Consider the following 1,021,954-nt stretch of genomic DNA (forward strand, 5'->3'; position numbering starts at 1 on the left):
CCTCATTTGCTTAGTGTTAGTGCCTGCATGCACATATCATTGTTTTGTGATCCCTGAAGATGGCAATGTAACATTACCAAAATATAGGAAGGTATTGATTAAAGTTTTTAATTAATATTTTAGTATATATTGTCATTTCTTGAAAAATTAAAAGCTAAGCTAGATATAGCTTCAAGCTGAGTCCTAAGTCATCGTATTCACCTGCTTTGTCTTCTTTTTTTGGGAATGCAAAGTTATTATAATAATTTTTTTAACCATTGTAAATGTTTGTAATAAAACTTCTGCTGTACTATCAAATGAAACCAAAACTGTTTAGCATAAATAACATAAAAATCTGCTGAAACATAACCCAAACAGAAGCATATACTTGAGTTTTGCTTACTGTATTTTTGTGATATCATGAAATGCTCATACAGTGAATAGAAAAACAAAACTTGAAACTAATTGCTAATGCAATCATTATGTAGCATTTGTCTTTTTAGAGTGCTGTAAATCAAGACATTAAGAAATACAAATATATGTTGTTTCCAGTTATAAACCAATTATAAACTAAACGACAGCAATAAACTTGTAAACAAATTATGTACTGAAATGTAATTTTAAATAACATATGTATAAAAATTATGCTAAACATCTATTTCATACAAACCAAACTGGATAATATGTTCTGCAAAGTCTAAATTCATTAATTTGGTATTTCATGTTAATTACTAATTTTAGAATTACATTAAAATGAAGATTTTGAAAGTGGTGTATCATATAACTATAAAAACAACAATGTAAAAATCAAAAACTATTGCATTCAATACAAAATACTGAATTTCTTTGTGCAGGCATATTTTAACAATCAAAACAAGTTTCTGCATATTTATTATCAGATAATATCATTTAAAATCTTCAGTGCTTTTTAAAAATAAAAACAGTTTAAAACATACTTGAAATTGATAAGAAAATCAGTACTATTAAAATACTATTCATATTCTTATAAATTAATTTTTGTAATGATATTACACTGCATCTTAATAATAGCATCATAATGAAAATGCTAGCTTCTGGTATCTAAGAAAATGGGATTTGAAATGAGAATAAGACGAATGTAAAGGACATAAATATTAATAATAATGAAATAAAACTTTTTGATGGATTTCACCATCCCATAACAGAAAAAATAAAATTTTCCAGGCTGATATGAAAAATGTTTTCCAAGTAGCATTCAGTGTGGGAGGGGGGGAGGGGTTGATGAAAAAATTAAAATAAAAAACAAAGAATATTTTTTAAGTAGTTACAGAGAAAAAATATAGACAGTGGAAATAGTTTAAGCATATTATGCATACCACAATAACTATGGTATATCTTAATGAAACACAAATATGAAAGAGTATAAAGGCAATAATAATATATTTTCTAACCATTAATAATAATGGTTAGATAAAAGGCAAAATTAATTAATCAGATGAGGGACCTCATTATGTGCATGGGTAAATAGAGATGAGAAGAAAATAATTTCTGTGATCCAGAATTGTATTTAAAAATTCAAGATAAGAATTAGGATGAGGTAAAGTGTGTGTAAACATTTTACTATAAATGCTGAAGAAATGAGTCACTCTCTCTCTCATATTTTTTTTACTCAGGAGAGAATGGAAAATCAAAATAAATCATCTTACTAAGAAGATTTATAGAAAGATGATCAATAGAAACATACATAGCTAGGATGTTAATTTTTATAAAATTTAAACCAGCGTTTCTCGGTTATAACAGTAATGTCAATAATTTCAGGCACATTAAAATTTGGTGACCTAAAGAGTGAGTTAAAAATCTCTCATATGAATCACGGTGATGATTATATACCATCAGATCACAGAATACTAACAAGCAGTTGCAAATTAACAATATAAAACAGTACAATGAACAGTACTCCTCTGCATAACATGACAATTCTCTTGGATGTAGGTGGGGAATGTGTATGATATAGTTTTCAGTATATATGCAAGAATTTATTTCCAATTTTAAATATGATGGGAAAAAAAATTGCCATCAGAATTGTTCTGTCTGGTTGGGAGAAGTCACATTATCAGCTTATGCCAAGGGATTTATGAATGATGCTAGTGGAGTGGACATGATCTTGAAATGTATATTTTCTTTAGAAAACATCATCAAACAATATAAGCTCATGCCTTATATATAATGTCAAGGTGCACACAATATCTACATCATATGCTTACATCTGCATCCTACAGGAGGCACATTTTATCTTTTCTTTCTTTCCTGTTTTTTTTTTTTTTTACTTTGAGGCATAGTTGTATGCAGTTCCTCAGTTATGAACAAACTAGACACACCTTTCTGTTAGATTTTTTTCCCACCACATCCAGCAGAAAACAATCAACACTCACATGGCTCTGATATTATAAGAAATGTACAAACCGAACGTTTGACTGTTTGTGCTGGAAATTCTCCGAAGTGCTAGTTTTTTAATTTATAACATTGCTTATTCAGTCTCATTGATTATAACAACTGTTTACTGCTATCTTCCTTTGATGTCTTTTTTAACCCTAGTTGCTTCTAGTTCATCTTTTTTCTGCACAAAAAAACACTCGCTAAGAAAATTGTCAATGGTTTCATATAAATGGATTTTTACACTAGATAATGAGTGGTCCTCATCAGGATATATCTGAAACAACAAATCTTTCATAAGTATTAAATATAAATTATAGTCTATGACCATATAATTATTCTAAATGTTCAGTTCAAATTAATAGTTGAATACACTATCAAAATAAGTGAAAATATGAAAATCATGTTTAATCATTTTGTAACACCAAAAAACATAATAATAGAAAACAACTTCATGGAAAAGAGTCTCTTCATACTTAGGTCAACTCATGGATCTAAACTGTGGACTCCAAAAGGAAATAAATAGGAGAGTTCAACTTGCCTGGAGTGCATTCAGAAAATTGAATGGCATTTTTCAAAACAATGATGTCCCACTCGGTTTAAAAAGGGTACTTCCAGTCATCACATATGGTTGTGAAACTTGGTCTCTAACAAAAGCACTGGCAAATAAACTAGCAACAACTTGAAGAAAAATGGAGAGGTTGATGCTAGGCATCACATTAAATGATAAGAAGCCAGACGTCACTGACATCACTCTTCAGCGACTAAAATGGAAATGGGACAGATATATATCCAGAAAAGAAGATGAGGATGGACCACCATACTAGTGAATTGGATTCCAAAAAGAAGGAAAATGAGGGTGAGGACATCTTAAAAGAAGGTGGAGTGATGAATTGTCAAATTTTATTGGGGAAAATTGGTCAACCATTGCCAATAACAGAGAAAGGTGGAAAGAACTGGAGGAGGCCTTCGTCCAGCAGTGGACAGAAAATGGCTGAAAAGAAGTAGAAGGAGAGACCATATATTTATTCTAAATGTTCAGTTCAATTAATAGTTGAATATACTATCAAAATAAGTGAAAATAAATATAATGCAGGATCTATGTGACTGCATGCAACCATGTTATGAGCACAGTTTGATTCACTTATTCTGTTTATGAAATATGAACTCAGCAAAAGTCTATGAACAAATATGTTAATAAATGGATTTACTTGAAGAAAACACATGAATTGAAAGTTGCAACTATCTTGGAAAATGAAATTTAACTTAAATTTGTGTCCCTACTTCTAATTAAAACCTCATCTGTTCTATAACTGTTAGAGACAACTTTCTTCCAATATGCCATTGTATCATATCATATATAGATAATAAAACTGAGCTCTTCACTAATGTTTTGTTTGCTATTTTTCATTTATAAATTTGATAATGACAATGGAGATAAACAGGAATGACTTAAATGTTTGTTTATAAAAAAGAGAGATCCTCAGAGTAGGATGGAGGAAATTGAAATTTTAGTCTTGTCGATGGAGCAAGCCAACGACAGAGACCACATGCATGGCCAAGGTGGTTATGAGCCTATATCTACTGGTGATCAGTGTTGGACAACACGAGAGAAGGCCAGGTGTGCAATGGGGTGTTGTTATGGGCATATCGGTGTTTAATTGATCATTTCCTCCGTGATTATCAGTAATGTGGCCGAGCAGCCTAAGACACTGGTTTAAGGCACCAGTCTCTTCGGAGGTGTGGGTTCAAATCCCACCATTGCTAGTCATTTTTTTAGCCTGCTTGGTTTGCCAAGTGGTTAGCATATCTGCTCTCCAGCCAAAAGGCTGCGGGTTCGAATCCCTCCAAGGGTATGGATGTTTGTGATTGTCTGTGAAAATGTGGTGGTGGGTAATAGATGGTGTAGATGATGATGATGGTAGTTGTGGTTTGCTGTACTAGGTACCCTCCCTTGATGAATGTTTGGACTCCTTGGAGGTGTCACATAATAATAATAATAAACTAATGCATGATATCACCTGCAAAATGGTTTCATGAGGCTTTCTTCATATGAATTAATTTATTAACAGTGGAAGACGTGACATTTTTAGTTGTACTCTTTCATTTTCCGCATTGCCTTCTGGTCTATTAAAATTATCTCCTTTATAGCAACTTAGGTTATGATTAAGTAGTCTTCTTTTGTATTCTCCTTCTTCATGTATCTTCCTCAGTGAGAGGGTGCAGCCCATTTTGTTTCTGCATAGCCATGTGATCTTATCCATGATCTTATATCTTTAAGCCACGGCCTTCATTTTTTGCCGCTTGATCCTTTTCCCATAATTTTTCCCTCTAAAACTGTTAGTATCCTCTGTCCTACTGAATCTCTCAGTACATGTCCCACCAATCTCATCTTTCTTCTGATCATTTCCTGTAATAAAGATCTCTGTTCTCATTCTCTAAAGGACATCTGTATTTGTCACATGTTCTGCCCATGAGATTTTCAGTGCTCTCCTATAGCACCACATTTCAAAGGCCATTATCTGTTGTCTTACTCTCTTCTTGAATATCCAAGTCTCACACTTCCATATGTGAAAATTGGCCACACTAATGCTCTTATCATTCTTTTCTTTGTCTCAATACCCACAGAACTTCTGTGCAGATCTTTATTTTTCCAGAAGGTGTCTTTAGCCATGGCTGTTCTTATTTTTATTTCTTTATTTTGTTTTCCATCTTCAGTAAATTAGGTGCCTAAATATTTGTATTCTGTTGTATGTTCAATTTTCCTCTGTCCTATATTCTCCAATTTTCCTGTTTCATATTGTTTATGAATATTTCTGGCTCAGATCTGTTTTCTTTTGAGAATTTCATAAATTTGGTCTTTTTTGCATTTATATCTAATCCAAACTATTTACCTTCTTCAATTAGTAGCTGCAATAATTTGATTAATTTGTTTCTGTTTTCTGCTATTAGAATGGTATCATCAGCATATCCCAGATTATTGTATTTTATACCATTGATACTAATTCCTATTTTTTTCATCACTGTCTCACTATACATATTAAGTAGATTTGGTGAAAGGATAATACAACCTTGTCTAACTCCTCTTTTTATTTTCACTACAGAAGCCTCAGAGTTATTAAACAGCTACATTTTCTGTTTGGTGTAAATCATTTTTATAATCTTAGGGAGTTCTTTCGATATGTAGCCATCAAAAGAAAGAATGATTATGGAAGGATGACATTGATTGGAGGAAATGGTATAAAGATAGCTGTTGCAGAATGTGTGGTGGAGATACTTAATGAGCAGTTCATAAAGATCTTTCAATCTTGTGAATGTGACTTCATGGAGAGATTGAGAGCAGTTGATGATGGGGAGGAGAGACTGACTGTAAGTGAGCAAGAAGTGTTTGGAGAGTTGAGTAAACTAGATGTAAATAAGGCTGTGGGACTTCATAATATATCACCGCGTATTCTGAAGGAATGTGCCAGAGAGTTGACACCTGCCTTGACATATTTTTTTAATACGAGTCTTGCACTTGGTCAAGTTCCTAAGGAGTAGAAGGAGGGCAAGATTGTGCCACTTCATAAAGGAGGTAATCAAACTCAAGCATCAAACTATAGGCCTATCTCTGTATCAGGTGTTGTGGTTAAGTTGTTGAAGAAGCTTGTGAGAACTAGGATCCAGAGTTGGGCTGACAACAATGATAAAATCTTTGATGGACAGCATGGATTTGCTAAAGGGAAGTCATGTATTAGTAATCTACTTACTTATTACAATAAAGTGACTGCTTCCTTGGACAGAGGAGAAGGATACACAGTAATATACTTGGATTTTGCAAAGGCTTTTGATATAGTACCTCATGATAAGTTGACTTGGATATTAGATTAGTGCATTGGATTGGAGGCTGGCTATCTGATAGGTATCAACAAGTTGTGTATGGGGATGCGATATCCAGGAAAAGGAAAGTCGCTAGTGGAGTGCCTCAGGAGTCTGTTTTGGGGCCATTACTGTTTAACTTGTATATTAACGATATAGGTGAAGATGATGCAAAGTTGGGACGAACCATAAAGAGTAGCGAAGATGTTGTGGCCTTGCAAGAAGACTTGAATAAATTGAGTGATTGGGCAAGCAAATGGGGATGCGAGTTCAATGTTGCAAAATGTAAGGTTTTAAAATTTGGAAAACAAAGATGGGATGCAGAATTTATGTTTGGTGAGAATATATTGTTGGAGGTAGAGGAAATAAGAGATCTGGGGTGATAGTGGATAAGGATCTAAAATTTAGGGGACACATTGCCAAAATTGTAAAGACAACACAGAGGCTTCCGGGAATGATGCAGAGGACACTGATGTGTAGAAGTAGGGAGATTCTTGTTCCATTGTATAAGGCTTTGATTAGGCTACACATAGACTATTGTACCCAGATTTGGTCACCGGGTTTTCAGAAGGATGAAGAGATGTTGGAAAGGGTCCAAAGGCGACTGACTAAGGTAGTTTCTGACCTCTGGAATGTTGAGGATGAGGAAAGATTGAGAAGATGTAATTTGCAGAGTCTGGTGGAGAGAAGGAAGAGGGGAGATATGATAGAGACCTACAAGTTGGTAAGGGATTGTTATAAGATCAATGGTGGAGAAGTTCTACAGAGAATACTGAGAGATCAGGAGAGAACCAGAGGTCATCCCTGGAAACTGTATAAAGAGGGTGTGAGTAGGGGAGTGAGAGGCAGGATTTTTTTGTGCAGGGTTGTGAATGATTGGAATGCCTTGCCTGAGCGTGTGGTGTCTGCAAGGAGTTTGAGTGTCTTTAGGACATGGTATGATGAGATGTGTGTGTGATAAAAGGACCTCCCAGATGAGTCTTTGACTCCATGAGGTCTTGGGAAATAATAATAATAATAATCTTAAGTACACGATCTTCTATGTCTAATTTATCCAAGTAGACATAGAACATTTTAATATGTTTTATCTGGTCAAAGATCTTCTGAAAGTCTATGAAGTATATGTAAATGTTCCTATTTCTTTCATTTGATCTTTCTGTTAGTATTTTTATTCCAGGATAGCATTAATGGTTTCCATTCCTCTTCTGAAGCCTTTCTGTTGTTCACTCAATTCACCGATTAAGGCTCTTTCAATTTCTTTGTTAACAATTTTTAAAATAATTTTAGATGCATGGGATATTAGGCTCACAGTTCTGTAATCATCAAAATTTTGTGCATTATTTTTATTTGGAATTGGGATGCAGATAGATGTAAAAATTTCACTTAATTCTATTGTTTTATAGATGTCCTGACTGGATTTCACTAAATAGTTATTATTGCCAGTCAAAGCTTTCAGCAGCTCCGCTGAGATATTATCACACCCAGGGGATTCATTATTAAGAAGATTCTTAATTATGTGTTCTATCTCCTTTCTGTCAGTAGAGTGGTATCTGTTATTACGTTTTAACTTAAGGTGTCGTGAATCATCTATCATGTTACCATTATCATCATCATCTGATAAGTACTCCACCAATCTTCCATTTACCTATTTCCTTATCAATGATTATGTTTCCATCATTGTCCTTGATGTTATTAGACTGTACGTTTTGCTTTTCGATTAAGTTCTTTCACTTTCAGGAATGCTTCTCTGGTTTTGTTCCTATTTTGTAATTCTTCTATCTCGGGCACTGCCTATTTATCCAGTTTTCTTTCAATCTCCTGCATAACTGTTTGATTCTTTTATCCAATGTTTTATATCTTAATCTTTCTTCATTTGCTCCACTTTTCCATGTTCTTCTTTCATCGATAAGGTCGATTACTTCTTGTGTTATCCATGTTTTTCCTTTCTTTCTTTCTTTCTTCTTGTTTATTGATGTGGTTTTTAGCAGATGTTATGATAGCTGCTTGTAGTTTATTCCACTAAGAGGGTTCGTTTTCATTTTGCAACTGTGCAAACAGCAGTTCTGAAACATTTTCATTAAATTTTGATTTTGCTATTAAATTTTCTACCATTTGTAGATCCCATTTTAGGGATTGACTTCTTTGAATTTTTATTGTTTTCAGGTGAATGAATATTCACCTGAAAACAATAAAACTGATCGTAGACTGGTCTTCATCTTCATTAAGACCAGTCTATGATCGGATCCATAGTCAGCACTTGGCATCACCTTTGAGTTCAATATTCTTTTGTATTATGCAAATATATTTATTTGCTTACAGACTGGAAGAGAAGATGTGTTTAAATGTTAATGGGACACTTTTGGTGGATTGAATTCAAGAAGTAATGGATTAGTGTTATTTATTATTTAGAAAATATGGGCTTGTAACTAATGACGTCTGAAAGAAGCATGCAAAGCACACAACTAATAAGTATGAGAATTATCATTGCTTTTAGAAACCAATGTAAATCATGGACTGCATGTCGATTCAGCTGACACCAACATGAGTTTATAGCTAATGCAGCAGTTAAGACTACGATAGGATTAGGGAGATGAGAACAAACCTCTCAAGGGAGACTATCCTGGGTTTGTTATGGAAAGAGTTTATTTTTTTAAGTAGTTTTTTTTTTTTTTAATAAGGTGATAACAAGCTTGAATGCCAAGCTTGGTGTTATGACCAAAAAGAATTTCTACATTTTAAAATTATTTTATTTATTTTTGTGTATAAATGAAAGCCTTTGTGAAGTTATTTTAAATCAGTATGTCAACAGCTGAGGGGAGGAAGCTGGAGCATTCGACCAGAGAAGAATACTCCAGATGTTTGTCCCTGTTCTCTCCTTATTATACAGCATTTGATAGAGGGTTAGATTAATGTTATGATCTCTCTAGATTCTGCTATTACGTCATCACAGCAATTGCTGCAGCAAATTAGTATTTGCATAATTGTTTTACAGGCCTTCATGAAATCAGAAGACGTTGCAAGAAACCAAGCACTACCAGACCATTACTTTTTATACCTTGCACTGAAAACACTCAGTAAAATTCTCAGCACTGGAGTACTTATGAAATGTGTGCCATCTACTCTGTCACACATTTCATTCATTCACCACACAACATGCAGAAAATATCCTTTTTTTACTTCCTTACATAACCCTTTATACAGTTTCTTAACATGGATAGCCTCTCATTTCCCATCTCCTTTTATCAGGACATATATTTCAGGTATGTTAGGCATGTACTGCATATCCTTGGAAAATTCATGAAGAAATGATTTTTTTTTTAGAGAGACTGTTCCAAATATCAAGGCATTCACAGCATGACTGTAAATCAGATAAAACATTCCTGTCAAAAAAAGTGTTGACTACTCATATATGGAGAGAGAAAATTTCTATGCAGTCTGTGAAAGGAATCTGTGTGCATTTTTAACAGCTCAAGGCAAATCAAGATAACTCAGCATACATGCTGGTGCATTCACGACTGAAATTAAAGGCATGTGGGTTATTATTACATCACACCTCCAGGGAGTCCAAAGACTCGTCGAGGGAGGCATCTACTCTACAACTCTTCGTCTCACTCTCCACCAACCTACGCCACTTACCACCAACTACCTCCACTAGCTTTCACAGACAATCACAAACATTCATGCCCACGGCAGGATTCGAACTCGAACTGGCTGGAGAGCAGATATGCTAACCACTCAGCCAATCACAGAAGAAGTAGCTTAGTTCTACTCAGTAGATTATCTGCAGCCGAGAAGTTAAATATAGCTGGTTATTCCTTGTTTCCTGTTAGATAACTGTGCTTTTTTTTAAACTGACATTTATTTTTATCCTTCTCAACAACAGGAAACAGTGTTGAAGATATTTATGTGTAACTTTTTTTTTCAAACCAAGAATACGAGATTAAGTGAAAAATTGTTATTACAGTAAACCAATGTTTACATCCCAGAAATGAAGGATTAAAGTGATGTATAAATAGAAAAATTTTTTCTTAATAAAGAAAATTTTTAATACAGTTTCAATGATTTCTTAATAATGTTGCTCTACCACAATCACCCGCCATAATACCCATCATTTGCCACTGCCTGTTATCCTGTGCGAATATAATTTCCTTATATTTGACTTCCTCCTCTCACAAACTTATTTCTCATTCATATAACCTCTTCTTCTCCTATCTAGATCAGTAGAGCTCCTAAGCTGTATTGACCTGAATTCAGAGTCCTGAAACAATGAATTGCTTCTGCACTTCCTGATCTTTCATTATCACTAGATCTCTGCACAGAAATTGTTTGGGTGTGCAAGAAGTATAACATGTTTATGGAGTGATAGTGGGCCAAAATCAGAGCAGAAGATCATGAACATAGTTACAGAAGTGAGCAGGGTTGTCGGAATGACTGAGTGCATGAAGAACAATGAGTTTGAGAATCATGGTAAGACAGCAACTCCAACTGGCTTTCTATATCATATACAGGGTAACATCCTCTGTATGGGTAACAAGGAGAACGTAAGGATGGTGTCAAGAGGCTTTTGAGGAGAGTGAAAGATAACAGTGTGGTTGGTAATGTAGTTATGTTAATTAGGTGGGATAATGATGAGTCGAGAAGATGAGTAAGGATTTTGAATCATAAGTAAGTAGAGTTGTATGAGGAGAAAGGAGTTCATTTTCTAAATGTGTGGGATGAATCTGAGGGATGGATGGAGCTGTATAAAAGAGAACAGCTACATTCAAATGGATCTGATATGAGTCAGCTGTAGAAACTGTTGCTGTGAGAGAGAAAGTAATGACTGAACCGAATGGAAGATGTGAGAAAGCAGGAGGTACTGTGGAAGAGCAGGAGAGGAAAGCTTGTGAATGAAGAGGTGAGTGGCTTGAGTAAAGAGAATGAAAGAGAAGGAACACAAGATGAATGGGGAGACAATGTGTGAGAAGTGTAGATGATCACATATCCACTCCTTAAACAGGAGTGGATGTAAGAGTGTGCAAGAATGGCCAGAGAGGGAGCATGGTTCTATGACAAGTCCCACTGACCCCAAGAAATGGGGTGGTCAGTTGAGCTTGTTATAGAACCACAAATGAGCTAGTGTGTATGTTTTCAAATGCCAAAAATATTCGAAATAAGGGGAATGAAATAGTAGCACTGATAGAGATGATTCGTCCCAAAAATTTTCAGAATAAGTGAGACATGATTGCATGAGGATGACATTCTGGGAGGAACAGAGATGGAGGGATATGTAGTTTTTTGTGAAGACAGATAAAACAGGAAGGGAAAAGAAGTGTTATTGATGATAGCACAGGAGTTGTGCCCATCTAAAGTGAAGATGCAAGGAGCATCGCTACTTTAGATAGGCATAAACAGTGAATTTGAAGCAGTAGTGAGGTGGAGGACAGTGAGAAGGAAATGTATATGCAAATTGATCTGGCTAAAAAGAAAAGGTTGATCATTATGGTAATATATATATATATATATATATAGGGAATGAAGAAAAGCATCTGAAACCAAAGAAAATTAATTTCTTGAGTTTTTGAGGGACAACTATTTTAGGCCATGCATAACAGGGTATACAAGGATCAATGACCTTGAATTTGATTATGCAGAATGTTATTGTAAATGAACTGTGAAATTTTTCTCTGAATGGTGAAAGGGACCATGAAATGATTACTTGGGTGGTGGCCAGCCATATCAGATTTCCTGTGAGAAAGAGTTATATGTAGAACTCTAAGCTGAGTGAGTATTAATCCCATAATAAATTTAGTTTAATCCTTTATCCAAGTGTGCACCTGAAAGTATCTTCAGGACTGGGGTAAAGTTGTACAACACCCGGCGACTCCTTGCAAAGGTGGAGCAAGCTACCAACACTCCTATCTCGGTATCTCCCATAATGCAAAACACATCTCTTTGTGGATATGTATAACGTTATGCATTAAGGGAAGGGCCACTACCCAGACTAGTTTCGACCTTTATTGAGGTCTCTTCAGTGGGAGCCAGGCCCAAGTGGAGATACCAAGGCCATCTCAAGGTCATCTCAAAAAAAAAAAAAAAAAAAAAAAAAAAATATATATATATATATATATTAATCCCATAGGTAGCTTGCAGCTATATCATGTATTGAGAAATTGGACAGGAAGTCAATGCTGCTTGATCCCTACTCAGAAACTGTCTGGCAGAGAGTTGCATAAATAAATGGTAGATTGCTGTAATTCACCTAAGATGTAATCTCTGATGACAGTTACACACACACACAGGTACTTCCTGCCTTTACTTGGTTCCTGGTGACTGCTCATAAATCGGGAATTTGTAAAGTGGGAGTTATTTGCTTTAGAAATAATGCTATAAGCAAGAGTTACGTTCATAAGAAGGAATACATAAAATGAATATTAAATGATAAGAAAAGAGTTCACTGGTTAAAGATTTACATATTTAAAAATTAGCATAAGAAAAATTTAAATTAGAAAAGATTCTTTGAAAAAAAAAATAGCTCATTTCTATATCGCCGGGTGAATCGGCAGCTGTCAAGGTAGTAGGAGACATCTTTTTTTTTTCAAAGAAGGCCTCGAGTGTCATCTGCTTCATTGATTTTCGCTTCTTTTCATTTAAAACAGGTTGATAGCAAGCAGAAGCATTATTCATTTCATGGGAAAATATACTAAATCGTTCAGAGTCTGAATCTTCTGATTCAAAGATTGCTTATGCTTTTGCGAGAAGCCTTTTAAAATGAAAAACTGAGTTGGAGCTTCATATTTGTTATCTTCTTTGTCTTTCTCTTCTCTGTTTCTTTCTTTCTTGTTCCTCCAATTCAAGGAGATTATTGGGTTCCATAGTGAGAAATTAAAGCAGCTCATTAACATCACCTTCTGAAACTTCCATTTACAACTGGTTAGCCACACCTAAGATCGCTTGAGATTCAAAATTCACAATCTTTGTTGGGTCTTCAAAGCCTTCAGAATTATCATTGAGGATTCCTCTTTTGCAATGTAAGTTCTTGCAGGCATCCATTTTCAAAAAAGGACTGTCTGATCGACATTAAAAATCTGGGATAGCACAATTTAAAACAAAAATTTGCAAAGTGAGAACTACCTGTATATAAAACCTTCATGTATCTGATTTTCATAGTGATCTAATAAAAGTTCGGTCATTATCTAAAAGTTATCCAAGTTGTACATAAATTTTTAAGTTACTGGATATTAATTTACCAAACAGAGTAAATCTTTATACACCAGAATCACACAAAATATACATATTAAGAATGAATTTGATAAACTTACCTGTGATTGAAATAATATTCCATTTTCAGTTAGGGATTTCATTAACATTGCAGAATGTTGAAAATGAACATTATCTATGAATAAATAAAGTGAAGTTCAAAAACATAATACATATTACAATTTGAAGCTAACAGTTTAAAAGTGGAAACCACAAACTTTGATATAATTTAATTTTAGGTACAAAAAAAGATGCGCTTGCCGAGTGGATAGCATATCCATTCTCCAGCCAAAAGGCTGCAGATTCGAATCCTGCCATGGGCATGGATGTTTGTGATTGTCTGTGAAAATAGTGGTTGTAAGGATTTTTGTCACAAAGACTTGCGAATTCTCTTTAAACTGTGTACTGGTGGCGAGGAGGCGCTGCAGTCATGACAGAAGCAGACAACGCTTAGGACTTCATTAGCAAAGTTTCCGCTGTGTGTGGTATCCATTTTTTTTTTAAATGTGCCTGAAGTGAAAGAATAAGTACAACATTAGTGTTTGAAAGCAAATTATAATGTTTTTGTAGTTTCAAGAATCTTGTAAAGCAAATTTGTGTCAAGTTTTTCAGAAATAAATAACATCACTAGAGTTACATCAGTGAAATGCGTATGAATGTGTTCTAAAAGTATACTTATAAGCAAGCATTCATTCTGTGTAATGATCAAGACTTTCACCAGCTTTACCGCTCATCACAAGTCTGAGTTTTACTGGCGCAGTTGATAGGACTTACAAGGTGAGAGCAATTTGTTATGTAAATGCATGCTCCCATGTTTTAGAGTTCTATTTTGATTATTTGGGCAAAAGTCTGTTTTAATACAAAACAAAAAAAATAGTGTTCGGAGTTTGTTCCATCCTGGAACAGTAGTAGTTTTGATTTATCACCAGAGAAAGAATTTTGTTCCATCCTGGAACAGTAGTACAACAGTTTGGATAAATGAAAAACACGGCAGTGTTCAAGCTATATTTTCGTCCCAGATAATTCAGAATAGTTTTTTTTTTTTTTTTTTTCATTTTAAATTTATTTTGTTCTGCAGTTACCGATTTGTCCTGTTTTGCATGTTAGTTCCATCTTGGAACAGTCAGTACTTGTGATTTCTCACCAGAGAAAGAACACGACAGTGTTATCATAGTTAATTTTTGCATACTGTTTTGATAGTTCTGTTTCGAGATTTCAGTTATTATATAGTAGCGGTGTAAAATCGGAACTATTTTTTTGTTTTGGTTTTGTTTTTATATATCCACACATATATATATTTTATATATCCATATATATATGTATATATATATATATTTGTGTATTTGAAAGTGTAGTAAATTGTATAGTTGAAGTTTTTATCTGATAATATTGTAAGATTTATCTATGTTTACAAATGATATGTTGAATTTAATTATGAGTCCCATAATCGCCAAATATATACATCTCTTTTTGGGCATTTAAAAAAAAAAAATTGCAATTGATTTTTTTTTAAGGGCGATTTTTTTTTTTTTTAAATCAGGCTTTCTGAAATCAAAAGATTTAAGTGATAAACGGTCAGAAGATGATGAAGACATGCCTTCGAAAATAACCAGTACAGCAGTGGCAGTAAGTATGATAGAGTCCCCACCAGGTCAGAAAATGAGTGTATACCAGAAAAAACAAAATTCTAATTCGTCAAACTTCAAAAGGACAATGAGACGCTTTGAAGGTGTTTTGAATGGGCAAAAAGGCAGAAAAATTCCAATGCATTTGACTATGGGGTTCTGCTTCATAACGAACATATTTGTGGCGAGAATATTAGACAAGTAGTGCTACCGCGTGTGAAATGAGAGAATGTCTTAAAAATGGCACATGAAATCCCTCTTGCTGGCCATCTCGGCGAAAAGAAAACCCATCAGCGAATCAAGTACTCATTCTTTTGGCCTACCATTAAACAAGATGTGAAAAAATATTGCGAAAGCTGCAAGGAATGTCAAATGAGAAGGACTGCTACATATGGAGATAGAATCCCCATACGACCTATCGTCAGACCAGAAACTCTGTTTGAGGTATGGAGCGTGGATTGTATCGGACCGTTAGAACCTCCATCGGGAAGAGGACATTGATTCATAATATGTGCTGTTGATTTATGCACTAGATGGGCCGAAGCCATACCTGTCAAGGAAATAAGTGCTAAAACCACATGTAACGTTCTAATGAGGATTTTTACTCAGACTGGATTTCCTAAAATGGTCTGTACCGACCAAGGTACGAATTTCACATCTAAACTCACTCAAGCTTTTGAAGATCTGCTAGGCATAGCTCCACGTTTTTCCACTCCAGGACATCCTGAGAGTATGGGCGCTGTTGAACATTAGAACAGAACTTTAAAAGAGATGATGAATAAGAATATACAGGAACATAGAAGAAACTGGGATTTACATCTTCCCTATCTTCTATTCGCATACCGAGAAGTACCACATAGCACTACTGGGTTATCACCTTTCCAGTTGGTATATGGAAGATTACCTCCAGGCCCCTTATCTTTGTTAAAGGAAATTTGGACTGGTGGATGAGGCATCCCAACCACTGCCTCTCACTCGATTGAAGATTATTTACAAGAGCTTCTTGAAAATCTAAGAAAAGCTCATGAAATTGCATCCGAGAATGCCAAAGGGTCTCAAGAACAATACTCCTCCAGATATAATCTTCGTTCCAAAGAAAAATCCTTCATTGTTGGTGAAAAGGTTTTAGTATTGTTACCTTCATCCTCTCATAAGCTTCTAAATACTTGGACAGGACCTACTACAGTCGTCCAACTTACTAGACCACATTCTGCGAAGGTTGAGATGAAGGATGGAAGTATCAGGGAGCTCCACATAAATAAGCTTTGACCATATATTCAAAGAATTAATCATGTCGGTCTAGTTTTCGAACTAGATGAAGATTTCGGAACACTTCACTATGCACCCGCTGACAAGATGAATAAATCAGTTGAAGATATTAGGAAACACCTTGAGGATATGAAAGCTCTCTTGATGGGAGAACAAAAACAAGAACTTTTTGACATCCCCTGGAAATATGCAGATGTTTTTAGTTCCAAACCTGGTCATGCCAAAGTTGATGGACACTCCATCAAAGTTACAGAGAACTGTTCCCCTAAGAGACTCAAACCCTATAAGGTGCCAATCACTCTACAAAAGGAAGTAGATCGACAAATCAAAGAACTGTCAGATATGGGTCTCATTGAGCCAAGTGTCAGTGAATGGGCTCATCCCGTGGTTTGTGTGGCTAAGAAAAATGGAAGTGTCAGACTATGCATTGACTTTAGATTGCTAAATAGTTTTACTATTCCAGATGCTTATTCAATGAAAATAACTAGAGATTTATTATTTGAGGTAGGACAAGCAAGATTTATCACTCTAGTTTACCTCACCAAGGGATATTGGCAAATCCCTATGGAAAAGAAAGCAAAGCCCTTCACCGCATTCGTGACGCATTCTGGTCACTATCAATCGAACGTCTTGCTGTTTGGAATGAAGAACGCCGGAAGCACATTCTAGAAATCATTAGATAAAGCACTAGCTCCTCATAAGGCATACTGCCGATCTTATATTGGCGATTTGGCTATATTTTCTAAAACATGGTCTGAACATCTCACCCATATAGATGAAGTCTTCAAAACATTAAGAGAGGTAGGTTTAACAGTAAACCTAGAAAAATGTGAATTCGGGAAAAATCAAGTGAAGTTCCTAGGTAATTTGATTGGATCCGGTCAACATTCCCCGTACCCAGAGAAGGTCGAGGTTATAAAAGGTTTAGCGACACCAGCGACAAAGAAGGAAGTAAGAAGTCTACTTGGACTGGCTAGCTACTACCGTGACTACATACCACAATTCTCCCAAATTGTATTACCACTGACAAATCTGACTAAGAAAAGTGTCCCAAATAACATTCCTTGGACTACTGATGCTGATGAAGCTTTTACGAAACTCAAAGAAGAGCTTATAAAAATGCCTTCTTTGCATACTCCAGATCTCGACAAGCCGTTCCAGTTGTATACGGATGCATCAGCAACAGCAATTGGCGCATGCTTAGTTCAAAACAACGAACAAGGAAAAGAATTGCCCATTGCTTTCTTCAGTAAGAAACTAAATTCCTGTCAAATGAAATGGTCAACCATTGAAAGGGAAGCTTTTTGCATCTTGGAGGCGTTGAAAAAGTTTGACACATGGGTATTTGGTGCTGAATACAGGTAATTTCAGATCATAACCCTCTGATCTATCTAACTAAACGTGCCCCTCATGGTGCCAAGTTGTCCCGATGGGCTTTAGCCCTACAACGTTATAATCTGACCGTTACATATAGAAAGGGTAGTCGTCATGGTAATGCTGATGCCCTTTCCAGATTAAAAACTGATATAATTAATTAATGTTATTGGCTTGTTTCTTAATAATGATTATATATTTTCTCGATGTTTAGTTAATGATAATTATATAGTTTTTTTTGTGTGTGGGAGCTGCATCGCACCATAAAGCTCTCACCTCATTTCTTGTATTTTAGAGTCAATTACTCACTTGAGTTTTTTTTTTTTTTTAGATGCAACATCGACACTCCTGTGATGGATGTGCTTTCCCCAAAGGGAGTTGTAAGGATTTTTGTCACAAAGACTTGCGAATTCTCTTTAAACTGTGTACTGGTGGCGAGGAGGCGCTGCAGTCGTGACAGAAGCAGACGACGCTTAGGACTTAATTTGCAAATTTCTGCTGTGTGTGGTATCCATTTTTTTTTTAAATGTGCCCGAAGTGAAAGAATAAGTACAACATTAGTGTTTGAAAGCAAATTATAATGTTTTTGTAGTTTCAAGAATCTTGTAAAGCAAGTTTGTGTCAAGTTTTTCAGAAATAAATAACATCACTAGAGTTACATCAGTGAAATGCGTATGAATGTGTTCTAAAAGTATACTTATAAGCGAGCATTCATTCTGCGTAATGATTAAGACTTGCACCAGCTTTACCGCTCATCAGAAGTCCGAGTTTTACTGTGGTGATGGTCGATGGTGCTGGTGTTGATGATGAAAGAAAGTAGTTTCGGTTAGTGGAGTGGTGGAGATGGAAGGTTGTGGAGAAGGTGCTCTCCCTCGATGAATCTTTGGACTCCCTGGAGGTGTTATGTAATAATAATAATAATGAAATTTATCTGAAAATTAGGATGCGGCCTATAAGTTGAATCAGTCTTCTAAACTAGTGCGCCTTATACCCTGATATGTTTTTTATGTATATGCAGTTACAGTGTGTCATCACTTGTTGGTAATGGGTGATCATCTTGAATAGTTGCATGGTCACTAACAGTCACACATTTAAACTAGTAATCAATACATTATTATATTTAATTTTTTTTATACCCATGGATTGTACTAAGCACAGACATAGCTATATGAATCTGTTTAAGTGTGCAAAAAAGAATGGCAATAGGGCAGCAAAGTGGCACTTTAGGCCTATGTCTACAGAAAAAATGGTATGAATACGAATTTGGCAGAAACAAAAGCAACATAGAGATTCTAAAAAAAAAACAATTTCTGCAAAAAACTGGCAAAAAGGACAGAAAATGAAAATGAATTAAAAACTTGGATAATGGCTCAAAGAAGATTGGGTTGCTGCGCATTTACAAAAATGATTATTCAATGAGCAAATTATTGTCAACAGAAAGAAATATCAATTTCATATGGGTTTGATATGGCGATGGCAGGTTTCTCTTCCCTGAAACTAAGCCCTCTCTCTCACACACAAGCACTATTCACGTATCATGGTCTTTAGATTTATGAAAAGAAATTATTTACAGATAGCTAATATAGATGAAGTGCCTCTGACTTTTGATGTGCCCCCCCCCAAACAAGACTGTTGACTCCAAAGGTAAAAAAAATATTGTTAAAACTTTTGATCATGAAAAAAAAAACCAGCATATTGTTTTGTCATACTGTGCAGATGGAACAAAATTGCCACCTTTTTAATTTTTAAAAGGAAAATATGCCCAAAGAAAAATTTCCCAAAGGAGTATATATTCATCCAAAAGGATGGATGAGGAAGGGATAAAGTTATGAATAAAGGTATGATCCAGATGTCCTGGAAATTTGTCAGTAAGCTTTGTTAGTATGGGATCAGTTTGGATGCCATAAAACTGAAGCTGTTAAGAATGAACTTTGCAAAATGAACACAAAAATAGCTGTACTCACTTCCATACTTCAACCTTTAGATGTATCAATAAACAAACCATTTAAAGGATTTGTGAAGGGAAAAAATGGGTAAATTGGATGCAATCTCTAAATTTTGAGGAAACGTTGTCATAGAATGAAGTGAAACCCAAAATTATTAGAAAATCTTTTCAAAAGTGTGGCATTAGTAATTCTCTTGATGGTACAAAGGATGACTTATTATTTCAAGACAGTGATGAGTCAGTTTCAAGAATCAAGTTCTGAAAATTTTGAGAGTGAAGATGAATAAAAATTTGAAAAGAGGATTAATGAAATTTATAAAAATGATTTTATATTATATATATATATATATATATATATTATATGTTTAGATATTTTTAATGATTTTTAAGACTAATAAATGGATAATACATGTATTAAAATTAAAAAAAATATATATAATATTGACATGAAAAATGTGATGGATCCAATACAATGGTTCATCTTATAAGGTGAAAAATACAGTAATTATGACAGTTAGGAGCATCTTGGAGAAGTGCTATGGCTTGAGGAATGAAAAGGAAAGAATATTTAGTGCATAGGAAGTGGTTAGATGATAAACCAAATTGGGGATTAAGTGAAAGAGTAGAGATATAAAGTAAGAGCTGCAAAAAAAAATATATTGTGGAAAGTATCTTTTCTTTATGATAATAAAGAAAAGATAATCAACATGCTCATGAGAAGTACCAGGTGCTAGCAAGAAGGGTAACTGAAGAGTGCAAAGGAAATCCAAAAGAGTTAAGGTTACCTGGCTTTAAATTGTCATTTTTTTTTTGTGTCTAGCGAATACCACATGCAACTTTTTTTCAGGAAATTATGACTATTAGTTTTGTACAACATTTCATACAACTGTTATTATTCAAATTAAACTTGTACTAAATGTTGAAAAATCACAGCGAGATTAAAGATGAGTGGTTCATTGTTGCAGCATGCTGTATAATTTCTTTCATAGCATAATTCATTAATATGCAGGTTTTTTTATATATTATTATGGCACTGGGAACTCCATGGAGTCCTAAGACTCATCATGGGAGACCCAACCTATCAACATAATATCTACGATAACTATGCTTGAAACTATTACCAGACAAAGCATTCACAACTAACTCAGGTAACCCATTCCATTTATTCACCATTCTCTAAGGGAAAAAATCTAATTCGCACACCCTTGCTAATCTTACTCTTGTTCTTCCCCATCTAAAAAAGTGCTGAAACATCACTTCACCCTGCATCAAGCATATAAAATCCTTCAAGTAACTTAAATGTTTCTATAATATAACAGCTCCTCTTTTTTTGCCTATCAACCAACTTTTGTAATCCACAAACCCTCAGTCTGTGCTCATACACAGCATTCCCCAGGCCACTCACCATTCTGGTCACTCATGTCTAGATCATTTCCCATTTCCTCATCCTCAAGAAATCCAGGTGACCACACCTGAGCAAAGTAATCCAGATGTGGTTGTATTAAGGCTTTATAAAAAGGAATGTAAACTCCCTTATCTCTGCTTGTTAGTGTTCTGCAATAACCAAGTAATACTGTGAGCTACCCTGGCAATGCGTTCCTTTAAAATTCAACTCTATCTACTACTAAACCTCAAATCCCTGGCTTCATCAATTTCACGGAGTCCAGTTCTCTCAGAACTGATGATGAAATTGATGTGGTACACAGTTTTTGTAATCTTTGTATCCCAAAATGCATAACTTTAAACGTTTCCACATTAATTGCCATCTATTATGTTTTGTCAGCCTATTTAAATCATCCTGCAAGCTCTTTACACTACCTTGATTAATTATTACCCAACTTTGCATCATCAGCAAACTGAATATCTCTCTTTAAATTATTTCATATATCATTTATGTACCAATTAAACAGCAGTAGTCCAAGCACAGAGCCCTGTGACACACCATTAGTCACCTGCCTTCTCTTGGATTCTGCTCCTCCGTATACTACTTTTTGGTATTTATCAATCAGCTACGCTTTTATCCACATCACTAGTTTCATATCCATCCCCATTTGTTGAAGTTTACGTAACAGAGTGTCTGTGGTATCCTGTCAAATGCCTTTGCAAAATACAGCAGTACCTTCATGTTGCCATTCCTTTTATCCAAATCAGCTGTCACTCTATTATAAAATGTGCGTAGATTACTAAGGCATGACTGACCTTCATAAAGCCACAATATCCCTCATAGAGTATCATGTTCTTATCTATCCATTTTCTGAATTCTCTTTTTGATGTTAATTTTACAATACTTTAACTACCTACTCCTATGATACTGGTTGGTCTGTAATTTGCTACTACAGAAGTAGATTTTCCTTTATGCAAAGGAATTATTTTGCCCTCCTTCCACTCTCTTGGAACTTTGCCAGAGCTAAGAAATAAATTAAACATTCTAGTGAAAGGAATCACCAGTACCCTTGCACATTCTCTTAAAATGCAAGCCAACATCCGATCCAATCCCACATCTGTATTTGCATTCGGATACTGCAGTACTTTACTCTCCAATTCATCAACCTTTGTTCTTACATTGGTCCCTTTCACCTCTGCCAATATCTTCAATATATCATAACAATATCTTCACTTCGATGTTATAACATTGTGAAGCAGTCCATCAGTAGCTCAACAATTTCATCTGTCTCTGTCACCTTTCTACCATCTGCACTCATTAAAGTTATCCTTCCACAATCATTCTTCCTTCTATTTTCCACATAAAAAAAAAACAAAAAAAAAAAAAAACTGATATTTTCTTTTGCCTGCTTAGCTAATTTCCTCTCATAATCTTATGAAAGGAAATCACTTCTCTTGCCTGATCCTTGTATTGTTCATGAATTAGCTGGTCACCTTTTCCCTTATATAACCTCCTCAACGTTTTCTTTTTTTTTCTCATGCATAATGTTACTACACACCCATCCAACTCCTACCCGATTTACCATCCTGACCTAAAGTATACATTGTGATATTGCTTCTTCCCTTGCCTATTCCCACTCACTGTGAACATCCTTCTCTTGCAGATTTTTATGCCATGGTGCTACTTCAAGCTGCCTTGTAGTTCCACATGTGTCCACTAGGAACAACCTTCCGACTCAAGACCATCTGATTGCTTTCCCCAATTGGAGGTAACATACTAACTTTAGTTGTGGACAGGTCTTCTGATTCTATAACCAGATACAACACTCTTGTACTACAAGCCCCCTATGTTACCTTTTGCTTGATATAAATATCTATCAATAAGCATATAAATACTACTTCCTTTATGTCATATGATCTTTCCTTCTTCCAGCCTATGTCTCCGAAGTTGAACTCTCATAATAATTATTTGACTTGAACTAATTGTACTAACATACTAATGCTTGTTTTCCACATCATCCCTAGCTCCCCCTGGTCTATAGCAGCAACCAATTTTATATTTTGTTCTATTTTGCCACAATCTCGCACTAGATTGACTCAAAAGAACTGTCTTCTGCCAAGTGACTCCTACTTTTGTTGGCTGCAATTCATCAGATAGTATCAGCAATACTCCAACTCATGTACTGTCTACTCTGTCCTCCCTGAAAATACTAAATCCATCACATTCTATGCCTGTAACTGTGTCATCTGCTGTTAGCCATTCTTACTAATGTCTATAATGCTGAAGACAACCCAGAAGAATTCTATTGATATACTGCAAGTGAAAGAATGAATAAATATGAAAGAATAACTCTTCTAAATGCAGATGGCCTGAGGTTTACAGATGCAAAAGAGGCTGTTCAACTAACAAGTGCCCATTTTGTTAAAAGCTATCAACCTAGTGTACACAACATTGAACTCACTGCTACCTCTTCACTGGATGAAGAAATTCAGGTGTATGAGGACGAGGTATTAGAGCTGTTGCACAAACTGAATAAGAATACAGCAATAGGGACTGATGGGATATCAGCACATGTGCTAAAAGTGCGTTTCTGCTATTCCTTTGACCAGGCTGTTTAATACGAGTCTCGGAACAGGGAAGATTCCGCAGGAATGTATGGTAATTCCATTGCACACAAGGGTGGTGCAAAGACTGATGTATTCAACTACCAACCAATTAGTATCTCAGGAGTGGTGGTGAAGATTTTGGAAAAATTGGTTAGGGCTTGCATTCAGAAATGGGTTGACACTGAATCTCTTTGCAATTAGCAAGGCAGTTTCATTTGTTGCTTAAATTGGAGAATGTGGATTTGGATTATAGAATATTAATGTGGATAAGAGGATGGCAGACTGACAGATATCAAAAGGTGGTATATGGGGGATGTGAGTCTGCAAGATTTAAGGTAACCAGTGGTGTAGCACAAAGATCAGTGCTTGGTCCACTGTTATTTAATCTATACATTAATGATATTAGGAAGAATTTGACAAGCGACATATAGCTATTTGCTGATGATGCAAAGATAGGTAGGCAATCAGGAATGCTGCTGATATGCAGCATTCCTTGCAGAATGATTTGAATAGGCTGAAATTGTGGGCATGGGAAAATGGATGTCAGTAAATGTAAAGTCATGAATGTTGTATTATATTGATGGATTATGCTTGAAGAAACTGATGAGGCTAGCGATCTTGGAGTGTTAATAGACAGGAAGTTAAAGTTCAGAGGCCATGTAGCAAACATTGCAAATACAACTCAAAAGATGATCGCATACAGACAAATAGGCCCTTCAGAACACAAACAATTTACACACAAAAAATACTAGTTGTGGTGGTGGGCAGTAGATGACGTTGATTGGTAGTAGAGGTTCGGTGTATTGGTGAAGACAGACAGTTGTACAGTAGATATCCTCCCACGATGAGTCTATGGACTCCTTGAAGGTGTTACGAATAATAATAATAATAATAATAAAATGCTGAAAGCAACATTCACATGTAAAGATAAGGATGTCATTTTGCCTCTTTATAAGGCCTTGATAAGACCTCACTTGGACTATTGTGCACAGGTCTGGTCTCCTGGTTTCCTTTGTGATTCTGATATACTGAAGAGAGAGTGCAAAGGAGAGTGTTAAAAATGATATCAGGATTATGGAATACTGATTATGAAGACAGATTGAGAATTTGTAGACTGCAGAAATTAGCAAACAGGAGAAAGAGAGGTGATATGATTGAGACTTACAAACTTCTGAAAGGGTCATACAGGATTTCAATGGATAGAATTTTTCAATTTATGGAGGGTGGGGAAAGGACAAGAGGGCATACTTGGAAGTTGAGAATGAATGCTGCTAAGAAGGGGGTGAGGGCTAGATTTTTCTCTAATAGGGTAGTGCGTGATTGTAATGGATTGCCATTAGATGTTGTGAGTGCAAGCAGTGTAAATGAATTCAAGAATAAGTATGATAGCTGTTGTGTGTAGTATGTAGCCTCCTGATGAGTCCTGACTCCCTGGAGGTATCTCTTAATATTAATGATGATAATTTTTGGCACAGTTGCAATAACCAATGCCACAAATTCCTCCGTTATTCCTGATGCTTCTAGCAAAAGTATATAGAAAGTGTACTTAGGCCTCCATCCACACTTACATCTAAAATATCATTACACCATTCGATATCATTGCCTGAGAAACTAGATTAAGAATTTTTTTGTTAACTCACTTCATGGGTGCCTTCACACACACTTGCCTGCATCTGCCCTAATTTTTTCAGTTTTCCTGACTTTGCACTTCCACACTCTCAGTGAACAAAGCTCTCTCAAGACACCTAACTTCTCTGTTTAAGTGCAGTTCATCAGCATTAAACAAATCTTTCTGTCAATCAAACTCAAGCCACAGATCCAAAAACTCTATATCATTTCTTCTGCACAACTTGCATATTGATTTTCTAATATAGCGAAACCTGTGGGATATCCATAATTATAGAGTAACGTGTGCAACAGTAAATAAGTTTTTTTTATTATGTAAATATTTCATCTTATGTATCATAAGACATCATCAGTACAATTTTTGAGCAACAATAGGAAATGAATTAAAAAACAGTAGTGCACATGCTTAGATTGGAATCCCTCTACATATATAGTCATGTGTTCATGACTATATATGTAGAGGACCGAAAAACTAATGGACTGAAATTGAAACTAAACTAAAATTAAAATATAACATCTAAATTTATGTAATCCAAATGAGGATAACAATTTCCCAAAATTTTGGAATAGTGAGACAGTAATTTCGATTAAGATTAGGTCTATGAAGTAAGGCTTCAGCACTTTCTTTATACAAACGTTCATGTTTATATATATATCTATGTAGTAGCTTGGTGTTATTCCTCTGGATCCTGTGGTTAGTATTTTCACTTTTGCATTGTGCTAGGCTAGATTTATGGGGTTTGATGAGATGGATGTGGTCTTGATGTTCAGAGATATGTTTATAAATTTTCCTGTTTGCCCATAGTAAGACAATTTACACAAACATGGTATATGCCAGGTAGCATCATTGGTGAGAGTTTATCTTTTGGAGAAGGTAGCAAGTTGTGAATTTGGTTGATGGGTTTATAGGTAGCAATGAGTTATTTTTTCATAAATTTTGTCATTCAGAGTTGTCATAGGCGTCCTGTGGACTTCTTTGTGGGTCAGTTTATAGGAGAGTGGTTGATTATTTTTTTACGTAATTTTGGATTATATCCATTTATTAAGTATGTTTCTTTGACAATTTCCGATTCCTGTTTCAGAGATTCTTCTGAAGAGCAAATCTGTGCACTGAATACTCAAGATTTTATGATGCCATATTTTTAAGATGGATGGTAAGTTGATGCATTGTGGATATAATGACCTGAAAAAGTTGGTTTTGAGTAGACAGAAGTGGAAATGGATCCATCTTACTTATGATGGATGTGTACATCGAGAAAGGAAATACTATTTGATGATTCTTTTTCTAGTGTGAATTTAATACAAAGATGTAGAGTGTTGATCTCCTCTATTCCTTTAAAATTTCCCCACCAAGTGAATACTTTGCATCCCATCGCTGCTTACCAAATCTCAAAACTCACACTTTACAACATTCAACTAATAGTTCTACTTACCTGCCCATTCACGCAATCTATTCAAATCCTCCTGTAAGGCCATAACATCTGCTTGACTCTGCATTGCTCTCCATAATTTTGCATCATCTGCAAACAGCTGCAACCCATCGCAATATCCTTAATATATAAATTGAGCAACAATGGTCCCAAAATTGACCCATGCTGTACACCACTAGTGACCTTCCTCTTTTCGGATACTGCACCCTCATACAGAACTTTCTGATACCTATCTGAAAATTATAGGCCAATCTGTTTATCTGGAGTTGTGGTGAAGGTACTGGACAATTGGTGAGAAGTAGGATACAGAAGTGGGTTGATAACAGCAGTATTCTCTGTGGTTATCAGCATGGGTTTGTTAAAGGGATATCATATTTTACTAACTTACTTATGTACTATAACAAGGTGACAAATACCTTGGACAGAGGAGATGCATATACAGTGGTGTACTTGGATTTTGCAAAAGCTTTTGATAGATTGCCACATGACAAGCTGTTAAATAAATTGAAACTGGGGATTGGATAACAGACTTCTGATCCAACTCAGAAGTCTGTTATCCAATCCTACCAGGTGCCAATTTACTTGGTTTTTTCCCCTTTGGTTGTGTGAAATGTCAGTCCTGATCTATGTATCATTTTTTTCTCAACATCCTTGATATTTTCTTTTTTGATGGATTTCGCCAGATCAGCTACTCTATCCAATGTAGAAAATGCTGCAAGTACAAAAGATTTTGTACACTCTTGGTCATCAGAGGCAGCTGAAGTTGTTTTCGTGATCTTAACATTATGGATATTTTTCGTAGTGGTCAAAAGACAACTTGTAACTTTTAAAACTTTTGCCATTTTATATGTAACTTTTTAATGTAAGGTAAAGAAATGGCATCTCTGTAATTATCTTGTTGTATATGCTATGGAATATGTGATGATCTGTTTAAGATGCTATTGATAGTCTTCAGATTGCATCCATTTTTAGGAGAACATCTTTAAGATCTCATTTTAAATCAACTATAGACATATAAAAGACCTGCATATTAATGAATTTGGCTGCAAGAGAACTTATACAGCACACATCAACAATGGACCATGCATCCTGACATCTCACTATGATTTTTCAACATCTAGTTTAAGTTTAATTTGAATAATAAGCTATTAATTCAGAAATCTCTCTCAGAAATCTAATTACATAACACAAGTAGAAAATTACAGACCAATTGATATCTCAGGATTCAAGGTTAAAGTAGCAAAAAAAAATTGGTTAAACATAAAATCCAGCTGTGGGTGGACAGGAATACATTATTCTATTGTGGGAAGCATGGTTTTGTAAAAGGCAGGTTTTACCTTAGTAATTTACTGATGTTTTATATTTTTATATTAGAGTGTTAGCAGAAGTAGATAAGGTTATTGGCTACATCATGGTACTGCTGAACCTTGCAAAGGCATTTGACAGACTACTACATGAAAAACTATTACAAATAGTGGGAGTAAATGGGCATGGATACGAAGCTGATAGCATACACCAGAGAATAATATATGGTAGTAGAGCGGAATCTAGGCGATGGAGGATGACGATTGGAGTTCCTCAGGTTTCTGTATCAGGGTCACTACTCTTTAATTTCTATATTAAGTTTAATTTGTATATAATATTAAGTGAAAGATTTAAATGGGGATATTCAGTTGTTTGCTGCAAAACTGGGGAATGCAATACTCAATCAAGGTGATTTAGATATCCTGCAGAATGATTTAAATAAACTGGAATTGTGAATTAAGGATAATGGTTGTTAATTTAATGTTGCTAAATGTAAGGCTATGCATTTTAGGTTGAAAATGTTATAGACTATGTATCACAGCGATAGTACTGGATTACAGGAAACTGATGAGGCTAGGGACTTGGGGGGTAATGTTGGACAGATAGTAGTTAAGAGAACATATTGCAAAAGTTTGTAACATAGCTCAAAGGATTACCAGGATGTTGAAAAACATTCTAACAATTATAGATAAGGAGATTATTATCCATCTTTATAAGGTTATGATTTGATTCCTCTTGACTACTGTGCACAAATTTGGTCACCTGATTTTCTTGGGGATCAGGAGGTGGTAGACAGGATTCAGAGAGATGAGTGACCAAGCTGGCGAAAAGTCTGCAAAATGTTCCCTATGATGAAAGTTTGAAGGTGTGTGGGTTGCAAGGTTTAATTAAAAGGCAGAAAAAGAGGGAATGTGATATAAATTTATAAGTTAATACAACACGAATAGAAAGAGTTTAAGTAAGGGTGTGCAGACTAGATCTTTTTCTTGGAGAGTAGTGAGTGAATGGAATTGATTGCCAAAATGAGTTGCAAGTGCTCTGACAGTGAATGAGTTTAAGGAGAGGTATGATGTTCGATGATGTGTGTAAATGGTTAGTGTGGGTCGTCTATGATGACTCTTCTGACTCCATAGAGATATTATTATTATTATTATTATATAAGATATATTTAAAATGCAAATTGCTGATATTCTGATGTGAAGGATAAAAAGATAAAAAATGTCTTGATGATGTTTTTCACAAAAAATTATTTCCCATAATAGTTTCTTATGTTTAAATTTTGTGCCTTATATGTGCATATTGTCACTTTTATGGTTTATAGTATTTTTGTTTTCATTTTTGAATAATGGACTGCTCTCTCATCCTTTCTTTATTTTTTCACCATTATAATTTATTTGTTGGAATTGAAGTGACAAAATGAATCAGCATATAGAATAACAGGTCTAAATCTACATACCTATTCCATGAAATTATTCTACAAATCATTAGGTTAATACATGCCATTACTGACATGAAGATGTTAATGTCAGCTCTTTGCTTTATGCGGATGATGTTATACTTCTAAATAAATCCGCTACAAGTCTGCAAGATTCTCTGACTAAATTGAATAACGGTTGTAATAGATATGGTATGAAGGTCAGCAATAAAAAGACAAAGACAATGAAAATAGGCAGAATCATTGAAAATGTCAACTGTGTTGTGAATGGAGAACCTGTGGAACAAGTAAAACATTTCAGCTACTTAGGCACAATTTTTACTGAAGATGGTAAATTAAATATAGAAATAGACAACAGAATCAGCAAAGCTGGTATGGTGGGAAGTCAATTGAATAAATTCATATGGAATAAAAGAGAAATTAGTCGGAACACTAAATTAGCTGTATACAAGACAGTGTTCAAACCAGTTTTAACTTATGGATATGAGAGCTGGGTCAGAAGTAAAACACTTGACCAAAGACTAGAGACCGCAGATATCAGAGTCCTGAGAAAGATTATAGGCATGAATAGATGGCATCAATGGCAATATCATATTAAAAATGAGGATATTAGGAAAGAACTTGACATTGTCAGCATCCAGGAATGCATTAGCAGAGCTAATCTCAGGTGGTAAGGTCACTTAAATAGAATGGGAGAGGAAAGATTAGCAAAACAAGTGTTCTCTGCCAGGTTGGCAGGAAAACGACCCAGAGGAAGACCAAAATATAGGTGGATTGATACGGTACAAAGTGCCTTAGACGATAGAAATATAAGATCTGATAATGTTGGCGTCTTGACAAGTAACAGACTAATTTGGAGGAAAATTGTAGATAGGAAGTTAGTAATGATGTAATTTTTTTCATGTAGTACTATTATATCCTGTACACCCCTTGAGGGTACATGGCAGGAATTTGATGATGATGATGCCATTACTGAAAAACAAATCAAAAAGTTCATAGGATATATTTCGTGATTACACCACATTTTTTATTATTCAGTTATACAAAATACTGAAATAATAGTATAACCGAATAATAAAAAATGTGGTGTAATCACCAAAATATATCTTTTGTACCAATTAGCCACAGAAGTCTACGCCTGCAAATCAAAAAGTATTATTCTACAAATTCCCAGGTTCATTGGTACTTTGATTAAAAAACAATCTCTCTTTTTTTTTTTTTTGATCTCTCTCAAAAAAAATTTTTTTAACAGCATCATAGTTATTTCAATAAAAAATGAATTATAAGGTTTGTGGACTGATAAACAGACTTCACTCCATGAACCTTATAATTCATTTTTCAATGAACTGTTCACTAGATGATTTGTAGTTTTGATGAACTATGATTTTTTAATAAATTTTGGTTTTTGATTAATTGAAAAAATCATGTTTTTAAACTGCTGACTGATGAATTTTTTCAAAATTTTGAACTGCCTTCTGATGATTGTTTTTTGATTAACCGATGTTTGATGAATTTTTTTTTTTTTTTCAATAAATTGACTTTTCATAAATTGTTGTTCAATGATTTGTTTTCAGCGAATATTCTGTATACCATAATTTCCTGCTGTATTTGCATTATCTTTAACAGCTGTTCTTTCATCTTTGTTATTCTATAACTGGAAATCTGTTTTCCTATTTGGAATGTACACTCAACAAAATGGTTACTCAATTGTACTATACTGTATCTGTCGATGTTCTATTGTCTGTATTCCTTGTGGTTATAGCAAATACTATATATACATTTATTTTTTTAAATTTTTTTTTCATTACTTGTACTTACTGCATGGTGCACTAAATGTTTGGACTTACCATCTGCTGTACCATGAATAAGCAGAAATTTCTTTCCTTTCATTTTAGAAACTTTCTTAAGAAGATCAGACTTTTCATATTTCATTGCATTATTCTGAGTAGGTAATCCCATATATCTTTCTGTATATGCTGAATCTACAAAAAAAGAAGCCAAAATTTATATGAGGTTTACATTAAAAAAATATATTTCTGTTATAAAATGTTATTAAAAAAAGGAAAAAAAATCCAGGATGCAGATGATCCATTTTGTCCATGGGGAAGTGGTAATCTGAAAAAATTTGGAAACTTGTATGAATTGTACATGACCTAAATATATCAAACAATTCAGGATAATGACTAAATTTTTAACCCCCCTCCCCATGGAAATGTATAAATACATATGCAATGATCTATTAATGTTTACTTAAATTACATATGTTTCTTCCTAGGAGTTGATTATATAGCATTGAATGTCAAATAAATACTGTTTTTTTTCTGCTAATTGATATAACCATAGCTGCACATTAAATTTAAATTTATATTGTTTTATTGGTCTGAAATTAATAAAAAAACAAAGTAATGGACACCAGTATAAATAATCTTGGTGACAGGCAAACATAAGATTGCAGATATATGACAGCACAGAGATAATTAATATTTTACTGTAATATCATATTATACAGAATTAAGCATTCCTGCATGACATCGCAAGTCTAATTTTTACCTTCACGAGCTCCGAAGATGATGCACTGTCGAAACGGCTCGCACCCCATTCTCCCATCCTTGATCTTATCCCATAATATCCTTCTCCTTCCCCAAAAATTTCTATGTTCACCCTCATCCCAAAGTATTCTCTGCTGACCCTTAATAATTTAAAAAATAAAAAAAAAAAACCCAGGTTTTTCAAAAAAGTTCACATACCTCTTGCCTCACCAATAATCTTGGCAACAAATATCTTGGCTTGCTCAGTTGTCGGAGCTTCCAGGTCCTCTCTACAGCACTGTGATTTCATGCACGCCATTCCGCTCCCTTCACATAGTCTTAAGCACAGGCCATATGCAGTCAAAGTAGCTCTAGCCAGTGAGCTTTAGCCAGCCTTTACAAGTGTGCATGTTGCTTGGGAAAATTAAGTTACAACCAACTTTTTATGACTATGTTATTGACCAGTTCATAAAGAAGAACTATAGGGTAGAATTTGTATTCAAGTAGTAAAGTGAAAAAGATAGAGTATCATTTGTAAAATAAGTGTTGTAGTTGTATGATTAAATGTACATAAATTTCTAAACACAGGTAACCCTTGTATGACGTGGCACTTATACAACACGGTTTCGATATAATGCAGTCTAAAATTGTAGTAACCCTTGTCGAACATGGTACTTATACAACATGATTCTGATAAAAACACGGTCTACAAATTGTAGTAATCCTTTATCTTTTCATATGTTTTTCACCGAACGACTTAAACATCAAATTTTATCTTCATTAAATTTGTGTCTGCCTGTATCCTGCATGTAATTATAAGTAGCAAATTTATATTAGGGGAAATACCCTTTAGCACGCATTTACCTCAATTGTTTACCGTATAAATTGTCCTCAGTTCTGCCAGGAAAGCGCATTAAAAATCATAAGTAAATCATCTCAAGCTGAGCACTTTATTTTCTGGTGAGTTACATACAATATATAATGCTTGCTTTTTTGTGTAAAAAATTATATTTATAATAATGGCCACAAACTGCAACGAAAGGGGAAAACCAACATTGAAAAAAAAAAAAATTTCTCTCTCTAAGAAAAATATTCAAAATCTTGGATCGGTTGAAAAATGAAGAAAAACCAGGAGTTTTTGCAGGGACTTTGAATTTAAATGAATCAACAATTCGAACAATCAAACAAAATGAACATAAAATCCGAGAAAGTGTTTATTGCTGGGTCAATGATAAGTGCAAAGCACGTTGCTCGTATATGTGATATTCTAATAGAAAAATGGAGAAATCTCTAATGATTTCGATATAAGATTGCACCTCAAAAGAAAATTCCTATGGATGGAAATCTTATTAAACTAAAAACTCTCAAAGTTTATAAACATTTATAATGCAGACCAAGTGTTCAATGCAGATGAATCTGGGTTATATTGGAAATAAGTGCAAAAACGCACCTATATTTCGAAAAATGAAAGATCAGCTCCAGGATTCAAAATTTCCAAAGATAGAATTACTCTAATGTCAAATGTCAAATCAAATGTAAAGTTTTTTAATACAAGTCTTGCACTCAGTCAAGTCCCTAAGGAGGGCAAGATTGTGCCGCTTCATAAAAGAGGTGATCGAACTCAAGCATCAAACTATAGGCAAGTTGTTGGAAGAGCTTGTGAGAACTAGGATCCAGAGTTGGGTTGACAACAATGGTATTATCTTTGATGGACAGCATGGATTTACTAAAGGGAGGTCATGTTTTAGTAATCTACTTACTTATTACAATAAAGTGACTGCCTCCTTGGACAGAGGAGAGGAATACACAGTAATATACTTAGATTTCATGAAGGCTTTTGATAGAGTACCTCATGATAAATTGATAGTCAAACTAGAGCAGATGGAGTTGGATATTAGATTAGTGCATTGGATTGGAGACTGGCTATCTGATAAGTATCAACATGTTGTGTATGGGGGAGCGATATCCAGGGAAAGAAAAGTCACTAGTCGAGTGCCTCGGGGGTCTGTTTTGGGGCCATTACTGTTTAACTTGTATATTAATGATATAGGTGAAGATTTGGATGGAGATATTCATTTGTTCGCAGATGATGCAAAGTTGGGACGAACCATGAAGAGTAGTGAAGATGTGGCTTTACAAGAAGACTTGAATAAATTGAGTGATTGGGCACGGAAATGGAGATATTATTATTCAGGCCTCCATGGAGTCAAAAGACTCATCGTGGGAGGTCCTTCCTAAGAACATAAAGTCTGTCAAGACTCATCGAGGGGAGGTCCCCCCCCCCTAAGAAATACAAAGTCTATCATACCACTCCTTAAACTCATTGACCGTTCTCGCTCTCACCACTCCATCAGGCAATGCATTCCACGGTTCAACCACCCTCCATGCAAAGAAACCACTTCTCACCCTCTTGCTCACAGTTTCCTTACGTAACTTCCAGGGATGGCCTCTTGTCATCACTCCTTCCCACTGTTCAACCAAGCGAAAGAACTCCACAGTGTCAACCCTGTAACCACCTCTCAACAGTTTAAAAGTCTCAATCATATCACCTCTCCTTCTTCTATCCACCAAACTCTGCAGTCCATCCTCATAACCAAAACTGTACAGTCCTGAAACCATCTTTGTCATCCGTCTCTGTACCCTTTCCACAGTTAATTTATCCCCTACAAATCCTGGGGACCAAATCTGAGAATAATAGTGTAAGTGTAGTCTGATCAGAGACTTATACAATGGAATGATAACTCTTTTATCTCTGCAGGTCAGTGTCCTTCTCATAATTGCAGCAATCCTCTGTGTTACCTTCACCACCTTTGCAATATGTCCCCTAAATTTCAGGTTTCTATCAATCATCAACCCCCAGATCTCTTCTCTCCCCTACTTCCTCCAGTATAACTCCTCCCATAGAGTATGCAGCATCCATGGATGTTTCCCAAACCTCAAGACCTTACATTTTGCTGCATTAAACTGATACCCCCATTAATTTGCCCATCTATCTAGCTTATTCAAATCCTCTTGCAGGGCTACCACATCTGCACTATTACTAATAATCCTTCCCAGTTTCGCATCATCCACAAACAATTGAATATCCCCTTGCAATCTACCATATAATTTTATAATGTCATTGATATAAAGGTTAAACAATATAGGTCCTAGTACTGAGCCCTGTGGAACCCCACTTGTAACCCTCCACCTCCTTGAAACTGCTCCACCATACACAACTCTCTGATACCTATCAGACAGCCAATCCTGAATCCAGACCCATGTGCTGCAACTTAAATATCAGCTTATCATGTGGCATCCTGTTAAATGCCTTCGCTAAGTCTAAGAAAATTGCAGTATATGCCTTTCCCTCATTTAATGTTCTTGTAACTTTATTATAAAAGACTAGCATATTGATAAAACAAGAGCGCCCCTTCACAAATCCATGTTGCCTCTCACAGATAACATTACCCTCATCTGCCCAATGCTGTATACAGCCCTCACTACTTTCTCCAAGATCTTAACAACTACTGATGACACACAAACTGGCCTATAATTAGACACTTTTCATTGAAAATGCTCATTGAAAAGCCAGGTTAAAGGCACTGTCAGTTCCCTAGCACATTCTCCCAAAACGCATGGTGAAATACCATCCAGTCCCAAAGCTTTACTGACATCCAGAGTATTTAATATCTGAAACACACTCTCCTCCTGTACCTCTAAACCTCGAACCTGCTCTATCCCTCTAGCATTAAAACTGACTCATCTAGGATGAAATACTCCAATAAAATGTTCATTGAACAATTCCACTATGTCCTCTGCATCAGTCACTCTATTCCCATTTTTATCCCACAATATCATTCTTCCACAGTCATTTCTCCTCCTACTGGCCACATAGCTAAAAAATTCCCTAGGATTTTCTTTGGATCATAGGGCCAATCTCCTCTCATATTCCAGTTTCGCTTTCCTTACCACACTAGTCACTCTCCTGGTCTGTGTCTTATATTCTTCATGCATCTTCTCTTCACCTGTCTCCTTATATCTCTTCCATGGCCTCTTTTTCGCATGCAATTCCTGTTTAATATTGTTTGTCATCCACTTCACTCCAAATTGCATCCTCTTCTTCACTCGTGGTATACAACTTACCATTGCTGCTAACAAATATTCTTTCACAATTTCCCATGCGCTAATGATATCCCGGCCTTCCAATTCCTCCCTCCATGAAACTTCCCGAAGTTGACGTCTAAGACTATTATAATCGCCTGCATTATAATTCCACATAAGTTCCCATCTCTTTGATACTCCTGCATGTCGATTCATTTTCCGAGTCAAAACCATATGGTCACTCTCTCCAACTGGTGGGAGAAACTCTTCTGATGCTATAACCAAATCCAAAACTCTTGAACCTCTTGTTCCCTCTGTTACATGTTGCCTAAGACATTTGTCCCTCAAGAATTCTAGAAATTCCATTCCCATATTGCTACATGCATTTTCCTCTCTCCAATTTATACTACTGTAGTTAAAATCTCCCATAACAATCATTCTTCTTGCACTTGCCAAACTTAACTGTCTAAACATCTCCTGGTCCCCATCCTCTGTACTCCTGGGTCTGTAGCAACACCCCACTAAATATTCTTGCCCACCTCTACCTCACACCGTATGCTCTCAAAATCATTTGTCTCACTGCCTTCCAAAGCCTCTCCACTCTTAGAGGACATAGGTCATCACTTATCATAAGCAATACCCAACCACCACGCTTTCCCCTCCTATCCTGCTGAAAAATGCTGTACCCAGCAACTTCTATTCCTGTTATTATATCCTCTTCTGTCAACCAAGTCTCAGTGATCCCAATAATTTTTGGCCAGGCTGATGCTATCTGCACCACCAATTCTTCTCCCTTATTCCGGATACTCCTGGCATATTATAAAGCATATAAATGCCATTGTTTTTATACCCAGCATTATCCCCTCTAGACTCCACTGGGCTCAGTGTTACCTGATGTCGTCTCCCTTCTCCCAAGTATCCATTCCCACAAGAAGCCATCCCTGCTATCATCCTCCCTGGGACGCACTGACTTGTTCAGAACAGCAATCTCCCCAGATGCCTACGTCCTTCCTCATTCAAATGTAAGTGGTCTCTCGCATACAATTCCTCTCTTTCCTCAAATGCACTCCAAGCATCCACATATACCAGTCCTCTCTTGTCACACATTCTAGCTATTATGTCATTCAATACTACTGCTCTTCTGCTCATTATCATACCTAGGCAACGCACACACTATTTTTCCTCTCTCTGTCTTCTTCTGTACAGCCTCAAGCAAAAATCTCATATCTCTCGCTGCCCGACTTACATTACCACTCAAGTCATTTGTTCCTACCATCACAATCATCTCATCCACCCTTTCACCTCTCTTAATTGCCATAGTCACCCTTTCTATTGTTCCTCCTGGCAAACACTCCTCACGCATCCTATCTTGAACACCACAGATCATTGAGTCCCCATACATTATACCTCTTACCATTCCCTCTCTCCTACTGTTTATCTCCTCTACTGCTATTCTCTCTTCTAGCATTCCCATACCTCTCTCTCATTCCATCTCTCCTACCGTTTCCATTCTCTCCTCTTCTAGCACTTCCATAGCTCTCTCTCTCATTCCATCTCTCCTAGTTTCCATCCTCTCGTCTGCTAGCATTCCCATACCTCTCACTCATTCCCTCTCTTCTACTGTTTCCTTTCTCTCCTCTTCTAACACTCCCAAAATTCTCTCTCTCCCCTACTCTGATTCGGCTTGCATTTATCTCTTCCATTCTCCTAATCTTATCTTTCATACTTTTGCTCTCATTCACAAGACATTCCACCTCCTCTTTCAGCTCATCTATCTCCCTCTGCAGGTCAGTCACTCTTAATCTAAATTCACTCTCCCAAACAAATTTTCTCATTCATACATATATTTTTTTCATTCTCTCCTATCACACTACTTGTCTTCCTACATTCATTCCCCGTTCCTGGAGCAACAAGGTTGGATATTGATATTTCTAATGCACTTATTTCCTCCCACTGCTTGCATTTCGCGCACATATGCTCTCCGCTCTCTTTCACAAGCCACATATCCAATTTCCGAGACGCATGCATGCCGCAAGTACTGCATGCCACAAAGTCCCTTATGATGTTGCTCATAATAGAGTTCTTAAATGGCAGAGGACTTGGCGATATGCCACTTGCAACTGCAACTGAATCCACCATCATTCCTTACTGACGAGTAGCGTAATCATTAATCATTCAATTAATAAATTCCGTTAAATAAATAAGAAAAAAAGTACAAACAATTACAAGCAAAACAAAACATTTAAGTACACTAAATATAATTAAATAAAATGAAAACTTAGCTTCGTTTTGTCTTCCACCGTTATGCATTCGATTCCGATGGGAAACAAAATATATTATATCCCGACAGCAACTATCTTCCAAAGAACAACCACTGAAGTACACTCGTATTCAGAGAAACAATTTAGCACTCAAAAACATAGAAAAGCAGGGGAGAAAAACGGACAAGTCACCGATTAAAAATCACTTTCTTCTGCACAGCTCAAATTCACCGTTGCAAAATGTAAGGTTTTAAAATTTGGAAAACAACGATGGGATGCAGAATTTATGCTTGGTGAGGATATATTGTTGGAGGTAGAAGAAATAAGAGATCTGGGGGTGATAGTGGATAAGGATCTGAAATTTAGGGGACACATAGCCAAAATTGTGAAGACAACACAAAGGCTTCTGGGAATGATGTGGAGGACATTGATGTGTAGAAGTAGGGAGATTCTTGTTCTATTGTATAAGGCTTTTGATTAGGCCACACACATGGACTACTGTACCCAGATTTGGTCACCTGGTTTTCAGAAGGATGAAGAGATGTTGGAAAGGGTCCAAAGGCGAATGACTAGGGTAGTTTCTGACCTCTGGAATGTCGAGTATGAGGAAAGATTGAGAAGATGTAATTTGCAGAGTGTGATGGAGAGGAGGAAGAGAGAAGATATGATAGAGACCTACAAGTTGGTAAGGGGTTGTTATAGGATCGATGCTGGAGAAGTTCTCAGAAAATAGTGGGAGATCGGGAGAGAACCAGAGGTCATCCCTGGAAACTGTATAAAGAGGGTATGAGTAGGGGAGTGAGAGACAGTTTTTTTTTGTGCAGAGTTGTGAATGATTGGAATTCCTTGCATGAGAATGTGGTGTCTGCAAGGAGTTTGAATGTGTTCAAGGCACAGTATGATGGGCTGTGTGTGTGTGATAAAAGGACCTTCCAGATGAGTCTTAGACTCCATGAGGTCTTGGGGTAATAATTATATTAATAATAATAATAATACTGTTTTGTAGTAATGCATGAGGTGATTACATGACAAAACCAGTGTTTATTAACCAATCCTCAAATCCTTGCGCTATGAAAGATTAAAATATGCACTATTTTATTTTGTTTAAATCATTTATGCATTATGTGCAATGAAGTTTAAGTACAATTTGTAATTTTTATACTATGTATTTGTTACATGATATCAAAATTGGAGATGTTAATGTCAGCTCCTTGCTTTATGTGGATGATGTTATACTTCTAAATAAATCCGCTACAAGTCTGCAAGATTCACTGACCAAATTGAATAACTGTTGTAATAGATATGGTATGAAGGTCAGCATTAAAAAGACAAAGACAATGAAAATGTCAACTGTGTTGTGAATGGAGAACCTGTGGAACAAGTGAAACATTTCAGCTACTTAGGCACGATTTTTACTGAAGATGGTAAATTAAATATAGAAATAGACAACAGAATCAGCAAAGCTGGTATGGTAGGAAGTCAATTGAATAAATTCATATGGAATAAGAGAGAAATTAGTCGGTACACTAAATTAGCTATATACAAGACAGTGTTCAAACCAGTTTTAACTTATGGATCTGAGAGCTGGGTCAGAAGTAAAACACTTGACCAAACACTAGAGACTGCAGATATGAGAGTCCTGAGAAAGATTATAGGCATGAACAGATGGCATCAATGGCAATATCATATTAAAAACGAGGATATTAGGAAAGAACTTGACATTGTCAACATCCAGGAATGCGTTAGCAGAGCTAATCTCAGGTGGTATGGTCACTTAAACAGAATGGGCGAAGAAAGATTAGCAAAACAAGTGTTCTCTGCCAGGTTAGCAGGAAAACGACCCAGTGGAAGACCAAGATATAGGGGGATTGTTACAGTACAAAGTGCCTTAGACGATAGAAATATAAGATCTGATAATGTTGGAGTCTTGACAAGTAACAGACTGATTTGGAAGAAAATTGTAGATAGGAAGTTAGTAATGATGTAATTTTTTTCATGTAGTACTATCATATCCTGTACACCCCTTGAGGGTACATGGCAGGAATTTGATGATGATGTATTTGTTGCATAGTTTATATGTTTTCTTAACTTATATGAATTACCTGAATTAAATAAAAATATATTTTTTGTTGGATATGTCATTGTTGTTTATATAATTAAAAAAAAAAATTTCAGAATATAACCCTACTTTTTTTCTATGTGATCTGAGACTCGCAAACCCGATTTATATAATGCGGAATTTCTGTGGAACCTAACATCTGCATTATATGAGGGTTAGCTGTACATAGTTTTAAATGGTCAGTAATTCATTATTCCGCTAATCAGACTTCAATCACACCTCTCATTCCCTGAATGATAACAAGAGCAAGTATGAATTTCAAGACCAGCATTTGCCCCTGGACTATATATTAATGACTGCCTCCATTCTTTTTACTTTGCATTAAATAAGAAAGACCTGAAGTATGTAAATATGCACTACATATTTTATGTGTGAAATGCTGTTTTTTCATTCTCACTGTGGGAATATTAGCATACATTATATCTCTACACTAGTTACATCCTTTCTTTATTGCACTTCCCTAGCAAAAGATCAGCCATTCCATCCCATGAAGTATCTTCTCTATACTGATCTGAAGCCTTCTCCCTCCCCACCTCTAAAAATTTTCTAATTTGGAAAAAAAAAAAAAAAAAAAAAAAAATGATAAAAAAAAAAAAACTACCGAGAAAGTAGGAAATTGATTGAAATTTAGAAGCAGCTATTTGACATTTTTTTTTTTGTGTGTATGTGTGTGTTAATGGAGATTGAATCATTTAGTATAGAAACATTTTAAGATACATAAACATGACACGTGAATGCTGTTCACATGTACATACACACTGACACACACCTGCAAAAGAATGGACATTTTACATAAAAATTACAAAGAAGTTGCAGAAACTTGAATGCTGCTTCTGGATTTCTAACTGCTGCTCTTGCTCTCAAGAGCAGCAGTCCTCTTAATGAGAAGGTGAAAAACCTTCCAGATAGAGGAGATTTAATTTTTGTTGAAGGCATTATTAACAAGCTAATAGTTTCTTATAGGAAATGTTTAAGAAGTAAAAAAAAAATGACAGTTCAAACTAGATTGTTATGTTTTTAAATGCAGAATAACCTGAGGGATGAATGGTACTTCTAAAACTATCTATTCAGAATACCAACAGGATGATATTAATTCCAACACTGTTTACCCACAGTAAATTTCGTTTGACTGGGAATAACATGTTTTACAAGTTTATTATTCAAAGCACTGGTTCATAAATGTTATCTGTCTGTCTTCATGAAAAAAAAAATTAATTAATACAATAACATGCACACACACATGTGTGTGTGTATACTAAATTCTTACCATAATACAGCCAGCTTGTTACTGGTGCAACAGAAATTCCACATCTGAATAACGTGTCTTCCACAGTTAAAGCTGTTGCTGCAACATATCCTCCGTATGACCATCCCCAAATGGCAATATGCATGCGACTGATGAAAGGAATATTGTCACGCATATATCTATATTCAATTAGAAAGATATTTCATGGTAAATATTTCTTACTTTCAAGTATTTATATGAAAACTTAAATTTTTCTTTCAAATCATAATACATTACATTTTCAAATTAAGAATGCTATAAAATACAGGGTTTGCATAAAATAATGCTGCTATTTTAAATATAAATATTTTCTGAATTAATTGCTGATAGCTACTTGTAATTTTGCTTGTATGTATGCTCATCCCATTCTAACTGGTTGGCAACAATCCAACAAAATGCTTATTTACTTATCAATCTCGTATATGAGAAATGCCAAAATCTATAGCTGATTAGTGCTATGTGTAGGATACTATTATTAATACCAGATCCCATGAAGTCAAACCCCTCATCGAGGAAGGCAAACACTGTTACATACAAAGCTCATTAAACCTTTGCCTTAAACTCATTCAGTATATCTGCATTCACCAGATATATTGAATGAGTATATCTGGTGAATGCAGAATGTTAAGCAATGCATTCCACTCACCAGCCACTCTCCATGCAAAGAACCAGCTCCTTATTCCTCTGCTCACACCTCCTTATGCAGCTTCCAGGGATATCCCCTTATCCCATTCTGTGAAAAATTTCTTCAATATTAACGACTTCAATGGTAACGACTCTTTATCAACTTAAAGCTCTCTCACACATGCACACGAGAGAGTGCATGTGTGAGAGAGAGCTATATATATTCCCCCCCCCCTCTCTCTCTCTTTCTCATTCACAAAACCTTTGCAATGCTTTGCAAGCTGTTTTGACCTCAATCTGTCCTTATATCCCACATTCCAAAGAACAATTACAATCATAGCCAGTCTTCTCTGGACCATTTGCAATATATTCTCATCACCATGAAAACCAGGAGACCAAATCTGTGCGCAATTGTAAAAATAATCATAATTAAAATTCTGAATATTTTCACGAATGGTTTATGTTAGTATATTTATTAGTTTTGTTTTCATAACACGCATTGTCGGCACTTGTGATGTGCTCATTATGGAAATTGTTTTGCTAAAAGTGATATGTAAAGCAGATATGTAAAAATTTGTAAAGTGATATGTAAAAATTTGATGTACTTACCGGATTTGAATAGTTATGTTACTTTAAACAAATTTATTATGGTTTGAAATATTAAGTTTTGTGTTTTATGAGGACATTCCCTTGTCGCTAACGGAGACAACATGTCAGCCATTATACAGTACTTAGTTTCTCGCTTGCCACGGAGTGCGCATGCTCGCCGAGAAGTTTGATGAGTGATTGACAGCTGACAAGAAAGCGTTCGGTATCTGAGTAACGGCAGAAAATAAGATAGCGTTCGGAAGGATTTTAGAACACAGGCCGGCAGATATTTAGGTTCGGAGGAACTTGAGCTTTTTTATGTGACAGTCGGAGGAAAATTAATGGCATATTCTGAAAAAGGAATCGTGGAACTATTAAGTTTTAATGTGGAATAAGTATGTGGGTAAATAAAAGGGAAATATTGCTATAAAGCGTTTTAAAAGGAATATTGGAGGAAACACTGATTGAAAGATTTATAGTAGATTCCGAAAAGGAAATCGTAGAACTGTAAGTTTTTTAATTGGAAGAGTAAGACTGTCAATAAGCATTTAGTGATTAAAAGAAGAATTTGCTATTTACATTCTAAAGGAATTTTCGAGAAAACTCTGATTAGGAAGTTTCATCTGTATTAAGGACGCCAGATCTGACTATTATTTCTACTGAAGAAAAGAAAAAGAATTAAGTCAGTAAGAATTAATGTGTGTTACATAAGTGATGAGAAAGGATCCTGTAAAAATGAAGAATAGAATCATATATCTATTGAAAAGGGCCTTGAACAGAGAAAGAAACTGGCTATGAACATTTTGTGATTGTGCAAACAAAGTGTTTAGTCTAGTCTTAAGTGTAAGTTTATTTTTAAAAGGCCTTGGATCCAATTAATTTGTAGTTAGTTATGTAATATTTGTTTGAAGTGTGTGTATATATATATATATATATATATTGTTTTTGTTATATTAAATGTGTTTATTTTGTATTTTGGTCTTGAGTCAGTGATTATTTGGATTCTGAAAGAAAGAGTTAAGATCATTGCACCTATTGGAGTGAACCCTTGTGCATATAATAACATATAGGTGCACTCAGAATTAAAAAAAGAATTGTTAGAAACAGAGATCATTCTCTATGGTAGGAATTATATTAAGATATAATATCTATGAATACTTTATCTATATAAAAATCCACCAATTATTAACACAATAATCCACATGAGGCCTGATCAATGCCTTAAACAGTGGAATCAAAACTTTTTTATTTCTACAAGTTAAGGTACTCTGCATCACTGCCATAATCTGTTGTATTGTCTTGACAACTTGTGCAATGTGACCTCTAAACTTCAGATCCTTCAAACACCACTCCAAGGTCTCTCATCTATCTCCTCAACCTCCTCCAAAATTTCCATACCAAGCAGATACTTTGTACCCCATTACTGCCTACTAAATTTCAGAACCTTACACTTTGCAACACTGAATTGACAGTTCCATACTTTAGCCCATCCATACAATCTATTCAATCCTCCTGTAAGGCCACAACATCTGCTTGATTCCTCATCACTCTCCCCAGCTTCACATCATCTGCAAACAATTGTATGTCACAGATTAAACCTATCCCAATATCATTTATATATAAATTGAATAATGGTCCCAAAAAAGATCACTGTGGCACACCACTAGTGATTTTCTTCTTTCAAGATAGTCCCTCCCCAGAAGTGACCAACTTGTGGTGTGGCAATCTTTGAGAAGTCGTTGCTAAATATAAGTATACTATTTTATATGCATCTCCCTTGTCCAATACATTTGTCACCTTGTTATAGTGCATATACAAGTTGGTAAAACATGACCTCCCTTTAACAAACCCATGCTGACAAACACAAAGAATACTATTGTTATCAACCCACTTTTGCATCCTATCTTCCACCAAGCTTTTCATTACATTAACTACAACTCCAGATCTAGGTAACATATATATAGGCAATAGTTTGGAAACAAGGAACCACCTGACATTTTTCTGGAACAGCTTACAGATGTAGATGGAACAAAAGAGGAGAGTTTGCAGTTAAGCTGCAAAAGAATGTCAGGCAGCTGCTTCTTGTGTTTTAAGAGGTCCAGTGCAAAGTAGAGTAGTTGCGAGCTAAGTGCCACTGAACATAAACAAAACATCACATCAACTAATGTGATGTCTATGCCAGGAAAGGCTATATTTAGATATCAGTCCAAGGAGAGAGAGAGAGAGATCTGGTTGATTGTTTATTACTGAAAGAAAGGGAAAGTGAATTGAGATCTATTTTGTGAGAAAGAAGGAAGGACTACTCTGTTTTGGTAGCACTGAAGGTGACTAGGTTAGCCTACTCCCACTAAAGAATGTTATAGAAATTGGTGTTTAAAGCACTGGTATAAAATTGAAACTTAGGGTGTTTTGTTAACTACACATTTGTCAAATGACCACAATTTGCTGATGTGGAATCATCAGCAAACTGTCATCAGTAAGAGAAGATCATTTATTATTAACACCAGCCCTCCGTGGAGTCAAAAGTCTCACTGCAGGAGGGACATACTGCTGAAAGATTTCAAAGCCAATCAAAGCATGCTTTAAATCATTTCAATGTCTGCTTTCACCAAACTGAAGCAATGTGCTCCTGCTCCTTATTCCCTTGTGTGCATCTTCCATATACAGTTTCTAGGGGTGGTCTTTCTCTCTCTCTCTTGTTGTATACTTGTAAACTCTTTGGTAGTACAGGTTCTGTGTAGTAGTGGAGACGGAGAATTGTACAGTAGGTGTCCTCCTGCGATGAGTCTTCGGACTCCTTGGAGGTGTCACGAATAATAATAATGACATTAACCTAGTAACAACCTTCTACCAACTTATATGTCAATCATATCCCCTTTTCTCCTATTCACAAGGCTCTTCAAATTGCATTCCATCAATCTGTCTTCATAACCCAAAGACCATAAATTAAAGCCATTGGTCATTCTTTGGATTCTTTCTAATTTATTCTCATCCCCACAAAAAACAAGTGACTAAATCTGTGCATAATGATCCATATGAGGCCTGATCAAAGCCTTATACAATGGAACCATAATCTCTTTGTTTCTTCATGTCGAGGTCATCTGTATCGTTGCTATAACTGATGTGATGATTTCACAACGACTAAAATCAGCTCCTGCGGAACACCACCAGTGACTTTCCTCTTTTGAGTTACCACATTCCCATACAAAACTTGCTGATACTTATCAGACAGCCAATCACCTATCCAACTCACTAATCCAGTATATAATCCCTCCATCCCAATTTAGTTAACTTGTCATGCAGCAATCTATCAAAAGCCGTTGAAAAAATCTAAGTATACCATATATGCATCTTCTTGTCCATTGGTAAAACGACCTCCTTTTAACAAAAACCTGTGCTGATCATCACAGAGAATACTGCTTTTGTCAACCCACTTCTGTATCCTAGTTCTCACCAGTTTCTCCAACACCTTAACCACAAATCCATATACACAGATTGTTCTATACTTTTTTGGTCTCAGTCTTATCACCACCTTTGTGAAGTGCAAAATTTTATCTTCTTTTCACTCTTTTGGAACTTGAATTATTGCAAGACACTTATTAATCAGTATATTAAGGTTGTCATTAATGCCCTGAAACATTTCCTTAAGACACAAAGTTCAGATAATTCAAATCTTGATGAATTGCTCACTGAATATCTCCAATTATGTCATCAATAGTAGTTACCAATTTATTATTTTACCATAAACATTCTTTTTCTTTCTTATGCTTGCCACATATTGTAGGAACTGTTTAGGATTTTTCTTGATCAGATTTTCAAATTTCTACTCATATTGTACTTTTACTGCTGGCTGGCTATCTAGAGGGAGGAGGTTGTAGATCTTGATGCTAGACATGATTATTATTATTATTATTATGGGTATCTGCATGGAGTCAGTAGACTCATCGCGGGAGAGAGACCCAAAGTAGCAAAACAATATCTGTCATATCTCATCTTGAATTCATTTACAGACGAAGAGCTCACAACTAAGTCAGGCAATGAATTCCACTCATTCACCACCTTCCAGGCAAAAAACCTTGTTCTGACACCCTTGTTAACCACACTCTTCTTTAATTTCCAGGGATGACCTCTTGTTCTTCCATCACACAGCTGAAACATTTCCCCAGCATCAATCTTATAAAAACCTTTCAGTAATTTAAATGTTTCTATCATAACCCCTCTTCTCTGCCTATCAACCAACCTCTGCAATCCACAAGCTCTCAATCTGTCAATGTAGGGAGTATTTTTTACATCACTCACCAACTTGGTCACTCTTCTCTGAACCCTCTCCACAGCCTCCTCATCTCCAAGGAATCCAGGTGACCAGACTTGAGCACAGTAATCCAAATGTGGAAGTATCAATGCTTTATAAAGGGGAATAATAATCTCTTTATCTCTGGATGTCAGTGTGTTCCTCAACAACCAAGTAATCCTATGTGCAATCTTGAACACCTTAGCAATGTGTTCTCTGAACTTCATCTGCCTATCTACCAACATCCCTAAGTCCCTAGCCTCATCAATCTCTTGGAGTACTGTTCCATCACTGTAGTACACAGCTGGTAATCTTTTAATCCCAAAATGCATGACTTTACACTTTTCCACATTGAACTGACATCCATTATCTTTTTGCCCATTCTACCAGCTTATTTAAATCATCCTGCAAACTTTCAACATCAGCTTGATTTTTTATTGCGCCACCCAACTTTGCATCATCAGCAAATAACTGAATATCTCCCTGTAAGCCATTTCCTATATCATTTATATACAAATTAAACAACAATGGCCCAAGTACAGAGCCCCGAGGCACACCACTGGTCACCTGCCTCATCCTGGACTCGGCTCCTCCATACACTACCTTATGGTATCTCTCCCTGAGCCATTCTCCTATCCATATCACCAATTTAGTATCCATTCCCATCTGCTCCAATTTGCACAACAGTGTTCCATGGGATATCCTGTCAAAAGCCTTAGCAAAATCCAGAAGTACCACGGTGTAGCCAGTTCCTTTGTCCAACTCAGATGTCATTCTATTATGAAAAGTTAATAGATTGCTAAGGCAGGATCTACCTTTAACAAAACCATGTTGGCCTCTATAGAGTATCATATCCTGATCCACCCATTCTTGAATTTTGTCTTTAATCAACTTTTCCAATACTTACTCCTGAGATGGTGATTGGTCTGTAATTAACTAGCGCAGTTTTAGAGCCACCGTTACGCAAAGGAACAACTTTGCCTAACTTCCACTCCCTAGGGACCATACCAGATTTCAAGCTTAAATTAAATATCCAAGTAAGAGGGGTTGACAATTCATTTGCACATTCACGCAACACCCGAGCTGATATTCCATCTAAGCCTACAGCAGTGTTTGCATTTAAATTTTGCAATATATTAAACGCCTCTGATTTCTTAGCTTCAATTCTCATATTAGTTATTGCTACAGGTACAGAGATATCCTCACTTGGGTGATAGACTTTTGAAAGTGATCACTCAGTAACTCGACTATTACATCTGATTTTGTCACCTCAATACCATCAGCACCCACTAAAGTTATCCTTCCAAAGTCATTCTTCCTTTTACTTGCCACATAGTGGAAGAACTCTTTGGGATTACCCTTGATCTCTTTGGCTAAGGTCTTCTCATAATCTGATTTAGCTTTTCTCACTGTGCTGGTAACCTTCCTAGCTTGAGCCTTGTACTGCTCATGGGTGTACTGATTGCCTTTCTCCTTGTAAATTCTCCATAACATTTTCTTTTTTTGCAGATCAAGCTTGATACTACTGCTCATCCATCTAACGCCTGCTTTGTTTGACTTCCTGACCATGGGGGCACAATCTGATATTGCTTTCCTCAGATACCTGCTGATTTTATCCCATGCACTACTAACATCTTTCCCCTGCAATATGTTCCCATGGGATGGCTGCAAGCTCACCCCGAAGCTTGTTATAATTGCCTAACCTGTAGTTCCGTATATACCCCTTCTTAACAGAAAAATCCACAGATGCTCTTAAAGCATCAAGAGTAACAACATAGGTTTAGTAGTCGCTTGAGGACCGTAGAGGCTCCTCAATAAGTAATGAAGAAGGTTATTACTTAAGAGATGACTGAGGGTAATGATTTGGTAGTCTGCCAATAGACTTTTATATTCTTAGTGTATTTTGAAGTATAAAAAACTTGAATCATTGATTTCTGTGTAATAAACTGCCCATCTTAGTTTGTCAGTATGTTCTTCAATAGCCAATTAATTCTTTGAGCTATTCTGCAACTTTTTTTTTAATTTTTTTTTTTTTTTTTTATCACAATAGGTCCTCTGAACTTCAACTCTCTGTCCACCATCACCCTGAAATCCCTAGCTTTGTCAATTTCTTGTCATTACCATCAGTATAAATCAAACTGCACAATATTTATATCACCTTTATCAACTATTGCCCTCCCCAGTTTTGCACTGTCAGCAAGCGGCTGAATATCTCCCCCTAAATCATCCCCTATATCATTACGGTATTGCATAGTGCAGTTATAATAGGTGCCAAAATAAGGTCCATGCTATGCAAACCTGCACTATTTAAAACATTATTATAATGTTTTATAATGTAATGCATTCCAAACAGATAATTATAGTCTTGGTGAAAAATAATAATAATGGTAATAATTATGCACCATTTGTTTACCGTAAATTCACCAGAAAACTAATTAATGCACACAGAAAAATTATAGACATCCATAAGAAAATCAGAAGCATCATCTATTTTTCCAATAAAAGTCAAACGTTTATTTAATGAGATTTCTTTTGTAGGTGCTTCAGTAACAGTTTCATCAAATTTACCTTTCTCTTTTTCATATAAATGTTGTTGACCTCTCCATGAGAGATTCGTCATCTAGGTCATTGAGTGTGAATCAATGCATTCATGCCCATTCGGAATCCAAAGTTTCGAATTCGCGATCTTTCCCAACCTGCACTACATCTTCAGGAACAGTTTTAATTTGTGATTCAAAACTAGGGAAATCATTTCAACAATGTAGCAAAACACATTACCACACAACTTTAATATTACTAGCAGTTACTTCAAGCTATGATTCACCAATTTTTTCAACATCATTTTTGATATTAAAACGTTTCCAAAAATCTGTCCAAGTTATGATTTCCACTGTTGCTTTTATGGCTTGAGAAAAAGCTTGTCTCTAATAATAGACCTTAATGTAACAATGACATGCTCATCCATTGGCTACAATAATGATATTGTGCCGAGTGGCAGAAAAAGGATTTAACATTTCATGCAAGTCAGAAATAGCAGTAAGATGACCTGTACATGACCTGGTCTGTTAATTAACAACAAAATTTTAAAATCCATATTATTGTTTGCAATAACACTTGATTGCAGGAAAAAAATAGGTTGTAGCTCATTCTTTAAACATTTCTTGTGTCACCCATGCTTTTTTATTTGATCATTATGTTATAGGAAGAGCACTTTTAGCATAGCCCTTCAAAGCCTGTGGTTTCCAGCTCAGCAAACAAGTGAGGGCTTTAATTTAATATCATCACTACATTCATTTCCACCTAATGAATGTGTCAAATGGTATTTTGAAATTTTAAATCCTGGTTAAGACTTTTCTCCTAAATAAGTGCATGAAGGCATGCATCTTCTTCCCAAACAAACCTGTTTTGTTAACATTAAACATTTTTTCATCCTCGTAGCCTCCTTTTTCAATTACTTCTGTTAACTCGATGGGAAATGTTACAGCACTAGCACTTTCAGCTACAGTTTGAATATTATGGAGCTCCATATGTTTTTTCAAGTTATTATCCATTGCAGAACTTCAGTGCTTAATGCTCCATTTTGTCATATAAGATGCTTTGACTATTCTGCATTTTCTAATTTGATCTTTCTTCTTAATTAGAATTTGTATTCAATTGGTATCCCCCCCCCCAATAGAACGGAAAAAAGCAATTGTGATTCCTATCTTTAAAAAAGGTATTAGAGAGGAACCTAAAAACTATAGAGGTATCAGTATATTCAATTCCTGTTACAAAATATATAGCAGAATCTTAAATAGCAAACTAATGAAATATTCTGAAAACTTTATTTTAGAAGTACAGAATGGATTTAGAAAAGGACGATCATGTATAGACCCAGCCTTTTGCCTAAAATTAATAATAGAGAAAAAAAGAGAATACAATTTAGAAACACATATTGCATTTATTGACTTTGAAAAAGCAAGTTAAAAGAAATATTTTTTACTAACTAATTTAAGGAAATTACAACGTCAACTAAGATATACATTAAAATAAATTTTAATATACTTCAATATTTTGGCAACGTCACATTGCCATTTTCAAGAAACTGAAGAACAAGACACTACCCCCTCCCCCTCACAACAAGCATTACTCTAAATCCATCACCATACCATATATCCGAGACACCTTGGAAAAAATTACAAAAATCCTAAAAATACATGACTTAACTTCTTGTTACAGACCATATAAAAAATTGGCATTCCTTATCTGCTCTACTAAAGACCAACCTCCTAGACCTACCTGGTGTATACCAGGTCCCTTGCTGTCCTACTTTGGCTAAACAGGCAGGACAGCAAATATCAGAATTTCAGAACCCAAGGACTACATCCGGTGTCACCAACACAGCCGCTCAGGTCTTGCTGACCATGCACTAGATACCTGCCATAAAATATGGTGGAAGAAAGCCACGATAAATACACCATAGTAAATACAAATATGACAGGCTTTTCATGGAATCAGCTTCAGCCCTAAGAAACAACTCAAAACCTCAACAAATTTGGCTGCATGAGACTGCCTCAAATATGGGAAACCTACATCAGAAGACCTTCAGCCCAATCGCCCAAGAATACCAACATTGCCCTCTAGGGGGCACCATCAGGACTTTAGGAGAAATAATAGCTTCCTGCTTCTTCCTCATTTACTGTTTGTTGTGCCTGCGTGCACGTGTCTTGTTCTTAAGTTTCATGAAAATGACAATGTGATGTTGCCGAAATACTGAAGTATATTAAAATTTATTTTAATCTATATCCTAGTTGACGTTGTAATTTCCTTAAATTAGTTAGTAAAAAATGCATAACCAACGTCTAAGCCTTTCCACAAGAATAAAAGAAACATTATTTAACACATTAAAAGAAAGACAAATACCAAATAATATCCTAAAAGCTATCACAAGTATATATGAAAATAATCAAATACAAATAACATTAAATCATGAACTATCATATACGAGAGAGATAAACCAAGGGATCCGACAGGGATATCCCCTCTCAGCAACTGTTTTTAATATTTACTTAAATGAAATAATAATAAAATGGAATAAAAATTTACATCAAGGTATTAAACTTTCTCCTACAGTGAACTTAAACACTCTCCTTTTTGCCGACGACCAAATAATAATTACAAATTTTGAAGATAACTTACAGAAAGCTATTTTAGATCTTAATGAGATATCCAAAGATTATGGTATGATAATATCAACAGAAAAATCAAAAACTAAAGGACAAGATCCAGCAAGATCTAAAATAGTAATAAATAACAAGATCTTAGAACAGGTGAATTCATTTAACTACCTAGGATGTATGATCACATATGACAATGAAAAAGATATAAATGTAAAAATTGCAAAATATTTAAAAATAACAGGTGTAATTTAACTCTATATTTAAACCAAACCAGACTAAAGTATACAATACATTAGCCCTACAAGTCTTAATGTATGGAAGCGAAATCTGGACAATAAAAAAAGACAAACAAAGATTAATAACAGCAGAAATGAAGTTTATGAGAAAAACTGCAAAGTATTTCCTATTTCATCACAAAAGAAACAAAGAAATTATGAAAGAATTAAACCAAGAACCAGTAATAGAGAAAATTAAAAAATATAAACATAAATGGATGGAACACGTTCAAAGAATGAAAACAGAAAGATTACCAAAACAAGCCTTAAAGTACAAGTCGTTAGGAAAAAGAAAACCAGGACGTCTTCTTAAACGATTCAACGATGACTTCTAAGGCCAGAACAGGCCATGCTAGGCCTAAATCCTTGATATGCATGATAATGATGACTGATGATCTGTTCATTCCTTCATGATGGCTATTTTTTGTGTACAAAAGGATGTTTGTATGAAAGGGAAAAAAAAATTGTAGAGCAATGACTTTGCTGTACCAAAGCAGAAATAATACTAAAGTGTGCTGTATTATTTTAGTACTAAAAGAATTCTCAAATACAGCTGTTACTGCAGCATGCTAAATCACTATGTTACTGTTTTAGTAGAACTGGATGTCATTAATTCAGTACAATACAGTACCACACTATTGTTAAAAAAATATTATTTTTAAAAATTATAAACAGTGCTATAGCAAAACCTGTATTAATCGAGTTATTGCTATAATGTATAAATTAAAGAGTAGTGGCCTTAGTACACTTCCTTTATCCCAACTCTGCTGTCACTTTATTATAAAATGTAAATAAATTACTAAGGCAGAATCAACACAAAGCCATGCTACTCACTGTAGAGTATGATATTCATCGACATTGATATTACTGTAGAGTATGTAATGCTCTTACCATAATCTCTACAGTGTATGCAATACATAATACAATGTAGAGTGTGATATTACTCCACCCATTCCTGAATTTTACCTTTAACCAACTTTTCCAATACTTGAACCACTATCCTGAGATAATAACCGGTCTGCAATTTGCAACTTCTGTCTTTGTGTCAACTATGTAATGGAATTATCTTACCTGCTTTCCATTTCCTTGGAGCCTTGCCAGAGCAGAGACAAATTAAACAACTTTACCAGAGGTGCTATCAGTTCTCTTGCACATTCTCATAGCAAAAATGTAAACATGCCATCTCCAGTGGCATGTTTACATTAAATATCAATTTGAATCTTTAAATATCAATGTGAATACAGCTGTGGCATGTGAATACATGCCACAGCTGTATTCACATTGATATTTTTCAACATGCTGAGCACTTCCAGTTCATCTACCTCAATTTTCACATCAGTCGGCTGCATCAATAACTAGAAAGTCTCTACATGGATGATATATCTTTGCAAAGTAATCACTTAGTAGCTCAACTATTTCTTCTGCTTCTGTCACTTTCCTACCAGTGGTACTGAGTAAAGTTAACCTTCATTATCATTCTTTCTTTTAGATTTACTTTGGCTTTTTAGCTAATTTTCTCTCATAATCTGTATCCTTTCTTACCATATTAGTCACCCTTGCCTCTGCTTTGTATTGTTCATGAACATGCTGCTCACTTTTTTCTTTATATTCTCTCCATGATGTTTTTTATGTATCATTATAATCACCAGTTTTACAGTTCCACATAAACCCTTTCTCAACTGAGAATTCCACATGAGTCCCCCCCCCCCCCAGAACAAGACTGCAGCATGGTTGCCCCCAATCAAAGGTAAAGTTGCTACTGTGGTTATAGATACACTCTCAAATCCCTGGTCACTTCCATCATATAGCTTCAGGTAATTATACCTAAGTAAGAGTATAAATTCCATTTCCATCCTGCCATGTTCCCTTTTCTCTTTCCAATCTTCATAAATGAAGTCCTCACAATAATTGCTCGGCCTGCACTTATTGTGCTAATCTATCAATGCATGGCATCCACATCTTTCTCTGGACTCGCTAGTTTACAGCAGCAACCAACGATATATTTTGTCCTATTAGCTTGTATCTCACACCAAGGAAACTTGGAGCAATGAACAATCAACATCTCAATGTTTACTTGCCTACAACTGAAAATGCCAGCAAGCTCCACAACCACATGGCTTGTCAGTTCGATACACTATCAAGGCAGAAAATGAAAAGCCATTATACTGAACTTTCATTCAGAAATAGATGGAATGCTAAAAAATGTCATCTACAAGCTTGCCAAACAATGTAAATTTGACCTCAGGAAAATTGTCAGGTGTCACTGCTTCAGGACTACATATACATAGGAAGATGGAATGAACCTTTTGTGATTAGTCAAAGTGACTTGTGATACACTGATGAGATGTGCATTCATAACTGTTGTGCCTTCATGTCAAAAGGCACCTCTGAGATGTCATGTCTATGAATCCAACCAGAATTTACCTATGCATGGTAGGAACAAAGTAGAAGACTATAACAATGACCTGGAAGAAAAATGACAAAGTGCAGATGAAGCATGAACAATTAACTATAAAAAAGAAAATGAATGTGAAGATTCAATTCTGCTAACAGCCAACATGGAAACTTGAACTCCATTACTGAATAGGGAGCATGATCCATTGTGATCAAGAGCAAACTTCACACTTAACCAGCAAAATTCACTTTGAAAATGTATGTGGTCTCAGTTTCATCCTGAATTATGTTCATTTCCATCTCCAGTCTGCAAATTTCATTTATTTCTCCTGACAGAAACTCAAATTTCTACTCCTCTAAGCACTGCTCATCTCAACTTTCCCATGTACACACTCTTTCCTCAAATGTAGCTTTTAGGGTTTGTTCATGTTTGCTCCAATATACTATGTCAGAGTGCCCAAACAGGAATCTCCTAACTTTGACCTCCTCTGGCTGAAAATCTTTGTACACCATTCTGTTAAATTCATTTGCTGTCTCTACCGCTCTCCTAATGCTGCCAACCATTCTGAACTTTTTGCTTTCTTTTCCTTAAAAGTCAATATTCTTCAATTCAAGTTTCCTAATGGTGAGGTCATCTTCCTTGCCAGCTAATGTTCACAACAGTAGCTAGCTTTCCTGCCAACTACATAGATTAAGTAAGTAGAGAGCTGGGACCTCTGCTATCACCAACAACCTTATGCAAATAGTACACACCCTCCCACCCCAGGACTAGATATTTTGCTTGGAGAGTGGCGTTGCAACTGTAGCAGCACAAAGTTCTAATACACACCCTTTCAAACCAAAATGAATAACTTTTCACCTGCAATAGTGAACTGCCAATGACATCCTTTCTTCACAGTGCCAGTCAATTCAAATCCTCCATCTTTACATAAATTTCATTTACTATTACTCTTTCTAGCCTATCACCACCAGTATACAAGATACACCAGATATTCTCCTTCAAATAATTCTAAATATGACTAATGTCAAAATCACAAAACAGTGGTCCAAGCAAGATTTCTCTGGCACACCACACAGACTCTGCTCCCTATATACTACTGTAATGTGCGACTATCAGCTGCCTTTATATTATTATTATTGGCATGTCTCCATGGGAATCAAACTCATTGTGTGGGTAAAAACTGACACAACTGCTCATCAAACTGTGCCTTCTATGCATTCAGTGTTTCTGCACTTACCACTCTCTCTAACAGAATGCATTCCACTTGTCACTACTCTCCAAGCAAGCAAAAAAAAAAAAAAATGTGATCTACAATTCTATGCTCAAACTCACCTTAAAAAACTTTCAGGAATAGTTTTATTTTCTACTCCTAACTATTTCTAAATTAAGAAAAATTTAATGTATATTAATCTGGCAAAAACTAGATTAATATACAATGGTCAAAAATATTTGTAGTTTATATACAAGGGTGGTATGAAAAGTTCTTGGCCTAACAATGAAAACACAAATTTATAATTTCAAAATTATTTTTAATTTTCAACATAATCTCCCTTAAGACCAATACATTTATTCCATCGATGCTCCAGCGCCATTATCCCGTCCCTGTAGTGGTTCTCAGTAAGATCTGCAAAATACCCCTCTACAGCTGCAATCATCTCTTGATTCGAAGAAAAACGCTGACCAGCGAGGAAGAGTTTTAGTTTTGGGAAGAGACAGAAGTCAGAGGGAGCCAAATCTGGGGAAAAGGATGGATGTTCCAACACTTCATTGTGCAGATCCCTTAATTTTCCCATTTCCAAAACACCTCTGTGGGCAGCTGCATTGTCTCGATGAAAGATGATTTTTTTCTTCTGCAAACTGGATCTTTTCTCACGAATTTTTTCGGCTAGTCTGGTTAAAAGATCGGAATAATATTCCCTGGTTATTGTTTTGCCCTTTTCAAGATAATAAACAAAATGCCTTTAGCATCCCAAAACACCAATGCCATGCCCTTTCCTGCTGATGGAACTGACTTTGTCTTCTTTATCGCTGAACAACCAGCTTCTGTCCACCAGCAGTTTTGACTGCTATTTGGATTCTGGTGTGTAATGGTGAATCAAAATCTCATCCATAGTAATAAATCGATGCGCACAATTAGTTTTATTCTTGTTAAAACGTTCCAAGCACTGTTCAGAGATTTTCATGTGAGTACGTTTTTGATCTGCTGTGAGCAAGTGCGGCACCCATCTTACACTAAGCTTGGACATGTTTAAACAATTTTTCATGCAAAATATATTCTGCATATTCTTTTGAAATGCCTATAGTCTCAGCAATTTCATGCACTTTGACTCACAGGTCATCCAATTACCATAGCATGTACTTGATCCATGATTTCTGGTGTTGTTACACTTTTTGGACAACCTTCACATGGATCATCTTCAAAGCTGGTATGACCATGTTTAAACTCGGCGGCCCATTTCTTGATTGTCGAAAACGAAGAAGAATGAATGATGCTAGGGAAGCCTGTTGTCATGATAATAACAACAGCAACTTCATTCCAATATGAGTACATTACTGAATGGTTATGAAGCTACAGATGTTAACCTTAAAAAAAATTAAACTTAAAATAGCCATACTCCAGTAATCATGGTAAAATTTAGAATCAGACATGTTTATATGTATTTCTTTTTTTTTTTTTTGTTATTCAAAACCATGTTCTTGAAGTTATTACCTCTGTTTCTGAATGATTGTTACAGAGTTATAGGTGTTTGAATTAAAAAAATAAAAAATAAAATTCAAACAGCAAAAGTACCTTCAGTGTTCAAGTGTTGGGTATTTATATAAGACTGTTTTAATGTACTCTCTGTTCTGAGTTCCCAGGGTTATGTATGATTTCTGACCATGAACAATCAAGATGTGGATGGCATTTGAAAAAAAAAAAAAAAAAATTAATGTAAATAACTATACAGTATTAGACATATTTTATTTTACATATAATTTAGAAACTATATACATATGTAGTGTGTGTGTGCATGTTGTGGATATATCTACAAGTTTCAATTATTTCAATATATACCTTCCGAAATGTACTAAGACAGACTAGTAAAAAGTCTGTCTTAGTCTATAAGAATGGTATTACATTTACTGTGTCTAAAACAAAAAATATTATGATCTAAATACATCAAATGAATTCAATATTATAATGTGTTAAAATTCTGACCTTACAGCTTCTATTTGATCTTCTGCTTCTATACTTCCAAGCTGATTATATACTTCATGAAGCAGCTTATCTCCTTGGAAACCACTACCTCTTCCATCAATTATGGCATAAACATAATTCTTCCTGCTAGCCAAATAGTTACCAAAGTGAATCTCAAATTTTTCAGATACTAATTGGGTTCCTGGACCACCATAACTAAAACATAAGTTATAAATATCTTTTTAAAGTGATATTTATAAATAATCTCTCAAACAAAGTGATTCGTTCAGCTGTCAATTTAAAATATGCATAAATTTAGAAGAAATAACAAAAATATACAAATATAACTTATAAAAATCCCAGAACACAAATAATAAATTTTGAATCACAGCAAGTAACATTAATTATGAGACCGAGGCCAACAAGACAAAAATATAGTCAATTATCTAATTGGTGTATGTGTGTACTGGCAGATAACTGAATGAGTGCTAGGCTGGTAATTATTACAGGAAACTTCAACTATGGATGATGCAGATAGGAAAGCCCCTATGGCAGGAAGCAAATAGAATTTATGCAGCTACTATGATCAGAGTGATGGAACTTCTGATAGCATCACAAGATTTTTCCATACCCAATACAGTCCACTTTCCCCTTATTCGGGAAAGATAATCTGGTCTTCAGCTAGGAGATTTCCAAACATCCTCTACATAGCATAATATCCTGAATATGAAGAAAAATAGTCTTTGAGCTGGTCACAGTAGTAATCTGTTAAGGCAGGACAGGGGGACTTCCCATAGCATTGTTTTCGATATGCTCTGGACATAGTCAAATGCTTGATTTTTATCATGCATTCAAGCTATTTCTAATAGCAAACTTTATGAGCAGATCAAAGACACTGTCATGAAGAATCCTCCCTTTCCCGTGTCAGCAAAATCACTACTTCAAATATCTAAAATAGTCAGTTTTCCTCCATACGACCTCAACCTTCATTCTGTGTACACTCTGTAGATGATATCTTTGCCATTTTGCCACATTCTGAAGCTGCTCTACTTCATTCCTAATCAAAATCAACAGCATACATTGTATCCACTTCACCACAGAGGGAAAAAAAAATGAAAATTTGGCTTTCCTGACATTCTCTTTTCCATCTGGAATACTAACAACTTCAATATATCATAATTGGATCTTCACGGGCCATATTATTATTTACAAGTCTATGAACTAAATTCAAAGATTGTTAAAGTATAATTTTTTATCTTCTTTTTTCTCTATCAATAAAATCTCCTCTATGTTATCTTCCACCAAGGATGAGAACAGGATGGAAACACCTGAGAAGGAAGTCTCCCTTACTGTACCACTATTCCCCTCTAGATGTGGCTTGTATTTTTTACTGCTGGTTAGAATTATTATCTTGCTGTGTGCCCACTTGTGAATTATGATAGGTTTCACATCTTTCCCAGATGGTATGACTCTCCCATTCAGAGAGAGTCATACCAGATGATAATGTGCTGCCATGTGACCTGTAAGGAACTAGCATGAGGAATATAAGAGAAACTTAACTATTTCAAATTGCCAGCAAATTCATTGAATTTCAACCAAACCAAACAACCATCTGTAAGATGGTCTGGAATGTGCTGCGAGACATAACCTGCACACTCCTCCATTCATTGACTGTGGAATGTCTTTCCACAGTCCATGAATCTGGGCTATAAGACTAAATCATTAATTAAAGATAACATATATTTTCATTAAGATTTAGTGGTAAATAATATCTGTCTATTTCTCTGACATTTCATTTAAACTGTGGAAATCTAAAATGCTAATGGAACTTTTCATGCCATCATAATTGGAGTGACTATTGAACTTCAGTGATGTCCAAAGTAACCAAATTCTCAGATCATCCTCTCCTTCCCCTCAAAACTAGGCTTTGAACTATCAGATGGAAGAAAACTATTTAAATGAACTAACATGGAAATTGATGTTCAGCATCCAAACCTCTGTGACACAAGGCATCACTAGGTGGTAAATTGGATTCATCATTACATAATAAGTGGCAATGAAACCATTTGCTTAATGGAGGCCTGAAGTAGTCTAAACCGAAGTTTGGACTTCTGGGTAAAGTCCCAGTTCACTTTTACTCCCCTCCTTTTTTTTTTTTTTTTTTTCAGAATGCTATGAGTGACATTTTAGGAGGAATTGCTTCAGACATCACTGAGAAACATAACATTTTTTCTTTTCTGGGTAAAGATTTAAAATGGTTATTCTTAAGACTAGCTGATACATATTCCACTGAACCAGATGGTCATGCTTCAGAAGGTTTATTATTATTATTATTATTTGACACCTCCAGGGAATCAAGGACTCTTCGAGGGAGGGCACCTGCTCTACAACTCTGTCTCCACTGCTCAATCCACCAACTGACTGCAACTACACCAATGCCATCTACTGCCGACCACTACCAGTATTTTCACAGACACTAACAAACATCCATGCAAATGGCAGGATTCGAGCCTGTAGCCTTTTGGCTGGAGAGCGGATGCGCTAACCACTCAGCCAGCCAGGCTGGCAGGATCAGATAGTGAATAATCTTGCTGTTGCTATTCTGCTAGGTATGTCTGTTGAGAGTCTGGCATAGTGGAATGTGAGAGACACTGTACAGGCCACAATTTTTTGAGGACAAAAGATCACCTCACGATTTGATGTGGGAAATTCTCTATATGTATGGCTTGGCCAGAATCAATTACTGCATATTCTATCTCCCTTCAAGTTTCAGCTTACGCTTAACAACAACCATTAAAACAAGCAGATCATATGTAGACAAAGAAATATCTAAAATCCTTTGTATCCATTTCACAAATGTGTTCTTAGTTCCACTCTTTCAGTAATTGATTATCTCCAATCTGCCAAACCAAACAAGTTTTTATAAAAAAACTCAAATTTTCAGTTTCTTCAGTCTAGACTCATCACACATTTTACAATACATTTACCAATATTCTGACTTTTATTCTTGATGCGTCAGTCATTAGAATAATAAGGAAATCAAAGAATTCTAGGGAGTTCTTTCGATATGCAGCCAGCAAAAAAAAATGATTATGGAAGGATTATGGTTGATTGAAGAAAATTGTATAAGGATAGCTGTTGCAGAAGATTATAGTGGATACTTAATGATTCATAAAGGGAGGAGAAACTGACTGTAAGTAAGCAAAAGGTGTATGGGGAGTTCAGCAATGTGGATGTTAATAAGACTGTGGGACTAGATAATATATCACCGTATATTCTGAAGGAATGTGTCAGGGAGTTGATATCTGCCTTGACATATTTTTTAATATGAGTCTTGCACCTGGTCAAGTTCCTAAGGAGGGCAAGATTGTGCTGCTTCATAAGGGAGGTGACAGAACTCAAGCATCAAATTATATGCCTATCTATGTGTCAGGTGTTGTGGTTAAGTTGTTGAAGCTTGCGAAAAGGTATTATTTTTGATGAACAGCATGGATTTGCTAAAGGGAGGTCATGTTTTAGTAATCTGCATACTTATTAAATAAGTAAGGCTTCCTTCGACAAAGGAGAGGGATACACAGTAATAGTATTATTATTATTATTATTGTTCCGGGCAATTCCAAGGAGTCGACCGACTCATTGAGGGAGGCCCTAACATCATGTCAAGAACAACTATTCGACATTGACACAGTATCTATCATACTGTGCCTTGAACTCATTCATGGTTGTAGCACCCACAACAGACTCTGGAAGCTTATTCCACTCATTCACCACTCTCCAAGTAAAAACCTAGCTCTAACACCTTTGTCAACCACGTTCTTGCCCAGCTTCCATGCATGGCCCCTAGTCCTCCCACCATCAGTCATATTTTCAAAAATATCTTCTGGATCAATCTTATAGAAACCCTTCAGTAATTTGAATGTCTCAATCATATCACCCCTCTTTCGCCTATCGTCCAATCTCTGCAACCCACAAATCTTCAACCTATTCTCATAAGGTTCATTCCACACACCTGTTATCATCTTGGTCACTCGTCTCTGGATCCTCTCCACTTCCTCCCCATCACGAAGAAACCCTGGTGCCCATAACTGGGCACAGTAGTCCAGATGGGGTCTTATCAAGGCTCAATACAGAGGAACAACAACTTGTTTGTCTCTGCATGTTAAAGTATTTTTCAGAAGCCAAGTGATTTGATGAGCTGATTTAGTCACTTTTGCAATGTGCCCCCTAAACTTCAATTCCCTATCCACCAACACTCCCAAATCCCTGGCCTCATCAATCTCCAGGAGTACGGTTCCACCAATGCGATATACTGCTGCTATTCTTTTCACCCCAAAGTGCATAACCTTACACTTTGCCACATTAAATTGACATCCATTTTTCCTAGCCCAGTCCTCCAAACTATCCAAATCATCCTGTAAAATTTTGACATCCTGTGTACTCAGAATTGCTCTACCCAACTTTGCATCATCAGCAAACAAGTGAACACTTCCTCTCAAATCCTTTCCTATATCATTGATGAACAAATTGAAAAGCAGTGGTCCAAGAACAGAGCCTTGCGGCACACCACTAGTCACAAGCCGTCTTTTAGACTCCACTCCTGAATAAACCACTCTCTGGTATCTCTCCTTCAACCACCCTCCTATCCATCTCACCAACCCTATATCTATCCCCATCTGCTCCAGTTTACTGATTAGGGTTCCATGTGGTATCCTGTCAAAGGCCTTGGCAAGGTCTAGTAGTATCACTGTAAACCCATTACCCCTATCGAGTTCAGCCATCACTGTGTTATAAAACGTGAGCAAGTTACTGAGGCATGATCTACCCTTCACAAAACCATGTTCTCCCCCATACAATATCCCATTTTCATCTATCCAATCCTGTATTCTTTTCTTGACTAATTTCTCTAAGACCTTGACAATGACTCCTGATATGCTAATCGGTCGGTAATTTACAACAGCAGTCTTGGAACCTCCTTTATGCAGTGAAACTGTTTTCCCCCCTCTTTCCACCCCCTCAGGACTAACCCAGACCCGAGACTCAAATTAAACAAAATGGTCAAGCATACTGACAATTATTTAGCTGCTTCTCGTACGACATGAGCTGGTATACCATCCAATCCCACGGATGTATTGACATTGAGGTTATGCAATAGACTACTCACCTCCACTTCATTAACCACAATTCCCGTATAATCTACTGGTTTATTCGTTTCTGCAATGTCACCACCTGGTTCATATATACTTGCAAAGTGCTCACTCAGTAACTCAACTATATCAACTGATTCAGTTACCTCCCTACCATCGGCATTCTTTAAAATCATTCTGCCATGTACATTTTTCCTTTTACTTGCTACATATCTAAAAAACTGTTTAGGATTCTCTTTAGCTTGCATGGCCAATGTTCTTTCATAATCCTTTTTTGCTTTTCTTACCACACTCGTTACCCTTCTGGCCTGCGCTTCATACCATTCATGTGCCTGCCGGTCACCTTTCTCCTTAAATTCCCTCCATAGTTGTTTCTTTTTTTGCAGCTCAATCTTAATGGTGTTATTCATCCATTTAACCCCTACTTGATTTATTATTCGGACTCTAGGTATACAGTCAGCCATTGCTTCATGCAAACACTTCGTAACTGCCTCCCATGCACTATCAACTTCTAGTCCTTGCAGTTGTACATGCCATGGCACTGAACCAATCAAACTCCTAAGCTCGTCATACTTTCCAGCCCGATAATTCCACATGTACCCTGTCTTAATTGAAAATTCCACACCTTTAGCCACCTCCCAAGTCAAGACCCTATGATCACTCTCACCAATTGGTGGCAATGTGGTCATATTTGTTACAGCCAAATCCTCAGATGTAATTACTAGGTCAAGCACTCTCTGACCCCTAGTATTTTCCATTATATGCTGTCGCAGATAGTTATCCCTTAATAACCGCATAAAATCCAATTCCTTCCTCCCGTATGTCCTCTCCTCACTCCAATCAATGCGACCATAGTTGAAATCTCCCATAATAATTACCCTCCTTCCACTCATTTCTTCTATTTGCTTGTGCATACTGTCACCACCATCTTTTCCATCACCTGGTCTATAGCAGCACCCAATTGTATATTTAGTTCTGCTAGCCACAATCTCATACCAAATGGCCTCAAATGTGCTCTTTTCTCTATCCTGCAATTCAACTTCTATTCTCCTTGGCTGTAGCTCATCAGCTATCATCAACAATACTCCTCCCCCCATTTTATTCTCCCTGTCATTCCTGAACACACTATACCCATCACATTCAATCCCACTAGCTATATCATCTACAGTTAGCCATGATTCACTAATACCAATAACCTGTGGTCTGGAAGTGCCAACCATGGCCAAAAATTCTTCCTTCTTGTTCCTAATACTCCTAGCATTAGTGTACATGAATTTAAGACCCTCATTAGCCCCAACTCTACCGTGATGCCTTATATTAACTATCCCACTCTGATTTGTTGTCCTTATTCGCTCGGGCATATTATATTCGTTCATACATTCAACTGCCTCCCTAAGGACTGTATAATATATTAGATTTCACAAAGGCTTTTGATAGATTACTGCATGATAAGTTGATAGTCAAACAAGAGCAGATGGGATTGGATATTAGTTTAGTGCATTGGATTGGAGACTGGTTATCTGATAGATATGAAGAAGTTGTCTATGGGGGAGCAATATCCCAGGGGCTTGTTTTTGGGCCATTGCTGTTTAACTTGTATATTAATGATATTGGTGAAGATTTGGATGGAGATATTCAGTTGTTTGCAGATGATGCAAAGCCGGCACAAACCATGAAGAGTAGAGAAGATGCTGTGGCCAAAATGAGGACGTGAGTTCAATGTTGCAAAATGTAAGGTTAAAATTTGGGAAACAAAAATGGGATGCAGAATTTATGCTTGGTGGGGATATATTGTTGGAGGTAGAAGAAATAAGAGATCTTGGGTTGATAGTGGATAAGGATCTGAAATTTAGGTGACACATTGCCAAAATTGTGAAGACAACACAAAGACCTCTGGGAATGATGCAGAGGAAAGGAAGATTCTTGTTCCATTGTATAAGGCTTTGATTAGGCCACACATGGACTACTGTGACCAGATTTGGTCACCTGGTTTTCAAAAGGACGAAGAGATGTTGGAAAGGGTCCAGAGGCGACTGATTAAGGTAATTTCTGACCTCTGGAATGTTGAATATGAGGAAAGATTGAGAAGGTGCAATTTACAGAGTCTAGTGGATAGGAGGAAGAGGGGAGATATGATAGAGACCTACAAGTTAATAAGGGGGTTGTTATAGGATCAATGCGGGAGAGATCCTACAGAAAATAGTATGGAATCAGGGGAGAACCAGAGCTCATCCCTGGGAACTGTATAAAGAGAGTGTGAGTAGGGTTTTTTGAATGTAGAAGGTTTTTTGCATGTAGATTGTGAATGATTGGAATGCCTTGCCTGAAAATATGGTATCTACAGAGAATTTGAGTGTGTTTAAGGTGCGGTATGATAAAATGTGTATGATAAAATGACCTCCTAGAAGAATCTTTGACTCCATGGGGTCTCGGGGTAATAATAATAATAATAATAATAATTAGTTAATATGCATATCTGACAAGGCAGATGAATATTCAAGTACTTGCTGGCTAGTAGGACAAGTGGTTAGAATGGATGTTTATGATTAAATTCAGACGGGAGATGAATTTCTTTGCATGTTGTGAGATCACCATCCCACTTACTGGAGGTGGCTTAAAAGGTCCACATCTTGCAAATTTTTCATGCTGCTGAATGATAAACTGTTTCCTCCGATGACATAACCATGAATCACAATTACCTACACAACAATCATATTTTCTGTAAACAAAATCATGTTAAGATATTTAAATATCTTAACAACATCCTGACGGGAATAGAGATGGAAGGATACGATATTTTTTATTAAGACAGAAAGGATAAAATGAGAGGTGGAGTGCTACTGATGATAGAAAATGAGTTATGTCCATAAGGTAGAGATGCAAGGGGATAATAATGGCAGTAGTAGTGAGGTAGCATGGCATGATATATAGGTGAACAGAATGAAATACTTAGATTTTGCAATAGATCTGGTAATGTGGAGGGTAGGTATTGACCATGAAAGGTATAAGAAAATTAGCCAAGCAAATAGGAAATGGTGATTTTAATTATGGCAATATAGATTGGAATGACAAGATAGCAACTGGAAGTAAAGAAAATTAATTTCCCAAGTTTTTGAGGGATAACAACCTCAGACAGTATGTAACAGAGAGCACGTGAGAACTGAGGATCTTGGATTTGATCAACTCATCAGAAGATGTCATTATAAACAAGGTGCCAAATCTCCCTTCAGTTGGTCAGAGTGACCATGAAGTGATTACCTGAGCAGTTGCCAGCCATGTGACAACTTCAGTGAAAAAAAAAAAAAAAAAGAAAGAGTATATGTGGAATTACAAGGCTAGTGATTATGAGAAGCTCAGGAGACAGCTTGCAGCTGTAGCATGAAATGATGAGTTGGGGGGAATGGAAAGGAGATCAGTGCTTCTTGGTTACTATTTAAAAACTATCTAGTAGAAGCTATTCTAAATGTATTCCCAGAATCAGAAGGTTAAATAAAGTAGGTGTGAAATGGATGAAAGAAGATATTAAAGCATGCAACACATTACCACTTATCTTATGGAGGCAACATAAGATAAGTGGTAATAATCAATTTCATGTACAAAGAACAGAAGGGGAGGGTGACTTGATTCATAAGAGGCAAAAGTGCAGTATGAATAGCAGTTAGGTAATGAAGCTTAAAAAAACTACAGAGTTCTTTCAATATATAGCTAGCATAAAAAATAAAAAAAAAACAGCATCTGACCCACAGATTTGGCCTATGATTTGATGCTTAACTGGAACATTTCAACTCGCCATTCCTTCAAAATGTGTGGTGATATACAGTATCATCAAGTCCCACAGCCTTATTAACATCAAGTTTGTTCAATTCCCCATATACCTCTTGCTCATTCACAGTCATCTTTCTTCCTCATCATCCACTGTTCTCAAACCCTCCATGATGTTACATTCACAAGGATAAAAAAACCTATATGAACTGCTCATTAAATATCTCAACTATATACTTTGCAGCAGTTGTCCTTATACCATTTTCTCTAATGTCATATTATAATCTGTTAATAATATGATGACATATTATAAACATTTTGAAGGAATGTGCCAGTTAAGCATCAAATCATAAACCAAATCTGTGTATCAGATGCTGTCGTTTGGTTGAAGTGTTGGAGAGGCTAATGAGAACCAAGTTCCAGAATTGGGTTGATAACAGTGGTATTATCTTTGATGAACAGCATGAATTTGCTAAAGGGAAGTCACATTTTACAATGTGGTGATGGCTGCATCGTAAGAGTGAGATGAATACATAGTGGTATACTTAACATTAAGCTGTCTCATAGATATCAGCAAGTTGTGCATGGAGGAGCAATATACCAGAAGAAGAAGAAAGCCACTATTGCCATGCTTAAGGGTCTGTTTTAGTGCCATTGCCATTTAACCTGTATGTTAATGATATTGCGGAGGATTTGAATGTGGATATTCAGTTGTTTTCAGACAATGCAAAGTTGGGAAGCAGATGAATGACTGGAAAGTGGGGATTCCAGTTTGATGTTGCAAAATATAACGCTTTAAAATTTCAAAAACAAGAGGATGTAGAAACAAAAAAAGAGGATGTAGAATTACTCTTGTGGAGATAACTTGTTGGAGGTGGAGGACATCAGATCTTCACTTGATGGTGGGTAAGGATCTAAAATTTCAAGAAAATGTTGCCAAAATTGTAAGGAGAACACAACGAATTCTGATAATTATGCAGAAGACACTGACTTGTGGAAGTAAAGAGATTCTGGTTCCATTGTTTTGTACGGTATCTCCATGGAGTCTGGAAACTCGTCTTGTGAGACCCAAACTAACTATTATACATACAAAACTTATCACATCTCTCCTTAAACTCATTCACTATCAGGGAACTCACAACTAATTCTGGTAATTCATTCCACTCATTTAATCTGGTCTACACACTCCCTACTAACTACAATCTTGCATATCTTCCACATGTGATCCCTAGTTCTCTGACTATTTGTCATATATTGAAAAATCCTCTTTAATATCTTAAAAGTTTCTACCATTTCCCCCTCTTTTCTGCTATCAGACTTTACTAAACTTTATAACTTATATAGGAACATTTATAAATTAAACTTTATAACTTACATATGGTTCACAGATTTGGTCACTGGTTTTCAAAAGGATGAAGAAATACTGGAAAGGGTCTAGAGGCAAATGAGTATGAAAAGGTTGAGAAGATGCAAACTTCAGAGTCTAATGGATAGGAGGAAGAAGATAATATTGATAGAGATGTACGTTGGTAAGGGGTTGCTATAGGATTGATGTGGTAGAGGTGTTTCATAAAATGGTGGGAGATGGAGAGAGAATAAGAGGTCATCCCTGGAAACTGTATAGGGAGGATTTGAACAGGGGAATGACAAGCAGGTTTTTTTGCATGGAGAGATATGAATGATTGGAATGTAGTGTCTGTAGAGAATGCTAATATATTTAAGGTACTTGAGCTTTGCATATGACAGTGGACCTCCCATGATGAGTCTTTGACTCCATGAGGATCTTGGGATAATAATAGTAATGTTTGATCTCTAGAACAGAGTTTCTAGACCAGATAAAAATAAATAAAAAATACAAAAAATTACAAAAATTAATAAACAATAGAAAAAAAATCCACAGTTCACCCATGGTACTAATGTACGGTTTATAACCTTTTGTGGGTGGGGGAGTTACATAAAAAAAATTAAACTGGCTTCCTTTCCAACTGCACTGAGCAATTGGATACTGAAGTATTGTTGTAACAATTATCTAATGTATAACATCCATTCAGTCACTGGAATACCAGATAATTCTCAATTTTGCCAACATTTGATCTTTTATTAACTAGTTCTCATTTTAATTATATTATGATGTCACTTTTCCTTGAGCTCAGTAACTCAGACAACAACTTTGTACAACTTTCTTCTTCTATAAAAATGCCCTTGCACTACTTTCAGCAGGACATCCTCTAAGACCCCTAACTCTTCTTTCCATGGTCACTGTTTCGATCAGATGAGTGGAAACACTAATTTCCACCATCTTGATTTCCTGATGAGCCATCGGGTGTTCCTACTCTCAGCTAAGTAAAAATAAAATAAAATAAAGAAACACATGCATCGGACTTACCGCTTCTTTTTTTTTTTATTATTGGTGGAAATAACTCTGAATTCCATTTAGGATGCACAGTACTTTTATGAAGGTGACAAGATTCTCCTTCTGGAAACCGGTTTTTCAGATTTTATTGCTAAATTGGTAACAGAACAAGATGGTAGACATACTGACATAATATAATGTTAGGGATAGTATTATTATTATCTTCATCATCCTCCTAGATGAGTCTTTGACTCCAATGGGGTCTTGGGTAATAATAATAATAATCAGCCCCCTGGAGTCGAGCAGCTTCTAAAAAAAAAGGTTCCAATGTCTTACACACATGGCTCATCAAACTGTGTGCCTTAAATTCATTCAGTATTCCTATTTACTTACCACACTCTCAGGCAATGTACCAACCCTTCTCCTCCTATATATATCAATGACCTTCAGTTGACCTCCAACCCAGTACACAGTTTTGCAGATGACAGCACATTGCACTCCTCCCTTTCATTTGTGATAAACCTTACTCTGCAAAACTCACCTCAACCTAACATCAACCACCATTGCCCTCAATTTTGATCTCCAAGCCATCCTCCAATGGGTTTCGGATAACCTTGTCAATTTCAATGCTAACAAAACACAGTTCTGTCTTATTTCTCACAAAAACCATTTTCTCCCAGTATCATGCTTGACAACACCCAAATTTCCAGAAAAGATGAGATTTCTCTTCTTGGAATTACCCTGACATCAAGTATCTCCTGGCATTAACACATCAAAACCACTGCATCCTCAACTTTAAAAAAACTAGAATTTCTCCTTCACTCAAGATGTTACTTTACCTCTGAATAGCTGCTAACTTTATGCAAATCACAAATTCTCCCTGCTATTGAATATTGCTCACACATTTGGAGTGGGGCCCCCTAAAAGCTCCCTTAAAATGCCTGACTCAATACAGAAGAGAGCAATTAGACTTATTAATGACCCATCTCCAACCCAACTCACTCCTCCTACTTTTGCACAGACGTTTTCTCTAATTGTGTATTCTATAAATATTTCCATGGAAAATGTTCATCTGAAATAGCATTAATAATTTTCCTACTTAGTACCAAGCTCATTGGAACATGTGCAGCTGCTGCTCAATATCCCTTCACAGTGCACCTTGAAACCCACAGAATAAGTTTCTTTTCCTCCTCCTTCCTCCCTGCTACTACCTGTATTGTGGAACAGTCTTCCCTCTGATGTGTTTCCCAAGAAATACAATATATACAGTCTTTTAAATCAAATGTAAACAAGTTCCTCCTTTCCCAACCCACTATCCCCCATATACGGTATAATGTACTATAGGTTGATCAAGCAACCTCTCGTGTCTGGGCTCGACATAAAAATTCACTTACCAAACAGTCTCCAGGCAAAAACCATTTCCTCGCTCAGCTGTTCACTCTTTCCTAATGCAGCTTCCAGAGGATGACCATTTATTCCACTTCCATTCTCTCAAAAATCTCTTCCATTAACTAGTAACAGTCCCCTATCAACTTATGTGTTTCAATTATATTCTTTCTTCCTTCTCCTATCCACAAGGATTTGCACTTCCTCAATCTTTCTTCATATTTAACATTCCTAATCAATTATCTTTAACCTTTCCAGTATATCCTCATCTTCTTTAAACCCAGGAGAACAAATCTGTGCTTTAGTAACCTATATCAGTTATCACTGCATTATCCTATAATATTGTACTGACCTCAAAATTTTAGCAAAATGTCCTTTAAATTTTAGGTCATTGTCCACAACCATTCTCCTATATCCCTTATCTCCACTAATGGAGATATTCCCATTATATGTATTTTCCAAATTTTAAAACCTTAGGCTTTGCAACACTGAACTAGTAATTCCACTCGCACATCCACAATTCCAATCTACCTGTAAAGCCACAAACTATTCTAGTCTTCACAGTTCTCCCCAACTTTGAATCATCTGCAAACAGCATATGCCAATTTAGACCTTGAGCAATATCAATAAAATGAAAACAGCAATGGCCTTAAATCAGACTTCCCTAGGGTAGAACACTAGCATCTTTCCTCCTCTTTTTTCTTTATTTTTTTATTTTATTATACCACACATGAAAGGTCGCAAGACCAATTGCCATGTGCATGCAAGAGGATAAGAAGAAAGGAAGAATCTGTTCATATTTTGTTTAAACAGCTAACGATTGTATTCTCTGGGAGAGGCAGAGTGGGTGAGGCTGTTCCAAAGAACAGAAATAGATGGAATGAAAGAAGAAGCCCTGTGTGGGGGACACCTGTAACCCCCTATCAAGCATGTCCCCCCAGGTGATGGGATTGGGGAATGCTCATTATAGTTTACTATGAAGGGTGGAAGGGAAATAAAATACCTTCCACAGACCAACAGGATAGTACTGTTTCTCATAGGCCAGTCTGGGAGCCTCGAAGGTGGCAGCCCTGCCACCAGACTCGGGTGCTGAAGGATAATCCCTACACACCTTAAAATTACAAAGAGATAGCTGAACTGGTTAAATGATTAACGACAAAGCAAGAAAAAAAGTACATGGATATGGAACATGGAATGTTAAAAGTTTACATGGTAAACAAAATGAATTAATAGAGGAATTTAAAAAATTGAGATTGGATATCCTAGCAGTCACAGAAACAAAAAAGAAAGGCCAAGGTTTCCAGAAATTGGAAGGTGGATATATCCTTTTCTATTCAGGGGTAAACCCAAGAGAATGGGGAAAACAAGGGGTAGAATGTATAATTAAACCAGATCTTGAAGAATATATTACTAAATGACAACTAATAAATGAAAGGTTGTTGACAATCACTATAGATTTTAAATCAGCTAACCAAGTATTCACTATAATTGTTGCATATGGCCTAAATGCTAATAAAGAAATTACAGATAAATTTTCAAACCCTTAAAAAAAAACAATTCAAGAAGTTCAAGGGCATATTATACTACTAAGAGACCTTAACGGCCAGGTAGGGAATCAAGTAGATGAAGAAACAAAATAAGTGTTGGGATAATAAGGATAAATAACTCAGAATAATAATAATAAAAGAATAATTAATATTTGCCTTATAAATAATTTAGTAATAGCAAATACTATGTTCAAGCATAAAGAAAGCCATAAGTTTACCAGAGAAGAGTCCAGCAGAAAAATGAAAAATCTATAATTGACTACACCATCATAAGCATATCCTACTAGAAGTATACAAAAAATGCAAGTCTATAGAGGTCCTGAAATAGGCAGTGACTTCTACCTATTAGTATTGGAAACGATCCATAAAATAAAAATTGAAAAATATAGAAAAAGTAGCAAGGGAATAAATGTTAAGATAAAGAACTACAACTTAAAGAAAGAAGAAACAGCCATTGAGTATAAAAGTAAAATAAAAGAGAAGATGAAAGAAGTAGAAAAAGAGATTTACAAAAGATCAAGATGCAGAAAGCCTAAGGCACAGGTTCAAAACACTTCTAAAAACAAGTAAAGAAATTTGTGGTGTATCAATAAATAATAAGCAGAAGAAACATAAAACACCCTGGTGGACTGAAGAACTAAAAGAAGAAATTAAAAAGAAAAAGCAATTGTGGAAGAGATATATAGCATCGAAGTTTAAGGTCAGCAGAAAGCTATACGACAATCAAAGCCTTAGTGAAAGAAAAGAAAAGAAAATGCTGGGAAGATTTTGGACATACTTTAGAACAAAATTTTAAAAGAAACCAAAAACACTTCTATAATGTTTTAAGAAGAATGCCCCATAAAGTTTATTAAAAATAAGGATGGAAAGTTATTCACAAATCCCAAAGACATCATGGAAAGGTGGAAATAGTACTATCAGAAATTATTGGAAGATGCAGGACATGGAAAAAATAGAACCCTAAGAGCAAGACATGCAAGCAAAACAGAAGATCAAGGTGAGAAAATTCGGGAAAATGAACTGCTAGTAGCAATAAGTAAAACGAAACTGGGCAAATCAGCAGGCCATAACCAAATAACACCAGAAATGGTAAAGAATTTAGGAAAGAAAGCCATAAAATTTCTATTACATCTACTCAATGTTGTGAGAAAAAAAAAAAAATCCCAAAGACTGGGAAGTAGCAATAATAATCCCTATATTTAAGAAAGAGGATAACTGTAAATGTGAAAACCATAGAGGGATTTCGCTTTTAAGCATTCTAGGAAATTTTTATGCCAGTATTTTAGAACAGAAATTTAGGAACCAAATAGAGGATATGCTGGCTGAAATGCAATATGGCTTTTGAGAAAATAGAAGTACACAGGATCTTATCTTCAGTTTTAGACAAATATCAAAGAAAACATTGGAATATGGAAAAGCTACGTGCATGTTTTATAGATTTCGAAAAGGCCTTTGATCGAGTTCCCAGACATTTAATATGACAAGCATTAAAGAAAAACAAGTTACAAGATAACTTAATAGTGACCATACAAAGCCTCTATAAAACTAATAAAAAGTATGTGAGAACCTGTAATAATAGATCAAAGGAATTTGAAACAAATATAGGAGTGAGGCAAGGCTGTATCCTCAGCCCCCTTCTTTTCATTATGCTAATGGATGAAATTTTAAAGGCATGCCAAACAAAAACAAAAAGTTCCATCTAGGATATAGGAGACCAAAAGAAAAAACCAGGACATCACAGATGGCTTTTTCAGATAATGTAGTGATTCTAGCTAATACAGCTGAATTTGCAGTATAACGTTAACATTTGGTATGAAGAAACAAAGAAAAGAATATTACAATAAATATAAATAAAAAACTAAAACAAGGATTATATCAAGAAACCAATCACAACACATAATAAAAATCGAGAATCATGAACTGGAACAAGTTCATTCCTTTAAATACCTGGGATCATATGTACAAGAAGATGGTAGATTAGACACAGAAATTAATTACAGGATAATTGTGGGAACAAAGCTATTGAAAGTTTAGTTTTCACTTGGTTAGACTATAATAAATTTAGTTTAATCCTTTATCCAAGTGTGAGCAAACAAAGTTTGTGCCTGAAAATATCTTCAGGACTGAGGAAAGGTAGTGCAACACCAGGCAAATGGGAGCAAAGGTGAACCAAGCTATCATCACTCCTATCTCAGTATCTCCCATAATGCAAAACCCATCTCCTTGCAGATATGTATAATGTTATGCATTAAGGGAAGCCACTATCCAGACTGGTTTCGACATTTATTGAGGTCTCATCAGTGAGAGCCAGGCCCAGAGGTGGAGATACCAAGGCAGAAGCAATGGAGAGGTCATCTTTACCTACAGGAGTTGCCAAAAGGCGTGCCACCTTATTATTAAATTACTCTGGATTTAGAGAAAGATGTTGAAAGTTTATTTTTCACTTGGTTAGACTATAATAAATTTAGTTTAATCCTTTATCCATGTGTGAACAAAGAAAGTTTGTGCCTGAAAATATCTTCAGGACTGAGGAAAGGTAGTGCAACACCAGGCAACTCGGAGCAAAGGTGGAATGGGCCTGGCTCCCACTGACAAGACCTAAATAAAGGTCAAAACCGGTCTGAGTAGTGGACCTTCCCTTAATGCATAACATTATACATATCCGCAAGGAGATGTGTTTTGCATTATGGGAGATACTGAGATAGGAGTGATGATAGCTTGGTCCACCTTTGCTCCAAATTGCCTGGTGTTGCACTACCTTTCCTCAGTCCTGAAGATATTTTCAGGCGCAAACTTTGTTTGCTCACACTTGGATAAAGGATTAAACTAAATTTATTAGGAACAAAGCTATTCTATGTAATGAAAGGCACTTTCCACGATAAGAAGTTACCCAGAATACCAAAATGGCAGTGTACCGTTCAGTGTTTGTACCAACATTAACATACAGATGCTAGTCTTGTGTTTAATAACAGAAAACGCACATAAACTACAAACAATCAAAATGAAATATCTTAGGAAAGTGTTGCAAAAAAACAAGATTAGATCAGATAAGAAATCAAATTATCAGAGACATTCTTCAAGTTGCACCTCTGGACCAATTTATAACACTAGCCCAAATGAGGTGGTTTTGGACATCTTACTTCTATGGAAGAATAGCAAAAACTATATATGAAAGCCAGAAAATAGGAAAAAGAAACATAGGCAGGCCCAGGAAAGGTTGGCAAAAGGAAATTAAAGAAAAATTAGAAAAGAAAAGAATTAACTGGAAAGAAACAAAAGAGCAAGCCTTGGACAGAACATGGAAATCTCTTTGGCAAAATCTCAATGCCTAAAAGCATAAGAAATCACAGACAAAGAAGGAGAAAAAAGAGGAGGCAGGGAAGTTCAGTGAGTTTCCAGATATGCCGTAAAAAGGTGTTGGTTAGCAGTGGCTCTTGTTCTAATGATTTTGGAGGAGAGTGGAGGAATAATAGCAGCCAATTCAGCAGTACACTGTCTATGAAAGTATCTGAAGAAGAGGCACAAGGCAGAAACTGAACATCTGAGAAGGGATTGAGGTGGGTATGACAGAATCTTTTCTGGATAGAATCAAGTAATCTTAGAGAGTATTTTGGTGCACTAACCCAAACAGGGGAGCAATATTCCATAGTTTGGTAGATTTGGGATTTGTATAGGGTTAGCAGCTATGAAGTAGTGTCTTGTGAGAAAATGTACACCAAGGTTTTATGGGCTGCAGAAGCTATAGTTGAAATGTATTTGTGCCAGGAAAGATCACAGGTGTAAGTCAGTCCAAGAAGGAACTCAGATCATGTTTGGATATCTAGGTATTGTTGATGGTAAGGGGAAGGGATGTGAGCTTTTTCTTTCAAGAGATCTGACAGGAGCGAGTTTTGGTGGCATTGAATTCTAAGGTTGTCCCTATTCCATTGGGATATAGCTAGGAGTTCAGGACATTGGTCACGGTGGATCTTGACAATTCTAATACATGAGCACTACAAGTACAATATATGGTACACTGCTCCCCATACACAGTTTGCTGATACCTATGAGACAGTCAATCTCCTATCTGTTGCAGTAATCTGTTATCAAACCCGTATGTTTCAATTTAATTACAGGCTTGTTATGTGATAATTTATCAAAGTCCTTTACAAAATCTAAATGTGGCATTGTATATGCATCTCCCTTGTCCAATGCATTTATCACCTTAATATACTGTATACTAAGGCACAATCTTTCTTTAATAATACACCCATGCTATCCATCATAGAGACAGATATCATCCTGATACTTAATTCTTGCTCTCACTAACCACTCCAGTACCTTAACCATAACACCATACACACACTAGCCTATAATTTGAAGCGTCAGACTTATCAACTCCTTTATAAAGTGAAACAATGGTGCCTGCCTTTCTTTCACTCCTTCAGGAGCCCCACATTACAAGACTGTTGTTAACTCTCTGGAACATTCTCTTAAAGTATATGGTGATATGTCATGAAGTCCTATAAACTTCAAGTTTACTTAATTTCTTATATACCTCCTGCTTGCTCACCATCAGCTCCTTTTCTTCCATTCCTGATGTACTCAAGCTTTGAATGATGCCATAATAATGAGGATGAAGTACTTTACAGAATAATTATTTAAATATAAACTGAAAATAATATAGTACATTTTTATATACGAGTCAATCAATTCATATCTCAAATGTAAATTTTATTACTGAAGCAAGGAACTTACGCAAAAACTACTAAAGGATACATTATGACATCACGATCATCTAATCCTGGGGGCAAGAAGAGACGGACAGGTGCTACTGAAATATTAATAAAATATTATATAACTTTAATATCCAGCACTTGACAGTATCAATAAGCAATTATTAATAACTTTTGAAACATACACTCCCTGGATAATAAATCATTGCATCAGAGCTTAAAAGAATATTATGTAAATTTAAATGGCTACCTGGGATATTCAGATGTTACCTGGAAGAGTTTTAAACATATCCTACATAAACTTATATTCTGAGAAAGACAAAGCTTGTGAATTATGAGATTTTTATAATGATGTGAAATGTTGTTGCCTGAAAAAGGTTAAGGAAAATGGGAAAAGTCAGAGTTACAGTGAGTAATACAGAAATCCTGTGCTACTAAAGGTTATCATCACAATGAGTAAAAGACAGGCATCCATAAGTAGAAATAACTATGACAGGCTAGATAAATAATGTGTTTGTGTGTGTGTGTGTGTGGGGGGGTAATTAAAGTTATTTAAAAGGACTTTGGGATAAGTATCCCATTCAGCTGAATATGAATAGCAACTGAATGATACCTTCAACTTAACCCATGATCAACTATTCTTGACTCAAACTGAGTAATGGGGAAAAATCCTCCATGGAGTCAAGAGATTCATTGCAGAAAGTCCCACTCTGAAAAGCACCGTCCATCATATCTTAAGTGCATTCACTGTTTCTGCACTCACCACACTTTCAGGCAATGCATTCCAATCACCTGCCACTCTTTATGCAAAAAAGTCTACTCCTAATAACCTCGTTCATGCTTTCCTTATACAGCTTCCTGGGATGGTCTCTTGTTCTTCCTCTGCCCTCTCCAGCCATCTTATGAAAAATCTGATCCACATTAATATAATAATTATTATTATTACTACCAAGACCCCATGGAGTCAAAGACTCATATAGGAGGTCCTTTTATCATACACACAGCTCATCATACCGTGCTTTAAATACACTCAAATTCCCTGCAGACACCACACACTCAGGCAAGGCATTCCAATCGTTTCTGCATGAAAAAATCTGCTTCTCGCTCCCCTACTCACACCCTCTTTATACAGTTTCCAGAGATGACCTCTGGTTCTCCCCTGATCTCCCACTATTCTATGTAGAACTTCTCCACCATTGATCCTATAACAACCCCTCACCAACTTGTAGGTCTCTATCATATCTCCCCTCTTCCTTCTCTCCACTAGACTCTGCAAATTACATCTTTTCAATCTTTCCTCATACTCAGCATTCCAGAGGTCAGAAACTACCTTAGTCAGTCGCCTTTGGACCCCTTTTCACCATCTCTTCATCCTTCTGAAAACCCGGTGACCAAATCTGGGCACAGTAGTCCATGTGTGGCCTAATCAAAGCCTTATACAATGGAACAAGAATCTCCCTACTTCTACACGTCAATGTCCTCTACATCATTCCCAGAAGCCTTTGTGTTGTCTTCACAATTTTGGCAATGTGTCCCCTAAATTTCAGATCCTTATCCGCTATCACCCCCAGATCTCTTATTTCCTCCACCTCTGACAATATATCCTCACCAAACATAAATTCTGCATCCCATTTTTTTTCCAAATTTTAAAACCTTACATTTTGCAACATTGAACTCACACCAACATTCCCATGCCCAATCACTCAATTTATTCAAATCTTCTTGTAAGGCCACAACATCTTCTCTACTCTTCATGGTTCATCCCAACTTTGCATCATCTGCAAACAAATGAATATCTCCATCCAAATCTTCACCAATATCATTAATATACAAGTTAAACAGCAATGGCTCTAAAACAGACCCCTGAGGCACACCACTAGTAACTTTCCTTTTCCTGGATATCGCTCCCCCATACACAACTTGTTGATACCTATCAGATAGCCAGTCTCCAATCCAATGCACCAATCTAATATCCAGCCCCATTCACTCCAGTTTGACTATCAACTTATCATGCGGTAATCTATCAAAAGCCTTTGCAAAATCTAAGTATATTACTCTGTATCCTTCTCCTCTGTCCATGGAAACAGTCACCTTATTGTAATAAGTAGATTACTAAAACATGACCTCCCTTTAGCAAATCCATGCTGTCCATCAAGATAATACCATTGTTGTCAACCAAAAAATATGTCAAGGCTGGCATCAACTCCCTGGCATGTGCCTTCAGAATATGTGGTCATATATTATCAAGTCTCACAGCCTTATTTACATCTAGTCTGCTCAACTCCCCCACACATCTCTTGCTCACTTACAGTCAGTCTCTCTTCCCCATCATCAACTGCTCTCAATCTATCCATGAAGTCGCATTCACAAGATTGAACAACCTTTACGAACTTCTCATTAAGTATCTCCACCACACTTTCTGTAACAGCTGTCTTAATATCATTTTCTCCAATCAACGTCATCCTGCCATAATCATTCTTTCTTTCCTTTGCCGGCTACATATCGAAAGAACTCCTTAGGATTCTTTTTGGCTTCATTAGCTAACTGCTGTTCATACCTCTCTTTAGCTACCCTCACCAACCAAGCCTGCCTTGCCTGGTCTTTGTAATCCTCATGGAATTGGTTATTTACACTTCTCTTATGCTGCCTCCATAATGCCATTTTTCTCTGTAACGTATGCTTAATCTCTTTATTCATCCATTTCACACTTACCTTATTTAACCTTATTACCTTTGGAATACATTTAGACATTACATCTACTAGATAGTTTTTGAAAATCCCCCAAGTTGCATTGATCTCTTTTCCAGCTAACTCCTCATTCTATGCTACACCTGCAAGCTGTCTCCTGAGCTCTTCATAATCACCCCTCCCTAATAGTTCCACATATATAATTTTCTCACACTGCTGGCAACCAACCACCCAGGTAATCACCTAATGGTCACTCTCACACCAATTGTGAGTGATTTGACACTTCATTTATAATTACATCCTCTGATGAGATGACGAAATCCAAGACCCTCAATCCTCGTGTCCCTCTGTTACATACTGTCTGAGGTAGTTATCCCTCAAAAACTCGTTTTCTTTACTTCCAGTTGCTATCTCATTATTCCAGTCTATATTGCCATAATTAAAATTGCTCATAATGATCACTCGTATCTTATTTGCTTGTCTAATTTGATTATATATTTCATAGTCACTACCATCCACATTACCTGGTCTATAACAACATCCAGCCAACTATTTCATTCCATTCACCTCTATTTCACACCATACTGCCTCAAAACCAGTGGCACTATTTCCCTCTTGCATCTCTACTTTGTATGGACATAACTCTTTCTCTAGCATCAATAACACTTCCTCTCCCTTTTTACCCCTTCTATTCTCACGAAACACATCATACACTTCCATCTCTATTCCTGTCAGGATGTCGTCCTCATCTAACCATGTCCCACTTATTCCAACAGTTTTGGGTGAACAGATTCAATTAGTGCAACCATTTCATCTGCCTTGTTTCTTACACTGCTAACATTTGTATACAAACACAACAGCTCATTCCAGGATCTACAGATAGTTCAACTGATACCACTCATTTGATGTGATCTCTCCATGCTTGACTGGAGCCATTTCCCTTTCTGCCTTATTCATTTTAGAACCCTTTCAAATTCCAACTGTTTCCTCTTGATCCCAGGTCATCCCATTCCTTTCCTGTCTTCACATGCTCTCACATCCTCTTGGAGAATCCACCTTTCTCTTGCTATGTACACCTGCCCACCCTGAGCCTCCTCGTTTCCCCTGTTCATCTTGCCCACCCATTCTCTCGTTTTTCCATACTCATGCCACTCACTTTCTCATTCATAACCACCTCTTCAATCTCTCCTGTCAAGCTCTCCTGCTCTTCCACATCACTTCCCACTTGATCTGATTCATTCTCGTACTCACTTCTCTACCTTCCATCAGTAGTCTCTCCAAGCGACTTACACCATAACCACTCAAATGCAGTCCATTGCTTCCATACAGGTCACTTCAGTCTTCAAACTCATTCCACACATTAACAAATTGTACTCCCCTCTCCTCACATAACATAACATTCATAATCCTTGCTCTCTGCCTCATCTCACCACAGTCATACCCAGGCAACAAGCTTAATACCCTTCCTGTCACACTATTCTCTTTTATCCATCTAAGCAGCCTCCTGATATCCCTTCTGACATGCTCTTTGTCCTCTGTCAAGTCATTCCTACCTATTAAAAACATCAATCATTGCTCGCTCCCTCCTCATATCCAATGCCTCAATCACTCTACTCATTTTACCACCTGAAAAACATACCTTGTGCATCCTCTCATCCAGCAAACCTTTAATAATCGAGTCGCCATACAATGCCATTCTCTCATCTTTTGTTAACTCTTTCGTACCTGCTAGATTTGTTTTAATCGTTTTCACCCAAATTTTCTTAATTTCGCTCTAGGTTAATTATCCCTTACCAATTTATATGTTTCAATTATATCCATCCCACTTCCTTTTATCCACTAGGTTCTGCAATTTGCATTCCAGACATCCAAAACAATATACAACAATATCCCCAGAACAGACACTGGGACACATCACTAGTGACTTTTCCTCATTAGGGATATTGCTCTACAATACACAACTTGCCTGATACCAATCAGACAGTCAATCTCCAATCCAACACACTAATCTACCACCCAAGTCCATCTGTTCAAATTTAATTACCAACTTGTCATGTGGCAATCTATTGAAGGTCTTTACAAAATCTAAATATACTACTGTGTATGCATTATCCTTGATCAATGCATTTTTCACCTTGTTATAATAAGTAAGCAGACTACTAAAATAAAATCATCCCATGGCAAACCAATGCTGTCCATCAAAGAGAATTCTGCTCCTGTCACCCCACTTATGCATTGTGGTCTTCACTAGCCTCTCTACTACCCTGACCACAACTCCACAGAAGCAGATTGGCTTTAATTCAAAACCTTAGTCTTATCATTCCCTTAATGAAGCAGAACAGTTTTGCCATCTTTCCACTCCTTTGTAACTTGGGCCAATCTAGACTCATGTTAAAAAATTTAAGTTAAATATGAAATGTGACATTTGGTCATTACCTATCTATAAACTGCAAGTTCAAATAGAAATCAATAATTTACTTACTACTGGCTCTGAAAGCAGCAAACCTATAACATATTACCGAATCTCATTAAATCACACGCCATGTCATGCCATGGAAGACCATACCAGACCAGAAATCACATACCACTTCTGGCTTATTAAATGGTTCTGTGATCAGATGAAATTAGATCCAGATTTTACACTCTGCAGTGTAAAATCTGAATAGTCAGATGTTACTATAGGCCAGGGAATAGAGAAGATAGTTGACTAGTAGAGACAAAAGAATTTTGATTCTTTAAAAGTCCTAATCAGCCCACACTTGAATTAACGTGCTCAAATCTGATCACCAGGATTTGAAGAGAATGAAGTAACCTTATACTGTAAAGTGTACAGAGGCATATAACAAAAATGGTGAAGGTGCAGACAGTGAAGAGAAATGAATGAAATGATAAACTTTATGTTCTCTAAGATGGACCTTTCATGATGAGTCTTGTGATACCACTGAAGCCCTGAATAATGATAATAATAAAAACAATAAACAAATCATTCATCAACGATATTTCCAAGGACTGATCAAGGTTCCATACAGTTCCACTGTATGGAACCTTGATCAGAACAGACCATATATCACATACCACATCTGACCAATTCAATGGTTCTGTGATCAGATGAAATTAGATCCAGATTTTACACTCTTTGCAGTGCTGGCATCTGAATAGTGAGATGATCCTTCTCATCATCTCTTCTTCCTTGCTAGGCACTTACTAAATAAGCATATAAAGCCTACTATTAACTTTCTGGAATATTCCCTTAAAATTTGCTGTCCTGGTTGGCCAAGTGCCCACTGCCCACCACCACTAGTATTTTCAAACATGGATGTTTGAAAATACTAGTGGTGGTGGGCAGTAAATGCCATTGATGTAGATGAGGATGGTAGTTGTGGTTCGTTGTAGTTGGTGGACTGAGTGGAGGAGATGGAGAGTTGTAGAGTAGGTGCCATCCCTCAATGAGTCTTTAGACTCCTTGGAGATGTCACATAATAATAATAATATCACAAACATGTCAAGTCCTAGATGGATGTCAAGAAAGAAAGGATGAAAAGATGGAAAGGGTGAATGAAAAGAATGAAAAGGATGAAAGAAAGGATGTCAAGTCCTACTGCCTTAATGACATCAAGTTTATTAATTTCTCATATTTAATAAATATAGCTATTTCCTCTATAGTGAATAGCTCTGTCAGTGGTTACCAGTCTGCTATTTCCATCATTAGACTTATTATCAATTCTTCTACTGGTTACATCAGTAAAAGGATTAATGTCCAACTACACCACCTTTCTAGTTGGCTCATTACACTCCTAATCTAACTTACTACTAATGCTACATCATACTGCATCGATAATATCTTATTCATCTCACCATTCATCCGTTTTACATTTATTCTGTTTCAGTTCTTTATCTTCAGAATATATTCAAACATTGCTACTGTTAAATACTTCCTTGCTAGTGTCCAAGTAACACTGATCTTTTTTCTACCTAAATCATTTTTCCATGTTATTGCTTCAATGTATTCTAAGCCATCTGTAATCACTGGTCTTCTTCTCTCTCACACATGCAAGTGTATGTTTTCCCTAACTGCTTACCATGCAGGCCATTTTACAACTTGAGGTAGATTCAATATCATATCCTCAATATGTCCTCTGATACAATGGAAATCCAACACTCAGTCCTTATGTTCCCTCTACAGGAACCTAAAGGAACCTCTACTGCAGCCTAAAGGTAGTTGCACTTCTGAAACGTGTTTACTTTGCTTTTAGATGCTGCCTCTTCATTGCAGTCACCATTATTATTATTATTATTATTATGTGACACCTCCAGGGAGTCCAAAGACTCATCAAGGGAGAGTGTGCCAACAGCATCGAATGACATGATCCCTTCCAACTACTAACCACGCTCAAACTTGCTTAACTTTTTGCTTGGGCCATTAGCAGAGTTCTACCAATCGACCAACCTTTAACAGTTACTCTTTCCTTGTTTTGCTAAACCAGTTTGCCTATAAATTTCCGTGTGATTATTTTGCGCATCGTTATGCCTACAGCAACCCCTACTAAATATTTCATGCTATTTTCTTCCACCTCACCCCATACTGTCTCAAAACCAGTGCCACTATTTTTGCCTTGCATTTCCACCTTGATAAGACACAACTTCTCTGTTATCACAGAGTGCATTCACTCTCTTGCCCTTTCTACTTATTTCCATCAGTAGATCATAAAATGCGCTTGACTTATGACAACAACAACCGCAGGAAAATCAACTTGCAAAAATCACACTCCTTATTTTTATACTCCTTTATTTATTCATATGTGGTTCCACCCCCCCTCCCTTTGGAGGGGACGAGTTGAGCCCACCTAATGTAAGATTAGGTATATATATCTTATGACTGTAAATCTATGTGTGTTCATGGGACTGGTTTGCCTGTTCTGAGGGACAAAAAAAAACAACAAAAAAAACATGATGTTTCCAGGTGAAAAAACTCTGTACCTCCATATAAGACTGGCTAACTTACCTTTAGTCAAAAGAGACCAGATAGACTCTCAGGTAATGCATTACAATTACCCACTACTCAAGAGGTTCCCAAACTTTCTTGGTTCATGGTGCCCTTGTATTTTTACCTTGATAAGACACAACTCTTCTGTTATCACAAAGTGTATTCACTACTCCTGACACTCATAAACAACTGAGTGAACAGCAAAGCTACACATGCATGAATATTCATGTAACATAAATCAAGCTCAATGATAAACTCATAAAAAAATGTTAACATTATGAAACACATTTCTTTGATTCATTAAAAGCATAATGACAGAAAAACACAAGTAGAGAAATTATATCTCTTTGTAAATGGAGAGGAAGAAAACCTCCATGGAGCCAAAAGGTTTATCATGGAACGCCCCACTATCTCACTCACACACACACACATAGATCAACAAAGTGCATTAAAAGCATTCATTGTCTCTGCACTCAGGACACTCTCAGGTAATGCATTACAATTACCCACTACTCCAGAGGTTCCCAAACTTTCTTGGTTCATGGTGACCTTATTGTCTCAGTAACTTTTTTCACAACACCCTTTGGCTTTTTATACTTCATGACTATATGCCACAATGTAGGATGCTAACAAAGCATTGCAAGGTATTGATACTTGTTTACAAATGAAAAACTTTCAGCAGACATAATACACACTGTGGATACTCTTCATAACTGACATCTACCAAAGTAAAACCAAAATCTAGATAAGTATTGTTATATTTCTGATATTTCCACTTCTCCATAACTTCGCCTCTGGTCTGTGGTTCATCTTTTTTTTCGCTTCCACACCTTTTATTAATGTTCAAAAATCTTTGCATTTTTGTGCACATGAACTAAAAATCAACAAAATAATTCAATGAACTTCACTAGACCTCACAGACACTTGATAAAAACACCCTTCAGTTATTTCGGTATTTCAGTTACTGACAGACCCAGAGAGTAGACAGGTATTTAGATACAAAATCTCAGAAATGAGAAAGTTTGAGAAGTTATTAGCATAGTCGAAAGTATTAGTAAACAAAACCATGTCTCAAACATTTGAGAACATCATTGAAAAGAATGTAGCATGTGATCTAGTGTTGAAATAATGAACTACTTCTGAGCTAGTGGTTCATGCAATGTCTGACAGATGTTGATATCTTTCGAGTATTGCTGTGTTTCCCTTGAAAGTTTAAAATCTCTCATGGTGCCCCTCTGAGTTCACTGCAGTGCCTACACACACAGTTTGGGGACTACTGCACTATGCAAAAAATATACACCTCCCTTGTTCATATCCTCTTTATACAGTTTCTAGAGATGGCCTTTTTTTCTTCACTGTCTCTTTCCAATCTGTTAAAAATGACATCCACATTAATCTCATAATAATCTTTTACCAACTCGTTTCAATCTTATTACCCCTCCTCCTCTTCCTTTCTGCTACACTCTGCAAATAGTGTTTCCTCAATCTTTCTTCATATTCAATATTCGAGAGACCATAAGCCATCTAGGTAAATTATCTCTGGATCCTTTCCAGTATCCCTTCATCCTAATGAAAACCATGTGATCAATTCTATGTAAAGCAATCCATATATGGCCTGAGCAAGGCCTTGTACAATAGAACCATAATCTCTTTATGGTTCTATCATATACTTCTACAACATCAACCATAATCTGTGGTCTTAAAAAATTTAGGTCCTTATTCCCTATCATTCCCAGATCCCTCATCTCCTCCACTTCCTCTAAAATATCTCCACCAATTGCATATACTCTGCACTTCATCAATGCTTTCTGAATTTTAAAATTTTATTATACTTTCCACAGATGTTACTTTATTATAAAAAAATGCATATAAGCATACAGATCAGTCCATCACAAAGCATATTTTCCCAAACAGAGTATCATATTTCATTTACCACTTACCGAATTCTTCCTCTGATCTTCTCCAACTTCTTCCATACCTTAACTACCACTCCCGGATACTGACTGTTTTGTAATTTGCTATCTCTCTCTCTCTCTCTTTTAGGTACCTTTATACAACAGAACTATTTTACTCTGTTTCCACTCCTCGTAGTCTATCGAGACTTAAAATTACCAGCCTAGTTGGACACATTGCCAATTCCCTTTGGCATTCTTGTAATACATAAGCTAATATTCCATCTAAGCTGATGGCTTGCTTTTACATTATGATTCTACAATATCCTAAGCACCTGTAATTCATCTACCTCTATTCTCACATTAGTCCATGTGACATTAGGCCTTGCACTATCTCCAACTCGATAGTACACCCCCTTCCAAAGAGATCACATAGGAATTCAACTATTTCATCTGCTTCTGTATTTTTCCTAACATCAGACTAAATAAAATTGTCTTTCCATTTTATCTGCTGCACATGCATAACCTGATTTCACCTTCCATACTACTGGTGGTCAACTTTCTTGCTTGTGTTTGGTAGTGATCATAAGTCTGATGATCACTTTTCTCCTTATACTGCTGACATCTAAAAAAATCAAATACATGGTGTAGGAGTTTTTACAGACTTAGTGGATCAGTTGCTGGGGACAATGGAATGCATGATCAAATCAACCATTTGTGCTAAAAAAGTAATCATCATAGGCAATGATGATTTTAATTGGAGGGCAACAGCATAGCACATATCACAAATGGCATTGCACATGTCCTACAAATAAGTAATCGTTTAGTGAATATTAGCAATTTTAGCACATATTTTGGTTATATCTGACTTATTTTAGACTGCAAAGTTGAATGCATGCATTTGTTTGTGAAATTTAATACAGAATATCGTTTAGAAATCATTGTTTAATAGCACCAATGAGGAAAATGGCAGCCAAGGCTTCCTGTTCAACGAGTTTAGCATAAGGAATTTTGTACGTTGCAGTATACGTTCTATGTATTCATTAAAAAGAGTTGATGGGTTATATGGTATGAAAGGTAGAGTAGAGAGAGAGAGAGAGAGAGAGAGAGAGAGAGAGAGAGAGAGAGAGAGAGAGAGAGAGAGTGTGTCATAAATATTTATTGTGAAAATCAAGAAATTTGAGTCATGTGGAAAGAAGAAAAATGAAGTGGTAATTATTAACGATGTAAAGAAAGATAGCGATAGTAGTGAATGATAGTGCACAAAACATGAATGGAAGCATGAAAGAAGTTAATGGCACCAAGTGGTAATTATTAATGACATAAAGAAAGATGGCGAAAGTGTTCCGGAGAATGTGAAAGTAGCGAATGATAGTGCACAAATATGAATGGAAGCATGAAAGAAGTGGCTGAAAGTAATGTGAATGATGGGGTGACAGTAAGGAGTGAAATAGCACACTTAAGTGTCATCCTTCACAGGACAAAATAAGAGCCAGAGCCACTGAAGGAATGATTATCATGTGGTTCAGCAAGTAGAATGATAGGAAAAGTGAATGGGGGAAAGTATGAAATAATGAGAAAGTGGGAATAATAATTATTATTATTATCCTAAGGACCCCATGAAGTCAAAGACCCATCTAGGATGCCCTTTTGTCATACATACAGCTCATCATACTGTGCCTTAAGCACACTCAATTTCTCTGCAGACACTACCCTCTCAGGCAAGGCATTCTAATCATTTCCAACTCTGCATGCAAAAAACCTGCTTCTCACCACCTTGCTCACACCCTCCTTATACAGCTTCCAGGGATGACCTCTGATTCTCTCCTGATCTCCTACCATTTTCTGTAAAATCTTTTCAACATGATCCTATAACAACCCCTTACTAACTTGTAGGTTTCTATCACATCACCCCTCTTCATCCTATCCACTAGACTCAGCAAAAAAATTCAGCAATAGGGTCTAATGAGATACCAGGTATGGATGCTAAAAGATTGTTTTTGACTGAACTGGGTGCGACTTTGACCCGGTTGTATATAATTTGAGTTGCGACACAGAAGATTCCACAGTAGAGCAAAGAATGTATAATAATTTACTAAGGGAAAGTCATGTTTAAGTAACTTGCTCACCTTTTATAATCACATTATAGTTGAGTTATACAAAGGGGATGGATACACCATGATACTTTTGGACTCTAAGGCTTTTGATAGGATACAGCATGGAAGACTACTGTATAAGCTGGAGGGTGTGGGATTGAATTATAAACTATTATGTTAGATAAGAGGATGGCTGACTGACAAATATCAAAAAGGTGTATAAAGGTGTATTAGCCTGCAGGATTTAAAGTGATTAGTGGTGTACCCCATGAATCAGTCTTTGGTTTATTGTTATTCAATATTTTTATTAATGACATTGGGAAGATTCAACATGAAAGATACAGCTGTTTGCGAGTGGTGATATAGAGATAGGCAAAATAATCAGGAATGCAAGTGGCATGCAGCACTTTTTGGATAATTTGAATAGGCTGGAATTGTGGGCATGTGAAATGGCAATCAGTTCAACATGTCAAATGGTAAAGTATGCACTATTGTGATGATATATGCAATGGTGCATTATGTAGACAGGATTATGGCAGAAGAAACTGATCAGGCTGGAATCTTAGAGTTTTAGCAAATAGGAAGTTGAAGCTCTGGAGCCATGAAGCAAAGATTACATATGCAAATCAGATGATAACTGCAATGCTGAAATGAACATTGATATGTAAGGATAAGTAAGTCATTTTGCCTCTTTACAAAACCATGATATGACCACAACTAGACTATTGTGCAGAGATCTAGTCCTGTGGTTTTCAAAGTGATGTGGATACAGTGGAGAGGCTGGGTGTTAAAGATGATATTGGAACTGTGGAATGTAGATTATGGCAGAAAGACTGAGAATTTGTGAACTGTAGACATTAGCCAACAGGAGAAAGTGGGTTAATATGATTGTGATCTTCAAATGTTTGAGTTAGTCATACATGCAATTTTTGATTTCATGGATGGTGGGAGAGAAGACAAGAGGGCACCTATGGAAGTTGAGAATGAATGCAGTCAAGAAAAGTGCGAGAGCTAGATTTTTCTTTCATAGAATGGTGTATGATTGGAATGCTTGCTTTTGGAAATGGTTAGTGCAGGTTGTTCAAGAAATTAGAATGAAAGCTGGTGTAGGTGATATGCAGCCTCCAGCAATGCATCCTTGACTCCCTTGAGGTCTCTAGTAAGAATAATAAATTAATATATCCTCCATATTTTATTTTTTATTATTTTTTTTCCAAGTCATGCTTAATGATGCTATTCATGCAATTCCTACCTGATTTATCTTTCTGACCATGGGTATATAAATCTGATGCTACTTCCTTCAACATCCTTGACTATATCCCATATACCATTGACATCTTTCCCTTTCAAATACTTATGCCATAATACTGCAGCAATGCATCCTTGACTCCCTTGAGGTCTCTAGTAAGAATAATAAATTAATATATCCTCCATATTTTATTTTTTATTATTTTTTTTCCAAGTCATGCTTAATGATGCTATCCATGCAATTCCCACCTGATTTATCTTTCTGACCATGGGTATATAAATCTGATGCTACTTCCTTCAACATCCTTGACTATATCCCATATACCATTGACATCTTTCCCTTTCAAATACTTATGCCATAACACTGCAGCAAGCTACCTCCTAAGCTCATCATATTTGCCTGTTCTGTCCACATATATCCCTTCTTTATTGAAAATTCCACAATTGGCAACCACTCTGAATGATCACTTTCTCCAACTAGAAGCAATATATGGCAATGCTGGTTACTGACTGCACCAAAACCAGCACTCTTTCAAATCCTGAGCTTTCTCCATTGCATGCTGTTATTTTAGAAAAAATTCAAATACTTGAAAATCTGAATAATACTTGAATTTCTGAGTATTTCTAACATAGAAACTTAAAACTCAGCTTTTCAATTCCATTAGTAAAGTTGTTTAACTATTTTTTTACAGACATGAGAGGTGGCAATACCAATAAAAGAATAGTGCCACAGGTGGACAAGTATTTAAAGAGAAAGAATGAACTGATTAACAAGTTTCTTAACAAGCTCGGAGTTGTATTCACTGAGAAAACTTAATGATTGCACTTATTAGTTTTATAGAAAAAAGAAAACTAATATATATATATATATATATATATTTCAAGAAAATTGATTGCTGCAGGAATGATAATCTTAAAGAAAATATAAATACCACAGACAAAGAAAATGCGCTTAAATTTTGGCAAAACCTACGGGACAACCCTAAGAGGAAAAGTGGATTGAACGAACCTCAAGAATGAAAAATGGACCGACTGAAAATAACAACTGAAATGATTCAAAAGCAAGCTAAAAAGGATAAAAAATTGGTCAACACCCGGGAAGGATGAATTACATGGCTACCGGTTGAAATATCTGGCAGGCTTATACGAAAGACTTGCTAACCAATTTAACGATGTTTTAGAAGGACAAAGCAAAGAAGAGTGACTCACAGCAGGGAAAATGTTTTTGATAATAAAGGATAAAGAAAAACGCCCAAAGGCAGGAAACTTACATCCAAAAAAAAAAATAAAATGTTATGGAGAATTTTCAAGAAGAAAGGTAATCAGTACACCCATGAGCAGTACAAGGCTCAAGCTAGAAAGGTTACCAGCATAGTAAGAAAAGCTAAATCAGATTATGAGAAGACCTTAGCCAAGATTAATCCCAAAGAGTTCTTCCGCTATGTGGCAAGTAAAAGGAAGAATGACTTCGGAAGGATAACTTTAGTGGGTGCTGATCGTAATAGTAGAGTTACTGAGTGATCAATTTTCAAAAGTCAATCACCCAAGTGAGGATATCTCTGTACCTGTAGCAATAACTAATGTGAGTATTGAAGTTAATAAATCAAAGGTACTTAGTATATTGCAAAATTTAAATGCAAATATTGCTGTAGGTTTAGATGGAATATCAGCTCGGGTTTTGCGTGAATGTGCAAAGGAAATGTCAATGCCTCTTACTTGGATATTTAATTTAAGCTTGAACTCTGGTATGGTCCCTAGGGAATGGAAGTTAGGCAAAGTGGTTCTTTTGCATAACAGTGGCTCTAAAACTGCGATAGTTAATTACAGACCAATCATCATCTCGGGAGTGGTGGTAAAAGTATTGGAAAAGTTGGTTAAAGACAAAATTCAAGAATGGGTGGATCAGGATATACTCTTTCAATTACTTCATTGCAAAAAAAATTAGTTACCTCTTAGCTTTATAATGTGATAAATAAAATTTAACTTGTGTATGTTGTTTATGATATACAAGTTTTAAAGTATGTATACATGATTTTGTAACACTCTGTATTATAATTGTTGTGCATCTTTGTGTATATACACACACATGCCATTTTTTCTTAAATATATTTTATTTTAACAATAAATTCATTCATTAAGAACTGCTATTAATTTCTACTAAATCATGATAATTAATTATTCTCATACTACTTACTATATCCTTTAAGAGGAACCATGAATGTCCTTATCCGAGGAAATGTTCTACGTTCTAACCTCTCTAGTAAATCAGAATTCATATCTAACATTACTGAAAAAAAATGTGATGTGGTTATAGTTATTAATTATTTAATATAAATCAAAAATTTAAATTGATGAATAACTAAGTAGATGAAAACTACTTGTGATCAATCCTAACTGTTCTTCAGAAACACATCCATGTATACTAATTCAGAAGGGTATTTTTTCTTTTTTTTTTTTTTTTTCAGATATATTTTAACATAAATTTTGATATTTTAAATTAAGGGGATATAAAATCCACATTGTTTCAAAACCGAATAAGAAACTCAAAGATTGGAATCGGAGAGTTTCATGCCGAATATAGTAAACTATAAAGTATCGGCGACCCTAACGTGAGCTAATGCAAGTGACCCTAGTACGTAGTACTATACTGGACAACTCGTTGCAAAGGTGGGGAAAGTTCAGATCGCTATTCTTAGGTATTTTCCATAATGTAAAAACACATTTCCTAGGAAATGTATGCTATTATTACATTATGGAGGGAGGTCACTACCCAGACCAGTTTCAGCCTTTTTTGAGGCTTCATCAGTGAGTAGCTAGACCATAATACCCAAGTGTACAGCGAAAAGAACTTATATACTCTGGTATATGAGTTTCCAAAGAGGTGCAATCATTAAGTTACTTAAATATAAAGAGCTACTAAGCTTCATTTCGGCGATATAAACAATATTTTAAATTAAGGGGATATAAAATCCACATTGTTTCAAAACCGAATAAGAAACTCAAAGATTGGAATCAGAGAGTTTCATGCCGAATATAGTAAACTATAAAGTATCGGCAACACTAGCGTGAGCTAATGCAAGTGACCCTAGTACGTAATACTATACCGGACAACTCGTTGCAAAGGTGGAGAAAGTTCAGATCGCTATTCTTAGGTATTTTCCATAATGTAAAAACACATTTCCTAGGAAATGTATGCTATTATTACATTATGGAGGGAGGTCACTACCCAGACCGGTTTCAGCCTATTTTTGAGGCTTCATCAGTGAGTAGCTGAACTTTCCCCACCTTTGCAACGAGTTGTCCGGTATAGTACTACGTACTAGGGTCACTTGCATTAGCTCACGCTAGTGTCGCCGATACTTTATAGTTTACTATATTCGGCATGAAACTCTCTGATTCCAATCTTTGAGTTTCTTATTCGGTTTTGAAACAATGTGGATTTTATATGCCCTTAATTTAAAATATTGTTTATATCGCTGAAATGAAGCTTATTAGCTCTTTATATTTAAATAAATTTTGATATTTATATACAATGAAGCTTTGGGATTTACCATTTCTTAAATATCAGTTTCCTCATATAAACAATAACATAAAATTCATATTCATCATTATTCCCTTTCGATGGGGGTGGGAGGTGAAGATAAGAAATCCATAGAAATAAAAGATAACACATAACAACAGTGAAGATATTTTCTAAGATAATATTTAATTATTTAATAAGATTAAATTATTATTATCATTAAACCTCCAGGAAGCAAGGACTCATTGAGACAAACACCAACCAACATACCTTCTCTTAAACTCATTCATGATGCTAGCACTCACCACTTCAACAGGCAAATTGTTCCACTCATTCATGGTGCTGTGAGAGAAAAATCTAACTCTTGCCCATTTCTTAACTGCAAAGAAACTTAACCTCCAGAGATGCCCCTTGTCTTTTGACCATCTTCCATATAATGAAAAATTTCATCAACCAATATCCTATAACACCTCAGAAGTTTACAGATTTCTATTATATCACTCCTCTTTCTTCTGTCTACCAGTGTTGCCAGTCCACATACTTTCAATTTATCCTCATAATCTACATTGCATAATCCCAATATCATCTTGGTAACTCTACTTTGCAGCCTTTCCACAGCTTCTTTACCCTCTTTATCTGAGGAGACCAAATCTATGCTCAGTAGCCGAGATGTGGTCAAGGCCTAGTAAAGAGGTAAATGACTTCTATATCCTTATGTGTTAATGTTTGTTTCAACATTACATTATCATGAGTTGAATAACAATGATCCAAGAACTGATCCCTGGAGCATGCAAATTGCCAGGTAAAATCTGGCAGATTCCTCAGGCCCCATATACCACTTTCTCATATCTGTCCACCAGCTACCCACTTATGCAAACCAATATCTTATATTCCAATCCTAAATTTTATAGTTTAGATAACAGTCTTTCATGCAGTATGTTATCAAAAGTTTTAGCAAAGTTGACCAGCATCATAGTGTATCAATTCCCTTTATCCAAGTGTTAAACCCATGCTGTTCCTTGTAAAACTTTAGTACTGACTTCTCTAAAACTTTCACAATTACTGCAGAGATACTAATAGGTTAATACTTAGGCAACTCCATCTTTGTACTATCCTTGCCATTGCCCAAGAGCCTCCATAGCTCAGTCAGTTTCCGATGCCCTTTGGTTGGAAGGAACTGGGTTCGAATCCCATTTAGGGTATAGCAAACTTAGTTGCTTTACCAGCAACTAAGTTTGCTGGTCTTATATGAAGGTAGAGGTTTTTTTTTCTCAAAGAAACTCGGGAGGAAAAAAAACCTCTACCTTCTCTTTTCCCATTACACTAAAGGGCCAAGAAAAGAAAAAGACCAAGGCCAAGAAAGAAACTTTTTCTTGGCCTTGTGTAATGGGATTATCATGTTAATGTTAATCCAATTACACAAGGCTAGATTTAAATTATTCAACCGTACCAAGGATCTTGCCAGTTTGGCTAAACATTCCTTTAGCAGATGTGTTGATATTCCATCTGTCAAATTTTTGACCAGGTTATGCAATAGGTCTAGAACCTCCTTTTCATGTGCATCTATCTCTTCATCCAATTAATGCCAATGATGCAAAGACAGACAGGATAATCAAGAATGCAGCTGTTATGCAGTACTTGCAGAATAATTTGAACAGGATAGAATTGGGGGCATGCGAAATGGCTGTCAGTTCAATATTAGTAAATGTAAAGTCATGGACTTTGGTGAGATTACGCTAGAAGAAACTGATCTGGCTAGGGATCTTGGAATTATTATTATTCTAAGACTCTTTCATGCCGGCTGGGGCGTCGTCCGGTTAAACAAGGCCCCCGTTGTTTTCGCCAGGGAACCAGGGCGAACAGCGAAAAGTCAGCTACTGGAACAAATCTGAAAACAAACCCCAACTCAGCATCACCAGAGTTAAAGATCGGTACTCTCAACGTAAGAAGCCTGAATGGCAAAGAAATGGAGCTTGCTGAGGAATTAGATAAGTACCAGATCGACATAATAGGGATGACTGAAACAAAAAAGACCAAAACTGGTGAGATCTTTCTGACCAATAAATACAAAATGTTATATTCAGGCAATGACAATCAAGGAAAAGAAGGAGTAGCCATAGTATTCAACATAAAATACGAGGCTAATCTTCTTGAATGGCAGTCAGTCTCAAGTAGAGTAATGTGGGCAAATATGAGAATGGGGAACTGGACAATGAGACTTATTTGTGCCTATGGTCCCACAGAAGGTTCTACTAAGGTAGAAGTGGAGGAATTTTTTGACGCTTTAGAAAAAGCAACTGACACAATGAAAAAGGAAAAGTTGGTCCTTGTTGAGGATCTAAATAGCAGAGTAGGAAATGGTTGTGAGACATACAAAAATATTTTGGGAAAATTTGGAGAAAAGAGCAAAGCTAATAATAATGGCAAATATCTGTTGGATTTCTGCTCAGGACATGGACTGGTTATTACTAACACCATGTTCCAACATAAAAATGTGCACAAATTCACATTGAGAGAAGAGGCTAAGAATAAGAAAAGTCTCATTGACTATGTTATTGTTGATAGTGATGTTTTCTCCCTGGTGCAGGACATCAGAGTGTACAGAGGATTTGAAATTGGAAGTGATCACTATTTAGTCTTGAGCAGGTTAAAATTGAATTTCATATTGAAAAGAATAACATGTAAGAAAGTTTTAAAGCGAATAAAAGTTGAGCAGCTCTCAGATGTGAACTGTAGACTAAAATACAGAAAGATTATTGAAAAGAAAATGAAAGAGTTCGAGAACAGGAATCAAACCTTGGATATTCAGTGGCAAATTCTGAAGAAACATTGATTGATTCTGCCAGAGAGGCATAATCAATCAAGGCAGAGAGGCATAAATAATCATAATCAATCAATCATAAAGAGGCAGTGAAGGAAAAGAAGAAAGCATATCAAAAGTTCCTAGCAAATAAGTCAGCTTTCACTCTTACAGAATACAGAGACAAATGTAAGAAAGCTAAACAGTGTGTAAAACTAGCTAAACAAAAGTCATAGGAGGACTTTGGCAAGAATATAGAAAATAAATATCAAGAAGGTGGCAAAATATTCTGGAGGTTGTTGAAGAAGCTTAGGAATGGAGGAAAGAGTGCTGTAAAAGGAGTTAGAGATGATAAAGGTGACATGAAAACAGGAGAAAAAGATATCCTTGAAGTATGGAGTAATTACTTTGAAAAACTGCTAACTGAAACAAGCAGTGATGACAGCACAGTGGTAAAAAATACTGACCAGACATGCAGTCAGGAATACATATCCATACTTGAAGTAGAAAAAGCCATCAAAGGCTTGAAATGTGGAAAGGCAGCAGGAGTAAATGATATTCGACCAGAAATGCTGAAGTATGGTGGTATAAAAGTCTTACAGTGGCTGCACTGCATAGTTCAGAAAGCCTGGACAGAGGGACGAATTCCCGATGACTGGAGTAGAGCTCTCATAGTACCCATATATAAAAAGGGAAATAAAACTGAATGTGAGAATTACAGAGGTATTTCCCTACTTAGTGTTCCTGGCAAGATCTATGCAAGTATACTTGAGAAACGGTTGAGAAGAATTATGGAAGAAAAGCTTGGTGAAGAACAAGCTGGATTCAGGCCAAATAGAGTCTGTCAGGATCAGATCTTCACTTTACAACAAATAGTCGAGGAAGCATGGGAATATAACAGAGATCTGTATTTAAGTTTTGTCGATTTGGAAAAGGCATATGACAAGGTGCCAAGAGAGAAGCTATTCAATACGCTGCAGTTATATGGTGTCAATGGGGCATTATATGAAGCAATACTTAGTCTTTATTTGAGTTGTAAGTCAGCAGTTAGAATTGAAGGAAGTACAGGAAGATGGTTTAATGTTAAATCTGGTGTGAGACAAGTTGTGAGACATTATCCCCTCTGTTATTCATTATCTATTTGGATCACATTATGAAGGAAAGTGGTATTAAACCTGATATCAATATTGGAGATGTTAATGTCAGCTCTTTGCTTTATGCAGATGATGTTATACTTCTAAATAAATCTGCTACAAGTCTGCAAGATTCTCTGACTAAATCGAATAGCCATTGTAATAGATATGGTATGAAGGTCAGCAATAAAAAGACAAAGACAATGAAAATAGGCAGAATCATTGAAAATGTCAACTGTGTTGTGAATGGAGAACCTGTGGAACAAGTAAAACATTTCAGCTACTTAGGCACAATTTTTACTGAAGATGGCAAATTAAATATAGAAATAGACAACAGAATCAGCAAAGCTGGTATGGTGGAAAGTCAATTGAATAAATTCATATGGAATAAGGGAGAAATTAGTTGGAACACTAAATTAGCTGTGTTCAAACCAGTTTTAACTTATGGATCTGAGAGCTGGATCAGAAGTAAAACACTTGACCAAAGACTAGAGACCACAGATATGAGAGTCCTGAGAAAGATTAGAGACATGAACAGATGGCATCAATGGCAATATCATATTAAAAATGAGGATATTAGGAAAGAACTTGACATTGTCAGCATCCAGGAATGCGTTAGCAGAGCTAATCTCAGGTGGTATGGTCACTTAAATAGAATGGGAGAGGAAAGATTAGCAAAACAAGTGTTCTCTGCCAGGTTGGCAGGAAAATGACCCAGAAGAAGACCAAGATATAGGTGGATTGATATGGTACAAAGTGCCTTAGATGATAGAAATATAAGATCTGATAATGTTGGAGTCTTGACAAGTAACAGACTGATTTGGAAGAAAATTGTAGATAGGAAGTTAGTAATGATGTAATTTTTTCATGTAGTACTGTCATATCTTGTACACCCCTTGAGGGTACATGGCAGGAATTTGATGATGATGACTCCATGGAGTCACAGACTTATTTAGTAGGTCCCTTTTGTCATACACACAGCTCATAATACTGCACCTTAAACATACTCAAATGCTCTGCAGACACCATGCTCTCAGGCAATGCATCCCAATCATTCATAACTTTTAGTAGATAAGAAGTTGAAGTTCAAGGGATCATATAGTAAAAGTTGCAAATATAATTCAGAGGATAATTGCAATGCTGATAAGATCTTACTTGGACTATTATTGTGTGCAGGTCTGGTCTCCTAGTTTCCATGGTGAATATGATAAGTGGAGAGTGTTAAAAATTATATCAGGATTCTGAATACTGATTATCAAGACAGATTGAAATTATGGAGGGTGGAGAAAGGATGAGAGAATAATTGCGAAGAAGGGGATGAGAGATAGACCTTTCTCTCATAGAGTGGTGCATGATTGGAATGGATGGCTAATGTATGTGCAAGCACTGTGAATGAATTCAATAACAAATATGACAGATGGTGCAGGTAGTATATATGGCCTCCCTATAAGAGTCCCTAACTCCCTAGAGGTCGCTCTTCATAATAATAATAATAAATTACGGATATGTTGGTTTGTAAAACACAAAGAACCTTGAGTGTAGAAGAATTAACAATGGAAAATCTATTATAAAATATCATTACCGTGATTATGTTTTCTTTTATTTCTCTCATTCCTCACTGTATGGTTTTTTTAAAGACATTCTGAATTTCTGATTCTTTCTTTCTATTCACTTCACCTAATCATATTTAAATATATTCACACAAAAAAAATTTAGCCCCCTGTTCTTTTTACCTAATGAATCAATGTGCTAACACATTTATTTATACACTGATATGCAGTGACATTTGTAAATATGTATACTTTATATTAGCAGATTTATATACTTTGCTTATAATTATTGACAGACCTCCATGGAGCCAAGAGACTCATCGTGGGAGGTCCCGCTCTCACATGTGCAGCTCATTGTACCTTGACTTAAAGGTATTCACTGTCCCTGAACTCACCACACTCTCAGGTAATGCATTCCAATCACTCACCACTCTCCATACAAAAAATCTACTCACACACTCTTGCTCATACCCACCTTATACAACCTCCAGGAATGGCTTCTCGTTCTCCCCCTGTCCCCAGATATTCTATGAAAAATCTCATCCACACTAACCTGGTAATTATCCTTACCAATTTATACATCTAGATCATGTTTCCCCACTTCCTTCTATCCGCTAGGCTCTGCAATTTGCATTATCTCAATCTGACCTCATATTCCACATTTCAAAGATCAGATACCAACTTAGTCAATCATCTCTGAACTCTCTCCAACTTCTCATGATCCTTTTGAAAACCTGGTGACTAAATCCGTGCACAGTAAACCACATGCAGCCTGATCAGTCTTGTACAGGTAGTCCTTGACTTATGACAGATTCCAACGTCTCCATCGTAAGTCGATTCTGACGTAAGTCGAGGACTTTTTTTAATTTTTGAATTGTTTGATTTCTCTTATAATATTTTCATAAATTAGGTTTCTATTTAACTTAAAATGCACAGTAAAAATGTATGTTATATCTTCTTCTTCTTTCTTTCTTTCTTTGACTTCTGCGTGGCATCACTTTCTTGTTAATTTTCTATCTTAAATCCCTGTCTTACCAACTAAGCCTGAAATCTCTAACCTATCTCTCTGGGGCCGCTTCTCCATTCGGAACTCTGACGAAATTTGTTTATTTTAGCTGCGCCAGCCAGAGTCCTAGTACAGAAGAATTCTTGTACAAAGAAACCTTCCCAGAGTTTAAGTATTACCTAATCTTAATAAAGTATTAAGTGCCTATAGAAACTTCAACATTGCAGTCATGGCCTAACCTTTCTTTAATTTCCTCTTATTCATGGTTCGAACTTTAGCGAGTGGTAATTTCCATCTATGCTCAGACAGACTCAGACTACATAGGAAAAACATGTTTATTAATTATCAAGATTACATACATTAAGCCTCCACACATCAAAGATATGTCATATCAAAATTCTAATTTACTAGCTAAACAATAAGGAACATTCTAATTATCAAAATACTCTAATCTTACATCTCTAGGTTAAATAAGTACACATTCATCATAAAACACTAGTTCAAATTCTAAATAAAACTTGCTAACAAGGATCAATTTACATTCAACTAAGTGTTGCATGCTCTCATGCTTTCAGACTACTAGATCGATATGACTAACACGTATATTCAAAGCTAATCGAGATCAATACTAAAAAACAGGTAAAGCAAGGCAGTGGTTCTTGGCAGTGGTTCACAAACATGGTTCTTGATATCAAATTAAATTAGTGCTACTAACGACCCATACACATTAACTAGGGTTTAGACAATCTAAGAACGTAGACTACCAGTCCAATTCAATCAACTTAACACATGAAACTGTCTCTAAATTCTCACTATCTTCTTTTCTAATTTCTGTCCATTTTTTCACACTCATCACTAATAGATAATACAAAAATGAAGATTTTGTATGTTACCACCTTGTTAGACGATTTCTCGATCCTTCCGTCTGTTCTTTGTTATGGCTTGTCCCCTTTTACGGTGATCTGCTGCCACGTGGAGTCACATGCTCGTCCCGATTTTTTTTCCTTCGTTTGATCTGGGCTTACGAACTTTTCGTGACGCTGCTTTTAACACAAATTATCTTCAAAGGGAATCCTTTGCTGCCTTCTCATTGGTTACAACCAGACCAATGGCCGAAACTCAAAACAATGTCGTCATCTCGTGCTCAAATTCTTTGATTTGCGCCACTCAGCAACTAGAAACACGTTGCCGCCATGCCATCTTATCACAATATCAGCCATGCTGACCTGCCTTGGAACTACGAGCCTGTAACGCATGTGGGGGGGGGCACAAACGACCGGAGAATACCACAGGAACCAAAACGTAGAAGGAACTAAGAGAGAGCCTCCAGCTCCATGAGTTTGTTTTTAAACTTTTCTATAGCGCTCTCTTCTGTACTCCAAGCTTATGTATGACGCTTTCCAATTGGCTGTCACCTCCTCGCTGAACGAAAATCGCTCTCTTTGGGGAATGCGAAATTCGAGCGCCTTCCACGAATACCTACTCGCCGTTCGTTACATCATCTTTAGTGGTCACACAGCAACCTTTGTACTTTCGTTCACAAGACAATATGCAATTTTATACATGGCATAGTTTAATATTGGTGCTTTTAAAAGTTTAAGATTTCCATCTATTTTAGACAATACTTTAAACATAGTACAATCTAATACTTATTTCCTTCTTCAATTTCATTTTAATTTAGGATTCAATTTCTTCCTTTATATTTTAATTCCCTTCTTAAGCAAAGTTAACATCTGCATTTTTACATATTATGTCTGTTTTGCCAAGAATACAAGTGTGCTTTTGCTTGATATGGTTGCTCTTGTTAAATCTTGAATAGAGCAGTTCTATTCTTGATAGAACCATCATTCAAGATCTAACATGTATAAACTTACATAAACATTTATAAATTATTATTAGCACATATACATACAATATTAAGAAAGAAAAAAATACATAACCACATATCAAAAATGTTACACTTAGTTTAATTTGAAATTCCTTTAAATATTAGTTAACATAAACATAAACAAAAAAACTTATTAACGGTGTGTTTAATTAAACAGGTGAGTAACTGTCACTCATTTGGACGATATGGTTATTTCTCAAGATCGGGAATAGCTTTTTTAATCAGAAAATTGGTTAATGTTGTTTATTGGGTTTTTCTTCTTCATATATTTTGCAATAACATCTGACTGTTTCTTGAATTTGCTTTTCGACTTTGGCGAAGCACTCAGTGTCTTGATCCATATTTTTGAGTAGCTGAAGTCCTTGATTTAGTTTAGAAAATAGTTCAGCTAATCCTTTTACAGTAAATATTTTTAACGATTTCTCTTCTTCATCTTCCTCATTATTTCTTTCTTCTTTTACAATTCTTTCATTTTGGAAAATCAAGTCTTGATCAGTCAGTTCATCTTCTTTGTGATCTGCTAAATTCTTCTATATCAGTAATATTGATTTCTAGATCCAGCTTTCTTGCAATTTCATCGATTTCTTCACCAATTTGTTCTAACATACTATGCTCACTGTACTCTTTGAGTGTATCCTGCAGTAGTAACTTCTTCCAAATTCCTCATGTACAGTGTTCCGATATTTTCTTCCATGAAGTTCCAATGTTCTGGATACGTTGGCTAATATCGTAATTTTTTCAAAAAAATCCCATAATGTTATAGCATTGTTGTCCATTGCTGTTATTACTTGAGAAAATGTAGTTTTCAGATAATATGTCTTGAATGTAGCAATCGAACCTTGATCCATAGGTTGAATCACAGCTGTTGTATTAGGAGGTAGATACATCACATTCATCATCATTTTCATTCAAATTGCTGATGTGAAGAGGATGTCCTGGAGAATGTCAAGCAGCAATAGAATTTTAAAAGGAATGTTTTTTTTTTAAGACAGTAGGCGCGTACTTCTGGAATAAACGAATTTAAGAACTAGTTTTCGAATAAAACAACCGTCATCCAAGCCTTAGGATTACTCCTGTAGTAAACTGGAAACTTATTCTTGTCAATGTTTTTCAAAGCTCTGGGGTTTTGTGAACGGTCAACAAAAAAATGGTTTTAATTTAAAACCAGCAGCATTTCCTCCAAGAAGAAGAATAATCCTATTTTTAAATGCCATAAAACCAGGCGACGATGTAGCTTCTCAGTGAATGTCAGTTCGTTCTGGCATTTTTTTCCAGAACAGTCTAGTTTCATCATCATACATATCAAAGATTTAGACCTAGCATGGCCTGTTCCGGTCTTAAAAATCATCGTTGAATCGTTTAAGAAGACGTCCTGGTTTTCTTTTTCCTAATGGCTTGTACTTTAAGGCTTGTTTTGGTAATCTTTCTGTTTTCATTCTTTGAACGTGTTCCATCCATTTATGTTTATATTTTTTAATTTTTTTCTATTACTGGTTCTTGGTTTAATTCTTTCATAATTTCTTCGTTTCTTTTGTGATCAAATAGGGTATACTTTGCACTCCAGTTTCATCTACGTTAAAAATCTGCTCTCGCAAATATGTATGTATATGCTGGCAGCAAAGTTAAATTAGAGAATTTTTAATAATAATTTTTGGCTGTCGTAAGTCGAGGACTACCTGTAATGGAATAAAAACATCCTTACTTCTGCATGTCAATGTGCTCTGCATCATTCCCATAATCTGGCATGTTAGCCTCACAATTTTAGCAAAATGTCCATGAAATTTCAAGTTTCTATCCACCACAACCTCCAAATCCTTCATCTCCTCCAAAATATCCCCACCAATCCTATACTCTGCATCTCATCTTCGCTTCCCAAATTTTAAAACCTTACACTTTGTAACATTAAAGATGACATCCCCATACCCTTACCCATTCAGACAGCCTATTTAGGTCCTCTTGCAATGCTACAACATCTGCTCTACTTCTCATAACTCCTCCCAACTTTGCATCATCTGCATGGCATGACCTTTCATGCTGGTGGAACTGACTTTGTCTTCTTTGGCTCTGAACAACTGGCTTCTGTCCACTGGCTTGACTGCTGTTTGGATTCTGGTTTGTAATGGTGAATCCAAGTCTCATCCATAGTAAAAAATTAAAGCAAAAAATCAGTTTTATTCTTGTTAAAATGCTCCACGCACTGTTCAGAGATTTTCATGCGAGTGCATTTTTGAACTGGTGGCAAGCATGGCACCCATCTTGCGCAAAGCTTTTCATATGCAATTCTTCATGCAAAATATATTCTACAGTTTCATTTGAAATGCCTATTTTGTCTCATTAATTTCACACACTTTGATTCGCTGGTCATCCAATACTATATCGTGCACTTGATCAATGATTTCTGGTGTTGTTACCCTTTTTGGACATCCTTCACATGGATCATCTTCAAGGCTGGTACAGCCATGTTTAAACTCTGCAGCCCATTTCTTAATTGTCGAAAATGAAGGAGAAGAGTGTCCATAAACTTTTATGAACTATGAATCAATTTCTTTTGGAGTTAAACTTTCTTTTACAAAGAATTTTATAACCACACAATACTCAATTTTATCCATTTCAAGGGATACAGACAACAGTTTTGATTCAGACAGCTGTATAAAACAAACTACTTGATAGAATGACTTGCAATTTCACATGAATGGTTATGACAGATGTACCAACGTAGAAAAAAAAATCTCACCGATAGTTTTGCCATCTATGGTTGAGGCCGAGAACTTCTCACACACCCTAGTATGTTAGTCACACTAAAGCTGTTTTTCCAGTAAATAAGAGTATATACGAATGCGTTTTCATTCCTTACTGCTCATGATGATGTCATCACGAGCAATGCTTAGCTCTATACCTGATTTTTTTTTTATTTGATCCTAGCAAGGATTTTTTCCAATTCTACTAATTTATCCCTGTCTCAAACGGATAAAAATCACGTAATTCATCACATATGTATTTTTGTAAAAAAAAATAATAATTCTTTTAAAATACATAGTACTTACTATGAGTGTCATTATAAACAGAACGAATTTCTACTTTTGGAATGCCTGGACCTAAACATTCAAAAACATAATACTCAGAAGTTGGATTAAATATGGCATTGTTATAGAGGCACGTGTCACCTTCATTGCAAGTTAAACACTTTTTTATACTTCCAAATCTAATTTTTCGATCTGATATAGAATACAGGTGTCTTTCTCCAGGTCTGTTCTCTCTAGTGGATAAATAATACCTAAAGGAAGAAAAAGAGCACTTCCAATAAATATCACATATATGCATATATTTTCAGAGTGTCATGAAATAAGGCAATGATTGCTTATTAAGCGTTACAATCAGAATTTAACAATAAGAAAAAAAGTACTATAATTGCGAAGCTTTTTTATTTTTGTTAAATAAGAGAAATTTTTCTGCATAAAAGTGCATTACACTTTAATTCTAAATTTCATAGGTGAGCAATATTAAAGATTAATAACATTCAGAGGTAATAAATTCTGGTTCTAGACAACTATTTAAGAATGCTGTTAGTCAGTAATCATCAATAGTGTTGATCACAATGGGAAAAACAAAGGTTCTTTCAGAATTCCATGAAGGTCTTATTGCATGTGTGTGTGTGTGTGTGTGTGTGCGCCCTTCTGGCTGGAACTTTGATTTTGAAAACAGCAGAACTGACTGGTTTCTCAAAAGGTGAAATATCCTGGGTGTTTAATCAGTGGAAAAACAACCAACATTGCTTGTCTAAGAAGTATAACTGTGGCCTAAGACAGTCTATTATATGGAATGAGATCGCCTTTGTCTAAGAAAGCTTGTACTCACAATAATAAATTTAGTTTAATCCTTTATCCAAGTGTAAGCAAACAAAGTTTGCACCTGAAAATATCTTCAGGACTGAGGTAAGGTGGACCAAGCTCTTATCACTCATTGTCTCAGTATCTTCCATATCTCCCATAATGCAAAGCACATCTCCTTGCGGACATGTATACTGCTATGCATTAAGGGAAGGGCCACTACCAAGACTGGTTTCGACCTTTATTGATGTCTCATCAGTGGGAGGCAGACCCAGGGAAGTATAGGGAAATATGACCTCTCCATTGCTTCTGCCTTAGTATCACCACTCTGGATCTGCCTCCCACTGACAAGACCTCAATAAAGGTCGAAATCGGTCTGGGTAGTGGCCCTTCCTTTAATGCATAGCAGTATGTCTGCAAGGAGATGTGCTTTGCATTATGGGAGATATGGGAGATACTGAGACAATGAGTGCTGAGAGCTGGGTCCACCTTTGCTCTGAGTTGCCAAGTGATGTACCACCTTACCTCAGTCCTGAAGATATTTTCAGGCACAAACTTTGTTTGCTTACACTTGTATAAAGGATTAAACTAAATTGATTATAGTCTAACCAAGTGCAAAATAAACTTCCAACAACTTGTACTCACAAACAGAACTTCCTGTGTGCAGAAGTTAACTGAATCATTTAATGAGAGCTGTTCACGACATGTTTGGGTCTAGGCATTCCAAAGAGCAGCAGTACAGAGAATGAAGGAGGAGAATGAAAAGTTGGTTTGATAAATTTGTAACTGAAAACTGTATATGGATCATATGACTAAATCTGCTCATGTTAATAAAAGAAAAGTGGAGGAATGGTAGTGACCAGCTCAATGAAGCTGGAAATACTTATAGAAAAGAATATGGTCCCTAATGTGGTACACAGCTTCCCAAAATCAATAAATTTACATTTTTCTGCAGTAACAGAGTGCATATGGGAAAGTAACTGGGGAGAGTCATTAAGGAAGAGGGGACACTGCTCTCTCTCTCTCTCTTCTAAATACAATTAAATCACAAAATCAGAAGCAGGTCCTAGGTTCACCACCCAAAATATCAATAATATCTAAGATTGGGACAGATTTGAGATTATGAAGGGTCAGGAGTTGAGCAGAAGTGTTTAGAACAAACAAGAATACCAAGTTTTTTTTGCATACTGAAAAAACCTATAGATCTGTTTGTGCCAAGATAGGCTGCTTGGCAAGCAGAACATTGGGAAAAGTGAGGGAGAGTTAAGCATGGCCATTCTTCTGAGAAGTCAGATAGGACTGCATTTTCATTAAAATTCACCAAATTATCCATACCCCACTTGAGAATGGCAAGGATATTAGTGTTTAAGGTAGTGATTATAAAGGTTACGGCCTGAATCACCAGAGAACTACAAGATTTTGAGAAGGAAAAAGAGGAATGCAGTGTACTGCCATTAGCAAAGAGCTATGAATAGAATTTGATGTCAGAGAGATAAGTTCATTGATATATGAGGGTGGTCTGAAAAGTTCTCGGCCAAACAAAAAAAATGAATTTATAATTTCAAAATTATTTTTATTTTTTCAATATAATCTCCCTTAAGACTATTACATTTATTCCAGCAATGCTCCAGCATCATTATCCCATCCCTGTAGTGGGTTCTCAGTAAGATCTGCAAAATATCCCTTTACAGCCTGCAATCACCTCTTGATTCAAGGAAAAAAAAAAGCTGACCAGCGAGGAAGAGTTTTTCGTTTTGGGAAGAGATAGAAGTCAGAGGGAGCCAAATCTGGGGAATAGGGAGGAGGTTCCAACAATTCAGTGCAGATCCCTTAATTTCTCCATTGGCAAAACACTTTTGTGGGCAGGCGCATTGTCCTGATAAAAGGCAATTTTTTTTCTTTTGCAAACCACGTCTTTTCTCACAAATGTTTTTGTCTAGTGGTTAAAAAATTGAAATATTATTCCCTGGTTATTGTTTTAGACTTTTCAAGATAATTAATAAACAAAATGCCTTTAGCATCCCAAAACACCGATGCCATGACCTTTCTTGCTGATGGAACTGACTTCGTCTTCTTTGGCGCTGTACAACCGGCTTCTGTCCACTGTTTTGACTGCTGTTTGGATTCTGATATGTAATGGTGAATCCAAGTCTCATCCATAGTAATAAATTGATGCACAAAATCAGTTTTATTCTTGTTAAAACATTGTGTTGCAGAGTTTTGTGCTTGGACCACCACTGTTTATTTGTACATAAATGATATAGTAAATGATTTGAAGGGAGATATTCAGTTATTTGCAGATGATGCAAAGTTGGGTAGGGTATCAAGTTGATATATATATATAGAGAGAGAGAGATTGCAGGATGATTTAAATTGGCTGACACCTATGGCAAAACATAAAGGATGTCAATTTAATGCAGAAAAATGTAAATTTATTGATTTTGAGATACATGTTTACAAGCTGTGTACCACATCGGGGAACCATATTCCAGTAAATTGATGAAGCCATGGATTTGGGGACAGCAGTAGAAAGAGAGTTGAATTCTAGAGGGCATATTGCTAAAGTTGCCAGTGTAGCTCATACAATTACTTAGTTATTGAAGAACACACTAACAAGCAGAGATAAGGGAGCATCATGCCTCTTTATAAAGTCTTGATATGGCTATATCTGGATTACTGCGCTCAGGTCTGGTCACTGGATTTCTTGTGGATGAGGAAGTGGTGGAGACGATCCAGATGTGAGTGACCAAGATGATGAGGTGTCTGTGAAATGTTTATGAATATAGACTGAGGATTTGTGGGTTGCAAATTTGGTAGATAGGCAAAAAAGAGGAAGTATTATAGAAACATTTCAGTTATTTAAATGATTTTATAGGTTTTATGCAGGAAAAATGGAAATGGCACTGTGAGAAATGAAGAATGGAAAGGCCCCAGGAGAAGATGGAATTATGGTAGACTTCTTAAAACTGGGAGGAAGCCCTGTCATCAAACAGCTGACTAAATGCTTTAATAAATGTCTAAAACAGAGAAAAATTCCAAAAAATTGGAACAATTCACTTCTAATATTAATTTTTAAAAAGGGCAATAAAGAAGAAATTAAAAACTACAGACCTATACTTCCCACCATATATAAAGTCTTCACAAAAATTATAAATAATAGAATAAAATCCTGTGAACAAGCTGTATTTAGAAATAATTACAATAATTTGGACCATATTCACACATTAAGACAGCTCATTGAAAAATCAATTGAATACAATAAACCCTTATGTCTGGCCTATATAGACTACAAAAAAGCATTTGATTCAGTTAAAACATCTACAACACTAAAAGCTCTTGAAACCCAGGGAACTGAGAAACTATATATTGAAACACTAAAACATATTTACAATAATTGAACTTCTATAATTAAATTATATAAAAACAGTGAAACGTTCCCAATACAAAAAGGCATCCGGTAAGGCAACACCATATCTCCCAAATTATTTACAGCTGCACTAAAGGAAGTCTTTAGAAGCCTTGATTGGGAAACAAAAGGAATAAACATAAATTGAGAAAGGCTGCATCATCTGAAATTTGCAGATGATACTGTCCTAATAGCAGATAATCTTGAAGATCTGGAAGAAAGGCTAAATCAGATAAATGAAGCTTCCAATGTAATTGGATTGAAAATAAATAGAGAAAAAACAAAAATAATGATGAACAAATACATAAACCATAGAACTGTCAAAGTTGAAAACCATGAAATAGAACAAGTTACTTCATATGTATATTTGGGCCAATTGTTATCCTTTGAGGAGTGCCAAAGAAAAGAGATTGAACGAAGAATTCACCTTAGATGGATGGATGGCTTATGGGAAAATGAGAGACATATGCAGAAGTGACATCCCTATGAGCCTAAAAAGGAAAGCTTTTGACTAGTGCATACTTTCTGTCCTAACATACGGAGGAGAAACATGGACTTTAACAGAAGCACTAAACAAAATGCTGAAAACAACACAACATCGTATGGAGAGAAGTATGCTAAAAATAACATTAAGAGATAAGAAGACAAATATCTGGATAAGATCTCAAACAGGTGTCATGGATATTGTAAAATACATTAAACAGGCTAAGTGGAGATGGGATGGTCATATTGCCAGATGCAGTGACAGGAGATGGACTAGAAAAACAACAGAGTGGAGACCAATGGATAGAGCAAGACAGAGAAAGACCAAGAAGAAGGTGGAGGGATGAACTGGAACAAATTGCAGGAGTGAGATGGATGGGAGAGGTAGAAAACCGAGTGGTCTGGAAAATCATGGGGAAGACCTTTGTCCATCAGTGGACAGAACTAAAAGGTTGAAGAAGAAGATGCAGGGAAAATGTTTCAGCACTTTTCTAGAGGCAAAGAACAAGATGTCATCCTTGGTAGTTGGGTAAGTGCATAGTTAGCAATGGTGTGAGGACTAGAATTTTTTGCTTGGAGAGTGGTGAATGAATGGAATTGGTTGCCTGAATCAGTTATGAGTGTTTTGTCAATTAATGGTTTCAAGGCGAGGTATGACAGATACTGTGTTGATAGTTTGAGTCTCCCACAGAGAGTCTTAGGGCTCAATGGAGGTGCCTGTGAAATAATTTTTTTTTTTAACACAGTTTATTATCTTTCAAAGAAATTACGAGTGTAGGGTACATTTTGTTACATTTTCTTGTAGATAAAATTATACGTTGGTGATACATAACTGCCAATTTTTAGGGAAAGACAATGTATACTATAATATTAATTTAAAAAGTTTAATTAATACTTCCTATATTTTGGTAATGTTACATTACCATCTTCAGGGAACATAAAAATAATGATATGTGCACACACGCACTAACACTAAACAAATATGGCTGAAGATAACAACTGAAGTAGGTCCTAGAGTCCTAAAAGGTGCCACCTAGAGGGTTAAATTGGGTAGTAGTCTTGGCTGTTGGGCTGATGTTCTAAGAATGCAAGCTTCCCATATTTGTGGCAGTCTCATGCATCCAAATTTGTTGAGGTTTGGTGAGTTTTTTTAGAGCTGAGGTTGATTCGGAATAATCTCTCATATTTATACTTGCTGAGGTGCAGTAAAGTGGCTTTCTTCCAGCGTATTTTGTAACGAGTGTCCAAAGCATGGCAAGCAAGTCCTGAGTGGCTGTGTTGGTGGAAACAGATTTGATCCTTATGTTCAGATATCCTGATATTAGCTATCCTGCCTGTTTGGCCGTAGTACGACAGTTTGCAACTACCAGGGACCTGGTATACTCCAGGTAGGTCTAGGCGAAGTGGCTGGTCCTTGGGGGAGTGGATAAGAGATGCCAATTTTCTATATGGTTTGTAACAAGTTGTCGTCATTTTTTTAGGATTTTTGTTAGTTTTTCATAAGTATCCCTAATATAAGGAATGATAATAGATTTAGAGTAGTCTCTGTTATGGAAGAGGTGGGGGGGGGGGGGTGTTGAGGTTAATTGGTTTTAATATTTTCTGGATTTTATGAGGGTTGTAGCCATTAGCTACAAAGGTGTTAAGAATATGGTTAAGTTCTGTAGTAAGGGCACTGTTATCTGAACTGATAATAGTGTAATGGCGTGTAATCAGAGTGTCTAGGAAAGGGAGATTGTTATTTTCTTTTTCCAAGGTAAACTGGATCCTGGGATTTGGATTGTTTAAGTATGATAAGAAGTTGTGGAGTGTGTGTCCAAGCCATGCAGTGCAGTCCAAGCCAAGCAATGCAAATATAGGCAGTATTAATTAAAGGTTTTAATTAATATTATAGTATACGTTGTCTTTCCCAAAAAACTGACAGTTTTGTTACATGTTATTAAAATTATTATGATTAGGACAATGTAATATTATAATTAATGTTAAAATTAATAGTAATCCTAACAAAAACAATTTACTGAAAAGCTTGAGGAACATCAGCAGTATTAATAATAACTTTCCCATGCTTCACATCATCTGCAAACAACACATATCTCTGTAGTCCTGTGACAATATCACTGACATAAAGATTGAAAAGTAATGGCCCCAGGACCAAAACCTGTGGAACTCCAATTGTAACCTTCCTACTCTCTGATATCTATCAGAGAGCAAATCACCAATCTAATCCCCTAACCTTATATCCAAACCCATATGATACAACCTTAAAATTTAAGTTGTCATGTAGCACCCTGTCAAATGCCTTGGAAAAATCCCAAAAAAAATGACAGTGCATGACTCACCCTCATCCATTGCTCTTGTTTCTCTATTGTAAAAGGCAATCAGATTACTAAAACAAGAGTGCCCTTTAACAAATCCATGCTGGCCTGCATAAATAATATTACCTTCATATGCCTAATTCTGTTTACAAGTTTCTACCAATTTCTCCAAAATTTTAATAACTAGAGAAGAAATACAAACAGGCCTATAGTCTTCACCCTTATGCAATGGTACTAACTTACCCTTCTCTAGGAAGCAGCCTGATTTCAAGACTTTCATTAAACAGCCAAGTTAATGGCACAGTCAGTTTCATAGCACATTCCCTTAAAAGACAGGGTGAAATTGCATGTAATCCCTATGCCGTGTTGACAATTAGCATACTCATGTACAACACTTTACCAGTCATTATCCCTCCAGGAATAAAGCCTGAAGTACCAGGATGGAACACTTTAATAAAGTGATCATTAAATAGCTCAACTATGTCATCTGCTTTGGTCACCCGATTCTCATCTCCACCTAGCAAAGTAATTTGCTCACTACTATTTTTCCTCCTACTTGCCACATAGCAAAAAACTCCTTCAGATTCTTCTTGGATTGCAGTGCCAGTTTCTTCTCGTATCCTAATTTCTCTCTCCTTACAATACTAGTCACTTTCCTGAACCACATATTCCTCATTGCAACTGGTCTCTACCCCTCTTTTTACATGCCTTCCATAATCTCATTTTTCCACTGCAATTGCCCTTTTATTCCATTTGTCATATATTTGACTCCAAATTGCTTTATCTTTTTCTCTTGAAGTATCTTTTTCACTTGTCATTGCTATCAAAATTTTTTTCTTAAGTATCTCCCATGCATTAATGACCCTTCTTTCTTAAAATTCTTTCATCCACTGTACTGCTTCAAGCTGGTTTCTAAATCTATGATAGTCACCTTCCTTATAACTCAACATGCCTATTTATCCTCCACGTCAGGACTACATGGTTACTCTCATCAACAGGGAGCAAGTATGTCATCTCAGTCACAATCAGATCATCTGATGCTATGATCAAATAAAAAAACTCTTGATTCTCGTGTTCCCTCCATTAGATGCTGCTTAAGACAGTTTTCCCTCAAGACATCCAAAAATTCAGTTCCTTTATTACTGCATGCTATATCCTCTGCTCAGCTTATATCAATATAGTTGAAATCCCCCATAATGATTGCTTGCTTGCTTTGCAACTGTCAAACTAATTTGCCTAACATTTCCTGCTCATCACCACCTATAGCAACATCCTACTAAATATCTTGTCTTGTAAACATCTATCTCACACCATATACTCCCAAAGCCATTGGTGTTATTTCCCCTAAGATTCTCCACTCTGAGAGTGCACAATTCATCTCTTATCATACCAAAATATGCTATATCCTTTGATTTTTATCGAAGATATATATTTCTTTGATTCTTGTTAGACCATCCTCTACAGTTAACCAAGTTTCATTTATGCCAACAACCTTTGAAGATACTGAGTCAATCAATGCCACAAACTCATTCCCTTTATTGTTAATAATAAATTTAGTTTAATCCTTTATCCAAGTGTAAGTAAACAAAGTTTGTGCCTGAAGTGTCTTCAGGACTGAGGCAACTCGTGGTAAAGGTGGACCAAGATCTCATCACTACTTGTCTTAGTGATTATTAATTAACTTAAGGAATTCACAACATACACAAGAATATAAATTAAATTCAACTTTAATATATATTTCCAATATTTTGGCAACATCACGTTGCCATCTTCAAAGGAACTTAAAATAAAGACACGTGCATGCAGGCACTACACACAGTAAATGAGGACGAAGCGAGGAAGCTATTGTTTCTCCTAAAAGTCCTGATGGTGTCCCCTAGTGGACTATGTAGGTATTCTTGGCCGTTGGGCTGAAGGTCTCCTGACGTACGTCTTCCAAAGTTGGGGCAGTCTCATGCAACCAAATTTGTTGAGGTTTGGCATGTTCCTTAGGGCTGAAGCTGATTCCATGAAAAGTCTTTCAAATTTGAACTTGCTACAGTGTATTATTGTGGCTTTCTTCCACCCTATTCTGTGGCGTGTATCCAGAGCATAGTCTGCAAGACTAGAGTGGCTATACTGGTGAAAACGGATGTAGTCCTTGTATTCTGAAATTCTGATATTCGCTGTCCTCCCTGTTTGTCCAAAATAGGACAGCTTACAGCTGCAAGGGACCTGGTATACACTAGGTAGGTCTAGGGGAAGTGGTTGGTCTTTAATGGAGCAGATAAGGGATGCCAATTTTCTATATGGTCTGTAACAAGAGGTCAAGTCATGTTTTTTTAAGATTTTGGTAATTTTTTACGAGGTGCCTCAGATGTAGGGAATGGTGACGGATTTTGAGTAATCCTTGTTGTGAAGGGGGGGGGGAGGACTGTGGTTTACTGGTTTCAATATTTCAAAAAAATTACCAAAATCTTAAAAAAACATGACTTGACCTCTTGTTACAGACCATATAGAAAATTGGCATCCCTTATCCACTCCACTAAAGACCAACCACTTCCCCTAGACCTACCTGGTGTATAGCAGGTCCCTTGCAGCTGTAAGCTGTCCTACTTTGGCAAAACAGGCAGGATAGCGAATATCAGAACACAAGGACTACATCCGTTTTCACCAGTATAGCCACTCTAGTCTTGCAGACTATGCTCTGGATACACGCCACAGAATAGGGTGGAAGAAAGCCACAATAATACACTGTAGCAAGTTCAAATTTGAAAGACTTTTCATAGAATCAGCCTCAGCCCTAAGAAACATGCCAAACCTCAACAAATTTGGTTGCATGAGACTGCACCAACTTTGGAAGACGTACGTCAGGAGACCTTCAGCCCAACGGCCAAGAATACCTACATAGTCCACTAGGGGACACCATCAGGACTTTTAGGAGAAACAATAGCTTCCTCGCTTCGTCCTCATTTACTGTGTGTAGTGCCTGTGTGGACGTGTCTTTATTTTAAGTTCCTTTGAAGATGGTAACATGACGTTGCCGAAATATTGGAAATATATATTAAAGTTTAATTTAATTTATATTCTAGTGTACGTTGTGAATTCCTTAAGTTAATTAATAATCATGTATGACCAACGTATAAGCCTTTCTACGAGAATTACTTGTCTTAGTATCTCCCATTATGCAAAGCACATCTCCTTGCAGAAATGTATTATGCTATGCATTAAGGGAAGAGCCACTACCCAGACCGGTTTTGACCTTTATTGAGGTCTCATCAGTGGGAGCCAGACCTGGAAGCAATGGAGAGGCCATATTTACCTACACGAGTTGCCATAAGGTGTCTCGCCTAATTATTAAATTATTCTGGATTTAGAGAAAGATGTTGGAAGTTTTTTCTCACTTGGTTAGACTATAATAAATTTAGTTTAATCCTTTATCCAAGTGTAAGCAAACAAAGTTTGTGTCTGAAGAGTCTTCAGGACTGAGGCAACTCGTGGTAAAGGCGGACCAAGCAATCATCACTACGTGTCTCCATTGCGTCCACCTTATTATCACCACCGCTGGGTCTGGCTCCCACTGATGAGACCTCAATAAAGGTCAAAACCAGTCTGGGTAGTGGCCCTTACCTTAATGCATAGCGTTATACATGTCTGCAAGGAGATGTGCTTTGCATTATGGGAGATACTAAGACAAGTAGTGATTGGGGCTTGGGCCACCTTTACCATGAGTTGCCTCAGTCCTGAAGACACTTCAGGCACAAACTTTGTTTGCTTACACTTAGATAAAGGATTAAACTAAATTTATTATAGTCTAACCAAGTGAAAAAATCTTCCAACATCTTTATTCCTAATGTTCTTAGCATTTATATACAGAAAAACCAGTGTATTGCCAGTATTCTTATAGGCATTATTACTCACCTCATACTCTACCTGGCTCTGTAATATAGTGTATACAACCCTCATTTCTCAAGCCACTATCCCCATATGAAGCCATTCTTGCAATATTCCACCTGGGCAATTCTAGTTTCCCAGTCCCAACACACTCGACTAGAAAACAATAGTCTCTCTCTCTCTCTCAATACCAGCGTCTTTCTGCATTCAATATAATTCATCTCTTGCACACAGCTCTCTTCTATCCTCAAAAGCACTCCATGCATCCACATATTCCAGACCTCTTTCCCTATACATACTTGCTATCATCTCATTCGTCACCACTACTCTTCTCCTCCACTCCGCATTATCACACCAGGGTAATGTGCTCACTATCTCTATCAACTTCAAATCATGCGCTACATGATTCACACTACCTCTCAGGTCATCCATCCCAACAATGACTATCATCTCCTCTACACTTTTTCCCCTCTTCACTGCCATTGCCACATTCTCTATTGTTCCACCAGGTAAGCACTCCTCTGGCACTCTACTCTGCACACCCCGAATCATTGAATCTCCATTCATAGCACTCCAAACAGATTTGTTCACCCCTTCTCTCACTGGCCCTGACTGTTACAGCTTCCAATCTCTCTCTCTCATTTCTCTCCCACTTTCACCGCTCCTCCTCATCTCTCTCTCTATCCCTTGTTTTCACACACTCTCTCAGCTTTCTGAAATTTGCTCTTGTCACCTGTCTTTCCCATTCTCTCGCCTTCCTTCCTGATGCCATTCTCTTACACTATCTATCCTCCCAAGATCTTCATTCACCATCCTCAACTCAGACTTAATTCCTTTCATCTCCTTTCTCAGCAGTTCTATTTCTCTCTCCACACATTTTTCTTTCAATTTACATTTGCACACACAATCATGGCCATCAGACAAACCATCTCTGTCTGCTCTGCTAAACTGCCAGAGGCTAAATCCATGTGTGTGTGGGTGGGTGTCTTTAACATTCTTTCCACCCTCCAACATACTACTAGAATCCACAAAATGAAACTCACCCATTTCCAAAGCATCATATTCACTGCTACTAAATCCTGAAATCGAGACACTTATGTCTCCTAGTGCCTTCCACTGTCTACATTTCATGCACATACACATTCCCATTTTGTACCTGCCACATTTTTAAACAATGAGATGTATACATACTGCAGGCACAACAAGCTACAAAATCATCAACTATGCTATGAATAACATAGTCTTTAAATGGTGGTGGGGGAGACTAGGTATAGCACTAAAGCTGATGGCCACTATGTTGAATACAATCAATGCATGAAGACAATACTGAGGCAGTAAAATCCTAACACAATACCAGACAATCATACAAAAAAATCATCAATTTGAATAGAGCAAACTAAAAAACCAGTATTGTCATGAAATAAACAACAGTATCTTACCTTACTACTAATACTTATCTTTTTTTAACAGTTCTTTACATCCATCTTTGTGCACTATCAGTGCCACCTATTCTAAGAAAAGATGCAAGGATATGGGAGAACAGATAATTTGTTGATCTGTTTGGCACTGTGAACATTTGATAGGAAGGTCCAATAAAGAGGATAAAGGAGAGTCCAGCTGTAACCTGGGTAGAACAGAGGATGGGAGGCTCTCTTGACAATAGTTTTAATGACACCATATTGTTGGAAGGGAAGATGATAGAAAACTTTATGTGTGGGTTTCCTGTAAACTGAGAAAGAAAGGGCTCCACTGGGCAGATGTGTGAGTATCTAAGGCAGACTATTGTTATTTTTTTTTTATAGTGAACTGGATTCTGGGGTACTGGCTGTTGAGGTAGAGGGGGGAAAGAGTCTAATGTGTCTGAGCCATGTGGCCAAATAGAAGGTTTGAGAATGGTAGTACCAAGAGCAAGTTTTTCAAAATGCTCCATACAGAAATTGGCCAGAGAAGGGGTAGGGAGAGAGAGAGAGAGGAGAACCCATTGATGTATGTATCTTCTACTGCTTATAAAAACTATCCTTCCAAGAGAAGTAACCACTTTGGATGGCAAAATTAAAGAGATCAATAATGTTGGGGAAGGGGGGCATTTTTGAGTAAATTTAAAGTGCCTTGTTTAATTATTTCTCTGCATGTGTTATTAGAATTAATGTTTATGTCTGTCCTCTCTACTCAATATTATTTCCATTAATAGTCCCATTTCATAAAGTTCCTCACTCTTTTAGACTGTTTTTTTGATCTAGAACATTTTTACCACTGGTCTCTAATCTTTTCAAAACACTAACATTTCACCTGACGATCCAGTTTTTCAGTCAAAGTAGGAGTAATCATTAGGCCACTCTGAAAGCCCTCAGATGCATTACAACTCATTCTTCTGGATTTCATGAGAGTATTTTGTAGACTATTGTATCTCTGGTCCCAATACAAATTCCGGTTTTGTATTTAACCAATGTCATAACTTTAACAATGCTGTGTGTGTGTGTGTGTGTGTGTGAGAGAGAGAGAGAGAGAGAACCCTTCTTGAAGCATAGTATGTTTACCAAATTTTTAAAATAAAGAGCTGTGCTTACACATTACTGGTTCCTTTGTGGTAAGTCAAAATTTTAGTAACATCATATTTTCCATCGGTAAGGAATCCTACCACTTTTGTCTGTAATATAAAAAAAATAGCATAATTATAATTTTTTTTAAAAATATAAACAGAAAACTGTCAAATACTTTTACATATATTAGCATGCTTGAGATGGGAATATTTCAAGGAATTTATTATTCCTTTCCTTCATTCCACTAGATTCAGTTATTAAAAGACTAAAGTTATTAGATAATGAGAGACCACTTATGTAAACTTCTTTTTTATGCAATTTCAAAACAGAAGAATTTTGCAAATGAGAAAAATGAAATAAAATTTTTCTAGTTTTAAACACTACATTACTATACATTAAGAAAATTAATTATTGCACAAAATTCCTTCTTACAATAATATGAATCAATTCATAGTAATGGCTCGAGTTAAGCATGGAGAAGTCACATCAAATAAGAGGTGTCAGTGAAACTAGATATATAGATTGAGGAATAAGCTGCTGTGTTTGTATACACATGCTATTAGTGTAAGAAACAAGGCAAATGAAAAGGTTGCAATAATTGCATCTGTTCATCCAAAAATTGTTGGAATAAGTGAGACATGGTTGGATGAGGATGACATCCTGACAGGAATAGAGACAGAAGAGGTATGATGTGTTTTGTGAGGATAAAAAGAGTAAAAAGGAAGGGTGAGTGCTATTAATGATAGAGAAAGAGTTATGTCCATACAAAGTAGAGCTGCAAGAGTGAGAGAGAGAGAGAAATAGTGCCAGTGATTCTGAGGTGAATAGAATGAAATACTTAGTTGGATGTTGTTATAGACCTGGTAATGTGGATGGCAGTGACTATGAAATGTATAATCAAATTAGCAAAGCAAATAAGAAAAGGATGATTATTATGGATGATTTTAACTATGGCAATATAGACTGGGATGATGAGATAGCAACTGGAAGTTAAGAAGATTAGTTTCATGAGTTTTTGAGGGACAACTACTATTAACCCACTCTCAGTACTAATGTACTGAGAGTGGGTTAATGTACTCAACCTTTTATGAGTAGTAATCACATAAAAAAATTGAATTATTTTGGTTGTTTAGTCAGAGCAGGTGTTCAGGATCATGGAAAAAGGAGAAGAAATCACAGAAGTCATCATGTCTGGAACCACTGTAGTGCCAAAGAATATGAGATCGAGAATGGCTAGGTAAAGGATGGTAAAAGGGGAATCTGGATGAGAATCCTTTCCTTTAATGTTTCAGGGTGATCAGCATTCATTTTGGTAAATTATGGAGACCACAACCATGTTAGCAAAAATTACTTTCATTTCCTGATGTTTTGACCTTCACATTAAGGTCATTCATCATCTGGAGTATATACACATATATATACATGAATACCTTGATTATCGCAGTTATTGTTGCCACGAAAAATACCGCAATAATTGAATCTGCAATAATCGGGATAAATAATGCGTGTAAAATGGGTGATCATTGCCAAGGATTTTTCAAATCTATTAATTAAATTTTATATATGAAGTAAAAAAGAAATGTGTTAAACTTGTTAAGTAAAAAATGAAGGTTCATTTAGAAAAATAACATTATTCTTTAATCTTTATTTATATATAAGGAGTACATACAGTACATAGAATTATTCTTTCTTGGATAAAAATTGGTGTAGAGTTGTCTGGTGGATTTTTTTTTTCTTTTTTCTTCATATAAAACTCGGTAGCAACGGATGGAATTTTAAATTTCCTGACGAACTTTCATTGATCGTTTGAGATTAGGATCGCCATTCAAGATTTTTTCTTTAAAATTTTCAGCAATTCTAAACATTTTGTCCATTTCTTTGAGGGCAAATTCCTTCGGTGGCACATCAATTTGTTCGTCATTATCATCGATTTGAACATAGTAAGCAAGTTCTCTCTCTCTCTCGAGGTTAATTAGGTCTTCATCATCCAGCTCATTATCATGTGACTGAAGCAGGTTCTGAACATCACCTTTTTCAATTTCTTTTAGTCCTGGATCGAAGCCAAGCTTAGTTATGTCATTGATAACATGGGTTATTTCATTTTCAAATCCTTTAAAATCATTTGCACAATGGGGAATAATCTTTTGCCATGATGCTCTCAGGTTGCTAGACGTTACTTCACTCCATGCTCTTCCTTGACATTTTCAATGCAATTTTTGATATCGAATGCCTTCCAGAATTCTGTCAAAGTCATAGCTTCATCTCCTGTAATCTTTTCTATTGCTTGTGAAAAAGTTCTTCGTAGGTAATATGCCTTAAAGGATGCAATTACACCTTGATCCATTGGCTGGATGATGGAAGTGGTATTAGGTGGTAAATAAATAACTTTTACATTTTCGCACAAATCATTCAGTGCTGTTGGATGACTAGGTGCATTATCTAATATCAACAAGATTTTAAAATCAAGAGTTAATGACTTGCAGTACCTTTCAGCTTCAGGATAAAAACAGTTTTTAAACCAATCCTCAAAAATAGTTTTTGTCATCCAAGCTTTTCTATTGAATCTCCAATTAACAGGGAGAAAATTTTTATCTAAACTTCTAAGCGGGCAAGGATTTTGTGAACGATAAATAAAGAGAGGCTTCATCTTGTAATCTACAGAAGCATTTTCACATAGTAAGAGTGTTACACGCTCCTTCGAAACCTTGTAGCAAGGCTGTGATTTTTCATTTTTTGCTAAAAATGTTTTAGTGGGCATTTTTTTCCATAATAAGCCTATTTTGTCAGCAATAAATATCTGATCATCGGTATAATTTCCTTCTTCAATGATCTGTTGCAATTCAAAAGGAAAACTAGCTGCTGCTTTTTCATCAGCACTTGCAATTTCACCTTGTACACGAACACGGTGGGAAGAGCGGTGGGAGTCTGGTTAGAAAGTGATAGTGGAGTTAATATGTGTAAAAATTGTAAAGAGAATGAGGACTTCAAGCGTGTTTCGAGAGCGATATCGTGAACGATAGTTAGAATGTAGAAAATGGCGGTGTGCTAGAGAATTGCGTGGTAGTGCCAGATAGGTGTGAGAGCGTCGCCGAAAATGTAATTGAAGGCAGAAACACAGAAAGAATGGATGATTTGATCGATAATGAAAATGGTGAGATAAATGCGAGTAGCAAAATTGCCCGTTTGAATGGTGCCATACACAGAGCTAAAAGACAACTGAAGCGTATGGAAAAATGTGTGTTGAACGTACCGACAAATAACCGGCGGAAATCTGTGACGGCAAATAATAGAATGTTTGCAAACGTCAATAAAATGAAGGAGCGAGTGCTGTATGGGGATTCGCTATTAAGAGGCGTAATAATTGAGAGTTTAACGAAGTCGTACCAGCCGGGTGCGATCATAAAGGACGTCAGCGAATCTATTCGACTGCAAAAACAGAGGGTGAAAGAGTTGATAATCGTGGCAGGAACGAATGATTTGAAACAGGACAAAATGGAAATGATAGAGGATGTGAGGGAGTTGTTTGAGGTAGCAAAAGAGAAGAGTGAGAGAGTTAGGATGGTGAGTATCTTACCGCGGTATGACAGCGAAGTGTTTAGAAGGAGGGCCATAATTGCCAATGACTTTATGCGTGGGTTATGCATGGAGAGTGGTGTGGAATTTGTGGATGTGTGGAATGAGTTCGATGGGCGAAAGGACTTATATAAGATGGATGGGTTATATTTGAATGGAGTGGATGTATGGAGACTTGAAAAAGTGTTGATGAATGATGTGGAAGTGGATGTACAGACTCAGGGAAACTAGATTTATTAAGAGGGGGGGAGTAGATATGCTGACTTTAGGGGGGCAGTTAAGTGTATGAATGAGTATATTATGCCCGAGCGAGTACGACGGACAACAAATCAGAATGGGATAGTTAGTATAAGGCATCAAAGTAAGGATAGGACAAATGGGCTTCTGCGATTCATGTACACTAATGCCAGGAGTATTAGGAAAGAGAAGGAAGAGTTTTTGGCCATGGTTGGCACTTCCAGGCCAGAGGTTGTCGGTATTAGTGAAACATGGCTGACAGAAGATGATAAAGCTAGTGGGATTGAATGCGACGGGTATAGCGTGTGCAGAAGTGACAGGGTGAATAAAAAGGGGGGAGGAGTGTTATTGATGATAGCTGATGATCTTCAGCCAAGGAGTATAGAAGTTGAACTGCATGATGGGGAAAAAAGCACATTTGAGGCTGTTTGGTGTGAGATACAATCCAGCAGAACAAAATATACAATTGGGTGCTGCTATAGACCGGGTGATGGAGTGGATGGTGGGGATAGTATGCATAAGCAAATAGAAGAAATGAGTGGAAGGAGGGTAATTATTATGGGTGATTTCAATTATAGTAACATTGAGTGGAAAGAGGAGAGGGCACATGGGAGGAAGGAATTGGATTTTATGCGGTTATTAAGGGACAACTATCTACGGCAACATGTATTGGAAAATACCAGGGGGCAGAGAGTGCTTGACCTAGTAATTGCAACCGAGAATGTGGCTGTAATGAACATGACCATGTTGCCACCAATTGGTGAGAGTGACCATAAAGTCATGACTTGGGAGGTGGCTAAAGGAGTCGAATTTACAATTAAGACAGGGTACATGTGGAATTACCGGGCTGGTAAGTATGACAAGCTTAGGTGTGTGTGCTTGGCTCAATGCCATGGCATGTAAAACTGCAAGGGCTGGATGTTGATAGTGCATGGTAGGTGGTTAAGAACTGTTTGCAGGAGGCAATGGTTGACTGTATACCAAGAGTCCGAATAATAAATCAATTAGGGGTTAAATGGATGAATAACACTATTAAGCTTGCGCTGCAAAAAAAGAAACAATTGTGGAGGAAATTTAAGGAGAAGGACGACCATCAGGCGCAGGAACAGTATAAAGCTCAGGCCAGGATAGTAACAAGGGTGGTAAGAAAAGCAAAAGCAGATTACGAAAGGAAATTGGCCATGCAGGCTAAAGAGAATCCCAAACAGTTTTTTCAATATGTTACAAGTAAAAGGAAAAATGCTCATGGTAGAATGATCTTAAAAAATGCTGAGGGTAGGGAGGTAACCGAATCAGTCGATATTGTGGAATTACTGAGCGAGCACTTTGCAAGAGTATATCATCCAGGTGGTGACTTTGCAGGAATGGAAGAACCAACAGCTTATACTGGAATTGTGATGAATGAAGTAGAGGTAACTGGTCTATTACAGAACCTCAATGTCAATACATCTGTGGGATTGGATGGTATACCAGCTCGTGTTGTACGTGAAGCGGCCAAAGAATTGTCAGTGCCCTTGACCATTTTGTTTAATTTGAGCCTCAGGACTGGGTCAGTCCCAAAGGGGTGGAAAGAGGGGAAAATAGTTCCACTGCACAAAGGTGGTTCCAAGGCTGCTGTTGAAAATTACTGGCCAATCAGCATAACAGGAATCATTATCAAGGTCTTAGAGAAAATAGTCTAGAGGAAAATACAAGATTGGATAGAAGAAAATGGGATACTGTATTGGGGACAGCATGGTTTTGTGAAGGGTAGGTCATGCCTCAGTAACTTGCTCACGTATTATAACACAGTGACGGCTGAACTGGATAAGGGTAATGGGTTTACGGTGATTCTACTGGACCTTGCCAAGGCCTTTGACAGGATACCACATGGAATTCTAATCAGTAAATTGGGGCATATGGGGATGGACATAGGGTTGGTGAGATGGATAGGAGGGTGGTTGACGGAGAGATATCAGAGAGTGGTTTACTCAGAAGTAGAGTCCAAAAGACAGCCTTTGACTAGTGGTGTACCACAAGGATCTGTTCTTGGACCACTGCTGTTTAATTTGTTCATAAATGATGTAGGAAAGGATCTGAGAGGAACAGTTCATTTGTTTGCGGATGATGCGAAGTTGGGTAGGGCAATAGTGAATGCAGATGACGTCAAAATTTTGCAGGATGATTTGGATAGATTGGAGGTCTGGGCTAAGGAGAATGGATGTCAGTTTAATGTGGCAAAATGTAAGGTTATGCATTTTGGGGTGAAAAGATTGGCGGCAGTTTACTGCATCGGTGGAACCGTGCTCCAGGAAATTGATGAGGCCCAAGATTTAGGAGTGTTGGTGGATAAGGAATTGAAATTTAGGGGACACATTGCAAAAGTGGCCAAATCAGCTCATCAAATCACTTGGTTGCTGAAGAATACATTGACAAGCAGAGACAAGCAGGTTATTGTTCCTCTGTATCTAGCCTTGATAAGACCTCATCTCGACTACTGTGCTCAGATTTGGTCACCTAGGTTTCTTCTTGATGGGGAGGAGGTGGAGAGGATCCAGAGGCGAGTGACTAAGATGATAGCAGGTCTGTGGAATGAACCGTATGAGAACAGGTTGAGGATTTGTGGGTTGCAAAAATTGGTTGATAGGCGGAGGAGGGGAGATATGATTGAGACATTCAAATTACTGAAGGGTTTCTATAAAATTAATTCAGAAGATATTTTTGAGAACAGGGCTGGTTGTGGGAGGACTAGGGGACATCCATGGAAACTGGGCAAAAGTGTGGTTAGTAAAGGTGTTAGAACTGGGTTCTTTACTTTTAGAGTAGTGAATGAGTGGAATGCGCTCCCTGAGTCTGTGGTGGATGCTGTGACAGTGAATGAGTTTAAGGCGAGGTATGATAGATACTGTATGAATGTCAAATAGTTGTGATGAATATGATTTGGGGCCTCCCTCGATGAGTCTATTGACTCCCTGGAGTTGCCCGTAATAATAGTAATAATAGTAATAGTAACACTATGAATGCTCACTCACTTTTTGAACCGATCAAACCACCCTGAACTTGCAGAGAAAGTTTCTTCCGCTACTGATGCTGAAACATTTTCGCTTTCTAATTGTTTTCTTTTTAAAGTTTCAAACAAATTCAATGCTTTTGTTTTTATAGTCATTTGACTAAGAGGAATTCTCTTTTGGTTACAATCTTCTAGCCACACTGACAATAGCGTTTCCATTTTAATCATAAGATGGCTTCCATTTCTCGTAGTTTGGGACCCAGATGAGGTCGATGCACTTTGTCCTAGTTGCTTATAGTTTGCAACATGGTCTAAAATATGGTGAACAGTTGAGTAACCGTACTCTCTTGCAATTTTTCTTTGGTTATGCCTGCTTCATACTTATTTATCATATGCAACTTATCTTCTAAGATGATCACTCTACGTTTCTTCTTGATAGCTGTAGACTTGATATCATCCTTGTTTCTTTTAGCATTCATTGTAGGGGTAAAATAAGAAGAGAAATAAATATCCACATGTACTTCAGGCAAAGGCAGGCAGTTACTGGTGAGTGATGAGCAGGCGCCGTCAGATAAAAACGAAGCACTACAAGAGAGCGATATCTGGAGAGTGGTGACTCGAACTTGTTGCATATGTAGTGGGCTACATCTAATAATGATAATACAAATTTGGAGCGCAGTAATTGGAATTTTGGTATCAAATTACAAACCACAATAAATCGAGAATCACGATAATTGAAACCACGATAATCGAGGTATTCCTATATATATATATATATATATATATATACACACACATAGACAAGCTGTACTTGTAATACATTTCAAACAGTATGCCAAAGTGGCAGTGGCAGCGATTTGATGCACCATTATTTCATTTCTCTATTGAATACAATGTAGCCTACTGTAGCCTAAGATTGTAGTGAAACCTGGCTATCAGAATCAGATATGGTAATGGGGATCCAGTGTAATGGGTATACTATTTTTAGGAATGACAGGAGAAGTGGGGGGGGGGAGTACTACTAATGATATCAGATAACTTAAGTCCAGTTAGAAACACAAGAAAACAATGATGATAACAATGTCTCCCCCCCCCTCCCCCTGTAGCAGTGAGTTTGAGACTATCTGGTGTGAAGTGGAGACTAATAAAATGAAATATATAGTGGAGTGTTGCTATGGACTGGTGGCTCATTTGCAGGGCACGAAGAAATGCATCGCCAATTTAGCCTTATAGGTTAGTACTAAACAATCAATATTATGGGTGATTTTAATTATCCAAACACTGATTGGGGAGAAGAGAAATCTCATGATAAGAATGAAGAGGAATTTCTTAAATTTTTGTGAGATAACTTTCTCAAGCAGCAAGTGAAAGAAGGAACTTGAGGTCAAAGAGTATTACATTTGTTCTTAGCATCAGAAGGGTTCTCTGTTAAGAATATGACCTATTTTACCAACAGTTGGTGACAGTGATCACGCTGTGCTTTCTTGGGAAGTATCTAATTATATTGATGTTCCTATTAGAACAAGTTACATGCTAAACTACAAAACTGGAAATTATGATCAACTTAGGAGAATACTAACTTTGGTCCTATGGTATCAGTTATTGAATGGGATAAATGTCAACAATGCATGGGAATCTTTGAAAAAGTGCTTAAATGAGGCTGTCTATGAATGTATCCATAGTGTTCAAAGAATAAATAGATTGGAAGCTTAATAAGATATGCAATCTTATTACGCAAGAGATTCACAAGAAGAAGATGATGTGGAAAGAATATTGTTAGAATATGGGTGAGTGGAGTTATGAAATATATAAAGTGCAGGATAGAAAATTAACAAGTAACTGATAGGTCCGTAGTTGGATACATCAGTCTTTGCACAAGGATGGTGCAAAGACTGATGTCTCCAACTACCGACTGATCAGTATTTCTGGAGCGGTGGTGAAAGTTTTGGAAAGTTGATCAGGGCTTACTTACAGAAATGGATTCTGCACAACATATTGTGCAGAAATCTAAATCATAGTATGAAAAGAAACTGGCTATACAGGCTAAAGGCAATCCAGAAGAATTTTATCATTATGCTGCAAGCAAAAAAAAGAATGAATATGAAAGAATAAAATTATTGAATGCAAATGGTACTCTAGTGTCAGAAGCTAATGAGATTGTTCAATTAATGATGTTCTGTTTGCTAAGATATATCAACCAGGTGTATGTAACATGGTGCACACAGTGCTACCGATGCTACATTGGATGAAGAGTTAGAGGTGCATGAAAATGTGGTTGATGAGCTGCTATATAACCTGGACAAGAATTTGTCAATAGGCACAGATGGAATATCATCACATTTCTAAAGGAATATTCAACCAAATTGGCTAGGCTCACATGTTTGTATAACTTGACTCAGCTCAGGAATGGTATCATTGTACCATTATATAAGGGTGGTGCAAAACCGATGTGTCTAACTACCAACCTATCAGTACCTTTGGTTTCTGTAGTGAAGATTTTAGAGAAGTGTAAGAACTTGCATACAGAAATGGCTGAACAAGCTATACTCTGCGAGGATCAGCATGGGTTTACTAAAGGCAGGTCATGTTTTATGGTTTGCACATATTTTATAACAATGCTACAGCCAAGTTGGATAAAGGGAATGGATACGGCATGATAATGTTGCATTTTGTTAAGGCATTTGATAGGATACAACACAAAAGGCTGCTGCATAAACTAGAGAATATGGGATTGGAATATAAACTCTTGATTTGGATCAGTGGCTAGTTGACAGACAGATATCAGAAAGTGGTATACAGTGGGAGTGAATCTGCTAGATCTAAGGTCACCTGTGGTGTACCTCAGGTTTCAATCTATGCATCAATAACAATCGGAAGAGTCTAACAGGAGATGTGTAATTGTTTGTCGATGATGTGAAGATAGGCAGGGAAATAAAGGGATGCTATTGATATCCAGCAATTACAAAATGATTTGAGTAGGCGAGAAATATGGCCAAATGAAAATAGCTGTCAGTTTAATGTTAGTAAGTGTAAAGTTATGCACTTTGGTGTGATGAGATTTCTGCAGCATATTATATTAGCAGGGTTATGCTACAAGAAACTGATGAGGCTAGGGATCTTGGTAATGGTGGATAGGAATTTGAAGTTCAAAGGTCATATAGCAAAAGTTGCAAATACAACTCAGAGGATAATTGCAATGTTTAAGCGAACCTTGACATGTAAGGATAAGGAAGTCATTTTGCCTCTTTCTAAGGCTTTGATAGGACCACACCTGGATTATTGTGTGCAGATTTAGTCTCCTGGGTCCCAAGGGAATAAAGAAGCTGTGGAAAGGATGAAAAGAAGAGTTACAAAGATTATATCCAGATTATGGGATTTAGATTATGAGGACAGATTGCAAGTATGTGGATTGCAGCTCTGGTTAACAGGAGAAAGAGGGGGTGATACAATAGAGGTCTAAAAACTTTTAAATGGATGTTATAGGATATCATCTGTTGAAATTTTTCATTATATGGAAGATGGGGAGAGAACATGGAGGAAATTAAGTTTGTTTGCAGTCAAGAAAGGGGTAAGAGCTGCTAAGTTTTTCTCTCACAGAGCAGTAAGTGAGTGGAATAATTGGCCCTTAGGGGTAGTGAGTGCATCTAGTGTGAATGAATTTAAGAGAAGGTATGATAGCTGGTTTGAGTGATTCATAGCTTCCTAGATGAGTCCTTGCTCCCTGGAGGTCTCAGATGATAATAATAATTATTATTATCCTACTGGCCCTGACTTCTAGTGTCGTTCCTTGCATGCCCTCCTTCTTGTGCTGAGATAGTTATCTCTCAATAACTGAAGAAATTAATTTTTCCTCATTCCCAAATGCTATGTCTTCATTCCAATCTATACTATCATAATTAAAATCATCCATAATAATTACTGTTCCTTTGTTCACTAATCCAAGTTGTTTATACATTTCTTCATTACCACCTTCCACATTTCCAGGTCTATAGCAACGATCTAAATTTGTCTTGCTATCAACCTCTGCATTACACTACACTGCCTCACAACCATTGCCACTATTTCCGTTTCATGTCTACCTTTTGTGGACATAATTGCTCTGCTATCATCAGCAGCACTTCTGCTCTCTTTATGTCCTTTCTGTCCTCACAATAAATACTGTATCCTTCCATTTCTATTCCTGTTATATCATCTTCATTCAACCATGTTTCACTTATTCCAAGGAATTTAGGGTGAATAAACTCTATCAGTAAAACCATTCATCTCCCTTATTTCTGATACTTCTGGTATTTGTAAACAAATTCCAGAAGTATTTCATATTTAGGTCTATAACCAATCCTATCCAAGCCACTTGTTGGTTGTGATTTCTCTACCATACCTGCCCAATCACCTTTATCACCACTTACCATATATATCTGCTCAGTCTTCACTTCACCACTCATATTGCAATATACTCCATCTTCATACACAAATTCACCGATACTTTCAACATCAACTCTCCCTATGCCAAGTCTCCCTGTCCACCTGGGCTCTACCCCTTTTCCCTGTTCCTCTTGCATTCCCATTCTCCCTTCATCTTTCACACTACTACTGTTTTCACTGTCAAGCACGTCTGTCTCCTCAGTGCCACTCTTCTAATTTTTCACTTCATCTCTTGCACACATTGCACACTGTACTTCCACACACTGTGCTTCCATTCAGCAACACTTTTCCCTGTTTACTCACTCCAAAGCCATTCAAATGCATGCAACCCATCACATCTGTATATTCTCTCAAACACATGCCATACATCGACAAAGTATACCTCTGCTCATAAGATTCACAATGCAATCTATCTTTAACCCATTAAGCACTGGCTGGCACAATCTCATGGAGTGTACGATTCTTTTCAGCTGACTGTGTGTGTGTTGATATGCAGCACTTCTGTTGTGGATGCTTGAGGAATGTCATATGTCTGAGTGCATTATTCCAAATGCAAAATTTGGATGTAGTGAAATAATCATCTAGGGTAGTTTCTTCTGATATGAAGAAACAACTCTGGACTGTCATAGCTGCTTTGCTTGGAAGGATAATCAACATTAGATACGCAGCACGTCTCTGTAAAGCAGTACTTCCTGTACAATAACAGTTTTACAGGACTGATTCATGTGTCCCTCAACAGTGCTTTATGTTGTACAGCAAGTATTGCAGCTGCTTTTGTAACATGCTTTGAGAAAAATGATTTGATAAAAATTAACTGGCTAGCAGTGAAGACCATCAAAACACCTATGGGATGAACTAGAACATAGGGTAGAAGCCCAAGTCAGTGTATTCTGTAGAATATCATAGTATACTGAATGTGATGATGTTGAATGAAAATACCAGACTTGTTATCACAAATACTGCATGTTATTGGGCTCAAGTCTGGTCTCCTGAGTTTCTTGGGAATGAGGAAGCACTGGAGAGGATTCCCAGGCAAGTGACCAAGATGGTGTGTGGCTTGTGGAATGCTCCCTATGAGGATAGATTGAAAGTGTGTGGATTGCAGAAGTTGGTTGATAGGAGAAAAAGAGGGACTATGATAGAAACATTTAAGTTGCTAAAAGATTTTATAGATAGATGCAGGATGGGAAATGTTTTGGCACTTAGCTGGAGGGACTAGAACTTGGGAGGGGGGTCATCCCTGGAAGTTGAATAAAGGTGTGGTTAGTAGGAGTGTGAGGACTAGATTTTTGGCTTGGAGAATGGTGAATGAGTGGAATGGGTTGCCAGAGGCATTTGGGAGTACTTTGTCTATTAATGAGTTCAAGGAGAGGTATGATACATTGGGTCTCCAGCGATGAGTCTTTGGACACCATTGGAGGTGCCAGTATAATAATAATAATAAAATGAGTGGAGCATATAACTAGACAGTAAAAACCATAATAATCATAGCCAAGAAGATGTGTTTCTGCTACTGAGGTTTTATGGTTTCTCTGATATAGAGCACTGTCTCAATTTATTGGAGTACTAAAGCAATTGTTGCCATGTATGGTCTCTGGAGTAACATTCCAATTCTCTGTCCTTCACCCCATCCTCTCCTCTTATGTTTGGTAGGGTAACACCTTCAAAAATTCCAAACTTACTAGAGGACCCTAAACTCCACCTTGCTGGAGTTCATCAGTGTAAACTGATTCTTCAGAGCAGCTACTAGATAATAGGATGAAACCTGTGGATAATGCATCAGGATTCCAAACTACCTAGTAAGTAATACTGCTCCCCTCATTCTGCTAAAATAAGCCTGGAGAAAATTAAAGTATAGAAATATGTTGAGAACACAATAAAAGTTGCATAAACTGGAGATCAGGTGCTCCATGTGTGGGAGATGTGGACTAGTTTTTGCCTTCACATTGTATATCCCATCCCTATAATTAACTAATTAACTAATCATGAAAAATTCCATAAATAAATAACTACAGTAACACTTGTAGATCAGGAAAAATTTCTCACAAAAATCAATATTAAAAATAATAAAAGGAAAACAAAAATAAATAAACAAGAAAAATACATACAAAAATAAAGAAAGAAAACACTTTACCATACACTTCACTAACATGCACAGCTTTAACAAAAACTAAATTATGCGTTGCGCACCTGATATGTGGGCATCTAAACCAGACCTGTAATTTCTCAGAGAACCTCAGACTGTCATCATCACCAACTGCTATCTACCTTAGCTACCTAAACTGCTATGCATGATCCTTTCTCTTAACAGAATGATATATGTCATTCATCAGAGAATGTCAAATCTAGAATCCTTTCTTTTTTGATTTCACTCAAAATTCTCTAATACATTTTGTCGCATTAATTTGCAATCTTTATTACTCTCTCCAAATTTTGAAATCATTCTGACATCTGACTGTTTATCTCGGAAATCTAATTTTCTGTTGTTCAAATACCCAAATAGTAAGGTCATTTTTTCACGGACTTTAACATCTGCAACTCAAATATGCATCCATATCATAATTGTAGTTATTACTATTTGGTGTCGCACGGATTAGATCGTCGGCTTGTCGAGAGCTCCTGAAAAGATCAGTATTATTTTGTGTTAACATTAGATATTTTACTAGAATTTTAAGTAGTATTGTTTGCTTTTTGTTTCTTGGTGTGTCTGTGCAATTTTTGCGTGTTTTCTGTTAGTTTAATTATTATTTTTAAGAAAAGATAGCGCACACATGGCACCGATAAAGAAAAAAATGGCAGCCAGATCGCCATGTTTGTTTAAGAGTTTTGATGTAAACGAATTTATGCAATGTGCTGTCTGTGAGATGTATGCCTTGCGAAGAGTGGTAGGAGTCTGATTAGAAAGTGATAGTGGAGTTAATATGTGTAGAAAGTGTAAAGAGAATGAGGACTTCAAGCGCGTTTCGTGTATTGAGACTGATATCGTTAACGGTAGTCAGAATGTAGAAAATGGCGGTGTACTAGAGAATTGCGTGGTAGTGCCAGATAGGTGTGAGAGCGTCGCTGAAAGTGTAAATGAAGGTAGAAACACAGAAAGAATGGATGATTTGATCGATAATGAAAATGGTGAGATAAATGCGAGTAGCGAAATTGCCCGTTTGAATGGCGCGATACACAGAGCCAAAAGACAACTGGAGCGTATGGAAAAATGTGTGTTGAACGTACCGACAAATAACCGGCAGAAGTCTGTGACGGCAAATAATAGAATGTTCGTAAACGTCAATAAAATGAAGGAGCGAGTGATGTATGGGCATTCGCTATTAAGAGGCGTAATAATTGAGAGTTTAACGAAGTCGTACCAACCGGGTGCGAACATAAAGGACGTCAGCGAATCTATTCGACTGCAAAAACAGAGGGTGAAAGAGATGATAACCATGGCAGGAACGAATGATTTGAAACAGGACAAAATGGAAATGATAGAGGATGTGAGGGAGTTGTTTGAGGTAGCAAAAGAGAAGAGTGAGAGAGTTAGGATGGTGAGTATCTTACCGCGGTATGACAGCGAAGTGTTTAGAAGGAGGGCCATAATTGCCAATGACTTTATGCTTGGGTTATGCATGGAGAGTGGTGTGGAATTTGTGGATGTGTGGAATGAGTTCGATGGGCGAAAGGACTTATATAAGATGGATGGGTTACATTTGAATGGAGTTGGTGTACGGAGACTTGAAAGAGTGTTGATGAATGATGTGGAAGTGGATGTACAGACTCAGGGAAACTAGATTTATTAAGAGGGGGGGGGGTAGATATGCACACTTTAGAGGGGGGCAGTTAAGTGTATGAATGAGTATATTATGCCCGGGCTAGTACGACGGACAACAAATCAGAATGGGATAGTTAGTATAAGGCATCAAAGTAGGGATGGGACAAATGGGCTTCTGCGATTCATGTACACTAATGCCAGGAGTATTAGGAACAAGAAGGAAGAGTTTTTGGCCATGGTTGGAACTTCCAGGCCACAGGTTGTCGGTATTAGTGAAACATGGCTGACAGAAGATGATACAGCTAGTGGGATTGAATGCGATGGGTATAGCGTGTTCAGGAGTGACAGGGTGAATAAAAAGGGGGGAGGAGTGTTATTGATGATAGCTGATGAGCTTCAGCCAAGGAGTATAAAAGTTTAACTGCAGGATGGGGAAAAAAGCACATTTGAGGCTGTTTGGTGTGAGATAGAATCTAGCAGAACAAAATATACAATTGGGTGCTGCTATAGACCAAGTGATGGAGTGGATGGTGGGGATAGTATGCATAAGCAAATAGAAGAAATGAGTGGAAGGAGGGTAATTATTATGGGTGATTTCAATTATGGTAACATTGACTGGAAAGAGGAGAGGGCACATGGGAGGAAGGAATTGGATTTTATGCAGTTATTAAGGGACAACTATCTACGGCAACATGTATTGGAAAATACCAGGGGGCAGAGAGTGCTGGACCTAGTAATAGCAACTGAGAATGTAGCTGTAACGAACATGACCATGTTGCCACCAATTGGTGAGAGTGACCATAAGGTCATGACTTGGGAGGTGGCTAAAGGAGTCGAATTTACAATTAAGACAGGGTACATGTGGAATTACCGAGCTGGTAAGTATGACAAGCTTAGGTATGTGCTTGGCTCAATGTCATGGCATGTAAAACTGCAAGGGCTGGATGTTGATAGTGCATGGGAGATGGTTAAGAACTGTTTGCAGGAGGCAATGGTTGACTGCATACCAAGAGTCCGAATAATAAATCAGGTAGGGGTTAAATGGATGAATAACACTATTAAGCTTGAGCTGCAAAAAAAGAAACAATTGTGGAGGGAATTTAAGGAGAAGGTTGACCATCAGGTGCATGAACAGTATAAAACTCAAGCCAGGATGGTAACAAGGGTGGTAATAAAAGCAAAAGCAGATTACGAAAGGAAATTGGCCATGCAGGCTAAACAGAATCCCAAACAGTTTTTTCAATATGTTGCAAGTAAAAGGAAAAATGCTCATGGTAGAATGATCTTAAAAAATGCTGAGGGTAGGGAGGTAACCGAATCAGTCGATGTTGTGGAATTACTGAGCGAGCACTTTGCAAGAGTATATCATCCAGGTGGTGACTTTGAGGAAATGGAAGAACCAACAGCTTATACTGGATTTGTGATGAATGAAGTAGAGGTAACTAGTCTATTACAGAACCTCAATGTCAATACATCTGTGGGATTGGATGGTATACCAGCTCGTGTTGTACGTGAAGCGGCCAAAGAATTGTCAGTGCCCTTGACCATTTTGTTTAATTTGAGCCTCAGGACTGGGTCAGTCCCAAGGGGGTGGAAAGAGGGGAAAATAGTTCCGCTGCACAAAGGTGGTTCCAAGGCTGCTGTTGAAAATTACCGGCCAATCAGCATAACAGGAATCATTATCAAGGTCTTAGAGAAAATAGTCAAGAGGAAAATACAAGATTGGATAGAAGAAAATGGGATACTGTATCGGGGACAGCATGGTTTTGTGAAGGGTAGGTCATGCCTCAGTAACTTGCTCACGTATTATAACACAGTGACGGCTGAACTGGATAAGGGTAATGGGTTTACAGTGATTCTACTGGACCTTGCTAAGACCTTTGACAGGATACCACATGGAATTCTAATCAGTAAATTGCAGCGTATGGGAATGGACATAGGGTTGGTGAGATGGATAGGACGGTGGTTGACGGAGAGATATCAGAGAGTGGTTTACTCAGAAGTAGAGTCCAAAAGACAGCCTTTGACTAGTGGTGTACCACAAGGATCTGTTCTTGGACCACTGCTGTTTAATTTGCTCATAAATGATATAGGAAAGGATCTGAGAGGAACAGTTCATTTGTTTGCGGATGATGCGAAGTTGGGTAGGGCAATAGTGAATGCAGATGACGTCAAAATTTTGCAGGATGATTTGGATAGATTGGAGGTCTGGGCTAGGGAGAATGGATGTCAATTTAATGTGGCAAAATGTAAGGTTATGCATTTTGGTGTGAAAAGATTGGAAGCAGTTTACTGCATTGGTGGAACCGTGCTCCAGGAAATTGATGAGGCACGAGATTTAGGAGTGTTGGTGGATAAGGAATTGAAATTTAGGGGACACACTGCAAAAGTGGCCAAATCAGCTCATCAAATCACTTGGTTGCTGAAGAATACGTTGACAAGCAGGTTATTGTTCCTCTGTATCGAGCCTTGATAAGACCTCATTTTGACTACTGTGCTCAGATTTGGTCACCTAGGTTATTTTATTTCTTGATGGGGAGGAGGTGGAGAGGATCCAGAGGCGAGTGACCAAGATGATAGCAGGTCTGTGGAATGAACCGTATGAGAACAGGTTGAGGATTTGTGGGTTGCAAAAATTGGTTGATAGGCGGAGGAGGGGAGATATGATTGAGACATTCATATTACTGAACGGTTTCTATAAAATTAATTCAGAAGATATTTTTGAGAACAGGGCTGGTTGTGGGAGGACTAGGGGACATCCATGGAAACTGGGCAAAAGTGTAGTGAATGAGTGGAATGCGCTCCCTGAGTCTGTGGTGGATGCTGTGACAGTGAATGAGTTTAAGGGAGGTACGATAGATACTGTATGAATGTCGAATAGTTGTGATGAATATGATTTGGGGCCTCCCTCTATGAGTCTAATGACTCCCTGGAGTTGCCCGTAATAATAATAATATTATTATTATTATTATTATTACGGGCAACTCCAGGGAGTCATTAGACTCATCGAGGGAGGCCCCAAATCATTTTCATCACAACTATTCGACATTCATACAGTATCTATCGTACCTCCCTTAAACTCATTCACTGTCACAGCATCCACCACAGACTCAGGGAGCGCATTCCACTCATTCACCACTCTAAAAGTAAAGAACCCAGCTCTAACACCTTTACTAACCACAATTTTGCCCAGTTTCCATGGATGTCCCCTAGTCCTCCCACAACCAGCCTTGTTCTCAAAAATATCTTCTGAATTAATTTTATAGAAACCCTTCAGTAATTTGAATGTCTCAATCATACTCCCCTCCTCCACCTATCAACCAATTTTTGCAACCCACAAATCCTCAACCTGTTCTCATAAGGTTCATTCCACAGACCTGCTATCATCTTGGTCACTCGCCTCTGGATCCTCTCCACCTCCTCCCCATCAAGAAGAAACCTAGGTGACCAAATCTGGGCACAGTAGTCGAGATGGGGTCTTATCAAGGCTCGATACAAGGAACAATAACCTGCTTGTCTCTTATCCACCAACACTCCTAAATCTCGTGCCTCATCAATTTCCTGGAGCACAGTTCCACCAATGCAGTAAACTGCCGCCAATCTTTTCACCCCAAAATGCATAACCTAACATTTTGCCACATTAAATTGACATCTATTCTCCTTAGCCCAGACCTCCAATCTATCCAAATCATCCTGCAAAATTTTGACGTCATCTGCATTCACTATAGCCCTACCGAACTTTGCATCATCTGCAAACAAATGAACTGTTCCCTTCAGATCCTTTCCTATATCATTAATGAACAAATTACACAGCAGTGGTCCAAGAACAGATCCTTGTGGCACACCACTAGTCACAGGCCGTCTTGTGGACTCTACTCCTGAGTAAACCACTCTCTGATATCTCTCTGTCAACCACCCTCCTATCCATCTCACCAACCCTGTGTCCATCCCCATATGCTGCAATTTACTGATTAGAATTCCATGTGGTATCCTGTCAAAGGCCTTAGCAAGGTCCAGTAGAATCACTGTAAACCCATTACCCTTATCCAGTTCAGCCGTCACTGTTATAATATGTGAGCAAGTTACTGAGGCATGACCTACCCTTCACAAAACCATGCTGTCCCCGATACAGTATCCCATTTTCTTCTATCCAATCTTCTATTTTCCTCTTGACTATTTTCTCTAAGACCTTGATAATGATTCTGTTATGCTGATTGGCCGGTAATTTTCAACAGCAGCCTTGGAACCACCTTTGTGCAGTGGAACTATTTTCCCTCTTTCCACCCCCTTGGGACTGACCCAGACCCGAGGTTCAAATTAAACAAAATGGTCAACGGCACTGACAATTCTTTAGTCGCTTCACGTACGACACAAGCTGGTATACCATCCAATCCCACAGATGTATTGTCATTCAGGTTCTGTAATAGACTAGTTACCTCTACTTCATTCTTCACAATTCCAGTATAAGGTGTTGGTTCTTCCATTCCTGCAAAGTCACCACCTGGATGATATACTCTTGCAAAGTGCTCACTCAGTAATTCCACAATATCGACTGATTCGGTTACCTCCCTACCCTCAGCATTTTTTAAGATCATTCTACCATGAGCATTTTTCCTTTTACTTGCAACATATTGAAAAAACTGTTTGGGATTCTCTTTAGCCTGCATTGCCAATTTTCTTTCGTAATCTGCTTTTGCTTTTCTTACCACCCTTGTTACCATCCTGGCCTGAGCTTTATACTGTTCCTGCGCCTGATGGTCACCTTTCTCCTTAAATTCCCTCCACAATAGTTTTTTTTTTTTTGCAGCTCAAGCTTAATAGTGTTATTCATCCATTTAACCCCTACTTGATTTATTATTCTGACTCTTGGTATACAGTCAACCATTGCCTCCTACAAAGTTCTTAACCACCTCCCATGCACTATCAACATCCAGCCCTAGCAGTTTTACATGCCATGGCACTGAGCCAAGCACACACCTAAGCTTGTCATACTTACCAGCCCGGTAATTCCACATGTACCCTGTCTTAATTGTAAATTCCACTCCTTTAGCCACATACCAAGTCATGACCTTATGGTCACTCTCACCAATTGGTGGTAACATGGTCATGTTCATTACAGCCACATTCTCAGTTGCAATTACAAGGTCCAGCACTCTCTGCCCCCTGGTATTTTTCACTACATGTTGCCGTAGATAGCTGTCCCTTAATAACCGCATAAAATCCAATTCCTTCCTCCCATGTGCCCTCTCCTCTTTCCAGTCAATGTTACCATAATTGAAATCACCCATAATAATTATCCTCCTTCCACTCATTTCTTCTATTTGCCTATGCATACTATCCTCACCATCTATTCTATCATCTGGTCTATAGCAGCACCCAATTGTCTATTTTGTTCTGCTAGATTCTATCTCACACCAAACAGTCTCAAATGTGCTCTTTTCTCTATCCTGCAGTTCAACTTCAATACTCCTTGGCTGCAGCTCATCAGCTATCATCAATAACACTCCCCCCCCTTTTTATTCACCCTGTCACTCCTGAACACGCTATACCCGTCACATTCAATCCCACTAGCTTTATCATCTTCTGTGCCATGTTTCACTAATACCAACAACTTGAGGCCTGGAAGTGCCAACCATGGCCAAAAATTCTTCCTTCTTGTTCCTAATACTCCTGGCATTAGTGTACATGAATTGCAGTAGCTCATTTGTCCCATCCCTACTTTGATGCCTTACACTAACTATCCCATTCTGATTTGCTGTCCTTCGTACTCGCTCAGGCATAATATACTCATTCATACACTCAACTGCTTCCCTAAAGTCTGCATATCTACTCCCCCCCCTTCTTAATAAATCTAGTTTCCCTGAGTCTGTACATCCACTTCCACATCATCCATCAACACTTTTTCAAGTCTCCGTACACCAACTCCATTCAAATGTAACCCATCCATCTTATATAAGTCCTTTCGCCCATCAAACTCATTCCACACATCTACAAATTCCACACCACTCTCCATGCATGACCCACGCATAAAGTCGTTGGCAATTATGGCCCTCCTTCTAAACACTTCGCTGTCATACCGTGCTAAGATACTCACCATCCTAACTCTCTCACTCTTCTCTTTTGCTACCGCAAATAATTCCCTCACATCCTCTATCATTTCCATTTTGTCCTCTTTCAAATCATTTGTTCCTGAAACGATTATCATCTCTTTCACCCTCTGTTTTTGCAGTCGAATAGATTCGCTGATGTCCTTTATGTTCGCAACTGGCTGGTATGACTTTGTTAAACTCTCAACTATTACACCTCTTAATAGTGAATCCCCATACAGCACTTGCTCCTTCATTTTATTGACGTTTACGAACATTCTATTATTTGCCGCCACAGACTTTCGCCGGTTATTTGTCGGTACGTTCAGCACACATTTTTCCATACGCTCCAGTTGCCTTTTAGCTCTGTGTATCGCACCGTTCAATCGGGCAATTTCACTACTCGCGTTTATCTCACCATTTTCATTATCAATCAAATCATCCATTCGTTCTGTATTTCTACCTTCATTTACACTTTCAATGATGCTCTCACACTTATCTGGCACTACCACGCAATTCTCTAGCACACCACCATTTTCTACATTCTGACTATCGTTAACGATATCACTCTCGCCACACGAGACACGCTTGAAATACTCATTCTCTTTACACTTTCTGCACATATTAACTCCACTATCACTTTCTAACCAGACTCCCACAGCTCATCGCAAGGCATACATCTCGCACACAGCACATTGCATAAATTCGTTTACATCAAAACTCTTAAACAAACATGGCGACCTGGCCGCCCTTTTTTTCTTTATCAGTGCCATATGTACGCTATCTTATCTTTTTATACAGCATTTCTTCCAGCATGATAACTCATGCTGGAAGAAATGCTGTAAAATAATGACCTATAGCAAACTGCTCTGATCTCTTTGACTGTTTTATTTTATTTATTTATTATTATTTTTATATCAGACCAGCACACCAAAAATGTTGCAAGACCCATAGCATATCAGCGCTGCATTGGGTAAGAGGAGTTTGCTATTTCTTGACTACCTGAAAGCTCAACGTTCAACTCTTTGCAGACTAGAGAGTTGGGGAAGCTATTCTAAAGAACAAATTGATGAAATGAAAAGATTGATGGTTTCATCAACCTTTTGATGAAACCATCGACTCAAAAGAGGAGAAAGAGAAATTAGTTCCATGAGTTTTGAGCTCGATCATAACTGCTCTTGTGTCTTGGAAGAAAAAAGAGGAACATTGATAGCCAGTTCTGCCAGATATTGGCCATGAAAGCTTCAGTAGAAGATGCATACAGAAGAGAACCAAATATCTATGACAGTGAATGAAGTGAATTTGTGAGAGATATCATCAGTTAATCACACTGCCCTCTTCTGCATATCATCAAGCAATCTTAGAAGGCTAATCTTTAAAGGTACCTCAGGCATGATTATGAATAATAAATTACACAATAACCACAATAATTAACTTTAATGAAATGAAAGTACAGATATTTCATACTGAAAATAACAGCACATCATCAGTATGTAGAAACAAGGGATCAAAGGAATCGGATTACAAAGTACACACAGCAGTCGGTGATTTACCAATTAAAACTGTTGCCACGTGCTAGAAATTAGTTTTAATAAATAATATTATTAAAAATATTATTAAACAACTATTTTTGATGGTTACATAAGATAAGAATCTCCCAAACTTTCTTTTGGGGGGGGGGGGGGGGAGAGAGAGAGAGAGAGAGAGAGAGAGAGAGAGAGAGAGAGAGAGAGAATCGTTCCGATTCAGATTTGGCCGATTATTCATAATCTTAGAAGGCTATTGATTCACCACTCCAAATGCGTGAACAGAATTCCATGGATGGGTGGATTTGGGATTTATACAGTGACAGAAAGGATACAGATGTGAAGTATTGTCTTTAGTGAAAAGTACACTAAGTTTCTTGCAGGCCAAGGGAGCTATGGTGGCTAAGATTTTTGAGCCAAGAAAGTTGGAGGTTTGGATCAAGCCAAGAAGAGAAATCTAATCGTGTTTGGAGATCTGAATATTATCAAAAGAGGAAGTGATATAAAATCTTTCTTGCAAGAAATTCGAAAGTACTATGTTTTGGTAGGAATGAAATCAGCATGGTTATCCTCATCCCACTAAAGAATAGCAAAGAGGTCTGGAAGCTTTTAATGATTGACACTGCATAGATTGTCAAATAAAGAAGAGGAATAGAGAGTACTGTCATCATAAAAGCTATGGATAGGATTTAAAGTCAGTGAAAGAACAAAGTTGAGGATTTTGGATGCAGTTGTTTTTCCAACAGCGACTTATGGATGCGAGACTTGGAACCTAAAGAAGTCAGATAAGAAACGGATATCTGCTTTTGAGATGTGATGTTACAGAAGGCTGTTGAGGATATCATACACTGAAAGGCATACAAATGAATGGGTGTTAGAAAAGATTAGTAGAACTTTAAGGCTCCTTAAGGATATTGACAGAAGAAAGTTAAAATATTTTGGACACATAGAAAGGATGGAAGGAGGACTTCTCAGAACAGTAATAGAAGGTAAAGTTCCTGGAAAAAGAGGCAAGGGTAGACCATCAATGAGATGGATGGATGGATGGCATGTGTGGAGTGACTGATTTTCAGAGAGTTGAGGCTGCCAGAAGGGCAAACAACAGGACTACATGGCGAGGCCTAGTGTGGAACATCATCGAGCATTGGAATGACCATATGGCATCTGTAGATGCCCAGTGAACACAGACAGAGAGATCATTTATGTACAAGAAGAAGAGAGTGGATGAGTACAGAGCTCTACTGCATTGGTGGGAATATTTAAGGAAAGTAAACTATCTATCCTGACATGCAGGTGACCAGTGAGAGGAATTTGGTGACTCAGCTGCATAGGGTAGACGGCAGGCCATAGAATTGTGATTGGCTGAGCAGTCCTCTGTGTCAGAACTGATTAGATGCACTAGAAATGTTAAGAGCAACCATGTTTTCTCCAAACTTTTCCATGGCTTGCATCCAGAGATCAGTAGTGAAAGCTAGATCTGTGTATACTGAACACAGTCAAGTCGATATTGCTAGTCAGTAATTAGCCTATGAGTCTCCAGGTAGAGAAAAAATTGGCTGTTAGTGAACTTCTCCAGGTTTGTGAGAGAACTGATGTATGAGTAATGAGGTGCTAGTTTGTTGGTTGACTTTTATCATCTTTTTTGGATGTAAAACCGATCCTATTCTGCCTCTATCTTTTCGATTTGATTGGCATCTGTTCTACAATATGGAAAGAAGTAGAACAGATGCCAATCAAATCGAAAAGATAGAGGCAGAATAGGATCGGTGTGCTATTTCTCAAGCATAAGTTTTCAGCATGATAGAGAAATGCAATCATGACCAAATGAATGTGCAAGTCATTTAGGATTCTTCTGATTTATTTTTGATGAAAGACTAGTTTATTTATTTATTTATTTGTGTGGGGATCCCCCCCCCCCATTCCTTGACCATCCCTTAGGACTGATTGAGCCCTCCTAGTGAGGGATTAAGTATGTATTTTATGACTGTAGACCTGTGTGTGTGTTCATGGGCAGTTTGCTTGTTCTGAGGGACAAAAAAATCCGAGTTTCTGGGTGAAAAAATGCTTTACCTCTGTATGAGACTAGCTAACTCATCTTTAGTCGAAAGAAACCCCGATAAAGGTTCCTCACATCATGGATGGAAATCGAACTGAGGTCTTTCCAACCAAAGGGCTTCGTCTATACCAACTGAACTATGGAGGCTCATGAAAGACTAATGGTGGCATGAGATAGGGAGTTCTTGATAAAGTGGGGGAAGGTTCTTTTGCTTGGTCAACTGTGAAAGAGATGGTAGAGAAGAAATAATCACAGTAAGTCAGTGTTGTCTTTGGGTGATGTTACAATGGCACTTTCTCGAAGTGAGAACAGAGGAATCATGGATTGGTAAAAGTTGCTTATACATGTGTCCCAGATGGTTTAACTGCCATTTGGACACAATGCAAGATTCCAGATTTGGTCCTTTTAGAATGATACTTATATTTATTTATTTATTTATTGATGGTCTTTTTGCAGTTGTTTTGAACTGCTTTGTAGACTCAGTGAGATGCTGGAGTTTTGGTCTGTAGCTGACTTGCTGAATTTTTTCCTCAGACTGCACTTGTTAGAGAACCATGGCTGGATAACATCAGAATAGAGAATGAAAGCCATCATTCAGGTAAAAATTATTTCTATTATTCATTCTGAGCTGGTATTTGGATCTGAAGAACGAATATACTCGTATATCATGGAAAGGAGGAGCAGAAGTCACTAATGTCATCTTCTTATTTGGCACCTTCGTCATGGCACAGGACATGAGACTAGGAATGCTTGGTGAAGAATTTCCCATAAAATCTGGATGAGGTCATGGTCTGAGTTACCAAGTGGAGAAATGTCATCTGCATTTGAAAGTAGAGCTATCTAATAAAAGGATCTGATAATTTCATCAGAGGATGTAATTGTGAGAGGGGTTTAATCCTTTCTTCCAGTTAGTGAAATGATCACCTGTGCATCTAAACCTGCATGTGGCTAGCTATATGTAGACTTTTGTGAGGAAAGGATATATGTGGAATTATAAGGATGGTGATTATGACAAGCTTAGGAGACAGCTTAAGCTATAACATGGAACGTGGGGTTGAGTGGTAAGGAAATAAATGCTGCACAGGAACTGACAAAGAAATACATAACAGCATCAATTTGTGAATGTATTCCGAAGGCCAAAAGTATGAATAAGGTAGGTATAAAATTGATGAATGTGGAGCTTAAGCATGAAATCAGGAAAAAGAAAGTACTTTGGAGAAAGTACAAGATCAATAATGGTAATAGTCAGTTTGTGTCGTTGTTATGTTCCATCGAGTCATTTTTGACTCCTGGTAATTCTATGAACATACATTCTCCATTCAGATCTGTCCCTGGCCATATCTTTCAGAATTTCCAAGCGCATTCCAGTTGTTTCTTTAACTCCATCCACCCATCTAATTCTTGGTCTTCCTCTTCTCCTGCTTCCATCAACTCTAGCAAGCATCATCATCTTCTCCAGACTGTCATTTACTCGCATAATATGTCCGAAGTATGACAATTTTTGCTTGATGATCATAGCTTCGAGGGAGCAATCTGGCTTTATTCTCCACTGATTTATTGGTTTGCTTTGCAGTTACATAAAGAGTATAAAGAACAAGCCAGGAGAGTGACTCAGTTAGTAAGGAAAACAAAAGTGCAGTATGAGAAAAAATTGGAAAGTCAGGTGAAGAAAAACCATAGAGATTTTTTAGATATGTGGCAAGTAGAAGGAAGAATGATCATGATAAGATGATGTTAATGGATAAAAGTGGTAGAATGGTAACTGCTGTAGAAGACATTGTTGAGGCATTCAGTGATCAAATTATCAGGGTAGAATCATGAGGAATTTAAGTGTAGAAAACATAGCAGAGAATGGCTTAACTGAGCAGGAAGTATTTGAGGAAATAAATAAACTTTATGTCACTAACGTGATGATTTGATAACATATCACCACACATCTTACAGGAATGTTCCAGGGAAATGACAGTAGCATTGGCATCCCTGTTTAATAAGAGTCTTGCAACAGCACAGGTTCCAAGGGAGTGGAAGGAGGGTAAAATTGTTCCACTGCATAAAGGTTGTGATAAGGCAGTAGCTTCAAATTATAGACCAATCTGTATATCAGTAGTTGTGGTGAAGGTACTGGAGTGATTGATGAAAAGTAGGATACAGAAATAGGTTAATAACAGGAGTATTCTCTGTGGTTATCAGCATGGGTTTGTTAAAGGGAGATCATGGTTTACTAACTTACTTATGTACTATTAAAAGGTGACAAATACCTTGGACAGGGGAGATACATGTACAGTGATGTACTTGGATTTTGCAAAAGCTTTTGATACACTGCTACATGACAAGCTGTTAAATAAATTGAAAAAAACAGATGGGATTGGATAACAGACTTCTGAGTTCGAACAGTGACTGGCTGTCAGATAGGTATCAAAAAGTTGTATATGGGGGTGCAGATATCCTGAAAGAGGAAGATCACTAGTGGTGTACTGCAGGGGTCAGTTTTGGGAACATTGTTGTTCAATTTGTATGTTAATGATATTGGAATGGGTTTAACTAATGATTATTATTATTATTATTATGTGACTCCTCCAGGGAGTCCAAAGACTCATCGAGGGAGAGTGTGCCAACAGCATCGAACGATTGATACCCTTCCAACTACTAACCACACTCAAACTTGCTTAACTTTTTGGGTGAGCCATTAGTAGCAGAGGTGCTACCAATCGACCAACTTTTGCTGGCTCACGGGTATCATGTATTGGCGAGCACTGCTGATGCGCAGTCATAGGTTGTATTAGATGCGTAGTGTGCATTCTCAAATTGTTTATTCAACTTAGCCCCCCCCAAGATTAAATCCTGAGTGCTCCACTGGTTAGTTATAAAAATTAAATTTTTATTATTGAATTCAAGTAAAATTATGTAATTTTGATAATCACCATCTATGCCAGAATTATAGTAAAAACATATTCTTAAATGAAATAATTTTAACAATTATTTCATAATTGTTAAAATGAATAGGTAGGTAAGTGGAATTGTAAATTCAATGTTGCAAAGTGTAAGGTTTGAGATTTGTAAGTAATGATGGGATGCAAAGTATACACTTGGATGGGAAACTTTCAAGGAAGTAGAGGAGAAGAGAGATCTAGGAGTAATGATGGACAAGGACCTGAAATTCAGTGTCACATTGCATAAGTTTTGAAAACATCACATCAGATAATAGCAATGATGTGAAGGACCTGGACATGCAGAAGTAGAGGGGTTATGATGCCATTTTATAAGACCTTGATCACACCTTATATGGATTATTGTGAGCAGATATGTTCACTGGGTTTTCATGGTGATGAGGATATGTTGGAAAGAGCCCAGAGAAGATTCATAAAGGTGGTCAATGGTCCTTGAAATGTGGAGTATCAGGACAGATTGAGAGAATGTAAGTTACAAAGCTCTGTGAATAAGAGGAAGATGGTGGGGAGGATATGATTTAGATATATAAGCTAGTCAAGGGTTATTATCAGGTTGACATGAAAGAGATTTTTCATAGAATGGGAGATAGGGGGGTTGAGTAAAAGGCCATCACCAAAAACTGTATAAGGAGATTGTGAGCAAGAAGTGAGGAGATGGTTCTTTGCATAGAGAGTTGCTGGTGTTCTTATGTTCTGAATATAGACACATTGAATCAGTTTAAAGCATGGTTGGATGAGCAGTGCATGCAGTATTGTGTACCTCCCATGATGAGTCTCTGACTCCATGGAGATCAAATGTTAATAATAATAATTAATAATATTATGAAGTTGAAATATAAGTCATATTTCAAAAAATAATTATTGATATTGGGTTAATTTCTAGTTGTTCATTGTGTTTATGAAAGTTTTCTTGTTTTTAAGAATTGACATGTATAGTGATGTATGGTGTTTATTAACACCCCAACCGGCCATAAGTCTATAGACATCCAGCAAAATCTGGATACGATTCTGCAATACCTATTGAATAACAGATAAGGAGTGCAATTAGGTCTCACTATTTCATCCACCATGGCTGGTAGAGAGGTTAAAAAGCTTTTCTTATATTGTATAATATTACTTGCGATAGCATTGATGTGTTGCAGAGCAATTGCTAGCAAGTTTAAAAATGATGGATTTTGTGCGAAATGTATTCATTATGAAGGGATGATCTGTACTATGGCAGAGGACTCATTTGCTTCTCTGCCATTGTATGAAAGAGAAAAAGATGGCATGTGGTGAGGATATATATATATATATATATATATATATATATATATATATATATATACACGGTGATTTCATGATAAGAGGAGCTTTTGTCCTTCACGAAAATGTATGAAATCATATTTTCTGGGTGCAGAGATTAAATATGCTAATGAAGCTGTTAAGATGCACATCTGCAGGTACCATACCAGAAGGAATCAGAAAGTTTTCTATACAAGCAAAAGACAGAGAGTAAAGATTGTGAATCTGTATCCACAGTATGACAGAGGTGAGTTGAGCAGACTGTCCATGATCACAAACAAGTCAGTGTGTAGATTGTTCAGGAGGAATGGTGTGCCATTTGTGAAAGTGTGGAATAATTTGGATTTGTGATATATTTGCAAGTCAGTGGATTTGGAATTAGGCATCTGTGATGGGTGCATGCTAGAATAATGAAAGGTGAATGTAGCTTCTCAGGTCCTTAAATAGAGTAGGAGAATCAACATGAGATGGAAAAAGGTTGCAGACACAATAGGGATACAGAAATCTGAAGCCATGTAATACAAATGAGTATTTTTGCCATTGGTTAGTTCAAGTTGAACTAAAGTTATAGGCATTAGAGATTTGGTTAACAGAGATTATGATATAGAGATAGAATGTAAGCAGTATAGTAGTTTAGCTCTTTTGCTATAATTAATAAAATAACTGAAGCTACTATAAAAAGAGTAGTTTCAGTTCCTCATGAAAATACTAGGAGTTTAACAGGATGATAGAGATATAGAAAGCAGTGCAGTTACAGCTATCTGGTATGAAAATAAGCTAACAGAACAAAATATATAGGTGGTTGCTAACCAAAATATAAGATCTGACAATACTGGAGTCCTTACAAATTATAGACTAATTCGTTAGAATGAAAACTGCTAATAGGAAATAATAATAATAATGTAAACTTTTTAATATTTAGACTTATGTGCTGGTTTAAACTCATTATTAGCCAATAACATCAAGCTTGACATAGCTAACATCCTTACATAAGCATTGCCACCAAAGAAATCTCTCTAACAGCCAGTTGCACATTCTCCATAAATTATGCAAAGAAGACAACAGTATAATATCACTAGAACCAAGAAAGGTAATACTCTGTGGTCATCAATACTAGTGATTATAAATGGAAAATGAATGTGTTACTTAGAGACCACTAATTATAAACCTCTGGATTATGATACCACTAATTCACAGAAAAAATAAATAAAAAAATAAAAAGACATCTAAAAATATCATTTCTCGGCCTTCAAACTGTTCAAACTCAAACCATTTAGTTCTCCCTCCCCTCCAGCTGCAAGATGTTGGGTTGTCTAAAATTCATAAACCCAATAACTTCCTTTGTCTCATGGCTGCTATTGATTCCCCCTCATTTAAGCAAGCCAAACAATTAGTTAAATCTTTAACCCCACTTACTGGTCATACTTCCTACTATATTAAAAATTCCTCTTAGTTCAAATCTTTAGTTTTAAATAACGGATATCATGGTGAGCTTTGATGTCAGTTCTTTAATTACCAATATCCCCCTTTCTGACACTATCTTTTACTTAGAGATGCTCCCCATCCCCAAAATTCGCTGATCTTTTCAATTTTGCCATCCATGCTGTCTACTTTTCTTGGAAGGATACCATATATAAACAGACAGAGGGTACAGCCATAGACTCTCTTCTCATTCCCCATCCAGAAAATTTCTACATGGAACATATTGAAAAAAATGCCCTTGATATTGCCATTCTCAAACATTCTATCTGGCTAAGATATATTGATTATGTGTTTTCTATATGGCTGCATGGCTCTGACTTATCAGATTTCCTCCGCCTCAATATCCAAACACCTCAGAATCCAGTTCACCATAAAATACGAAAATAATAATAGCCTGCTTTTTCTAGATACTCTAATCAAGCATCTTCCCAAAGGCACACTTCCTTTCTCAGTTTACAGAAAACCCACTCACACAGGTAGATACATACATAAACTTTCCCATCATTCTCACCAGTATGGTGTTATCAAAACGCTTGTCAGAGCCTCCAACCTCTGTTCCACCCAGGCTTCCCTTTCAAGATTAGAATGCTAAAAGATTAAAAATTGTGTTTTCACCTTTCTCCTCACATCCCTCTCAAAAAACAGACTATAGTAATGCTATTACAATTCCCCATATCTTGGGCACCTCAGAAGAAATAGCCAGAAATCTAAAAAATATAATCTCTCTCTCTACTGCTATCAAACCTCATCTGAATTTGACTCCATTATCTGCCCTTCTAAGAATCTACTTCCTCTCATCTCTGTTCCAGATGTTTACGATTTTCTTTGTTCTTACAAATTATCTTATTATGGTCGGACTGAGCGATCCACCAACATTTGCTAAGAAGAACACAAATAATACGTTTCCCGGCATAAACACAGTCAGTCTGGTTAGCTATGTTTTGGATACCGCGCATAGAATCCAATGGGGAAAAACTACTATGTGTCACTGCAACAAATATAAACTAGAAAGACTTTTCTTAGAATCTAAAATAGATTTGTTAAACCAACCTAACCTTAATAAATATGGTTGTGTTACTTCCTTAGATTTGGGTAACTTTAATTCTTAGGCCTCTTGCCCAACAACTAAGACTAGCAACAGCATCCACAAAGGATGCCCCTCACTATAGTTTTTTTGTCCAGATTGTTTTGAGTGTTTTTTGTGTACTTTTGCAATGTTGATTTGTATCCCAGGTGATGTCTCTGTGATAGAGACAAAATGTAGGATCTAATAAATTTGTATTTTATTGTTCCTCTGTGCTGTATTCATTCCATTAAACCTAATAATGAATGTAAACTTTCCTTGCAGTACTATCACAGTATCCTGTATATCCCTTAAGGATATACAGCAAGAATTTCATAATAATTAATAAGCGCCTCCAGAGCCCAATTGGAAGAACGATGGTACGTTGCGCCCTTCGATTAGAAAAGGCCTAAGTTCGATTCTCGTCATGATGGGAGGAATCTTTATATGGACTTTTTCAATCGAAGGTGAGTTAGCCGATCTCATATGGAGGTAGCAGGGTTTTTTCTCCCGGAAATTTGGGTTTTTCATCCCACATACAGACAAATCGGCCCTTCAGAATGCACACAATTTACAGACAAAAATACTAGCTGTGGTGGCAGTGGGCAGTAGATGGCGTTGATGGTTGATGTAGGTGATTGGTAGTAGAGGTTCTGTGTAGTAGTGGAGACGGAGAGTGTACAGTAGATGTCCTCCCATGATGAGTCTTTGGACTCCTTGGAGGTGTCACGAATAATAATAATAATGACTGGTTTATTAATTTCTTTACTCCTCTACTTGTTCATTAGAATAAATAGCACAGTAAAGATCATTTACTAAATTAATCAGCATACAAATATTTTGACTTGTGAAAGTTTTGAAAACTGTCATCAGTGTAGAGAAGAACCATGGAAAACTCAAAAATAACAAAAAATTAAAACTGTGCGCTATAATAACAATTATCTTTAGTGCAAAAAAATTTGAACAATAAAGGCATAATGATAAGATTAATTATGGAATAATAACAATTACATAAGGAACACACTGCATACTAATTATAGGTTGTTAGTAGGTTTGTAATGAATTTTGCATATAACATTCATCAAAAGCAAAAATGGTGGTAAGAACTAGGAACAACCAGATGAATGGTGCAAAAATCGAGTATGTTGAGTTGCGTAGATTTTATTAAGACAGTTTGTTGTCAGAAGTATAATATATATGCATCAGCGAATGCAGCAGATGTGATTTTTGAGAGATTAAACAAGAAAAGTGAGAGAGTGAAAGTGTGATATATTAATGGATAATGCTGATTTGAATGCAAGTCAAGAACTGGATGTTAAGAATATCAGATGAAAGGGGAAAGGCAGTGATGATGTATGTAAGACTCAGAACAATAGCCACAAGAGCATGCTTTTGCATGTGAGTGAAGAGAATGTAATTGTGAATACAGAAATAATTAAAAAAGGAGAACTGAGCATAACTGCAAAAGTGGAAATCTGACCGACTTGTGTGACTTCAGGAATGGAAGTAAGTCTGACTGATGGAGCAATAGTGGGAATGATACTGCTGGAATGTAAAAATTGAAGAATGAAATGATTGAATCATATCCCCCCCTTTCCTCTTGTGTAGAGGGGGAAAGTTGGTGGAATACTAATGGAAGAGTGGGAAAGAATAAAATGAAAGATAGTGAAAAAAAATAAAATGAAAGATAGTGAAAAAAAATAAGTAGCAAATGCCTCAAGATTCACTACATGAGATTCTATCATAAAAGGTGTGGTAGATGAGAGGGTACAAGGTATATTTTCAGGAGGGGGGGGGGAGGATTAAGGTGCTGAATATGAGAAGTAAGTGTGTGTGTGTGAGGGAGTTAGTGGTTGTGGTAGGAATGAATGATTTGGTTGGGTATAGGGAGAATGCGAGGATGGATATCAGCAGATTATTGAGTAGAGTGAAAGACAAGTGTGGTAATATGAATAGTTTGTGTGTTGCCCAGGTATGGCAATGATGAGTTGCAGTGAAGAGCAAAGATCTTGAATGGAATGTTAGCTGAAATGTGTGAAGAAAAAGGAGTGAAATTTGTGAATGTGTGGGATGAGTTTGTGGTATGAATGAACTGTATAAAAGCAATGGACTGCATCTGAATGGTTTTGGAGTGACTTATTTGGAAAAGCTCCTGCTGCTGGAACGAATGTAATGAGTGATGCAAACAAGATATCAGTCGGAAGCCAGAGATGTTGTGAATGAGCAAGAGAGTGGACCAGATGAGACCGATATGGTTGTGAATGTGGATGAGAATGTGAGAAAAGGAATGCAAATTTGTCAGGAAAATGTGGTGGGCCAGTGAGGTTAGGAAGAAAGTACAGGGAGAGTGGATTCTGAAAGCAGTAATGAATACTTGTATGTCAATAGTCAGAATAGGAATGGAATCCCTGGAATGCATGGAAGGGTTAAGTGTGTGTGTGGGGGGGGGATCAATAAGGTACAGAAGCAAGCATGGAGAGGTCACAGATGGGAGACTTTATGAATTTATGAATGCTAGAAGTATCAGTAATAAGGGGGATGAAATTGTTGCATTCATTGAGTTTATTTTCCCCAAAATAGTTGAAATAAGTGAAACATGGTTAGATAAGAATGATATCTTGACGGGAATAGAAATGGAGGGATATGATCATTTTCACGAAGATAGGAAAGGGAAGAAGGAAAGGAATTGCTACTGATGATAACAGGAGAATTATTTTTGCACAAGGTTGAGATACAAGGAGAAAACAATTGACAGTGGTTTTGAAGCAGTATGGTGTGAAGTGGAGGTTGATAGAATAAAATATTTGGTGGGATGTTGCTACAAGCCAAGGAATGTGGCTGGTGAAGAAAAAGAAATGTATAGGCAATCTGGCTTAGTGAGCAAGCAATGATTTCAGTTAATGCAATGTTGAGTGGAATGAAAAGCTAGCATTGGGTAATAAGAAGAATGAATTTCTCTTAAGGGACAACAATCTTAGGCAATATGTAATGGAAGACAAATGAGAGTTAATAGTCTTAGATCTAGTAATATCATTAGAGGATGTGATTGTGAATGGAGTGTTTGATTTTCCCTCACTTGGTGAGAATGAACATGAAGTAATCACCTTGGTTGCAGCCTGTCATATATGATCATCTGTAAAGAAGGGATATATGTAGAAGTATAAGGCTGGTGATTAGGAAAAGCTTAAGAGACAACAAGGGGAGGCAGCTAGTGTGGAAAGAGAATTGAGTGGGGAAAGAGATGAATGCTGTGCAGGCATTGATCAAGAGCTATTTAAAAGCAGAAATATCTGAGGATATTCCAAATATCAAAAGGCTAAACAAGGTAGGAAGGAAAGTGGATGAATGAAGAGATTAATCATGAAATATGGAATAAGGTGTACTGTGGAGACAACACAAGATGAATGTTCATAATGATCAGTTCATGAAAGATGCAGAGCAGTGCAGGAAAGTGACTCGGTTTGTCAAGACAGCAAAAATGCAGTATAAGAAGGAATTAAGCAATCAAGCTAACAAAAATCTTATCTTAGTGAGTTTGTTCGATATGTGGCAAGTAGAACAAAAAATGACTATGGAAGGATAATACCAGTTGATTACATTAGCAGATATAGTTTAAATATTCAATGATCAGTTAATCAGGTGTATTTCATCCTCCTGAAAGCAACATCATGAGAAGGTGGAGTGTAGAGGGTATAGTGGAGGAGGGAATGATGATGAATGAGCAGGAATTATTATTATTATTACGGGCAACTCCAAGGAGTCCTTAGATTCATCGAGGGAGGCCCTAAACATGTCAAGAACAACTATTCAGCTTCCATACAATCTATCATACTTTGCCTTGAACTCATTTACAGTCATGGCACTCACAGTAGACTCTGGCAACTTATTCCACTCATTCACCACTCTCCAAGTAAAAAACCTAGTTCTAACACCTTTGCTAACCACACTCTTGCCCAGTTTCCATGGATGGCCCCTAGTCCTCCCACCACCAGACCTGTTCTGAAAAATATCCTCTGAATTAATCTTATAGAAACCCTTCAGTAATTTGAATGTCTCAATCATATCACCCCTTTTCCGTCTGTCAATCAATTTCTGCAACCCACAAATCTTCAACCTGTTCTCATAAGGTTCATTCCATAGACCTGCTATCATCTTGGTCACTCGCCTCTGGATCCTCTCTACCTCCTCCCCATCAAGAAGAAAGCCTGGCACCCAAATCTGGGCACAATAGTCAAGATGGGGTCTTATCAAGGCTCGATACAGAGGAACAATAACTTGCTTGTCTCTGCTCGTCAAAGTATTCTCCAGTAACCAAGTGATTTGATGAGCTGATTTAGCCACTTTTGCAATGTGCCTCCTAAACTTCAACTCCCTATCCACCAACACTCCCAAATCCCTGGCCTCATCAATCTCCTGGAGTAGAGTTCCACCAATGTGGTATTACTGCTGCTAATCTTTACACCCCAAAATGCATAACCTTATACTTTGTCACATTAAATTGACATCCATTCTCGTTAGCCCACTCCTCCAATCTATCCAAATCATCCTGCAAAATTTTGACATCATGTGCATTCACTATTGCTCAACCGATCATCAGAAAACAAATGAATAGTTCCTCTCAGATCTTTTCCAATATTGTTAATGAACAAATTAAATAGTAGGGGTCTAAGAACAGAACTCTGCAGCACACCACTAGTCACAGGCTATCTTTTGGACTCTACTCCTGAATAAACTACTCTCTGATATCTCTCCATCAACCACCCTCCTATCCATCTCACCAACCTTATATCCATCCCCATATGCTGTAGTTTACTGATTAGAATTCCATGTGGTATCCTGTCAAAGGCCTTAGCAAGGTTCAGCAGTATCACTGTAAACCCATTACCCTTATCCAGTTCAGCCGTCACTGTGTTATAAAACATGAGCAAGTTACTGAGGCATGATCTACCCTTCACAAAACCATTCTGTCCCCTATACAGTATCCTGTTATCATCTATCCATTGTTGTATTTTTTTCTTGACTACTTTCTCCAAAACCTTGACAACGACTCCTGATATGCTGATCAGTCGGTAAATTGAACAGCAGTGTTGGAACCTCCTTTATGCAGTGGTACTATTTTCCCCTCTTTCCACCCCCTCAGGACTAACCCAGACCCAAGACTCAAATTGAAAAAAATGGCCAAGGGCACTGACAATTCTTTTGCCGCTTCATGTAAGACCCGAGTTGGTATACCATCCAACCCCACAGATGTATGCACATTAAAGTTTTGTAATATACTATTCACCTCCATTTCATTCGCCTCAATTCCCATATAAGCTATTTGTTCCTTCATTCCTGCAATATCACCACCTGGATGTATACTCTTGCAAAGTGCTCGCTCAGTAATTCCACTATATTCCACTAATTCAGTTACCTCCCTACCATCGGCATTCCTTAAAATCATTCTGCCAACATTTTTTCTTTTACTTGTAACATATCGAATAAACTGTTTGGAATTCTCTTTAGCTTGCATGGCTAATTTCCTTTCATAATCTCTTTTGTTTTTCTTACCACGCATTACCCTTCTGGCCCGTGCTTTATACTGTTTGTGCCTGCAGGTCACCTTTCTCCTTATATTACCTCCACAGTTGTTCCTTTTTTTTGCAGCTCAAGCTTAATGGTGTTATTCATCCATTTAACCCCTACTTGATTTACTATCCAGACTCTAGGTCAGCCATTATCTCCTTCAAACGTCCCTTTACCACTTTCCATGCATTATCAACCTCCAGACCTTGCAGTTTTACATGCCATGGCACTGAACTAAGCAATTTCCTAAGCTTGTCATATTTACCAGCCCAGTAATTCCACATGTACCCTTTCTTAATTGAAAATTCCACACATTTAGCCACCTCCCAGGACCTTATGATTACTCTCACCAATTGGTGGCAAAACTGCATAAAATCCAATTCCTTCCTCCCATGTGTCCTCTCCTCCTTCCAATCAATTTTACCATAGTTGAAATCCGCCATAATAATTACCCTCCTTCCACTCATTGTGTCTATTTGTCTATGCATACTATCTCCACCATCTATTCCATCATCTGGTCTATAGCAGCACCCAACTGTATATTTTGTTCCACTCATCTCAAACTCACAACAAATAGCCTCAAATGTGCTCTATTCACTATCCTGCAGTTCAGCATTATATAAAGAATTAAGTAAACTTGATATTAATAAGGCAGTAAGACTTGACATATTGCCACATCTTGAATGAATGCTCTACGGAATTAATTGCAACTTTAGCACATCTGTTTAACAAGAGTCTTGCAACACAGTGAGTCTCAAAGAAATGGAGGGTAGGAAAAATTGTTCTACTTCACAAAGGGAGAGATAAAGTCAAGTCTGCAAATTACAAGCCAATCTGTGTGTCTGGAGTTGTTAAGGTGTTAGAGAAGTTAGTGAGAGCTAGGATTCAGAATGGGTTGATTTTATTTATTTATTTATTTATTTATTCATATGGGGTTCCCTGCCCCGGTCCTCATTCATCTCGTAGAAGTTGAGCCCTCGTAATGAGGGATTAAGTATGTATTTATGACTGTAAATCAATTCTCTTTTGGATGTAAGTCAATTTTTCTAAACATTTTATAATCACCACCAGGTTTATCCCAAATCATCATCCTGTTAAATATTTTGTTCTTTTATCTCAGCCTCAAATTAACCGCTCCCATAATAACATCCTTAAACAACCTCTTATATAAGAGGTTTAGTTATATATATATATATATATATATATATATATATATGTATGCATGAACTAAAGATATATGTGTATAAAATTACAATTGGAGATGCTTTTAAAAATATCGTTACCACATTATTGACTACAGCAATGTGACGAAAGTTTCCAGAATCGCCTTCCTGTAAAGGTAGTTTTAAGAACCAATTCCTTCCTCCCATTCCAAAAATAAGAGGATCATAGGATTCCACCCATCCTTTTTCAAGATGGTTCAGTTTATGTTCATAGATCTGAAAAAATAAAAACCAAATATTATATAACAAATGCCAGAAAAAAGAATACTATGCATTATTAATAAAAATGACAACAATTATGATATATGAAAAACAGATGATAAAAGACAAGACAAAAAATAGCAAACCACATAAAATGTGTTAGCCACTGGGTGGTAATTTTTGCTTGCAGGTTTATACAAGAATGCTCCAAGTTCAGATAAGTTTCTTGGCTAATTATTATTATTATTATTATTATTATATGACCTCCAGAGAGTTAAGTGCTCATTGAGGGAGGCATATAGCACTCCCACTAGCTGTCAAAAAATCTTCTCTTAAACTTATTCACACTAGATGCACTCACTAATTCAACAGGCAAACTGTTCCACTCACGCGTGACCTTACCCCTTTCTTAACTGTACACAAACTTAACTTCTACTGGCCTGTTGTCATCTCCCCAACTTCATTTTAATGGAAAATTTCATCTACCAATATCCAATAATGTCCTCTCAAAAGTCTCTAGAACTTTATCATATCACCCTTTTATCTTCTCCCTACCAGTATCTGCAGTCCATGTACTTTCAATCTATTCTCATAATGTATATTCCAAAATCTGATATCACTTTGTAATTCTTCAATGCAGCCTTTCCATGGCTTTTTTATTCATTTGGAACCCAAATTTAAGCACAATAGTCCCGGGTGCAATCATCTTAAGGCCTTGTAGAGAGGCAAAATGACTTGGATGTCCTTATGTATCAACATTGTGATGATGCTCTAAGTTGAATTTGCAATTTTTGGTATATGACCTTTGAATTTCAACTTCTAACCACCATAATTCTATGATATCTAGTCCCATCATCATCATCTACTCCAAGCATAATCCCACCAATACAATATGAATTAATTAAATGTGGATTTTATGTGTTTATGTTTAAAAGTTGCTGTAGATGTTGACTGTTTACAGAGTTTGTAGTATATGCATTTATTTAATTGAGTTTACATATAAAATCTTTAAACTCAGAGTGAGGTATACTGACTGGCATAGAAAGCAAGAATAGCAGCAGCTTTGTCTATGTATAAGTTGAGTTTTGATTTTAATCATTTCATGAAATATGAGGTGTACTATTTATTCATTAGATCATGTTGATAAGGTATGGATTTTTAAGGACAGAAGGAGAGGAGTGTAAAATTCGATGCAGCGTAAATTTCCTTTTTTATTGCATCAACTTTTACAAGGAATCACATCCAAAAGAATTCACAAAAAGTAAACTTGTAAAATTTTTATATAAATAATACTAACAGCCCATATATTGAAACTCAGAGGAATTAATATGCAAAATTGTATAAATAGAAGATGTATGAATATGTTAAGTTCAAGGTATTGTAATTTTCTATGTAAGTAATACCAAAAGCCCATGTATAAAAACCCAGAGGAAGTAACATGCTAAATAGAGTAAACAGAAGATGCCTTAACACGTTCATTGCCAAGCTGAAAATTGGAATTTCGTGTGGTGGCCAAATTTTTTTTATTTTTTTTATTTAGTTTTTATTGTGCTCAAAATAAGTTAAATATATTATTTATATGCTTTTATTATTATGTACATAGGATTTATGTACTCTAAATATCTATTACGCGATATCGTGTGATATGTAATTCGGTCAAATAAGTTATATATTTTACAAATAAAAAACATTTAAATATAATAATTATAACTTTAATTATCAGTCTTTTATAATCGCATAGAATTTTTAAAAATAACGTACAAATAGAAAAAAATAATTATCAAAAATCAACATTTATAGGGAACTTACTAAAAAAAAAAAACAATACTCAAAATAAATAAAAACCAAACTTCAAGCACGCTAAATCAACGAATAACTAAACAAAATCGTCGCATTGTTTGAACGCCGCCACTGTGCGCACTGGCTAACATAAACAATAGACAATGGCTGGCGGCCATCCCCAATCCACGAAATCGATCCCTTCCCTAGTGGCCAATATAAATATTACGCGCCGTTTCGCTGTGGCCACTATACTATTCCGCTTAGAAACTTGATAGCGACGTCCACGCGATAATGCGGGATCGGCCGTTCAGTGAGAACTCGCATCGCGCGATATAGCATGATTGGCAATGAACGTGTTAAAATAGAAGTTCAAGGGCAATACTTTAGAATTCGAAAATGTATTTGATGTTAGTATTTTGTATAGAGGAAACCTATTGTATTCAAAGCCAGTCTGATACCGCCTTCAAGGCCAATAGCAACAGAATCAGGGAGAGCTAGAAGTCTGCGCTTTCAAGAAGGTTAAGAGTTTGTGCGTGAAAGTACGGGGGTTGCAGACCTTAGTTCAAGGTTTGCGGGGGAATATTTGGGGGTCCCAAACCTTTGCCCAGGGTCGGGTGGATAACTAAATATAAGGATCATAGAAAAGAGATCGAGATTGACATTTGAGCATCGGCAGAGTTGGTGCCAGGAGAAAAAGAGGAGGGAGTTGATCCATGGACTACGTCAAATCCGGATGAGGTCGTGGAGAGAAAACCGGAGGCAAAAACCTACAGAGCGAATAGCAGCCCAAAATCAGGATGACCAAACCTTGATCGTCAGACCTTACGTCAGAGTATCTATAACGCCAAAAAATCGTGCTTCAGCCCCTGCATGCTGCTCCAGAGGAGAACACGGTATCCATGAAAACTCTAAAGTGAAAGCCCAAGACCTGACATTGATAGGAATCCAGGGAATCTGTGAAGGAAGTACGAACAAGTGCACTATACTGATGAATGAGTCATGTGAGTTCATTTTCGTTGTAAATTTTCTTATGATGTGAAGGACTGTTTAGAGGGCCTGATAATTTTATAGAATTACTATATATAGTAGAATGAAAATTTGTTTGCATAGAGAGAAGTTATTTTAAAGTAACTTTGTCTATTGTAAGAGACTGTTTTAGAAGAAATGATAAGATTATAGAATTACTATATATAGTGTTATGAGAAGTAGTTTGCATAAAGAGAATTATATATATATTGAGTGAAGACTGGAATTTATAGTTAATCAATTCCTAAATTGTGAATGGGGCTGATAGTTATTTAATTTAATTGCTTAATTATTTGTGTCACTGGTATTTTGTTGCATGCTTAAGAAAATGTCCTAAAGAAAGTTTCCTCTAAAGTGTTTAACTTAGAGAGAAGTAACAAATAGCATTTCATTGGTATACAATTTGTATGATGTTTCAGCATAAATAAACATGTTTGTTTTATTTACAAAGTATGCTGCTTGATCTTTAACGCAATGCACTGTTCTAAATAAACATGATCCTGTGAGCACGGAGTTTAAAATTAGGTACAAATTAAAGTTGAGTTAGCCACGACTGTGACTAAATATTGAGAACGGCCTTTGTATAGAAAGCAAACTTTACTGGAAGTATTGATATTTCTTATGTCGCAAGGAGACATGTAGTGGCTCAGTCTTTAATGTATACAAATTTCTAGAGATCTGCAGTATAAGGAAGGAATGCTGAAGGTAGAGAAAAGATAATAAAGTTAAATAGAGTATATGAAAGGATTAGATAAAGATAAAGTAAGGATAAAGTAAGGATAGTGAAGAACAGAGATATAGAAGAAAGGTATAATAATATTAATATATAGAGAACAAGAACCTAATATTACAACTAGTGCCAAAAATAACCACAATAAACCAAACATTTACAAGGAGTGTGTATATGCAAGATGTGATTTGAATGCAGAGGTGATGTATTGATGGTGACTCATGTGACAGTAGCAAGAATGCAATAGGAAGAATGAGCGCTCACCTGATAGCAAAGAGAGATGCAGTGAAAGAGCAGCAAATGTGTAAGAAAGTTATGAAAAAGTGAATGAGTGATGTGGTGAATGAAGAAATCAATGGTGGTATGAATGGCCTTAGTGATACAAGTGTTGCAAAACCTGAGAATAGCAAATGTAGCACAAATGTGGTAAATGACATGGTAAGATGTAGGAATACAGAGAAAGATGCAAAAGATGGTGGAATGGTAGAAGAATGAATGAAAACTGGTAAAAAAACAAGCATGAAAGATATGAACACAAGTGAAGATTACTACTGAGAATTACTATAAAAGAATTGGTAAAGTTCAGGAAGGAATTGAGGTGGAGTGAAATAGGATATTTAGAGAAGAGATTGAAAGAGGTATAAGAAGGAAAGCACCAATGACAGACAAATCAAAGATGAATGAGTGCAGTGAAAAGTTGGAAAGTAGTGTAGTCCTGCATGGGAACTCTATTGTAAAAGATGTGAAAATGGAGCAAGTATCAAAAGTACATGTGAGAAGAGCAGCAACAGGAAGAGTGACTGGGGCTGTGCAGATGAATAGAAATGAAGAAGAGTTGACTATGTGGTTTGGAATGAATGATTTGCAAGGAAGTTTGAATGAAGTAGTGCAAGATTTGCTAAAGACAGTGAATTGGAAGAGTGTCATTAGGAGAACTGTGAGTGTGTTGTCAAGGTATGACAGTAAAGAGCTGAAGAGTGATTATCATGAATGGCATGATAGACAGAATGTGCAGGAAGAGAGGACTTGAGTTTGCAGATGTATGGGATAAATTTGAAGGTAGGAGAGATCAGTTTGCTGCAGATAGTTTGCATTTGAGTGAGAGTGGTAATGTGAAGCTGGGTGTTGATGAAAGGAGTGTGTATAGCCAGTCAGGGAAATGAAAACTAGGCAGTGGAACTGTGAGCATAAGATACCTGAATTGGTGTGAGATAATGGACAAAGAAGACAAGATAGGAATGCATGGCCTCAATGGGAGCAGAAGAGTCAAAAGACTTGATTGACAGGAACTGTGAAAATGAAAGCAGAATAAGAAGAGAAGGCTACTGTACTTGCACACTAATGCAAAGAGTATTAGGAATAAAGGTGCAGAATTTTGATCTAACTGATCAGTCCCCAAATCATTGGAATTAGTGAGATGTGATTAAAAGAAGACAGCATATTTACAGGAATAGAATGTAAAGGCTATAGTATTTTTACAAGGAAAAAAAGATAAAAGAGAAAGTGGAGTGTTACTGATGATTTTAGAGAGTTGTGTCCTCTCAACATGGAACTTGAAGAAAACAGTAATTATAATGGCTTTGAGGAAATTTGGCATGAGGGTGAAGCAAGCACAAATTTTAGATATTTAGTGGGATGTTGCTACAGTCCAGGAAATGCAAAGGGAGATGATTCAGAAATGTTCTGAGAGATGAGACTGGTGAGCACAGGGGCAATAATAATAGGTGCTTAACTAGGGCAGCATCAACTGGAGGCAGGAAATATTAGTTTAAGGAGATCAAATAAAGGAGATCACCTTTTACTTCTTGTGCTGCTACTGAGTGAGTACCCTATTCTTTATATCCCCTCCATAACATCCTCTTTTTTTTTTTTAGACGCTCTTGCATAATTTCATGATTCATCCATTTTACTTCTATTTTATTTATCCTCTGAACCTTAGGAATCTTAGAAGTAACATGTTGGACTGAATTCCCATGTGTTGCATCAACTGCATGATGTATAACATAGTTATCTCTAAGTAACTGAAGAAATGTTCTGAGAGATGAGACTGGTGAGCACAGGGGCAATAATAATAGGTGCTTAACTAGGGCAGCATCAACTGGAGGCAGGAAATATCAGTTTAAGGAGATCAAATAAAGTAAGGAGATTAAATTCCTTCAGTTACTTAGAAATAACTATGTTATACATCATGCAGTTGATGCAACACATGGGAATTCAGTCCAACATGTTACTTCTAAGATTCCTAAGGTTCAGAGGATAAATAAAATAGAAGTAAAATGGATGAATCATGAAATTATGCAAGAGCGTCTAAAAAAAAAAAAGAGGATGTTATGGAGGGGATATAAAGAATAGGGTACTCACTCAGTAGCAGCACAAGAAGTAAAAGGTGCAAGCTAGGAAGGTGATGAGTATAGTAGGGAAAGAGAAATTGACATATGAACAGAGATTGGCTGAATCAGTAAAGTAAAACCTTAGAGAACTCTATAGTTATGTTGCTAATAGAAGGGTGAATATGGAAGACTGACTTTAGTTGTTGGAGATGGAACACAAGACAATGAGTTAAGTTTTGTTGAAAAACAATAGGAAGGAAGACAGAAGACTAACAGTTCAATAATATGAAGTGATTATAATATGAAGTAACAATGATGTTAATAAGGCTGTTTGGGATATCATATCACCATGTATACCATGGGAATGTGCAAAAAGAGCTGGCAGTACTCTTGGTGTTTTACACTATTATACTTTGGTTCAACAGACGTCTGGCAACAAGAATAATCCCGGAAGAGTGAAAAGAAGGAAAAATAGTACTACTACATGAGGGAGATTCCAAGCTAGTAGTGTCAAACTATTAGTCAGTGTGCATATCAAGTATAGTGGTGAAGGAGTTAGAGAGGATGGTTATGGAGAGAATGCAAACCTGGACTGATGAGAATGGACATCTCTTGAAAGTGCAGCATGGTTTTATTAAGGTGGAGGTCATGCTTTAGTAACCTGGTTAAATTTTATAATAGGGTGACCAGTGTATTGAACAGAGGAGATACTATATGTGATTTATCCAAATTTTGCTAAAACATTTGCTTGAGCACCATGATAAACTACTTTTGAAATTGAGTAGGATGTGGAAAGATAGTAATTTGGTAGCTTGGTTATGGGGAAGGCTGATGATAGGAGCCAGTGAGTTGTGTATGGGGGTTCGGTGTTCAGAAAAATGAAGGTGATGAGTGAAATACCATGGGATTTTGTTCTGGGACTGCTGTTGTTTAACTTATATATCAATGATATAGTTCGGGTGTGAAAAGAGATATTCAATAGTTTGCTAATGATGCTTGAACAATGTCAGGAAGTTCTGACATGGTTACAAGAGGATTTTAATAGGTCGGTGATTTCAGCTGAAGAATGGGGATGTCATTTCAATGTTGCTAAGTGTAAAGTTATGCACTTTGGCCAGAGAAGATGGAATGAGGTTTACCATATTAAAGGAACTGTGCTTCAGGAGATGGAAGAGAGAAGGGATCTGGAGATCCGGGTAACTTGGCTATGGCTGAGGAAGATCCTTCATCTCCTCATGTCTCCAACGGGAACCGAACCTAGGACACTCCTTCCCCAGGCATATGGTTGTGAAGTGCAAAGCCATTAGGCTAACTGCACAGACGATAAAAATATGATACTGTATGAGGGTCAATATGGCTATGTGAAGGGTCGGTCATGCTTTAGTAATTTACTAACTTTTTATAATAGAGTAACAGCTAATCGATGCTAATATTTTATAATCCAAACCCATTTCTCCAATTTATTCAATTGTCTTCTATGCTGACTGACTGATTTTCCCTTTCAGTTGTTGCCAACCGTAGGTGACTTTGTAGGCATTACCCACAAAGTATTCCTGGTGAAATTTTTACAGGGTAGTTCACTATTGCTTTCCCCAACCCACAATTTTATCCGGGCTCAGGACTGACATATGGCTGGGACGTATTCATGACTGTAATCCATGTGTGTTCATGGGGCCAGTTTGCCTGTTCTGGGGGATGAAAAACCTGAGTTTCAGGGTGAAAAAACCCCCTCCTCTGTATGAGACCGGCTAACTCACCTTTGGTCGAAAGAGATCAAAAAGGTGAATAAAAGTTCCTCACATCGTCTTCTATGCTGCATTCTGTCAAAAACCTTAGCAAAATCCAAAAGTATCATGGTGTATCCATTCCTCTTGTCTAATTCAATAGTAACATTATTATAGAATGTAACCCATTTCTATATGTGATTCCTAACCAACTTTTCCAAAATCTTCACCACCACCACTCCAGAGAATACTGATAGATCAATAGTTGGATACATCAGTCTTTGCACCACCCTTGTGCAATAGTATTACCATACATTCTTTCCACTCCTGTGAAATCTTTCCTGTTTTGAGACTTATATTGAGAATTATATAGCCAGTTCAGGTGCACGCTCTTTTAACATCCGTGCTGAATATCCCATCCATTCGTACTGCAGAATTCTATTCAGTTTGTGCAACTGCTCTAGTATCTCGTCCTCATATACCGGAATCACTGCTACCTCTTCACTGAATGAATATCTTCATTCAGTGAACAGGTAGCAGTGAGTTCAATGTTACTAACACCAGGCTGATAGCTTTTAGAAAATGGTCACTCATTACTTGAGCAATCTCTTCTTCTTTATCAATTACTCGCATGCCATCTGCATTCAGTAGAGTTATTCTTTTATATTCATTTTTTCTTTTACTTGTAGCAAAGGCATAGAATTCTTCTGGGTTTTCTTCAGCCTGCAGAACCAGTTTCTTTTCATTCTCAGACTTAGCTTTCCATATAGCAGATGTGACTCTTCTGGCCTGCTGCTTATAATTTTCATAACAGACATCATCCTTACTAACGCGATATTCCTTCCACATAATCTTTTTCTTACAAATCGCTTGCTTAATTAGATTTCACCTAATTTCTCTTGTACTCTATTTATTCTTTTAACTCTATCTAGAGATGCATTCTGATATTGATATACACACATTCTGATATCATTTAAGTATTTTTTAAATACTTCTCATGCAATGTTAATATCCTTCCCATCCAACAACTGATGTTATGGTACCTGGCATCAGTTGCTGTAACTACCTATCTGAATTCTAGATAATTCCCTCCACTTTCTCAATACCTTGATCTTTTTTTTTTTTTTAACTAGTTCTCCTTCCAGACATGCTGTAGAAGTTACCTCTCCTCTTGGCGACTCAGACTACAATCTGGCACAAGGTTCCAGTCTCACAGAGCATCCCTCCTCTGATCACACCCCAACCTCATGTCCTCTGCCAATATAAAGTGGGATGATCTCTGGAAATACTACTCTACTTTCCTGTGGCATGACTATTGCTTCCACTTCTGACCCAGACACCTGCACTCAGCAAGTCACAGGATTCATCCTCAGTAGCATGAAGGCACTTATCTCTCATTCCATCCAAAATTCTTTTCCACTTTCCAAGCTCTGGTTCAACAGAATATATATGAAAGCAGTTGAATAAAAAAAACTCAGCTTACTGCAGGTGGCTTGCACAAGAAGTACGAACTCAAGTTTCGTACTCAGTCTATGCAGAAGCACGTAATAAATTTTAATCAACTATCAGAAAATCCAAATCTCCAACTTCATGAAAGCCACTAGCAGAAAATTTCTCTTGTCCAAACAGTAGTCATGCCTTCTGGTCTCTTGCAAAAGCCATCAGACGCTACTTCTGCTCACCTGCACTCCCACCTCTATTCAATCCAGATTTCATTACCAAAGAAAAAGCCGACCTCATAGCATCACTCTTTTCCTCTAACTCCTACACAGATGATGAAAGTAAATCATCTCCTCCCATACCAGTAACTGAGAACCATATGCCTTCTCTGGCCTTTTGGCAGAAAGACAAGAATATTAAACAACCATTACACTATAAAGTCATCTGGTCCTGATGGCATCTCTTTGTACTCAAACATTGTTTTCCAGAACTAACATCTGTCCTCTATCATCTCTTCAATCTTCTATACACAGATGCCACCTGTCTCATTTCATGGAAACTAACATATATCCAACCCATTCCAAAAAAAAAAAAAAAGAGAGAAACAAAAGCCTGCTGTTCTACTACTGCCCAAATGCCATCACCTCAGTCCTATTCATAATAATGGAGAAAACTATTAATGGTCAACTTCTTCACTACTAAGATGCACACTCAACAACCACCAGTATGGATTCTACCAATCCAGATCCACGTTGCTATCTTAGCCTACATCACTCACCACTGGATGTGCCATGAAAAGATTCAGAGAAATGTTTGCTGTTGCTCTTGACATTTCCAAGGCTTTTGATCATGTTTGGCATTGAGGCCTGGTTTGCAAGCTGCTTTCCTTTGGCCTACCTGCCACCTGCTGTAACTAGATAGCCATCTTTCTCTCTGGTCATTCACTGCGTGCCATGGTGAACAGCACCCTCTCTTCGAGCTTTGCCACCAATGCAGGAGTAGATCAGGGCTCCATTCTCTCACCTACCTCTTTCTCTTATATATAAATGACCTACTTTCAGTCACTACAAATTCCAATCATAGCTTTGTCAACAATAGTGCTCTCCACCCATCCTACTCCTTTGGCAAACCATATAGTTTCCAGACATTCCTGACATCAAGATCATCTGCAACCACTGCCTTAAACACTGATCTCTATACCATCTTTCAGTGGGGCAACAATAACCTGGTCACCTTCCATGCTGTCAAAATGCAGTCCTGTTTTTTCTCTCGAAAAAGGGATCTCAAGCTCACCTTCCCTTATCCTCAGTAATATACATATCACTAGACAAGGTAAACTCTCTCCTCAGACTGATATTTACCTTCAACCTCTCTTGGCATAAATACATCACTCAATAGTGTCCTCAGCTTCTAAAAAACTAGGCATTCTTTTCTGCTCAAGAAGCTATTTTACACCCACTGAGCTACTAACCCTATATAAATCCTAAATCCACCAATCCTTAAAATACTGTTCACACATTTGGGGTGGTGCACCTAAAACCTCCTTAAAAACTCTCAAATTTATCTCCTCTGTTCCAGAGGAGATCACTTCGACTCACAGATGATCCTTCCCTCACAGGCTCACTTCAGTCTCTATCTCACAGATGCAATGTATCAACTCTTGTCTCTTCTACAGGTACTTCCATGGTCACTGATCCAGTGAATTGGTAAACATCTTGCTGTTAGGCCTGTTAAAACAAGAGCAGTGGCTGTCCAACATCCCTTTACAGTACAACTGAAAACTCATTGAACCTGCTTCTTCCCTTATTTATTCCATCTACCTCTGTCCTCTGAACCAGCCCTCCTCATGATGTTTCCCCAACAATTTCAACCTACTTAAGGAGAATGTCAATAGGTTTCTTCTTTTTCAACCTCATCTGTACCTCACACATTGCACTGATGTCTATAGGTTCTTGTACCTCTCATGTGTGGGATAAATATAAAAAAAACAAAAAAGTATTAAGAGAAAGTGCTAGTACTTTCTCATAATACATGGACTAATATTTTGTATAATACCATGACTGTGCTAAATAATATGCTAAACAACTCTAATTCATATACTCTATTCTAACATCAGTCACTCTCATATGTGTACTGCAGTATCACCGTCTGGATGTCATACTTTATTATTATTGTTGTTGTTCCGGGCAACTCCAAGGAGTCAACAGACTCATTGAGGGAGGCCCTAACATCATGTCAAGAACAACTATTCGACATTGACACAGTATCTATCATACCTTGCTTTGAACTCATTCATGGTCGCAGCACCCACAACAGACTCTGGAAGCTTATTCCACTCATTCACCAGTCTCCAAGTAAAAAACCTAGCTGTAACACCCTTGTCAACCATGCTCTTGCCCAGCTTCCATGCATGGCCCCTAGTCCTCCCACCATCAGTCATATTTTCAAAAATATCTTCTGGATCAATCTTATAGAAACCCTTCAGTAATTTGAATGTCTCAATCATATCACCCCTCCTTCGCCTATCGTCCAATCTCTGCAACCCACAAATCTTCAACCCATTCTCATAAGGTTCATTCCACAGACCTGCTATCATCTTGGTCACTCGTCTCTGGATCTTCTCCACTTCCTCCCCATCACGAAGAAACCCTGGTGCCCATAACTGGTCACTGTAGTCCAGATGGGGTCTTATCAAGGCTCGATACAGAGGAACAACAACTTGTTTGTCTCTGCATGTTAAAGTATTTTTCAGAAGCCAAGTGATTTGATGAGCTGATTTAGTCACTTTTGCAATGTGCCCCCTAAACTTCAATTCCCTATCCACCAACACTCCCAAATCCCTGGCCTCATCAATCTCCTGGAGTACGGTTCCACCAATGCGATATACTGCTGCTATTCCTTTCACCCCAAAGTGCACAACCTTACACTTTTCTTCTGCAAAGTGATTGCATGGTAATTTAACTGTCACCCTCTGTAATTGGATAGCCATCTTTAAAATATTAACTATTTTGCTTCTGTCACTTCTCTAACATCAGCATTCATTAAAGTTATCCTTTCATATTGTTCTTCCTTTTGCTCACCACATAATGGAAAACTTTGGGATTTCCTTTGGTGTAGTTGGATAATTTTCACTTATAACCTGATTTTACCTTCCTTATTATACTGGTTACCTCTCTAGTCTCACATGGTTGTACTGTTTATACGCTTACTGATTGCTTCTCTTTATTTTATTACTGGTATGGTTGGCTGAGTGGATAGTACCCATTCTCCAACAACCTGTGGGTTTGAATCCCATAGTGGGATGTTTGTGAAAAAAGTCTATGGCAGTAGCCATAGACTTTTTTTACAAAGAGAAGCCTGATGTAGTTTGAAAAAATTTCATATTTGGTCTAGTTCTAGAGCAGAGCTCTAAGATTATGTAACCCTTAGCTTACTAATTGTTAGATGTTACAGCATTTTGCAGATAAGGTTCATACAAAAATAATAAAGAAATAAAATATTAACTTCACAACATTTTTCTTTCAGTTCTTGTTTAATGATGCCACAAACAAATTTAACTCCTGTCTGATTTATCTTCTGACCCTGGGTATGCACTCTGATATTGTATCCTTTAAATCCCTCTTTATCATTTCCTGTGTACTGCTCCAGGCTGCCTCCTAAGTTTGTCATAATTACCAGTTCTATAACTCTGCATATACTCCATTCATAAATGAAAATTCTATTTGCTTATCCACTTTGGTTATGGAGAAGTCCTCTGATATAACACCAAATTTAGTGAGTTTTTTTTTTAGAACGATAGGTTATAAGACCATTAGTAGATCAGTGCTTTATGTGGACTAGGTTGGGGAAGACAGAGCGAGGGAGGTGAGCTGTTCCAAATAATACTGAAATTTTGAAGCTCTACAGTAAATAGATGTTGATTAGCAACACTCATGTTCTTGCAGTTTCAAGAAGTTGGAGGACTGATGATAGTATGTCCATTGAGTATGGCCATTTATGTAGAGGCAAAAGAGAGTGCATGAAAGTTCAGAGCCCTCGGTTTTTTCAGCATTGCTTGGAAAATCTGAGGAGAGTGAAACTATGAAATTTAGTGAGTGACCAGAAAGCTGATGATCCAATTACAAAGGGTAGAAGACTATAAGATGGTAATTTGCAAAGTAAGCCTCTATGCACTAGAAATGTCAAGTGACTATGTGAGTTTCTTCAAATATTTCCATGGATCGAGTCCAAATGTGAATGGTGATGGATAAAATATTGGCATATTCTACATTGCTAGTTACTGATTAGCTGGTGGGATTCCCAGTGGTAAAGTTGCTTGTTAACTTTTTTTCATGATTTTTGAGAGAACTATGTTAAGAACAATTGGACAATTCACTGACAAATGTTTTCTTTTTTTGTAAAAATGGGCTAAATATAGGCTTATTTTCATGCTGTAGTCAAGTAGGAAAGGATGAAAGAACGGTAATGCATTAAGTAATTATTTTAGAGCACATGTTTTAACTATAGGAGACATACTATCAGGACTTGATGACTTGTCTCAGCAATTCTTGATAAAGTGCGTGTGTGTGTGTGTGGGGGGGGTACTTTGCCTTTATCATCAGCAAAGAAGTCGGAAGGAGAATTATTGTACTATCTAGATGTGATAGAGAATACAACTAGCTTTTGTATTCTCAAACCTCAGGTTCCTTCCATCACACGCTGTTTTGGTGTTTTAGATACATATTAGTAGCTGTATTCCCACCCATCCCTCTCCCAAAGTCCAATTACCATAATAATTCATTGGCCTGGTTGACTGAGTGGTTAATGTACCCATTATCCAACAAAAATGCAGTTTGAATCCTGTCATGGATGTTTATGACTATCTTTAAGTGATATATGAAAATACAAAAAAAATTTATATAAAAATTAATAAAAATAGAAAATATCCTTGGCTCACCTACAGAACTAATACATTATAGGTTTACAACCTTTAGTGGATGAGAGTCTCCATAAAGAAAAAAAAATAATAGTTATATATATATATATATATATATATATATATATATATATATATATTACTCGCTCTGCACTAATTCAGCTAATTTATTATGCATGCTGTCTACATCTTGATTGTATCCCATGACTTATCTCAAACAGCAAATTTCATTCATATGATAATTGAATGCAACTATATAAATTCCAAATTTAGTGTGTACAAAAAAAATCAGGCAGATTTTTCTCCTTCTATCCAGGAGAGAGAATGAGTAGGATAATTAAGGCATCAGACATGAGGAAGAAATGAGCAAGAGAGTCAGTGCTGATCGTAGGAGGGAAATGATCTAAGTGAACATAAGGAGCATGTGAGGGCAATATCAGGAAGCTATTGAGAAGAATGAAAGATAACAGTGTGGTGCTGAGGTATGAAAATGATGAGTTGTGACAGAGAGCCAATGTTATGAATAGTATGCTAGCAAAGCTGTGAGGAGGAGTACAGTTTGTGAATGCATGACGTGTTTGAGGAAAGAATGAAATTATACAGGCATGATGGGTTGCATTTCAATGGCTTTGGAGTAAGTGCACTGGAGAAAGTGTTGTTGGATGGAAGCACAGTTTGCGACGCGTGCAAGAGATCAGAACCAAGAGATGAAGTGAAAAATCAGGAGAGTGGCACTGAAGAGGCAGAAGTGAAAACAGTAGTAGTGTGAGAAATGTAGAGAGAATGGGAATGCAAGAGACTGCCACTTTCAACATCCAGTGAATGTGTGTGTATGAAGATGGAGTATATTGCGATATTGGTGAGGAAGTGGAGACTGATCATGTATGTGGTAAGTTGTGATAAAGGTGGTTGGGCAGGTTTGGTGGAGAAATCAACTAACAAGTAGCCTGGATAGGACTGGTTATAGAACTAAAAATGAATTATTGTGTTTGTTTACAAATGCCAGATATAAGGCATTTGTAAACAAACTTGATCATGGCATTATTTTGTGAGGATAGAAAGGACAAGAAGGGAGTGGGAGAACTGCTAATGATAGCAAGGGAACTACAGGGTGTTCGGGATAAATTTGACAGTTTCGTAAGGAAAAAGAAAATCTTCTTTGTATCTATTAAATTTAATGAATTGACAAAAAAACATTACAGGCAGAGTTAATTACAATACTATCAACAAGATTTACTCAAAATAACCACCATTAGCATCGATCACAGCTTCAATTCTGCTTCGGAACCTCGAACAAGCTGATGCTACAGTCTCCCTGGGAAGGGCCGCAAAAACTGTTTTAATTTTATCCATTAACTGGGCTTTTGTATTACTGGAAGTGCGATTGGTGTCTTTTTCAACTGCGCCCCATACAAAATAATCCATGGGGTTAAGGTCTGGGGAGTTTGGAGGCCAAACATTTGGACTGGTGAAGTCGTAGAAATTTTCAGACAACCATTTTTGACTTTTCCCAGAGGTGTGGCAAGGGGCCGAATCCTGCTGCCATACATACGGCCTACCATTGGCTACCCTTGTTATCCAGGGCTTGACTACAGTTAGCAACTCCACGAACAAAGCCCGAATTCCAATGCCAGGGTTCTTCAACACCTGTTCCTGCAGATTTGCGAGGAATTCTGCTGTACGAACGCAATCAGATCGTCTGCTAGGGATCTTTCTTCTTGCTACATCCTCGTAGTCACCATTGCAAGTCTCTAGTTCATGCCTGATTGTTTTTACTGTATTCAGGGAGCATTGGGCAGCAGTCGTAATATCCTTATTTTGATGGGGGGCACGAATCATCATGATACAAGTTATTCTCTTCCATGATTCAGGTGGGTTCCAGCTATCCATCCTTTCTGACATCTTGTATATGAATGAAGAAGGGTCCAAACTTTTAAATGAAGAGAAGTGTGTGTTAATACATGTAACTTACGGAAAAATATAATTAATTATAAATATGTCAAATTTATCCCGAACACCCTGTATGTCCACATAAGGTAGACATGAAACAGGGAAATAGTGGCAATGGTTATGAGGCAGTGTGGGATAATGCAGAAGTTGATAGGAAGACATAATTAGTTCGATGTTGCTATATGCCTGGGAATGTGGAGGATGGCAATGAAGAAATGTATAAACAATTTGAATTAATGAACAAAGGAAGGGTAATTATTATGGGTGATTTGAATTATGGTGGTATAGTTTGGAATGAAGAAATAGCATTTGGGAATGAGTAAAATGAATTTCTCAAGTTCTTGAGAGATAACTATTTCAGGCAGGAGGGAATGTGAGGATCGAGAGTTTTAGATCTTATCGTTTCATCAGAGGAAGTAACTGAGTGGGGTTTCACACTTTCCTCCCGTTGGCTGGTGAGAGTGATCAATCATCTGGGTTATGCCTAGAAATATGCAGACTTTTGTGAGGAAAGGATATATGTGGAATTATAAGGCTAGTGATTATGACAAGCAAGCTTAGGAGACAACTTGGAGCTATAGCATGGAAGGAGGAGTTGAACGGTTAGGAAATAAATGCTGCTTGGGAAATGACAAAGAAATGCATAAGAGTATCAATGTGCGAATATATTTCGAAGGCCAAAAGGTTGTATAAGGTAGGTGTAAAATGGATGAAAGAGGAGATTAAGCATGAAAACTGGAAGAAGAAGAAGGTAATTTGGAGACAGTACAAGATGAATAATGGTAACAATCAGGCACATAAAGAGTATAAAGAACAAGCCAGGAGAGTGACTAAGTTAGCAAGGATAACAAAAGTGCAGTATGAACAGAAATTGTCAAATCAGAAAAAGAAAAATGCCAGAGCATTTTTTAGATATGTGGCAAGTAGAAGGAAGAATGATCATGGTAAGATGATGTTAATGGATAAAAATGGATAGAATGGTAACTGCTGTAGAAGACATTGTTGAGGTATTCAGTGATCACTTTATAAGGGTGTTTCATCCTGATCAGGGTGGAATCATGAAGAACTTAAGTGTAGAGGACATAGGAGAGGATGGCTTAACTGTAAGTGAACAGTAGGTATTTGAATATGTCAATAAGGTGATAGGATTTGATGACATATCGCCATGTATCTTAAGGGATTGTTCCACGGAATTGGCATGAATGTTTAATAAGCCTCTTATAACAGTACAGGGTTCCAAGAAAGTGGAAAAAGGGTAAAATTATTCCCTGCATAAAGGTGGTGATAAGGCTGTAGCTTCAAATTATAGGCCAATCTGCATATTGGGAGTTGTGGTGAAAGTACTGGAGTGATTGATGAAAGGTAGCATAGAGAAATGGGTTGATAACAACAGTATTCTTTGTGGTTATCAGCATGGGTTTGTTAAAGGGATATTTTAATAATTACTTATGTACTATAACAAGAGAGATGAATACACGGTGGTGTACTTGGATTTTGCAAAAGCTTTTGATACACTGCCACATAACAAGCTGTTAAATAAATTGAAAGAGATGGGATCGAATAACAGACTACTGATTGGGACAGTGACTGGCTGTCAGATAGGTATCAGAAAGTTGTATATGGGAGTGCAGTATCTCGAAGGAGGAAGATCACTTGTGTACTGCAGGGGTCAGTTTTGGGATCATTGTTGTTTAATTTGTATATTCATGATATTGGGATGGGTTTAACTAGTGATATGCAGCTGTTTGCAGATGATGCAAAATTGGGGAGAGCAGTGCAGAGTCAAGTGGATGCTATGGTCTTACAGGAGGACTTGAAGAGATTGCATGAATGGGCAAGTAAGTTTAACTATTAGTTCAATGTTGCAAAGTGTAAGGGTTTGAGATTTGGTAAGTGATGATGGGATGCAAAGTACACACTTGGTAGGGAAACTTTAAAGAAAGTAGAAGAAATGAGAGATGGTGGATGAGGATCTGAAATTCAGGGGCTACATTGCACAAGTTGTGAAGACCTACCTCACATTGGATAATGTGCAGAAGACCCTGACATGCAGAAATAGAGAGGTTATGATACTATTATATAAGGCCTTGATCAGGCCTCATATTGATTATTGTGCACAGATTTGATCACTTGGTTTTCATGGTGATGAGGGTATGTTGGAAAGGTTCAGAGAAGATTCACAAAGATGGTCAGTGGTCTTTAGAATGTGGAGTATGAGGGCAGATTGAGAGAATACAAATTGCAAAGCCTAATGAATAGAAGGAAGAATGGGAGATATGATTGAGATATATAAGCTAGTCAGGGGTTGTTATCAGGTTGACATGGAAGAGATTTTTCATAGACTGAGAAGGGGGGGGGGGTAGAATAAGAGGATATTGCTGAAAACTGTATAAGGATGATGTTAACAGAGGAGTGAGTAGAAAGTTCTTTGCATGGAGAGTGGAATTCATTGTCTGAGTGTGTGTGCGTGTATTGTGAATGTACTCGCAGACAATGAATCTGTAAAAGGTTAGGTTGGATAAGTATTGTGTGCAATTGTGCAATAGTGTGTATCACCCACAATAAGTCTTTGACTCTATGGAGATGACAATAATAATAAGTAAGATGACAATAATAATAATAATAAAAGAAACAGAAGAATTTATGCTAGTAGCTCAAGAGCAGCCATTACAAACTAATACAATGAAAGCAAAAATTCTGAACTTCAATAATAACAGAAATGAAGATTAAGCGATCAGAAAGATGAGGCTGTAGAACATCTAATCAGTGCCTGCAGCAAGATAGCTCAAACTGACTATAAATAATGCCATGATCAAGTGGCCAAAATAATTTATTGCAAGTATGCAAAAAATATGGCTTTCCTACTTCTGATAACTGGTGGAAGCATAAAATAGAGACAATATTGGAAAACAAAACAGCAAAAATTCTCTGGGACTTTAAAATACAAACTGATCGTCATTTGGAACACAATAGACCTGACATCACAATTATCGAACGTCAACAGGTTTGGATTATTGATATTGCAGCACCCAGTGATAACAACATTAACAACAAAGAACAGGAAAAAATGACTAAATATCGAGATCTGGCAATCAAAGTTGGCCTGCTGTAGCTTAAACACACCAAAGTCATCCCAATAGTTATCGGGAAAACAAAATGGATAATAAATAGCTGGATAGCTTCTTTGAAATTGCACTTGGTGCAATTTCAAAGAAGCTATCCAGCTATTTATACCAATTAAACATCAATGAAGTGACCCCATATAATCTACAAAAAAAACAGTATTACTTGGAACAGTCCATATTTTATGATGCTATCTGACAGACCATTCTTAGATTCTTGGGTGGAATCTGAATTGTTCTGTATCACCAGTCAAGTTGTTGTTTAAACAATATCTTGTTTTGACTGTGTATCAATTATGTGAATAAAGTAATAATAATATGCTTTATACCTTTTACTTAGCACAAAACCAGTAAAAGATTCAGATATAAGAGTGTGGATGGAAGTGCATATATTGTGATTTTTCTGAATTTAGGAAGGACATCTGTCGATTTGCTACCTGTTGAGTCAATATTTAATTGACTATTTTGCAGATATCAAGGAATTGTATGAAGCAGAGTAGTGGCAGGAAAAAGCCTTAGTCAGGAACCAGGATCATAAGGCTAAACTTCAGGTTCCTTCAATCTCATGATGTTTTACATAAGTATTAGTAGATGTATTATCCTCCTCTCCAATTTATGTCCCATAGTAGTACTGTTGTGAGCAGCATTCCACAGGACCTAGTAATGAGACCATTATTATTCAAATAATGGTGGAAAAGATGGAAATATAAGTGCGGCACCAGTTTAATATGGCTAAGTATCAGATGCAAGGTGAAATATTCTGTTGAAAGGAAGTGTGGAGGAAGCAGAAGCAATGGGAAATAAGAATGTGGTAGGTTCCACTGTAAAAGATCCTGACCAGACTGCTGTGTTCAAATGAAAACAGTACTAACCACATTATGAAAGGATATAATGATAGATAATAAATTGATATTAGAACTGTGAGATATGGGCTATGAGGATAGATTTAGGGCATATTGCTGCAGAACTTGGGTAGATAGATCAGTGATGTGAATGAAACATAAGTTGGTAAGAGGTCCTTACTAGACGGATAAAGATTTTTCGAAAGGATACAACAAGGGAAAGGAACTAACCCTGGAATTTGTGAAAGGAAGTGAGATGTAAGTATTCTACATGGGCTATGATATTCTATTGCAACAGGTGGAAATGTATGAATGTACGACTTGGAAGGGTAGTGAAGAGTGCAGACAGAAAATGAGTTTGAGTGGCACAATATACTTTAGAGAACCTGAAGTTAACTTCCTGTAATAAGTCCCATGATTTTGTAGAGGACATGTGGTGATAATAACAATATTGAAAAGGGAAATGTATGAAATAAGTCTGTATGGTGGTAGTCTATATATAACACTGGAGATTGTCTAATCTAGTTGATACATGAATTTGAGGAATATATTTTAATAAAAAAATACCAAATTTCAGAAAAATTAATATATCAGTTTAAGAAATTAAAGGTGAAGTACAACGCCATGTGTTTATGAGGCACAATAAGTTCCTTTATATTCTACTCAAGAAACTAGGAGTTACATATAAGAAATTTTAAAATTTCTCATTACTCACCACTTTACAGTACCATAGTGGTCCAGTACATTCTGTAACTACAGAATGATTTTGTGCCCTAGTCATCCATACCACTGCCAGAATCTGACTGCTCACCCAGCTCACAGATGTGAAGTAGTGATCCCTGTGAGAATAAATGATTACTCTGAGAGCAATTAGGCATAATTACATTAAATGCTATATAAAGTACTCCATTTTGAATTTTAAAAATGACTTCTTTGGCATGCATTAAAAATAATCTACAGATCAAAAAATACTATGGGACATAACAATGAGCTATTTGAAGCAATTTCAAGGAATAAAATTTGCAACATCAAGGCAGTGAAACCATTAAATGAAGATAACATGCTAAAAATGCAATAAACTTTTAAAGTAAATGATCAATAAATTATCTTTGATTTATAAAGCACTGGTGAGATAAATGAATATTGAAATAATGCTGTTCATGCATGTTATTCCTTCTCAAAAAAAGTATAACTTAACATTTAATGAGAAGGGAGGGAAAAAAGCCAAATCATGATTTCATAAGTGCCAATCATGATACTTATTTCCTAAGTTACATATATATGTATTAATGTGTCTGATTAGCACTCAGTGTACAAAACTGTCATTTTAAACCAAGACCTTGTTGAACCTAGTTGTAGAAAAGTAGTAAATTTGTAATTGGATTATATATTTATATTAAAAATGAACAAATTTTTGATATATGTGGAACATTACCTAGTACAGTATGTGAAACAATAGGGAACAGTGATATATTTATGAGGAAAAAAAAAAAACAGCAAATTCAACATACTATGGAATGAATAATAGAAAGATTATTAAAGTTTCCAGTAGTGCTGATGGCAAAATTGACAACTTCAGAATGACTCTCTCTCTCAAGTATTTTCCTCAACTTAAAATTAGACTGCATAGAAAATTCAAACAATGCACATGTTTAGTTATTACCCTTTATGAAATGGATTACTGCAATTGTTCATCAGCTTCTTTCCATCTAAGTAGTTAAAAAAAAAAAAAAGCATATCTTCCTTCCCCTCCACCCCAAAAAAATATTCAAAATCAAAAAAACATACATTCATCTTTCTTGAATAAGGTTACTTGATGAGACTATGTTCTGTGTTTTTCCTCTTTTTTTTTTTAACCAGCACAGAGCATAAGACTATATTCCAGATACATCAGCAATTTTGTGATTATGTTAAATTCCTAATTAGTTTAGCTTTAGAGAAACAGATAATGTCACTTTGACATCTCTGGGGGCATTTGATTGTGTCAGTTATCAATGTATGCTAAGTCAATTGCCATCCTTTGGTCTATCTATCATAGACCTTTTCAGCTTTTCCACCAATACGGGAATGCCACAGAGTTTTATTCTATCATGTACACTTTTTCTCCTATACATAAATGATCATCACTAATCCATTCCACAGCTTTGATGTCCTACTCTGCACCAGTACCTTAAACAGTGATCTCCAAACATCCTTTAAACTGGACATGGATAACCTGGTCACCTTTCAATACTACCAGAATGCAGTATTATCTTTCTATCTCATAAACGAGATCTTAGCTCATCTATCTTTATCTTTAGCATTCTAAAGATAGATTCTAAAAAACTAGGCATTCTTTTTCACTCAAGCACTGCTTTTCACCCGTCCAATTACTAAGTCTGTACAAATCCTAAATCCAACCATCCTTAGAATACTGTTTACAAGTTTCGTGCACCCAAATTCTCCCTAAAACTTCTTGATGTAACAGAGAAGAGAGCATTCTGGCTGATAGAAGCTCCCTAACTCAATAACTCACTTCAACCACTATCTCACAGATGAACAGTTTCTGCTCTTTTCTACAGGAACTTCCATGATTAGGATTTCACTGAATTGACAACTATCATTCCTCCACTTTCTTTTTGATATATTTAAATAAGAACAGAAGCTGCCTACCATTCCCTTTCAGTCCAACTGCAAACATATCATATGTGCTTCTCCTCTTCCTCATTTATGCCATCTATGCTGTTCTCTGGAAGAGCTTTCCTCATGGAATGTTCCTCAACAACTACAACCTCCAACTTTTCAAGAAAAATATCAACTGATTTCTTCTTTCCCAACCCTCACCTGCACATGGCACTTATTTGCTATAGATTCTTCTACCTTTAGTGCATGGGATCTAAGAAAAAGATCTCAAATATCACAAAGTCTATCATGCCACTCCTCAAACTCATTCACTTTATACTCACTTCATCCTCTCAAGAATGCTCAGTTCACTCAGTGTTCTTCAGTTAAAATAATTCTGATTTTCTCACTAACCCAACCCTTTACAATATTTTGAAGTATGGTCTCTTGTCCTTGGCATGTTTTAGGCAATCCTATTTATCACATTTTAACTTTATGATGATTTCTTGGGAGATTCATGAAAATCATATCCAATGAAATAAAAAGTGCTTCCAATTTCAGAAACCAAATTAAAATAATCACCACTGGATCTTTAGGAATCAAAAAGTTAATCACTGGAAACATCACAACTGCTGTGTTCTGTCATCATCACCAACAGCTTTCTTCAGTCTCCACTGATGGATGAATGCCTATTTATACTACTTCAATTTTGGCCAACCCTAAGTATCTCTACAGCAAAAGTCAGTAACACCTTTTTATCTCATCATTCCATCTTACCACTTGTTTACCTATTTCCAATAACCAGTTCTTGGCATTCACTCTGTTCTTTTGTCCATTTGTTGTTGTTGTCAGACATTCTCATCACATCCTACCAATGCCATTTGTCGCCTTTTGTTACTAATGCAATATCTATCACCATTGTTTGCTTCCTTATCAGATTATTATTCTTTTTATCTAATGTGTTATTCCCAAAATGGCTCTTTCCATGTTTATATTGTTTTCAGTTAGGCTCCAGGTTTAGCTACCATAGATCATTGTTGGGAGTATACACTGGGTTGTAGATCTTTCTTTTTAAGAAGTTTGGTAAATTGCTTTTAAATATATCTCTACAATAGTTAAAAACTTACTTTTGATCCTAATGTTATTCTAGCTGAAATTTCAATATTAAGTTTATGGTCATTCGTAATGATCTGTCCTAGACGTATGAACTATTTCAATCTATCTTTTATTTATTTTGGTTTGTTTTTGTTCTATTTTCACTATACATTATTTTTGATTTGTCCATATTCATTTGCAGGTTCTATCTCCAAACTTACTTCATTTAATTCAATAACCATGTGTTCTAATTCTTTTGATGATGTTATCATGAGTATGATATCAGCAAATCACAGATTACTTAAGCATTATTGTTATGATGATTCAGGACTTCCAGGTGTAGGAGGCCCACCCTAGAAAACACAGTCTGTCTTTATTTCTTTCGTATTCTCCATCAGTATTCAGTCCTATTTTCACCCAGTTCAGTTTTCTCATAGCATATTCAAGGGTTCTAGCAAATAATTTTGGTGAGATAGAGTCTCCCTGTCTGAATCCTCTTTTTTTATTTCTATTTCTCTTTCTTTTCCATTTAAATTTATTACTGATGAACCTCACTGATATGAGTTAATATGTTAAAATAAATATAATCTATTTCTATATGTTTTAAACCTTCAAGCATTTTATTTAGGTCTATTGAGTTGAAGGATTTTTCCATAATCCATGAAAGCCAAAGAAATTCGTATATTATTACTATTGCTACCCCAAGACCTCATGGAGTCAAAGACTCATCTGGAAGGTCCTTTTATCACACACACACAGCTCATCATACCATATCTTAAACACACTTGAACTCCTTGCAGACTCTCAGGCAAGGCATTCCACTCATTTACAACACTACACGGAAAAAACCTGCCTCTCACTCCCCTACTCACACCCTCTTTATAGTCTCTAGGGATGACCTCTGGTTCTCGCCTGATCTCCTGCTATTTTCTGTAGAACTTCTCCAGCATTGATCCTATAAAACCCCTTACCAACTTATAGGTCTCTATCATATCTCCCCTCTTCCTCCTGTCCACCAGACTCTACAAATTACATCTTCTCAATCTTTCCTCATACTCGACATTCCAGAGGTCAGAAACTACCTTAGTCAGTTGCCTTTGGACCCTTTCCAACATCTCTTCATCATTCTGAAAACCAGGTGACCAAATCTGGGCACAATAGTCCATGTGTGGCCTAATGAAAGCCTTGTACAATGGAACAAGAATCTCCCTACTTCTACACGTCAATGTCCTCTGCATCATTCCCAAAAGCCTTTGTATTGTCTTCACAATTTTGGCAATATGTCCGCTAAATTTTAGATCCTTATCCATTATCACTCCCAGATTATATTATTTAGTTCTTTCCATTGCTTGATTAAGGATTGTAAATGATCTAAAGTTGAGAAGTATGTTCTGAAACTTGTCTATGCTTTTGGTTGATGGATATTGAATGCATTATTTATTCTGCAATCTATAATTTTTTGTAAAAATCTATAAATGACTGGGAGAATGGTTATAGGTCTGTTATTTCTTGTCAGTTTTATCATCTTATATAGAGAGATGATTTTTCTAACTTTTAGAAGGTTCTTCCTATTCTTAAACACTTAGTATAACATTCTGCTGGTTTTACATGCAAGAGATCCCTCCATTTCTCAACATTTCTATTAGTATTCCATCAAGTCCAAGTGGCTTTCCATTTTTGAAAGTGCATGTTTTACTTCATCATCTTTGACTGTATATTCATTATAGTTTTCAGTATTCATGTTCTCTAGTACTTCTCCCTTATTTGTAAATAATTCTTGATAAAATTTAGTTATAATCTCCAACAGGTTTGTTCTGTTTGTAATTAGTATTCCAATTTCATCTTTTACATTTGTCATATAAAGATTACCTGCATTAACAAGAAGTTTTTGTGTTTTATGCTACTGTTCTTATCATTTTTGTATTGAAATGTCTTATATCCTCTGATATCTATTTCCTTATTCAGTACAGTTTATGTTTTTCACACCACATGTATCCTGATTTATGTTTCTTCTTTTTTCTATTAGGTCTTTAGTTTCCTTTTTTTGTCTATTTCAGCTCTTTTTGAATTCCCAGATAAATTTTCAGCATTCCTTATAATTTTTGTTAGGATAATGTTGAAATTTTCAATATTTGAAATTGAGTCCATTTTTTAATGGATTTTTCACTTGATGATTCTACTTTTTTTTCATTTCCAATATTTCTAAAATGTTTCTGTTTTTTGTTTTTTTTTTAATCAGTTTTTGTGTTTCCATTCCTAGGTTTATTGTTATTTTATTTCAGACTAATCTATGATCTTTACTTGATCTTATTTTGTTTATAATTTTGCCACTAAACTGGGTGAAAAGAGGACTGAATATTGATGGAGAATACAAAAGAAATAAAGACAGACTGTGTTGTCTCCAGGTCCATTCTTTTTGAGGTTTCTTTTTCAAAAAGGTATTGATTATTTTTAGATTTCTTTCTTTTGCAAATTCCACTAACATTTCTAGTGCCAATTCCATTAATTTCCCACATATGATTCATTTGATTTTCTTTTTTCTACCTTTGCATTGAAACCTCCCATCAAAATATTAAAATAATGTTTACCATTTTTCTAGAAAATGATGTATTTGGTTGTAAACAAGCTCTACTTCTTCATCTGCATAGCTACTTGTAGGCAGATAAACTTTTATTACCCTTAGGGTATAACTTTTATTTAGTGTTAATGCGATTTGCAAGATCCTTTCTGATGGGAATCTTACCTCTTCTAACATATTTTTCATTTTATTGTTAATAAAAAAAAATTTAAAAAACCATCTTATTTGCTTTCATCTTGCTTTCCACTTGCTATTAGTAGATGCTTATTTCTTAGATCTTGGAATGTATTTCTTTTCATCTAAGTTCACTTATTCCAATTATATCCATTTAATGCCTTCAAGATTTATTAATCTGTTATCCCAGTTTGAGTATTCATGTTATAAGTAGATATGTACAGAATTCTTGCTAATTGCTTCTTCTTATTTAATGACTCCATTTTTAAATCCATTTTTAAAACTTGGTCAGATTTATTTCCATACTCCATTGTAGGTTTGGAACAGTGTGTTTCTGGCCAAAAACTGTCTTATTCATGATTACATAATGGACAAGACTTTTTTCCATTATGGCCTTGGACATTTACTGGCCCTTCTTTCTTCTCTTCATATTCATGGAAATCTTTGATCTAATCTACTATGTTGATCATATGGATTATAAGATGCATTTTATAGCTTTCTGTCAACTGTATAGTAGAATAATAGGAAATGGAAGAAGAGGGAGGTGGTCTGTCATATAGTTTACTATATTCACCACACTCACTTGCAAAAAAATGCAATCTATTCATACATGATTAGATTTCATTTTCTTTCTTTCTTTCTCTTCTCTTTTTTTTGATAATGAGAAGTAGGTCTCATCATGAGAACTAATGCACGCAACTCATCCTCCACACAAAGAAACCACTCCTTATCCTCTTGCTCACAACTTCCAGGGAAGGCCCCTTGTCCTTGCTCTTTCCTTGTTCTACCAAAATAAAAGAACTCCCCATTGTCAACCTTGTAACTATCTCTCAACAGTTTAAAAGTCTTAATCATCTCACCTCTCCTTCTTTTATCTACCAAACTCTGCAGTCCACATTCCCTCAATCTTCATAATTAATATTGTACAGTCCTGATACCATCTGTTATCTGCCTCTGCACTCTTTCCACGGTTCATTTATCCCCTTCGAATCCTGAAGACCAAATTTGGGTACAATAGTCCAAGTGTGGTCTGATCAGGACTTTATACAATGGAATGATAACTCTTTTATCTCTGCAGGTCAGCATTCTTCTCAGTATTGGTAAAGGTAACTCAGCAATCCTCTGAGTTACCTTTACCACCTTTGCAATATGTTCCCTGAATTTTAGGTTTCCATCAATCATCATCCCCAGATCTCTTGCCTTCCCTACATCCTCCAGTATAGCTCCTCCAATAGAGGATGCAGTCCCCCATCGATGTATTCCAACCTTCAAGACTTTATATTTTGCTGCATTAAACTGACATCCCCATTCCATTTACTCATCTGTCCAGTTTATTCAAATCCTGTTGCAGGGTTACCACATCTGCACTATTACAAATAACTCTTCCCAGCTTCACATCATTTGCAAACAACTGAATATCCACCTGCAGTCCATTAACAATGTCATTGATATAAAGATTAAACAATACAGGTCCCAGTACTGAGTCCCGCAGGACTCAGTACTGAGTCCTGCGGGACCCCATTTGTAACCTTTCACCTCCTTGACACTGCTCCCCTCCCATACACAACTCTCTGATACCTATCGGAGAGCTAATTATGAATCCAGTTCACTAATTTGACATCTAAACCCATGTGCTGCAACTTAAGTATCAGTTTATAATGTGGTACCCAGACAAATGCCTTTGTAAAATCCAAAATATGGCAGAACATGCCTTTCTCTCATCAATCATTCTTGCCACTTTATTTTAAAAGGCAATTATTGCTAATACAAGTGCCTCTTAACAAATCCATGCTGCTCTCACAGATATCATTATTAATAAAAATAAAGTAAAAACACCAACAAGTTTTGCCAACTTGGCTTCCTGACGAAGCCAAACAGCCAAGTTGGTGAAACTTGTCGGTATTTTTACTTTATTTTTATTATTAAAAATACTTCGGCCAATATACAACCCAGTTTATGTTCATTTCTTAGATAACATTATTATTATTATTATTATGTGATGCCTCCAAGGAGTACACAGCCTCATCAAGGGAGGGCACCTCTCTGTCTCCACCACTCAATTTACCAACTACAGTGAACCACATCATCTTCATCAACTCCACCACTAGTATTTTCACAGACATTCACACACATCCATGCCCACAGCCGGATTTGAACACACAGCCTTTGGCTGGAGAGCGGATATGGTAACCACTCAGCCAACCAGGCTCACTACCCTCATCTGCCTAATGATGGAAATGATCCCTCACTAGTTTCTTCAAGATCTTAGCTACTGATGAACTACAAACTGATCTTTAGTTTGACAATTCCAGTCTGCTACCACCCTTATGTAATGGCACTATCTTACCCCTCTTAGATTCTTTGGGTACCTTTACCATGTAAAGGTAACTTCATATAAAAGCCAGGTGAACAGGGCTGTCAGTTCTTTAGCACATTTTCTCAAAATCTGTGGTGAAATCTCATCTAGTCCCATTGCTTTATTGACATCCAGAGTACGCAGTATTTGAAACACACTCTTGCATTTCTAAACCTGAAACCTGCCCTTTCCCCTATAGTATTAAAACCTGATTATCTAGGATGAAATATCCCAATAAAATGTTCAATGAACAACTCCACTATGTCCTTTGTATCAGCCACTCTATTCCCATTTTTATCCAATAATGTAATTCTTCCACAATCATTTCTTCTTCTAGCCACAGAGCAAAAAAAAATTCCTTATGATAATCTTTGGGTCAATCCCTTTTCATATTGCCTTCCTTACCATAGAAATCACTCTCCTGGCCTGAGTCTTATATTCTTCATGCATCTGCTCGCCATCTCCTCTCCTTATATCTCTTCCATAACTTGTTTTTTATCTGCAGTTCCTGTTTGATATTTTTTTCATCCAATTTACACCAAACTGTGTTCTCTTCTTCACTTGTGGTATACAGCTTGCTACTGATTCTAATAAATATTCTTCACAAGTTCCGAAACACTGATGATATCTAGCCCTTCCAATTCTTCCTCTATGGAACTGCCCCCAGTGAATGTCTAAGACTATTATAATCACCTGCCTTATAGTTCCACATACATTCCATTCTCTTTGATACTCCTGCATGTCTATTCATCTTCCATGTCAAAACCACATGGTCACTCTATCCAACTGGGGAAGAGATGCCTTTTCAGTTATAATCAGCTCCTCTGATGCTATGACCAAATCTAAAACTCTTGAACCTCGTGTTCCTTCTACTATACGTTGTGCAAGACATTTGTCCCTCAATTCCATTCTCTTATTACTACATGCAGTTTCCTTTTCCCAATTTATACTGCCATAGTTAAAAGCTCCCAAAACAATCATTTATGTTGCACTTGCACTCAATTCCCTAAACATCTCCTGTTCTTCATCCTCTATGATCCTTTGCCTGTAGCAACACCCAACCAAATATCCTGTCCTGCCCACCTTTAACTCACCATATGCTTTCAAAACCATTAGTGTTGCTGCCCTCCAAAGTCTCCACTCTGAGAGGACATAATAAGTCATCACTTATCATAAACAGTACTCCACCACTGCATTCTCCCTTTCTATCCTGTCAAAAATGATAACTAGTATATCATCTATCGTCAACCATCAGCCATGTCTCAGAGATCTCAATAATCTTTGGACAGGCTGATGCTATCAGCACCAGCAATTCATCTCCTTTATTCCAGATCCTCCTGGCATTAGTGAGGGGAGTTGACTGGACTTGACAATTCAATCAAGGCATTGTCACTGTTTCTATAACTGTCATTATCACCCTCCAGACTCCACTGGAGGGGGATAACGATATTGTTGTAATTTTAGATAACTTTTCACATAGGATTCTGTTAAATGCCTTTGCATCTTCATCAATTCCTAGTACATAAACTTGGGGGGTAGGGATGAGCAGAATATTATTATTATTATTACCTGACACTTCCAAGAAGTCCAAAGTCTCATTGAGGCAGGGCACCTACTCTACAACTCTCTGTCTCCACCACTCAATACACCAACTACAGTGAATCACATCATCTACACCAGTGCCATCTACTGCTCACCACCATCACCAGTATTTAACAGACAATCACAAACATCCATGCCCTTGGTGGGATTTGAACCCGCAGCCTTTTGGTAGAGCGGATATGCCAACCACCACACCAACATTATAACTGTATACAACACAATCACATTTCATCATCATTATTATTATTAGTTTTATATTAACAATTTTCCTCACACTCCTGTCATTTTTAATTGAAATCTCTTTAGCCAAGCATTCTTAAACAGAATGAGAGAAGCTCTGCTCTGCTTTATAGTATATATATATATATAATATTTTTGAATACTAATAAGGGCCTTTTTAATCTTCATTTTTAATAAGTTCTACCACTAATGCCATTTGCCACATCTCTTCATTTTTTCCTAGAATAACTTTCTATGAATGACCTCCAGTTTTCAATCAACTGTTTTATTTCTATCCCAACTCTCAAATGCACTGTTTAAAAGTCCAAACACTGCACATCCCCAGTTTGGCATTTTGGCTAATTTCTCTCTTATTCCATATTCAACTGGCTCTCCTCCATACCACACCCATACTTATTTTATTCTATGGGTCCATATTTAATTTGCAATTTTCACTGAAAACTGTGGCTAAATAGATGATGCATTTTACTTCTTCTACACATCTACATTGACAATGCAGTTGATATTTTCCAAATGGAAAACATTAAGTGGAAATGAAAATACCTTCTTAGGCAGTAAAAGTCACCAAGCACATATTACCATTATAATGCACCTACATGAAGTCAAAAAACATACCATAGGAAATAGAATCTAAATACCACAATACTTATCACAGAAATCATAAATTTCTTCACAAGGACTGTGAAGAAATTTGTGACACCTGATTGTTTCAGAGGTGACACTTGTGACACCTCTGAAATAATCATCCAATCCCCTTTATGCAAAAAATACTAGTCATATTCACCATATTTTACAAAACTTCCAAGGATGGTCTCTTGTTTTTATTCCTTCCATCCTTTTAAAAATCTGTCCATACCTATTTGGGAAACAACTCTTAGTAATTCTCCTTTGCTATGGAACAACCTTCACACAAAAGTTCTTTTTATGTCCTCTGACACTGCTTGGATGACAAATTGGATGACTTCCATGACTTTTACTCCTCCTTTTCAAACTGCTGCTTTAGCACTCCTGAAGCAACAGAAATCATCCTCACAGGAATCAAGACCTTCATTCCACCTCAAATCCCTGTCAACCATCAAAACCTTAGCTCTCAAAAAAGTTGGAAACCAAGTATAAGAAAAAAACTCAGCATAGTTTTTTTTCTTATGAGAAACTACAGAACTCCAGCTACTCACATCACAGCAACTGTAAAAGAACCAGTGACAAGTCCAAATCCTATTTTAATAAATAGGATTTGGACTTGTGCCAAATGCTGTAGGAAAAAAAAAAAGGAGGAAAAAGAAAAATGAAAGGGGTGCTCCTTAGAGGGAGCCTTTTTTCCCCCCTAATCTTTAAGGATCTCTAACAATTTAATTTTTCACCCCTGAGATAAAACACCATTAAAAATTTCTGACACCTGGCAAACTTCAAAATTTAAACCCTCCTGAAGATTAGGATAAGTTTACTCTCCTTCAAGAAATGTTCTTTTAATCTTTTTACTTCTTTTATTTTTTTCTTCCTTTTTTAGTTTTTCAAATTCACAATCATCATGATAGTTTCTAAATTTTTTTTCCCCCAACAAGTAATCATTCCTGTCAACATTTTGCTTTTTTTTTAAGGTTCCCACTAAATATATTTTAATTCATCATTATGTTATTTTTATTTATATTTCAGTCTGTCATTCTCTTTTCATGTATTCATATTGAGCATTTTTTGTTTACTTATTTATTTTGCATATGGTTTTCACTCAATTGCTCTGCAGTGAACAGTGATTTTTGTGTTCATTTGATCAATTTTTACAGTAAAGCAAATTCACCATTTTAATAGGAGGCCACATGTTACTATTGAGGTGAATTTCAGTTGACTTTTCAACATTTAGCTACACAACTTGTATAATTGAGTTATGACACTGATATATAAATGCTGCTTAACTAATCCACAAGCATGATGATATCTTTTTCTTTCAGCTATTCATCCCATGATACTACTCCTAGCTAGAGAAAGTTTGTTATAATATTGTTTACTGTAGTGAGAGTCAACTGCATATCCTTTCTTCAGTGAAATCTGTTTTAGGTGTTGGAGAGATGGTGAGGACTTAGATCAGAATTGGGTTGATAACTTAAATTACTTCTTAGCCAATTTTAGAATTATCTGTTCTGTAGTTATACATACAGTTTACACTCTCTGTAGCAAATGAAACAGGAACCATGGGAATAGTTTTGAGCTTCTTTCATTCCTGTTTTATGCTTAGGCATAGACCATGCAGGCTTTTGAAACCAGATCTGAAAGAATAGAGTGGGTAACCCATATTCCTGTAGTATCCCATGTCTGTAAATTACATATGTTCTTCTGGCTGATGTGCCTGTTTTGTGGGATGAAAACTCCATATTTCTGGGAGGAAAAACCCTGCCACCTCTTTATGAGATCAGTTAACTCACCTTCGAATGAAATACCCTGATAGAGGTTCTTTGCATCTTAGATGGGATTCAAATCCAGGTATGAATCTACAATGCCCTTTTGTTGGAAACAAAAGGGCATTGTAGAAACCAACTGAGTGATGGAGCACTTTTTTGCAAAGTCTGCTATAGTGAATTTTTTTTTTTAGAACAATATTGTGCCTATGTTTAGGACTTTTGAGTAATATGTTATAGTGAAAGTCAACTGCATATCCTTTCTTCAATGAAATCTGTTTTAGGTGTTGGAGAGATGGTGAGGACTCAGATCAGAATTGGGTTGATAACTTAAATTAGGTTGATTTATTAAAGAGAAATCATGTTTTAGCAATCTATTTACATATTATCATATGGTGACAAATTTATTGGACAAGACACAGTAATACATTTAGATTCTGCAAAAGTCTGAGAGATTACTGCATGATGTTGGTAATTAAACTGGAAGAGATGGTGTTTAGAAAACACTGGTGAGTTGGAGAGGAGACTGGTTGTCAGAAACAAATCAGCAAAATTGTGTGTGGGGAAGGGGGGGGGAGAAGCAATGTCTCAGAAGAGGATAATCACTAGTGGTGTGCCTTAGGAGTCTGTTTTGGGAACCACCACTGTTGTATGTTTAAGATATTGGGGAGGTTTAAATGGGGATATGAAGTTGTTTGCAAATGATGCAAAGTTGGAAGGAGAAGTATAAGGAGTAGAACAGATGTTTTCAGAAGGGTTTGAATAGACTGAGTGCAAAAGTAAGTGGGTTACCAATTTAAAATTTGGAAAACAAAGATAGAATGAAAGGTACATCACTAGTGGGAATGATGAGAGATGGAGAAGGGTAAGGGATCTCAAAGTGATGGTCAAAAAGGACCAAAAATTTGAAATTATGAGATTATCATAAAGAATTATGACAGTGATATGGAAGAAACTGACATGTAGAAGTAGGAGGGTTATGGTCAGGCCACAAACGGATTGCTGTGTGCAGATTTGATCACCTCATTTTCAAGGAAATTAGGGTATATTGGAAAGAGTTCAGAGTTGACTGACTAAGGCAGTTTCCAAACTAGAATTTTGGATAAGAAGAAAGTCTGAAGAAATGCAATTTGCAAAGTCAAGTGGAGACAAGGGAAAATATATTATATAGACATACAGTTTAGTAAGTTGTAGCAGATTAATGTAAGGATTTTTCATATAATGAGGGGAAGTAGGGACAGAATAAGAGGCCTTCCTGGAAGCTGTATAAGGAGAGTGTAAGTTTTTTTTTTTTTTTTCATTAGGAGTGTTTAGTGTATTCAATGTACTACATGAGGGTGTGTGGAAAGCAAAGAGTGAAGCAAGCACAGTTTGTTGAGCTTTTTGTGTTTGTGTATATGCCAGTGGGATTTCCCAGAGTGTCTTTTAACCAGAGGTGTTCTTAGGATGGAAAGACCTAGATTTGAATCAAGTTTAGGATGTGAAAAATCTTTATAAGGGTTCTTCTATCTGAATGTGGGTTAGTTGATCACATAACTGGTCACTTTGATTTCTTAGGGATGAGGAAGAGGTGAAGAAATCCAAAGGTGAGTGACCAAGATGGTATCAGGTCTATGGAATGAATCTTATGAGGACAGGTTGAAGATTTGTGAGTTACAGAAACTGGTTGACAGGCAGAAAAGGAGTGATATGATTGGGACATTACTGAAGAGCTTTTACAAGATTAATACAGAGGAAATTTTTCAGAACAGGACTGGTGGTGGGAGAACTAAGGGCCATCCTTGGAAACTGAGCCAACGTGTAGTTAGCAGGAGTATCAGGACCAGATTTTTCGCTTGGAGAGTGGTGAATGAGTGGAACAGGTTGCCTGAGTCTGTTGTGGGTGAAATGACTGTGAATGAGTTCAAAGCAAAGTAGGACAGATACTGCAGAAATGTTGGATAGTGCTTAGTATGATATATAAGGCCCCTCTTCATGAGGCTAAGGACTCCATGAAGTAGCCCATAACAATAATATCTTCAGAGTTAGAAGGGTTTTTTCACTTGGACACTCAAGTTTTTCATCTTTCAAAATAGGCAAATGAGCTGGAACACACAATTTATAGACATAATCAATTGCCTCAGAGCCTTAGTTGCTTCTGCTGTAATTCAAAACAACAACAAACTTCTTTTAACAACCCATCTGATGACAATAATAAAACTGGACATCAGCCATTCTACAACAAACCTCTCCTCTAGTAACTTCCCCCCTTCCTAATCTCACCTGCCCATAAAGTCTCATTACTGAAAAGTGTGCTGTTAAATTTGATTTCTGTTGATGTGTATCACAAGTCAATCTTTTTTTTTTTTTCCTGTCATCCTAAAAATTGAAAAATTCATGTTACAAATCATTTTTTGATGTACTTGACCTTTGCACTACATGAGAATTGTCTGATGTTTCCTGTTTCTGTATCATGTGGATACACCACAAATCATGGCATGTGCTTTAAATGAGCCAAAACTGCATGGAGGGGGGGGGGGGGGAAGGATGCTTTTTAGAATATGCTGGAAATCAATTATTAAGAGGAATCCTACAGTCAGTTGGTATATTTAAACTACTAAACGTGTAAATATGTGAAACAATGTTAATGAAGCACATACCATATGAGAATGACTGGCACATGGCACATATAAAGCAAGGAAAACATAGGTGTGAACAGAAATACTTTCATTTGAAGCAAATGAATTACTAATAATTTACTGTTTTGATATGGTGGATGTGTCCAATAAGTTATTTCGCCAGGAATCTGGAAAAATATTCCCACAGAACAGGTAGGTACGAGAATTAATTCTTTGCAGTTGGTAATAGATGCTTAAGCATCTCACAGTGGATGTTATCTAGTTTAACAGCAGTTACGTGACATTTAAGCAATGCAGTTTTCATCTATTTTTTCTTTTGTGAAACAATCTGTTGTAATTTCATTACTGCTCAAAGAAAAGTTTTGTTTTGTTTTTTTATTTAAATTTTTGAGCAAGGAGCTCATGGATACTGCTGATGTCTTAGCAAAAATTTCCCTGAGAGTGTGAGAGTATTGACAGCAATTGCTATTGGTCAGCAACTGTGCATTCATTATATTCAAGATGGAGAGCTGGTGGATGGTGTATCTGTTCCTTTTCTGGATTTTGTCCCAGATTTCTTTACTGTTGGTTGCTCCTGTAATGGAAGATGTGTACTGGATTTAGGATACTTTTTGGCACTGATAATGAATGCGGTTTGCTTGGGCTCATTTCAAAGCAATGAGGTTTATTGTTTTGGGGTATCCATGAAAGATAATTCAAGCTTTCTTCTGTGCTTCCTTAGTGGCTATGTAAACAGCATTCCTCTATGGTTTAGAGGAAACACAGAAACTGACAAGATGTTTTGGAAATTGCATTTGTAGTACAGGTTGTGTAATAAACTCTGTCACATGATTCACTGCACTGTTGAAAGGAGAGAAGCTGACTGTCACAGAATCGAATTCTGCTAGGGAGGAGAAGGTGAGCCAGTCAACTTACTCGATTTTCCATCATGAAATGCATGAGGTAGTACATGGTTGCCCATGAATAAAAGTGGATATCATGGGAACAAAGATCACTCCCAAATAAGTTCTTATCCCACTTAAAGAGTAAAAAAAAGGGGAGTGTGAGCAGACAGCTAAATCAATGACAGCAAATGTCCAGGTAGACATATGGAAGTAGGCATTGCTCCCTGTGTTCAAGAGGGAGAGATTATTGTTATCAAGAATATGCTTAACAACTCTTCCCCTGATAGTAGTTCAACTACTACCCCAAAAAGTATTGTGTCCATTTAAATTCCCCATTAAAAGTAAAGGAGATGATAACTGCAATATAATGTCATCATTCTGAGAGATATCTGCAGCAGGAGGTAAGTAGATGCAGCATACTGTTATAGCAGATCTCACTGAGAGTCAGATAGCAACTGCCTCTACATTTGTATTAAGTAGAACTTGCTGGAAAGTATATGGTTACCCACATGATTGGGTGATCTCCCTCACAATTAGAGCATTTCAGTGTTTTATTCTTTAGTCTTTGTTTGCCATTTAGAGAAAGATAGCAACTCAAAATTACCATACTTTTGATATATAAAGCTACCCAAAGGATTCAGCATGTAGACCCTAACTGGGTAGTTTAGATACACTGCTTTCACAGATGATGGTGATATAGGTGTCTTGAAAGTAAGGATGATATTCCTGGTAAGAACCAGGTGACCATCCCTATGTAGGAATATTTTCCTCATGGTGCTCATTGTTCTTTCATTTAAGAGCATATCTCCTCATCAGGAACACCGAGGAGATCCTACTCTGATATTATGCCTTGAGAGTTTTGCGAGGGGAAAATGTAAGTGATATTCCTCTGACAGATGCTGCACAAAGGAGTATCTCTTGTCTGGCACAATGTCCCCTGAATTCTTGACTGATTTTGAATATCCTGGCAACCCTTCTAAATCCTCTGGATGAAGAAAGGTAAATATTCCTGAGTGGATATTCATCAGTTGAGTGTAATATTTATTTATTTATTCATGTGGGATTCCCCCCCCCCAATTCCTCGACTGTTCCTTAAGACTGGTTGAGCCCTCCTAGTGGGGAATTAAGTATGTATTTTATGACTGTAGATCAGTGTGTGTTCACGGGCCAGTTTGCCTGTTGTGAGGGACAAAAGACCCAAGTTTCTAGGTGAAAAAACCCTCTACTTCCGTACGAGACCAGTTAATTCACTGTTAGCTGAAAGAGACCAGATAATCATTTTATTACAATACGGTGACAGGTGCATTGGACAACGGAGATGCATACACAGTGGTATACGTAGATTTTGCTAAGGCTTTTCACTGATTGTCACATGATAACTTGATAATTAATGAATGAGATTAGATAACAGATTAGTGCTAGGATTGGAGGCTGGCTATCTGATACGTATCAGTAAATTGTGTGTAATGGAGCAATATCCTAGAAGAGAAAAGCACTAGTGGTCTGCAATAGGAGTTTGTATTACAGCCAATTGTATTTAAATTGTATGTTAATGATATTAGAGAAGATATGAATGGGAATATTCAGTCATTTACAGATGATGCAAAGAGTAGAGTGGAATGTTGTAGCTTTACCAAAGGACTTGAACAGACTAAGTGAATGGGCACAGGTGTGGGGATTGCCAGTTCAGTGTTGCAAAGTGTAAGGTTTTAAAATTCAGAAAACAAAGATGGGATGTAGAGTACACAACAGGCGAGGATATATTATTATTATTATTATGTAACACCTCCAAGGAGTCCAAGGACTCATCGAGGGAGGACACCTACTCTACAACTCTCCATCTCCTCCACTCAATCCACCAACTACAATGAACTGCCTCATCTACACAAACACCATCTATGGCCCACTACCACCACTAGTATTTTCACAGACAATCACAAACATCTATGCCCACGGCAGGATTCGAACCCTCTGCCTTTTGGCTGGAGAGTGGATACACTAACCACTCGGCCAACCAGACCAGCATTATTAGAAAATGGACAATATATTGGAGAATGTGGAGAAAATAAGAGATCTGCAGGTGATGGTGGATAGGAACCTAAATATAGAGGATACTTCACTAAAACTGTGAGGACAGCACAACGGATTCTGATAAGAATGCAGAAGACAATGACTAGTAGAAGTAAGGAGATTATGATTCCATTGTAGAAGGCCTTGATCAGGCTATATATGGATTACTGTAAACATATACGTTGGTAGGAGGTTTTTATCAGATTAATGTTAAGGGAATTTTTCTAGCATGGTGGGAGAATCAGGAGAACAGTGGCCATCCCTGGAAGCTGTATAAGGAGGATGTCAGCAAATTAGTGACATGAACATCTTTGCATGGAAAGTGGCGAATGATTGGAATACGTTGCCAGAGAGTGGGTAACTGTAGAGAATGTGAATGTATTTAAGGCATGATATGATGAGCTGTGTGTGTGTGAGACAAAGGGACCTCCCATGATGAGTCTTTTACTCTGTGGTGGTCTGAAGATGATAATAATAAATAATTTTTGTGTTCTCTCAGCTTAATTGGTCATAACAATTTATTAAACTTTATATATATATATATATATATATATATATATATATATATATATATATATACACACACACACACATATATATATATATATATAAGTAACTTGAATTCAAAGATGGAATTACATTTGAGTTAATTAATTATATTTAAATGTAGTACTATCATATTCTGTACACCCCTTGAGAGTACATGTCAAGAATTTGATTATAATGAAATATGTTTGAATTACATTATTACATTTTATGTCAACAAGACAGTTCACAAAGACTAATCTTACAAATAAAATTCTACTGAAAAAATTGATAATAATATGGCATGCCATATTATTATCAACAGACCTCCATGGAGTCAAGAGACTCATCATATGCGGTTCTACTCTTACATGTACAGGTCATCATACCTCGACTTAAATGCACTCACCACACTCTCAGGCAATGCATTCCAATCACCTACCACTCTGCATGCAAAAAATCTACTCCTCACCCCACTTGCTCACACTCATCTTATACAGCTTCCAGGAATGGCCTCTCATTCTCCCCTGTCTCTAGATATTCTAAGAAAAATCTCATCCACACTAATCTGATAATTACCCCTTATCATTATAAGTCTCAATCATGTCTCCACTCTTCCACTAGGCTCTGTAATTTGCATTCTCTCCTCATATTCTACATTTCAGAGACCAGAAACCAACTTAGTCAATCATCTCTGAACCCTCTCCAGTACCTCATCATCCTTTTGAAAACCTGGTGACTAAATCTATGCAAAGTAATCCATATGTGGCCTGAGAAAAATCTTGTACGATGAAATCACAACATCCTTCTACATGTCAGTGTTCTCCGCATCATTGCCATAATCTGCTGCATTGTCCTCATAATTTTAGCAAAATGTCCACGAAATTTCAAGTTCCTATCCACCATAATCCCCAAATATTTCCTACACCTGTTCTAAAATATCCCCACTAATCCTATATACTCTGCATCCCATCTTTGCTCCCCAAATTTGAAAACCTTACAACATTAATATATATATATATATATATATATATATATATATATATATATATACACACACACACACACACACAGAGCAATGCACAAATATGTCCGTCCATAGAAGGCACTTGATATACAGTCCAGTGAGTTTCTGCCTGATGCATAACACATGCAAGACAAATGTACACATTTATTTACTCAAATTGTGTTCCCCTTCTTTCTGATTAGGAATTAGGGGAAGATAAGGGTTTTTGTTCCACGATTAATTTATATACATGTATACCTATAACATATTAAAACTGATCTGTGGTTTGATTGTAATTATCAGTTATTGTTTCCTGGGATATACTCACTCCAGTGATGTACAGGATATGGTAGTACAATTAATTACTTAATTAGAAGATAGTAAGCTCCTGAGGTTAGTGCACAGGAAACTAGTAGAATAAAAAAAAAACAATTACATGGTACTGCATTATTTTAATAGTACTTATGAGAAATTAAGATAATCAGTACTGTTACATTAAATATCTGTATTAAGCAAAAAATCTGTATCTCAATGGCGTAAGATTGCTTTTGAAAAGGGCAAAATGCAGAAAAACCTGCCTACTTCTCAAATAAGCTGCTGTTTTCTAGCCCAACACGAAGGTCAATAACTGCAAATTCTGCATTTCCATGTTTCCACCTCTTTCACAAAAGCCTCCATAGCTCGGTCAGCATAGATGAAGTCCTTTGGTCGGAAAGATCTGGGTTCAATTCCCATCCATGATGTGAGGAACCTTTATTTGGTCTCTTTCGACTAAAGGTGAGTTAGTCTCATATGAAGGTAGCGGGTTTTCACCCGGAAATTCGGGTTTTTCATCCCTCAGAACAGGCATACTGGCCCATGAACACAAATGGATCTGCAGTCAAAAAAATACATACTAAAATCCCTCAACCAGTCCTAAGGGATGGATGAGGAAATTGGAGGAACTCCACACAACAACAATAACAACCCCTTTCACAACAAGATGTGTTTTTTCTCAACTCCTGCAACAGATAACTTAAGCAAATACCAAGGCCAGAAAACTGAAGCTCTCGCCCTGCTTTTTTCATCTGAAAAATATCAGATCTTGAATAACTTAAATACCAAGATGTTTTCTGGTTCTGATGGTATCCACCCACTAAATGATCAAAACTTGTGCTCTAGAATAGCATCCATCGTTTATGTCTCTGCTGTCTCTCATATACATCTGGCAGGCACTAAAAGTATATAAAGTTGTTATCCCCAAGTCCTTACCTGGTTCACTCAATAACAAATAAGTTTATCAACAGCTAACCATCTGAAGAACAATTCTCCACTGATATGAATTCTGCTACTCTTGATCTACAGTAGAACTTGTCCTGAAGTATGTATTAACCACTTCTAAAGAAGTCACGAAACTTGCATAGTTTCTACATTCAGCTTTGAAACTATGCTGGATCTAATATCCACTTGATTTTTATTATAAATTTTGCATCACTGAAGTGAAGCCTTTTTGGCTCTTTATTTTAGTAAATGATATGATAAGATATGGAGAGCCAGTGTAGTTGCCTTTCACATTTCTAAAGTATTGGATCAGGCCTGTCAATTCAATAGCAGTCAATTCGCTATCTTTTGCAAGGATGGTACTTTCCTTTCTTCAGTTTTCCTGAACAAGTAGTTCCTCCCCTTCCCAAAGCAATGACCCTATCCTCACTTACTTCAAATCATATCCACAGTTTTGTTAATGACAGTATGCTTTATTCCCCTATTCATTTTATAAACTATCCAGTGTCCTAATACATTTTCAGATTTAATATCTTCCATACCAATAAACACTAATATCAATGCTAATAGTATTGAAACTATCCAGTGTCCTAATACATTTTCAGATTTAATATCTTCCATACCAATAAACACTAATATCAATGCTAATAGTATTGTCATTCTTCCTCATCAATTCAATTTCAATGTTACCAAAGTAGAGTCCAGCTCACAAGAAAAATCTCGCTTTACTTCCCCTTACCTTAGATAACATCTAGATCACCACATAAGCTCTGATTTTGCCTCTTCAGTTGACCCATCTCTACACTTTTTTAGCATAAATGCATCACATTTATGGCTTCCTCTGTATCCAAAATATGTAGAGGAACTTTTCTGTTATTTAAGACAGTACTTTTTACTTGTACTACTGATAATGTCATACAAATGACATATCTACTTAATCTTAGCATACTGTTCTCATATGTAGGGATGTGCACCAAAAATTTCTGATGTTATCCAAAGAGAGCAAAAGAGATCTAACTTCTCTTCTTTCACTCCATCATTAACTTCTGTCTTCTCTAACTGCTTTACAGATAGTGACCTCCAGGGACAACAGCCTTCAGCTGTTCAAATAAAGCATAGTGTCCTTCTCTCTTTTCTTGACACTAGTGTACTATAAGTGGTGCTGTAACTGTTAGAATTAATATTTTAAAACTGCATTTTAAAATTAAAATTCTTAAAGAAAAATGCAATGTATGCATATAATTAATATTATTAGAGCCTCTGTAGCTCAGATGGTATAGACGAAGCCCTTTGGTCAGAAAGACCTGGGTTCGATTCAAGTCGGTGCTGTGAGGAACCTTTATCGGGTTTCTTTCGACTAAAGATGAGTTAGCCGGTCTCATACGGAGGTAGAGTTTTTTTTCACCTGGACATTCGGGTTTCTCATCCCTCAAAATGGGCAAACTGGCCCGTGAACACACATGGATCTCCAGTCATAAATACATATTTAATCCCTCACTAGGAGGGCTCAACCAGTCCTAAGGGATGGTAGAGGTACAGGGGAACCCCACATGAATAAATAAATAAAATAAATTAATATTATTAGTAACATATTCATGAAGATGTCATACATCATTGATCCTAATGCATTAAGTTGATGTGTGATATTTCCATTATGGCCTTGATCAAAATCATTCATGGTTGTCTTGTCTAATTATTGCATATACTTTGATGGCTTAGTATTGAAATTTTCTCAAAGAGGTATATATGGAGTGGTTGCACCAAAAACCTCCCTCAAGAATGCTAGCTTATCCAGAAAATAACTATTCACTTAATAGATGACCCCTTCTCTCAATGACTCCCCCCTAAGTGCCTTTCCACATACACTGTTTCTGCATATGTCATTACTATAGGTTATAGGTATTTCCATGGATGTTCTTTCGCTGAACTGGCTGCCACTATTTCTCCACTTCCCTCTAATCATGTTTGAACAGGTAGATTATGATCAACATCCATATACATTTGGCTGCATGCTCACAAAATCTACTTTTCATTCTGTATACCAGTGTCCTCTGGAAATCTTCTGCATACCATTTTCTCCTAGTCATATTTCATATAGCCTCCAGCTCTTCGACAACCTCAACAAATTCCTTTCTCTTCTCCAATTACTTCCTTGTGCACAGAAATGTCATGTTATAAGTCACGAGACTTCTCATGTGTGGGTTAATATATACAATATATAATTTAGTTTAGTACCAAGAATGAAGCTTAGTCCTAAACTCAAGTTCAATAAATCATCAGCAGCAGTTTCTGAAGAGGTGGTTGAAATAAAAAGAATGAATTTTCTTCTCAAATTATATATGTGAACTAAACTATTTTTAAGTACTTCTGTTTTCAGGTGCAACTGTTAGGATTATGCAATTTGCTGATGAGATCAGCAAATGAAATGAAATTACTCAGAGGTTCCTAATGAACAAAATATAGGGGACTCTCTATATTGGCTACAATGGGGAGAAGTTCAATACTGTGGAAAATGGGGGAAGGGGAATCTGTCATACTTGTCATATCCCTACATGCCCTCGAGGGTGCAGAGGTCTGACAAACGTCAGTTTATAGGCTGAGGTTAACCCTGTGAGAATAGCCAGTCCTCTGCAGAGTGCCAACAGCATCAAATAATTTGTTCCCTTCCAACTACTAACCACACTCAGACTTGCTTAACTTTTTGCGTGAGCCATTAGTAGTGGAGACTCTACCAATCGACCAACCTTTGCTGGTGGCGGGGGGGTATTTAATATTTGCACTATAAGGATGAGATAAAAAAGTTCCACAGTTAAGCTTTTTTTTTTTGGATCTCTTACACACAAGAACAGAAAATGTATTTTTAATATGATACAGGAAAATGTTTAAATTCTCATGTAACCATTAATGTTTTCATTTATCTTTTGAAATGCACACTATAAATCTCTAATGAATAATATAAACAGATAAATAAGTGAAAAAATTTTGTTATATAAAATATGAAGAAATTTAACATAGCATGCAAAATAGTACATGATGCCCACATGCTGTTAGTTAAAGTTTAATGAAATATTCAGTTGCATGAAAGCAGCAAGTATTTAAATAACAATCTTGTTAAGTCTCAAATAAGAAAGCACAACCAAAATTCTTTAAATATAGCAGCACATACAACAACCAGCACTAAACATGGGTGAGCATGTGAGTAAGCAAAACAAGAATACTCTTCCACTAACAACTAAACACATTAAATAATCATGCATATTTCTAAAGCTAGTATTTAGAAAGAGATGTAAAATAAAAGGAGAAGAAAGAGTGTAGGTGAGCACATGGCTTGTGACCACAAACCACACATGCATTAACTGGTCTTGGACTTCTCGGGGGGGCTTTACATCCCGTGGCATAATTGTGTTTGGTTTTTCTATATCAACCACCCATAGGGCAATGGAAGGATTGTCTTTCCCTGCCTAAAAATGAAAAACATAAATCAGTACTTCAATACAGAAAATGGAAAAAAAAAGCTATACTATCCAACAAAGTTAATTATTTAAATTTATAAATCATCTTTTACAATCAATGACTGACTTCATATCACATAATATAATTAAAAATTGAGACCAATTTTATATAATATAATTATTAGAATAATGTTATTAATTAATGTGATTTAAGAGTAACTTTATTTGAGAAAATAACAATCAAGTGCTTTTTTCCTGTATACGAAGAAATGTAAAGACTAGGTAAAAAAATATAAACACCTGAATTAACCAACTCAGGTGTCAAAAAACTGAATTAGTTTCTAATTCAGATTTTTTTACATTTTTATCAGCTAAAATTACTTTTGTCCTAAATTTCTTGTGGCATTGTTTCCATGAATTAGGAAAAACAGCAATGTTATTTATTATGAAAAAAAAAAAAAAAAAGCTTATGCAGACTGCTACCATGTCCCACATGTTTTGAACATCATATCAAGATCGTTGTCTAGACTATGTGTACACACACACACACCACAGATTTTCCAGAAAAAGATGATCCGGCACCTCCTTTAGTCTGGACAAAATTATGACAGCATACCTGAAATTCCTGCAATAACATGACAGGTTCACTATGATGTCATAGATGGCATTTTGCATGTGTGCACCTTGCTTAATTATTACATCTGTACTTGATGGTAACCTCTTGATTTTGAGTGATTATTATCTTATTTTGCTTAAATTAACCTTAGCTGGGTTCTAAGCAATGGACAGTTTAATTGCAATGTCAAGTGTAGGCACAAGTCCATATCCATTTATACACTACTATTTATACTAATACGTTTCATTTAATAGATTAATTCACATTTAATTTGCATTTAATATTTAAGTTTCTAGCAGCGCATTGTGTTTTAGATATATATGGAAGAAGTATAATCATGGTCTAGCGGTTAGGATACCTGGCTCTCACCCAGGAGGCCTGGGTTTGATTCCCGATGCCGGAATATCTTTGAGGAGGGGGTCGAGAGTTAGAAAGATTTAACAATAGAGAGAATGTGTCGCAAGATTCGAAAGTTGAACCGGATTGGATGTGGCAAGAAATGAAATGGATGCGGAATGAAATTAAGAAAATTCAGGTCAAAACTATTCAAATAAATCATGATGGCATGAAAGAGTTAACGAAAGATGAGCGAGTGGCGTTGTACAGCGACACCATTATTAAAGGTATGCTAGAGGATAGAATGCACAAGGTATATTTTCTAGGCGGTAAAATGAGTAGAGTGATTGAGGCATTGGATATGAGGTGGGAGCGAGTAAAAGAGTTAATAGCATTAATTGGCACAAATCATTTGAGAGAGGACAAAGAGCATGTCAAAATGGATATCAGGAAGCTGTTTGGAAGGATAAAAGAGAATGACAGGAAGGGTAGTCAGTGTGTTGCCCAAGTATGACTGTGGTGAAAAGAGGCGGAGAGCAAGGATTATGAATGATATGCTGGCTGAAATGTGTGAGGAGATGGGAGTACAGTTTGTTAATGTGTGGAATGAGTTTGAGGGACGAAGTGAGCTGTATGGGAGTGATGAACTGCATTTGAGTGGTTATGGTGTGAGTCGCTTGGAGAGAGTGCTGCTGGAAGGTAGAGAAGTGAATATTTAATTGCTCTTCCACATCACTCCCCTCTCGATCTGATTCAGATCGAGAGGGGAGTGATGTGGAACAGCAGGAGAGACTGAAGAAGTGGATATGAATGGGGAAGTGAGTGGTATGAGCATAGAAAATGAGAGAATGGGTGTGCAAGAGGAGCAGGGAAATGGGGAAGCTCAGGGTGGACAGGGGTACATAGCGTGAGAAAGGTGGATGCTCCAAGAGGAGGTGAGAGCATGTGTAGGCAGGAAAGGAATGGGATGACCAGGGATCAAGAGGAAACAGTTGGAATTGAAAAGGGTTCTAAAATGAAGAAGCAGAAAGAGAAATGGCCCCAGTCGAGCATGGAGAGATCACATCGAGTGAGTGGTATCAGTGGAACTAGCTGTAGATCCAGAAATGAGCTGTTGTGTTTGTATACAAATGCTAGAAGTTTAAGAAACAAGGCAGATGAAATGGTTGCACTAATTGCATCTGTTCACCCAAAGATTGTCGGAATAAATGAGACATGGTTGGAAGAGGATGACATCCTGACAGGAATAGAGATGGAAGGGTATGATATGTTTCGTGAGGATAGAAGGGGTAAAAAGGGAGGGGGAGTGCTATTGATGATAGAAAAGGAGTTATGTCCATACAAAGTAGAGATGCAAGATGGAAATAGTGCCAGTGGTTTTGAGGCAGTATGGTGTGAGATAGAGGTGAATGGAATCAAATACTTGGTGGGATGTTGTTATAGACCAGATAATGTGGATGGTGGTGATAGTGAAATGTATAGTCAAATTAGCCAAGCAAATAAGAAAAGGGTGATCATTATGGGTGATTTTTAATTATGGCAATATAGACTGGAATGATGAGATAGCAACTGGAAATAAAGAAAATGAGTTTCTTGAGTTTTTGGGGGATAACTATCTAAGACAGTATGTAACAGAGGGCACACGAGGATTAAGGGTCTTGGATTTGGTCATCTCATCAGAGGATGTAATTATAAATGAGGTGTCAAATCATCCATCAATTGGTGAGAGTGACCAGTGGTGCGAGAAACCCTGTGAGAAAAGGATATATGTGGAACTACAAGGGGGAGGGGGTGATTATGAAGAGCTCAGGAGACAGCTTGCAGGTGTGGCATGGAATGAGGAGTTGGCTGGAAAAGAGATCAATGCAGCTTGGGGAATTTTCAAAAACTATCCAGCAGATGCAATGTCTGAATGTATTCCAAGGGTGAGAAGGTTAAATAAGGTAGGTGTGAGATGGATGAATAAAGAGATTAAGCATGCGATACAGAGAAAAAGGGAATTGTGGAGGCAGCATAAGAGAAGTGGAAATAATCAATTTCATGAGGTCTACAAAGACCAGACAAGGAGAGTGACTTGGTTAGCTAATGAAGCCAGTTGAACAACAGTTAGCTAATGAAGCTAAAAAGAATTCTAGGGAATTCTTTCAATATGTAGCCAGCAAAAGAAAGAATGATTATGGAAGGATGACATTGATTGGAGAAAATGGTATAAAGACAGCTGTAGCAGAATGTGTGGTGGAGATACTTAATGCGCAGTTCATAAAGATCTTTCAATCTTGTGAATGTGACTTCATGGAGAGATTGAGAGCAGTTGTTGATGGGGAAGAGAGAGAGAATGACTGTAAGTGAGCAAGAGATGTTTGGGGAGTTGAGTAAACTAGATGTAAATAAGGCCGTGAGACTTGATAATATATCACTGCGTACGCTGAAGGAAAGTGCCAGAGAGATGACACCTGTCTTGACATATTTTTTTAATACGAGTCTTGCACTTGGTCAAGTTCCTAAGGAGTGGAAGGAGGGCAAGATTGTGCCACTTCATAAAGGAGGTGATCGCACTCAAGCATCAAACTATAGGCCTATCTGTGTGTCAGGTGTTGTGGTTAAGTTGTTGGAGAAGCTTGTGAGAACTAGGATCCAGAGTTGGGCAGACAACAATGGTATAATCTTTGATGGGCAGCATGGATTTGCTAAAGGGAGGTCATGTTTTAGTAATCTACTTACTAGCCAAGGAAGCAGTCACTTTATTACAATAAAGTGACTGCTTCCTTGGACAGAGGAGAAGGATACACAGTAATATACTTGGATTTCGCAAAAGCTTTTGATAGAGTACCTCGTGATAGGATGACAGTCAAACTAGAGCAGATGGGGTTGGATATTAGATTAGTGCATTGGATTGGAGACTGGCTATCTGATAGGTATCAACAAGTTGTGTACGGGGGTGCGATATCCAGGAAAAGGAAAGTCACTAGTGGAGTGCCTCAGGGGTCTGTTTTAGGGCCATTACTATTAACTTGTATATTAACACGTTCGCTGCCAACTACGAGTATACTCGTAGTTGGTAAACCAGCCACACAAGCCAGCTACGAGTATACTCGTATGATGCTTACTGCCGGCAATGAGATTGCTGTACTAACCTTGAAGAAGTGAAATTCCTTGGCTTGTGGAGCTAGCATCAAAACTGTGTTTTCTCATAGATGGTATATGCTCTGCACAAGCCAACTACGAGTATACTCGTACGACGCTTACCGCCGCCAACAAGATTACCGTACTGACCTTGAAGATGTGAAATTGCTCAGCATATGGGAACAGACTATGCCAAAGTAGCGTGGCAGCGAACGTGTTAATGATATTGGTAAAGATTTGGATGGAGATATTCAGTTGTTTGCAGATGATGCAAAGTTGGGACGAACCATAAAGAGTAGTGAAGATGTTGTTGCCTTGCAAGAAGACTTTAATAAATTGAGTGATTGGGCACGAAATGGGGATGTGAGTTCAATGTTGCAAAATGTAAAGTTTTAAAATTTGGAAAACAAAGATGGGATGCAGAATTTATGCTTGGTGAGAATATATTGTTGGAGGTAGAGGAAATAAGAGATCTGGGGTGATAGTGGATAAGGATCTAAAATTTAGGGGACACATTGCCAAAATTGTAAAGACAACACAGAGGCTTCTGGGAATGATGCAGAGGACACTGATGTGTAGAAGTAGGGAGATTCTTGTTCCGTTGTATAAGGCTTTGATTAGGCCACACATGGACTATTGTACCCAGATTTGGTCATCGGGTTTTCAGAAGGATGAAGAGATGGTGGAAAGGGTCCAAAGGCAACTGACTAAGGTAGTTTCTGACCTCTGGAATGCTGAGTATGAGGAAAGATTGAGAAGATGTAATTTGCATAGTGTGATGGAGAGGAGGAAGAGGGGAGATATGATAGAGACCTACAAGTTGATAAGATGTTGTTATAAGATCAATGGTGGAGAAGTTCTACAGAGAATAATGGGAGATCAGGGGAGAACCAGAGGACATACCTGGAAACTGTATAAAGAGGGTGTGAGTAGGGGAGTGAGAAGCAGGTTTTTTTCGTGCAGAGTTGTGAATGATTGGAATGCCTTGCCTGAGCATGTGGTGTCTGCAAAGAGTTTGAGTGTGTTTAAGGCTCGGTATGATGAGATGCGTGTGTGATAAAAGGACCTCCCTGATGAGTCTTTGACTCCATGAGGTCTTGGGATAATAATAATAATAATTAGTGGGTCAGAGGTGTAGTGATGAATTATTATTACATGAACACTGTTGATCTGGCAAAAGGGCTAATCCAGCAAGGCTCTGAAATCAAGGATGCTGGAAAATTAGTGGCGTACTTATATACACACACACACACACACACACACACACACACACACAAAAAAAAAAACAATACTACATCTTCTTATGCTGATTTAGTCAACTGTTGCCTCAACCTGACTTCTGCAGAGAGAGGGATGAACTATTTATATCACAAGCTAATTAGTTGGAATTCACTGGATTAATTATCCACAATCCTGCAACTGTTACATTATAACTAAAGATTAAAGCCATTTTATTATATACAGTTATCAACCAGTTCATGTTTTGGAAGATATTCACTTAATTTCCTTATAGTGGAAAATCATGATGAAATAGCAATTCCTTAATTGTGCTAGCGTAGAGTAAGTTCTCCTATTACTTAAATGGACTGAGAACTCTTAAGAGTTTGCAGTCTTTGGATACCCGGTTATAGATTTTAGAGGTTGAATGCGGGATATTGAAATTCTGAAGATCCTTAAACCTTCATATCCTTCACTTGCTGTGTGGAAAGCCAGACCTGGCATATATTTTTAAATATACATCCCTTAAACTTTTTCATGAATATCTATGCCAAGTAGCCCATCTATATTTCTATATTATGTAACAAATACAGTCATCCCTCAACTTAAGTCCTTTCGAAGATGCATTCATGATCCATAAGGGAATAAATAACATTTTTGACTATACTTTCGAACAAGATGCAAGCGAGCATAAAGTAAAAAGATTTCTATTTGGCAACAATGCATTCAGCGGCAACCTCCCTCGGCAGTCTACACGTGTCTTTAACAGTTCCTTTGTTGATTTTGTATTTGAGAAATATATTATTTGTGTATTTATCGTTAAATATTTTGCGATATTTTGTGCAATATGGCCCCTATACACCAATCAAAAATCCTAGCAAAGAATCACAGAAAAAGAGGTGAGCAATTGATCATGAAACGAAGTTGCAAGTTATAAAGCAACATAAAGCTGGTAAGCCCATCAATGTGATCGCACATGACTTTGGATGTTCTCATTCTACATTGACAACCATTCTGAAAAATAAGGATAAAATCGTAAAGGCTGTGAAAGGATCTGCTTCCATTAAATCAACGATAGTGACGAAGCAACAAAAAGGTCCTATCAGTGATAGGGAAAAGCTACTTGCATCATGGATAGAGAACCTGAACCAGAAGTGCATACCCCTTAGCACTATGACCATAACTGCAAAGGCACTAAGTCTCTTCAACATGTTGAAGGAGGAAGCAGGGTCCGATTACAACTTCAAATTCAACACTTCTTCCGGCTGGTTCATGAGATTCAAGCAGCGTTTGCGCTGCACAATGTGAAAATATGTGGAGAAGGCTGCCTGGAGAAACTGGATAAAATTATTACGGAGGAAAATTATTTGCCACAGCAAATATTTAATATGTATGAGACCTCCTTGTGTTGGAAAACAAGTGCCCCATCGGATATTCATCCACAAAAAGCTAAAATCTATGCCTGGTTTCAAAGCTCTTAAAGACCGTATTACGATTCTGTTAGGTGGTAATGGTTGGATATAAACTGAAATCATTTGTGATATGGCACAGTGAGAATCCACGAGCCTTCAAAAACATTAGAAAGCATATCCTTCAAGCTCATTATCGAAGCAATAAAAAGTGGAGGATGACTGAAAAATTGTTTGCAGATGCCTTAATCAACTGTTATGCGAGTGAAATGGAAAGATATTGAGCGAAATAAAATGTAGAATTTAAAATTTTATTAATTCTAGATAATGCTCCAGGTCATCCATCTTACATTGGTGATCGTTACCCCAAGTTCAAGGTCGTGTTTCTCCCTCCAAACACTGCTTCATTGATCCAACAAATGGATCAGGAAGTTCTTGCAATGTTTATGCTTTATCTACAGAGAAATTTTTCACTCATTGAATGATTGATTCCCTTCCAACTACTAACTGAGCTCAAACTTGTTTAACTTTTTCCGTGAGCCATTAGTAGCAGAGGCTCTACCAATCGACCAACCTTTGGTCGAACTAGAGGAACAACATGTTGCAGAAGAGAAAGAACAAGAAAAGGAAGAGGAAGTTCTCTATTGTTAGCGATGTTCTCAAATTGGCTGAAGACAAAGACTCCAATGTTGTTGAACGCTAGTTATTAGCAGAAAGGAAAGTAAATGATGCATTTGCTTGCTATAAAGAAATTTATGATGAAAAGAAGAAGAGGAATAAGCAAAGCATATTGGACATTTTCATCAAATAAAAAAAAAAGGTTACACTAGTAGAGCGGCAGTCACCTGGTCTTTCATATAGGGAAGGTAATGAAGATGTGATTGTGGAGGAGGATTTGAGTGATTATTCTCCTGTTTTATAGTGGTAGTAACGTACAGTACAGTTTTATAAGATTCAAAAATTAAAATGACAGTATACTTATTACGGTTAAGTCCCTAACCCCTATAACTCTGTTGACTTAACGTATAGACCTACATCCTACTGGATGGAACAGAATCTGGACATAAGTCGAGGGATGACAGTAGTTGATTGGCTTGCTGATTGATTAGGGTTTGCATTTATGCTATGGATTGGTACTCTTTCTAATCAATTCTATAAAAATTTTAAGCACACGATTAGATGGAAAGGCCAGATTTCCTGCAGTTATTAAATGTGATATATATTGTTTATGATCCTTCTATTTCAAGTGGAAATGTACACTTGGAATACCAAATCAAGATCCCTTGAGAAGGATAAAAAAGAAAAGTTTATTCATCTTCTCCAAGGATCAAGATCAAGATCCTTGTGGAGAACATGGATAAACAATTTTATTTTTATGACTGGGGAGAATTTGAAGGAAGTATTAAAATTATATTTGTGAAATATTCAGCTTACGCTTTTAGATGATCATTTTAGGTAAGGAATAGATATGCTGTTATTGCATTATTTATTTTTTTCTTTTCAGGTATTCTTGTTAAGAATTTTGTTTAGTATTTTTTTTATATCTATTATTTCTAAATGTTTCACTGATTATTTTTTGTTCTTTAATGCTTTCATGAGGGTAGGCCATTGCCACTCTTATTTATTTATGTAAATGATTCAGCAGTAAAAAGTGCGACAAATGAAGTATATTCTGGTTCTCAATTATGATAGTAAATTGTATCTATGCTGTCTATTTATATGGCTGAGGAAAATATTTGTAAAGGGTTTTGTCAGCTGCTGTGCATATGACATGACATAAAAAGAATGCAAAATGTGGGCAAAAGGACCACAATACTGGCCAGCAATTTGTTCTGAATGGATTACTTGAGATTGAAGAAAATAGAGCATGTCATTTTGGGACTAGACTTCTTAAAGTCAAACCAGTTCGCCTGCGACTTTGGGAGTCAATCAATATCTCCGTGCGGAAAGACCCACCATCCCAAAACCGACCCATGCAAAGCACTGCACGAAGATAAGTCACTTGAGACCAATTTGATATCTGCTAAGGAGGATGAAGAGGAACAGATCACTTACAGGGAGAAATGGTGAGCAAATCCACAAGTGGCCACAGCTCTAAGAAAAATATAAAGATAAGAAAATTTTTTGACACAGCATACAAATTGTACCCCAGAGTCTTTACTGAGGGAATAAGTACCCTCACCTGTACTAATGCCGTAGAGCACACTGTTCAAATAACCTCGACCTCACCTGTGCACATAAAACAATATCCAACCCCCCCCCCTCAAACACGCAAACAAATTAGAAAAAGCTCATGGAAGAATATGAGAAGGCAAGTATAATTGAGAAGTCTGTTTCCCATTGGAACAGCCCATTCATACTAGTCGAGAAAGCAAACGGTGATTTAAGATTTGTTCTTGATCTAAGGGAAGTGAACAAAGTCACGAAACCTATTGATTTCCCAGTGTGTACTATAGAAGAGCTACTGTTTGGCCTGGAAGGGGCAAAGGTCTTCTAGAAACTTGACCTGAATTCTCGGTACTACCAGATCCCCCTCAGGAAGGAAGACAGACAATATTTTGCCTTCACCATGAAGTGGCAAAAGTACCAACTCTGTCGGCTTCCCCAAGGGGCCCGAAACTCGGCTATGAGCTTCCAATGCCTCATGAATGGTGTGCTGACGGGACTTTTTGGGCAAAGGCGTTCTATGCTTCCAAGACGACCTACTGATATATTCCACCATCACAGAAGAGCACACTAAGATCCTACTAAAGGTACTAAACAGATTGGACAAAGCCAAGCTGTCTCTAAAATGCTCAAAGTGCGACATTTTTCTTGACAAGGTAGAATACCTTGGACACGTGATCTCAGAGGGCGGGATAGCACCCTCATATAACAACGTGAATGCCATTTTAGATGTAAAACCCCCCACCACAATCAGGCAGGTTAGGCGGTATCTGGGGATGGTAAATTTTTACCGAAAATTCATTCCCCAATGCTCTGAGATAATGATGCCAATAGTGAGCCTAACCAGGAAGGGAACCGAGTTTGCCTGGAAGATAGAGCAGCAGGAAGCATTCCATGCACTAAACAAGGCACTGACCACTGCCCCAGTCCTCATTCATCCAAAGCTAGGGGGGAACCTTCTATCTTGCCGCCGATGCATCCAAAGATACTATTGGGGCCGTACTTGAGCAAAAGGAACAGGATTCTTTCAAACCTGTTGCATTTGTTAGCAGGAAACTATCCCCCTCAGAAAAGAATTACTCCGTCATTGAGAGGGAGGCTTTGGCCATCGTGTACAGCCTCAGGAAATTCTGCCACCTATTGTTAGGGCAAAACATCGTCCTCAGATCCGATCACAAACCTCTGTCCTTCATGTCATCCATGAAGGATAAAAATCAGAGAATAGTGCGCTGGGCTTTGCAAATGCAGGAGTACAGAATGGAGGTGAGCTACATATCAGGAAAGGCCAACGTAGTGGCCGACTACCTATCCCGATCACTAACACCCCAGCCTGGTGAGAATTATAGCCGCATCGATGAAAACACCCAACAGATTGGGGCCATCCAGGAATATCAGAGAAGGGAAGCACCCGAGAAGCAATGTCAGACCTGGGAGAAAATTGACATCATTCAGGCACAGAAGGCTGACTCGGTATGGGGACCTGTTTACAAGAAATTGCTAAGTGAAAGAGGCAACCACCAGGAAAGGGGAGCCGGCGACAACATATTCATTGATAATGACGGTCTCCTGATATCTAGACGAGGTGTCACCGGGAGATGGAAGGAGAAGATAGTTGTGCCTGAAGCGATGATCCCTTGGGTGATACACACACTCCATGATAATAAATTAGCAGGGCACCAGGGAGTACACAGAACTTTAAAGAGGGTGACGGATAGGTATCTCTGGAAGGGAATGAGAAGCGACGTGGAGGCATATGTCCTCTCTTGTAACATCTGTCAAAGGAAATACCCAATCACTGGTAAGGCCCCAATTCAGCCGTTCCCTCTTCCTTCACGCCCTTTCCAGGCCTTGGCAATGGATATTGTAGGGCCACTCCCCACCACGTCAAGAGGGAATAGATACATCCTGGTTGTCATAGACATGTTCTCCAGGTTCCCTGAGGCCGTAGCCATGAAGGATCAAACGGCCAAGACTGTAGCAGACATGCTATTTGAAATTATCTTCTCAAGATATGGGACACCTGAGACCCTACTGTCAGATCAGGGCACCAACTTCACAGCCGAGGTGATCCTACAGCTGTTCAGCTCACTGGGGATAAAGATCTTCACCACACCCTATCACCCCCAAGCGAATGGTATGTGTGAGAGAATGAACCACACTCTGAAGCTATTGAAACAGGATGGTTTTATTTCTATTATGGAAAAATGCAGCTAAGGGCATTCATACCAGAGTTGGCAACAATACTTCATATACTAGGCAGGATTCAAAGGACACTCTCCTTTAGTTAGAAGGTTTGAATCATGGCTAGGATATGAAGAATCTTTATCACAGCTTTACAACCATGATACTTTTATGACATAACTCACCAGGTGGCTTTTCACTGGAAGGTTTGTGTAAAGAAGGCTCCAGTTTCAGATAAGTTTTTTGGAATAATTAATTGTAGTTAAGTGTGTGTGTTTATGAGTAAGAGTTGCAGCAAAAGTTGTGCGCTTGCAGTATTTCTAGTGTGTGGGCTTGTTTGTTGAAGTTTGTTTACAAAATCGTTAAACTTAGAGCAAAGTATAGTGACTGGCAAAGGAAAGATGGCAGCAGCTTTGTCTTTACAAGTTTAATTTTGATTTTATTCATTTTGTGAAATGTGAGGTTTGCTATATATATTCATTCGATTGTGTAAATTATGGATATTTAAGGTAGATGGAAGGAGGGTGTGTGTGTGTGTGTGTGTGTGTGTGTGTGTGTGTGTGTGTGTGTGTGTGTGTGTGAAGTGTGATCTGAATGCAGACTTGATGAATGGTAATGTATTGGTAACTGACAGTGTTAGTAGCGAGAATGCCATGAGAAGGATGAGTGTTCATTTGATAGCAAAGAGGGACAGTGTAAAGAAGCAGCAAAAAATTGGTAAAAAAAAGTTTAAAAATCAAATGAGTAATCAGATGAACTTAGCAATCGATGGCAAGAATGACAGAAGTGATATGAATGTAGCAGAACTTGAAAAACAGAGTGCAATTAACATTAAGGTGGTGAGCAGCATTGATGGTGACCAAGTGTGCATTGCTGGCAATAAAATTGAAAGAGTCAATGAGAGTGAAAAAAATGACAAGATTTGAAAGCTGAGTTGGTTAAGATGAAGCAAGAGATGAAATGGATGAGGAGTGAAATGAGAGTATTCAAGATATGTACAGAAGAATGAAGAAGATAAAAATGATTATGTCAGTATGAAAGAGGTAACAAAAGACCTGTGATGGGCATTGTATAGGGATTCGATTATTAGAGGTGCAGTAAACAAGTAAACATTTTACCTCCAGGAACATAAACCTTGTGTTTATGTTCCTGGAGGTAAAATGATTAGAGTGATTGAGGCACTGGATATGAGGAGTAAGTGAGCAAAACAGTTGGTAATGGAAACAAATGACTTGACTGGGAACAAGGAACATGTAAGATTGGATAATATCAGGAGGTTGAGAGAGAGAGAGAGAGAGAGAGAGAGAGAGAGAGAGAGAGAGAGAGAGAGAAGATTGTGAATGATATGTTAGAGGAAATATGTGATGAGAAAGGAGTGCAGTTTGTTAATATGTGGAACGAGTTTGAATGGTTTTGATGCGAGTCATTTGGAGATAGTGCTGCTGGAAGGTACAGAAATGAGTGCTTAGAATAAATCTGATCAGGTAAGAAGCGAGTGAAAGAGTAGGATAGTGAGGAAGGAGAGATTGAAGTGGTGGTTATGAATGAAGAAGTGGGTAGCATGACTATAGAGAATGAGAAAACAAGTGTGCAAGACAAACAGGGAAATAGGGAAGCTCAGGGTGGACAGGGAAACATAGTGTGAGAAAGGTTGATGCTCCAAGAGGATGTGAATGCTTGCATAGACAAAAAGGGAAGGGAATGATCTTGGGAACAAGGGAATTTCAAGACGATTCTAAGATGAATAAGGAGAAAAAGAAATGGCTCGAGTTATGGAGAAGAAGTCACATCTAATAAGTGGTATCAGGGAAACTTGTTAGAGATCCAGAAATGAGCTGTTATGTTTGTATACAAATGCTAGCAGTGCAAGAAACAAGACAAATGAAATGGTTGCATTAATTGACTATGAAATGAATAATCAAATTAGACACATAAATAAGAAAAGGGTGATCATTAGGGAGAATTTTAATTATTATAATATAAACTGGGATGACGAGATAGCAACTAGAAATAAAAAAAATTAGTTTATCGAGTTTTTAAGAGGCAACTACCTCAGGCAGTATGTAACAGAGGATACACAAGGATTGAGGGTCTTGGATTTCATCATCATCATCATCTCATCAGAGGATATTATTATAAAGGAGGTGTCAAATCACCCTGCAGTTGGTGAGAGAGTGACCATGAAGTGAATACCTGGGTGGCTGCCAGCATTGTGAGAACTTCTGTGAAGAAAGAGTAGATGTGAAACTACATAAGGCTGGTGATTATGAGAAGCTCAGGAGACCGTTTGCAAGTGTGGCATGGAATGAGGAGTTGGCTGGAAGGGAGATATTCAAGAACTATATAACAGAAGCAATGTCTAAATGTATTCCAAGAATCAAAAGGTTAAATAAGATAGGTGTGAAATGGAACGAATGAAGAGATTAAGCATGCAATACAGAGGAAAAAGGCATTATGGAGACAACATAAGAGAAGGGGTAATAATCAATTCCATGAGGATTACAAAGAACAGGCAAGGAGGGTGACTTGATTGGTATGGGTAACAAAAGTCAAGTATGAGCAGCAGTTAGCTAATGAAGTCAAAAAGAATCCTAGGGAGTTCTTTAAATATGTAATCAGCAGGAAAAAAAAAAAAGATTATGGAAGGATGACACTAATTGGAAAAAATGGCATGAGAACAACTGCTGCAGAGGATATAGTTGAGATATTTAATGAGCAATTCATAAAGGTATTTCACTCTTGTGAATGTGACATCAATGAGAATTTGAGAGAAGTTGATGATGAGGAGAGACTGACTATAATTGAGCAAGAGGCGTATGGGAAATTGAGCAAACTTGATGTTAATAAGGCTGTGGGACTTGATAATACATTACCATGTATTATGAAGAAATGTTCTAGGAAGTTGCCATCTGCTTTGACATATTTGTTTAATATGAATCTAGCACTGGGTCAAGTTCCAAAGGAGTGGAAGGAAGGCAAGACTGTACCACTTCAGGAAGGTGTGAACAAGAAAGTGAGAAGCAGGTTTTGTGCATGCAGAGTTGTGAATTTAGGGGTGCTTAAGGGTCAAAGCTGTATAACTGAGAGGAGACCTCCACATAGCCTTTAAAGGAATGCGGAGAACCGACCAGGGCTTCTGACCTAATGTCCAATCCTCACCTTCTCGTGGTGCACCCTGTTGGGTATCTACTTTGATACTGAACGAACGAGGATGGGCTGGCAATTTGGGATTTAGCCGACCAAATTGTATTCTTATTGGTTAAACCAAAATAAAAAAATGATGGTACAACATGACAAAATTTCATGCCGGCTGGGGCGTCGCCCGGTTAAACAAGGCCCCCGTTGTTTTCGCCAGGGAACCAGGGCGAACAGCGAAAAGTCAGCTACTGGCACAAATCTGAAAACAAACCCCAACTCAACATCACCAGAGTTAAAGATCGGTACTATCAATGTAAGAAGCCTGAATGGCAAAGAAATGGAGTTAGCTGAGGAATTAGATAAGTACCAGATCGACATAATAGGGGTGACTGAAACAAAAAAGACAAAAACTGGTGAGATCTTTCTGAGCAATAAATACAAAATGTTATATTCAGGCAATGACAATCAAGGAAAAGAAGGAGTAGCCATAGTATTCAACACAAAATATGAGGCTAATCTTCTTGAATGGCAGTCAGTCTCAAGTAGAGTAATGTGGGCAAATATGAGAATGGGGAACTGGACAATGAGACTTATTTGTGCCTATGGTCCCACAGAAGGTTCTACTAAGGTAGAAGTGAAGGAATTTTTTGAGGCTTTAGAAAAAGCAACTGACACAATGAAAAAGGAAAAGTTGGTCCTTGTTGGGGATCTAAATAGTAGAGTAGGAAATGATTGTGAGACATACAAAAATATTTTGGGAAAATTTGGAGAAAAGAGCAAAGCTAATAATAATGGCAAATATCTGTTGGATTTCTGCTCAGCACATGGACTGGTTATTACTAACACCATGTTCCAACATAAAAATGTGCACAAATTCACATGGAGAGAAGAGGCTAGGAATAAGAAAAGTCTCATTGACTATGTTATTGTTGATAGTGATGTTTTCTCCCTGGTGCAGGACACCAGAGCGTACAGAGGATTTGAAATTGGAAGTGATCACTATTTAGTCTTGAGCAGGATAAAATTGAATTTCATATTGAAAAGAATAACATGTAAGAAAGTTTTAAAGCGAATAAAAGTTGAGCAGTTCTCAGATGTGAACTGTAGACTAAAATACAGAAATATTATTGAAAAGAAAATGAAAGAGTTTGAGAACAGGAATCAAACCTTGGAGATTCAGTGGCAAACTCTGAAGGAAACATTGATTGATTCTGCCAGAGAGGCATGTGGTGAGGTTGTGTGCAAGGATAAAAAAATCAGAACTCCCTGGTGGACACAGGAAGTTAAAGAGGCAGTGAAGGAAAAGAAGAAAGCATATCAAAAGTTCCTGGCAAATAAGTCAGCTTTTACTCTTACAGAATACAGAGACAAATGTAAGAAAGCTAAACAGTGTGTAAAACTAGCTAAACAAAAGTCATGGGAGGACTTTGGCAAGAATATAGAAAATAAATATCAAGAAGGTGGCAAAATATTCTGGAGGTTGTTGAAGAAGCTTAGGAATGGAGGAAAGAGTGCTGTAAAAGGAATTAGAGATGATAAAGGTGAAATGAAAACAGGAGAAAAAGATATCCTTGAAGTATGGAGTAATTACTTTGAAAAACTGCTAAATGAAACAAGCAGTGATGACAGCACAGTGATAAAAAACACTGACCAGGCATGCAGTCAGGAATACATATCCATACTTGAAGTAGAAAAAGCCATCAAAGGCTTGAAATGTGGAAAGGCAGCAGGAGTAGATGATATTCGACCAGAAATGCTGAAGTATGGTGGTATAAGAGTCTTACAGTGGCTGCACTGCATAGTTCAGAAAGTCTGGACAGAGGGACGAATTCCCGATGATTGGAGTAGAGCTCTCATAGTACCCATATATAAAAAGGGAAATAAAACTGAATGTGAGAATTACAGAGGTATTTACCTACTGAGTGTTCCTGGCAAGATCTATGCAAGTATACTTGAGAAACAGTTGAGAAGAATTGTGGAAGAAAAGCTTGGTGAAGAACAAGCTGGATTCAGGCCAAATAGAGGCTGTCAGGATCAGATCTTCACTTTACGACAAATAGTCGAGAAAGCATGGGAATATAACAAAAATCTGTATTTAAGTTTTGTCGATTTGGAAAAGGCATATGACAAGGTGCCAAGAGAGAAGCTATTCAATACGCTGCAGTTATATGGTGTCAGTGGGGCATTATATCAAGCAATATTCAGTCTTTATTTGAGTTGTGAGTCAGCAGTTAGAATTGAAGGAAGTACAGGAAGATGGTTTAATGTTAAATCTGGTGTGAGACAAGGATGTACATTATCCCCTCTATTATTCATTATCTATATGGATCACATTATGAAGGAATGTGGTTAAACCTGATATCAAAATTGGAGATGTTAATGTCAGCTCTTTGCTTTATGCGGATGATGTTATACTTCTAAATAAATCCGCTACAAGTCTGCAAGATTCTCTGACTAAATTGAATAGCTGTTGTAATAGATATGGTATGAAGGTCAGCAATAAAAAGACAAAGACAATGAAAATAGGCAGAATCATTGAAAATGTCAACTGTGTTGTGAATGGAGAACCTGTGGAACAAGTAAAACATTTCAGCTACTTAGGCACAATTTTTACTGAAGATGGTAAACTAAATATAGAAATAGACAACAGAATCAGCAAAGCTGGTATCGTGGGAAGTCAATTGAATAAATTCATATGGAATAAGAAAGAAATTAGTCGGAACACTAAATTAGCTGTATACAAGACTGTGTTCAAACCAATTTTAACTTATGGATCTGAGAGCTGGGTCAGAAGTAAAACACTTGACCAAAGACTAGAGACCGCAGATATGAGAGTCCTGAGAAAGATTAGAGGCGTGAACAGATGGCATCAATGGCAATATCATATTAAAAATGAGGATATTAGGAAAGAACTTGACATTGTCAGCATCCAGGAATGCGTTAGCAGAGCTAATCTCAGATGGTATGGTCACTTAAATAGAATGGGAGAGGAAAGATTAGCAAAACAAGTGTTCTCTGCCAGGTTGGCAGGAAAACGACCCAGAGGAAGGCCAAGATATAGGTGGATTGATACGGTACAAAGTGCCTTAGACGATAGAAATATAAGATCTGATAATGTTGGAGTCTTGACAAGTAACAGACTGATTTGGAGGAAAATTGTAGATAGGAAGTTAGTAATGATGTAATTTTTTCATTTGTACTGTCATATCCTGTACACCCCTTGAGGGTACATGGCAGGAATTTGATGATGATGATGATGATGATGAGTTGTGAATGATTGGAATGACTTGTTCTAGGTGATGTCTGCAGAAAATTTGAAAGTGTTTAAGGTAAGGTATGATGAGCTGTGTGTATGACAAAGGAACTTCCTAGATAAATCTTTAACTCAATGGATAATAATAAGGATAATGATAATAATAATAACCTTCTATGACAATGATTGACTTGGCTACAAGCCACTAAACCTATCATGTTAAAGGTAGTTGAAATGTGAACAATACAGCTTTCAAACTGATTTTTTTCACTTGGTTACAAAGTAAAAAAAAAAAAACCCTTCAATATAGTTATTCTGGTTTTGTGACCACATGCTTATTAATGAAAACTGTTTTTAAAACTAAACAAGTACTAAAAAACAACCCCCGACAAGTTTCGTCAGGGATAAAGAGAACTTAAAATTTTAAAGCACAAACTACTAGAAATTATGAAAATTAGTTCATTTATTGGTATTATGAATATCTAAACAGTTTGTTAAAAAAACGAATAACAGATTTATACAACTGTTAATGTGTGTTAGCTGGAGACAATGCTATTTGTTGTCACATTCTGTAGTTCACGCTCACTCTGTCCGAGGTCTGAAATTGGTAAATTTTTAATAAACGATGACCAAACTTGATTGAAAATCAAACCTTAGTTTTTGTTATCATGTAGGAATTTTAATCATATTTGCTGCCTCTTTGAATATTCTTGTGAAACAATTCTTATCTATAGAGGGCATGTTTGTTCTATCCCAGAGTACATCATGAATGGTAGAGGTTGTGTGAAATGCCAATCCTGATTTATGTTCTCTCTTATTTTGTATGTCCTTTTGATGTTTGCTCATGTGGATTTCCACAGCAACAGTGAATATTATAAACCGCTGGTTTTTTATTGGGTGATGTGGAGCTTTCGGAGGAATAAAGAGATCTTGATATTTTTTCCAGTGGCAGGAAAGTCACTTTTATGTTGTATTTGTAGAGAAGTTTGGCAAATTTATCCGCATGAGCGAACATCAAAAGGATATACAAAATAAGAGAGAACATAAATCGGGATTGGCATTTCACACAACCTCTACTGGTCATGATGTACTCTGGGATAGAACAAACATGTCCTATATAGATAAGAATTATTTCACAAGAAAATTCAAAGAGGCAGCAAATATGATTAAAATTCCTATGCAATGCAACAAAAACCAAGGTTTGATTTTTAAATCAAGTTTGGTCATCATTTATTAAAAATTTACCAATTTTAGACCTCGGACAGAGTGAGCGTGAACCACAGAACGTGACAACAAATAGCATTGTCTCCAGCTAACACGCATTAACGGTTGTATAGATCTGTTATTTGGTTTTTTAACAAACTATTTAGATGTTCACAATACCAACAAATAAACTAATTTTTGTAATTTCTGGTAGTTTGTGCTTTAAACTTTTAGTTCTCTTTACCCCTGAAGATGTTAGTCTGACAACTAACAAAACTTGTTGGGTGTTGTTTTATAGTACTTGTTTAGTTTTAAAAACAGTTTTCTTTAATAAACATGTGGTCATAAAACTGGAATAACTATATTGAACTGCTTAATTGCAGAAACCTCCACAAGAAAAAAAAACTTATTTATGCTTAATTCTTTACCAAAGTGTGAGCAGATGTGACCTGAGTAGTGACTGTTCTCATAATGTGTAGCAATATGTTTATCCGAAAATTTCAACTTTTGCAATCTGAAAAAGGTTCAGAATTCAGATCACAGACAGAATTAAGTCTGATAAATATATTAAATAAAGCTATGTATATAAGCAAGGTGTTTCCAAAAGTAGATTGATATCATTAACCACCTTGCTGGTCTTGATGTATTGATATGTCAGCAATTAAATGGAAGTGAAGTGTCATTTAAACCGAAATACTGTAACATTTGGATATTATATTGTAATAAACATGGATATATGAATGCAAAGCATAAATAAATTGATACATTTCATCCAATGGCCACCTGAGTAGTTATACCATGCTGAATTTAATAGTTGCACTTTAAATCACTCTGATTTTCTCACCTAAGCTATGTTTCAAGAAATTGGTATTGGCAAATCTTTAATATGTAAGACAGGCTTTATATCTGATAGTAAATTTGGATACTGTATTGCTTGTTATGAATGCTTTTGCTTTTCAGTAGCCTAATATATTTGCTTGGCAAAAATAAAAATACATTAAATCATTTATAGGCTTTCTCTATGTCATTCAAAGTGTAAAGGAAGTGCACTTATTTTTTTATTTTTATCAGCCTCTTAGAAGTCTTCTAAGAGAATAATTAAAAAGGTCTTGATGGCATAGACTTATATGGCATTCTGGCATGACACAAAGTACAACAAACACATATAAGAAAGATGAAATAAATAATAAAGGATGAAAGAGTTATAATTATTAGCAATTAATAAAAATCAAGAACAACATCCCTTCATACAAGATTCATAGCAAAGTTCAATTACCCAAAAACAATAAGGTTTGATATGTTTGTTGAATGGCAAATTTTTTTAAAAAAATGTGGAAACAACCACAAATATAAATAAGCACTGATGTGCTGAACCTTACAAAATAAAGCAAAGCAAGTGAAAAGTAGCTGACCTCTTCCATCATTACTAGTTTTGTAAAAATCTAAATTCATGCATCATTTGAATATGGCAGGTATTAGAAATATGCTTCCATTTTCATCATTTGCATAACATATATATATAGGTACATAAGATCTGCAAACAAAAATCTTGTTTATCAGAGTAAAAAAAAAAAAATTAATGCAGTGAAATAATTTAAATCATTATACATTTTAACAGTATGAGAAAGAAAGAAAGAAAGAGAGGAAAGATGGGAAATAGGAACTGGTTGGAGCATATATTTCCACCAGTGGCAGCTTGTACATAAGCACTGCAACACTGCGGCACCCCAAAAGAAAAAATGAAAAAGTTAATTTTTTTTGTGTTTATGCTTACAACATGTTAAAGACTACAGCTTATGTTTTGACATTGATTGAATAGTTAATAATTGGAATTGTTCTATCAATGCTTCAGATTATGAAACAAATGCACTGTGATCTTATGCAGTGTTGGAATTATCACGTTTGGCGCCAATTGTAGCTCGACTCGCCGATACTCATTTGTGCTTGTCATTGCACATAACAAGTGAATCTGATACTGCTCGTTTGAGTGGTGTCACTACAGCTAAATTGAATGCTGGTGTTATTTCTGTGAGATACGAAACTTTTATTATTGGTGCGTATTCATGGTGAAGGTGAACTATGTTTTGTAAATCTTATTTTATTCTGTTAAAATAACATATAATTATTTATTTATTATAGATGCAAGGCTGAATTATGATGAGTGTCACTGCTGAAAATATGAAAAGAATTATATTTTTTCGATTATCATTACATGACACTGCGATCTAACACAGTGTCGGAATTATTGCGTTTGGCCAATTGCAGCTATACTCGCTGATATCCGTTTGCACTTGTCACTGTACATAACAAGTGAATCCGACACTGCTTGTTTGAGCAGTGTTGCTACAGATAAATTGTATGCACGTGCGCTTATTTCTGTGAGATACGAAACTTTTATTATTGGTGTCTGATCGTGGTGAGGGTGAAATATTTTTAATAAAGCAATTTTTTAATATGTAAACTTATTTATTAATAAATTGGTTACTGATTAGGAAAAAAAAAGTTTTTTTTTATATTTTGTATGTGCAGCAGCCCCATTTCAAATTTTCACCAGCCGCCACCAATTTCCACACTGGAAGTATTACTAGATATCTGTCATCCAGACATCCACTGAATTTTTTTTTTTAAAAATATAAAATAAATAAATAAAAATTATTTGGTTTTACAAAAGAATTAACTTGCTTTTGAAACTATTATATGAATATATGAATTATTCATTAAGAAAACGTTATCACTAATTTTAATATCATATAATTTATTAAATTTGTATGTTTACTTTATATTCATCTAATGAAAAATAAGTTTCAAAACATATTCTAACCTTTGGGTACTTTAATCGTCTTAGTTTGGGATACACACTGTCTTTAGCATTAGGGCCATCATAAGAGCCATAAAAGCTAAAGTAATATGTTCCTACTTTTGTGTCATTGAAGGATGCATAACAGAGATGAGTACCATCATCTGACCACCAAATGGCATTGTTGTTGGACAGAATCTCCTCTGTAAGTTAAAAACAATTAGAATTTTTTTTCCCCCAACAAAACTGGATTTTATCAATATTTTTCCATTCATATGTAAATGGAAAGCTATTCTGTTACTAATCTGAAATTAGCCCAATTACAAACAAAATATTAATCAGTCAAATTTACAATTCACTCTAAAACACTTTTTTTTAATTTTATTTTTTTATTTTTTTTGTATTTTAAATAATTTATCTACAATTCAGTATTCAGATTTTATAAAATAATGTGCACATGCAAATAAACTTCTACAAATGTTAAAAATCATGAAACGTTTTGTTAATAAAAATTTTTCTAAAATAAATATTCTTCAAATATGACAAGCAAACAACCTGGTTAAACTACAGGTATACTCTTTTATTCATTGGTGTGAAGGTAATGTTATTTCCCGTTTTGCTAACAACCTACATTACCCTATTTTTCCCCTCTTTTAAGGCACATTTATTTAACTATTTTTTTTTTTGGAATAGAGATGTACTCTGCTCTGTTGCAATTACTATTCTTAGTATAGGAACACAGCAAGGGAATCACGATGTATTGGAAAGAGTCCAGAGAAGGTTTACTAAATCAATGTCAGATCTATGGAATATCGGATATGAGGAAAGAATGAGGGAATGCAACTTACAGAGCTTTTTGAATAGAAGAAGAAAGTTGGTGAGAGTTGGTGAGCAGACATATAAGTTGCTGTTACCAGGTTAATGTGGAGGAGATTTTTCATACAGAGAGGAAAGAAAGGGTAGAACTAGAAGCAATCCTTGGAAGCTGTATAAAAGGAAGGTGTGAGCAGGAGAGTGAGAAGTAAGTTCTTTGCATGGAGAGTCGAATGCATTGCCTGAAAGTGTGGTGAGCGCAGAAACTGTGCATAGATTTAAGGCATAGTTCGATCATCTTTTTGGATGAGAAAGTGTAGACCACCTGCAATGAGTCCTTTGACTCCATGGAGATCAGATAATATCAATAATAATAAATGGAGGTTTAACAACATGATCATGTGTATGCTTCCTGGGAACATGCACACAAAGAATGCAGATAATCTTAGAAGCATGGGGAATTCATGACTAGTGAGTATGGGGAGGGAAGTTATCCACTCGTGTAATTTAACAATTGTACTTCATAGTATGCAAGCACTGTGATTGCGCAATAAGGAACTTATTCACATTTGAATTGAAAAACTGTCGGTTTTATTCCTTGGGTAACATATGTGGTGGAAGACTGTTCCAGAGGGCAGCAGTAGAAGGGATAAATGAAGAAAAGGAGAAATTTGTTCTGTGGGTTTGGAGTTGAACTGTTGGAGATGTTGGTTAGGGGCTGCATGCATTTGGTCTTCTCAGGTCCAGGAAAAGGAAAGTTACTAGGGGTGTGCCTCAGGGGTCTGTTTTAGGGCTATTGCTGTTTAACTTGTATATTAATGATATTGGTGAAGATTTGGATGGAGATATTCAGTTGTTTGTAGATGATGCAAAGTTGGGACGAACCATGAAGAGTAGAGAGGATGTTGTGGAATTACAAGAAGACTTGAATAAATTGAGTCATTGGGCACAGGAATGGGGATGCGAGTTCAATGTTGCAAAATGTAAGGTTTTAAAATTTGAAAAACAAAAATGGGATGCAGAATTTATGCTTGGTGAGGATATATTGTCGGAAGTGGAGGAAATAAGAGATCTGGGGGTGATAGCGGATAAGGATCTGAGATTTAGGGGACACACAGCCAAATTTGTGAAGACAACACAAAGGCTTCTGGGAATGATGCAGAGGACACTGGCTTATAGAAGTAGGGAGATTCTTGTTACATTGTATAAGGCTTTGATTAGGCCACACGGACTATTGTGCCCAGATTTGGTCATCTGGTTTTCAGAAGGATGAAGAGATGTTGGAGAGGGTCCAGAGGCGACTGATTAAGGTAGTTTCTGATCTCTGGAATGTCAAGTATGAGGAAAGATTGAGAAGATGCAACTTGCAGAGTCTGGTGGACAGGAGAAGAAGGGAAGATATGATAGAGATCTACAAGTTATTAAGGGGTTGTTATAGGATCAATGCTGGAGAGCTTCTACAGAAAATAGTGGGAGATCAGGGGAGAACTAGAGGTTATCCCTGGAAGCTGTATAAGTAGGTGTGAGAAGCAGGTTTTTTTCATGCAGAGTTGTGAATGATTGGAATGCCTTGCCTGAGAGTGTGGTGTCTGCAGAGAATTTGAGTGTGTTTAAAGCACAGTATGATGAGCTGCGTGTTTCATAAAAGGACCACCTAGATGAGTCTTTGACTCCACGGGGTCTAGGGTAATAATAATAATAATAATATTCACTTAGCTGTATCATGGATTTGAATGGATGAAGTTCTTGTTGTTAAGGAGAATCAGAGAAGCAAATGATGTGGGCTCTGATAAGTAATTATTATTATTATGACATGGAATGTTGCAAAATATAGGGTTTTAAAATTTGGAAAACAAAAATGGGATGCAGAATTTATGCTTGGTGAGGATATATTGTCAGAGAAGGAAATAAGAGATCTGGGAGTGATAGTGGGTCCACACAGTTAGCCTAGTGGTTATGCACTTCATAACCATATGCCTAGGGAAGGAGTGTTCTAGGTTCAATTCTCGTCTGTGACATGAGGAGCTTAAGGATCTTCCTCAGCCATAGCCAAGTTAGCCAGTCTTGGGCGTGGACAGAGGTTTTTTTCCCCAGTTTATCCTGGGGTTTTTCCTCCCACAAAGTAGGCAAACCAGCCCCGTGAACAGATGCTTCGAACATGAGGTACCACCGGGAATAAGGAGCAACCAACCTATTCCGCAGGATTATCAGTTACGAAAGCTTACATGGTAAAATGTGTAGGCCTGTGCGAAAGCGTAACATACGATGACCTCCATGGAGTCCAAAGACTCATTGTGGGAGACCCAATTTATCCACATAATCTATCATACCTGTCCTGGAACCCATTAACAGACAAAGCGCTAACAACTGACTCTAGCAACCCATTCCATTCATTCACAACTCTCCAAGTAAAAAATCTGGAGCTCATGCCCCTACTAACCACACTTTGACTAAACTTCCAGGGATGATAAGTGCCAAAACATTTCCTCTACATAAATCCTATAAAACCCTTTAAGTAACTTGATTTTTTTTTTATATCTGATCCACACATATAAGGCCACAAGACCCATAGCACATCAGTGATTTTAATGCTTGTTTTAATGATTTTGGAGGAGGTGGAGGAATAAAAGTGGCCAATTCAGCACAGCACTGTCCATGAAAGTATCTGTATCAGAGGCAAAAGGCATCAACTGAACTCTGTGTGTGTGAGAGAGAGAGTGACTGAAGTGGATATGTGAGAGAGGGATAATTATTTAGCCAGACTGCCCTCTTCTAGATAGACTCAAGCAATCTTAGAGAGGATTTTGGTGCACCACCACAAATATGGGAGAGTAGTACTAGATGGTTGGGTGAATTTGAGATTTGTATAGAGTTAGCAGCTGTGGAGGTGTGAAGTAGTGTCCTATGCAAAAAAGTACACCAAGTTTTATGGTGGCTGCTGCAGAAGTTATAGTTGAAATGTGGTTGTCCCAGGAAAGATCAGAGGTGCAGGTCAGTCCAAGAAGTGAAATCTGATCAAGCATTTGCAGTCTCTGGCATGGTATGTCAGTTCTGATGACTGCACAAGTGCCTCCCTTGTAGAAAAAATAACTGTCTAATGAGTAATTTGGGCAGTTGAGGTGGACAGTTCTACTTACCACCATTCATGGTAAGCAGAGTTTTTTTTTTTATTGTTTACAGCACTGGCACACGTTTTTGATGTTTCTATCATATCCCCTCTTTTTCACCTATCAACCAACTTCTGCAGTCCACACACCCTCAATCATAAGAAATTCCACAGACCACTCAATCTTGGTTCCTGACCTTGGAATCGTCTCCACCACTTTCTCCTTCCCTAAAAACCACGAAGACAGACCTGAGCACAGTAATCCAAATAAGACATATCAAAGCTTTATAAAGAGGAATGACAACTTCCTTATCTCTGCTTGTTAGTGTGTTCTTCAATAGCCATGTAATCTTATGAGCTACTCTAGCGACCTTAACAATATGTTCTCTAAACTTCTACTCTCTTTACCACCACCACCCTAAATCCCTAGATTTATCTATATCCTAGAGTACAGTTCCATCAGTGTGGTACACAGCTTGTAATCTACTTATCCCAAAATGCATAACTTCACATTTCTCCACATTGAACTGATACTCATTATCTTATGCCCATACTGACAGCCTATTGAAATCATCCTGCAAGCTCTGTACATTACCTACATTCACTATTACTTTACCTAACTTTGCATCATCAGCAAACAACTGAATATTTCCTTTCAGGTTATTTCCTACATAATTGATGTACAAATTAAACAGTGGTTGTTCTAACATGGAACCTTGCAGCACACCACTAGACACTTGCTTTCTTCTGAATTCTGCTCTCCTGTATACCACTTTTTGATATCTGCAGCCACCCACTTATTCACAAAACCAGTGTAATATCCATCCCAATGAGAGAGTAGTACACTCTTTGTTCTTTGCATATCAGAGTTGTATGTGGTATTTGGTCAAATGTCTTTGCAAAATGCAGTAGAATCATCATCATCATCATGTAGCCATTGCCCTTATCCAACTCTGTAATACTTGAATTGTGCCATTCTTTCAGGACCGATAATATGCAGGATCTTCTTGCATAATACACTATCTACCAATAATTGCCCAGATACTTTAACATACAATTAATACCAGCAGGTGAACCCTAATATCGGGTATGTCCACCTTTGGCTTTGATTCTGATTATGTGGAAATTAGAATAAATGTTATTTGATTCAGAATCCAACATGATTTTCCGTCACAAGAACTACATTTGTAAATATTATTTAATGTAAATAATATAAATTATAATTTGATATCATATAACCACCTTAATTATAACAAATATTTAATTATTTAATCAAAGGAATATGTTAATGATAATAAGATTCTATATTAAATATTATGAAGCTGTTTTATTTATTGTTATGTCAATATTATAAGAACTTGTATTTGTAATTTAACTACGCATTTATTGAAATGTAAATATTCTATTTATTCTTTTTTGTGAAAGTTTAACGTTATGTAATAACTGAATGTAGTTGTATAGCCTAATGTAACATTCGCGAGAATGTTTACGTTTATCGGTTGTCATAGAGATGCGTGAAATAAACGAACGCGAGTGAAGGGAGCGTGGGCAAAATAAGAAGAGAAAATATATACATAGTAGGGGAGTCGGAACGGAATTTTGGAACTAAAAGTTAGCAAGGAGATAAACTAGAGAAGTAGAAGTAAATAAAAGTTTCTTAAGGGTAGGAGTTGAGTGGATATTTTTTTATAAGTGAGCAAGGACGAAACAAGCTTTATAGTTAGCTGAAAGTATAATCAGCAGTAATAATGAAAAGGAAATTAATACTACAATCGGATAAAATAAAAAGCTGGATGTTTAAGGAAGAATTCTGAATGAACCCGGCTATTCTAGAATTGTGGCTTATTTCCGATTTGCCCTAAAAAGAACCTCACAGTGTTTAATTAGTTTATGAGTGGTAACAACGATAGTTGAAGTACCCTGTAACTGAAGTCTAGAATTCTGAAGTGCGTTTGATAGTGCTTTAAGTATAACTGTGGATAAGTCTTGTAGATGTGTTTTTATTAAGTAAGATAAATAAGTTCCAAAGGTTTGCTCACAACATAATTGATGTACTAGGAACTATTTATGGTAAGGTCTATCATAGTGTATTATTTCATTGCTTGAAGAATTGTGTGTTAATTACGCTATGCTTAACCTAACTTTAACTGTGGAAACTCTTCGTGATTGAGAGTTGGAGATAAGAATTGTCTGAAAGATATTTTTCAGCTATTAGTGCCTGTGATACCTTCAACTTATAGCATGACTGAGAAATGTGTGAAAACTGATTAGATTGGATGTTCTATTATATTTATTTAAGTGTAGAAACTTTGTAATCTAGAAGCTGAGAAAGTGCATGTGAAGACTTGGAAGATTGTGCTAATGTGATTAACTTGACTTAATGTTTGACTTGTTACTACTATTAAAAATTAGAAGTAAAATTTATGCATGTATTATATAGCTTATATTAAATGTTTTATTTTGTTAATCTAATTATTGTGTTTGCCTGAATTTCCTTTTACTGCACCGTTCACAAAAATCGAATCTAGCAGGAATCCCAGAAAGAAAATAAATACTTCGGCCTGAATGAATGAAAAGACTGCTAACTAACTTTAAATTGATCCTCCTATTTCATATAGACTTATCTAAGGATAGAGTGGCGCAGTATAATAGAAATTTCTCTACCCTTGGATTAGTAATTAATTTACAATTAGTTGTGTTTTATTTTATGAAGGCGACTTGTAACAAGATGGCGGATTCGAACACAACATGAAAATAGAACGTCACGACAATCGGGTATGTCCACCTTTGGCTTTGATCACCTCCTGCACCCTTTGAGGAAGGCTTTCCACCAATGTGTGGCAGACATGAGGCAGAATTTGCCTCCTTTCCTCCATCAAAGCAGCACTGAGTTCAGCAACAGATCAAGGACGTGCTGCTCTAGACCTCAATCATTGCTCCAATTTGTCCCACAGGTGTCCAATGGGATTGAGGTCAAGACTCTGTGCAGACCAAGGCAGTCGTTTAATACCCATTTCTTCATGCCATTCCATAACGGTTACAGCTTTGTAGCATGTGTCCGTTCCATAAAAATTCCACAGTTTAGGCAGCACCTGATTATCCATAATATCAAGGTACTGAGCCGTCTTCATGGAACCATGGACAATGACCAGTGGTCTTATTCCAAACCAGCTGAATGCACCCTATACCATTACTTCTCCAACACCAAACTTTACTCTGGGTACAACACACTGTGGTATTCACCAGGCAGCCTCGACAACCACACCCTGCCATCAGACTGGAAACAGGTAAACCTTGATTCATTGCTCCAGAGTACTGTTTTCCACTGGTTAATTGTCCAGTTCACATACTCTTTGCATCAGATAGATACGCTGCCTTCTTTGTTTGTTGTTGTGATGTTCAGCTTTTGTGCCACTGCTCTTCCATGGAAACCCAGTAAATGGAGTTCTTTTTTCCAGTATTAGTTCTCTTCATGATGTTACTGGCACTCTGGAACTCATCACGGATGGTTTGTGCCATTTGTAGCCAGTTTTTGCATACCACTTATTTTAACACCCTCCTGTGCTAGTCAGTCATTTTCGGTGGCTGGCCTGGGTGCTTTCCTGCACTAGTGATGCCAGAATATCTCCATTTGTTGATCACATCACCAACTATTGATTTTGATGCTCCAGTTGAGCGGCTATGGCACATATAGACATTCCACCAATGTGACAGCCCACGATGACACCTCTCTCGAAGTTACTGAGTGCATGTCATGTTTCAATACCACCTGAATTCAACTATTATGATGAAATACTGCTTCCTACTATCTGTACACCAGTTTTTATGTTGTTAACAACCTGGAATGCTCAATAACTTCAAATAATAGGGGTGTCTGGATAATTATTGATAGATAGTGTATAATCTGCCAGAGGGGTGATTTCTGAGTGCTAGACAAGATTTGTATAAGCATAATGGCAAGTCGCTATCAGAGTCCTTTTTCCATTTTTTTAAGAAGGAGATCAAGTTATTTGCAGAATGTAGCCAGCTGGAGAAAATGTTATCAACACAGAGGTCCCATAAAGATGACTAGTTAAATGGTAGAAAATAATGTTTTCAAGTCAATCTAAATAATACTCGGAAAAGGGAGGTTGCAAATATTCTCCACAAAAATGTAATAATAAAAAATAAAGTGAAGAATTTTGACTTTCTTCTAACTAAAATCATTTAAGTGTATAAAAAACTAAAAATTCTGTCCTTTATCAAATGTCATAAGATAAAAACCATAGAAACACTGGCCGAGAGAACATTTGTGAACATTTCCTTAGCCACTATGGTTATCTCATTTTAATGGCTGTTAAAATATCTAAGCCAATACTTTTTGGCAAAATTAACTGCCAGATATACAGCATGTAAAGAAATGTCCTTAGTCTTCATAAGGAAGGATGGAGCCATGCTGACCACACTCTCAAATGCAGAACACAACAATCACTGACAATGAATCATGCCCTACATTCACACAGCAATATCAATCAACTGTATTTATCCAGGAAAAGGGGAGGGCAGGAATTTTTACAATTCATGCAAACAGTAGAAGAAGAATTTAAAAAAAAAAAGAGTATGATTACATGAAGGTAAGCATAAAAAGATGATAACTGAAGCTCACAAAGAAAAAGTAGATTAAAAAAAGAAAGCAGTATAAGGAGAAACAAATAGCAAAAAAAAAAAAAGATGAGAAAGATGGAAAAATAAAAAACTCCATGGTCAGTATTTGAAGAATACAGAAGAAAAAGTTGACAGTCACTCTTGACTTGGCAATGGCTTCATCTTTCTTCATGGTGCCCAACAGGAAAGATGCAGAAGGTCTAATACTTGCTGCTTAAGAACAAGCCTAAAAAACTAATGTAATAAAGTTGAAGATTGAAAAGATCAGCAAATAATGACTAACCAGATGGGGTGTGCTGGTTAGTTCTTAGCATAAGATTACTCAAACAGACTATAAAGAAAGACATGATCTGGTTGCAGAAATTATACACTGGAACTTGTATAGGAAATATGATTTTCTCAACTTGCAAAAACTATTTGGGAACCTACAACTGAAAATGTTATTGCAAATGAAATGTGTGTGGGACTTTAAAATTAACAGACAGGCATCTGGAACACAGTATGTTGTTCAATACAGTGATGCTTGGCATACTGTATTTAACCACACATCTTGTTGTTCAATACAGTATGCTTGGCATACTGCATTGAACAACAAGATGTGTGGTTATGGACGTAGCCATATCAGGAAGGCAGTTGAAAAGTGCATGAAAAATTGACAAAGTACACAGATCTGGAGATCGAAATTCAATGCATTTGAAACAAAGAAGCAACAACAGATTCAACTGTCATAGAAGAGCAATCTTCTATGAGCAATACAAGACAATTTATGAAACAATTGGAAAAGCATGGATCCTCAGACATAACACAATATCAACTCCAGAGGACAGTACTATTAGAGACATCTCACATTTTACAATGATATCTAGTCAATTCCTAGGCCTTTGGATAAGGCTCAATCAGACACAATTGCCAGTCAGAGATGTGATCATATTTCATGCTTCTTGTACTCTTTGCTTATGAACTCTATTAATGGATTATAAAAATAATAATAATAGTAAATTATATGTTATAGAAGAGCACAAAAATATCATTCATGGGGAATTTTCTTTTTTCCTTAATAAATTAAGGTAAACAGATATGAATAGGTCATGATTAATGAAGAAAAGAGCCTTTTAAAAGCCTTAACAAAGAACTGCTAATAATCAAGATAAGCTATCTTGATTATTAGCAGTGTGAGGTGGCTTGAATAGCACACTATTTGGTCTCTAAAGTAAGTTTTCATATTATCTTATCTTAGAATGCCACGTTGCTAATGTACTATAGTTTTACAACCTTCCGTTGGTAGGATTCACATAAAAATATAAAAGGCAAAAATGTTTGCTTTGAAATTTTATAAGCCTAAAAGTTCACATCTCTTAAACTGTTTAATCATCGAGTCGTAACTGCTCTGACTACATAAGTTTCACCTGCTGGACAGCTGTTGAAATTGTTGGTTCCCATCAGAGACCAGGAAAGACTCAAAATATCTCATTGCATGGAATATACATTTTTCATAAGCAAACTCTTGAGCAATTATGATTTGCATACCAGAGAAGAAAACAGCCTAAACTTGCTTCAACTTAATAATGAAAATTATTAAAGAACAGATAATAAACATTTATCATTAGTTATACTATAATTTTACCTACTTGGTATAAATTAAGTTTATTATTATTATTATTATAACATGACACCTTCAAGGAGTCCAAAGACTCATCGAGGGAGGGCACTTACTCTACAACTCTCCGTCTCCACCACTCACAATTCACCTTTATATATATATATATATATATATATATATATATATATATATATACTCTTTTCTTCAATGATTATGAACTGCACCAAACTATCATGAATTTGCTTTCAAAAATGTTGCAGACATGAACTGATGAGATATTCTGGGATTCATCTTGATCTTTAATGTGAACTATAGTCAAATGGCTGTCAGTTTACTGAAACTCTTAATCACAAGCAAATATATGTCTGGCCCAAGTTTGTGTCTTAAGTAGTTTAATATCAAGAAAATTCATGACAAATGTTAGAATTTTCATCGGATCTTGACTGCTTTCAAGTTATTATTATTATCGAGGCCTCCATGGAATCAAGAGACTCATCATGGGAGATCCTTCCTAGGAAACACAGTCTATCGTACCACTCCTTGAACTCGCTGACCGTTCTTGCTCTCACCACTCTATCGGGCAATGCATTCCATGGTTCAACCCCCTCCATGCAAAGAAACCACTCCTCACTCTCTTGCTCACAGCTTCCTTTCGTAGCTCCCAGGGTTGGCCCCTTGTCATTGTTCCTTCCCACTATTTCACCACGCAAAATAACTTCACAGCTTCAACCCTGTAACTACCTCTCGACAATTTAAAAGCCTCAATCATATTGCCACTCTTTCTTCTATCTACCAAACTCTGCAGTCCACATTCTCTCAGCTGATCCTCATAACTAACATTATACAGTCCTGAAACCACCTTTGTTATCCACCTCTGTACCCTTTCCATAGTTAATTTATTCCATTGAAATCCTGGGGACCAAATTTGAGAATAATAGTTTAAGTGTGGTCTGATCAGGATGTTATACAATGGAAAGATAACTCTTTTATCTCTGCAGGTCAACATCCTCCTCAGTATTGCAGAAATCTTCTGGGTTACCTTAACCACCTTTACAATATATTCCTGGAATTTTGGATTTCTACCAGTCATCACCCCCAGGTCTCTTGTCTCCCCTACTTCGTCAAGTACAGCTCCTTAAATTGCGTATGCAGCTTCCCATTGATGTATATCCCAAACGTCAAGACTTTACATTTTGCTGCATTAAACCGACATCCCCATTCATTACTCCATCAGTCTAGTTTATTCAAATCCTCTTGCAGAGTTGCTGCATCTACACTATTACTAATGACCTTTCCAAGCTTCACATCATCTGAATATCAAACAACTGAATATCTCCCAGCAATCCATTGACAATTTCATTGATATATAAGATAAACAATACAGGTCCCAGTACTGAGCCCTGTTTGACCCTGCTTGTAACCTTGTTCCTCCTTTATACTGTCCCACCATACACAACTTTGGTACCCATCAGACAGCCAATCCTGAATCCACTTGACTAACCTGACATCTAAACCCAAGTGCTGCAACTTAAATATCAGCTTATCATGTGGCACCCTGTCAAATGCCTTGCAAAATCCAAAAAAATGGCAGTATACACCTTTCCCTCATCAACTGATCTTGTCACTTTATTATAAAAGGCAGTCATATTACTTAAGCAAGAGCACCTCTTAACAAATCCATGTTGACTCTCACAGATAACATTACACTCATTTGCTCAACGCTGTATATGTTCCCTTACTAATTTCTACAAGATCTTAACAACTACTGATGAAACACAAACTGGCCTATAATTAGACACTTCCAGACTGCTACTTCCCTTATGCAATGGCACTATGTTACTTTCCTTCCATTCCTTGAGTACTTTCCCGTAGTCAGCCTTTCATTGAAAAGCCAGGTCAACGGAGCTGTCAGTTCTTTACCACATTCTCTCAAAACCTGTGGTGAAATACCATCCACAGCTTTACTGACATCCAGAGTACTCAGTATTTGGAACACACTCTCCTCTTGCACCTCTAAACCTCGAACTTGCCTTATCTCTCTAGTATTAAAATTTACTTATCCAGGATGAAATACCCTAATAAAGTGCTTATTCAACAACTCCACTATGTCCTCTGCATCAGTCACTCTATTCCCATTTTTATCCCACAATGTCATTCTTCCACAATCATTACTCCTTATACTGGCCACATAGCTAAAAAATATCCCTCGGATTATCTTTGGATCTTAGTGCCAATCTCTCTCTCTCTCATATTCAAGTTTCGCCTTTCTTACCATACTAGTGACTCTCCTGGCCTGTGTCTTATATTTTCACTGCATCTGCTCTCCACCACTCTAATTATATCTCTTCCACAACCTCCTTTTCACTTGCAGTTCCTGTTTGATATAGTTTATCATCCACTTTACAACAAATTGTGTCCTCTTCCTCACTCGTGGAATGCAGCTTACTATTGCTGCTAACAAATATTTCTTCACAATTTCCCAAGAACTAATCATATCCTGGCATTCCAAGCCCTCTATTGAACTGCCCCAAGTGGATATCTAAGATTATTATAATCACCTGCCTTATAATCCCACATATATTCCCTTTTCTTTGATACTCCTATATGTCTATTAATCTGCCAAGTCAAAACCACATGGCCACTCTCTCCAAAAGGGGTGGGGGGAGGAGAGATGTCATCTTAATTATAATCAGCTCTTCTGATGCTATGACCAAATCCAAAACCCTTGAACCTCTTGTTCTCTCTATTAGATGTTGCATAAGACATTTGTCCCTTAAGAATTCTAGAAATTCCATTCCTTATTTCTACATGCATTTTCCTCTTCCCAACTTATACTGCTGTAGTTAAAATCTCCCATAATAATCATTCTTCTTGCACTTGCCAAGCTCTATTGATAAACATCCCTGCTCCCCACCCTCTGTGCTTCTTGGCATGTAGCAAATCCCACTAAATATCCTGTCTTGCCGACTCTACCTCACACCATATGCTTTCAAAACCATTAGTGTTACTGCCTTCTAAAACCTCCACTCTTAAAGGACAAAAGTCATCACTTATCATAAGCAGTAATCCACCACTGCGTTTTCCCTTCCTATCCTGCCAAAAAATGCTGTACCCTGCTACTTCTATTCCTGTTATTATATCATTTTCAGTCAACCACCTCTCAGAGATCCCTATAATATTTGGCCAGGTTGATGCTATCAGCACCCCCAATTCATCTCCTCCAGACTCACTTGACTCAGCGTTACTGATGAAGTAGTTTCAAGTAATCTTTCAAGCTGAAAACACAAACATTTTTGTCTACTTGAAAAAAGCAATGATGGATATCTATTACTCTTCCATTTCAATAACAGAGAGCAAGTCAGAAAGAAATCTACCTACCTTCATACAGCCAATCAGGAATTCCATTATATATTGTATCTTTAGCCCCATTTGTTGTAATGGCACGATGTGTATCATTAACATGAGAAAGGTAGAAAATGTTATAGTTGTACACATAAACCTATCAAAAGATATGAAAATTAATATAGAGAATTTCCTTAAATATATAAGAGGCTGGCACAAACACTCTCCCCCTCCCACACACACACCACATACATGAATAATAAAAAGTCTAATACAAAATTTATCTTAGACTACAAACATTATCTTTAAGATAGCAATGTACAACCAATGATCCATATTTTACATGTTAAAATAAGCAAATATTGAAACAACAGACAGTTTACTAATACTATTTTAAGTGGAGGGGGAAAAAAGTTCATCCCTTATTGAAGGTCTTAAAAGATATATCATATCTTTTAAGACCTTCTTTTAAGCCATACCAAAAAAGCTACCCTTATCTGCTCACCAAAAGATCCTCTCCATCATTCTAAATCATCCTGGTATATACAGGATTCCTTCTTCCCTCAAACTAGCAAACTTTGTATAAACTAGAAGAATTGCTAATATCCATCTAAATTAGTGGTTTTCAAGAGTTTTTTTTCTAGTGGGTAGCTACAAAAAAAATGGCCATGAAGTTATTAGTTTTGATATATGAGTTGCTCCAGTCCTGAAAATACTTCAGGCGCAAACTTTATTTGCTTACCCTTGGATAAAGGATTACACCAAGTATATAATTTCTTGGTATCTTTAATTTATAGTATAACGTGGAAAACCTTCCAATGACAATGAGATTTGGTTGGTAGCTGTATGATTTTTTTATTTTATTAAGTTATCATCTAACAATATACATGGAATTTATATGCATATCATTCAGGAATAATAATAAAATTACTAAAGTTTTTGTAAAAAGTGTAACTAATAATAAGGAGTTATATAAGATTCTGTCTTTTGTAGTTAACATCTCCCATAACAATCATTCTTCTTGCACTTACCAAGCTCTACTGCCTAAACATCTCCTGCTCTCTACCCTCTGTACTCCTTGGCTTGTAGCAACACGCCACTAAATATCCTCTACCTCACGCCATATGCATTCAAAAAGCATAAAGTGTGAGGCAGAGGTCAACTGAGAAATGCATATTTTTGAGTTTTATAGAACAACATCATGTAAAATTGTAGCTATTATAGCAATTAAACTTGTAGCAATTAAACTTAAAATTGTAGCAATTAAACTTAAAATTGTAGCAATTAAACTTGCAGTTTAATTGCTATTAAACTGCAAGTACAAAAACAAATAAAAAAAAATATCGAATGGATGGTGAAACATGATTATGCAATACTTAAGATTCTAAATTTTATTTTCATATGTAAACAAATTACACAAACAATTATAGAATCTTTATTATTAATTTAATATTTATTATTACTAACAATAACAAAACATACTATTCTAAAACATATTTTTAATAAAAAATATGTTCATTTTATGAAAATAAAATAGTATTATGTTCAGTTGTGATTTTTGTTGGATTTATTTTATTTTAATAAAATGAATTATTAATTTCATCTAAATACTTTTAATAATTTAAATACTCCAAAACATATTTCTAAAAAAAAGCAAAATTCTTTTAGTTTAATATAATAAACTATATTTATCTGCTTTAATAATTTTTCAAAAAGAAATTCTTTTTTTCAATGCTTAACAATGCTAGTCTCATTCCTGCAATCAAATTCCCATCTGTCAATTGGTTGTGACATTTACATTAAATAAACTTCATTGTATTCAAAGCTCACTCACAATAAACTATTGTTGGAAATATTGATAAAAGAAGTAGAGACACTACTTCTTTACATTCACTTAAATTGTTACATGATACTGCTGACGAGTGATGATAGATTGAAAATGTGTTTCAATTTTCAATCCTTCATCACTACAAATTTCCATGAAGAAAATTTCATATTTGTCCAGCTTAAGTATTTATATAGCAAAAAAATAAGGACAGTTTGCTATTTAATGATTCAAAAATTTTTCATATCCATTTCTTGAAAATGAGATGTTAAAAAGAAACAGATTTTCAATAATCAAGTTCTTGAAATCTTGCATCCAGTCTAATGTTTAAAGATTTGAAACAACTGGTAATTTTATTTTTTAATATTTGTTCAAACTGTTCTGTTAGATATTGTGTTCCACAGTCAATCCATATATTTCAAGTGGATTGACTGTGGAAGCAGTCATCTTGCATTGAATACACTGGTTCTTGCCAGATCACTTAAGTTAAGCAGCGATGAAACTGGTTGGTTCCCAGGGTGACCACCTGGGAACACCAGGTGCTGCTGGGCTTTCTTTGGCCTGATTGGCCGAGTGGTTAGCGTATTCCTTCTCCAGCCAAGATGCTGCGAGTTCAAATCTGCCATGGATGTTTGATTGTCCTCAGGATGACCACACAGCAAAAATATTTAGAAGAGAGGGAATGAGAGAGTTATGGAAATGATAGAAGAGGAGAGAATGGAGAGAGAGAGAGAGAGAGAGAGAGAGAGAGAGAGAGAGAGAGAGAGGGAATGAGAAGGCTGCATGGGAGTGCTGGAACCAGCAGGGATAGAGTGATGCCGGGACAACAGGTAAGTAGGAGAACAGAGAGAGAAAGGGTTTAGAGGAGAGAGAGAGAGTGAGGGATGCAGGTGAGCAATCAAGGAACAGAGTGGCGAGGTATGATGTATGGAGACTCGATGATCGTGGTGTGCAAGATAGGATGCCAGAAGGAATAACAGAAAGTGTGGCTATGGCAATTAAGTGGGATGAGATGATTGTGATGGCAGGCACGAATGACTTGAGAGGCAGTGTAAATCGGGTGGCGAGACATCTGAGATTCATGTTTGAGCTTCTACAAAAGAAAACGCAGAGAGGAAAAATAGTGTTTGTGTTACCCAGGTAAGATAATGATGAGCTGAACAGAATAGCAGTAATAATGAATAGCATAATAGCCAGAATGTGTCAGGAGAGAGAGAGAGAGAGAGAGAGAGAGAGAAGATTGGAATATGTGGATGCTTAGAGGGAATTTGAGGACAGAAAGGAGCTGTATACGAGAGACCACTTGCATTTGAATGAGGAAGGATGAAGGCATCTGGAGAGATTGCTGTTTTCTGAACGAACTGGTGTGTCAATACAGGGAAACTAGAATTTCAAGGATGAATGGTAGCAGGGATGGCCTTTTGTGGGAATGGGCGCATGGGGAAAGAGGATGACATCAGATAACACTGAGTCCAGTGGAGTCTGGAGGGGATAATGATAGATATAGAAGCAGTGACATTTTTATGCTAATATTATTAGCATAAAATTAATTTTATACTAATGCCAGGAGTATCTAGAGTAAAGGAGATGAATTGGTGGCGCTGATAGCATCAGCCTGGCCAAAGATTATTGGGGTCTCTGAGAAGCGGCTGACGAAAGATGATATAATAACAGCAATAGAAGTAGCAGGGTATAGCATTTTTCGGCAGGATAGGAAGCGAAAACGCGGAGGTGAAGTACGGCTTATGATAAATGATGACTTATGTCCTCTAAGAGTGGAAGCAGAAGCTTTGGAAGGCAGTGACACTAATGGTTTTGAAAGCATTAGTGTCAGTTTGAGGTAGAGGTGGGCAAGACAGGATATTTAGTGGGATGTTGCTACAAGCCAAGAAGCACAGAGGATGGGGAGCAGGGATCTTTAGGCAGTAGAGATTGGTAAGTGCAAGAAGAGTGATTGTTATGGGAGATTTTAACTATAGCAGTATAAGTTGGGAGAGGAAAACGTATGTAGTAATAAGGGAATGGAATTTCTGGAATTCTTGAAGGCAGCTGTCGTAGGCAACATGTAATAGATGGAACAAGAGGTTCAAGAGTTTTGGATTTGGTCATAGCATCAGAAGAACTGATAATAACTGAGATGACATGAGAGGAGCTTTGTAGGGTTCAGAGATAACTTACTAAGGGAATATCAGGATTTTGGAATGGAGGAGAGGTTGAGGAAATGACATTAGATTATATAATATTGATATTTAAGTTACGCTAACCACTTGACCAGCCGGCCGAGTGATTAGCGTATCCGCTCTCCAGTCAAAAGGCTGAGGGTTCAAATTCCAATGTGGGCATGGATGTTTGTCTGTAAAAATACTAGTGGTGGTCGGCAGTAGATGGCATTGGTGGAGATGGAGAGTTGTATAGTAGGTACCCTCCCTCGATGAGCCTTTGGACTCCCTGGAGGTGTTATATAATAATAATAATAAAGTTGTTGAAGGGATTTTATGTAAATGATTAATATGGAAGTAATCACACAGAGAGTGGAGCAGGAAAAGAGAGAGAACATTGGTCAACATTCAGAGGTAAGTAGAACATGTTGTGAGACAGGGTGAACACTTGGAGTGTGAACTGAAATTTGATATCATTGTTATTTTAATTATTATTATTATTATTTTGTTTTTATTGAGTAAAATCTCTAATAACAATCCTGTTGATACTATGTTAAAGATACCAAGCAATTTTATAAGCTAGGTTTTAATCTTTTTTCCCAAGTGAAGCAAACAGACAAATAAGTCAAGTTTGCACCTGAACATAGTTCAAGTCTGAGGCAACTCGTAGTAAAGGTGGAGTAAGCTCCGATTACTTTCCTTAGTATTTCCCCCTAATGCAAAGTACATCCCCTTGCAGAGATGTATGATGCTATGCATTAAAGGCAAGGGCCACTACCCAGACTAGTTTCAACCTTTATTGAGTTCTCGTCAGTGGGAGACAGACCCATAAATGCCAAGGTTGAAGTGATGCAGAGCTTATAGATTTTACCTAAGCAAGTTGCCACAAGGTACTTTGACCTTATTAAATAAAAATCTCTGGATGAGAGTAAGATGTACACCTGTTGATACTCTGAAGATTTATTCTCAACTATAATTAAAATTATTATTATATTAAAATATGCTTTCATAAATCCAGAAATATCATATTAACAACAGAGTTAATCCCATGAAAATAACATTTAGCTCATTCCTTTTCATCCAAAGTTATTCTAAACAGTTAGCATGCAGTAAATTTATTAAATAATAAAGTGCAATCTTAAATAAGTATAACAGATGACATACAAGCTGATTTCCTTTAGGGCCCCATCTAGCATACTGAAGAAATGCATCAGGATTGTCTGGAGGAGCCAACTGAATTGGCTGGCTGCAAAGGAGAAATAAGTTTATTTTTTTAAATTAGTAACTATTAATTAATATGCAATACATTTCTACTCATTCTGATACAGCTTACATCATAAGTCAAGTTTTCATAGCCAAAATGATCATTGCTTAAAGAAGCATTTCAAATAAGACATACATAAATAATATAGTTAATTCTTCAAAAGTATTTCAAAGGGGGGGGGGGTCCCCATGAAATTCATACTATCCAAAATTTTATACATTCTTTCATTCGATTCTTCCTTACTCTTCCAGCACACTACAACTTTCCTCATTTCACTCTATATATACCCTTAATTTTTAGCCTCATCTTCTGCTTTTATGTCTTGAATCACTTTCTCACTATCATACCATCAGTTGCATTTTCTTTCTCACTGAGTTTCACATGCTACCTTATCGCCAGTTGTATTCTCTTGCCCTCAGTCTTATGTGGGATCTTACTGTAAGACCACAACTAAAGTTACAGTCACAATTATGGCTGTAACTGCATTTGTACTGTTCAGACAACAGACATTAAAAATGTCATAGTCAAGGATAAGATAAGTGTGTACTATAACATTTTAAATGTTCGTTTTATGAACAGTACAAATGCAAACATAAAACTGTGGAATAGTTTTATAGTAAGAGATAGGTGAACTCTTTCATCGTAGAAGACTGAAGGACAAGGGTTCCTCCTAGGAAATTAAGAGTGTGAACACCAGATTTTTCTCTTTATAAGTGAGTAAAATACATTTATAGTATGAAAGAGTGAATCATCTATGAAGGAATTGATAGAGGTCACTGGACTTCCTGGAGGTACTTTGTAACAGTAATTTATCATACTACAGTCTTGAGGGATCTCAATCACACAAAACTTATAGTACTTTTCTTTGGTGAATCAGCATCGAAATTATTACATTTTATGAAAGGGAAAAAAAAAAAAATTCTTATCATTTTTTTTTAATGACTCTCACCCACATAAATCTACTGGCCTATAGCATATTAGTATTACTATACTGCAGGCAGGATAACAGTCAGATAATCCAGAAACCCTGCTCTAATGACAACCATGGAACTTTTTTCATGCTGCTTTTGTCCTCCAATAAATTGGGCCTCACAGTGGGTGATAAAAATTAATCTAAACACTAAAGTGAATTTTGTATACCTACCTACCCTCCAACCGGCTTGTTGATTTGTTGGGGGGAGAGGTAAATAAACTATTAGACCAACCCAAGCTAATTAAAGCCATTAACTAATACAAAGTAATAAATGCTAAAAAATTAAAACATTTGAAATTTTTTATTTTGCTATAAGCAGTAAAAGTATATGATGAAGTAATATAATATCCTGCAGCTTATATTAAAATTCACAAAAAAAAATTTTCTTTACTTACCTACTTGAAATGTTATATATTTTGTATCGAGCCAGAAAAGAATGCCGATAAATCTGCAAAAATGAAAGTACTATTATTTTAACTATATGGAGGACTTAAAACCTAAATAAGTTAAAAACAAGATTTAATTGTTCATTCTGGACTATATTTGTGAGCAGAATCAAGAAGACAGGTAGGTGACTACCAAAGATGCCACTATATCCAGAATGCTTGCTGTTTAATTTATGCATTAATGATATTAGGGATGAGCTGAGGGAGAATGTTCAGCTGTTTGCTGATAATACTAAATTAGAGAAGTCAACTATTAATAAAGATGATGTAGCAATTCTAAAGAATAATTTAATAGACCTGCACAAAAGATAACAGTTATCAATTCAGTGGGAAAAGTGTATGGTTATACATATAGGGCTGAGATAAAAATTACAAGCTATGTAATTATATTCACTGTGAATAATTATGGAGACACACTACTTGTGTTTACGAACGTACTTTAATTAAAAATTAAAATAAAATTCGACACTTCAACCTTTATATCAAGGTCATCTGTTCAGAAATACATATGTATGCAATGGATCACAAGCTACACTGGTACATATTACAGTGGGCTGAGAATAGCTGCTTGGCTCAACTGTTTGCCATAGCCTGCCTTGGTGACAATAAGCAAAATAAAATAAAATAGAATTTTAAAAAAATTATAGATAACAATAAAAAAAAAACATAATTATCATAGTAAAAACTATATCAGCAGTTATTTGTTTCTTAAACTCCTGCTACTTTTACTTTCAGTTAGCTGTATGAGAATTACTGAGTTGTGATCCAATTAAATTTCTTTTGGTACTCATACTCAATAAGTAATTCTTCTTTTTCTAGCTGCTATGTAGATTGTAAGTGAGCCATCCAAATCCTACAGACATTTAGGTAAACATTTTTATTGAGATTTTGTTGGTTGATAAGCACAGGGTGCTTCTCCAGCCAGTTTTGTGGCATGTTTCAAGTGCATGGTTCGAAAGACCTGCTTTTGTGTAACAAAAGTACTTGATATGTCACTTAATGTTTTGGGATTCTATGACTTGTTTGACCAGGTGCAGTGGATTTGGTATACACTTAGGTAGACAAGGGAAGGAAGGAAGGAAGGGGATCTTTAGAAGAGCTTAGTATACTTTTATTTTAATTGGTGTTTTAAATGTGCCATTAATGTTTTTTTGTGGTGTACTATCTATTCTTTCAGACAATACACTACAAAAATACAATACTTAAACCAAAACAAAAATACAATATTTAAAAGCCATTTACCACTATGCTTAAAAAGGAAAGTTTTTAACTGATGCATGCTCCCTATGTTAACATATTGTAGTGCCCAGTGGCACACTCAAAATTTAACCTTGGGGGGGGGGGGGGGAGTTGAGTAGATGATTTGAGAATACACACTATGCATCTCATACGATCTATGACTAAGCATCTGCAATGATCGCTAATTCATAAGTAGTATAGAAATAGAAGAAACGATACATTTTTGAAAATTTTTCTAGTGTTTTTTTTTTTCCTTTTTCTTTGGGGGGGGGGTTTGCCGGGGCCCCTTCCCCCCTGGGCGCACCACTGGTAGTGACACTCAAAGGAAACTCAAAAAACTAAAAACACAATTTAATATGAAAAGATGCACATTTGGTATCACAAGACTAGATCAGAAAAGAAATACTTAGATAAGAATCCAAAATAACTGACATTACAGAAAGAAAGAAAAAAAAACCTACAGTGGTAATGGGCTGGGGATATTGCTAAAAGACAAGACTGTGGATAGAAAAATAAGTGATGAAGTGGATGCTATGAGAGTTAAAATAACCCCACTTCTGACCAAAATTTACAGTAAGTGATGAAATCATTATATTTGAGGAGTGTGACATGAGGAAGAAAGGCTTGGAATCATTTTAGAAAGGTTTTCGTTCAGTAGTGGAACAATAATGGCTGATAATGACATCTCTTACTAAACAATATCATTTATTTAAACATAGGAAAATGAAATTACTTACTTTGTTTATATCATAAATAAGCAAAACATATTTTAAGTCAGCAGATATAGTGTACCTCTGAACACTGTATTCTCCCTGAAAGAGAGAGGAATTAAATTATGCTTAGTGAAAATAAAATAAATATCCACTGTTTATAAACATTCATAACTGAGTAACTTCAGTAGTTACTCAATTATTATTTAAATTAAGAAAATTATGCTCAGTGAAATCTGAGAATAAATGAAAAATTAATTGTTCTTGGTGTAATAATTACAAATTCCTTGGTGTAATGTTATTTTAATCAAACTCAAAACAGTCAGCATAATTGATGTCACATTCAAATAAGAGTTAAATGTGAAATCAATTATACGACAATGCTTTCACACCATACACATTTATATGCGTGGATAGGCTTATGTGTTCGTCAGACATTTTTGTAATAGATTTCACGGTTTGATATGAACACAGATGATTAAGAAATTAACTATTTATTAACTTAAAAGCTAATATTTCGCTGGTATTATATCCAGCATCTTCAGAGCACACAACACAAAGTTTGTTACAAATGCAAAACCACCACAATCTGGTGTAACAGTGGGGCTAGTAAAAGTAATTGCAGCGTGCAACACAAGACTAAAGTCCTAATATAGCACAATCTAGAGATTTTAAAAAAAAAAAAAAAAATCGAAGTTTTGAAATAGTAATCCAAATGATAGTCTTAGAAAGTTTGAAAAAATGAAAAAAAAATAAAAGTAATAAATATTAATTTGGTCTTAAGATGACTGTCTCCCAAATCTTTGGTAGATTTATACAGCCATACTTGTTAAGGTTTGGAGTATGTTTTAAGGCTTCTGTTGATTCCAGGAACAACCTCTCTGACTTGTAGAAGCTTCTGTGCATTGCTTTTGTTTCTTTCCAATTGATCCTGTGTGCAGGGGTATCCAAAGCATGGTCTGCCAGACCCGACTTGCCATAGCGAAAGTGTCGGATATATTTTTTGTGTTCAGTGAGGCGGATGTCCACAGTTCTTCCTGTCTGTCCGTAGTAGGCTTGATGGCAAGAACAGGGCACTTCATAGACTCCTGGATGTGATAAATGAGTGCATTTGTCCTTAGGTGAACGGATGAGAGTTGCTAATTTTACATAAGGTTTAAATACTGTGCGTAGTTAGTGTTTGTTAAGCACCCTAGATATCTTTTCAGATGTGCCTTTAATGTATGGGATGGTGATAGCTTTGTTGTAGTCTTCTGTGGTAGATAGAGGGGATTTCTGGGTAACATTTAGTATGTTATCTATTTTATGGGGATTATAACCGTTGGTTAAGAAGGTGTGTCGTAGGTGAGAAAGTTCAGCAGTGAGAGCAATGTCGTTGGAACAGATTGCTCTAGCTCTATGGGTTAGTGTTTTTAAGATACCATATTGTTGAGAAGGGTGAGGGTGTGATTGTTTGTGTAAGTATTTCCCTGTATGTGTGGGTTTTCTATAAACCGAAAATGATAAGGAACCTTCTGGATTAGCTTTAAAGTTAATAAATAGTTATTTTCTTAATCATCTGTGTTCATATGAAACCGTGAAATCTATTACGAAAAAAAAAAAAAAAAAAAAAAACATACACATTTGTCAAGTAAGATCCAAGGAGAAAAACAGATCTCATTTTCTGTAAAAATATTGTCACATATCCCAGGATAATTCCTGGTTTAACAGTAAAATTTTTGATTTATATATTTTTTATGAAATTAACTGCACAGCTTCATTATGTATTACGACTGAAATCTAATTTAGATAAAAAAATATATAAGCATATTGCAAAATCACTTTTGACATCATGGAAGGCTGAAAATAATAATACTACTATATCTGGTATAGACATGAAACTATTTCGAGGACTTTCCTTTAAAATGCCCACCTTTAAAAAGTATTGCATCTTTGTGATTGGTAGTGAGGTACAGAATAATACTGAAAATAAGTTACGATCACGTCATGGGTAACCGATTATTTTACACTTGCAAATTGATTTTAAATAGGGATGTCGATGGGACAAAGCATACTTCCTTTCAGTTTGGATTACACTGACATAATATTGAATTTTCACTTGTTTACTATTGTGGTAGATTGCCTTTCAAGATATATTACTATGTTTTTCCATGCAATGTCAACCATGTTGACATTGCATGGAAAAACAGTTCAACACATTCATCCACTTTCTGTGCTACTCTAGAGTTTTGTTGACACAAGATTATGTTGCCTGTTTAGCACATTCCCAAAACCATTGTGGATTGCAAACAACAAGGTATGCTGTACTATTCTTGAGAGACACTTAATGACATTAAATTAATTATTATAAACACGTTAACACAAGAATATTTTAATGTTTGTCAAATATTTCAGTCTGAAACTCAGTAGCTTGATAGGAACAGTTTTTAGAAGGTGGAATACAAACAGTTGATCATTCAAAAGTAGAATGAGCCACATGATGTTACATTGCTAAGCATTAAAGAAAGGTAAATTTCATCAGAGTGACGAATAAATTATACATTAAACATAAAAAATAAAAATTATTGTTTATATATTTTTTTTATGTTCAATGTTTAGTCTGCATAAATATGAATGCAGCTAATACTAATGTACTGCAGCACTCTGGTACAAAGTATTGCAGCAGACTAAATAAAGTAGCAGAACAGGGGTCATGAGTAGCTGAAAACCTGATGAGCATGAACAGTGGATTTTTTTTTAAGAATTTTCGTTCAGAACAGTATATAATTCTTTTTTTTTTTTTTTAAATAAGTTTTTATATATTTTAACAGCACAAAAAAAACAGATATTATAACCTTTCTAAATGTTCCATTAATTACATGTCTAGTGCTATACAGAGAAAATTTGTTTTTTTTAAATATTTTTCATAGCTTTAAATACAGAAATAAAGCAAGTGTTTGACAGCCCCAGTAAACGAATTTGTATTAAAACATTTCAAAGATGGGAATGTCTTAAAGCAGGGGTTTCAACCTTTCAGACAGTGCAGGCCACATTAAAAATTTCAATTAAGCTCTCGGGCCACTAAGCTATACTACTGGGGTATTTAGAATTGTAAGATGCTTTCCAGATTCACAAGGAACGCTGTGCATTTGAAACTTTACATAAAATCCTGTATGTAGGAGTCTGGTTCATGATAAGTAAATACAATGCTTGAAAAAAGATAATTTAATGAAAACATTCATTTTTCACAACATCAATGGTAAACTTGGCAATGCTTTTCCTAGACCAGCTTGTCGATGTTAGCATCAATGTTGGAAGTCGCTATGCAAAGAGTATTCTCAAGATGTTAGTCTGTAATCTGAGTTCTTGTCTTGGACTTCACATGCTTCATTCTGGAGAACTGCTCACATAAGTATGTGCTTCCTAACAAAGCGCACGTCTTCAAAGCATGCCGGCAAAGAATAGGGAATGTGTCCTCAGAAATGTAGTCTTTGTAAAATGTAAGCAAGGGCACATGAATAATTTTTCTCTCAAAGAAGAGTTGTTTTGGTGTTCAAGCAGCTCCATTTGTACTGAGCCTGGCATTTTGGTAGCATTGACCATAAATGGCACTGAAAATAAATCTAAAGAACACTGTTGGTTACGAAAATCACTAAATCTCTCTTAGAATTCACTTCACAACATGGCTAATTTTGTAACATTGATCAAGAGATGAACAATTGAACTCAGCGAGAAGCTGAAAATGAGTTAAGTCTCTTTTTTTTTTTTACGAGTTGTGCCTCCCAAAGTTTGAGCTTGGCCACAAAAGCTTTGATGTGATCAAACAGAGTGTGCACTAGTTGATCTTTGGATTGTAGTTGATCCATGTATTTAGGTCATTCATATGCAACGAGATATCAATCACAAAGGCAAAGTCTGTCATCTACTTTGGATTGTTGAATTCCGCAATTGGCTGCCCCTTGGTTTGCATGAACTGCTGTATTTCACTCCTTAAGTCAAAGGCTCTTTTAAGAACCTTCCCTCTGCTCAACCAACACACATCACTATAACAAACCACATCTCCCTGATCTGCTTCTCACTCTTGGGTCAAAAACTCTTGGAATTGACTATGATTCAATCCTCTTGCCCTAATAATGTTGACGACAGTCACAGTAACTTGCATGACATTCTCAAATCCAATAGTTTTTGCGCACAAATTCTCCTGGTGGATTAAACAGTGTAATGGATGAAATCTTTTCCTTCTAGTTCCAGTTATTTCCGTAGCAGTGCAACAAACCCTTCATTCTTTTCTACCATAGCAGGGGCACCATCAGTTACCACACCCTTAAGGTTGGTTAAGCTGAGGTCAAAACACTGGAGCATTTTCTTGGCGGCTTCAAGAATATCAGTGCTTTTCATTGTTCCCTTCATAGACACGAGCACTTGCAGTTCTATCACAGTGAATTGTGGATCAATGCCACGGACAAAAAGTGCTGTTGTGCTGTATCCTTCACATCTGTGCTCTCATCTAAAGCAAGTGAATATGACCTGCCAATGACTTCAATGTCATTGGCAGGTTCTTCTCGACATAGCATACTACAATTAACTCAGACAAACTCGATTTTTTAAACACTTCCTTATTATTTGGGCACAGAATATCCCCAGCAGCGATGAGACACCCTTTCACAAACTTGCCATCCAAGAAGGCTTTTGATTTTTTAGCAATTTTTTCAGCTATTACATAACTAACTTTGATGCATGCTTCACTCTCTTACCTCTGCCTTTTAAATGTACCCTGCTGGCATTTTAAATCAATTTGGAGACGGTTCACTTTGTCCACATGAAGCCGCCCTTGAAGGTGATCGAAACTGGACACATGCTTTGTCTCATAGTGTCGTTTTATATTTGTATTCTTTTGTTACTGACACCGCCTCACGACAAATTAAACGCACTGGTTTATCGTCGATCGGCACAAAAAAAGTATAAATTGGTCCACTTTTCATTAAAAACTCGACAAGAATCACTTGATTTACGCTTTTTACTCGTAGACGCCATAGTGATGAAAGCTGAACCCCCAAAAAAAAATGATCCAAAATGGCCGTGTAACGGTTATTATCCACTGAATATATCTCACTCTAATGAAAAAAGTCTAGCAATATAAAACCACAACAGGCTATGGCTGACACGACAAACCTGTGTGCGATTTTACACGAATATCGCACTGTTCACGACTGACTGACTGTGGATGAGATCCTCTTGTATTTATATGAAAATAACGAAGTATCGAGAATCTTCGAGATGTATCTGGAAGGCACTAGACAGCACACTCGAAAGAACTACTGCTTCAGCCATCTATCTACCTGCGACGTTAGTACTAAGACGTTTACTGCTTGGCGCTAGTAGATGGCTGAAGAAGCATCTCTATTTAATATTTATTTTTATAGGATTTTATGTAAAGTATCAAATGCACAGCATTCCTGGAAAGTGAATCTGGAAAGCATCTCACAATTCCAAATACCGCAGTATAGCTTCATAGCCCACAGGCTTCACTGAAATTATTGTTTTATTTAATCGCGTTTGAATGTTAAGTAGTTATTTTTTCAAAATGGCCAGCAGGTCACGGCAAAGAGCTCCGCGGGCCATGCATTGAAGACCCCTGTCTTAAAACCTTGATAACTACAATGAATAATTTTATATAAAATAAAAGTAAAGAGAACATGAATACAACTTTGCGTTACGTTTTAGCCGCTCAATGGAAAATCCGATCACTAGTACTGGTGCAGCAAAGATTAAATTAGAGCAGAAATAAGATTTAATAATAATAATAAAAAAAAAAAACTTATCAGAACTGTCAAGCAGTGGAGGTTATCAGGGATTTTCCGACTTCTTTTAGTTATGACCTACATTAAAAGTAAAAGCACTTCGATCTCATCACAGAACTAACCTTCTTTCCAGTGCAAGAAGTTACGATATGAAACCAGAAGAAATGAAGTTGTGCTCGTTACGCATTGCTAATCCATAAGAAAAGCAGCAGTATACACTCAAAAAATATATCATTCACTGGCAAAACGTCAAAAGTTTATTATTATTATTATACTCTTGATAAATTTTTAAACTTTTTTTAAACAAATCAAAAGGAATAACCCAAGTAAATAAATAAATAAGCATTAGAACATTATTTTCTGCTAATCTACAAGGTATTTATTATTAAATAAAAATACCGATACCATTCAAAACTATTTTATATAAAGAATATTTAAGTATAAAGAGCTAATAAGCTTCATTTCGGCAATGAAAACATTACTTAATTAAGGGGATATTAAATCCCACATAGTTTTAAAACCGAAGATTGGAATCAGAGAGTTTCTTGCCGAATATAATATAGTAAACTATAAAGTATCGGCGACACTAGCGTTAGCCAAAGCAAGTGATCCTAGTACGTAGCACAATACCGGACGACTCGTTGCAAAGGTGGGAGAAGTTCAGATCGCTATTCTTAGGTATTTTCCATAATGTAAAAACACATTTCCTAGGAAATGTATGCTGTTATTACATTATGGAGGGAGGTCACTACCCAGACCGGTTTCAGCCTTATGAGTAAGTAAAGCCGTCTCTAAAAATTCGGACGATCCCTAGGCCACTCAATCGTGGGCGAAAGACCGTCCATCTCAGCGTTGGCTCCACTCAGTGATGGCCTTCCACCCACACGCCACCACCGAGCAGAACCGCTCAAATTCCGAAGAAAATCATTCACCGACAAAGCCCCTCAGCGGGCCGTGCCGGAGAACACTTTCCCCGGAGACTCAAATTGCTCCCTTAAGGCAAAAACCCCAAGGGAGCGAACTCATAATAGCCCCCACCGGTTTCAGCCTTTTTTGAGGCTTCATCAGTGAGTAGCTAGACCTAATACCAAAGTGTATAGCGAAAAGAACTTATGTACTCTGCGAACGAGTTTTCCAAACAGGTGCAACCATTAAGTTACTTAAGTATAAAGAGCTAATAAGCTTCATTTCGGCAATGAAAACATTACTTAATTAAGGGGATATTAAATCCCACATAGTTTTAAATTCGGTTTTAAAACTATGTGGGATTTAATATCCCCTTAATTAAGTAATAAAGAATATTATTATCTGTGTATGTACGTTTTTCTTGTTTTGTGAGATGCAAATCCAAATTTTCTGGGGCAAAACCCTTTCCCTTCCACCTCAGTATGAGACTAGCTATTTCACATTCTGTTGAAAAAGGTTTGTTCATCGTATCCTGTTCGAAACCAGGTCTTTCCAGCCAAAGTGCATCGCCGATAACAACTGAATTATGAAGGTTTTTTTGCACATTTTATTTGACCCCATGGACTCCTAGGATCAGGGTGACCACCACTAGTACATTCGTACTAGATCTAGTACTTTTTATAAATTTTTAGTGTTCTAGTACATTCACCAACAGATGTAGTACCTTCTTCCTTCCTTCCGAATAATAATAATAACAACAACATGAGAGTTAGACATATGAGTTTAATATTTTATCTTCTCCCACCTCCCCATATGTCATATTCAGTGACACAAGCATGATTTCTCTTTTTCTTTACTCCCCCTCTCACTGTTCGCTGACATTCTCCCCCTTCCCCCCCTCGATCCCATATTCACGCAACCCGACTGACATCAACCAATAAAAATATATTCATCGCTATTCAAACACTTCTCGCGCATTATAAGATCATTACAACATTGAAAACCAGTGGCAAAATTAAATATTTTAATTATACAAATTAAGTGGATATTCAATTCAACATTATTTCAAAACCGAATGTTGGATTCAATATCCACTTAATTTGTATAATTTTGAATCGCCGAAATGAAGTCTCTTGGCTCTTTATTTCAGTTAAATATTTTCATATGAGTAACCACCTTTTATTGATGCAAAGTATAATTTGGATCCCATTAAAAAGATAAATCCAGCCGACAATGTTCAGTTTTAAGTCATAGAAAATGTATATCTAAGGGCATTATGAAGAGTTTGATAGAGAATGGCAAGTATTGAAAAAGAAGCATTGAAAAAAGGTGAAGAATTCATGGTTTTTTGGAATAAAGTTTTTGAAATGAAAAATGCTGTAGGAGAGCAAATGATTGCTAATTTAGCAACATTAGTTAAAGCTGTACTGTGCCTCCCCTCATTCATCAGCAGTAACTGAAAGAATATTTTCAGCAGTTACAATAAATAGGAATCAAATAAGAAATCAACTACAAACTCCCTTAAAGAATGGACTCCTTTTCACAAAAGAAAAATTGAAACATTCATCAGCTACAAATTTTACTATTTCTGAAGAATTAATTTAGCAAAATTTCCTAAAAATAATGAATAAATACTTCCAGTGTTTTTCTTGTGAATGGGAACCTCTGTATATATGTAAATAGCATATTAAATAACTGAAAATTTAATGTTACATTATTTTAAACACTAAAATGAAACTAAAAATTATATGGTAAATTAACACATATGTTAAGTGCGAGAGTTACAGTTTGGACTTCTGTTATGATGATTGACAACTGCAGCTCTTGGACTCATAGATGACTATAGTGAGGTGAGTTTGGACTTATTTTTATTTTCACATTTGTTGTACATGTGTTAATTTAGCGGTTTTACATTGAGTTCATCTATGATAATAAGGTAGTAATTTCGTAAAATGCTCTAAATAGAGTGAAACGAAAGCAAATAAAAATTTAGTACTTTTTTTTTTCAGATTTAGTACTTTTTTTTTTTCAGATTTAGTACTTTTTTTTTTCAGATTTAGTACCTTTTTCCTGCATAAGTTGGTACGAAATATTTTTGCTGGGTGGTCACCCTGCCTAGGATTCAATGAGAGAGGCTACTCTACACTGCACAGTTCATTCTACTCCCAAACGTATTTTTATTTATTTATTTCCGGAAAAGTGGTATAAAGATTCCTCACATCACAAGAATATAAATCAGTTTGTTTTTATTTATGTATTCATTTTTTAACCAAAGAGTGCATGCCGTGTTGTTACGCTAATATATTTAAATACATTAAATACAAATTAAATTGTTTTTAGATCGTGATACAACTCCTCCTAAACAAATATAGATATGCAGTTCTAAAACAGCTCTGTAAGTACACTCACAACGCGCATATATCAGCCTAACCAAACAATTTAACTAATTTAACTAGTACTACGAATGGGTGGTGGGAGGTAGAATTCAGTTCTGTGAAGCAAGCACTTTTTTTTTTTTTTTGATGATGATGAAAAGAAGAAATGTTTGCACAAACGGCTTGTGTAAAATAAATGGAACCTGAGCATACTGTAATAAATGCGAAGAATAGTCAAGATGGAGAACTGGCAAGAAGAAAGAATGATAAATAGCAAGAGTTATCGAGAAAAAAAAAAAAACTGCAGTTATGGCAAAAGAAAGCCGATGATGTATCATAAAAATGATTATGACCGTTATATGCAAAGCGATGCTGCCCGAAATTTAATTATTAATGAAAAATAATTGAGCTATTTAGAAACTGAATTAAAGAATTTTAAAGCTATATAAGGCATGAACAATGCAAAATGGATTAGCAACATTTCTACCTCATTCTATTCTTAGGATGATGATTGCCAATCCTCTAGGATTGTCTTTTGAAGCAGTCCGTCCGCTTACTGCGGTAAATTCAAAATAAAAATCTGTTTCATTAATTGCGACACACACGGTTTACTTTAATTTTTCACTAATCAGATTTTATTCCGATTTCTCTAGAAGTACAATTCCTTACTTCCTCGGCGAGAGGAAGAACCTAATGAAATAATATCAGTAGGCTTGTTCTTCTTCTTTGAAAGAAGAAACTTACTGATATTTACTAAAATAAAGAGCCAAAAGGCTTCATTTCGGCGATGCAAATTATATAAATCAAGTGGATATTAAATCCAGCATTATTTCAAAGCCGAATGCAGAAACTATGAAAGTTTCGTACGAAATTTGACCATAGAGTTTACGGGAATATACTCGCTAGCATTTACGAGTCGCTCTAGAGCGGACCTTATAGAAGGCGAATGTACGGACATTTAAGTAAGCGGTCATGTTTAGGTCCGCTCTAGGGCAACTCATAAATACCGGCGAGTGTGTTCCCGTAAGCTCTCTGGTCAAACTTCGTACGAAACTTTCATAGTTTCTGCATTCGACTTTGAAATAATGCAGGATTTAATATCCATTTGATTTATATAATCTTACTGATATTCTTTCTGAAGAGTTGGTGGTTATACTGTACTTGTTAGAAAACAATTTAAGAGAATTTCTCAGAGAAGAGACTCTGAGAGGTAGTGGGATAAAAGAGAAAGAGAAGAAGCAAGTTTGGTATGAATGCAGTTGAATCGAAAAGGGAATTGGACATTTGCTACTCGTGTTGTTTAGTTAGCGGTTCACTAGAAGAGTGTCAATGGAATACCTGTAGAAAAGACGCAGAGCTAAAATCTGAAAGGGGTCGGGTGAACGGAGGATCATCTATCAGCCGAATAGCTGATAGTAAAATAGCTCTTCTCTGTACTGCATCAGGATATTTTAGAGAGTTTTAGGTGGATCATCTCGAACATGAGAAATAATTTCCAAGGAATGATGGATTTTGAGATATGTACTAGGTCGGTAGCTGAATGAGTGAAAAGTAGTGTCTTGAGCAGAGATGATAAAGCGCTTATGCCAAGCGAGGCTTGACAGCTGTCAATCCAAAAGAGAGAGAGAGAGAGGGATTTTATCTTGGCTGGTGTTTTGTTTATTACGGATCCGATATCCCAAGTGTCAGCAGGGTCGCATTTATACTTTTGGAGACCCGAGGCGCAACATCATTATGAGGCCCTCAAAAATAAGCATTTTTTTTAAAATTTATTGAAAATAAAAGTCAACATTTCCATAATAACTGATTTCAATAACACAATACAACATTGGTATACATATATTTGCATTTTAAAAAAGTATAAAAATAAATCAGTTCAAATTTAAATAAAAAAAATTAATAACTGAAAGTTTTTTTTTCTGGCTTTGGTTTTAGCAAACATATCTATAATGTCATCATAATTGATCGAGTCCATTACATTTGATTCAATGCATAATAACGACAGGTCACTTGTTTTATTTTGATGCAAGTTGCTTCTTAAATAATTTTTTATTCGTTTCAACACTGAAAATGAGCGTTCAGCACTTGCATTTGAAATAGGCATCGTCAAAAATATTTTTAAAATTGTTTCTACGTTCGGGAAAGTAGACCTTAACCCATCGTTTATAAATTTGTACATATTTTTAATTGAAGAATTTTCTTCCTTTATCATTATTAAAAATTGCTTAACTTCATCAGTAAATTTTTCTGGATCAATATCAGTCCCATAAGTTTGTAAAATTTTATCAACTAGTCTTGAGCTATATCTTCCTTCAAAAAAATATCAAACATATCTAATATATCGAAATAGCTTTTTGTTCTTTCATTAATTTCCAAAATTAGTTTATCGCAAATGACATTAAAAGTGTTCACAGCGAAATCTTCTTTCCCATGTAATATAATCTCATTGTTAGATTGTGAAACTTCGTCACTCATTTTTTTTTCGTTTTTTAACTCTTTCCCTTTTTCGTCTTTAAATTTTGTCTCATCTGTTAATAAATTCGCTTCTTCATTTACATCAGCAAAATACTATTTCTTATATCTAAAATAAAACCAACTAAAGAGTGTAACAAATTATTAGCTAAAAACAAATCCATATCGGGATCTTGTAGAGATTTACTAGTAGCATTTATTCGTTGTAAAATTTGTCCCATATAACTGTTAAAATTGCTGTTTCTGGTTTGTCAAAATGTTCAGCCAATGATGAGCTCTCTAATTTAGAAATAGGTTTTTCATGAGGAGAAATGGATAGTTCAAGTAATGCGTCTTTAATTTGTTTATATCCACGTTTCAAAGCCAATATAGCGTCAGCTCTTGCGGACCACCTCGTTTCACTTAGTCTTTTAACTGTTAAAGATTTTTTTTTTTCTAAATGTTTAAGGAGTATACTCCATCTTCTTGTTGTAGATGAAAAGTAATTATATATATTTTGAATAAAACAAAAATATTGCACTACTTCCGGACAAGATTCCGCGGCATAGTTGCCAATTATATTTAAGGAATGACTAGAGCACGGTATATAATGTGCAGAGGGAATATGTTTTTTCAGCCTAGCTTGTAAACCTGTATAGATACCTTTCATATCGGCAGCGTTATCATAGCTTTGCCCTCTGCACATTTTTATATCCAAAGATAATTCTTCTAATTTTTTTTAATACTACCTCTTCTAAATATAAAGAATTATGTTGTGTAATTCTGATGAACCCGAAAAATGTTTCTCTAATGTAAGAATTTGCGGCAACATACCTAAATATCATAGCTAGTTGGTCATTATAGGCAATGCCTGGCGTTGAATCGAGTATTATTGCAAAATAAGCAGCTTCCTTTAATTTCTGATATTAACATTTCTCTTGTTTTTTTAGCTATTAACGCTATGAATTCATCACAAGTATGGTAAGAAAGATAATTTGATCTGCCAGAACCACCGTTGGTGTACATTTTCATGTGATGTTTTAAAAAATCATCAAATTCACTTAAATAATTTAAACACGATAAATAATTTCCGCAAGAATCAGAAAAAAAATATCATTTTTATTTCCTCTAAATGCTAGCCCTAGTTTACTCAGTAACTTAATGGTAGCTATTATTCTTTTTAAAACCTCTCTCCAATAATTTTCTTCAGATTGTATTCGTTTGATCAATTCGACTATTTACAGAACTTGATTTTCTTTTGCGATATGTGCACATCGCTTGTATATGCTCAGTAGAATGCTCGTGATCACATAAGGTTCGTGTTACATTTCCCCAGTCATTAAAACCCTTAATTAAGCTATTATTTTACTTAGAAAACAATTTACAAACAAAGCAGTAAATTGCTTTGCTGGTTTCTGAAAAAATTAGCCGCTCTCGTTTCTCCTTTGTTCCATTCGCCTTTTTACAGTAAAAATGTGATATATTTACATTTCTGACATATATTCTATTGCGTTCTGTGTATTCTTTTTTTAAATTTTCGATTTTACCAACATTCTAGGGCATACTTATTAAAATATGATCGATAAACTGTTCATTAATAGTAAGTGGCCACACTGCTATATCGGTAGGATAAGAGATAGCTTGCTTGCTGGTAAGTACAGACTCCGATTGAAAATTTTCTTCAGAATTCTCTTGATTTGTTTCATTTACTTCTTTCTCTCCTGTTTCCCATATCATTTTGATGTTCTTCATTTTCACTTTCATCTCCTCCTGATAATGGTACCAATGTTTCGTTTTCATTCCGAGAACTGTGAAGTACAACTTCAGTTCTACGAAATTCTTCATTTTCAGAACGCAAGAAAGACAAAATTGCTCTCTTTTGACTATTTAGCTGTTTTTCATTTTCTCTAAGTCGTTTTCTTTTACTAGCTCTGGATTCAAATTTTCTGGGCATCATTATGTATATTAATCTATCAAAAGCGAAATAAATATTTATTAAATCCAAAATAAACATATAAACAAAATAAACAATTACGTTAAAAGCTTAAAAAATACAAAAATAGAAACAGTGGTATCTTGGTTTTGTTAAAATAAACGAGTAATAGTAAAATAAGAATAATCTTCTTCTTCTTCTACAGCTTCTCCCACTTAAGTGGGGTCACTGTTTGTTATGAGTCTCCTCCACACCTTCCTGTCTTGGGCTGTCACCACATCCAAGTTCTTCATCTTCAAGTCCTCTTCTACCAGCTCCCTCCATCTCTTCTTTGGCCGCCCACGCTTCCGCCTTCCTTGCACATCCATCTGCATGACCCTTCTTCCTACATATTCGTCCTCCCTCCTCATCACATGACCAAACCATCTCAACCTGGCCTCCTGTATTTTCGCTCCTAAGTTCGTAACTTTCACTGTACCCCTGACATAGTCATTTCTCAGATGATCCTTTCTGGTCACACCGCACATCCACCTAAGCATTCTCATCTCTGCTACTTCCATCCTGCTGATGTTATATTTCCTCAGGGCTACAGTTTCTATAGCATATGTCATAGCTGGCCTCACTACTGTCCTATAAATTTTGCCTTTCAGATTGATCGGCACCCTCTTATCGCATAACACTCCAGCCATCTCCCTCCAGTTCCTCCAACTTGCTTGTATCCTGCATCCCACTTCCTTCTCAGCTCCTCCATCTTCTTCCACTGTTGAACCTAAGTATCTAAAGTCTCTCACCTTCCTGATGACATTTCCTTCCAGCTCTAGATCTGTCTCCTGGCCACCGCCCACTGCACAACACATGTACTCTGTCTTACTTCTGCTCAGTCTCATACCTCTCTCTTCCAGTACTTTTCTCCATCTTTCCATTTTAGTTTCCGCTTCTTCTCTTGAATCTACACACAGCAAGATGTCATCTGCATACAACATTGTCCAAGGTGCATCTTCTCTCACCTCCTCTGTTACCACCTCCATCACAATATTAAACAGAAACGGACTTAATGCTGACCCTTGATGCAAGCCAACTGTTACTTGAAAACTTTCTGTCTGTCCCAAACAGGTCCGAACAGTTGTCTTCACATTTCTGTACATTTCCCGCACCAACCTGACATATTTTTCCGGCACCTTCTTCTCTCTCAGACACCTCCAGACTTCTTGCCTTGGCACTCTATCGTATGCTTTCTCCAGATCAATAAATACCAGATGTAGCTCCCTTTGTTTCTCTCGATATTTTTCCATCATCTGTCGTAACTCAAAGATAGCATCTGTTGTTGATCTACCAGGCATGAAGCCAAATTGTTCCTTTGCAATCTCCACCTCCTCCCTCAATCTACCATAAGAACCCTTTCTAGGATCTTCATTGTGTGGGACATCAACTTTATTCCTCTGTAATTTTTACAGTCTTGTGCATCCCCTTTACCCTTGTAGATGGGAACAAGAGTACTCTCCCACCATTCCTCAGGTATATTTTCCTGTTAGCAAACTTTCATGAACAGGTCCCACAGCAGGTCAATTCTCTCTTCGCCCAGTGCCTTCCAAGCCTCCACTGGAATTCTGTCGGGGCCCACCGCTTTTCCATTCCTTATCCTCTTCATGGCCTCCGTCACTTCCATTCTACTGATGTTCTGCACCATCCCCTCAGAAGGCTGCCCATCTCCTCTGTGAGTCCTTGCATTTTCCTCATTCAAAAGTCCCTCAAAGTATATTTTCCATCTGTTTCTTATGTCCACATCCCTCCATAATACTCTTCCTTCAGCATCTTTGATCTGCCTCACATGTAAGATGTCCTTTGCTGCTTTATTTCTACATTTCGCTAGTTGGTAAATTTTTCTCTGTCCTTCCTTTGTTTCTAATTGATCATACAGATCTTGATATGCCATGGCCTTCGCCTGTGCCACAACTCTCTTGGCTTCTTGCTTTCTCTCTTTGTACACCTCTCTGTCCTCTTCTGCTCTTGACTCATTCCACTTCTGCTTTGCCTTCCTCTTAGCTGTCACTGCCACTTGTACATCGTTATTCCACCACCAACCCTCCTTCTGCTCTCTAATCTTTCCAGATGTCTCACCAAGCACCTCGATGGCACAGCTCAGGATTACTTTTGAATTATGTTTCCACCAATCTTGTACACTTTCCAGTCCATCCGAAATCCTCTCTAACACTCTCTCCCTAAAACGATTCCTCACACTCTCCTCTTTTAAGCGAAACCACTTAATTGTCTTCATCCCATGGCAACCAGAAGTTCTTATCTTCGATCTTATTTTAAAGTATGTGCACAGCAGTCGGTGTTGTTGTGCTACTTGATCTGTTGGAATTACTTTACAATTTGTCACAACCTTAAGATGTTTTCTTCTAGTCAAAATGTAGTCAATTTGTGAGCTGTTGTTACCACTTCTAAATGTTATCAAATGTTCTTCCCTCTTGAAGAAAAACGAGTTCACAATTGCCAGATCAAACGCTACTGCAAAGTCCACAACCCTCTCTCATTCCTGGTGCATCATTCCCACTCCGTGGCCACCATGCACCCTTTCACAGTCTCTATTCTGTCTTCCTATGTGCCCATTCAAGTCTCCTCCGACAATCACCATCTCATTTTCTTCCAATTCCCTCATTTCTTCATCTAACACGTTCCAGAACACATCTTTTTCCTCTGCTGTACAACCAATTCCCTCATTTCTTCATCTAACACGTTCCAGAACACATCTTTTTCCTCTGCTGTACAACCAACTTGCAGGGCATATACACATAATACGACCACCCGCTCTTCTCCAAGACCCAATTTCATTCGCATGATCCTGTTGTTCCTTCTACCCATGTTCAGTACTTCACCCTTCATTCTGCCACACACCACAATTCCTACACCATTTCTTCACTCGTTATTCGCTCCAGAATAGAACAATTTATATCCATCTCCCAGTTCCTTTGCCTTTCCCCCTTTCCACCTTGTCTCCTGCACACATAAAATGTCCAACTTCCTCTTCCTCATCATGTCTGCCACCTCTCTTCCCCTTCCAGTCATGCTTCCAACATTCAGTGTTTCCACTCGCAACATCCTCTCCACCTGCTGGGCTCGCTTCTTTAACCACACCCACCCTTGATGCGGTAACCCTCGTCCACTTCTCACAGCTGTAGGGCAATGTGGCTGCGCGTCGCTTAAGGGGTATGCCCTAGCCCTTATATCATTTTCTCTTCTACTCATAATCATAGTTTGAGTTGGCACTGAAGTTTTCCGACCGGATGCCCTTCCTGACATCAACCCTCGCATTTATCCGGGCTTGGGACCGGCACCTATTGAGGCTAGCTTGCCTCCTAAAATAAGAATAATAATTAATTGAATAATATATTCTTACCGACTGCGACAACTACTTGTATACAGTATACTGCTTTACAAGTACTAGCCAAATAACGGTAACTAAACTATCAGTTTAATTACCGTTTTTTGGAATTTCCTTTACTGTTCTACATATTTGATCCTTTTTGGAGCACAATTTATTTATTGTGTCTCTTCCCAAAAATATAAACGAATTTCACATGAATACATTAAATATTAATATTAAAAAAATCTTGGTAATATTAAACTAGCAACTTTGTAAGTAATTTTATATAAATAAATCACTAACTTATATCGATGGATTATAAATAATTATGCAACTTCTACGATACTTTATATTTAATATTAAATTTTCTAAATAGTTTAAAATCTTTTAATGTAATTCTAAATATATGTATTATTTGCACTTTTAAATATTCCATGTAGATTGGTAGAGCCTCTTCTTACTAATGGTTCAGTTAAGTAAGTTTGAGCGCAGTTAGTAGTTGGAAGGGGTGCAATCGTTCGATGCTGTTGGCACACGCTCCCTCGATGAGTCTTTGAACTCCCTGGAGGTGTCAAATAATAATAATTAATTTAAAGAAAGATGTAATTAAAATCTTTCTGTGAAAGATTTCAATTGCAGTGTTGATTACTGATTTTGAGAACGTTGATTTTGTTTGACAAGCTTCATTGACAAGCATCATAGTTGATACAAAAATTCTGAATACGGAAAAAATATTAAAAGGTATGGTAATAATTTAATATATGGATAAAAGTTTTTTTTTTTTTAAAAAAAAAGATTTTAAATGCAAAATTAAGCTTGCTAATCAAGATAAAAATTGGAACTTCATGAACTGTCAAGTTCAGATATTCTCACTAAAAATAAAAATTTTGAATTTATGGTAATAAACATTATAGCAAAAATCATCATATTTATGGAATAACAACATTTATTTATTACAAGATTTATTCAACTCCAGCTTTGATTTTTTTTAAGTTGCAGTAATAAGCCTAATAATTCCAGCTTTAGTTAAAATGTAGAGGCAATAAATAGTAACGATAACTTGCTATGCTCGCTAACATCTAATTTTTTACTCGACATTTTACCCTAAAATGACTAGAATCTTGCACAAAAAAATGAACTAAAAATGTCCAAATCAATTTAATTTATAAATAATAATAAACTTGAAATTCAAATGCTCTATTTATGTGATATAGAAACTGCTCTTACCCAAGTAATTAATACAAATAGCAGCAGCACACACACAAAAAACCCTCTGTTGTATCCGGAACGTGTTTTAAAATGATCGAAAACACTTTCTTTAACTCAAAAACTTATTTACTCTGTTTACAATTTCTACTTATTAAACTTCTAGTATACTTGAAAAGAGGTTAGCTAACTCTCTATTAAGTTACTTTTGCAAACTGTATATCAACTTCAAATATGCCAATAGAGTCTCTTAATGACACTTGTTACTGTTAATCTAAATCTTAATTTTCAACTAAACACATAAGAGAAATTGTACAAAGGTATATAACTTACAAAAGCTCTATCGCACATTCAGTCAAAGGTGTTGCACAAAAAATTCTAAGGCAATTCTCTCATCTCAGATCTTGAGCTTCCTTCAGGAAATCTGGTTTCAGAAATATCTCATCGGGAAAATAGCGAACTGTGAACTGTGGTACTCATATACAGCTCTGGCAAAAAGTTATTCTCCCAGGGCGAAAAGAAAAACTTCCGAGCGAAGGTACTTCGGGTAATTTGTCTCACCTTTTCTCTTCTGCTTGGGCTCGCCAAAAATGCCTGGACGACTGCCTCCTTTTTCTGTCGCCTCCACTAACTCGAATTGCTGCCAACTGTCAACTCGGATTCCTCTCTGGCCTGGAAGCTTTTCTCCGGTGATGGGAATATCTCCTTTCGGCAACTCGAAGCCTTCTCTTAAGACTGGAACTGGGAAGCTCCTCTCTGGCAACGTCTGGAAACGGGAAGCCTATATGCTTGTCTCTGTCCCCTTTCATTATGCCTTCTCTGAGACCTCACAGGAAGTTTGTAATCCCCGAAGAATTCGGCATGATTCTTATCTTAAGTTTCAAGTTCGTCCCACTCTTTGTTCTCTTCTGTGCCTTCTTTTGATTGTAAGTTGCCGACCATCGACCATCAGAAAGTTGTTTGAACCTTTCTGACTGACTTCAGAGGTGTTTACGTGCAGAGCTTGTAAGCCTTTCTCATACACACAAAATTTAATAAACAACCTTTCTAATGCTGCCATGTAGATCTATTACATACAGCTCTGGCAAAAAATATTGCCTTTGTTTTTAACACTCTAACATATTCTAATTAAAGAAGTATATACAGTTAATTTCCGAAGGGCTATTTACAAAAACATCTAATACAAAATATACAGAGACAAACAAGGTTATTTTTTACAACATTCTTATGGGATTTGACCTAAGTTAAAAATCGATGTAATGTGCTTTGGAATATTTAAGCTACAATAGAGTGTTTACAATATTGATAAGAACAATAGTCTAAAAGTCCAGGAAGTTCAGAAAAAATTATCTGTGACAAAATGAAACTAGTTTATTTATTTAAAAACACAAAAATACAAATTTATTAAGTATATCTTTATAGAGTTCATAATTAAAAGCACTCTAATAATAATATATTGCTACAGATGTGTCCCATCTTGTTTTGGTATTATCAAGTTATTCTGAAGCATTATGAATTTTGCTATTTTATTATTATGCTGTTAATATTTCTTCAAATGACACTTTTTACAACAAAACTGGCTAAGTTATGTTGAATATATCTGTTCACAAATATACTTAAAATCCCTTTGGCCTAATAAAAAAGCAGAATGCTGATGAAACTTCATCAGCATTCTATCTGTTAAAATGCAATTCTCCCCCCCCTCGCCATTAACGGATTATTGTAGTTATGTGCACTGTATTTCTTGGATTAACCCTTTTTTGCTGCACAATTTAATTATTGTATCTCTGCCCAAATAAAAACGAATTTCACATGTGCGAAAATAAATAATCAAAATGTTTGTTTGCATTGGAAATATTATGTCAAATATTTATATTTTTTAAATAACATTTATTGAAATAAATATGACAAGTTGCTTCCTTTCCTTGCAAAATAAGATTATATGGTGCGCACATTTCAATTTTAGGAACGATTTTTTTATTTTTTTTTTATGAACAATAAATGGTGTTAAACTGCATTACTCGGGGTTTCCGATTGTGAGTGTATTTAATTTATATCCAATGGTATTTTATCAGAGATTCTAAGCCTTTGTCTTTTGCTTAAAACTACAACAGTACAATTACTTTGGAAAAATAACGAATTCAAACAAAAAGAAAGTGCGCACATGTTATCTAACAGTATTTGTGTGTGCGTGTGTGTGTGGTGATAATTTTGGGAGGTGGGAGTTAGTCATTAAAGGCGAATTAATTTTGTTATGAAAATTATGGAAATAAAATTTCATTTTGACACATGCACCTACACATGTTTCGAAAGATAAACTGTAGGGAAAATATCGCTACTTCAAAATTACCGCATAATATATCGAAATTAGCTGAAAATATGCACATAACAGTTGACTTCATAACTGCCGTTTATTTTGATTTGTAGTGAGTGATTAGGGGAGAAACCAAGAAAGTTGCAATGCAAAAACCTATAGATTACGTTATAAAAATTATGCTAAATTTTTAATTCAAGATTTAAGATTCACGTATGCTATGCATGATTCAAGATTTACGTATGATAACTAACCTTCGAACTAAGATTATGAATAAAATAGGAAACTTAATTTGGAACAGATGGAGGCGGAGGCTGTATTCATTTTTAGATTCAGATTTTCATGAATTTATAAATTAATTGTTTGACAAAAATAATTATCTTCAATCAAGTTCTTGGAGAATTTTAAAATGTATTGGCGATTAAAATAATTAGTAACAAAATTGATAGTGACATTGATCTTCCAAAGTGATACAATATGAAGTGAAGAAAGTATGAAAGATTTCTTATTTTACGCTGATATTAAAACTATAATTATACGATAAAAACAAGCAGCAAAATGAATATAACTCATAGGTATTTAGTCTGATATAATTTAGATTCCGGTTACCGAGCAAACGGCAAGCAACTGCGTTTCTTGCTGTAGGCCACAGAACATAGCTACTACGTACGCCAGGTAATGTAGTTAAGTGTTCTTTTCAGCGTGAAGGATTATCGCACCTTCTAATGGACATGACAGTCAAACTACACTTCTTATCCATGTTCTTTCAGCAGGTGGACAGAATATTATCCAGGTTTGCTGGACGTGTATATACGTCCAGCAAAGAAATGGTATGCTTACATACATGAATTTTATGGAATACATAGTTCCGGTTAGTTTTATATTCTAAGGAAAGAACAAGGTATTTCAAATGGAAGTGGGAAGCCTCACAAATTTTTCAGAGGCATCTATTTATTATATTATGAATTTAATATTTACAAATAAGTATTTTATTTTGCAACTATAACTACGCTGTTTTTTTTTATTGTTCTTTGTGAGGAGTAAGGTTTTAAAATGAGGTCCCCCCTAGAGAGTGAGGTCCCCATCTTGCGCCTAATGGTAAATGCGGCCCTGAGTGTCAGGATCTGTTACGATCCTGACACTTGGTATGTTTGTTCACTGCATGGTCTGTGGAATGAGTAGCAAGAACGATGCATATTTTCGTCAACAGTGCTGTGGAGAGAATTAGTGGTGACTGAGAGTAGTATTTACGCAGGAGATATCGAACAGACCTTGAGGTGCCTCTGCATTGATGGAGAAACTAGGACAGGAAGCCATTAGTGACATTCAGTGAGAAAGCTAGCTAATTATTGAAGGTGGAAAGGAGACAAAAGGATGGCACTCTACTTTGAAACTTTAATGCCAAACACAACCAAATGTCATGGAAATGTCAAGACCGACGACACCGTTTCTTTCTCCAGAGCTTTCGACTTGTCTGGTGGCACGTGATGTACGTTAAGAGATCAACAGATCAAGAGTGATGGAATCCACACTGGTCTCATTGATTAACTGGTGGATTTCTGGGTAGTGGCTGATTTGAGTGTTGATTACTTTCTCCATTATTTGGAGGGGATTAAGGTGAGACCAATTTGCTGATAGTCTGACAACAGACGTTTATCTCCCTTTTCTGAAATAGGTTGGATATGCATTCCAAGGATGTGGAGATGAAATAGAAACAGGTGGTAGTTTTCTGGGACACAGTTTTTGAGTATAGTTTGGAAACTATCAGGACCGGAAGACATTTTAGTGCTAATTTCATATTCTTCTGATGCTTTCTTGTTCTGTCATCCCCTCCCTGCTCACACGCGCATGAACACACACACACACACACACAAAACACAAGGGTGCCCTATTCCGGATATGGCAAGAGATAATATGCAGGGAGTATAGAATATTTCCGACCAGTTTTAATCAAAGTTTAGAACAATTAACCAGAGTTTAGAACTGATTGTGAGATGAAACAAATAAAACTTAACTGTGGAAACGCCGAGCCTTCCTTCCAGTAATACTAATTTAATTTTGCTATTTGCTAATGCGTTAACTTTTAATTCCACTGTTACTACATAAGAATAAGTGGATGAAAAAACCGCAATGGATGGCACATTACAATGAACCTAGGTTAAAAAAAAAGCACTGACAAGCTAGCTGTGAGATGAGATTAACGTGACATGAATAATATATATTCATATTATAGAAAAATTTGTCTTATTTCTTGAGTATGTTTATGAATGTAAATAAAAAAAAATAAAAATACAAACTACATCGGATGACGCGAGAGAAACCAAGGTCATATTTATGAAAATTTTAAGCAGTCCTGCTTATTATATTTATTATTATTACGTGATTCTCCACGAAGTCCGAGGATAATAATAATTCATCGTAGGAAGGCATTCTACACCAATTAATCCGCATCTACATAATCTACCGTCCATACTGCCATATCGCCCACTAATAAATTACATAATTCACCATTCCCACACAATCATCTATCATCCACTAATGGTACATAAATCTCTTCTTCTTCTTGGCTTCCCGTATTAGACAATTGTTTGCCTGTAACGTTTTCAAGGGTTTAAAGAGCCTTCAGCCCATCTCCTCCTGGGTCTTCCTCTTGATCGGTGTCCCTTTGGTTTATATTTTCAAGCAATGTTTGGCCGTCTGTCCTCATTCATTCTTTCTATATGGTTTTTTCAGTTCTTTCTGTAGTTTGTGCTTCCGTTATATTAATTATGGATAACTGTTTTCTTATTTCTTATGTTGTCTATTCTTTTATAGCCTGCGAGCGGTCTTATGAACTTCATTTCTGCAGCTTCCACTTGTCTTTTATCTCGTTCTCCCCAAGTCCATGTTTCACTGCTATATTTCAGAATTGGTTTGGCTATTATTTTATATAGTTTTATTTGGATTGTTGTGGACATCTGTTTACTGAAGTGTCTATTCAAAGTTCCAATGACTGTTAGAATTTTTGCTTTTTATATGCGATGTCGATTTCTCCATTAGGGCTTATGCAATTTCCTAGATATTTAAATTTTTTCACTTGTTCTATTACTTTGTTGTGGATGACTACTTTGCATCTTTCAATTTCTTTAACTTGAAATGCTATTGATTTCGTTTTATTTATTGAGATCTTTATGTCATACTGTTCTATTGTTTTGTTCAATACGTGTAGATTTTTCTGTAATTGGTCTTCATTTTCAGCAAAAATAACTTGATCGTCAACATACAATAGACTGGTTAATTCTTTATTTCCTATTTTAATTCCTATGATAATGTTTTTGCTCCATTCCTCTTGAATTTTTTTTTTTTCATATATATATATTGAGGAGTATTGGTGATAATCGACTTCCTTGAATGAGACCTCTATTGGTTTTAATTTTTTCGGTTGTTTCATTATTCATTTTAATATAGCTTTCTTCCATTATATTTGCTATTGCTTTTGTGGTTTGAGGTGGAGCTTTCAATTCATACAGTATATTGATTAATTTTGTTCTGTTGATTTGATCAGGAAGGCCATATATGTTGGCAGGTTAAAATCTACTCTTTTTTTTATAATTTGTTTGAGTGTAAATGTGGAATCTGTGCGAGATCTTCCTTTCATAAAGCCGCATTGTTCTTCACCAATAATTTCCTCGGCCCATGATGTTAATTTACTTTTAATTATATCTAGATATATTTTATAGCATGTATTTAATAAGGATATTCCTCTGTAGTTTCCGCAATCGTTTCTGTTTCCTTTTTTGAATATGTTTATGACTATTGCTGTCTTCCATTCTTGTGGGATGTTTCCTTCTTCCCATATTCTGTTCAGAAAATTAATTAATCGTAAGTGAAATGGTTTAGAGCTGTATTTGAATTCCATCTTCTCCTGTAGCTTTTCTATTTTTTAGTTTTTCCAATATTTTCTTTAGATCATTTAACTGTATTGGATCTTCATTTGTTTCTTGACTTATTACTTGTTTTATTTCAATTTATTATTGTTTAAAAGCTGGGTGTAGTGATTAGTCCATCTTTTGTAGAGGGGGCCTTCTAATTGTAGATTATCCTTGGTTTCTTGAGTCATTTTTTTATGATTTTATAGCTCTTTAGTTGAAGTCCATTTATGTCATGCTCTAATCTTGATACAAATTTTTCCCAGTCTTGTCTTCTGATTTTCCTGGTTTCTCTTCTTGTTATTGCTCTGATTTTTAATATTTTATTTCATTTCCTATGGTTCTGTCGTGTAACCATTTACGTTAGATTTCTTTTTTCTTTCTTATTAAAGATTCTATTTCTGGGTTCCAGGTTCTTAGTCTTTTCCTCTTTTTTTTTTTTTTTTTTTTTGCACAGTTGGTTCCTATGGCTTCATATGCTGCTTGTTTTACTATTTGTTTATTGTTTTGCCATTCATTTTCTATATCTGTATCTTCATTTATTTTCTTTGTATGATTTGTAAGTCTTCTTTTATACAGTTCTCTGACACTATCTTGTTGTAACAGTTCTATCTTAAATTGCTCCTGCTTTTGTTTTTGTGCTCTTGTATTGTTTCTATTTCTCTGGGTTTGGGATCTTAATAGTACTGATAAATAAATGGTGGTCTGAGTCGATATTGCATCCTCTGTACACTCTGCAATTTCTTACCAACTTCTTTAGTTTTTTACTCACTATTATATAGTCAATGATGCTTTTTATATTCCCTGGCTTCCCATGTATGTTTATGTATATCTTTATGTTTAAAGAAACTGTTGGTGATTTTCAAGGTCACCAACCTTGAAAATCAAGGTTTTGGTGACCTTGATTTTCAAGGTCACCAAAGTATACCAAGGTATTATAGGTCACAAATTTCCTGGGTTCTCTTCCATTGTTATTTATGATGTTTTCTCCTTGATTACCTATTAAATCTTTAAATGTATCTGATCCAATTCTAGCATTGAAATCGCCTGCAATGATTAAGTAATCTTCTTTATTTGTGTTCTGAATTACGTTTTGAAGGTTTTTATAGAATTCTTCTGTTTCAGATTTTTTTCCTTCTTCAGGTGCATATATTCCTATGATTGTAATAAATTTCTTATTTAAGTCTGGCCGTTATTATTCTTTCAGAGATCCAGTTATATGATTCAATTTTGTCTTTCCATTTATTGTTGATTATGATGGCTATACCTGCAGCTGCTCGTTTTTCGTTGGGTACTCCACTGTCTATTAAACTGTAGTCCTGAAGTGCTGTACAGCCTTTTGATTTTTATGTGTTTCTAAAATTACTGCTATTACTATTGTCATTTCTGTTAGAGCTTTTTGTATTTTTTTCGATCTTGTGATTGATGCCTCTTATGTTTACTATTCCGATCCGTATCCAGTTCATAGTCCTTTTTTCCATGTCCATTTCGTTATCGGTTTGGGCTGTCCGGTTTTTATTCCCTTGAAATTTCCGAGTAAAAGAATTTGTCAGCTGGGCTGGTTGCCAACCATCTGCAGCCTATGCGGATGGTTGGCAACCTATAATAATCTACATTATTTTGTATCTTCAGTATCAAGTATCATTACTTTAAAAGGATATTAAAGACATTTTTCAACATTTTTTTTTAACTAGGCTGACCGTACGTATACCGTTTTGAACGGGACAGTACCATTTTTTTTTCATATTTCCCGGCCGTCCCGTCGTTTTAATAAAAATGTCAGTTTTGTCTCGTTTTTAATAAAAACTATAAATATACTTTAATATTGGTCAATCATAAATTATTATTCATAACCTATAATCGTTTGCGGATCAGTGGACCCTCATAAAATCTATAATTGTGAGGCAGTTGGATACATGGAATAAAGAAAACATTCCTGTATGAGACAGATGGGTACAGTTTTTTTCTGAAATGAGCGAAAAACGCCTATACTTTCAAAAGTTTTGTAATATTGTAGTTTATTCTTTGTCTTCCAGGAAGTACAGCACCTGTTGAGAGAATATTTTCTGTTATGAACAGTATGTGGTCAAAGGAGAAATCTAAGGATTTCTAAGGTCAAAGGAATAAGTGTTGAGACAATGAGGGCTATGTTAGTTGTCAGACAAAATTGTGTGATGGAGTGTAGGAAGTTTTATGATAAAGTGTTGAAGGACCGAAATTTGCTGCGTAAGATCAATTCATCGGAGAAATGTTCATGGTACGATCGTGGTGAAATATAGTCCCCTTTTACGTCTACCTAAGTTTTTGTATGGGTTCTGTCACCAAGAATAATATGTTTGTGTAATTAAAATTTTTTTTTACCGTCTTATTTTTTCATGAATACAGAATATTACATAACCCCGTCCCGTTTTTGTCTAAAGAAAATACAGAAATAAGGAAAACCGTCTTCAGCCTACCTTTAACTGACTTCAGATGAGAATTAGCCTTGGAAACAAAATGTAGTCTTAATCGGTTAAAATGGATGCATTTTGTGCATATGTTATTGTTCAGTCGGCAGAGACGACAAAATGAAAAGAAGAAAGTCTAAATGTCCAAAAACAATAATAATAATAAAAAAAAAGAGTTTAGAGGGAAAATGTAAAAATACTAAATAAAGATGTTATAACCGCGTAAAATTGAGTTCAATTACAGAAAAATTACCTCTGATGAAACTGCACTTCGGCAACTAACACCGAAAAAATATTCCTGTCAGCAATTGCAGTGCCACACGTTGCTAGAATTTAATTTCATTATTAAGTTTAACAGTTTTAGTTTCCACATGAAAACCGTCATAGTAGTAAAACTGACCGCCAACGTAAGACGAGTTTTTTAGTGTTCGCTCGCGACAATCCAGTAGTGAATGATTTTTTTTTCATTCTCCGAATCGCTTTCTTTTATGTATAAAAAGAAATTTATAAAATAAAATAAAAAAACAGCGCTGTTAACATAGTGAACGGAGAATGTAAATGCGCTGAATGGAATGCGTTTTTTCATGGCTATAACAAAAGAAACTTTGGTTTCGAGAATAATTTCTCTGATGGCGTTTTCAAGGCAGACAAGCTAACATACGTTGAGTGACTATCAGACAAAGAACGTTCAGACATTCCCTGGGGATCTGGCTTCATTTTAATCCGATGTAGTTCTTTCTTCATATCAGCTAAAGAGCGTCACACACACTCAATGCAAATGTGACTAATTCCATTTATCGCGATAAAAGCAAAGAAAGGAAAGAAATTACTAGTCGTCTGAGAAAAAGAAAAACCGTCTTCTTGGAATCTGTCTTACTGAATTAATCCAATGTTACTAATATGGTAAAGTGGCTAGGAACCACATTATTGTACATTCTCTGAGAAAGCAATGCGCATGAATTCTTCTGTTTATGTAAACTAAGTCAAGAGGTTTGAAGAAACTGCAATTAAATACAATTATTAAAAAAAAAAGTTAGGCGAAATGAAAAGCTTGTGATTCACCATCATTCAAACGAAATCAGCCCGAGTGAATTTACGGTACTTTTTTGGAAGCAGCAAGGTTGTCTTAAGATATTCGTAGGTTTATGGACTCTGGCATCTTTGTTTCTGATCAGGTCTTGTTATTTATGAAATTTTTGCACTAATTATAAAATGTTACAATACTGTTACTATATTCAGGACGGTGTGTGTGTGTGATTCGCATAACTACAGACTGGAAAAAACACAAATTTCTTAATTTATAAAAAATAACTTTCTAAACAAATTTTTTAACTTTAAGACAACGCAGAAGAATATACGTAATATAAAGGGCCATCCTACTGACAACAATTCATCTAATAATATTTTCATTAAAAAAAATCAATGTTTTGTTTTTACTTTTCTTACTATTTGTATTATTTATTGACTTCATCTTCTTCGAACGGGTCTCAGACAAAGAAAATGCTCTCCAAACAACAATGGATACCGCTAATCACTTTATGGAACTTCTATTGATTTAATGGATCATATCATCAGCAGCAGCCATTGTCGATCCACTGCTGGATGAAGGCCTTTCCAAGATTACTCCAAAACTGTCTGTCCATGGCTCTCCTTTTCCATGTCATTCCTGCAAATCTGATGATATCATCAATCCACCGTGATTTAGGTCGGCATCGTGGTCGTTTTTCCTCTCGTGGATTCCAATCCAGTAATTCTTTTGTCCATCGTTGATATTGTCTTCGAGCAATATGCCCAGCCCATTGTCACTTCAGATGTTTCACTCTTCCTATGATGACAGACTTTGGTTTGATTTCTTATCCATGTTCCTTTTGTGATCCAATCTTGTGATACAAAGCATACTTCTTTCCATACTAACTTGTGTTGTTCTTAATTTTTGAATTTCCTTTGCATTCAATGTCCATGTTTCACAGCCTTATGTCAGTATAGGAAGAATACACTGGTTAAAAACTTTTCTCTTCAGACATAATGGTAGTTGGCTTTTGAATATTAAATGTAATTTTCCAAATGCTTTCCATACAAGCATCGTGCGCCTTTTAATTTCATCTATGATATTTTGTTCTATTGATATCTGTTGTCCTAAGTATATGTAATGATCTACTTGTTTAATTTCCTCGTTATTAATTTTTATTATTTCTGGTTGAACATAACTTGGGTCTTCTTTAGGTTTATCTTTAGGCCTGCTGTTTTGCTAACAGTTTGGAGATCATGGATACAAGTCTGTAATTCATGCGCAGTTGAAGTAAAGATAACCATGTCATCTGCAAAGCGTAAATGGCTTAAATATCTTCAATTTATCTTCAGACCTTTCCCTTCCAAATCAAGAAGTTTGAATATTTTTTCTAGGCACGCTGTGAATAATTTTGGAGATATTGTGTCACCCTGTCTTATACCTCTCTGTAATTTCACAGTAAAGATGTTTCCATTGAAATGAATTGCTGCTGTGGCATTGGTGTATGCTGATTTGATGATCCTGATGTATGGCTCCTCACTTGTTGGTTTCGTAATGCTTTAAGTATTGCACAAGTTTTAAGTGAATCAAAGGCTTTCTCATAGTCAATAAGACCAAGACATAGTGGCAATCGATATTCATTACCGTTCAAAAATCTACTGTACATCTTGAATAAGGTCCGTTGTACTAAAGCCCCTTCGAAAGCCTGCCTGTTCTTTTGGATGTGCAAGGTCTTAGAGTCGCACAAAGCTTATGATCTAAGACTTTTGTAAACACTTTGTAAACCACTGATAGTAGACGGACAGGTCGATAGTTCGTCAAGTCTTCTATCTCACTTTTTTTATGTATCAGAATTAAGGTAGCCTTCTTCCATGTTGTTGGTACATAATTTTTCTTCAGGCATAAAGTAAATAGTTTTGCTAAGAGTTTGTAGATTATTTATCCACTTGTTTTTAGAAGTTCAGCTATAATAACTCCATCCCCACCTGCAGCATTCCCATTTTGGAAGCTTTGGATGCTCCACATAACTTCTTCTGGTGGAATCTGTGTCGTAGTTGCTTTCTTCTTCTTCATTCAATTCATCATAATGGTAGAATTGTTAAACTCTTTTTGCTATAGCATATCGACCATCACCAGATATAGACATGTCAGTCTTGTAGTTTGACTGCAACCATCTGTTTGTTGCTGTTCATCAATTGCTGTTTGGTTTTTTTTTATGAGACTACAGTTGTTTTCAATCGTTTGTTGTATGAATTTACAATTGAATTTTCTTGTTTCTTCTGTGATACGTTTTCTGATCGTTTTGCACAATTCAGTGTATTCAATTTTATTCTGTAGGTTAAATGATTGTTTCATTTTTCTTCGTTTCTTCATAAGCTGTTTTGTTTCTTCAGAGATTTTGTTTTGTTTCTGTTCTGTGGTACCAGCTATTTCAAGTGAGCATTGTAAAAGGTTTTGGATAATAATGTCATTACTTTCTGATAGATCAGCATTGTCATCTATAATACGATGTTTACATCTATTGTTTAGTTCGTGTTGGAATATATATTTTTTAATGTTGAGTTTGTGTATATCTATGTTTTGCTTCGATCTGCGTACCATACGATGGTCACTTCCAATGTTGAAGGTGTTTATAACAGTTGAAACGTTTCCCACGGAGTGGTTCTTTTAAGGTTGTGTGTATGGGGTGGGGGGAGAATAATTTGTTATCTAACGTTTTCTATAAGAATAGATTCTTTCGGAAAACATGTCGTCGCATGTCCGACACAAGTCAAATTCTAACTCCATCTTGAAGTCTCATTTCTCAGAACAAGACCACAAGAAACATAAAATGCGCACTAAGAGACTGGTTCACAAATAAAATGAAGATGGAAATATTACGCTGCGTCCAGAGCTTTTGAAATGACTGTTATGTAGTATCAGGAGTGTATTACTGTTAATGGAAGTGAAACAATAATAGCAGCAAAATCCAATATTTGATTTTATATATATAATTTCTCTTTCCCAAATTTTGCAATCCTCCCTGTAAACTGACGTTTTTGGCATAGCTCATGTGTTCGTTCTCTTAACAGCACTGCTTATCAGACAAAGCAGATGCAATATTCCTTATTGCAGCATCCTCAATTGCATGCATCATCGTATAGCAGATGCTAAATGCAATTAAGCTTGTTGTTGTTGGTGGTGTGTATTACACAGAGCAGTATTCAGATCTATACATATCAGGGTATGTACTGTTGTACTTACTTTTTAAGCGGATTCAGTTCTTCATTGCTTTGCCTATTTTAACGAGATTACTGACATGAGAGAATCGTAAGATCACAAGCAAGGACTCCTTATCTTTCTATGAGAATCATTTGAACAGTGTCATTTCCGTCTCAGAAATAATCACTTCACAAACGCTTCTATCTCCAGATTAACTGCTACTGCCGCAAGCAGCCTATTGTACACTCGTACTCACTATGCTCTTGTGATTACATTGAGGAACTCCACTTGGATCCAATTATTCTCGCATTAAAAAAAAAAAAAAACTGACAGAAGAAAAATTGATGCATTATTTGAAATGTGGTGCTGGCGGAAACTGTTACAAATATCATGGACAGGCAGGGTAACAAACAGAAAAGTGCTCGAGCTCATAAACCAGCGAAATCGCTGGAAGCTAAAATCACTAGACAACGACTAACTTACTTTGTCCACGTAATGCGTACCAATTCACCAGAGAAGTCAGTAATGTTGGGGAATGGTCAGTGGAACCAGAAGAAGGAGCCGACAAAGAACACGCTGGCTCAACACCATTCAAGCGGATATCAACATGTATATCAAACAACTGAAAGAAGCAGTGCTTGACAGGACAGCATGGAGAGCACTTGCTTATAAAGTCACCAACAGACGGACACGACTGAGTGGTTAAATCATCATCATGATTCTCTCATTGCTCAGACTTATCATCATCATGGCAACAATTCCCTTCTGATCTTGCAGCTGAGAGTAACTCAGAGAAATGAATCTTCGCATTCATACTCTTCGGTTGACAAGAAATAGTAGCAAATAATTCTTACTTCATTAGCCATACGAGACGCTAGTCCTCGCCAAACCCTGCCCTATAAGTCAGAGAAGGTGCAACTTTATTCTCGAGAAAGCCATAATCTGTACAAAAACAACAAACTATAAATGCTGTGCTACATCAAAGCTGAAGATACCAACCGAAAAATGACTTCCACTGAATTCCACTATGCGCTGTGTGTAGGGCAGCTCTTCCTCATTGCAGGCTAATCTGCACATCAATCGAATTTTTGAAGACCGACATTTTATTCTTGTTTTATTCTAGTTAGTCGTATAGGCATTTCAAAATTTTCTACAATATTTTAACCTACACGGCGATATAAATATGATTAATTTGAAAAAGACAAAATTCTTTTAATGAAGCCACCCGAACTTTTAAAACATAATTGGCATAAATGAAGCGAAAGGATAATGAGAAACAAAAATAATAATTGATTAATTATTAAAGGTATTCAATGTGACTGTAAAAAAACATTGTTTCGGCGTCCATTACTTATTTTATATCATCATGGAATAAACATCATGCATTGGAGCTAAATGAACTTCATGCTAAGTTACGAAACTATTCGAGTTATTTACCAATTTATCTTAATTTAATTCACCATACACGAAGCTACAAAAACTCACATGCTGAGAACGTAACTGGCAATACATACATGCACATAATAGGATTTTTCCACTGGCCATTTAAAACTTCACGTGAAACTATGACCGGTATTAGATATGACAAGCATCAAATGCATTGCAGATTAATATAAATGTTTTTTTAGAATGCCTGATAACATTAAAAGACTTTCATCACTATTACAAAAATGCAGGATGACAATCTTCACACATTCCATAAATATGCTGCAAGTGATGGCACTGTATATGAATTCAAGATTCCTTCTTTAACACAAGCTAAAGAAAAAATTTCCATAGTATTCATTTAAATATTCAGTGTTTTACTTATAGGAATTATAAGTAACTAGAATTGACGCTTGGCCTGAATGCATTATAAAACATCAAGGTGGAATCTGTGGAAGATGTTTTAAGGAATAAAGGAAAGGGGGAAAATGATTTGAATAAGTTGGACGGAAAAACGCCTTAAGCAGATGCCATTGTCTATGAAGAATAATTCAATATTTCGGTTGTCAACTAAGAAAACTACGTTATCTTAGAATGAAATCTCTTGCTAGCTTCCGCCATGAATTAACTCAGTTCATGTTGTAAAAAAATAATATGTTACTTATAAAATAATTCATCAAAAATAAAAGATACAGTCTGGTATTTGAGATCGCGCGCCTAATATTAACGTGGAATAGACAGTTGCGGAAGAAAGAATAGTTTAGAAAAGAACGGAGATAAAACCTTTGTGTATGATGCAAACAGGTTTTGTCATGTTTTATTATTATTATCTTTCTTAATCCTTCCTCTTCTACCTTTACGGTGTCGAAGCAACCGTAACCCGAGGATAAGGTGGTTAGCCCTATGTCTCCTATGTCTGTAGATGCGCGTGTTCACGGCGCCATTAAAGCGGGGGGGGGGGTTAGGACAGGATGACTGTCTGCTTATCGTATATTGAGCATATACAGTATTTGGAAACATTTAATCCTGCTGGAATTCAGACGTACGCAAGCGATTTGGGAAATGCTTCACCAGAATGAAGCATATTTTACAGAAGTGGATTATTTCTATTTATTTGAATGATGATTTTAATTCGAATTATCGTTTATCCTTTTAAGTTTATCACGTAAATATACAACTGAGAAGAACTGACATCGTGGATGAAATTGCATTTTTCAAATGAGTCTACCAGTACATTGCTCTGGTTACAAAACTAATATTCGTTTATTACTTAGCCAGAGATAAGCACATATTCTAACTCCTAATTAGGAGTATTAATCGAGAATATGAGTATCACTTAATTACTCTTAGTGCTGTTAATCTATTCCTTTGTCAAGTGTTGACAGAGTATAAGAGGCTCAGGCTCCATTGTCGCTAGTGTAATTAACTATGTTTGGGAAGGCACATAATAAACTCCCCCCCCCCCGAAAAGAGGGTTTTCAACTAAGCTCTATGAGCCTTTACATTTGGAATTGCACGACATAGTTATCAAGCCAGGAATTTTATATTTTTCGGACTCGGACTAACAGTGAAATAAAAGCAAAACTATGTGAAGATTTGAACTACTGCTGGACGAATCCTCTCCATGCTTCTTCCATTTGGGTAGGTCTTGTGCATCTCTCTACCATAAATGTCCATAACATCTTGTTATCTCATCTTACCATTGGTCAACTTGGTTTCCGATAACCAATTCTTAGTGTCCATTCTGTTTTCTCTTTATCCAACTGTCAAACATTCTCATCATATGTCCTGCCCATCGCCATTTGTTGCCTTTTATTACTAATGTAATATCTATTACCTTTGTTTGCGTCCTTATCCAAGTATTACTTTAAAAAAAAAAAAAAATCAAACCGGGTTATTCACAAAATGGCCTTTGCCATGTTTCTTTGTGTTATTTTCAGTCCCCCCCCCATCTCCCTCTCTCTCTCTCTCTATATATATATATATATATATATATTTACGAAAACTCTAAGTTTCACTATCATAGGTCATTATTGGGAGTACTTACTGGTTGTAGATCTATCTTTTTAACCATTATATCTCTCTATAATGGTTAAAAACTTCCCCAACTCTGTTATTCTAGCCTGAAATTTCATTATCAAGTTTATGGGTGTTTGTAATGATTTGTCTTCGATATTTGTATGAATTCACTATTTCAATCTGTCTTTGATTTATTTCGAACTGTTTTTGTTCTGAAGTATTTCTACTATGCATTATTTTTGATTTATCCACATTTATTTGTAGCCCTATCTCCAAACTTACTGAATTTAATTCAATAATCATATGTTCTAGTTCTTTTGGTGCTGTTGCTATTAGAATGTTATCATCAGCAAATCATAGATTGTCCATCAATATTCAGTCCTCTTTTCTTCCGGTTCAGTTTTCTCATAGCATATTCAAAAACTGTAGCAAATAATTTTAGTGACATAGAGTCTCCCTCCCTCCCTCTCTGACTCCTCTTTTTGTTTCTATTTAAAATTATTACTTATGAACCTCTATCCTATATATGAGTTAATACGTTAATACTAATATTGTCTATTACCATATGTTTTAAAGCTTCACGCATTTAACATAGGTCTATTGAGTAGAAGGTTCTGCATAATCTATGAAAGCTAAAGAAATGAGTATACTATATTCTTTTTTTTTCTCTCATTACTTATGAAAGATTGGTAGAAGGGTTATATGTCTATAATTTCTTATGACAATTTTATCACCTTTCTTATATAGAATGATGATTTTTCCATTATTCCAGCTATTAGTTCTTCCTGTTCTTAAACACTCGCTACACGATTCTGCTAATTTTAAATGCAAAAGATCTCCTCCATTTTTAACATTTCTGTTAATATTCCATCAAGTCCAGGTGCCTTTCCATTTTTCATTTTTGTAAGTGCATGTTTTACTTTATCATCTTTGATTATATATTCATTATAGTTTTCAGTATTTTCTCTATTGTCATTTTTTCTTCTGTTGTTGTTCTCTATTACTTTCCCTTTATTTGTTTATAATTCTTGATAAAATTTAGATATAATCTCCAATATGTTTGTTCTTTTTGTAATCAATATTCCATTTTCACGTAATATATATATATATACATATATTTCTTCATTTTTCTACTTGGTCTTTAGTTTCCTTTTTTAATTTATCTATTTTTGCTCTTTTTTGAATTCCTAGATAAATTTTCGGCATTTCTTATTATACAGGATGGCCATAAAATAACTTTCCCTCTTTGGAGGCATCTGTAGCTAAAACCAATAAACGGAATGAGACCAAATTTTATATTGAGACTTTTGAAGGCATGGGGAGATGATTCCTCGAAAAAAGGCTTTAGTACCAAAAGTCGCCAATAGGGGAAATTTTGGCGCTGGCGGAGCTGAAAACAAGCGGATAATTACATTAAAGGCAGATAAAATGGAATAATAACATTTCGACGGTGTAAGCGACATCCGCGTCACTCATTCCAGTTGGATATGTGGCGCGTATAAGAATAATAATAATTAAACTAAAACAACTTGTGAGAGACACAGAAATTAATGTAGTGATTCAACTCACAGGAAATAATGTTTTATTCATCAGAATCAGGGTCCCCTGGACCACATACACGATTTTCAATGTGCTGACCTTTCTCATGTAGAACAAATTGCATCCGGTGTGCGACATGGTCTACAGCTGAGCGTAAGGAGTCTGATTGGATGTTCACAGCAGCCCATTTTATGTTCTCTTTCAAGACATGCAAGTTGGGAACGCCACCAACATACACAACGGAATTCAAATACCACCACAGCCAAACGTCACATGGAGTGATATCCGGGGGATCGAGGCGGCCATGCCGTCGGAAAGAACTGACTGATAATCCTCTTATTACTGAAATGCTGGCGTAAAAGGCGCAGTACTGAACGTTCAATGTATGGACGTGCTCCATCCTGCATAAAAATTATGGAGTCCAAACATTGTCTTTGCTGCAACGCAGGAATGACAAAATATTCCAGCATTTGTCGATAAATCTCTCCAGTAATGGAGCAGGTTACAGGACCTGTAGGGATAATACGCTCAAAAAGTATGGTCCTATTATGAAATCGGCTGTGAAGCCACACGCACGGTTACTTTTGGAGAATGCAGTGGTACTTGCTGGATCGCTTGGGGATGTTCAGATGCCCAAATTCTGCACTTGTGAGTGCTGACCAACCCGTTCAGATAAAAATGAACCTCATCCCCACAATATTCTCCAAGGCCAGTCATTGTCGACCTCCATTCGGGAAAGAAACGTTAGCGCGAAGGTCATGCGCTTATCATAATCTGCGGTAGTTAATGCTTGCACACGACTGAACTTATACAGAGAGAAATGAAGCATTTTCCAGACTGTACCATAAGCCGTATCAAGTTTGTGAGCTATGGCATGAGCGCTTGGACTAGTACTAACAGACCTTGCTACACCGCAGTAGCAACGTCTGTTAGTGTCTCTTCTTGCACTGCTTTCTGTCCTCTACCAGGTCTAAATCCTAGTGATCCAGTTTCTCCAAACTTCTTAATCATAGCTCTCAGTGCTACAGCTGACATAGGATCTGTACGCAGGTTATGAAGCCTTCTAAATTCCCGAAGGGCCGCTACGGTATTGCACTGTTTAAGGTAAAACAACTTACAAGTAATGCATGCTGAGGAAAGGTAGGACGCATATTGAGCACAATTCGTCAGTCATTCGAATAACTACCTGAACGTTCCCAATCCCTTTTTAAGTGGAATTGGTGGCGCTGCTGTCACGTACGCACAGTAAAATTCGCATAATCCTTTTTACCTGCGTTTATTGCAAATATTTGACTACTTTCAGCTCCGCCAGCGCCAAAAATTCCCCTATCGGCGACTTTTGGTACTAAATCTTTTTTTTTTTTCGCGGAATTCATCTCCCCTTCGAAAGTCTCAATATAAAATGTCGTCTCATTCCGTGTATTAGTTTTAGCTATAGATACCTCCAAAGAGGGAAAGTTAATTTATGGCCACTCTGTACTTTTTGTAAGGATACTAAATTTTCAATATCTGAAATTGGGTCCATATTTTAATGAATTTTCTAAATACATCTGAAATTCTTTTTTTCATTTGCAATATTTCTTTTCTAAGATATTTCAGATTTTTTTTTTATATCAGTTCTTGCCTTTCCATTCTTAGGTTTATCGCTATTTTGCATCGGACTAATATGAGTTTTGCTTAATCTTCCTTTGTTAATGAAGGAAGATTAGTCTTATTGTGATTTGGCAGGTTCTTTCTGATATAAATTTTACTGCTAATAATAATAATAATAATAAAAACTTTCGAATCAAAAATCAAACCAACACCATGTTTGCTTTCATCGTGTTTTCCACATGTTGTTGTTTAGATCTTGGATTGTATTTCCTTTACATCTATCTCACTTATTCCAATTATATTTTCCAGCTATTTATCTAGGTTTGTTAACGTGTCATCATCGATAACGATATATTCATTTTTCTTGCCCAAAACAGTCTTATTCATGATCTTATCTATTCAGTTATACACACACACACACACACACACACACACACACACACACACACACACACACACACACACACACACACACACACACTAGGGGGGGGCTCTGCCCCCCTGGCGTATGTATTTATATATGGCGTATGTTCCGGGGGGTGGGTCCCCCGAGTTGCGGGCTGGTAGGCCGGTTCTTTATGAACCTTACTTTAATTATTCAAAATCACGAAATGCAAAAATATTTACTATATAATCAGTCATGAAATACGCGTTGTGCTAATTTCAGTAATTAATACTAACAGATTATGGTATGATAATATCAACAGAAAAATCAAAGACTATGGCCTTTAAAGGACAAGATCCAGCAAGAACTAAAATATTAATAGATAACAAGATCTTAGAACAGATGAATTCGTTTAACTACCTAGGATGCATGATCACATATGAAAAAGAAAAAGATATAAACGTAAAATTGCAAAATATTTAAAAATAACAGGTGTAATTAACTCTATAAAACCTAGTTCAAAAACAAACCAGACTAAAATACAAGCCCTACCAGTCTTAATGTATGGAAGCGAAATCTGGACAATAAAACAAAAAGACAAACAAAGATTAATAACAGCAGAAATGAAGTTTATGAGAAAAACTGCAAAGTATACCCTATTTGATCACAAAAGAAACGAAGAAATTATGAAAGAATTAAACCAAGAACCAGTAATAGAAAAATTAAAAAATATAAACATAAATGGACAAACACGTTCAAAAAATGAAAACAGAAAGATTACCAAAACAAGCCATTAGGAAAAAGAAAACCAGGACGTCCTATTAAACGATGACCTCTAAGGCCGGAACAGGCCATGCTAGGCCTAAATCCTTGATATGCATGATGATGATGAATACTAACAGATACTGTTCTAATAGTCGACAATGAGTTTGATTGATGAATGTAATCCTGACACGATAAAATTGTTGTCTCATGAATGCAAACACATTGTTGGACGTTTCAAAATGTGACATAAAAACTTTTCAAATTTCGGCTTATCTTTATATATATATATATATATATATATATATCGGTTTCGACCATAGATACAACACTATCGGCAAGATTCTTTTTTTCTTCTTCTTTTTCTACATTGGTACATCTGTCATAAACATCGATGTGAAATTGCAAGTCATTCTATCAAGTAGTTTGTTTTATACAGCTGTCTGCAGCAAAAGTGTTGTCTGTATCCCTTGAAATGGATAAAATTGAGTATCGTGCGGTTATAAAATTCTTTGTAAAAGAAGGTTTAACGCCAAAAGAAATTCATTCGAAGTTCATAAAAGTTTATGGGCGCTCTTGTCCTTCGTTTTCGATAATTAAATAATGGGCTGCCGAGTTTAAACATGGCCGTACTTGAAGATGATCCACGTGAAGAACGTCCAAAAAGTGCACCAGAAATCATTGATGAAGTGCACGATATGGTATTGGATGACCGGCGCGTCAAAGTGTGTGAAATTGCTGAGACTATGGGTATTTCCAAAGAACGTGTAGGATGTATTTTGCATGAAGAATTGCAAATGAAAAAGTTTTGCGCAAGATGGGTGCCGCGATTGTTCACAGTAGTGCTTGGAGCGTTTTAACAAGAATAAAACTGATTTCGTGCGTCGATTTATTACTATGGATGAGACTTGAATTCACCATTACACACCAGAATCCAAGCAGCAGTCAAAACAGTGGACAGAAGCCAGTTGTTCAGTGGAAAAAAAAAAAAAAAAAGTCGGTTCCATCGGAAGGAAAGGTCATGGCATCGGGATGTTTTTGGATGCTAAAGGCATTTTGTTTATTAATTATCATGAAAATGGTAAAACAATAACCGGGGAATATTATTCCGGTCTTTTAACCAGACTAGAAGAAAAAATTCGTGTGAAAAGACCCGGTTTGCAAAAGAAAAAAAAATCATCTTTCATCAGAGCAATGCACCTGCCACACAAAGGTGTTTTGTGTGGCAGGTGCATTGCTTGAATTGTTGGCAGGTGCATCTGACTATGAATTGTTGGAATATCCACCCAATTCCCCAGATTTGGCTCTCTCTGACTTCTATCTCTTCTCTTCCCAAAACTAAAACTACTCTTCCTAGCTGGTCAGCGTTTTTCTTCGAATCAAGAGGTGATTGCAGTTGTAGAGGGGTATTTCGCAGATCTTACTGAGAACCACTACAGGGACGGGATAATGGCGCTGGAGCATCGCTGAAATAAATGTATTAGTCTTAAGGAAGATTATACTGAAAAATAAAAATAATTTTGACTTTTCAGACCCCCTCGTGTGTGTGTGTGTGTGTATATATATATACACACACACGTTAAAGATATCAAGAAATTTTATACTTGGTTTTAATCCCTTTCCCAAGTAAGCCAAACAATGTTTGCGCGTGAAATATATTCACGTCTGAACTACTTGTATATAGAGGCTAATAACTTCATATCACTTGCCTTGGTATGTATCTCATAATGCAAAGCAAACCCTTTCAGGCGTATACGATGCAATACATAATGGGAAGGGCCACTATCCAGACCGGATTCGACCTTTATTGAAGTCTCTTCAGTGGGAGCCAGACCAGGGAGAGATACCAAGGTTGAAGTAATGCAGAAGTCATGTTTGTATATGAGATATAAACTTTCTGTGCACGCACGCACACACACATATTCAGTAATGATTAAAATATTAAAGATTACTTACAAAAGTCGTGTTCCGAACTAAGATCTGTTTTTTTTGATAAGGGACAGATAAAAGGACCAGGTTTCCGTCTGCGTCTCTGAAGGCAAGTGTGTCGTCTGGAAAGAAACGAGAATATATCAATCACGCACTCAACTCCTCTGTACAAAGTTGAAAAATATATTAAGTAGGGAGCTTTTTTTTTTAACGATAGAACCACAACTGACTCTCCCCTTTCATAAACAGCTTTAGACGTCGACTCCACTTATCAATTATTTCAGTTTTAATGCTGGTGAAACTATTTAATAAGTACACAACAGAATAAACATATGAAATGCTACCCAAAAAGTCGTGGATAGGCTGCAATAAGCATATACGGTGGTAGCATGATTTGTCAGTGGTCATATCGTATTGCTTCATTACGGATTGATCTGTTAAGTGTCGAATCCTAACTTTCATTGTTCGCAGGTGAATGCGGTTATTTTGTGAATGTATGTGTTCGGCAAATTTTTGAATGTGAAAGAATGAACATTCTGCATCAACTTCGGAAAACTGCTTCAGAGACCTTTGAAATGTTGTCGACAGTCATAATCTGTTAGATTACCACTTCCAAAGTAAGTTAAGCATGTGTATCTGACCGAGCATTATAGGATTTGAAATTGAGCATGTAGCTCATGGATATATTCTTAATTCCTAAACTTATTTGCTTTTATATGAACTGATTATAAACGTAAAGAAAAATAAAATATTTAATATAAATTTTTAATATTATTTGCTTTTAATCACCTCGCATTATTTTTGGGTTAACTTTCCGGCCTTTCTAAAGGAAATGGGAAAAATTAATCAGACTTTCATAATCAGATGGCAAATGACTGTTTGTCTGGAACTCCGTAACAATTATTTGAGCAAAAAAGAGAAATCGTGAATTTTGATTGTAATTTCTAAGTTAAATGCAAGATATTTTCTATTTTCCCATTTCTGGTTATATGGAAATTAGATACTGACATGTGCTCTGATCAAACTATTATTTATGGAGTGAAACGCAAGGATTAAACACATACGTCGGTGCAAATTCAGGTTTGAAATCATGAAATCCTACCTTCTAGCTTCCTGAATAATTAAAATAAGAAGTAAGGGTAAAGCAAAAGCCAGAAACAAATTTAATTATTTAATTTTAACAGAAATATAATGCAGTATACAAAGGACCGATTCAGAAGTTGCAACCGGTTGGAATTACGATAGAGATAGCTAAGATTATGAGGTCAGGATTCAGGAGTGGATTAGTCGAACTAAGATACATGCTAAGGACCTGCACCGAAACTTGAGAGATTTAAGTGTGATGAAAGTTAGGACTGAATTGTATTTAAAAAAAAAAAAAAAAAAACACAACGAAATATTTTAGCATACTAAAATATTTCATCATTCATAATTGAATGTCAAGACTGCCATGCCATATTGACTGTAGTCGCCATAGCAACGTCACAGGGACAGACGAATAAACAGGCAAGCATTTTCATAAGGTCTTTGATGATATTACCATGATATTAGAGAGACATTACAATTTAATCATCTAATCTATATAATCCTATAAAATCCAGAGCACTTTTTTAGTTCACCTTAATCCACAAAAAAAGAAAAAGAAAAAAAAAATTAACCATTTAACCATTTGTCTGAGCATGTGAAGTTTGCTGAAAAAATGAATACATTTATTAGTCGCTTTTAGTATTATCTGCAAGAAACTTCACAGTAGTGTGAACGCGAGAGGCTTACATAACAGGGAAAAATAATAATAATAACCGACGATACCGCAAGGTGTCCTGGATTTTATTCTGACTTGAGCGCAATTATATTTCGTGTTATGAAAAATAGGCGATAGTGGGAAAAAAGTAGATAAAAAAACCACAATACAGCCCAACAATATGAATAAGATTCCACATTCAGTGGGAGTGATTTAAATTAGCAAGGGAGTTCGAAAGATAAACCCACGTTCTTCAGAAAAGAGAATCCAGTTTTTAAATGAATTGCAAGATAATGAGAGAAAATAATTAGAATTATGATCTATCATTCTTATAACAAAAAGCTAACGGTTTCTGCCAATAGATAAGTTATCGTTCATGTGTCTTGGTGCAAAGATCATTTAAATATTGGAAAACATCAAAATATTTAATAATTGCTTACCTGAAACCCATGTGCCATTAAACCTCCGAGGAACAAAGTCGTTTCCCACAATATCCGCTATACTAAACCTTTCGCCTTTCAGTCCAGCACCATGGTTTCCTAGAATGACGTTTATGAATTTTAAGTACACATAATTCCATGATAATAACTATATATATATACATGAAAAAAAAAAAACTGAAGAAATTTCAATTATTTTTTTATCAGAAACAAATTAATCGGAAGATTGTAACGCATGGCACACTTGACTCAATGAGAAAACAATTCAAATATGAATCAGGCGTGGAATTTATGAAGAGAATTATATTTGAATAGTGTAACTGCATATACTACATCTTGAAGACTAAATCGCAAATTACTTAGCCAAAAGTAGTAAAATCGGCTTTTCTATCTGAAGGGACATAAATAAGGTCAACTAAATTAGATTTCCTGTTTAAGGTACTAAAATTGGAACAACACGATCTTCCGATAACAACATGCAGAGAATATCATTATTTATAAATATAGTAAATCACTACTATTTAATCACTATGCCTGGAAATTAATCTCATCATATATTCAAGTGGCACATTTGTAATGTTTCCATATCGCCCAGTAGCAGATAATGAGTATCACATGACTAACACCCGTTTTAGTAAGCACTTAGTTATTAGCGCTTCAAAGCAAATCTGAATATCAGATAAACGGTGGTCTTGTATTAGACAATAAATTTTCCTACACTACCTAAAGAACATTCGCAAATGCGCTTGACAGCAGTAGGATTCGAACCCACACACGCACCGTTGGTTGGAAAGCGTGAACGCCCTTCAACTAACATATGTTGGAATTTTTTACCTGGAATGAGTAGACGCGCTACTCTCTTCATATATTAACAGTATAACGGTTATGTGAATCTTTTGACGTGTTGAAGTTAGTCTCTACTTTCGAAAAATAAATAACGTCTTTAAGAGCATGCGCGATTAGGCAGTTAAATGAAGCAAACGAAACACACAAAGCAAACGAAGGATGTTTTTGTTCGTCGCATTTCTTATTTTGAGAGACGTTATTGCAGCCGAACTTATTTACGCAAAGAATTCGCATTTTTATCGTTTTAATTATGGCCTCACTTTCACATTTCAAATATGTAAATTGGAATACAAATGGAAAGTTTTATAAATGCGTAAACAAAATGGGGGGAAAAACAATCAGTTGGAGTTTAGAAAAGCTAAAGAGAATAGATATTACATACAGTTCCTATGAGACTTTTCCGGCATTCGCTAGTCGAAAACTGCACGCTTCACGACCACTAGTTACATAACAAAAGACAAATGAGCGAAGCCGTCTATTAGCTAAACTAAAGAGATTCCTACTGCGGAATTGCATCGCAAACTTTTCCCAATATACAGAGGCAGTAAATCACAAGGACTTTTATTAGGTCATAATTCAAGCCGATTACTTTTTTTTTTTTGCATGTACAAAACAAAGGATCTGCTATGTAAATACGTATCATCCGCAATTCTCATTTATTACACTGAAAAAAGGTAAAAATCTCCTTTCGAAGCGAAGGGCTGAACACTGCAAGTCGTCTGCTTTTGAAAAATCTTCACCAGTGAATGAATGAATGAAGCAAACGAGCTGAAGTGTAGTCAACAAATGAAAGACATTTTTTAATTTTTAAACAAGTCAGCGTTCGCTTAAACTTCATAAATCGTAATAAAAGGTACGAATATTTGAGTTCCTCAAATTAAAAATTATAACAATTTATATATTACATACTTTTCAGGTTACATATTCCCAATGCATGTGTAGTGTTCGGCTAGAATCCCCCCACCCCCATCGTTTCTCTCTCTCTCTCTCTCTCTCACACACACAACCGCAGCGTGTCGGTAGCAAAGCAAAGACTTATCCACTTGGCAACCCATGTCTCCAATTCTGATTTTTTCAGATACCAGAGGAGCTTTTCTAAATAATATTGAGCTCAGTCCTCTAAGAACATTTTAAGAATTTCTGGAAGACAAGCCCGAACACTGAAACTTCATCATAAGGGGATCATAATAGACATTTATGAAACATGAAGCACTTCTTTTTTTGTAAATATGAAAAGAAATCCAAAGAGTGGTAATTTTGAATGTTCAGAGCTGTCAGAATTATTATTAACCCTATTAACTATTAATTGTGCTAACCATTCGGCCAGCCTAGCTGGCCGAATGGTTAGCTTATCCGATCCCAGCCAAAAGGCTGCGGGTTCGAATATCGCCGTGGGCGTGGATGTTTGTGATTGTCTGTGGAAATGTTAGTGGAGGTGGTGTAGTTGCTGTCAGTTGGTGGATTGTGAGTGGTGGAGACAGAGTCGTAGAGTAGATACTACTCTACTCTACTATTCGATGAGTCTTTGGACTCCCTAGAGGTGACAAATAATAATTGCCAGCCGGCCTGGTTAAGTGGATAGCGCACCTTCTCTCCAAGTAACGGGCTGTAGGTTCGAGTCACGTGGTGGGTATGAATGTTTCTGAATGTTTTTAGGTGGGGTGTATTTCGTCGCCCAGTATGAGATTGCTTCTTTGTTTACTGGATGCCTGAAGTGGATGTCTGTATGAAAAAGTTCCATATTTGTGGTGCATGATACACACACACACACAAACATATAACTTAGTCCATCCATGGTACTAATATACAATAGGTTTATAACTTTCTGTGGGTGCAGTCCTATCCATCCAATTCTTGTCCGTCGAAGACGGGATTCCCCCAAAGAACAGGCAGCATTAATTTCCCCAAACCCTTTATTAGGGTATTAGGCAATTAATGCCTCTGGTTTGCTGTTCTCTGGTACATCCCCTTACGGACAAATCTTTATGCCTGTAGATTTGTGTGCGCGTTCATGGGGCAGGTTTGCCTGTTTTGAGGGACGAAAAAACCCTCCACCAACGTATGAGAGTGGCTAACTCAGTATTTGATCGAAAACCTCTGATAAAAGTTCCTCACGTCTCAGATTGAATTCAAATCTGGGTCTTTCCAACCAAAGGGCTCGTCTATAGTCTATATCGTCCAACTGAACTACGGAGGCACCCGGTAGCAATCACTTAAGAAACCAAAAATAAAATAATTCCTATTAACCCAATACAAATCAGAAATACGTCCACACATAAGAGATACTTAAAAATACTTGACTCAGTACCGAAGAGCGCAATTACGTTGATGAATGACCCATCTCTTAGTAATTCACTCTCTCTTTCAGTTCATGCTGTTTGCATTTTATACAAATATTTCTATGGATGCTGTTGATACCAAAGAACACAATTTTCTTCATTTATTGCTTCTACTGCTGTATTTTGGAGCAGACTTCTCTCTTATGCATTTCCAAAGTAGTACAAAGCGATCCTCATATCCAATGCTAACAAGTTTTTTCTGTTCTCACTTTCTGTCCATAAACAGTGATAATATAATGTAGGGTGAAACAGCCTTTCATAGATGGGATTACATTATCATAAAAAATAAAGAATAAACGGAAGTTAGTTTATGTATTCTTTTCCAAAATCCGGAATTTTCAAAAACAAAACCCCTGCCCCTAATTTGATCTAAAATTTCCAGATACCAATATTAACAGAAGAACAATTTACGTATCTCCAATTCTATTGTATTTATCAAACTTCTGTTCCATAAGCACAGCAGATTTAATCTATTTATCAAACACAGTGGATCGTATTTAACAAACATAGCTTAATAAACATAATCCTACACTCCCGTTAGTTCTATTTTTACCGTTTCTGAAGCTCAGGAAGTTTGAGTTTTGTTATATTATTCTTAAGCGCAGCTGAGTCGTGAACTACAGATTTTCTTCAAGTAATTTTATACTCTCATTTCAGTCTTCTACAGAATAAAGTTTCGATCCTAATCCAGTGAGGCGAGTGAGCACTGAAATGTTAGCTGTTTCATTACCATGCAATCTTTCGCATCCTTTGCAGATGTAGCAAAGTAATCAAGCAAAGAAGCTTGGGATGCTAACACTTCGAAAAGATTTATTATTTTTGCTTTACTCTCCTGCGTGTGCGTGCTTCGAGGTAGTGTTATTCTAGCTACTTGTTCCTATCTTCTTACTTGATTCGATGTTAACTTTTGAAGGAATGAAGCATCACAGACCATCTTAGTGTAGGATTGCTAATCTCAAGTTACTTCCTACAGCCACGTTTTTCAGAAATTCTGAAATGAAGTAGCATTAGACTGACAAATATGACTTAGTGGTACTTTTTCCGTTTTTTCTTATCTTTTTTTTTCTAGAATCAACTATTGTAATATTTTCAGAAGTTACTTAGAGCGAGAGTTTTCAAGCCCGAGTGTTTGTGCCTTTTCTGTAAGGGCTAGCAGATTACTTTTCGCAAAACCTTGAACACCGTTGAAACTCTATGTACTGAAACGATCGCTTTTGACGGAGAAGAATTTTAAGATTAAGCATACTTTACAGCTGGTAAAGAAACCCAGTTAAGTTTCGCATTTTGTTATGAATTGGTTTTATATATCGAGTAATTTGATGTAGGTTCTCACTTGTATTAAAGAGATTTTTAACACTATAACGCTAATAGTATCCTCTTACTAGAAATATTGATAAAAAATGAATATTCGACCTCGTTTGTCAATCTATTAAAAAAAGCTAGTGGAACCTAATCACCAGCAATTTTGCGCGACATTCCTATTTCATGATACCGAGATCAGAGGTTATGCTTATGCACAAAATTTGATGCCTTCTGGGAGAATCTACCCATTTTATAGCTTAGCTTATATTTATTTATAGCTCATCCGTTTATTACGGATAAGTTTTTTTTTCTTTTCTTTGTAGATTATTTTTCAATTGAGAAAGAACAGCGAGCTGGAAAAGAAAATGACAACGTACGCAAATACAATTTATTTCCATACATTTTTTTTTTAATTGGAAAATTCTCATACAGATATTTCTAGGTTAGTTTGAAAATTCTTTTTAAATCTGGAAAAAAAAAAAAAAGAATTGCTCGATCAGAGTTGAAAAATTGTGCTCATTAAAAATATATATAATTGAGTTAAACACGTTCTAGAATGGCGGGCAGTTTTGTTAGTCAATAATAATTCCAAACCTTCACCAAGGGGATAAAGCCTCTTCGCAGAAGGATTGAGTAAAGCCTTTTTCATTCGGAAATTCAGATTACAAAGATGGATTGTATCAAAACAACAAGAAAAAATGCAATAAAAAAGTAAATAACATTAATAGGAGGATTAGAGGGAAAGGGGAAAAAAAGATGTGTGAAAAGCATGCTGGAAATGAGAAGGTAAGGGAAAAGAAGATATCAATCTGAGGGCCCTTCTGTGCAAAGGCTGTAAACATCTTCAAGGCAAAATGGAAGGCAATGAATTAATATATAGATTCGCCTCTCTGGATGCCTAATAACAGCTGCCCGATTCTAATAGGTCTGCCATCCTTTATCCTCAGGCGATGTGGAAACGATGTGATGGTCATTATTGCAATCCCGCACAGGAAAGATGAAGCTCGTAAGATCGATATAGTCCCTTTATCTCTCCATATCTCTAAGCGGCCCTTTCGGTCGGCTGACGTTCTCTAAGTAAGCTCGTAATAAATGCGTGAGATTTACAAGCTCAGCTTCGCCTTGTTGGGGTATCAATCTGGGACAAGCGGAGATGAACCTTTGTGGAAATGCAAGTACTTCTTCTTGCCTTCTGTGTTGACGACTGCACCAAGATGACGCCTTTTTCACAGTAATGTCCATGCATTATCGATCCTTCTTATCGGTAATGCACTAGATGTCAATAGTCCGGCAGGTAGCCTCTGCCTTGGGTAGACTTTCTTAACGATCTCATGAAGTTAATGAATGAAAGAAAAGACAGGAAGAGAAGATGGGGATTGGAAAAGTAATATGAGTGGTACCACTGAAGCATTGTAGAACTGCAAAAGAACTGGACAAAACATCTGGCAATAAGCATACCATATTTGCTGGTCAAATGAATGATTACTGTTTCATCCTTCGAAAAAAAGAGGATTGACAGAAGAAACCGCAACATTTGGTTCCCCTGAATCAATTAGAATAAATACAGCAGTCGTGAACTTTATAATAATTATGCTATGAAAACATTTGTTAGTCATGAAAGTTCATATCTTTATAACGGTATGAAGAATTGCAAACATGCGAAATAAATGGTACGCCAAAAATCTACACTTCAGAAAGCAAATGAAAAGTAGAGAGAGCCTCTGTATGAGCATAATCTCGATCTATTATAAATATGTCTCAAATAATATTTCCATAACTTGGGTGTACCTGTTCGCTGGCCTGATGATATTTCGACATGCGTCAAATTATTTAAATATTCAGGTTTATGCTGTTAATAATAATACGGTTGATATAATATTTATTACATATGGATAAGTAAAATAGCTTCTATAATATTTAGCATGGAAGCAAGCTCAAATAATGTCGATTAAAAAAAAACTATTACTTTCACAATAGTGCTGTCTACAGTAATGGAAACTGTCATCAATTTCTTCAATATTTCAAAAAAAAAAAAAAAAAAAAAAACCTCTCAGCTAATCAGTGACCAAGAATTTTGCCAGTCAGTCCAAGATATACAGCAGATCTCCTCGATTATATCACTTCCAGACATGCGACATTTCCAAAGCATCTGAGAGGATTTGGTATGGAAGGCTTCTCAGAAAATTGCCATGCTATTGTATACTTTCCACTCTTTGTAACTGTACAAAGATTGGATTGTTCACTGAGTGTCATGATGAAGGGTGTTCGCTCTTCAGATTTTATTAATGCAAATGTTCTTTCAGGATCTTATTTCATCCAACACTTCCACATATATTAAGGTACTTCACAAACCCTGTTCACAGTTTTTGCTGATGAAAGTTCTCTCTATTCCTCCTATTCATATGATAAACCTTTCAATGCTAAAATTCTCAAGCTTCCGGATCATAAACCATCCCTAAACGCCGATGTGCGTACCACTTTCGATGGGGTGATAATAACTTAGTCATCACCTTTAATATGCTTCTAAACACAAATTTTATTTTATTTTATTTTATTTTTTTTGCGAGAAAAAAAAAGTTCTTCCGCGCTTACTTTTGATATGTTCAATCCAACATTCACCAAGATAAGATTTAGTTTCTCAAACTGACACTACTCTTATCCATTCTTGGCATAACGACATCGCTCCTATAGTAGCATTCTCAGTGGGGAAAAAAAATTGCATCCTTTTTCACTCAAGACGTTTTCTTTATCTGTCCATCTACTAGTTCTGTACAAATCCGCAGAACGTAGGAATACTGCTTTCACATTTGCGGTAGTGCACCAAATGTGAGAGCAGTATCCCTGTCCAGAAGACGGTTCATATAGCTGACGACCCTTTCTTACAGATTCTTTTCAGTCACTGGCAAAGCACAAGTAAAGCTGAGTTTTTCGGTTTCAAATGGAAGCGGATTTTTTTCCTGTTAGAAAATGGATTTTTTTTTTACTTCGTGTGAAATCCCACCCCACGAAATGCTGCAAACCTATAAATCATTAGTATCCGAGTTAGGTTAAGACTGAATAATTATTCAAAACAACTTATCATTGGAGAATAGGTATAAGTCTAGAATAGCTTACTCCAATTCTTGTTGGAAGTTAGCAGTTCATATATTCAGCATCTCATGAGAGACGAAATAATTATTTTGGCGAAGGAACTTGAAAACTGTTTGACTTGAAATTTAGATGTCTGGGTGTGTGGTCCCATTCAGAGTTAATAAAAAATTCAGTTCTAAGCACGAAATCCTTAACATCACATAAGTCTGCAATGTCATTCGTTACTGCTTAGAAGTGGTCAGATAAAAAAAAAATCCCAAAGAAGATATTTGGAACCAAAAATAGAACCGTACGAGGAGTTTGCATAAAGCTTCAACTTAGGATGTGATTATTTTGAGGATTAAATTTAATACAGTATACGAAGATTCGCGTAAAAATATTCCATTTTGATATTAATAGAGATATCTATCTGGTGGATCGCTCGAAGGATTTAAGGAATTCCGATGAAAGTGAGACTGTTTTTACAACTCGACTCCTTTCCAGATGGTTGCTCCCTAGATTTTTATAACACGTTTTTATCCACAAATATAGGAGTGGCTTCAGGGTTATTACTCGTAGATGAAAAAAAAAAAACATTTCTGTGCAGTCTTTTATTTTTTGTTGGCCCGCAATTACATCAGAAAATATTGAAATATTTATTTTCAATTCGAAATGTTCAAAAATTTCCCTAACTTTAAATTCATGCATTCTTACACAGCTCAACGGTATCTCTTTTCCATATTCACCAGTTCGTGCTGAGAAACGATACTGAAAATAATAATAAAAAAAAAGGAGACAAAGTAAAAAAAGAAAAAGAAAACAAAATGATTTCTTTAAAGATGATACGACCGGAACTTAAACGTGAAACAAAATTCCAAATGATTTTATGATAAGATATAAATAAAATTTTCTAGGCTACCAAGACGATCGGACAAGCCAAAAGGGAAATAACAGTTGCAACTGGAAAATGGAATTTTAAACATCCACGAGTTATTTCTTCGAAATAAATACGTCTGATTTGATTCTTTTTTTTATTTTATCTTTTAATAATAGATTCTTGTTACAAGGGGTTGCTATGTGAGATGTCTGTGAAGGATAGGAATTACTAAGCGATGCTTTTCTGACGTTTTTTTTTTTTTTTTTTTTTTTCCCGAAGCAAAATATTTACTTTAAAACAAACTTTTCGAAAGAATTTGGCTGAAGTGCGTGCTCTACTATATATACTGATGTACAATATTTTTGCTTTATAACACATTACAATAACTAACATTTTAATAATTCGGATTTCTCTGCTACCACCTAAACTACAAAGTTCTGTATATGGATAAAAAAAAAAATAAATCCAATTTCAAATATTAATTTATATACACCAACTATTTTCAGATTTGCCAACACGGAATTAGGTTGTCTTTCGATCCAAAATCTTCGCCAAAATGAATTTTTAGGGTCGCGAAACAATGAATTACCATTCATCAAGAAGAAATGCTGATATTGAAATAAAACTAAAAATCTACAAGCGCATTTAATATAGTTTTCTTAGCCTCATCTTCTCGAAAATAAATTTTATCAGTACTTATTAAGTAGACCATGTCTTCTTGAGAAATACATATTAGAAGTGAACAAATCAAAACAACAACTCTGAATGATCATAAATATTTTCTTAACTTTAACCAGTTATTAACAAATCATTTATTTTCCCAATATATCGTATTATTTAATACAAAAACTTATATCTCCTTATGTGGCAATTTCACCTCTACTTCCAGTCCAAATGTTTAGTGGCATTACTACCATACGCGAAACCATGAGGAGTGAAAGTTGAGTAGAAATAGTACGACCGAACATCTCAGCGGTCAGTAATTATTATTATGATTGACTGATTTATGAATGGTGCAGAGTTTTTATTTTCTTAATAAAAGTACTACTTTTTGTAGTACTTTTATTAGTGTCAATACAGTCATTATCATTTGATAGAAATGTATTGTTATCTAGTATTTTAACATCCACTGCTTTATGATGAACACTATTGAGAATCAGCGTTTACCATGTTTTTTTTTTTCACATTTTTGTATATACACAGGTAGGAATATCTCTTGGATTCTTTTGCAATGAGCACATCTCAAGAAAAACGAATTTTCTGTCGTAAGATATCTTAGTTTTAGGCATTATGATGTTACAATAATACTTGTGTAGTTTCTTTAGTCTGTGGATATAAATGGAAAAAAATTCTATTCATAAATCCAAGTTAAATTTCTGACTTAAATATAATATCACTACTTCAAGTTGGAGTTACGCAATGTCTGAAGAGCGATAGGATGTATCCGATAGCGATGTGAAGAAATTTTTTTTTTTTTTTATATCATCCAGAGAATTTTCAGCGGAAATGCAGCGATGTAGTTCAAAGCTAACGTATCTTGATTTCCTGTAGCGATATATGTACGAGATGTATGAGGATAGGGACAGTGCTATTTTCTTCCTCTTACATCTCCAACCGTTTCGTGGAAGAACTGGAAAACGAGCCCTAAACTTAGTCCTACTTATGCCAAAAATATTTATGAAGTCTTCGGTATGATATTTTCCCATTCAGTGTATAATTAGTTGGACATCATGCATTCTTTCAAAACAGCTTAAATCTCATGACATCTTTATTCACTTAACGTTATATTATTTCCTATTACTACATATTAAAAAACCGACTTTAGCCAAAATTCCAATCTATGTGAAAATTCTTTTCACATAGATTGGAAAACAAAATGAAATTTTACCATTTATAGTCCCAAAATCTTTGACAATTCTGAAACAGAATAATGACCATCATTTTGTCATAAACCTCTTATCTTTTCAGGTAGGTAACTCATTTTCTTTTCAAATGTTGCCGACACCATACTATAGCCAAATTTTAAGGAGCATAAAAGATATTAATAGTGAGAATCTAAAAATTAGGTGGCCTATCAAATGATGCCTCCGAAGACCACCTTATTCGATTATGTAAAAGTGAAGAATAAAGAGAACACAAGACTCTTGCTTGAAGCAGTGAAATACGTAATTTCTTCATTTTATGGATTAAATTTCATAAAATGAAGAAAAGAATGGATACTTTTTGAATAGAGTTCGGAGTATAACACTTGACACCATTAAACCTAATTATCAATAGTAATAGATTCTGTCCTTGGAGAATCGTGTATATATATATATATATATATATATATATATAATGAATCAATGTGCAATAAATTATTTTAATCTCTCTCTCTCTCTCTCCCAAGTGATCTTTTGTGGAAATTACCTTCAGATGAAAAGGCTGTCATCCCTAAATGACAATAGGTTTCATCTGCAGTTAAATCTGACAAATTATAAAGATATTTTATCCAAACACCAGGTGTGATATGTGTCCGTTCTGAGCTTTCTTTTATCATCCCAAATTGGAAAAAAAATTCAAGGAAATTCCATTAGTAACTGCCTTTAGTATAAACTTTAAGTTGTCAGCTTTTTGATGCATGTCACAGCGTGTCGTGATGAAAGCATACTGTTTCCAAGATGAAATATGCATGACATTTGAACGATTCTACATTAAATTAAATACACATCCGATTCTCGTGGGATTGGTTCTCCATTACTGGTAAAGGGAGGATTGGATTTTAGCGCAACTGTACACAGTAGGAAGAAAGCAAGAAAAGAAATAAACGGAATATAAAAGTGAAGCATAAAAAATGCAAATTAATGGCAAAAGACTTTACTCTTAAAATTACATCCATCTATTATCAAAAAACGAAAATTTAAAAGAAAGACTAAAAAGTAATAATCACTTTAATATGAATAATTCTTTTATGATCAAGTTTTTTATTTCATGTAAACAGAATATTAATTAAATTATGGTATTAGAGAGTCAAAAGATCTTATAGCGGTGTGTTAGAAGCTACAATAAAACGAATAACGTATTGAGTAAAATCGATTTGGAATGTCTAAATTTTATAGAAGAAACAGAAAATGTTTTTCTTAACAGCATTCACTTAAATGATATTTCTTCCAGACCCATCGGAGAAAGAGTTTTCTATGGCTCAGTTGGTATCGACGATGCCCTTTATCGTGGCTTTTCAAGAAAAGTGGAGGTAGTGAGTCTCATACACAGGTGACAGTTTTTTCCTCCCAGAAACTCGGATATTTCATCCTGCAATGCATTCAAATTGGCTCGTGAAACCCCCACAATTTGCACACAAGGCAGGGAGAATTAAACGTCCTATGATAAGTAGTCGAATCTCTAAGACATCAAGTTAGTTGGCAGTTAGTCCAATGGGATGGGAGATTGAACATGACAGAGACCCATACAATTCGTTAAACCAAGGGAAGCATTTGTAAGTATTTTGTATCGATAACGGCTGACTCTTTGTTCTGATTGCATACAACTTAATATGCACGTTCAAAATATTGTTATAAATAATTATCTCTCGGGAAAAGGAGAAATCTCGCATACAAAACTGAGATATTTTTCATTTTAATGCAATTTTTTTTTTTTTAATCTCTGAAATCGGCTGATTTCAAATGTTATTCTGATTCAAGTTCATATTCCTTAATAACACTGTTCACATAGTTCATGTCATTAAGGATATAAGCATTTTGATTATAGCCATAATTTTAAATGTTATTTAATATATTTAATATTTTAATACTGCCATTTTACTAGTCTGTTTATTATTTTATTACAGAGAATAATAATACATGCTCGGTGCGATTAATTGATCCACCAACAGCATTTGAAAATTTCAATGGATGTTCTCTCGCAATACAAAATATGTTTAAATTAACGAACTTTCAAGCGTTTAGAGTTGTAAACGAATTCCATCAAATGAAACCAATGAAATGAAATTACATTAGCTAGACCTTTTGTTTCTTTTATTATAAATTTAATTTCAAAATATAAAATAGCCGAAAAATCATTTACAAATTAATTATGTAATTTAACAAAAAAATAATAAATCTTTTGCATTACATTGAAGGTTGAATATTCTATTATCAAAATATTTCCTCTTAGTTTTCCATTTTTAACAGAATACTAATATTTCCGATTTTTTTTTTCCGGAAGGGATATAATGAACAAGCTATTGTGTATTAATGCTTTTTTTATATTTAATGGGAGTTTCGCTGTAAGCTGTTTAAAATGTTATATCCAGCATTGGCGTCTCCTGATCAGGACATCGATATAGCGCAGACGACTAAAAATCCAGGACTGAAAGTGTGCCTAAATTTATTAACATGATGAAATTGGAAAATTAATAATTTATTGTTTGGAACAATTTTACTTTCGTGATTTTCACTCATCAAAACCTGTTTCATGTATAGGATTTTCTTCAAAAGACGCACGAATTCTAACTGGATTGATTTACTAAAATATATGACCTACAGCATTGCGAATGGTGTCTGGAAACCCAGCAGATTAAACCCAGGCTTAGATTAATAAAAAAATCAGTAATTTGTTTTGGCAATTTGAAAAATTGGAGTTGTGCAAATCTAGTTCTTGTAAGCAGTATCTATCGCTTCAAAAATCCCCCAAGTAAAATCACACATATTTAAGAGCTATAGTATTCCAAAGCCAGAAAAAGTGCCGAAAATCGATTCGATAGAACTCACTGTGTAAATAACTATCGATGGCCTCAAGAACTGCCTTTTGTTGCGTGTGGTTTAAACCAATTCTTTTGGAAAAATGTCTCCGAGAAATTGACATCTATGCCTTGGAGAAGCTCTTCTTTGAGGACAGCCTTCACAGTAGTGCGGAAAAAAAATCAATCCAACCATACGACACCAAAAAAGGCAGTCACCGTCAGAGGAAGGAGTTCTCTAATTCATGCAGATCTTTCATAGATGATGCACGCATATTCTGATTGCCAATGCAATTATTCAAATAAAAATGAATCTTATCAGTAAATCCATATACTAATTACTATGGAAAATGACGTATGCAAAAAATTAAAGTGAAAATATCTGAAGAAGTGTTTCTATAGTTTTGTGTTGGATATGTTGAATGATATAATAAATGTAAATTTATTATATCATTGAATGATATAATAAATGGTAAAATTCTGGGACCGGACAAATGTTTCATTTTTTTTTTCTAATCTAATAATTCTTTATGATTTTAGATTTATTTGATTAGACAAAATTAATACCATCGAGGTTGTTAAGACCATAAAAAAGTACTATAACAATGAAATTTTCGTTAATTTTAGGATTCTAATTCAGACATTTCTAATCGAAGAATATGTGTCGTTCTTCGAATGAAAGCGTTGAAAATTATACAAACACCTCTTGTAGTGCAATCAGAAAAACCATATACGTCTTGTAGATGGAAATACTTCGGTTTGAGTTCATCTAGGTTAGGTGAAACATTTATAGTGACTGTTCAACTTAAGGTAAAGTTAGCAAGAGTCATGCAAAAGTGGTAGGCTTTTTTTTTCTTTTCTAAAAAAATGAATGTTATTTTTCCTACAAAGAGACGAATCAGTCGGTGAACACGTGTTACTGAAAAGACACGATATTCACCTTATGAATTTAGTTATCTTGACGTATTACTAACGAAAAATAAAACAATTTCAATCCAGATAGAATATTGGGAACATTTCAGTAAAACATTTAAATCCTAAAAGTATGCTACATTCAGAAAATATATCATCCACCACTTTCTTTTTTCTTATTTTATTAATGTAATAATGTAAAACATTATTAATGTAAGTAACAGACTTAGTTACATTCCATGTTGTTTTTGACAAGGAACAATATTTGTTCAAAATGTGTAAACAAAGATTTGGTTTATTTAGGTTTGAATGGAATTACGAGAAAATCAATTAAAACTACGTGACCAGTGTATTATATCTGTTAATTTCCTGTGTTCTACATCTTAATCATAATGAGCGAAGTTTTCTCTTATAAATGACGTGGATATCTTACTTTCATCTTTAGGTTATGTTACTTTCTTCTATCCTGAAATAGAAAATTTCTTCTTTTTTTTTCATATGTATTTATTTGGATAAACGTGTTTTCCTAAACAAAAGGAAAATATTCCAGTGTTTCCTTTCGTTGTAGAAATATGAAGCCCATCGAAATAAATGCAACGCCTACCACAGTATGGCTACCAAGTTTTTAAAATTTCCACTTTTTTTTTTAATTAGGATTTTTGAAAGTATTGCAAGAGAGAGAGTGCTTTAAATTATCTATTGTCGCTCTGACTAGCTGTATTATAATAATACATTAGATCTCATGTCCATAACAGTAGGAAGAATATTTTTATTCAAAATATTTTGCTCAACACAGGACCTCAGATATAAACGTTGGATGGATGATGCAAAATGAGTCCTTCAGTTGGTAAACATCTGGGGTTCGATTTTCGTAAATAAAAGTTTTATCTTTTAAATGACGGTGAGTTATTCGGTCGCACAGAAGGGACAGATTCTCATTTTGCAAATAAACAAGTAGGTATGAAAAATAATTACAGTCGAAAACATCGAAGCGTATGCTGGACTCACTATAGGAGGATCTGAAAGCAGAGTGCTGGTTAGGAGCAGTCAATAGGATAGAGACTTAACTGGGGAAATGCCTAGATAGGTATGTTTGACACTTGATGCACCCATCTATCGAATTCTCGTCCGTTTGAGTCCCAGTCAAGGGTTTTACACAATTAACGAAGCCTACTTTTCACTCCATCGCTGCATCCTCTAAGGACGAATATTTGACATCTGTAGATAGGTGTGTTCACGGGACCGGCTTGCCTGTTTTGTGCGATGAAAAAAGCCATAGTTTTGGGGTTGTAGAATCCTCCACTTCCATACGAGACCACCTAACTCACCTTTAATTGAAAATCATTGATAAGGTTCTTCGTATCATAAACGGGATTCGAACCCCGGTCTTTCTAAACAAAGACTCCACGAAACCAAGTGAGCTGCGAAGGGGTCGACACTGGATTTGGGGAGAAATAAAAATAGGGAACTTGGATTAGCAACAATAAATAAGAATTCAAGATGAGAAGGAACCGAGGTAACCAATTATGGACTTTACATAAGGACTACTTCAGAAATATCCGCCCTGTACAATAACCAACCAACCCAACCAAGATTGCCTAACGCTAAATACTTCCATAATTATTCAAAACACATAAAATTCAAGCTATTCAGTTTTAGATCGTTAAAATTAGAACCATAAGATGAGTTTCCTGTTTAAATCAACTATCAATCCAAATAGTTTTTCGACACTCTTTGCAAATTATGACTACATATTCTGGATCTGAAGTTCTCTAAAATGGATGGCAAAAAAACCTTATTTCTATATTTTAGAAAAAATAATCTGTCGATCTTCACATGAATGTATCTAAAATTGACTGCGCTTCTTTGATCTCAAAACTGAGATAAGATTCTCGATGTTCGAATATTGAAAAAAAAAAAAAATTCGTGTGGAGTATATCTGCTACTTACGTTTTATTTTTTATGTTTTTGTTTGCAATCGTTCCTTTGAAGCGATTCTTCTTGCATGTTATAGATTTCCATTACTTCATATTTCAGTTTCCAAGTTTCCCCGGCAACTTTTAATAAATGTGCACTCTCCGTTTGAACGTGTTAAGTAATTGCAAGTCTTTAAACATTAAGCGAGCGCTTCTTGATGAAACGCAAAGGATGAAGCGCGAAGAATAGACCGAACGAGAGAAATTTCCATGGAGTATAAAACGTTGCGTAACATTGAAATTCTTATTTCCATCGTAGATCTGATAGCAGTAAGCCATTTATTTAGCGTCAAAGCAAACGCTAGATTATCGATCAAAACACGTCATCCTATAGCAAAAGGAAGCAAAAGATAAAAACTCGAGATAATCAAAAGAAAGAAAATCTCTACTGGATTCGGGAAAAGTTTACAAAGCAACAGCCAGTCGATCTCTATGGAAAAGTAAATACTCATGTAGCACCCCGGGCCATCACACTCCTTAAAAAAAAAGGGTAAAAAACTGTAGATTTCTTCTTTCTGGCACGTGCATCGTCAAGGTAACGATGGACCCTTTTCATGGCTCAGCAGTATTCACCTTCACGCGGTGTGAATGTAATCAATGGATGGATAGAAGCAGATTTTAGAGCATCTGTTCCGAATCGAATAGAAAAGGAGTTGGGAAGAACGAGGGATGACTAAAGCAAAAGGGAAGGGGGCAGGGGGAAAAAGAGACGAAAGTATTGATCGCACAAGGAAGCATGTAAGGATGACGCCAAGGATGGAAACTTAGTGTTGATATGCGCAGAGACGTGCATTGTGCTTGCGTGATGAATGACCGAGCTGTTAAAAGAGTTATGTTGAGCTATACGTCGCCTCACAGGTGTGTGACAGATACGAAGCGGAAATTTTTTTTCTCTCTTCTGAGCGCTTCTTCTTCTTCTTCTCTCTCTCTCTCTCTCTCTCTCTCTCTCTCTCTAGTATGTGTGCCCGCACGTGCTCTTCTACTATGCTTTCTACTCTTTTCTATTCAACAGAGTGACTTAATTCACTTAAATATTCATTAGATTTACCGTCGAGTGACTTCGTACGTAGTAGCCCTGTTGGATTCAGCAAGTCGCCCTTCTGGAGGAGGCGGGGAGGGTGCTACAGTCACGAAGTTCCTCTCATAGAATATTTGTTCGGTAGTTTTTGTTCCGTCTAGGTTTTGGCTAAAGCGAAAGGAATTACTCCCAAAGAATTCTTCTTTAAAATGCAGTGCTTTAACTTTAACTGCAGATCACCGATCAATAGTAAGTAGAACTGCAAAAATAAGAACGAACAGATCTCAAAGATAAATCCGAATTAATGTTAAAATTGTATATCTCTATACGTAAAGATAAGGAAGTCATTTTGCCTCTTTACAAGGCTTTGATAGTTTATGATATCCAGCCTGCGAAATGTAAATTATGAAAACAGACTGAGAAAGCTGTGGCCTGTAGACACTATAAAACAGGAAACGAAGGATAGATAGACAAACTTCTGAAGGAGTCATAACAGTTTACCAGTAGATGCAATTTTTCCTTTTATGGATGGTGGGTAGAGACGGCATCCATGTTGACAATTAAATGCAGTCAAGAAAAGGGTGAGAACCTAGATTTTTCTCTCATGGAGCGGTGCGTGATTTGAATGGATTGCCGTTGGGAGTGGCGAGTGCAGATACTGTGAATGAATTCAACAGAATGTATGACAGGTGGTGTTAGTGGCATGCGGCCTTCCTCCATGAGTCCCTAACTCCCCGGAAGTCTTTTGTAGTAATAATAATAATAATATAGCGTTCCTCCACCTTTTCGTTGTCATCCCTTTAAGTAAGTTTTTTCCCCCTGAGTGAAGGTGACCTCTGATGTTTTGTTTGATGATAAGGTTCAACTAACTCGATTTAACCTGGCATTTCCTAAATTTTCTAAAAGATGTTCAACTTTATCAGCATTAACTTTTCTTTATAGTTCTATATAGAATAAACAAATCTTTAAACAAATATAGAATAAACTATATTTGTTTAAAGATTTAAAAATCCACAGGCGATTAAACTTTAATATTCCGAGATTCTACAACATCAACCTTTCTGAGAATTTCATTCACTGATTACCATTGTGTGTGCTTGCAGCTTCTCTTTGAGAGAAACCACAAGGATACTGAAAGTAACTTTTTTTTTCCAGAAGCGAAATTAAGTGTTCCATCCCATATATTAGCAGGTGCCTACTCGTAGACCCCTTTTTCCTGATGTTACGGCTTCGGAGAAATTAAGAACTACAACCTATGATCCGCAGACCAGAGAAACTGAAGGTATAAAGAACCATGAATCAGCTAATTAGTAAATACTTGGGATTAAATTGTTCAGAATGAACGTAGAAGTTGTCAATTATGATCTCGTCTATGCAGTTTATAACATAATATATTCTACTAAGAAGAATATATTATGTTATAAACTGCATAGGCTGTCCGTTTTTTTTTTTTTTTTTTAGGAGGAAAACCATTTGAGTAAGTGGAAGCAATAACCCTGACATCACTGCACAAGATCAATTGGCTGACTTTCACTTGAAAATCTTTTATAAGTGTTTTCTACATTCTAGAAGGGATGCGAAGCCAGATCTTTCTAATCATTGGACATGTTTTAGTCTTCAGGGGCTCTGGAATTTATGATCGAGGGCAACTAAGGATATGGGTTGTCAATGTGTTAGATTTCTCCACTGCGTGTATTCTTGGACTAATTTGTCTGCTTTTCGAGAAAGGAAAAAAATGGGAGTTTTCAGAAGGAGTGAGTAATGTAAATTAACAATAATTGAATCGTGTAAAACTTTATACGAAACCAAAGCATCTGAAGGAACGAGTTACGGAGCTAGTCGTGATCGATAGTGATAATGGCTTTCGTTGCCAGAATGTTAAGGTTTGGTTTCTGAGGGAGATTACTGAAGAATTACAGGGATCAATAGCTTGGGAACAAGGAAAAAAAACACGTTATTTCTTTTGTACTACATGCTGCAGAGTTGTGCGTATAAGCTGGAACTCTCTGCTAAACGAAACTATATATATATATATTAGGATAACCAAGTTTATAAAAGTTTTCTTTGTGTCCTTCTCTTTTGGTGTACTTTACTATCAATTACAAGACATCATTTAGAATGCTGATCGTGTCTTCTAAGAGTAGAGTAGGTTTCGTCTTTTATTATAGTACGCATTATGGTTCACACTAAACAGACGGAAATTTCGAATGTATTTAGACTCTCAGTCATAATTAGGAAGACATTTATTGTTAATAAAGTCAATAGAAACTAACGTCCGCTTTCGCAGAAAGTTCAGCCAGTGCTTTGAGTTTGCTACCAATTGAAGTACGAAACTCAACAATTTATATAAGAAATACTCTAATTGCTGATAAGCCATCATGAACTAAATAATGAAAACGCAATGACTCCATAAAACTACACAAAGTCATCGAAGCTCCAGCATATCACAAAATGCATAATTTTGTGAAAAAAAGTCATGAAAATTTTGGTAAAACGATTGGAGAAGCTACAGAAATATTATGTTCCAAATAACAACTGTTTACATAACGTGAGCCCAAACATAGCTTTAGATTTAACTGTAGTGATAACCAATGACATTGTGTACATTAATACTGTTGTGAGAAACATTTTTAGTGGTTACCTCAGATACTTTCCATATATGCTTATTTTTATTCTCAATATATTTACAATTTACATTTCTTCGTTACGATGATGAACCCACTGGATATTCTTTATTCATGTGTTTTAGATGGAAAATTTCATTGAAGAGCAATGCATATCTGCAAGGAAATGATCTAAGGATCATAATATGAATCCTATTTATGTACCGTCAAAGCCTAATTTGAAGAACTCCATTATAGTAATCTCAAAGTTAGAGACAGAAACTACTACAATTTGTTAATAATTGGATCAAACCCATTTTATTCAGAAACATTTCATTGTCGGCTGTTGTGTAACAGAATGAATAGAATATTTAAGAAATGTCTCCATTTATAATGACTAGAAATGTTGCAAAGGAATGTGCGGTGGCACCTTCACGCCGGCTTTCGCTGAATTTTTTTTTTCGAAAAAGTCGAGCCCATATCTGATCTGATGAAATGATGTAATAAGGAAACTTCGCATTGTTTGTGGTCTCGGTTCAAATAATCTTTTTGGTGTTGTACTTTTGCTTTGTGAAGGTGATGAATGTATCCATCAAACTGCAATCTCGAGAACGCATGGGCAAAACATTCATTACAGGTGCCATTTTTTTAAATCTATCTCTACTTCCAAACCCAGTGAATTGTGGGGGCAGTTAATTTCTATGCTCCAGTAGTGGAGGCCACCATGCCATTACGGGTACATCAACTCAATTGTTAAGCCAGGAGTAAGACACTGACCAGCAGGGTACTGTTTTGTTAACATGCTATGTATCAGTGTTTCCCAAACTTTCAGTATCTGCGTACCCCTTTTAACATTTCTGTTACACCAGTGTACCCCCCCCTCTCAGGAAAAGGCAATTTGTGAGAAGTTATATTATTATTATTACACAGGTATCTCCATGGAGTCAAAAGACTCTTCGCAGAAGACTCACACTAACCATTATTCACACAATACCTATCATACCTTTCATTGAACTCAATGATACACTCACGAGTACCAATGGCAAGCCATTCCACGCATTCACCACTCTCCAAGCAAAGAACCTAGTCCGCATACTCTTACTGACCATACAACTTCCAGGGGTGACCACTTGTTCTTCCCCTATTCCTCATTGAATAGGGGAAGAACAAGTGGTATTGAAAAATTTCTTGTGTCGACTTATACAACCGTTCCCTCTGTTCTGCCAATCAACTAAACTGTGCCACCAATACATACTTTCAATCTATCCTAATAAGCTTCCACAGACCTGTCACCATCTTGGTTACTCATCTCTGAATCCCCTACATCACTCATCTGATCGCAAAGAAACCCAGGTGACCAAATCTGTGCACTGTAGTCAAGATGTAGTCGAATCATAGCCTTATAAAGATTGATAATAACCTCCTTATCTTTACTTGTCACGTGTTCTTCAACAAAGTAATAATCCTTGGAGCTATTTTACCAACTTTTGCAATATGTTCCTTGAAGTTCAAATCTCTATCCACCATCATCCTCGGATACCTAGCCACGTCAATTTACTGTAATACAGTACTACCAATTCAATATGATACAAAGTATGTAATCTTTACATCCCGAAGTGCATTTATTATCTTACATTTTGCAACATCAAATTGACTACCATTGCCCACAATGCCAATTATTTAAATCATCCTGCAGGATATATACATCACCTTTATCAACTATAGAAATTTGATTCAAACACAAATATTTATGATGGCATTTATTTATTTTTAACATTTGCGTTATAATAAATTACCGTCATGTGAAACAATTTTTCACTATTCATATATTACCAAAACAAAAATTAATTTAATTTTCAGTAATTAAAAAGAAAAAGTTCAATAAAACGCATGTAAATGTTTCTGTGGGGAAGAAGTCAATTTCGTGAAATCCGGTTCTAAAAAAAAATAAAAAATAAAAATAAAAAAACCCGGATATATTTATCTTTGAAAACACCATCTGAAGCCAGTTCTAATAAAAAAAAGAAAGGCGTAGCACACTTTGAAAAAGGAAAGCTCTTCTAGACGACTGGATAGTTTCTATTTCAAATATTCTTCCTTCCCAATCAGAAATATCCTTGTGCAATGTGATTCATACAAAATATTTATACGGCTGCTGTTATAAACATGTCGGACGAATATATCGATTATCATTTGATGATTATCACAATATTGCTGCCGCTAGTTCTTCAATTGTTGTAATAAATGGCGTCTATAGTCCCACGCTAAATCCAGCATTTTAATTATGGAAGCGAATACACAAGAAACTCAACTCATCAAACTCAAGTACTAGATATGTTACTAGCATTTTAGAAAAACCTCGACTTCGTTGTGCACACTTTTGTTTGCCTTGGTAATTATTATTTTCAAGTTATAAAGTTAGAGTTACACTTGTGTCACCTGCGCAAACATCAAACAATTTTTCTGTCATGAACGTCGTTTCAAAGAGTGACCAATGGAGCACGTAAGATGATTAGTCCTTCCTATTTGTGAAAAATGCTTCACATCCAAGCAATTCACTAGCGTATCCTTAGATACCGGTCAGATTAATTACATTTTTTTTACTCCATCACAGTCAGAAACTTTGATCTTTTAAAATGTCTCAAGAACCTTAGAACCTTAATTAATCTTTGAGAAACATTTTTCTTCCTTTTTTTATTATCTTATCCTACTCTCTTAATAAGCTATGTCGTTCTTGACTCTTAAAATGCACGATATTCAATGTTCATCTATTTCCCTCCAAACACTTTTTTTCCTGTTGTAAAGACGTAAAAGGGATTCTTCTTAGTCCATAATTAATAGCTGGCTCGGGAGAATAAAATAATGAACATAAGATTATCAAAATAATTAGTCGTAAAGTAAAGTAGAAGCTTATTGGAGTTGCCTAAACTGTAACAGACACACAGGATTATACAGAACTCAGATTAATACGAAAATTGTGATATAGGATTATCTCCGGATTACGTGAATATTATATAAGAACAATAAACTAACGAAGAGCTTTTCTACTTTGAGAGTTTTGCCTAAGGAATTGCAGTTCTTGTTTGTTTCTGGTTGGTGCTTGTGATATCTTTTTGTTTACTTTTAACGATTTAACATCCTGGTTTTAAAGTGGAAGTGAAAAGAGTAACTTAAGTATTCAAAGTATATTCATTTCATTTTACATCAGTAAGCTAATAGTAATTTTCCTCTATTGCTCTTATAACGTGATCACTGGTCGACTTGATGAATACGAAATGTAGAATGATATAACAATAGAATACAAACATCATCATCATCATGAATATCAAGGATTTAGGCCTAGTATGGCCTGTTCCGGCCTTAGAAGTCATCGTTGAATCGTTTAAGAGGACGTCCTGGTTTTCTTTTTCCTAATGGCTTGTATTGGTAATCTTTCTATTTTCATTCTTTGAACGTGTTCCATCCATTTATGTTTATATTTTTTAATTTTTTCTATTACTGATTCTTGGTTTAATTCTTTCATAATTTCTTCGTTTCTTTTGTGATCAATACAAACATTAGGATGATAAAAAGTAAAGAATTTAAGACTGCAGTTGTAGATATAATAGATGATTTCAACGCCTTGCTTACTTGAAAGCAGGAAGTGGAATAAAAAAAAACATGGAACTTTTTAGTCTATAGAACGAGACTCCAGGAATTCACTTACCCCTTAATCTACCAACAACACTAATTTCCCAATCGCATTATCATTAACAAATTCTAAATAGCTAATCAGCTTAAGGCAACTTAACAGTCTTTGCTTGAATTTGTCCCTCTTCAGCCAGGAAGGAAAGTGTATTTGCTCTATCAGGTCAGCACTGAAAGAGTTGGAGAGCAATTTCTCTCTATTCAGTGAGATACCAGTGTGTACTAAAATATTCAGAGAGAGAGAGAGAGAGAGAGATCAGAAAAGAAAAAAAAAACCTCTTATTTTGGAACCGTAAGTGAGAGAGAACTACTGAGAGCCACTCAGACGTGGATACTTCTTACATTTATTTCAGAAACCTAAAGTAAGCTCTATCCAGGTTGTTAAAGATATTATTGGAAATTTGCAATTCACATGTATTTTTCCTGTTTTTTTTTTTTTTTTTCTTGCTGGCAAAAGAGCTGAGTTTTCTTAAAAGGAACGTATTTCTAATCGATTGACAGGAACAACAAAGTAGGCATACAACTTGCTTTGCCAGCGAAAAATAAGAAGGACGGATGACTGCTGTTATGGAAGAACAGTTTAAAGGTATTCTCAAACTTCAGAATAGCGTTCTGTCCAACTTGTGATTAAGAAAAGGGCAACTGTTGCCCCTTTTCTTAACCCTTGACAATGTACAGTTGCTCTTTTCTTAGTAAAAAAAAATTCATCCACCATTGTGCATTTTTATTCAAGAAGATTTTGAGAATATCTTTTATATTCTACATGAAAGTTTATGGTACACACTTTGTAAAAAAAAAAAAAAACAGTATGCATAGAATGTATAAAACTTGTGCTAAACATTACAGCTGCTGATTCCTGACACCATGCTGCGCTGATGGTATCAATAAATAGCCTGAAAACAGTAAATAACAATTCTATTCATGAGCGCAGCTGAACAATACATTCTCGAAGCGACCTATACTGTATTAACCCGGTTCGCCCATGTTAATTTATCTAAAGCATACCGATTACAAGCAGCAACTTCAAGGAAAATATCAACAGCATTCACACAATGAGAATATTTCAAGTGAGAACTGTTAGCTCTACGCTTGTGTGACCATTTCTAACTTAGTATGTTGACGCTTATAACATTGTAGAGAATTCCTTTGAAACTTGACTGTAATCCCAACCATGTAAGTTTGTTTCGAATTGTAGTGATAGTGTTACATGTCAGGAGGAGTTATTTAGCAATTAATGGAAGAAGAGATAGGTAAAGAGATACGCAAATCAGACTTAACGCGCAATCAATGATGCAATTAGACACACAGCGATGATTTTAATAGTCAATGTTGATTTGACTGCAAATTATCTATTGTAATTCCCAGCGGGATTTTCTATTCGTCTGTGAAAATCTCATTTACATCGAGTTCATTTTGTTACACATGGCTAACTATTCACGAAGTTGAGTACTAGTTGTATACTCGACACGAAGCGTACAATTAGAATGTTCCTCTTATCAAGTTCTTCACAGAAGAACAACGAAAAAGTTTCTTTAACTTCTGAATGGATGAAGTACATTATGTCACACTTACACTGATTATAATCATAACCTGATACTTTAGTGAAGATTATGATTATAACATATCAGTTAACAGTTGTCATTTAATTAATTATTTATCAACTAACTCTTTTAAATCTGAAGTGTGTTTTTAACTCCTCCAAAATAACCTTTTATCATACACTTAGCTTAGCACTGGAAGGTTCTGTAGATACTTCGAATTAGAAAACTACGCCGTTTTTTTTTATTTTGTTTATGAAGTTTCTTAATCTTTACGATACACTACTGTGCGCTAACGATCCCACTCCATCACAGATGTAGTCGATTATCTATTTAAATTATAGATAATTTACATCTCCCATTGTGCGAACACTACCACCCTACTTATTAAGGGTTGAAGCAACGTGAAAGAGTATCATGTTTGGCCTCTAGAGTAATATTTCCACCCAGAACTAATATATTATAGATTTCCAATCTTCCATAAATGAGATTACCATAAAATTAAATAAAATAGAATAATTTTCTTTTTGGTATTTTTTGATAAGTTAGTATCTTAATCTCTCTGCGATCATCGATGTGGCATCTTGAACATTTTCTGGTCCTGTTAATCCTTGGCCTATCCACAACAGTAAATCCCCTATAATTACCAACCTTACGTGGATGAGACGACATGAAAAAGAAAAAAAGTAATGTCACCAAAAAAGGTGCTTTTCTGTATTTTAAGACCACTGTCATCTAGTTTTGCATTAAAAAAAAAATAACAAACCATACAAAGGTTGAAGAGGGCGATGTTTATGTTCTTCTTGTTCTTATTATTTATGTTCTTCTTGAATGATTGTAGATTGTAGTTGTTTGTAAACACGCAGGCAGCCCGTTCCGCATAATGGTGACAGCAGGGATGAATGAAGAGAAAAGAGTTAATGCAGCTAGTGCGGAGAAGCTGAAAATCGATGATAACTGGGTGCTCCTGTGCCAACAACTTTTTAGAGTGGCCGTACAAGGACAATTTCCACGGAAGAGAAAAGGTACAGTCTAGGATAGGTGTATGCCAAGAAGTGGTGCGAATCAAAGGCTGTTAATCAGATAATGTTTCTGTTGAACAGCATACAGAATTTTTAAGGAACTTTTGGATGGACAACTCACGAAATAATGGAGTTATAATACTTAACCTGGAGCAGTAGAGGAAGTCTAGATGTTTAGATGCCATTTAGATACCATTTCAGAATCCTTGAAAGTGCTAATTACAAATTTAGGAAATGGTATATATGACAACACAATTAATTCTCAGCTCTACTTTACTAATCTTAGTTTTTTGATCGTAGACAAAGAATCTTACTTGAATAATCTACAAATCAAGGTCCACTTTTTTCCCGTAATAAAATGATGATCATGAATATTTTTTAGAATATTTTCAACAAAAGACTGTAGAAATCCTTAGAAAACTGTAGAAACTGCAAGCAGAGGCTACGTCTCACGTTTACTTAAAGCACTAGTTTCATTTAGTAAACAATCCAAATTACCAGCATGTACTATAACGCACAGTGACTAGTAATTGGTGAAGACAGAATGTCTGAGAATTAAAAGCGCAATTAGGGATAAAACAGTTTCCATGGGTCCCAACGTAACCACTAATTTCATTAACAAAATACGCCTAAGCAAATAAGCTAATTACAAGATTACTTGGGACGTGAACAGAAAGCAATACACACTCAAATTTATCCTAATCCCAACAGTTTACTCTGTAGGCCATCCTGTCACTATGTATAAATGAATATCATCTAATGAAATTAAGGAGATTAGACACCATCAGATTGTATAGCCAATTGAATCACTCACTATGCACGGACATATAAAGACGTAATCAGGCGTATACAAAATTTCCGTCATTTGTTACGGAACATTAGTGGAGAGTCAGCAGAGCGTCGCTGATACGTCTTGCTGATGTAGGAATGAAGGGCAGTATTTATTTCCAAACCATGCGTTACATTTCTCTCTCTCTCTCTCTCTTCATATTTACCGAATGAAAACTTTTATGTATAATGGGCTCGGTCTGATTTTTATAAAGTTGTTAGCATCGATGGTTTTAATCTTTGGATTATTCTCAGGGAAACAGTTCGGAAATTGAATCCCTGTTCAATGAGAAGTTAAAGAGCCTTGATATTTGGTAGAATAGCTGACGTGTATTCCCTATTTTGAAATTAAATACTCGAAGAATGAGCGAAGACTATTGCCATACTTGAAGCAAACAGTTTTTATGCTATCTTATTGTAACGCTGTGTGTATATATGGATGCCCCTTGGGATTAATGAATTGGCGCGAGATCTAATTTTAACAATGTTCTCTTGTCAGGGTAGCCTTACACACTTGCAGGTGATGTTCTGTTACCAACACCGGCACCCACAACTCAGGAGGAATCATTTTCTTGTGTCCTCTATGGTAGATACAGTTTCATGATCTACATAAGATATATAAAATTAATCTTAATAAAAGTATTATGAAATGACAGTAATCTCGTCTACAAGGTGTCGTAAAGATGTTATTTATAACATTTTTTACGCTTTTTTTTTAAATGTTAACTCTGAATTTCAAATTATAATACACTGTGTAAACAGTGATCCAAAAAAAAAAAAAAAAAAAAAGATCGAAATCTCATTATGAAACCCATCGCCGCTTGCAAATAACGGCGAATATTTCAAAACTTGTCATGTCAGCAAAACAGAAAGCGCTTCGTAAGTTTAGCGAACGAACAAGAGTACGCACTTTGGTTTTCATTATAGAAGATTTACTCTAAAAGAAGAAATGTTTCCGATCAGAAGAATGTATATATTAAAGGAGAAATCATTATCATAAAAGTAAAAACGTGCCAACCAAAAGAATACAAAAAGTTTAAAAGCAGAATTAAGCCTTAGACAGTATGCACACAGGAAGTTCAACATTGAAACAGAAATGAAATAAAGAGGAAGTCCTCCTATAGAATACTCAGAATTAATTAAAACACACACACACACACACACACACACACGAAAGATAATCGATTCCATTGCATTTTCGTAGATAACAAAATATCCACAAAGATATGGTCAAATGATTATGAAGCAATGATCTAAGTTTTGATATCTCGTAGAAGTAATTCTGAGACAAACAGAAGAGTCAGGAATAGTTCTGCGATCGTCTGCCTACGATCTCTTTCCGTGTGATGAGATAATAATAATAAAGATGGTTCACATACTACTCGACTTCCAGCAACAAACTAAATACCAGAAGATAAATGAAGTTAGATGAAGTGAAGTCATAGTAACAATCCCTATAGCAACATTGTGAAATGTACAGAATCCCTCATGGATTATACAGTACCTTTGGTCTCTTTAGTGCAGCTGTCACACTTACTTTATAAATGAAGCATTAAAAATATTAAATTTAAATAAGAACTATCCTCTCCCTAACAAAAATGACCCAAATGATATAATAATTAAGGGCAGAATCTCAAAATCACACATCTAGGTGAGAAATGAAGTGAAAAAATAGTGCATTCACTATAAACAGGCATATAAGATTAGTATGACATTAAAAAATTATAAATGCTTCAGGTTTTGATAAACAATATTTCCAAAAGGTATTACACAAACTGTTGTTTGAATAATTACATTTATTATGGGATGTAAGATTGGGAGTGAACATTAAGTAACTGAATATATATAGATTCTTCAGGTGTAAACGTCGAGAAATTTTATTATCATTACGCGATACCTCAAAGGAGTCCAAAGGCTCATTGAGGGAGGGCATCCACTCTACAACTCTTCGCCTCCACCACCCAATCCACAAACTCCGAGCCATCACTACCATCATCATCCGCATCAACGCCATCTACTGCTGATCACTATCACTACTATTTTCACAGACAATCACAAACATCCATGCCCTCAGCGGGATTCGAACCAGCAGCCTTCTCGATGGAGAGCAGATACGCTAACCACTCAGCCAACCAGACCAGCTTATTTTTAGCATTTATATATAGCTTCTGTAATTATAGTTACATGACTTTCCGACTTGTTTTGCCAACGATTATGATTGTATTCAGCCAGTATTTTACCAAATGCTGGATTAAAGCCTCTCTCATTGCGAGAGGATTGGGTCTACTCCCATGGTGCCCCACTCCATATATATATATATATATATATATATATATATACAGGGTGTTCGGGATAAATTTGACATATTTATAATTAATTATATTTTTCCGTAAGTTACATGTATTAACACACACTTCTCTTCATTTAAAAGTTTGGACCCTTCTTCATTCATATACAAGATGTCAGAAAGGATGGATAGCTGGAACCCACCTGAATCATGGAAGAGAATAACTTGTATCATGATGATTCGTGCCCGCCATCAAAATAAGGATATTACGACTGCTGCCCAATGCTCCCTGAATACAGTAAAAACAATCAGGCATGAACTAGAGACTTGCAATGGTGACTACGAGGATGTAGCAAGAAGAAAGATCCCTAGCAGACGATCTGATTGCGTTCGTACAGCAGAATTCCTCGCAAATCTGCAGGAACAGGTGTTGAAGAACCCTGGCATTGGAATTCGGGCTTTGTTCGTGGAGTTGCTAACTGTAGCCCTGGATAACAAGGGTAGCCAATGGTAGGCCGTATGTATGGCAGCAGGATTCGGCCCCTTGCCACACCTCTGGGAAAAGTCAAAAATGGTTGTCTGAAAATTTCTACGACTTCACCAGTCCAAATGTTTGGCCTCCAAACTCCCCAGACCTTAACCCCATGGATTATTTTGTATGGGGCGCAGTTGAAAAAGACACCAATCGCACTTCCAGTAATACAAAAGCCCAGTTAATGGATAAAATTAAAACAGTTTTTGCGGCCCTTCCCAGGGAGACTGTAGCATCAGCTTGTTCGAGGTTCCGAAGCAGAATTGAAGCTGTGATCGATGCTAATGGTGGTTATTTTGAGTAAATCTTGTTGATAGTATTGTAATTAACTCTGCCTGTAATGTTTTTTTGTCAATTCATTAAATTTAATAGATACAAAGAAGATTTTCTTTTTCCTTACGAAACTGTCAAATTTATCCCGAACACCCTGTGTATATATATATATATATATATATATTTGTATGAATGAATGCATGAAGGTGAAAGACAGTCATAACTATCCATGCCCTATGCTGGATTCAAACCCACAGCTTTTTGGCTGGAAAGCAAACCACTCGGCCAACCAGGCCGGGCTTGCAGATGATACAGTATTATTACAGCCGGATACACTAGATAAGCGTCCATATGTGATTGTTTGTGAAAATAGTAGTGGTGGTAATGGGCGGTAGATGGCGTTGGTGTAGATGATGATGATAGTTGCAGTTAGTGGTAGTTGGTGGATTGAGTGGTGGAGTGCGTGCCCTCCCACGATGAGTCTTTGGACTCTCTGGAGGTGTCACGTAATAATGATATTATTACTGAATCTGGCCTACTTATAAACTAGATCATGGTTTATTAGAAAGAAACTATATTTAAACAGAGGAAATATATAAGTTTATATATTTTGAATTAACTAAAACAAATATTGTAATCGGCATTAAATAACATCATCAGGATAGAGCGAGTTTTTACCAGCACCTAGACCTGTTTTTGGAAAGTAACTTGAAATGGAAGACTCGTACAAATACGCATTAACATAAAATAATGAGATACATCTTGAATAGATTTTAATGTGTTCCTAACTACGAAAGGTTAATTTGTAAACCTATAGTACATATGTATTGTATTGAGTTAAGGACTGTTCTTCTTACTTTTTATAAATTTTTAGAAACTCGACATGGAACATTTTCCAGCGACATTAGGCTTCCAATAAGGGGTTGGGGTTTCACACAGGTAATGAAATTCATCTTTTGGGTTTACTCAGTATTGCGATATGGAATATACACTTAGGAAGGCGACAACAAACTAAATCTACACTACTTGATCACTATTCACGCACACATATCTACAAATAAACATTCGAAGTTGAAAGGTTTCAAGTATTCAGTTATGAGTACTTCAAACTAATCATTATTACAATCTTAGAAAGATTTACATATTGAAAATACATAAATAAGAATCATATCCCAACAGAAATTCTCTTTCCTATTTGGATATATTTCTTCGGCATAATTTAAGATTATACTGTGGTAACCTATCATAACGATTTACAAGAAATATTTAGATCATAATTCGTATTCACTTGGTTCAAATCTTGAAGGTAATTTAAACTGCTAAATATGAAATTAATATACTATCATGAAACCTGCACGGATGCAATACAGAAATGAAACAAAATAACACTCTAGATGAGTAATATTTTAAGGCATTATTATACTGTATTTTGTCGTGCAGTGCACTACGTCTTGAATAATCATCATCATAACACTTAAATTAAAACACTGAGTGTGGAAAAACGATTTGCCATTATCGCATCATGAAGAAGACAATGTGGAACGACGTATCACTGAAAAACCCAAAATTTCCAACTCAGCATTCATTACACGCTATAGGAAAAAATACCAGTGGCAGTAATTTGAACAGATCGCGAAGAGAGAGAGAGAGAACTAGAGTGACACTAAAAGCAGATGATCGAAGAATTGTGTTGACAAGTCAGAGGAATTTATGCCTTACTGCGCACAAAGCACAAAGGGATTGGTCTGAATCAGGTATCACTATCTACAATAATGTGACAGCTTAGAAGAGCTAATTTAATCGGACGTGTCGTAATAAGTCCACAGAAAACAATATACTGTGGGCAGGGTATACTCCAAGTTTGCAGATTTTGGTTCAAAACATGGAATATCTATTCGGCGGTACTTTTCAAGAAAAAAGAATACTTAGCTTTGTCGTACCAAAAGCGAAACAAGTGATGATTCTATAAAGGCAATGCACAGCCTTCTGAAACTTGGTTATTTTAACTTTTCTTTCGTAATTATCTGAATTGCAACTCAAATCAATGAAATAAGAACGCCACAGTTTAGTAAAAAATATCACTTGGCATTGTAATTTAGAATTCAAATTTTAATCCGACTGAAAATTCTTTGGAATGAGCTGGACAGACAAGAGCCTGACGTCCACTAATACTTTTTTTGGATGTTATACAAGCTGGATCAACATCCCTGAAAAGAAGTATAAATTATACAAAGCAGACAATTACCCATAAAGTCAGGATTTTCCGATTAACACTTTCATTGCCAAGCTGAAAATTGGAATTTCGTGTGGTGACCAAATTTTTTTTATTTTTTTATTTAGTTAGCGACGTCAACGCGATAACGCGTGATCGGCCGTCTGGTGAAACTCGCATCGCGTGATTGGCAATGAACATGTTAAAAGTATTATTATTTTTTTATATGGCTTCCATGTATGCGAGGTATAAGTTCTAAATTTACAGTATATTAGCGCCATGGAAAAGCTAAGGATTTTTCAAAATTATTATTTAATTTTTATTCTTAATTTTTTAAGAATAAAATTATGACGTAATTAATCAGCGTCCAACGAGAGATTCAAACCCACACCCTGTTGGTTGAAGGCCGTACCAACTACTGGGTTAACAAGGGCTGCTTATTAATTACGACATAATTCAAAATTTGTCAATATTGCTGAAAGTTTCTTGTACATAAATGATTTTTACAAAATGAACAGATTTTTATTTAAAAATTACCAACGGGATGTTGTATGTGGTATATGTATATCCAGTAACGTGTTGGGACCAATGACCTGTCACGGCCAAACCAACCTAGACTTAATTTATGTGGTTATCCTATTGAAAAAAAAAAACTGCTAGTACATCAGCGTTCTAGAAGACAGACAGACGGGGAGAGAATTTATGGTGTGGAAAAACTTCCATCTCTCTATCATTGAGTTCCGCCTTCAATGAAAAGCCCTTATAAATTGCAGCGTACACTATTTTTATATCAACTTGCACTTTCTTTTATTCCTCCCTGTTATACACTTGCACGTAGACCAACACAATACCATACAGGTTCACGAAACCAGATCCGATGGAATAGGTTGGTTACTCCTTATTCCGGTAATGTCCTATGTCTGTATATTGCGTGTGTTCTTCTGCCCGGTTGCCTGTTTAGAAGAATGAGTTTCTAGAAGGAGAAATTCTACTGCCTTGCAATATCAGATAATTCAAATGAAAAGCCTGGTGAAGTATACCGCGAAGACATTCCAGTGTGGGGGGGGGGAGAAGGTAAGCGTTACAAATAAAATCTTTCGACAATAGTTGCAACTTTCGCAACAGAATCAAAATTAACCACTTGACCAAATGAAACTAAAAAAAAAAAAAGATGATTAGATCGGTTAAGTGAACACCTCTACTTGTAACATCATTGTGAGAAGTAGAAGAGTAATAATACCCTAATATTCAGCGGAACACGAACCATTAAAAATGCCACTAATGTATTTTTATTCTGAACTGCAAGCATTCTTCTCTTTCAACAGACTACGTTTTCACTACTAGGATGAATTAAACGTCATTAATTCACTATTGTTACTGAGCTGTAATTAGCAGTCGAAATTACTCTTTTCCTTGTTGTTTGCTCTCGGTTAATAGCATGGCTGATATCTCGAATATCTTTCTTATTTCCAATTTAACTAGACTTTTAGTTTACAGTACTTCAAGTTAGTGATAAGAGAGAAGGGTATTGGGAAACTCGAACCGTAACTCTCTTCATAATTTAACACTCCAATGAACACTCGGACGTTGTCTTAGTTTTCTTTGTTTTACAGTCATTAGTATTAGTCTGTGATGAACTAATAGCTGTTTAGTTCTCTGCCTATTTGGAGAAATGATACAGTTTGTAAGCCATTCTTTATCTTTCTTTGAAACTGTAATTGTGTCATGTAATTAATACTTAACTTCAACTAATATCAACCACATATAATCAATTAAACAAATGGAAGTTGGCGAAGTGATTATACTTGGGAAGAGAGGAAACAAAAAACGAAATATGAATATCACAAACGAAGACAACCGTTTGGTTGTTATGCAAGTTAATTCAGCCAATGATGCTTCTGAAAATCGTCATGTGCATTAAGATGGTTGAGTTCTTTGTTTATTTGAACGAAAACCTAGAATTTCGTAAGCAGAAACCATTTCAGTGCACTAAGATCAACGAACTCTCGGTACCCTGGGGTCAAACCATTTCCATCCATACACAAAAGTCGAACTTAGACCTTTACGGTTCAACGCGATGTTATTAAAGTAGAATATCAGATACGTTACTTACTGATAGAGATCCATAAAGGTTTTTCTTTTCATACGTAATGAGACATAAAACTTACATATATCGAAGGCAATACTTTGTATTTATATATATATATATATATATATACACCGAGCGCTCGCGTTTAGGTTTTACCATTCGACGATAATATTTTTGATATCCTGCTTGACGGATCGCAGATACTTTGACTATTCGCGGTGTTTGAAAACGGAAAGTAGTTTGAACTGAACATGAGTAAGAATACAGCTGATATTTTCTTTCATATATATATATACTCTGAATATATATATACTCGAATCACAAAACAAGTTAAGTTGTGTTTTGTGATTCGCTGCGATCATCCTTGAAAAAAAAAAATGAAGAAAAAAATCATTCTTTGGCCATCAATCATTCTCACAGGAAGCTGCCCACTAGACGGGTCCCTCTTGTAGTGGCCAACGATATTTATAATTGGTAATTGATGAAAATAGTTTGGTATTTTCAACAATTTCTGATATGAGACCACCTGTTCTACTTATTGGAGGCTTGAAAAAGTTTAATGTTTCCCCTCCAGAGCGGGACTATGTAAATATAAATTAAAACATATATACATGGATAAAAGAAAAATATCCTATGCACAATTTTTCACACATCGTCTTTTATTTGTACATTGCAGTATTTTATAATTTTTTTTGAACTAATCAATTAATTATTATTATTGGAACATAACTCACGTCAGGAACAGGTAGTTCCTATTATAAATACGAAGAAGTAATATAACCTGTACAGAAGAGCTCAGTCATTATAGACGAAGCCCTTTGATCGGAAAGACCTGGGTTCGATTTCCGTGAGAGACTTTTATCTGGTCTCTTTCGAAGAAAGGCGAATTAGCCGGTCTCATACGGAGGTAAGGATTTTTCTTCACTCGGAAACTCGGGTTCGTCCCCCAACAGGCAAACCAATCCCGTGAACAAACGTATCTACAGACATAGGACAAACCATCTTTTCTTCGAGACGGTTACAAGAATAAGAAACCTCGCCACCGTAAAAGGTAGAAAAGGAGGATTAAGAAAGAAAGAAAAAAAAACTATATATAAACAAGTAAGTTTAGACTGTCTGAGAGTGATCTTCACACCTTTTCTAATTTTATGCCATTCAATCAGGATTATAAAATTTATTCAATATAATTTTGTAGAATTTTACATTCCGAAAAGCAAACCAGCTTTATCAAGTAAAAGCCATCAAGATCAATGCCTTTATTTTCGTCAAGTGCATAATCCAAAACACATCACACAAATCAAACATTTATAATCCCATAAATTATTCCACCATTAGTTTGCAAAGGGAAGCACAACAGTCTCCGAGTATTTGACAAATCTAGATGGACTGATTAATACAATAATGCACAAGTTGGGAAAAATCTCTGAATATAGTACCATTTCTGATAACAGAAAGAAATTAAATTTTCGTCATTGGTACATCCTGCTGTGCTTAGAAATCTTTTAACGCAAGCACTTAACGAAGAGTTTTTAGTTCTAAGTTTTGACTTGCAACACACTTTGGTGAAACATGACAGAGTGGGTTCTTAATCCTCTTAATTCCTTCAATTTTTTCTAGAGTTTTCGGCCAAGCAAAACAAAACAGAATAAAATGGATAAAATGATATGTAAAGCTATCATTTTATGATAGCTTTACATATCATTATTGATTTAATTGCCTCTCCATGTTGATTTAATTCCATAAGGGACTCTAGAAGACAATCTCTCTCCGTTTGGACTGAGATTAGTGCATTCCTACAGCGTGCTAGTTATGAAATAATGTTCCTAATCCTAATATATATTTATAGATATTCGTATGAGCTCTATAGTAGATTTTGATGAGCTATATGATTTTCTATATTATTATTTAATTCAATGACAGAAGAAAGCTTATAAAGGGGAACTTATAAGAAGCTTTCTGTGCCAGACAGAATTATTTGGAAACAAGAAAGTGATTTCCAGACATTTACGGATTTTATCCTCTAATTAAAATATTCTTGCGGAAGTTGGTAAATTAAGCGCCGGAGAGGTAAGAAATCGAGGGTTTAATTCAAATTGAAACAGCTAAACCAAAGATACATTGAAAAAAATTGATGAATTAATGCTAGTTATAATATAACAGGTATATAACATTTCGCTTAATTGGAGGATGTTAGAAAAATAAAGAGAGAAACTAAAGATAGAAAGGTCTGAAAGAAGGAACTAGCCATAGCAACAGCAACTCTCCCTTAGAATGATAATGACGTTGTGATATTGTTGACCAAGCAACAATGAAAAAAAAAAAAAAAACCTGCTAATACGAATAAAGGCAAAGCATTAGATATCCTATACTTCCAAAACATTGCCGTGGAAAGTTCTGTATGCTGCATTGTTTTTTTTTTTTTTTTTTTTTTACAAGTAAACAATTGCAGTGGAAATGGAAAGATAATGAAAAATTATATAGTGCTGTAGAAACAAAAACGATGCTATATGACCACGGAGACATCCTTGAATAAGAATATACAAAAATATTCTAACCAAAGCATATTCCAATAGATTAACAGCAGGCTTCCATCATTAATAATTAACATAAACTGGTTTGCTTTTTTTTACTGGGAATAAATTTATATCCAATTAAGACGAAACGGTAACTAGAACAAACAAGTATGCCATTTAATTTTCTCCAATACGCAAAAACGACGAAGCTAATGGAAACTCCCCGCTTGAACGCCCCTAAAGGGGGGAAGACATACATCAAGTCAAAGCCATGACTGAGAACAACATCAGGTGACTATCTACTGTGCTGTACAATCGAAAATATTATTTTATACCCATCAAACATATTGAATAAAATTTAGCGATGGGCAAGAAAGGGGTTAAAAAGGGGGATTCGTAACAAAGCAGGTATGAAAGGCCCCAAAGGTGAGGGAAATTCTTTGAAAGGTTTCCATGCATTATTTGGATAACAGATCACGGTAACCATGTGATCAGTGGCAGCTGTGCTTGACAAAACTTACTTCTATGTATGACCATAACGGCTTTTGGTGGCAGACATTCATAACCAAACGGTTGCAGACATTCATAAAGAAAGCACCAGGAGACGCAACATCAGAAAATGATTACTTCTTGTCGTGCTAGAACAACTGACAGCTTGACATCCTCCAATCAGATATTAAAGTTATCTTATTTTTCTCCACCTTTCATTAGGTGGGAGAAGTCACTCATTCAGGTATCTCCCCTACACTGCACAGTTTACTTTAAACACAATCTTCGGGTATTAAATTGATGCTTACGTTTAAGATTTTTTTCATTTTATTGCGTTCACATGACAGCGTGCACTGATTCATCTGAAGCAATATTTTTTTTTCTCTTCTAAGTAGAATTCATATTTTATGCGTCTCGTTCTTCGTAATTTTTATTTCAAAGCAGTCAATAAATTTCGTATATTTTGTGCCCCAACACCTGACTTTTTCTCACGATACCAAAGAGAAAATGGATAAAAAAAAAAGAGACAGGCAGATGATGGCAACAAAATTATATCCTTCGCCGTCTGTTGATCATAGGGGTTCATTTCAGCCACTCTTTAAAAGGTACATAAACCTTTATTATTTCCGCCACAGATCTGACAGTTTTTCATTTGTTATTACTTTAGTTCTTTCATATATTCAATACGGTGACGTTTGTAAAGTAAGAAAAAAAAAAGAAAAGAAAAAAGAAAAAAAAACTTCTTACATTCGACTGCACAAGATGATTTAGTAACAATAACATTTAGAATATCGTTGTCATCGAATGTTACTAGTGACAGGCTTCAAAAATATTTGTAGGTGTTAAAATACTTTGTCAAGACCATAGGTTCCCAAAGCGGGCGGTACCGCCCCCCAGTGGGCGCTGAAGCCTTCTAGGGGGGACTATAGTGGGATGAGAAGCATTTGGGGACGTTCAGGAACTCATAGAACTCACAACAAATGAAGAACTAAAAATAAAATTCAAAACTGGATACCAATAGTTCTGGCTTCAAAAATCGATACCGACACTATACCCTGGATTATGGGAAATAGTACAGAAATTTTTAATTGCATTTCCATCTTCTTATTTGACTGAGCGTGGGTTTAGTGCTGTAGTGAATTTACTATCTAAGAAAAGGAACCGATTGCATATAACTGAGCGTGGCGATTTACGACTGTTTTTAACGAAAGTTGAACCCGATATTAACAAACTTTTAAAAATGCACCAGGCTCATCCTTCACATTAATTTGTTATTTTGTCTTTGTATTTTTACTTTGTAAGTTCGAAATAAACCATCTAATACATTTGATGGTGTTTTAATTATTACAATAAGATTCTTACTAATGTAAAGCAATCTCTTAATATGTATTCCGAATTTTCATATTTAAACCATTGTATGAAACTATGCATAATGTTATTCGAGCATACATTTTACAATCTTTACATATGGGCTACGTTACACCAAAATCGGTATTGCAATAACTGTGTTCAAGATGAAGCACATTTTGGCCACTTCATTTTAAAAATTTAACGGCATAAGCAGTAATGTATCATTAGTTGCTATTTACGTCAAAAATATCAAACGGCTTGAACGCGGAAAACTATTATAATGGGGGGGGGGGCGTTACAAAATTTATGTCTTGCAAAGTGGGCGGTAGCCCGAAAAAGTTTGGCAACCTATGGTCAAGACCAAGAAATGTACTCATGACGCTTCTGTATGAAAAATAAAATACGAAGGCAATTAATGTATATTATACTTTGAAAAGGAAATATGTTCTTGTTTTAGAGAAAGGAATACAAGTTTTTAATTTATGAAGTTCTGGAAATGAAACGATATCTAGAGTTCCATAAATTTAAAAATTAATTTATCCAAACTGTCCCTGCTTGAATTACGTCTTACCAAATGATCTCAATACTAACAAAATTTGTCCTAAAATGTAATAATGCAATTAACACAATTTTATATTGTTTTGATGGCTGTTTGACTATTTCAGCATGAATGAACAAAAAATCAGATACATTTCTTAAAGTATGCACATTTATAAAATGAAGTAACCGAGGAAGACGAGATTGGGCGTTAATGTTTATTTTTATAATTTTATTCAAATTAAAATTTTGTGTTTTAAAATTTTTTTTAAACATTTTAATTGGATAGCATACTCTACCATGTGCAGATTCGAGTTCTAGCCTGCACGTTATAAGTCGTTATGCTTTATAAGGAGCGGCTAGTATGTAGTGTATGCTACTTATTGGCAAGTGCAAATTAGAAGGCAAAAATCTGATTCCTTGAGGTTAACGATTACGCTATTAAGATTATGTTTTAAAAAACTGTATTAATAATGAAGAAAAGTAAATCCTCACTACTCTGAACAAAAGATCTGAATTCGTACACACACACAAAAAAAAAATCTTCCTCAATTCTAGTTAAGCGGCTTATTTCTAGGCAATTTTTTTTTTTTTTTTTTTGCAGTGACTTCGACATTCGACCTCATTAGCACACTGTTTATCATCAGAAATGATAATGGAATACCATTAATTAACTCAGTTCTATACAGCTATTCCAGACAGATCTATAAATATTGCCAAAACAAAAACAAAGTGTATTTTTTATCCTCTCAAGCTAGATATATTTAATGTTTTGCTGTATTTTGGGCACCAAAAAGTATATTTTCATTAGTTGTTAGAATTGTTTTTTACATCATCAGAATATGAACTTCAAAATTATTTTCCTAATCCTAATCTAGTGCAGTTTGATGACTTTGTTGTATAATTCTTTTTTTTTCTTCTCTTTTATTCCTGGAGAGAATTTGTACGAAAGTGGTCTCAAAGGTTCTCGGCCTAACATTGAAAAAACAAATTTATAATTTCAAAATTATTTTTATTTTTCAACATAATCTCCCTTAAGACTAATAGATTTATTCCAGCGATGCTACAGCGCCATTATCCCGTCCCTGTAGTGGTTTTCAGTAAGATCTGCAAAATACCCCTCCACAGCTGCAATCACCTCTTGATTCGAAGAAAAACGCTGACCAGCGAGGAAGAGTTTTAGTTTTGGGAAGAGACAGAAGTCAGAGGGAGCCAAATCTGGGGAACAGGGTGGAAGTTCCAACAATTCATAGTGCAGATCCCTTAATTTTCCCATTGCTAAAACACCTTTGTGGCAGTTGCATTCTCCTGATGAAAGATGATTTTTTTTTCTGCAAACCGGGTTTTTTCTCACGAATTTTTTCGTCTAGTCTGGTTAAAAGATCGGAATAATATTCGCCTGTTATTGTTTTTCCCTTTTCAAGATAATTAATAAATAAAATGCTTTATAATTAATTTAATGCCTTATAATTAATTTAATAATTAATAAATAAAATTAGCATCCCAAAACACCGATGACATAACCTTTCTTCGTTTCAGACAACTGTACATAAAACAAACTACATACAATTTCTCATGGATGCTTATGACAGATGTATCAACTTAGAAAAAAAAATCTTGCCGATAGTGTTGCCATGTATGGTCGAGAACGTTTCAGACCACCCTCGTATACTTTGCTTCTACGGATAGATGACTGCTTTTTAAAACCGCCTTTTTCATACTTTTTTTTTGTAAACAAATGTTTGCATATATACACAATATGTACATTAAAAGGGCTTTAGGTACAGCACTATTATTGATCCTATAAAGATAAGTGCCGTTAATCTAAGGAGATGTTTAGTTTGAGGCGTTTCCTAGTCGTAATAATTTAATTATGAAGTCCATAACTCTAGCAGTTTCCTACCAGCCGATGTTAATTTGTACTTTGTAATACTGAAAGTGTTCTCAGAAATTGTAGGATATTCTTTATCAACTGTCGACGAGGATGGATTAAATCCTTCTGTTCATAAAGGAAATGAGAGGCTTAATAACACATTCCTGAAATTTAACTTATGCACCACCCAGAAAGCTTCACGATATGACTCGCTTCATTCGGTATGCATCTTTTTAAATACTATGCAAATAGCTGAGGGAAATGCTTAAGGATGATATGTCTTGGATAATTGATAGTCCTTTTATCCCCAACAAGTGACTTTTATTATCATCATTATTCTTTGCTAAAGAAAGTAAATGTTCGTACTGTTTTCAGTAAAGTGCGTTTGAAAAGTTATTAAAATCTTTATGAGACTCTATGTATTTGATAGATAATGGGGATGACATATTCATGGTGGATATTTGAATTGCAAATTTTGTGCGCCCTTTAGGTGATGTGTTGGAAATTGTCACCCTTTGTTTTATTTTTTATTAGCTATTTGCATTCTTATTTAAATTGCCTCCGAAATCTCATAATTCAGTTATCTACTTATACTTATTATAAGTAGATAACTGAAAATAACAATAAGGCATTTATTTTTTTCCGTATTGATATACAAATCAATTTCAAGTATAATAACTATACTGGTTAATGCCATTATACAAATTTAACATTTTTCCTGTATTTTCAAAACAAAACAAAAACTATTTCGGACCAGAAGAGTCCAAGATTTCTTGTTAAGGACTATTTTTTGTCTGAAAATTCTTGTACAGACTAGTGAGAATTTTCAAACGTATACATGGGATATTAAATACGCTTTAAATACACATACGGCCACTAAATTAGAAACTTGCGCAGAAATCAGTGGTTTCCGTATAGGCATGCGACTGCCAATACCGACCCTCATGGATCCATATGAGTCGGAAACAGCCATCATTAAATGCTTCGGTCAATTGCTGAATACAGGAAGTTCTGTTTGTCCGTACAAGCCTTCTCAGACGACCACGATTGCGTTCCTGAAAGATTGTCTTAGGATCACACAAAGTGGGTTATTTTTCTACTGATTAAACACCTGGGATATCTCACCTTTTGAGAAACCAGTCAGCTCTGCTGGTTTTTCAAAATCGTGGCTCCAGCCAGACGGGCACCCAAATTAAGTCCTTTATCGAACTCCGAAAAATCTTTTGTTACCCATTGTGATGAACAGTATTAACGATTACTAACCAGTAGCGTTCTTAAATAGTTGCCTATTAATACCAATATACAAAATTAAGACGATTAAATTAAAAAAAAATCCCATGTAGCTTTAACTAAATTCTATTAATGGAGACAAGATTCTAGCGACGATGAAACTGGCACCCTTCGTCTCAAAGATGTTTGATCTTTTGTCCTTTGCTCTAAAAACAGAGCAAAGACCAACAGACTTTTCTTGTAGGTTAATACCAACAGGAAAAAGTTTCATGTATTGCGAATGAATGGAAGGTTGAAAACACCCACTCACATCTCTTAAGAATAATGTGCTGCCATCATTATAAATGTCTACGTATACAAAATCCAATATGCATACTTTTAAGAATCGGTTAACATTTCCAACGAGACTCACTTTCCAGTACAAAATACATAAAATCAAGAAAAAACTGAATATCAGTTTGTGAATAAAGTTTACTTGGTAACATCCTACAGAATTTTTCTTCAAGTTTCGGGATATACGAATTTCATCACTGATTCTTCAGTATACCGAATTCAATACAACAAAAAGAAGAGAATTTCAATAGTCGGTAGTACAGATGTGTGAAACTACGCATATTCAGAATTATTGGTGATTCTAGTAGGTATAAATTCCATATGCCTACTCTTAACCCCTCCCCCCCCCCCCCAAAAAAAAGAAAGAAAACAATGACTCAGTATTGTGTTTACATTTTATTATTTTATTTATAATTATTATTACTTCTACTTAACCATTACTGGCTGGTTGAGTGACAAAGAAGTGTTTCTGCCTATTGGCTAGCAGAATCTAAATTGTGACGTGGATGTTTGCGAATGTCTTTAGGTGTCAGATGATTTTCAATGGCTGTGTGAGAGCTCTGCTCTGTATTATAGGTCAAAAGTGCCTTGTAAAAGTACTGTTTAGTCTTTAGAATTGAGATTATCTAATCATGAATTCATCCACAGTACTAATGTACCATAGGTTTATAACTTTTCGGATGGAAATATTATGAGGAAAAAAAATATTCCCCATAAACAATACCGGCCTGTTAGGTCGAGTTGTTAGAGGATCCTTCTTCAATCAACAGGCTACGGTTTCAAATCCCGCTCGGTGTGAAACCACGACAGCGCATGCCGAAGTTTTGAAGCGGCTTGAAAAAGTTTCATGTTTGGTCGCTAGAGTAAGATTTGTGGATAATGTAAAAATAAATAAAAAAGCACTAAAATTAATAAAAAGTCGAAACAATCTTTAGCTTAATCACACTATAACTTTAAGTAGACGTCAAAAAACATGCAAATAGGCGGACGTTTATTGATTGCAAAATACATTCATTTCACTAAAATATCAAGTTTACCTACTCACATAATTTTCCTCCTTAATCTTAGCCAGTCCTTCAAAAGTATGAAGAAATATTTTTCGATGTCTTCATTCGAGAAGAAATCAGGATTTCAGATACAAAGAACTTTTTTGATGAAAAATCTGTAGTTTTGTTTTTAATGTATACCTTCAGAATTAACTCTTATTCTCTATTCCTCATATTTTGCTAACTTTTTTTTAAGAATGGGAGCCTACATCCCATAATTATATTATCATGTTGATCTAACATTAAGTAATTCTTTGCTAATAAAAATAATCAACAGTTAAAATTATGCTGATATACGCTGCTCAATTATCAATTCTATTACTGATCTCCAATATTGGTGAAGTACTGAAAGACGTGGATAGATCAGAATGGCTTTGGGTGTGAGTGTTCAAAACTTATTGAAAGTTTGGAAATACAACAGAATATCAGTAAAATCAAAACTCAAAGTCTACAATAATCTGGTTATCTCCATTTTGCGTTATGAAACTGAGACGTAGAATTTTTAAGAGATGATTGGAGACAATTCTTTTGATCAATGCAGTTTAAAGAGGATTTTGAGAGTAAGATGGTTCAGTGAATAATGAGGAGATATGTCACGAGTGGTCAACCAGCTCTTATCGCTATCCTGTGTAAGAAATAACACTAAGATTGGTTTGGTCATGTTGTCAGAATGCAGGACATTCGCTTGGTCAGCAAGATTATGTTAAGTGATCAGGAAGGTATTAGGAAAAGAGGTAGGCTCAGCGAGATGGGTCGGCAATATCAAACAAGACTTTAATAGAATTGGTATTCGGTGGTATGATACAGCAGGTACATTCAGGATAGACACATTTGACATAAGAGGCTATTTAATCTGTAAAATTCCTTCATCGCCAACATAAATGAACCGTTAGGCTATTCAATGTTGTTTTCCTGATCTGATATCTATTGTGGTTAATGTCGCAATTACTCAAAAATAGAGAGTATTTATAAATACTTTTAGAAACAAACAAACAAACATGCACGCACACACACACAAAACACTGAGTTTATGAAAGTGTTTCAAAGTACACTACTAAAAACATTTCAATTCAATAAGCTCTCATTTAGTTTCATCCCATAATTTCTACATTCTAAAATAAAACTTCCTTGATACAGATTCAAAATATAGGAAGAGTCAAGCACCGTGATAGGAGCAAACTTGTACGAAACTGCTAAACCTTATCATGTTATGAAAGGTACGAACTATTTGCCTTATTTTAAATAATGTGTCATTTTAAATTTTAATATTGTATGATTTATTGATTAAAATATTTAAATGAACATTACAGTAAGAAATTTTATTTAGTATTATGAAAAAATAACACAATTATTATCAAAGAGCCCAGATGGGTACATTTCGGCGATGTAATATAAACGAAATAGAGGTTATTAAAGATCCATCCTTACTTCGTAGCCAAATATGTATATAAAAACTGCAAAAGTTTCGAAAATTGACCAAAGAGCTTACAAAAATACACTCCTTAGCATCGGAGTTGTTTTAGCATGCACTTCTTATAGGACTTCAGCGTGGATCAGGTGTCCGTATGTTCCCCTTTATGGAAGTCCCAGTAAGGAGTCAAATCTCGTGTGGGATGTTAAAGTAGACTGCTTGGAAAGAAGTCAACGGACACCATAGTGTGAGAAACAAATAGACATGGTGCCCACCTTAATAAGATGTTGGACCTCCTTTCGCTGCGATGACTGCAGCAATTCTACGGAACATACCTTCAACAAGCGTATCAATGGGAACTTTGGGCCATTCTTCCTGTAGACATGTAAAGCGGTCCTGAACTGTTTTGGGGCGGACGACTCTTGACCCCACCCGACGCTCCAGCTCATCCCACAGATGCTCAATAGGATTGAGATCTGTGGAGGCCAATCAAGTGTGGCGACGTTCGAGTCCAAAAACCAAACAGTTGCAGCAGCAGCCTTATGACACTGTCACGCTGAAAGAGACAATGGTCAGTTCCGTAGAAAAGCCACAAAGTAGGAAGCATTGAATTGTCAACAATGTTCACATACCTCTCGGAGTTCAATGTTCGTGGCACCATGAACAGAGGTCCGAGGCAAAACCAGGAAGAAGAGGACCATACCATCACATCGTCACTTCAGAATTTCATAGTTGGGGTTACGCACTTGGGTAAGAAACGTTCACCAAGCATCCACCACACCCACACCCATCCATCCATCTGCTCGGTAGAGGAGATGGATGTAGCGCGATTCGTCGCGCCATAAGAGCTTTCCAAGCTTCCACATCCCACTGCACACGTTGTTTGCACAGTGAAGACGACGCTGAATGTGGTTTTCGGGTAATGTGCAGTTTGCATATTACGGCCTTGCCATGGAAATCCCTGTTGTGAGCCTCGATCCAATTTGCCGAACAGATGGGCGTGCAATATGGCATTCTCTTTCAAAGTCCGCCAGTTTCCTTCTCGCTGCCATTGCACCTGGACAGAGTTGCACTAACTTGGGAGCATCGTATTATTCCAATTTATACCGGCTACAAACACCTGACATGACACGATGCACCTTTCCCACGGGGATGTCCTTGAACTTCTTTCCAAGCAGTATATATATATACAGTATATTGCTGCACCGTATAAATTTTTATGTAATCTTGTAATGACATATAAACAGAGCTGTACATTAATTGGTACTAATAATGCCATCGGGTTAGAAAAACCTGGGTTCAAATCACGTCAACGAGGAGAAGCCTTTATAGAATTTTTAATTTCGATATCGAGATTCATACAAAAGTATCAAATATTCCTCCAGTAACTTCTTATCCCTCTCAAAACAGAGAGTCGGTTAAGGGCGACAGGAAAATATTACTAAACACGATTAGTATGACTTATAACCAAAACTGTATTGTTGTTTAAAAACTATATATATATATATATATATATATATATATATATATATATATAGAGAGAGAGAGAGAGAGAGAGAGAGAGAGAAAGTTTTTTACCTTGGGTGTACTACACGTTAAAGATACCAAGAAATTTTATATACTTGGTTTTAATCTTTTTTTTCCCCCAAGGAATCAAACAAGCAAGCAAGCCAAGTTTACGCCTGAAGTATCTTCAGGTCTGAGGCGACTCGTAGTAAAGGTGGCATAAGCTCTGATCAATTGCCTAAGTATCCCATAATACAAAGCACATATCCTTAAGGACATGCTATGTATTATGGGAAGGGTCACTATCCAGACTGGTTTCGACCTCTATTGAGGTGATATTTAAGTAAAGACCTCTCTAAAAATTAGGTGGTCCCCCAGATCACTCCCTACGAGTGACCGAAAGACCGTCCAACTCAGCGGTGGCTCCACTCAGTGACAGGCTCACCCCACCACTAAGCAGAGCCATAATCATAATCTCTAGCGGTGGTCCCACTCAGAGACAGGCAAAAACCTTCCCCAAGCAGAGCTTTTCATATCTCAAGGAAAGGGACCACTTCTGCTTAAAAGCACATCAGTGGGAGCCATACCCAGAGGTGATGATACCAAGGTTGAAGTAATGCAGAACTTATATTTACCCATATGAGTTGCCATAAGGTGCTTTGACCTTGTGACCTTACATCTTTCTCTCATCCGGAGATTTTTATTTAATAAGGTCAAAGCACCTTGTGGCAACTCGTATAGGTAAATATAAGTTCTGCATTACTTCAACCTTGGTATCACCACCTCTGGGTCTGGCTCCCACTGACGAGACCTCAATAAAGGTCGAAACCGGTCTGGGTAGTGACCCTTCGCATAATACACAGCATTAGACATGTCCGTAAGAATATGTGCTTTGTATTATGGGATACTTAGGCAAGTGACCAGCGCTTATGCCACACACACACACACACACACACACACAATGCTTTGTATTATGGGATACTTAGGCAAGTGACCAGCGCTTATGCCATACACACACACACACATATACACACATACATACACACACATACACACATGTATGTGTGTGTGTGTGTGTGCGTGTGTGTGTATGTATGTGTGTGTATATACATATACACACACATACATACACACACATACATATATATATATCTTATTCACATAAATACTTGTCAAAATTCATGACAATTATCGACATTTTCTTATTTGTTTTCTGTATACAATAATCAATAGGCACTAAATATATTATTACTAGCTTGTGATATCGCAAATGACAGGTTTCAAGATACCTGTTTTATACGTTTAAGGAAGAAACAGGCTTGTTCAGACGAATAGGGAGGAGAGAAGAAATAATTCTAATGAACTGGAAACATTGTAGTGAATAAATATCGACCAAGAGAAAAATCGAAGAAATAAGTCATACTCTTACAGTTTGATTCCAAGAGCTCTATAAGCCTAATATATAATGACGATAACATGTCTGAGAAACTCTACGATACATATTCTCTGAAATAATTATACAGATAATGAGGGGCGTATTCACATCCAAATAGGAAATGTTCAACAACTGGGGACACTTTATAGCGGGATCAATATCACAAGGGGCGGATCACGATGACAGTACCAGATACGAAGGTATGTAGAGGCGGATATGGCACAAGGATGCTTAGAATGAGTTAAATTAGTAACACAAGTTTGGAATACAGATAAAGCAACTGTCTTCACTAGAAGAATCGATTTCATGTTTCCAGTGTTTTTCTGTATCCTTAGGCTAATGTTATAGGAAATAACAAATTCCAAGAAAATAAAAAGATTCTTTGGTTGGAATATAATGGAAATAAAAAATAAATCAGATAAAATTCAAAAATTATTCATCCCAAATGAAGCAATTTTACCAATACAAGGAAGAGTTTTATATGATATTGTATAAGAAAAACAAGTGATTTTGAAAACTATACATACAGTCCTTGCAATTGCAAAACGATTTACATATAATCAAAAACATTAATTTTGATGCTATCTTACACAGATGTTTAAATTTCAGTCGATTTCCACTTTTACTGACATTCATCCATCATCTATCCTAAAGCAGCCATGGATAATTTTAATTATGGTCATCATTAGGTGTAAGCTGTGTGCTTTCAGTGGATGCCTTTCCATTTCATCTCTCGTTTTGTCTCTATTGAACAGTATACCTTCATCGCCAAGTGTTCAACATAACTAAAGTATGTTTTCTATCACCAAGTGATAGAGGATGATAGCATGCTTTTTCATCCCCGATGGATGTAATGTTACGATGTCTGGTAACTGCACATCATAACCATATATGTGTGTTGGTATTTCACCACTTAAATTTTGAGTGATGTTAATAAAAATTTCGCGAGTGAGAGAAGTTGAATATGTTTCTAAACACTCTTCAATGTCAAGTTTGTATTTTAGACAAAGAATTTATTATTATTGATATCCAATATTCAGAAACTGTCTTTTAAACGACATCGAGAGAGCAATCAATGACAGATTACGGTGATAATATTAATCGCCCTATAAATTTGTAAAAATCCAAGTTAATTAGCCGTAACAGGTTAATTGAGCCTAACACGTTAAATGAATGATAGAATAGGAGAAAATAATCTGAGTTCATCTGCGTTGGCATAAAGTGGAACCGTTCAAGTATAAGGATAGTTTATAATGTTTTTACTTTCGCATATTCTGATGAATCAAGATCTTTAAAAATAAAATGATTTTCTCTGAAATAAAAAAACAAAAGTTTTTTTTAAAGGAGCTGTACTTTTTCTGGTTTTAAAAATACAGACATATAAAGAAGGATAGAGCCTCCGTAGCTCTATACTTCTTTATATGTATATGTACAGTCGGTATAGACGAAGCCCTTTGGTCGGAAAGACCTGGGTTCGATTCTCGTCCATGAATTGAGGAACCTTTATCTGGTCTTTTTTGACTGAAGGTAAGTTAGCTGGTCTCATACGGAGGTAGAGAGTTTTTCACCCGAAAACTCGGGTTTTTCGCCTCTCAGAACAGGTAAACCAGCCTCGTGAACACACACAAATCTACAGACAAAAATATACAGGAACTTTTCTTCTGCTCTTGGTTCTTGGGGGAACCAAGAGCCCTGTGCAGTATTAGCCCCTGTGTTGTATTATGCATAGATCCATAATTGCGAGCCTTCAATATGAAGATACCACCTAAGATGATGATAAGGAAGGATACGAAATATAAGAGTCATTTCAAAATTTTGCACACCACGCGTGCGTGGTAAGTGTGATGACGTAACAATTTCCTACTTCGCGTCAGTTGGAAGGCCACAGTCTGAATTAAAATGTTGCTGTCGTGATCAGCACGGAGAACTCCAGAAGAGGCATCTGTGCAAGTTTCAGTGCATTTTTTTTTTCTTTTTTCGACATGATATTTGAATGGTTATACGATTCACCGAGGTTCTCGTATTCTATTCTTGTTCACATTCCCTGTGTGGTTGTACAAACATCAAACTGGTGGTGCCATAAAACTTATCTTTTAAAAGAGGTTTGTAAATATTTCGAGAAGTAACGCACACGATGTCTCCAAACAAACAGCAGTGTGCTTTTAAAACATTTACACTGAACGGAACCACTTAAATATCTAGCGCAGAAAGAACTATTCTCTTCCTTTTTTTTTTTTTTTTTTTTGGTAAAAATATTTTTAATAGAAACTAACTAAATTCTTTTCGTTACATTCTATGCGACAATTATAATCAACTATCTATTGTATTTGGCTATGTCTTGTGTAACATAAATTGTGTATAATACAAACAACTGCGTAGATTTAGCTCTTTAAAGAGATATTAAATGCCATTTTCATTCATCCATATTTATTATTATTGGCTAAATACAAAATCTCTATTTATGACGTCACATCCGTTTCTTAAATCTTGGCGAACAAGATTTCATTTTGACCTCGATATTTACCTAAGATATAAAAAAAAAAGTTAAAGAATCGATTAGACAAACAGAACATAAATTGTAGTTCCCAAAATGGTATTATAAGTTAGAGCAGTGCTTCCCAAACTTCTGGATGTCAGAGCCCAATTTGGAAAAATTAAAATATTTCACGGCCCACCTCGAAAAAAAATCGTAATATAGACATATATTATTATAATATTTATTGTATTTATATTCAATACAAGACATACACAGCGAATATTGCAAAAATCAAATGCAAATATTACATTTTTAGCATCTTGCATTCACATTATCTCATATTTTTATATAGATAGATATATTGTTATTGTACATTTTCAGTACAAGCACACGAAACGTAAAACGATTAGTAATAAAGAAAGAATTAAAAACATAACAGTTGAATAACAATTTAATGTGATGGATGTGTTTCAGTACTGCTACACCAATATCAGGTGAAATATTTGAAACTGCAATTCTTAGATTTCTGCTTTGAAATGAAACTTATATGAATACTCATATATTTACTAATATTCATTAAGCGCCGAAATACGCAGGAAGCAAAATTTGTGAACCAGCACCAATGTGTGATTTTTTTTCCATTAAAATATAAAAAATACCAAAAAAGAAATAATAAAAATTAAATACGTTTCTTTTAAGATTAAAAAAACTACTTAGTCTTAAAACATTTTCAATTTGTTTTCATTATTTCACGCCCCCCCCCCCCCTCAACAAATCCTACGGCCCACAGTTTGGGAAGCGCTGAGTTAGAGTATAGCAAAGCAATAACACATAACTCACATCTCTGTTGATCATACATCACCGTTCGCACGCTGCCAAAACATTACCTTAATAATCTCATCACCAGAAGATCTCACACTAGCTTATCTCCACCTTTGTTTATTCAATACCACGAATCGATAAAAGAAGTGAAGGATGAAGCCCGGGGAAAAAGCTACGCAGAAAATCAGAAAAGAGAATATCAGATCATTTAACATCTGGCTACCCGACATTCAGCGAATTTTTACCATCTTTATCATTATATACGGTCATTTCAAAAGCAAAGCCATAAAAAGCACATTAGCTTCATTAATATAAATTAGACGCAACATCCAGTGGGGAACACATTATGTACGTGCTATTTACAAGCACGGCACAACTGATTTATTTAGTTGCAAAGGATGAGGCCATGAGTAACTGGATCCTGCTCGCTAGGATGAATTGTAACCATGTTTGCATGCGCTGGCTTTAGTTTAATGAGAGCATCGAACGACTGGAAAAGGGAGGGATGGAGATATGAATTCTGTGTACTTCCCCCCCCCTCCCCGCTTCTCAAGAAAGTCATTAAAAGAAAACAGATAATACGAAAGAGATAATTTCAGGAGACATATTAGTGCTTCTGAGTATGGTAACGCCCAACTCATCTCCAAAACAAGTGTCACATCACTTACGATTAAAATGAAGGGCATGTTGGGGTAACACACAAGGGATTTATTCTAAAATCGCGTCAAACAGCTTTTTCGGGTCACTGCTAAAAGCTATTTTATATAAGCATGTGTGTAAACGAGCAAATGGCTTTTTTGTTTTTTCATAAACTATAGAAAAACTTGGGAAAAACAGAAAGGTTAAGTAAAAAAAGTGATTATATCAACTCAAGTATGAGTAGTGCAATATGAAAAAAATATTATGAGTGCAAATTTTTATTAAGAATGTATGCATAAAACTATCCCCATACTAATGATTTCAGAGTATTTGTAAAAGGGATGAACTAAGATTATCTAATCCCATTCCATCTACCATTAAATAGGCCCAAAAGGTTCTTAGATAAGGAACTCGATTTTCGAAAGCACTATGCTATGATAGGGTAGTTAATCTTATCTTCATAGTCTTCAATATCTAATACATGGATGTTCTTTAGTCGGTTTGTCTGTTTTCCAAAGGGGGAAAAAACGAGTCTCCAAAAGGCAAAAAAACCCACCATCCCCACGAGATTAGTTGCTTACTTTTGTTATTAAATAATTATAAAAGGTTCTTCGTGTTCTGGATGAATTAAATCCAGGTCATCCCAACCGACCTTCATTGCCAATTGCACCATGAACACGAAATTATATCCCAAGTACTGAAATTTGCGTTTTGTCGTCCTTGACAAGTAAGGCAAACTGCCATTTAGTACCCGTTGAAACTATCGGTCACGTTTTTATAGTCAACTGGTTAAAAGCACATTTTCTATTGTCGATAATGAAATTTTATTTATAAAACTTAAAACCACAAATCTTGAAAGACAGTTTTATGACGAGAGTTTTCAAGAAGACATTTTGAAATTCAGATGTTTAAATGTTAAAAGACTGACAATTTTATGTACTAGTGTTTGCGGTAGTTGATTTTCACATTTCGATTTGAGCAGAAATGGATAAGCTAGACAATCTGCAACTTAGAGTCTCACATTACATTACAAGAGAGGCTCTGCCTCAGTATAAATAATCTAAAATTCACTCAGTAGAGAGGGACGCTTAAACGTTATAGCTTAATATGAGATGGTCTCGTATCTTGGGTATGAAACCATCACTTCGATTATTACGGATCCCACAATAACTTGGGGGAAAAAGTGACATATTTGGACTCCAAAGCCAATCATTAATCAGGCAATGCCAATAAAATTACTGCATGTTGGCAGTAATTTTTGGAAAATTCACAATAATACGATATGAAGGAAATTGAATAAATGTTTTAAACCCTTACACGAGGCTTTTGGACTACGATACCCCCCCCCTCTCCGGTGTGCATCTTACATTTTTGATTATTGCTATTCTTTCCTGATGCCAGACTGTACTGAAGTTTAATCATGCGTTAGTTTTTAAAAGTATTTGACAGTTAGACATTGACAGTGGTACGATTTCTTCATCTCTGTAAACTTATGTTGTTCTTGAAGGAAGAAACATGTTTATCATCATTATTTTTGCAGGCTGGCAAAATATTTTTTTTCTTGCAACATTTCAAAGATTAAAGTCGCTTCAAAGCTACATTGGCACGAACTCTACATTTACCCATGCTCTCTCAAATTATCATCTCATTCTCATCATTGGGATGGCCGGATGCAATTATAGCCGGAGCAACTAAGTTCAGCTATTAGGACTCCGTAACTTCGGGTTTTTAATCACGAAGTTACGAAGAAAAATCCTGTAGCCGCTGTATGAGATAGGTTAACTCATTTTCAGTTGCAAAGCCCGACTAAATGTTGCTTAAGTCTCAGATGCGACTTTAACTCAGATCCTTTTCATTCACAAGTGTAATGCCATTATTACACTTCAGAATAACTTTCTGGAAGAAACAGATCACTGGGAAATGAGCAGGGTATTGATTCATCACTGCTACAGGCTTCCCAATACAAAGGAACGTGAACTCTTCCTTCTCCCAATTCTGCTAAGGCTGGTTTGAACTTATTCACTCGTTTTAATTTCTCTATCTATCCATTTACTTATGTGTTTACACTCAAAGAATATTGATACATTCTACAATATTAAGTGAAAATCATCGCCATGAAAAATAATAAACTACCTCAAACCCATAGATGCTTTGTAGAAGCAGATGATTATCTGCTTAAAATTACCTGATATTTGTTTGAAACGAATAATATTTTCATTAAATGCTAATTATGCTGGTGATAAGGTCATAATAACATTACAATGAAATTTTAATAGGATTTTGTTTGGTCCATGGCAGAAGAGAAACATACGTGGTATATTCTGCACTAATTTATAAACAGCTAAGTCTCCGTAGTTAAAACTTAATGGCATTTATTGGTTAATGTGTTTTAATACACAGTCTTTTCGAAAGTATCGGGCCACTTAAAGAGAAACACTACTTCTGCTCAGATTGTAGATATGACTGTTCGGTGGCTTTTGGCCCAAAGACCCTTCGAGGATTACACGCTATGAACATAACTGACAGTTATATTCCCTTGTGCAGCACTTACGTACCTTGATATTAATTATAACGATCTAAGTAAACAAACAGTTGCACAGGGTAGTCACATAGGATGAAACTGCAATGTTTCTTTCAATTGCGCTGTGTTGTTTAGAGTGTTAATATCAAATAAGCTACAGTCTAAAGAATGAGGCGAGTGATGTATGTCTTCAACTGCGTGTATTGACAGTTAGCGGTATTCAGTTTCCGACTTTGTTGCAGTACAGTGAGTAGTAAAAAGCAACACTACTAATCGTGACACAATCTTATGCGAAATGAAATGTTTCCAAGGGAATACACAATGGATAAACAAAGAGAATAAACAAGAGAATGTTTAAAAGAGAATATTACAGATGCAAGGACTCGGTCTAGGCCAACATTGTGGCACTCAACGGTTCCTTGCCCAATTTTGATAATAATCAATATTTGTAAGCACGCAACATTAAAGTGATGTTCTTGTGAAGAACAGAAGAATATTATTTCCTTGTAAGACGTCACAAATCGGTGGAAAGTGTGCCATGCTCTGCTCTGTATTGTAGGTCAAAGGCCGACCGTCTCAATTAAAAATAACTAACGTGGACATTTGTGTCCATTTCTCTTTGTCTTCCAATACTCCTGAAAAACTTAGTTTATGTTGGACGTACGTGTGTATTTTTACATTTGAAAATAATGAGACATTCATTTGATATGATGCATCTCAGGCGATAAATGAATAAGGAATTAATCAGAGATTCCAAGTTTAGTGTATTAAAACACAACCAGGCTCGGTAATTAGATTCCAAGTGAATTATAATTTATCAGATATCTTAATACAATAATTAATTAATTAAAGAGAATACACTGCTGAAAACACGAGCACACATTTAACACACGTAACACGATGGCCTCATAGCCTCAGATATTTCGACAGTCATTTCTTATTTATTCAGATTAAATAATATATATTAATAAATAATAATAATTCAGATTATTATTATTTATGAAGTTAGAAAAAAAAACGATGTTCTCTTCAGTAACGTATAAGTTTATTGTTGTTTTTCTCTTGCATGCGAAATTTTCCTTTAGACTTCAAACTTTATCTCATTTTCTAGACAGAATGACTTACTGCTTCTTGCTTAGAAGTCACTTAGAAGTTATTAGCATTGTTCGAAGTAGTAACGTTTTTCTTTCTCACAAATCCTCATTGCTGATTAACTAAAATTCTTCACAGCATCAGTACTTATCTCTCTTTACACACATAGCGAACCCGAAAGTGATAGCTTTACTCTCCAATACAGTTCGCAGCAATCTAATCGTGTCAACTACTTCACCAACGTGCAGCTGCTCACATTCACAGCTTGTCTCACACTTTTCTTTCTTTCCTTTTTTTTTTTTTTTTGGTCGTATTTCCAGAGCTCATTCTTAGTTTCCCGTGTGTAGCAACTCCTATCTCTCTTCCTTGCAGTCGTTTCCGTTTATCGATATTTCTCTTACTTCTGTCTTCAACAATATATAGTATTTTCTTTTCTCTCTTTTTCCTATCGCATAAATTCATTTGCAATGACCATTCTGTGTACATTACCAACACGAAAAGACGTTCCTTAATAACATGTAATAAGATAAATAGAAATCTATCCCATCGTACGTCAATTGTCTCACACTTTTTTTATCGCTGAAATCTTCTACCATTGTCATTGCTCTTTGCAGAAATATTTTATACTTTAATAAATCTAGAAAATTAGTTCTAGGTTTTGAAAATTGGTTATGACCATTTCTAGAGGATGAAAATCTTGCATTTCGGCAATATATACATAGAGATATACGAAGGGATACTGCAGTATTAATCCTATCTCTGTTATTCCTCTTTCTACTATTAAATGAAAGAAATTACAGATATTTTCTGTTATTACTGGTGGGAATTCAATGTTATATCCTATTATTTTTGTGTCATCGCGGCACAGTTTTCTTATTAAGATCTGACCATTAATCTATCTTTGTTAGTGTATTATCGTGTGTCATGGCAATGAATGTTAAGTCAAGTCCGGTTTTTGTTAAATATCATTTCGCCACACTTTTATCTGAAAAATATTCAGAAGATACAACCCTCCAGAGTTACAGCACAGTATGAAATCTAATTAATAAAAATCAAAAATTAATCTAAAGAGGTGCTGCAACCATTCCTACGATCAGCAAGGATATCGATCTAAGTTTCCGTGGATCGAGTGTTTGTCGCATTTTAAATCGTGCAAAATTCAAAAGTTACATTTCAGTATTAGTGCAGACAACCAAAGTGTGTACACACATTATTAGGACACCCTGTATTATTAATTTAATTAACTTATTAATTAAACAGTGATATAATAGACCACGGTAAGCAGTGAACACAAACTTCAATAAAACAGATTATTTCCAGAAGTGATGGGAGAGAGAGAGAGAGAGAGAGAGAGAGAGAACAATTATTGGTAATTACCGCTTTTAATTACTGAATACGTTTTTAGCACAATCATATTCGAAAAAATATTTCTAGAAACAAACATTCCGAAACGAAATTTTAAATAAGTAAATTCTAATGTTAAAAATTGCGATTTGCGATTCAGAATGAGTAGGCTGAATTCTTACACTCGATGTAAGATATGAAATCTCCTTCCCATTTTTGAGAAAATAATTATGTGGCAGCAAAAAAACAATTAAGAAGCTCTGCGAAATTTGAGATATGTGAAATGAAAGAATGTGTAACAGAAGGAGACTAACATCTGATTTCTTTAACATGGTATATACGATCATTACTATTCATTACTTAAACAAATCAATCCTTAGGGCGTCGTTCAGCGAGCTTCACTCGAAGATACAACACACCTACTGGTGACAAATCTGAAAGCTGATGGAAATTACCTTTAGTGATAATATTCTTTAATTATTTTCAATAAAACTCTCCTGTTATTTCTTTACAAATCACCGATGGAACGTAGATAGCGATAGGCACGCTTAGTCTAGCAACACGCATTGTATTTCACCTCTCTACGCACTTGTCAGAATTCAGAGAGAAGTTGCTTTTTTTTTCTGTTCCCTTTTTTTCTTTCGCTTGAGATGCGAGGATAGTACAAAAGATCCATACACCGACCTAGTTGCTTTATGCGCGAAGTCATGGAAAAGAATTACATTCCCTTAGTGGTTTTAACTTAGGGAGACCGCTAGCTGTAAGCAGGTTGCAATGGTCATTAAGGAACGGTGGGAGTGACTTAAGTCTGGCCGGTTAGTTTTTTTTTTTTTTTTGTTTTTTTTTGTACCCAGCTATCTCTGATAAGGTGGTTTCTTAATTGCTTCCGCACTGTGCGAGACGGTTAACAACACCAAACTTGGATAAAAGTTCTCGGTGATCATTAGCAGCCGAAAGGACCAAAGAGGAATGGATGGGGAGGAGAAAGCTACTAGCTCAGTTATTTACCGGTTCTCTCACGCCTGTAGATGTACCTGTTTCATAGCCATCTGTTAGCGATGGTAATTAACATTGTGATGTACACAGTTCTTGATGCGTTTCTGGCTTTCCTTGTAGCCATGATTTTTAAGAGGTGATTATTATCAACTTTGGTGAAGTACTTAACAGTCAATAACATTTGTGATACTTGACAAGACAACTGAATTTATCTCTTTCTAAGAAGTTTTTATTTCTAGTTCAGTATTCAAATTAAAGTGTAAATCGGAATGTGAAAATGGTTGTTGCCTCTATTCGAAGATTAGTTTACATTCTATCCTTTTATGTTCAGAATAGATTTGTAGAGTTTCTATATGGTTTATGTTTTTTTTACTAAATGCGCATATCAAATTTTATTTAGAAAAATAAAATCCAGTTTATCAAATTCCTTTTGGCCCTCCATCTATACGGCGCACGTTATTTCTCCTACCGGCTAGAGAGATTTTCTAGCATTATAACAGGGCCATTTTTAGTGGACCAATCTGGCAAAAGTGCTTCGAAATAATACAGATAATAGCTCAGAATTGGGTGCAATTGATTGAAATTTATTTAATATTTAGAATCACTGCTAAAATTTGTAGAAACATTTTCACTTTGTTTTAACGGGATCATTTGTTAGAAATGCTTAACAGACTAATGACAATAACTCTCCCAAGTCAGTTTTAAAATAGCTCTGGGTTCAATTGCTGTGATAGGTACATCAGTACACTATAACAAAACATTATAACAGTAAGTACACTATCACAAAACATTCGTTTTAATGCCTGTTTCGTGTCATTTGATTTTTTTATTACATTCATATGATTTCTTCTGTTAGAATGCGGGTTTGCTTTTTGAGTTAGGCGATTTTTAACTTCTGAAAGACTTGATTTATCAAATGATGGAGCTGAGATAGCTAATGTTATTATTTCAATATTTATCGAAGGATATATTAGCAAGTCTCACCTCTATAAATCAGTAATAGACAGAATAAAGCCAGATTGCTCCCTTGAAGCTATGATCATCAAGCAAACATTGTCATACTTCGGACATATTATGCGAGCAAATGACAGTCTGGAGAAGATGATGATGCTTGCTAAAGTTGATGGAAGCAGGAGAAGAGGAAGACCAAGAATTAGATGGGTGAATGGAGTTAAAGAAGTAACTGGAATGCGCTTGGAGGTTCTGAAAGACATGGTCAGGGACAGATCGGAATGGAGAGTGTATGTTCGTGGAGTCGCCAGGAGTCGGAAACGACTCGATGGACCATAACACACACTCACCCCTATATCATATCTATCGTCACATGGTGATATGCGGATGAAATTATAACATTAAACGCTTACTAAACTGTGATGTAGGTCTATTGTAAAAATAATAATACCCTGTTATTAAATTGCACTTTTTTCAGTGCACCTTCCTAATTTAGAAATATGAACTATATAAACTAGAAATATAAAATATACCAAATAAGTATAATATACAAAACGTTTATTATTCTACTGCTATTAGAGATTATAGAAATTATTATAAATTAAAAACTATATTTTTAATGGGTTTTGCCTTAAGATGTACCTTTTGGCATATATAAAGCCTTTTAAATGAGTAAATACCTGCTAGATTCATTTTGCCTGTCTTATTGTCTCTCTCGGTATGCATTAGGATCTCTGTTAAAATTTCTTTAGATGTTTACAAATAACAATCCTATCACGCATGCGTATAGGTGGATAGATGTTATGTAATCCAAGAGCCATAGTATAGACACTAAATATGGAACTTTTTATGAAGTCGCTGACGACTTGATAAAACACATCATTAGTTCTTTAAAATTACGTGTAATTCTGGCATGATAATCTCAATTAAGCGTATAGAAGTGAAATTAAAGACTCTGCAATTGCCATATGATAAATCATAATATCCTCATCTCATCTTTTTATCAATAATTTGGAAAATTCCACGTCTATGCTTAAACTTCTTACATTTCCGATTGAATTATCTCCAGAAATCGACGTGTAATTGTGATTTCCTTTACAGCAATATCAGATACCAAAGTGAGCATGCGCACTTTCGAGTAGACCGAATTTGCCTAACAATGGGTTTTGAATTGATCAGACTTCAAGAAATCGTAGAACTAGTCAGTCATCAACCTTTAATGAAGCATTTACACTTGGCTCCTTATCAACCGCAACGCTACGTTGATGTTCACAGGACTGAGTTGAATGAGCAACGCATTACTTCAATTCAATTTTTATTCTTATTTTTTTCTTTTCTTTTCCCCATGGGAAGAAGTTTATGAGAAATCTTGAAAATAAGGATATGCTGATGCGTCGCGATCTTTTTTTTTTCTCATTTTTATTGTTCTTTGAAGGACTGAAATATCTTACCGCTGAGATCTGTTTTATACATTTTTCGCAAATATCATGACAAAGATAGGCACGAAGCATAAAAACACGATAACAGATCGTGTAGGAGAGTTATTGTCTCCAGATATCTTCACATATCGCTGGTGGAATGTGAGTAATAGGAGAGATCACATTCGCATTTGGGAAAAATTGGAATCCCATGCTTTCTGTTGCATTTTTTAGTGTTCCAAGAACTCTGGAAAGGAGATTTCTCTCTCTCAACTCAAATTCACGTTAGAAATACATTTTCCAACATTAGAAACCAAATTTTAAGAAGCAGTTTTCCATTTTATGCACAAACGGTCAACAAATGCATATCGCAATGAACAAAGTAACACAATCAATGTTGAAAGGAAGTGTAAAAAAATGCATGTGTATTATAAAAAAGTTGCAATATTATTTTATTACTTTTAACATTTTTTGTGAAAAAAAAACTTATTTAAGAGATGTAATATGTATTCAGTTTTAACAATAAAATAACAATGAATAAAATAACAAATACAGTTTGAATTTGACGTAGTTCAATTTGAATCTTGTATTAATTATTGCTATTTGCGAGATAAGTGATTAGTATGTTGACAATTTGATTTTTCAGTACGTTTAATATATGTAAATGCGTTATTTTTTATTATAAATTACAATCATGTTTTCCATAATCCAGAGATTCCACTTTATATTAAATGCATATTTTGAGGTTTAAATAATAAAAAATACTGTATAATATACATTAAAAACTATCTGAGAGCTCCGTGTATTCTATCATAAGGATCGCACACTTCTGTTTATTAGAAAATATGCAGCTCTCTTAGACTATTTATTTTCCTTGAGTTGTTTTGCTTTAATATTGCACACATAAATCCATTCTTCTGAGTCATATATCATTAGAATAACGATGAATCGAGTGTATATGCAATCAGTTTAAAGCACACTGGTTATGCGATTAAAAATCTGCATATACATATTTTATACGGCCATTTCTAAATCGAAACAGTTCTTGGGCATACTACATATTTCCGCTTGCATTTACAGTAACATTTTATCTGCACTCCCAAAGGAAATGCATTTGGCAGAGAACTCTTAACATGTGATAAAGAAAGAGGTTAAAGAAAATAGAACTTTGGACTCATTATTTTAAGATATTGAAAAGAATGAATATGTACATAGTGAAATTGCAGATATTATGAAAAGACATTTTTCCATATTGCAAATGAGCACGAGTATTTTTTTAAAGCAGGATAAGGAGATTTGTTATTCGTTCGTTAACGAAACTATAGTGGTAAGAACTCAACCTTCCCATCACTGCAGTTTAAGGAAAAGTCAGTAAACTGTTTTAATAGGGCTTGCTTCTCCGATGTTCAGATGCATTAAGACTATCAGCCAGAGGACGAATATAGGGTAATGGCTCGTAAACCACCTGCTAATGGCAACCATACAGAATTTCCCTCATTACTGTTCTTTCACGTATTTCTTTTCTCTTTTCAAAATCATTTTAGCGATCAGCAGCAGCAGCAGATTGGCCCCTCATAGCAACGTTTAACGAACAAGAGCAGGTACTATTGATTTCAACATCCAAATATCGTTAAGATGTTTCCAATGTTCACACTTGTCTGTTTTTCACTAACTTGTCGGACTAAAACTGCACATCATTAGCCCCACACACTAACTGCTATGCCATGTTGAAATTCAGTTATGTACATGCTTGCTTATTACACAAAGAAAGTATACTAGGTTTCGATTTTAACGATTTCTCATTTATAAAAAGGAGTTGTCGAAGTTAGGTCCGGCGTTGGTTTTATAAAAGTAAAAGAAATTCACTGAGGTGGAGAGGATTTTTTAAATAATGACGTATCTTCTTTTAAAAGTAGTCTCTTAATTTAGTTGGGAGGGGGAGGGGGATGTTGACTTCCAATAATGTGGCCAGCTAGCATTTACTGCTGTTTATTTATAGTTTGTATCTTATAACTTTGTTCTAATTTAAATCGTTTTACCAACTTTTGTCACTAAAGCGGTTCGATTTATACAAAAATTGAGGTGATCTGATAGAGTTAAGTCAAGATTCAAAATATCCGTTAAATTTGTCGAATCTCAGGGGAAGTGTAATATACGTTCGTATTTAAGGTCATACGGATGGATCAAACGAACAGTTATTTACGCATTTGGTTAAATGCATGTAAAAGTTTAATTACAAGGCAAGATTCGTAAATCAGGAAGAATATTTTAATTATCTAAATCCGAAAATAATCTAAGATAATCAAGAGAATTTCTCTAAGATCGCGTTTTTTTGCAGGGGTGATCCAGGAAAAGCCTAATAAAAGCATAAAAACTGAGAAGTGGAAAACTGGATTCGAATCCTCTAGGAACTCTGGAATTAGTGTCAGGAATTTTCAAAGGGATTTTGAAGATAAATTAGCAGATTTCACAAAGAAAGGGGTGAAGAAGTAGCAGGTTGTTTCTCTTGGAAAGCGGGGTTTTTCATCCGGCAAAACAAGAAACCGGATATAAGGATATAAGCCTTAGTTGCTTCTGCCGTACCAACATCAGTGAGAAGCAGCACTTTTTTGTACACACACACACATCAAGTCACCCATTATATTAGATGAATGAATTAGCTGACAACACGAAAAGAGCAAGTCCTGAAACCAGTCACAAGATATTTTTTTCCTCCTTCACCAATGGCTGTTGATGGCAAACTAGAAGTGCGTGACGTTGCACGATTAGCGTTCGTTCCAAGGATCAATCAAGATATAACTATGACAGAAGAGTCTGTGAGGTTGGTGCCAATGACATGTTCAACATCGCTGCTACAACGCTGGACAAATTAGGTGTCAACTTAGAGGGCGGTGAGTGTTACAGAGCACAGCACTCGTACCACGAGATGGAGGAAAGTCCTTAAGGAATGCATCAAAATTATATAAAAGAATTCATTTAGTTTAAACTGCATTAAATTTACTGACTTTTTGTGGTAGCGAGGTGTCTTACGTGTCAAGCTGGATAAACTTAATACGTTGTGTAGCGAATGCTTTGCTTTAATCAAACCAAAGTGCCTGTCAAGATAGGAATTCTACAGCTCTATTTTCTAAGGAGACCAAACATAATTCTTGATAGTAATTATGTTGTACAAATGAGATGAGATCCAATGACTTATGACTCAGAAAGACTGTTGCCATCACGACTAGCGAAAGAGAACAGAATGTTTCAAAAACGAAGGCAGGCAGACGGAATGAAAGAGGAGAAAGAAAGCAGGTGGTTCAGTAGGATTCAAGCTGGACAGTAAATAGAAGAAAGTGAAGAAACTGTCTTAGAAGAAGTGAAGGATAACCTGAAGAAGAAGAGACATAAGGCAGAAACTGCACGTCTGTGACAGTGTGGCCGAAATGAATATAAGGGAAGGGAGCGTCATCAGTTAATCGGATTACCTTCTTCTGGATAGCATCCAACATTCTTACGGAGATTTTAGGCGCGCCATCCCAAATATGTGAGCGGTATTAGAAGGTTGGGCGAGTTTCGGTCTCTTCCGTGTCAGCGGGTGAGAAGCAGTGTTTGGATCAGAAAGTACATTGTTTTCCCGTGGGTGAGATAATGTTTGTCCAAGAAGAGAAATCTCATTCTATTTGGATATTATCGAAAGTAAAGGAAGATGACGCGAGATTTTTCTTGCGAAAACTAACACAAGACTGTGTTTTGGTATCACTGAGGTCATTGGCGCACCCAGGGAGGGAGCCAAGGGGCATTGGCACTCCCCAAAAGAAAAAGTGGAAAAAAAAAAAAAACACCAGAAAAATTTCCAAAAATCTTTACCTAATTAAATTTATTATTATTATTTTTTTAATGTTGGGTCGTGTCTTCTATTTCTATGTTCGTTATATGCTCCTTATGAATTAGCGGTCACATAAGATGGGAATACCCTATAGCGCTCGAGAATCCTGGGCGCTGTGAACACAAGACGAACGAAGTAGTGCTCGGGAGCTGCTTCGTTTGCCCGAGTCGGGCCACGGGAAACCACGGGTATCATATATTGGCGATCGCTGCAGATGCTCGGTCATAGCTCGTACAATGCGTAGTGTGTATTCTCAAATCGTATACTCAACTCGATCCTCCCCCCCCCCCCCAAGATTAAATCTTGAGTGCTCGGCCCCCCTCCAAGATCAAATCCTGAGTGCGCCACTGACTGAGGTTCACAAAGATTATCCTCAAGCCATTGAAATGCAGCAAGGAGATAAGAAATTAGGATGTTGGTGCATTGCAAGGTTTGTCAAGTGAAGAAAAGGGATGGAGTGTATCGTCATCTGCAGAGTTATGGAAAAGATCTGGGGGTCAGTGATAAAACGTCACGTGTGCATAAAAGGAAGAGTAGGTGAGAGCACAAGCCCTAGCTAGAGTACTCCTCCTTAGAGTACTTAGGCTTCTCTGCTTTCTGTCTTCTCCAACCATAGAGGAAGTCGGCGGCCCAATTCAAAGGATCGCCAGACAGTTGCAACACACTTTAAGTGCTGTCATCTAAAACTATTTATGCAAACTTGCTAAGTAAAATTTAAAAAAATACAACTGAACAACTAATATAAAAAACAAACAAACGATGAAAGTGCTCAGAACAGCGCCTTACTTGCTCTGTGAATGTAACAAAATATCTAAGAAAAAATAAAATTAAAACCACTGTTATTTATTTTTTCTTTGGGGAGCGAGAATATCAGTGTTTTAAGTGTTTTATCACTTGTGGGTTAAAACCTCTGTGACGATTTAATAATCGTCATTTAGTGAGCAAACAAAAACTACATAGTCAGTGTTGTATCGACTTTTTTTTTAACATTTTTGGTTGGACGTTTACATCTCTATTCTGCTGAACAGCACAAGATTGGGGCTTCAGTTAGTACGTGATAAGAAACTATTACTTATTCATATTCCTCTCTTAGCGTCATTATAAATACTTCAAGGTGATTACGTAAGAAACATTCCTTGGAGAAATTTGCACACCACAGTCAATGAAACAAACGCTACCACAAAAAATATCAATGTTGGAAAAATTAACCTGGGATTTTTTTTTAGAATATGAAAGCACTTTTAATAAAATAAAAATTAATCCGAACTTATATTAAACGTGGTGTGTAAACAAATGTTTTAATGAAGCCTCGAAAGAGTTTGTTTCGAACAAACGAAGTGTTCGGTGCTTGATTTTTTTTTTATTTTATTTTACTCACATGTGGTAGGAGAATGACCCGAGCACAGTTGATTCGTGATAGAAGTACGTGCCTCCGAACAGATAAACAACCCTCAGGGACAAATAGAAAATTAGTTCAATTAGCGTCGGTGAACGGCACCATTAACGTTGCATTATTCTGTAAGAGCGTGTTGCTATCCTCCTTGATCAATACTTTATGATGAATGAGAGCAAATTAGTCGCTCCTCTCTTAGTCCGGAACTGGAGGTTAATAATAATAATAAAAAACGAATTTCCTTGTTCAACATGTAGGATGCCTAATTATGCGCTGACCCAAAGATAATGAATCAAACAAGCTTTGGAGCGTTTAATTGTTGTGTATTTGCCGCTGTGTTGCAACATATTTTCTTTTTCAAACAAAGTTCCATCTTTGGACATCTTTATGATGGCGAAGTGTTTAGTCAGTTCGAATGATAAGCACGCACAGCTAATCTTTAACACAGTATATCTACAGGGAACTACAATAAATAGAAACATCTTGAAGGTAATCCATAAATTAATAAGAACCTCCAGAATGTTCTAAAGGCATTCTTTAGAATATGCTGTTTATTTGGAGATGAAAATTTATCTTAAAATAAAGGTAATGCTCTTTTTTTGACAGATATTTAGCAACGTTCTGAATTGTTTTCTTTCTTCTAAAAGAAATAATGCAGGCAGTTATTTACTGCAAAAGAAATTAAGCAACGTAGAAGAACCAAAGCTAATTATGGCCAAACAATACAGGTTACTTTTCGTTTATGATTTCGAAGAAACAGCAATGGTAATAATAATAACTTTCCATGTTACATATTCTCTTTTTCTTGAATCTTTCCTAAAATAAATGTTCAGGAAGCAAACAACCAGCATATTAAACACTGCGTCTTGAAATTTAAAACATTTAAAATTCTTTGCTGAATTTTTATAGTAAGTTGTGAGAAGAATATTAGCCAAGATACAAATGAAAAACACAGAGGATTTCAAATCATTAGAAAGATCGGCCCACTCATGTATTGTTTAAAGTTTACAGCAAGTTTCTGCAACCGTTTTCCCAGTGTAAACTATCTGCAGTACTTAAAGAGCGCCTTGGAAATGATCATGTGCAAAATAACATTTTATAGAAATCATGTACCACGTAATGACCTTTACTAAACATTTGTGCTATAGTGGGACCACCTGATATGGAAGAGAAGAGAAGGGCTAAACTACTTTTTCCTAACTGCAAAATATCGCAACTGACCACTAAAATAGAGAATGTGGCAGACACACAACTGACGCCCTCTGTATGCAAGACTGTTAACAGAAAAAAATCCTAGTTCTGTAGTTTTGCAATGCAAACGAAAAACATTTTTTGTATATTTTCTATAATAACGAAAAAAAATCCTTCCCCCCACCCCCTCAAACTGCGGATAGTTTATGTAAATAGGATCAAAATCTATTTAGAAATGATGAATTTGTAAATTAGCGCAGATAAAACAATTTAAATCAATTGAATTATTTAACTAAATAAACTAACTTGTTTTAAGAGATCATACGGTAATAAAAAAAGTGTTAGGGAGCACTGCATAACCTAAATTCTTTTAAAGATTGATAAGAACTAATCCTATGTTTTGTACGTGATCTGTATTCATACTTGCGAATAACAAATTTTAAAATTGAAAACGTTGACCTCTTGATTTGAGTAAACTGAACTTCTACAAGTTGCTTCAACCAAATGAAAGTTATTTGGCGAAGCTTAGATTACAGTCAACAGAAACATCATTAATTCCAGTTCTTTTCCAACATTGAGATCTACGAATGCGCGCACCTTAATGCATCGTTTTAATATTTTCCATCAAATCTGTATTTTGACTAGAGGGAAACCCAGTAATGATATTATTCTGAGAGTGAATTAAATCCAAGAAGATGGAGTTACTAAAAGTTGCATGATGGTGTTCATATAAAGGATATCATAATTCAAATATCTCGCTTGCAAGCGGCAATCATTTATTCATCTTTTGTCATAACTACGAGGACAATGATCTTGATAGAGTGACTATTGATTTTGGTTGCCACTGGTTGTTTTGGCAGTCTCCAGAGAAAGTTGATTGAGTTAATAGGGCGCAAGAAGAATGGATTACGTCAACTCATGAGCAGATACGCAGACAGATGAAGTCATTATTCTTGTTTGTTTCTTATTTTTGACGCCCATGTCATGAAAGAACATCGGTGATCACAATTTAATGGAAATCCAGGCACCCACCATATTGATAAAAAAAGCGTATTAACTACATAAGTTTTGACATGTTTCTGATAAGTAATTTTTGGACTTTTTGCTTCCTTAATATAGTATTACGATCAGCGCACCGAGAAGAGGCAAGAAAGAAAGAATTAAACGACGTACCCAGTTGCCGTGGAATTTTAAACATTCATTTTATTTTTTAATTTTTTTTTTTCAAGCGATTTAGGAAACCGAAGAAAGAAAAGAGTAATTATGGTACGTTTGATACAATTTAAGATGTGAGAGCATAATTAAGGAATTGTACGTAAAATCGATTAGTTTTTTTAATGCAACAAACGAAGATCGCCATGATAGAGGATTGGTATCAAGTTTTGCTTTCCTTAAAACAAGAAAATTCGAACAGTCCATTTAGTGATAACAGTCACCGCAACAAACAGAAATGTAGATTTTGATTGACGTGTTACTGAAAAGTTTCTCTTCCTGGCCACAAGAGGCGCATATTGCTATGACGGAAGATGAATATTATCACCCAGTGTAAGTCCATTACATCTCTTATTAAAGGCCTGCGACTTGCAAATGTTCCATGTTCGATCTCTAACATTTCCAGATTACGTAAGACCAACCTACAGTACTAACAATTATGTATCATATGCTAGAAGCTGTTTATAAGTGGGATCACTAAAGTAGCTTCCTTTTAACAAGTGCATCGAAAGCTTTCAGTTGTAATTCACCAGAGGATAAGAAACGTTTAGATGAGCTTTTTTAGTTGAAGGTGAGTAGTCATAAATCTCACCTGGAGGTGTGCATTTTTGCTCTAAGAAATTCATGTTATTACACCCTAAATAAAAATGATCAGAGAAGAGAGACGATTAATAGATAATGTACTCGCTTCTTAACCTTAATTGCTTTGACGTAATTTATTATTATTATTATATTAACCCCACACTCGAGAGCTTACAAAATCTATAAACGTTAGCACTACTTGCGGGCAAGTGGTTAAGAATAATGAGATAAACCTTACCGATCTGTTTCTTCAAAAGCTGGAATCACTTGTGAAAAACAGTGTGTTCGTGAACGTGGTTAGGTTGATAATTGGCAGCGATATACTTTTTACAAGTTTAAAGGGGAACAGGAGAATGATGGAAGTCATTTTCAACAGAAAAGCGCCTGTGAAAATAGAAAATGACGAAAAACAGAATTTCTATGAGAAACTGACAGAGTGGAGCTCTCTAACAGAGAAATAAGTTAGTCAATAAGACTTTCTTCTTCTGGATGGCAACAAACGTTTTAAGGAGGGAGATTTCTGATTCGGAATCACCCGCGAGGTAAGAACAACATTCTGAAGTTGAGCAATATGAGATCTGTATAAGCCAGTATCTGTATGACAAATTTAAGTGTTATTGATGCTGAGTAAGATATGGATGCTGCTACTAGGCCTGAAAGACTGTCGACACATGCAGAGATATCTCATTTCGTCTAAATGTGCAGCTATTATCAAAGGTGGAGATGAGAAATAGGAAAGGGTTGCCTTTTTGGTAGTACTGAATTTGATATAAGATTGTTCTGAAACCGCTAGAGAATAAAATAAATCAGTATTTAATACATTGGTTATGAAGACTCTGAACGTGAAAAGTTTGAGTCCTACAAAGTTTATGAAATGAAGAACCGGAATCGAGTGCACTGTCTTCAGAAAAACTATGTATAAAATTAGCGATTGGTGAGAGGTACGGGAGGAACAGTTTGAATGAAAGTAAGAAATCTTACTTTGATACAGGGTACATGCATAGTATGATATGATACATGTGAACGATGGTGAACGACCAGGAAAAAAACAACAACTATGCAGTTGGATAAAATTGTTATTCACCATAAAATGGTGCTTTCGTAAGCAGGCCTCAATGCAAAAACCGATCAAATGCTCTGGATGTGTCAAAGGCGAGTTTCCGCAAACCTTTCCATGGTTCGTTTATGTCTAAAAGTAGATAATGAAGGCTAGAAGATCTGCTAATTCGAGAGTGGTTACTGATAAATTGATAGATCTCGAGAAAATGGACAATTGATGACCTTAATTATTTATTTTCGAGACAACTGAGATGAGACGATAGCTGATGGCAGAGTTTTATCCCCCCCCCCTTTTTTTTTTTTGGAAGATCGAATATAGGCGTGCTTCTATGCTCTAGGGCAGGGGTCGGGAACCTGTGGCTCTTGGCTGAACAAAGTGCGGCTCTTTTATACTGAATTAAAAGATACATAATTAATACAAACAACTAAATATTGATTTTTCATACGGCCTGTTCGTGGCGCTAGGTGCTATGCATGTGACGTGTGTTAAGCATGAAATTTTATGATGACATCAACAACTGACAACTACGTTAGATTTGGAATACCGCTACATGTTAACCCTTGCCTAAGTAACTACGCCACGGCGAAAATTTGACCTAATTGATCAGCTGTCCTGTCAAACACCATGGTTTTTAGATACATACGGGTTTTAACCGTCAAAACAAATATTGTGTTAGTTAACTTATTTATTGTGGTACTAAACTGGTGTTTATTTTAGTGTCAGGTAATGTTATGCAAAAATTAATTTTTATTATGTTATTATGTTGAATTTGTGTTTTTACTTGCAGGTAAATTTTTGATAATGACCCTCCTAATATGAGTTCAAGAAAAAGAAAAATAATCGAAGAAAACAGAGGATTCAATAAAATGTGGATAGAGAAATTTGCAATTATAGAAGTAAATGGAAATCCGCAATGTTTAATTTGCCATCTACGACTTCAAAATAACAAATCAAGTAATTTCGAACGACATTTTCGAGGAAAACATTTAAACTTCAGTAAAAAATATCCTGAGGGTGATAATAGAAAAAAAGCTATTGAAGAATTACAAAAGAAAACATTGCTTCGGCAAAGAAATTTGTCAACTTGGAAGAAATCTTCGTCGAATACTATTGAAGCAAGTTTTTTGTTATCCCTTGAAATAGCAAAAGTGGGAAAACCTTTTACCGATGGTGAATTTCTAACAAATTACACGTATAATGTCTCTGAAATTCTATTTAAGGATATGAAAAGTAAAGACGATATACGTAAAAAAATTAAAGATTTACCTCTTTCGGCTAGAACTGTCAAGGAACGGATTGTAACAATTTCTGCAGAAGTTTCAAATATGCAAATTATGGAAATTAATTCTGCCGATTTTATAGCTATTGCTGTTGATGAATCAAATGATATTTCCGATATGGCACGATGCTGCTTGATGGTTAAATATATCACATCTTCCGGTATTCGAGAAGAACTTCTTGATCTGCTAACACTTAAAGAACACACAACAGATCAAGATATTTCAGAAAACCTTCTAACAAATTTACAGAATAAAAATATAAATATTAATAATATAGTATGCATTGCGACCGATGGCGCGCCTTCTATGATTCCGAAAAATGAAGGGCTTGTTAAATTATTCTCCACTCGTATTCCAGATGGAGTTATTTCATTTCATTGCATTTTGCATCAAGAAGCTTTAGTTGCAAATTCTTTGGGATTATTACCACAACTAAAAAGAGAGATGGATGTTGTTGTGCCAATGATCAATTTCATCCGATTTCAGACGTTGAATCACAGACTTTTTGACACATTTTTAGAGGAACGAGGTAGTCAACATAAAGATTTAGTGACATTTACATCTGTACGATGGTTATCAAGAGGAAAAGCATTAAAACATTTGTTTTCAGTGCTTAAAAGAAGTAATAGTTTTCTTAACCACTAAAAATTCTAACGTAAATCACATAGAACTTCTCAGTAATCCAGAATGAATACAAAATATTTGTTTTTTGCTTGATATGACAGAACATTTTAATACGCTAAATTTGAAGTTGCAAGGGAAGGGAAATACAGCTTTATAATTACTAGAGGAAGTCCTTACCTTTGAACAGAAACTAAGAGTGTTTTTCGAAGATGTTACTGAAGAAAACTTTATATATTTTGAAAATCTAAAAAATTGATTGAATTTAAATAAAAAAAAGTTGATTGAAATATTCGCTGAAATGATTACTTTAATTTTAGATTCGTTTACAAGCAGATTTCAGGATTTTAATAAACATCAGGAGATGATGAAATTTATATTACATCCATTAAATTGCAATTTAAAATTAATAGATATTGAAGCTTTTCCCGGAATATCAATTGCAGAACCACAAATGGAGCTTCTGGAAATTCAGAATAAAATCATCTGGGTACAAAAACTTCAGGAAATGGTAATACAAATTGAAGAAAATGAGGAAACTATGGAAGAAACACCACAGGAAATTATTTAAATGTTGGAATTCTTTCCCAACTAATTATTCAAATGCTAGGCGACTTACTTTTGGGGTTTTGACTCTTTTCGGTTCAACGTACAATTGCGAACAATTTTTCTCTTCAATGAATTACATTAAAAATAAGTATAGGAACAAATTGACTGATGAAAGTTTGAAAGCAGAATTACTATTAAAGTGCACGATATACAATCCAGATTTAAGTAAATTGGCTGAGAAGATGCAAAATCAAAAGTCTCATTAGTGAATTTTAAATAAAAACAATCAAATATCTATTAAAATACATAATATTGTATTTTTGTTCAGATTAATTCTTTTTGCAATACAAATTCTCACTTTTTTTGCAATATTATACTTACTCAAACATGTTTTGTGATTAAAAACTTAATCAAACTTAATGTTATTTTATTTGCTGAACATATAAAAATGTATATGCAAACATAAAAGTGGTATTTGACATTTGGAAGTACTGAATTAAAAACAAATTTACCTAAGTTTGAACTAACTGCAACTTTGAGTCAACAGGAAAAATCGAATTGAAGTTGCGGCTCCCAAAATTTTGTTTTAATTAATTTTTTTGGTGGAATGGCTCTTTGGTTCAAAAAGGTTCCCGACCCCTGCTCTAGGGAATGTTCGTATAAGTTATTAAAACAGATAAGATCACGGGAGGAAGTGAGCTGTTTTAGTATAATAAGAGAATTTATTTTGGTCACCTATGCAGGACCATGGAAAAGCAAGTTGCCTTTCCGTGTTTCTACCATGAAAGTTCCTTTCCATGGTCTTAGAGTAACTAGAGGGCAAAAGTGCTACTTGAAAAGGAGGCAAATTTCCGTACTTTGTCCTTTCAAACTCATATTTGGAGTTATTTTCTTTTATTTATTTCATGTATTATGGTAATTGTCGAGAAGAATGAAGAATTTTGTTTGAGCCAGAATTATTTCAGTTATTTGGTAAGAGTAGGTGTTCAGGACAGAAAAGCGGAAGCAGTGATTCAACTAAGGAAAGGAAGACTAGAAATCATAAACAAAAAAATGAGAAAATTCGATGCGGTTCATGTCTGATTTGCCAAATCAGACATGAACCGCATCGAATCATGAAGTGACATACGCTGCAGGATAACTGGTTAGAAAAACGTCAAGTATATCGGGACGATGATGAGGATTAGCTGGTAGAACCGGTGATTTATCTACTTTAGATCATACCTATCAGTAAATACCTCGGGGTTTCTACCAACTAGTTCAGAGGAATTGGAAAGGGAAGCCAATACTGAGTTGTGGACACTGAATTGTGTCTCCGTCACCCGTTTGGAAGACGACTTCGTTATTTGTGCTGCAAAACATCGATATTCAAAAGACCTCGAAGTGGTTATTAGAATATGGAGAACAATAAAGACAACATATCGATGCAAAAGAATGAAGTAAAGGAATTTTGAGTTAGAGAATATTAAGAAAGAAAAGTCCAGGTTACATATTCAGTGGCGGAGTGACAAAGCATTTGCTGTTCTTCAATTCAACAGATGTTTTCTTATATCATATAATTCAAATTATGCCATATTATTATTCCCGTATACCATATATCGTCATATAAATCTAATCAGTCTCGATATATTCCTTAAATATAACATTCTAGTTTTACTGCAAATTTTCCTTTACCTCTAGATAAACAGTGTTTTTCTCTTCTATCCATTCGACCTCGGTGGTTTTTCATTATCCTCATACAATACGATCATCTCCGTTTGTATTCTTATCCCCATTAGGTAACTGTTAGTAATATGTTTGATTCGAATATTGCATGCGGTCTATGCATAACTCCGCTGGTGCCTGATTGGAATTCAGAACAGCGTACACAACTTTCTAGGGGAATCTACACTCTACTTTTCGAACGAACGTTAATGTTTTTATTCTATTTCCTTTTCAGATAAAACATAACCATCAATTCCTACTTAAGATATCCTTAAGTGAGGATGATTTACGTATCAACAGCCAATACAGACAAGCTAGGCAAACAACTATTTACGTTTAGTTCATATATATACATACATACATATATACATATATATATATACTAACTTGCACTATTATTATAAGCATATAAAGCGATTCTAATTCCCAAGTTGTTTTGTCGTCCTTTCCACCTGAAAATACTGAAATACATAGCAGATTTCGGTATTTGCGAAATCTGCTATGAGTTTGGTTTCTAGAGGTTCTGTTTCCTTCCATATAAACAGAAATTAAGCAATCCAACTGAGACCACAGATGGTAAGTGCTGGAGATAATGCAGCTCTAACATAACCGAGACATCGTTGATCAGTTGTTTATTCTCCAGTGTCATATAACAACGATAATAATAACACTGCCAATAAGTTCTTCTCGCATCGTAATGCTAGAGGCCAAAGTTCTCTGCGAGTAGCTTTGCTAGTGCATAATAAGTAAAGCGATCTCACATGAGTAGAAAGAGGTTTCCTTGTTACGGTGATATCAATATATCACTCAACCCATCTTCCTATGTCTCGAGTCTAATAACTAGAACTACTTTGTCCTTAAGGGGTGATTGTAGCAAATGTTGATATAATGAAAACGAAAGCAGATAACAATACCATCTCGTCTCTCATCTTGTAAACAAGGACGTTGTTATTAGACCTCGGCAGAAATACTGCTGTGTCGGTAAACGATACTATACACAGAATAGCGTCGCCTACCTATATTTTAACTACGCTTCTCTTGATAGAGCTTGAAAGGTCTAAGCAAAGCCTTCCAACTGATTGAAAGGCTTAAATTCTTCCTTAATTGCTGTTACTACGCAACTATTCAATAGGTACACGATGCATAAACATCAGCTTATTTATATTTATTCTGTGATGTACCTCGTACAAAGATCACATTTGAATGACGGCTGACTAATTAATGAAGTTCCTTTCAACCACTCTTCGTTATAACTATCTCAAGTTTCAGGACAGCCTCGCAAACTATACGGCACATAGAAGGGACCATCTGGTATAATCTAGATTGAAAGAACGCATTTTGATTGATAGATGGATTATACATCTTCATACAAACTGAGGGAAATTGAAATTTCATAATTGACAGTGTGTGTGCCCTTAAACCGAATTCTTAAAATTGGGTAGGGGTGTTTGTAATTACGGAAGAAGGCAACTAAAGCTATAAAGCAGGTGTATTAATCTGTCTGTTTTGAGGGAGCCAAAAGAGTAATAAAGTGAACTATATCAATATAACTCCGCTGGTGCCCGATTGGAATTCAGAACAGCGTAGACAACATTCTAGGGGAAACTGCACGCTATTTTTCGAACCAACGTTAATGTTTTTTTTATTCTATTTCCTTTTCTAATGTACGTCAAATTATTCTATATTCGATGCAGGAGGCGTTATAACGGGAGCCGAAATATTCAATTATGATCAATGCCGCTATAGTTCTTACGTGTGGCCATTAGAGAATTTTATTGATTGAGCATTATTAGATCCCTGTGTGGCTTCGTAGTAACTTTCATGACATTAGATTGTCAAAAGAAAAATCTTATAGGTTCGGTTCTTGTCAACAACCTGAAAAACATTTTTCTGCTTCTTCTGGAGTTCGTATATCTTGGGCGTACGTGTTTTCTTTTCTGTTTTATACAGAGACTCGATTTTTAAATCCGCATCTCAGAAAAACCGATCGTAGAACTCGCATTATTTCATAAAATAATACCAGTAAGAATGAGGAACACAAATCAGCGGAAGCTGTTTGTAATATCCTTGCGCGCTATTATCCATACACGCCAACTAGAGATTATACTGAACTTCTGGCGACGTAGAAGACAGAAAATGGCTGCTAATCGACTTCCAAGATGTTAAAGCTACAGAGTGCCACTCAACTCCCTTTGCAGAATAAAAATGCGTAGAGGATTTATTTGGTTTAGGTATTGATGTCGACTGCATCTGAAACAGTGCTTTTCTTAGTAAAAGAAAGATAACTGAATTCTCGTACAAGCGAGTCTCTTTTAGCTTCGGCATGGACGATGCCCTACGGTTGGAAAGACCTGGATTATAATCCTGTCTGAGATGTGAAGAAATTTTATAAGCGCTTCTCAAGTTACAGGTTAGTTAGTAAGTCTCGTACGAAGGTGAAAGTTTTTCTACCAGAAAAAACTCGGTTTATCCCACAAAACAGGTAAAGCGGTCAGAAGAATACACGCAATTAACACACAATAAAATGGCCTCCATAGCCTTAGTTGGCTTTGGAGAAAAATTTCAAACAATCACAATCTAGTACGAGAATGTTGCCAAATCTGGTGAAGAAACAACAAAAGAGAATAGGTGACTGATGCTGAGGTGGGAGCACGTCTATTCCTTGCAAATAATACATTTGATTAGCCTTGTCGATCAGCAACATGATCATAAATATTTCCTGATGTCATCAATCCCTTCCCCCAAAAAAGTACTCACTAGCAGTCAAAAAATTCCTCAACCAATAAGATTGGAATTTCTTCTCTCCACAGTTGAATTACTTTATAATGGTTATATAAGGAATTTTTGGCAAAACGATCAAAAGCCATTTTTCTCTTTACTCTAGCGCAGCTTTGAAAAAAAAATTATTTATTACGTCTTTTTCTTTCCTCCACCTAGCTTATTAGCTTTTTAACTCGCCCTGATAAATTAAATGCTAATTTAGTTATACTAAATGTTAACCGGTAAACAGGTAACTACTTATTCTAGAAAAATAAACCAATGTTTTCACAGTATGGTCAGTTTATTTTCAAACAAAGGCAATATAAGTGATTCTCAATATTTTTCAAGAATTATTACTCTACTGTAAGGAAGGATTTTATCTGATTTGACGTTTTATCAATATTTTACCATTAAGTTTCAGGAGCTCACCAATTTACTTTTTCCCTAATACGGACCGTGAAGAAAACACTAACCGGTGACCTTATCTAGATTTATAAGTTTCGGAAAATACCAACAAAACCTCGAGAGAGAGAGAGAAAAAGAGAAAGAGAGATGATGCTTCTGAAAATCGGCTTTACCGCAAGTTGACTTTTGAGTGTGATCAAAGCAGTCGCGAACCTTAGTAATTCGGCCAGGCTGGATGACACGACAAAAACCATTTCGAATTTGTGAACTCGATCGGAAGAACCTGACCTTGGTCATTCAAAAAAAAAAAAAAAAAAGTAGTAACGTATTTAAGATAAGTCATTCCGCTCAGAAGGAGAGCAAGAAAAAGCGCTATTTCTCCCTTCATCGCTTTTTTTTTTTTTTTTTTTCAAGAGGAAAGTGGAATGTAGAAATACTTATTAAAACAAGTCAAATGCAGAAAGAAAGCGACAAGAAATCATGAGAAAAAAGAAAAAAATCGGATCGGAAGTGAATGAAAACTGGGAAAAATCTGTAACAGATGGACAAGCCCTCCTTGAAGGTATAAATAGGATGAGAGAATGAAAGCAGATGAACGTGTCGGAAGTGAATGAAAACTGGGAAAAATCTGTAACAGATGGACAAGCCCTCCTTGAAGGTATAAATAGGATGAGAGAATGAAAGCAGATGAACGTGTCGGACGCTGAGATCCCAGAACATCAGAGCAAACATGATCTTCAGACAAACTCGAAGCGATGATCAAGAGATAGAAGCAAATAAAGACTTAGATAAAGAAGTAGATAAAGACTTACCAACACCCCCAAGAAATGAGTTCGTTACGAATTAAGAGAGCAATATGTAAGGTGGAATTGTATCATTATAGGTGAAAAGGGGAAGTATTCAGGCTTTATTATTGCTTATTGCAGTTTATCCAGTTAATAGCATATTCTTGTAGGTAATATAATGATTAATTAAACAGTAATCTTATTTATTTAAAACTGAGCATGCTATATAGAGCAATAGACAGTATAAGCCTTACACGTGTGTATTAACTGCAAGAAATAGTTACGCAAAACAGAAATAGATGGTGTCCTCAGTGTTGCACTTTTAAAGAAATGAAAATAGAGAATATCTACTTTTTTTTCCCCTTCTCAATAGCAAAATACAAATACAAAAATAAAGCGTAAATCGTATTCATTTTAAGAACATTAAAATTTGGTGTCCCAAAACAGTTTATTTAATCAATGGATTTTATTCTTTAGTGAACCGTAGATATCACCTAAAAACATCATTCTAAGGCTGAAAAGATTTTGTAGTGGATGTTTCTCAAGTGCTTTTGAAAAAAAGCAAACGGGACTAAAATAAACAAGAGGGGGAAAACGCCATAAACAAGGTCTTAAGAGAATTCTTGTGATACATATTTCTTTTTGATTGCAACAAAGGAAAACAAGCATTAAATGCTTTTATTATGCGATCAGAAGTACTACCTGACACGTCTAAATGGTGCGGATAAAAAACCTATTCTACGAATTTATTGACCATTCCTTTGACAGTTCAGTGAATATAAGCACTTCGTACACCAATCATCCGAGCACTGAAATATCTTTAACTATTAAAGAGATGGAAACAGAATTGAATATTAAAGACTACTTTGAACTATAAACTTTTATTTATTTTGTTTTGGTGCATATGTTTGGAATGGCGCAGGCAAACCTCTTAAAGAGAGAAGCAAGTTTCACGGATGTTCGAAGATCATATTGAGAACCACAAAACAAACATTGCGAGGAATAAAAGAATATATTTTATATCTTTACAAGATCATTCTATAAATCTCATTCATTGAATATGTAGGATGAAATGGAATTTTACTTTGGATAGCAAAAAAAGGAATTTATAACCTTTCTATTCTGCAACAAGTAAACATACTTATTTGTATACTTTCCTGTGATATGAATCGTTAAAAAGACTTAACATTAACGAGATTACCTTAATGTTAACGTTCCTTGATATGAGAGCACATTTCGTGCTCAACATTATCACATCTTCAAGCATAAAAATAATAACGGCAGTAATTAATGAAATGAAACAATAAACAACAAAAAATAAACGATATTATTAGCATGTCCACTTGTTATCGTTGTTATCATAAGCTATTTTCTGAGTTTCTTTTTTTCCAGTGGCGGCCCGTACATAAGCACTGCGACACTGCAGCACCCCCAAGGGAAAAAAATGAAAAATTTAAATTTTGTTTGCGTTTATAAATCATAACAATGCTTACAACATTATATAAATGCAATACAACATGTTAAAGGTTACAGCTTATGTTTTGACATTGATTGAATAGTTAATCGTTGGAATTGTTCGATTAACGCTTTAGATTACGAAAAAAAATACACTGCGATCTAACGCAGTGTCAATATTATCACGTTCGACCAATCGCAGTCAGACTCGCCAATATTCGTTTGCGCTTGTGATTGCACATTACAAGTCATTCCGACACTGCTCGTTTGGGCAGTGTATCATATGCTTGCGCGCGTTATTTCTGTGAGATAGGAAACTTTTATTATTGGTGCGTGTTTGTAGTAAGGATGAACTATTTTTTTGCAAGTCTTCTTTTATTCTGTTAAAATAACATAATTATTTATTTATTATAGATACAAGGCTGAATTATGAGGAGTGTCCATTGTTTAAAATATGAAAAGAATTATATTTTTTCAATTATCGTTACACGAAACAAATACACTGCGACCTAACGCAGTGTCAGAATTATCGCGTTTGGCCAAATGAAGCCAGACTCGCCGACATTCACGTGTGATTGCACGTTACAAGTCATTTCGACACTGCTCGTTTGGGCAGTGTAGCGTACGCTTGCGCGCGTTATTTTTGTGAGATATGAAACTTTTATTATTGGTGTTTGTTCATGGTGAGGATGAAATATTTTTAATAAAGCAATTTTTTAATATGTAAATTTATTTATGAATAAATTTGTTACAGATTAGGAAAGAAATATTTTTTTTTATTTTGTATATGCAGCACCCCTACTTAAAATTTTCACCGGCCGCCACTGCTTTTTTCTGAATTCAATGTGCATTAGTTGCCTTGGTAACTTCCTTCTTCACTCACAGCCGATTAGATTGCCGAGGCACTATAAAAGCGATGGTCCTAATTAATAATAATGCTTTCTAATAATTTAGAAATTCGAGAACTTTGGTGAGATATAAAAATTAGGGAAAAAATATAAACTAACATTTCCAAAAATTAAAAATTAAATTAATTAAATTTAAAAAAAAATTAAATTAAAAAATTATTAAATAAATTAAAAAAATTATAAAAAATTATTAAATATAAAAATAAATGGATGGAACACATTCAAAGAATGAAAACAGAAAGATTACCAAAACAAGCCTTAAAGTATAAGCCATTAGGAAAAAGAAAACCAGGACGTTCTCTTAAACGATTCAACGATGACTTCTAAGATCGGAATAGGCCATGCTAGGCCTAAATCCTTGATATGCATGATGATGATGATTTCCAAAAATAAATAAATAAAATAAAAGCTCAGTAGAAGTGGCGTTTGCACTCTACAGCGCTTAACTGCACGAAGAAAGGATTTGGTGATTCAAATCTTATCGCTGACTAGAGGAAATTATTCTAATCCTTTTTTCGGCCGGTTCCCGAGTTAGTCGATCTTTGGCACGGGCTAGCGGGTTTATTCGTCCCGTAAACTCAAGAAAATCGGCCGTCGAACCCACACTAATTTCAGACATTAAAAATATTGTGTTAGGATTAGGGACCACGAGATGGCGGCACTAGCTTGCCGCCTTCTTCACTGCGTACCGATGAATCAGTGATAGCCTTGGGCCAGCTATCTCTCTGATTGGCTACCAGTGGAGATTGAACTGCCCACTCAGTCTCCAAAAGTTAGATAGGGTAAACGGCCCCGCCTACTCCCTATACGGGAACAAATAGACGTTAGCTGATTTTTTTTTTCTTTCTAAAAAACTGTCATTTTGGTGAATGTCGTTTTGCCAGAACAGATTTGCAAAAGCTGAAAGTTATATATAGAATTTAATTAAAAAAAAAAAAAAAGAAAATCAAAACGGATTACAAAATTACGCATTTTAAATGAGCCTACAAAACTAGTTTTGTAATTTACAAAAATAACATATTCAAAACAAAAGATATCTTTTAACTATTCTATTAGTTTTAGAAATAATTCAGGAAATAAATTGAAAAAGTCTTAGAAATAAGAAAGAATCTATGTTTCAGCAAAAGTTCTTAATAAAAATGACAATATCTCGGTATAAAACAAATGTATGGGCAAGAAATTAGTTTTACCAAAACGAATTAAGTGCTTTTTTATCTAATTTTATAGATATCTCGACTGCCTAAAGATTAAAAATAAAAAAAAAAAATGCCATAACAAGCACACTCGAAGTCCATTGACTTTTGCACAAAGAACTAATTTCATATACACGCGCTGAAATTGCCAACAATTACTAGAACAAACGTTATGTGGGAAGGAGTGTGCGTCAAAGGCTGGAGAAAATAAGCAATTACAAGAAGTCTATTAAGAGAATTTGCGGAGATGGGTGAAGCTAGAAATCGTATAAACCTTTGCAATTTGTAAACGGCGCCTTAGGCAGAAGTCGAGAAATCACGGCGACGTCCCAGCAAAATTTGCTGTTACTACAGTGTCGCTGTCGGCAAACGAAAACATAGTAAGAAGACAAAGAAATAAATCAGACGCGTGTAGAAACCAGCCTTGCAGCAACATCAAAGTCGTAATGTAGAAGAGAAAGACAGATAGTGAAGGCTTAGAAAGTGACGAAGAAGACACTGGTCGATTTGCAAACAAATGGGAACTACGTTCGTGTTTTGATCTGCTGCTACAGTAAGAGTCTCGTCTCTCCCCCCCCCCCCTTTTACTGTGTAAAAATGAGCACATCAAAGTATGTGAAAGGATCCGATTTGGTGCTATCAGCAGGCTTACCGCTTTTCGTTTGCATAAACACAACAGATGCATTCAAGCACACTGTTTGAATGAAAGACAAGAGGCATTAGGCCTTGTTAAAGATAACTTTTCGTATGCCTACTGTTTTGGAAGCAGAAAAAGAAACTTGAGAGTGCTACAGAATAGAAAGAAGGAAAAAGACAACAGAACTGATGAATTATTTACTACACAACCCACATTTTCCTACAAACAGTTTTCCATTTATTTATTTTTTTTTAAAGCAAAGCGATGCTCCTCCATGCAAATATGTTATTACGCAAAGTGCAGGTTGATTTATTGGGCTGCAGGTAATTATCTAGATCAAAGTAGCCAATATTATTGATATTACTCCATACAGCGATTATTTAAATGAAAAACAATTAAAATAAATGGAAGTAGTAGCAATAAATGCACGATAGTCAATTATTTTGAAAGAACTATGTGCAGTTTTTGTCTTTCAAATATTTTATCCATGACATGTTACCATGGCAATAAGAATCTAATATATGCATTGCAATAATTATTCAGAAAATTATGGATTTTTTTATTTTTATTTATTTATTTCATTTTTTAATATTTAAACATTTTGTTCTCAGAAATCGGCTGCTGACTATTTGTTTTTAGATGCTTGCTTGCATGAAACAAACGATCGTCTGCAACAATAATATCGAGTTAGCAATAATAATAAATCAGTCCTTTATTTTATCCTATAATTTAAATTAGTATATTAATTAAGCTTCTATTCATTTGTAATAAATATGTTGATATCTTTATAATAATCTGTCAACCAGAATATTCTGGTTGACCGGAATATTCAATTCCATAAGGAATTAAAAAGATGGCGCCACGGTCATTGTGGTGACGTCACAGCATTTCTTTATTCGACTTGATGTATAGACTAAATTTCTGAAGTTGTTGTAAGGTTAATTTTAGAAAAATTGTCAGTGTCTTTTAACAAGCACATATGAAAATATCAACTTACTAATATCTAATAGTAATAGTTATTTACAATTAATTAACAATTAAAAGAATTAACCTTTGTTACTTAAATCTAAATCAACCGAAGCCAACCTTAACCTCGAAGATAGCGAGTTCATTGAGATTGTGGCCAATCTACTCTGCATTTATTTTTATGCTATAGAACTTAAACTCATAAAAATAATTCAGATGTTGGGGATGTAATTTGTTGATTCAATTCTTTCACTGTAAAATGAAGGAAAAGTCCAAAATATTACCAGTAAGTGGCTGTTATAAGACTCAAATTAACAATTTCAATGATACACAACTCCCATGATATTGATGTACTAATTGAATGTGAAATTGAAATAATTGTAAAGAATAATAACATTCGAATTAAATTGTGAAGCACAAATGCCAAAAGACGATTTAAAAGAAAAATAAAAAAAGAAAAAATCTTTTGGTCATAAAATGAACGTAAACAACACACGTCAACAATACAAAACAATCTAGCTACGTAAGTAAATTCATGTTTTGTATTTTGATGCGTACAGTGCGAGAAAGAAAAATCAGTATTATGTGAAATAAAAAAGGTAAAAAAAAAAGCATTGAATGAAATAAAACGTTGATGCATAAAAACAACCAAGAACACGAATTTATATGGCATCGTAATGTTAGCATTCTGTTGCTTATTTTCTAACCTATTTTGTTATTCAACAGATAAGACGTCTGACAAAAATAAATAAAATGGTGCACTAGAATAAAAAAAAAAAAATAATATTTTTATACACTAACAACTAGATCTGCGAGAAGCATTTTGAAAGGCTACTTCAACAGAAGTCCCCAAGAAATAATCGACATCCACACTGCTATAATAAAAATAGTCATATATTTTCGTAAAATAATTTTATAGAGAAAATAATTTTTTTTTTGAATTCAGTGTTTTTATTTAATTTATTTCAATAGATATATTGTGTTTTTCGGACCAACAGCTATGTAATCGATAAATGTTCATTGTTTACATTTCTCACCACTGGTTCCTTCACCAGTCAAGAGATGGCACGCGTGCAAGCACAACAGCTAAGAAAACCTGCAATTGATCGCAACGGCGATTTCAATATATCTCTGTTCGTTTGAATTTTCCCCCCCTTTTTTTTTTTTCTGTTGCTTCTTTTCAGATTACGAAATGTTATCCTAAAGAATTTGGATGGTATTAAGTTTTCAAAGCAGAAAATATTATTTATATCCGATAGATAGGCGGCTCTGCTTAAGAAATGAAAATATCTTTCTTCCAAGTAAGATATATTTTTTCGAAGATTTTACGGAACAGATTTAATTCCAATTCTGTGCATCTAGAACCATCATATCCTGTTTCCTCTCTGGAAATGGGTATAAAAAAGAGTTTTATGGAGGATAAATATTTGATTTCTCCGCAACTGTGGGGTTGCTTAACTTTCCATTCCAACACAGGAACTTTTTTTTTCTTCTATTTTTTTCCCAGCATTCTTTAGCCGTTGTTGTAACAAAATGGGGGGGGGGGATCTAAAGGAATGATAGTGGAGGAATAGAGAAGGAGAGAGCGATCGCCTTCTCAAAAGCATAAAAAACACAGTTGAAACGTTGTGCTGTGGTGAAAACCTCGCTGTGTAAATTCAATTTCATATATTCGAAGTTACTGGCATGGAAATCTCGTGACCTATTCCGGTGGGTCCTACAGAATCGCAAGCCGAGGTTTCAGCGGTCCATCAAGATATATTAGGATAGAATGGATATCAGTGGTTCACTTTGAGACACTTGGTAAAGGGATCATCTAGCTTGAACAGAGATTACAGGCATCGCACTCCAAATAAAAGGAGCGCATTTGAGATGTGTATATAAGATAAGAGAACATTACTGAATGGACTGTTGGCGAGAAATTTCATCTATAGAGGAAAAGGATGTCTGACTCGATGTTGCTGTATTTCGAATATAAAAGGTAAGGTGACGCTTTGGTCGGTTGAACAGTATTGGTTTATTTATAATGTGAGCGATGCAGGAGATGGAGGTTTATAGAACATAGTTCTCGCGCAAGCAAAAGATGCATAAAAAGTTGCTAGTTAATCATAATAAATAACGGAAATGTTTGGATACAATGGAATTGTTTAAGGAAATTATGGTAGCAACTGGGAGTCAGCATAAAGAAAGATATTCTAGAAGTTATAACTGATGTTCACCAAATATGAAGTTTCAATTTACCTTAAAAAAACAAATGACTGTCTTATGTGTACTGCAGTCCTTAAACATCAGACACCATGTGAATATTCTACAATAATTGAACCATCATTTGCACAAGGTAGACGTTTCCTTTTACGCACGAGTGCTACTTATGAACATTCATCCACAGACATCGGCAAAACAAAAACTTCTATTAAATGTTGGGATCCTAGCGATTAAGTTTTCCATAGAGAGTGTATTTGCGATGTAGCTAAGCAACAATCGATTTTTAATGATGAAAAGAAGTACCTAATGTTATAGACTATGTTTTTTTTTTAATTTACTAAATGCTATTTTATTACACCAATTTATCACTATAATGTAGTTGGGTTATCCCAAGTTTCGTAAATTGCATCCCAAAGTGGGAATTGGTTCTTAATGTAAGTCGTCCGCGAGAGGATAAAGTAATAACAAAGAAAAGTGATGAGAATTTCCAAGAAAGAAGACAAATAACTTTCTTTATAAGATGCTTTTCATTTTTTCATAAAAATATTACAGATGGGATATAATCAAGCAGAAATAAAACTGAATAAACATCACAAATTTGATGCTGGAAGAGTGAAAACAGTTAAAATTGAAAATAAAAGCAAATAAGTTATGAGCTCTTCTCGGGTGAGTAGAATCTCATAGAGCAGAAAATAGAGCGATATTTGCCCTTCAGATGGAAAGAATATGAATGAGAAAAATCTTTAATAAGTCATGAAGAACTCTGACGGGTTTGGACTCTCTTAAGCTCACGGATAGGAGAATATGAGTAATTGATCGACATAATATATTGGTATCATAGCCTTAGTTAATTCGGTCTTAATTCCAACTAGTCCAATGCATGGACTAGTTGGAATTAATTGTCGTAGTTGCAAATTCATTTCAAAATTTCAAAGTTAATACACGAGGCTGAAAATGCTGTTGATTATTTTTTGGCTAGGCTAAGGATTAACAATACTTGGAGTCAAAAAACCAAACAATTACTAAAATACATTCACAAGTATTCATCCTCTGTTGGAACTATAGACTGTAAGCTGGGATATCAATTGGTTTCATCTTCCATAACCAGTTGGCATTCACTTGCACATCCACGCCTGAGGGCATTTATAGCCGAATTATAACGGCCTTTCACAACTGCAGATCAGTTAGGCGATATAATAAAATTTTGGAACTGTTTTTATTTTCCTTCCCTTCCCGCGAATTCAGTTTTTCTCATGAAAAATACAAATTAACCAGAGAAGCCACGCTCTGAAATTACCAAGATTAGGTTTTCAAGAAACCAAATTAGCATTAAAAGGTAATAAAGTCTAATGCATAAGGAGAAGATGAAAAAGAACCAGAATTACAAACCTTTCATGTGCTAGTTTATTTCCACAAAATTACAGCGAAAGTCTTCTCGGTGAAGAAAAAACAAATCACCAAACATCTTGTGCACTGATTTACACTAGAGTCTTGTACACTGATTTCAATCTATTGGTTTACTATTTCGATTGTACTAGAACTAATGCTAAGACGGGAGTGTATTATAGCTGAAAAACGTGTGTGTGTGTGTGTGTGTGTTTCTGGTCAGTATGCATTGATATGCAAGTAAAAATTTAATTTCCCAGGAAGAAAATCCCTTCCACCACCGTATGAGACCGGTTCTTCTTTCGAAACAAATGTCGTAATTGGAATTTAGCGGGTTTAAATGGAAATTAAATTTTATGTTTTATCATTAATATACGAGGGTTAAGGGGAAAAAATGAAGAAGTCTGTCAGTAAATTACCCATTCCAACAACCTGAGACAGAGTGCAACGTGTAGATGGCAGCAGTGTAGTAATTTTAATCACCTATATTTTACAGCCAGACATTTGGAATAAGCATAGCTTTCATATTAGAGCTGCATGATCATTGCACTAACCAGAGCAATTTTCAACCTGTTCACATACTGCGCATGTATATATTGCTCCAATATTTTCAAGAATATTGCATAATAAGGATAATGATTTATGGTTTTAATGAAGTAAATACTGCGCCATATCAAAGGTTATAGCAGTACACATCGTAAGACAATTACAAACATCCATGTCCGCAGCGGGATTCGAACCTGTGACCCATTGCATAGCGGGTATGCTAACCACTCTCCTACATACAAAGGACACATTTACCGAAAATTCAATTAGCAATTAAGTATCATATGCGATATTTATGATCGACATTTGTGTCCTCGTAATTTGTAATTGATTTAAATGTAATCAAGTTAATATCTTAATGGAAAAGAGAAATATCGAAATTGACGATACTTCCTGGAAGGATTAGGAATCCTACAATTTAATGACGTTCGGAAAGTGAAATTTCGCGATAATAAGAAATACTAAAATGGAAAACTTGTTTTCAGTTTTGAAATTATTCTAATTAAATTTACAATTATACTTTAATATAAAATATCAACATAAACATTAGTGAGTTTCACTGACAAACAACCAAATACTGCTTTGATTTAGTTTGCAAGTTTTTTTTTTAAACTCCTATTGACACAGCAATGAATCATTTTTTTAATTCCCATCATGCAAGTGCTCCATGCAGTAGAACTGGGAGTAACCACTGATCACCAGAAGAGAAGTGACCAAGTGCAGGTGTTATGTCGTCAATTTGTATTAGCCGTAAAGCCGCTGCCAAGCTCGGAACGACACTAAACGAAGGTGAAACAACAGAACATCCCAGTGTCGAAATGCTGGGGCTAAAGCTGACAGGAAACATACGAAGGGCGGTTCGGTGTTGACAGTCGCAATCGTCAGCGCCATCTACATCACAGCAATTCTACTCAGACCCATTGATTTTCAATCATTTTCTAATAAATGTCTTCTAGTGAAGACAACCAGCTTCGAGATTGATAAATGGAAAGATATCAAGAAATCTGATACAGTACTTTGCCACCAGGACACATATGTAACTACGAAAGATGATGCCGTAATTTGTCTATGATTCATCTAATGGTACTATCGCAAAATCCTTCTTAATACACACATATTTCAAACGGTTGAAAAATATTAGTAGATCTGCGCTTGTAACTGCGAATATTTTTCTTTTATTTCTTTAAACTATTTTGTAGCAAAACTATATTCTGAGTTCGTTGTCTAACTCATGTCATCAACTTACGACAACATTCATGAACCTGTTACAAGACAGAAAGATTAATCTTATTATCGTAGTCTGAAATGCCTGTCTCTCTCTCTCTGTGTTTGTTTTGACGGTTTGTCTGTGCAGTGGAAGGAGATGAAATCCGATTTCTTCAAGGAGAAATCCAACCAGTTCCATATGAGACTAGCTAACTCATTTGACTCGATACCATTTAGGATACGAAGGACTTTTCAAGTGATCTTGACGATCTCCCACGTCGATAGGGATTCTTTTTTTCAGGAAACAAACTCGGAGATGTCTCCTGAAAACCTAGCAGACCGACAAATAAAAATACCCCCCCCCCCAACACACACATATCATCATTGTTTTGGCCATGATTCCGAATCTTCGAAACCCTCAAGCATTTCAGATTCTACATTACCAGATTTCCACTTTTCTAAAACACTTCTTCGCCTTTTAATAACATTTTTCTATTTGTTTTATTTGGTTTCCTCCCTACTATGTCAGAGACAACCCGGTTGATTATACTAATCAGGAAATACTTAACTTCCATTGCATTACAATTACATTAAACCAAGTGAGCTCGACAAGCTAACTCCGATCTATAACTTCAAAATAACCAAACCATATTCTAGTGCACTGGTCCAATCTAAATTTTTATCCCAAATGAATATTTAAGGATAAAATTTAAGGATATTATAAAATATACTATTAAATCCTATTATTTAAACATCTTTTTAATCGCTATTACTGATGAAGACAAGATCAAATCAGTTCAAGTTATAAGGCGAATATCCTGTCTGATAAATCGCGCGTGTTTTTCGAGAGGAATATCCCTACCTCTTCCCATGAAAACGACCACCGTCGGCTGTGAAGTCTTTCTAAATGTTATTTGCATTTTAAACAAGGTTTGATCTCCTGTCTTTCTCAACCCAAACTATGTCGTTCATTCAGGTACGCTAGAGGCGATGCGAATCTTTGTAAAACTGCGTCTTGAACACTTTAAGAATCGATTTTAAAGACTCGCTCTCTCCCCAATATAACAAAGATTTCTGTATAAAATTCGATAGTTTAAGTCAAGGTTATTGATCATACTGCTACCAAAGAATAATCGTTATTTGAATAACAAACGTTACTGTTAGAACAGCATCAGACCACTGTCAAGGAATTAACTTGGATGCGCAGAACTCGGCCTTTTCCCTTGATTAAAAATTAAAAAAAATTATCGTGGACATTTAATTAAAAACCATGCTTACGCACAACTACATTATATTCAAAATTAAATGCAGTCTAATGCACAGAATGACTTAACCTATGAATAATTCATTTTCCAATGATCTTTCCCACCTGGACAGAAATCTATGTTGCCCGCAACTGCCTTTGCTCCCGAGGTCACAAACCCCCTTATTACATTTCTAGCATATAAGTGCATAATCATGTCACCAAGTACTCTTGTGTGTTAACCTAACAGAAAAACTTTAAAAGCATTTCCTTCGTATGGCTAGAAAGACAGACTCAAATTCATTTAAACACCTGTCAAATAGAGTAAGCTTTTAAGATTCATCATCTATCAATGACAAAAGTTTAAAATTAATGTGTAGATTTATGTAGGTATCACAATGAAAATGTATTAGGAAAGAGAAGCGATCCTCCTGTAATTCAATAGTGGGTTGTTGGGGAAAAAAAAAAAAAAAAAAAAAAAAAAAAAAAAAATCAATGAGTAAGCAGAGGGTGTTTGCGATGGCAGACATTAAATAATTCTAATATTAGCAGTGTTCGACCAAGTAAGGATTTATTTAGACTTGATGATAAGGCTAAGGACATCAATTCTTTCTTTTCTATTTGTGACGATATTTGCGATTCTATACACCAGGGATCTAGTGGCATCTAATTTATTCGTTCTAATGTAATCAAAGATAGTACATCAGTGAACAGGAAGACTTCTCTTGTCACACAGACTATGGGTTAGAAAGAATCGTAAACTGTAAATGAAAAAGAAAGATAAATACATCTGTCAGATTGACAAAGCTCTCAAAGAGAAAACTGAAGCGAGGCATGTATGTTTTTGAAAAATCCACACACAGTACTCAGCAAAATATAATTTTAAAACTGAAGAATTATGGAAGGAAGTCTGATTCTTCTTAATGCTTGTATTTTCTTCGTAAGGAGTATGATAAGTTCGCATTTAGTGCTTTAACGTTTTTAGTTTTCCTTCAAATCATGCAATAGAAAAAAGATTATATTTCTGATAAAGCTATTTTAATTTAAGTGTTGATAGCCTGTTATAAGCAAGAAGTAACTTGATTTCTAATAAATTCCATTTTTGTGAAGAATTAAAAAAAAAAAAAAAAACTCTTTTGTTGAATTCCTTCAATAAAATCTGTTGGTGTGAAACATTTCCTTACTGTAAATAATCTGTTAAATTTCCCTAACCTATTAGATGCGTTCGGAGTATAGCTTACCCATATTTTAAGGAAGGGAAAAATAGGGAACCTCGAACTGTCACAGCAAATGCATTATCTATTTGAAAACCACAAGCCAAATACACCCAAACGAGTTGGGTAGAAACAATCTCTGAAGGTGTTATCGGAAATATCATCACCATTTCTGTTGCAATTTTATTTTAAAGTATAACAGACAAAGCGCTAAACTAAAAATAAATACAAAATGTTCAACCTTTAGTTGGACAATTACCATTAAATAATAAGGTATAAAAGTGAAGATAAATACGCCGTAAAGATTAAAAATGTCAATTAGAGAATCACCGAGCAAGTTATACTTGCTATCTGAATGTTTATTATTAATTTACCCTTCGTTTTTTTTTTTCTATTCTATCTTTTGAAAATAATTATAATCTTTTCGTTTAGTAGATTAATTACCTAACAGAAGACGGATATCTTTTAATGCAGATGGCATGAATTTTCTTTATAACGAAAACAATACAAAGAGATGTTCAACATCGTTTCGTGTAGGCCAACTTCAGAGTTTTGATGAACTTGAATCTGTGTTGTTTGTGACAAAAGGTTTAATGAAAATAAGTCAATTAACTGAAGAGTAAAATACTGAATTTAGTAAGAGAGACTTTATAAGGGCTCCTGTACACACAACTTTTAAGGTAAGTCAACTTTTAGTGTTAGAAATAACTTTAGAAAGCGAGTATTTTGGAATGTATACAGGAAAAATAATTTACTACCATAGCGTACTATACAAAATATTTTATTTCAGTTAACTTACTGAATAATTAGAAATGGTATAAGGATACCTGAAAAAAAAATAATAAACTCATTAGATACATCGATTCCGTTAAAAGAGCAGCTTAAATATCAAAGATAGAGCAAAGCCTCAGTATCGTATATACTGATTATTTCGCAACGATTCGAGCTCCACCTGGTGGGATAGAACTGCTGATTGTGAAAGAAGGGGAAGATGGGTCACAATATTTTGAGTAAACTCTATAAGTAAACCTGGTTTTCGCATATAATAATATGACATGAAAACACATGCGAAGTGTGACATACCTCAAATTGGGGAGACATCATAATTTTCAATAAAAGAAAAGAAAGTGATACTTTATAATGTAACAATTTACGAGTAAATATGTATTTATACCAAACGAACAGGCTTTTATAATTTTTCTCTACAGTCCTAAAACGAGAAAACCATAATTAAATGAACATTTTTTATCCAATACCTTAAGGAAAACAAAAGCGGCCATTTTTGCTACTTTTTGATATTTTTATAACATAACGGGGGAAAATAAGACTAAGCTCAGTGAGGTCCACATATCGTAAATCAAAGACGTCAATTTATCACGAAGGGGCCAATATACAGTTACGCAGTTTTTTTCCCGTACCGTTAAACTACATTATATTCTTTATTAATCCTATAATCAACGTGATCTTCATACTTTGTCTGAGTTACTTTACTCTAACTAGACATATAAACAATCACCCGAAACAACCGATAGATCACCTTTTAAAACCCTGAATCAGAAATAAATTAAATTTAGTGCAGATACGACTTTCTATTTTGATAAAAGAGATCTTTATAACTTAAGGGTTCTAACATCTATATGAAACCGCGACAGTTTTCAAAACAGACTTGGCCAGAAATGAAAGAAAGGTTCACAGCTTGCACGTTTGGAATGACTTCGCTTTTTATTAGCTCCGGAGGTATTTGAAGAACTATAAAGAAAGGTAACGTTTTGTTAAAAATACAACCCTTAGGTTACATACTTCATTGTGCGTCTCTAAAAGAAATCCCTGGTTGCTACAACTGAAAGAAATGGAAGCACGTTGTCACATTTGAGATATGTGGCTAATGCAATTTTCGAAAACCTGTCCAAATTCGCAATACAGGAAAAGATCATAAACGAGAACAAGTGTACAGTGGTAGTACACCGTTCTTTACTTTTTGTGTATAGATATCAGCGCGCGCGCGCGCACACACATAAATATAAATGAATCTACGTGCCAACTATTCGGTAAAAAATAAAAGAGCTTTTTTTTTATAACTTCGGCGAAGATGAAAGCAAACACAGAATACGTTCTTAGATAGATTTAGGAGTGTAGAAATGGCACGTCTGCCCATTAGTAAGACACGTCACATTTTAAAAGAACATTATTTAACTGCCAGTTCTTTCTCTTTTTCGTGGTTTATATCCATGAGTGTGCGATAATTATGTACCACTCAACACAAGTTCCACCACGATGAGGTAATTACAACCAGTTGACAGACTAATATAAAGAGAAAAAATACAACGAAGAGCAAGATTTTCGTTTTACGAGGCCATAAACAGATGAATTGCTACACGAAGTCAGCAACTTGGTGATTTTAATTCCACTTATGACAGCAAAAGCCTGAATTCTGATTACAGAGCATTAAAAGTAGATTTAACAATTTTGGAACACCCATCTTAAAATGCTGAGTTATCATATCATTGTTTACTTCCAATAGCACACATTTTTTCTTGGTAGTATGAACAGGGAAGAAAAAAAGGTGATGAACTTTTGAGACTATTATTATTATTATTATTATTACGTGATCTCTCCAGGGAGTCCAAAGATTCATCGAGGAAGGGCACCTACTCTACAACTGTCTCCACCACTCAAACCCATCAACTACCATCATCGTCTACACCAGCGCCATCTGCCGCCCACCACCACCATTACTACTATTTTCACAAACAATCACAAACATTCATGCCCACAGCGGGATTCGAACCCGCAGCGATTTGGCTGGAGAGCGGATATGCTAACCACTCGACAAACCAGACCGGCAACAACCAGATGACTTGAAGATTGGAACCCAATTAGATTGAATAACTTCAAGCATTGATCCGAAGTATGTTATTCACTGATTATTGGACAATTATGTTATGTTTTTATAATGTCATCTGCAATCAAGTTTTAGTGATCTCAAACACAAATTCACGTTGGGTTTTACGCTTAATTAAGCCATGGAACTGTAATCATCTAGTGAAAGGAATCTTAAAGAAATCTGAAATTTACCAATCTCATCTTCAATGAAGATGGAGGTTAGGACAGGACAAGACAGTCAGTTGCATGCTAACATGATTAACCAATCCTGCAATCACAGTCGTGTATTTTTCTCTAAGTATATTACTTTATATTATAATAGTACGGAATTCGATCTGTTATTAGGTCTGCTAAGGGGCATGCATATAAGCCAAAGAAGCGTCGTTATATATTTTTTTCACTGCGAATGGTTACTATTACCTGCAGTCAAAAATTTTACTTTTTCTGAGAGTACTATAATATTTTAATTTTAAAGCAGCTGTTATTAAATGGCTGCTTTCAGGCAATTCCCAAAAGAGACGAAGTACCTCATAACTACTCCATCTATTTCGCATTCAGATAACCGAACAGTCACAACATTTATTTAAATAGCATGCCATTTGTAGTTGATGGATTCATACCTATGAGCATCGGTTTCCATATGTGACAATATTAGGACGTAATGGTTTCAATCCATATTAGTCCATTTGTATTGTATTTTCAGCTAGTCTTTCTTCTTCTTTGTCTTACAGCTTTATTCAAGAAAAGAGAATGGAATCCCCATGCTTTGGATAAAACACGTAAAATATAAAAATGTTAGGAAATATCATAGAAAAAATAGTGAAAGTTGAACCTAAAGTAAAACCAAGAGCACTTAGAACATGCTATATGTGTGTGTATACACATCATCCCCAATGACAGGTTCGTATCTGAGTCCTTCTTTTGCTTGGTCGTCCCCTGCTTTGATGTCCTGCAGCTAGAACATCATAGTCTTGAACTGTTCTTGCAATATGTTCAATCTATTTCTTTTGGTATTCGTATACTTTGTTCAATAACGAATCATTTTTAGTTCTTTATGTATTTCTGTGTTTATTTTTTCTTCCATTAAGAATAGCATGCTTTTCTTCGTAGAAATTTCATTCCTCCATAACACAACTTTCCAAGCTTCCATGTCCCTCTGCACGCTGTTTGCACCACTGAAGACGACGCTGCACGTTGGTTCAGGTAATTTTGTGGTAATGTTGGTTCAGATTGTGGTTTCATATTGCGGTCCTACCGCAATGTGTTGTGCGCCTCGGTTCTGAATGTTTTTGTGCAGATTCGCGTTTCAGACGATGCCCGGAACTCCGCATACAAGGTGTCGGCCGACAAATGGCGGTTTTTATATATTATTCTTGTAACACCCCTACGATAAGGTTCGGTGTGTGTATGTGTGTGTGTGTGTGTGTGTGTGTGTGTGTGTGTGTGTGTGGTGAGTCGTCCAATGCGAGTAGCACTTGGAGTTCATTCCTTGCGCTTCCATCTCGGTTTGGTCTCACAGACTGTTGACCTGGGATGGCCCAATTTGTTAACAATTTGCCGAACTGATAGGCCTGCAACATGGCATTCTATCACAAAGCCTCTTTCAAACACCGTCAGGTCCCTTCTCGCAGTCATTTTACCCAGACCAGACACAACTGAACTGACTTCGTGTGTGTGTGTGGGGGGGGGGGAGGCATGTTATTTCTTCAATTGATACGGCCACAAACATGTGACTCGTTACACAGAACGATGCACCTTGATCTTGAGGGGGGGTGTCCGTTGTTTCTTTCCAAGCAGTATGTGTGTGTGTGTGTGTGTGTATATATATATATATATATATATATATATATATATATATATATATATATATAATATATATACTGTATATATATATATTAAGATATATTTATTATATCTTCCAGGAAGAAAACCCCAAAAGGGTTTTCCTTCTGGAAACTCGGGTTTTCATCCCCCCCCCCCAAAAAAGCACACCGGCTAGGATAACATACGCAGTTTACATACAAAAATATAGACTAAGGCACCAGGCTAACTACCGTTCCTAAAATAATACCGCGGAATATTATCATTATTATACAATCATTCCACATTACACACATGTACGTGTGTGCGTGATAGCAACGTCTTTTTCTCAATAAGTGCGAGGAGAACAATGAGAAAAAATAAATCTACTGCCTTCTCTTTATTATAAAGAGTGTTCGTCTTCTTTAAGCTAATAATTATAGTTAAAACTAAGCCAAGAAACCCAAGGCATTGGTTGTTAAGCTTCTGAAGTCTGCCAACCGTATGTGTTTGCTTGCACTTCTGAAAGTCAAGAGAAAACAAATTTTCCCTTCGGTTTTGAATTAGATCTCCTGGTCCTTGAAGCGATTAAAGGTTATAAGATCAGTGTTTTGTATCTATTAATTGTGTGTGCTTTTCTGTTTTGTGTGATGAAAAACCTTATTTGAAGGAGCAAAAATCCTACTATCTTCATACGAAACTAACTCACTTTCAGCTGAAAAGCTATTAGAAAAGTTATACGTATTTCAGGGGGGATTGGAACTGAGGTCTTTCTAAACTAAACGGCATCGTCTTTATCGACTCACGTGTGAAAATATATTGCAAAGTGAGTAATTTGTACTCGGAAGAACAGAGACATGAATACTGAGCATGCGAGAAAAGACGCAGGTGGAAATGAGAAAGTTGGATACGAATTATAAACAATATTATTGCGGATGGGGACAATAACTTATTAGGAAAACCACTAAAAACAAGGATAAAAAGCACATAACTTTATATGTCCAAAGAGATTATACACAGTCATACTGACTTTCAAAATCACGTCAATTATTGTAATACATGTTGTAACAAACGGGAAATTCGAACCAAAATATTTAGTGGGTTTCCTAGAAGAAAATGGCCCTTTGATTACATACTACAATACATATAGGTATATGCATACACACATATATATACACATTCCATATGGGAAACACCAAAAAATGTCAAGTTCGGCTTCAGAAATTACTTAAAAGATAAATTATTCTGCCAATCGTAGCACTTAATCGCCCGTGTTTTGTTGATTCATTTTTTAACCATCTTGTTTCCATATATTCCCAAAAGGTAGGAATAAAACTGAAACGCATAGTGATTTAACAAACACTTCCAGCAAAACAGCATCTTGCATCTTAATTTCACATTAAGCATAGTGCGAATCGCGCATTATTACCATTTCCATATGAAAGCTCCGATAATTTCCACCACGTTTAACCTTAAAAGAACACCGAGAAGGATTTACGGAGGTCATTCTCTCTACTTCAGAAGAGAAGTGAGCTAAAAGCATTTTGAGAAGTCAAGCGGCCAAACGAAGCAGCAATTACATACTGGTCCTTTAATAGCACGCTAATTTCCATGAATTTTATTTTTCGTACTCATTTATGACAATCATAATTAAAGGCGAAATGTGGAGCACTGAAGACTGCTCCATTCAAAAAGGCACGTGAGCTATCAACACACAGCGGTACACTAATATGCAATTGGTTCATCCACCTGGACAACAAACTCATAAATTAGTTAAGTAACCTTCCGTAAAATTGAAGAAATGGGTGTTTTTTTTTTTATTTTATTCTTTAACTTTTTTTTTTAAAGAAAACTGAATAAGAACCAAAACACTTAATCAATCACAGAATTAAGAAACTAACGGACCTGCAAAGACATTACAGTACATTAGAGGGTAGTGAAGATTTTGCAGCTTGAAGAGTGCTTGCTCGCCTGTAAAGGAATCTTCGAGACTTGATGGATTTGGAAGTCGGGCAGGCGAGGACAGCGCGCTCATCCGCTAAGAATTTCGAAAGGAATTGGAAGAAAATAGCAGCTCTGGCATGCATTATGGGGGAATGCCATTCCAAACATGGCTTCGCTCACTTCCTTATCAACCAAACTTGTGTCTTGGCGGGAAGAATGTTTCGAAAATTGACACCGAAAGACAAATGATACAAGAAGAGCAGTGCGTGTCCGATTTTCCACCCTCCCATCCCAATCATTTTCTAATTAAGAGCTAAAAGGTGTTCAGAAAAGTACAGTTGCCTTTCTAGGCGTAACTAACAAGATTTCACGAGATAAAATGTTACTCTTTGATACATTTATTATGCAGTATTACCGGATGGAGACAAATCTATTAATGGGTTGAATGGATCCTTTGTTATTACAAGAAGGAAACTAACATTTCTGAGGTCTGTAACAAGATTAAAAGTTAGCATTCCTAGTTTTGTTTCCTCAACAGAGGAATTTACATTATACACAGTACTTTAAATGAGTTTGTTTTGAAACTTTTAAACAAGCTTTCTTGGGTTTTCTTTATGACGTTATGCGTCGAGGAATTGTACTATTTTCTTCATTATGAAATGGAGGAACTGTTCTTCAACATATTCTTCAAAAAATATTAGATTCAATTGCCATGATATTATTTTTGCTATCCGGTATTTCTTTAAATGTATGCATCTGATAAAAACAGAGGCGCTTGTCTCGCGCCTGTTCCTACAAACTTCCCTTTACTTTCATGCATTTATTCCTGAATCTGTGCTAGTGAAATTATTGATTTCGTTGGGCTATTTTTCGCTTCATAATTTCTGCTTACAAAACTGGACGTGTGGTAAGTAAAACTGACAGCATTATTGACTGAATCGAATAGGCGGAGCTGGTTTATAAGAGCGCATTGCATTTTTTCCCCTTTTCTTTCCTTCTTCTGTCTCTAATAAAAATGCAGTATGGGAAAAGTAATAAGTACATAGTTTGCATTTCACTCGATTCGTGCGTTGACGAGTGTAATATATAGAACAAGTTCGGTGTACCAGGTTTTTTTTTTCTTTTTTTTTTTTAATAATCGTTTTAGGTACTGCATAGCCGTTTTTATGTTGGTTTCGAGAGGCCGCCACACATATTAAGACTAATATAATCGATTGTAACTATTAAAACTTCATCGTCTGTTTATTATACAAATTAAAATAGATACGATTGAGCTGACTTTTAGCTAAATAAATAAACATTAACAATTGTTCAATGTGCTTACAGCTATTTAATTTTTGCTAGCAAAGACACAGCCATTGTAACAACCTTGTATACAGAAAATCTCAGGTCACTGTACACGCTGTTTCTATTGAATATTATTAATCTCAGAAATCATATTTACTAAACGCAAATATGATTTCTGAAGTCTTTGCAACAAGCTTTTCTGATCTTTTCAAAAGCTTTACATGGGCCCTTGACAACTTTCATAGGGGCTCCCTAGAGCTATCATTGGACCTGAATAAACAGGTTTAGTGACATTCTTGGGTTCACTAACATAACTATTCATCTCGAAACTCTTCACTGTGAGAGATTAAGGTAATCTTCTCTCGAACTCCTGCGCTGAAAGGTTTCGTTAATGAGACAGTTACACCAATTGAATCTAAGTGTGCTCCTAAGCCTATTTATAATCGGTCACTATTATGAAGTTGCTGACCTGATTAATCTGGTTATGCCAAAGTATTTTTACATAGTTATTATGTACAACGTATCCCACAGCCGTTTTTGTCCTATATACTATATGATATATTTATTTGTTGAGCTTTGTAAGTTAATTTGGTCTCTTAGTTTAAATCATTTTACTATTATTTTGCGCTAAAAATGGTCCGATTCAAAATTGACGATTCTATAAATTTTAGTAAATCTCTCAAATATAAAAAAATGTTTTTTTTTTTGTTTTTTTTTTAAGTAGAAAAAGAATCATAAAACCACCATCTACTCCCAGGGTGTGGTATTTTTCGATTTCATGCTATCTCTAGCCACATAACTACCGCGATCATATTTTGCTCAACCAAAACTCTGGCTCAACTTCAAACTACAAGCAAAGTAATTACACGTGATATCGGTGGAAAATATTCACTGTTGTTATCGTCTCGTATATCGCAGTCAATTAACTTTGTCTTGCTGCCACAAGTCCGTGGATTTTTATATTAGGCTATTAGTGCACGCATCATGGTGTTCACGAGCTTGGCGACAAAGAAGTGTCGCAACCAATCATCGTCAAAGCCACGTGTACATACAAACGTAGCTATTGGAACATATAACTAAATAATATACTAGGATTTTCGTGAATAAATGAGATGTTTATTCAACTTGTAATTATTCTTCATTTTTATGACTTTTAATGTTTTGGTTTAAGGATTTTTTTCCCCCTGATGATTACACGTTATTCACGTTCGAATAATATTTTCAAAATACCTCAAGTTTCCGCGACATTTTGGAAATCTATGGAGAAAGCTGGAGAGAATTTTTAAAATCGGAACTGGCACAGGAAATCTAACAAACTGCAGTTAGTTCAAAATAAGAACCGAAAGTCTTATTAGTCTTTGGACTCCCTGGAGGTGTCACGTAATAATAATAATAATAATAATAATAATAATATATGCAGTACAGAAGGGAAAAAATCGATTTGCAAATACAGTGCAAAAATCTTTTATGACTCATTAAGACAAGACTAAATGCAAAAAGAAATGAATACAAGACATGCAATAGCAGATAATTAGTTACGTGTTACTATTATCAAACTAACAAACATTCTAATGCTGATGACAATAGGAAGGTCAGTACCACACCATTAGGATGCGAAGATATAACTGAAGGCGAGAGATTACTGCCTGAATCAACATGCAACATCCAGTCTTATGGGTGTGTTGCCAAACCTTTTCTTTCATCATTAAACAGACTACGTTTTAAGATAATGAACTAATCTTTGCGCCCTCGGCAATTTACAGACGTAAAAACACAATCGACTCATTACTTTTTTCTGATGATATAAAACTCGGTGAGGCTTAACGGAAACAGTTCAAGTTTTCTGCATGAAATGCATCGCCGAAAAAACAAAAGAAATGAAGAGAGCTATTTACAGGTAATTATTAGCATCTAAGAGCAGTTGCAAAAGTATTCGCTTTCTGTTGAAATTAAAAATTAAAGGAATGAAATTTTTGGCGAATTTTTGCTGCCCGTGTTTGCTTTTAATGCTAATTGTAATTCTGAAGCTAGAAGAGGTTACTGTTCCTCTTTGTTTGAATGTTTTTTTGTTATATAAAAATATCATTACTTATTGCTTTGATGGGTTGTAAAAATCAAATGTTTTTTATGCTTAGGATATAAAGATATTTATAGATGTTCTGGAGTTGAGATTTTTTTATGTTAACTAATTTCATGAACAGCGAGTTATTTACTGTTTTCCTACTATCTGAACAATTTTTGCAAAACTTATCTTCTTAAAAATGTTGTCAATATGATGATCATTTATTAATATGTAATGAGTATCATCGTGTGCGCTAATTGGCCTTGGATAATTTTAAATATGTAATTCATAGAAAATTTTCAAGGGCATCTATTCGAGTTAAGGTCTCCAATTTAAATATAATTTTCTCCTCCTGTTTTTTTGTCTCCTAATAAATTTCCCATTCGCATCTTTAGAAAGAAAATAAATTTTTACGCAAATAATTATTTACCATTTGGGGTTGTCAGAAATCCTCTTAAATTATACCACCACGGACCTGTAGGCAGATTTATAACTAAAATGGTATTTTCTTTAAAGCTATTTTATTTTAAAAAAAAAATCAATAAAATACGCAAAAGCAGATCCTTCACGCATGAAGAACTATTACTGCCTACCTTTTCCTCTTCATACTTATGGCAAAATAAGTCAACTAATTCTGCTTCTCTGTAACTCTCCCAATCAACCATCTTTCTTTCTTTTTTTTTTTTTTCAGTCTTTGTAAGATTAGCTTAGGCCTTCTTCCTTTCGGGATCCATGTCAAACGTTACCCTTGGAATTTCTCCTTTGACTTTTCTCAACACAAGAAAAATCAGCTTCCATGTGAGCCTTTTTATTACACTGAAATTTGCCACTTGCTGTTCTGTTTAATAATTTTTGTTTTATTCACACGTGATTCCAACTTTTTCGGTTGGCATATAATGCGTTTGATTTGTTATATATAATCAGCGTGTTGCGATTGTATTAAAACACTACCCTTTGCATAATTTATATCTGAAAGTCATGTGAGATTTCACCTTATGTAACTTTTTTTTTCCTAATCCAGTAACTGACTATTCCAGAAATCTGCCTCCCAACTCTGCCTTACACCAGTTATCTCAGACCATTCTGATATCTGCAGTGCAATAACCACTTTTACAATTTATGCGTCTGTTTTATCATTATCACATCTGGAATTACATAGGTTATAATAATTATCTCTATTAATAGTCAAAAGCTTTGATAACATCTATAAAATTAATCCAGTAAGGATCTAAATTCCATACCTTGTTCAATTATATTCCTTCAAGTAAATGTGATGTACGCTCTTCCATTAATTCTAGCACCAACTTTATTATGCCTTAATATCTTTTCTATTTCGTTTAAATCATATTTATTAAAAGTTTGCAAGAAATTTCTGCAGGTTCTGAAAGCAGACTACTCCTCTAATTTTCAGATTTTAGTGAAATTTTCTTTCTTTGGAATTACGGTTATCGTTGCTTTCCACTGTCTATGAATCTTTTCATTCTCTAGGGCCATTATTAAAGATTAATTAAAGAAACTGAGTCAGGAGCAATTTATTTTGTTGCCTAGAATCTTACCATATTACCATTGTTACACGCCTTTCCACTCTTCATCTTCCCTATTACATTCATTATTTACTTCCCCCCCCTCCCCGATATTCCTTCTAGTGTAATATTTAAATCCATATTTATAGGCGGTTCCTTCGTTATTGTAATTCTTATAATGTCAGCTATATTATTTTTTACATTTCAAATCCCATCAAATTGCTTTCAACAATTTTATCGTTTATTGCATTTTCTTGCTTCCTACTTGGAGCTGCTGAGCTTATTTTTTGTCACTTCATAGAATTTTTCAATGCGGCCTAAATCTGCAGTATGAGGGAATGGAGAAATATAAAGTAAAATTTGAATTATTAAGATCTCGGAGAGTAAGCAAGCAAACAAGCGCTTTTTGTTTTACTGCCAATCCCAAACCCACCATGAAAAATCATAAGCCAATAACAACAGAAAACTCTATTAGAAAATTTTTCTTTTCAAGACAAAAGGCAGCCAAGAGCATCCGAAAGTAATGCAGTGAAAAAGCCGTGATATTTACCCTTCATCAGGAAATGCTTGGAATCGAATTTCCTTTAGAGTAATTCTGTTGAATTTAAAACTTTATATTTTTTGTACTCTGCTAATTTTCGAATTTAACTGTGCTAAATACTTAATATATCTTTGTTATTTTATAGTTCTGTAGTTGCTTAATGCGAAATGTGGCGAAAAGTAAGGAGTAATGTGTTGATATAAATATATCAGCATGGTAGTAAACTCGCTGTTGATTTATAATGGTAAAGAGCAGAAAAGAAAAAAAAAAGACTCCGTGTGTGTGTGTGTCAGAGAGAGAGAGAGAGAGAGATACCAAATTCCCTCGAGAGAATAACAGCTACTTCGAATGCCTTAACCGTTATCCCAATCTGCAGTTCAAGATTTCACCTAAGTAAGTTAAATGTTTTGATTATTTGCTTGTTGAATCTGAGGTCTGTTCTCCAGACAGTCGTTTGCACCATATCACCGTTGACTTTAAGTGTTGCTTTTGCCTTGGTGACAGACAATGATAGATGTCTCGAGCTGTCGGGATTCTGTAGCCAGCTGCCAAAAATGCTGTCCCTTTCTCCATTTATTTTCCTGAAACTGCAATCACGTCATAATCAGTACATAAAAGCAATTCGCAACCAAGTTTGAACAGTCATTCGTATAAATGGCAGGGGTTCTTGCCGTCTTCGGAAGACATTGATTTCTATATCAGTTCAAGGGTCTCCTGTGGGTCGATAATCGTGAACTTTGTTTACGGGAACCGACAGACGCTTCATCTGAAACAGGAACGGATACTGTCAAGATGGATTAAAATGTACATCAATGTTCATATATATGCATTACTATCTTAGAGATGAGCAAACGAGATTGGATTTAGACATCAGTTGTAAGTCATAGTAGTAAAGCCAACATAATGGTGAATTACATTTATAATCAGTGTTCAAATATGACGAACAGCAACTCCAATATACTCAACACGCAAGCTCTTAACAACCATCCGATTTCCCTTCATCGTTTCCTAAACACAAGAATGATTACATATTTATAATATTGCATATTTAAATTAAAATAAAATAATTTTTATTTTACTTTATTTTAGTATTTAATTTTTTACATAACCAGGGAACCCTGCTCTAGAGATAAAAAGTGGACTAAGAGATTTCTCAGCGTGCGATGAAACTTATCTCCCACTTAAGAGACAATCATAAATATCCGTGGCCACTTCGGCATTGACTTCCCCAGCCTCTTGGTTAGAAAAAGGGAGTATACTATCTACTGGGAACCAAACCGGGTTTGTATTTAGAGGGAGAAACCGTTTTGTACACTATATATTTCAAGTGTCATTATGTGCTTCTTACTACACACTATACTATAGTCTGCATTATATTAAAAATGATTAGAAAACTTGGCAGACCCTGAACATTTAGAAATAGAATGAACTAGTTCCACGAGGAGCATAATTATATGGAAGAGAAATAATTAAACTGATTCAGAGGGAGAGATATGCTATTCATGACAGCATCAATAGGATGTTCAAATTTGTTTAAAAAATGTTAGAAAAACCTTCTTCTTATTGGTAATTGAAAAAAGAACTTGTAATCCCAAACTTTATTAAAAACCTGAAAGCGTATAAATAAAATATAAACCTACCACACACACACACACACACACACACAATGTGTGTGTGCGCGCGCGCGCGCTGCTGATAAGATTAAATAATTTAATGTCACAATAAATGTATCTCTGGTGGGGGGTGGCGAGTCAGAATATCTTAGCGAGATATTACATCGCGAATATATTATTTTTGTAAAAATTGTCCTGCAGTTGGGATTGATAATATAAACCGCTGAATTGATTGAATTCGTTAGCGAAAGTTAAGTTGCATTCGTTTCATATTACGTCTAAATGCATCCATAAAATTATGCACCAACAGTGAATGAAATATATACTAGAATTTCTATCGTATGATATAACCCAGTTTAATAGAGAGGACTGCCAATTCCTTTCATGAGTGCATAAATAAAAAAAAAAGTTCCTCACTTAGTTTAACATCCAATCGTAACCATATAAATAAAATATAAACCTACCACACACACACATATTGTGTGTGCCTGGGTGGGTGGGTGTGGGTGCGAGAGAGAGAGAGCTGATGATAATATTAGATAATTTAATGTCACAATAAACGTATCTCGGGAGGGGAGGCGGAGAGTCAGATATCCCCAGCGAAATGTTTACATCGCGAATATATTATTTTTGTAAAAAAATAATGTCCTGCAGTTGGGATGGCTGACATAACTGAATTGATACAGCAAGGTCTGTACCAAAAGTGAGTGAAATATATACAGTCATCCCTCGACTTACGTCCGTGTTATATAAGGGAATAAATAACATTTTCGACTATACTTTCGAACAAGACGCAAGCAAGCGTAAAGTAAAAAGGTTTTTATTTAGCAACAATGCACTGGCAACAGCGCATTCAGCGGCAACCTCCCTCGACAGTCGGCACTAGGCTTCAACAGTTCCTCTGTGGATTTTGTGTTTGAAAAATATGTTATTTGGCCCCTACACGCCCAATTAAAAAACCTAGTGAAAAATCATAGAAAAAGAGGCGAGCAATTGATCTTGAACGAAGTTGCAAGTTCAACGATAGCGACGAAGAAACGACAAGGTCCTATCGTCGATTGGTAAAGCTACTTCCATCATGCATAGAGGACCTGAACCAAACGCGCATATCTCTTAGCACTATGACCATAACCGCTAAGGCACTAAGTCCCTTCAATATGTCGAAGGAGAAAGCAGGGCCCGATTACGACTACGAATTCAACGCTTCTTCCGGTTGGTTCATGAGATTCAAGCAGCGTTTTGCGCTTCATAATGTGAAAATATATGGTGAATCTGCAAGTTCCGATGAGAACACTGCCAAGGAGTTTGTGTGGAGAAATTGGATAAAATTATTACGGAAGAAAATTATTTTCCACAGCAAATATTTAATATGGATGAGACCTCCTTGTGTGGGAAAAAATGCCCGAATGGACAATTCATCTACAAAAAGCTAAAATCTAAGCCTGGTTTCAAAGCACTTAAAGGCCGTGTTACGATTCTGTTAGGGGAGGGGGTCATGTGGCTGGATATAAACTGAAACCATTTGTGATATGGCACAGTGAGAATCCACGAGCCTTCAAAAACATTAGGAAGCATACTCTTCCAGTTCATTAGCGGAGATACAAGAAGTCGTGGATGACTCAAAAATTGTTTGCGGATGTTTTAATCAAATGTTTCCATTTCAGTGAAATGGAAACAGTTGATTCCATTTCACACTATTGTGTGAAAGAAAATGTAGAATTTAAAATTTTATTAATTCTAGATAATGCTCCAGGTCATCCGTCTTATATCAGTGATCTTCACAAAGTTCAAGGTCATATTTCTCCCTCCAAACACTACTTCATTGATCCAACCGATGGATCAGGGACTTCTAGTAGTGTTTAAGGTTTATTATCTACGGAGAACTTTTTCACAAGCCATTTCTGCTGATGAAGGAAACAGCCAGACTCTCATGCGATTCTGGAAAGCATTCAATCTTTATCATGCTGTTTAAAATATTGCTGTAGTTTGGGAGTAGGTGATCTCTCAATGTATGAGTGGCACATGGAATATGACATTAAAAAGTTTGTGCACGATTTTGGAAGTTTTGAAAAAAATGAAGACCTTTGTAAACTGAGTGAAGAAATAGTGGGCCTAGCAAACAACCTGAATCTCGCAGTTCCTAATGATGATGACGACATAGTTCAACTCATAGGAAGTGCCCCTGAAGAGTTGACCAATGAATAATTGGTCGATCTGGAGGAACAACGTGTTACAGAAGGGGAAGAATGAGAAAAGGAAGAGGGAAAAGAGAAACAAGGAGAGGTACTTAAAACTTCACAGTGAAGCGTCATGCAGAAATGTTCTCTGCAGTTAGCGATGTTCTCAAAATGGTTGAAGACATGGACCCCCCCCAATGTTGAACGCTACTTAGTAGTAGAAAGGAAAGCACATGATTTTCTATAAAGAACTTTATGATGAAAAGAAGAAGAGGAATAAGCAAAGCATATCGGTCATTTTCATCAAAAAACAAAAGGTTACCCCAGAAGAGCCGCAACCTGGTCCTTCACATAGGGAAGGTAATGAAGATGTGATTGTGGAAGAATATTTGGGTGGTTATTCTCATGTTTTATAGTGGCAGTAACGCACAGTACAGTTTTATAAGGTTTAAAAATTATAATGATAGTATACTTATTACTGCTAAGTCCCTAACCCCTATAACTCTGTTGACTTAATGTATCGACTTAAGTCCTGCCTGATGGAACGGAACCCCTATGTAAGTCGATGGATGACTGTACTAGAATTTCTATCATATGATATAGCTCATAGTTTAATAGAGAGGACTGCGATTACTTTCATGAGTGCATAAATAATAAAAAAAAGTTCCTCGCTTAGTGTAACATCCAATAGTAACCTGAATTTTTTTTATATTTTTAAATAAAGATGATAATTATTTAATGTACAAGTGACATGTAAAATTATTGTTGAAATCATCTGAGAGAGCTTCGTAAATTTTGTCAACATGTGAATGCAAGAGAAAGCCTAAGTCTATTAGACCTGCTCTCCGAAGATCTTCAATATTTAATAAATTTGTTTAAAGCATTATTATTAATATTTTATTAATTGTATTTATGTCAATGATCAAAGAAGTACAAAGAAATACAGTTTAGATGTATTTTATTAATAATAACTATTAATGAAAATTACGAGCTCTTATAGTACTAGGGACTAACTATAAGTCAAGTGTTTTGCTAGGGCGTTTAAACCTATTACAACCATTCTGTTATATCAAATCCCATCGAAATCAAACACGTCTTACATATCTGGAAGCTTACGTTTGCATCTACATTTGCACATTTGCTCAAACGAGTATGTAAACGGGTCGCAATGATGTCACAAAAGGCCAGCGTTTCAAACCCCTAGGCCAAAGTTTAATCAAAATATACTGTTATGTATGTGGAATCAAACAGCCTCGAGCATCTCATAGCTTTGTGTGGATGTGCAAGTGAGCGCTCTACCACCAGCTGCCTGTCAATACTTCCAAGAAATGTAAAAGATGAGAGGCAGTCGATGTGGAGCCCTAAGCTTCAGTGGTCCAGACAGCGTCACCACTGTTATTCCTTTACTCCTGCACGGATCATTAGGTGGTCAATAGACATCAGCGATGCCAGATAACCATAAAAATCATTTTCCGATACAACCAACGCTAGAAAAGAAAGCGGAATAATTGCAAGACGAAGGGATGTCTTTTCTTATTACCCTTCTTATCAGCGTTATCTGATGGGCGGAACATCGATCCAAGAAATGAACCCAATGATGAAGAAAAAGAAGTATTAGAAAAGCAAAATGGATTTCACGAATTCTGAAAAGTATTTTACATGACATCACCTATTTGTACATCGCTGTCTTTGCTTATTCTCTCTCTTTCTTCGCCTGACACTTTAATAGATTTGGTACGAAAGGATTAAAGGACTCATCAACTTTTATTACGATTAACTTAAACTATTCTTGTTCAGGCATTGAAATATAAAGTATGAAAAGTTCCTTTTCAAATTGTCAGTTTTGTTTTTCGTCGACAGATGTTGTAACCAGCTTAAAACAATGTTTCATTACAAGATTCATTCATGTTTGTGTAGTTTAAAGAGACAATGTGATTTACAATCACATCGAACTGAAGTCTATGGAGAAATTAGATCCCTCTCTGGTAAATACTGTGCTCTAATCGTCTGTGTATTTTGTGAGAGGCACGTGAAGCAATATAATAAATGTTTACCAGTTCTTCAGTGTTGATTATATTCAACTGAAGAACAATAATATCATTAAACATTTCAGATAGTGTTTCTACGTTCTGAGGTCGGGATAAGGATATATGAATAAAAAATTATAGTTACTTTGAATTAATGGTTGGAGGAAAGAATTTTCTCATAGCTTCGATATCATGGACCACTTTTCATGAGAAGACCAACTAAGAATACAGGTAGTTAACCTATATGTTCATTACTTTCCCAATAAAAAAAAATAACCGATGAAACCACACATTTTCTGATAATAGAGTTTTGGTTGATCGTTTTATTACTGTTATTATACGAACTATTATATATATATTATACGAGTATCTCTATGGAATCAGAAGACACATCGCGGGAGAATCAATATCTATCACAGACGAAGCACTTACCTCTGGCAACACATTCCCCATTCATCAGTCTCAAAGCAAAAAATCTAGTCCTTGTTAACCACACTGTTACACAATTTTACACGAGGGGAGGAACCCCTCGTTCTCTCCTTGCATGCACTGTACCGAAAAAAGTCACCAGTGTCACCCCTATAAAATCCCTTTAATAACTAGCATGCTTCTTTCATATCTCCTCTCGTGTTACGCCTGTCAGCTAGTTTTTGAAGCCCACAGACCTGCAATCTAATTTAATAGGATGCATTCTACAGATCCACCACAATCTTAGTCACTCGCCTCTGAATCTTCTCCACCACTTTTTCGTCACCAAGGAATCCAGACAACCACATTTGTGAGCAGTAGTCCAAATGTGGTCTTATAAAGGGTAACAATAGCTTCCCTATCTCTGGTTGTTAGTGTGTTCTTCAACAAGAAAGTAACGGGATGTGTTGTTTTGACCATCTTTGCAATATACTCTCTAAATTTTCCCAAGGAAGGAAAAAATTTAGTTGTTCAAAGCGAAAATTTGAACAATACCATAGTCCGTCTATTTATAATGGTGACTCCTATAAGAGAGGGAGAAATTTCTATTTTGTAAAGATATGATTCGTGTTGGAATAATTTTCCACACAGATTATAACAATTACCATTGTCATACTTATTGGCTGCATATAATGGTTATCACAGCAATTCATCTGATTTACCAAAATTTTATTGAAAAATGTTAGAAATAAGCTAGAACAGAAAATCGTACAGAAATTTAAAGATATTTAATCAAACGAGCACATTACAAAAACAAATTCTTGAATGACAAAAACCACCAAAGTATTATGGCAGTTCTAAAACTGCGATGTTTGACAAAACAACTATTTCATAATTAAAACAAATAAATAAAATATGTGATGCACTGAAAACATGAGAATGAAATGTTATTATACGACTCTATCTATTATGATCTGAATCCTAGAAAAATGTTATGATGCTCTCATTACTCTTTTATAACTTGTGTCTGCAAGTAGTTCTCCTAGATTAAAACACGCTGACAGCAGAGGTGTACACTGAGAACAAGTGGAGAGACAAATATCTAGAGGCAGTCTATTACGTGGACAGATGCCAATTGTTCTTTCGGTATTAAATAAAAAGCAATCTTCTAGTCATTCTTACATCCATCTAGAAGTTAACTATCTCAGTCATTGTCAATAAGGTAGGGGTTGAAAAAGTACTAATTGTACAGTGGAGAGGCGAAATGATGTTCGGTATTGAATTAGTTCGTCCTTCCAAGAGTCGTCTACAAAGATAGACGACTCCATAATCTTGTTCTGTTAGCAATAAACTCTCTTCACTTCCGAACCAAAAATAGAAATGTGAGAGAAGTGCAGGCACCGTTGTCGTTCCGACAAAGAATGGAGAAAGAAGTAATTAACACGCATGCGTCAACACTTTCATCGAATTTACGCCACAAATCACTGAAAGAAGGATTAATGTCCTATTTAAGGTTGGACGATACTTTATCACTAGTTATTCGGAGCTGTTTGCCGAGAGAGAGAGAGAGAGAGAGAGAGAGAGAGAGAGAGAGAGAGAGAGAGAGAGAGAATTCGTCTCTGTGATGGCATAAAGCTGCGTGAGAAAAAAAATCCGAATTAAACTTTCGAAATAAAATTTAAAATTTTATTTCAAAAAAATCCGAGTAAAATTTAATCTCACATGAAGATGGTTGAAAATATACGCAATTAATCAGAAAGAAAATTTAAATATGAATCTTTATTTTAAGCGCTGTGTAGCTCAGTGGATGTGGCGTTTGCACACCATCGCGCTAGGCCGCACGAAGGAAGTCTTGGTTTCGAATCTAGTCGGCGACTAGAGGAAATTTTTCTAAGCCTTTTTACGACCGGTTCCCGAGTTAGTCGATCTCTGGCACGGGCAAGCAGGTTTTTCCTCCCGGAAACTCTCGGGTTTTTCGTCCTGTAAACTCAAGAAAATCGACCGCAGAACCCACATTATTTCAGACATTAAAATATATTGTGTTAGGGTTAGAGACCACGAGATGGCGGCACATTTGAGCCGTCTCTCTTCACTGCGTACCGCTTAATTAGTGATAGCCTTGGGCCATCTGTCTCTGATTGGGTACCAGTGGAGACTGAACTGCCCACTCAGTCTCCAAAAAGTTAGATAGGGCTAAATGGCCTCGCCTACTCCCGTATATACGGGAATAAAAAGGCGTTAGCTGATTTTTTTTTTTTTTTTGATCTTTATTTTACCGTTTATATAAAGTATGTATTTTGCAAAGAGATCGGCAGATCCATTTAAAGCATGTGCTATTTCTGCATTTTCAATTAGGAAATGACAGAATATTAAAGCAGTAGAGTTTGACCTAACCCTACTGTATTATAGATTTTTTTTATTATTATTTGAAATTAGTTTGGTTTCAAATTTCGTTTAGTCTGAATTGAGACAGAAGAAACTAAGGATATGGCATAATATATTATGTCTGTTAATTGCGTGTGTTCTTCTGGGAGGTTTGCCTATTGCGGAATTAAAATCCCGAATTCAGGGAAGAAAATATCCACCACTTCCGGATGAGATCAACTAACTCATCTACAGCTGAACAGCCCTGATTAAAGGTCCTTCGAATCCTGGGATGGATTTAAACAAAGGTCTTTCCAATCAAAAGATACTGTCGATATAGACTGAGGTATGGAAGCTCCTTTTCATCTCAAGGAAATCACATAATTTATTACAAATACAAAAATTGATCTCTGTTTTTGTTCACGTGTTTTTCTGCACGAAGTGAAGATGCGCTTAGTAAAGTGACACCAAAAATGATTGAGTGTTTGAACTCCATAAAGATCTCCGTACAATAATAAGACGTTATATCTAGAATGAAGTTCACTATAACATACACACACACTCATGTTTATACTGCGGCCTTCAAAAATACTTTTAATGCATTGGAAACTATTTTTCTTCTATTTGAGCAAACTAAACGCATGTAGAAGAGTATGATAACGTGTTGAAATAGTTCTTGCTTCTCTCATGCGAAACAGATTAAGAATTCGTCGTGTTCCTACTTCTTTGAACCAGGTTAGTACATTAGAAACAATACAAAGTACACTTAAAAGAAAATAAAAAAAAATAAAGTGGAAGCCGTGAAGCTTACCATTGGAAATACATTTAAAACTAGCAATCAATTACTAATTAAAGAATTAGTAATTCTTTAATGAACAGTAAAACTGTAATAAAAGAGATTTATATTGAATTAAATTAAGGAACGTATTATTCAGCTTCAGCTGCTTTCGAAGAAGACCTTTTGTTCAAAAGACCAGTAGTAGAATCTTGTCTATCAGGGCATTTCAACTGAAGCTGAGTTAGCCGGCAATACAGTGAATGGAAGTTGTAATGTTCAAGCCTGCGAACCTTCCAAGTAGTTCTCTGTCCACAGAATCGATAAAAATTGGACCACTATTTGTCCTTTTATTTGCCTCTTCATTTAAATGAAAGAAATGAAAACACTAAATAAATGAATAAATAAAATTGCTGTGGCTGTTTACTCCACTCTTTGTATAACAAATAAAATTCCCAAGAACAAAGTGAAATCGAGTAAATTTTTTTTTGGATTTCTTCTATAAAATATAAGAAATTCAAGACTTATTAAATATTTCTAAAGTTTTTTCACATAAGCGACTTTCGTTATACCCACTTTCATCTTTCATACTTCCGAAACTTTCTCTTTATTCCGTCAACTTTACTAACCTAAATTTTGAAACTATTAATTAACAGTCGCCGAAGGAACAGCATAACCTATTCTGAGTACACGTGATTTACACCTAGCTTGCAATTAATTAGGGCAAAACATAATCCAACAGCAAGTTCCTTCTTGGAATTAATTATGTTTATTTAGAAGGCAATATTTTGTGTTGGTATCGCAGTTGGAAATGCAATTAGTGAAACTGCACCGTGGGATTAACGTAACTACTGTTGCACGCGAAAATTAAAATAGCCCAACTCTGAGGTAACAAACCCTCGCAGAGAGAATTAAGGTTTAGGATAATGCAAGAGACAATAGCAATGTCTACATGGAAAGGCACTTAGTGTAGATCAAAAAGATTTTCTAGACATTTTTCAAAACAAACAATGGGGTTTGCTAGTTCGACGACACTTATTTTTTTTTTAGGTCGTTAACGTGTAAACCGTTCTGAATAAGAATAGGAAATATCACAAAACATGCAAGCACAGTTAAATTATTAGCTGCAAAATAAAATGTGATTTGACATTTCTAGGTCGCACTAATACTTGCTGTTTGAAGATACAAAAATGAAATCCACTAAGATTATAAACCATACAGCAATCGTAGGTTACTATTTATGCTGTATGTGTATATGAGACTGGATAAACCAAACTTTACAAATAGCCACTAAAATATATTCTTAAAGAATTATAAAAAAAAATTCACTATGTAAAAGCAAAAAAAAAATAGTTATTTAGAAAAATAAAATGGTAAAAAGAAACTATTTCAAAGGAAAAAAAATACAGTTCCTGTATGGCCCTATATACCATTGTTACAAGATTCATTCGCAAGTCATCTAAGAAATCAGTTAACACAGAGATGGCCAACCTATGGCGCATTGGATGATTAGAAGTGACGCATTGGATCCCAATGATAATAATAAAAAAGTAAGGCTATTTATGCAAAAATAATTAACCAAAAACAGATTTGTAGGGAAAAAAGAGTAAAATGTTAATTATTTTAGCGATTTTACTGTTTCGTGCACATCTTTTGCACATTCACTTGTTTAATCCTGAGGAGCCAAGCGTTAGCACCAGTGGTGCATCGCAGGTTTTTGTCGGTCACTTTACAAATGATACTCGTGTGCTACAGAATTGTGCTTTGCTTGTCCTTTGTGAATATTTGCATTGTACTTGAGTTGTACTATGGGCGCATGGAACGTAAAAGGTTGGCCACCCTTGAACTAATAGGTTCTGCTTGTTGAAAACATACGAATACAGGAAACAAATATATCACTGAAGTAAGTTATTCAGAAAGCGATGTTGAGACATATGATTAAATAAAATGCAGTCATATGTTTCAACACATTTTTATATTCAAATTTATTACTATTTTTGTATGAGTCGGTTATTCTAGTATGAGATTTTTCGTAACAGATTTTCTTTCCCTATTAATGAAATAACATTTGAAGAAATATGAGACGATCAATATTAGACAAACTATTTTATATTCCTATCAAAAAAATTGAAATTAACTGTAGTGAAATAGCTGGTTATTTTGAGTGGTATCTAGATAATTAATACCATGCAAAGAAGCTTTTTGTTTTTAAAAAATCAATTCCGTGAAAAGGAATAAGAAATGTGCCACTATTTTATAAACGAGAAGCTAGCTTGCATCACAGAAATTATAGAAATATCATAATTTCTAAAAATTATGCATAGAAGTCCAGTGTTATTGCTGTGCACATTTCACAGAGAGGCCTGCAAAACCAGATGTTGATTTTGATTGCTGCAATAACCCCTGTTAAGTCTTTTTTCCTGCGTTTTTAATGGCCTCTGTTTGCATCAATAATTTCAGTTTATTGCCAACAACCAAAATAAAACATTTTTATTAATCTGCAACTAGCAATAATATTACTCAAATTATTATAAATCTCAATATAAGGAACACTTTTCGACAAGGTGAACACAGCACACGTCCATTAATTTTATGCTAATTTGCATGCCGGCTTAACTCATATGTAAATTTTTACTCTTTGCATGCATTACTTCCTTCCCTATGGACTCTCGGCTGCCATCAACCATCGAATTCCGTACTTATTACAAACCAGCACATCCGTAGTTTATCTGAAACAGTCGGCCTTCTCGGAAACTCCGGTTTTAATAAGTGGTGTTAAAATGAATGTTTCAGTTATTACATTCTGCATCCGAGGTGGACGAAACTAATGGATTCAAGTGTGCGGAAAAAGAAACACACACATACACAGAATGTTATCGAGTCAGATCTTTCTTTGGCGTTCTCACTGCAGGACGCTACAATTCACACCCGACAGCTACAGTCTGTAACAATTCTAATTACTTCTGAGAAAGCACCACCTTTGTTAAATTGCTAGCCTTCCTAATTAATTGAAAACCACAACAACAGTGGCTCCCATTAAAACAGTTTCTTAAACTACGCACTAAGCAATTACCGCAAACAACAAGTAATAATCAGTGTTAACAGTCTTTACAGAAGTTATTTCTGCGATACACAGTTTCAATAAAATAAAAGGTTATTGGTATTTCCGTTAATCTTCTTAAGCCTGGAGTTGTTTAGTTTGGCTTCTTAAAAGCAACAACGTGTTTTAATTAAGCAAATGGATTTAACATATTCTGCCTTAAATACTTCCATTCCTATTTATCATGAATGGGATTTCGGGAATATTAAATGTCTGAATAATATTCCCTTTTTTTTTTTTTTACTGTTGTTTCGTAAATGGATATTGTACTATCGTTGATTGCATTTCATTTGTGGGTAAATTGTTCGGTAACGTAGCGACAACGATTCGAAAAATGAACAATTAAAAATATTCGATTGATGTTAAAGTGCAATTGAGGATGTCACAAGTGTTAAGGGGGGAGGAAGGTTTTTTTATAAGTAAATAATCAAGCGCATGTTGGACGAGTGACGTAATCAAGATGTTATATACCAGGGGTGGCCACAACGTGGCTCGCGAGTCACATGCGGCTTGCGTCTCTTCATTACTAGGAAAAAATAAACAACAAGAGGAGACAACAAAAAAGAGGAACAAAATATTAAAAAAAAAACAGAGAAGAGAGAGAGAGGGTTAATAAAAATTGGTGCAATAAAAAAGTTTATTTCGAAACACAATAATTTTAGTTACTTATTTACTAGTAGCGGCCTTCCTTGTATGTATTTTCTTAGTAAGCTCCTTAAATTAGGTGTGTAATTAGTCAAAGCAGTTCTTACAAGCTCGTTACAACCTCGCCATGCCCATACTCACTTACTCCTGTACCATCGCATCGGTCAAAGGTTGCGGCTCTTCTAAGTCTTAACGAAATTATTTTGGTTCCAAAAGCACGCTTAGTTGGCCACCCCTGTTATATGCTCTGTGGCAAAAACAACATTTACGTTCCTCAATCATTAGTTGAAATATATATGTAAAATACGAAATAATCATGAAATGTCGATGACCCACTCCCCCAACGAAAATAAATGTCTCCTTCATAGGCCGGGCAAGATATTTTCTTCTTAAATTAATCCATTTGTTTCTTATGGACGAGTAAAGTCCAATTAATCAGGAGTTAATGCGAATTAATGCAGTCGACGTCGACATGCCGATTCTGTGCTGCATTCTCTTAGGGTAAGTCTTTATGCCTGTAGATTCTGTACGTTTACGGGTCGATTTGACTGTTTTGAAGGGAAAAAATCCGACATTCCGGAAGAAAAATTTCCGTATAAGATTGTATAATTCACCATTTAATTGAAAAGAACTGGGTTCGAATCCTCACTTCTAGATGGGATTCGAACCCGGTTCTCTCCAGCCAAAGGACTTGAATTACGGAGGCGGGATAGCCAAAGGGATCGAGTTGTTAGTAGATGGAAGAACAAACAATACAGAAACATGGCGGCCTATTTTCCGTTGAACATGTTTCTGAGCTGTAATTTCATACAACAATTAAATTAAAATGTCAGATTACGAAAAACTATTGTGTCACCGTTGTAAAATGGCAACTAATTATAATTTGTTTTGGATAAAATAAAATCCTGAGCCTTTTTCTCACTTATTGGTATGATCTTAATAACTGACTTGTAACTATTCTCGTTAATGTTTAGATTTATCGATTTTAATTTTTTGAAACCACTCAAACTACAGCTTTGCATTATTATAAAATTTCACTGGGACATAACTTAAAGTTTAACCCGAATAGGTTCAGCTACTGGAAAGAACTCGATGTTTTGAAAGGTAGACGATAGCCTTACAGAATAATAACAGAAGTTGTTTACTCTGCTACAATTCTATTTCGGAAGTTACTTTTTTTTTTCCCTTTTAGAAAACACACAAAGTTCTGTTAGGCGATATCGGATAAAAGTACTGGTGATATAACGAGAAACAACTTCCATTTGACCTCTCCGGAAATGCTCATGGCACTTTCATTTCAACGTACAGTTACACAGCGCTACAATGAACGAATTACCTCTATATACAGGGAATTTTTTTTTTCTCCAATACTACATTCTTTCTAAGGAATAGGGAGTGGGTATTAGGTCAATGTACTCCAATCGGCAGAAATCTTTGTTTCTACTATCCCAATAATTGCTTCTAATGCTCTCGCATACCTTATGATAACACGTGGCTTGATATACAGAGCCGTATATAAAAGTACTGAGATATATCCAAGTAACTTAGATCTGTAATGGCTATCAGGCAGAGCGTGGAATTTATTTGCTCTGGACACCATAGGCTGCAAAATTAAAAGGAAAAAAATAGAATAACCCACTATTGCAATTGATTAGGTCTACGTAAGCATTATCCCTTTATGTATGCAACACACACACACAATCTGAGAATGCAGCTGTAGGACTGAAGGATCACTAGGACAGGAAATCACTGGTGGTGTGATAGTACGGAAATTGCTTTAGAATTATTGTGATGGAAAAGATGGTAGCGTGTTTGTAAGCGGGCACTTTTTATATCAACTCTGATATGCAGGGCAGACTATAAGTGACAAAATTAATTTTAGGTAATAGTATATGTTAAGATACTATTAAAAGAAACATCATCTCATCTTCCTTTTAAGATTGTGGAGAAGTTGCAACAAATAACGTGGATTCCATATAAACCTAATTAATGTTATGATAAGGGAGTTAATACTATCTACATATGCCTGTAAATGGTGTGTTAATTCGTCATCTATCACCACATAAGATGGGATAACTCACCTTAAGCTGCAAACTTATTAAAAATATATGAAATTTGAACTTGGTTTTTATTTCAACTCAAGTGAAACGCTGATGATACCAACTGAGCTGCGAAGGACAGTAGCAGTACTTCATGTTTTTTTTTTCTGCTTTTATATATATACATACACGCACACACACTGCTTCGAAAGAAGTGCACGGACGCCCCCATGGGCAAAGTGCATCGTGCCATGTTACAAATCGCGTGTTTGTAGCCTGTATAAATTGAAGGAACATGATGCTCCCAAGTCAGTGCAACTCTGTCGGGGTGAAATGGTTGCGAGAAGGGAAGGAACTGACGGAGTTTCAAAGAAGCGTTGTGAGAGAATGACATGCTGTTCGGAAAATTGTTCAGAAATTGGACCATCTCATTCAATAATCAGTGACACCATACTGAGATGGAAGCATAGGCGCCAACTGCAAGTGATACTCGTAATGGAAGACCCACCAAACGTGATTGTAGGGTGCTACGAAGGATAATATGTAAACACCGCCATTTGTCGGCCGGTACTTTGTATGCGGAGTTCCGGGCATCGACCGGAACACGAATGCGCAGAAAAACATTCAGAACCGAGATCCACAACATGGGTTTCCATGATAGGACCGCAATATGCAAGCTCCACATTACCCGAACCAACATGCAGCATCGTCTTCAGTGGTGCAAACAGCGTGTGCAATGGAACCTGGAAGCTTGGAAAGCTGCTATGGGGCGACGAATCAAGCTACACCCTCTAATGAGCAGATGGACGGATGTAGGTGTGGTGGATGCCTGGTGAATGTCTCTTACTTGAGTGGGTAAACCCAACTATGAAATTCGGAGATGGCGGCATGATGATATGGTCCCGTTCTTACTGGTTTGGGATCGGAAATCTGTTTGTGGTGCCACGGACACTGAACTCCAAGAGGTATCCGAAAATTCTGGAAAATGCAATGCTTCCTACTTTGTGGTGTTCCTACGAAACTGACCATTGTTTCTTTGAGCAAGAGAATGCGCTTATTACAATACTGTGTAATAAGGCTACTGCTGCTATTACTGCTTGGGTTTTGAACATGAGCGTCACCACACTTGACTGACCTTCACAGAGCCCTAATCTCAACCCTAATAAACATCTGTGGGATGAACTGGAGCGTCTGGTGAGTTCAGGGGACATCTTCCCCACAACAGTCCAGGACCTTATTACCACCTTATTAACACCTACAAGAATAATAATAAAACATCCCATTGATCGCTATCGCACGCTTGTGGAAAATTCTACCAGCAGGATTACTGCAGTCATCGCAGCGAAAGGAGGTCCCACATCTTATTAAGGTGGGCGCCATGGCTCCATACTCCTCACACTGTGTATGTGTGTGTGTGTAAACATTCTATTCATAATTGACTTATTTAGTTTTATTGTCACAAGGCAGGATCGAATAGAAGCAATCCCTTTGGATGCTGAATTAAAATGGGACTTTATGTATTCGGTAATTTGATTAATCCATCATGAAGCACTAATCTGAGAAACTATGAACATGATCTTTGTTTGATATATGACATGTGAATTGCAGGAAATAATTCCAAAAAAGTGTTAAACAATTTAGAGAAAAATTAAGAGTTAAGGGGAAAAATTGCGATTAATTTTTGGGAATACTGGACAGCAATAACCACCACCACTTTAAACGAAGACCAAAACGTGTTTTTCTCACTGCATGAGTGACACAAGCAATGGAATTATCCTTCGCGCTCAAAAAAGATTTTAATCACCACTCAATGGAATATTATCGTCTCCAATGCACGTAATCTAGTATAACTGATATATCTATATTCTAAATTTTCTCTATTGAGATATTCAACGTAACACATGTATACATGTCAATAAGTCAAATGACTGGTAAATCAGTCGGCTATTTTTACAGCTGCCTATACACTGAAGTGGTATTTGTCAACTCAAATCGTATTGTTTTGTCCAGCAGTGTATATGCTTCTGCATCGCTTCAATTTTTTATTTACTTTTACTTTATCATTGCCAAATGATACGATTACAAGAGACTACTGAGTGATCTAAACAACACGTGACTAATGGCCTATCATTATGATCCAATATTAATATCACTCGTTTGATTGGTATGGTCACACACACAGAAAATTTCTGTTCTCTCTCTGGGTACAATGCATAGCAGTACGCTTCTGGTTGGCTTGTTACTTTATTCTCGAACGGCACACACTTGTCAGTGTACTATCAAAAAGAATAAATCCTTAGACAATCGAGTCTCCGTATCTCAGTCAGTATAGATGAAGCCCTTTGGTCGGAAAGACCTGGATTCGATTCCAGTCAATGACGTGAGGAACATTTATCTGGGCTCTTTTAAAACCCTGCCTCATACGGAGGTAGGATTTTTCGTCCCCCGAAACAGGCAAACCGACCCCATGAACACATGGATTACAGCCATGAATACGTCCCAGCCATATGCCAGTCCCAAGCCCGGATAAAATTGGGGGGGAGAGAAAGCAATGGTGAAAATCTGTAAAAATCTCACCAGGAACACTTTGTGGGCAATGCCTGCAAAGTCACCTCTGACTCGGGAACGACTGAAGAGAAAACCACCATCGCCACCTTAGACAATCATAGATGCAACAGATTTATGACTTTTCAACTAACATTTTTATCCCGCATTTCAGAAAGGTGTTTTTACGTTTTCTGAAGCTGATCAACGGGATACATATTGAGTATTACCATAGTCATGGCCTCATACGGCTGTGAACTTTCTACTATGGAATACTTTACAATCCTAGAGGAAAATGTGATAATTCCCTTATTATCAGACTACAAGAAAGTGTGTATGATAATAAGGAGATTATCACACACGACATATTCCTATATTCAATACTACGCTTACTAATCCAATATTATTTTTTAGAAATCCATTTCCACCTCATATTAATTTTGCAGATATCCACTTCCATACACAACTTGGAAATCTGACAAGCAATCCATTAGACCTACTTTACTTAAAGCAGTTAACCAAGTACTTTGTCTTTAAAATTTCAAAGCGTGATTAATTGAATGAACTTCCCTTCTCTTTTTAATACATCATGCCATCATGCATCATAGGACAGACTGATTCCTTTCGCTCCCATTAAAGTCAATACCGCTAATAAGATAATATGCATGCATGTCCTGAGCTCACTATTATCGTATCGGAAATTTCACCATTGAGCGGCGCCAGTTATTTATTCCGAAGTTTGAAATATCGAACTGAAATATTTACCCGGAGACTCTTGTATTTACATATATATTGTTCGTTAACTGTAATATTCTAAATTTGGCCACTCAATATTCGTTTGGAGAAAGTTTTAATCCTTCTCCAAACGAATAGATCTCTATTACTACATTCTAATGAAATTCTAGTCATTGTCAACTCCCAGTAAGTTCGGTCATCATCCATTCAATTTAATGTTTAGGAGAATTTCTGCTTGAGAAGCATGCATTGCATACAGCAGACAGGACTTTCTATCGGAATCATTACCACGCTAGGGAATATTTATCCATAAAAATGTTTACACGTTAAGGTAACTAAACATGCCTTGATGCATCAATCATTATGCATCGTGAATAAATTCCAACTACAGATGTATTAAAAGGACAGGGTAGAGCAATTGCAAGATGATTCACGCAGTTTCTTTCGATCATTTCATTTTGTCAAATGCAAAATTAATCATATTCGACGTATTTAGCATATGTGTAAGTGCTATTAAGGTTGCTTCGTTCGATCTGGACGTATTATAATATACAAAGATATGTGCCTTCAGATATACGATACACAGATTCTGACGAAATGCAGTACGTCTGAGATTTGAATTCTTTAAAGACAAGTTAAGCATAAAGTGAATTGGGTTATTTAAAATATTCCAATATGTTATTCGTGGCTAAAGTTATGGTGTGTGCAGCTTATGTTTTTTTTTTTTAACGTATACATGATTACATTAATGAAATAATAGTATAACCTTTCTTAAATGAATCTTACCCACGACAGGTCGTAAACTTTGGTATATGAGCGTACACAAATTAGATAAAAAAGTTAAAAAATCGCATGTAAATTCGTATAGTGGAGCTATACAATTGTATGCGATATTTTCTTCAAATAAGTAGCACATAACACATCACAGTTCTTCTCATTTGATTTGGGAGTCAATTTACAACGTTGGGAAGAACAAACCAATTTTTAAACTTAGAAATTTGTTTAAGTGCTCGGAAAAAAATAAACTTCGAAAATGTATTTCGCCAGCTTTTTCAAAAAAACTTGAGACTGAGACAATGGATTTCGTAGATTTTTTTTTTATTTTCGTTCACTAATAGAAAATTATTATAAACTGTATTTAAAATTATGACAGCAGTCATAATTTTACGTAATCACTGCCTCCTCAGGAATAGGCAAAGATTACGTATAGCTATCGCACAAACTATAAATCCATCGCCATAACTACTAGTAACATGAGATAGCATGTAGATCTTTGTCGCATGACATGCGATGAGTCTTTCGATTCGTTGCATGCAATTTTGCTCTACATAGCGAGATGCACGTAGAAAAAACCGCATCATCTGAAGGTAGCTTTACAAAGGTTTCACGCGACGTAGACAAGAGTCCCAACTAATGGACACGTGTCGTTCTTTAAAATGCGCTAAAAGCTCTCTCTGTATGTCATTATACTCTTTTGCGTATTCTGATACAAGTTCAATGTTTGCATTAAGAATACAAGCATTACGAAAAAATCTATGCCTTGCAATGAACTGAACATGTCCAGAATTTTGAAAATCTCTGAGTATCAGTTAACCATATTCTAATTTATTGTAAACCCCTTCGTTTCAATATAGTATTATTTACCTAAATTGAATTTTATATTTTCCATTATATCTTTCTTTGCACTGACTGAAGACCATTCTTAGAGTATAATTAAAACAAACATTACGTGGAACTGAAAGAAAAACGAAACAAGAACACTGTTGACTTGTAAAAAGAAAGGATAAACAAAATGCAAAATACTGACAAACAACTGTATTGGAAGTTGTTTTTTCCTCCACTTGGTTAGCCTATAAATTATATATTTAGTTTAATCCTTTATCCACGTGTAAGCAAACAAAGTTTGCGCCTGAAGTATCTTCAGGACTGGGACAATTCGTGGCAAAGATGGACTAAGTTCTCATCACTTTCCTTAGTATCCCATAATGCAAAGCACATCTCCTTGGGGACATGTATACTGCTATGCATTATGGGAAGGTTCACTAGCCAGACCGGTTTCACTGTTTAAGTGCGGGGTTACCTCACCCCCCCCCCAGATCACCGAACAACGAGCGAACCGCAGGATCAAAAACTCAGCGTTGTTCCCCTCAGTAACAGGCTCATCCTGCTACTGAGAAGAACTATCAGCGTTGGCGGGCTCACCCCGCCACCGAGCAGAGCCGCTCATATTTCATCTGGGGGGGGCGGGTAACAGCAATAGCCGTGCCTCAGTTAACTTCATGGGCTACAGCATTGCCATTCATCACCGAAGCTTCCAACCGGTTTCGACCTTTATTGAGGTCCCTTCAGTGGGAGCCAGACCCAGAGGTGATATCAAGGTTGAAGCAATGCAGAACTCACATTTCCATATGCCAGTTTCCAAAAGGTGTCACACCTTATTATTAAATTACTCTGGATTAGAGAAAGATGTTGGAAGTTTTTCCACTTAGTTTGACTATAAATTATATATTTAATTTAATCCTTTATCCAAGTGTAACAAAGTTTGCGCCTGAAGTATCTTCAGGACTGGGGCAACTCGTGGCAATGGTGGACTAAGTTCTCATCACTTTCTGTAGTATTCCATAATACAAAGCACATGTCCGCAGGGAAAGATCACTATATAAAAGCCGTCTTCCTATAATGCATAGCATTATATATGTCCGCAAGGAGATGTGCTTTGCATTATGGGATACTAAGGAAAGTGATGAGAACTTAGTCCACCTTTGCAACGAGTTGTCCCAGTCCTGAAGATACTTCAGGGGTAAATTTTGTTACACTTGGATAAAGGATTAAACTAAATATATAAATTAAACAACTGTATTGTTACTCATTAATCTCGATTTGCCAAAAATGAATTACTTTATTTGCAGTAAGTCGAAATTTGTTTTATTTAGTTTAAATCAACATTATTATTATTTGATTAAAATCCTTTTAGTCAAGTGTATCACTAAACTAAATAATTTTAAGAAATCCTAATAATATACATTTAAATATAGGGATTAGCATTTAAATATAGGAATCAACTGTTACCATTTGTATATTATTATTTTTTTCGTTATTTTTTTATCTTATTATTTTTATTTTTTTAAAGCGGTTAAAGCTTTCGACCTTAAGTGTCATTTACTGTGCGTACATTGTAACGAAATTCGTTTGTATCGACTAGGATAAATGGCTGGACTTTACAACGCCCAAGTTTCTATGAACTCTGCAACAATAACACAACCTACTCTACAGGCCACTTACAGAAGCCAACAAAGCGCTATGGCAGGCATTCGATAAAGCACAATATGAGCAAGTATTGCGAGGACAGCGATGCGGAAACCACAGAACAAAGGAGAAAGAGAAACCTTTGTCGTTGCTAGATGAAGTCAGCAATGAACAGTACATTTATTGCCAGCTCCCTTGAGAATAAAAGACATACGATCTGCTCCGACTGTGTAGAAGAGAAGAAACGTCTAAAGTAATAGAAGGAACACAGGTTTATTTAGTTGATAAACTACACTAGAAGGTCTTTAGTGTGAAAACACAATTGACTGCCACTGCTGAATGATTTCTCTTTCGCTAACGTTCAGTTATGACATCTCGCCTTCATCTTAAACGTATTTTATTCCTATTCAAAAATCAAATGCTATTTCATTCTACTGCTCTATATTAGCAGAAATGCATTTCAAAAAAAATTTAATATGCTTAAAAAAGCTATCTTGCACCTAATGCGTACGACAACAGAATTGCCCTTTTGCGCAGTGAAAAATATCGGATTGTTGAAAAGGGACATTCAATGCGTCAATACATAACTTTAAAACTGAATACAGAATTTCCTTAAATAAATACACAAATGCAATTCTTGATCTGTATGGTAACTATCAATTCGCTAGCGAAAGTACTTAAGTCAATCGAACCAAAAGCATGTATCCGATATTGCTGTTAGCAGAAATCTCTTTAGTTATTTCGTCAGCTTTATGACGCATGCGTTGTCATCGTCAGTAGAGAAAATCTCTTTTGTCGTTTGGAGATTGTCAAACTTGTACTTTTCGATATATTAAATTAACGCGAGGAACTGAAAATTATTCAGTTCTCTCTATTTTTCAAAATAATGAATCAAATTACAGTTGGAGTAAAAAAAATGCAATTTAGATTTTTTTTCTATCGTGATTCATTAAACCCTGTTATTTATGAAATCGCAAACGTAAGAGAATTCAGTAGATAAAAAGAACTGAATGTATGTAATGAAAGAATAAAAAAAGAGTTTTGCAAAATATCTCAGTTTTCTGATATTTCAAGATAATTTGGAGAAAAGTAAACTTTGAGAAAATTAAAAAAAAAGTAATTATATATTCTTTTATAATTAATTACAAACAGAAGATGTGTTTAAAAATGGTATTAAAATATATCCACCGACGTGCGTGTATAATTATCTGTCAAAAGAACGTATTTCCACTAGAAATCAGATATGAGGTTTGCAAAATTGTGTGAATTTTTTTTTTGTGTATATAAATGAATCTTTAATATAAAATTTCCATTAAAGCAGTTCTGAAAAAAATAATAACTAAAATAAAAAATAACGAAGAAACGTTTTATTTGATTACTCGAAGAAAATTTAAATTACACTCAGTGAACATAATATTAGAAATATTCCTCACGCCAAATGAAAACCATAATACAAGACTAACGACAGACACATAACAGCAGTAGATCGTCTCCAGGAGGAGGTACCTACGTTTAAGAGTGTGTACGTTTGCGAGAGAGATAAGACAAAGATTGCGACGTAGCTAGTTTGAACGGAAGATGATAACAGATGGATCAGTAAGGATATTTCGGAAAAGTTGCTCTGTTATAGGGGGTCATGGCAACAGTGTGAATACATGAAAAACAGAAAGCATCAAGTGGACATCGACTATGACAGAAAAAATATGGTTTATGGAATGTTTAACTTGAATATTCAGATTTATTTGGACACCTATATGATGGACATTTCCAACAAGATAATGTGTCGTGTCGGTTACAAGGAACGCTTTTGTGGATCTGAATATCATTGAGTATCTCTAGGATAGGATAGAACGAGATATATAAGTAGATTATTTTCACGTGTTCGTGATATGAACTCACAGCTAAATAATGTGATGGAACTGCGAAAAATCAGGTCAAGTAGTAGGTCCAGCTTAGGAAACGTCGGCAATGTTTGTAAAATCTAGTTGAGTTGATTCACCGGCGATCGAAGTTGTTCTGAAGGTTCATGGTAGTCTAACAAGCTATTAGGTGGTTACTTAATAAAATGGACACATAGCTATATATGAATTATGTTAATATTTATCAAATAAAAATAGAAAATGCGCAAACCATATTGAAGTGCATACTAAGGGTCAAACCAGCTGTCTGATAAAGAAACACAATAAGAAAACATTTTCTTAGTATACATAACGTGATAAATCGACCACTGATTAACCACAAATTGTGAATATTCCTTCTCATAGATATTATTAGAATAATTAAGACTATAATCAATTATACGGTATCTGTTAAAAGCACAGGCTTTTTAATATCAAATTTCACGTTCCAGAATCATATGAACAGAAGACAGAAACACAGACCATTTATAAAAATCAGGTGGATATTAAATCCAGCATTATTTCAAAGCCGAATGTAGAAACTATCAAAGTTTTTTCGTAAAAATGACCAAAGAGCTTATGGAATACACTCGCCGGTATTTAAGGGTTGCCCTAGCGCGGATTTTATACAAGACATGATCCATATATTCGCCTTTTATTGGTCCATTTTGATTTGCCACTGCAACCCAGATAAACAGGCTAAAGAACATCACACACAAATGAAAGACAAAATGCAGGGCGTTATCTGTCTCACTAATATGAAATAACAAACAGATTATAAAACAAAGTAAATAATATCAATCGTAAAACAGATTCTTGTCTGATACTCAATAAGATATAACTGGACAGTTATTCTGAAAACAAGAAGTATTCTTACTTCTAGCGGAATTAATTTGGAATAAAAATAGAATGATTGCGATCAGCAATTACAGTTATTTCAAGGGCAACACAACATCTGATTATTTTAATAATGGCCAGTGCACTTAAATTAGCTTCGGCTAATGTTGTTGTGAACCTATTCTCTTGGTTCTAATCCGACAATAAGGCTATTATTGATTTAGCGAATAGAACGTGATCGATTAATCACTGGACGACTAGAAAACGAATCAATCATCTGATTGATTGATGGCTTCCTGTCATAATCAGTCAAGAGTGAATCGATAAAATGATTTATTTTAAGTCTTAGAGATATCTTACGTCAGATACGGAAAGATACAAATAAGAACGTGGGTAACACAGCATATTTCCAATCGAAGGAGGAGGAGGAGGAGTCGAAGATTGTTTGAAATCAGACAGTATTTTAAAACGATTTTCAAAAATAAATGTAACACTATTACCGAGAAAATGACTAATTATATCACTCCATGTGAATTCTGGAAGAGATTTCTGTAGATTTTAGTGAAGTAAAATGCAGAAAAGTATCTAACGAAGCTAATTGGTGCATTAAACATTAATCGCTACTATTCGAGAAAGGTTATACGAATCTAGGCAAGATGGAAATAATAAATTATGTAACTTCTGTGAAATTGGTGGTGCTTAATGAAATAATATTACATTTCCCGAGAGAATTACTAAAGCGTTATCATGTTCTCGAAGAGTTTAAGAAATGAAGCTAAGATTTGCTTTGTACAGAGAAATATCGCTGTCTTAGAGAAGTAATCGTGTAAAAGATATAAGGAAGCACATTCGCCAATTAGACTAGAATGGATTGTGACTAGATTCTGCAATAAATTAAACACAGAATTCCTTCGAAGTGTTGAGGAAAGAAATTAACTAATACAACGTTAAAATGGGGAAGCGAATAGATTAAATAGATATTATTTATCAGGTAGTATATGATATCGTCAGTGTAGTTCTTTAACAAGTACAGTCAATAATATAACAATGTACATTTATGAAGTTTTTAAAATCATCTTCTAGGCCACATTTTACACTTCATATTACTGCCATTCGATATTTCCAGAGACCGTCGCAATACAAGGATACTATTTTTGTAATAAACGAGAGGACAGCTCGCTTTTTTGTTATTCCCAGACATTATTTTCATGAAAGTCTCAGTAGTTCAATAGATGTGACAACATCCTTGGATTCGATTCTCTTCTAGTCTAAAAGGAACAATTAGAGTTCGGAAGTCTCTTGCTAAAGATGAGTTAGCCGATCTTATACGGAGGGGGCCAAGGTTTTCTCAGTAACCTTGATTTTTAATCCTCCGCTAGATTTTTAACCCTCCCTTGATGAGTCTTTGGACTCCCTGGAGGTGTCACGTAATAATAATAAGTAAATAAATAATTTATAGTTTTATATAAAAGCAGAAATAGATATTAAAGGTTTTTACTAAAATAAAAAGCCAAAAAGGCTTCATTTTGGCGATGCAAAATTATATAAATTAAGTAGATATTAAATCCAACATTATTTCAAAGCTGAATACAGAAACTATAAAAGTTTCCTGTGAAAAATGACCAGAGGGCTTGCGGGAATACACCGCCGCCATACTACGAGTTGCCCTAGCCGAACCTTATAGGAAGTGACGAACGCTCAAAGCGCCCGTCTCCGTTAGTTTCAGTATTCGGCTTTGAAATGATGTTGGATTTAATATCCACTTAATTTATATAAAATATTAAAGGTATTTTTAGATCGACCGATAGATGACATTGTAAGGTGTGGATTTTATCCTGTGTAGTTACGTGACTATTTTCCACTAGCATTTATTACATCTTATATAAAAGATGTAGATAAGATACAGTATACGGAATCACGCTCGCGGAGTGGTCAACAGAATAAATATGTCTTTTGCTCTTATACTAATCTCAGGCCGAATAGCAGAACTTTTATTTTTGTAAATCTTATGTTTTTTTTGTTACAAAAGAAGCGATCCAAACTGGTAAAAAACGACCGACAGGCACGACCTACTAACACGTCCCATGTTCGTAGGTGCTTCCACGATAGTCGAAAACTACGTAATTGAATGTTTTCAAGTAGCTACGCTGAGTTATGAAACATATTATTGCATTTCTTTCTTTCTTTCTTCTTTGCGATCTGCACCTTTGCAGACATTTTGCTACCGTGTAATATATGCAAATTAAATTGCGTTTCGTAAATAAACCTGATTCCGTAAATCCAACAAAATCTATCAGATCTGCTATAAATTCTTTTGAATCGTGAGAACACCCAGATAGCAGATACTCCTTCAACTTTCCCTGGGGACCTAATTATCTTGTGCTGCAAAGGGCTAGTGGAAACGCAAGTATAAATAAGAATTCTGAAGAAGAAAAAACATATGGAAAATGGATGAGACAGCTAGGGAAAATATATCTCAGTGCTCGTTTTCTGGTCCTGTTAAGTGTAGTTGGACGTGAATTGCACTCGATCGCACGATGTCACAGTCTTCTTTTATCTCAACAACTGAAAAATGGCTGACGGCATGTTTTTTTAGAGGCGGAGTCGGGAGTGTACAAACTATCAAAATTCATATGCAGAAAGGAGCGCAAAAAACACACTTGGAAATACACACACTCGTGTGTGTGTGTGTGTGTGTGTGTGTGTGTATATAAAATGATACATAACGAAATAGAACACACGACACGTGAAGGGTAAGGGCAAAAATAAATTGAAATGACAAAATAAACATAACACTAAAATAGTCCCCAAAACTAATTAAGGACAGAGAAAGCCAGGTAGTTTAATTTATTCCCTAAACATCCTGCATATCTGAATAGATCATTAAAGCCACTGGTAACATTAAATAACGTTTTTTTTTAAAATTCCGATGTCCTTACTCTTAAAAAAACTATCAGTTAATGACTTTTGAATGCTGAAAGAAAACAGGAATAAACAACATCAGTCAGACTCTTGAATGAAGCCAATTTTTTGTTTAAATTATATGTCAGAAACGTATAGTTTTTTTTTGTGGATAAACAGTAGGGATCGAATATCAGGGGACAGCTTGAGTTTGTATTGGCATCTTTGTTTTATTCTTTATATCTTAAGGGAAAATGTCTGCTGATTATAGAAAAATGGAATGTCATCTTTACATATTGTTTGACTTGACTGAAGACGCGTTTGCAGCATTGCCAAGTTTATTATTATTATTATTATTATTATTATTATTATTATTATAGGGAAACCCATCAACGAAAGGTTAGCCAACCTACAGTACACTAGTACCGTGGATGGGAAAGAAGGAACTTGTTCATGCTTAAATTCAAGAGCTATAGATTGTATTCCTTGGGAAAAACATATAAGATGGCAGACTGCTCCGGTGGGCAGCAGTAAAGGAAGGAAGAGACGATTTTTTTTTGTGAGTTTAGAGATGTACTGTAATGGAGTGCTGATTAGCTGCTACACGTGTTTGAACGGATTTGATAGACTCGGTATTCCTGATGCTGATTCTGATGAACAGTCGTCGTAGAAGAATTTGTAGAAGATGCAAGCAATGAAAACTGAGCGCCTGTGTTAAAGTACATGAAGCGTATTAGTGAGAGGGGGAGGTCATTAAAGAGAGGGACTTGTATCATTAGTAAGCTCTTGGGGGCAGCACTCCAGATCTGTGAACAATATTCAATAGTCGGGCGGATTTGTGATTTATTGGGACGAAGTGTGTTAGGACATTGAAGGTAAAGGAACATATTGCAAAGATTGCAAGTGCAACTCAGGGAATAATTGCTATACTGAATCGAACATTGACATAAGGATAAGGAAATCATTTTGCCTCTTTACAAAGTTTTGATAAGACCTCATCTGGAGTATTGTGCATAGATCTAATTTCTTGTGACAGAGGTGATGACGTTCCAGAGAAAAGGGTGCAAATGCGGTTGTTAAAGATGGTATGTTGACTGTGGGAAGTAGATTATAATAATATAACTCGGAATATGTGGACTACAGACACTAGCAAACAGGAGAAAGAGGGATGGTAGAGACCTACAAACTTCTGAAAGGATCATACACTATACCAGTAGATGGAATCATTTTATGGAGGGTAAGGAGAGAACGAAAGGACATTCATGGAAGTTGAGAATGAATGAAATCAAGAAAGGGTTGAAAGTGAGATTTTTTCTCACAGAGCACATTGGAATGTATTGCCTTTAGATGTGGTGAGTGCAGATAGTGTTAATGAATTCGAGTATAGGTCAAACCGATACAAAAATTAAAGTTGCAGAAGACAATAAATAACTTGAGTATACGAGTAAAATTACTCGTAAATTATATATGCCAAAATATCTTTTAGTTCAATTACTGAAATAACGAATAATGGCGACACTAAAACGTCACTGAATTATTTGCAATATCTACGTGGTTTCCCATAGATGCTTGCGAACAAGGCTATGACGTCGAGGATAAAGGACAGAAGCAATTCGTTGAAAGGGTAAAGCAAAAGATAGAATTTTTATCTCTGAAAATTACATGCAATTTCTTAATGTTTCCGCGCGCTTAGCCTGGTGGCTATGCGCTTCGCAACAATATGCCTGGTAAAAGAGTGTCATGGGTTCGATTCCCGTGGCAGACGTGAGGAGCTTAAGGATCTTTCTCAGTCATAGTCAAGCTAGCTGGTTTTGGGCGTGGACAGCAGGGTTTTTCTCCCCAGTTTATCTGGGGTTTTTCCTTCTGCAAGCAGACAAACCTGCCCCGTGAACACACGTAGCTACAGCCATAGAATATACCGGGAGGCAAAGGGCTAGTCACCTTATCCCCGGGATGGGTACGGCTTAGAAGGGTTACGCAGAAGAGAGAAGAAGATTTCTCAATGTTAGTCAGCCACGTACTTCTTTTTCTTTATGATTTTTTTCTAGATCATTTCTATACTTCATAAAATACACTGTGATGCTTGATGCTCAAGCTAATAAAGAAATCCATAAAATAATAAATGAAATATAAAAAAAAGACATCCAAAGATGTACATAAACATTCGCAGCACATGCTTTCTCGTGGACTCGTATGTTATACTTGGAATTAGTAACCTAAAGAATAATATGTAATATAACTTTGAAATATCACAGTTACAGCAAATAATTTTCTCTTCTGGATGTTTCTACTCGCTCAGCAGTTCTACTTTGACTTCTCTTTGCACTCTTCGTGATCAACACAAACACCTTTTCTTGTTCAGGCACATGTATAGGGTTTTAATGCGTATTGTGTCAAGTAACTGCTCCATCCATCAACGCTCCGCTAAGTCGTGTCGTGTCTCCATGTCAACAGATCCTTTTCCTTTGTTCTCCTTTCAGGTTGAATCTCCTTAGTCGAATAATGCCCTAATTCTCTCACACCATCGCTAAGATGTGTGTACGTTGCCACTTTTACCTGTCGGGTCATTAGACGACCTCATGATGAGGAAGATTCTCTCGGTGTCTTAATGAGCTAGATTCTCTACTTCTTCCCCCCAACGTCTTTGTTTTCATGCTACCATCTAGTGAAAATTTCTGTCATACTAGAGCTACTTTGCATATTTCATTTCTCATTTCAAGCATGTTATGTGTGTCTTACCTGAAGTTTGTTAGATGCATATTATAAGCTTCGCTTCCTATGCCAGTTATGCTAAACGTACATGACAGTGGATTAAGATTTTTATGAATGCAAAATAAACTTATCTAATATTCTATCTTTAAAGTACTGAGACTGTTCCGAAAGATCAGAGTCACTGAAGCAGGTCTTTATCCGTTATATGAATATTTACGTATTCAAATTTCTGTAGTTGTTGAAATCATTCACGTCGAGCATTCGGATTAAATAAATAAATAAATCATTCTTGGAAAGTAACTACTTGGAACAGGAATGAGATAAATACTTCAATAATCAAACTAAATATTAACATGCCAACGTATTGCTAGATCAAGGTAGTCACATCTAGGCACCTGAAAGCCACACCTACCAAAGATAGAAAGAGAAATGACCTAGAGGAGACGAAAAGTCAAGTGATTATTAAAGTGTACACAGGCTGTGTTCGATCTACTGTGAACTCACATATGTACAGATACCTACGTATCAGGTCACATCACTATCTTGGTCAGAATCTAGGAATTTTCGTAACTTTAATTTCCAGAGAAAACGAATTTTGTCCTCAGGACTAGCACTGCATGGTGGAAGACAGACTGTTCGAGCCAACAAATAACAAAAAATTCTCCTTCCAAACTCATTAAATGCCAATTTAATGTAATTTTTACATATTACTTGATTTAAAAAAATATATAACGTCCTTTTGGATCCGCTGTTTTAATATTAGGCATATTTCACAAAACATGCTTCGTCGTCGATGAGATTTAAATGATAACTGATATAAAAATATCAAAATATTTTTATGCTTTGAAAATATGAAATTTGCAGGAATTAAAATTTACGTTTCTTCCTTCTATTTACTAATAAATATTTTCTCAATGCCTTGCATCAACAACTGTTAAATATTGAGAAAGATTTTCCATTGATTACTTTTATATTAGCTTCGTTATGTGTTCACAAAATATGTAATCACACATAAAGGCGTCTTTTGGAAATGTTAAAAGATACAGGTGAATGGAATTAAGGACAACAGAAGAAAAATGTGATAATCTTTACTGAAACATAAAAATATTATTGAAGACATTTCAAATAAGAAGAGTTTATAAATCACACTGGGCAAAATGGCAAGACAAAGCTGACTACAAGGAGTATGCGACCTATGGAATGTGACAGATAGATAGAGAGAGGTTTGCTATCGGTAAAAGGAAAAGAAAAGAATACTCCAGGAGCTGAGAAACATCTGAACTCCGTCACTGCAAGAAAACCTTTACTAAGATAAACAGAGATTTTAAAAATATATAAAAAAATGAAAATAAAAATCTATAGATACGGTGCTGGTCTCCTGAACAGGCATTTCTAATTCCTTCACGCTTTTTTAAATCTCTTTAGAAGTGTCTGGAAGCCAGCCAACATTTCCAACTCAAATTTACTTGACTAACTTTTCTACATTTTCTTTCCTTCCTACACTTCCATTCTTTGAAGCAAACTTTCATCTTTATTTCCTAAAAATTACAATATGCAGAAACTTAACCTAGAATGTTAATATTTCGTGCTTTCTTCTCAACCTTTTTACTCACTGAACAAACAGATTCCAGTAAGGTTTAACAACCTTTTGAAGTTGAGGTTGGGATCACCATAAAATATCTTAACATGAATAATATTAAAGAAATAATGTTTTCAACGAATCCATTATTTCTGTGCTTCCAACGGCCATTTTAAATAGTGTAACTGTGCAAAAATATTATTTATTCAAAAACTATTAAATTACACAATCTTTAATTTATTTCGAATCTTCTTGAGTTATGGAGCATTCTCTTAAAGACTTAAAAATTGCAAGCAAGATAATTATCAGTGCATTTACTTAAAATGCACCACCAGAGGAACCAGAAATTTCAATTTCCTTCCGTTATCTTTGCTATAGAATTACCGTTATATATATTTACTTCGAGGTTTCTAAGTATCGGATTCTTTCTTTCCAAAACAAAATTAAACCATAATGATTTCTTAATGGAACAAAAGAATTCGATGCCACCATAATGATTTTTTATTTTATTTTATTTGTGAAGACGCCCATTGCGGTATTCGTCCAAGCTGCTGCACCACCGTACACTGTTTCAGATTCTCTATCATCGTAGGGCCTTCATTGTCAGTCTGAACTCGAACAACACATCTGGCGATTACTTCGCCTCCGGACGATCGGTTCTCATTGCTTCTAAGGTTTCAGTACCTATAACCGCAAGTCACGACATTTCTACGAAAGAGAAGAAGAAAGAATATTTCGTGTAAACAAAAGACATACCCTGCCCACATGCGTGTTATTAATCATTTAAGCGCAAATTGGGTTTCCTGACAGACAGCTATTGGTTGAATGTGAACAGCAACTTGTCATTACTGTGGATTTTTTTTTTAATTGAAACATTACCTGAAAAAGATTACCTGATATTGGTAAAAGGAAACGACGTGATATGTGCTAAGAATTAAATCCATCTGCTATTGTTATTTATTTATATTTTTATTATTCCAAATCAAATGCCAATTAGGCAAGAATATCTGGTAGCATTTCCAACAAGTGGATATATTTAATGCACTGAAAGGAGGCGCATTTGTGAACTTATGCTTCATTATCCAAATTCACTCCTTTATCCAAAAGCTAGCGACATCCTATTAGTTCGGATGTTAACTGTTTCTCTCGCCGCAAAGTGTTATTTCTCTAACCATGAAACACTATTGGACAACTCTTTAATAAGTGTAATGACCGTGCAGTACACAAGCTGTGGTCATTAACTCGTGGTGCTATTAGTAGGAATAGTCGATTTCAGTGATTTTCCTTACTTAATTTGCTTAAGACCTTTCCAGTATTATCTGTCTTGTAATGGCACTGGAAGTAAAGGCTAAGCCTACCACCATCGCTTTTAACATATTATAATGCTGCTTTATATCTATTATCATCATTCTGCAGACGTATAATGATAATGGTTGGATTTCCAACTAAAGAACATAAGGCTATGCAGCTAATAGATTATGCTTGTTAACTGTGTTCTCCGGCTGGCTTGCCAACCTTGCAGGTTAACTCCATCACTACTGAATGTGACCAGGTAACCTTCAGCTGAAAAGCCCTTAATATGGTCCCTCGTGTTCCTGATTGGACTTGAGCTCAAGTATTTCCAATCAAATGATAAAATGACGCGCTGTATTACGTCTGAGCTACAGTCATGACCTAGATTACTGAGAAGGCAATTAAAGACATCAGCTATTCACATATTATGTTTCTCAATACCACAAATCAAAATTATAATCTAATACTGAATGAAAGGAGATCAACACCCATTGTGTTGAAATTCAAATCCGTAAGTTCGATTACGGACAATTAATGTATGTGCATACATTCCAAAAATCGGGAAGAAAAAGAAACGTTCAACAAGTATCGTGATTAGCAACGACGGCTAACAGGAAAAAGAGAAAAAATATATTAAAAAATATAAAATTGTCGAAGAATGGACTTAATACACTTTTGATACACTAGAGTGAATTCGTTTCTATTTCGGAGAGTTCTCTACTTTCCTAACAACCAAGTTTTTTTTCTTTTCTTTTAAAGTTCGACGATAAACTGCCATCTTAATCTTAGTTTAATCCGTAAACGTTCCAAGTAACTGTCTCGTGTGGTAATGGGTCAAGTCACAACTGTTAGTGTCTGATTATAGATGAAATATCACGCCATAACTGTTGTACGAAATGTCCCTTAGGGAGACGCGAGCTCGTGTAACACTACTGGCACGTGTCCACTTGAATCACGTGTCACGTATGAAAGAAAAAGAAAAAGAAAAAGAAAGAAAATGATCGTTGAAAGTTTGAAATATTTTTCACAACTGCACAGTATTTTATTTTTCTCAGCGATGTGTGTAGACATCTAAAAGTAGGTTGGCACGCTATTGGAACCAAACGAGCCAACAACTTGTGACTAGAATGCATCGGATTCCTGATACTGTAAGAAAATAACGTAGTGACTAAAGAAGTCTACAACTGAACTTAGTGCACCGAATTTTGAAGTTGACTGGTCGAATTTCCTTCATATTATTAGATCAAGCTAGTTATAAAATGACTTAGCTCACAAATATGACTCTGGAGGTATTTTTTATGTGGCTCCCACCCACAAAATGTTATTGCCAATTTATGGTATTTTCGTACCGTGGGTGGGCTAAGGATTTTTCCTGATTTTATGAATTTATATATTTTGGCAACCAAACCGGAACTAAGTCATATTTCAGAATGAAGACATCTTTTGCAAAATATTTTCCGGAATAAAATCGGAAGTCGGTCATGCTTTGAACTAAACCATACTTTTTTAAAAAAAGAATTAATTTTCTAGGACACAAAACAGGAAAACCCAATCATGATTTAGGAACCAAGACAACTGTCATATTTTTATTAGTTCTCTAAACCAAACCGGAATGAGTTACATTTTTAAATTATTTTTGAAAGAATGAGATAACAATAAAAATAACATAATTATGATTGATGCTATCATTTCATTTTTTCAGCATCGTTTCGCAAATTTTCTTTTCTTATTTCCTATTCGTCTTTAAGTGCTTAATAACAATAAAGAAACAGAAAAAATATTAGATGGCATAAGCAAGAAAGATAGAACTTCATAATATTCATAGTCACGAAGAAATCCTAAACTAACATTCCCTGCTGGTGTTTATGTTTGATGATTAAGCCCACTCTGTCATGATTAAAAACATTTCATTTTCCCTCTGGTTTCATGTACTATCTGCAGAAATGAAAATAGACTGTTGATTTCTTCTCTGCGGTTGCCTAGTTACATCACGTGCTTAAGATAAACATAACGCCTTATGTCGTTGTCACCCTTAAGGAATCGATCTGTTTGATATTCCTTGGAAGAAACTCTACACGCTGTACTGATGGATCAGAAGAGTACGACAAAAATCTGCGCTTTTATTATCAAGTCTGCAATTTTCTTATTAATATTACTTGCATATCAATGACACCAGCGTAGTCCCCGTTATTAATGAAAGAATTAAAACGGAAGCGCATCAAACGTAAACTGAAAAGTTATTAGTTTATTTAGGGGATATTAGAAATGATAAAGAAAACTATCGTGTCAGTAATATTTCATGTTATTAAAATTCCTAAATTTAAATTAATGTTTTGATAATACTTATACAGCAGAAATTCCAGATGCCCTCAAGTGTGAAAAGATTCAGCTCCATAATCAACAGTTACAGAAATTTTATCGACCTAGTAGGCAGCGTGATGAGCGTCCCTCCAAACATGGATGTGGATACGATAACAACTCATCCAACTAGGTCAACGTTAGCTACCGGGTTGAAGCAAATACCAACCTTCAGAAAGCAGTAGAACATGCATAAGAATATATAAATCAACTATGAAAGTTGTTCCAAGACAGTTCCATTCACACGAACAAAGGAAAGACACACACACACACACACACACACACACACACACACACACACACACACACACACACACACATATATATATATATATATATATATATATGATACTGATTAAAAATCTCAGAGAGAGAGAAATTGGTGAATGGCAAACCAGAAATTTAACTACTACTGTATATATTCAACAAAAAAGCAATCCCGCAACACAGATCTTGAATGTTCCTTCTTAAATGGTAATGCTAAGAGTTACTATAAAAACGAGAATTAACTTAGTCGTTCGCCAATATATAGAGGCATTTCCAGCGGATACAACACCACCTATGGCGAGCAGTGAGAAGTTACTTTATGACTTACATATTAGATGCATTTCCATTCCACCTACTGAGAGTTTAAAAATAGCATACAGACTCTTTATACAGAAATTATAAACAGAGAAGATACCTACCTACCTACTAAGTACTACTACAATATCTTCAAAAAAACTACATAAGTAGATTCGAGAGCACCAGCTGGAATAATGATTATAATGATATTTCAAATTCTAAAATTACTTCTTATTATTACAAAACAGGCTAGTGGGTTTCGAAGTACCAAAATAATACTCCTCTTTTCCATCGATTTCTAAACTAGACCAAGATACTACTTTTCTAGAAAATACCGAGCAAAAATAACTATCCCAAATGAAATCAGACATCAGCATATATAACAAATAATGATACTAATGCAAATCGTGAAGCAACTAGGAAATTCTATGACAAATTTATGAACTAAACTAGCATAAAGAATCTAACTTTATATTGCAGCCTTTGAGCGTCAAGAAGGTTTTGTGGCCTTTCATGTATTCTACACCTCACAATAATAGTGCCTCATATTATTAAATTATCTACATGTCAAAATATTAAATACGATTTTATTCTATTGATAAAACGGAATAAAGTTATCATTTAGTGACACATAAACATTTTTATATAATCCCAACAGCGGCTTTGAAAGATGTACATAAACTGAATATTAACATAACTGCGTTTATTATTATGCACATTTATAAAGCATAAAGAAAAAAAATGAAGTACTCAGCATTTTGTACTAAATATTTGTAGTGATGCAATAATTATATATTAACTGTAAATTATAAACGCTCTGTACACCTCAACTATGTACGTGTCTGTTTTGCATGCAAATACAGTACTTACGTATGTGTCGTGAACAGTATGTATGAATAATACTTTATTATTATTTATCAGAAATAAATGTACTCAGCATTTTGTACAGAAACATTACAGTAAACGTAATACAGTAATAAACTTACTAATACTGTATTATAATAAACATTGTAAATTCTCATTGTAAAAAAATTGTCATATTGTATTATAATAAACTTTGTCGTTGTCAGAAAGCAAGTTCGTTTATATTTTATTTTTTTATTTTTTTCTAATTTCAGAGGAAAATTATGGCTGAAACATAATCGAAGATTCGTGTGATGTGAAATGCATCATGACTACCACTAAAATCTGCCATCAGTTTGATGGCAAAACCTTTTAACTTTTTTTTTTGTTATATTTCTCCCTTAATTATTAACAAAGTCGTATACCAGAAATCGATATTGTACTTTAATAATTAAAAGCGTTTCAATTTAAATAATAATCAGACTGTAGGAAACATGACACTGCATCGAAGTAAAAAAAAGAAAAAAAAATGCAAGCTAAAACCAAATCCATTATTTTTAATTATGCAGTAGTACAGTTTGTTAACTATGCCAGTAAAATAATTCGAATAGACATTTTTTTAAATAAAATCACAAAGCATCAACGAGAGAAATATAAGGAAGGAAGAGTTAAAGAAGGGTTTTATGAATTCAAAAGGGAAAAAAAATCTCGTTCAATGTCTAAAAAAATGCCACCTGAAAGAGGGAAGGATATCGTAGTTCTCTCTTATGATGTGATCGCAATTAAAAAGAACCAGATTAAAATTTTACTTGATTTTTATTAATTATTATTATTAATTTATAAAAAAAAGTGATTTAACTTTTGCCCATTAAAAACGGTATTACGTGAACCTCTTCAAAGAGATAGCAGGGAAAGAGACTACGTGTAACCTTGATTGCCATTAACTTCCGAGTGTGAAACACTACATGGACATTCCAGCAACAGAAACATGAAATATTAATACGAATATATCCTGGTATAAAGACATCAATCAGACAAATCAAGCAGAAAAATGAAATATGATATTGAAAAATAATATCATGTTTAAATGCTAGTTGGAAGAATTTCTGGCATTAGGTTTTCATGAATCGTTCGACGAATATGATGAAATCAGAATGTTTTTTTTTTCCAACATTATAACAGCATCCACAGAATGAAATGTCTTCTAGCTTTCCCAAAATTCTTTGGAAAATGTTTTTTTAACTGTTGCAGCTATAGTCTCCAGAGCAGCACATTCAGACCTTTATTTGTTAGTTAAGGCAGAGGAATTTAAACCGACACATGAACGAGCGCATAACGATATCAAGTTCTTCCCTTAGTGTGGCGTTCTGTCTTAAGGTTTAAGCTCTTCGTTCATTAACACGACTGAGTTCTCTTCGTCAACATGCAATTCGATGATGAAGTAGCCCGAGGGTGCCAAGCAATCCATCACTTTAATCCAGGAAATGGCGATAAACTGCACTCATGTTTGCACGCGGATGCAAAGAAGGTTTCTCCCTTTACCCACTTGCCCTCCCCACGCAACCATAATTCCATCCTTACACCAGGTACGTAGCTAGTCGTGATCGACCATTCGATCGACTTGGATGCACTCTTGCGGTTGGATGCACACCAGATCCCCCAAAAGTCTGTAGATGGAATAATTTCAGTGGTTTTTGTGCTGCTATACTTATTGATTGCTTCTTTTCTAGTAAGGGTTACATTCCCGTGTGATGTTATAGAATCAAAACTTCTACTGCGCATTTCAAAATGTATAAGTCACTCCTTTTTTAACCCTGTCACCGCAGCTCATTAATATTAGTTCTTTTTTTAATGTGTTGAAAATGTAACTATTCAATAAAACATGAACACAATATGTCAGCGAAATATCATCAGTACTATTCCACAACTGGCAGATAGTCAATTCCCTTGTCAAGTCCATTCATGACATATCATTACATATCCTTTAAAAGTATTGTCAAACATTATGTTATGCACGCATTACTACTGTATACAGCAGATGTAAACAGCAAATAACATAACTGCTTGTCAATAATAAAGAACTGTTGGAGGCTCACTTTAAAGAATCACCAATGAAAAGAAGCTGATTCAACAAACGTATAGTAACAACAGTTGCTGTTATAAATCGTCTATGTGCACAAAAACTGTAATAAACGACGATTTTCAGCTGACTAAGACATTTCGCAAAATAAAAATTGCAAATGTGGACGATGACAACTGAATATAATGCCTTTTATCATTTTTATGGTTGTTGTTGTTATTGAATAGTAGATGATTGCAAGCAATTATTGACAATTTGACTAGTATAATGAAAAACGAAAGTGGAAATTACAATAGCTACTAATATTGAAACAGTCAACAGTCTCATTTCAATGATGATCAGTACTGGTCTACGAAATACTTCTAAGGACATATTTCCATCAAATTGTTTTAATTGTATCCCATTAACTTGAAGGTAGGTATTCGACCTACAATTTCCGGCCTTCTCTGGTAACATGTAATTAAAAGAGGCATATTTAATTCCACGCATTAACTAAATCAATAAATTCTATTTCGTTTTGTGCGTAGTTATTACTCCTCAATTAATTTAGAAATGAAAATCATCTTGTAGGAAGCAGTCGAACAGAACAATACGTTGAATGTTTCCTAAATTAATGTGATGTCTACAAAGCGTATTATTAGCTGGTTAAACATGTATTGGATGATTAAATTTTAATTACAGGTTGATCATTTCAACGATATTATTACAGTGCAACGTTCAAACAGAAAGAAGAGATGACGATGGACTGCAGATTATGGGGTACATAGCAGCTAGTAAAAGGGCATTAAAAATAAATAAACGTATAAAATTACTTGTCGTTTTAATAGACAGAACAACAGTGAAAAAACCTCGCACTGTATAAGGATTTTTTCTCCTTCTTACTGTTTAAAATAAGCTTTCCATTATTGCTTTATAATCTGATAATATAAAAGCTTCAAATCTAAGGTATAAATGCCGTTATTCCCAAAATAGCAGTGCGTGATAAAAAATGCATTAAGACTGATTATAATTAAAAGCACAGAGATGCGAGAAAGAGGCCTTCTGCTTGGTTACACAATCTAAATATAGCATCGATCGAAACCTATTTAAATTAAACAATATTAGTGAATCCATAATATATTTTCAGTGTATATGATGAAAATGTTATCACGGGTTACCGAACTATTCATTAATCACCATTAACTTTACCCAGTGTGCTGTTAAAAACAACTTGGCATTTTTTCCCAACAATCTTGCGATGGGATTTCAGTCCCATTGCACCTTGAAATTGATACCATTAATCAAACACACAGCTTTTGTTGAAAGTCTTCAGCTATTAAGTAGCAATCTGTTAATTTATAAATGGGTGTTTTGTTTATTAAGAGAGAGAGAATCAAATGCAGATAATATACAAGGCTTAAAGCTAGTAAAATAGTCTTTTAGATTCTTTAAACGATTTCCAGAGACATTCTAAGGCTTCATAAAGCATTTTATTAAAACGAACTTGAATTGGCACATATTCTTTCTCTATGACAATCCACCCATTCATGGGTTCCTAGATAATTCTGCTTCAGACATCAACTACGGCACCTTTTCAAGTCTAATAAGCAGGCTCGCAGTCCCATACAGTATGACGAAAATCATTAATGCAACAATTGGATTCGAACCTGCAGCCAGTTGGTTTGAGAGTGGAAATGCTGTGTATTCAGCCGATAAAGCTGAATAGCTGTTGACAACGCATGCAGTAAAACTAATTATTTCCTTATCTTTTTGTTTGTTTCAACGACAGGAAACAAAACATAACGTTACAATTATATGTTGTTATAGTTTGATACGCAGTACAAATCAAAAGAGTGGAGAAAAAAGTGCAATTACTAATTGCCATTATCTGCCAAAACATAGAAACTATAATAATACTTAGTCATTACACTCAGAAAAACAAGATTTAATTTTCTTCATTAACTTCATTGCGAGAGTGGGCTCTTGGTTATACAGTATATTAGTAAAAATGCTTTCAAGATGTATTTCTGTCTCTCACAAAAATGCAAACCTTTCTTAATGGTAAGTGCCTTAATTAATTTACATGCTACAACACTTTTGAACAGAAAACTTATTTACAGGACAAAAATGTAACTTTTTGAGTTAAAAAGCTGTAATGAAATAATCCCGATTACAATAATGAATTCTGTCAAATTAAAAAAAACAACTGTCACCAGGTGGCACTAAAGAATACGCTATGGACATAAGGATATATGTTATTCACTATTATGATACAGTAGCATGAAATCTGATTGTAAGCATCGATACACTTTTCATAAGACATGCTAGCATTGCATGATCGAACTGAATTGATGGGATATCACTATGGCAACGATAGAAACGTCAGTCTGCTATTTACTTCATGTGAGCTAGATATGATAACTGGACGCTGCTGTATTGTAAAAATAACAATGGAATTTTAAAACACCAAATTGATGGATTCTAATCAATAAGAGTCGAACTTTGCACTGGCGTCAAACCTCAATTTGTGGCTTTATTAGCTAATTCGTCATAAGTTCCCATCCTTTTTTTTATGCGTCAACGGTCAGTGGGTTCCTCAGTGACACTGAATGATATGCTATCGAAAATCTACTGCCAACCTATTACTTACTTCACTGTTTTAATGATAACACTCCTCATGTCGGATGGCATACCTCCATTTATCGAACGCTCTGTGTAAACACCGGATGTGACTCCACTCGATTTATGACTGAGGGATTCCTAAACACAAATGTTTATCTCTATGCCCTATTTCCGGATCGAAAGACCGCTTTGCTCTGAGAACAACTTCGATCACGTTATTCCCCACCTGTGCCACTAAATATGAAAACACAGGTGATGTTCAGCATCGTATTACAACCTCATACTTCTCGTGACTTATTGTGTACGTCCAAAATATTTTTCAAACATCTAAGCATAGCCATTCGTGATACCCTCCATGAATACTATATTCATTTATTGAAATCAGCACTAGAGCGCGCTCGCTCATTCATTGACAAGACGTCCAGAATGAAATAATGAAAATATTATAAAGAAAAATGTACGCAACGCTTAAAAGTTTTATAATAATTATTATTATTGTCAATTTTTATTTGATACAAATGGTTAGCATTGTTTTTTTTTTTTTTTTTGAGAACAATAAAAAAATCCCCAAATCCACACACAACAATTTTTGTATATTTCCTGCGTTATGCGATTATAATAGTGTGTGTGTGCTTATCCATTGCAGTTAACTCAATACAAAGTAATTACCGAACTCTTTCGCACCATCCCATCCAAGTGTCACAATGCAACAACAACCTGTTCAGAGATATCTGAAGAAAGAAAATCGCACTCCAAAAGTAGTCCAGAAGAGATCATGCCATGAGGCAACATGCCTTGCTCCTCCATCAGTGCTATATTTATTCCCTTTAACGGTCGATAACTGGTGTGGGGGAGAGAACTTATCGTCTGGTAATTACTACGTCATTCAGTTGGAACTTTGTGCACCTAGTGATCCATCATTTTACGTGCTCAACCGCATGCACTGCGCCATACCACTGATAGATAAACAGAGATATGCAGAACTGCAACCCACGATGGAGAGGTTTCCAGATACGGTCAAAGACACGTGTTACGTGCTGTAACGTATCCAGTCAACTCTAGTCTGTTCGAGATAATTAGGTCGATCATTGGAAAATTACCGAAGTTCCAATTTGTGGTAGGATTATTGTAGCAGGCGGTAAACAGCTGAACACAAACTGGAAGTGATGTGGTAAACTAATTTGTCACCTTTTAGTTTATAAGTTGCTAGTCTTCTGGCGCATTAGAAAAACTCTCAGGGAAGCAAATGCCCATACGAAATGCCTGAATTTTACAGGTATCTGTGCGTGATTCTGCAGGCATTACGCCTCTCCTTATGGTTATAATGTCAGGTGTGACACAACTCTGGAATTCAACATTATATGCCTCTATTTGAGAAATAGTAATTAACAACCGAAAGCATTTAAATCAAGAAAAGAAATGTAAACCATGTTTTCTTTATTCTTCTCTCGTTTCATGTAGTCTATGAAAGGGAGTAATAATTTAATAGAAGCATACGTGAAAACTATATAAAACTCAGGACATAAAAAGAGAAACCGACTCATCTAATTTCAAAATTGATGCATTTAATATCAAATCATTCTCATTAATTTCATTTAGAAGTGTGCAAGTTTGAATAACAAATTAGATTTTTGCAATATATAATTCGTGTATTTTAACTGAGTACTTCTCTCTCTCTCTCTCTCTCTCTGCCTCCCCATTTTGTTGCCAGTGAACAATTCTTGACCGAAATGGAAATAGCGCGTTTGTTTCCTTGACAACACTCTCACAGCCGAATTGAGGTCGTGGAGCTTTACAGTTCGCTCACCCACAGTGATTATTCATCTGGTTCGCTAGATGTCACTATCGTCAGCTGGATTAGATCTCACACAAACACACAAGCAATCTTTATTTGCTTATAAGTAGAACTTTGAGAGTAGTTAAATGATTCTAGAACAAAAGATTGATTTTCCTTTGACCTTTCGGTACACGTATGCATCCACCACGATTCAACAAACATGGAAAGTAGTTTAACTGGGCATTTACTGAAGTAATAAATTAATCATATAGCTGTAGTTTTTTTTTTTTTTTAATAAAGTATGTAAACTGAATTCGTTGTCAAAAACCCGTCATGTAAATGGGATTTCAGATAAAAGTTTAATGTGGATAACATTCACTTTCATATCAAAATATTCCCACTACACTTTGCAGCTATCTTACTTTTCACGTTAAACGCATCCTATTAAATCAACAGAAGCTTTCAAGAGCAGTCTTCGAGACTAGCGGGCATTCTACTGTTGCTACAGCTTTTAGCTGATTAATATAAAGCAAAGAATACCAAAACAATCGAAGTATTCAATTGAAAAGGATAACAGACACCATACCACGAAAACTAAAGTAAATTTAACACAGTTTATGAAACTACTAAAATGGATATGGAGTAATTGATTACGGGGGAGTCCACGAAAATGCATTATTAAAATTGAATGGTTCCATTTCTTGTTGTTGCTTAAAAGTTCATGAAGCATTGAGCAGTATTGTGAATCACCAACAATACTTTATTGTTTAAGAACAAGATTTGCAGCTCGATATTATTTTTTAATTTCCATTTCGGTATTCACGATTTAGTTTTAATAACAATTATCTTGGGATCTCCACGAGCATGGCCTGATATAGTGACTCAGATAACCCATGTTCGAAGTAAGGGAAAAAAAAGACGGACATCACCAATTGAACACGATTGAGAGTACACCAACATTCAGTTTAGCTATAATTTAGTGGGTCCCTTTTTTCACTGGATTTAACAGGATTCTCAAAAATGTTACCTCTTCTGTAGTTATTAAAATCCTCTCAATATTGCTGTTCTAGTTATTACTAGTAGATTTGACTGAAGTGCTCAGGATGTGATGAAAGAACAGTAAAGTCGCTAATATGGCAACTTCAGCCACTCAATAATAAATGATTATTTGGATTATTATATGAGAAAGTTTCAAAGTATACAAAACAAAGAAAAAGGAAAGCTAAATACGAAACAAAAATGGTCAGTAGCATATTATGAAAGCAGAATAGATTTGAAAATTATTTCACATATTAATAAAATGCAGTTATACGAAGAAAACATGCACATCAAAAGCGTCCTACTCTGTATTATCAAAAGCATTTCTTAGTAAATTTCTGAAATTTCAGTGAAGATGATGATAATCCGAGTTTCTTTTATTATTTACTCAAAACAAAATTAATACATGTCCACTCCCATTTCATGTTAGGCTTCATGACCTGTCACAGAGAAGTTACGTGGCCTGAACAGAACAAATAAATGGGGAAAAAAAATCCAGAAAAAATAAACAAAGTTCATTATTTTATTGTTAGTGAAGAAAATGTCAATGTCCTTCAGCAGTGAATTATAGACAGGGCCGTCGCCAGATTAGATCGCGCCCTGAGACAAACAATTAAATATCGCTCCTGATGGATTATAAGACAAAAATATAAGAAAATCTCCAATTGTTATTTTGTTTTTATTACAAGAGAAACATTAATGCAAAACGATTACATAATAATATTATAAACAATAATATTATTATGTTTAGTCTTATAAACAATAAAACTATTTATAAGTTCTTCTAAATTTAAATTATAAGCTATGTCCGCCTCTGTCGATATAGTTGATAGAACAACCAATCTTTCTTGGGTCATTGCTGTTCGCAAATAATTTTAATCAGTTTAAGCTTGGAAAAACTTCTTTCCGTACTTGCTGCTAACAGGAATTAGCGTAGCGACGGCGCCTACAGCAATATGGCTGAACGAGCGCCCTTATTAAGCAGCGCCGTGAGGTAGCCTGCCTCTATGCTACACCCTGTCGACGGTACTGCTTATAGAAGAGGTGTAGTTATGTACGAAACAACTCAATCTTATGGCTGGATGATAGGCTAATTAAAATTTATGTATAATCCAATTTAATGATGTTGAATATAGAAGTGCTGTTACATATATTGTGTGTAACAACATATGTATATAAATAAATAAAAGATGTGAGTGTTTAAATAAGAACAAGAAGTATGGTAATTCCTGGAGTTGATACCATTGCATAATCCTATTATTCACAGATTAGTGTTATTGTTAACAATATATACTCTTTCACAAAATAACAAAGAACCAAGTGATTTTACAAGCAGGACCGCATTCTCCAATTCTGGAAAGTACCTCTAATTTTAAGCAATAAAAATCGGTCTTCAAAAAATGCTGAGCACACAGACAAGCAACGAAAGAAAGATCCGCCTTATTTCTATCGGTAACACATTTAGTACTTAAATTTCACTTATAACGAGAAGAAAAGTGTTCTAACACTATTCAAATAATACTTTTTTTGCAACAAAAATGCGAAGCGAAAGTACACTTTCAGAGAAGTCATACTTTTTTTTTTTGCCTTAGAGTCGTATTATTAGGAGACGAAGAATTTTAAGGAAAATGGGGTAATTCAACCGGCGTTTGTAAAGAAGCGTGCGTGGAAAATAGCAGTTGAAGAAACTTTTTACTAGAGTTTAATGCCTAAGGACTTAGCGAGGAAATAGCTGAAGACAAAGTGATGTGTTAATGACAATTTGATGAAGGAGTTTGATGGAGGTAATAGTCTCTCGGCCCATGTTAGTTATCAGAGGTTCGGCTCTGTAATTGCTTCTCGACTCTTCCAGCTTCTTGATGGCAAGTTTTGATACTGGAAAAGTCTTTGTTGCAGATGGAGCAGGTAGCACAAGTTTCGTTATTTTAAGCACTCTTGCTACTGGCTCAGAACCAGCAGGAATTTTAGAAAATTATGGAAAGAAAGAAGGAAAGACAGAGGAAGGGAGCGGAGTTCGAAGAAAAGTTACTAAAGATTTGAGAGGAACTGCTAATAAATGAGATACTAGACAATGGAACACTCACCGTTAATGATACTTTAAACTGTTGGCATGATAATAAATATTGCTTAAAACTTTTGACATTCATCTCGTAGCGATTCTACGATGCCATGATCAGTACTGAAATACCAGCAAGTAATATCAGTTCATTATCGACTGGAATTACGAGAATGTGAAAGAGTATTCGAATACTTTATTTGTGGAAGTGATTCAATCAAATGGCAGATGGAATTTTTTGCTTTTCCGAATGAAATATTTTAGTGCACAGGAACATTAAAAGATGACAATTCTGAATATCAAAAAAATCACTAGCTACTTTCATTAGTACAATACATGGGTTTAGTTATTAATAACTTAGTTAATTTGCTGGACAAATAAAATAAACACTGATTATCAAGATGCATGACCGACTTTCAATTTCATAAACAGCATAATTCTTTAGAATCATAGAAGAGTAACTGTATCAGTAGAACGAAAACACATTTACTTCATAATCAAAGTTCGTTCTTGGATGACCTCCTTCTAATACTTAAAGCTGCATGTCTATGATAAGTGAGTAGAAGTTGTCCCGGAACTTTGTTATGAATATAAAATATAAAACCATTACGAAATAGAATTTTTCTTGTATTTTTTTAAATGAAAACATTGATAGAAGTTTCAATAATGACTCATTGGTTTTTCGTTGTAGTTCCCCAGTAATCATTGGCCAGACTTCCATCAAGAAAAGCAGACAATTATGAAGGCCAACTGTCGAACAAGGAGTAAGGACTATTTCTGAAGAAGTATATTTAAATCCAGTCTAATACAAACAATTTCATTGACGCCACAATTAAGCAGCAATATGAGAATTGCAGAGTAGTCAGAGAATTTTTTAAACAATTTACAGCATTAGCAAATGGTAAAAAGATAAATGCAAACTTATATACGAATACATGAACTTTTTTTTTCAAAAAAAAAGCTGAGTTAGACTTTCTCGAGTGATGTTTTTACTTAAAAAGAAATTTTGTCAAGTTATTCTATGCTATAAACATAAAAGAAATATTTGTTCCCTTAAGAAACATTGTAAAGATGGTTAGACCAATCTTTCCAAGACCACGCAACACTGGTGAACCATATGAAGAATATTATTATTATTACGTAACACCTCCAAGGAGTCCAAGGACTCATCGAGGGAGGGTCACCTACTCTAGAACTCTCTGTCTCCCACACTCAATCCATCAACTACAACGAACCGCAATTACCATCATCATCATCTACCGCCCACCAACACCGCTGGTATTTCCACAGACAATCACAAACATCCTTGTCCACGGCGGGATTTGAACCCACAGCATTTTGGCTGGAGAGCTGGTACACAAACCACTCGGCCAACCAGGCCGACATATTACGTGTCACTCTAAAAATATATGCCATGGTGCGATTCGAATTAAGACATTTCGGCTGTAAAAGGAAGGATTCATCCACTTATGACCTCACTAGATCATTGCAAATTTTAATTAGCTGAACTATTTTTTTTTCCAAACACCTCATGATTAAAATAGTGAAATGGCAATGGCATCCCATATCGTATGAGTTGTATATTTGTGTTAGCTACTCTCAATTTCTTTCCATAAGATAAACGAAATCCTAGCGAAAATTAATTAATGAACCGTAAGATTAATGTCATTTGTTAGTTTTCTTAATTTGTCATTACTATAACATATCTCTTAGATGCCACACTCACGTGAAAGCGACAACCGCACGAGAATCAAGCTGGACTGGAATTACTGTATAGACACTTTGAGAAACAGACTCTAAAAGAGAATCGAGTTGCTGAACGAATTCAGAGCGGTTAATTTCAGTTTTCATTCAGCAAACCAATATGAAATGAGTCTATGAGAATCTAACTTAAGCTGTCCTTAAGTTAAATACTCTGAGAAATGCTCATCAAATTCCTTCTGTCAGTGACAACTTTAGGCAGTCAAGACTGTGAACAAGAACTAATTTTTCTACTGCCATTTTGCATAAATTGCGGTAACAAAAGCAAACGGTATCTTTCCACCTACATATTTGATGAATACGGAAGGATGTTGTTAGGTCAATTTTATATAATGCGCTACTGGATGAAAGTGAGATCGCTCATTTAGGACAATTTCATGCTCTAACATTTGGAACCTTCTCATACGCACGATATTCAACGAATCAACGATAAATCTGCGACTACATTTTTAAAACGAACTTGAACGAATAAAATATGCAGTAATTCATAACATTCTAGAACGATATGCCCTATATCTGAATAAGAGTGTACTCTGAATTGCATAACAAAAATAAAAATAGAGCAAAAGATTATAAAGATATGCAGTTTCACTTTATGTAAGATAAAATATCAACGTCAGATATGTTTAAAACAGCACTTTAGACGTCATTTCAAGAAAGAATTGATCCTTCTGTCTTAAGAATCAAAGTAAATGCATCAATTTTTCTATGGCAAACATAACTTTAAAACGCTTTTTTTTTCTGAAACAAACATCTTAAGTCCATTATAAGAAGAAACAAGCCTGTCACGTCTTACCATCCGCCCACATCGATTGTACAACTTCGTCTGTTATAAAGAAGATAAACAATTCCACTAATGTAAGACACACACAAGGAAACACCACAATACTTGGAAGCTAATAATCTTCCATACACACACACACAGAAAACAGATTTCGATTAACCTCCATAAACTTACTACTTATGATAGAACTAAAGTGTAAATAGAAAACAAAAGACTTCTACTGCGCTCGATTAAGATAAATGAAAGAACAGACAGCAATGCAGTCGTAAACAAATTTTGGAAAAAGGAATCTGCGCAAAAGAGAAACCTTCGTGCCTTTTTTGATGTTTAGGAAGTTCCGTTCAACTGAGGTTACTAAGTATGGATTGTTATGGTTGCCAGAGTTTAGATTGGTCTTATACCATGCCTTACTAATAATTCTCCAATACATTTTACTTACTTTTTTTAAATATAAATTAAGTATGGAGTACATTTTTTTTTATCACAAAATATTACCGAAGGTATTTAATATAAAAATCAAAAAATCTTGAAATGACAATAACTAAATATGATTTATATTGATCTCAGGTATCAATCATCATCATGCGTATCAAGGATTTAGGCCTAGTATGGCCTGTTCCGGCCTTAGAAGTCATCGCTGAATCGTTTAAGAGGACGTCCTGGTTTTCCTTTCCCTAATGGCTTATACTTTAAGGCTTGTTTTGGTAATCTTTCTGTTTTCATTCTTTGAACGTGTTCCATCCATTTATGTTTATATTTTTTAATTTTTTCTATTACTGGTTCTTGGTTTAATTTTTTCCATAATTTCTTCGTTTCTTTTGTGATTAAATAGAGTATACTTTGCAGTTTTTCTCATAAACTTCATTTCTGCTGTTGTTAATCTTTGTTTGTCTTTTTGTTTTATTGTCCAGCTTTCGCTTCCATACATTAAGACTGGTAGGACTAAAGTATTGTATACTTTTAGTCTGGTTTGTTTTTGAACTAGGTTTGGTTTAAATATAGAGTTAATTAAACCTGTTAGTTTTAAATATTTTGAAATTTTTACGTTTTTATCTTTTTCATATGTGATCATACATCCTAGGTAGTTAAATGAATTCACCTGTTCGGTGAATTCATTTAACTACCATTTAACTAACATTTAAAATAGTAATAGATAACAAGATAACATCTTGTTATCTGTTACTATTTTAGTTCTTGCTGGATCTTGTCCTTTAAAGGCTATAGTTTTGGATTTTTCTGTTGATATTATCATACCATAATCTTTGGATATCTCATTTAGATCTAAAATAGCTTTCTGTAAGTTATTTACAGAATTTGTAATTATTATTCGGTCGTCGGCAAAGAGGAAAGTGTTTAAGTTCACTGTAGGAGAAAGAGTAATTCCTTGATGTAAATTTTTATTCCATTTTATTATTATTTCATTTAAGTAGATATTAAAAAGAGTTGCTGAGAGGGGACATCCCTGTCAGACCCCTTGGTTTATCTCTCTCGTATATGATAGCTCGTGATTTAATCTTATTTGTATTTGATTATTTTCATATATACTTGTGATAGTTTTTAGGATATTATTTGGTATTTGTCTTTCTTTTAATATGTTGAATAATATGTTTCTTTTAACTATGTCAAATGCTTTTTTAAAGTCAATAAATGCAATATGTGTTTCAAAATTGTATTCTCTTCATTTCTCTATTATTCATTTTTGGCAAAAGGCCGGGTCTATACATGATCAACCTTTTCTAAATCCATTCTGTACTTCTAAAATAAAGTTTTCGGAATATTTCGTTACTTTGCTATTTAAGATTCTGCTATATATTTTGTAACAGGAATTTAGTATACTGATACCTCTACAATTTTTAGGGTCATCTCTATTACTTTTTTTAAAGATAGGAATCACAATTACATTGGGGGGATACCAGTTGAATTTTTTTTTATTTAAAAATGATAAGAGTCTTTCTTTAAATCTTGTTCCTGCGTATTTATATAGTTCTGAATCTTGCTTATCCTCTCCAGGTGATTTTCCGTTTCTTGATTCTTTCAGGCTGATTTCTAATTCTTCTTTGGTTATTTCCATTTCCTTTTCATTAATTGTTTGCCAGTTGTCTTTTTAAAAATATTTGTCTGTCCACAATTCTGTGTAGTAATTTAGAAATTCTTCTCATTTCAATTCAGTGAGTGTTTAATTTTATGTTTTCTTTGGTATCTGCATTTAAGTGTTTCAAAATTTTATATACATTGGGTCTTATTTTATATAAATGATGTTCTAAATTAGAAACAAATTTGTTCCATGATTCTCTGTCTTTTTCTGACTTCTGTTTTAGCTATGGCTCTTATTCTTTTATATTCTATTTCATCTTCTAATCTTTTACTGCTTAACCATTTGTGATAGGCTTCTTTTTTCTTTTTGATTATTTCTTTGATTGTATCATCCCAGATCTTCAGTTTTTCCTTTTATTGAATTTTTTGGTCTTTCCGAAGCTTTCATTTGCTGCTGCATTTAGTATCGTTTTTATATTAAGCCATTCTATTTCTGTTTCTTCATTTTGTTTTATTTTATCTAGATATTGGTTAATTCTTTATTCGTATAGCCATTGTAAATTTGTGTCATTCAATAGTCTAGTTTTATAAACAAATGTTTCAAATTGTCCTTCTGTTCTTGTTACTTGTAACCATTTAGGTGGTAATCTCAATTTTATTTTAACAAGGAAGTGGTCACTGTTTATTTCATATCCTCTGTGAGCTCTAACATCTAGTGAAAATTTTGATGTCTTTTCATTTAATATAAAATAATCTAATATTGATTTCCATCCTCTTGCTGCCCAAGTATATTTATGTATGTCTTTATGTTTATAGAAGGAATTCATTATTTTTAGGTTATTATAAACTACAAAGTCAATTAATTTTTTACCATTCCTGTTTAGAGTATGTTTTCCATGTATTCCTATATCATTATTAATTTTCGTGTTTCCAATTCTTGCATTTAAGTCTCCTGTTAAAATTACGTAATCATTTTTATTTATTTTATTATATATGTTTTGTAGCTGATTATAAAAATCAATATTATCCTTTTCTCTAACTAAATATGATTTATATTGATCTCAGGTGTCAATATAAATCATATATATGATTTATATTGATACCTGAGATAAATTTCAAGTATCAATAACTGAGATTGATATCTGAGATATCAGGTATGCTAATATTATTATTGCAAAAGCTGTGAGGACTGTCACAGTGCACTATGTTTACTAGAAAGTATAGAGCCTGCATAGTTCAGTTGGTATAGACGAAGCTCTCTGGTCGGAAATACCCGAGTTCGATTCCCGTAAGTGACGTGGGGAACCTTTATCTGGTCTCTTTCAACTAAAGGTGAGTTAGCTGGTCTCATACGGATGTAGGGGTTTTTTTTTCAACCGGAAACTCGGGTTTCCGGTTGAAAAAACATGCAAACAACATGCAAACCGGCTCCACGAACACACAGATTACAGTAAGGAATACCAAGACCCAGCCATAAGCCTGATTCGTCAGCTACGCCGGTCCTGAGCCCGGATAAAATTATGGGGAGAATTGACATGGTGCCGTACTTTCCTGTAAAAAGGGCCTCGCAGCAATTGTATCATCATACGCTAAATAATAACTAGAAAGTATACGGTTCAGCATTCAAATTTGGAGTCATTAAATAACTGATTAACATACTATTCAAATCCCAGTCAGTAATCAAACATATTAGGCTACTAATATCAAACAGATTAAATCTGAAAGTCGCAAACCAAACATTTCTGTTGATATTTATGACCGCCAGAAGGTGTCACTGTGGCATATACAATCAATGTTCACCAGATAAGAAAACCACCTATCTTACTACCGTATTAAATTCGTTCAAATTTCCGCTACTCACAATATGTTAGAAGAAAACACCAGTCCTCTTAAAGGACCATCTCTCTGGATTTTATGTTCTTCTGTGCCCCGATCTTTCCTCCCCTAGAGGCTATGACTCAAGACATTTTATTCTTTATAAACGCAACTTTCCCAAAACAGTTTTCTCCATAACCTCCACCGTATAGATAAAAGTACAGGCCATTCACAAGATGCTTCAATCTGTGTTTGTGATAAGGAGAATTTAAGACTGAAGATAGGCTGTTGTCATGCGGGTGATCTGACGGCCACCGCCACCACACAGAGGACGTATATCACGCTAAGTCAAGGTGTGTTAGTTCGGTACGTCAGGAGTAATGCGTCGCGGGTAATTAACTTGATTCAGGAATGCGTTCATCATCCTTCACACGACCAGGACGCGCACACTTGGACATGAAGTGAGGAAGGTGATGCACGAGTGTCTTAGCTGACCTGCAAAATCATCGCAATCCGACGGCACCAACAAACTTGTTTCATGTCGGAATAACTTGCTCACCATAACGCCAGATTAGAGAAGACGTGAGCCACTCTAAATCTTCTCCTTCAGCAATAAATGTTAGTGTCTGTTCCCCTTTTCATTTGAACATTCCTCCGATAAATATGCTGTATGTGCGCCCAGGGTTTAAGTGTCTCTCGTGATCTCCGTTTTCAGATTCTCGTCCTGCTAACCTTCAGCGTCACAGCAACGTCTAAACGTAATCACGAGATCGAAGAAATAAATCACGAGAGATATAAATTCATTGCGTGTACAATCCTCTAGAGGGCAGCACTAATGCGCTCGCTGACGGTGCAGCCAAAGTTACCTTAGCCTAGTTATTAAATCACAAGATATTAAATTTCCACTCTAAGGACGTATCCTGTGATAAGAACAAAAACGCTACCATTACCATGGAGCGCTTTATTATAGGAGGACGGGGAAATCGCACGTGCGAAAGCGTTTAACGACTGTCATAAAACTAGGACGGTGCGGGTAAACGGTAATTGGCAAGCGGTAAGAGAAAGAAAAAAAAAACCCTTACAGACCCTTACTTCATACTATAGATATGTAAAGTTAGGTTTTGGCGTTGTAACAGAAAGGAATGAACATATTTGCCCAGCTTTATCTTGTTTGACTAGTGTCTTAAGTAGTATGAGAGAAGGAAATGTCCTGTAGTGTAGGTAACTTTTTTTTTTCCGCATGTTAACTGCAATTACAGAGGTCGGACTCGTCTATAAGCTATTCAATCTGAACTGAAGATGTAATTACAAATAGATTTTGTAAAGACGTCAAGCAGAATAAGTAAATGTTTGCTTTTAACGGAAGTACAAAGGATAGCATGACCTTCCTAAGGAGGCTTCAATATTTAGGATTTTCCGCCGCACACTGCAAACATAAGGCGTCATTGTGTTGTCTGTCAACCGCACGTGCTCTCATTGGTTTAAAATAATGCTTTCTGAATAACAGTGGAGCAAGCAGTGACGCAAAAGAATTCACGTGCTACCCTAAAACGTATGTGTTCAAAATGGATTATTCCTATCATTTAGGAATTTTATTGAACTGTTTTAATATTAGTTGATAACATGAGAGATAATAGCAGAAAATTTAACAGAAAGATATCCCTTTATGAAAATTGAGAAACTGGATCTCTTTCATAAGAAAATGGAAAATGATATCCCATGATCCACTGCACACATGAAAAGCTCTTTTATTCTATTTTATTCGTGTGGGTTCCCCCCGTTCCTCGACCGTCCCTTAGGACTGGTCGAGCCCTCAGAATGAGGGATTAAGTACTATATCCTATGACTGTAGCCGGTGTGTGTGTTCACGGGGTCGGTTTGCCTGCTTGCGGGATGAAAAATCCCAGATAAACTTGGGGGGGGGACCCTGTTTCCATGCCCAAGGTCAGCTAACTTGGCTATGGCTGAGAAAGATCCTTAAGCTCCACGTCATCGACGAGAATCAAACCTAGGACACTTCTTCCCCAGCCATATGGTTGCGAAGCGCATAACCACTAGGCTAACCACGCAGACATGAAAGCTCTGATAAGAGCTCGCATCCTACAAGAGGATTTGAACCCAGGTTTGAGTTCAGCTCGGGTGGGAGTCACATAATGAAAAAATAATAAACAAAAACTCGTATAAAAAAAAGTAAACTCATTCTCACCTTAAAGTGAAAATCGTATTAGGTTTATCCATATTCACGCAGAAGGAGGATATAAACAAATCCCGGTGGCATAATGAATATAAATCACTATTTTTCACCCCACAGATTATAGAATTAAATCTCAATTTGCATTGCAGGAAGGCACTGTGAGGAAAATTTATTTTGAACTTCATGATAATATTAATCATACCCAGCTACGGCAAGAGATTAATCAGAGTTATTCTCTTAGACATTTATCAAGCTATAGAAGAAAACATGACTATTTGCAGCACATGGGAACTCGCAACAACAGATACGAGACTAACCATATCAGTTCAAACTCGAAATTATCTATATTCATGCCATAGAAAAAGTTTATTTACACTAAGTAGCCCTTAGCAGCTTGTCCTCTTTTTGTATAACTTTTCTACATCTAATAAAAGTTGACCAAACCTGGCAGGATGAGTCGAACTAAAGGCGTAATTACCATGTCACAAAATCGTCGACTGGGAGGAGAGGAGATTTTAATCTTAAGAACAAGAATCTGAGGGCTCGACAGCACTCCTCAATGAAATCTATCGTAACCACGGGGAGGGGGGGGTGAAGAATGGCAAACTGTAACATCAATGCGCTGAACAAGTAAAACTGAAGGAATACGTTTACAGCAGTTTTCCATTTATTGCGAGTAAAAATATAAAAATGAACTCTGTCGAATACATTGGTTTTGAAATAGCAAGCAAAATTCTCAACGATAATTTCTTTTCCTCAGAATCATAGATGAAATAAAATAAATACACATATATATCATTATGGTTTGACTGAGATATTTTGTTCTTGTTTGCTCCTCCTTCACAGAAACTGCTGAAAAATTTAGTTTCAAGTACACAAGTTTGAATTGGCCTTTTAAGGTGAAAATATTTGATTAGATTAGTTCGGAATATTAAGTAAGATGCACCTAACATGAGCGATACCAAACGCCGATTTCCAATAACAGATAATGTTCGCAATAGATAACACATAGAAATTAAAACACCAGTTACTGGTCCTACATATTTACATTTGAAGTTTACCATTACAATATGGCAGGTTCGAGAAGCACTTCGTGACTGAATTGCATAGTATTTTATTAGTTAAGGACAAATTAAGATTTCCTTAAACAGCAAATCAATAGCACTCGTTCCGTGAGAATAATCTAATCTCCTCACCAGCTAGCAGAGTTCTAAATGATATAAAGACAGCATATGGAATCTTAATTGAACGTTTTCTTCGCAACCAACTGCGACCTAATTATTCAATTGTGAAATTACTAAGTTTCCTTAATATCCTGCAGATAACTGTCACATCCCTATAATCCTTTCCGGTGTCAGCGGGTACTCCATACTGCAGCCCGACACTCAGAGAGTTCTCGTTGAAGAGAGCAATCGATGAAGAATGGTATGGGAGAGATCAATATGTAGAACATCATCTGGATGGAATTAGATGAAGCTTGTTTCTACAATATAGCTATCTGCTGGAACTGTATTAAAACTAAAGCGGTACTGAAGTGGTAAATCAATATGACTGTTAATGGAGACTTGAAACAATTGAAAAATAGTTATAACGCCACCAGAAAATAAGAAGGCTTAATTAAATTTAACAAGAAAACCGTTATGCATCAAAGGAAAAAAAGATCGTATACTAATTTGCATATATATTAGTTTTATGATTAGGGAGCTTAAATAGGGCCTCATTCTAGCATTGATGCTTTAATACCGTCATTTAATGATGAATAAATGAAATGAAGTAAGCCAGCAGGCACTAGCACCATCTGGTGTAGAGTAAGCATAAGAGTTGATGAAAGCTCATTTGCAGTGGAACGACTGGCTCACAAGGTTAGCAGACTGAGTCTCGTATGGTGTGTGCTGCATACTTAATACGTTCGCATTTTATATACTTGTACTAAACTGATGTATTTTTTTTTCTTGAATTTTCATTTCTGGTCATCAAATTGGTGTGGGTTATGCGAATACATGTAGAGAGAGGAAAGAGTGCGTGAATGTTGTGTTGTTATGGCTGTTTTGAGATGAATGGGTTTTCAGTTCTCGTTTTTCTTTTTTAGGAAGAAGAAACCAAAATTATGGGGAATAAAAGCCTACTACCTTCACTTAATGTCTTCATTTTCTGCCATACTCTCCTGAATTCACTGAAAATTTCCTCTTCTTTGAGTGCTATTTCCTAAGGGAGTTCAGCGACCACCTTTGTAAATTTACTTCTGTCTTTAGTGGCTCTGATTAGGAGCTCCGTGTTCAGATTAGTCCATTTTTTTATATTGTCTAGCCATGATATTTTTCTTCTTCCAGGTTTTTCGCTTTCCGTTGATTTTACCTTCTAGTATTACCTGGAGAATGCTATATTTATGTCCTGAGTAGTCAGTGTTCCTTCTTTTCACAATATTGATTATTTCTCTATTTTTATTTATTTTTCTCAGTACCTCTTCATCTTCACCTTTTCTGACCATGGCATCTTGAGCATACTTCTAAATATCTACATTTCAAAGGCTTCCAGTTTTTTTTTTTTTATTTTATTTACTTTAACGTCCATATTTCAACTCCATATAGTAAATAAACTTGACCATACGTAGCAGTCATCATTCGTACTCGAATTTCAATGTTTAAGTCGTTCCTACATAAAACGAGTTTCATGTTGATTTTATCTCCATTTCACAGACTAAACTTTCATTTAGACCGAACAAATTCAAATACCAGGATCCCAGGTATTTGAATTTGTTCACTTGCTCGATTTTGTTTCCATTTAGAATTAAGTCAGCTGTTATCGAAGGGTTGTTGCTTATTATTACAAGTTTTGTTTTTTGTGGTGTTAATTTTTAGGCTCATTTCTGTGCTTTGTTTGTTGACACATTCTAGGAGTAATTGACGATCTTGAATATTTATTGTAATTAAAGCAGTGTCATTTGCATAACGCAAATTATTTATTAATCGGCCAATTAATAAATAATTTGCGTTATTTATATAATGCAAATGATGACTCCCTCCGCTTTCAATTTTGATATTGCTTGTCCCGATGTTGTCTGTTAGGACAGATGCAGTTTGGCCCCAGTAGAGATTTTTAATAATTGTAACATCCTTATCATCTAGACCAAGTTGTTCAAAGATGTTTATGAGTTATTATGCTGGATCCTATCAAAGACCTTTCAGAAAACAATAAAACAAATATAATGGTCAGTTTGTTGCTCTCTGCATGTTTGTGCTAAGATACGTGGGGAAAAAAATGTGCTTCTCTAGTTGCTAGGTCATTTCTGAAACCAAACTGAGTTTCACTAATGAGATCATCACATTTTTGGTATATTCTGTTATGAATAATAGTTAGGAATATTTTGAGTGTCTAGCTCATTAGGCTAATCGATCTAAAATCATCACAGGTTTCTGTATGAGGTTTTTTAGGCAATACAATGAAGATTGAGTTCATCCAGTCAGAGGGTAGTTCACCAGTGTCATGAATTCTGTTGAATAATTTTACAATTTTATCAATATTACTGTCATTGATTAGTTTAACTATTTGTGCTGGTAGTTCAACGGGTCCGCTCGCTTTACCATTTCTTGGTAATTTAATCATTTTTGCCAGTTCAAACTTCAAGATAGGTGGGCCTGTGACTATATGTTCCTTGAATTTGTTAAGTCTTGTCTACTATCAGAAAGTAATGCCTTAATATATTCAGTCCAAACTTGTTCTTATTTAGATCTTTCTAGGAATATCTCTCCTTCATTAGTCCCAAGTAACATAGGATGCCGTTTTTTCATCAATCCCATGAATCATTTAATTTTTTTTGTGAAGCTTGAAGTCATCGTTTTTTTTTCTTTTTTTTTTTTTGTAGATCCTCAATTTTATTAAATTTTTCTTCCATCCAGTTTTCTTTGGCTTCTTTTATTTTAGATTTTATCTTGACCTGTATATCTTTAGATTTTGTAGTATCTTTATGCAGTCTGTGTTAGTCCATAAGGAATAAGATCTCAACAGTCATTCAATCCTTCTGCTTGTGCGATGTACTATAATTCAATATTTCTGTATTTATTTTTAATAATTAGTGGAACTGTAAAATTTCAAAGATAATCAATCTTTGAAATTTTCAGTGTAAATTCCTCAGATAATCGGCACAAAAGCAGTTAGTTATGATGAAGTAGATACAGTGAATATTTGATATCTCCATAGCAGACATTCGGCTTTATAAATTTATACAAATGTTGATAACTATAGTGCATTAAATGAAACCAACCATTAATTGGATTATTTCATGGAAGTCAAAATGTAGAAACTGGAATAATGGCTCAGAAAATCAATATAGAGATCATTCATATCAGAGAGAGCAACTCCATTCCATAAATTTGTAATATGGATAAGAAAATGACGTTTCCTTATACACGTGATCTCTGTAATCACTAACGAATATAAAATTTTTATATATGCACAGCAAAACATGAACGAATTATGGGTATATTCATATAGAACTGTATTTTAGGTTTCCATTTATATTTGAGTATATAACAAATAATATTCTAGAGTTAAGGAATCAACCTTATATGCAAGAAAAGATCACGAATTCGTACCAGTAGTAACTACATAATGCAATATTTATAATAGAGAAATCTTCGATAGAAATAAAAGAGAAAACAAGACAAATATATATATATATATATATATATATATATATATATATATATATATATATATATGTAGAATATGTGTGTGTGTGTGTGTGTGTGTGTGTTTAGAGCAAACGCAGGATGCGCGGGAGGGAGAGTAAGAATAATTGACAATACCAGCATTTTGTATCTTGAATTTTCTGTTATTATTGCTATTATTCAGTTAAATTTTATTTTCATACTCTCAAAAAATTTAAAGGAATGCGAATGTAGAATGTTGTATAATTCTACATCTAGCTGAGTGGCCAATCACAATGCATCTGTAAAGTTATATTCAGTTACACTAGCTTCTCTTCAAAAGCAAATGCAAAGAGACCAACTAGCGAGCCCATACTTTAGCACATGATAGATGACAACACAATAACCAGTAGTCTGAGAGTTATTAAACAGTGTATCCTTCTGTTATTACATGAAAGGCGGGTAATGACTTCATAGGCATGCCGAACACACTGTGATTTGCCAGTACCTGCTCTATTCGAGGACACAGCAGTAAAGCAGTTAGGCAGGCCGACCGCTAGATAGTATACAGGATAATAACGCACCAGGAGGGTCCTCGATCACGAACTCTGAGACCTGGTGTGGAGACATGTTCATGTCTGTGTGAGAGACATGTTCATGAGTCTTTCACCGCTACAAGCACGCCCTTGCTCTGTAATTAATATTCATTTCTAACATCACCAACCATGTATCGTCCTTTTTATAGAACGTATCTTGTAAAGCGTAGTTTAGAGAGTTGAGTTGGAGAAACAGTTAAGATTTCCAGCTGAGATTCTGTAAGAAAGAACAAGTCTAGTTTTAGATGTATGCAAATAGTGGTGCTCATAATTTATGATTCTATTTAGATCGCTGATGTAAATAAAATGGATTGGTAAGGGCTCTTTTTATGAATTTTTGTTATTTTTTGTGTTTGGAGATTGTTTTTCTCGGACACAGTTATTTTATTGTATTATAGTGTGTTAAAATACAATAACCGTGCATGCGAGAAAAAAAAATTCATAAAATGCTGTTATTTCTTACAGAAACTCAACTGGCAATCCCAACAACTGTCGTTCCATCGACACTAAAAAATTCCTCTCACAAAAAAGGTGACACATACGCTGGATATATTTGCCATATATATCATGGAATATCAGATAATCCACTCAATGATTTTTTAAATTTTCATTACATTTCTTTACTACGCTATCATTCTCTAAATACTGATAATAATACCCTAACCTCTCTGACTATTTTATTTCTCATCACTGGTGTTCCGTAGATCACCTTCCTTACTGGACTTGAATATTCATAGCTTAGAGTGCCTACTGTTCTCTAGCCCCAATAATCAAGCCTGAAAGGGATACTGAAATGTCCATTGACCAAAAAAAAATTGTGGATGATCCACTATTCTATTACATCCAAATGAAGTCACTGTAAAATCACCAAAAGAAAAAAAAAAAAACGACATCCTACAATCTTCTCCTCTAACTCCCGTATAGAAAAGAAGGCAAATAACTCCTATCATAACAAGAACCAAATTATTCTTACGACATTTTTGACAGAAAGATAACAGAAGAATTATTAGCAGTTTGGATATCAACATGTTTTCTGGTCTACATGACATCCCCGTGCAACTGTGCTCAAAATCTGCGTATTAGAATTAACATCCATCCTATTATTATTAACAGAGTATTGGAATGTACCCAATACCTATACTTAGCCTATCCAAGAAAGGAAAGGAAAACATGTCAGAATGTAGAATGCCATTTGACCAACTTTACCAGCCCGTGAACAAGCCACGGAAATGTTTAAAGAAACTTATGTGGTCATTCTTAACGTTTCCAATTTGACAGAATCTAACATATTATATGATCTTCCATTTCAAACTGGGTGGTCCATTTACTTCCTTGTCATTTATCACGAGTTTTGTGAGTATATAAACGCACTTCAGGTTTCTCTACGTGTATATATATATATATATATATATATAATGGACGATTCCCTTATATCAAAGACCTCTTCCAGTTATTCGTTCATACAAGCTCTGTTCCTACACTGTCATTTCGGCAATAGGTGATGCTCTGCCAAACCACCATCATTCCTCCACTTTCCTCAAAGAACTAAGAACTTACTTATCCGACTAACTTATCCTCCTAATTCATTCCATCTACTTCTACTGCATGGAACAGTCCAGCACCGTTTTTTCCAGGAATTACAATACTGAAGAGTTAAAAAAACAGCAGATTCCTTCCTTCTACTTAATAACTTCCCATATACAGTAGCATGATTATGTTATTGGTTTGAAAATAAAGTTCAAAATCAGGGCTGTACTTACACATTTCCCGACGCGTGCGGGGTCCGAGGCGCTAGAGTGCGCCATGGTCCTCTCCTCTCATTATTTGGGACCTTTAAATTGACTCTAATTGTTTTTCTGGGCCCCCAGCAAGCGCCTCATGTACTTATGTATAAGTAGGGTCCGAAAAACTCGTTAAGTTTTTCTTCTCTAGGTAACCGTAGAAACATATACTACATTCAGCTTTCTTTTAACTGTTTTATTATGTAATAAGCATAAATAAAGTAATACAATTAACCTCAGTTAATATATTAATTTTGTCTATTACTATTCTTATCTATTTAGAATGAAAATTGTGATTATAAGATCCAGCCTATTTGTTTCATTAACAGAATTTGAATTGCATTAATATTCGAACATGCTTTCATTGTAGAAAACTTGTAATTGTAAAATAGAGACAATAAATGATTGCCTACAAAAATAAAAAGAAAAATAGAAAATATGATGTGGAAATAATGGAGTTAACAAAGTGATAAAGACAGTAAATAAGTGGATAGCAACAGGAAAGCAAATCAAGAAAAACACGGTTCGATAGTAGTAGAAACAGCAACACTACACGCAATAGGCCTAATAATGAAAGAAAAAGAGCATATCTAAAACCGCAGGTTTCTTATAATTCAAAATAAAATGTTGTGGTTAATGTAAAAATGATAATTTGGTTAAAAATTATTTTTAACCAAAATGATAATTTTTGTTAAACCTTATGTATTAGCATTTGCAACAACGTTTTTTTTATTATTATTGTGTAATGTTAAAATTATTCACCTAGGTATACGTATGGGATTAATGCGTTTTAGAATGATTATTATTTTTAAATAAAACATTTATATTTATTTATATAAAACAAACGTTTATTATTAACTAAATACAACGATACTCACTAATGTTGTTGTTATATTAATATGCTTTACAACTGGCGATTTATGGCAATAAATTTATTCACTTGTAGTCTAAAATTAAGTTTGGGATTCCTGTTTAAATATTTTCTGGAGGAAATTTAAATATTTATAATTTAAATGACATTCAAGAACAAATGTGAAGAGAGAGAAAGAGAGAAATGCTGAAAGTGTGTCCTGCACCGCGATGTACAGATGGGCGTGGTTTCGCAATTTGGAGAAAAGTGGGTTAACTTAAGATATCGGAATAATAAGTAGTTCTCTCTCTCTTGCTTGTATCAGATGAGCCTTCCTAAACTGGTTGAAGTGTAATATCTCCCAAATGACTAAAGCGATAAAAATCAAATAAAAAGTTTTGGTTTTCATTTATCTCCCCAGATAGCTCTTAAAAACGAAGAGCATCTGGTGGATCTGTTAATACTCTCACACCTAAAAAAAAGAATCTCCGCACACTATTTTTTTTAAATTCTTCATTTCTTAAGATATTCATTGTAGAATCATCGCACAGTTTCAGATAAACCTGTGCTGGGTAATATTAAACCAACTTAGTAGATAACTTCTTAGCGTTAAAGCTGAAAAGGAAATTCATTTAACATAAGGCAGGCAATGCCTGCGTTAGACTACTAGCTGGAAAAGCGCTGCACTTTATCAAGTTCTCTAGCCCACAAGCCTGAGAAAGATATATGATGTTTTATATTTTTCACGAGGATGAAGCGTAGCGAGAAGCTCAACGAAGAATACATAACCGACAGAGTAGATAGACTTTATTGGAGGTGACAGACAGTGAAAAATGACGGAGCCGAATCGTCAGTGAAAAATCGCGAAGAGAGAGAGAGGGAAAGTGTGAAAGAAACCAGTCTCTTTCAAATGTGCGGTTAGGCACGCCTACATTTTAAAGTCAGAAGAATTGATACTTTCCCCACCATGTTTGTAGAAGAATCTTAAAAGTAAGGAGTGGAAAATACCTGTGACTGATTTAGAGAGAACGCAGGCGCGAGAAACTCCGATAAGAACACAACCTGTACATGTGCAACGATGCTCAAGTAGGTAGAAGTAAACTTTTCCTCATTTTCAAAGTCCACCAGGGATTTCGCACACCGGCAAATAGACAACAAATCACACACACACACAACGAATGACTTCGCAACAACAGACAGAGACCAGTGTAGTTTTGATCCTGCATCAACATGCGGATATTTTTATTGATTTTTCTACTTGCTTGCAAACACTAACAGTCTTCTGAAATTATATGATAATGGAAAAAAACGGAAATCAATTTTTGAGTGTCGTCAACCAAACTGCTAATCCGAAATGAAATGTATTACGCTAGTCCTAGGAGACTGATTTTCTTCACTCTTCTAAGTATTTCTATAGTTTTCTATGATGGATTTCGTGAATGTAGTTACTGAATGAATACTATTCCTGAACAACATACAAGAGAGAGGAAATAAGCAAACATGAATATTTACTCTATTTATTTACTTAATTGGGAAAGTTAAATATTATGAGACGAAATCAGAATCCTATCTTGGTTTCTCCGTATGGTCGAAAAAAAAACGACACGTGCTCTCTGATGAACTGGGTCTCGTGCAGAATGACAGAGTTTTCTGTGCTTGTCTACAGAAAATACATAGCGATAAAATGAACAATATACGCAGTCCTGTGGGGGACTAGTGTATAACCTCTCCAACCAACCAAAAAGCTGTAGGTTCGTATACCATTGTGAAGATGAATTTCATCGCCCAGTGTGAGATCACTAACCTTGCCCACTAACGACCTGAAGCGAATAAAAAAACATTTTAACTGAATTAACTGGTTGTTGTTTTTTTTAACTGTAAACATCCTATTTTGTCGGTAGAGTGGAATTTTCAAACTTTCTAACCTTTTGTACAACCATCGTAATAAACATGCTGTGGGTTAGTAACTTTTCATAGCGAGATTTACATAAAAATTAAATAACACAATCAATTCATTCTCTGACTTTAATTGCTTTTTTATTTTTTAATCAACAAGCCATACTCGGTGTTATTAGAAGATTTGAACGAGAAAGAAAAATTCTTTGCTAATTGTTAATTCCATTAAGTGCAATTTCGTCCATTGGTCCATTTAGCCTCATGACGTAAAATGCACGTGTGCTAGATTTGCAGAAAGGCAGACATAAGTTCGATTCTATTATAGTTGCCGATTACACGTATTTTTCTAGCTCTGCTTCTCACCAAATTCTAGAGCTTCTCTCTCTAGCACGTACAAGTAGGCTTTTTTTTTCTCCTGAAAGAAACTCAGCAAGATCAAATACAACACACGCGCATACGCACACGAGAGAGAGAGAGAGAGAGCATACAAACCGTTATTAGTTATCTTTTATTTAGCATTTAACCGGAACGCACTTAAGCTTGGCGATAATGAGAAATGGAATGGCGACCAAATGTCAACCGATTTATGAAAAAAAAAAATCATAATAATGTTATGAGAACCGGTTAGTTCTTATAACTTTGATATAATTATCAGAATTATTCCGATTTTTTTTAGCATTCTTAGTTGAAACTGAGAAATAAAAGACAATTCTGTACACTGATCAAATACAACGAATTAGTAACCAATAATTATATAAATTGAGAAATAGTAAAATCATTTGCCCGGTTTCATTCACAGAGTAGGAAGGCTGATACATAAAGGAAACTGTAAGGACTAGAATGAATCGTGTCTAACTGGTCATTTACCTAAGAACGGCGCAATGTTATTGGTGCATCCAGGAACGTTTGTTTTGTCACAGGAATAGTCCATTGTTATCCCTTTGTGATAATGAAACCATCCATTAGATAATTAAAGGTACAGCGACAAATGATATTTTGAATATTGTTTTTTTTTGCAAAATTAGACGTTGCTATTGTGTGTTCTTGATGACGTCAATGTACGGATTAGCCGGCGAAATGTGCTAAAAGTTTAGTTTCAAATAACCAAAATGTTATATTTAAATACAAGTAATGAAAAAAACGGGGAAAGTTATGTTTTTTTTTATGCTTTTGCACATTTAATCGCTGTAAATAATTATCATATGTGTAATTGCTCCGCATCTATTTATAACAATTCTACTTCAACTAAAGCAGTGAAGTGTTCTGGTACATCGAATTATTTTCTCACTATTTTGAAGACAGCAGAGTTTTGGATTTTTAACTCGTCAAAAGTTAGATGGGTCCCTTAGCGAACATTTTATAAATAAGTAAGAGAATGTTTGCTCAGCTGTTAGATTTAAGACTCTTACAGTTGTCTTCAGCTTCAATGTAAAGACAAGCCGTACAGTTCACTGTTTCTTCTGTAGAAAAGTAACCTTTCTTTTGTAAACTGGCTGACTTACTCAGTTTAAAAATGAATAAACAACGTCATATTTCTTTGATGGTTTCTTGGCCTTGTATATTATGAAGCCAGGTAGCTATGATATATTACTGTTAGCTTTCTTTTTCGTTTCGTTCTTATATAGTTTGGTATGTTTGTTCGCTGGAAGAGGATGTTTTATTTCGAAATGTAATTGGTGTTAATGCTGTTGGGAATCCATAAAATGCGAGTGGTGGCTGCGTTGCTATAAATGTACGGATTTCTCCCTCGTATCGATAAACAGAGTTTCGTTGGGCAAGATAGAATGTGTTGCAGGGAAAACTGCGGGGACTTTGAACAGCATTATAAACATGGCTTATTGCATTATCTAACACGAGATGCTGCAGATAATGGCGACGATAGCAACAACGCGAGTACAGTGCACTTACCATCTCCGTTGACTAATAAAACTTTAATGTTGCCTGGGGATAATTTTACGGTAATCCAGTGAGATTTGGGAAAGATGTTAGGTGACGTTTCGTGATGAGATATCCACAGTTATGGATGCATAAGATAAGGTGTAGGGCCACACACGTCATTGTGTGCACCTGCGGCAACAAGGTGTACTAATCGGAGATACTTTCGTAAAGGTTATCAACGCTATAACGCGTAAATGTCAGTCGTTCCAATCTGTCAATCTCAGAACACACTTTATATTTCCTAAGGTTAAAGATGTTACTCAGATTTTGTTAGCAATGTGCAACATTTAAATAATGATTATAATTATTTTCAACAAAAAAAATCAGGGTTAAATAAGAATTTAAGCATGTCTGGAGTCCATCAGTATAGAAGGATCAAAATTGATATTTTTAGAGACGTGATAATCAGATCTTACAAAAATATATAAAACAGGTATTTTAATAAACCGGTTCCTATGTACGGTATGGTATTCGTTAACTCAATTAGTTGTTCTTAGCATTGTCTGCCATATGAGTTTTACTTTTTTAAATAAATACTTTTATATTCACTTGTAGTTTTAAGATAATGTTTCTTTAATAGTAAATTCGGTTTCTCGCTTTCTTTATCGTATTCAAAAATCGTAACCCAATAAGTTTATATTAAAACTACATGTTGAAATAACTCGGGCATCCACGGTTTAAAACAAAATCTGTTAGCATAAGGTAAATTTGATTGTAATATTTGTATATCGTTGTCATCACACCAACTACACTGTTATGTAAGACATAATATATACTCCTCTAGTAGACTGTGCATCTGCACTGTCAAGGGCATACTGAGTATAAACTTACAGGCTTCGGAAAATGATAATTGGTGGCTTAACGATTGGTGATACTGGCAATGAATTGCAGGCAATATTATGAGATATTGGAAATATTAGGTGCACTAAGGTAATAATGTGAACTCGCAGGAGTGACATAAAAATCTCGGTAGAGGTATACGAAAATGATCACCTCAGGAATTCAGAGTTTATACGAGTAAATATTAAAAAAAGTCTTGTTAACTACAGGCAGGAAGCTGCGCATAACAATGGAAACGAAAAGCGAAAATTACAGTGGTGTAAATGAGCATCACGACTGGCCCTCAGAGCGTTGAAGGTTTGTGATGTGGAGCAAAACGACGCTACGTTTAGTATTGGAGATGTTCTGAAACAAACTAGCTACGACGACTTTCTTTATATATAAACTTAATTAAATTAACTGACAGTGATCAAAGATATATTTTTCGGGAAGGAAGAAGGGGCAGTAAGAATGATTCCGTCACCTTAAATACTAGAGCTCTTACTCAAGTAATAACAATGTCCTTGGGAGCAAACGGTGGTTACTGAAGAGATATTTCAGTTGTTATTCCCTAACGAATCAATAGACCAGTAATAATTCTCTCTGTTTACAAACGATTGCACATCTGACAAACAAGGTGCAACTTTTTTTTTAACGTTAGCAACAGTAAAATGTTCTCACTATGAATAGCAAAGCGTGGCTAACATTATTTTATTTTAAACATCGGCCATTCTACTGATCTCCAAGAGCTCATTTAGTATTAAAACAATGAAAAATGTAGGAAGTTAATTCGCTTACTTGTGTGCGAGTGAAAGTTACTGCAAAGCGGATTCCTTTTTAATGTAACGAATCATTACACTGCTCGTTAATTACTTGAATGACGTTAATTAAGACTAAGCTTTGTCTTGACCTATTTTTTTTCTTTATCAGTTAATTTTTCAATTAATATTTTCTTAAGAAGAGGAAAATTAACTTGAATAATTAAGCAGAAATTGAATGATTGAAATAACATGTACAATTATAAGAAATTATGGCTGCTTCTTCGATATTATTTTTTTTTCTCGATAATTAAAAGAACGATATTCACACATTTATCTTTCTGACCCTTTTTTTTAACATTTAGATGTATTTATTCTGCGATATTATGAAGAAAAAGGTTACCCACGATAAGAAGATCCACCTTAAAAGAACTTGCCGGTCTAATGAATGGCACTTTTAATAAATAATAAGATTGCCATTCCCCAATCGATTCCAGATAAGATCCATCCGGTATATCAGCTTTAATATTTTAAAACACTTAGAATATAAATGCGAAACCACGACCTTTTGGTGTACATACGTAATACGAAAAGCGCTGTGTATGAACCAGCACCAGTGTACAATTTACGACAAATTTACATTCTGCCAATCAAGAATTCAAAGTTACGTCTTTTCCTAGTTTTTTAGAATACATTCGTATTGTGTTTTCAAATTGGGTTTGTTACTCGAATTTTACAATCTTACTTACATAGTCAGCAAATTACACGATTGGTCATTCAATTTTCTATGCATTCAGTGAAACAAATGTTTTTGAAGTTATTTCTAATAGTAAAAAAAATCTGTATCAAATGGTTTGTTTATAAGTGCCCTAGGAAAAATTGCAAAGCTAACTTCACAACCTAAATCAGACTCCAGGTCAAACTTTTTCCCGCAAATAATTATTGATATTCTAGTAGAATAGCAACCAGTAACATGGAAAATCCTTATGATGCAACCAGTTAAATAGGAGCTTATTAATACTTAGCTATATTGGTACCAGATACTTCATCAGATTAAAATATACTTCAGGGACAAAACGCATTGTTAGAGCACAAAATTGTTGTGTACATATTTCTCTAGTCATGATATCAAAGAAACCTATGAGTTAGTTGTGCAAGCATCGATTAAGTTTTTGAACTCTTGAAGTCCTACGAGGCAAATTTATATATCAGAAAGACTTCTTGCATGGTTTAAATTTGAAAAAATCAACTCATTTAACTATGGTATAAAGCCATTATACCATAGTTAAATGAGTATATTCTCTAACCGATTTGGCTGATTCCTGGATGACAAAAAGCCGGAGTTTTGCATGGGTCGGTTTGGTTTGAATTGAAATAGAAGCAGAGAAGAACTATAAGGTTAGAGTATTATGTCTGTCAAGTGCATGTGGTCTTCTGACCAGTTAATCTATTTTGCGGGATAAAAGGCTGAATTTTCCGAAAGATAAAATCCTGTGACGACAATACGAGACCGACTAGCTCATCTTCAGTTGAAAATGTTTTATAAAAGTTCTTCCCACAAAACACGAGATTGGAACTCAAGTCTTTCCAACCAAACAGCATCATCTTTACCGACCGATCTCCAAGGGGGAAAAACCGTGCTGCCTCTGTAAGAAATCAGCCAATTCACCTTCAGTTGAAAAGATTTTAAAAAGGTTTCCGATCCTATGAATGGGCTACAGAAATTCTGAAAGCTCATACATCACGAGTTTCGTGTATTAATTTCGTTTTTAACAAGTGTTTGTCGCAATGATTAAGTTCATGCCGTGATGGAAGAAACCAACCAATGACAAAAGGTGTATTAACTCCTAGTGATAGTCCTCAACATTTTAGCGTTTTTGATAGAAGCTAATAACAAAAACCTGAGAATAGTGAAAGAAGCAAGATCATTTAATGTACACCAATTCCAGGATGTCCCAAATTTTAATTTCTTTGTAGAAATTCGTTCACATAACTCATCTACATGTTTTGGAAGAGAATTCAGAATATGAATAATCTAGACTGCCTTTACTTATCTCAGAATTTAGATTCATTTTATTTCAAATGTTCACGTTACATTGTATAAAAGTCAGCATCATTATTGAGAAGCAAATACACATACTCCTAAGCAGGTACATGAGTTCACGAAAACCATTATGCTGCCCCTGTCAGTACAGATTAAGTGAACCTAACTGAAAATGTTTTCCTTTAGACTAATATGAAATGGGTACTTGAAATATTTACTTATAACTTTTATAAGGTTGATATAATCGAACGCGAAAGCTAACTTTGTTAGCTAAGTATCTGCATTAGCCATTACGCTGTGCGACGTTATATTAACTTGCCATTTGTTAGACTGTGTGATATCGAAAATCATACTAAAATTAATAGAAAATATTCACCAATTACTAAAATAAATGAAATTAAGAATTCCTACATTTGAATGTCATGATCTCATTACAGTATTAACCTTAATTTTATACCTATGAGGAACTATACAGTTATTAGTCTAAAGTTTACATAATGAAATGGAGCGTTTTAAGCCTATTTAATATTAATTTTGAATGCTTTTACTTGTTCTTTCTTACAGCTTCTGCTTTTCTAGGATACGAAAAACCGCACACCATTAATTTATGATGTATTTGAATTCTACATCATTTAATTAACATCAAAGGTTTAGAACGGAAATGGAAAGATAGGAAAGCTATACAATAAGTGTAGAATTTATTGACAAAAAAGTACGTTTAATAATGCACTGAATGTTAACGAGAGTAAGCCTCTCCCCTGCTCAGTGCTCTACGATTCGTGAAAATGATCCTGTACACACCCAAATGTCAGTGACAGAAATAAATGACAATGATATTGCTTCGCTGGTTAGAAGCAATACTACAACTTAATCATCGAAAAATTAAATGTTTTGCTTCTAAAAATACATACCATGATTCAATCTTCAGCAAGGTATTAGCCGTCGAATAGCACGACAAAAATTTGGGCGAAAGCAATTACAGTGTTTATTGCTAAGTTACCAAGAAAATCGTCAATCATGAGCAATCTGTGCAACAGAATCACTCATCACAGACTTTTTAAGTACGTTATATATTAAATATAACTCTTTTCAAATTTTATGTAATGACAAATTTGTAAACGGACTACCATATATATGAGTTTTCAGAAATCTGAAGAAGTAAACACGTATGTTCCATCTTTACTGTAACGACGGAGCTCTAAAGTAAATTGCAGGTTACATACACGATGCAAATTAGTCAGTTCAGAAACGTGACAGGACTTACGTTTCAAACATTGAGTTCTCCTATTACTCCTACTGATATCTAGCCTTCTTCGGACAGGAAGAGGGGGGATGCAGGTAAAGTCCAGTTTAAATCCTTCAAAGCCTACCAGATTCTCTAACATAACTGCAAGTTCATACTTCTAGGTAATTATGTTAGCATCAGAAGTATATATATATATAGGATTGGTAATTTCTGATGATTAGGTATTTATTAAGTATAGTTCATTTCATTAAAAAAATAATAATTAAATATGATAGTTAACAAAAAAAATTAAAACGTGAAAGAATCTATTTATGCAAGCAAAAGAAATCATGATTTTTGAAAAACTGACCGGGGGAACCTATGTTTAAATTTCAAGCTTTATTTTTAATTAATAAAATAATTTCTTTAAGAGATATTCCAACTATCTTGTTATAGTTTACATATAAAATATTCTATAAAACAATATCAGGAATTGAATAATAGAAACAAAACTAAAACTAGAATCCTAACATGAGAAGGAAATAATCAACATCTTTTTAAAATAGTAACTGAGGTGAGGTTGATAATTTCTTTTCGAGGATTCTTGTTTCCAAACACTGCATAAGACATGAGTTTCAGTGGATAACAGACATTCGGAGATGGAGGCGTTTAGATAAATGTGCTTCACAGCAGGTGGAACTGAAGAATCAAATGTTAATAAGGGAGAAAAGGAACTAATATTTATATTTTATGAGGTTACCATTCATGAAAGATTATTACTAAACCTATAGTATATTTTTACCGTGGGTAACCTAAGAATTTTTCCCCATTTTTTGTCAATTTATATATATTTTTTGTAATTTTTTATTTATTTCTACATGATCCGGAAACTTTGCAATAGAGACAAAACATGAACTTTTTCAAGCTACTTCAGGCCTCCAATAAGCGGGGAGGTAGTCTCACACCGGGCGATAAAATTCATCTCCTACCTAAAGACAATCACAAACATTCATGACCACGGCGAATTCGAACCCTCGACCTGTTGGTTGGAGAACAGGTGCGCTCGGCCAACCAGGCTGGCAAGCATTTTGTGCTTTTCTTTAAACTCTGCGAGTACACAAGCTCTAGTATACGTGTTCCATAATTATGTTTTATTTGGTGACGTTAAATTAAATTCTTTTTACCTGCGCAAAATGTCAACCGTGTATTTCGTGCGCATTCACTTATTTATTGTTATTATTAAGTATCCTGGAGTGAACAATTATTATCATGTTATAATAAGGAGTTACAAGCTTTCTTTTTTTAGTACTATTTTAAAAACAAGATAGTCCGTTCTGAAAAGTTTCACCCAAAATCCAAAGGTCCTTTAAACAAGTTTATACATAAATATTCCAGTACACATCGCCTACGTAAAACAGAAAAGAGGAACCAGAGAGGTCGATAATAAATGCAATTTTATATAAGTAACAAAAATCAGGTAATGCATTCCACAAGTAAAAAGGATGTAAAGATTAGCAGAGAGCGGTCGTATTTCTTGCATTCCAAATGCAATACATAACAATTTTCTGACAAGTCATCCGTGCTGTGCACATACAAATTATTCGACCTTTTAGAAAGTAGACTGAAAACAAATTGCTCTGAGGAACTAGCTTCTAAACAATGTACATATTTCTAACAATAATCCGTACATGTTTCCTGGAAAGGTTCAATCTTTCACAGCAAGACAATCTTATTTTTCGGAAGGTTACCTTTTTTTTTTTTTTTAAATTCTTACCCGATGTACAAACATCTGACAACAACAGCACTGCATATCAGCCAGTGGGATCAGTAGTGGAGAAGGCTCATGGACCGCTGACACCAGATGTAGACGGTAACCCCAGCTAACTAAAAGCTCGTTTTGGAAAATTCTTTCGAAAATTTGACGTGTCTTTTTCACAAGTGTCTATTCAATCAGAACTTTAATTAATACTTTTGGTGTGTGTGTGGTGGGGGGATATAAAATAAAATTAAATAATCGAAATGGCTGTAAGAAGTAACCACACTCGATATTAATATATAAATTAGGCAACCTCGTTTTCTATTCACCATGCATTCCAACATAGCATAACAAGGTTTTTGTTTTCATTTATCAACATTACGAACTGCAATTATTTTAAATTTTAGATTTTTGTTTTTATGTTTAATGTTCTTTTGTTAAAATCTAGTCTTGTTTACGTGTAAACACAGGAGGTGAAGAAAGCAATGATTTAAAGAAGTTCTTAATATGCTCGATTTTCTGATAATTCTAGATAGTTGAGAGAAAAAAAAAACACTAGAATTGTATAAGTAGTTTAGATGAATACTAATTCAAAAACCTGAATTATTACAGAAGCATTCGAGCCATTACAGATAAATGTTTATTTAATTACTGTAAGAGAATATACTAGACAAAAACAAGAGCAAACGAAAAACTTAATTCAAATTAATATTTGAAATCAGTAATTATTTACAAAAAAAAAAAAAAAGCAATAAACGAAATCCAAACATGACACATTCTTCTTTGTTCCACTCTGTTCATTAAAAATCCAACAGTTAAAATGATATAAAATTCAGAAAAAATTATAATCAAAGCTTCTAAGAAATAATAAAAAGTAGCAGAAAAAAACATACAAATTAGAATAATATCACGCATCATTATATTTTAAAATAAATGAAAATTTAAATTAAAATGAATGATCAAACTTCTACATGCATCCTTATAAATTAAGAATCAATTCCCCGATAAGATAAAGCCTTTCGTGAGAACATGATGCCTATAATAGATATGAAGGGTGTGATCAATACATGAGATGAGATGATGGATTAATCATATAGCGACGTAGAAAGTCCGTTAAGTTCCATATGAGATATTGGATGAAGACTTGCCGAGTTTAATTCTTTTTTTTGTATCATTATCATGACCTGACTTCAAATGTATGAAAATTTTCAGTATTGAACTTTGACTGAACTAGAAAATTACCTACAAATGAGGTGCATAAGTTAATAATTACTGTTCTAATTTCAAAATCCTCAATATAGTCCTCAGAATTCCAGTATAATGACCGCATAACATAAACCAATATAAGCAATTTTATTAAATCTAAAAATCTCGACTAGTTTCATGGAAACAAGTACACCTTCAAGAGCGTACTTGGTGCAGGATTACGAGGTGGTTCTTCAACACAGAATAGCAGTTAGCAGCATTTTGGAAGCCTCCTTAAATTTCCTAAGAAAAATAGTTATGTGCGATGTAAGGATTTGTCAAAGTACCCGATGATACTCTGTACACAGGATTGCGATAAAAAGAAAGAAAGCTAATGTTTGATCCTAACTAGGAGTAGTTTTTCTAGGATTGTTGATTCAACTGTTATCTGGGTCGACCTTTGACACAGATAAATAGTTTTTTTTTTTTTTTAGTCTCCGGAAAGAAACCTCTTTAACTGCATAACTCGTATTCTTGTTACCTTCTAATTTAGCTCACATGCAGAACTGAGTGTATTTATGCTCGCCCAGGATGGAGAGACAACCGGTCTCCATCCTCAGCGATGGCGAGGATGGAAAACGGTTGTCTACGAACATATTGCTAAAGCCGTGCAGTCAACTCCCTTTGGAGAATGAAAAAGGTGTTGAAGGATTTATAATTTTTACGATTACAGTAATTCAATTTTACATGTTTTTTGTGAACTAAATAAGAATTACGATATTTCTGTTGTCTCTTTCTTCAGTTCAGAAGAAACCCATTTTGTCAGATTTTCTTGGTGGTCCTGGATTTCATGTTACTTATTTACTTCGTTTCAGTCATGTTGTCAAGGAATCTGGGCTGGTTCTAACAACAGACCTTGCTAGTCTAATGTGTTCTAACTTAATTTGCATGAGTAAATGCCAGGCACATAATTACGTAGCTCTATTTATACAGTGTTCACGTGAAGTGCATGAATCTAATGTAGAGGCTAAATAATTGTTTTCACAACCCAAACTATTCCAATATCATTCACACTGTACGACAGCCAGCTAGCAATAAGTTTCCGTTGTTTATCTACCATTGAACACCGTAGTAAATATCGGATGTTCGATAGCCACATACTTAATGATAGAGCGAGGAAACTATTGATTGCGTTAAATATCTCAGCGATCGGACAAACAAGCCGGTATTCATTACGGTACAGCACTTACCAATGGCCAATAACCGAAGCTGTGAAAGTTGGCGCTAATTTGACGTTGACATAGTAAGCAGAGGGGGAAAAGACTATGGGGAAAGAATGTCACCTGTTGTCAAGGTAACGGCTGGAGTGTGTGCGTCTCACTGATAACGGGTTGCTTGTTGTCCGCAAAGCGAAGGCGATGTCTTTCTATTATTTTCCTCTACAGCAAATGCTGAGCAGGAAATGGGGGACAATGTATGACAGGCAGTAATGGATAATGATGAATATTCCCTTAGCTATATGTGTTCAAGGGAAAAAGGGTCTTAAATTGGTAACTCGCTCCAAAAAAATGGGAAACACGCAAAAACACAGAAACGGCGGAGTGGGGTTTGCATCAAAATCAATAAATCTTATTTCCCCGTCTTTCGGTAGTGAAAAGTTTCTAAATAAATCTTCCTTAGCTCTTTTTCTTTCTTTACGAGTAGGACGCATATATCATATAAAGAAAGGTTAGAGAGGTAAGCCTTATCTTTGTCACAGTGATGCATTTCAATAAACGAGAGACATTAGCTCGGCGTTATTGATAACTTGCTCTGAATTGAGTTTCCCAGTTATCGAAGCGAAAGATTGTTCATCTCGTCTTGGATTATTTGGAGACCATTAACGTATCTTAGGGTTTGCCTGTTGATATAATAGTATCAGGTGGATGGAGAAGCAGAACCGATGAAAACGAACCTTTTTTTTTTTCTTCAAAAATACTACGTAAATTTTTAGGAAATTGTGAAGTAAGGCAGCAACGTGATGAAGCATTCGCCTTGCAAAGAATTTCATTTTATGTATTGCGTTTGAGTGAAACAAAAGAAATAATCACGAAATGTGAAACAAAAGGTGTAATCACCTAACACGAAATTAGAGAAAAAAAGAGATAAACACACACACCATCGAACATAAGGAGTAATAATCTTATATCCTAATTAAAAAAAAAAAAAATTGGCCGCGTTCGTCCATCAATCCAAGTGTAAATATCATAACGAGAGAGACAGATGGCGAACTCAGATATCCAAGGAAGGAAATTTTGCTGCTGTTAATGAAACCATTATCGAAAACTGTTATTTTATGAAACTCAGGACCTACTTGGAGAATGTTCAACTGCTATCGAAACAACAAAAGACACAATCGCAATTCTTCTGAGCTGTGAACATTACATCAGAATGTTTATTTGGTTGCTAATCCGGACTTAACGGCCGAAGTAACCGAGGCTGTGAAGCCAGTGGACCAGGTCTATTAATTGCGTGTGTTCTCCAACTGTTTGTCTGTTTTGAAGTATGAAAAACCTGAGTTTCCAGAAGAAATACCAGCCATCATTTCATCCATTTCTATATGACCAGAAGTCAGTCAAAGAATAGGTATCGCTCCATATCCTAAGCCAGTGTAATTTGATCTATGTCTCCAATTAAGGCTGAGAATGAACCACAATACATTTGAATAATTCGAAGTAATGAAAATATGCTAAAATGATTTTATGATTTCAAAAATGGGTGCATATATTTTTAGAAATGTGAAAATATATCATTTGTCTGAGTGTACTAACATGTCGAAACTTACGAGATGAATGAACAGCTCGTCATATCAGAACAAACTTGGAATACTAGAAAGCATGATAAGAAAAAATCAACAGCATTTTCCATTCTCATAAATCAATACATACAATTTAAGCATATTTTTCAAACAAGTTAAAAAGCTTTGAATACATTATTTACTAATATGTTCAATTTTAGAGCAAAAGGAGAGACCCAAATTTCTTCTATTTTACTTGTTCGATATTAATTTGAAAAATAACTACCGAATTTGCAGATCAAATTGCTGCAAAAAGAAGAACCGAAAATGAAACTATTCCTATAAGTGACCTTTATAATGTTTTCGAGAGTATGTTATCCAAACTTCAAATGTATAAGAAAGTTTATGTTATCACTTCACGTGTTTGCCTAATACTGATTTATTGTAGACAGTACGAATTCGCAATAATCATTCTGAATGCATCTAATCTTGATTATAGTCTAAATAAATTCGATTCCCAATTGATAGTCGATATTTATTTGAACAAAGGCTGTTTTTATGGGTTAAGGCTTGTTGACACATGTGACAAGATTAGAGAGATTTTTTATTAGTGTTTTCAAAGTCGGTGATTTATTTTAACAGCATCAATGAAACGGAAACCAAGTTTACATCGAATAGCGCAATATCATTTGAATTAAACTCAATTAAAGCTAACTTGGCATATTTTACAAAATGTGCCAGACTGAAGAGGTTTCATTTTAAACTTTATTTCAAAGTACAGTATCGTTTACTGCTATTTTTGATTGATAAGTACATGTACTGTGATTAGAAATAATTAACATCCATATTTTAAAAAATAATCCAAAATCGCTAGTTATCAAAGTTTATGATTCGAATCTTATCCATCTTATATACTTTGTATACGAGTTGCTAAGTTAATAGCATCTTGCTATTAATTTAGCATCTTGCATTTGCGAACCAAAGATGCTCTTTGGTTCACAAATGACCTACATTCTATTTTCTTCAGGGTATGAAAGCACAGGTAAACGGATTGATTGACTGACTGTACTAAAAATGAGTGCTATCATATGAAGTAGCAATTTTGACTCCCTTAATCTAGGGTTTCTCAACTCATGTAACATGCAAACCAACCGGAGAACGTACGCAATCTGTAGCGTGCGTTTTCAGGTTGCAATTTATAGCATAACACACAAGTCGCATAGTTACTCTGAACAACCAAGCAACTATTGTTCTCTTACCCCTCCCTCCCCCAAACCCTTAATCTCAGGAACATTGACATTGTTTTATTTTCATTAAATACTTTTCGCAAATACAAATGATTTATCTAAATGCAATCTCTAATTTTATTTTTAATTATTAAAGATATTAAAATATTAATAGGTCAAAATTCTAGTAAAGTTCGTTTTCATTAATATTGTTGAAGATTAAAGTATTCATAAATTAATAAACAGTTTGTTGCTTGAGCATAAATCCCTGATATTCTCCAATGTGGGAAATACTGCTCTAAATTTAGTTGGTGTGAATTCAATGTAAAAGATATTTGATATATTTAGCATTGAATAGCTAAATAAACAGTCATTTGATGTATATTTAATAATTTACTGCCCGCTTTAAATATATAGCTAGCTATAAACACGAATTCAATAGTTTAAAATTAAATAATTACATTAAATACCTAGTTTAAAATTAAATTAATTTACATCATATAATTCGAACCCCTAAAACACTTCTTGCATCATTGAAGTCTACCGAACGATTTTGGATGAAATATTGTGAACAGCGTGGCGATTCTAAATGAAAATATCTCAAGAAGCTGTGTGTATATACTTCCATTGGATGTTCACAGCTTTTTTTTTTTTTTTTTTTTTTTAACAAAAACGAAGTCTAATAGTCCTCGCCATCTAGTGACCCAAATTATAAATAATGCGCATTTTAAGGAACTACTGAAATACTAAGCAGATGCTCAAAATTCACGTAGAAATTTTGTAACAATCAACATTTTGTTAAAGGGAAAGATAATAAAAAAAAGGATATAAAGACCGGAAAATCTTGCTGCTAAATACACGCATTCAATTTAACGGAGTCGAACGAATTCGGAGCCTATTCTGTAATAACTAAAATGCGAGGAAATGAGCAACAATTTTCTGTAATTCTACATCGCTTTTACTCATGAGAATTGCTATGTAACACCGTTTTTAAATTTAGTTAAAGAGTTCTTTTTCTCTGACATGGGCAAGAGACTGAAGTTCGTTGCTCTGAAGGGACAGGGAAAAAGAAAAGATTCACTCAATCGATAGATTGGTTGCTCTGAACTGACAAGCGAGATGTCTCGACGCTGTGACAGTGTGAGCGGCAACAAAGAAGGCACGAAATAAGGCAGCTGCAACTTCGCATTTCCTTTAAAAACAGTTTAAGTAGTGGCTAAATACTACCAAGGAGCTCTGAAGGTCAGTAAACTTTCATTATGTCAGCTAATCATGTTAAATGTGCTTAATGATGGTTGAGATACGAGGAGAGAGAATCATTATCACTGGCTGATCTTCTCTTTTGCACCTGTGGCGAAGTGCAAAATAAAACCACGGAAAAGAGACAGACGAAAACAAACGCAGTTGTAAAACCCACACTTAAAACACGAAAAAGCTTTCAAAAGATTGTTAAAAATATGAAATAGAATGTTTTATCTATAATAGAAATGAAAAAAAAACATTTTAAACAAGCAATGCAGTGAATAAAAGATAAGAAGGACGAAACACATCAACTGGGTACCGATAAAAAATAGATAAATACGGAAACATCTTAACAGAAAAAGATGTATAGTAAGTAAATGCATCAGTATGTGATTTTAAAACATTTCATGCCCTAAAGCTGTCATAAAATATTTACTAACTTAATGTTTTCTATTCGAAAGAATCCTTTAAATATTACTAACTCAATAAAAAGAAATAAATCGCAAAAAAAAGGAGTTATAACCACTAACTGGGTTGGAAATTCAGTAAAGACCATTTAAAAGCTTAACGTCCGTCAGCGACTATATTACTGTTATCGGTTGTCTTTTATTGGCTGATATTTATGCGGATCTACAGAGTCCATTTACTGGGCTTAAACGCCTGTCTGAATGCTGATCTCTACATCATAAAGTAAATCCACCTCGATAACAGCCATAATATGAATTGCTGTTCTCTATAAACCTTAAAACTTAACGAAAAGTTTAGAAGATGTTGGGGAGGGGTTGGATGCAGTTAAGAAAAATTACTAAGTTTAATACTCATGCTTTATAGAAGATCGATAAAAAGACATTTTAGTTGCAAGATGAAAGCGTAATAAATATGAGAAATCGAGTAGAGGCTCTCTCTCTTTCTCTCGTTCTTTTCTTCTCACCAGAGTGTATTTCTGCTTTTCATTCCCAACAAACAAAGAACAAAACTCGCAAGAACGGTAGCTTTTGATCGATAAGGTTGATCAATGACCACCTTGGAAAACAATGAGAGTGCGAAGCACAGAGAAACGCGTGGTTCTTTCCACTTCTTTCTCTCTGCTTCGCTTAATAAAAAAAAAAGTACTACAAAACAGCGAAACGAACTCTCATGTAAACTTCATTAATATTAACGTATGACTAGCTTGGATATTTCATTATTGCTATAGAAACGAAACTGATGAAAATGAATTCTGTGTTTGTGAATGCGTGCGCACTCTATCCATTTTCGATAGAGTGCATAGAAAAATAAATATTGCCATCAAAGAACTTTTTTTTAATGGTATTCCTTTCCTTTCTAGCACTAGAGAATGAACACGTAGGTGCTTGAGTACTATGGACGTAAAAATCGAAATCCGTGAAGAAAATAAAATCGAACAAAAACAGCTACCTGGAGGTATAAGAAAGTATGGGTATACTTATAACAAAAGGTACTATCAGACTCGAGAGGCTTCATCTTCAACTTAATGGGGATGAAGTAATAACACACTTTAAACTCGCCTAATAATGCAGTGAAATCGGAATGGAACTGAGTTTATCGCTGCAAATGATCCATTATTAAAGAAATGTTTTATAAATTATTATAAAAAATACTTTTTTATAATAAAAAAGGATTTTTTATTATAAAGTTCTGATTGAATAGTTATGTTAATTATATTGAAATAAATAATAGAAGTACCATTAATAATCTGAAGAAGTACTTCTATCAAATGTAAAGTGACATATATAGATTTTAAAACGATTTCTATCTTAATTATTGTTTCTAGATATTATTTAACGAATTTGCAATAATATTAGTATAATGATTACAAATCAGGCATGGAATCGTATGTACTGATAACTTTCGAGGCAATACTAGATTGAATATTGGCTGCAATCAATATATTGCAGCTATAAGACAGAGAATGGACACACAAGCGCATCTGCATATTGATAAGACAGTAATCGAATTAACATGCAAGCCTTGAGGTTATATTTTGAAAGAGAACCCTAAGTGAACATTAAGATAGCAATTACACATCAACTTCTAAAAGTCGAAGATACGATGGTTTCCAAGCAGCCATAAACAGATAATTCTTCGAGTTTAATTGCTAAGAAAGCTTCGATTAGTACAATAATTTATGCAAACGTCATATTTTTCAATATTTCATTTAGATGAAATATTTGAAAACTTGCAATGCAATTAGTAGTTAGAGCATACAGCGAGGTTGGAAAAAAACTAAAGCGATTTATCATGTCGACAAATGTATGTAGCAATGTTAAGTTTTCTTTACTGTTTTGCTTAAGGAAAAAAGAAGTTAAGAATAAACTGAAAAACAAATTTTCTGGGAAAAAAAAATATAACCAAAAAGGAGTTCTGTAATGAAATGTAGAAACATTTTAAAAACACACAAAGCAATAAGTAAAAACTAAATAGTGTGAAATGTTTTTATTATTTATCAAGAATTCCAGCTAAAAGTTCGACAACTTTGCTGTAAATGCTTTTATCCAAGTAAAGAAAAGAAAAAAAGGAGGGTGAAGTACTTCACTCAAATGAAGAAAGCAAATCTAGAAATATATACTGTGTCTATTAGTTCCAGACAAGTATACACCAGCTGAGAATATTATCAAGTCTGTAAAAATACAAATATGTAGTTGGAATTTCTTACATAGATTCATATAAATAAAGGAAAATAATAAATATTTCCATATTGTAATCGCAGCGACGGGGGCACAAAGTTTAAAAATATTTCTAAATGCATTTTGCCGAAGATAAGGAGTCAGCCTCATACAAAGGTGGTAGTGTTTTCCAGAAAATCGGATTTTTATCATGCAAAATAGCTCAATAAGTCAGGCATTAAGAGAGATAGCAAAACTATTTACATAAACGTACGTATCTCCTATGTAGAAACAATCGGTTTATGGACATCAGCTCTACATAGATTATTAAGGTTTATTAGTAGATTAAAAAATGGAATCTTAGATTTGTTAAAATTTTATTAAAACACTAGTAAAAGCTACTAATCTGTTATACATTACACTAGCACGTGTGATTTTATAAATTACAGAACTGATCACGAAAAATGCATTGTGACTAAGATAAAGAAGCATATTTAGACTTTAACGATAACGAAACACGGATGTGTTTAATCTTCGACGAGAAAGATTTCAAGTCACTTCTTCTTACTATCGATAATAATCGGATATAAAAATATGATCAGATTTCTCTTTTGTGTCTGAGCAATACCTCAAGTCTTTGCTAGCACAAACTTATCTCAGACAGTTTTTGCAGCATAAAAATAAAAAAAAAAAACAGTGTGATCGAACACAGTGTAAAAATCCCAAATCCTACGGAGAATGGAATAGTGCTCGTGTATTTACAGTGATGCAACTAAAACTTTTCTAAGATTGTTTGTGTTATCCAGAAAAGGAAGAATCCAATTAATTGATGTCTTCCTCTCTTTTACACACAGAGATTCAATAGAGTATCTCTTTCTTTCATTTCATGAGCAGTGTCCTACTGAACTGGCTAATATCGTTCCACTCCTTTCTTCGAAAACTATAAGAAGAGCAGATTTTGGTCAACATCTATTTACCGTTTCTCCAAACTTACCATACTATCTTCTTTTCCTCTTTCATTTCATCTGTCTCTGTCTTATGGATCAGCCTCCCTCACACTGTTTTCCCCAGAATTCAATCATTCAACTGTTCAAAAACATGTCAGCAGATTATTCCTTTTTTCTTGTCATTACATAACACTGGTGTGCTGTAGGTTTTGTGACTTTCGTATGTGGCTAAGAGATAAAAGATTTAAGCACATTTTTTTAAATAATAACTCTTTAAAGTTATAATGAAATATTCGTTTTTCTCTAAATACCAAAAACAGTTATTTGTGTTAAGATCATCTTCTCCATTGTTACAAGTCACATTTGTGCTATACTACTTAAACATATATGATCACTACGAATTGCACGTTTACGTTTTTATTAGTTATTATTTAATATTGCATAATTAAGGATGAAACACGTAATTAAAAGAACCTCAAAGGATGATAACATGAAACGATGATATGAGAAAGTTAGATAATAAATGAGAGATACGTTTTTTTATTCCTTTACAAGACAACGATTATCTATATAAAGCATTTTTAGAAGTTAATCACATATCGAAAACAATGAAGCGATCGTTACTTTTATATGCTGATTCTAAACAAAATGGTTGTTCATTTTTAAGAACTCAAGAAGTAATGAGCGATGAATAAAGAAACAGTTGTACGTCTTAATTTTTAATAACGTCAATTCATCTCTGGATAAAAATTCTTGTCACATTCTGTTCAGCAACTTCGTCTCATTATAAATACCTAGATAAAAGATTCGGAGCATCATTGATTCGTTTCGGAAGAAGAGTGATTATCACTTGATATCGCTGCATTAAGACAGTTTTTTTATTTCTTATAATGCACTATATACGAAACTGGGCAAGCATGTAAATAACTCAAGGAATGGAACATAAGTACATATTAAGATACTTCCACAGAAAACAGAACTAATCTACATAAATTCGAAGATGAATTTTTCATGTACATTTTCTTTCATCGCAACTACGTTTGTCTTCTCTTCAGCAATCGCTTTTCGTTTTCCAGTATGCAAAACAACTGCTGCGTCTAAATTGTGTTTGAATAGATGGGCAACATTATAATTACATCTGTAATGGATGTACATTGATCGGCTGCATAAATAATTGCACGATTGTCACTATCATTAGAGGATGTGAGCATTTGTGTGCATGTTTGTTGGAAAGGAACGTTCAAACTGGTGAACAACCATTATGTTACTCAATAGTAATAAAACAAACATGCAAATTCTGGATTATTCTTAGTATGAAAGGTTTGTATTTCTCAATTAGTCTGTGTCAAAAAGCACTGCGATTTTATTCAAAATAAATATTGTTCATTTCACAATATCATACAAATACTGATGAATAAATCAACTGCTACTGAGTTTGTGCTTATGTTCCCAGTGATATATTCCACCGTCCTGTCATACAAACGCATGCAATTCTACACATGCAAATCACTTCATGACAAGTATGTAGAATCATTGTTCAAGTGATTGGCATTGAAGTGATTGGTAATGTGTATAACTTTAACGAATTTCAATCTGAATATAGGATTAATCTGAAGTAATAATCTCAATATTGTTTTAATCTGAGTTTTAATTTGAACCTAATTTTAATCCAATATATTAGAATAACAAGTATTGAAACAGATAATTGTAAAAGTACATTTGTTGCTTAGTTATTAACTGTTTGCAGTAAGGGGAAGTGATCTTTTTGTTTTTTTATTAAAAGGTACAAGTCTCCACGTATCATACTAGGCCATACTATCATGAACAATAAAAATGTTAAAAATAAATAAAAATCAATAGCATTTCCCCCCATAATATATGTGTAGATAAGCAAAGAATACACATATTTCATTCCCTTATATTTACCAAATATTGAAAAATATATTAAAATAAAATAAAATATTAAAAGCTCTGAGCTGAGCAGCCGATAATGGTTAGGTTTAGAACCAGCTGGTCACCGATTTCTAAAAGTTCGTTAATTAGGTCTAAAGGTGCTCCAAGTAAACATGACATCTGTCACACTGGAATGTGACATTTAATAATTTCAATTACTACATTAAATTTATTTAATTTCATGACTCTAAAATTATGATTTATAGTGGGGTGTAATTTACAATAATCACACCCCACTTATATTACAAAAATATTGACTTTTTTTTTTGACGCATCAATGTACATTGCAAATTCTTCATGTACTTGACCAAAAATTAACACAATTTAGGTACTAACAAGTTCTGCCCCGTATTTAAAGAAAAACTTGATCAACACCAGTGTTCTTATTCATGGTTTAAAAAATAACGTCTAGTAGCTAATCAGTTTTCTGAACAACTAACGCAATTAAGGAAATTAAACTCCAAAATTGCTTAGACAACAATGATTGGAGCTTATCTTATTATAGAAAAAATAGCACTAAAACTCGTTATAAAAGGAAGATTTCAATTCCCTTAGAACCTGCAACGATAAAAAAAAAACATTGTTCTAAGTATAGGAGGAACTATATACTGGAAGAATTAATTTAATAATTAGCATTCAGGAAGTTGTTAGCAAAGTGTCTCGAATGTTAATATATATGTTGCTATTTACGATAAGGGTATTTTTATATTATGGATTACAACAGTTAAACTAATATACACATACCGTATTTCATTTTGTTGTTCAAAGAGAAATTTTTGGAGCATTTTTCATTATAATCGATGTTTGGAATGGAACCTTTTCTTCACTGTCTTTTTTGTTGCAATATACCCAGAACACATTGTCGAAAACATAATACATGTCTATGAAACTATCTCCAAATACTGTATTCACTCTGACCTTATATCTTATTATTCAGCTGTTCCTTCAGATGTTGAAACTTTCCATACAGTCGATTTTTTTTTAAACATCACAATGACAAAAATTACAAAGACGAATATCTCCCTTCCTTGCCACTACCACTCTTTCATGAGGTTTTGAAGGTGGGGGGAAAATATCGAGCAACAACAAAATTTATATTTTATTAAGTCTATTGAATCCGTCGTCTCTAACAGGATACAGACCAAGCATTCTATTGTACAATAGATAAACGTACTGCTGGCTGTAACGAAAAATATTCAAAAACTACTGAGCAATAAAGTATGCCAGTATACTGAATTGAAATACAGTCACTTCGGGATCGCCAAGGACTCATATTATTCAGCGAGTTCTTTCCATTTTTATGGTGAATATATTTCATTTAGTAGTGGTTACAGAAATGGAAATTTTATGTACAGAGCGAGCGACTTTTGCAACCGAAAGTTGGTTGCTTCACTTTGACAAAGCGAAAGAGCTTTTTTCTATTGAAAGACTGGACCTTTCAGCTTGAGGTTAGCTGATGGCATTCTTAGACAATGGAGACTTAACAATTGTAGATATACATATTTTCTAAGAAGATCAAAGAATGTTTCAATTTAAAATTCAACAGTTCAAAATCTCAGAGGACGTTGAGTTTTAAGGCAACAATAACAACAAAAAAACACAACATTAATATTGTAACGTTCCATATCTGTTGAAATAATGCCAATTATTAACGATTAACCAATTCTTAAGTTTAAGTCACTCTTAGCTAAGGTACTGCTTCCTAAAATGTTTACATCTTCCTTCTCTATTGAAATTTTTACATACCTAAACACAGCAGCGTGTGCATTGCGATACTTTTAGCCTGACTGAATACATTAATAGAGTACGCATCAACAAACATTAATACATTGTCTCATACAATAAAAGAAATATATTGTGTAAATTTCGGTAAGTAAATTAAATTTAGGAAATGGTAAATAACTTAATGATTCTAACATACCGATTGGTGTTCACTTCTTTTATTCTTAAACGAATCCGTTTATACCTCAATAAACTACTATTCTTCAGTAAGACAATTCCTCTGTTAATTAATACCCTTATGATTCTGTAGGTAAAGAACAGACAATTACTTTCTTATGAAAATGTATTAATTTTACAATTAGTCGAATTTAAAAACGTGTGCGATTAACACACTGTTCTGAGCAATGTGAAATAGATCCCCTCTGAAATCACGTCTCAATAATTTTCATAAACGAATTGACTTTTGTTTCACGTTTTTGAAACTTAGTTTAATTTATTGCCTTAGGATGAATACTGATACAATATATGTGATCAAACGTACGAGTTAACCGATATATTTCTATTGCAACGCCACAAAAAAGGCAAGAAACACTTGGCTATATTTAAAGTTAAAGCTCTATTGATATTATCAAATGATCTGATAGTCATATCTCCAAAAATATTATGATATACGTGGGTGGTCAGAAAAGTTCTCGGCCTCAACTGTAAATGGCAACACTATCGGCAAGACTTTTTTAAGTTGGTACATCTGTCATAAGCATCCATGCAAAATTGCAAGTCATTCTATCAAGTAGCTTTTTTTATACAGCTGTCAGAAGCCAGAGTGTTGTGTCTGTATCCCTTGAAATGGATAAAACTGAGTATCGTGCGGTTATAAAATTCTTTGTAAAAGAAGGTTTAACGCCAAAAGAAATTCATTCAAAGTTCACAAAAGTTTATAGGCACTCTTCTCCTTCGTTTTCGACAATTAAGAAATGGGCTGCCGAGTTTAAACGTGGCTGTACCAGCCTTGAAGATGACCCACGTGAAGGACGTCCAAACAACACCAGAAATCACTGATCAAGTGCACGATATGGTATTGGAGGACCGGCAAGTCAAAGTGCGTGAAATTGCTGAGACTATAGGCATTTCAAAAGAACGTGTAGGATACATTTTGCATGAAGAATTCCAAATGAATGAGCTTTGCGCAAGATGGGTGTCGCGGAGATCAAAGACACACTCGCATGAAAATCTCTGAACAGTGCTTGGAACGTTTTAACAAGAATTAAACTGATTTTGTGCGTCGATTTATTACTATGGATGAGACTTGGATTCACCATTACACACCAGAATCCATACAGTAGCCAAAACAGTGGACAGAAGCCGGTTGTTCAACGCCAATCAGCAGGAAAGGTCATAGCATCGGTTCCATCAGCAGGAAAGGTCATAGCATCGGTGTTTTGCGATGCTAAAGGCATTTTGTTTATTATCTTGAAAAGGGTAAAACAATAACCGGGGAATATTATTCCGATCTTTTAACCATACTAGACGAAAAAATTTGTGAGAAAAGACCCGGTTTACAGAAGAAGAAAAAATCATCTTCCATCAGGACAATACACCTGCTTACAAAGATGTTTTGGCAATGGGAAAATTAAGGGATCTGCACTATGAATTATTGGAACATCCACCCTATTCGGCTCCCTCTGACTTCTATCTTCTCCCAAAACTAAAACTCTTCCTCGCTGGTCCGCGTTTTATTTCGAATCGAAAGGTGATCATAGCTGTAGAGGGGTATTTTGCAGATCTTACTGAGAACTACTACAGGGATGGGATAATGGCGCTGGAGCATCGCTGGAATAAATGTATTAGTCTTAAGAGAGATTATGTTGAAAAAGAAAAATAATTTTGCAATTATAAATTCGTTTTTTCATTGTTAGACCGAGAACTTTTCAGTCCGCCCACGTATAATGAATTTGAAAAAGTCAGGCAGAATTAAACCTCTTTCTACGTGAGTTACCAATGCAAGTTTCCTTTCTAAAATTACTTAGGAAATCTTATATGATGCTACTCTACCAACGAAGAGAATTCCGAAGAAATAAAAAAGGATGTTATTGATATAGGTGCCTCCTTTAGTTATAGTTAGAACTACAAATCCCAAAGAAAATTTATGACTTAAAAAAGACTTGAAGCACTATTTTATCTTTGTAATGTGATGTAAGAAATATATGAAAAAAATTTGATTCCCAAAGGATCAAATTTTTTTTCATATATTAGAGAAGCACTTCCATTTCTTATAGTTGGCCTTCGTTTTTGAATATATTATAAAGTCGACTAGTCGCAGTGTCGAATCAGGCCTGATATATTTTCACGATGAATGGGGAAAGAAACTACACATGCATACAGCTGTTATGGTACGAGATAATTTTAGAAAAATTAATGCGTCTTAAGTAATCATTTTCAACACTGTGCCTTAATGTTACTTTGATGGTGAATGAAGAACAGTGAGTGGCTTCTGAAACGGTGTTTCAAGACATCTAAAAGTGGTGTACGGGTTCAAGTGAATACTATGGACAGAAATAGGATATTTGCGCTTTCTCCAAACCAACAACAGTTGTCCTAGGTAACATGTTTAAAACTTGATGAAGAATGACTGTTACCGTTGTTAAAGTTATCTTTGACCAATCTGCTAATAAATTCGGACCATTCGGTCTATTTTAAAACTCGCGATATATATAGACTAAATCAAAAACTATTTGACATATTGTGTGCAGTTAAAACTGTGCTGTTCACATTTTCAGGATTGTGTCCCAATATTTAATAGAATATATCTGAAATATCTGTCAAGTTTAGAACCTTTTCAAGATTTAAAAATGCTAAAAAAACTAAAATTATAAAAAGGAAATACTAGTTGAACTGCAGCTCAACTTCAATCACAGAAATATTTGATGATGTCTAGAGAACCAAATATTCCGAGAAGTTCACTAAGGACATGGAAAAACTGTATTTTGTTCGGATCTGGATCTCGAATGTATCTAATAAGAAGCGAGTAAAGATGCAACTGAATTTATAAGAAACAATTTCAGAGAACATATCGAACTGGAAAGGGATTGCTTTGGACTAACTCACGCTGTGCTAGAGAATCTAAAACAAAGTCAGTGAAAAACGAAAGAAGAAATATATAGTTCATTAAGACTGAAAATGTGTGGAACAGTTCCTAATATTATACAGAGGTGGTAGGATTTTATCCACCACCACACGCACACACAACTTAAAGAAAAATAAATAACATTAACAAAAATAAATAAAATATAATAATAAACAGAAAAAAATATTGCATGTTATAAATGATTTTCACCTCTTATAGAAAACGACAAACAACTTGGTGCTACATGGAAGTTTGTTAAGTAGGAACAGGATAATTCTTTGATGTTAATGCCGCTTTTGATGGATTATAGAATGTTGAATGCTGCTGAAAGCTGACAACAACACAACAACAATAATTGTAAAGTTAATTCTTATCGAAAAAAAAAGCAATAACAACATTAACATTTATCTATAAGAGAAAAACGGATAAGACGCAAAAAGATAAAGATAAGAAGAGTGTGCGATAGAATTCTACTTAATTAATCAAATTTTCAAGGACCGAACTGTATCGGTCAAATCATTATAACAGTAGAAATCCAAACTAATCCCCTGGAACAGCGATATTTAACTCTCTCTCTCTCTCTCACACATACACACGCTCTTTCTCTCTCATTAAATGAAAGAAATGGCCAAATTATTGATCAATATGGATGTAATCACTGTCAAGAGATGAAGCAATTTTTTAAGGAAAAAACTAATTTGAATTTAAAATATTCGGAAGTAGTGGTGATGTAATTTTCATAGCTCTGCCTCCATAATGAATACCAGAGATTCATCATTATTGGAATGCCAATGACCCCTTTAGTGCTAGTCTCGATTCATTCACTGTGGACGTTTTTTTCAGTTCAATGAATGGATGACAAACAAAATTGGTAAATAATTGGTTTCCGCGTCGTTTAATGAACTACGCCATTATGTATGAATAATTATTTCTCTTTCACTTAATTCTCTAAAATTCTTTATGTTTTTCATTCTTATGTCTGGAAAACATTTCGAATTCACTTTTGCATTTTTCGTGTTTTTTTTTTCTTTCATACTTTATTTTATTTCTATTTTTCATTATTCGCTTCCTCTTCTCATTTCCATTTATAGTAGATTAACTTAGATTCAAGGATTTTTATGTGTATCGATTTCTATAAGGTTAAAAGGCAGACTCTTTTAGAACACATTCATGTGTGGTTTGTTCGTGGATATTTCTCCCATTTTTATTTTTCTTGCAAGCGGTTTCTCTGAGGCTTCATAATTTTAATAAACCTTCCACTTGTAACCTAGCAACGACATCTTCCTTATTTATTGAAACTGTCATCTGGCAGAGTGCGAGCGAACTGCAACAGCTGCATGATGACTGTATTGTGACGTCATTAACTCTAAGCATTACTTGCTTGCGAAATTAAAAATGTGAACATATTCGCAGCTTGTTTATTCTATCCTCGGTGGTACATGAATTTAAATTTTCAATTTGAATATACGAGGCTGAAGCTTTAAAGAACTACGATGGTCTTCACTTGCGAGAAGTGTGTGAGATTATGAAAACACGTACAGGTTTATTACATTTTAAACGCCACTGGTTGTTCTGTCTCGTGCGACTTATGAAACGTATAACCTCCTTTCTTGAAAGGGAACGAATCAAAGCTTTAAAAGAGGTGATAGAAACGACAGATAGGAAACAAGAAAAAAAAACACAGCTGAATGATGCCTCTAAATTCCAAGCACGCGACTAAAGAAGCATTTATGTCCATAGATGCATTGTTTGAAACCATAGAAACACGCAACTGAACTCAATAAATTCAAACATTCGATCACACCTGTTATAGCATATTATGCACTAATTTTTCTTCGATCTGAATGAATTAATTTTCTTTGCGAACATCAATTAAATATTATACATTAAGATAAGAAGAAATCCTAACATTAAGTAAAAATTGGCTTCATTCTTTCTATGCTAACCATTTCTATTGTATCTTTAATAGTAACTTATATAACTACGAGAACTGTAAATATCTTTAATAACATAGCTATACATGTTTTAATTAGATATAGATAGTTGATCTAACTAGTTTTCAAAAGACAGTTATACATAGTTGAAAGAAATCTAACTCAAAGCAAACTAAAGGAAATAATCTATTGTCGGTATTTAAGCCTACAGAGTCATATAATCCTTTTTTTTTAACCTAGAAGTAATTCTCTAAGGAACATGTATTCGTTCTTCATACTCTTAAATTTAAGCTTTTACTTATTCACGAAAATATCCTGTAAAAAGAGTGCACTGCTTATCGAAGAAGTCGCGGATAACGACGTTCTGTTGCACTGCAAAGTGTATCAGTATCGAAAAAAGCGAATTTTTTGCTCCACAAAAAACCGGAAGCGAAGACAAGAAATTTACAGAAGAACCATTCTTCCCCCCTCCCTCCAATGTTGCCTTGGAGTTATTTCCAAAACAACACAATCTTTAGCATCCCCGTGTAAACAATAGGGAGTAATGCAAACAGCAGCTGGATAGAAGTCGAGACGCGTTGAGTACAAACCATAATTGCTATTAATGTGTTAATCATTTTCATTTCTATTAAATCAAAGATGTTTTACTGAAAGATAATATCTTGCGTTAGATATATCAGCACTGGCTATATGTTTCAATTTAAATATCGTAAGGTGATGGACACATGGATGTGCCAACTGCTGAATATGTGAACTCATTTAAGATGTAATTTTCTTCTGTATCCAAAAGACATTCATATCTCTGAATGTAAGAATTGTTTGGTATATTTAATAATATAGTATTGTTCTAACATGCATCTCTTAGGAACTGATATGCTCTCTCTTAAATAACTAAGCAAATCCTTTCAGAATGGCGTACTTATGCAACAGTAGATTTTGCTAACAGTTTATCACTTGGAATATGGCCAATTGGATAAAAATAGACCAACAGTTCTAAAATAACCAACTATCATCGTATATTAAATTTTAACTTGTCCCTATTTGATTTCTAAGTAGTGCAAAAATTCAAGTTCTAAAATGTTCTCAAAATTACAGATTTAATATTACAATTATATAACCAGAATCTTTTATAATCACATTTTCACTGAACTGTATAAACGGCAAAATAATTTGGTTTTAGTAAGAGTACTATAATGCACACGAGCGCTAGTAAGAAATCAAATTTTCGTACAATTTCTGACAAGTCGGCATTGTCAATCTGGAAGCCTCAGATGTGAGTAAACACACTCGATGTCTGATCATGATACAGATTCCAAGGATTATCTTTAAATACGTAAACAGTAGATAAGGAGCCCTGTAAATCAAACTTTATGGTTTAACTTTACAATTTAACCGAGCTGTTGAAGATTAGAGATTTGAACGTGCGACTGTGCTTGAACTGATAATAATACCCAAAACTGACACTTAAGAACGTGCACAGGATGAAGCATGCATAGATGGCATGCTTCATCCTGTATGGATAGCATGGATGAAACGGCATGCATAGCCATTTTTCTACACAATTAGCTTTAGTGAGAGATTATCCAGTCCTATAACGAAACAGCAGTAACTACAGTAGCCTTCATGCTTCTCCTACTGTGATTAATGTATACGACTCTCTGAAAAGTTCTGCAAATCTAATAGAAGTTTCTAGCTTTAGTAATCACTTACATGACTATCGGTCGATATATACTTGAGGAATAGCAGGTAGCACAAGAAATTAGTATTTTCTTGATAAAATTCAATTTTCGCTTCATACTGAGAGCACATAAGTTTAGAGGGCACTGCAATTTCAAACCTTCCACAAATAATATACCTAGTTTAAAATAAATGAGACAACGAAAACAGATTTGAAATTTACGGCCGAAACCGGGTGTGTGACTCTGATCGGTTCGTCTGTTTTAGGAGATGCAAAACCCGAGTTTCCCGGATGAAGGAGTTTCCACTTCCACATGAGACTGGCTAACTCATCTTGAGTTAAAAAGCTTTTTACATCCATAGGAAATATTCAATAGCGAGTTACAACGAGTTTATCCCTTTTCTTTACCGAATTTATCCCTTTTCTTTACAAAAATAAGGTACATATCATAACATCAGTTGAGATTTTAACCAAGAAAAAATAAAATAAAAAGTATGGAATATTTTCAAAAATAAAATTTAATTTACAAACACACGCACAAAGTTGGTTCTTTTTCAGGTCGTAGTAAATAATCCTGAAATATTATATTTAGATAATTTCAATAAACTCTAGACCTAAATAAAGTCTAAAATGAAATACAGAATCTTATCTATTGTTGACAAACACATTATTCTCTTTCAAAAATCGTCGCGAGCCAAAGTTATTGCATTCTATTGGGTGCAATGACATTCTAGTCAAGTCCATAACGTAATATCCTCATAAACATTGATACAATCATCCAGTTTCGATTTATACTTTGACAGTAATTAATTACTCCTAATTTCATGACAAAACAGCTGCAAGGTTACTTTCTTTCATTATTAGCCATCAAAGTGGAACGAAATATTTGTTACTGGGTTTGTTGGACTAAGAGGAGGCGGAAAACCAGATAAAAACTTAACACGTTGTCACATCTCGACATTAACATAATTAAACTAAGCCTCTAATTTATTTAATCTATCAATCAAGTAAACCTGAGGATCAGCAGGAACATTCGGTTTATTTGGTCTCCAGTGGGGACTGGGTGACGACAATGATGTGTCAACCTTCACTCTTTAATAGATAGTAATTAATATTTAAAAGTCTGGGTGATCAAGGGTATCAAATATCATCCTTGCGGAAGTCCCAAGACAGCCACAGGAGTTGACAGCGGTGATTTTATTTATTGGCGCAGATAGAGCCTGTAATATTATTAAGAAATCTAACATAGAACAAAATGAATCAATCGCGTGCAGTGAAATCAGATAAACATAATTATCACGATGACTTAATATCTTATGAGGAAACCTAAGGCGAAAATAATTAAATGGAATAGTGTATCGATTTTAACTTATGGTTCGTTTTACGTTTGAATAAATTCAGTACTTTTATCATCCATAAATAATTCCAGTATCATATCCAAACTACCACAATATATTAATGAAATCAAAAAGAAAAAAAAGATAATAATGGAGTATTTTAGTGTGTATATGCCTTGAATCGTCAAAGCAGTTATTGTCGTGGTAATTACATGCTATTATTCGCAAACGTGTAGAAAGGCTTATATGTTGGCAGTATATATTAGTTTATTTTAACAGTACTGATTGAACCACGGAATAAAAAAGTAAATAATTAATATTTATTAACTCATTAGCTGATATTTCGCTGGTATTATATTTAGTATATTCAGAGTATAAGAATAGTTTGTCACAGTAGACAAAACAACAATTTTGTATAACAGTGGAACTAATTTAAAACCAAAATGTAACAGACAACACAAGGAACTGAAGTCCTAATTGGCGCAATCCATTGTTGGAAAAAAAGAGAGAAAATACGTATTAATTAGATCCTAAAATGACTATCTCCCAGATTTTTGGTAAATTTATAATCATACTTGTTGAGGTTTGGAGTATGTTTTAAATCTACTGTTGATTCCAAAAACAATGTTTTTGACTTATAATGATTTCTGTGGTGCACGTTTGTTTTCTTCTTTTATATCCTGTGTGAATATCCAGACAAGGTCTGCTAAACCCGACTTGTCATAATGATAGTGCCGAATGTACTATTTATGTCCAACAAAGCGGATGTCAACAGTACTTCCTGTCTGCTCATAATAAGCCAGTTCACAAGAACAGGGCACTTCTTAAACGAACTCCTGGATGGGAAAAAGAAGATAGTTTGTCCTAATTAGTACTTTTTTTCTCTTTTTACAACAACAGATGGCGCGAATTAGAACTTCAGTTTCTTGTGTGGTCCGTTTCAATTTTTTTTTTTTTTTTTTAACTAGTCCACTGTTATACCAAATTGTTGTCGTTTCGTGTGCTGTGACAAGCTGTTCTTGTGCTCTGAAGATGCTGGATATAATACCAGCGAAACATCAGTTAATAAGTTAGTAAATATTAATTATTTTCTTATCATTCTGTGTTGTAATCAATACAGTTAAATACACTTGGTATCCATTTTGTAGGCGGGATGGTTCGATTTGTCTGCTTTATGATATGAAAAAAATTGACGGTTCCGAAAGAAAAAGGATACTTTTCTCCTTCTTATATTCAAATTTGGATCTAAAATGCCGAAATGATAAAGCCTAAAAATGAATACAAGAAGTGAACTGCTAGATGAAGTTTCTTCCATTAATAAAAATTACGAAGAAGGAGTTCGTTGTGTCTCAACCCCAGAAAATGAATGATTTTTATACTCGAATAAAAAAGAGGAAGAGAGACGATACTTAAAGACGTACTGTTAACGCTACTACTTTCGAACGTCAGTGCTATTCTAATATGCCGTGACACTACGCAAAGATCGAAAAATCCTTTCCAGATCGACTTTTGACCTTTAACAACGCAATGAGAAAGGTTAATGAAATGCAACATATCACATAGAATATGACAGCCCAATTCGATTGATTTTATAGGGTAGAGATCAGAAGAATGTAGTGGACGAGACATACAAGGAACCCAAATATTTCATTACAGGAAATCTATAATTAATGAACTCATGAATTCACGAGTTAAAAAGCACATTCGTCGTATCGTATTTATTATAAAAAATAAAACAATTGGTTTACAATTGATTATACAAAATTTATACTCATTTTCAACCTCCTCATTATCAGCGAAATGTTTGCAACTAAGGTGTTGTTTCAGCTGCCAAACAGAGGGGGGGGAAGTCGCTTGGGGGTGAGATCGGGGCTGTAAGGTGAATTACGGACATTCCAGCTGAAAGTCTTGAATTCTCTCCACGGTTCCTGTAGCTCTACAGGGTTTCGTAGTGTCATGTAGGAACAATGTTCCTCTTGTCGATAGGTCTGGATGTTTTCGGCGAATTGCATCACTCAACTGAAATTTCATACCATATGAAATTCGCATTTTTACCACACTTCTGAAAGAGGGGATCAGCAATATTCCCTGGGCATCTCGAAAGACCGTAAGCATAAGCTTTCCCACTACTTAGAACTGCTTGTTTGCATTTAATTGGAAACATTGAACTCACTCTACTTCTTGCTTCTATCACAATCTCCACTGCTCGACCAAATGGGTGTTCATCGTGAAGTTTAGCACATCCTTGCGAAAATTCTAAACCCAGTTGTGAACTGCAGCACGTGACAAACACTTCATATTATAAACAACATACATCTCTTTATAAATGTCCTATAAAGGTAAAAGGTCTTTTTCAAGAAGTTCTTTTACCTTTTCGACAGTCATACACTCCTCTCGAGCACATTCGCCATTTTAGACTGCTGAAAACAGCTACAAAACGAGCATGCAAGTCTACTACTAGGCTGTGCTGCCACCTGGTGATGCATGCAAAAAATCCCTTTTTTTTCGCTAAAGGCACTTATACATCTTTTCAAAGGAAGCATCGCTACAAGAATAAATGGAACAGCTTACCTTACTTGGCACAATTAAAATTGCTAAATTACAACATACACACTATTTAAAATTTTTACGTAGTTAATAATAATAATATTTATGAATTTTTCATTTTCTAATGAATGAAAAGTATCTGTATCTTCAAGTGTTAATTTATTTTTATATATATCGAAACATACTCCAAATAATATAACACCGAAGGACATTATTTCAGTAATGCAATTCTTTTAAAGGAGAAGAGGTATTGAGAATGTATATGTATGCCAAAATTTTAAACTTTAGAAAATATATTTTTTTTTACAAACAAACAAAAAAAAAGGTTCAGAAAATATTTTTAGATCTCACATAGAAAGATTCTCAGCAGTGGTAGTTTTCAAAGATATGCCATACTGCTTGCATAATCTTGCCACCAGATATTTCGATATTTTCGCATTGAAAATCCAACAACTTGAATAAACTTAAAAGTATATACATAAATTCAGAGCATCTTGAAGAAGGATCTTGAAAATGTGGAATACCTTCCAAAACGAACTCCTACGTTATTCAACGAATTCTACTTATTTTTGCTTAGGTAACCGATACGACTTGAAATGTCAGAGACAGTCCTGTCTGTTGTTATGCATGTGAGACTTGAAAATTCCCGTATTTTTTTCTTCCTTCAAAGTTTAGCTTATAAAACTGGAGATTAATATATTCAGGTGAATTAAAAACAGCACAATACTTTGCAAAATTGAGTGAATTTTAAAGCGGAGAAATTTGAAAAGTATCAAAAAGTATAGAATTACGTCTTTTGCACGGTCGTTTTGCAATTTTTCCATCAGTCCATTTGTCTGGTTGTTGAAAACTGCTCAAGTAGACCAATGTTCATAACCACAATTTTTCTCATGCAACGAGTGATGCCCTTTCTTTACATATCCATTTAATAACAAAAAAAACCGTTTTGTTTTCAAAAGCGGAAGGATTTATTTCAGGTCAGTTGCATCAAATCAATAAAAGATACTCGAAAGAAAAAAAAACAACAACAAAAAGATCCCCTGAACAATGTTTAGGTTTTTATTAAAAGTCTTGGCACAATCCATAAAACGTTAAGAGAATCCGGGTGGAGGAAAAAGATGGGTTGGGAGGGGAGAGAAAGAAGTCATGCATAGCGTGATTGATGATATTGACAATAAAATTGTCTCGTGCATTTTTAACTAGAGTAGCAGATTACGAAAGAAAAATGGGGGAGGGAATAGAAAAGGGATATATCGCTCTGATAACTTTTAAAACCTACCTCCGTGCATCAAAATCACATTAAAACCTACGAACAGACATCCATTACCGTTTCGCTAATGGTTGCTTTTACCTTCTTTCTTTCCTTTTTTTTTTTTTTGTATTTAGTGACTACACTTGGAAAACAGTGCATTCTAAATGGCTGTGTACCTAAGAATTCGTTCGAAATGAAAAAAAAAAATCGAAATGACAAAACGTAATGATTACTGCCCTAAGTAACTACAATAGACCATAAAAACGATCTCTGAAGTCACCTCATCAGAACTGTAATAATTGTCTATACAAATATCGACCCTTTAATAAAAGTTAATTGACTGGAGTTCTTTTACAGAAAGGCAAAAGAAAATTAAAATTTATTTTTAATGATTCGTCTTCTATAAATTATAGTTGTTCAAATTAGTTTTTATATTTACTGTGCAGAAACCATTCGAGTTAAAAGAAAGAAAAAAAATCTTGTCAAATGAACTACTTATTGTAAATGATAGTTTGGGGATGCTGGAAAACTGGTGTGCTGTGGAATTAAATACTTAGCTTTTTGTTTTCTGTAATATCAGCCCTTCTGTAAGAAAACTGTTTCTCCATATAAATACTTAAGTAGTTTTACTGGTTTTGTTTTTCTCATATCTGAGAAGCCCTCACTAAAGAATTGTAAAAGAAGTTCTTTGTTCATTAAGATGAATATTTAACGAACCAAACTGCATGGAGTCCACAGCAATTTATTTCTTTTTTTTTTCTAGTTAAAATGTGTGAACAAATTCCAGTCATAGTATATCTAATATCATTACTTGTTGTTTACTGATTGTAATTTTTCAACAATAGCCATATCAAAAGAATGTGAGGGAGAAAGATGCTAAAATTTAAGGATTAAAATTATGAATAGAACCACAACTACGCCGATGCAAATGGTACGCTATTTCCTTTCGCTCTTTGTAGTTAACACGTTGTTATAAATGGCAATGAACTTACATTTCCTTATTCTTCTATGAGGAACTCAATGTTTGCGTGAGTGTCCCCATTTTCTTTGCCTGATGTCGTTTTCTTGCTGGCAAGATTTCTTGTACAATCCAATAACGGACAATAAATCATCTTCCACCCTTTGAACTAAACATTAGGTAGGAGTTCGGGAGGAAAAAGCAAATATAACTGTACACAGCCATCCGCGTGCTCATACTTGGCTAGTCTGGAAAATGGGGTATTAATCTCTCCGAGATATGTCAAAGAACAAAGTGATTTGCCAGGATGTTCTCGGGGGACCGGAGATTTTATTCAAAATGTATAGATAGTTTTAAAGAAAAGAATTTTGAGGAAGTTTTAATGCTAAAACATTCCTAGAAGGGGATTAACCTGAGAACAAAAGAAAATATAAAAATGCATGTCGATAGAAATATAAACTTTCTCTTCCTATAATATTTAAGTTATTAGTTTAACAATTTTTATATTTCCTTTATCATCTAGTCATCTATCATCAAAGAATCAACCTGTTTTGTAAGATTACTGAAGAGGATAATAAACAGAAACGTCGAATATTATAGAATCCCCGAATCCAGGCTTAGGAAGTAAAATTCATAAGCTTTAATCCTTGACATATTCAGAATTCGTCGATTTTTCTTCTCTTTTTTTATCTTTTCATCGAATCGAAGATTTTGTCCATACATAAGCACCCGACTGTTTATCTTAATTAATCTGTTTCATAAGTAATTTGTTTATGAACGTTAAATCTATGTAGCAATTAATAACAAGAAGCAAACCATTTTACAATTTCAAGTTAAGAGAGCAGTAAGAAACGAACAAAGTCGCATTTATTCCCTAAATCTTAAGCCCGTTAGCACGTGTCTGAGTCATATCTCCAAGAGAGTAGAATTGAAAGAATACGAATGAAAATTTATCAGTTAAAGGTAATTTTTGCCCAAGTTGCCACTAGTATAAATTCACAAATTATCCAGATTTATACCGTAACTTGAGAACATATATAACTGATACGAAAATTGTTTGAAGTTAGTTTTAAACTGAAGCTTCAACTATAATCTGTTAAGTCCAACATAATACGGATAACCAATGAATTTTCGTAATTATCATGATACAGTTCTTTCACATGCATGGTAAATATTTGTTAAATAGTTTCGATTGTCTTGACATCTATTAAAAACTCAGCCGAGTTTAAAGGTGTGAGCTCAAATCTATCCCATTTTACCTTTTGGGTTAGGTTCAATGACCTGTACTGACAAGTAACTTGGCTTCTTAGAAACCTGATTACTGCTTAACGGGGATTAATTCCATATGAATTGTCTAGTACATCAGTTCCCAATCGGTGATATGCTTACCCCCGGGAGTACGTGTTGGGCACGTACACGAAAAATAATCAGTAATGGCGGAAAAACAAGTAAAGTAAACAAAATGTAAAACGTTAGTTATGGAACAATAAATGTCAGTATTTAATAACAGCTATTTTAAAAATAAGAAGTACAATTTATAGAAATTGGTTTAAAAGGGGTACAGAAGTGGAAAAAGGTTGGAAACCACTGGTCTAGTACTTCTGTAAATTACGTATGCTTCTTTTGACCGATTTGCCTGCTTTACGGGTGAAAATTCCTTTTACTAATTTACTAAATTAGTAAAGTAAAATAAAGATTCTTCGCATCTTAAACGTGATTCGAGTCCAATTCTTTCCAATCAATAGCATCATCGATACCAATTAAGCTATCTAAACAATAAACTGTATAACAATATCATGACATTTATCATACCATTACAATGTTAAAAAACGTTTAATTTTCTCGACCAAAAAGCTCTGGAAAAACTTTTATTGGGATTATATTGATTAAGTGTATATAATAAACAACTAAGTTATACCAACTAAGGCTGTTGGCATCTTCAGGGTACATAACTGATGTAAGGCACTAAAAAGTAAAAACTGTTACAAACTAAAATCAACCGATTCCAATTATATCAAACAAAGAACAGAGCGCGTACAATACATTCATAGAGCGTGGATGATCTCACTTTTTGTTATTTAGGAACGTTCTATAGTTGGCACTATAATTCAGTTCTGGCGAGTTGAAGGATCTGATAAGGGTCTTCCAGATCATGGGCAAGATTAGTCCTTGGTTCCTGTTAAGGTTTTGTGTACAGCGGGAAACTGTTGTGGCCTCCTTAAAAATTCGGGAGCGGAAGTCCTCCTTCATGTAAGGAATTCTGCTTCTATCTCACTCTATGGTATGGTTCGTTCTTGAGAAATGAAAAGCTAAACCCGATTTTTCTTCTCTGTTATTATTGACGTCACCTATATGTTCGTTTTGCCTAATTTCAAGGCTCCTTGAAGTTTGGCCGATGTAATTCAACCCGCACGAGCATGGTATGCTATAAACTCCAGGATATTTGGAGAAAAGATGGCTATTTTTTGGAGATCTTAAGAATTGTCTAATCATTTCTATGGGTTTAAAGGCCACTCTTATTTTATGTGGTCTAAGGAGTCTAGCAATCTTATTTGAAACTGTCCCTAAGTATGGAATGACGATGATAGAAATATAAAGTACATCATCTTGATGTCTTTGTCGGGGTTCAGAGAAAAGTATCTTGTGGACGAATCTTCGAGGAAATCCATTCATGATAAGGTTGGTAGATATCAGGGATAGTTCTTCCTGGAGGTCTTGTTGATCTGTTGTAAGGAGAGAGGCACGGTTCTTCAACATGTGTACAATACTAAGTTTCTGAGAAATGTGGTGTGAGGAAGTGAAATGTAAATAACGTCCTGTATTGGTAGGTTTGCGGTAAACTGAGAGGTTGATACCACCATTCGGAAGCTTCTTAATTAAAGTGTCCAGAAATGATAATTGGTTATCTTCTTCAAGTTCTAGAGTGAATTTGATTGTGTGGTGTAGAGAGTTGATTTACTTAAGAAAGTCTAACAGGTCCTTTTTTGTGTGGTTCCAAACGATAAAGATACTATCCACGTATCTCCACCATACTGTGGGTTTAGGGTCTGTTTGAGTTAAGATTTTACTTTCAAACTCCTCCATAAAGAGATCAGCAGAAGATGGTGAGAGGGGGCTACCCATTGCAAGGCCAGTCAATTGCTGATATATGGTTTTATTCCATAAGAAAAAGTTTGATGTTAAACAATGACGGAACAGAGAAGTAATGTCTTGTGGGAGCAAACTTCCTAAAATGATGATCACTTCCTCCACAGGGATGTTAGTGAATAGAGATGTAACATTCAGGCTGGCGAGTAAATCCGTATTGGAGATAGAGATGTTGTTCAGTTTCTCAACGAAATGTAGCGAATTTCGTATATAAGTGTCCGAATTATGGATGTGAAGTTTGAGAAGGCCTGCCAGGTGTTTACATAACAGATAAGTTGGCGAATTGATTCCGTCCACAATCGGGCGTAGTGGTATTCCATTTTTGTGTACCTTAGGAGCGCCATATAGTCTTGGTGTTAGTGGATGCATGGATTTCAATCTTCGTTTTAAGTCTATAGACCAGTTCTCCATATGACGTATTAAATCGTTGGTATTATTGTGGTTCTTTAGTGTTGGGTCTGTGACTAGGACACGGTAGGTTGATGTATCCGACAATAAGCTGTTAATCTTATCTTCGTAATCACTGGTGTTTAAAATCACTGTTGAATTACCCTTATCTGCCTTCAATATGACAATGTCTTTCTTTTTCTTTAAACTGTACAATGTTCTTTTTTCCAGAGTAGTGATGTTTTTGTTAGGAGTTCTGGAAGATGAGAGGATGATACTACTTTTTAATCTAATATCATTAGCTATGGGTTCCGGTAACGACGAGACTGCCTTTTCTATATTACAAATGATATCCACTTTAGGGACATTATGAGGTGTTATTGCAAAATTGAACCCTTTTTTAAGTATATTGATCTCCGGTTTTGTTAATACATGATCCAACGTTACCGGAAGACGTTAACGTCTTCGACGTTATCGACAACTCTCGTCGTTACCGGAACCCATAGCTAATGATATTAGATTATTAAAAAGTAGTATCATCCTCTCATCTCCCAGAACTCCTAACAAAAACATCATCCACCAACCTTATCATGAATGGATTTCCTCGAAGACTCGTCCACAAGATACTTTTCTCTGAACCCCGACAAAGACAACAAGATGATGTACGTTATATTTCTACCATCGTCATTCCATACTTAGGGACAGTTTCAAATAAGATTGCTGGACTCCTTAGACCACATAAAATAAGAGTGGCCTTTAAACCCACAGAAACGATTAGACAATTCTTAAGATCTCCAAAAGATAGCCATCTTTTCTCCAAATATGCTGGAGTTTATAACATACCATGCTCGTGCAGGTTGAATTACATCGGCCAAACTTCAAGGAGACTTGAAATTAGGCAAAAAGAATATATAGGTGACGTCAATAATAACAGAGAAGAAAAATCGGGTTTAGCTTTTCATTTCTCAAGAACGAACCATACCATAGAGTGAGATAGAAGCAGAATTCCTTACATGAAGGAGGACTTCCGCTCCCGAATTTTTAAGGAGGCCACAACAGTTTCCCGCTGTACACAAAACCTTAACAGGAACCAAGGACTAATCTTGCCCGTAATCTGGAAGACCCTTATCAGATCCTTCAACTCGCCAGAACTGAATTATAGTGCCAACTATAGAACGTTCCTAAATAACAACAAGTGAGATCATCCACGCTCTATGAATGTATTGTACGCGCTCTGTTCTTTGTTTAATATAATTGGAACCGGTTGATTATAGTTGGTAACAGTTTTTTACTTTTTAGTGCCGTACATCAGTTATGTACCCTGAAGATGCCAACAGACTTAGTTGGTGAACCTAGTTGGTATAACTTAGTTGTTTATTATATACACTTGATCAATATAATCCCAATAAAAGCTTTTCCATACCATTACAATTTTTGGTGAAGCATAACTTATCAACATAACTCATACACTTAATTTCTCTTTAATCACCAAACATTTTATATTCATTAACACTCTTTCTGAACCCTGTCCATTCATTTTATAATATAATACTACCTTCTTAATAAATCACATATACTTTCATTTGTTCACACTAAATATTAAGCCCCACTTCCTTCCCCATTCTTCCAATCTTGAGAACTCATTATGTAAAGAATTTAAGTTATCTAAACTCTCCTTCATAAGTAAAAGTAAAGAGAAAAAGTTTATTTTTATTATTTAAACCTGAACCATATATGGACATTAACGGCATAGGTCCTAAAAACGAACCCTAAAGTACCATACTGTTCGCCAATTTCCTTTTTTAAAATATACTCCTTTAAATACCTATTCTATACACAGTTCCGCTTCAAAATAGACTTTTGATCCACTTCCTACCTTCAGTTCTTTAGAGCAACCATCCCAACACCATTTTCCCTAATGAATATCGTCTAGTGATACAAAAAATTCGAATCTTATTAAGCAAACTACCGGTCATAATGTTCCATATTGTATAACTCAATTCGCCTCGTGGAATTATAAATGTAAAATGCTTAACCACCTACAATTACATTACGTCTTAATGAAAACCTGTTCGATTCATCATATGAACGTCGTCTATTTTTAAAGCCGAAAACAATGGAAGCACCAGGAAGAATGTTAAGTGGTTACTATTATTCCCTAAATAATAGCATTACATCTTAACTCAGTGAAGATGTTTGCAATTGAATTGAATTAAGCAAATAGTCAGACTCGCGACCTTTTTATGTAGGCATTTCTTTGCTTATGCATATCAGTTCCGATTCTACTAAATTATTCCTTTTATTTACATCTCATTAGTACTCCTTCTTTATAAAAAAAAAACCTATTGTAATACATAGAATTTTATTTACTCAACAGAAAGTTCCAAAAAATAAAGTGAATGTCATGAATGAATTAATTAGATACGTGGAATAGTTTCACGAGGATGTGTTAGTACAAATATCATCTGGAATTGAATGATAAACGGAAGCATAAAAATTTAATGTTACAGTTAAATATTAAATAATATTAACCTAATTCTAATCAAAACATGTGTTATCTTAATTATATGAATACTGTGTTTCTAATCAGAATAACCTCTAAAGCTAATTTTGAAACGTACCGCAGACTTGAAGAAAAGTATCCCTTTAATTTAAAAGTAGTTTTAATTTAAAAAAAAAAACAAATAAAAAAACAAATCCATTGTTTGGGCTATTGGAATGCAGACCATAGCGTTAAAATAACTCTTTTTCCGGATACGTTTCGTTCAGAGTTCAAAACTAAAATGCTTAATTATAAGAATATTATAGCTACGTATTATACGTTTCATGAAAATGGGAAAAACGTAGCTAACGTTTTACAAGTAATACCTGATACTTGAGTATACCACTGCTGCCACTCAGGACTTCATACGAAGTCCTGAGCGGCAGCAGTGGTATATACTCAAGATCTGTTAATAATCAGTAGAATTGTTCATATTCATAAGTAAGTGTTGAAAAAATAATGTGCATAATAAACAAAATCTTGCCATTCGCTATTTCGTATAGTTTCGTATATGCGTTTGTTTTCAACGCTATATATCGTAATAATAATAGCTTCAGTAGACGAGTGCAGCAGGATATTTACATTTGTTCCTCGTCATATTTATAAATCAGCCAATTCTGAGTTCACGACGGTACTTTGAAAATATCGTATAAACCATTAATAATGTCTTCAAATGAACCCAACATTTGCAAACACCAATATCCGCCAACAGTTACATATGAATTTGATGATGATTTCTTCCTGAAGAAACAGGCTCCGCAAATACGAACAAACAAGAAAAAGAAATAAGACAAGCTTATAAGAGAGAGAGAATAAAAAAAAACATAGGAGGCTACAACTTTAGTAACATCAGTACGAGAATAAATTGAATAAATAAAGCCACAGAAATGTAATGACCCCATAGAGATGAAAGGGTAGCCGACTTTCAAAAAAAAAAAAAAAAAACCGAAGACCAAGCTAGACCATGATGAGTTTCATTTTAATACTCTTGGAGAAAAAATCCATCAGTAACATCCACATAGCGTCATAATTAAAGTATCTGAATAATATTTGACTTTCTACGGAAGTTCAGCGTCTGTCCTGTTAATTTGTATCCAGAGAGCTGAAAGATGCGTGGAGCAGTACAAATGGGATGCGAAACACAGCGATCATTAGTGAAACGTCTGAATAAGCACAATTAATACAGAAATCAGTACACGTCAAACTACGGTAGCTACATTTGATTGGAAATTCAATACTGCTCTTGCTATACAGTTCTGTCCCTTTCTTCTGAAGAACTTCTTTTCCTTATCCCGCCCCCCGCCAAAGAATCTGATTAATAATTTCTAGAGCCTGGTACTGAACCTCTGGAGTTCATTATTTTTTTTCCCTAAGTAATCATCAAATGAGTTGAGAGATGGATGGTTTGATTTGCAGAATTTTGCAACTACAAGGTAATTTTCGTTCAATTTTATTCGAATTTCCAATACTATACTTCTTAATTGTTCCTAAAAAGGATACTATTAAAAGAAGAGAATAAATTCGGTAGTGAACAGCGGAATATTATTATTAAATACACTAGAAAACTTTTAGTTTTTTCATTTTTAAATTTTTCAAGATTAAAATCTAGAACTTAAAAACTGTAAAGGATAAGAACATAGGAAATCATAAATTCAGAGACAATATAAAGTACAATAAATTATATTAATTTTTGTGGTAATCATTAAGATTTATCGCTACTGTCTGGTTCAGGAATCATTTTACAGTTAATATTTTATTTGCCAATTTTTTTTTTAGATTAGCGAAAAAAGGTAGACTACTATCGCGTTCCAATGAGATATCTGTAATTAGGACTTGCGTCCTGGTAAACAAAGTTAAGCCTCATTACCAGACCATGATACGTCATTACTAAGTACTCATAAAGAGAACTACGCATAAGCTGTCTAGCTTAAGCGTAAATCCGTCCCCGGATAGGGCAATGCGTTATATCTATCAATTGCGTGTGTTCTACGGCGAGTTTTCCTTGTCTTGCATAATGAAATATTCCAGTGTTTTAGAAAATAAACCTCTTTGCTACCTCCGTATATCAGCGACTTATCAATTTACACTGAAAAAAAAAAAAAAAAAACCATCACGTCTTACATTAATTGAACGCAGGTTTTCCCACCAGAGTATTATCATTATTGACTAATCTGCAGATTATATATTTCGTCGCTCCGTGCGAGATCACCACCCCGTCTTCTGGAAGATTGAAGTGGCTCAAAAAATTTCCATATTTGATCCCTAGAGCAGATTTCCATACTATATTTAAAATAAATTAAAATACAAAAACAATAAATAAAAAAAAATTAATAAAAATAGAAAAAAAATTAGGCTCAATGGTATGAAATGTACATTCGTACCATTGATAGGCTAAGAATTTTTTTTAGAAGTTATTGAAATGGCTGAATATTAATTGCTTTAATCGGGTAATTAAGAAAGCACACTGAAGGTTCTCCTCTCATCTCACTAAAGAATAATTATAATTACGAAAGTAAAATTGAATTATTTAATTATGATAAGATAAAATGCGGTAAAATTAATTATTACTGCTCTTTAATTAAGCTTTCAATAGCAGTGATTATGCATTTGCATGACGCTTAAAAATACGTCGGAAAAAAATTAAAAAAAAAAACAGTTTGGATTAGAATTACTTCTGCGATTTTTTCTTCTGTTTAAAAATTCAACAGTAGAAATTATAATGAAGTTTCAGCCAAATGAAATATCAAGATATATACTGAGGTATTCGTTAAACAGAAAAGTAAACAGTGTTATACTCTAGGGACGTTGGCACAGCTGTAAGCTTCAAGTGCTTTAATCATCTACGTGTGAAAGTGTATGTCATCATCCTTTCAAATGGACTAGGAAGGCATTCGAAAAGAAACGATGAAATATTTCTTTATTGTTTAAGGCAAATATATATATATATATTTTTTTTTGTTGAGGAATACTAGAATTTATCACTAACGATATATGATTCCTTCTAGATTAGCTTTTAATCTAATTTAATTAATATATTCTGTTTATGCCAACAAAAGATGCATTGCATTAGAATATGATGTTTAAAGGCGATGTGACTAATTTCTACGTACTCTATAGGAACTATAATCTAATTATACACTGATGTTTAAAAAATAATACAAGTTTTAAATATAAATTAAAGATCCCAAGAAATTATATACTTGGTTTAATCCTTTATCTAAGTGCGAGCAAACAAAGTTTCCGTCTGAAGTATTTTCAGGACTAAGGCAACTCGTATAAGGGAGCTAAGACCTCACATCACTTGCTTTGTGTCTTTAATTTATAGTATAACCAAGTGAAAAAACTTCCAAATACAAGTTTGACTTTCTCAAGATTTCACTAGACAAAAAAGAATGTTTTATTTAATAAAAAAATAACTTTCTAAACAAAATATTTTAACTTCAAGAAACACAACAGAAGAATATACATTATATAAAGGACAAAACTGAATGCAATAAATTATTACTTTTCCATAACATTAATTTGTTTTACTGTTCTTCCTGTTCGTATTGACTTTTCCTTCTTCGAATGGTTTTGAAAAGAGGAAATTCTTCTCCAACCACGATACAATACAGCACTATTAATTACTTTAGGAACTCAATGACTTGGAATGTATGTTTAAGAAAGGAAAGTTTTGGACGATTATTATATTTTTTCGATTTGAATTCGAAAAACGACGAATTCCTTTTGGTTGATCTAATCAGGATCTGTCTATAACAGAAGGGGCTTTTTAACGGGATTTTTCTCATAATAAAATATTTCTGAAAACGTCAACACAAGTTCCTTCTAGCTCCGAAACCATCTTGAATTTAACATTCCTAGTGTTGTAAATTTCTTATAGAGAATTAAAATAAAAAGTAATATTTCTAGTTTGATGTACGCAGCGAAAACTTGCTAATATATGGTATTTATGCAGTAGATTGGTTTGTCCACAACACTCACGCTGACTATGGTTTGCTTATGCAGAAATTTCTTGTCAAAACTCCGACTTTTTTACCTTTTGTACAAAAGTCAATCTAACAATGAAAGGAAAATTTGATGTCATCATGATTGAAGACATATTTGAAAACTATATGCGAACTCAATTCACAAGTCCCGCAAATATTTCTCAACAGTGAAATTATTATATTCTTTATATCAAGTTGGTATTAGAAAATCTATTATCGCACCATTACTACGCATATATTTATTATAAGATATATTCTATAGAGAAGGAATAATTATCGTATCATCTCCCCAAAGCGATTATTATGCTGCAAGTGTAAAAATAAATCAATAGCACAAAGACGTAAATTAAAGAGTTTAATATCCTTTTATCAAATGTTCTGACTTTCACTTTAATCTAGAAGTTTCCTTTGCATTATTGGCATACCGAAACAAAAATAAAAAATGCACAGAGAGAGGTCAACGAACACAGTATCCCATCATGTAGAAGTTATAGACCACTATGGATTAATTGACCAGTGTGCCGGAAAACATAGATAAGATTGGTTTTCAAGTAAACCATTGCTATTATTAATAATGACACGGGGTAATATACAAAAATTCAGTAATTGCATTATCTGTGTTTTCTGGTTAAGTAATGCATAATGGAAGGGCAGTCGGTGCTTTGACAGCACCGAGCAGTTCAGGACATTAACATGCAATGTCTGTGTTAGTGCGTTGTCTTATAATTTACTAAATCGCGCCACTTAGCCATGGAGTAAATGAGATGAAGCCATAAATGGCCCGTAGATGGAGACTACAAATGCACGCAAAGAACAATTTTTCCGTTAACAAGGAGGATATCTCATTATCAGTAACATTTTGTCTCAAAAGAAAGCAACTCGGCTGCATGGCACGCATCAGCTATTTAACAACCCCTCCATGATAAAAAGGCACGGGGAATTTCTTCAACCTACTAAACCTACTTACTTTCGAGTTGCTACTTAAGACAGAGGCTCTTAATCAGTTCAGGGGGGGGGAGGTTAACGGGCAACAGCGTGAACGACTGTGTTTTCAATCTGCAGAAAAGCAAACAGTGCCATTACTGCACGCGAGATGGGATGTCGATTACTTGATGTTTGCTATTTCTTGTTAAAAATAGTACGCAATACTTTATGGTGAATGTATTCAAGGACTATTCGCCTCGTACTAAAATCCTCGTTTATGTATTCCGTTGTTAATCAGACAGATCAGTAGTCATCTCAACTCCATTAGAAATAACTAATGAAGAGGCATCAGGATTTCTTTCTAATTCTGTCATTAAATATGTCCATTTTTCACCAGGTTTAATTTTTACTAAGAATCTCAAAGTTGAGCCATAAAGGCCTCAGTCAATTCATCACAAAACCTTTCTTCTAAATGCATTTATATATTTAATGCTAGCTTTTCAATTTTTTTTTACATTTCTTAGATAGGGAACCACTGTAGCTCGATGACACATTTTGAGTGGAAAGATCTACGTTCATTCGAATCACGTATATTACGCGAACCTTTATCACAGCTTTTCGATTGAAAGTGAATTAGCTGGTCTCGTACGAGGCCTCCATAAAAGTGGCGAGGTGGTCTCACACTGGGGGGGATGAAATTCATCAAAAGACAATCACAAACATCTATGTTGGGATACGAACTCACAGCCTGTTAGATGGAGAGCGGATACGCTAACAATTCGGTTAACTAAGTTAGTTGCATTTACACACAATGATGTACTGTATATTTGTATATGTACTGACTAACAGCCTTAACCTGAAATCACTGTTAGGAAAGCCATTCCGGATTTTTTTAAATATTTTTAAAATATCCAAATAAATTTCTATATTTAATTGTTTAATATTTATATTTTTCTTTATTTATTATTATTAATTATTTAAAAATGATGAATTATTATTTAAACTTAATTATTTACATCATTATGTTTTCTTTCGGCAATTCGCAGAGTAAACAACACTTTTTTGTAGATTAATTCTTGTAAGACTATCGTGAAAGAGAAAATATGATTCCAAAAAACGTAATTCTTATCCTGTACTTTATAATAAACAAAAAATTTGGATTTTTCTGCTTCTAAAATAATATAAATGTTAATAACTTCAGTTAAGAAGGAAATGAAATACGCAAACACAATACATTGCTGTAATCAAGGGTTCCAAATTGCTATCTTGAATCAATCTAAAATTAAAAAGCCTCTCATGCATATTACAAATAATACAGGTAATAAAAGGATATATAACATTCGCTTTTCTTTATCAAAACTCGTCATGTTTTATAAGTCAATTTAAAATTCATACATTTATTAATGTCATCTAGGTAAATGGAGATAAAAATGTACTTATTTGATTACTACATAAAGTTTTCATTTCAAAACAAACTGGAAAATGTATTGTATTCATTAAACTAATCTCGCTAGAGAAAGCATAAAATTGTAATTTAATATTGCTTTGTAAATAAAGGAAAGAAAATGAGCAATTACTATAAAAAAAGAAATATCCATGAACTCTCCTCCTACAAGTTGAAGGGTTTCTTCATTTTTCTAAGTGAATTTTTCATTTATTGCCTTTAATTAACGAATAATATCTTTCTTCATTAAATTTTTACTTCCTTATGTAATTTGATTCCTAATATATAATCCATTTAGCTTCTAAATGCAACGCTTTTATGAATTATTAGTGAATGAATAGGAAATATTTCTGTGCCGATATGAATTCTATTATAATATATTCCATTTCCTTTCCATTATAGTCCGTTTTGCGAATTATTCAGTTGATGTTCAACAAACTATTTCCTTCTATACAAATAAGAGAACATTATTTAAAGTAATACATTTGAAGACTAGAGCTTATTTCACTTTTTAGTCGTCAAACTAAGTTTAATTATAATTAATCCAGAGAAGATTGTTAGATGTTCTAAGATCCCTTTAGTTCTCGTTCTTTTAATGATAATATCCGAAAATTATGCACATGCTATCTAGACAGGTGAACACACAATCAACTTCCCATTCGACTTGTCAAATCCAATTCGACTTACACAACGACTGGATAATTAGACTCGATAACATCCAAAGGTTAATGAGGTTCACAAACTCCGAGTTCCGAACGATATTTACTTATGTGTGACAGAATGCTATTAACTGGTTAAAAATAACTAGTTAGCACTGAGTTGTCTGCAAATATCTCCTATAATAATAAACAATGTTCTTCCTTGTTTATAAACGTCGAAGGTAGTTTGTTGCTTGCATCCGTTTAATAGGACAACATCGGGTATCGCGGACACACACGAAATTGTTTACTAGAACACTAATTGTAGGAAGGAATAATGTTAAATTTATCCATTTCCTTCGTTCAATATCACTGTACTGTGATCCTTGAAAAGTAATAAAACATTAAGAATGTTAGATAAGATTCTAGTGTAAAGTTCACTAGAAATGTGTAATCCACTTGTTCGGTTGGAGGTAACAAGCAATAGCACAAAAAACAAAAACTAGAATTCTATTTTAAGTTTTGTGCCAATTTTAAAACTTTAGATTTATCAACAAACTTTAAATGACCGAAACTTTCTTTTTTGGTTATCCAAAGTAGAAGCTTGTTATCCGTGACGTTTCAGAGACACAACAGTAATCCGATGCACGCACAAGTTGCAAGAGACAAAGAGAGATAACGCAGTTTGGAAAAATAAAACCATCGGGATGCTAAAGGTTTCGCTTGATTGTTGGAAGTATAAGCGTAGCGGAGGATTTACCACTAGTAGAACAAGATGCTTAGCTCAGGGATTTCAGAAAGAAACGTTTTTTGTTTTAATGTTAACAATTGCTAAGAAGGGGAAAAGTGTTGATGTTAGGAACAGCGTTGGTATTTTGTATTTGAATTATGGACCATATTTGAATTTTTTCTGAGGACCGGTTATTTTGTAGCAGGTTGGGCTGCAGACAGCACTTTGGGAAAAGATAAATTAGACTATTTTTGATTACAATTATAAGCGCCTACCTTGTTTTAAGTTTTTTATTTTTATTTTTTGCAAATTTTAGAATAGACATGCCAATGAAGTTTATCCTATTAAGCAGAACACTATATGCTTCTTCTTTTTTCATCGTTCTCGCAAAAGCTGGTGATTTCCGACGAACAAAAAATTACGTTTATGTTTATTATTTTCATGTTGTACGGCAGTTTAAAATACTTTTACGTTGTTCTCAAAATGTTCTGAAACCTTAAATACTTCAAATTTAAATAAAGTAAGAAAGCCAATTTTCTTACTTAAATTAATAAAAAGTAAGCTATTTAATTTAGCGAAAATAAATGATAAATCTTAATGTATGTAAACAACAAAGAAAGAAAGAAGATAAAAACTACTCGTTTTATTTTAAAATTTTGCAACCTGTTTTAAGACCTTTTCAGCCATCGTTATTAGACATAAAAAATAACATTCTTATTATTCAAGGCTAAACGTAAACGTTATTTTTTATTTGGTTTTGAAGAGTTAAAAGCCAGTTATTAATTGCATTTTAATTAAAATGTCTTATAAAAGGTGTATAATTATTATTTCTTTTATAAAGAAAATATCTGATAAAAACTCGAAAAATTTTGATGCTTGGAATACTAAGAAAAGATTTCATTCTAAAGACGAAAAAGAGAAAGAAAGATAGAAAGTGTTAAAAGAGAAAAAAAGTTAACAACCAAGGAACGCTCTAACAACATTTTCATCACCGTCGACTGAATCTTTTAAATGTGAAAAATAGAAAGTGCCGAAGAAAAGAAAAAATAAAATTCCTTAAATGAAAGTTAGAAAGAATACGAAAAGAAATACAGTTTACAGTAACGCAATGAAGCGATACAAAAAGAGTAAGAAAACCTTTTGGAAATTTAAAAGCAAATACAGATAAACACTCTGAATATAACTTAATGATACTACATTGTGAGGGAACAATGTTACTGATAAGATGATAAAAAAACATTTTTTTACGAAAAGGTAAATTGTTTTCACTTAAACGGAAACTAATTTGTGAAGAGAAATTTACTCCACAGACTCACTTTCAGTGGAGATATTCGCAATGAAATTAAATTCTGGCTTCAGTTTTCTTTCAAATGTTCAAAATATTGACGTAAAATCAGAAACCGAAAAGTTATTCACTCTTATAAATTTTTATTGTACATAGAAAAATAAATACTAAGTAATAATTTAAAAATAATTATAAATAAAAACAAAATTATTCCAAAGTATATTCAACTACAATATGTCAATGTTATAAATATTACTTTTAAATACTTTAAGTTTGATAATAACAGCAATTTGGTCTGAGATTTTGCATATTTTATTATTGTATGGCGATTTATGAATGCTTATAATTTCTAACTTATATCTATATAAAATGGATATCGTCAAGTACAATTTAAAAATGTTAAAAGCGATTTTACATTTAATTTCAACAATTCGAAGTTTTTTTTTAAAAACCGGAATGCAAATCAGTAGATGCGCAGAAGAACCGGAATGTGAGTTAAGTATTGGTGTGGTTCATTTTCATTTGTTTTTAAAATGAAAGCAAGCATATATAAGTACAGAAAAAGCATGTTTCTCAAAACGATTTTTATTATTACTGGATTCTCTAATACAAATATTACAAATGAACTGTTACCTCTAGTTTTATTAATTACACAGAATTCAGAGGTAAAGTGCTCCAGTATATTGCATTTTCAATTATTAGGATTTATTTAAATACCGGTTTCGATGTTATTTAATTACATATATTAATTATTATTCAAAGATATGTTAATAGAATATTCAAAGACAGCAAAATACGAGTTATCCTTTGTACAATCTGGTACGGTTTCTCGAATATAAATATTAAAAAGGATTAAAAACTGAATATCCGCCAATTGCATCGTTATTTATTCAAAATAACTCTGTTAGAAAAATCTTGTTTCTGATTTTAAAAAAGATCCATAATGGGAACCTTATTATTCATCAGTCCTCTCTCTCGCTCACTAACACACACACACACACACACACACACACACACACACACGCTGCAAAATGAATGCAATTATAAATATTCTGTAAATATTAGTGACTCATTTTGGAGTTATTGCAGGCCCAACGAGTACACAGAAAAGTGCAGCTAGTTGAGGGAAACGAAACTCAATCCTGTGGAGTGATGTGATGAATCACATTCCAGGTCCTTAGTGTGATGAAAGTGTTTGAATTTGAGAGACGCCTGGAAAATGCTTCTTCTGGACCTTATTTTCCAACAGTGAAGTTTAAAGGTAAAACAAACTAACGATGCATTCTCTTGTAATGGGATGAATTGGACGCACTGGTTGTAGTACACAGAATCATTATTTTTAACCTAACAATCATGATTGTTAGGTTAAACATTATTGTTCTGAAAGTTGTGGAGTTTAATGTTACTGGCTCCTCACATCCCTAAACATGATAATGCCTCACATCGCACAGGAATAATTGCAAACGTGTCGTTTTTAAGAGAATAATTTCAAAAATTTGTAATGGCTGGAGCAGTGGAATAATTGATCATCCTGTTCTCCTCAACCGGAGGAGTCGACCAGAACTAGAAAGAATGGACAGAAACGCAGAATTAGTGCACACACAACGCAGCACTCTTTCTCAGTGCAGCCTACTAATGTTTTAAGGAAGGGTGAAGCAGTACGTCACTAACTTTATAACAAGAAATTAGAGGATAATTTTCTACCGTATTTTAAATCAGTTATTTATGATCAGATACAATAAGTTTCACAATCCACACTCAGCCAGATTAACTGCTTTTGAACAAATAAAGTCACCTTTTGTTTATGTACATCTGCACGTCTGGTTACATTTAGTAGATTAGTATATAAATACACACTTTTTTTTAGATCGGTATATAAATTAAATGCTTGTTGATGGAGCTGTATGACAACTGCACTCCACAAAGGTTTGGAAACTTAAATATGCTGTTAGTATTTGTAAATCATACGATTGGAGGACTAGAAACGTGGTATATTTCAAGCTTCAAGCCTGTAATAAGCAGGACGGTAGTCTCACGCGTTATGCAATGATATGCAAAGTCCAATATGCTGTAATTTTAGAATTTGCGAAATATAATAATTCCTATTAGGAAACAAGGCTTTTTTTTTGTACGAAGTCACTTCTCTCTCAATCTTTCACACAAACAAAAGTTATATAGCTTCACAAACTAACTTATAGTTATTTATATTAACAGCACGACTAGAGTCATCCTGGCAGGTGTAAATGAAATCTCAAGGGGCACACTTCCAAAATATAAAATATTAGCATGGCGACAACAAATACGGTACTATGTAGGATTCTGATAATTCCAAGTGCGCCAATGTATTTTTGTTTGCTTATTTAAATAACCATAGATAGAAATCCCACGTCTGAATGTTTCCTATGTTCAATGGTACAGAGTCTACTAACATCTTCACAAACTGCCAGATTTTTATCTCGACCTTGTCATACATAATAAAATAATAAAACTCCTAGATATTTTAGAAGACTCTACCTAGATTTAACAGATCGAAACCCATATATAGGTTTTACTTATATTAAATGCGAATATCTCTACGGACATAAGAATGTGAAACCATTCTTATGTCCGTAGAGATTCACGTTTTATTTGAATGAAATACTTAATGAAGCCATTTTATTTAGCTATATGACCAAATCTAGTTTCATTTTAATGCTTAGCAGCTATGTGCAAACTTCTAACATCAGAGATTGACAGAAAGTAACCACCTAGCATGCGAATCGATAAGGTGTTTCAATTCGCGTCTCTTCACAATATTTATCCTTCTTGACATTTCCGACAACTTGAACGGTAGCGGTTTTTTTTTTATTTTTATTTCTGTGTATCCAGTCACAGAAACATCATTATAGACTTAAGAATTATAATGCTCATTTAGTGTTTATACAAATTAAGTTGTAAATTCAGAAGATAATGCAAAAGTATGAAAAATTCTTCATCTTTCCCTACATCTGTAATCTTCACAAAATTAACATTTTTGTGAAAAAAAAAATAGTTTGACAAAGACATTTCGAAAAAAAAAGTGAGTTTCTAATTAAATATGAAAAAGTTGCAATTTTTATTATACTAATTTAAGGAAATTAGGATAAATTTAATCTCGTGTGTAAAGGTTATGAGCTATATTTAAGTAAAAACATATTTCTTTCTACAGTGCAGAAGAATCCATACACTTGAAATCCATGAAATATAATATTTTTACTTTAATCAAGATGAAGAATAACATAATTAGATATAATTAGTTAAATATTAATGCTGCAATTATCAGTGATAAGTCCACTATCGTTAGCCTTCACAGGTAACCTGGATCTTAGGGATTTATTTCGTCCTTCTTCAACAAATCCTTGAAATTTCTGAATCATTTGAGGAGTGCACACAAAAGACATTTACGTAAAATGGTTGAAGCATCCTCTTTCTTATTTTATAGTAAATGAACTTCAGAAAATGGTATTTGGAAAGAAACTGCAGCGTTAGCTAATGCTGTAAAGTCCTACCGACTGATCTTTTAACTCTTCCAATACTTTAATTTTCCTTGCAAATATAGTCGGAATTCTTGGCGGCGAATTGTGCAACATGAGATTGAGATAAACCCTGATACGATTACGCCGCGTACTTCTTTATCTAATCAAAATCTTCCATTTCTTTTCTGTGCACACAGTCGGACGAATATTTCATGATGAAGTATTCTAAAGAGAAGATTAGATAAGATGAGCTATCGTTTGCTACTTTAAAAATTAGAATTCATTAGTTAAGGTGATTGAGCAGTGTAAAAATTCAAAACAAAATCCTGAAATATCGAAAAGTAGAGATGAGATGAGTAAGTGCATGTCGTAAAAGAAATCCCAGATGAAGCGTGCGTGAAATAGGAAAAAAAAAAAGAATAAGAAAATGACTTAAGAATTGAACGAAAAAATATTGCTTAGTATTAAATAACTTCAGAACAGAGAGGGATTTAGCACAAAAGCAAGCGCGAACTTGTGCATTATGTCTGTAAAACGGAGATGTGTTATGTTCCAAAGGTAGGTTTCTGCTTTTGTTGTATGAACAAGAGGATTGCTCATTTACTGCCGATTTTAATATAGCTTAAGTGTTCAGATAAGTCCATGCTTAATTTTTTTTTTTTAATTTCTGATCCAAACGAATGCAAATACTTACTGAGAATACCTAACAAAAGAGAGAGAGAATCCCTTTCTAGTCGAGTGAGATGGTTTGAACAACTTTCGTTAATTAATTTTCATTGGTAAAAGCTGGTGAAAAAAAAGAAGATTACTTGTTCAGATATGTCAGTGTTTTCTTCAAACTACTATAAGATGCTTTATGGTGGGTGTTATACATATACATTAATGGTGATTAGCAATATCAGAAGAACCTAAAATGCCAAGTAAATGGTATGTAGAGGGTCTTTTGACATCGTTAAAGGACGGAATGGACACGATCTCATTTAGTATGTAGAACGACTCTCCGCTTTTTCTCTTCCGTGTCCACTGCTAGAACATCATTCGCAAATTGCAGCAAACGATAAGATGTTTGAGGCAATATTAGTAAGGGGGGGGGGGGAATATTCATGTCAACATTGGCAAATATAAACTGTAATATTTTTAATTTTAGTAAATTAAACAAAACTGCTTAGAATTATCCAAGTAACATGAAATTATTCCATTCTGCTACATTATGATTAAAAGCCCTTCGTTTTAACCCTCCCCCCCATGCGTTTGTTGTCTTTCGCGTGGATTTAAAGTCAGCTGTATCTACTGCTCACCTGAGAAGATTATCGAAATATACTGCGAAAGTTCAAATCGTAAAAAAAAAAAAAAAAAAAAAAAAAAAAAAAAAAAAAAAACTCAGAGTATCAAACGTAAATATAATTTCTATAGTACAGGCGATTTGACATTTATCCTTCAGTTTAAAAAATACCATTAATTGAAAAGTTACTAGTAATGCAATCCAGTTCAACTAAGGATTTTTTAGTTACTCAAATTTTAGGCTTGGTTCATGTTTTATCTTTATTCTAAAAAAATAGAGCCTTCGTAACTCAGTGGGTATAGATGAAGCTTTTTTCGTTGGAAAGACCTGGATTCGATTCCCGTCCATGACGTGAGGAACCTTTATTTAGCCTCTTTCCACTAAAGTTAGCCAGTCAGAACAGGCAAACCGGCCCGTGAACACACACGCGGATCTAGTCATAAAATACATACTTAATCCCTCACTAGGAGGAATTAAGTATGTAGTCGAGGAACGGGGGAAAACTCCCACACGAATAAATAAAATTCTAAAAAATATATAAAAATTAATTAAAATTCAGAAGTAATTAAAGTTCAGGTGTTTTTTTTTTGTAACTAAAATGAAAATCGTATAAATATGCTGAATTTTTGAAATTCATAAACCGTATAAACACCAGTTTGGGTTTCGGGAGAGAGAGAGAGAAACGAAAAAAAAATTTATCAACGGCTACTAGTATCTACCTTACACTTCGAAGGAATATTCGCCATTATTCCCATAAATAATCCTAAAAGAGGGCACCGCCCAATCATTTTGCATTGTGTCAAGTCTGGCACAACAGATTTATTTAAACTGACATACAGTAGATTATTTCTTGAAGTCATGCGTACTCTCAATGGCATAGGCCAAAGAAGTTCATCTGACGTGTGATTAAACGTAAGCTGTGAAACAGAAAGGAAACATCGTAAGCCAAAAAGTTAAACTTGATGCAGTGTTTGTTTAAAAGATCAACTGCGACAGGATGACAGTGTACTTGAGGGTTTTTCGACTTGAGGAATACTGTTGGCGTTGTTCCAGTCAACAGTGATAGCAAGATGGGAAACTTCCATTAGCACCATTTTCCCACTGGAATTTAGTGCTATTAACCACTGTCCGTTCATAACAGGAGAAGAAAACTGTAACGTGATACGTGATTCAGATATTTGATAATAAACGAACCTCGAGACCATGTCGAGAATACAACTGACTAAGACGACAGACACAGAAAGAGGATCAATGAAACACTTAAAGAAGAAGAAAGAAACGAAGACGACAAAGTTTATCCTTAGAATTAATTTCGAAACACGTCAGTAAATGAAGAAAACAAATACATCTGTGCCACACTAATCTTCTGTCACTTTATTAATCTACAAGATAAAGCATTCATATAATTTGAAAAAAAAAAAAAAAAAAAACTGAAGAGATCTGCTGTTTACATTTCAGCTGATCTGTTGTTATTAGTTCTTAGGAAAGAGTTTTGAAGTATATTAATAACAAACACTCAGAAGTACACTGTTGATTTAAGAGAGATAATGCTTTGATAAGACAAAAACTGAAGTGACAAAAATTAATTTTTTTCATATGTTTAAACTACTTGGTGTGCAAGCATCTTTATTAGTTTTGCAAGAGAGCGGTACAGGGCACGATATTCTAGTAGGAATAACTACCACTTAATTTTGAGACCATCCAATTAAGCTTCGGATGAAGGACCCTTATAAACGATCCCAGTGTCATAGGATAAATTTGAATTCGGGTCCCCCCAGTGCATGTTATTCCACTTACACTACCGAGATAATATTATTTTATGCAAATAACAATAACCAAGTCCCAATTTAACGACATAGTTTCTTCATTTCATAAATAAAAAATTTTTGGCTTGAAAAATTCGTCGCGTCCTTAGGATAAGGGGAATTTTTATAAAAGGATTTGCATCTGAGGATTTTTGATCGTTTGTTTTTAGTTGGGATTACTGTCCAAGAAATTAGGAGAGAGCTAAGAGGTCTGAAGTCTCGTATGAAGGTTACTTTTTTTTTTTTTCGGATGAAAAACTAAACTTGAGTTTCAACAGGGAAATCTTCAAATGAAAATGACGTCCGAGATCATACATTAGGCATAATTTTCTCTTCTTAAGTTTTACATTTCACAAAACAGCTTGAGAACATACGCAATTGGCATTGACATATATAATATACTGGTCTCGTAGCCTTAGTTGCTTCATCTGTAATTTTAGTTACGCTAAGCCAACCTTTAGTTCAATTACGCTCACTATTGTAAAATCAGCACGGTTAGCCTAGCGCTTCGCAACCATATGCCTGAGGAAAGAGTGTCCTAGGTTCGATTCCTGTCGGACGTGAGGAGCTTAAGGATCTTCCTCAGCCCTAGCCTAGTTAGCTGGTCTTGGGTGTAGACAGAAGGTTTTTTTCCACCAGTTTATCTGGGGTTTTTCTTTCCCCAAGCAGGCAAACCGGCCCCGTGAGCACACATAGTTGCTCATAGGCATTTCCCTAGATGGTGGCGAATATATATAGCTTCCCCTAAACAGCCGAAAGGCTATAACCACAACAACATTATAAAATGTTAGTCGAAAGAATTTTAAATCAACTTGGGATCGATAAAACTGACTGCTAGTACTTATCTGGAATGGTGCAAAAGCGACCGATTTTTACACAGGAACTCGAAATGGGAAGGAAAGAGAGAGAGAGAGACAGAAAGAAAAACAGAAGAATGGAACATAAAAGGACGATGTAAAGTTGAAATTAATCCTTGTTGATGCAACAAGCAGAACCAGATGAAAATGACACTGCTCGAAGAGTGAGTGAAAGAGACCAATTAAGAAAAAAAAAAACGCGAATACCCCCTGACCTGATATACCTCCAAGACATAATTAACGATGGAAAGTTAATTAAAAACAATTACCCTAAAATGTAACATGATTAATGAGAAAGATAAACAAAAACCTACTAATTAATATACTTTTCCAAAGACGGCGGGATGATGTGTCACTTCTGGAATGCGAGACTTCATGCAAGCATTAATTAGCTACCTAGTACATCTACCACAAACTAGATTCCAAACAAGCAGGTGAAGTGTCCAAATTGAAAGTTTGAAATCTATACATTCCTTAACAACCATCCGTCTTCGAATTGCATAAAAGGCAACAAAGAAACAGAAAGAATTAACAAATTCAATAGAACACGAGAATGTCAAAAGAAGCGGTCTGTTACCGATTGTTATCTCGTAAATGCATAAGAAGATACCAGAAAAAGAAAATGATAATTCACTCACATTACCACAAAGATAAAGAGCAGAAGTTAACGGAAAAATAGTGTTATTATTAAGATATCCTTTATGACCTAAATAAGTTGACTAAAATCACCGAATAGTGTTCATTTATAACACCATTCCATGTTATAATTAACAATAAAAAAAGGAAATAATTACAAACCAAATTATTCGTCAGCAGGATAATTTCCACCTCAACAGTGTTTACATGATGAAACATCGCGTTGCTTCTTATTTTGCAGTTTATACGAACGCCAACTTCGCAAATGAATGCTGTTTAATTAGCACGCCTCGACGTCTAGAATAGATATCTGATGTGGTGTTTATTGAGGAGTGCAGGGTCAGCGGTTTGTACTGTACTGGTCTTAATGTCGTGCGATAGCGTGCAGCAAGCTAGTAGGGCTGGTCAGAGACCATTATGATAGTAAAGTTATGGTGAGAATTAGCAATGGTAGTAGGCGGATATCTATTCATATACGGAATGCATTCTTGATTGCAATGGCATATGAGAACGAAATTAATGAAATTAAGTTTATTGGGAGATAACCGAGCTATAGCAGATATATTAACAGACACCCGTGTTCGAAGTTTAATGTATGAACATACTGAAGCAAGTCAGTATGTTCATTAAAGCAAGTTCTAAGTTAACAAAGCTTTTAACCGCAACTCTTGTCACACCACAGTCCAATTCAGAGGTCGGAAACCGGCGATGACTAACGTCACACACCATCCGTTTATTTATTTACTTTTTGATCGTTATGTAAACAGTGAGCATATTATTAATTATGTCTTTCTTTAAGAAAAATCAAAGTGCATTAAAGCATTTCGATAGTTGTCTTCCAAAATCACAGTCTGTTATCTGGTAGATACAATGTGAAATGCCAGTAATTAGGAACAAGCTGAGAAATATTATTGAAAAAAATAACTTTAGAAGTCATAAAAACTGAACCAAACTATACTCGCTGATTTAAGAAGTGCCATATTCTGCTGCTGTTTACTCCAATATTTCAATTTTGGATTTTTTTTTTATTAGTGATGATGACAACACTTCAGAATATTTGCTTTACCAGCTATTCCTTTTCACCACTTAATCTTTGTATCATTCGCCTTCTCCCGTTTATTCAAGGTCTTTCGCCTTCCATATGCAATTATTCCTCCTAATTTACGCTCACGAGAACGAAAAACCTGAGTTTCCGGTGGGGGGAAACCCTACCTCCGTATGAGATGGGCTAACTCACCTTTAGTCCAAAGAGACCAGATAAAGTTCCTCACGTCATTGATGGGAATCGAACCCAGGTCTTTCCGACCAAAGGCTTCGTCTATACCGACTGATGCAATTATTACAGCTCATAATCTTTCATTTTACTAATATGTTAGGTGATTCCATGACGAGAAATGTTGACATTCTTTTAATAATACGTCCGTAAATCTTTGAAAAATAACTTCGAATCTAAATTGTATCCATTTCCTATACATGTTTTTTTATAATGATGACTTATTCAAATAAATAGGTCAAACATTCCCGCGGTTCAGGTTTCACCATTCTTAATTTTGAAATGCAGAGAGAGAACGATTGCGCCACAGAGCTTTACTTTTATCAAGTGGGATAGTTTTTTAAACCATCCCTTCAATGGCCTGTCACGGCCAAGTAACGTGGCATTATTTGGCCTAATTAATTCTGTGATAAGGCAGTCAATCCTACTTGAATAATTTGATTTGTCATATCTGTGAGTTGTGTGTATTCTCAGACCCACTGATCAGATTTGTGGGATGAGAAACCTTAATTTTTGGAAGGGAAAACCTTTCATCTCTGTATTCACCTTTACACACACAAAAAAAATCTTGTAAGGGTTTTCGAATCTGATGAGATTCAAATCTAGGTGCCTATCCAAACAAAGGGCATCGTGAATAACAACTGAGTTAAGAATTGATGGGTAGCACTATTTAAGAAGAAGGTATAGTGTATGATTGAAACAATAGTCATGTGCTTGGCTTTGATAAACTTAGTTTTGGTAAAGATAGAACAGTTAATCCTACCTTAGTCTCCACTATCAATTCTGCGTAGGGAACCCAAATTTATCAAAGGAAAATTGTTGCGTTCCATACAGTTATAAGCCCTAAGCAGTTATAAGCCCTAATCCAGACAATTTCAGACCGCATTAAGAAGGTGCAATGGAAAATTATTCAGAGAGAGAGAGAGAGAGGGAGAGAGAGAGAGAGAAGCAAATATTATAAACCAATATCAAGAAGGTCTGTTCCCTAAATTGAAATTATCTTGTTTTTTATCTGACACCTCATAAGAGAAGGTACGAGCAATTTCAATGAACTAGCTAATGGAATCTTTAATATAATCCAATTTATTAGCAAGAAGAAAAAATAATTAACACTGTAGTTGGTGTTCTCTAAGGAGAAATTGCTGGCATCTAATTGTCGAAGTAATTCGGACGGAGACAATAGAAAAATCTAACCGATGGTGTTCATAATCCCAAGGTACATTTGAAAGACCACTGCGAATTTTCTCATTAAGGTAATTACTAATTCTCATTGGCTTCTCACATCATCATTCCCCAAAGTACATTTGCAGCAGGAGAGTGTGCACTAATCACCAACCATGCACTTGTTAATACAATTTTATTTAATGTGTGATATTTGTGGCTTTCTAATGAGGGATTCTAGTTATAGAAACTGGAGAAAAATTTCCATCTTTTGGCAATTTATGTAATCGTCGTCCTATGTTGTCGTAAGTGTATATGACATTTAAACGTATAGGGTTCTGTCGTTTCAATTGTCTTAGGAAGATCAACAAAGGAAATGAAATCTAATATTTAAAAGATTGAAATGAAAGCTGCCAGTAAGTCATATGGTTTCACATTAAAGATAGCAGTTTCATGAGTCTACTTCCTAAGTGAATGGCATTAACCAGTTATAATATAATTGAGTTCAAGAAGCAGAGGCTCAATTTTATTGCCTATAAAAGCTACGCAGTTGGTTAGAACCTAGGCAGCAAGCACGCCGTTAAATATTACAGTAGAAAAAAAAGATTCTATTTCTTAGATTTTCACGTAATTCAAGAAGTCAAAGCTGAAACCAAAACTCACAAAGAAGGAAAATGGTGAGCATTTCAAGACTGCTTTTCTTAAATGCTAACTTTCACAAAATTCTATCGGCGATCAAGAGTTTCTTTGACGACAGCAACTCACCAAAACTTTTCAACAAGAGGACAGAAAGAAAAAGTTCCATTGAACTTTTGTAAGCTTAAAAATATACTTTCTAGAAAAGCGGTTGTTTTCCTCAGTTTCCATTATGGCTTCCATTCTCTTACATTTTCACAACCTAATAAAATTCTACGTGCGTTTGTCTGTGTGTCTGTTCATTTCTGTAAAAATGTTCTCGTCCCTCACGCTTTCCAGAGTCCCATTATCCTGCAACATCTTTTGAAGTTCACCTAGACGACAATTTTTTTTTTTATTTTTATCTCCTCTTCTTTCAAGTACTAGCAATGCTTCAATCCCGGGTAACTCCTTTAACTCATAAATACAGCTGGGCTTGTAGAAGCGGGACCACTAACCGTGATGAACGCTTCGCTACGTCACATGGCGCCCAGACAGGCGGACGACTGTCGCTGACCGTAGAAGGATGACACCAATCGATAAAATGCCAACGTTACAACGCCAGGAACAACGGTCGTCGACTGGTCGGCTTCATTTTTCTTTTTAGTTTTCTCTTCTTACCCCCATCTAAAACTTTGCATCCCCCCACCTTGCTGTCAGTATGTCTATCTTCTTGTTGGTCGTAATGTGGTCATGTAGCTTTAGTTCATGGACGAAGGCTACTTCAAGTACTTTGTCACTCGTTCTTCGAGATTGTGAAGAAAAACAAGTGAACTTACACTTTGTCTTAGAGTGGAAGGCATACATTAGTTTTATGGGGACAAGAATGGTTCACTAATACTTATAGGAAGAGAATACGGCAATTTAATTGTCCAAAAAATGTCCTAGAGGAAACCAGAAGTTAACCGAAACTGTTAGTACACATCTACCATAGGTGGCGCTACCATCGTCCTACCAACTATTATAAAAAATCCATGTCTTGGAAATGTCTTCAGTTATAAAAAGTTTTTAGAAATCTCCGCTGCTTAAGAATTACAGCAAAAAACCGATTTGCTGTGTCATCTTATTATACAAAAGAAAATAAATGCGACCGCTACGATGTGGAATCAGAATCAAACTCTTAAATGTTCCATGACTGAAGTTGCAAAAGGTCTATGATCAGCGTTAGTACACATAATGTAGCTCTCAGCGACTTTATTATGTTGTCAGACAGCATTTCGTTGCAGCATGCTTTGGGGTTATTGTCTCTACATCTGTCAATTCGCCGTGTTCATAGTATCTACCATAAATGATCGGAAGAGTTGATGAAGGGTAATTTGGAAAAATTAATGTCATCAGGATGGTTCTCCACCGAGGCAAATAGCCCATCACTGGCTATGATCACAGCCTATCAACTAGTGCTGAAGATTATTTGCAAAATATAAGCGACTCGTTTGAACGCCAGACTGCAATTAAGTGATATTTCATGTTGTAAATGAAATCGAATACAGAGACAAAATACTGAAGTCTGAATCGTATTTACCAATCATATTACGGATAATCATAATATCTTTCAAATTTCATACAACATTCTCAACGCTTCAGGCGAAAATTATCTTTCGATCTTTTCAAAAATAATCATGTGATATTGAATTACTTTGGAGAATAAATTAAGCTCAGGTAAAACATAATGAAGCTCAAGTAAACCATAATTGTATCGAAGAATAAATGATGCTCAGGTAAAACATAATTGCCGAAAAACAAACTATAACGATTAATGGGCATTTATTGTAACAAAACCATAAGAAAAAGCAGACAAAAAAAAACAAACATTCATAACGCTTATTTTTGTCATGTGCCGACTACGTCTTGTCTTCGAAGAGCGAAGATGGATTACTGATCCGCCTCCTTCATTAGAAAAGTGCAGCAACAGCAAAGATCAAAACGAATGTGATCCAAATACAGCAACAAGTTCCCAAGACAGAAAGGACTCCCAGAGGGTGGGTCATTGGGTTGCACCATAAGTAGTAAGCAAGGAGTGAGGAAAAACAATGGAAGCGATGGGGAAAATAAAAACAGATATATCAAATAACAGATGGGAGAGAAAAGATCTCTAGCGTCAGGGTGGATTAAGATGCTTCAACTGCAGTCACTTAATCTCTCAACACAGGAAAGCCATTTCCGAACGCCACAGGAAAACGGTGATAGAGTAGCAAACAGCACCATCAGGTCCTAAAAGTAGGTGGGCTGACAACACTATTTACAGCTAGCTATTGGCAGTGGAACGGTAGAAAACTCGTCCACTTGCCCTTCATTGATTAAAGGTCATGGTAATTTCTCGGATGATGTGTTGTGGTGATAAATTTTGGTACGACATTTCAGGAAAGTGGCGAGTCTGCGCCTGGGTTTTCTTCTTATAGGATCTCGGATAACATTGAACAGTCTCTTTCTCTCTCTCTCTCTCTCTCTCTCTCTCTCTCTCTCTCTCTCAGAGAGAGAGAGAGAGATTGTTCAATGGCCACTCTATCGTTTTCACTGCATGAAAACCAGCATGATAACAATAATGGTATATTTAAAAAATATATACCATTATCGATCTAAAAAAATTTCAATTTATCGATCTAAATAATTACACACTAAAGTAGCATCTTTCACATTGCATAATTCTAATTTAAAACTCGATCGAGTATGTCTTAATGAGCATTCCATTTTGTCTTTGTCATCTACGAGATGAAATCTATTCTTATTAAAGGTTTTCAGCTAAGGTTTAAGCAACAGAGACCCTTCGGCATTAGGAAACACGAAACCTGAATGTTCCGTACGTATACTTAAGCTGTTTGACGAATCAGTGATGAATAGACTTACTGTTTTGATATAAGCGCTTACATACGATCAGACTGGGACAAAATGGCTATGCATAGAGTGTCACCCATCGTCGGCTCAAGTCTTTTAATGTTTAAGATCATCTGCTTCAACACCAACATTTCGGATTTAGATATTTTTAGTAAATGTTATCTAAATTCAAACTCTTTCCACATTTCCTATTTAATGATTAAGGACTACTATCGTTAGCTAAAATAGCAAAACTTAAAAATTTGGGTCCAGTCAATACACAAGCGGGCATTAGTCAAAGTCCGATATGGATAAAATATGACAAATTTCATTATATTAAAATACTTGGATATACCTATTTAAATACAAAAAAAAAAGGATAAACACGATACAGCAACAAGCGGATAGATCAATGATTGAAAAGTACACGTAATCCACAAATTCCATTCCCTTATCAAAGTGTTGTCAATCAATAGTGTTAAGGAATTCTTTAGCAGAGAGCAATCAGTTTCATTACCCTTACTAAGTTAGCCCTTTGTTTACTTTACTAGATGAAGTGCCTTTCTAATCTGAAGTTCATTTTTGGACAACAGCGAGACTATTTGGTAAGTGTGCACTTGATTTAGAGGCGGTGGCTTTAATTCTTCTCATGTTACGCCAAGCGGCAATGACTGTAATTAAAATTCTAACGGCTAACAGCCAAGCTCGTATGAAAACATATTTGACGCAAAAGACTTTTCGTTAATTAAAGCTGATGTAAGAGAAAAACTGTAATTTTAAGAGCTGGGATAAACACAAAGCCGGGGAAAATGGTGTATGTACTCAGCGAGATGGCAAAAATTGGACAATATAATTGAATCCCTACCTGGAGACATCCCATCCAAAAGCCTCCTGGATATCACCTAAGGCACAATAATTTCAGAAACTAAAAGAAAAGACGGATTAAAACAATTTTCGCTGTGCAGTTTGGTGGTATAATTTTTTTTCCGTAAAGTATAACATGACACCCTAAATTCAACTCTAAGACTTATCTTAAATTCCTGCATACTGGAGAATTCTAAAACTTAAGATGTAAAACTAAGTAATTTTCTCAAGTACTGTTCATAATAGCTCATTCTGTTATTTGCTGTAGGAAGTAATAACGCTATTCCGTGAGATTAATCTTAGATTAATAAAGGCGCACCTCTAATGTAAGTGGTGCGAGCATACTGAAGAATAAGCATAACATACCGAAAGCCTTCTTTTCGGTATATTTTAAAGTTACTTTAATCAGTTAAATACTTAGTAATCTGTTAGCTTATCCCATAATCAACAGCCTATTATGCCAAAAGCCTCTAGTGAAGAAACTTGTGGAAATCATAAATTTATATTATGACTGAGGAAGAAGTAGTACGAACTAAGTTGAACAAATTTCTGAACACAAATATTTCAGAAAATCAATTTTTGGCTGTTAGCTTGCCATACTGTACAAATGCACAGAAACACAAAAGGTAGGGTTTCCGAAAATTATTATTTAAAATGTATAAACGCTTTGTAGACCAGGATAACATATGAAACAACATTATCAAGTGCACGACAGGTACAGATATAACGGAGTCCCTGAACCAAGCTTAATATGAGCGGTACAGAAGTCTGCATAACCATTTATTGAACATTCTGTTACTTGAAATATTTTCCTAATTCAGTTCGATTCATTTATGTCAGACTGCTGTACTATATATTCGCCCTTTTCATTCATCAGCAATTATTCTTGCGGTTCAAGTATTCTCCACCATTATTTTCTAGGAACTGAAACCTGCAAGTATTAAAATAATTTATTTATTTATTTATTCATATGGAGTTTCCTCCCTTTTCTCCCCCGTCCCTACTGGCGCGAGTTGAGCCCCCTCATGGGGGGGGGCTCAACTCGCGCTAATGGGGTTAAGTATTTGTGGCTATAGATCCGTGTGTTCACAAAGTCGGTTTGCCTGCTTGCGGAATGAAAAACCCCACATAAACTGGGAAAAAAAAAACCTACTGTCCACACCCAAGACCGGCTAACTTGGCTATGGCTGAAGAAGATCCTTAAGCTCCTCACGTCGCCGACGGGAATCGAACCCAGGGCACTCCTTCCTCAGGCATATGGTTACGAAGCGCATAGCCACTAGGCTAACCGCGCAGACTATTAAAATAATGATAATAAACTTCTCGTATTATGAAAAATAATCTATTACTACCTGGATCAAAGACGACCCAATTCAGGAAAACAAAGCCTATAAGAAAGTATTCCTTCCTGTGGTGAAGAAATTCCCAGTCAGGTATCACTAAATGTACACCGCTGCACACCACCCAATGAAAGCTATAGTTTAAGTACCTAGATGTACCTTTCTATGTAAACATAAAGAACGCGACGAAGGACACAAATTAATAGAAAGTTTAAAATAAAAGCAGATGCACTGCAATGTCTGCAGAACAAACATATTTCTTCTTAGTGTTTTTATTAAAAGAACCGTTTATCATATTATTATTATTACGGGCGACTCCAAGCAGTCCTTAGACTCATTCAGGGAGGCCCTAAACATCATGTCCATCACAACTATTCGACATTTACACAATATCTATCATACTTTGCCTTGAACTCATTCACCGTCATAGCACCCACAACAGACTCTGGCAGCTTATTCCACTCATGCACCACTCTAAAAGTAAAAAAACCAGCTCTAACACCCTTAGTAACCACACCCTTTCCCAGCTTCCATGGATGTCCCCTAGTCCTCCCACCACCAGTCCTGTTCTCAAAAATATTCTCTGAATTAATCCTATAGAAACCCTTCAGCAATTTGAATGTCTCAATCATATTTCCCCTTTTCTGCCTACCAACCAATTTCTGCAACGCACAAATCTTCATGTTTTCATAAGGTTCATTTCACAGACCTATCATCTTGGTCACTCGCCCCTGGATCCTCTCAATCTCCTCCATATCAAGAAGAAGAAGAAACCTAGGTGACCAAATCTGGGCACAGTAGTCGAGTCGAGATGGGGTTTTATCAAGACTCTATACAGAGGAACAATAACTTGCTTATCTGTGATCGTCAAAGTATTCTTCAGCATCTAAGTGATTGGATGAGCTGATTTAGCCACTTTTGCAATGTGTCCCCTAAACTTCAACTCCATATTCACCAACACTCCCAAGTCCCTGGCCTCATCAATCTCCTGGAGTACAGTTCCACCAATGTGATATACTGCTGCTAATCTTTTCACCCCAAAATGCACAGCCTTACATTTTGCCACATTAAATTGACATCCATCCTCCTTAGCCCAGACCTCCAATCTAACGAAATTATCCTGCAAAATTTTGACATCTTCTGCGTTCACTATTGCCCTACCCAACTTTGCATCAACAGCGAACAAATGAACCGTTCCTCTCAGATCCTTCCCTATATCGTTAATGAACAAATTAAACAGCAGTGGTCCAAGAACAGAACCCTGTGGCACAGCACTAGTCACAGGCCATCTTTTGGACTCTGCTCCTGAGTAAACTACTCTCTAGAATCTCTCCATCAACCACCCTCCTATCCATCTCACCAACCTTATATCCATTCCCATATGTTGCAATTTACGGATTAGAATTCCATGTGGTATCCTGTAAAAGTCCTGAGCCAGGTCCAGCAGTATCACTGTAAACCCATTACTTTTATCCTGTTCAGCAGTCACTGTGTTATAAAACCTGAGCAAGTTACTGAGGCATGATCTACCCTTCACAAAACCATGCTGTCCCCCATACAGTATCTCATTTTCATCAATCCATTGCTGTATTTTTCCCTTGACTACTTTCTCCAAGACCTTGACAACGACTGATCGGTCGGTAATTTGCAACCGTAGTCTTGGATCCTCCTTTATGCAGTGGAACTATTTTCCCCTCTTTCCACTCCTTCAGAACTAAACCAGACCCGAAACTCAGATTAAACAATATGGTCAAGGGCACTGACAATTCTTTAGCAACTAGTAGTATGGCAAGCACTAGTGACAAGATAAGATAAGATAAGGAATCGTGACGTGATTGTTTGTTCAGTTGATGACGTCATTGTGTGTGTGGCGTCATGAGTTTGGAATTTTCTGGGGAACATGTGTGTGTGACGTCACGTTGTTTATTTTGTTCGCGTATGGAATTGTGGGTGATGGTTAGAGATAAGGATTCGTGTCGTGATTGGTGGGTAGTTTAAACGAAATAGGGGTAGGGTGAATGGGGGAAGCGACGTCCATGTCGTGAATGTGTGTTGTTATCAGATGAAGATAAGTGACGTTATTTGTTAGTTGTAAATAAGAGACATTATTGATTTGAATGGAAAAGGTTAGAGATAAGAAATCGTGTCATGATTGGTGGAACACTATGAACAAAATAGGGGTAGAGTGAATGGGGAAGCGACGTCAGTATCATGGATGTGTGTTGTGATGAGATGTAGATAAGTAAATGGTTTGCGTATGGCATTGTGGGTGATGGTAGTGATAAGACAGAGTTTGAAATATTTGGAATTTCTGGGGAACATATGTGTCAGTGACATCACGTGGTGTTTTGGTTTGCCCATGGAATTGTGAGCGATGTTTTGAGATAAGATCTCTTGTAATTTCCCAGGGTGACACACATCCGTCATTCTGAATTAAGTTTTGTCTTTGGTCGTCTAGAGGTGGCAGCACGACTTTTCCGATAAGTGTGATTTTTTTTTTCTGCTCCGAAGTTATCAGTATCAGTTGGAAGTGACATCGCTAATAGATATCCGCAATGACGAACTCGCTCATCTCCACTAGGGTGAGCGGACATCTTCTGGAGGAGGGGATGAGAGGGGAGAGGGAGGAAGGGGGGTAGGGATGGGTGAGGAGCATTGCAGAGAAGAGCACTGTCACCCTCTCGACTCCCCTTTCACCAACACCACCACCTAATGATATTTTTTTTCCATCCTAACAATTTCTGACATATGAGTGAGAGATATAGTCACATGCTCTAACATCAAAAACGCTGTTTGAGGATAAAATACTTAACATAATAAGGACAAATAATATAGAATTTTATTCACAGAGATAAGGTTTGCCCAACGATGTCACAAAGTAAGATAATCTCACATCAACCTCATATCCAACAGCATGCGGAAACATGTCTATGAGTAATCTGTGCAAAAGTTTCATTTTAGAAGGAAAGAGGGTCTAGGTAAGGGTCAGGTAAACAGTACTATAAGGAAAAACAATCGAGTCAAGTGCCCTTTCAGTTATGGAAATTCGTTCATCCAGTGCAGCTATCGTATTGTGTTGTAGTGTTTTGTGTCCAGTAAAGTAAAGTCTGTTTTTACATGATCTCGGATTATATAAAAATAATCACAGTCTAATTATGTTATCATTTTCGCTATGTTCATGCATCCATTTACATGCATTATTTCCAGAGCTACTCAGAGGGGAAAAACAACCTTCGTGTTGTCTCTCATAGAACATTGTAAACAATTAATTAAACCACCACCGGAGCGAATCGTTTACTGTTACAGTGAAAATCAGGATAAATTAAAAAAATTTACCAACATAGAATTCGTGAATGATTTGAAGTTACATGAATTTGATTCTAATGTGAGAAATTTACTCATAATCGATTATTTGGTTCACCAGGCTAAGGACAGCACAGAAATAGCTGATGTTTTCATAAAAGGTTCACATCACTGTAACTCAGCGTCATTCTACTGACACAAAATTTATTCTGTAAAGGTACATATTTTCGGACAATTTCTCTCAATAGCCATTATGTTATTGCATTTAAAAATCCCGAGACTCTTTACAATTTTCTCATTTAGCTTCCCAAGTATTTCCAGGACATACGAACGTGTTAGTTCAGATTTATAAAAATGCAAACACGGAAACCCCACTCATATTTAATTTTAGATAGGAAACACCTGATATTTTACGCTTAAGGTCACGGATTTTGCCAGGAGAAGAACCCAACACAGTGTTTATTCCTGAATGGCTGATAGACTCAAACGATATGAATATCTCATCAAGTACTTATCTCATTCCTATCCCAAACAAGCAAATGATGCTTTAAAACACTGCACCTCCAGCCAAATCGTGACGCTGTGTGAAATCTGCAAAAAATGTTATATCTGGTGATATTCCACTAAATAACCATCAGAAGTCACGCCTACGAAGAAAAAAATAATAATAAGAGCACTAAGCAACAATTCATTACTAGAAGAAAACTGGTTTTACAGCACCGCGGAGCACTGTTCCCATTATTAGGCAGTATCATTGTTCCTTTATTGAGTTCACTTATTAGAAAATGAATCATATGTTTAAAAAATTTATGCTCCTCCACTCACCAGAGGAGCGTGAACTGTATACACTAGATGATGAGAGGAGTGCCATTTTTAAAATGAGAAATAAACATCCAGATGAAAAACTAAAAGCATACTTAAGTACTTTGCAAAAGTATTTAGGTTTGAAAAACTAATTGGTTCACACAGAAGGAGAGCAACAGGAACATAGACTGTCACATTCGGAAAAAAGTATCAGGATCTTACAATGTGCAAACAGAATACCCAGACCCTTTCCCGTCAGCCATCAACGTCAGCCAGTCCCAGTGAGGAAAATGCTTCCAGCCCACTCCCCTCCCGCAGGAGAGCTCGAAGAACCAGTATCAATTTCATCTTTTTATCTCCACGAAAGCTGCATGGGAATAAGAAACTGGTGTGGAAAAAAATGGTAAGTAAAAAAAAATTGTTTTTTAATTATTTTTTATTTTCAGTAAATGATCTGTTACAGCATTTGTCACTAGAATATCATTTAGCCACAAATCCTTAGAATAACATTTGCTAATAATATTTTGCATAGAAAGACGACGACATCTCATTATTAAAAAATATACACAGTGCAAACCACACGCGACAGATTTCTTAGCTTGTACAGGTACACTATTATAATGCCATATATTAGTGTTGATATTCAGAAAGTTAACAGTATCGCTTTCGGGTGGACGACCGAAGCTATCGAAAAAATCGCCGTGTTTGTCTTTGATATAGATAGCTTGCCAATGTTGTCCTGGCAACCAGGTCAGATCTGTGTTCACGACGAACATCGACTGTTGTTGTCTGATCGGATGTTGTGGCAATTCATCACGAGCACAAACTCCTAAACCCACTTTTCTTGTGGTGGGTTCTAACTCTAGTATGCTTACTAATTGTTCAGTGTTCATAGTCCAGTAACGCAAAACGATCCTTTGTTATGGATAACGTACACTCAAATTCTGCATAAAATACCATGATGTTTTCAGGAAGAGGTTGAGCAAATTTAACTTCGAGTCGCACACTTCCTCTTCTTAACAGGCTGACATGGGGGGGGGGAACAGTATTTTGATCTGGCGATAAGTCAAATCCATAGAGAACGTTTCCCTTTACGTATTCCTCATAAGATATGTCATTACCACAGTCTCTGTTCCATTTGCCTAGCGATGTGAACAGTGACATGTAACATCTGCTATAATGCCTTTCTTTGAAGTTCGGAGTCAAAGGTTGCAAGGGATACTGAATACTGTCAGCTGTCACCACAAGAAAATTCAGATTGCAATGATGAAAATTAAATGGATTTCTGTTGAAAGTGCCATTAAATCCATCACTAGCGACCAGTCCAATAATTAATCTACATGATATTTCACGTAGATACAGATTGTCTCGTGTGGCATCTAACATACCTTTGGGAATCGAAAAATAAGACACTTGCACTCGATTGATGGGATATACCAGGTTTGACTTGGTATAGACTGGCTCACAGATAGGTGAGCCAGTTGAATCTTTGGGTTTATTTTGACTTTGCGGACAAAACGTGTAGCCTTAGCATCAGCATTTGCAGTCAGTAAACAAAATTCGGGAGAACTGCGAACACGGACAGAAACATTGTTGATCAAGTACCGGTCTTGATGCATGATGTCAGCGTGTATTCGCCCAAGCATCTCGAGACTTTTCGATTGGTTAATTCGAGCTTGTAGTCTAGGCATCCCACATTCACATTTGGTAAACATATCACTAACATTAGACACATCATCTTTAACAAATAGTTCATTTGTCAGTTAACTGTTTTTAGCATCTCTGTCATAATTTAGCCAGTTTTCCATATAAGCCCTATAAGGATACGTGTCTGATGCTACATTCACTAGTTTATCTTGGAGAAAAAAGTCAATTTGACTGAACAGGGAATGGAAAAAATTGTTCACGACACCAACTGAAGAATCTCCAATAGGCTTACCATCATTGTCAGTGATGCGCACACGAACGCGTAGGTATGATTTTCCCAAATCCAAGTATTCTTCAGATGTACCTGGTATGCAAAATTCCACTGGATCTCCATTGTCAGTACTGGATATTGGTTGGTAGGTGACATAAGAACTTCTTTCCACACACAGGTTGACATGAGGGTGGGAAAAAAGATCTAACTCTGACATCATATCCTCAGCAAAAGATGTCATCTCGCTTGCGCTTTTTAGTATTCGTTTTCTTCTTCTTGCTTCCTTGACCTCTCTGAAGTAATCGGCTCTGAGCTTTTTCAGCAATGGTTTTCCCAACTTCTAATGCTCTGTTTATAAAGGCTCGATGCAGGTACCTCTTCCAATACATCTCCTATCATATGCTGACCGGCTTTTAAGGCTTGACGACCGACAAATTGAAGTGCAGGTTTTAAAAGTGGACTTATAAAGGAGAAGGCACTTCTGAAAATGCTACCTAATCCGTACCCACGCTGTATTGGGGCCCCAGTAAATACTTGAGCCCCACCTGCCTGCAGTGTAATATCGGAGATAATCAGTCATCCTTCACTTGTTGGAAGTTTAATTTAACTATTGTCTTGCCGCCACGAAAGTGAAACAATTCGCCACTGTCAGAAAGAATTTCATTGCTGATTGACCGAAATGTTTGTTTTCGTAACGGATAATAATCAGGGTGAGCAAAAACGACAGAACACTTGGCGCTGCACTGAACAACTCGTAACAATGGTGCACACGTATCACCCACTATCAGTTCTTGTATTAAATCAGAATAAACAAAATATACGGCTACATCCCTCTTTACACCAACTGTATATTCCCCAGTGATTGTGCCTTTCAGTTTAACACCAATCTGATTAAAACCCAGTAGAAGGCCCAAACCCGGGGCCTCCTTGGGAAACAACAGGTTATAATTTTTTGGGACTGTCAGAGAAATGGTGTTGTTTGGGTTCTTTTTTCCAGTAATCACAGAACTCACATCAAACACTTGCTTGAAGAAGTTCAGAGGGTGAATTGTAACTGCCATGGGAATCTTGTACACTTTGTAAAATCCTTCTTTAGACTTTTCGAAAACATTATTCCCTGTGTTGTTGTTGATGATAGTGCTCACTCCTCCTCCAACTCCACGTATCATATGAAACTCATTGTAACCGGAATCGATGTTCTTAAATTCTCCCGGAAGATGAATTTCAGCAAGAGCAACTTCCCATTTACCTTTAAGTCTGATCTCGTGTGGTAATTCCACTTGAAATTTCGTTTGCGTGTTTGTAGGAAACATTTTCATACTGACATTACTAAGAAGGGTTAAGTAAAACATCTTCGCTACGAACCCAAGAATTAACGATGAGGGATAACCGAGCCACTTAACAAAATACTGAAGCTTTCCTTTCTGTTTGCGCTACTTAAGTACTTGTTCGATTAGATACACGTCTTCTGGAAGTTCATTGGGTATATCAGCCTTTTGCAGTTGGAGTTCATAGAAAGTTCCATCCACTATCTCTCTGTCCCGAGCGCGAACTCTATATACTACAGGGTTTCTATTAATAACCTGAGCAATAGTGAACAATTCTCGTGTCCAGTTACCCCAAAACCCTTTTCTAAATTTGTGGGTATCATCACTTAAAACCACACTATCACCTACTTGAAATTTTGGTTTGGTAGCCTCCTCTTGGGTTCCGTACAGATATTTCCAAACACGATCCTCGTTGTGAAGGTTAACTTCCGAAGGAGCCATAACCAATAGTGTGGTGTGGTGTGAGATTATAAGTATGTACAATGATCGGCAAAACTTTCGTATAACTTTTACTTTTAGTACATGTCATTCATTTGTAGATCTTTGTTTTCAATGTTCTGATAAATCTTTCTGTAATCGGTGCTTTCATTTCGCTCCTGGTCATGTAGAAATGAATATCATGATTCATAAATAATGTACGAACTTTCTTGTTGCAAAACTCTTTTCCTTGATGTGTGTTTATGTAACACGGCACTTCTTTAAAAATAGACTCGAAAGCGTTAACAGCGTCTGCTGATTTTTTCTTCAGTGTTCGAACCCACGCAACTCGGGAAAAACAATCAATGCATACAAGAAGGAAACACACTCCCCCATTCTCTTTTGCATGGGATGACATATCTTCCAAATCACATTGAAAATGTGTCGGGTCTTTGATTTGACTGCGTTTAAAACTTTCTTCTGATGGGCTTATGTCTCACATAAGTAGGCTGTGTTGCTAACCAACTTTTTCATGTGGCAAATTTGTATGTTTCTGTAAAGTTTTGATACTTCCAAAACTAACTACTGCATTAGGATTACAGTAATCTGCTAACTTTTCCATCACTAACAATAAGATTTTTTTCTTTGCAGGTGAAACTCACGAACCATCGCAAAACCGGGAGATGCTTGCTTTAATAGCGGTACCTATTTATACTTGTGTATTTTGAAATTTCAATACTAATATGGGAGGCAGTATCAATATCAGCCAATCGCACATGCCCCATCAGAGAAATGTTACGACAAGAAAAACACCACAGACAGTGGCGATGTCTGTAAATTCCTATTTTTGCATATTACATTGTAAATAATATCTGTGAAATAAGATGTGTAAACTTAAATAAACAAATGGTGTCGTTAATGTGTTATGCATATTTAAGTAAGATCGCTTTTGAAATCACAGTGAATTCACACACCATTTATTTATTTATTGAACTTTAAGATCTTAAATTTTAGACAAATCAAAATATTCGTGGATGAGTTATGAATAAAATATGAATTAGAATATGAATATAGAATATTCATATTCTATATTCATATGAAAAACATATGAGTATATATGTTATAAATTTTATAAAGAATATAGATATATTCTTTATAAATTTTATAAAGAATATAGATATTCATATTCTATATTCTATAAAGAATATAGAATATGAATATAGAATATTAATATTCTATATTCATATGAGTTATGAAAAACAAAAAAAGTGTGTGTTTGACACCAGCTTATAATTAAATTATTCAGAAAATGTCTAAACGCTGGCGCCATCTCGACTCTACTCTAAGAATTCCACAGTCTTTTAACAGGGAAAAAAAAAATCACACTTATTGGAAAAGTCGTGCTGCCACTCTAGACGACCAAAGGCAAAATTTAACGAAAATGATGGATGTGTGTCACCCTGGGAAATTACAAGATATCTTATCTCAAAACATCGCCCACAATTCCATAGGCAAACCATTTACTTATCTACATCTCATCACAACACACATCCATGACACTGACGTCGCTTCCCCATTCACTCTACTCCTATTTTGTTCATAGAGTCCCACCAATCACGACACGATTCCTTATATCTCACCTTTTTCATTCAAATCAATAATATCTCTTATTCACAACTAACAAATAACGTCACTTATCTTCATCTGATAACAACACATTCACGACACAGACATCGCTTCCCCCATTCACCCTACCCCTATTTCGTTTAAACTACCCACCAATCACGACACGAATCCTTATCTCTAAACAGCACCCACAATTCCATACGCGAACAAAACAACGTGACGTCACGCACACATGTTCCCCAGAAAAATTCCAAACAAATAATCACGTCACGATTCCTTACCTTATCTTGATCTTGTCACTAGTGCCTGCCATACTACTACCACTTCACGTAAGATCCGTGCTGGTATACCGTCCAATCCCACACATATGTATTTACATAAAGGTTCTGTAATAGACTATTCACCTCCACTTCATTCACCACAATTTCCCCATTAAACTAATGGTTCCTTCAATGTCATCACCTGGATGATATACCCTTGCAAAGTGCTCACTCAGTAATTCCACTATATCGACTGATTCAGTGACCTCCCTACCATCGGCATTCCTTAAAATCATTCTGCCGTGTACAGTTTTTCTTTTACTTGCAGCATATTGAAAGAACTGTTTGGGATTCTCTTTAGTTTGCATGGCTAATTTCCTTTCATAATCCGCTTTTGCTTTTTTTTACCACACTCGTCACCCTTCTGGCCTGCGCTTTATAATGTTCATGTGCCTGCAGGCCACCATTCTCCTTAAATTCCCTCCACAGTTGTTTCTTTTTTTTTTTTTTTTGCAACTCAAGTATAACGGTGTTATTCATCCATTTAATCCCTATTTGACTTACTATTCGGACTCTAGGTATATAGTCAGTCCCTCCTGCAAATGCTCCTTGACCACTTCCCATGCCTATTAACATAGCCCTTGCAGTTTTACATGCCACGGCACTAAACCAAGCAATCTCCTAAGCTTGTCATACTTGCCAATACGGTAATAGCATATGTACCTCTTAATCGAAAATTTCACACATTTAGCCACCTCCCAGGTCAAGATCACCTATGATCACTCTCACCGATAGGTGGCAACATGGTCATATTCGTTACTGTTAAATTCTCAGATTCAATTACTAGGTCAAGCACTCTCGAATCCCTAGTACTTTCCATTACATGCTGTCTCAGATAGTTATCCCTTAGTTACTGAATAAAATTCAGTTCCTTCCTCACATGTGTCCTCTCCTCCTCCTTCCAATCAATGTTACCATAGTTGTAATCCCCCCCCATAATAATTACCCTCCTTCCACTCATTTCATCAATTTTTCTATGCATACTATCTCCACCATCTATTCCATCACCTGGTCTATAGCAGCACCCAACTGTACATTTTGTTCCGTTAGTCTCAATCTCACACTAAATAGCCTCAAATGAGCTCTTTTCACTATCCTGCAATGCAACGTCTATTCTCCTTGGCTGCAGTTCATCAGCTATCATCAATAACATTCCTCCCACCATTTTATTCTCTCTGTCCCTCCTGAACACACTATGCTCTACACATTCTATCCCACTAACTGTATCATCTTCTATCAGCCATGTTTCACTAATGCCAATAACCTGTGACCAGGAAGAGCCAACCAAGGGCAAAAATTCTTCCTTCTTGTTTCTAATACTCCTGGCATTAGTATACATGAAATGTAGAGGTCCATTTGTTCTACCCATATCTTGATGCGTTATACTAACTATCCCATTCTGAGTTTTTGTCCTTCGTACTGGTTCGGGCATATTATATACATTCTTACACTCGACTGCCTCACTGATGTCTGCATATCCACTTTCTCCCCTCCTTAATAGTTCTAGTTTCCCTGATTTTGCACATCCACTCTCACTTCACTCAGCAACACTTTTTCCAGTCTCCGCACACCAAATCCATTCAGATGCAAACCATCCATCTTGTATAAGTCCTTTCGTCCATGAAACTCACTCCACATCCACAAACTCCACACCACACCGTCTGCATAAACTGCGCATAAAGTCATTTGCGATTATGGCCCTCCTATATATATATATATATATATATATATATATATATATATATACATGATTGCAGGATGAATGTATATACTCAGCATTTATACAGATTACGCGAGTAAATAAATTTGCTAATTAATGGAATTTATGTGTATTCATTTCCAAGAAATTTCCAATGCATTCTTAGTAACCGATATTATCAGTTTTGTTAAATACTATTATATGCTAAATATAATTATATTTAGCGTATAATTATATAATGCTAAATACAATTATAAAAATATATATTATTATATGCTAAATAGGATATAATAATTAGTTTTGGTAAATAAAACAGATGACTATCAAAATTCTTATCAAAATATCAGTAATGGACTAAAATTTCCCTCTCTACCCTGGGTGCTATAGTATTCAAACAGTATTTCCTATTGATGATAAACATATTTAATATAAACAAAATTTAATAGTATTAAAGAAGTGTTTATAAAGACGCAGGTGAATATTTTGTTTTCGTAACTGATCATCATGATACAAAGAGAAATCAGCCGAATTCATTTATTCAATAAATGGCACACTCTTTGTTCATACAGGCAAGATGGTTGTGAAATAATTGCTAATCCGAGAAGCACATTGACATCCTTCATGGTACAGAGATCAGGAGTAAATAACATTTTGTTGGGGAAGCGCAATCATGCTTGTAACCAATGTGATCGGATACTGGATCTGTTCATAACCAAAGAGCACTTCTGATTGCCTCTGTACTTCTTTCCTTGTTGTCGAAAAGACCACACACACACACACACACACACACACACACACACACACACACAGAGAGAGAGAGAGAGAGAGAGAGAGAGGAGTGGTCTATTTCAATCTCCACATCGATTTTGCTTTTCACTTAAAAAAATCAAGTTTGATAATTTATTAACAAAGATAATCAAGAGATCCAAGTTGCATGTTTCATTGAATTAAGTGTAGGTCAATTTCATCGCGAGGGGGAACAATGGTCAATATGCAAAACTAAAATACAATTATAAACACGAAAAATAAATTTAAAAAAGTGGCAAAGATAGTTGGATACAGACAAACAAAAAAATTTCTTCTAAGTTGTTTATTAATATCACAACTGTAATGATGCATATAAATAGTAATAAAAGAAACCCCAAAGTAATTTTCTTTCATCACTAATCTGCTTAAGTAATTAATATCCATACGCTCATAAACACAGTGCTAATGTAGGTCCTCATTCTTTACAACTGTTTTTAACATTACTGGCATGACACCAAATATAATAAAACTTCATCTCTCTTAGGATTAACCTTCACAAAGCGACGAAACCACAGAGCTACATACTTAAATCTAGCTAATGAGATCCCGGGAGAAAAGTCACGTTATTCACTCGTTGCTATGGAGACGCGTGCCGTTCGATGAAAGTATTGTTACAAAGTTAATTTTTGTGGTAATGGTTGTTATGGCATATCGTGTGATATAATGTTGCATACTTCCTGGAAGATTTCAACAAAAAAAAAAAAAAAAAAAAAGACAAGTAAACAAAAAACTCAATTTAAATGCATTAATTTAAAACAGAACCTCTTGTTTCAGCATAAAAATAAAAGATAGGCATTAAAATGGTAGTCGCTCCAAATATTTATTGCGTTCATAATTAATGGGTGTTATTTAAAAGGTGTATTTTTTTAAATTTTCATTTATTATGTAACCCCTTTTTTTGCTGACAATGATACTACTGTCGTTATACTAATATGAAAAATACTTGGCTGTTTAGAAACAAAGGGAGAGCATGTTGGAGTTAAATTACAAAATGATAAATAGAGAAAACAATACGTAAAAAGAACAAACCAAAAGAAACAAATCCAGATATGTCTCTGCATTGAGAAAATAAAAGAAAAAAAAATCAGGTTGTCTGCTCATACTCTTCAATTTTTGCGTTTCTATCCAGAAACACAAAAATAAAAATTAAAAAAAAAAAAGAAGAAAATATTTTAAGGTGCAATCTATGAAAAGTAATTTGTAACATTCATTACTGTAATTACGAAGTTGTCTTCGAAGCAAAGCAATTTTTTTTCCTGCCTGTTCTAAAGTTCGAGGAGGCTGTCACTATTATATAATCGATGAATTCTAACTAGCGACTAGAATTAGAAGAATAGGCACTTGCGCTAAGATAACACTGAAGCCACACACAAAAGTTAATTTATTTGGCTCAAGTCACAGATGACAAAGAATTTAAAAATTTAAGAGAAACCGAAAAAGCATGTTAGAGTAAAGCGAATGGAGTTTATCGTGAAACATTTGACATTTCGAAGCGAGTTCACTTTATGGAGTGAAGGGGAAATGTACTGAGTTCTAAAAATATTAGACGAAAAAAAAAAGTGTGAATTGAAATGTGAATTTGAGGACGGCGGATTAGGCATAAAGTCCCACCTTAACACAGTAAAAATATAAAATAACATTTGTCCTTCGGCTAGAGAGAGACTTGGGTTCGAATCCCGTTTATTATTTCAAAATTTTATAATGACTTTTCAACTGAATGTCAGTTATCCAGCCTGATATGGAGGGTAACAAGATTTTTGAGCACGTAAAACTGGAATTTTTTTTTATTGCGCAAAGCAGATAAATTATACTCGTGGCCTTAGTTGCCTGGCTTTTAATTCAAAGCCAGCTAGCTCATGAATCAATGCTATTTACAGTTAATACCAGAAGTTCGCACTAAAGTGAAAAGTTAACATCGCGTGTCTATATGAAAATTACGAATTATAAAAAAGGTGGATATATAATTAAGCTGTCCCTAGTACAAAAAAAGTACTAGAATTAAACTATATAATGCCCTGTCTAAACTAACTTCATTATATGGAATCGAAACATTGACCATAAAAAGGAACGGAAAAAAAATTCAAACTGCAGAAATAAATTCTGAGAGAAAAAAACAGCTGAATATACCATGTGCGACCATAAAACAAATAGAGAAATTTTACATCTCATCTCCTCTTACTTTTACCTTGCGGTGTCGAGGGTTCATTAATCATCGGACCTCAAACCGTTCACAGGATAAGGTGGTCATCCCTACGCCCCGATGTGTCCTATGTCCGTAGTGTTGAGTTCTCAAGGCTATTTGCCTGGATTGTGGAATGAAAAACCCCAGGATAAACTGGTGGAAAAACCCTTACTGTCCACGCCCAAGACGACTGACTAGCTTGGCTATGGCTAAGGAAGATCCTTCAGCTCCTCACATCTCCGACGGGAATCGAACCTAGGACACTCCTTCCCGAGGTATAATGGTTGCGAAGCGCAAAGCCACTAGGCTAACCGCGCGGAGTGGATTGCAAATTTTACAATCTCTGAATAAATCTTATAAATATAAACAAAAAAAATGAATAGAACCTTTAAATGGAATGGACAACTGCCAAAATTACAGTATCGATAAAAAATAAATTGAAAATAAAGATTTGGAAGACCAAAGAAGCAATGACATACAACATTCAATACTTCTCTACTTATGTATGAATGTATGAATATAAGAAGCGATGAATATTGGCTCTACGTTTTAAAGTTAATAAACACCATTCTTATACGCTTCTACAATGATTGAACTGCGTAAGTAAAGCCAAAATTGAAATATGAAATACGCGCCGATGCAATGTCTTATTTCATTTAAAAACCTGCAAATTCATCCTTGTCATATAACAAAGTTAAAATTTTCCATGCTTAATTCTACTGTTATACTCTTTATTATTTTATATACTGCACTGCAATTGATGTTCAATTAGGAAAAATAGGCCGGATTTTTTAAAATTAAAAATGCAGATAAACGTACAAGTTAGTGAACTTAAAAAAAAGTAAAACGTGAAAATGATTTAGTCCTGATTTTGCAATTACATTAATTTTTCTTTCATATACATATATGCAAATAGAAAGAAAGAAAGAAATTATAAATATTTCCATAAACATTTGTTAACGCAGTACATTATACGTCTGACAGGAAATTTTTGTCAAAGCAGATTTGTTGATAGCGGTTTTCCGTGTTATCATAGAATGCTTTAATCAACAAGTGGGAATTATTCTACAGGGAGAGAAAAATATTATTTCTGAACATCACCCAACAAAATGGTGCTTTCCATAATTGCGTTTTCTGCACAGTAATATTAAACAGCCGCGTAATTAAAATTAACTAGGAAGGGTCAAAGTAGGGTCTTGACGTAACACATACACACACACACAAATGAGCGTGAGTCGAAACTAGCAACCGTTATCGCGTGATTTTGATTCTCGTTGCAACCCGTGTCACGGTTTGTAAAGCACAAGCACACCACAAGTCTCGTGTACTGCCTACACAAGGAATAAGTCGGGAATCATTATCCCCTTGGGTACTATAAGCACATTACAACCACTCCTTCACAAAGGTGACAAGTCGCTAACTTAACAGCCATTTCGAGGTCTACAACGACAACATCGAATGTTTGGGGAGGAACTAAATACTGTGATTGTGGCGTGATTGGCGCAATGTGTATGGATGATCACATTCGTATGTATTTCACATAAATACTCAATGAATCTGCCTTGAATTCATGCGAATGTATACTTACGAGGTTATAAACTCTAGCTATTAGACATACGTACTCTCTGAAATACAACAAATAAGTGTTCCCAAACTAGTTTCCTAAACGAATTATCAATAAATCGAGTATGCGTATTGTTATGTATATTGATATGTTATACTTCCTTCGCTAATGTGAAGTATGCAAGTTGTATAAATAAGGTATTAATCCTAAGGATACTTTTAGGTGTTATTCATTCATTTTATTCACTTAAAAATAAGAAAAGTACAAACAAAATCCATTTGTGATAATGAAATGTGAAAAAAAGTGGTTTTCAATATTGCGCTGTATAAAACGTACGCCATTTCTCCTAATTCATTTTGATTGTACGGTTTTTAAACAATGTGCATGAAATAGATAAATGATCCAGTAACACTATCTTCCTTACACCCACATTCAATAAATTATGAAGCAGTGTATGCCACATCATGACGTTACATGTGAAGTATGTAAATATATGTACTATATTATCAAGATGGTTCGTTTTGTTGGCGAGGGGGGGACCATTCCTATTCAACTGGCTAATTCCTCTTTAACTAAAAAAAAAAAAAAAAATCTTCTTCAGATGTTTCCACCCTGTACAGGATTCGAACACAAATCTTTTATCGATGGGCTTATGACTCATCCTTGAGACGGCGTTAAGGAGGAACGTTTGGACATACAATATTGCAGAGGAAATAAATAAAATTTATGCTATGCGAAAACGTATACGAAATGAAATGTTCATAGGTTATATTAAAATTCCAACAGGCTACAGGATGTCAACCAACAACCCATTGGTTGGAGAGTGGACATGCTATCACTTATTCAACCAGAGCGGCATTCGCTAATTCACTTGTTTTAACTCATAAATATTTTAAGTGAGAAACGATTTTAATCGCGAGATATGAAACTATGGCCGTGCTTAATGGGGGCGGGTCTAAAATATCTCGAATAATAGTCACATTCGGCCTGTAGAGCAGGGTTTCGCATTATATAATCGCTGTCCCACCCCATGGTATTAAATATATATAGTCATCCCTCGACTTACGCCGGGGTTCCGTTCCGTCAGGAAGGACGTAAGTCGGTTGGGACGTAAGTCGATACATTAAATCAACAGAGTTATAGGAGTTAGGGACTTAACGGTAATATGTAGACTGTCATTTTAATTTTTAAACCTTATTATAAAACTGTACTGTGCGTTACAGGAGAACAATCACCTAAATCTTCCTCCACAATCACATCTTCATTAATTTCCCTATGTGAAAGACCAGGCTGCAGCTCTTCTGGTGTAACCTTTGTTTTTTTTTGATGAAAATGTCCGATGAGCTTTGCTTATTCCTCTTCTTCTTTTCATCATAGATGTGTTTATAGCAAGCAAACGCATCATGTACTTTCCTTTCTACTAATAAGTAGCGTTCAACATTGGGGTCCATTTCTTCATTTTGCGAAGATCGCTAACTTCATAGAACATTTCTGCAAGACCCTTCACTGTGAATTGTTTAACTGCCTCTTCTTTTTCCTCTTCCTTTTTTCGTTCTTCCACTTCTGCAACATGTTGATCCTTCAGTTCGACCAATTCTTCGCAAACGAAGAATTGGTCGTCATCGTTCACTGCGAGATTCAGGTTGTTTGCTAGGCCCACTATTTCTTCACTCAATTTACAAAGGTCTTAATTTTTAAAAAAAAAACTTCCAAAATCGTGCATAAACCTTTTTCATGTCTTTTTACATATACCACTCATACATTGAGAGATCACTTTGTCCCAAACTACAGCAATATTTTTAATAGCTTAATAAATACTGAATGCTTTCCAGAATTGCATAAGAGTTTGGTCGTTTCCTTCAGTGGCAAAAATGACTTGTGAAAAAGTTCTCCGTAGACACTGCACGAACTTCCTGATCCATCGGTTGAATCAATGAAGTGTTTGAAGGTCATTCGTCTTATATTGGTGAAGAACACGATATAAGACGGATGACCTGGAGCATTATCTAGAATTAATAAAATTTAAATTCTACATTTTCTTTCATATAATAGCTTTCCATTTCACTAATAACAGTAATATTATTTAATATTACTATTACTAATATAAACCTATATTATTTAATATAAGTTTGATTAAGGCATCCGCAAACGATATTTGAGTCATCCACGACTTCTTATATCTCCGCTAATGAACTGGAAGTATATGTTTCCTAATGTTTTTGAAGGCTCGTAGATTCCCACCGTACCCTATCACAAATGGTTTCAGTTTATATCCAGCCACATTACCCCCCCCCCCCCCTCTAACAGAATCGTAACACGGTCTTTAAGAACTTCGAAACCAGGCATAGATTTTAGCTTTTTGTGGATGAATTGTCCGTTCGGGCATTTTTTTTAGGAAACAAGGAGGTCTCATCCATATTAAATATTTGCTGTGGAAAATAATTTTACTCCGTAATAATTTTATTCAATTTCTACACAAACTCCTTGGCAGCCTTCTCATCGGAACTTCCGGATTCCCCATATACTTTTACATTATGCAGTGCAAATCGCTGCTTGAATCTCATGAACCAACAGAAAGAAGAGTTGAATTCGTACTCGTAATCGGGCACTGCTTTTTCCTTCAACATGTTGAAGAGACTTAGTGTCGTAGCAGTTATGGCCATAGTGTATGCGCTTTTGGTTCAGATCCTCTATGCCTATGCATGATGGAAGTAGCCTTCCCAATCACTGATAGGACCTTGTTGTTGCTTCGTCACTATAGTCGATTTAATGGAAGCAGATCCTTTCACAGTCTCTACGATTTTATCCTTATTTTTCAAAATGGTCGTCACTGTAGGATGAGACCATCCGATGTCATATGCGATCGCATTGACGGGCTTACCAGCTTCATGTTGCTTTATAACTTGCAACTTCGATTCAAGAATCAATTGCTCATCTCTTTTTCTGTAATTCTTCACTAGGTTTTTTAATTGGGCGTGTAGCGGCCATGTTGCACAAAATATTGCGAAATAATTAACGATAAATACACAAATAACATATGTTTCAAACACAATATCAACAGAGGAACTGTTGAAGTCAAGTGCCTACTGCCGAGGGAGGTTGCCGCTGAATGCGCAGTTGCCACTGCATTGTTGCTAAAAAACTTTTTACTTGACGCTCGCTTGCGCCTTGTTCGAAAGTACAGTCGAAAATGTTATTTATTCCCTTATGTGATCACGGACGTATCTTCGAAAGGACGTAACCCGAACGGATGTAAGTCGAGGGATGACTGTAATAGGTTTACAAAGTTCTGCAGATCAAATTCACACACGGAAGTAAAATCATGACATCGTGCATGACTCCAAGGAATGAAAACTCATGTGATTTTCATCTACGATATAACCAGGCAATCGTAACTGACGAAAGTTTAAGAGCATCCTTCTTTATGGGAACTCTCTATTCACACACGACAACATTTAGTGTCAGTGATCAAACTTCGTGTTTCATGCTTTCCAAATAGGCAACTTACAGTTAATCATGTTACAATGAACAGTACGAATTTGTTTTCCCAAATATCTTAACGCGAGTAGCTGAACATTTAAATTATCGCAATCTCTCCAAAGTGGAAGTATTTCTTAGGATTTCTGTTATTCTTTCAGCAGAGAGAGGGAAAATAAATTTTATTGGGAAAATTAAGTCCAAAAGTCTATGTTCCCCATCTCAGGAAAACTGTGGAACAGAAAATGAATTTAAATAAAATAAAAGCTGTTCTTCTTTGTTCAACAAACACATAACGTTGATACCCTTTGATTGTGTGACAACTGATCCATGCTGAATTCAAAAGAAAACCTAGGAAAAGCATTAAAGTTCATGCATGATGGGCCACCGTCACACATGAATCGGTTGTTTTGAACTAGTAAGAGAGAGAGTCATGAGTTGTGTGAAATCATACCATCAGTGGATTAAAGTTTTAAAAGAAGAACTAACTTAGTATCAGTGGATATGCATTCTCGAATTATACAGAAGACGGACTGAATGAAACCATTCGAATATGTGCAATCGTCCTAAAACCTGTTGACTGCAAAAGACATCATATGCTGTTATTACTATACGAATATGTCAAGTCCAACTCAACCAAATAAATTTAAAAATAAAATATCACATCTATGCTATTTAATCAAATATTATATGTAACGGCTTCGAGTTATTGTAATATTGTCATGATTTATTGATTTTAAATGTATCCAGAATTGAAATCACTTAAAAACGAAGTGTTTATGTTACATGTGTGTGTGTGTGTGAATTCCACCCAACAAAAGTTTGTAAACACAAGGCCGGATTCCATACTCCAACCAATTGGTTACGGGTACAAATCCCACTAGGGATTGAACTCATTAACTCTTAGCAAGAGATAAATTTCATGACCAGTATGAGACCCACACCCTGCTTAAAAATGAACTTCAGAATTACTTCAAAAAGTTCCGTGTGTGACCTCTAGAGCAATGTTCCAGATTATCTAATTCTTATTCCATGAAAGGTAGTAATGCGCAATAGGTTCTCAAACCTTCATAAGTTGCACGAAGGTTTGTGCAACTAAAAAAAAATTATAATTACATAACCCTGTAAGCAGGGTGTTGATCTCACTACGATGCATAAAATTCATTTATACTCTGAGTATGTGAATTAATTTAGGAACTAGTACGCTAAGTTTTTTATACTTGGCGTTTTGCACTAATATCCTAATCTATTATGTTGTGATTAATGAGTAATACGTCCTATTCTACAAGAATAACCTATAAGATTTATGTAGAAAAACTAATTTACCATCATAATAGATATCTGACATACTAATAACCGTTGTCTTAACCATAAAGTACATTAAGAACCGCACTAGTATAAATAAATCTGATACATTAATAAAATCGACAACTACTTCCTCTTGTGTGACTCTCCAAAATCGAATTTAACGAAAGGGTAACGTTCTGTTCTTGTGAGCTTAAAATCAGAACATACTTCTGTTAAAGCAAAACCATTTTGGATTCATTGAAATTGTGAACTATTTACCACGAAGTACAAATACTGATAATGTAACTTGCATACCATCGATTTTTTAGACGATAGTAAATTCCAAGACAACGGCTATCATTAAAGTTACTGGTTAACAACTAGCAACCACGACAATTCACTTCTATAGTAATGACCTTTTGAAGGTCAATCACTTATTTTATTATTGGATACCAAATGCTGTTTCTGAGCACTTTCTGTTCTATAATATAATTTATAATATAATTAGAAAAATCAACGAATGAAATCCACTTATCTTGCCAGCTAATTACTAACATTTCGGTGTATTAGGAATTTTAAAATAAGTTTCACTGAAAAACATACAACAAAAGAACATAAAAAATGAAGAAAAACTGTTCTCAAGTCTGAGAAGTTAGCCTCCTTTTTTTTCAACATAGTGAGAGATGAATATCTAAATTCATTATGTTTTCTGATGCGTTTTACATTTATTTTTACTTTCCTGTGCTTCTCTTCATTTCTAAGGTTGGAAAATAAAAGTAATCGACGAAAGAATGCGGATAAAAATTATAAGAAAAAATTATCGGCAAACAAAGATACAATAAGATGCTTCTCTAAAAAAGTATGCGGAAAACGTGCTTGCTGTAATAACGACATATAATGAAGATTTACCTTGTAAATATTTTTATTGTTTCCATTTGAAGGAGGATTGGCGTTTGCTTCCTGGATTTAAGGCGCAATGCATAAGACTAATTTCTGATGTTTCTAGTAGGTACGGACAAAAAATATGGTATCCAATTTTAGTTATCTCAAATATTGTGCGACCACAGATGCGAGACCTTTCGACAATTCTGCGCATTCCAGAAGAAGGAGAATCCATTCCGATAACGGGGTAATCAATCCGTCTTGTGGGATGAGTTGTTTATTATTACACGTTGGAAAATTAACTTTTCTTTTATGAACATTGTAGTTCTTAAAGTGGTAACTAATTTTCTTGTATAACAGTTGGAAAATTTTACGTATAAAGCACGCGATTTAGCGTGTTGGTGATCAATTTGTACATCTTTTATTTCTTTCTCCCCCTTCAGCATGAATCGACTGTTCTTGGAAATCTGCCGGCCCCGGTTCCATGAACTGTGAGAGTACAAATACTTGTTTAGGAAAAAAAAAAAAAAAAAAATATATATATATATATATACACACACACACACACACACACACACATATATATATATATATATATATATATATATATACATACATACATAAACCCTATTTTTTCTATAATAATCATAGACGAAGATATTTAAATATATGAACCAAAACAGTATAATCAGCCAAACAGACAGCATGGTTGGCCGCAAATAAGTCGGTAGTGGCTGTCATGGTATGGGGGGGGGGGGTTGTTCTCATGAACATCATTCGGTTCTCTAATCCCCAATAAACACGCCTTGACAGTTAATTCTTATCTGGGGATTGCTTCAGACTAAGTATGGCTACAAAGTCGCCGGATGGATCTGAATTCGTCCAGCAAGCCAATGTCTCGGCCACAAATTTCGTAGTAGCTAAGTTTTAATGTGACGAGAAGAAACGACAATCTGATTTCATTCATTTCTGTAACGATTAGATGATGATCAATTCAACTCGACATATCAATTAAGAAAAAACTTCTCGAAGAAAGAAAATAACACTTCAACTTCGGGACAACTAAATACTTGTTTCCAACTCGTACGGGCATGATTTGCCCACAGTGCCTTGGTTCAGAATGCCTCAGAAAAACTTCCGTGGTCTAGTGAAGTCAATATCGAGACGAATTCATCCGGCTATCTCAGCCAAAATAGGCCTAACACGTTACTAGGAAGATGGTCAATATTTTGACTAATGAGTTCATCTTTGACACGTTATTACCTTTAAGCAGCTATACTACTGGAGCACTTAATATTTCAGAAACATTAGCAGCGTAAAGAGAATGTAACTAACGGCGACTCCAGGCAAAGAGTAAACAGTAGCTGAGATTTAATGTGATGAGAAGAATCAACTGTCTGATTTCATTTATTCCTGAAACGATTAGGGGATGATCAAGACAACGTGACATATCAATTAGGAAAAACTTTCTTGAAGAAAAAGAAATTACTTTTCTACTTCGGTACCACTCAACACTTTTTTTCCAACTCATACGTCATGATTTCCACAAGGTGCCTTTTTCCCGAATCTGCATCTTCTATCCAGACGGAGAGGGGGAAAGTAGAATGTAGTCAAATAGATAAAACACACGTTGCACCTAATCTTTTTATCTCTCAACGATTCGCTACATGAAGAGCGTGCCCATCCAAGACCTATTTGCAAACCACTATCAGCACTGAGTCAGCAGAAAGAAGAGCGCTAACTAAGCTGCAAGGCATGTTAAAAGTAGCATTATGTCTTTCGGCGGTTTTTTTTTCCTTTCTGACTTTGCAACGTCATCATGATGTCGATAGAAATCAGCATATCGCACTTCACTTCCTCTGCAAACAATCTTCCTTATAGCGTTAATAATGAGAAGAAAATCTTCTTGAAGTGGCGAGATCAGAAATGAAAAAAATCTGCAAATCCAACAAGAAATACTAGCTCTTCGGAACACGTTCCGCATTCGAAAAAATTTAATTGAAAGTTTCTGTTCTGTGTGATGGAAGTCTAACAACTCCAAAAAGATTCCGATCAATATAAGTTTCTGTCTCATTAAACAGCTGCTTTTTTGTTTCATTAACATTAAATGCTTTTTCGTTTCATTACGATAACTATTTTTTTGTTTATCTTCATTACAACAGCTTGGGAATAGAATTATTATATTTTGAACGAATGCATGCAATGATGCAAAGTATTCCTAATCTCTAAGTATTTAGATATTTGCAAATTTTCTTGATGAGACAATCTTCCAAAACAGTTCCTATGGAATATGCATTTCAACTGTAATAACTAAAATGAATGAGCAATTAAATTTGCGTTGAGTCTAAGTAGTGTGGAACAGAATAAAAAGTACAACAGAGCATTATTATTCAGATATTTGATGGTAAGCATTTTAGTTCAGAAGAAATAATATATTCTGGGCTATGAAACTAATATCAAAACAAATAAACATAAAAATTGAAATATAAAACGGAAACTAGGATTCAGATCTTTTAATATGCATTTCATTAGATGGGTAAATAATAGTACAAAACTGACTCCTATCTTTTTTTAAAAAAATTATCGATAGACCTCCATGGAGTCAAGAGACTCATAGTGGGAGGTCCCACTGTCATATGCACAGCTATTCATACCTCGACTTAAATGCATTCACCCTGCACTCACTTACTCTCAGGCAATGCAATCTAATCACCCACCACTCTCCATGTAAAAAATCTACTCCTCACCCCCTTGCTCACACCCACTTGATACAGCTTCCAAGGATGGCCTTTCGTTCTCCTCCTGTCTCCAGATATGCTATTAAAAATCTCATACACGTTAATCTGGTCATTACCCTTTACCAACTTATACGTCTCGATCATGTATCCCATCTTCTTTCTATCCACTAGGCTCTGTAATTTGCATTCGCTCAATCTATCCTCGCACGTTTCACATTCCGGAGACCAGAAACCAATTTAGACAATCGCCTCTGAACCCTCTCCAGTATCTCATCATCCTTTTGAAAACCTGGCGACCAAAGCTGTGCACAGTAATCCATATGCGGTCTGATCAAAATCTTGTACAGTGGAATCAAAATATCCTTACTTCTAAAAGTTGGTATTTCCGCATCATTCCCATAATCCGCTGTATTATCCTCACAATTTTAGTAAAATTTCCACGAAATTTCAAGTCTCTATCCATCATCAGCCTCAGATCTCTCATTTCCTCTACTTCCTCAAAAATATCCCGACCAATCCTATACTATGCATCCAATCTTTGCTTCCTAAATTTTAAAACCTTACACTTTGTAACATTAAACTGACATCCACGCACTTGTTCATTCAGACAGTCCAGTTTGGTCCTCGAGTTCTCATAACTCTCACCCAACTTTGCGTCATCTGCAAACAACTGTGTATCACTATTTAAGTCCTATCCAGTGTCATTTGTATACAAAATAAACAACAATGGGCCCAAATCAGACCACTGAGGCACGCCACTAGTGACTTTCGTCTTCTGGAATATCAATCCCAAATACACAAACTTGCTGATACCTAATAGAAGCCAATCTCCAATTCGACGCACTAATCTACTATCCAACCCCATCTTTCATCATCAAACTAATAGTTAAATTCCAATTTAGCTATTAGTTTGTCATGTAATCTATCGAAAGCCTTTGCAAAATCTAAATATACTACTGTATATGCATCCCTCCTGTCCAATGTATTCTTCTCCTTGGTATAATAAGTAAGCAGATTTCTAAAACACGATTTGGCTTCTTCTTCCTTCTTCCTTTTACTAGTCAAGTATTGAAAAAACTCCCTATGATTTCTTTTGGCGTAATTTGCTAACTGCTGCTCATACCGCACTTCTGCTACCCTTACCAAGCGAGTCACCTTCCCTTGCTTGCTCTTTGGCGGCACAAAATGAGTATCTTGTGCCGCCTCCACAATGCGTCTTCCTTCCAGATTGAAAGCTTCACCTCTTCAGTTCATCTTTTACACCTACCTTATTTAATCTTCTGACCTTTGGAACACAATCAGTTATTGTCTCTGCAAGATAATTCCTGAGTAGTAACCAAGCAGCACTGCTTTCTTTTCCATGAAATTCCTCATTCCATGATATCGCTGGAAGCCGCCTCCTGAGTTTACCATAATCCTCCATCTTATAGTTCCAAATATAACCTTTTATGGTATGGCTGATCATCACCCAAGCGATCACTTGGGTAGTGATCATCCATACCTTGAGTGGTGGAGATTAGTTGATTTCTAAATTTCTAATAAATCACCAACTGGAGGAAGATGTGACATTTCATTTATGACAAATCTCCCGATGAAATCAAATCCAAGATCCTCGAGCCACATGTAGCCTCTGTTACGTACTGCTGAATGTAATTATCCCTTAAAAACTAAAACATTATCTTCGGTTCCTGATACCGTCCCTTCATTCCAGGCTATATTATCGTAATTGAAATCGTCCATAATGATCACTTTTTCTCATCAGCTAGATGTCTAAACATTTTATTTTCACTGCCTCACGTTTAGTACAAAATTCCCGGAGGAATTTTGTGTAACCCCCCCCCCCTCTCTCTCTCTCTCGCGCGCGCTCACGCATGCACTCCCCCCCCCCCCCACACACAGGATAAATAGTGTCTTTCAGAATGATTGTTATAAATTCTATTTTATGAAGCCATAGACAACATATAAAAATCATACGGCATAACGTCTGAAATATTGATATTCTTACTCATGAAAAATCTGCTAATTTTCTAATAAATTTCATTTGTTCTAACCACAGATCACTGTAATAATAAGTGATAAAATTGAGACTCAGCGAGTAAATAGAAACAGAAACCGTTTGGTATGAGTTGAGCATCATATTTTTCGGTATATGGTAATTATTACATGTGCGAATAAAAGCTGCATGTTCCGTTCTTTCCGATAGAGTGCACCTGGCATAGTTTACGGGAGTAAATGCCATGCACCATGCGCGTGGTAAAGATTGTGACTTTCATTTCTCAAGACTCAACGGTAGGGGAAACAAAGATAACAGGAACAAACCTCCTGAATATACATTTTTCTCTATTATAAATAGCAAAGTGTAGACTAACTCATTCACTATAGTACTGCGTGCTGAACACAATTTACTAAATTTTCTGAAGTAACAACAGTAACGCGAGATGGACTATACTAATGGAAATCATTGCTGGCGAAACCAAGGAGATCAATGAAAAAAAAACAAAAACGGTTGCTTTTCTATGCAAACAATAATAGCTTTGGTATGTTTTTTGCAAGAACGTAGTTTTTCAATTGGGTTAAAAAATTGCTTTTTTGTAGGTTGGTAAAATGGACTGAATCCCTGGAAAACTTCGAATTTCGCCCTTACGACTCTTAGAGAAAAGTGCAACTACGGAAAATGGAAAAGCTCTCCAATTATTGTGCCATACAGATCAAAGAATTGACTTGAGGTTTTATTAGATGCGCTAGAATGAACGATACGGTCCGTATTCCAATAGAGCCGGCAAAAAAAAAGAAAAAATCTCAGGAGGTTTGTACCTGTTATCATTGATTTCTTTGTCTCTTTACTCTCCCTTATAAGGAATTTTTTTTTAATAAGAAACATAACATTGTGTGGAACAATAAGGAAGTTTAACGAAAAGAAAGATGACTACTTAAGTATTAATTTAAGATAGAAACCATTTTAGCTTCGAAATGGTCAACAGAAAAAGTTTCATACCATGTAAAGGTTTGAAGAACCATCGCGCAAGACAGAAGTGCAGGAACGTAGAATCTATCTAAAGCTTTATTTATGACTGTTTGTCTGAGAGAAAGAAAAATGCTAACCACATAAAGCTAGAACTCCATCTGCTTTTTTATTTTAAAGAAAAATGTTTTCAGTCGCTACCAGAAGTTACTTGTTTTTGATCTAAGATTTTCAGACTCACCATAATCAGGAATGAATTTAAAGGCAAAATTCGGAATAGATCGGCTAAATAATATGGCTATTAGGATAACGTGCTGGTACATTCCATGTGTCTGATATACATTAAAACCATTTACCATTTAAGACTTGCATAAATAAACCTAAAAACAAAAACGTCAGAACTGCCAAGAATTATAATATTAAGGCTTCAGTGAGATGACTACCGTTCGCCATATATATTTATGTTTAAATTCAGATAACACTTTCAAAGACATTTATTTCACTCTTCTTCAACGATGGATGAGTGAAAGAAAAAAAAAATTGACGTGTTGTCACCGTAGACATCGCTAAACGACGTTACTTCTTTCAGCAAACAAAACTCCTATATTTTTCTCTTAATGAACAGTTCTGGATTCGTGGAATAGAAAGATCTGGGAAAACTCTGCATCCCATCCCCAATGTAAACACGTCTCATTACGACTTATTGTTCCGTTCAACTTCTTAACACGACATTTCCAAGTTATTTTTATATATTCTTTTATATTTCCTTTCCTCAGTCGTTTATAATCATTCAACTTTCTTTACTGCGATTCGTTTCTGTCTCTGCCAAAGTTCTTCCTTCCCCACTTTTCTCCTGTCAGTTCAAAAAAGACTATTACTGCATTTCTGTCCGTTTTATTTTCTTCGGTCGTTTTTATTTTCTTCCTGTTATTTGCCCCTACTCCTCCGTCCTAGCCATCATTTTCTTTCGTTAAATGTTTTCGCTAACATTCTTTTCGTGAAAAACAACCTTCTCTTCCACAGCGGCCATTTCACCTCCGCCGGATGTTGGCAGGGAAGCATTCAAAGGAAAACAGATCTTATCATTAAAGAGGAAATAGTGGGCAACATAAAACTGACACCGAATAGTTCTCTAGGGAGGGTTTCTGGTTTTGCTTCTCTTCTTATCACAAACTATGCAATTTAATTACCCTCACATTACATCGACGGGGAATGCCAGTTTCAGATAGAACAGCTTATGCTGGTTAATGCAGTTTGAATTTCCATTGTTTGGTTTACTCTGCAAGTTGTATCATTTGCTCGCATGCCAGATTTTCACGCACCAATATGTGGCGGAGGTAGTAATGAAATGTCAACAATGGAGGCCGTGACAGTCTGGCTCCGGCGAATGGCACGCTAAAGAGAAGACCTACGTTTTAACAAGCTAAACGGGGGTAGTACGGGATATAGTCATATTAGAGTCCATGACGATCGTATATCGGCAGAGGATGCGTCTTTTAATCAGCTCATTATAGCTACTTAATGGTGTCTGAGGACCTCTAAACGCCCTTCGTTTACCATATAATGTCAGTTGGTGGCACATGCAGTAGGTCATAGAGTTTGCGTGTGAGAGTATTTTAGTGCCAAGTAAACGCGAAGAGAAAGCCGTGTTACGGAAAGGCTTCGGACAGGGATTCGAGGATCGCATCGCATCTTCGGTGTTAGAGACTAACTTTTCGATTACTGACAATCGAAAATTGATGTCGCTGAAAGATAAGTAGTAGAAAATCCGTGAGCACGAAGTTCTTTAAGGCCAAGATGAAAGTGTAAATGCAAATTCTATTTAACTCAATGTACTTCGCTCAAAGCATTGTTTAGCGTCAAGAATTAATCCTTCACATAACATACATGTTGCCATTACTCAAGGAACTGTGGCCATTACTCACTGCCACCATCCATTATTCATTTATCACTCCCAGTGACACATTGGAGAAATTATGCATTGAAGAAACCACACATCCTTCAATATTCATGCCGATAACCTTGCATGTCTAAAGGCAGAATATGTTGGCAGGAGCATGTGATACCTTTCAAGGAAACGCATTTCAGAATGAACTCCAACGTTATTTGATGTTGGAAACAAATAATTACAAACGGAGTGGTCGTTCGATACAAATGTCATGGAATTATCTGAATAACCCTTCTCATCCTTTCTGTTTTCAACCATTTTGAAATCTTTCTTTTAGTGATTTCTTTTTCTTTCTTTCATATTTATTTACATTTATACAACTCCTGTTTTTCTCGTACATTCCGGTGTGACAAAACATCTGTGGATTTACAAACGTCGTTGAAAAATTATCAGTATGTCTAGACACAGTCTTTTTACAAGACATTCACAGATGCTAAAATAACGACAAAAAATAATGATAAATTTATATGGAACTTGTAACTTTGATGAAAACTTTTGGCTTTGAGGTTTAAAAGATAACATATAATGGAGACACCAGACAGCTATTGTTTTCTGTTTTATTGATTTTTATTTGCTATACTTTCGTTGTTTATTGCTGTATAAAAAACAACATTTTGCGATAATGTCTCGACAGGGATGGTGTATTAAAGCGCAAAGTTTGTAGTGGAAATGTAGTGGTTGTGTTTTCCAAGATGCCTTCAAAACTGAAAACACATAATAATCTGTATATTATTTTTTGTTTTCTTCTAGTGAATAGAGTTAGTGAACTATGAGACAGAAAATAAAGCAGTGTTGGAAGTATGACACACGGACGAAATAGCATGATTATGATTTTCCTATGTTTATTTAAGGAATTTTATGAATATTTCACCATTGATCAAAACAGTCAATCATTTATAAAATTAATAAGATTTTTACATCAGGATCTGTAGCTAGTGGCTAGAAGAAGATACGGAGCGCTCATTTAAGTAGGAGGATGATTTAAATAATGATTCTTGTGATTCTTGGCATAGTTTCCACTGAATCTGTAACTAATCGGTAGGAGACTGTTTTTAGCAGTGTTGGCCACTGTTTTGTCGTAGCGGTCCATACGCAGCGTTCATGGAACCTTCAGGATTGGAATTGAATAGAAGCAACCAAACCGATGAGGCCAGCGTGTGTGTGTGTGTACGCGCGCAAACTTTCATTTGGTGATGTGTGTGAATCAATCGATTTGGTGATACTGTATGCAGCATCTTCTTTCCCAACAAACAGTAAAACAAACCACATAAGTGAATTTTTAAAAATACTTTTTTTTTTGCCTACTTTACTTAACGGACGAAAACAAGTAAAATGTTTTCTGTACATATTATTGTTCTATGATTTAAAAATGAGAGTGTTCAGCAGAAGAGCTTAAGTGTTCTTCTAAGCGTTCTGCTAAACTCTCTCCTCAGCAGAATAGCTTAAGCTGAAATAGCTGTTGAAAAAAAGAATAATAGCTAATGGGTCGGCTAGAAAAACATTTACATCATAAATGATATAAAATTCAGTAAAGAAGAATAAAGGCACGTCTGGGTACGCCGAAGCACACACACGCACACACACACACACACACAGAGAGAGAGAGAAACCAGATTAAGTAAGGCTTATTGAAACAAGAGATGTTTGAAGTAAACCATTATGGTACTTTCAAATTGCTGAGGTCAGCAAAATCTGAAAACAGATTAAAGTTTAAGAGAGATTTTTTGTGAGGGACTTCATCGATTTAAGGAACACTTGAAACATTTTATTACATCCTAGGAACTAAACTCCTTCCAAAAATAATAATAAAAATGTCGATGTTAGAGCATGAAAAAACGTTATAAATTTCAACGTTATTCCGAATTTCATGAAACTATAGGATACATCAATCAATGACAGCATCTACTAAGTGACTCCAATAACAATCTAAAGTATTAAAAGAATCGTGGTAACACAGCCTTTGGTCATTAATCCGAACAAATGGACGATTAGTACGTTTTGTAGGAGTAAAAACTCCAGATCGGAGAAGGATAAATTTTATCGCATAAGTATGACACCAGTGTGGCTTTTTCATCCTATTCGTATTTAAAAGGGAAAGTATCTTTCTATAGATTTAGTTTCTGAGTTGCTATCATACTATACAGAATGGCACCGGTTCAGCAAAGAGTGTAATTTGCTTTGTGCAGATTCGTTCATAAAACTAGAATCAAGCTGAGGATTCGACTGATGATTAGTGCTATAAAGGTGCACGTGAAATAGAATGTTGAAGTCCTTTATGAATGGTTCAAGTCGAATGAATGAATGTTGAAGTTCTGCTTATTAGAGGCCTCAAATGGCCTCTGATATATTTTCATAGAGAAAAAAAATTTCAAAAAAATATTAAAGTTGAATAAAGTTATAATTCAACGTAAAGTAATATTTATCGCTGATCTAATGATATCGTTTTGAGAAACACGTTTTGCACAATATTGCAGCATATCACTATTTTACATATAAAATATACGTAAAATAGTGATATGCATAACGATTTTTGAAAAAAAAAATGCTTACGAAACTGCTTACATCGTTGTAAGGAAGGAATTTTCCATACAAAGTTGTGTTCCACTTCTGGAAATGTTTAAGCAAAGCCACTATAATATAGAAGCAGAAATATTATCAACAATATAATGCTCTTTTATTTGATAGGGGAAGCTTTTCATGTCTGTTGTAAAGAATTATTTGATGGATGTTTAAATTGATGGGTAATAATCCTGGTTTTGTTGCTAAGTAGGCTGCTCGTTCACTCAAATTTAATCTTTGATATTTGACGAATGACATTCCATTGTTCGGAGAGAATTACAATCTGTGATTTTTTGCTTGCAACTAGTTGTCTTATTTCTTACCCCGTTTTGCAAATATCAGCGCAGACACGCTTCAGTGTTCGGCTCAAGCAGAACGTCATGTTTCCGGATATTTTAATTTTCGTAACTGGTTTCGATTTGTAAATTGTAGAGAATGTAATGGTGAATAAAACAATTGCATACATTGCATAAACATTGCATATTATGCGCCCAAAATAAATGCTTCTTCAGATATTTTTGCGCTCCATTTACAATTAGTCACCTTTTATATTATAAATGATAAAATATACAGTTCTGGTTTTCCATTAATATTTAGGTTGATGGTAAACCTGTTATTGAATTCAAATAACGTTATTCTGAAATGTTTTCAAATCAATACCTATTTATCCTTAATGCCTTTTGGGATTTTAATTATTCATTTGTATGTGTGTGTGCGCGCACACACACACTTAGGATGTCATAATAACCTTATTAAGCGTTGTAGAGATCGGATATATTATTTTTAACACACGTTTGGTAAGTTATAACATTCAGATGACTATAATGTTATGGTAAACCAATTAATAACGCTGATTTTGCAAAACATATTGCTATATTTATAAAAACAATAATGTTCCATCCTACTATTTTTTATATTACCTATACTATTGTTTACCTTTTTAATGTTCAGAAGCATTTAGAATATCGCAACAATGCCTTCCTTTATTGATATAAATTATTCCAATCTATTAAGCAATTTTATGAGAAACAACGCAAATAGAAATTGTCTAAGCAACTGATCATCCTAATCCGACAGATGTGAATCTATGGAAGAGATGAAGTGTGCCTTGATACAGGATAGTCAGCAATAAAATACGAACAAGAAGTGGTACTTGTGGTAATATGTGAATAGAAGCCACTCAGAGAAGTACCAAAGGGATCTAGATTAAACACCGCGCTATACAATATCGAGGCAGTGCTATTGGAACAAAGCCAGAATCTCTCCGTATATGTTCAAACAATTAAACTTTATTTACAACCTTAATAAATTATCTTCCATTTTTCTGTACAAACCAAGCTGCTAATAAAAGAGGAATTTTTCGTTCCGAAATTATTTTTCTGAAAAAAAAATTTTTTTTTTTGAACAGTGAAAAGTCCGAGTCCATTCTGCAAGGCTATTGCTGTTTGGGATTATGACCAAGGAAATGTAAGGCTGTGAGTCCAAGTGTCTGTTAATTGCATATGATTTTTCTGACTGGTTTCAGCAAGGTAGTGTAATGGACCAATATAATTTGCGTTCAGAAGAGCAGCGTTATAGAAACCGCATTTTAAACTTATTTGAATGCTGCTCTTTGTGGTTAATATATTTCAATTATGATCGTGAGCCAAAGACGGTACAGGAAAATAATTATGAGGTATAGGTACACACTCACACAGAAACATTTTATAAAAAGGACTAGCAAACTATTGTTTTTATTCGTAAAATCAATGTCCTTTTTTTGGAACAGAGTAGGTTAGGAATTTTAATGCTACTGAAGAAGCTGAAATAATGCTAGAGAGAGAGAGAAAGCGAGAGCCTTGGGAAAATGTTGCTCATTACGATTTATTATTAGACCTTGGAATAAATCTCAGTTCTTTTACGTTAAAAAAGTCCTCAGACCTTAAGAATACAAAAGCTGCCTTTATGAATTCACCATTCCAGAGATAATGAGCTCCGTTCGGTATTTGTTCTGTTCCCTATAAGTACACAAAGCAGCTGAAACAAGCTTTCCACGCAGGGAATTATATGTCAGTAGTAGAAGTAATAAGAACGAAAGAAATTATTATGAACTACCGTAGAATGGGAAGGAACAGAACGAACATAACTGTGCGCAATTTAAGAAGAAATAACATATAAGAAGACGCCGAGAAACAGGAATCTTAGAGTGCAATCCCAGTGGGCTAAAGTTTTATGGCTTATCATTCGTGTGGAGAATCATGTTAAAATCCAACAATAATGTTTCTACGGTGTTAATCACTGTGAGCAGGGTTCAATGACTGCTTAGTTGGCACAAGTTTGCGCTTTATGAAATTCTTCTTAAAGAAATATGGATCCAACGTAATATTATTTTGACAGAATTGCCTTCCAAGCTATATTTTCAGAAAAGTATGCATTTTTGTGGGGTAAACTCATTCTATTCTGTAAAGAATGATTGAAAAGAATGCATTTATTTACAGAAGGTCCATATTTACAATACTTACAAAATGTTCTTTTTGTAAGCTTTTAATTTAAATATTTTATCTTTACAAAAACACAGAAATGACTAGATAAGAATCGACCAGTCGCAGGTAATGCAGTGGGCTACAAACAAGTATTTCATGTAGGTAAATTCAAATAAATACACAATGAAGTCCTCTTGCAGGTTCAACTTTTTCTTTGTTACATTCATTTCAAGAAAAAATTTTAGTTATCAAATTCTCGAGGATTTCTCTGACGACCTATTCAAATAAAAGTTGGGTTCTAACTTAACTTGCTCTATGGATCCACAGAGCAAGTTAAGCAAGTTAACTTGCGTTAACATGCACTATGGATCCACAGCTATCAAAAGGAAAGAAATCGACTTGAGGTTATATCGATAAAAAATCGATAAAATGACGTGAATATTATTCATGTCATTTTATCAAATGACATGAATAATATTCACAATACGAACTTATGGATATACTAACCAAATATACGTTTAATTCTTATGGTTGTAAAATATTTGTTGGACAATGAAAAATGACTGTTAGGCTCAGTAATGCAGTCGAAACTTTCTTGTGATAATGAATTTTGGGGCTGGGAGGGATTTCCGATTTATATATGATGAACAGGCTTCTTGGAAACATTATTATTAGATATAAACGTAGCCTAGAAATATACGTGTATTCGTAGATTTTATAAAAGTATATTCATACATTTATTATAATTCGGCTCTAGTTGGACGGATTTTAGTGAAATTTAGGATCATTACTAAATTTTGCCGAGTCATCTGAATTTTAAGATTTATTAAATTTTTTTTCTTCCAAAATTAGACCGATGACTTCGAAATCACACAATTATGTTAGAAAGAAAATAAATAGTCGGTCAACAGTACGTATGCTAAAACAGTCTGGATTCAACTGATGCGATAAATTAATGCCTTCGCTACATAAGATTGCTATCGAAAACTTTTGATTTTTATCTCTGGCGTTATTTCTATACTTTTATTATTATTATTTATTTACTCAATTACGCTGGGTGATAACGGAGTGTATTTGCTCAGGAAAGCTATTAAAATCTTGTATTTGAAGTTATTTTCAAATATAAGATGGTTTCAATAGGCTTAATTGAAATATATTTATATTCTCTTTCTTATCACGTCCTATCAAATGATAGACGATCGTTTGGCTTAAGGAATACTTTATAATCATTAGTGTGTGTGTGTGCTATTTTCAAATGATCATCTTTAACAAAAAGTCTTCACAAATACGTCATTTCTTTCCTTTAAATGAAACATAAAGCGTCACTTTAGTTTAATATACCTCGCCAATTTAAATTAAGTAAATGCGGTGTATTTGAATAAACAATTCCATTATTTTGATACTAAAAAAACAAGAAAGAGAAGAAGATTTCCATACACCATTAAAGGTCTTTCAATACCACATTCATTTTAATTCCATAGAATTCACTTATATATTATTTTTGTTTTCATTGTGTTTACTGACATAAAACGAAATATATCCTAGTCAATCAGGACATGAAATTATTCAAGATTTTTAAAAGTTAGTGTCATCACAGTACGATATTTTAAACTGTAAAAATAACAGCTCAGGAATTTCGTGTATCATATTTAGTGCAACCAAAAGGATAATTTAAAAACGTGAACAAAAAAGAAACGCAGCGGTACCGTTGATAAAAGGAGGTATGTAACAAAATAAAATTTCCACTCCACTTTTTTTTGCCTAGCTGCAAAAAACGAAGCAATTAAAAGAACCCCTACATCTTTTATGACTACACCAATGAACTTCATGCCTGCAAGTGAAAATTCCAAATAAAGAAAGGCTGCCTACAACACGACAGAGTAAAAGAAATAAAAAGATATGAACTGCCTTTCTTAAATAAGAGTTCGTCTTTTAAAAGTTACGAGAAGTCCCTACAACACAAGACGCTAGTCATCTGTAATAATTTACGAAAATTTCTTTTTTATCTAGAACAGCTTCGGTATAATATATAGCCCGCATTGGGTCGTTAATTCTAATCCACGTATGCTTAACTGCAGATCCAAAAAGATGTTTTGCATCTTTATCTTCTTATTGCATTTGCTTTCCCATTGAAATAATCCGGTTTCATCATTAGTTAACACCTGAAAAGATCAAAAAAGTGTAGTAAATGGAGCTGCAGAGAAGAGAAAAAAAAAAGGATAAAATACAGGACCGCTTAATTTCTGTTTATGCGGGCATGTTTATGACATGATGCAGGTGGCTGGCTGCAATTAGTAGCGATGGAAAACGACAAATCATCGCGATTTTCTAGACGATGGAAGAAGCTGAGATAATTTATGAACGTAGTAATGTGTCTTGGTACCTACTATCGCCTTTCTTGAAATCACGTGCTAAATAGCTGCCTCAAAGGAGTGTTGTCTTTGAGAAGATAGCGCCAAGATGAAGAAAAAAAAAAACGATTCTGGGTTTAAAGGAGAAGACAGTTTTTCAGAAGATCAACTTAAGAGTCTCCTTAAAATCTCATTACGTTAATTGTACCAAGTATCTATTAATCTCGCTACGGTTGACGGAGGGAACGGCAGTGCGCATGAAATAGATGCACTTCCGGTCTCGGATGAACGCTATCCCTATTCATCTCGTAATTTACACCTTATGCAGTTTATGATAAAGGCAGATAAGTTTTCTAAGCAGATGTTTTGTCAGAAGGATCCAATGCTCAGTTTTAATAAAGTAAATTGCCCTAATACTCGTAAAAGTGGATTTCAAATCAGTACGTATGCTTGCTCTTTCAATAAGAACCACGATTTTCCTCATAGGTGACTTATTGAAATAATTAATATAGTTCATGATATTACTCCAGTTTCAATCTAGGACAGATACAAGGTTCTTGTGTGTACACATTTTTCTTAATAGGAGAATATTGCATTTGTTTGAAATTAACTTGTTCTAAGATGTAGCTACCAACAATATTTCGCAATTGAATACAGTGACGAAAATATATTAAATTTTACATTGTTAGATGAATAGCTCACATCAGTTCTATTGCGTAAATATAAACAGTACTCGAAAATGATTACGAATTTCATAAATCTTGTCGAAACCCAAACGTTTATAGTAGTAGATATCTACTTCCAAATGTTTCGCTTTTCAGTTGAAAGTGAGTTAGCCGGTCTTATAAGGAGGTAGTAGAATTTTTCATCCCGAAAAAAAAAAAAAAAAAAAAAAAGGCAAATCGGCCAGAACAACATATGCGAGATATATATATAACTTATACACATTAGCTTTACAGCCTTAACTGCTTCGGCTATAAATCCAAAACTCCCAACCAAAGTTCTTAAAATAATCGGGAAATCGTAATAATCGGGAAATCGAAATAAAGCAGATAGATACTATGCTAAAATAAGTATTGAGGCAGCATTCTAGAGAAACCTAAAGTGTATACGCCTCAATTGTGAGTAAGCTTTTTTTTTTAGTTCTGGTTGCTGTCTTCTGCAGTATACATTAGTGTGGAAACGTTTCTCTACTAGGATAAATATATTCAAACCATCACACCTCCGCCAACAAATTTTTAGCATGATTTATTCGAACATAATGCATTCCCCAGACATGCATCCCTCCCCTGCTTACTGCGCCCTTCCTTTTTCAATCGGATATGGGGTCTGTGAGATAGAACGACTAATCTCCAATACTCTGTGGACACATCACGAACTTCTTTATACCAGTGTTGTCTTTGTTATTCAATGCCATGGTTGAATTTATCTGGCTATCTGTCCATCCGTAAGAAGACATAGCATTCTACTCTCCATTTAGTCCTGCAAGTATTTGATTTCCTCTTAGATTGTTTCCGCGTCGTGCTGCGAAGCGACCACCACTCAAACTGAGCACAGGAAAAAAGATCCAAGAATTTAATACGAATGGACCAAACTTCTTGGATCTTTTCCCTGTGCATTTCTCGGCTAAAGTGGCGCCCTCCAACATGCATGTTGACACACGATTTGGGGTAATGTGGCCTTCCACAAATGTCACGGTGGGTAGGCCACTGTTCATCTTGTGATCAGTCTCTGTGAAGTCTGTAAATCTTTCTCCGCGTGTCATGTCTGACGGTAATTAATTAAAATCGAATTAAAAATTAATACGTTCCTTATTAGTTATATTTTCTCGCTGGTTATTTATAATTTAATTAACTAAAACTATCGAACTTCCAACCTTCAGAAATCCAAATACATGATTTAACTCCTTTGAAATTTCTTCTGAATGGTCTTCAGTCAACAACATTAAAGTAGTCGTTCGTTGCCCTTCTCTATTTGGGATTATTTAAAAGATACAAAAAAAAAGAAAAAAGAAAGAAAATCAAACATATCAAACTTAGAAACCACTTTACTCCAAGCTTGGTACTCAAAAGATTTTTCGTAACAACTCCCTCTGTGCCACTCATCTTTCCTCTTGGAAAAACTGTGGATACAGAAAGTTTCGCTCTTGAACTTGAACAACTTTACGTTGTCATGGAGATAGCAGAGTTCGATCATCATTGAAGAGATGAAGGTGTGATAGGAGCCATAATTCCAAGAGATTTAATTAGAGCTAAGAGATAATAGGGTTAGAAAACTCGTCACTGATATCTGACTAACGTTATTAAAACTTAAGCCCGATGAGTTTCTGTGATAATGGCAGTTATTAGAAGGATGGAGATTATTCAAGTTGTGCTGCTCAGGGATTCTAATCAGATCAAGAGTCTTAAGTACGAGGAGAACATCGCTATGGTCACCATTGGAGATTAGTGAGGTCTAGTGAATCATAATGGGAATAGAAACGTAATAATTACAGATTTAAATAATTAAAGAGGCTAAATATGTTAGTTGGTTAATGCCTATAGTAAGAATTTAGTATTTCGTTATGTATGTTTTCCTCTTGAACTAAAAATAGATGGTTTCGGTATAAGAAATATACTTCAGTCTAAAGTAATTCATTAGATAATAATGAATCCTGATTAGTAAAAGAGTCTGAATAATCAAAACTCATGAAAAGTTAAAAACGAAGTCAAATTCTTTTCTTGTCATACATGCCTCTGAGTTAGATAGTCTTGCAATTGACCCATAAAACATAAACGTTAAGTCAAATAATTTTGTAAAATCATATTGAAGAGCAATTTTAATAAGCAGTGAATAAATAAAATAAAAGTATACAAGAAAACCATTTTAGCAGTGCGAATCGCTTAATATTTTTAAGCCAAAGAAATTAAGTTTATTTTTGTTGTTTTTAAGTATTATAGACTAATTCGTGATGCTTACAGCACACAAAATATCGGCCACTTTCGTTTTGTCCCCAATTGAAAAAATCGGACAAGTCAGAGACAAAAATGAAACGTTTCATAGTACTGAGTTCAGTTACGAAAGCCCCAACTTCCTATCGTAGAAATATTTACGTCATTTATGCTGTGAAATTAAATGGGTGGCAAATTATCAGTAATAAATGCTAGGAACTCCTCACGTATCCTGTCATACCCAGAATTTTTAATAACATTAAAATAATGGAAAGAACGAAAACCAAAAGTAAATATTAAGTTGATAGAGTGTGCCATTTGTGGACTACAGGCTTAGCTTAGCATAACTGGTAATTCGCCCGATATTATTTCAGCGATTAATATTACATTTTTACATATGACCTTAATGCATCTAAATAATTACATTTCGTTTGATATTTTAAATAATAGTGGTATAACGCCGGGCAATGAAATTCATCTCCCATATAATAGATGTTTGGGATTTACAATCCCAAACATCCATGCCATCATTTTTTATTTATTTATTTTATTTTATTTTCATGTAGTACTATCATATCCTGTACACCCCTTGTGGGTACATGGCAGGAATTTGATGATGATGATGATGAACATCCATGCCTATGAGTAAACAATGAGTAAGCAGTACGAGGGTGGAGTATTTCAAATCAAAAACACTTCATTAGGCTATTTTTATAGCACTTTAATGTGATACTGGAGATATGTTTCCAATATGTTGTAAAGACAGTGCATACAACTCTTATAATGTTATCGAAAAAGTGCATATATATGTTTGTCCGTATATTTTTATTCGCAACGTACTCTGTTTACTATCTGTTCCTATAATTTTCTGTTATCCTAGTGCATTGGATTTACGAGAAAACATCACGCAAACATGGAAATGTATCTAAATGTGCTCACCATCCAGAGGGAAATCATTTGCATTGATTTCCTTCAGAGTAGTAGAAAGTTTTCCTCAAAATTGTTGTCCATTCAATGCAATTATCGATTATTTTACACAACTTCTGATAACCATCTTTGTTTTCATTATTTCCGCTTTTCTCTACTAAAACTTAAAGTGATTCGCGAGTTGCTCCTGTGAATGTAAAGTACACGTTAAATATTACCAATAAATAAATATTTATTTATTTAGATAAGTATATTTATTTATTTATCGAAAAACAAAAATGACTTCATTTTATCAAAAGTTCTAACATGCACGTTGTACAGTGGGTTAACACACAGGTTCCCACTTGTGTATCTAGAAAGATGTATGCTTATCTAAATCGCTGCAATAATTTCTATATTGCACACAATAGTAAAGTACGTAATGTTTTTTTCTAGATATTGACACAAAATATAAGACAAAATATATATTAAGAGTTGTTAGATTTTGAACTTGAAATATAGTTATCTTTACACCGATTCATATCGTCCCAGACTACGATTTTCGATATACTTGATTCGCTTTACATGACTTCTCTTCGATATAAAGCTATTTTTGATGGAAAGTATTAGGAAAATATTGTCATTTCAATCTAAATGAGTTCATATTCCATATGTGAATTTAGTTTGAATTAACATCATTTTTATTGCGTAGGAATGAGCATGTATGTGTTGATTTGCTGATATTAGGATAGACTCGAGTATGAACAAATGCTGTGCGAGTATCGCGGTCGGTAAGCTATTTTGCTGTTTTATTAACGGCTTCTTAAAATAATAGTGGTATAACGTAATAATAGTAATATGTTGAATATAAGAAATGGTAGTTGTTTACATACAAAGCATTTTTACATTTTTATTGCTTTTACTATTCTTCTTTATTTTTTTCTTGCTTATAAGTCAACTTCAATAGCGTCGTAAATTCCAAATATATGATCCAAATCTCACCATCCCTTTATAACATAAGTTATAAAAGTCTGCAACTACTTTCAGATGCATATCAAGATAAAAAAAAAAAAAAAAAAACGCCCAACTGAAGTTGCTTCCATATACAACATTGCGTGTTCCAAGAAATACATCCGACGTAAAATAGAGAATGTTTGTATATGGTAAAAGCACTCTCCGCTTCCCACAGACAAAGATCATGTTTTATTTATAATCAGAAAAGAATGTACTTTTAATGAAGTGAACAAAGAACATTCAGTGTCTTAGAATATACTGAGTGTTCTGTATTTTGGGGAGGTTGAAAAGAAACTAAAGATCCGCTTTCATCATACAAAATGCAAAACTTTACAGGAGAATCCTACAATCAAAAATATAAACTTAGATACTTGCTAACAAATTTATTATCATCATCAAATTCCTGCCATGTACCCTCAAGGGGTGTACAGGACACATTTATTATTTATATAATTATTTATTTTTTACTTTACTGTAAAGATGGGTGTGCGGATATGTTTTGTATCGCTCATTTCTTAACATATTCCGAAGCATATCGACACCACTTGTGCGCCAGACCAATACAGCACCACATAACCTCGCAGAGTAGTACAGCTGTAGGGCAGATCCCCTAAGGGAAAACACATAGACAGCACTATATCATAATAATAATAACCAAACCCATTTTGTAGAAGTCTCGACATCAGCCGGACGAAATGATGTAGAACGCGAACGTTGCCACCATACTTTACTGTCCCGAAAGACTATCTCCAGTGGCGCACCAGACACTCAAGTAATGTCATTATCGTTGTTTTTCGATTTCCCTGAAGCATGTATTAGTTATTCTCCTATCTCTATTTTCGCCCCTCCCCACTTTCTGGTAAAAGAAAAACTGTTTAGAAGAATATTGGGCATTTCCGGAAATGCTTTCAGTTATATGAAAGTGAACAACAGAAAACAGAGAATGCGAAGAAAGAGATTACAAAAAGATGAATAAATATGCTCAAAGAAAAAAAAAAACAATGGGATAAGGAAAAAAAAGACCATCAGGAAGAATAACAAATGTATGAAAAATGTGAAAGGATGCTGAACACACACACACACACACACACTCACTGATCAGAAGAAAAAGACACTACACTTTGCTGCAGCTAGTTAGTTCAGAGTCTAAATCGTACTTTTTAATACGCATGATCAAGAGATAACTGCAATTCAATTATTCTGCAATTGTTCCTTGAAGCACAAAGCACGGTCGTGGTATTTATAAACATATAACACTAATCGAAGATCCACTTTTGTTCACCACACACCGGCGTAATTAAATTAACAAATTTAACTCAATTAATAAATGACTTTAAATAAACACTCTCAAACTTGGATTCAAATGGTTCTTTAATTTAAATATTGAATAACATTTATTTAGGAACAATGGGATCCTAAAATTACCTTCTGCAGCTTCTGGTAAATTTACACGAATGAATATCTTGGGGTTATTGACCATTAGAATGACGTCAGGATCTGTCCGCGTCAAAACAGTGTCAGAGTTCACCGTACATTTTTTGTCCTAATTCATGTTTTAATCATTAAAAATGCTATCTCCCCCACACTCTTCCTTTAAGTCTAGACAAGATTCGAACGCATGCGCGCAAGAACACACACACACACACACACACACATCATTTAATCTTTTTTTTTTCTTTCTATTTTTACATATGAGGTTGTTCAACCAAGTTTTCTTTTCTTTTTTTTTTCTTTTAGATATAAAGTTCGAATTATTTTTATAAAGCTTCAAGCAATCAATATTTACAGCGAAACTTTGTAGTGTGAATGAGACAAGTTTCAAAAATAAATATCTTTATCAATGGAAATTAAAATGTTAAAATATGTCAGTAGTTTTTGTAAAATAGTTTTCAATTAAAAATACCAATATTTAGGTTATATGATAAATAATTACAGCTCTTAGTCATAAAAAGATTTCTTTCATTCTTCCTCTGGTCACAATAAAGCCACAAGTAAATTTGAAACAGAAATATATTCATTGATTAAGTGCAATTATAGAATTGAAAAAAAAAAAAAAAAAACACGCAAATTCAATTTGTAGGCGGAAGCATACATAATTTTGAATTCGTATTTGTGGAATTCTCATTTAAATACATCTTTGCAATAAGAATAATTTCAAATTAGTTCGCCATTAACTCAATGAATGGAAGAAAAGTGAAAATGTTGTCTTTAAATCGTTTACTTTTTGCGGGAAGGAAACACAGCATGACCTAAGTGATTCAACAAAACTGACTAAAGAAACTCAAATATATTTCTTCAAAAGAAATAAAAACTTCGTATACTATGAGCCATTCTGTTAATACGAATTATAATCTGCAAATCGAAGAGCTTGGTAAAACTCTTCAATTTGCAGATTATAATTCTAGACGGATTATTTCCGTCTAGAATGCGAGGAATCTTTATAAGGGGTTTTTCAACTGAAAGTGAGTTACTAGGTGTCTGCGCCTTCGAGTATTCTTATCTTGCCAAATAAGCAAACCAGCCGGAGCACACACGCGTATTAACAGGCATAATACATTAAACACCTAATACATAAAAGCCATCCTAAAATAACAGGCAGATCTTAGCAACTGTTTTACCACATTGTTACCAAAACACATCTGAATTTTGTCTTCTTAAAGAAAAATCAGTATTATTACCTTCTAAGTTCTCTTTGAAGAATCATAGAAGAACATACAATTGAAGGATTTCTAAGTAATAGCAAATTAGTACTGATTCTGTTATGGATGGAGAGTGTGCGCTATTTCATAACTAAAGAAGCCAAAGAGTTTAATCCAAGTTTTTCCAACACGTTAAAAAGAGTTGAATTTGAAGCTATAACAATATCGCGCTAATCCTTCCTTTCGTTAAGATATCACGAATTAAGCAATATTCAATAGACTTTTAACATGCAAATGTTTTTTTAGGATATGTTTATTTTTGGTAAACATAAAGGTGCTTTAGGATATGTTGCATAAGCAATACACCCACATCATACTGCATTCAGTATGAATGAGAAAAAGAGGTGTTTTTAATCACGTTCATTCCATGTTATCGATCTAAACAGGCCATCCACAAGCACTCTCTCACTTGCCCAAGCAAACACATTCTTTCTGTCTCCGTAGATATCTCGCTTCCTTCCCTCCCTTCTTCTTTTTTCCGCTTCATTCGTTCTTTTTTCATTGTACACACCAAACAACGCTCAACGAGAAAGACAAGCGGACTTTCTACGCGAACTACATGCGGGTATTTATTTTTTTTTTTAAATTTCTTAAACGTGATTGAGAACACGCCAACTGAGAAAGTGTAGTTTAGTTGCGAAACTCTTTTTTTTTTAATCCCGCTTAGTGAAGAATTACCTACAAAATCCATTTAATGGGCATTAACATGAAGTTTGTTTTCGGGGTGATTTTCTGTGTGCACAGTCAACAGAATAATATTAAATATGGAAATATTTTCCTTTGAATCGAGAGCGTCTTTTGTTATTTTTATTATAATGAGCACCTTCATCATTGCTTTAATAATACGTCTAGCAGAAAGGCATAGTCATTTAATGAGAATTACAAAAACGCAAATTGTAGATAGAGAATTAAAGATAACATAAAATAATGCGTTGCAGAAGAGCCCAACTAATCGCATTAGAAACCAATTTCTTTTAATAAATTACAATATTATTTTCCCGTGTTAGTCGAGTTTTAATCATTACTTCTATTCATCTAGCCTACTGAATTAATGTTGTACTCATTATCCCCATTTATATTCGATTCTTTTTTTTAATATCATCTCTTTTGTGGAACAACCTTCGTGCTAAAAAAAAGTGTCAAAAATGTTTATTTTTACAACTTCTTGACTGTTGAAAATTATCAATAAAATGAACTTCAAATGCATGTGAAAGAATATGTAGATTCCTGCGTTATATAGTTAAAAAATGCCACCTAATATTGCACTGGTTTTTATACTAATAAGTGGGTAAGGAAATTAACGAGATTTATATTAAAGATAACTTTTCGAGGAGAAAGTTTCGTAGAAAAAAATATAAAAATAAAACACCGTGCGTCTTTTCGTTTCTTTCTTCTTATTGAGGTAGCATTGGAATCTAAAATTAACTATTTAGGTGTTGAGTAACAACGACCCTATTTTGTACTGCATTGTGAATCATTAAACAACGGAAGTTTATAATAACGCGTTAATTGCTTCGCTCCTTTCCATTCAAGTCGTTAATCTCCATTTATTCTTTAATACTATCGCACAACACTCCCATCTTCAAAACCCTGAGGTAAAAAAAAAAAAATAATAAAATGATTAAACTGCTGTGGAATAATGGATTCGTAATCTTCACACCAAGAACTTCTTAAACGAGTAAAAAATTCCGGAGGTATCTAGTTGCTTGCTTCACTTCGCTAAAATTAAATACAAGCATGGTTCGCCTAAAGATATTAGTTTAATAAAAAAAAAATAAGAACAAAGAAAATTACCAGGATTAACAATATTTCATTTCAGCAAAAAAAGTAAAATATTCTTCTGCTATCTAATTTTTTGGCAGTGTTCACGAGCTTCAAAATTTCATATTTTATTGCAAGCTTTATCAGATTTCTAGGAAATAAATACCCTTTCATGTGGAACTAGTTTAATATGACTGCATCATATCGATGATGTAGCTAACGCTTGAAAGTAGCGAAGAGAAATATCGAAGTGAAAATTGCAGTCCTCGATATGGTTCTCAACAGTTACAACAGCAGTTTTATTGTTTATCAGAATTTCAGGTTACAAACAAAATATGATGTACGAGAATTTTGGAAACAGAATGTCAGTAAATTCTACAGTTAAAAAACAAACACGAATGTAAAAAGATACCGGCAAAGATGCTTACTTAGTAACGTTGTTTTATTTAGTTTGCTTCAGAAAGTGCAGAAGTGAAATAATATACGATGTAGTCTTTTTCACCGAGAGAATTGACGGTTTCAAAGGCAAAATCAGGTTATTTTGGCGTGCAGCTAAGTTAACCAATAGAGAATCTCGCATTTCAGGATAGTAAAACTTGTCTCTGTTTTTCGATGAATGATAGTTCTCAGAATGTCAGCTGTGGCAATGAGAACCATGAAATATTTGCAGTGTCCTCGAAGAGTGAGTAATGGGAAATTCAATACGCTTTGCTTTTTTCCCCATTTTTTGTTGAAAACATTATCAAGGTTCACTCTATAGACGGGATAGGTTTGCGTCGTAAGTAGAAACTATCTAAAATGAAAATAAGTATCGATAAATGAAAGTAGATAAGCCTTTATATTTATTCTTGCAAACTATTGACACAAACAATAAATATTTCTGATTAAATATTTATTGTTTGTGTCCACTGTTTGCCAACAGTAAACAGAAGTTCAACTAAGAGAACTTTCAATGGAATTTATAAATTAAAAATTCTATACTCGCAATATCCTGTTTTGTTTAAATGTTTGAAATATCTTCCGAAAACTTAGTGTATCTTAAATCTACAAAGCCTGAAGGGAGGAAATACGAGAGGATGATGCAATTTATCAGGGTAAGATCGTTCAGCGAGTTTGGACAATCAACCCAACACTAACGAATTCGGCCCTAAAAGGTGAAAGAAATCTTCCAGGAACGTAAGAATTTGTAAAGTAAAACGGCATCAATGAAAGCATATTAATTTTATAGAAAAATGAAAATATATATATATATATATACTAACAGATACAGATGCACGTATGTTTTTTTTTTCATATTAGGGTTGTCAATCTGGATGTTTAATAATGTGTTACTGCTAACTAAAACATCATCAATCTAATACTACTAATAATAACGAATACCTCATGACTTCAGATTAGCCACATGTTTACGTCTCAAGGTTAAAGCGTTAGTTGGTCAATTCCACAAATTCAGATGAAGATAATAAGCAGCTATGCTCAAAGGCGACAACGCCACTACTAAAATATTAGCTAAGAAATGATGAGCGTTTCGTTTTTATGTATGTAGAGAAATAACTGAAATGCATTGCTGATCCCCTTTCTAAATTTGAAAGTTTACAGTTGGAAATACAAATAATTACCCTTAATCTATTGATTATAATCTTGTCACAACACGTGGTAAATTTCTATTACCTTAAAACAAAATAGTGTTATAAAGAAACTCAAGTGAAATTAAAGGGAACTTCGTGTCTTCGTATTAAAGAGACAGAAAATATATTAATGTAGTTAATAGAATGATTTTCCTCCTGTTGTGTGTGTGTGTGTGTGTGTATATATATATATATAAAGTGATTTTTTTTTTATTCTTTTAACGTAACTTCCCATCATCGAAGGTTTCAAACCTAGATCACTACTGTGAGTAGGCGAAATTTTTTTTTTTTATGTATATGTGTATTTACTTTTTTTTTTTACAAAACGTCTGCTCTAGGGACCAAACGTGGAACTTGTTCAAGTCTCCAGTAATCAGGACGTTGGTCTCACATAGAGCAAGGAAATTCGTTAAACCACACAGCCAACCCGTCAAGTTTATGCAGAACACCTGCTTAGTGAATGCCAAATACGGCATTAATTGAGAATGGATGTAATTTTTGGAGATATGCTAGTTTATTGCCACTAGTATTATTTAGTTCACCGCTTGACAGGAAACGAACACCTGATTCTGAATTATATTACACACTGCTTTCAGTCGCGGCCTGGTGCACAGTAGTAAGTATACTTAGCTGTCTACTACACTTGGAAGCACGTGGATTAGTTCATCGTGAAAACTTTAATTTTGCAGTTCAGACGGAATTTCTTTCTTCTTCCTCGTGTGTGAAAGAATGCAGCTCTTTTAGAACACATTTCTATTTTTTTTTTCACATGCTGTCGCTTAGCAACCACTCAGAAGGAACTCTTAGAAAACCTAGATAACAGCCCCGGATCAAACTCTCCTTCCGTGTCGTTTGTTATGCTTAAGAATGAGTTACAAAATCTTCCATCATTGCAATATAATTCTAAACAAAAGGAAAACAATGGAACCAGAAAAATAACCTCAATATACTTACAAAATGCATAAATATTTAAAATAATAATGTCGATTAATTTTGATCTTCAGATGATTTTTTTTTTTTTTTTTTTGTAAACTGGAAGATGTAAAATTGAACTTGTCTTTATGTTAATGTATAGTTCAACCAGTTCAATTTCTATTTCATAACGATAGTTCAGTTTGGAAATATTTGCAATTCAAGTTTCAAAATTGCTGCATTTACAGAGAACGCATCTGTCATTTTCATTTATTAACCTTTTCTGTTCAAAAGAGGAGGAATCATCAATTAAATTATCCATGACTCGATCATCAGGGGGCATCTATCCAAATGGTTTACTTTAAATCTATAATATGACAAACGCAATCACAGTAAAAAAAAAACATAGTAAAAAAAATGTATTAAAATCAACATCGATAGTAATGATGAAGATAAGATATCTTTATAATAATTCTTTAGTTAATTAGTGCCAAACATTAAATTTGAATTTTGATTTTTTTAAATAAGAATATTTAAAATTTTTAATATTTTCATTTTTTAGAATATTTCTAAACATTAAATTAACCATCATCTTGTTCCCCAATTCTCAGAAACAAAAACAGTTTAAAAGTGGATTATTATAATTTACGATGGAAAACAATTCACAATAATAAATTCGACTTAAAAATAAATTCTTCGAACGAATTTCCACGAAATAAACCAATATTGAAATTCTGTGCACACGCAGAACTCTTAGTGCATTTCATAACTCTTAGTGCATTTATTAATTTATTAAATGTACCCATTTTGGTACAAATTTCCTGTTCCTGTGAGAATTCCATGTCATGCAGGCTTCCATTAACTGAAAATTAATCAACCTACCTTGTAGCAAACAACAATACTGTGGCAGCAGCTGTCTTATGTGTAACGAAGAGGAACAGCATACTAATGCCATACCAACTGATGATGGCTTAATAGCCGAATCAAGGACATCTCCAGGGAAAGATGAGTAACTTGATAAAACAACGGCGAGTTTTACATTAGGTTAGGCGAATATGCTTCAACTTGCTTTTACGAAGTTTTAAATAGTTCTCATAACTTGCTCATTTTCATTATGCGTGTCTCATGAATCACAATTAGTCCCTCAATATGTACAGCACATGTATGATATTGCATTTCACTCAAAAGATTATGTTTGAAATCAATGTAATGCAGACTTATAACGTGATTTATACCTTAAAAGTATGTATTTCAAAAAAATAAATAAATAAATAAAAAAATAAATCAATCTTTTTGTTTGCAATAATAATGTGATCATCCATGGTGGGTGGCTCTTCTGGCGTAGTTGTGGTTTATTCCTTTATGTGCTGCGTAAAGTTTGCAAATGAATCAAAAGACTGTAGATAATTTGATTCTTTCCAGGCTGGTTTTGCATTTAGTTCTCTTCGAAATAATCATCAAAGAGAGGTCACAATCTACACTCATGGAATCACAAACTACAACACGATTTCAGCGGCTGAGTTGCTTTTGATGTAACTGAAAAGTCACCTGGTGGCCATGGTTGGAATTAACGTCAACTCTCGCGAAGTTGTAAGAAATTTTGCGGGTCATTCTTTTAAAAATGGAGAGGGTTTTATGCACTTTCAATTTTTATAAATATTTCAACGTGCAAAAATACTGTAACAATAATGTATGTCTAAAATATCTTTAATTATCTGAAAAAATAATAAAATAATAAACGTATTAACTATAATTGGAAAGATTTTAAGAGAAACATCTACTTGATTAAAATGCCGTTTTTCAAATACAGAAGATTTTAGAAATAATTCATCTATTGCCGCTTCGAGTGTTAAGAGAATTGTAGAGGATAGAAGACATGCAATTTATTGTACTACAAGAATTTGTTTCAAATAAGCTTCAAATGACTTCGCAGCAACCATCTGGCGGACTGTGACCAAATTGAAGATCAGCCAATGAGCCAATGAAAGTAATTTGATTCACTACTGAAAAGCGAATTTGGACTGGAAGTTGTTACTCTTAAAATGACATTAGGACACTCGACTGGTCTATCACCTGACATCCTTCCTTCTTTATTAACACTTGCCTTACCAAAGAAAAATACGGGAAAGATCTTAAAACGGATGTTGATGTCGACCTATGGTCCCAGAATGGAGGCTCTTTACGATGATGACAAGGAAGAGAATGCCCTTAAATAGCCTTAGTATTTCTAAGTGAGTTGCCATCACTTTTCCTGAAGTTCCATTTGTGTCACCCCTTCATAAAGAACAGCTGAAGAGTGACAAACATTGTTTCAAATTATGAAGACGTTTATTAACCGGGATTAAATCGTTTCAAAAAGACTGCAGAGCACTGATAACCATGAAAAACCACATATGTAAGATTGGTAAAGAGATATTCTAAACAACCGTTAACAGACTTTGAAATAACGGCGCAACATAAGAGAATTTTAACACATTAATTATGTTCTCTTGAAAAAAAAAAAAAAAACATTTTTTTCTTTCAAACATCATAGGAATGAAATGCAAAGAACACAAACTCAGATGCTACATACAGACTTATTATCTACAGACTACATAACGACTTATTAAATGTTAACGCCATGTTAATAGTGACGCATCATTGCAACTCTGTCGAAGCATTAGCTTTAGCTTGCTAATTATATATTATCTGTAACAAACTACTATACGCACACTGCTGTAAAGAGATTAATAACTACTTCATTTCTAATAACTAATGTTTCAACTGCGGAGCTTCTAACTAGACGGCTGCAGACTTCGTGGATATTTAAAAAATACAGCATCTGAAAACATCGTTTGCAGGAGGGGATGATAGGTGAGTAAAATACTTGCATCGTCTGTTTTCACGAATAACGATGGTATCACATGGTGTTGTACGGCTACCTCATCAGTTATATATGAGGTTGGATTGGATTGGTCGGAGGTAAGACCAAAGTAACTAAGGCTATGCAGCCAGTCGCTCTACTTATGGTTGTTGATCGTAAGTTCTCTGGTATAGTTGCTTGCGTTGTACGATGAAATATAAACGTTTTCTTACTATAAAAAATCTGCCACTTCCGTACTTCAGCCTTATAATTCATCTTCTGTTGAAAACTTATAAAAGTTCGAGTGATGAAGATTTGAAATCTAGAATAAAGATAGCAGAATGACTTGAAGCCAGAACATACATAGAAGTATGCAGTGTAATCTGATTTGTTCACGGTGAGGTTGCCACCAAGCAAATGCATTGCTGGTTGATAGAAATGGACGAATAAAACATCGTGTCCTGAAAACAATGTTTTGGAAGGTTGTTCATGTTTGAGAGATTTTTAACACTTTTTTTTTAAGTAGGATTTAAACATACTATTTATTAATTGTTTATCTAGAATTCAATATTGGGTTTTGGTGTAAATTTGTAACCAGGTTGTGTGAGGTTGGCATGTAAACATTATTAACCGCACAGGAGAGCGATTATTACGTCGCTACAAATGGAAGCTTCTGGACCAATGTACAAACATTTATGGGAACTAGGTAGGAAAGTGATATGGTCCAAAATCAGTTTATCCACCATATACAGATTATGTAAGAATGAAATATTTTACAGAAATTGTTTTTTTTTTTTGTTACTTATTTTTGGACCAATTTCATATATACAAATGCACAGATGAGAGATCGGCCGAATTATGATCAAATAGTGGAACTGTGGTTATTGCATTATAGCCACGCTATTACTGACTTTCCTGATACGAAGACCATTACATGTATCAATGGTGTTTCTTGCCAAAGTTTTTCATATATTCTTTTAAAGGGTGATGTTTGAAGTCTTTTTTAATTTGAATGGATTTTTGTACACCTCCGCGAATAGAATAAAAAATATTTCACTTGAAATTTGAAGCCATTCAAATAGGCCGCCCTAGTTGACCAATTGGTTAGCGTATCCTCTCTCCGGCCAAACACGCTGTGAATTCCCGCCGTGAGTATGAAATGTTACGAATTTCAACCACTGTAAAACTAATCTCCTTGCCTAGTGGAGGTATGAAGTGTTTAAAAGTTCCGTGTTTGCATTCTATAGCGCAGGATTTCTGGGTTATATATCCAGCCTATTTGGATGAGCTGCGTTCCAGAATTACTGTTGCCATTGATGGAGTTACTTCAGATATGCTCTGTCACGTGTGGCAAGAAATTGATTGATTACACGTGGGACGCCTGCAGAAATATTGCAGGCAATCATATCAAACTTGAACTGTCTGTGTTGAAACTTCAAGTGTTACGGTACATTTACGGTAATAAAAATTGTTAATCTATCGCTATTTATTATTGTCATTCAAAGTTGTATATCCCCTTTTAAAACACCCTGTATGTGTGTGTGTGTGTGTGTGTATATATTAATAATCGTTATGGTATTTTCCAAATACATTTTATTTCTTTTACTTTTCCAATATATGCTGGAGGGGGGGGGGTAGGAAACAGTTTTTGAGTTATCATGGATATATTAAGTTACGTTCACGAGAATATTGACTTACTGATGCACGGGCGAATACTATAAACCAATATCGTTACTGTTGAATATGAATGAGACGTCTGTGCATTTCTACCAATATAAAATAACATCGACCAAATAAATACAAAACAGGATCTGTAAACGCTGAGCATTACATTAAAAACATGGTATTTGTGAGTACTTTTACTAGTTGTTCCGAAAATAAAGCAACACAATACCGTAGAAAGCAATCTTTGTTGTAATCTCTCTAAAATCGAATTAAGAGTTGAATTGAAGAATAAGCAGAGCCCAGCGAGAGCATCAACAGCAATAATATTATTATTGGCATCAAGTTTGTTCAATTATTCTACTCACTATTTATTATTATTATTATAAAGCAAGTTTTCTTGCATAGTGACAAATATGTTCCACCATGAATATTTATTTACTGCTAATGTATTTAATGTAGTTCCTTTTTTATTCGTTTCTTTGAGAACCAGATATAATTTCTTTATATAATATATGTGTATTATTCAGCATAAATTAAGTCACTGAACTTATTTATAAAAATATAAATGCAAATTTACTAACAAAATTTCAAACAAAGATTTTTTGAGAAGAGGAGAAATTTAAGTGAATTATAAGGAGACGGCAGATAAAACAAAAGTTAAAAACTGCTGCTATACATTATATACAGTATAATGTATAATGCTGATATACACTATACTGTATACACAGTTTTTATAGTAAATGGCAATGCCAAACAATGAAATATATTTGACAGGAAAATTGAAACAACAAAAATTTCAAGACCAATTTTTTCCTTGTTATATAACTCGGTTCATTTTATAAGCCGTGCTTTTTCAGTCTTTTCCTTCACGTCGTCACAATTTTTAAAGATTTACTCAAGTTTTTCTGAGCCATTTTTCCTGTTCTTTGGCATTTCACCTAAGCCCTCAGGTAATTAGCGTGTCAGTCGGCGAGCTGTCGTTCCTGACATTTAGCTTGACAACAACTTTTACCTGTAGGCAAAATTCTAGTTAACTATAGGCTGCAGAAAGAAAGTCGGATACGTAAAAGTGCCTGTCCAGCAATTTTTGTTTATACCTACTTCGTTGTTGACAAGAAAAGAAGTCAACTTGACAGCCATCTTCAATAATAGCTATCCTCAATAACTTTAAGATCATTATTTCGTCTAGTTAATTCTAATAACTTAGTACGGTTGTAATTTACTAAATCGTTTGTTAACTGTTTTGGAACATTTTTACATATTCAGTAAATTACCATATAGGAAAAGATAAAATATTATAATATAGTTATAATATATTATAATATTTTATAAACTATTATTAACTAATCACAAACACAGAACAAAATAACAACAAAGAATAAAAAAACAAGTGAAATGAAATTAATTCAAAATACAGTCATCCCTCGACTTACGTCCCTTCGAATATACGTCCGTGATCCCCTAAGGCAGTGGTGTTCAACCTTTTTTACTACGCGAGATACTTTTCTATAAAAAGTTATTCGGCGATCTACTCTCTTATATAGATCACGTTCCCCCAACCTGATATCTGATTACGCACAAATAAACAACTAAAAACAATACACAACTAAAAACTTTATTTTTGTGTATTTAAAAATTTATTTATCACTTTTAATTATTTTAATACAACAAAAAAAAATATTGTAATAATATATTTATTTCTCTATTTTGGAAAACTAAAGTTAGAAAAAACAACAGATTGATTACAAACTCACAAGGTACAGGAAATGCTGGTTCATTAAAAAAAAAAGTTAATGTAAAATTTGGCATTGTTCGGACCTCGCAATATTTTCATAGTCAAGTTGATATGAAGAAGTGGCCAATCACAGATAATCATCCAAATGATCATTTGTAATTTGGTTTCTTAATTGATTTTTTATGACGGTCATATTTGTAAAAGCGGATTCTGACAAGTACGTTGATCCGAAACACGACAGAATTTTTCATGTGCATACTTCCAAATGACTTCATTGTTTATTGATTTTAAATGTAAACTATTCTGAATGTTTATTATCTCAAGTTCTACTTCAGCTTGGTTTATATCAAACAGCCCACTAATTTTATTTGAAATTTCTGTGATGTTCAAGTTTTCTTGAAATGGATTATTGATAAAAGATACAATCATTTCAGTTTTATTAAAATCTTTAAATCTTGAATTTATTTCTTCCTCAACTAATTCTATTTCACGAATAAATTATTTTAAATCATAGAGAAGCATGTCTTGATTTTGTTAAAAAAATTTTAATATGGGAGATGTCTAAATTCGCGGTCGTTTATATTTTTCTTTAATAAAAGTAAGTATTGTTGGAAAGTTTTTATTGAACTTAACATGCCAATTAAATTTTTATCTCTAACTTGTAACTTTAAATTTAAATTACTTAATTTCATACAGAAATCTACTAAAAATAATAAGTGTAACAACCATCTTTTATCACTCAATTGTGGATAAATGTCTCCTTTTTCAGAAAAAATTTTATATCGTTAATTAATACAAGGCATCTTTCTAAAAATTGACTTCTGCTGAGCCAGCGAACATTATTGTACAACAGAAGGTCTCTATCATCATCTGCCTGTAATTTAAATAACCGCCGTTGCAGGGCTTTTCCTCGAACAGAATTTACAATTTTAAATGTAATATCCAAAACATCTTTTGTGTTTAATCTTTTACTACACAGTAGTTGTTGGTGAATAATAGAGTGGTACGTTAAAAAATCTGGATATTTGTCATCGTTTTTACATAATGAAATGAAGCCCGATTTATTACCTATCATTGCAGGAGCACCACCAGTAGTAATAGACACAAGTTTAAAAAGCGGAAGTTCATGTTGTTTCACAAATTCATCAAATGCCGAAAAAATGTCTTCTTCCCAAGTCCTTCTCAATAATGGTATAATTTTCAAAAGTTATTTACTTGAATAATCTTGAAATACCATTCGAATAAATACCATTAACTGAGCAATATCATTGAAGTCGTTTGATTCATCAAATTGTAATAAAAACGCAACACACTGGTGAATGCCTGATATTAACCTGGCCTGGAAACTTTTCTCCTGCAATTGGAACTCTTCCTTTCGGCAAAATTTGAAACCTTATCTGCAGCCTAGAAGCAGTCTCTCTCAAGCAACGTGGATCCGGGCAGTCTCTCTGACGGCGACTCTGCACCGGGCGGCTTCCTCTCTGACAGTAATTCTGGAACCGGGACCCCTTCTGTTTGCTTCAGTCCCTTTTTATTAGGCCTCCTCTGAGACCTCGCATGAAGATTGGCAACCCCAAAGAATCGGTATGAGTCTTTCATCTTAAGTTTCAAGTTCGGCACGCCTTTTGTTCTCCTCCGCTTTCTTTTGATTGTAAGTTGCCGGCCATCGGAAAGTTGTTTGAACTCTTTCTGACTGACTTCGGAGATGTTTACACTTACACCTGCAAGCCTTTGTCATAAATCCAAGTTTCAATAACAATCTTTCTAATGCCTCCATCTACATCTTCAGCAACAAAAACATTGCCTTTATTTTTAACACTCTAACATATTCTTATTAAAGCAGCATATACAGTTAGCTTCAAAAGAGTTATTTACAAAAACATCTAATACATCTAATACAAACTATATCTAGACAAACAAAGTTTATTTTTTTACAATATTCACATGGGACTTCACCTAAGTAAAAAATTGATGTAATGCGCTTTGGAATATTTAATATTTAAGCTACAATCGAGTTTTTACACTTTGCTTATAATCGTATTTACTCGGCTCGCTGTTTGACTTCCACTGATCGAAATTAATTCATTTACCCGGACTTATAAGAAAATTACTGATTTGACAATTTTAACGAAAAATAAATAAACAATAGCAATACAATTAAAGCGAATTGAAAATAATACAAAATAATGATAAATAAAATATTATGTTTTCAGTTTTAATTAAATTTGTAAGTAAGGAGGAATACACAAGAGATCGACCAAAAATCGCTAAGGGAATAAATAACATTTTTGACTACACTTTCGAACAGGCGAGCGTAAAGTAAAGCATGAACAGTGGCAACAACGCTTTCAGAGGCAATCTCCCTTGGCAGTGGGCACATTTCTCCGTTGATTTTGTGTTTGAGAAATGAGTTATTTGTGTATTTATCGTTAATATTTCGCGATGTTTTGTGTTACATGGCCCCTACACGCACAATCAAAAAACCTAGTGAAGAAGCACAGATAAAGAGGCGAGCAAGTGATCTTGAAACGAAGTTGCAAGTTATAAAGCAACATGAAGCTGGGAAGCCCGTCAATGTGATCAAAGATGACTTCGGTTGGTCTCATTCTATAGCGACGGCTATTTTGAAAAATAAGGATAAAATTGTAGAGGCTGTGAAAAGATCTGCTCCCATTAAATCGACGATAGTGATGATGCAACGACAAGGTCCTATCGGTGATATGGAAAAGCTACTTGCATCATGGATAGAGGACCCGAACCAAAAGCGCATACCTCCTTAGCACTAGGACCATAACCGCTAAAGCATTAAGTCTCTTCAACATGTTAAAGAAGAAAGCAGAATCCGATTATGACTAGGAGTTTAACTCATCTTCCGGTTGGAAGAAGAGTTAAAGAGTTTGAAGAAAAGTTAAAGAGTTCATGAGATTCAAGCAGCGCTTTGCGCTGCATAATGTGAAAAAGTATGAGAATCTGCAAGTGCTGAGAAGGCTGTCCAAGGAGTTTGTGGAAAAATTGGATAAAATTATTACGGAGAAAATTATTTGCCAAGGCAAATATTTAATATGGATGAGAGCTCCTTTTTTCCGAAAAAAATGCACGAGCGGACATTCATCCACAAAATGCTACAATCTATGCCTGGTTTCAAAGCTTTTAAAGACCATATTGCGATTCTGTTAAGGGTAATGTGTCTGTATAATATGGCACAGCGAGAATCCACGAATTCATTAGGAAGCATTAAAAAGCATACTCCCCGTTTATTATCAGAGCAATAAGGAGTCGTGGATGACTCAAAATTATTTGAAGATGCTTAATCAACAGTTATGCGAGTGAAATGGAAAGCTATTGTGTGAAAGAAAATGTAAAATTTAAAATTTTATGAATTCTAGATAATCTAGATAAGTCATCTCCAGGTCTATATCGGTGATCTTCACCAAGTTCAAGGTCATGTTTCTGCCTCCAAAGAATTCCCTGATCCAACCGATGGATCAGGGAATTCCTGCAGTGTTTAAGGCTACGCAGAGTATTATCTACGGAGAACTTTTTCACAAGCCATTTCTGCCACTGAAGGAAATGATCAGCTCTCATACAATTCTGGAAAATATTCAATATTTATCAAGCTATTAAAAATATAAGCGGGCTTTCCAGTTAGAGTTGCAGAATCGTTTTGGGGAGTTACAGGAGGAAGAGGATGATCCGGATGGGATGTGGGACACCATCAAAAATACGGTCGCGTTAGTTGCCTCGAGAACTGTGGGAAAGAGAAAGAGGAGAAGAAAAGCATGGTTTAATAGACAGTGTGAAAAAGCTGTAGCGAAACGAAGGGAAGCACTATTGAACTACCTAGCGGATAGCAGGAAGAAAGCTGCATATGAGAGGGTGAAAAGAGTGGTGAATACATGTCTACGCAGGGAAAAGCGGAAGCATCTTAATGAGAAAGTGGCTAGTATAGAGAGAAATAGGGTAACGAATAATGGACGGGAGATGTACTGGACGATCAAAGCCATGCGAGGTGCCCAGACACAAGCGGCAACCATAAGAGATGAGAGTGGAAATCTATTAACAAACTCAAAAGATGCTCTCGCTCGGTGACGTAGATATTTTGCGAACTTGCTGAATCTCAATGCTGAAACGTCAATATCAGAGGATTATACTCCTTATCAGACTGCTGAACCATGTATTGAAGAGCCGACATTTAGTGAGATTACTCGTGCTATCCGCATGCTGAAAAATAATAAGGCTCCAGGAGTGGACTGCATACCGGCGGAGCGCCTGAAGAATGGTGGGGACGTCCTGCTGGAGCAGCTTCACCGGCTCATCTTGATAATCTGGCAAGAAGAAAGGAGTCGCCGATCACCCCAGTATATAAGAAAGGAGATAAGACTCAATGCGGCAACTATAGGAGCATCTCGGTGCTGTCTAACATCATGCTAATGCGCCTCACACCATATGCAGAAGAGTGTCTTGGTGACTACCAGACGGGCTTCAGGAGGAACCGTTTTACAATAGCCCAACTCTTCACACTGCGCCAAGTTTTTGAAAAGTGCTGGGAATATAACCGGGAAGTTCATAATATTTTCATGGACTTTTCTAAAGCCCATGACTCAATGATACGCCCAAAAATATGGCAGGTGTTAGAAGAACTGGGAATTCCTCGAAAACTCCGAAAAATGGCGCAGGTGTGCGTAGCTGGTTCGAGAGCAAACGTGAAAGCAGAAGATGACCTTGATGACCCGTTTCAAGTACAGACTGGTGTGAAGCAGGGTGATGGGCTTTCTCCGATTCTCTTCAATCTAGTGTTGGAAAATGTAATTAGAAACACCCAGCAAGTGGTAGGTGGAGTCTACATGGAGGGGAAAGTTAGGATTCTTGGCTACGCTGACGACCTGAACGTTATGGCGCATCAACGGGACGACGCGATGGCATTGGTTACTGCTATTGAAGAAGCTGCAGAAGAAGTTGGCTTGAAAATAAATGCCGAGAAGACAAAATACCTTTTTATGAGTCGCCATGCTGCTCAAGATCCAGAGGGAGCTGCACAGTTTGAGAGGGTGAAGGTATTTAGGTACTTGGGTTCTTTCGTGACTGAAGACAACAAAGTTGAGGCTGATGTCCAGAGTTGGGACAATGCTGCGAATGTGGCCTATTATCAGATGCGTCCGCTTTTCGCCTCGCACTTGCTGTCTTGGACTACAAAGGTGGGACTATACAAGACTTTCATCAGGCATGTTCTCCTCTACGGTCTGAAGCGTGGACTCTCACGGCGAGACAAACCGATCACCTGAGAGTATTCGAGAACAAGATGCTACGACGTATCTATGGAGGGGTCATGGCAGACGGAGTCTGGAGGAGGCGGTCCAATGCACGCTTTATACAACTCGGCAGACGTCTTGATGGAGCTGCGAGCCAGGAGTCTTCAGTGGCTGGGGCACCTGTACCGTATGGGCCCCAAAAGAACTGTGAGACAAGCGTGGGAGGCCCGACCCCGATCAGGGAGGCCGCCAGGGAGACGGAGAAAGAGATGGGCGGATCAGGAGAAGGAAGACCTGCAGGCTATCGGGCTAGAGAATAGAACGTGGCGGGACAGTCGTAGAGGACCGTGCCCAGTGGTGACATGTGGTGCTTGAGGCCAAAAGTCCCCACCCCCCGGGCTGATAATGTAATGTATGTATTAAAAATATTGCTTGGGACGAAGTGACCTCTCAATGTATAAGTGGCATAAGGAAAAATACATTAAAAATGTTAGTGCACGATTTTTGAAGTTTGTAATAATGGGCCACGCACAGTGCAGTTTTATAAAGTTTAAAAAACTTTATAAAACTGCACTGTGCGTGGCCCATTATTATTAAAATGACAGTTTACTTATTACAGTTAAGTCCCTAACTCCTATAACTCTGTTGATTTAATGTATCTGTCCTGCCGGATAGAACGGAACCAGGACGTAAGTCGAAGGATGACTGTACATATCATTAGACCATAAAAGGAACGAAGATATTTTAAAAGAACTAAAAATGAAATCAATAGAACAAAAACTAAACAATTACAAACAAAATTGACTAGAACATGTAAACCGAATAGCCAATATCCGATATAATAAAATATAAACTAACAGGAAAGAGAAGGCCGGGAAGACCTCAACAGATGATATTGGAACAGACCAATATGGTCTATATGCGTAATTAGCGTTCTTATGATGATGAACTATTCAATCTCACTCTGGTGAAACTGATGACTTTTTCTGCTGTGGTAGAGAAAAAATGTTTAATTGACTTTATGCGCTTATACACTGAATGAATAGGAGTTAGTGTTAACTTATCTCCTACTAAATCGTCTATCAACTTTTATTAGGCTATTATGGATTAATGAGCTAAGTATGTGGATTTCGTAGTCAGAATATACGAATGAAAGAAAGATGAATCCTTGTGTCTTTTCCGCCAGGTGGAGATAAAGCACTTCTGATGTTATTATAGCAATCTAAACATAGTGGTGGTCTTGTCCGTGTGCAAGCCGGGGGGAGATGACGCAGTGTTGCGATTTTGGTCAAAAATGTCAATTTAAGTGACACTTAATAGCAGTGGCTAGGGAGAGATAAAATGTTTGTCACGCTGTAAGATGGTGGTTGTGAGCAGTTCAAAGAAGGACTCACCAATGTTAAAGGTGCGGGGAGGTCTGCTGGGTCAGCTTCTGTGGACAACATAGCAACTGTTTTACTCTAACAGGCATACGAAAATAAGCGGCACGGTTAAGCGCGCGCACACACACACGCGCGCACACACGCACACACACACACACACACACACACACACACACACACACACACACACACACACACACACACACACACACTTTCACCTTACGATACCACGTACATAACTCCATCTTCGTTTACGTCTGTCTGTCTTGGCCTAGTGGTTATAATATCACCTCCCCCCGTCTCCAATCACTAGACTGCGGCGTCGAATCCTACCGTGCCACGACTGTTTGTAATTGCCTTTAGGTGGAAAATAGATTTCATTGCCTGGGGTGAGACCACTGAAGTGGCTTGAAAAAGTTCGGTGTCCAGAGCAAGGTTTCCGAACAACGCAGAAAAATTAATAAAAATAGAAAAAAACAAACTTTTTTTTTAATGCCAAAGATTCTTAGTCCTTCCAAGGTGCTAATGTACTATGGGTTTATAACCATTCATGGGTGGAAGTCAAAAAAATTGCTTGCATGTTCTGATATATTCATAGCAATATCTCATGTTCAAATAATAATACGAAAAACATTTTAAATGTTTTGAAGTTTCCTAAGATTTATATATAAAAAATAATACCAAAAACAATGAAGCTAACATAAACGTGAGATCTTCAGATTTTTTACGAACACTAGTTCGTAAAAGATATGAAGATTTTCATCGGTACTCAGGTTTAATATTTTAATATAACTCCACTTTTACAATGACAATCTAGATTTGCAACTTTTTATATATATATATATATATATATATATATATATATATATATATATATTATAACACAGTGACAGTTTTTATAAAACTTATTATATCCAGTTCTGTGACGGCTGAACTGGATAAGGATAATGGGTTTACAGTGATACTGCTGGACCTGGCTAAGGCCTTTGACAGGATACCACATAGAATTCTAACCGTAAACGGCAGCATATGATAAAGGGTTGGTGAGATGGATAGGAGGGTGGTTGATGGAGAGATATCAGAGAGTAGTTTATTCAGGAGTAGAGTCCAAAAGACCCTGTAACCAGTGGTGTCCCGCAGGGTTCTGTTCTTGGATCACTGCTGTTTAATTTGTTCATTAACGATAGGGAAGGATCTAAGAGGAATGGTTTATTTGTTCGCTGATGATGCAAAGTTGGGTAGGGCAATAGTGAATGCAGAAGATGTGAAAATCTTGCAGGATGATTTGGATAGATTGGAGGTCTGGGATAAGGAGAAGGGATGTCAATTTAATGTGACAAAAATGTAAGGTTATGCATTTTGGGGTGAAAAGATTAGCAGCAGTATACCACATTGGTGGAACTGTACTCCAGGAGATTGATGAGGCCAGGGACTTGGGAGGGTTTGTGGATAGGGAGATGAAGTTTAGGGGGCACATTGCAAAAGTGGCTAAATCAGCTCTTCAAATCACTTGGATGCTGAAGAATACTTTGAGGAGCACAGATAAGCAAGTTATTGTTCCTCTGTACCGAGCTTTGATAAGATCTCATCTTTATTACTGTGCCCAGATTTGGTCACCTAGGTTTCTTCTTGATATGGAGGAGGTTGAGAGGATCCAGAGGCGAGTGACCAAGATGATAGCAGGTCTATGGAATGAACCTTATGAGAACAGGTTGAAGATTTGTGGGTTGCAGAAATTGGTTGATAGGCGGAGAAGAGGAGATATGATTGAGACATCAAATTGCTGAAGGGTTTCTATAGGATTCAAAATATCAGAGGATATTTTTGAGATCAGGACTGGTGGTGGGAGGACTAGGGAACATCTATGGAAGCTGGGCAAGAGTGTGGTTAGTAAGGGTTAAAGCTGGGTTCTTTATTTTGAGAGTGGTAAATGAGTGGAATAAGCTGCCAGAGTCTGTTGTGAGTGCTATGACCGTGAATGAGTTCAAGGCAGGGTATGATAGAATGTCGAATAGTTGTGTGGACATGATGTTTAGGGCCTCCCTCGATGAGTCTGAGGACTCCTTGGAGTCGCACGTAATAATAATATGATGATGAACGGTTCTTTTAATAAAAACACTAAGAAGAAATATATTTGTTCTGCAGACATTGCAGTGCATCTGCTTTTATTTTAAACTCTCTATTAATTTGTGCCCTTCGTCGCGTTCTTTATCTTTACATAGAAAGGTACATCTAGGTACTTAAACTATAGCTTTCATTGGGTGCTGTGTAGCGGTGTACATTTAGTGATGCCTGACTGGGAATTTCTTCAGCAAAGGAAGGAATACTTTCCTATAGGCTTTCTTTTCCTGAATTGGGTCGTCTTTGATCCAGGTAGTAATAGATTATTTTTCATAACACAAGGCAAAGTATGAAAGATACTGTGAGAATGTCGAATAGTTGTGTGGACATGATGTTTAGCCTAGATGAGTCTAAGGACTCCTTGGAGTCGCCTGTAGTAATAATAATAATATTTCTCATAACGTTTTATTCTGAAGTAGACCAGTGATTTGTAGATATATGACCAATGTAAACAATGCATATTACAGAAAAACATTGTGCCTGTTCATCAGGTTAGGATGATAAGTAATAGAAGTATGTGGTAAATAAGGCCTCACTTATTTATGAAAATCATGCAATTTCCCTATAAATAGCCTTAAACATTCAGATCCAACATTTGCTATAATACATAGTGATGCCTACTAAGGTATAATCACATAATATTTGTCTTTTATTCTCTCATTTTTATTTAGCCATATGTAAGACATAATAATTTACATTTACTTAAGATCAATCCTACTCTATATTTTAGTTGTAAAAAAAAAAATAAATTGGAATTATGCTGCCTAAGCAACTGATGTTAACTTCATATGGGGAACAAAAAAAAGACAAAAAAAACACCGACCTAAAATTTTTTATTGAATTGCTATGCAACAGACTTAAATAACATTCAGTTTGTGTTGAGGGAAAAATTGATTTTTGTTCCCACGTTGATTTTTCGTAGGAAAGTAAATAAATAAGATATGACACTTGAGGGTTTGGGGGGGTATGTCAATAACTTATGTTTGAATCTTCTGTTATCGACCTCACGCACATCCAGTGAATCAACTACACGTACGTAAACAGTCGCTAGGTGAAGCCGACGACATATCTGTCCAGGAGGAATAGCACGCACATACGAATAGGAGTTGTCTACTTCTCAGCAAACGAACGATAGAGAGCGTACTCGTCTCAGCTCCCAGATCCTACTCACGTGATACGATCAAAGAGGTTTCAACACAACACGTCCTCGCGGTATTCTATTTTCTTCCCTCTTTGGATCTCTTCCGTTCATGCACTACCAAGTTTCTAGATACGATGGCGTGTTCCAATAATGTAAGGACCACATGTACCGACAAATGACCTTAGCTGTTGTAAATAAACACTTTTAGGGATGATTGAGAATATCGCGTGTGCGTAAGTGATGCACCAATTCATTTAAAGCTTTTGAGAGTTCAAACAGGCTTGCTTTCAAGCGCGCATGCTCCTCGGCTATAATGAGCTGCTATAAATAAGCCATAAATTCTTATCGTAATTAGTAATTACACCTTCGTTCTGAATTAAAATTCAGTACTCTCCACACCATCTTCGTGTTATGTGATAGCGGTGCACTAACACCTACAGGCAAATTTATGGCGTCTGTAATCCCATAAATTTTATCTGGAATTATATCTTAAACAGGCGTTAATTTCAAACATTTAATAATATAAAGGGAAAAAATAAAGATATGTACATAAAGATATGTACGTTTTGCAATGTGCAAGTGTCTCATTATTAATTTTTATACGTCTGTGTCTATATAAAAGGAATGCTAACTGGACATATTTTGATGAGATTTATCATTTTAAATTAATTTTCATTCAACATTTTTCAAGCATTTCAATTTATTTAAAACGTTTTGTACGTTTTAAACATAGTTATACCACGCAAATTTTCACGTGTGAAAAAGTTAAATTGTCATTAATTTATCATTATTTAGCGTACAAAATGGAAATAATTTGGTTTTCAGTTCGCTATACAATTATTGGTATATTGGACTCAGAAAAAGATTAATCCGATGATCAGAAACAACATTGGGTCTATCAATTCTTTGTATACATCTCCTATTCGAATGTATATGTGTATAGTGGGTGGGGGAATAAGCAAAAATTCTGACTAAAAGATACTAAGGGGAAAAAAAAAGTGAACACGAAACACTTTCGTATTTGAAATCATGAAAATAAGTATCATCATATCAGGTATGCAATAAAATTTGTTTTCAAACACAATAATTCTTTTCCAACTAATTCAACTTCCGGTAATCGAATAAGCGAAATATAGCGAATTTAGAAGGGTCCATTTTTAATTTCGTATTTAATTTTTCAATCAACAATCGGCTGGTAAATCCATCTCTACTTGGAAAAGATGGGAAAGAGATTTAAAAGAATTGTTACTTATAAATAGCTTCTGAACGCATATAAAGAAATGAGATTATTGTTAATTAATATAAGTGACAGATTATCCCTATGCTTAGCTAATAATTCAAAGTTGAAAAACGTATTCGTTCAAATTTAACGTCTTAAGTAATATCTAAAAAAAAAAAAATTTTTAAAGTAATATCTACTAGTGATTATTATAAGTAAACAGGCAAGTGTAGGTGTTCAAAATCTTAGGTAAATGCAACTTTGTGAATTTCCACAAATCATAACAGAATTATGGAACATTCTAACGTGTTTTAGATGGAAATGAAAGATAAGTGAATGGAAGATATCCAAAAATGGCCACAGACGTTTTCTCATTGGATTCAGTAAGTCAATTTTTTTCATACAAAAGTTTTCCAAATATATATAATAATATATATATATATATATACATAAAAAAGTTACGGCACCATTATATATACATATATATATATTTATATTTAAAGTAATATCTACTAGTGATTATTATAAGTAAACAGGCAAGTGTAGGTGTTCAAAATCTTAGGTAAATGCAACTTTGTGAATTTCCACAAATCATAACAGAATTATGGAACATTCTAACGTGTTTTAGATGGAAATGAAAGATAAGTGAATGGAAGATATCCAAAAATGGCCACAGACGTTTTCTCATTGGATTCAGTAAGTCAATTTTTTTCATACAAAAGTTTTCCAAATATATATAATAATATATATATATATACATAAAAAAGTTACGGCACCATTATATATACATATATATATATTTATATTTAAAGTAATATCTACTAGTGATTATTATAAGTAAACAGGCAAGTGTAGGTGTTCAAAATCTTAGGTAAATGCAACTTTGTGAATTTCCACAAATCATAACAGAATTATGGAACATTCTAACGTGTTTTAGATGGAAATGAAAGATAAGTGAATGGAAGATATCCAAAAATGGCCACAGACGTTTTCTCATTGGATTCAGTAAGTCAATTTTTTTCATACAAAAGTTTTCCAAATATATATAATAATATATATATATATATACATAAAAAAGTTACGGCACCATTATATATACATAAAAAAGTTACGGCACCATTATATATATAAAATAAGTTATTATGGCACCATTATATATATATATAAAGTTATTATGGCACCATTATATATATATATAAAGTTATTATGGCACCATTATATATATATATATATAAAGTTATTATGGCACCATTACATATATAAAATAAGTTATTATGGCACCATTATATATATAAAATAAGTTATTATGGCACCATTATATACATATAAAAAAGTTATTATGGCACCATTATATACATATAAAAAAGTTATTATGGTACCATTATATATATAAAAAAAGTTATGGCACCATTATATATATAAAAAAAGTTATGGCACCATTATATATAAAAAAGTTATTATGGCACCATTATATATATAAAAAAAGTTATTATGGCACCATTATATATATAAAAAAGTTATGCACCATTATATATATAAAAAAAGTTATGGCACCATTATTTTAAGTGCGCACTTAAAATAATGGTGCCATATAACTGACTATGAAATAATGATATGTTCGAATACGTTTCTTTAGCAAACATGACTCCTAATAGAAAATTAAACAGAAACCACTTAAAGAAGCTCTTTTGGCTTTAGATAGGAGCAGGAAATATAAATTATACTCTTAAAGATTAAACAAAAATATCTCACTAAAGTGCAAAACATACTTCACTGAACTTCAAAAAAGTGAAAACAATTAAATAGTTTAATATAATTTTGAAATTAAAATATCAATTAGTAATTCTTTAGTTACTTTAATAACAAATCTTGGTTGCCCAATACTTACGGAAAGGTTCTCGTAAGCACTAGGCACCAAGATTCCTTACTGCGGTACTAATTTCAGGTCATCGTAGAATTCATAATCAACGTCATTATGAACCATTCCAAGAAAAAAGAATGTCCTATTGCAGTAATATTTTAAATTACTCACCTGAATGTACTTACCTGAGTTTTGGAGTAACTTTTAAATGATTAGAATCGAAACTGAGGGCTGCAAACAAATATGTTAAATGCTTACTTTAGAGCAGTGTTTCTCAAACTTCATATATCCGCGTACCCCTTCTTAAATTTTCATTATTATCAAGTACCCCCCCTTTATCAAAATAATAAATAAATAAAATATATTTCATTGTAAATGTCTATTTTATTTGAATTTATATATTCATGTAAACAAAAAATATGATTTTGTTTTAATAGAACAAAATTTGAATAAGTTCCACTTTATTTCCAGTCTATGAAAATCCACATTTCAAGTAATTCACATCATACTCACGAAAATTTTTCATCTTCTTCCTAGTTGGTTGTCTAGAGATGTCAGACGACACACCCTTATCAATTTCATTTGATCTAGATACAATATCAACGTTTTTCTTGTTGCTTACAGCTACTTGTATTTGCTATATTGCTCTCGTTTTTTGCGTTTTATAAATCCAGTAGGAGAATTTGAGTTGGAGAATTCATACATAATATATAATTTATTGAGAAATATATACGTTTAAAATAATAATTTTTTTTCTTAATGATTCCATGCGTTAATGATGTATAGTCGAAAATTGCCACGTATCCCCTGAAGACCTTTCGCGTACCCCTAGAGGGTACGCGTACCACACTTTGAGAAACACTGCTTTAGAGTAAATAAATTATTATTCTTAATGATTTTTCATCTTCTTTCCTTGACATTGATTTGGTCCTCTTGAAACCATACTTCTTACCAAGTAGTAAAAAAAATCACATTACACTTAAAGTGAAATACTAAACGGATGGATGGGCGTGTACTGAAATATTGTATTGATATCAAATGGTCATGCAGAAACCGGCAAAACTTCAACCGCCAGTGTGCAAGATGGTGTTCGTGGACACCGTATTATCTTACGATTCACGGCTATCTACGAGTGTCCTGTATCGGCTCTCGTAGAAAGCCTTGGTCGTTAGACGGATGGCTAATAATTATAGTAGTTTCTCATAGCCTTTTATATATGCATATAAATTTCTTTGTTTCTGTAAGTTTATCTATTAGGACACACTGGAAGATTTGTATAAATATAAGAAGAAATGTATCCTTCACAACAGGTATGGGCAGTCTGGTCTAGCCTCCGACACTACCGCGCTTTTTAAGAGGCCGTCCTTAAAAATCAATAGAACTTAAACATCAATATGGTTACGAGAAACACCCGAAGATATACGAATCTTAATTGTTAGCCATTCCAAGTAACATCGAAGGGGGCGCTCTTCTTATCTGATATTCGAAACTTTATCCAGTCTCACTTTATTTTGTGAAGGTTAAAAGTTACATTGCTCTCCTGAAGATATCATTCTCCTGGAAGCTTTAAGTAGCATTTAAGTTTAATTTAATTCGAGCTAAAAGGTTAAAATACAGTATAAAGTTATTCAAGGCTAGTAGCAGTAGGGAAAAAAACTGCTGCTGGAGACGCTGCCAACTTCAACGAAATTGACATTTTGTGTTCCTCGAACAAAAAACTTGATGATAAGGATTACTAATTACTGAATATTCATTTCGATCATTCACATTCCACACTATCAAAAAATGTCTTTGACGTCACCGGATTGTAAAAATTCATATAAAGGAAGGACGGATTTAGGATGGACAGCATCTCCACTTTGCAGTTAATAGACCGTGGGAAGGGGCTGGATTCCACTGCTGCAAGGGCCGACAGCTGATGTTTCTGGCCCAATGAGGCTAACGATTTGCTTACAGGGGTGGTAAAGTAACCTAATCTAATGCAGGATTCTCAGTTTTCATTCAGGGATAGCAGTGTGCTATAGGTTTCCAATCTAACTTGAATACGACCCTTATATATATAAACAAAGTCATCACAAAATTTCAGTATACATTCATCCGTCTATCTTTTAATAAATTCGCTTGATTCAGTAAAACAAAATTGGGGGACTAAATTTAATTATAGAATGACGTTATTTTAACGCCTGATTAAATTTTAATGGACCATGATTCTATCGGGCGATATTGTAATGCATATTTTAAAGTAAACACTTAAGAATGTTCATAAGCTAAATGTATTTATGACGAAATTAAATTTAAACATGTGTCTGCAATAGTTGTGTAATGCCATATTGACATTTGCAAAAGAAAATATCAGCATTAATAATGCAAACTGCACTCAAAACATTTCAAAATACAAGGAATTTTCGTCAAGTCTGAGTTGCCATAAACATAGAGGGTTGTCATGAAATGCAGTTTTGGTATTCTTAGAAGTGTACTTTAATTATCTTATACCCGTTCTTTATCAAGAAAACAGTATTTTTATTTAATTATTCATGTTTTATTTTATTTATTTATTTTGAATTTATAGTTTTGTTTTTTAAATTTTGAAATTTTTCATAATTAATGTGCATTAAAATTGTAAATGGATTCTTTACAAAGATAAAAATACCGTATGGCAAGTGGGCACAAAATAATTTGTTCACCAAAAAATAAAAAATCAGAATGATTGATAGGAAAACAACTTTTTGAATACAGGTTGTTTAAAAACCGAAACTTACGTGGCGTCAACAGTAAGATGGCCAAGGCAATGATAGAACAGATTCCAACAATCACTAAAAGAGAAATGCCAATTCCTCTCCAGTTTTGTCGATCTGGGTCTGCTGCGGGGGGTTCCTGTAAATTTAAATCAAAAATAAAGCGTGATTTCTTTATGAATTTTTCTCAATAATTATCTTCTTAGAAACCTTTAATTAAATATATTTGATTTAATCTAGAATTTTTATTACACGATTTTCTACATAAATCCTTTTTGACTATTCGCAAAATATATTCAACAACAAACGATTTTGCATCATTGTATCTGTCTAGCGTAGAATGCCATAAGCATTAAATCATATAAAGAATATACTTTTCAACTAAAGAAATATACAGCACCTGTCTTTTATCAGACAGTTTCTTTCGGGTGAGTACAAGGCAGGATTTAGACGAGATGAAAAGTTAATTTGCGCTCCACGAAAGTGGTTAGGGCAGCAGGGGTCTCAAAAGGAGTGTGTAAGACGTTACTTTTATCTTATGATCAAGGGAGTGTGTGCGAAAGAAACGGAAAGAAACATACAGAATACGGAAGTTTTATTTATATTGTCATGAAATACATTACCACATCAAAACAAATATCAGCAGAGCAGCGCTGTCTTAGGAACTGTGCTAAGAATTTCCTGAATTTCCAAAAATCCTGATTTATCTTTTTTCAACGGGATGTAAAAAATGATGAAAAAACAACTGATATTTGGGAAAGATAATATGGTTGGATTCCTCGAGTTAATTATCTTTCCATCCATTAGAGAATGATGAAGTGGTTAAGAAAGTAGATGTAGTTATTCTTGGATGAGTTTTGAGAAATAAGGATAGAAGCAATGTACTGCCAAGAAACGAAAGAATGTAGCTTTGGGATACTCACGAAATTAATAAAAAATGAAAAACAAGGGCCATGGACTCACGCAATGAATGAGAGAACATTCAGATGAGAAACAGCAGAAATATATAAAATACGAAACTGTCCACAGAAGACTGCTCATATTGTATTACGTAATATTTAATTCGTAGTTATTGTTTTTGGATTACAGCCGAAGTAGCAAAATCTATGACGTCAGTATAATCTGTAAATTGCGTGTTCCTCTGGCCTATTTGCCTGTGTTTCGGGATATCAATCTCGACTTTCCGGGAGTAAAATCCTGCCATCTACAAGACCAGCTGATTGCATTCCTCAGACATTTTTAAATTATTAAAACAAAGCAATGCTTATGAATAATCCTAACTCAAATGAATCTATTTACAACACAATCAAGTAGGTTTATACCCGGCCATGTAACACTAACTATTCATCATAACTTTATTAATCACTATAATATTAAAATCAAACGTTATTTGCAATCTGATGGGGGTAAGGGGGGATGATTTTATCAAAAGTTTGTATACATATTACATAACACATCAGACTCCGATGATATAAATAAATAAAACAACCTGAGTACTGAAAACATTACAAATACTGCATCAGGTTATGTTATACAGATATTTGTACACTAGCCGCAGCTATTACATTTTCAGTTACTTTGGGGAAGTATATATGCACTAGCCTGGTGGAAAGCCCACTGACACGTCATCTATCATTCTAGACATGCACTTGCATCAGATATGCACTTTATACGTTACACTGCTCACCCAGACGAACCAGACTAAGACATCTCTCCGCGAGAAAAGCAGCAACGCTGTTCAAATATTTGCCACCCAAATGCTGTAGTTTTGATAGATTCCTTACTCATTTTCTTCCAAAAGAATTATCTGAACAAGCACTTAATACAAGGCAGCATCTTTAGCTTGTTCGAATCATGAACAAAAGAAAACAGCCCGGATCATTTTTATATAAGCACCAACCTCAATTTGATCAAATTAGATTTTTTATTTTACCTTACTAAAACTGATTACTAGGGAAATAAGTGATTCATCAACAAACCTGATTAACTATTTAGAAATTACTTTAACCAACTTAAGTGAAGTTTGTTGGATGTTTAACTTGTTCGAAGCAATTCAAAGGAAAAATTCTTCCTAATATTGTTCTAAAGGATGTGAAACTACGAGATCGTTTCATTTTTATCTGAAAAACAGACACGCAAAAAGAAATCTTGGGTGATGGGAACGAAGCCGAAAAGCACTTTGAGACTACAATACAGAAGTTGGGCCAACTGTATGTAAGGCATTCGTCTATACATGGCTTTGGTAAACTCTTAGCTCTGATGGTCATCCTCTCACAATCCTACGTATATTTCGTTATTTAGAAGAAAGAGAACCTTTCAGAAAGAAACTGAAATGCTGTTTTTTTAATATATATAAATAAATGAAATTTTAGAGGCCAAATGAAAAATATTACAACAAACGAACAATTATAGCCGTTTGAAAAGGAAGATATTTTTTGACAAAACATATGTATTATATTTTTCTGGTTATTAAAAACAAAGCTACTTAATTCCTTGAACTACCTTTTATGTGATATACTGGGATACTAATTCCATATTGTATTATTTATTTTAATGTCACATTCTATACAGTCAAATGGTTCATATGATCCGTCGAGATCATTTGGTTTCTTAAGATTTAGACAAATTGTAAAAGGGTGGTTACGAGCTCAGTCTGATGTTCAAATTTATGTATCACAAGATTCATCTTCTTGCACTGAGTTTAATGTTAAAAGTAATCTGTCCTAAAATAAGAAGACAATTTTTTATATTATGATACGCATTTCTGATGGAAATAAATGGTGCGACGATTGTTGTGCTAGTTCTACAAGATTTTTTTTAAAGAGAGGTAAAAGGTGGAAATACTCTTTAATGCCAATTCTTCAATCCCCACTAGCAAGAAAATCATTTTATTGTGGAGATAACTGAAGAATAGTAACTTGGATGCGTAGAACAAAAAAATATAAAAAGTAAAAAAGAACACATGAAAAAAAAATCGTAAAACAGAACTATAAAGACAGTCCACGTGACACTGGACTTTTATTGAAAGTGTGTAGTTACTGGAATGCGTGAGGACACGAATATCTTAGCGAACTTTGAGATACGCGTATATTTACATATGTTATGAAAACACTTCTGAGGTAAAAGGCCAAGTTGCCAATTCTCAAGTTTGCATAGGTGGTTGTAAATCAATTACCCAAAAAAGGACAGCAATGCTATTTAGACATAGTTACAAAGCAGGCAAACATTTTCTAGAAAATAAGCTTATGATATCTCAAACACAGAGCAGGACAGATGTAAGAACAATGAAGTTGTTTTGCTTACCATGAAACAACGTATTGTATCCAAAAAAATCTATCAGTCGCTCATGTGCAATTCATGATGTATGCTACCCCACAGCTTCACAGAGCACACTAGACTGTCACCTCAAAATATCCGAGTTGATGCGTTTGTTTAAAGCTAACAAATGAAGCTGTGGTTTAGAATGGGGCCAAACTGGAAAAGTACACACAGAATATAAAGTATTCTGTAGCACAATGCATTTTGTTTTCATCGATATTCAGCAAGTTGCACGGTTTCCAAGGAGACATAACATAAACATGTTTCTTTTAGACACTTGACAAAGCGCGCATGATCCAAAACGATTTCGCAACTCGATCATTGCAATAATAATAATACTTGATCTAAACACTGCGTTGTACCTGTTTGTACACATCTGCGACAAATAAATTAAAAATGAAAACCAAAACATTTACTAATTCATCCTGGTTGTTCTAGTCGCTACTAGCTGATAATAACTAGTACAATAAATGGTAAATAATTAAATTAAAATTCACGATTATTATATTTACGGACTTGGATATTTTTGATTATTCACCTGGTAATATCAAATAATCAGGATAGGTACTTCAGTCAAAAGAAGATGGTTGTTCAGAAAATTCAGAAATTTATTCATAATATTAAAATCTGTCCCTTGAATTAAATGAAGCAGTTAAAAGCTTACTTGCCAGCTATTATCTTCGGTTGTTTTAATTAACTACAGTATAAATGGTCCTATAAATACTCCTGAAAATGAAAATACATAGTAGATACCAACGGCTCATTTTATATTGTTTTAATTTCATTTTTAATCATCAAAGACTCGCTCAATAGAGACGTTTCACTTGTTTATCTTTTCCGATAGAGAGAAAAGCATTATAATTTATGATATCCATTTATGAGCGCATTATTAGATGATTTACCACACTAATTCGGTAAGGATTTAATCGATTTGTAATTTTGTCCATCACTCTTGACCAGCAAAATGACGGGCAGTCATTTTTCTCGTACCGGCTTCGCTAATGTATCTAACCAAAACAAGTACATCAGACGAAAAGGAGGAAAGAGAGATCCCCCTCACCCCTCCCTCCTTATCCAAAGGGCATTTAATAAACAGCGTTGTGTGTAATCACAGCAGCAAGATCCACACTACGAAAATGAGAATTTAATAGCTATAATTTCACATATAATATGGAAATATTTAGTTAAACTAACATTTACTATGAAACGTGCGCTGAGACTGTCACGTGTGTCTAAATTTGCTGGTTGTCTGCATTGTTATTTCCCTCTTATTGGGAAATGACAAAAAAAAATCCTAAATCGCGTTTTATATAGTGATGGTGGCAATTCACCTTACGGGAACGTAAACGCAGTCATAAATTTGCAAGAATGAGACTTTTACACTTCCCTAGCAGTAATGATATACATTTTATTACTATTATAACGTTCCCAAGTACGTAACTTTGCTTTATGATTCTATTTACGTGCATAGAAAAGTTGGAAGTATCTTTCAGCTATATTTCTAAGCGCAATCACGATGGATAGAATATCTGCATTAGCAATATGACTTCGTCATAAAAGAGACAAACTTACCATAACTATTTTATTCAAGAGTAGTTTATTATGTATAATATAGTAATTAATTACCAAAATAAGAATATTATGCAGGGGGGGGGGATCTTAAACCTACTCCCGTTTTCAAATTACACCAAAGCTACTTTAAGGAATATAAATAGGAAATAACACATAATCAAATATAATCAAGTGTCTGTCTAATTGTGCATATTCTCTGGCTAGAGGGGGGGGGGATGAGCAAGCTACTTTACAAACTGGAAAACTCTTTCAACAGTATATGAAAACAACTCATTGAAAAGCCCTTGTAAAGATTCTTCATGAACGAAATTCGAACCCTGGTCTTTTCGCCTTCATGGTGTATTCGTTGCTGACGAAGCTACAGAGGTGAATACCTCAGTTATTCACCTCTGTAGCTCCGACTAACAGTTTCTATAAAAATCTGTCCTGCATGTAGTGCTCTTGTTTATGGAGATTATTTTCATTATAAAATTTCTGCTCAATCTGATTGAGATACGTATGAATATCGTGTGTGTTCAAAAATATTTTTGCTGACTGTTCACTTTAAAGTAGTAATTAAAAATCACTAAAAATTCCAGTCAAGTATAATCAGAATTTTGAAGCCAAAAATAAATGAAAACATTTTAAACCGCGTGATTATGCTCACTTAAATCAAGCGGCAACCTAATAAAATCAATACAAAATCATTCAACAATTGATGCTCAATTACAGAGCCAATTTATATTCGATAACCAATGAACATGTTTTTTCCATTCTTATTCTTCACTTTGCACACTCGATGTTTTTGAATGTTAGCTACATATTCTCACTTATTTCATTTTAAAATTATTCACAAGCCTGCAAGTCCTAGATCACTCTTCAGTTATCTACAACCTAATATAACATTTTAATTAATAGCCATGAACACCAGAAGGTTTAAGAATAACGAAGCTTACAAAGAAGGTCTGCCATCCGATTAACAGAGGCGTTAATAACAATTACGAGTTGCCAGAGGATTTCGAAACGAAGCTGGCAATAACAGAGAGGGTTCCCACTTTTATTTGACAGATAACGGCCGCACCCACAAATCAAACTACATGCAGTAAATGGGCAATACGTTTACTAAAGTATTACTTCAGCACCGCTTATAGATTTCATTGGACTCTTACATCAGTGCGGCACTGATAAACACCTTGTTCGAAAAACTAATGGATAATTCGCATTTGTTTGAAAGAGCTATCTAAAAAAAATAACTAAAAATCGTGTTAGAATTGTTTCTGGAGGTATTCATCTTAGATCACAGAGGAATGGTGATTCAATTTAGTAAGACTTATTTCCTATACTCTTCCTGAGGATGCCAAATCAATATATCCAATAGCCAAGATAAATAGCTATATAAAGAGACCAACGTAAATAGCCATAAAAAATAATATCCTATAGCTCTTTTCGATGAAAAGGAACTAGATATCTTAAAAACCTTTCTAACACAATACGCTATTTATGTTAGTAGAGTGTACGGGACAATGCTGGCTGATTCGATATTACAGACCAGGCAACTAATATAAGGAGTCCAGACTATGTTTCTCAAATGCAAGTTCGCTAGCCGGTTTGTCTACTCTGAAGGGTAAAGAAACCCTAAGTAATTCCATCTGAAACGCTCAGCACTTCAGCTGAAAAGACCGAAAACAAAAGGTTCCTTGCTTACTAAAATGGGACACGAACTCGGGCCTTCTCAGCAGAAGAGCAAATTTCGTGTCATCCTATCGAGGAATTAGATATCCAGGATCTAAGGCTGATCAAACTGGGAGTAGAATAATTTATGAATACATACAGAAGTGTTTGTTTAGATTCATCAAATCTACACGGAAAACAATTTCACACCAAGATAACATCTATCTCGAAGTTGTTGTTATATTCAGTTAGGCCCGTAGTTGTTGTGTACTTGAAGTTTTTTCCGAAAAACGAATAAAGCCCGCTTGAAATCCAGAGCAGGATTGTTCACGTCTATCCTTGGCCGATTCACAATGCTGATTGTCCTATAGACGTTCTCTAACTCCAAATTTAACCTATAACTCCAAAAAACTCAACGACCGGTCGTCTTCCAAACGAAAAAAGTAAATGAGTTCAAATCAAAATTGCAGACGATTATCTCGATAAATGTGAGAGATTTTTCCACTATTCTTTCGGATAGGCTTTAAAATTTCCAATTATTTATAGCACAAAGCAAGCATTTCCAACATGGAACCAAGTATATGTTTACGTTTTGAATTTCATATTTTAAAACTTTATTTAGTACATTAAATTTCATTGGATATGAAAAAAAGAAAGTTCAATATTTAAGAAAACGTTTTCGTATACGAAACCAAGCCAAAAGTAAAAGTATCATTTTTGTTATTACTAGTGAAGTACACTGTGGGCAAGTATAACTCATCCACGTAGCCAGCTCACAGTCGGTGATAAGATGCGCAGTAACAAGTGCATCAAATAATAAAAAAAAGGAAAACTATTTGGAAAGTTTAAGTCAACATTAACGCCACAATTGGTAAGACTACAAATTACCAGCACGAACGCCATTATCTTTGCTGTCAGCCACTCTATGCACTCTTTTCGGTAACAGATTCTGGCCGCGTGACTTATCTGCATCCCACCATAACCATCCTCTTATTTATTCCCTTTAGGCAAACTGCATCAGAAAACTAGCACGCGGAACTCAATGACTGTCGTTTCTCGGTGAAAAAGTCACGTATTGCACTTTTCAATTCTCACCGAGATATGCAAATGTGTCTGAGTGGTATCCTGGAGCTTCGCAAATATTAATAGAACGTCATACAGCAGAGAGCGAAAAGATGTACTAACATTTACTACAAAACTTACCACAGAAAACAATAAGTACCTGCCATAAACAGAATATTGATGTATAAAATATACATTACGTCATAATAAAGAACCATTTCCTTTGCCAAACGACTTTTTGATAACCTCGTAAATAGCATAAGAAATTACGGGTTAGAATTAAATTAGTGAAGGAATGATAATCTCAGAGATGCAATTTTGAATGTGATAAGTTTTATTTATTACATATTCCCCCACAAATAATAAATGATAATAATAACTTCGCAACGATAGTACAGGTGCTACGAAAAGAGCCGATCGATACCAATTGTCAAAGAGATAACAATATAAATAAGAGTCAGTAAAACTTTACTCTTTCGATGCATGAAATTAACATTATTATTAGCGTAAAATATTGATTACATTTCAAAAATCAACCTGGTTAAAAAAACCAAAAAAGTCAGAGATGCCCTCTACCGTCGATATCTAAAACTACTAAATTAATTCCGAGTTCAAATTATTTTTAATTCGTCTATGAAGCCTGCAAAGTTTGTTTACGAAAATAAGTACTGCCAAGAATTTCAATAAAGGAAAATAATTAGCTGTCAGTTGAGTGTATTTAAAATATAAAATTCTGATCAAATTCTGTGTTGAAATTTCCTAAAGAGACGTACTTCCTAAATCAAATTTAGTTCCAATTACACAAACGACTTCGTACACTACCTTTTCCCCAGAGCTAGTTCTCATTAATATGAAATATGAAAAATAATTGTTCCTTTTATATCCACACAAACTTTTATTTCTAACTTTGATTTGCGTTTTACCTGCCGGCAGACTTATTGGGAATGCGTATTAAATAATTACTGTATAATATATCTAAGCGCGTGCCCATTTTGCTAGCGTGATAAAATTTAGTTCTGCTAATTGTGTCTGTTTGCAATGAAATTGTGTTGTTAGTTTCATTAAAATGCTCTATTGTTTAATTGTAAGCCGATTTTTCCTGTGGAATGACGTTCTTTTATTTTAATGAGTTTTACGCGCCAGTCCACGATTCTAATTGTTGTTAGAGCATGTAATGTGTTTAAACTGTTGCAATTTTCATTACAATTTTATCTCGGTTAATTGTGGGTTTCGTTACGGTCATCAGCTGAAAGAAATCAAATTGCACGGATATATGAAGAAGCATTGGGAGGAAAGGAGAAAAAAAAAAAGAACAAATAAAAATGCTGACTCAACTACAGAAAAATAATTCTCTGTGCCGGTTTTCGGCAAGAGAAGTGCACCAAATAAAAAGTAATGAAAAGTAGGCGGAAACACTAATTTGGAGGAATGTGATGACAAAGATGCCGACGGGAATAAGGAGATTCCAGGCAGTGAACTTTAAAGAGTTACCAAGCCATGCTATGGAGCAGTCAAGTATCTGGTAGAGAATGATTGTATTAAGAGGACTTGTGTCAGCAGTTTCTTCGAGTGAACGGAGATAAAACGTGTCAATTGCTACTTAAACTTGCCGAAGAAAGTTCTTTATATGGAGTTAATAAATAGGTAATTTACGGTACAGTGTTTAAAAATATTTATTACTATTTTTATATACGTATTAGTGATAGGGATTGAATGTCAAATATTTATAAATAGAAATATTCTGAATTATTTTGAATTGTTGGAGAATAATTGCTAGAGTTAAAGAGGAGACCAAGTGGATAATTGGTTTCATGTTAAATGTTTAAGTCTGGTATAAATCACACATGGAGACTGTTTAATCTATTATTTTTTATTGAGTGTTAAACCATTACTAGTTTCTCATACATTGTAGTGGACTTATTACGAGAGTGAAATAAAAAATAACAATGATGATTTAAGCATCAAGCAAAAATAATGCTAACAATAACAAAGAATGTTTGATATAGCATCAACAATCGAAATATTTGAAATACACTAACAATCGACTGGTTACTGTTACTATTCATGTGTTGTTGCTCAACTTAGTCATTGTATTTTTTTTTTATTTCACTCTCCTGATGAGTGTACTGCAATGTACCAGAATCAAGATGTGAAACACAAAACTTAATTGTCAACAAAGAGTCTCCACGTAGAATTTATATTAGAATTGCTACCATTTTTTTTTAATTATGAATTTATACCACATTTAAAAGGTTAACGTGTTGTCCGTCCATAGAGGTCTTGGAAGCATTTTTTTAAAAAAAAATTGATGAACAAGAACATTCGTGCAGAAATTAGGGTGCTGCAGCAAGAAACATTAGCAGCTGTCGTGAAACATGACGGAAAGGGCCTGACTTTACGAAGCCGAAAATGGAAGACATTTACGTGATGTAGTGTTTCATAACTAATAAAATATCTCCAGATTCCATATTTCATTATAACAAAAAATAATAATTAATAAATAAAGTTATTAAATATTTAAACTCCTTTTATGGGGGCCCCTTCGAAAAAAATTTGAAAAACATTCAAGGCAGCTTTATCTTAGGACGATACAACTAAGAAGTCATATCCCCCCCCTCTAATGAAGATACCGCCCCTTTTTCTTAATCTATGAAAACTTTGTCCTCACCTCTGTATTTTCAAATCGTATTTCAAACACCAAACTTATTCAAATCAATTTCGAATAATCAAACTTATTCGCAGATGGCTGATATGGTCGTTTCATTCGTTATACAGAGGAGATTGACAAAACTAACGATAACAGAAAAACTTCTGAGATTACAGCAAGAGCAATTATTGCACGAAAAACAACTGCATTCGGAGTGTAAATCAACCATCTTTGCATTCCTACAAAAGGCATGTCATAAGTTGGTTTCTGGAGAAGGAAAAAACTAAGCTGTTAGATATAAACAAAAGTAATCAGAACTTGCATTGCAAAGCTCAGCACATAATCATTTTTAGCTGACTGTGGCAATTTTTACCAGCTGCTAAAAAATGGCTGCGTTAAACTTCCATCAAATCTTTAGAACAAAATCGACCAGGAACTCATCCAAATTGAGAAAAGTTGCTGATCCAAATAACGCCTCGCCATCTAACACCGCACAAGACAGATTACTCGGCACGTTAGAAAATTAGGTTCGTCCCGTTAATAGGATGCCCGAGAGCATAAAAAGATGTCGGGAGAAAAAACTACTGGAACAAATGACTGACAGACCTAAGAACTTTTACTCCTCACATTTCTGTGTCCTGATTAAACTTTCATTAAAGTACTGTTACGTATTGGAATGGCGAACCACAATATAAGAAAAATAAATTTAAAACAAGAAGGATTAAGTAAATCAGCGATGTAATAAGACAAAAAAAGTAAATGATAGCATGATTGTATAATAGAGGAAAGGCAGACATTTGCGTGTGACGCAGTAAAATTCCTTAAAATTATAATTATCATTAAAGCATTTAAAAATTAAATATAAATCTTGATTGTATTTAATAATTTTAGATAACTTTACCAAGTCCAAATTACGTAATGGACTCAGTGGCTGCCACCGTGAGCCAGCTACTTAATATCTAGCAATAAGATCCTTATAAATGTTCCCGATCCATTGGGTTAGAACTAAGGCTTTCTAAACAAAAGAAACACGACATTCTTGCAGCTGTAATCGAGACAGTTTATTTGTAAAATCATTTCAAAAAGGATGCTGATCATACAGATCAGATTCAATAGAATTCCGCACTTGCCTCGGATTTATTTTCGTTGTTTCACCTTATTTCATCGATCCTCAACTGGATTAAGATCCGGTGACTGAGAAATGGTTAATTCGTGTATGGCCAAGCAATCAGAACTTATCTGGTAATTGTTGCTTGAAACAGGATAATGTGCGAGAACGAAAGATAAATCCAGTTGCCAATAATGTAAAGTAGCCTTTATTGTTACATGGGGATCAGCATTCATTTATGAATGAATGTGTAAGTAGGCTACCGCATTCTGATTTGCTTTACTTGTAACAGAGAATCTAACGTGCCAAGAAAACTCCTCACGACTACCTGCTGTCGGTGTTGTTACGACCTGACTTAACAGATCTTTTAATTCATGATACTGTTGCCATATCCCGACGTTGATGTTAACGTAAATAGATTATATTTAACGTAAACAATATGAAGATTCATCGGAACGGGAACACTTTCATTTCCTTATAAATGCCCATTATTGGTGTTATTCTATCCACTGTAATAAGAGCTAACTGCCTTAAGCCAATACGAGAAGAATTCGGGGAGAATATATGTACACAGACCTCATCAGTGAGAGGATCAAACGCATTCTAACTTGCAGTAAGTTCCTTTGTGGCGACTGTTATATTACAAAGGCACTGGACAATTGCTGCCTATTATGCTGTTCCTATAAACTCTGTCCTTTCACATCAAACAAGCTGTTTCTAGTTATTGTTTTACGCTTAAATGTAGCGTGGAGGACTCTGATAGATTATTCGGTATTTATAGATGATGCTTTAGTTGGAAATGCCTGGATTCAAATCACATCCGGGGCACGAAGAACCGTTATGAAGACTTTTCAACTGAAATTGGGCTATTTGGTCTCATAAAGGTTTTCCTTCCAGGAAACGAGAGTATTCAAACCCTTAAAACAGATGTTTCAGCAGTATTTTCAAACAAGAACAGCTACCGCATTATTACTATAGCAGGAAGGCAGTATAACAACCGGCAACGACTACCACACAAGCCTTAAATATCACCTTTTATCGTGTTGAAACACACATGTGCATGCATATTCCCTTTAACCTGTCCACTATTTTTATGTAATAAAATCAGATAATCCAGAAACCTTGCTCTAGAGACAACATGAAACTTTTTCAATCCACTTCGGGTCTCCAGGAAGGATAATGGTCATATCACATCCGGAAATTAAATTCATCATCTATCTAAGACGTTCCCGAAACATCCTCGTCCATAGTAGGAGGTGAACCTACTACCTTCCGGATGGAGAGCAAATACGTTAACTACCGGGCCGGTCAGCGAGAGTCCCATTGTGCGCAGTGTATATTCCGTGCAATGACAAACTAATATTCAAATTAATCTGAATCGTTTCGCCTACGAACATTATTACACCTTTCTCTGGTGAGCTGGGATCATATCTTATTAGTTAAGCCACTTTTATTCCTATCAGTAATTCAACCGTTGTCTCACGCGCATGAATAAAAATGCAGAGGACTGTGATTAAACCTAGATACAGACTGTACCATTGAATTACCACCAGAATATTTTGTAATGGTTCTGACAAATATCTTTTAATTCTGTTTTGTATTTTCCCCATCTCTGAGTGTTCAAAAATAATGTTGCATGATGGTAACAGCTGCGCTATTTAGAATTAAATCTGAATTTAGAAGTCACGTCTAGGGTAATTACTGCCGTGAGGCATGTATTATGTACGCTTTTCGTGTATGTTGGTGCCGGCTTGTCTCTTTTTGGAGTGAAAAAAAAAATTAACGGTTTGTGAAATGGAAACTTTTCAAAAACTATCTGACACCAAGACATCTACTTATTAAGATGTAAACTGACATATATGCTTTAAAATAACACACACACACACACACGCCTGTTTCTTTATAGCAGCTTCCGAATACTCGTGACCAGTATTTTCTACTGATATAAAATTATTTAATCGGGCTGTTTACACGCCACCCATTATTCATAATAATGAATGTCATTTTTTTAAAAAAATTGTTTTGCTTCTTTTCGCATTCGTAGCTCAAGTAAAAATATAAGGTGTCTGATGTTGGATTCGTGTCTCCAGTATTTAAATATCAGCATGTGACAGTAAGCACGTCGCAGATGTTTATTCCTTACCATTAATACTAATAGTTTCTATATTACTAGAGTTGGTAAGCTAATTTGCATTATATAATGTAAGGAGAACATTACACTGTCTTACTAAAATCACTTAGCCAGGCTACGTTTTTCATTAGATGGTCAAAAGTATTGCTAAGAGTCGAGATTAGGCCTAACTTATGTAGTGGAATAATTTTATACACAATATTAAATTCGCATTTTTCGATATTACATGTGTAAAGATAGAGCAAGAAATGTTCAGTTCCTCTTCTAATTTACTAATTAAAAAAAGTATATTGAAAACAAAGCCAGAAATGTAATTCACTTATTTTTTAAAATCATACAGTCAGTATATTTGTTTTTAAGGACTGTGCTATTAATTATGTATTATATTTAACTATTCTAATGGGTGTAGTTTGCAAATGATAAACTAAATATAGAGGGGAAAAAAGACAATAATAAGGTCGTGAAGTCTTCACTTCTGAATGAGATAGACAAATCTAAATAAAAAACAAAAATGAAAACGTTGTTGTCCATCACAAAGAGTTGAAATTTATTCCTAGACTACTCTAAAAAGTTTAATGAGTTGCTGAACACTGATTTACATACAATACACATAAATGCTTTCGGGTTTAACAAGCATGTTAAACAGCGAAGGCGTACAACATGGAGTTCAATTCCCGCTGACAAATACTGGATAGAAAATAAGATGGTGGCGCACTCTAGCGAAACAAATCGGTTTCCTTGTACGATTTCTAATGAACATCCTTTAAGAGTAAGTAAAGTGAAATCAGTTTCTGGTGTGGCAGGGTACAAAAGTTTGCAGATTTTGCAGTGCACGCTACTTCAACTGAACATGATACTGGAATGAGTAATGCTACAAAGTGGTTCCACTTTCCAAGTCACGCAATGTATAAAGGAGTTCATTAAATAGAGATTAAACTCGTGTTTCTTATTATTGATTAGAATACTTTAAGAAACGGAAAAAAGTTTTTTTTTTTTTTTTTGCAATTTTACACATGCATGATCGCACTAGGCAAGTTAAACACAATGAGTGCAAAGAAACGTGACAGATAAAGCGAATGGATTGTTGATGTTTCTCTGAAAGAAGTCAGAAACCAAACAAATCCTGACAAATAGACTTTAAAATAACGGATTGTATTATACTTCAAAGTTAAGGGAGTGGCAATGTAAAAAGAAACTGTGAATTAAAAATAAAAAGAATAGAATGGCAACCAACGAACTTTGCAAAGCAAATGAAATGTCACAGTTCTTCATTCTGTCACACAAAGTATTAAGAGAGATAAAATATATAACAGGTCGGTACACAAGTCGGTTTTCATAACAAGCCTTAAAACGTATCACGTTATAAAGCCATTTAATAACAAACATTATTGTAATGGTGATTATTTTCTCGCTTTTTTAAGAATCTTTTCGTAATACATTCGCATAGATTCTTTTTTTTTAAAACTGCAGCTAACTGCTGCAATTAAATTCACTTCGCAACAGCTGCTATGTGAAATATTTTGTAATTCAAATTCCGCAATGCGTTTCTTTTTATAACCTTCTGCCCTATCTGCAAAAAAGCCTTGTTATTCCCACTTTATTCTAAAATAGAAAATGCTGGTATAAATGGAATTTAGATGTTTGCCGGATAATACTTTGGTAAGGGGACGGGATTAACCGATGTCAAATATCAATTTGAAAATTGGTTTATGAATTTCTATCTGAAATGAAGTCTTTGAGGCCATTATATTGTGTTACTTACAGGAGCATTCTTTATTAGGGTTACCTATTTTGCCGAATGAAAACTATGAAACAAAATCAGAAAATGAAAATCACTCCACCTTTCTAAGAGACTAATTAGCATATATTGAGCCGAAAAAAAGTCCTGATAAAGATTCCTATCATTTGAATCCAGATATTTCTAACGAAAGTGTTGATACAGCATCGTCCTGGCTACAGCTCTATGAAGGAACAACGTTTCCATAAGAAGCAAGTCCTGTAATCTCAGATCCATTAACATCTGGTGTACCTTAAGGGAACCACAACGAAGACACAAAGTTATTAATACACATCAAATGGCATTAATGAAGCAGAATCCAGACAAGTAGGATATTTTATGAGATGAACGTTGATATAATGGATGATAAACATTTCGAGATTTAATTAAATCCAGTGATATAATTTATACAACTAATAAATTTCGCTTTGCCTCGCCTAGCAATCTTATTTACAAAGTACACAATCATAAAATGGTCCCAAGAACACAATAACTAGCACAAAGGGTCTGAATATATTAAGTACCAGAAGGTCATGTTATAATTAATATGGGTGTATATCTTTATTTTAATTAAACCGTTCTACGGGTCGCAGAATTAACAGGACCGGAAAGGATTCGGACAACTTTGATATTACACATCGGAACTAAACATCACATTTACACGCTACAAAAAAGACTGCTCTTGCGAATTTTAACAGATCAAATATTGTTCTAGTTCTGCATTATGCTTAATCAAAACTACGCAACATAGTAATTGCTAATTATTTTCCTAATAAGCAGCTATACTACAGAAAGTACGTTTTATGCAGTATTCATTAATATAAGACAAGCTAATCAGCATATTTTTCTCCACAGTTTAATAGGAGCTTCATATAAGATTGACATCATGATATTTTCAATTAATAATCAAATGCATGTTTGGAAATGCTCAAGCATTTTATCACAAAAAATTACTAATGAAAGAAATCCTAGATCAACGATGTAAAAGAAATAATGCACAAGTAATCAGTGAAAACTAAAAAACTCAAATAATGAGAATAAACTGTAAACAGGATGCACATCAGATGAATAGCACAAAAAGACTCATTCTTTTTATCAACAATATGCATTAAAATATATAAGAAACAACAGAACTCCAAATCTGGTACTTCGAACGTGATGTCTAGTTTGGTCTTCTTTTAAAACGTTTCAGGAATTTCAAAACTGTATTTCCATTATTAGTTATTTTTATATGAGTGACTACTTTCCACAAGAGGTTATGGCGAAGGATGTAAGTGAAATAGAGAGGGATGTGACCGTCGAGTAACATTTTAATATGCTTAATGACATATTTTTCTATTTATTAACGCATGAGCAATCTAATGTGTCTACACCATAGATTTTACTTTAACATATGATGAAGATCTTTCCACACATCGGTGTGATATATGACTATCACGTATTTAATTTTAGGCCATCGTCAGAATGTTGACAATTTGATAAAATTAATTTAGAAACGGCGTTTAATACATACAATGATTGTTACAATTTCAGAAAACAGAGAACACTAATGATGTTATATAGTAAATACACCCGACTAATAAGAAACTTCATCATTCCAGACTGGTAATATTTATTTTCTTTATTATTTCGAGTATGGTTACGTAAATTCCTTCCCACTGAACAAAATAAACAAGATCGTGTGAGATAATTATAACCTTCTTAGAGGAAGAACCCACAGCTCGATACTTTGAACAGAGTTTGTAAGAAGTGAAATTTATGAGTGGTGTCAGGGCCAACATAATGCCCCTTGCGCTCAGATTGTAGTAGGACGTGCAAAAAGATGGAGAACTCTCATTATGGACCGACGTTAGAAATTTTTGCTGTCTGTCGTAGCCATTATTCATTTTCTAAGAATGCGACTTGATCTCATTAATTCAGAGAAAGCAGATTGCAAGATGTGCGTTTCAGAAAATGTTTTTCTCTGTATTGCACAAATAACTCACTCAACTTTTGCAAAGCAATAAACCTGTGGGGTACTTTCGGTGAACTAATCCAAAAACCTAATAAATAGCCTTTTATTAATGAATCCAAAAATTTTATAATTACTCTGAATTTGATTCACAGAGTAAATGACAGATTATTCCCTAAAATAAAGTAAATAATGACATTCATTAAAATATCATCTACATCGGACATTGTATATATTTGTAAAGTTATTTGATGGAAAGAATTAGCTATTTTAATTCGTAATGATTACAGTCTTCTTTTTTCTTTTGTATGTGTAATTCGGTACAAATATTAAATGTCAGGTTTCTTATAAAATCAATCTCTTAGTAAGGAAGATTCAAAATGCTAATGCATAATACACAATATGAATGGTATAGTAATACTAATTACATTGTTAAATTTACTAATATTTCACCAGAATGTGTGTGTGTGTGTGTGTGTGTGTACCATTCGACCGTGACGCACTTCTTATATTGTATTTTATAGTTACCAAATTAATCACTAAGCTTATCTCTTACTGCTAATTAAGTAGGAATACCTCCATACAGTACGTGAAAAACAACAATGCCTTTGGTTGGAAAAATCCGAGTTCGAATCCCATCTCTAAGATGCAAGGAACAGTTATAACCTCTCCCCCCCCCCTATTCAGCTGAAGGTAAGTTAGCCAGATTCACAAGAGGATGTGACATTATCCACTAGAAACTCAGTTTTTCGTCCTCCACAAAAGACTAACCGGACAGAGAATGCATGCATGTGATGACACATAGATCAAATATAATAAGAAAATTAGTTGAAATAATCTCTCTGCTTAGCAAGCACAAAACAAAATTTGGCGTGCAAATTTTGCCAATTACAGGATTACTAATTCACTATGTAAACGGTATGGTATAACGCTTGACTAATGTTATGAATCCTCCAGATTTTCCTCCAGAAAACTCTAGTTTTCGAAAACAAAAAGTTACATTCCGTTAGACAAGCAAACCAGGCAAAATACATCCATTTAACATTTACGAATATTTTATTCAACTTAATTCTCAATCCCCTGTATTGGTCGTTTACTGGCATGACATTTCTGCGTTCAGGAGCAACGCTAAGACAAAAATGTAACAGTTGATCGAATAATATCAATCTTGTGCATATCTCTACTTCATTTTCGAGATATACTGTGTTATTTTCATTAAGAAACTGGAAACGTTTATTTTCCTAAATGTCTTTAAGAAAACACTTGGCGCCGTTCCTTCGATTACACATTCATAAGGGAAATAGTTTGTGTACCGTTATTATATTATTGGGTAGGAAAATGATAGCGGTGACATTTATTACTCTAGAATCGTTATAAAAACATCAATAAAGCTGAAATTATACGTTTCATCGTATATACATACAAAGCTGTAACGCTGAATTACATTTCTCCTTCTCCTAAGACAGATAAGACAAATGGTAAATAGAAGCTAGAAATTTGTTTCTACTCGCGGAGAAGATTAAACTTTAAGGATGTAAATTAAAATTCTCCTCACGCCATATGGGAACAGCAACAGCATTCTTTCAGCTGTTAGGAATCGACCATGATTACGACTCGCCTGTTAATCAATCAAATATTCTTTCCTCGTATACACACGATTCACGGCAGTTTTATAGTAAGCCAAGTCACGAGTGGTAATTCTGTACCAAGTGCTGTACTATTGAATAATCTTTTGGGCTGATTAGCATAGATTCATCCTCCCATATGACATTTATAAGGTCGAAGGCAATCAATTTATTTCGTGCATCGGAATAAATTTGTGGAAGTTCTCAGATATTAAAGGGTAATTTTCTGGCAACGAATCAGAAACTTAAATCGAAAGATAGAGATCACGAGGAAAGAAACGACATGAGAAAGCATAAAGGGTCGGATTGGAATTCGAAATAAGCGATTGACTAGCAATGCTAATGGACAAAGTAGTCCTCTTCTGGAATTTTACTAGGTAATTAAAGAAATTTTAGTGTCGACTAGATGAGTGCCGAAAATTCCAAGTTAAAATATTAGCAGCAACACTTTAATGTAAACACTACATAACATGACATATCCACGTCTTGAATAACTTCAATTAGTTTTATTATTTTTTTTAATCTTCAGTGTTGAGGTTTTAGTACTGCTCAAGATATGTGCAAGTCGTAAAATACACCCTCTGCGAAGAGTGATAAATTAGTATCTTCTGGACTAAATTGTTTTTTTTTATGTGATAATTATTGTCCTAAGTACTCATAGCAGGAGGGCACTCTATACAGAGTTTACTTAATCCTCTATTAACATAGAACGCTACCTACACACTACTGTCTATCATCAAGACAACATCTACCGCTACCAATTCTATTTTTTTTTGTCTGTAAACTGCGTTTATACTCTGTCTGATTTGCCTATATGAGGGAGGAAGGAATCCATGCTTCTTGATCCTGGAAAAATTTCGGCTACCTCCGTAAGAGATCAGCCAACTCACTTTTAATTGAAAACTCCCATCTAAAGATTCCTTACACCACGAAGAGAATTGAACTCAGGTCTTTTACCATTCAAGGACGCAATGTTCCTCCATATGCCGTGAAGGAAACTAACTATAATTTAATACGAAAGTAATTTCAAGTTATGCGCAATGTTGTAGGCCTTCAATATCGCTGCTGTCAAACGTTTGGTTAAGTTTTGTATTCCCTCAAGGAATCTTTTAAATGACATATTTGATAAGGTGGTTACTTCAGCAAAAGTCTCCTTAATGATAGAGGAGTGTTTACTACAGAGTGGTTCTTTCAATTTGGGGAAGAGATCCGAAATCTGCAAACACAGATCAAGACTCTATGAGAAAGAGAGAGGAAACCAGGTGCTATCCATCATCCTTACTTTTCCATGAGATTAGATACATTATGTGAAGTGCGAATGCCGATCATTGCTCGGCATGAGTCAGATTCATTCGCTATTGTGAAGTCTTATTTCACGGAACAAGAACACTAGAAACAGAAAACCAGCACACGTCGCTCTTTTTTACTCTTGGCTTACAACTCGAGTGAAGGTAAAAACAGTTACACTATTCCACTGGTCATACATGCGGAGAGTGCAAAACGTTTGAACTAACCCTCGTAGCAATGACATACGCTCTTATATAGACTACCCAATTTGGAGAATAGAATACATGAATCGAAAATATGTGCAATCAGCGTTATAGTGTATTATCAGTTAAATATCTCCCTGACAAGCAAAGCATGTTGACATTCCTAGATCAATTCGAAAGCATATAGTCTCAGTATTCAACATTAATAATTTTATTAACATTACTTCATACTTAAATGCAGAGTGGTTAAATGCCAGTACCATTACTACGTTCATTTCATAAGAATAAAATTAATTTGAAACTGCTAGGTTCAAATAAAAGTAACGTACTTAAACTTTTTGTACTACTGACACTGCTGTTGAAAATTACTGGCGAAGATCTCTCCATTTGAAACAAACTGATTCAATGAATCCAGAACTGAAGGAAGAAAATAGCTTAAGTTGTCTTAGCTAAGACGTAGAGAAGATGAATAGGTTGATTTGGCAGAGAGAAAAATGCCATCGAAAGAAAACGATGCTTGCAAAAAGAGACAGATACATCTTTATGTTATTTGGATATACTTTAGACCTCCTGGATGGTCCATACAAAGATTTCCCTTCGCACTTGCTAGAAGTCAAAACATGCTGACAGTTTATTAATAATCAATCTATTTATCCAGATAGTTCTTAAGCTTAAAGAAAACATTAGTAAGCTCTTACAGTACACAAATCATTGTCAATACAATGACACGGAGGATTGTCTTGCTAAAAGAGACAATGGTCGGTTCCGTAGAAACGTCACAAAATATGAAGCATTGCATTGTTCAGAATGTTCAGATACCTCAATGTTCGTGGTACCCAAAATAGAGGTCCGAGGCCAAACCAGGAAAACAGGACCATATCATCATACTGTCATCTCTGAATTTCATACTTCACACCCGTCCACTTGCTCCGTGATTTGTCGCTCCATAACAGTTTTGCAAACTTCCACTTCCCGCCATACACGCTCTTTTCATCACCGAAGACGACGTTGGTTTGCGTAATGTGGGGTTTACTTATTGCGTCCATAGAAACCCATGTTGTGAGCCTCGGTTCTGAATGTTTTTGTGTAGATTCGTATTCCACTCGATGCCCAGAACTTCGCATTCAATATGCCAGCCGACGAATGGGCTTTTTTTTACATATTATCCTTCGTAGCATCCTACAGTCAAGTTCGGTGAGTGTGTTGCGTCGTTCACTGCGGGTAGCACATGCAGTTGACTCCCTGCCCTTCAATCTCAGTATGGTATCACTGATTATTTACCTGGGATGCCCAATTTATGAACAATTTACCGACAATTAACAATTTGCAGACAGGCCTGCAACATGGCATCCTATCACAATGCCTCTTTCAAACTTCATGTTCCCTTCTCGCAGTCATTTCGTCTGGACGCATGTTGCTCTGAATTCGGAGCATAATCTTACTTCAATTTATACCGGCTGCAAACACGTGACTCATTACACAGCACGATTCACCTTGCCCATGGGGGTATACGTTGACTTCTTTCTAGGCAGTATATAATATGGGACTGTCTGAAGACACTAAATAGGAATGCGAGATGATTCTTCTAAAAGAGTTGCATCAATCCTTCTTCCTGTTATCCACACAGATTGCTTAGTGAGTGAAATTCACAGTTTAACATAATGAGCGACAGATATATTAAGATAAATTAATTGATGCCTTCAACAAGTTTAGAAACACGTTTACAACACTAATCCAAGTATTCTGAAACTAGTTTTGTAAAAGTATAAGCATATATACTAATTTTCCCCTTTTTTGTGATATTATCATTCAATGTTATTCGGTGCTAACAATCTTCAAATGCAATACATCAGGAGATATATCATATATGAATTTGAATTGTGTACTATATTTCAATAAAAAATAAAATAATATTTATATCTACTAATCATTTCTAATGCTACCACGGAATGATGTGTATCCATCACAGATGTCACGGAGACATTCAATAAAACGTGATTCGTGGCACACCAGCGCAATTGTTTTCACTTAAATAACGCCAAGGCATATCAACTCTGCAAAAAACGTGTGCGCTAAAGAACTTCATTTCATTGTTTTTTATGAAAAGTCAGTTGATTTAAATATTTTGTTGGAGAATGAGATGGAGCAGGCATCCGGCAGTGATATAAAATCTGAAATATGGCTGGAAATCTCAGCAAGGAGATCAATTTTTACCTATCAGCGAAATTATTAGCTATCCATCTTGTAACAACCATTCCTTCTGCCATTGAGAAAGCTACAACTCTTCCTCGGAACGGCCATAAAGATTTCGTCATCCGATAACTTCTTTTCTTAATCATATAACTCATGCAGCAACCGGAGACTGAAATATCAGCGCGAACAACGAGATGGCGCAAATTTAATGTTTCATGACGAAAGATTTAAAGTTTGCACATGCGCTTTTGTCCTTTGATGTGAACGTCGCCATGCTGTCTCACACTTGTTGCCTCGTCAGCATCTTTTAACTTCAATAAGTGAGGCCGATAAACTCGCGCTCTTTTGAAGATAATAACCGGCACTAAATATTTCTCGTCACTAGATGCTTAAGGCTATGAAGTACATAAAGAAATGGAACGTAGTAAACTGTCATACAACCTCGCTGTGTTACGAAAGAGGTAGTACATTAACTTGAAATTATTCAGCCGTTATACTAGCTTAACGTTCCTAACATATGGAAGATTTTTTTCAATGAAACTCGTGTTGTGTTGAAAAAGTAGAACTGTTGTCATAAGCAACTTACGCATGGATAATTACATCTCATAACTAAGTAAGTGACAGACAAATTAAAGCCAGGATGGATGTTTAGTTAGTAATTTATAAAACCATAGCAAACACAGCCTATATAATCATGATTTTGTTTTGTGCAATCTCATAATACCGTATGTATTATGATCATCGTCCATCTCCAAAGCTTAATACAACCGATGCCAAGATATATATTAAATAATGGCAATACCTTGAAGATAGCCCACATCCCTAGATTTTCATACTAGCAAAAATAAGGGACTTTGCGACAGACACGGATATTTAGATCGAGAATGATTTGGTTTGATTCATTTTAATAGTGAGTTTAAAAATAAATGTAAAGAAGCGTTTGATCTTGAAACATCGCGCGATACGACCACTACTGAATTCAAGTTCGCGAAGCTTTGGAACATTATCAAATTAAAATTAAACATGACTGAATATTAATGGTATTATTTCTCCGCAATCAACAGCGATTTACAGATACAAAACTGTCGACTATGGGTCATGAGGAGGTCGCATAGTGTTTTTTTAGTTTGTAAAAATCGAGTCTGTCATCCGTCATGCTAGCCGGCTACCGAACATAAGCAGCAACAACGGAAAGTGGCCTCCATATAGCCTGAGTTCCTTTGGGTATAATGACAACAAAACCTCCCACAACTATTATACAGTGTCGTATTGTCACTATTGAAATTTTAATAATCAATAGAAAGAATACCATTCTTTTATCGTCTCTTAAAGCATATATGATTTATTGCATGTTATTTAAAGTTATTTCTGGATAAGAAAATATGAAACATTTGACAGCTACAGAAAATGAGAATCGCATTTCTAAATATTGATCAAATTCCTTAAATATGCAGTTTTTTTTTTGTTTGTTTCGTTTCTGACTTGTTCTAATGGATATCTTAACAAACACAGTGAAATCGCAGCTGTTTTTCAAGCAGACTTCTTTTACACAAAACGGATTAAGTTTTGTGCGAGAATTAGCTGAACTGAGTATAATCCAACTGCTTTAGACAGAGAATCATAATTTAATTTAAGAACGACCTACTACAATACCAGATGCTTTTCGGGTTCCAAGAATTTCGTCTTTACTTTTCCTCTAAGTCATGTTCCTTCCTGTGTCCATTAAAAATTCATTAGAGCAATGACGTAGCTCGCTTCGCAGGCTGTAAAAATATCCTATACAGGAGTGCCGCTAAGGAAAATAAATTTTTGCTAACGCGGTAACATTTTTACACATGGTGGAGAAGACGCCAGAAACAGAAGAAAACAGCAGGAAGACCACTCCACAGCTCGAGGCAAAGTGCGGAGATATTAGATGGCTGGGGAGGAAAAGGTAATTTATAATATACGCAGTGAGTAAGGCAGAAAGAACTATACTGCTGATTAACTCACCGCTTACACAAAGCCCATTAGACTAACCCTTCCCCCCCTATCTTAAGGAGTATAAAATGTTAACGACGTCAACTGATTTCACAAATCAACGTCCGCTTTTATATATCAGAAATTGCGAAGAAGGAAACGCAATTACCTAGAAGAGTAGCACAGCGACCAAGTAGGTTTTGTTATCAGCATCGGAACAAAAGCGTTTTATAAATGCATTAGCATAATAAATGGGTTAGACAGTTTCTTAATCTTCGGAGGAGTGTTCTTGTTATGTATATAATTGTGGAACATTATTGTATTCTGTACCGATCACGCTACTTGACTTTAATTTATCTAGTTGTGTGACGTAGCTTTTTTCTTCAAATAGTACATGGACTAGAACAATTTAATTTACTGTTTACAATTTGGTAATCAAAATATCATCACAAACAGTAACGAAAGGAGACTGAAATTTTATTTAATGTAGTGATACTTTCGATAACAATTATCTTATGAAGAAAATGAATGTGTGGAGAGCATGTAGCTGGTCAATAATAAGGGATAAAACGAAAGATGTACTTCCTGTCTTCGGCTTATAGCATAAAATAAGGCAACGGACATTACTGATAGCCCCACTCTTCTATAATAGTCTTCAATATTCAATTAATATCAAGACTAGTTTACATCGTACTGGATATGATTATTGTACTTGATATAACCATACTCGTGAGACCGGTATACGAAGACTGATTGCTAATTATTCTTTAATGAATAGAAATATCTAGACAATACTTACATTTACTTAATTACTGAGGCAATATTTAGTTAACCAGAGTTTAATACATACACACACCACTTCGGTGTTCTAATTGGAATGACAATTCGATAATCTCAGATCTATTTTGATCAGTATCTGTTAAACATCACATATTCAAAATTCACGAGAGTTGCCAGCCACAAAACTGTAAAACAAAAATAATAAACAAATACATGACAACTGTTTGGATTTTAAAAGAAGTTCCATTACATAAAACGCTTAAAATAACATTTTTTGAATTTTTAGCTGCACATCCCAGTCGATCTTGTGATTTTGAATATCACTGGGGCATGGATGGTTGTGAACGTCTTTAGCGATAGATGAATTTCATTACTCGTTGTGAGAACACAACACTGTGCTTATTGCTGTTCTGAATTGACTTGATAACGTTTTCATGTCTGATCCCTAGAGGGATACCAGAATTATAAAAAAAAATAGCCATTTTTCTAATTTAAAAACAAAATTTAACACAAACTCCTTGATGCGTTCAATGAAATAAAGGCTACGAAACAAAAGCCGTTAATATTGGACTACAAAGAGACCCGTGTCCTGTGATTTAATTGCCTAAACCTACACTGATATGTTCTACACAATCATAACAAACAACTATTGACAAGAATAACATCCAATTCGGATACCTTACGAACAAACGTCATATCCAGATATAATGTAACTTTTGTAAATCACTTTTAATTTACTTAGATATTGCCTCATTATTAGATAGTGTAAAATGAGAATCTCAACTTTCCTGTATTAAGCATATATCTGAAATCCACAGTCATTTCAGTCTTAAGAGAGAGCTGGCACTCTAACTGTTCTCTATAAAACAAATTATATTTCATCCAGGGAAATTAATTGTAACTTAGCATAGTTCGACTCTGACCTCAGAGATCTCAGTAAAAGTTTCGATCACTTTCTATTCCTCATACCTGCCTTTATTTCGTTTTCGAGATTAGCCTAGATACTGAAGATATAAACATTAGGGTTTAAGGAATAATGCTTAGAAGGATAATTAGTGTGAAATAGTTTAGGTTAATTGAAGTAGTTAAGCATTTTTATTATTTGTGCCGAATATCATCTGTGAAGATATCTGGTACTCTAACAAGGTTTTATTTGGGATAATCATAGTTTCCATTATACAGAATAGCAAGGTAAACCCACCCCTTTTCTACGAAACTAAAGTCAGTAAATAATATAAAATAACCCAAAGTAAAATCCCAAAGGCATTTCTGGCTAGTTATTTGTTCTCAAAAAGTTACATGGCGTAGATATCATAATGCAAGGACGGTAACATCAAACATTAGAATATCCGATGCGGTCTTGAAAAAGAATCCAATAACCATCACTTAAAATTACTCACTTTACAATGTTTCTTGATGCATCTCATTTTCTCCATGGACATATTTTCTCAAGGAAAATCTTGAGCTTGATCTACTTATAAGAAAACTAAAAACCCACCGCGTGAGCTTAATACTCTTTGGAGACACAAGACTATGCATCGTTAATACAGTTTCTAAAAGTGAAAATTTATGCTTCACCGTCAAGGATGACAAAATGCTCACGCCACACACAAATGGCATAATGACGTGCAAGAAGACGAAGAGCTCTCATTATCTTCTGACATCCGCCAGTTTTTTCGCCATCTGTCTTCATTCTGGGCAGATATGTAGGTGGCTAAGCTAGAGTTTGGCTCCAGCACGAAACTTTTCTCAAGGACTTATAAAGTATCTACTATGCTGCAATTATCCACCATTATTTTTTCAATATGATGGTAATGGCAGTTAGTTAAGTTATTACATCCACAAAAAAGTGAGAAATTTGCACATTTCGAGTAAAAGAAACTATTAAACTTCGATGCAATATGGATTAAAGTATGCAAACTTGCATTGAGTGTTTTCCAACTTAAGAGATTTAGTGTCATTATCTGAAGACTTGTCAAATAAACGTTAAGTTTCATATTCGACTTTCATCATAAGGAAATATTTAATAAAACAATTCTTCCAAAATCAAAGAAATCGCGCAAAGAAAAATGAGATTCAAATTATTCATCTAAGATAGAAACCCAATTTCATTCTTTTCAAGTCACATTTCCGAAATTGCACTACGGAGGGACCTGCCCAAATGAAGTATAATTTCTTATTTCCCTTCTCTTAGAGAGAACCGAGTTGGAATCCAATCCGCGACGACAGTTTCAAGTACTGGTAAGAGCTGCTTTCATACAGAGGTGTCAGGATTTTCTTTACGGAAATTTAGATTTTTCTTTCATCCAGTAAACAAACCAACCAACCAGAGAACACGTATGAGTAAGAAATATATCATATTATGCTCATCTTAGTTGGTTCTGTCAATTCGCATTTGATAAAATCCTTGAAATAGAACCGAATTAGGAGGTATTAATATGCTAATTGTTTCGTGTAGTATAAAACCGAAACAGAGAATAAAGTGAGCTGAAACTGTTCAAATTCTTGTATGACAAACAGTACCATTGAAATCATCAAGACCTCGAATGGATCAAATTATCTAAATAAACCTTAACAGAGAATTCAGGCGCAGAGTTAGGCGAATCCTTACAAGTAGATCTACGGCTTTCCTAAGAAATCAAATTACGGTTCCTTCTAGGTTACAAGCCGCTGATACAGAAAACCACTGAAGCCGCCATCCTCGCCTCACTGGATAATGTTAAGTGCCAGTCATTGATGGTTTACGGCTCCTCTGTTTGGACCATTTGCAGCTAATTTCCTTTAAGTAATTTTCGGAAAGTGCTTGTCAGATGAATCGATTTTTTCATTAAACTTTGTACTGCTGTCTCTCTCTCTGCTAGTACAGGAAAAGCGCGATGGTTGAATTTTATTCCTCGCGAAATTATCTGTTCTTTCATTTTTGTGTGCAAGTTATTATGGGGTACTAGATAGGCTGTAGCGAGCAGGTTAAAACTCTAATGGCAATGGATAAAAATAGTTCATTACTGTCAAATTACAACAACTGAAAGACGTTGGCGTGCTCATGAAATAAGCGGCTTGTTCAATAAATCTAGCATTTGTTGCGACATGGGTGGGGCAAATTTGAACATCAAGTAAATGAGCTCAGGAAAAAGAACAATAGTCGATCGACACCAGGAACTTAGTCCTTATAGAAACTACTTTTATTTGGATATCCGATGTACTTGTAAACTTGTCTTTTTGCTCTTGAAAATATCGATTCGGGTACAGAAAAGCCGGTCGCTGGGAGGACCGATGAAGAGCTATAGACGATATCGAGCCCAAAGATAACCATTATGTTCAACATATATGTTAACAATTTACTAAACCTGAAAATGAGCTAGTCAGTCTAGCGAAACTTGGATAAAGTGGTTGACAACACAATTTACAGAACACGATGCACTCTCCCTCTTGTCCATAGCGACAATGCTAAAATAGAAAAATCGTCTCATGTGCTACGACTCCGTTGACCTGGATACATTTTGTGCGATAAGAATTCCAGGGATTTCTTATAGTGCTCCTCAAACGGATAGTAAAGGGTTTGACCAAAGGATAGGAGAGACACAACAGATAGAAGATATCGAATATCTGAATTTTAGGGGGGGGGCATAAAATTTGGAAATGTTATTTATTTACTTGCCTTTTATAAAATTTAATTGAAAGTGAAATTTTCTAAGGAACTTCCTATGGAAATGGCATTTGCTTCTGTAGCTAGACTGCCCGAAAAAATACCGTTATAAGTTCGATTATAGTCACTGATGAGAAGGGACATTTTCTTAGGCCTTCCTTCGATCCGCTTCCGAAGTGTCAGTGGTTTCTAGGCAGAAGCAAATAGAATATTTTCTTAGAGGAAACTCAGGTTTTACTCGCGTCAAAAAATTGATCGCAGAAAACACATTTTTCATTTCAGCAGCACTTGTCTAACTTAATCTCTCCCCACTGAAAATTTCGATTCATTGATAGTTTTGATCTCAGGTCTCAGTGGTGGATGAAGAATGGAAAATGCTGGCCAGCGATGCTAAAATTTCAGTTAAATTTTAGCAAATTAGAATTCTTTAATTGAAGGTCCCTTCTAGATGATAGATATATTTACTAATAAAGCTTGACTTGGAATAATTTTGTTTGATACATAAAAACAGCTATTCATACCATCATCTATCTATATCGCCATATCCCAGTGTAAAAAGTGTTTTATATTAAAGAAATATTTGTTTAAAGCAAAAAATAACTAGCAATGAATTATAACTTATTAGCACAATTTCAGTAATTAGAATAACCATTTTAACTACGTGATACCTCCAGAGTCCAAGGGCTCATCGCGGGAAGAGCTATATTGAAATAATTTAATGACAGACTACATAATAAAATCATATAAAATGTTGTCCCAAAACAAGTTTTGACTCAAGGTTTCTTTTTTTTATCTCAGCAATGAGTGCCGTCAATATAAAAAAAAATAATTCAATGGAATGTATTTGTAAAAAATTCTGAAAATAATAATTTCGTTCATGGTATTTTGTTATATTACAATAGTCACTGAAATGTTCACAATTATTATAACGCCATTAGTTTACTAATTTCAATGAAATCTTTATTCTAATTGACGAACAATTTTGTGAAATAAGTTACGAAAAAGAAAGCAGTGTCAAATATTTTCGATAAATATTGAACACAACATATTTGAGGCAGTCGTTTTTTAAAGCTATATATATATTTTTTTTACACGATTGAATGAAAACTATGTAATATTTTTAAATTAAATTACTTCTCCGTTTTCTTTTGAAGAAGAAATTAAGCAGAGTTGATATACTGCAAAATTAATACGAAACTCACTATAAGTTCAATCTCCGAGATTATACAGCGTCTGAAGAACTTACAGATATTAATCAAAATACTTAAACTTTGATGAGAGGAAGCCGTATATCAAATCTGGCGATCTTAGCTCTATATTTGACAACAGGAGATCTTAATTAAATTTCAGACATTCTCTGAACAATACGGAAGATATGAAAACTGCATCAACGGATTATCCGAATTTTTATAAAAAATAATTGACCTTTTTTTGTTCTTAATCTAACGACACAACTAATGGCGAAAAATAAATCTCAAGGTTTTTTTTTTTCTTACTAAAATTTGAAATGGAAGGAAGGAAACTAAAAAGTAAAGTTGACCAAACAGGATGTATTCTGACCAGCACTTTTTTTTGGATGACTATCCTTCCTTTTATGTAAACTCTAATCGAATTACTGACTTCTTAAAACGTGTTCCTCATTATACTCTTAATGATAGCGTCCTATGTGCTAATAATTATGTTAAATTCTAACAATGAGAGAAAACGTTTCTTTCAAGATGGCTATTACAAAGTTTAGAATGGATTACATTATACTAACTTCGATAAAAAGAGATCATAACCGAATAATCTTTCCGCTCTCCCTTTCAAGTCAAGGAAGTTAAAAGTGAATTTTTTTACACTATTCAAAACAACTTCCTTAAATTTTAATTTTGACAAAAATTGAATTAAACTGAGTAACGAAAATTAAAATTTCATCCAAAATGCACACCTATGATTTTGGCACGAAGAATTCTATTCACATTCAGTATTTTAATATCCACTCGGGCAACTAAGTCAAGCTCGATTGGCCGAGATGAAACTTTCTTCATTTTCCACAGGCAATGAGTTCGAAACTCCATGGTATGGATGTCCGTGAATGTCTCCAGGTGATATTCCATTTTTTTGACTGTAGTACAATTCAGGGATCTTTCAAGGTACATCGATGATGTTAACTCACTAATTTGTGTGTATATATATATATATATATACACACACACACACACTAGGGGGCTCCGCCCCCTCTGGCGCCTACCGCGCCCAATCCCCCCGAGTTCCGGGCTGGTAAGCCGGTTCTCTTTCAATTCTGATGACTCGAGACATGAGACAACAATGTGTTTGTCTCATGAAGGCAAACACATTGTTGGACGTTTCAAAATAATGAAGAGACAAAAAAAAAACGTTTCAAATTTCTGCTTTTCTTTTTATATATATAGAATAGATATATATTTTTATTTCTCATTATATTTTTAACATTTAACAGTCAATGTGCATATTTTTATATTCATTGAACGTCACTCAAATAAGAGTATAAAATTTTACTCAAAATATATGGGAAAGTAGCACTGCAAAATGTCCTTTTTAAGTAATTAACTTCCTTAGTACTTTACCACAGAAACATTAAATTAACTGCTTAAATATATAATTTTGTTGTTACTGAAATTTCCAGATTTGAAGGTTTTTAATATAGACCACAAAGAAATCTACTCTATTCATCACTCTAGTTTGTAGTTATGGCTGGTTAACAGTTAATAACATTGCACCTAAGTAGGACCATGAATAAATATACCTGTCAACAGCGAGTATTTTGTTTGGCTGACTTGTCTCTTTTGTGAAAAGAAATCTCTACTTTCTGAAGAGAAAAACACCCATAGAAGACTAGCTAAGCTAACTTCAGTTGAAATGCCGTTATGAAGGTTCATCACATTCTAGACAGCAAACGAACTAAGTCTTCTAAACCAAAGGCCTATTCGCCATGGTACTTTTCAGGGGTGTTTTAACAGATATTTTTATGTTGCTTCCACCCACGAAAAGTTATTTGTAAACTATAGCACATTTTATACCGTGCATGGGCTAAGGTTTTTTTTTCTATTTTTTTTAATCAATTTTATATATTTGTTTGTATTTTTGATTTATTATTTTTCATAGAAAAAAATTATATTTTTATTATATAAAAAATAATAAAAATGTAAATTTTTTATTCTTTGCAGCTAAAGACAATCATAAACATTCATGCCCACGGCGAGATTCAGATCTGCAATCTGTTGAATTGGAGAGCAGGTACGCTAACCATTGGGTCAAACAGGCCAGATATATACATATGCACTCTAGAATTAATTTTTATTTTTATAAACAATGCCTAAACAATGATAGATAAATTAACGAATGTAAATAAACTAGTGTATTCCATTTAGAAGTTATTATCGTATTAATTTGAAAAAAATCAAAATCTTTTCTATAGCTAAGAAATTATTTTTAGAAATTATCAGAATAATTTATCAGTTATGAATGGAAATGTATTAAAAAAGACAATAAACAAAATATAATTCGATGAAATAGTATATTAGTTACAAGCCCGAAGAAACAGTTCCTATATAATTCACCATAAAACAACCAATGCTAAGAAACTCTTTATTTTTATGAAACAATAGTGCAGGGCGAACTCCATGAGTTTGCTTAATGGACAAAGCAAATCATTAGCAATACATTCCTATGTAATGGAGCTATAATTACCTTCAGATACATCGAGTCTTTGATGATTAGCGACCTAGAAGAAAATAAGAAGCGCTTGGCTCCGAAAGTGGGAGCAAATGGTGCTCATTAATGATGGCATTCCACTTTGAACTGCTCTCACCTAAGAAATAAGTGCTCAGCAGTGAGTGCTAGGTATGTGTTGCTCCAGTAACGGGGTTGATGAACACGAGCGAGACGGCAATTCTCGGCTATATGACCTTTTTCCTGCTCAGAATGATTCCCTTTAATCGGTGTCTTGAACACGCTACTATAGAGTACTCGGCAGTGTCACAAAACACAGAACATCACACCGGTATTTTGACAGATGAAAACGCTAGCGTTGGATGATACACTCCACCGACGACCGTGATGTTTGGAAAGCTAGCAGCGCATTAACTTTGAGTAATTGTCTGGCGTTCCGCAGGGTTGGCGTTTGGCCCACCCGGGAGTGCGATGGCGTTCCACCCTTATATGTAACCTTCCCTGCCGGCAGACTCAGTCTTGTCAACGTCATTCATGGCATATGGGCACCTGGGAACTTCGCAGTAATGGCTACTAGCGGTGTATGGAAAACAGCTTAGGTAAACAATGCTCAACAGTGATAAACGACCACCGCAAGGTGGCGCACTGCTTGGATTAGTATGAAGAGAAGGTAACAGAGGAAGATAAGCTTTTCGGGAGACATGGTACCTGATATTTTCCACACGGAAAGCGTCCGGATGTTGTTAATTGGTGGCTTAGTTGTCTAATGTTGCATTTATTGATAATTCTGCAAGGATGCTGCTTTGTTTTAGTTGCCGGATTGTGTCTAAATGCAACATTTCCCGTACAATGCTCACCAATGTTCGACTAACAACAGGAACATTTACTGATAATACACAATACGCTTACTCACCGAATATAAATGTGGTTATACAAGAGACGCTGAATGTGTATTTCAACTTGTCAACCGTATACACATTTTATATATGTGCATTTATCTACAGCGTCACAACTATTTGTTCCTGATGTTCCGCATTAGTATGACATCGTGAATAAATTACCTGATGGTTATATATATAAATAATGAATCATTGAGTACATGGAAAAAATTCAATTAAATTAGGATTGATTACGAAAAGAATACAGCTTTAGACTTCAAGGAAAAGGGTTGAAAAATAAATTCATTTTTGGTGGGATCAGGTGGCTGATTTGACTATCTGCAAAGCCTGAAGCAACCTAGAATTCGCTTATAAAAAACAACATTCTTATTCTATCTTCAAACAAAACTTATCTGTATGCAAAAAATATTCGAGACGACGTAAAAAATTCGGCTGCTATTCTCGAAGGGTTGCTAAAAATTCCAATAATGACGGGGAAAAAAAAAGAGAGAAAATTTCCGAACAAGAGAAAAATTGGATTCAGACAGTATCCTCTGTCTCTCCGAGAAGTTGTGGCTAAGGAAGAACTTTTGAACTGTATTAAGGCTGAAGATCAATTTTCTTTATTCAGCTCCACTTCACTACTACTGTAATAGGAATAGAAATACGAATACAGTAAGAATACTGGAAGAAAATAATGATCCGACATCCGGGTACTAACATTGGAAGTTAGACAAAAACGGAGATCAGCGAGTTGGAATCAAAGGAGGAAAGATAAGCTCACACTTGAGCTCTTTTGCTAGAGGCGGAAACTGAACGATCGCAGAAAAGAATATATGAAAGGAAGTAAGCGTATGACAGTAAGATAACCTAGCAAAGTCGTTGCAAGAATTTTAAATAGTAGTACAAGTTATCCCTGAATACCTTCGGACAATACAATAAAACAAAAGAGAAAATTAACAATTGTGACACTTAAAGGAAACAGTGAATAAATCAGATAAAGTTATCCACTTTAGGTATGCTACAACACGATCTTCCCAATATTACCGAGATACGAACGCTACCATCATCTATTAGTGTGGAGGAGTTATGTTACAAGTGTGATGGACACTTGCAACATAACTGCGTAATAAATGTCGGATAAAGAACAATTCACGTCATCAGATTCCACTTTTTACCATGTTTAAGATGATTCAATGATATAAAGGAAAGCAGTTACTGCATTTCTATTTAACATATTCGATATTTCGTTTTTATGTCGAATGGACACAGATAATTAAGCACGTGACCATAGCTACTCTCCATAAACATGTACGTTTATGTAATGTTAGAATACTAATCGCGGAAGCAGTTGTATTGAAGAAAGTGAGCAATATCAAAGCAATAAAAAGTGTGCGTGCGTGCATGCAGTGCTTGGGGGTGGGGTACACAACGGTATACGACGTACCGACACCTTTGTCAACAGCGATGTGATATACGGATGCGATACGTTTAGAAATTTGTAATATTCAGCAATTTATTACATGTTTACCCAGTATGTAAATAAACTAAGTTATTTACCGAAATTTACATTTTTCACTACGTGTATATTGCATATATTTTACTTATTTTTTTTATGTATCTATAGAATAATATTCTAAAAACATTATCACATTATGAATTTAAAATATCAGTAATTTTTTATAGCTCTTTAATTTAACATTTTTTTCCTGCTAGCTAAGAATGAGTGCCTATTGTTTTACAAAAAAAAAAAAAAAAAAAAAAAAACGATGTAACACACACACGTATATATATTAGTTTCGTCATTAATTAAAAGCAATGAGTGGCTCAGAGAATTAGCGGTTTAGAAATCAAATTCTTCAAAATAGGATTTATTTCTAAGCTTTTTTTACGGTTTGCCAACTCAACAGAAATGTAATGAAAAACAGAATTCTTAGTAACAAAAGAATAGCTGCATTTCACGATGTACAATCCTATGATTAGATTTTTTTCTTTCCTTCTCTACATCAAACCCATCTAACAAGGCCAAATCAAGTCGGGTGGAATTTTTTTTTTCCTTTTTTGTTACTCAGAAAGAAACTTGTCTCTGTTGGCTGATTACGTGTTTTTTTTTGTGTGTAAAATTAAGAATCGGTTTTCTAATTAGGATTAAGAGTTCATATTACTTATGATTCTTCTGGTACAATATTTTCTGGTGGCCAATTAGTTTTTTTTTTTTGGGAGATGAAATATTGCAGCATTTTCTTCATTCCTGTTACATAATTTTCGAACATATTAATACGCACATAAAAATAAATATCTTCTGATAGCGTACTATGCTCCGATATTTTTCCTTTCATATGATGTTTGCGGAGTGTCAAGGAAGAAAATGAAGAGACCGTCTCATCAACCACACGCCAAATATGATAAAAAAAAAATCTATATTATGGTTTGCGTGGAGGAATGCCTACTGATTAAAATTAAATTAAAAAATATAAACATAGATGGATGGAACACGTTCAAAGAATGAAAACAGAAAGATTATCAAAACAAGCCTTAAAGTATAAGCCATTAGGGAAAAGAAAACCAGGACGTCCTCTTAAACGATTCAACGACGACTTCTAAGGCCGGAACAGGCCATGCTAGGCCTAAATCCTTGATACGTATGATGATGATGATGCGTGGAGGAATGCCTACTGATCCACATGAGATTGGTTAACTTACTTTCTGGTAAAATCCTTATAAGTTCCAATCCCATCTTAGATGGGGTTGTAAAAATATTTGAGAACAGGATTCGAATTCAGATCTTTCCAATCAATGCATATCGTCGCTTCGATTGCACTACAGAGGGGTGATGGTAGGAGAATTATATTCCTTTATTTGATTCCAATACAATGTAGCATTTACTGCGTTTTTAATGTATATTTTTGAAATAAACGTTTCGCATCATGATTTCCAATAACGGAATAGTCAGAACGCTCCCTGGTTACTTCAAGTTTATAAAAGAAATTAACTTTATTATGAAATCCATTTGCAATACAATAAAATAAGGTTATATTTTGTATCGAGAATAAGCTCATTCTCGCCCTTACTGAGGCCTGATCTTAAGGGTTTTTAGCAGATGATCAATATGGATATGTTTAAAAAATTGAATGTATAGTGGAGAAGTTATCGTCATGATTGGACGAGAGGGATATCATATCTGCTCTCCAACCAATTAGTTGTGGGTTGGAATCCTACCGGGTTATAGATGGCTTTAGTTTAGTAGTCGAATTTCATCATCTTGTAAAACCGAAGGTTTGAAGAGCTTGAAAAAGTTTCATGTTTAGTTTTCCGGATTATACAAAAATAAATAATAAAACAGAACAAGAAAGCTCACCATGGTATTAATGTACTATGGATTTATATCCTTTCGTGGTGGAATCATAAAAAATGAGCTTAATGAGATAGAATACAGTATAATTCTGGCCGAGGACACTATTTTCGGCTGTCTATAGTTATATTTGAATTTATTTAAAAAGATGTTTTCCATTTGGTTGGTTTTGTTTCAGTTCAGACATCAAATTAAACTGGAATGCTTGAGTACATAAGTGATTCTCCTAACTGGCTAGAATCCAGAAAACCCATGTAGGAAAGCTAAATGTATAAAGTTCAGAAATTTTTAATACCGGGCTCCTCTCCGCTGGTGATAATGCTAATGGAATTATAAAAGAACGACTTATCTTTGTGCACAAAAATCACAGTTTTCTCTCCAACAAAGGAAACGTTTGACTGTTTATTTTTCTCATATTGTTGATAAAATCGCATTCAAATGATTGTGTGGAGTTTTTTTTTTTTTTTTTTGAGGGGAGGGGTCAGAAGCATAAAGCAGAATTTCCGGACTTTTCATAAAAGATTCAAATTATGAACCTCCGCCTGTTTTATCTTTTTTCAAAGATAAAAAAAAAAATATCACGATTCGTATACATTTTTTATTACGGAGTATATGATCATTTAAAAAATTCGTTTAAATTGTAATAAAATAGATTACAGACAATCAATAAATTTCAGTGCGATCTACCATTCAGCGGTAGTTCACTATTTGGTCTTTGATGCCCCTTTAAGCTGAAATATCTCAATGTATTTCATGTAGAAATGTGTAAAGATCGTGTGACCCTTACACATGATCCATAAAGTGACAGATGTTAAGACGGATATTTGAAGTCCAAAATGATGTAAGCTAGCTATTGAAAAACACTTATGGAGAGAAGGGAAAACCAGAAAGCTGTAATGCCAATAGAATTTATTTCTGAGAAAGTTTAAAAATGTATTATTTGCCCATCCTTCTATATTAGATCCATTCTTTTATCCGTGTTTTTTTTTTCCCAAAATAATACCGACCAGAAAAATCAGACATTGGATTTTGATTGGTATTACAACCGAGCTCTATTAAGGAAAGTCAAGCAAAGTCAGGATTAATTCAATTGAGACGAAGTAGAAGAATGTGACACTAAGCGATAATACGAATAGGGGAGATCTAGGGAAGAGCGGCAGTAAATGTGTCCATTGCTGGACAATCTAATCAATATCGCAGATTCACGACCCACCGCGAGACTCACTCTGTCCTGAAAAATTTCCCAACATAAGACCATAAGGGTTCACCACAATAACTTCATTACGAGTATTAGCGTTCAGTAGATTCTTCAATGAGAAAATACTGACAGGATGTTAAAAGAAAACTAGAAAGAATTCCAGGAAATCCTGAGAAGTCACTTAAAGTTCTTAAAATCTGGGTGGAAGACAAATGAACCAACTGACCAATACAAAAGAATGTGCTAGGGCTAATTGAACAGGAAATATTCCAATTAAAATTATAATAGCTGCTCGAATTTAATAAATAAAGAGAACTTCTAGAATGATACGACAATTTTCATTAATAAGACCGCAGTAAAATTATGGAAGAGAAGAAGTGGATAATCTAGGTGTACTTAGATTACTTTGAATGTGTTAGTTAATATGCTGCATCAATGGAGATAATTTTATGAATTAGCAGTGAAAAGAGTATGAGTAATTATAATTAAAATGAATCATTAGCAATTCTAAACCACATTGTCACAGAGAAGCGGTAATTATTCATTTTAATTATAATTACTTAAAATCCTTTCTTTGTCCATTTTATGAATTGACAGCGAGAAAGCAAATGGGTTAAGTAAGAAATTTCGCAAAGCGATAGTACATTCTTCCCAGTGCAGAAGAATAAGCAAGAAAACAATGCATAGCGTAAAATAGTTAATTTTCTTCTTGAAAACTTGGTCTTTTTTTTCGATAAGAAACAAACGTTCATATTTAGAACAAATCTAGCTTTTCAGTTATGAAGAAACATTAGCAAAACGAACACAAACGAAACTCCCGATAAAATCCAAACAGCAGAGTCAGTTAACATGAATTTCAGAACGAAGCTACCACTACTTTATCTTCATTTCCAAAATGGTAAATTATACATTCCATCTGTAGCAAATTTTTTAAAAATAAATCAAAATCCTTCTTTAAGTTCAAAGCATAAAGTTCCTAATATTATATTATCAATAGCAATATTATCAAACGGGAAACTTGAACAAAAATCCTATACAGAGTCCGTGTAATAGCGCTGTTTCAAACACTTAAGTAGTAACAACTGAAATCGCACAATCAATCCTCACAGATTGAAGAATTAACCTTTCGATGGTCGTGTGTCATACAGGCTTTGTCAAGAATTTTTTGCCTTCTCATCTGTGAAAAGCTGTCCATCGCTTTTCCCTCCTCTTTGAATACAGCATAACGGGTATTACGCGTACACTAGCATTGGAGATGCCAGTCAATAAAAATGACTTGAAACGTAGGCGACGGCTAGACTGCATCGCCAATCACTTCATTCTTAAACTTAGACAGGTCCTTATCAAAACTGGCTCGAAAACAAAAATGAATAAAATATCCTTCGTTTCCTATAGGATTCAGGGGGTCATGTGATCAGAAACATCGAATCTAATATTCCGATCAAACAGACCGCTGCTGTGAAACTAATCTCAGTGAACACTGTTACTAAGAAATTCGTTTTAACGAGGATTTTAAGATAGCCTGAAAATTTAAAGTCTGTCATTGCCCTACTAATGATCGAACTATTTCTTTATAAAAAAAACAACAACCCTACACTGCCATTCGTAATGTTTCCTCCCGTTAGCTTCCATTATCGGATTGCCTCTTTTTTTTTTTGCTTTAAACAATAACTAAAAATGCAATCAATCAGTTGGACTTGGGAGAGCACTCCCTGGAACCACAGACTTTAAAGCGAACTTCTCTTTCTTATCTTAACGAGATCTTCACCAACTTCTAATTTCACTGCACCATGTAATTTGTTTTGATGGAGAATGCTGAACAAAACAAAAAAGAATATTTCATCTGCAACGGAGAGTTGAAATGATCATTATTACGGCTTTGTTTCTGTCATCGATTTCAAATAAATAGCTTTTGTGACCGGAAGAGAAATGGATATGGAATACAACATGAAAAATGAAATTAATAAACAAGAAAAGAAATATAAGCATTCGGGAAATTAAAAAAAATATATAATTTTCAAACAAAACACATCAACTGTTCATAATGAATGAAAGGATGAGGAAATTTGTGATGTATAGATGGGAAAGAAGAAAATTGATGAAGAAAAAAAAACATACGAGAAAATAATGGAGTGTATTTTTTTCTTTATATATATAGAGCGACAGAACTGTTCAGGATAGCAGTTTTAATATTCATTAGAAATTCCAATATTTATTTTTATATACAGAATTCTTGAAGCCAGTTTTATTCCCAGTAGTCCAGTTTTGACAGGCATTTCCATCCTTGTAAGATTAATTACGAAGTCTTCAAGTAAGCAATTATCACATCATCCTTTTTATAACAACATGCATCGGCTATTTTAATAATGCTACATAGTTTGTGACTTCAATATCAAAGTTAAAAATAATAAATATTTAAATTTCTCATGAATATTTAATTTATTTTTAAGAAGATGCTATCGGTTTTCATGCATTCGCATATGCTGACTTCTTTGAGTCTTATTTGTTCGTTTATATATTCATAATTATTTTGCGATACGAAGTATAAAGCAAGAAGTGTGACACGCATAATATTGCAGTTAGTTCAAGAAAGGATATTTCACCATAAATAGAAAACCAATATAAGTAGGACTTTTTCAAATAGAGTGCTTTAGTGCCCAGTAATTGTTATGGCTATCTGCTGATTATTTTTAAGACGGTGGCGAAATAATAGATAAGATTCACAGGAAGAAAATTAATGAGACTATTTTAAAATTCTGAAAAAATAGTATACCATCAGACCTCACTGGTAACCTGCTAATTCACAGAAAACAAAGTGAAAACATTTATATGGTCTCATACGCTCTGTACATTTCCCACAACTGATAATCCAAATTTTGCAGTACCATTTGCTCTCCCAATATTGAACAGTTGTCTTCAATATAATTATTTCCTCATAACAATTATTTCCTCATAATTATTTCCAGATATAATAATTCAAATTAATATGAAGAAATTTAATAATTTATTTGGTCTTTTGACCAGCATGCTTGTGTCATTTTGACGACTAAGGATGTGAAATGCGAGGATTTCAAATGTGTGGTGATTTTAGATCTAAGTTTAAACTTGAATTGATTTAAAAAAACATATACAGTGTTTATTTCGGTACATTTAGAGATTAATAAAGAAGTGAAAAGATCTCTGATGATACGATAATCATGTAAGATTTTGATTTTTTTGTGATCTCATCCAGGAAGAGTTGTAAACCTATAGTACTCGTACATCACTGGTGGGCTAAAGAGTTTTTTCTATATTATTAATTTCATGTTTTTGTATTTTTATTTATATTTTACATAATAATAATCCTGAAACCATGAAATTGTTTTTATTTGCTTTTGTTTTCATAATACATTTGATAATTTCGAAATACGTTGCAGCATTTCAGAAAAAAAAATCAGCAAATTCTCCAATTCCATCAAATACATGAAATGAAAAACTAAACAAACGTTCCTTTATTAGTATGAACAATTACATTCCTAATTATTGTGTTTTTGTGTGTAAAAACTAATCGTCACTGACGAACCCAGCAAGTTCTAAATAAACAATCTTTCAAAACATAAACTTAGTCGTAAATCACACTGAGAAAATCAAACAAAAGTTTCACAAAAAGAATGGTTCGAAACAAAAGCAACAATGATTATTGTTCCTTACAACCAAGGAAGATTTCGTAGTTATAATTAGCTTCATTCACTACAATCTCAAGATGCCAAAGCCAGAAAAAAAACTACTAGTGAAAGAACTAATAAAAGAGTCCTCTAAAAAAAACACAAAAATAAACCGGGTAAAAGAATATAAAATGTTAAAAATTAATTACTTCAAAACTAATACTAGAAAAAGTCCAATGTCGTTTGCGATTGCTATCGCATGCATTACTAAACAGTAATTGCAAATATTGGAATAGTTAAAAAAAAGATAATTACAGATAATAAGAATGATCTATTCTAGAAGAGCGGTATTTGAACTACTCTCATTCCAATTATTTATTGGATATTATTTGTTTGATATTCATATCACCTGTTGAATAATTTATCACCTATGGAGGAATATGATCATTAATTTTAAAAGGTTGATGGATTAAGTTGTTTGTTTAGAATTTTCATAAACGCCACGAGGCGTTGATGTGTTTTCTGCTAGTTGAGTATGTTCTTAGGTCAAATTGTTTCATCAGAATCCAAAACTCCATTATTAATACATTCATCGATTTACTAATCCTCATAAACGACGTATAGGAATATGAATTTCTTGATGGGATTTGAATCCAGAACTTTTTAAAGGAATATGTGTGATCCACGGTAATCGTATGGCTCTGGATTTAGAAACATCGTCATGTTTGTCAAAAATCCCAAGGACAAAATTACTGAAATTAATTATCACTTAAATAAAGAATGCTTTTAACCGGAATACAAGTAATAATTCACAATAAGTTAAAAGTCTTATGGGTTTGGGTTAATTTTATTGGTTATTAATACTATTTATTATTCAACATCCAAAAACCATATATTCAGTTTGTAATAAGCTTCAAAATCCTACACTTTTGTAGCTCGTTTTATAATGAGCTACTAAACTCCAAAGTAGCATCATTAGTAACTTCAGAGTATGTCAGGGGGGAAAAAGGATCCGTATGCAATAACAAATCAGTAAAGGAATTAATGAACCTTAGCAACCTAATGAAAGTCAATTACTAAGAGCAGATCTGTGATCATTATTTCAGAATCTACACTCCTTACCAAAAAAAGAGCACGGATTTCCAGTTATTGTCAAATTATGCTGCAAACATTTCTCAATGAAATGTTTACAACATAAATTCTTTCCACAAACATTCTTTCAGTGCAACAAAAAAAAAAAAGAAAGCAAACCTCCTCCAGTAAAAATATTAGGACAATCACAAGATTATAGTTTATCTTAAATATGGATTACTAATACTTCTCCTTCCACACGTATATATTCCTTGTTTACTAACACAGTTTCCAGAGAAATTAAGATCTACAGGACAGTACAGAAAAAGTACTAGGAAATTGGAAACAAGTGCGAAGAAGATAAAAATAAATAAAAAAGTAGCTATTTCTAAGTATTTACAGAATTGTCATAAAGATTACTAAAACGGGATCAGCTTTTGTTGATGAACACTTAAACAAATATTGAAACCATTAACCCAAATGACTTTCTTCATAAAGTATAAAACACGGACGCAGGCATTTTAGCTTATTATAATCTCATAAAAGCAATGATGAAGACTAATGCACTCTTGCATATTCCATGGAATAAATATAATTATGGACAATCAAGGGAACTTAAATCCCTCAACATTGGCAGTTGAGAAGAGATTGGAATAAGCTTTTTGATACTACAACGTTCTGTTCTTTAAAATATTTCGATATAATTGCATTTCAAAATGTTGAAATTACGACAGCGGTATTTGTCATGGACATACAAAGAAAATCAATTCGTATGGGGAAAACCAGAAACATTTTCGCAATTTAATCTTCAATAACATTAAGTTCAACAGCATGACGTCAATAAACATTTACTTAAACGAAAAACAAATGTGAAGGTAAATAATTCGTTTCGGCTGGTAATAAAATTGAACCAGTCCAACTATTGTACTTGCTTTCACTGCGTGCTTCCGGGAGATGAAAACGTGCGAATTCATGAAAGAGAAAACCTATCAACTCCATGTTAAACTGGCGTGCAAACCTCTTTTTGAAGGAGGTTCTTCGTGTGCAAGACAGGATCTGCACTTAGGTAGCTCCAACCGAAGAGTAAATGTTGCTTCATTGTCGCGAATGCAGTATGGAGACGCTAAGAGAAAAATAATGAAATATCCTTTCTCTTATGTATAAAAAACTTTTTGTAAGTTCATGTTCTAAAGAGGTTTGTTACTCTGTTAGCTGTCCTTAGAAATTAGCGCTTCGAATTGGCCGGGAATTAAACTTTAGCGGAAGTAACAAGATTCTGAGAAAACATCTTGCTTACCATACTTAAACTAGTACAGAACATGATACCAAATGACAAATTACTACGCCATGAATTTTCTTGTGGCGTGAATAGTTTGGGTGCAGAGAACATTTGTCTCAGTGAAGATAAACATGGTATAATAGTAGACTCGAAACCACTGAGTGAAAGAAAAAAATATCTCCACTCATTCTCTCACAGAAACTTCCATCGTTGGACAGATAAAAAAAATAATAAAATGAAAAACACAGAAGAATGTCAGTGAATTCCAGTTACTTTACTAAAATATTTGAAATTGATGTTCTTATTTTCAGTAGTGTCGGTTTTCATTTCAGAATTTTTATAAAACTACATTTCTGAAACCTCTCCGATCATTTGTATTCATCTATATTATCTGTCCTAATCCGTAATTAATTGTTTTCAGGGTTATGAACCTATTAAAGACGACTTGACAATTAAAAGTGTATGACAAAGGAATTAATGTCACATTATTTCATTACAACAAGATTTTGGCTTTCCAACAGATAATTTATAAACTCTTTCATCTAACAACGGTAGTATGTTAACTTGCAACACCAAAGTTAGCTTTAATAAAAGCTATTTATGAGTCCAACATTTAGTCCTTAAGAATATCTGCACTATAAAGCTACCATTTTGGAAAACATCCATTAACAAGTTTCCTTAGATGTGTTGATATTAGGGGAAACGAGGAAGCTTGTAAGTAGAGAACTTCTATGACGTCTCCAGATCCTTAATATATTTTACCTTGTTCATCGCACTTTTTAAGCAACTTTAATAAAAAAAACCTAATCAGAATAGGACTGCGTGACAAATAACTGCTCAAAGAAATGCCTATATTCATAACTTAATGAGATATTTTAAATTTTTAATTAATATTCTCATGAAGGATAGTTTTTAGTTGACTGAGAATAATTCAACTTCGTAAGAACAGAGTACAGACACAACAAGAACACTGTCGAAAAGAACAAGATATTATATAAAACGCTTACTAATGCAGTTGTGCCATAAAATCCTGACCGATTACAGATGCAATCACTAGCTCTTTTAGAGGAAGTAAATAATCCCATACTATTTTTCAAGAACTAGCACTAAGATTTTATTTCAAGTTGAAACAATCTCATATGTTCAGCCTCCAGAATGCTACAAATATCCAAACTCTAGCAACCAGGCCCTACACATTGCATCTACATTTGATAATCAGATGGATCTGAGAATGCATTCTTGATGGAGTTCTTAAGACAGTTTTCTCGAAGACCAACTTTTTAACCTTTTCAGCTAGTAAATAGTTTATTAGGAATATATATATATATATATATATATATATATATATATATATATATATATATATATTATATATATATATACACACACACACACAATCTTTATAGTCATGTTCCGTATTTGTGTATTAAAATTTGTACAATTTACTAAGTTGCATTACTGAATTCCATTGAAATTATTCCAATTAGAACGGTCTTGAGAAATGAATAGGGATGGGTAGGATAGAAAGATGTATAATCTATTCAGGTGAGTTTTACGAATATCTGAATAGATCATGACAGGTTGACTAACAAGCACGCTCGAAATTGTAAGTTGGATGATACCTGCTATTGTTACCATCAGGATTCAAAGATATAAGAATATTTTATTCGAAAACTTCAAATACAACAAAAGAGTGAGCCGCACTCTCTATAAGTAGGCACACAGACCGCTTAAGGGCAAAGTCAGTAGATCAACGAGTCACTGGACAAACGCGGTTAGTGTAGCACTAGGAATACATGCAAGTATTAGAATGGATTTGCAGAGAATGATGTCGTAAGCATTTCCTATTGGAATAAGTGCATTTATGTTTGGCGTGAGACATCAAAACTATGTGTTTGCCTATTGGCTGGCTACTCTTCTACGTTTTCACCATAGCAGATGGAGCTAGTCTGCGAACCAAAAAAGGCTTTCCCAACAAGGAGTGCGTTTCCTTCAATCGCGACACAAAAAAAGTAAAAAATTAAAGTTTAGTGATGTTCAATCTCTTGAGCTTTGTAGATCAGATTAAGCAGCCGATCTTTAATTACCAGAGGATTAATTTGTAAACTGAAAATAAAGACGGAAAAATGGTGACTGCAGGCAATTTTACAATGGCATGCAATTTTCTTTTAACTCATAATTAACAGTGATTCTTCAAGACAGATTCCTACTATCTTTTCTTCCAAGAATTAAACTACGCCACGCCAGACATTTCGAGAGAAAATAAAAATGTAATTAACAAACATCAATGAAGAACTCGTATATATGTTAATAAAGACAACCAAAGAAAAAATGATCCTAAAAAAAAAAAATGCACGATGGATGGAATGCTGCAAAAACTCAGATACAAGTAACAGTTAATAAATGGATGCAACATTCACAATTCAGTTCGTTGAGCTCAGAGAAAAACAGAGATTTTACAATAATCCCTGAGCATTTGCAATTTCGAAAGAACTCAAAAATCGAGCGAGTAAAGTATATATCCGAGACAGGATTGAAAGAATAATTTATTCAATGCCCAAGCGTAATCACAGATCGGTGTTTATCCCATGGAGAATTACAGGGGTGGAGTTTAATGTACGCTCAAGGTACGGCTGGTCCCCATTTTGTTCGTGTTTAGCATCAGTGATTACAAAACGCACACTGTGTTACCACGTGGCTTGTGGCTGTCCCTCCGGGGATTCGAAACGTTGCACGATTTCGACCTAGCAAAACATGCAAAACACCGCAAAGGGAACGTGAATTCCATTTCTGTAGCTCGCGTCTGTATTATTCATACCATCGCAGGCGAAGAAGAAGAAATAGTCGCTCTTTAACAGGCGTTCGTTCTTCGCCTTGTGTCGTCTCGCACTTCGTCTCCCTTTCGTTCCGTAAACTTGGAAACAACTTCGCATTTAATATGTCAAGGAACATTAAATATTAAGCTCAAATAAAGGCATTTCGTATGCAAAAGAGTTGCGCTTGTTGTCCGACGAAACGGCAACAAAGAAATTCTGTTAATAGGATTTTGCGTATGCAGTCCAAATAAAATGAATTTTCTCATTTATTCTAGAAGACGCTATTTAGTGGTTTTTAAATGTGCGCAAATGTAAATCAAGTGACAATTTGATGTCATGTGCTGTACTGTAAGCCTTACCTCGAAATAAAATAAATCCTTTTAGAAAAATAAAACTTTTATTTTCTAAAAGGATGAAAAACTCGCGACGAATTAAAAAAAAAAAAAGATTAAACAATTATAGAGAAAAATGCTATTTTAAATATGAAAGAGAAAGAATTATTATAAAACAATCTTACAAAATGAAGCAGCCGAAATTACCGCCCAGAAAAATGGATTTACCTCGCATTGTTACGTGGCAGCTAAAAGAGTGCTGAATACAGCATTGTTAATTGTGACTACAAGGTGGCAGCACCGAGATTGCTTCTATCAATATTTACTAATGAAAAGAACAATGATAATAAAAGCCTCCTACTAGAGGATAATAAGCTACCTTAATTACTTTGAAAATAAAGTGCTTATCTTTAATTCCCAGCCATTTTCATTAACTTAAACAATACATGCGACTATATAAAAAAATTTATTTTAAAACGCTCGATGTCAGGCTTGGACAGAGTATTGCATGGCAAGTGCTACTTCCGGTTTACCCAGAACTCCACTTCTTTATTTTTAATAGTTTTTATCGTATAATGATGAATGAGAATGATAACTGTTATTATTTCTATACATTAGTGATTTTTCACTACGCCTTTGGATTTAGTTCGGGATTGCTTTAAATCGCGGATAAAACTATTAACAACCAAAATAATAATAAACTTATCGAACTTGGTAGCGAAGGCAATTACGAAGCGTGAACAAAATATGTCATAAGCATCATTAAGCAGCGGTGCTTTTTACATTTCTGTTTGTAGATTCCGTTCTTGTCAGATGTTTCTGGTCGAAAAAGTGATAGGATGTAAGAATGAAAAAGTATGTGTCACTTCTATACATTTAGGTCTATCGAAAACTGTTTCGTGGTTCACCAGTGAATTGCAATTGGCTTTTGTATAGCCATGCTTTATATGCGTTTCTTTGCTGATGAACTGGATATTACGTTGTTCCAGATGTAACGTAACATCCTGTTTTTGTGTGCAGTCAACTATTATCAATAATTGGAATGCTACATGCAGCGGCACACTAAAAGTAAACAAAAAAAATACCAAAGTAAACAAATAGTTATCTATATCAAGTATATAAAAACTGAAAAAGTAAACTACACTGTCAAGTGTAGTTTACTTTTTCAGTTTTTCAGTTTACATCCGATGAAATTTGTGATGACAGCGACAGTCTCATAGTTGTGACAATGCAATGCAAATTCGCGTGTTGAAGTTATGTATATGATTACAATAAACATGCTTGTTTCCTTTTAAAATTTCGAAAACCTAATAAATAGGTTTAAAAAATTTAAAAAAAAAACACGCTAACAAGTAGTATGTTTTTTCAGAACTTTCTAATACCTCAAGGAATACTCAGAACTTATCATGGATATGTCGAGGAGTATTTTCCCATATGTAGCAGATCCACGGAGTATACATTCAATTTCTGTTTGAGCATTTTACACGAATGTTTAGGGTAAAATATTTCGTGTGAAGAAAAAGCTTTAGGAAAACGTCTATGTAATCCTAAGAGACTAGATATTTCGATTCAATTCAGTAAACCAATCAATAGAATAACGGGAATCGAATCGCAGTACTTTTTGTTCGGATCGCTAGTCTGTGCATCTGAGTTACTGTGGAATCTAAACTTGCATATATCGGTTTTATTACCTCCCCCTTCAGTGAAGAGAAGCATGATGTTTCGAAGAGGAAAGCAGTGCTCTCCCTTTGATTGAATAGATCCGGATTAGAAATTTGTCAAGAATGCTAGACAGTGAGTTTAGGCCTTTCTTCGATCCTGGACAAGTTAGACAATTTCAGAAGCCAATAGAAAATATTTTTAGCCTTTTTTGTTTAATCAGAAAGAAGATTAGTGTAGTCGTTTATACAGACAAGAGAGAGAGAGACAGAGAGAGAGAAGAGCAGGGAAAACCGCAAGTAAGGTCTTCCTCTTCTAGGCTAACGTTTCAGTTCACGCGTCACATTTTAATTGAATCGATGGCTTCAAATCTCGTTCCTTTCAGAGGGATCTTCAGCTTTCTAAACACGAAGAAGTCTACGGGGAGTCAGGGATCATTTTCGGCCAGTAAAAAAAGTTCGCAAGATCGCTGTAAGCGATTTTATTTCTGATTTTCTGTGAGAATTCACAGAACAAAATTCTGACATTTGCTGTATCTCCATATCTTCTCTTGAACTATAATATTTTAGACGTGATGATTATAACAGATTATTGCAGATGATTATAACATTTTCTTGGTTGCTCTGGAATTTCTTGAACTCGAAATAAAGTCTTTCCTGACATAACTACTGATTTTAAATAAATCCCTCTCATATTTTGCCAAATTGTGTACGCAATTTAATGTGCACTCATTTCCCTCTAAAGTTGGCACGTTGAAACACGTAGGAAGAATTAAACACCAATTGACAAAAAAGATGAAATAAAATAGCACGTAGCAACAGTTGAAATTTAAAAAAAAATGAAGGATTCATAATGAACTACGATTCTGATCTCTTTTCGAAGTCGTGACGTTTTTAAACAGTGGTACTGCTCCGAGAAAGACTAGAGTTGAATTCGAACAGTATTATGTGCAGGAGCTCTACTATTTTTCTGAATAAAAACACTGCAGAAAAATCGTTTAGTAGTCGAACAGAATCCTCTATTCTTTCTCTGTTGGTTTCAATTAAGCGAAACTAGTATATAAGAATTTATTCCTAACTGACTGCTGATCTCCAGTCAAGTTATTGATTTCTAATAAACATCCCACCCATGTCATGACGTTGAAACTCAGTAGCAATGGAGGACTCTGGAGGAAGCCTTAGCCCAGCAGGAAACACAAAATGGCTGATGATGATAATGAAATGTTGGGAACATACACCATATCAGCACTATCGGCTGGTTAAGGATTAATCTGATATCCGCTATAGTATATAGGACTTTTACAAACCAAAAATTCAGACCTCCAATAAATAGGATTCAGACACCGAAAGTTAAAATATCATCGAAATACTCCCAACAAACATTTGAGATGCGAACACACAGCCTGGTGATTGTTCAAAAGCTGAGATGCTAATTACTCTGTTAACCAGGATGATAAATTACTGGTGTACCAAATATATTGAAAGTTCGAATTATAGCAGTCTCATAAAGAATCGACCATAGATTAGTCGTCCTTCAACTTGAACACACAAGTCACTGATAGGAAAATATAGAGGAAAACGAACACCATCTCAAAAATTAAGAGTATATGAATAACGGTAACCCAAGATCATTAAACGAATATATCCTTAGGCAAAATTCCATGATAAAAGTAATTAGTCAATACAAGAACAAAATGAGAGAAAAAAGTAAACCAGTATTTCAAGAAAAAAGAAAGTTTGAAGGTAGAGAGGATAGTAATGGAAGAGATGATCGCTATTTTATTATACTCTTTACTGATAGCTGTCTAAAGCAGTCAAGACTGACAGTGTTGCCCAGAAGAAATTTACAAATCACGTTTCTTAATGAACCATGATTCTCATAAAAACCAAACTTTCAATAAGATGAACTTTTTTATTTGCTGATAAAAAACGGAAGATCCTGGGGCGCTCTTAAAAGAAATTAAACAAAAGAAGTAGTTCCAGAGAAGTAAGGAAAAAAAATCTTGTTAAAAAAAACCTACGCCCGGAAGCCAATCCTTTGGATCTATGATAAAGAGCGACAACGGACATCCCTTCTGGACGTGGCATAGAAAGACGAAGTGGTTCTTTCCTTACCCTGGTGAAATTTCATTAAGGACAAGAGTGTTATCGAATTAGTAGGGAATTCTCAGTTAAGCAAAGAACTTTATCGCGAAGGCGCATTCTTCTTTATCTTCAGTTAATCCTGAGTAATGATTAAGAAATAACCGTAAGACGCATACACAAAACCATTCACCTTTTATCAACGGAATTCGTGTGACATTTCTGCGCACTCAGGGTAGAACTGTGTGTGTGTGTGTGTGTGTGTGTCTCGATTTACATTTAAAGAAGTGGGACAAGAACGCAAACAGAAAAAAGTGTTTTCCATACAATTCAATCAGTCTCAAGAAAGCCGACATTGTTGTGTAACGTTAACCCAAACCAGGACACCGCAACGAACTACAAGAAATTGAGAGAAAATGCAGAGAACTTTAAATAGATTTTCAATAAGACTTTTGTTAGACACATACGACGAAAATTAAGCTGTCCTTACAAAGGGAAAGTGGGAAGCTCCGATACTATGTATTCACTATAGAAACGAAGATAAAGTCTACTGTTTTATTAGTAAGCTAGCGTACTTTGTCAGGGAATAATGGAGGTCATTTACGAAGCTTGACAGTACTCTCAATACCAACCGAAAATTTTAACTCAATCGGTTGTGTTCAATAGAAGAGACCAGATTTTCTTTCCACGCGAACAGCAGCTAGACATTGCCAATTGTGTGCTTCTAGGACAGATAAATTAAGCATGGAGATTCAACATAGCTAATTTGTCAAGAGAACAATACCATCAATAGAAAAGCTCCACCAGAACGAGAATCGTTGTTACGATCATAAGAGCCGTTGACTGCACTCCTTCGTTATATGGCATTAAATTGCAATAAAAATAAATAAAGGGCAAGCACACGTAGGTGGTACGTCCAGTTTCGGAGTAAATACAAACTAAATAAAACGAAAGTTTCTTAAAACTGAGAACAGCAATTTTCTTTTATTACTTTTCACTTCTACAGCTAGAACTACTGGCTCACGGCCAAGAGTTTCTTCAAGGAAGATCGGAGATATTTATCTACCTTACTGCATCAGGACTGAGTGACTGGCCGAGATTTAACAAGGTCATGCGCTAACTAAGTTTTGTGATAGCGGAGGATAAACACATTGAAACAAGAACCAAACCATTCTCGGTTACAACCCAGGCTTAATAATGAACGCAATCGTATGTCTAACCTAGTTATGGCAGTTTGGAAGTGTTGACGTCATAGTATGATATATTGACTCTATCGACTTACGGACAGACAACGTGGCTGTTCTTAGTTTTGTCCGGCACTCACCGTAGGGTTCCACCTGAAAATAACACCACGTCTGATGTATGTAATCCCTGTTTCTCGTTAGGAGTGATACGTGTAAGGCACTGCACTTATTAGGCTATGTGAAACGTGCTTGGGGAAACGATAATACAGTTAGAGGAAGAAGCATAAGCTTTGAGCACTGTAGTTCTTGATGAACTCCCATTTATGCAGAATGGGTTTTATTTCAATAAGCAGGTAACAAAATTAAGAAAAATCATTGAGACAAAACGAAAAAATTAGAATATGTTTTGAACGCTAGGAATTCAGATCACAAACATTTACGGCATCTTTTACTGAGAAAATATCTCATCATTTGGGAAGACATTTTACTTAGCTGGAAACTGAAAATGTAGCTTCAACGGCTTTCACCATATGAAGTATAGGAAGAAATAAGCTGTATACTTTCAAGTACTTCAAACAAGGCATTAGTTAATCATTAATTATAAAACTATTTAAAATTATTCCAATGAGACACTAGTGAACAAAGAGGTGAAGGCAAAGTCAATTAGCATACAGCTCCCTAACTGACTTTGTTTATGACATTGGATTAATAAGAGGAAAGAAAAAAACGTGCCTTCCTACTGCATTATAAATAATACAAAAACAAACTTAACGGTAATGCATATTCAAATATTCTCCTCGAATAAACAGATATCTGCAACCTGTGCGTATCTGTAACTTTAGCAGTTTAAGCTGGTATCAAGTTGGTGATAAAGTTCATATATACTACCCTAGGAGAAAGACAGAAGGGAAAAAAATAAAGCAGTGGAATACAAATAAAACAACAAACACTGAACCAAATGTATCAGTATAGGCAGACATCACACTGAATTCAAAAAACAAGCCAAATTTGCAAAAACTAACTATAGATATGAATACGTTAAAATCTTGATGCAAAATTAGTTTCTTGATTTTGTTTTCAGAACAAATCAGTGCAGCCATATCACAAGATTGTGAAAAATAGCAATCAGGAAGATAAAATTAAAAAAAAACAAAAAAAAAAACGAGACGAGTTGGTTATTTCAATATGAATTATAATGCATTGAGATATTACTGTAATGTGTAAAAAAGGGAGTTTATAACTAATTGAAAAGACGTCGAAATGGCCTAAAACTACACACAGAATACTTTGTTGTTCATGAATGGTTTTAAACTGTACAGAGTAATCCATTTTAGATGAATCTGTAAAATTGCGGAAATAAGTACCCTAAAAGTTTGTGCTGGATGAATTTATATTTGTTTCATGTGCTGCCATAATTATGCGGGTTGAGTCCCTTAGGAACATCTTGAAAAGTCTCCTTTTGCACAGTGTAGTACAATTAAAATATTGTGATCATTCTTTTAACAGTTCGTAGTCTCTTGCTTCTAGAAATGCATCTAAGCGGCGTAGCACGGATTCTATATGACCTCTGAATATTGCAAGATGTATGTAGTAACACTCGTCAGGATTGCTTTCAGTAATCTGCTAGTAGTTGGAGTGGAAGATTCAAACGCGGATCTCTTGATCTACATAGTCCAGGAGCAGTTCCATGTGATTGAAATCCGATAATTCGGTGGCCACGGTAGCACCTGGAAGCCGCTGTCGAAATTCGGCGAATCACACTGTAAACGCCGTACGGCCATTAGCTTGCTGAAACACATCGGTGCCATCTGGGATGACAGTCACCAAGGAGTGTGGCTGATCGGCCACAATGTATAGGTAATTTGCAGCATTCATAATAGGGTCTACAGTATTACAACTCCGAGATTTCCAGGAAAACATCTCTTATACCATCACACTGCCGCTTCTTTCCCATTTCTGCTGGATCATGATATCGGCGTGATTCCTCTTTCTCCAGGTGTAAAAAAAAGATGGTCAATAATTTAATGGCATCTCTCAGATGCAAACTGTAAATAAACGTAGCTGTCTGTGATTAGGCATAGGTATGGAATACCTTGACTGGGTGTCAGTTTTCTGACACCTGGATGAGTGTACTTTGGACTGTGATCTGGGAACCTCGGCATTTGTCCCCAAATTTCATGGTCAACCATTCCTCACGTTTTCGTGAATGCACTTGCAGAAGGAGGGATAACTTGCGTCACCAGAAGCAACCACTGGCTAATCAAATGCTACTCTGTCCAGTATCCTTCCACAATTGGAACACCTTGATTACTGCACTCCACGAACAGCCTACAATACTGGAAGTTCATGGATACTGTCATCATTTAACCAGTGCCCTACTATCATGCCCTATTTCGAATTGATCAGCAATTTCGAAATAGGGCATGATAGTAGGGTACTGGTTAAATGCTGATCAGTATCACACATCTCCAACATGTATTCTGGTGCTTTTCGTGATACGAGTGCCAACTGGCGGATGAAATTCATGATGTGAAATATAGAGGTTTGTCATAATTTTCTAAGGGGATGTATTAGTATACAGTTAGAATTTTAACTAATCACAAAATTCTAAAAAATATTTTGAAGAAAAGCATTTTTAGGAATATTTCCACAGAACATAACAATCACGTAAATTGTGTTTGCTTAAAATCATTTGACAGTAAGCTGCAAGATCACTTCGCTACAACGATATATATCTTGCTTACTGAATCAAAATGTTGCTGCTATAGTATAACAAGTTCCATTTCATTTAATATGCCAACTCTGTTAATGTCAGCCAGGACAACAGAGTTAATGTGCAATTATACAACAAATCCCAACTTGTTGACCGTTCAGTAATTACGTTCTCATTATGGGAGGGCTATTCGTTCCCCACATGTCAACCGTTAACTCTCATGAAATGGGACTAATTGGCATAACTAGGAGTATTATTTCTATCACCTTTTCATGATTTCTTATATATAAACAACCGATATTAGCAGCATGTGAAATAATACCGATTTATTCAGAAAAGAAGGATACATTATGTTGCGAAAAAATAAATAAATAAAGATGCCTCAATGGTTCAGATTAAGACCTCAGATTTTGGGTAACTGAAGAGTAAGACGAAGATGTTGGTAGGAAAGAGTGATAAATGCATATTAGATTGTTTAACATTTCCTAATTTATTAATATAAATTAATTTTTCCAGAGTTATGCAACACTAGAATGATAACATGCTGTGCGGTATTCATTTTTTGTCATTATGATAAGGGGGGAGGTATGTCAAAACAACGGGTAATTCTATGCCATAACATCACTGCAGCCACACTTTACATGCGATAATAAACTTTAGTAAATAATGTTCTCCTTGATTTCCCATGCACAAACATGTTCAATTGATTTGAAAAGATGCAAAGCGATCGACACTCCATACTACAGCTAATTTAAAGTGGCACTTAAAGAACTTTTAAAGCCACTTTTCCAGTATCTCAAATAGCAATCTTCCTACTGTCTAGACCACGTCTATTAAAGTAGACTTTGTGAAATATATTACGACTTGACTCAAGATTCCCTAAAGACTTGAATACAATTGCTTGGGAATTCGAGCAACACATGACGACGACCATCGAAGTAAGACTATTTTCCACAAAGTCTATTCTCTTTCCTGCTCCCCAGTTATGGTTTTAAATAACAAACTTGAGTTGCCACATCAGAATCATTAGTGAGCATGATCAGTAAACTTCCCTGTGAAACATTCAACAGTTCGTTCAGTTGTTGAATGCTTGCTGAGCACTTCAAATCAAACATCTGACAAATAATCCTCACTTTTTTAAACAACGAAACCTGTGGTGAGACCATAATTAAAAGAAACACGTATTAACCACAGTGAAAATTATTTACTTGTAAATATTTCATCCTAAAGTATCTTAGGACATCATCAGTACAGTAGTTTAAACAATAATAGGAATAACATACAGTTAGGGCGCATGATTACAATAGAATCTCATTAAACGTGCGTAACGTGTTACAGAAGTTTAAAAAAAAAAAAAACGAATAATAATTATTTTACACAAGTTTGTATGACAAATTCCCATACTTTAGGAATAGTAAGAACGTCGTTGTGGTTTAAATTTGGTCTGTGTAGTAGGGCTCCAGCACTTTCTTTATATAAACGTTCATGTTTATATAAAGATCTATATAAAAGTTTAGACTTTTCCCAATGGATCCTATGGCCTGGATTTTCAATTCAGTGTTGAGAGAGGAACATCAAAACCACATTCGTCTTTTTAAACCACAGAAATCTGGCCTCTCTCAACATGGAATTGAAAATCCAAGCCATAGGATCCATTGGGAAAAGTCTAAACTTTTACATAGATGTTTATATAAACATGAACGTTTATATAGAGAAAGTGCTGAAGCCCTACTACATAGACCAAATTTAAACCACAACGACATTCTTACTATTACTAACGTATGGGAAATTGTCATACAAAATTGTGTAAAATAATTATTATTCGTTTTTTTTTTTTTTTTTTTTTTTTTTTTACTTCTGTAACACGTTACGCACGTTTAATGAGATTCTGTTGTAATCATGTGCCCTAACTGTATGTTATTCCTATTATTGATTAAACTACTGTACTGATGATGTCCTAAGATACTTTAGGATGAAATATTTACAAGTAAATAATTTTCACTGTGGTTACTATGTGTGTTTCTTTTAATTATAGCTTACTTTGGCAGACACTTAATGATGGGAATAAGGTAGTACAACACCGGGCAACTCGTTGCAAAGGTGGAGCAAGCTAATATCACTCCTATCTCAGTATCTCCCATAATGCACTGAATAGACCTCAATAAAGGTCGAAACTAGTCTGGGTAGTGCCCCCTCCCTCCCTTAATGCATAACATTATACATATCCGCAAGGAGATACGTTTTGCATTATGGGAGATACTGAGATAGAAGTGATGTTAGCTTGCTCAACCTTTGCAACGAGTTTACCGGTGTTGTACTACCTTACCCCAGCCCTGAAGATACTTTCAGGCGCAGACTTTGTTTGCTCACACTTGGATAAAGGATTAAACTAAATTTATTATAGTCATGAAATAATTGTCTTGGACTAAATAGTATCTTGTTAACCACTTGAGAATATCCACACGAATATGATGACGATTACGACTAAAGCCAGGAAGAGAATGCATTAACTTGTCAACTTCAATGCATTCAGAGAGAGGTTTGTCTATTTTAGAAGGAAAAAACTACCGCACCTGTATGAGACCAGTTAATTCAATCTAACTTCCTTGTGAACGGGGAAAAATCAATTTATAGACTGGAAATCAGTTTTATCCATTTAATCTCATTCGATTCCAACGACCTATTGGTAAGTAAATATATACTTTAATTTATTTCAACCATTGAAAGCGCGTCAATCTTGAGCCATAGTGAATAAGGGAAGCTAAGTTTTATTTATTGAACATGCAGAGTTAAATTAATACTACTAAAGGACTCGTTTATTCTTTACTGGATGTTGAATTTCCATTTAGTTTTGTCCACGCATTGCAAGCACAAATAATACTGCAATTTATCATCTAGGAACTCGAGCGTCTCATAATTTTATAGCGCCTAAATAAATAAATGACTGCACATCAGTGAATCTATTATTAAATTTCCTTACATAGTTCTTCAATCTCATATTCAATTTATCAGCATCACCTCATACATCAGGACTTCCTGCATGGCAAATATTTTATAAGAAATAAATAACTGACGTGAAAATAATGCTTCATGTACGCTAGAGTTGTGTAGTGGAGGTAACAGGATTTTTATTAATAAACAAGTGGATAAAATAAAAAAAAAAACAAGGCCGCATAGATGAACGCTACCTAATAAGCTTATATATACTATTTTATAGTTGAGAAACACGAGAGAGTGTAAGCAGAACAAGGAAAATAAAGAGACATTGAAAGAAAATTGTTTAAGGTTGGCATGATAGGAATGAGTCATCAGTTAATGAATATAAATTCTTTGGTGGGTAAGAAAAAAAAAAGCGATTGTGAACAAATAACCTTAAACAACAACAAGTAGTTGAATGGATAAATTAAACAAGCATTTGTAAAAAAAATCCTAAAAAATGTTTATTAGACAAGACAGCAATGATTTTTTTTTAATATTAAATAAGTGTCAGGAGTCTCCTGTACTCTGAATTTGGACACTATTCTTTATTGCATATAATTTGTATGCAACCAAACAGAAATTTAGAATTAAATATCATATTAAATGAACCTCCGTAACTCAATCGGTATAGACGAAGCGCTTTGATCGGAAAGACCTGGGTTCGATTCCCGTCAGTGACGTGAAGAATCTTTATCTGGTCTCTTTCGACGAAAGGCGAATTTAGCCGACCACCTATGGTTGGGGGGGGGGGGGTTCAGCCGGAAAATCTGGTTTTTAGTCCCCCCCCCCAGGCATAGGGCTGACCACCTTATCCTCGGGACGGGTATGGTTTGGAAGGGCTTAGGACAGCTCCGTAACATGCCACCAGACCTAATACGTGAAGAAGAATTCATATTAAATGAAGTGAAAAAATAAACTGCGGAATTTATGGCTTGATGCCCACTGTATACCATTGATCTTAACGGTAATTGAAAGAACAGTACATTTTTATGTGGCTCTTCCACGAAAGATTTCTATAAACCTACGGCACATTCGTACCGTGGATGGGCTAAGGATTTTTGCTTTTATTAATTTAATTTTTTTTTGTATTTTTATTTATTTATTTTTTACATAGTTCGAAAACCCTGCTCTAGAAACCAAACATGGAACTTTTATCCAAGCCACTTCAGGCCTCCAATTAGCGGGAACATGGTCTTTCACTGGGTGATGAAATTCATCTAACATCTACACAACTCACAAAAATCCATGCCCATGGTCCTAACCAGCAGCCTACTGGCTGGTTGGAGAGCGCATACGTTAAGCACTCAGCCAAACAGGCCGACAGGAAAAATAAATTATCTGGGTTCCTATCTCATTAAATGATGAGAGGAACATTTATATCAGTTTTCAAACTGATTGAAGGAGATAGAGCTTTCAAAACAGTTTCATCAATGGATTGTCGTGAATTACGACAGAAGTAACTGAGCGGATGAGGCCAGTGTGTGTGTGCACGAACTGCGTTTGTTCTTCTGGTCAGTTTTTTCCGTTTTCAGGGAATAAAAGCGTTTCACGAAAACTTTGCTACCTCATCATGAGACTGAGTGACTCTCCTCTGTTTCATTTCATCACTAAAATACATGCAAACAGAAGCAAAGAGAACAGAATAAGTGTTAAAATTCAATGACGAAATCATGCATAAATATAATCAATACAATCTTTATCTTGGTATAGAAAACTATACCAAGATAAAGATTTGGTAGAATATAGCCGAAAATATTAAATCAAATAATAAAAATAGCTGGAGTTAAAGTAAGAAAAAAATAGAAAAGAAAGCATTGTGTAATAAAATGTAGAAAAACTAAACTTGAGTATTAAAAAATGGAAAAAAAAATCTCGTTAGTCCTGAATGACAGCAAAAGCACTTTAAGCAACTTTAAAATAAAGCATCAAAGGAAGTTTGAAACTCAGAAAAAGAAAGAAAAATGTTTAATGAATGTAAAAGCAACTGCTATTGGTTATTTAAGAATATGAAAAAAAAAAAAAAAAACAGAAGTAGCAAAATGACGATCAAATGCACAAGAAAAAGGATTAGGAAGAAAACCAAACCGTAGAAATGAGATTGTCTAAGACTTTCGATTGTATACGGGACTCATAAATAAAATACGAATTTAAATGCTTTGAAAACTCAAACTCTAGCGGAAGAAATTGAAAATTGGTGAAGGAGAAATGAAAACAAAATTCTTAGAGCAAAACAATGTTTCTGTATCACACCTTCGTCTTTATTCTGAAATACATTCTTTTATTCCATGGCTCGCAGTAAACAGATTACTTTCCCGGAATTCCCATGTGCCTGCATATCGGAGTCGGTTAATATGCTTGTGGTGTTCTTTTCCCGAAATAACCACGTCTGTTATCTGGGCAGGGAATATCAGTAATTCTAGCCAGGCATGTTACGTCAGTCTGGTAACAGAATGACGTTTTTTAAATGCGATTAATTAGATTTTAACAACCAAATTTTCAGGGACATTAGTTTCCTGATTGCTCTTCATCTAAAAGCGAAATGGAACTGACATACGAAATGCGAGCATATAGCTTACTTATTCTATTAATGTTTCTTTTTTTTTCTGCACTTAAAATAATTTTACTGTTCCACTTTAGTTTTGAGGATTTTTTTTTAAACAGTCTCATTACTTTTCCCTTGAGGATATTTTGTTTTGTTTAAGTAATTTCGTCTATTTCTTCCCTAATACATTGTATTACTAAAACGTTTGTTCACTTTTTTGTTTTGATTTCTTTACCCTTTGATTCAAGAATGCTGAATGTTCTTTAGGAATGTTTCATTTTAAGTAATACGTAGGTTGAAGAGTAAAACCTTTTACGAATGCGTATGATTCTATGCTAGATTTTAAACTCCAAATCTCATTAGTTTATTCTTTTTTCTGAAATAGTGAAGGGTTTGTTTGAGTAAAAGAAATATATATTTTCAAATAAGTTAAAAATCTAAAATATTTCTAGATTCTTCCAGTGATCACATGACAGATTCGCATTAAAATGTAACCAATATTTTGAGCCTCTTCCATAATTATTTTTATTTGTTTACAGTATCAAATTTCGCAAACGTACATGCGATGGTGATCCCAAGAGACATCATTTTTGTATTATAAATGCCACCATCCTTATAGCATGACATAGTTTGAAAGGCGGAGAATATGCATTCGCTAATTATTTATTCATTGGCAATATATTCATTGGCAGTACCCTCGATATAAGCATTTATGCAGAGGTTGTTTTTGACAGAATTTCATTAATAGTAATCATGTAAGTAGATGACATTACGATTTTTTTTCCCTTTCAAGCTTTCAGACTTTGCCATTAAAAATATCTGGTATACTTAGATTTTTTTCAAAAAAATTCTATATATAAATACACCGACACTGGATGACCAAGAAGTGATAAGGAAGTTGCTGGAATGATAGTCACCACACTTTCATTATTGTTATAATTTATTATTATTACTACTACTTTGATTTTCGAAATATGTCATTAATTAATAAGTATTTCGAGTAAAAGCTAGCACACATTATGTTCAGCTAATGAATTTTTTTTTGCTTCAATGTGAATTCGCTGTCATATATATATATATGCGTGTGTAAAGTGACAACGAAAGGAAGAAAATGAGGGGAGGGGGCTTGTATCATATATAAAACTAGCAAATTAGCTATGGGGATATTAGCTAAACTCTGGAAATAGGGATGCTGCATGTTATTGAGTCCCAAGATACCCGTATTGGTATTTGAATTCAAGATGCGGTATTGGCCAGAAGTTACTGCTTACTAGTGCAGGCTGCCATCATTCCCCGAAGTGTTCTGTGTAGCTGTGTGTACGGGGGGGCATCTTGCCTGTTTTAAGGGATGAAAAACACTACCACCTCAGTATGAAATAGGCTAACGCACCCTCAGTCGAAAAGAGCTGATGAAGGTTCTCGAGTCATGGACGTGAATAGGACACAAGTCTTTCCGACCAAAGGGCTTCCTCTACACCAACTGAGCTAGGAAGCTCTGGATGCTACACCCTTTGTCCAAAAAGAAACCGAACTTTTCGAAAATAGACGAAACTAGTGGCACCAACTCTTGTATCTTTTTGTTGTTGAAAGCGGCAACCTTCATTAGTGTTGTGTCAACAGTTTATGACATTTGTTTCATTAGAAGCAGAGTTATAGTGCCAAGTGTGTTTTGATGAACGGTCGGTCATCCCGATATTCATGCCATACACGACAAATTCTCGCTATCAATCGCTTTAAAACTTCGAGATAAAACTAGTCATTGACCGTTTGGCCAGGCGGAACGAATTCTTTGTGGATAATGCCCTTGGAATCGTAGAAACAAATCAGCATTGTCTTTACTTTTGACTTCACTTCTCCAAACGACTTTTTTTTCGGATGCCCTTCTTCTAGTGGTCTCCACTCAGCACTCTGGGGCTTTGTTTCTGGCTCATACTCAGAACAATACGTTTCTTCACCAGTAACGATCGTTTCAAGGAAGTTTGAGTTTCGTTCAATTCGTTTAGTCTCAATTCGGTCGTCGGTCAACTTGTGGGGGAACAAATCGCGAATTCAATTTACGAAGGCCCAAATTTTCGGTCAAAATGTTGTGCACAGTTGATTTTGGAATCCCCAATTCATCTTCAATCAATCTCACGGACGATTTCGGGTTTTCTTTGACGAAATCACGCACTTTTTGGATGTTAACTTCGTTCAGTCCAGTTTTTGGACGGTCCGGCTTTTTGTCGTCCTCAAGCGTCTCACGACCACTTTGAAATCGCTTAAACCACTCGTAAACTTGAGTACGGGATAAGCATTCATCACCGTATGCTTTATGAAGCATTTGGTGCGTTTCGGTAAAACTTTTACCAAGTTTAACACAAAAGTCAATCGCAGCTCTCTGTTTGAAACTCATTTTCCGACCGTTCGTCAAAACAAACTGTCACTCTTGGCGCTATAACTCAGCTTCTAATGAAACAAAAAGTTGACACAACACTAATGAAGGTTGCCGCTTTCGACAACAAAAGGATACAACAGGTGGCGCCACTAGTTTCTTCTATTTTCGAAAGGTTCGGTTTCTTTTTGGACAGAGGGTGTACATAAATGCTGGTAGTGTACAATAATTAAACTTCATAAATTACAGACTGAACCATCTTGTACGAGGCCCAGCAAGAAAGTTCCTATTTTGAGGTATAAGATCTCTAGGCTATCGTTGAATGAGTACAGCAGGATGAAAACAAAACGAAGGCAGACGTATATACGAGAGGGGAAAAAAAACAGTAAACAGCCAAAAATAATTTCAATAGTTTAATTTAAATATATTCTTATCGAATTATCACAATACTTTTTTAAATTAATAAAAAATGCAAAAAATGATCTTAAATGGATTGTTTTCACACTGTTCATTGCTAGGTATAAGACCGGCAAGCAGATAATTTCTAATACACACATAATTGTATGTTTCGATTTATATAAATCCAAACGCAACACACATGTAGTTATATGGATGAGATCTACCAAAGAAAACTATAACAGAATTAACTATTGCTGTTATTTTAATGGAACTATCTGCTGGTTGATTCGTCCTATCAAAGAATTAAAAAGAGTTTATCTTGGAACCGTATATTCCATCTTTTTGCTAAGAAGACGAAACTAGTAGTGATGCTATTAAAATGTTAATTTTCTCCTGCATTAGTCACATACCCCAGATAACGTTTGCATCAATATACAGTATAAGTGAAAATAAACTCCTTTTATCTAATCCTAGGATAAAATATTTTTCTAATTGGTTTGTATTTTAAATGCGCTGCGGTAAGACTATATGTAATGCAAAGACTTCAGTTGGATATTCTTATTCCGATAGTCTATTTATTTCTATGGTTGGGAGAACAGCTGTGTTAGATTCTATAAGACGTGCTTGTACTGCCTACGTAGAGATTGCACGTCATTCTACGATATCCGAATGCCTAAAAGTTGGCTGGAATCGGAAAATGTAACTTACACAGGGCCTTGGCAACAATATATCTGTCAACAGGAGCGTTTATTGATTTCCGTTTTCGCCATGCTGTGTGACAAGACTGTCCCAGGTAGCTAAAACCGGCAGCCATTCTGCCGTTATTGATAGACATAATCTGAATATATTACTAGAAGGCATGGGGGGGGATTACGATATGAGATTAGTATCAGGTCACTTGCTCATTTCAATGCCAGCTGGTGCCGAAGAGTTCTGTCTGCTGTTACCAATATCACGTACCTCTTGGAACAGGGAGATATGCGTAGCAGCGTTGAATGTGACAAGTGCTATCCATATTAGGAGACGCCTTCATAATTCACTATAATTTAATAATAGCAATTATAGCAGCCTTCACTATAGCTGAAAGATTCACATTAATTGACTGACTCCGTTACACTTCATTAACTCGCACGTGAAATTCTACCTACCAGCATGTTGCGTACAAATACAGAAATTAAATTTACTAACCATTGACATCTTGACATTTTTTCTGTTATGTTGATTCCGCTCGAAATATCTTGTAAGTGAAACTTCGTATCTCGGTCAGTATTAATGATGCCTTCGAGTGAAAAGAACCTGGGTTCGAACCCCACCTAGGAGACTTAAAATCTTAAGTGATTGAGGTATTTCGACCTGCACAAAAACAGAACAATACACAAAATAAAAAAGACATGGACACTGGCTCTTAGTTACTTCGGTCGTAAATCACAACAATCACAATCAGTCTTAAAAATCGGCGCATGCTCACTATAATGATCAGCCGTATTTCGGGTAAACAGTAAAAACTCCAAAAATTATTTCGGAGTTTTTACTGTTTACCCGATATATTCGCATTCTACTGAGCCCTAAGACAAACGTCTAAAAAAAAGCCACCCCAAGAGTTCTGTTTATGTTTTATGTATCGACTGAAACATCCACCCATACTCGAGGCTACCAAAACATCTCCATTTTATCCTATTCTGAAGCTCATTCCTTCGAGATATTTTCACCGCTATTCTCATGAAAAGTAGTGCATCTAAATCCTTTTCTTTCCTCCGTAAGTTTATTTGGTTCTTTCTTTTCATCGACTTCTAGCCATAGAATTCCGAAAAAATATTTTGAAATGATACTTTTCTGTATCAAGAAGGGAAAAAAACACTAAAATATTTTACTGATTTTAAAACTATGATTCTTTTAAATATTTTTTTAAAGCTTTTAGGTCCAAACCGAAACCAAACCATAATTTGTATAACAAAATATGTTCAGATGAACTAGTATCCATTATGCCTCCCATTTCTGCCACATCTACAGGTACCCGTGCTACAACTGCTCAATATCCTTTTACAGTCGAACTGTATACTGACAAAACCAGTCACCTTTCATCTCTTCCACCTCAATTCTGTGGAAGAGTCTCCCCCAGATGAAGCATTTCCAAAGAACTACGATCTTCAGTTCCAAAAGAATATCAACAGATTACTATAATCCTGACCCTGCCCTCGCACGGCATCTGTTCACTATTGGCTCTTTTGCCTTTCGTTTGTGGGAGAAATATATATACCTAAATTATTCCACTGATGATCATAAGAGTTATCCATCCAGCCTTGATAAAAACAAGATCCTATTGTGGTAGTAGTAAATTAGATGGTAGATGGATTTAATCGCTTGGTACGGTCCAAAAAAACACCACGTCTTGTCTGCAGAGCAAGGTTTGGTGTTCTGTAAATCTAATATTCAGCCGTGAAGTACCTGTATACTCAAAGATTAGCACTATTGGTACCAACGCTTTCATGGATACATTGTCATAATCCAATTCCATTAAGAATTCTTTACTTGACACTGCTTTCTACAAGCCAGAATGAAATGCACAACACAGTCTCAAATCTTGAATCCTGAGAGTAATGCGTTCCTAGGTGGGGTCAACCTCTTACGTTGCTTTAAATTAGTTTATGAGCGATAGGAAAATAGAATTTGCTGTCCTATCCCTTGTCACTTAAGTGTTCTTGATCAAGCTTTCTAAAATATTTATTCTAACGACGTTTAAATCCAGCTGATGAAGCCATCCTTAACTGACGGTATGATTAGCAGTTGAAACTGCTAATTGTCCTTATAAGATGAACGTTCTGTTGCTAGAAAAAATGCAAGCAACGGAAATATATCATTCGTTAAAATGAATTATCATTTAGAACGTAGGTGGCCAACACCTGGCCCTCGGGCCGTAACGCGATTTTGTGCGACCCGCGGCAGGATAAAATCTATATTAAATTATATGCATTATCAATTTTGCTATTAGTTTCGACCGCAGATTTTCTGATTGATATAGTACTTATATTCATTATTTCTGATGAAATAAATTGTTTTAAAAAGATTACTCAATTTATAAAATCTACTACTTCTCTGTGCGAGTGGTAGATTTCTATGCACTCCAGAGTAACGCATCATTGAAAATCACTTGCTCTGGTTACAGTGATCCGGTTCAGGTTTCAGAGACTCAGTTTCAAGTATTTTATATTGTTCTCCCAGTAGTAAAATGATTTAACAAATATAGTAATTCAATACATATAACTATTGCCTTAAAAAAATGCAGTTTATTTTTTATTTAAACTCTGTCTAAAAAGTGTGACGCTACCACCCATCATTTATTGACCCTCGTATAGAATGAAGTTGGCCACGCCTGATTTAGAATAAATATAAAACGCTTTTAATGATGCTTACATATTTAATAACATATATCAGCAAAACGAATTTATAAACTATTTAAGGGAGATTCGCGATTGTAATATATTTTTCGTAACACTCATTCGCTAATTTTTTATTAATGATATATTCTAGAGGATGTACTTTAAATGGATACATAAAATTAACTCAAAGTGAATTTTAAAAGATTTGTTTTAGCTGGATTTTTTTGGTAGAGAAGGAATTACAAACTAGAAGGGAGAAAAAGTCACAAAACAAGAACAAATATACAAAAAGTGTGTATCGAACTTTCAATGATAAGAAAAATTAGCTTCGTTCTATTGATTATCCCACTCAAAAGGAAAGTTTGGAATATTCTTGCTTTTCTTTTGGATAAAGAAGGTCTTACGAGCACAAACTTTACGTAATATGAAAGCCGACAAAAGGGTTCGAATTACATCTAGGAGGACTCGAAAAATCGTTATAAGGGTTTTTCCAATTGAAACTGCGTTAATCATTGATACTGCGGTAGAAAGGTTTCAATCCCAAAAACGCGGAAACATAATACACTCGAGTTGTTCATCCTGAGTCTGTTCGAAGTTCGTGTTATTCTGACCTCGTAGTGATAGCTGATTTGGGCGGAATGCCAAATAACAACAACAGAACCAAAAAAAATAAATATCTTTAAAAAGCACATAATTCTAAAATGATTTTGTAATTTAACGTAACTTTGAATGTATAATATTTTTAAATTATTATAAATAAATAAAAATTATATTACAGGTACGTAAGATAGCTTAAATACAACATAATATTTTTGTTTTCTCCTGTCTGACTTAATAACTTGTCATTGGCAATTAACTTATAATTGCATATAAATATTGTGATTGGACGATTAATGCTATTTCCAATGTCCATACGGCCGTCGGTGTAGATTCTTAGGCCAATGTCTGTTTTGGAAGGAAAATAACCTACGTTTTCGAAAAGATAAGAGTGCCACCATCCAAATATGAGATTGGGTATCATACCTTAAGTTGATATCCCTTAAGGAAAAATATTTCCGTCGTGATTAGTTAGATTGGAATCCACCTTTGGACGGTTGTCGAAATTGTTCTTGCAATTCGTTGACCAGATGCATTTATAGTAATGTGTGAAAGAAATGAATTTTATAAGATAGCACACGTGTAAATACAATGCTATATGGCCAAAAAAGTTATTTCTGTGCTGAAGTATTCAAAAAACACCACGATACAAAGCAAAATTTTCAACAAACAATTTTGTAGAAAAACATAACAGGCTATGAAATCTTCAAAACTATATAAAATGCATGACTGGGCCGGATCGCACTACTCCTCACAAATGGAAATAAAAGAATAACTTGGATGACTAACCATCCATCGAATTCGGAGGTAAAATATATCTAGTTAAATGTTGCTAATAAGCAGAGTAGACTAAACATCATTTCACTGTTAATCAGTAAACAAAAAGGTATGGCAACCTTCAGCCGCATACTGTTTGAATGTAACTAATCAGTATATAAAATTTTACTAACAAAAAAGCAATAAATCTTCTATCTGCAGTTGCTAATCAAACATGTGCGTGCTCTCTGTACGATCTTGACAAGTAAAAACTCAAAAACAGAATATGGAATTGAAGCAAACACAAACTGAATTTGGTGAACATATTTTAGTGGGGAATGTATAATTTTTTTTATGATCAAACTACATAAATTCTGTGGTTTCTGATGGGGCTCCACCTTCCTACTGGCACCCATGCCTAAGACAATGAACACCTGCACAATGTTTCAAAAAAATCTATACATAATTTCACATCATACATTTTTCAGGCTAACAGTGAAGCATTAACTTTATTTTCGAGAAAATATCAGAAAACAGCATTACTGCAGTCTTTCTGATAGCAGTCAACGATTGCTATTCAAATTTAGATACACAAGAATAAATTGTATAAATTATAATATATTACATATGCAGAACTGTGTGCGTCTCTAAGGAAGAGTATCCCTAGCAACAGCAAAAAAAGATAAAGGTTTTTAATGCAAATACTTATTTTGCATTTTGATACCATATAATGCTACATTCCCCAAGTTCGTGAAATGAAAAAAAAATGGAGTTGCACCGAATATGATATACACAGTCCTTTCGTTTTTTAGGTTGAGAACGGAAAGGACCGATATAAAGATTCCTAATTGGGCTCTAAAAGGCACTGGCGACGCTACGGAAAGCCACAATATGTCAATCTCGCATAGGTTCTCATAATTATGATAATTCACTGATTATTAGCTGCATTAGCAAACAATGCTCATCTCTTTGCTTTCAGTGTCTGTACCATACTGAGATTGCCGAGTTTTTCTGTTTTTTTTTTAATTTTATGGCGCATCATAATCTAAGGCTATAATATAATGTGCTATGTGAAAACGCGCTACTTAATAATAATATATAAAACATAACGTAAAATTAGTATATATGATGCATAAAAATAAAATTGAAATTAGCATATAAGAATTTATAGTTCAAAGATTCATTACAATGTTCATTTCTTGTAAAAATTTAAGAAACATAGTATACATGTATTAGATGAAATCTGCTTGAGTGTACAGTAATAAAATCAGTCAAGTAATGAGGGCAGTCTATTAAAATATGATATATGCCAGTGGGATATTAGGTTTTGTCATATGATGCGCCCGTAATCAATGTAAGGGATAGACAGATAGCTATCTTAATGGACGAGTTGACCTCCCAGAAAGGTTGGTAGTCTCATTTCTCAATGTGGCACAGGATCCAAAGGCTAAAATCCAAGCGAAGATTCCAGACCTGTTGGAAGAAATGTGGAGACAGTTCGGAATTTGAGTGGTATAGTGAAATCTATAGAGAAATTTATCAGAAGGTGTAAACAATGCACCTCTAGCAGTATTTCAAAATAATGCAAGATGTATGACATACAGCTTGGTAATATATAGTAATCCCTTTATTTATGTGGGATCCGATTAGTTCTTCAACTTTCTGGGAAGCCCAGAAACAGCAGATCCCACTAGACTAATTTTCACCAGCATGTGTAGTTAATAGAAAACCGGAGTATTCTGCTCTTTGATAGTTACAGGAGGGCTGGGATGTTTCCCTAAGTGGACCCCTCACTACTGTTGTCGAAGTATGGGCTAAAGCAGTGCAAGATTAGCAGGATTTCTCTCCTCCCCCCACACACTCCAGGATGTCCAGGGATCGCACCGTAAGATAAATACGGCATCAAAACATTGGATCCCAATATGGTGGTATGGAAAATAGAGTGAAAAAAAGACTCGAGAAGTAAAGAGAAGAATACGAAAAAAAAAGAACAAAGATGGGGAAAAAATGAAAAGGACCAGTACCACAAATTAATTATATTTTTTATTTATATATCGATAAATCCAAATACAAAAGTTTGCAGAACCTGTAGTATAATTAGTAACGTAGGGGTTAAGGGAGAGAGAGAGAGAGAGAGAGAGAGAGACTCGATATTCTTTCGGAAATCCTAGTGGAATCCTTTGGCAACACTTCACGGGAGGCCTGTTCCAGAAAATTGTGAAAATGGAATGAAAGAAGAATATAATGAACCAGCGTAAGTGGGTTTGCGTTTGGAAGAGTTGGGATCAGCCGATCCTTGTATTATAGGCCTAGCAGAAAGACAATTGGTAGTTCGGTGAAAATGGGAGTATAGATATAACTGAAGAATAAAAAAAATCAGACGGAAATCGACTGTGATATAGGATGAAGGGAACTTGTGAATGGCATAATCGATTAGCTGAATCATCCTCTTCAGGATAGCACCAAGAATTTTTTAGGTTTTTTTTTGCATTCTACCAAACATTATTTAAAGTTAGACAGATCTGGAATTTTTTTAGTGTAGCTGGATAGACCAAGGAGGACCAAAATTGCTGGATACTGAGGACACTATAGATATGTGTCTTTGGCACGAAGGACTAAAGAGAAATGTCAGCTCAAAAATAGAAACCGGATCGTGACTACTCATCTAAGTATTAAAGTTAAGAGGACAATGAAGCCTTTCTTGGTATCAAAGAAGGTAACTAACTACGCAGGGAAGGATGACATAGAAACCGGTGCTTAAGGGAATGGACGTAGCAGTTCTTAAAGCATGAGATGCTCGAATCCTGTAGGATTTGTGAAATGCGTAGGACGAATGAAGTACAATGCATGTTTGTACTAAACAGATACTTTCAATATCTCGAAATAACAAAACCGTTCTGTTTGATACTTTATGTTATAAGACTAACGTACCCTTATGTTCTTACGTTTATATGGCAACGGTTAGTTAGGCTTTTGTTTACCAAATGTCCTAGCAGAGTGGTTTATGTCATCAAGAAAGAAATATGCTCACTAGTCCTTCCAAAGGTTGGTATTATTGTGTGCAAACGGCGAAGATACAACGATCTCGGTTTCCACCTATTTAATCTGTGTGTTTAAAATCTAAAACGATAGAGATAGACGACCCTGTCTCTATCATTCTTAAATCAAAATTTAAAGACATTTCGATTACTTGTATATGCATCGTTTCTAGCCTACCATATGTCCCGAACTTGCTATTTTTATGTTAGATGTTTCCGTGGGTGATGGTTCCATGTGTTACAAGAAGTATTCAGATCTCGTATGGTACGAATTCCAAAGCAATCGGTGAAAGCGTAACAGAAGATGTTTCCACTTGTAATTACTGCTAACGCCATAAATTCTGATGCTCTAGTTTGTGTGGATACTATAATCAATTATCGTTCCTCAGCGGTTGAACAAATCCATTGAAACTTTCAATGGATTTGTTCAAGAATGACTGCTGTTGAACGCTAAAGATGGATATCTTTCCTAATGCTAAACACAGCTATTTCGTGGAAATAACCATTAAAGTAATCTAGCGCACTGTCTTACTATGCAGCATGTAATACGAGGTTCTGTTTTGCCAGAAAATCTAAGCATTCCATAGGAAAATCTCTAACAATGACTGCAGAGTATTCTCGAAAAGATGTGCTATGCAGAACGTCTCCACAAAAGCTGTGAAGTACGTGAAGTAGTAGGAAATGAACTGCTATCAGCTGGGCATGTTGAAGTAAAAGTAATATCGAATAATAAATTTGGACCTTCTCTATCCCGAAGCTCATAATCGTATTAAGAAATCTGATTTATCTTGAGTTGCGTATTAACTTCAAAAGAAATTGAAACGCCTGAAAATAATTATATTCTCTTCTATACCTCATGATTAGTAGATAAAAAGGCATGGCTTTTGTTTTTGAAAGTCCGCGCGGTTAGCCTAGTGGCTTTGCGCTTCGCAACCATATGACTGGGGAAGGAGTGTCCTAGGTTCGATTGTCCTAAAGCTCCTCCCGTCGACGACGCGAGGAGCTTTAGGATCTTCCTCGGCCATAGCCAAGTTAGCCGGTCTTGGGAGTGGAGAGCAGGGTTTTTCCCGCCAGTTTATCTGGGGTTTTTCATCCCACAAGCAGGTAAACCGGCCCCGCGAACACACACAGGGATACAGCCAGGAATACTTCGAGGCATAGGAGTGACCATTCTATCCTCGTATTTCGGTTACGAAATCCAAGCTTGCTTGGAGGGTTGTGGGTCTTAAAGGCCTGTTAAAGCCATTGAGATAGAGATGAGATTTTGAATGGAATCGCAGCTAAAGAAACAAAGGATATGAAAACTCGGAATTCTCGAGGAAGAAATCAGGGGTAATTCTATTGGTGACTCAAGAAATCATTTCTAGGCAATGTAAACTCCACTTCCCCCCTCTTGTTTCGACCATTTGCAAATACCACTATAAGTAAGGGGATTTGTAGTGATGAGTTTGCTTTAGTGCTTATCAAAACATTTATCTAATCTCACGACTCTGTTGCTCAAATAGTGATAGAAACTTGGAAAAACAAATAACTGGTTAATTACACGTCTTATATAAAAATAATTAAGAAAACGAACTTTTATAAGCTCGAGCCACATAACCGGAAAAATATTCTAAGCAAATCGAAGTTGAAAAAATACTTTCTAGGGAGGGAATTTCTGATTTATTCTTAATAATCTTCATTTAATCAAGTGCAATCAGCTTCTTGATTAGCAGAGTGTTTGACTTCACTCTGCAGTCAATAAGCTGCTGATTCGAATCCAGTTGTGAGAATGGATGTTTATGAATATCTTTACGTCGGATATGAATTTCATTCCTTGGTGTAAGACTATCATTGCACTTATTAAAGACCGAAACAGATCGAAAACGTTTCATGTGTGTGTTCTCTACTAAGCAGAGTTTCCGGATTATGTAAAAGAATTAATAACATTAAGTTAAAAATATAACACAAAAGTAAACCTTTGCTCTTTCATATTAGTCCACAACATTTCGTGGATAGGAGTCGTAAAAAAATTATTTTTCATTCACGGTACTAAAGTTTGTTGTTGCTACATCGAATTTTTCCAGCGATGGACTTTTCGAAAAAATCCCTTTGCAACGAAAATATTTCCAATCACTCACGGTGACCAACAACCCACACTTGGCATATATAAATAAAGTAACATAAAAACATGCACGTCGTATAAAATGTCCCACTCCAGGTTACCTCAGACATTCCAGAATAAGAACTCAAACAACTTTGAAGGTTTTGCAAATGGCAGAAGTAATTTTGAATACCCTGCAAATATCTGACGTAAAGAGGAAACTTGAATTTGTCGCGGGTTGTTAAAATACCTGACACACGAAATGCTTGCCAAAAGCATGTTTGGAAGAGCAAAAAGGAAATCAAGTACACTTGTAGGTAATGGCTGACAAATTCCCACGAACAAAAGGAGACAAAAAAGTTTCCAGTACGAAGAAACCAATTTCTGTAGGAAGAAGCAAAAAAAATCCAAAATCAAACCGTCAAAATTTTTCGAATTTAAGATAACAGCTTGAGGGAGAAATCGCCTCAATCGTCGATATTGCTTCTCCGAACGCCTGGTGTGCTTACTTTCTAAAGGTCGTAGACAGTGTTCCACCCCCCCCCCTGCTATCCCTACGCTTTCCACCCCCGCGTCCCTCTCAGAAAGCCATAGACAATATTTCAGGCGGCGGTTGTAGGAGAATGGTAAAAGTAGTCAAACGACTTTCTAGAGCCGTATTTTAGTTCCACTCCACTTCCCTGGCGAATGACGTACGTGCCACGACCTGTCAGCTTGCTGACATCGAGAATGACAGCAGCAGACGAAGTGGAACGCCTGCAACGTCAGCAAGGCGAGCGTCTGACGAAACCTCTGTAAGTAGTGACGTATCCAAAAGGTGAGGTGCTAATGGCATAAAATTCGTTTACCTGTCTTTACGTTCGCCTCTGAAAAATTACCAGATAGGTATTACGGAACCTACAACTAGGAGACGTGAGTGGGGATAGAATCAGATTTATCGACGGATACTCAAGTGTGATCTAAGATCATTTTGGCAGAACGAAAATCAAGCGTGATGAAAGGTGGTATTAGATATTAAGGATAGGATTCTATGCATTTTTTTCCTTTTCTCAGATCTTTCAGAAAAAGAAAGATTATTTTCTGGAAGATGGGACAGAGTAGTGAATATTGAACGATCTACACCAACAACTAAAAATATTATATTAATACCTTTTCTTGGAAGATTTCATAAAAAAGGAACAAGATTTTGAATCGTTTTCCTGAAAATTGTTGATAGTTGTCACCTCTTCTATGGAATCCATCTCACTTTTTCTATCTTTTTCTAATCTGTAGTTTTCTTTAAAGAGAAAAGGCTGCGCCCACATTTATTAATATTCTTTTCTTCGCTTTATTTCATAGAATGGAGACGATGTCACTATTCATTACCACGCAACAAATCCAATAATGGACGTCTACTATCGTCAATCAAAGTTTTATTGATCCATTAAACGAATGCAACTTTTATGTATAAGACTTACCAGCTAATAAAAATTCTTCTGTCCACTCCAGTTTTTAATTTCCAAACATAGTCATAAGCATAGCAATATTAATTAAGAAGGCGAACAAGCTTTTATCCAAATGCTCTGAATAACATAATAATTTTATCGAAATTTCAAAAGATATGTACACTGAAGTTCACGATTTCTAATCTTCAGAGTGCTGATTTCCCATTCGGGTATTTTTCCAATTTCCTAACTTGAGAGTAGCTCAAATCTGGCTATAAAATGTTAATACAGAAATATGCATCGTCTACGCATGATCAGATGGTAAAAAATTTAATTACCTTTTATAGTTGTAAATAAGATTCCTTGCTAGCGACTATCACTAATGAAAGTGAATCCAATTATTTTAGCATAACATCGATTAACTCTACAAGTTCGACTTGCGTAGCAGATGCCGCTAAAAACTTACTTTGTAGAGTGCCTGAATCCCTTTCCAAAAAGTCAGAGAGCTGTCATTTCGACATTGTTTAACCCACAACATTCTAGTACTAGGCGTATTTTTTGTCGCTCCCATTTATGAAAGATTTTCGTAAACCTATAGTCAGTTCGTACAATGGGCAGACTAAGATTTATTAATACATATTTTACTAATCTCTAATAAAAAATATATTTTTTATATTTTTACAAAGTCCCAAAACTCCATTCTAGAAACCAAACAGAAATTTTTCAACGCAAATAAGCGGAGGCGGTGTCTCAGCACTGGGCATTGATTAAACTAATCTAACACCCGAAGACAAATCACAAGCATCCATGCCTATGGTGGCATTCGAACTCGCAGCCTTTTGGCTGGAAAGTGGATACTCCGAGCAATCGGCCACTTTATGTTCCCAGGAGGGAAGACCTAGTTGTTGAATAAGAAGCATAAATCTTTTAATACGCTTTTCATTCCTTAAAAAAAGCAGCAGATGATACTCTTTTGGAAACTAGTAGGCTAGCCGATTTCAAACTTCTACTATTACCGAAGTTTAGGGCATTTCTGGATGCTCACTATAAAAAAAACAAAAAAAACAAGAGAATATACATCTGATAAATGTTGCTATAATTTTAACCGGTTAAAGTATGTATATAATATCACATGCAAAATATAAATCATTTTAGATAACTTTTCTCATTACCGATAATTTTTCATTTCTATCAGGAGCAAGTTAAATTAAAAGGATTGTAGAAAGAGGTCATACTGTGGAATAGAATCATCAACTCTTTCTTTAGCGAATCTAGCACTGCCTAAGTTATCCAGAAGCTAACTAATGCCAGGACTGATTATATGACATCTTGATATAGTCACATTTGTTTGTTTCATATGCAATCGGCTAAACGTGAAGATGAGTCAAAAAATAAAATCAATCCCGATATTGCTCGAATAAATCTCAAGGCTGAATAATATTAAATGAAAGGAATAATTGTATTTAAATCCCAATTGGAAACATTTTGAATATTGAATTCTTTACTGTTTATTTCCTTTCTTGCTGACGTGTACACACGAAAAACCATTTAATCAAAATATCAAAACAAACAACTGATTATCGATTCATAGGCTTCTGCGGAGTGAGAACATATTAGAAATGTTTTGGGCGGCGTCCTTCCACATGAACGAAACAGGTGGGATAGAATCATTTATTGACAATTGTACTAATTTCGTGAAAATTAGTATTTCACATCAACAGGGAAATACGTGCATAATAAAATACTTAAAAAAAAAAAAACAGGAATAATAATAATGGAAAACGCGCATTTGCTTTGAAGGTGTTTGTGGTCCGCTGCGAACTACTAGTAACCACGTGCGTGCGTGTTACGTTGAATTAGAGAAAACCTGACTTGATGTAAATTCATCCTTTGTTTTATGTTGCATCGTTGTGGATATTTAATCATAATCACCGATTCACTGAACGCTCTTGACAGAAATCTGTAATCTATGTAGAAAGTTTGGTTATTGCGGTAATATTTGATGTTTGATTTCAATTTTATGCGCTGCCAGTTCTGATTTATGTTTTCTTTCGTTTTCTACATCCTTGAGATGTTCAGACTAGTGTACCTCTTCCGACTTGCCTCTCTCTTCTATGCGAAACACTTGACTCCTGATGATGGGAAACAAGACTTTTCACGAATCTAATAGAATATTCAGATTATTCTCTTCCTTCTGTTTCTTTCATGTGGAAAAAGATACCGGCAAAAATGTCTGAAAGAACAGGTTACATTATTTAATTTTCATAATTCAAAAATGAATGAAACTGTAGAGAAAAATAGCATTATCATCATATTACAGGCTGAGACAATGCCGAGAATGAACTTCTGCAGGATACCGCATGAATCTATTAAATTTAAGGGGAAAGAACTGAATAAATTAATATTTTCTTTTGTCTGCTAACTAGACGAACGAAAAATCCTCTCGCTTCTCTCATTGTAAGATAAGCAATCATTTAAAAATATTCATTTTTTTTAAGATAAGTGACGGTAGTTTGCTGTAATTTCATAATCAATTACTTTACATATTTCACATAATTTGTGAAGGAGTTATTACCATATTCGAACAACTTTCTCTTATATACGCAGATATCACAACTCTTGTTCGCAAACCAGGAATCATAGCACGCCTTTATTTACCGTTATCCAATCATGACCGCCAGATAACATGGTTAAATCTCAAATAAACGCACCTGTTGGAATCATCTTGATTCTCAGCAATCCTTCCCGTTTTCTCAATCGATATCTTCATACCTACCAGTGGGAAAGCCGTTCTTTTATTACACCATTCTCGGTGCAGTCTGCTTTTGTTTTTCCTTTTTGGGAAAGAAAGAATTCATCCCTCATGAACTATCCCTTGCCCACAAGCATTCATAGCTGATAAATACGAAATTTTCTCGGTAATAGATTTTTTTTTTTAATATCGACCATTGTTCACAATATAATATTTTTCGCTCCAAATATGTTAACTTACTTAGAGATAATAATAATGTCCAGATAATAAAAATTATATCATGTATGCATTATTGTATCATTAAGACTATTTCATCCTACCATTAGTCCAACTGGCAAAAGGTATGAACTCCAGAAATAATCCAATTCTAATACTAAATACAGTATATTCAAAACAGTTTAAAATTTATTCGAAGCCTGATTTAGAACACCGAAAATAAAATCGAAAACCAATATCCAGGGCCTTTATTGCTAGAGATTTAAGAGAATTGTGTGCAAGCAAGTGAACAGTACTAATTTCATTCCTTTTCCATATTTAGATTTATGTAGTTCTTGTAGCGATTCACATCTGGAATTAAAAGAAACATTCGTGGAACTGGAATGAAAATGCATAATATATTACTAAAGCTAAATTAGTCATTTAAGAGCCAACATAACGCTAGCATTATCAAAGGAACTTTAAAGACACACAGATCAAAGACAGAATCTTCTCCGAATGTGAGTTGCAACTACCCTTGATAATACTAGCTTTAGCTGACGAACCGTCGTCGTGTCCATCATTAAATGAGTTAGTCAACTATTTATTTCCCGTTTCTAAGTAGTTTTTATTCTATAAACTTCAACAGGAATGCCATCGTTGCTGTGATCTAACGAAAGTGATAAATTTGTTTGTTTCAATATGCCCCTTTTTTTCTCCCCATTTTGTATAGGTTGATTCACTCTCAAACTATTCCCCATAGCGTAGTTATTATATTTCCCCTTAAATTTTTCAGCAGGCTACTTTGAAGCATCTCTTTCCATTATTAATTGCCGATCTCGTGTTTTCATCTTACTGATTACTAGTCACATATTATTTTAACGTATTCTACATAAAGGCAAGCCAACAATTTCGCGCAATTCTCCAATGTTATAATTTTCTGTAATAAAAAAACGTTTCGCCGCAGCAGTATCTCTTTCTTCACCATGAATTGTTTAAACTTACCAAGAATTATTAAATTATCACAAAAGAAACTTAGATGAACAGTTGCTCCGCGTTTCAATAACTCATGGTTAAAGAAAGCTCCATGACGTATACTAATGGAGTTCAATCTGCTTCAATACAAGAATGCTTTTTTTAATTGACGACATCGAATTTTTAAGTCACCAAGGTCCAATATGCATTAGGAAGAGCTACAGCCTAAACCTCACAAAAATGATGTTGAATCAGCGAGTCTGCATTGCTGTCCCAGGTGTTTCCAGAATAATAAATGTTTGACCGTGTTCTGAAGACCTTTACGTAACACTCAACGTTATCTGCCTCATCTGGTTGTCTTGGCAACTGTCACATGTCGCACCCGTATGCAGCTATCGAGGCAGAGTGAACGGTGCCTTTAGAGAATACGCACTGCATTATGATGAAAACCAACCTCGTCTCCAAATTCCTAAGATGCGATCGTAGAACCCATTTCCATTACGTTTTGCCATCCCACACCTCATTTTACTGCTGGCTGGAAAATCGAAAGACAAAAGAAATTTTCCCCATACATGATTTTTGCAGTTTACATAAACAGATTGCAGGAATTTATATTCGTGTGTGATAGTTTTCCTTCTATAAATATACAACGCCTACATCCTTCACTCCTTATTGTTATTGAAATCTATGGAAAGAATTCACCGCTCATCCATTAATATAGCTATTTCTATGCCAGTCAGTTTTTTTATTTTTATTTTTTTCTTGTTTTTTAAGCATCACAACTTGTTACATCCGTTACAGTAAGAGAACAGACTGGTATAAGAGTCAAGCTGTAGATGTATGGAAGCAACAATAAAAATATTTAACCGGAATAAACGATATATATATCATATTGTTTGTATCATATGTTTTCTTTTAAGGGATGCTTGAAACTTTACAATATATATCAATGTTGCCACTTTTTTTTTCTTTTTCCTTGAGAGGAAAGAAAAACTAACCTCGCTCGGTTTTCCGTATAGCGATGATCATATGATTAGGCAATATTTGAAGTAGCAGCCTCCTTTTTTTCAGTAAAGCACCAACCGCTCTGTAATCTTTTGCAGGACTGAGAACCATTCTTGTGCATTTACAATAATTGCAATATAATCAGTATAAATCTTACTTTTAGTTCCCGGTTTTTGCACAGCATTCAGAATTTAATCATGTGAAAATCACGACTTTGGTGTCCATCACAAACGCGAGTATCTTCTACATACATTAATGTTTTCATTAATTTATCATTCATGCATGAGAATTTCAAATTGACAATTAAACTGATATTTTTTGAAATAACTTTTTTTTATAAAATTAATTATTCCCATTCCACCTGTAAAAGGAATTTTAATTTTAAAATAAGAAAATATTTAATAAACGATTTTTACAAAAAAAAAAAAAAAGCGTTTTTTTCTTATAAATTCCCCTCACTTTCGATGCCATCCTAGTCTCGTTTTTTTTTCCCATCCACTTCAAGCAATGTGAATAGAGGTGCTTGACGGGTAAAGATTATCTGAAGCTTGCTTCTAGCCACGTAAAGTAAGCTACTCGATCAAATCACAAAAACTGATTATTGACTGACTTTAGCGGGTACTCGTCTTTTCAACTAGAGGGCACTCTAGTGACATAAAATATGGATAACTAAAAAAAAAAAAAAATGAACGCTCTTTTGCCAAAGTAACAAAAAAGATCTCATATTTTATTCAGTGGTACGACTGTAAAGTGTATTTTTTTCATGTACGTGATTATTAACCTTAAATATCTTTAAATTTCAATTAGTAGAGAATGTTAAATGTAAAATTCAAATAAATCTGATTCTCTTATTAACTTGAAGATACGCCAAGCATATGTAAACAGCATTAGTGCTTCGATCCATTATAACAGCACACATAAACATACCCGACTCAATAGCGACATATCTAATGTCATGCTATATAGAGCAAGGACTGTCGGCCGTATTTACAGGATGTTCATATTTCCTCTACGATATCTGCAGTGTGTCAGATGGTTGTAATACAGTAAAGTGTCCAACATACCCTTCAGCGGTGCATGATGCAGCACGTGACGTCTGTATTGGACGGCACCTGCCGTAATGGAATTTTATGGTTCCGACATGTGGTGATAGAGATATTGACCCATTCTGCTACCCAATAAAGTTATCCTATTGCTGGCAGAGAGAGACATGGGCGAGGAAAAGCACTGTCCGATATTTTCCTCTACCTCATCCCATCAATGTTGAATACGTAGATTACTTGTAGAGCAACGAACACAGCTGGAATTTGAGAAGTGGATAATTTTGAGGTACAGTAGCGATATATACCGAATACCTTCTTGGTACATAGCGTACATGTTAATGGCACTATTCAATACAGGCACTATTATATCCACTGTAAGTGGAATGAAGCTCAGCTAGGCTTACTCTTGGCAGCTCAGGTCACACCGAAGGCATTCGTGGAATTCAAATTCAATGCACATCTCGCAGAGGACAATCTACTCTCTGTTACTAATATCATAGACAATTGGTGTAGAGCACTTGGATTATGTTTATAATCATTTGGTGCACATCTGAGCTCTACTTTCGTTAAGATGAAAAATAAAATTATTCATCTCATAAGGGAAAGGCAATAAAAGATTCAAATATTATATGTAGCTCGGGGAATGCTGAATATAATTTTAATTCCGGGAATATAAGTTAAAACATTTATCATCATTTATAAAATAAAACAAATTTGTTTCATTTCGTTTTGAAACCCGTTGCCTAATTTTGTACTAAGAATGATCAGTTTAAACCAAAATTGTGATTGATTAGCAGTGTTAGTGTGTGTTCACAGAGACTAGCTAACTCATCTTTGATTGAAAGACCTATGTTCTTTCAATCAAAACAACTATGCTACGGAGACTCAGTGTTTAGCAACGATACCCAAGTTGAATATAATTATCCACCCGCTAGGAGTCGAAGAATCGTTAAGGCCGACAAACGACAGAAACAAGATGAATCTAAATAGATATATATACATTTTTTTTCAAAACGCTGATAAACATAATTTTATTAACTGATGATGTTATACTAGCAACACTTATTTAACGTACTGGAAATTTAAATTCAGTGTGTGGCATGTTCAACCTCTATCAGTGAATTTTTACACAAACCTGACTTCGATAATTTATCAACACATTTTTTCTAAATAATGTTTTATTTATAATGTTTTTCAACTATCTATTCATTAATATAACCATAAAAAATCACTTAATGCATCAGTGGTTTTTATGGTTTTATTTTTTATTTAAATTCTGGTAGTATCAGCTCCGACCACAATTTAAATCCAAATCTCACTCGAAAGAAAATTGAAATTTAAAGTTCAGTTGCAATAATCATTTGAGAATCGTGGAGAACCTCTAGGAATCAGCTATTCAGAAAGAGAAAATTAATTTCTTTATAAAAGAACACTGCATATTCGATACCCTATTAAAAAGATTTAGAAATAGACAGATATTTAGAAGATTTAATAAAAATTTAAAGAGCAGAGATAACAGCTCATATGAAGTTTAATAAATGCTAGGCCTTTCATCCGATCGACCAAAGATATTAATTTAAACGAAAAGACAAAGGAAAATTAAAGAATGAATAGTGGAGACCTACATACGAACAAAAATAGAAAGAAAACTATTACTTCCCCGTGATATTTCCACGTTATCTTAAGCACTGTGAACGGTTCATCGAGATAAGTCTCCTTAGTTTAGCTCTATCTGAAATGAAACCTACTTGAAAGAGGAAAAAAAAATGAGTTTATTTGCAACTGAAGAGTATGCAAAAGATCCTATCTAAAGAAGGAAATGCATTCATTAGAAAAAATGAATTTATTTTTAACATATGAAACCGAATATTCTAGTTACTCTCTGATTTAGAACTTTAATAACGTTTAATAGTATGTAACAACTTAAAAAGAAATAAAAATATTGCATCCATCTTTGAAAATGCTTTCTAAAAAAAGACCTGCGGGCATTGGATTACTTTAAGTTACTTATTGAATTATTAATACCTGTTAATAATATTAAATAAAATCTGAAAAACACTGAGCGGCTATGTGAATTATTAATTTAAACATATTGAGAATTTTGCATATTCGCGAAGAATATTTATAATACGTGTGATATGTGGACTACTCAACGAATCCCTGGATGTATCTGTTAATACAGTAGTAAAATAATGCATTGTTGGGTATCAAGATCTGTTCACACGCTGAAGTACAGTTTCATAGCCACAAGAAAAAAATGAAACAGCCCTTTGTATCAACATGTTAAGGAAACACGACAAGAATTCCTAAGAGGTGTAATATCAGAGACAGCGTTTTCTTCTGTGAGTAGAAATGATCAGGTTAGAATTTTTTTATTTTATTTCTCGAAATAAATTCTCGAAAAGAAATGATCGAATTTTGGGTAATCTAGAATGCTGTGTAGCGTTATCGTCAAGATTCTCTATTTTGAGAAGTTTCTCTATTTTGAGACGATGCTAAACTTACAGAGAAGGATGGGAAAGAGAGGAGTGTGAGCAAAAACAATAATAAACATTATGGAACATTCTGAAAAGGCGTAAGTGATTTTTGTAGATATCACTGAAAGATGAGCGTACCCACACACACACATAAACCGGAGATATGTCTATTTCTTATAACATACATTATAGAGCGAACGGATTCGATAGCTTCCTCCTTTTTTGAATAGGAAAATTATTACAATATGTTTAAATATAGCTCAGCATATATGTAGGGACTGGCAGAGCGGCATCTGCCAAAGGCACAGATGTCAGAAGTGCGCCAGTGGTAGGATATTTTACCAATTATATCGAATTGTCACAGTATAAAAAGATACTTAACTACGAATTTTCCAAGAGCGCTAAAAACCCAGCTACGCTGCTTAGCTCAAAATATAATCACTAGGTGCAGAAGATTTAAATCTTACAGTAGCGTTAAGCCACCACTACTGTTATTGGAATCCGAATGGAAAAACTCATGTTTAGTTCTCCAAAGCAAGAGACTGGCTCATCTGAATTTGATTCTCCGCAATTCTACACTCTGTGCTAATCAACTTTTATGACAGCATTGATATTAATGGATTCTGCGTTTTTGTAAAATATGAAATTATGCATTATCATTTTCAAACTTGCATTTCGTTTTCTTACAATTTGAAGAATTAAAAGGATATTTAATTATTAATTAAACTGCATTAATTTTTAAAGAATTTAAGAGGTAAAGACCATCAAATTCCTGATGTGCATCTTCTGGTGGTGTACAGGATATAGTACGACATGAAAGTTCCATCACTACTAATTTCCTATAGACGATTTTCCAGGAGAGGAAAAACCCTGTCACCTTCGAATGAGACCGAACTATTTCTCAACTATTTCTCAAATTAATCTGTAATCTGTCAAGATCCCAGTATTACCATATCTGATCTGTATCAATCCACCTAGATCTCGGTGTCTCTCACTCTCTCTCTCTATCTTTTTCCAACCATCCTGACAAAAACACTATTTTATATTGAGACCTAGGTATCTTCCATAATTAAAATAAATATTTTCTGTTGTGGCACAGGTGTGATTGTTTAATTAAAAAAATACTTGTTTTGCTAATATTTTCTCTCCCATTCTGTTCAGTGATCCTACCATGTGTGATCAGTTATGCTCATACATTTCTGAATACTAATAATTGAAGTTCTTTCTCGTATCCTCATTTTTAATATGATTTCACCATTTACGCCATCTGTTCACTCCCCTAATCTTTCTTCGGGGAGTGTCTAAAGCGGCTCTAAATTCACTTATTGTGATGGCTACAGAAGGATTATGAAACAATCTCGCTATCTGCAGTAATTCCCTAACTTTTTAAAACAAAAATCGAACCCTACCCGTTTGCAACTTCAAATAAATTTCCAACTACGACAATAAATTCTGATTTAATGCTACAACAAAACAGTGCAAATTAGTAGCAATTAGTTGTCAAGCTGCTCAGATGTTAAACATGAAAGCATATACGTCACCGTTACATCCCCTGAGCAATAACCAACTTTCAAAAAAACAAAAAACATTCCCTTTAAACATTCCCACCGAATACCAAGCAGCGATATCATTTATAAGCGTACTCCAGAGAAAACCGGTACGGAAAACAGATGCAAAGGGCAATTAAAGTAAAAGAACGAGCTTGGGTTGTAGGCAAAACTTTAGTAAGACATGATAAATGCGTTCTGTTTACTATCTGTTGCTATTTTATTATTTTCCTCTACCTTTCCCAGGGTGTCTTTATATCTCAATATATTTACTTTGTTGTTATGGCAACACGCACCACCAGTAGCCACAAGTGAATTCCACGGATATAAATATTGTTAAGATGAGTCACCAGATAACGATATTTTCCAGCCAGACTTCCATGTGAGATTTGGTGAACTCTTTCTGCCTCCGTATATATTCCCAATACACACGAGTGGGTGACGTCCGTGTGTTTTCGATTTATGCGTCCCGCATGTGGCTTTGTACTACTTGAGTAGAGTTCGTGGCGCACGTTTGTACTATTTCCGTCTCTTGTTGGTTTGGAGGGGAGGTGATGTATAGTCCTAACTTTGATTCCGACTGCACGGTTATTGCTGTGTATTTATAGTCTGTTTATTTTGTTCTACGTTAAAAATTGCTCCGGATGACGGCTTATTTCCTGTTTTACTTAGCAAATAAGGCGCCATCTGACGATTTATTTTTCAACTACAAAAAAAGAATTGTTTGAGTTGTTTTTCGATAGTTTGTGGAAATATAAAATGTAGCCTATCATTTCCCACAAAAATGATATTATTTTGAATAAGCAACCTAAATAACTTTTGTTTAAGGAAATAGGCGAATCACAATTATTTCTTAAGGTGTTTAATTCGACAGTTTCGTTAACGCAATTACAATGGATGTGCGTTTTATTTTTGCCTAATATATATTTTTTTTAATCTATCCTTTCATCTGCATTTAGGTGTATAATATAATTTACTATTGTTTTCGGGTTTTCTGGAACAAGAAATCCTGAAAAAAATCCCATTATTCTACATCTCCCGAGTTTACACCCGTCTGCTCATCTGAAAACTTCGATGACATAATTTGCAGCGCAGTCTTAGGAATACTTAGATTTACATTATTAAAGATTGTTTGAGATTTTCTCATTATGTTATTTAACACGTAAAGACATTCACAAATATCTGTTACAGGAATACGAACCCACAGAAACGATTTTCACTTGAAGAACTAAGGCTGGAGATGAGTGAATTTAAAGATTAATAAAATAAAGATATTACATTTGCCATTTTAAACAAAATTTTACTAATGATTAACATCCTAGTTAAGAATGAAGTTATGAACGACAGCTAATATGGTGTATAAATTTGAAATTCAAAGTTAAGAACATGCCATAACGAGGAATTCAAGCTGAAAAACAAGCCCGAATATATTTTAAATTGTATAAGTGACTAATACGATTAGTGTTAATTTATTATTATTACGTGACACGTCCGAGGAGTGGAAGGATTCATCGCGAGAGGGCGCTTCCCAACACGCTGTGTACATTGCTTAATCTTCCATCTATAGATAACACCACTATTCTCGCTCTATGACATCACAGTCCATCAACTACAACGCCACTAATAATATATGTTGTCTAAATTGCGTGTATTAAGGCCGATTTGCCTGTATGCGAAATGAAATATCTACTTTTCGGAAGACAAAGCCCTATTACCTAAAGTTTGGAAACAAATGGTTTATTTTCTCACCAGTATATGACGCGGAATAAGATTGTACAAATGAAAAAGAAAAAAAAAACTTTTTCATTTTAAAAGGTCTTCGTTGGTAGCAATTTTGTATCGCGTATATAATTCGAGTTTTACAGGTACGTTTTTTTTTTTTTTTTTTAAATGGACCATTCTTTAACAACAAAAATTCTTTTATCTGGAAAGAATCTAAGCGAGCAAAAAAGTGAAACCGTTATAAAAATATTTAATGTTCAATCACTTTACAAAGTGAAAAAAAGACAAGAAAAGGTGTGGGAAGAAATAAAAAAACAGCTTTTGGTTAATTGTTTAGTTGAGTTAAATGTTTTAATTAAATAACGAGAGGTTATTTAATTGCGAAGGATCTATTATGCTAAAAAAAAAAAAAAAGAAAGAAAGAAAACATTTTTACAGCTAATACTGTTAAAGGGTTACACCAAAAAACAGAAAGGTTAGCCTGGTGGTGTTGGAGCAAAGTTTTCATACCGAAGACAGATGAATGCGTTTCGATGTTAATGCGCCCCGAATAAGTAAGTCGATTCTAAGCCAGAAAAACAAAGATAAAAAAAAAAAAAAGCTTGCACTGGCCGGAAGTAATCCTATTAAAGCTCATTTGATCAGCAGCGGAGTCACGTGCTTTCTAGAAGTACCCCTCTATCGATCAGCATCACCCATCTTGTTAGTGTTTGGGACGGCAAGCTAGAGACGTGTATGTATGAACAAGCCCTGGGTAGGCACTGCTACCCGTAATGGAACTGTAGAAAAACTCGAACGTGTGAACTTCTCACATGTCTACTTAACATAAAAATCTCTGTTAAAAGGAAGCCGCACGAGGAGGTTAATTTTTTCCCCAATAGATATTTTAAAATGGTAAAACAATGAATCTATTATTTCAGGTATTGGCTTGTGACATTTTTAAACCTTCCCACACATTTCTTTTTTATTATTATTATTATTTTAAAAAGTAGTACCGTATGATACAAAGCGTCGGCATATGGATATCTCGCCTGATTTCTGAAGCTTATAATTATAAATGCGACTTTTTTTGTATTACGTCCTTAAAAATCAGACTAATTAGCATCGTTCATATTGAAAGCGTAATTAACAGATTACGCTTTTTATTCCCCTTAGGAAACTGATAACAACTGCTCAGATGCTTACAGAAAACATGCTTCTAAATACCAAAATATATTTTTTTGTGTGGAAAGCTCTTAAACATTATAATCTTCGGAAATGCTACATCAACACGAATTCCAGATTACGTTTGCTTGATTTATTGAAAGATATCCGGTGATGGACTGCGATTTTGGATTTTATTTCCAAGGGATTATATTAAATAATTTAGGCAGTTTTATTGATCACGGTACTTTAGAAAAGTCATGGTTTAACCTTTCAGGGAACAAACACATCGACTTCCTACCACTGTTTAATGGGATGAAGCCAAGAATTGGAAGAAATACAAATCGCATTCAATAAAATATTTTCTTTATAGAGTGCATTCAAAGAGTACCGAAGTATATAGTTTCTAGTTTAAAGGGATTAACTGTGTTAAAGAAAAAGAAAGAAACATAGGTTGGCTGTTAAAATAGTTGTTCTTTCATCGGCAGAGAAATAAGATAAGCTGCGATTTAAGATTGCACATCATTATTGGAGAACAAATCAAAAGAACAAGAACTGGATATAAGCCACATGTTTACGTTTTTCGTTTACGGATTTAAGATGAAATCATTATACCATCATTAAGATTGTAGACGAAATGAGATATGAACACCACAAAACGAAAAGGGAATAAAATAGACAAAGGAAATGAGTAGAATTGCTATCTTCACAGAATTCCAAGGATCTATTTTGACAAATATTAAATGGTGAATCTTTATTCTTAGAACAACAAAATTATCCGTCGTTTTATTTGGCTGTTTATTTGAATTTCTCTACTAGGCCTAAACAAATATTCAATAGAAATTTTGGGTACTATCGTTACCCTAATTCCATTTCAGTTTTTGACATCTTATTACAAAGTATAATGCAAAACAAAGTGTGTAGAGACTTGGCACTCTATGATGGACAGTATTCCTATGAACGAGCTTAAGGGTAATAGTAGCTGGAGACATTGATTAATGGGAACTGAGCCTTAGCCATTCGCACACACTACTCAATCTGACAGCCATAGCTCACTCCTGCTAGCATAATTCCTACCATTGATAACACATGCAGATATCGTATGCGAATAAATTAAACAACTTGTTATACTGTCATGCTGATTATGCAAATTATGATAAAGGTCGACTATATACACAGAATAAGCATAGCTTGGCTCTCTCTCTAGTCGATGTACATAGTTATTGGTAGTGACATTCACCTGAGACTGCACATTTACGTATACCAATAAGGGCAATCTGAGGGAGTTTTTGGAATCTTGAATTGTCACGAACTAGAACGCACAATATTTTCTTACAGTCAAATAGGATAAATGAGCGGATTCGTAACCAAAGAGCGACAAAATTGCTTCACAGTTTGCTTTGGAGGTACGGAGCACTTTAAAAAGGAATATGATACCGTCGTTGGGGAATAAGCGATGAATGGTTTATTTGCGACGCAAACGGAAGACTGATACTTACACTACTGGAAATATCTTAGAGTATTCAAAGTAGAGAAATAAGGTATCACTAAATGTTTCTATTCGAAATATCTTTAGAATCTCATAGAGGTTGTTTTCATGCTAGCAGTCGTGGTGTTAGATGTAAGTTGATCAGTTTCTGCACGATTTTCGAAGAGCCGCCTCGGTGTAATCAATCAACAAACTCCAGAGTACTTTAATACTAATGGGGTTAATGGTTAAAGCTAACATATTTTACATTAGAATTTATTAATGAAGAGACTATTAGATTTACTGTACAGCATAAACGTACACATTGCTAGAAAGCAACAGGAAATTTAGATAAATATTTTTTAAAAATGTGACACTTGAGCTCTGCAATAGTTTGACAGAGAAGGGATTAAGCTAAAAGTAGTGATAAAATTTTGGAGCGACATCATTAATAAATGACGTCCTATTAATTTGAGTGTTATCCGGTTTAATATGCAATACACGACTATGTTGGAATCTCAAAGCAACACGGCTGTTTACACCATGTGGCTTTGTGATTTCTACGTACTTTTGGCTTTCATAGAGACACCTGATAACGTCACTTGTTGCTTTGACGTTTCAATCCCTGTTCGCAGAAATAAGAATGCTTATTCTAATACCAAGACAGCCTTAAATATTTGCGTAATAGTCAGACAATATCGCTGTGCAAATAAAGCTGATGCAAATCCTATTGTTGCTGTCATATTATATAATATAAACCCGAATATTATTTTTTTTGACTTACCAATAAATTTACAAAGCATATTGCATAAATACTGCGTCAACATATATGAATTTTTAGTCATGCCAAAACTTTTCAGTTAAGAATATTCTTAATAAGCGAAATAATTCTTACTATATAACAAGGGATGCACGTAAGGCTGCTCAAGTAATGATATGACTTCATTCAGTAACGACATGCTCAGTAAAATTAACCATCATAACACGGCGATTTTAATCACACAGAGGTGATTAAAATCATCGCCCTTAAACGCACTGCACTGCAATTAAAGCTCCGTCACATGACAGATTAGAATCGTGCTTAAATTTTAATCGCATTTAAATACAACTTAAATCAACATCTGACGTGATTTTATTCGTCAGCACTCAAGTACTTTCGCACGCAAATTATTTGCCCATCTTGTTCAGAAGTAAGAGTACATTATGTTACAGTTTTAATCGTAGAAAAAAAAATCGTATAATAACATTCAATAAAATAGTTAATTTTTTCGATCATTGTTTTGTAAATTTGGTATTTTTGTTCATTTTATTTATTTGGTTTCAGATAAAAGTACAAATAATGTTTAATTGATAGTGCTTTTAATTTTAGTGAATTCAAAATTAATGGCTAATTAACAGAATAGTGAGAAGATATAAAAAGATAAACTAGGAGTTCCAAGAAATTGATTTCAACAATTTCTAGTTAAACCTGTTGACAAAACATTTTTGAAAATCAGTTTGAAAATCATTTTTGAAAATCATTTTTTGAAAATCATTTTTGAAAATCATCTTTTGAAAATCATTTTTGAAAATCCGGTCAAAACTGTTATCCTCTTAATGGTATTTAAATTCCTGCTGTTCTTCGAATTTCAAAGTTAAAAGAACCAAATACGATCGTAGAATGATAATTAACTGGATGATGGCAAAGTCACATGCATTAAGTAAAAAAGATGAGTTTATTGCATGATGTTTTTTCTTTAAAATCCACAAAAAATACTTTATATTAATTATAACCGTCATTAGTAACAACATGAGAATGCGAGGTTATCCTAGGAAGCTGATGTAGAATGAACTGGCCGTTCATTACTGTAAGTCTCTTCGAGAAAGAACGGTCAGTTTCAGCATGAACTGGGACCGGGTTCCAGAGTACACAATACACTTCAAAACCAGCTAAGCCCTCTAGTTATTTTCTTTATTACTACTAAAGCTAGTTTCTTTTTGACATCTCAATGGATGTCTCATTGGGAGTGTGTCATTATACCTTCCTTCTCCCCATTCCCGATGACGTCCTTGTTAAAAAAAATATAGCGACGTTCAAAGAAATACATTAAAAGTTGAACCAACAGAAAGCAACAAGCTCGAGGATAAAGCATTTGGAACGAAGGAATAGTAAGAAAATCGAGAGTCATTAATTTTCATCGAATGTTACTTCACCATATGAATGTCGAATAAGCACAACATTGTCTCCGAAGGAGACGGAAGATTCTCTTCTAATGCGTATCGATATTGAATACGACACGAAAAAAAGATAATTTCCCTCTCATAGCCCAACGGGGTTCACAACCAGACAACAGAACAAAGGCGAAACCGATAAAATATGGATTTCTATAGCAGCAATGTCGCGAGCAAGTGGAGTGCTTCTCATTTTAATTGGAAATTATAGAGGGAGAAATTGCACATGTCTCCAGGGTAGCATTTATCTTCACTAAGTTGTCACAGCTGTGTGCTGTTTTGTCAGCTTTCCTTGGAGAAAGCGAACAAGAATGCGATATACAGGAAAGCGTTGTTTTTTCTTCTTCTTTTAAAGAGATGATTCTGTGGATAAAACTATTGCAAGTGTACCGGTTCCTATGGTAATTAGTTTAAAATAACGCATTCGTATCAGAAATTCCGTTTTTCCATCTTGTATTTCATAAAAGGCTTTCTTTAGTAGCTCAGATTATGACAGTTTTCTCTCTCTATGAACGACTAAAAATCTCTTTCAATTACTAGTGGATAATGGCGGATTTTCCAGACATACAGACCGTTTCTTTCTTATGGTTCTATTGTGAAATAAAATACTTCAGCGTAATATTGAGTGGCATTATTTCTTACAAAACCGATCAAATGAGATCAAGTGAATCAGGTAAGCAGATTAGATACTTATTACTAAAAGACGTCATAGACGTTCTACGTAGTCAGCTTTTATTTAACTGCAAATGGAAAAATGGCTGGTTAAGTTCTCTTAAAATTTTGTGTGCACTTATGCAGATTAGCTGTTCATAGTACTGTTAAAAAAATCAGTTATCCCGTTATTTTTTTTTCCTGAACAATAAAGAAAAATCCTCAAGTAAACAAGCCCGTCTAAAACAATACCACATTTCAATTTAATTTGACGGTCTTTTCAAAGCATCCTTAGCGTGCAGGTTATTATTGAAAGAGAGAAGTTTTATGTTAAATAATCTAGGAACTTTTCTATTGCATGGATATTTCAATATAAGATAATTCGTAATAGTGTCCTCCTAATATTGCTGTCAAAAAATAAGTTATATAAGTTAAGCAATAATAAAAAACTAAAGAATAATAAAATGATACTAAAATTCAGTAGTGAAAGTTTACCTTAAAAAAGCTATCAAAATGCTAATAGTGAACCACTACCGTAACTGACTAAGAACATGGTAATAATTGATTCTTTAGTGAGATTGAAAGTTTGTTTGGAATGCAAGAAACGCATTTATAGCAACATAAATGTAAATCATAAGAGCATGAAACAACGTGTGTTATTGTTGTTTAGAACTACAGCGAACAATTAAACTTACGTCTTTATAAACATACTTTGGTTATTGTGTGTTCCCCGTCCAGTTTGTCTGTTCTAAGTGAGGGGAAGGGGAGCATAATACATGAGTTTATTTTATTACAAAAGTCTTATTATAGTCAATTTTTCGTAAATCGCTTAGGTTTTTTCAAGTGAATTTCCTAGATGGGATTCAAAGTCAGTTTTTTTTTTTTTCAAATATTAGACTGAATGTCAGGGAAGTATTTCAACTATCTTTCCATGTACTATACTGATCTAGGTGCTATACCGCTACTATGTTGGACCTACAGCGGGGTTTTCGATTCTTGCCAAGCAGGCAACAAACTAACTCTTAAAACTAATATACCTAAGCATCAAAATGTGATAGCATTATGATAACGTATGAAGCTTGGTGTACATTTACTAAGTTGCCTTGGTTGTTGCACCACATAAATGGCATAAATTAGACAATTTTAGCCCCTTAGTATCAAGTTTCAAGAACATTTCTTTAGGTACATCACTATATGATATTTTAGATTCTCTTTTAGAGTGTTCAGTATTAAACGTCTAAATATCATTTTGACAGTATATAAGCAAGCGATCAGCGAACGGATCCCTCCCAAAAAAATGTATGTTAAAGCTTGAATATTAAGAAACGAATATCAGAAGTTGCTAATGTCCCAACGTAGCAGTAGGTAAGCTGACTTTAGGGACATATCTAGGAGACCTTATTATTATTATTATTTTTATTTTGTAGGAAATAAAACGTCCGGAGGAAATATATATAACTTACCTGATATGTGAAATATAAAGAGAATGAAAATCTAAAATGCTAAGATGCACATATAAACATGATAAATATAAGTGAAATAGGGAGTATGAGATAAACATGTAAGGATAAATTGTTTTAATAAATTAATTTAATTTAATTAATGCACTATTTACGAAAATGTTCTAATAAAAGGCGAATATATGTGGATATTTGGGCAGCGTTCGTGTTCTTTTAAGTAGTACAAGCTGAAGCAACTCTGATGCCGAAGATTGTATTCTCGTAAGCTTTCTAGTCAAAATTACGAAACTTTCATAGTCTTTACATACATTTGGCTCTGAAATGTTGGATTTTTAATATCCAATATTAATTTGTATATAATTTACGTCGCCGAAATGAAGCAGCATGACTTTTTTTTTTTTATTAAGCCTAAACAGAATTTTACCATCTGGAATTTCAAAAGCAAATGCTTGCATTACTACGTTGCCATTAACATTCAAATTAATTTATGCTCACTGTAAACCGGTCTTCTTGTTGTTTATAAAAGGTATAAGTCGGTACATATTTAAAAGAATCTTAAAAAATGTCATTTCTCTTATCAAACTTTTAAATTTATTTACAATGATTTCTGGCTAAACCACACAACTTTTGTTTATATTAAAGAACAGAGATATAATACAATTACGGGGGAAAAAAATTGCAAAAATTACTTGTCCTTTAATGTGACAGATTAAAATTCTAGTAGGGCATTAGATTTTAATCATACACACTAGGGACACTTCTTAACGAATAATCAAATTCAATCTTAATTAAAGCACGTGCTAGAGACGCTACGCAAGCTGATACGCCTAAGAAAGATGCTTATATATTGTGACACAAAATTGCGAAAACACTAGTAAATTAAGAAACTGGATGTTGCTGGTGATAGCTTATCACTGTACAGCAGCGAAAATAAATTAAAAAAAAATACTAAATAAAAAGATTAATCGTGGCTTGAACGAAGTCCCAAGAAGAAAAAAAAAAGATTTTCGTAATATTACACAATTTTGTTAACATGTTTCTTAAAAAAATATCAACAAGAGAAGACGCTGTGTGCGATTTTTTTTCTCTCCTAGAGAGAGGTTAACTGACAGCGGATAAAAAAATCATATTTATTTATGAATATAATTTATTAAGCTTTTATGTATATATAAAAGCAAAAACATAAGTTAATGTGAATAAAAGCACAATGGATCCGAAAAGCTTCAGGTATCCATGCAGAAATCACACACGGATATAAGACAAAATATGAATCCATATAATTCCAAGAAATTACACATGCACAGGAAAGATAACGAAAAAGCCGTCAGCCTAGTAAAAGACAAATTCTTCATCATCGGTTCTTTTCACATCGACTTGATTCCTGTTCGAAATCTTTGTGAACTTTTCTTAAAGAGCAGTATATCTCCAAACCGTTCTACTGACTTTAACAACATCGATCTTCCTTCCAGTTCAGTTACTCTTTCAAATGTTAATATGTCTTCTATGCGAAGTATTTTTGTTTCTCACAGCCATTGCTATCTCTATTTTTCTCGTTGTCCCATTTTACTCATCGTAAACATCGAGTAGTTCATTCTTACGGACTTTTTTTTTTTATTAAAGTGAAAGGATATTTTTTTTTTGGCGCTCACACATTTTCTTGATATTTGCCTATGGTTCTTTTAAACTGTCGGTGCATTTACTTCCGAGTTTTATATCGCTCAATCACATTTCGAGTTTTAGTTATCGACTATACTCAGATCAATGGCGAAGATGTAAAAACTGAGTTCTGTATAAGACTCGACAGAATTTTCGATAATGATTTCATGTTAATTTCATTAGCAGTAGTTAATATTAAAAGAAGCTGAAGTATCCCGCTTAGACGTAAAATATATTAATGTGTAATAATGCATCCAGTTCTCTCATGTACAGTGCATGTGAATTCATTTGCAAACATTTGCAGATTTGAGGGACAATTCGCATTATCTGCTTTCTCACAGTTCGGTAAATTTTAACGCAACAAGAAGGTACAGGATAATGGTACAGGATAGCTGCTATTGGTGGAGATTAATCATTAATAATTTTGGGGATGAAAATGTGATGGAGAAGATTCATAGGAGATTTACTAAGCTGGTGAGTAGTCTGTGAAATTCCCCTAAGATGACAGATTGAATTTGTGGATTGCACAAGTTAGTTGATGGGTGGATATGAGAGAAACATGTAAGTTACTAAAAGGATTTTATAAGATTAATGCAGGAGAAATATTTTAACAATTGGCTAGAGGTTGAGGAACAATAGGTCGTACTTGGAAATAGAGAAGGAGTATGGTTAACAAGTGTGTGAGGACTAGTTTTGATAGGAGAATGGTTTTTATTTTAATTATTCGTGTGGGGTTTTCCCCCGTTCCTCAACCGGTTAGGATTAGTTGAGCCCTCATAATGAGGGATTAAGTATGTATTTTATGACTGTGGTTCTGTGTGTGTGTTCACAGGCCGGTTTGTCTGTTCTGAGGAACGAAAATTCCCGAGTTTCCGGGTGAAAACAACCCTCCACCTCCGTATGAGACCGGCTAACTCAGTCGAAAGAGATCCGATAAAGGTTCCTCACGTCATGGACGGGAATCGAACGCAGGTCTTTTCGACTAAAGGGCTTCATCTATACGGACTGAGCTCAGGAGAATGGTGAACGAGTGGAAAGCGTTACCAGTGCTTCGTCTGTCAATGTGTTTAAGGAGTGGTATGATAGATATTTTGGATAGCTTCGGATAGTTTGTGTCTCTCGCGATGAGTCTTAGGACTCCATGGAGGTGCCCATATAATAATAAGTCCAATCCGTTAAAGTTCAAAGTTTGATGGACAGAGAACCGATGAACTATCTACTTTCAGTTATATTAAACTGCAGGATATTTAGGCAGAAACACTAATGTTCTTGCGATTATAAAATTATCGATGCCAAACAGCAAAAATTTAATAAATACATGAACCAAAAAAATGTCTTGGTGTATTGAGTATGAATGGCTAATAATATATGCAAAATCGACCACCATTTATATAATCATGAATATAAGCATTTATATATAAACATAATATAATCATGTATTCAGAGAACAAGAAACGCACCAAAATAGTACCAGCTTTAACAATTTAAAAGAACGCCTGACTAATAAATTATACCTTGATCTAATATAGATTGGTACAATGCATCATAGAACGATTACGATCCAACTGCGAACAGCAATCTGTGTTCTTTATGGGTTCGACTTGAGCTGAAGGTGAGTAGTATAAGATAATTTTTTTTCCTCTCACAAACCCTCGGATTTCCTTGAACAACACAAAGTCAGCTGGAGTATTCTAAATGTCTATGAACATTTATTTCTATTTTGATTTCGTGCATTATACATCATCACAAAGGAAAGCAGTGCATACGTTTGTTGAAATTTTGAGAATATTAAAGAAAATTAAGCTTCGATTAATATTATGGGCTTGACCGACCGAATGGATAAGAGATCCGCTTTTCAACCAATAAACTGCAGGTTCGAACCCCACTGCGGAGGTGAATGTTAGTGAGTGCCCTTAAGTAGCAGTGATATTCATCGCTCAGTGCGAGTTCACCACCATGCTTATTGGAAGCCTAAAGTGGCTTGGCGGAATAAAGTTTGATTTCCAGAGTTCGAGATAGAATCGGTTTAATTAATCCCCAGCCTCAAACACGTCAAAAACCTATAGTACATTTATATGGACTACAGGTTTACCAACCTTTCACTAGCGAGTTTCACATAAAAATAAAATATTCATCATGTTTCCATTTCCGAATGTGATTAAACCAATAAAGTTAATTATTTAAATCATTCTGAAAGATAAATTGGTTAGTTGGAAATATGGCCGAAGCATATAAACGCTCTGAGGTCAGAATAGTGTTTCCTAATTCTGTGTTTTCTGGCAGGTTTCCAGAAAAAAAACTTATCTTCGTATGACACTGGCTACCTCACCTTCACCATCGGGTGAAAAGTCTTACATGTTTCTATTTCCTAGACAGCATTGGAATCCAGCCTTTTCCAACGCAAGGTGATGGCGATTAAAGAAACACTCGAGAAAGTGGAAGGAACGAGAAAAATAAGAAAAACATGGAGGTGCGACACAGAAAGAAAGAGAAAATAATAGAATGAAAAGAAAATTCTAAAATTAAAGTCTTTTCTATTTTCTGTTAAAACCACTTCCAATATAATAAACGGATACGTGATATTTCCCTAACTTTATATCCATCTAGTAACTGACGTCATGGATTATAATCATGACTCCCGAGTATAACATCACTTCTCTTGTCACGTGCAGGCAGTGGCTTGGACTGTAACGACGTTGATAAAAACAGACGACGCAACTCGACATGGAATACAGAGTGACTACTTGGCAACAGCGTCAAGAAAAGAAAATGTCCGTATGTGCATTGCGTTGTGTTGTCAGCCGAAACATGACATTTGCTTTAATTATTGTATATTCCAAGTAGTGTGTGAAGAAAGAAAGAAAGAAAGAAACAGTAAAGAGAAGCATAGAGGTAATTAACGATGTCTGATTTAAATGAAATAGTGTCTGCGATGTAATGACTTCTAGATAAAGAATAGGAAGAGACTGCGTGAGTGGGACAGACACGACAGCTTTGCTTCGGTAATTAACCGAATACCACCTAAAGCAGAGTACAAATACGAATGCTAAAAGAAGTGGAAACAATGACAGAAAATCGTTGCATATGCCTAGATATGTCTGCAGCTATTGTGTTATTGTCGTCAGGAAATTTGTTTTTGTCATGAACTTTCCCAAGTAAACAGTCTTTCCATTATGTTCAGTGAATAGGGCGAGGTTTTTTTTTGTTTTTAGGGGGGGGGGTAAAATTTCTTCATTCTATTCATCTGAAGATTGCTTGGTTGTTTGTAGCAATGCTACTTTAAATAGAGAACAATGATTATCGAACAAGATGATTTTCCATTACTTTCCTTGCCAACGGAAAGTATTTCATATTTGTAGATGGGTTACTGCCTGTTTTGAGAGATTAAAACACCGAGTTTCTTGGAGGAAAAACCTCGTCCTTCGTATGAGAAAAGGTTTATTCCTTTTTAGTTGAAAAGCTCTAAAAAAACTTCCAAGCCCTAATAAAGGTTCTTCGGGTTATAGACGGGATTCGAACCAAGGTCTTTTCAACAAAAGGGTTCCGTCGAAACCAAATGAGCTACGCAGGCAAGATAGGATAACCCGCTAAACTTTGCCAGAACTGATTATCCTAAATTCATTTATCTTCCAGTTATCAACACCACTGCAGCGCAGTCTGAAGACTAACGATATACTTTAGCGGAAAAGACCTAAGCTCGAACCCCATCGAGAACGTGAAGGAGGGAGAGCCTATCTTAGATTTTTTGTTCTCCCGCCAGAGAATACAACGATTAACAAGGTACAGTTCATTCCTATAGCATTAGTTACTTTAGTATAATTTAAGAAATTATAATCTGGACTTTATTACTTGTTTAAGATATTGAAATCGCTTGGATTCTTGATTATGTAGGTTCGCTACTCTTCGTAATTTTATTAAAATGACATGAAATATGGATATAGCCGAAAGGAAGTGTATTTAAGTTGTTCTTTCACATAAGAATTCAATCCCTACATCCTAATTGCAGCATTCATATTGCACTCTGGAGAAATAGCTCAAACCTCAACAAAATTGATCAGTAAAGTCATATCTTGGGAAAGGGCATATATTATGCACATTAGTATGAATCGGTAAGAATAACGGAATCAATTTATATAAATACTTTGTGATGAAAATTGAAGATATAAGATTCAATTAACTACGAGTACCTAATTATAAACAACTTATCCCGAAATCGCCTAGAAATAAAAGCATGTGGTAATCCAAGTGTTATATTCATTTGCTTATTGATATTAAACGAAAAGAGTGAAAATCTTCACCTTCCCGAGTGATGTGCACAACGTGTGGTTAACTCCAAAAATAAAAGTAACCAGAAACTGGGATGTTCAACAATAGATGCTTATAATTTAAGTAAGGGTTTCCTACTATGGCGACCAGCCAGTATACGTAAAGAGAGAAATACAATCTATTCTCTAAGACAGCAGTGGTTCTCATTAATTTCCTTAATTCGCATTAGAAGTCACGTTAACGTTGACACCACCATCAAGTCATCGAGTGATCTTTTGTTTATCCTTCACACACGATTGTGACATCTTTCACACTGCCAGTTACGTTCACCCATTAAAGCACTTTCTCCATCAACGCCGGTGTCGCGATGCTACCTTAAGGCGCTATATTTCTTTATTTCCGGAAATAAGGGAACGCGAAGGGTGGAGCATTCCGGATATAAATCATCATCTAATCACACCTGTTTCTCAATTATCATCGCTTGTTTTCGCATTGCGGGGGAGGAGAAAAGGGGGCATGTACCCGTTTCATTTTCATCTATCAAGATGAGCCATTAACGGAGTTGCCAATAATTTACTGGACCAATTCGTTACGACATCTCAATTCCGGATTCTTATCGTGCGTGGGAAAGCCTCATGATTACATAAATTTCGGTGGTAATTGCGCCGTCCTTATTCCCCTTCAAAACACTGCTGGAGTTCAGGAGGGCGTGCCAGGCGAGAACTAAAACGCTTAGTTTGGAAAGCCTGTTGTTGAAGAGACGTCCATTAAGGTTCTTTAGGAAGTTAGCTGGCGTAAAGTTAGTGTGGCAAGGCCGCTCTTCAGTGCCTTCTACTTATAACGAAAAAAAAAGAAAAAAGTTCTTAAGAGAAAAAAAAGAAGAAAAAAAATCTCGCTCATCCTACCGAAAGTAATAAGGTTGCACTTTACGTTAGTCATCACTAAGGTTTGCGTAACTGGTGCTGTTACTTAAGGGGGGTTTGATGTTGGCGAGTTCAATACGGAAGGAAAAAGGGATAAAGTATCTTAAGGGAAGAACGGAGGGTCACATAAGGAAGGAAGGAAGGTGAAAGTTTTATGCTCCACTTTTTGCTGACTCTTACTCCGTCAATATATCACATTTCCGAACTCGGTTTTTCTTCAAATGTTTTTTATTAGTTTTCTTCATAATGTACAGCCTGAGCTTCACCGGTTCTGTGACCTGAGGGCAAGTTTTCTCCTTAAGCAACTTAAAGACGTCTATAAAATATTCAAAGAATGCTTGCGTTCTTGGAGAGTGTCGCTAATGCATATCGTACCATACAATTCATCAGGATTTTATTTTATTGCAAGTATTAATACGTGTCATTAAATACCGTGCAGAGATAGTACCTTTAGGATGTAAACGAAAGAAAAAAAATGTTTCTTTAAAATAAATTATCATCTCCCTTTAAATAATAACTTGTTTCTTTTGTAAATCCCTCCACTCTCGACATACATAAGCACACATCCCTCTATTTTTAATATGTATATCGTATGGCAGTGAAATAGATCTACCTATGATAGTAAAATCGGACCAGTAATCCTTTCAAAAAATAAGAAGAAAGAAAGAAAAATATGTCTACTATAACCACACGAGATCGGCTGACTTAATATGCCCAGTACATGAAAGTAGCTCGTACAATTGCTAATATTAATACTCTGGAGTTTCAACGAATGACGAGGTCGTATAAGCACATTAGAAGGCAATAAAGTATCAGAGTAAATAGCATTTACGCTAGCATGAAAGCTAAAACTGGCTTTCAAGAATGATCGTTTATTAAATTGTCAAATGAAAGGCGAATAATGCACGCACGATTTTTTTTTTAAATCAATACCTTTCATGATTCTGAGAAAGATGTTATGTGACTTCCTGGAAGTATGTCCGAAAGAGATATTAGCATAAGAAAAAAATTAAAAATATATCGTCCCTTAATTTTCTTCTCAAAAAACTTGAATAAATTATACGATCGCGTTAACTAACACTGCAACTTCGAACATCAGCTAAGTAACAAAAAAAAAAGGAATAATTACCAAGCCATCAGAGAGAAGGGCATGAATAAGGATAACTACCAATTTTGATTCCTGATAATAATGATTAAAAGCTAAGAACTTAATTTAAACTAGATAAGAGAAATTAACAACATATGCCCCTTCAAGATCACGAATAGCTAAAATTCACCTCAACAGCTAATGGTCACACGAAGCGCTCAATCAAATCTGGAAAACAATGCGAGGTTTATAAATTATTTTTACCTTGCCTGCTCCCACCTTCTTTCGACATATTGACGATACTAAACTCTGGTTGAGTTCGTTTGAGTATATATAGATATTTAAGAACTTTTCAAGTCAAGTTATCTATGAATTAATTGATAGATCACAAAAAATCTTTAGAATCTTTTTGTTTCGAAAACTGCATAGTAGTTTAATAAGCGAGATTTACGGTTAACGGTAAGATAGCGATACAACTACTAGCCCTAACACCCATTTTCAATTTTCAAAAAAAAAAAAAAATAATAATAATACAGAATATTTTGAAGTACAAATCTTAGATATTATCTATAAAACACATAAAAAACTTACCCTGTGCATTCACAATATCTTACCTTTCTTTGGAAAATGAGAAGACGTCCTACACAAACAACCAAACATTCTTACCTCAATAGAAAGAGAAGAAACTTCTACATAAAACACTAGAGGCGCTATCTAGAACTACACATAAGTCAATCAAAGCATGACGTAGATATTTCTTGTTGACAATCCAACAGGAATTGCAGTACAACTTGATTACTTTTAAAGTATGCATACTTTATCGATCCGTTTCTGTCAAGTGGTAGCTGCTATGCTATCGGTCACTAAATACGGTTTAGTTTTATTTATCGGGGATGGGGGACTATGAGCTCGCTCTGGTAAGAATATAGAGCGGAAAGAGAAAAAGTAACTCCACTTCAAAAATGATGCCATTAATAATTTCAGAGACTACGTTCCTATGTCGTATTATAACCGCTTACTCGTTCATAATCACATACATAATAACAGAAATCTCGAGTACTGGGAATCTAAACAGAGAAATTCTAACGTATACCTCCTCCTTCGCTTGTAATCTCATATTTTTAGTGATACTCTAACAGACAACGCACGCAATGCTGTAACGCCCATTGACGATAACAAATCCGTACATTATACTCGGACTGACGTTTCAATAGTATTAACAGACGCTCAAGTATTTATAAACCGTCTTGTCTTGCTACTTTCTTGTTGCTGAATAAGCACGCTGTCGGTTGGTTATGAAAGTCAAATTTTCGGTAATTTTTTTTCTGTAGATTCTGCAGAATATTTTAATAAAAAAAAGTGTATGCTTATGCACATTGGATATATTTCGGTAATATATAACATTTTTTTGTTGAAAATTTGCATATTTTTTCCAAATAAGAAAACGTGGCTAGGATAAGTAGATGAATATTTTCCAAGTAGTTAGAATGAGTGAAAGTGAATTTAAAGATGGAGCTCACGATGAATAATGAGATCAATTAGCGATCACGAATCAGGAACCAATCACTAACAGTCGAGATCATCAGCACAATGGCAGAGCCTCCGTAGCTTATTCGGTATAGACGAAGCCCTCTGGTCGAAAAAACTTGGGTTCGACTCCCGTTCGTGACGTGAGGAACCTTTATCTGGTCTCTTTCGACGAAAGATGAGTTAGCCGGTCTCATACGGAGGTGGAGGTCTTTTTTCCCACCAGGACAGTCAGGAATACTTAAAACCAGACATTAGGCCTTATTCGTCAGCTATGCCGGTCCCGAGTACGGATAAAATTCGAGGAACTGAGATGGTGCCGTACCTCCCCCCATAAAAAAGGGCTCACGGTCGTTGTATCATCATACGAAATAAATAAAAGCACAATGGTGGCGGAGGTGTAATAGTGTGAAGTAGTTTTGTTTGGTACGAATTCTGGCATTTAATTAATTGCAATGGCCTGGAAGAATAAAGACCGACTGACGTACCATACGTATTGTAAATGCAGTGGTTGCTCCATTGTGGCAGTTTTGTGGAACATACCTATGGCTCTTTCAAGACGACAATGGAATAGGTCATATTGCAGACACCACTACGACACGTTTTCAGGAAATTATATGTGGATAAATCTAACTAGCTCGCATTGGGTTCTGATCTCGACCCAACAAAATACCTTTTGCGCGAACTGGAACGTCAGGTACGAGCCATATAGCACGTCCAACAGCAATGCATTGACCACTGTCCTTGTTGAAGATGATTTTTAGTAATGTCGAAAGAAGAATAATCGGAAATATCTTACTCGGATGATCCAAGACTGATGAAGAATAATACTAGTAGACTGTAAAGCGTGATCAGGGCCCAAAGAAACTCCTCACGCATTTGAGGTATATGCAGTTTCACTGAATATGAATCCTAATACAGTACTTATTGTAATACATATTCAACGGGATCGAAAAGATGCTTGGAGTTCCTTAAACCGTTTTAAAGATAGCTAGTTTCGTTTCCTTATTCTTTTTAAATAGGATCCTTCAATATTTCTGTTTTTCTCTCTGTTAACTTAAAATACAAGGAAAAAAAAAAGATTTCTGAATGTGTTTTGAAATAAACCAAGAAGTTATTATCTAGTATGAAACGTTAACCAACCCTTGAATAATTAATTTTAAAACTAAAATTATTTATAAACTAAAATTTAAAAAATAAAATTAAAATTAAAAAATTAGGTAATCATAATACAATTCCTGAAACTAGGAATTAAGGATAGTAAATGTCATTCCTGTCTTGAAGAGTTTTACGCCCAAAAAGGAAAAAAGAGAAAAATAATTCGTGTTTTTTTTTGTTTTTTTTTTGAATTATAAAAAAACATAAACACAGCATATTGTAGTGCAAAGACGTAAATATGATTTCAGTTGAACTTTTCACTAGCAGTATATGGAGTCTGGTGAAAATTAGAAATACACAGAGTGAAAAAAATACTCACTGAATAATTAAAACACTAAGCGAGGCGTGGTAGGATAACTTTTTACGATGAAAGTCTTCCATATTTATTCCATAAAGAACGTAAAAATATCAGAAAACGGACTACAGGAAAAGCGAGAGAGAGAAAGAGAGAGATAGCATCGGACTTTTGTAGACCACAATATTCCAGTAACTTATAATGCCAAATGGTCTGCTATCAGCGGGTCACCACCATTTTAAAACACAGCAAGCACACCAGAGTAACCACGCGTGTTTTTGTTTTTCCAGCACATTCCAGGTAACCAACAAGGGACCTAATACGTTGCATTCAGAAAGTGGTCTGCTATCTTTTCTCTTCCATCTTTATTGCACTAGGCGGAAATCGTACCTAAACTTGAAAACAATTCAAGAACACGTTAGTAGTCCCAAGTGCGTATAAATCGACGCTATAAAAGGTGTACCTATGGCTGCCATGGGAGGTGAAGACAAGCCACCCAGATATGTTTTACGATCTTAACAAGAAAGCCATATTTTAGCAAGTGAGCTAACACATTATATAAGAAACAAGATGCAGCAAGTTACAAGTTCAGTCAGGTAGATCAGGTCAAGTAGGACAATTCTGCAAGATATGGTAACTATAGTTTTGCGTAAAACTACTAGCAGTTATTTAGTAAATGTGGGGCAGTATTTCCCGATGGGTGCATTCACCTCTATAAATATAAAGGGCAAATGACATGCGAACAACCAGAAGCAATTTAAATGCTACATAAATTTCATTATCTGGTGCAAGTCCGCCACCCTACACAATAATTACTAATGTATAAGTTATTTAACCTTCAGGTATATACACCATATTGCTTTTTTTTTCAAAAAGTAACATATTTTTCGACCTATAAATATTGTTCCCATAGATATTTTTCTTCTGCTTTCCCAAACTAGAATCTCTCTCTCTATCTTCGCTTCCTTGATTTTCTTGGAAATATCTTTCCAACAATTTGTTATTTAAAAATTCTCTCAGCTAATCTGTCTTTAGATATTCTCTTCTTATGCTAAGTGCTCCAATTCTGATTAAATAATTTTTTTTTAATATGTACGCTTTCAATTTCCGATCTCATCTTAATTATTTCAATGTCCTACTGATAGCGTGTAGTCTTTCCTATTACTGTTTTTCTAGCCTCTGCTGTTGTCTCTGAATATACATTTTAAATCTAGATTTTGAAATAGGAATAGATTTCTCCAATAATGATGATGATGATGCTTTTAATATTTTAAAGGCATATTTTTCGCCTGGAATAAACCAAGCTTCCTAAAATCTTCATTTGATGTTTTACAATAAGTTTATGATTACTTCCTACCAGTGGCGATCGGTGAAAATTTTAAGTGGGGGTGTTGCACATACAAAATAAATAAAATTAAAAAAAAGATACTTTTTTTCCCTAATCAGTAACCAATTTATTAATAAATAAATTTACATATTAAAAAATTGCTTTATTAAAAATATTTCACCCCTCACCATGAACAAACACTAATAATAAAAGTTTCGTATCTCACAGAAATAACGCGCGCAAGCATACGATACACTGCTCGTTTGAGCAGTGTCGGAATGACTTGTAGCGTGCAATCACAAGGGCAAACGAAAATCGGCGAGACTGGCTGCGATTGGTCGAACGTGATAATATCGACACTGCGTTAGATTGCAGTTATTTGTTTCGTAATCTAAAGGGTTAATTGAACAATTCCAATTATTAACTATTCAATCAATGTCGAAACATAAGCTGTAACCTTTAACATGTTGTATTGCATTTATATAATGTTGTAAGCATTTTTATTATTTATAAACAGAAAACAAAATTTAAATTTTTAATTTTTTCCTTAGGGTGCTGCAGTGTCGCAGTACTTATGTACGGGCCGCCACTGCTTCCTATATTCTTTAGTGGAGCTGTAGTTACTGTTACTGACTGAATTCATATAGAAATGACTGAGGCGATGATAGATTTTATCTCATATAAATTTGCTTAAACATTAAATGTGCCTCACAGCACATAAAACCGCCATTCGCTTCTTCTAGAGACCTCTTTCTTTATCCACCAATTCAGCTTTTCTCCAGCATTCCAAACATGTCATTCTTCTTTCCTTTTCTGTCATTCTCTTCCATGTTAACTCTTGGAATCTCTCTGATGTCCATTCGTAAGTATCCAATCATTTTCATTTGCCGTTTTTTTTTCTTTTTTAAATTCGTTTTATTTTATTTCGTTAGCAGTTCTACAGTTCCACGGTCATATCTAGAAGCTCTACAATGGACTCGACAACAACACCAACATTTTGTTTTGTTTTTATTTCGTTGATACTTTTTTATTCAGTGAGTTTATATAAGTCATCGTTTATCATATAGTGGAGCCAAAAGCTTTTTAATATTTTTTACAGACATTCTGTTCTAAAACCTTTTAATTTAGCTACCTGTTTTTGGTTAGTTTCCATGTCTGACCCATATAGTAATACTGTCTTAACGTTGCTATTGAAGAATGTAGATAATCATAAAAAAAAGGAGAGTTTCGTAAAACGCACCTAGAACTCTTTTTTCAACCTACTTGCTGTGAACATAATTTTGAATTAGTTACTTTTCTCAATAATAATTCAATTATAACGAAAAAAAGAAGATATAACATATCATTTTACCAAAATATTTCAAGGAGCTACTTGAAAACATTGGCGTTTATAATTAGGCACTCAGGAGTCAATTTCCGATTATTATTAACGTCTCTCTTTTTTAACAAAATTAAAAAAAAAGTTACAATTATTAATGTACTCTAACGAATGCTGGTATCTTTGTAACAAAACCGACGAGTGTCGAATCAAACTTATTATAACAAGTTTTATTAAACTTCAACCGTTTCAACTATGCAGCTTACACGTATAATTTCATTTCGCCTAAACTTGCAACAAAAACAGTCCAAGTGAATGCCAAATTGAAAAAAAAAAATACAAATTTTACTACAGATTGCAACAAATGTCATTAAATTCCACCCTGCCGGTAAGGTACAAAATTATTAATATTTTAAATCATATTGCCAACTTTTGCAAATAATACCCGAACTACAACACTTCTTGTATCTCAAACATTCAAAGTTATTAAATTCCACCCACCCCGAGCTATGTTATTGCAATATATAATTTCAAAATGTTTTGCTCCTTTGTGTCCCTGCACATCGTCCTATTGAAACAAAAACTGAAATCACTAAATTTCTGCGGGGATTTCAAATACAAAATTTAAGTACAACTCGTTCAGACAAAGTCCCGAATTAATATTTTTAATTAAGCACACACACACACACACACACACACACACACAAAGACAAAACTAGTCTTATTCATTTTGCGAAACGCACTTAAAAGAATTTTTCTAAATAATCAAAAGATTAATTTGTGTAAAGAAGCGTGAGTGATGATTATAGTTCTGTCCCGTGCTGTCCACGTCTAAATTATGAACAACATTCGCCGATAATTAGTCTGAATTAAAGGAAAAACGGGTTATTTATTATAAGTTAAATTCTGAATTCTGTAACGTTTATGGAACATTTTCCTAATTATATTTTGTAATTCTGAAGATTTAGGTTGACATTAAAAAGGACTTACTGCTTTATTGTATTTCATAAGCGGCAATTTTTATTCCGAGTTCCGAAGTTTATCTTTCGAGTATTATTTAAAAAACAACAAAAACTAAAACTTAATTTTTTTAAAAAAAGGCATAATTAAGAATAAATCTCCTGAAACAAAGTAAATTGGCAATCGCCTAAAAATCGCATTTTATTTAAGCGAATAAATATAAAACACAAAAAAGACAACAAGTGCAATAATAGGGCAATAATACTTGTCATTTTACGAACTACAGTTGAATCCTCATTAAAATATTAAAAGGAATACACATCTACTCGGCTTTGGTATGCAAGGATGATAATGGAGAATTAAAGTTTACAGTCGAATACAAACACACCAGTATGTCCAAATGCGGAAAATCATAATCGAACAATATTCTGAGTAAACAGGAACAGAATATTATTCTCACAGTGACTGAATAACTGATCCATCTTGTAGGGCAATTCGTTGAGTAAACTTTATGCATATACACACACAGATGAGCAGCGAAAAGTTTAGTAACCAGTGAATGATAACCTAACATCTTCCTATCTGAATAGTTATATTTCACATGGCATATGCATTATTCAAAAAAGATTCAGTAAAAGCGGATAAAATATCACAAAATAAGTAAATTGCATTTCTTATGTGGTTCCCACCAATGGAAGTTATTATGAAACCTATAGTACATTTGTAACGTGGGTGAGCTAAGGCTTTTTTTTCTATATTTTTATCCATTATATATATATATATATATATATATATATATATATATATTTTTTTTTTTTTTTTTTTTTTTTTTTTACGTAGTCCGGAACCCTGCTCCAGAGACCAAACTTAAACCATTTTAAAGCCACTTCAGGTCTCCAAATAAGCGAGTTTTGGAATTTTGGATTTTTTTTATTGAAACATAGCACCTTGTTGCAAATATTGTAATTATATCCTGAAATATATACAATATAATATTAATTAAAAAATCGGTTCCCTGGACACATTTTTTCCCCCTCTTTTAAAGTGGATGATCGCTATATTATTAGCATTGACAGTAATTTAAATGTTAACAAAATAAATAAAAATAAAAATTTAACAAATTCAAACCCCGGGCATGATGACCACCGACCACATCACACTATACATATATTAGCAGTGTAAGAGTGATCCTACACTGCCAAACGCACATACGTCAAATCTTGAGGATTTCAGGACGCTGTAACTAAATCAGAATGCTGCATCTCAGACATTTACCGCAACATTTTATGGCTCTATTACACAAAAAAATGGGTGTGGTAGTTAGAAAGGGAAGAAGGACCTGAACGGAAATATTTCGTTTCGGTGACTTAAGGCTAAGTAAGGTCAAAACAAGATTACGTATTAAGCGACTGATATGATATGAGATGTATAAAACAGATTGACATGTGTTATTCGGAGCTTAGAAAAAGAGCGACAGATAGAGTGAAAAGATGAAAAGAAGAAATGCGCTGTCTGTACCAGAGGGACCTGTTCAAGTGTCAGTGTAGTCGACATGCACATAGCAGCTGTCAGACGTGTTGCTGTCACAGCGGTATGGATCCATAAGGAACTTTATTTCTTCATCTTACCGTGTAGGGAGTGGAAAGTAGACCAAACTTTGTCATCTGCTGTAGACGTCCCTTGGGGGATTGCGCACGTAAAGCGACAAGCCCCCCAGGGAGATTATTAAGGGAGGAGCAGCTGTATGTGTCAACAGCACATGTTTCGGTAGCTTTCTACTAAGAATGTGGGCAAAAATATTGTTTACGACAAGTTAGGATAGGTAAGGAACAAAATGAAAAACCCTAACGTGTTTCTTTCTCTTTACTTCAATTATTTGACGATATCTTGTTACCGTCAAGACTCGTGATCAGTTTTTATAAACTCACCTGTATCACGAATACAGCTGGCTTCAAGTAAAAAAAAAAAGGCTGTTCGTCCGAAGATATCTTTGCTATTGCACTTTACAGAAGTTTTTTTTTTTAATGTCTTATGATTGCTTTTCTCCATTACATTCTAGTTTTCTTTCAGTGCATGAGTTTCTTCGTTCCTATTTTATTTTTTTTTCCTCTTTAAACGTTGGTAGCATCTCCCACGCTGACAATCTCGATTACGATACTATTTCAAGAATTCCATGTCCACTGCACATGATTGGCAATTTGCGTGAAGCAGTGTATCAAACGTTATGTATTAAAGTCTATTGTAAGTTATAAGACTCTGGAACTGCTATCGAAAACAATTAGCTTTTTTTTTTTTCTTACGAGAGACAGAACAGCTGCTGTAGAGTAGATTTCGTTTCCGATAGAAAAAATCTTAGGCCAGTAAATCTTCGAATACGCAAATGAAAATCAAATAAACACAAACCATTCCTTAAGCTTTTCAAAAAACATTTCTGGAACTGATAATTAAGAATTGGCGTCAGTATGAAAGGAGAGTAGTTTTTCTTTCTAGTATAAGAACAGTAATTGTCAGTTCAAAACTTACTAGCTAATAAACACCGGTTCTTACTAAAGAAAGAACTAAGCTTTTGAGTTTTATCACTTCATCCAGTCCATTCATGGTATTAACGTACTATATGCTGACCAACAACCTCTCATGTATGGGATAAAAACATAAAAAACGTTCATCCTTATGTCTTAAACTGCAGCAGAATGTAGTTATTCCGCTTAGAATAGCATCTGAAATGTATTTCAAACGAAAGGAACCGTTATTACACGGAGACGGTAGATTGTTCTGTTCTTAAGTGGACCTAGGAACTAAATACATCACTTGGTTGTATCACATGCCAAAGAGCGATCGTAAAGCCTGATATGTATAGTATTTTTGCGTAAAATGATATCTTTCGATACAGAAAGCATCTTGGGTGTATAACTTAGATACCTTGATTTGAAGAATGTCATCCGCCATATGTATATGATAAATGAGCTCTCCGTTATCTTTTCCAAATATCTTTAAACAAAAAGAAAATTTCTCTTTTTCTATTCTTAATATACAGAGATATTTCCAATCTATACTTTGTTATGTATTAGAAATTCTTTATCCCAGTAAGAAAACGGCAATGAATAAAAATGCTAGACATAAGTAAATATGAAGATTTCATAAAACACTGAAAATAATTGGAGCAAATCTTGAAGAAAATAATTTCATCTACTCTACAAGAAATCCAGCAAGAAAGCAAATCCCATCTTATTTACTTTATTTATTGAGATTTAATTCGATATAATTTAGTTTCACTCAAAGATGCACGCATATCCCCGAAGACCCCAATCACATCATTCTTCAATACTAGCAGGCCTCCTGCTGATCTAAATTTGTTATTCGAATTTTATAAGGCGTGGTTAGCATGTGCGTTTTTCTGATAAGAATCAGTGATGCTAATTGTTCACCTGCCAACCAAAACACCAGTAATAGTAATCATATTCCGAACCCCCCCCCCCTCGAACCTTTTCTTAACCCACTCTTCCTCGAAAAACACTGTCGACTTATGCTCACTTCTTTGTAACTTCTTCCATAACATATCTTTCCAGAAATAATAGCTATACATACCTTTCCTTTTCTCCAGGTCGATCTTTTACCAGTGAATCACATTCTCTTATTCTGTGGCACTACAAATAGTGTCGGGATTTTTACGCCTCTCTTTTCTTTTCTATGGTCTGAATACTGTTTCCTCTCCTGATTCAAATATATGCTATAACTGAACTGATCCTTACTGAAATAATGGCTTTCATTTCCCACTTTACTGGAATCCCTAACCTCTATCCAAACCCTGCTACTTCTCTAGCAAATGTGTCGAAGCAGTCTAAGGTAAAAATTCAGCAAATATTCACTGGCTCGAAACTCTAGCGTCTCACTTTTTTCCCCTGGCTATAGTACAGATCGAAACAAGTTCAAAAATTCTAAGCAGAATTTGTAATGGCCAAATGCAAAAAGCTTTTCTCCTGTCAAAATGACAGTCAGGCCTCATGTTCCTGGATGAGGCTATTGGACGTAATTTCTACCTCTCTAGCATCCTGACAGTACAGTGGCTACAACACCCAAAGAAAATGCAGATCTCTTGATAACAGTCTTTTTCTCCAACTCGGCAACCAAGAGCTGCTCGGACCATGACTCCTCTAAACCTTTTCAGCTCATTAGTATCGGTAGTCTTGATACTAATATGTTTTCTGGTCAAATCTGCCCTGCAAATGTGTTAAAAACTTCTGTCCCCGAGTTAACAAGCTGTTGTCTAGCATCTATTCAACAGCATGGTACTATTGTCCTTGCCTCAATACTCTCAAAAGTAATGAAAAAGGTCATTAATAGCCAGCATCTTCACTATCTGGAGATGTAAGAGTTAATTAGTGATCAAAAATATGGATTCCTCCAAAGTCATTCTCCAGAAGCGTCCTCATTCCCCCTCGCTAACCTACCAACCTTTGGACACAAGTCATGGAAAAATATGGAGAAGAAACTTACATGGTGTTTTCGTTGATATTTCCAAAGCAATTGATCAGGTCTAGCGTTGAGGCCTTTTTACCATATTTTGGTCTCCTTCCTGCACTTTGTGATTTGAATGCTTCTCTGATTGTCCATTGCATGCCTGAGCACCTCAGGACTCTCTCTCTCTCTCTCTCTCTCTCCTTTATATCATTGATATTTTCTCTCTAAGCTCATATCTCATGGATAATTTTTGACAGCACACTACATTCCTCTTCATTATTTGAGAAACCATGCAATACTTAAATTATTTCAACATTCCAGATATTCCGTAACAATGTTAAGCACTGACCATCATGTCATTTTCAAGTTGGCTGAAACTAATGTAGTGAACATCAGCTGTTAAAATACAATACTGTCATATTTCTTGAAAGAGCAATCCCCCCCCTCTTATTTTTCCTAATGTTCCGATCGGCAGGCAAGATCAGTTTTCTTTTCTTGGGTTGACTTAGACATCTGGCTTATCTTGACACGAATATACTACATCTGTGGCATCCCTCAGCGTCCAAATAAGTTAGTATTCTTTTTATTTCAAAACGCTGCGATCAGTAGAGATCAACTTCTAACCCAACATTTCATAAATACCAAATCCGCCCAACTTTAGATTACTTTTTCACGTTCGGGATTGTGTAAAATCTGCCTCAGAATGTTTGAGTGTATCCAGAAGAGGATAATCGGATTAATATAGTCTCTCTCTCTCTCTCTCAAAGACTCAGTCCAATCACTTTCTCATACACGCTGTGTTTCAGTATTGTCTTCTGTAAAGGTATTTTCAAAATTTCAACACCGAATTGGCCACTGCCATTCCTCAGGCTGTCCTCTAATCTGGTAAGAATACCAGCAGCCAACAGTCGACATCTATACACATTTGTAAACTTGTCGAACCCACTTCTTTCATTTCATCTACTTCATAAAAGGCTTTTCCCATAACGTTTTCACAATGAACCGTTCGTATGACTAAAACTTGAATATATATGAATTGAATTGAATGTTCAATATTGTGTGAGGGAGAAAATTCATTTTCAATTATGTTGGCTAAAAAATAAAATTAATAATAGTGAAAGAAGAAACTTAAAAATGTTATTACAAAATCCCAATTTTAACTGATTATATATTTATAAACATTTCAATGTTTTCGTTTTTTATGAATGAAAACAGTCTATTATGTTGAAAAATAACATAGAGGTGGAATGGGAAAATCTGAAATAAATCCTGATAAAGGTAGAAATAGAAAGTATAAACACACAAAAAAAACTAAACCGGAAAAAAATCCAAACAGTAATCAAAAATAAAAAGATACTACACTGGTCCAAAACCAAAGGACGAAAACAATTTCTGATGATTACAGCCACATATTCAGACGAATCAGCTTGTAGCAATCTGTACAACTGAAGATTTCGATTAGAAAGCGGCTAAAAATTCAAATTTTTGAATCGCGCGCAAACAGGTCACGTGGTAGCACTCAACTGGATAAAAGGGAAAAGTCTGCGCTAAGGGAATTATGTTTGAAGGAAGCTCTTTTCATGAAGGAATAAAGTTGCAAACTTGGATGTCTCAAAGACATCATCTAGCGGGGAAGAATTATTGCAAAACTTGAAGAAGGGCTCAGAATTACTGATATTGTCAGAGAGTTTGGAATCTCACTTAGCGTTGTATTCAGGCTCTGGGCAGCGTTTCACACCAATCGAATGTGTTCCAGGTTTGCCGAGAGGTCACCCTCACTGTACTATGGAACATGAAAACAAATTTTTGGTTGTAACAGTAAAACGTAATCAATGCATCACGGCAGGTCAGTACACAAGTCGGCTCCTTACGAGCACAGACACGCGAATATCTCGACAAACTGAGGCAAGACATCTGCGACAAGTTGGCCTATACACCCGAAAGAATGTAGTCTGGGTTCTTTATCCACAGCCTAATCGTAGAGCACGTTTTCAGTGGTGTTGCAAGATAATTTGCAAGATACCAATGAGCTAATGTACTCTTTACAAATGAGAGTCACTTTAACCTTTCCTTCTGTTCTAGATGACACCTGATCTGGCGTGAAAGTGATACTGCTCGCCATTGCGAGGCGAGAATATTGTTGATCGCGAGAATGTTGTTGAAAGGATAGATACGGGGATGCTGGAATCATGGTGTGGGGAGATATTAATGGCTGCACCAAGATATAAGTGCTGGAAAAAGGGACAATGACTGGTGAACGATATTGCAACGAAGTTCATCAATGTCATTTTCAATTGTTCCGTGGTGGTGTGGTAGAAGAATTCATTTTTATGGATGGCAATGCCACAATACTACACGAGCAATGGAGATGATTCTGGAGACAGGATATTAATCGAAACCAGTGGCTAGCAAGCTCCCCTGATCACAAATCCACAGAATGTTTCGGACGCAATAAGGAGACGCAATGCTGCTGGAAATTCAGAAAACAAACAAGGCCTTGACCTGAAGGAGAACTGGACCAGTTTGCCTCAAGAACTCCTGAATCACTTGGATGCTAGGCATGGCACGACGTTGTGAGAACTGCACTACAGTTCGGGATGGACATATTCCAATCTCTCTCCGCATAGTCTTCTGTAAGCACTCTACATTAATTCCTTACCTAATTTCGCCAAAAACGTATTGCAATTTAATTTGTACAATATTTATAATAAATTTCTGTGTAATCTAATTTATTAGTATGATGGCAATAAACTTATGTCCACAGTTGGCTGTAGTAATGAAAAGTTTTTCATATATAGGAAAAATGTAGTAATGAATATGGAAATATTACCAGGCGATATCTTGCAAGAAATAAAATAATGATCGTAAATATAATATAAAAAGAAGTGAATATCTTCAAACGAGGCAGTGTGTATGTTCTACATGTAAATATATATATATATATATATATTAACATATTCTACATGTTAAAATAAATGTATACGAAATAATGTATTTACCTCGTATCCAAAAATAGAATAATCAGATTTCTAAGCTGTATTTTTCAAATAAATTTCCGAAATGAGAACAAAGCATAGACTATAAAAAAGAAAAGATGAAAAATGAATTGGAAAAGCAGAAATAAAAAATTGTATAGAAGATCATCTTCATATATGAGACTGTAAAACAAAAGATACGTAGCATAAATCAATAAACTAGCACATAATTAAATATAACGAACAATTTCTCCAAAAGGAATGTATTTTAGTCGACTGCCAAAATTAGTATAAAAATATCAAACAAATGGGGGAAAAAAATGGTAGACCAAGTAAGAGGTAGGATGAGATCGGAATAGGCCACCTGGCCTAAATCCATGATAGAAGAAGAAAATAAACTAATTAAACCAGCAACTTGAAGTGCATTTTTTCTTAAAGAATCGTTTCTTATAATATCATTTGTGAAGTGTTTATTATATAAACAAAGAAAGAATTGAATACAATGCTTTCTACTCTTAACAAATGTTCTCTGGGATTATGTAAGATTACCTACTGTCATCTTTACACCTTCTACGAAGGGGTTTACCACAGGGGAAGACCCGTTATTTGAAAAATGTTAGTCATTTATATTACACATGAAATTATTAATCTAGCCGTTAACGGTAAAAAAAGGTTGTGCATCTGTAATTCATAGAAATCCTCCTTCCATGTAAAACAGAGCAGATACTCACATCGCTTTAACAGATCGATAGTTCTTGCTTCGTGCATCATTTGCACGTTTCAAATGAATAATTTGAGTTTGAATTCTCATTGTGTTTTCAGACGCAATTGATGTTGTTGCGTTGTTGCAATGCAACAACGATTATTTCTTTCCATGTTCCTGCGTTCCTTTTAGCTATAGAAAATGGACAATGAAATTGAATAAATGTCATTTAAAATTTTAAATACTTCACGAAATGGAGATTTGTTTTCTTTCTAGAAAGTGGCAACTTAAAAGGTTTATTTGTCGAGAGTGTTTCTTTTAAATATTATCTTTTCCGTTGTTCAATGCAAAATAATGGCTCTCACTTTTTTTGTAATATTTGTAATTTAGAAAAATTTACTTATCCGTCGTTAAGGATGCATAATAGTCTCCACGATATTTAAGAAAACGAGGTATTTGTTCTTTAAGAAAGTTTTCCAACACATTAAGAAACAATAACCTCTTTACGATTACAAAAATCGCAAATGTATCATTTAAATGTTAACGAATCCAAAATGAGTAATACGCCAATGAACTTCAAAATGAAAGTATGAAAATATTAAGAAATAAATTATAGTTTTACAAATTACGAAATGGAACACAAAAAAAGTTTAAGAAATAGAAAAATAGTCTGCTAGTAATTAAAAATGATAAATTTGATTTTCTATGGAGAGGAATTGAAAAGAGAAGAATTCTTTGTTTTTAAATGCTAAAAATCACCCACTTGAAAATTTTCGATGACTTAATAGAAATCGCTTCTATACACAGTCAGCTGAATAAAAGTTGACTCAAAATATTATTCTTTAATTTACATTTCCTATAGAAAATTACATGCAAACAACTAGTTTATATTTTTATGAATTGCAAGGGATGAATGTAACCACAATTATGCTAGACGAAATAAAATCTGTGATCACAATAAGAAGAGCTTTTCCCTAGCAAATCTTCTGGTAACTTAATGCTACTAATGACGACCGAGGTTATTTCATTAACTTACATGCATACCGAAACAACAGTACACTGAAGGATCACACAGATCAGCGGACTTGACTATTTAATTGAGCTTTGGACTTCGTTATTTAAAATTACAACCGAATCAGCTAAGCTGTAAGGAGTCAGTCAAATTGCCTATGATCTCTTAGGTCTCTTTTCCTATTTTGAGGAAAGAAAAAATAAACTTATTGGCCAAAGAAAAATATTCCTGCACTTACTCGTGCCTCCCCCACCCAAAAAAAAAGCCAAAAAAAAACATATAAAATTCCTCCAGTCGCAGGTTCGATTAAGTAAACCTTTGGTCAAGATAACCGCATGCAACCGTCTTAGCACTGATTCTACTAGACCCAGGAAGGTATCCTAAGGTATGCATAAGGACCAACTAGACAGAATACCATCCGTAGGTAACCGACCGAGCGAGGCACTGGGGTCAGCCGGTGGTTGGTGCACTCCAAACGATCCCACAAGTGTTGGGTGGGATTCAAATCGGAAGAATTAGACAGTCAGGGGAGTCCATGGAATTCTCGGATATGCTTTTTGAACCATGATTGCACAATGCGGTCTTTAGCATCGTGGCCTTTTGCTTCGTGGCAAAAGGCCACTACGTTGCCACAATGTAGAGCAATACCTTGTCCGAACAATCCCCCAGATAAGAATCAGTGGTCAAGGTGTGTTCAATGGGGATGAGAGGACGACCGATTGATGGCCATGGGAACAATTCTCATATTCATGATACTTCGTGGTGATAATGTTCTCAAAATACTCGTTGATGTATAACTGACCTCTAATCACAAGATCACAATATCCTAAACGAGCGCATTATTATCAAGAACTGAATAGATATCAAAACGCCGACTGCTTAGTAAAAGTATTTTTAGTGTTCTACGCCTCCTGATGCGGTGTCAGCGAATGGTAAAACGTCATTAATGTTCATCAGTTATCATTTTCGCACTACAACGCTCTTCGAAGAAAAAAAAGCTTTTAAAAGATTTATTTAATTCAATGCAGGAATGATTCTATGGTAAGTAACTATAGTAACTATTAATTCGTTTTTGTTTTTTAAGTCGGTATGGACATTTGCAAGTTACGCTATTCCTAGACTGTATCATTTTTGGTAGATTAAATATACATATGTATAGAAAAAGGAGGAGGAGGAGGAGGAAATAACATCTTTGAAATGTTAGATGCCATTTGCTGAACTGGTATCTGCAAAAACAATTCCTGTTCGGACTATTGACACTGATCCTGACAAACAAATCAACTACACCAATAACGGATATTCTACCCGCAGCTGCAGCATTATTCCGATGAATCGAAAGAATTTCCAAGATAGAACTGCAGCAACTTTATGTGTTTCTTTGTGTAGAGTACACTGCTGTCTTTCTCTAGTGGGATGTGCGAGAAAGTAAGCAACGATGGGTTTGGCCTATTGCTTTAGTCGTTTTCGATATTAGCTAATAGAAGCATACTTTTTTTTTTGTTTTATATTTTCCTATATACACAATACCGCGCTAGATAAACAGAGATTCTATATTGGCATCCACTGGTTACATAAATATCTAAAAAGACTTGCGATTGAATGGACTAGAATTCATTTCCAGACAAAACAAATGCCTCTTTGACTATAGATTACTACACTATCGATTGCTGTATAGATATAAAGGTTATCATTTTTATCAACCCGCCAACCCAAAAGGGACGGGGAAGAAAGAGGGGTAAAACTCCACACGTATAAATAAATAAAAGTGCGCAAATGACTAGATAAAAATAAAGGACAGCGCTATTGTTACTGCTAAAAGTTGTTTGGTCTTTAACTTTGGGTTGATTATTAATTAGGTAATCCGGATTATTAGCTAATAATCCGGATAGCTAATAAATAATTGGTCCTGAGTTAGATAATTAGCGCATCCATGTCACTCAATGTACTATACGTTTACCATATTTTCGCGGGTGGGTAGGATTAACATAAAATTATAAGTGCTGTATTTAAAAATATGATCATGGGAATAATATTTTCTTTTAAGTGAAAGTTTCTCCTACACTGGTTGAAAACAGAAGAAAATATTCATTAACTTTAACTTTAGTAGAAGAATACATGTTAACAATATTTCAGGTGTAGCCTAGGAATAAAAGGAACTTCTAAACACGCTCTGTAAGGCATGAACCCGGTAGGAATTTAATTAAGTAAATAAATTATATTTTAGCAGCAATTTTATGATCTGGCAAAGTTCATTATTGTAATGATTTATCGCAAATGTCCCAAATCCTATGCTAAAATTTCATCAAAATCCACCAAGTGTATGCCTGGTCTTTTTTTTACACCACAATCAACCGAAGAAACTGGACGAATAGGTGTAATAATCATATTGCAATTTATACTTGAGTAATACATGTTAATTCATACCAAATTTCATAAAACATTTTAAGGGTTCAGGCTAAGTCATTGTCTATAACAAATAAATAACCATGTTTAACCTGGTTATTTATTATTCATACAAATCTACTCGTAGTGAATTGCCTATATTTGCCTATATCGGCAACTCTTTGATCAAATAAGAGTTTCTACATGTATTAAACACGCGTAGTGTATTTATAATGATTATTTATGCATAGTAAATATAAATTAAATGTTCTGATTTATCGCAGCATCAAAGAAATATTAAGGTTAACAATCAGCTAAGCACTCTTTTATGGATCACACACAAAGTCGATCCCCCTAATCTCTACACGAACTACCTTGTAATGCGCATTCTGTAAATAAAGCCTAAAAATGAAAAAATAACTAAACTAAACCAGTATATGTAAGTAATCCAGCATTTTCTCCCACATGAAATCTTTCCTTCTGTGAAAATTGCGACATGGGAAACAATGCAACAATGCAAAACAATGCAGATAGTAATAAAATAGGAACGCAATCTGATGTTGGAACGTGTAATTTAAGAAGTCAGAATGACGAAAGCACATAATAGGTTTGGATTCGTTAATTTAAAATAGAAGTGGTTGTGGAATGTACACTGCTCAGAAAGAAATAAACGGACAATACAGTGTGAGGTTGGTACCCACCTTAATAAAATGTGGACTCCTCCTTTCGCTGCGATAACTGCAGTAATCATACTGGACAATTTCCACAAGAGTACGACAGCGATCGATAGGAATTTTGGACCATTCTTACTGTAGGAACCCAATGAAGTCCTACACTGTTGAAGAGATGACGTCCCTTGACCTCAATCTACATTCCATTTCACCCAACAGATGTTCAATAGGGTTGAGATCAGGGCTTTGTGGAGACCAGTCAAGTGTGGTGACGTTCATGTCCAAAAAACTACGCAGTTACAGCAGCAGCCATATGACACGATGCATGTCTTGCTAAAAGAGACAATGATCAGTTCCATGAAACCGCCACAAAGTAGGAAGTATTGCATTGTCCTGAATGTTCAGATACCTCTCGGAGTTCAGTGTTTCTGGCATCACAAAAAAGGGCGGTCCGAGGTCAAATCAGGACCATACCATCACCCTCCGAATTTCATAATTGGGATAAGATACTTTCACCGGTCATCCGCCATACCAACACTCGCCCATCTGTTCGGTAGAGGGTATAGCGTGATTCGTGGCTCCATATAACATCTTCCAAGCTTCCACGTCTCACTGTACACGCCGTTTGGAAACCTATACTGTAAGCCTCGGTTCTGAATTTTTTTTTTTCTGATTCGTGTTTCAGTCGATGCCCAGAAGAACTCGGCATTCAACGTGTGGACCGAAGAATGGAGGTTTTTACGTATTATCTCGTAACACCCTACGGTCATATTTGGTGAGTGTAGTGGGTTATCCACTGCGGATGGCACTTGTTGTTGACTCCTGGCTTCCATCTCAGTATGGAAGTAAGAACTGTTGACCTGGGATGACCTAATTTGTCAAAACTTTGCAGAACAGATAGGCCTACAGCATAGCATCCTATCACAACGCCTCTTTCCAACTCATTCCGTTCTTTTCTCGTAGCCATTTTACCAGGACACAGCTGCACTGACTAGGGAACATCATATTCCTATAGTTTATACTGGCTTCAAACACTAGGCTCGTTACATGGTATGGTGCACTTTTCCCACGGAGGAGATGTCCTTAGACTTCTTTCGAAGCAGTGTATATCTAGTGTTAATTTAAGTGCATTTTTTAGGTTCAATGCGTTTGCGTAGATAGTTTGAAAATTAAATATGCATGCAGCAAACTCAATTAGTACTGTACCTTAATTGAGATGCGCCTGATCACCGGGTGAAAATAATAAAAAACAACAACTTAGATTTCTAGTTATCGTGTATGCATTAGTTCTAAATTTCTTCCTATAATAATTATTACGCGCAAATGTAATATTCACGCAATTCAAACCACGCTGTTATTTTTGAGATCACGAGGTTACAATTTAAACTATGATTTGCGATTAATTTTCAATTGTTATTTTTTTTTTTTATATATTTTCATTCTTTCTAAAGTCAGTATCAATATCTAACAATCACTACTATCAAAAATAAATAAATAAAATAAAAAATCAGAGCGCCTCTGATGATGATGACATTTGTTCTACAATGCGACATTTGTCTTTCGATTTCAAAGACCTGGATTTCAATCGCGTGTAGTCGGCGGAGAATGTTCATAACAGCTCTTTAACTGAAAATAGATTTGCTGATTTTATCACATAAACAGTTAAGTATAATATTCTAGCTTCTCAGTTTACTTCAGCCATAGTTACAACGGCTGTATCATTGCGACTCAACGAAATTGAATCAGCACAGCGAAAGAGGTAAATTTTTCAATGATTTAATTATGGACTTAAAGCATTGCTTCAGACTTCCGAAGGAAAAAACTCAACTTTTTAAATAACACATAGATGCAGATAGCTTTGCTCAGGAAAGCAGCCGTCTGTAATCTGCTGACATGTAAACATGTAAAGTTTTAAAATATGAATGCTCACGCTAATTACCTATCCGGGTGGACTGACGAAACTAAATACACCATTGATAAGATGCATCGGCCGAAGCATTTCAATATTATTATGTAACACGCGGAATTGATCCAGTTCATTATTTGGCTAAACTAGTAAATAAAATTGACATGCAAATAACGATCTGTAGATTAAGATAAATAGTAAATATTCAGATGAAAAAAAAAAAAAGAAATTCTTCCATTATCTGGCTGAAATGTAAATAACCTTTTGTGCAGAAATATCCTAAAATTTTTTCTTGAAATGCAATCATTTTATACCTGTTCACTTGAACGAATGCAATTTACTAACTTTCCTATCTGTATCAGTAAATACCACGTGAACAATAGCTGAATGCAATCTACTAAAAGCCTTTCATCTAAATAGTGCAAACGGCTGATAGAATATTTCTCCTCGTCAGATAAAGCGGGTCCATTTACGGGGACTATCGTGCATCACAGAATTAAATATCTGTAGGAGCTAATCCCAGTTAATGTGGTTTGTTTTGAACGCAATGCTAACATTAGGTTATCGTGATGTCTAACTTTCACCTTTTCTAAGGAGGACGTAGGATAACCTCCACGCACTTGAGCTGCTCACATTACCGGTGTCACTGCGAGTTTGCCATCAACAAGCTACTGGTGAGTAGCTAATGTTTTCATGCTTTCTCGGTGCTCGGGTGGAATTCTTGGTTAATTCAGCACAAAGAGTGCATAAGACTTCAGCTGTCCTTTTGTAATGTAATGTAATGAGACCGGTTGCTAATTCCTTCCATTTCGGATGAAATCCTCTGGAATGAAAGGATAATGAACTATAATTATTTCACTTAATTTAGAGGTTCCATAAAAGCGAGTACGGATTATAGATTGGATATTTTATCAAGAAGCATTATATGAGACCACTGAGCACAAGAGTATTCCAGAATAATGAGATATCTCAATCTCAAGGAAGACAATTAAGACATGCCTGAAGCTTATTTTTATTTTTAACTTTAATGATCTCCAAGATTAGCAGTTATCACGACATAAATAACACTTAGAGAACATTTCTTCTAAGGAAATTATCACAGTTCAACACCACTTTTCCGGTACGACTAAAACAAAAAGATATTTTATTTATAAAACTTAATAGAAAATTCACTGAATATTGAAATCTGGAAAATCAAAGTATTAGAAACATTATAAATTATCATTTAGCTATATATATATGTAGAAAGTTTTTTACCTTGGGTATAATATATGTTAAAGATGCCAAGCTATTTTAAACCTGGTTTCACTCCATTTCCCAAGTAACCAAACAGACAAATAAGTCAAGTTTGCACCTGCACGTATTGTAAGTCTAGGTAACCCGCAAAGTAGTGCAAGTCTAGGCAACTCGTGGTAAAGGTGGAATAAGGTCTGATCACTATTTATCCTTATTGTAAAGCCCATGTCCTTGAGGAGATGTATGATGTTATGCATTAAAGGCAAACTAAGGCACTTAATCTTGGTATTGCTAAGCCTGGCTCCCACTGATGAGACCTCAATAAAGGTCGAAACCGGTCTGGGTAGTGGCCCCTTGCCTTTAATGCATAGCATCATACATCTCCTCAAGGAGATGGGCTTTGCATTAAGGGTAAATATTAAGAATAGTGATCAGATCTTATTCCACCTTTACCACGAGTTGCCTAGACTTGCACTACTTTGCGGGTCACCTAGACCTACAATACGTGCAGGAGCAAACTTGACTTATTTGTCTGTTTGCTTACTTGGGAAATGGAGTAAAACCAGGTTTAAAATACCTTGGCATCTTTAACATATATTATACCCAAGGTAAAAAACTTTCTAGATCTATCTCTCATCCTGAGATTTGTATTTCATAAAGTCAAAGCACCTTGTGGTAACTTGTTTTGGTAAAATACTTATAAGCTCTGTATATCACTTAATCTAAGCCTAGCTCCCACTGATGAGACCTCAATAAACGTCGAAACCGGTCTGGGTAGTGGCCACTTACCTTTAATGCATAACATCATACATCTCCTCAAGGAGATGTATGATGCTATGGCTATATTAAGGGTAAATATTAAGAATAGTGATCAGAGCTTATTCCACCTTTATCACGAGTTGCCTAGACTTGCACTACTTTGCGGGTCACCTAGACTTACAATACGTACAGGCGCAAACTTGACTTATTTGTCTGTTTGCTTACTTGGGAAATGGAGTAAAACCAGGTTTAAAATGGCTTGGCATCTTTAACATATATATATATATATACACGCTTATGTAAGTTTTTATCTACGCATGTCTACTCTTAATTCTTGTAATTACTCAGTTTCGTGATGTGAAAAAAGAATATTAAATAAGGTAGAAATTTTGGGTCCCGACTTAGTCCAGGACTTCCATAAGTCAAATAGAGAAGCCATGCAAAATTTTGGAAGTGATAAGGTAAATAATATAAATGCATATTGCCAAACAAACGACTTTCCGAAATATAGACATATTTTTAATATTTATCTAAATATTAAAAATATCTCAAACTCTAAATTATAAGCTATTTGTTTCTACTCTTCTTTTATTAGCTATTAACGTGCATCTAATCTTATACTTTTACGAATTTCTGATGTATCTCCACTAGACTAAAGTGATCGGTTGGAAGCTGAGATCTAGCACAACGGGTCTACTATATGCTAAGCAATGGACGCAAGAGAAATAACGAAATTCGCCCATCAATCGGAGCTAAATTTATTTCAAATATTCCCCAGTCTTCCGGATGGAGAAGATATTAAATGAATGTAGGCAAACGATGTTCAGTAGTTCAGTCAATTTCCCTCGCTAAATTTACTTCTGTAAATTACGGAAATTCTTCAAGAGATCGTTTTAAAATAATTTTATAAAACTTGATTATTAATTACATAACTGTGTTATCATTCATCAGCAATTCCTGTTTTGAATCTAAGTAATTATTAATTGTTCTTTATTAACACATAAATTACATTTTGCTGAATAATGAATTTAGAGATTCAACTCTTATAAGTGTATAATATTTATAATAAGTATAAGTTTTTAAAAAAGCCTGTGTGAGTGTCGCGCTAGGTCACCCGAAGATAGACTTAAGCTGAAGTCTAGCACCAAGTGGAGGAACTTTTTCTAAGCCTTTCTTCGACCGGTTCAAGAGTCGGGCTTTTTCTTCAGGGAAGTCGGGCTTTTCTTCCCCTAAACTCAAGAAAATCTACCGTAGAACCCACATTATTTCAGACAATAACATATCCTGTTAGGGTAAGGTATCGAGAGAAGGTAGCACTTGTTTAACCGTCTCTTCATCGGTTGCCTCTTATAATTAGTATACACATGAGCCAGCTATCTCTGATTGGCTACTGGTGGAGACTGAACTGTCCACTGTCTCCAAAAGCTAGATAGGGTTAAAAACGGCCTCGTCTATTCCTTATAATTGAATAAAAGACATAAGTTGATTTATTATTTTTTATTTTTATAAGTTTTTAATAATTGATGCTTTTTAATTTATATTAGTATTATTGCATGGCCTGCATGAATGGCCAAGTGGTCAGCGTATCTGCTTTCCAACTAAAAGGCTGCAGATCTGAACCTGCCTTAGGCATGGATGTTTGTGATTGTCCTTCTCCTTCACACATTCATTCATATGTTGATTCACACACAAAAGTATTTAGACACCTTATGTGACATGCAAATTTCGGATTCTACCACATGCAAATATTCACAGATGTCTGTGTAAGTCTGATAATAAAAAGTGGGATGTTCTGCATGTTTTGCACTGTACCCAATGTCAAGATGCCACGTTCAGCTGAACTGACAGACATCCCACGTGCCACATCAGTGGTCTTTCTGTCTGTGACGTTGCTACCCGTCTCAGTATACCGAAATCTACCGCTGCTCATGTCGTTCGTAGATGGAAAGCTGATGGTGCTGCCATAGTCGGAAAACGCCATAGGAAGTCACCGACACTCAGTGACCGAGATCTAAGAACTTTGTCTCGTTATATTTGACAGGCAAACCTCATAATCAACCTGGAAATTGTTGCGGGGATATCTGTCAGTACTAGACCTGTTGCATGCCTTAGGCTACCACAGCATTGCTGCTGCGAAGAAGCCACATACACACACCCTCAATGCCAAACGACGTTTGGACTGGTGTCTTCAACATCGTTCCTGGACTGTAGATGACTGGAAAAGGGTTCTGGGGAGCGACGAATCACGCTTCCAAACATTTCCCCTCTGATGGTCATGTTTGGATCTGGAAATTACTCTCAGGGGGTAACGGTTCTGGCAGGATTGCATCGATCCAACTGCCAATTTTGGCTCGGTAAGGGTATAGGGGTGTTTCAGTTGGATGGAACTTGGTCAATTGATGGACGTGACCAAAACCATGACGTCTGAAGTTTCCTAGATGTCCAGGTAGACATCTGGGAAAACTTCATGCTTCCGACACTGTGGAAGTACTTCGAGAAGTGGCCCTTCTATGTTTCATCACGGCAATGTTCCATGCCACACTGCACTGCGTGTTTGAGACTGGTTTCCACAAAACTACGTTGAAGTGATGGACTGACCTGGTCAGAGTCCAGACCTCAACCCCATCGAACATCTTTTGAACGAATTAGAACTAAATTCGCCCCAGACCACAGTGGCTATCATCAACATCAGCAATAGGGGGAGCTTTTGCGCGAGTAATAAGTATTGGAAATGTAATTAAAACGCTTTTTTTGACCAAAACCAAGTGTCCAAATACCTTTGTCAACATAGTGTATATTCACTCTCCCAAGATGGACTGGATCGCCATGACAGAAGTAGACCTTTCCTGCCTTTCCCTTTGCGGAAGTGTAAAACCTTCACCCAGTAGTGTAGAAGATACCGGCTGAATATCATCATCATTACTGAATGACATCTCCATGGAGTCCAAACACTTATCGCGAGAGAGCACTCTAACCATCTACCGTATATAGTTCACCGCCACTAATTATACCGTATACAGCCCCAATAGTAGCTATGCCTGATAATTGTGCGTGTATTCTCTGGCCGATCTGCCTGTATGTGGGATGAAAAGCTTCCGAAAGAAAGAAAACAAAAACTGCTTCCTACCATCGTGTGAGATCGGCTAACTCATTTTCAACTGAAGAAAAGCCCATATAAATATTTCTCTCGTTCATGATGAGAATCGAAGTAAGTTCTTTTCCAATCGAGGGATGCATTTTTTCTTTGTTTTTCCAACTGCGGTACGGAACGCTATTATAACATTATTATTAATAATAATAATATTATTATTATATAATATAATATTATAACATTATATAATTAAACTTACTGATGAGGCAAAACGTTGAGCGATTCGATTGAAAGAGCAATTCTGGCAGCACCTCTTGCACAAAGGACAGAAGATGTCATTGCTGTATACCCAATTCAAATTTTATGTTTTAATTAATAAATGTCTATTTAAATTTATTAAAAATTTTAATTTTAGAGGTAAAACCTCTCTAACGGCGAGAACTTTCTAGACTTTTGACAGCATTTTAGCCAAAGAAACATAAAAACTCAACAATGCCAAACTTTCAAAGTAAATAAAAAGTATATTTAAAAATTACAATTTTTGTAGGAATAAAATTAAAATTAATAAAGCCGTGAATAAAAACGTCTGGAATTGCAAACCTTTATGGCGAACGCAATAAAATTTAATCGATATACGACATTTTAAGTTGCTTTTTAAAGCAGTTTCTTTGTATTTTCAAGACCTTTTTATATTTTCACATTACAATAATTAAAACTTTAATTAAGTTAATTACTTCTCCAACTTTATTAACAGACTTTTTATTGTTTTAAAGAGTATACATTAATCATTTCGTGCTATGATACACAACTAGTTTAATATACTCATTGATTCTGTTTAAAGAAATGTTTTTTAAAAAAACTTAATTTCTCTAAAATATTTAAGCGATTTATTCCAATAATTTCCCGACAATCCACACTTTCCAAGCCACAAAAAATATTCCCCAGCGTGAATTTCTTTCATATTTGATTTCGTGAAAAGTTCAACAAGCAGGTGAACCTCTGAAGTACCGACCACGTCGCCTATAAAATAATATGTCGCCCGTATGCATGAGGGATTATAGTATACTACATGTCATCGCATCTGTATAGAAACATCTCCGTATGCAATATCCGCATTACATCTTATGGCACCGTAGCCAAGCACAGATATAATGGAAATTCTGCAGAAACCCCTAAGGTTGTCTGAGCAACGGATCGGTGATCATCTACGCAAATCTCTTACCGTTCAGCCGTCTTCAACTTCCTTCACTCGTAGTGCACGTCGCGAGAATACACACACACACATAAGACCACAGGGGACGTGATAGGGCAAGAACAGAGATGAAGAGAACGGAGGGAAAGGAAAAGGGAACGAAGTCTGGATTAAGGAACAAGTTGACGATCGATAGGTGCCACATTGCACGGACCAGTCCTTCCTTGTATCCGCCGTAAAACCGTGCAAAGAAAACTTCACTGAGAAGGACAGCGATATGGCAATAACGTTACCTGCCAGGCACAAATGGCGATTTTTTTTTTACTTCAACTCCCTCTTGGAGATGGGGGGGAGGGAAAGGAATAAGTGCAGCTACTTGTTGCGCTGGATAAGTTTGTAAGTGATCGTCGAAGTGGATGATTGAAAAGGTGGCAGTGTAATTAGTTTTAACGGCACAGGCGGGAGGGAGTGATGGATGCTGCATTAAAAGTGTGTGATGAGGGCGATGGGCAAGATGATAAAGTAAAAGGTTACAGAAAAGATAGACCAAAATGAGAAGAGCCACATTGGGGATTGAGTCATATACGATAGCATCACAATTTTTTTTATTGTTTCCTTTTGCATGTTTTTAAATCTTTTAGGCGAAGTCGAAGGAATATTGAAAGAGGCGTAGAAAGGAGAAACTTCTCTATAGATAACATAAACTGTTACTCTTTGATACACTAGGCTTTTTTTCCTGAGATGATCTTTTAACTTCTCCCTCATCGTTCCGTTCCCTTGCCCCGACACCACAAGTGATTAAATTTTGTATAGAGAAAGTAACATGCAGATGTGTTCTTTGGGAAGGTAGTATGCAGATAGCGTTCTAGGACACTTAAAGCGGTTTTCTTGAGATTTCTTCGTTACACAAATACTTCACTCTTTAAGCGGAAACTTTGCCATTCAAACTTAAGGAAATTGCCCAAATCTAAAAGTCAGAAAGCTTCCCCACTTCCTTATATATAGTTCGTAATTTCCGCCGTCAGGCGACCAAGATGGAGCTCTCTAAAGCTGATTTAATGAGGCAGAGAGCTAAAAAGTATTCATGGCTGAAAAGTTGATAAGGAAATATTGACGTCTGCTCCTTTGTCGCTACCTCTGCCAGACTATATTAGCGCATACAACTGTGCACTGCTGCTGAGCGCGCTACTGACTTCTCCATCGGTGCTCTACAAGAACTGAAAGTTTCTTAGTTGCAGACTTTTAAATTGACTTCTGAGGTTTCTGATCCAACATTACCTCTCCTTTGGAAAGAATTACTTGAGGTCAACGACACTCGCGGAAGATGTTAGATTACAATCACCTAGAATTTTTAGATACCTCACTAAATAATTATACATCGGACCTTCGAACACGATTCATAGGCTGCTGTTATTTTTCTTAAGTATCAAATCTAACACTATTGTAACCTGTGGTACTATAAAAGAAATATTTCATTAGTACATTGTCAAGGTATGCATAGTTAACGGCATTTTAATCAGCTTCTTTTACAAAGCACGGCGCTAATGCAAATTATGCAAATAAAGGATAACACAATTTTCGCATTTTTGACTTTAATTAAAACAAGAAAGATAGCATTTACGGTTTTACCTTCGATACTAATGTGATAAACCAAAATGTAAAGAAGAAACAAACATATGTAGTGAACTGACTTACATTTTTATTTGCGCGAATATTGCATATGAATGTAGCTGCAAAATGCAATAATAAAAGAGAGGATATAGGTGAAATTCTATAATATTTTATCATTATTGAGCGTTTTAATATATATAAACCGATAACTGCGCTCTAGAAACACACTAAACATTGCCTCTTTTCGTACCACATAGGATTCCAGTAAATGAGATGATTTTCTTGTCATGAGTGATGAAAATTAACTACCGTCTATCATGTGTCCCTTGAGGCTAAGAACGGGGTATTGATTTCTTTGGAAGAGTTATAGCGATATTAAGACTACAACTCATAACCATCTCATATACAAAAACTGTTGCTTAGTGATCCAGTATCACAAATCGTAAGAAACAAAGAATGAAAGCACCCAACCCATCCATATTACATATAGTTATGGAAGGGGCTAAGCAGCAGAGATACATAACAATATTCTCAAGTATATATACCTACAACAGTGCTTGTACATGTATATTTTGATAGCAGTATTTTTCTTCTTCTTCTTCTTCTTCTTCTTATTATTATTATTATTATTCCTTCCCTGCTCTTTTACCTTGTGGTGTCGAGGATTTTCTGTTTATTTAACCGCTACCGTATCGAGGATAAGGTAGTTAGCTCTTTGCCTGCCAGCAATATTATTATTAAGAAATATGTGTAGTGTTTCGCATTACTTTCTCTTGATTATTTTTATTTTTATTGCACTTGATTGAGAACTAACCAATGCAAAATGAATAAAATATTGAAATCTATATTATATGAATGTATTAAAATGCTACAGAGGTATTAGCTTTGGTAGCAGCAACAATAACAGTAAAAATAGACGAATTAGCACTAATGTAGACTTTCATTTAGATAACGTTTTTGTTAAATTATATGTTAAATGTTAAATTTAAAAACAAAAGCTATTTTGGCAACATATAAGAATATATAATGTAATTCTTTCATGTTACTCAGGTTTTAAAGTAGAATGCCAAACTGTTTGAAAGCCTAAAAATAAAAAGGCTTAATATCGATGTTTTTATCAGTTTCATAATTAACAGCCAACTGTAGCCATATGAAATGCAATAATCAAATCAGAATAAGCCTTTGTATCATAAGAATATTTGATAGTTCAAATTCGAACGAACTCATTATATGTTAAGAAATCTCGGTCTAATAATGTGGAATTTACTAGAAAAATAAATCTATAAAAAAATATATATATATATATGAAAAGCGACGCGAACAGCACAGTTCGCATTGGATCACATTTAATTCTGAGAAATTTGCAGATGGCAGGAAAATGCCTAATAAGAGAATACATTCAGTATCATTTTCTTTTCAATTTGATCTGACATTTGCATGAAAAAGCAATCATTTATAATTACTGCACGGAACTAGTAAGCGAAAGTCCTGAGCATATTGTCCATATTTTAATTACAGCATCCCAATTGGCATATCCACTTTCATTTTTGTAGCAATCGCTCTGCAGTGTTCGGCATACCAATCAAAGTCCAAGGAGAACTGAAAATATGTGAGGAATCCGCTAAATCGTTGTTAAGAAATTTCCTTTCCGGACTTTGTCAGGTTATACGAACTCACATTGTCAGTTAACTATAGATAACACTCGTGCTTAAAATCAGGACATCCTTCGATTACTTACTTCTTACGAAAGTAAGAAGAAAGCTCGTAAAACAAACTATACTTTTTACCTCTTAATTCGGTCGGCTGCACCACAAAATTTAATCCACTTTTCCACCTCTTTCCCTTGTTAAATTTTCCGGAAGAGTTTTTCACTTCGACAGTAAAATGTCTGACAGCGTGAAGTAAGAAAAATCCAAGAATATAAGCCTTCCTGATAGCTATATTTCCGAGCAACAACAGGCTTTTCTAGATAGTTTTCATGCTCTTTTGGGGAAGAAAAAAAAAATCGCCTCCAGCGAAAATTTGTCTCTAACAGCAGCACAAAGATTTCATGTCACTGTCATCACAGATGTTTTTTGTTGTTGTCTAGCGTATTTTAAAGAGCTACTTAATATTAAGGCAACAAATATATTAAGGATAATCAGATATTAAGGGAAATTCAGGTCAATTTAGACCAAATTACCCCAAAATGTAATAATGCAAGAATACTCTTCAAGAGGATTTCATATATTAGTTGGTGATCCTCTATACAAAAATTATTAATTGCTATTTTAAGAAGTTCTAATTATTTTTCTGCTGCTGCAAATAAATTACACTGCAAAAATCATTCAGTTGTCCCTCTCTCCAGTTTTCTGGAAGACTGAATGGCACAGTCATGCATTTTACTGCATTTCTTACTATTGCGCTACCGTATTACTGGAAATGGGAGAAATTTAAAGTTAACCGACTTCCAGCAAGGTATTACCAGAAACCGCCGTACTTTGTCATTACTCAATATGTGCCAATGCTTCTGCATTGGCACATATTGAGTTATTGTACAACATCAGATCAAATGTAACGGAAGTCACAGAAAATGAAATCGTAGTGGTTAAACGAAGCCACGAAAAGAAATAGGCAGAGCACATAAAGTGATAGAAAGGGATCCGAGAGTTCTAAAAAGAACTGGAACAACATTTGCATTATAGATTCAGCGAGTAATGAAGGTTGGGCATTCTGTGGGCAAGCGTGTTAACAATTGATATTTTCTCTGAAGAGTGGTGAATTTAGTCCTGGAGAATTTATCTTTAGGTAAACGTAGACTTCTTATAAACAGAAAATCTTGGAGATATATCAACTTCCTGCTTTAAAATTGAATCCCGGAAAAGAAGAGCTCCATCACATTTTTACCAAAGCAGATTTTATACTAAGAAAAACTTGATTTCGTTTTTGGCCAAGCCAAAAAACAGCTAAGTGGAGGGACAAAGAGTGATATTAGTAAAGAGTCATTTTTCCAAGTGCTACACGAAATAATGAGATAGGAGTCCTGACAAGGAGGAACCAATGACGCAATCTTCTACCTGCTTGTAGGGATTACATTGCCACAAAAATATCCCCAGTGTACAGTAAAGTCATACAGATCGCGGATAACAGGTGGAAGGTTGTTAAAGAGCAGATGAATAATTATATCAAAAAACGTACGTTGATGAAGAGAAAATAACATCAAAGCTCGTCATAATGGCAGAGCTGAGAAAGTGAAGAAGAGTTGAAACGTAGACTGAGGACAAAATCGACAGGACCAACTTCACACAAGAACTGACTGCCAACTTTACAGTGTAGGAATGAATCAAAATACTTAAATTTATTGATCAACATTTAATGGAAATCTATCAAAGAGACTGTTGTTTGTAATCGGATCTAATAGTAGATCAATTGATTTTTGAGATTTATGAAAATAAACATTACCTGAAACAATTAAGTGTCTGTATAATATTTGCGACGGTGTATTTTCTTAAAGGAAAAACAACTAGTTTTATCGAATACAACATGTATTTATTTACAAAAAACAAATAGCAAAATGCTCAATAATAAATAAAAGAAAAAACTTATTTGTGAATTTTATGCTGGGCAGAATCTCGTTTTATGGCATTGGTCGCCAAATAGTAGCATGCTATTAAGTGTGCGTGTCATTAAGCACACCAGAAGCACATTATTAGATATATTGTATAAGACGTTAAAAGAGCTAATGAAAGGTGAAGTAAAATCTCATTGGGAATCGTATAAATAATTCAATAGTTACTGCTTTAACTTCGGTTTATTAAAGCGATCCTGTCTGATTAATGAATCTGATTTTAAACCTCTTGTAATGACGCCTTGTCATTAAAAGTGATACAATATAATCTCTAATAAACATGATGTTAATTTAATTTGTAGATATCTATGATTTTTTCTATATTTTAACTACAGTTGGTATCCTACAAAAACATTTTAGCGCCACTGTATCCCCTGTATTATACCTCAAATTTTAATTAAGAAACATACTTCGTCTGCGTACAGTTGTTGGAAGCGAAATGCCACAATTCGTAGCACAGTTTCAACATTCGGGTAAATGCTCTCTTCATTTTATGACATGAATTTGAAATTCATGTCATAAAATGAAGAGAGCATTTACAAACCACCATATTTATTTAAAAAGTTTCACTTTTAAACATTTTACCCCAAGCAATCACATGGATTTCTCCTGTGGTCGAGCCGATTCTGGTTTTATCAATATTAATTTGACAAAGTCGTTAGGATTTAAACTTTATTTTTTTTTTAAAGAAAAGAGAAATGTCCTTGACACTATCACCTTTTTGGCAGTTTCAAATAAGTTTAAAACACAGGCTACAATCCTGTTTTTACTCCAGTATATTCACCCCTAAGATGCTCTGTAAACTTTTATCGACTCGGATATCCGACTCCAAAACGCATAAAATACTTTTCCAACGTTTGACCTATTTCACTGATGCAGTTCGATAGTGAAATCTAGTAGCACGTAAAGCTGGCAAACAAAGAAAATTCGTTAAACTTTTCGACTTCTCCAATATCAGACGACATTTCCTCCTCTTCGGCTACTTACCTGCAATTTTTCGGGTGGCCGACTTTAACGACGACAGAATGATCCTCCTTCACTACGACAGGTATTAGTTTCCCTTTACTTCCCCTTTGTTTGGTTTGGGAGGCTTCAAAGACTTGCAGTCTTTCACCAGAGTTGACTCCATGGTTAGCTGTATCGATCGAACATTTACGACCATCTTAAAACAAAGGCGGTCCCCAACAAATGGAAGCGAGCAAACGGGAAGCCACGAGCAGACTTCATGAAACTAGTGTGCCGTTAACTGCCCGAAGCTGTTGTGTCGAAGTCCACTTCTGTTGTCGCCTGTTGGCTAGCTACCCTAGTCCTCTTTCAGCATTTAATAACTGAGGAATTTCGAAAGGTGGATAGCGACAAGCAGTAGGAGGAATAAAGAAGACAATACCCGCTACACACCATATCTTCCAGCTTTTTCCGTTTCATCTAATGGCTAGTAGAACCAGAGGATAAGGATTCTGTGCTTTTGATTTTATAGAAAACTCAGTACATGCGTACCTTAATAAAACTTCCCTCTGAAGACCTAAAGCATCTTTTATAGTACAAAAAAGTAACATGAAAGGAATGGAACATAAGAAATATCAAGAGAGAAATACTGTATTTAATTAATTAATATCAAAACAGTATAAGCATACAGAACCTGAGTTTCCATGAGAAAAAAACCCTTCTACCGACGTATGATATTCACTATCTTACCTTCAATTGAAAAACATTCATTATAAAGATTCCGCTAATCACGACATAATAATAATAATAATAATAATAATAATAATAATAATAATAATAATAATACAGCTTTAGTTTAGTTCAGTTAGTAATTAAGAAAGATTAACAATATCTTACACATCTTAAATACAGAGAATCACCACTGATAATTTGAAAGGCAACGTTATTATAATCAAGGTCTGGTAGTCTGTCAAAGAAAGTTTTTTTTTGGCGATACCATAACAGTTACATGATAATTTATTATCCCTTAATCGAATCGCTCTATGTTATTTGTAGGGTGTCTCATCTATATGTGATTTCGGTATAAAAAACTTGACAAATATTCTTCATGTCTGGTTCGCTGGAAGTGCATTTAGCACAGGCAACATGTTCTCTTCAAACTAAACACGATTTCTTCGGAGGTGGTATTTCAATTAAATACATTTGCACAATTTTTCTACTGCATCCAAAGAGAATTGGAAACATAAAGTAGAATAATTTAACTATCTTAACTAATCCTTTTAGTGTTTTAAATGTTTTCTTATTCTGATTTTTTTCGCAAACAGAATATATAATAACTTGTAATTCTAGTTCAAGTAAGAATAGCTTAAAAATAAGCCCATTCGTCTGGCCCATTTAAGCAACAGTGTCTTGCAATGTTTATTTAAGCGAAAGAGGACTAGATCAAATGTTTTCTTAATGTAAAAAGATCAGAGAAAATTAAATGACTTCATTTACTAATGAAAAGAAAATGGAGAACACTGCCGTAATCTCTATGTGCGTACGTGTAAGAAATATCCCCTTGGTTTGAACGAACGTAGAAGGTTGTATGCTAATAGACGTGACAGATTTGAAGGGAAATGAAAACAGAGTAAACATATTTAACAAATCCCGCAACCCAAGAGAATCATATTTCTTTATTAGTAGGCAAGCAGGTTACTAAGCAACAACATCGTCTAAAATACGCCGGTTTAATGAATAAGAATGTAAATTACAACCAACCTGAAAAATAAGGAGAGGAAAAAAGTAGTTCCGAGTAAAGAAACAGAACATGGTCTTTGATAATAGCACACATCGTACTTAAGATATAGCTGGCACACTGCATTTAGTGTCCTGTGCGGAACGCCTGCCGATGTATTCGGGGAGATAAATCACTCTTAGAAGATAAGCTTATTTGAAAATAGTTTGCATATTAATGGAATTCCTCACTCCAAAATTGAGAGTGGCGGATGCATGAAAACGGCAAACTTCATTCTGTTTTGACAGACACCTTTAAGCGTTCAGCTAATGTAAAATGAGAATGAATATGAGAGAGAGAGAGAGAGAGAGAGATAAAAATAGACTGGAATGGAAACGAGTCACTCAGTATGGTACAGACCAATGCAGTAGCTCAACTTGTATTTCGAAATGGTTCTTCTTTCTGAAAAATAGACTACAACAATATTGACCATGAATCAAACACTGCTGTTTATATGAATATATAATAAATGCTTTGACTATACAAAAGGCTAAGGAATATCGGTTGATGAAAAAGTGAACTTAATGTGAATTACGATGATATAATCAAATTTATATTATTTCAGAAATTCTGGAAATAAGTCAATATGCCTCATCAAGTGAACTGAAATGTCACGTTCATATATATAGATCAAAGAACAAAAATTAACTACTAAGAACAAAGTGTTAATTCTAAAATTAAATAAGAAAATAACAGAGAGAGAGAGAGAGAGAGAGAGAGAAACAGGAAAAGTATCTAATTTTAAATTTATCAGCCCGTATTTATGTTATAGCTTTTCTTTGGTACTCTGAAATGTTAACGGACGTTTAGCGATTTGTTATTTATTCACAATTTAGAACTATTGAAGCTGTAAAACCTTATGGTGATTGTAATAACATACTTCAAATAAATTTTCAATCAACAAATGAAAGAAAATTTAAGACATCCCGGTCATTATTAGACAATAAACTATGAGCACTGTAGCATGACACTTAAGGGACAAAATAAACGATCGAAGGAGATACAAAAAACAGGAAGGTTCTATCGCTTTATCTGGATTACAACGTTGCTATTAATCACTAGAGTAACGTTGGACCCAAAAGAAACATTGAGAGCTTCGTGAACAATGAAATATTTGTATAGGAGCATTAAAAACTGATAACAGTAAGATAATAGACAGTACAAATAAGGAACAGTAACAAAGACACGGAAAGATAATTGTGAATGATCGATCTGTTAGATGGAAACAAAAGAAACTGCGTGCTATGGGTGACTGCAGGATCCAAGAAGTATTGAGATAAATAGGTTAAGCGATGGGAAGTAATGGCAAACAATACACCTAAGTGATACACAAGAGGTTTTCGCAAATTCCTCGTGCTAAGAGACTACTTTGAACAGACGATTTTTTTCTTCTAACAAATACTTGCTTGACGTCTCTTGTTCTTTTTGCTTTTATTTTTTTTTATGATTGCTATCGGCTGTTTGTTTCGATGAAAGAAAATTAAACTTATTGGAAAAGGTAAACGCTTGATGAAAGAAGTGATAAAAGAGGTACTGTTACCAAATTACTTCAATGATATCATTCCACTGGGGACTAAAGAAAAAAGAAACGAAATACAACAAATGTGAATATTTAACCTGATATTAATGCACGTAAGCTAATATTCAGTTTCACCGCAGATAAATATTTAATAGAATATAGGTGACCGAATTCGTTTAAGATATTATCAATTTTATGCTTATATGGTGGTTAACAATGGTTTGATAAGTAAAGATACCAAGAAATTTTAAACTTGGTTTTAATTCCTTTTCCCAAGGAAGCCAAACAGTGTTTTTGCGTTTGAAATATATATTCACGTCAGAGCTACTTGTATATAGAGGGTAATGACTTCATATCACTTGTCTTAGTATGTATCCCATAATGCAAAGCACACTCCTTTCGGGTGTGTATAATGTAATGTATAATGGGAAGGGCCGCTACCCAGACCGGTTTCGCCCTTTATTGAGGTCTCACCAGTGAGAGCCAGACCCAGGAGAGATACAAAGGTCCTTATCCTTATAGTCCTTATAAGGACTGGCTTAAAGGGGCGAAGCAAGAATGCTTTTCATATTCCCTGTTATCTGTAGAGGACAGTGTAGGGATAAAGTGTTATTGAGCTATTAAAGCTCTGATCATGGCAGGAGGGTAACAGCAATAGCCGAGCCTCAGTTAGAACTTCATTGGCTACAGCATTGTCATCCATTACCCTCCAAGGGTATTGGATTGAATGAATCAATCACCGCATCTCAAGGTCGATTGATTCCCAATCCGAAACCGCATTCGATACAAAGGTTGAAGTAATGCAGAAGTGATATATATCTCATATACAAGTAGCCAAAAGGTGCTGGATCTTATTAATAAAAATCTCTGGATGAGAGAAAGATGTTGAAAGTCCTTTTACCTTGGGTGTATTATACGTTAAAGATACCAAGAAGTTTTAAACTAGCTTCTATATACAAGTAGCTTAAACGTGAATATATTTCACGCGCAAAACTTTGTTTTGCCACCTTGGGAAAAGGATTAAAACCAAATTTAAAATTTCTTGGTATCTTTAACGTATAATACACCCAAGGTAAAAAAAATTATATATATATATATGAAAAATAATGAACAGCCTATATTTCTCTGCCATTACGGGAGGTGTTGGGTCTACTACTCCCATGGTGATCCAGTCCATATCGGGAGAGTGTCACAAACATCCATACCTACGCGGGATTCGAATCGGTAGCTTCTTGGCTGGAGAGCGTATACGCTCATAGCATACAAAAAAATTTGCCTTTCCCAATTTTTCCTTCTACACTAGTAAAACATTAAGTACGTTCCTCTTCCTCTTCCTCTTATTTTTATTTTTATGAAAAGAACGAAGAAAAGGTATAAGAAACATAATGACTATGTTTATGTTCGCATGTATAATTGAATTGCATTGAGCTGCATTGAGGTTATAAGTTGTCACAAACATCTGAAATTTTATGAACCTTTATGCCCTTTGCATACGTTTTATTCAGAAACAGAAAGCTGCTACAAAATAAAAATCCAATGCATTTCTGTATTAGTCCATCCGTCTCGCTACTGCTTCGTATATCTTATACTGATAACAAAATGTCCACCTATCAAATGTTATGTCATCTTCAAATTTCAATAAACAAAATAGATTGAGGAATTATTTCCAAAAAGTTAATCTTACCAAGAAGAAAATATAAAGAAACGTAAAACAATAAAATGCTCTCTGAAAATTTAATCAAAATGGATCGACCACTTATCTAATATTACAGCAAGAAATTTCCCCAGATATTGCCAATCATCTGCTTGCAATTCCACTTGGTTTGTTTCTTCTAACAATGCTGTATAAGTTTTAAATCACCTAGGCTCTTTAATATATACAATAGTAATGACAGAGGGCGCTACTATCGTCCAGTCCTGATTTCACGGTCGTTTACCGCCGAACACCATAACTTCAAATGGATCACGGACCATGAAGTACCAGCAACTGCTGGCCGAGTCACGTATCGAAACACGTGATGCTTTGTGAGTACAGAGTTATTGCACAAGATTCCTGTCACCAGAGATGACAAATATACCATTTTGAGAGAGGCAATGTCCGGGAATGTACATGTGTATAAATATGGATGAATATTTGCAGTTACTTTAATCTGCTTCCCGATCCATTCAGAACGAAGGCAGTGGGCAAGTTGATTTAAAAATAGACATATTATTCAGCGCGTTTCTTTATGCGTTTTAGAATATACTAGTTCCTTACTCGGCACTCTTCAAGACCTTTCCGTTAACTTCCAATGATATAACTAGTCGCGGTGAAATAAGACAATCTTTGTGGATTTCAGTTACAAACCACACAGCATGATGGGGATAAAAGTTACCATGTACAATCAGAATCAATCTCTGATAAAAGAATGCAATTAAAATTGATTAATAAAATAATAATATTACAAGAATTGTAATTAAATATTTTATATCAACATTTTAATAAATATCTGTACAGATATTTTACCAATACCTTAAAATGTTTATAAACAGGTATACATGAATAATATAAATTTTATAATATTTTTAGCATTGCGTATATAAAAAGCCTATAGGTGCTTGAGAGTCTTTCACTTCTATCTCTAATATAAATCATATGAATGTAGACTGATATTTTATTTAAGGGAAATATATGGTCCCTCTCAAATAAGGAATACGTGAGTAATGTAAGCATTTCATTATGACAATAGTGGGCTTCAAAATTAGTGTCCAGGCGAAGCTAGTAAGTATATTTAGGTTGAGAGATGATTCATCATGGTATCTGGTAATTAATGATTATTTGGTTTCATTTCCTTTGCGGATTAGCAGAGGCAATGTACAACGGGTATCTTATACTGATTGATGATTTAACGTGACACTAGAAATTTAGTAAATGTTGGTTAGAATGTTTGGACATTTAATTCCTAAACAGTTCAAGTATTCCAAGATGCCCTTTAGGATATGTGGTTTATTTTGTATAGCTTGGTTAAGGCAATCGATTAATTTGATTAAATCAAATAAAAAAACGTCCGAATATTTTGTCTTGGCTAACGTTTTAAGGGTCTAAAAATAATTAATAAATGGCTCTGAGTTCGAAACAGGACAAAATCCTATCGAGAAGTATTTTTTTTCGTAAAAATCATCTTAATGGTAACAAAGTAGCAATATATAATTCACTGTTTTCTCAATAACTATGTTTCCTTTCTAGACATAAAGCACGTGATCTAAACGTCATATGTCATGTCACAGGGAAACTCTGGTATCTCTTAAAGGAGCATATTAGACACAACAAACTAAGTACTTCTGATATATATTTTCCATTCTTAATACACATACGCAATTTAATATGGAAAAAAATATACAAGAATGCCTTCAAGAGAAAAGTTTATCTTTTTATCCTATACGAACAGCACCAGTACAAGAAACATTATTATCTTCCAACCTTATATACACTGTGAGCAAATTCCACGCGAAAATTTATCCGGACGCCATGTTTTATTCATCGATGTTATTCTACACGACGGAAGTCGCGCTACCAGAAAACAGTATCAGTATGCAGTCAATCAACAAGCTGGTTGCCTATTAACGATGATGTACCCATATACAGAGATGTAACTACCCATAAAACAAGGCAGGGAGAAGACGACAACGGTAAAGACACACGGAGGTACATTAAGGTACGCATGACAGAGGGAACGAAAATGTAACTTGCAAATACGGCGATGTTTTGAATTTTAATTCACCCTAGTCTGTGCACACGACTTCCGAATCTATACAGATTTTTTTTTCTTGTAATGTTCTTGTCTGTTCAGTGTCTTGCTTTCTTTTTTCCCCCTTTTGTTGGTAATGTACTTAGGAGAATGCCGTATCTATTTAAAGCAATAAGCATCTTTCGATTGTCTTGAGGTAAGTCGTTATGTTCCAACAGAAAATTGCATGTGTTCTGTAAAACCAAATGCATTTAGATTTGTCTGAGCGGGGACAGAAATTGGAAGAAGCAAAAGAAAAGGCACTATTCAAATGAGAGATAGATATGCTACCTGATTTTCTTTCTTCAGTCACTGCTGATATATTTAATATGCTTTCTGCTTCATCCAATCAGTATTGGTTTATTTGATTTACGATAAATCAAATATTCATGCCTTACGCGAATATTTTATTTTATATCCATTCTTTCGTATTTCAAATTTACTGGATTCCTTATGCAGGTGATCAAATAAATTTGAAAATAATTTATATTTTGCTATTATCGGTTGTTTTAAATTGATTTTTTGATGTATGTTAAAAATTGCAATAAATCAAATGCATAATTTAATTCATTGCAATATTAATTGTCCTCTTTACTTATAGTATTTTTTTTCCTGTTTTTATTTTCAACTTCATACCCATATGGCGGTGGGAGGGTTGTGGTTTGGTCGTTTCGCATGAATATCATTGTATTGCAGAACTTCAGAAATCTCGTCACGAACCTTAATGTTCAGGAATCACGTAAGCTGGAACGACTGCATCACAACTTGGTTGCAAACCATGTAATTCATAACTAGGTGACTTCTTACATGATATCCCTCACTATGTGACTTAGTAATTCTTATAGTTCTTTCGTTATTCCCAACTACATGACAAAACAATCTCTCTCTCTCTCTTCTCTCCCTGCCTCTCAGAATGAATATGAAAAAAAAGTAAGTAGAAATGCATCTTTTTTTCTTGATTTCTTTTTTTCATAAAAGACTAAGCATAATAATGCAATACAGTGCAAAAAAGTTTAATTAAACATTTTACGCAATGCCATTCGAGGTTAATGAATGCCCATTTAAATTATTGAAGGTCTGAAAAAAGTTTCACTTTAAGTCTGTATGCAGAGAGCAATGTAAAAAATAAATAAAAAATGAGATTATATATATAGAGGGATCCCGAAAGTAAGTTCCGATGGGCTGTCAGAGAAACAAAAATATACTTACAAATAAAAAATAAAAAAATAAAAAAAACTATTGGAGATTAAAGTAGACACCTTATAACGGGGCACCTTCATCGTAGAAGGTTACCGTCTGTGACGCAAAACACGTATTGACCTCGTCGTCATCTTGAAACCACCGGCCACCAAGGAAAGATTTCAGATGTTTGAACAGGTGAAAGTCGCTTGGCAAGAGGTCAGGACTATATGGGGAATGATGGAATTGTACTCAGCTGAAAGTGGCGAGTTGTTGTGTTACGCCGGCCGTGTGTGGGTGGGCGTTATCATGAATTAAAACAACGTCCTTGGTAAGCATGCCATGTCGTTTATTCTGGATCACACGACGCAGTTTCTTAAGGGTTTGGCAGTACATACTCGCGTAGATTGTGGAGCCTTGACCCCAGAAGTCTACAAGCAAAATTCCTTGTCTGTCCCATCTTCGTACCATTGAATCACTCATTGCGTGTTCTCCATAAATCTCAATAATTTGCCGATGAATTTCAGCTGCTTTAACGTTCCTCGCATTCAAGAAACAGATAACTGACCTAATTTCACATGAGGCGGGCGATTCGATTTTCTTAGACATTATATTATAAACATACACCAAGAAGCGTACGTACTGAGAGAATGTCTGAAAAATGGCGCCAACGCCTTGCTAACAAATCAACAAACTCAGCACGCATGCGCACTATTATGATTTCACTGCAGCGATCGCAGCGCTGCAGTGAAAATAATTAAAAACGGAACTTACTTTCTGGACGTCCCCCCGTATATATTTCAGCTTTCGAGAAATAGTATTCAAATCATCAAACACTACGGATACGAATGGCTGCGGGGTCGTTTCCAAAGAATATGTCAATTTTAAATCAAACAATTTATCTACCTTCGAGATAATTATATATTATTACTTTTATGAATGAAAACGCCTAAGATTCACGTATAATTAGCAGTTCCGTAACCAGTAACAATGCAATAAAATAATATATAAACTATATTTTCACTTATAAATCGAGTAAGAAAGTGTGATAGCAAATCTTGAGAACTGAAACGATAACAGCCAATAATTTTAATTGTTTTAGAAATTATTCGAATCGATTAATCAATGGATGCTTTCTACAAATGCCAGAACAATTCCTATGGCCTCGGCTTTTATGGGAGACTGGGGAAGTTTAATGTGAAGTCAACTCTTTTTATACAGGTATAATTATGAAGATATTTCATATGCAAATTTGCTTTCTTTTGCTTGAGTTAGATAACAAGATTTATTGTCACGTGTATTAACTTCATATGATACGGCATTCATATTATTATGATTGGGAAAGTAGGTAATAGTAAGTATGGGGAATACTGGGAAAGTATGTAATAATAAGTTTTCCCGGTCTGTTATTTTCCCTTTCACATGACAGTATTCTTATTTTTTTTATTTATTTCAAGAGTACTGTGCAATTGAATTTCATACTATTCATTCTACATTGGACATACATCCCACAGTACTAGAATATCTATTCTTGTTAACAGAAATAGTCACGACTCCTGAGCTTATTCTACCATAAACACTATCTCGGCAAACCACTGAAACTGGACTTGATCAACGTCATGGGTTCTTTCTTTTTTACACGTTCAATGTTCTCTTGCAACTTTTTTTTGTACTGACATTCGTTTTTATTCAAGACGGGTCAATCTATTTCGTCCAATGGCCAAACGTCTCTAAAGCTACAACGCTGTCCCAAAAGGTTCGAGAGCTGACTCTTCCGAGAATTACATTGATCCTCCAAGAAAGACAGGGAAAAAATATTCGGTTTGGTTCCGGTTAAATTTTTCTGTAAAGAAAAGAATGCTCTCATCTGGTGAAACCTGAGACATAGCAATATAAAATTTCTACATTCTCTAATGGTGGACGTTTTTTCCCCTCTCCAACTGCGATCACTAATTTAATATGATGCCATCTGGTAGAACAGCTGCTAGTAATAATATCCTTAGGAGTGGTTCGAGCTGGGGAAAAATCGTTTGTAATTTCTGACAATACTATAACAGATTTTTCGACATTTCGGTAACGCTACACTATCGCAATAAAATTTTAACTTTGCATTCTGGAAGTCAAACTATTATGATTAAGGAAGTGAAGGAAAGAGGTATTTTAACCAGGATATAAGACAACTTCGCTGAAATGCTTCGGTACAGTGTTTTAAGAAAGGCAAAATTCAAGTTCACTAACTATATGTAGATTTGGTATCCATACAATATTTGCTATTTCAAATATAATTTGTATCTTCCATTTAGCGAATCTGATTATCACTCATAATAAGAAAAAGTATTTCTCGTCCATTAGACGACATAAAAGAGCTTCAACTATTTCACTATAGAATCAATCGAACTAGCTCATTATAGACAGTGGATCACAGTTGAATACGATACCTCCACAAATTCCATACGTTAATCGACACAAATCCATATATAAACTTTATAAGAATGAAAGATAAGTGAAGGAATTAGCACAAGTGCTAATTAAAAATTAAATAAACACACGAGACTGAGTTTGCCACAAGTCTGCACTACTTTTGTAGTATTGTAACGATGAAGAATAGGTTACAGTAGTGATTAGATCAAGCTAGCTGTAGCTGAGACAAATTGTTGAGTGGACATCATTTCGTGGGTGGAAGTGGATAACAATAATACAACATAAACGTACAAAGCAAGTAATAACTAGTTTTAATGCATTAAATAAGATTTTCGAATAAGAATTACATATTTATTGATGGGTACTTTCGAGTCCATGATGAAGAATCAGATCTAGGTAGTTTGGTTTAGTCGAAATTCATGCCGAAGTAATCACGACTATGAGACAGGTGTACCACGTCTGTTGACTGCGATTGTTCTCCAGCCAGTTTTCTTACTTGCTTATCCAAGAAGAAAATCTTACTACATGCCACATCTCTATGAAACTGGCTAACTCATCTTCAAGTGAACAGCTCTTAATAACGGTTCATACATCCTACCAGAATTTGATCTATCTCAGCTGTTTACCGGAAAAAAAAGGAAAAAAATAATTGAATAACGAAGGGAGATGCGTTCAGTTTCACTAAACATCCACTGTATATGTACTATAATTAAGTACCGAGTTTTGAGCAGGTCACATTTTTCCAACACTAAAATAATACAGTCTTATATTATTTTGAAATGGAATCAATGAAACAGTTATGCCTCCCTACTCCATGCGGAGAATATTGTAATAAAATAAGACACCGTTCATTATTTCGTTTAATCAGTTATAATTTCTTATAGGACAAATAGCATAAAACATGCCATAAGACAAGAGAAGAAAATATTTTAACATTTCAACTACCATTTAACTGGGCGATAAATTTATCATGCTTCACTAAAAATAAACCTGGACACTAATTTAATTAGTGTCTTATCTATATGAATGCATCTGATGCGACCAATTACTACATTGATTTTAACTCGTGGATTTAAAGAACTTTCCAAGTATGTAGAGGTCACAGAAGTTCTTCCTTCGAATCTTGGCTTTTAGAACATTGTAACAGGAAAGGGATTTCTGCCGCAGAATGTTTTTAATTTTTCCATGTAGTTTTTCGTCGAAGTTCACATCCAAACTATCTTTAGGTATAAGTTCGGAGACTTTCTTTTGGGAAAAATAATTTTTTTTAATATCTGACCCTGATGCGATCGATTTTTTACATTTCTATCTTCTAAGCTGTAATCTTCTTATGGCAAAATGGAAAATCCATTCGGCAAGGAAGCGAGAGACGTTTGTGGCAAGCGTATTTGTTACATGGACTACTGTATATGGAAGATACATCGAAAATGACCTTTTTCTTCCATCTCCTAGCCCGTTATACGAGTTCAGGCTAATGGCAGACGAACATTCGTCTTTTCCTTTTGGAATGCAGTCCGAAATGAATGGATATATAGAGTGCCCAGTCACTGGAAGACAAATTTGGCTGAAAATTTGTTAAGCAGTTTGCAGGATGTGGAAAGGAAAAGGTCTGGGTATGCCTTCATGTGCTCGCTTGTCGAAGAAAGGCCAAATCGAAGATAGACTTTAATAATAATAATAATAATAATAATAATAATAATAATAATAATAATAATAATAATAATAATAATAAAGTAATTATTATTTTCCAGATAAAACGACCTTTGCCCGTTACTTTAACTAATCGTAGATTAATCCTGCAAAATGAAATTTAAATCCCCAAAAAAGTATATTTCTGATAATTACATTCTCATGAAATACATAAACTGCTTTTCTTTTTCTAGATGATATCAGAAAAGGACAGTGGGATGATATGAGAATGTTAGTTTTTTAATATTAACCTCACCCTCGACAGATCGAACTATACCGTAGATAAGTACCGTGTTTGTTTCGGTCAATGATTAGATAAGTCGGTATCTCTACTCTAGAGACTAGTTATGGTTTCTGTGCTGCGTTAGGCAATCACAATAACACCTTACAGCTGAAAACAGTGGTACAAACATCCGTAACAGAGCAGGATTCATACTCATCGCCTGTTCATTTGCAAGGAAAAATTTTACACCTCAGCTAGCAGATGCAAAACTATTAAAATAATTTATACCATACAGCGTTAAAAAGATAACTGCACCTTTTTCAACTTATTGGAAGTTTAAAGAGTGGAAGAATGTAAGGTTTATATTTCTAAAATTACGTCCCTACAGTTCGCTTACACACTGGGAATATCTGTTACACGAAACCGTTCTTTCGTGTGATATAACGTTCTTAAATATTTAAGCATATTATGTGCATGGTATCTTAATGATTAAATATGCCTGTCAGTGTTGCTGTTATTGCTGCTATTTATAATTCCACCAAAGCAGCTAAAACTACGGAGGGTAATGTGTTATGTCTGCAATTGCTTGTGTTCTCTTGTTGTTATGTTCTGTTTAACCAGGAAGGAAAGTTTCTGGGAAGAAATTCCAAGCTGTGTTCATGTGAAACTGGCTAATATAACTTTACTTGGAAATACTCGACTAAAAGAGTAAATAAAAATGATAAGAAGGTACTTATTTCAAAAATAAGGTAGAAACATATTGCACATGAAAATGCTTAGTTCTGTAGGGGTAGGGAATGAAGAGACGAAAGGAGTGTTAGCATCATCTTCTTACTACTAAGTCGTTACATCATACTAGCATATGTGAACTGTCAGATTATCAGTTCCGAAATGAACAGAAAATACGTCACCAGCAGTCATGAATTTTCCACCAGCAGAAAATTCATGACCAGTTGATAAGGTACTAAAATAAAGCAAAATACCATGACTTCGGAACAAGAATTTTGTTTGATGGAGTGTTTTTGAAACAGTATGAAACATATTATCAATCGCACACTCAAGTAGATATGGGACCGCATTTAGAAAGCTGCAAATCATCCGTCACACCGTCATGATCTCGCACGCTGATTTCCATCACTTTAGTCTGTGTGGCTAAACAATATGAAGCAGAATTAGTAGCACTGTATTTTCCTAGTGAAAGATACTTAGCATCGATCTGTTTCTAAGCCGGGACATATGCCTTGATTTCACGCTGCCGAAACACGAACATATATGGCAAATGTTTGGAAAAGGGATGTGTAATTTTTGTTTATGATAATCACACATTAATATCATCAATGGGCTACGAGCTAGAAAATCCCAGAAACATACTCTAGAGAAATATAAAACATTACTAAACTATTTCTGGTATCCAACAAGCAGTTCTAGTCATCCACAATCATGTCAAAGCGAGATTCGAAAGCACAGCTTGTTAGTTTGGAGAGAGGATAACATCTCCACTGTCCAATCTTCGGTGACATACAATCACTCAACTCATATTACAGGAGGTTTACGATTTAGAGGCGAATTATGGTATAACCTTCCCTGTATTGCTATATTTATTCGTCAAGGCCATGTTGCTATATCATTTATAAAATAAAATGTTCTTGAAGATGATCGGCTTTACGACTAAAATAGTAATAGTAGATATTATAGATCCATCCTTATTTCATACCCGAAAGTTTCGAAAACACATTAGATAGGGTATGACAATGCACCCCTCAGAAGAGGGATAGACTTGGCGTTGCACTTTCAATGGCCTGATAGCTATTTCGAACTGTTGGTTCTCATCAGAGACCAGACAGAAACCTTAAGAAAGCAAATATACGGACTTCTGGACAGAGCTTGTGTCTTTTAAGTAGTGCAATACCAGGGCAATTCCGATGCCGAGAGCGATGTACATTCGGCAGTGAATAAGGATGGATTTACTCCCCTTATTTCTATTGAAACATGTTAATTGATCTCAACTCAACGTCGTTAGTTAGCTGATATTCCAGAAAGTTCGCTAAATACTTCTAGGAAAATAAATCGTTTTTTGTTTGTTTGTTTTTTTCAGGAAAACTAATGATACTGGTTTTAAACCCCCCTACAAACCCGCATACGTGCGTGCGTGCGAGCGTTGAGCTAGATCCATAACAAAATACACGTTCTTCGAGAGTTAGAGAATCGTTTTCTCATTTGAATAATCCTAAGTGTAATATTATATAAGAGATCTGAGATTGTAAACCGAAGCAGAATCAGGAGGTCTCATATTTCGTGCAGTAATTCGGATTTTTTATTCCTGGAATTTAAAAAAAAAAAAAACGAACGTAACGATAATCAGCAACGACAACCTGGTTGTTGTTATGCAATCTAAGTGACATTTCATTTGTAACACGTCAAGTTAAGAGCTTTTGGATTGAATGCAATGTCTTCGTAATGTCAAATAGCATGTAGCCAAATGCACACACGCAAATCGTTGTAAAATAGCTTTTGTTATTGTTATAAAATTGAATACATATACTGTTGTTATAATTACCACCATTGTATTATACTTTCCCCCTACTGTATGCGTTGGCTTTAACATTATTTAATGTGACACTTAATATGTTTAACTTTGCAATTTATTATAATGTCACTCTCAATTTATTTTTCAATAAAATTAAAAAAAATAAATGAATAATAAATAAAAAGAAACACTCAAAGAAATGATGCTTTTTTGCTGCAAAATTTCAGACTTCCCAACGTCATAGAAGAGCAAGGTAAACAAGATATGTTTTATTATTTAACTTGAAAATAACAAGGAAAAAAAATTAGTAAATTAGAAAATCACACAGTAGATGCTCTATAGAGTCTCTAAAATCAATAGAATTCTACGGAATGTATATCTATAAGAGTTATCACAACAAACTTCTAAATGCGTGTTTCTAATTTCTAGAGATTTAAGCTTGGGTCGAGATTGACAAATTTTCTAGGAATGTTTCCCAAACATCGGTATGCCTTCGACACTGCCGAATATGCCATTTGTTTAGGAATTCCGCGTTCCTGGCGACTCGACCCGCCAGTCGGACGATGGAAGACGGAAGATTACCTCCACACTTACGTTCGTCTCCTCCGTTGTTGCTGGCCTTGTATGGTAAAGGAAACATGCTCTCTCTCTTTCTCTCGTCCCCCCCCCCCCCCATCAGTCGAGTTTAATCATTCCGTCTCTTGGACGTATCGCGTACAGCTGTTCTGCTAAATAAGTCAACGGGTTTCATGTCTGGAGCCGCCCATATTGACGCCCATTTACGGTTTAATGGGCGCTCGTGCCACTGCTGTATCCTTCTGGTAACAAAGATAAATGGATGTGTAGTATCGAGTGTCGTTGGCCTCGGTTTCTTCTCGTAGTAAGTAATTGGAGGTTAGAAGCAACGAAAGGATGCATTTGCATAAATGGTCGGGGTGGATGATAAAGAAACTGTTTATCCCAGTATTTCTGGAATTTTATTCGTTTGTGATTAATTATTTTAGTTTGAACTGTATTTAAATACATGTCCGAACAAAGCTATTTTTCATGCTAATGATGACCAAAACGTTTTATATATTTCGGAGTGTTTTTGCTTATTAATTCATGTCTCGAGTCTCGTCATTATACAGTATGGATGTCAAAGAGCCTCGCAATACTTCGTTTCAATTATTCTTAATTAGCTACTTAATTAGATGCCTGACTCACTTATATGCATTATCTTTACCAATAATTAACAGCAACGAGTACGTACTCGGTTGGGGTCTAATGACTCCTAACTTCACCCACAATTTAGCTGTGTAGTTGGTGCTCAATAACCACACAGAGAAATGACAAGCTTAATTATGGTGAAAACGGCTACAGAGCGTTTTCTGTTTTCTCCCAATTTTAAATCATATAAGAACCCCTGAGTTTTAACATTGTCTGTAATATTATTTCTGGTCAGTTTTACACATCATTTTTTCACGGGCTATATTTTATTCCCTCAAGAAAATTTTAAACTTTAACTATGCTTATATCAAGTTGCATCCCTTTTCAATTCACAGAAAGTTAGGTAACAAACTGAATATTAAATCATTTCCTTTTATATCTTAGCCATTTTGTTATTTCGTATTGGAGCTATTCTAAATGGAAATTGTTATTTGACAAATTATTTCTCATTCATGTTTCTATCAGCAAAAATTCATTTATTTAAATTTAAAAGGCGCTAATAAAACAATCATTAATGGCTTTCGTTGATTGAATGGATAGATGTTGCGCACAACTAACAAACAGCATCTTCCAATCCCACTAGGTCATGGATGTGTTGGAAAAGTTTTTCGGTGATTGACGATTTTTTTCCACTGTGTGAACCCACCACTACCACACTCACAGGAGCATCCTGAAGTTTTGAAACAGTTCCATGTTTGGTCTCTATCTTTACCGAATAATAGGCTATATGCTTACAACCTTCCTTCGGTGGGATTAACATAAAGAGATATGGTTATTAATCTAATCTAGCTAATATATAGAAAATAAAAAATTAAATAAAGATAGGCAAATTCGAACAGCGACACCGCTAGCATAATTGAAGAGTCTTGAGACTGCATATCATGGATGAAGGATTTCGACAGCATCTAAGATATGATGCACACCTGCAATAAGATGATGCATTGTGTACGAGGTGTAGCTCTTAAATAACGAGACTGGTTGCAAAAATGCGGTTTATTATTACAATTCTACAACTTAATTGTTATCCCCTTCAACATATTCCCTCCTCTATCCATACACCGTTGCATATGAATTTTCCATTGTTGGAAGCAGTGCTGCAAGTCATTTGGTGTTATCTGCTTCAGTAGCGCTGCCGTTTTCTCCTTTACCTCATGCATTGACTGAAAATGGGTGCCCTTCAATGCGGAGTTCAACTTTGGAAAAAGGTAAAAGTCGATGCACTGGAAAACTCCCACGTCACCGAGAATGAGCAAAGCAAGAATGAGCAAGTCAAAACTGAAGGCAATGCTAATAGTTTTTTTTTTAATATCAATGGGCGTAGTAATGGTTGAATGGGTACCAGAGGATCAGACAGTTAACCAACATTATTACCTTGAGTTTCTGGCTAAGCCGAGAGAACGAGTGAGGAAGAACAACGCTTGGATTCTCCATCAGGACAACGCTCCTGCCCACAATGCGCTCACTGTCTCTAAAACAATATCTGGCTGATCCCAATGTTGGACCATCCACCTTGCTCGCCGGACTTAGCTCCATGCGACTTTTACATTTTCCTAAAGTTGAAATACGCATCGAAGGGCACCCATTTTCAGTGAGTGGATAAGGTAAAGGAGAAAACGACAGCGCTACTGAAGCAGATAGGACCTGGTGACTTGCAGCACTGCTTCCAACAATGGAAAATTTATATGCAACGGTGTATAGATAGAGGAGGGGAGTATGTCAAAGGGATACCAATTAAGTTGTACAATTGTAATAATAACCACATTTTTTCAACCAGTCTCATTATTTAATAGCCACACCTCGTACTTGTTATTTGACAGCAGGGTATCGAGATCCTATAAAAATACTATTAACTTCTTAAAAAACACTACTAATTTCTAGAGAAATGGAATCAACATTCTGTTTTGTGTAAAACACATCCTCGTCTAACCTATTAGGTGTAATAATACTATGAGCATACTCATAGCATTATTATAATACTTATTTTGCTAAAATCCCTTTCCAACATTAATACTTTATTTCCTTTTAGTGATAATTATAAAAAGAGATAGTCGCGATTTTACACTCTGACTCCTCTTTCTACTCAACACAAGCTCTTCGGAACAAGTGAGTTCCAGAGATTATTTTTATTTTATTTTATTTTTTTTTTTATTTTTTTTTTTTGGTGCTGGTTTCACTTCTGCTCAGTATTTCGCCTTAAGGCAGCCAACGACCTTTTCCCTTCAGTTTCGTGCAAAGATTCCATTTCTATTTCGTTATACTGGGCGAGTTTTAGGCGATAAGTTCACTTGTGAAGAGAATATAAGGGAAACTTAAGTAGTTAACAGAGAAAAATGAAAGGCTTAACCCTCAGCATAGAAAATCCTAGAAAACAACCCAAACTTTGAATATAAATGGATCCGGTCCCTTCCTGTTTCAACAGCAGTAAAACAAATACTGATTTTATTTAATGAACCCTAATTCCAAGAACTAAGTTCATCTGTGCAGTTTCTTTTCCGCGCTCTTGAGTTCAGTTGAAATCATCTTGTAGATGACCACGATAGCCTGTTTTTGCAACCATTCTCGCAAGCAAATCTTATTTTCCAACTAATTATTTATTCCGTCTAGACCCTTTTTTATATTCTAATCTTTTTCTAATTTTTATACATAAGATTTATTTCTATAACCATTGTTTTCCATTGTCACGAATTTCCCCTTTAGTACAATAATAACTTTCATTTCCTCTTCCGCTGGTTAATTCTGTATCCATAGTCATATTAAAAATATCATTTAGAACTGAGATATTTTAAACCAACGACGATGGTGGTTTTGCTTCCAGTCCCCAGTAATACACATAAAATAAAAATGACATTAGAAGATCGTGAATAATATCTATTATGTCACAGTTTTTTTCCATTCCTCCAAGCCTATTTTTCTGTTGTAGTGGTGGTGTTATAGTCATCGCCGAGTCTATTTTGCTTAGCTACACTACTGTAGTTTAATGGTCAGTCTTGGCAAATGACCAATCATCTTTTACCAGTTAATACCTCTCAATACTCTGCTCTTTATACAGAATTACGTCTCATGCATTCCATGTATAAATTACTTTCTGGTTTTAAGATGGGTTGTGATTTTCTCTGTAGCACATTTTTGTTCGTCTTATTCTGTGCACGAATGTTTATTTTTCTTTATCGCCATTTTATTTAATGCGTTTAAATATAACAAATACAGGTGCTTGTTGGTACAGTATCTATTTTAATTACCTTTTAAAAATAAAAATAAAATAAAAAATCCACTTAGAAAATGACGCGAAATAAAGCAGACTTTTGCAAAATCTGAATGACTTAAAACAGCAATTACAAAAATAAGAAAACAGTTATCTGAAAACATCTAAAAATGCGTATCCATAACAACGCTAACTTAAAATCCCTAGAAGATATAAAGAATTAAATCCTCCTCGAAACTAAAATCAAGCTTATAATGACTCGATTAGAGAGATTTTTGTTCATTTTTCTCATTATAGTCTGTAAAATATTAAGGTCATCACCAATATTGCGAAGTAAGCTTAAAAACATTAAGAAACCATAACTAATTAACAGATTCTATTTTACAATGCAGTTCGATGCATTCGTTATGATGGTTAGTTTAATCAATAAATCACGTAAACATGAAAAATTCAATATTAAAACGAATAATATTTATTATTTTTTAACAGTGAAGGCATAATTATAGCTTGATTGATAATGTATTAGTTAATTTGTTCAATCAAAAACAAGATGTGGTTTCACAGTGTTTTTTAAATTAATTTTTACACATTATTAAATCACTTCAGGCACAACAAATATTGTTATGTCAGAAGCAGCACATATTCTAATTAAGTTCCATGGCAGTATTAGCTTTAATTCCATTTCTCATACACCTAATAAAATTCCATCCCATTTTCCCTTAGTGTTAGACTCAATAGCCTATTACAGTCAAGTAAGTTGGCTTCTTAGAAACTTAATTACTGCTTTTGACAGGGCAGTTAATCCTATCTACATTGTGTGCTGTGTGTATAAATTCCTTTTGAAGGGTTTGCCAGTTTTTTGGTGGGGATGAAAAACTACAGCTTCTGGGAGGAAAAATTCTGTAACCTCCGTATGAAATCGGTTCTTCGCTTCCTAGAACGGATTTCGCTCCCAGATTTTCTCAACCAAAGGACATTGCGATACTAACTGAACTACAGAGGCTCTCCTATTGAATATATAAAGAAACTCAATTTCGCGTAGAAGAGCTGAGTTCACTTTTCTCCTTCAGTTTCCATGTATGTGAAATTATGTACGAGAAAGATAGTGGATAAACATATGAAAACGGGAAGAACTAAATAATGATGAATGATTTTCAAATATTTCCCTGATTCTCTACAAATTGCTACACAAAACATGAAGTTGCTTTATTTACGCATAATTATAACGTAAAATTTGAATTCCAACTAATTACTGGAAACTTCAGTATTACACGTAATATTTTATCTCACTGCCAATCACGACAACTTATAAACCTATAATGCATCAGTATCGTGGTGGGGTAAGAATATTTCCTGTTTTTGATTGATTTTATATAGTTTTAGTTATTTTTTACAAATCCGGAAATTCTACTCTAGAGAAACAAAATGGAACTTTTTCAAAACCACGTCAAGCATCACTATTGGGGAGGGGGAGGGGACACAATATACACTAACTAGGCTGACAATGCAACACTAGACTCTCCATTAATAAATCAATAAATAAAACCTGCAATGAAATGAAAATCCAATTGACAATGCTAAGGCCAAATTAATGGAGCAATAGTCGAAACTAGTATACTTTGAATAATTCGCATTCAAAATATTTGCTCTTCTTACATCAACAGTTTTAATGACGATCGCTGTCAACGAAAATTAAGATTTTCTATATCCTATAGATAAACGACCTACTTTCAATCAGCACTAATCCTATTTTCACAATTTAGCTAATGAGAGTACACTCCATTTGCATGCACATTGTATGACAAATGGAGTGATATCTGAGCACTGCATGCTTGTGCATGCAGTGCTCAGATATTCCGAGCTTCAAAATCATCTGCAACCAGTGCCTTAAATAATGATTTTCATACTATCCTTCAATGGGGACGGATAACCTGGTCATCTTCAATACTATCAAAACAGTCTTGTCTCTCACAAAAGGGATCTCAGCTCATCTACCATTATCCTCAATAATACACACATCACCAAACTGAATCAGATCTCTGTCTCTCCTTAAACTGGCATAAAACACATCGCATCAATTGTTTTCTCAGCCTGTAAAATAGGCATTTTTTCGCTTTATAAGCTACTTATCACAATCTCTATACAAATCCCCATTCCTAGAATAATGTGCACAAGTTTGGAGTGGAGCACGTAAAACCTCACTAAAATTGTCGATGCTGTCCAGAGGAGAGCAGTTCGGCTAATAGATGATCTCACTAACTCACTTCTACCTCCATTTCAGCTCTGTCTTTTCCAGAGGTATACTTCCATGGACACTGTTCCAGTGAACTGGCAACTATCATTCCTGCAATATTTATTGGGCCTGTTAAAACAAGAGTACCAGCTGCTCAAAACAACTGTTAACACACCGAACATATTTCCAAAGTGATCCCCAAGAATTACAATCTCCAAATCTTCTATATAAATTCCAATACTTTTTTTTTCTTCGAGTCTCATATGCACCCCACATATGTCGATGCACTATCGGTTTTCTCACCTCTCGTGTATGAGATTGATATATATAAACATTCCCAGCAAAATTATTATAAACTAAAAATGGTTATTTTTTCTCTTTTATAAATATATGTTCATCTATTTATAAACCAAATATGGAAAAAACAACATAATTTCAAAACGTCTCAAACTCAAACTATATAAAATCAATTTATATCTATGGAAACATACAGAATCGAGAAATGGAGACTCAGTCAGAAAGAAATACAGAAACTCAGAACATTGGCAATGAAATGCTTGAAAAAAGAAATAGAACTCACTGGTAAGAGAACGAAACAAATTAACAAGTCAAACACAAACTAAACTACAGAGAAGATATTATATATATATTTCTTAAGCAAGAATTAAGATGAATGATAGTATTTTGTAACATATGTTATCCAATTAATACAGTTTTATCGGGCATGTGTAATTGAATTCAGGGTTAGTTTTTTTTTTTTTTTTTTTTTTTTTAAATTAGCAATCATCCCTTTATAGTAAGTGCGGAGGAAAAATTTTATTTTTGGTTTTATTTATAAAATAGCTATAAGGCATTATTATTATTAATATCAATTGCTAAGTAAGGAACACAAAGCTCAATTAACGACCGCACGGGATGTTGTGTGTTTTATATTATTATTATTTGACAGCTCCAGGGAGTTCAAGGACTCAACGCGGAAGAGTACTTCACTCCAGAGAATCCACCGTCTGCTCTACATAATCCATAACAAGACAACACTATCTGCGCACTGTGCCACAATCCACCAACTACTCACATCGCTAATTGCCACCACTTATACTATTTTGGTCTTGGTACTCGGACCGATTTGAAAGAAAGAAAAAAAAAGGGAGGGAGGGAAACACCTGCTACTTCCGTATGAGTTCGGCTTACTTATCTTCCGTTCAAAAAGTCCATATATAGATTACTCTAGTGACGAGGAGAATCGAACTCGGATTTTTCCAATGGAAGGGTGCGATGCCCCAGTGTCCTTCTAACTACGCTACGGAGCACAGTCGTGTTCCTTGCAGTTCATTTCCATCAGTATACCGTAGTACACAGCATGTGTATTCATCCTCCGAAAATGCATCACTTTACACTTGGCCACGTTAAATTGCCAGCCATTTACCTTTGCTCATGGATGACTTAAGCATACTTAAGTCATCCTGCACGATCTCTACATCAACTTCATTGGCTATGACTATTCTCATTTTTGCATTCTCAGCAAACAAGTGGATATTTCCCATCAACTTATTTCCAATATCATTAATATATTTTAAATATTCCATTTATTCCACAACAACAACAATAATAATATATTCATGCAATATTTTGATAGTATTCCTTTGAAAAGAATCTTGAAAATGAACTGCCAAAATAGATAAAACCTTGAGTAATATAAAATAAATCATTGAAAATTTGCAGTACTTTTGCTGACTTAAATTTTGAAATCGCTTATTGGAGATATACCTAGACTCTCATAAATGTTTACTTAAAATTATTCACTTCATAGAAAGTTCATTCTTTAAAATATCATGTGTACTGATTTGACAAAAAAAAAACGAGTTTTTTTTATAGGAAGTGCATTTTTTTCAGGATGATTGCATTATCAAAAAAAAAAAGAAAAAAAAAGAAAAAAAAGTCAAACATCAGCAATATTCCATTCAAGGTAGTAAAAGTAAGTACCATGCGAGGATCAAACACGCGAGTGCGTTTTTGATCTGCTGTGAGCAAGCGCGGCACCCATCTTGTGCAAAGCTTTTTTCATATGCAGTTCTTCATGAAAAATATATCCTACACGTTCTTTTGAAATGCCTAAAGTCTCTGCTATTTCACGCACTTGGAGTCTCCGGTCATCCAATACCATATCGTGCACTCGATCAATGATTTCTGGCGTTGTTACACTTTTTGGACGTCCTTCAGGTGGATCATCTTCAAGACTGGTACTGCAACGTTTAAACTCGACAGCCCATTTCTTAATTGTCGAAAACGAAGGAGAAGAGTGCCCATAAACTTTTATGAACTTCGAATGAATTTCGTTTGGCGTTAAACCTTCTTTTACAAAGAATTTTTTAACCGCACGATACTCAATTTTATCCATTTCAAGGGATACAGACAACACTTTTGCTTCAGACATCTGTATAAAACAAACTACTTGACTTGCAATTTCACATGGATGCTTATGATCAATATTATGATGTACCAACTTAGAAAAAAAAATCCTTAAGATAGTGCTGCCATCTATGGTCGAGGATGAGAACTTTTCAGACCACCCTCGTATTTGCTCTTATAGGATTATATATAAATGTATCCTTGAGAAAGCAATTACAGAACAAAGCAGTAATAGCCGATAGGAAAAATATGCTTGGAAAAGATCCTAAGCGGAGTTTTTGTATTCACTATCAAATGAAGTCAAAGAATATTATTATTCCTTTTTTCGTAATAAGAGATGAGAAGAGTTACTGAAAATACATCTCATTCTTATTTCATCCCCTGTCATATGCCAGCACTCATGTTTACTATCGTATTAACAATATTTTCAGTTAGATTTTTTAGATAAATTTTGGATGCAAAAAATATTGAGAACTACGTACAATGCTGTATGCACGCATTGATTGTATTCCAGTCATGGAAGAAGACTGAAACCATTCCCCCTCGTTTTGTTATAAGCAGAACCCTGCTTTCTAATAATGATAATAATTGAGTTTTATGTCAGTCACTAAATATTTACTTTATATAACGTAAATAATATGCATTTGCTTTTAAATTTTAACACGTTTCTTTGAACGTTGAAAAAAATTTATGGACTCGAGTCTTTCCACCCAAGTGCTGTCTTTCTACTGCTGCTTCATAAAAAAATAAAATAAAAAAAAAAGCGTTTCTGTAATGACAAACCAAAAAAAAAAAAAAAACATCGTGATCTTGTATCTCTCTTTTATTTAGAACGGAAATAAACATTCCAGAGCTGTAGCACATCACTTTAGAGATTATATATTGCCCTAAATAAAAGATCCTGTTTCGCCTTCTTACTAGAGGTAAATACCAGCTGGTAGTTGGATCCTGTCAAATAATTCTAAAGCGTTGGCTCCTCCAGCAGCTGTTCTCTTACCGATCTACTTAGTCAACTGCTTTTAAGAAAATGAGGAAACTTTTGAACCAATGTTTTCGGCTACCCTTATGATGGAACCCAGAATATTTTAAAGATGCTGGCATTCTCCAACAAGTCTTGTTCCTTCTTTTCATATTTCTCGTGAAAAGTACGTCTGGAAATCCTTATTCAAATAATCGGTTTAATAATATCTAATGCAAACGTTTGAAGTAATTATAAACTACTCATCACTAGTATAAATATGAGTCATTGAATAGAGTAATAGCATTTAACATTTATGGAGAAACAACTATCCTAAAGAGAAAAATTAGTGAATATCAGAGTTTTCAGATAAGTATTCAATAAATGTAGAGAATGCTCACGATAATCTTGTAATCGTATAACTTGTAAAGCACGGAATGTTTAGTTTATTTCATTTATTTATTTCTAGTATTCTCAAAATATATCTTTCGACTTCCGATTAACGGCTTAAAATAAAAGCTATGAATTTATCATGTTTCAAATTTCCAATTAAATAATTTCGTCTTAATTAATTTATGGACAATGGTCCATAAATTAATTAAGACGTTCATATTTGAAGCCCATCTAATGAGACTATAGTCCTGATACTACTGCTAGTTACGATGATCACACATCTCAGTCAATATTTAAAATAATGATTTTCTTCACATAGCAAAATGGGTAGCGAGTTTGCCATTTGGTTGAAAAGAGATGAATCTGAATCCTCTCTTGGACAGAAGAAAATATCATTAAGACTTCCAAACCCAAAGCACATTATTGTAGTGTTACTTGACAACTTCAAGGAATTCGGTGACTCCTCATAAGAATGGAATTCTCTACCACATGAACCACCGTTACAATACTTAATCCTCCATCTACACGTACTTCACTATCCACCATCTATACCATCACCATTTACCAATGACTAATACTATTTTGTCTGCTAAATGCATGTGTTTTTCGACAGAAAAAAGAGCTATTTTACCGTATGAGATCTATTAATTCACTTTCAGCAGTATAAAGATATATTATACTGAAATATAAAGATATTTCAATATAAAGATTCTTCTCGTCATGATGAGAATTGAAGTTAAGTCTTTCCATTCGAAGGAGGCAAAATGTTCTGTGGTTCTTTCGACTGCGCTATGGAGATGCAGTTGTGGAATAACATACAGTATATCGTTTTTCGACTAGAAAAGTTTCATGATTTATAAAGAAATATATGTTTTTAAGCTGGATTTCTCATTACAAGTAATGGAAAATCTAAAGTTTGAGGAAAGAACGTAATTTATCTGGCACGAATTTCTGTCCGTACCTATTCTCAATTAAATTCTCTCAGCATTACTAGTTGATTTCTTGAAGAACGGATAATTCATAACTGCAAAATATAGGGCCAATAATATACACGTGGTTTATGAAATCGTAGTATGATGTATCTGATATAACTGGTGAGTTTTTATTACCTCTTACAGTCTTCTGTGACAACTAACAAAATAAATATTAGTAAAAGACTGTAAGTCATTCTTCGTCCGACTATGCACTACGACACTACCACTATCTACACCCAAGACCTATCCCGATATATCCCCAATAGTATTTTGTTCTGTAAATTGTGTGTGTCCTGTTAGCCAATTTGCCTGAATGCAGGATGAAAAACCTAGTTTCCTGGAGGCAAGAAACATCCGCTACCTCTATATGAAATTAGCTAGCTCACCTTCAACTGAAAAGTCTGTGAGATAATATAAAGCGGAATAATATAAAGTGTGATAGTGAGATAATATAAAGATTTCTATCGTCACTACGACAATCGATGGGAATAATCGATAGTGAATAATGTCCAGTTGTTCTTACAATTGAGCTATGGATGCATTTATGAAATTTATCGCATAACAAGTACAATTTTCTGTTTTCCTGTAAGTATAAACGACTACCTTCGGAGGTGCTTGAAATTCTTACATATCCCCAAAATTCCTTTCGGGTAGTTCCAAAATGTAATACCACTCGAAGAGACCGTCGTGGGTAATGCCAATGTTATCTCGCCTTGGCTGCATCTCAAGTAAATGGACTGCACACCACGAGATTTTTCACTTCGGTCGAGACCACTTCCAACCCGGTTACAAACATCAGATGATGTAGGCCTACAGCAGTAGTTTCCTAAAAAGGATGGAAGCAAGAATATCATCAACACAAGCTCCAGAGAATGACAGGAGACCACTGGCCGCAAATATCCCATCTGCCCACCCATTCTAAACTCGATACATCACCACGCTCACCTCCAAATGAAATACAAGTGAGCTATGTCAACCGACTAAACTTCCCATGCAGCTATAATGAGATAATAAGTAGGGGGGAAAGGAATTTCGATCAAACATACCTAAACAAGATTTTTTTTTGTTTTGTTTAATATAATTTATTGAAGAAAGTCGTGATAATGGTTTGATGACAGAAAAGTGGTGTGTTTCGTTTACTGTTAACAGAAATAACCCACAAATCTGAATCCGTGTTTTGATATTTTCGTAGGTCCCCGTGGTTAGCCTAGTGCTATGCGCTTCGCAGCCATATACATGGGAAAGGAGTATCCTGGGTTCGATTCCCGTCGTCAACGTGAGGAGCTTAAGGGGTCTTTCTTAGTCATAGCCAAGTAAGCTGGTCTTGGGCGTGGACAACAGGTTTTTCTCCCCAGTTTATCTGCGGTTTTTCCTCCCGCAAGCAGGCAAACCGGCCCCTTGAACACACATAACTACAGCAACAGAATATAGCCGGAGGCATAGGGCTCCTTATCCTCAGGACGGGTACGACTTAGAAGGACTTAAGATAGTTCTGTAACACGCCAGTAGGTCTAACACGTAGAAGGGAGAAGAAGAAGATATTTTCGTAGTTGGACTGTACAACAGAGTTAGGTATTTATTTTAGAAGACGTAACAGCAACTATAACTACGGCTATGAAAATGTATTCAAGTAAGGCGTCCCCGTTTGCATGTTTCATGGGATAAAAATCCAAGATTACAGTTGACTATTAAGTAACAAAAAATGTATCTGAATATGTGGGATGAAAACGCAAAAGACCGCCAGTTTATTTTTTATTTTTTTCCACATGAATTTTATTAATATAAGCTCCAGTAGTGTGATAATTCAATGCTATAATTGGTATTGATTTAATATTGATTGAACTGCTAAGGTGTTACTCACAGACAGTTTATTTACCGATTGAAATAATTCGATTTCTAACTTAACAAATATATACGAAGAATTTTAAGGAAAATAAATATTTTATAAACTCAAAAACTTAAAAATAATAAATAAACAGGGTACTTAACACCACACAAATATCACTATTATTTCTTACTTATTTTGGAGAAAGTTATTAGATTTATGAATAAAATATAGTATCTCACACAAGTAGTAAAAATAAGAATTTATTTTCTTTACGTGCAAAAGCAGCTTGCTGAGCGTGCTGCAAACATAAACCAGCTGTAACAAGAATTACTAAGGAAACTTATGTGACCATGAAAACTCCCAGTGACAGCATTCTTGCGACAGAAACATCTCATAAAATAAGAATCTAACTTCTTTCGGTACACTGTTTGGATCATATACTCTTATCTTCAGTTAGGACTATCTGCTAAAGAAACCCTAAAGAGAAAGGGGGAAAAATCTTTAACTGGAGTCTCAGTGGTTTTAGGGAGTAAACCGATCGTGTTCGATCACACTATACGTCATCTAGGCGGAAGCAGAGATATCGGAGAATCACTGCAAAGGGAGAGATTCATGTTGGGCAAATGTTCTTGGTGTAGTGTTCAATAAAATCAATGGCGGGAAAAAGATACCAAACAGCTTTAGACGAAAAAAAAGGGTTTGTTCCGTATGTCATGCCAAGATGCAGTCTGCTAAAAGTCAATACTGCATGAAGGTTTGTCTTTATATTCACATATGACAGATATCATGACCCTGGAAACGTATCATTTCACTGTGGCGAAAGAGAAGGAGCAGATGAATCAGAGGTCATTTTGAAATGCACTAGAATAATGTTAATAGTCGGTGGAGTAGGGGGAAAAATCAATTTCATTATCATCTATATTCCCACAAAAATTTCACCGTCACATTCAGAACACTTTTTAAAGGTCATGTGACAGAACTCAAATTCATCACATGCTGAAAACAGCTGAGTCGTGTGCTAACAAATATCGTAAAACACACTGAACAATTACCAATGAAATTCCATGAGTTTTTTTAGAAATATTTTTCCTGGCAGATTCCAGGTGGGACACATCCACAAACTGCACAATGCTATTGATTCTTCCTCCCCTCCCCTCTAGCAGAAACGCTACGTGATTTATGAAAGAGTCTGAGACCTGCTCTTTGTACTTTTGTGACGCAAGCTTCGCATAGTGAGTTCTCGTGGGAAACAACATTTCTGCACTTTCTAGAAGATATTCATTGTGAGAAAGAATATAAAATGTTAAGCTTTTCCAAGACCAGTAGAAGTATACTTTTTTCCAATATTAAATTTCACTTTATTTGAATCTAAGGTGGCTAAAAGGAAGTCGAAACACATGGCATAAAAGTTGGTTACGTAGTTAAGATTACGTACTAGACGTGCGAACTGCGGATATTAATTATTCAATATTCGTTTTGTAAGACGAATAAACCCTAATTCCCAAAAGGCAATCAGCTTCCTTTGTTCTAGAAAACTCTTTACAAAATCTTTTAATTGCATTCTGATGTCTTTGTTACGCTAATATATTGTTCAACGTTAGTTCTAAACAATCAACACTCCTAATCTATTGATATTCATATTTGTCCTGATTTACAAATAAATAAATATAATACAATAAAACAATAATCCTCCGAATTTGTCTTCATTACAAAAAATCGGAATTCGTTCACGCTGAACCTGTATACTAATTCAGCCGTCAAGCAACTCTTCAGCTGTGTCCTTTAATAGCAATATATTGTTATTAAAGGCGAATAACAATCACAAGATGTCATTTTACTTCTATATGAGTAATTTCCATACGTAGCATTCACAAATAATCAGATATCATGCCAGTGTTCTACCATCTCTGGTACCATTTTGTCGTTGTCTTCATAAACTCTCTTTTGTACTTCGCAAAGAGCACGAAATGTGAAGCTCATATTGCAACCCACCTATCTGAATTTGTTTAACATGTGTGATGTTAATTGGTCACTATTAAACTTCGTTAAATCCAATGCACAATTCACACTTATTTTTCACCATAATTCATTGTTATTTGGAACTGTTCATCGAGAGTCAATTTTCTCAAGTAAGATTTCATATCTTTTTTTTTTTATTATTATTTTGGTTGTGAAATTGGTAAAAATAATAAAATGAGGAATTTAAGTTTAAATTATACTACAAACAATCTCAGCTTATAATTAACTTTTAAATTACTTCTTCAATTTTATGAAGTCTATGATTTTAGTAAAGAGTAATTATTTCGGATCAACAAACTTTTTACGTTGGATGTTCCGGAACTTGACATACTACCTCTGAATCCAACGATGATTAGATACACTGTTAATAAAAATTCTGCTCGTCATGATGAGAAATGATTCACATATTTTCCAACTGAAGGGAGTATTGTCCTCTGGTTCTTCCAAATGCTGACGGATGCTCATTTGGAAGAATATAAAATGATTATTTGTATACAAAAGTAAAAAATATAATTGGTTTTTTTTGTATGTAAAATCTGAAAGTGACACCAAATACTGACATTGAATTGAGCTGTTGAGATCAGCACTCAAGCTATTATACGAGAAAAGGTAAAATGTTTAAGTTAATAAAACCATTGCAGTCCTGTATTATCTATTCAAACTATTACACGAAGCATCTGATATAGAAAGGAGGCAAGTCATATTTATTTCCACAGAAGTGTGTTAAGTGACAATTTCGCACAGTTAACCAGTAATTATCTGTCGCCATCAGACTGTTCAATGTTTACAATTTATAACTGTGTATGCTTTGAAATGAAAGGTTATCACACTCAAAGCAGAAATGCGTAAATCGCCCACCTTCAAGAACAATAGCGTGATAGCAGGGCACGACCCTTATGAAACCTATACCTTTATCTCATTCAATGGCTTTCACAGCGTGATATTAAACAGCATTTGTACGTATGATGTTAGCTGTTTGTTTCATCCTGTAATTATGAACAGCAATGGAATCTCTTGACAAGTAAAATGCATTCACTGCTGCCCAAATGATTTATGTTTCTAGTTTAAATCTTTCAAATGTTATTTTAAAAAACAGGCATTAATGCTCCTTATGTTGCATACTCCAATATTATTCGTTAGTCCTAAAATACTACAATTATTATTTGTTATGAAAAATTGATACTTTACAATTTCGAAAAAACAGTCTCAGTTTTATAATACATAAGCATATTACTTTAATGTATATACTTTGAACGTGTCGCAAGTTCGCACTATCCTACTACCACAACCGGAAGTTAAACCGGATATGATGCCAAATTTCTATTCGTAATATTTTCGCCCAAAAGCACCGACAAAAGACATCGACTAACGCTTATCACTCCAGTGAAATATGATTCGACGTTCTTCCCACGCGGGCGTAGTCATGGATCTATGAGCATCGCAATCTTCAAACCTAGATAAAGATCGCGTGACGTCAAAGTCCTCACTACGTCATCGCAAATGATAGTTCAGACGTGAAATGAGCTTCCCCAAGTGGAGTTCTCGGTTCTCTTCTCTGCATTCCTCCGAGTATTTTGGATGAGCCTTCAATACTTACAAACTACCGCATTTGATGGAAGAAGATGAATTCCCTCCTCCTCCCCCATTTTTTTTTTCCTTCTTGTACTGACCGTCGCACTTCAACATTGAGAAAATTAATTCGTTTCCCAACTGGACAATAAAAGTTTTGACCTCCGAGCAGTCGCTAACCCCAGATGAGCACTATAGTTCTGGTGCAAACAAACTAAACCCGGTGAAGTCAAAAGGAAGTGACCGTCTTAGTACAATAACCTCCGCAGTTAGCGTTCGTCGCTCGGATCAATAGTCGGTCTGGATCGATCGGGTTTTCCTTTTGGCGAAATTAAACTGCTTCTCCACACACATTCTCAGATCAGTAATTTTAGGCTGTGATAAACGATCGACCCGTGACCTGTCCCCTTTTTTTTCTCTCCCCTTCTCCTAACCGCTTTACTCAACTGTACCCAGTCAACTTCCAAAAGTTTTGCGGCGCTCGCATAACTCTCACCACCGCTACAAGATACCGCGAAGCCATTTTCCTCACGCACTTAGTAAAACTCATCGAGAGTTTTAACATCATTATTCCGTTACGCTTCTACAACTATCATCGTTACTTCGGTTTCAAGTGCATGAAAGAAGAAAAAAAAAACTTGAGATGGCTGGCCAAGTAACGAATAATCATAATTTCTTCTGTGTGGTGCTAGTTCGCTCGCTAGTCTCAGTCTTGAGCATGTCTTAGAAGACGGAAACGGGCGAGTAGTTAAACTAACCTGTTTACTCCATATAGGACAAATAAGTCTTATTTATGCATGCAATTAGCTATAATCTTAGGCAAGCAAACTCGTTTCACTATTGGAAGCGGAATTTCCAATAAGCGCCGACAGCCAGAGATGTGTGGCCTTTTTTTGAATTCCAATAGCAACCTTTTCGCATGCTTATCTAAACACACACTACAATATGATTATGTTAATTTATTATATTTTATCGATTCAAAATCATAAATTAAAAATAACTAAAAAGCATTAATTAAATTAGTAAGTAAATTTATTAAATAAAGCATTATTTAGATAAATCTGTATTTATAAAAATCCAGCGAATTATAGTATTATTTTAATAAATTTATTATTATTATTATACAAACATCCACTGAAGTCGAGACTGGTCGAGGAAGGCATTAGCAACATATTCCTATTGACTTAAATTAGTACACAATTTCCAAGAATAGCCTCTTGTCTCTATGCTTAAGATGCTTTCATTTTTTTTTTTTTAAATTTATACTTGAAAGAATAAACTAATTTTAATGGCACTTGTGGCAAACACGCACACTGAAACGTAATAATTCCAAGAGGTTTAATAACACTTTGTTGAATCAAATATTTCGATCTGAATATATCATTGTCGTCAATGAATAGACAATTCAACCACGTAGAATAACAACGATTTCTAGGGATACGACGAGCTGTGCGCTGGAGAAGTAAAAAGTATGATCCAATACATAAAAATACTGCTTTCAACCAATCAGGATAAGATACTCGCTTAATTTAAATAAAGATATGGAATCATTACGGTTTAAGTTAGAGCAATATAGTTGCGCCGCAAACTATGTCTTCTGTTGTTGTTGTTGTTGTTGTCGTCATCTCGTCAGTGATGTGGATAGCGTCTCCACTTTCAACAAAGGGTTGGGAGCACCAACCAGTGTATGTCTGTGAATGCCTTTAGATGACAGAGAACTTTCATCGCTTGGTATGAGTTTATGATATTTAGTAGGTAGGAAGCGACTTGAAAAAGTTCCATGATTAGTCTCTGCAGCAAGATTTGCAAATTATTTAACCTATAGGTTCCACAAGTTTACTAAAATGTGCAATATATGTTTATTATAAATCGTGAACGAGATTCACATAAACTTTTTAAACTTTTCATTCAAACTTTTCTTTTATTATACAATGTACAACATTTGATTAAATCATGTGATATTGTTTCCATCGGTAGATAAAAATGCCATTAAAAGAATGGCATTTTTATCCTTCAAAATAATAAATTTTCTATTCAATTTAATATAAAATACTTTCGTATTTCTATAAAGTATTACCTGGAAGTTCTAAAAAACTTCCTTTTAATGTGCCTTCTTCCTATTGAGATATTATTTTATCTCTATAAAGATAAAACAGTGACTATATTAAGACATAATTTACCAAAAATTAACTAGTGACCATATAATCCCAGAAAAACACTTAGCAATGAGATTAGTACTGAACTTCTTTAGATAACTCCAAAATGATGGAAGCGCAAGACAAAATCATGAACGAAACAAAAGAAAACTTAGGAACATCAGAAACTCTGGATGCGAGCAGTGTACTTTGTCGTTTAAAAAAAAGAATCGGAATGAAAGTTTAAATTAAGTTTCAGAAGGATTGTTTGTTTTATCTGCACCTTCAAGATCAGCTATTTTCGAAGTGAAAGAAGTACTAAAAAAAGATGTTCTTATAGAAACGGTAGCAACATTCTTCTTTCGGTTTTCAGTAAAACGTAAATAACAGCAGGGAATTTGGGAAAGAAACGGTGGAAAAGAAAATTTTCGAACCGAGAAAACATAACAAGAACAAAGATTCATTTCGGATGGAGAGATCTACAAACAACATCCCAATGTGTCCGAGGACAAAAAGAATTTAGAGCTCTTGTGCTACAAAGAAAGACGCTAGTGAACAAAAATGGAAAAACCACATCACGAGTGACGGGTTATTCTATTTACTATTTATATTTTTTCTTTAATATTCTCTTTCGCTTGAGTGAAAAGAGAAAGCGAATATTAGAGAAAAGAGTAATCATAACTGAATAACCATCTGAATAACAATTATGGATTTAACCTGAGAGAGAAAGAGAAAGAAATTTCAATCACGTTACGTGTCATTGGATATAAGGGAAATAAATATGTAAGAATTTAAGATCCAAACATTATTACGTGAACTTAATTCAATTTATGTACGATGCTTGCACGAATAAAATTTTGCATTACAACAGAAGTTTTGATGCATAAAAACTTTCCACAAGTGTTGGAAAATATTAATGAAGAATACTTCTTATGGGTAATTAAATAACTGGAAAAGTAAAATTTCATCCCAGAATCAACTGTTATTTTTGCTGTTTGAAATCTTCAGGCCTCGGCAGAAACAACGAGGTCATTGTCTATTAAACTATGTATGTTCTTCAGTTCTGAATGCCTGTTTCAAATCATGAAAAACCAGTTTATGGAAGAAAAATTGCTTCTCGCTCATGTAAAATAAGCTAATTCACCTTCAAATGAAATGATCTAATAAAGATTCTTAGCGTATTAGATGACATTCGAACCCAAGTCTTTTGTCGAAAGCTATTGTCGATATCCTCGAGTCAAACAAAAAATAATTAAATTTATTTCATATTATTAGACAGAATTTTTATAAAGTGTCATACAGATTAAATAAAATATTATTTGCACAACCAAGAAATAGTATCCGTAAAACCGTATTTTATTACATTTCTTGACTCTGTCTTCTCTTTTGTCATTTAATAACTGACTTCTCTAAAGTGCTGTGTCACAGCTTTAATTCACTACTCAAGATTTTTCCGTACATCGTATGTTATCCTAAGAGGAAAAGAATGAATCTATGTTGTAACTCATCAATGTTTTCGAAAGACCAGTAGTCAAACAAACATAGAAATGTTTACAACATTTCAACTAAATCAGAACTTAAAAAAACTTCAAATGCTATTTGTACAAAGGCTTAAACAGACAATTGGAAAAAAAAAAAAAGAAATACGTTCCATTATTCAAGAGTGTTTTTATTTCGAACTGTCCACAGGGATGAAATCAATATCAAGAGGACTTTCAATTTTATTAAAATAAATATTAGATTTTGAAGTTCGTATAATAATTTTGAAGTCTGTGCATAGACAGACTTCAAAATTATCTTAGGAAACGACTAATCTGAAATTATCATTTGAGATAACGTGAATATTATGCTTCAAAACTTTATCTGTTCTAAAAAAGCGGAATTTCAAAGAAGAATTCACCTTTATCCGGTTGTTGAATATGTCAAACGACTTAAAAATATTGCTTCTAAGATAAATGCTTTGTTTCCTCTTTTCATCCGAACAAGAATAATTTATTTATTGCATATATGATTATTTATAGTGATCGCAAATGTTTTTTGTGGTGTATTCAATAACTTTGATGTGCATGAAACCCAGAGGATTTAAACTATGGTCAACTTTTTTTTTTTTGAAATAAATATCTTTCAATAGATTTTATACAAAATCTATACCGTATATAGAAAGGAAAGCCTACAATATACAGTTATTATTTGAAAAAAAAAAAAAAAATATTATCCGAGATCGAGGCTAGTCGTGAAGGGAAGAGTGAATTTGTGCTCCTGCGAAAGTAAAAATTTTACTATAAAACAAACAAACAAACAAAAAATGTAGTGCAAAAGGTGCTGCGATATCCCCCCTCCCCCCGTTGTTTGTAAATTCCATGGAGAAAGGCCCGTTGCGCTCCGGGGTGCAAAAGGTTTAATGAACCCGTGCGGCACAATTTAGGGGCGGTGTAATCGAACACGTTCATAAAAAAATAGGGAATAAATAATACACTGAACTGTTTGTGGAAGGAGGGCACAAAACTTTTGCACTCAGGCGACGCAAACCCACGGATCGGCCCTGCATCGAGACACCGTTATAATAAGAATATCAGTATTTGATACAAAAATATTATTTAACATACTCTTAATTCGGAGTAATATTGAGAATTTCTGCAACTATTTGAACTTCCATGCAACCTCTGTCAAGCAGAGGTTGCATGGAAGTCCATGGTGGTTACAGGGCGATTTAGTATATGCGAAAGCAAAACGAACTCGATCAATACCATGGATATACAAGATAATGGCTGAAAGGATGTAAACAAGATATTGGAAACAAATGAACTAAATTTTGATTTTAATGTAGAGAAAAATATGTTAAAATCTTTCACTCAGAAACTTTTCAATAAACTCATAAAAGAGATTACAAAAAAAAAAGTGATTTCGAAGATTGTAACAGCTACAACAATAACACTGGTCTTGAGAACTGTTAGGGACATCAAGAATAATCATAATAGTTGAAGAATATCGCAAAGTAAACTCGCTAAAGAAAATTAAATTTTTTTTAAATATAGTTATTCACAAAAGCATTTGAAATCAGTTTAACCAAATGTAAAGTACTAAAAATTTAAATTAACAAATTTTTAGTCAAATTATTATAAAGTCTAAATTCATTAAAGTTGGATACTCGTTTTAATGCAATAAATCCAAAAATAATCTGAAATATTGATGATTCAAGATGTAGGATCATAATATCAATTTAGTTAAATAGTGCTATAGATTATAGCGCTATTTCATATTTTTTCATCGTGTCAAAATTTAGTAAAAAAATTATGATTATTATTGCGTGACACTTCCAAGGATTCATCATTTAAATAAGGAAAACACAATTTAGAATGTCTTTAATGAAACACCTTATGTTATTGTGAGTTTAAACCATGCTATAAAAAGTAATACAAGATAACGTACACTGGCAAAACGAAATTCTGCATCGATGGACTTTTAGCTTACACAGAGATTTCAGACAGGATTATTGCTGCGAACTTTCAAAGAACACCTACAGTTCTGACTATGTTTATCGCATACTCATAAAATCCCTGATCGACTTTTGCTGACGTTGCCAAGAAAAAGAGAAATGGGCTGGTTTCAGATAATTTCCTACACTCTTCTTCTTTTAGCTTCTCTTCCCCATTTCATAGTGTGCTTATACTCACAGGACATCATTAGACAAGGGAACAAACAGATATCCTCTAAAGCTTCGGAAGAAATCGCGTATATCTTCTCCGTCTTTCTATTAGTTGATGCTTTGCCCTTATTCTCACTGAGCTCTTTGATCACAAATTGCGTTTACGCTCTTGTTGCGTTCAGTTTCTTTTCTTTTTTTTCTTTTTTTTATTTCTGGAATAGGAAGTGTAAATTTTAAAGCAGGTTGGAAGAGAAACTTTTCCTAAATCTGAATCAATTAAGTTGTTTTTTGTTCGTACTTAAGTTATTGTTACTGAATATGATCTCACTTAACGATCTCGAATAAAAGTTGGGTCTATCAGGAAGTGTGCGATATCTAAAAATGTCACTGAACTAGAAGTCTAAAGCTAATAGGCTTTATCCTTAACTGTTACTTCATGTGACGCCAATTATCGTGGCATTAGTGTCTCCTCTCTAAATGCTGATTATAGGTAACGAGAAAGTAAAAAAAAAAAAAAAAAGTAATGGGAAATAGTGAAACACAAAGTAGACAAACATTGGCAGACACTAACAACAAAAATGAAGATGGATGTGCACGCTACAAAAGTCACTAAAATGAATCTAACAGCTTGAGCTGACTTATTAATCTATCGCTAATATGAAGCTAGACGGGGAAAAAAAAAAAAAAAGAGGAAATCACAGCGTCTTAAGGGAGCACTGCTGGTCACGAACCTGTCATCTTGCAGCTTCATCCACATCGCATACAACACATGCCACTAATATCTGTCTCGTATTTCTAATCCCTAAGTCATAGACACAGATTATGCTAACATACATTCTGCAGAAAGAATGGAAAACATCCTCGCAAAGTGTTTTTCTTTTTTTCTTTTTTTTTACGTGAAACTTACTTTCCAACAGTCTTTCTAATAAAATGTGAAAAGATAAGAGTACCCAGATTTTGTTAACATCACTATATGCGTCTACTTTCCAACAATATACCTCTACCAAACAAATATCACACACACTATATAAATGCGCATACTCATATCTGAGCTTGGAAAATAGCTTGCAGACTAAATTCGTGAACGATCTGAAGATGCATACGATGATGTGATCTTAAAACTAATATAATGTATTCTGTTTATATGAGCATTTTTGTTTCAGTGAATATAAAGGAATATATACAAAAATATTATGTATGAGAAATTTTCTTTGAATTTATTAGTGGACCATAGTTCTTTATAAATATATACACAATCGTCGACGAGTTTCGAGCATCATAATTCTTCCTTTGAAATTACGTAGTAAAGTGGTGATGACCTTTCACCATTTCATGGATAATAAATTCCTCATATGATTTTAAGAGAGCTGCTTGCAAGATTTATATTTCTACCATTACGAATCGGGTAAGAAGAATGAAAACGATATTCTTCACTACCATTGTTTATTTATTTGTAAATGAATGTCTGCATTCATTTACAAATAAACCAGAACTTTCTGTTATTAGAGGAAGAAATATAATTCTTTCCATCGTTTGAGACAAACTAAATTCTGAGTGACCGTGAAAGCAAATTGGTATTGTTAAAGTTAAAAACGGTTACTTAAAAGAGTAGATAGCAGTTAGGATAACTTTTTACACAGATTCCTTTCAACCTCTTTTATAAGCGACTTACTTGCGGCCATCCATTGATGATTGTGTTTCAGGATTGAGATGTACATTAGTAGTAGTACATTAGTACGTAGTACATATTAGTACATTAGTACGTAGGTTAACTCTTTTATATTTAAGGTATTATTAATATTATGTGATACCTCCAAGGAGCGCAAAGACTCATCATGGGAGGGCACTCCACTCGGCTATACACATCTCACCGTTTCCCCTACTGCTTAACTCTCCAATTACACACAACTACCATCACCGCCATCTACTGCCTACCACCACCAACAACAACAGTATATTTTGTCTGTAAATTGCGTGAGTTCTAAGAAGACCGAGAGATTTACGCTGCTAGTTCATGTGAAATACAGATTATTGGACAGTTAGTACATAAACTACATGTAACATTGCATTTTATTTAAATTATAACGTAGTTTGCATAATGTCCAGCGAATCTACCATTCCATCGAAAACGTATAAATATTCTCTATAAATCATAATTCAAATTATGATTCTGCTCAACGTCATTTTGCAGTTGAATCCAGGAGTTACTGAAGGAGTAGCATTTAATTAGTAGACTTAATAAGCCGATTTTCTCTCTTGATGTCTGCCTAATTCAGCAAACTACAATTCGATTCCTGCAATAGTAACACGGAGCATCGTCATCTTGAAACAAAATTAACATTACTGAATTAGATGGAGCTAAGAGAGGCATGCAAGCATAAAGAACTTAATAAAACTAGCGACATTATTCATAATTTCTATTTCAAATACTGGTTGGTTGATTTGGATTTACAACCGAAGCAAATCAGGCTGAGGCCAGTGTATTATGTCTGTTTATTGAGTGTATTCTAATAGTTTTGCGAGATGAAAAACCCGAGGCATCATCGAAACCGACTGAGCTACAGTTTCAAATAGCAATGTCATAGTAATATTGCTAGGTGCCATGTAAAATAACAATTACCTTCATGTTCTCCATTATCCCTTGAAATATTTCCTTTTATGAAGTGTGTGGATTCTTCAATTAAATTTCTTACATTATGGACATCTGATACATCCATTATCAGTCGAAGTTAACTGTAAATGCAGATTAGCCGCAAAATCTAATTGTCGATAAATGTTGACAAACAGTATAAACCAGTGGCGCACTCAGGATTTAATCTTGGGGGGAGGGGGGAGGCGGAGCACTCAAGATTTAATCTTGAGGAGGGGGGGTCGAGTTCATTAGACGATTTGAGAATACACACTACGCATTGCACACGCCCTATGACTGAGCATCTGCAGTGATTGCCAATACATGATCCCCGTGATCTCCTCTGGCCCGGCTCGGACAAACGAAGTAGCACTCGGTCCGCCCGAGCACTACTTCGTTCGCCTTGTGTTCACAAGAGCTATAGGGTATTCCCACCTTATGTGAGCCCTAATTCATAAGTAGTATAGAAATAGAAGACACGACACGACATAAATAAAAAAAGGAATTTTAATTAGGAAAAGATTTTTTGGAAAATTTTTTTGTTTTTTTTCCTTTTTCTTTTTTTTAGGGGGAAGGACCCCTTCCCCCCCCCCTTCGTGCTCTACTGGTATAAACACTTCTATCTCATTTATGTATTCGGAAGTAATAGCGGCTACTTTAACCACCTAAGAGCCTCAGATAAACACATGAAGTTACTAATAGTCAACCACATTCAGTATTAGGCACAATTAGAGCTACTACGGCAGTTTTGTTATCTAATCATAATCGTAAGAATCTGATTAAGATTATGACGAACAAAGTACATTTTAATCATACCCTACGGGTTTGATTAAATTTTTGCTAGAATAATTCCAACATGGAATTATTCTAGCAAAAGTTTACCTGGAAGTTTGTGCGTGCGTGCGAGAGAGAGAGAGAGAGAGGGGGGGGGGGAGCTTTCTGTAGTTACAATTTAAAGAAATGTATACATATTGTCGTATATATCTATACGACGGATAAAAATCCATAAGATAAAGGAGAAAAAAATATTATTGGAAATAACCTACACGAGCAGGTGAAATCTAACTTAAAAGTTATTCAAATTCTGTGTACATTTAAGAGGCTCAAAGTATCATGTCGAGTACTTTCGTGGCAGGGATACCTAAGCACCGAGATTAACTTCAACCAGTGGCCACCTGCAGTCTAATTAGTCCCAATGATAACAGTCCAATAGGATTAGGTCGAGAAGTGATTTGGGGTTCAGCAAATGAGGTTTGCCGTGCACGTACAATTTAGTTTGAGTATTCCTATGCATGAATAACAAAAGAAACGCGAAAAGAGAGAAAGAAAGATTAAGATCGAACTTCTATTGGGTAACTACAAAAAAGCCAGATATAGTTTGGAATCAAACTACCGAAGCGACCTTCTTTTTCCTACTTCGCTGCATTTTTTTTTTTACCTTATTGTTTTTATTGCATGAACACTTTCATCAACATCATAAAACCAGCACTATATAAAAGCCTCGCCTAACAGGAAACGTGAATGCCATTTCCCATAACAATATTTCGTTTGTTTAGCACGTTTTGGGTATGCTGGTAGGCCTCCGTTCCACTCCCAGTGCAATAGTAAAGCATTGATGGCAACAAGTCCATCACCTATTCCACTGAGATTTACATTCTCGAAGCTCATTGTACTTTGACCGCAAATCCCCAATGGAGGAAGAGCATTATTTGTGATGTCTTATTCCCTAAGGGCTCAAAGAGCTACGCTATACATTTTAATAGATATTTTGTAGTCAGCTATAACAGCCTCTTTTCTTGACACGTCTATAAGAAATGTATACAGAATAGAATATAAACATGAAAAGAAAGAGATCGGGATAGATTAAAATAGAAAGGGAAAAAAAAGTTAAAATCAGCGCTACAGATACGATGAAAGCAATACATCAATAAATGAAGTTTTCAGTAAAAAGACCTTTGAATAAAAATGAAAGAAAAGAAAACTTAAGAGGTTCGAGATGACTAAGAAGTGGGAGGACAGAAAACGAAGCAAGAACAACAAAGAACAAAGCAGTAAGAAGAACCTGTACTAGAAAAAGAGTTATAGGTAGCAACAAAAACAGTGGGTACAAAGCAAAACAAGACTATTCTTTCCTCCACGAGACCGCAGGTACGTTTTGTGAACAATGGCAAACCGTTAGGATCGGTCTCTTACTGAACTAACAAGGTTGGCGCAGATTCGCTTTACAATCAATAAACAACGCCCGCATTAAGACGCCATTCGCCTCACATCCTTTAGCCTTACACATCCATTATACGACTGTGATTGGAAGTAAACAACCCCGTAAGCTCACCGAATCAAACAGTCGCCGGTTACGGCCGCCTAGGAAGCGGAGAAATCTGCATGCACATCAATAATAATCAGCCCTTTCATCCAACTCTCCGCATGCAGGCAAAACTTTTCTGCACAAGAAATAAACAAGAGTAAAGAAGAGAAAGGAACTTTAGCTGATGATGGCGAATGGGCAGTATGTGGTATGTGCTGTATATATTTCCCATTTACAATAACAGGCTAAGTTAAGAGCCTCCAAGGTAAATAAAAATGCCCTTTTAATAATTTGTCAACCAGAGCAAGGTTAATCAAAATGGCCTCGTAAGAAACAAAACATATTTAGACATGAACATTTTAATTATTGTTTATTCATAAAAACTCATTTACCGTATACAAAAACTTATGTTTCAACCATTGGCGGCTCGTGGCTTGAAATCGTGGGGGTGCTGCAACTTTCGATTTAATTGTAATGTCCAAATATTTAAAGAGATGGAATAAACACGATAAGCACTACGAACACTACTACTGGCGCAAACCGCATATAAACAACAGTGGAACTGCGCGACGGACAGTGCCGCATTACGCTAATAGCTCGCATATGCTTGCGCGCGTAGAAATATGACACTGTGGTAAACATTGAGCTGCTAATGTCCTTCGCCCTCTTAAGTGCTACAAGATGGATTTTTATTATTTTTTATACAAAATAAGAGAATTGTATAGGATTGTTGATGATAAAATTAAATATTACAAGCAAATATAAATAAATTAATAAATATATTTATATATCGAGAAAAATTGAGGGTGCTGCAGTTCCGCAGTAGCTGTGCACGAGCCGCCCCTGATTTCAACAATAAATGTCTGAATTATTGTCTGAATTTGAAACTCTTGTATTTCGTTAATACAAGAGTTTCAAAAGATGGAGTGGTGTGAATAGTGAACTGTGTAGATGAATTATATAATGTTCTCAGACTCCATGGAGATTTCACGTAACAAGCAGAATAATAATGAGGTATTAATACTTTAATATTAGCCTAAGTAGAGCAGAACAAGGCTCAGGCTAGAAAGGTTACCAGAAGGCTAAATCAGATTATGAGAAGACCTTAGTCAAGCAGGTCAATGGAAATTCCAAAGAATTCTTTCGCTGCGTGGCAAGTAACAGGAAGAATGACTTCGAAAGGATAACTTTAGTGGGTGCTGATGGTATCGAGGTGACTGAATGAGATGTAATAGTAGAGTTACTGAGTGACGACTTTTCAAAAATCTATCACCGGAGTGAGGATATGTCTGTGTTTTATGTAGCAATGCTGATATGAGAATTGAAGTTAATGAATCAGAGATACTTAGGATTTGCAGAATTTAAATGGAAATACTGCTGCATGTTTGGATGGGATATCAGCTTGGGTATTACGGGAATGTGCAAATTGTCAAAAACTCTGGCTTGACTGTTTAACTTAAGTCTGAGCTCTGAGGTCCCTGGGGTGCGGAAGAAAGGTAAAATAGTTCTTTTGCATAAAGGAGGCTCTAAGACTGCGGTAGAAATTATAGAAATTACAGACCAATCACCATCACGAGAGCGGTGGTAAAGGTATTGGAAAAGTTGGTTAAAGAATCCAGGTAGTGGATAATAATTAAGATTACACTACGGGGCGGGGGGGGGGCAACATGGTTTTGTAAAGGTCGGTCTTGCCTTAGTAATTTAACTTTTTATAATAGAATGACAGTTAAGTTGGACAAGCGAAATGGTTACAGAATGATACTGCTGGATTTTGCTAAGGCTTTTGACAGGGCATCCCATGAAATACTGTTTTGCAAATTAAAACAGATGAGGATGGATATTAAATTGGTGATATGGATGGGAGAATGGCTCAAGGAGAGATACCAAAAAGGAGTGGGGGAGGGGAGCAGAATCCAAGATGAAGCGGATGACCAGTTGTGCGATGCAAGGGTCTGTGCTTGGACTATTATTGTTTAATTCTTACATAAATGACATAGGAAATGACTTCAAGAGAGATATTCAGTTGTTTGCTGATGATGCAAAGCGGAGTAGCGTAATAATTAATCAAGCTGATGTAATGAGCTTGAAGGACGATTTAAATAAACTGGCAGTATAGGCAAAAGATAATGGATGCCAGTTCAATGTGGAAAAATGTAAAGTTATGCATTTTGGAATTAAAAGATTACAAACTCTGTACCACGTTGATGGAACTATACTCAAGGAGATTGATGAGACTAGGGACTTGGGGATGTTATTGGATAGAGAGTTGAAGTTCAGAGGGCATACTGCTAAGGTATCCAAGATAGCCTATAAGATTACTTGGTTATTGAAGCGCACACTAGCATGCAGAGATAAAGAAGTTATTGTTCCTCTTTACAAGACGTTGATACATCTTCATCAGAATTACAGGATTACTGTGATCAGGTCTGGTCGTCTGGATTCCTTAGAGATGAGTGAGTGGTAGAAAATATTCAGAGGTGATGGACCAAGTTGGTGAGTGGTGCAGCGAATGCTCCCGACATGGATAAATTGACAGTTTGTGGGTTACAGAAGTTTGGTTGATAGGGGAGAAGAGGGGATATGATAAAAACATTTAAGTTACAAAAAAGATTTTTATAAGACTGATGCAGGGGAAATATTTTAGCAGTGGGCTAGTGGTGGAGGTAGAAGAAGTCATCGCTGGAAATTAAGTAAGACTGCACATAACAAGAGTATGAGGACTAGCTTTTTCGCTTGGAGAGTGTGAATGAATGGAATGCGTTGCCTGACTCAGTTGTAAGTGATTCATCTGTCAATGAGTTCAAGAAAAGGTATGATAGATATGTGTGGACAGTTTGGTCCTTTCGCGACGAGTCTACCGACTCTATAGAGATGTCTGTATAATAATAATAAAAAGAAGAAGAAGAAGAAGAAGAAAAGATAGCGACATTCGATATTTTCAGATCGTATATTCAAACGTTTCTCTTTAACTTCTTGACGTTTTAACATTCCCACTAATTGGATAAAAATATACTTTATTTTGTTCTCATTTTATGTTCCGTAACATTTCATTTTCAGGTACAGCGTTGAATGACTTATAAGGATAAGTAACAATTAGGATAGGATAGGATAGGATAGGATATGCAATTATATTTTTGTGGCTACCCCTCAATGCGGATGGAGTCTCCGTAGCTCAATCGGTATAGGAGAAGCCCTTCGGCAGGAAAGATCTAGACTGAATTCTCCTACATGGCGTGAGCTTTATCAGGTGTTTTCGACTAAAGGCGAATTAGCAGGTCTTATACGAAAGTGGAGGTTTTTCCCTTCCTAAAACTCGGGGCTTTTCATCCCTCAAAAACAGGCAAACCGGCGACCCCATTAACACACAGATTTAAACACTTCAGGGAATGGTGGTAATCTTCTCTGACTCTAGGCTAAAAAGTGGTAACTTGGAACCAATATTTCATCCTGGATCCATGCCAAAGGTATCTTGATACTTCCATACGCAAACAACAACAACAACAACGAGGGTGTCTGTGCTTTGCCTGTTTCGCGGGGGGGGGGGAGAACCTAAGTTTTTGGAAAGAACGAGATCGGATAACCTCCAGTCCCAAAGTTTCTAAAATTTTCCTGGCGTCCCACAGAGGATGCGGATTCAGATATTTCAAAAATGTCATATATTTACCATTTTGCAATGTAAATGTACTCCTTTCCGATTTTTTTCCTTGAGACGCTTAATTATTCTTAAGAAATTGCCTTTAGTGTTTAAAATGGAAACCGTTAACAACTTTCGTGCTTTTGGGAATATCAAGTGAAAAAATAATGTAAAGAAATTTCACCGTTCTTTAAAAGAGTAGCAGAAGATATTTAAGAGCTCAACAATTTAGTGTAAAACTGCTTAAGTAGCTATAATTCATCAGAATCTAAGGACGATAGTTCAACAAGAATCATTCGCATACGATTTGTATAAAAATTGGAACATATACAAAGAATAAATGAATTATCAATTAAGTAGATCACACGTAGTGTCTAAACTCAAAATTTGGGAAAATATTTTGCAAAGGAAAATATTTAGTGACATACAAACAAGATAATAATATTATATCATGTTACCAGTTACATCCTAACAGTGATATTTGCATAGCATAAAATGCTAACTGCTGGAAAAAATGTATCTTCCAGTAACACAAATAATTTAATTTATTAAATTATTTATTACAGTTTCGTTTTTGTAAACCAAACTATAATAAAAAGAATGAAACAAAACGAATCATAAAATAAATTAGACCATACAGTAATATGTTCCATTTTATTGTTCTTATCTAGCTAGGAATTCAAATGCATAGTTTTGTTAGTTGGGAAGTGGAGACATACCTGAATGTTTTAGGCAATAGAACTTTTCATTGCTCAGTAACCACCACCTTACATAATTATCTGAGGCCTTAACATGGCTTGAAAAAAAAAAAGTTGCATATTTGAACTCAAGAGCAAAGTTTCCGAATTATCTAACCCTTTCTAGGTACTAATGTACTGTGTTTTGACAACAGTTAAGTACTAACTTACAAATGGATTGCGAACAAATAAAACAGAAATTATAATATCAACCGATTACGGAGTCCTTTAGAGGTAACAGATCCAATATTAGAGGGTTAATGAAAATTTCTGCGGACTGATATAATAGGTTTAATCAAATATAAAATATTTACGATACTGTTGAACTATATTTACTGACCTGGAATTGATTATGGAAAAATTATAAAAAACACTAAAAAAAAAATCAATCTTCACAGCGTTTTCCAGAGAAAAATGTAAGTAGAGTTTGACAATTAGGAAAAGTCCAGTTCCTAATTACAAATTAGGAACTGAACTTCTGAATTTGCTCCCACCGTAACGAGAGAAAGAAAGGGAGAGAGATTTTTAAGATCTACAAGATCATGCTAGAAAAATTCAAGTATGTATAGCATGTCTATTTTTTTTTCTTTTCTTTCTTTCTTTTTTTTTTTTTTTTGCAAGTCAGCCTGATGACTTAATAATACTATTGGAGTATCGTTTTCCTTTAATCTGCAACGAATTCCCACGTTCAACAAACACTTAGAATAAAACTTACAACGCATGCTTCACTTCCCTTTCCGACATAGCGATCCAGCTACTGAGAAATGAGCAGCATAAAATGCGCCACCATCGGATATTTTGGAAAGTGCTTCGCAAATCAGTGACGTATGTAATATGCTGTTTAGCTAACTAAATTGTTGAAGCATTATGCCAGCAATTTTCAAGGGAAATGATAAAGAAATTTAAGCTGACTCAACATCAGTAGTGTATTGTATTGTATTACCTACGCTGGATTGATGGCAAATAAATAATATATATTTGCAACATGATCATTTAATTGAGATATCAATTTTTAGGAATCTTATGTTCAATTCAAAAAGTGCATGAAGTATATAATAAAGTAATTCTTGACACAATCTCTCTCTTTTCTTGCTAATTACGTTCGTAAGGAAGGATAAGAAGTTACCTCTCCCAAATACTTTATCAGGAAAACATAGCAAATCACTTTTTCAAAAGCGTAAACAGAACAAATCTCTCTCTCTCTCTCTCTCTCTCACACACACACACACACACACACACACACACACACACACACACACACACACACGCACGCACGCGCGCATTCTTCAAAGAGCCCCCCCCGCGTGAATTTGCCATTTATAAGACGCTTTTCCCATCCTAATCCTATGTATCGTCCAGACTTGGACCTGTCAACCTTTCAGTGTGTCCAACATTGGAGAGGGAGACGCCTCCCATCATATGCCGGACACATAGTTCCTGCATTGAATAGGAAGCGACGGAAGCAGAATCGCTCTGGCTCATACATCCGTATTTTGTATCCGATGTGGTGCATCACCTTACATTCCTGGCATTCACACATTTATCTATTGCTAGGAGTGTCTGAACAATGTAACAGTCATGCGGAAAATAACCTAAGAGTGTACTTACATATGTGTCTGTCTAGTGTATACCATTACAAAAGTAAGTCTGAATTTGTAATCCTTATGATTTATTTTATTTAACAGTGTCCTGAATCACCCCCCCCCCACACACACACACACTTCTTCTGTTGACTTTTTTGTTCTCTCTAGGAATCTTGCACGTTATTGAAAGGTACAAAACTTGTAGTGTAGCTAGTAAGGATAGAGTTAGGTTAGGTTCTGCTTTGAAGTCCGAACATGTTTTTTTTCCCTTTAATTCTAGCTTCTGATAAGCTAGATTGTAGTGTCGCACCAGGCGATTAATCTCAGTTATTTTAATTTTTATTTTTAAGTCAATCCTAATAAATTACCAAAGTCGGAAAGTTTAATGAAATGCAAGTCGTGGTGGAATTGAACCAATATCACGAATCAGGAACTTTTACACATTGGGTGACGCTAGCATTCTTCGTTATTTCTTCAAGTGATAATTCCCAAAAAATCTCAAAAAAAAAATACTCCAATATATGTCTAGTAAAAATAACTCAAAATATTTATTCTCATGTAAATACAACTCAAGAAAGGTATTTTCTTGAGTCAAATATTTTATTTGTACTTGAAGGGGGGAAGCAAATTTTTGCGAGTGTTATCAAAACATCAAAATATCTATACAGACAATAACAGGAATTTCTTTAATGGTGAATTTCAGAAATGGTGATTTATGATAAGACGAAGAAGCGCCCATTCCTTTAGTGGGTTTTGAAATGACAAACGAATAAAACTACGATTAAAGAGACTATTACTTTTCCAGCTGATTAATTCTATTAAGTTGAAAATTGCAAATATTTACTATATTAATAAAAGAAAGTCAACATTTTAATTTTGACACAAGAAAGCGTTTTTCATCACTTAGGAAAAAATAATCAAATATTAATTACGATTTATAAAATACTATCCCCACTTTACATATACTATATATTATTCATAAAATGTCTTCCAATTATTTTTCGTTTACTGCGTCAAAAAGCTTAGGAGACTTAATCATAGTACTTGAGGAACTAAATCAGATCAAATGCCTTATTAAGTAAACCAGTTCAATTTTAAATTAGAAAATTAAACAAAAATCGAATTCGTTCCATTTTACCATAAACAAACGAAAAATATGGCATATAATCCATTCACCATTTTATGATAAAACGAAGAAGCGCCCATTTCTTTACATGTATAGTAATAGTATATGTGATCAAAATCATAAGAAAGCAAAATCATTGATACGAGTTGAGACTCGAAGGGGGGGAAAATGACATAAGCCTCTCCATAGACGAATTGCGAAATCTTCAAAGAATTATAAATTCCGAAAAAGCATTCAAAAGCAGCCATCCGTTAGGGAAAATGCGGAAAATATAATAATTATATGTAAGAAACTTGATAACAAAGCTGAAAGGAAATGAATAATCCAACAGAAGCAAATATTGGTAACAGCGTTCAGAAAAGCCTTTAATATCGAGTAGATAATTCTGCAGCCAACTTAGCCATGAATTTCTGAAAGAAGTAATTCTATGAGTGTGCAAGTAACCCTAGGGCAAAAAACGCGTTACACTACTGTTTTCCTAGCAATATGACTCAACTCATCAAGAAATGGAGATCACGAGAAAGCTGATTTCTATTTTGAAGCAATAGGATTTGTTTTTAAACATAATTTGTAGAATTAATTTTAAGATGTTTTAAAGAATCACTATTTAAGAAGCTTCGGCAAATCAAAGGAGGAAATACTTATTACACCACTAAAGTTCAACTCCAATTATTTAAAATACAAGTTATCATAATTGATTATAAGTGTGATATTGATAGGAATACTGTGCAGCAATTACTGTAGTCGGTTTTGTTGCATAAAGAATATAATAAGATTATTCAAATCATGAATAAATATAAACACATTTTTAGATCATCTTAAATATGTCTTCATTGTAGCCTTCGTGACTACTCAAAAACATTAAGATTAATTCCTTTACGGTATTTTAAACGTACTTAACCATGTACTTTCTGTACAGTGAGGGAAATAAACCACTGAAATTTCAAATTTTCATCTGCAACTTTGAAAACTGCAGATGAAAGACAGGGCAAATACATGAATGAATACTTAAAAAATAACCAATGAATACGAAATAGTAAAGAGGATCCGAGAGTGCTGCTATAGAAATTTAATAATTAGCTACAGATATCTTTCAGATTGCTTCGGGCAATATTCTTGTAGTGAAGGAAATTCATCTATACTTGGATGCATCATAACAAAGTTTTAATCCAAGTATCTACAACTAGCAAACAAACCAAAGCCGACGAACAAAACAAACAAAGTTCTTTTTTTTATCTTGTAAAGGATGATACACAAACAAAGATGTTTAGAAACATTTTACCTCATTGTAATATTCCTTAATCAGATGGAATTCACAAGATGCAGCTACTTTCTGAGGACACTTAGTAACTTAAGTTAAGGGGATAATAAATCCCGTATTATTTTATTTATCAGCCGGGTACGAAACTCGGAAATCGAAATTCATCGAAATCTAAGAGTTTCATGCCGAAGAACTATCGGCGAGTCCAAGCGTAAGTCATCACTTGGGTAGTACAACACTAGGCAACTCGTGTCAAAGTTGGAGCAAGCTCCGTCACTATCCTTAATATTTTCTCATAATGCAAAACGCAGCTCCTAGGAGATGTATTACTGTATTACATTATGAGGAGAGGTCACTACCCAGACCGGTTTCGACCTTTATTGAGGTCTCATCAGTGAGTAGGTAGACCCTGGAATATCAAGGTTTAAGTGAACCGAACTTACATATACCCCTACTAACGAATTGCCAAACCGGTGTACTCATATATTATTATTACTATGATAAAGAGCCAAAAGGCTATTTTTCCGGCGACATAACAGTAATACATCTCCTAGGAGCTGCATTTTACATTATGGGAAAATATTAAGGGTAGTGACGGAGCTTGCCCCAACTTTGACACGAGTTGCCTAGTGTTGTACTACCCAAGTGATGACTTACGCTTGGACTCGCCGATAGGTTTTCTGCGAGTCCAAGCCGATAGTTCTTCGGCGATTTATTATCCCTTAACTTAATTTATTTCGCCGGAAAAATAGCCTTTTGGCTATTCATCTACACTTAGTAACATTTTATAAAAACTAAGGAAAAGACTTCAATGTGATTCATGACATCAAGAAAATTGAATCAAGTTGTTTAGGGGAATCTCATTACCGAAGTTCGCTGACTAGACTTTCTTTTTCTGTGTATGATTTGTGAACATATAGGAATTATTAGAGCTTCTGTTAGCTCAGTCGGTATAGACGAAGCTCTTTGTTCGGAAAGACCTGGGTTCGATTCCCGTCCATGACGTGAGGAACCTTTATCAGGTCTCTTTCGACTAAAAGGTGAGTTAACCGGTCTCGTACGGTGAGAAGGAGGTTTCTTTCTCTCGGTAACTCGGGTTTTTTATCCCTCAAAATTGGTCACACGGCTACGGACAGAAAGACTTATGGCAAGGAAGCGACCTTGCTTCATAATTATCTCCCTGGTAAAGCTACAACCTTCTCAAAGAAGGGAAGCCACAGGATTAAGAATTATTAGATATGTAACGTATCTAGATCTTATATGAAAATTTTTATGCAACACCAAGAACAGAAAATTTGCATTTTAGGAGTTCAGAGCATGACATCAGGTAAAGCCGCTGTACGTCCAGCTCCATATGTTTGTCTGTTTTTGAAAGAAAAACTTAAGTTTCTGGGAGAAAATTCATAAGTAAATATATATTTTACTCTGCAAAAACTGGTCTTGAACTAAAGGTCTGATCGTACTGGTTATCTAAAGAAGCTAAAGAAAACTATTGCTCAAAATACTGAAGTTGAAAATAAACAATTAGATCGTTTGTACGGTTTTGTCTGAACTACTCAAATCTTGTTGAACATCGACAAATGGAGACTGAAACACAACTGACGATTACGTATTGATGCCGGTACTGTTTTATTTAGATGGAACACTACAATTAAACTGCAGTAATTATCTGAATTAGTGCTTAATGCTTGTCCGTATTCTCTAATAATTGATATGAGCATGAAGGGCGTCACCAACTCTGTTACAATAGCGGTACTCTCTATCCAACAGCTTTTAGTAATGTCAGAGTTTGTATGAGCAGTTGAGTAACTGCTGAAATGCATTCGCAATGGTTCTGTGATGACACTGGGTCCATCCCATTAGCGGTGAAACAATAAAGCTACGATCCAAATTAAATGTCGTAGTGAATGCCGACATCGTATCCCCTTTAAACAAATGACGCTGTGCTCGTACAAGGCGGAAATTTCTCAAATGTAAGGTCTTCTGAAGGTCATGTGACAAGTAGTAGATAGAGGTGTACAGGCACGAGAATCACGACATTCATTAGCTGACGTAAACAATGATCTCAGTGTCGAATAACAATAACGACATTAAATACGCATTTTGGACGCTTCGCTCATTTTCTTCCTTAGAGATGTACCACTCATGCCATCTGCTAGATTCAGTAAGCGTAATCGAGACAGTCTGAGGTTCTCTTTGGCGCTACGTCTCTTTTGCTTCAAATGACACCGCCACATGCTATAGGAGTGTCAACGACGGCCTATTGACCAAGAATAAATGAGAAGGTTCAGACATTTGGTCGATCCGACACCAAGAGACCAACTCTTGTTTCAGGCTGTTAAGGAAGCGTCGATGCCAAAGGCCTGTCGAACATTTGTTAGCCTTATTGCTCTTGTGTCGACCACGCATCTATAGTCTACGAACTCTCAAACCAAAGAGGTTACGTCTGGACGAGACAGTTGAGTGGGTAGATGTAATTTGTTGATGTCGTCTTTCTTCCTTACTGCCATTGTTATTACAGGAAGAAAGGAGCAAGCTGAACTCATACAGTTAGGTTTCAGTCTACGAATAAAAACCAATTAAGGAAGCACATGACGTAAGTTCTCCTCAAAAAAGATTACTTGAACGAGAGTAAGATATCGTTGTCATTTTGTTGTGAAAATACCTCCTATGTTCAGAAAGACTAAAATAAAGAATCTTCGACAGTGCGTTTCTTTCAAACAGTGACCACAAAATGGAGTATATCAGAAACTTCAAGGAAAACTATAATCGATCTACTGTAACGCCTACGATACAATGAGTACCTCGTAAGGGGGGAAAATTCTACAACTGAAATCAGATCAGAAAAAGACGATAGGATTTATGTAATGTATCTTCGATTACCATGCAGATAACTAGAGAGATAGCAGACTTAAAACGAACGAAATAACAGAAAGAAATGAAGGAACACATGATGTGGGCGGAGAGATAAAAGTGGAGCTTCTGATTGAGAAAGAAAAAAGAAATAAAAAGACGGGTTGTCTTTTAGTAAAGAGGTTATTTTTTGGTCTTTCCAGAAACGTCGTATACACGGTTGACTGACAAGATTAGAAAAAGTGAACAAGAAAAATTTAAAGGGTATTGAGCAGTCTTACAAGCACTCAGGAATGTGACACTTACGCAACAGGGAGATTTATGAGGATATCGGCGACGAACACACGAGACGGAAAACTAAAGTCTAAGACGTGCTTTTCTACAATAATCGTGTTTTCAAATGAGGTAAAGTACGTAGTCAAGTCGGATATATAGAGACACTTATGGCAGCTATCAAACTATTGCTTTCTCCACACACACACTGACCATTTTCATCAATTATTCGGATATGTTTTTGGTCGAGCTTCGCTTACAATTTTTTTTTTTTTTTTGGCTCAAATTCGTTGTATCTGCTGAAGCATTTATTTATATTAATGTTGAAGATGGCAACTGGCTAGTGACATTTCGGGATGAAAGTTCGCATTTTTAGGTCAAAATCAAAATTAAGTTTAGAGAGCGTGTTTAATCCCCCGAAAGACTTCATGTTCGTCTAGGGAAAATGAACAACATTAAAAATAACAACTGCGTATTAAAATTAAAGCTATTCAACTCTTTCAGGAAAAAAACAAACTTAAATGCACATTTTTTTTTAATCACAAGACTTAGAATTGGTAACTATGATCATCTGCGTGTATTCTCATAATATACCTATTTCGCATGAACAGAAACCCTGCTACAGCTTACAGCAAGGGTCTTCAACCTTTCAGATAGTGCGGGCCGCATTAAAAATTTCAATGGAGACCGCAGGCCACTAAGCTATACTGCGGTATTTAGAATTGTAAGATGCTTTCCAGATTAACAAGGAACGCCGTGCATTTGATACCTTACATGAAATCCTATAAAAATAAACAAATTCAGCTTTAAGAGCGTTGGTAAGAGTCGGGTTCATGATAAGTAAATACAATCAATACTTTAAAAAAGATAATTTAACGAAGAAAACATTAATTTTTTACAATGTCAATGGGCAACTTGGCAATGTTTTTCCTTGACCAGATTGTCGATGTTGGCATCAATGTTGGAAGTCGCTATGCGCAGAGTATTCTCAAGATGTTGGTCCGTATGCGAGTTCTTGTCTTGGACTTCACATGCTTCATTCTGGAGAACTGATCACATAAGTATGTACTTATTAACAAAGCGCACATCTTCAAAGCATGCCGGCAAAGATTAGGGAATGCGCCCTCAGAAATGTATTCTTTATAAAATGTAAGCAAGGGCACATTGAATAATTTTTCTCTCAAAGAAGAGTTGTTTTAGAGTTCAAGCAGCTCCATTTGTACTGAGCCTGGCATTTCGGCAGGACTGACACTGAATGGCATTGAAAATAAATCTAAAGAAGGCTGCTGGTCACGAAAATCACTAAATCTCTCTCTTCGAACTTACTTCGCAACACGGCTAATTTTGTAGCGTATTCATCAAGAGACGAACAGTTGGACTCAGCGAGAAAATTGAAAATGAGTTGTCTTTTTTTGCGAGTTGTGCCTCCCAAAGTTTGTGCTTGGCCACAAAAGCTTTGATGTGATAAAACAGAGTGCACCAGTTGATCTTTGGATTATAGCCGCGAATTTAGGTTATTCATATGCAACGAGATGTCACAAAGGCAAAGTCTGTCATCCACTTCGGATCGTTCAATTCCGCAAACGGATTCCCCTTGGTTTGCATGAACTGCTGTATTTCGCTCCTTAAGTCAAAGACGCTTTTAAGCACCTTCCCTCTGCTCAACCAACGCATATCACTATAATAAACCACATCGCCGTGATCCGCTTCGCACTCGTGGGTCAATAACTCTTGAAATTGACGATGATTCAATCCTCTTGCCCTAATAATGTTGACTACAGTCACAATAACTTTCATGACATTCTCAAATCCAATACGTTTCGCTTACAAATTCTCCTGGTGGATTAAACAGTTGTAATGGACGAAATCTTATCCTTCTAGTTCCGGTTCTTTCCGTAGCAGCGCTACAAATCCTTCGTTCTTTCCCACCATAGCAGGGGCACTTCAGTTACCACACCCTCGAGGATGATTAAGCTGAGGTCGAAACGCTGGAGCGTTTTCTTGGCGGCTTCAAGAATACAAGTGCCTTTCGTCATTCCCTTCATAGGTACGAGCGCTAGCAGTTCTTCTGTCACAATGAACTGTTGATCAATGCCACGGACAAAGATAGCCAGTTGTGGTGTATCCTTCACATCTGTGCTCTCATCTAAAGCAAGTGAATATGACGTAAATTCGGACGACCGTTTTTTAAAAGTTCCTTCAATGTCATTGGCAAGTTCTTCGACAAGTCGTGCTACAGTTACCCCAGATAAACTCGGTTTTTTAAACACTTCCTTATTATTTGGGCACAGAATATCCCCAGAAGCGATGAGACGCTCTTTCACAAACTCGCCGTCCAAGAAGGCTTTTGATTTTTTCTCAATTTTTTCCGCTATTACATAACTTACTTTGACGCACGCTTCGCTCTCTTCCCTCTGCCTTTTAAACGTACCCTGCTGGCATTTTAAATCAATTTGGAGACGGTTCACTTTGTCCAGACGAAGCCGCCCTTGAAGGTGATCAAAATTGGACGCATGCTTTGTCTCAAAATTTCGTTTTATATTGTATTCTTTTGATACTGACACCGACTCGGCACAAAAAAAAAGTACAAATTGGTCCACTTTTCATTAAAAACCCGACAAGAATCACTTGATTTACGCTTTTTACTCGTAGACGCCATAGTAATGGAAGGTGAACCCAAAAAATGATCCAAAATGGCCATGTAACGGTTATTATCCACTGAATATGTCTCACACTAATGAAAAAAGTCTGGCAATATAAAACCACAATAGGCTATGGCTGACATGACGAACCTGCGTGAGCCTATACACAAATGTCATATTGTTCACGACTGTGGATGAGATTCTCTTGTATTTATATGAAAATAACGAAGTATCGAGAACCTTCGAGATGTATCTGGAAGGCACTAGACAGCGCACTCGATGACGGCTAAACCACTCATTGGCTGAGTGGTTTAGCCGAACTTCATTGGCCTGGGAAATGAGTTTAAATCCAGCCTGTGATGAGAGTAATGCTCGAGGCCTTTATTAGGCAACGCTGAAAAATCTGGAAGCAGTTGAATTTTCTTTCTTGCAAAATATAAAATCTCACAGGCGCACCCGTGCATTTGAACAGACAGGCCAGTTCAAATTATAAGCAGAAGGTTGCTTATTTATGCTGTGAAAATAAGGTCTCCAAAGTCAATATTAAAGTGGGGGGGGGGGGGGTCCAAGAGTAGATAAATCGGGATAAGCGGTATGAAATATGTCCATTTTTCATACCGATTCACGTCTTCTATAAGCAAAATGGTGATGGACACAATGAAAATCATTCATGAGTTACGACATCCTATTGATAACAAAGCCATTTAGCTTTGTCATCAATAGGAAAACGTCTGTTTCAGTTTACACAAATCGGATAATTCTAAGAAAGGGATACATACGCGCGTGTTAAATTTTTTAAAACATTAATATACTATTAACTATAGATAGAAATCATTGAGCAAATCTGTGAAAGTGACAACAATAAACAGGCACTTCCTTATGTAAATACAAGCGTAAAACAAGAAAAACGATGATAAGAATGAAAATGGTATATTAATATATTTATTGCAGAAACTAAAACATCCTCGCACTTTTCTATTTTATTTAATTCCATTTAATTGTTTGTGGCGTTTAATCAGCATAGCAATGATCAGAGAATCAAATTAAAATGACAATTAGTATCTTTTGTAATGTTTCCTTTGGTGCGGTTCACTTTCTAATGTTCTTTCCAGGATGAACGGTCTACAAATCCTCATATTAGATTCGGACTGTGACCAAACAATACAATGTTAAGAGGAAACTAAAGCAAAGGTGCACGTAATTACTTAGGGGATTTGACTTGAAAACTGCTTTGCGTTCTGTGGTTGGTCCTTATCTAACAAACATGAATGACAATCTAACTTTTCATTCTTCAAGCAGGGTAACTATCATGTATTCATCATTCCCGAATTCTATACCGAAGAGTCAATGCTAACAATAATTGACTGCATCAATCTATTATGCAGAGGTTCACGAAATAGAACCATCGCACAATGGCTACTGCTTAACATTTTGAATATGTTCCTTCGCAGAGTCCTTTCCTTCTAAGCAACACGGTTAGTTTATCGAATAATCAATAGACTGACTTTGTAATCAAGATGGCTTTTGTCCAACACACCAGAAGAAACTGATAACCTATAGTCTTCTTAAAACCCTAGAAATTAAGCAGCTACTTGCTCTCCAAGATATATGGGAAAGCTTGATAAACACCTCAAGGGACTGCACGTATCGGATATAAGATTAGCTGTTCTTCCCCAATACTCCTGAGGCGAAAGATCACCGACCTAGGAGTCATGCGAAGGTCACTTGCAGCTGACTACGTGCGGAGAAACTGCGAGATTTTACCAAAGCAATTGAAAGAAATTGATGTTATCTCTAAGTTCACACCAATGGCAGATGACTGTAATTGCCTTTTCTATGACTGTTAAGCAGGTTTATATACATAACTAGATTTGAGGACGTTCAAACGAACGAGTTTTGTTCAGAAATGAAGCGTAATTATCTAGCTCGAATTAACTGATTTACATATGCAGTATACTGAGATAGAGCGATTGATCATCAACTGAGAATCATACAAGCTAAGCCACTCTCAGTGAAAAATTTGTAAAAGTTTTACGATGTACAACAGAGTTCGAATTGCCTACGTAAGATGTGGATCATACAAATTTCTGCGAAACTTTGAATTTTAAATGAAATGTAATTAAGCAAGGAAGAGGGGAGAGAACTTTTCCATCTCATTTATGGCTAACGATTATCGGAAATTTCAAACTCAGATCTCAATGTCATTTATCAGCAGCATAATTTACACTAAATGTATACCTCAGTGCAAGCAGTAGCATTCGAATCGCTGACAGAATATATAAATATGTTCAGAATTTGTTCGGTGAATAATTGTAATGAAATTATGACTATATAAGCAGATTCATGGAACTGGGAAACTCGTGTAAGAAAACAATAATTATGGATAGTTAAAATATTGCTGAAGTTTCGCATCTCGTAATTCTGTTGCATAATAAGTACCATAAGTCGATGACGCTCGGATTTTATTGAATTTCTTTTCAAATTATCTTAAAGCTATCTTCTTTCAAAGGGAGAGATATCCTTGTTTGCCCAAAAAAAAAATAAAAAATCAGCAAAGAATGATAGCCAAGTGATTCGGGTTTGGATGAGCACCGTTTACGTAAATGAATTAAAACGTTCATCATATTGTTTAAATTTAATAAATAATTGATATCTGGTAAATGTGTAAAGTAAAATAAATTAAATACTTTAAGCTAATATTATTTAACTGTGGCATTTGCAAGCAAAATTATAAGTTCGCTTCAATTCAATATCTATATACTACAGCTATTCTAAACTTTTGGTTGATCACATTAACGACTTCACAACTATTAATCACTGCAAAATTATTAAGGTGCAATAAGCAATAGCAAACTGTTTAGATTTTTAACAAAGCGCAAACATTGTAACTTTTCTCAAAGAAAAATGCATTTAGCCAAATCTCTATGAAAGGATGACATAGCTTTTTGTTGGTTTTACATAAGAATGTTCTGAATGATTTTTACTATTCAAATGGAATGTATAGATGAGTTGAAACTAAATGGATCGATAATGAACGAAAAAATACATAATAAAGGCATGGTGTAATTATACGTAATTGTAAATATCGTCCTGTTCCAATTATTTTAATGAGAATCTTTGTAAGCAAGTATGTCGTATTTCTTGCTACCACTACATTATTTAACTCCATAGAGAGGGAGAAGGGGGTTACAAATACTACCGCTTATTAGTAATTTGAATGGTAAAGTTATTTTACGTCTTATTTGCCTTTTCTAAATGAATCCGCAAGTTGTTACTCCTGTCGTAAAAGTCAGCAAATTATTGCAGCCTTCAAAAGCAGGCCAATCCAACTGTTGAATGCCCTACATCACAACTGAACGGAGACTATCGAACGTAAGTTTCGTTTGTTTCAGAGTTTTATTCGCTTCTTTCCTCGCGCCATACCGACGAAAGTAGAAAACACGAAATAAAGACTATGAAATTTAAAAAAAAAATATCTAAAAGAAACTATATTTTTCTAAACAGAAAAAACACAATGCCACGCACACTTAAATTAGATAAACGCAGGACCATTTCACTAAAAATGAATTTATAAGTATGTTAAGTGACTTAACCGTTTAGGAACTACTGGATTTAATAAAAATAAATAAATAAATAAATAAATAAATAAAGGAAGATGACATAGGATATCAAAAATCTCTTAAACAGCTGTCTTCTTTCTCGTTCTTAATTTTTCTATCCGTCATATATACGGTTAACTATTGATCATTATTTCTTCAAAATTAACTAGAACTACTGGATTCCGTTTGGTTTTTCCTTCAGTTTTATTGATTTTATAGTTTACAACACTTCCATTATTTTCAAAATCTAAGATTTCTTCTTGCTGACATTTACCACACATTAACATTTTCTTCAAGCCAAACCAAGTCTGCAACTGGATGATATCTGTTTTATTTAAATTAATGCAAAGGAGCATCCCTTGGGTTAAGTCTCCAAAGCAGCATAAATGGAACGTCGAAAAAATTATCACACTACTAATAAGGAAGACGTGATTAGTGTCAGCAAGACAACTGAAGCGGTAAAGCGAAAACTTTTATTTAATCAGTACATGACCATCATATATAAAGAAAGGAATCGAACATGCAACCAATAAAGAAAGTTTTGTGTTTTATGCTGATTTATCTATAAAAATTTTATATCATTTATCCACACGAGCACACACACACGCACACAGGCAAAGCATTTCCTTTAAAGGATATAATTCCGAACTTGAAATTTTTAAATTTCAGAAGTATTGAAAAAAACGTTCAAAACCGGCAAATGATTTTTGATCGTTGCTCCGCATATGCCTGCGATGATTGATAGACTTTTATCTTTTTTACCTGGCGTAATTAATTCTTTCACGCTCTATTTCCTCAGTGTCATATATGGTTACGCTTTGTTGGTGCAGTCTGGTCCCACTCTAAATGAGAATTACTTCAGTCCATAGAGAAAATAAACTTCTTGTACTTCCGTATCAAGTTCATCATTGAACATAAATCCAATAAGCAAGTACCCTTTTTGGATACCGTAATAATTCGAAATCCTGCAAGCCATGTTGAAATTTCAGTTTATCGGAAACCAACCTTTATTGGCATATGGGTATTTTCAAGAGTCTTGTCCATGGAGTTCATACGATTTACTCTTCTGATTCCTATTTGCTAGATGAACTGAATAAAATTAAAAGCTTTCTGAAATGTAATGGATACAGCAAAACTATTTTTCCTATCAGTGGTCCTAAGAGACACTTAAGCGCCTACGACTCCTTCCAAGTCAACTGTAACTCGAGGATAAGGTGGTTAAGCCCTATGCCTCCCGGTGTGGCCTAGATTCTTCGGAATGAGTTACATTAGTATTGCACTCAGTGGCTTGAAATCGTACATACATACATACTGTACGTACAGTGTATGCGTTTTTGGATAAAATATCAAAATTATGTTAAAAATAAAATAAAAATTAAACATGAAAAAATATTGTTTATTATCGAAAGTATACAGTTCAGTATAATTCAAAATTACTTAAAAATAAAATCCATTCTTCTTGTTTTGTTTCGAGCGAAAAGGTCAATAACTTTTTCCTTGATGTAGGGTGACTGTTGAAGAATTTTTTCTCCATTGAAATCATCGCAAGTGCATTTAACCTATCCTGATTCATAGCGCTCCTCATCAATGTTTTTATTCTCTTTAATGTTGAAAAACAGCGTTTTTCAACATTAAAGTCATAGGAATTGTCAAGGGAATTTTTATCAATACAGTCATTTCACTAAGAACGCAATCTAAATTATTTTCTGTTATAAAATTTAACAAGTCAATTAGTTTACAACGGCGATCTTCAACTGGTGTGCCGCGAGAGGTCTTCAGTTGTGCCGCGAGATTTATGAAAACAAATTAACTGAAAGAAATAATGTCGTAATTTGCGCATTTATTTATTAGTGTCTGGTCTTTCATCTTCTTGTGTGTGTAAATCAATCAAAATTATGCCTATTTTTTACCAGATCATCAAAAAAATTAAAAGAATATATTTTTAGTGTGCTAGAATTTTAATAATTAGTCTAGGTGTGCTGTGTTATGAAAAAGGTTGAAAAATCACTGGCTTACAATAATCATGCATGTCGGGTCTACTATGGAATACTCGAAGTTCAGTTTCGAGTTTTTCTTTGTCATGGGATATACTTCAGTGGTCAATTATATTTCTTCTATAGGCAATATATTCTTAAAATTAGCTAATTTTCCTTGTTAAATAAGTAAATAAAAAATAAATAAAATAAGTAAGACGGAGTAAACACGATTAGCATTACGAACACTCTACTACTTGCGTAAACTACATATAAACAACAGTGGAACTGCGCGACGGACAGTTCCGCATTACGCTAATAGCTCGCATCTCACTATGACGTGCATATGCTTGCGCGCGTAGCAGTATGGCACCGTTGAAAACACAGTGCCGCTAGCGTCCTTCGCCTTCCTAAGTGTTACAAGATGGATTTTTATTTATTTTTTTTTTTTTACAAAATAAGAGAATTGTATATGATTATTGATGATAAAATTAAATATTACAAGCAAATATAAATAAATTAATAAACATATTTATATATGGAGAAAAATTGGGGGTGCTGCAGTTCCGCAGTGCCTATGCACGAGCTGCCCCTGATTGCACTAGTGCCTTGCAATGAATTTTGTAAACGCTTCGGGGAAACTGTTATTTTATTTCACAAATTTTACTTCCAAATAAAAGGTCAGCGTATTCATAAAACTGTTCAATCTCAAATCAAATATATTTAATTATATATTTAATTCCCATGATGATTTCCTATGACCAAATAAGAATCATGAGTCTCCACAGCTTAGTCGGTTTCGACGATGCTTAATCAGTTGGTACGAAGGTGCAAGGTTTTTTTTTTGTTTGTTTGTTTGTTTTTTCTCCCCAAAATTCGGTTATTTCATTACAGTCGCAAAAAAAAAAAAAAAAAAAAAAAAAACGCTCAGAAGAACAAGCACAATTTACTTACAGAATACACCATACGCATACTGTCCTGGGATAACAAGAAATCCAAAGGTGTTTGGAAAGTTATAGGCGCATAAAGATCTACCAAAAACAAACAGGAAGCAGGAAAGATAAATTCTGAATGATAACTGCTACATGTCCCATACAGCCAAACAGTTGAACTCTATTTTTAAACAAAATCCTGGAAGACCTTTTCATTCTCCAATAGGGGTAAACATTTTAGAATAAACCTTTTGGAAAATTGAACAACTAGTCTCCAATCTTCGATGAATGCGCACTTCAGTGTATTTCTCTCAATTGCCTGACAGTAAGAAATAGTTCTAAACTGATATTTAGTCGTTATCATACACCTTTGTATTATACCCTTGTTTTATAGGATTTCATATACTCCGCTTAAAAATAAAAGGCTACAATGAAAACTTCAATATTTGTCATCATTTCCAAGATTTTAATATTCTAATTTTTATTTACAATTACGCGTATGCAATGGAACAAAAAAAGTGGGATAAATAGAATCGAATCTGTAACTATCTTTTGCATAGTCATCGTTGAAATTTGCATGAGCTACGCCGGCACTATCGATATTCTGTTATATTTAATAAGAATTCTCACCTGTGCGGTTACTTATCCAAGCATAAACACTCTTCTAATTGCTTCCGAATTGCAAGGAAACGTTTCGTGATATACCGATGTTCAGATGTAGAGTTGAAATCCGCAAATTATAAATGGAAAAAATCTTCACTACATCCGTTGAATAGTTACATATAAAATACATAAATAAGCAAACATTTCGGCTGAATAGAGATCTGATGATTTTAACTTCTCAAAACGCAGGATGTCTCATGAGTTTTAACCATGCCCTGTCTTATTAGACTGCTAATAAATCGAAACAGCGCACACCTAGAGAAACTTAGCTATGAAAATTTAAATATATTTCAATTTGACTTCATTTCTTTTATCAGAAAACTTCAATATTTGTCATTTCCAAGATTTTAATATTCTGATTTTTATTTACAATTACGCATATGCAATATAACTGACAAATTTTAATCCGCTCAATTCAATAAACAAACTAAAGCGTGAAAAGCTATTTGGTGAGCAATCACCCTTCTAGAAACCGGAATAAAATATAAAGGGAGTGAAACTAATTCGGTTCAAGCATTTAAAGAGAGAGAAATCTCCCAAGTGCCCATTATTCAATTTGTGTTATTTATTTCAATATCGAAAATCGAAATGGCACGGGAAGATTTATATAAAAGACTGTGTGGCAACTTGATGTTATTGAAAATAGCCAACATCTGTTGAATATATTCCGTTGAATTTTATTAGTATGTAGAGAAAGTTGAAGATGGCCAATATATACAGAGAGTTCAATTCTTAAGAGAATTCTTAAGACGTTATAGATATTCCAAGAAGTTTCTATATATTCGCGGTGTTTTAACGGTTTGTTTAGCTTTGTAATTTTATTCAGTGGAATGAAAGTGAACTTGGACAGTTATTTTATTTTATTTTTTTATATCGAGCCGATACACGATGACTCTCACATTTCATAATAATGGCCAGGATGTTAAAGTAATTCGGTTTCACTGAAGGAAAAGAAAAAAACTTATATGATCCGCTTTATTGGATATCTACCGCATTTTACCCAGTTATCCATCTTCTTTGCTCCTCTGCACCATGCACGTATGACGCAATCTAATGAGTTCATTACTCAACAACGTTATGCGCCAGTGCAACAATTGGTAGCACCGCTAATGGCCACAGGAAGATAGGAAACAAAAGAATATCGTATAATGAGACAGCTACTTTACATTTTAATATGCTTTGAAGTACGCATTTCCTCTTTGCATTCAACTGGCAGTCTATCACGTTTATCAATACATTTTTAGCTCTCGTTACCAGATGGCTTCTGCCCAGCACGCGCCAAAGGAGACAAATGGGTTTTAGGCAGCAGTAAATCCCTCGGAAATTAAGCAGTTGCTTAAGCTCGCAGACACTTTCAGATACGATGATAAATACCACAAGGGACCGCCAGATATCGGATGAGGGATTAGTTATACGTCCTAATAACGCTCAGGCGAAGAGATCTCTGACCTCCGAAGACAAGCAAAGGTCATCCACAGCTGACGTCCGCTAGAAATGAGTGTAAGGAAAATGTCATGAAAACGGCATGAAATCAATGGATCTCGCAAAGAGGTTGACAGCCTTCACTAAGAGCTGTATTTAAGCTGTCATTTCAGCAGACTAAGTTCTTGCTAAGTTATTCTAAGTATATTAACTCCAATAGCTTAAGTCAACGGTAAATCTCATTTAGCTTCGTTCAACTTGAGAGAATGTGACATACGTGTATGGAACGCTTATAAGGTATCTGTTTCTCTTTCTTTTTTTTGCACCTTGGAACAACAGTATTAAACAGTAAAGGTGCGCGAGCACACACACACACATGCACAGAAATACGTTCTCTCCGATAACGGGCTGAACACCTGTAAGGTGAAAACGCAGATGTTATTGCACAGAGATATTTTTCTTAATACTTTTGCAAGAAATACGTTGAGTATTCGTTCTACATCTTTACAGGAGAAACAGTTAACAGAAAATAAGAGACGTAATGACTCTGTCCTTGCTTCTGATCATGCTAAGACTTTAGTGAAGCAAATGTCTCAATAGAAATCCTCATACGGGTATTAATTTAATTTGTATTGGTAATCGATTCAAACGTCAGAAACTGGAAGTATATGCATCTGCATTAGTGAACAAAACAAACGAACAAGCAAGGCATCCATTATTGCTAGCTAGCGAGCGAGATGAGAGTGAGTGAGTGAGAGAGAGAGAGAGAATATTAGTAATATTCTTTCTCCCATAACTTCCTTGAAATGCCAGTTATTCAATATTTGTTAGAATCCTATTTATTCACCAAGCCTTATAAAAATTTATAGTGAAATCTAATCAAGATTTGGAAAAATCTTAAATGTTACATAGCTGTATGCCAATATAACTTTAAGTTACGTTTTTACTTATTCCTTTTGCATTCTATCCTTCGATAAACGTTTACCTAAACTAACTCATGAATTAGTCTATACTGTCCACAATAGCTTCTTCTTCTTGAGACGGTTTATTTCCTTCCTCTGTTGCTGGAGCAACAGCATGTTTCTCCAACAACAAAAATTCTTGAATTTTTACGGACATTTTCGACAGGTACTAGAAATGTACTACATGCAATGATATTTGAACAGTGCGAAGCCAACCTCTGGAAAGTGCCATTGGCAAAAAAACATTAAACAACTAATTTTGAGGTTTTATTCTTTTCTCTTAGGTTTTATTCTTTTTTCTTCTTCTTCTTTCGTTGTTTATTATTAGGTTTCGATTGTCTGCTGCTCTCGGAAATCTTCCACTAAAGTAACTGCGGCAAATAACGCTCGAAGAGTAATAATAAGGCCTAGATTGAATAAAAGATACTTACAACATACTAAAAATATTGGTAACCTAGAATCAACCAGTGGTGCTTGAATAAGAAGAGTGGCATCCGTCGACTGTTAGATGTAGAGTGAAACGGTGAAGTTAGTAGATGATACTTCAGAAAGTATATTCTAAATAAACCCTCTAAGGTCACATAACAGCAAAGTTTATAATTACATTTCATTTTAAAGAGTTTGGATGAATGTACAAACGAATAAAGATCTCACGAAAACATTTATGAGAGTATTATAGCCTGTTTTTTTTAATTCATTTAATTTTATATCCATTGTATTTTTTGTTCAAATACTTCCATTCGAGGGCTTTTCTTTTACTTGCCATTTTATTATTATTTTTAACTTTTTCTTTATTCGCCTGACTCCATTGCCCTTAGATTCCATGAGGCTTCGAAGAGTTTCTATATATGTGTGTGTGTGTGTGTGTACAGTACCCAGCTAAAATATTACGACCACCGTCCTAATAGTTCATCGACCACAACCCCCTTGTTTCAAGGAACAATAATAGTTCCTTGTTTATTAAGGAACTATTATTGCTCCTTAATAAACTATAATAAAGACATTCGAATGTTGGAAGAGATGTATGCTGTAAGGGTTCGTCAAGATTGCTTCGCGTACATCTGCGAGTGTGCAGGGCAGAAAAGTTAGCCCTGAGATTTCTAGATCCACATAATCCAAGATATGTTCTATGAGATTCAAATCTGGCGAATATGGCAACCACGTACCACACATAGTTCTGAAAATCCTCCATTACATAAAAACACCCTCTTTACATTAACACTTTTGCTTCTGTCTGTTGACTGTAGGCCATGACACCTGGATGATTCCACTCCTCAGTTTTTCACATAATCCTCCAACTACTCATCCGCTCGGCATAGCTGGAAACGAGATTCATCCACAGAGGTAACTTTTTCCAGTCTTCAGCGGTCCAGTCTCTCTTAGATGTAAACTGTGACGTAGTAGTAGTCAATAATTCGGAGTAAGGATAGTGTATTTTGGCTGGGCTCCTACATCGGAGGCTCATTCGGAGGAGGATAGGAAACACCGTCATTCTTCCCCTAGTTAAATTCCACAGTTTGTCGTTTCGTGACTTGCAGAAGGTGGGACAAGTTGCGTTTAACATGAACATTGGTCTGGCGACTATTGATCTGCTCATTATCCTTCCACTCTTGGAACACTCCGCAAACAGATTACAATATTGTCAGTTTTCCGGATTCTGTTGACTTTCAATCGGTACTCAGAATCATACCTCTTATGATGAGCTTCAGATCATATTCGATCATGAACACCACACACCTCCAGTATCTGGCTTTAAACACGTAATACGAGTGTTACTTGATGTGTATTGATCGATCATTAATTAATAGGTGTGAGCATACTATTTTGACAGTACTGTGCATGTGTGTGTGCTTGCGTTTGTATACACCAACATAAATATATATGAAATATTTGATTACTTTTCTTCGTCTCTTTACTTTCAATTATAAGCAAAAATCAAATATTTTGATGACGACAAAATCATAAAAACTCCAATATTTCATAAAGTGCCCGCCATTTATAGCTTAAGTTCAAAATTCAGGTTTTGATATAAATGCTCTACGTTACTGTATTATACTAGTTCACGAAGCTGTTGACCGAATAAATTCCCAGAAAAGACGCTGGATGTAACGTCAATGGACCTCCGTCCCACAGAAATACAGAGACATCGATTTCCGTTGAGTCGTCTTACTTGGTCTGGGAGATGCCGACAAGCGCCTGTCCGGCACCAGACATGGCCCAGTGACAACGCTCTGAAGCGCGTAACATTAGGTTTCAGGTAACAGGGTTTATCTGCTCTGTGTTTAGAGAAAATAGCCTTGATCTACTAATTTGGAAAGTTAACTTTTGAACAAATAATAAATTCCAACTGTGTGTTGAGCTTCATCTTATTAAAGTGTTTACATAACGCTATACATGGTAATGGCCAGAATATTTTATATCTTAGTTCTCTCGTTACAAAGAGAGAAGTGTATATATACAGTATACATGAAACTAAATATTTTTTTGTTTTCAGCATTTAAATAAAAATAATTTAAAACAGATATAAAAACATCAGGTGCAAGAATAGCTAGACAGTCGTATAAACACAACAATGCAAATAAACCAACTGTGAAGAATTTGTAAAACGAAAGAACTTTGTAAGCAAACAGTTTCGTGAACTAAAAAAAAAATTCACTTTGATGGATGATTTTCAACTAGGACTTAACACATATCTCATTTGCTATTTTCAAACTTCATCGTTTGAAGAAAAAAGAATACAACAACGCTAAGTGCTTTATTCCACTGGTACTTTCCATTGTTAATGCATCTTTTCTCTCTGCACGTTACTCAACAATAAATTCATTACTTCGATGGCGTCAGAGAATCGCGCAACGCTAACAATTGACACTGTCAGCTAACGACGAGAGAAATATAGAAAACAAAAGATCGCATAATGACACGCCATTTTACATTTTAATGGGCGTCAAAGTATTCATTTCTTCTCTTGTAGTTGAACGGCGAGTGTGTAACGCGATCGATAGATTTTCGACCTTTCTGAACTCCACGACTTTCATCCATAATATCAGATGAGATGAATGAGTCTAAGGGCATCGAAAACCCTCGGAAATTAAGCGGCTACTTAAGAAGATATTTTCGGATGCTTGATAAATACCACATGGGACAGACAAGTATTGGACTTGAGATTAGCTGTTACTACTAATAACGCCCAAGCGAAAAGATTGGACCTGAGAGAGATGCGAAGGTCATTTCTAGCTGATGACCTTTGGGAATAGATTTCGGCGAACGAAATGGTTCCAGAATGATTGCAGCATCGATTTCTGCGTCTATTGTTAACCAAAAAGAGATTTTGCAATAGCCGTATTTTTGCTTTGTTTGTTACTAAATACAACAAACACATAAAAAAACCAAATAATGGACATTTGAATAGTTATCTTCGTTATAGAGTAAGAGAAATGTGAGAAAAACTGTCATGGCTTGCTTTTATTAACATTCAGTCGGTAGCTATATATTGCAAAACTGAATTCTTATCAGCGAATTTTATTGGTTAATAATTATCCCCTAACCAATCTTCGTTAGTTGAAAAAGAGATAAAGAAAAAAAGAAAATTGAAACACAAATCACGTATGGAAGTAAGGACATTTCTGAATACTCAGCACTTTCCCGACTGTCTTATCGTTTCCCTTTTTGATATTCCGATCTAAACAGAGAACATCTCCAAATGCAAATATTAAACATTAAAATAACCACAGAAACAACAATATTAGATTTGTCAGTTCGAGATGAATTTCAGATCAAATTGCTCTGGAATCGCATTTTAAAATGAGTCAACACTCTTGAGTAAGCATACTACATCGGAATGTTGCTAAGAAGAATTGAGAATTTGTTTAATGAAAACTTGTATTGAGTTTTAAGGAAATGATAACCCCCTACATATTCGTTATTATGCTTACGAAATTATTTTTTGCGTTTATTATTATTCTTTTTTTTTTAATTTTATTTTCAATACTTGATAAATTAAAACATTAAAAACTTTCAATAGTACTCTATCACGTTCTAGTCATGTGATGATTTTAATTATTCCAAAAAGTGTTTATGTGCTTGAAGTTTGGTTTAAATTGATAGAGTGAATCCAAGATTGAAATAGTCGGCAATTATAGTAAACATATTTTAGGTACTTCGCTAGGAATGTTCAGTGCTATCCAGAAGAGGATCATTTGCTTAATAGATTTATTCTTCTCTCAAACTCCGTCCACCTGAATCGATGGCCTTCTCATAGACAGACGCTCTTTCTTCATATTTGCTGCTCCGCCGATCTGGCTACTCCCATTCCTCCACTTTGATCTAATCATGTAATAATACGAACAGTTGCAGGTCAACTTCTATACAAAGTTGAACTCCAAAATTATAGCATCAACTTGTCATGCTTTCCTTTCTACCTACCTCTGTTCTTTTGGAACAGATATTCGAAAGGAGTTATAGATCTTGTGGCCTCTCCTGTCTGGGAGTGATATAAAAAAGCCCAAATTTCATTAGAATTCGTCCAAGAAGAATGAACAAAAAAGAACACTTATCATTACTAAAGTTGCTTTAACAGATGTTCAATTTTTGGTATATCAACATCAATTATTTGTATATCCGCACAAAATGAAATGAACTTTGCTGAATGAGTCCGTGAATGCGCTGTCCAGGATAAAGTTTTCCATTCCTGGAGATAATTATACTTTTTCATCTCGAGAAGATTATCAAACATTACATATGAGCAGAGAAATACCAACTATCAATGTAATAAACGAAACGCTGCGCCGTATAATCTGTTGACGCCGTTAGAATCCAAGATCGTCATCAATTAATAATAATAATAATAATAATAATAATAATAATAATAATAATAATAATCCGTAGCTCTGAAACACCTATAAAACAATTGCTACAGAGCGGAACAGCGTTTGAATCTCTTTTTAGTAGAATGTTGCCTCTGTGCAAAAAAAAGTCGTTCGCCATCCTCACTCATTTCTCTCACACACACAGTCGAGTTAATTTCACTAGGAATCTTAAAATAAATTTGCTAACAATAAAAAATAAGATGAAAAACTTTCTTGAAAATAGCAGGATGTTTATGATTTTTTGGAAACTATAGCGTCAGTTAACTATTCTACTATTCTGTAGCTTCTTGATACCTATCGCCCCCCATGCTTAAAGCCACTGGATGGAACACTGTTTTTCAAGGTGTATGGTGTGTGTGTGGGGGGGGGGGATGAAGTCTGTGTCCCAAATCATAAACATATAATATTCAACTCTACAAATATATGCTCATGTAGAAACCAGAAGTATGAATCAACTCGGAAGCAATTAGTAGCGTGGCAAAGAATCTTGTATGATGAGACAAATCTGAAAAGTATCCGCTAAATAAAAATACCATCCTTTCACTTACTTGACACATTATCGACTTTAGACATTTCATTCAGTCAGCATCATTCCTTCTTTCTTTCCTTTATCATGTCCTCAATCGTGTGGTTTCTGACATTGTCAAAAAACTGTATGATGATAATATTAAACGAGCAGAAAAATTAAGTGTACGACAGGAGAAATGCGATGTTTATGTGCCACTTTCACTTGCTGTTTGCTTTATCAGTCTATTATCATAATCTCCAGAATTCTACGCAATCATTGGCTAATGCCTTTTGCAGTTTATTAAAGGTTAAACAGTATACCCTTTCCAATTTGTCCCTAAACATAACCTATCAACATTCCATCTTTTTAACTTCGGATGATACTGCTTACTCGAGAACTTTCTTCATCTTCTGTGCTTTCTTCTGCCCAATGACGTTACTCAAGAAGTAGTAACGTCACCCATATCGAACCCTGCTTCCTTCTCTAAAAGTCATTTACAATGATTCACACACTGTAAATCATTGTAAATCATTTACAATGATTTACAGTGTGTGTGTGTGTGTGTGTGTGTGTGTGTGTGTGTGTGTGTGTGTGTGTGTGTGTGTGTGTGTGTGTGTGTGTGTGTGTGTGTGTGTGTGTGTGTGTGTGTGTGTGTGTGAAGAACGTTAGGTCAAACCATATGGGATTCATCACGATCCCTTTGAAGATGCAGTTTGCGTGCTCTTATACATCCACACATGAAATTATCCCGTATTTATCATAAGATTACATAAGATTAGACAGCAGTGGAATAAAGGTAATCCTCATTTTCGAGCACGTTTTAAACTTTCAATTTTCAGGATTTCAACTTCATTTTCGTTGTTAAATATTACAGGTAAAAAAAAGTCCTCGTTTGGTTAAAATCAGTGGTGACAAAATTTAATTTTGCGCATAGAGAGAAGTTTTTATTACAAATTATTTTGTGTAATTTCTTAACACGTTAGACTTTCATTTACGGTTTCATTTTTTTTTTTAATTATAGTAACAGACGGCTAATCTGACTAGACAAAACGGCTACAACTTTATCATAAAAACACGTTTCTGGTATGCAGTACTTTGGAATTAATTAAAAGTTAAATTAATTTTGTACATGACAAAAGAAAGGATTTTGTGCGTCTTAATTAAAGATTCGATCACGCAACACATTAATTAAGGCTAATACATAACTTTATCAGGCTTGCAAATAAAACGGAACTTGAAGAATATCGGGGCCCTAAAACCAATAAAAGCAAGCGAAAATTATAAATGATAACAGTAATTAGATGAATAAACATTCAAACGCAGGCATTGGGCTACAAATCAAACCTGTTTTCTTCACTCATCACTTGTTAATTAAAAACCCGACAAAGAAATTTCAATCGGATACGTACGGGGGTGCCTTTTTAATACACTGTTTAAACTTATGAGAGCATGGTGACGTGATTAAATGGCCTGTCTCAGAGGCAGGAGTGCAACTTCATTCTAGTGTCTAGAGAGTTCCGCCCTTTCGATAATGAGCCTAACTGCAGTGCCCAAGAAAATTCGGTTCACGACCACACACACGATCAATGACCATTACCGAGTGGAGAGGAACCTGCGCACGTGCGGAAAAATAAAGAAGTAAAACTTCAAACCCATTCATCAAGAGTCGGGTGAATAAGACGTAACACGTCGAAGGCACTTTTTTTTTTTCCCTTCTTCCATCCCAGAGAAAGTGTTTATAGCAAGAAAGAAGCACAATAAAAAAAAAAATAAAGGAAGAGAAGCGAAAACGTTGGTTTACTTTTGATCCGGAGCCAGTATAAAAAGAATGTTCGTAAAAATCGACGGTACGTTTGAGATGAACAGCATATAAACTAGAAATATTTTGCATAACAAACGGAGGCTGTCTGGGAGTATTCAACAGCAAAGCTCAGAAAGGCCAGGCCAGCAGCCAAGGCAAGCCAAGAGAGAGAGAGACCTGTGGAAAGAAACTCACTCTTAATCTGTTACTGCAACAAGTCATATCGAACTATTCCACTGACGTCATAGTTGCCATAGAGATATCTCAGAGCGGATCACTCTTAAGAGAGAATATGGCATTTCGAGGCACTCATTTTAGTCTTTCCGTTTCTACAGTGTGCTGTGACATTCCTTTAATATTGTGAAAGCAAACAGGCAAGAAGTTAGATGCAAGTTTCAATGGTTTTTTTTTGTTTGATTCATAAGCATGAATACAAACAACATTTCTGTTATCGTAGTGCAGTTTAGTGCTTTTAGTTCTTCATAGAGTAGAAGGCCTGCAATTTAGAATTTTTTTAATATAGGACGTAGGATTTAGGACGTAGAAGTCTCTGGCCACCAAAAGACATCAATCTTTTCTGAAGAAAACTCACAGTATTTTCGTTATAGTACGATATGAGAAAAGATAATACCTTTATTAATAAAAATAAAGGGGGAAAAAACTCAAATACTCTGAAAAACATTTCGAAAATTAATCAAAAACATAATTTATTTCCAAAATGAAACTAAATGAAACTGATAATGGTAATAAAATATATGATTAATTTTTAAATATTTTTCAAATAATTTTTGAAATGGCAAAAAATAATAAAAAGAGCTTGCAGTAAGCATCTCCTAAGAAACATTGAAAACAGTAACATCTACCCTAGTTCCAAGAGAGAGAGATTTGTCATCCTACGAAGAAGTTGCTAAGTTATGCTTATCCATAAATCCTACATAACGTTATCATCGCACTCATAGAAATCTCTTGAGAAAAGAGTAATCACTAAATACAGACATTCTTATCCCTAAGATTAAATGTGTATCCTACTAGGAGATAGCATCTCACCTGATAAGCACGTACTATTTGGTTCAAGTATAGGGAAATCGAAATAGAGGCGTCCAAAGGAATAGACCAAAGATTCTATTTACCGTCGATTCGACCATCAGTGCGAATGTTAGATGTGGAAATCAATAAGACGCATTAGCGGTTGTCTGACGGACGTGAAGCTCTTTGAAGAAGTAGCCTGAACTATCTATAAAGACTAAAGCTGTATTGAGACGGTGGTGACCCCAATTCTGGTGCCAGAAACGAAGTTATTGAAGAACCTAGGGAGTTTGTCGAGCAGCTCCTACATGTATATTGTGTGCACTTGCTGTTAGAGATTTTCGTAGCCAACAGTAATACAGCTACAGCGTATCGATAAATAAAAGAGAGAAAAATAGTTCAATGGACCAAAGGTATGACTGCATATTAAAAGATTCTAAATAAATATTGCATCACAATTCGGTAATACTTCTTTATTTTTTAAATCAATCCTTTTACTATTTAGTTAAAATCATTATCATGCATTTCAACGTATTTACAAATAAAGCTTAATCGTTTTAAGCATAACAATTAAGCAATCAAATATATTTGAAGTGTGCTCCAAATACTCATAGTAAAAGTGTGAGCGGTAGCTCTGATAGCTTCAAGGAGTTGCTTGATTTCAAGGCGTTTGAATTTGTGTTTACTATGATGGCGCTGCATTGGCAACGATGTAAGGAATCGAACTAAAGGAAGCTTGCGTTAACTCAGGCAGAAAAAAATTGCGACAGGCTGCTTACCATATCCTCCTATGGATAGCTTCGCTTATCGAACAAGCCAGCCAGATCCCACAGTGAAGATTTTTCTTCGACTATGCAGCAGTAACCACACCACGTTTTGAACATTTTGAAAGACATATCCCTAGAGAATATACTCCAGGATTTCAGTAACTTTTTGTTATGTTCTTCAGGGCAATATAATACACTTAAATATCCTAAGTGACTGTAAATCCTCTGCTTTAGATTTGAATATGCACTGTACGTAATTTGAACAACCAATATATATTGCAAGGACAATGAGCTACACTTCAGAAAATAAGATAGACCTAAATTTATTATTTAGTATTAATCACGGCTGCTTTTGTGTTCCGTATGTAACAAGGTGTCTCAAACGCGAAGACAAACACTAACATTTCCGGAGAAGATTTCAACGTCGCTTCCAAGAAAAAAAAAAACAGAAATGAAAGTAAGACCAAAGTTTTTCAAATATTCAGTGGAAAGGGAGCCAACAGTAAAAAATTCACATCCTAAAAGGTAAATAGATAATGCAAAACATACACACAAAGCTGTAGTATATGACAAAGGTGGAGCAGTGTTTTTTTAACATGGTTTTCTGTCTGCTATACGCCCAAAGCAAAAGTTGCATTAAAAGGGAAACACAATCCGACAAGAACTTTGAAGTCACTTGGAAAGGTACTACTTAATTTCTGAGTTTTATAAAGAATATCATAAATTATTTACACGCAAATACGACTTCCTTTCTGACTTTCATAAAAAGAATGGTGTGAATTATTTAAATACAGATACTTTTCTAGCATGTTGGTGGTTTAGTGGTGTGAATATGCTGTTAACAAGATTTAGATCCCAAAATCCCCTCCTATCACACTTTTCTGATATACCACTCTGATATAAGAATGAATCTGGGAGTTGTCTCAATTCCGTTGATATTCTGTTTTCCAGATAAAGAAAAAAATCTAGTTTTCAACAACAAAGTTGAATTATTTTATATTTTTATAATTTCAATAGAGATCGTTTGATTTCGTCAAAACAAACATGCAGAAATTCGAACTATCCATATTGTCTATCGGAATTTATCCCTAAGTTGGTTTGCATTTTTACTTGAATAAATTTTACTCAGTCATCGGACTGTACTAACATTCTAAGGGTTTTAACCTTTTAGTGGATGGAAGAAACAAAAAATAATGAAATAAATAAATAAATAAAATAAAATAACAAGCTGGGCGATCTGATGTTTCCCGGAATTTAAATATGGTCGGTATTGTCGGTTTTCTTTAAACATTATATCAAAATTATTTTTACGCGATTGTACATTGTTAGGGACAAATTACAGGATGCTAGTGATGTTACTGCCTGGAGTGATAAGAATTTAGCATTGTTTACAATCGGTGGGACAGCGTTAACTTAATAATTTCCAATTTGTTCCGGTTTGGGATGTCGCTAAAAGCGTTCGGATTATCTATAATGTTGATTTCTAAATTTAATTTACTGGCTCGGTGTGTGTTTTATTTTATTTTATTTATTAATCTGTTTTACGGGCTTCTTACATACCATTATACATATCTAGATAGGCATCTAACAGCAAATTATGTAAACAAAAATTACAAGTTAACACTCGTTTTGTGAGGCCATTCTATAGATTATTCATCTGCACTGCCATTGTCCGTCTTGTAATGAATCAAAGAAGACATTTCAACATAGTTTCGTTGTAACTACATTGGGAAAACACTCGCTACATTTTAATGCAGGTCTAGTACTACAAGAAAGTTGAATAAATTTCTCTCTTAACAGGCACATAAATTTTAAGTGATGTTTATATCTGTCCTTACACACAGAAATCATTCTCTGTAATGCTACAATAATCATTTACTCCTCATCGTTTGTGATGGATTTTCTAAACACAGATTCCCAACATTCAATTTATTTAGAAAATTCTTTGATCCAATCGGTATACATATAATAAATAAAATAAAATAAAACAAAACAAAAAAAAACACTCCGAGATGTTGTAAATTGGGAGGCCGTTTTCTTGATATATGGAAGATACGTGTTTACGATGCCAAACCGCTTTAAGCGTCCTCGATATCCACCAGTAACCTCATGCAACATTCATAACGCTGTTATTTGTAACAAATATTTCACGGGAACATGGAGGTTGAGATTAAGTATCAAGTTATTGCTACGTTGGCTTTCTAATATTCACCAAGTAAACTCTTTTAGTCTTGGGTAACGTAATTACGTTGGACAAGCACATCAAACAATTCAGCTCTGATTTATTTTAATAAAATTCGGAAAACAAGCTGATGTTAAATCCCTGTGTCAGCGCAACTAATCGCTTGTCTTTGCTTGCTCTCTCTCTCTCTCTCTCTCTCTCTCTCTCTCGCCCACCCTTACTATATTTCACTGTAAGTAATGCACATCAGAAAAACAGGCAGGTTTCAAATTCTTCAGTCATTAATTTTCGAAACGAGTGTCTATCATAGTTCAGTCGATAATGAGGCTACCCTTTCGCTGAATAAAATAATAATAATAATAACTGGATTCGAATCCCATCTAGAACAACAACAACATTCAGCTGTTGACAGGTTAGCCAAGATCGCAGGCTAACTGGCTCCGCGAACATGCATATCTATCGATGATAACAAATCCTCCCAAAGCAAAAGAATGGTAAATCCAGCTACCTGTAAAATGCTGACCTTAGAGAAATTTTCTGGGATGGAAGAGATAGATAGATAGATAGATAGATAGAGAGAGAGAGAGAGAGAGAGAGAGAGAGAGAGAGAGAGAGAGAGAGAGAGAGAGAGAGAGAGAGAGAGAGAGAGAATTTCCGAAACAGACTCTGAATTTGAGGTCTATACTGAATGGCCGCATCGTGTACAATTTCGTACCTCCAGTGTAAATCATGCTCTGGTTGTATATGCAAGCATCAGGTTGGTTGGTTTATAGTTTATTTGGCACAAAAACTACAAAGGTCATACTGTGCCATACTAAAGGTTACAACATTAGCATTTACAGAAAATTGTAAACAATATGTCTGTACAAGAATCTAGTTTCACAAAGCAGCATCTCTAGGTAAACAGAACTACTGCAGAGGGCACAGCAACACACACGGTCAGACGTTATTACAGTAGTGCAAAAATAGTTAACAATATAAGTTAATACATAATATATGAAACACTAAGCCAAGGAATGCAGTATCTACATACAGTAAAACCCCGTTTTTACGTTCCCGCAATTTACGTTTTCCTGCCATTTACGTCATTTTCTGTTGGTCCCGTCTTAAGGCCTATTCTCACGATGTATTGTTTTCCCGCCATTAACAACTTGATGTGGACGTTATTTCCCGTGATTTGCGCTTTTTTTTTTTCTCGGTGGCAATACCGATTTTCGAATCGATTTCAGCGGAAATCTGCGCATTTCTGTTCTCAGGTGGCGTTGCTTTCGGCTGTAGTTTCGCTTCCGCCATCACGGTGACTTGCGCGCATGCAGAAGTACTGTAGCGATGAGCGATACCGTGATTTCTCAATCACATTAAGAATTGATATTGCAGAATTTCTGCAACGTAATTTAGCGTGTGAAAGTTGCTTTCAAGTTGCGGTGGTGGATTACCCATGTTAGTAACATGGAGAAAAAAGACAGAAAATGTATTTCGGTAGAAGAAAAGATGGCAATTCTGCGACGTGTAAATTGGCATGCCGGAATACGTGTGCATTTAGCATAAGATCTTGGACTCTCCGTGTCCACTTTGAACACGATAGTAAAAAAAAAAAAAAACAGTTCAAGCATTGAACTTAATGCAAAGCAATCTGGCGCTAAGTCAAAAAAAAAAGAAGCAAAAACAATCAACAATTAAAGATTTTTTTTAAATAGATAAATGTAAGTACATTGTAAATTCATTTATTTTCAGTTATTAAATTTTGTAATCTAGTATGTAGACTTATACTAGCAGTAAGTCATCTTTTAGCATTTTTTTTAATGTTTTTTTTTTACATTTCCTGCTATTTGCACTTTTTTCCATCAGTCCTCTAAAAGTGTAAAAAAGGGGTTTTACTGTATATGTAAAATTATAATAGATGCCTTTATAGCAGTAAAAAAAATAGGCAAAAAGGGATTATTATACAATATGCATGGATGAAAATTAAATTTAGCAATGCAGTAGAAACAGAATTTAGAATACATATAAACAGAATTACTAGAAAGTACACAAATAGGTAAGATGACCTACAGCACTACATGATTATTCGAAAAATAAAGTAGTAAATAAGATGCATACACAAAATGTATGTTAAGTGATGCAGCATCTACATAGAGACAAAATTACTGCAGAGGTTTCAGCAGTGCATAAATAGATAACTATAGGTTAACATATGTATATACAAAACAAGTCAAGGAAAGCAGTGGCTACATCTAGTAACATTACAACAACATTATTATACTAATACTTAAAGAGTCAGAAAGGAATTATTATACAGCATTGATGCATAAAATTTAAGTTTAGAATTATAGTATTTACATATTAACAAAATTACAGCAGGTAATTTTGTAAATATGTAAATATGCCCCCCCCCCAAGTCCTGCTATACTGCCTCGTCGTGGCGGGTGGCCCTGGGCGGGATAGGCGAAGCACGTTGGGAGTATCGTTACTCCTGGTAGGGCCTCCCAAGGCATGAAGGCCATCCCACTATGCCCAACTAAATGCTAGCAGGCGAAGACAGAAGAGGAGATTGGCACCATCTGTCTTAATTTACTGTCCATTAGACATTCATGACGAAGGATTTAACACAGCACACCATGCCGGCTCAGAAGCTAGGTACTGGCGCTACCACTATCACTGACAAAAATAATGAAAAAACTGGATCCAGAATCACACTCCGCAACCATTTAATGACCGGAATATTAGGAACTTGGAATATTAGGACTCTACTACAATCGGGTCAACTCATACTACAGCACGAACTAAAAAGATATGAATGGACTGTTATGGGACTTTGTGAAATTCGAGGGCCCAAAACAGGAGAGCTAACAACAGATGAAGTACATTTGCTTTTTTACTCTGGATATTACTGCAGCGGGAAAAGACGGTGCCGGGTTTTTGATACACAAATCACCACGAAATTCTGTCATGGAATTCAACCCTATCAATAGCAGAATTGCTCTAGTCCGCCAAAGAGGGAAACCACTCAATATCACCATCATACAGGTCTATGCCCCAACCACAGATCACGAGGACTCCGAAGTAGAGGAGTTTTATGGTCAACTTAATGCAACAATCACCAGAGCGAATAGAAAAGACCTTTTGATTGTACAGGGAGATTGGAATGCCAAAATTGGAACAGACATCAGCAAGGATTATCTCCAATTTGTCGGACCGTATGGCTATGGGGAGACAAACGAAAGAGGTTTTGAATTGATCAATTTTGCCTATTTCCCCATAAACCTTCCAGAAGATGGACATGGACTTCCTCTGATGGTAAAACACACAACCAAATTGACTTTATCCTTGTAAGCACAAGATTTAAAAACTCCATCAACCTCACAAGAACCAGATCATTTCATGGAGCCGACACTGGCAGCGACCGCAACATGGTCATCGCAACTGTGAATATGAAAATAAGGGAAAGATTACCTACAAAATCAACTCGTAAAAGATATAATATAGAAAAATTAAAAGATCCCCAAATAAATACACTATATAAATACAAATTAAAACAAATTTTGAAGAAATCCTTGGATACAAAAGGAAAATAAATAAACCATGGATAACCAAAAATATTTTGGACCTATGCGATGAAAGAAGATAATTGAAATCTCATATTAATAGTGGTGATAATAGAGAACAGTATAAAAATATTACTAAGATTATTAAAAAAGAAATCAAACATGCTAGAAACTTATGGATATTGGATGAAAGAAAAATATAGAAGACTTAAATAAAAATAATTCTAAAAGTGCTTTTCAAATTATCAATAAGTTAACCAAACCTTTTACTGCAATTAATTGGAGCATAGAAGATGAAGATGGAACTCTTATCACGGATAACCAGAAAATAGTTGATAGATGGAAATGTTACGCAACCAAGCTTTTTCAAAAGGACTCTCAACTAACTGATGATATTTTGGACGGAATTTTGCCAGGAGGTTCGGAGAAAGGAGATTATCCGATATTAAAAGAAGTTATTGCAGCAGTTAGTTCCTCAAAAATAGAAAAATCACCGGGAAGTGATGGTGTCACAGAGGAACTGATACGCGAAGGAGGTGACATCATCATAAACACCTTGCTAAATTTATTCCAGGACGTATGGAACACAGAGACTTGGCCTTCTGATTGGCGGACTTCTGTCCTTGTACCTATTCCTAAAAAGGAAAACAGCAATAAATGTAGCAACTATAGAACAATAAGCCTTATTAGTCATCCGAAAAATCCTGTTAAAAATACTATTGTCAAGAATCGAAAAGAAAATAGAAAGCAGACTATCAGATGAACAACCAGGTTTCCGGAAGTCCAGAAGTACAAGTGACCATATTTTTACAATACACATACTAGGCGAAAAATACATAGAACATAAAATAATCTGTCAAAACTTTTTAGACCTTCAAAAAACTTTTGAATCAATAATGGACGAGGCATTATGGAAAATTTTAGAACATTATGGTATTGACAACAAAATCATTAGGATTAGGATTATTAAATCTCTTTATTCTTCATCTGATATGAGAATTGAAATTAATAATTACAGCAGTGAACCGTTCCGGGCAGAACGGGGGGGGGTAAGACAGGGATGCATCTTGTCTCTTCTTTTTAATTGTTTTCTGGAATATGTCATAGATGAAGCGCTTTATGAATATGACACTGGAATAGTAGTTGGCGGACTAAGAATAAATAACTTACGTTTTGCTGACGATATCGATCTTCTGGCAGAAAGAGAAGAAGAATTACAACAGATAACCAGCCGTGTTTTTGTAACATTAAAAAAATATGGATTATACATAAACCTACAAAAAACAAAAACAATGATAACCACAAAATCAGACATTGAATTCTTAAAGATACAAATTGGCAATAAGCAAATTGAGAATGTAAAGAAATTCACTTATCTAGGATGCACGATGAGTCAAGATGGTCGTTCAAAAACCGACATTAAATACCGAATTGCTAAGGCAACCGTGGCCCTACAGAAGTTAAACTATTGTGGGGATATAACAAATAGCAATCACAACCAGACTAAGACTAACTGACACCTTGGTGAATTCTGTCCTCTTGTATGGTTGCGAAGCCTGGACTTTATTGAAGGAAGATGAGAGGAGACTCCTGTCTTTCGAAATGAAAACTTACAGAAGACTTTTGAGAATTCCCTACACCGCTCACGAAATCAATGAAAATGTCCGAACACTGACTGATTCAATGGATAGAAGAAAAAGGGAAAATATTCTGACAGTCATCAGAAGAAGACAGATGAAATGGTTCGGACATGTGGAGAAGGCTAATGGCATTCCAAAGCACTAGAAGGAATCGTTCCGGGATCAAGGGTTAGGGGCCGACCTCGATTAAAATGGACTGATAACATCAAAAAATGGACAAATTCCTCCCTTTCTCAACTGACATCAAGAACAAGAGACCGAGACGACTGGAGGAGGCTAGCAAAGAGTATCACCTACCAGCCATGAATGACCCAACGGTTCATTTAGGACTACGGGAGAAGAGAGAGAATTTTGTAAATATACAAGATCAAGGCCCATGGTAATGCATAATTGGTCAGATTTAACCTAATGAATAAGATATATGTATAAAAGTTAAGTTAAGCAACAAAAAAAAGTATTTACATATAAACAAATTTATGGGCAATGTGTTTGTACAAATTAATTCTTTCTAAAAAATTAAAAACATCATGCAATTTGCCTGAGTCTGCTAGCATTTCCCTGAGTGTATAGGCTTGGTTAGATAGGCGAAAATTTCATTCCTCTCTCGTGTAAATTTTTGATAATCTACCAGAATATGATGAATAGTGAGATGTGTGCTGCACTTCAGCTCTCAGTAAATGAGAATGCATAAGATGATTATGACCTATGCGGAGCCTAGCAAGGCCAACCTCCTCCTTTCTCTTTGTACGTTGACTAGAATGTCAGTGTTTAATTTCATGTTTAATGTTATATAATTTGTTTGTTGATGTTTCTTGCCATGTTAACTCCAACTGAGAAATTAGCTTTGATCTTATAAGTTGTCTATAGTCTGTATATGGAACTGTCAAACACTATGTGGAGAAGGTATGAGCTGATTTAGCAGCTGCATCTGCAGCCTCATTTCCTTTTCCGATGTGGCTGGGAATCCAGCAGAACTGAACATCGAAATTAAGGATTTTCATTTTGTGAAGCAGGTGTAGCACTTCATAAAGTACTGGATGAGGATTATACATAGGAGATGAGATAGCCTGTAAAGAGCTCAATGAGCCTGTATAAATTATACACTTTTGGTAACAGTTTTCTTTTATATGCACAAGTGCAAGCTGAATGGCATGTAACTCTGCTGTATAATTACTGCAGTCTGGTGGGATCTGATTTGAGATAATAATGTCAGGAAACACAACAGCACAGCCAACAGAGGTGTTAGTTCTTGAACCATCGGTATAGATGGGTAAGAAATCAGCGTGTGCTGCTCTGGGTGCATTAAACAATTGCAGGTAAATGGATGATGGGGTATAAGATTTCTGTAGCTGACAAAGTGAGAGGTTGCAGGATGGTGTGCAAACCTTCCTGGAGGAATGCTGTTATGTTTAGTGTAGCTAATGTCAACATTTATACTAACAGCTTGCAGTAAGCATCAGGTGATTGGGCAGCGTCTGCTCAGGACAATGCGAAGAACCACGTGTCCGTGGATGGAAAAATCTAGTTAAGAAATCTCGTTTAGGGAGTCAGGAGCATTTGTAATAGCTTTTCAATTAAAGGTGACTCAGATAATTTTAACATGAAGGTAGCATTATTTTCACCTCCAGAAACTCGGATTTTTCTATTTTCAAAAACAGACAAACTAAATTTTGTGTGATCATCACCTGATTAAGTACAAAAGACAATACTGATCTTGTACCACAAATAGGTACTTCAGGGACAGCTATGCTATGATACTATTTAATATACTAAAATATCAGTTTTTCTGCTTTGAAATATGACCACTGAATTCAAGCATTTGACATGGACTAGTGTCTCAATTCAACTGAGCATTTTCTGATAGAACAGAAAGTTGTAATTGTCATTCCATTCATCTTCGATTTGTTGATGTGCAGAATCTGCAAATCTTAAGAACAATTTGGAACAGTGCTCTTTAAGCCAACTTTGAATGGTGAGTAGAATGTAGAACGTTGTCAAATCAACTGGACTCAAAGGCAATCGACCATGTTGATTAATCGATTGCCCAACTGTGACTTGTCTTTATCTATCATCTGCCAAATACATACCTCTTTTACCTATTTCATAAAACTAACGCAAATCCTTCACTTTCAAATAGAATAAAGAGCCACTTGTGTGTAGATCCTGTTGCTAGAAAATGTTATATGCAATAAAGATTTTCAAATTTCTTATTCAAATCATAACATTAGCATTAAATGCTAAAATTATAAAATTCATTTATGAGTATTCCTTATGCATGATGCATGCATAAGTTAAAAATTCTATATTAGGCGACATGTAATGCTGCTACTATTAAGTGTCCCTATCTTCTACTGAAAAAAACCACGTTGGTTGAAGGATGGCCAGTGGCCTTAAGAAGCGTTTAAACAGACTACTCAGATTTCTAGTCTTCAATTTATGCAAAATTATGACGCATAGCAAAAGTCTTACAACGTTTTTTGTGCATGAGTTTTATGTTGGCTTTATGTTTTGTGATTAAAATAGTGTCTCCGTACCCAAGAAGATACCAAAGATGCCCAAAATTGGAAAGATTTGGACTGGAATCACGTCTAGAACGAGAACGATGTTCATAAGGATTCTTCAACCGAAGATAAGTTAGGTCTCATAAGGAGGTGGCAGATCTTTATATCTCGCAGAACATATAAACCAGTTAGAAGACCACATGCAGCTAAACAAATATAATGCATTAACCTTATATAATTAGTTGTTTCGGAGTTATCCATTTTACCCATTTTAACTTCATTTAAGATTTAAATCAATCATTAAAATGCGTATCTATTCCACCTTGAGACCTTTGACGTAACAGGAATGTTAAGACAGCAAGGAGCATGCCTGGAGCAAAACCAATCGAAGACATTATGAATATGTTAATTCAGAAGATGAGTAATGATAGGAGGATTTTGATTTGACATTTAGCGGACTTTATACCTCTGATTTCTGTATACTGAGCGTTAACGGTAATGGGGTTCAGCAATTCACAGAGCTGATGAAATATCAGAATTTAGCACAATTTCTGTTGTTTTATAATAAATACAGAAATCATATAATTATTAATAATAATAATTGATATTCTAATAACACATACATTTGTATCAGTAGAATATCGAAGAGTTCGTATCTATATATGGAAGATAAAAATATATATTTGGGGGGAAAAAGATGAATCAATAAGAAGAGTAATGTCTTAAAAAATTGATAAGAAAGGAAAGAATAATATCTTCGATTGCATTAAATAAATAAATTCCGTGTGATGATACAGCGTTTCCCCTCCCCCTTTATACGGGAGTTCACGGTACCATCTAGACCCCCCCCCCCAAAAAAAAAAAAAATTTTAACCCGGCTCCGGAACCAGCATAGGCTGAAGAATCGACCTGTAATCCGTGTGTGTCCTCGGACCGGTTTACCTGCTGGCGGGATAAAAAAACGACATAAACTGGCGGAGAAAACCTTGCTGTCCACGCCCAAGACCAGCTAACTTGGCTATTGCAGATCCTTGAGTTCCTCACGTCGTTGATGGGAATCGAACCTCGGACACTCCTTCTCCAGGAATACAGTTGCGAAGCGCAAAGCCACTACGCTAACCGCGCGGACTTCGATTGTATTGCTAATATATCATTTCCCAAGAAAAAAAATACAACATTTAGCAAAGTATTAAATGTATTGGCTTAACAAATCACTTATTCCAAAACATCTCACGAGATGAATATTTAATAATAAAAATTAATAAAACAAAATAAAATATTTTCATTTTGAAATTCGCACAGTGAACAGAAGTTTCATCATCATTCTGAAGTTAAAATGAAAGACAAAAATAAAATTTCACCAGTAAATTCTTTGTATCAACCTGAGATGCATACTGGGACAAATAAAACTTTCTTCACAAATATGGAACAATTTGGCGGTTCTAACAGAATCGATAGGCGTAAACTTGTTGCTGTGGACGTGCTGTTTCTGCTTGTGGCCCATTGCTACAACAACAACAACAATGGTAGTAACATGTAATTACGTTTCTGTCAAGAACACTCCAGTAACAATGCAAGAAAGGAAATCTGCCTTATTAAAAGTATTGAACTGTTTAACAATAGGCTGCACGCATAGTATTTCACCGAGCCGTAGAAACATGTGAGCAGCTGTGGAAGTCAATAAAAACTCGGTGCGGTAGCAGTGGCAGCGTTAGATGAAATCAATAGTTTTGGAGAACCTGCAATTTCGCTAGGAGATCTTCTTGGGTAGCTGTCGTGCTGTTAAAGAAGATTAGCGCATGTTTCATAAAATCCAGATTAATTAAGACGGAAGGAAAATATAATGACACTATCAGAAGTGAAACCATAAAATGGCAAACTTATATGAGTAAAAGCTGCACTTACGGACTGCTCAAAGTAATAAACATGTCCAGTACACGTCTGACAATAATAACTACTAAAATGGTTCAATATCATTGTCCGATTTAATGTATTCTTTATCTGGCTCATAATAAACACATTTTATGGATGGTTTGGCTGAGTGGGTAGAAACATAATGAGAACGCATTACAAACAGCTGTTGGACATATGAAAAAGCGTTCAAAACAAAACGTAATACTGTACTTCGAAATTAGGCGGTTAGAAAATAGTTAAAACATTATATAATGCGTAAACAACGTGAGCTGTATTCCTATGATAAGAACAGCATAAGAATTCTGTTTCTTATCATGAAGAATGCTTGCTGTAAAGAAACGAGATTGTGTACGCAGTAATATGGACAGGTATCTTTTATTTATAAAATACACATTAATTAAAATATATGGATCCAAATCTCCCCCCCCCCCCTCAAGTCGGCATATTATATTTCGGTGTCGAAAACTGATACTTTGAAATAAGTACTTAACTACACATATACCGGCCATGAAATTAGAAACTTTTTTTTTAATGCCGTGCTTCTATATAGGCATACGACTGTCAATACTGATCCTCTTCGATTCGCTGCGCATAATTCGATGAGATATGAGTCGGGAAGCGCCTTCGTTAAATGCTTCGACAGTTACTGTACACAGGAAGTTTTGTTTGTCTGTACAAATCTCAGATAACAGTGATCTCGTTCCTAACAGACTGTTTAAGGACCACAGTTACGCCTCTTCGGCAAACAATGTGGGCTATTTTTCCACCGATTAAAAACACGGGATATCTCAACTTTTGAGAAATTAGTCGGCTCTGCTGTTTTTAAAATCGTGCTCCAGCTAGATAGGAACTTTCAACCGTTGTGATCAACACTATTGACCAGCAGTATTCTTAAATAGAACACGTGACCTAGTATTTTCCATATACGCTGCGCAAGTGACGTTTACGTATATCTGCATAAAGGTTTTGAATTCAGTAGCGGGTATGTGTATCATTTTCTTGACTTTCTCCAGGTATTCGCTTTTTGTTTTTCGTTTAGATTACTATAGGGAAAGAGTTCGGAGAATAAGTAAGAGGTGGAGAGCGAGATAAGCAAAATGATACATAGATATATTTTTTATTATTATTTAACTTGTTAAAATATGCCTTTGACGATAGGTAACAAGGACTATTTACGTATTATAAGTATATAAGTATATATATTACAGAGAAAGAAAATTTTTCCTCTCGGATATACAATAGAGAATGCAATAAATGAATTCAACATTACAAGTTCAGTTTCAGTCTTTATCTTTCAGATGAAGCGTATTGTCATCGTCAATCCAGAAGAGGGTACCAGTTGGATTCCACTCCTCTATGAATTTCGCGACAGTTCTTGTTTCTTTGTAGCACTCAAGTTCCAGTGAAAGCTTGCTTTTTATTTTCCTACGGAGGATATACATGAGGGTTTGTGTAGTTTCAGTGATGGGTGCTGGTTATTCCTTGTGTGTTTTAGGTAGAAGCTGTAGATGACGGCCTTAGCCCAGATGAAGAGGAAATTGCAGATAGATAGATAGATAGATAAGATAGATAGAGAGAGAGATTCAAATCCGTTTTGGTATTCAGTGTTAACATGCAAGTGCATAATCTAACATTAAGCAAGCATTGTTTAAAAATTAACTTTTTATTACACTACTTAATTCTAATCTGACAATGATAATCGCTCGTAAAGCAGGATTATAGCCGCAGTACTCTGTTGAAAATGCACTTAAAAGCTTAACTGATTGCCTAAAATCCCTGTAATGTTAATTAGCACTGTCAGACACTAAGTATTTTTTTCCCCTTGTACACTTGTGATTATTTTACCTCACCAAACGTTTCATGCATTTCTCGCTTAAGGGCATGTATATGGACAGAAGTAAAACAATACTGACTCGTTTGAAGTATAGTTGGGTAATTAGATTTTAACAGTATTAATTTCGCTAAGGAAGTGATGTGTATAGGTATAGCCAATTTTATTGTCATCATCTGTTATGATTCGAATATGTTTCTCTACGTAACATGAAGAACTTGGTGAGGTGTTTGATTGGGCTTTCCAGGTGATAAATAGTAGCTAAGCCGTACACCTCACATTACCGAGTAAACGCATAGAAACTAGTAATGGTTGCTTCTAAACCAGGGGTCGGCAACCGGCGACCCGGATGCGGCCCAAACGTGCATTTTTGGCGGCCCATAAAAGGTTGACCATACTTACATGGCATGTGGCCTGTATGTTGAATTATTTAAATAATACATTTTATAATATGAATAATAAATAAAAAATAATTTTATACCAATACTTTGATATCGTCGGGCGAGTCATCATGAGTGGGGATAATAAATGCGACTTCAGCCGACGACAACAGAGATTTTGTCGCACTTTTGCAGTCGCGTTCCCTGATCCGTCTTTTAATATAATTCAATAACATCAATTATTATTTTCAGATATATAGTTGTTAAAAATAATTTCAAAAATATGTTCAATAAAATGTAAAATTACAGATGAAGGAAGGTTTAATAATGATGTTACGAAAAGTGTTGATGTTATGAAAGAATATAATATCAGACGTCATTTCGAGAATCAACATGAAAGCCAATACAAGGATTTCAACTGTGAAGCTTGAAAAAATCAAATGAATAAATTACAATCTTCTTTGATTGCTCAGCAAAACATATTTAAGATGCAAAGTATTCAATAATGAATCTGTTGTTCGTGCTACGCTTGCGGCCCGATTATTAAAAATAAAAGTTGAATGTGGCCAGTGAGTTTGAAAAGGTTGTCGACCCCTGTTCTAAACGATGGGCAACCACTAACTATATCTGAAAAATAAATTTGTTTTTTAATATTTTATATTTAATTCTTACGACAAAGCGATGATACACGGATCTCACGAAAAACTCGAACCTGTTATCTTTGGGCCGCAGGGAAGTGCAATTCATATTTATAAATACACGATGTTGGTTTTATGTTTCTCAGGTGGAAAAAACTAACCACAGATGAAAGTGTTACTATGGAGATTAGTCATGGTACATGACGTATAAGTCAGATATATGCAGATATACATAATATTGCTTACCTACAAATTCCAGAAATACTGCATTGCTACACCAGTTGAGGTAGCATTTTAATGTACGGCTCGTTCACCTATTCTAGCCGAGAAATCTGATGTAGCAACATCAAGGTGAAATTCATCATATTCTAGACAATTTTGCTTTACTGGTTGGATGCGCTTTAGAATACTGCTGTCAATATATGCATTAAAGAATTTTGTTTTGTTCCCTAATTCATATCAGAGAGGCTTAATAAAAATTATGTATGCGGGAAACCTGCCTACTTTCCACTGGGATGAAGATTGTGATTTGTTGCAGATAAAGGTCAATTGCTTTATGAGAGGAGTACATTGCATACGAGGTGCAGTCCTCATACTCTGAAAATTTATTTATAAACAATAATTGTGTGATAGTGGGTGAAAATTAGTACTGAATATATATATATATATATATATATATATATATATTTCAATGATCGGCTTTGTCTATAACGCAATCCCATTATGCATCTTAATACTAACGAACAATGAGCATTAATCTCATCTTCAGCACTATCCAAACCATCCTTAAATGCATGCGCTATTCAATTATAATTGTACTCATAATTTCGTAATCATATGCTTTCCTTAATATTTCGAAAATTTCTGCCAGTTGAGTTTTATATGAATATCATTATTTTTAAGTTATCTTAAAGAGTCTTAAATAATCTTAAAGAGTCTGCATTGTATCTTGCAACTGACAAGAACTCTGAGGCAGTGAAGATTCCCTTTACAGCAGTCAATTCCCGAAATACAGTATTTGAAATCCCCCTCGTATTTGTTTGACAAAGCATACAGAAATCTTATTAATAGTATACCAACAGCTCTGTTGAGGTCTATATTAACACACACACACACACACGCGCGCGCGCGGTATTAAATTCATGTGAGAACTGCTTCTCTTAGTTGCTCAATACATGTTGGAAGGATAAATTTAGGTCTGAAATATATCTCAATGTAATGTAAATTGCAAGCGACGTTAGAAACCTTCATCTGATCTCTTTCAACTAAAGGTGAGTTAGCAGGTCTCAAACGTAGGTAGGATTTTTTTTCCTCCCGGAAAGTCTGGTTTTTCGTCCCTCAGAACTGCCAAACCGGCAAGTAAAACACAGACAATTTACAGGCAAGAATAGTTAGAAGCTTAGTTGTAACCGCCTTAATCCTCGTATTACGGTTGGGTGCTTAAGTGCCTGTTAAAGACCACTGATGGATGGATAATGTAATTTGCGATAATATCTATTAATCATAATTCCAAGCCTGAAAACATTCCATCTCTCAATTAACTACATCATTAATTATAGTGCTTTAATTATATTTATAAAATATTCCTTTGTTAGCAATTTGACCATTAAATAACACTAACATTTACTTAAATCATTCTAAAATGGTAGACTTTCAAGGCTATAGTTGAAAAATAAGCACGTACCCGGACCGAAAAATGCAACACGCAAATCTTCCATTTCTAAATGCATCAAACATATTAATGATGGCAGAAACCACTTTGATTTCACTGAGGTACAGTGAACGCGTACGAATTAAGTCACGTGCTCCTCTTTAGAAAATAAATGAGGGTAGCATACAACATACGCCGTAGAACTACGAATATTATTATTTAATGGTAATTCTGGTCACAACAGTCAAACGAATACCAATGAGGCCATTATTATTACTGACCGCCTATTATTTTAAATGATAGCTAGTCTTTTGGCAAATACCATAAAATATCAATCATTATCGTGCTTAGGTTTTATCCTCAGTTCGAAAGAAAATATGTGGGATAAGCCGTATCCGAATTCAGAACGTTTACAAACAATAATACACATCGTATCACTGTGCTAGCACCATCTTGTCTATTGATGACGAAACACACACTGACTACATTTCTATGCAAGCAGACCCTACGATTGCCAGTGGTATAGTAAGATCTGCTTACATCTGTTTTTATACTTATATGTATTTCATTTACTTGGGGATTGCGTGAAAACATATTGCTACTTCCACCTACTCCAGCCTACATAACTCAGGATGTGTAGACGATGCCCTTTGGTTAGATAGGCCATCGTCGTTGGATGGAAAGGACAAAGACCGGGATTCGAATCCATTCTAGGCGTAGAGAATCTTTATAAGGGTTTTTACTAAAGTAAAGAGACAAATGACTTCAATTTGCCGATGTAAAATTATTTAAATCAAGTGGATATTAGATCCGGCATTATTTCAAAGCCGAATGTAGAAACTAGAAAGTATGTAATATAGCCATGTTCTTAAATTCTAATCACGACAGAATGGGGAGTCTGTCCCAAATAGAAAGATGACAGGAGTAAGGTAATTAATAGACATCTGGTAAGAAAAGAGGTGGCAATGTATCATTTGTAAATGGTAGGAAAGAAGACAGTCTCCAAGCTGGTTTGAAGGAAGCATATCGATTGAATTTACGAAGAATCCTTGCTATTTGTTCTGATTTTCCTTTAAGGTAGAGTATTGAAATTCTTTACAAATGGGATCGTAGTCTAGTAGAAGAATGATAATTATCAAAACAGGCAAACCAACCAGAACACAAGCAGTTCAAAAGACAAACACACTGGACTCGTGGCTTTAGTTGCTTCGGCTGTAATTCAGAACAGAACAGTCATCCATTCGTTAATTAGAACTACCTTTTATTACAACAAAATAACTTTGATTTCATTAACTTAATTCTAATTAGGTGATGGTTGATCATAATCCCACAGTTTGCCAATACACGTATTCATTGGTTAATTAGTCTGTTTTGTGGAAAGGGAGGAAAAAACTTTCTTGTATTCTAACAGCCAGCGGATAAGATTACGAACTGACTTACCTATTTTAGCATAAGTTCTTCTCTTAAATTTACACTCTAAAGTACAAATGAACATATACAGTACAGAAAACCCATTTGGGCATAAATATATTCCTTGATTGTAGGGCGTAGTATGGTAGCCTAGATTAAACAACTTAATTGCACATGGCAAAAGACCATTTAATGAGACCAGTACTCAAATCAAATGCATGTTAATTTATTCCTGGTCTAAGTATTCTCTGTATGAAGCTGTTCTATTTGAGTCATTACGAGAAAGGCATGTGAATGTGCGTTGTTGTCATAGCAGACACTGCTATTCTGCAATAAACGACTATTGTTCAACGAATGAGGTCAAAAGAATTTTTGCAGCTGTAAAGGGCATTCTTAAAAACGTTCTAACAACACAAGTGGGGGGTTACTGTATTATTACGCAAGACATAATTAGCGTTTAATTAATTGCATTGAGACGAGAAAGTAAGAATGCTAATGACAGTAATTTCTGGCCGACAACAGGGCACAGTTTTATTTAATTCTCATATTATAATTGCATTTTTAACTATTTAAATTTGTCACGAATAAATGAACATAGATGAAATATGCTGTACAGAATATGGCCGGTTCCTTCACGCAAGACTGAGAAAACAGGCAGCACGCACGATAACCTAAGGGGAAAAAAAGTTGGGATAATAACAACATAAATGGCTTAACAGCCATGGTCTGAAATTAACAAGTGAACTACTGTCATGGAAGTGAGGGCATGTCAGCTGAGTGGGTTCTCTTACTACTTTGTCGAATTCGACAGAAGAGGAGGAACCTGTTCCCCAAGAAAATTCCGTCACCACCATCTGAAACTAATCAAATTAGTTTCAGTTGAATAGCGTTATAAAATGTTCTTACATATCTGAAAGTGTGTGTGTGAGGGGGGGGGGAACGAAGGTTCATAGTTGATTAAAGAAATTTTCAAATAGCACAGTACATTAGAAGATAATGTACTGTGTTATCTGAAGACGGCGTGTCTTTAGATAATGAACAAGCTGCTAATATTCTCAGAGTATATTCCATAGACTGATATGTATCATTTTGATAAAGTTAATCCGTGACATATTTCGGCTAATCTCGGAAAAAAGTGTCTTGAGTTAATAGCGAGTATTTTATTTTAAAATTTTCATAGTGATCATTCGGTGAAGCGGATAAAAATACTTCGAACTAGTATTACCTCAATAACTCAAGACTGTTAGAAATGCCAGGAAATCTACTCTATGGACAAAGTATCTTCATATAAATATATATATTAAAACCAAGTATATATATTTGGTTTTAATCCTTTTCCCGAGTAAGCTAAACAAAGTTTTGTGGGTGAAATATATTCACGTCAAAGCTACTTGTGTAGAGAGGGTAATGACTTCATATCACTTGCCTTAGTATGTATCCCATAATGCAAAACATTAAAACCAAGTATAAAGTTTCTTGTTATCTTTAACGTATATTACACCCAAGGTAAAAGACTTTCTACATCTTTCTCTCATCCAGAGATTTTTATTAAAGTCAAGCACCTTTTGTACTTGTATGAGATATATATGACTTCTGCATTACTTCAACCTTGGTATCTCTCCCGGGTCTGGCTCCCACTGAAGAGACCTCAATAAAGGTCAAACTCGGAAATGTTAGAAGACTGGAAAATAGGGCCGCGTCTCCTTTTCTTCTAAAGCCATATTACTGAAAACCATAATCTTTCCTGCTTACAGACATCACAGAAGCTAAAGAAAAGCAAATATATAGTAAACTAATGCGATTTTTTTGGTCCAGCCGATACCAAGAAATTAAAAAGGAATTTCTTCAACTATCAACGAAGCATGGAGGATTTGGACTCAGTCTTAAAATTCTGCTATTTAAGCAATACAGCTTCAAAAATCAACGAAGAGACGTGCAGACCTTCTCCGGTACTACCTGGGTTTTCATCTTTCCCTGTTTGGAGTTAATGATTATAAAGGTCTAAAAGCTGAGATTGTTCATGAATACTACAACACTCTCTACTTAACTCTAAGACTGCTAAAACACTCCATAATTGACATTCTTTCCATTTAAATTCTTTCCATTTGGTATTAAAAAAAATCTTTAATCTCTTTGGCTGAGAAGTTCCACAGTTGGTTACTGACAACAATATTTTGTTTCATGACTTGATGACGTTCCACGGGTATCCTAACAGGAATGATCTTGGTTGGAGAATTGTATATATGGCCGCCTTCCAGTCAATGCCATAAAATGGATGTACTTTAACATCGGAGATCCAATCTGTGACATCTGTTACAAATTGGATCTCCGATGTTAAAGAATGCATGCTCTACTGTTTCCAATTGGAAACAGTAGAACATGCAATCTACAGTTGCCCTCTTGCTCTGCGTATTTGGAACAGACTATGTAAGGCGTTGGGCATTCCACTATTTACAACAAAACAGGTTATTTTTTTACAATACCCACCGTCGGCAATGGGAAGAGAATTTTGATTTTTATAATTAATGAATTAAAATTCCATTTATGGAAGGTTAGAAAAAAACATGGATTTGAAAACCAGCAATATGACATCCAAATGCTTTATAATATTGTATTGTGGAAATTTTATTGTTCAGTCAGTATTCAAAAAGAATCATTCTAGGAGATATCAAATTTATCACTAGATGGTGTAGACCACTCACATTATGCAATATATTCACTAGGGAAGGGGAGATAAAATTCTGTCTATTCTTGCTATGAGAGGTTTTTTAAATAGTTCCATCCTCTTAATTCAATGTAGTCTTATAGTCATTTGCAGGGATGACTGGAGAGCAATCCCGGGCAGAGAAGGCCAACTCAAGGCGGTTTAACCCAGATGGGGCTAACCACCCGGGTATCAGTCATCTTTGCGCTTTAGTTTCAATTGGTCTTTTGGTTGTTCATCTATATGAGATTGGTGAAAAAGGAAAACTGATAGCCTTTGGCTATATGATGATATAAAAGAGCTGAGGCCTTTTCTCTCTCTCTCTCAAATGCTATCTACTGTCTTTTTCCCCCTTATACTATCAGGCTACTCTCTTGCACCCCTATACTAAACTACTTTAGGCCTATGATGAGCAGCCCTTTACTTTTTCACCTCAATAAAGGTCGAAACCGCTCTGGGTAGTGGCCCTTCTCATTATGCATTGCATTTTACACGCCTGAAAAGGGGGGGGGTGCTTTGCATTATGGGATACATACTAAGACAAGTGATATGAAGTCATTAGCCTCTATATACAAGTAGCTCTGACGTGAATATATTGCACGCGCAAAACTTTGTTTTGCTTACTTGGGAAAAGGATTAAAACCAAGTATAAAATATCTTGGTATCTTTAACACACACACACACGCACACACATTATATATATATATACATACACACATATATATATATATTTGCAACCAAAGCAAAAATTCAAAGGATAGAAAGAGGGTCTTAAAGCTACTATATGATTCAAACCCATGACAACTCAGTAACAAGGAGAAGGTATTTGCCACTAGTTCATTAGAGCGGGATCTGAAAAAAGGGATTTAATAAAATTGTCTGTTTTAAGAAGAAGATCCCAATTAGAGAGAGAAAAAAAATTGTCAACTACGTAAGAAACCTTCTAAATGTATTCCTCAACAAACGAAAACTTCCTACCTAAATCAAGCCAAATACAAACTCGTCATACACGATGACTTTGGCTTCTTCATATTTACAAGTGTGGACGGTGTGAATCACATCTAAAAAAAAAAGAGTCAATTAATTACAGGTGGGTACACTCACGACGAACTGTGAATGAAACAATACTCCGCACATGACAGATCAAATTATTCTGAAATGTGATCCACATGCAGATTGAAAATATGGAATAAATGTTAGAATAGATTTCATAAGAATAGTATAGTTCACGTAATATCGTGGCAAAAATTTTAATTCATCTTATGTGTTTGCATAATTTGCTGGTCTATGATTGATATTTGGTGAGTTGGACCCTGTTTTATTTTATATCATCTTGCTGATCTCATCTATCCTTTGTTAGAAATCGTTATATCCTATTCTAGATGCTCATATCGTTCTAAGGTGAAAAAGCTGCGTAGAGGGAAAGCTACCTCTACGCAGCTTTCCATCAGGCTTTATCTTGAATGCTTGTTTAAGTATTCTCTCCTCACCTATTCTTTCCACAAGTCCAAGCCATCTCAATCTGCTTACTCTGTTTCATAAACTAGACGTGGGGATCTATAGAGTTCATATAGTTCTTGATTATGTCTTTTCCATTCATCTGTTGTGTTATCTCTTACAGGCCATTGACTTTCCCGAGGATTTTATTTCCAAAGATCTGCAACACTTTTGCATCATGATTTGTTATGCTTCAGGTTTAAAGCTTCATATAGAATAATAAATTTGGTCAAACTGCAGGTCTATTTCTTCGGAAGCCTGCTTGATATTTACTTATATTTTCTTCAGGATAAAGTAAGATTCTTTTTACTATAATATTAGATAAGGTTTTGTAGCCTGCCGATAGTATCGACATCCCCCATGTAATTTTCACATTCGTTTTTGTTTCCCTTTTTATGTAATGGAATGATTAGCGATTCTTTCCATTCTGCGAGTATCTCTTCTTATTCCCATATTAAATTTACCAGCTTATGTATAACAGTAGTTAATTCACTTCCCCTATATTTTAATGGAAAAGGAAAACTCTAGCACATTATATTATATAAGCCTATTTTTGGTTTCCTTCTTGAAATTGTTCATTGAGAAACTCACCAGCCCCTACTTCAGACCAGCTAACTTGCTACACTAAAAAATCTAAAGTGATTCCAAACTAGGTCTTTCGATTCAAAGTAAATGGAACTTACTTAAAACTTATCCCATCTAGTATACCAGCAGTTTTTGTGGATATTAATGAGCTAGCGTAATTACACTCGTTTATGCCAGCTATACTGTTAATCACGAAACCTTGATGCGCTTTAGAAACTCGTCTCTTGCTTCCAGTTTCTCAAGTGAATGAGCATTGGTCTGCAAGGGACTTTTAAAATTTCGTCAATGTATAAACTTTTATAATACGTTGTATTAGTCATAATACTGATACATTCGCCAAGTTGAAGAAGGAAAAAGAAAATCCAACCAAAACGGGATTTTTTTTTTCGCTAATACGACTTAAAACCATTGTAATCCTTCCAACCATTTGGCATATCTCGACAATTCAGTCCAATTCCGATAAACCTTTTAGTGACATTTTTTGCAAGTTCTCAGAATGATGATCAGAGTTTTCATCGTTGGATTAATGAGTGTAGAACTGATATCAAAATACTGTTGCTCTAACAGAAACGTCTCCTATGTGGAAAACTGCAATCATCCCCTGAGACTGCAACGAACAACCAGGAAACAACGTTGCTATTGACAATGTTTATGGACAGGAACGGTTTTTTCACTGACATGAAGATCACTTATATATATATAATTAGTTAAATGTCATCAAGTCAGTAAAAAAATCAGGAATGTTCATAAAGCACAAGTAACATAAGCACTATTGGGGTATTTCTAAAAGCAAGGCAGGAGCAAACTTTTGTGGACTTGATGGAAAAAAGAGACTTCGTCATATTCTTAATTTTTACAAATTAAAAGAATATTAAAATTACTTTTTTTTACTTGTATTCGCATTCCTAAAGTTAATGTTTATAAGATGATCCTTTTACGAGTATATTACGTTTTTGCAAATTTGTGCTTTTAATTATTTTTTGCAGACTTCTTTTTTATTATGACCGTCTATTATGGGCCATTTATTGTGGCCAAAATCCACCTCTGCCAGTACTTCCCAATTAGAAAAACGCAAGAAATATCAAACTGATAGATTATTACCAATCTAGAAAGGTAATCAAAGTTAAATATAGTTAAAGATGCGAGCAAACCTTTTTATGAGAAATGTGTCAGGAGGATAAAGCATGACTGTAATAAGTAGATATCAAACATAAGTAAAGAAATCAGACATATTTGTAATCACTTATAATCAGCAATTTCCATGACCCTCGTACCGGAAGACATTCAGCAAAGATATTAAAGTCGAATCAGCGTTCTTACCACTTCAGCTATCATCCAAATTGGCAACAGACTAAATGCTTCAATAATTTGCATACTGCAGATGGATGTTACACTTTTATGAGACGCGGGAATTGGTGCAACAAATCGTCACTAATTTTCGTCAGGGCAATAAAGGCGTTCGCCTGTTCTTTGAAGCAGAAATTGTTAATGTAGCGAACAACATAGGCAACCAAGAAACCCTTTCAAATTACCACACTTTTGAAGATAATTAAAATCCTTGCCTCCTCCAGCAATAGCTTTGAAAATATTCTCGTCTTTGGAGTTTGATACAATACTTAACGTCAAGCCTCTAAAATCCTAATTTTCGGGACCAGAAAACCATGACGTGACGACAAGTTAAATGAACGAAATCGATAGAAATGAAAGCTTGATTTCTTTCGGTGGTTTAGTGGACGCCCAGATTTCTCGAAACATTACACAAATACACACAAACGCTAGTACACTATCACCCTCTCGAGAACTTAAGCGAGAATAAAATAAAATAAAAACTTGAACATTTCCAAATTTAACTGAGATAATTTCATATAGAAACGGAAAGAGAATCAGTGAGAGAGGTGCAGAGAATCAAAATCTTTTTAAATTAAATAAATCTTGCAGCTACTGCACACTTCATGATCGATTTAACCATAAACAATATAGAGGCAGAAAGTAAGCAGTGTGTATAAAGATTTCTTGGTGATGGATAAAAGCTACGGTATCTAGGATTTCGTTACTTTCAATAATTTGTTCGGTGAATTTTACAAATGGTAATGCAGAAAGACGTTTGCTCAGAAGATAAACAAACGCTCTTTGCAAACACACTGATTTAATTAACAGTCACATTAGGGAGATGGTGGAGTCGCAATTTTATAAGAGAAGATTACACTTTATCTCTCGTTAGCTTAATGATGAAAGATAAATCTGAAAATCTGGTTGATTTTACTACACAAACATTTATAACTTCCCTACGCTTATTCTGACAGATTATATTTTACTTTTCACTCGACAACGTGCTGTACAGAAATGTAATCTTAATAACTGCGGGTACAAATACTCAAATTTACGAGAGTGAAATGCTGTATATAATTCATATCTTAATTAATAATTTGACTTTCATTAAATTTAATTGATGCGATAAATGAAACGAAAAATAAATTTTTCGAATTCATTTATGAATTTACTGTGATACTGTTTAAACACCCAGTGGGAATTTGCAAGGAATGTTGGTAAACGGAAATATAATAAGGAAGAACAGCTCGAGTCATTATACGAAGAAAGTGTAATTGGGTATCGTAAATGCACGAAAAAGAACTGCACTATGAGGAAATACTAAATTTGTTTTATTTCCTTTAAGGATTAAATAACCAATGACATAGGCAGAAACATCTCAAGAGTACGCGCTTTAGTTTGAGACAAAAGAAATGAAAGTCGAAGGACATCTAGTAGCACGTCTTTATTGGCAATAACATACACATCCCAGGATTAAATCATTACCGAAAACAATCTCTAGAGAGACTCCCTTCTCTCCCAAGAGTATATGTTCATCAGTTTTTATCGATTCAAAGTTCAATCCGTTAGTATTTTATTGCTCTTCTGGTCTTTGAACCACCGAATCGTTATACTCACAGAAACTACGATGAAATAACTGAATAAAACTACGGAATTGGGATTACAAAGAACAGCTAAAATCAATGGATCTAAAATTATCTGGAAATTAAAAAGCGCGCAACATTCATTTGCATTCTGTTTATTGTACTTGGAAAAATCGAACTTTCTAAGTGTGCAAAAGCTTTTTTTTTTTTTTAATTTATTCAGACGCAGTTACAACTCAACTTAGCCGTTCATTATTACATATTCTGTTTCTATTTGGCTGGCAAAGCTGGCAACTGGTGAAGCAATTGAAGTTGATTCAATATTCTAAAATGTGTCATTAAACTGAGTGGAATCTATTCTTCGAAATTTACAATATAGTTTAAATAAAAAAATTTACATATCTTAAAGCATGAGCTTTCTTTATTAAAATCATATTTTAAAAATATATAGAAATATGGAAAAAAAAAAGAAATTCTGATACGATTTTATCGAAATCCATAAAAATGCTTAAGATCTTCAAATCAATAAAAAAAATTTTTTTTTTTTATTTCCCCTAGAGTAGGGGAATTATTTTATTAATTTTTGGATATCGCAAAGCAGCCAGTTTTTAGTCATCGCCAGTAATTGAGTTTCTTTACTACTTCCGATTTTAAAACTCATATATGAAGAGAGAGTACGGTATAAAACCGCTGCCATCTTATATTCCTAATCCTAACTAATATTATTACTATTTGAAAAAATATAGTTTTCCTGTATATTTTTGACTTGCAGGGTTAGAATCTCGAGTTACCGGAGGAATAATAAAAAAAACTACTTTTCTGAGCGAAAGATCAATTAATTGCGGAACTACTGAAAACATCCCAAGGAAAAATGCCTTCAAGTCGTGGATTTAGAATCTATGCTATCACCACCTTTGTGTGCCAATGTAACATTATAGAGATCATCATAAGGCTATTCAGAAACCTTTATGTCAACCATTAAGAGTAAGAAGAAATAATCAGAAATGAAATAACAAAAATGAGTCCATTTAATTTTATAATAATACATATAATAGTATATATGTGAAGAGGACATGCTACTGGAAGGCAAGTACCAAATTATTAATTCGTGATAACGTGAAGCAAATGCAGTTAGCGTTATAATTATGATGTATTTATCCTAAAACTAGAAACAACTTACTATGACTAATACAACCAGGCTTCTGCGTATTCGTTTTAACTATTTTTATGATGGATGTACCGGACAATATAAACGTTCTGCTGCATGATAAAATGGTCACACTGGCACCCACTGTCTTATTCGCGTGGAACTAAGAGAATTTTGTGATTTCTCATTTTGACAGGTTTGAATGTGACCTTCTGCGTTTGTTTTCAGCTAGCATTAATAGTAGAAATGAGTAATCGGTCTACATGTGACTGGCATATATTTCATTTCGGGCATTCTATTACTAGGAGTAAATAAGCTAACAGCATTAGAGATTGGAGTATTAAAACTTCCTGAATGAACTGATCTAAGAAAAATCCATAAAGCCAATTTTCTAGTTTCTAGTTTCGACAAACTAGCATTTTCTATCCAAGTCAAAACCATAACTAGATAACGCCATCGTTCCAGAAAATATATAGACGTGAGAAACTAGAAAGATTTACGGCTATATGGCATACATTTATCTGAATATATGCATCGTGCCTTTATCTCAGTACACTGGGAAGGAGGATGGTGGCTGTGATTGGAATGCTGTGGATATGAATCCCATCTAGTACGAGAAAGGGAGAGAAACATTTATAAGAGCTTTTCAACGTTGAAGTTATCCTAAGGGGAGAAATACAACGAATTTTTTTCTCCCTTCCAGAAACTTATTATTCTCAATCCTGAATGAAATAAAAAGAAAAGATGAAGAAAAACGGATGGAGAATATATATATATATAATGCTGATACGCTACTGTGCGGTCTTGGTACAGTTCCACCCATACGCCTAAACCTAACTACAAGACTGCAAGCACAGTAGAAAGTTATTCTGCTGATTTTAGCAAAATATGGTTCATTTTTTTCACGTAGATTAATTGCAAGAAAAAATTATGAAATCGAAGATCATGAAACGGGTAAGATAACTGAGAAGTGCGATATAAGGAGACATTTGAGTTGGGAGAGAGAGAGAGAGAGAGAGAGATTTGCGGTTCTATAAAAATGTAGGGATGAAATTGCGCCCACATAGTTCCGATATGGTACTGTTACATGAATACAATTAATATTCTTAAGAGGAACTGAGGTAAAATATAAGGTAAAACATTAAATAGCATTAATGTTTTAATAAAAATCTACTTTATAATTCATATTTTAAAGTAATACATATTATTTTATTTAGCCATTAACTTTTGTAATATTTTTTCCTTGCATTTCTATTATTCATTATATTCATCTTTAAATCCTGACCTCCTTGCTGTTCTTCAGTGCATGGAGGAGATCCTTGTGAATTTTAGTTTTTACCAAAACAGAGTTCTATCTTATTTCTTATAAGAAATATCACTTTCCTTCCTGTTATTCGTGAAAATACTCAGATCTCAAAACAGAATGAGATTTCTCTTCTTGGACTACCTTGCATCTCTACCACAGCTTCCAAAAAATTTGGTGTATTTTTTTTATCCAAGACACTACTCCTCACATGTGCAACGGCTAACACTGTATAAATCTCAAAACTACCCAATCTTGAAATACTCCTCAGGTATTCAGTGTGATGCTCCTAGACACTCTCTAGCAAATTCATTCCAATCTCTCTCTTTCTCTCTCGTATACACTCTGTTTCTATCTTCCACTCATATGAGTATTTCAATTTGCCGTATTTCATGCAGCTTCCTAATTACAAGCGTGAATTAAAACAGCTCGTATAGTACACTACGGAATATTTATTAAAATATATTACGTAGCATATTGAGCCGATAATAAGAAGACAATAAGATGTTCTTCGTTCTTGGAGATACGTGGTGCAAGTACAAGAGGCTGTTAGCATGTAAATCTCAATAGAACTGGTGATGGGTTTATTGCCATCAGTACTTAACTATTGCAACAAGGACCGAACTTGAGATCTAACAGCAAAACGTGTTAAGCAAATGACGAATGCTGTTATGGGAAAAAATGGTAATTAATCACATTTCTGTTAAACAGAGCTCTTATAAGTGCCCTGTTTTATAATATATACATGAAAATATTCACTAATATTCCATTTCGTCATCATCGTCATTCTAATGATCCTTTCTAAACATCATTGAAGGAACGCATGAAGGAGTAAGGAATAATTACTGTATTAGTTGGATTCTGAACGTTTTAAGCATCTGCGAGTAAACTGAAGTCTTTGGCAACTAGATCTAGCATAGTGTAGTGTCATGAGCATTTCAGAAATGGAATAGAAATTATAAACTAATTATCAACGTAACTCTCAAGCCTAGCGAAACATTTCTCTCGTGATTTCAGATATTTCTTTAAAAGTAACGTTTTTGGCGCAAACCCTGTCCCAGATGATAACGTAAACAGTTTTGTACAGAATACGAAGATCATTACTAGTGATCTGAAAGCGCGTGTATCTTTGAATGACGGTATTCATTGAAACGATGTTATCCAGAATGATTGCAGTTCTCGGCTGATGAGTTCCTTACAAGTTTTAACTGTTTATCGTCGGAAGATAAACAATTTAAACCTGTTTGCAGTTTATCATTTTACTTGCGTTACAAACAGCCTTCCCAGAATATAAGCTTCATCTGCCGATAAATGTAATTTGGTATGACATTCTAGATCACAAAATTCGCACGCCACTTCGTCTTTCCTCTGATGTGGACACAGATAGATGTTACTATTTGACATTAAAGGAAATGCAGAATTCTGTTGACACCAGTAAATTATGTGTGTTAATTGCACAAGTACCTGATCCAGTTTTTTTTTTTTTTTTTTTCAGGACGAAAAATTCCGAGCTTCCCAAGGAAATATCATGCCAGCTTTACATGAGAGAGGAATAGGAGAAACGTCATGTACGGAATGCCGTATACATCAGCGCTTCCCAAACTGTGGGCGGCGGCTCCATTGAGGGCCGCAAATTTTGTTCAGGGGGGGCCGTGAAATAATAAAACCAAATTTCAAATGTTTTAAGACTAAGTAGTTCTTTTTTTTTAAAGAAAAAAAAAACCTATTTGATTTTTATTATTTATTATTTCTTTTTTGTTATTTTTTATATTTTAATGCAAAAAATCACACATTGGTGTTGGTTGACAAATTTTGCTTCCTGTGTATTTTGGAGCTTAATGAATATTAGTAAATATATGCTAATTCATATAAGTTTCATTTCAAAGATATTGATAAGAAGCATAAAAAAGCTTACAAACACAAAATCTTAAATATAAATTGTATTCAATATAAATACAATAAATATTATAATAAGCTATGTCTGTATTACGATGTGTTTTTCGATGGGGGGGCCGTGAAATATTTTAATTTTTCCAAAGGGGGGCCTTTACATCCATAACTTTAGGAAGCACTGCCGTACATGACGTTTGTAGGTGAAGGCACTGCTAGTGCAGTGTCTTCACCTACAGGGGAATAAATAAAAACACATTACGCATTCATTTTTCAGTTTAAATGGCCATAACCCTATAATGTCAAGAATGTTGGCAATGACTTTTCGATTTATCCTCGTGTGTGTGTGGAGGAATTTTTAAACCATATTTTGAAATGGATTTAAATTATTTCACTATTTCACGAGTTCAACGCAACATTCTCTGGTCTTTTTGTGTTTATCTTGCACGCAAGGTAAACAGAAAAGTTTTTTTCAACTGATACAGCTGGCTACTGATCTCCTCTTTCGTTGTCAAAAAGGACGAATCGCATTATATGCAATAAAAATGCACTTGAAAACAATCTATCATCTCTCAGAAGCAGACTGCTAGTTAAAACTTACATCTCAGCTTGCAGTATATCGCATCACATATTTTCAAGAATTTTAAATAAAGCGAACCTTGTCAACAACTCGACATAAAATTTAAACAAAAAAAAAAACATGCCATAATAAAGTATGAAAACCTCACTCATTTAGGAATCTGTTCATATTGCAAATTTCAAGCATTTTTAATGCTCAGGTTTTCAAAAATAAACAAATAATCTCTATTTTGATGTCTTTTGCGGGATAAATACCTTCTTGACTGAACTATCCACAATGTGATAAACAGATACTTGTCGGAATAATTAATAAGCACAAGTTCTTGAATATCGAATTTTAAAAATAAGTTTAAAAATTCACATTTCTAAATTAAAATAAATACAAGTTACTACGGCTACAACAAGAGCCCCCTTAGTTCATTCCTTTTCGACGAAGCCGTTTAGTTTGAAAAATCTGGGTTCGAATCAAGTCCACGACGTGAAGAATCTTTAGTAAGGCTAACTCACTTTCACAACTGAAAGTGAGTTAGCTGGTCTCGTACGGAAGAGTTTGTTTTTCTTCATGCAATCAGACAAACATATATAGTTAATCATAAGACTGACTACCTTATCCTAAAATTAGGGTTAACAAAGTCATTGCGGCTTTGTCCTCATTGCTAATCTGTAATATTTGTGATCTGCGGCCTTTGTAAAAATCAAATAAAGAATCATATAAGAATGCTAATAGAAATTTGGGTTTAAAATGGCATAAGAGATACCTTCGCTTAATCTAAGAAACAATTTTTGAAGGAAAAGTTGTTTTTTGATAGTAAAATATTGGGTCCCGATTTGTTTTCATAGTTTACTTTACTTCGGGTTAATGTTTCGGATATATAGTATATAAATGAGTTGTGTGTACGTATGTGTCAAATATATGATAAAATATATGAGGAGAAAGTTTTATCGACTATATTAAAAGTGAACGTCTGCCATTTAAATTTCAAAGTAAAACACATGAGTAAACGAAAGTTTGAATAAACTTTCTGCGCAATATCGCATGTTTCACTTTAACTATAGTTCTTATTATGCATTCTTTTCACTAGAGATAGAGATTAAGTTTAATATCTCTTGCAGATTTTTTATGATAATCCTCTCCACTAGAGTGTGTAAATCTCAATACGTCAGTGCCATTGTAGGCTAAAGGCCAGATAATCCAGGATCTCTGCAGTCGAGAGTAAAGATTTTTTGTTCATGCAAATTCAAGCCTCCAGCAAGTGACAACGTTTAACAATGTGCAATAAAATCATCTACCACCTAAAAGCTTTCAAAAACGTTCATGTTACAGTTGGACTAGAGAGTACAACCTGTTGGTTAGCAAAGCAGCGACGCCATCTATCACTTAATTATCCAAGGTGACGTTAAAAATATGAATAAATAATAATATAATTAAAGAAAAAAAAAGAATAAAAATAATAACAGGACGCTGTGCATGCCTGCTAATATATATTTCGAAATCATCACTTGCCAAAGATAGCTAGTCCCGAAAAAGCCGAAGTGTATTTTACATATTTTTTTTTCGGAGGGAGGGGGATCTTATAGATATAATGAGCAATGTCCTACTAATTCGAGCAATCACAAAATAAATATATAATTTATTTATAATTTTCTGCAATTATAAATAAATTGCAATATCATTCTAAATTATTGTGTCAAATTGCGTTTCAAATGATAATTTTATATAATGAAATGTCCGCTTCAGATAGTTTTAGTCTTTCCTGTTAGCCAACAGTCAGTTTTCAACAATTGTAGATGAAAATGTAATAACAAAAGGAATTACTAGAAATCCTAAAGGAAAAGCTGCATATTTGATGCATGCCTTCCACCTTTATGCTTAAAAGTGTGCATTTTTAAAACTAAAAGTAACTGAAAACTTAAATCTATCTAAAGTTAAAAAAATATTAATGCTCAGAAATGTGTAGCTAAACCTTCGGTCGCAATAATTAAAATATCTACTAATGAAAAATAAAATCCACCTGATTTTAACTGCACAATATTTTGTTTGAAATACTTCCAGAATTACGAAGATGATATTAATGAGCACATGCGAATACGCCGATTTGAAACGCTTTATATTGGCAACAGCAGAAAAATGATCGTTTACAATATTTTCTGGATACCAGCAGATGAAGTACCTAATCGCTTGAGATCCCTCGAACCGATCTAAAAGGAGTAAAAAATCTTTCGACCCTATTACCGTCCTCTTTATTGGCTTCTGTTATCAGTTCACACGTGGAATTTATGACCCCTAGAGTCGCACTTTATGCAATGTCCGTGTAACGGATTTAAAGTTCAATCGACCAAGCACACACGGTAGGAGGGATTTAGAACTCTCGAGATGAAGTAATTTCCAAATGTTTGCAAGTCTTTGGTGGACCTTAGTTTACGACCTATGATACCCTGGTGAGAAGTTTGTGCTGCAGATTAGCAGTTAAACAGACTAAGGTCTTTCTTCCAATTCATTACCATTAAAATGACACGATTAAACAGTAAATATGACCCCCATGGGAAACTTTCGGGACATTTACCTTTGCTTCTACACGCAATTAAGAGTGTCTCCACGTTTGCAGGGCAATGCTCGTTTTAGTGCATTCAAATGTATAGAATTGTATGACACTTGAGTTATAGTTCTCCCTTGAATTCCATTTACTTCTTTGATTTCAATCGCTAGCTTTTGTTCAACTAAACCAATTTACTTCATTTATTATAACAAATCTCATAACAGTTTTATAATATGTCGTATTTCTTTTATTTTCGTCTTTGCTAATTGGAATGAAATTAAAAATTTGGCATTCTTTTGTCCATTAGTTGAACTGTAATTGGTTTAAAATTATAATTTGGTTCGAATTCTCTTTGCAGTGAGAGGAATTTTGCAGACTTTTTTTTTTCAAGAAAACTCAGATAAGCGAGCTGACACAATATCAGTTCAGGAGATATCGGGCACGATAACACAATATCGGGCTTATGTCAGTAACTTTCATGCAAGGAAATTAAGGGAACTATCATTAAAGGTGGATACAACATTTGACCTTCTCAACCTGTTAACAAGTGGCTACAACTAATAGGACAAAGCCCTGTAATAGGGATGAAGATAAACACAGTTGCTATAACATAACTGTATTTAAAAAAAAATAAAAGAAATGAGAAGAGCGTGCAGATGAAATTTCTATATTTAAACAAATTTTATCCTCAAACTTGAATACTATCTTTATTAAAGAAATAAATATTAGTATATCAAATTAAGATTGCGACAACACTATTTTATTTTATTTTATTAATTTTATTCATTTCCAAGAAGTAAATCATTTTTTATTTCAAATAAATAAAATGTTGCCAATACGAATTTCTTATTACAAATTCAGCTAATATCGTAATAGATTGCAAGACCTGTATATTGAAAACATATTGCACATGCATATAATTGTAGCATGTTTCATATTAAATTAATCTTCTGAACACGTTATTGGTCTTGCAGTCTCTCATGTATGGGTTAATATGCTTAAAAGATAAATAAAGTTGGCAACATATACGATCTTTTGTAATCGCTCAGCGGTGACTCTAAAACAAGTTAACATAACTGTACTTAATTTATGTAAGTCATAAAAATATGGAAGTTAATTATTATTAGCAACTTCCTATATAAGTGACTGCATTACCAATATTTATGATCGATTTAAATGCATAAAGTTCAAAGTGAGGTACAGCAAATATACGATTATCCGCGAGAAGGTATCCCGGATGCGGATTATCTATGCGCGTGCCTAAAAGGGGGAAAAAATCTATAAGATGAATTTGTGAACTTATCGCTAATTCTATGAACCACCTACACTGTAGTACAGGGATAGAGAATATAAGAAGCACTTCATGTAAATCTTGGGAAACTAATTTTCTGCTTGTTACTTTTAAATCTTTCCTGAAGATTTATGAAGACAATAAACTTTAGTTTATATATTAAATATTTGATTGGTTTATGCTTGTTTCTCAATTCCCCTGACCTACATTCCCATCCTTATTGCATATGATGAGGAGTTTATTACTGTACTTCTTTCAGCAATATGCAAAATACATATCAAGCATAACTCCTTTATACTAGCTTTTCGTAATATATATATATATATATATATATGCGTGATAAAAAAAATAACGTTGATCACGTTCATGAATAGATGAATTGCTATCAATAATCTTTGGTTATCGACAGCTCGATTTTATTACTCATTTATTTTATTCTTTGAGCCCCTTTCTGGTAAGAAACACGAATAGTAATTCCAAGAGTAGGATGAGAAGTGAAATTTGCATAACGTAATTGCAAGAAAAACAAACTTTGAATAAATATTTATTCCATTTAAATTTACAAATGGAATAAATTCAGAGCATTCAGAATTCAGCAAATCCAGAGAGGCAAATGCAAAAAAAATCATTCTGTGTAATTATAATTTTTCTCTAATTCCACTTCACTTAAGTTCTCGGGAATCGGGAAGTAGTTCGGTTATTCCTACTGGAAATGTAAAAAAAAAAAAAAAAAAAAAAAGGTTTTTGTACTTAACTACAGAGGAAACGGATTGCAATGCCTGCTGAATAACTATGATTGGCTAGTTTTTGAGATGATCGTTTCGAATATTAAGCTCAAATAAATGTTTGTTTATGAACTGTAGAATACTGCGTGGCTAATTCTCCATGTTTTAATTCTACATAGTTTTCAATATCAATGAAACTGTGTGTTTTATGGCCAGTTTGTGTGTTTCACAGGCGGACAAAGCAAACGCTTATGGAAGAAACAGTATTTTCCTTAGTACAGTCAAAGAGTCGTAGTTATAGAAGATAGTTGTCTTGCGGTTGGAAAAACTGGATTCGAATCGAATCTCTAAGATGGCAGGAACCTTTATAAAGTTTATTTTAACTGTAAAAGATTCGTCAATCTCATACGAAAGAACTGTTCCTATTCTTTCGTATGAGAAAGAACAGGAACAGTTTGTTTTGCGAGTTTCCACTCGAAAAACAAACAAACAAACAAACAAATGATCTAGTAGCCTGTGGTTATGCCGAATCCGGACTATATTACTGGTTTAATTCTACCTCCGTATGAATCCAGCTACCATCTTCAGCGGAAAAGTCCGATATAAATGCTTTTCGCTTCTAAAACGATCACCGAGGTCTTGCCTAACAAAGCAGGTAGTCGTTATACTGACTATCATACGGAGACGCTTGTATAATATTAAATTCCGTAAATATTTATTGATTTCCAGTATAGTGATTCACTTTATCTAAAGAAAATATTAATTAATTCAAAAATTAATCATTAATCCTTTCTCTAAACACATCCGAACAAATTTAAGCCTCCTTGTTCGTTGTAGCTACTCACTTATAAATGCCTTGTATCCTTGACGCTAACTATACCTTAAATGTTATCTCTCGCGCGGTGTGGGAATCTGTTTGCTCGCAGCCTACTGAAATATCCATGAAATTCATGTAGACTTTTTACTCTCCAGAGGACACCAGTATCGGTATTATCTAGGCAAGGTACCTAATTATATCTTGACCCCACTTTTGAAGACGGTCCTTTGAGAAAGAAGCGAATTCCTATGGACTGTGAAATTAAAGGGAGACTTTACATCGGATAGTGTCTGACTCCATCGGGAAATCACATTGGAAAAGTCATTTGTAAAAGTTTGTGACTGGAGACATTTCCCGGTTGCGAAATGACATTTCAATGTGCCTTCTACCTCCCGACTGAGTAGAGGTCACATTTGAAAGACAACAATGTGGCTCTTAAAAGGAATATTGTAGTCCGTATTAGAAAATGGATACCGGTTGAGGTACATTATACATTTTAGATAAACCTTTTAAGATTTCGGTTTAAACAAAACCTGCTATAAGCAATTCCGAACATTCCAAGTTAAAGCAATCAGATAGAGGACTTGGATAAGGTTAGAAAAAAACATTAGAAACTCTTTAATTATCTTTCATTAACCCCCTTTAATGATAGATTACATTGTTAGTTCAAAAATTCGGGTATCATAAAACTGATTTATATAGCAGTGCGCCGATATTCGCATTAAAAGTCATACTTATTTAGTACTGCATCTATTTCAATATTTAGAAAAGCGACTCAAATTGTATTGTACAGAAAATATACCTAATTTCTCACAAAATCTGGAGGAACCTAGCATTTCGCAGTTAACTAAATGAATTACTGGTTTCTTTCAAAGAAAGAAAGTACAATTGTGATTGAGCCGAAGAGTGAGCGAGAAGAAATTTACCAACTTTTGATTTGAACAAGAGCAGATCTTCTTCCATTGGAACGAGTTCATCTATTTTCATCATATGAAACAACGTTCAACCATCAATTTTCATAGAAAGACTGATAGGTGAAGACTGCTCCAACGGAAGACGAAAAGATAGGAGTAAAAATTAGTTCAGAGGTATTTATTAATTTTCAGAAAAGCGCCTCAATTGCAATGCTAAACGAACTTCCGACCGTAATATACAATAGCAGAAGTATAGAGAAGGGGAAAAAGTAGTGTCTGTGTTCACATTGGTTGATTTTGCTAGAAGAGCCTCAGATTTTAAGATCTCATGTCATTTCTCCAATTATGGGAAATTTATTACGCAAGTGGTATCGGGTTCTTCAGGAGAAAAGTAGCGCCCAGAGCTGAAGAAATGACTTAGTACTTTGTATCTAAAAGGAAGAGAAAGAAATTCTATAAAGATGAGGATGGGTGGAAAAGAGTCCCCGGATATTCCCAAATTGAGAGCTATTATCGCTAATGAGATGACCAGTGCCAGGTAATCCAAATGTAACCACTAATGAATTACGCCTTTGTTTTGGGAAGAAATGAAAATGAAATGAGAAATAAGGAAAATGGGACAGTAGTTTAACTACTCGGAACTTTATATTAGTTATATGCGTTTTCGGGGGGGGGGGGGCTGGATATAGGCAACGTTTCAAACTGTATGATAAATGCCAACAAAACATGAGATCAAAATGGAAAATGAGACAAAAATTACTTGCAAAATTCAAGTTTAAACAGGAATGAAATATACGGCAATCACAACCAGAAAACCTCTAACACCTTGTTCCAGATACGTTTGATCTGTTTTAAGGAATGATCAAAAGGTATTGAGTATGGAATATCGTCTGCGGTAGAAGAGATTTTCCCTGAATACTGATGAAAGAGCCAAGTTTGTTTTTTAACGATGTTGCAGGATTATCAATTGCATTTTATTCCAAATTAGCACAATTAATCACTCGTTTTAAGTATAGTTCATTTGGAAACAAATAGCAATTCAATAATTCTGGTCTATTTTCGAAACTTTCTAAGACACAATCGGTTATGAAATAAGAATGGATTCAGAATATCCCTTATTTGTATTAATTTTAAATCACCGAAATTAAGCCTTTCAAGGGCTCATTCACTTACGAAAATACGCAAACCGGCTCCTGAATTAGAACCTTTTATTTAACACTGTGTTTGACCTCCTTTAGCAATTTACAATGCCGATCCTCTTCAGTTCCCTGAGCATAGTTTGTGAGATATGGATCGACAAACAGTCTTCATTAAATGCTTTGATCAATTGCCGCACACAGGAACTTCTGTCAGTACAAGCTTTCTCGGACGACAGCGATCTCGCTCTTGACGAACTGTCTTAGGACCACAGTTACACCTCTTAGGCAAGCAACATGGGTTATTTTTCCACTGATTAAATACCCCGGATATCTCTCCGTTTGAGAAGCCAATCAGTTCTGCTGTTTTCAAAATCGTGGCTCCAGAGACAGGCATCCACAATAAGCTCTTTATCAAACTCCGAAAGATCCATTCTTAAAGATCCTTCCCATTGTAATCAACATTATTGATGATTACTGACCAGCAGCATTCTTAAATAGTTCTCTAGAACACGTGGTGACGCATTTGACCAAGTGTTTTGCATATACGTAAGTGGCGTTTTCGTACATCTGCATAAAGGTTTCTAATTGAGTCGCCAGTATGTGTACAACTAGACTGACAATGGATTGTTACGATATTGTATAGAGGGTTTTTATCTCTACCGCCTGGTCTCTGATGAGAATCAATAGCTGAAAAACCACTAATAAAAGGCGAATATGCGGATTCGTGAACAGAGCTTGCGTCTTTTAAATAGTGAAAACTATGGCACCTCTGACGCTGAATGTTGTATTTTCATAAGCTCTCTGATCTTTTTTCGAAACTTCCTAAGTTTCTACACATTAGGCTAAAAAATAAGGATGGATTTATAACCATCTTCTTTGTCTATTAATTGGCAGCACCGAAATGAAGTTCTTCAGACTCTTATTTTCAATAAAATCAATTCATATTTCCTATGTACAATTAGCTAAAGAACACCGAAACCTTCATAAAATTATGTACTTCCTAACTACATAATTTAACCTTCCTAAAATTATTTTTGACAATCTTGGATTTCCTGTCCTTAGAGCAACTAATGTTCTGAGGCTAGTAGGCTAGTGAATTATGATTGTAAATTGTGGGTGTTCTTCTAGCCGCTTTATCTATTTTTCCGGAGTTTCTAAGAGGAAAAACTCTGCCACTTATGAAACTAGCTAACTCAGTAAAATTCTTGTATTACTATTCTCAAATAAACACATAAATGAACAAACGCAGAAGACAGAAATTATACATGATTTGCACGCTAAACACACACACCACCACCACACCACAAAGATATGGTTACAATGCCAGTCTTTTTTAAATAACTTGTTTCCGAATTAGAAAATTCAAATAACTGCGTGTTATATTTGGGGTTACAAGTTTTTTTTGTCTTATGTACATTCTATGTTATTTTAATTAAAAGAAACTGGTGAGAAACATCGCAAACTTCTTTTTGTCAAAAGAAAAAAAGAAAAAGAAAAAAAAAGAAGTATGACCACACATCTATCCTCCCTTGCTGTGTCCTTAATCAAACACAACTCGCGAAAATGCAATTCATCTGACAACGCTCTCGTCGCCCACAAGACTCAAGTTATAAGCCCAGATATATTGTCTTCCAGTTTACTGTGTGGCTGAAGTGCACAAACGCTTTCTTCTTGTTACAGTTCCAAGATAACCTGGCTTGTGTAGGATTCAGTAAACCATTACTTTTTGAATCTGTTCATTATTTCTGAGATGTCTGCCAAGCTGTGAGGATGGTTCCTAAGAACACCTCGCCAGTGATAGTATTCTCTCTCTTTCTCCTCTAGCTCCAAATACAGGGATGCTGAATGAGTACCTAGGCAGTTTGAAGACCAAAACAAAACCTTGTTTACTTTTTTTTTCATAGCCTACAGTATTTATAAATAGTGTATGAAGTAAGTAGGTATTTAAGAAACAATATGTGATAGACATCTCATATTGTTAATAATCGTGAATGCATATAGAGAATAATATAATTTATTAATAGCCATCAATATTAATCTCTATAAACAATATGATATGTCTACTACACATGCTCCTTTGAAACCCCTAGTACGAGTATACTGTATTTGAATTACACAAGTATTGTTTCACTTGGACGCTAATAGTTGTTCTCCTGAATAACTATTAGAAAGATAAGCAGTGTACTCAGCTGTCTATATCTAAACACATCTGAATTAACAAGCGAATACATCATTAGAGTTAAAGGGAACCAGTAGTTGGTTTTGTAAGTCAAATGCAGCGTTATATAATTCAATATTTATTACAAAACTTATAAGCATCTGATCACGTTTACTTCTAAAACTGTGAAGTTTTATGCATTCCTTTTTGCATGCTTCAAAGTCTAAAGGCTGTAATAACACCAAAATACACCACGAACCGACTAAAATAGGAAACTACTTATATTAGGAATCTTACCAACTTTGGTCATGTTCGTAATGCAGCTTCGCCTTACATAGCGATACTTTATCCTTCAAAAATATTAAAGTTCTTCTATATCCATAGCATTTGTAAAGCATAAAATATAGCTTTATTAAATATATGAAGAACAAAATCGTGTTTAAGACCATCCAGGAATTACAGGGGAAAAAAAAAAACTGGCACATTTGATCACCAGAACGTAGTCTGCAGATTTCGATGCTAATATTGAGTTTCTGTATACATTAATTAACTATTGGAGCGCTACGGTCCAGATTATAAGAACACTTTAGAAATTGCAATATCCCAGTTCCTGAATACTTAAATGAAAATACTTGAAACAAAGAATCCGCAAGGCTCAATGATCATACTCACTAACATACTCGCTCTGAAAACAGGTTCTTTCTTATATTATCCTTCGATTATATATAGTTTCCACCCACGATTTTTGTGAACTTATAGTACGTTCGTATCGTGCGTGGGCTAATGATTTTTTTTTCCTATTTTTATTTATTAATAAAAATTAATAAAATTTATTAATAATTATATATATTAATTATTAATATATAAAGTTTATTATTTTTACATAATTTGTAAACACTGCTGTATAGACTAAACATGAAAGTTTTTCAAGTCACTTCACGCTTCCAATAATCAGCAGAGGGCCTACAATAATGGCAGGCCTTGAACCATTTTAACCTTAACTGATCATTAATACTCAGCTAAATAATGTATGTTTTAATCACGTCTATTTGAAAGTAGCCTTAAGGAAGAATACATAATTATATAGGAAGCTACATTCTGAATTCTGGCTTAGCTGTCTTACTAATTAGGAGCGCAATCATCATAATGAAACCTACAAAGTGTGGGCAATAGGAGTAAGATGATAAAACCAAATTTATATTTTAATATAATATTAAAAACACAAGAAAGATTGCAAAACCTTCAGCACATCAGTGTCGTCGGCGGGCACAATTTCAAGGAGAAAGGAATCTATTTTCCATTTACCGCAGTTCCTTGGAACTGCGGTAAATGGAATAAAAAAAGGGGGAATATACGGTTTGGTAGGAATGAAGCTGGACAGTAGATGTATACTGACCAGCAGTTTCTCTTGCTTTTAAAATCTCACTCGAGGCCTCACTGGACAGATCATTGTCCACGAAAACCTGTAGAAAAGCTATAAGATTAAGGCTTATTTTATGTACGAAATAAATATGAAAAGACTAAGTTGTATAGCGAATTTTGTATCGTACCTTTTACTGTTTAGGAGTACAATATAAATGGATATAGCGAGAAATGTAAAACGTCAGAACTCAGCTAGATGCAACCAAACTCTTACAGCGATAAGAGGGAAAACTGTATGGTAAAAACATCTATAAGAGAGAACTGATTTTCATATTTTTATGTTTATAGAGTTTTTATCAGTGAAGCAGTTAAGAAATGGTAACCTGAAAAAAAATATAGTCAAATCGAGCTTTTCTTACAGATTTCTACGTTTTTTTTTTTTTTTGTTTATTGCTATGAAGCATGTTTTTACGTGTTACTTAAAGACGATCAACCATGCGATGACAATGCACATAAAATACAGATGATCATTGTTGAAAAATCATGAATTATATGATAAATGATCTGAGGCTAGTGAATTATGATTGTAAATTGTAGGATCGCACGTGATCCTACGTATTTCTTCCATACGCTTATAAGCTCTGTCATGTCATTAATGTACTCTGCGGAGAGCTAATCAGCTTGAGATCAGTTGATCGGTCCTACCTAGTCAGCTAATCATTCATCCAGAAAAACGTTGGCCTAATCCCAGTACAGGAGAATTGCTCCTTTGAAAATGAAGTCGTAATGCTAAAGGTAAGATGACTACAAACCGCTTTAGCATAACTAAACAGATTTCTTCGTAATGTTTTGCCAGCAAAGAAGAAAAGCACACACATTCGGTACTCCGGACGCAAAGCATGGTTGTTGTATTATTCAACCGGCCTTACTGGAAGTAATTTACAACAATACTAATGTAGCATTCTTTCGACATGAGTCTCACATGCGGAAATTCTTCCCCATATTACGAGCACCAGTTTATATCACGTTGGCCACGGTGAAGCAGGTAGAAGGCAACGCATTGCTAGCAGGAGTCTACGAATTTAAATGGTACATCTTTAAATTTTAATTTAATTAGTAACTTTATCGTGTGGCGTGACATAACAACATTATTAATAGAGGCTTGATGTGACATAACACCATATGTCTCTAGAACAAGTAGTAGTAACATAATAATACGTTATCTTAGTACACCCACCGTACTATATTAGTGTTTCCGATTTTTCTGTGAGAATACTATAAAGATTAAAATAATATATACATGAGAGTGAGAACATCGCATACTGTTTAAAGGTACTACAAATAAACATGTGTACTGCGAATTCTATAAAAAATACCACAACTGCAAGGCGAAGATTTTTTTTTTAAATATAAGCCATGCCACAAGATCGATCGCATAGCACTGACAGCGGGAGTTACACTTCAGCTGTCAACACCATATATAGCAGTCTTGCGAATCACTGGTAACCCAGCAACTCCAGTGAACAACTAGTGTGCAGTTTCTGCCGTCAGCAAGCATGTTCAGGATCGACTAACAATTATTTGCTTCACCTGTAGAGCTCGGATCATGTCGTTAGAGCAGCAGCCTTTACACAGTGCAACTCTCACGCAATTATTCTCATGTAAATGTCTCGACAACATCATTGATTTAATACGTGTAACAGAAACCATTTTCTACTTATAAATTTACATATCACAAAACAACTACAGCGTAAAATACGTGAAAAATGGGATTCTTAAGACCGCATTCCTGGCATTCTGTAAACGACATAATGACGTCCAGCGAAACACGACTGCAGCTATATCGAGTATATATAAAAGGTTAGTTTCGTACTTCGCTGAGCTGAACAGAACTATTAGAATTATAATGAACAAATTACACAGTTGCCACTGGGGGGGTGAAATATTGCCTTATTTTACAACCCTTTTTTTTTTTTCAGATTTGCTTCGCATATTATGCAGCTTTTCAGTGAGTTTATTGTTAAAACAACTCATTAAACGCTTCGCTGTGCGTCTAAAAAGATCACAGAGTTGTGTTAACACCGGGCTCTATGTAGAGAAAAATGCAAAGTGGTGTTGTGTTGCTTATTTGTTTTTGATTTTTTTTTCCGTTCATTGTACACCGAAGCTTGCCCAGGTTACAAGGTTACCTATTAGGTAACCTTCAGTGTGCGATGGAAGGAATAATCCGAAATTTGGAATTCTCTAAGAAAGCATTTCTCTCATTAACTCGAAAACCATCCCAGATATTAGCGTGAAGGTTTTCCATTGCGCAAAGCGTAAAAAGAAATAAATGTCCCACTTGAAATCATTAATGAATTTCTTGACGGAGAAACGTTTAGGTTTTTTAACCGACTTGAGGCCATTCAAATTGTTACAAAAACAAAGCAAACAAAACATGAGATTCTTCAAATTTAAATTAAAACTTACATTTATTTGTTTGCTTAACTGTTCCAAAAATTAAAATCCTAAAATATACTTTTTTCTGTGTGTTGGTTTCTTGGATTTTTTGCCATCTAATAAATAAATCTATAAGACGCCTTGGGTACCTTTCCGATTTATTTTATCTGCACAATAAAACTGCTATGTATAAAATATAGAAAGCAAGCAATGGCTAAAGTGATGTTAATGACGTGGTTTAGCATCTGAATTTGTTCATTATAATCGTTTATATTAACGAATACTTTCTCAAACGTGATATTTGGAAAAACAAGGAAACAATTTTAATGGCTATTTTGTACTCAGTTTTTTAAATTGTTAACGAACGGCTGGAGGATAAAAATCTACGGAGTAGTGAAGGTGAACTCCCCTCCTCCTGATGCAATTGTTCGCATGCGTAACTTCATTGTGGAGGGAAATTAGATTCACAAGACAGGGAGATTGAAGAAATAAAAATATTGCCGCGCTGGGAAAGTAGTAAAGTAAAAATGGAGTAGTGTCATCCTCGGCAAGAAATAGAACAGTAGACGCTCAAATGGCAAGTGATTGCGGTAAAATGTCAGCCAGAAAGAAATTGAAGGTAGAAATTGACCAGGAAATGAAAGAGCTGTCGGAGGAGAGGATTCGGGCGAATATATAGAATTTAGTGAAGTACTACAACTGCAGACGCATCATAAAAAGCTTCAAATGAAGAGTGGAGGTTTACAAATATCAGAGTGAAAATAATACAGTGGGGTATAACACAACGCATTCTTATAAATGTAGTGAATTTAATTATGATGTGTATTCTTCATTATTATTAAATGTATATAAAATATCTCACGTTTACCACTTTCTCGGATGCATGGAAAATTCAAGGTAAAAGAAAAAAGTGTAAAAATTGATGAAAAGAGAAGTAATATTATATACGAATATAACTTTAAAGCTGTATTCAAAACAAGAGCTAAACGAAGGGTGTACCAGATAAGGAATTAACATACTTAGAAGCATCGAATAAAAAAAAAAAAAATTGTAAACATTTTTTTTTAAAAAATGAGTCTGAGTGGTAAGGTTTCCCCACCGGAATTTACGGTTTTTCATCCAACAAAACAGACAAATTACGTGTGCTTCACTTGCAAAGAACATCGTCTAAAATTTAGAATTCAAATACAAAAGGAGGAATTATTTTCTGTGTACGGTTTATAAGTTATTCATAAGCATAAATATATAAATTTATTAAAAAAATATACAAAACTATCAAATAAGATATCACTAAAATAAGCTACCATCAGCAAATGATAAACTGCTTTTTGTACAAGTATTATTCTTCATTTATCCTTTTATAATATTGAAAGAGCCACTTCAAAAATATGCTGCGTTTCATTACATTGCTTTCTGAGCTTTCTATTTTAAGTAGCTAATCAACTCTAGTTCTTTTATTCCATTTACAGACTGGCAGTCACATAAAACACAGGATGCGCGAGTAAGCATTCTATCGCCTTATCATGAGATGTGCTGAATCAAACTCCCACGGTGTTTATTATTAAAAGTTGATGTTTGATATTATTGAAATTCCCAGAGCCTCTTCGTTTGAAAAAATGAGGTATTTATTAAAGAAGCGGATTTTTATACAGTACGGAAATGAAGCCCTTTCATACAATAAAAAAAAAAAACATTTTCTTTTTCCGTTTGATCTATTCAAATAGCTTACACGTTTTTTCATTCATTTTGTTCCAGCAAAGCACACGTTATTTTTTTTTAGCTGGTATTCACTCAAAATTTGTAATATTAAAATAAAAATAAATAAATAATAAAACTTACTGGTGTGATTGCTTCCTTATCCGTAGGATAAGAAACGTTATTTCTAAGAAGGGGAATAAGAATCATATATTCGAAATGGACTAGCATGTTCTCATAATTGAATTACGAGAACATGTTAATCTGATAAAGTACTTTATTTCTATTCTATGTTTACTCCCAGAATATAAGCAGCCATATTTCATCCATATTCAGTGTTGCTGTTAGTACACACGCTACGTAAAAGGTTATAATTAGCGTAGTATACTTCTATTAAAATAAAAATAGATTACAACAGAAATATTCGCAACTAGGGTCGAGATCATGTATTGAAGCATATGCTCAGTTAGTGTCATTTTTTATAAAATTTAGATTCATAACTACAGAAAACTGACGCCATCTTGTGGACCTAAACCCTAACAGGTATACATATTATCTGAAACAGTATGAGTTCCACGGACGATTTTTAAACTGCCGGCTTAAAACTCCGAGTTATCGAAAAAAATAACGCTCATTAGCCTCTGCTGAAGATCAACTAATTTGGAAATCAGTTCAAGAAGGGCCCAGAAAAAGATCCTGTAGTCCATGACTAGAACTGAACTCATAACAGTCTTTATTCTGAGTGGAAACAACTAAGCAGGCAAACGCCATTTCCACGGTTAATACATACGAAACCATATAAAGAAAGAAACTAATATTTCATTTTGGGGTCATATAAAAAAAAATGTAAAATCCAGTTTAATCACAAAAAAATATGAACTTCCCAAATTCCATTAGTTTCTTTTCAAGTAAAAAAGGGAATATTTGTTGTTTAAACAATAATTTATTTATTAACTTATTTATTATTACAACTAGTCATTCAATATTTTATATTATTAAATGCAGACCCAATATGTGAGAATCTTAGAGACGATTTATTTAAATGAAATTGATAAGTCAGCAGTGCTCAATCCAAATTTTCAGACCATCTACAGCAAGTGACTAAAATAAGATTAGGATTTCCATCTTCATATAAGGATAACACATTCTAATCAATTCGGATGTAAACAAAACATGATGTTGCATTTTATATTAAGTGATAAAGTCATTCATATCCCTGAAATATGATGATGTTCATAACTTCATACCCTTTATGTCCCACCCACTTATCATGGGTACAAAGAGTATAAAATACTATCGACAAGTCTAATTTTGAGAACGTAGAAATTTTGAGAAATTTCTCAAAATTCCTAGTATAAGAATAAGAATACCCCCCCCCCCTCCCCCTGCAAGAATGTTGCAAAAATAATGTTTCGTTGCGCTTGAATTTTTGTCCATTATCACTGAAATCATAAAAACAAAGCGTGATATCGCATTATTTCTCTTATCGTTCAAGCATCTACACAGAAATCATCTGAGCTTACATTTTCCTTTCCAAATCGGCTCAAAATTATGTATTCCCATGGGAAATTAACGCTATGTTCTGCGTTTCAGATGAAGTACTGTACTTTCTCGACAAGTGTTGTGGTCCTAAGATATTCTATTAAATAACATCTTCCATTCAGTGTTGAAAGAATTAATTTACATTATAGACAACATGTGCAATGCGTGAAGTCACCGAGAAACGTTACAAAACTTTAAAAAAAAAATCAGTTTGTATCTCTAATAACATATGGAAATCAAATCGAAAAGCTCATAATATTGTATTTATTCCCACAGCATAGACAAGGTGCAGAAAAATTTTCATACTCTATTGATAAAAATTAATGAAAAACGAAATGGAAAAAAACGTTACTCCTCTAAGAAAATATGGAAATGTTATTAGAAAAGTCCGCAATCATAGCTGGAAACTTAGTATAAGAATGGAAAACAAGTCTTTGGCAGTATTTTATTTGATATATCATCGTGTTAGAACATTTCAGAATGTTCTAACACCATGATGTAGGTTGGTGGTGAGAATGCATGGTAGTTGTGCCAGCATTTCTAACTTGGCATCTCTCCAAGCCATGGTCTTCAGGGAGGTCTTTCGGTACCCATCATGTTGCCTTTTTTTTTTGTAATTTAGACTGACATGAATGATGCCGTAACGGTTCCGACATGTCAAGATCGTCAGCTATGCCTTTGATTTCACAAGCTTGTTGCTTTGAGTGACAGAATCGACAATAATGCTGTCCAACATGGTTGAAGTCATCAGCCGACCAGAACTTTCCGCATTGCAGACACAGTTCGTCAATGTAGGAAACTATTTGCAACACCAATTTATTTTTCGACGTGACAAATATTTCCCTTAGGGGTATATGCTCATAAATATCACTGAGCGTGACATTCTAGTAACTTAAGTATTCCATGAGAAATATTTGCTCCTATAGTATAATGGATCCATTTCAGAAAGGAAACCTTGATTGAAATACGAAAATACGTCAAGTTAAGAATTCATACTATGAAATGTTCAGAACCCTAAATTCTATCAAATTAAAAATGTTTGCAAAAAAGGTCTGATTTATCCTAGTATATATACTGTACAGATTAAATGTTGAATTTATTATCCGAAAAATAAATTTTGATGCGCCAATAGCTTAGTTTTTAATATGCGTGTGTGTGGGGGGGGGGGGGGGGGTATCAATAGATATATTGTGTTTTTTTCTCGGTTTTTTTTTAATATTTCTCTGGAGCTTCTATATAAAGAGTAGACAATTTTAGTGCTCAGTTGTTCATTTATGGAACTCCAATTTCTTTAAAAATCTAGAAAAAAAAGAGATCGATAACGCTGCCATTATAAAAGAGAAGTCTGGGGATGCCAGTTGCGCTGAGAAACCAATTGGCGTTCATAGTATACAGCATTCCCGCTCGTTTTATAGTGCCCTTTGAAGATCTCCTGGTGACCAAGTGAAAATCGGCTAGAAAATTAACAACATCCATATTGTCCGGCGAAATGTGTCGCAACCACACGCCTTTCACCAGCCACATACCTGCACACACGCACCAGGCACCGTTATACGCTTACCAAATTTCCAACTTCTATTCCTTTTGAAATTTTCCGCATAGTTCCCGGAAACGTGAAGCGAAGACATTACAAACGCGCTCTCCACGGCAGGAGGCGGGCAGCTTTCCAATAGGGAGAGGAACGCCAATTTAATATTACGGTGCACAGATGTCTTAGTCAAGTATTTCACTCCAGGAAGATATCGAACGTAAAGCCAAACTCGGGGTGAGAATAAACTGAGTGGAATTCTGGGATTTCAGGCTTCAAAGGGATTTCTTTATATTCATATATCATCGTCAGATTTGCGGAAAGAAGACGATAAAATATCGATTTAGACTATCAGAATATGCGATTTTGAATGCAGAAATGGCCCTACCGTTTCGACATATACGCATGTCGAAGGATTACGTAAAAGGGCCTTTGGAGACAATATTAAACATTCCACGAAGAAAATGTTAGCTGATCATCGCTAATTTTTCCTGTCACTGAACCACTTGTCAATAAGAATCACTGACGAGAATTCGATGAAATAAAGAAAACCAGTAACGCATAAGAACCATTTTCGTCTAGAGGCAACGTCGGTTTAGTTAATTACATTTTTATCGCATAACATTATAGTAAAACGAAAACAATAACAACCGTGATTTGAATTTTTCTACTGTATTCGGAGGGAATTCTTCACTTATTTTGTAAGCGTATTTACACTTTTTTAACATACAAAGGAGGAGAAAGAAAACACATCTGATTTAAGCTGTTGAATCTTCAAAGTGTATCCATTAGTATCAGTTAATGCTTTTCACGGAGTCGTCCATTTGGCTCAAATCACAATGTTTCTTATTTTCTGCAAAAGAGATGGATTGCATTAGTTCAGTAAGAAAAATATTTCGTACATCCTTTAATGGAGTGCTCTTATTTTGTTTTCTTTTTTTTTTTTTTAGTTCTGTTCAGTGAAAGTAATCCTATCAAAGTACTGTGACCCAACGTCCCATTTATCCATATGCTTTTATTGAGACTATCCTATGAGCACAGATCCTGTGTCTCAGCTGACTGCAGATCTCAGATGTTTTCTTAATTGCAAACTCATTTCAAAGACCTCAGATGTGCTCTTCTTGTCATAAAGGTTTCCATTTTGTTGGCTATATATTACGAAGAATTCTAAGCAACTAAAACTAGCATCTGATTTTTTTTTCTTTCATGCTCAGTTCGCTTCAATAAAAAAGTACTTTGCAGGTTTAAGGAATTTCCTCGTGGTATAATGAAGCAAACTTTCTTTAATAACAACTCGCACACACTTTCTTCATTCTTACGATTACAGATTAACTTTCCTAAAGTAATATTCCATGCTCATTATTTGATTTCGCTGTGTTGCTTTTGCATCCAAGTGAAAGACTTAGAAAAAAAAAGTTACTTCGTTGCAAATACAATTTTTTACAGAATGTTAATGATCTTTCGTTAGTTGTTTTCTTCTTCAACCAAACTCAGCCCAACAAATATTAATTACGGTCACAACGAATTAAAACAAGAGAGGCATCCGTTTATGAAAACTTTATAAGTTTAAATGTAAAATAATTTAAATGACATGTTATAAAACCACGAATTGCAAAAGAGTAATTATTTATGTTTTAGAACATATTCTAAAATTTTTCAATTATATGGAACAATAAAAATTTAGTAGGATATAATGCATTTATTAAAAGATATTCCTATCAAAAATGCTTTAAATCAATTTCCCTTTCTATTATATTCAAGTTCCTCCTAAAGTTCTTGTTCCATAAAGTAAATAATCTACTAGAAAATGTATCTTTTGTATCTATTACATTGTAAAGAAGATACATGGTACAGATCATTGATACATGAATTTGTTTCAATGATGGCATTGAAGTGCGTAATCCTACAGAATACATTGCATAGTAAAACAATTCTTTGAATATATAAAATAATATAGTAATATTTAGGAATATAAAAGCAAATTTTTAATAAGCTATCTTTATACTTTATTAGGAGAACGGTACAGAATCCTGTTTTATGAGTTAGAAATTTTCCGTTGAGTGTCAGTACCTCAATAATAAAAACTATAGGTGGTCAAATTATAGTTCGCTATGCATAGTAGTGACATGATATTAGAATGTTCTATCATTACATACCTTATGATAAACCATAACTTATCAGTAGGATTAGATGTTTGGTCCGTAATATTTCTCTCTCTCTCTTCCCTGTTATGCGTAAAGTTTGGAAAGCATATGTGCCATAAATATGTTAATTAAATGCATCTAGGGGAAAATCAGTAGACTGAAAACTTAAGTTTTCTCCGTTAATAGCGCAAGTAAACTGTTAACTGATTAGTAACTATCAATATAGATTCCGCTAATTAAGATTTATAGCAAATCCCCTAGCCTGCATTACCCTCTGGACAGGTGTCATGAAAATGTTTGAGGAATCCCGTACTGTTTCACTCGACATATCCAGAACATCTGAAAGTTCTGGAATCGAAGGCTTCTCAAAAAGTGCCATTACATGGCCTACCTTTCATCCTTCGTAATTAGATCGGCAAATTTTCTCTCTGCCTACAATGGTGGAGGATAGTCTCTCTTTTCGAATTTTCCTACTAATATAGGTATTCCACAGGATCTATTATTTCACCCATCCTCTGACTCATATACACAAACGACGTTCTCTCAATAACCTCAAACCTTATTCACAGTTTTGTTAACGGTCGAACTCTCCATCCCTCCTACTCATAATACAAACATCTCAAGCTTCAAGATCTAGTTAATATTTCTAGTGCCCTGATCATCATAGATCAGGGTACTGGAAATATCAAGCTTCTTTATCTTTATTCTCACAAAAAAGAAAGAAAAAAAAACTTTGCTCTTCTCCACCTATATTTGATAATGCTCAGCTTAACAGGATACTGGATCTCTCTTCTCGGACTGACACTCGTCACTAATTCTTTCGTTGCATAAACACATCACTTCAATAGCATTCTCGAAGCTAAACAAACTATTCGGAGTGCATATTTGTACTGGAATCAAGATTCGAAAACCGACAGCTTTTGTAATAAAAACGTAGTGTTCTTTTACCACGTTACCGACGCAAGCGTTGGTATCGTATTTCCATGCTGAACACAAATAACAAAGTGTAGAATATTACAGAACACCGTGACATTGATATATTTCATAAAGTTTAGCTTAAGATTTTTATACTGAATTTAAAAACGATAAATTACTGTATACATTTCGTTTCTAAAAGTTATAAAATAAGTGAAAAGTTGTAGTTGCCAAGCAATGAACTTTGTTTGCAAAAGATATTTCCCTCATAGATACTAATTACAATAAGTCTATTGTTGCCCCATTCTGTTATAACTCAAACCATGCCATTCAGGAATATATCTTTTAGTGCAAAGATGACAGAATATATTCAGGTACCGCAAGAACAGTCTATACAGTGGCGTTATAACCAAGGACGTACATTGCCACTACTGAAAAGTTAGTAAAACGATATCCCCACTGCCGATCTGGTCTTCAAGTGTTATTTAAGAATTAGTTTCGATGTACAGCTACCTAGCAGAGGAGAACACAGTTAACCGTGTAAACTGAAAGTCACTTTTTCAGTAAGCAAGGTGCTTTCTCGATACCCAAGAGAATGAAGTCCTGAAGTATCGGTCGTAAAACTGCTTCGTAAGTTTTTTTAAGAGAATTTAGAACGACCAAGCATGTCCCGTCATCTAAGTGAATGACATACAGCCTCAACCCTTGAATAAAATAGCGACGTCAAAGTGTCGAGAGATAACATATAATGTACGCTAGGATATTCTAAAAGTGTTGAACTTACGGGAGTTTCTAGGTGGAAGGAACTATATGTGTGTTTTTATGGAAGAGGTCAAAGCAGTTCGTATCAGCCTTCTATGTTAAAACTGAAATTTATCGCTTCAAGATTGAACGCTGACGTTTTCACTAAAAGTTCTAGTTTAAAACGGTATGGGGAAGTGCAGAAAAAATAAATTATTTGAGTTTAACTAATGTTTATCTATCTGCGACAAGGCCATCAAACGAAAATAAATAAAGGTCTTAAAATTTAGCAGAACGAGAATGACTTCAGTTTCAGCCAAATATATAAAAAAAGTGTTATTCTATCTACTCTATAGGTAACGTGTACAAACATATCAACGTTCCCATTAAAAAAAGCACAGCTGTTCTGAAACCGAAATCAACAAATCGAGAATTATGGAATGTTTGTGTTCGAACAGTTCATTTGCTCACAGTAAGAAAATGCAAAGTTCCACCCTCCAGCACCGTCAATAGGTAGCCTCGGTTTTTAAAAGCTTAGAAAATGTGCTTCTCGGTAAAAATGCGAAGTCATCGTCAAAGGCTAAAAAGGAGAATTTTAATATGACTTTTATTCTCATTCACTGTAATGGTTCATACTAGCTCGAAACATTCCTAACGCTATTATCATACATAAATATGCACATGACAGCAGTTATATTTACTTTTCTTTCTTTCTTTCTTTCTGTGTTTAATGAAACTACCCTGAGGAAAAGTAAAGCTTTCGATTTCTTGTTTCATATGAGAAGAATACCTCGCTGCCAGACAAAGGTTGTGGACACTTTGAAAAGGAATCTTTTGCGAGGACGGTGGACTGCCGACCTGAGATCTTGAGTATTCATTCTAAAGGTATTTTTTCTGCAATGCAATCCTCATTTAATCTAAACCATGTCGTTAACGACACAAAAGGAAGGACAAGGAAGACCTGAACAACACATCCACTTCCAATATATGTTGAGTACCTTCTAGTTATAGAAGTTCTAGTACCCGTCATGCTGGAACAAGTTTTTATCGAAGGGAAATTGTTCGAGTCGACGTCGCCAAGTTTTCTCACAAACTTTAACGAGACTTTTTTACCCTTGAATAACTGACGAACAGTAACTCTCTTGCTAATTAAAAAAAAGTTCACTTCTTAACGGCGGCTGAATTTCCGGAATCTATAATGACGAAATGTGTAATTAAGGAGAGTAGAACAAATTAGCATATTACTTGTTCCCTATATGTGAACATTACATTATTTTTTTTCGTGGTAGTCTGAAGTGTAATGTAACAGGTTATCTGCAGCTATTTCAGGATTTACAATTACATTAGCAGTTATTAGTACTGTTTAATTATTTTTTTAGCATGAATAAGATTTTAGCTTTTATTACGTTTCGATTACTGCATTTTGAAACAAAAAAGACTTCAGCTTTAAAATAAATATCAAATAAGAAAAGTTCAATTGATGTTTAACTTGGATTCCTTCCTTTCATTGCGAGATATTGCTGTTAACTTATTGTACGAACTCTGTGTTCCATATCCTGTTTCTATGATGGAAGCATTATTCTTTCGTTCTATATAATTCTAAGGCTCTAACATTAACATCCGCAATTTTTGGAGATGTTGATGTGCAATTTTCTTTGACTCTGCAATTTATTTGCAGATTCTGTTATCAACTATAAAAGTTCTAGTTGATCTAGTAGCAGTTCATCCCTTCACTGCTTAGATTAGCCAAAGTAATTTAGGGCATGAAGAAAGTATAATGTGGATTTCTCTAGCTAGCATGCATGCTAATCGGAATGAAAATCTGAAATCCCGAGAGGGAAAATCAATACTACCTCTGTGTGAGACAGCTAACACACCTTTCGTCGAAAAGCCCTTATAAAGTTTTCCTTGTACTACAAGAATCGAATGCAGGCCTTTCTAACTAAATGGTGATTGCTGCTGACAGCAACTATGAGAGCAGAATAGCACTGTAGAAATATCTGACAGTATTTGCTCGGCGATCATCTGGACGCAGTTCCAGAAACTCAAAGCGTCAACTAGCCAACAGCATCTGCTGTAGTCATCAGTAGACCAAATTCTGAGAAAACATATTTTGGTTAAATTTATGCTTCTTATCCAAAGGACAAGGTACTAATTGGATTACTGTACTCAGATTTGGTCTCCAGGGTTCTAAGGGGATAAAGAGGCTGTGGAAAGGGTGCAAAGAAGAATTACAAAGATTATATCCGGGTTATAGGATTTAGATTATGAGGACAGATTGCGAGTATGTGGATTGCAGACTAGTTAACAGGAGAAAGAGGGGGGTGATATGATAAAGGTCTATAAACTTTTGAATGGGTGTTATAGCATTTCAAATGATGAAATTTTTCGTTATATGGAAGACGTGGAGAGAACGGGGACATCCATGGAAGTTAAGGTTGTTCTCAGTCAAGAAATGGGTAAGAGCTAGGTTTTTCTCCCAGAGAGCAGTGACTGAGTGGAATAATTTGCCTTTAGGGGTAGTGAGTGCATCTAGAATAAATGAATTTAAGGAAAGGTATGATAGTTGGGTTGGGTAATTTACGGCCTTTCTCGATGAGTCCTTGACTCCATGGAGGTCTCAGATAATAATAATAATAATAATAATAATAATAATAATAATAATAATAATAATAATAATAATTTCTGAATTTTTCTTATGAGATCATGGACTGTTCTGAAATAAATGGAAACCTATCTGTGCGTTCTCTAACAGAACTCAGATTCGCATTATGTTGAAGTCAGTTATATGAAACTGCATGATTATTCATATATATTTTCATTATACTGAAAATACGGAAAAACAAGATAAATTTTATAATTTCTGTATACGTGGGCTAAGAAACAACTCACCATATTACCATAGACTGCAATGCAGGTACTTGTCATATTACTTATGGCAATTATCTGCATTGAAAATATTCATGGAAAAGTTCATTGTAAAATCAAATATTATATAAAACATCACTGTTTTGCTGGTTAATACTTAGGGGAAAAAACATTATAAGATGAGTTTTATTCAAATTGTTGATATTTAACAGATGATAATAAAAATAGTTATGCTTGTCAAGCGTTTGCTGCTTCTGGAGAAATTAGTTTAAGTTTCTTATTGAAGATAATTCCGGTCGAGCAGTATTAAGACTCTGGAATAATTGTGGAGAAATTGGATTAAGAAAGCAAGATTTGAGATAATATTTTTTGAAAGTTTGAATAATGTCTTAACCCTGTACAACATCGTGTTTTCAAAAGCGGCTGAAATATTTGGTTAGAGATAATGTCGCTAAGGATTGATTCCGCATTTGCTCCTTCAGATTTCACGTTATTTCAATTGCTTGATAAAAATAAGGAGAAGAAATATTGATAAGAACGGCGACAATGCGCGCTCGTTCTCTCTCCTTCTCTTTCTAAAAGCACTGCAGGTGTGGATTTTGCGAAAGCAGGAATTCTGTGTTAATTCAAAAAGAAATATTGAACCTAAAAAATCAATTAAAAAACCAAAGGATAGCCGCCCAGCTATCAGTGTAAAAGTTCCAATAATTATTATTCAATTTTTATTCATGGATATGACTGGATAAAAAAAATCGAGATAGAAGGAAGAAAGAGCCAACAGAAAAAAAGTAAAATTCCAGGCATAGGTAGACTTTCGGTCTCCAGAAAAAAAAATGGAACTACTATCGAGATTCTAAACATTCTTTCCAAGAAAAAAGAAAGTTGTTTTGCCCGATATCCAGGAATGACAGAATCGCCTAGATGGATGTATGGGAACTATAAAGTATGTGCACATACCAGCCACGGAATTAGAAACTTCGCAGAAATCAGTGCCTTCCGTCTAGGCATGCGACTGCCAATACAGATCCTCTTCAATTCGGAGCGCATAGCTGAGTGAGATATGGATCGAGAACAGCCTTCATTAAATGCTTCGGTCAAATGCGGCACACAGGAAGTTCTGTTTGTTCGCACAAGCGTTGTCAGACGAATGCGATCTTGTTCCTGACAGACTGTGTTAGAACGTCGATTATGACTCTTAGACAAGCAATGCAGATTATTTTTCCACTGATTAAACACCCGGGATATCTCACCTTTTGAGAAACTAGTCAACTCTGCTGTTTTCAAAGTCGTGGCTCCAGCCAGACGTAAGCCCACAAAAGATGAATTACGACTTAAAGATTCTGCTGTGTTAATGTCTTTAAATGCAGAATGCCTGACTTTTTCCGCACTACTCTTCTGTATTTATCTAACTTCAAAGATTCATGAGCACAGATCGGAAGAAATGCTGCCATCTTGTTCGAATATCCCAGGTGTAGTAAGTTCTGTAATATCAACAGGAAATAAGTATTTAAACGGGTTAAGCCATATGCACATTCAAGGAAATGACGTAAGGCTTATTATGAGAGACACCTTTGTCACCTAGTGCATAGTCTCCCCAGATAATGAGCGATGTCCTACCCGTTGAGAATTTGTAGCGTGAAATGACAGACAGTAAACATGGCCTTGCTACTATGTTTATTAGAAACCACAGGAGTATAGGGATTATAAGCTGGAATTGCAGAGGTAAATTGTACAGGCTGATTTAAACTACTAAGCTATGCTTATGGAGTAGTGTCCTGAACCACACGAGGAGAGAGAGAGAGATTATGATAGATAATTAGGCAGATAAATTATATGGACCAGTCAACCTAAACTGCTTATGCGATATAATAACTAAGGATAACGATCTTCTGTTAATAGTTGGAAACGCAGTTTTGCAAGAGGGTTGGAGTTAAAATACTCCAGGCATATTCTAAGTTAATGGCAACAGCTAACGGAAGATGTATAAGCAAGCAGTGCAAATGAGACAGTCTTCATAATTTCATCAGGAAACACTGTTACCTGCAGGAAATATACTCGCAAGAATGCTAAAGTTGCCTTAATAAAGGTAACGAAATAAATCTTGAAGCCAACGTATTCTTATATTACTGTCCTCAGGGAAGAAAGATAACAAAACAGGATCCACACAGTTTAGCCACTTTGCTTGGACTATTAAAACAACCAAAAGCACGCTAACGTATAAAATATATTCAAAATGTCAGTACACTAAGGATATCACTTATAAAGAAATGTACGGCAACTATACAAAATGGATACAGTAAACGACAAAATCCATTATGGAAGATGATTTAATTACGAAATGGTTTCCAATATTTCGAAAAGCATGACAGTTCCTGTACAGCAACAGCAGGGAATGTGCATCATGGCATGAAGAAAATTAAATTAATACATGAAAGAGAAATGTTGTTTTTGTTTATTTATTAAAATAAATTTGATTGAAACCAAGATATCGTCATACGGAATCTCATATATAAACAAGTTTGTTTGATCGCTACCAAACACTGCATAACCTCCCAATTTGATTAATAGCAATATATATATATATATATATATATATATATATATATATATATATATATATATATATATATATATATATATATATATATATATATATATATATATATATATATATATATATATAGATGGGCGTGAATATTTGATTACGGAGGTAAATATTAAAAGGCGCATATTACCTGTTTGAGCAATTTTTTGGCTTATACTGCGATAACCGTTTCTTACATAATATGTTTTTGTTCGTTTTCGTTCACTTTTCTTTTTTCTATTTTTTCAATCGCCAAGGTTAACCAGCTGAAAAACTGTTCTTAAATACGACTCTACTTTAGTCGTTTCCAAAATCTTATTTTTTTTAAAAAAATAAGATTTTGAATATTTTCAAAATAATTTTACAAAAAATATACAGAAAAAAAAAGACACTTTGAATTTCTATTTGAAAATGAGAGTCAGATGAGTGCTACAGATAGAGTTTTAATAGAAAAAGGTATAGGCTTAAGTGTTTTGTGGGAATTTAAGAAATAAAGTAAAAAAATAATTAATTCTTAAAAGAATTCGATTCGGAAACGTGCTTATCGAAACAACCTGAATTAAGGACACGTGCGACGCTGAGTAAGTTTGCTAATAACTTATTGTACTAAACGTGCAGAATGGATCATAGACACTTATAATATCTACTCTTCGTCCAATGTTTTTTTTTTTTTTTATAGGCTAGTTTATAAAATCTCCCAAGTAAATACATTCAGAAACAATCATTCTACTGCTTATGTTCGAATCTGCAATCCGTTAAAGCGAGGAATTATAAAGCTATTAATCACAACGGCCAATTGACAATGACAGTAGAGTGTAAACCATTTGATTATTTTATTTCGCTATTAGCTTAAAAATAATATATACCTTACTCGGAGTTTAACGAAGAAGAGAAGGAACTTGGTTAGTGGGAAAGGAATTCTGACAATAAAGGTGGTAAATGAATTTTATGAGTCTTGTCATTGCATTAATTAACCAATGACAGTAGAGTGTAAACCATTTAATTATTTTATTTCGCTATTAGCTTAAAAATAATATATACCTTACTCGGAGTTTAACGAAGAAGAGAAGGAACTTGGTTAGTTCCTTCTCTTCTTCGTTAATTTGCGTATGTTGATCATCTGGACATTTTGTCCCACTTATGAATATACCATAATGGTTAGTTATGTGTTGGAAAGGCTCAACAACATATTCTTTTTGTGAAAAAAATATACTGTAAGAAAAAAAAATTACGTAACTTTCACATAGAGCGGGATGATTTAATTTTTTTATTTATTCTGTAATACCATGTGTCTTTTAAAATCAATATTTTATTTTTGAATGACAGCGAAGAAATCAATACAGTTGCTGTCTTATGTCATGTTTTGCTCATTGAAAGGTAATCAATCAAAAACTTGCAAAGATCTTAAAAACTGTCAGTGAACTCGATAACGATGCCGGTTCATTCATAAGTAACACATCCTTTCTAACTTAATATTTCTTAACGATTGCAGATCATTCTGCAGCCCTCGAAAAGTCAAGTGCTAAGGAAGATAAAAATGAAATTTTCATAAAGCATATTTAGAGAGTCTGTATTAATTTTTGATTTTATTATTCATGCCGTAGTCTCAATTCCTCTCCATATTTCTATTGGTAGCGTACTAACTAATAAAGTATTTTATCTTAATGAGTAATATATTCACACAGAGATTCAGTGGTAAATAATCCTTGTCGACATACATCCACCTCACCATTTCAGAAAGAATAATTTCTGGACAGAGTTCAAAGAGATCAAAATGAGATTTTTCGTTTTGTATCTTACCTATTCTATTCACTTTTTAACCATTATATTTTCTTTAGACTTTAGGTATAATGACCACATGACGAGTACTAACATATATATATATACTGTATATATATAACTTTAATAAGCCTACAGATGCTCGACTACCTTCGTATGCCGACAGGTACACATCGTTAGAAGCGTGCTTAGTTTATATAAGAGCAGGTACAGCATGTTCAGCAACTTGGAGAAGAGAAATAAAGAATTTCTTTACTTCACTCATAATCTTTTCCTAGATAAATATGAGTGTAAGATGATCGACAGGTTTTCATAACCCCCCACCCCAAGATGGACAAATAAATAAGACTTCAAAGACGCTGTCACTTTTCCTTACACCCTTAATGTTACAGGCAAAATTTCTCGACATCTCCAACGTCATGCTATAAAAAGTGCCTTCCACTCCACAATGCTAGTTCTACAGATTTTTGCAGCCTATATGAAATTTCGTCATCCTCCCCTCATGAGGCATTTGTTATGCTGGGCAAACGGAGTCTTCAGGGGAAATCTGAATGTCAAAACATTTAAAATCATCAAAAAATGGGGGAGAAATAAAAACATATCCGGTTTAATTTTTCACACAACCAATGACGACCATCCAGTACTTTGGAAAAAAACGTATACTGAACATAACTATTTTTTCAGAAAATATGTGATAACATTTTCTGAATATGTGAATTATATGCTAATTTTAATCGGAACTCGATTCATAGTTGTTGATTTTATAAACTTTATAATATTATAAAGGTCACTTTTGTTTTACCCAAAGCGACCTTTATAATATAGACAGAGACATTTTCTAGGGAGCATAGCCAGACGTATTCTCAACTGCAAGAACACGTCTAGCTAAGAAATACCAATTAAGAAATATACTGCGGGTGTTTAATAATTACAGGCCAATACATTAATGTAAATGTTGGTTACTTAGCTATAACTTTTTTTAAATAATTGAATTTCATTTAAAAAAAAATCACCATTTAAAACAGCTTAAAACCGATGAAGCTGAATACTAAGGAACAACCCATATGAGAATTAAAACGATTTAATTACATAAAAAATGTGACAGCCTTATACATTAATTTAGGCGAAAGAGTAGAAGCTTCGCACACCCAGGTGTAACCATATTTACCCTGTCTTCATTCTATTAACTTTCTTGGTACTTGTAATACCTTATTATCTTCCAAAACGCTAATTAAAAGCGATAATTATCAAGAACAGCAGGTGTGTTCTTCGAGTGGCCATGACCTTGCTCGGCTAAGAAACTCAAAAGACAGTGATCAGTATAATAATTAGCAAAGTTGATGTTTCATGTGATAGGAAAATTACACCTTTCATGAAGCATATAGGTAATTAGTTTAGCAAGCGTAATCCCACATCTGTAATCAATGTACCGCTATTTTTGTAAGTTTCTCACGCATACGAGCACAAATCTACACACTGATGTTCTCGCCTTAACGAAGAGTGTTCTACCTCTGTGGACACATTAATATCTCGTCGTACGTAAAGCAAGCTTATTATTGCAGACCCCTTATGGGAACCTGAGAGAGAGAGAGAGAACGCACAAGCAAGGCACATGAAAGCACTCTGTCATCTGCTTGAACGCGAGTGGTTAAACAAGCATTACGAAGTTAGTTAATTATCGGTAATGCGTTTCCGGAATGTTCGAACTTTGTTATTAATGATCTGCAAAATTGAACACGACCTATAATTGGCATCCAGCGTTCTGCTTAGTACCCCTTGTAATTCGAAGTCGAACGGTACAATGCTGCGTTCGCCACCTTCCGTAACTTTAACAACTGACTTCAATTGTTGGAGAAACTTGTAAGGCTCACTGTACCGTCCTTCGGGGACTTTATGGAAACCAATGAGAGAAAAGTGCACGTGCAAACAGAGAACATAACGTTTCGAGTGCGTGTTATAACGGGGAATGTTGTAATACAATACACAAAACTGCTTTGTCGATTTCAAGTGAGCTCATATTACGTGCACTTAGTGACCTATGTGGTTCAACTGTATGTTTCTTTCCGCATTGAAGGAAGGAAAAAGAAGCACACACAACGGATGAGAATGGTACATGGATTTGGATATTAGAAATTGAAATTGAAATTTACAAAACGGAAATGAAAGAAAGAAGGCAGGAAGTCTTTAAAGTGAAAATAAACAAATCATATGAACTGAACACGAAAAAATAACTAACTGGAGCCAAATCGTAGTAGTTTTACCTTCCAAAGATATAAATATTAACATGCACGTCTAATAACAGCGGTATTAAAAAGTCACTATGTAATTTACTAATAGTAATTCAATTCTATAGGACAACAAAGTTCCTCCGTTTACTTACAAATATCGGTTATATCCAAATATAATTTTATAATTTAGTTTTTAATATTTTTTATAATATAATTTAATATCACTGCATAATTTATAAAATTTATTAAAAAAAATCAATTATAAAAATATTTTTCTGAAAGCAAAACGTATCGTCTAGAACTGCTATAGAGTTCATGATCTTAGTTAATTTTTTTATAGAGAACCACTTCAACCGTCATAATCCTAGCGGTATCCATTAGGCTTTGACCTTTTGCAATATTTCAAGATGCTGTTACAGCATCACAGTATTCATAAATTTAATTTTAAACAAAGCTACAATACTTTGCATACAAAGTCGGGTATTAGGCCAATGTATTACAATAGGGAGATTACAATAGCAGTTCATCTGGGACAACAAAATTCCTCTTTTCCTTATATGATTACCGAAAGAAAACAAAGAAAAAGTAAATAAAACGCAACTGCAATTAACTGACGCACAGCAAAGTTATAGTGAGCCTCGGCTGCTCAGTCGGTTTTGACCATGCCCTTTGGTTAGAAAGGTTTAGTTTCAAATACCGTCTAAGACACAAAGACCTTTGGTGAGTTTTATTCTTACTTTTATTTTCGCGTATATGCTACAGTAGTTGTTTTTTTTTTCAGTGAAGTGTGAAATTCAATAAATTGAAGAGTATAATCAGTGTTAATCAAGGCATTTATTATTATCACTTTTCTCCCTGACGAAATGCGTAATAACATATAGAAAAAAAAAGACAACAGAAATGCAACACTTCATACAAACTTAATCTGTTCACGATACTAATGCACTATACGTTATCAAAAGTGGGACTAATAATAAAGCAATATATAATTAAACGTTTCTTTATAGACCTTAAAGACAATGTGTAATTTTTTCTGATTTTGTCACATTCCAGAGTAAGTGTTAAAACTACACGAAATTCAATAATTGCACGTTTGCCTTTTTCCAAGTGAAGGTTGACTTGTTTTCTCGTCTGCTTTCCAAAATAGCGAATGCGTAACAACTGAAACGCTAAGAAAAACTCACTGGAGCGAATGCCGTTCAAGTAGGGAGAGAATGTAGATTGATTAAAGCTAGAGGGATAATTTTCCAAGTATATTCCCCTCAAAAACTTGAAATTATCCTAGACTACTTTGTAAAACAGTTCAGAATTAATGCTGTTACCATCTTTTAAGGGTGAAAAAAAAATAGTAATAATAACTAATAATAGTTATTATTACTATCATTACCATGTTTTAGAATCGAGGAACTGAAGATTTATATTTATACGCGCTTTTCAGATGAAGGAGAATTAGCTGATCTCACAAGGAAGGCAATGATTTTCGTCCTAGAAAATGGCTGGGGTGTACATCCCCAGCTGATAGGCATCTTGCTACTTTCATTTTCCTTTACGTATCGCTGAAATAACCATAATAACACTTTTCGTTCCAGTCTAGAGGAAATAATAATTTTAATACTCTATAACTTTCAGGTCAAATCTAAAATGGGTCGTTCAAAGTAATATATCCTGGTATATAATGGAAACAAACAAACACATATCTATTATTTGATATTTGCTTTCCCAGTGAACTAATGTTAATAATTAGGAAAATGAGAAGGTTTCGGAGCAATATTCATTGCAGGGTTCATAAACATGCAATTTAGTGTTAAATTACATCTTTAAGAATCCTAATTCGTACTGTAGGTTATGTATACGACAGCAAAGTTTTAAAATCTATCTTCTTGAGTTTATGGTAGAATTTTGCAAGTGTTATTTTCTCATTCACAGATTCTCGTCATAACTGAATCAATATGTATGAATCTCGTCATACATATTGATTCAAGTGATTATTAAAATAGCGTTAAAAAGAATACAAAATGAGGTACTAGATGCAAAAGGAGATGACTTGAACCATTTCCTGAAAATCAATTTTTCATTAAATATAATACATGACACCAAGAACTTTATAAATCGACATAAAATGACATGAACTCGTTCTGTTCTTAAACTTCAGAACAAATGATGCAGTGTGGGAGCGCATCTTGAAAGTCATCGGCACATACAAAAGTGCAGTAGGTGGAAAACAGTTTACGCCGCTTTACACCCATGTAAGAAATCGATAAAAATTTCTGTGCTAATAGTTCTTTTCATTAATCAAAAGTGGTTCATCTTTAGAAATCCTTATTAGCGAAGTTGTTTCTCTTCAGTTAAACTTACTTTCGGTACAGTTTAATAATAAACAATTTTAATCATCTGAACAAACAATCGCCATCTCCACACTGACTGAAAAGTGTTCTGGGAAGAACATTTCGACAACCTTATTGAACTAGAAAGTTTAGTTTTATCAGGTTTTTAATAAAGAAAAGCTGGTTAATTAGCATTTCTCTCGAAACATAAGGCTTTTGTTTGTATGCAATTCAAAGGACATTGAACAAATCCCTAGAGTCTAGAGTGCAAGTAAAAGTGACTTATAGGAAGTGCAGCGACTTAAAGCTAGTGGCAAATTACAGTAAATTCGCATTATTATTCGTCAGCATTTCATAAACATACAGTGTTAGAAGGACAAAACATGTTGTTTTGTTCCAAAAACCTAGCTAAGTTCGAAACTCGTAGATAACAGGGAATATAAGGTTTTTAACTGAAGGCGAGTTAACCAATTTCATATGGATGTTCGTGTGGGGGAGGGATATTCTCTTGAAATTCCAGTATTTTTCCTTTTAATTCCAGTAAAACAGACAAAGCGGTCCAATGTCATAATTAATAGGACTAACTGATTAATTAATAGGCCTTGCTGTAATAATAAATTTGTGTGTGTGTGTGTCGCGTTTTTGTTCTAAAGTGTTCATGGAATAACCTTTTTAAAATGACTCTTTCAACCATGACCATAAACAGAATGAATAAGGATAATGCGAAAAATTTGAAGCGTACTGTCTTTTAGAATCATTACTTCTGCAAAAATAGAAGATCTTTGGGGAGTTAACTCGTAAAAAAATCATTAGAAAATACACTAAGAAACCAAAATTTTTAAAGGTGGTGAATGAACCACCTTTAAAAACATGATCGCTTATAAAGCGTGCAGAATTGCAGGCTTGGTCGTCAAAACCAAATAATTCAAAACAATACGTCGACTATGAAATTTTAATAACAAAAGGTTTAATGAAAGACGATAATATCTGGTCAGCTTTAGGATTGCATTTCAAGCAGCGCAATGGAAATAACTCGAGATGAAGATCGCGTTTACGCAAGCAGTCGTCATACTATCACTCCCAGAAATGTCGGTTTCCTGGTTAAAAGATTTGTTTGCCTAATTTATGAATAATCGATATTTTATTCTTCTTCTAAATACTATTATAACCATAATGTATTATTTTAAGGTTCCCTTTTGAACCTTAAAGTATGGAAAAGATCGTTTTCAACACAATACAAGCAAACAAAATAAATGGAGCCATTGCAACCTTGTATTGTCTTCGAAGGAGAATATATATTTCAGTTCGAATACTTTACGTATCACATAAAGAGAAAAGCATTCCAAATGAACCAATTCATGTGAAATCAAACCGCATGTTTTATATTTTTGCTATATTTTAGATTTTTTTTCTTTCACAAATAATGGGCTGTTCCACGAAGAAGGTTTCTGAATTCTTTACGTCTTTCCATACTGAATGAATTCAATATAAAAAACTAAAGAGTCTCAGATCGATTTTCGTTTAATTAAAAAGAAGGGGAAAAAAACGCTTGTAATTCTGAGCAACAGTGTGCACAAGATCGTTCATCAAGATGGTAAGTTTCGAATGAAAGAAACTTAGGATGAAAAAAAAATAAAAAAAAGAAATACTCTAATTTCCCTTTTAAAAATCAGTGAAGCCTAACGAAACACACTTCATTCGAAACAAGATATCAAAGGTGAGAAACAGAAACAAGTAAATCTATTTATCCAACGAGTCGGTAGAACTTGTTTTATGTTCTCGAAACAAATACGTTTTAATAGCATTAGTTCAGATCTTTGAATCGCATAAATACGTTTTCAACACCTGGCCGAGGTACACGATGATTACCATTCAAGCGAATATATATCCACGAGCTTGTTCTATATAGCTTGTTTTCTGTTTTTTCAAGTACGACTCATTCCGGAAGAATTCTCCTAAACATTTTATTCGTATCACCGTAGTTTTGAACTTCATCATGATTGCGCACTAGTAAATTAGTTGCAGAGCGAAGGGAAAAAATATTGCTGCTACTGCATGTAACTGTCTTTACAGTAGCCGGTTTTCTTTCACACATTTAACACGACAGTCGTTAGAAAATCAGAAAAAAAATTCGCGAGTTTCAAATATAATTACTATTTTTCTGAAATCGTGAACAATTGCTGGTGATATATCATTTATCTTCCACTCAGAATTTCTGCAAGCAGTATTTTCCACTATCTAGGATTGCTCTTAATCTTCTACCATGAGAGGTTAGTCTCCTTCTAGGATGACCGCAACTTTACGAATTATGCAATGTTTAGCTATCAAGTAATTTTTTATTGACTCCACCACCTTGCTTACTGAAGGACCAGTTAATTTAAGGAAAAACCACGTTTGGAATTCGAAGTACGATTCTGGATCAATCCTTAGATGTGCTATAAGTTATAACCTTTCGTGAGCGGGTTTATCACAATTAAACAATCACAGAGTGGTCATATATCTAACCATTCCTTAAGGCAATGAGGAAATCATCCGCCTAACGCAGCTATTACACTTTTACCTAAATATTATTTATGACCTATTTGTAGTCGTGGTTATTTTTATTTCCGAGGATCAAGAGTCACAGCAGTCACTCTTAAGCCAAACAGGGTCACCGAATACTCTTATTACAAGAATCAATGGGATTGAACTAGCTCTATTGAAGAGTTAGTAAATATGACACATCATAAATTTATCTCCCACCTAAAGACAATTACTAACATCCATGCCAATGTCGAGATTCAAACCCCGTAGCCTGTCGGTTGGAGAGCGGGTATACTAACCACTCGGTCAACGAGGCTGGCAGACTAGGAATGAATGACGAGCACAGACATAACTGATAACATAAGTACTCAGAAGCTAAAATCCCAAATTCCTACCAAATAGTTCGAAATTAAAAATAAATTAATTAAATATTAAATTGAATGAAAGCAGATTCACCAAATAATAAAATAATTAATTTTATCATCAAATAAGTAAATTACATTAAAATTTCCACAATTTAATCAGACTTTCTAGCATTGTATGAAATCTTTACAATTTTTTTTTTTTTTTTGAAATTATAGATTTAAGTATAACCACTTTTGTTTCTCATTTGCAAATTAAATAAAATTAAATATGTCAATGTGTTCGTAGAACAAAAAAAGGTTTGATTGTTTACTTGACCAAAACGAGTGACCCAATACTTTTATGTTGCCACAGCAACATAAAAGTATTGTTTGTAGGGTTTGCATGTATCAAAAGTAACGTTACAGTTTATGCCATCAAGAAGGAAACCGGCCTTTGCTCGTTATGTACACAGGATTCAGAGATTTATATTTTATATCCACATGATTTATACAAGTAAACTAAAATGACAGCTTTTCCTTCTGATGAGAGTGATCTATTTTTGCTACCGATATTATATATTTAAAATGAAAATCGTAACTGGAAATGGAGAGCTGAAGAAGCTAAATAAATGCATTGACAGTAGGTTTAATAGCGAATTTCCACTCTGACTAACTTTCTAATCGCCGGAAGTTTAACATTCTCAAAGCTGTATAGAGAATTACGATTAATGTTTTAAACCAGCTTTTATGCACTGGGAGATTAAGAGTGAAAGATCAGAAGCTTTTGCTGAGGAAATTCCACGAAAACGATTACAAAAACCACCAAACGCTTCTACTCTTTGTTACAAACGTAATCTGACCACGCTAGATTACTTCTGGGAAGAATCGTTTACCGCTTAAAACGAAATGAGGTTTTGCTAGCAGTGAGATGTCGACGATCAAAAAAGGAGAGATAGCAATGAAAACAGCTAAGATAAACTGCAGATACAGAATGCATAAGGGTAAATCGAATATAATTAAGAATATTAAGGGAATGATGCAAAAATGTCATTAGTGAAACGCAGACAAAGACAGAAATTCTTCCGGCAAATTTATATAAGCACAAATAAATAGAGTTAAAATACACCAAAATCAATGGAAACATCTTGGTATTGCTTTATTGCAGGCTCTAACCAAAGTTTGTTAGCTCTGTGAAAGCTACTTTAACAGAATGCTTTTAGAAATATATTAAACTGTAACCTTTGAATGAGTTATTGGAAATATTTGACCATAACGAACATAATCCGATTCTGATTGAAAAACAATAAAATAAACTTTATAAGAGATATGCATTAGCCTCATATTTGTTGTATCAGGGCTAATGAATATCATAATAGATATACATTAGTTCTTTAGTTGTTACGTAATTCTAAGCAACTTAAGAGAGAAAGATTTAATTCCGATAAATTATTTAGCAATTCACATTAGAATAGGAAAACAGGAAGATATGAATGGCACGATTATGAGATAATAAATGAAAAAATATGTATCGATCAAAAATATCTTAGAGTAGAATAAAATAATGTCAGTTTGAAAACAAACAAATGACAAATATCTTTAAATGCATGTTTTATTTATTCAGAAATATTTAAATATTTTTGAATAGATAAATTTCAATAGATAAATTATCTTTAAATATATTTAAATTTTTGTATCCGAGCATGACATCTGTTTAAACCAGATTTGATATGCTTAAGTAACGGTATGAAGCAAAATAGTTATTTTATTACAAACTGTGTAAGTCTGCAGTGCGTGCGTAGTTTAATGGCAAGCATCTAATTGAATAAGTATGGACATACGAGATTGTACTGTGATGGTCAGCACTCTGGATAACTAATATTAAATCACCACTCACCAATAAGAGCACTATCGTCTCTACATTTCGATAAAATGACATGAAGATGACTAAATTTTGAACATTTCGAATCGCAATTACCGAATCCATTTTGTTCATCCTCTCTAGGTTCTAGCAGAACTCCGGCTGGATGGATTTATTTAAATTTAGTACAGTATTTGAAAAAAAAAAAAAATCGTCGGTTGCAGTCCGAGAAATTTCTGTGCCAGCTTTTCAACTAAGAGTCACTTAGCTGAACTAGTCACTTAGAGAAGTGAGAAACTTTTTCCAGGAAACTCGTATTTTTCTTGAGGCATTAAGCACGAGCGCATTCCATTACGAATTAACCAGTTCTTCTACGCAGGCGGTTATATTTATATTTAAGCAAATAGTTTCTATTGACCGAGTAGTTAGCCTCGACCGACCGACCAGACTTAGAGTTAGAATCACACCGTGAGGATGTAACACTACCACAACTAAAAATACGAGAAGACTGCATATACTGCATCTGTTAAATAGCACATTATCAGGCCGATATGCGTTGCAGGATGAAAGTCCAGAATAACCAGGATGAACAATTTACGGGGGGGGGGGGGTGAAAATAATCATCATTTTGAAGAAGTCAAAGCAATAATATTAACTTTCTAGTTCATGCTAGTCATGTGGCTTCCATATTACACCGTCAGCTCCAGTACAAGACAATTAAAACGAAAGTATTGGCTGGTATAATAAATTACTTGTTTACCAAAACATCTTCTGCATTGCTTCTTCATTTAACTGATTTAATTATACGATATTAAAGAGCGAATGTAGAAGCAATTATGAAAACTATATTAAACAAACATGTTTTAATCCTTACATGCGATGGCATTATAAAATAAAATCATTTAAACGGGAATGTTACTAAAACAAAAGAAAACAGCATTCATTCATTGTGGAAAAATATATCACACAAAGGATAGTTACTACAGTTAAAAACAAGTTCCCAAATTAATATGCAATGCTATAAATTAAGCACAAAGGCGACCCAAGCTGCCTCAAAAAGCCTTCTCCTTAATGGTTTTCTAAGAAAACCCACCTTAATATCTAAATGACGTACGTTTGTTAGTTTGCAATTATAATTCTGAGATACACGAGAGAGGACATGGTTATTGATTGTGCAAGTACAAGCAGACAGGTGCGTTTGGAATAGCTGAATTGTAGACCTTTGTGAACATTAGCCCTGTAACAAAGCGTGCTATCCAGCTGCTGTGCTCTATAATGGTAGTTATCCGCCTTCCATAAAGGCCGTGCATGATCTGACTGCTGTAGGCAGACATTGCTACATGGGCGCGACATTAATGCACCGTAACTTCTGCGTGCAGAAACCAACAATGAATGGCTGATGGAACGCTGTAGGCGAGCGAATGGGTGTAATCAAGATGATGAACGCCAGTCAAAACATGCTCGCCTATTTGTGGAGGATGCTTGTTGACACGGCCATTGTTGTTGAACATCATCGTAAAGGTATTCCCGGGCCTGCATTCGGCGGATGACCGTTTTATGAAGATACGGCACGTCGTTAATTAGCCTACATCTATAGCTATAGAATGAGTGAAGTACTTCACGACAATCTGACATACAGTCAAGAGAAGAGTCCTGCCAACTATACAAATGCACTTATTCGTACTGATGTGTTGCAAAAACTATGCAAAGACAAGAAGATATGTTCTAATGAATGAGAAGGTAAGATTCACAGCACTTTCGTCAAACACAAAAGAATAGAGAGATGGGGAGAAAAGCAAGAGGGGAAAGACACAAGTAGTTTCAGAAAAGAAACTTCTTTAGACGGACAACTCTAAGGAAGCTTTTCTTTCTTTTAAGAAGGCTAAGAAAATTTACGGAAAACTAAGTTTTAAGGGCATATTTTTAATTTTAATTTCTATATAAAACAACGTGAGAAAGGTTTAGTTGTTTGTGTGTATTTCTTATTAACTTAGAACGGAGTATGAAATGTTAACACGAAATATAACTCAAGTGAAAATTTAACAAGATTAAACAGGCATATTCGTATATTAAGATTGATGAATGCAAGTTAAGCAAAGAATAGACGATTTCTGTAGTGCGGTCACATAAACAACGAGACATGAACTTTTAATTTGAAGGACTGGGATCAGAATTTCGTACATGATACGATGAAATTTCATAAAGGCTTTTCCTCCTGGAAATCCAAATTTTTTTTCCTTCGTTCTGCAATAGAGGCTAACTGACTAGAAGGGCATATGAAAATAGCCCACATAATATAATGACTTCATCATTAGCTATTTCAGCTACATTTCCAAACAACGACAACCACTCCGGTTATAATTCCAATTAAATGAAACCAATCAATGAAACTCTAATCTCGCTGGATCGATTCGTGATATTACTTTAATGAAACTACAATGGTTACAAAATGTTCCATAACAAAAAAGCTGAGTATTTCAATAGACATTGAATTTTACAGACAGTTGGTCACTATGAAAGGAGAATAAACCAAAAATGTATAATAGTACACTATTAAAAGTCGCGAAACATTTTTCAATAATTACAGGCAGGTCAATTTTTGTCATCTGCCAGAATCTTACTATACTTTAAGAAAAATTTCCACGATACTTCTATGATAAGCCGTATGTAAGCAACCCGAAAATGTTTTTAAGTATCTCTGAAAAACATTTCCGACGCGACACGACTGCAACATTCTTTGCAAATGCAGTGATCTACCCTAATCCGCGAAACGGCAGACTACAGTGAGCAAGACCCTGCAAAAACGCAAACTTCACTAAACAGATAAGTTTTAAAACTACTGCAAGAAGCTTAAAAGTGAGAACAAGCAAGCCAAATGCTTGATAATATCCCAAGTCCGCTGTAGTCCATTACGATAAAGTGCAACCAAGAAACACAAATGTGTCAAAAAACCGCACCACGGAGGTAGTTCAAAAAAAAAAAAAAAAAAACTTAGTGCCAGTAGTCTCCAATGGGCCAGCAAGTACTCAATAACCCTGTAAAAGAGCAGTACATTAGTACAGTAACTTGTTATTTCCCTGTAGGAAATATTTTCAGGACACTTCCGTGGTAAGCTAAGCCATCTGTAGGTTTCTTCCCCCTACCTCCACTATAACAAACAAAATAAAATAAATATAAACCTCGTCAAGGTATGCAAAGGGCGTTTCTATCCTTTTCCAGTGAGACCATCAGAATGAGATGGGATTTCTCAGCTTCAGCTATCTCATTTATTACTCAATAGGAGCTTTCAACGACACAGCAGTTATCCCCACCTTTTCAGTGAACAGCCATTTTTTATTAATGAAAACTATTAATTTTCTTTTAAGTGTGCAATTGAATCACTGAAGCAAGGAGTTTTTCAAGATCAATTTAGGAAAGGAAAACAGATTTTTTTATAGGAGATAGATACACCTCTTTGGCCAGCCATTGTCGTATCATCAGCATATTTGTTTTTATTTCTTTTTTTAAAAAAAAAAAAAAAAATACCGTACCTGGCTATTTCAGCAAAACTGCTCAAGTTCATATAGTTTTAGTAGCTATACTGTTTCTTTTTTCTAAAACATTTACTTATAGGCTTGGAGAATGATGTATCGAATAAAGAATAATCTTAAAGCATCTAATTCCTATTTAGTCATTCATACAGTTAGATGCTTTATATATGCTCACCTGTTGTTTGGGTAAATTTATCCTACAAGTTTTCCATAATAAAATACATTTCTACCGACGAAGGATAAATAATGCCTGAGGAGGACTGTTTTTACAAGCCCACAGCGATGGGATGGTAGCTTAGTTGCGGATTACAGGCGCGCGCGCGCGCACACACGCACACACACGATGAAAATCACGCATCGCAATTACTTGTCGGGGAGAGCAATAATTACAAAAGCGGTATAGGAAATGAGCAATTACTCACTGAACAAGACGGAATATCAATAACCTCACCTTGAGAACCTCACATGAGGCAAATTAGCCTGAAAATCTGCAATTATACAGAATAGTTTCTCGGTAAGGAAAAGTATCTGAACATGTGGCGAAGACATTTGCTTAATCGAGATGGATGGTAAGTTGCCATACTTCTGTATCCTCTAGTACAGGTTAACACCATACAAGAACAGTGACACTGAGGAAATATTAGCAGTATATATGATTGGATGATATCAAGTTGTCCGCAAAGGTGTCATTGAAAAAAGGAATTACACGAATTCGAAAGCAGAATGATCTGAGACAGCTATACAGTGACATTGAGACGAGAACATGTGGTTCTGGATAGCCATTCAGGATCAACTGGGAAAACGAAATTGTGAACAGAAGATTAAAGGCTACGCTGAAGGCGAGAATCGATCCGGTAAGTTTACCACAAGAGGGTGATGGAAACCGAAACAGATAATCAAGCAAAACAGACGTTCTAATCTTCACGACTTAACTGAAGCCTTTTATGTATCATCAGAGTACTATGTCGATAGAGGAAGGGCGTAATGGGAATTATATCGCAAGGAAATCTAAAAAGCAAAACCTAGACGTGTCACTATATTCGATTTCCTAAACTCTGTTGTTAGATGTAAAGTCTGAAGGAATTTGAGCACTGTAAAACCATTTTCTGAAGGAGTGAGTTCCATTTCACACGACTCCAGTCAGACTTGGAAAAGGCTTGATTACGGAGATAGCAAGAAAGGATTTTAAAACGAAACTGTTTCGTTTTAAAGTCCTTTCGCTTTAGAATCTATGATATTAAAGAAATAACAAATATATGAGCAATTTAGATTGAAATCGTATTATTTTTTTATCATTCTGTTGCAGAGATTTTCAGAAATGTGGACAGACAAAAAAGTGTCAAAATTATTTTTCGTATTTCATCATTATGTTATCCATGATCAGTTAACGCCTCTACACAGCGAATCGCTTTACCAATATTACGTATTAGCATGCAAAGTGACTATCCTGTTACGTCCAATTAACCATTTACCATGTCATTATGTCAAAACTATTCCTATTTTCTTTCATGATAATAAGCCATTATGTTTCGTGCATATTTAATGTAGTAAAGGTTTTACATTTCAAGAGAATACTGTGACAAAATATTTCTATGTAAAGAAAACTGAGCATAAAAAATTCTCATGGGAGCCAGAATGATTATGACAAGATGATTAATAAGATTTCGTTGATAATTCGTTGAAGAAAAATATGATATATATATAGTGATTGTAATTGGAACTTAAAAAGCAATATTAAAATATTGAAACTGATTAGGTTTCATATTTCGAAAAAGCATGACTGAAAAAGTCACTTTTATAATGCACGCGAAAATTAAAAAGTTGAATTATACTAATGGAGTTCATAGAGAGGCGTTTATGGAGCATGCATGGAATAAGAGCAGAAGTCCGAAAATTCCTGTTGTGCAGGTCATAGCGAAGCCGCCAACTTTAGAACATTACAAACGTAATAAAAGTACTCTCACAATTCTCTCTGAACTAATACAACAGAAAGAATTGTGATTCTCAGATACTACCAATGTAAATGATTATACTTGCTGATACAGATAAATCGGATACGAGAACACACGAAATTTACAAACAAAAAATACTAGTGATGGTGATAGACAGTAGATGGCGTTGTCTGTAGATGATGATGGTAAACGATGTTCTGGGTAGAAGATAGTGGATTTAAGGAAGATGGGGAGTTGTAGAATAGCGTCCTGCCTCAATAAGTCCTTGGAAGTGTCAAGTAATAATAATAATAATAATAATAATAATAATAATAATAATAACGTCGTTGAAAGAAACAACACAAAAACACTAAGCTTAGTTAAATTCGCATGATTGCAATGCCGCTATATGAATCCAAAATTAGTGGAAATATTAGTTAAATAAATCGTTGCATGCACTGTCGTCCACCTGTGGCATAGCTGCAAACAAATAATGACAATAAATTCATTATTTAGAGGCGTTGATAGACAATAAATATAAGAACAATTAATTGATATTCTTAAATACAACAGGTCTTGTGCGATTCATTAGCTTCATAATTAACAATACTCATTATTTAGAGGCGTTGATAATATTTTTATTAAAGATCATTAAAGTAGCAAAACTAAAATCGAAAACTATAAATTAAGATGTTCAGTTTATTATTGATTCCGGTGTCTGTTCAAATGAACAATAACTACTGGGGGGGGGGGTACAGATGATGCAAACAGCAATACCTGAACGCCTGAGTGGAGTGAGACAGCCAGAGATGGATTTAGTACTCTTTTCTGTACTGAATCAAGTATTGTTAGGGGGCTCTTAGGAAGAACAGTGCTAAATATGAATACAGTATTCCATGGCAGAATACCTTGAATGAAAGAGAAATCTTAATTTTTGGATGCTTAGGAAACAATAATTATAATATGTTTGTGCCAAGAGAAACAATGAGATATAATTAATGTTAGTGTAAGTCCAAGAAGAGAAACTTCGTGTTATCTAGGGATTTGTGTGTGGTCAAAAAGTGAGGCAGAAAGAAGGGGACGCTCCTTTTTGCGGTTAATAAACCCGTATGGTTTAACCAGCATTAAAACTGGCATGGTTATCCGAATCCCATTGAAGAATATATTGAGATCAGAATTTAGGGAAGTAGAGGTTTATCTTCTGGAGGTTGAGATGTTACATACATTCATATATAAAACGCATGCGTTAGTGCCAAGATCAAAACTGTCACAGATATCCCATCCAGGATCAACTCTTTGGACACCATATGCTTCGTTAGACGAAAGTAGCCTCGTAACGTACTCACAAAAGTTTTCAGTATATTGTTTCCTCTGTCCACGACAGTTACTTATTCAAGTATCTACAGGCAGAATTTTGGTATACTCATTTTTTTTTCGACATAAGTCAGGTAAGGTGGTATTTAATAAAATGTTTTTTTGTCTTCTCCATATGCAGCTTCGCAGAAAACGATCGAGAATAATGCTGCTTTAGAACCGTGTGAATAACGCTCTCCAACTAATAGGCCACAGGTTGGAATCTCGCAGTAGGCATATATGTTTGTGAATGTCTATCGATACTAGATAAAATTTGTGATAATCAGAGTGGCATTCTCACACCATCCTGCTTACTGAAAGCCTGAAGTAGCATTAAAAAAGTTCCATGTTTGTACTCCACAGCAGGGTGTTTCAAACCATTAACCCATTCACAGTCATAATGTAAATAGGTCTGCAAACTTCTTTCATGTGTGGGATTTACATCAAAACAATTCGCTTGAAAAGCCTGAGACCACGTTCCCATTTGAGCAGCCCACTTGAAAAATAGTTCATGAAATTAACAACTATTTCTCAAATATTAGAATGAGATATAAATCCTACAGCTATCCTACCTATCGCCTTCGGACAGTATATAAAATCTACGTTCAAACAGATGTTATATTTAGCACACATATTTACATATTCATAACCTGCCATTTACGTTCATATTTATCCATAAGGAAAAGATAAACCATTTCTAGAAGAAAACCACCTGTAATACAAATAAAATATCAAGCCATTAGTTTAATAACTCAGAAAATACTAAACACAGATGGGAGCGGATAGCAGAATATTAAATTCAATATACTGTTGTTAGTGTGCCTGTAAAAATTTCACGAAACAAATTCATCTTCCACTTCACATGTTTAGCCTCAGCAGGATTTCAGGGCCATGTAATGTGAATTGATAAAAGCCGTATTAATGCAGTATTAGAGCAGCTCATCATATTTACATAATGAACAAATGTCAACTAAATGAAACGAAAACAGATATTTAAAACAACGAACAAATATGTGGCTGTTCGTTGTGATGAACAACTAGATTATATTGGATTCCATGAGCTGGAACAATAGGAACTTGCTGAAAATGCCATCTCCTCCAAACATAGGAAAAGCCTAAACTCGTACATAAAAGCCATTTTTATAGAGAGGTTATATAAATAAAGTTGTGCAGAGTTTGAAAGTCTTAAAGCTATTCTCCTGCAGAATAAATCAACTCGTGTTTGTTAGTATTTAAGTAGAGCAAAGTGTAAATTTGCATTCACAGCTACCTTTATCGCTCAAATACTTGAAATAGCAATATTGAAGAGGAGATGCCAAGTGCTGACTATGGATCTGACCATAGACTGGTCTTAATGAAGATGAATATTCGCCTGAAAACAATAAAATTTAAACGAAATCAACTCCTAAAAATCTGAAAATGGTACAAAATCCAATAATAAAATCAAAATTCAATGAAAATATTTCAGAACTGCTGTCTGCATTGTTGCAAAACGAAAACGAACCCTCTCAGTGGAATGGACTACAAGCAGCTATCATAACATCTGCTAAAAATCACATCAGTAAACAAAAGGAAAGAAAGAAGAAGCCCTGGATAACTCAAGAGGTAATCAACTTTATTGCTGAAAGAAGAACATGGAAAAGGGGAGCGAATGAAGAAGAAAGGTTAAGATATAAAACTTTGGATAAAAGAATCAAACAGTTATCTAAAAGATTGAAAGAAAACTGGATAAACAGGCAGCGTACTGAGAGATAGAAGAATTACAAAATAGGAACAAAACCAGAGAAGCATTCCTGAAAGTGAAAGAAAAGAATTTAATGGAAAAGCAAAACGTACACAGTCTAATAACACCAAGAACAAAGATAGAAACATACTCATTGATAAGAAAAAGATAAACGGAAGATGGGTGGAGTACTTATCAGACCTCTATGATGATGATGATAATGGTAACATGTTAGATGATTCACGACACCATCAGTTAAACGTAACAACAGATACCACTCTACCCACAAGAAAGGAGGTAGAACACGCAATCAAAAATCTTCCTAATAATAAATCCCCTGGGTCTGATAATATTCCGGCTGAGCTGTTGAAAGCTTTGACTGGCAATAATAACAACTATTTAATGGAATCCATTCAGGACATCTATAAAACAATACAATTACCTGAATTTTTACAACATCTATCTGCATACCAATTCCAAAGAAACATAATGCACAAAATTGCGAGGATTACAGAACTGCGAGCCTAATATCCCATGCATCTAAAATTATTTTAACCATCGTTAACAAACAAATTAAAAGAGCCATAAGCGGTGAATTGAATGAACAACAGAAAGGCTTCAGAAGAGGAATGGAAACCATTAATTCTATCCTGGAACTAAAAATACTAATAGAAAGATCAACTGAAAGAAACAGGAACATTTACATATGCTTCACAGACTTTCAGAAGGCTTTTGACTGGGTAAAACATAATAAAATGTTCAATAGATAAATTAGACATAGAAGACCATGTACTTAAGATTTTAAAAATGATTAACACCAAACAGAAAATGCAGCTGTTTAACAATGAGACTTCTGTAGTGAAAATAAAAAGAGGAGTTAGACAAGATTGTATCCTTTCGCCAAATCTATTTAATATCTATAGTGAGACAGTGATGAAAAAGATTGAAAAACAAAAAATAGGAACTAGTATCAATGGTATAAAATACAACAATCTTAGATATGCTGATGATACCATTCTAATAGCAGAAAACAGAAACAAATTAATCAAATGACTGCAGCTACTAATTGAAGAAGGTAAAGAATTTGGATTAGATATAAATGCAAAAAAGACCAAATTTATGAAAATCTCAAAAGAAAGCAGATCCGAGCCAGAAATATTCATAAACAATATGAAAATTGAACATGCAACAGAATACAAATATTTAGGCACCTACTTTACTGCAGATGGAAAGCAAGATAAAGAAATAAAAATAAGAACAGCTATAGCTAAAGATGCATTCTGGAAAAATAAAGATCTGCTCAGAAATTCTCTGAGTATCGAGACAACGAAAAGAATGATAAGAACATTAGTGTCAGCGTACTTTAATAATATGGTGATATACCATTTTATTGCTTGCATATATGGAAAATACACTGTTTCGAAATAAGTCAACGGACATTCTCATGTGCAAGGTACATCGTGTCATGTAACAAGTGACGTGTTTGAAGGGGGATATATATTGGAGAAATATGATGCTCCCAAGTCAGTGCAATTGTCCCCGGATGAAATAGATGCCCAGAAGGGAAATAACTGAGTTTCAAAGAGGCGTTGTAACAGAATGCCATGTTGCAGGCCGATCTGATCTGTTCAAATTTTTGACAAATTCAGCCATCCAAGGTCAATAATCAGTGATACCATACTTAAAAGGAAACGCATGGAGTCAAATGCAACTGCAACTCGTAGTGGATGACCCACCACACTCACCCATCGTTACCGTAGGGTGCTAGGAACGATAATACGTAAAAACTACCATTCGACTGGAACGTGAATCTTTACAAAAACATTCTGTACCGAGCTCGGCTCACAACATGGGTTTCAATGGTAAGAGACGTTCACCGAGCAATCACCACACCCCATCCATTTGCTCGGTAGAGGGTGTAGCGTGATTCGTCGCTCCATAACACAGCTTTCACTATTTCCATGGATCTCGCTGTCCCAGATGAGATCTCAATAGGGATCAAAAGTAGTCTCAGTCATCCTTCCCATAATGTACAGCAGTACACGTCAGAAAGGACGTATGCTATGCATTTGTGGGATACTGAGGAAATGTGAAGGCAGCAGCCTAGGAGTAAAGATATTGCAACTGATTTTTGGTTATTTAAAGCTTAAGTAAAGGATTAAAACAATAATATACTTTTTTTTCTTAAGCTGAGTCATTTTCTGAGACTTAGGCTAAGTCATAGAAAATGGCAATATCAATTAGCGAAAATGTAGCATATATATTTCAAAAGCGTTCATAAGAACATTAATTTCTCTAAAGATTAGTATTCCTTCACCGATATCTACCTGAAAGATAAATCCAGCTAGATGTGACATGACACACCGCGAACGGGCATTGTTTTCAGCTTTTATGATAACGACCAAAGCTCGTTAACGTCACTGAAAATCGGAAATGTTATTTGTTCAGGACGTTAACGCAAACTAGCAGATAACCTGAAGTTGTGAATGCTGTTTAAGAAAAGCTTCAAGTATGATCTGATATAGGTCGTGCAATTGAAAGAACTATTGATTAGAACTATTAGACACTTAAAGATAACTCAAAAAGACATCTCAGTTAAGAGAAATTAGAAAGTGAAGTGAGAAAAAAAAATGTAAGTTTTCGTTATTATAAAAGTTCTCTGCTAAATAATATCATATTCTGAACAGGAAGGATATAATATAACTAAAAGGATTCTCAATGAAAACTTTAGAAGTACTGTACTTCACTAAGAACAAGTTTGATTTTTCGGGATAGCAACAAAGAACTTTAACATAATTAAAATCTTATAATTTTTAATTATCCTTAAGTTATAAAAATAGAAAGATTTATTTTTAAAAAATATTAAAAATGGCATTTTATGATTTATATTTTTAAATTACGGTATTGTGAATTTTGTCACAATAGTTTGTGACAAAAGGATTCAAAATTCCCGAAAATAAGTGACATCATACCAGCATTGCTAACTGTAATTTTTAGTGTAAATGAGTGACTGGATCATTTGTAGAATTATCGCTTAATTCTCTGATAATGATTATGTGATCATTTTCTTAATATTTTAATGGCGTAGCTTGAGAAATTTCTTCTACTATACATAATTTTCGCCTCCGTAGCGCATTACAGGGGACTTGGCAACATTTCTTTATCGGCTGGAAAAAGATAGGTTTGAATTCATTCGAGGACACGAAGAATCCTTATAAAAACTCAACTGGATGTGAATTCATACGGAAGTAACAAGGTTTTTCATCTCGCAAAATACAAACGATCCAGGATCATACCTGGAATTGAAAGCATTACAATCCTTAAAATTTGGGCCCCACTATACTCGTACGTTCTACACCCAACAGGATACGAAGAATCTTTTTTTATAAATAAAGGCTTTTTTTTTGTTTTTGTTTTACAGCAGTGGCAGGGTCCTTCAAAACAGACAAAGCGGCCAGAACAGGCGCGAGTTAAATATATAATATACTGATCTCAGCTTCAATGCTTCCAACCGTAATTCCAACTAACAAATCTAAAATCACTGTTCAGATTAGTTTAGATTCCTGCTGTTGGATAGAGACAGGACTACTAGTAATACAGTATTCCTGTCTCTATCCAACGAATTATTTTATAGAATATATTCATCAAACTATTCACAGTGAATTTCACCTATACATATCGCTATTCCATTTTCCAGATTACTTAGATCCATTGGCATCTAAGTGGCATTTCGCTAAATCATAAAGGCTCTCCAAAGGATAGAATTTGGCTCACCCTGATGTTTACTTCCGTGGTTTATCATACTTCTGTCGAATCGGTGGAAATGCATCTGTTCGATACATTTGAACTACGGTATGGGGCAAAAAAAAAAAAAAAAAAACGGTTACTGAATTACTCCTGAACACTCGCCTGTGCCTTTTAATACAGAAGAATGCAGTTGCATTGGGTACATCCAGTGTATCAGGTTTTCTAATTATTACAATGAAGGTTTGCATAGGAATAGAATAAAATAAGCGGAATAACTATAATTCCTAGACAACATATATAGGAGCAAATCTGAACAAATTCGATGATATTAGCAAAACGAATAGTTTTATTTAAACCCATATGAATTTATTTAAAAATTCATCCATAACCCACCCGAATTCACACCCGCCGTGATTTCCATCACAGTTTCCTGCTGCAAACTGTGATTGTGAAATCATTACATCTATACCCGTGATATTGATAAAAAAAATCGGATTAACTAAAATTAATTGGCCTAACCTTTTTTCTAACAACACCAGGAGTCCACTGGAATGGACAACTTCGCAAGTAGAACGTGGATATTTATAGACCTGGCAAGGAATATCGCATTATGACGTCATAATGAAATGTCTTTTACGTTTTAATAATTTCCTGTTTTACTCATGTCATTGTTAGCATGTAATTAAAGATGCCCTCTTCGTTTTTCTCATTGTTGCCACTCCAAAAAATACATACGAAATGGCGCAAAAAAGCAGTACTGTACTTCGACATTGCCTTCAGTAGACGCGCTATCAGATACACCGTTCGACTTCACACACATTAATAGAAGAGCATGTGCAGAATCTACGCTGTTATATTTAGCTGTAGCAATGGTGTTGACGTTGGAAGAAAAGATATTCACTGTCGAGCATTCTTTTCGTTCATACGGAGTTGGTAGAGCAAATGGTTGAAGCCTACATGTTTGTGAGCAGTATTTATCGTTTCCGTAATCATACCCCAAGCAATTGTGTCATGGTTGCCTTAATCGTTCCCATGTACCGGGAGTGTACCTCCGCAATGCAAAGGGCATTCGGGGAGACCGCGAAGTGTTAACAAAAACGAGAATTACAGGCGTGTGCTGCAGCAAGTGGTACAGTCTCCTAAACGCAGACAACGCCGAAAACAGAGGTAAAACTTGGAATACCGTTGCAGTCACTACAGAGAATCCTTAAGCAGGCGCTGATGAGGTGGGAAAATGTAACAAAAGTGGTAAGGTGGGATCCCACAGACCCACCCAAATAATTTATTCTTCGCCAAGTAAAAGGCTCCCTCTCTCGCAGTCTTGTTCTGTATCAGACTCCTGGTTACTGACTAATTCTAAATCAATTTCACTATCATCATCATCTCTGCTAAATGGCACCTCATCTGTCAAAGTGTCATCTATAAGTTAACGTAACCTCTGTTCTTCCTGCTCGTAATTCATCTGGTAAAAAAAGATATTATTCTCAAAATATCCTCTAAATATTTACGAAAACGTATTTGCTTATAGTTGGTATGTAAAAACATAGAAGATATAGCAGTAACGATAATATTTTAGTAGTATATACATGAAAACAACTTACGTTTCGGAAGTAAATATAGTCACACTTTTGGAAAGGGTGGTGTCTGGTGGACACACTTTACATCTCTGCACACTAAACTTGCTTGCGCGCAACAGCCTGTTGTCTATGGCGTCGAGTAGTGGGTTACGGGAGGGGAAGCTATACTGAGGCAGGGATCACTGCCTTTGGGGTCTGTTAAACCCCACCTAACTAACGCCGGGTTAAGGAGCTGGATATTCATTCAGGGATTCATTCGGATGGGTCAGTGTTAACAGCAACGGATTACGCTGCATGGTGGGAATACTGTGAACGCGTGCTGGCTAATGTCTATCAAGATCCGCCCTTCATCCATAATGTATAGTTCACGGACGAAGCGCATTTCCATCTAAACGGCCATGTAAACAGACGAACCTACAGGTTTCTTGGTTTCTCGAGACCTGAATTTGTCCAAGACAAACCTCTTCACAGCGAGGTCACTGCATGGTGTGCCGTTACGGCAATGGCATGATTGGGCCCAACTGAAGAGGGTGGCGTAATTGTGACCTTGAATAGCGAACGTTACGAGAATGTGTTGGTTCCGTTCGTCTAGGATTTGCATAGGATGTGTCGTGCAAAACAACATTCCCTTTCGTGCACAGGTATTCCAACAGAACCGAGCAACCTGTTCACACATCACGTGGTTCTAAGCCTATCCTCGAAATGAGCCCCGGGACGCTCATTTCGAGGTTCAGGGAATTCCCGTACCTTCACGTTCTCCTGATCTCACATCGCTATCGCTTGATGCCTTCATTAGGGGTATGTTGAAGGAATGGGTAATTCACCGTGACCTACCTTCACACCTTGATGAACTAACGTATAAAATTACACGATATATCCAGCAGATGGCCCAACCCTTGTTCTCCAATATGACAGAGAACCTTCACATGCACTACGAAACCTGTCTTGAAAACAAGGTGCCCATTTCGAGCACGTAATCTACTGTCGTTAATGCTTTCTTCGACCAAGAAAGTTCGAAGAAAGCATTAATGTTTACGCCTGAGATGTGTACATCTCAGATGTAAACATATACTTGTATTTCTTTGCTAATAAACCTGTTTACTCCATAACATATATCGTTGTAGTTATTCAGAACTTTTTTTTTGCACCATACTGTATATTAAATTCTATGAGCTGGAATAACCTGGACTTTCCAAGCATGCTATCTCCTCCAAACGCAGGATTCATTAGAATACGAGTAGAGTCGTATACAAATGCCGTTTTCTCATGGAATGGTTATACAAAAAAGAGCGAAGAGAATTTTGAAACCTTGTTACAGCCTCCCGTAATCTAAACAGATCTGATGGGCTAAAGGTTATGATAAAGCTTCGTCATGGCTCGCTCCTAGTTAACAATTTTTAAACATCGTTAAGATTGAGCAGTTCGGACTCTGCAACTTTGCACTAGTCATATATTACTGCGACATTTGTATTGTTGAGTCTTCGGATATTGTAGGTTATGCCTGTTCAAATTTCGACTGAAAATGCCGCTCGTACTGAGGCGAAATATTCATGTGAAGTAAATTATTTCATGTGAGTTTTTCGTTATCATTTATTTCTTCTAAAATATGGCTGCTTACGTTTCAGGTTCGTCACGAAAAATCAAGAAATCCCACTCTAAACAGACAAAACCAAACTTTATTTAAGCTACTTCGGGTTTCCAAACAGCAGGGGGACAGAGATAAAATTCTTTTCCTGTATAACTGATTTTCGAAAGATTAATTACAAATAGAGGATGAAAGTTATGCATGCACTTATAAAATTCGCTGATGTGAACATTTTAAAGAAATATAACTGCTGCATTAGAAAAAAGAAACCACGATTTCGTTCTCTAGCACTAAAATATCACAAGATGTAAATCAGCAATAAGTTTCAACACCAAGCCAAGGAGAGAATAAAAGCTCTATAAGCTGCCATTACAAGAATTTGTAATGTTGACAAAAGTTCTGAAAAAAGATTTATCAAAGTTCTATAAGAGACCACTCCTCAAGCAATGAATGGTATTTAACGATTTATCACGCCATTTATAGGTTTCATCAAGATCAGAACAACGGAGCGCACACAGGAAAGTTATGACTGTCAATTTTGAGGTAGCAATAAAGCTGGAAGATAATCGAAATTTTACTTCACTCCCATTAATCGCAAATAGGGGGAAGGTGAATTTATTTTGGTGAAAATTAGTCCCTTCACCGGTCGATGAAGTGTAAATGGAAGCCAGTCACGCATACACGACAGAAGAGACGATCCTAGTTAACTTTGCCCGTTATTTTTTGACACAGACGTGTAGAGATAACGATTGGAACTGAAGAAAAATAATTTGAAGAGGAGAGATTGAGAGCACGAAACCACGCCATGATCCAGAAACAAGATTAAAGCACAGGATATATCGAGCAAGTTCTTCGACAGATCATTTAAATAACTCTCAGCCCAAAGCAAGTACAGTGCAATGGGAAACGATCGATGATGGATCTGATCTATACGCCACTGAATGCATTCTTGATGTCCTGCTCCACTACACTAGCCACCCGAGTACGAGAGTTTTGAAACCGATCGACCCTCCTTTACGAGAGAAATTGCGAGGTATTCTATGAAACCTAGTTTTCTCATTATAAACGCTGTGCTGAAGAATCGGTATCACCTCTCGATATATTCGTAACAAGTTCTTAAGTTCTTTGTTTTCTTAGATTTGAAATTCCACTTGAAAATTGGAAAAAAATCAATTTCCAGGAAACAACACAGTAGTGAGAACTTGAGCAGGGAAATGGCTAATGTGACTGAGAAATACTTTCAGAGGAATTACCAAACGGTTTATATTTATCCAGAATGAATATGCATTGCTTCTATGAAAGAAACATTTCCTTCAAAAGTACGGATTTAAGATGTGATTAAGAATGAAATGACAATTAGGCTTACTAATGTTATTTTTCTCGTAAAGAAATGTCTCAAAATATTTTTTATGCTATTTCTAAAAAAAACATCGAATTCAATTGATTTCACTGGATGTGTTCCAGCATCAATATATACGCATGAATTCAAGAATTTAGCAAATGCACTGTAATTAGATTTCGATATTTGTCAGGGTTCTATTATTACCCATCTCTTCAAATGGCGGATGGTTAGAGAATATTTTCCAAAAATAGCCTAATCCAGTATACACAAAAATAAAAGAGAGTGTCTTCTGTGAAGGACAGCGAAGAGGCTGCTAAAAGTCTATTGGCTATACAACGGAAAAGACATAACTGATTCTATCATTCTAAACTACTTGAAGAGTAAATAATTTGTATTTTAAATAGAAGGTATATATTATGCTCCCACAAAGAACACAAAACGTATCTTTTCTTTTGGAAGAAAATGCAACTTCAGTCAGAGAAAGAAAACTTACAGCTTAGTGTAGTAATGCACTGTAACAGAATAGACTTGCATTCATCTCTGAAACCATTTTGACAAACTTAAAAGACAAGAAAAAGCTTAGTATTACGAAGAAGAAACTGAGGTCATTTTGAAAGAGGAAAAATATCAGTTTCCTAAGAAAAGCTGAACGAAAGAAGAAAATCCTATTCTACTGCATTATAGTGCTAGAAGAATTAAAACAAAACCTTAACTCTACATATTCTAGACTAAGGATTATCCAATTTATCCAATTAAATTATCCAAGCAAAAATATTAAATCGATATTCAAACAGAAGTCATTAACATCGCAATAATTCAAACTGAGATTATTAATCATAATGATTTACGATAAGGTTATGACATAGCTAGAACTTAAATCGGTTCTTTTGTAAGGCAGCAGGTTTTATGTGCACCGACACGTTAATCTATAATATGATCTATAAATTAATTAATACGGAAATTTGCATATCGTGTTTACACAAATTACAGAGATGAGATATTTCTAAATAGTAATTAATAAACCGTGTCCATACTGTAGTTCTCAAAGCACTTCAGTAGATTATGGCAAATTTGAGCAAGCACGTTATAGGATAAGCTTCTATGAATCACTCATAATGGTAAACTCAACGATTAAATGATTTGCCTGCCGAGAGGCTTAAGCTAAGTGTTCGTCATACACTGCAGCAAAGACCTGAGAGTTTGTGATGAAGATATGGCTAAAGAGGAACGTTGCTGTTTGCCATATTAAACAGGTACTTGATCATTATCCTAAGGTTGCAGATACTGAAAGTCAGTCTCAGTTCTGTTTGTTTGAAATGACATTAGTAGTAGCAAAACAAAATTTTCGAATGTAAATTCGATACGAATTTGCTCACTAATACGCTCGATAAAAGAACAGAACAGATAGATGAGTTTTACTAAACGTCCCTAAATGTCCGATTTTATTTGAAGCCTATTAAATAATTTTTTGAGGCCATCACCTTTCTTATTTGGAGGCGTGAAGAAGTCTAAGAAATAAAAAGCAATGTTTGGTTTCCAGAGTTCTCAGATTATTTGAATAGCTAAATCTTAACCAATTCGCCCTAATAATATGCTGTAAGTGTAAAAAATTCACCATAAAAAGTAAAAGACATTCCGATTGTTTGTATTTCTTCATAATCATCATCACATTATTATTTTTTATTATTGTTGTTGTATGATTGAATTCGGTAATGCAAGATACATCTCTTCCATAAAAGGGATTATACTAAATTAAGGGGTAAAAATCCCTTATTATTTTACAGCCAGTATGCGAAACTCTAAGATCGAAAACTACGATCTACGAGTTTCATGCCGAAGAACTATCGGCGAATCCAAGCGTAAGTGACCACTTGGTAGTACAACACCAAGGCAACTCGAAGCAAAGGTGGAGCAAGATCCCTGACTATCCTTGATATCTTCTAACAATGTGAAAATACAGCTCCTAGGAGATATAATACTATAATGTAAAGCAGTATTACATCTCTTAGGAGCTGTGTTTTTACATTATGAGAAAATATCAAGGATGGTGAGGGATCTTGCTCCACCTTTGCTTCGAGTTGGCTTGGTGTTGTACTACCAAGTGGTCACTTACGCTTGGATTCGCCGATAGTTCTTCGGCATGAAACTCGTAGATCGTAGTTTTCGATCTTAGAGTTTCGCATACTGGCTGTAAAATAATAAGGGATTTTTATCCCCTTAATTTAACTAACTTCGCCAGAAAATATAGCCGTTTGGCTTTTCATCGGGATTATACTAAGTTAAAATGTAGAAAAATACACTTCTAGCAGTAAAGAGAAAAGCAAATTTATGGGGGGGAAAATATTTAATTTCCTTACAGAAAAGCTGATTCTGACCATTTCTGTCGAGTTCTACAGAACATAACAAGAAAACAGAAATAGCTGTTTATTTTTCTTCTAAGTCTTGCCTTTAGTTCACAGCGAATACATGTAATTATGGAAAGCTTGTCTTTGCCTCAAGGGTTCCTTTATTTCATTAACAGAAATAACTAACGTTTTCCTGAGCAAATAACATGGCAATTTCTAAAGAAACGTAAAGAAAATCGGTTTCTTATATTTAAAGTATACAAACAGCCTTTAGCAGTTTGTAATATCCTCATGAGTTTTTAGAAGAAATATTACTGCGTGGTTTTCATAACCCTGAGCAGCAACATAAAGAAACTATGGATGCAGAGCGATTAATATCTTTACAGACGTTATTATACTCCAGAGAAATCATCTCCTAAAAATTACACTTGTGAAGAATTCTTAAACTGTCATTAAAATAAAGTCCAGAAGGTATACTTTAAGCTAAATTGTAAATAAAGTTAAACAGATATACAGATAAAAAGAAAACATGTAATTAAACAGCCATACATGTTTATTTCTTAAAAGCAAATCAGAGAACTTCCGTATGTCTGACGAACTAAATACTTTTAATGAATTAAATTTAATGTAAATTAAATGCTATCTTTAAGATATCTTAACATTTCAAGCACATAATTGAAGAAATGCGAAAACGTAATCGTATTCAGTTTAACTTAAAATGCAATAGCGATGAATAAACAGGAAAACAATTAACGTAGTTTACTATATCTGACGTCATCAGTGCATACGAATAGAGAATCAAGATGTCTCTGCTCTAGCATTTCTCTATAAATTTGTAATTCGAATAGAAATGAAGTACTAATCCTTCGGTGCGTGAAAAGCATTCGTCAATACGAGAAGTTTATTTTAATCCGTTTATCTGCAATTGTGCGTTCTTTATGGTGGAAAACAAGCTCTTCTAAAAGCTTAAATTAATCTCGTACTAATGGAAGTCTATCAGCAGCAGACGAAACATCAAACGATGGGAAATTACCATCGACTATGCTAGTTGTCTACTAACTCATCGACTATGTGAATCTGAATATTAAGTTTAATTAGTCCTGATTTGATAAATGTCATCTATCAATTCCAAAGGAAAAAAAAACGAATAACCTCTGAATTCCGGTTTGATATTTAGTCTTTCTTCAGCGAGGGACTGATTATATCAAAAGGGTTTAAACATTTGTAGGAATCGTGAGACCCTCGAGAATACAGTGAAAGGGGCAATATCCATGAAAGTCCAGAGACTCCTTGTCGAAGTCAGAACGAGGGACTGTAGAAAATGGCATGTCCGATATCCTATTTCACTAGGAATTACAAAGAATTTATTATGCAACAAAATCAAACAAAAACATTTATGAATTATGAGCTTACCAGTAAACATAAAGTGTAATATATTAGATATAATACAAAACTGGAAATCCGTTTAGAAAGATAGAATTTAATTAATATCATTAAAATTGTTGTTTTCTTTATTTTATTAAAAGAATTAGTATCCAAATCAATATTATATTTTGTAATGTAATACATCCTTTTAACTCTTATGCTGCTTTTTCTATTTATTATTATTATTATTTTATTTATTTACTTTTAGCAAACCTTATTTCATAGAGTAATTTACAGTCAGACTTTCAAGAGTGGATTTCAGTCACACAGTTAACAAAAATCAAATAAAATTTTCATCAAAATTCCCCAAGTTCAGAGAGCCTTATTCACACACACACGCACGCGCACACGCACGCACGCACGCACACATGCACACGCACGCACGCACGCACACATACACACACACACACACACACACACAGAGACAGAGGAATAAAATAGGAACAGGAACATCAACTTCGTACACACTCTCTGATACCAACCAAAATTATTTAACAGATTCACACACGTATATGACGAATTTCTTACAATGTGGAGTATTCTGAACTAAACAAAAGCCCTGTTATCTGATATCTAATATAATTAGAGATATAAACTTGAATAATAAGCTAACAATGCTTTGCAACTACCCTATAGCTCAGTGTTACCTGAAACGTAAAACAGTTGGGGGGGGCATAGCTTTCAATTCAACACTAGAAACTACTAGAAACTTGATGGAAATACGCATATAGAGTCTCACATTTTACTGCTAACTCTTCGTCAACAGGCTGTTAATGTAATATGCATCCATCCTAATCACGAACAACATTAGATTTAAATATATTTAATAGCATCAACCACAAGACTTTCCAAAATTAATTAGCAAAGTGTTAAATAAGTAATAAAATCGTTAACCCCAGTCATGAATCAATGAAATGTCTCGTGCAAAGCAGCGTAAATAGTCCAACAGAATTAAACTCACATTCAACGATTCCCAAATTCCAAGCACGCAATCAGTGACAAATTAAAATCTATCAGAATACCAAAGGAACTTAGTAACAGACGCAGTGATTCAGCCAGAGACGAAAGTGATCGTTAGATAAATGTTTCCAGCCACTGCATTTAATCCTGGGTGATGGACACGATGTGGGCATTTAAGCTGGTTTTGACTGTGTAGCCAAAGTATGGTTGAGGTGGATATAGATCCTGACCACAGTAGTTTTTTTTTTAAGTTGTCAGTTTATTTAGTCTATACTACTGAAGTAACGAACTGTTCCCAAGTCGAAATAATGCTCTAATATCAATTTGAAATATTTATATCAAAGGATTGGACTTTGCAGTTTACTTAACGTTTCTCTCTCTCTCTCTCTCTCTCTCTGTGTGTGTGTGTGTGTGTGTGTGCGTGTGCGCGTATATATATATATATTAACAACGATAATAGTCCATCCGAACCAGTCCTTTCCAGAATAGCAGTTTAATATTTCTAATTTTTAAGGAATATCATGTGTTACCCAAATCACATATTACCCTACTTCAACAAGCTTATACAGGGTGTACCAAAATTCACGCAAGAAGTAATTTTGATAGAAAACACAGGTTTTTAATTAAAAATTGTACAGTATAGGGTTATGCATGGAATAGCATATTGGGTAAATGGCTCCACGGCTTTGCTGGCACATACGCACTCTTTTGTCGAAATTTTCTATGACCGTTTTGCATAAATGTGGCTGAATTTTGTTGATAGTGCTCAATTTCCTCCTTCAAGGCGTGGGTGGTCGTGGGCTTATTGGCATAAACTTTAGACTTCAAAAACCCCCAATGAAAAAAGTCCAACGGCGTTAAGTCACATGATCTGAGCGGCCAATTCTGATCACCAAAACGGGAAATTACACGACCAGGAAATGACTCATGCAGTAACTGAATTGTTTCTCGGGCTGTATGGCATGTGGCACCGTCTTGTTGAAACCACATGTCGTCCACATCCATATCTTGCAATTCAGGCACAAAAAACTGGATTATCATGTCGCGATAGCGAGCACCATTAACTGTTATTGCCTACCAGCAGCATTTTCGAAGAAGAATGGACCGATGATGCCTCCAGCCCAAAATCCGCACCAAACAAATAATGCATCCACAACGTTGTTCTGACACGTTGTGGGATGCATTTGTTTCTCAACAATCACTCGTGGATTTTCTGAACCCCAAAAGCGACAATTTTGTCGATTAACGAAGCCATCAAGATGAAAATGAACCTCATCGCTGAAGATGATTTTGTTCGAAAAATAAGCATCCACTTGTTGTTGTTCCATAATCCATTCAACGAACTCTCTTCGCTGTGTGTGGTCAGTGGGCTTCAGTTCTTGAGTCAATTGAACTTTGTAAGCATAAAGATGCAAATCTTTCGTGAGAATACGCTGTAGAGAGCTTCTCGAAATGTCCAATTCAAGACCATGGTGCCGAATTGATGTTCCTGGACTCTCAGCAACACTCTCACGAACTGCTTCGATGTTTTCTGTTGAACGACTTGTTGAAGGACGGCCAGAGTGTATAAGATCACTAATTGATCCAGTTTCCTTGAATTTTTTAATTAATCTTTTCACAGCTGGTGAAGTTAAATTACTATTCCGACCATATTTTGTACGAAAATTGCGAACTGTAACTGCCAAACCTTCATTATTTTTAAAATATTGCTCAACAATGAAAATGCGTTGTTCTTTCGTGTAGCGCTCCATTTTTAATAACCCTGAACTGTCAGCTGTCACGCTGTCTTTTTTTTCTCGTTGGCAACACTTTACCGCATAAATGGCGCTAAATTTAAATCTTGTGTGAATTTTGGGACACCCTTTATTAGGTATCCACAAATCCACAAAATGAGTATCCAAAAGTTAATCTAATAAACTACCGGCAAACGTTGGTCGATTGGTAGAGCCTCTGCAACTAATAGCTCGAAAAGTTAAGCAAGTTTGAGCGCGGTTGGTAGTTGGAAGGGATTCAATTGTTCGATGCTGTTGGCACGCTCTCCCTCGAGGAGTCTTTGGACTCCTTGGAGGTGTCACATAATAATAATAATAATAATAATAATTAAACAACCTATCTAGGTCATCCCGGGGGGGGGGGTGATCGTACATCTTTCTCTGTCGCCTTCCAGTCAAGTGAATGCGGTTCAAGTTCAAACATTAAACGAAAATAGATAATAAGTAGGATAGTTTGTGGCATTCAAGTATGACAATGCTGAATGGTCAGGTGACAGTGGCAAACTACAGCTATTTCCACTCTTTCTTTCAAGGGAAAATAAAGTATATAAAGAATTTAAATAGATGCAGAACGCATTCTGAAAACAATCGTGGTGCAAGAACTGTGACCGACTTTTGTCCTGGATGTGATGAGTACATGAACAGTTACAGGAACTAAGAAACGTTTCTTACCAATCCTCGAACTCAGCTGGGATAACTTTGCCCGACAAGTATTCTGTGTGTTGCGAAGTAAAGGAGAGCGTCCTCCCGCGATAAGTCCTTGGAGCTGTCACGTAATAATAATAATAATAATAATCTATGTACAATATTTTATGTGAATTTCACCAAGGAAACGTGTTAACTTTGGAGTTATGGACGGGATAAGGGTTAAATAATCCGGAGATCCTGCTCCAGAGATCAAACATAACTCTTCCAAACCACTTCCAGCTTACCGTTAGCAAAAGCAAAATGGTGGTAGTGGTCTCACATCGGTGAAGAAAATTGCTCGCCATCTAAAGACTTTCAGAAACATCAACGCAACAGTGGTATTCGAAAACAGGCTTTGGGGTACATTGTCCACTCGACCAACTAAATTGTTGGAAATCATTTTCACCAGAAAGGTCAATTAGGAACCTATTTTAAAAGCAGAACAATAGACTAAGATTGGGGAGAAGGAATGAAGTACATTTTTAAAATAACCATAAACTGTGATTATATAAAAAATTAAACTAATGAGAAAAATGCAATGAGTATATAATTAACGTTCATGAAAAAGTTCATGAAATTCCACTCATCCTTAATACTTCAAATGAAGAACGTGGTATATTCATAAATGATGAATTTTTCCTGAAGTGATATTTGATGCAAATTGAAGACACTATACATTCCTAACGGCAATTCGGAATTTCACTGAAAATGTTAAGTGAAATTCTTAATTCTTTTATTTAAAATTTTCCTTATATAAGTATTTTCTCTGTTAGTAGCAAATTATATTTTTCTTATTTTGTAAACAACAGAATAGGAAGGGCACATTGGGAATGAAAGGAAGATACGAAGTTTACGTGCGTCCTGTTAGAGAAACAAGCCATTCATTTCACACACAATCTTCACTAAAGCACAAAAGAAAATTCCATTCCATCTGCTAGAATGCAAATCTAAGACAATTCCGACATGCAATTACGCCTAATTGCAAGTGCCATCCATCAATCTCTTAATTATCATACTTGTTATAGTCATTTGCATCTTGGTAATTAGATACGCATTCTAGTAAATGCCTGGATCATTTCATTTACTTATTTCCTGGTCTTTAGGCTGAGAGAAAGGAGTTCATTCCTTGCAGTTATTGTATACCTTCCTACAGGGTGTGAAAATAAACTGCGAAGATTTGAATGTGGATGAACTGTGTAATGCATTTTGTGAAAATGTGCACACTGCTCTAATGAGAGAGAGAGAGAGAGAGAGAGCCAGCAGCAACTGAGCATGACTAAGCATGTGACCTTATTGATATATATTAGCATATATGTTGATCATCATGACGACTCCAATACGTATTACAATTGAACATCAGAAGTGAATCAAGTTAAAGATCGCCTCTAATTTAACTTCAGATTCTTTTTTCTTATCTGTAAGTCATTTCGAAGTATAAATATCACTTGACTTCCACTACTACATTTTTTTATTTATAGGCAGCTGTCTGTTTGTCTGTCTGTCTCTCTCTCTCTCTCTCGCTCTGTGTGTGTGTGTGTGTGTGTGTGTGTGTGTGTGTGTGTGTGTGTGTGTGTGTGTGTGTGTGTGTGTGTGTGTGTGTGTGTGTGTGTGTGTGTGTGTGTGTGTGTGTGTGTGTGTGTGTGTGTGTGTGTGTGTGTGTGTTATGAATACTTCAAAAAAATTCAAACAATTCGAAAAATAATATGTAATATTGTTTAAATTAAGAAGGAAAATATGATGCAATTTTCGTTTAATGTAAGACTTAATATCAACGAGTATTGAAATGATCGGTTGATGCTGTTGATAGAGATATGAAACGTCATTTTTTTCTCACCAAATACGATTAGTTAACAGATAGAGTTTCTGTTATTTGAAAAACAAACTACCTACAAACTCAGTTTGGTCGAAGAAGTGAGTCACGTATCGTTAGAATTTGCCACTTCACAAGTGGTTTACCTGATATTGGTTAAATGACTATAGTATTATTTAGTTTTTCGAGATGGAATTCGGTATTAAATTTTAACGCATCGGTTCTTAAATTTCTGATGTATATTAATTACTAAATTTTGGAAACTAAACTTTTCGTATACGCAACTAATTACTTGGCTTTTGGGTCAAACAAAAAGGGAATATTTATTGAATATTCCACTTTTGTTATGATGTAATGTTTTGTAACATACAAGAAAGAATCACTTGAAACTACTATATATGGCTACTCAATATAAGCTTGTTAGACATTTCGCGCAGTCTAGAATTAACACAGACTGGAAAATAATAGTTAATAATGATAATACAGGGAAATTGCCATCACCAGACAATGAGGCACAGAACAAACTGCTTCCAAAATATTTTCCAATAGGACTCACCACAGCAAATGGAACAAGGCTATGATCAAACTCATATTCAGAAGATAATTAACCTATAGCACAATTTAGCAGTAGTTAAGCTAAGGATGCTAAGGATTCAATCGGCCGTCGAGACTATACATAGATCTTTTTGAAGCCACTTCAGTGAGCCCGTAAGCGGGATGGTAATATCACGTATCAATACAAAAATCGACTACTACTTAAATATTACTCATGCCTCTAGGGTTAAGTGCTAACAGAATAAGATTATCATATCTGATAACTGCATGTTTAAACAGATTCAATGAAGGACTTTCACTACACCTGCTTAGAATAGCGAGGATACCCAGAAAGCCGTTACTTCCTACCGTCATTGTGTCAGTAGCATGTAATTCACAGTGAGTGCTGCACTGCAATCTCTGTACTGCCTTTTAATCTTACTAATAACTAGTTAGTGAATTAATATTAACATATCCTTTGGTGTTATGCTAATGATGTTCCAAATCAACGAATGTAAAAAAGGAAATAAAACACGTAATTGCAATGAATGGAAATCATCTCAAGAAGCTCAACTATCATTTAATGGATTAGCAAGAGTGTTCTGGAGAAAATAATACGCGCGGATAAAAAGCAATACAAAGTTAAAAACGGAAAAGCGATGACAAAGAAATACTTTTCGAGAAATTCAGCAGTTCTTTAAATTAAAGAAACGACACAGCGTTTGTGCATACGAATTAATACCTGCCATTTCGATGACTTTTACAACAGGCGAGAAAATTATCGGAGCCCACGTGAAATGACAGGGATTTCAGTTCTGCAGCAAAGTTATTCAAGTATCCAGAAGGGTTCGCCGGCATGCAAATTAGTTTGTTCCACTAATGACCATACTAGCAGGTCGCATAAAGAGTCCTTCATTCAATCTCACAGAATTAGCAAGCTTTAATTCTATTGAAGAGAAAATTCCACAGGTTACGAGTTTTAAGAAGGCGACAAAATTAACTGTAAGAAAAAAAAAAGGCGTGACAAAAGCAGAGTGGAATTAGCAGTCAGAACTTACGACAGACGAATAATTGATTGCGAGATAATTTCTCCAATAACCCAGCAGACTGCTAAGTACAAAATCGATATTCTCTTCTGTACGGGATACTTACAGCTGGACGGAAACAGTAACAGTCCTGTCACGCGCTGATCAGCGTCAAAAATCGACGGCCAACTTTCGTGACGTGTGGACACGTTTGGTCCACGTGCTCAACCACGGTACTATCGGAGCGTGTTAATCAGTGATCCAAACCGTCTATTTCTGCTTAACTAGATATACGTCTCTGTCAATACGGGATATTCGTTAGGAAAAGATGGAGTCTCACGCACACACACATACACGCGCTTGATGTGATCAGTAGTAGACGGTAGAATGCAGGTCGTTGACAGTGAGGATAGCGTAAACGATGTTGATCCAAAAATGCCTTGTTAGTGATGAATACCAATGAAAACTAGGCTTCTTGTATACTGTTCACGTTCAAAGTATAGAAGATTACATTTGTAGAGGATTACAAGGTTTCCAATGCAAATCAATAACCATAAAAATTCAACAGGAAAAATAATAATTTAGTGTTGTCCAAACGATGTTCTTAGCGTTTCAAGTTGCAATTAACTAGGATTTTATTAACATACCCGATCTTATAAACTAAAACAGTTATTTATTATTGTAAAAGATTGTAGTTGAATTTTGTGGAAAGACGACAATAATTTGAAGCCAAAGAATTCCCCAAAATGCTACACCATGTTTCAACAACAGAATCAATCAAACGCCGAGAAAAAAAAATGTTGAGTGTCATTTTGGTAAAGCAAAAATCAAGCTAGAAACATCAAGAAATAGTTTCGCAATTTTGGAATGACCAGAAATTATAAAAAATAATGCATACATTATCAGAAGTATAAGTACAGAATGATAATCGCCTTAAAATATCAAGAATATTTTCTACTTTTTTTTCGTTGTCTTGTCACAAAGTACAGATAAGACCTCACATTCACCACCAAAAGCGGTAAACCTACTGACGATTTATCTTTTTTATATTGTTTGGTTTATTCCCATAAGCTTTTCGTGATAAATAATAAATTACACTTGAGCCTGCCATCTAACAGGAATTAATTTATATGAGTAATCTAAAGTACAATTCAAATAGGATTAAGAGAGAAAAAATGGAGGTGTTAATTTCTACATAAGCATTTTTATTCCACATTATTACAAATTCTTCCAGTGTTCTAAAAGAATACTGAAATATCTGATTAGAAACTGAGAAAAGCAAAGAAATCTCTAATTAGACTTGATTTAGCATTATACTTTCGAAAACTATAACACTTGAAAAGTGCTGCTAGAAAATATTTAAATGTCTCAGAAAAAAAAATAATAAAATAAAAAAGATTAATTAATAAGCTGTTCAAAATATCATGTCACTAGACGCTTTCGAAAATCGAACCACAAGTCGTTCAAGTCCAATTAGCATTTAAAATTTATTCCTCGCAACTTTGACAAAGCACATATGAAACCAAAAAAATAAATGAATTGTGCAAAGGATAAGAGTTTATTTAATGCATCTCACTGCAAAATAAGATATTCAGTTAAATTGTTGTTGTTTTGTAAGACAGAAAAATATTCTCTCTTCTAATGCCTTTTATTCTCCCGTAGTGAGTAGGTGAAGCTCCTTTAGCCCAAGCTAACTTTCAGAAGTTGGTGGGCAACGGGTTTTCATCCTCGGTGATTCAGTGATACCTGAGCCCAAGACTATCGATGATTTTAATAGGCATCAGAGGAGAAAGGCAACGAACTGCCGCCATTCCATGTCCTTAAACCATAAAAAAAAGGTAGCCTGAAGCAATGATTCTACCGAATTCTACAGTCAACTTTTAAATTGTGGGGTCACATTCGGATGTTTCAGAGAGGAAAAACTCTGCATCCCTGTGTCAAGATCCAATAACGAAGTAATGGGCTGAAAAAAAAAAAATTAGAACAAGATCTAGTCGGCGAGTAGGAAGAAACTTATAACGATTTTTCTTCTTGCAGTATAGGGATGGGGAAAGAAGCTCCATTTCCACAGAACTACGTGATACCCGAAAATTTTATAATACATATTTTACATTTTAAAAAAGTCGCAAAAATAATTAATGCACGTTTTTTTTTTAATTATGAATTCTTCAATAATTAAATGAATTATATAATTGATTTAGGCTGTATAATGAAATCAGAAAATACTTTTCACTCAAAGATTAAATATAAAAAGCCATTATAGACGGTAAATCGCACTGACAATACCGCACATCAGGCGACAACTTGCAATAACTACCTCTCTGCTAGTGTAATATTTTATTTGCAGTGCAGTTTTCAGGATAACAAGAAACAGCTACAGAATTTTCATTGGTAGAAGATATAGTAAGCGAACATTCGGACTAGACCATCTAAAAATAAAGAACGATGATATATCACTGAATAGTTTCTAAAATCTCTGTCAAAAACACGTCCTGATATTTGAAAAGAAAGTAATCAACATCTTTCTTTAGTTTTTCGACTAATATTTCTTAGATGAGAATTGATTTTTTTTTTAATTTAACAAATATCGAAAATAAAAGAAAACAATCAGTATCTGTCAAAAAGAAATTTCTTTTGCGTTAAGATTTCTGTGTATGCTCAAATAGCATAAATATTTTAGCTAACTTCGCAAATTTGAAAATGTTTAAATATTATTGGCATTTTGCCAAAAAGAAATTATTATTATAAATGATGAATAATAATAATAAAGTTATAAATGGTGAGTTTAATGGAAACAATTCAGAAGAACACTGTCTATAAACGAATAACAGTACATAAAATATAACGTTAGGGTTTTGAGTTAGTATATATATTAAGAAATAAGTATAGTGAAGGTGAGAAAATCTGACCAATGTTGCGTCTCTTTCTAGAATAAGATTTTGCTGTTCTTTTTTTTTAGTGTGAAAATAAGGTAACTAATTTTATCCAACAATTGTTCGGTAATTTAACACAAACCTTGTAACCTTACGTTTCACATTTGAAACTAATTATCTGATGATAGTGGCTCTTCAAGAGGATCTGAATAAGCTGAAAATGTAGGCAGATGAATAGGGATAACAGTTTAATGTTGAGAAATGTAAAGTTTTGGATTTTGGAAAACTGTATATGGAATAAATACGGCATACTCTGTATGTGGAGGTATAATGGAGGAAGTTGATGACTCACCGGATCTTGGGATTATCTTGGATCAAAATTGGAAATGTAAGGAACATTCTGCAAAGACAATAAAAACTTAGAGGATTGTAGCAATATTAAAACGGACATTAATCAGCAGAGATAAAATGATAGTGATTCTATTGTATAAAGACTTGATCAGGCTACGTCTTGATTAGTGTGCTGAAATCTGGTCACTGGAGTTTTAAGGAGATGAAGATACTTTGGATAGGATGCAAATAATTCAGGACTACTATGGAAAGTTACATATAAGAATAGACTGAAGTCATGTAATCTGCAGAGCTTGGTTGATAGAAGGCGAAAGCGTGATATGATCAACCAGACGTTTAAGCTCTGGAGAGATAATTACCGAATGGATACGAGAGACATTTTCAAATAGTGGAAAATAAGGGAAAGTAAGGAAAGGGCGAGAACTAGACGCAATTACTGGAAACTACGCAAGGGAGTGGTGAATAAGATGGTGAGAAGTATTTTTTTTACTTAGAGAGTGGTGGGTGAGTGGAATACTTTTGCCTGATATGTTGTGAATGAGTTTAAGCTTCGGTATGATAGATATCTTACGGGCTATATCGGCTATATATACAGGCTACAGGATAGATACGTAAGTCTGTGGACTACTGTAATATACACTGAAGAACCAAAAAATCGAAGCAACTGCAGGGAAACGACGCCGCGTGTGCAGGTCGTGAAACGGTATAAATAATACCTGATACTGTGCTCTGTTAATCAGTGTTAGTCTTGTTCTTCAGATTGGAAAGGCAGCGGACTTAGCGAGTTTGACAAAGGCCAAACTGTGATGCTAGACAAATTGGTCAGAGCATTTCAATGGATAAGGCTTGTGGGGTGTTCATGGTCAGCCGTGGAGAACCTTCATAAAAGTGGTCCGAGGAGGAAAAAAATACAAACAGCCGGCAAGGTGTGGGCCGACCACCGGCTCATGGATGCTACAGGTGAGTGAAGAGTGTCCCGGATGGTACGAGCCAACAGAAGGGTTTCTGTGGCGCAATTGAAATTTGAATGCTGGTGAGGGGTGTAATGTGTCACAATATATAATACATCGAACCTGCTGAAAATGGGGGTGCGTAGCCGCAGGATGCTCCTAGTACCCATGCTAACCTCGCTTCACCGTCGAAAGCGCCTCAAATGGGCACGCAACGTTTTGATGCGCAAATGAGCATCAAAACTTTGCATGAGTGGAAGAAGGTCGTCTGGTCCGATGCATCTCGTTTCCTGTTACACCATGTGGACGGACGGATACGTGTGCGTCGTTTACCTGGGGAAGTGTTGGCACCAGGATGCACCGTGGGATGAAAATAAGCCAGTGGAGGCAGTGAAATGCTCTTAGCAATGTTCTGCTGCGAAACTCTGGGTGCAGTCATTCATGTGCAGGAAACTATGGCATCTACCCACCTAAACATCATTACAGACAAGGTACATCCGCTTCATGGCAACGGTATTCCCCTCTGGTTGTGCTTTCTTTCAACAGGATAATGTGCCATGCCACACTTACCAGACTGTGCGAAAATGGTTCGCGGAACATCAGTCCAATCGAGCGTCTGTGGTTTGTGTTGGAACAGTACATGCGTTCTACGGCGGCTCAACCACATAACTTACAAGAGTTAAAGGATTTTCTGGTTACGTGTTGGTACCAGATATCACAAAAAAAACCTTTATAAATCTGGTAGCGTCGATGCCTCGCTGGAGAACAGCTGTTTTGGTGGCACATGGAGGACCAGCATCATATTAGGAAGATGGTCATAATGTTTCGGCTCTTCGGTGAATGTATACTTATTTCAACATTATAATGTAATATGATGTATACTTCTTATATAATTAATGTAATTGTTAATGAGTCTTTGGAGTTAATGTAGTAGTAACAATATAAGTATTCTGTTACCTAAATTAAAAATAGCACAAATTTGGTTTTGTCAAATATATTTGACTAACTGATAAACGCCTGCGAAAATCTTTTGTGCACTGAGAACTATTCGGTTTCAATCAAAGCGACGACACTCCTACACTGATAGTCACTGGCTGGCCAAGTGGAGAATATCTCTGCTCTTCAACATGTGCGTTCAATTCCCCCCCCCCCCCCCATGTATGACGTCTGTGAATTATCATCCGGTGTGAGACTTTGAAAACCTGGTCTTGCTTACAGCAAGAACAAGACTTGCTTGCTTAAAAATCTTTCATAGGAATACAACTTTTCAGGAAGCTTTCATTGACAATATGTACGGGAAATCTGATCGTGAAGCTTATGCCTTCAAAGATGCCGGCAAACAAAGTAGATCATTACATGATCTACTTTGTTTGCCGGCATCTTTGAAGAATAACCACTTTGTAAAAAGAATAACCACTTGTACGCAATACGTACAAGTGGTTATTCTTTTTGCCGAATCGGAATATTAAAAATACCAAAATCCAGATCACTACAGGAAAAAATGCCATCGTACGCATGTATAATTCAAGTCTTTCCAGCGTTTTGCAGAATGTATAGTTAGTTGGTCTTTAATAAAAGTAGTATGATTTTTACTCTCAGGAATTCGAGTGCATCAAGAAAGCAGGCAAACAAATCAACACTCCGCACGATTAACAACTTGTTACAGTGGCCTCAGTACCTTAAGAGCTTCGGCCGTAATTCCTACAACCCAGCCTTTAAGTATAATTCTCTGGAGAGAAAAAAACCTATTAAAATGTGTATATACTTTTAAATCAAAAGGGAAATGACCAAAAAAGAAAGCCTTAAATAACACAAAGCTTGGGAGATCTTGATCTTCCAAACTAAGAAGCCTTTTTAACTCAGTTGATATATAAACGAAGCCATTTGTTGGGGAAAATTGGATTCGAATCCAGCCTGGGACACGAAGAATTTTTATTAGGGCATTTTAACTAAAGATAAATTTGCCAGTTATACGGAGTTAGCAGAGAGTTCCCCCCCCCCGGAAAATCGAATTTTTTCAAATAGCAAAATAAGACAAACTTGCCAACAGATCATATGTGATTAACAACTGTCAGTCCTCCCTACATTGTCTGCTATGCACACTACAGGAGTCGTAATGCAATTTTTAATGTAAAGGGTTTAATAACCGATTATCAAAAATCAATGTAATTCATATAGTTAGGCATTAATGTTATGAATGGCATCCTAAACACTTCATCGAATCGGGTATTGGATTCGTCGATCTATAGGAGATATTTTACGGTATTTTAAGACATTATGGGTCACTTTCCCTGCCAAAAGACAAATGTGAAGGTAGCACAGTATTTTTTTAACTTCCACGCAAAAGCTTTGTAGCTATGACTAAATATAAAAAACCATATCGTCTAAATTTCTCGCTAGGTTAAAAGAATATTCTTTTCCTACATAATGTACTAAAACATAAACAGATAGCACCATATTTTTGCCATGGATCCAAGTTTGTGAATTCCAACATAATAGTTGGAATTCACAAACTTGAATAAGTAATATTTCGTATTATTTACATATTCTTTGATATCCAATATCATTTCAATTACTTCTCAGCAACTTGATTCGTATTGAATATAAATGTGAAAGCAAATAAACTAATTTAAATATCGCGGAAAATTATTACAAATACCAGTAGAGAATTACTTCAGTTCGTAAAATTATGTATTAGAATATTGTGATTAGTTATTCACAATACCGGCAGTGTGAATACATGTTGGGAAAGAGAATTCGGGAAAGATTCCATCCCTATTTTTAACTTAGTGGAATGAGTCTTTAATGAACAGGCATGCAGCAGAGAATATCATACCACCAGCACAGAGGATTCGATTATATAATAACGGAACGTATACGCAATCAGTATAATTAGACGGAACCATATAATTAAAATTCACTATAATTTCTCGTGATTCAGATAGGTGCATTCTTATTTTGAAATGAGAAATGTTTCGGTTCAATTGTATAGTGATTTAATTTTCACGGCAGTACAAAATTAGAGATCTTGTCAGTCTCACATTAATTATCTACCGGGTCCGTTAAAGCAAACGACAAGTTCACCGATTACGAATCCACTTTTGACACACTTCCTTATTAATTGCTGAAGTAATTATTTTAATATCCGAGACGTGTGGGGAGAGGTGAGGGGAGGTAGGACTGTAATTCAATGTTTCCAGAGTTGCACGAATTATAGTAGAAGAGAACTATTTGTTTCCCCATTTAGCACAGCAGTGATTACTAAAACCACTGTTGCTATTAAAGTTTCCTTGGGATTACATATAATTTTAAGCTTCGTCCTGTATAATAAACTTTCGTTGCTTCAATATTGTTAAATATATTGCGAGTACCCAACTGTTGCATCGGAGGCGATGCAGCAGGGGTAGTACGCCAAGCGTCTGCTGCATTCCCTAAGGACAAGTATTTATGCATGAATATCTGTGTGTGTGTTCATATGCTGGTTTGCCTGTTTTAAGGGATGAAAAACACGACGGGTTTCCGGGAAATCCCCCCCCCCCCACACACACACACCCGTAAGCGACCGACACTGTATGATTGAAAACCAAAGGATCCTCATGTTATAGACGGAATCCAAATCAGGGTCTTTCCAACCAAACTAGCTCTATACCACAGAGTATAGTTCTAAATATACCATACATTTGGCGCTTTATTATTTAAAAAAAAAATCTAGATATTCTTCCTCTTTCCTCCCCAGTAAATTGTTTACATTTCACAAATAAATTGTAAAAAAAAAATCATTGAGCGTCGTTGGTGGCATTTTCAGCTACTATTGTAATCTTTATTTACATAACTATCGGTGTGAGAGGACGCCTAACATTGCTCGGCGAAAACCAAAAGAAATGAAAACAAACTTGGCTGAACATGATTTCTTTTGGGAATTAAGTTCTTCGCTAAATCCTTTAAAATTACCAAGTAATTAAATATTTGGTAAATGTTGTAAAACAATATGAAATTCCAGCTCGTAATGTTTGTTCAGAATGAAAAAAAAATGTTTGTAATATCAATGAAAACTGAATTTAATTTAAATTTACTTAGTTTAACTCAAAGAGACTTAAACGTGACAAAATTCTGTATTTTCCTCTTAAAAAAAATTCGTTCTCTTCCGTTTTACTGATTGTGTTCAAAGGTTTTGCATAATTAAAACTTCTAGAAAATGAATTATTAACGCCAGATATACAACCGTATATCATAAAACCCTTGAAGAGTAAAATATAATAATAATAATCGTACTGGATAGCGATGTTATGATACGGAAATATTACATATAATTCAGGTTAAGAGAAGAAAGGAAAGCAAGATACTTTTTTAAAGGAAATAAATTTGTCCGAAATCTGAAAGAGTGTTAGCCAATATCAACCGCCTTTCTGTTGATAACTTTTTTCTACTGAAAACATCAATATAATATACTAAATAATGTAGAGATTTACGAAGATCTCAAGCTAGATCTTATTTTCAAAATCGAACTCAAGGAAATCACTAACAATTACAAATAGGTACTATCAAAATACCAAATGTTACCGTGTGTAAATTAAAGTAGAACTATGCATTCAAGTACATCTAGTAAACCATTTTAATTCTAATGACAGCAGTGGATCAGGCCTGAAATGAATCTGCATTCGGGAAATATTTTAATATCCATTAATTTTTAAGCGTTTATTATTATGTGACTGCTGAGAGACATACTTTCCGGTAGGTAGCAGTCTTCCGCTGAATGCCAGAAATTCGCGTGGCATATAATAATGTGATTACATATCAAACAATAAATGGATTCAAATGTCTCCTTTCCAGCAATACCGCACTTGCTAAAATACCTATAAATATAACTTTAACTCTAGGATTCGCAAGGTTCTTTCAAGCAGCAAAGCAATGTTTTGCTGATTCCTGATATCTAATCGCTTGAGTTAACATATAACTCTTATTCCTTCCCATAGTCAATATTTATTGCACGAAATTCCAACGATCAGAAAAAGATTGCTTCCGACCACCAAGTGACTTGGTTAGCAATTAGTTAATAGTCTGAATATGAGATATAAATTATTCCAAATATAAGTTAAATACGAGTAACTCACTTAATACATGACATGCCAATTAGGAATTATTATTATTAAGTATTAAATCATGCTAGCTGATCACTACGTCTTTAACCACTTCTAGGTTGTAGGTAGAGGTCAGCCAGAAGATAAGTCTGTCGAGTCACCTGATATTGATGGCTGTATATTCGAGTGCACTTATTCAAAATCCGTCAATGTGACAATTTATAGGCAAGTAGACACCCCCAGGAATCTCGTCAGTTGGAAACGGATGCGTGATCCATCACAGTTTGACAAATATTTGCTTTCGCCTGCTTCTAGCATGGACGTCGAAGTGTCAGTAGAAAACCCTTGATATAAGCAGAGCTTTTTGAAATTACTACTGAAAGTTCAGACATTCAAATGCTGCCAGGAATAGACGATAGAAGAATGTTCTTACATTCTTGTGAGTTGACTCTGAAAGTGTTTTGAGAGAGCAGGATGAATTGAACTAAATCCACTGAAGCAGCCAAGAAAAGTATCCAACAAAAAAACACTGAATAAAAAAGAAAACACAGAATGGAAGAATCGCTCGTCCTCCTGAAACAGCAGTTAAGTGAATGGTTCCGATTTCCTCATATGTTTTCGGATCATTAAGCGTGATCTCTCCAACAAACGATTTGCTAAATGCCAACCATGCTGAACTTTTATCCAGCCTTGATCACTGCTTCTAGTTTTTGTTAGCACACAGTTTTTTCAGGCTTATTTTCTAGTCTTTTTTTTAACCCAGTACCTACTGTCATCTCTTGAAGTGTTTTCCCAGTTTAAATATGCTTTGCCTTGGAGAATATAAGAGGATATGTTTTGAATTAGTTAATATTAGAATCCAAGCACTAGAGATATAATAAATTGGGAATGAAATATCACTGACTTTCAAAGATGAATTATCTTAAAAATTTAAATTAATCACAGTAAATAAATCATTTTTCCCAAGTTATATTTTTTCCCAGCTAATCAAATTTAAAAAATGATTGTACCAGTTTTAAGTCAAAAGAATAGAAATAAGAAGTTCAACTTAAATTGAATCAGTTATCAACAAGTAAGCAATTCAAAGAGGAAAAAAACATCTTCAAAATAAATGCTATGGTTGTGTGTTTTCTTCATATATTAAAGAAAAGAGAAAGAAAAGTCTGAAGCCACCAGAGAATTTTAACGGAAATATAAGAGAAATGAGAATTCTGATTATTTATATCATCAAAAGTGTTTATGACAAATTTAACAACTATTTGAAACTGTCACAGATGCATAGGAAAAAATGGAAAATAAAAAGTACTTCAAGAAGAGAAACGTGAACATACACATAGCAACATTTAATAGCCTAAAGATGTCTTTAAAGAGGCCTTTCTTCAAGGAGAGGCATCTCCAGGCTCGGTTCATTGCAGGGAAAAAATGTATCTCTACATTAAGCAGATACAAGAGTTTCTTCCGCAAAAACCACGTCAGATCTATCTTCAATACCGTCAACAGTTCATGGATCAGTTAGTTTTAAACAGACAAAGTGCGTTTCTCCTTGAATGAGTACATAAGTTTTTCAGAATTACTAAATACGGATGGAAAATCTGTCTTCATTGTACAGCCGTGTGGACAACGCAGTACAACTGATAATGCTTGGGTTCAAATCCTTTGAAACACCCCAATAATCCCAGTAAGTTTCAAATGAAGATGACTTAGTGTCATATGGAAGTAGCAATGTTTTTATTCCTGCAAAATAGAAACTGGTGAGAGAAAATATTCCGTTTGCAACTTTGCCCCAACACCTTGGCTGTCTTACACCCAGAAACAGAAAATCTTTACTAGTTATACGAGACATTTGACTTAAAAATTAGACTCCAGTGTGTAATATCGCAAAGGAGAGTATTTACTGGTTTCTTAAATAGGATACCACGTAGTGAATGTAGCCAAAAAAAAACTGTGCTGTTTAGGGAAAATTTATGTTAGCATGAAGTCCCTAAAGCGTATTTCAAAAACAGATCTGAGTTGTGCAGCACCACTGAACTAAATACATTTTAAATGAACGAATATATTATACAGAAATGCTTGGCTAAGCAATCTTAAATTTCCGAAAAATGAAAAGCCTACGCCTGCACACACGCCTTCTAAAATTTGATAAGCACTGAATTAACCTTCACATATGATGATTTAAAGAGAGAAATATAAATACAGTCATCATTCGTTAATACAGTCAAATTATATTCAAGTTTGTCAAAGATATATTAAGTAGAGTACGGGATATTTTATAGATAAACAGACTAGCAAAAACAAGATTGACAGTGAGTTAATTAAATAATATTGAACGAAAACCAGGTGATGTATCCAATTATGTTGCGAAAGAATTTAATCTTTTGTTATTGGCGCAGTGAAAGCGGATGACAGCGAATTACCAATCGGTATGAGTGACGATATTATCGACATAATCCATCAGGCAGAACATTGTGTAATTTTAAGTCGATTGACGATTGCTAAATCTAGAAAGTAGGAATGATATCACTATACTTATGTTTAAATGTAGAGACGAGTTAATTAGAATGCTGTCATTGACCTTTACATAGTCGATGAGCAGATTAGTCGATTCCAGCTAATTGGAAATCTTCCCTGAACACCATATGAAAAGCTCATAAAATAAAGAACTGCTAATCAAAGTACCATTACAAGTTTTATTCAGTAGATTTGGAACGTCTAAAATAGACAATATGGAAATGAAAATGAATCAATCGAACTTATTCTCTTTAAAATTGGAGGGGGGGGGGATATCAATTGACAATAGAATAAGATCTGAATTTCCGCTCAATTTTTAGCGTTCAAGATTCAGTTTGGTAAATAAAAATTGTGTAATTACTGTCCAACCACAGATGCGAGAAACTTGCTTGGAACATTGCCAAGAGGAGTCATTCATATTAAAGGGGAGAAAGGAATAAGGCGATGTAGAATTCGTCTTCAACACGCGAAATCACGTACTTTATACGTAAAATTTTCAAACTGTTGTATACAAGCAAAATAGTTACCACTTTAAAAAACTAGAATTTTCATAAAATAAAAGCTAATTTTCCGACATATAATAATAAACTCTCATAACTGATTATCCTATTATCGGAATGGATTCGCCTTCTTCGGCCATGCACAGAAGTGTCGAAGGGGCTCGCATCTGTGGTAGGACAGTATATGGAAACTTCTACTTAATGAAATATGTAGGTAGGGGATGGGATGATCAAAAGAGAAGGAGAGTATGAGAAATGCATGTACCAAACGAATTTCAAAATAAGAATTCAGTTTCACTGAATCTCTCTTTTGTTCAACACTTCACAGTTGATGTAACATTTAAGAAATCGGGCCATTCTGGTGGTTTAATTTTTCTTTTCGGGGTTACAAATAAATAAATAAATAAATGAAAATAAAAACTGTCGAAAGTAGGTCATGGTTCGTAATAAACTACGGTTGTAGTTTATGATAGCGCCAAAGGTCAAATGGTGTTGTTAATTGTGTGTTCTGTGGTCGCTTTGTCTGTTTTTATGAGGTGCAGAACCCGAGTTATCAGGAGATAAAAATTGTCTAATCAGTATAAGAATGGCCAACTCACCCTCAGTTAAAAAATCCGTTTAGCTGAGGGTGAGTGTTTCTGGCCAATGAACACAATCCTTCCGACTGATACTAAATTACCATGTATTATTTAATAAGACCACATGTCCGTGCGGTTATCCTAGTGGGTTTGCGCTTCGCAACCTAATATGCCTGGGGAAGGAGTGTCCCAGGTTCGATTCCCGTCGAAGATATGAGGAACTTGAGGATCTTCCTCAGGCATAGCCAAGTTAGCCGGTCTTGGGCGCGGGCAGTAGGCTTTTTTCCGCCAGTTTATCTGGCGTTTTATATTCCGAAAACAGGTAAACCAGCCCCGTGAACATACGCTTCTACAGCCAAAAATATCTCCCCCCCACACACACACACAACGGCAGACTAGGCGACAGGTCGGTTGAGAGTGGTCGCATCTAAGTAACACGCGGACCCTACATAGGAAGCGGGAATAACGCGTAGTAAAAGAAGAATTTAATAAGACCACATACTTTGAAGTTCTTCAATACTTATGGTATTTTAACAGTATACATCGTGCACAAATATGTTAATTAATATCAGTACATAGTGAAAGAGAAGATACGTGATATCGTCATATACAAGTAACATCGTTTACTCATATACTTTTATTTATATATGCTATAAAACACTAAAAATCTGAAGAAAGCTGCTAGCCTTACGTTCGAGTGTCATTTTTTTTTTTTTGTCTTTAAAAAGGGAATTGTAGTGCCATAATGCCTTGGTAATCTTCATATAGTATGGCGTTCGATTTTGCTCGTCGATGCATTTAATAAAAAGAGAATAATCAAAGAATAAATAAATCCATATTTCAGATAACTGGAAAATGTGTTAAGATAGAAAAGAATCCAAATGGAGCAGGATATAATTATTTTATATGCATCCACTTAAAAATGGTTAAAGTATATACCCTGTTTATGAAAATGATTGTAAATAATCAGTAAACATGTGTGTTTCGTATCTGTACTTGAGAACATATGTGATTATAATTTTACATTAGATACTCCGGATTTCCCTATAGCACACACACAGACCCAACATTGAAACACAACAGTCGTTTAGCACGCAATTTAGTTTGCCAGGAAGTACAAGCAGGGAGACTCATGCAGTTTGCATCGGTAAATAATACAACAATAAAATATTTAATCTTCGAAGCCTTAGTTAATCCCCCCCCCCCATCTCCAACAATAACTATGAAGAAACATAATCCAACTAAATTTGCATTGCAATATATAAAATCACTTATATAGAGAGACATAGTCGTATTTTGGTTTTCAGTTCACAAACATGAATTGGTTCAAAGGCTCACTAATGAATTTACCACTAAAACCATCCTGTTTAACAGACCGTAGAGAAATAGCTCCCGGACATCGAACACGTTAGAGCTCAGTAAATAAAAGTCTATAAAATTCTGACTTTTATGAGAAGTTGTTTTCTGCATATGTGGCATAGGTTGTTTCTTTACTGTATTTTTAACATTAATTTTGAATCTTTTTTTACCTAAAATGGGGACCAAAGTATTCAGAATTTAATCAGTGTTCTTATTTTAAAAACGTAAATATAAATAAGAATTTGAGATTTTATTAACCTTCCCAAATTTAATGAAAATGCATCTAACCTTAGCGCTGTTATTGCATATTCGTAACAAACTGAAGCTAACAGATGCCATTCGTATTATTGTGAAGTCATTGTGGACTTTCGTTGATGATAAATACTTTCCTAAGACAAAAAAAATAATAATAATAAAATAACAGGAATAACATGAAATTCTGTTCATGCACAAACAGCTATTCAACTTTCCAGAGAAAAGGAAACGCATGTCATATGCAAAGAACTTTATTCGAAAGTAATTTTTGTGGAAGACGAAAACAGGAGCACACTTTACAGATTACTCTACATATGGAAGACTGACAGCTAATCTCAGTCTTCTAGCTCAACAAAGTAAAAGAGTTCCAGGATTCGCGAAACTGTTTTTGAACCTAAGAATAAGATACAAAAAAGTATGCACGGATTTTCTGATAAGTTTAAGCAAAAAAACTTTCAATCTACCCAAGAAATAGATTTCACTACTTGAAAAACATCACAGCAGAAAGGGATTGGAGATTCATTCTACCACTCAAATGAATTGCTTGTGTCTTGGTGAGAGGAGTGCAAAAAAAACATTATCAAGTGAAAATCATTTAAAGTTCAAGTCAAAAAGTTCATAAATTTCTTTTATCCACTAAAAAAAGATGGAATAACAGAGCAAGAGAATACAGAAGAAAAAAGAGCCTACAAAATTCGTAGGAAATTTATTGCAGCGAAATGCATGTAGTTGAGCCAACATATTCATTTAAACTTGACAAAAAATATGTATCTTCTCTTCCGTTTAGTATTTTTTTTTTCATTTCAATTTTTTGTACAACAGCATTTCTCAATCTCCAAGTTACTGTAGGCAATAGCAATTCTTCCTAATTATGATACGTTAGAAAGATATTTGTCTGCTGTAGAAGGCTACGTTCTCTTCCCACCTCTTGTGATAGCCTGTGGAATACCTGTTGAAATCTAGGTTTTAATGATCCTTCATGAACAGAGTGCGTTTACATCGCAATATTGCACAGTGACACGATAGAATTTAAACTGTAACTAGATGCTAGCACTGAGGTGTCAATTAACCCAAATCACGCTTTAACAATTCGAATAAATAATTTTATCGATGCTGTAAAATTCAAATGACATCTATCATTATCATCCTCTTATTCAACGGAAGATCAAATATTAGTTTATATTTTAACGAAAATGTTTTATTTTGCCTTTCCCAGCCTGCAAATTTATATTTCAGTATGTGCGTGAAACCTGGCAAAGTATGAATTTCACATTTGTTCTTCCTGTCATCCGTCCTAAGAGGATAGTGGCTAGTCCTGCCTCTTTCCAATAATATATTATTTCCCAAGATGTTAGAAAGACAGACACTAACTTCTGCTTTGAACTTCTCAGTCACTGGCATATTGCCTGAAATATGGACTACCAGTACTTAGCAGAATAACGATCTATTCAATCAAAGATTACGATGTCATCAGAAATTTTAAAGGCCAAGGTTTGATGTTATGTTTTGGAATAATTGTGCAAGGCATAATAACAAGCATCTAGTACGGGGTTCCTAAATAGAGGACCACAGTCCACATTACAGAGCAGCAACGTTCGTTCAGTAAAGCCAATCAATGACGTAAGCAGTTCCCAGAAATAATAAGTATTCAGCTACGCAAGGAATTAACATGAACAAAAGTAAACTACATAAAATTTGATTTTTATCTTGAATAAGAAAATAAAATCTTCAAAATTTATTTAAAATAAATAAAATCTTCAATTATCAAGCACAAATTTGGTATCATATTTTGAAACAAAAAAGTATTGTTCAAAATACGTAAAATCTTTCTCATTAACTAATATTTAAATTTACAATTTATATACCATCTAAAATAATTAGCAATAATTAATAAAGGAATTAAAATTGTGTAATAAAAACAGTAATTAGATATTAAATTAAATTTTGCTTACGTTTGCTTACAATTTAAAGCAACAAATGATTAACCATACATGTGAAACAGAGAAATTAGTGAATTCACTGATTTCTAAACTACCCTTTAGCTTCGATACTAGCCGCCGACACTCCTCAATGAGTCTTTTGGCTCCATGAGGTTTAATAATAATAATAGTAGTAAACTTTTCAATGCATTATCAACCGGTTCCCGAAACAGTTAATCTTTGTAAAAGATGGGTTGCTTTTTTTTCACCAGAAAATTCAGGTTTTCCACCATAGAGCCCTCCCCCCCCCCCCAAAAAAAAAAATTAATAAAAAAAAAAAACATAGATGATGATGACGGGTAGAAACAGGCTGCCTATCAGTTTCCATAAGTTAAGGTTAAACGAGTCTGTATGCTCTCTTCGATGAATAAGAAGACAAAGAATTTATACCGTATTTTTAAACTCCCTAATCGATTAATAGTAGAGCAGCAAACAGGGCAAACATTAATAGCAACTTATACACTTTAAGTAATCAGAAGTGATTTAACTAATTCAATGACAGCCTGCCTACAGGTCTGCCTGAATTTAGAACCTCAAAGATTTTAATTCTGAAGTTTATTCTTAATGATGGTAGAAATCTGCATTGCACCATAGTCAGCTATTAAGCTAACAAGGACCTGTTATGAGCTGCAGTAAATATAAACCACTGTATAAAATCAACATCGACCTAGATGCTGATGACGCAGAATATGTAACCAGAAATTGTTTGACTAATATATCCATTTCTGATTCCGTTTGAACTGAAGAAAACAACATTTAGAATTCAAAGTCCTGTTTGTTATTCAAAAGTAAGCCATAATCGTGAAAATGTTCAAGTTAATGTAATTTATTTTCTCAATTACATCTTCTTAGACTAAGTGTTTTGTAAACATTCAGGGATGTCGTTCTTGGTTAATATGGTACTAGCAAGGCAATAAGCTATGAAGCTATTGTATTATGTCCGTTAATTGTGACATTTTTGCCACTGTGCATTTTAAAGCAGGAAAATCTGCGACATCCATATGAGAGATGCTAATTCACTATCTGATTAAAAGTTCTTAATCAGATAGTAAATACTGTTCACGTCGTCGACAAAATTATATACAGATTTTTCATTATCCAGTAGAATTTCCTTTCAAATGCACTCAGTTTTTTTTTTTTTTTTTTAAATCTAAACGTCCGCAATGTGAAATTAGTATGCGAGGGAAACATCTCCAAAACCCAGTAAATTGAAAAACGACTGGTTTATGTAACTTGTGTATTCGACTGGAAAACAAAGCATGAATGATGTGTTGAATGCAGTAACTGTGTAAATAAAAAAGTAAAGACAAATAAATGTATAAAAACACAACTATTTAATTAACCGTTACAAAATGTATTAAAAAATGAGAAATTTGCCTTAGAGCTTGGGTAAACTAAAAAGCGTTATATGGGAATAATCTTTGTGCAATTAACAGAATAAATTTGTAAAAGAAACGTAAGATAGAGTTTGAAATGTTTACTTTTTTATACAAACAAGCGTTATGTAATTAAGTATATTACAGTCTGCATTAAAAATGGGTGTACATTTTACTTTGGGTACCTAATATAATAAACTTCATTCAGTGTGAAATGAAGCTGATGATTCAAAAAATTACACAAAAAGGATATTACAAATATTTTTTTTGTGCTGAAGCAATGGCAAATTCCTGTTATACGAGCACGAAATAATAGAAACATGCCAAATTTAAATAATGATCGAGATCACGCTGATATTACTAATATAATATAATGATATGATCTTAGCGACATCAAATCGCTGATTGGAAATTTAAAAAAAATAAGATATCTTCAAATACGGATTTTTTATCAAATTTCGTAGGCATCAAATCGTCGTAATTTGGGTTCTCCTACTGGATCACGGAAGGAAATATATGATCTCCACTACAACATTTTTCGAGTCTGATAACATAGCACGAAGTGTTCCGTTTAGGAATGGGGACACTTAGCCCTCAGGCACTATAACAAATAAAGATTAATTTCCGTATTATTTCATTTTTCACTTTTCTTTCTTTCTTTTTCTGGTTACAGCTTTAAAAATGGTAAATGTTTTAATTTGAAGATCGACCAATGCGCCGTATTTTGGACTGTTAACCAAAGATAAAGTCAAGAAACAGTAAATATTAAATATCGGTCATATAATAAGTAAGGTTTTACAGCCTAAATGTGCTGTCGACCGATCGTTTACAATGGGGATCCATTGGTTGAAGAAACGACTTCGTATTTTTATTTATTCTTAATAAATTTTTATTTATTCTTAATAAATAAAACCATGAGACAAATTCTGCGCAGTCTTGTGGTTACCTCCAGTATAACCGCCTCCGTAAGCACAGTTCGAAAAATAACGGCACATGCACACTTCGACTACCTAAAACATGAGTTCAATTCTCATAATGAAACAACATATCTTACCCTGGGCTTTTCTTTACTGAAGCTATGGCCATTATATGTATCTTTCCCGTTCCAAGAATAATATGAACATTCTCTATACGGAGTGATTTATGCCTAGAGACCAGATGCGATAGATGGTGGCAGAAGTCATGAGGATCTATCTTATTCATTATTCTTAGAGAAAGGACCAACCCCATATCACCAATATTACAGGCGGGATCCTCTCATACCTAGATACCATCTGTGGACCTCGAAAAATGTCAGAATGAGAAAACTAATGCAGATAAAAATGGGCATCTCAAAATGAATGCTATGGTTTGAATTAAGTCTGTTCAAGAAAAAATCAATAATCCAATTTGATCAAGAGCGAACGATCACTTATCTGCAAGCTAAGTTGGCCTCAGCTGCCATATGATACAAGCCACAGATTTATAAAATGAAAATTTCAAATATTTCTCAAATTATAAAAACAAAATAAAATTATTTATTTATGCAATTTTATTTATTTATTTTCCTTCAAACACCAGAAAGCTTTTTACCGGTTATTTAATAAATTTTAATATACCGATATACTGAAAAATTTCAAAAATAAATCATAAAAACGAGAAATTCAGCAACAAAATTATTTTACAAAAGAAGGGAAAAAAATAAAGCGACTATTTTAAAATCATTTTTATCCAATCAAGAAACGAAACTCACTGCAGTAGTTATTCTAGAACATAAAAACCAAAACGAATCAATGTTGGAGGAATATAAGCTAGAACCTTCGAGAAATACGGAAGAAGGTACAAAGCACAAAAGTGCCTTCATTTAAAATAAAGATAAAGTGTTAGCAATAAAACGTAATCTCATGCAAATAGTTTCAACCACGCTACCGCTTTTTCATACGCATATTAACGAAATTATTATTTTTTTTTTTTTTTTTTTCGCGGATTCAGATTACTCTACATTCATGAGTTCTGTAATCGGAAGCACGGAAAGCAGTGACCACCAAGTTGATCTCTGTATTTTCGTTGCCCTAGCAACAAGTCAACGCTCTCTCTAGTAGCGATCGACGCATGCCTTGTTTCTCCCGCATCTATTTATAAACTTACCGTCATTGTGACCGAATCGATTTGCACCCTTGTGTCTTGGTATCGCTGGACTAGGCGACGCCGTAGTTCGGTTTCGTACCGACTGATCCGTGAAGGTCACGTACAAATGTTTTTTTTTTCTTTTTTGCCATTGTTTTTATTTCAAAGATTTATTTGGCTTCTGCACAAGATTTTTCTTGGAGGAGTAGAAGTGATGAAATAGTACAAGAAGGAAACGTTCTGTAGATTGCAATTTTTTCGCTTTGTGTCCTCACTTGTGACGCGAAACTTCTCCGAAGTGTCGTTAAAGTAGAGTAAAGAGGAGCGACAATGTTATCAATTTTGTTCGAAACAAACCTAGAAGAATATCGAGTGTCTGTCCAACAGCGGATATCCATTTCTGAAGTACCGCAATTAAATGCACGCGTTTCCTGTATTTAATAAGACAGGCTATGTATCATTCGCAAGTATTTGAATTTGTTTTTGAACGAAACGTAGTTTGCTGTCAGAAACCATTTTGTTAAAGCGTATCATGCATTTCTATTAATGATTTTGTTTGCAGTTTTTTATGTGTTGACTTCTCGAAATCATGTATTACTAACTGAGATTTGCTAAAGATTTTTAAATGACAGTCAAAAACTTGAACCCAGAGTAGTTTTGGTCAATATTTGAACAATATTTTAATAATATGAAAAAATAGCAAATCACCAATTCAGTGTAATGAGCTAAAATCGATCCGGTTTCAGACATCCAGAAATTATATGAAACAGATAAGTAGACAAGCAAACTGATGACTAATAAGGGATCTGCTGTCGTTCGCTGAATTTATATAGCAAATACGGTATGATGAATGTTATTAAGAATAAAGGATTTTCTAAGAAGATTTTATTTATGGCTTATTTTCACTTCATATACAACTGTTCCAAAAATGAATACTAATTATATTTCTGCTAAACAAACTTAAACTTTTCTTAGACAAACAAAAGTGCTTTTCACAAATACGATTGGACTGTATAATCATGGTTTGATACGATGCCAACGTGAAATAAACGTTTTTCCACGAGATGGCACCACCTACTACTATGTGTTGAACATACTAACTCTTATATTGAAGATGGCATCAGTTGAAGGTACAGAGTTGGGAATAACCTTAAGGGGATAAAACAATGTATTAAAAGAAAGGATACACATTACAGCAATCAAATATCACCCATTTCCAGCAGACTAGTCTGGCCAACAGATATTTATAATAAAGACACACCACAGGCAGCTTTTAGATAAATATAGCTATCAGTAACTGCTACTTATCATTGAAGCTGCGAGTAAATCTGCCAAATGAACAATTTAAAACTGCTGAAGTTTGACTACCTCGCAGTTCTTTGTCCACTAATTTTATGGTAAGATGCACAATTTTGAGTGAATCGCTTAGTGATCTTTAAAGATCTTGAATAAGCAGGCATCTCTTTTTCTCTTATTGATGACATGTAAAACAATTTTTCACTGACATAAATAAATAATTCCACCCAAATCGATAACTATCGCTGTAAGGATTTTTATATTTAATCGCTTTAACCGCTTGCCTGTTAAACCAAGTGGATATCTTCTCCTTTTCTAACCAATAGTTGTGGGATGGCATCTCGTACTAAACGATTTTCTCTGCCTGGTATGAAACAACAACCACCACCTAGTTTATTAGGACCTCAAGTGATTTCAGATAGTACCATGTTTAATCTCTAGAGTAGGGTTTATAGATTATCTAACACTTAACTCACTCTTAATAGAAAGTGTACAATAACTTTATAATCTTTCGCAGTGGGTTTATATTTACATTACAAGAACGCTCTTTTCTATTTTTGCTCAAAATCCAAGGATGATTGAGATAATTATGATTTATTTAAAAAATCAAGACGTTTGAAGAAAATGTTTTTTTTTTTTAAGTACACGTTGCATGACGTATAATATGATGTGCGGGAGAAAGGATTACTTGAGAAATCCATGTGTGTGGGATAGTATTTGTTTGAAGAAATGAAAAATAATTATCTACCGGTATGAGTACTCAAAAGTCTCATTACTAGTACTTTAAAATAACAGTGAGATAATTACTGTGGGTATTACATTATACATGAAGGAAGTTAAATGGACATCGCAACACACACACACACATCTACAAATAAACGAATACTAACCGATATATGCATATGCTTCATTTTCTTAGGCCCTCTGTAGAGGAAATGAGGCGTACTTGGGGAGAGAGAGAGAGAGAGTAAAAGGGCAAGTATTCGAAAACTAATTCTTATGGAGTGAGAAGGACTAAGAATACCTTTCTCAATGAGGTAGAACGGAACCTGAAACAGCCACTATACCACCCCATCTTCTCTCTCTCTCTCTCTCTCTCTCTCTCTCTCTTCCGTTTCCTTGAATCCCGCTTCAGAAACATGAGCACTATCGCTATCGATTATGTGATGAAGCATGCAATTTACCAAGTCATAGGACTCCTTAATACTTTGGCGAATGAGAAAGTTGCGAAACCATAGCTGGGAGAATGTTGCAAATAACAGACTTAAGCCTTTAAACCCAGCTGCCGTATGTCTGTCGCCATCAGGTATACATGCTAGTATTGATTTTTCTTAACTGAAAGAGAGTTCACGGAAATCAGAAAGGGCACCGGAACGCCCACTATTCCTTACTATATTTGACCTGATCGATAACCGGAAAACATACGAACTAATAAATAACAGGTGGTGATCCGAACGAAGTGACTGCTGTAAGTGATTTCTGAAAAAAGAATTGACTTCAGTCAGTGGTAGATGACGGGACCAGCACGCTATAAATAAATGGCGTAATCAATACAAGGATCTGGTGTCAGAATCCTTTGGGCAAACTCACGATATGTTATTACTCAAACATGCTGCTGGATTTTCCAACAGGCATACACCGAGAATTTAGTAAGCATATTTTGTTCTAATAACATCCTGTTCATTTGCGAGATGCGTAAACGATAACTTATATCAATTAACTATACGACTTTACTTATAACACTAAATAGATCTATATTTCTTGACACTTATTACTTTATTCATGGATATTTATGCCAGCACTTCTTGTTTTTGACTGGTCGGAGTTTGAAGAAGCATGAGAATGCGGAAATGAAAGTTTGTATAGGCTAACAGTGTGTAGATCTAGAGGAAACGGTTGCTGTATAACAAAAAAGTAAATTTACTCTTAAATTAAGGGAACCTTTTATGTAATAATTAAAGGCAACTTATCATTCTTCACAGATTCCCAAACAAAGAAAATGGTTTCCCTTATTATCCATAAAGCAAATGGAAATATTGAGTGAGTTATAGCTATGGGATATTTCGCATTAATTTTGGCATTTTTGTATAGCATTCATATTATTATTTATTGTAGGTTAGTGCAAGGTCTATCTGTCTGGTCGGTTCGAACCCAGAAATTTTCAGCCAGTCGCACGCACGCACGCACGAACACACACACACACAGAGAGAGAGAGAGAGGCGTACTAAAAACACTTTTCTTCTTCGTGATAGATAACTCCATACTGGCCTAGTCCATACTTTTGTATCCCCTGCACGTATTCTCGTAAAATTTGATATTTCAGAACTTTTCTCAAGTTTATGGAAAGAATTTACACTTGATCAGACGGAAAAACGGTTGTATACTACAAACATAAACTAGTAACAAGTTTTGTGCTATGCCGTAGCGTAGTTGCGAGGATAACCCAACATTTATCCATCGGTTAGATAGAAAGGAAAAACGGTCAATTCCATATTAGAACAACCAACTGACTTCCAGTTGAAAAATCCCATATTGTGACAGTTTTTCTTCTCGGACACCTGAATTTCTCCCCAAAAGCAAAACAAACTGACTCGAGAAGCTGTATTCAACAGCATGCGTTGATTGTGCAACAGACTGACCTCATAGTTTTAAGTAATTTCAGCAGTAATTTCAATACTAAAATCGAACCGCGCAAAACTTGTAGTAGGCACCAATTTTGTTTCTATTGTTGTCCAAGCTCTTACATTGGTTTAAGTAATAATAAAAATAATGTCTTTCGAAACGGGTATCTTTAACGCTTGCAATCAAATAAGAATTTTGTGTATTGAAAAACATCACGCAGAACTAAATGACAAGAGTACTTACAGTTCATGATGTCAAATATAATACTATCAAATATAGTTACTCATATATATATATATCACTGAAATGTTATTATCTTTATAGATATGGAAGATAAAGAATTTTCTTTGAAACCAACTGTAGAAACATCGGCGTATTTACATGAACAAATTAGAAAGTGATGAGAATGATAGAATAGGTTATATTGTATTTTACAACCTCTATCAGTCCTAATTAAAGAAAGCCATCATCACGGACCTATCCAAAAACTACTTTCAAAAATACTCTTTTCAACCTGATACTCTACAGAAAGAAATGGGGATATATTAGCCCCAAGATAGACTACCCAGAATGAGGGAAAAAACTAATCCCAAAGGAAGTAATATCCCATCTTTGATGTACTGCATCTATTCGATTTTCGGGTAATTTCCCCAATGAAAGTAAAGGGCTTCGTACATAAAGGTACATAATAGCAGAGTCGTATGAATTATGAAGTTTAATGTATCCATAGAGATAACAGAAGGGTATGTTCCCATTCTAATTACACCCATAAGTTAAGTCCAACTGAGAAAGATGAAATTTACTCACTCGCGTAATCATCATATGTATTCATTACGGAAACCATCGCAATGTCCAGTTATGTGATGTTACAGTAAATGATGAATCATGAGTGCTTTGAATGCCATTGGCAATGTTACCTTTGTACATAGTGTAATTTATCTGAAACGACTTCAATGGAATCTTCCCACCGAGTTAGAAATTTAACTTACAATCAACGTCAGATTCATTTCCACATAATTAATCAGTCATATAAGGAGTTCCTCTCATTCTTTGTTTATTTGTTCGTTCGGGAAGGTTCCTTTAATAAAGGCTATTACGTCTTAACTGGAAGCACATCCAGTGTTTATCCCGACTGTGTGTATAACACTACAAACCACTCTCATTAGCTACGCAGTAGTTAGCATGACGCTGCCTCTGGTAAAGTATTAAGATGAGTCATTTCGACACACTGTTGAACGCTATAACTAAGACAGGGTCGCTGAAAGGCGCAAAAGGGTGAACTTGTGGCAGAGTAACCATTAAATAATGATGCAGTCCGGGATTAGTGGAAATTATATTCGCAAGACGCCTCAGGACTGCGGCTACAGTTCCTCTATTAATATATCCTCCTATTTACGGCAATGTCAATGTTTAATACTTGCCCCATTACTTCACATTAAATGTGCAAAGGCTAAATATTTCTGGTTGTCATAACAACGTCACTTATAATACCGCAAAAGCCTAAACGGAAAATTCAATAATGTCTGGTATAAAAGAGACAATAGTAAGAATGGAAATGTGTTTCTGAGCGCTGTGACAGAGTGTGCTGCAGCATGAATTGTTATTCCGCATTGAAATGAGCAGTTTAATTTTAAATATTTGCAGAGTCGAAATAAAGATACTGTTGTATAAATAATCACAATAAGTAAATATGCACTTATCAAAGGATATTATGCAATTACGTCAAGCCAAACACACAAACGAATATCTGTTTCATAGGAAATGCTAAAAATAAACAAAGCGATAAGAAATATATTATAAACCACAATAAATATACTTGCGCATGCCCGTATCTATGGGCACACAGCGATGGGCATACGCCAGTTTATTCACTGTGGTTTATAACATTGGTTATCAATTTATTTAATTTTACCATTACAGAAATTGCGATTTAAGTTACAGCTGACATAAGGCGACACATTTTTGTACAGATCCAAATACCAAATTTTATTAAATTCGTTTAATCCGAGGAATTTATTATTTTATATACTTTTTTTGAAACGTTCTCTTTAATTTTATTTGTTATATGGTGCGATTTAAACCAAGGTAGTTGGTTGATCTAACCATTAACTCCACGGTGTTAATATTAATATTCTATACATTAACAGAACTTCCGTTGTTCAGTTAGTATAGACGAGCCCTTCAGTTGGAAAGACCTGAGTTCGAATCATTCGGCGCCGTGAGGAATCTTTAACGGGTCTTTTCAATCAGATAGTGAGTTAGTCGGTCTCATACGGAGATAGATTAATAGGTAGGGAAAAAAAAACTATCAGTTTGCCTGTTCTGAGAACGAAAAACCCGAGTTAACAGGTTTTTTGTCCTCCCTCAGAATTGGTAAACTGGCTCCGTGAACATACAGATCTACAGCCATAAATGGGGATGCGGCAGAGTAATGGAAAGCCGGCGCATTAAATTGCCTAAAGCCCCTACTCAGAAGATCAAATCAGTCCATGATGAATGAGAAATGAATGGATAGGTTAACAGCTTTTCGTAAGTAGGATTCAAATAAAAAATTAAAAACAATAATTTTAAAAAATCGGAACATCAAATTTCGTTAAAATATCTCAAACCAAGAGAAGTTGTTTATGAGTGGCGAACGGCACATTGAAAGAAAAAGGATTAATACGTCCTTATTTATAAAAAATAAATAATAATAATAATAATAAACACTTAGTTGCGTACACACTTGAAGTACTTTGTACAACTCATACTGTACCTGAACAACTTGGAAAAGAAGGACTTATCATTTTAAAACTCATAACTTTGTCTACTATAACGACATATAAGAAGATTTTAAAAAGAAATGTAACAGTAAAAGTAATCATCAGTAATTCCTCTTACATTTATACTTCTGTTAGCTGCATTTGATTCCAAAAACAGAGCCTACATTTTCCAAATTATATTTCTTTCGCAATCGCTAGAACCAACTGAAAAGAAAACGTATCCTCTAAATAAAATATCTTATATACGTAAGTGTTCTCAATAAATTACTAGCATTTGAACGTCGATCACAATCAGTCCCCGCGGTGCATTTTCATCTCTTCTTAATTAACAGTACTCCACTTTAGTTATACTTTTTCAAATGTAGCAATTTCTTTCAAGCGTACTTTACCGTTCAGTAAAGGAATTGAAATCGTTAATCCGAATTCTCTTTTTCATGCCCCAAAGCATCCTTTTTTCACATCAGCTACAAAATAATTTTGTAAGTTTTTCTCTTATCCAATAAAGAACGTTCCGCTAAAAGGCGCCATTTAATCCCATTATACCAATGTCTTTTTTTTATTTTCCACAAATTAATTTCCACGTATTGCTGCACGTGTTGGGTTTTCTTCAGCTTTATTGCCTATACAACTCGAAACCAGTACAGCGTATAACTAAGGATATCCCTAGTGCGGTATAACAAATTGCACAGAAAAGAAAACAAAAATAGGGCCTTAGGAGACTTGATACAGAAGCAAAAATAATGAACGGAATTTTTGTGATAGAAACTATTAAGCATACTGATTAATCCACTGATCACGGTTGTTAGCAGTCCTCAGTGAAGTTATATAAAACTTTGAAGAACATAATTTCATTATTTTCTTCAAAGAGGTATAAATTTTAATTAGTAATAAACACAGCGATAATCTGAAATAATCATAAAAAGTGAGTTTTCCGCCTACAGGCTGTAATTAATTAATAGACTACTACTCTTAAAATTTTGGACATTTCACTACTATAAAGACCGCATCGTGTTTACAGAGTGGCGTCATCATTATGTCTCTAGTTGCTGGGCACTTTTGGTGACTATATACCTTTTGAATAGAACACGGCATGTAATTTCTCATCGATATTAAATTTGTCATTATTTTATAATATATGTATTAAAAGTCACCCTAGATTTAAACTAAAATTCGAAATCAACAGGAAAAAACCCAGGTTATTATCACTGAAAATCCTTGCAGGGTAAAACGAGCGATAGATATACGCTGAAAAATAACCCTATTTAGTCAGCGCTGTTTGGAAACAACTGAAATTTGCAATATTACAGAGAAAGGACTCATTTTACGTTTCCTCTATTTACGAAGATTCAAAATCAACAGCCAAAAATTAAAAACATAAACAACAAAAAAAAAAAGTATAAACGCAGCATGACGGCAGCTTTCCCGATTGTCTTTTGTTTCATATTTTATGGCATTGGGGTAACAGATTACAAACCAGTTTGTAATCTGTTACCCCAATTACGTTTTCGTCCACCGTGATCCATGTAAGGAGTAAGGTTTGTGTTAAAGAAGCTTTAACACGGATACAAACAGCCTGTGAATCGTGAATCTCTGTGATGATGATGATCCTGACTGGGAGAACGCAGCTCTACCATCCAAATAGCTGTAGTTAGGAACGCTCTGAAACCATATTATAACATGTTGGAGGTGAGGAGAAAAAGGCCCTTAGCAAACAAGAACAAGGAGTCTGTCTCAACGAGGAACATTCTCACTAAACTGTTTGCCATCATATAGTATTTTTAGTTCAATTTATAAGTTATTTGGAAACATTTCCTGCTCCATATCGGTTTTAACGCTTAATTTAACTATAGTTAATGTTTGATTGAACAGTTATAATTTAAACATGTACATTTTATGTATAATTTTAATATGCATTTACAATTCTTCATAAACACTCTACCATTCTTATCTATCTATTAATGCTTTTCATTTACGTCTTTACTTAACAAAATGTTAAGAATGTCGTACATTAGAAATAATAGTGTTAAAGACGTGAATGGAATCCGTTAGACTCATTAGGAGAGATGATTGTCAAACCCGATAACAAGCAATAAACTTTTAAACGTGTTACATATTGACAAACCGCTAACTCAAACAAATCACACGATTTCTCATAATCTCAATTTATGACGAGCGAGAACGTGAACTCAATCGATCGAGGACTGAGAATATTTGCAAACTTTTTGGTCAGGCATCAATGTTCAATTCTCAGGAGGTTACAAAAGCTACATTTTTTCCCGATTCAAAATTTAAACGCACTCATAAATAATTCATAACGTTGATATAAGTTACTGCATCGCCGTAAAATCCATTCAGGAGAAAAATTAAGACGAACAGCAGTCAAGTTCAAATAGTAATGGAGACTGAAAAACAGTATATATGATAATATGACCAAGTTGTTTGTTCAAATGTTAAATATTCTAATCTTGCGAGGAATATTTTAGAGAAAAAATATTCTTGTTAATTTTATTGAAATTGAAAATTTCCGTACCTTAACAATTCTGCATGATTCTTTGTAACAGAGCATTGACACGAGTTCCGACAGTGCCCTGTAACTTGATGTCATCTCAAATGTAGATGTTACGTGCACAACTGTGGTATATGTCTCCTCCCGACTTAGAGGTGATGAATTCGAATGCTCGCATGACTTTGAGGTCTGCGAATATCTCAGTAGCAGATAATCCTCATCGCCAACATACTGACGGCTTGAAGTGTCTTTCAAAATATATTTGGTGTAGAGATCGTTTTCCCCTTAGCGAGAATCTATAGTTTTACAACCTATAAGGGGAGGATTTTTTATAAAAATTCTTGCTTTGTGTGAAAATATTTTTTTCTAATTTTGACTGGCCTTTTACATTTTGTGATCTCTCATCTTTATCTTTTATTTCTTGATGAAGTAAAGAAGCCATGGCTAGATATTGTGAATAAAGAAAACAATTAAAATATATGATTTTAATAATTTTCTTTAATTAGTTTAATTAACAATACGCGAATATGATAATGAGTCAGTTATTGATAATAAGTCCTATCCTATTCCCTCAACCATATGGCTGGTAGGGGTAGCTATATGCTACCATACTAGGAAGATAATTATGAGCAAGGTGGTTTCCCATTGCCTTCCTTGCCGTAGTATATTTTATGACTGTAGCCGTGTGTGGTCACGGGACCGATTTGCCTGTTTTGAGGCAAACCCGAGACCAGTTAACTCACCATTAGTCGAAAGAGACCAGATAAAGGTTCCTCACGTCACTAACGAGAATCGAACCCAGATTCTTCCAACCAAAGAGGTTCATACTGAGCTACAATAACAAGTAGTTCTTTATATATGAGTCCTCTCTTTCTCTCTCTTTGTGTGTGTGTGTGTGTGTGTGTGTGTGTGTGTGTGTGTGTGTGTGTGTGTGTGTGTGTGTGTGTGTGTGTGTGTGTGTGTGTGTGTGTGTGTGTGTGTGTGTGTGTGTGCGTGCGTGCGCTTTCCACAATTATCAGGAGATTGCAAATGATGCACCTTTATATTCTATGAAGGTGGAAGTATCGTTATCGCAACTTAGTTCTGGTGTCAATGTAGTAACGAATGCAGAAGAGTCTATAATGAAATATATTCATACGACTAAGACTAATCATTCTATTCATATGACTAAGACCTCTGTAATGACACGGAAGAACTAGGACAAATTCGTGACAATGTTAACGAGATAAGTAATAACAGAGGACTTCGGCTGAATCCTAGCAAGACGAAGATTATGGTTCTTATAGGAAATACAGACATGGAAGCTCTTGAGAAACAAGTGGACCTTAATGGGTAAATAACTAAGTCAGCAAGTTTGAGTACCTGGGATCCTTTATTGATGTGAAGAATTGCTGTTCAGAAGACGTCAGAAGAAGATTACGAATGGCTAAAAGAAGTCAGAGGCTTGTCTAAAATCTAGAAGGATGAATCTATCTCTACGGGAACAAATGGGGATTTGGATGCAGTTGTTTTTCCAACACCGACTTATGGATGTGAGACTTGGAACCTAAAAAAGGCAGATAAGAAAAGGATATCTGCTTTTGAGATGTGGTGCTACAGAAGGATGTTGAGAATATCATATACTCAAAGACGTATAAATGAATGAATGAGTGTTAGAAAGAATCAGCAGAACTTTATGGCTCCTTAAGGATATTGACAGGAGAAAGTCAAAATATTTTGGACACACTGAATGGCTGGAAGGAGAACTTCTCAGAACACTAATAGAAGGCAAAGTTCCTGGAAAAAAGAGGAAGGGGTAGACCGTCAATGTGATGGAAGGATTGTGTGTGTGTGTGTGAGTGACTGATCTTCAGAAAGTTGAAGCCTCCAGAAAAGTATACAACAGAACTACATGGCGAGGCCTGGTGTGGCACATCACCGAGCATCGGAGTGACCATATGTCATCTGTGGATGTCCAATGAACAGATGGATGGAATAAGATTATCAGAGTATTTGCTGGCATATTTTCCTTGAGTTACTACACCAATATTTGATTTCAACAACCAAGCACAAAAGCATAAAATATAAACTGAATGGAAAGATTAGAGTACTCCGAAATTTGTTTGATGGTTTTAAAATCAAATAATACAGGCGTGCCTTAATCTAAAGTTCTCACGGCTCAACACAAAGTGCATATCAATCGCCTAACAAAGCATATACACTATAGCAATCAGGACGTTTATTTATTTAATTGTTAGGCGATTGATATGCACTTTGTGTTGAGCCGTGAGATCTTGAGATTAAGGCACGCCTGTATTATTTGATTTTAAAACCATCAAACAAAACTTCGGGGTACTCTAATCTTTCCACTCAGTTTATATTTTATGCTTTTGTGCTTGGTTGTTGAAATCAAACATTGGTGTAGTAACTCAAGGAAAATATGCCAGCAAATACTCTGATAATCTTATTCCATCGATCTGTTCATTGGACATCCACAGATGACATATGGTCACTCCGATGCTCGGTGATGTGCCACACCAGGCCTCGCCATGTAGTCCTGTTGTGTACTTTTCTGGATCAGAAAACATTTGAAGATAATAACTGGAAGATAACCAAATGTGAGTATGGCCGTTAACTTAAAGGAATAAACTTCAACGAGTGACTGACAATAATTAAAAATTCTCTTGTTGCGACAATAAATATCTTCTGAACTAACATTTGTCTTTTTAATGCTTGTATTGCCTAAGCTTAAATATCTTAATTCGTCAATATGTATAATTCATTGAAAAGAATTCCATCCGAAAAAAAAAAGATACAAGAAGCTTTAAGGAGGTAATAACGATGGGGTTTTGCTACATAAGTGTGTGATATGATTCTTCTCTTGCGCCAGATTACAGAATGTCTTTAATTCCGAAAGTGTCATCCGCTTGCAAGCAACGTTCTTAGATAGAAGAAAGAAAGGGGGGGGGGAGATTAAATTCCTTCGCTTTGAGTTCTTCGATGTTTTACTAAGAACCTAACTGAATAGACAAGAAAAACAGAACGGGTTTGGGTTCCCTTCTTCACCTTACAGCTTTAGTCTCAGTAATCCTTTGTGCCGGTTTGTCGCTTTTCATAAGTGGCTACAAAGAAACTTTAGTATATTGAGTCTGATCAGATAAGTTTTTGAGTTGACTTGCTTGAAGTCGTTGACAAATTTTTTGTATAGGTCTGAATTCTACATTTCATTTCTAAATAGAGTTTTAAATGCTTTTCTTTTTAAGGTTCTTTTCCTATTTTCCTTTAAACTTGCATACAGATGATTTCATCAGTTGGCAACATTTAGAGTACTTTATAAAACTTCTTTTTGAAGAAGTTTTAATAAATCTAATTTCCATGTAAGGATTGAATAACTTCGTAGCTAAAGTAATTTGTATTAAATATCTAAGACGTTCAAGTGTAAGATAAATATTTTGTTGTTCGAAAAAATTAAAGATGTCAAAAACTACTATGTTAACATTCCCTATCTCTCTGCATTGTAATCACGTGTTTCTTGTTAACAGACAATATTAAATTTTGAAGGGATTTTCTCCCTGTACTATAACCTACCTACTCCAGATAGATTTCCAATTCACATTTTCCATGCTTGATAACTGTGCTTAAAAAATTTCATCGCTACCGAAGAATACCGCTGATGACCTCGATAAACTAGCATACTTAGAAAGCGAACAACAAACTTCTCTCCGCTATAAGAATTTTTTAATCGCTATTCCCCAAAGAGAAAAAAAATCATCAAGTAACGTTATGCAAATTACATCCCTAAGATATCCAACCCTTCTTAAGCGAGCTCGACTTATTCAGCTATTATAATTTTATTTCAACAATCTGCGTCCTTCGTTCGAGTGCTGACTGCGTTTTCAGTGATTAAACACCTAAAATCGATTCCTGCCCCCCCTCGGCGATATGGTTTCTGGCTGCAGCATTGCTCCCGTGAGAGGATGCAGGAATGCAATGTTGCTGCTGGTGTAGATTTCAAGTATTCCGATGAGTGCATATGTGATCCCTCGAATACACCAAATATGCAATCAGTATGGCAGATTTGCTACAGAAGAGAAATTTCAGAATACGGCATTCCTCTCGTGTTTCTGAAATTCTCCTATGATTTACTCTCATCTTAAACTTTAATGAATTTCGAGTATTACGAACGATGTTCTATATCTCGTGCACTTCTTTCAATGTATACCATTAAATTGTGAAGATTGTGATCTATTTTCACTCTCCAACTATTTTCTTAGTTCGCTGAACCTGAACAAATAGATTTATATTCTCAAACGTAGCAGGAAATAGCTTTTCATGAATATCTCATGCTCTACGTAAGGTCATGTAGTTAAATCTTTCTTCAAAAAGAAGTTTTATAAAGTACTCTTAAACAGAAAAGTAGCGCATTCAACTGTATGCGAAATCACTACTAGCAGCAACCATGATCGTTACTGATATTAATATATGCTTTGGGACAGAGTAAAGTTTATAAGTCAACAAATGATACATTTGCTTAAATGTTATGGATACTCATTTGTAATGGAATATACAGTTACAGGTGCAATTACCTATATGCGAAAGATGTGAGAAGATTGAAAAGTAATCTGAGTATTACAAAGACGGGTTTCCTTATAGCCGATTTCAAAAATTTGAGACATATGCACTTAGATTGCAGTCATTTACATGACGGTGAGTTAAGTAGTCTCATGTCCAGATGGAAGGATGTTTCCTCCCAAAATTCGGATATCTAATCCCGAAAATCAAGCATAAAGGCTGGAGAAAACAAGCAATTAGTAAACATAATACATTACCTCATAGTATAATGCTTCAGCCGTAATAACAACTAAACCAATCCAATCCTGGATTGGTTTGGTTGTGAATTGAAAAATGATTCTAAAATTTATGCAGCAATCAAGAATAACAGCATTGGCATCGAATGCCTCTCTCTCTCTCTCTCTTTCCTTCTGGTGTGTGTGTGTGTGTGTGTGTGTGTGTGCATGCGTGAGCGCACGGCGTTTTACTCCGACGGATATAGTGTAGAAATCCAAATGATAATACCCGAAAAATGACTTTAGATTTAAATAGGAAAGAAAGGTCGAAAGTATTTTGCAGGCATTCACTCAGTCACCTAGTTGGGACAAGTAGTTTGTCAACAGACTAGCGGTCAATTATAACGCAAGCACAAGAGTTGCAGCTCTAAAAGCCATCATGGTAAGATGGCTGCAGAATTGCTGAAATATCTTTACGACGATGAAGAAGTATCACTGAGCGCAGAAGCATGACTTCCTAATATGAATCCTTTAAAGTGATCCAGATATTGACTGTTTAGCGCATTCGTAGTAATGATTATTTTTATAGACCGAAAAATATCTGGTTATTCAATGTGGAGAAACATTTGATGTTTGTGTCAGTGATAGTAACTCATAATTCTGTCTTTATTCTTTAGCATAAAATATTAGATCCCAGAGACTGTAAGACGAACACAACAGTCCTTATGTGGATCGTAGTTATTCAAAGAATGAGCCAAGTGTTCACGGAGATTCTTAACTGCCATGCTACAAGCTATTACTAGAATATCAAATGGAACATAATAGTAAATAGAAAGTCACTTAATAACAAGATGATTCTCCATCTCCCTGATTCAATGAGGATGCTTGGCGCTACCAACGTGAGCAATTTAACAACTGGAAGGAAGCGAAATTCTATAATCATCGCATTTGTCTGTTCTAACACTAGCGCCAATCTTGATGATGCATGTGTGTAAGACACATTAAGGAACCTCTGTTATGGATTGTCAGACTATTCGAAGAATACGAAACTGCATTCGTGACAAAAGAAATCATCTGATATGCTTTTGTATACAGAAAGAACTCATTATTTCGCTATTAGTGATACAAGTTGGTATCAGTTGTAATGGCAAATAAATGAATTTATACCTATGAGTGTAATGTTTCGTCCATTGCTTATTAACAAATTTTCATTTGGAGATTATGTTTATGTTATATTACAGTACATAACAATGATAACAGTGCCACAAACTGTCTTGGAAGTTGGTCCTGCAGGGATGAGTGCGGGTTTGTATGTGAGTGTGTGGGGGGTGGGGTGGGGGGAATGGGGGAAAGACATTAAGAACATTTCAAAGCGGATTAAAGAGCTGGATATTGAATAAAAGAAGCAAGCCAAGCAGCCAACCAGGGAGTTCGTCTATAACATAAGAAATCGATGTAGCCTATGGCAATATAAACTATTTTGCGTAAAATCCCTCGAAGTTTGACAGAATTCTTTTAGATAACTTTGGGCGTGAGCGAGTGCCTCCCCCCCCCCATACATACATATACATATATGCCGGCCTGGTTGGCCGAGTGGTTAGCGTATCCGCTTTCCAGCCAAGAGGCTGCGGGTTCGAATCCCGCGTAGCCATGGATGTTTGTGACTGTCTTCCACCTTCATACATTCATTCACCCAAGTATAGATACACTCTCCCAATATGGACTGGGTCACCATGGGAGCAGTAGACCCAAAACCTCCCGCAATGGGAGAGGCCTTCACCCTGCAGTGCATAGAAAAATAGGCTGCTCATCATCATCATCATCATATATATATATATATATATATATATATATATATATATATATATATATATATATATATATATATATATATATATATATATATATATATATATATATATATATATATATATATATATTATATATATATATATATATTGCACTGCTCTGTCTTGCTCTGTGCGTGTGTACAGTCATGACTGCCCATACATTTCGTAACTGGGATGAACTGTTGTCAGTTACACAAAATTTGAAAAATCTATACCGATTTTGGAATTAAAAATTAGTTACTGTTATCTATAATGTATTCTCAACTTTAACTTATTATTTACAAATTTAATATATTATATTTATTTAATAAATCAATTTAATGTAAATAAATTGATGAATAATTGATGAACTAATTAATTTTTAATAAATGCATTTCAATTTTCGAACATGCCAAAACTCAAGCCTTGCCCATCAGAATTATAACTGAAATATCTAAAAGTAGGAAGACGATGTTTTAAATATCTTCAGTTCTGTATTCTGCAAAATGACCTTTGTTATCCTCGTACCAATAAAACCAACCAACTAACCATCCTTCAATTAGGATAGCATGATTAATAATATGTGATGTTTACCACATTTGTAAACTGTATAAAATAATAACAGAATAATCAAAGATGATAAGGTGGGAAATCAAATGAATAATTTGTGTACAATAAGAGAGAAAGTGATCTAAACCAATAAACTGATAGCATACAAGAGAGAGCGCTCAAAGCAGTTTTAATTTATGGTTCTAAGGATTGACTTAGAAATAAAACAGTTAAAGACTAGAAACCACAAATATGAGAGCTCTGAAAATATTAGGAGTGAACAGATGGCACCAATTACAGAATCATATGAAAGCGAAAATATTAGGAAGGAATGACTAATATTTAGGAATGTATAGCACAGTCACCTAAACAAACTGGAAGATGAAATATTAAGCAAAACAGGTGCTCGAAGTATTAGAATTAGAAGTATGTTAGAAGACTGAAACATAAGATCTGGCAATACAGAAGTACTGCAAAATAGACTAATCTGAAAGAAAATTACTGATCGGATGATAGTAATATAAACGTAATCAAATGATACCAGCACAGTCCTGTCATAATGAAATTACGTAAACGATCATGAACATACATAGAATGAAGAGAAATTATTGCAAACTATACCTCAAAAGTAACATGGAATGTAAAATATAAATAAATTTAAAAAAATACTACGCCGAATAATAAAATGTAAAATTTATGGTTAAAATATGTGAACCCTTAGGAATGGGTTAACTGCAAAAAATATTGTTACGGCTATATTCTGAAAGGTAAAACAAATACCAAAATGTAACTATTTGCAAACGTTCACAAACTATCCCAAAAGTTAATGTTTCATTATTTATAGTTGTTTCGAGACAATGAAGGTTTAATTTCATAGCAGAGCATATTCGGAATCTTTCAAATTAATGTCGAAATGCAATAGCCGATAATCGTTGCTATAGACAGAAACACAGTGATGTTGAGAAATGGATTCATTAAAATTACATTTCGGTAAAATACGACTTAATTAAGTGCAAATCATAGATGCAAATGAGATATGTAATGGATAAGAAAGAGTATTTCCCAGTTGACTCCCTGCAAATTCAATTTACGGATTATATTATTAAATTAAATCCCCAATTTTAATTTCCTGTTAATGAATAAAATTCGTCCTTATTGAAATTAGTTCTGTGTGTACTTGACAAAACGAAAACATTGACGCATCTTTAATTTAACCAAGATCCATAAAACGTTTTCGTTTCATTTCCAAGTTGTTTTTTTAATCGAAGAAATTTTTAAAATAAAAGAAATGCCATTAAAGTTTATATATTCAATACATTATTTTTTGCCGTTTCTTATAGGCATTCCAACGTAATGGATACTAATATCGAGGCTATGGTAACAAAAGTTATTCTAGGAGCAGTTAAACCTTGCTAAGTGCTGGTAGCAGGTGCATCGTGCGCAGCATGCTTTATTTTTTGGACAAAGGAATACATGGTTGTTGATAGTACTTTCTTTCTTCACATTCAGTCATGTAGCCATCAACCAATCAAGAACAAAAGAGCACAACACTTAACAGCAGCAACAAAACCGACTCTTATCCTTTATAGCTATGCTGCCGGTTAGTAAATGATGCCCGTATTTGTTCAGTGTGTACCCGAGATTAACGAAGAATGTTTGGGCAGTAACCGAAACAGGTCTGTAAGAGGTATGTAGTAGTATAGAGTTACAAAAGCATGACAAACTAAGTTATAGATGAAAACTCGAAGTGAGAAAAGGCCATGCATGCGTAACGAGGAACTAACTATATATCAGTAATTCTGAAAATGTTTCGCAAACTTTAATTCCAAGTAAAATTGAAAGTGGAAAGAAGGCGATGAAATATTTAAAAGTCTTATGAGACTCCAGTGAAACATTTTCCTACATACGCATCCATAATCAAGAAAACAAGGAAACTGTGGAATATAAAATATTGTTGTGGAAAGAAAGCAAAAATAAATGTGGTATGTATGTAGATTTCAGAGTCATTCATCAAAAACTCTTAAAAATATGTTCGTAGTACTGCTATCTTTTACGGCAGTCTCAAGTTAATGGTCTACTTTAGAACAATAAAATGTAGTCTAACAAATCACTGCACTACACGCGATCTTCCTGGCGAGGAGAGTTTCAAAAGATCAGACTCAGAATGGAAAACACTAAAAGAAAGAACCAACATTATGATGTGGCGAGTTACATTTAACGTTTATTTTACAAATTTTTAGTTACAAACCAGAGGAACCGCTGGATATGTGGTAATTGTGGGGAGTGTATGATTACTCCTAAAAAGCACAGCAATATTTCTGGGTTTTTTTTTTAATTGTACTGCTAACTTTTAAAATACAAGTTTTATAAAGCCTCTGAAACATTGACATGATCTAATAGGCGTAATGACTCAGTAACAGGTTTACTTTTAATATAGATTCATAGAAGGCATTATATAAATATTTTAATTAATTAATAGACATTATCCAAAGAAGAGTTGTTTAATTTCATACGTTACGTAATTTTATACATTATTTTTATTTAATTATATTTAAATTTATTTCATTATATTAATAATTGTACTGACGTCTCTGAGTTCAGTTGCGAAAATTCCATTTTCTGTCTGCCTGAAGATAAAGAATAGTTTTTGTCCTTAGCTAAAAGAAAAATAGTTTGTAGCCAGAATGTGTGATGATGATGACTATGGGATTAGATCAAAGAAATGTGGACCATAAAGTTATATAAACGGCGTATAGAGACGTTTAAATTATGAAAAATTATTTATAATTTAGATATAGAGATTTCTAATACACCGAGAGAGGTTAGGAGATAATAAACACAATGTAGTACCAGACGTGGTGGTGATTGCATCGCAACGAATGATTTTCTGATAGTCGTCGTGATAAATAGTTGGTAGAATTTCCCGTCAACGAGACCTATGGTTGCACTCATTTTTACGTAAATTCCACTTACAAAAGGCCGTAAGTCTGTAGTATAAAAGTATAAACATGGATGGTTTGTAAAAGTATAAATAGAGTGGTGTACACACACACACACACACACACACACACACTCACGCGCGCGCGCCAGTAGTGAAACACCCACCTAATGAAATTCAAAAATACTGATGTCCATGGTGGATTCAAACCTACAACCTGTTAGTTGGACAGAGAGAGAAAGAGAGAGAGAGAGAGAGAGAGAGAGAGAGAGAGAGAAAATATATATTTTCTGTCACAAACAGGAAATGTGTCCGATGTGTTCCAGCAATAATAATTATTTTGGGTCATTCTGAAAGATGTCGAAACAATTCTGAGAGATCTTAAGGACGCAGGTAAAAACTTTTGAAAAGGTCTTGTGTTAGAAAACAAGACCTTTTCAATTTATTCAGCACTCCGGAGAGTTGCCAACTTCTATCTTTCAAAGAAAGAAAGAACATCTTTCAGTTGAGATCAACAAAAATGCCATATATAGTTTAGAAATACTGCCTCAGGCTGCACAACTTTACCCAATAAATTGAAATGGACTTTCCCATGTCTACAAACTAGATTATATTAAATCTGATGGATGCCATCTATGGCAGGTGAACTGTCCTAGAAATTAACATAAAAGACGACTGACCTTAATGACTTTCTCAGAAAAGGAGATAAGCGTTATGCTGCTCAACAGCAGTTTCTGAAATTAAACACTGATGCAAAGCAAACGGAAGTAATCTGGGTGTAAAGATAAAAATCCAAGCAGGTCATACTCAAACATGTGGCAACAGCAACTCGTGAGAACAGTCTAATGCAGATACAAGCAAATTGATTTTAACTAATTGACGACAGCGGTCCACAGTGTAGAGTACCATGGGAAATCAGAGATAAACAAACTGATTAAACCGACAAATTTCTGTCGACGTATTGAACACACCAAAATCCTAAACGCAGATTCACGAAGATCGAACATACGAGGTCAGAAATATCTACCTTCAATCTCTATTTCACTGAAACAGGAAGTGAGGGTTGCGCATCACATTTATACAGCACGAGAGCTAAGGGAAGTGCATTACTATTGTGAATATTCGGTCCAAATTATTTGAAATGCAGGACGCAATTTGCGACTGAATTAAATCTCCGACTGCTTTGAGCGATAGTAAGTGGTCATTACTGTCACAAGTGACCAATTAAATCTCTCAGAGATTACTGAGACGGATTTCCAACACACGTTTCGTACCACAGAAATTTCTCAATTTGTCCAGTAGAATAGTACGCAAATTTAATTGCAGAAAGCACCGTTTCCATTAAAAGCAGATTACAACCAACAATTTCGTAATCTGACTTTAACTTTCTCGAAATAGTACTGGCCTCAATCCACATTTAAACGTTTAAGTCAAATTTGATTTCGGTTAGGGATATAGTGTTATATGACATTAATAAAGAAAGAAATCAGAAATTTATAAAGAAATATAAAAATAGAGTGATAATCGTATATCCATGAGATATAAACCTTAATCCCCCATTTTAATTGATCCCACACAGAAGAGGCCAAGAAACCTGTAAGCACATCAGTGTGGGGCGCAGAAGAGGACGTTGATATAATATTTTTTGAAGGGCTGCAGGTTGTAGTTGTTTGGGAATATTTCATAAGGAATGCTATTCCAGAAGGCAGAGGTGGGAGGAATAAAAGAGGAAGAGGAGATGCAGGCGCGGTGTGTTTGCAGTGGCACAGTATAGGGATGCAGAGCAGCTGCTATGTATTAACAGGGGCAACAGAAAGTGGAAGAATGATAGTTGCCAATTCCCTAGAGCTGTGACCATGGAAGTACCTGTAGAAACAGTTCTGAAACACTACGTCTGTGAGATAGAGGCCGAAGTGAATCTGTAAGAGATGGGTCATCAATGAGGCTAATTACTCGCCTTTGGATAGCATCAAGGGTTTTAAGGGAAATTATACTGCAGGTGCACAGCCCCAAATATGTGATCAGTATTCTAATTAATGGTTTAAAATACCCTCTTGAACGAAAGAGAATGCTTAGATTTTTGGATGCTGAGGAGGCTACTGATGCGATATACAGTCACCTCTCGATAACTCGAATTTTTAATGAAGTCCCAGCCCCTTTAGTGGAGATTCAATGTTAAACTCTCTCGATTACTCGAACCGAACTTCCGATAACTCTAACTTTTCGGAACAAATTTTTAAAATTACATTCGTGTACAAATTGTCACGTAGCTTTTAAACTAATTTCTCCCCTTTTGTATGTCTTCAGGGTTCTCTTTCCATTGTGAAAGTATTAACTGGAACTGTTAATCCTTTCACAATGGAAAGAATACATACTCGACCATGAGGGCGATAGTCACGTGGTTAGTGAAGGGGTGGGGGGGGGAGAGAACAGTGGACAGTGCGCATTTGCTGTTTTCGCCGTTTCATTATCGGCGGTGCATCGCGTGAACAAGTCAGAGCGTCGCAGGCAATGCAATATCTACATATTATTTTTGCATCTTGATTGATTAATCCTGTGTGTACAATCGCAAAAAGTGTTCCGTCAATAAGAGGCAAAAGAAAATTAGTAGACGATGACAACCACATTTACGTGTTTTCAAAGAGAACTGTAGATGAACAACATGGAATCTGGGTTTGTGAAAAACGTTCCACCTGCAGAGGGCGTGTTTGAACAGAGGGTTTGGAAGGCCCAGTTGTGAAAGTCATAACTAAACATAACCTCAAATACGGCAACATGCAACAACCACGAACGAAAGGCCACTGCAAATTGTTGCATCAGTAATTGCAGAGGCTCATGCCAATGTCACGGCATTACTTCCTAAAAAAGGATTCACTTAAACGAACCATTTGTCATATTCGATGTAACAATGATGCTCCTGCTTTACAGAGCAATCTCCAGGACCTAGTAATTCCACAAAATTATCAAGAAGTTATTATTGATGGCAATGTACAACAGTTTTTGATGTATGATTCTCAGGACGAACTGCTCCTGGGTCGCATGCTTATTTTTTCCACTAGTAACAATCTTCAGTTATTAGCGCGTAGCCAGGAGGGGTTTTCTGATGCAACTTTCAGAACTGTACCCACGCATTTCCAGCAGCTTTATACACTTCATGTGGTTCGATTCAAAGCAGTTATTCCAGTGGTCTACGCGCTTCTGCCAAACAAAACTCGTGCCACATACGTAAAGTTGCTTCAAGAAGTTAAAAATCTACAACCGGGTCTCCAACTCCAGCGACTTATGACAGATTTCGAACAAAGTGCCTTGCAAGCTTTCCAACAAGAATTTCCTAATATTGTAAATTATTTACCGATTCATTGATTCTTTAAAGAAACAACAAGGGCTACACAATTTCGAAATTACACAACTAATTGCCGGTAATTCAGGCAATCAAAGAAACAAGAAGTATGCTGTAATTTCTGCTAGAATCAAATCAATTGTCCAAGATCTTCAAAATCGTAATGTAATTAACTTCGAGTTTTAAACAATAATAATGTGCATTTATTCTATTAAAACAAAATAATTTAGAATTATTAAAAAATTAGGTATATTATTTACATTTTTGTAGCTTATTCATTATCTACAGGGGACGAAATGTGCCGGGGCGACTTTTCCGGATCCCTTGCCACACACAACATACACACACGCGGTCGAAAGCTTTGGATATGTCGAGGGCGATATTTCTATGGCAGGTGTCCAGAAATGGGTGGTGTAAGCTACGAGGTCAGGTGTGAATCTTGAATGGGGAACCAGTACTGGTGTTCGTTGATTAATTGGTGGGCATTGGAGGTAGTGGAGGAGTTGGCCAGTGATCACTTTCTCCATTAATTTTGGAGAGAACAGAAGTGATGGCAATTGGTCGGTAGTTTGACGGTGTACTTCAATCACCATTTTTTGGAATAGGATGGATAGAAAGTTGCTTCGATGCATTGGGGTAAGTACCAGATGTGTATAATAGATTATAGAAAACGACGCGGGAGGTGATAACTCTGGAGCACAATATTTGAGAACAATTGGAGGAATTCTATCAGGACCTAAAGACTGTTAGCATCCAAATTATTTCACTGATTTCTTTTTTCGAAATACTGAAAGGAAGCATATGGTGCTTGGATTTCGGTATGGTAGGAGGTGATTTCCCTTGGTTGTCCATGCATGAATTTGAGGAATAAGGTTAGGTGAAGTAACAGTGGTGCTATCAGGATCAGAGGGGGGGGGGGGGGGGATGCAGGAGAGTACAAGTTACGTCTAATGACCTTAATGTGGATCTAGAAGGCAGGGCTTCCATTTGGACAGGAGGTAAGTTTTTTTGCTATTGGCCTTTATGAAATCAGATTTGAATCTGCTGATGATTGATTTGCAAAAAAAAAAAATAATCAGCAATCTCATTTCATGCGACGCTGGTAAATACGAAATTCTTGCTATTCGAAGTTATGAGAATTTGCATATACTAGTTTTTCAAAGAAGTATCCAAATTGATGTGAATGCACAAAGTAGAAGAGATTTACAGTACATGGAATTAGACTCCTCAAGTAAACCTTCTGTACACCAAATATTTTGCATGTTATATGTTTATTTTTACTCTTATCAAAGGTTGTAAACCTATAATACATTAATATCGTGGGCGGACTAACGAATTTTTTCTATTTTTAATTTTTATTCTATTTGGTATTTTCATTTATCCTTTATATAATCTGTAAACTCTGCTCTGAACACCAAACATGGAATTTTTTAAACCATCTCAGGAATCTAATAAGGGAGAGATAGCAGTAAAGACAATCAAACATCCATGACCACACCTTGTTGATTGGAAAGTGGATACAATAACTACTCGACCAACCACGCCGGCTAGTGGAATCAGTTATTATCGAGAACGATTATCGAAATGACCAAACGTCTAATCTAATTTTGTTTAATGAAGGAAGAAATAACGCTTAGGGCTAAATTCAAGAAATATGGGAACTTCTGTTGCCATGCTATCATTTTAGTCAAAAAAAAAACTGTACCCGTTTAGAGATAGGTATAAGCAAACTTTTATGAATCCAGGATTTGATCTGTATATTCAGATCCTCAGTTCAAATTCAGTCGCATGATTCAATAGAAATTTAAGTCTCTTCTTCCATCTAAGCTGAAGTTAAATATCTCATTTGAACTAAATATGCATTTTTAGTTTCCTCACCTCCAGGTTGATGACCTATCAGAGTAGTTAGCTAGTTAGCTGATCATCCTTTTCATTATAACTCCTTTCCCTCTTCCAACTTACAAAGCAGTATTTACAAGAAATGTCAATCAAATGACATTAATGTCTTACTGGTTAAACGAGAGAATAAAGTTAAAGCTCTTCAATCTACCAGTTGGATATTTGCCATTTTACATTTTTTGCTGAATGGAAGGTATATAGTCATTGCGCATTATCTATGTTTTTTTTTTCAGTAAACGAAAGTTTGCCAATGCGAAAAACAAAATTTAACACAGACATATCGCGCCTACCTAAAGACTTTGTCTTTAGTCGACTAAATAATCTGATAAGTTTTATTGGTCCACCAGAGCAGACCGTTACACAGAGACCAGGGTTTATGACTTAAACCTCCACAGGTGTAGTTTGCAGTGGTACAGTGGACACAGAAATAAACATCTAATCCAAATATTTTATACACGTCTCATAAAACTGTTGCACTAAGTATATGATTACCTTATCACGGTGATCGTAACTAAGTGTCAATCATTCACCATAACATTCTCATAATGTCACAGGATATTTGGAAGGCGAAGCATGTTAAAAGCATTGCTGTTTAGCTGTACAACTAATGCGTGAGTTGCAGTTAATTAATCAACTGTAAAATTAATAACATTTTGCTATAAGTAAGAGATGTGCACCAAGTCTTCTGTGTTGCATTTAAGTCAATACTGACAAATAACCTGTTCAATAAGGACAGTAATTTATGTTTTGAATACAGATAATTAATCTTCTATCCCTGAAGGTATCCATGTAACATTGGACGAAATATATTGGACTTTTAATAAACTCTATATTTCTAAAGATGTGTTAATCGCCGTAAATACATAATGATAAACCTGTTCAATTCTTCAGCACTTCTATTTAAAGGAGTACAATTGATTCTATTTTAAGAAATGAAGGTCTTGAAGAACTGGAATAGAAGGGGACATTGTATTCTCAGTTTTATGTCTTTAGGATTTGCTAATTATTAATAATGCATTTATAGCAACTGGTAGAAATCACTTTGAGTAACGTAATTATTAGAGCACACCACGATCGTAGGAAAGCAATCGCTATTTCAATTGTTATATGATTAATAATCTTTGTGGAAAGATGTTGAAATAGTGGTGGTTGTAATTACAGCAGAAGCAAATATGAGACATGCATATTATATCTGCTAACTGTGTGCAATGAAGCACCTCAACTACCAAGAAGAAACTCATGCCATCTCAGATGAAAATCCCTCATAAAGGCAATTTGCAACTGTGTTAAATATATAACCGACACAAAACTCTTGTTTTCATGAAAAAAATATAACATCGGTATCGTGCAACTCATCATATACATATCCACTCGAAATATTGTGAACACTCATGTTATTTCTTAATCGGTCACTCTACCCATCAGACGGCACTCGTATCTCTATGAAAGCTAATATACGATACTGCAGTTGTGCATGTACTGTTCATCAGGAATTGATTATTGATATGGTTAACAGAAGTGTTTTATTACACACAATCTATTGGCATAATACGCTTGCTCCTGCCAACTCCAACCAACACTAGTTATATAATAATCTTTTCCCAAAGATCAGACATATTTCCACTGAAAGAGTGATTTTCTGTAAGTACGCGAACGTGCTTTAATAGTTCCATTTCGTATAGAAAATCTGACGGACATCAAAAAGTTGGCCTGTCTAGTACAAACTTACGATAGGTTTATAAGCTTTCATTAGTTTCAACATGAAGAGCTGCAGTGTATAAGAGTTAAAATCCCAAGCCTTACAATTTTTCATGTATAGTTATTCACCATGGCAACTTGAAAAAAGTTAGGTCATTTTGAAATCTGGTTGCTACTGAGGTTCATTAAACACAAGCAACTTTCCATAGATGACGACCATGCATAACAGTCATCTCAACTTTCATATTATATATATACAGTGTGGTTTAACTGTCTTAGTTATTAGCCATTATCTGCTGAATAGATATTACAAAAAATCCTTAACGTTTCTGTGATTTATAGAAAAATAACAAAATGAGTGATGATACCGAAGACAAAAGCATTAAAAAATAAAAACGAGCATGTGCAAGATCATACAAATTACCGCAATTCCAAGAATTGCGATTTACACATTAAGGATTCCATTCCCTTTAATACCCCCCCCACTTCAAGAACAGCCACAAAGATAAACTTCTGGATGAGGCAATAACAACATGGAGAATGAAAGAAGATTCTGGGGGAAAAAATAATTAAGTTTAAACAAGACAAAAGAAAAGAATGTACTAATCTGTACGCAAACACATCAAGCACTGGAAAGTGCAATAAGGAAGTGGAAGCCAGACCACTCCAAATTTAGTATGTGAAGGTATCTGTATTTCTGGTTAAGGTTCTTTTGGCAAGAGATGAGCTGTCAGATTATCTTTTAATCCTAATTTCAATGCGATGTATTTAATTGTATAATGTATCTAGTTATATATAATTTTCTTAATATTAAAAAAGTGGTATGTTAGCAAAAGTTAATTCCTAATCATTCAAACTACATACACGCGATACATAAAAGATAAAAAATAAGTTCACACATTGAATATTGTTTATGTTTCCTTATCGATTTCTTTAAGATACAAGCAAAAACAAAATGAAAAATGGAAAGTGCATAAGTACATATATCGCATTCGTATAATAAATGGATTTCGCGTGTATGAAATGAAAGCTAGCCGTCTGATCACATGTCAAAGCCTAAGACTGGATTTTCTTGAAAATGATATTTCTTTAAGTAGTACTTTGAACCGGGGCGATTTTCGGGTATGGAGCTTAGGCCAAACATTTTATATTTAAATTTTAAAAAAGATCATAAATTTCCCTGTGTAGAAACAGGAAAAAGGGGAAATTGAACTTTCAAATGATTTCAATGTATATCGAGAACATACAGCGCTTACATTCAGCTGTGTAAAACACAAGAATCGCTGAGCTTATGTCCACGTGCACGAAGCACTGTCCTTGGGATTTCCTCAAAGCTCAGGTGAAGGTCATCCTGATTGGAAACTGTCTTCATTTAGTATGAATAGAAGGTCTGGATCTTAAGGCACAAGATCGATTCAGGCATCGGTGCAGTCTGGGAAAAAGAGGATGACGTGTGGCACTGATCACGTGTTTTGCTGAATGTTCAATAACTAATCTAGTTTCCACTGCACAGACATTTCCAGAACTAAGTAATCCGCCAGTCATTTTTCGGAAACTATTTTAAGATAAATTAAATGATGCGACAGAGAAAGATCTGAAATATTAAAAATTTCATTGATTGATTGAATCTTAGCTTTCAGTACCAGAGAACATAAAGTCGCTTTTCTGCGTTCTCTGAAAATTGCTAGAAGGCATTTTGTTCGTTTATACTATAATGGACTTCCCATTTTCTTTCATTAAGGATTTATCTAGTATATTCAATCAATGTATATTTAAAGTCTGTTACCATATGGATCGGAAACATATGATCAGTTTAATTAATCTGAACTCTTTATGAGAGAAAAAAATCAAATTTTCTTTTAAAAAAAGGTTTAGCCATTCAACACTTAAATTATAACTACAGCGCAAACATCCTCGGTATTAAAATACTTTAATATTAAAACTGAGCGCAATCAAATGAATTAAGAGTTACAACTTACGTCACGGAAGGATAGAATGTGTTTATGAATACAATAAGGTAGGTGCAAGAAATAAAGCGAGATTATGCGACTTTGTATTCAAACGAAGCAACTAAAAGACTATGAGACAAAGTATAATCATGCCTGTAAATTGCGTGTTCTATTGGAAGTTTGCTTGTACTGCGAGATGAAAAACCAGAGTTTCCAGGAATAAAAACCCTGCCATATCAGTATGAGATCGGCTAACTCATCTTCAATTGAAAAGTCATTATTAAAGTTCTTTGTGTCATAAATGGGTTTCGAATCCGGATCAAAGCGTCGTCGATGCCGACTGAGCTAAGTTGATTCGTTAGTAGCTGAGTGATTTTACCAACCGTTGCTTGCCAAAGAATGACATCTAATTCAAATTCTGCCTGGAACTAGAGCAATTTACACTTTCTTGCAAGATACTGTCTATTGATCTGTCGGTAACAGATCAATAGATATTAGAAATATTATTAGAAAGTATGATATTATTAGAAAGGATGATAGATGTGCTGTTAATGTTAAATATTATCACGCCGGTATAATAGCCAGATTGAGTAAATTGAGTAAGTAAATTTTAATGAATAGTTGTTTCGTTGTCAGAAAACAGAATGTAAGGAGCAGCAATGGAAATATTATACCAACGGTTGACTGAACTACATGCAGTAACAATGCTTAATTCCTTATACGAATAATAGTTATCGCATGTAAAATATTTATTTGCGCGTATTTCTTTCATCCTTGTCACAAAACACATCGTTGGGAAAATAAAACCAATCGGTAAAGCAACGTTGATAACACGTGTCACGTAGCATGCGTTTAGTACTCGAGCCTCAACATGTCTAAGTGAACAGGAGATACACTATTAGAATTTAAAAAAAAATATATATATATATATATATGTGTGTGTGTGTGTGTGTGTGTGTGTGTGTGTGTGTGTGTGTGTGTGTGTGTGTGTGTGTGTGTGTGTGTAATAAAATTTTTAACTTGGGGATACTGTATATTAGGGTTACCAAGTAATTTTATAAGCTTGGTTATTTAACTCCTAATCCCAAGTATGCAAACAATTAAGTTTGCGCCTGAAACATAGTTTAAGTCTAAAGATGGTACAACACTAGGGCAACTCATTGTAAAGGTGGGTAATTATATATATATGTAGAAAGTATTTTACCTATATTATATCTCCTCCTGAGATTTTTATTTCATAAGGTTAAAACACCTTATGGTAACTTGTTCTAGTAAAATACTTATAAGCTCTATTACTAAAATCTTGATATTTCTAGTCTGGCTCCCATTGATGATGATATATATATATATATCATAAATATTATTAAAAATGGTTAACCTTTTCATGTAGTCGAATATATACTAGGTTTACAATTTAAGTACGATTCTAAAATATATATGCTTAATTAAACTTAATTATACTTAATTAATTACTATGGAGGAATACAAAAATCAATGTTAAGCATTTGGCAAACGATTGTGAATGACAACCAGCACCTATTCTCGAATGAAATGGATTGTGACACAAATGAGATCCAAGATTACAGAAGTTACATGGAAAAGTATTCGGGAGAAGACGAATAATTACCTGCGCCAACAACCATAATGAGATGATTTGCAGGATGGAATGGATGTCACATTGAAAGAAAGCAATGAGATTGTATTGTTGTTGTCGTAGATTACGCAGAGTAACCAAGGCTATTTAGGCAAGTGCATTATATCTTTCAATGTCATGCGTTCTGTGTCAGATGTTATGCATAATGAATACTTCCGTGTGAGACAGTCTAATTAACCTTTAGTGTGAAAGCTATGGAGCTTGCAGAAGTGGAAGGTACCGGATCAATCAATCTGCTGCAAAGTGTAACATAATGCTGGCAGTGAGCATAGGTTAAACCCGCATTACCTTCCTAGGAAGAAAGAGTAAGGTTTGTGGGAAGTTTTGAGAATGCAGTTAAAAGCAAGCAGTTAAAACAATCCCAACATGCTGTTAGAAGTTTATGTGATAAGTAATACATCAATTTTGTGTTGGAGTTTTAGCCATATTTTCAAAATTGTTGTCCTCAAATCTCGCTGTATATACCAGGAAGTACGAGAAGGGACAGTGTAGGTTGAAGATTAGATAATCCAGGAACCCTGCTCTAGACCAAATAGGGTACATTTTTATGGAGCCTTCTTATCTTCTGATTCAGATTTCCAATAATTAGGGTGATAGTCTCATAACAAGTGGTAAAAACTGTCTACCACCACTTAAAGAGCATCACCAACTGCAATGTCACCGTGGGATTCAAACTAGCAGCCGGCAAAATTTGTTGGAGAGTGGTGACGCTATCTGCTTGGTCGAGTAGGCTGGTAATCCCACCGCTTTTAGGGATTACCAACTTAGTTTACCAGATTTTAAATTATCAGCCGAGACACATCTAGATAGTGTATCATCATGACACTGTCCCTTCTCATGCTTCCTGGTATATACAGAGATTTCAGGACAACAATTTGGAAAATCTGGCTAAAACTCCAACATCAATGCCATAATATACTGCTATGTTTCAGAAATTAACCGTTTGCTATCAGAGAGGGGGGGGGGGGGCAGGAATTCTGATGTATCTCTGGGATCAATTTTGTTTATATATGTACTCGCTGAACAGATGTGGTAGTCAAGACTACACCATAGCAAAACGTGTACGCACAAATGTAAAAAATTCATTTGTAAAATGTAAAAAATTCAAATTTAAATGTTAACCTAAATAGCATCTAATGTTATCATTAAATAAAATTATGCTAAACCGCTATTTAAAGATAACATTACTAAATTAATGCTAAATGCATGTGCGAAAGTATGTAACGGAAAGAAACACATTTATAAAAGACGCTGTCTCATTACAAGAGTAGTAAGTAACAAACATCAGCACAAAATACAATCCAGAAGACGATATTTAATATGCAAGCAAGCCTAAAAGATTTCCTTCATCACTATTTTTGAAGACTGCATTAGAACGACAAATGGGATTTCTAGGGACACTGAGTACCAATACAACGAACTATATAAACCGTAAGTCCTAGGAGGAAAATTTCTCCCTCAGGAAAGATTCCTTCTAAAATTGTGGAGGAAACGAGAGATACTCAAAGTTAGAAAGAATGCATACGCAGTTTAGAATTACTTTCTATTATTTCGGGGATCTTTCTGTTTGGTTTGCAGCTGTTAGCTATACCAACGTGCAGAAAACTCTCTCTCTCTCTCTCTCTCTCTCTCTCTCTCTCTCTCTCTCTCTCTCTCTCTCTATATATATATATATATATATATATATATATATATATATATATATATATATATATATATATATATATATATATATATATATACAGGGTGTTCGGGATAAATTTGACAGTTTCGTAAGGAAAAAGAAAATCTTCTTTGTATCTATTAAATTTAATGAATTGACAAAAAACATTACAGGCAGAGTTAATTACAATACTATCAACAAGATTTACTCAAAATAACCACCATTAGCATCGATCACAGCTTCAATTCTGCTTCGGAACCTCGAACAAGCTGATGCTACAGTCTCCCTGGGAAGGGCCGCAAAAACTGTTTTAATTTTATCCATTAACTGGGCTTTTGTATTACTGGAAGTGCGATTGGTGTCTTTTTCAACTGCGCCCCATACAAAATAATCCATGGGGTTAAGGTCTGGGGAGTTTGGAGGCCAAACATTTGGACTGGTGAAGTCGTAGAAATTTTCAGACAACCATTTTTGACTTTTCCCAGAGGTGTGGCAAGGGGTCGAATCCTGCTGCCATACATACGGCCTACCATTGGCTACCCTTGTTATCCAGGGCTTGACTACAGTTAGCAACTCCACGAACAAAGCCCGAATTCCAATGCCAGGGTTCTTCAACACCTGTTCCTGCAGATTTGCGAGGAATTCTGCTGTACGAACGCAATCAGATCGTCTGCTAGGGATCTTTCTTCTTGCTACATCCTCGTAGTCACCATTGCAAGTCTCTAGTTCATGCCTGATTGTTTTTACTGTATTTAGGGAGCATTGGGCAGCAGTCGTAATATCCTTATTTTGATGGCGGGCACGAATCATCATGATACAAGTTATTCTCTTCCATGATTCAGGTGGGTTCCAGCTATCCATCCTTTCTGACATCTTGTATATGAATGAAGAAGGGTCCAAACTTTTAAATGAAGAGAAGTGTGTGTTAATACATGTAACTTACGGAAAAATATAATTAATTATAAATATGTCAAATTTATCCCGAACACCCTGTATATACAGGGTGTTCGGGATAAATTTGACATATTTGTATATATAGGCCGTTTATAATGTAGGCCGTTTATAAGATACATTTTATGGATATTATAGCATCGTGATGTATTTAGATATGAATATGTCAGCAAATAATACACAAATTAAGTGTAAAATAAATAATTAAATAAATCGACTAACACCTTTTATTCTCTTATAGGGTGTAGGTGAAGCCTTTATACCCTTATCTAGCTTTTGGAGACTGAGTGGGCAGATCAATCTCCACCGGTAGCCATTCAGAGATAGCTGGCCCATGTCTATCACTAATTACAGCAGCCACCGATGAAGAGGCTGGCAAACAAGTGCTGCCATCTATTGGTACCTAACCCTAACCCTCACAAGATTAGGTCACTGTCCGAAATAATGTGGGTACTACGGTCGATTTTCTTGAGTTTACGCGATAAAAAAAAAAAAACGAGTTTCTGGGAGAAAAAACTAAACTCGCTTGACCGTGCCAGAGATCGATTAACTGGGGAATCGGTTGAAGAAAGGCTTAGAAAATGTTCCTCCAGTCGGCGAATAGACTTGAACTTAACTTTACTATTCCATATAGTGAAATAACACCCTGTACAAATACATCAAATTACTGTATGCAGAACTCCACTGTAATAGAACCATCGTACGCCTATTATTATTTTTAACAGAGAACGATGCTACCATCCCTTAGAAGGAAAGAAAAGATTCTTTTCTTTCCTTCTAACTCTAAGGTCTTCACTGAGAGCTCTTCTTCCACAGTTTCCAAGTGCTCTATATCATCACTGTCAACTTCCAATTCTAGCTCTTGACCCATCAGTACCATCTTGTAACCAATTATTTGTATGGCTATGAGCATATATGTGTACAACAGCGTCTTCCAAACATCACTCATACATTCTGGTGTCGCCTCGTCCCATGCTGCAACCTTCAAGATATTATATTCTTTCAAAAAGTATGAGAGTTTACTATCCTCAGTAACAGCAATATCAAAAGCACTTAATACACCTTGAAGAAAGAAATAACACCGTGGTCATTGGGTTGCAGGAGTGAAGAGGTATTCGGTGCACATGTTAATCGGATGGCTGTCGTAAGTACAAGTTGTAAATCGAGGATTAAGTATATACATGGAATTGATATTTTCTGAAAAAGCTTAACCAACCAAAGCGTTCGATGTTAAATTTTGAAAGAGTTTAAAAATTCTGACAGAATGTTTTAAAATTGCAGGTTAGATAATCAGCACAATTTAATAGCTGCAAGAATAGTAAGCAATCAGTTATAATAAGGTTAGAATTATTATAAATAATCCAGTCAATTAAAATGAGTTTTTTAAATATGTACAATTTTTCACAGCTCACAGAAAATATTATCTACGCTTTTAGAAAAGATGAGTTAAGGGACGTATTCACCCTATAAAAATAGTGTTTGCATTCATAGTGACAATCTGCCCAAAGAAAGACCGGTATGGGCTAGATTCTAGTCGGCGACTATAGGAACTTAAGCCTTCCTTAGGGGGATTCCTGAGTTAGTAAATCTCTGGCACCGGCATAGGTTTTTTCACCGAGAAACTGTGGTTTTAATACATCATCTTAAAAAAAATCGATTATCAATTACGAACAACAATTACGAATATTAATCTCTAGCACCATTACAGACAATATGAATGTTAAAGTTTAGCCACGAGAAGTGGTCTTCCGTGTTTTCTCTCTCTCTCTCCCCTGACACTCCTTGATTCATTGATTTGCTTGGGTTCACTGTAAGTGAAGACTTGAAAGGTTGACGTATTCAGATAGTTGTCTGAGATTAAAGGAGCTCTAACTTTTTATTTCTGATTTTAGTCAAAAGATATCGTGATACATTAATGGTACTTGGTACCATTTCGACTGAAAAAAAAAGTACGGAAAGAACAAAAAAAAAGCCTATGTACACAAATATCTCCAATAAATATCTCCGTGTTATATGGAAAAGAAATAGGATATTCGTTTTTTTTTTCGTCTAACACAAAACAATTCGGTCTTTTACAATTTTTTTTTTCAAAGACCAATGCAAATATATGCACAATAACGAAATATATGAAGAGAAGTGACTTTTACATACTGCGATAATTAAATAAGATATTTTTAATCGTTTATCGAATTGTAAACTAAAATGTGCTAGGCTCATATCAAATATACAGAAAATAAACGAAAATGAAAAAAAAAAAAAAAAAAAAAATATATATATATATATATATTTGAAGCCTCTTAGGATTGAAATCACTGTAGAAGTACTAAGAACGTTTGCAAGTTCAATATGTAAGTTCCGATTTATTTAGAGCAAACATTAAAATTCTTTTATTTTTTCTCCACATGCGACTGAAATTATACTCAACGATTTACCCAGTGTGACAAACAACCAAAGTAACTGCAGCACCAGTGTACTTGCAGTTGTCACCAATTTACATAAATATCAAATATTATATTCAAAAAAAAAATGCAGTTGCAATAATTCTGTCATGCACCATATGTATGCAACGAATTCCAACTCTGTTTCCTACGACCGCATGCGAGAATGCCTGGACAACGGCATATTATTACAGTCTGTCCTCGACACGCTGTACTTGTAAATCCTGCAGTACTGCATACATTGAAAGTATCACGGGGAGGCCTACTATCCCGTAGAGATAGCACAGGAATCTCTTATAATGGCGAAACAGATTGTGTTAGCAAGAGAACGCCGGAATATTTCTAATATTGTTCCGGCCATCTCTAGTGAAATTCTCTAGCTGGTATGACATGGCATGTCATCTAATTCACCTTTCTCATATTGATGGCTTAGCGTAAGAATCTCCGAAGATCAACTAACACCATGAAGGTGTATACGCAGTAATATGAACTTGGCTGTAGTCAGTAGAGAAAGGAAAGGGCATATAAGAATATATATTGAAAATGACGACACAATTTGTGTCGTCATTGCAGAAGGATAGCTAGAGTTAGCATATTTTGCAACTGTCATGTAGTCGATTTCTGCTGAACTCTGAAAACACGAGCCGTGTACAAATAAACATAAAATATATTCCAATGCACAGGTGTTTCGAAGAAATTTAAATAACTGTAAAAGAAAGTTACAAATATGAAATAGTTCATTATACAGTTAAAAATGGTACTCAGTCTGATGCGTTAATGTTTTCTTCAAACTGACTTTGATTCCACTAAAGATACTCTGTATAATATTCGATAAACAAACTGAAGACGAAATGTGTATAACTTCATAACAAACAACTTTAAATAAGATATGATATGGGAAATCGTAACAAGTAAAAAAAAAACACTATCCAGTTTTAGATGAAGTCGGTATGAACATTATGAAGGAATCCGAAATTACCACGTAGTCGATAGCCCTTCGTAAATGATCTAGTCCTTTATTTCTCCTAACACAACCAAACAAATGATAATCATGGTGACTACTGATCTTTTGAAATCAACAAATTCGTTCCACTGCAATGAACTGGTTGAATGTCTCAAAAACAAAATATGTAAATTTGTAAAATACAAACGAAATTAACTTCTCCGTACAATTATTCTTACATGATCGGATCGGTAAAACAAATTCAAACTGAAAATATATGCAAATAGCAATAACAATTTAAGTTGGAAACCGCATTTCGCTTGTTGTAAATAGAGTGAGAATTATGTTACAGAGACTTGACTATATAAATAAATTATTACATTTTAAATAAGTTAAAAATATATTTTGCATGGATTCATAGCGCACTATAGTTAGTCCATATTATGTCGTGGAGGACCAACACAACACTGAAACCTCTAATTTCGACTCAGGATAAAACGATTAAAATCTAAACTAGAAACAAATAAAGATACGACAATGTACTATTGGTATATTATATATAATACCTCAGCTATTTATATGTTTATAGGCTACTGTTATCCATAAAGAAAGGATATGCTGTCAAAGAAGACATCTTCTTTAGTAGGGCATAAAATATACAATTCCTAAATCAAATAAAGAAGTAAACATTCCAGTTATAAATTATAATAATAACAATGAATAACTAAAATAAACGCTAAAATTAATATGTATTTTTAGGGCCAATATTATTGAATATTCTACCTCTATCTATAAGAAATTAAGCCAATCCAAACAAATAAAAAAGCTGAGGAAAGAATATTTTTCACAAAAATAAGGAAAGTCTGTTCAAAACATTGCACAATTTATTAGTTTTATAACGATTCCTATGATATATAATTGTATTCAAGGAACACAACATCATCTTTATGTTGTAAGAAAAGTCCAATAACAGATTATTTAACGTATATACGTATATCGCATTAATACTATGCATGGGGCAGAAATTAAAAAAACAAAAACAAAAAAAAAACGAATAATTGATTTTAATTAGATTTTTGTAACTTTCAGGAAATGTGTAAAATGACAGTGGTTTAAAAAAAAGCAGGTATAGATGAATGCAGAAGTAGAAAAAATATCCAATTTGAAATTGACCTGTGAATGGGATGAAGCACTTTGATGCGTATTTTATTTGCTGATTTAGAGGAGACAAGGAGATTGCTGAAGTGTGATAACAGGTGCAGAGAAATCTCATTAAATGAAAAAGTAAATGCTCTCTTCTGCTCTGAGTAAAGAATTTTAGAAAACGAGCCTTTATGGGCGCCAACTTTAATACAAAACAAGTATTTCGGATTTGTACAGAATTAATATTTCAGCAAAAAAAAAAAAAAAAGTTTGAAAGTACCTAATTAATGTTATGGCTGCTAAGGTATATATCATATAAAAGGAATATGTTAACCCAAGGGGGGGATACTATCTATTCTAAAGAAGTGAATATCATTATGGTGAGGTGAAAAGTCTACTTTACAAAAAATAAAACAATATTTCAATTCCACAGCAATGAAAGGAAAAGGATGTTGTATCTCCCTTAAAAAATTACATGAAATTGACTCGTGATCACTGTTGAGATTCCAGTGCTGGGTCTGTTAAATACGAAAGAGGAGTGTAAGTAACCTTTGCGATAATAAAGGCACTGGATTTGCAGACACTGAAGATGTCAGTTGTCTTTAGCTGAAGTTAATGAAAGATAGTAACTGGTGTACACAAAGTACTGAATAAATGAAAGAGCTGGTCCTAGAGTACCACAACATTAGTCAGAAAGTTGCAAGATAAAGAACTCCACCTACCAGCATCTCAAGTAGAATGCAATTAGAGATGAAAACAGGCAAATGAATGGCGAAAGAAAGCCCATAAGATGCAAACTTATTTAAAGAAACCTTTATACCAAGTCAGTCAAAACCATTGTTGATATCACGAGCAACCACTTCAGCTGCTGTACTAGATGTCCTTTGAATCGAATCGGCTGCAGTGAAATCCATATTGGAGAATTTTATTAGTTGATAATTTATTCAATTAAAGAGAAAATTCAATGCAATTAAATAATGAAAGCAAAATAAAGCTGGGCATGATTCAGGTAAAGCAAAAATGTACAGTAAGAACGATGAATCCACGAAACCGTCAAAGAGTAAATATGGAAAACCAAAATGGAAGAGAATTAAATATATTGTAGTATCCTTAATATTAAAATAAAAGAATCGAGAAAAGTGTTATCAGAGATGTTTTTAGGAAATGAGACATCAAAAATATGAAAAGTAAACAAATAATGCTACAAACTAAAATAAAAACAAACAAAATACTCAATTAAGCTTATAATATTTGCTCGGTGGAATACGATTCAAATACAAAGATGGTTTTTAGGAAAACAGAAATCACTTATTTAATGTGGTTTCTACCTATGAAGTAATTTTGCTGCTGCGCGCACACACAAAGTGATAACTCACCTCTGCTTGGTTTCTAAGAAAACAATTATTAAAGTGGGAACTACCACACACTGCTAAACAGAGTGAAATGACAAGCTACAGACACCTTTATTGCCTTTATCCTTCCAAGCAGCTGCAAAGTTCTCAGACTGCTACTGGTATGTACGTCAAATGGTAGCAGACACTATATTCGCCTCCAAGATTTGCATAAACATGAATATTTACACAAAATTGATATTTTTCTATTAATGACGTTTAACAGTTGTGGTATCATTCAGTTTCGATAAAATAAAATAGTAAAATTGACATTTTCTGATTAGCTCTGAAAGTTATCCTTTCAGTTTTATGTAATTTACCGTTTATTAAAATAAAAACTGAAACTCACTTGTACTAAATTATTACCCACAGAGGATTCGTTCAATACACTTCAGGAAAACAGGCATGCAATTTAACACGTAACAAAGATTTCAAAAAAAAAAAACCCGGAAATGTTCTTCTTTTTTTTTTTTACTGCTCACTTGCTAAAAAGAAAATGAATTATGCGATCAGCAATGGATTAAACATTCCGGCTAACGAGTAGTATATTTAAAGGTAGCACTTTCACAAAATACGAGTTGAAACGCGAGTAATAATAACTTAACATGAAGGAAGGACGATCTGAACTCTTAAAAACAGAGTACTTCCCTAGTTTCGAGATAAGAGTGACCTCGACCGCATACAGTAGACAATTGCAGTGCACATTCATTTTTGTTTATATATAATGAACAAGAATATGTGGCTTGTATTTTGAAAAATTCATCCTTTGTTGAAAACAAACGAGTGTACATGTAAAAAGATATTCTATTTAGGTCGCCACTTTATACAATTTTTATACGGCTCCCGCCCTTCATAAATTTGAGATGCTTACGTTAAAATTAACGTTATTATTACATATACCTTTCGAAGTGGTATGAAAATTTCTAAATAGATCTATGTAAGCGTTAACAGAAATTTAAGTATGAAAAAAAATTTTTTTAATGAAAAATAAGCATGATATATATTCTAATAATTTAATAATTGTCTTTCATTTTTGATAATTTTTTTTCAGAAAAGCATATGAATACAAACTAGTTTTACATATGTAACTTACAAACAGATATATAAATTCATTTCTAAACTCAATACTTATAAAATATTTTCTTTATTTAATTTTGAAATATTTCCCTTTTTTACAAGATGTGCTGCAGTGCTACTATTATATTTAAAGAACCACAAAACAAGATGAAGCAATTGCTCTTCTGTTTTGGTAACCGTTGCCAAGGCGCTACAAGTTGTTCATTTCCGCATGCATGGTTGTATAATCCTTGGTTAAAAATTCATGTCTGGAAACAGACTGGAACTGATAAGTGATCTTATTTGTACTTTTATATATAACACTGTTTTTTTTTTTTTTTTGTGTGTGTGTTTTGTTTTACTTACAAGGAAATTAAATTCAAAAAGGTTAACATGGTCTATTTAACCTTACAGGTGACCATTTAGATTCTTTGAATGGAAGATCCACAAAAATGTTGGAAATAGGCCAATAGCACATACTTAGAAAAAAACAAACAAAGAAATGTCATTTGGCAAGAATAATCTGGCAGACGTACTGCATATCTGATGAAAATAAGAGAATAAAAATTTTAAAATGAAAGTATGATTTGTGAATTTATCCATATTTAAGTTAATGCAGACTATAAATGAAAAGTAATAAAATCAGGCTAGATTTTACCAACTACCCACAATGCCTTTCACCTACCTCAGCGTACACTTGTTGAGTTTAAGTCGACGTAACAAGCAAAAAAATAAGGACAATACAAAAATATACTTGCATTTAATTGGTTAGGTGATTTTCATTCTACTTCAGAAAGGTGACCTTTACCACATATTTTAATAGAGATAGTAATATCTCTATTAAAATATGAAAATTATTTAATCACGTGTTTTTAGAATATACACACCGGGTGCAATATTTAACAATCTCTTTAAAATATTTAAAATTACATACTAAAAATGAATTATACTCTGTGATATTTTAATCATTTCAAACTGTCAGATACAGATTTATAAAGAGAAAATACAGTTTATATTTAAAAACATTCAGACATCTTTAACAGTCTATAATTCGTGTAATTCTTAAATTACAATAAAAATCGATGGTGATTAATTTAAGTGGAATAAAGATATAAACTTGAACGTCTGGTTATCTACTTTTAAACTTGCATTAAATAAATATTCCTCAACAGTGTTTTATCATGAATTAACTCATACTATCACGCTACATCTGGGAAAAAACTAAACAGGTTTTGAAAAAAAAGTATTACATTTTTCATTCAACTAAAGTTCGAAATTATCGCGCACTTCGCTAGATTTAAATACGAATTGTGCGTATAAAATACTCAACTACAAAGCTCGTTAACTGTTGTTTAAGTGCTCAAACACTTTTTTCATCAACGCAATTAAATAAAATAGCAAGCAAGAAGACAAATAACCCAAGGGCTTTTAGTAAAATTAGATTTCTCTATTTTAAAAATTAAAAAAAAAGTAAACGAATGTTGGTCGACTTGTTCAATATTCGTTTACTTCTTTGATTGATTCGAAATGCAGTAACAGAAAGGATATTTTATATTAAGGGAATGGGAACGTTAATTAATATGCATGCATGTAAAGATACGTTGTGTGAAACTAAATTTAGATACACCGCACCTTCAAAAACAATAATGTGTAATACCAGAATAGGAGCCAGAAATAGTAATACAGTCAACAGGTTAAGGAGAAATTCGGTTCACTACAAGAGTGAGACAGAATAAAGCTATCTAAATTTAGCAGCTATGCTGTTACATACACCCACCCGTCTACCCACCCATTTAGGCGATTGGCAGAATAAATGATTCCCTAGTTTATTCCTGTAGTATAAAGAACTCTTCGTAAACAAAATTTTCAAAGTTTTCGTTCCCAACACTGTTATTTTTCTTTTCATGTCAGTCGCAATACGAAAAGCTATTGGTAAATGAGCCTCAAACCATTTTCTTGATGGACTATGTTTACTTGGAATTGAAGTTGCTGCACTGCAAATTCCGGGACCTGTTAGTAGGTTACACAAACTATGAGGTGAGGTAGTAAGAGAAGAAACAGTAACCAAGATACAAATTTCAATATTATGAAAAAAAAAGAAGAATGAATCTTGTACAAACTCAATTGCTTTTATATATAAAAAAGTAAAAGTAAAAAAAAAATATCTTTTTTGTACATAATGACATTCTCATGTTTACTCAATCAACATATTAAAAAATAGCTTTTGATACTTACGTTCATATACTGGTAGAAACACAGAAAATGCCAAAATTAGGCAAAAGCAAGTGTTAAAACTTAATGAATTCGGTTATTGATACATTTTAAATTAAGAATATAATAATGTAGGAATAGAGTTCATAAGGCGGTTTAATAATGTTCATTTGGGAAAGATCAATTATAGTTAATATCTTGAATCATTCCAAAGTATGTTACTTTAGCTGGAAAAAATGTTACTAATCTTCCTTTTGAACAAGTTGGCAAATATTTTCGGCAAATATTGAAGTAATAAACAAACTTCAAGAACACGTTCATTTTATCTTAAATAAGCATTACTAAAACAATATTAAAAAAAAAAAAAACATCCATCTGGATTCACACAATTGTGGATAGTTAACCTTACATGATAACAAAACTCACTTAGCATACGTATTATGGCGCAAGATATTTTAATAGTTTATAAATAAACTATTACATAACTAATTTGTGTTACTACTACTATATTCAATTCTTTAATTTTATAGAAGCATATATAAGATTCAAGGAAAATTGTTTCATGACTTTAACAACTTGTTGATACTTGAAGCATTCGCACCTTGGGAGTATCCACCATGATACTGGACGGCAAATATTTTGCAAAAACAATTTTTTTTTTTTCTCTTTTGAAAGCGAATGACTAGTTGATGGCATACGATAGCAGAGTTCTTGTAAACAAATAAACAAAAAAAAAAGCACAATCAACTAACAGCCATCGCCTATTAAACTACCTCTGTGTGCGTAGCCACAGTGGGAGTAGAAATACGTCCGCGCGAGAACTATCACACATCTTACCTCTTTTGATGATTGTAGTTGAGTAGGCGGTGCTTTCGACTGTTTTCTCTCAGCTGTCATGGCCAGTAATGGAGGAAAGAATTCTTACTAATTTTCCTTCACTTCGTCATGATGCCCCCCCGTCATAACTTGCAGTGTACCAAAACCCGTCACAACAGTAGAAGCTCGAGAACTTGTTCCGTACCACGTCGGCTGCTGAACGCACAGATGTGTACCTGGTCTCTCCTCTAAGCTTATTTCAACATGTTGTGCTCGCCACCGTCTGCGCAGTTACAGGCTTCTGTCAGGGCTTGCGACGTAAACGGGGGTGGGTGGAGGGGGCAAGGAAAGTGAGAGAAGGAGGGAGCCCGTTATGAGGGACACGCAGGCGCGGACGCCTCTCGGCGCACGAGGGATCATCCGAGCTGAGTGACGTTTGGCTAACAAGGAAACAGAAACTCTTCGGAGAGTAATTTTAGTCGGAGAAGAAGACAGTGACTAGATTAAAGCGCCATCTCGCGGTAACAATGGAATTAAATTTCAGAAGAAGAAAAAAAGCATTTAAAGTTGTACAACAATATATCATTTTTTTGTTTTAATTTTAAAGAAACTTACAATATTGTTTTTTCCGGTGGAAATTAACAAGCAGATAAATGTAATAATATGAATATCGAAATTTATAAGCTCTTTATATTTTATAATCGTTTTATACTTCTCTCCAGTTGCGAGCTATGGAAATTTTAACAAAGGGCTCGCATCGTTGAACGAAAAAAAAAAGCTGTATCTCACACAAAAACTTTTATTAATACAGCTTGTGTACTCCTTAATCAAAAAGTATGAGGGGACAATCAACCTGTAAAGGCAATCATTATTAAACAAATATTTCATGATCTAAACATGAAATATTTGCACACAATTATCTGTGTTAATTTATCTTATATAAGAAAAACATTTTTTTAACTATCAAAATATAATAAGAATAAAATCTTTTATAATCGCACATATACAATAGTCCGCATTTTTTATAAACAAATTTGTTTTGTTTGCGATAGAAGTTTTTATGACAAACAATCTATAAATAATAAATAAATATTATCTAAACACAATAATATTGAAATATGTTATATTTCTCTTTTGTTTTTATACTTCAAGTGATAATCAACGGTACCAATCAAGGGGCATTATTTTATAGTCCTATTTATTTATATGTGATTACCAAAGTGAATTCTTATTTGTAAAATGGTAGTAACAGTAACTATAATATTTTATTTAATAAAATCACTTTGTTAGGTTACCGTATGAGTTTGTTGCTTAATATATTTCAAAAAATTATATATTTTTTTAAATAAAAAATAAAAAATTAAACAATAAGAACAAGGGACTCGCAAATGTGAGAAAAAATTTAACAGAGGGCTCGGGAGAGCCCCTTATAGCTCACCACTGTTTCTCTCCCATCTTAATATACTCATCTTATTTTTATAAACCATACTACTGTTCTACCTATTTTGAATGCGATTTTCTACTTGTTCGCAATATTCGAAGCATAAACGAATAAGAGTTATTCTACACTCCAATATTTTCTGCAAATAATTCACTATTTAAAATACTATATTATTCATATAGTATTTATACTATAGTATATATTATAAATTATAATATACTATATATTATTCAGAAAAACATTCTACTCATAATTACAGTAACGTGTTTAGAAATATTTGTGTTAAAAATATTCTGCATTAAAAAAGAACATCACACAAGTGTAAAAATACTCCCCGAGATTAAATAAGAGATGGACGCGCTGTATTCAGACGTAGCGGAGGGGAGTTCGCTGTAATCCTAGTGTGGGACAGCAAAACGTAACAACTGGCATTTCTTTTTTAACTAGAGTTTAAAAAGAACATTTCATTTTAGCAGTAAGGTGCATAAAGGAATTTAGTACTCGTGTAATATTTTTCTGTAAAGAAGAATTTAAGATTATCTTTAACAAGAACCTGTCATTGTTTCTGTAACTATGCTGCTACTCCAATCAACAAATCTTCGGAATTGTCAGACCCAAAATATTACATTTCTTTTCAAATTTTGTTAGGATACTAAACGCTCACGTAATTTAAAAATTTATGTGTTTAACGATGTGGCGTCTGCACATTAAATGCAGAAAGAAAATTTACAAAAATGCTATCCGTGAGGAATGCTCATGTATGATATCGAATTCTTTGGTTAAAAATTAATTTAAGAGATATCAGAGGGAATGGATGCAAATTTTATTCATTGGAATAACTATCTATATACGCGAAAATATATTGATTTTACAGAGAAAGTTTATAATTATTCAGTTAATCAGGCATAATCCTGATATCGCTGTCCTCATAACTGCTCAAATATCTTCAAAAATTACCAACACTTTTAACAGATCTGTATAATAACATCTTTATTATTTTTTTTTCATTCTAAGATCAAGTCAAAACTGATTGAAATTCTCATTCATTTATTCTCCGAATGATGAAGAAGAAATCTTTCAGAAATATTTTGAATGAATGTGCTACTATGCGATTATTGAATTTAAAAGACTATGGAAATAAGAGTGCAACTCAGAAAAATCCACTGAACATTTAACAATACATACAACGCTGGAATTTAATTTCATCGGGGAAATTAAAGAAAATATAAGAGGCTTTGAAGATATGGTGGTGGACTTTTAGTTTACAAGATTTTGCAACCGTAACGGAAGAGTAAATGAGATTCTGGAGAAGGCAATTCTAGAGCGAAGAACAATTATTTGAATAATGAATCTGAAATTCAAAGGACACAGAGCAACTTTTGTGCATTAAGCATTTAGATAAAAATAAAAAGAGAATTCATTCATCAATTAATGAAAACAAATCGTTCTATGTAGTGTAATTATTCTCGCACTATAACCTCGGCACAGCACACAAAAATATCACTCATTTCAGTCATTTACTAGCTTCTTGTGTATACATACCGCCACGTTTTGGTATACAACTAGATGATAGATATATTACATGCAAAGATGAACTTATTTTTGTTATACAAGTTTGTGCTGTTTACAATAAACTCGTTTCAAATTAAACAGAGGTCCATGATGTTTAGATATCCACTGCTGAGTGTTACATCTTTTGGTTGCTTTTTATCGACTGTCAATCTACGTGGGCTGTTCAATAAGTAATAAGACTAATTTTACTGTGGCGAAACCAATCATCACAATATTCATTTCTGTGGAATAAAGAAATGTTGCTGTCTGTATTAACAAAAGAGGTTGATAGATGGCGTATACGGGCTGATGTGCCAGAGTATCAGGTGACTAACGCAAGCTCGTTTCGGAGCGCCGACAAGGTGTGACCAGTCTTCGAAATGGAAGCGTCCTTGGAACAGCGTTATGCGATTAAATTTTGTGTGCGTTTGCAAAAATCGGCATCGGACACTTTTAACATGATAGGCGAAGCTTTCCACGATGAAGCAATGTCGAGGGCAAGTGTTTTTCGCTGGCATAAAACTTTTAAGGAAGGAAGGCAAAATGTGGAAGATCTTGAACGCGAGGGAAGACCTTCAACGTCCATCACAGAGACAATGATCAACACAGCAGCGATTATCATCAAGCACGTCAAAAGGAAGCGTCCATTGCTGATGAATGGCTTCTTATTGCACCACGATAATGCAACGCCACATATTGCTGGTTGTGTAGTGGATGTTTTGCAGAAGAACAACACAGATATCCTACCACACCCTTTATACAGTCCTGATCTCGCACCGTGCGATTTCTGGCTGTTTCCTCAGGTCAAGAAACCACTAAGAGGCAGCCATTTCGAAAGCAACAAAGCATGTGTAAAAGCTGGGGAGGCGGTTTTGAAAGAACTCTAAAAAAAAACGGACTGTTTAAGAAGTGAACGCAACGTTGGGACAAATGCATCGCGTCTCATGGTAGTTGCTTCGAAAAAGACCATGTAAATTATGACGATTAAAGGTAATCTGTTTTCTGTATAAATATAGTCTTATTACTTATTGAACAGCCTACGTACATTGTCATTCGATGTACTTGCTGTGTTTTGGCATTGACGGAAGTAAATTATTAGTAAATTATTATAAATTCTGTGATGCAGAACCAAACTATTATTTTATTGGATTAGTTTTAAAAAGATGGTGTTTATTAAGCCGACAATAAGAATATAGGCTGGTGGTCGTCTGAAACGTTCTCGGCCCAACAATGAAAAAAAAAAAGAATTTATAATTTCAAAATGATTTTTTTTATTTTTCAGCATAATCTCCCTTAAAACTAATACATTTATTCCAGCGATGTTCCAGCGCCATTATCCCGTCCCTGTAGTGGTTCTCAGTAAGATCTGCAAAATATTCTCTACCTACAATCACCTCTTGATTCGAAGAAAAACGCGGACCAGCGAGGAAGAGTTTTAGTTTTGGGAAGAGATAGAAGTCAGAGAGATCCAAATCTAGGGAATATGGTGGATGTTCCAACAATTCATAGTGCAGATCCTTTCGTTTTTCCATTGCCAAAACACTTTTGTGGGCAGGTGCATTGTCCCGATGAAAGATGATTTTTTCTTCTGCAAACAGGGTCTTTTCTCAGGAATGTTTTCGTCTAGTCTGGTTAAAAGATCGGAATAATATTCCCCGGTAAATCTTTGACCCTTTTCAAGATAATTAATAAACAAAATGCCTTTAGAATTCCAAAACACCGATGCCATGACCTTTCCTGATGATTGAACCGACTTTGTCTTCTTTGACGTTGAACAACCGGTTTCTGTCCACTGTTTTGATTGCTGTTTGGATTCTGGTGTGTAATGGCGAATCCAAGTCTCATCGATAGTAATAAATCGAAGCACAAAATCAGTCTTATTCTTGTTAAAACGCTCCAAGCAATGTTCAGAGATTTTCATGCGAGTGCGTTTTTGATCTGCTGTGAGCAAGCGCGGCACCCATCTTGCGCAAAGCTTTTTCATTTGCAATTCTTCACGCAAAATATATCCCACACGTTCTTTTGAAACAGTCTCAGAAATTTCATGCACTTTGACTCGCCGGTCATCCAATACTGATTTCTGATGTCGTTACACTTTTGGGGGCGTCCTTCACGTGGATCACCTTCAAGGCTGGTACGGTCACGGTTAAACTCGGCAGCACATTTCTTAATTGTCGAAAACGAAGGAGAAGAATGCCTATAAACTTTTATGAACTTCGAATGAATGTCTTTTGGCGTTAGATCTTCTTTTACAAAGAATTTTATAACCGCACGATACTCAATTTTGTCCATTTCAAGGGATACAGACAACACGTTTGCTTCAGACAGCTGTATAAAACAAACTACTTGATAGAATGACTTGCAATTTCACATGGATGCTTTGGAAGATGTACCAACTTAGAAAAAAAAAATCTTGCGGATAGTGTTGCCATCTGTAGTCGAGGCCTAGAACTTTTCAGACCACCTTCGTTTATTATTCCTATTTCTGGATTCATCGAAGACTACCATTGTGTTTGATATCGGTGCATCCCATATCATGCTATGAGATGCACCGATATCAAACACAATAAAGATATGAGTTAAAAAAAGATATGCCTAATTCTTGTCAGAATTTTATTGTCTCTTTTGACAGTTCTTCCATTTCAGCTAATGTAAAGACACAATGGAAGGTGTCATCTTTCAGGTGGTTTAAGTTGTAAGTGTACCCTTGAGAGCAGTGGCGGCTCGTGGCTTGAAATCGTGGGAGTGCTGCAACTTTCGAAATATACATACACACCGTAAGTACAGTGTATACGTGTTTGGATAAAATATCAAAATTATGGTAAAAATTAAAAAAAAAATTAAACATGAAAAAATATTGTTTATTATCGATAAAAGTATACAGTTTGGTAAATTCAAAATTACTTAAAAATAAAATATATTCTTCTTGTTTTGTTTCATGAAAAAATATTATTTATTATCGATAAAATTTTACAGTTTAGTATAAATCAAAATTACTTAAAAATAAAATCCATTATCATAACCCCAATAATGTTTTAAAATAAAAACTATAACAAATGTTATGTCTTTAATTGTAATGTCCAAATATTTAAAGAGACGGAGTAAACACGATAAACACTCTACTACTGGCGTAAACTGCATATAAACAACAGTGGAACTGCGCGACGGACAGTGCCGCATTACGCAAATAGCTCGCATCTCACTATGATGTGCATATGCTTGCGTGCGTAGCAATATGACACTGTGGTAAACACAGTGCTGCTAGCGTCCTTTGCCCTCCTGTGTGCTACAAGATGGATTTTTATTATTTTTTATACAAAATAAGAGAATTGTATAGGATTGTTGATGATAAAATTAAATATTACAAGCAAATATAAATAAATTAATAAATATATTTATATATCGATAAAAATTGGGGGTGCTACAGTTCCATAGTGCCTATGCACGAGCCGCCCCTGCTTGAAAGTTTCTAATGGCATTGCGTCTGTTCCTTGGTCAAATAGTGAATTATTCAGCGTATGGTCATGAATATGCAAGATATTCTCCAACGCATATAATACTTTTGATTCACTTTAATCTCGAGGCAATTCACAACTCGTCTCTCGTCTCTGAGATTATTTCAAGGAATCCAGAAGAGTACTTTTGATGCTTCAATTGTGGTATCTGCATGAGATCCATCAGAATTGCTTCGAAACGTTTTTACCAGTACAGCAAGAGATCACCAGAAGAAAATCCATCCACTCCTAAGTTTCATGTAACCGACTCATATGTATGCTGGCTTCATTGACCAAGAGGACAGTGATTCCTTGGAAGATGAATTTCACTGTCCGGTGTAAGACCACCACATTACATACTGTACGTCTGAAGTGGTGTGAAAAGTTTCATGTTTGTTACTAATTATATGAAGAGCCAAAGGCTTCAATTCGGCGACATGAACTTATTTAAGTTAAGGGATATTACATCCCATATTTTTTCTTAGCCGAATAAGAAACTCAAAGAGTTTCATGCCGAATATAGAAACTATATAAAGTTAGGCGATTCCAAGCGAAGCAAATACCTGGACAGTGCAGCATCTGACCCATTTGGCAGTGCAAAAAATATGGGCTGTAATATCCCTTAACTTAAATAAGTTTCATGTTTGGTTTTTAGGGGAGGATTTTTTAGATTATCTGTCAGCCTACCCACAGTATACTAGCGGGCATCTGTTCGAAAAGTTTTTGTGGATGGAATTCACATAATCAGAGCTACGCACAAACGTCTTGATTCATGAAAAAGTTTGCGACTCATGGCCGCACTTGTAGCAGCAATGCAATAAGATCGATGTCATACTATCTGCTGTTATCTACACGCCGAATGCACATTATTAGTAATTTTCAGTGGTACTGGCATCAATAGTTTTCCTCATCCCTGGTATGCTTAGCAAATATTAGGGAGAAATAGGAAGAAAGACATATTTTAGGATTGTAGCGTGTCTTAGAAGGAGGAAGATGCGAAAAACAAATACAAAATCTAGTAAGCCAACAGAAGAAATTAGGATAAAACAATCATTTCAATGTCCAAAAAAGCAATGAAAACGTGAGAAAGGAGACAGAAAGTGTAGTTATGCAATTGAACAAATATACTTTTTTCGCAAGTGATCTGAAATAAAATTGGAAATTGTCTAGTCAAATAACGAAATCGTTTGGGCAACATAACACGATCTCTAACAAGGGGATATATTTGAGAACTGTAAGGAAGAGTGATAAATCTTGCTTCAGAGAAATCTCTATCAAACTAATTAAATAATCACAAAGATTAATTACTGTTTTGCCAAACAACAGAGTCTGGATTGATTTTTTCTTTATTTCACTACAGTTTATTGAATTAGTTAGTGCTAAACTGCGTGTAGAAAAAAGTATTTTCTGCTAGAATGAAGATAGCTGTGGTGTTTCACCCATCGATGTTCAACGAAATATAATAACTTAACATAATTGGCATCTTTTAATATTTGCGTTATCGTTCATTCAAGCAGAAGAACTTCATTTGCTCTGTCGTAGAACATATTCTTTGGTAATTAATAATCTTTGGACTTCCGATTTGAAGATGATAGCACATGTTTGAAAGAAGGGGGGGAAAAGGCCTTTAACTTATTCCTTAGCTTAGTGTGCTGAGGTTCAAGGAAATATAATCAGTATTTTACGCAAAGGGAAGTAGAGAATGAATTCAGCAAACAGAAAACTTTATAATATATTCCAAGAAAGCAATCTGAGAGAAAGAAACACACACACACACACACACACACACACACACACACACACACACACCAATATTTTAATAAAATATTTCAAAAATGAAATTTATTTTTAAAATTTTTAAATAACCCTAAAACTTTGCGTGCGTGTACCTTTTTAAAAGCAATAATCAGGACTGCAATAAGCTGAAAGCTGATCCGATACCGGAAGATGAACTTCATTTCCCACCTAAAACAATCACCAACATCCATGCCTGTGGCCAGAATGGAGGGACAAGATGGAATACTTGTGCTATGACATTTTCAAATAAGTTTCAAAAAATAATCGATAATGTATGGAACAAGCATTTCCTATGCCATAGATAAATGAACTCCGAAGATTCGGTATTGTCAGTTTTATTAGTGCTTTAATTAAGAATTCCATGAGTTGACAGTGCTCTTTCGAAATACAGGTTCTGCTTACAGACCAAGCAGAAACCGATGATACTTAGGACTGTTTATGTGAAAACTAAGGTTCGCATATGACTAGTGCTTGCCAATCGATTTACTTATAATGCTTACCTGAAAAAATTTGCCATTCTCAAATGTCCCAATTGTCAAGATATTCTAACAGTCAATGTCTTAAACAGTGATCTCCGTACCATTTTTCAATGGAGTAAGAACATTGGCTATCCAAATATAACCCTGTTTGTTTATTACAGAAAAAAAGTATCAGTTTACATCTCGTTATCTTTTATAATAACAAGTTTGCCAGAAAATACCAGATTACTCTACTTGGGTCGGCATCCATCTGCAGCTTTCTTGAGACAAATAAATAATCATATCCCTCTCTTCAGCCTCCAGAAACATGTGTCCCCTTTTCCTCTCAAGACGTGAAGTTTCACCTATCCCGCTATTCTAGCTGTGCATACAATACATCCTCATAAGCGTAGAATACTGTTCTCAAGTTCGTGTCAAATAAATCCAAAAACAGTCTTGATGCTCTCCGGAAGAGAGCTGTTCTGCTAATCGACGATTCCTCTCTCACAGTCAGGCTCCAACCGTATCTCAAAAAAGATGTGTTTGTGCGTTATCTATTTTCTCGAGGGACTTCCATGTTGCTGTTCCACAGCAACATAGAATATATATATCTACCATGTCTCTACGTTTCGCGCTAATCCAATAAAACATGAACAGTGGCTAAACAACATCCATTTATATGGTAACTGCAAACTCGCCAAACCTGCACATGTTCTCTTTCTACTCCTCTTACAACGGTTTCTAATCATCACCCCGTGTGAGAACACCGCTTTGCTTATTAGAGGCCCCAAGTGGCTTGCAAAAGTTCAGTGTGTGGTCTCTATAACACGGTTTTACGGATTATCTAACCCTCGCTACCACAGTATACTAAGACTAATGTACTATTGATTAGTAGCCTTTTGCTGGGGAATTAGCATAAAATTTCATTTCATGAATTCCAGAGATTTACTTAAGAAGTAACTTTCTGGAACTGCCTTCCTCGCGGGTATACAGTACGCCAACTATAACTCCAACTATTCAAAAATAATACCAAAAGGTTAGTTCGTTCTTAAACTGGGTTCAGAAAAACAACTAATGCACTAGAAGACATCACCTGATGAATGTAGTTGATAAAAAGCGCTTAATTATAAATATGCAAATTATTATTATGAATTTTGTCAAAAATTTATTTTTTGTTGAATTATTTTTATTTACATATTGGTATCAGTAATCAGAGTCGGTAGCATATTTCAAATCATGTAGACGTTCTAAAACCATATCGTTTTCATATCCTCACATGTCAATGTTTAAAATCAAACTTACACGAAAGCCAGAGAAAGTTACAGTAGCTATCATCAAGCAAGCCATTCAATTTAGAATTCAAATGCTTAATTTGTATTTGCATTTGTAAGCCTTAGAAGAGCTTAACGACTGGCTCATTCATCTCTGCTTCTTTTTTCAATGAACTTCTCAGCATCTCAACTCCTGGTTCTGCATATAATAAAATTTTCTGATGTAGATATATCCCAAGGGCTTAACTATGATGATTTCTCTAATCCAAGCATCTTCTCATTCCTCCTCAACAGAATCCTGATTCATCCAAACTTCTCTCAACTGACTTCTAATACAAATAGATGGTTGTAGCAGATGGTAGTATAGAATATCGTTAGATATTTTACAGAAAATTCGTTCATCTTGGTTAAATGTGAAAATACAAAACTATTTTTATAATGGAGCTGCCCTTTTATCCAACCTAGGCTAAATATAAGATTTAAGCTAAATGAGCGTTTTTACACTAAATAAGATTATTAGATTGACATACCTATGTGTTCGTGTGTATGGATAGAACAGTTCTGTTACCAAATTAGCTTTGTTGCTTCAGGTTACCTCTAAACACTGAAAAATCTTCAGTGTTTAGAGGGTTTGTGTACAAGCGGTCAGAACATACCACACGTTTCTCATGGTAGACCACTAAGGGTTGGATGGGTATGTGGCAGTGTTCACTCTGTACTGGAGGGGAAGGAAAGGGGTGACCCTATTCCGGTATCCAGCCTTGATTCGGATTCTGAATAGGGTAATACAATATTTGTAACAATAATATATATTAGTAGTAAGTTATAACCGGTCCTTATTTTGCTCTGTCAATAAAGCTTTGGGAAATAAACTAATTATAACTTATTCAAAGTAAAAAAAAAAACTATCTTACATCGAGAAACAAATAAATTCTGAATAAATGTTCAAAAATAAGGCACGTAAATCATTTTGCTAATCAACAATAGCAATATTAATTATAAAAAGGAAGTTCGCTTTAATAACATCTGAGATGTATTTATAAGCTGGATTTATAAACATAAAAAAGGAAAATAAGAAATGGACAAATATAATAAACAAAATAAATTAGAAGAAAAATATCGCATAGCTTAATCCACAATTTTGCAAAATACTTTTATTACAGTTTCAAAACTGCAAAGAGACCAGCATGGTTCGCACCTCTCAACAACATACTATGAAATTACTCGATTTTAGCGAACGCGATCAACAATTGCTGATTTTCTGTTCAACGATCTTCAAGTTATTCGAGAGAAAAGCGAAAGGGAAAATATCTCTGGAAAACTTATATCGACGAAGAAAGTTCGGTATTACCGCAAAATGTCGTATGTTAACCTGGATTCCCTGTTGAACAACAACAGAAAAAAAAATTATGAACAGCCGAGTACGTGTGGGATAAATGTTGGACAACCTCAACATATACCCATAAACAACACTCTGTTAGAACTACCAGAGTACGAGGTAAAGCTGTATGCCGCTGAGAAAGTTCGTTCTGTTGTATTGTTTATATGAGTCTGCCTTGAGCCTGTTATTGCAAACAGAAAATCACCCCTACCGAGGCTACTTGATTTGTGGCAGGAAAGAGAGTTTTCTAATCTAGGGGTTAGAGAATAGCCACAGATTAAATTTGGTGGGTGATAGAAAATAAATGCGGTGTCCTCAGTTCTTTAGTTCACAAAAATGAATTCCAAGCAAGATCAGTCATAAATTACACAGGCCTGCAAAATTCGAGTCATGAAAAGTTGTCTGGAAACTATTAACTGTTTCTGATTTATTTTTGATTGCTGATTTCAAATATCTCTTCCATTTTTCTCTATCATGCAAGGATTTTTCACAACATGTATCTCAATATTACAGTAAAATAGCTTTAAAACGCATTATATTAAGTAAAATAACAATATTTAAAATTTTCCGTAAACATTTTTGGAATGAAAGTATTGGGAAAAAAATTTAATTAAAGTAATTAATTTTTTTTCTTTTCTCTTCAAAGCTCTATTTGAACTTCTGTGAAATTCTTGTCCCGGGTCGTCTCTGCGCAACATCCAGCAACAATAGTCCGTCATCATGTTGACATTCCACCTATCCTGATATCTTCTTTCCATCTCCTTGAGATCTTGATGGAATCGCTCTCCTTGCTCTTCGCTGACAGTTCCCAGATTCTCAAGAAAGTAGTCTAAATGAGAGTTAAGAAAGTGCACTCCTAAGCTCATGGAGCATCCCAAATTCTTGAATTTCTATAGCATGTCTTCCACAATGATTTTATAGTTGAGGTCCTTGTGATTACTTAAAACTTTGGTCACCACCTCTTTCAAAGCTTTCCGCGCTTCTTTTTCAACAGTTGCCATTTTTTCTTCAAACAGTTTATCCTTCATAAGTTGCCTGATGTCCGCACCGATAAAAATACCTTCTTTCAATTTTGCTGTAGATAATCCCGGAAATTTTGCACAGATGTATTAGAACACTCTCCTTAACCGACAAAGCCTTGACAAATTGCTTCATCAATCCTAGCTTCATGTGAAGCGGGGGTAAAAGGATTTTTTCCCGAGCAACCAAAGTTTCGTGTAACACATTTTTACTTCCAGGTTCTAATGTGACTCTTTCTGGCCATTCCTTCTTGATCCGATGTTGCTCTCGATCTCGGCTGTTCCACTCGCGCAAAAAGCACGGGTATTTGGTGTGTCCTCTTTGTTAGGTGAATTTTTGCAACCTCTTGAAGCCATTATAAACACCACTTAAAACACAGTTAAACGAATTTTAATGAATGACATCAATGCTATTACACGACTCTGCGTAAAAACATTAAACAAAACAGTAAACGCATTAAATTAAATCTTCACACTAACTTAGAAAACATGCCACCTTTCAGAAATATGATTATCTTAGCAGTCAACGACTAAAGTTCAACTAAAGAATCACACAAGAAATGTGTCTGTGACAACAGGAAAGTCATCTATTATCTCGGAGAATCAGATTCAAAGTAGCCACCTGCACTTTTATCTGCATTCCTCCCTCCCTCTCTCTCCTATCTTAAGAATGAGAAGTTTCGTGGAAATTTCTTTATTTACTACAAAAAGGCACTTCAAGAAAGTACTTATACAACTAATTAGCTGTAAATAAAGGAGAATGAAAATAAATACCAATGCGCTGAATTTAAATACAAATACTACTAATAAAAGCGATAAAATTAGAAATTGGATAAAATTGGTAGGTGATGGAATTTTTTTACTATTTTTTCTGAACTCAGCACCTAAAAATCTATAAGAATCAATTACTACTTCTCAGACAACCTTTCCATCGCAGGCCTGTGTTATTATCGTGGGATTTTTGAAAAACCTCTAAAATAGTAAGATATTTCAATAAAGAACTATTAAAGTTCTTTAGAATAGTAAAACAATTGAATAGTTTAATCCAGTATATCGCCTATCAGATACTCAGGCATTTTCAAAGAAAAAGACGAGGCAAAATAATTTGAATAAGAACTGAGAATAACAAGGTAACATTCAAATATTTCGGGTGCTCCATCTGTGCACAATCAAAGGTTTTCTTCTTTTTGATTAAACGTAGCACGTCTCCCAAATGTTTGGAAGTTTTTACATTCATGCTTGTTTAGGTTAGGAGAGTTATGTAAAGCGGAAGAAGATTCCAAGAGGAATTTGTCAGTTTTGAAGCGAAGTATTTTTCTCCATCTGACTGACTGCAGGGGTTTTCGAGCAACGCTTTGTCCATAATGGTTCTATAGAATTTCAGTGTCCTTATCTCTGTTTTTCTGCATGACTGTCCATGCAAAGTTTATTGCATGACTGTCCAAAGTTTATAATGAAATCTATCCCGTGTATTCCAGGTACTCACAATGGAAAAGCTTCATCTTTTGTAGAATTAATATCGGAAGGTAGTTTTAATATTAATTTATAGGTAGTGTAAATAGTTTTTAACGAATGTTTCACTTTTCAGATAACTCTTTAATGGCTTTCAGTTAGTTGATCTGCTATAATGGGGCAGGGTAGGCGAAATATTCCATTAAAACATTCTGCACTGTGCGTTTTTTTCATCATGCTTCGCTCTCTTGGAAAAAGACCTGGAGACCTAGATTTCAATTCCATCGAAGCAATTTCTATCTTTTTGAGAAACAACAGTGAAGTTAGAGTGCCAAATGAAGATAACACGGTATTCCTCTCTCCTTTTCTTTGGTTATTAATTTTGAAGCTGATATAGAGAAGTGTCCATTGTAATCTTCATTCCTTTCCAATAGGTCTGTTATTTCCTGTTAAGATAAACGGCTTTCAAAATTAAGTTTATTCTGTTAAAATAGGATAACATGAATTTTGAAAGTATTTAACAGTGATGAGCAACAGACCTATCGGAAAGGAGTGAAGGTATAGTGTACATGTCTCTGTATCGGCTTCAAACCTCTAATAGGTAAAGTTGAAATAAAAACTCTTGTGCAATAAAATTTGTCTGCGCAAGTAGTGTCTAGTACTACAAAGACTCGGCTTTTCCTGCAGACTTCACACCTAGAATCATGTTGATTCATTCCTAGATAGTTTAGTTAAAGTCCAGCCATTAGGCTGGAGGAAACTAGCTAGGAATAAAAAGAGAAAACAAGGACAAGCTAGGAAACGTCTGTTTGTTGATGGATATTTCCAGGACTGCTAAGCACGTCAAATGGTGAAAGTGTAGGAAGAGGATAGTTGCTGCAGGTGATTGGATTTCACCAAAGTCTAACATGTGCCACGAATGGAGTTGCCTGTACATCAGTTCCCTGTTTGTAGACTTCCAAGACTGAGGTCCAGTTAGTGATACATATTATGCATTCTTCTTCTTGGCAAGCTGAAGAAAAGTATCTACATTTTAGACCAATGTTGTTAAGTCCTTTGTGATGCATAATCTTGTGATAACACAAATTCTCTTTCTCATATCAGATGTACAGTGGGAGATGAATACAATGCACATCTTGAGAATGTTACTATTCTCAAGATCAGTAATTCATTCAAACAAAAGTCTGAAAACACTTATACGTGATACTCTGCATGCAACACTGCACTGTAACCCTCATAAACTCATATCCTTATTTATCTGAATGTCTGAATACTCTGTATATCTCAGACAATAATGAATGTTCATACTACTATCGGCCCTGAAGATTCGATTAAAAAATCACATCCATGATCAGTTCAACGTGGTGCATCCGCATTAAAGCTACTCATAAAGCTTCATCCACCGACGAGGGTCAACGTAGAGTAATGAAATGTGATATCATTTGGGATATATAAATTTTAAGAAGCAAATCGCAATATTCAGTATTTTTTATTCCTTTTGAAGTACTCGATTCTAGAATATCATGAAATGTGTCATGGTATGTGGTGTACCGCAGATCATTCTGCCTTCAGCTATTATGAATTGTTGCATTTCCTAATCGTAGTGGTTACGTGAGGTGGATTGATACGAAATGTGGTCACTGCAACAACGATTATGAGGCCGGTATTTATGTCGTATTCTCCAGGCAGTTTGCATGTTGTGTGGGATTAAAATTTCGAGTTACGGGAGGACAAATTCTGCCGCTTCCATATGAAACCGGTTAATTCTCCTTCAGTCGAGAAACCTTGATAAATGTTTATAATAAATTATTGCTTAATAACTTGCGAATTTACTTAATCGTTTTTTTTTCCTTTTCAAATCACACATTTTCAGATTTCCCATACTATTTCAAAATCTTAAGTTGTTAGAATATCAAGTGAGTTTGAGCTGTTTTATATTAATTTCTAATTCACTACCTCATTAGTAACGCAAACAGTCAGAAAGACTAACTCCTTGCTATGGAAAAATACATATTTGGTATTAATTTAGCGTATAAAATGTCAATAATTTATTCACTTCATTTTCACATGACACATAGTGTTTCAGAAAACATGTACGTACTTGTTAACACATTTTGTGGTCTAAGTTTCTAAACAAAATGGCATTTAGAAAAAAAAAAATCCGAATCACAATTGTGAATCAAAGACTCATGTTGCGAATTTCTTAATAATGTTCGAGGCGTAACGGTAGCAGTAAATGTGCCAATTAATTCCCATTGTGCAAGATAATACATCCACGAAATAATTTAAAATACACGACAAAAATGTTTACTTATATATCTAAAGCTCACCATGCAATGTTTATAGGAAAGTTGAAAAAAATCAGAAAAATATAAAATTTAGACAATAAAAGAAACAAATAAAAATACAAATACAATATAACAATAAAGAAAAAATGCGCGAATAATTTTCCGGTATAATCATTATCTGGTAATATATATTAACCAATCCATGGCCATGTATCCGATGTGGAGTTTGACATCAAGCATAACTGGAATTTATTTTAAAATTAAAATTTCCATGTGGGGTGCTTAAGGGTCAAAACTGTATAACTGAGAGGAGACCTCCACATAGCCTTTACAGGAATGCGGAGAACCGACCAGGGCTTCTGACCTAATGTCCAATCCTCACCTTCTTGTGGTGCACCCTGTTGGGTCTCTACTTGGATACTGAACGAACGAGGATGGGCTGGCAATTTGGGATTTAGCCAACCAAATTGTATTCTTATTGGTTAAACCAAAATAAAAAATGATGATACAACATGACAACATTTCATGCAGGCTGGGCGTCGCTCGGTTAAACAAGGCCCCCGTTGTTTTCGCCAGGGAACCAGGGCGAACAGCGAAAAGTCAGCTACTGGAACAAATCTGAAAACAAACCCCAACTTAACATCACCAGAGTTAAAGATCGTTACTATCAACGTAAGAAGCCTGAATGGCAAAGAAATGGAGCTAGCTGAGGAATTAGATAAGTACCAGATCGACATAATAGAGGTGACTTTTATGTCGAAGAAAGTTTTAAAGCGAATAAAAGTTGAGCAGCTCTCAGATGTGAACTGTAGACTAAAATACACAAAGATTATTGAAGAAAAAATGAAAAAGTTTGAGAACAGGAATCAAACCTTGGAGATTCAGTGGCAAACTCTGAAGAAAACATTGATTGATTCTGCCAGAGAGGCATGTGGTGAAGTTGTCTGTAAGGATAAAAAAACCAGAACTCCCTGGTGGACACAGGAAGTTAACACTTTCATTGCCAAACTGAAAACTGGAATTCTGTGTGGTGGCCAAATTTTTTTTATTCTTTTTATTTAGTTTGCGACGTCCACGCGATAACGCGTGATCGGCCGTTTGGTGAGAACTCGCATCGCGTGATCGCGCGATATCGTTCATTGCCAAGCTGAAAATTGGAATTTCGTGTGGTGGGCAACTTTTATTTTTTTTATTTAGTTAACGACGACCACGCGATAAAGCGTGATCGGCCGTTCGGTGGGTTTCGTGTCACGCGATATCGTGTGATTGGCAATGAACATGTTAAAGAGGCAGTGAAGGAAAAGAACAAAGCATATCAAAAGTTCTTGTCAAATAAGTCAGCTTGTGCTCTTAGAGATTACAGAGATACAGAATGTAAGAAAGCTAAACACTGTGTAAAACTAGCTAAACAAAAGTCATGGGAGGACTTTGGCAAAAACATAGAAAATAAATATCAAGAAGTGGCAAAATATTCTGGAGGTTGTGGAAGAAGCTTAGAAATGGAGGAAAGAGTACTGTAAAAGGAGTTTGAGATGATAAAGGTGACATGAAAACGGGAGAAAAAGATATCTTTGAAGTATGGAGTAATTACTTCGAGAAATTGCTAAATGAAACAAGCAGTGATAGCACAGTGGTAAAAAACACTGACCAGGCATGCAGTCAGGAATACATATCCATACTTGAAGTAGAAAAAGCCATCAAAGGCTTGAAATGTGGAAAGGCAGCAGGGGTAGATGATAATCGACCAGAAATGCTGAAGTATGGTGGTATAAGAGTCTTACAGTGGCTGCAATGCATAGTTAAGAGAGTCTGGACAGAGGGACGAATTCCCGATGATTGGAGTAGAGCTCTCATAGTACCCATATATAAAAAGGGAAATAAAACTGAATGTGAGAATTACAGAGGTATTTTCCTACTGAGTGTTCCGGGCAAGATCTATGCAAGAATACTTGAGAAACGGTTGAGAAGAATTGTGGAAGAAAAGCTTGGTGAAGAACAAGCTGGATTCAGGCCAAATAGAGGCTGTCGGGATCAGATCTTCACTTTACGACAAATAGTCGAGAAACCTTGGGAATATAACAAAGATCTGTTTTTAAGTTTTGTCGATTTGGAAAAGGCATATGACAAGGGAGAAGCTATTCATTACGCTGAAGTTATATGGTGTCAACGGGGGAATTTTATCAAGCAATACTTAGTCTTTACTTGAGTTGTAAGTCAGCAGTTAGAATTGAAGCAAGTACAGGAAAGTTTAATGTTAAATCTGGTGCGAGACAAGGATATGCATTATCCCCTCTGTTATTCATTATCTATATGGATCACATTATGAAGGAAAGTGGTATTAAACATGATATCAAAATTGGAGATGTTAATGTCAGCTCTTTGCTTTATGCGGATGATGTTATATTTCTAAATAAATCCGCTACAAGTCTGCAAGATTCTCTGACTAAATTGAATAGCTGTTGTAATAGATATGGTATGAAGGTCAGCAATAAAAAGACAAAGACAATGAAAATAGGCAGAATCATTGAAAATGTCAACTGTGTTGTGAATGGAGAACCTGTGGAACAAATAAAACATTTCAGCTACTTAGGCATGATTTTTACTGAAGATGGTAAATTAAATATAGAAATAGACAACAGAATCAGCAAAACTGGTAATGGTGGGAAGTCAACTGAATAAATTCATATGGCATAAGAGAGAAATTAGTCGGAACACTAAATTAGCTGTATACAAGACGGTGTTCAAACCAGTTTTAACTTATGGATCTGAGAGCTGGGTCAGAAGTAAAACACTTGACCAAAGACTAGAGACCACAGATATGAGAGTTCTGAGAAAGATTATAGGCGTGAACAGATGGCATCAATGGCAATATATTAAAAACGAGGATATTAGGAAAGAACTTGACATTGTCTGCATCCAGGAATGCGTTAGCAGAGCTAATCTCAGGTGGTATGGTCACTTAAACAGAATGGGAGAGGAAAGATTAGCAAAACAAGTGTTCTCTGCCAGGTTGGCAGCAAAATGACCCAGAGGAAGACCAAGATATAGGTGGATTGATACGGTACAAAGTGCCTTAGACGATAGAAATATAAGATCTGATAATGTTGGAGTCTTGACAAGTAACAGACTGATTTGGAGAAAAATTATAGATAGGAAATTAATAATGATGTATTTTTTTTCATGTAGCTATCATATCCTGTACACCCCTTGAGGGTACATGGCGGGAATTTGACGATGATGATGATGAAATTTCCATGCATCTCAACACATAACTAATGTATGCAGTATAATAAAATTATCTGACTACATTTGAAGTAAAATCTTCATTTCAGTAAATTTCAAAAAATAAAAATAAAATAAAATAAAATAAAATAAATAAAATAATAAAATAATTAATTAAATTAAATAATAAATAAATAAATATATAATTTACATTTTTATTTCATCAAGTAAAATTTATTACTCTTTTATAATTTCATGTAGAACTGAAAATTAATGTGATAAAAATCCACATTAACTATGCCTTATTTTCTGTCTATAGTAGGATTCGTATAATCTTTTCCTACACATTTTACCATCTTTTTAAATGATCAGGTTGCAATCGTGACACGTAACTCTTATTTCTAACCGTTCCGCCTTTTACTACTTTTTTGGTAAAATTCCTAAAAAGAAAGTTTACAGTTTGTTTAGTTTAAGTACTGAGTAGTAAACAATCTTTTCTGTTGAATTTTCTGTTCAATAAACGGTTCCATTGCAGTAGTAAGGGTAGCGGTTTGAACAAGATCAAGATCAAGATACGATAACGAATAGTGACGTGTTGGTTGACGTCATTGTGGGCATGATTTCATGGGATTGGAATGTTAGGAATTTCCCTGTGGGCATATGTGTCAATGGCTTCAGTTGTTGTGTTTTGATTCGCTTAAGGAATTGTGGGTGATTTTTTTTTTTGGTTCGCCTATGGAATTAAGGGTGATGGTAGAGATAAGGAATCGTGTCGTGATTGGTGGGACACTTTAAACAAGATCAAGATCAAGATAAGATAAGGAATCGTGACGTGAATGTTTGTTGTTATGAGATGTAGATAAGTGACGTCATTTGTTATTTGTAAATAAGTGACGGCATTTGTTAGTTGCAAATAAGTGACGTGATTGTTTTGAATGGAAAAGAGAGATATATTAAAGATAAGGAATCGTGTCGTTATTGGTGGGACACTTTAAACAAGATCAAGATCAAGGTTAGATAAGGAATCGTGACGTGAATGTTTGTTGTTGTCAGATGAATATAAGTGACGTCATTTGTTAGTTGTAAATAAGTGACGTTATTGTTTTGAATGGAAAGCGAGATATATTAGTGTATAAGACATCGTGTCGTGATTGGTGGGACACTTCTGACAAGATCAAGATCAAAATAAGATAAGAAATCGTGACGTGAATGTTTGTTATCATAGAGTTTGGAATGTTTGGAATTTCGGTGGGGCCCTCGTCTGTCGGGGACATCACGTGGTGTGTTTGGTGATATTTAGAGATAAGAATCGTGACGTTATGTGTTTGTAAATTTCTGGGAAACATATGTCTCTCTGTGATATCACATGGTGTTTTGGTTTGGCTATGGAATTGTGGGCGATGTTTTTGAGATAAAATATCTTGGAATTTTCCCAGGGTGACACACATCCTTCATTGTCGTCATGTTTTCTTTGGTTGTCTAAGGATGGATGTACTAATTTCCAATACATTATGGGGTATTTCTTTCCTGTTAAAGATTGGGAATTCTTAGAGTAGAGTCGTAATGGTGGCAGTGTTTAGGGTTATCTGAATAATTTTATTATATGCTAATGCCACTCAAACACACTGTTTTTTTTTTTCTTCTTCCATAGATGGTAGAACTAATTTCTAATATATTTTGGGGGTTTTCTTTCCTGTTAAAGGGTGGGAATTCTTAGAGTTTTTTTTTTTTGCTCTGAAGTTTTCATTATCAGTTGGAGGTGACATTACTAAAAGATTATTGGCAAATGACAACATCTTTTTCGAATTAACGTTGTCTTGTTTACAATGTTTGGGTAATGGTGTTTTTTTAGTTTACATGAAGAGAAAAAACCAAACGGTATTTTAAAAATAAACGGAGACTTAAAAGGTTACAATAACTTTTTTGTATGTAATCTAGAAATTCTAATGATAATTTAAATTTACTTACAGTTTTCCAGAATGATTCTTCTTAATGCAAATAGATATTTCAAAATAGTTGAATTTTTATCCACACCACAACACACAAAAACACAATCTTGAAAACCAAATTTCTGTAATAATCTGAAAGCTATTTGACTTTTGTTCCTTAGATTTCTGTCCGTTTGGTCCAGTGTTAATTCCTTAGCAGTGGGTCATACGATGTTTGTGATGTGACTATATGTTTTAAGCATTCACATGATTCGTTCATTGTGACACACATATCCTAAGTCGTGTGTTTTTCATGAGTAATAATCCGGAACCGAGCGGTAACTTCAAATCGCAGTATTAACCTTTTAAATGACTCATATTCTTCCTTTGATGTTTTGCGCGGTATTATCAGTTCGGGGAAGTACGACTGTTTTTCTATAGTTGAATATTTAATTAGATTACTATCCGATTGGTTCTCTGTTTAAATCCTTCCCACAGTTGCTCATGCTATGTGTTTCCTAAGCTTGGTGGGAAAGTCTATGCACCTTTTTGTATAGGGTAAGTGTAATTTCCTGTTTCGAATTCCGAGTGCTGTTAGGGTATGCAATTCTGACAAGTGAAATGATTTTTTTTTCCAAATTGAATGGTTATTTTCTGTATTTTACTTTTAAAATTCAGTTTAATTACATATTCTAACAGAATAACTGAGCAAAATTAATGAATAAATAAAATGTATGTGAATTTATTTTCCAACACTGTAGATTTCTCATTAAGTCTTATATAAAGATATCTCTTTTATCCGGTCGCCAAATTGTTGTACGTAAGTGAGAAATCATGTGTGTGCGTAGTAACGTATTCGTTTAAAATATCTAATGGCTCTGTATAATAACCAAATTCAAACAATACGACTGTTAGAATTTGATTATTTACAGAGAGACAACTGATATTTTAGCCTATCACGTTACGTAAACTGTTAAAAAGTTTATTGTAGAAAATAAAAATGGTATCGTAGCATGCAGATAACAAATGAATCAACATGTATATATCAAATAATACTCGCCTTTGGAAGAGAAAAATCAAAAACATTAACAAACTTAATAGCCATACCCATTCTTCATTTAAATGATACCAAATGATGAAAACAATATGGGTATGAATTTCCAAACTTTGAAAAGCTGATGAAATTCTTGCTTGCTGTGATCATAAATAGTTATTTGAATGTAAACATTTTATTTTTCTATACAATTTTTCTTTCTTTCTAACTTTCTTTCTTTCTTTTCATTTTCACAATATGGATATGAATTTCCAAACTTTGAAAAGCTGATGAATTTCTTGCTTACTGTGATCATAAATATTTATTTAAAGGTAAACATTTTATTTTTCTTGCGAGTCGAAACTTATTTCAAAACTTTACCACCGTACATTCTAGTAATGGGGGAATTAAAAACAGAGGCCATACCAAATAACGGATTTGTAGTTTTGTGAATAAAGTAAAAATGAACTGATAAGTGACAATTTGTTACTACATCTGTAGATACCTTCACCAGACTAGAAAAAACAGTCGTACTAAATTCTAACAATACAACTGTTAGAATTTGATTATTTTACAGAGACAAACAGCTGATATTTTAGCCAATCACGTTACTTAAACTCAAAAAACATTTGTTGTAGAAAATAAAAAGGTATCGTAGCGTGCAGATAACAAGGAATCAGCATGAATGTATCAAACAAAATGACCGCCATTGGAAGAGAAAAATCAATAACATTAACAAAGTTTATAGCCAGAACCGTCCTTCATTTAAATGATACCAAATGATGAAAACAATATGGGTAGGAATTTCAAAACTTTGAAAAGGTGATGAATTTCTTGCTTGCTGTGATTCCAAAATAGTTATTTGAAGGTAAACATTTTATTCTTTACAATTTTCTTTCTTTCTTTCTGAGCTAATATTCATTTGAAATAAGAATACATAATTATTTATGTGTTTCAAAGAATATCTAATATAATAATTGTGTTAAAATATATAAATATCCCTACTGTGAAAAAAAAAGAGTCGGGGTGAGAGGACAACAGTCAAAATACAAATTTAAGTAAGACCCTAACATTTTTTTTTTCTTCTTGTAAAATTTCATGCCACAAACTAACCTTTTTTTTTTTTGACTCAGTGAATTAAAAGTCTTATTTGTTCATGCAAGCCCTCAAATATATCAAGAAACTGTCAACTCTTGGAAGCAAAAGGAATAATCGGATATTAAATTAATAACCAGAAATTTAGTGGAGAAGATTTCACCTGAAATGTTACAATACTGCTAGAATTTGGTTATTATACAGAGCCATTAGATATTTTAAACGAATACGTTACTACACACACACATGATTTCTCACTTATGTACAACAATTTGGCGACCGGATAAGAGAGATATCTTTAATATAAGACTTAATGAGAATTCTACAGTGTTGGAAAATAAATTCACATACATTTTATTTATTCATTAATTTTGCTCAGTTATTCTGTTAGAATATGTAATTAAACTGAATTTTAAAAGTAAAATACAGAAAATAACCATTCAATTTGAAAAAAAAATCATTTCACTAGTCAGAATTCCATACCCTAACAGCACTCGGAATTCGAAACAGGAAATTACACTTACCCTATACAAAAAGGTGCATAGACTTTCCCACCAAGCTTAGGAAACACATAGCATGAGCAACTGTGGGAAGGATTTAAACAGAGAACCAATCGGATAGTAATCTAATTAAATATTCAACTATAGAAAAACAGTCGTACTTCCCCGAACTGATAATACCACGCAGAACATCAAAGGAAGAATATCAGTCATTTAAAAGGTTAATACTGCGATTTGAAGTTACAGCTCGGTTCCGGATTATTGCTCATGAAAAACACACTACTTAGGGTATGTGTGTCAGAATGAACGAATCATGTGAATGCTTAAAACATATAGTCACATCACAAACATCGTATGACCCACTGCTAAGGAATTAACACTGGACCAAACGGACAGAAATCTAAGGAACAAAAGTCAAATAGCTTTTCAGATTATTACAGAAATTTGGTTTTCAAGATTGTGTTTTTGTGTGTTGTGGTGTGGATAAAAATTCAACTATTTTGAAATATCTATTTGCATTAAGAAGAATCATTCTGGAAAACTGTAAGTAAATTTAAATTATCATTAGAATTTCTAGATTACATACAAAAAAGTTATTGTAACCTTTTAAGTCTCCGTTTATTTTTAAAATACCGTTTGGTTTTTTCTCTTCATGTAAACTAAAAAAACACCATTACCCAAACATTGTAAACAAGATAACGTTAATTTGATAAAGATGTTGTCATTTGCCAATAATCTTTTAGTAATGTCAGCTCCAACTGATAATGAAAACTTCGGAGCAAAAAAAAAAAAAGCGTATGTTTGAGGGACACCAGCATATAATAAAATTATTCAGAAAAGCTCGAAACACAACCGCCACTAGACTCTGCTCTACGAATTCCCACCCTTTAACAGGAAAGAAATACCCCAAAATATATTAGAAATTAGTACTACCATCTATAGAAGAAGAAAAAAAAAAACAGTGTGTTTTAGTGACATTAGCATATAATAAAATTATTCAGATAACCCTAAACACTGCCACCATTACGACTCTACTCTAAGAATTCCCAATCTTTAACAGGAAAGAAATACCCCATAATGTATTGGAAATTAGTACATCCATCCTTAGACAACCAAAGAAAACATGACGACAATGAAGGATGTGTGTCACCCTGGGAAAATTCCAAGATATTTTATCTCAAAAACATCGCCCACAATTCCATAGCCAAACCAAAACACCATGTGATATCACAGAGAGACATATATTTCTCAGAAATTTACAAACACATAACGTCACGATTCTTATCTCTAAATATCACCAAACACACCCCGTGATGTCCCCGACAGACGAGGGCCCACGCGAAATTCCAAACATTCGAAACTCTATAACAACAAACATTCACGTCACGATTTCTTATCTTATCTTGATCTTGTTTAAAGTGTCCCACCAATCACGACACGATTCCTTATCTCTACCATCACCCACAATTCCATACGCGAACCAAAACACAACTGAAGGCATTGACACATATGCCCACAGGGAAATTCCTAACATTCCAATCCCATGAAGACACGCCCACAATGACGTCAACTAAACATGTCACGATTCCTTATCTTATCTTAGTGTTGATATTGTTCAAACCGCCACCCCTACTACTCATTGCCGTGCAGCGGTAGATCTTTCCAACAAAATTTTGAGCACTAAAAATAGTTTTCCTTGAAGTGAGGATTCTTATCCATTTTATTTTTAAAGATTTGTAGGATTTATATTTAAATGTTTTCGAAAAGAAATTAGTGCTATTTCGTAAACACAAAAAAGGGACAACATAAAATAAAGTAGACTGAAAAATAAGGTCAAATTAGACAATACTTGGGATCTTACTAATAAGTATAGGATGTGATATTTGGGCAATAATAATAATAAGTATAGGATAATAAGTATAATAATAAGTATAGGATGTGATAATAAGTATAATAATAAGTATAGGATGTGATAATAAGTATAATAATAAGTATAGGATGTTATAATAAGTATAGGATGTATAGGATGTGATGATAAAGGAAAGAAAGGAATAACAATAGCATTTAACATCAAGAATGAAGATAAACTTCTTTAATGGAAGGCAATTTCAAGTGGAGTTATGTGGGGAAAACTTTATAATGGATAAATGGACAATGAAACTTATTTATGCTGATGGTCTCACAGAAGGTTCTCCTAAGGAAAAAGTGGAGGATTTTTTTTCAGCCATTAGAGCAGACATCTGACATAAAGGAAATAGAAATAGTGGTCCTCATTGGAGATCTAACCAGACATATAAAAACGTTTGGGGAAATTTGGGAGAAAAGCGCAGTGCTAATAACAATGGTAAGTACTTGGTGGATTTCTACTTAGGATGCAGACAAGTCTTTAATAACACCCTGTTCTCACACAGAGGTGTGCACAAGTAGACGGGAAGAGAAGACGCGAGAAATAAGAAAAGCCTCGTTACCATGTCAATGCTGGTTCAATATACAAGACTGTACAAAGGATTTAAAATTCGAAGTGACCATCACTTAGTTTTAAGCAGGATAAAAATGAAAATCAAACTGAAAAGAACGGTACATAAAAAAGGTTTTAAAAAATTAAAGTTGATCAGTTGAAGATAAACTGTAGACTCAACTATACAAACATTATTGAAGAACAGTGTCAGAAAACAAGAACCAAACCTTGGGATCTCAATCCTGAAAGAAACATTGACTAATTCGGTTTGGAAGAATTGGGGTGAAGTTTTTCTGCAAGGACAGATAAATAAGAATACCATACCTTGACACAAGAAATTATTTAACCAGTCCTGGAAAAGAAAAAATACCGAAATTTCTAACAAATAAGTCGGCAGATGCTTTAACAGAACATACAGAAAAATGTAAGACAGCTGAGCTATGTATAAAAGTAGCTAAACTAAAGTCGTGGGAAGAGCGGTAAGAATATAGAACATACATACCAGAAATAGCAAAATGTTCTCGATGCTATTGATAAAGTTTACAAATTGATGAAAGAGCACCATACAAGTAATCAAAGATGATAAAGGTGACACAAAAACTGGAGATAATGATATACTAGATGTCCTGGACTATTAAACTGTCGAGACTGTTAAACAAAACCAGCAGTGAAAGGGTAGTAGTAGAAGAAATTTTTCAAGAGAAATGCAAACAAGAATAACAATATTTCAGGTACTGCCTTTCCACATTTCAAAACTTTGAAATGTGGAAAGGCAGCTGGAGTTTGTACCTTCATATTGGAGTTTCTGGTTATGCATTGACTACACTGAATAATTCAGAAGGCCTGGTCAGAGGTCACATTCCAGATGATTGGAGAAAGCTCTCATAGTTATATCAGAAAAAAATGGAATAAGCTGAACGTGAGAATAAGAGAGGAATTTTTCTATACTTGAAAAGAGGATGAGAGGAATTGTGGATGGGAATTGGAGAGGAGCAGACTGGGTTCAGGCCAAACAGAGGTTGTCAAGATCATGTTTTCATTTAAAGACAAACAGCTGAGAAATCATGAGAGTATGACAAGAATCTGTATTTAAGTTTCGTAGATCTGGAAAAGGTATACGACAATGTGTATAGAGAAAAGCTTTCCAAAACACTACAATTATATGGGGTTAATGAAACAACTCACAGAGCAATATCTGAATATTTGAATCCAAGAAATCAAATTCAATTCTTTGCTTTATGCACGTGATATGGAACCCCGAAACACATTCAGTGCAAGTCTCCAGAATTATCTAACTAAATTGAATAACAGCTGTAACAAATTTGGCATGAAAATCAGCAATAAAAACACCAAAATTATGAAAATAGGAAGGAATATAGAAAACTTCAGCTGAATTCTCAATTGAGAACTTATAGAACAAGTAAAATATTTCAGCCATTTAGGCACAGTTTTTAAGTGAAGATGGCAATTTAAATTTGGAAACAGACAACAGAATAAGTAAAACAAACATAGCAAATAGCCAGTTGAATAACTTGATATGGAATAACAGAGAAACCCAAAACAATAAACTAGTAGTATACAAGACAGTGTTCAAACCAGTTTTAATTTATGGATCTAGAGTTCGGTTAGAAATGAATCAGTTGATCAAAGATTAGAGACCACAGTATGAGAGCTCTGAGAAAACTAACTTAGGCGCCTGAACCGATGGGATCAGTGGAAGAATCACATGAAAAATCAAGACATTATCTAGGGTAGTATGGCCACTTAAACAGGATGGATCAAGAAAGGTTAGCAAAACAAACACCTGTTGGTGTTTGATGCTAAGATGACAGGAAATATACTCAGAGGGAAACGAAACGAAGAAATACAGCGAATGGACTGATCCAGGCAGAAGTGCCTTAGAAAACTGAAACGTTAGATACGATGATATACTGTATTGGACTGTCAGGAGTCCAATATATCTCCAATATATATAACCTCTAGAAGGTACATATCAGGAAACTGATGATGATGATGATGATGATGATAAAAATGTATTAATATTGATGTTAAATTGATTTCGCTTAATTATTTTAAATTTACTTTACATACTGATTTTAAATTATGATTTTATTAAATAATTAAAATGTATTAAATAATGATTTAAATTGATAATAAAAGTCGATCTGAATAAAGTTCGAAATGCGGACTAGTGTCGAACTTTATTGAGGTGAAAAAGTAAAGGGGGTATTTATCATAGGCCTAGAGTAGTTGCAAAAGAGCTTGATAGTATTAGGATAAAGAAAATACAGATAGAATGAGAGATAGAGGGAAAAGGCCTCAGATCTTTTATATCATCATATAGGCAAAGGCTATCAGTTTTTTTCCACTAGTCTCATGCAGATGAACAACCAAAAGACCAATTGAAACTAAAGCGCAAAGATGACTGATAAACAGGATCCAGACTCTGGATAGATACCAAGGTTGGAATTATGCATGTGTCATATATTTGTCATATATAAGTGAAAAATATATGACATTTTAAATTAATTTTACGTAATGATTTTTACATAATGATTACACAGATGTTATTAAATAATAAAAATATTTTAAATAACTATTTTAAAATTAATTTTTGTCAGTGTAAAATTCTGAAAATTATTTTAACATATAATTTCAGAAAGGTCTGTAGAGTCACTTTCAATCTTTAATAATAAATACCCACAGAAAAGGTCGGTACTGGATTTCTTAGGATCACCTGTAAACAAGAAATCAGGATGAAAGTCTACTCCTATAAATCACACTTCTACGGCTATCTTTAACATCATGCTCAGCTGCCGAACTATAGAGAGCTTAATAAGATAATATACAATCTTGTAGGCTGAGTACTACGCTCTCTATAAGAATAAAGTATTAAAATCAAGATAAATGCATTTAAGACGTGGAATGAGCAAGCAGTAACTGTTGGCACATAACCTACATAGTTACTTGAACGATTTTTCGCATGGTTATAAATTAAATTAAACTTGCCATAAAATTATATTCTGGGTTTATCCACGTGTTAGCAGACAAACTTTTCGGTTAAATTATCTTCATGACTAAGCAACTTGCATACAGACGCTAATAATTTCACACTACGAATAATTGCCTTAGTATCATATAATGCAAAAAATCACTTCCTCTTGGATGTGTATAATACTACTGCATTATGGGAAGGGCTACTACCCAGAGAGGTTTCGGCCTTTATTGAGTACTAATGGGTGGTAGCCAGACCCATGAGAGATAACAAGGCAGAATCATATATTTCTCGTATAAAAATAGTGAAAAGGTGCATCACCTTATATATATATATATATATATATATATATATACACCCTCTGTCAAAAAAGAAACCGAACGTTTCAAAAATAGAAGAAACTAGTGGCGCCACCTGTTGTATCTTTTTGTTGTCGAAAGCGGCAACCTTCATTAGCCTTGTGTCAACTGTTTATGACATGTTTCATTAGAAGCCGAGTTACAGTGCCAAGAGTGACAGTGTGTTTTGACGAACGGTCGGTCGTCACGATATTCATGCCGTACGCGACGAATTCTTGCTGTCAATGGCCTCAAAACTTCGAGATAAAACTTACCACTGTCCGTTTGCCCAGGCGGAATTCTTTGTAGATAATGCCTTTGGAATCGTAGAAACAAACCAGCATTGTCTTTACTTTTGACTTCTCCAAGCGACTTTTTTTTTCGGATGTCCCTCTTCTGGTGGTCTCCACTCACTGGCGCTTTGTTTCGGGCTCATACTCAAAACACCAAGTTTCGTCACCGGTAACGATCGTTTCAATGAAGTTTTTTAGTCCTTACAGCGGTTTTAATGAGATCCTTTCAGTTCAATTCGATACACGTTTTGGTCGTCGGTCAACTTGTGGGGAACAAATCGCGAATTCCCAAACTCTCGTAGGCCCAAACTCTCGGTCAAAATGTTGTGCACAGTTGATTTTGGAATCCCCAATTCATCTTCAATCAATCTCACGGACGATTTCGGGTTTTCTTTAATGAAATCACGCACTTTTTGGATGTTAACTTCGCTTAGTCCAGTTTTTGGACAACCCGGCTTTACGTCGTCCTCAAGCGTCTCACAACCACTTAGAAATCGCTTAAACCACTCGTAAACTTGAGTACGGGATAAGGATTCATCATCGTATGCTTTTTGAAGCATTGTATGCGTTTCAGTTAAACTTTTACCAGGTTTAACACAAAAGTCAATCGCAGCTCTCTGTTTGAAACTCATTTTCTGACCGTTCGTCAAAACACACTATCACTCTTGGCATTCGGCTTCTAATGAAACAAATGGCATAAACAGTTCACATAATACTAATGAAGGTTGCCGCTTTCGACAACAAAAAGATACAACAGGTGGCGCCACTAGTTTCTTCTATTTTCTTAAAGTTCGGTTTCTTTTTGGACAGAGGGATGTATATATAACTTTGTACTATCTCTAATCCAGAATATTTTAATTATAAAGTCATACCTGTTCACTACCTGTATATGAGAACAATATGACTTGTATATTATTTCAACACGTTGGTATCATTTCTGGGTCTGGCTCCCACCGATGAGACTTCAATAAAGATCAAAATCGGTCTGGGTAGTAACCCTTCCCATAATACATAGCATTATACACGTCTGAGAAGAAGTATGCTTTGGTATACGAAGACAATTAATGTGAAGTCATTAGCCTCTATATAGAAATAACCCAGTCGTGAAGATTCTTAACGCGCAAAGTTTGTTTGCATACGCATTGTAAAGGATCAAACAAGAATATAATTTCTTGGCAAGTTTAACTATAAAACTGCTGTTAATTCGATTTATAGTTACTGGTAACAAGATGTACAACAAGTTCACTCATCTAGAGTGTAATCAGGAAAAGCCTAGAGCTATTACTACTACAACTTTTGCATCAAGCTCGCTACGAAACTAATCGAAAGTTATCCAAAATGATACCAACAATAATGTGTTACATCTGAATGCATGAAGAGTTTATTAATCAAAGAGCAAGCACTTAATGTTTTACAAATTCCTCTCTCACTATTAACTCTATAAACGTATCTATTAAATGAGCGCGATCAATAAACTTGAAAGAAGTGTCGTTATCGTAATCTAGTTATAGATTACGATAACGTGGGTATATGCACACACAGGAAAAAACGATTATAAAACATTTTTATAAAAACCTAACAGCGATTTTCTCCCAAAGGTCAGCTATAGACATTCAGCATGCGCGGAATATAAGAACAGAGGGAGAGATAGAAAAAGAACAGCTAGTTTTTAAATATGAAATTTGAATCGAATTACCAAGCGTCAACTTCAACGTCCTTGTCCTTCAGTAAAACTTGTCAAATGGATAATAACTTGTAGTTATTTGTGCCATATATTACATATATCCTAACAAGGTCGACCTCAATAAAGTTCGAAATCTAGACTGGTTTCAAGTTTTATTGAACTGAAAAAGTAAAGGGATTTTCATCATAGTATTAGGAGAAAGAAATCCTAATGGGCTCCCACAATCCGTCACGACCTCAGTAGCACGATTGATACCAAAGAAGAGAGACTACACAGACATCCTAAACTGGCGTGCAATCTCACTAATCAATTCAGATTGCAAAATCATTTCCAAAGTTATTCCAAAATCATTTCCAAAGCAAACTGACTGAAGTTATTGGCCGACATCAAACTTATTCTGTTCCAGAAAGATCAATACATGATAACCTCCATTTAATAACAGATCTCATCCACATTACAAACAGCCAAAATGAAAACCTAGCACTCGTCAGCCGTGATCAGGAGAAAGCTTTCGACAGAGTAGAGCAGTACCTTTATGAAGTCCTAAAGGCATTCGACTATGGTCCTCTCATCATTGAAACAATCCAATTGCTATATAGAGATGCACTCTTCTGTTTAAAAATTAACAACAGGCTCACTCGCACTTTGCCATACTCTCGAGCGATCACGCAAAGATGTCCTCTCTCCGGACAATTTTACACACTGGCAATAGAACCCTTCTTAAAAAGAGTACACGACGCTCCAAACGAACCAGCATATGACGATGACGTCACTGTAATAGTCCAAAATGAAGAAGAAATGACAGTAACCGAAGAAGTACACACAGACTATACACACAACTCAGGGGCCAAATTAAACTCTGCAAAAATCACTGGCTTGTGGTCAGGCAGATGGAAGGCTAGAACTGATTCTCCGATCGAATGTACCTGGTCAAATGAAGGACAAACATACTTAGGTGTACACTTTGACAACACCAAAATAAATAATACACAGAACTGGACAAAGCTGCACAACCGATTCAAACAGGTGTTAGGAAAATGGAACAGCATTCTTTCAATGTCTTCACTTAGAAGAAGAGTACTAATAGTCAACCAGATGACTGCAAGTGTGCTATGGCATACCTTCAAAGTACTAACACCCCCTGAAGGCTTTCTCCATCACATTCCAAAAGGAAATCACACGTTTCCACTGGAACAATACTAACTGGACAACATACTTTGAACTCTGCAAGCCACTCAGTAAAGGAAGTCAAGGTCTGATTTCCCTTGAAAACAAGATTAGCTCCTTCAGAATAATCTTTCTCCTAAAGACCCTTCCGTTCAATCATAATTATGTATCCACCTTCAATTACATCATGAAATCATTCACCAGAGGACTAACACTTTCCACAATCCTCCGAATGGCCAGTTTTGCATCATCACCTCCTAAACTACCTAGTTTTTACAGAGATGCAATACAGCGGTGGAAAAATACAGAACTTCATCACACAAACTGACAGGATCAACAGAACCAGCTGTACTTACAGAACCACTATTTCTGAACAGAAACATCATAAGTCTTGCAACTGGACACCCCTTGCTTTTCCCTACATGGAAGTGGGCAGAAATAAGAATTATAGGGGAACCTCCTGACCCAGGCCCTAAAGTGGAAAACATTTCACATGCCTACCACTGAAAAGCAATATCAATAGATGCAAGCTGCTATTATAAAAGCCTATCCAGATATCACTACATATCAGAGAATCAGTATTCCTTTAGAAACCCTGAATATATGTAACTATGTAAAACGCGGAACTGATCTTTCATCTTGCATCATCTGAAGCCTCACTTCCAATTCTTCCCTCCAACTACAAGAAAATATACCACTTCCTCATGTCAATGCCTCCAACTTCGCCCTTCGTATATTCATCCTTACCCCTCTCACCTACAAAGCTGCACATGCAACTCGGTTTTCAGTGGGATCTTCCATATAAATCGAAGTGTGCAAAACCACTTTCCAACATATAACATCTTGCCAACTCCCTCTAAGCTGTACAAATGTCAACTTAGAGAAACGGATCTGTGTCTATTCTGCGAAGTTTCAGGTACCTTGGAACACACATATCTAGCCTGTCCCGCAAACAAAGCGATGATCACCTATGCCCTGAATACTGCCTCCAGCACCTGTAACTACGCACACCAGCTAAGAAGACTACTGGAATTTAGTCTATGCAGAAGAGAACAGACAGAGAATATGCAATTTCCTCTTCATCTGCGCTAAGGTCGTCATCTACAGCTTCTACCTAAAACACAGAAGAAATAACCAGCACCCATCCATCACCGAATCGGCACAAACCCTCATGTATAGCCTACGTCGGAAACTACAAAGCAGGCTTTCACTGGAACTTCATTATTACAAAGAAACAAGAACTATCGCGAAATTCATGGAGGAGTGGAATCCAACTAGTGCCCTGATCTGGATTGACGACGACGACATACTTCAACTGAAAGATAACCAACAGTGATACTGAACTGTAATGTTGACTCTTTTATTGTATTTTCTATTGTATATCCAAAAGTAAAACTTTTTTTTCTCTAATATATATATATATATATATATATATATATATACTTATAATATGTAAATAATCCATTTGTTGCCTATCTTCCGATGTATATTTTATCCAGTTAAATAAAAAAAAATCTATCTATCTATCTATACATATATATATATATATATATTATTGTTCCTAATTTTACTCGGTAGAAAATGTATGTAAAAAATAATTTAAATGACTCTATACCGAGAAAGAAAAGTTTAATGTTAAGATACGACTAGTTTCGTTGAAAATTCAACTTCTTCAGGTATCACAGGCAAAGAATTAAATAGAAAAATAACAGACATGATAAAATACATTAACAGATCTAGTTTAAAACACACAAGTACATTTTAAAAAAAGAATGCGTGCTTGAATGAAAATCAACTTCACTTGGAACTCAAGCACGCATTCCTTTTTTTAAATGTACTTGTGTGTTTTATACTAGATCTGTTAATGTATTTTATCATGTCTCTGTTATTTTTTATTTAATTCTTTGCCTGTGATACTGAAGAAGTTGAATTTTCAACGAAACTAGTCGTATCTTAACATTAAACTTTTCTTTCTCGGTATAGAGTCATTTAAATTATTTTTTACACACACATATATATATCGTTTTAATAGTGTATAGCACAGCAGTGCTCCTCTTTAAAAAAATCATCTATCTCTCTTTCTCAATTTCCCCCGATAAATAATGATACGTGGTATGAATATACACTACATGAACAGAAGTCCACAGATACCACAGTGTGAGGAATAAACACCCATGGCGGCCACCATAACAAAATGTAAAATGCCTTTCGCTGCGATGACTGCAATAGTCCTAAGGGACACATTTTCCACAATCGTACAGGACGAATCTGGGACGGACGTTCGTCCCACAAATGTTCAATAGGGTTGAGATCAGCGCTCTGTGGAGGCCAATATCAAGTCTCGTGACGTTCATGTCCACAAACCACGCAGTAACATAGCATTCTTATGACACAGTGTACTGTCTTACAAAGAGAATAGTCAGTTCCGTAGAAACGTCACAAAGTAGGAAGCATTGCATTGACCAGAATGTTCAGATACCTGTCGGAGTTCAATATACGTGGCACCACAAAAAGAGATCCGAAGGCAAACCAGAAAAAACACATGACCATACCACCACACAGCCACCTCAGAATTTCATACTTGGGGTTACGCACTCTGGTAAGAGACGTTCACCGAGCATCCGCTACACCCATCCATTTGCTCAGTAGAGGATATAGCGTGATTGTTCGCTCCATAACACAGCTTTCCAAGCTTCCATGTCCCACTATACTCACTCTTTGCACCACTGAAGACGAAACTACATGTTGGCTTTGGTGATGTGGGGCTTGCATACTGCGGTCCTACCGTGGAAACTCATGTTGTGACCCTCGGTTTTGAATGATTGCGTGCAGATTCGTGTTCCAGTCGATGTCGGGCACTCTGCATTAAACATGTCGGCCAACGAATGGCAGATTTTACATATTACTATCGCAGCACCCTACGGTTCACGTTCGATGAGTGTGGTGAGTCGTCCACTGCGGGTTGCACTTGCAGTTGACTTGACTCCCTGCGCTTCTATCTCAATATGGCATCAATGATTGTTGACTTGGGATGGCCAATTTGTCCAAACATTTGCCGAAAAGATTGGTCTGCCACTATCACAATGCCTTGTTCAAACTGTCTATTCCCTTCTCGCATCCATTTCACCCGGACACAGTTGCATTCACTTGGGAGCATGATATTCCTCCAATTTATACAAATTGGGTACAAACACGTGGCTCGTTACATGACACGATGCCCTTTGCCCATGGGGTGTTCGTTGACTTCTTTCCAAGTAGTAGCAGTATATACGGCAATCATGGCGAGCGTTTTATAATTTGCGAAAATAAATAAATACTTTAAAATATGTAAAGATGAAGTAAATCATGCGATCTGTTTTCTTACAGTACTGAATATTTTTTTCCTTATGTAACTTGAAATTATTCGGATACTTACAGATCCTTACCGTTTACGACCTGCCCAATAATAAATAAATGCTTTAAAGAAAAATTGGCTATGTAATGTTTATTATTTTTTATTTTTCTTTCTTTTCTTGGTTTAACACAAGCACACACTGATTTCCATAAATTAAGGAACGAAGAGAAAAATCATGGTAAATCTATGATGATTTTGATGCAATTCGGTGAAAAGTAGTATGGTATGATATGATATGTAAAACACCCGCAAAAAATTGTAAATAAGTTGTTTAATTCAGTAACAAAATGGGCACAATAAAGCAATGGTCAAAAATTAAACTATCAAAGTGCCTCAATGTAATCACCTCTCACAAAACCGAATTCGCAACATCGTTTCATATAGTTTATAATCGTGTCCAGGAGCTCAGCAATGACAACGATTCTCCTGCAAAACTCTCCTAAATCACCGAAGGTTTCGGGGAGGGGGCTTTGGAGAGTAACATATCTATCGCTTTCATATCGCTTAAATCGAATCAAAGGGTTAAGAAGAAAACTTGGCTGGCCAGTCCATACGTTTTTTTTTTTTTTTTTGTAGATATTTGTTCACGAGCTCCGGTCGATGAGGACAAGCATTATCATCTTGTGGAATAACTGTTTTCCCTATCCCAATCGCATAACGGATGAACAGAGGAGTGCAAGAATTCGTAATTATAAGTTGCAACATTCATTCATAGGATGGTTGTACAGTTCGGAGCGTCCACCCATCGAGATGACTGCCCAAACCATCACAACACCTCCCTTATAAGTTTACCTTTACTGGTCTGTAAACAACACTTACCCTATTGCTATTTGGTCCAGCTGACATGGAGCCTGGCCATTTCAATCGTTTTCTCTCTTGTGGCGTAGGGATAGGGACACGCACACACCACCTTCGTGAAGACTTCTGCTCACAGCGGAAGCAGATACCTATGTTCCTGTAGCCGCCATGCGGTCAGGTCGCAGCTGATTCGGGGTAACACTCCTGTTTCGGCAAGCAGATAATCGGTGATATCGGTACCCCAATGCGGTTCCAGCCGGTGGCCTTCCTTCACTGTACCTCTGGAATGCTGTTCGAGACTGTTGGAATTGGTTCCACAATCTGTTAACAACAGGACGACTCATATGCAACCATCCGGCAACCTCCGCCTGACCTTTGTAGGCCTTTAGTCTTTCGATGGCTCGTCAACTGGATTCATCGGTTAAATGATGTCTTTCAGCCATAAAATTTTGTTACCAATAAATGTCTTGTTTGCACTACAAACATGAAATGGAAAACCAGTACAAAATGCAGCGTTTATGCATACTTATTTGTATACAATAAACAAACTCAACTTCACTTTTTACATAATGTATCTGCGTTTCAGATGTTTTTTTTTATTCTTTTTCACCCCGAGGCATTGCGATTCCTCTTTGTTCCTTAATTTCTGGAAACGAGTCTATATACTATCTTTCTTACAACTTTGACGAGTAGACCCTCAGTACCATGCGGGCTTTCGAAATCAGATCCAATGGAATGGGGGGCGGGGGGTATCCTCATTCTCCTAGTCTCTTATGTCTGCATACTGCGTGTGTTTTGTTCTGACTAGCTTGCCTATTTTCCAGGATGAAAAATTTGAGTGTCAGGAGAAAATACCCTGACACCTCCGTATGAGACCGGCGAATTCATCTTAAATTGAAAACCGGTAAATCGAATCAAAGGGTATCGTCGAAATCGACAGAGACACTGATCCTCAGATACACTATAGCTAGTTTTTTTTCCTAATTCAATACAAAATCAGAAGATGAATCTTAACGGATTTGATGAATCTTAATGGATCTGACTGTTTAGAAATGCATGCTTTTGATCACTCTGCAATTAAAGGAACAATAAACCAAGTGCTTTCTAAAAAAACAATTTAGTTACTCTCAACTACGTTAATTATTAGCTCACAAACAATCTAAATGAAATAGGCCGCTTTTTAACCTTTCTTGGATGAGACCGTTCTCAAAAATACTTTTCAAATCGAGAGTGGCCGATTATCGATATTATATCAAATCAACATTTCAAATCTATACTGTTAGTCACAATTTAATTCTGATATCTTCAACAGCAGCATGGGCTATCCTGGGAGAAACATATTATTTTCTATGGGTGAATATACACTGCTTGGAAAAAAAAAAAGTCAAAAGTCAATTGACAAGGTGCATCGTGCAGTAACGAATCACGTGTTGGTAGCCGGTACAAATTGGAAGAATACGCAGCTCCCAAGTCAGTGCAACTGAAGGAGTTTGAAAGTGGACTTGTGATAGGAAGCCATGTTGCAGGCCTATCTCTTCGGCAAACTGTTGACAAATTGGGCCATCACAGGTCAACAATCAATGATACCATATTGAAATGGAAGCGCAGGGAGTCGGTTGCCAGCGTTACCCGCAGTAGACGGCTCACCACACTAACCGAACGTGACCGTAGGGTGCTACGAAGGATAATTATGTAAAAACCATCATTCGTGGGCCGACGAATAGCCGCAGTTCTAGGCATCAACTGGAGCAAGCCTCACATTACCCGAACCAACATGTGGCGGCGTCTTCAGTGCTGCAAAAAGTGTGTACAGTGGGACGTGAAATATTAGAAAGCGGTGTTATATCACAACAAATCACGCTACACCCGAGCAGATGCATGGGTGTGGCGGATGCTCGGCGAATGTCTGTTATTACCAGAGTGAGTGATCCCAACTATGAAATTCGGAGGTGGTGGTGGTTTGAGAGTATGATCCTGTTTTTCTTGATTTGGCCTCAGACCTCTGTTTGTGGTGTTACGAACATTGAACTCCAAGGCTATCTGAATATTCTGGACAATACTGACCATTGTCTCTTTCAGCAAGATTAATGCACTGTGACATACGGATGCTTCTGTAACTGCGTTTATGGACATGAACGTCACCACACTTTACTTTACACAGAACCCTGATCTGAATCCTACTGAATATCTGGAGGTTGAACTGGAGCGTCGGGTGAGGTCAAGATGTCCACCCTACAACAATCAAGGAACCTCATTACATTGCATACAGAAAGAATGGTCCAAAATACCCATTGATCACTATCGTATGTTTGTGTCAAGTATGTCTCGTAGGATTGCTACATTCATCGCAGCGAAAGGAGGTCCTACATTTTAATAAGGTGAGTACCATGGCTGTTTATTCTTCACACTACGGTGTCAGTTGACTTATTTCCAAGCAATGTTCATCGAGACCGGCAGACTCGCAGTTTTCTCTATGTATGGTAGTATATAAAAAAAATAGGAATTTTAACCAAAAACGTGGCTCTGAAAGTATATTATACTCAAGGCATACTTGCCGCGTTTATCCCTTTTGCAGAATTAAAACAAGAACACCCATGAAGGCAGCCAATTAAAATAAAATCTGCCATTTTTATGCTCGTTAGAAAATATGCCACATGCAGTACTAGATCGGTGAGTTGGTGGGACGAGGTGGACCGAAATGAGTTTGTTAGCATCTATTTAGCTAGATATGGAAACGGTTGAAAGTGACTAATTACTGATTTGTCCATACTAATAAGGTTCTGTAGTTCCGAATACTAGATCGTAGCCCTGACATTCTCATCTTATGTTCTTTTTGCAAATTATAATTTACAGAATCCTATTTTCCGTTGAAATAATTATGAGAACAACAGTATGTTTTAGAGATTCTAAACTACCCTAATAACGTGTGAGATCGCCTTTATCACTAATCATACGTTTCTTGTCTAAATACATCTGATTGAGAACTGGGCTATATATGTAGGCCAGTCCAGTTTCTCCACTTCATTTCCTCACATTATGTCGCAACGCACTTTCAGTGGGCGAATGAACTGTTGCATGTTGGAATATACATGGATCTGTTCCATAGAACTAGACACCGTATGATCCTTATCTAGATCTAGAAGTGTTACACATCAGTGTACGTTTATCTTTCCATACTATTAACACATATCCAAATCCAGTCCAAAAGGAAAAAAAAAAGATTCAGACCATTATACCTCCCCCAGCAATCTTCACATTCAGGTTAGTAAACTCGAAGTCATTACCCACGTATCAGCTACATCCAAGCTCCTCCCTCTCTGATCGGAAAAGGTTGTACCATGATTCCGTGCTCCATATGAACACCTCCCATACTCTTTACAACAGAGTAGTCTGTGCAGTCCATTGCCAATAAGTGTGACATATCCGTAGATAGCTAACCTGTAGGAGCCAAGACTATGCAAACCATTCACTTAGTGTTCCACTACTAACTTGTTCCAATGTAAATTCTTCGAGTGCCTCTGAGGTGATGTTGTTTACGTACCGTACCACTATTTTAGGACCACTGATCCCTTGATGGTAGACTTCTGGATCATCTTCTTGTGCGTTTTCTGAGTATGGCAATCTTACATTTCTATTGTCTGCTAATGTTTCCTACAATTTATTTTGAGTGAGGCAATCTTTTACTGATTTCATGAAGTGACAAGCCATTGCATGTCATCTTATGATAAGATCTTCGACGTTTGCAAGCACTAAAAGCAGTTTCCAAGTAAATGGATTATATGTAATCAAACAAATGATATGTCTTTACGTGATTAACGTCTTGTGTCTGTATAATAGACCCAAACCAGCCTGACACCCCATACCTCCTTGTTATGTCAGCTGAAGAAACAATCATAATAATCAGCGGTTTGCAAGCCTTTAAAGCCTATACACAGCTACCAAATATCCTTAGCCACCGTAACCAAATTTTACAATAGAATGCTTACTCTTATGCATAAATATACTGTGTATTTATTTGTATAAATTGTACATATTCTCCTTGATTGTTTGCCTAGTTGCTGGATGAAAAATCCAAGTTTCCGGGAGGTAAAGCCATTTCACTTCCATATTAGTCCAGCAAACTCACCTTCAACTGAAAACCCCTGTGAAAGGTTCTTCACTGCTAGATGGGATAACTAAGGTCTAAAAGGGCTTTGTCAAAACCGATTGAGCTGAGGAAGGTCAAATATCATGTGATGCAAACGTCCCATATTTCGTCCTGTTCGATAATAAATATTTTTGTGATAAACTGTTGCCTTAACTGAAAAAAATATGAATGGATAATATTATGATAACAATGATCTAACTGCCATCCTTCAACAAGAATATCGGCGTTAAGTTTCAAGTCTGTTTTTAAGAGACGTGTACGTAGGAAGTATTTTCTTGGTCATTTCTCTTTTTCGGTTGAGGAAATTGTTAATGAAGTTCTCCTCTGATTGAAGAACTCATTTTGATCTTTAAACCTACAGTAACTTCTTTACTTTGTTTTAATTAATAAGGTCATGCACTGCATTGTGCTTGATTGATAATGTTTTTTTCATTCTCTAATGACGTGCTTCATACTAATTTAGTTTTCTACAATTTACTTTTGACCTTCTCCATCTTATGAAGCACAGTTGGACGAACTTTCGATCGAAACTTAAATGTTCCAAACTTGTTCCTTGATGTCTCAAGATTTCTGATAGCGAATCGGTCTCATTATAATCAAGAGGCAGTTTAAAGAAATGCTATCTCAGGTTTGTTACACGTAAAAGTAACTTGGAAGGTGGTTAGCATAGGATTACTGAAAAATACATGTGAACGAAAGTCTTTCAATGTGTCTCCAATTCCACTCATCTAAATATTTCAGAAGATATTTAAATTATATAAATTGTCCTTGTATTTATTATATATTTCTTGACTTTCTGTTGATTTAAAGAAAGGTATAATGAAATAATACATTAACTTATTTTAATTTGTCCATTCTTAACATAAAGGGGATGGCATCTAAGATAATTTGATTATATTTACAACTGTTAAATTACCGAAAGATTTATCAAATAAACACCTCGCAAACACATCTGGGTAACAACCACAAAAATGGGCCGAGGATTCTCAGGAAACTGTATAGTAGATAAGTGTGAGGGAGACAGCTCAATGTACTCAGAGCTTCTCATTAAAATTATAATATTAGAAGTACGAATGATTTAATGCTGTCCTCCCTACCCCTGGAAAATAGATGCAAAAATACAGTGAAACCAGCGTTTGCGGCATTATTAGAAACATTGCAGGTCTGGAGTTTTGAACTTAGCAAGTCTAGGTACACTGATTACCACCATTGCTGTATGGTGCACCATCTCTTACAGAGACTTAGTACACAATCCGGGAATTTTTTGTATTCGTTTAGAATATTAATTGATACGGGACCAAATATTACTCAATGCTCTACATTTTGTGGAACTCAGTTGGTATAGACGATACTTCTTCAATGTAAAGACTTGGGTTCGAATGTAGTCCGGAAAGCGAAGAATCTTTATAAGGTACTTTAAAAAAAATAAAAACCTGAAGATGAAATTAGCCAGTCTCATAGGAGGAAGGGTTTTAAATTACCAGATGTTAAACTGAAAATATTCTCCAAATACGCACTTCTGGCAACCTGAGTAACTAACTTTGTTTTTGTTTTATTGTATTCTTATCATATTTAAAAAGGTAAGCGTGATAAAGTTTATAAGTTTAATGGCGAAAACAAAAATGTGTCCTTTATATAATGTCTATGGTTACAACTGTTTTGAAAGCATGAGATGAAAAATAATCTTCAGCACAATATTTCATCACTTACGAAAGAGAGAGACACGTCAATGTATTTCATCTGTTAACTGTGTATCTTTTCCAACTGGTTTGCTTGTTTTGAGTATTGTAAAATTCATTTTCTGAGAATAAAATTGCTGCGACCTACGTATGAAACTGACTAAATCATCTGCAGCCTAAAAGTCGTTATAAAATATCCGTGCTTCCAATACGAAATTCAAATCCCAAATCATTTCAACTAAAAACCAACATCAATAACCACTCGGAAGTAGACGTCTCTTCTCTTTACATTTCAACATAACAACGAAATTGCTAAAATATCCCAACGGACAAACAACTGCAGTTACCTCAGCATCTTTCTCATGCCTAAATAGGATACAGTCAAATGGCTGGTAGTATACTCTAGGATTCTATAGAATGCAAGGAATTCATTATGATATAAATTCACTACTTGTGATATTTATAGGTTATATTCGATGAGCACAAGCTTGTGACTCACACTCATGGAAGCATAATTATGAAAATAGAAATACAGTCTTCTGAGTGTTATTTGATTCTATATCATATGAACTTTACGTATTACCATAGAATTGTTCAAATCGAGTATCGGCTGTACATGCTGTATTACATGAATGCCAATTGCATACCATAGTGAGGGGTATACATTGTTCAGCTCAATAATTTCCTGCTGTCACAAACACGAACGGCTATTTAATATATAATATACTCGCATTATTAACGGACTAACGATGATATTAAAAGTGAATTGGCAAATCGGATGGCCGCAATTTTAAGGAAAAATGTTTGAAGAAAGGTTGTTGGAGAACCGAAATAAATGTTATGAATTGAAAAGCAAGAAATCTCAGTGAGTTTAGAGTAGAAAATAATAATCATATGGTATTCTTACAATATTAAAAAATAAACAGATTACTGATACCGAAGAATAGAAATGCCATGTACATAACTCAAGAAAAAGCATACCATGGAAAGGGCGTTTTTCATGAAAGCAGGTATTAGTTCGTTAACCATGAGTAAAGTCAGTTGTTCGTGTGCTATGTCAAATGAGTATATTCATTCCTGTTTGCGGAATTACCTATAGTAGTTCCGAAACACGTCTATGAAAAGTTCATTTTTTCTCTCTATGCTGCATTTGCATTGCATCTGGGGAAGAAATAGAAGAAAATTTCTAAGGTGAGATTAAACGGATAGTTGGTCCTTTTTTAAATAAAAAGGGCAAATCACTATTTTATGAGCTGTGAGTAACTCTGGTTGTATTTTTGGCTACCGAAGCATAGGAGAGTAATATTCTACTCCCTATGACCGGATGTTTGCAAGCCTTATCACTACCATCTTTTGGTTTCGTCATGCTGAACTTAAACTCTACTATGTTATCGGAAAGAGAATCACATTTTCGTTAAATACCATAAGCAGTTAACCACAGCGCATCTTGGGGATCCATAAACATTCAGTCGCAATAACCTAAATTGTATTTGCAAAACAGCTCATGTGGAAAATGTATTTTATAAAGCTATGGTAAGAAAACATTTCCATACATACTCTTTTACGTGAAAATTATGTAGACAAAACTTATTTCGAAATATTTCTTGTTTACGTGATAGCCAAGAGAAGAGTAGACCAGAAGTATATTTTCGCTTTCTATTATAGCTGCAGTCACCTCACGTACCCCAAGAGATGTAAAGTTCTCTCGTGCATATCATAATTATTAATGTTGTTTGCTGAACCCTAAGTTTTGCATTTAAAGATAGGTGCATCTGAATCAAATGAAAAGCGTGAAAGTTCTAAAACCTACCAAGAAGGCATGTCTTCTTACGCATAATAACGATATTTCAGAAGTTTCATGTGTAAAGCTAACATAACATTAATATTTTGCGTTTGCTGGTTGATGTAAAGAAAATACGGTTTTATGTGTTTTTATAAAATAATATATCAGATAGAGCTAATAGACAAGAAAGAGATATGTTAAGTTTATCGTACAACCAACAGAAAAGCACCGTTATCAATCCAAGGATAAGGGATTTAATATGGACGGAAAGCACTCATCCATTCCAATGTCTTTATTATCAACTTCTGATAACTGCGAAGGATTGTTTAAAAATAGTAATATATCAAAATAGGAAGAAGCACCATTATGATACTGTTGTATATAACAAAACAAATCTCTCTCTCTCTCTATGTTCACTAGGCATCTACAGATGTCGTATGGTCACTCCGATGCTCGGTAATGTGCCACATCAGCCCTCGCCATGTAGCCTTGTTGTTTGCTTTTCTGGCGGCCTCAACTCTCTGAAGATCAGTTCACTCCACACACGCCATCCATCCATCTCATTGATGGTCTACCCCTGCCTCTTTTTCCAGGAACTTTACCTTCTATTACTGTTCTGAGAAGTCCCCTTCCATCCTTTCTATGTGTCCAAAATATTTTAACTTTCTTCTGTCAATATCCTTAAGGAGACTTAAAGTTCTACTGATCTTTTCTAACACCCATTCATTTGTATGCCTTTCAGTATATGATATCCTCAACAGCCTTCTGTAACACCACATTTCAAAAGCAAATATTCGTTTCTTATCTGACTTCCTTAGGTTCCAAGTCTCACATCCATAAGTCGCTGTTGGAAAAACAACTACATCCAAAATTCTCAACTTTGTTCCCAGAAATAGATCCATCCTTCCAGATTTTAGACACGTCTCTGACTGTTGTTTTAGCCATTCCTAACTTTTTCTGATGTCTTCTGAACAGCAATTCTTCACATTAATAATGGATCCCAGGTACTGAAACTTGCTGACTTCCTCAATTCTTTCTCCATTAAGGTACACTTGTTTCTCAAGAGCTTCTCTGTTTGTATTTCCTTTGAGGGGAAAAAAAAAAAAAAAAAAAAAAAACGTCTGAGAAGAAAATAACTAAAACAGTAGAATTCCTGATTAAGTTTGTATGAAGTATCGTCCTGAAGATATTTTCATAAGGAATAACACACCACGCAGTTTATTAACATAAAATGGCAACACTGAACTCAAATTCAGATGCTTGTAATTTCTCTACAAAAAAGTCAAAAGCTTAAATCATTAATTGTGAATAATAAATAAAATAACACAGTGGAACTATGCAATAAAAATATTTGATTGATGCCGTATCAATACATAATAAACACTCAACGGTTGTGCATGAAATTCCAGCTAAGACCCAGGTCAAACATTGGAAATAAAGTAAACTTTTCAAAAAAAAAAAAATGGCACATTCGAAATAATATTTTAGCTGTATACTTATCAGGAACATCAACATTTTATGACATTGAACATTGAAATAAAATACTTTTGTAATTTACTTCGTCTTCTGAGCCTTACAACAGAAATACTAATATACAGTCTTCATAAATCAATATTAGCAAATTTGATAAAGTGTTTCACGAAGTGTTTTATTAACACGATCGTAAAGTATGGTTATTTTAGGATTAATTATATTGTTGCCGAAACAAAAGATTTGAAAAGAAAAATGGGAATAAGCACCGTATGTACATTTTCTGATGTAATGGAAAGTCGCAACGATCAACAACAAAAAGCATACTTCACACAAGGCGATTTGAGAAAGCTTTTTTGTTCAAAATGGTTAGTGCTAATTCTCAAGTAAGAGGTTGCATCAACATCCTCGATCGAAAGCCATTATGGTATAACAAAACAACAAAAATATAACTATTAAAAGAATATTTTCATATGATTAAACAATATTAAACAATGCATTTCTGTTATTATTTTTGACGAATCCTTTCTGGTAAATGTATTACTAACGCATAAGACACTTATGTGTTAGTAATACATTTACCAGAAAGATACATTTACCTAAGAAAGACATTAAGTGCAGTAGTTGATGCAATTTTTTCAAATGCATTTGTTTTTTAAAGAACTATTCATTTCGACCATTTACCTCAAATATTGTAAAATAGATATGTCCGTTTGGAATATGTACTTCTGTAAAATATAAAAAAATATTTCAGTATTTACGGTGATAACTTGAAGTACGAGTACGTATTTACTTGTTTCTTATTCATATATTCGATCTTATAAAAAGTCTTGAACTAACGTATATTTTGAAAGAGCGGTATAATCCAAGTCCCGATGGTATTGGTCGTTCAGAAGTTCCTGTAATCTTAAATTGGAAACAATACAAATACCTCTCGAATATGTACTGGGACTATAAGCATTACACTGTGTTCTTTCTTTCTCTCTCTCTCTCTCTCTCTTGGATTTTTACGGAGTGCTTTATCATAAAATCCACGCGCATGCTATTCTATCCTGTCGCCATGCATTTGATGATTCATCCACTCAATTGTTCTTCTTTCACTGTACTACCTACCTCACCGAATTACAGTTACTGTGTTTGATTTTTTTATTTTTTTTTACGGCGATTTTAGTATCCGCTTTTAAAACGACAAGTCCCTTTCATCATTAACCTCTACCACCATAACCTCAATAGTAAAAATAGCCTTACCTTTAATGCTATCGAAATCGAAGTATAAAGCACATATTTATTAATTAATGAATAATTAATCATTAAACACCATTGTGAAGTGTCAATGTATTTGTGTTCATAGAAAGATAGTAGCAATAGACACGATCCAGTCAATAAAGTTATTTACATGATATCCATGCATTATATACCAGCTTAGTGAGCTAACATATCACTATAGTATTCTAAAATACACATCACATAAGGCCCAGGAGAAAACTTTTGAATTTGAAATTCCATCTAAGTACATTTCCTGAATAGTACTCATGTAGAGAAATTTAAACATACAGCGAATATTCCTAGAGTTGTCCATATTCGTCTACCGAATTCGTTAAAGGAATTCGGTAGACGAATATTGCATTTGTTTGCTTAATAGCAAACTAGGCTGGTAATACTTTATAGCAAAGTATACCAGCCAGATACAAAATATTAATTCCAATTTGTTCAAAACGATTTTCCTGAACATCGGATACATTGATTCCCGAAACACTAATACGAAATATTGATTCGTGTCAACGATAATTTTTGATTTTCAGTTGTTTTACAATTGTATTATGCCAATGTATATATGAATGAATATATGAATAGAAAGCTTTGAATTGAAGAATCAAATATTGACTCAATTTCGGCAACATATCCATCTCTTTCTAAGAAAGATCACACAAATTTCCTGACTGAAAAAAGAAAGTGCGTTTCACTTATATTCAAACAGTTTTTTTTTAAATCCCACCAAAGATTATTTGCAAACCTGTAGCGTATTTCGTAGCGTGGGTGGACTAAGAGTTTTGTTTCTATTTTCACCAATTTACATACATTGTATTTTAAGTTATTTTTATATAGTTGCGATGGAATTCATCTCCCACCTAAAACGAATCCCTAACATGCTCACGACCGGATTCGAAGTGTTTGTCAGAGTGCGGGTACGCCAATCACTCGACCAACATCAGGTCGACAAAGTTAGTAAGGGGGAAAACACTTTCTTAAGAGTAACCTTCCCATCGGAATTTATAGGTTGAATTCAGCAGTCATTTTGTTTTCTTCCACTGCCGAAAACACCGGGAGTATTTCTTGAATATTATGTTCAGCACTACTTGTAATTCTCGATTTATCATATGAGATTAAGTCTTTGTCTTTTGAAGTGGCAAATTTCATATTAAGAAACAAAAAAGCAGTCACAGTGAGTGAGGTTCGGGATATATGAAAAGCGCAAGGATAAAGTCATAATTTTTTTATTATAAAATTATCGCACATAACAACGCAATGAGTGAGCGCTGTATTATGCCAATGTATTGTTATATTGAATCAACGTTTTTCGTGTCAATTTTCTGCCATCTTAATAGTAATACGATTGACTGACAATTTGGGTTACAGGAAGGCATTTCTAATCTTCTTTTTCAATCCATCCGTCCTAAAGGAAGGAAATAACCCCCTGATCCGCAGTCATGACGAATTAATGCAGCCAGCACGTCACTCCTCTACTGCCTCCCCCCCCCCCCCAAGGATAAGTATTTATGGTTGTAGATGTGTGTGTTCACAGGGCCGGTTTGTCTTTTATGAGGAACGAAACACCCTCTACTTCCGTCTAACTCCCCATTTGATTGAAAAGATCTGATAAAGGTTCGTCACGTCATAGATGGAATTCAAATCTCCGTCTTTGCAACCAAAAGGGCTCGACTATACCAACTAGGCTACGGACGTTCGCGCATTTCTGATGCGCAAGCTTTATTCATAACAAAAGTACATTATATATAGAGTGATCACAGTATTTGACATCTTATGACTTGACCTTTGAAAATCTATTATGGCAAAAATGAGAAAATACGTATCAATAACTCTTAATCTTTTATTTTATTTTTTATTTTTTGGTTTAAGCAACGCATAACATATTTAATGATAAAGTATCGCAATATAAATGAGATTGTACATTTCTGATATCCTTTTTTTTTAATACTAGCATCTTGCCTTGGATTCCTAACCAGATTTACTTTTCTTTATTTATTTCACGAAAATTTTGTTTCAAGTGAAGAATTCGAAGAAGTAATTATTTTTCCCATTTCGCGTCGTAAATTCCAGATAGCTCTGAAGTAAACAGCTCCCTTGATATCACAAACTAACAAAAACGAAATAAAATAAAATCGAGAAGATTCCTAGGATAGTTGAACCACTAAAGAGAATGAAAACTTTGTGCCAGACATAACCCACGTTCTTCCGTTATTAAACGAGAAGGGATCTTGGTGGTTGGAAAATTGGTTCTCGAGACTTTATCTAGAAGATGCATAAACCAAGGTCCTGAATCCTGAGACGTCAGTGAATACGTGTACAAAATTCGTAATCCTCTCAGTGAATATTTGCATAAACAGGAAAAAATAAAATAAATTGCATTAGATGCCAAAAATCTGTCCAAACAAACATAGTTTAAGTGTTTACATAGTGCAATGTTTCTTTTTTAATATATTTTACGCGACTCCCACCCGGCAAATACTGCAAACATATCATACGATAGTACCGTTTCTTGTAACTTTTTTGTACTTTTTTTTTATTTTTACATAATCCAGAAACCTGCTCTAGGGACCAAACACGGAACTTTTGCAATCCACTTTAGGCCTCCAATAAGCAGAAAAGTGGTCTCACACGATGTGATGAAAATCATCGCCCACTAAGGTAAAGCATCCAACGGTTTTCGAGAAATAAAAAACAACTTAACAATCTACATATGTCTTGCGTGTGTGGAGTATGTATATATATAAATTTTAAATATAATCTACTGAACGGTGGCACATACAAAAGTTGATGGCTACATATCTAGCAGTGTAAATGTGTGTTGTGATCACAAAATCCGGAATTCCTGCAAGCAGGAATTCCGGATTTTCGCTTCACAAAACTGAAAAACTAGCATGCGATTATATTTAATTGACAGACATAGCAAACCGTGAAGATAGTAGTAGTAGTTGTAGAGCCTCTGTAGCTAGCTCGGTAATGTGGCCGCCTTATATTTCGAAAGACCTGAGTTCGAATCCTGTTTAGGACGGGAAGAACATTTATAAGTGCTTCTCAGCTGAAGACCAGTTAGCTGGAATTTGAAAAGCCGGTAATCTCTTTTCCTGTCGCAAGCCGATCGCATTAGTGTATATATCAACCGACAGTATATGTCGGTTGATGGACGAAAAGTTAGTCAGCTGCTTTAAAAAAAAACTCCTAACCAGGGGACCCGACCTATCCGAAATGAAGAGAGAGAGAGAGAGAGAGAGAGAGAGAGAGGACAAGAATGACCACCATATCAGAGCCAGAGCATAAATTAAAGTTGACATTAAATCCAAGTTACATGGCATTGAAACGTTCATTGGCTAGTTACATCCAAGTAACTTGGCCGTGACAGAGAAGCCGATTAATTAGATTTATATACAACTTATGAAAATAAGCATTAATGAGGATTATACGAAAATATAAACTTATTACCTAATCAATGTTCTAATATGGTAATTAATTCCCCTCTTCATGGTATGCAATATATGTCTGCTTCATGCGTTCTAATACTAGATTGTCTATTTTTGGACGAAACACCGGTTTCTTCTCCTGGAGTGAAAGCTCATCCACTTACGTATATTTTTCTTATATTAAACCCGCATACGTGAGGTAAAGGAATCTATAAGCATATAGACGCAGTGTGTAGCGTGTGGTACATTTATGGGTAAACGTCATCTACCACTACTGGTTTCCCTCTCCAGGAACGATCTGGACATGGAATCGAATCTAAGACTTTCCATCGAAATAGCGTCATCACTGCAGGGTAAACTACAAAGATCAGACACATTCAGAAGCTTATTATTTTTATCATTTATAAATTTTAAAACATAACTAGTCTTATATACATTCACAGGTTTGTTATAAATTTATTATAATAAATATTATTTTCATTTTATTTAAGTATTAGCTTATTCTCTATAATGTATATAAATCTAATTCATCATCATCATCATCATGCATATCAAGGATTTAGGCCTAGCATGGCCTGTTCCGGCCTTAGAAGTCATCGTTGAATCTTGAAGAGGACGTCCTGGTTTTCTTTTTCCTAATGGCTTGTACTTTAAGGCTTGTTTTGGTAATCTTTCTGTTTTCATTCTTTGAACGTGTTCCATCCATTTATGTTTATATTTTTTATTTTTTTCTATTACTGGTTCATGGTTTAATTCTTTCATAATTTCTTCATTTCTTTTGTGATCAAATAGGGTATAATTTGCAGTTTTTCTCATAAACTTCATTTCTGCTGTTGTTAATCTTTGTTTGTCTTTTTGTTTTATTGTCCAGATTTCGCTTCCATACATTAAAACTGGTAGGGCTAATGTATTGTATACTTTTAGTCTGGTTTGTTTTTGAACTAGGTTTGGTTTAAATATAGAGTTAATTACACCTGTTAGTTTTAAATATTTTCAATTTTTACGTTTATATCTTTTTCATTTTCATATGTGATCGTACGTCCTAGGTAGTTAAATGAATTCACCTGTTCTAAGATCTTGTTATTTATTACTATTTTAGTTCTTAATGGATCTTGTCCTTTAAAGGCCATAGTTTTTGATTTTTCTGTTGATATTATCATACCATAATCTTTGGATATCTCATTTAGATCTAAAATAGCTTTCTGTAGTTTATCTTCAGAATTTGTAATTATTATTTGGTCGTCGGCAAAGAGGAGAGTGTTTAAGTTCACTGAGAAAGTTTAATTCCTTGATGTAAATTTTTATTCCATTTTATTATTATTTCGTTTAAGTAGATATTAAAAAGAGTTGCTGAGAGGGGACATCCCTGTCGGACCTCTTGGTTTCTCTCTCTCGTATATGATACCTCGTGATTTAATCTTATTTGTATTTGATTATTTTCATATATACTTGTGATAGCTTTTAGGATATTATTTGGTATTTGTCTTTCTTTTAATATGTTAAATAATATGTTTCTTTTAACTTGGTCAAATGCTTTTTCAAAGTCAATAAATGCAATATGTGTTTCTAATTGTATTCTCTTCTTTTCTCTATTATTAATTTTAGGCAAAAGGCTGGGTCGTCCTTTTCTAAATGATCGTCCTTTTCTAAATCTATTCTCTACTTCTAAAATAAAGTTTTCATAATATTTCATTAGTTTGCTATTTAAGATTCTGCTATATATTTTGTAACAGGAATTTAGTATACTGATACCTCTATAGTTTTTAGGGTCATCTCTATTACCTTTTTTTAAAAGACAGGAATCACAATTGCTTTCTTCCATTCTATTGGGGGGATACCAGTTGAATAAATTTTATTTTAAAATAATAAGAGTCTTTCTTTGAATCTAGTGCGTGCATACTTATATAGTTCTGAACCTAGTTTATCTTCTCCAGGTGATTTTCCGTTTCTTGTTTCTTTCAGGCTGATTTCTAATTCTTCTTTAGTTATTTCCTTTTCATTTTCATTAAATGTTTGCCAGTTGTCTTTTTTAAAATATTTGTCTGTCCACAATTCTGTGTAGTAATTTAGAAATTCTTCTAATTTCAATTCAGTGTTTAATTTTTGTTTTCTTTGGTATCTGTATTTAAGTGTTTCAAAATTTTATATACATTGGGTCTTATTTTATATAAATTATATAAATGATGTTCTAAATTAGAAACAAATTTGTTCCATGATTCTCTATGTCTTTTTCTGACTTGTCTTTTAGCTATGGCTCTTATTCTTTTATATTCTATTTCATCTTCTAATCTTTTACTGCTTAACCATTTGTGATAGGCTTCTTTTTTCTTTTTGATTATTTCTTTCATTGTATCATCCCAGATCTTCAGTTTTTTCCTTTTATTGAATGTTTTGGTCTTTCCTAAACTTTGATTCGCTGCTGCATTTAGTACCGTTTTTATATTAAGCCATTCTATTTCTATTTCTTCATTTTGTTTTATTTTGTCTAGATATTGGTTAATTCTTTGTTCATATAGCCATTGTACATTTGTGTCAATCAATAGTCTAGTTTTATAAACAAATGTTTCAATTTTTCTTTCTGTTCTTGTTACTTGTAGCCATTTAGGTGGTAATCTTAATTTTATTTTAACAAGGAAGTGGTCACTGCTTATTTCATATCCTCTATGAACTCTAACATCTAGTGAAAATTTTGATGTCTTTTCATTTAGTATAAAGTAATCTAATATTGATTTCCATCCTCTTGCTGCCCAAATATAATTATGTATGTCTCTATGTTTATAGAAGGAATTCATTATTTTTAGGTTATTATAAACTACAAAGTCAATCAATTTTTTACTATTCCTGTTTAAAGTATGTTCTCCATGTATTCCTATATTATTATTAATTTTTTGTGTTTCCAATTCTTGCATTTAAGTCTCCTGCTAAAATCACGTAATCATTTTTATTTATTTTATTATATATGTTTTGTAGCTGATTATAAAAATCAATATTATCTTGTTCTCTTCCCTCTTCTGGGGCATATAAACCAATTATTGTTAAATAGCCTCTATCTATTTTTATTCTAGCTTCTATTATTCTTTCATTCCATAATTTATAATGTTTCAACTGTTTTGAAAGGGAGTTATGAATCCAAATCATGACTCTTGCTTGTGCTCTTCGGTCTCTGTCAACTCCACAGTATACCACATTAAAATTTCAGTTCTCATGGTTCCTTTTAATTTCTTTTTTGTTTCAGTGATTACTGCTATTTTAAAATTTCTTTCATTTAATAATTGGTCTAATTCTATTTCTTTATATGCTATTCCTCTTACATTCCAGTTTGCTATGTGTATTATATTTTGTCGTTTCCGTTTTTGTTTTACCTTTTCCATTCCAGGGTCGTTTCCCATAGATTCAATCCGATTATCTTTTTCTGTCAGCTTACTTGTAGAATTATGTTCTCCATGTCAGAGGACTAGCCTGACGATGGAATAGTTCAGTGGTAGGGCTGCTACCTTAAGGCTTCTGAACTAGCCTTCTTCCGAATTTAAACCCATAGGAGGAATATGGTATATTGATGAGTAGCGTATATGAAAGAGTAGATTATAGAAGAATTATAGTAAGGTTTATAGAGAGGGCATAGTTGTAAGGCCAGAAATGAAAAGACCCCATGGCCCTCGTGTACTCTAATAGCATAGGGGTCATAAAATAAGAAGAGTTGGCTGATAAGGCCTTATAGGAAAGATTAAAGTGGATCTTCCTCAAAGTAGTAGAAGGAGAGGATAGATCCAGCTAGTGGTCCATGGGAGTGCCGCTTCCCTTACAATCAAGATGAGTGCCCCTTATGGCCCTGTTGGTCCACGAGTCCTTATTCAGTATATTCGGACCATCCCACCATATACACATGGTGGGATGGTCCGACCATATACACATGTGTATATGATGATCCCACCATATACACATGCGCGTGCGTGCACGCACGCGCACACACACATGGTGGGCTCCCCTATCCGCCACCCAGGGGACGCGCTCTCTAGGGGTTACAGGGTCCCCCGAGAGATATAAATCTAATTAAACCAGGAAAATTTAGGGGAACGTCCGAGTTGAAATCTTGATGTATCAATAAATAAATAAATAAACTCCTATTACGAAAGAATATCGCGGAGCAAAAAAAGTGATAATATCGATTACGGTGTGTTTAAATCAAATTTAGTACAAGAAATACAAAATAAAGAATAGTCATTAATTCTATCTATCTATCTCCCCCTTCCATCTGATTCAGACAGGTTGGGTCTCGTCCTAATGAGGAGTCACGGCCGAAATAATGCAGCCGGCACACCACTCCTCTGCTGCATCCCTATTGGCGGCATTCATGACTGTAGTTCGTGTGTGTTCACGGGGTCGGTTTGCCTGCTTGTGGGATGAAAAAACCCCAGCTAACTGGGGGGAAAACCCTACTTCCCGCGCCCAAGACCGGCTAACTTGGCTATGGCTGAGGAAGATCCTTGAGCTCAGACATATGGTTGGCCACTAGGCTAACCGCGCGGACCAGTCATTAATTATAAACTAATTATATTATATATTATAATGTAAAAATATATATATAATATTATATAGAGAGCCTCCGTAGCTCAGTCGATATAGAAGTCCTTTGTTCGAAAAGACCTGGGTTCGATTTCCATCCGTTTATCTGATCTCTTTCGACTAAAGGTCATACGAAGGTATGGTTTTTTTGTCCCTACTGTCATAAAAATTGCCCCCCCCCCCAAACGCCAGACTACGGCTAGCCAGTTGGGGTTTTCCACAGTCGCACAATCATAGCAAACTCTGCACAAGGCGGGATAAAAGGGCTATAAAGAGGAAGATATTATATTATATATAATAATATAAAGTTCATATAATATCTATTAATTATATAATAATTAATATAATAGTATAGTATATTACATTATATGGAAGCGAAATGTGAATGATAAGAATATAGACCGACAAAAATAAAAACCAACAGAAATCAAATTTTTGAGAACAGAACATATGAAAACTAAATGAGAATATAAGCTAGTTAAAAAAAGAAACAGACATGTTACGAGAATTAACGTCAAGAAAACAAACCTTACAGGCAGATGGTTATAAAATCAAATAGATTCGACATGTGAATAGAATATTACCGAAGAGATTACAAAAAAAAAAAAAAAAAACTAAACCATAAACCGAAAGGAAAGAGAAATAGAGGAAGACGCTTAAACAGATGTAAAACAGGAACACGTCACAAGAACTAATACCGTAAAAAAGGAAGACAACTACAACACTATGTGCTAGGTTGGGTCTGGTTTTATCATATGAATAAACAAGCTATGAATGTTCAAAGTTATAGCCAACGGTTAAAAACAAGTATATGTTTGGTCAGCGATCATGTCATATTCCTAACACAATCGTTGTTCTTTAAACAAAAAAGGTTTAAGATCCCTTTTATAGTGAAGTCTGCATAACAGTGATATCGTGTCAATATATATGAGCGCATTACTGTTTTCCAGTTTCTGACAAGACAAGAAAAACACTTGATCTGCCGAAAGCCTGCTCAAATTTGCTTTTCACATTGTCAGTTTTCGCTTTTATGATTTAGCTAAGGATATGCCTGAATATTTCTTTGTATTTATCGAAGTCGTGCATTTTTTTTTTCTGAAGCAATTCTGTGTTTGGTTAGATCCACTCAATGCCAACGATTGTCTTCTACGAAAGAGAACGCAGATGTAAATTGCTGCAGTGATCCAATTGTAAAATTCACGGCATACTAGCTGCCGTTATTGCATATACAAATTCTCATGAATGTCGTCATATCTTGAATCTTTAATATACTTCAAGATTTTTATCTGAAAGTCTACAGTGTTGAAAAAGACATGCAAAGGATTTCCTAGAGAATAACGTGCAATCATATTTTACGTATGTCATAAAAAATAAGTAAGTAACCAATGAGAGAAAAGCAAACTGACCGATTATCAGACTTGCTTGATATTGTTAATGGATGACAAATAAGTATTGTCATGTTTATTTCACAGACTCAGCTCACCTCACACAACAATCGATAGAGACTATACAAAATCCTTTTATTCTTTTTTTTTTCATGGTCTAGTGCAGGGGTCGGCAACCTTTTTGGAGTGAAGAGCCATTTTTAAAATTATATCTGTTAAAAAAAAAAAAAAAATAGGGAGCCACACGTTTTTTTTTTTTTTTTTTTTTTTTTTTTTTTTTTTTTTTTACAGTAACACGTTATCATACTTGTAAAACACAACACAGGGGTGACATGTCACATGAAATTATATGATATTTTAAAATATTAAATAATAAAACAAAGATTTCCTTCTCCTTATAAAAGCATATGTATAAAATCCAATAACATACCTATTTGTTTAATTTTTTTAATTTAAAATATCTTCTTAGTGCGACTTTTGCTGTTGAACTTCTTCAGATAGTTTCTTAATATGCGGCGAATACGCCGTAATTTTCATTTTCAAACATGACGAAAGACTCACGTTGTTTAGTTGGTTTCTCAACTTATTTTTAATAAAATTCATTTTAGAAAATATTTGCTCACAGAAATATGTCGATCCGAAAATCGATAGAAGTCCAAATGCGTATGTTTTTAACCGAATGTAAGTGTCCGGTAAACAATTCCACGTGTCAAATACAATCTGATCTTGCTTTTTAAGATCTTCTATTTCAGACCATTTGTGTTGTATTGCAAGGATAGATTTTTGTCTTTCCAACTCCTCCAGGTCAACTTTAAGATTTCTAAATTTTGAATTCCACAAATCCTTGATTTTCAGGTCCTCTAACTCAAGTTGAAATGTTGCCTCATCAATTCCAGCAAAACGTGAAAAAATTAATTCGGCAGGATTAATTTCAAGTGGTCACAATAAAAATGACATACTGTAGTTGCCTTGTTCTTTCTAAACTCCTCAAATCTCCAATTAAATTCAGATCGCATATTTACTACAATTTTTTTGAAAAAGGTTAAATTTATGGAATTATCAGCTTGTTCTTGTTGATATTTCTTCAGCGTAGGAAAATGTAATAATGTGCCTTTCTCTAAGTCTGTCGCAAACAAATATAATTTTGTTCAAACGAAATCACTTCTTCTAAAAGCAAAACTGATGTATTTTCCTTTCCCTGTAGTTTCTTATTTAGTGCGTTTAAATGGGAAGTCATCCACAATAAAGTAGAATTTTTGTAACCAATGAGTATCTTCTAACTGTGCATATTCAAGGTCCTTTTGTCTTAGAAACAACTTAACCTCTCCAAGGCAGGTAGCAAATCGCATCAACACCGCACCTCTGGAAAGCCATCTCATCCTGTTATGCAAAAGAAGATCGGAATATTCGCAATTGATTTCTTTAAGAAGTTCACAAAATTTCCGATGATGTAGCGGTATTGCCATTATTATGTTAATTTCTACAACCAACTCCATCATTACTGTTATCTCTTTTGGAAAAGTTTGTGCACAAAGTATCTCTTGGTGGATTATGCAGTGAAAGGAAAACACGTCATACAAAATTTGTTTTTTAAATAAAGAAGCAAAACCTTTTTTTGTACCTTTCATGCTCAGCGCCCCATCGGTCGCAATAGATATTATTTTGTTAATATTAATACCCTTACTTTTCAAGCAAGTGGTAACAGCAGATTCAATATCTTCTCCACGAGTTTGTCCTGTAAGTGGCAGTACATCGAGTAATTCTTCCTGAGGTCCTTGAGCGTTTATGTATCTACAAATAAGTACAATCTGTGCAATGTCATCCACATCACATGATTCGTCACAGGCAATGGAGAATCCTGGTGTTGAATTTAGATCTGTAACCTGATTTGTTATATCTTCTGCCATTCGTGTAGTTCTGTCCCTTACAATCTTAGCAGATAATGGAATGTCTTTTATTTTTGTAATTATTTCCGCTTTGTTTTTAAAATCGCAGAAAAGATATTCGGACATTTTAATAAAACATTCTTTCACATATTCGCCGTCCGTAAAAGGTTTTCCTCGTTTAACAACTTCTTGAGCGGCCACAAAACTAGCAATAGTTGTATTTCTTGATGCTTTTATCCATTTGGAAAAATGAACATTTAGTTCGGTTTACTCTGTGTTGCAGCTCTTCTACTGCCTTTTTTCTTTCATCTCCCCGTGGATATGCTTTGTCAAATGTATCGTGTTTATTTAAAAAATGTCTTTCTATATTTGATTTTTTTATTGTTTGAAAGCTTTTCATGGCATATTAAACACATTGGAAATCCTCTGTATTTGTTACAAATGCGTAGGTTTCGGTCCATTCACTTTTCAACTCCCGATTTTCTTGTTCTATCTTTCTCTTCTTTGCTGACATTTTAAATAGTATAAAAATATTTTTATTCTGTTAATATTTAATTTAATGTTACAATATTCAAGTTACCTAACACAGTCATCAGTAAATAAAAGCACGGCAACGTCCACTACAAAACATTTACTTATTTTAACAAAGTGAGTAGATTTACAGACCACACCTGCACTAAATGCGAAGACAATGGGCGCGTTCAGACAGGCAAGCGCTACGTAGCGCTACATGTGCTAGCCTAGCGTGACGTCATAAATGTGTCTGAGCCAACAGCTCGATCGTAGCGCTACCGTAGCGATCGCCATTCGCTACAAATTAAATTAATTTGTAGCGATTCATTTTCGCTACAAAGTAGCGCTCGCATAGCTCTCTTTGCCTGGCTGATCGCGCCCAATGTAAACTGACGTTTTTTGAGTATCGACATATGGTTAGGGGTCATTTGACCTACAAAATATTTCTTTTTACTTCTATGTTTAGATAGATAGTTCAATAACGATAAGAGCCGCAATTATTCATTCAAAGAGCCGCAGGCTGCTGACCCCTAGTGGAAAAATACGCTTTAAAAATCCTTGTGAATGCAAAATACACCAAAGAAAGAAAAACTGAATAATAATAGCAACCTTACCAATAACTTTTAGAGAAATGAATATTCTATAATATGTAAGTGGAAAGAGGAGCTACTTATGTATCAGTTTTCTTAATAAAGATTATAATATTTATTTCTCCGAATATTATGTTGATTAATAGAACACGGTTTACGTTACGTATGTAAATTCTTTTATAAGTGCTAATGACCTCTTCAATTCAAAATTTCTTCTGAGATGTGTAAACATGCATTCTGAAGTTTAAGAAAACTATATTTTAAAGAAAAATTTTAAATTTCGCAAGAAAAGAAGTATAAAAATTAAATTCCAACTTTACCTAATAACTTACGTGTTCCTCTTTTCCTAATAAGTTCATTAATTCGCTTAGGCATTGATTTTACACATAGAACACATTTTTCTTATTTCTTAATCTCGAAACCATACTTTTATAATGAACTGTATTAGGTTATCCTTTGAATCAAAATTTACTTTTCCAAGACTTTTTTTCACTATGGTTCACAAATTTTCTATTGGGTTAATGTCAGGAGAATTGCCTGGCCACTGAAGCAATTGAATATTGTGATTTTTGATGAACTTTTTCATTTTTTCTGAAGTGTGTCATGGAGCGAGATCCTGTTGGAAGATGAGTTCTTTGTCTTTCTGGATCTGTGAGACCACTTTTTTCTCCAATATTTTTATGTATTGGTCACTTTTCATCATACCGACAAAAGGCACAACTGATGCTGGACCGTAATGCGTAAAACAACCTCAGAACATCTTTCTTAGCTGGGTATTTAGGAGCTTGTTGAAGGTGGGAGGGAGAAGTTCCTCAGCCGCTGATTTGCGAACATAGGGTACGCTTTCCTTAAACAAAGAAATGGCTCCATCTGAGAATATTGTAAATGTGGAAGACCTTCTTCCACATTTCAACAATCCAATTGTTGTACACTTCTGCCAACTGGAGCCTCTTTTTCTACATAGCCTTAGTCAACAGTTGTTTCTTTTGTGGGCTACAGACAGTCCTCCCTGCTTCAAACAATCTTCGACGGACTGTTACGTCAGAAACATTAATCCCGCTAGCTGCCAAGTCTCTATATAAGTCTACAGCACACAATCTTGAGTAAGTGTAGTTTTCCTTTTTCACCCACATTTTCCTTTTCTGTTAGGAAAAAAAGTATTTGTCTCCCTAATCCGCTTTAAAATCGCATTAACAGTACCCTAACTAACACCACACTCATTAGCAATTTACTTTGAGTCATGGATGTGTGCTGTGAAAGTGTACATATTTTTGAATGCTTTCTTGGAGATGTGTCCATTTTATAGCTATGCAAAATGAATAAAACATTATGAAAGCCAACTTGTTTACACCATTAAAAGGTGCAACACTATTAATAAACATCGTAGAGACAGTTAAAACATGCAGCACTCAACCAAAACCGAAACCAAAAACCAAAATTATTATGAACTGAAACAAATCAAACCAAAACCAAAAGACTTGACAAAAATTCAATTTGTTCGCATTAATTTGTTCGTTACTGTATATTTCGCGAAATTCGAAAGAAATATTCATTGGAAATAAAAATTATAAGTTCATAAAATCGTATATGCTTAAAGCAATTTATTTATTTATTTTATCAAAATGGGCCAAAGAAAAAAATATTCAACAGTTTTCTATGTAATTCATGAATATTCAAAATGAGAATGATTTCTCATGATTATTAAGCTATTGTAAGAAATTAAAATAAAATGGTTTCACACTTGGTATTATTCAAATCAGCGGAGAATAGCACAATGCAAATACTGCTTAATAAAAAATTGCATATGTGAAAAACTAGTTGAAAAATGTTAAAACCTCTTGGATCGTATACCTGTATCTCTGCCATTCTACTGCTGGATGCAATGCTTATCAGATGAAATCACCGTCCATGATTGTCTGGATGAACAAGCCTATAATGATTCTGTTTTCCACTTATATCAAAGAAGGTAACATCGAATACTCTTGAAACAATGACGTCAAAATAATGAATATATTCAAAATAGATTTCAAAACATATATGATGTCTGGTGTTTCATTTTGCTTTGATTGGCGCAGTGTACAACTAGACCAGATCAACCACGTTCCATTTCTCTTTTTATGAATGAGGGCTAAATTCTATTACTTGTTTTATGGAAAGATCCAGTGCTCAGATATCTTCATTAGTAATTTACACACGATTCTTTAGTAAACAAGCATATTCAGTAGGGTGGCCATAATTAAACTTCCCCTATTCAGAGCCTTATGTAGCTTTCAATAACCGGAATGTCACTAAATGTTGGTAGGGAGACTAATCAAGACATGGGAAAAGATTCCGCGGGGAAAAAAAAAAAAACTTTCTTCGAAATTTCCCGATAGGGGGGAATATGCCACTGTACAATGTAAAAAAAGCCATTCAATGTCAATTTATTTAGCACAGTAATTACGGTATTACAGTTACTGGAGTGTAAATGTTGTCACAAACCTGTTGCAAAACTCGAGCACATTGAGTTCACCCATGCGAAAGAAAAATCGGTTCAATGTGCTCACCATTCTCGTGGATTAGAAATTGCATCTTATACACAGCATTCTCAACAGCAGAATGTAACATGTCTGAAGGAATGTATGTCACAGACCGTGATACATTGTCCTTTAAAGCCGCCAAGTTCTAGACACCGCCATGAGAGACGTTGGCCTTCAGGTAACCCCTACAACCAAAAATC

At 35.1% G+C, this 1,021,954-nt stretch overlaps 1 protein-coding gene across 3 annotated transcripts; it reads right to left on the reverse strand.

The window, feature by feature from the left end:
• Positions 1-1,051: 1,051 nt before the first annotated feature.
• LOC150109008 (inactive dipeptidyl peptidase 10-like) lies at positions 1,052-959,671 on the reverse strand. Of its 3 annotated transcripts, none has more exons than XM_090405008.1 (21): positions 959,484-959,671; positions 591,717-591,831; positions 287,848-287,946; positions 285,694-285,788; positions 245,145-245,219; positions 243,118-243,170; positions 241,650-241,731; positions 236,538-236,658; positions 223,021-223,199; positions 201,462-201,565; positions 177,421-177,544; positions 156,704-156,859; positions 118,457-118,536; positions 105,030-105,259; positions 92,283-92,375; positions 77,203-77,278; positions 58,295-58,489; positions 41,746-41,903; positions 31,335-31,469; positions 13,551-13,624; positions 1,052-2,668 (listed from the first exon to the last, which is right to left on the reverse strand). In XM_090405008.1, the coding sequence occupies exons 1-21, from the start codon at positions 959,541-959,543 to the stop codon at positions 2,522-2,524; spliced, it is 2,451 nt and encodes an 816-aa protein (XP_090261134.1). In that variant the 5' UTR covers positions 959,544-959,671; the 3' UTR covers positions 1,052-2,521. The 3 variants fall into 3 exon arrangements, with proteins under 3 accessions (XP_090261134.1, XP_090261141.1, XP_090261124.1); XM_090405015.1 differs by having other exon boundaries at positions 58,295-58,417; positions 201,447-201,565; XM_090404998.1 differs by having other exon boundaries at positions 201,447-201,565.
• Between the last annotated feature and the right edge of the window lie 62,283 nt (positions 959,672-1,021,954).

Source organism: Typopeltis vanoorti, chromosome 2 (genome assembly GCF_054136105.1).
Source record: "Typopeltis vanoorti isolate ZY-2024b chromosome 2, IOZ_Tvanoo_1.0, whole genome shotgun sequence".
Classification (NCBI taxonomy): domain Eukaryota; kingdom Metazoa; phylum Arthropoda; class Arachnida; order Uropygi; family Thelyphonidae; genus Typopeltis; species Typopeltis vanoorti.

What these genes read in the sequence shown, in the direction of transcription:
- LOC150109008 (XM_090404998.1), bottom strand. Translation starts at nt 959,543, where the DNA reads ATGACAGCTGAGAGAAAACAGTCGAAAGCACCGCCTACTCAACTACAA. An exon ending in TGTTTATAATGACACTCATA is followed by an intron (nt 92,376 to 105,029) that starts GTAAGTACTATG and finishes ATTTTTTTTCAG; the next exon opens with TAATGTTAGATATGAATTCT. An exon ending in TATTCATGGTACAGCAGATG is followed by an intron (nt 13,625 to 31,334) that starts GTAAGTCCAAAC and finishes ATTTATTCATAG; the next exon opens with ATAATGTTCATTTTCAACAT.